The following is a 1,153,433-nucleotide window of genomic DNA, read 5'->3' as shown; positions in this document are numbered from 1 at the left end:
AGGTATGCATTCAAGAATATTCTTTGTTCTATTACTTCGATAGCATTGGAACTCTCTAGAGTATACAGTAGGGCCTTGAGTGCATAACTTACAGTATATTCATCTGTATACCCATGGAAGTTTTTACTGTAGATGATCTAACGACACAGGAGAATGTTCCAGCTGTTTTTGTTTTGTTTTATTTGTTCGTTTGTTTGTTTGGTTGTGTTTTTGATATTGGGGATGGAACCCATGGTCTTGCACATGCTAGCAAGGTACTCTACCACGGACCTAAATTCCCAGTGTCATGCTTAAACAAAATGTTACAAAACAGTGTGCACAATACAACCTAAACTGTGTTTTTTAATTCAAATCATGGAATTCGTTATTAAACGTCTCTCTTGTTCATTCTGCCAGTCTTGGAGGCCTCTCATCTGCAAGTTAGAATTCTTTGGAAACACTTTTATAAAATATTCTGGCTTAGGCCCCACCCCAAAGCAAATTAAATCAGAAACTCTGTGCATGTTTTGGGGCTTTGTTTTAATTTCTCCAAGTGATTATATCATGCCTTCTCTGTTCAAAACCTATGCTGTGAGTGCTGTGATTCTCTACCTGGTCCATTTTGCTCCCAGGGGACATTTGGCAATATCCGGAGACATTTTTGGTTGTCATACCAACTTGTGGTGGGAGAAGCTACGGGCATTCTGGTGTGTGGAGCAGGTTGAATGACCTGAATTGTGCCCCCACAAACAAAAAAAATTCATGTGTTAACATCTCAACCTCCATAAAAGTTAAAATGGGGTCTGTAGGGTGTGTCCCAAGTCCAGTATGACTAGTGTCCTTCCCTCCACCTCCCTCTGCTGCCCAGATCCTGTGAGATTTTTATTTTCCTTTTTTTTCCTGATGATCGTTTGAACCAGATATCAAAGCATGCTTGGTGCTAGAAATCAGCTTTAAATCACTAAATGGCCAAAGTCTGAATGTTGTCTGCTTCATTTGGAGACAAAGAATGCAAAGCTGGAGATGGAAAGCTGGGAGACCCTTTTTGTGGTTGGGATAGGTGGGAAACTTCATTCTGTTGACCTGATATCTCCCTAAATGCTTTCTTGCTTCTTTCCTCTTTGAGCTAGAGAGTTTTGGGGGCCATGAAGGGATTTCATGGAGACAAAGTGATTAGACCATAGCAAGGCTCAAGAAACTGTCCCAATCACGTCTCCATTTACCCTGTGCCTCCTGGCCCCCCAACCACCCTAAATCAAGTATTCCCTAAGTATACAGGTCCACTTTTAGAATCAATCAGATCAATCTAAAGGTAGAGAGTTGGGGAGGGGCAATGACTGGCATCCTTATAAGAAGAGAAACATCAGGGATGTGCTGCCACAGAAGGAAAGCCACATAGGGACAGTGAGGAGACTGCCACTCGCAAGCCGAGAAGAAAGGCCTCAAATGAAACCAGCCTTACTGGCATCTTGATCTTGGACTTCTAGAAATACTTGCAAGTCCAAGAAGTCTCAGTGACATCGGCTCCTGCAGCCTCTGCCCCTTACTTCTGCCTTGTTTTGCTCTTTCTGCTCTGCATACACAATCTAAATGAGGTTTCTGCAGCCTGACAGCTGAATTTTTCAACCCCAGAGTTAACTTTAAGGAGATTGTCCTCGGTGGTCTGGCTAGGCTTCATCCCATCAGCAGGAAGGCTTTGTGAGCTAACCTGAGGTCTCCCTGAAGAAGAAACCTGCCACGAGCTGCAACATTAGTTTCCACCTGAAAGTTGTCAGCCTGCCTGCTTGCCCGCCCTCCCGAGTTCCCGAGTGCCAGCGCCTCATCCTGTTTCTTTGAGGAACCCTGATAGATACAGAAGCCAACGATACTCTCACTCAGTAGCATGATAAGCTGACGGTTCATTCTACGCTCTTTGATATCAGATTAAAACAAAAAACAAAAGTGATTCCACACCCATGACAAGAACTCGTGAGAGGAGAAATCATGAAGAGAGAGAAGGGAGAGGGCATAAGAATGCTCTGAGAATGTGCGCTACCTGTAGAAATGAGTAGGAGCTGGATAGAGGAACGTGAATGTCACACACCAGGTACCAGCTCTGCACCCTCCACCTGCCCCAGCTGCTAAAGCACTCACCACCCTTGAGAGCTGCCTCAGGTAGGTGCCCTCATTAACCCTCACCAGTCTTCAGCACTGATTGAGGAAGGATGCTTTTCATATTTATTTCACAGAGATAGGGCCAGATCTTCCACTGGTAAGTAGAAGAGGCCAAATCCAAACTCAGCTTCTCCATCTCCATGCTGTGGCATTGTTCTTACGCAAACAGCTCGGTTAGGAGTAGAGAATGTGAGGGTTTCATGCTAACTTCTCCAAATGCTATAAGCAGGCAGGAGGGGACAGGAGTCCTCTGCTGCTGTAGATCAGCCCAGATTTGGGTGTGGGACACCTGAACCTGAAACTCAAGTTTACCATTTACTAGTCTGGTGGCTTTGGGCATATTTCTTGTCTTTCCCATCAGTCAGCCTCCCCATATCTAAAACAGGGAAAAGTGGCTCCAATCTTTAAAAGATTATATTTTTGAGTCATCACCTAAAAAAGCCCAAAGCGCAAAGTTAGTGCTCAAGAAATGAGAGTTCCAGTCCATTCCCAACCATTCTCTGGTCCTCTGTTTTCTCACCCATCCCACCCCTTGCAGGGTTGGTTATTGGACTGATCCAACAATATAATAACTGCAAACATACTTGACAAGTTCAAGTTATCATCGCTATGGAAGGATGGGTTATAAAGGCTATATCCTTCATGCAAAAATTAGCCACCAGTTGTATAACCCTGACCAAGTCATATAAACTTCCTATGCCTCCATTTTCCCTGTGAAAGGCAGGAATAGTGATAGCTGCTCCACCCTCCCCAACACATAGGCTTACAAGGATACCTGAGTGCAATTCCTAATTATTTTAAGTTTAATTCCAGACCATTCGGTTATATTGAATTTATAAACAGCCAGTTGATATTCCCAACCCCTCCCCAAATCCTGTCATGGGACATCATCCCCTCATATCAGTTCATTTGTCTCCTGAAGGATACACCAGTTCCAACTTTATAGAATTTTCTTTCGTTGTCTCAACCCCAGAGTCAACGCACATCTCTCGCCTTGCTCTCGCTGTCATTTTCTCTCCCAACTTGACATATGGCTGAACGGATATCTTTCCTCTGTTTCCTTTCTTGTTACTACATGTCCAGTAGTATTGCTCAAAAGTGTTCAAAGGGAAGGGTCAAGCTGAGTTTCAAGTCTGAGGTCTGGGATTACATCAAATCCGTAACGTTTATCTGCCCCACCATCAGCCAAATACTTCCCAATTTAGGTCTCAGTCACATCAAGAGAGAAGACTGAATTGTCTGGGCTACAGCGTGCCTGGCTCCTGCCTTCATTTTTCTTACTTAATTCCGCAGGTACAGCTCCCAAACCCACTTAGGCCCTGCGTAATGGCCACAGGCGGCGTGGCCATTGGTCACCAGGCAGCATTTCTACCTGCAGCAGCTCTGTGTCTGCAGGGGGCCCTGTCAGAGTGAACACACCACCTCTGACAGACTAGAGGGAGAAAGGCCACACAAAAGGCTTTGTCTCAATTAAATGCAAAGTCATTTTGAGCCCCTTTCCAAAGTCCCTCTTGTTCACGTGCCTTGAGCATCATTATTATTATGTGACAGAACTTTCCCATCCTACTATGCACACCCCTAACTTGGGGGCAGCTGTTGACTTGGCCCCCAGCACCAGCATCCTCCTGAGATTCCACCTCAGCGGGCGCCCCAATCAGCACACATGGAGTGCCTTGGTTCTCTTGCTCCTTGTGCAAAAATTCATCTCATGGCCACTAGATCTACGATGAATCATGGGGCACATCCCCGGTGATCAGGACAGTGCCTGAAAGCAGGAGGCACTTGATAACCATGTGTGTAGCAATTAAACATGAATGATGCACAAATAAAAAGATCAAGTAGGAGTTAGAAGGGAAAATAAGAGTTTGGGGTTTGGTTTGGTTTTGTATTTAAATGAAAGAGGAAAAGAAAGAACTGTAATTTGGATTCCAAATTAGAAGGCAACTAAGCCCAAGAAAAAGCAAGTCATTTGTTTGACCATTTCGGGGCACAGCGTCAGCCAGCAGTTTCGGGCTTCAGATCGTGCAACACACAGACTCCGGAAATACTGGCACGTCCAAGTCTCAGTGACATCGGCCCCTGCGGCCTCTGCCCCTTACTTCTGCCTTGTTTTGCTCTTCCTGCTCTGCGTACACAACCTGAACGAGGTTACTGCAGCCTGACAGCTTCTCCAGGGAGCAATTAGAGCCTTGAAGATCTTACCTATGCTTCACCAGAAGTCTTCTCATTAAATAGGTACTTCAAATGTTCCCGGGGCCTAAAACATTAAGACTTAAAGGTAACAATTGACTGCTTTTTTCCATGCCAAATCAGACCGTTGTTTAACATGGTGAGGGCTACCACTGAGGTTAGCGAAGTAGAAAAAGGGGGTTATATGTTGCTGGAGAACAGAAACTTAACAGGGAAATTTAAAACAAGATAGTTTCAAGGACTAGAGAAGTCGAAGAGATGTCTTTAAGAAATCGATCTTAGCAAGGCTCATGCAGTCTGAAAGTCAGACCCTAAATGTTCTCCAGGGCTCTCAAAGCACCTCTGTTCCGAATCCTGCCCCACAGAATGGACTAGGGCTGCCAGCAGGATGTGTGGCACAAGAAGTCTGCATGGAGGAGGACAACGGAAGCCTGCCTTGGGTGATGGCAAGCCAGATAGTAGACCTGCAAAAGATGAGCTTTGGTGGTGAGAAGAACAGTGGAGGGGCAGGGAGTCAGCAGGGGCCACCTGAGGACAGAATTTCATTCTGAAGCAGGCGTTGAGGGTCTCCTTTCTGGCCATGTCCCAAATTGCCAGAGAAACCTTGCCTTTTGTGTCAAAGTGATTTAGGAAATACCAAAGTCATCCACGTCTGTGTTGTGGGGTTCCTTAGTAATGTATCTTGCAGTTCTGACTTGTGCATAGTGGCTTAAGATAGGGGTTCCAATGTATTACACATTTATTCATAATTTTCAGAGGATGCCAGGTCAGATCAGAAAGTGGAAATGGACATTATCTCCTTAAGATCTTTGAAGTTTATTAACCCAAGAAGCTTTCTAAGAGAGTAGAAAGCAAGAAACACATCTGCTTGGTATCCACCTCAGGAACAATGGAAATCTTCCCTTGGTTCCTCTCAACACATGCAGGCTTCTGTTGAAAGCACTTCCCAGAAAGAATTCTGTACCTTTCTAAGCTATGGGTTTAGGCAAGCATCAGATTAACTCAGTAATGAAGTCCCCACCTAAACCCAGATGATTTTTTTTTTCTTGCATTCCCCATCATTTCCCACAAAGGCCTTGTTCTCTTTGCAGGTTGGGCTACTGTCTCAAAGACCAATAGACAGCAGTTTGCCATGGACTCCTCCCAGTTCCTGTGCCCAGCACGCCGCTCTGCCCCAGTTGATGTTGCCATTGCTGATGACTGAATCATGTCAGGCCACCATCCTGGGCATCTTTCTTTCCAAGGGCCCCCTAAGGTAATCTGGGTCTTTTGTTCTAAACTTTTAATTTCCATAGAGATTTCTGTAGACACTTCCATAGGGGACATGGGTGGTGTCTTTGCCTACCCTTTCTCCACTGGGGGAAATTCCAGTTGTATCAGTCCTGCTTCCCCAATGTAGTCATGACTCACACTCCCAGCCTCTTTTGAAGCTAGAACATAGGTCTTTGACCTTGCTCTGTCTTTATATACACCCGCTTAAGATTTTGTTTCAGAAATGAAGATGTGAGCAAGGTAAGGAACAGACTTTACCAAGAGAACTCATTTCACTGACACAGGTCACAGCAGGACCACAGGGCTGGGTCAGGGGCTGCTGTGCTTGGGGTAGAGATGAAAAGTTCCTGCCAGTTACTTCTCAAGAACTGCAAATGTGGTTTCATCTTCAAGTCAATTCTACAGTGTGGTTGGGGCATTTTTCCTGGAAACTTAACCTTGAATTTGCTTTCTCCTTCTCACTCTTCCCAATGATTTTGAAGATGACTGTATATTATTTAATAAATCCACTTTCTTCTTGGAAGAGACGGTTGTTTTGTTGCCTGAAACTAAGAACACTGAGGGAACTGGAACCTAGAGGCATGTATACCTCTGGCACTTGCAAATGTTCCCTCGTCTGCTGGTCTTTAGTGGCAGGGTGGAGGACAGGGGTCAACCCTCCCTGGGTTTAGGGAACTCATTCTTTCAACACAAGGCAACCTTGTGAATGATGAGGAGACTTTCTTAGAACAGCAGTGTCTGCAGAGAGATTTAAAGCTCAACACAGGGGAGCTTCCGCATTCGCCCTTTAACCTCCTTCCGGGCCCTGGCTCCATCTTTACTTCATCCCTTTCCAGGCACGCAGATCTCTCAGTGCACTCGCTCTCTCTCCTCTCTCTCCTCTCTCTCCTCTCTCTCTCTCTCTCTCTCTCTCTCTCTCTCTCTCTCTCTCTCTCCTCCTAACCTCAGTCAAACTTGTCATTCACCCCTTTAAAATATAGTAACTAAAAGTTCTTATTCTAGTATCTTTTGCCAGAAGCATGTGTATATCCAAACCAGAACCTCAGATAAAAAGATAAAAGGCAGTGCCTCCTGAAGGAATTTCAGGCACCTGACAGTCAATAAAGGAAATTTGTGTTTGATTTGCTTCAGTTTTTATTCATTCATTCATTCATTCTTAGCAATGAGGATTTCCCCTGGGGAACTAGGAAGCCTTCAAGGAGGAAGGAAGAAAGGAAGGACTCTAACGTGCATGGAAAGCCTGCGACCTTGCAGGTGGTGCGACCCCACTCCCTGTCACCTCCCCACTCCAGCCACACCAGCTGCCTCACTGCTCCTCCCACAGGCCAGGCACTCTTTTGAACTCTTCAGTCCCTCTGCCTGGGCACCTTTACCTTTCTAAAAAGGCAGGGATTTTGTCATTGTTTCACTTTCTTTCCCAGCACCTAGAAGAATTACTAGTATTAAGTGTTGAATAAAATTTGCTAATGAATTTCATAGAGAATGATGTCAATATCATTCGAACTTCCAGAAAAAAATGTGATGTTCAGAAAAATTAAATTATTCTAGATCTCCCAAAATCCCTGATGAAGCCTATGCCCACACCTGAACCTGTGCAATAACAAAGTACCCTAGGCAGATTAATCACAGAGAGCATTAGGCCACAGTTCCTCAGCCATCTTCCAACCCCTTCCTGGTGGGTCATACTTACATTGCTTAAGGTAACACTAGTTGCGTATCTAAGTAGGTTAGACCATTAAAATGGTAGGATGTGGATGATCTTGGTAAAACTATCCTCCTCCAAATGGTAAGCCAGGAATCCAGACTCCTTCTCACTTTAGGCCAGCCTTCCTCAACACCTGACTCTCAGAATTACCCTGGGAATCACTGCACTCCAGGCAGCCTGGGAGGAAAAAAGCCTGAAAATCACACTTGGGGGAGAAGCACTTCTGCTCACAGTTCATTGGCCAGCAACTCTGTCACATGACCACACCCAACTACAAGGAATTCTGGGAAATGTAATGAGGCCAGGAAGAGGAGGAAAGAGTTGTGGTGATTGATTACCAACCTTCAGAAAATTCAAGTGTCATCTTCCCCCAGTAACTCAGGTCGTATGATACTCCAACTGCTGAGTGGAAAGGCACCAGGCAAAATGCTTAGCTGCCCTGACCTGAAGGTAAAGCAGTCTTGGGTTCAAATCCCAAGTTCACCACTGACTAGTTGCTGACCTCTCTAAGTCTCAGTTTCCTCAACTACAAAATGGGGACAGTAATAATATCTATCAGGCAATGAGGGAAAGGTGAGATAATCTGGGTATGTCTGATACATAGCTGTAATTACAGGGAAGAGTATAAGAAGAGGGGTCCCCTGTTTCTTTCCCCTGTACTCTTACATCCCAGCTAGGCAGGGATCTAGAGAGCCACTCTGGGTCTCAAAGCTAAAATGAGACAAGCTTGGTCCCCGTTTGACAAGTGACCTGTGAGTCCTCTCTGTTGTACCCTATTGATGGTTTCTGACAAATCCCACAGTATCAGTTTGCATAAGTAAGTTTGAAATGCCCTTTCCATTAACAGAGGAGATCTGCTATTAACTAATTACACTTTGGCTTTTTCCGCGTGCACCACTGTACCAGGGAAAAGAGGCCGAGTGTGAGGTGCCCTTGGTGTGGAGAGAAGGTTTGTGCAGACTGGGATAGGCAGGGGCTGGGATGCACATGGGGGCCTTCCTTTAAACACAGTTATTGAGAGAAAGGCCTGCAGAAGCCCAGCTCCCAATTTGCCACAGGAGTGTTTCCAAAGGATTAGAGAAACTCCATTTTCAGGAAATTACTCCTGCCCAGAAGAAAGTTAAATGAACTGCTCAAGGTGACGTGCGAATACATGATTTGATTACGAGATGGCTCCTGATGGTCTCAGAAACTAGAGCATCCAGTGGTTGTGCCAACCGTAGGTACAACTCCAGGCCAGAATGGAACCTGTGATCTGCCACTTCTGTCATCTACCATGCCTTCCTGTGGGTTGGAAAAAAAATAATAAAGCCCAGGTTTTGGAGTGATGTCAAATGTGAGTTCAAATTCCTCACTGAGTCTCAACTTCCTGGTGTGCTAAATGAGAATATTTATCTCAGAGGGTTAACACAAGGATTAACTGGGAAATGGCTGGGTGGCTCAAAGTAGATACCAAGTAAATATTAGTAGGTAGGCATCTCCTACCCTCACTCCTACCCTGCATCCTCTCCTGTATCTGCATTGAGGCCTCCAACCTAAAAATGTTCTTAAGCCATCACCCTTCTCTAAGGTACTCTCACTGTAATAAGAGATGCAGGGTATTATTAAGGAAAAGAGAAGATGCCAGGCATTGAGCAGCGAGATTTAGGCATTTCTGAGACACTGATGGGGAAGGACCAACAGAAACATAGGGGGTTCTGAAGAGCCAACTGGAGGACACTCCTTCTGAAAGAAGGAGTCAGAAATCATGATCCTTATCCAACAGAAAGCCTTTAGCATGGGCAGGGAACTGGGATTTTGAGTTGGTCTCACTCAGGTCTGTCCCTGTCCTAGCTGCATAGACAGACATCTAGGAACTGGAGAGACAAAACAAATACAAATAAGAACAGAGCTCCACTTCTAGTCAGAATGCAGAGGATCTCAAGGGAAGATTGCTCTCACTGTTGTCATGAGAAGAAGACAGTGAAGCCATAAAATCACAATAGTTTTGCTGAGAATACAAGGAAACAAAGTGAGCTAAATTTCAGAAAGTGATGGTCCCTTCCTGGCGAGAAGAGACATGATGCTTTCATCACTGGAGAAAGAGCAGAGAAACACCAAACTGCCATTGTGGGGAGGGGTAAGGAGAAAGCAACCCTTTTTTTTTTTAATTTTTATTGTAAACAAATGGGATACATGTTGTTTCTCTGTTTGTACATGGCATAAAGGCATACCACTTGTGTAATCATAAATTTACATAGGGTAATGTTGTTTGATTCATTCTGTTATTTTTTCCCTTCCCCCTACCCCTCCCACCCCTCTTTTCCCTCTATACAGTCCTTCCTTCCTCCATTCTTGCCCCCCTCCCTAACCCTAACTCTAACCCTAACACTAACCCCTCCCTCCCCCCATTATGTGTCATCATCCACTTATTAGCGATATTATTCATCCTTTGGTTTTTTTGAGATTGGCTTATCTCACTTAGCATGATATTCTCCAATTTCATCCATTTGCCTGCAAATGCCATAATTTTATCATTCTTTATGGCTGAGTAATATTCCGTTGTATATATATACCACAGTTTCTTTATCCATTCATCAATTGAAGGACATCTAGGTTGGTTCCACAATCTGGCTATTGTGAATTGAGCAGCTATGAACATTGATGTGGCTGTATCTCTGTAGTATGCTGATTTTAAGTCCTTTGGGTATAGGCCAAGGAGTGGGATAGCTGGGTCAAATGGTGGTTCCATTCCAAGTTTTCTAAGGAATCTCCACACTGCTTTCCAGAGTGGCTGCACTAATTTGCAGCCCCACCAGCAATGTATGAGTGTGCCTTTCTCCCCACATCCTCGCCAACACCTGTTGTTGCTTGTATTCTTGATACTCGCCATTCTAATTGGGGTGAGATGGAATCTTACTGTAGTTTTGATTTGCATTTCTCTTATTACTAAAGATGGTGAACATTTTTCCATATGTTTGTTGATTGCTTGTAGATCTTCTTCTGTGGAGTGTGTTCATTTCCTTAGCCCATTTGTCGATTGGATTATTTGCATTCTTGGTGTAGAGTTTTTCGAGTTCTTTATAGATTCTGGAGATTAGTGCTCTATCTGAAGTATGATTGGCAAAGATTTTCTCCCACTCTGTAGGCTCTTTCATCGCATTGCTGATAGTTTCCTTTGCTGAGAGAAAGCTTTTTAGTTTGAATCTATCCCAGTTATTGATTCTTGCTTTTATTTCTTGTGCTATGGGAGTCCTGTTAAGGAAGTCTGGACCTAAGCTGACATGTTGAAGATCTGGACCTACTTTTTCTTCTATAAGATTCAGGGTCTCTGGTCTGATTCCGAGGTCCTTAATCCATTTTGAGTTTAGTTTTGTGCAGGGTGAGAGATAGGGGTTTAGTTTTATTCTGTTGCATATGGATTTCCAATTCTCCCAGCACCATTTGTTGAAGAGGCTATCTTTTCTCCATTGCATATTTTTGGCCCCTTTGTCTAGTATGAGAAACCAACCCTTTAACAGGATTATGCAACAAGTGTCTTTGCCTGATAGATTAGGACCCTGAGGAGTCCCAGGCAGAGCCCTGCCACCGTTTCCCATTGTTCTCATTTAGTGTTCAAGGTTACTATACTGAGGATGAGGGCAAGGGAAGGGGCTGAGACAGATCACCCTGGGGTGCCCAGGGCCTTTCCCAAGTGCAAGGCTGAAGCTAAGGGTAGAGCAGAAGGTGGAGAGAAATCCCTCCAAGACACACTCAGTCTCTGCCAGGTGCAGAGAAGCAGCCTTCCATCCTGCAGGGCCTCTGAATGGAGAGAGAACTCTAGACAGAAATCTGGAGGCAAAACTGCAGAGCAAAAAGAATACCTCCAGTGTAGAGAGAGGAGCAGACAGGCTGTCAGGCTCTAGAACACAAAGATTTTCTAGAATCTCATCACTACCCATATCCAAAACTCTGCCAGAAAGAAAAGCACAAGGAAGAAAATTAAAGATAAAAAGAGAGAAATTTACATTCCTACTTGAAAATTTTAACACCACCTCCCCACAATCGATATAACAAATAGACAAAAAATTCAGTATGTTTATAAAAGGATTGAATACCACTTTTAATCATTTGACATAACTGGCATTTATTACACCCAAACCTTCAAATCATCGTTAATATGATCATCATTAAGAAACCAGTAGCAAAATGAATCTGAGAAAGAAGATAGTCAATAGAGCAAATATATTTTCTCTTTTTCTTTTTTGTTTTTAAGGAATAATAGCCAAGTACCTTTTAAAATCTACCCATAGACCCAAGAAGCTCAGTGAACCCAAGTAGATGAATACAAGGAAAACCATACCTAACATCTCCCTGTCTCCCTCCTATACACAAACGCACGCGCGCGCACACACACACAACACACACACACACACACACACACACACACACACACATATACGCATTCTTAACTTCTGAAGAAAATGCTGTTAAAATAATATATTTGGGGATTATAGCATAAATAGAAGTAAAATGTATGAGAACTACTGCATAAAGGGCCAGTGTCAGGTAAATGGAATTACATTGAGATAAGTTTCTTACATTGTTCACAAAATAGTATTTGAGGGTAGACTGTGATCACTTAAAATGCAATTTCATTTCCAAAGAGCAAACAGTATAAAAATAACACAAAAAGTGTTGCTACAAAGTCAATAGAGAAGTCAGAATAGAATACCAAGAAATACTTGATTCATCCCAAAAGAGTACAGGAAAAAAAGAGAAAGCAGGGTAAAAAGAATAAATATAACAAATAGTAAATAGTAAATTTAAACCTAACCATAGAAATAATTACATTAAATGTAAGTAGATTACATTGTAAGGCAGAAATCGATGGACTGGAATAAAAAAAGCAAAACTCACATATGTGCTATTTAAAAATATGTAGACAGAAAGTTTGAAAAGTTTAGAAAAAGTATTCTATGCAAACTGTAAATATAAGCTGTATTACAAACAGAAAAACTAGACTTCAAGACAAAAATATCACCAAAAATAAGGTTAGCATTTCACAATTACAAAAGGGTCAATTCCTCAAGAAGACCTAACAATCTTAAAAGTCTGTATAATCCTAACAGGATTTCAGAGCTCACAAGGAAGAAACTGATAAAAACTAAAGATAAAAAAGAAATTTACATTCCTACTTGAAAATTTTAACTCCACCTCCTCACAATCGATATAACAAATAGACAAAAAAAAAAAAAAATCAGTATGTTTATGAAAGGATAGAACACCACTTTTAATCATTTTACATAATTGGCATTTATTACACCCAAACCTTCAAATCATCATTAATATCACTTGAATCTAAAACATTCACCAAGAGAGATTTCATACTGAAACATAAAACAAATTTTAAGAAATATAAAGAAAATTCAAACTAATATATTCTGATCACAACAGAATTAAATTATTTATCAAGTATAAAATAATACCTAGAAAATTTTTAAAATGTAAATAACCCCTTCTAAATAACCCATAAGTTGAGGAAGAAATCACGAGGAAAATTAGAAAATATCTCTAGCTAAAGAATTAAAAAAGTACAAAACATAATGAAATTTGTGGAACACAGATAAAGCTGAACTGAGAGGGATGTTTAGAGCTTTAAATGCCTATATTGGAAAAGAAATTACTAAATCTAAGATATAAACTTCCAATATAAGAAGCAAGAAAAAAATTACAAACTCTAATCAACATTGTGTAAAGAAAGAAAATAATAACATTTAATAACAGAAATAAGCCAAACAAGAAACAAAAAATCAAAAGTTAAAAGTTGAATATTTGAAAAAAATCAATAAAACTGATAAATCTTTAGCAACACTTTTCAAAGAGGAAAAATAAGGTTTACCAAAATTAGAAATGAAAGAGGAAACATCAGTCAATGCAAATCCTAAATATATTAAAAGAATAATGAGTATATTATAAATAAATGGATGTCAAAATATCAACAACTTGTATCAAATGGAAAAATTCCTTGAGAAGTGAAACTTACCAGAACTTAAATAAGAATAGAAAGTCTAAACTGTCCTATGTCTATCAAGAAACTAAACTTAAAATAAAGTACTTCCCAACAGAGAAATCTCCAGGCCCAGATTATTTCACCAATGAATTAGGTAAACATTTAAGGAAGAAATGATACCAATCTTACATACACACTTTCAAAAGTTAGAGGAGGGAACATTTCTCTATTTGTTGTAACAGACACTCGTATCAAAATCTGACAATGACTACAAAAAGAAAAAAAGTACAAGCAAACATCCTTATAAACACAGATGCAAAAATCCCTACCCAAATAATAGTAAAACAATTTAGCAATAAATTAGATAGATAAATAGATGATAGATAGACACCAAATAAAGTGTATATCAGGAAAGCAAGATTGGTTTAATGTTTATCTCACTCAATATTAAAAAAATATTTAACAAAATTCAACATTCATTCATGGATGAAAAAACTCAGTAAACTAGGAAGAAAGGAGAAGTTCTTCAATCTAATAAGGGAAAATCTGTAAGAAATCTACAACTGATACCATACTTTATAACAAAAGCTTAAATCATTCCTCTTGAGATAAAGTGCAAGGAAAGGATATCCACTCTCACCACTACTATTCAGTGTTATAATTAGAAGTTCTGGCCAGTACAATAATGAAAAATAAATTTAACACATCAATATTTTAAAATAAGCAAAATCATTGTTATTTATAGACATGCAATTGCATATGTAGAAAACCATATGGAATAAATTTAGCAAGGCCAATATACAAAAAGGAATTTAATATGTAATTCCAGTGAACAATCAGAAAGTAATTCCTTAAATCCCATTTGCAATATCATCAAAAAACAAGTTTAAATACTTAGAAATAAAACTACTAAAAAACATCCAGAGCCTTTAAAAAAATGTACAGAGAGGGACCAGGGGTGTATCTCAATGTTATAGTCCTTGCCTAGCATACCCAAAGCCCTGAGTTTGATCCCTAGCATTGGGAAAAAAAAAAAATGCAGAGGGAAACAAGTGGAGTGATATATATATACCATGTTCATGAATTAGAAGACAAAATATGGTTAAATGCATATTCTTTCTAAATAGATCTACAAATTCAATGCCATTCCAATCAAAATTCTAAAAAGGCCTTTTTGAAAAATTCACGTGAGGAGTCAAAAAGTATATGGACATAGAATATCAAACAATATTTCAAAAAGAAAAACAAATCCCATTTGTTTAGAAGAAAAATAAATTTGAAAAAAAATTGGAGACTCATACTACATGACTTCAAACCTTATCATGAAGTTAAAGTGTGATACTGATGAAAAAATAGACAAATAAATCAATAGAACCAGGCATAGAAGCCATAAATCAACCCATGCATATATGGTCAATTGATTTCAACTTTTGTTGAAAAAGAATGTCTTTCTAACAAATGGTGCTAGACAGGCTGGAAATCTGTATGAATAATAATTTTTTAAAAAGAACTTCAATGCTTACTTTTCTACACTCACAACAATTAATTCAAGAAAGATGGATCACAGACTAAACATAAAAACTAATCACATAACAAATAATATAGAATAAGTTTAATTCAATAAAGGTAGGTTACAAAAATCATTAACCAGTAAAGAATAAATTGATATACCACAATTAATCTGAGGCAGACTCACTATCACCACCCAGAATGCCTTCTGAGTTCCAATCCTTGAAGCCCCAACTCAATTCCTACTGATTCCAGGAAGTCTTCCCTCGTGAGTCCTTGGGTGATGGAGAGAGTGGTCATTCATTAGCAATCTCCAGACGATAACTCAAGCACATGTCCATGAGTGTTTATTGTTCTCCATTTTCTGTTGAATTAAAAAAGAAATACTTTATTGTGACATTCAATACAATCCACAACACAGTTTCACCCAGATTTTCATCCGACTCTTCCACCTGGTCACCCTCCAATCCTGACAATGCCTGGAACATGCCAGTATCTAGGTTTTCATTCACATTCTCTCCACCTGGTATTCCTGTCCTCTGATGGTCAAATTAGACCCATCCTTTGAGATTATTTCAAAATCCATCTCAATGCTGCCATCCTCTCTAAGTTGATCCTCCTTCCAAGCCCCTTAGCACCTTCTTTTTCCCTAGGACTACTAGAATCTCCTTGGCATTTCAGTCAAGGATGCACTTGGATAACTCAGGCTGTTGAGGACAGGGACTGATCTCTCAGTGCAATGTGACCCCTAGATTGACACTGTCTGTGCATGTCATGGAATCTAGGAATGATTTAGTGAGGGATGCTGGAAGGTCCATGTCTTGGTGGTAGTACAAGACATGCCAGCATTGAGTAGGAAGTTGACAAGGTGACACCTAAAGTTCCTTCCATTTCCAACTTTTCAGGAACCCTGAAAGACTAGGAAATGTTCCCTGAACCCTGCATTTCCTGAGTTCCTTTGGCTACTGGTCACTCACTTTAGCATTAAGTTGTCTGGGTTTTTAGTTGTTGCTTATATGTAATGTTTTGCAAAGATAATGCATTCATGTGGCTCAAAATAATTTTGTCATTAAAAGGTGCAAAGGACAAACTCTCACCTGCTTCGTGCCACATGACTGCTCAGTTAAAATTTTTATTAGTTTTTTGTATCCTTCCAAATTTTCTTTAAGCAAATATATGTTCTTGCATTTCAGTACACAGACAGCAGGTTTGTTTTGGTCATTGATTTGTGATTTAAATTCACCTGGCCAGCTGCAGTGAAATAGCAGCATGAGGGCGTACCTCAAAGCTCCTCTATGCCCCACTATGCTTTGCTCAGGGCTAAGCTCGTAAAAATGCTCCAAGACGTGCTTCCAGTTGGCTGTCCTTCCACAACTTTCTCTGGCCCTGCCTGGAGCAGAGAGCACGTGCCCCACCTACAGCCCCAATGTGTGAAGGGTGGCCCTGTGCTCTCACTTCCTCGCAGGACTTTAGAGAATGACCTTTGTCCCCGAGGCTTCGGGGTCTTTCCCTCTGTTGTACCAAGCCACCTGCTGCCTCAGTCTTTCGGTTTGGTGGAAGAGAAGTCAGGACACTTGGAGTTAATAGCAACTGTGTCCCCAAGTAGTCATGCAACACTGAAAAAGACTTCTGTCCCTCAGGCCTTGTTCCTCTCATCTGTAAAGTGAGGAGATGGACTGAGTGATTTTCAAGGACCTGCTGACATCAGCACAGCCAGGTTCTTCCAGCCTCAGCTGGTGAACTTCATGCACCATGGGTATCAGTGTGTGTTTGGTTCCCACCCAGAAGTCCACAAGGGGGGCCCCTGGACACTTCCTGTATCTGTGTCTGCTGGTCTGCAGATCCTGACCACAGTCGCACAGTCCTTACTGCAGTCATGCAAAAGCATGTTGGGACAAGAATCCCACAGGCCCCAGAGGCAGCTGTCTGCCCAAAGCAAGACTCAGCTTTTCCTGGTAAGTCAAGAGAGGCCTAACTCAGGGCTCCCCACTTCTCCATTACAGAGACCCCAAGAAGCCTAAGGACACCTGGAGGGGCCAGTCTACCCATCCATGCAGCCTTCAAGGCCAGTGCTGTTCTCGCCCACACCCTCTGAGCAGGTGGCATCAGAATGGGGAACTGAGTGCTTCCTGATAGCCTCTACTGGGGAATTCCTCTCGATTCCTTTCTGCCCCACTGCGTTGCAACCTGTCTTCATCTACCTTTAGGGACAGGAGAGGTCTGACCTGGAAGGGACCTCCAGCCATCTGCTCCACCCTAAGTCTGAAGATTCAGAAACTGAGTCCAGAGAGAGGAAGTGACACTCCCTGTCCGCCCCCCCCCCCCCCCCCCCCCCCCCCCTGCTGGAAGGGGAACAGTCCACAGGGGCAAGCCACTCAATCAGTCCCAGCAATGCCAGCCAGGGCTGGCTCCCTCCTTTAGGAAGCCTCATCCGCACATCCACAGCAAGGCAGATACCTAGTTGTGTTCCCCTCTGGGGAGCAGGGTGGGGAGGAGTCTCAGGGGACACAGGGGACACAGGGGACACAGCCAGGCAGACATTTCATGAAGTTTCCTGTTCTGGCAGGTGACTGAGTTCTCTGCTTCAGTGGTGAAGGCTGGCTTCCTGCATAACTCCCAACACATAATGTTGGTTATAAACTTCTGGGGACAGCTGTGAGCAGGACAGGCAGAAAGGAGAACAAGGTGACAGCTTTGTCTTCAGCTGACCAGCATTCACACTGGAGTGCTAAATCCAACCTGAATTTCCTATATTGCTAGTAGCCCCACTTCCCATAGGGATAGAGATCATCAGGGCTTGGAAGTGACTTCTGTGAGCAATCCCGCTTCTCTCTGTGGCAGAAATCCTCTCTCTCCTTTAAAAAGCAGCTCAGGGCTGTCTCTCTCAAGGAGCCTTACCTGACTACAAACATTCCTGCTAAGGTCTCCATCTTTTAAACAGTTGGTGGCATTTCCTCCAAATGACACCCAGGAACCAGGCACCAGTGGTGTCCTGGGCTACTTTTTAGAATATGCATGCACCTGTGGTCATGTGAGCAAAGGTTGAGAGTCTTCAAGAGGAGGCCAATGTTCTGCTTCTTAAGTGTCCTCCACAGCCCCTGGCCCAGCAAAAAGGGGCATAATAACTTGCCAGTCCACTGATTCCTGTTCCTCCGACTGAAGGAAAGTGAAACCACACACTGTCCTTGAAATGCTTGTTCCTCCTGTCAGACAGCCCATGTGCCCCACACCAGCACCCCAGGCAGTTCCAGAGGGAGAGGAGTGTAAGGTGGCAGAGCTGTCAATGGGACTCGAGAAACTGGGATCAGCCTTGAGCCACACTTTGGCAGCCTCATGGACCAGCTTCATGGACCAGGAAAGTGCAGTACACCAGAACCTGTAAGTCCCACCCTCCATCCTCCATCTCTCATTACAGCAATACATGCTCATTACAGTACACACATGCCCGCACAGGCACATGCAAGGGACTGTCTCAAATTTTCCCTCCTTTGCTTCCTCTGAAGCCCACTTTCGCTCAACTTCTCCTCTGTGGATCTATTAGGACATATGTAACATAACCCAGGGTCTTTTTGGACTTGAGTGAGATCCTGTCCCCATCCACATACATAACCTGCCACCACACTGCTCCCCTGCTCTTCTTCTCTTGGAAGAGCTAGGTTAGCCCCGTTCTCCATACCATCCTGGCATGGAGAGGGATCCCGAAAGGGAGCAAACTGGTTCAGAAAGAGAGAAATAGCAGCAGTGAAAACAACCACCACTGTACCACCCAACCTCACAGAGGCCCCTGTCAGCACTTAGAAAAAGACCCTACGATTTCCGGAACGTTCCGTTCAATAACAATCTGGAGGGAACCTTAATGCTTGATTTCATTTTCCCTGTGATTTGTGGCTTTGGTGCTCAAGATCTTGAAGTTCAAAACGTCTTTAATGCTCATTAGGCAAGGTTGCAGGTCCAGGCCGGTGGCTTTTTCCACCTGTTCCCACGCAGCCCCAGCCTGAGACCCAGCAAACCTCCTTGGCCATAGCTAAGGGCCTCACAGTGACATTAACTCAGCCACATTTCACATGTGTAGTATTTCTGAGTAGCAGTTAAGCTTGTAAATCCATTATTTATGATGCAGAATTGTACGGCTTGTGCAATGTGAGGCGGATGTATTAACATCACCATGAGAAACTTAACTTTTGAATATCCTTGTTTGGGGAGGCACAAATTTTATAAATGCAGCAGGGCATTACCAAACAGTTCTCACTTAGTTACTTCCATACCCGGTTCGGAATGATCAGTTATATTTAAATAAAGAATTTCCCCTCCCTGAATACACAGAACAAATTAAAAATGGTTCAGTCATTTGCATCCAACTCTGGGTTTCTTACCATAACCCTCGCTTCCCTACTGTAACATTGAAATCAGACTTTAGTTGTGCCTGTGAAACAAAAACACAGGAGGTCATTTCCATTGCAGAACAGAAAGTCACAGGCAAGCACCTGCATATCTTTCTTTGTTGGTTGGAGTAGGGTGAGGAGGGAGAGGTGGAGAGGGACTCCCATTTCAATGCCTCAGCCCCAAGCTGGACCAGAGATTCTGAACTGTGTGTAAACAGGGCACCCACTCACCTTCTCTGGACTAAATCCTTGCCCTTGAAGACAGCCATGCCAGCCCTAGCCTGCCTCAGCATTGACAAAAGACGAAAAGAAATGAAAGTGACTAGGGAGAAGAGACCCGATTAGCAAAAGCCCTGTTTTGTTTTTGTTTTGTTCTCTATTGCTCTGATCTGGCAAAATAACCCACTACCTTCCAGTGCCATCATCCATGGAGCTGGGTGAAATTCACACTTGTTGCAGGTCATCATGAAGATTTGTGCGTCAAGGCAAAGGATAGGACACATCTTAGCAACTGATTAGTTTATTTGTCACATTAAGTAATTTAGACAGAGGACAGGTGAACTTCCCTTCCTACTCTTAATCTACTCTTCTGTTGGCAACAACCTGGCTGGCCATTTCCCCAACACACACCCTTTGCTTCTGCCAGCACCATGACCCCATCAATTCACTGTCTCCTCCTTCAACTATGGCCACTCCCCCAAATCTTGTTCTTCCTGGTGCTTTCCCAGGATGGCTCCCCCATCCCATTCCTTCTACATCCTTCCATCCTTCCCTCCTCTCTGAAGCCTCCCCTGAGACCTTCCAGCCTTACAGACCTCCCTTCTCTCAGCACATCTGTAGCTCCCAGCCTGTGCCATTGGTCTTACCCGCTGGAAAGACTGTCTCCACCACCTGGCGACTTGTACCAACTTGTCGCTCCACCCTTGTAAGCCTCCAGGAGGAGCCCCATCTATGTGTCTATGCATTCCAAAAAATGCCTAACAGAGCGTAGCATTGAGAAGTGACACCCAATAATTCTTGTCCCTTATTGGAGGAAAAGTTGACTGTTGCAATCAAACTTTTAAATACACTTAGTCTCTAATCTAGCAACCCCACTTTCAGATATCTAGCATATAGAAATACTAGTTCAATTACACAAGGAAGCATGTTTAAATGAATTCATACATGAAAAGTTTTGGAATGGGACCCTGCCCTGTAATAAGCATACTGTTCAGGATTAATGACAGCTGTTACTGCTGCCATTATTGTTAGGGATGTTCACTGCAATATCGTTTATAAAAGCAAAAATCTAGACAGGGGCCAAATGGCCGGTAATTGGAGAATCCTTTTTTTAAAAAGTGATGGTATGTCATTATGAGTCTATGCAGATTTTAAAACAATAAAATGAACTTATATAGACCAGTATGGAAAAATGTCCACATTATTCATGCTTACGAAAAAGCAAACTGTGAAACAACATGTGTAATACAATTTTGTTTTTTGAAGTAAGGCCTAGATATATAATTGTGTGTGTGTGTGTGTGTGTGTGTGTGTGTGTGTGTGTGTGTGTGTTAAATTAAACACATTCATGGGGACAAGAAGTTATAACTAAGAGCAGAGAATCAGGACTTTCACAGCTTGAATTTCTACTCTGGCCCTACCTCCTCCAACCTGTGCCATCTCAAGAAAGTTACCTAACTTCTCAGTATCTCAGTTTCTTCATCTGTCAATTGGGGAAAACAATCATGCCTGCCTCACAGATGGATGATGAACTTAGAGTTCATGCTGTATATGTTAATACTTAGAATAATGTCTGGATACAGAGAACCCCCAATAAAAATGTGGTATTGATAGAGTGCAGCTCAGTGGCAAAACGCTTGCCTAGCATGTGCAAGGCCCTGAGTTTGAGCCCCAGCACTGGGGGGGGAAAAATTTTTTAGTTGTTATCAATGTTATTATCTACCAAGGATAAAAGACTGACAGAATATAGACCAAGCTATTAGAGTGCTTTCCTCTGGAGAGAGGAATTAGGAGGAAAAGGAATTTTCCTTTTCTTTCCCCCTCTAAGCAGGTAAAACATATAATATAAAAGTGCAACTTTGACTCCAAAGGACAACTGCTACCTGAGATGCAGTATAAGATGTCAGGATGCAGGACCACAAGCCACGGCTTCCCCATTTCTAAATCCTGATTCTAATTCCAGCCCACACTAGAAAATAAAAAGTAAGAGGTGTTATCACCAGCTGCCGCCCCACACATACTCTGCCACCCCTCAATATGCTGAAACATTGAGAACATCTGTTTTAAAAAAAAAAAAAAAAAAAAGCATCGATTACTATTTTGAACAGGAAGAAAGAACAGGAAGTAAATTTGGAGACTGATGTATTTTTACTCATACATCTCTACTGCCACGGTAAGATCTAGAGCTGCTTCCCTGGTCATCTTCCCTGGTGGAAAATGGTTCTAAATATGGTGGCTTTCCTACCACTTCCCCTCACCACACAAAGTCCGAGTCTTTTGCACCTCTGTCCCACTCTCCACCTCCACCTCAGAGGGATGCTTTGGCCTCATGCCTCTGGCCACTCCTGTTCTGATAACCTACATCATAACCCATACACACCCAAGGCCCGTGCACATGGAGAACAGGGTCTCCACAGCCTTGGGCCTCTGTAAGCACCACTTCTAGCACATCCCCATCCCACAAACTACAAAGCGAACACCACTCCACACTCCAGTTCTTTCCCAGCCTAGCCCCACTCCCCTCCCAATATGACGCCCTCTTTCTAGGGGTGCATTCAGACTGGCCAATTTCCTGCCCTCCAACCCCACTCTCTGCTTTCCACTTCTGACTTTTGGGGGGATGCTCTTCCACTTATATTTGCCCTCTTGTTCTTCACATACCCATCTCAAGTCAACTTACACTCCCACATCGGCTCCCTAACTAATGCACACTGACCTCTTTCCCCACTCACCCCTCCAGCCCTCATCCTGTGTTCAGCAGAAATCCCAAATCACACAGGCTACCCTCTGAATGGAAAAAGCTTGTGTCCTCCACCAGACTGCAAATTCCTGGATGGCAGGACATCTGTCAAGCTTCTCTTCCTTTCGCACAGTGGGCATGGGAAGAGCGGGGAGGAAGGCAGGGTGGGAGTCAGAGGGGAGGTGGTAATCTAACACACTGTTTCACTTAGTAGTGACAGCTCTATTGACAGCTTGCTAACTTCTCGTGGCAACCTTTTCTTATTTGTCTTTTTGTTCATTTTTGGTTTTTTTGTTTTTTGTTTTTTTTTTTTCTTGCTAGGAAAGAAAAGAAAGAAGATTGTTAAAAATTAAATCCAAAACTTCCAGCTCTGATAAGATGAGTTTTCTCAAAAGCCAATAATTCCACATGGCTCATCTAAAATTAGAGAGAAGTGACCAGGATTTTTAGTTGATTGGCTTTCATAGTAGATGCAAGATAGTCAAAATCTATTTAAATGACTTTCTTAGGGAATTGGAGCAGCAGGCAGTGCCTCAGACGCCAGAAGTCCATTTAAATATTACACGAAGGGAAGGGAATTAGTTTGGTCAAGCTGCTAAAATGAACAGGCAGGGACAGAAATGCCCTGGAGAAGTGCTGGGTGTTTCATCTTGAATCCATTTGTAAAATAAACACATTTATTTACCAAGTTTAGTACTTCAACTATTTCCTGGAATCAGTATTTGCACAAATCTAGGCTGGGATGGCCAACTGGAATTAAAAAGTGACCAGGACTACAAAATTAATTTGACACTTCTCAATTTCCTTGTTTAGAAACACAAAGCAAAGTCCTAATCAAATTGGAAGTTTATACAGTATTTCAGCCCACGACTTGGAGATTCCACAGCGCACTGGCAAACGGCAGCCTTCAGCCCCTCCGCCGTGCTTGTGACGATGGCCTGGGCTGCAGCTGTTTATGAGCTTAAAATGCAAACATACTAACTCCTTTCTCCTGCAGGAACAAACTTACACTCCCACTGACACCTACTGCTGTCTTACAGATGGGCTGAAGACTGAGATTTCAGTCTCCAGGAAATACAGTGACACACACCCTGCTCAGGCCCCATGCTACCCAGACACTTTTTAAATTGTTTTTCCAGTAGGATCCCAGGAAAACATTCCATTTAACTACCTACCACCTGCACATGGCCAGGATATGACAAGTCTGACCATCTATAGCCCCTTTGGTCCTGCAGGGATCCTCAGGGTAACTCTGTCCCCCACCCAGCTAATGGCCCCTTATGGGCTTTGGATTGGGCATTTGTTATCCAGAGTTTCCTGTGGCCTGCAGAGGCAGGAAGACCACACAGTATCAGACATGACATTCCACAAGATAAGGTGAGGCACAACCAAACTACTGTGCTGGAAACTGGAGCTGGCTGGTGAGGATGTCATTTAATGGACCAACAGGTTTCATTATGGACCACCTCCCTCCTTGCCCCTGAGAAACGGAACTCGCATAGGCAGACCTCCCTCTTCCCCACAGCTCTCAAAGGTTACGGAGCCCCTTTTTCCCCCTGCAAATTCTTCCAGCAATAGTCTGCCCCACTCCCCCTGTATTGTTAACAGATCATAGCTGAAGCCTCAGTGGAATATCCCATCCAATTTCCCATAAAATGGGACATGAAAATAAACACACATATTGTATGTTGGTTTACATTTCCTGCACAACCCCAGCAGGGGCGACAGGAAAGACATTAAGGAAACTATTTCCAAAGCAATGGCTACATTTTAGCAAGAATACTCTCACTGACCCTAAAAAGAAAGCCATTCAGATGGCTAAAATCCCATATAATTCTTTGAAAACGTTCTCGAACATTCCCATTTTAATTTCTAAAATCAATATGGCTTGCTAGGGCCCGGTGCTCAATGACAACAATTCATATTGATGGGGAGGAAGGTATGAACATTTTTCTATTGAATGGAAAATTTGGTTATTTTTAAGGACTTTATTCCAAGTAAGGAGAAGGTCCTAAGTCCACTGCACCTGACAGGGTATTGTTTGTTCCTAGAAGGCTGGTTTCTCTTGACATCTCTGCCCTCATTAAAAAACCATATCACAGTTGTCACCTTTATGTTCTCAGCTATGTGATTTCAAGACCCAAAACAGAATGTCATCATTTATTTTTCTTCTAAAGAAAAGACAGACCGCTGGTGCACATGCTCAGTGCCAAAAATCCAAGAATGTTCAGGTTGCACCTCTGTAATTCAGAGCACCTGGCAAATCTGGGTTAGTGAGATGTCTCAACCAGGAGATAGGAAAGGCTATTTTATTTCTTTCAAGTAAATTTACTGACTAGATAATGATCACTTGCTATTAACACATTAAAATTGTATGTAAGTGGCAATGCTAAAGTGCTAGAAAATAGTTTGTCCTCGGGTAGATAAACATCCCTCCTGCGGTCTTGTTCACACTGTTGATTTGCTGAGCAAACCCTTCCCTGGTGGACAGTGCAAACATCGGTTCCAGGCTCCAGGTCAGGAAAGTGCACAGGCAATCCTATGCCAACTTGAGACAAAAGTTCATCTCCTACCACATGAAACAATTTTACAACACCTAAGAAACTGAAAAAGAGCTGCAATTAAAAAAAAAGAAGATGAAGAAAGAAAACAATCCAGAGGCATTGCACGTAAAATCACTGCCTCTCAGCAATGACTTTCTTTTGGTAGGGTGCAAAATGTTAGTCCCACACTCCAGCCATCAGGAGACACCTGACATCTCTTGACATTAAGCTTCCCTCTCTACCCACATCCTGCCTTTACCTACTTCTTCCCCCTCTCCCATCCCCAGGTTTCTCCCTGTGAAGGGAGAGGAATGAGAAGTGTGGATGCCCACAGCAGGTGCTGTTCGGGGTTCCATCTATTCATACATCTCACTTAGCACCCCCAGTTACTGAGGCACAAGGAGAACCTGGGACCAGTACCCACAAAGTTGGCCAAGGGTGGGCATCTTAGACCAATTCCACTCTGTCCCCAAAGAGAAATTTCCCCTTTGTTTGCTCTGCCTTAAAGACCTGGGCTTGGGCTGGGGAGATAGCTCAGCTGGTAGAGTGCTTGCCTCACAAGTACAAGGCCCTGAGTTCGATCCCCAGTACCACGGAAAAAAAAAAAAAAAAAAGACCTGGGCTTGTTCTTATCTTGCAAGGGAAAAGGTGGCCAGATCAGAGTTTGGGGAACTAAGGGATAACTGGGCTACTTTATGGCCAGGACTTTGGGAGCCATGGTGACCCAGGTTTGTGCAGCCACTTCAAGCAGGAAGAGAAACACAAGACCAAAGCCTCGTGGAAATCAATAGAATACCTTTGCCAAGAGCGCCTGCTCTACATACCCACCCTGAGGCTGCTCTAGAATTTGGAGCTTGGGATCCTAGTTAAATAGCTTTCCAACGCACACCCAAGTGACAATCCCAAATGACTATGGATTGACTATAGTCATCCAAACACTTTCATAACCCAGAAGAATTCAGATTGACCCGAGTTTTTTTGCCCTCCCTGCATCACAAGTAACTAATATCTAGGGCCTTTAGGGATAATCAGGTTTGACATTATATGTACAATAAGATCCAAGAAGTAAAGAATCACTGTCAGACAAACCAATCTGTCTCAACTCTGATAAGAGACTTAATAGGGCAACCGGGTCAAGGGTCTTGCAGGGAAGAGCCAAAGCACACATCTGAGGACCTAAGATGGAGGCAGAAATAAAGATGCCCAAGCAGCAGTTTGAAGTTTCTTGACTACATTTTAAATTAATGCCAAGTCTGTATTCAACTTCATAATGTGATGAAAATCTTTCCGTTTGTTAACATTTCCTCAAAAATCGTGAAGGAAAATGGGAAAATTGTCACATTTGTCCTCCAGTCCCAGGGTTCTCCCAACATACCGTCACTTCACCTCACAGACCCCAGTTTGAGAAGAAAAGCAAAAAGGAAACCTAAGTAGAATTCTGAATCTTGGAAAGAGAAGTGAAAACAATAGTTACTAAAGTTGGGGAGACCAAAAGAAAAAAGAAAGTGAAAAAAGAAAAAAAAGATAACAATTGTACTTTTTCCAAAACCCTATTCCAGGACCACTGAGCCACTGCTAGAAAACAATTGCAGAGTTATGCTGGCCTGTCACCAGCTTTCACACCGAACTGTGCTCACTTGGCATGTGCAAAGTTTTCTCCCCTAGGGACCATCAGAACTTGGCTTGGGAACAGGCTCTTGGATCACCTTGAGACCTTCCTATGTATAAGCCCCACTACGTGATCCCTTAATACACCCTAAATTCTGATGAAGTCACCGAAGGTGTCAGAGCAAGACGCAAAATCCTCGAGGGACTATCATCAACTTAGCATTTCCAGTTCACATGGAGACGTTAATTCCACTCATCAAAAGAGAAGTACAGAAAGGCGCTCGTTATGAAAAGCAGAAACCCAAAATGAATAATATTATGCATTGGTCTCAGCTGGGTTTCCCTGAATTTATTACCTTAGGAAGTTCAACACAGATCTATGCCTTCCACCTGAGACAATGGGGCATGGAAAGCAGTGTCACAGAGCCCCTCCACTGGGCGACATTTGCAGGAGGCCCACCAGTGTGAAGGAAGGAAGAATAACCATTTGGGAAGCAGGTTAAGGACACCACCAGACAAATTTAAAGTTTATATGATGATGAGAAGGATGTCATTTGATATATAATGAGATGAGACCAGGAGGAAAAGAGTTAAAGATATAAGAGAAAGAGGAGAAGCAGGCCAGTGGGGAGAGGGGGCAATAGTAGGGAGGATGCGAAGCCCAGAAGAAGAGAACAGGAAGCACAGGAAGAGGCCAAAGATAGGGAGCCGGATGGAGGACAGCAGGCCACCAAAATCCTTCACTCAGAAGACACATTTATGCCAATCAGAGGAGTGGCTTTGATTTGGCTTTATTTGGTGGTAGTTGTGGCGGGTGATTGGGGGGGCGGGTCTTTCCTCACTATTTCAGAACACCTGTGGCTTGGACAGACCAACTTCTCATTGGACAGGAGGAAAAGAGACCTAGCTTTCAACTCACCTAACTTAAATCTGGCCATGACTTTAAAAGTGAGCCAAGTGTAAATAAGGAAAAAATAACCTAAGCCCAAAACGTCAGGAGATGGACCTTTCACTGAAGTTGTGGATCAGTCCACCTTTGTGAAACAGTAATTAGTCTATTTCCATGGTCACATCTTTTGTCTTGATTTGATTTGTGGGAAGAGTCTGCAAAGCCAGGATTGTACTTAGGGAAAATTGTGTTTAGCAGATCTACTAATTAGACTGAGGAGCATCATTTTCTCTATTTCCCTCCCCAGTCCGGCGTCAAAGCATCCCCCCCATGACGCTCTCTCCCTCACACACCACATCTCCCTCTCACGCCAGCCACAGCCACATGCTCATTCTGATACCAAGTCGCAACATCTCTTTCCCCTGGGCTTTCACCATCTCTTTCCTTACAGACTTCCAGCCATGACTGTGATGTATCAATTCCACCATCACTCAAGTCAAAAACACAGCCAATGCATAGGCTTAATTTAAAGAGTCTCCCGATAGACCAAATTTCAGGATTCAAGCAAAAACTACATTTGACTTACAGAGTTCTATTTTCTCCAGCTTCCCAGTGAAGGGAACAACAAAACATCCACAAAATCGGTGGACCACGGAGAACAGGTGTCAAGGGCTGGAAAAATCCTCCACCCCTGAATAATTGAAAACAGACCAGACACTATTCTGTTCCATGAACCCTTCACACAATTGGAAAGGAGGCTCTCTGAAAAGGTTCGGGTGCTGGTCAGACAATTCCAAATTGCCAGAGGAAAAATCCCTTGAATGAGGAGCTCGATGTGAGATCCCCACTTATCGAAAGTGTAAAGACACCAACAACCTGAAAATCTGCTCCCAAGTCCTGCTCTCACTCACTCAAGCCTACTACACTTATGTGCTTGGATGCAGAAAATAAAAATGGCCCCGCAGTCCCTTGAAAAACTTTCCTTAATCTTGATGTTACTTTAAAGCCATCATAAATCACACAGCCTGCCAATCTTGCCGTGTTTTATAAACTGTGGGGAGAGGTAGAGCATTTCTGGCCCAACGATCTCCCGGTAACAAATGCCAGTTCTAATGCTGCTGTATTTTCTCAATACTGCTCGACCTCTTAAATAAGGCTCTACAAATATATTAACTGTCATATTCTCAATTTCTTTTTTACAATGGGAAGCCATATTCTCTTATGACTAGCTCTATGGAGCCAAGGGCAGCATCTGTCTGGAAACTGAAAAAGAAAGAAAGAAAAAAAAAAGAAACCCACCCAATTGTGGTAGGTGAGGCTTGCCTTTCCAATAAGTACCAACCCTAACATTCCTATGGGTTCCCTTTTCCCTACAAGGTCCCTGGAGGTCACAGCCCGCTGATTCGCTGGGCTCCTGCTGAAACCCAGTCTGCTGAGCAACTCGTTGGCATCCAAGTGGGTGCCAGAACTAAGCTGTGAAGGCAGAGTCTCTGCGTGGCCTCCGGGATCAATCGAGAAGGCTGAACCCAGGCAAGCCGAGGGCCTGGCTTGCCTTCAGGAAATTCCGGGCTGTCTGCAGCAGCTGTGGTTCGAGTAGTACAACAAATTCACTTACTGAATGACAACAGCTTTATTGGCAAGCCAATTCAATTAAAGCCCCTGCATCCAACAAAGTCTCCGGCAGCCCTCTCTGCATAAAGAACATGGAATCGTGCCTACATTTCCCTGAGTGCCCTCAGCCCTAGCTGTCCCTCTACATGAGAGGGAGAGGGATGAATGAATTAGATGCGGATGATGGTAATTAATGGCTGGCTGTCAGAGAGTCATTTTGGAGGCTTAGCCGTTGAAGGCTCCATATTAAAGACCAAATCCCAGCACAAACTGACCAGGACAGACTAGAACTCTCTTTCTAAATGGTGGGAGTGTCACAGGCACCTGCAAGAAGGGAGGGGAACACAGGAGAAGGCAAAGAAAGGTTGGAGGAAAAATAGAGAAGCAGAACATCAGACTGCTTGCATTGATCAATGCTTTTTACACTATTGATATATAAATAATATGTTCATTTTTCATTTTTACAAAATATGTCCTTTAGGCTACCATTACAGCAAACTTGCTTCAGAGTTCTGACATGAGCTTATTAGGGGGCGGTGGGGGAGGGCTGACTGTAGAGCTATAAACAAAGTACATTCTCTTATAAAATATACATAGCAGATCATTTTTGCCTTCAGTGACAAAGATAAAATCAGGATTTTTTTTTCAATCCCGGCCCCTTTTCGCCAGCCAATTATTTGGCCCTTGGAGAGGATGTAGAGAAGAGGGACAAGGCAGGGGAATATCAGAGGGGGCACTGAAGGGAAAGAAAATGGTTAAGGAAAAGCTCCAACTGGCTCATTTCCATGGAGATGGGCACCCTCACTTTGTCTGTAGCCAATGCCACCAACAGAGCCAAGTGCAGGTTAACTACCTAGCAGGAGAGAACTTAGGTATATTGGGGCTTAATTGTTCCTGATAGGAACAGGTTACCATATGCACCATTTGGACCAGAAACATAAGCCAACTATTGAGGGGCCAAACTGATCCTTCTCCAACAATTCAAGGCAGGTGAAAAGCCAGGCTCCCAGCTTGTTCCATCTGTGTAAGTCCTAGTCTTTGTGGTGACAGGGCCTGAGCTGCGGCCTATGCAGGTGGGAAATTCCGTGACTGTGTTAAAATGAGCGTCTTATCTTAGTCCCAGGAAGACACTAGAGAATTCCAGGTGGGAAATTCCATTCAAGGAATTTGTTTCTCTGCTCATGCTGATTCTCTTGAATGTTTGTTTAGAGCCTAACTTCAAAATTCACAGCTAGGAGCAAAATGCCAACTCCACCAAGGAGCCTTCCCAGATTCACTCAGCAAGTGACTCCCTTTGCTACACAGCTATAGAACCCGGTATGAACCTCTACCATGGCCTTTAATTCATTCTTTTTCATGCCAGTCAACTGTTCACTTCTCTGCATTCCCCAATAGATAGGGGCTTCCTGAGAGTCAGTGTCTGGGCTTTGTATATAGCTGGCACTCAATAAATCTAAGTGGAATTGAATTGAAAGGCCCTTAGGAGATGGAAATAATTTGGCAAAGCCTCAGTCTTGAAGAGTTATTATGGGGCCTTATTATGACCCAGTAGCCATCACGGTTTCACTGCTGTTTTCTTCACTGGAGCCACCAAATGGGTTGCCCACTTTAATTAGAACAGAGGCCAGATGTCTGGCCAGCTCCACTAGAACCGGAAGAGCTAGCAAGCTGGTGGAGTTTCCCAGCTGGGGGCCCGAGGGGCTGACTTCGTGTGGTTGGGTCACCTTCCCTTGCATACTTCCTTCCCCCTTGCTTGAGTCCCCTCTCCCCCCACCCCCATCCTGAGGGCAGCTGTCCCTTTTATCAGTGAAAGCCCTTTCCTGACAACACATCTGTCCAGCACAACGTTTCACCCTGTCCAATGATTCCGTTACCACAGCCATTTGCATCTTTGATCACCACGAGGGCATGAAACATTTGTGTCCATAAAGAGATGGTAGAGGCCAAGGATTCCCTTTCAGAAGCCTACCGTCCACTAAGTAATGAAATCTAATATTTAAAGGGCATGACACCCGTTCATACTAGATTTCATTAATCAATGTTTTCATGGAAAGGATAAATCCTTTATGCATGCCTTTTTCCTGATTTTTCCCCCATTTAAAAAATGCAATGCTTATTTTTCTTCTCTGCTATTAGTTCACAGAGACCCACTGCTGGGCACCTTGGTTCCTGACCTCCCCAAACTCACCTTTTCACATTCACTCTGAGGGAATGGAGTTCAAGTGAAAAAACAGAGAAGTAGGAAAAGGCAGAAAGGTGTTCCAGTTAGTCATAAGCATGTTTCATTAAATAAAACCTCTGCAACCCTTAAATAAAAGAATGTTACCATAATTTATATAACCCTGTACTTGGCATATGAGTGCCCAGCACATCAGAGCCTCAGGAATGTAAAACAGTCTTCATTCAGACTCTCACTAAGCACCATCTGACCGACACGGAAGAAGACAAAAATGGTATTGCTATGACTGCCACAAACTCACAACCTGAGGTGAAGTTCAGGTAAGTATATTTTCACTGGTATCCTTCCTAGAGGATGCTGACCAAAGAATATGCTGATTTTCTGGTTTGACATTCTTGCACATAACCTGTTATGCACTTGCATATAGCACTGAAATTGTAATAAAGCAATGAAGACTAGCACCAAAGTACTTAATCATGTTGCTGAAGACAGAAGATTCCCAACAACTCCCATGACCTCTGAATGATTGAATACAGGGGTCTTAAGGGGTTTGAATACCTGTGAGTGAGCTGTTACCTTCATGCTACACACTCCTCTCAATTTAAAAAATAGTGAAGACCTATAAAAAAAAATAATAATTCCTACAAATTGTTCAATAATGCCCCCCTTCCCCAGTGTAATTGTTAAATAGTACCCCATTTTCTCATTACCTTCAAATGTAATGCCCACTGTTATGCTCCTGATTGACACTTTTTAAAAAATGCACCAAATAATGCAAATATGGGAAAACAATAATCACAAAGATGCCCAAAACAATATAATTTGTAACAGTGGGAAATTGGAAGCAATCAAAATGATAACAGTAGGTAAATGGTTAAGTAAATTATGACACATAGCAGTGGACCCTCATGCTGCCATTAGGAGGGCAAAGGCGACAGCAACATGGAAAAATACAAATGACACATGCCAAGTGAGAAAGACTGGAAACCGTATTGCACCATGGTTTCAACTAAATAAAAGCACACTTATTAAAAAAAAAAAAAAAAAAAAAAAGACTGAAAGAGAATAAACAAAACAATAATTGTGTTAGAAATGATGCGTGATATTTTCCCTGTGTTCACCTCTCAAACGATTAATAATGCTATGTGTCTTTTATCATTTTAAAAAACCAATGGAAAACCCAGAAACTTTTAAAAGAACTATTATTTGTGAAAGTAGCTTGATTTTGAAATAAAGAACAGTAGTATGCAAAATATTCTAACAGTAGTAAACCCAAATGTAGAGGCTCGGCAACCCACACTACTGCACACACTGGTGATCCTCTTCTGCAGACTGACATTGACTCTGAGTTAGGCCTCTTTTCAAATACTTTAATTTCACCTGACCAGTTTATTTCAGTAGCACTGGATGAGAGGAGCTGACATAGCAGAGACTAAGAGCTGAAAGATCAGACAGCTGCTTCCCCGTGGAGGCAGGTTATCCGATTGGCTGACTCTTGGGTTGTCAGCCCCAGTGGAGTTGCTCATGGGTAAGCAGTGGAATGACCGCACAGGAGAGGGAGGAGAGGGGAAAGCAAGCCTCACGATTTAAAGTAAACTCGAATCTCCTCAGTAGTGTTGAATAAGATCCCCAGGATACTAAAACAACTTGCAGCTTTGGCCTTAGATCCACTATGTGTGATCTTTAAAGAATTAAGAAGCATGAGAATAAAAAAATCAGAACACTGAGGAGAGGTATGCAATAGCTAAGATATGGAACCAGCCCAGGTGCTCGTGAACAGATGAATGGACATAGAGAATGTGGGCTCTATACACAATAGAGTATTATTCGGCCTTAAAGAGGAATGAAGTCCTGTCTTCTACAGTGAAGTGGATGGAACTGAAAGACATTATGTTAAGAGAAATAAGTCAGACATGGAAAAACAAGTTCTTTCTCATATGTAGAAGCTAAAAAAAGTCAACCTGAAAATAGAACTGTGATTTCTAGAGATTGGGAAGGGTGGGCGGGTGGAGAAAGGGTGGTTGAATTTAATCAATGCACACTGTCTTCACGTATGGAGATATCACACTGAACCCCATAAAATGCACCATTAGTACATGTTAATAAAAACATTTTAAAACAATAGTTGGGGAAAGTTTTATTTCCTTATTCCAAAGGGCACCTCCTATTATTCAGATGGATCATGCTCACTTCTTAAGCAGGACCCATTTTCAAACAATTGTCTCTGAGTGCCATCAGAAAAGAATGTAACTAAAATTCACTTTATGGCAGCTGGCAATAATTTACAGGCATTTGTTAACAAATAAATTTCTAAATCAACAAGGAGAGCTTGGGTAATCAAAAGTTTAACCAGCAAGATGTCCCACTCACTTGACTACACTGCACTCCGTCTTAAATGTGTCAGGTCACTCATTTCTGTATCACAAAACCATGTCTTCTGTAGTCTTGGGTGAGTAGAACTTATGTTCCACAGAAGCTATAAATTCTAATAATTTTTTAAGACAACAACCTCCTCTTAGGAACTGGCTTATTTCCATCACACATTTGATGACTTTATCTACCCTGGTGTATTAAAATATCCAAACTCAAGCTCATAAGCATAAACTACCTAACACTGGTCCAGAAGTCTATTCTTAAGACTCACACTTTAAGCTATTACAACTGCTTTTACATGCAACCTGAGTACAAGACAATATCATATTCCATTTGGAAGCCAGACGTTATAATGGGTGAAATCTTTTAACACACCATGGGAATACACAGAACAATTATTATTACATTTTTAAATGTGACTCTCTTGCTGGCCTCTTCCTCATCTCAGTGCTTCTGGTCTCATTTATGCGGTCTGTAGTATAAGCTTGCTCCAGCCATGTTCTTCTCAGGAAAATGGAAAGAAGACTGAACTCTTCCCCTGAGTGAAAGATCCAGACAGCACTAGAATCAGGGAGCACTAGGCTAAAAAAGAGCAAGAAAAGAAAGAGGTATCTCCCTGGTCGAGTGATTTCTTCTGCCTTTAATCAGAGGCAAGACCATCCTCCTAACTTTTGCTTGGCATGAGCAGAGTTTCAGAACGGACATCATTTCTGGAAACAAGCTCAGGAGATGCCTTCTCAAGCTGCATTTGAACCTGTATGAAGTTCAGGAAAGTTTTGACAAGTCTAACTGAAACTTTAAATTTATAGTTAAATCAAGGACCTCCATTCCTTACAGAAACTGAGTCAAGTTTGGGGGGTTATTCTGAAAGGAGACATAGAGTTGGAAGGACACTTGAGGAGTCTCCAGCCTAGTGTGGTCAACCCTGAGTATGACTCTAAATCACCAGAAGAGACAGGGACCCAGCCCAGAGATTTCAATACAGTGGCTGGAGGGAAGCTTGGAACACACACACACATGACTGTACCACAGATGGACCCATCATAGCACTTTGAGAAACATTGATGTAATCCAATAACTTTTGAGATGCCACAAAGTTTCCCAGAACACATGATCCATTGGCAGTAGAGTTAGGAGTCATATTCAGGTCTGTAGACTCTTGCCACATCCTGCTGCTGGAGCTATAGGAAAAGCAATTACAACTAAAGCCTAGGTAGGAGAGCGGGTGGGTACTATTCTCCCCAATGGATCCCAAGCTGTGCTAGACAGTTCAGAGCCTGGAGCAGGCATTAGTGGAACTGGAAAGGAGTTGTAATTCCACCCTCAACAATGCCTGTGGCTAACTTTCCACAACAGAAACCACAGCAACAAACCCTTTTCTAAGCACCTGCATTTGATCCACTATCTAGACCATACTGGCCATCTGGAGCTGGTTTAGCAGCATCAGAAAAATCTCATCCCAGGATCACAGGTGCCAGTCATGTGGGAACAAGTCTCTCGCCATCTCTTAAGTTTCAGAAAAATGAGTCTAACACCTACCCTGCCTGTTTTTCTGATTTGTTGGGAGGATGAAATGAGAGGATGGGATATTCTTTGAAAGTTAAAGCCTTCCAGAAATGTAAGGTCCTATCTAGCATTCTTATACTCCTTATGGATCTGGTGCAAAAATAGAATGAATGGATCCTCTTCTAAAATAAGAATTGGACAGGACAGAATTTCTCAAAAGTACCAGAATTGCTCATATTTTCTAGGAAAGCTTCAGACATCCTGTGCAGCATTAACACAGACCCTGTGGTAGCAGAAATGATGAAGCTTTTAGCAGACATGGAGGATACATTCAGATTTTGACCCAGTGGCCCCTTGATTTCCCATAGTTGAGGCCTACAGTCACAGGACAAAGGTTTCTCTGGTCTACTTAGTCCTGATCAGAGCCAACAGTCCTAGTGATTCCAGGTTCCTCCCTGGCCATCTTCCCCAACTCTCTGAACACATGGCACTGAAGGGCTTCCTATGCCTCCTTAACAGCACATCCAGACTTGGACCATGCAGGAGTTCAAATAATCTATTTTCTGCCTACATTTGCAAATTTAGAATGAGGGCAACTTTCCAGACCTTTGTTTTTATCTCAGATAGAATCTGTTTATAAAAAATCAAACTTTCTTCAGGGGCCATTGAGGGGTGGAGGAAGGTGAGGGGTGGGGCTTCTGGGAAGGCTTTGGGGCCCCAACTTCCTCTTCAAGGGTAGCAGCTATACCTCTGCCTAGCTGGGCTTCCACAGAAGGCTTCATTTTGCTGATTTAAGAAAGAAATAAAGGGCATGAAAACCAGCCATCTGATCTCCTGGTTTATAGGTAAGCAGATCACATTGGAGAAAGGTTAACTGATTTTCCAACTCCCTCCCTCGGCCATTTGCCCAGGCAAGAGAAAAATGGGAAATTGTGCTTCTTGTGGAAGGGCTTCCTGTCAAGGTCCTTGGTGTCAGCATAAGCTCCTACCTGTGACATCATCTGGGAGTGGCTTCCCATGTCCTATGCCACTCCTGGAAGTTCTCGGTAGTGACCAGTTCCACCTCATCAGTGCTCACCAAGGGCCTCTCTGGGGCTTCTAGACACACACCTGGGGTGGCATCTCCAGTGTTCCTCACTTCCTCAGCCAGTTCACACAGCCTTGGTTTCTTAATCAGCTCCACTCCAGGAGCTCTTTCAAAGGACAGTTCTCCAAAGAAACTTATTAATGACTCTGTAGAGACTCCAGGGAAGCAACCCTGGTTGTCATACTTAGTTGCCCCCTCAGGACACAGGCCTGCTGACTCTCCTTCACTCAGAATGTGCTATCTAGTCTCCAAGGCTATCCTCCCAGGGGTTGTAGGAGAAACTTTTTGCTCTTTCTGGACAATGTCCAAACTCATGGCTGAAGGCCTTGGCAAAGCTGCAAGTTGTTCTTCGTGGGTTCCCATTATAGGCCCAGAGAGAGACACAGATGTGAATGTCTTCTCAGCTATCTAAACACATTAACCTAATGCATTGACAGGTGATACTGGGTAGGACCCAAAACAATGGCTTGGCCATTATGCAGAAGAGGGGGTATTTGGCTGTGAAAAGCTTCCAGAATTTTCTTCCTCCTTTCCTATAGCTTATCTCTCTGGTCTACTTTCTCCTCACTCCATTCCCCCAGCTTCTGGAGGAGTAGACAAGAGAAAACTAGAGGATATGCAGAGTAAACCTTTTCCCATGGACCCACTGCATCTCTGACAAAGTCCCCAGGCTTTGCCTGCATCAGTAGCTCCCCTGAACTTAAATACCAAACCCCAGGACTTGACTCACCAAGAAAGGGACAAGGAACCAGATTCAGCAGGGTAGTGTTCTTCTATAGAGTGTGGCATCCCAACATCTACCAGATGTTAATAAGGGATTTGTCTTTGGAAGAAGGCAATCCCTAATCTAGAGAATGGCTGATTCTAGATCTGAGGCCCAAACCTCACAACATTGTGAACCAGAAAGTAATCAAACACTATTAGGGCCATGACAAAAAGACATGGGGAACCAGGAAATGAAAGAAGAGGAAAGGAAAGAAAAAGAAAGAACCAGGAAGGGAAAAGAAAAATTATGGAAAACCTTTTGATGACAGTTGGGAATTGTGAATACTGGATAATATGATTATATCTATGTTCAATTTATGGGGGGGGGGTGATAAGCAATATTGTGGTTATGTAGGAAAATGTCCCTGTTCCTAGAAAATATAGCCTAAACATGTATGTGTGTGTGTGTTTGTGTGTGTGTGTGTGTGTGTATGTGTGTGTGTGTGTGTGTATAGGGAGAAGGAGAGAATGAAATAAATGTACCAAACGTTCATTGGTGAATGTTAGGGAATGGTGCACGTGCTCATTGTACAGTCTTTTGACGTGTCCTCTGGTTTGACATTTTTCTAAATAAATACTTGGGAGATGGACAGGAAGGTCTTCTATAGGGCAAATTTACCTTGGAGGGAGTAAACCTTCAGTGTCAAGACCCCTCACTAGATGGGGCCCTTTCAAGACCTGGTTAATGAGCATCATCAATTTAAAGTGCAGGAAGATGAATTACTGCACCAGAAAATTTGAAACATCCTGAAAACTTACAGCTCACCTATAAAGGAAACTTGATTGAAGTTGTCCCAAATTTGTCAACAATCCTAAAAATTTACATGATATTACCAAAAATAAACAACCAAGCTGACATTTTCTTAATTATCCATAATGCAAGACAAATTTCCATCAACCATGTGAAACACTAAATCATCTTTTTATTCTCTCTGTAGAAAATATTACAAAATTATTGTAATATGAAGAAGTGAACACATACAGAAGGGAAAGCATTACAGAAATATATCAAGAAATTCATAAGTAAAAATATTACATTAGCTTTCTATATTTTAGCATGTTGTGGCATTTGTCAGTGTTTTTAACAATTATATAATTTATGATTTATTTTCTTCTATTTAAGAATTCACTTTTATAGTATTCCTTGCCCAAATGTGTATGCACTATTTCCCAAATAAATAGATCACATAAAAACATACACACATACATATGTATATACAGCTTTTTTTCAAAGCAACATCTCTTGTGCTTACAACTCCTAAAAACACATTTTGGAAAACAGTGCCCCAGAGCCAAGTAGCCTCTTTTTATCCCTGTCTATCCATCTTGGCACTACTGCATTATATAAGCATTTGACCTCCAGAAAGATGTTTATTTGAAAAGCTTATTAAAAGCAAATAAACCATGTATTTCCTCAACGATTCTCTTAAATTTACATACATTCTGCTTTATACAGCCATATTCATCGACCCAGTTGAGCCTCAAAACAGCCCTGAGTGAGAGGCAGGACAGGAAAGGATTTGCCCCAGATCTCAGCAAACACCCAACCCACCCCTCCAGCCTCTGAGGTGTTACTACTTCAGTGTCCCCATGAGTAAATGGAACAGGGAGCACTCTAGGGAGCAGTGAGAGGAGGGGACAGCAGGAAAGGCAAGTTGGGAGTTGAACAGTGGTGTGTTTGCAAAGACTGCAGCCCATCCTGCAGGGAGCTCTAGAGCTGGGACTCCCTTCTGAACTGTCGCAAGTGAAGACCATGGAGTATGCTTTCCTATGCCCACATCAGCTAATTGGAAGCAGGTTGTCCCTGGGGCGAGGGAGTAAGATTGAGTAAGGCTGCTTCCTTCTTCCAGGGCTGGGTCCAGAGAAAGTACAGCTGCGAGCCATCAGCAGCCAACAGTCTCTCCGCAGCTGGGCAATGAGCATCCGGATCTCAAAGGGGGGAGTGTGCAACCATCAGGGCATATACTACAGGGTCCTCAGCTGTTTCAAAACATCCTTTCAGAAAATAGCAACTCTCCTAGAAAGGATGAGGAGCAAAAGGGAGAGGAGGGCTTGCTAAGTGAACCGATGAAGTTCAATGTTCACACAGCTCCTGGATCTGAAAAGTTAAGACTCGGACCTAATGTGCCTAGTTTCCAAGAATACCATGCTACATGGTACCTGGACAACACCCACCCACCCAACCTCAACTATTGTTGCCAATAAGAAATGAGTAGGATGACATTTTCTCCTTTTTTTGGTCCAGAGCCTTAAACTGCAGTGGGCAAATTTCACCTGTGTGTTTGGAAAGAGAAAAAAATACACAAAACTGTATTTTCTTTATGAAGAATAATAAAAACAATTCCAGAAGGGAGGCTAGAGCAATGCAGAGCTTTCTTGGAAGCCTTGTTTGACAGGCACAAAGCTCCCGGGGCATGTGCCCAGGGCCCTGTTCCCCAGCCAGGAGACACATGGACCCAGAGCTCCTGGTCCCCTGCTCATCCCATCCTGTTCTCTATGCTTCTGGGCCAACTAGGATACCCAACTCCAGCACATAGTAGGGACTCCGGGCACCTGAACTGAATGCTGTGCCATTGACATTAGTGTACTTTGGGTAATGCTGTGTCCAGTGGGTTCCACTGGTTGAATTTTCTTCCAAACAACCTTAATGAACAACAACCGAACCTTCCTAAACCAGGCCAAAGTGCTTTCCCAGGAACCCTTCTGAAGTTCCTCCAAGTGGGATCTCTATCCACCAAGAAGTCTCCAAAACTGTCCCTACTCATCTCAAAAAAATGCAACCGCTGTTGGTACTTATGCTGAAGACAATCAATATATTGTACTTCTAGGTCTCAGATTCCTGTTCTAGAAAATAGGAACAGGAATAGTTCAGTGCTGCCTGCCTGCACTGAACTCTGAAGAACATGTCAGAGAAGAGACAGCATCCCCTCAGCACCTAGGAAGACAGACTTTATAACAAAAGGTGGAATGCACTGCTCAACCTACAGTTGAGCATAACCTTGTCCATCTCTGCTCAAACATGGGCAGAGACGCCAGCTATCATGGCTCAAGAACAGAATATTCTATGTGCTCACTCACCTGTTAATGGCCTTTTTCCCTGGTAAGTTCATGTAGTTACAAACCTGCCTTTTAGTCTCTAGGAAGAGATGTTACCTGGGAATTTATCTTTAAATACCTTTTCCCCCACATTTTGGTGATACTTAGCCAATTGTCCCCTTGCTAAGTGACTTAACAGAAAAATAGAATCCAAAGGGTTCCAAACACCTTTGCATCTACAGGAATCTTGCATTCAAAGGGGACATAAATGGCATGTCCAACTCTCTGAGAGCTAACACCCACTCACAGAGCTCCCACCTGGACCTAGCGCTTTGTGAATTTCTTTATATTATTGAGTTATTTAATCCTGACAGCAACCCCTGATACTATTGTTATCCCCAATTTACAGATGGGAAAACTGAGGCCTTGAGAGTTTAAGTGACCTGGTGGAGAGATTCAGAGCTGTAAGTCAGGCACAGGCACCTGACCCAGGAGTCTCTGTGCTTAATCATGATGCTCTCTTCCTTCCAGAATGGAAATGCTGTACAAGGAGTACTTCTACTTTTAATCTTTTAGTTGTCTTTATTTTCAAACTTCCCTTTGAGACAGACAGAATGAAGGCTAAGCATTTTGTGAAAGAAGCAGGCTTACAATGACCTGAGTCACAAAAAATAATCAGATGTTGCACACATAATGGAACCAAACCCAACACGTAGGCCAGATCCTTAGAGTTGAACTAAGCAGACAAAATCCATGGGCTGAACACAAGCGTCTGTTCCTGATCAGAAAGCAATCGAACCCACATGCTGGACAAGGGTGGGAGATGTTTGCTAATTTCAGCCCAGTAGTAGCCCTAAGGCACATGGCATCTTTCCTCTAATTCATCTTGGGCAAGGCAATGAACCTGTCTGGGAGTCATTCTAGGAGCGATGACATGAGTCAACTCATTTCAAGAACAAAACAATAATAAACACTCACATTATCCTTAATCACTTCCAAAACATTGCAAATGCATCATCTCATGTAGTCCTCCTAGCAACTCTATGAAGAAAGCAGTTCATTTAAGAGATAGAAAAACTGAGGCTCACGAAAGTTGTGATTAAGTCAAAGTCCCATAGCTCAGTCTTGATGTTTGATCACAGCTTTCTCCATGATGTCTTTTCAACTCTGTTCAGGTTCATGATTCAGCAGTTAAAGGTCAAGTTCAAAGAGAAGCCTGGGAAATCTCAACCTAGACCATCAAACCAGGGACTATTCATCCCCAGTACCTCAAATGTATTATTGCCAAATGCATGAGAATGTTGGTTTCCATTATTTAACCAAACAGGATCTGTGCCATGCACATTCCAACTGTAAATCAGATTTGGTGAATCACAAAAAGTTATTGTTTTCCAAGTTTTTATCTGTTCTGCCTGATTCTCAGCCCACTGGTTTAAATTCTGAGGGATCCCAACATGCCAGTGGTCAACTTATGCAATCCAAGCATTATGTGATCAAAAGACTGAAATGCCCTAATACAGAGTCTTTATTCCTTTTTTTTTTTTTTTTTTTGGTATTAAAACACCGATGACACTGAAATCTAATGGCTCTTTATGTTACTAAGTCACATGTTCCTTCCAAGAACCTAGGAGATAGGTATTATTGTTATCCCCAACTTACTGGTAAGAAATCTAAAATGTTGGTGAGGTTAAGGAAACTTCTAGTCAGTATCAGAGTCGTGATTCAGACGCACACATCTGATTCAGGGGTCTGCCCCTAGCTATGCACTCTGGAGTGCATAATGAGAGCTTCTGGCGTAGCAAGCAGTTCTCCTCTAGGATGTGAGCAGAGGGTTTGGGATGGGGCTTTTGTTGTTTCATGTCATTTAAGTTTCACTCCCTGTTTATCAGTGGGTTTGTCTTTATCCCTATCACTTTGTTCTTTTAATTCATAAGAAGATTCCTCATCATCATCAAAACAGATGGAAAGACAAGGTCCAGAACCTTATCAACCAACTTCCTAGTTCTCAAATAACACACCAGCAGAAAATAGGAAATAATGGAGAGGTTATCGCCTCTAGAGAGACTTAGCAAGAGTTGACAAAAGAAGAGAAAGAGTAGGTAGAAGAAATGAGTAGGAAGGATTCCAGAAACTAATGCCACTTCTCCTCTCTCCCCTACCTCTTCATAGCGTGGCACAGGCTCTATTCATGAGCACTCTGCTTGCCAACTAGGAATACACGAAGACACAGAGATGAATGAATGAGTCCAAGGTGGCAAGTCCTGGCTCTCTCCCTTCATCCGGGTCAGGGCAGTTATTGCTCTCATCTCTGGGCTCCCTGTTATAAAGACATGTCATCGTGTCTCAAGTGACAGCTCTCCTACTCTTAGATGGCTAGGCCCAATCTTACAGCCCTTCCCTCTGCCAGACCAGCCCTTGTAGACTCCACAGGGCACCCCTTCTCTTCTTCCGCCATTACTACCAACCACCCAATACATTTTTTTCTACTTCATGGTAGTTTATTTTATCAGCCTATCATATTTCCATCTATATAAGCCACTCAAATACTTATTTGAAGAAGACAATATTAATAAGTATGCAAGTAACTAAATAGGGAAATCACACCACCAGCAAAGCTATAAGTAATAATAATAGCTCTAATTACAATGCTCATGTATGGAGTGCTTCCTGAATTTCACCTTATGCTTTGCATACATGATTTCTTGTCATCCTCTCAACACGCCTTTGAGGTTAATACATTTAGTACATTTTGCAGATGGGGAAACAAAGACTCAGAGACTTGAATATTATCACAAAATCAACCAGAAAGTTGCAATACCTGACCCCACTTATATTTCTATACTTCTCCTAAGCCGAGGCTCTTAACCAATATATCGGATTCCTTAATCCACCCTACAACCAGGCAGGCTTTGGTCAAAGGAACAGATTTATTCCTTTGTTTGTTTTTCCCAGAATATTTGTGAAATTGACACATTGCTATTTTCAAGAGCTCAGCCAACCACAAAGTTTGGGGGAAGAACCCCACTAGACCTTCCTCATATCATAGCACTGGCTACAAATTTGGGAGGTCCTCACAAATAATTCAGTTTTGGTAATTCACCAGAATGATTCACAGTTCTCAGGGATGCATGATACTTAGGACTAGCTTTATTATAGCAAGAGGATGCAAATTTAAATCAACAAGGTGAAAAAAAAAACAAAGGGCCGAGTCCCCTGGGGGTCTGAATCAAGGCTTCTGGTTTTCCTCTCCCCACGAAATCATGGATCACCTCTTCCTGATCACAATGTATGACAATAAACACAGAGGATTGCTAACCAGGGATGCTGACCGGAGCCTTCAGTGTCTAGAGTTTTTATTGGGGTTCAACTACACAACACTCAACATGGCTGACTTCTCATCCCAAACCCTCAGTGGAGGTTCAGGTCAATACCTTTGTCCATGGTTCTTCTAGAAGTTAAAACTGATATGGTGTGGCCAACTACCTATCATAATTAGCACTATTAGACTGCCCTGTGGTCAAAGTCTCCAGAAAAACAAAGATATTTCTTCCAGACAAGACATTCCAAGGGCCTAGAGAGTACCTCCCAGGAGCTGAGGACAAAAACCAGATCTCACTTTAGGTAAAATCAATTCTTCATTACACAGTGTTACATATAATACTAAGGAACCTTGACAAAGGTAAAGGTAGGAACAAAGATGATAAGTAGGTAGGTAGGTAGATAGAATAGATAGATAGATCGATAGATAGATAGATACAGATAACAGAATCTACAATTTTAATTTTAACTTTAGGGTCAAAATAAACTTCAGAAGAGATCATGGCCTAACCTATGGGTTCAAACAGACAACACACTCCATCTATCTTATCAATGGAAAGGTTGCTCATAGTCTCAGTAAGGTGAGAATAGGGAAAGAACCTAAGAACTTATAATTTCTACTAAAAATTCAGTGTCTCTACCATGGAGACACATATACTGTCCCCCAAATACCATTTGACTACTGGAAATTTCCCATAGGCCCCCAGTGGGCTAGGGTTTGGTAATCCACATGTCTCTTAATAGACAACATGTCCAATATGCCTTCCCTTCCCCTGCTCCTTTGAAGGCTCTAGGAAGGAACCTACTATGATCCATTTCCATTTAGACTCCCAGCTGCTGAGGCCTATGGGCTCTTCCTGAGAGGTCTGAGAATCCAAGTCTACTCCACAGCATCTGTGAAAATCACCTGTTCCAGGACTCCAGGTATGGACTCCAGGACATCAGATCCCATATCTACAGAAGGGTTTTCTCTGCTAAGACACACACCATCCCTGCCAGTGGCACCAGTGTGGTACCATGGTAACACCATGGACAAGAAGAAGGTTCAGGTCTCTACTCAGCCCCAGGAAGTTCTTTCAGGTCTCTGAATCTCCCTTTCATTCTTTGTAAAATAACAGCTTAGAATCCTACTCTTCCAAGTGCAGCCCAATGACCAATGCAGGTCGTTACCAGGGAGCTTTCTAGAAACACAGATTTTCCAGAATCATCCCAGCACCACTGTATTCAAATCTTTGTTGGAGCAAGATCTCCAGGTGACTGGTGTGAACATTAAGGTTTGTGAGACACCAGCTCAGCCCATTGTCTCCAGATCCTTCCAAGACCTACATTCTATGATTCCTGAAAGACTCAACATCCAAACCTCAGGGTTGGGGTGTCTCTTGGAACTGGAGGAATCCAGGCTTCTAATCAGGAGTGGTCAGAAAGTGGAGTCACAGAAGGCGTCTGTGAAACCCAAAGCCCTTGGACAAGGCAGCCCTGGGACTAGGATTCGGGAGGAGAAGAACCCCCCAGTTTTTCCATAGGCGCCCTCTGTGTACCAGCTGAGGTCTCTAATGTAAACCCTCCTGTGCCCCAACCTAAACAATGAGTAATTATGGGCTCACTCACCCCCTCAGATCCAGGACTCAGGGTCGGCCCTCCACAGGGTCCTGCAGGAGGTCTTGTTACGGAGTCAGGGGGGCCTCTGGTTAACCAGAGCAGACCCGACTCTGAGGGGCAAAGTTGACATACCAGCATAATTACACTTAGGTTGACCATATTTACTGCAACGCTGTTGTTCTAGAATTTCAAACAAAGGCTGAACCCTAGGAAAACACACCACTAAAGAGAAGCAGATTGTCCTGAGTGATTTATTGAAGAACAAAAATGAGGGGAAGAAAGAGAAGAGAATTATCAGAGACTCACATATACTTCCCTTTCCCCCAGCCCAGGCTAAGAACAACCAGTGACCACCACTTTCCCACCCTCCCCAACGGAAAAGCCTCAAAACACTGACAGAGTACTTTTTCTGAAGCATGTTTTCATGTGGCCACATCAGATTCTATGAACCCACTAATGTTCATCAGAAGAAAGCAGGCGATACGTTGTCAGGGACAGATCTCTCCTCTTCCCTTCTGCTCTCCTCACTCTCCCCACACACCCTCCCCATGACATCTACCTATTGATAAATTTCAAATGAACAGAAAATTAGCCATGGCTGGAATGTGGCTGGAGAGAAGCCAGAAGATCAGACCAGGTTTAATAACTATCCTTTTACCTCCGGAAGTTACTGGTAGGAACTAGGTTTGAATAACTGCCAGAACTGTTTGGCCTCAGGTTGGTTCCTTATAAATATAAAGCCATGATAGAGAAGAGTGGCATTTCCAACGCACGATGACAGGAAAGGGGCAGTTGGAAATGGGCACAGTTAGAAAACAGCACCTCACCCAAGAGTTGAAACTTGGGTACAGGTGAGTTAGGTGTTCCCAACAGCTCAGTGCTAGGAGAATCTCAGAGCACTTACTTGCCATTGCCAGCCCCATACCCACCCTGAATACACACACACATACACAAGCACACACACACACAATCACAATTACAACTCCCCAACCAAAGAAGACTTATCAACACCTACCACATGTCTGGCAAAGAGAAACAGAAGATAGGCTTCCTGTCCTTAGAGTTTATGATACCTTTAGGGAGACAAATTCACCCATGAGAAAAATTGGAACAGTATAAGAGGGGATCTGGTCAAGTTCTGAATTGCTTAGCTGAATCGGTATAGCTGAGTAGCTGATGCCGTCAGCAGGTAGGAAGCAAGAGAGAAAGGCTGTCTATACAGGTGCATGATGGTTACTAAAAGTTTGTTTTCTTTTCTTTTTGTTTTTGTTATTGCTTTTTAAAAAAATATATTTTACTTAGAAAGTCTCCAAAACTTCATCTTCCCTGTCAAGAAGGTGAGGGTCTCTTTGCTAGACCTCCAGGGCAGGATCTTGTAGTCTCTAATTGGAAGTCTTGTTAAGGTGATCAATTACCTATCTCATTGCCCGGGATTCAAAAGGGGTGACACATTCTGGGCCAGGTGGTGCCATACAAATGAAGAAATAGCAAGTGATCAGGCTAATTAGCCCATTTACTCACTCTTATAAAATTGCAAAAGAATGTTTTGCAAAACTATGTATGTTGTTATTGTTCGAAACAATCCTTTGGCCAACCCATTGTAGCCCAAAGAAAGGAGTTGTGTTAGTTTTCCCTCGCTGTGACAAAATACCTAAGATGATCAACTTAAAGGAGGAAAAGTTTATTTTGGCTTACAGTTTCAAAAGTTGCAGTCCATGGTCACTTGGCCTTGTTGTCTTTGGGCTTGTGGCAACACAGTACATCATGGTGGGTGCATATGGTGGAGGAGGACTGTTCACCTCACAGGAAAAGCTGTAAAAGCAGGAAAGCAGAAAGCTAGAAAGAGAAGGGGCTTCCACTAGACCCCATCTCCTAAAGGTTCCACCACCACCCAGTAGCACCACAGGTTGGTGACCAAGCATTTAAACACATTGGGCCTTTGGAGATATTCAAGATCCAAACTATAGTAGGAGGCATAGAACAGAAGAAAAGCAATAGAAATGCCCTAGACAGGAACAGGCGCCTCCTTTTCTGTGGCTTCTTCCTCCTTCACTTTGATTCACTTCCACAGCCCATCATAGTCATCCATTCCCCTGCCAGAGAAGTGGGCTTGTTGCCTGTACCCATCAGGTTCCTTGCACTTCTCACTGGCAAAGGATTACATGGACTGAGCAGGAAAATCAGGATCCTTCCTCAGGAAGAAGAACCACTCTCTGCTGGTTACATGAACCAGTTAACACCCCACCCCTGCTTTCTTCTTAAGCTTGTCTCAGTGGTAGTTCTATTTCTTACAACCAGAGGACTGTGACCAGTAGAGACAATGTGTGGACTCTCAGCAATTGTCTTCTGGTTTGTATAGACCCCAACCCTGTGGCTTAGTCCTAGAGAATTACAATGAAGGAAAGGGAGTCTCGATTGACTCAAGGAAATGAAACAGGGAGTGTGGGAGGGGGAGGGAGAGAGTGACTTTGTTCCAGGTGATATGGGGAAACTGTCGTGGGAAACCACCCCAATGTGCTACCCACAAGGTTGGTGTTCTGGCCCAGGGGTAGTCTATGAATGGAGCTGATGAGAACGGCGTCTGCCCATGAACACCCCCCTCCCAATCTGGGAGCTGTCTATTCACCAGTCCCCAGCCACCTGCTCCCCAGCAGAGCTGGTAAAAGCAGCCACACCCACAGCCCTTCAGTACCTCCAACAAGCACTAAAACAAGAGTGTATCCATCAAAAGCATGAGAAACCTGCACTCCTATCCCACTCTTTACCAACCATGGGAAATTTGGTTAAGTTACAAAACCATTTGAATCTTTCTTTACTCATCTGTACAATGGGGATAATAATAGAATCTGGCTCCTCAGATTGCTGTGAGATTAAGTGTGATTATGCATAAAAAGCACTTAGCACTCTAGCAGGCACAGTTGGAATTGTCATCATGATTACTGTGATCATTATTATTAGAAAATGCTCCAAAAACCGTGCTTTATGAAGTAAGTCAGGAGCTGACCTTGTAAAATCAAAAAGTACATTCTCCCTGGGAAATAGCTAGCAGCTCCTAGTGGCAAATTCCAGGCCTGGGTCTATTTTTTGCCTTTATATACTTTCTCATTTATTTTTTGATTTATGAAAACGCATCCATCATTTTCCAAGGAAAGCCTCCAGACACATGAACAAAAATGATAAAAATGCACAACAAAAACAAATAAAACCATTCAGCATGGCTAACAAGTCAGGCATCTGGCCCCAGTGGGGTAGATAAATCCAGAGCCAGGCTCGGCACAGGGACCCAAAGGTCAACAGGCTGGGACTTTGCTGAAGAAATAAAAGGAAGGATTCTGAAGCTTTCACTGATACCCTACTTCAGGTCCACCAAGAGTCTCAGAACAGATCTTCTAAAGGCAGTCCCCTAAAGGATATCCAAGAGGCCAGTACCGAAACCTACAAAATAGCTGCTCTACCCCTATATGTTCACAAAGGGACATTCTCTGAGAATGAGTAGATTTTAAAGATCTTCCGAGCACCCTCTTTTACCTCCAATTTCCATTTCAATAAGGGAGGGGCCATCTTGGGGAAGGACACTCACATAGGAGAATTTGGGCTCCCACGGGTGGGTTTCAAAGTCACTCCTCTGCATTTCATTAATCTAGAGGCATTGCTCTAAGAGGACCCACCCCAGGAAAATTTGCTTTGAGACCAACATTTCTAGTTCCCAATATAGATAATTAATTTCTGCTCCAGGCTGCAAGAAGAAAAGCAAAAAGGAAGCCCAGAAGAACCAGGAAAGAACCCTTGTGTTGTTAGTGTTCCATCACTGTGATGAATACCTGGGAAAGTCAACATAGAAGAGGACAGATTTGTTTTGGCTCACAGTGTTAGAGGTTTCATGCCATGGTCACCCGGCTCCATTGCTATGAGCTTGTGGTAAGGCAAAACATTATGGCATGAAGTCATGGCGGGGCAGAGCTGCTTACCTCATGGCAGTCAGGACACGGAAAGAAGGAGGAAGTGTCTAGGGACAAGAGATAGTCCCCAATGGCAAGTCCCCAAGAACCCACTCCTCAACTGGGTCCTACCTCCTACAGTTTCCATTACCTTTTCGAGTCCACTCAGCTATGAACCTATTGGTGGGTCCTATCAGCTATGAACCACTTCGAAGCACCGCTGCACTGGAGACCAAGCCTTCAGCACATAAGCCTTTGGGGGAATCCGGAACGCTGGATCCCAACCATAAAAAGCCTTGTAGTGTAAGATAGAGAGAGAGCCCTTCATATAACCCAGGAGGGGCTCCCAAGGCACACAGAGTCCCTGAGTCTATCACACTGGAAAGTCTCCCCAAGATTCCTTCCTGCCCTCTCTTGTGGGTAGCCCTGGCCATAACTGGCCAAACAAGAGGTTCCTTCATTAGCTGCAAAGAGGCTAACAAGGTGGCCTGCGGTGAAAACTGCCCACTGAACTGCTCAGCACTGGGAGACATTCTGGAGCCAATCAAATCTTCTCTTGAGACATCAGAGACACAGGGAGCCACCGCCAGCAGGTAATAGTAGATATAGCTGAACAGAGAATAGTAACAGTCTCTCCAGCTACCCGGCATGACAGTGGGCAATAACAGACTTGTGCCTGTGGGGCAGAGCCCCTGTGAACACCCAGTACTCATAACAACATTGTTTGTGGCACCACAGGTGACAATACTCCTTGAGCATGACATTGTGCCTGGCCCTGTTAAGGCCCTGCTGCCCATGATCTCTGAATCTGCAAAGGCCCCTATGCAGTCAGGGCTACTACTATCCCGATTATACTGAGGTGGTGGAAACTGAGGCCAGAGAGGTGATACAGCAGAGCTGGAATTGAACCCAGGCAGCTTCATGATGGAACATGGGGTTGTAGTCACTAGATTATACACCTTTCCTATTAGATCCCAGGTGACCATGAACAAGAGTCCAGTCCTTCATGTAGCCCAGCTATGGCTACTGAGTCCTCTGTTCTTCCTTACCTCCCTGTATCCTTTCAGTAATCCCCTAGCACCTAAATGATGGGATTGTGTTATAGTTCCTATAAACTAGAAGCATCCAACTAACATAGGGGCTCAAAATTCCAAGGAAGTGACAGAATGACAGACCCTCCAAGTGAGACTCAGTGGCTTTCTTTTGCTCTTCTGAACCTTACAGGAGCAAACATAATTTGAGACATTCTAGACAGAGGGCCAGTGCTGGTGGAGATTGCAACAACACTGACCTACCGGTCTCCTTTTCCTGGTCGTCATAAAGGGCCTTCCTGAAGCCCCAACAAAATCCTTAGTCCAGGTCAGGGGTCAGCAAACTATGGCTCATTGGTCCATCTGATCTGCCTCCTGTTGGGTAAGAAGTTTTATTGGAGCACAGCCACAATTATTCATTTATGAATTGTCTCGGGCTGCTTTCATGCTACAAAAGCAGAGTTGAGTAGCTGTGACAGAGACCATATGGCCCATGAAGCCTAAAAGATTTATTATTCAGTTCTTTATAGAAAAAGTTTGCCAAGCCCTGGCCTAGAGTGACTAGCAGGTAAGGAAACTCCTGTTGCATTTAGGGACTCCACTCAGCAGACTGGATCTGCTCCCCAAGAAGACCATGCCAGGGACCCAAGCTGAAGATACTATCTGCCATGAACATCCACATCGATAGATCACTCAACTCAGTAGATATACAGTGAGCACCCCCATGGGTCAATCCCCAAGGCCTCCCTGAGGCTGCTTTGGACCAGAGTGCATAGGAGTCTGGACAGGGAGCCAGCAACAAGGCAGGGAAAGGATCAGCCTGGTGGCACCCCTGCCCGTCCTGCCACCTTAGCACTGCTGCTCTGTCTTCTGTATGCTTCAGGTTCCTTTTAAGGTACCTTTTGAGTAAAGAGTTCCATCAACATAGCCAGATGCAGTGGCATAATCCCAGTGACTCAGGAGGCTGAGGCAGGAGGATTGCAAGTTCAAGGCTCGTCTTGGCAACTCAGTGAGACCCTGTCTCAAAATAAAAAAATAAAAAGGGCTGAGGATGCAGCTCAGTGATAAAGAACTTTGGGTTCAATCCCAGGCCAAAAAGAACAAAAAGAAAAGATACCATAACAAGCAAGTATTTTTTTGCGCCTCACTCTAAGATGAGTATTCAAGTGAGCAGAGGGAAGAGGAGGGAAAACCATCACAACACCTGCCGTCCCAAAGTTTAACACAGAGGTAAGAACATACAGGGAATGCACATACATAGAGAACTATCTGGAAAATTAAGAGAGGCATTATAAATCAGAAACACTCTTGAAGTTCAGATTATGAAAAAAGTCAGACTTGAAATTAAGCCTTAAAGGAAGAAAAGACTTCCAAGGGCAGAAGGGAGAAAGAGGGACATTTAGGCTGGGAGAAGCAGGGGAAGATTGAGGGCAAGGAGTCTTCACAGCCATCATGGCAGCAGCCAGGACTTGACCACGTAGCTCTCTAGAAAGGGCTCAAGGTGGAGGTGCCAAGATGGGGGAAGACCTCCAACCAAGCCCAGAGGAAGAGCACAGAGAACTCTGCAACCACCGAGGGAGGCGAAGATCCTGCAAGGTGGTTTTCCAGACAATGTATGAACTGTTAATCCTGGGACTGTGACAGTGGGGCGAACGGAAGACCTGAACCAAAGGTGTAGACTCTACTGCATAAGGAAAGCCTCCTCAAACCCAGACCTCCTGTCTTCCACGTTCCTGCAAAGGAGCAGCTCCTCCCTGTTGAAAGGGAAGGAAGGAGAGGAGAGGACAGACTTCCACATGGCCAGAGTTTTCCCTGGAGTGACCACACACTCTAAGGAAGCTCTCAGCCCCCTCCCACCCACCAAGGGCCTGGGGAGCTTATCTGTCCCCAGAGAATTTGGGTTTGGTCTCCATATATTTTCTAGTTTGTGCAGATGATACTGAGGCAATAAAGAGGTAGCATGCTAATCACCAAAATCACCCCCATTTTCATGGCTAGGTGGGCTAAGAGGACCTGAGACTCACACTGCCTGTGCTGCATCTCTTCTCCTTCAACATACCTGGATAAGTAGATACCTATCTCCTCTCCTTCATGAAGCCTTCTAATAAGGATCTATGGACCCAGGCCCAGTCAACCAGATCCTCCCCGATAGATTCTGCTAATGTCATCTAAAAAGACCATGTCTCCTCATCTCAGCTGATAACTGAGAGTTTGGGACAGCCTGCCTGTTGGAAAATGAGAGATGGAGACTGAGATAGATTCTTGACAACCTGTACTGGCCCCTGCATCCATCTATACCTGTATCCCAGATTCTTCTGAACTTCCCAGTTACATGAGTCAATAATTCCCCTGTTTCATTTACTTCCACTTTGAGTTGGGTGTCTGTTGCCTGTAATTTAAGTAATTCTACCTGCAAATCCCAGCCAGGGTGTTCACCTTAGGTCAAACCCCTTTGACAAATCTGTAGATACTGCTTTTGAGCACCAAGCCCCTGCTCCATTCAATCACTGACTACCAGAGAAAGCAAACTTGTACCAACTGACCATAGCAAGTAATTGGTTTCTCAGTCCCTCCTCTGTTTGATTGCCAGCTCCCTTGAACTGGCCTGTCTTCAAACTCAGTGCCCATTCTGTCCCCACTTCCCCTGCCTTTTCCATCAGTCTTTCCCTCCCATGGCTGTCCTGCTCCAACTTTGTTTCAAATGCCTCATGAGGAAAAGAAAAGTAACTCCCACTTACAAAGAGAATAACTGCCATGAATGTTCTGAGTCACATCCAAGGAAACCACGCCCTGCTTTGATAAATACCCTGCAACTGCTGCTTCATGATGATTGTCCTGCCCCATCCGAATGCTCTAGATATCTGATGTTTACAGAGCAAAGGCAGATAGGTCCCAGCAACCAGAATATCAGGCCAAGCCCCTGGCTTCCCCAGCCTTCACTCATTCCCACACACAAAGCAGAGAACCTACGCTTGCTCTCCGAGGCTCAGTTTCCTTATGGGTAAACCGAGGAAATATTAGTATCAATGACAAACCAAACTGTGTCAGAGAGGAATCATCCCAAATATGGTCAAGTCTCAGCAAAGATAAACAGCACTATGGGAAAGAATTCTAGAAGGGTCTTTTAGTTGCATCGATAAAACAGCAACCATGCTACATGTCGTGACAGCCCTGAGTTTCAATTCTCTCCCAACACTTACTACCTGTGCACCCCCGAAGCTTCACTTTTTTATCTGGTAGCTGGGATTCATAATAACACCTATGATAGAATGGGGGGGGGGGGTTGGTGGATTTGTCTTTTACTTTCTTATCTCAAAAGATAAGATATCATTGATGCCCCTAGTATACTCCACTGGGTCTCATTCCTCGGCTTCCCTTACAAGGAAGCCATTTCTCTGCATTTGATCAGATCCGGGTTGGCAAGCCTTTTCTGCAAAGGACCAGATAGCACAAACTTTTGGCTCTGTGAGCTACATGGTTTGCTAGAAGTCTTGGGCAAGAGGTAAGAATGGGTATGGCGTTGTTTCAGTAAGTTTCATTTATGGACACTGCAATTTGAATTTCATATGATTTTCAGGTGTCATGAAAGACTGTTCTCTTGTTTTCCATCTATTTCCAAACTTTAAAAACCGCCCGTCAGCTTACGGATCATACAAAGCAGGTGGCAAGCTGGACTTGGCCTATGGGTGGAGTTTGCCAACCCCTGGAATATATCATTCCCACAGATTGTTTAATACCACAGCTCCACATGTTCATCTACATACATATCTTCAGCTCATTCATTTTAACTGCTGCATAGAATTTCACTTATGACTTTACCACAATTGACTAGGGTTATTTATAGCATTTCACTACACTACATGAATTTAAGACTGTTTATCCATTATTCTCTTGATAGGCATTTTCCTTGTTCTAGTTTCACAAACAGTGTGCAGAAAGCATCCTTAAACTCATCTCCTTGTGCCAAGGCACCAGAGTTCTCTAGGATTGCTCTTTTGAATTTGTGGTCATAGGACATTTTTTTTTTTTTTTTTTTTTAGTTTTTTTTTTTTTTTATTGTAAACAAATGGGATACATGTTGTTTCTCTGTTTGTACATGGCGTAAAGGCATACCATTTGTGTAATCATAAATTTACATAGAGCAATGTTGTTTGATTCATTCTGTTATTTTTTCCCTTCCCCCCACCCCTCCCACCCCTCTTTACCCTCTATACAGTAGTTCCTTCCTCCATACTTGCCCCCCTCCCTAACCCTAACTCTAACCCTTCCCTCCCCCCCATTATGTGTCATCCTCCACTTATCAGCGATATCATTCGTCCTTTGGCTTTTTGAGATCGGCCTATCTCACTTAGCATGATATTCTCCAATTTCATCCATTTGCCTGCAAATGTCATAATTTTATCATTCTTTATGGCTGAGTAATATTCCATTGTATATATATACCACAGTTTCTTTATCCACTCATCAATTGAAGGGCATCTAGGTTGGTTCCACAGTCTGGCTATTGTGAATTGAGCAGCTATGAACATTGATGTGGCTGTATCTCTGTAGTATGCAGATTTTAAGTCCTTTGGGTATAGGCCAAGGAGTGGGATAGCTGGGTCAAATGGTGGTTCCATTCCAAGTTTTCTAAGGAATCTCCACACTGCTTTCCAGAGTGGCTGCACTAATTTGCAGCCCCACCAGCAGTGTATGAGTGTACCTTTCTCCCCACATCCTCGCCAACACCTGTTGTTGCTCGTATTCTTGATAATCGCCATTCTAATTGGGGTGAGATGGAACCTTAGGGTGGTTTTGATTTGCATTTCTCTTATTACTAGAGATGTTGAACATTTTTCCATATGTTTGTTGATTGCTTGTAGATCTTCTTCTGTGAAGTGTCTATTCATTTCCTTAGCCCATTTGTTGACCGGACTATTTGAATTCTTGGAGTAGAGTTTTTTGAGTTCTTTATAGATTCTGGAGATTAGTGCTCTATCTGAAGTATGATTGGCAAAGACATTCATCCACTCTGTAGGCTCTTTCTTCGCATTGCTGATAGTTTCCTTTGCTAAGAGAAAGTTTTTTAGTTTGAATCTATCCCAGTGGTTGATTCTAGCTTTTATTTCTTGTGCTATGGGAGTCCTGTTAAGGAAGTCTGGTCCTAGACCAACAAGGTGAAGATTTGGACCTACTTTTTCTTCTATAAGATTCAGGGTCTCTGGTCTGATTCCGAGGTCCTTAATCCATTTTGAGTTTAGTTTCGTGCATGGTGAGAGATATGGGTTTAGTTTCATTCTGTTGCATATGGATTTCCAATTCTCCCAGCACCATTTGTTGAAGAGGCTATCTTTTCTCCATTGCATATTTTTGGCCCCTTTGTCTAGTATGAGAAAATTGTATTTATTTGGGTTTGTGTCCGTGTCCTCTATTCTGTACCATTGATCTACCTTTCTATTTTGGTACCAATACCATGCCATTTTTGTTACTATTGCTTTGTAGTAGAGTTGAAGATCTGGTATTGCAATACCCCCTGTTTCACTCTTCCTGCTAAGGATTGCTTTAGCTATTCTGGGTTTCTTATTCTTCCAGATGAATTTCATAATTGCTTGCTCTATTTCTGTAAGGTACACAATTGGGATTTTAATTGGAATTGCATTGAATTTGTATAGCACTTTAGGTAGTATGGCCATTTTGACAATATTAATTCTTCCTATCCAAGAACATGGAAGATCTTTCCATCTTCTAAGGTGTTCTTTAATTTCTTTCTTTAGTGTTGTATAGTTCTCATTGTAGAGGTCTTTCACCTCTTTTGTGAGATTGATTCCCAAGTATTTTATTTTTTTCGAGGCTATTGTGAATGGGGTAGTTTTCCTAATTTCTCTTTCTGAAGATTCATCACTTATGTATAAAAATGCATTGGATTTATGGGCATTGATCTTGTAACCTGCTACTTTACTGAAATCACTTATGAGTTCTAAGAGTTTTCTGGTGGAATTTCCAGGTTCCTCTAAATATATAATCATGTCATCAGCAAACAGGGATAGTTTGAGTTCTTCTTTTCCAATTCGTATCCCTTTAATTTCTTTGGTTTGTCTAATTGCTCTGGCCAGAGTCTCAAGAACGATGTTGAATAGAAGTGGTGAAAGAGGGCATCCCTGCCTTGTTCCAGTTTTTAGGGGGAATGCTTTCAGTTTTTCACCATTTAGAATGATATTAGCCATGGGCTTAGCATAAATGGCCTTTACAATGTTAAGGAATGTTTCCACTATCCCTATTTTTTCTAGTGTTTTGAGCATGAAGGGGTGCTGTATTTTATCAAATGCTTTTTCTGCATCTATTGAAATAATCATGTGATTCTTGACTTTAAGTCTATTAATATGGTGAATTACGTTTATTGATTTCCTGATGTTGAACCAACCTTGCATCCCTGGGATGAAACCCACTTGATCATGGTGCACTATCTTTTTAATATGTTTTTGTATGCGATTTGCTAAAATTTTGTTGAGAATTTTTGCGTCGATGTTCATTAAGGATATTGGTCTGAAATTTTCTTTCCTTGATGAGTCTCTGTCTGGTTTAGGTATCAGTGTGATATTGGCTTCATAGAATGAGTTTGGGAGGGTTCCCTCCTCTTCTATTTTATGGAATACTTTGAGAAGTATTGGAATGAGCTCTTCCTTAAAGGTTTTGTAGAACTCGGCTGAGAACCCATCTGGTCCCGGACTTTTCTTTGTTGGTAGGCTTTTGATGACTTCTTCTATTTCACTACTTGAAATTGGTCTATTTAAATTGTTTATGTCCTCCTCATTCAGTTTAGGCAATTCATATGTCTCTAGAAACCTGTTGATGTCTTCGAAATTTTCTATTTTGTTGGAGTATAGATTTTCAAAATAGCTTCTAATTATGTTTTGTATTTCCATCCTGTCTGTTGTGATATTTCCTTGTTCATTCCGAATTTTAGTGATTTGGGTTTTCTCTCGTCTTCTCTTTGTTAGTGTGGCTAAAGGTTTATCAATTTTGTTTATTTTTTCGAAGAACCAACTATTTATTTTGTCAATTTTTTGTATTGTTTCTTTTGTTTCAATTTCATTGATTTCAGCTCTGAGTTTAACTATTTCCTGTCTTCTACTACTTTTGGTGCTGTTCTGTTCTTCTTTTTCTAAGGCTTTGAGCTGTAGTGTTAGGTTGTTTATTTGTTGAGTTTTACTTCTTTTATTAAATGCGCTTCATGAAATAAATTTCCCTCTAAGTACTGCTTTCATAGTGTCCCAGAGATTTTGATATGATGTTTCTTTGTTCTCATTTACCTCTAAGAATTTTTTAATTTCCTTCCTAATATCTTCTGTTATCCATTCATCATATAATAGCATATTGTTTAATCTCCAGATGTTGGAATAGTTTCTGTGTTTTACTCTTTCATTTATTTCTAACTTCAATCCATTATGATCTGATAGAATACATGGTAGTGTCTCTATCTTCTTGTATTTGCTAACATTAGCTTTGTGGCATAATATATGGTCTATTTTAGAGAAGGATCCATGTGCTGCTGAGAAGAAAGTGTATTCACTCTTGGTTGGATGGAATATTCTATAAATGTCCGTTAAGTCTAAATTATTGATTGTGTTGTTGAGATCTATGGTTTCTTTGTTCAATTTTTGTCTGGAAGATCTGTCCAGTGGTGAGAGCGGCGTGTTAAAATCACCTAGTATTATTGTGTTGTGGTCTATTTGGTTTCTGAAATTGAGAAGGATTTGTTTGACATACATAGATGAGCCTCTGTTTGGGGCATAGATGTTTATGATTGTTATATCTTGCTGATTTATGCTTCCCTTAAGCAGTATGAAATGACCTTCTTTATCCCTTCTGACTAACTTTGGCTTGAAGTCCACATTATCGGAAATGAGGATGGATACTCCAGCTTTTTTGCTGAGTCCATGTGCATGGTATGTTTTTCCCCATCCTTTCACCTTTAATCTATGGGTATCTTTTTCTATGAGGTGAGTCTCTTGCAGGCAACATATTGTTGGATCTTTCTTTTTAATCCAGTCTGCCAGTCTATGTCTTTTGATTGATGAATTCAGGCCATGAACATTCAGGGTTATTATAGAGAAATGATTTGGTTTCCCGGTCATTTGGTTCATTTTTTAAATTTTATTTATTTATTTGTTTGACACAACTTGTTTCCTCCTTTATTTGACAATTCCTTTAGGATAATTCCTCCCTTTGCTGATTTGCTTCTTTGTTTTTCATCTCTTCCTCATGGAATATTTTGTTGAGAATGTTCTGTAATGCTGGCTTTCTTTTTGTAAATTCTTTTAGCTTTTGTTTATCATGGAAGGATTTTATTTCATCGTCAAATTTGAAGGTAAGTTTTGCTGGGTATAAGATTCTTGGTTGGCATCCATTTTCTTTCAGGGCTTGAAAAATGTTGTTCCAGGCCCTTCTAGCTTTTAGGGTCTGGATTGAAAAATCTGCTGATATGCGTATTGGTTTCCCCCTGAATGTAATTTGGTTCTTTTCTCTCACAGCCTTTAAAATTCTGTCTTTATTTTGTATGTTAGGTATTTTCATTATAATGTGCCTTGGTGTGGGTCTGTTGTAATTTTGTGTATTTGGAGTCCTGTAAGCCTCTTGAACTTGATTTTCCATTTCATTCTTCAAATTTGGGAAATTTTCTGATATTATTTCATTGAATAGGTTGTTCATTCCTTTGGCTTGTTTCTCTAGACCTTCCTCAATCCCAATAATTCTTAAATTTGGCCTTTTCATGATATCCCATAGTTCTTGTAGATTCTGTTCATGATTTCTTACCATCTTCTCTGTTTGTTCAACTTTGTTTTCAAGGTTAAATATTTTGTCTTCAATGTCTGAGGTTCTGTCTTCCAGGTGTTCTATCCTATTGGATATGCTTTCTATGGAGTTCTTAATTTGGTTTATTGTTTCCTTCATGTCAAGGATTTCTGTTTGGTTTTTTTTCAATATCTCTAACTCTTTATTGAAATGATCTTTTGCTTCCTGTATTTGCTCTTTTAACTGTCGATTGGTGCGATCATTCAATGCTTGCATTTGCTCTTTCATCTCATCGTTTGCTTCTCTGATCATTTTAATTATGTACATTCTGAACTCCTTTTCTTTCATTTCTTCTGCCATGCTGTCATTGGGTTTTATTGATGTAACATCTAGATTTGTTTGCAGCATTTTCTTTCCTTGTTTTCTCATATTGTTCAGATATCAGTGGACCGCTGAGATATTGCAGATTTCCTCTGTTGATTTACAATGTCCCTGAAGATTTCTATATATATCCCCTCTTAGCCTTCAGTAGGCTGAAGTCTTGGAGGAAGTTGATAATGCGGTGCTCCACAAGGAAGCTGCCTCTCTAGGAGTGGTGGCCTTCAGGTGGGGTATATTCCCTGCTAGTGGGCAGAGGTGCCTCCACTTGTTGACCAATGGTCATCCAAAGGGACCTAGGCTGTGGGCTGAGGCAAGGTCTGTTTGGGCCTGTGTCTCTGGTTTTACCGTCCTTGTGGGGAAACCTCACCAGGCAGGGAAGACTCACCCAGTGGGGAGGTCTCGCTGGTCAGTTTCCTCCTAGAGGTTCCCCTCAATTTACAGCTACTGCCTGGGCTTGGCTGCCTTCCTCTGCAAAGTTTCCAGGGGCCCGGCCCTACCTCCTGGGCCTGGGAGCCTCACCCTTTCAGATGAATCTCCTTAGGCTGCCCCTCCTCAGAGAATTTGCCCATAGGCCTGGAACCTTCTCTCCGCCCTAAGCCTGTCTCTGTGCGGCTCTTCCACCCAGAAGCCTCCTAGATCCTGGGACCCTGTTCTGCACCTAATCGCCTGGCTGCGTGGCCCCTCCTCTGAGCAGCCACCTGTGGCCCCGAACAATCGCTCTGAGTCCCAGAGACCCGCCACAGGCCTCTTCCTCCAGACAGCCGCCTAGTATGCCGGTGCGGTCACTAGGAGTCCAAGAAACTCACTTCGTGCCTCCTCCTCCCACCAACCACCCGTAGCCCGGGGCAATCAATCACTCCGAGTCGAAGTGACCCTCCCCGTTCCTCCTCCTTCTCCAGATAACCCCCCGGGTGTTCAGGAGCAGTCCCTCTGAGTGGCTCTGAATCCACGTGACCCGCTGCACGGGTCCTCTGGGCACCGCCCGGAGCTCTGGTGCGGCCACTCAAGACCAAGCGTCCCACCACGCTTCTCCTCCAGGCAGCCCCCCTGTGTTCAGGAGCTGTCACTTTAAGACCAAACAACTCACCACTCGCCTTCTCCTCTGAGCAGCCGCCTGGAGCGCTAATGCAGTCACTGCGAGTCCAAAGGACCCGCCGCGCTCCTTCTCCTCCTTCTCCTACTCCTCCGGGCAGGCCCCGGGGTTCAGAAGTGGTCAGAGTCCAAACAGCTCGCCACGCAGCCCCTTCTCTGGCAACCGCCTGTAGCTCCCGTGTAGTCACCCGAATCCAAGCGGCCGCTCCTCTTCCTCCTCGTCCTCAGGGCAGGCCCCGGTGTTCAGAAGCGTCGTTCTGATTCCAAACAGCTCGCCGCGCAGCTTCTCCTCTGGCAACCGCCTGCAGCTCTGGTGCAGTCTCTCCGAATCCAAGTGGCCACGCTCCTCTCCTCCTCCTCAGGGCAGGCCCCGGTGTCCTGAGTCCACACAGTTCTCCCCGCCTCTCCTCCCCCGGGCAGCTGCCGGAGCCCCAGTGGCTGCTCCGAGTCCCAGCGCTGTGCCGAGCGGCCTCATAGGACATTTTTTGATCACATAAAGTCAGAAAGGAAAGACACACCTGGCAAGTGCCCTCCTGTGGAGGTCAAGCTAGCACCAGGCAGAGGACTAAGTATTTAAAAAGTGTTTAATAAACGCTTGTTAACTTAATTTGAAAAGGCTAACATGGGTAAAATGTATGGGGCAAACAATGGGACTTGTGGGAGATCAGAGAAAAGGGAAGACAGGTAAGAGTCATTGGGATCTTCATCAAATGCTTCTGATGAAGCCGGGACATAATGAGCCTGCTACATCCAGGAGACCAGCTGCCTGGAGCATCGGCAACGTCCTTTCGGCAGGCTTTGGATGCCGGGAGACGGGGTGGGGCTTGACTTGTTGGTTGATGGAATCCAGGAAAAGCCAATCTAAGGAGGGTGTGGGGGATGCTTATTGGGGATATTAACTCAGCCAGTCTTGTATAGCAGAACTTTGGGGAGCAGACGGGGCCATGCCAGATTAGAGATCAGAGTGTCAAGGGGACCAGATCCAACAATGACAACCTCCCAAGCCAAAGCAAATCTTCAGAAATAGTCAGTGTGCAGGTCTCTGGCTGGCCATCACTTGGGGCTAGACTGGACCTTTAAAGAATCTGTTGAAGATAGGCTGAGGGCTGGTCTTTAAGAAACCATTTCACTCTCTGGTCCTGGGCAAGGTGGGGGAAAACCAAGTTGTTTCTTGAAATCAAATGCATCATGGAAATTGGTATATTGGTATTATGACTTTTTCCAAGGCTGAGCCCCATCTAATTCTTTTTGGCCTTTTTTTACACTGTACCTATAAGCCATTTCAGCATTTGTGGTTCTGATAGAGGTGGGGAAACTACTGCACATCTAGCTTGGACTATGGAGGATCACACTTCCTACTTCACGTAAGACAATTATTGGTATTAACCTACGTTCAAGACATGAAATCAGAAAATGAGAAGAAAGAGGAACACAGGAAATCAATAGCATCTCTTCTTTCATTTATTCCTCACAAACATAGTTAGGAAGCCCTTTTGTGCAGGCCACAGGGCCAGGTGCAGCAGGGCCCGGGAATGCATTTAGCATGGCATGTGCATCACCTGGTGGGTTGAAACGGTCCCTGCTATTGCTATTTTTTTTTAACAGTCACCCAAAGCAGCATATGAGAGGTGCCAGAATTAATCTTTTGGACAATTAACATGATGAGAATTCAAGAGAATAAAGACAGACTAGAGAAGGACTGAAGCAGAGAGGAAACAGGAGAGCCAAGCAGATACGTGACATTGAAGAGGAGCAAGACACATTCAGGCTGAGTAAGGCCATGCAGTGTGTTCAACACTCCCTGTGACACAGCCACATGCGCTCGGTCCTGCCTCAGGCTTGCTGGCTGCCCACCATCAATGACCTCTCTTCCCACCGTGTCCCGCCCTGTCCTCACGGGTCCCTCCCTCTTCCCAGATCCCCGTTGGAGCCGGGAGCCCTGTGTACATGGCTCTCTGATCTTCTGGTGGTGTTATCTTGAGGAGATCAATAATCCCTTAGAGCTTTCATTTTCCTTGACAGACAAAGAAGATGACTGTGCCTTATTGTCCCAGCTGTTGTAAATATGGAAGAGGGAGCCGACATCAAGTCACTCTGTGGGTAGGAAAGGGTCTGTGTCACTGTCAGTTCTGTTGTGCAGTTTCCACATGAACACCTGGAATACAGCCAGATACAAGATCTGAAAGGTCACCATCAGGCAGAGGGATACTTATTAAACATGGAACCTGACTTGTGGGACCTTGAGCCTCATCTCCTCTTCCCCCTCCGTGCTGTATAGATAGAAAACAGGGCTGAGAATTGGACAACCAGAGAGCTGGTGACAATTTGCTAAGGTGGTTACATCTAGAACTTACTGTCTTGCTGCTTTGCACTTGGGCAGGTGCCTCCTCTCTCTGGGTTAGTTGTGAATGGCTCTGAAATGCACGCTAAGGGTCTCTTTTTCCCAGGCACAAACGAGGGACCTAAATGACAGTGGTTTTCAAAATGGTGCTTTCATTTCCCAAGAGAGCACAAGATGAACCACAGGGATATGAGAAGAAAATATTAGAACTTCTACTTATAGATTTTCTTATACAATTGTATTAGTATTCTATTGCTGCCTTAACAAATCATCACACATTTAACAGCTTAAAACAATGAAAATGCATGGTCGCACAGTTTCTATAGTACTTAAATCCAGTTGAACTTGACTGGGTCCTCCTGATAGAGTCTCAACAAGGTCAAAGTCAGAATGTCTACAAGGCCTTGTTCCTCAATGAAAGTTCTGAGTGGAGCCTTCTCCCCAGCTCTGCAGGCTATTGGCTGAAGTCAGCCCCTCAGGGCCGGAGGTCTGGGGTCTCCACTGCCTTTCTGTCTTTGCTGTCCAGGGGCTGCCTGTGTTTCTTCTGCAGTCTTTCCAGGTGGACCTTTCCAGCAACAGTGGGTCAGGTTCCCCTCATGTTGCAGATCTCAGGACACCTCTTCTGTCAAATTGCTCTAGCTTTAGCCAGAGAAACTTCTGTGCTTTTAAAGTCTCCTCTACTTCGATTAGGTAAACCCGGGGAGTCCTGGAGGTAAGGCCTTACATAAGCAAAGTTCCATTTGCTGTGGAAGGTAACAGTTTCCAGGGATTAAGCCACTCTGGAGGGTATTTCATCTATCACAATACTAAGAGTAAACCGGCTTTCCTAATGCTCGGTACACAGACTTCTGTGGGACAGAGGACCAGGGTCACAAATGATACTTGGGATGTCTTGAGAGAAAGGTGGGACTCCTAGGACAAGGAAGAGATGACAGGGACACCCTCACTTCTGTTTGCTGTTAGCACCTTGTGACAAATTAAAAATTGTGGCAAAGTCAAAGTGGCTGGGATTTAGAAATGAGAGGCCTGTTTCCCTTCTTCCATTTGGACTTCTACATCTCACGCATCATCCCTGGCTATAACAGCCCAAGTGTTGAAAAATCAAACTTAGAGCATTTGACTCACTGTGCCACGAACTATTATACCAAGATGTTAAAATCTAATTATGCCTAGCCAATCTCATCACTCTCACCAGAAACTTGATTATTGGCAATACATCTTAAGGAGAACAAAAATTCTTGTGTATAGTTAATAGATAAAATCATTTTAAGTATTTATTTCATCTGTATCAATTCTTAAATTTTTATTTAAGGGTGTTTCTTTAAAATACATGGCAGACTGGCACCAAAGTATGTGTTAGTACAAAACTTCAAGTAAATATACTTATGACTTGTGAATTCCAAAAAGTGTTTTTGCTGATAACGTGGCTCAAGCAGGGTTTGGTACAGAAAACTTCAGGTCACAGGGCAGAGACTGTGCTGAGGCAAACACAGATCTTCTGGAGTTATTTCAAAGCTTCTTCGAACTTCCTAAACATGCTTCTTTTCAAACTATTTGGTTCTTGGATTGTGATTGATTTCTCAGGCAATTTGGGGGATTTATTTTGCAAGTAGCCCCTTCCCCAGACCCTCTTGTTAAGAGTACCGACTGTTCTTTCAGGTACTATTTCCTAAGGTGCAAACTGAGAGTTGGGCGGTGTGCCTCCTGGCTTCTTGTGTTCAGGGTCCGGCAGGAGTTGAGGGACTCTGGAAGGCCATGCCGGGGGGTTTCCTGTGCAAGACTTTACACATTTGCGGGCCCATCAATCCAGCACCTAGGGGACGGGAAGCCAACAGAGTTTGTGGGGCCAGATAGTCAAATAAAAAAGAGTCGCTCTTTACTTTCCTGAAGTTAATTAATGCTGAACGGAGCAAGCCAAGTACAAAAACCGAGGAGGCTTTCTCTGAGCAAAGGCTCCACATTTTACCCATAAAGCCAAATAAGCCTGACCCTGGGACCCCACAAATGCAGGTCAGGCCTAGCTGGGAGGTACAGAGGAACTAACACTTTTCCCTTCACGCTCCTCCTGGTGTTTCCCTTCTGGGTCTTATTTTTATTCATTTTTCCAGTTTATAAAACACACTCACCGATGGGCCCTTGGGGCACATGTGGAAAAGTTTAAAAGACACAAGTACAAAAACAGACTGACTTAGAGTCAAGAACCAAAAACAAGAATTCTCCTCCTGCTGCCCCCACCCCTACTCCTGCCCCGTTAATGTTCTGGGCCTTCCCCTTCCAAATTTCCTGAAAGGGCCATAAAGTTGGGCTTTCTCGGGAGGAAAAAGAGGTGGGTGTCAGAACGATTCTCTAATATCTCCATCCAAGTCTTTCTCTGGAGCCTGGTGCTGTAGCCCAGGGCGGTTTGGCAAAGGGGTTGCTTGAACAAGGAGCTCAGGCCTCAGCAATGGGCAATGGGGCCTCTTCATCTAGTTCCAGGCCCTGGACAGCCTCCAGGACATCCAGGTCACTTCCAAGATATCCAAGATCCAGACCCGGAGCATACTTATCAGGAGCTCAGATTTCCCACACCAGGAAGGGAAATAAAGACTATATTCTTTGAGAGCTGTCTGAACAAGGTGCTTTAAAAGGCTTACTCTTCTCTCCCTGGTTAGAAGTGTGCCACTGAAATTATTTTAATCTGCTCCATTAAACAGCTCACTGATAATGTGAAGGGTGGGAAAGAAAAGACAAAAAGGAGACCAGACATCACTCCCATGTAGACAGGCATTCAATCATTCTTTCTTTCCTTCAACATGTATTTACTGAGCACCTACTATAGGCCCCAAGCTAGAGAGACATCTTAAAAGAAACACACGTTGGAGGAAACCAACTCTGTCTGGAGTGAAGGAAGTCCTCTCAGAGACCCACACATAAACTGAAACTTGATGGGTACATGAGAGTTAACCAGAAAAAGGGCCTTTGAGGCAGGAATAAGGAGCAGGCTGAGGGTCTGCAACTCTGCAGAGGGCACAGGGCCTGAGAAGCAGCTGGGGAGGAGCAGTCACATGGGCCTGCCTGGCCCCACTTGGGCTGCAGCCTTGTCCTAAGCACAATGAGTGGAATAACATGATGTATTCATGTCTTAAAAAGCTCACATCAGCTGGGGAAACCACCGACTCGGGCCCTACAGCTCTTCTTGTTCCTGGGGTCCAAGAAACATGGTTTGAAAACTCATTCTGGAGAGTTGCTATTCTCATGGTCTTCATTTCCATCAGGGCTGGCTTCTGTGCTCACCAGGTGCATCTGGATGTTTTGCTGAGAACTTTGCCAGGGCAGATGGGAAAGTGTGGGAAGAACCAGACACAATTCTGGGGAGGCAGGAATGATCCCCAGTGGGAGGTAAAATTCACTCAGGAAAGCAGCAAATCCCCAAACGGGGTAACCAGAGAAGACTTCTGGGTGGGACCTGCTCTTCCTGAGGGGTCCAGCAGGCCTCCAGAGGTCACTGCCCACTCACTACTTCCCTCCAAGTTCTGCCTTCTACAGGCCATCCAGACTCCTAAGATGAAAAGACAAATAAGGCTGTCCCATTGCTCCTTAATCAAATGACAAAGCATGACAACTGTCAAGACACTTTTTAAGAGGTCTGTGAACACATTCTTCCTGAGGCAAAGAAGAATAAACAAAGACAAGCCTTCGTGCAAAGCTCTGGCCACACTGGTCTCAAAATGTCACCGGGATCCTTCCCCTGCCTAGAGGAACCTTCCAGACGAACACTGTTCTCCAGTGGCTGTTGTCCTGTGGTATTTTTTCACAGGAAAAGGAAGTAGGGTCTTGGCAGAAATCAGCTACATGCCCCAGGTCCCCCCAAAGTTAACATAATGCTTGTATTCTGCTGCCATTTTCTTAACAAATACTGAGGTGAGCAATCCTCCGTGATTTATTAATCCTGCTTCCACCCTTCATCCAATGCATGAATAAATGAAAGAGAAGGTGTACTCAGCTGAAAAGAAAAGAAAAAAAAGAAGGGAATAAGAGACACCCCCCTGGCCAAAACATGAAAAAATAGGCAATTTTCCCAAAAAGCCATTGCATAGGTTAAAATCGCCCCAGGGAATGTTTAACTTGCTCCTTGGTCATTTATTTGAGCTTTAGGCCACTCTTGGGCTGTGGTGCTTAATGGAAAGAGTGTTTACCTTAGCAACCGCAGCAAACCAGGATCCGGCTGGCGTGCTGGGAGGACACAAAATACCTTCACAAAGGAGGCCATCAGCTAAGAAAATGTCAGACTTCACATTTGGGGGATGCCATCAAGGGATCTTTTAAAAATATTTTTCTGTTAATGATGGCTGAGGGTGGAGAAGGAGAAAGGGAAAAAAAGGCACTCTCAAATTTCCCTTTATTTTTCACCCCACCCCTGCTTTCCCTCCTCTCCCTCCTCTGTTGAATAGTACGAAGCAGGTAAGGCCTTCAGGACCACCTGAGAGAAGGGGTTCAGAAAGCAACCCTTTTTCCCACCATCTTGTTGCCCACTGTCAACATGCATGTATGAAGCTCCATGTAAAATCCCAGCAAGCCAAAAGGTAAAAGATATCCACATGTGTACTCCTGCAACTCCAGTCCTCGTTTCCCCTTGCAAAAATGCGTGGCACCTCATGTGCCTGTCTAATGTCAGGCTTCCAATGTGCACATGTGTGCACACACTCCCACCAGACAGCCCTGGTTTTTGAGCAGTACAGGAAGCAGTCTGCTCTGTGTGTGAGTGTGTGTGTGTGTGTGTGTGTGTGTGTGTGTGTGTGTGTGTGCTATCCCCATCCGTCTTTGTTTTTTTCTTATTTTGAGATAGGGCCTTGCTAAGTTGCTGAGGCTGGTCTCAAATTGTAATCCTCCTGTCTCAGCCCTCGGAGTTGCTAGCATTGCAGGTGTGTGCCACCATGCCTGGCAGGAATCTGCCAATTGGACCAGGCAACACAGCTGATCTGGAGTGTTAAGGTCCAGACCATCCAAAGTGATGGACATTTGTATTTTCGAAGGACCTCCAGAAAGCTGTCAACCTGATGAGTTAGCAGAAAACCAAAATCAGAGTTCCCTCAATTTCTCATGAGGAGGCTTTTGAATTATTGGGGGACAAGAGGATGAAGGGGACAGCAGGGTAAAGGGGATGGTGGGTGGGGAGGGAGAAGTACAAAAGTGCAGAGGGCAGCTACCAGCTGGGACTCTGACTGCAAGTCATGGGAGGACCAAGCCAGCACCTCACCCCCGACACAGATAGCTGAGACATCACTACTTCCCAGGGGAGTGCCCAGCCTCATTGACCAGTCTTCAGTGCTGGCAACAGAGTGGACATCTACACCCCTGGGACTGGATATGTTAGCGTAGGCAAAGGCACAGTAACAAACAGACTGAAAGACTGCAGCTTGTCACAAGGAAGTTTGCTCCCTGCTCATGTAGCATCTTGGGCAGTCGCTCCAACAGCAATCCGCTTCTCCCAGTCTTCCGCTGTGAGACTGCCCTACTCAGAAGTTTCGTTCTCCTCAGACGGGTAAGAGGAAAAGGATATGGAAGGGTCTTGGCCTAGAAGAGTCCCACATCACTGCCACACACTTTCCACAGGTGAGGAATTGTCCCGTCTCTGTTTAAATGCAAGACAGGGATTGAAAAATAGAGTCCCTGACTGCATGGCTCCTTCTGGGTGACAGCTCCATTACTAAGACGGCTACCTCTGCAGTGGCTCTGAATTCACGCACTCCTATGCTCCCAGGAAAGTCTTGGTTTACACCTGATCAGCAGGGCAGAAACTGGGCCCGTTCACTTTACTACTGGTTCCTATCAGATGTCGGGGAGATGATCGTGGAAGAGAAGCAAGACCGGGCAAAAGTCACTTTCCTCCCTTGGATTTGATTTGAATGGCTGATTGGTGCACACATGGTGTCTTGATGGCCCAGCCCATCACAGGGTTAACTAAGTGTTCCAATGTCAGGAAAGGGTGACGTTTGCTGGTTGCTGGGTGCAGTGGCGCACAGTGCCAGCAAGGCAAGTTTGAGGCCAGCTTTAGCAACTTAGCAAAACTCTGTCTCAAAATAAAAAGTTAAAAAAAAAGTTGGAGATGTAGTAACTCGGTGGTAGAGCACCGCTAGGTTTAATCCTCAGGACTAGGAGAAAAGAAAAGAAAAAGGAGGAAGTCCCAATGCCTCATTGCCTGCAGGGTCCTGTTCACCCTGGGCCTCACTTGCTTTCTTAGTCCCTCTCCAGCCTCCTCCCACTCCCATCGTCATTCAGTCACATCCCAGCTCCTTCTGCCAGAGCCGCCACGCTGTCCAATACCTTGACGTCTTCACACGCTGCTCAATACCTTGACGTCTTCACACGCTGCTCCTCTGCACATACAGAAGGGCCCTTTCCCCTCTGCTGTGCTTGGCACACTTCCATGCACCATTCAAGATGCAACCCAGACATCTCCTTGCTCCCTCCTCTTGGTCCCATAGTCCTTGGGGCATGCATCCAGTGAACCACTGAACACCCTGCTTTGTGTCAGGTCTGTCTGTCTCCAATCAGGCCAGCAGTTCTCAAAGGCCCAGGGGACACTTGGCAATATCTGGAAATATGTTTGATATTCATGACAGAGGGGGTTCTACTGGCATCTAACCAGTAAAGGGCAGGAATGCTGCTAAATATCCTACCATGCAGAGGACAGACTCCCAAAACAAAGCATTATGCTGGTCCAAAGGTCAATTGCACAGAGGTTGAGAAACCCTGAACTAGATGGTGAGTTACTTAGGACAAGGACATCCCTTAATTTTGGAATCACCTTAGCAATGTCACAGTGCTACACCAAGTGCCCAGTAGTCTCTCTGTAGATGTTAGATGGAAGGAGGGATGGACAGACAAACTGCAGAAGCTGCCAAGGAAACACCCCAGGGGGACAAGGACCCTTCGTGGAGCTTACTGAATCGGGTATTTCACTAAACTCATTAGACACTATTTCAATACATGGTTCAATCTGTTAGTTTTATTTTTCCTTTTTTTACAACACCTATTCTGCTAATTTATTTGTATAAATTATGTTTATCAATGTAAATAATTTACCATCTGAACTTGTTTATTTTACATCTTGCATCTTCACACCCTTTAATCCCTGGGAAACTTGAGGGACAAAGTGTTACATAAACTGGTTACAAAGTATATTTTCAGGAATAACATGTTTTTTAAACTGGGCTTATTTAACAGTGGTTTGTCTGCTTCTAATCAGGCAAGAAATAAGTAGGTGATTATTTGACCCAACCCAACATCTCCCCAGGGTTTCCTCCAGCCTGGCCCCTGCAGAACTTCCAACTGGAAAAGCAGTGCCTGCCGTGCAATATCCACAGCACAGGGGTGATCCCCTCTAATCCCCTACTTGTTCCCATGACGCAAGTTGTCCCTTTTGTAGCCAAATGGGTGGACAACACAAGCGGACACAGTTATCAAGAAGCCCCCATCTACTGGTCTCTGTGTGAAAATGACCCCAGACTCTACAGAGAATGAGCTCAGAGATAGGCAAAGCCCTCTCCCAGGTGCATCCTAACTCCATCACGCACAGTGGGGTCTTTGAGGTTTTTGACAAGCAAATTCAGAGGAAGTCCATTCTGCCAATTGTAAGAGTTTTTATTAAACAAAGGCTCTGCGCTAGGCACTCAGTTAGAAGCTAGAGATGTGGAGAGAAATAAAAAAGCATAGCTACTGGAGGAAGACAGACACAAATAAAGGCTGTGTATCTGTATAGTGATAGCAGTAACAAGGGCTGTGGGAGCAGAGAGGCCCAGGAGGGACATGGGGCCTGGCTCTGACAGTGCCCAGAAGGGGGGAAAATGGCGGCTAGCTGGGACGGAGAGAGCAAGCAAACTCTGACCTACAGACTCAGCTCAGTCCCCAGGCTTATGTTCCCTACAACTCTGAAGATAGTGTTGGACCAGGTCCTTCCCCTGGGACGTCAGGGGAGCCAAGCTTCCCTCATACATTTCTCAGGAGGGGGTGGGGTCCATGGCTAAGTCAGGCCTATCAGGAGCGTAGCCCGCTGGGGCCTGGGGGTCTCTCGCAGACTAAACATTTAAAACCCTGAACTCCCACAGATGTCAGACTGGCTGGACGGCACAGTCGGACACCTCCAAAAGGCCATCCACTCCCTGTCTGAGAATAAACAGGACCATGAACTGTTGGATTTATGTGTGTGTGTGTGTGTGTGTGTGTGTGTGTGTGTGTGTGTGTGTGTGTGTTTTCTTTAAGGAAAAAAAGGAAAATGGCATTCCCTTCACTCAAAGGTCAGAGCCTCGACCTGCCCACCACAACCCCCACACGCGCCCTTAGCCCAGCTTTCCCATGACTCTGTCCACCTCACTCATACCCCTCCATGTGCAGATAACACTTCTGACCCTTTCTCTCTTGCATGAAGAGTGAGCCTCCCACCTCTGGTTGCCAGGGGCCTCCCCGCTCCAGGAATTATCTCCTCAAGCTTCAGATTTGCTCAAAACCACCATCCTGAGGTATACACTGCATTGAGCCATTGCTGTTTGTGCCAGCCTGTCTCCACATGCCACTCACTGGGAGGGACAGCCCCAGCAAAGTGGATGGCTTAGGGTTTCCACCTGAGGCTGAAGAAGTGGCCTTTTCAGCCCCTGCTGAGAAGCTGTTGTTCCACTGAAGCCATCCCTGGCTTTTACCCAACCACTCAGACCCAAGTAAATTGCAGTTACGCTGCATTAGCAAATCGTTTATTACCCAAATTTCTCTCAGGTTAAGGGAGGGAGATCTGGTAAACACAGACCTGGAGGACCCAGCATCCAGTAGCGTCAAACTGTAATATTTCATAAAGGTCTGCCCATCCAGCCCACAGGCTCCCTGCTCCCTCTCGCAGCAGGGCAGACTCTGCCACCTCAGCCCCACTCTGTCTCCCCTTCTATCAGACCTGGGATGCCAAACTGACAGCTCGAGAAGTATGGTGGGCAGTTTCCGGAAGTCCCCTTCCAGGTAGCACAGCTGGAACATCCTCAGTGGAAGGTCTTTGTTATGATGAAGGGTGAGTCTGATTTCAAACTTCCTGGAATTCCGAGGGGTCCAGTGTGCACATCTTTAATTTAATTGGTATTTATTATTTATCATCCCTTCATAAGTGGACGAGGAGTTTTAAGTCTATAAAGAATGAGACATATGAACTACTAAGATCTGCCACCCAGAGTATAACGATTAATCACTGGTCTTCTTCCTTTTTTTTTTTAATGGCTTTACCATCCCTGCTTCTCCCTAAAATGTGTTCTTCCTGAGTTAACCTAATAGAAAAAGATCCCACCCCCCAGAGCAAGAGGAGGGCAGGAATATTGAGAGTCAACTCGAAGCTGGCCTTTAGCCCTCAGATCTGTCCTCAGATGAAGGACAGATGAAGCATAAGGGGCAGGCTGAGGGCAACCCCAGTGGCCTCGGCTCCACGTCCTATGGTGGACTGGACGCTCTCCTCCCCTACTGGCTTCAGTTCAGAAGCTGACCAGTGCACACACAGATTCCCATGTCCAGGGAAGTTCAGAATCCAGGACTCTCCCACTGCCTTCGAAGAGCACAGCCATCACCAAGACCCCAGGCAGCAAAGACCAGCAAGCACAGGTCAGACCCAGAGAGGAAACTTACCTGCTGAGCAACCCATCTCCTCCAGAATGTTCTTGTCATAGTCTGGTGTGATGTCTAAATCCCTTCCGTAAGTCAGAAAGTCTTCGACTCTACCATTGGGGTTAAGGCTGTCAAATGCCCCAAGAAGTAACTGGCTGGCATTAATTCATACTTTTAAGACCTGGATGACATTCATAGCTGATCTTTGAGGTGTTTTCAGAGCCCCAGAGGGCGTGGTAGCAGCAACCCTGGTGGGAAGAACCTGGTATTTTAATTACCTGTGGATTGAAAATCCTGACTTCACCCCATATTAGCTGTGTGATCTTGGCTGAGTTACTTAACCTCTCTGAAAGTCAGTTTCTCCATATGTAAAACGTTAACTCACTGAGTCATCATAACAAGTAAAGGTAATAGCACAAGCAAAGTGCCTGGCACATAGACGGTCAATTTCTTCTTCCTCTTGCAGGGAGGAAACTCAAAAAGAGGGGTGGGGAAAGAAAATGATACTTATTTCTCCATTGAACCCAGAACCAGCTCTCTCTTCCCTGAGATATAAATAAAAATTTGTGAGTAAACTAAGCTAAAAAATTTTTTTAAATAGCCCATTCTTAGGAAGCTTGCCATGACAGCATACTTTGATCTATATTCTATACCCTGAGTTAGCAAACTTTTGCTGTGAAGGACCAGATCATAAATATTTTGGACTTTGAGGGCCTGTCTCTGTCATAACTGCTCAACTCTGCCATTGAAAGCAGCCATAGACTCAGGGAGCATCACTACGTAATAGAGCAGGCATGGCTTGCAAAAGCAGGAGTTCATGTTTGGCCCCCGGGCTGCAGTTTGCTGACCCTTGTTCTATGACAATTGGTCCCATGTTTTGTGACTTTTCTTGAGCATCACAGGTCACTTCTGAAGATCCTGCCATATTCCATTCTGGAGTCTCAAGGAGTACTGAGGTAATGGTCATGTCTACAGTTTCCCAAGCTCTCCAGACTGCGTGGGTTGAGGGCTTCGGGTGATGCTCGCTAATACCTGGGACTATGCTCTGAGTCCCAACCCTAGGCTCTCTGGCCACATGAAGCTGGGCTTAGCTTTCAGAAAGACTCAGAGGTAAGGGGCACGCAATGTGCCGAGCACTTTGTTTCCCTCATGTCCTTTATCTCCATGCACATCAAGGAAAGCCGTGAGATGGAGCAGATGCCATTACCCCACTTCACTAGCCTGAATATCAAGGGTGGGGAGACTTTCTGACCCAAGATCTTCGGCTACTTAGTGACAGAACCAAAAAGGAAATTCCGTCCTTACTCTTTCTGCCATTTCACAATATGTCCCCTGCCCAGTTTTGCCTGTTTTTTCCTCAATATCAGGTCTTTCAAAATTGGCAGTGAATGGACATCTCCCACACTGCAGGGACTTCATGTCTTTTTTCAAGTAGAAGCAACATGAACGAAGAAGCTTGTATAGATGAGAATAAATGGCTTGCTGATGGGATTCATGACATCTCAGAAATATTGCAAAGATGATGGCTTGCTTCAAAGAGTGACCTGTGTAGTCTGGAGGCAGGGCTGGGGCCAGCGGGCCAGGGATGAGTCTGCTAGTCTGAGTCACCAGCCCCAGGCTGGAGTTTTTCTGCACAAGGCCACTGTCCAGTCTCCCAACCCATTCCTGGCCTCTTGTGTCTTTATCCAAGCAGGTCATTAAGCAAGTATAATTGACCTTGACCTATTTAAGGACATCTTTCAAATCAGCAGTTGGTCTAAACAGGGCACTGAGCATTCATGCCCATCCTGGAGGTACTGCTTGGTTTCTGGAAGGATTCTTCCTACCACAATGTACTAAGGAGTGGAGAATTTTGCAGGTCCCTAGAATTCTTGATTTGGTCAGAAGTGTTAGCTGATGGAGGAATTCAAGCCTCGTTTGTGAGCACACTCCCCTTCCCTCTGCCAAATGGACATCTTAAAATTCTGCCCGTGCCCCACAGACATATGTACAAACTTCCTCTAACTCTCTGAAATGACGACTAGATAGAAATCTGACCAGGTAAATAATGAATAACGTATCTTGAGCGCCAACTCCATGCCAGGCACATTGCATGCAATAACTCATTCAGTGTTTATAACAACCTCATGGCTGAGTTATTATCATCCCTGTTTTGGAGATGAAGAAGGAGAGATCTCGAGAAGGTGCAACTTCCAGTGATGCTCAGCATTTGAACCACGGTCTGTAGGTCTCCAGAGTCCTCCCACCCTTGCTGACCTGTGCTTGTTCATGGACGTGTGTGTCTCTCTCTCATAAATCTCATAAATCTCGAATGGCCTGTAGGTCTCAAAAGCAAAGTCTGGGAAAGGTTTTTTCACTGGAGCGCAGGTCTCTGTGCCTGATCTACCAATACTCAGTGTCCCAAAGCTGAAGGAGGTAGGAGACTAACACATGCACCAGTCTGTGTCACTAAACCAACATAGCCAAGGTCTCTTCCAGAGCAACAGTGTTTATGTGTGACCAACATGACAGGGCAGATGTTTATCAGGGCCCAAGTAAAGATATTTTTTAAAACTTTTTTAAGTTGTAGAAGGACACCATGCCTTTATTTTATTTATTTATTTTTATGTGGGATTGAGGATCAAACCCAGTGCCTCACATGTGCCAGGCCAGTGCTCTACCACTGAGCCCCAGCCCCAGCCCCTAAGTAAAGATTTTTAAGCTCTGGTGACCAAAGCCAGAGGTGAAGTCTGGTCCACAGAGGTTAAAGGTTGACCATCAGCCCATGCACCCAGGCTCCTGCCCCTCAGGGCAGCAGACTGCTAGAACCCAGAAGTCCTAACTGCTACTTTTAGAGGCCGCTCTCAGAAGGCATCTGGACCCTGGGTTTGATTCAGCTCCTCTGAGGTTTCAGCTGACCCAATCCTGGGCTGCAGATCCTCAGCTCACCTTCAAGGACACAGGCCCGAAATACAACACTGTCAATCTCAAGGCCTCAGACAGTCACTGGACTCCAGGAGCAGGATGCAGACAGACCTGACCGGGGGGGAGGGGAAACATGACCCTCCAGGGCTTCTCATGCCATCGCATTAAAAAAAAAAAACACAGAGGAGGTCAAATTTCATTCATTTCTTCTGGTTTATAAAAAGCAAGTCTGAGAGTTTGGGTGAGAAGGCGATGCAGAGGAAGGTCCCTGAGGTACAGAAACCCAGACAGCCCATGTGTGTGTGGGGAGGGGGCGACACACTGTTTGACAAAGGTGTCATGTGATATTAAACATGGTCTCAGACCTGCGAACACTGACCTTTGCCCCTTCCAGCACCACCCCCTGCTCCCCCCTTCTCCCCCATTTCAAATCTGAAATGTAGATTTGGCTTGAATACAAAATACCTTCCTCCAACCAGAACTGAACGTTCGCACAGCCCGACTGCATTGAAGTGATACAATGCTGGGGTCAGAGCAACACAGAATACTAGGACCCCAGACATAACACAGACTCGATTTCTAAACACCATTAGAGCGGCTGGCAGTCCCCAGCCCCCGCCCGACCCAAGTCGCAATGCAAAGGGTTTTCACTCTATCTGCCTCACGCCTGTTTCTCCTCCAATTTCTTTATTCATTCTGTGTCCTGGTGCTTTAGTTTTGCTTTCATTAAAAAAAAAAAAAAAAAAAAAGATCAGACCTTATCTAGAACCAGCCCTTTTAAAACAGGGCTAGTGTGAGAGAAGGCACCTTAAGGAAGGGGTGTGGAAATCTGTTTGCAACTTTCTAGAATGTAATTCTAAACCACAAGGAAGAATATCCTTCCGCCCTGTGCAGCTGAAAAATTTAACAGACCACAACAGCCTTTCTCATTCAGAGACAAAAAGTGGATTCTGCAGAGGACTTGTAGGAAAATTCATTGGAAAGAGGAGCAGTCTCCTCCAAAATACTTACCTTTGAGTTGTGTGTGTGTGTGTGTGTGTGTGTGTGTGTGTGTGCATGTGTATGCACGAGTGCATAGTTGTGCAAGTAAGTCTGAGTGGAAAAGTGAATGCATGTGTGAGTACAAGTGTGTATACTGAGTGTATGAGTGTGTATGCGTGTATGGGAGTTTGTAAGTGTATGAATGTAACACCTATTTGTGCAAGTGAGTGTGCACATGTATGTCAGTGAGTATGTGTAGACATGTGTATTAGTGTGAATGTGTGTGCATATGTGTGTGTGTGTGTGTGAGAGAGAGAGAGAGAGAGAGAAGGAGAGGAGAGAGAGGGTTAAATGGAGAAAGACAGCATCTAATGAACCAGCTGAATTATAGGGTCTCCTGGCTCCCTGGAATGCGCCACCCAACCCAAGCTCTGGAAATCAAGGCCAGGTTGAGGTTGAAGTGACCTGGAGGTTTGTGATGACTCAAGGACCCGAGGAACACAAAGCAGACAGCACCGTTTGGAGTCAGCTCTGTTGGTGAAGAGGCTCTGAGCACCTGTGGATTTTGCTGCATGTTCCAGGAAAAGCCAGTCACAAGGGGAAAGTGGAGAAGAATGGGGAAGCCCCCAGAACAGGAGCAGGGCAAAGGACAGGACGCACAGTGTCTGCTTGCCCTCTGTCTAGTTTGTGCACCTGCCCCAAGGACCTGCTCTCCTGCAGAAGATCTTCCGGGCCTAGGGACTGCAGCATTGCCACCTGGAGGGGCCAAGTTCGACCAGGTGGACACTCCTAAACCCCTCCTCAGTCCACCTCCACCCAAGTATTCCCTCCATCCCTCCTAGTCCTCAACATTCAAGCCACCAGATGACAAAAGACTCCAGAATTAAAATTTCCCTTTTTCCCCATAAATGTACGCTCTTCACTACCCCCTTGTATTTCTAATCTCTTAAACTCATTTAATTATGTCCAGAGTAATTAAACTTGCTATCAGGGGGCATCTGGAAGGCAAGTTAATACATTTTAATTTTACTTATACAATGAATCTTCAATGGCGCGTGCGCGACGGGAAAGGTGCCTGTACACACATCCTCGCATCATTTGCTCACGGGGACCTCCGGCTGCAGAGGCTGTCGGGGTGGGAGCTGGCCAGACTCCCCCAACGTGCCAGGAGACCAGAACACCGTGTGGTCCAGGGCCTGTGGGGGTGGAAAGGGGTTCGTGGAGAATATTAAAAACAGGGCAGGTTGGGGCTTAAGAATTTCCAACACCCAAAGTGCCCAGGATTTAAACCAAACAAAAAATCTCCCTCCCTAAGACCTGGGGATTTGTATTTCCCTTTCAAAGCAGAAGGGGGTGGGATTTTTAAAAATAATAAGATGTGGCCTGTTGTGAGCCCCCTCCCCTTAATCAGCTGGGCAGGGAAAGGTGGGCAGAAGCAAAGGTCCCCTTGTGTTCCCTTTGCAGGAAGGGGTACCTGCCTGCCACAGGTACACACAGAGTCTCCGTCCACCAGGTCCCCATCACTTGTAAACGAAGAGAAATGAGTTCACATAACTTCATGCTCAACACTTATCAGGCTGTTGATGTTGGGTAAGTCCCTTCCCTACCAGTTCCCTGTGTCAAGCCAGTCTGTTTTGTCATCCGTGAAGAGTTGAGCAAAAAGCTTGCCAAAGTCCCCCAAGCCAGGATGCTCCATGATTCCACACTTGTCATTTCAGGCCCTGCCCCCGCCCCACCAGAGAAAAGTGCTTCCTTGGTGGGAAGGGGTTGCCAGCAGTAGAGTTCCCCAGCAAGGGATATTAATCCACATGGGGACAGTTAGCATAACTGAAGTTTAATCAAATAAATGGCTAAAATGCAATCGTTAAGTGGGAGCCTGCCCATGCCATCTGACAGATGGCACACCCCCGATCGTACAGCTTACTGCACTGCTGGACGCCATTTGAGGGGCAGGGTGGGACCCAAGCGGTTCTTGCTCACCTCCAATTGGCCCCAGACCACTCAGGCTGGTGCACCAGAGAGGCCACTTGTCACCAGCAGGCCCCATTATGCTAACAACAACCAAGATAAAATGGATAACTCTTTGAGGGGGCCAAAGATCCCCGGTGGAAAAGGCGTATGGTGAGGGAACACACCTCCTGGAAACAGATGTCCTGGTCCCATAACACAAATTGCAGTATCACATCCCCAAAACGCAAGCCCTCCCATAAATCATTCAGGGGAGCTTGTTTCGTTTTCCTGTTCTGATGAAAGTGACCCATGTGTGGGGCGCAAGGCCAAAGCCCTGCCACACTCCGGCAGCCCCACACTTCCCCACAGCTTACTGTAAAGGTGCTGACCAAAACCGCCGGCCGGGGCGCCCCGCCTGCCTGCAGAGTCTGCACTCCCAGGCTGCTGTCCGTGGCTCCTGCCCTCCCCTGCCTCCTGGGCCACCCCTGCCAGGCCTCAGTGCCCAGCTACAAAGCCTCACTTCTCCCCCCTCTCCTGGATCGTCCCAGTGGCATCAGGGGATCCAGGACACATTTTTGAAATTTCCATAGTGCTGGTTCTTCCTCTCTTGTTTGGGCATTCTCTCTGACTCTACCAGGCATTGTTTGTTTTCTGCAAATGTGTTTTCTCTTTCCCCATGATATTCCTTTAACCAACTTTATTGTGAGGTGTGATTTTTATAAACAAAACTCACCCATGCTAAGGGTACAATTTTTTTTTTTTTTTGTACCAAGTATTGAACTCAGGGGCACTCAATCACTGAGCCCTATTTTATATTTTATTTAGAGACAGGGTCTCACTGAGTTGCTTAGCCCCTGGCTTTTTGCTAAGGCTGGCTTTGAATTGGAGGTCCTCCTGCCTCAGCCTCCCAAGCTGCTGGGATTACAGGTATGCACCACCACACCCCGCTAAATGTACAATTTAACAAATATCCAGTGTACACAGTCGTGTAATCACCACCACGCTCACATAGAGAACATTAACATTATCTCTTACCCTATTCCAGTCAGTCCTCTGACTCTTGATAATCACTAATCTGTTTTCTATCACTATTGTTTTGTCTTTTCTAGAATTTTGCTTAGTCATTCAGTATGTACCCTTTCATGGTAGTCTTCTTTCACTTAGAACAATGTCTTTGAGATCCATACATATTGCTGCATGCGTGAAGCACTTCAGTACTTTCTTACTATTAAAATTAATAGAGTTTTCTTTTTATCACCGAGTAGTATTCCATCCATCAATTCATCCATTAATTCCATCCATCAATTGATGAATATTTCTGTGGATGTTTGTCTAATCTATAGTCACACAGGTTTTCTGTTTTGTTTTATAGAAACTTCAATACAGAATAAACTTTCTTTTTGCATATAAATTCTAATTATTTGGTTCATTTGACAAAAAAAAAAAAACCTTACCCCCATTGAACTGCCTTTTCATCACTGTCAAAATTCAGTTGACATCTATTTGTGGGTTTGCTTCTGGACTCTATTCTGTTCCATCAGTCCCACATCTCTCTGTATACCAACACTGTAAGTATTTGTGTAACTTTTAGACTTTTTTTTTTAATAGAATTGAACTTTTACACTGAGCTACATCCCCAGCCCTTTTTATTTTTATTTTGAGACAGGGTCTTCCTAAGTTGCTGAGGCTGGCCATGAACTTGCAATCCTCCTCCCTCAGCCTCCCTAGTTGCTGGGATTACAGGCATGCTCTACCATACATGGTAACTTTAAGTCTTAACGTCAGGTCATATAAAGTCTTCCAACTTTGTCTTTCTTTTTCAAAATTGTTTTGACTATTCTAGGCATTTGCATCTCCAAATACATTTTCGAACAGGTTTATCAATGCCAACAAAAAAGCCTGCTGGAATTTTGATTGAATTTGCATTGACTCTATTGATCAATTTTTCTCCCCATTATATTTTAAGTGCCTGGAGGACAAGAAACCTGTTTTACATCTTTCCCCGGGTTCCTAAGGGATGGTGAGACTTCTATTTGGAAAGTGGCTCTGACTGGGAGCAGGGAAGGTTGAGGTGGACAGACTGAAGGTAGATCTGGAGAAAGGTAAGGAATGGTGTGCAGTCAAATGCAGATGTGAGGACAATGAGTGGGGACTCTTGGGTGGTGCCTTGTATCCTGGGAGTGGGCCAGGGAGGTGGTGACAGGAAGAAAGTCAGTGTTTTCCCATAGTGAAGGTCAATGTGCTTCTCAAATAAAATTCCAAGAAGTCACAAACCTGCAGATTCCAGGAGAAGCTAGTGGTTCCTGGAGCCTGGGATCTGCTGATCAATCACCAAGGAAAGCAATGGAAGTTGATTTCACGTCTGAGTGATTTCAGTTTCTCCTGGAAGTGCTAGAAAAGTCTCAGAGATCATCTAGCCCACATTTTACAAATAAACAAAAACAAGAACTGGAGAGCTAGAGATCACAGCATTAAATAGTGAGTTAGCAGCACAACTAGAGTTAGAAAACAATTCAGGCCTCCTCTAACTTTTCCAGTATATCCCAGACTCTGCTTTATTTTTTTATTTATTTATTTTTTATTTTTTGGTAATACATGTCCTCTCCTGTCTGTCAATAGAGCCATTAGCTTCCAGCTCTAAGAACTTGGCCAGAAGGTTCTCCCAGAAAGTCAGAGACTGACTGGAGACACAGTTTTCCAATGCCTCCCACTTCCTGTCCATTCGCAGGCGTCATGTACGATTTTCAAAAGTGCTTGCAGACTTCTCATCAAACTCCACCGTACTCTCTTTCCCTGCACTTGCTTCAGGTCAGCTTTGGCTTCCCAGGGTAATTTAGTGAAATGGAAAGGACGGTGAGTCAGAAGTTAGGAGTCCTGCTCTCTGGACCACCTGACCCTTACTCCTTAGGTCAATCACTGAACTTCACCAAGCCATGGTTTCATCGCTCTGTCAAATAAGGATGGTACAACAGCCCATTCTGCCTGCTCCGAAGGCCTGTGAGAACACAGTGAAAAGAGCAGACGTCCCTCACATGCCTCTGAGGTGGCCTCCAGTAGGAGATGCAGGGGTGAAGGCACACTCCAAAACCACATTTTCCCAAAGTGTCATTGCCAGAAACAGGAGTTACAAAGGAGAGGTCTTGCCTGCACTCTCTCTCCCTGAGCTAAGACCCCTCGGTCCCCTGCTGGTGGGAAAGTCCCATTCAGTTCTTTCACCCCCACTGTGTGTGTTTTCAGCTGCTTAGTTGCCAAAAAGTGAGTGGACACCCCAACTCTCCACCAATCTCTCCATCTCCGTCTCTCTTTCTAGAAAAAGATTGAAGCTCATCTTTGCTGTGCTCTTGGGAGCCTCTCCACTCTCAAGCAACTGGGCTGCTGGAGTCCTGAACCTGCAACGTCCTTCTCCCCCAGCCTTGTGGGTGTCTGGTCCCTCTCCTCAGAGGCCTCCAATAGTACCGGATTTTCCTCTTCCATGGCTACCTTAAGACACGCCAGGGCCACATCTCCCCATAAGCCTGCTATGTGTAAGCCAAGGTCATTTGATGGCTTCATGAAGCTTTGAGTCCACCTAAGCATCCTTAAGTGGGAAGATCCCTAAGAGCCATCAGTGACCACTCCTGGATACCAAGCACTGACCTTTCTATAAATTCATAGGCAGCTCAAACTCCATCTCTAGCTTGCCTTTCTGCACCAGAAAGGAGATCCTCCAGCTCTGCCGAGCTAACCACTGCTCCAGTAGAGACAACCTATTCTTTTTGGTGTTGCTGAATTCCTCTCTCATTCCCGAAGGCCCCAAACTCCGCACGCCTGGAATTGACACCAGGTTCTGCTTTATCTCTCCTGCTTTGAGCAATTTAATTACTAAATTAAGGTAATACCATTGTTTTTCTAACCACAAATGGCATTAAACTGATCCATGTCGCTAATGGGTAGCTGGATCTCCCTCCAGCCACCTCCCCCACCCACATCCTAAGCCCCTGCCACCCCCTCCCCCAAGGAGAACAGGGCCGTCTTGCCTCCAGTGAGAGCGCCACATTTCCATGCAAATCGAGTGTCCAGAGTGAATGGGGTGGAGGCGGTGCCCGCGCTTTCTCCATGGCTGAGTTGCTGGAGCATTTGCATAATAAAATGCGTTAACAGCTTGGAATTAATCATCGCTGTTATCCTGAATGGCCTAAGAACTATTTTCCAGGGCCTCTCTGTGAAAACTATAGATGGCGTTTGTAGGTAATGGAGCCTCTGTATATTTTTCTAATTATCACTACATTTTTCTGTCTGCCTCCAAAATGTGCCCCATCCTAGAATATCATACATTGTTGTAGGTATCTTAGGATTTTTTTTTATCTTATAAAAAATCTTTCAAAGGCCCCATAATGTAACCATGCACCCCTTTACGCATGAGAATGATGTTGGGCCCGGATGGTAGGGTTTGCAGGAGGGAGTAGGCAGAGTAACGATCCCGTCAAGGGATGATTTCAAAGTCACATATCCTGGTTCAGCCTTGGTTTCCCCTCCTGTAAAAAGGAGATGTAGTAGGTAGTCTTCTAAAATGGCCCCACTCTGGTATCCACACCTTTGTGTAACCCCGCTCCTTGAGTGTGAGCTGGACATGGTGGTTTGCTTCTAACAAAAAGAATACAAGAGCGATTGGCTGTGAATTTCAAAGTTAGCTTGGAAAGACTGATCTTTTTCTCTCTCCGCCTCCATGCCTCTCAATGCGCTCACTTTGATGATACTGGCTACCATGTTGGAGTCGCTCTGCAGAGGCCCAGGTAGGAAGGAGCTTAGGTCAGCCTCCTACCAACAGCCCCTGAGGAACTGAGGCCCATGGTTCAGCAACCCACAAGGAATTGAGACCTGAGAACAGCCTCTAAGTAAGCTTGGAAGTGGCCCCTGCCCACTTGAACTTGGAGAAGATGGCAGCTCTGCAGCCCTGTCCAACCCCTTGACCGCAGCCTCCTGAGAGACTCTCAGCCCAGCTAAGGTACACCTGCATTCCTACCCCGTGTGAACTGTGAAATAATAAATACGTGTTGGCATAAGTGTTAAGTTTGGGGGGTAATTTCTTGTGTAGTACTAAAGAGCTAATACTATTTGTTATTTAGGAGAGAAAGTCATATACCCTACTTGGCAGGGATGTTTTCTCCCATGAGGTAATAGGATTGTAACTAGTGAAGCACCATATAGATGTGGATTCTCATTTGTTTTTAGCCCAGTAAATTTTGGCCATGTTCCTAAATGCTAAACTTGCTTGCTCCAAATGGCCAAGGCCAGCTCTGCTCTGCCCTGAGTGCCTCCACCCCTACCCTTCCTGGCAGTTGTATCCCTGACACAGTTCTTGCTTCACACCTTGGATTTGTCACCAGGCAGTGGGCAGGACCACTTCACCAAAGCCAGAGAGTGGACAACAGGAAGTGAGCTGCTGGCAGCAGAAAGGCCATCCCCATAAGGATATGCCTACCTGGCTTCTGGCACTGACACACTCCTCCCACTAATAATAGTGATAAGAATAATAATATTAGGAGCTAATACCATTTATTGAGCATCCACTATGTGCCAGGAGCCTTGCAAACATTTTTTCAGATCCTCTCCACAACCTGGAGAAAAATTCAGTGAAGTGACTGTGAATCTGTTCCATGACAGGCAATTAGAATTCACCAGAGCTGGGGTTAGAACCAAATTCTTCTTGCTTATAATTACTTACTTCTAATCTTTTACATGTGCAGTCATAAACTGTTTTGATAGTGATAGCATGCATTTGTTTTGTGCCCTTTTTTCCCACATAACACTGAATCATAAGCGTTTTTCCCATGTCACTAAATATTTTTTGAAAATTCTATTTTTAAAGGTTGTATAATATTCCATTAATAAGCAGACTTACCTTACCCTTATATTCAGCATTTAGGCTATTTCCAGGTGGTTTACCATCATAAATTACCCTGTGAAAAGCATTCTTGTACATACATCTGTGATCACATCTCTGATTTTTTTCTCAGGATAGAACGCTAGAAGGAAGACTGCCCAGTCACATTAAGTAGACGTTTTTAAGGCCCTCCGATGTGTGTTGCCAAATTGCTTACCCAAAAGGTTGTGCAAATTCATATTCCCAAGAAGATAAACACTTAACTTTGAAAGCAAAGGGAGTTTAAAAGTGTGAAATAAGCCGACACCTTGTTTAAAGGAACAACTCCAAAGTTTCCCACCAGGGCCCTCTAAGGACCCCTGTGAACCAGTGGCTCAGGAAACATTGCTCAGCCTTTCTGACTGGCTGGTGAAATTCCCAACGTCCCAGATGTCATTTTATCACAGTTGTAGGAGGGGATTGGGTGGGGTAAGAGGGGAAATGGAAGCATTTGCATGATAATAAACCCGAAACTTAATAATCATGCTTTTAGAAAATGTGTATATGGTCCTTTCTTGAGGCGGCTTTTACAGAATTGGATGACCTTCTCCAAGGGGATAAGGATATTTTTCACTGCCAGATCCGAAGTTAGGGCATTGAAATTACCTCTATACACATACACAAAGAGAAGGAGGGAGCTGAGGTGCAAATATTTAGTTACTCCGAGAGAGGAGAAAAGATGCCACTCTGGCAGTGATTCTCTAGATGGTTCTTAGAGCCAAAGGAAGATTCATAATGATTTTTTTGTAATTGTTGAAAATTTCCACCCCAATTTGTTATGCATTGACATAGCCAAAGAATAATTGGCCTATTTTAACCTTTGAACAATTCCATTTTATTTCTATGAATTGGGAGAAGGAGAGAGGAGAAAGAATATTTAAAAAGACAAGGGAAGAATGGGTAGAAGAGAGAGAGAGAAACAGAGGCAGAAGAAATGGCTATTTCAATTACCTGTAGTTACTTGTATTTTCAAACCATAGCCCAGCTCTCAAGAAATCAGTCAGCTTCACACACAGGCCAGGTAGGGCAGGGTCTTCATGGTAAGGTTCTAAGAGGCCAAAATGTTTTCTGTGTTCTACAGTATTTGAAATGCCCTACATCCGCCTGCATAGGTCAACTGCTGTAACAACCCAATCTCTGCCTAACAGAATAAAACTTTATTTCCAGTTTATGTCATAGTCTGATGCAGGTTAGCCAGGGCATGGGAGGTAAAGGAGGCTCTAGTCCAGAGAGTCATTCAGGAACCCAGGGACTGTGAATTAAACCAGGAACATGCCTTTCTAACCTATCACGATAACATTTAAAATTTTACAACAAAGACACATGTGCATATAAACTGGGTGATTCAAATAGATTTTTTAAATTGTACACGTGTTCTGTGCTCTTAGAGAATAGAGAGAACACCCTGAGCAGCAGAACTGGGGTAGGGGAGAATCAGATGAAAGGGAAGATACTTGAGAGAACCTCTTTCACATCTCTCCCCGATCAACAGAGATTTAGAAGAGAGTGGGAAATAAGTTCAAGCCCCAGAAAGAAGTTGTCATAGCCCCATAAAGAGCAGCCATACCAAAATGGGCTCTTTTAAACTCTATGGTCACCCTGAGAACCCACTCTCCAAGAATAAATCGCAGTAAGTCAGGGCCTCTTAGAATCCTATACACAAAGCTGCCCTACTCTCTCTTACAGCTCAGTCCTATTGTGGGCATACATTTCTTACTTAGCAACCCAGTAGGACTATGCATTTTGGAAGGGAAGTTTCTCATTGCCTGCTATAGGGTGAAGGCTGGGAGGGTGCGTGAGAACCGGGTGGCCCTGGCCAAGGACGGTCGGTCACCTGTGACACTTCTGCATCTTCATATCTGGCCTAAGGACAGGCGGGTGCTAGAGCAGAGACTGGGTGAGTGAGACAGTGGTTCCAGAGACAGCTGGTGCCAGACAAGTTAGACCAGGTCCAAACCAGCCTCTGGGACAGGAAGTATCTCAGTAACACAGGTCTGGGATCAAGTGGAGAAATCATTTCATCAGTTAAATTTCAATATTTGTCTAATGGAGACCTCAACAGACTTCTAGGGAAATTAAATAATTGCCAAGAGAAATTGGAGTTTTCCAGAACTCCTTTTACAACTTAGTGAGACTTCATTCATCCTGCTTGAGCAGTACCTTAATGCTGAATTGGTGAGCACTGTCCTTCTCAGAGTGACCGCCTCATCCCAGTTTGCCCAGAACTTTGCCAGTTCTAAAACTGAGGCAAGCCCCTCAGTCTCAGACAAACCAGCATAGCTGGTCTCCCTAGACCATCTACAGAATGTTGCAAACAGCATCCATCAACTTGGAGCTGTTTTATACAAACCGACAAAGGATTTGGTCTAAACCACTGACATTTAAAACCACAGGGGTCAAGAGAGGACAGGATCAGCTGCCATCTCTGACTCCAGCACAAAGCAGCATTGGGACAGAATTTACAACTTTGACCTCAACTCACAGACTTGGAAGGGAGCTTGGAGATCATCTAGCACAACCATCCATAGAGCAAATAAGGAAATTGAGATGGAGAAACCTGAAGGAACGCACTTCAGACCACACAGCAGAACTGTCCAGCTTCTTTCATAATCCAGTGCTCTTTCCACCACACCTCATGCATCCGTCACCAGAGTGCCCAAGTGACCAAGGAAATGGGCCCCAAGAGATAAACCTGCACGTCCATCCCAGATCATATGGGAAATGATCCCAGTAGTTTCCACCACTGGTACAGAAGAGGATGGCAGCCATGGCAGTCCCTGGGGAGAGCCACTGTGGTAGCTACAAGGCCTCATCACTGTACCGCAAGCTGCCTTGTTCTCCTGGGACTCTATCCTACAACTTCCGACTTCTCCTGCATAGCCCCAAAGTATCCCATAGTCTCTTCACCCTCCCACCTCCTAGGGCTGACACAGGGCTAGAAAAGAAGGCCCAAAGAGCAGGGCATGGTGGCGCACACCTGTAATCCCAGTGCTTGGGAGGCTGAGGCAGGAGAACTGCAAGTTCAACACCAGCCTCAGCAATTTAGTGAGGCTCTAAAGCAACTTAGTGAGACCCTGTCTCAAAATGAAACATTAAAAGGACTGGGGATGTGGCTTAGTGATTAAGTGCCCCCTGGGTTCAATCTCTGGTACAAAAAAAAAAAAAAAAAAAAAAGGCCAAAAAGAGGAAAGAGTGTGTATCAAATGCAAAAAATTAGAGTCACCATGACAGCCTCCTCCAAAATCACTTTAAGAAAAGGTTATTGGCAACTTCTGAGGAGCCGAGTTAAAAACCTATTCAAGTTGATTTCACAAAAAATATCATTTCTGTTCCCTGAAAGTGAAGTCAGCAGCCAAGCAACTATTTCTTCAACCAATAAGGCACCTACTTACAAGTGTATTATTTTTAAAGATCTGAATCACACACAGAAAAGAGTACTTTCCCATAGTGACCTATGGCCCTTGGGAACAAGGCTTTTAAACTCTCTACTTTGAGATTTCTCTCATTACTTTTTAAAGTTTATTAAACCTCACCTGTATAGATGTACCTGTAGGAGAGTCATTTGGATTGGACGTAGTTTTAAGAAGCACAAGGAAATTGCCATCAGTGAATAATTATTTTATATTCTCCCCCTCTCAGCTTTCTTTCCGAACCTGGAGATAATTAAGGCAGATGAACATGAGAATAAGACAATGAAAGATAGTCCCTTGCGGTGGTGCACACCCAGTTACTTAGGAGTAATCCCAGTTACTTACGAGGCTGAGGCAGGAGGATCACAAGTTCAAGTCCAGCCTCCATAAATTAGTGAGACCCTATCTCAAAATTTAAAAATAAAATAAAATGAATAAATAAACAGAGCTGGGAATGTAGTTCAGTGGTAGAGAGCCCCTAAGCTCAATTCCCAGTACTGCCAGGAAAATGAAGGCGGGTGGGGAGACAACGGAAGTTATTCCCATCTTTTTAAACTTTGAGGGTTGAAAGGCCACTCCAGATAGATTTACTTCAACTGAAAGCATGCAACACTGCACAAGCATCTAGTCTGGTTTACCTCCACACCTCACTGCCACAGACACACCATGTACAGCCACTCTCGGCTCTCTGTACCCTGCAGACCTCTGCTGTTCTGAGACCAGCCTAAGGTCCTCTCAAGACATGCGGCCAAGCCTCCTCAGCATACATCTTCTGTCTGAATTAACCCTTCATTACAAAACATGTTATATTGTGCTGTGCTTCAGGATTGCTTGCTTTGTGCCCCTTAGGGTACGAACAAGGTCCCATGTGGGGGCAGCAGCTTTGATGAGAAATTTTCAATTAATATTTGTGGAATGAATGAATGAAAGCACGCACTTTCAAGTCAGAAAGATCTGACTTCATGTCACACTAGCTAAGTGACCTTTATCAAATCACTTAACTAGTGTAAGCTTCAGTTTCTTTATCTGAAAAATGGCAATAATACCACATTGCTCAAAGGAATAAATGAAACACACTTAACAGATCGTCAAGAATAGAGCCTGGCCTTCACCCTCACCAAGTGCCCAATGAGTAGACAGATATTCATTTATGGTTGTCTAAACCGGTTTGTATTCTGGATTTGTTGTTCTTGTTGTTCTTGTTGTTGCTCATTCTGGGACATGTCTACCATATTTTGATTAGGATAAAGTTTGACCTATCAATTGCAAAAAATAGTTCCCAAGAACCAAGACCAACTCCTGCTACAAAACAAGATACATGCAGGTCATCTACAGATGTGCGTTGATGCACCTTCTTATCTGAAAAGAGAAATTCCCAAACGTATTGCAATTCAGAAAACATCGTTTGAGTCACCTGCTGTAGCCCTGGTCTCATTCATTGCTGTTTTCCTCAAAACACCTGAGTCTTGCAGGTCACAAGACACAGCAGGCACTCCATTTGTGTTTGTAAACTGAATTATGACCATGATTCAAAAGTGTTGGAAATTTAACTGGTTGGGGTGAGAGGGAAATGTTTTCAAAGGAATTCAGTTCTTTGTGTTCTAAACTATATTTCAACAAATGGAACTCCAAAACAGACTTCCAAAGGATGGCTCAGAGCTACGGGCAAAATAGCCCTGAGCCAAGAATTGTTGAATGGTGCCCTTTAAACCCTGCCTCATAAATACTCCCAGCCTAATGAACCCATGCCCCCAAACAGCCCCTGAACTGGTCTACTAACCCCAATACATGTTAAATTTATGATTTCTACACAAGATAAAAGGCCTAATTAGATTTACTTCCTTAAAAAAAAATAAGAAGAAGAAAAAGAAGAAGTCATTCTTCTCCTGACCAAGTTGAGACCCTGAACTGGTTTGTTGGCTCCTGGTAAAACCTCCTCATACACATCCCTGGCATTTTTGGTGGTCGCCTTCTTTCACTAGCTGGTCTGAGCCTACTTCTCTCACCATGGTCACTGAACTAACTCTCAGTGATTCACAGACTTCTCCTAGGGTAGTACCCAGTGGCTTCCTACCTGGTATCCCAGGTGCCCCTTGGAGATTCTTCTTACCAGGGAGAAGTATAAAGAATATTAATAAGAATTGACCTTGGAATTCATCTACTTGTTGCAGATGAGAAAACTAAGGTGCAAAAAAGAACAAATGAACTCAAACAGAAGGAACTAGACTTGAAGAGTCTTAATTCTGAAGTCTTGGTGGGGCAGACAGGTCCACCAGGCCCCTGGCCTGACGCTGTCCTCAGCAGCCACTCTCCTGGCACACATTCCCAAGAGGTCACTTATGAGGTTACTTGTGAAGTCCAAGAAGTTTGCCTCCAGGTTGACCCCCAGATGTCTCTCCTGGTAAGGTCTCTGGGGCTGCAATCCTCCTTTCCCAAACCCCTGCCAGCTCCAGTCTTATCTTTGCTGAATTCCCTGCATCTCATCACCCAAGGTCAGACCCTTTGCTTGTCCAGAACAGCCAAGGTGAAATTCTGACAAACTAATCCATCTGAGGGGAGAAGACTAAAGACTTCTCCCTGATACTTGAGAATATTAAAACAATAACCTTCTGAAGGATGCAACTTTGCTATCCCAATCAGAACAGTAACTTTAAAAGAAGGCATTTGAGCCTGCAGAGTAACGGGAGAGCTGCACCCTTAGGGCTAAGACATAAGAGCTGACCAGGCTCAGATGTAACCTAGAGGAGGCCAGTTGTCAGATGCACTTGCTTTTGCAGCCTGCATGGAATCCCTGAGGATCAAGCATCCATACCATGAACTCAACACCCATTCCTCCCTTCCAGGAAAGGATCTGTCTCCAGTCCCTCCAGTCCCTCTTGTCTCTTCCATGGAGGGGTTAGATCCAGGCCCACACTGAACATATTAGCATCTTCCAGAGACATGTTTCATCCTCAAACTTAGCCCAATCCGTTCAGTGCTCTCTCACCTAGCACCCAGGAACAGGCATGTCCAGAAAGAACAAGTTTGACAACCCCAAGGAAAGTCTGCAAGCTGAGTCACAATACCTGGGTTCTCATCCTTGCCTCCTCCTAACCAGTTCTGTGAATTCCAACAAACCACCAGAAATCTCTATGCCTCAGTTTACTTTTCTGAGAAATAAGGGTATTGACAACTCCTGGGTGGCAGGGAGACAAATGATGAAATGACTCTTCAGCAACATTAAAAATCTTTATCAAAGCTATGACTGTCTCATTGTGTTATTTGTAACATGCCATCACTTCCTTTTCCGCCTCCCACTTACTCAGAATCCTTCAGAGAACTCCCCACGTTTACGAAGCAGCTTGCAAAAATCAGCTTCTCCTCCTGTTCCAATTCCCTTGTAGTTAATCTCAGCCTCTACCAATTGATTTTTTTTAAATAAAATTATAAGGTAAGATTTGCCCAGGTCATTTCTAAGAATTCAGAAAACTAAATCATTTGGTGGAAAAGAAATTCTAATTATCTGCCTCCATCATCAGCAAATACCATGTTCAACTCTGCCTCAGAGCAAGTCACAGTGCCAAATGTTGAGTTCCTTTGTGCTGGTCTCAGAATGCAACTTTAATTTTCTGAAGATCCTTTGCTTTTGAGGCCTGTTCTTGCCCTTCTGGTTCTAAAGCCCAATGGCAAGCAGACCAAAGTCCTGCCTGAACTGTTTCATCTGTGATCACACCCTGCATTCCTACCTCTGTCTAGCTACAGACCTTCACCCTCAGGTTGAACAAACAGAGGTGTACAGGTGAAGTCTGCAATCACACCACCTAAAGGCAGAAAAGAAGAGATGATTCTAAACAAACAAGGACTGACCATGCACACTAGCACAGTCACAGTGTGGTCTCTGTCTTCTCCGATGCAGACCAAGGACATGTTTGAAAGCCAAATTCCCCCACTTTTTCTAAGGAGCAATGTGGACAGCATGAACTCTTAGAATGATAAAAGTAAAACTCTAACAGCAAAGAGGCTGACTGTGGGATGGGGAATGTTTCACCTGTCTTGGAAACACTGCCATAACTCTAAGGGGTCCCACTTCTTGCACTTTCTAAGTGCTTAAAAATTATGCAAAGGGGAGAGTGTAATTAGAGGGAACAGCAACCACGGGATCTGATGACTTTCTCCAGTCTCCTCCTCAACCGAAACCTCCTACCAAAGTAAATGGCTCAGAGGGCGCAGTTCATCGGGAAAGCACTCATATCAAACCACCGGCCTTAAAGTGGACATAAATATCAGGTCAGTTTCACAGTCATTTATCCTACTCTGGGGATAAAACACATAAATAAACTAGAAATGGACACTTCTTCCACCCCGGGGATATGATCCCGCCCCGGGCTCCAGGCACTCTGCCATGTTGTAAAAGAAGTCAGACCTTGTCTGCCTGACACTGGGACAGCTTCCCTGCAGGACCCTCAGGCCACAGACAGGGCCCTGCTCCCCAGCACCAAGGGCTGCAGGACCCCTGGCAGAGCACTTCTTGGACCCTGCCTGGGGTCACTGCTCCCTTTTTCTTCTTCCTTTCCAAGTTGGATGTCACTGTCTCTTCCACACCAGCCCCTGTCCTTGCACCCCCTTTTCTCTTTTGCTTGTGGTTTTTGCTGTCATTGTTTGTTGTTGTTTCTTATTTGTTGTTGTTGTTGTTGTTGTTTTGGTACCAGGGATTGAACCCAGGGGCACTTAACCCGGAGCCCTCTTTTTAATATTGTATTTAGAAATAGGGTCTCACCTAGTTGCATAGAGCTTTGCTAAGTTTCTGAGGCTGGCTTTCTGAATTCAAGATCCTCCTGCCTCAGCCTCCCAACCTGCTGGGATTACAGGCGTGTACCACCATGCCCAGCTCTTATGTGCTTTTTAAAAGAGTTTTATTTTTATATTGTGATAAAATATATATGATGTAATATTCTTCCCTTTGAACCATCTCCAGAGTTTTTTAAATCATCCCTACATAAATTCCGTACCCATGACACACTAACTCCCCTGGCCTCCATCCCCCTGGTAATCTCCACCCTTCTTGCTATCTCTGTGAATTTGCCTGTTCTGGGACTCTCATGTAAGTGGAATCACACAATATTGATCCTTCTGTATCTGGCTTATTTCACTTAGCATAGTATTCTCAAGGTTCACCCAGGTAGTGGCATATGTCCAGATTCCATTCCTTTGTATGGTTGAATGTTATTCTGTTGGATGTGTACCCCCAGGTACCCGTTGATGGCTTCTTCCCACCTTCATCTATTGTGAATAATGCTGCTGTGAACATGGCTGTTACAGACAACTGTTCAAGTCACAGCTTTCTATTCTTCTGGGCCCTACAGGATAGTCTATACTTAACTTTTTGAGGAATTGCCAAACTGTTATCCACAGTGACTCCACCATTTTGTATTCCTGCTAGCACAAGGATTCCCATTCCTCCACGTCCTAACCAACACGGATCATGTCTTTGTTTTAATACCCAGCCTTGTAGGTTTGCTTGCTTTAGGGCTGGGGGTTGGGGTGTGGGGACAATTTGTCCTGAGCCATAAATGAACCCTAAGTCCTCAGACCTCTGTGAGTTGCGTGAAGAAAGTCAAGGAAACAGCTCTGCAGCATTGATGAGAAGTTTCCAAAGTTTGCTTCAGGAGAGAGCACCTACTGCAGGACTTGGGAAGAAGAGCAAGGCAGAGAAATTGAACTTATCAGAGAAAACCAGTGGTCTACAGAGGCAGTTCTGAAACATCTGCCTCACTGGATTTCTAACCTGTCATGTGATCTCAGGAGCACACCAAACCACTCTGACTCAGTTTTCCAATTGGTGAAATGAAGGCCTAACCCTGCCCTTCCAGTACCAAACCACGAAGTAGCGGTGAACACTGCACGAGGGAGTGCAGTAGGAGAAGTGGTCACACAAACGAAGCAGCAGTGATAAGACAGTGACTGAAACTGAAAGAAAACTAAAGCCCTCCATGAACTTCTTCTCATGCCTCCTCCAAGAACCAGGGGCTGCTGTACCCGCGATGGAACTCCGCAGCTGGGTGTTTCTCTTTGACACTTGCAGATTGTTCCATGTGGCCAAGGTAAGCCCAAATGGAGCAAGGGCCTCCCTCAAAGGCAGGCACCCAGGGCTCTCCATTCCCAATAAAGCTCCTGCAGACATGACTTCTCAAAGGCCAAATGGGAAGCTGAATCCCAGCTATTGAAAAAGCACGAACATTTTAATCCTCACATTTGAGAGGGTTAAGTAGCAATCCCATTCCACCCATCTCCAGTCCCCTGCCCATCTGCGAGCATTTAGATCAATCTGAAGGTGCATTTCAAACTCTAAAAGGCTCAAGAAAAATGCCCACTTCACAAGTTAGTCTCTCCAGAGACCAGAATCCTGCGGCTGCTCCAGCAACAACACAATGAGGTAACATCCATCCTGGGGGACAAAATATCCCACTGGAGCTCTGTCAGCCCTTCCAAAGGCCACTTCCATCTGGGCATCTGTGAAGGGTTTATTCATCACTCAGGAATTATGTGCAGGACACTGGGCTTGCTGTCAGGGAAGCCACAAAATGTGGAGCAGGCTAGGTGGAGATAAGACATTGAAGCCCTAGGAACACACTCCTGTGTTTGCAATAACCTGGGCTTGAAAACAAAAACCTTCCCTGAACAATGCGAAGTTGAGTCATAACTTGCTTGGTCCTCCTGTCCTCCTGCCTGGCCTGAAGTAAACAGGGCCTGATTCAAGGACAACAGTGAAGGTTTCAAAATCCTTACTCTTCATCCAGTCCTCTTACTGTTCGTCCAAGTCTATTTCCCACTCTAGGATGGAGGACCCTGTTGAGTTCAACCTTTAAGACCAGGATGGGTCCACATCTACCCAGGCCTTGAGATGCGGTGACTGGTTGGCTAGTAGTTCTTTAACCTCAGTCTGCCTTTGACGTATAAGCATTTTCTCTACTAGCTGTGTTACGAAAGGATTTTCTTCTTAGCAGAGGAATTCCAGGTGATGGTGTGTTGTCTAATAGTAGTCCAAGGAGTCCCTGAAATCACTGCAGGCCCACTCAGCCTGACCTGAGGTTTGCCTGGCTTCATCATCTAGGGTGGCCTAGGGACTACTGTCCTCTTGCTCCCTCCCCTCCTCACCACTCTATGAGGTCCACTCTCAGGAAGGTGGCTGACCTGTTTCCAGAGAAAGCTAGCAGGGACACCCCCCTCTTACATCCCTAGCTTCTTGGCCTTGAATCAACACTGCCAATAGAGCAAATACAAATCCCCAGAAGACTTATGAATCCCCAAGGGCTGGACACCCTGTCCCTCCCCTGCCATCCCAAAATGTAACCCCCAATATTACATAAGTTGGTGTTTGACGACACTACCCTGATTGTCTCCAAAGCATCCATTGTTTCCCATGATACTTTTTTCCTCTAATCACAAAGTTTTAAAGAAAACTTCAAGTGTTTGGAGGACTCTCAATTATGCAAAAGCTACAAACCCAAAATGATAAATGCAGGATGAGGAGCTCATGCTGTAGGTCAGAGAATGGGGCTAGCCATACTTCTCAAAATTTAATGAATCTCCTTAAAATGCAGTGTGTGAATCAGAAGCTCTGGGGAGAGACTGCAGGTTGTGCATTTCCACCGAGCTCTCAGGAGCCTCTCTGAGGCTCTGTACTCACACTTTGAGTCTCGGGGGAAGATCTCAGAGCCCCTTGTGTGAGGAAGTCTTCTAAGAGGAGGCAAGAAGTGAGGGACAGTTTCCTCCCCACAGGGCTGACCACCTGGAAAGATGTGGGGTATATCCTCTTGAGTCACCCGGAGAGGGAAGCATAACTCACCTGCTCAGGGTGGACGTGGTGGCAGGAAGTCCAAGTACCCTCTGCAGGCTGTTTGTGCCACCCAGGAAAGAGGAACTGACCTCTTTCTCATGAGGAAGTGATCTTCTGTTCTAGAAACCACAGGCTCACAGGCCCACGAACTGAGTGAAGTTCCTGCAATGGCCACTGGGCGTGGGCCTGCCTCTTACCACCCCGCCCAGAGGGCTGCCATCCCCTGCCAGGTCACAGGACACCAGCCACCCCACCCAGAGCTCAGCTCTGCTTGCCTTCATCACACCAATGCCATGCCTCCCAGCCGAAGCCAGGAAAGCAAGCTGTGTACACTGACACTTAAATTAGCTCCTTGCAATTATCTCTCAATCCTGGCTTGCCCTGTGCTTCTTTATCACTTTTTTTTATAGCTAAAGTTACTCGCCCTCGTTTTAAGTACATTGTGCATAAGGCATAGGCCAACTTCTGATATATTCCCACAAGCAAAATTAAATACCAGTAACATGTGTTTTAGTGAATTGGGTCCCTCAATTTGCATCTTATAATAAGGATGTTATCATACTGGTTTATGGCTCAGCTCTTTAGTTTTTATCTCTCTGGGGCTAGATTCCCCCTCATGAGTTCAATATAAGTCTATGAACTAATGCAATTTTTAAAACACTTTTCTTCTGTGTTAACATTAACACCCTTATGAGTGAAAGGGTTTTACTCCCCAAAGTGTGCAGAAGGTTTGCATTCACGGAGGATGTGGGGGATATTAGCCCTCCGCAGTCTCCATGGCTGCTCATAAGTGAAAGGAGTGGAGGCAGTCATCTGGTCTGCCACTGTCAGGCAGGCTTTTTCACCTCTTTGCACGGAGACATAATCTCTCGTGTGTTCGTTCCCTTACATTTAGATTAATTATAAAACATTGTCACCAGAATATTAAAGTAATGTTTAATACACAGAAGGGAATAAGGTATTCTGGAAAATGCATAATTTCCCTATGATGATTTTGCCAGTTGCATGCAATATGATCTTTTGATTGCCAGCTATAGAAATATTGTGACTAAGCTTTCACTAGCTTTTTATTTTTGCAACCATCCTGTCATAGCACTTTGAAAACTGTAAGCTTGGCCCATCAAAAAAAAAAAAAAAAAAAAAAAAAAAAAAAAAAAAAACTAAGGGTGCCCATGCTAAAGAGTTCTTTCAGCTTGGTTCCAAAGGAGTGTGATGAGAAGAAGGAGCACTTTCCACTTCACCAGGGTGAAGCAACTGAGTGGTAATAAAGAGATGCAGCCCCCACCCTTTTACAGGCCCAACACACACATAGGCAATGCACACATGTCCTTTGACCAGGACACATTCCTAAGTGGAAATCACAGTCCTCTCTCTTGCTTCAGGTTTTCCAAACTCTACCACAGCCAAGTACCCAAGAGGGATCATCTAAATCAACACAGAGTAGCAATGAGTGGAATGTTCCTTGCTGGCAGTGGCTGAGATGGGACTGCATTCCTCAGGGAACTGCTCCTGGGGATTGGTTTCCTCAGCCACCTCTCTCTAGGTACTGGCCTCCATCCTTGGCATGTTGGTTAACAACGAACTGTTGTTACCCATGGAGGGATTCTGTCCTTCGAGGTCTCACTCTAGGTCTCTGCAGGTACAATGTTTCCATATCAAAAATCATTTTAATAATAATCATCATTGGGGCTGGGGATATAGTTCAGTGGTAGGCCGGGCATGCATGAGGTCCTGGGTTCAACTCCCAGGACCCCAAAAATAAAATAAAATAAAATAATTATAGAAGCAATTCACATTTCTTCCTGTCAGCACTCACTGGGCAGGTTGGTGACCCGATTCTTCTGTCACACCATCAAAAATGCTGGTTGAATTCTTAGAGCTTTTTAAAACTCAGATTAATTTTTAAATATGTTTTCTGTTGATCCATGTCACCTAACGACAATATACCCAACACCTGTCATCTTGTTTCTTCTCTGTTCAAGTCTTCCTATGTCTCTCTGACCTCTACCCCTGCTCTTCAAAAAATATACTGGATGTGAAAACCTAAGCGCTCTCCCCCGCAAAAGGCTCAGAGTCTGGCAGCTTAATTACCTCTCCATTTGTGACACAGAGGCCCCTTGGGTCAGAATTAAATGTGATTTCCAGTAGGAGAGGGGATAAGTTTACCCTGCTCCTGCCCATCCCACATCTGTTCTGTAGACACAGTGACTCCTGAGGCCGGGAGAGGATAAGCTAACCTCCTCCAGCCAGGCTTTCTAGCCTGGCCGTTTAACTCCTAGAGAAGGTTAGAAGCCAGCCTGAGTACAGTATCTGAGGGTAAGACTCTAGAAACAAATGGTGATGGCTATGGAAGATCGAGGCCCAGTAATGTCTTTGAGATCATGTCAGTCATTAAAGGTAAGGCATGTTTTCCTGTCCAGATATGCCTGTGGGCAGCACCACAGGACATGAATATGAACATGCTACAAGAGCATATGTAAGAATTATAGGTGTAACTGTTCATATATACACACTTCCTATACATATACCATAACTGTGACACTTGGGAAAATGGAAAGGGAGATTATATGCAAATAGGTCCTTGGAATGCACACTTGAATTTCCAAACCCAAGTGCAAGTGACTCTGAGTGATTATAATGTTCCTGAGGCATGGATTAAGCCCAGTGTGGACATGGAAGAAGGGGTGCTTAGCTACTGAAGGGGATTTGTCTTCTGCTCACAGAGGTCTCACTTCATTCCCTATCTCCCATTAAAATCTATAGGGAATACTTAGCTTACATTTTGCTATATTTACTATATTGACTTACATCTATTATATTTCAGTGGAAGGAGAAATTTGGGCCATCCTAGTAATAACAAAGTGTTTCTACAGCTCAGGGGAGTATTTCCACTTGTGTTGAACTTCTCAAGTGACTCCAAGCCATTCACTTAGGACTGATTCTTAGCGTGTATTTACAACTTGTTCCTAGGACACCGTCCCCAGAGGTGGGGCTGTTGCTGGAACTTATGGCCACGCACAGACTTCAAGCATGGTAAGGGGACTCTGGAAGAAACTCTAGGGTGAAATGGAGAGTTTGTAACCCAGCAAAAGCTAATTTATTCTTTTTTTCTTTCTTTCTTCCTAAGGTATTAGAGATTGGACCCAGAAATGTTCATCTACTTAGCTTCATCCCCAGTCCTTTTTATCTTTTATTTTGAGACAGGGTCTTGCTAAGTTGCCCAGGCTGGTCTCAAACTTTCAATCCTGCCTCAGCCTTCCAAATTGCCAGGATCATGGGCATGAGCCACTGCATCCAGTCAAAACCAAATTCTTTATGTACTTTAAATATCCTGACTTATTACAGTGGACATCAGTAGACCAGTTCTGTCTCTAAGAGAACAGGGTGGTAGGCAGGGGGAAGGAAGGTGAGGAAGGATACCAGATGATGTCACTCAGGACTGCAGTGTGAAAATACAAGGTCTCTATTTTTGAAACATAAGTTCCCAGATAGGGAAGCCCATCCTTCTCTGCCTTACTTTGTGCAGAGAATTCTTCCCTGATTCCACATGAAAGCATGCCTGCTTGCTTCCAATCCGTGCCTTCATTATGGAATTCATCTAATGCTATGGCCAAATGACAATAAACTAATATTTTTACAAACATCCCAAAAAACAAATCGCAAAGAAAAAGCAACATAACCCAACTCTTACAAATAGGAGAATCAAAAACTTCTTGAATCTTCTGGCCCAAAATCCCATGAATCTGGCTGACCTACAAAAAAACATACAGCTTTCTGTTCTTTTTCTAGCCAGGTTTATCATTCTGCTTGGAGACATGATGCTAAAGTGTTAAACATTTGATGAGACACCATGTCTTCCTTCGTAAAATAAAAATAGTCTATCTCTAGGCACTAACTGGCCTGTTTGGGCCTCAGGGTATGTATCTTCAGGATTCTCTGTTTGGAAGGTTTCTAACAACCGTTAACCAGTAAGAAAGACTTTCTGTTGGTTTCTAAGGACAGTCTGAGATGAATCTAGACCCATGCAAATAGAGAATTAAGGTATACTGTCAAACACTGGGACTACTCTCCTTTTGAATGTGGCAAGGATGACTAAATAATTTGACTCAGACACCATACTCACAGCAAAGCCCTTCCTCTATGACTGGCCAGCACCTTCCAGGATTTGTCTCATACTGGTCTCTGGCTTCCTTTGAGTTCCTCTTTAATCCATTCCATGCCCTGCTACCTTTGCCCTAAATTTTTTCTGTGAACTTAATTTTGAAAAATCATTTATTGAGTCTAAGTTTTTTTAAATGTATTAACTATAAGATAAAATAAAAAATACCTAGTCTATCATTAAAGAATCTCCAGAATATGACCCAAACCAGTTTCCAACATTATCTTTCAATATTTTCATAGAAAAATCTCTTCCTGCCACATGGCCCTCCAAGTGCCCCAGTACTTCCTTGAACTCGTTTGCCCTCAGTCTTTCTCCCTGTCATCTAAATCCTAGCATACCTTTAAGGACCAACTAAAAGCCCTGCATCTCTTTGGGCCCCAGAGAATGATCCTCTACATCTTTCCAGTTTGTGTTTCTCATTTATGAATGAATCATGTAGCACCCCCACTCCTGCCATTGTGTGTTTGTATGCATAAAATCTTATCCACCTAAGGAGGACCAACTATAATCCCTCTGAGGACAAGGGTGGGTCCTGGACCTCCTAATAGTTGCCCAGAGTGCCTAGGATGCCACCTTGCACATTGTCCAGTCGGAGAAATAACTTCATCTATGCTGATGTTCTGACACAGATCCTATTTCTGCACATGGGAGAAGTACAGATTTGAGTGTTGTGCTCCATTAGAATGAACTAGCAGCAGGTAATCAGTGACAGGTCAACCCAGAGGGTTGCCATACGTGGACTTCTCCCCTGTCTAGGTCACTTATCTTCAATCACAGGATGACAACTATGTTTCTATTACCACTCTCTTTACAAATCATCTAATATTATTATTTACAAAAAGTACTAGGCCAAATCCATGAGGAAATATCAATGTATATTCACCCTTACTATTTGAAAAGCAACTTTTAAGTGTGTATCCTACTGATAATATGTAAAGAATAACATTCTCATTTATTCCAGAGCACCAAAGCCCCTTGTCTAGGACTGCTGTCTACATTGGCAAAGTGAATTATATATTAGCATTTTAAAAGGCTCACTGTTCTCACTGCATCAGTTTAACTGAGACCAGTTATTTAGTAGGATTCTAATTAATTTAATTCTCCACTGGTGGCAAGTTCTGATGGGCAACGACTGTGTCTTTTACCTCTTCACATCCCTTCCCCAGCACTTAACTCAGTAGGCTGCATATAGCAGGGACCTAATAAATATTTGTTGATTGAACAAATGGATGAGCTTTGCTGCAGATGGAGAAGATTCACAAGTAAATTTTTCAGATATGTTTCACAAACTTGAACTGGTCCTCCTAGCAGAAGGATGGAAAGAAACACACGCATCACTGGAAATAAGGACATCAGCCTTGCTCGATTATCAATGGAACCAAACCTTCGAAGCAAAGCCACTTTGAATAGGCTTCCTAATCAGCTCAGTTGCATTGTTGTCAATTATTTTTTTTAACATGGTACTCTCAACTTTGGCATTTTTACAAATGGGGACAAAAATTTAGAATGAGATACTGGGACTCAGTCTGTAGAGATTAAGAGTGAAGGTTCTAGAGTCGTATCACCGTATCAGTTCTAGGTATATAAAGTTGGACATGTCATTTAATCTCTCTAAGCTTTGGTGAAATGGGAATAACAATAGTGGCTATCCCATAAGATGGTTTATGAAGAAGAAAAAAAAAAAAAAAAACACAGACAACACTTATCTCTGTGCCTAGAATGTGGTAAATTCTCAATTAACATTGGTTCGCGTCATTATTTCTTTTAGCCATGTTTTTCCTGTTTACCAAGTTCTGGGCAGTCTGCCAGCCAAGGATGAGAAGGTTTATGTTCTCAGTCAGAGATGGCATTTCGGACACATCCTGGCCCTCCATCGCCCAGCAGCAGCAGATGCATGGTGCCCTGCCCACCTCTGGGAGATGCCCAAGGCCCTGTGGGAGAGTTCCGTTTTCCAGGGCTACCTTGTGCTACCCTCGCAGCCATTTAAAAAAATGCCAGCACGATGACAGCATTAGCTTCCAAAGGAAAACCAGTCACTGCTTTTTTCTGTGACGTAAACTTAGAAAGAGTAAAAGTTTACTAGCCAAAAGCAAAGGGAAGTCCTCTGTGTTAGAACAGACCACAACTTCACTTCCTCACTACCATCAAAACTGGAAGGCAGCACTCCCAACCCCACCCAGCATCCAAAACTTTGAATGTTCCTGCTATTGTAACTATCATGTGCTTCTGAGAAGCAGCAGGCAGCAAGGAGGAGCAGGCCTTGAAAGGGGTCAAGTAGAGAAAGAGGGGATACCAGTCATGCCAGCATGGCAGTAAGACACCAGGCTTGCAGCCCTGAGCTGCAGACTCAGAGACCAGTACCACTCACCAGTCTGGATCATTAGAGTGCAGGAGGCCACCCCTGGCACATCAGCTTGTGTCAGAGACAGAGGAAAATGCACTTTCAGAGAAGCTGAAAAATAAAAAGAGTGCCACAAATACAGTATAATGGTTGCAGGCAAATCCACACAAAGGGGTCCATCATAAAGGAAAAATCTCTTGTGTTACTGAGTTCCAAGCTTCAGGTGAATGTCTGAAAAGGGATATTGGTAATTTTGGTTTCCCTGCTTTTTGTGGTAAACAGAGCAACAGGCAAAATCAGTCACTGAGAAATAGGGGTGTGAGCCACTCTCTGAAAATCCTACAGCCCAGAGGAAGGAAGATAGTCTAGAGAACTCTGGTTCACTGTCTCCATATCTTAAAGGAGAGGACAAGCCGGCAGAAGGGACTGGAATGGCAGCAGGAGTTGCCTGTTTGCATTACCATCTAAGGAAATTCAGGGAACCATCACCAGAAGGGAAAATTACTTCCTCTCCGACCATCCTCAGCAGGGGCATTTGATTTGCTGTTGCCCAGCAAGGCTGCCCGCTGCTTTGCACCATTCCAGGGTCAACTTTGCCTGTGCAGGCTCTAAACATCTGCCACATGCACCTGCAGCCCCATCCGGGCCCTAAGACATTCAAAGTCCACCTGTGTCCTCTCCAAGAAGTAAATGTGAATCAGAGGGTGATAGGCAAGAAGAGAAATGATGGCAGAAGCGCTGAGCACAGCAGATCGAAGAAAGGGCAAAGCAGAATATGTACATCTCCAAACAGAACGAGGAGCCCTGATGGGGTGGTGGCTGGGGAAGGGGGAGAAAAAAGACTTCATATCGCACAGAGAAAGCACATGAGGCATAAATAAGTATGACAATCCTCACAACCCAGAGTTATAGGCCATTTCCATCAGCCCTTCCTTTAGTTCATTGCTATTTCATCACCTTTGAACTCAAAATGAAATATACCCATAACAAGATTCAGGTCATGCTATTGGGTCTTTGGATTCCCTAACAGGATGTGATGTGGCCTCGAAATTTAAATTAGGTGGGTGTTTCTCTTAAATCCTGTCTAGAGAATGGAACAGATTGTGAGATCTATTTAAGTCATTTGAGATGAATCTGGTTTGATGAGTAGCTCTTTTTTATGCCCTTTTAACTTTAAAAGCCATCTCTCAGCAATTCTTGGTCCGTAAGTTTATTTCTACAGTGGAGGGGTGAATTAAAAAATCCTTCCAGATAGCAGCCTAAATGTTCTCTGTCACAAGGATACTACTTAGAAACCCTTAAGTACAGAACAGGCTAAGTATTGCTCACTAGGCCAGGCACCACCAAACAAGCTTTTGATTTATTCTTAAATCCTTCTGAGATGCACACTTTTCTGCCATTCTGGTTTCGAATTTAGTAGGTCACCAGGGAGAGATTTGCCACTTGAATTCCTTCCACAGGAGCTGGGAGATTTGGGTCCCAACTCTGGCTCGGCCACTAAGGAACCGTGTGGTTGCAAGCTCAGCTCTGTTTTGCCATACCAAGTGACCTTTTCCTTTGTCTTTGTGCCTCTGTTGCCTCATCTGTGAAATGAAGATTGCTATGGTTCCTTTCAAACTAGTTTATTCTTTTCCTACCTTATTGTTATAGAGTCACAAGGAAAATGGATTCTATCACCTATATGAAAGTGTTCTATAATCCTTACATATTCCCTGGGAGCATTTTTTTTTTAATATACAGCAAGAAGAAAGGTAATGTAATTAGCAATAAAGTTATTTTGATTTATAGGAAGGAAAATAACCTCTACTTCTGGATTTTGCTGAAAATAAGAAGTTCTTTGGCTTGATGTAACTCCAGAGGAGTACAGAGTGTTATCCCTACTAGGAAGTCAGAGGAGAAAAACGCAAAGCCAGTTTCCCTCAGACAGGATGAATTCTTGAAGAAAGAAGGTGTGCTTGCAACATGTGTTGTTTTTGAACTTCCTCCAGACTTGAAATTCCTCAAATATGTTTCCTTCAGCCTGTACCCAATAAGGAACCAAAGCTATGTTGTGCACTCTGAGAACCAAGAACCTACAAAAATACTACAATTCTAATCTTTTCTACTGCAACTTTTAGGATACTGATTTGGAAAATAAGATTTTTAAAATAGGAACAAACATTAATCCTGAGGTTTTAAAATGCTGTATTAATATTAATAATCTTCTTCAACATGAACATCACTATCTGGTCCTCAAAATAAAATTAAAAAGTCAATGCACACAAAACGTGAAAGATATTCCTGGCCGCTTGAAAGGCTTGGCTCTAATTCAAATGCTCTTGAAAACTTGAAGCAAAAGAGTCCAGCAAATATTCTGCCAAGGTTTGAGAAACTCAATTAGGCCTCAGTAGAACCTAAGTTTGCTCTCCTTGTCTAAGATTTTTCTTTAAATGATCACTAGGTTTTGATTCAATTAATTCTTAGGCACAACCAATAATCCACAGGCTGGGTGCTAAGTGCTATAGGGGCTCCAAGTTGCTCTCTGCCATCACGGACCCTAAAGTCTTACAGACCTTATTGTAAATGTGTGGCAATCTGGACAGATCACAAAATTGATGTGTTTAGACCAGGATTAAGGGAGTAAGAAAAATGGCTGTATTTGGTCCTCCCCATCTGAGTAACTGGCACTGTGTCCTCTAATCTGTGCTCAGTGCATGCCGGGCAACCAATTAATCTCTCTGCAATGTGAAGTTCCACTCTCCAGAGAGGGCACAGCGAGGACCCCAGTCAGATTTGTCAGTTCCTTCCCCTGATTCCACCATTCTCAAATAACCATGACCTTGACATATTGCACAGAGAGATGACTTCCCAACTCATCAGTTGTATGGGTTTCAAACTAACCCTAGCATAACACCATTTCATAATGTATCCCAAAAATGAATTTTTTATTTTCTTTCAACTAAAAACATTATGAAGGAAGACATGGAGTGTTTTGTCTTTGTTTTTAGTGAAGGATATTTCTTCCTCAAAGAGGAAGGAAGAAAAGATGTCTTTTATTCACTTTGGTAAATAAAATTCCCTCCCCTCCAAAAAAAAAAAAAAAAAAAAAAAAAAAACCACTTCTAGAAATAACCGTTGATTTAGAAACTGACTCTTAAAAGAAATAAGAGGTGGGAATGGAAGCAAGGATCAGATCTGAAAGTGTAGCAAACACCAAGCGCAGTTTCCAAGGTCAAAGTTATCTCAACCCCATGATTTTTCTGTTTCATTTTGGGTCTATCTTTGGAAGTGGTACCACGCTTTCCAGGTATCAGCAAGATCTGAGCACATTTAGGGAGGATGCTTTCATGTAATCGCTCTAGGTCTTAATTCTCAATGATATAGAGGCAGAACATGAAGCAGGGGGTTTCTTTGTGAAATAACTTCTTGTCTGGAAGTCCCATCCTCACCTAGGAACTTTCAAAAATACATCAAGGAGACCTGTGCAGTTGGGGGTTATTTATTTGTCAGGCAAAAGTCACAGGGAAAAAGAGATGGCAAGGAGGGGCCGTTGCTCCAAGCTCTCTTCTGCAGTGCACACAGCTCTGGATAGCAAGAGACCACTTTCTGTGCCTTTACCAGTGGGCATCCCTGGTCTCTGTAAACCACACGTGTGTGTCTGTGAACATGTGTGGCTTACATGTTAACAGAGAGAGGCATCCTAGAAAGAGACACTCCATTTTATCATTTAGAGTTCAGTGACATCAGCTCTGGGCTAGAAATCAGAAAACTGACTTCTCTGTTTTCCCTCTTACTGATAAGGCCTCCAGAAAGCCCTTTACCTTGGTAAGACTTAGTCTCCTCACCTATACAGTAGAAGCAGTGAGATCTGTCCTAAGGAGGATCAGATGAAATAATGCCCCTGAGAGCACTGTGGAAAGCATAAGGTAGAATGCTATTATTTATGATGAGTAAGCAGGAAAGAATCCAGATGCCAATTATTTTGCAATCTTTTCACTAGGCGAGGTAATCTAGCCAGGGGGTGGGTGGGTAAGATTTTCCCCACTTAGGTTCAAGTCGATGTGTAACCAACCTATAATACGCAGGTATCTGAGTTCTACTATTTATAATGTGTTCTATTATTTTTAATATGCTCTATTATTTCTAATTCCCTTCTGGATCTCGAGGTAGTAAAACAAACAAACAGACAACCCCACCATATTGAGTAAAGGTTTTGACAAATTAATTGGGCCAGAAGGAATTTTTGTCACTTGTTTGTAGATCTCACTGATTATTGTCACTAACTTCTAAGGAAAGGGTCATTACTATGATTTCAGTAGTCTATTCTGATGTAAACCTCTTTCCTTTTTTCACTATATAAAATCTGCCCTAAATTTCCTGATGTAACTGCTAAAGAAGTTTTATGTTTGTTTGTTTGTCCACATTAAAATGTATTTGCTGAAGGTTTGGGATCTTAAAATTAGAATATTTAATAAGAAACTACTGACATTTATCACCTCTTTAGGATTTATCACTCACCCAGTGACATTATCTTTCTTGAGCTAAATTAAAAGACAAATTCAAATCCTGCATGGTAGCCACCAAAAGCATATATTTGAGAAACAGGATTCAGCGTGCCATATTATGCATTATTTAATGGTATGCAAATTATAAGTCAGACAGTTAGGAAAACCATACTTCAGCATTAATAAACAGCAACACTACTACTACATTAATTATGATATTGCTATGATTTATTCCCAAGTTTTGCATTCTGATTCTCCTTGAAAATGTATGCCATCTGATAAGCAGTAACCTATTCCCCTCCTATACCTCCTGCCCACTTTTCAAATCTGTTCCTCCTACCAACCCAATGTGCAACTGCAGGAAACAGGTACAGAAATACAAAGTCATAAGCAGCTGCAGTCTTCTTAGCATTAAAAATTAAAGAACAAGCAAACACCACCTAAAGCTCCAACATTTATTGTGTCAATGTTAAGCACACTTTTTAAAAGACAACAGAGAATGTATAGAAACAAGGGGATGGGGGGGGCTCATGCTCATTTCCACAATACGGGTAATTAGGTTGGCTGGTTTCAAAAGGGCTGGACATCGCTCGGGACAGCAATGGTCCAAGAGCCCTCTGTATGGGACTGATTCACTGTTCCGATGTGGGTCTGTTTTTTTGCTTTTACTTTTTATTAAAAAATATAAATAAAATGGCACTGCAGGCCCAGGCTGGAAGGACTCCGCAGGATTCTGTCTTCGCACAACGGCTTCTTGGAGGCTACTGTCAGAAAACATCACAAACTAGCAGGATGACAGACCACGCTGACGTCGGCTGGGCGGCACACGTCCACCCCGGCCCTGGGGGCTTCAAATTTTCTCAGAACTTAAGGGCTCTCGAGCTTCCATCCGAAAACTGCCACACATCTTGAGCTCTCTGGGTACTACGCCGAATGGGGGTGTGTGAAGAACCTAGAAAGAGGTTGGAGACAGAGGAGGGGGAAAAAAAAGTACAGGTGTGACTTGGCCCAGTGATTTTCTGTTCTCTCACTAGCTGTTTCAAATTATGACTTAAATCAACCACAGGTCGAGCCACCGGCATCTTAAGCGTGGTTTCCAACGCCATCTCCCCTCCCCAGTTATCTGACCTCTGAGTGGCTTTCCCACGCCTCCCTCCCCTCATCCCCCAAAGGACCCAGACCCCCCCTACCCAGTCGTATGACAGTCCTACTAAACTCGGGACACGCCTGGAAGGAAACACTTGCTCTTATGACTGAGAAAACTTAGTAGGAAACAGTCCTTTGGTTGAGGAGAGCAGGGGAGGGAGGGGGCAAGGGGGACATTTTCTTAAAATAATAATAAAATTATAAAGAAACAAAAAATCAAAATTGATGTAAAAGCAGCACAACGAAAACATGAAATGTCATCAAGTTCAACGTCAAAGCAGCCAACGATTTACAAGAGGCGAACAAATCTCTGAAGAGAAAACCAGAACCCAAAAGAGTTGCTCTCAAATCGCACCCCAAACTGCCTGTAGTTTCTTTCAAACATGCAGTTTTTCTTTTCTTTTTTCCTTTTTTTTTTTTTTAATTTATTTATTTTTTTCCTTGTTTCTCAGGGGGGAAGGCAATGGTGAAGAAGGGAGTGGTTATTTCCTCCGGGTTCCTCCCTTGCTGTGGATATTGACTTGAAGCAGCAGAACTGGGAGTCCAGATGTGCCGAGGAGGAGGGCTACCTCTGTGGCATTCCAGGCCTCGTTGCCATGGCGACCCGAAGCAGGGGCCTGGGGCCTCCTCTCCCCTGACTCAGCGCCGCAGGAGGCCTGGGGTCTGGGGCTCAGCTGCTCTCAGGCTTCCCCCCCTGAGCAGTGGAGACCTGAGCTGAGGGGCCTGCTGTGTCCAGGTGGGCTCTGGGGAATTCCCAGTCCAGCACTAGTCACTGTTGTTGAGGCCCCCTTAGCTGACATCCCAGTCAAACCCCTTTGTCTGACCTGCCACCAGTATTTAAAGCCCTAACAGACAAAGTATAGCATGGGCATGTACCACATTCATGGTTATTTAAAAGCACAGCCCCCTAGGGATCTGGGGGCGTCGGTTTTAGAAGAAACTTTAGGGAAATTGCTTCATTGGCCTTTTCTGCTGCCTATATGAAAGACTTGAGAGATACATACTTGTGCTTCCTTGACACAGTTTTTGCCATGTTACAGAAAGGAAAAACAGTATTTGGGTAAACCGTTGAGTTTGTGTTCAGCCAAGTTTAGGTACTTAAGTACAGTGACCCACGTGAACTGTATTGCTCTCTTTTCCCATTAGGAAGGGAGGAATTAATCATATTCCATGATCACTGATGACACTGGGAAATAGAGAGAGAGAGAGAAACAGGCTTGTCCCTCTGCAGGCCGATTCCCTGGCCATGAGCTGGAGTAAATGGAACAGCGGGCTAATGGGGCACCAAGGTGCCAGTAAGCAGAAGCGCAGATCCAACCACCCAGGTCTGCAGCGTGAGCTCCAGCAGCCCTGGAGCAAACGTACTCGACCCCAACTCTGTCTATGCAGTGTCCATTTCTCTAAAAATGGGTTCGTTTATTCTCCATTGGAAAATGTGACGGCCTGCAGGAGGCACTAAGGAAAATATGCTCAGTGGCTCATGCCTTTTAAAAGTTAGCTGTCTTTTCAAAAACAATTTTCCAACAAGGTTGAAAGAACACCACCCACCCCATCCTCATATCAGCAAAATTCCCACAATCTTTTTACGGGAAGTTGTCTGAAAAAAAAAAAAAAAAAAAATGAGATGGATGCATTCTTGAACACCCCAAGCCCAGAGACAAAGGAGTGACAGATTCACAGTAGAGAATGAATGCACAGTTCCTAGAGTCACCAACAATCATGTTTGGGGGTGGGAGGATGCGGATTAAAAGCAGAAAACACTGTATTTCCTCCCTTACTCCCTCTCTTAGTAAAGTGCTAGATCAGTCCTGAGGCTTCTCAACCCCTTTTTAGAATGGCCCCAAATAATCTTTGTACCTTCCTGCAAACTTTTGGCATCTGTGAATAAACCACCTCTTTTTATTTCTCCAGTTGAAATCACATCTAATCCAATCCCTCTCTCTGCCACTTCCTTTCGAATTCTCACTTTGAGTACTATGGTTATATACAATATGGACTTATTGCATACACAAAAGTGGTATTTAAATAAACAGTTCTATCCACAGAATGCTCTGAGAAAAACTCGACCACTTCGCACTTCTGCCATGTCTGGTACACATGGAAACCCACATTCACCCCACCTCTTAGCAACCTTTAAGATATGTTGGTTTCAGTCCTTTTGCAGGTCCTGAATAATGAGAGGATAGCAAAAAGGCGCCAAAAGGAGGAAATATGTGCCCTGAAAGAATTTGGGGGTTTAAATCTGTGAGAAAGAGTATTTGCTGTATTCCTGTTTCAGTTGCTCTCAAAACGAAGATAAAAAGGAACATCTTAAGCATCAGGTTTTGAGTACGTAGGGAACATTCCATCAGCAAGCACATCAATAGTTACAAAAACTTAATTGAGAATTGGGGGAGATATTAATATTCTTAGTATTTCTTCACTTAAAATTATATCAGGAATTCATCTTACTGTGGGACACTTTTTTAATATTATTTTATACTATGATTTTAAATTTTAGGGCTCCAGATGCAAAATGTCACAAGTTTTATTTTTTGACTTAAGTTTTCATGCTCCTATTGTTCAGTCAGCTTCAGAAATAATATTTTATCAGAAGGCTCCAGTACTTCAGGAAAAAGAAGTAACCTGAAGAACCTGTCTCCCAATAAATTTATTTAACTTTGGGACCATGTAAATCAAACAGAATCTGTGATTTATCACCAGATGTTTGTACCCCTCCCCCATTCCCCATTTGATTTAAGAAATCTGAACATACAAGTATACCGTATCCACCATTAATTCTGTCTGTCAGATGCAAAACCTAATTACACTAAGAGCATCATATACTGAGAAATTAAAATGAATATTATATATAAAACCTACACAGCTGCACTCCAGAGCTCCTAATAAAAGAGCAATAGGGACACACGGAAGTTTTATGGCCATTTAATATGGTGGAGCAGAAGTCAGCATGTCTAAAACCAGTGTGGCACTGGGGAATATTTCTATCTGTCTCAAACAGCATTTTGGATTCCATTTTGGAGTAACCTAAACTAAAACACACGTATCTTTTCTCAGCTCACCGACAAACACCAAGTTCTCCAAGGTACTCTGTCCCCATCCTATCTTAGCTCCTGTGCAATGTTCTCCAAAATCCTCTTAGTGGACTCTTCCGATTCTCACCCAAACTGGCTTTAAAAAAAAAAAAAAAAAAAAAAAAAAAAAAAAAAAAACAACCTAGTTTCTCTATACTTTAAAAAGATAAAACTCTTCTTGCCTCAGATGAAAGGCATTACATGAAAAGACCACCTTAACTGGCACTAGGGCAAAAGAACTGAGCAACAAAAATGCTACCACAAGAAGACGACAGAACAGCTTTTGTTTTGGTTTTTACAAAAATAAGAACAATGTCGGATCCATTCATCTACACTGGGAACAGGAACACAGTATCACAGAGGCATGTGTTGTAATAAAGCAAATTGATGCTGCGACATGCAGTATTTGTAAAACCGACAACACAGATTTGTAAGGAGGGATTTTAAAAAATAGGCCTAACTTGTTTTTCAAAGGCATAGCATAAATCTGTTGGTCAAAAGATAACTGAAGGGTATCCCCACTCTCACTTGCTGTCAGCCAGGTAGACTCTAGGAAAACATGGAAATGATCTGTTGCACATAAGGTCTGTGGGGTCTCAGAATCACAAGGCAAGCTACCCTCATCTTGGGAAAGCAGGGTCTGATTCCAGAGTGTTGGCTCTGTCTGGCTACCCCTGGTTGCTGCTTTCTGCTCTTTTCTTTCTCCTCTCTCCTTTTCGATTTGTTTGCTTGTTTGGTTACTTGACGACTTGGTCTCTGGATTTTTAGGTCTGAGGGCTGGGGTCATTCTTGTTATGAGAAACGACTGTTAGGTAGAAACTAAAGAACTGATTTCTTTTTAAAAACCTTTTTTACATTACATTCTAAGATAGGACAATGATGGGAGAATAGAAAAGAACTTTCAGACAACAAGAACAGCAAAAAATCCAAAGGAAATAAAAGTTGAAGATGCTATTACCAGCAAGTTTTTCACTTAATAGCTGAATGGATTTCTGCTAAGAGATGGAACAAAAGTTTTTAACATCGGACTGAAAACACCTTCAGTTTCCTGAAAATTATTCTAGAATTGTAAAGCCTAGTAACTATGTCCATGGTTTGAGATGTCTATTTTAATATAGTAAGTAAGTTCCTTTAGGGTATAAGACACGCATCAAAATGCCCATAGAAATAATCCTGAAAAAGACTGACTGGCCTTCTCTTAAAACCTGTTATTTTCTTGAAAGTAATTTACAGAGTGTGTCAAATGAGGACACAAGAAGCTTACATTGTGTACTTTAATTTTTTTTTATTTTTTTCAATAAAGGGACAAAATGGGTGTATGAACAGGTTAATGCAGACAACTGCCAAAAAAACACAGACAGTGGTTTTTCCAATAGAACTTAACAAAGACCAGAAACAAATACAATAAAAAGCCAGGTTGTAATGACCTTTGGTCATCCAAATAAAAAAAATAAAAACAAAGAAAAATAAAAGATCAAATTAAGTGCCTCTGTTTTGAACAGGGCACATAAGCAATAATAAATAGTGACTCCCATAGTAAAAGATAAAATTTCAAGTTACGACAAACAGCTTTCATTACAGGAATAGAAAAGGCCAATAACAAAATATTCTGCATTGCCATTTACAAAAAAGTATTGACTAAAGCGGGCTTTCTCTTTAATATGCTTTGCATATGAAATTCTTTCCAATCTAAATATAAAGCACCATTTAGTTTTTGGCAATGAAAAAAACTGCAAAACATTGGTTTTTTTTTTTTTTTTCCTTTTTTTTGTTCTTTCTTTTACTGCATATGAAGGTAAGATGCTGGAATGTAGGGTGATAGAAGGAAAGGGACAAAAAGCACACTACATAACAAACCAACGTTATTAGCTTGCAGTACTGCATACAGTATGGCAGCAGGAAAAAGGAACAAAAAGGATATGTACAACCCCTATGACAGCCATCTGTGTGACATTCTAGCAGGCTCCCCCAAACCGCCATTATATGGCTTCTCATCTGTACAATGTCACACTTTTTGTTTCTCTTTTTTTTTTTTTTTTTTTTAAGCATACAAATAATTTGCACTATATTATCCTGCCAAATTAAAAAAATATACTGTGGCAGCCTGTCTTTTTTTTTTTTCCACTACCAAAAAAGGTACATTGATACCTTTTAAGAGAACAAGCAACAGTTAAAAATACAAGCTTCAATATAAATACTATAGTGCCTAACACTAGATGAACATTTAATTCAAATACCATTCTAGAAATACAGAAAAAAGACCATAAATGTGTTTTAGCATAGGAATCAACATGAGTGTGCATTTTCCTATATTTAAGTACTATATAATCTTAAACCTTTCCCCAATGTATGTTTTTTTACAACCTGAAGAGCGGTGTGTAATCCAAGGCATAGAATTTCCACTACCATTTTTAAATGGATAACAAGTCTTGTAACACCACCAAGACAATGGAACCCTAAAATGCAGTTCCCCCCTAAACATAATGAAGTGTTTTTTAAAAAATTTTTTCTTAACATTTATATTTAAAAAAGTTTTGTACAAAAAAATCCTTGCACTGTAGAAGCGAAAGCAATCATTCATTTCTATGTTAAGTGTATTCTGTTTCCATTCACAGCGCTCGCAATGTTGCGTCCAAGTAAGTAAGCTCATTAGTCAAGTAAATGGCTGGCAAAGTTTTTTAGTTTTTTTTTTTTTTTTAAATGCTCATCAATGAGATTGTGTTCAATTTTTTTTTCAGCATTCTTGCAACTTTTCCCTTAAGTATAGACCTGTAAACTGGGAAAATTGTACAGTGCACTTAATTGTCCTATCTGAGCAGGTTTATTTTATACTCAACCTCTGTATCTCTGATTAGAAAAAAGATACAGGTATTACAGGCAGAGTCAAGTGCTATTTGAACACCAACTGGGGCAGATGCTAGCTTAATAAAAAAGAAAAAATTAAAAAAATAAAATAAAAACAATGAATCCTCTTCCATGTTAACACAAATAGCACACAGTGTATGGAAAAGAAATGAAGTACAAATTTTAGGGAGCACAGACATATATACTGCTACTCTTAAAATTCTTTCTCTTCTTTTTTTAAGAATGTCACATTTAAACGCAAGTCTTAATTCATAGTTAATCATCATTGTATCAATATTAGCTTATATACCTGTTCTAGTTTAAAATGGCAAATAGTACCACGTTGTGCTAATAAATCACTTCGTTTTTTCCTCTGCTCCCCTCTGTCAAACCTCATTGTCAGCCTCTTCTTTTTTAATATAGTATACTAGGTTTTAAGTTTATCATTCGATTGTCCATTTGACAACCAAGTGGATCTGGATCTATTTCTTTTGGTGCCAGAATTTTTAAAAGATATTATTTAAAACAAGTATCTTTGCAAAATGAACTCCTTACAAATGTATTTAATCATGTTCCAGGGCTTTTGCACATTACACATTCAATTTAATCATTGTTTAAAAAAAATAAAACTTTGGGCAAAGCAGCCCATTTCTTTTAAGCTCTCACCAGGAGCAAAGTAGCTTTTATACTGGTATAATCAGTTTTTGTTCACAAAGTTAAACTAAAGGGAAAATGATGATTAACTAGGACATAATGGGTATATTTTTAGGTAGCCATTGTTGTGAGAAATACAATATAGAATTATACACTAGGTCCTAGGGTTTATTACCTCACCCAATGCTGAATTAAGCTACAAGTTTATAACAAGTAAAAAGAACCATCGATGTGGTTTTAATAGATCCAAGGCACTCATATTTTAAAACCAAATGATAGAATAAACTTGTTCTGTTTTTCTGTTAATTTGTCAATTCAAGGCCTTTCTTTTTCTTTCCTCTCCAATTGATACATTTAACCCTTTAGAGACAGACATTAAGCTGATAGTTTGTTTTTTTTTTTTTTTCAGTGCCATCTATTCTGTCTATAGAGGGTTAATCCAAAACTGTTTTTCCTTCTCACGTTATAAAATAAAACTGTACATGATATGTATTACAGAATGTATGCAGCATGGTCTTTTTCTCTCTCTCTCTCTTTTTCTCAGAACGGAACTGGAAACAGCAACATGTTTGCTCAGCAACGAATTAGGGACAATTTAAAATAGCCATAACATACCATACATGCTGTCTAAGTTTAAAAAAAAAAAACATACACAACATGTAAATTATTGCACAAGAGAAAGGCTCAAAGTTTGCGTAAAATGCAATAGTATTGCCCCATACAGATCATGCATTCAAACGGTGAGAACATAAAGGAAAAAAAAAAAAAAAAAAAAGAAGAAGAAGAAAAAGAAAAAAGAAAAAGGAAAAGAAATAAAAACAGGTGTGCTGGTGACAAGCACTCTCATATTCTTAGCTTCCGTTACTTCTGTTTGTTTGTTTGTTTGTTTAAATCACATGGGACTAGAAAAAAATCCTACAGGGAGTGGGGCTGGAGGGCTATGGGGAAGGGGGGATGGTGAAAAGAGGAGGTGTCGGGTGGGAGTGAGGGAGGGGTATTAATATACCTCTATTCAGTTTTTATATCATTATTCAACACTCGATCACTGTGCCATTTTTTCATGTGTTTCTCCAGGGTACTGTACACGCTAAAAGGCATCTTACAAATTTCACATTTGTAAACGTCCTTCCCCACCTGGCCATGCGTTTTCATGTGCCTGGTGAGCTTGCTACTCTGGGCACAGGCATAGTTGCACAGCTCGCATTTATAAGGCCTTTCGCCCGTGTGGCTTCTCCTGTGGACAGTGAGATTGCTACAGTTCTTGAAGACTTTCCCACAGTACTCACAAGTGTCGCTGCGTCTGCCCTCTTTTGAGCTGGGCCTGCCCGGGCCCGGACCACTAATATGGGGCGTGCTCCCTCCACTTCCCGTGCCGCTGCGCCCCGAGATCCCTCCGTCCAGCTCCCCGGGCGGCGTGGAGAAGCGCAAGCTCCCGTTCTCCGAGGAGTGCTCAGATGAGGAGGCAAAAGGCGATTGTCTGGAGTCTCCGAAGCTAAGGAAGGGATCTTTGAGCTGCCTGGAGGCCGCGTAGCCGGCGAGCCACTGCGAGTACACGTTCTCCGTGTTGGGCATCGCGGCCGGGGGCAGGTCGAACTCCTTCTCGAGCTTGATGCGCTTGGAGAAGGGGCTCAGCGAGCTGGGGCTGCCCAGCAGCAGCTTTTTGGACAGGCCCCCCGAGGCCGACTCGCCCGGGGAGCAGCCGCGGCCGTTAACAGTGCCATCGTCTATGCGGTCCGACTCGCCGGCCACCGAGTCTTCGTCGCAAGTGTCCCTGTGGCCCTCAGCCTCGGCCAGGTGGCCGCGCTTATGCTTCTCGCCCAGGACCTGGTGGAAGGCCTCGCTGAAGTGCTGCATGGAGCTGAGCACCATGCCCTGCATGACGTCGGGCAGGGCGCGGCCCTCGTCGCCCACGCCCACCACCGCGCCCCGCGAGCTGTTCTCGTGGTGGCGCGCCGCCTCCAGGCTCAGCCCGAAGCCGTAGTCCACCCTCTCGCTCTCCGTCAGCTCCTCCTCCTCCTCTTCCTCCTCTTCTTCTTCTTCCTCGTCGTCCTCCTCTTCCTCCTCGTCCCCGTTCTCTGGGATCAGGTTGGGGTCATTCTCACTCTTGAACTTGGCCACCACGGACTTGAGCGCGCTGCTGGCGCTGCCCACCAGGTCACTGGTGCCGGGTTCCGGGGAGCTGGCGGTAGAGAGGCCATCGTCGGACTTGACGGTCATTGGAGACGACTTGTGCATGTGCGTCTTCATGTGGCGCTTCAGCTTACTGGCCTGTGTGCAGGCGTGGTCGCACAGGTTGCATTTGTAGGGCTTCTCACCCGTGTGGCTGCGCCGGTGCACCACCAGGTTGCTCTGAAATTTGAACGTCTTGCCGCAGAACTCGCATGACTTGGACTTGACCGGGGGCTGGGAGGGAGGAGGGGCGGATTGCAGAGGAGGGAGGGGGGGCGTCGCCAGGAAGGGCGGCTTGCTACCTGGCTGGAATGGTTGCAGTAACCTTTGCATAGGGCTGGGCCGGCCTGGGGACAGCGGTGGGCTAGACGTGTTCCCTGCCAGCTCTCTAAGTCTCCTAGAGAAATCCATGGCGGGAGGCTCCATAGCCATTGGATTCAACCGCAGCACCCTGTCAAAGGCACTCGGGTGATGGGTGGCCAGGGCCATCTCTTCCGCCCCCAGGCGCTCTATGCGGTGGGGGTCCAAGTGATGTCTCGGTGGTGGACTAAACAGGGGGGGAGTGGGTGGAAAGCGCCCTTCTGCCAGGCCGGAAGCCTCTCTGGATACTGATCCTGGTATTCTTAGCAGGTTAAAGGGGTTATTGTCTGCAATATGAATCCCATGGAGAGGTGGCTGGGAAGGACATTCTGCACCTAGTCCTGAAGGGATACCAACCCGCGGGGTCAGGGGACTTCCGTGTTCGCTTTCTAAGTAGATTCTTAATCCATGAGTGTTCTGTGCGTGTTGCAAGAGAAACCATGCACTGGTGAATGGCTGTTTGCAAGTTGTACATGTGTAGCTGCTGGGCTCATCTTTACCTGCAAAATAATACAACAGCAACATCAATGTTTAATCACCGAGGCAGGCATCAGCAATTGCTTACTTATGTTCCACCCTCAGTTTTCCCTGCTGGCCCCACTACCCCAATGCCTAGGCCCTCACAGACCTACCCCTGTGCTTACATGGTGCCTGGCCCACCTGGTGGTTGGTGCCCAATAAATATACATCAAGTCAGTCTTTCTGCCATTAGACTCTGTTCTAAGAATTCTATATCCACACCCCAAAGAAGGAAAATTCTGACCAATTCAAGCTTGAGAATGAGGGTCCCTATATTCTAGGGACCTGGGCAAATGTCTTCTGAACCTTCCAACCTTATGGGCTTGGTTGAGAGCAAGCCATTTCATCTGTGTGCCTGTTTCCTCATCTGTTAAAAGGGACTTGGACAAGGTGACCTGAAGGAAGCTGTTTTGCTTCCCAAATCCTATCATCCTAGTCTATTCCTCTCTGAGTGACAGGTGACTTTTCTAAGTAGGCAATCATTCCATCCAAATGTCAAAAAGAGGAGAAGGGAAACTCACTATAGTTCTCTGTAGCCCCACTGAGGCTTAACCTGAAACATACTAATTGTTGACATTGTAAAAATAAGAAGGGACTCAAAAAATTCTTTCTGGTGGAACAAAGACTAGCAACATTCTCCTATCCCAGCCTTATGTGCCAGTCAGTGAGTTCTAATCTGGACTCTATCCATAACCCCCCACAGGGAACACCCATTTTTAATCTCAAGAAATGTTGTGAAAATCTCAAAAGAAAAATTTAATTCAGATTTAACTGAAAGGCTGCATGAGATGCTTAGGAGTTGTCCCCCAGTGCAGCAAATCCAAGTCTGAAGAAGTTAGTAGGAGTGGCTGGTGCCAACTTCAGCAGACACAGCATCCTGGTTGAAGGAACAGTTAAGGCCGCCAACACCATGACAGGCAGCAGGCTGAGCAATGCTACACTAGCCTCCTCCTCATTATTTTGAGAGGCTAACAACGTGAACCAAATTATACAACATCCTGCGCCCTCGGCTGAGACTCGGCTCCAGTTGAGAAAGAAACAGAAAGATACAGTTCAGCTAGTCAACTCTTTGGCCAGTAGCCAAGCCGTCTGGAGAGGGGCCCTGCTTAAGTCACATTATTTCTCTCTTGCTGAAAAGAACCCGAGAGTGGTAAATGCCACTTTGGCAAAGAGGGGGCCAGCTTGACTTCACGAAATCATTCATTTTGGGAGATAGCTAAATTAAAATGTACATGTATGTGTTTTATATATATATATACATATGCATATATATATGTATATATATATGGAGTAACTAACCAACAGTTTACCAGTCAACTGCAGCCTTAAAAAGGGCACAAGTGATGGTGGCCTAAGGATAAGGATGAGAAGAATAGATAATGTCCCAGGGATTCTGAAAAAAGACAGGACTTAAAATATAACTGAGAAATAAACTTTCTCCCTCTTTCAAAAGAGGGGCTTGCAGAGTTCCTTCAGCCCACAGCTAGCATTTGTCAGTAACTTTTTTAAAAGGACAGAATTCACCAGGGAGCTAAAGAGTAGGAATGAGGAATTCATCAATTATATGATTCCTCCATTTAGCAAGTCAGAAAGAAAAGCTGGCAGGGTCTTCTCAGGAGCCCCAAACACTCATATTCCAAAACAAGCCAGCCTCGCTCAAGCACTTGTCTAAATAATGGACTCCTGCCCTGACCTTGTAATTTACTTTACAATGCATTTATAATCTCACTCAATATATCCCACTCCTGGGTAAATCTCTTTAACAAGATTAGATGGTAAGATACCAAAATTAGGTTTCAAACATTTGTCTAATGTGGAAGGGCGAAAAAAAGCAGAAAGATTTTGAAAGAAAACGCTGACATTAGTATCACATTATCTGCCTATTTTGGTTCGCCTCTTCTCCTCAAAGGGAAATAAAAAGCTTCATTGAGAGTATTTTCATAATTTTGTTGTTGCTGTTGAACAATGACTTGGGTCCCAAATAGACAAGGAAAAAACTATCTGGTTCCAAGTACCATGACCCTCTGTGGCCTTCTCCTTTGTTGCCCTAGGATTCTGGGTTATCATCATACATTTAGCCTGACAATCGGAATTGGGGACGTAAAAAGGAAATTTGTCAGCTGAAGTCAGTCCTTCACACTTTCATCACTCCAAATGCCTTAAAATCATATTTTACCCTTATAATCCTCTCCTGAAACCCAGGACTGGACCCATAATTAGTGATGCAGCTTCGTGTGTGCCATGATGCTGCTGCTGCTGATAAATGCCGAAATCTGTGGCATACGGCACTACGTCAAGAAGCTCATTTGTATCCTTTCCAAGAGGCTTCAACAAGAAAAGTCCATTTTATTTTGCTGTCCTGAGCTTCTTAAAATTTTTTTTCAGAGCCAGTTATGTGATTATGTTACAGTATGTTAACACTATGATGCTATCCCTCCCCCTCTCATACATCAGGTCAGAGAAAAAGGCATTTTATCTTATAATGAGGATACAACATAGAGTTTTCACTATCGCATTTTAGTATTCCCATCAACTAGATATTCTAGATCATGAGGGCAGCTAGTGTAATCATAATGTCAATGAGAAGGGCTGTTACGATTGAGACTAAAGATTACACGGAAAGAGCTGCTTTGAAACTGGTAATTATTACCAGTCCACTAATAGCAAATGATGCATTACAATTTCACCATATAATCTGTATTTCACTCAGCTCGTGCCGGTGCACCATATTATATTACAGTGCTCACAGATTCTAAATTCCTAAACTGCAGTCATCAATAAATGTGTTACTTGCCATAATTTGTGAAATTACTTTGTTCATAACATCTTTGATGGTTTAGAAAGACCAGAATTGATTTCCTGCGTGGCAAAATTAGGACTATATTGATTTATTGATGTGTAAAATATAATAATATTCTTCATTTACTCTGATGAAAATCAACTTCTCGATTTGAGAGCCTCATTGGGTATTCACTGGGATTGTTTTGATTTGAAGCAATAAAGTGAGACCTGGCCCCCAAGCGTAAAAACTCAAGGCACTGAAAGGGTTAAAGGCAGCTGTTAGCCTACCTCCTGGCTTTTATTTTGTTTTATGGGAAGGAATGACCCCCATTTCTAGTGTGTCACCAATACAAAAAAAGTCATGTGACTTAAGCCTCAAAATTTGGAAGAACAAGGGGGTCTGAAGTGGGACCTCTGGTTCTGTTATTTACTAGCTTGCGACTCTGGGGCCCTCATTTAATTTCTTTGAGCCTTAGAACTCCTATCTATAAAATGAGCATACAAACAATGCCTTTAAAGAATTGTTGTGAGGTTCAAATGACAGAAGCATCTAAAAGCCCTCTGTAAACTATCAGGTCCAACATGCATGTGAGTTTTCATTACTACCGGGTGTGATTAATTACCGAGGGTAATGACTGACTACATTACATGCCCAGTACACTTTCAGAGGAAGGTCCCAATGCAGGCCTACCCCAGCTCTGATTAAACAGGCAGGAGAGGGAAATTTTAGGTCACTCTTCCACTTTCACAACCAGGGAGGCCACAAAGCTGTGGGCTCTAAAAGCCAAGGACAGCTGCTCAAAGCAATGGAGTAGGGTGGGCATCAGCTCTGCCCTAGTACCTTCTGGAATTCCACCATCCATTTCTACATACCTTGTTCTGGTCACTTCTAAACTGGTCCTTACCATCCTGGGCACCAGCAAACTATGGACCCACCCTTTGTGGGTAGCAGGGAGAGGATAGGGGTTCTATATCATGCTCCCACTTGCCCACCCATCAGATCACACCCCCAGCCCTCAGAAGGCTAAGCTGAAGACAGAATAATAAACTGTTTCCCTAGCCAGCAGCCCTTGGCCTCTCGACTCCACCCTCCTCTCCACTTCCCCACTCCCTCATCTCCTTTCCCTCTGAGGGTGGCTCTGTTCCCACAGCCAAGTGCAGGCCCCAAGCATCCCCAGGAAAAGTAGAGCTCTTCCCACCCAGTCAACATGTAGGGACTCGAAACCATGAGTCCAACCCCTTAAACTCTGCAGTGTGTGACCTAACCCAGGCTTAGGCCCAGTTTAGGGGGAGGGCAGATGAGGTGCTGTTAACCCCTGCACCACCCAACCCTCAGGACCCAAGGGCTTATGAAATTCCTACAATAACTCTTTGTTGCCTGGGATTACCTAGGAGTTAACAAAAATAAACAACTGGCTTTGAATTTGGTCTCAGGGTGCATGCCCTGCCCTGCAGACACCATTCACAAGATGGGTAAGTCTAATTTCCCTCCGGTATGAAAAACAGTCCCCTTTCTAGCCTTCACTCATGTACCTTACTCTTTGTTACTCCCTTTCTATGATCCTTTCTTTTTTCCTTCCTCTAACAGGTTTTTTTTTTTTTTTCATTTACTTGCAAAATAAAAATTAGATGTCACACTTCTTTATTTCCTTGAATCTGCTTTTTTTTGGGGGGTGGGGGGATATGAAACAAACCCCTCCCCCCAACATTCTAGCCATGCATAATTCACATCATGTTTCTACATAAGACATGCAAACTGTATTACTTTCTAAAGTAACATTCAAAAAACATTTTCATAAATAAACATTAAATTTCACCAAAGGTCCCCACTATAAAAGTTAACTTAAACAAGTAAATTGGGCAATGGTGGTAGCAGTGATGGTGGTAGTAGAATCTACATTTTTAACTACAATGCTGTGCATTTCTTCTAAAACTAGAAGAAAAATAAGCAGAATTATGTGTATGTGTGTATATTTATATGCATATTATGTGCACATATATAAAATACCATGTATATATATAAATCTACCATGTTCAAATACACATATAAATGCATAAATAGCAGGCATTAGAATAAGTCAGAAGTAACTCTAAACTGATGCCTTGTGATTCTGGCCTCAGCTAAAGGGTACACCATGGAATAAATTCAAAGTCCTCCTGGAATGAATGTCCAGCAATAAAATGAACTCTGAACTCACAGAGGTATCCAGCCACCATCCGGGCAAAACCCTAGGGAAAAGACTCTCAGGGATGAGTGGCTGTCAGCTCCCTGCCTTCAGTGAGGAAAGAATGAAAGAGAGGAGGGAGAGAAAAGACTTTCAGGGCTGAGTGGAGAGGGGGTGTGGGTGCCAAGTGAGTAATGGAATAATACATATGCAGGTGCCAATCTGTTTTGGAAGCAACTCCCTTCGGTACTTAAAAAGTAAGGGTAATTTCTAGAAACTCTCATCTCTAAACACATGGACATTTGTAGAAAAAATAATGCTTAACTTACAAATACCCTGCGGGGCATATTCTGCACTCATCCCAGGCGTGGGGATTAGAGCTCCATGTGCAGAACGAGGGGAGGACAGGCCCCTCCAGTGCAGAAGTTTATCTGTGAAAGAAACCCAAAATCAAGCACTGCAGTCATAAACAATGTGCATCGTAAACCACAGGATATCACATTTCAATTCCATTAAAATAGATTAACATCATTACAACAGCCTTGCAGATAGTTAATAGGCCCAAGGCCTGAAACTAAAGGAGAGTGGTGAGTTGTTTCCCACAATTTTTTTTTTTAAATTTTGAACTTTTTGGACAAAAGGGAAAGGGTTTGTTTTAGGTACAGGGGTAGGGGGTAGTTCTTAGGTTCAGTTGCTTGATTATTTGTTGTTACTTGTTTATTGTTGCCATATAAATAGCAAGGAGAAAATTGGTAATGTTACATATATATGCCTGGAAAAAAGGAATTTATCTGCAAGGCTGGCTTACATGCATACATTGACTCAACTTTATAGACAAACCCAAGCAAAAACCAATAAGCTAATAGGAAATAAGTGGGTTTTGAACCATTTTTTATGGGACATTTCCACTCTGCCTTCCCCATTTCACATCACTCTCCCCATGCTGTATTTACAATAAGACCTTTAATGATGGGTAAACCTCAGGCATTTCTGGACTTGGTCAGGCCATACTCTAAAATTTTATCAATGGGATACCTGTTGGCATGCCTTTTCATAGTGCAAAGCAGTGGAGAATGATGATTAAACTTCTGGGATTAAAATAATTTTGGCTGGATCTCCACGTTGAAGGTGCTGGATCGTATCATTAAATGACAAGGAAAGAGCCAGCATCCAACAATAGCAACGTCCACAAACTGGGGCCCACTTTCCCCATTCAACTGCACACCTGGTCAAAAAAAAATGATTTTTCGCACTAATAAACATAAATCTAGCAGTCGATCACGTGTTCCTAGCACTGATGTTTGCGAGAAAGGAAATTTTGGTTTGTGCAACCTGGGAATTATCTGGTGTCTGTGGTATGTGTCTAGGTTTTCCAAATCCACCTTTAGCTAACTAATGATGTAGATGTTAACCTTGAGGCAAAGTGGAAGATAGATGGAGTAGGAGACATTGTGTGTTCTAGAGGTTTGGAGTTTGTCATGACCAGGGGAGGCAGGAAAGAAGAAAAACAAACTTTGAATGTGAGCAAACAGAGTATGTTTTGTATTAGCTTAATAATAAGAGCACTTAAAAGTGTTCGTTGGTATACTCTAGGATAGCAAGTCCCACGTGTGAAATACATCCTATTCTCTTTGAGCACATTGCCAAGTGCAGCCAGGGCAGTTGGGACAAGGTTCCCTTTCATGAGGAACCTTGGTGTGTGGCTTCAGAAAGCTCTTACACAGATGGCATAAATCGGTTGTGACCAGGCTTCCAAAGGGAGGCCATCTAGGAGGCACCATCGAGCCTGAGACCATCTATGGAGACATTTCCTCCTCTCTGACCCAACACAAAATAAAAGCCACAAAATGAACCAATAAAGGTGGAAAGACTGGACTTAGGAGAAAAGTATATCTACATTTGGCTGCTTCTGTTAAATGAATCACAAGTTCATGGTAAAATTAACTCTAGATTTAGTCCTAGTAGTTTACAAGAAAAAAATCTGAGAATCTATTTTTTTGCACCTGTTAATGCCTCAGCAAGTTAGTTTGTTGTGGAGACTAGAATCCTTTTCTTAAGGAAACCTACACAACCTAGGTATCCGTAACCCCAGGACAAAAGCAACAAGATCTTTGGATCCCCACATGGGGAAAGTCTAATTTCAAATTTCCTGCCACTTATTCCAGCAAGAAATGGGAGAACTGTTAGCCCATTCCCAGCTAGGCACTAGCATGTCTCTGGTTGGTAAGCTTGTCTCTTAAACCATTACCACCAAACAAGCTGAGCCTGGAGCAGTAGCCTAGACCAAGTGGCAAAATGAAGTCGCATGGACCAGAGTATCTGGCATCGTGGTTTGTTTGGGGTTTTAGTTTTTGAATTGTAAAATCTTAGCAATTGTGAAGTATACGTCTTCATTTTACAGATGGGGAAACTAAGGCCTTGAGAAATTAAGTAACTTACTTGCCCACTGCATGGTCTTCAATGCCTAGAAGAACCAATGAAGAAGTCTCTTTCTACTGACACACTGGGCAGCATTTAACAACCTCATGGGGGCAGCACTTAACAGCCCAGAGGTGTGAAGAGAGGGGCTTTCAAAAGGTCCCAATGAGCTGACTTTGTTTCACAAATGGCAAACAATGCCTGCTCTGAGCCTCCTGGCCTCAGCCCCACAGTTTCATTTCACCCTCTACCTCTGCTTCCCCTGAAGAACTAGCCAGCTAAAGAGAAACAAAGCATTGCTACCAGCCTAACATGCTATTCACTTTAGAAAGTGACACACTGTCTGTCTTTGTGCCAGAGACTTGGCCTTGCATTTCTCTTCCTCCAGGAAGAGGGTCAAAGCAGAGCCGGCTGGGAACCCAGCTGATTTTGCTGCTTCTTCCACTAAACACGTCCATAATATTCTCTTTGGTAAGGAGAATCGACATTCCCACAAGAACTGGAAATGCTAAATTGTTAATAGCCTCCCTAGGGTTTAACTTCTTGCTATGATGCCTTCAATTATTTCATCACAGCTTAGGCAAAGCAAAGTATCACAATTAATGCTTCTGAGCGTCAAACTCAACAAGCGGCACTGCCCTCCCTGGTTGAGAGGGAGAAAAAGCAGTGCTGGTGGAAGGCTGCTTCTCTTCCCAACCTCCTTTCCATTCTCCCCAGGCAGAGCTGGGCTCCACTGCCAGCTGAGAAGGGGCGTGGCACTCTTAAGGAAATGGTTCTCAATGCACAAACCAGACCAAACATCAGCACCACCGGGAAGCATTTTGGAAACACAAATTCTTAGACCTCACCTCTGATTTACTGGATCAGAAACTGAAGAGGAAGCAGCAATCTGTATTAAACAAATCCTCCAGGTGACTCTGAGAGCCATCAAGGTTAATAAGTCCCATCTTAGATAAGGGGAGGTAAGGACCTGGGAGCTTTGATGTTCCCTGGGCAGAGATTCATGGGCCATGAGGGTGTCATCCCTTCTGCCAGGACCTACCTCCTTTGGGGCAGGAAGAATAAAAATCAGGAGAATCCCTAAGAGTCACTCCACATGAAATGAAGAGGTTCCACTCTATCCATCCGTCATCATGAGAACGGGGAATAGACTCAGACCCAATCTCTTCATCAAGTAGGGAGCTCTCTTAGCATAAGACAATACCCAATGTCAGATAGATGGCATCCTCACTTCCGCATAAAATCTTTTGAAATATTTCAGCTAGGGATGTGGGTCAGTGATAAAGCACTTTCCTAGAATGTGTGAGGCCCTGAGTTCGGTCCCCAGCACTGTTTAAAAAATAAAAGCTGAAATGTTTGAGCATGCGGCATGGACAGAGCAAGTACAGGACTCCTGTCTCCCTTTCCAGACTCTTGACATATTGCCTTCTTTAGAATCAGTCTCCTTCTGAGCTTTGTGCTCTCCTGATGGAAGGTGGTTCAGCCTGTTCTGTTTCATAAAGTTCTCTCTAAACCCATTCCACTTGGGTCTCAAAAATGCCTTTTGCATTATTAAGTTGCAAAGTTTCCTCATGGCTGAATAAAATGTAATGAATCTTATTTTTGGAGTCTCATTAAAAATCTGCAACAAATCAAGTATGGTTTTGATTTCAGGTTACACATTGGTCACTTCTCATTTCTAGACTAAACTGGGTACCAACTTTTGACACAGAGCTCTATAAGTTCCATGGGATATCCCTGGAATTTAAGGTCATTAAATCAAGTTTTTGGGTTCCACAAGAACATGTCAAAGATGCCTTGACTATTAATTTGTGATTTGTTTCTGCAACTAAGTAATATAACTACTTTACTATCAAATAATCAATAAGTAATATTCTGATCTCCAAGTATGCAAAACAGCTCAGATCAAAGCATCACTTAATGACTGCTTCAGGAGCCCAACTTCTATCAGGTATTAAAAGATCAGACCTAGGGACTAAGGATGTGGCTCAGAGATAGAGCACTTGCCTGGCATGTGTGAGACACTGGTTTAATCCCCAGCACCACAATGAGAGAGAGAGGGAAGGAAAAAGAGAAAAGAAAAATCAATCCCAAGTCTCTCCACAAGAGTACATAGACATATGCTGTTCACTGAAATGTATATGTGTATGTATATATTTATTTTCTTAAGCATACATTTTTAGATATGTGTGTCTTCAAGTGGAACAAAATATCTTGTAACCTCCCTTTTACCTTGGGTCCTCTAGAAGAGAATGGAAGATACCCCATCATGACCAGAAAGGATCTCTACACTGGGAACAAGCCAAATAAAGGACTTATACAGTCCCTTTCAGCTCCAGGATTCTCAAGCCCCTCCTCCTCCAAATAGCCACCTTCTAGGTCACACTTAAAGTGCACACTACATTTTCCCTAAAGAATCCAATTCCAGTTCTCAAAACAATTGCTGAATTCCAGCCACAAAAACAACAGTGTAGCTTGCCTCGGCTAGAAGTTTCTTTATCTAATGGGAGAGTAAATCCCTGAAATGTCCTTTCTGGTCAGCTGCTTCTACCTCTTGACCTTACAGATTACCTTGACTACCAGCTCTTCTCTGAAGTCTTCACCAAGAGCATTCTAAAGCAAACACTGGCCATGCCTGTGTCTTGAGTTGTGTCAATCTGGATGGAAAATGTGCCAGCTTTATAAGTGCTAACAATTCCTAATTAACCTTCTGATAGTGTCAAAATCACATTCCCTTTTGTTCTAGAAATGAGCATTTACATGACCATTTTTTTCCTTATAGCTTTTTTTTTTTTTTTACACTGGCTACTGTTTTCCCAAATCAAAATGTTTTTTAAAAAGTATATTCTACAAGCAAGAATTTTAAATGCCATACCACAGAATTTCTTTGCTGAAACTTGCTCATGGTCTTTATATTACTTGATAGTTTACCAGAGATTTCAATTACATCGATCACTCATTTAATTTTTTCTTCTTTTTTCTTTTCTTTTTTTTTTTTTTTTTTTTGCTAATTCTATCCTCTCAGAGTTTCAATTATTCAAACAACAGATTACTAATTTCACCTTTAAGAGTCCTCATCCCAAGTCTTCTTTCAATTAGAGGGGGAGAAAAAGATAGCATCTTTCATGCCCCTTTATCTATAATAATGAAAAAAAAAAAAATGATGCAAGGCACCAATCTGTCAGGCCTAAACAAAATTTTCTGCAATCTGTGTCTTTAACATAAGCAAAGCATATAATTCAAAAAAAGGAGGAAAAAAAAAAAAAAAAAAGCTTGCTTTTCTGAAGAATAACTAAACCGGAGACATTGTGTTCCATCTTTGTGTTGAAATGCAGATTTCCCACTAAAAGGCAAATCCTTCATTTCAAAAGGTTGAATAGGATGGTACTTAAAAAAGAATTCCAGCTGGTTAAATTTAGGGTGTTGAAAAAAGTTCATTCCAATAATATTCGTTGGCTCTGGGCCCAAAGTATTTTCACTTGATCGTGAATTAGATAAATTTTTATTACGCTTTAAGCTTTTGCCTCAGAAAGGAGGGACTTATCTAGGAGACTGGAAGGGCAGCTACATAAAAAGACAAATTGTCTTAGGACAATTTTTTTTTTGTTTGTTTAACTATGTACCTTACTATGCAAAATGTGTGTTCCCAGGATAAATCCCATTCATTCATTCTTTCATGCATTCATTCAACAAATATTTACGGAGTGCCTACAATGCCCAAAGCAACGGGCCAGCCTCTGTGGGTAGTACAAAGAAATCTCAGAAGCAGACTTCCCCACAGGAACCTACATCTAGCAGAGTAGATAAGGCCTGCACAGAAATTGCCCTACTGAAGTGTAGAAAGTGTGTCATAAGAAAGACACAGGAAAACTGCTATGAAAATTCAAAGAAAGAGAAATTACAGTAGGTCCTCAGTGTCTATAGGGGATGGGTTCTAAAACCCCTTTGGCTTCCCCAATCAGTATATTCTCAAGTCCCTCACATGAAATGACATGATACACAAGTATGCAACCCTCCCCTACACTTAAGTCATCTCTACCTGACTTATACTGTCTAAAAAAATGCAAATTCTAAGTAAAGGGTTGTATTGTCCAGGGAATAATGTCAAGAAAATATCTGTACATGTTCAGTATAGATGACATTTTATTTTTTTTCAAACATTTGCAATTGAAGGTTGACTGAAATCCCTGAACACAGAACCCACTGGATACAGAGGGCTGATTGTATGTATTTCCCTTTGGAAGGGAAGATAGAGATTTTAGAGGAGAGTAACTTAGGAGTTAGATCTAGAGAGCAAAGAGAAGAACTTTCTGGACAAAAGGAGTAGGCATCTGTGCGCAGAGAGAAGCAAAACTCAAGATGTACAGTCACAGGGCTCAACAGGCAGTTACATTCAAATCAAAATGTTGCACACCCATTTATCCAGTTGACAGAAGAGGCTAAATCATCTAAATAAATCCTCTGAGGACTTTTGTGGAGTCTTTAGCTTTTGCGAGATCATATTTTCAAATACCAAATTTTCTTAAAATAAGGGACACATGCGTGTGGATTATTGGGAAACTCTAGGAAAGCGCATCTGTCCTGTTTTGCTTCACCCCCCACCTCGAATTTGTCTTCCCTGATGGATTGTGGGTGGTCTGCAGAATCCATTCTGTTTTATTCCTCTGAGTCAGACAAACAAGTGTTGATAGCCATGTTCTTCTTTTCAATACTGCCTCCCCGGCTTAAATAATCTATTTCAGATGTGTCATTGCTAGTTTAAGATGGGCTCATACTTGCTGAAACATTTTCAACAAATGACTGCAAGAAATGTTGAGCTTTTCCTACACAGCTTTGTCTCTTCCATCATCAACTTGACCTTCCCTCCCAATTTCCCCTTTCTTCTCTTTAAAGCCATGGGGAGGATGGGGGAAACTTATTCTGAGCCCTTATGAGGATGCTGTGTGCACACACAAGCACTTTCTTCCATTAGAGGTATTTTTCAGATTGTTCAGAGAAATTTGGGGACTATTTTTAAAGATGCCTTTGCCCAATGCCTTGAGTCTCACTACAGTCCTTCCCCAGATTCTTCTCTTGCTGAAGCAAAGTCAAAATTCTTGGTGTTTCCATTCTAACTGCCATGTACTGACCATTTCTCATTTTCAGTAAATCCCATCCCCTTTCAGGCCTTCAGTCTTCTCCACTTAAACAAAAAAAGAAGGCTGGATGGTGTGGGAGACACCTGCATCTTGCTTCCCAGGCTTTGCCTGAACCTCCCTTGGGACCTTGCAGGCATTAGAAAGAACCTATAGGAGAGCAGGCCTGGGCCTGGGCCTGGACCCTCTGCTCATTCTTAGATTGGGATGTGAGCCTCATGGTAGATTTCATCCTCCTGGGACCCAGATTTAGAAAATTCACCTGACTGAGCTTCAAGGAGGAACCCAGGTAAGTGCTAACCCAATGAGAATGAAGGTCAGAGAACCAGGAAGAAACTTCCCACACACCCAGGCTAAATGTCAAGGGAAAAGGTCTCTGCAGCCCGTGCCAGAAGGCCAGTGGCAAAGCTCGGCCTTGTTCCAGAGCCTGGTACCTACTGTTCAAGACAGTTCACACAGGACTCTAAAAAATATGAGTCCTCTATCCAGCCACCTCCAAACAAGGCAGCAAGGCCCCAGTGCCTTGTAGTCCCTGCCCTGGACTAGGATCGAGGGTTCCTGGAAAGCCCTGCATAAAATGAATTTCTGTAAACTGAATCACATTTGCTAACCGACAGAACTTCAGAGAGGTTTCGTCACCCTCCCAAGCTCATCGAAAATTGGCAGGGCTTCTAACATTTTACCTTTTAAGTGCGTTCCCGCGCCCCCCACCCCCAACATCCTCTCTGTCAAGTAGTTAATGATCTGTAAACAAACACTTTAAATTCAGTGGGGGAGCTAACTATTAAAGGAACCCTGTGGTGAAACCTTTTGAAAAGTTAACAATCTTTCTGTAATGTGAAAAATCACCCTCTAATTTATCAGTTTCCATTGATGAGGTTTTGGTGTGTATTGGGCCTTCTGAAAGTGGGGCGCACTTGCAATCAATGCCTCTGAGGTGAGAAGGGATGAACGGAAAAGAAGCTGCTCCCAATACTTGGCTTTTTCTCAGATTGTCCAGCATCACACAAATGCATTCATAGACACCCCAGTCCCGAAATGAAGAAAAAAATGGAAAATCACAGTCTCCAACACCTGGAAGACCTTGAAAACCACACAGGAGTGACAACCACCCCCATTAAATATTAGATGCCTGAGGAGGGTGGAACCTCATTTTCTGAGGGGAGGATGAGGCATGTGTCTGTGACCATGGAGCCAATGAGAATGACCATTTGCTTAGGAAATGTTTAATTCTGATAACACCTTCCAGGACAAAGGGCCTGTCTATCAAAGACCGCAGAACACACAACTCCCAAATTACTCTGAAGAGCCACCCCAAGACTGTTTTATCTGTGTCAACTCACAGCAAATGTCATTTATGCCTCTAGATCACCATTTTGATCAGTCTCCCAAAACAGAATAAAATGAAGAAAAACAAACATAGTGCTTACACAGAGACCACTGAGGTTTTGTTTGTGGCCCAGTGGAGGCAGAGAGTAACAGGAAGGGACAGATACAGACAGTGGATGTGAGAAGGCCCAAGCAAGATGGCAGCCCAGCAAACTGGGGAACTTTATGGTCATAGCTTCCATGACAGATCTGTGCCCGCTTCAATGAAGGGGTCCAGAAGAATGAGCTGGCCCAGGAAGACTCTGGCAGGACTCTCCCACTACTGACAGACTCCTGCCTCCCAGCTTTCTTAGGGAAGAATGTCCTGGCCTTCCCCAGGAAGGAAATGGAAGCTCTTAGAAGTGTCCTGCTACAAGCAGTAAGGGCAAGATTGGGCCTCAGAACCTTGTCCTCTACTTGGGGATCACTACTCCTCATCACTCACATCAGGAGTCCCCAAGGTGGGCCACTGGAGAATGTGTCCTCACAGCCACTTCCGGGCAATCATTTGCATTTCTGGGACTATAAAGTGGTGTGCATACTTCAAGGAAGGTGGGGGAAGGCACACACTATGGGACTATTACTCTATGACATTCTTGGCTAAGAGAAATAGAACTGACCATTCTCCAGAATTAAAACCTATTATGTCCTGTGGCTAACACAGAACAGCTTGGAAATTATGAGAACTAATTTAAGGCTTCAAAGCTTAAAAAAAAAAAAAAATGGTCTAGCAGGTCAGGCTCTGACATTTCTTCAGGAACAAAACTAGGCTGCCCTCTTGCCTGAGGTGAGGCTGAATCAAGGAGGGTTCCGGTGCTGCGAGGACAGGCCTCCTCCCATGACAGCAAGTCCTTCTTTCAGAAACAGGCCTTTGCCCGGGGCAGGCAGCAACTGCTACCGGTCTCCTCAGTCCCTCAGCACCTTCACGCCTCCCAGGCACAGAGCAGCCCTAATCTCTCTGACAGTGTCCCACAGAACAAAAGACAGGCTTGTTTTCTTGGCTTCATGGTTATTTTCCTGGCTTTTTATCCAGTTTCTAATCCTTCATTTATACCACCGACCAATCCAGAAAGAGTCCCTTGAACAAAAAGGAGATGCCTGCAGGTCGAATCTGCAATCACTCAAGAGGCCCCAATCCATGGTGTGAGGTGCTGCTGGCTATTCTGGGGTTTATTAATTCTGCTGATGCAGTGGGAGTAATAGCCCAGGGTCCCAGACATCTCCAAGCTCCTCAAACCAGGGATGTGCCATTGTTAACTCCTTTCTGTCCTTTGAGTCACTTGGGAGCTCAGCTTGTAGACACCTGGCCTCTGGGCAAAGGGGCCATCCTCCACAGATACAAGGAGGGCTAAAGGAACCCCACGGGATCATTTTTTATTCTGAATCCATCTGAGGCTGCTTGGGGTCAAGGCCCCAGAGTCCAGCATTCCCAGCAACACTCCACTTCCCTCCCACCCCTCACCCAAGTCCCAACCATGAGGCTGACCTGAGGCCACCAATGTCAAGATCTCTCAGTTCTACTAGGAATGTGGAAGACTCAACTCTTCTGTAACAAGCCCCTCAGGCTGAAATCTTTTTGCTTCCACAGCCTCAATCTTCAACTGCCAGGTAGAAAGCCCCCTCTGTCACCAGCCCATAGATCTCCGCTGCCATGGTGCTCAAACCCTGTCAGGCGGTGGGGAGTGTGGACAGCAGGCGGACGCGGTTTCAAAGAGGCCGACCAGGCAAGAACCATCCTGTACTTCTGCCCCAGCTCTAACGCAATAAAATGTCTTTTATCAATGTAATTCAAGGCAAAGAGTCAAGGGTCTGTCACCATTTTAAAAAGGCTTATTACATGGCCACAAAAATTTGCCTCAGGCTCAAACCTGGCATGTAAGGTATCAGCGTGGGACAGGCTCTTTTGATTTGATTTTATTTTCTTACAAAATCTGAAAATGAAACGCTTCTGTCCCTCCCTTCCACCAACCGTTTTTTGATTTATGGAGAGGAGGAAAGAAATCTGAAGTTGACAGGTTGAGACAACTCCACTCAGCTTTCTCACTCAAAAGCTGCTTTTGTTAAATTGTACTTTGCACTGATGGCCTGCGGCTCTTGGCTGACTCCGGTGGCTCCTTCAGCTTGGAGTAGGCTGTGGACTTCCCCGGGAAGAGGCCCCATGGAGATTACTGCTCCCTCTGCACCAAAGGTGGGGCAGTGGAGGGGGACAAAGGTCAGGGGCTGCAGACATGAAGCCAACTGGTTAGACAACACAAGGGACTGCATAAGCCTTGCCTATCTTTTGACTTTGGCTCTCCACTACATTTCTCTTCGATCCAGAACTCCAAGTCACCATCATGAAACTACCCCTGGTTCTGCAACTGAAGTTCAAGCCTTCTGAGAACCAAGACTACATCATCTGGTATGGCCAGGTATGCAGCGCTATGCCGTGAACTTTTCTTCCTGTTGGAGAGCTATTCTAAATGACCTGCTAGAAAGAACAGAACACAGACCCAGCAGTGACCAAGGGGAAACCTTCCTTCCCTTCCCCAAGTCATCGATGTCTCCCTAGTAAATGATTCACTAACCAAGGAGCCTCTGGGTCAGCCTTGAACCAGGAGATGATTATAGCCCCTTGAAAGTGGCTGCTGGCCCACTGGTTCACTGTACTATTTTGGCAATCTCTAATTGTGTATTTACTCAATGGTTGTTATGGACAATCAGGTTAATAATTCACTTTCCAAATGCTGTGTAATTACACAGTTAGAAGAACCACAATGGATGTCAAATTTCCTTAAGTTTTCTGATAAATTCATCCCAGTAAGTAGTCTGGGTCCCTTTCCTTTCCCCTTCTCAATGTTTTCTAAGCATTCCTCCACACTTTTCTCTCTATCCTCACGCCCAACCTGTACCCCCAATCTTTCTGTCCCCAAAGAAAGAACAATGTGAAGTCCATCCATTCAAACCCATAGCTCTAAATAGTTTTGCTCTATTAAAGGGGCTTTAAAAGGCCAGGAAGCTAGCCATAGAAGCCACATTAAAAGCTGATAGGCTGCCCTCATCTGCCTCCCTGCCTCAGATGCAGGCAGAATACCTGTAGCAGCCCACACCTCAACACCCAAGAGGCATTAGACCCTGGTTCAGCCCAGGGAAGAAAGAATACAAAGCACCATGTGCTCCAGGAGGTCAGGGCTTCCCAGGCAACAACTGGCAAGGGCCCTGGAATGGGAAACCATGGCCGGCCATGGGCTTGGGAGACCCCCGGGCAGGGTTTCTCTTCCCTCCCAGAGCCCCATGCCCAAGCCCAGCCACCCACCTCTACTTGGGACATACAAGGAGGTATGAACATAGAAGCAAGCACAATCACTTTTGAAGGAGGGGGAAAAAAGGAGCAGGGATCCCAGAAAATAGAAAAGTAAAAACAACATTCAAAACCCAGGACCTCACCTCTGCTCCTAAGACCCAAACCAGACCCTTCCTGCCTGTTTTATGATTTCTACATACTGTAGCTTACCCACCCCACGAGCACACAAACTTGCTTCCAAGGGTCAAAGTAATCTCTTCCCCCAATAGGGCAGTGGGATCAGGAAGACCTGGGTCACCCAGGGTTGCAATGGAGGCCACTCAGGCCACAGGGAGCAGGGTGTGGGAGAGAAGGAGGAAGGGAGAGAGGATGACAGAGCTGTCCACGGCTGGCCCCTGGCAAAGATAACTATAGCAGAGACATCACTTCTCCATTCCCATGGTTCACGATTTTTTAAGTCATTTTTTGGGTACTCCGCCCCACGGTCTTTTCTTTTCCATATTCTCTGGCACATACAACCTAGGGCTCCAGTGTTTTCAAAGGCTTCTATCCCCCCCACCCCAGATGGGATTAATTCTCTAACAGACCCCCCAGTGTGTTTTATGCTGCAGGGGGGTGGGGAGTGGTGGCTTTGGACCACCATGGTGCCCTGGAATGATAAGAGCTCAGCATGCTGTCTGAGAAGTGAACTGGGAAAAAAGCCTCAACAGACAGACAGACAGACAGACAGAGATTTCTCAAACTCAGGACCCCCCCCCACCCCTGAGATACACAGACCTTCCATTGAACCTCTGGTCAGTTTTAACCTGGTGCCAAAAGGATGGGGATGGACTTTGGTGTCCCAGCTGAGCACATGGCTGTCACTTGCACATCAAGGCACTTGTGACTTAGAAAGAGGCAGACCTGTTAAAGGGGGATTTCTCCATGCTCAACACATGTAGGGCCACTCTATCTAGGAAGTTTTATTTGGTTGGAGTTTTGGGGGGTTGTTTGTTCAGGTTGTGGTTTCTCTTCTTCCATTAAAAAAAATTGGAGCTGCATTTCAGCTTCCTGTTCATGGAGCGGACAGAAGGAGGGTGTGCAGTGGAGGAGGTGTGTGGGGAGGAGGCTGAGAGATGGAGCAGGGCCGAGAATATCCGGAACTGGAGAAAAGTGAGAAATGGAGCTTTTTCTTGGCTTCTAAACAGTTGTAATTTCCACGCCACTGCTTAGTTCCTGGGCACCCGGCATCGAGAGTGGGAAAGGGGCATGTGACAAGTTTGCCACAAATCAGGATTTGGCATTTAAATCCACAGGAAGCAAGAAGAATAGAGGGACTGCTTATTTATAGATCTGCAGATGAATTGAACAAGATAACCAAAATGTACTTCTTGTGTCTCTGAAGGAGCAATTCCATTTTCAGACTTGGAAAGTTCCCCATAATTGAGTATCGCCCGACCCCAACAGCACACTGCATCCCAAGGTTAAGATCAGCCGCCTGAAAGCAGGGCAGAAGGCTGCTGCTTCTGTGGTAGCTCAAGAATTCTACTTTGAAGGACAGGTTGGTCCCACACTACATTTAACTGGATTCAGTTCATCTGATTATACAGTGCCTAGCTTTCTGGAATATGTAATCATCTCTTTCTGATGACATTTTAAATATCCAACTAGACAAATAATTGCAGCAATAATTGATAGCAGAGTCAAGCTGGAAGATCATTGATTGGCAGAGTCCCCACTGAAACAAATCTTTCTTTCAAACCTTACAGGAATGATGCTTAAATCTAACTTTTACTGATAAAATGCTCAAAATCTGATTTACTGATAAAGACACTGCAAGAAAACCTGTACTTCAGCCTGTGATTACTTTGTGAGATGTTTGAGAAGAATCAGGTAGCGCATAGTGTGATTTATATTATTTCCCATGAATAATTGCAAGGATACTGTGGGTAGTTTGGGGAGAATCAATGCAGGCAGGAGACACATTGCTTCTTAACCCTGCACTTCCTGAAGGATGCTGGCCAATGGAGTCCTTTACCCTCTAATAAACATGGGAGAGAAATGGTCTTGACAGGGGGAATACCCAGAAAAGAAGTCACATAAATGATCACTTCACTCAGGCCTCTGAGAGCTAGTTTAAATCAATACCTTAAACCAAGACTCAAATGCCACTGCCCTATACAGAGAGCCAGGGCCAGGAGGCCTAAGTCCAGGCAAGCCCCAAATGATCTCAGGCAAGTCCCCTGCTACAGCTGCAGTTCCCTTCAGCCCTAGTGTATTTCTCCATCCAAGGTAGAACCTGAATCAATTGTTGTCTACATCACATGTTTTGATTGTAATATTTAAGTTGGCACACCACGTTCAGCACTTCAGACCCTGTGGAATGCTGCAATGGTCAGAAATAACACAGAGGATGCTCGTCTCCAGGAAACGTCAGACGAATGAGCTGGCATATTAGCAGACATAGATTACAGTAAGGAAAATCTAAAACAGAAGATGTATCCAGAATGCTTTGGCTAGCAACAAAGAAAAAATTCAGGCAGGGGTTCTGAGCATTCACCCCAAACACTAGAGTGCAGACTTCTTTTCACTTTTCTTTCCTATTTTTTTTTTTCTTCTTGTTCTTTCTTTCTTCCTTTCTTTTTCCTTTTTCTTTCTTGGTTGCGTATCCCCCTTTGCAACTGAACCACACTGTAAGGGAGTTGGTCTCATCGCTTCTGTTGAAAATCAGAAGCTTGTTAGAAGTAATGATTATCAGCATCTCGACACTTACCGCGTGTAAGGGGCTTGTCGAGCTGCTTTACTCTCATTTAGAGCTCCTCCGTTAATTAGGAAGCCCTCAGATTTTCTGCAAATGCAGGTCACTATCGACAGCTCATGCTTTTGATGCTTTGCCTGTGACAGTTGTTGGGCGGTCCTTCCAGGAGCTGGCAGGGTTGTCCAGACTCTGACAGTGTCAGAGAATTCAGCCACCACGGCCGCTTCACAGGAAGTTACAAGAAGGTCCGCACAGTCTGTTTCTCCATAGCCAAGGAGCCTGATGGAATCTACACTCACAATCTGCTAAAAATAGTTCAAATTTCAATGCTCTCTGCCCCTCTGCCCTCTCTCCTCTCAACTTTCTTCTCCTTTCCACATCTTCTCCCATCCTTGCTTCCTACAATCTCCCTTCTCTCACCCTAGCTCCCTTCCTTCCCCAACAATCAGGGTCCTATCCTATAGAAAATGGCCACATTCACCAGAAAGGGAAGTCGATGTGGCAGATAAACCAGGAAACAGTAGTGATTGTGGAACAGAAACTGCACCCCCTTCTCCTTTTGAAAAAAATATTTTCCAGTTTTTTGTACCGGCCAGTAGCTGTACCTGGAGAGGTTGAGATCAAGTCTGTACTTCCAGCATGGCTCATGTGTTTTGTTTTGTTTTGTTTCCTTAAAGGAAAGGGGAGCTTGGAGGGACAGAAGAAAGGGGGAAGGTTAACAACTCAGGTAAAAGTCAAATGGGGCTGAGGTTGCCTGCTCTCATCACCATCCCAACATAAGACCTGGAAATTATAGGAATTTTCACTTAAGAATAGCTCATATGGGATGTAATGGGGAGGAGGGAGTGTGCCCATGACCACGTATATATGAACTCATATACTTTAAATTTCATCAAGGTCAAGCCAAAAAGAAATCCTCTGAGGCATTTGCTAAGGATGTGGCCTAAAAAGAGACCAATGTTTCAATCTAAACAGGAAATGTAAAAAGTGTATGCACACATTCCCCACCACCACCACCACCTCTAACGAGGCACAGTCCTAGAAGAGCAAGTTAGTCCTTGTAGCCAGAGTTCCAGAGTTGACTCATCTCACCAGGTCAAAGCCCAGTTCCCTAAATGGAACCCCTCTCTTTGAGGTCCCCGCAAACAAAGGGGAGTTTGGCTTATGACATGCAATGGGATGGGGTGGGATGGGATGCTACAGACCCCACTTACTATGCATTCACACAAAGCCAGAATTTTCTGTGGCACAGAGATGAGAAAGGGTGAAGAAAGGTGTTCCCAGCAAGAGTGCTAAGGATGCTGTGAGGCACAGCTGCAGGGGGCCAGTCACCCCAATGCAACCATGCCTCCAAAGACATCCTGCTATTGTCGGCTTGGCCAATGGCTTCCAGATACCAGTCCCACAAGAGTCCTCTGTGACTTTAAGCTAACTGAGAAAACAGGATTATCTGAGCCAAATCGGACCCCTCATCATTTAGATCTTGCCTGAGAGGAGAAAAACCTAAATCCAGAAAATAACGCGAAATATAGCAAACACTGATCAGTTCATTTAAACAGAAAAACCCTCCATCCAACGTCACAAAGCTGTTGAATATTGGGTTCCTAGGAAGCTGTCCCAGCAACCTAGATATGAGAAACAGCGCTTGCTATTCTCGGGTGAGAAGTGAAGTTGCCTTTCACTGGGGACTGTCACACATGATCTATAAATACCAGCAGTGCCCCTCGTGAACAATGGGCTGAGCTCAACCCAGAGAAGGCAAGTGTTTCCCTTCAGTCAAACAGCTATTACAGGTCTGCCAGGAGCACCCCTTCACCAAAGAGATGGCTTTGCTGCTCTTGGGAATATACATTATCATGTCTGATCCTGTCTTCCACATGAAGAGGAGGAATGAGATTGCTCCTTTGAGTGTTTCCCTCCTCCCCCTTCTTTCTCTTACCTTCTGATTCTCCTCTCTCTCATGGAGAAAAAGAGAGAGATCTCTTTTTTATAATTACCTAAAGATCCCTGAGCCCTTCTTCTGTCAGCAGGGAAGTGTCAAGAACTGTGACAAACTGTTCCATCCTGAGACAAACTTGACTGAATGGCTGCTGTATACAAGGTATCCTGTGGAGACTGGTACTGGGGCTTCAGGGTCCTTGTTCTGTGGATGGACCTCGGCTCATTCCCCAGGAATGACTTGTGATTTATTTTCTCCCTGACACATCAAATTAGAACACCAATCACAGTTCCACTAACCCACCTTGCCCCACCTCTAATTTGGCAACAGTGCTTTCTTCTCACACAGTAAGGCAGAATGGGTGGCCCCTTCTAGCGCTCACTTCATGCACATATGTGTAGTGAAGTACAGAAGTGGGAGACGAAGAAACTATATTTAGACATACACGCATACACTCTTTAAGAGAGTTAATTTCTAAAGACTACCAACCTAAGATAGTGAAAGAAAATGGGTACATTCCAGAAAAGTCTTGACCTTGTCCCTTTCCACAGACTACAAGCCCAGTGGTGGAAGTGACATCTTCAGGCTTTGAAATAAGGCACAGAAATGGTAGCATGACGGGTTGGCTGGTAAGATTATCATTAGCTACATGGAAATGCCACCTCACAATGGGATTGAGTAAGGTCTTCCTGAAGGAAGGTCCACATCCCTTCCAAGTTACGTCTTGGCAGCACCCTGTGATCGCGGCTCACAGGCAGCCTGAGATACGTCACTGTGCCTTTCCAATCTGGCCACTGCTCTGCCCCATTGCCTACACCCCTTTCCCTGTGGACAGAAATGGAATCTGAACAAATTAATATTTAATTTTGAGATGACTATTCTATCAGAACCAAAGACTTGGGAAGTGCCAAGCCAAGGCAAACAGCCCTCCTGGAAACCTCACTGGGCGATCAGACATTCGGAGCTCTGTGAACAACGAGCTTCCTGGCCTTCAATTTGTTATTTGCCACAAGGCAGGAGGGGAGCGACAGCATGACACCCCTAAGTGTGAAGTTCTAACCTTTCACCCACGTAATGATCTACTTAATATAATATTTTGTCTTTAATCAGAGAAAGTGTAAGATAATTTGATATCCCATAAAACGCCCTAACCTATATTTTGCAAGTCAATTAGCCAAGTTCCTCGTGCTAATGTCAGCACGGCCCAGGCTGTGCCTCCAGTCAGGCTTTCGGGTGTCCAGTTAGCCTTTTCTTCTCACCACAAGTATCAGAGGAAAACTCCACAGAGCGAGAGCCACCATGGGCAGTTACTTTTTTTTGTCATCTGTATGGAGATTGTCTTCCAATGGGATCCTTCCAGAAGACTATAAATAACAGAATACACTAATCAACATTAGATATTTTAAAAGGAGCATAGAATTGGATTAAGGAAAAACTACGATGCTCTTATGAAATCCAAAATAAAACCCCAAAAGGCATGAAAGAGGAGTCATAGCTGGTGCCCCTTGAGTTAGCCCTACTCTCTGGCAACCAAACTGGCCTTTAATGAGGGAGTTCAAAGTAACCACGCTCACTCCCTTCTTTATGAGCAGAAGATTGTAAAATGCAAGAAGCTTAATTTTAATGCAATGATACTCCCCATCAACCATTCTATCTAAGGAAGCAGCAGAAAGGTGAAGACTGGAAATTTATGAATGTTTTATGGGAAATCTAGACAAGAATTTGGTCCACTTACATGGAGAGGAACATGGTCAGGTGGTGCAAACACAAAACACAGGTGCTTTCAACTCTGATAACATCTGCCTTTTGAGATTGTCTGACTCAGTGTCCCCAGCTCTAGAATGGAGTCCCCTAACCAAGTCTGAAATAGCATTATGAAGAGCAATTAGATGCTAAACTCTCAAATCCTTCTGTTTGTTCTTCTTTTTAACCTGGGGTTTAAAAACACAATAATAACACTCATGATCCATTTCTTTATGCAGAAACAATCAGAGTTTATCTCATTGGCTGTTGTTAAAGGAGTGTTTCTTTCCTTCTAGGAACAAGAGCAATGAATCGGGCTGTTTCATCAAAGCCTGTAAAGGATACTTGAGTCATGATTCTCACTGAACGATTTCTCCAAGAATTCAACCCTGGAGAGGGGGTAAGAAGACGTCTCTGTTGGGAACGGCCACAGCTGTCTCTGATTCCTCTGTCCTTGGCAATCCAGTTACGATTTGACAGCATTTAAAGATGACAGTACTTGAGGTAATAGGACAATGCCATAACAGGATTACAGCAAATGTGAAAGAAAGGACACACGTAGGTACTGTCATTTAGGTAATGTCATCTATGATCAGTTTTTGTTTCATTTTTTGCTGACACAGAAGTCGGTATCACTTATACACTTCATTGTAAACCCTGTTATGGCTGTAAATAGTTGGCTTCCCGATGAAAGGGAACACTTACGACTCTGTAGGGGGAGTCGCGAAATTTTCGAGCTTCAGTTGATGTGAAAATAACAAAAAGATCTCCAACCAATAACCAAAAGATACAGAAATAGCCCAAAGTCACTACCTGCCCACCCCCCAAAATGAATCTATCTTCAAAGAAAGAAAAAACATTGCTGTTGGTCACAAATAATAGGTGGCCAAGAGGTGTTTGAAGGATATGTCAAACCCCAACAAAACTGCTGGTTTAGAGAGTCTGGGGAAGATAACCTGGAGACACATAACCACACTCATGAGATGGACTCAGTCTGCAGTGCCAGCAAGGTCCTTGCCAGTCACTCCCACCATTTTTCATCCCATTTCCTTTACGTTGTTTTGCCCACAACACATGTTGTATTCCATATTCTGATTAACTTCTTCCCCTGGGAGTTTTCCCCCGAAGCCAGCTAGTCTTCCAGAAGCCATTGCTTCCTACAGTGAACACAGGCTGCCTGCCTCCCACTGAAACGGTTTCCCCACTGCACAGGACAGGGCACCATGCTCTGTGCAAGTGACCAACCAAGAAAAAAAAAAAAAGCTCATTGGACCGACACCTGTGTCTCAAAAGAAAATTCTGGCTAGAGGCAGAACTACCTTAAAGGAGGCTGAAGAGAAGTTCTGATATTTTCAATGCTAACAGAGTCAAGTTCTCTTCTAGCACATTCTGGGTCACTAGGTTCTCTGTTTTCCTTGTTCGCTGGCTCATCTCCTAAGCCCTCAGGCCCCTTTACCTTTCTAACTACCTGTTCACTACTTTCTTTAGCAACCCCTCTTTAACCCATCCAAGAAAGAGCATTCAAATGCAAGCTAGTCTAATAACTCCCAAAGCAAGAGGGTGCGGTTAAAAGGAGTTCACAAGCATATGTATTTTGGTACCTGCCTTGTTCAATCATCAAACATCATCCAAAGGACAAAAAGTCATCATGAAGAATTATCCTGACCCTGAACAATTCCCCAGCATGGATAGGCTGGAGGACAGAGACAGGGAGCCAAAGGGGAGCGCAATACCCTCATACCTACCCACTCTCCATCCACAGCAGGGGCAAAGTGAGAACTTCCCCAGATTTTGACATTCTCTATATTAGTAACACTTTCCACATTACTATCACACTAGTCTCCTACAATAGGGGCTCCATCCCACTTGGGAAAGGAAACCCTGCAGTCAACCAACTCCATTGTCTAGAGAGCACACAGGGGCGTTCTTCATATCGGCATGCAGGATAGCACAGGGGATTTCAACCCCCACCCCACACCCCAACCTGAGTCCCTCAGTTTGTCTCCTGGAATGCTGCCTTTGTCCTCTGCTCAGAGCACTTCAACAGCCTCTGGTGATCACAGGATAGGAACCAACTCCTCAAGCCACCATTCCAGAGCTCCATAATCCATCTCCAAATTTCTATTCCAGTCTTAGCTCCCCCTTCCCATCAGTGAAAATATTCTGCTCAAGTGAAAATCCCTTCCATCTTGGTTTCTTTTCTGGCTTTTCTTCTTCACCTCTCACTTTCTTCCAGGTCTTGCTAAAGGTCTACCTAGTCATCTTTCCAGAAGGAATCAACCTCTCCTTCTCCCAGCTCACAGAGTGCTCAGTCTATGTACCTACCACTCCTCTTAACACAGATCCAGGCCTCCCACAGCTGGTCATTGCCTCTGCCTCTGGTTAATTCCATGTCTTCCCAATGTGCTTCTTAAATGCAAGACTCTGTCTTCTACTTGTTCTACTTGTTATTTAAAAGTACCCCACATGGCATATGACATATGATATTCAGATATCCAAAACAACAAGTTGAGTTTAAATAATTGATTTACAGTCCTAAATGGGAAGTTACTTTTCCAAACATCTTTTCTGTTCAAAATGCTCATTTGAGCGTTCTCAGCACCCACAAACAGTTCCCTTCTGATATCTGCTTGAACTTCCAGATAAAAAAGGCAAGTGGCGGTAACAAGTTATGCTACCCAATGATTAGTATTAATACCCACCCTCTTTAAACAGCCGCCCCACACCCTGAAGAAGAGCAAACGTGAAGTTCCTGGGCCTGCCAAGCTGTGTTCTAGGTTGATCAGGTCTGACTGTCAGTTACCAAAAAATAACATCTTCTTTATGCAAAACCCAACTTTCTGGTAGTGCAACTCTACAACTGTATTTCAGCCACGGTCATCTGCAAAGAAGTTACATTCAAAGGAAGCGTATCTTAAATGCAAAAAGCTAAATTTGAAAAATGCATGTTTAATATTCTTTTAAATCCAGCACCATTAAAAAAGACTTTATTTTGATGCCAGAGAGCAACAAACATGGACATTGTTGGTCCCCTTTACTGGTAGATGTGGAAAAAGAGAAGCCCTAGAAAAAACTAAGAGAGCCACTAATTTAACTATTATGTGAAATCTCATGTAACAAAAATTCTCCAGGAATAGACTGACTGTCCATATCAAAGCACCCTAAATATCCTTATTCCATTTTGAGAGCCAAGACCTGGAATCAGGAATGTGGCCAGGTAGTATGAAGTACTACATGCAGAGAGGTTGTTGAGGGCCCAAATCTACATACAGAGCACTTTGCACCCTGCCAGGGTCAGAAAAGGCACTTCACCCAAGTTGGTAGAATAAATGAATGAAGCCCAGATATCACTTCTATGCTGTCTACTGCATGGAGAGGAAGATGGATTTTTTTTTTTAATGTCACTTTTTTTTTTTTTAATGTCACAGGAATTGAATAGACAGTTACACAGTTGGGACTCCACCCAAGGAGAAGGTATATCTGAGTCATACAGTCTCTCCTCTTTTTATTTTCTGAAGCCCACTGGAGTTCTATGACATAAATCCCTCCTCGCCTCTCTCCCTCACACACTCACAAACACACATACCTTCCTCACACACCCTCGACCTCTGATCATGGTGATTGCCCCACCCAGATGGCCTCTGTTGCTCTCCCAGTGTGTTACCAACTTCTGTGAGGTCTCCTCAGAACCCAAGTGCATTCTCATCTCCCTGAAACATACTTGGGTGCCCCCCAGAGATGGCTGGAGTCTTGAGAAGACCCAAACAGGTAAAGACAGAAAGGCAGTTTTCCATGCTGGTCCAACTCAAGTGATGGTGCTGTATTTTGCTTTTTTACTTTTATTGAGGCATAATTTACATATAATAAGTCATTCTTTCCAAGTGTATAGTTTGATGGATTTTTTTGGTGTGACCTTCACCAAAATCAAGATGTGGAAAATTTCCATCACTCTGAAGTTTCCTTATGCCCCTTTGCTGGGGGATCCCCTCCCCTAAACCCTGTGCCCTTATAATCACTCGTACTCCTCCTGCCACTATAGTTGTGAGTCTTCTAGAATATCACATAAATTGAATCATACAGGATGTCGCCTTTCATATTTAACTTCTTTCACTGAGCAGAATGATTGAGACTCATTCATGTTTAGAGTATATTACTACTTCATTCTTGTATTGTTGAGATGCATTCCCTTGTACGGTTGTTTATTCATTCACCTGTTGACTGACGTTGTGTTGTTACCACTTTTTGACTACACAGTGAACAACGTTACAATGAACATGCATATGTGTTCACGGGTAACTACATCTTTGTATCTTTTAGGTGAATACCTAAGGCACTTTGAGAACACAGCAAAGATGTTGAGTTTGAGAGTCTGTGGAGCCCCCATTTTGTCACCCTCTGCCTGCCCCACATTCACACCATTCCCCAGGGAATTCAACTCCAAAGCCTGTGTTTCAGTTATCTGTCTGCCTCAACAACCAAATGTCACCTTATTCCAAGCAGAAACCTCTCCATTACACTAAGAAAATGATGAGAAGAGAGTTTAGAGTTTAAAACATCCTTAGACATCATTAAACTGAGGCCCCATCTGGGTTAGAGGTAACTATTTAATGTGATGTGGAGAGCCCTAAGAGTCCCCACCAAGCCAGACCTTACCTACTAGCTGGAGAGTTGAACAGCAGGAGATAACTTCTACCTTGCCAAAAGGCCTTGGGAGGGTAGACAACACCAAGGTCTCAGACAACAGTCCTGGGGACCAGCTCCTGCTCCACATTGTGGAGAGGAAAGAATCAATGCAGGAAACTAAGATTCACCCTCCTCCTCTTCCCTCATTCACGAGACAGTGAAGGGCCCTAAGGGAGCTAGGGCCTCAGGACCAGAGCTGTACTGGCCCAGCCAGTGGTAGAAGGGGATTAAGGGAAGGAATGGAGACGTGGCTGGGAAGTGGACGAAAGAGGACAGCTATCTTGAATAGAAAGAAACAACATGATGGGAAGCTGAAGAAAACAGAAGGGAGACTGCTACTGGCAATAAACTTAGAAAGTAATTCCCCATGAGTGAAGCACACCTACATTTATTTTCTTTTTCTTTTTTTAATATTTTTTTAGTTGTCAATGGACCTTTATTTTATTTCTTTATATGTGGTGCTGAGAATCAAACCCAGTGCCTCACACATGACAGGCTCTATCACTAAGCCACAACTCCAGCCCCCCTACATTTCTTACGACACCCAGGGCAATAGATCTTTTAGCTAAATATGACTGAGGAAGCTTGAGGAAGAGACAAGATGGTGCCAACAGAATGCTACGGGAGTGTGGCAGCTATGGGGCTGGGAACTAGGAGTCTTGGCTTCTCGTCTGGGCACTGCGTGTAAACTGGCAGGTACGTTCTAGGTCTCCTCATGGTTATAGATCTCAGACACCCCACTATCAACAGGAAGTTGGCATAAATGGCATCTAATATCCTAATGTCCTATGAATCTTTTACCACCTTTGCAGAATGGGAAGATAGGGAGACAAGAGTGGAAATGACCCAGAGCTAGCTGAGAAGAGATATGGAAGGAGAAGAAAAATGCTCATTCCATCTACCCAATCTCTGATGGGCAAACCCAGAGTTGCAGCAATGTGGACTGGTTCTATGATGACAAGTAACTGTGGACTCACTCCTAATGGATTCACCACCAACTCGATTTCTTTAGCTGGAGTAAAAAAAAAAAAAAATTGACTTATCTATAATATAAGAACAATACTCGTATCTGCTTCATAAGATTGTTATGAAAATAAAATAAGTGTGCATTCATAAAGTACTTAGAGCAGAGTAAGTACTCTGCACTGGTGAACTAAAACACATAACTTCCTGCTATTTGTTAATTACTTCTCAACAGAAATGCAATTATCAACCTTTTTTCCAAAAGCAAGTTTGGATCATTGGAAAAGGGGAGAGGAAGAGAATAAAGGAGAAAAAAATATGAGGCTGGGGAAAGAAGTCAATTGGAAATGCAGATTCCAGCAGAGTAGCTGGTGCCTGATAAGTGCCGACATACAATGGTTACATCAGTAGACAGACAGATGGAACACGGATGGGGAGCAATGAGGCAGGGAGAGAGCAGACCAGGGAAAATTTCATTCTTTACAATTTGGGGAGAGATGATCAGTCTACCCAGTAGGTCCTACAAATCATTTTTATTCCCATTGAGAAATAAAACCCAATTCTCCACCAGCAAAAGAAACTCTGCAAGAGGTCACCTGAGCAAATAGCCACAAACCCAGAGATCTACCATTTCTCTTCTACCCTACCCCAATCAGAGGCCAAACCCTTCCTTGGGGCCTATGACAAAAGCAACTTTAAGACTGCACTAGACCACCTTTAAAGTTGTGTTCACCCTAGTGCACTGTGTCTAAGAGTGGATGTTGTCTGTCTTTCCTGGCTGAGTGCTGGGACTTTGCACTTGCTCTTACTTATGCACACCTGGGCAAAGACCACACTGTGTCTCTCTTCAGGTATATCACTATAAACAGTCCCAAGTCCTGACCTTATTTCCTTCCTCATCACAGGGATGACATGTGGGCTCCATTAGTACCTCAGAGCAGAACCCTCTGGAAACCAGTCCAGCTCAGTTAGTGGGCAGTCAGGCTGTTTCCCCAGCTGGGGTGCAGACATTACATATCTGTTGTGATGCATACATATCATGTCAAACAGTATACATATATGTGTTGGGGTCCCTGTGCTGTGAGACTTTGGGGCTTCCCTGAAAGTGGAAATATGTGAAAGGGACCCTGACTCTGCATATATAGAGAGAAGGCATCTGGCAAACCCTAATTCCCCTCCTGCTCAGACAGATGCCACTCAAGATATGGCCCCCAAAGCAAAGCCCTGCTGCCATGGGAGCCTGGGGCAGGGAGGGCACGCTCCATGGCAAACCAAACTCAACAGTGCTGCCATGTCTCTGAGTCTCCAAAGTACATGGATGGTTTCATCTTTTTAGAATACACCTAAGAAATATACCACAGATCTGAGAACGATCGCCCAAAGAAAGGAGCAAATCGAAGAGAAGTCCACCTCAGAAGTGAAAATTTGATGATGAGGCTATTAGGATAACAAGCAGAAAGAGGACTGAAACTATGCATGGAAAATGCTCAAAGGAAATGGATCAGGGGAATACAGACTTGCTCATGAAATTCCAAAACACCAGGATCAGGGAAACTCCTAGAAACCAGAAAAACAAAGCATGACTCCTACAATGGAAGTCCAGTCCACGCTTACAGAATGCCTGGGCCAGGAGGACAATGCAGGCTGACATGGGGACAGGGCAAGGGTGGATCATCCCAGAGGCATTACCAAAGGGGCAGGTATCTGGGGCAGAGGCGGAAGGCCAGGCTGGTGCTGAGAGACTGCCAATGGGTCTGCCATTTTCCTTCTGGTCAGCTCTGGACTTGAGGCAAAAGCAGCTACAGGCAGAGAGCAGGAAGAGGAAGAGAAGATCACCTTCCTCGAGACCCAAAACGAAGCCAGTTCCTCCTGGAAGAACCAGTGAATGCATGGCTTCCAACCTCTACAGTCCAGGCCTGGGCCACTTCTGGAGTGCAAACACTGACCACCCACTTACATTCCAGGACATCCAACTGGTAGCCTTTCATGCTCCAAGTGCCACTGTGAGCTCCCTCCATGCTCCCAGAGTCTTAGGTCAGCTCCCTCCTCAGATCTCCCTCCCTGTATGCACCAGGGATATTCCAGAAAAGCAGTGTAACTGGATTTCTATTCAGCAAGATCCACTTCCTAGCTACAATCAGGAGACCAGAGTGAACACAACTAGGTACCCAATGTCTACATTTGGGATTCCAAAGGGACCGTAAATTCTCAGATGGAAGGGAGCATCCCCTCCTCTGCTCCAGTGAGTCCTCAGCGGTCACCTGTTAGCCAACCAATTCTAATTCTCTTTAACCAGCATCCCCTAAGCTAGAGTTGAGAACTACCTCCTCGCAGCTTTTCTCTTCTCTATCAAAGTCCTTCCGCAGAGCAGTTAATGACCTGTATACACTTAATGAGCTAGAGAAACAGTCCGTGAAAAGGCAGACTACTGTGGATCCTCTTGTGAGGTGAAGAAAATCCTTCTGTAAAATGAAACATCACCTTTTTACTGCTCTGTTTGATAAATTAATATTTTTTCAGAATATGAATAACTACTTATTCAAGTAGAGATAAGTTGTCTTCAAGTCGATCCCTAAAAACTAGCCCTCAACCTAGCAGGCCAGGGAGGTGTCAGAGAGCTTTGAAGTGTAGGCTCAAACCCCAGTTCTTGAATTGAATTCAAAGGTCCCAGGTAGGCAAATTTATGGCCTGTACCATCAGGAATGGGCTGGAAACTCAATCAGCACTCACCAGTCCCCTCCGTCACTGCCACATCCTGTAATGGTGATGATAATGACCATTATGATGATGATCATAATAATAACAGCTTCCACGATGGCACTCTGCAGCTTACAGAGCAATTTAACAACCTTTACTTCCTTTGAAGCCCTTCAAGACCAATCTTCTTCTACTCTTTCCCCTTTCTCTGGGCTACCGACTTACTGTCAGCACACATTTTCCCCCAAAGGACTCTGTGGCCTCTTTTTGTTCCATTTCTCCCTTTACTGATAATAGGGCAATGATCTAGTAGAGAGATGATCAAAAGGTAGTTGTACATTGTCCTAAGGGAAACCAATTTCCTTTACAGTACAGCAGTGGCCCAGGTGATAGAAAGGGGACCCCACCACTCTACCATCCAAAAGCCACCAGGAGAACCCACAATGATGTGGGTGTCACAATTTCTGTGCACAGAGCCCAGGAGGCCCATGGAAGCAAGGGACTGGGGGAACCACGGAGCCAACCCTAGAGAGTTGGGTCTGGTTCCTTTGGGGAAGGACATTATTCAGGGCTGGCATGAGTTCAAAGTCTGGGAAGGTGGGGAAGGGGAATTGGGTCATACTTCAAGCAAAAAGGGCCTCTGGGTAGAAGGGTGTGTGGCTCCTCAAGAGGACACACAGCCTTGGGCAGAGAGGTGGTGAGTACTGATAATGCCACAGTGATAAACAGAGAGCCCCAGCAGAAGAGGCCCTGGACAATCCGGGCTGGGCACAGTCTCAGGGACAGTTCTCAGGACCTGCAGCAGTGTGCTCTGAGAACTCCTCCCCACCAGTGACCCCTATCAGTGCCAAACAAGCACACAAGATGCACGCCCAAGCTGGGCTGGACAGAGGGGTCCCTACAAGGTTGCAGGGTGTGCCCTGAGGAGGTGGGAGGTCACAGCCTCCAAGCATTGCATCATCCTGGTACCAGGAAGGCAACAGACTGCCCCATACCCACTTCTTTTCCTAGAAGTGGCCTGGCACATTCATAATCTAGTCACCTCTGGCACTTGGCATTTCTGTTTCAAATTTCAACAGCAAATAGGTTTAGGGTGTTGAACAGAAATGAGGAGTGATCTGGTCTCTCCATCTACTCACCAACACCTAAGATCAGCAAAGACAGGGAAGCAGGGAGATGAAAGGCTAGAAGTTTGAGGGCATCTGCAGGTCCAGGATTGTAGGACTCATCCCATTGTCGGCCTGACTGTTGATTCTCTGAGCAGCCTAGAAGACTCCACAGCTTAGATAAGCCTCTCAAATTTCTGTACTAATATGTGTGTAACTCATACATGTGTTCAAATCACCCATGATCTTGACGAAACTCGGATGACCATCCAACTCACCCAGGGACCACACCTCCTCACTGGAATGGGAAGCACTGGGGTAGATGAGAGGCAGGGCCAGGGTCTCTTCCCCTGACCCTGTCCACATGTGAGCATTCAAAGGGAAAAATACTACAGCCACAGTCCAGCTATTTTTGCCTTTTCTAGGCAATGATCCTCAGATGTGTCCCATGGTGCTCAGGTTTTTAGGGCTATCATTATCTTCTCCTACTTTGGGGTTCAAGCCAGTGAGCTAGAGAATAGTGGCCACAGAGCCTGGGAAGGCCAAGTGGAGCACAGCCCAACCACATGCCAGGTGAGAAGACAGCATCGTTCAGTGGACTGCCAGGGCTCAGAGGCACCTGTTCCTCTGCCACCTGTGTGGCTCACTGTGTTAGAGGTTGAATTCAAAAGACCCTCGTGCCTCCTTCAGGAGCCATGCCCTAAAAGAAGCCACACATTTTGTGACACCTGCCAGTGAAGGTCTATAGGCGCATTTCTTCCCAGGGACAAGAAAAAAAAAATTAGCCCCACTTTATAGGTTGGAGCATGAGCCCCATGAAAGGCCACACAGGCTGGCAGGTGAAAACTCAGGGGTACCTGTCTTCAGAGCCCAAACTCCTTCAAGTCCTGCCTTCTGAAGACAGGATTTACCCCAGGCCAGGGCTGGCAAAGAGGTCCCTCCAGCAACCCTGCCCTTCTCCATCAGCCCCAAGGAACACGAGCTCCCCAGGTCCAAGGGGCAATGTTGGGGTCACAATATGGTGGGGAGGGGATGTGTTCTGAAGCTACTTGACACTCTGCCATCTCAGTTCTGACTTCTCTTCCTCCCAACCCATAAGCAGCCGACTTCCAGCCCCACATGCAGCTCCAGCTGCTGGCAGGCCTGAAGTGGGACCAAGATTCAAGAAAGCCGGCGCCAATCTGCCTCCTCCCAGGGCAGGCCAGCCCGGGCGAGCCCCTCCAGCCAGGGCACCCACCCCACCACCAGCCTGTTTACTTGAGCTGGCTTTTGTCTCTGGTCCGCCCTGCTGCAGCTCCCTACCCTCCTTCGCCGGCTTTTAGTCCTCTGCCCAGGCCTGCCTGAGGCTGCTTGCCAGAGTGATTGCATGTCAGGGCTATGCCCCAGGCACTGAGGACTCTGGCTCCCAGTGTCCTGCTGCTCTGCCCTGGACTGGAAACCTAGATGCCTGGCTCAGTCAGGGGGCAACACCCGGGGAGCACAAGGGCTATGTGCTTGTTAGAGAAGTGGCCCTCGGTATGAAAGACCCCAAGTCCAGCCTGGGCAGTGAGCAGGTAGGGGGCAGGTGAGGTTCCCTGAGACCAGTTCTCCTAGACTGTGCTGCCTCTGACTCCTCCGCCCCATGAACCACACCTCTGTGGGCTGACAGACATGCCAGCAGAGCAGGGCATGCACTGGCTGGTGGCCTGGCCAGCACAATCCCCTTGGCAGGACTGGGCATTAGAGTGGGCACTCATGCAAGAGCCGCAGAAGCGGGGTGAGGCCCTGTGACACTGGGGACAAGAGGCAGGGACAAGGAGTACCAGGGGATGAACCAGACACCCCACACTTCCCAACCCTTCAGAAGGAAGTCTAGAGTCAGGCTGGTGACTGCTACCTACAGATATAGCACCTGCCGGCACTGGAGGTGTAAGACTGATGGCCTTGAACAGCAAACCTACAGTTCAGTTCACAGCTTCGGCAGGGAAAATACCAGACTCCCATGCTGTGTAGATTAAACTGGACTCTTCATCTACCACTGCTTCCTGGTTGTGGACTCTGAGCAACTCTTGAATGTCTCTCTGAGTCTCAGTTTCTTCAGTCAAATGTGCATGACCATATTGTGTCACCAGGGCCCTGTGGTTGTCATGGGAGTGCATTTGAAGTATTCAGCCCAGAGCAGAAGTCCTGTATCCACTTGAACCCAGGAACCTAGCTGGGTGGGCTCACAGGTACTTCTGATCCCCATCCTTATTCTGCAGTATGGGGAAAATCTGAACTCCTTCATCCAGTTCATGGTTAACTTATTCCAAAGCAAGGGTCTCCAAATGCCCCACAAACCCCTCCCAAATAAGATATTTATGGACCTTGTTCCCAAACGACCTATTTCAGAAGAGCATAGCCCTGACATGCAAAATAACCAATGTCGCACTTACTTCCACCATCATTTCAGAAACGCTGCATTCATCCTGCCTGGTAGTCCATGGAAGTCAATTTCATTCATTCACTTCAAACATGTTATTAATTGCTAAGAGAACAAAATGGTATGAGCCTTGCTGCTTGCCCTTGAGGAGCTCACAGTCTGGGCTCTGTCTTCCACAATCTATAAATATGCATGTGAGTGTCTCAAGGAGCCATGAGTCCTTTAGGGAATTGAAGGATACTTTTGTAATTTGATTAATCACTTCCAGACACTTTACCTGCTTTATATGTTCTCTCTCAAGTATTCACCCTGATACAGGCCTTCCAAAAATGTGAAGATGCTTTCCTACAGCAATGCACTTGTCTCACATAAAAACTGAAGAAGGAGAACAGGAAGACACATTCTGAGAAGTTATATTGGCCTTTCTGCCATCCAGAATGACTTCTTATTCCAATTATTTTTCTAGTGAAGGATGGAACAAAGTAATATTATGCTTCTTTCTACTTGTGTTGCCCTGGGTGCAATCACAGGCTAACAGACCTTCAGGAAGGAAAGACCAGACTGAGAATAAAGCTCACACTGCAGAGAAGCTGGGCCACCAGAAGTCCTGGAAATCTGACAGCTTTGCATGTTATAACGACGCAACTCAAGACTATCAGAATTATAAATATTTGTACAGACACTTATCTAAGCAACAATCAGAGATCAGGTCCCTCTACAAGTGCTGATAGGCTCACAGTTTATTGTCCAGATTGGTAAAAGTCGGCAGGACGAAGCCATGCACAACAGATTTGCTGAGCTCTGAAGTCGGAGAGTAGGTAAATAGTGCAAATGCACGGACTCCCTCCCTGGCTCTCCTCTACAGGTTGTGAGCAAACGGAAAAATAAACCATCGGAAAAAGTCTCAGCCTAATAAAATTACACAGGCAGAGTAACTTCTTCGTGGAACTCCGGGGAGTAGCACAGCGGCTGTGCCAGCGCGTACGTGAGCTCTGCCAGCACCCGCTCTGTGCGTGATGCCTGGGTCTCAGGCCCGGCTTTGAGTTTTCCCACCAGCTTCCTCCCTTTATCCTCCTGCAACAAAAATTATTCTTCACACCCTATCCCATCATGCTCTCTTATATGAAAACAGGAGTGTTAAGAAATACTCATTTATAGAGTTTTCTAACATGGCATCCTTTTGTGTTCTAATGTTCTTTTTGATACAAATAAAACTTGGTTTTCATTGATCATCATCAGATAAACAAACGTGGCTCTGATTGTGGCAACACAGTAGAGCAGAAAGAGCACTCACCTGGTGGTCAATAGACATAAATTCCAGTCCTGTCACTCAGAAGCCAAGTGACCAGGACAAAGCCCTTAATCTCAGGGGGAGTCAAGTTTCACATAGGCGAATGAGATGGGGAAGGCATAAGAAACAGAAAGAACACAACAGTGAGGCTTTTTGCTTTCTCTTTCCAACACCTGTCTGTCTTCTAGGGCCCAGGACATCTAGGGTGAATGGCTACTGGCTTGGAGCAAAACCAATGCATCTGTCATCTTAATGCACATGGAATATGTTTAAAGTGGGGGCTCAAAGCCTGTCGAGAAGGTAACCATGGGGAGATGCAGCGCCAGCCCAGTTCACTTCACTTGCCTTGGTGGCAGAGGCAGGTCCTTCAAACCTGGACTCTCTCCAGCCCCACATCGCCCCTGATGGTGTTGGCCCCATTCTGAAGCCTCAGCAGTCTCCAAACAACTGGGGGGACACTGAGTCCAACAAGGAGACCAAAGACAGACGGGGGAGGGGGCAGCTGCAAAGGAACCTCACTTCCCCAGGGATTCTGACTTCTCCTCCTTAAAACCCTCACTCACACCGCCCACCCAAGCCTGGGCAGGCATTCCAGGAACCAGGCCCCTCCCAGAGGGACAGCTGGCTCTTCCCCATCTGAGCACTCTGACAGTTCTCTCTGTACCTTCTTCTCTAGGTCTTCCTGGGATAGGCATACAGTCCTACCTATGGGTTAGCCTGCTACGGACTGCCCAAGAATCTGCAGAGCTGGGGCCTGAGCACCAAACATGCTCCCAACACCAGTGGCTGCTTCAGGGTTTACAAAGCTTTGGTGGATTCCATGCCCAGCAGTTTCTACCCAGCCCTGACAGCCTTCGTCAAACACCCAGATGGCCCTTGTTCACCCTCCTGGAAACCTATAGCTACTGCCAGGAAAATGTGACACCTTGTGAGGACTAACATAACCTGTCTAGAAGATCTGGGAGACAAGATGCAAAACCAATACCCACTGACAGAGACAATATTTTGGATCTTTTGTCAGAGTTTAAGTACTTTTTTACTTAATTTTTGCAATTAAACTCATTTGCATTCACCTAAACCTACACATTGATTATTGCTTTATTGCCTCTAGAAAAAGAGAAAAAGAAGGAAGGAAAGGAGGAGGAAGGCAGGGAGGGATACTGAGTGTTAAATTCCAACCAGACCAAATCCCACATTTTCCCAATACCTGCTGGAGGCATTCGTGGCTCTGGGAAGTATCAGTCAGCCTACACTGTCCCTGTGCCCAGGGCTCTGGTCTCCCTTTGGTCTCAGCTTGCCTCGCAGGATTCCCCACACAAAATACAGGTGCTCCGCTGATATCAGAATGAGAGAACAGGGCCCAGAGCTCACAACACACAGCAGTTTCCCCCTGCCTGTGTGCAGAAGCTATTGCGATAAAGATGCACCATCTTCCAAATCTGTCTGGATCCGCCTTTCCCTTTCTAAATCACTGTGGGCCCTCACCCAGCCAAGCCACCCACTACAAAGGCAGAGGAGGACAGGAATCTGAACACCAGGATATTGCACACACTTGAACCTGTCAGCCTGCTCTCCCAAGAAGGAAGGAATAAAAAAAAAACAAAAAAATGGTGACCTCAGACTACCTGTGGTTTCTAGATTTATACTAATGTTTCTCTTGAAATTGGAGCTCAGCATCATGGAACCCAAGTCTCTGGCTAAAAGCAATGGAAGAGTGTATCTGCTGAAACAACCAACTCCTATCTGCCTCCCCCAAAACTCTCCTATTCAGAGTCCTTGCTCAGCATTTCAGGAAGACAGGAAAAAGTCCAAGAAACAAGTACTGCTTCTCACCTGGAAAGGTAGCTGATGTACTTACTGAGAGGCTTCTCCAAGTTAACACTGGTGCTTAGGGATTACAGCAATGAAATCTTGAAATTATACAGAGGGGCTGAATGTCAGAGTCACATTTCTATTTCTCCAAACCCTACAAAGACCAAATTAATTCTTACAACTGGTCTCCCCTCCCAGGGAGCACCCCACTCCAAACTGCTTAAACAGATCTTTTACCAAAATCCAGCCTTCTGTTGAAATCCAAGTCCACCCCTGCAGCTGTGTGAGACGAGGCATGCCACTGAGCCTCTTGGGGCTTCAGATTTCACCTTCTGCTTCTTCACAAGGCAGCTCAGGAGGTGAGGTTCAAATATGACAATGCTCATCAAAGAGCTTACTCAAGACCTATAAAACAACACTGCGATTTTATCTCTGTGTTCATTACTAATAGCACAATGGACATTCGAAAGGGATGGGCCCAGTTTTTCATAACCCCCCCCCCCCAAAAAAAAAAGAAGACTGAAGAGAAGGGAGGGAAGAGATATTAAGAATTGCTTCTTTAAGGTTGTCCTTTAAAAGCTCCATGCTTCCAGATTCTTCCAAATGCCTGCTGCAGTAATAACAGCCCCAAAAGAACACAGCACTTTGTCAGGACTTGTAGGTGAAATGTGCTTGGAGCAGCTGTCAGTGTGGGGAAAATCACTCATCAGCTAGTCACCCAGGTGGGGCTGCTTTCAGCTGGACACACACTGCATCTGCACGGGGAGTCCTAGCTTTCCTATGCCTCCAGGGAAGCCAACCCAGCTCTCCTTTACTTTCCTGTCTCACCTTGTAGGCCCCGTCCCACATCTCCCACTCTTCCTCCCAGTTCCCTTAGCTCTTGTTCAGGGGACAGACAGGTCCCCAGACCACCAAGGCAAGAGCATTAGGAAATCAGGATCCCACACCCACCTTCCCCCACTTCCCAGGGGCAGGTGACACAAACCAGGCACTCTATAATGAAAGTAGGTAACACTCCCCCTACACACGCATGTGGGTCTATAATTTCCTTTTTTTTTTTCAGTACTGGGAATTGAACCGAGAGCTTGGCACATGCTAGACAAGCACTCTGCCATTGACCTTCATCCCCACCCAACCTTTGTGGGTCTATAATTCTAGACTGTTATTCGTGGCTGACTCCTACACAGGGGGTCCTATCTGAGGGAGGAGGCAAATACCGCCCCCCCCAAAAAAAACAAAGGTGGGCTAGAAATTTGCAATCAGTAAACACCCAGGAGCAATAGCAGATGCACCTGGTATATCTACCAGACACTATGAGGGTGGCATGGTGGCATTTGGCAAATAACCCAAATAGGGTTTTGCAGGGTATGGGACACCGCACTAGGCTTTGCAGCCCCAGTGACACCAGATGGTGTGAGAAGACAATGAATTACTCCTAGGCAAAGGCTCTGTTGTTAGCACACCTAAAAATCCCTTTTTTTCCAGACATCATTTAACATCCACCACACTAAATCACAGAGAGGTAGGGAAGAACATCTGGGCCCCAAACAGCTCATCGTATTGGCCAAATGCCGAGTACTCCCACTGTCTGAGGACATCAGGGGCAGGCGCTGACCAGTGGCTGGGGCTTCTGGCCTCTTCATTTAATTCCTTCCCACTCGAGGAAGAGTCACCTTCATGGTCAGGCTGTGGCCTGGCTTGCCACATCTGAAGCCACAAGACTCTGCCAGCAGCTCCATCCTGGTCTGTAAAATCCCCTAAAACCTTGAGACAGCATTGCTCAAAGTCAGGACAGAGCTGGCTTGGAGCGCCACGGGGTAAAGCCAAGAATGCCAACACTCAGTCCCTCCAAGGTGACAAAGACCTCACTGGACTGTGTCTTGTCTTTTCAGCCTCAGTGAGCCCACCTGAGCTGGCATTTCTGCCTCCCAGGAAAGCCCAGCAACAGAACCACAGCACCCAAAGTGCCTTTCTGTATTGCTGCTCAGGGAACCAAGGACAGAGGCGGCTCACTAAGGAAATGAGTGGTCTCCTGAACCAAGAAAGCAGCATTGGCCACAGATGAGAATCCCTCCCCCAATGTTTCCTTCTAAATGCCTGATATATATCCATTTTTCTGTCAGCAACCTCAAATAATGTCTATAATGCTGAGATTTATACATGTGTACTTATAAATGTTATTTCATTATAGCCTCTGCAAAACTACCTTTCCGCCTAAACATTCAATTAATGTAATTAAATTGCTACCTGATGGCATTATCTAATTTAACTTGGGATCCAAACTATTGAAAAGCATGTGCCTTTTAACACCCTGACTGGTAAGGCATGTGAGATGAACAGAGCTATAAACATGTTGGCGTAACTGAGCTGTTTAAAAATAAATTAGCAAACTATAAAAATAAACAGTAACATACATATGTACTCAATTATGAACTAACTCTAATTTTTGTTCTGAAATACTGTCTTTGACCTTAGTCATAAACAAGCACTATTAAAAAAACATAATATCCCCACAGACAGGAGGCCAAGGATTAAATGCTCTTCCAGTTCAGCAGAATGCAAAACAAGACACTAAAAGGAAAAAGAGAGAGAGAGAAAAGAAAGGAGGAGGAAAAGAAAAACGTGCTTGTCTTTCTTGAAAAGCTGGAAAAATGTGTACAAAACCTACAAAGCCGCTGTGCTCTCCTTGACAAAGTTAAAACCTGGTGAAGTGTTTTTGCATTTTCAAATGTTTCCGAGGCTCTCAAGGAAAGCGGGCAGGCAAGGGGAAGAACTCTTTCCAAATGCAGCTGCTTCCACAGCTCACTGTCTGCATAACAGAGTGTCGTGCAGGGCCACCTCCCACCTGAACCAAGCTTGCTCTCCTAACTCTGCTACTGCCTCAAGTCCTGAGATTTTCCAAGACATATGGGAGAAATGTGGAAATGGTCTTCCAAACAGCACAAGAAAGAAAATGGGGAGAGAGCTGATAGAGAAGCAAAATCAAGCTGTTGAAACCATCCAAGGGCCACGTTTTCACACTAACCCAATGCTTCTGCAACAAAGGACAGCAGACTATGGGATAATTACTAGGGATTATTATTACAACAACAAATTCCACAAAAGACATATTACACACGCGAACTTCTAAAGCTTTAAAATCCTATGGTCTTCGGTGTTGGCTCCTATAGGGTTCCAGATAATGCCCCCAAACTAAGCAGAACAGATACAAATGCAAAAAAAAAAAAAAAAAAAAAAAAATCACAACAATAAACCTGAAATTCTCTCATCTCATGGGCTTACTGCCCTTTATTTCACAAACAAAAGTAGTTGAGCAACAACTAAGTAATTATTCATCTCAAAGAACCAGCCTAAAACAACAACAGCCGGAGGGTTGTCCACCCTTTCCCCCAAACAACAACAAATTAGACAAATAAAAACTACTCAGTTCAGAACTCAGAGAAAGCTGGGTGGGAAAGAGGAGCCAGAGAAGATTCTTGGGTACATGGACTTTGCCCCAGCCCATGCTCACCGCAGGGATAGGAGCAGGCCCTGCTGGGACACAAACAAGGAGGTTTCCAGATGCTGCAAGACAAACATCCCCCACACACGTTTCCAAAGGGCTTTGAAACAGCAAACTATGGCACTGTTCTGGCTTTTCCCTTTGTGAAGAGGAGTCAGCACCCTCCAGGATGTGGGGACAGGACTGATGGGTGAGACATGAAAACTTATTTCAGGTCCCATGTCAAACTGGTCAGAGAGAGACCTCACTACGAGGATGAAGATGGCAGAAAGACCTCAGTCATCTGGCTCAAGAAGTCGCAGGCGGTTACCTACAAGGGACCATGGGGCGGGCTGAGGCCCCTGGATTTCCCTGGGGGTCTTGTTGGCGACAGGGCTAGACCTGTGAGCTGCAGCTGGGACTCGTCTATGGGTTTTCCCTTGGGTCACCTGTGATTCAAACAATTTGTTCTATGTGTGGAAAAACCAGCACTACTGAAAGAGAAAACCCAGGCCTAACTTGAGGGACATTAAACTTACACTTGAAACACTGCTATTTAAGGTCTTTCTTGAGACAAAGGAGAAGGATCCCTCCTGAAAGGAACCTGTCCTAGGTTTACCATTAATCCCCAGAGTCCTGAGAGGCTCAGACAAAAACACCAGCTCTCATTCCTCATCAGACTCCTAAAGTCACAGGCTTCTGGTCTGAAGATTTGAGCTGAGGTCAGAGCAAGAAAACAGTTTGTTTGATTCAGGTCCTTGCAAATTACCCCCAAATAATTTATTTGATCTCAGCTTTGGCTGGCTTGAGTGCTGTGAAGATTCCAAGAATTATTTTACTTTTCCATTAGAGGGCTCTCCACTCTCCTTTCAAGGAAAAATGCTCTATCTGCCAGCCCTCCTCTTTCCAGGAATGGGGAAAGGGAGGAGGAGGATCTGGGGAAAAGAGAACAAGGGATTTCCACAAGAAATTCCAGTCCCCAGGGCCGACCAGCATATCTGCACCCAGCACAGCAGCAAAGACATCTTCAGACATACAAGACACAGTGGCAGCCAGAGTCCTGAGAAGCCAGGAAAAGATGTAGTTTACTCGCTCATTGCCAAATCCCATGGAACTCCAGCAGCCCCTGATGGTTTACCTGAGCCCTGAGGAAACAAGCTAAGTGAAGAAGTGCAAGAAACAAAGCAGGTACTTCTGAGTCAAAAGATCAAATTGTCTTTGGTGGCTACAGAATGATAGAGAAAGAAAACGAACAAAAGATTGCAGAATGGGGAACCAGCCTCCCCTCCTGAACTGCAGTTAGATTTGACCTAAGTCAGCTCAGCAGTGAGCAGTTAATTGGAGGTCTCCTAACAGCCACATCTGGGGGCCACTCATTTTCCCAACAGAACCCACCTGAGATCTAACCTGTAGGACACACACCCATTCTCTTAAGTACCTCCATGGCCTTCCAGGCCCATCCCACAAAAACAGTAATTCTACCTTTCTATTCACAGTCAACATCTCAGTCCACCTTCTTCCCTTCATACCCCATGCCCAACCAGTCAGCAAGTCCTGTTGGCTTTACCTTCAAAATATGTCCAGAATCTAATCCCTTTGCACATCCCCACTAGCTGGGTTCAAGCCTCCATGATCAGGCCTGGATTTTGCCTCCCTCTGCTTCTGCCCACCTTGCCATGCTCGAGTCTCAAAAAGCAGCCTAAGGGACCTTCTAGAAATGCAAGTTGTATGATGCTACTACTCCAGTGGCTTCCATCTCCCTTGAAGTCAAATCCAAAGTCTGCCCAACAGCCTTCAAGGAGCCAGTCACCTTCCACACTCCGAGTGCCTCTCTGACTTTAGCACCACCCTCCTCCCACAACTAGACAGACTACTCACAAGTTCTTTGCATCTGCTGAATCTTCTTCCCCAGAAGCCACATGACACATTTCCTCACTTCCTCGGAGACTGGGCTTCTCAGGGGGCCTCCCCCAACTGTCCTATGAAGAAGCACACGTACCACACATTCCCTTTCCTCTTCCCTGTCTTAGTTTTCTCCAGGGCAGTTTGATTTGACGTACTATATACAACTCACATGTTTATTTATGTATTAGCTATCTCTCCCAGCTAGAGAGGGGCACCCCAAGAGCAGGAATTTTTACTACTTTGACCACTGCTGTATGCCCAACTCCAAGAGCACTTCACCGCACACAGCAGGTGTTCAGAATATTTGTTGAAAAATGAATGAGCAAACCTTACAATTCCTAACTGCCAAGAGGCCGCTCAACACTGTATCTATAAACCTGTCAGGCAGTTCAACCTGGGGCACTTGGCTTTGGAGTTTGGTTTTGGGCCAAATTCCATTTTCCCCACAGGTCCTGAGGCCTAGAAGGAAGAATGTTTGCATTATAATATAAATGGCGGGGTTCATCTGGTTTGGGGGAAAAAAAGTGGAGACCTTTGACAGAGACCAGTAAAGACTAATTAAGGTCTTCTCCCCAAGGCTTACGAGGAGACTTCAGGAAGATAAGAAGCTAAGTACCTAGGGAAGGACCCACTCCAAGCACCACTTGGTGGTCCCCCCTCAATACCCGTGCAGCTGAGGGCTCATTCTCAGACTCAATGCCTCACAGGGGACACTAGCCAGGCACAAACCTGAGATGCCAGTCGCCTTGCATTACCTTCCCTCCATTGATGCTTTCAGACTCTCCCTCCTCCTGGGGGTGGAGCAGAGGAGAAGGCAGACAAAGTGAAGGGACAGATTTCCTTACACCCAAGAGCCCCGGATGCAGCCAGAAGTGCTAACGTGCCCTTTCTTACCCTGGCATACCTTTTGACAGGTGAATGACTGCTTCCCAGTAGGCAATAACAAGGAGAAGTCTGAATTAAAAGAACTTGCCAATGTGGAAAGTAATGCCATTCTATGTGACTGCTCTATTCTCTTACCAATAAAACACTTAAAGATGCTATTCATGTCGATAAAAAGTGCTAATGGACACTTGTTAACATGTTTCATAATGCTAATACTTCCCTCTGATTTCCGACAATTCTGGGTGTTTTTTTTTTTTTCCCTTCTTCTTTTTCTTTGGGGGCAATTTTAAATTAACAGAGCACTAATCTCATTTGAAACTGAAGATTTAAAGAGCTACACTCTACGTAATGGTGCTATTAATGACAACCATTGCTTTCTATGTTGCACCATTTCACGAAAACAATCATCACTCAGTCAACGTATTTTCCAAGCTGCAGAAAAGCTGTAATAAGTTGGAAGTGCAGTTGGCAAAGAAGCAGCTTATAAGGTAAAACATGGAGGGAGGGATGCCATTCACTCTCTAAGCTTCAAGCACTGTCTTTATGAAGGAAAGAGAAAGAGGAATGAATAGCAAAGTAAATGAGATACAAACTTTTGTCTTTCAAATAAATAGATCAATAAGATTGTGAGGTGCTTCCTCTGCTCCACTCAGAGGTCCAGGCACACTCGCCAATTTGCCCTTCTGACAATAGGGTAGAGAGATGTTCAAAGAAAAAGAAAGGCAACAGCTCAGGACTTAGAACTAACTGGGACAAACAAACCACAACCCTTCACAGTGTCAGAGTAACTCCAAAATGGAGCTATACGGTCCCCTAGACTTGCAACTTCCTTCCAACAACTCGAAAAGCCCAGAACAGTTAAAGCTGGGAAGGAATCTGTGTGCTCACCAATCCCAGAAAGCTGTCAAAAGAGGAAGTCTGCTTACCTAGGATATTTGAGAAGGGACAATTCAGAAACTCTCAGAGCCCCACCTATCAGTCCGTTGGGTTGCTGAAGGCGGCAGTCTGATGCACTAGAGAAAGCATGGGTTTAAGATTCGAAATAATTCATTTGGGTTGGTGACCGAACTCTGCCAGGTGGCTGGATGGCCCTGGCAAATCACTTGACCTGTGTACCTCTGCTTTTCTGGCTGCATGTCGTGCTCTCAGGTGGAAAGAATCTGCCCCCTTCTATCCACCTCTGTCCCCCTACTCCTGCCTCTCAAATGAGAAAGTGCGCTTCAAGGGAGGAAGCCTGCCTCGCCTCGCTCATTCCCTCTTCAGCTCCCAACGCAGGGCTCGGCATAGAGAAGTGCTTGACAGACACACGTTGAATAAAAAATATGAAGGTTGGATGAGACCGATCTCCTCTCAGTTCTAAATGCTTAAGTCTAAAGAAAACTAAAGCTCCCAGTAACTCATCTTATCTACTTTAAGATGGCTTCGAGAATGTCATTGTCGGGCCTTCCCTAGGTTACGTGAAGTTGGTTCACATTCTGGTGATGTTCATGGTTTGGTGAAGGTGGTTTATTTTCTTTCAGTTCCTCCTCTGTGAGTCACCTTTAATGAGGGGTGAGAGAACAAGCAAGTTTTACTACAACACACACCTAAAGTAAATTAATAAGCCTGACCACGTTGCCCACCCATGAGGCATTATCATCCGTTTGGATGATACAAGGAGAAAGACATTTTACCCCATAGACAGCTCCAAGATCAATCTCACCCAAAAACGAACACCCAGGGCAGCAGCAAAGTCACGCTGGACCACACCTCCATCCATGGCTACCTGTGAGACTGAGGGACTCACGTTCAGGTAAACCCGTCATGTCCCAGTCCCCATTTATCCCGATTATGCAGCTAACACTGCTCCAAGGTGGTGGAACAGGGCACAAGAAGGAGACAGGAGTGTGGTCCCAGACATGGCAGAAGGTGCAATCCCTGATCCCACCGTGCACTTCCTCACTGCCAGGTGGTGAGGGCTTGCTGCCTCCACCACTTCTGTGAGGCTATCTGCAGCAGAAGCCCCGTGCCCCAAAGCTACCACCCGGTGTGAGCACTTCACCAGGATGGACACCAAGGTGGCCTCTCTCCAAACTCCTGCTGCTTCTCTTGGGAGCAGATCTTTGAATCTTGTGAGAGGCTTCCCATTGTTTCTGGATCTTCCCAGCCTCCCAAGTCAGCTACCTACTTGGTCGCCCCACTCACACCCACAACAGAACAGATAATTGAACAGAAGAAAAAAAAAAAAAAGAGAAAAAGACTGCACCACAACTAATACTCTCATCATGCCTCCACCTGGGGAACAAGCACTGAGCCCTCGTTCTAGAGCTGAGCACCCAAAGGAGTCCCAGACTACAAACAGCCCAGAATCACCCCTGTTGCCAGTGAGCAGACAGGGAGGAGAGACCATTCCCATTTGTGTTGGGCAAAATACCATGGGCTAGGGCTTGGATTCTCATTATGCCATCTGGAATACTCCCAGTCCAAAGTCCAGCATTCCCGAAGGAGGGAAGGCAGGTGGCTGCCCGAGCTCAGGCTAAGGCCTGCACCTGGACTCCTGGTAACACAAGCCACTTCCTCCAGAACTTCCCTGACCGCACCTCCACAAGCAATAGCAGAGTTGCATCCTAGGGCACCTAGGACACTCCTAGAGCTCTCCAAGGAGAAGGCTTTCAGGCTAGGCCACCTCCAGCACACAGATGGAAGCAGATAGAAAGGTACAGCTGAACCAAAGGACTATAGGCCACCCTGGGTTGCCAGTCCTGAGACAGCCCATTTCTGCACAATCCTGGGACTTGGAGAACAAGTCATTTAAAAGCAGAGTTCAACGTAGCATTTTTTGCTTTTTTGTGTTTTTGTTTGTTTATTTTGTTTTCCAGGTTTAGTTTGTTTGTTTGTTTGCTTGCTTAAGAAAGAAATCAGAATTGTTCAAATCAATCTAGTCTGGTTGACTCTCCACTGCACACTGAAAAGGGTAACACACTGTAAGAGTCGGTGAATTCCATTGATAAGAGGGATTTCCCTACTCAAATATCAAAGGTCTTGCACACCAAAAAAAAGAGAGAGAGAAAGAAGAGAGAGGAAAGAATCAGCTTTTCAATGCAATTCAGAGTCAGTCAGCGCTGCCTGAAGGGAAGCAGTACACAGTCCCCACTGAACAAGGACCACATTCCTCCAGTGAGGAGAGTTCTGGGCTATGTACAGGATGCAGCTCCAGCTTCCCATATCCCCAGGGCATCCCCTGCTCCCCAGCATTTGCCCACCTGGGAAGAGCCTCCCCCACACCATCTTCCAGGTGGACAGGAGCAGAAGCTGCACATAGAGCTCATTTCTTTTCCACGAAGACCACAAAGACACCATCCCATACCCCAACCCTTCAGTCTTCTCCACAGGGACAAACATGGGAAGTAAACCTGTCCAGCCTCTCATTTCATCACAAGGAGCCAGGGAATTCAAGGCAAAGCCTGGCCTTTCCACTGCTTTGGACAGGCAGCCCGGGCCCACATACATTTGTTGCACGCCTGCTTCTCAATCTCCATGGACCATTTTTAACTGAGAATGACGTATATGAACCAGCATTATGTGAGGCACCATGAAAATGCAAAAACTAAAACATGATCTCTGCCTTCATTAAAGGCTACAATTTAGGGAGGAGATGATAAGAAAATCCATTAGGCCTTGTGAATGCGACTGATCCCCTTCACCAGTCCCAGAGTGATGTCCCCTCCAAAGGGAAGGCTGTTGGTGGAGTCTGCCTGGGCCATGCCCACCCAGCCACTCTGTTACCTGGGGACATGGCCCATGGAGATGAGAAGCAGGCAACCTCACAAACGTGAGGGCCCAGGCTACCCTTCCCAAGCACAGCCATCGTGCTCAGGAGAGAAGGTGGCAGTGCATCATGGGGAAGACAAAAACAGGGTCTGACCTAGGGTCCCTAACCAAGGTCCCTAAGCACTCCTGACCACCCAGCATCCCAGCATCTCCATTTCTGCTCCTGACTTGAGGCCTGAGGCAGAAGTTCCCAGGCCGCTCAGCTCACTGTGAGGTCACCCTGTGGGGATTACCCAGTCACCTCTGGACTTGGCAGGAAGGGAAGTGAGGGAGTCAATCGGAGAAAGATCAGGGGATGTTGTCTGGGCACTGCTGGGACAGCACCCACAAAGGGGTCCAGGGGTACAAAAACCTTGGAGTGGGAAGAGCAGGTGGCCCCTTTTCTCACCACTTCAGTTAAATCTTCACTGAACTGGGGTACAAAAAAGATGGGGGTGGGGGGAGACAGGGATTGAAACTATAGCCTTGTGGTTATATGCCTGTGATTACTCATGCCACGTTTGTGTACTCTGAAATGCTTTCCCATGTCTGTAATGCTTTTCATATCATCCTACACACTCCTTGTCACCTCTCCTCACCCCAGCAAGCAGAAAAGATGTGCTTATTATGTGCACTTAGGTTTTGTTGTAGTACTAAACACAATGACCCGCTCCTATTATTTTAACACAGGTTTTGCTGGAAACTCAAAAAAGACTTGACTTCACTGGCTCACAGAGAATCTGGGCTCTGCTCCTCTAAAACCTTTGTTCTTCAGATGTCAGTGGGAAGTTATGAACAGCTCCCCCCCTGAGCTAAGTTACCCAAAAAGTGAGGCAAGAAAGGCCACTCACTGTATTTCTTCTCACCCTCGGTGAAGTTGTCACTGGGAGAGGAGCCAAGAGGGAGGAGGTACATTTAGAGACAGGATCATAACTCTACCTCAGTCCGTGAAGCGGAGAGGTGGGCAGGTAACTTGTGTCAGCAGAGGAGAACCAAGTTCAGTATGGACAAGGACAGTCAGGAGATGTGGGAAAGGAGAAAAGTGGCATCAATACAGTGGGGAGTGAAAGTTCAGCTACACTCCAAGATGGCTGATGAAGATCTAGGAATCCTAGTGGACATCAAGCTGAGAATGAGTCATCAATGAAGCAAGGGTTTTTTTTTTTTAAAAAGCAAGATATAAGAATGCAGATGTAAGAAGAAGGCATGTGGAAAACAGGTATCTGGCTACCATGCTCTGAGTCATCAAAACTAGTGTCTGAGTAAAAGATCTAGGAAACTAGCAGCCTCTGAAGACGGGAACAAAAATAAAAAATGGGTAAAAAGAAAATAGATTTATGAGTTTACCTTCAAGGGAGAGAGAGGACAGACACAGTGGCGGAGAGTAGAGCAAAGAATTTTAAAATATGAGAGATGTTACAACACGCTGGTGATAACATACTTTGTCTTCTCTAGACTGAAGAGGAAATGGGTTTAAACTGAAGTGTGAGGGATTGAAGGTAGACAAAAGAAAGGATTTCCTGCTATTGAGCGATGTCTTTAAAAATAGAACCAAGAGGTGCAAAAGAGGACAGGCTGGCTGATTCTTAAGACTGTCTGCTTCTGAGAGGGTACAGTTCCCCCACGACCCTGACTCACCTACCCAGTATGGACAATGATCTGAATAAGAAAGTCAAGCTATTCTATGGGCACACTGAAAATCTCAGAACTGCCTCCCCAGGACAGCCCTGTCAGGAAAGGTGGTGGGAAGGAAGTAGGTGAGATGAAGTCACAAAGGAACAGGCACAGGTGGCCAAGTGTGGATTGAGCTTTCCCATAGGACCCCCAGGTTAAGTGTGGCCCTAAGAGCGCCAGGCTCCTCAGCAAAGCTCCAGTTCAGAGAAGTACTCTAGCGTCACGCATAAAAGTGCTGGCACAAGTGCCTCCAAGAAGTAGGGCAGAGGAGGGGGGGAGGGGGGGCGTTCCCATAGCACTTGGAGAGACCCTGTGACTTGGTCCTGCCAGGCAGGACATGAGGAAAGTGCAAAGCCCCAGGGTCCAGGCCAGTTCTATCACTGCCTAGCCAGTGGTCTCTGGAACATGCCTCCCCTCTCGGCCTCAGCCTTTCTCATCCATAAAATAAGACAAACAGTACAACTCCGTGATTCCACATCTACATAAAAGATGCTCAATAAATATTTACTCAGCTCTTTTACGAAGGAAAATGTCTGCACTCAAAGACCTATACTTTCTCTCATGATTCCTCAGGTACTCTTGTTCAATGACAGGAACAATGTTGCCTTGCCCTAACGATCAATTTTAGGAGAAAAGAGGAGGATTTTTTTCAAACACTTTAAAATAATTACTAAGATTTAGCTATATTAAGAATTAAGTCCTTTTTTTTTTTTTTTCTTTCTTTCTTTCTCTACCCAGATTCCCTCCAACAAGTCTAGGCCTGAAATCATCTTATCTCATTCCCTCCATCATCTGCTGAGCTCCCATACTACATAAAACATTGTAGACGAAGGAGGTGTCGAAATAGACCGACAGTTCCACCTGGTGTCTTACAGCCTGTCGTGAAGTAGACCCATAGGATTTTGTCACTACTCACTACTAAAGTTTAAAAACTATTTACTGTTTACAGATTTGTGTTGCAGCAGATTCTAGATCATGTCTGTGAAATCACATTCCAACTTACCTGGCCTGCGGTGAGAGGAAAGGAGAGGTAAGGACCAGGTGAAAACACAGGAGGGCAACATTTGTCAGTACCTCACACACACGGACTTGGGGGACAAGATGAGAAGAAAGGTGCTGGACCTGAGCATCCTCGCCCACCAGAGAGGGCTGAGGGAGCACACGAGTTCATCAGAGGATGCTGAGAGTCAACATACTCATCACTATGAAGTTCCCTTAAAAGTCCATCCAAAATCAGACCAATCTGTAATCTCAGCAGCTTGGGAGGCTGAGGCAGGAGGCTCCCATGTTCAAAATCAGCCTCAGCAACAGCAAGGCACTAAGCAACTCAGTGAGACCTGTCTCTAAATAAAATACAAAAAGGGCTGGGGATATGGTTCAGTGGTTGAGTGCCCCTGAGTTCCATCCCCAGTACCCCACCCCCCCAAAAAAATAGTCCTTTCAAAATCAGGACATGGGGGAGGGGGTGCCACAAGGATTTCAGCAGGGAACACTTTATGGATTCAGCAATTACTATTCGAGTTCAAGTTGAGCTGGACCAACCCACTGGCACGCTGCTATTCAATGGGCAAATATTAAGATGCAGTCATTCACAACCATGTTTCCTAGGGCTGCTTATTACTGGTATGCTGTCACTTACATGGAGACTTGAAGCACCAAGTCTGCCTCCCTATCATCGGTGGCAATGGGAAAGGTCTTTCTCTGAAAGAGTTGTGGCACTCAGATTTCAGACCTTGAGAGAAAAACGAAGAGAAGGGAGATTGTTCAATCCTGACACTCTCAGGAAGCAGGGAGTCTGGGGTAGGTGGTATCAAGCCAAGAAGTTTCTTATCTACCAGGTACACCAAGAGTTCCTCATAAATACAGGTGCTACCAAAAGAAAAAATTGTAGATGGGAAAGTGAGGCAAGAAAGAGAACCTAAAGACTGTATTGATGGGTACCAACATCTTTAAGGCATTTTGCAGTCTTTTTGATTCTATGCCCTCCATACTGAGAAACATAAAACACAGAACATTACACCTGTCAGGTGCTGCACCCTGAACTATCTCCAGGCAGCTGAAAGTCAGTACATCAGACTTTTAATGACATGAAAGTTAAAGATTAAAAACACGCTGGAACACTTATTTTATGCTGTGCCAAAAATGTGTCTATAACCTATAAAGAGAGAGGGGTGTGGGGCATCCTAGGAGAAAGACGGCTGTGCTCCTCATGCTGCAGGCAGAAATGAAGGTCCTTGCTTTCTTTCCTTCCTTCCTTCTGAGGGAAATCGCTATTGAAATCTCACATGCCGTGCTCAAGAGAGTGAGGTTGGAACCAATGGAATCCTGTGCAGATTTCTGGGTCCAGTTCTCTCCTGCCATGTAAGGTTGGAAGTCACTGGTTTAGCCTCTCATGTAGGCATGGGGACCTGTTTATTCAGACAAGGGCTCTTGGTCATATTCTGTATTCTCCTGAACTGCTCCAATGACAGTAAGAAACCAATGAAATCAGAGAAAGGTTTTTCTTAGGACACTGCCATTTGCCAATCCATAACTTGGGAATTCATGGCTATGTTGGGCTAGCTTGCTTGACATGGGGCATTAAAAGTTTGCACCTACTTATTTTCCTCTCTCTCTTCAGAAGAATCATGTCAGTGATATGCAATTATTGTACCTCCTTCAAACAGTTCAGCCCAAATTTTCATCTATGGCTGTATATGTCTCTGAACAAATGTGTACATTATGTATATTATGACTTATTTTTCCACAAAATTGAAAAATTCAGAAGCCAAAGATAATGCAATATGCCATGAACGGCACATCCTGTGGGTAGGAGCCAAAAAAAGGAAAAAACATAAACTTGAAAAATTATTTATGCAGGAGTATTAAAAATCTCCTCCAAAGTTCCCAGGCAAATGGGTGCATCTCTAATTTTCACCCTTACAATAAACTCTTCTGCAGGTTTTGTTTATTTTGAGGAAACATTTCACTTTTTTTTTTCCCAAGACTTGAGGTGTGAATGATGCAAAACAGTATTTGGATATGTAAACTGAATTATTTGCATAATGCATTACTAATCAGTGAGTATAAATTCTGGAATCTGAAGAACTGAAATCAAGTGCCACAGAATTTTTAAAAATCCAGATTATACAAGTAAAGAGCATCGCCCTTTGGTGGAATAACATACACATTTGCATTCCATTTAGAAGAAGGAGAAATTATCCCCACAGAGTTTTCTGAAGAATTTTAAATAAGTGGCCTTTGATGTACACTGCTTTGCTCTGACTCAACATTATGAGGCATAAAGGTCCTAAATTCACAGAAGACCGAAGCAAGTAAAGGTATTTTAATCAAAAAGAGTAGATGTGCCGTCAACCCCCAACACCCATGTTGGTCAGCTTGCTGGACCTATAGGAATCTGCTGCCTACACTACTGACAGACCAGACAGTCAGTGCTACACATTTCTCCTGCTCATCTCCACTGGTGTTCACATGCAAACTTAGTCCTTTCTTTGCAGAAAAACACTAACATGGGTGTGCAAATAGTAGAAGGAAGAAAAAAAAAAAAAAAATCACTCCAGTTTTTATATTCCCCTCATCAAGCAATCGTAAAATTGAGTTTGAGAAACTCTGTATCTGAACACTTTTGGGGAAGGAATGAAATGGGAAGAGAGGACAAGAAGATGTAGCCTAGAGGTCAGCCCCAGACCCAGACCATGGCACCTCCCACATCTTCACAAAGTGGGAGAGGCAGATGACTCTTAGAAGGTTAGTCAAGTCCCTGCTCTCTCCCAAGAGTTGGCCACATGCTCAGAAGTTCTAAACATGCTCATGAGAGCACACACAAGTCACTTGCACTCACATACTACACACACACAGAGGTCCTTGAGGGTGCCAAGTTACATTTCCACAACAGCTGCTCCTATTGTCTACTGCCAATGAAGCCAAACCAGCCTAAAATTTAATTTAATCTGCTATAAGCCCAAGTGTCGGGCACTTAGATGGCAGCTAAAAGCACCACTCTATGATAACTGAGTGACACTTGCTAATAATAGCCTCTGCGTGAAGCGAGAGCGGAAGCCGACATTTTGTGAAACCAGAGGGACCCAGGCCCACGAAGGACACAGGGAGGCTGGTCTCAGCCTCCAGGCAGCAGATCCAGCAGAGACCAGGTCCACCTTGGCTCCCTTGTGACCCTCCAATGGTCTGAAAAACTCCCTTTTCCATGTCTGCAATTACTGTCCTGCTCCCTCTCATCCTTCCAGGACTGCACCCAGGTCCTCCAAGAGGGACACTGCAGAGACCTTGACAGCACTCTCTGCCCGCTCCTTCCACAGAGTGAGGTCAGCCTCCTCTCAAGCAAATCATCTTTCTCTAAGGCCAGGGCTCAATTAGCCTTGTCTGCACCAACACAGCCAACTTGGTGGACACTTTTCCCTAATTTCTTCCCAACACCCATTGCAACAAAAAGAGGCATCTGAGCTAACACCCAGCCAAACTTCACCTTCATCTCTTCCTTAGGCACTGCAAAAGGCTTGGATTCTCTTTTCTTCCAGGAGAATGGGGAACAATGCACAGCACAGACCCCAAAAAGGCCCCCTTAACAACAAAGTTTCAGACAAAAGATCCAGCTCAAGGATATTTTCCTCCTCACAGGACACCTGCCCCCTCCCTACCCTGAGCCCATCCCTGAATGTAGAAACCACTGAGTAAGGTCATTCTGCTCCCTACCAGTCATACAGTACCTATATTTGAGGGAAGATGTCAAATATATACAAATGTAGAGAGAGTAGTCTAAGCCAGTTCCCTAGAACACATCATCCAGCATCAGCCACTAGCAACTCATAGCTGTTCTTGTCTTATCTATAACCCTATCACCTCCCCTGCCCACTGGATTATTTAAGTTAATCCCAGACATCATATCATTTCATCAGTAAATACTTCAATATGTATTTTTAAAAGATAAGGGCTTTTTTATTTTCTCTTAAGCACAACCACAAAATCATTATCACACCTAAAGGGGGGGGAAAAAAAAGAGTGACAATAATTCCTTATCACCAAATAGAGCAGTTACTTAAAACTCAGAAATACTTCTTCCCATCTGGGTCATGCTTCAGGGGATTCCCTCCACCAGGGTTCAAGACTGAAGCTGCCAAGGAAAGCACTGGGGGAAATCACATGCTCCGACAGAGTCACAGACCCTGTTTAAAGGCCCGTTGCATGTCACATACAAAGTCCAAACTCCTGCCCATTGCTGTCCTTTGCCCTATTGAGGGCTTAAATGCACCCTTCAGGAGTCCTCTTTGACAGTCCTCACCCCTCTTAATTGCCCCGAGGGCCACGAGTCTTCCTGGCGCCCCACCAGGTGGCCCATGACCACACCAGACAAGCATGTGCGCTCCCAGTGTTCAGAACTGGTACTTGTTTCTCTTCTGAGAATGTTGGATGGTTCTGCACAGAATTCATTCACAGAGCATGTCTTGGATCTACAGCTGACTAGATATGTCAGTTATGTTCCAAATGGGTTTTCACAGGTCAAGGTTCTGCAGGCAAGAGCAAATACTATTTTTAGACAGGATAAGGTCACAATGCTTTTAGAGACAGTGAGGTCTACAATAAAACCTATTGATCAGCCTCTGGAACTAGTGCTCCAGAGAGACACAGAGATTGAAACAAAAATTGCCTGGCTGTTTTTTTCTGTAGGCTTGGTGGGTAAAAGCTTGTTGGACTCGATATTTTTTCAGGATACAAAGTAAGTAAGAAATAACTATGTACAGATTACTGAAGTCAACTTAACCAGATGCAGAGGCAGGTCACAGGAAACACAGGATCTCTCAAAGAGGAAGGCTTCAATGCAACAAGTGTTGAGAGAAAGAAGAAGGAAGGGCCTTCTCAACTCAGTGGAGGTGAAGAGGGCAGGCTGCCATGTTGGACTACTGCATGGGACCCTGGTCCCTAAATTGCAACCGTGACCCTCCATCCAGGGCTGCATGAATAAGAGACTGTCATAGAGTACAAAAATGGACTTGACTAAGTTGGAATTTGAAGAAAAGTGAAATCTTCATGAACAATATTTAAAAACTTAATGGAATCATGGTAAATTCTACTAAATTTCCTAAAGATATACTTTCTCTCTCTGTAGACATGTATATATACACATGTAGTATCTGTGTGCATACATAAAAGTATATATATATATATATATATATATATATTTTATCTTATGATGGTTCAGGGTTTTTCCTCCATGTGTTCTTTAGGAAGAACAATCATCGCCAGGTAGAACTTGAGAAATAACTTTAGCAATTGTACAAACACATAGGAGTCCAAATAAATGAATCACCAAGGCACAAAGAGCCACTGTTAAGTTACTCATCTAGCCCAAAAGTCCATGAATTGACCACAATTTTATGAACAACTCCTAAATGATTTATTTAAGTCAAATAGGAGCTTTAAGCAAAGGCATTAATGTAATGGATTATCACATCTTAAACTTCAGCCAGAGATCTCAAACTCTGAAGTCAATTATGTCCCCATAAATACCTCTACATTATCAGGGGTGCTTTATTGTTTGGGAAACTCAGGACCACAGGAACTAGTGTGAGCACTGTAGGGTCTCTTCATTTATCATCTGCTCCCATCTCACAGCCCAGTTCGAAAACAAAATATGCCATGATAAACATAATCCGTATATCACATTGTGACACAGCTGACCCCATTAGCAAGCCAAGACTGTCCTAGCAGCCACTTCCTATCACACATTAACAATACATTTGCACAGTACAATAAGGTATGGGAAGAGAAGAGAGAATATCAGGCTATGAAATCCTACACTTCTTGTCTGAATACATATTCTGTCCCCTCTTTGGCATGAATGTTACCATGCTTTCCTTTCAGATAATAACCAAAGGGGAAAGCAGAGCCTCTAGTAGTTAACATTCATCCCTTCGGTTCATTATCTTCTTTGGGTTTGGGTCAAAGCTAAACTTTATTTTCCTTGTTTTTTTTCTTCCTTGATTTTTGGGGGTTTTGTTGTTGTTGTTGTTTGCCAGACAGAAGAGCATGCAAAATCTGAAACAGCTAATGCCCTTACAGAGCACTCCTAATAAAAATCCCCCAAACATTATAAATTAAAGAGGCAGTAATTTAAATAAATTACTTTTTTATTGAAGCTATAGATCTCAAGAGTGCCTGTGTCCAGCAAGGAACACATATTTCACAACTGGTTCATCTTCCCCTTCTCCTGAGCACAAGAGATCATAAAAGAAAGTTTCAGATAATCCCTGTCCAAAGGATAATTTCAAATGCTCCTTTTTGGCATGCTTCTGAAAACATCATCTTATACCTAATTTAATGCCATGTATAAACTGCATTTTCTGGACAGCATGGAAAACGGAAACATCCGCACTAAAAGTCAATAGTAAGCACCAAGTTTAGAAAGTAGATTACAAAGATCACATGTCCTAGAACAGGCCATATGCTTTTACCTACATGATGAATTAAAAAAAAGAACATTTTCCCTCAATTTATGTTGCCTTCCAACACTAACAGAGGGAGAGTTCTTCTAAACATGTTGCATCCGATGCCTTTAACAAGCAAGAATGTGAAACTCCAAGAACTCAGCATATGCAGGCTATGTCCATACAGAGAAACCAGCTTTCAGGAGAAGGAAGGAGGAAAGTATCATTGAATTCAGTCAGTTAATTGAATTTAAAATACCTGGTTGTTTGAATTCAACTAACTTCTTTTTCAAATGTATTTCTATTTTGACGTAGTTACAGTTGTCCCCCAAAAAAAGAAAAAAGCAAGCTTGGAGAAAGTACACATCACATTCTTTGGAGTTTATCAAAAAACAGCTTGCAACAATTAAAAGATGGAGAACTCTTATAAGGCTGGAAACTTCTGTGAATTGTCACCATTCCATGACACCAGTCTTCAATTTTGCTTCCAGCAATTTGAAAGATGTCATTAAGCTTTCTGCTAGGGGATCCTAAGCCCAAGCCTTCATCCCCATGACAGCTTCTATCTTTGAGGTAAATCAAGAAAATACTCTTGCCCTTTTTGCAAGTGAGCTCTATTCAGCAATCAGATTCCAAAAAGAGGAAGGAAGAATTGGCCAGTGGTGTCCACAGTGGCATGTGATGGGAACTCAGAGATCCACCCAGTTCAAATGACCCATTTTACAGATGAGAAAACCAAAATGACAAAACGTAATGGGAACCCAAGTTCCCACAGCATGACACAACCAGGGTTAGAACTCAGATGTCCTGGCTCTCAGACCACTGCCTTTTTACTATCACTATAAGTCAACATTTGGTTCTAGAAAAATCTGGAATGCCCAAAGACCACGACTCACACCCACCTCCACCCAGTCTTAGTAACTTTTCCACTGTTTTCCTGGGAGGGTAAATATCTAATTTATAAGGTCTTTACCAATTTTTACATGATCTCCTTCCTAATTTATTGTTTGGTAATCAAAAACAGTTTGTCATAAGGCTCTCGGCTGAAATATCTTCACATCCCAGGCGGATACTATTATTTTCTAGCAGAGGATCGCAGCAAGGTTCAGAAAAAGGATGCAGTTTCTTTAAACAGTATAGGCTTTTTTCTGTAACAATGATTTCGCATTCTAGGTACAAAACAGGCATGGTTTCTCTTACCCTTAACTCCTGCAAAATCTAGATTTGATCAAATTCAGAAAGTGTTGATCTGATCAAATGCAGAATCCCCTATTTTAGGATGATGTGTTCTAACAGAAAGCTATTGGTTGGCTATAATTTGCTCTTTCTTTCCCAAAAGATTTTTAAATAGTTTTCATTTTTAAAAGGATCTCAACTTCAGATTGTGCCAATGCCAAAGTCTCTATACATCTAATCAATCAATAAATAAGCCAAACAAAGCAGCATATGTTTATCCTTTACCATTTGGGAAGTGTACATTAATTACCGCAGATTGTCTCCTATGCCTCCTCCCCCGTCGCAGACAGCAGTGCTCAAAAGGGTCCGCAAAATAAAAATGTATGGGGTAATTAAATGGATATTTATAATTAGAACTTAATAATTTGCATCAGGGACAAATGAGCTCTGATTTTAATCTGCAGCGCATTTAGATTAGCCCGAAGATAGTGTAATTTGATGGTTTATAGGCCTCCTCTCGGATTATGAAACAATAGCAAGCCTTCGAAGGCAGCACGTCAGTGTCAGGACTGTGTTAAAGAAGAAGATGCAATGAAAATGTTTGACAACGTGAAAGCAGCCATAAATTACATGACAACTGTGTAAAAGTCATGATGAGACAAATAAAGGGCTGACCTATAATGCGTCTGATTCATAGTGACACACACAACTCCCTGCACTAATCTCTGCCCGGCCAACGCATTCTTAAGCGGGGAAGTACTTAGCGCCAGGAACATTGTAAATTATCACTAGTCAACAGCATTGATTTTTAGTCGACATTTCAATCAGGTTGAAGTAGAAATACTACCCAGTTCATCCGACAGCCTCTTAACCAGTCCGCTGCCCCTCTGAGGTCTCCTCTGTTATGGCTTTGTTAAATTTCCATTGCTCTCACCATTCGATATTTATTGTAGCTTTGCCACATCCAGGCACTTGGCCTGAAGGGTCACCAGCTTGCCTCTTGGGACATTACATTCATGCTTACCTTAACGAAGGCAGAACGGGAAAAAAAGAGAAAGAAACAAAAGGCCACCATCAGAGATCTGGCCTGATTTTTAAAGGAAATAAAAGGAAAACGGGGGTGCGGGGGTTGGGGGGCTCTAGAGCAACAGCATTCCTTTTATCATTTCGGCTTTCCAGTCCAGAAGTCTCAGCAAATACAACCAAGAGCTTCTCTTCTGGGGCCACCAGGGAGCCCCACTCCACTCTTGAACCAGGAGTATGTACAGACAAGGTGGAGCACCAAGTGAAGAGGCAGGGAGGAGGTGGAGACTTGACCGCAGCCACGCAGGATGAACCAGGCCACCTGGGCAGACTGCCACTGACAGTCTGGAGCTCTCTGCCCACATGTATTCTCAGCAGTCACCTCCATCCCCACCTCCAATTCAGAAGGCCCCTTGGGTTCATGCAGATGTCAACGTCTCAGTAACAAAATCTGAACAGCCTCCCTCAGGTGGAACAGGACTTTTCAAGTGACAGTGTTCTCTTCTGCCAACCTTCCACTCCCCATGGGGCTTCTGCACACAGTAGGTGTTTCCTGACTACTGCAGATGAATAAATGGATGGTGAATGTGAGGAAAACACAGACACTTGGGTTTGGAACACATTATATAATCCCTCTGCAAGGAACCTCAGGTCTTGCTTCAGCAAATATTAATGGTGTCAGAGCAGCCTGCGGAATAAATGGGGGAGGGCACCATGTAGCTGAAAATTCGCCTGGGGGAAAGCCACATGTGGATCATAGGGAGCTGTTGACCGCAGTTTCCATTCAAAACTGCCCTCGAGTCTGCTAGCCTGCCTGCCCGGTTAGCTTTACCACAGTGCTTCTTTGGACAGAAACATAAACCTCCCTCGATTACTGCCCCCAGTATCCATTGTCCCCAACAACCCCCTCCCCCCACCCACTACACACTCCCACAGTCTCTCCTCACAGAGTACTTCTGACTCCACACCCTTCGAAGGTGTGGCCAGAAAAGCTCATGCCAAAGAGACCAGACACAGAACTGCTGAAAGCTAGAATTTACCAGCGCTTAAAAGTCCCAGCTTGGTTTCTTGGTTGGCCCACTGGTATCTTCCAACCAAAGCACACACAAACAATAAATCCTCTCCCTCAACTTCACAAGACCCTCACCCAGTTTCTGGCTCATTCTGAACACATGGGGAAGTAACTACTTGCAAAGCAGGATTCCTTACATTGCAATTGTTCCAACTGCTCCAAGGCCCTCCAACATGCCCAGGACATCCGCCCCAGGGCTGGATGGGAACATTCTTCTCTTTCCCAGAAGACTGAAAAACTTGACCACAGAACCCATGGGAGGGCCAACCGAACTTCCTGCCCAGTGGGTGCACAACCCCAGCGCAGAAAGCTGCAAACCTACTGAGAAGGTAGCAGAGGGTAATGACTGGAAGCCAAAGGGCTGAATTCTTACTAACTGTGGCCCCTCAGGGAAATTATCCGACCCCTGATGAGTCTCAACTTCCGCACTACTAAATGGGGCTGCTGTGAGGACTTCCTTTTCAGGGTTGATGTGGGTGGAGTAATGGCACATTAGGCACAGAGTGATCACTACAGCCACCCTCATGGGCATCCAGCATGGCAGATGATTTTATGTGCTTTCTCTCATTTACCTCTCTCAGGGACCCTGTAAGGTAGGGACTTTGGTTGTTTCCATTTCACAGAGGGTTTAGATGATTTGTCCAAACTCTCTTCAAGCGAAAATCTAATCCAGAGTGATGACATCGCACACCCAGGATGGTGCTCCTTATAAGACAGCAGGTGTCTATGGGGAGAGGGGAACCTTATGCCCTGTGGGAGCTGCCAATGGTCCTGGCCCTGGCCCTCATCATCCTACCTCAAAGGATTTGCTATCTGTCCCCACCCAAGAACCCATCCCCACAGGTTCAAACAGAAGGAGCCACCCTGAGGCATAAAGAGACTCTGAGTTCTTTAGATCCCACATGCTCTCCTCTCCTCTTACCTCAACCTAGCATCCCATTCCAGCTCTTATAGGAGAAAAAGTCCCAAGTCATGAGTCATAATAAAAACTGGCCCTTTGGTAAGTGCTTACCTTAACTGGGTCCAGTACTAAGATGGATGCCCCCAGAGTTCTCATGAGGCCTATGAGGTGAGTTCTAAGGTTCCCCCCACTTTACAGATGAGGGAACTGAGGTTTGGAGAGATGAAAACCACACAAGATCACGCAACTAGAGAGGGCAGCATCTTTTCAACCTCAGCCCAAACCCTGGTACTTCATGTAACTAGAAACCAAAGAGTTTTGAAAAGAAAGGATATCGAACATATTTTTGAGAGTTTATTCCCCTCTTTCAGCCCCTCTTCCCTTTCTTACCAACCCAGCTTACAAATAAACCTAGACGGAAGAGCAGACTACATTTAAGGCTGAGTTTTGTGAGTTATCAGTCGGATAAGCCCAGAGGCTCTCAAATTTCCCAGTTTCTATTGCCCCTAAAAAAGGAGGATAAAAATCCACCTCCCTTATGAGGCTTCAGCCTAGAGACAGAAACATGATTTTGTCACATTTTGTACCAATGTTCACTATGGCACCTTTTCAAGGCAACCGTGGAGGTGGAAAAGTATTATTGTGTGAATGGCATTTCGGACAGGTCCCCAAACCACTTGGAAGCCCTGGTGTTTCCTAGCTGGAATTCTATGAACCCAGATTTAGCCCCAGTAGCCCCTCTGGTGGGAACCAGAACATGCCACCTGCCAGTAAGTAACAGGAAAATTCAATTACCTCGCCATTGGTGGCAGGAGGGTTAGGACTGCACATTGAAAGAGCTAAAAATGTCAGGAAGTTATTGGGCTGATGACTCGCGCTTGCCAACTCTCATATGTGGAATGCGTAATGTCACAATAAACTAAAAAAAGACAGAAACAGACCAAGAAAGATAAGATAATCAAGAACAAAACCAGCCCAAACACATGGGTTTGCCATCATCAGCTCTGAGACGCTTCCTTGGGCACCTTTCCCCATCCCTGGCCTTTCCTGGGCCTTTCTTGAGTATTATCTTTCTCAGCCACCAACAGATTAATTCACAGGTCCTTTCCAACAAGTTAGAATTTTATATCTTTTGTTTTGTTTTGTTTCCACCAATTTCCTACCTGCACGTACAGGCCCCACTAAGCCAGGCCCTGCCCCCCTGCAGCCTCGAGCTCACACACTGGTCTCCTGAACGTGGCCAACCCTTCCCAACCAGGGCCCTTGGGTTACTGGCGTTATCACAACTCTTTTTTTTCCCCCAGTGGCAAGCCAGGAAAGATGATAGAACCCCGTGTGTGCAGCCAAAAGACTGGCCCCAACTGGTTCAGAGGAGAACAAAATAATTGACCTGTGTGTCTTTTGATTTAATTAATGTATTTATTTATTAATTATTATTATTATTTTTCTGCCTTTAGCCAAAAGACCTAAGAGCATTTGATGTACAGTCAGTAGGTATTTAAAGAAAAATAAATAAGAAGAAGAAGAAAAAGAAAGAAAAAAGAAGAAAGAAAAGGCGGGGAGACGCTGAAAAGGCTTGGCTGCACTGGGGCCCTGACACGCTCTCATCTAAAGCCTGGCCCCTGGCCAAGTTCATCTGTTAATGGACAGCCACAACCAGGGCCCGCACCTCCCCCACAGCCCCTGCCCCTCCCGGAGTCTTCTCTGTTCTCCTACCTCTTTCGAGCTCCTAAAAACTAGACATCGATTATGTCTGCGCTTTTCCCTTTCTATTCAAGATAAACAAAGTGCTTCAAGTTCAGGGCGCACCCTGGGACCCTTGACAAAACAATCTATCATTCTGTCTGCTAAACCAGTCTGGCTACACCACGGCCAGGGAGAGCAACGCTCCCAACGTACAATTTTCCCTTTGTGCTCCTTCCCTCTTGCCACTAACCTCTTTTCTTTACCACCTTCTCCAGAGCAGATGGACTTGACCACTTTGCTTAAGCCCCTCCTGGCAACCTCAGAAATTAAAGAAAAGACCAGAGCTCCTGGATGGCCCTCCTCCTGGGCAGGTTTTCCACCCTCCCTCTGTGCCCCCACCATCCTGCACATACCTCCCCAGATCCCCTTAGACCCTCCCAGGTCCTCCAACCTTCTCACCACTGACACTCACCCAGAAAATAAATTAAATGCAGGGGCTGCCCCCTCCTTTGCTCCTTGCAAGAATATTTTAAGTGAGTTTTGTTTTAAATCATATCCATTAATTCATCCTGACTTGCAATTAAATGCAAGTACACTTTTTACAACCAGTACGGAATGTATTAATTATAACTACAAATGGTCAAATGAGAGCACAGTCCCTCCTAAAAATATTAATAAAATACATAATAAATAATATTAATGAAACAAAAATAGATTCATAAGCCTTGGCCAGGGCTTTTATTATTTCACACAAGGGGAAATGCAGCCAACGAAACTTGCTGCACACACTTTGGCAGAACTCTGGTCAACCACCACCATTAAACTCTCAAGCGCGTGTTTGGGCTATGCCCTGGTGTGGGGCTCTGCACAGATGCCACCATGAGAAATGGATGGCTCTAGAGCCCAAGGTGGGGTTCATAATGTCTTACCCATGTGGTCAGGAAAAGTTAGCCACAGGCTGTTTCTGCTTGGTAAGTCAGCCCCAGCAGTTATGTCAGTGTCCACCCGCCCCAAAGAAGGACAAATGAAATCCCGGCGCCATCAGCATCTGGCTCAAGGCACCCTATACTGCAAAAGCACTGGAAGCCGCCTTTGTTCCTGCCACAGCGCCTGGCCCTGCTAACCTGTCTCCAGTCACTCAGCCTGGGCCTCACCCCACCCGCCGCACTCCCTGCCCCCACACCTCCCCCCAAATCCAACACATCCACCGCACAATCGAATCTAATTAAGATCAGGAAGAAATTTGCATTTTCTTTTCACTGTACCCCCAGTAATCACAGAAGTTCTTCAAATTTTGAGAATTTTGTTCCTCTGCTAATTATTTCCCTCGTTTTGCATTTCAAGGCACAAAGGCAGTCTATCTCACTGGTGGTCTATTAATAGTTTGAAGTTTTGAGCGTCAGAAGGTAGTAGTTTTTTTCTTTTTTCCTTTTAAAACTATTCTGTCATTTCCAGTTTTGTAAAAAGGGATTTTGGGGGTTGTTGTTGTTAGTGGTAGTGGCATCAATACTTCTTTAAAACAACAACTTCTGCACCATTCTGCATATTAGGGTTTGGTCTCCCCCTTACAACAGTCACTCTGCCTGGTTTACTGATTTACAGAACCTTGGTATGTGAATGGTGAAAAAAAAAAAGAATGAAAGAAAGAAAATTCCTTGGCATAAGTATATGTTTGCTGATCAAATTTCACATCATGTGTTGTTCATTATTATGACTTTACTTGAAAAACAGTTTGCCACAGTGAGATGGATTTGCTTTATATGCTTTCTAGTCCTCCACTCCCTTTAAGTACTTTGAAAAACTACAATTTTTTTAAGGTACATTTAAAGCATGAACTGGTTTGGATTAAAACAATGTTTCAACGTCTGTAAATTCCCTCAAAATACGTTTCCGAAAGGCTTATGCAAAGCCACACATGATTTTGAGGGAGCTAATGAGATTGCCCCACCAACAAAATTTAATGGTGATTTAAGAAATTCTAATACTTTTCATTTACTTCCTGTAAAATTATTTGTGTATTTGACATTTATACAGTTTCTCCATTATATAACAATCTACCCTGGGTACACTAGATTATGCCAATCTATTAGAGTGAAATTTGTACTCCATATAAGCAGAAGTTCCCAGTCGGTCTTGACTTACCATTACATTTCAATGTACAGTGTTATTATAGCTGAGTATAAAGCACAGCTACTCCATGCTCGCGTTTTTAACTCTAATACTGTAATCTTTCTTGCTGCTTCGAGGGCTGTGTTGTCAGTGTTTACATTCCTGGAAGTTAAATAAACCGACATGGCAAAACTCCTGGATAGACTGAATAATAAGGCTTACGATGACTAAATTGTTTACTTTTTACCTTGTTAGGATCCCTTTCTTGTAAAGTTTGGGGGAGAGACAGAGAGAGAAGGAATGAAGGGGGTTGATATGAGATAGAGAGATTTATACACTGGCTTCCATATGTCACAAAGACCTTTCCATCCACAGCCAACGTGGCTGAGGCAGGCGCACGCTGCTTCAGTCAGTCCTGTCTGTTTTGTTTTGCTTTCTTAACTACTCGGTCACCTGAGCACCCCATTTCTCCACTCCCCACCCACCTCCAACATAAAGTATGAAGATTTTTTTGCCCATTTTCAAATAGCAAATTATCCATTAGATTTCATCATATCTTAGTAAAGCAATTACATCAAGAAAATGATAGTGCGTGTGGAATCAATTATGCATGCAGTTGGCCGGAGACCAAAGGCTGTGAAGTCGGAGAGGGCAGAATCGCTCGACACACACAAATAAAAAGCCCCTAGATCTCACAGATGGACCCCATCAGTTCATCTTACTGCCTAAAAAGTTCATGCACTTAATAATTTATTTGTGTTCTGGATACTGTTTCCCAGCTGAATATTAACAACTTTGAACTGAAGCATGCTTTTAGCATGGTATGGATGGAAGTCACGGTAGGGCAAGGCTAGGTCCCTCAGAGGTTAAAATTATAGTTATGTTTCTTACACACTGTTCATTTTCCATCACAATTTATTTTCTTTCATTAAACATTCCCTTTAATCAGAATAGCAGTTTCAGTGTTCTGATTCTGCTTGTTAACCAGTGATAAACTCATAAACCAAAGACGAACATCAATAATAGAGCAGAGGCTATTCCACAGCAAAGGCAAACACCAAAATCACAGGCTCTCAAGAAAGTCAGAAACCGTTAGTTAGCACCTTGTTTTTACAACCAGGGCACTGATGTACCTTGAGAGAGGCATGGGGAGGAGGGGGCAGCCTGGGGACCATGATTTACTTTGACCCGCCAGAGGAGAACACCCTGCAGCTCAGGACAGGAAAACTTACTGGACCTAAAAGATAAAAAAAGAGTCATCCAAACCCAGGCCCAAAACGTTGTGAAGGTGCTAGCCATTTATTTTAAGAAACCCAAAGCCTGTTAGAAAGGATTGTAGCCTTCTCTCTTCCCAAGTAGGAACCTGACGTCTTAATACTGGAACATCTAAGCCTCCCTATCATCCAACTGCTAACAACGAAGCTGCCCAACAGTGTCTGTGCAGGACAGACAGGCAATCCATATTTCTGTGCATCTCTGGATGTGCCTCCATCACATACTTAAATTTTACAGTCTTCTCCCCAAATGAGAACAATTTCCAGCCAACACGTCCACAAACTGTATTTAACATTAAAAGAAAACGGATAAAACATATGTAATTACTCAAGGTTAGACTTCTAATTCCTCAATTCACTAAAGGAAACTTGGCAAGAAGAGGCATCATTTTGCTTCTTTCTACTGGGGCATCTGAGGAGGAGAGCCACTGAGGCAGCTAATACACAAAACATGATCAAAAGTGATTAACAACAGCTTCATATGCAAATTGCATTAATGAAGGAGTGCAAAGTCATCATGTAAATTAAATATGTCAAATCTCTTGGTGAACTTTCAATCTTGAGAAGAAAAAACACTGCTTTAATTTTTTTACATCATCAATTTTGCAAGATTGAAAATCTAAGAATCTTGGTGCTATAAACAATTTTCACCTTTTTTTTCTCCTTCAGCAGGCTGACAGGCCAGCCTGATGTGCACCGAATGTACATGTTAATAGGCCAATCAAAAATGCAAAACAATTCGCAATTACTGGAAGGACCTAATGGTCATTAGAATTTACAACTAGGTAATGAACTGAAGTCTGCCCACACCATGCATATTCATAAAGCAATTTAGCCTTTGAAGATTAAAGAAGTGCTTAAAATTCAAATGAGCTTTAGCAAATTATCAGTAAGATTCATCCAAAAAGCAAAGGGTTTTTCTTCCTATGATTTCCTCATTTTTTTAATGCAAAATTGTTATATCTTCCAGACTGAGCTTAAACTAAACATAGAGCTTCTAGTCAAGCCAAAGGGGCTAAGAGACAGACAGAGGCTGCAAACATCGTTACGGACTTTGTTCATAAAACTAAGCCCTTAAGAGCCAAACCTATCTCTAAACATAGTAATTTATCAAAAACAGCCCAGAGTTGCTTATAGGCAATACTGCACGAGACTCCAACAGCACAGATTAACACGCGTCCCTCCACCCTCCCAGAATGCCTTTTTCCCCTCGAGTTGCCTCTCCTGTGTAAACATCCACTATGGTAGAAAAACAGCTTTTTCATGGGCTTGGAGTGGCATTAATTTTAGAAGTTTCTGCTTCCAAAGGGAAGAGCAAGAAAAGAGAGGAATGGAAGGGGAGGCAGAGGACCGAGGTCTGTTTTACTTCTGAGGAGTGAAAATCCTGTCCTTTGCTATTTGTCGTCCTGGTTTTTCCCCCATTCTGCTCTGGCAGCACTTGATCCAAGAGGAATGGGTCATGCAGGCATCAGCTGACATTTAGGAAGTTGTGATGTCCACCACCGCCACAAGCCCTCCCCAGTTATTAGAGTACCGTGGGAATTTGGGTTTTTGTGCTTCCCAATTACCAGACCAGAGAAGAATCCTTTCCTTGAACGCTGACATCTTACCAACCTCCTGACATTTTGAAAAGTCTAGTGGCAGAATTCCCAATGAACTCCTCCTGTTCCCCCACCCCAAATACCCCAACCCAGGTGAAAGCTCGGAAGTGTGTGGAAGTCCCATCCCAGCCAGGGTATAAGTCAGACTGAGAACAGCTCTGAAAGGGCCACGTGTCCATGCTGAGAGCTCCACTGCTAGACCCCAAAGGCTCTCTGCTTGTGGGAATTTTGTTTGAACTCCTATTGAAAAATATTCCAGAAACTTCTTTCTGCCACCCTTCCCCTCTTCACCCTCCAGGATCAGACTTCTTAATAGAGTTAATCTTACTGGAAATGTAGGTGCATCAGGAAGTGGGAAAGAAAGAAAGGGAAGAAAACCTCAGGTACTATTCCTGATTCCCTGACTCTTATCCACGGGCCCTGCTCAGAAGTGTGCCACATTTTAACATTTATTAGAAAGGATAGGATGCAGAGCTGCATGGAACCTGCATTCACCACCATCTGTATGAGCCACAGGTCCACAGTCCTGACCAATTCCGTTTGACACTAATGTTACTCTACATGAGTAGAGTTCAATGAGGGTTGATATGGGATGTGACAGGGTAAATCAGAATTAGATTAAAAACAAAAGTTTAGAAACCGATGCTACACTGCAGAGCAAATGGGACTTGAAGGCCAAATTTCCCCTAACTGCCTTCAAGTCATTTTCCCTATTAGAGCGTCTGCCTGCCACCCCCCTGCTGGCAATGCTACAGTCACATCAGAAAGTAGAGTGGAATGCCTATAGGAGGACTTGGGATATTCCTCTTTAAATACAATACCTATATATTTAATATATAGCAATTAACTTCTGGTCAGGAGTCTGCAGGCAGCAGGCTGCCCCAAGCAGATAGGAGGGGAGGAGGGCCCAGAGCTGGGACAAGCACAAAAGACAGGTCCAACAACAATGCCTGCTGTCAGCAGCTGAATTATTTTTATACAGGAATTTTTATCTCTATTGTACAAACAAGTACGTGTCTGTGCTGACTTGTTAAGCAATCCACTTGTATGTAGAATAAGATTTTTTTTTCTTTCTTGCTACCAGTCACACAGCTCCAAGATCAGAAGAAATACATAGTCTTTGAAGCTGCTCAAATGTTTTAGTTAAAAGGACAGCAGTTGTTTTCAAAGATCCAAGAGTATCTTTATCAGAATTAAATTTTTCCTTATTGATTTTTTCCCCTTAACATAACAAAAACATAACATGAGAAGGTTAGGATTTATTATTAAAAATTTTTTCAGTCTTTAAATCATTCTTCAGTAGCCAATGTTCACTTTTAAATGTAAAAGAATAATTTTTTTTTGTTTAAATCTTAAGGTGGGATGAAGTAGGAGAAAGAAACTCCTGAGATATAAATTTTAACATTGGTTAATGCATTGTTTTAACTGTGAACTCAAAGGATTTGGGGTGGAGGAGTTAAAATGGGCAGCAAATGGTTCATTATAGGCTTGCCTTTAAATGTAAATAAATCATGAAATCATGGTATACCTATAATTGGTGAAGGAAAGTGCTTCAGGTTTTCTTTTATGGTTTTGGGGGGTTTGAGTTCTTTTGCCTAAAGAGAAACTATATTTGAAACATAATAAAAGATCAGACTTGGCACATAAAACATTGTGCTCCAACTAAAGTGAGAATCCAAGATATATCTTATTTCCCTAAAAATTAGCAGATGTGATTCCCCCCCCAAAGCTTTTTTTAAAAAAAATCCATCATTACATATCAAGAAAACGAACAAGTGATGAATATAAATTTAAATGCCCTGATGCTTAGCAGGAGCCTCCCTGGTATTTTTCAGAAAGTTCAAAAAAGAAAATAGAAGAGGGGGGTGGATCCAGGCACCTGTGTTCCTTCTGAAAGCACCTTTGCAGGTTTCACAATAATTCCATTCTTTATTTTAATAGGAGTTTTTAATCAATGGATTTACCTCTATCTAAAACTGAGATCAAATTGTGGGTGTAATTGTTCAGCGCCAGTGCTAACAACAGTGAGGATACAAACAAAAACTCATTGTGACTGACCAAAGGTCCCCAGGTATCCCCTTCATCAACATACCTGCTCCAGGTTCCCACTGGGAATTGCCTGGCAGAGAGTGATTCGGTCCTGAATAACACACTGCCAAACCCTATCTGGAAAAGGGTGTGGGAGGCGCCTTCTGGCCTCTTTTACAGGAAGTTTAAACCTGATCATCTCACCTTAAGGTGGATATAATTTGTTGTTTAGCACTCTAAGAACTTGATATTTTATCTATATAAGAAGATCCAAAAGAAAAGTAAGGAGCAGAGGGAGCGAACCGAGGCCCGGCCTACCTCTGGTGCACACGTCAGTAGCACACAGCACACAGCGTTGCCTTAAGGAGCAACCTGCTCAGGTCCACCTCCCAGCAGCATTGCATCAGATCTGCTCAGATCAGTCTCTAGGGCAAACCAAGAGACGAGCCACTTCAGTTCCCTGTCTGCAAACTTCTAATTTGCCAGTTCTTGGCACCTTATTTTTCCAAGTGTTTTGTTTCAGGAAACCTGTGTATTTTTCTTTGTTCGTTTTGTGGATTTACCACAACTGGTTCTGACAGCTGTTGATTCTGTTAAATGAACACATTATCAAAATCCTCTTTAAAACCTTAAGCAACAGCGGACTCAAAAATATAATGGTAAAGCATTTTAATGGAGTTCCAGTTGAAAGTTGGTTAAAAAAAAAAAAAAGTACAAATGAAGGTGAAGTCCTTTAAGTCAGCACTAGATTTTAAACTGTGTGTATGTGTGTGTGTGTGTGTGTGTGCGCGCGTGTGTGTTTAATAGGGAAGAGGGGTGTTGCAAATAACCACAAATATTTACACTGTAATCCCTTTGTTCAAATCACATACTTTTAACAGGAAAAGCTGGAACTGTGGCTATTTAAAATTTTAAATATTCAAACGCCTGTAATTAACCATATGAAACAAATTATGTCCCATTTCTCCATACCAGCACATGCAAAAAAATTCTGGTGGTGGATGGGGAGATGGCAGAGTTGGGGAGACAACTCCAAGAGGAGGAAAGGATGATGTTTTCATTTTGCTATAGATCAAAGGAGAACAAGATGGAAACTGTGGCATAGCAAGCATTCTTCCATTGCTGTCTTTCACACTGGGCTATCTAAGTTTATACAATTCCCCAGACTAGCTGCATATTAAGCTTGCTGTGTACAGCTTTATTATGGTGCGGTGGTGGAAGAAGCATTAATATTCCGGCTCCGCATCTGACAGGGCATTTACATGCGCCCATCTGAGCGGCACCTGAGAGCTCCTCCAAGGTGCAGTAACTGTGCGCCTATTGTAAAGGCAAATGAAGCTCACCTATTCCCTGCTGGGATCAGAAGTGACCTCACCACCCCCCATGCCTCAAATCCTTCCCTTGCCAACCTAACTCAATGCCATCGCAGAATGACGAATGAGCTCAGAAATAGACCCCAAGTTACGAACCCTGCTAAGAACAGCAAAAGCCTTTGCTGAAATGTTTTAAAAATGCATAGGGAGTGCAGCTGGCCAGTAAAAAGCAGGGAGACAAATTCCAGTGAACCCAATTTGGAATACGTTACATTCTAAAACTGATTAAAAATACAGTCTGATGTTTACTGGCTTCAAATTGAGTTTGGCATCAAGAATACTGGCTTTAATAATGCTGGCATTTTTTTATTATTATTATTTTAAATCTGCCTTTGGTCTCTAGGAGCACATGTGGAGAGCTGAAGAATTCTTATTCGTCAGGTTACATTTCCTGGAAATTAAGTTTGTGACAGAAAATGACTCCAGTAGCAATAATATGGTTCGTGCTCAAATTAATTAGGTCATTGTTGTAAAAACTACATGGCAAATTACAAAGGTAAATTTACTGATATTGGCCAGTGCTCTATACCCTGGCAGTAAAGGGGAGAAACAGTTTAAGGGTGCTTATCTACTTGAGCAGGAGAAAAGACAGAGGAGAAAAGGATACAATGGTCAATTTTCTATTCATATTACAAATAAAAATACTACTCATTCTCCTTTAAATTATATAGTCTGGACATATTTTATGAACTTTATTAATGTCCTCCAAATTGACACATAAAATAAAAACCTGCTTGATTTAATATTAAAAGTGGGCCCTCAGTTAAAATCCTTTTTTTTTTTTTTTTAAATCCTTGAAATAACAACACTGCTGACATAGCCATGACCCAAATGAAATCTGAACAAGCAGAAAGGTACTAAAGATCCTTGGTGATTAAATCTCATGCTAAAAAAGTGGCAAGGTGCCAGGCTGGGTCCAGCTTGATGCTAAGTGCTTTTTATTGCACAAAGCTGGTACTACTGTATGTAAAAACAGACTTGGGCTTGGGGTAAATTTTGTCAAATGATTTCTTTGTGCAATAAAGGGTGTGAACAGACCAACCAAAGTGGATTAAATTAACAGGGAGTGATGCAATCTCGGTGCATCTCCTGAGCTGGGCTTTCTACTTCTTTCCCCCAAAAGAAAGCCAAACTTTCTCCCTTGCTCACTGACTACTGTGGAAAGCCACCATTCATCTGTTCTCCTTTATTAAACACTTTCATTAAGAAATCATGAAAATCTGAAAAATGTTGCCCCAGGATTTGCATGTTTGTTAGGTACCCCAATTTAGCCCTCCCACATTAACCAAACTACATAGAGACTGCAGTGTGAAATTAATGATTTTCCAGGACTCTAAAATGTGCCATTAATATGCATCCAACTTGCCTCTTCCCTGAGCTGAAGGTGCCTATCTTGACCCTCCTACACGTTTCTATACCCAGTTACATTTTTCAGCCCATGGGCAGCTCCACAATTAAATGCCACATTCACTGTGAGAAAGGTGTGCAAAACATATTTCATATCCTTTAAAGGAAAAGGCGCAACCTGCCACACAACAAGGGAAGGGATGATTTGAGAAATTACAGCACTGTTTTTTTTTTTTTTAAGCTTTCACAGAATAAACACAGAGAATGGGAGGGAAACTTTGTCCCCCTCTGCTCCTGTTCTTGAAGTGAATACATATTTGTGTTTCCAATAAAAGGCCATTTTTACATTAACTGTCTGTAACAGCAGGAGACAGAAAAACTAACACAATCTCCACATCACACACAGGATGATCTTCATATCACGTGGACCTATTCTCAAAACTATTATTTATAAAAGACGACTCGGAAAATGCACAATGCATCTTTTCTGTGCCACCAAAAGGGCACCATCAGAAGAACTTTGGGATCTTTGGGATCTTACACATTTTAGATATTTTTTTTTTCTTTTTGGCTTTCCAAAGTAAATTTAGCAGCCATGCGGGCCACCGTGTTTAATTAAGCTTTCAAAAGTCCTCTGACAATGCCAACAATTGTAGGACACTTCTGCGGCTCAATCATGCAATCACTGTGACAGTTCTATTTACAATTTGTCTTAGAAAGAGTTTCTCTGACATTGTACTTTGACAAAACATCCAAGCTGCCAGTTCACAACCTTTCTCTGTCTTATTTACAAATACAGCTTGTATATAGGACTCCCAGTTTCATGAACATGAGTCTTTGGGTAGGGGATTCACAAACAGAGCTCCCTATGGAAATCCTAGGTATTTATTAGGAAACAATATTCTCAACTCTCTGGATTCTGAAGGTAAATAAAATGTTTGCCAGTATATTGGTTGTTTTGTTGGGTTTTTTTTGTTTTGTTTTGTTTTTTTGTGCTGGTGTTTTTTTGTTTTAGCTGCCAGGTTTGAAAATTCACTTCAGAGGTCAGTAGTTTTTATTCAGAATCACACAAATGAAGAGAAATGAAAAATAAGTAGTTATAATAGGATACTATAATTTATACTCTCTTTTACAATTATATCATAAAGTATACAAATGCATCCTCCAGTTCAGTCCAAGTTAGGAAAGAATTAGAATGGGTACAAAAAGAAAAGGCAAGTTGATTTTCTAAATTCTGAAAAGCACAAATATGTTATACTTGATTTACCTGTAAGCAACATGCTAAAATTAGTATAACCCCCTTCATGAGAGTTTCTGTCTTACATACCATTATCTAGACATCAGCTGTATTGTCTAGGCAAGTATTTCAAATATCCTGATATAAGTGCTTATGTTCATGATTTTAAGGAGAAAACAATGTTACATATCAATAACAGCAGACTTTACTGCATTTTGTAGGATTTATCATATTTTTCCCCATTTCCTCTACATGCTAACTTCTATGACAGTCCAACCCTAATTTAAAAATTCCTATATGCAATAAGTCAAAACTCCAAATCTGACACTAATATTTTTGGCCTTTTCTCTAAGGGAACAGCAGCAGTTTCATGTCCACTAAACTTCCATGAATATTTCCCCCATCATAAAATAAGAGACTCAAAAACAAAACAAAATCCATATTGAAAGCTCTGACTGCCAGTTAAAGCTGCTTATATCTGATGGTGAGTACTTGCACACACATATGAACTGACTGGGCCAACACAATAAAAGGTGCTAATTTCCAGTTCAATTATTACTATTTCAGTGGTCTCTATAGATCACAATCACACAATACTCTGAATATAAGAATAAAATGGAAAAACAACCTGATCAATGTCTCTGTACACAGGTAACACCTGCACAGGAATGGAATGTGGGAGCACATACCATCTATTCACCAGGTAAAAAGCATCCTCCAAAACCCACTCGGCTTTGGGAGTTCTGAGAACAGTCAAAATGCACACTATTTTACTACATAGCTTAAGAACTCTACCTTATTCTCCTATTTGAAAGCTCCAAATTCTAAGCTTTATTTATCTGACGAGGATCTGTCACGGTTTTATTCCTGCTTCCTTTCTATAAAATGGCACAGAGCACACTGTGAACTCAAATCCAACTTATATCACTTTAATAAAGCCTTTCCTACGCAGCGTGCTTAAATGACTACCTTTTATGTAGTTGCCAAACATATTCTTCTAGAGATTCATCAATATATCTCCTTCCTAATACAGAGCATTGCTTCTCCTTTCTTTTTGTGACACAATTCAAATATCTACTGAATGATTACTGTTATTGTTTCCTTCCTCATGAGAAAAAGAAGAAAAAAAGGAAAAACAGAATTGTGGAGATGTGCATTAGAGAAATGGGCTGGGAGTACATAGCCGTCTTTCCAGAACTTTGCTTCAGGGGCACCTGAGGGCCAGAGCATCATAATTTATGTGCATTGGTAGAATGTTAATTTCACCATAGGAAACTCTTAATTCATTACTGTGAATTATGATAAGTCATGATTCTAGTTACTGACATCTCACTTTGAGATGTGACCATGCTATTTATGTTCAGCCAATTCCAGGTTGGGAACAGGTGATTAAACACAATGAAAGGAATCAAGATTTTGCAATTATTCCTGCTTACAAGGTTTACCTCACCTGGGTCGCAGCACTTGTGCACCCACTGACTATCTTAGACAGCTTGGATAGCTTTCCATCTCAGTGCAACTATGTCTTATTAGCCCCATAAAATATATCTTGAATTTGCCCTTTTGGTGGTGGTGGGAAGGGACTTCTTTGGATTCTGCTATTATACCACTTCAAAAAAAAAAAAAAAAAAAAAAAAAAAAAAGGAACAGAACCATATTGACAACCAGAGAATTAAAGCTAATTTCTTTTCCCATGTAGATTCACAACTGTAAGAAAAAAATTCCTTAACTATTTATAAGGTCTTCCCCAGCCTCAGAGTCCTCCTCTAAATACAGAAGCCCCAGAATTTCGAACTGGTTAATCTGAGACTGAATAACTATCTAGGACCTCAGAAAGAAGTGTGGTTTTAATTCTTGCCTGACAGACACTGTGTTTTGTCTTTTAAACGAGCAGCTCGATATGTAAATACGGTGTTACATCACGCAAGCGTTACTCCATATTTGGTGATTTAGCAAGGCTTTGGATCTCCAAAGACGACAAATCCCCTTCCGCCTGCTCTTGCTTCATTAATCATGCCTTACACTTCTGTTCATTTTCCTTCCAGTCACAAGACAGCACATGGAAATGGTCATTGCCATATCCTACTGTGGGGTGGGAGAGATGAAAACCTTAACCTATGTGTCACATAAGCTAAATGTGGTAGATTCAAGAAAAACACTTCACAAATGCAGCTTCTCTGGTAGCAGACTTCTCATTTCACTAAAGGAAAAGTATCTGAGTGTTATTACAGAAAACGTTTTTTAAAAAAGAAAGAAAATGCCACGTGGATGATTTTAATGATCAAATTCCAGAGAAGGAGAGAAGAAATAATATGACATTTAGTCCCCTCTGGCCACTAACATATTATGGTTCAACTTTATGGTCAAACTATTTCAGAGAGACAAGTTTCAGGGAAATCCATTGATTATGTGCACTACTTTTCCTAAAATCAAATTAATCTTCTGCCTTTGGTGGGTGGAGAGATGGAAGAAAGTGATCCATTGATAGGCGTGGCGTTTCTCTCACCACAGAATTTGCACTTGCTTTGTCTAATGTGCTAAATCAAAAGAGTATCTTAAGGGTCATCATATACTGTTGCTGTTTATCACTCAGAGTAGGGAATTTAAGTCCCTCTCTTAGCCTTTAATTCCTTTTCCCTTGAGCTGCTAAGAAACCCACACATCTAGCTACCTCCCTGGTAAAATTAACTGAAGGAAAGAGAGCTGTTGAATATGTATATGTATTTTCCCAAGAAAAATTTTACATTGTGTTATACAGAAACAGTGGAGTCTGGACTGGACATTTGTAAGGGTGACATGTGGTTGTGTAAACCACAAACAAAATCAAGATACATCTGTCAAAACCACATCAGAGACAAGAGAGAGCACAGAGAAGCATTTATCATTGAGCTGAGGAGGCAGGCTGCAGGGAGCAGCCGTTCCTGTCAAACCAACCTTTTGAAATTTCCAACATGCCCTTAAACTTTTCGAGTAAGCATGTCTGTGCGCTTCAGCAACTGCCCTCTCTACTCTGGCCTGGCCAGTCGAAAATGGCATCTTAAAGTCAAGGTCACGGTGTCATCCCACCACGGGGCTGTGTTTAATTACAGCCCCATACGGGCTGACAGCCAATATGGATCCAAGGCTAGCCCTGGAGCTCAGTTAACTCTTTCCACCCTCTCCAAGTCACTCTGACAGCCCACGCCACTTCGGGAACCCTTGAGAACTAACTGCACTCCTAGGGAGGCCCAACCAGGTATCCTGAGTCAGGTAGGTCATTGGCTGAACCACAAATGTCTATGTGGCTGACCACTTTGCCTCTGACAAGTCACCAAGGCCAGAAATGGATGTTGGAAACGGTGCTGGGTGTAGTTAAGGTTCAACACTTCGAAATGAGAAGAAGGCAGGCAGGGTAACAGAAAGAAATTCAAAGTCAGCAGATCCAGAGAGAGGATGTCAGGTGTGTGTACCTATTCCGCCTACATCTGACTCCATGAGGTGGAAAATATTTATTTTCTGTGTTCTGGACATATGCAATAGGAATGATTATTTTAACATTACAGGGCTGTCATGGACAGTCACATGGAGATATACAGAAAGCACTTCACCACTCCTTACTGCTTGGCTACAGCGCCTCTGAAAATGAAAAGAAAACATGCAAACAGCTTTTCTCCTTGCTTCTCATTTACCTGCTATGTGTTCCTGTTTGGGGCAAATTCCTCTAGATGACGTTGATAAACAATCGTCATCCTCTGGCGTGACCTGGATGCCAACCTCCACGGGATTGGATGCTTTTTTCATCTCGATTGGTGAAGGGGAAGGTGGCTTATCCACAGCTTTTTCTAAGCAGAGGCTGCCATTGCATTGTTTCCGTTTGTGCTCGATAAAAATAAGAATGTCCCCCAATGGGAAGTTCATCTGGCACTGCCCACAGGTGAGGAGGTCATGGTCCCCTTCAGGAGCTCCCAACGGGCCGTGGTCTGGTTCATCATCTGTAAGAATGGCTTCAAGAGGTTCGGCTGTGGTTGGAAAAACAAAAGCACAATTATTTAAGTGCCAGAGGGGAGAGAAAAGGGAAAAAAAAAAAAAAACATTCTCAACCCCATCCCACCTTACCACATTACATAAAATGTTTCTAGCTTTCTCTATGTAACAGAAAATTTGAGCATGCAAAATGTATAAGGATGTGGAGGTTATCAACAAGAAAGTGCACTTATCAATGAAGCAAATCATCATGTGTTTAAAGAAACCTGTCTGACTTGTATTAACTCTAAAGAAAACACACACACACACACACACACACACACACACACAATTCAAATATGATGTCTGGTTTATAAGTTTTGGAAGAATGTGATTTAAATAGTTAATACAAGGGGCATAAAGAAAGCTTAAATAATAACTACCAAGAAAAACTGGTAAAAACAGATTGAAACCAAATTTGTTTCTTTTTATCCTGTACACCAAGTTGTCTATTATGCCAAAGAAGAAAAGAGGCGAATAAACACATACTCTTTTGTGTGTGAATGTATATATGCCTAAGTATACAGTTTCATAAATTAGAAAGCTACTATACCACAATGTGCCACATTTACACTGCTGCAACAAGGAAACTACTGCATTCACCTGTGAAACCGATCTAAGTAATAATCATAACACAGCATAATTCACTCTGCCAAAAATCTTTCTGATCTTACTCTCAGCAGTGCCACAAAATCAAAGAAATACCAAATTCACTGGCAATTCTTCTCAGACACATTAGCTAAATGGGATACTTTGAGTACTTAAGAAAATAAGCCAATTAGTCATTTTTTCATTCTGAAGAAAGGAAAGCCTAAAATATTCTAAACATGTTTGCACTGGGTGGCATCCATGACATAAAAATCAGAATGGTCAAGCAAACGCCACATTTCAGAAAAGGGCTGAGAAGTCCTTTCTTTAGACTTGAAATACTTCGCCTAATGTTGTCAAAGTTGACTAATTTTCTGAATGAGCTCCAAAATGCTTCATTATGGGACTATTTCTGCACACATAATCACCAGCGGATGGTATAACAAGGTAGACATGTCTTTCTTTCCTGTTTTTCTTTTTTTTTTTTTTTTTTAACTTTGCACCAAAATACTCCAGCATCTATTTGAACCGCTTCTATCATTTTTTTTTTTTAACCTTCCAGAGGGGAAAGGAGATCTGAGAAGTCTCTGCTTATGAAATCTTATGCTTGCTCTATCCCCTCAAAAAAAAAAAATCATAAAATACAAAACACGACCAGAATGTTGCCAGTTAAAAAAAAAAGTGAAGCAGAAAATGTACAAGTCTTAAACAGTTAATCAGTCTGACCTTCTTTAGCAAGCTGCCAATTTCACATTTAATGAACTTAAAGCCACAGAGAATCAAAAAATAGATTTTAATTTGAGTGTAGAATATTGGAACAGATTTTGATAAAGTGCAAAAATCCAGTGAACTCAGGTTAAATTTATTTCAACCCTACCCAGGCTGAATATTGAGGGGGAAGATCTGGAGTAACTCCCAGATGTGCTAGGTGAAATAATATTGAGAGAGTCCTGCCTAGCTGCACCTGTGCTCAAGTAGGACATGTCATAATTTCTAGCCTCTGGTACACCTCCTAATTTAACATAAGGTCACTACAGGAATATGAAGGTTATATCCCTACTAATAAAGACAGCAAAGTCAGCACTTTAATGTTTCTTTGCCCAACATTCTGATCAAATGGTAAATTCAAAATGCACATGCATACTTCTCAAATAAAAGGAGAGGAATGGAAGTGCTTCTGCTTTGTGCCTTTCTGTCATTTTTCTCCAACATTTTGCTTTCATTTTGACCAAGTGAAGAATGAAATAGGGAACTCATTCTCCAAGATCCCTGCTATCTGAATGAAGTACACACTGATAAATGTTGGCTTTTTGCTGTTGTTGTTGTTGTTTAGCATTAACTATAGGTGCTAAGGTTTGCAGACCGGAGGAGACTCAAGAAAAAAATATTTTATTAAAGTTAAAACATTTTTACAAATTCCGCCATTAAAAATTGGGTTTACTTGTTTTTTTAATTCCCAAGGCCTAAATGTGGGAGTATTATTTAAAAGCAAAAGAAAATATTCTCCTAGGTATCAAATAGTTAAAGGTAATTCGGTACAAAACAGACTTGGTTAAAGTCTTCTAAATGTAGTGACTGAACTGATTTACAATCAAAACCAGGAAATGAAGTGGTAATTCACAGGTTGCTGATTACACCTCCACATTTCACCTAATTAATTTTATAGGAGGCAAAGTTCTTGAAAATAACAAGATGATCAAATGTACAGATATAAAACCTGTAACCTCAACATTTTCTATGCTCTTAACGTAAATTATTGCTAATTAACAAGAATTATATCCTAATGTATGAAATACGTTTAACATCGGCTCCTTGAAAAACATTTGGTTAGAAATGTTCAGAGAAAGACCAAAACGTGTTTTTATTATTGCTGCTATATTATTAAAAATCAGACGAAGTGGGGCACAAAGAAAATATGAAAATACAATTCTCTTGTTGCAGTCTACTGATTTGCATTGACATCTTTTCTCAGTGGCAATCAACATTTCCTTTCTGGGCATCAGATAATTTCTCTGTATTTTAATGCAAATTCCTCTTTCCCTAAAAACATTTCTAACCTCAATCATTTTACCCCCTCCATCGACTCAACTCTATCCTCTTCCCCCCAATAAAACCATCGTTTCTAAGCTCCGGCCTAACTCTGGCTACAAAGCAGGGAGTCCTCGATTGAAGTGGAAGGGAGTGGGCAAATAATCATAATAATTAGCCGCGAATTCTCTTTACAAGAGAAGGAAGAAATAGAAAATAAAATGCTTCTGCGTTCAGCAAAACCTACTGGAACATCTCAATGTCCCGAAGGCTGACTGAGATCTCTCCTCTCTCTGTAGTTGCAGAAGAATAAATTTAAAAAAAAAAAAAAAAAAAAAAAAAAAAAAATCCTTAGAAGACATGTCGGGAAGAAGCAAGGGAAATGAGGGCTGCTGGGGAGGGGGGAGGGGTAAAAGGAGATGTGTCTTCAAGTTTGCTTTCCAAGTCCTTCCTCTTGAATTTTCTTAACAGGGTAAAGCAAACGGGGGCTGAAATGCAGAGGGGGAAAAGCAAAGAAACAAAAGCGAAGCCAGAGGCTACAGGCCCGGGCCCGGGGGCCCAGCATGGGGTGGGCAGTGCAGAAAGTGAAGTTGGGCGCCCGGACTCTGAGGCACAAAGCGATCAGCCTTCAGGCTACAGGATCTGGCCGCGCTAGCTGCGAACACGTGCAGCAGCGGCCTTGGGGCCCGGGATCCAGGGCCCGGAGGCGGCGGGCAGCCAGGGGCCTCCACCGCAGCGTGCACGCCCATCCAGCCTGGCCGCGGGGTGATGGTTCCCTAGGCCCGCCAGTTGGTGAAAAGGGAAGTGAGGTTTGGAAAATTCGGCTGGTTAATCTGGTGCAGTCTTGGTTTCATTACACCGCCCCCCCAGCATCCCACAAGCGCGGGTCCTGAAATTCATTCTGTGTCCACACGCTAACACTCTTTACTTTACAGGATCCGTGCAAATGCTTTCCCCCCGTAAGTCTGGGTACCCGGTGTGCGTCAGGCGGCGGCCACGGTTATTCATTATTAATGACGCTGCTTGCCCGCATCATTATGATGATAACTATTACTATTGTTGTGACTTCGGGCTCCGAGGCGAGAGCTGCGGGAGGCGGGGAGGGGGCTTGCCGAGCCGCCCGGCAAGCTTGCCTTAGCCGCCGAGACCTGTGCTTTGCGCGGGGATGAGGGGTTGGAAGAAGTGAACCTGGAGACTAAATGCAAACTTGCTATATATTCCTCCCTTCGGCGGTGCCCTGAAGCCTGAGAGCGCGCACTCCCCTTTCCTTCGTACCAAAAATGCCTGGCCCGAAAGAAAGCGAAAACTGCACCCCGCTCCGCGCCCGACACGCACTGGTCTCGTCGGCTCGCACACAGGGGTGGCGGCCGCGCGCCGGGTCTCCTCTTCCCGGCCCTGGCCAGAAGCATTTTTAAAGTCAAAATGAAGAACAAAGACACAAGGGGTGATGGGGGTGGGGGGAAGAAAGGGAATTCTGCCCAACCGTTCGTTACCCCCACCCCCACCCTCGCAAAGCTCGTCCCTCCCTGGCCAAGGAACGCCGGGCAGGGGGTGGGGGAGGCTCTGGTACAGGTTCAAGTTCGCTGAGCTTTCTTGATCTTGTTCTGCCTCCTAGCGACCGAATGGCTCATTCGGCCCACGTAGCAAGGGGGGGGGGGGGGGTCCTAAAGACCAGGAATGACTCCCACCCACCCCCTGCGCACCCAGAAAATAAGAGAAAGGAGAGATCTCCATGCCCCCACAAAATCTGGCCCCCTAACCCAGTGCCCGCACTGGGACAGGCGGGGAGACTAACCCTCCCATCTTGGAGTGTCCCGAAATGGACCCAAGAGGGAGGAGGTACCAGGGAGCAGTTCGCACTGCGCGCCCCAGTCGGTCCTTTGAGCCCCCACTGCATCCTTCCGAACGGCCCGGCTTTCCCGAGTCCTGCGAACACTGCCCTTCCTTCCCGCCGGTACCTGGCCGGGTTGTAACTTCACACCGCCGCGCGCCGCGTCTGCTCCGCATCCGGCGCGGCCCGGGGAGTGGGGGGCGGGGGAGAGCGCGAGGGAGGGATGCGCGGGGGTGGGGAGAGGGAGGGCCCCGCAACGTGCCCGGGCGGGGGAGCTTCCGAAGTGTGTGACAACTTCCAGGACCCAGTGAAAAATTCAATTCCCTGTGCGCACCCCCACCTTTAAAAAATACAGAAACGAGTATAGGTGGTCCTTTAAACTTACATCAAAAATTAAAAGAGTCATGAATGCGGGAGCAGGGTTTGATGCGGGCCCTCTCACGTCTTTCTCTCTCTTAATCGCAAACTTTCCTAATTGCCTACCGCCCGCCTTCCCAGGCGCAGCTCAATTGGAGTTAGCCACCACCACCACCACCACAACTCCCCCCTCACACAGGCTCACGAGGACCCCCGACCAAGCCAGGCCCAAGGTAAAGAACAAGAACCTAAAGGTGGAGCGTGCAGGGTCCTAGGATCCAGTAGCCCCAAAATGCATATTCGAACACACTTCTCCCCTACCCCACCCCCTTCGTCAACCTGGTCTGGATACGGTCCGGTGCAAGAGGCTGGTGGCCGGACAGAGTGGGAGGGGGCAGGGAAAGCACGTGGTGACCTCCCCCGGGTCCGAAGCTATAGAAAACCGAGAGAGTACCCGGGGCTAAGTGGAGCAGGCGCGCAGAACGTGCTTACACAGTTGCTTTGCAAAATAAAAATGCTTTGCAAAACCGAGTTTCATCCAGCCGATTTCACAGTCTGGGAGGTCGGGAGGAGATGTGGGCATTGTGCTGGAGGTGGACGGAGACCGCGGACCCGACAGGCTCCGAGTAGCAGTTTGGCCAGCCGCGATGCCTGGCGGGTGGGCGGCGGGCGCGGGGTGGGCGATCCGGGGTTAGACTGGGGCGCGGCGAGGTCGCGCGAGGCCCGGCCGAGGCCGCCGCCTGCTCCCGGGCAGCCGCGCCGCGCACGGTCCTCTGTCTGTTTGTTGGCAGGAGGCTCCCGCACACGCGGTGCTTGTAAACATTCAGACACGAGATTTTTCCCAATCAAAATCCACTTCCACTTTTTTTGAAAATCTTCCAAAAAATAGTAAGAGGAGGGAGTTCCTCGCTCCCTCTCTGTGCCGCCGGCGCTCTAAGTTTACCACTGAAGGGGTTTGGGGGAAGGGGGTGATTGTCAATGTTTTTTTTCCCCCGATTAGAGATTGTGAGATTTTTCCGGGGGGGGGGGGGGGGAAAATGGTGAAGAAAAGGGCTGGCAGAGCGTTTGACTTCTGTTTGAGGGCAAGAAATTGTACATTCTCTTGCCTTGTTTAATTTAATTCAAATTTTATTTATTTATTTTGCACGTCTTCTCCTTGCCGCCTCTAAGGTTCCGCCGGGAGGGGCGGGCAGCCGCAACCGGGCGGCCGCGGCCCAAGCACCCTCCCTCCCTCTCCCGCGTGCCCCCCGGCTGCCTCCTCCCCCGGCCCTCGCTCCTGCCTTCGGCGGCGGCGGCGCAGAAGGGCAAGCACTAGGAGCCGGCACAAAAGGCAGCGGGACAAACACCCACCTCCGGCCGGAACAAAAGGCGGCAGCGCCGGCCGCGTCTCCTGTCCTTCTCGGTCACCAGGCTTTCCCCGCCACCGCAGCCCCTCTCCCGACTCCGCAGACTCAGGAGCGCCGGGGGCCCCTTTCCACAGTCCCACTTTCTCACTATTGTGAGGATGACTACTTTCCTCCCGCTGCACACTTGACCGTGAGCGCTTTGGTGTCCAAGGGCCGATCTTTTCTCCCCAGGAATTGTTTTTTTAGACTTGGAATGCCTCCCCCCATCCCTCAGTTTTCCTACGGTGAGTGAAAGCAACCTCTTTTCCCTCCAGCTCCCACCCCCAGGTTTGCCTGTGAGTTGTTCCCATCCTTAGCATTGTTCATTATTTTGCAAAATCGGGGGGGGGGCGGTTTCATTGCATTCCTTTTTGAAAAGAGAAATAAAGCGGCGGAAAAGGAGGAAAGAGGAGGAGTCAAATTTTTGTAAAATTAAATAAAATTGAAAGGTGTGTGCTATCTCAAAAGTGCACACACGACTGTGATTCGAGAGGTGATGAGGGTATTTTTTCCCTTTTAATCTCTTTTACTTCGACTCTGAGGTTTTTCACGTGAAAATTTTAAAAATGCATGCACACACCTCTTTCTCCCCCTCGCTCTTGCTTCTCGTCCTGCGCGCTCTCGTGATTATTAATAATTATTATTACTATTATTGGGTTACTTACGCGAGAATTCCCGTTTGCTTAAGTGCTGGGGTTTGCCTTGCTTGCGGCGAGACATGGTGGGCTGCGGGGCGGGCGGCGGCGGCGGCGGCGGCGGCGGCGGCGGGCGGACGACGGCTCGGTTCACATCGGGAGAGCCGGGTTAGAAAGAAGGAGACTCCAGAGAAAATATCTTCATCAGTGCCTTTTGACATCCAAAATAAATTAGAAATAATACAAAGATGGCGCAGGGAAGATGAATTGTGGGAGAGCCGTCATGGCTTTTTTTTTTTTTAAGCAAAAAAAAAAAAAAGAGAGAGAGAGAGAGAGAAGAGAGATAGAGGGAGAGAGAGAGAGAGAGAGAGAGAGAGAGAGAGAGAGAGAGAGATGAAAAAAATGGCAAAAGCCCCCCTGAGCTGCAAGTTCAAGTGCGGACGTGACGTCCCTGCGAACTTGAACGTCAGGAGTCTGGATGGACAGAGACACACAAAACATGGGCAGGGCGAGCAGGAGAGAAGGGGAGGAGGGAAGGGGAAGCTCACACCAATGGACACACATCAGGGGCTGGACATGAAAAAGAGACCAGGACAAGCCAATGGCCAGTGCGGGGCGGGGGAGGTGCGGGGCGGGGGGCTCTGCAGACGCCAGACGCGGCCCCTGGGGGAGGGGCGGGTGAAGGGGAGGGGGCTCTGGGGCCGCTGGCTCACCAGTGGCCGCAGCGAGCGCCGCGGCGGTGGCGTGGCCGGGAGAGAAGAAAGGGGCGGCGGGTTGGGAGGGGGGGAGCAAGACTTGTGCCTTGCTCCCCCCCGCCACACGCGGACCCTAAAATGAAAGATTATTTAAGGGGGGAGGGGAGGAAGAGTGCCCCAGGAGGCTGCAACCCAGGGCCAGGGAGGCGCGGGCGGAGGGAAGCCAGGTAGAGTTGCTCCCGGACACCCTCCTCGGTGCGCACACCCACTTCCCCTCCCCGCTGCCGCCGCTCTCGCTCCCTGCCTGCTGACGCCCGGGCCCGAAGTGAAAGCCCCGAGCCCGCGGCAGCGCTCAGGAAACTTTGCCCACGGAGAGGACAGGAAAGAAAAATCACCCGAAGTTGAGAGCTGAGCCTCCAAGTTACAGCTCCGCAGCGGGCAAGGGGAGGCGGGAGGGAGCGCGTGGTGAAGCGGAATCCAGCCCAAGTTTGGAGGGTTGCGGGTCCGGAAGGGTAGCGCCAGGGCCTCCCGGAGCCTGGGCGGCCTCGAGGGAGGGGGTTGGGGTGAGGGAAACGGCGCGGGCCTGGGCCCAAGGGACGGAGGGGGCCCCCATGCCAAACCAGGGACCCAGGATAGGAGAGCCCCAACAAGCAACTGGGTCTAAAGCAACTGGATGCACCGAGTTCCCAGCTCTCAAGGGTCGTAGGGACAGAAGCGGAGGAATAAAGACCGAGGAGCCAGAGTCAGGGCGGGTTCCAGCCCGGGGAGGGGAGTGCTGGGGGCCGGGTCGATTGAGGCACTAAGGCTTCCACCTCTCTGTGAGCGGCCGAGGGCCGGAGGACAAAGCGCGGGCAGTCTCTGGAGTCCCAGTCCCTGGGAACGTGCTCTGGGCTCCGCGGGAGGTCCCCGAGCCGGGTCTCAGGGAGGGACACACCCCCTCCCACTCCAGAGCAACTGCAAAAGCACAGAGGGATAGAAAGAAAATGATTCTTATGGGCGAAGCACAACAGTTCCTGTGCTGTTACCCAGGGAAAGAGAAAATGGGGAAAGGAGAGAGTGACTGGCTCTCAGGAGCCGCGGGGAGGCCACGGTGGCGAGATGACCGCCCCAGGTCAGCGCCTCACTCCCCAGACGCCCGCAGCCGTGGCGCACAACCCTGAGCCCGCAGCCCCTTCTCGCCTCTCCGCAAGACGTTCCCTGGAAATTAGGGAAGACCTGTTGGAAATAAACCCCTGTCTCTTTAATGCACACACGCACACACGCGCGCGCTGCCGCTGTCAAAAAGCGGGCTTCACTCTGGCGTGGGATACTTTCAGTTTTACGTAAAATGTACAGCAACAGCACCCCCTGCGATTGGAAAGTTTATTCAGAAACGTGCCTGCAAAGTCCCCCGGCGTCTCCCGCCTCCCAGCCTCCCTGCCTGCCTGCACCACCCTGCAGCAGCAGCAGCCGCCGCCGCCGCCGCCGCCGCCTGGGAGATCGCGCTTGGATTCAAAATCGGGAAGGGCCGGAGGGGGGCGGGGGATGGACTTAAGTCCAAGGGAGGCAAGGAGGGTGCAGGGTAGAGACGGGTCGCCGCGGCCCGAGAAACCCCGAGCTGCAGGTGGACATGTGTAAGTGTGTCTGCAGAGCAAGAAGCCTTCCTTCCCTCTCCTCCAAGCGGCTCCACATCCCCTCGTGTCTTCTCATCCCCCTCCTCAGCCTGAGAGGTGTCGTTTCCGTAAATTCACCCAACCGGCGGGGGGCTTTATTGTTTTAAGCAAGGGCCTCGGGCTTGCACGCGCTCACCCACCTCCCAGCTTCTCCCGCAAGCGACTGTTTATTCCTGCGTCGTCTTAGGAAAGTTTCAAACCTATTACAAAATGACTGGCTTGCCTAGCTCGGTGAAGCTTCGGGCCCCTCTAAGGAAGGAAAGAAGGTTTTGATACCGAGCCTTAGGAGAGGTGTGGGCTGGACTGGGTTTGTGTAAATGGGGTTTGTTGTTGTTATTGTTTCCCTCCATTTTAAGGGGGGAAGACCTCAAGTTCTTTTTAAGAAGCAGGAAGATTCACTCGCAGTAAAGCTCTGTAGCGTGTGCATGACACCATTTCCCCTTTTCACTGAGTTCTTCAGAGCAGGTCAGCATCTCTACTATCTGGTTTTTTTGTCTTGTTAAATCAGCCTCTGAGCTACCAAAAAAATGCCAAGGCAAGGGTAGGAGGGGACAATGAGGTGGACGTCTGGAGGGAAGGTAAGGAAAGGGAAGAAGAAAGTACAACTGAGAGGCCTTTGAAAAATAAATAAATAAAATGAAAGCCCCTTCAGGTAACAATGGTGAGTCAGGTTCTTTCAGGACGGAGCTTTTCAAATTTGAATCTTGTTCCCATCCATCCATAAAAGTCCATATAGAGAGAAGATATATAAATGGGAGAATTGTGTTGGGGAAATATATACTGTATATGTGTGATTTATATATAATGGTGTGTATAAAGCTTTTCAGGGTTGGCTGTAGTGTAAAAAGTAATGACTTTATTACCTCTGAAAGGTTCTGTGGTTCACATTTAACAGTCTTCTGAATTACAATTCATTACACAATTGTGTGCTCTCTAAAACCGGCACCCTATCAGGGCTGCTATCTGTGGTTATTTCCAATAAATAACTGGCAACATTTTATTGATTTTCTTTAAAAAAAATCATAGGAAATTAAGCACTTAGTTACAAGTAGGTCTGCTATGTTATTGCACTTGTTTCAGATTCCAGGGGGTTCCTTCCGAAACCACATCTTAAAACATACATTAAAAAGCCAGCTTTGCAGCTGCTTTCCCTGGGTGCCAATGGAGAGGTAAGGAGCGACGTTTCCACCATTAACATATATTTAATTTCACCATCATAAAATGCCCAGGTGAAATGGGAACTGCCCTCCTCTTCCGCCCCTCCCCCAGCCAGATTTCACCCAGTCTAGAAAACTAGGGCTGTGCATTGGCATTTGATCTCTCCTCGTCGCGGAACCGCCCCCCCCTCCCGATTCCCTCTTGGTCTGCGGTGCGGGTGACGCCCCCTCCCTCATCGCTGCTGGATGCTTGCTACAGAGACCAAAAGTGGGGGAGGGGGAGGGTTCCTACTTGTGTTTAAAGAAGTAAAGAAAGTGTTGTTTTAAGAGATTTTAAAATATTACATAAGTATTGATTAATGATGCAGGTGGTTTTGTAGAGGGGGTGAAAGGTCACTTTAAACGTGCACACTTGGATACACAATAAGTATATTTACCTTTCCAGAAGTGGCTTTTAGAAAGCAATAAATTATGACAACGTTAAAATTATTTTTCTGGTCGTTCAGCTAACTTCGTTTGGGGTTGTAGAACCTTTTCTGCTTGCATTGAGAGGGTAATTACGCTCTGTGGGCTCTTTCCCAAACCTTTGGTGACGACACTGCATGTAAACTCCAGGCCAACAGACGACCCCTCCCCGCCCCTCCTCCCACTTTTTATCTTGCCGGCGGAGGAGACTCCCCAGTACTTCCTGCAGTATATATTCTGCCTCTGATCTCCGTACTTAATAGCCAAGTCCTGGTTTATGCTTTATAATGTGTTGACAAGTTTTCTAACAGACTTTCTGAAATAATGCACATATATTCACGTCGGTTAGAAACCCACCGTATTTTTAGAGTCGAGTAGATCTATACCCTAATGCAGCGAGAGAGTGTAAATCATAGAGGATTTCATAGTCCTTTCAGTAGTTTTCGGTATGAAGTATGAGCCGCGTGGCCTCCAGACGTAACCTTTTAGAAAAAAAGACAGTGCTTTTATTTTATGGTGTAAAGTGCTTTTAGCTCCAGGGCTCTGAACGTGAATGTGGTCAACAAACAGCTCGAAGAGGGAGACTTAATACAGCCTCAGCCCTCTTAGGAAGGATCGCCTGGCGCGGGGGACTCGGACTGAGCTGGAGAATGAAGGGTTAAAAGGTCTGTCTCGATGGAAACTACGAGATTAAAATAAAATATTCACTGTCTGCCTTTAGGGGAAAACACTTTTATATAGACTTAAAGATAAATAAATGAATGACTGAATGAATGATTAAAAATAGTCAATCCCACCTTGTTTTTATGACTTCATCCTTTCATCCTTTTTTCTTCCTGCTTTTATTTTATTTTTTTTTTTCCTAATGTCAGATCAGAAAATAGAGAATGGGCAGTTTTCTTCATACAAATAAAATTTAGGTTTGGATCCTGCACTTGATGTAGGTTTCGAATCTGGAGCTGTTGAGGGTGGTGTGCTAAGGTGTTAGACAATGGAAAATGAATTTTAAAAGGAGGGAGATTGTGTTTGAGGAACGGGGTGGTCTTCCTTGTCTTCCTCTATCCCCAGTGTTACCCTGAAGCTGAGACCCAAGGGGGTCCCTGGAGGACAGTAGACACACCTCTATAAAAACAGACTTTCCCCAGGGGGCTCCTGGTAGAACCATTATTCAGTCTAGCAACTCTCTCCAAAGGCTCCCTGGCCCTCTGGGAGCTGGAGGGCTCCTTCATATACCTGAATGGACCCATCCAAAAGGAAAGAGAAAAGAAAGGAAGAAAGGAAGGGAAAAGCTGAATTGCTCTAAGTAAGTCTACACTTGCCTCTAGACTGGGTGGTTGTATGCTGAGTCAATAATGTATGGGGGAGGGGTAGCAGTCTCACCACTTAAGAGGCCCCTTTGAAGAGAGAAGGAGTTCTGGTTAGAACTCTGGGTGAAATAATTTAGAGCCCTAACATATGGCTGATAAGATACACAGGTGTTGGGCAATGTTGCCAGTCCCATGTATGTTCTGTGCAGAGATTTCCTTGTGCAATACTCAGCACACAGTAGATGCTCAATGAATGGTCTTTAAGAGAATAATAAATCCTATCACCACATTCATGAGAAGGTCCAAACTCTATTCATTTCCCCAGAAACCAATACGGCTTTGATCAGGCAATCCTACTGTGAGAGTGCATTTAAGCCTAAAAGTGATTCCCACCAAGGACAGTGAGCTCAAAAAAGATTATCCCGAGTATCAGAGCAGCTGCACAATTAACAATACAAGGCAAGATATTTCCATCATATTCAGCAGCCTACATTATCATGTATCTTCCAAATAAGCCAGTATCAAAAAACCAGTATCAAATGATTCATTTTTTTAACATTACTTTTTGGATATGTACAAATCTGCTTTCCCAAATGAGAGCACTTCTAACAGGGGAAAAATGCAATCAAAACAACCAAAAATAAAAGATATTTTGGACTTTATTCTCTGTGCCCCCCCCCCCATGAAACTTTTGCTTCTAGCAAGGGAGTAATTTTTTCAATATGTGTTTTTCACACCCAATCTTAAAAACAACCTCCATCTTTTTTTTTTTTTTTTTTTTTTTTTTAAATAAAAGAACACACACACACACACACACACACACACACACACACACATCTGGTCTGACATTTTGTACAGCAAGTTTCAGCCCAATGTGATTTAAAACAATGTGAGTTAAAAACCTCTTAAAATTTGGGTTTATAATGGAAACGCTGACAGACTCTTAATTATAGCAGCCTCGCCAGACACTGCTATAATGAAATAGTTGTGCTTTCATTACTATAGAGGCACTATAGTTAAGGGTCTGTCAGTGTTTCTATTATAAACCCCAAGTTTAAGAGGTTTATAACTTGGGCTATTTAAATGGCACTGGGTGGAATTCAAGTTATCAGTCCAGATGTGAAGTTGTTTTATAAAAGGCAGAATAACTCAGCTGCAGATTTTGGAGATATAACACTCTCTCTCTCTCTCTCTTTCTCTCTCTCTCTCTCTCTCTCTCTCTCTCTCTCTCTCTCTCTCTCTCTCTCTCTCCCTCTCTCCCTCCCTCCCTCTCTCTCTCTCTCAGAATTGCAGAAATGATTTTTAGTGGTTTCAGATGGTCTTATTGCCAACTTCTAGCTATGACCTCACTGTCTAAAAGGAAATTTTATAGGCAGTTAGCCCTTTATTTGGACAAGTACTTTTTGCTCTTATTGCAAGTTTTATTATTTTATTATCCTGGAGTATGTATGTGTGGGGTTTGTGTGCCTACATTTGTATATCTGTACACACACACACACACACACACACACACACACACAAAGAGAGACAACTCAAAAATCAAGACTAAATGCCAAGGAATGTTGCACCCTCTTACATATAGAGAGGTATATATTTAGTGTTACATTATGATTTTTTAAAAAGTATGAATTTACCAAAGAAAAGAAATTGACACACACTTGCATTGTGCGCATATATACTCCCAGAGACTCAGGAAGCTGAGAGAGGGTCACAAGTTTGAAGCCAGCTGGGCAACTTAGCAAGACCCTGTCTGAAAATAAATTTTTAAAAAGTCTGGGGACATAGTTCAGTGGTAAAGTGCCCCTGAGTTCAATCCCCAGTACCAAAAAAGAAAAGAAAAAAAAAAGAAGTTACTTTATATCTTCTTTATATCATATCAACTATGTGATAAAAAATAAAGTATTATTTAAAAACATTTTTATTGTTCATTGATGTATATTAATTGTACATCTTTATGGGTACAGTGTGGCATTTTAATACATATGCAATGTGTATGATCATATCAAAGTAATTGCCATATCTATCCCCTCTGACATACATCATTCTTTGTGTTGAGAACAAAACTCTCTCTAGTAGGTATTTTGAAATATTAAATTAATTATCATCAAACATAGTTAACTTATGATGCTATAAAACTTTAAAAGTTGTTCCTCCCATCCATTTGCACTCCAGTACCCATGAACCATCCTCCCTCCATCCCTCTACCCAGGCTCTGCTAACCACTAGTCTGGTCTTACTGCTTTGATGCTACATTTTTAGCTTCCACATATAAGTGAGAATCTGTGGTATTTGTCTGTCTATGCCTGACTTATTTCATTTAACATAATGTCCTCCATTCTCTCCATGTTGCTGTAAATGACAGAACTTGATTTTTTTGTGACTGAATAATACACACACACACTGCATGTTTTCATCCATTCATCCATTTGTAGATATCTAGGTTGATTCCATATCTTGGCTATTGTGCACAGTGCTGCAGTAAACATGCAAGTGCAGATGCAAAGAGTATTAACATTTTATTTCATAAGTGTTGTTACTTTCTTGGTATCACTTGGTTTATTTGGAAAGCAACAGCTTGGGTGATGTAGCCAGCACTGAACTACCCTGGGACTGCACATAAATACCATATATTTCTCTGTCTGAATAACTGAAAGATTGATGAGGAATTTATCCTGGATTGTCTAATGGCCTGGAGTTTTGAATTATATGCTTTTAACCTGGTATAACTTTACTGTAGTATGTAATTAATACTTATTAATGATGATGTGGAGGGTGCTGATTCTATGCATGAAGAAAACAAGGATGATGGTGGTTATGGTGGTGATGATGGTGAGGATAATGATAATGATAGAGGAGGTGGTGGTGGTGGTGGTGGTCATGGATAGTAGTGAGGAGGAAGGTGATGATGGTGGTGGTTTTTCTAGTTAACATGTCCGCCAGAGGGCAGCAGAAATGGAATGAAAGATGAAAGATTAGGAAGCTGAACTCATTCTCTGACTTTTGATTCTTTAGAAAAGTCATTTCATAAAGATCAGGAAGAAATGAAGTTTTCAAATGAATGCAACTCCGTGCCCACACCAAGATGTGGCCTTGTCTAGGTACTCTTGGCAGTCCATTAGGTCACTGACTTCACTCAGAAAGACCCAGCAAAAGCTGTACGGCAGCCACATCTGCATTTAGAAACCTTCTCATTCCAGAAGAGCAGTCCCTTTTCTCTGCTTTCTCTGCCTGCGATCAGACCACCAAGTCAGGCCAGCAAGCACCATAAGGCTGTGATCATTCTCACTTCGCACTAGCCTTCGTTGGTCTTCTCTGGAATTAGCTGGGTGACAAAAGAGAATCAGTCATTGAAACGTGTCACCAGGCTCGAGTACTTTCTCTGCCAGTTTCTCATAAACCCAACAAATACCTAGTCCAGATGCATGCCAATCACTCCCAGGAGCACTGAATATCTGGGGCTATTCTAGTCCCTTTTCTAGATATTAAGGCACCTTATTATTATTATTTTTTTTTTTCTGACAGTCATTAGTATTTTTTTTCCCGCCAAATTCAGCAAATGGAACTTTCCTGGTAGAAAATGCTTATCCTTTCTCATCTTTCTTTGGCAGCTTGGGTAGAAACAAAATTCTGTATTCTTTTACTCTGGGCCACATAAAAATGTGTCTGTTTTTCTGTCTCTCTTTCTCCTTTAAAAAATATTTCATACATAGGTCAGTCTTCTAAATCTCCAGATCTCTAGGTTCCTGGTCTTAAGAATTGTTATCCTTTCTTTATGGAGCACTGCACTGAGCAAAAATGAGACATGTCTCTGCTTTTGTTTTTTGTTTGTTTGGTTGGTTGATTTTTGCTTTTGTTTGGTTTTGTTTTTGTTTTCTGTTTTTTGTATTTTTCCCTAAGACACACACAGGTAATCCTGTCACATAAAGTTCACTACACATGCTGAAAACAAACGAACAATATCCTCCTTGCTTTGTGTAGCCTCAGCTTCATATTGCTGAGAACAGTTCTAAGAGGTTAACAAGGATCTATATAAAGTGATACAGCTCTGGTCACTTCTGACACCAGTTTCTACTTTCTGGAAAAAGAACTTGGTTTTCTAGAAATGAGAATGGTTATCAAATAATGAAGTTTGGTCATGAATCACTGTGATAATCTATTGTTTTCACAGTTTTTATCATGTTATGAAATAGCTTCACTCATTCCTTTTGAGAAATGAGCTTTCTATATTACCATTTGTTTTGTAGGCAGTATTACAGACTATTCCTGGCATGCATTTGTGAATGCATTATTCTTAAAATGACATTGTTTCAGTTCCCTAACACATAGTAGGTATTTAGTACATTGTCGAAATAAGGAATGAATTCCATAAATGCATTTTCAGTTGCTGCTGCTGGCAAAACACACAGGTATTTGTGTCTGCTCACTAACAAATACTCGTATAATAGGAAGTTAGATTATTTCACATCTTAAATAGCTAAAAGGTATGGGCCCTTTGCTTTGCTATCCAACCTACTTATTATAAACTATAGGTCTGTTTGCATCGGGTAGAAACAATTACATGTCTCTGTATGTATTTCATATGATAACTTATGTCATAAAAGGCACTACTTGCTGAAGTCCTGGGTTGTTAGGGTTTATGATGGCCAGTGTCACTTTTATATTTTCTCCCCTCAGCACAAAGTAGGAGCTCAAGAAAACGTCTAGTATATGAATAAAGACTTATGAAGTGGGCAATTAGATTCCCAAAAACTTTTAAAAAAAATTCCATCTATCATAAAGGAAATGTCCTTTTTATTATTCTCAATCTCAGATTTTGAAATGCAATAAGATATGCAAATAGTCAAATTTCAAGTGCATTGTAACACAGAGTAACTCTGAGAGAGTCATTCTGGAGCCTGATTCTCTAGGTATCACCTTCTTTAAATATCAAGACCTATTCTAGCTAGTTCTCAGAGGTGAAGTTCATTACCTTACATTGGCAACCCCCCCACACACATTCCCAAACAGTGATTTTTTTTTTTTTTTTTTTTTTGAGGTGGGGCTTGGCTCAGAGAGCTAAGATATATCACTGTGCTCTTCAAATATGATTGGTGAAGAATCATGGTCATTTATTCCCCAAATATTGAATCTTGAACTCATAGCTTTATTAGTAGGAGAAAGCATGAAATCAGTGGATTTTCAAAATAAACTCAGCTTCTGGTTATGAATACTTTAGGGGAATGCATATACATTCATTATTTGAATACTGAACATGTAAAAGGAGTTTGACCAAGATTATAGGTCTTTTGCATGTGTTGATTTAAAAGTTCTAGAAAATTTAAAATATGCTCACTTTAAAATATAAGTTTTACAAGACAACTCTCCTGAATGAGAACTTGCAACTCTCAATTTTTTTCTTTTATTTTAGCAAAAATAAACCAAACTGAAGAGCAACTTTAAGCCAAGCAGGAACTACTTCTTTTTTAAAAATTGATATGCTAAGGAGCTTTAGCATTTTCTTTAGAATTCCAAGAAGGATTGCCTTATTTCTAATGTCTTCACATTTAAGGGTTTTAATATCTTAAAATTAATGTAACAAAGAAAGATATTTACATGTTAAGGCCAGGTGCAAGTTTTCAGCTATTTTACCCTTGGTAAGACTGACATGATATCTGGTTTGTAGAAACATCCACAGTTAGTACATTTATAATGATGCTAAAAAACTGCAATTCATTATTTCCCATTTTAAAATATTCTCTAAGGAAGAAAATTTTCATAATGGAAGCCAAAAGGGGCAAAGATTTCAGTTGGTACCTTTACTTATTTTTTTTAGGGATGACAGATTAACCAGCAGCAAGAAAATAAATATTAATTCAGAAGCATATATATTTATTTTTTATCATAATACCAAATGCCTAAATGTTGTGGAAAAACTTGCACAAAATGATGGCAATAATTATTTTAATGAGAATTTCCCCAGTCAGAATAACAAACAGATCTATCACCTAATGTTACACTGAAAGGTAGTATACAAGTGCACACACTGAGGTGACTAATGTGTAATAAGAGAATCCTTCTACTCGCAGTCTGGGCATTTATGTCACCACATATTATTGATAGCACATATTATTTTTCCTACATGGTGTCCTTATTACATAAAGTCTAATTGCAGTAAAAATTATTTTTATCCCCCTGATTTTGATAGGCATTCTTATGGAAAGGGTGAGACACAGAGAAAGCTGTGGATTGAATCCCACGATCACTAGGGGTGTTTGCTGGTGACCCCTGATAACCAGTTTGCTGAGCACTGTTCACTGGCTTTTTAAGAAGGAAGGAAATCAGGCACAATATCCTAATTGTACCTAATAACTAGGTACACCTGTGATAAATAAGGATGAGGTTCTGATGAAGATACACAGAAGCAGGATGACTCCAGTTTAAAGCTTTGGCCTCCATCTTCCCTGCATATTCCTGTGTTCAGGCATGGCTAACTAAAGAGTCTATGAAATCTCTTGCTGAACTAAAGCCCCTGACAAAACAGCACATTTAACCACATCTGGGTCCTGAGGTGGAGATAAGTTCAATTTTTCTGGGTTTAATTTCAGTCATGATGCTTACTTTGGTGGAATGCTTTTCAAGAGAGCAAGTAGAGGAACAAAAATCTGGCATTCAGAACCCCATAAGCCTAAATGTCTAGACCACGAAGCTTCCACTAAGAAGGTCAAAAAGGGCTGAAAGAAAGGTGTATCCAAGGTATCCTTGGAACTCAGAGCCAATAAAAATGAAACTATTCTCTTCTGAGACCTAATTAACTTTTATATCCAAAGGTACACTGCACATTTGTTCATTGCTTATGACGAGGACTTAAAAAAAAATCTATGTGCCATGGAGCTAGGCTTTTAAATGATCTATTGGGTGGCTTTTCCTTGCCTGTAAGAAATTTTCTCTTCTTCAGTGGTAGTCATTCAATGAATAAGTAAGTCTATGCTAATTTTTTTCCAAAACATTAAGTATTTTCCTGTATCTATTTTCAGGGATTCAGAGACTTAGTCCTGTAACTTCCAAAATATTCCCTTCAAATCCTAAAACAAAACCAAAACAAAAATGTTCAGGAAACAAATTTCATGCTATAGGCTTTATAAGGATTAGTCTCCCATTAGAGGCACTGTTCCTATATGATCCTTTTTCATGTTTTAAAGGAGGATATATATTTTTCTGTTACCTTTCCTGACTGTAAAGCAATCACAGGAACCTGCAGGAGGCACCATAAATATGCAAATTTCTGAGAGATAACTGTTTCAGTGGTTATGCCTCCAAGTGGTAAGGGAAGCCAGAGAGCTGGAGCTGCCTACTTCCAAGTAATTCGTATGTTGGTGGTGCCCCCTGCTGCAATCACAGGTTGTCCAAGAAAGGGAGAATAAAATTCAGAAGCCTGTATATCTGGTTAATATGTCAAGTAAATGCCCACTGCCCCTGCTCCAGGTACAGCCACATCCAAGTTCAGAGTCCCTCCTGCCCACCACAAGTTCAATTTAAACACTTTCTCAGCATAACATTTGGAAAATTCACTTTTATCTCAAACCCTTTTAATATGCAAGTTACATAGTGTTGGACATATACACACATACACACACGCACTCACACACAGACTTCATCAAGATCTAAAACAGCATTTCCAAAGAATGAATTGTTCTAGGAATTTCCTAGAGGTTACCTAATGATAATATATTGTGAATTAGAAGAATATCCTGCAACCCACTAGGACATTAGAGCAGAAAGGAAAAAGTTAGTGTTAACAGTGTGTGGAGCTATTACACAGTTTTAAATGGCTTTATTTACTATAGGAAAATTTTGTGGGCCATTAGCTCATAGTGTGGACTGGACATTTTGATATTCAAAATAAAATGAAATAAATACATGAAGCAACTAAGTTAGGAATATTGGAACACTGATTACAGTAGCTCTATAACCACTCTTACAGATTTTCATATTAAGAACTTGTGGGGGGGCTGGTAGAAAAGAATAACATGATACAATTCAGACCTGTGACGCTCTATTGAATACATAATATACATTTTTAAATTGCCTGAATATATATTCACATGACAGAATCTAATGGGTTTAGGAGGAGCCCTTGCTCTTGATCAAATCATAAAAACTGTTATAAACTTGTCTATCACATTAAATCACATACACTTCTATCAAAATTGTTTTTTGTCTTCTTGTTTAAATACTACAGTTGAAACAGATAAAAGGAAATTAAACCTACCAAGAAAATATCAGTTTGGTGGATACTAGAAACTCAGGATTATAATCACCAAAGCAAGCCTTGAGGACAGACACTCAACTTTTTCTGTTGGAGTCTCCTCGATCTCCCTCAATACCCCAACTCCCACCCCAGACAAGTTTTGCTATTTTAAAAAATCAGTTTCAGAACCATAAGCTCTCTCCTAATGTAAACATTTTGCAGTGACTATGTAGTGGAGTTTGTATTTGAACTTAGCTCCACATCTTGTTTCCATAATCAGATCTTCACAGCTAGAGCAAAGTAGAGGACTGAGGAAATTACCTACATCATTTCGGCAGTGAGCCTGCCTTTATGTGCATCTCCCAGGAATCTTGTGTCTTGTCTGTTGGTTTGAGAGCCCATGACAAAAGAAGAAGAGGAGCTGGTGGCTACTACTTGACAGGCAGAACTCTTTAGAAATAGATTTTAATATTAAATAGTTCCATCTTTCCCTTACTCAAAACTTAAATAAGAACCCATTACTCTTTATGATTAGAGGAATTTTTTTAACCCCCACTCTGGGTTTTATTGCAACAGAGGGTGGACTATTAGAAAAAGAAAACCGGTGCACAAAACAGCAGTTGGGAGTAAAAGCTCCTCTTTACCAGAACCCCTGCCATATATGTTGTGTCACTCACCTTCTAGACTCTCACTACAACCATTCAATCTATTGAATCAAGAGACTGTTTGATCTTATCTGCATCTGTGAGCTGACTGTCAACCTGCTTAGGCTGCATATTAAATCATCTATAGTAGCTGTATCAAGCTGGGATGATCTGTTAATTCTAAATTTATTAACCCTTGGAGTGCAGTCATCATGTTTAATCTAGTGTAGCCCGCATTTATTTTACAAGACTAAATCCTTCTTTAAGATATGGCGGTACTGCAGGTTAAAAACAGCTAATGTGGGTTTCATTATGATAATTGGGGCGAGAGACTGTCTGAAAAATGCTAGTGTGGCTATCGGAACAGACTGGTTCCAGGCTCTCTCCTAAGGCTGAGGTTTCTGTGAAATGAAATTTTCTCCAGAAACAGTTCAGTCTCTAAAAAGAATGCAAGAAGAAAAACAGGAGGGGGAAGATGAAGAAAGGGGAAGAAAGGCCTCTGACCAATTTCCAGTGGTCCAAAGCTAGAAAGACTGATTATTATGGTGGTGTCAACCCCTAATGTAATGCCTGAGAAATAAATGTCCAAAGGCATACACCTGGCACAAAACGCCAACAAAATTCCTTGAGTGAGTCAAACTTCTGGATCAATAAGAATCACTTATTTCTGGATCAAAAGATTTTTCACACTCCCCTCCCCCAAAGAATTTTAAGCAATTCAAAGTATGGGTAGTCCTGCTAAAAAAAGGAACAAACATGTTCATTTAATATGTTAATGTGGTTTCAGGGAAAATAAAGATATCCATCTCTTCTACTTGCCCATTACTGATGTTATCAACATATTCATAGCTTTTCTTTCAGACACAAACTGCTAGGCATGCTCCCTTTTTTGGTAACCACGTGCCTGATATCTCTCTAATGTAGCCTAATAACAATTTTAGCATTCAGATGAAGCGATTTCATTCTGTGACTGCCTTTTCTATTAGATTTGATTTTGAGAAGCCCCAGTGGGTGCCTTCGAGGCAGAGATCTATCTGTGAGGCTGCTACCGACTCAATAGCAGCCTGGGCTAACCTTGACCTTTCCCGAGACCCCGCTCCATCTGGTGCCAGCCTGCTTTCCACCACCCCCCCTCCTTTCTTGCTTCATAGTCAACATTGATCAAGGCAGAACGGAGCGCTTCGTCTCCTGGAAGGGCTGGGCAGACTCAGGAGGACAGCACATCTCAGTATATGGAAATGATCAAGCCTCTTATGCAATCATAAATCTACATAGGAGTCTTGTGATTTGATATTTCATTCACCTCCAAAGATTTTTTTCTCTCCCTCCCAACAGGGATTTATAAGCTCTGTAAGAGCTCCTGGACAACGGCTTTCCCCAACACCTGGAAATTATCAAGCTTGCTGCTTGCTGAATGATGCTAACAGCTCTAATGCTGCAAATTCATTTTTAACAACTCACTGGCTTTTATCTAGGATTTGTGTGTGTGTGTGTGTGTGTGTGTGTGTTTGTGTGTGTGCGCGCGTGCACGTGTGCCTTTAAGAAAAATCTACCAAAACGACGGATAGTATCAAAGACACCAAAATCAAATCTGACTTGAATATCCTACATCTCCACACCCATCCCTATTATGCGTTTGGAAATAGATCGGTTTTTCTCCCTGTATTCTGTCCCCTTTCTAAACCATTAAGAGGGGAGAGATAAAGAGGACAAGAGGAGAGTCAGGGAGAAGGGGGAGAGAGAGACGAGAGGGGAATGGGGGAGAGAGATGGAAAGATGCCAAACAGAGAGAGGTGCCGATGTAGCACTCGAATGCAGCTTGAAACCCACCTCTCCCCTTCCTGGGCCACATCACCCCCCGCCCCGCCCGTTCGCAAAGACCCACACAAACGTCTCATTCTCCAATAATACACTACAGCACCCAGCTGCCTCCTGCACCTCACACTCTCTTTCTTTCCTCCTCTTCTCTCTGTATCGGGGGGCTGGGTGGTAAAGAGGCTGACTGAGGGGGAGTCACGTGGGCAGCCCGTGGGCAGCGGCGGCAGCAGCTCCAAAGAAATTGACTGACTGGCCGCTTGGGCGCATTTCAATATATGGAAATGACCAGAGGCTTCTGTAATAAATCAGCACTCAACACTTTGTCATTTTTCTAGTTCTGCTTCATTTTCCTATTTTCCTCTGCTCCTCATAGAAGCCTCATTTCTTGCTTTTGCCCTGGCGCGTCTCTTCCCACCTGCAACCTACACCTTCTCCAAATCTTGCCCCATCCTTTCCATCCGCCCCCGCCCCGCCCCCCTTGCTGTTCTCTAGATCCCCTGTAATTGGAAACATCCGGTCGACGACGGGGTTTTGTTCCACCCCCCCCCCGCCCCGTTTCAAAGAAATTTTTTTTTCTGTCAAAATCGGGCAGTATTTGCTGTCGTGCTCAGGTTTTCTACGACGAGAGGCGCCCGGGATGCGCTCACGTAATCCCCAGGACAGAAACCTCAAGATCCTTGTGATAGAGGAGAAAAGACCCGGGTCCTCGTTTCGCCTTTCCCCTCCCCGGTTTCCACTCCCACCCGCGAGGAGTTCCCTTAGAAAACTTATAATATCAGAAGCAACTTGTGCCATGAAATGGCCTGAATAGCGCTGGATGGGTGACCAGAAGAAAAGGGATCAGATGCTGCGCGAATCTATGTATATTTGCAGGTTCCTGCTTTGCTTTTAGCAGATCCTCCGATGCCCTCCACCTAACCCTGCCCCTGTGCCTCGGGTCTTTTTTTGAACTAAAGCTGCGCGTCCCTGCAATCTGCAATTACTCTGGATGTTTCTCAGAAGCTCAAACCAGCCTGAATTTCGTGGCGCGTGCAAAACAGCGAAATTAACAGAACCCCACCACCGCGCTGTGGGTTTCTTTGGTCTTTCTTTTTTTTTTTTCTTTCTTCCTTTATTTATTTCTTGTTTTTGCTTTGTTTTGTTTTTGTTTTTGCAAAGTTCTGTACAGAAGCAAACACAACCTAGCTTTCTCCACCACCTCTCAGCTCCTACTTGAGATTTCTAATCTTTCGACTTGGGTCCCTCTCTTGTCCACTCTTTTTTTCTTTCTCTTGGATCTGGGAACAAAAGACATGTAAAGGGTCAGTGGGCATCACCCTATAAAGCTCAGAACCTAATTAATTTTATTAAAGGAGGATCTGTTTATGCAATATGACAGCCTGGGGGATTTAACCATTTGAGAACCCAGACGCTGTTCACACACCAGAGATTCCATGCTCACATCATAAGCTATACCTCCCATTTGATCCTGGGTAGCACTGACCTGGGTCTGGTTTTTGTTTGACCTTGTTTGAGCTTGTCTAAATCCCCTGGTTCTGCACAACTGGAGGGACGTTTGAAAAATTCATACATTCCCATTTGCCTGGGAACAGTTGAAGTGCTCGCCCATTTAGTTTGTTGCAGTGACAGTTCAGAAAGTCTCACTATTGGGAATAGGAGGTGATGGACCTTTGGCACATCCTAAAGTTGATATTGGATGCTCTGAAATACTCTACTTGGAAATCACGTTGCATGAAATCCAATATGCCTTCTCAAGAGCAATGGAAAATGTAACTGCTTTTAAGTTATTATTTTTTATTTTTCTCTGCCACTCTGGTAATTTGAAATACATTTTTAATAACCTCCTGGAAAAAAAACAATTTAATAGTTCAGACATATTGTTCTTTGACTTAATATCCCTGTGTATTCCTTAATTGCCAAAACAAAGTTTATTTCATTTACAAAGGCTAACTTTATAGCTGGTAGGAATTCTAATGTCATAGTCTTTTTTTTTTTATCATCACCTTGGATTTTGTTCAACAGGGATCTAGAAATGTATAGCATATGTATAGAAATAGATATGATAAAATATTCAAGAGCTCTCTGAAGGAAAATGTGCTTGAAAATAACCCCCTCTTTTATGGAATTTGTTTTGATTTAGATCTATAGATAGTAAAAAGAATGAAAGAAACTGTGAATTACACTGAATATAAGATGTTTATCACTTTAATATTACACTTCCTAGCTTCCATATTACAGAGCTTTAGAAAACTCCCCAAACTTTCAGATTGATGCTCTGCCTTGTATGGTCTGAGGATCATCTGGAAAGACCTGCCAGCACATGCCAACTAAAAATGAGTGTCAATTAATAATAATAAAAAAGCTCCCTTATTTCTACACTCATGTAATTTAACAGGTTTGGAGAGGAACATGGGACGACAACAGTTGTGAGAACATTCCAATATATGCAGTTCTAACAGCTTTCATTCTAAGACGCCAAACCTTCCTAAAATAGAATGGCTTAACATTTCTTTTTTATATTAAAAGTCCAATCTACACTTCACATAAAATGTTTTTTTATCACAAAAATATTTGTCTCTAACAAAATGCACTTTTTGTTCTACCAAAAAAGCAAACATCTTGAAACAGATTCTCCCAGCTTTTTACAGCTCCCCATTGCAATTTTCTGTAGTATCTTCAGTTGCCCCTCCCCCACTCGAGATACTTTGAATACTGGAATAAAAATAATTACTACTGAAATACTGAACTAGAATGCCCTGTTTTCTAATATTGCTAACAAAATCTCCAATTCTCAAAATGCTCTCTGATGGAACTAGGCAAATTGGGGAACTTACACTGATATTTCTAAGTGCAGTTTGTTGTTTTAAAAACATATTGTACTGATTAATAAAAATGTGAAATAATTTGAGTTACAAATTTTGAACTACAGATCGCCATCTGCTCAAATGGGGAAAACCAAAAATTGCCGAATATATTTTCTCACCTCTTCTTTTTTTCATGATAACATAAACAACATTCCTGAATAATTAAAAAAAGAAACTGACTACCCTTAATGCATTTTTATAGTTCAACAACTGCTTGGTGAGTCCACCTCAAACGTGCAATTATTTTTTTCTTAATTACTTACATATGTTCTATCAAAAGATTCAGGTCCTAGTGCTTTTCCTGTGTATACTACAAAGCTTTTTAGTTCTGTCTGTTAGGTCTGCAAGTCCCTGGGTTGAATTGATAGTGTTGATTGCATTGTGCAGTAACCCCAACTTAGTCCTAGGTGACATCTATGTCAGAGACTTGTGAGAACCCTCAGTGAGTGGAGAGAAAAGAAAACAACTGGGCTTAGAGGAAATAAAACTACCCATCGAATAGACATATAGAGTCAAACAATTTAGCTTATCTTTTGTGGGGAAAATGGTAGGTAGGTAGGTAGGTCTGCCATCCATGTCAGCTGAAAGCAGTTGTTGGTCTGGCATGCAGGACCCAGTGGCACTCACATTTCACCACCAGAAAGGGGGACACTGGGGAGAAATTATCTAGGATGTACCAAGCTGTTGTCATTCAAGCAATGAAAATGATAAACTAGGATCCAATAGCAAGAGAAGTCTAACAGGACAGCAATGGAGTGTCAAATATACTGCTTTTCAAATGTTATCCAAGGCTTAGACATGACAGATAAAGCAAGCTGATTTTCAATCATCCTAAGAATAAAGGAATCCAATTCTATTAATCACAGAACAATAAAACACATTTTTCCTTTTTCCTTCTTTCTCCCTTCTCTCCACTCACCTCCTCCTTTCCTTTTCATATCTCTCTTTTTTGTTGTTGTTGTTGTTGTTGTTGTTCATTTTTTTAAGCCTCACTATACTCAGAGTTGGGTGGGGAGAAGCCCTATTTTAAGTGGATGGTGGGCATTGGGGGCGGGTGCTTGTAGTAAGACACTATACCAGAATCAAAAAGCCCCAGCTCCATAGGTTTATGTCTGTATTGATCAGGGTGAGCCCTGGTTAGGCAAGAGTAGTCGATCATGCCCACCACCATCAATGTCCAGTTTCAGTTCAGGTAAAACTAAGAACAGGAATCCTCAGGCCCTTGGAAGGATGTGGAAGTTGCTTCATTGTGTTAGATATGGGTAGATGAATATGACCAGAAAATGCTTCCAAATGAGCCTGAATGTCAACTGCTTTCACTTTTTTCTACTCAATGTGTAACTCCCTGAACAAGAAAGCTGCTTCTTTTGTTTTGTTTTTCATTCAAAACCTACCTCTCTTATCTACAGAATATGGGATATTACTGTGTATACCATGAAATAGACAGACTTCTTATTTAGAGTCAATATAACAAGAGGTGATTTTTGAGTGTCGGGGAACTGTGACAGGTGTGAAGGGAACAGAAGGTAAATTAGCAATAACAAAAAAAGGTCCATGCCTTGGAGTGGAACAGAATCCAGAGGAGCAACTCACATACATCTGGCTATGAAACAAGTCAGACCCCGAAACAGCTGGTACAGAAGAGATCAAGGAAGCACCCCAAAACAGGAGTTTCTTGACTTCTAGGGAAGGATGAATGGGGATTGCTAGATGGGAAGATGTGAGAAGTGAACTCTGGGTGGACGGGCTGACCAGATGACACAAATGAGCTTGGGGAGTTTTGGGGCTCCAAGTTGCCTGGTATAGGAAATCATAGCACAGAGTGACAGGAAGATGTCTGGAAAGGGAGGTTGGGGCAAGTTTGGAGCCAGCCCAGCATGTCACCCTTCACTGTCTCCACCTGAATATAGGCAGTAGAGAACCAGTTGAGATTTTGGAGGAGAAGTGGTGAGTGATATGCTCTTTGGAGAATTGGAAGCAATTTGGAGAATAGTTTGGGGCAAGCCGTTCTCTGCCATTCAACCCATTTTTCCATTGGCCAGTCTACAGAAAGTGGCAAGTGAAGTGTCTTAGACCTTCCCAGGGAAATAGAACATACCCTGATTTCTCCTTCATAACCGAAGATGATGCTTCTCCCAGTGATTTCTATTCACATGCACAATATGGCTGACTTCAGAATCCTCATGTCTGCTCTTTGAATACTTCTATATTTGGAATCTTTATGCCTACGAAACTAATGTGTTCTTCCCTCAGTCCATCCAAAAGCTTTTACCTCTGTCCCTCCTCCCTTCTTTTGACACAAATTGCCAAAAGACCCAAATTCATGAAAGAACCCCTCTTCTCTACCTCTAAGATAAACATTGAAGGTATCTAAGTCTTCTCACTGTACGATCATATTTACTCAGTGTCCACTGTATGCACAGCCCTTTGCCAAATCCTCTTCTTTAAAAATGAGCCCCAAAACAGATATTAAGAAAACAAGGATGAATAGTGCATGATGCCATTATGAATTTTTAAAAAATAACCTAAAATCAAATGATTGAAGAGCATCACTTGTGATTTGTTAAAGGGTTGAACAATAAACTGGGTTTTAGCACAACATTCCTGACATAACATAGGTAAGTTTTATTAATTAAAAACCTCAAATAGGGGCTGGGAATGTGGTTCAGTGGTAAAGCACTTGCCTGGCACATATGAGGCACTGGGTTCGATCCTCAGCACCACATAATAAACACAAAAAGTTATTAAAAAAAAATAAATAAAATAAAATAAATTTTGTCTTTTCAGGGCTGAAGAGACCCACTTGTAGAACTTTAACTATGAGGTTTCATGACTTTTGTTTTACTTTTATTGTTCTGCCCAATAGAAAATAACAGTAAGAAAAATGGGACACCATACTGCATTTCAAATAGCCGTCTGCTAATTAGAAAATTACGCCGTCTCATCATAAGGGCTGCCAGCATTGTTTTCATATGGGTCTGCTAAAATTCCATTCTGAGGGCCCTAATTTAAAAATCTTGTATCTTGGCTGCTAAAACCACTGCAGGCTGAATCTTGTCAAACAGGAGGAGACTTTGTTTTGCAGTCCTGGACATGGAACATAATGGTGTCATTTTTAAATGCCTGGAATGTGTGGTGGGGGGGACAAGAAAATTGTCCTTAAATGCTTTCCTCTCAGCACACCTTAGCTGTGATCCAGATCAGAACCTAGTTCTCTTAGGAATGAAGGCTACTTTGACATCTGGGGAAGAAAAATCTCAAGTCGCTCATAAACTCCTTGTGCAGAATGTAGCTAAAATATATATTTATGTGAGGTCTCCTCGAAGTAGTTCCTGTTGTAATGTTTATCATTGTTGTCTGTTTCTCTGTTAAATTATTTGTCTTGGTTTATATAAAATGTCTCAATGAGAAGGAACAAAACGTGGATCTAAGTTACGTAAACACATATCACATGTATTAGCAAATTTTACAGAATACATAGAAATAGACAATATGTCCACTTTAATATCAAAATTGGACACTTCTGGCCTACTTTAGAAAAATGCTAGGAAAATCAGATTTATATACTTCCGTTCTTAATTATTCCATTATGATTTGACATTATTTTTATATCATTCCCTACTTCAAATATCAGATAGTGAGATATTTAATTCAACTCTCATATGATACACATCACAGTGTTAAAGTAAAATGCAAAAGAGTAATGGCACAAAAAAAAAAACTCAGCCTGAACCCCCAAACATCAGGTTTCACTTTATCTGGTTAGAAAATTATTTTAATATAAATTGGTACACGGATGTGATGTTTATTATTCAAGGGAAGTGATACTTATATTCTTGAAGATTAGCTCAGAAAATTATTCTTGATCTTTTCCTGTTTTTCTTTTCTTTTTTCTTTCTTTTTTCCTTTCTTTCTCTTTTCTTGCTAGCTGTACTAGAAAGTTTGTCTATAAGCAACTTCTAGTTAAATGCAAACTCTGATTATTCACTTGAGTTGTTCTCATTTAAATTATAGACAAATAAGCATTGCTATTCATCCTTGGTAAAAATTAAAAAGAATCAACTTAAAATATGAAGGCATCTCTATCTAAGAAACAAGTTTAATAGTTTACAGTACATGATAATTTGAATGCAATGACTACTTCCGAGCTCTGTAAGCACTCATTAGCTTAGCTTCCTCCAGTTAGCTCGCAATAAAAATAATAATATTTGCCATTTAGTAGGAGCTTTTCACCCTCAAAATGCTTTGCAAGCATCAAGTGGTTTATTTATTAATAATCTATGTTTCTGCTTAATAAACTAGATTTCTATTTACAATCAAAGGGAAAATTAGAAAATGTTCTGCTTGCAATAAGTAAAAAGAGTTACTAACAGGCTATCAAATTACATGTTTATTTTGCCCTGGACCATTATTTTTAAATAACTTTTTGCTGGCCAATTAAAAATTTCAAGGTCCTAAGCAATGAAATATAGAAGTCTGTTTCATGTCTGTTTGTTTTTCTGATTTGGGAGGAAGTAGGTTATTTTCAAAGTTTTCACACACACACACACACACACACACACACACACACCCTGCAATTTATTCATGCAAAAGGAAACTCGGTTTGAGATACTACAGATTAAACACCTAAGAGATCTTCTTTTGTTTGTGTTTATAAGAACATATCAAGAGCTCCATGCTGGAGGGAGAGAGTCCCTGGAACCCCAGGGCATCAGCTCAGAGGCCCTTAGTTGTTTCTCATTCTGAGTAGGAGCTACAGGCAACGTTTTTGGTGCCTCAAGGCCCCCAGGACATTTCAGTTGTGGTTCCTGGGTGCTGGCTTCAGGGTAGCAGGTAGGTGTGGGCAGGGGCTCACCTAGCCTTGAGGTAGGTGACTTCCATAGGGAAAATCAAAAAAGCTGGCAGGGGCACTTAAGAGACACCCGTAGACTCATAAGCCACCTCTAAAACATCCCCACACTGTGTTTCAAATCGACCTTCTCATCTCAAGACAGGCTGTTCCCTGAAAACTAATGTTTAATGGGAACGACTTATGATTCTGTTTTGACTTTACCATCCAGAGTTCTCATGAGAAACATCTGAAGTATTTGCAGGTATCTGGAGATTCCTTTGAGGCAGCACAGAAAAAAGGAAGATAGAAACTGGTTTTCACAGAGTTTAAAATGGCCACTGTCCTGCAACTTAGACACAAAAATATATGAAGCATCAGAAAGCTTGAAGACTTTAGGAAACAGTTGTTCTCAGGCCAGGTTACCTTTTAAGGCTTAGAGATAATTATGATAATAGGAATTTTTTCTTACATGTGGTGAGACCTTACAATTTTTACAACATAGTCATGTATACCTCTTTCGGTTAAGCATATATTCATCTCTTTTCACATTGATTTTGGCTTGTTTGCGCTTCAATATTTTTTGTTGTGTTTTTTCTGATAAGAATGGAGTAATGTAAACATCGCCCTAGCATATTTGCACAATACTGTCTTGTTAGAATTAAGTATATTTTTCAAAGGTCTCTAAACTAGTCATAAAAATTTACTCAGAGCTAAGCTTGGAATGTTAGGGTCTGAGCCTGCAAGCAAATTCTTTCAAACCTCACAGTACCCTGTTTTTTTTTTTTTTTTTTTTTTTTGTCATTTAAAAACATACACACATGAAGCATTAACTCTCAGTGGGGTCTAGTCTACAGAATGACTTGTGTGCCTCCCACTCTTATTTGTGCAAAAAGTAGATGTTTTTAAAAGTTAATTTTGGTCTTTTCAATGGCTGAACAGAAGTGCTAGAGGCAGAAATAGGCTTTGTGATTCACCTTCAGTTTTAAAAGTACTAATTTCTGCTTGTATGGGTGTCTTTATAACAACTTGTCCCCATCTTTGGCATGGAATGCCACCTTCCAGGGAGAGGGAAAGAGAGAACAGAGGAACCAGCCCCCTCACCCAGCATACATGCCTTCCTTCTGACACTGTCCAGGAAGGAGACACAGAGAAACAATTTGCAAAATATACACAGGCAAGACAGCAGCAGGGTGCACCTCCACGTCAGGATTGCTCCTGACCGACACCCATGGAGATCTGTCTCTTCACTGGCACAGGACCTCCATGCACCTTTAGCAGCCTGGTAGAAACAGAAGACTAAAGAGCTGAGGGGCCCCACCTCTCTCCATTTAACAAGCCATTTGCTGTCTCATTTCTCATCTTTTTTCCAAAAGCAGCATTCAGATAAAATAGAATTGCAAAGTTGGCCAGGAGTGGGAACAAAATTGCAATTCAATTGCTTTTACATTTTGTAAAATAATGGCAATAAATTAAATAATCAAAATATTTAGCTGTATAAACTGGCTTCTGCCACTTGTGCGGTTGCTTCTTTTCATGAGGAAGGTTGCTTTACATACCAATAGGTGTTTTTAAAATTATCTCAATGTCTATTTAAACATGCTGCAGTAGGAAGGTCTTCTGATTTTTTCAGTTGAAATTAATATTTGCTAATAAAAGAACTGTCAGGACTTTGAAATAAACATTCATTTGTGTACCTAAAAGAACAGAATGTTTCCAGTTTTCATGTGCACCGTGTCCCTCTGCCCCAGCCAGTCAGTTATGGCTGCAGCCAGGGTCACCACTGGACGCCTAGTTCAAGACATCAGCTCAAGAAGACCAAGAGGTACCTTCCTGAATAGGGAACACAGAATATCGAATTAATTCATTTTACCAGTCCTGAATACTACTGGCAAAAACAAAAATAGTATGTTGGCTGGATTTTGCATTTACTTAAAAAAAGTTTAAGGTGTTGGCTATCAGAGTGACTGTCAGAAGGTGATTGTAGCATAACCCAAGAGAATAAGGGAGGGAAACTCCAGAGGAAAAACTCAATCTCACACCTACTAAATTTTCATATCTATTTCAGGCATAAATGGATTCTAAAATTTTGTGGCTTTAAAAAAAAAAAAAGGTTCAACAAGCACAGCAGAAACTGCAATGCTAAGACATTTCCATGTGGAGATTTGGAAGCACAGATCAGATTGTGGAATTGAGTTGGGCAGATCACAGTCCAAATCCAACATCACAGACTGGATTATCAACCAGGAGCTGAACCCTGAAGGTCCCCTCCATGCAGCCCCTGGCATCTTAGTCTGGACCTCAAGTTCTCTTCCCAGGCCTTCTCTTCCACCCTTGGCTTCCTACCTCAGCAAGGCCCACACAATAATTGAAAAAACTGATTTTGTAATACTTTTCAAGGATTACCAAGTCAATTACTGAGAAGGAGAAAAATAAAAAGGAAATAGTTGAACGTCGCATGCTAGGGCACATTCAATTCAAACAGCTCCCAGGGAGTTAAAATTCTCTCTATATGGTGAACAGTGTGTGCCTACATGTCGCTGACAAGCCCACAGCAGTTTAAGGTAATATTTTGGTCAGCAGGTGTAGACCCCAAATGAACAGTAGTTTAAGACCTGGATTGCAAGAGGCAGGCATGTGCCGAAATTAGAAAAGCATTCTCGGGCTATTATTTAACATTCTACATATGTGAGATACAGAATGAAAGAATGAGAATTATCTTAAAATCCCTGCTAAAGCAGGGCCTGCTTTCTCAAGGCAATCTCAAGCTTTAGTAGTTCAGACAGATTCTCTAGCTGACAATTAATATTAATGGGTAGATTTCACAATGTGGCATTATCACACGGGAGATGGGTGGGCACACCATCTGGGTTTTGGCAGGTATTAGATGTAATCAAAGGGATTACTTGGCTCAGGGAGAAATAGAAAACCTTGGGTTTGTTTAGTCTCTTTCCTCTTTTGTTTGGACGCAGCTCTAGGTGTGCTTAACTATTTTCCCCCTTGTTCTTTATTTGTGGTTGGGAACATCTCCAGGGGGAAATGACAAAAACAAAAAGGGATGGACAGTCTGAAAAGATAGCTTGGAAAAGGAATCACAGTCCATTTCTCTTTTCACTTAACATTGACCAAATATTTGTTGAATGCCTACTACAGGCAAGGAACCCTGCCAGGACACCTCAATCCATTCTAGTCCAGCTCAAATAAGATGTCAGTGGTCACAACCTCTATTTCTGAATACTGTAGAATAGATGAAGGGAGGCTGAACTTGCAAGTACAATACAAGATGGTCTGTTTATGCCCCTTTTAGACTGTTTACCTCCATCCCCCTGCCACTCCATCCCTGCCACTAAAGCTAGAAGATAGAAGGAACAATCGAATCTATCTCAAATTTTACAAAATAATCACATAATTGGATTGCTAATTGGAAACATTCTAAGCACTAGACCAAGGAACCTTGAGAAGGTGTACATGTTCATTTTCAATAAAAAGTAAATGGAAGGGCTCAGTGATAGAGCACTTGCATAGTATATATGAGGTACTGGGTTCGATTCTCAGCACCACCTACAAATAAATGAATAAAATAAAGGTCCATCAACAACTAAAAAAAGTATATTTAAAAAATAAATAAATAAATGGAAGTCATTGACTGGTTTACACCCTTGGAGGAGACAAGTGGTTAGGGAATCTTGAGGTACCAGACACAGCTGCTGCAGGTAACTTGTGAATTTTTCTCTTAACTTTGGCTCTGATAATGAGTGAGCAGTAAGTTCAACACATTGCCACCCAGGAAAAACATTCCTAAACACACAGTTTCCCTTCCCAGGATTGCCTTGCATCCCACAGATGCAAGACTTCAAACACACAATAATACTGTCTTTGTTTCATGTTTATAACATGCCCAGGGAGAACAGCAGCGACCACCACAGCCAGGCTGTCAAGCTGAGGCAGATACAGACCCTCCTCCTCGCCTCCTCATGAGCACACAGGATGGCAGAAGATCCCAAGTTCTGTCAAGGTTGCTCCTGGGTCTGATTATCTTGTCCCAAGAAACCCAGTATGTGGGATGTGTATACTTAGCCACTTAATAGATGATAGTGATTATGCCCCAAAGTTTCTCTAAAGATAGATAGATCAAAGATGGGGCAGTCCTATTCCCAAGAACAGCAAGATATTACAAGGGCCTATTTCCTTTTCACCTGCTTTTCCCTGGGACCTCACCCCTCACAGGGCAGCCCCTGCTCCTCTCCCCAAACAGTCAAAATAAACTCTGTGATTTGCAGTCACTGCATTTAGAGATTACACTCCCCTCCCCCTCTCCCAGTTACTTCCAGGCATCTTTTCAGGTGCAACAAGCAATGCTTCATGGTCTGTGTGAATCTTTATAAAATTTTACTACTGACTACAAATTCAACTGCCCAGATCAATTTGAACTCTTAAAGGTGCATGGTCCCATACATAGACACTAGCCAAATGTGGCTATTTAAATTCCAGTTCATTAAATTTAAATAAATTTAAAATTCAGTTCTTTGACCACATTTTCAAGGCTTAAGAGTCACAAGTGGCTAGCGGCTGCCCTACTGGACAAAGAAAACGCTTAACATTTCCACCATCACAGAAAGTTCTGGACTGCCAGACCAGCTGATTTGTGGGCAAGAGAGAAGAAAAGTTTTCCTGGACCCTACTAAACCGTGCTTGGGAGAGCCAGACCAGATGTCCACTAGCTTCTAGTCAACCTAAATGTAAGGGTCTCCCTTGTGCACAGGTCACCGGAGCTTTGTAGCCTTTCAACTGGGGATCCGAGCACTGGTGGAAAATCTCCAATGGGTGGAATTCTGCGGCAAATGCTTTGCTAAGGGGTGAAAAGCAAGGGAGGTTCCCTGGGCAGGCGCTGGGGGCCGTGCCCGCTCAGGCATTTCCAGCCTCTTGCCTTTAACCCAAACTCGCCTGGGGCCCGACCGGTCTCGCGTGGGTCCCCGGCTGGCGCCGCCTGTACCCGGCGCCCTCTCGCCTTGTCCTTTAGACAAGGGCGGGCAGCGCAGGACAAAGGCTCAGGCGGCAGCTGCTGGGCTCAGCGCGCAGGGGCGGCCGCGGCCACCCGGGGCGCCCACCGCCTTCACCGCCCGGCGGGGAAGGCCGGGCGCCCGCCTTTGTCTGCGCGGCCGCCGTGGGCCGGGTCCGCAGGAAGCGGGCGCCATCGTGCGGCCCGAGCTCGGCACTGCGTCCCCGGAGGCGCCGCGCGAGGAACCGAGAAGCGGGCCTTGAATCCTCTGGGGAAAGTTGGTGTCATCGCGGCAGCGACTGCATTTACTGTTATGGTGCGTTCTATTATGTTTGCTATGTGCTGTGTAAATATATAGGCACGTCTAATAAAGGCAACTGAGCCAACCCCAGCAGAAAAAGTAAAAAGAGTGGACATACTTGTCTATGTATAATGCATACAAAAATCCATGTAGTCATGATCAAGAATATTTAATACAGTTGTTTAAGACGCATGGAATATCTGTGGGACATTCCAAATGAAACTGACTACAGTACTACCCAGATGACATAAGGAAACTGTCTAGAACAGGATTAGAGAGTATGTCCTGATTCTTTTGACTTTTTTATCACGTGCCCTTATTACCTGTTCAAAACTAAAGCATTTAATAATTTAAAGATATATTTCATAAAATGTGTATGTGGTATGTATTATGTGCAAATGAGAAACCAAAGTTAAGTAAATAAATGTGCAAGATCCCTGCCCTCTGGGGACCTTAAGAACATGGGCAAATTGCAGGAATGGAATTAAACCATATTTCTTATTGTATTTAGTTAAGTATTAGGTGTCCAGCAGGCAAAGCTTTTGCAGTCTTAGTGAGGGTGGAAAATTTTTGTGTCCCCGTTTTTTTGGCCAAACGTCTCTTACCATTTTTGTTTCAGAAAATGCTCACCTGGGAAAGATGAGCAGAACAGGGACATTTGCCTTCAAACTTACCTTAGAAATCAGGAGTAGAGGTGAAGGGCTCAGAAATGTCACCCATCTCCTTCCAACCCAAACTTCCTAAACAACCAACCCTGTCTTCTAGCATTGATTCAAAACATTCCAATAAATTTAACCAAGAGGCCATTTAACAATTTAGAATTAGTTACATTTAAGCTTCTTCCAATCCCCAGAGCCTTGATTCTTGATACATTTGCAAAACTGGGCTTTGTAAGTCAAGCCTAGTCCTGCATGGCCCTTGGGGAGCATTAGATCTAGCCAAGGCACCTAGGCATACACATTGGTCAGTGGAGCTCCTTCTCCAGGTAGAGACTACACTGTCATCCTCTTGTGACTCTGCAGAGCCTGATAGGGTGCCCAGCACTATACTGGACTGAACTCTAAACTCATTATTTATTTATATGGAAGTGCTCAGTGGAGGTCACAGAAAATGATGTGGCAGGAAGATCAGCATCCCTGCACTTGGACTGGAAGGAGTGTGGACAGTCAGGTGGGGCCTTAGGGGCTAAAAGAATCTGTCCTGATCACAAAGAAGACTTAATCTGCTTGCTAACTGGGGACAGTTAGAGTCCTGAGAGCAAGGAGAGCCTCTTCCAGGAGGAGAAAATTCAGTGGGGCCAGAGGCTGTATTTTAGTCTGAGAAGGGAGTTGGAGTGTGAGCATGCATATGTGTGTGTGACTGAGTCTGGCCCTGAGCATCCAGGAACCCTGCCTCAACCAACTGCTGGGAGCACAGGGTCTGATTTGGGAAGCAGGTGAGTCAAGAGTATCTCCACTGTGTTTTTGCCACTCCTAGGACAAAAGTGTCAAAAATGCAAGACTTAACCCAATCTGGATCCTGGGTCTCTGATAAATCTCTGAAGATGGATAGGGGAGCAAGAACATGCCCACCATTTCCTTTACAGTAAAGGAAGGCAGTTCATGTTATCCAAGAACTGCACAAGGCATGAGATAGGTCCATTGCTTTTCCTATTTCCTCTTTAGAACTCAGCATAGGTAGTAGGTACGCCCTTCAGTGTTCTCTGCTCCTGCCATGAAGTCTCTCTTGGACCTGCTGTGATTGGTCAGGATCCTGCTTCTGATGGGACACAAAAAAGGAATCAGGAATAGTAAGGAGTCCACTTCCTAGAAAAATTTACCCAGTCAACTGGAATGTACAGTCATCCCCAGTATCTGCCGGAGATTGGTTCTAGCAACCCCTGCAGATACCAAAATCTGAGGGTGCTCAAGTCCCTTAGATAAAGTGATATAGTATTTGCATTTATTCTATGCACACCCTCCTGTATACTTTAAACCACATCTAGAGTACTTCTAATATTCGATACAATGTAAATAGTTTATTATACTGTACTATTTAGGAAATAATAATAAGAAAGAAGTCTGCACTGTAAGATAGTTTTTTGATTGTTTAGTATTTTGATACATGGTTGGTAGAATCCATGGAGGGCAGAACCCAAGGATATGGAGGGCTAGCCATACTTACAGTCTAAACCATCCACTTGGAACAGGGGACAAAGTCAACTTGCAGCAGATTCTGATAAAAGATTAATTTGAGTACCCACTTGTTGTCTTGCACTGTGCTGAGCACTTTCAAGTAGAATATCATCTTCTATTTTGTTTTATTGGACCCTGTGACCTAATAAGGGTAGTCATAGACCCAACTGTCTCTATCACTTCAAAGAAGACAGATCCAAAAGCACTGTGGATGGACAGTGTCCTTGGCAATTGCTCGTTGATCAGGTCTTTGGCCTTGGTAAATGATTAGTTGCCTTTAATCTCAACTGAAGCTTATAGGACATGTCAGGAACCAGAGATATCCTCCAGCTCCTTAACACCCCCTGCCCCACGACCATACTCTCTTCACTTCTCTCCATGAAAAAAAGATTGTCATCGGTTCCTTGAGGAAGACTTTGGCCTCCTTGCCTTGCCTTCCCAGTAGGGAAGTCCTTTGCACTCTCAATGGGGGATCCATGAAGTTTCCAAGCCTTGCCTTGGGCTCCCCTTGGGCTCCTGGCTCGTGGGAGGCAGAGGTTGGTGAGAATTAATTGTGAAGTGCATTGAGAGGCACAAATGAAAACCAGTCCCGTGGCGGAGAGATTATTACTGTTGGCAATTTGGGTTTTCTGAAATAGCTCTTAGGATATGACTGTGGCAGCCCAAACCCCAGAGGTGAGCTCAAGGCTGATAGATTTTCAGAATGGCCCCGTTTTGCTTCAGCCTTCAGTTTTCCCTCCTCCAGGGCCAGGGGGTGAGCACGGCAGAGAGGGTCCTGGGCTGGGGAGCATCATCATCTCCACGACTGGAGAGGGAAGGGCAGCGGAAGGCTGACCCCCACGTTCTTGAGAGAGGGTCCCCAGACTTCCTGGCATCATTTCCTTCTCACTTCACTGTTCCCTTCCCTGTCTGAAATGGCAGGTGACCTAAGAGGGAGCGGTGTGCAAATTGATTTGGAGGCGATCAATGGCTCGGGGCGCGGCCCGGCTCGCTGCCGTGTCACTGATCCTCTCCGAATCGATTCACACACCATTCTTCCTCACACACCTGCCATGTCAGATGGAGAGGGACGCGTGAAGTGAGAAGAGAATTACGTGTTCGTTAGGCGCCGCGGCCACCGCCGCAGCCCCTCTCCTCCCATTCTCCACCAAATGCCAGCCCCCGCAACCTGCCTCCAGAACTGAGAGAGCCCTTCTCCATTCACGTGGACAAAGGACCCAGGGGCATCAGAGCTGCAAGAATCTGCACTGGGAGCCTTTAACTCAGTCTAAGGCGTTTGCCTTCCAGGGGACACATGACTTCTGAGACATTTATTTGCCCAGAGCTTTTTATTTGTCTCCTTTCCTTCAAGACCTTTGTCTTTAAAACCAACTTATAAATAGCCAACTTACTCAGTAGGCAATATTTGAATCAATTAATTTCAATTAAGTCTGCCCATCTATCCACCCTGTCATTCGATAAGAATTCAACTCTGTAGAAACACCCCCAGCACTGGCCAGAGATCAAGACTGCCCCTCAACCTTCTGAATTATGGCCAGAAATCTACTTTGAAGAAGACAGAGATGTCCACAGGACTCCTCAAGAACAGACCAAACCAATGCACATAAAGAGAATGATTAAAATCATGGAAAGACTCCTGTAGCTATTGCAGACAGAACTTGGGCAGTTCTATCAATCCGCTAACAGTCTGCAGCTGGTCTGTTAGGAGCTACGAAGCTTGCAGCAGAAGGTAAGTAGACTCTGTCATGAAGCTCAGCTCTTCTGTAGTAAGACTTTCTCAATGAAGGAAGTACTGCATTGTATATTCTGGTGCAAACAGTTCCTGGACCAGCACTTAGAGTCAGGACCAGTTTATCCATTGATCACAGTAGGCACAGTGCCCAAGGCCCCATGAAACTTTCAGAGATTATGATAGGCTAAATAATGTTCTCTCCACCAAAGAGATCTAAAGTCTAATTCGCAGAATCTGTGGACATTTCAGAGCAAAAGGGACTTTGCAGATGATATTAAACTAAGGATTTGGTGATAGAGAAATTATCCTGGTTTATCTGGGTGGGCCCAGATGGAGACAAGGATCCTTTTAAGAGAGGTGGGTGCAGAAAGAGTCAGAGAGGGAGGTGTGAACTCTTCAGAGTTCAGAGTCAGAAATAGGCTTGAAGGTGGAAGGAGAGACCTTAAGCCAATGAATGTGGGCAACCTCTGCCGTCAAAAGGGTGGAAACAGATCTTGCCCTTGTGTCTCCCGAAGAAACCAGGCTGCCAGCACCTTGATTCCTGTCCAGTGAGACTGGATTTTGGAATTCTGACCTCCAGAACTGTAAAATCACAAATTTATGTTGAAGTCATTAAGTCTTATGCGGTAATTTGTTACAGCAGCAACAGGAAATTAACATAGGAACATACAAAAGATGTTTTCATTTCTTTTTAGAAGGGAAAAGAATGAATTTTAGATCAAAGAAAATGTTTAATATGTAGTCTTTTGTTGTTGTTGTAGATGGACACAATGCCTTTATTTTATTTATTTATTTTTATGTGGTACTGTGGATGGAACCCAGTGCCTCATACATGCTAGGCAAGTGCTCTATCAGTGAGCCACAACCCCACTCCTAACATGTAATCTTAATATATTCCTCTTTATATCAATATAACTAAAAAAGAATTTTTAAATTTTTTAATGGAGGAAGAAGCACATGAAGACAAATACACCAATGACCTACAAGAGTCACAATGTAACCCTGCTTCAAGTAGCAATGACCTTGAAGACTCCTCTCCTCTAGCAATTCTAGAAGGATGAAAAGGCACAAATCTGAACTAAACAATCCATTTCATCACCAGTCTTCAAAGAACTATTCTGTAAATTCTTCAAAAAATCAGTATTTTTTAAATAACATAAGAGTATGTTAATTCACTTGCCAAAATACACACCAATGATTTATTTATCGTAAGGGAGACTGAGTCTGCCTGCACCTCCTGTCTCATCCAGTCATCTGTTTTGCAGAAATGGTGTCCCTCAAGATTCCTGGTATTTCTCCCTTTATAAATGAGGACTCCTTTTGTTTGAAAAGCACCCTGGGAGATTGCTGGATGATTCCAAAACTAAATAAACTGAAAGTTGTGTTGGTTTTTTTTTTTTTTTTTAATCTTTTAATCTGGCTTATACCTGTTCTTGAGCCACTGAAATCAAGATTTTCCCACAGGCAGAGGACCAAAGTGACTCCTCTTAGCAAACTCTTTGACTTACTGTCCAGGTTCTGACACATTCCTTTGCCAACAGCAAATAAGTGAGAATGCTTCCAAGGAGCAGTGGCACTTCTCCTCATTTGTAGAAGGGAGTGTCAGCCCTAAAATAGTGGCCAACTGTTTTAACGTAAAAAGCAAGAATTTCAGACCAACTGCAGCCAAGTGGGCTATTCTTAGATGTGCATAGGAGGCTGAGAGGTCCCTGTGTGGGTGGTTGGGAAGTGGTTAGGGATTTGTGACTTTTAAGTGGCTCTTGAAAATGTTTAGAGATGAGCAGGCCCCTGCAGATCCCTGTTCATCACAGATACTCCAAGTCTGCCTGACATTCATGGCCTTTCTCAAACACCAACTGGTTTCTGAGATCTGCCCCAGTAACCAAGGGATTAATAGGAATTGATCCTTCCCACACCTGATCACCCTTGATCCCTTTGATCAATGCTGTATATATACTTGAATGACAGACTAAGTGGTACTTGGATGCAACCTTCACAGAGTCATCTTGACACTGTCTTCATCCCACTGGAATTCACAGAGGTATTGCAGGTGGTTGACCACCTCCACTTCCTTCCATCTTTATGTATATATATGACAATGACCTTGAAGACCCCGCTGCTCTATCAATTCTAAAAGTGTGTGTGTGTGTGTGTGTGTGTGTGTGTGTGTGTGTGTGTGTGTGTGTGTGTGTGTGTGTATGAGACAGAGAAATGATTCTGCTTCTCTGGTTGAACATGAAGTGAGGTCAATGTCTAAAAGGCATCTCAAACATCTTGTGGCCCAAATGGAATTGTTCCATGACTCCTCCCCACAGTAAATGGCAGAAGGAAAATCACAATTAATTTTATGAATTGGTTCTATTGGCTCCATCTCTAGACCATACTGCCATTCTGACTGCTTCTTACCATTCCTACTGCTGAAATCCTGGTTCCAACCACCACCATCTCTCACCCAGGTGGCTGTAACAGTATCCTGATGACTTCAGTTACTGCATCCACCCTCCACACAGTAGCCTGAGAATCTCCCTAGAGCTTAATCCAGAACCCTTCCTTCCTTTCTTCTTTAAAACCTTCAGTAGCTTCCCATTGCAATCAAAATAGTCCCAAAACCTGCAAGGCTTATTTCTACCATATTTCTACCTCTGGTGCTCTCTGGACCTCATCTCCCCCTACTCTTCTACTTGTTGTCTACCTTTAAGCACACACCACTCTCTGACATGCCTGTTCATACCCTAGAGTCCTGACACTAATTGGTCCTCCTGCTTGCGATGCTCTTTCTCCAGGTTCTTATATGGTTTCCTCCTTCTCACTATTTGGTCCTCAACTCAAGTGTCACCTCCCTAGAGATGTCTTCTCCACCCCTACTCACTCAGTCATCTTCCACCTTATACCCTAGTTTGTCTTATTCATATTCATTGAATACGAAGTTGCTTTATTGATATGTTACCACTCACAGACTTCTGGAATGTACCCTTCTCTGAAATGCAAGGGGTTTGAAGGCTGTTACACTGGTTCACTGCTGTAGCCCAGGAGCCAGAAGGGGGCCTTCCATGCCACAGATGCATAAGAAATACTTTGACTCTTTCTTCTGTTGTTCTCTAACTTTGTACCTCTCTGTTAATATTTTACACACCTTGGGAATCAAAACCATCCTTAGTGTCGCCCCCAGTTCCTATCTCAAGACTGGGAACATGGGTGGTAGGTGCTCCATGGAAGTAGCAATAGAAATCATTGATGGTGGCCCTCTCTGCTCCATGCTTCCATGTACTTCTTTTTTTTCACCCCTCTGGACTTTTGCTTCTTAAACAGAGAACATCGGGCCAGAGAGACAGGATTCTAAGCTGAGCTTTGCTGCTAATTCTCTGCAGAACTCTGAACCAGTGGCCTTTTGTAGACTTCGTTTCCTGAAACTCCAAAATAGGGGAGGACCTTTGGGTCACAAAAATGTGAAAAGAAGTCTGTCAAAAAACAACAAGGAGTGGAGAGGACCCGAGGATTCCAGGGACTGCCAGTGTGCCCAGCTTTCTTGCCATGACCTCTTACATTCACTCAGGTTTCCTCCTCTTCTGTCCAACTAAACAGGCTCTGTGCCATTTCTTAATTCAGTTACCTCCTCCAGCAAGATTCTGTAAGTCTTCCTCTCCATTCTCAGGTGCTTTTCAGGTACTACTAGAAACTTCAGTCGATGCCTGCTCTTCTGAATGGTGCCAGCACCTGGCATCTAGGTCACCCTTCAGGACACCTGTGTATCTCTCCCCTGTACTGCTACTTGTGTTTGCCTGAGTTTATAAGAAAGCAACAGAGAGCAGAGAGCTGAGAATTTGGGTATTTTCCAGACAATTCAGGGGAAAACACCATTACCAAGAGAAGAAACTACTCAAGTAATTGCTTATATATTCAGAAAGCAACAACAGAAGCATGTTGTCTTCTAGCCTTCAAGGCAAGGCTATGAAATCACCATCATGGCTTAAAGGCCTTCAGAAAACTATCTGCGAAATAAAAGCAGCAAGGGGAGCTGAGAGGAGTGGAGAGGACTGCGGAGGATGAGCTGCTACTCTATTTTGGGAACTCTTGTGAGTTCACAAGAACCAGATCTCTGAGACAGGACCACGGATCTGACGTCCTGATGCCTTTGACCCCTGAGCAGCTGCTGCTGGAGCTCCACACTGAAGACCTACCTCAAAAAGACCTTGTGGTTCGGGGATGTTGTACTTTCTTCTTTAATAGCCACTTTCTGTCTCTGTGGGCTCATGATGCCACAGGGGACATTCAAGACTCCAAAGGGGTTTGGTCAGCCTCTCCTGGGATCATCCCTAGCAGAATACCCAAGACACCAGATGATTAAATAAGCACCATGAGCAGCTGAACGTTGATGCCACATCCAACTTGCTCATCGTTCTATTCTAGAAATGGCATTTCTTTGGTCAGGCTGAGCAGAAGCATGGCCAAACTAAAACCAATACTCTTAGGATTATAGAATGTGGGAGTTCACCAGGGACATAAGGGATGATGTTATAGGTTGTGCAGTGTCTCCCAAAATGAATTTCAAGTCCTAACCCCCAGTACCTCAGAATGTGACCTTATTTGGAAATTGCAGAAGTGATTTTTGTAACAAGGGAGTCATTAGTTATTCCAAAATAACATAATTTCTTCACTATGCAAACTAATTCATATTATTGACTTTGTGATGTGTGTCTGTAGTATCACAAGGGCAGGAGATGAGCCTTGTAGGGGTGTTCCATCACATTTATTGAGGTCTTTTGTCAGTCTTATCCACTAGACACTATGTAGACTAGCTGTAATCAAAATTCCCATTCTCTTATTACTTGCTCTGAAAAGTATCTGAAATTAAAAGCAAGGGGTTTCTCAAAGAGAAGTGTCCAGAGACAGGTTGGTACCAGAAGAAACAGGAGAGAAAGAATCTAGAATTACATTGGGGTCCACTAAGACCAATATTCCCTGTATTTAAAATAGGAATTTATAATGTGGGTGTTCACAAGGAATATAACTGGCAATGTTATGAGTTGTATAGTGTCTCCCCCAAAATGACTCTCAAGTCCTAACCTCAGAATGTGGCCTTATTTGGGAATAGGGTCATGGCAGATGTCATTATTTAAGAGGTCATAGTGTAGTAGGGTGGGTCCTAATCCAGTACAACTGGTATAAATAGGAGGGACTTGCACATGGACACACAGGGGGAATGCCGTGTGACCACAAAGTCAGAGAGCAGTCAAAGAAGGTTAAAGGCAGACAGCAATCACCAGCAGCCAGGAGAGAGTCAGGGAACTGATTTTCCCTCAGAGTCTTCAGAAGGAACTGACCCTGCTGACACCTTGCTTTTGCATGTCCAGCCCCCAAAACTATGAGACAATAAATTACTGGTGTTTAAACCACCCAGTTTGTGGTCCTTTGTTATGGAAGCCCTAGAATGAATACAGATGGCCTAGTTAAATTCCTCCTTTTAGAGTAGTAATTCTCGACCAGGGAATTTTGCCCCACCAGGGAGTATTTGTCCAAGTCTGGAGACATTTTTGGTATCTCAGCTGGGAGGTGCTACTGGCATCCAGCAGACGGAGGCCAGGAATACTAGTTAACATCCAGCAATGTACAGAACAGTCTCTCCTAACCAAAAAAAAAAAAAATTATCTGACTCAGAGTGTAATTACAGACAGTCAGTCCCCAACTAAAGATGGTTCAACTTACAATTTTTCAAATATATGATGGTGTGATGCATTCGGTAGAAACTAAACTTCCAATTTTGAATTTTGATCTTTTCTTGGGATAGACATATGGGGTATGATACTCTCAAGATGCTGGACAAGAGTAGCAAGTCACAGCTCCCACTCAGCCACATAATCACAAGGATAAACAACTGATACTCCAGTGTACTGTGTTGCTAAGCTAGGATGTTTGGAAAGTTAGGTGTATCAAATGATTTTTGACTTAGGGTATTTTCTGTTGATGGTGGATTTGTTAGGATGTGGCCCCATAGTAAGTAGAGGAGCAGCTGTAGTGCCAAGACTGATAAAACCTCTTTTAGAGAAAAAGAAACTGAAGCTCAAAAGGTTTAAGTCATTCACAAGATCTCTAAGAAAATTGGGACAAAATTGGGACTAGGATCCAGACTATTGGTCCAGAGAGTGAGTAAGAACAGATTAGGTTTAGCAAAAACCCTGGGGTATCCACATTCTAAGATATAGGCAAGGAGGAGAAACCCATGGAGAAGACAAACAGAAAAGAAGCCGAAGAAGGATTATATCAAAGACTATGTCATCTCTGGGACCAGGGAAGAGGTGCTTCATGGAGGGTGAGATCAACAGTGTTCATGGCAACACAGGCCTTAAGTAAGAACTCAGCAAGGTGCTCATGGAACTTACAGTTCTTGATTTCAGTGAGCTTAAGTATTGGCGAGGGCTGAGTGCGCCATATGTGAAAACAGATCATTGCAGTGCTGTGTGGTAAATAACACAAGCAAGGGCTGGGGAGATAACTCAGCTGGTAGAGTGCTTGCCTTGCAAGCACAAGACCCTGGGTTCAATCCCCAGTATAAATAAATAAATAAATAAATAAATAAATAAATAAATAAATAATAAATAAATAACACAAACAAGTTAGCTCAGGGGTTTTAGGGAGTACTGGGAGGGGCCCCAACCTGCCTTCAGGAGGTCAGAGAAGGTTTCTTAGGGAATATCTTGCTTGGGCAGAGTCCTAAGTGAGATCACTCAATGGAAGAAAAGGGACCTGCTATTTTGAGGAGACAGTACACTACTAGTTTGAAAGTTGCAAACTGTCCCAAGTAGCTGGAGTACAGGGAAGAGGGGTGTTTGGAGAAGTAAGGTCAGACCACCAGGGACCTGTTTTGCAAGGAGTGCCAGCTTGATCCTGAAGACTGTGGGGTGCCACTTGAATCTGGACTGACCTACTCAGTTTGGTGCCTTAGAAAGATGGTGCCAGGTCTGTATAAAGATGGCTGGAAGGAACCCAGATGGGAGCCAGAAACAACATTGAGGATTTTGTTTCAATCCTAAATCCAGGCAATAAGTGAAAAGGACCTGATCAGCAGAAATGGAGAAAATGAGCCCCCCAGGCATAATGAACCTGAGAAATACTTAGGAAGTGGAATAGAAATTACAAGGCATGATAACGGATTAACTGGGATAGGAAGAGTGAAGGAGAACAGGGTTTGGGCCAATGGAAGGATGATGTTGCAAATGTTGCTAATGAAGAGAATAAATTCATAGAATAAGCATAGGAGGTAGATGGTCCCCAGTGATCACCTCCTGGTATTGAAGATGCCCTTGTGTAATCTCCTTCTTTTAAAGATTTATTAACTTGCTTCCAATAAATGGAATATGACAAAAGTCATGTGACTTCCAAGGTTAGGTTATAAAAGACAATTCTCATCTTGCTTTCTCTCTCTGTCTCTGTGTCTGTGTCTCTTTCTTGTCCTCTTCTCTCACTCACTGAAAACAAAAAACAAACAAAGAAAAGAAAACAAAGGAAGACTCTGATCAACAGCCTGAAAACAAGCAAATCCTTCCAATAATCACTAGAGGAATCTTACAAATGGATCCACCCAATTAATTCTTATGACATCCACAGCCCCAGCCAATATCTTGCAGAATTAGGAAAGGACAGAGCCAGAAGACTCATCTAACCCACATGCAAACTCCTCACCCTCAGAAACTGCAAGATGATAAGTGCTATTACTTTAAAACCACTACATTTTGAGGTAATTTATTACATATCAACAGCTAAGTATTGCAATAAGCAAGATAGGATTATATTCACAAAGAATAAGAAAAGACATTTTTCAAGAATATCTGGAAAACTTCTGGGATACTGATCTATAAACACTAGATTTTCTAAGCCTGAGTTCAATTTATGTATTCATTTGATAGTTTCTCTAAGAAACTCTACCAGGTTGGATTCTTTTTTGTATATATTCTCTACATCTATTATAACACTTTTCAGACCATGTGGTGAATTATCTCTTGGCATGTCTGCCTTTCCATTAAGCTGTGAGACCTCTGAAGACATAAACTCTCCTCTGTTCAACTTAGTGTCCCTAACACTTAGCATGGCCTGTGAAGTCAGTAGTGATCGAGTGTTTGTTAAACGAGATTCCAGATGTTGAAATTTTCAAAATTTCTACCAGACTTTTGTTTGATTAAAAATTACCATCATTAATCTAGTTCTACTCCCAAAAGGAATCCTGATATAAATTGAGTGCCGGTAAACTGAGACTAGCAGAGGCAGAAAGATTAATAAAGTTTTTATATTCTGCAATTCTATTATTTGAGATTTGTTAAAAGTAGGTGAGTATAACTTCTATATTTATTTGCCCAGTTATGGATTGTTTAAAACTTGAGAAGTGAAAGAATTCCTAGACATTTCAGAGGGAACTTGAAATCATGAGGTGTACAAAAATATCTTTTCTTCTAACTGCTACGGAAATTCCACAAATTCATGAATTCATTTATTTAGCAAATGACTCCCTGCTTTGCCATTTCCTATGGGACCCTGAACAAATTCCTTCTCACATCTGGACCTGGTGTCTTCAATTTGTAAAATAAGAAGCAAGGTGGTCAACTTATGTATTTTTTAATTTCTACTTCATGTCAGATTCTTGGAGTTCTATGAAATGTACTGAGATATGGTGTTCATTTAGACGCAAAGCATGCCTGGGTTTGTATCTCAGTTCCGCTTTTCAGTGTATAAGTTATTTTGCTCTATAGGCTTCAGTTCCCCCAAATGTGAAAGGAGATTGTTGATAAAAATTGGAAATGAAAAGGACACAGCACCCTCCCCCACTCCATTCTTCAAAAAAAAAAATCCCTCTAAAACCTAAAAGGTAACCATGACAAATGTGCCAAGCATTCAATGGGAAAATACAAAAGAAAAACGGAAGACATTGGATCAAATTTCTAGAAGTTTCCAGTCTGGTTGGGGACATTATTGTTCATAAGAATCTTTTAAAATATCCCCCAGCCTTTGCTCAGGTAACTATTACCTAATCTTGACTGAACACGAACACAGTGCATTTCATTAGCATGAAATTTTCCGGAAGATTTTGAGATTCAGCCAGCATACCTTGTCCTAACACTGAATTTCCCGGCCTCAATACCTGTGGAAAGCCTTGGTTTCTCTTTTCATTTAGCTTACTTTTGCTGGCCTGTAATTTGATTCTTCCCCTTCATTCCTGGATTCTCTCCTTTCTTCTCAAACAAGGGCCTACTTTGGTTTTGACCAAGCCCTTCATCTTCCTGAAAGTCTCAGCTAAATCGTTTCTAACGCTTTCCCTTTTTCCAACATAAATAGTTCTTGCGCTCATTGTCCCACCCTGCCTCACCTCTGGCTCCAATTAGAGCAATATTTATTTTTCCTTTTTAAGAATCTCTGTGGCTTCTACTCTTCAGAAATGAGGCAACCCAGCTCGTGTTAAAAGCCCTTTATTATGGTCACAGAAAATCTGCTCTGACAAGATCCAGCTCGACAAGATTGTGTTCCTGGAGATCCTTCACTCATTTCATCTGTCATCTCACTTTCTAGGTCAGATCATTTCCTAGTATCTAAAGTGTTGTCTGTTTATATATATTTTAAAGAAATGGAAGAGCGGGATGTAGAGCAAGTAAATGCCTTATGGTGCTGAAATGTAGTAAAGTCTCTTCTAATTTCAATGAAGGGCACACTGCCATTTTCAGGAGAAGGATGACGAACAAACATACCCATGACTATTTTCCCAAAGAACTGGTGGATGTGGATGGAGTTTATTTTAGTTCTTTGAGATAGCCAATAGCAGCCCAGAGATTCAGATCAGCTAACACAAGGGCACAGGTCAAAACTTCAGAGAAGTGTGAATATTCCCTTGGAATCTTCCAGAAACAGCATGGAGGGGCTTGGGGCCACGAGAACTCCAGAATGACCCGACAGGTCCTACTCTCTTAAAAAGCAGTTGGTCACTCAGCTGGCCCACATGAGTCAAGTTGTCCAGTCTCCCCGTCTCTTTTCTCAGCCCCTAACTTCCCTTATAATCACAATGATGTCTATTGAGTTCTTTCAGCTATAAGAAATGCACAAAATAGGTGACAAGTGCTATCACATACACGCTTCAAAACACACTGAAAGGGAGCTTCTATTGCTGCCATCCCCATTTACAATGAGAAAATGGAGGCCCCGGGAATAACTTCCCTACAGGAACCAAGTGAGTAAAGAGCAAAGTCTGGATATGACTCAGACTGTCCAGGTCAGAGTCCACTTGGTTAGTGTCATGGGTGGAACTGGCTCCCTCAAAAGAGAGATGTTGGAGTCCTAATCTTTAGTACCACAGAATGTGACCTGATTTGGACAGTGTCCTTACACAGGTGATCCAGTTAAAGTGAGGTCTCAGGGAGGCCCTAAAACAATGTGTCTGTTGTCCTTATGAGAAGGGGAAATTTAAGGGAGATCAATAAAGGAGAGAAAAGGAACCAGGGGGAAGGAGGAAGAGAGGGAAAGAGGAAACACTGGGGAATGATATTGACCAAATTATGTTGTATTGTATGCACATGCAAATATGTAACAATGAATCCCACAATCGTGTACAACTATAATGTACCAATATGGAAAAAACTAGAAAAAAATTAAAAGGGGGGCAAAATTAGGACATAGAGTCAGACAGACGTAGTGGGAAGATGATGTGAAGAAACACAGGGAGAAGATAGCCATCTTCATGTGAGATGGAGGCCTGAGACAGGCTGCCCTTCCACCTTGAGGGGGACCTGCAGATCCTCTCCCACCCACCAGACCTGAGCCTGGGCTGAGAGAAGGACCTCTGGATGGAGAATGAGACACCGAGAAGCAGCACAGCCCAGGTGCTTGTGGAGCAGGACTGTTTTAGTCAGCTTTTTTGCTGTTGTGACTAAAAGGACTCAACCAGAACAACTGTAGAGAAGGAAAAGTTTATTTGAGGGCTCATAGTTTCAGAGAACTTAGTCCATGAAGGCTGGCTCCATCCCTCAGGGCTAGAGGCAAGGCTGAACATCATGGCAGGAGAGTGTGGCTGACAGAAGCAGCTCACATCATAATCAGAAAGCAGAAAGAGAGAGGCCACTCACCAGATAAATATATACCCCATAGCCACACCCCCAGTGGATCACTTCCTCCAGTTCTACCCAACCTGCCTCCAGTTACCACTCAGTTAAAATCCCATCAGGGATTAATCCATTGACTATGTTAAGGATATAATCCAATCACTTCTCCTCCAAACCTTCTTGCATTGTCTCACACATGAGCTTTTGGGAGACACCTCACATCCAAATCATAACAAGGACGGTCCACCAATGAACATGCAGGGACACTCCCACCTTGCAAGGGAGGTTCACAGAGCACTAAGACACACCTGCCTTGACTGTTCCAGGGCTTCTACAGCAAAGGAGGCAGATACCACTGTCAGTCAGCTCCTGGGAAACCTCTTAGTTCAACTCATTATCCTCCTCTGTGGACCAAGCCATGGCAGCCTCTCTGAATGTAGACAGCAGGTCACCACTAACCCTGGTGGATGAGGAACATGGAAGATGCAAAAAAAAAAAAAATGTAAATTGTTGTATATGATATGTGGCATGGTGGAGACTGCATGATTTGGAGGAGCAGACTTGTAGACTGTGGAACTCAGGGCAAGCAACTTAACCTCTCTGATCTTCATTCTCATCCTCTATGAAATAAGGATAATATCTACCTTGCAGGGTGATGGGAAGTGCTGCACCAATGTATATAAATAATACAGCACTGGGTCTGGCAAATTGCAGTTCCCAAATAAATAGCAGGCACTATTATGAAGATGATTATTTATTTATAAGTAGATGACACTGTTGGTATTAATGCATTTCCTATTCCCTTATTTAGTAAAAACTCCAATGAGCTATATATAATCAAATGACTTATTGAGTAATTTTTTCATTCAATGAATATTTAGTAAGCCCCTAATGTGGGTCAGATTCTGGGGTTCTAATAGTGAGCAGAGCTCCAGGTGAACCATGTCCGTGGGGTCTTGTGAACATGAAGGAGGCCTTAGTTTCAGGGGGGAAATGAGAGGGAGACAGTTGCCATGTCCTGCAGGACAGCACTGACACACACTGCAGGATCCTGTCCAGGGGATCAGGAAGCTTCCCAGAGACCTGAGATAGAAGAGAGGAGAGGCAGATGAGGATGAGTGGGACAAGCACAGGAGGGAGCACATATCCAAAGGCCATGAGCAGAGGGCAGAACTCAGTGTAGCTGGAGCAAGAAATGAGTAACAGGCCAGTGGGGAGAGAGGAGTCAGGGCGACCCAGGTCTGCAGGGCAGAACATCATGAAGACACCAACTTCTTCAAGGTGCATCACATAGGGAAGCAGACAAGTGGCATTCTCTGTGTGTGTGTGGAAGAAATGGAAAGACAATTTCACCCAGGAAATGAGAACTCAAGTGCTATCTCTCTGAGTAGCCCAAAGAAGGAAGGAGTGGAGTGTCTTAGAGCCTGGTTTACGAGTTTATTCTCTTTTGTATATGGCATCTAGGTAGTATGTTGTTTACAAATACCTCTCCTATTGTTCAAACGTATTGCTATAGTTTGGACCTTGAATATCCCTCAAACTCCCAGGTATTGCAGGTTTGGTCAGCAGCCTGTGGTGCTATTGGGAGACGAACCTTTAGGAGGTGGGCTCTAGTGGAAGGAGGTTAGGCCTTTGGGGCTTGCCTTTGAAGGGGCTATTGGGACCCTAGCACCTTCCTCTTTTTCTCTGTGTTTCCCAGACATGAGGTGATAGCTTTCTCTGTCATGCAGTTCCACCAAGATGTGCTGCCTCACCACAGGTCCAAAAGCAATAGGCCAACCCACCATGGACTGAAACCTCAAAAACTGTGAGCTGAAATAAACCTTTCTTCTTCCTCTTCTCTCCCCCCCGCCCACTCCCCCCCCCCCTCTCTCTGTCTCTCGGGACTGGGGGTTGAGCCCAGGAGTGCTCCACCACTGAGCTATCTCCTCAGTTCCTTATTTTTTTACTTGAACTTGGAAACCTCCTACCTCAGCCTCCCAAGTAGCTGGGATTACAGGCATGCACCACTGTGCCCAGCAACCTTTTACCATTTTAAGTTGATTATCCCAGGTATTTTGTTACAGTAATAGAAAGTTATCACATATTGAGATTCCATCAGCTATGGATTCAGGGTTAGATTCTTAGATGAGCTAACTGAGTCTTAACACCTTAACAAAGCAATATCTGATATCCACTGATAAAACACTGTCAACTGGAACTTGTTATTTCTCTATCCTTCCTTTTTTCCTTTCTTCATTCCCTCCTTCTTTCCTCTCTCCCTCCCTCCTTGTTAATCTATTCAGGGTACATCCCCTGCATAAGTATATATTCATAAGAAGATACATTCGTTTCCTAGGGCTGCCACAAACTTGGTCCCTTAACAATGGAAATTTATCCTCTCACAATTCTGCAGTACTGAAACCTGAAATTGAAGCATCAGCAAGATTTGTTCCTTCTCAGGAGTTCAGGAGAAGAATCTGCTCAATGCCTCTCTCCTAGCTTCTGGGGGTTGCCAGCAATCCCTGGCACTCCTTGGCTTGTGGCAATGTAACTCCAATATCAGCCTCCATTGGCACATGGCTTCTCCCTGTGTGTCTTCAGATCTTTGTCCAAATTTCCCTCATCCTATAAGAACACTAATCATATTGGGTATAGGACTAAGCCTAATCCGGTATGAACTTATCCTGACTTGATTACATATGAAAAAAACTATTTCCAAATAAGGTCACATTTGCAGGTTCCAGGTAACATGAATCAGTTTTTAGGGATGCTCTTTAACCCAGTGCAGAAGGTGAATACCATCAGGCCTGTAGTTAGCCCCCTCTTCCCTCACCACTGGCTCCCTCCAGAGGCCTTTCAGATGCAATCCTGTGTCAAAGGACAGGGTAGATGGCAGGGCCAGCTGGCTTCCAGATTGTCTTGGTTCCATAACTTAGAACCAGCTTGTATCTAACTTTCCAGAATCAGGAGGGAACCTGAGTTGGGCATTTGAGTCCCCAAACAATAATGCAACTTTGATTCTGCTAAAGAAGTAACCCCACCATATTCCTACCCTAGAAGACCTCTGGATCTCCAGGGAACTCTTGAGTCCACCCCAAGGATTTAAGCCACAGGTGGGGGCGGGGCACTTCTGCAAACCAAATCCACCTCTGTTTGCCCACAGTCAGATTGCCAGATCAACTCACAGGACCTGGATGCTTCTTATTTTGTTCTGTTTGGTCATATTGAATCATGTGATAGGAATATAGAGAGAACACCCTGGTGATTCATGGCATTCATTTTCAAGGTTAGTTGAGTCCAACAAATAGCCAGTACAATCTGCTGTCTCCTATAATTTCTTTTTTTAAAAATACATCAATTTATAATTATTAACATGGAAAACTGAATGTTTTTATGGCAAATAAGTATGTATGATTTGACTGTGTGAAGAATGAATATGGAGATTTTTTAGAAATAAACATAATGATAATAATAATAATCAAATATCGAACAGGCTCAGTATGCAGGGCCCTGTTCCAGTTGTCTTACATATTTTAACCTGCACAGCAGCCCTTTGGAGGTCCTATTTTTATCCCTACTTCACTACTTTCAATAGAGTTGGCTGAACTGCTAAAGGTAAAGTGTGACAATAGTGACATTCACAAATCAGTTGGGAAGGAGTTTTATGTAAATTTTTTTCTTTGAGGACAAAGAACTTTTAATAGTGCAGTGGGTATTATTTTATTTTATTTATTTTATTTTATTTTATTTTTACAGACTGCATTTTGATTCATTGGACACAAATGGGGTGCAACTTTTCGTTTCTATGATTGTACACAATGTAAATTCACACCATTTGTGTAATCATACATGTACATAGGGTCAAGCAAATATTTTAAAATAGAAATTAAACCCTGTGAATCTATAGAAAATCATAAATATAAATTCTTTCTACCCTCACCAAGTGTTATAATCAATACAACCCTGCCAGGTAGTTACTAGGTGCTTGAGACAAGATCCTTCCCAGTTTTCCTTCCAAACTCAATTCCCAACCAGAAAACAGATTCTCAACACCAGAAATAGGTTGAGGAACTCTTGCCTAACATTTGTATAACAGCCTTGAATATTACAGGATTTAGCCTTCTAAAGTAAATTACAAAGTTAGATATAAATTTTAAATAAATAAAGCCATATGTGTATTTATTTTATTGTATTTTGGGTTTCAATCCTATCTGGGTCTTCCTCCCAAGTAAACTATTTTCTTCAGGAAATTTCCCTGGTCTTTAAGTTCATATTCCTATCTTCCGATTTATTTGATTTTTGACTCAGTCTTTAAAAAATAAAATCAAAAACCTCTTGTGAGGACGAGGCTCAGAGTTGCTCAGTTTCATGGGGAACAACCTTTTTCAAGGCTAGCCATGCACTTCCTGCTCCTCTCACTGGGGGCAAATAAAAAACAGGAGATTTAAGAGACAAATTATCCCAGTGAAAGTCCCCTAGAACAGAGTAAAAATAATTGAAAAATGATAACAAGTGGCTGAAATGTTTGGAGAGATAAATGTGATTTATCATTGAGCACATGAGCACAGACGTGAAATTGTAACCACAGACTTCCCCTAACATCTGTGTGACCTTCGGAGCTTTCGGGAAAACTTCCACCACACGCAAACTCCCCTGTCTTTCTGGTCAAAGATGAGTGCCAGGTTTATGTTCCACTACTCAGACATGCCTTTTAATTTTCCTTGTTTTGTATTTTAATCCATCTTGAGATCGGTATTAAGAACTTAAGCAAAAATTAAAAATAAAACCGGTTCTGAATTTGTACATTGTAACGTCGATCTGAGCCTTCATGTATGAAGATGTGGGAAACTGCTTTATGCAAGACATTTTTCTTTCTCAACATGTTTGCTAAAGAAAAAGGATAAAAAGAGCATATGCGTATTGCCTCACTGTTATCAGTGAGTGAGTTTTAAATTTCTGTCTTTGCAGCATTTTCTCCTTGTATAGCTGATTTTCTCACCACTCTGCTACAGAATATGAGACAAGCACCACCATAAGAGAGATAAAAGTTTCCAGTAAGAGCCTATTGCTCTTTGGTATGGAAATTTAGGGTTTATGCTTCTATGAGTTTTTTTTTTTTTTTTTTTTTCCACTTTTGCAGCCAAGAATTCAAGAGTTAAAGCTGATAAAACTGCATTAAGATTATCTCACCTGCCCAAGTGTGGGAGAAAACATGAGTCCAGAATAAATTGCTTTTCTCAAAATAGAAAGACTTCTCTGGTTTTATTTGGCCTGGGAACCAAGCTGAAAAGTAGGTGGAGCTTCCCCTTGCAACATCTGCTTCTTGGATCTCTGGGAGGCTCAGAAACTGGGAATCCCCCAAGCACCTTTATGAATGAAGAGGACTCTGGCTCTCCCAGAGTGAGGGCAAGAGATGGGGCACCAGTGATCACAGGGCATCCTGCATCCCTGAAACCCACAGACACATGTAACATCCAAACCTCAGATTCAACCTGGCACTTTGTCTTGCAGAGAAAACCCCAATTGATACTTGTTGAATTACAAATGAATACATAGATCTGTCGATGTTTTAAAGACATCATTTTTCCACTAATAAAATTATTGGGGGAGTAAAATCAACACAAATCCCAACAGGTGTGCTCCATGTGCATATTATATGTAGTACTTGGTGACCGAATATTGCTGCTGTCCCCAGGATACTCCATTTTGCACACAGGTATCCCAGAGGACACATCACCAACATGGTTCTAATCACACTGTCAAGTCCACTGAATCCAACTGCTGATCTCTCTCCTTGGTCTGTTCTTATCCAAATCAACATCTTTAAATTCCCTATGTTGATCCAACAACTTCTTGGTTCCTTTAATATTGGAGCTCTCTTCAAATCCACCATCTTCACAAATAGGACCTATGAACCAGAAACCAATCCTGCAACATTGTTTGTTTAAAATTTTAAATTGCAATTTAACTGCACACACCATAGGATCATGGACCAAAAGCACAAATGGAGAATAATAATTTTTTAAAACAGCACCGGGTAAGAATGACCTTCCGAAATGTATTTTACACATGTTCCATTGGTGAATTTTTGCTATTCTTCTTCTTTTTTTTTTTTAAATGGAAACCATCATTTTAGGAGGTAATATAGTAACCTCAGTTAATTCATATGCTGCTGTTCAATCGGAGTCTGAAAGCTGAAGGCCACAAGGTTGTGCTATAATGGAGAAAAGCTTTTTAACTAAAAGCCAGGAGACTGGGTTCCCATTGAGCCATGCCACTGCTTTGCTGTGAGACAGTTGCTTAACCTGCCCATATCTCAGTCCCTTCATCTCTAAAATGGGGATGGTGGCTCTGTCCTCACATTGGGGTGCATACAAAGATAAAAACCAGTGATGGAAGTATAAGCCTATCATGAATTAGGACCATGGTACCTTTGCCATGTTTTTGACACTGTAGGGTTTTTATTCATACCTTCTTCAGACACTGGGCAGCCAGACTTGGCTTCAGTCACCACTTTAGAGTGGCCAGTACAGAGCTTGTGAGCCTAACATTGAGTCTACCCAGCCTGGATTTAAATTCTCTGCTATTTATAAGCTGGGTGACCTCAAGAAAACGGCATGGCATAACTTCTCTACTCTCAGAACCACATCCTAAGGTGGACATAATGATATCTATGTCTCAGAGTCTTTTTTTTTTTTTTTTTTTTTTTTTTTTTTTTGTGGTACTAGGATTGAACCCAGGGCCTTGTGCTTGCAAGGCAAGCACTCTACTGACTGAGCTATCCCCAGCTGTCTCAGGTTCTTGTGTGGCCTAAATGAGTCACAGATATAAACATACTGTGAACTGCTTAATAATGTCATCATTATACTTCTTAGGGCTAGGAATGTAAGGAGGTTTTCTTTTATGGAAATTATACTCACTCTCTTAGTCTATTTTGCGCTGCTATAACAGAAACTACACTCTGAGTAGATTATAATGAACATCATTGGCTCATGATTCTGAAGGCTAGGAAGTCTAGGATTTAGGCACCAGCATCCAGTGAGGGCCTCCTTAAGAAGCTGCCTCATCCCATGGCAGAAGGCAGAAGGTAGAAGGGCAAGAGAGCGTGCACAAGAGGGATCAAGAGGTCAAACTGACAGCCCGAGCCCTTGGTAATCATCGTTAACCCATTCATGAGAGCAGATCCCTCACAACCTGAGCACCTCCCATTAGGCCCCACCTCCCAACAGTTATATTAGGGATTAAATTTCCAACACATGTTTTCTGGAAGACACAATCAAACCATAGCAGCCACTATTGTGTTCCAAGTCTACTCTTCTGGTCCCTGACTGTGTTCAAGTAGCTCTCCCATGAATAAGTTGAAATAATCAAAAACCAAGGCTTCAACTATTTCCTGATCATGTGGTCCAAAGAATTCAGAGAGTATTCAGCTTGGGAGTTATCATCACTCCAAAAGTCTCCTTATGACAGCTAGTCAGAACAAAAAGCAGAGGTGATTTTGCAGAGCATGTAGCACTAGAATGGAACTCCTTAAATTCCAGCAGTGAACACGTTTGTGCAGTTCAAATCAGAAATGGAATCATCTGGATGGAGGTGCCCAACTAGTTATTAAGGACTGACTCTAGACTTAAAACCCAAGTGAAAATATTGAAGAGAGACATGAAAATTCTTTGCAATTGCCTTGAAATTCTAAATATAAATAAAGGCGACCATCCAAGGCTTCACAGGTATTTCCATTTAAGACTCCAACCTGGTTTTCTCTACCAAGTTCCAGAACAGTTGTGCTGATTCACGTGAGAAAATAGATATCACAAATTCATGAAGCAAATATATATTGAGGACCAGACAAGCACACAGAGATCTTGCATCAGGTAAGAGATACAGAAAAATTAATGGGTAATTAAGAGTTGAGCAGAGCCACAGGGCACTTGGGAACAACTAGACAGGCTAACCCAGTCATGGGGTTCAGGGCCTAAACTTCTGGAGGAAGTGAGGCCTAAGCTGACACAGGAGGGAAAAGTCAGCCAGGTGTGTGGAAGGGATTTAGAATGGCATTCAAACAGCATAGTGACCCTGCAGCAAAAGAAGGCACATCAAGGGGTATGAGAGGAGCCAGTGGGAAGTGGAGATGGATTGGATGTGGTCTGCTGCCCTCGGGAGTGGAAACAGAGATGTCAGAGTCATCATAGAAACCATGGAAATAAACCAGATCACCCGGGAGACAAGAAGAGGGTTAAGAAATGAGTCCTGAAGAAAGTCAAAGCTTAATCAATAGCAGAAGAAACGAAGCAAAGGTGTGACATAGGAAGAAACCAGAAGAGGTAATTCTTTCAAATAAAACACAAAAGTACTTCAAGAAAGCATTGGTATCATCAATGTCAAAAGACCAAGAGCAGGGGATGGGATTAAGAGGCAACAGCTAACAGGTGTGGGTGTTTTTTTCTGAATAATGGAAATATTCTGAAATGATCATTATGATTAATATACAGAATAACTCAACAACAACCCCAAAAACAACCTCTATGAAAAATAGGTAAAGGAGTTGAATAATTTTCCAAAGAAGATATACAAATGGCCAATAAGTACATGAAAGATATCTACATCATTAGTCATTAGGGAAATCAAATCATAATGAGGGGCTGGGGCTGTAGCTCAGTGGTAGAGTGCTTGCCTTGCACATGTGAAGCACTGGTTCCATCCTCAGCACCACATAAATTTAAATAAATAAAGATATTGTGTCCGCATACAACTAAAATTTTTTTTTAAAAATAACAATGAGATACCACTTCAGACTCATTAGGATGGTTACAGTTTTTAAAAAGAAGATTAGAGAAGAAAGTGTTTGCAAGAATGTGGAAAATTAAACCTTTGTGCATGTCAGTAGGAAAGTAAAATGGTGTAGTCACTATAGAAAACTGTGGCGGTTTCTCAAGTATTTTAAAATACAATTATCAGATGATTTAGCAATTCCACATCTGGGTATACACAAAAAGAGAATTGTAAACTGGGCTTAAAAAGATAATTATAGACCAATGCTCTTAGCAGCATTATTTGCAGTAATCAAAAAATGAAAACAACCTAGTATCTATCAAAGGATGAATGGATAAATAAATTGTGGAATGTTCATACAAAGGAATATTATTCAGCCCTAAAAAGGAAGGAAATTCTGACACATACAGTAACATGGAGAAGCCTTGGAAACATTATGCTAAGTGAAATGAACCAGTCACAAAAGGACAAATACTCTGTGAACCATTCTTCCAACCAGAATGGCTGGGGCAGGGTGGCAAGAGAGAGCAGTATCTAGAAAGGACGTGTGGCCAATGGAGAGCTGTTTCTAAGAGAGAGAACTTGAGCTTCTAGAGTATCCAAAGGAAGGATCCAATCAGAGGCAAAGGCTGGAGTTATAGGAGAAGGAAGGATTGTTGATCGTTCCAGGTTCCAGGGGAGGTAGGTAGAGTTCAAGTCTATTTGGGATGCTATAACAAGATGCGGAAAAACAAGCAGCTTATAAACAAAAGATTTGTTTCTCACCATTCTGGAACCTAGGGAGTCCAAGATGAAGGCACAGCTCTCCAGGGCCTTTTTAAAAAAATGTTATACATGAGGGTTCCACCCTCCCAACATAATCACCTCTCTAAGACACTACCTCTTAATGCCATTACCTTGTGGTTAGGTTTCAACATATAAAGTTGGGTAGATACAAACATTCAGACCATTGTGAGGTGCATGGAGTGAGGGAGGGAAGAAGAGTTTGGAGCCAGTTTGGAGCCAGGATGCAAAAAGTTGAAGAAATTCTGCTTTGGGAAGCTGAGAGCAAGGAGGAAGATGGAGGGGACCAGAGGAAACCTGAGGGAAATGGAGAGGGCTTGAAATATCTCCTGTGGAGAATGAGAAAGGAAATTGAGCAGGGGAACTAAATATGGTTTCCAGTAACATCAAATGCCTGGATAGAATTCACAGGAATGAATTTGCAGTGTCTCTAATGTGTGATACTCCTCAGGACTGATCTGTGGGAGGAAACTCTGCAACTTCTCTCCTCAATGCTTTCTTCCCCAAACTTTCCTATTTACTTGACTCGATCCTCTGCCCAAAGAGGTTCTCCTTTGAAGAACGTCCCTCAGCTGGCTCTGGGCTGTTCTTACCTGCTGCCATGACCTGATTGGAGTTCTTTTCTGAGCTACCACAATGATCTCTCTCTACCTGCCTATCTGTTCCTTAGTGAACCCCAGACTAATTTTGTGAGCATGCAGTTCCTGGCATATCATCTCTTCACAGTTGATTCCCAAAGGATGTACAACATCCCCAACTTGCAATTTTAAGCTTTCTACAAGAGGCTGCCACCCATTCTTTATAGCCTCATCTCCTTATTTTCCCTCAATATACCCTAATCAATAGTCACACGAGCTATTTGCTATTTCTCAGATTCTCTCAGCTTTTCCTGCATTGGTATCTCTGCTCACATTGTTCAGTCTCTAGACTAGAACGGGTGTTCTAGTCTTCCTGTCCAGCTCTGCCAAATGAAGTCTTATCCACCATTCAAGACCAATCTCTTCTCAAAATTTATGAATAGAAGATAACCTCTCCTTTCTGTGATTCCTTTTAAATACTTCACTTATTTCCCTGTTCATCCAGTCCTTTAGTGAACTAATTAAGGCAGATATGGTGCCTTTTATATAGTAGATGCTCGATAAATATTTATTATACTGAGTTACAGCAAGTTAATGATGTAGAATATAGGAAAAGACGCCATGTCTAAATAAGACTTCAAGGAGACTGCTACCAATGTGGCAATAATCAATAAGCTTCTGAGTCTATTTCTCCCCAAATAGTGCCTTGCTTTTTAAGTGGATATTCTTCATTTTTTTATTGTGATAAAATATACATAATATTTATTATTTCAATCATTTGTAAGCACACAATTTAATGTAAGCACACAATTTAATGCCATTAAATACATTCACAAAGCCATGTATCCATCACCATCATTTATACCCAGAACTTTTTCATTGTCCCCAACATAAACTCTACAAACAGAGCCATAGTTCCTGTATTAGTCTGTTTTTTTTTTTTTTTTTTTTCAATGCTACAACTAAAAGACCCAGCAAGAACAATTTTAGAGGAGGAAAAGTTTATTTGGCTCATGGTTTCAGAGATCTCAGTCCATTGATGGCTGATACCATTGCTCTGGGCCAGAGATGAAGCAGAATATCTCAGGACATTCAGGACATGGCAATTAGGAAGGAGAGAGAGAGAGAGAGAGATTGCTTCACTCAGCAGAGACAAAATATATACCACAAAGGCACACCCCCAGCCACCCACATCCTCCAGCCTCCAGCCATATCCTACCTGCCTATAGTTACCACCCAACCTATCCATTCAAGTAGACTAATCAATTAGGTTAAGGCTCTCATAACCAGTCAGTTTACCTCTGAAATTTCTGCATTGTCTCACACACGAGCTTTTGGGGGATACCTCGTATCTAATCATAATACTTCCCTTCCTCCTTCTTGCCTGACGGCCTGCTAACCTCTATTTATTCTATTTTCCTGTGTCTACCAAATTTGCCTGTTCTAGGTATTTCCTATAAATGAATCATACAACATTTGTGCCTCCGCATCTGTCCTATCTTACGAAGCATAAAGTTTTCAAGGTCCTTCTATGTTGAAGCACATATCAAAGTTTCATTCCTTTCTGTGAATAAACAGTATGCTATTGTGCATATATGCCATATTTTGTTTATTCATCTGTTGATGGACACTTGGAATACAATTTAGCTATTGTGAATAACACTGCTATGAGTACTGATGTACAAATACCTATTTGAGTTCCTACTTTCAATTCTTTTGACATGTATGTACCCTGGCCCTAGATTGTTGGTCTTATGGCAGTTCTGTGTTAATTTTGATGAACTACAAACTATTTTCATCAATGACTACAATACTTTATATTTCTACCACAAGGGTCCTGGTTTCTCTACATCCTCACCTACACTTGGTGTTTTCCTATTTAAAAAATATATTTTATTAAAGTCACCCTGTAGGAGTAAAATAGTAACTCGCTGTGGTTTCAATTTGCATTTCTCTAGTGACTAATGATGCTGAAGATCTTTTCATGTGCTTATTGATCATTTGTATACCTTCTTTGAAAAATTGCCTATTCAAGTCTTTCACCCATTTTTGGGTTCAGTTGTTTGTCTTCTTGCTGTTGAGAGTGTTTTCTTCTTTTAAAAAATTGTCCAGGAAACATGAATATGGTTTAGAAATGACATCTGGTCACCTCATGCTTGGTGAGAACCATGATCTAGTAAAGAGTTTCTATATACTACTGAGTTCTCAAATACACACATCTTTTTCTCTGTTCTTTTCATTTATGCAGTTGTGGGCATTTTCTAAGACCACAGAGAATTCCCACAGTGAGATGCTGGACCAGACCTTCTAGACAGTGGCCTATGGTACCAAACTTTATAGGGCATCAAACCTCACAGAGTAATCTGGAATATGTTAGTTAACTCAGAGTACACCCAGGATGGAGCATAAATCGAAGCAATATAAATTAGTCCTCATTATTGGTTGGATTTCGTTCCCCCAAACTTAATAGAGTTTCTAACTCCCAGCACCTGAGAATGTACCTTATTTGGAAGATGGAGCTTCTGTCTTGAGGTAATCGAGTTACAATAAGATCCCTAGGGTAGGCCTTTGTACAATATGACTAGTGTCCTTATCAAAAAGGGGAAATCAGATCACAGACATGCACACAGAGAGAAGGCCCTGTGAAGAGGGAGGTGAAGCATTTGCAATCCAAGGAATGCCAAAGATGGCCAGCAACCACCAGAACCCAGGAGAGAGGGTGGAGCAGATACGCCCTTGCAGCCCTAAGAAAGAACCAACCCTGCCACTACCTTGATTGGGACTTCTAGCCTCCACTTAGAGACAGTAAATTTCTGTTGTTACGGCCATCAGTGTGTGGCACTCTGTTACCACAGCCCTCACAGACTAACACATTCCTGTTCCTCCAGAAACACAGAGGAGTCTGAGATGGGGATTTTAAGATGCCTGGTAGCAGGCAGGAGTTATCTGTGGCAATAGGACATCTGTGGCAGTTGTACATAAACCTAGGACAGACACACACACACACACACTCAGATGAGGACAGGCTTAAAAAAGGATGAGAATTGATCCTAATTAGATAAGTTATATTCTCTGTATGTATAATATATCAAAATACACTCTACTGTCATGTCTATCTAAAAAGAATAATTAAAATAATAATGCTATTACTGAAATAATGCTCTTAGAGAAATATATCGGGAAATTTGTTGTCAAATAATCTAAATAACCAAAGACTTCTTTTCAGTTTTGACAGACAAACTAATATGTTTATGGAAAAAAATTGCTAAAAATTTTCCAATTTCTTGTGCTAGTAAAATTTAAAAATGCCTCTTGAAAAAGAAAACGATGAGAACTGACTAAGGCCAATGATCTAATTCACAGAGCTAGACCAAGGTCAACTTCCAGTTTTGACATTGTACCATAGCTATAGAAGATGGCACCTTTGGGAGGAAACTGAGTAAAAAGGGTACAGAACTCTTTTATCTCTTTTCAAACTTTTAAAAAACTTTTTGACTCTTTTTTTTTTAAGTTCTCATGAGTTTATAATTATATCAATATAAAAGTTTCCAAAAAATTAATGAACAATGACTCTCCTCTTTCCTCACCACAACCATCTTCTATTCTTTCTATTTATTTATCTATTTATTTATTTATTTATTTATTTGGTACCAGGGCAGGGATTGAACCCAGGGGTGCTTAATCACTGAGCCACATTCCCTGCCCTTTTTTGTATTTTATTTAGTGACAGGGTGTTGCTGAGTTGCTTAGGGCCTTGCTAAATTTCTGAGGCTGGCTTTGAATTCGCCACCCTCCTGCCTCAAACTCCCGCCTAGCTGCTGGGATTCACAGGCACATGCCACCACACCTGGCTCACAGCTGCCCTCTTGATATGGGTATTCCCCAACACTCACACCCAAGCTGCACACCAACAGACACCCACTCGGAGAAATCAGCCAGCTATGGTGACAGTCTGGAATTCTGAAACTGCATGAGGCAATGCACAAGCCTACTATCAGGAGCAAGTGCTGAGTTTTACCTAAAATTTAATTATTCTAATACTACTCCTTTAGGCTGTGGCCAAGTTCAGAAAATCGCTACAAAAGAAACTGAAGGGGGGGGGGAACATTCTGCTGGATTTCTTTAACACTGATGCTATTTCTGCCAGGAAAAGTGGATTAATACGAAAATGAGTTTGTGACTACAATTTTTATTTCTAGAAAATCAGTGTTTTCCATATCCTATTAAATACAAGGTGAACACCTTTTAAATATAGTTTGAAAGGAAGTCAAATGATCAGAATGACTGGAAGGATTTCCTGGCTCAAAACCCAGCTCTCTGGGTCCTTAGAGACTTTTAACGCAACACGTCTTAAATAAAACAGATTGGATGTGGGTGCAAAGGTACGAGAGGGTCAAACTGTAGAGACAACTCAATTCCTCTTGGTTCCATCACCCCACCGCTGCCTTGTTTTCTCCTTTTCCACCCCTCTATTTTCCTATTCAATGTGCCATGGAGGAAAGCCGGCAAAGGGTCAATTCCACACAGCATGGTGCTAGTGGAGATACAAATCACCATCAACTGCAACTACAAGAAGTGGATAAAAATTATAGGATGCTTTTCTCAAAGGGAGTTACAGAAATAGAATATGTCACAAGCATCCTGAGCACTCAGAGACTTGCTCAACATTTGAAGAGAATAAAGCCATAACACCTGGGGCTGTGACTTTGGCCAAAGGTAACCATTACCCTGGGACCATTAACTCCAGTGTCTTCCCTGAAAACAGGTCCTTCCCTGCTTGTCAGGAGGAAAAAAAATGAAATTCTTCCATTTCCAAGAAGGAGATTGCTCAGAATACTTTTACCCAACAAGGTGATTTTCCCTCTTACCTCCTGGGTCTGGAGGCTGCACAGTCTGCCACATGGGGTGGATGTTTCAGTGGGGAGAAATCTCTCACCTGCACTCTGGTTGCTTTTTCAGTCGCGCTGTGTTGTTTCCTGGGAGCCTTTAATAAAAACAGGTTCTCTGTGATTTCAATGTAAATGGATTTATTTTTTTCCCCTTTTCTGAATAAATTTATCATGAATGGCCTACAAGAAGCATAATGCTGGTTGGCCTGCACTTTTTAACAAAGTTATACACTTTCTAACTCATGAAGAGTTGAAAATAGTACTTAGAAGTAGCCATGCCATGAAGAAGCAGTGGTAATAATACAAAGGGCTTCATCAAACATGTAGGAAAGCAAATAAATTTGATTCCAGTCTTCACCCCTTTATCTCTGTCCTATTCAGATGACATATGCTACATGTTCTCATCAATTTACTAACAGGGCCTCTACTACCTGAGACAACAATCTTCCTATTGGTTTGGCCCAGTATGTTTCCCACTGTGAGTGGGCTTCCTGATTTAGCCTGAGTTCTAGCTCTTTCCTTGCTATAAATCAGCTGTGTGACCTTAGATAAATCACTTAACATCCCTGGGCTTTAATTCAACAAAGGTTTATTATGCATCTATCTTGTACCAAGCACCACACTAACAAGCTAAGAGAAAGTACCTATCTTAAAGAAGATTCAAATTTAATAGGAAAAAAATAAAGAAGAGAAAGGAAGAGGGGAAAAGATCAAAGGGAAAGAAAAGGGGATGGGGTAAATTAAACTTGAAAGGGAGATAGGATTTAGTTTCTTCATGTGTTTATGTCAATACCATCAAAAGGAGGACACAAAGTGAACTCTGCTATCTCACATCCCAGACCAGCCTCTCCCTCCTCTTTTCTCCCTTTTCTCCTAAGAAGCAGTGAAGGCAGTTATAACTGAAGATGAAGCAGAAAGAAGAGCTGGTAATACCAAAGAACTCCAGGGTCATGCTGAGAATACACATGCTTACCAAATCCTGGAAGACTTAGTATTATTATTTTTGATTTTTAAAAGTCTTTATATCTTTTTATCACAAGAGCAACTTGTATTCATTTAAGGAGAAGAAGTCAGAAAACACCCATGATCCCTCGCATCTAGGCACCCACTAGCAACACCTGCATTCAGTTTAAAAGCACATCTACTTGTTTCAATTTACAAAAGTGGGATATTGTTCTGATACCTGTTTCTCTTCCTCTGCTTTTCTTCTTGTGTGTGGACTTTTCTAAGTTAAGTGTATTTTAATTACTCTCAATGACCAATCTTGTAGCACAAACAAGGGTCTATTTCAAACGATGGCAGGTGATGCTCTCACCTTCAGAGAAATGTATTCAGAAAAGGAGAAAGGAAATTTAAAGGGGGACAACTAGAGAGAATGCATTTGTTTTTAGTGTCAAAGATCCAAGAGTTCTGCACCTTATTGCACATATTCTCATTCAACTCTGAGGGGCAGGAGGAAAAAAAAAGGATTTATGAACTAGGGAGATGTGTAATGATTACCAAAAATGTATCTGTTAGCTTTTTAAGACTGATCTCTTCCACATGCCATGGAGAATTCCATCACACTGATAAATTGTATCCAACCTTTTGAATTAAGGTTATAAGGAAATTCATTCTCAACATGCTAGGAGCTTTTACCGAATAAAAATAAATAGTTCAGGTTTTCAGGTGGTAAAAATTCTACGAATGACAAGAAATACTTCTAATATAAAATTGTTTTCCAACTGACATGAAAATTCACTAGCTCACCTGCTTATCACATGTGACCATCAAGAAACATGGTCCAACCTTTAGAGAGAACTGACTGTGGAGCATGTCGACCATGGAGACATAAAGCCACCAGATCTGATGCCCTCTTAGAGACACCATGATTCTTTTGGCTGGTGTGCCTTTGGGCACTGCCATTCATCTTCACATCCCCTGACATTGCTGTCTCATTAGTTGGAAGTCACAAGCGACACTTTCTTGGTAGGCAGATCTTGGCTGGTGTCAAGACTGGTGTCAGCCTTTGTAATCAGTGTGAGGATGTTGGTGATACAAAATGAAAGGACACAATTCAGAATGTCATCACACACACTATCATGGAAGACAGCTCCAAGCTGGCCTTGTCTGTCTTGGGTCAACTGTATTCTCCGAGCCTCTCTAGTTTTACAGAAATGGAACCATGTAGTTTGGGTTCTCCTTCCTTCTGCTCTTTAAGGCTCAATTTAATTCTTCCTTCCATTTTCATTTTACAAGTGTTCCTTCCCTGGAGTATTCTACTTCATGCCTACTCTTCATGGCATCTTAGGCCTCTGTCTAAGGAAAACAGGAGCCAAGAGCAACAGTGCTATGCACTGTGTTCTGAATGGGCTCAGACCTGGAATAGAAATAAGACATCCCTCAAGTCCCTGAGGACTCTGCCACTCCTCCCCAGTGGAACAAGTGCAAACGCCTCTGGCCAGGGCACCTTCTGAGGTGCATCAGTGCTGGTCTGGAAGACAAAACAACTCAGGAGTCATAACAAATTAAGGACAGCAGTCCTTGCTTTTAATAGACACAAGCAGAAAGCTTGGGTTTGTGCCTCATTCCAGGCAACCAGGGATCGATTGCTGCCTTATCAAGTGTGAGGCTGGGGGAAGCACCACCCTGTCTTCCTTTATTCCACAACATTCTTGGAACATTCAGCAAGCCATTCCATCTTTAACAAGTTATATCCTTGTATTATAAGTCAAATGCTAAACATGATCCATTTTCCCATTTCCTAGAGTCTCAGTAGCCCTTGTTCAGTAGAAGAAGAAAATGCAAGGCTTAATTAGAGTACGAGTGTGAACAGTGGTCAGTATGCCCATCTAACAGTCAAGATTTCATTAAACATGCTTGGAAGGTAGCTCTTGGCAGCTCTCAAGCCTCACTGTAGACTTTGTGATCTACACAGGGATATGGGTGATAGGAAAGATGCAATTGGGTTGTCATTCACACACCTTTTGTTTCTGTGATGCTGTTTCTATCGCTTACCATAATTGAAACTGCTGCCTCCTGTCATCATTAAGTATGGGAAACAATAGATACCACTTTTCCTCCACTCCCTTTTTTACCTAAGTTTGGGATTCATTCATTCAACAAATACATCCTGAGCACCTACCATGTACTAGGCACTGTTACCCCAGGAATAAGCACTGAAAAGACAGATCCCTGCTCTCCGGGAAGGATACATGCTATTGACCTTGAACACTGGGAATCACACGAAAGGTAAAAGAGGAAAAGATTAAGTTTTGGAAAAGGAGCCCCTCTCTGTCTTTCACTTTTAAAACTAGCTGTCCAGGACCATGCCCAGCATTATGGGGTCCAGTGACCATCCATTCTATCTGAATGGCTAACCTCACTCATCTTTTTGAAACATTCTTTTCCATTGGTCAATTAAAAGTCAGGCTTGAAGAGCTTTTGGTTTTTAGTTTTCTGATTGTCTCATTCTGCCTTTTATGCCATGACAGAAAAGGATTAATAGCCAGGAAAACAGAGGACCTGACAACTCAATTCTGTCACCCAAGAGTACTTATTAAGCTGCCACCTGTACATAGCCCAGTGCTAGATGCTCTTGCTAATAACATGTATGTGTCTCTTCTCCCTGCAGGACTTTGGCATACACCAAACTTAATAGGAAACTTCAGTTCAAAAGCCCATGCTGACAGTGGGATTAGGGTTTTGTATGAGACTTTGTGTGTGACTCTTCGGGGGACACAGTGGGGAAAAGAGGCAGATATGGGTCTAAGGTTAATTACATCCTGGGGAGCTTGCACTCTGAGAGACATTGCAGGAAGGGGCTGGCTGGTGACCACATGAAGGTTAATGGCACTATTATATATTGAAAGAGTCTGCATTGTGTCAATAGAGAGATGGACTTCTTTTTAACAATGACATAATTGACCATAACCACTCCTCTGGCACACTGAGACGAGGCAGTAAAAATGTGGGTCATTATTAGAAGACACGTACGCCCACGTTCTCACGCAAACACGCACCTCAAGCACTCTGCAAGGAGACTCGCTCCACTGTCTTTGGCCTTCCCAATGACCACGACATCACTTAAAATTGGGAGAATTAATCGTTCTTTTGATTGTTGGGTGAAACCCCCATCTGAAGTTTCCCAAATGCTAAAGCTTAGCATAAAGAGTGTAGGGCTTCCCTAGGATGAGATTTTGAAGTCCATGAAATAGTTTCTGAACCAGACCCTTTGGGAAGGGCCAACAGGACACACATGAAAACTGCATCTGCTTCCCACTGTCCTGGGTATGAAGCACATGCTCTGCAAAGACTTCCTAAATGGAGTCGCTTCAAATCTGAACAGTGAGCAAGGTGGCTCTCCACCACCACTGGGGCAGGATGAGAGCACAAACAGGAAGCTGACTATAATTTTGCCGCTCAGTTTTCTTTCCTTTAAAAAGGGGCTATTGTGCCCCATTTTCAGAATCATGTGGGACAATAACTGAAAACACGTTTTAATTATTAAGAGGATCACAGGGGCTGGGGATGTAGCTCAGTGGAAGAGTGCTGGCCTAACATGCATGAGGCCCTGGGTTCAAATCCTCAGTACTTGGGGGGGAAAAAGAGGATTATAGGTGAAAAAAAATCATTTTTATTAATAGATTAGAAATATTTTTAAATGTTTCAACTTAGTAAAGGTAAAAATGGAATGCTTTAAAAGGACATGTTCTTAATCTGAAGATAAATATATTTGATCTTAAATATATAAAAGAGGCAAGTGACAGCTCTCCCAATCATTTAAATGAGGTTTAAGAAAAACAAAAGTAGGAAAATTCTCAGGGTCACCAGGATTGAGGGGTCTTCATGAGCACTATTGGTACCAAACAGGACAGAGGAAGGAAAACCAGGAGGGGTTGTCCACCTAATTGTGGCCAACCCTCTTAATTCCATGGCTTCTAATTTTGGTCTTCTTATCTTCTAATTTCTTTTTTTTTTTTTTAAATCCCCAGTCTTTTTTATTTTTCATTTATTTTTTTAAATATTTTTGGACCTTTTATTTTTATTTATTTATTTATATGTGGTGCTGAGAATCTAACCCAGTGCCTCACACATGCTAGGCAAGCACTCTACCACTGAACCACAACCCCAGCCCTCTTATTTCTAATGATATCTTTAATAACCCAGTGAAAATGAGGGTGACTTGTTTAAGTCACTGAGGTTCTTGGGGGATTTTATAGATCCTGTGGGAGCAGAAGGAAAAATATTCTCTTTCCATCTTGGAGAAGAGCTGTGAGTTAAACAATGCCCACCCAACACTGTCCACCCAAAATCGGTCACCATGGACTCCCAGGCTCTCCAGCCACAAATATGCAAGAATAATGTTTCCAGAGTGTCAATGGATAACATAAGTCCCACAGAGCACAAACTTGGAAGACAAGTTGTCCAGGTGTTTACCTGATGAATGAAGAGCAGGAGGAAGGCAGTGGCATTTCAAATATATCTAGCACTTTCCCATTAAGCCACAAAACTTGCAGTTATTAATCATCAAAATAAATGTGCCCTGCCCTTAGGTGTGTGCAGCCTTACACGAGAGAAACCACCAGTACAGCGCTTTCTTTCATCAAATTATCAAAGATGAAATGAATTTTGAAACAATGTCCCCGGTGAATTAGACATTCAGCTACTTAACGAGAGACTTTGCTGGGATCCTCATTTATTATTTTCAGAAGTCAGTTCCTGCCAATAATTCAGGACCGTCCTTTTCACATCTCCATTACTTCACAGGCAGGAGATGCCGTGGCTAATGGCCAGTCCCTATTGTACCTTGAGCTTGGCGTTGGAAATGGTTTTGAGAGCTTCCCACCGAGCCAAGAGTCAAGTTAGAGATCTCCTGGGCAGAAAAGGGTGGGCATTCCATTATTCTGCGATATACAAGAGTAAAATAAGTAGGATTTCATTTAGGTTGTGTTTCTTTTTTAGATTAGGTTAAATGGCCAAGATGCTAAAAGCTGCATATCTTGTACAAATCGAGTGCCTCTGTCTGCTGATCCTCCTGACCATTCTGGCTGTAAGTCATATTTTGAAAAGCTTTTGATAAGCGTCTTAAGTGTAGAGACATCTCATGTGTCTTGCTAAGAACAGGCACATTTTCATATCGAAAAGGTACTGTGCCTTTTTTAAGTGTCTTTCTTCCTTCAGGGCTGCTTTAAAGGCAAGATTCAGAGTTTTAAACTAGATTGTAAATTTGAGTGTTAGACATCGGCCCCCAGTTAGGGGGAAATATTTCAAAGTGTACACCCTAGAAAGATACCTGTTTAGAAAGAGGGTTCTTGGAACAGAGAAAACTCATTGCATAGCTTTTAAAAAAGAAAAGAAAAAGCACAGAAATGGGGGGGGGGGGGGCGGTGCGGGAAGCAGCCTGGGTCTACCTGTTTTCCATCCACCTATCTGTGGTCTGGCCTGGCCTGGCCCTGGTGGATGGCCCTCCTCCTTGCTCAGGGCTTCTGGGAAGGTCCCTCTGGCAACAGAAAATCCTCTTCCACCCACTGGCTGATGCTCAAAATTCTACTATTAGGACCTAATCCCTTTAGTTTCAGCTTTGATCCCTGTTAAAATGCAAATACCTCTGGGTGGGGTAATACTTATACTGTTATCAGCCCTTCGCAGTCCAGGAGGAGGAAGGAGTTGGGCAGATTTCACCAGGGCTGGGAGGGCAGATCTGCAGGTCCAAGAGTGATTGGAGGGTGAAGGGCTGCACCAGAGGAGGACCCACGGGCTAGAAAACAAACCCCTCTCCTAAGGTCCACATGAAATCAGAAGTCATACTTTGACCAAACAGGACAGCAAAAATTTATGTAGAAATCTGTCCACCAAAGAATCTGAAAAAAAGCATGCACCGAACAATGGAATAAGCTACCATTCTACTGCAAGATCCTTCAAGTTGGGGGTCCTTTCTGCGATAAAATATAATGGCTAATCCTCAGGGTTCGGGCTTCTGTTCTAACTTTAACTAAGGAAAAAAGTTTAGCCTTGTTAAAGCTATTATCTGCTCCTAAATTGCATAGTATATAAAATGTAAATGTGATCACACCACTCTTAAATTATTATAACAATACGCCATTCTGTTTTCTTCCCCTTGACATTTACAAAATTCATTTGGAAGAGTGGGATCTACCTCACAGAGATTAGTGATAAATCATGTATTTTTAATGAATATCAATAGGAGAAACCCCATGACATAGCCCACCATCTAATTTGATTAAACTGTGCTTAAGGCAACACTACCTCTCTGGCTAGGGAATAGCTCCATAATGACTTTGTGAGCATTATTGCAGGCTGTTTTAATGATTTAATGAACTGCCTCTATATTTAGTTCAATAGCCTTAAAATGATTAGTGTTTAAGAAAAATTAGCTCACTTTGATTTGATTCTATTTGATGGTAAGTTTAAATAACCTAACCCTTCAAAACACAGTGGAAAAAAAATCCTAGAATCCCAGCCAGCTAACTGCTAGAAAACATTATGACCATCATTAATAACCGTTCATTTATGTTTAGCTACAGTATCCAGCCTGACATGCTCATCTGAGGAGTCAGGCTGTAGGAACAGGGGCTAATGCTGCCGTTCATCTTCCCTTCCCATGACTGGAAAGGGGACAGAGGTGAGAAGCAAGAAAGAATCTTCAATCTTAGATATTGGGCTATAAGGAATTTTCTCTAGTTCAGGTCCAGAGTGGGCATCAGTCTACACTTGGGAGAAGTTCTAGGTTTCCAGAGGAGGAGTTGGGGAAATTGGTGTGAGATTTTGAGCTCAGCCCTCCTGCTGTGCTGTGGGCAGTCAGCATGGTTAGGGTTGAGCACGGTGGTCAGAAAGCTCCCCAGGACACCCTGATAAGAGGCAGGGAGGATTTCTGCAAGAAGGACTGAGGCAGATGGCATTTTTTAACAAGGGTAAGTGATCTGAGAGTTGGTGTGACACAGCAGGGACCAGAACCAGAGCCTTCCTCCAAAACAAAGAGAGTCACAGCACTCAAACAGAAGTCTGTTCTGACATGCCCCCATGGGTGACTGCTGCATGTGCACACACCAAAATTTTCAGTACTGGGGAACAGAGTACTCACTTCATCTGGAAACATCTAGGCCAATTGTCTTCTACCTGTGCAGCACCCAGGGTTAAGAAACCATCCTCGGAGGAAAGCAACAAGTTGGGAAGTCCATTTAACTTTGAACTTTGGAATAATAGCATCACACTGAAGCACTTACCACAAGCCAGGCACTGTTAACTCCTCACAGAAACCCTGAGAGGTGAATGTGGTGATTATCCCCCTCTTCAGCAAAGAAGCCAAAGTTCAGAAAGACTAAGCAGTTTGCCAGCAGCCACACAGCTGAGCAGAGACAGGCAGAGGGGAACACACTCAAATCAGGGTCTGTTTGGCTTCCCGTTCCTGCCACTTTCCCTTCCCTGCCTGTGCCATGTGATGTGCAGCATGTATTCTGAGTTAGTTCAAGAGAATGGATGTCAGAGGAAAGTTGGTGAGTAGCCAGCGATTCACCAAGTGAGGCCGCTTGCCCCAGCCTTCATTACTCAGAGCTGTCGCTGTGGAGTCCCGGGCCTTGGGGGCAAGAATGCAATCCACTAACCATCAGTGCTCCTTGTCTTTAGGAAGGGAGGGGACATACTTCTAAATGAACCATTGTCATCTGAAGACAAAGCCCTGTATTTCTTGGCATGTATCTTACACTCCTAAGACGCTCCTCCCCTTTTCTCTGCCTGTCTGATAATGTCCACCCTTCATCCACTCCCCCACCTGCCCCTTCCCACACTCAGATATGTGCACACTTGTGTGTGACACTGTTCGTTTCCCTGTCATGGACATTTAACGGAGGCCCATATGGAGCAGATATGCGCTGACACAGAAACACGGATGGGAATGAAACAGGATCTCTGCCCATAACTCAGTACTTGAGGGAGCACATCCTCTTGGGAAGAAGGAAAGGGTTCAAATAATCATGCATACCACACCATGGCCATAACCCCCTCAATTCCTGGGGTATCATCTCAGACAACCCAACGCTTTTTCAGAGTCCGCTTTGCAAAGGTGTCAACCTCCCTCCTGTACCATCCTCCAAGTCTCAGCATCCCTCCCCCACACTCACTCCGGACCTTTATCTCCCTTCCCCATGACCACACCAGAAAACAAAGAAACCAACCAACACACCAACCCCCCGACTCATTTGCTCCAGGCCAGTTGTTCTCACGCTCATTCTGGACTTCGGCCTAATAACTGAGAATAACATACACCCTTCCCTCCCTCCATCTCACATTGTTGAAGAATATCAGGCCATTTGTGCAGAACATTTCTTGATGGCAGAATGCATATCCTTGTGCACGACAGGAGTGAAGTAAGCTACGTGAGAACTAGCAGGTGGGCCGCACATCCCCCCTGAAGGGTCAGCCCCATTCAGTGACAGTCCATTGTTACCAACGATGTTCCCGGAGCACCCCAGTTTTCAAGAAAAACACAAAATTCTACTTTAAAAGAAAAACAACAACTTAAGCAGGAGTTTCCAGTGCCAGGGCCACAGCTCCACCTGGGAGGATGCACAGGTGGCACTCTGGTCACTAAATAGGCATACGGCATCCAATGAGGGTGGCATGTGCTCTTAGAGAGGGCCTAGAAAGACTCTAGCTGTTTCTGCTAATAACTTTTCCTATAATCCACTCAAATTTCTAACTCTTGATGAAATAAGAAAAAAGAAAAAGAAATAAAAAAAAAAAAAAAGCTCCCGGCTGTGCATATGCAATATCCAATCAGAATTAATAATGACTTGACCTACATTTCGATCTTCTGACTCTGTTTCTGAGTGCCGTGTTCTTGAACCAGCTGCTGCTGACAGAGAATTCTGACCCCACTTGTTCTTTGCTTCTGCTCTGCCTCTGAGAGCTTCCTGTAATCACAAATCCAGTTGTTTTAACAGAAAATGTGAAGTTTCATGCAGAAGACAAGCCTCGAAATTTAGAAAGCCTTATGGGAAAGTGGCAGACAGTGATTTTCTTAGGGTGGGGAATCCCATAAATTTTCCACTTTAAATTCCATCCTTTCCCGGCAAGTGGAAAACCTACCCTGAAAACTGGGGTAAAGAGATGGATCAGCAGTTTTGGACCCAAAGGGAAAATCTCAACAGGTTTCCTGTATGTGCAAAGCCACTTGAAATTGAGTATGTGTCAACACAGATTTAATTAACTCCCAGCCAAGACCTATTGGAAATGATCCCAGAAAGTTGGGACAAAGGAGAAGGTGTTAATTTCTCAGCAGGAGAGAAAGTGCCTTTTAACTGCATTGCATTACGGCTTAAGGCCTGGTGATAGAGCCGGAGCAGTTTCAGATGATCCTTTTCAGGTGGGCTGAAAACAGGTGGCAATAAAAATCAACAAGTCAGTCCCTGCCAGTAAGGTCAGAAGATGTAGGACAGGGTCCAGCAAAGTACCACAAGCATCTTCCAAGTATCCAATGCACAGATAGTCCCAGAATTCCTGGTCCATGAGGGACAGCAGTTAGGTATCCTCAAATCTTGAAATTCATGCTTCTCTATAAGAGTTAAACCAGTTAAAAAATAGAATCACACATTGATGTGATCTCCTTTCTGTGGGGAGAAAGCCAAGGCTACCTGGGAACATTAGGGGCGCCTCAAACCCCAATTCATAATGGCAACCCCTAAATCAGAAACTTCCTTTGCATCCTCAGAAAGCCACACAGATCCACAGAGAGCAAATAAAGCACACATTAGTCAAGGCATTTGGTCTAACAAAGATAAATACTGCAAATTTCAGTTTACCTCTGATAGATAAATAGATACATAGATAAAAGCAAGCTCCAATTGAGGCAATTTAAATAATCAGAGCATAATCCTGAGGAAGCAGAATTGGATGTGATTGTAATTTAGTAATAAGCCAAATCGATTACATGACACCTTATTAGGAGAAAGTCTGGAACGCAGAAAGGGAAGTCAGAGGGGTGGAAGTTGACCTCATTTATTCATTGGTGTTCAACTGGGGGAAGCACTTATTCCAGGGATTGTGAACCTTCAGTTTTCTGGTGAAGTGGGCAGAGTTGTGGGGCAGGGTGACTCATAAAGCCTATGTTGGGCAAGATTGAACACTCTTCTTAACAGTCCCCTCTCCATGCCAGGCTTCCAGACTCACAAATTAACCTTCCCAAGAAAAATCTGATTTCTTACCTATGCATGTACCAGGAAGGAGCTGGACAGGAGCTGTAGGCATTTCAGGGATCAAAACACATTTTTCCACTTGTTATGGCTTAGATATGAGACATCCCCAAAAAACTCATGTGTGAGACAATGCAAGAAGGTTCAGAAGTGAAATGATTGGGTTACAAGAACTTTAACCTAACTAGTGTATTAATCCTCTGATAGGGATTAACTAGTTGGTAACTGTAGGCAGGGAGGGTGTGGTTGAAGGAAGTGGGTCATGGGGGCATGCCTTTGAGGTTTATATTCTGTTGCATGAAGAGAGCTGTCTCTCTGCCTCCTTGGGTGATGTTCCCAGCTGCTCTCTTCTGCCACTTTCTTCCATGATGCTTTGCCTCACTTCAGGCTCCAAGAATGGAATCAGCCATCTATGGACCAAGGCCTCTGAAAACGTGAGCCCCAAAATAAACGTTTCCTCCTGTAATTGTTCTTTTTAGGTCTTTTGGTCACAGCAGAGAAAAAGCTTACTAAAACACCACTCTAAACTAAAAAGTTGACATCTGGCTGCATACATTAGTCTCCTGTGAACTTGATGGATGCAATTCTTCCTCTGTATGTCCAAGCCTCTCCATTCAATGACATGACAAAAACAAGAGTGCATTTGCCTTTTGTTTGAAAGTAACTCTGATCTTCTCTATTGCCTTCTTTGGGTCCTAAAATACTTTTCAGGTGCCCAATCCCATTCTAGGTGATGAAGTTTATAAAGCATGGTTCTTACCTTATAAGACTTGCCAATCTACTTGGAAGATAAAAATTTACACATAAAACAATTAGAGAATAATAAACAGCAGCAAGTAATTGAGTATTAGATGGGGCATCACTAAAGGAATGAAGACAACACACATGTTAAAGTCAAAAGAAAGAAGAGTCCTTGTGACTAGGGCTATGATAGTGGGAAATAAGACAGAGAGAGAGGTTGTATCAAGATCAAGTTCAGACTGTCCTCCCAGAGGTGTCCCAAGGTATCTCTGGGTGTGGCCTTGCAAATCAAGACTAGAACATCCATCCGTGGGAGAGCTGGATCTGAATCTGGGTTTTGTGGTGCCTGAAGCTTGTAGCATTGAAGAAAAAGAACAAAACAAATGCAAAGCCCCCTCAGGCCCCTGGTATAGGTCCCTATAGGTCTTTAGCATCATGTAAACCCACTCTGGTCTGTCATTCTGATACCATAAGCCCCCAGGCCCTATTCAGAACCCATTTGCTGACCTGCTTCCAAAGCCATGGAAGGCAGGAGCTTTCCCCATGACCTGATTTCTAAAAAGGACCTATATTAGTTAGAATTAGGTTCAGCTGCCAGTGGCGACAATAATAGCTACATCAAAACATGGCAAGGGGCCAGGTCTGTTGTACCATGGTGCTTACTAGAAACTTCTTGAGAGAGACTCTTGTGAGCAGTTTAAAGCACAATGCTCCAGCACTAACTGTGCCCTTGGGGAAGTTCCTAGACTTCTCTTTCCTCTAGTGCCCCCATTCACATATGGAGGACAATAATGGTACCTAACTGATGAAGATGTTGTGAGGGTTAAATTAATAGCAACAAAGTGCTTAGGACATGCTTAACTTTTAACAGATAGTATTACATTTTGAATGAATGAAAGTCAAGCCAGTTATAAAAGAAACAAAGACTGAACTGGGGAAACCAGTCTTGAATTATTATGCCCCTTCTCCACAGGTGACAAATGGACCAACAGGTCTTCTCCCCTGCCTTTGACACGTACCCGTGAGGATCCCTGGGCAGGTCCTCCTCTGAGACCAAAGTCACGCTCCCCATGTTCTTGTAATAATGCTCATAACAGGAGGAGGAAAGTCATTTTTGGTGTGTCTGGAGACAAATCCAAAAGTCCATAAAAAATTAAAATTCATCTTTCAAAAAGTGTCCATTGGCAACGGACGTGTTTACCCAGACTCCAAGTGTGATGGAGGCACAGTGTGTGTTGCACAGTCGGCTGCAAGCAGCTTTCTGGAGGCTGAGGAATGTTCAAGAACTTGGCAAATTCGTTATTTTAAACCAATGGGGGAAGAAATGCTCCCTCCCCCAGGCTCCACCTCACCAAGAATCCCACAGAGATGGCACAGTTGCGAGATCCCAGTTGGGGAAGCCAAGGATGGGAGGAAAAGGGCCCCTTGCTGTGTCTTGGTGGGTAAAGCAAAGAATGAGACAAATTACCCCTTTCTGAGATCATGGTAAGATCGTACAATTATATTTAATTCAATAAAGAACTTACTCTCTAAGCCAGGAGCGATGGCACACACCTGTAATCCCAGCATTCAGGAAGTCGAGGTAGGAGGATCGCAAGTTCAAAGCCAGCCTCAGCAATGGTGAGGTGCTAAGCAACTCAGTGAGACCCTGTCACTAAAGAAAATACAAAATAGGGCTGGGGATGTGGCCCAGTGGTAAGTGCACCTGGGTTCAATCTCTAGTTCCAAAAAGAAAAGAAGAGAGAGAAAGAAAGAGTTGGTTGACCCTCTAGTGTCCGAGCCTCTATTTTTTACTTTAAAAAATTAAGAAACAGGGACTCACTTAAAGTCAAGAATGTGCCTCTCTGTTTCCTTTATGGCCCCATCCTGTTACACATCTCATTTTCAGGGCTCCATCTATAGTACAGTGGGGGCCTCCTTAATAGCCACGTCAAACTCTAAAGGTCTCTCCCGTCCTTTCCTCTGTCCCTGGATCTGAACCCAAGAATCCCTGTCACATTCATCCACCCAATAAGCAATGGGGAGTTGAGTCTGGAAGTAGTGGATCTTAGCAGAATCTTAGATCTCACCTAGAACCATCACTTCAAACTAATGATAAGGAGGCTACATGCAGAGAGACTTGGACAAGATGATGTAGGTAATACATTTCAGATCAAGAATTTAATTTAGACCACAAGACTTCCACCTATGCATGCATTCTTCAGCTAGGATATTTGACAAATATTTCTGAGATCTATGATGTGCCAAAACTAGATCAGTGAGACGGACAGGACCTCACCTCCGCAGGACTTTCATTCTCTCAGGGGACACAGGCAGCAAATGAAACTTTCGCATAGGCCTGTAGCCCTGATCTCTTTTCTCAACTCCTCATAGCTGGTATTGGGACACAGAATTTTACTCTCTACGTCTATGATGGTGCATCTGCAGTTGAGGTGCACATCATTTATAAGAATGACAGGAAGAGTACCACTTTAATCTACCTGATCCACAATGACAAAGCAAACATGAGAACTCACACACTAAAGCATCATCTTTCCACAGAGAGGCAGTATACATTAAAGGAGCATGGACTTAGGAATCGAAAAGCCCTGGATCTGAAACACTGATCTCCTATTGATAATTAATAGTTGTGTGATGCTGTGGAAGAGACTTGACTTTCTGGGTCTTGTTCTTCTCATCTACAGAAAGGAGGTGATAACGCCATCTCATAGGGTTACTACAAGTTACATGAGCCAATGGACTGATGGATACAACGACACTCCACGCACTCAGCCACAATGCTCAAAACATATCAGCAACTTCTTCTCTGCCACCCCCTTTTCTCTAGTTGGCATGGTGGTTCCATCGTGGCATCTTAGAGGGAATCATGCATCTGAAAGATTTACGGAAAGGAAGGAGTGAGCTGATCACAAACAAAACCTCCAACCAGTTTCCCTTTCATTTCTTGTTTGCGGGGTAAACTTGGGGGGTTGTTTTGCTTTTGTTTTTCTCTTAAAAGCTGATTTCTTTGCACACTTATTAGTGAGTATTACAGTCTGACACCTCGTGGACATGGCACACAATGCCAGTTTATGCTAATGACAATCCAGCCCCTCAAACCCTTTCCTCCATCTGTGTCCTCCTTCTGCGTTTGGTTAACCTTCAGTGATGACTTTTGGCCTAGTCGCAACAGATTTTTATCTCAACAGAAAAATTAAATAGAACAACTGTGACTGAAGTTAATAAGATTGATTGTTTAACAGAGAGGTTAATCTTGGCTGTACACTAAGATCTCTCTCTCTCACACACACACACACACACACACACACACACACACTCAGAGTCAATGATGCCTGGGCCCCACCCTAAGCCAGTTGAATCTGAGCCTCCAGGGAGAAGGTCTGAGCAGGGAGAGTTTTGCCAACTCCCCAGGCGGTTCTGATGAGTAGCCAGGATTCAGAATCAGAGTTTTCAAAACTCTTTTCAAACTTGACAAATGAAAACACTGACCATCCCTTGGAGGCAGCCTCTGGGGAGACTCTGCTTTCTACAGAGAGATGTCCTTGCTCAAAATGGCTTTAGTCTCCTCTTGGGGAGTTGCTTTCAGATCATGAGGCATATACTTTGGAACACTCAATACTGGCAAATTTTTGTCTTTTGACAGTGGATTTGAGTTTGGACAAAAATCCTAAAGCGATTCCCAAATCCGGCTAGCTGAATTTGCTGGGCCATTTTGCAGGATAAGCTGGGTGAGACCATTTTTGGTCAAAAACAACATATGGCCAAAGGGCTGGATTTGTCTCATGTGCCTCATAATTGACACAAAAGGCAATTCCAAAAGAGGGCCACAAACATTTTTATTAGTAACAGCTGTATTGGAGCCTGTGTGCTGCTCCCCAAAGCACTGTCTTTAAGAGACAATGGTCGTCTGGACTTGCAAGGGCTGATGGGACTATTAAAAACCTGCCTCATTACTTGAGGGTCAAACTCACATTTAGAAGTGAAAGGGGGGAAACTGGTGAGAAGGGTCAGAACTAGGCAGCCCCCAGGGTTTTATGGAACTCTGTTCGTCAACCTGCACCATCAGAATCCAATGTGCAGCATCTAAGAGGGATCCCACACCAGGCTGGGAGAGCCACGGCCAGGAGCCCAGGAGTGTGGAGGGTCCCTCCCAAGACTTTTCCTTCTCAGGAAACTTTGTGACTAGGTGAGATGATTAAATATCACATTGTGATTTTTGTTTGCCCTCTAAACCCTCAGAATGAAATTCTCTCACATTATATCAGATAAATCCTACCTGGTGAAAACACCAGACACTGTTAAGCCCACAGAGTCAATCGTAAATCAATTGGACTTTATTTCCAACTCCAACATTTTGCAGTTATTTCTTTCCCAGATGAGATTTTGTTCCTCTCTCGTTCCTCCTCAAGCTAATGTGAACATTAACCATTGTGCTCCCCATCTAGGATCTTCTGTCTCTAGGATGACGTTTCCCAATGCGTATGCTCCAAGGAACAATGGCTTCATAGTACCTGTTTGTTCATTCTTTTTTTTTTTTTTTTTTTTTTGGCGGTGCTGGGGATCGAACCCAGGGACTTGTGCTTGCAATGCAAGCACTCTACCGACTGAGCTATCTCCCCAGCCCCCCATTTTCTCAATAATTATTTGTTGAGTACCTAGTACGTCCCAGCCAGCAGTGGATCCAGGGCCCTATGCAACTGAGGAGCCGGAAGCTTAAGCTCTGTTAGAGTTCAGCACTTTCTCTGGTTCCAGGCACTGTTCTTGGTGTGGGACCATAATTATGAATAAAACAGATGAAAACCAGCCCCTGTAAAGCTGGCATTCTGAAGAGATAGAAATGGAAGCTGGAGATCCATAGAAGTTGGGGGTGGGGGGAATTCCATGGTCATCTGTTTGGGAACTAAGGAGCTAAAAACTTAGCCGCCTTACTTCACTCCAGGGTTTCTCAGAGGCGTCACAATGCTGAAGTGCCCCTCTGGTCTCTAATAGGAGACTCGTGCTGCACCCTTCCCCAGATTCATGTGTCATAGTATTCTTCTTCTGTGAGGCATCCTCGTGAACCCAATGCTGTGAAATCCACTTTGGGAAACCCTGCTGTATGATGTTGGATTGCTCAGCATGGAGACAACATCTGTCTGTCATCAGTCATAAAACTGGGTCCCCTTCTTGTTGGGGAAAAGTGTTTGCTTCCTGCACTAAAGAAATCACTTAAATCATTTCTCATTATTGTCGTTCTCTAACTCCTCTTCGGCTGTTTTAGGCATTCTGAACACTTATCTCATCTCCTCTAACATTTCAGACTATAAATCTCAAAATATATGTTTCAAAAGCCTTCCAATCAGCCCTTGGGTTCCTCTTAAAGAAACAAGAATTCACCTTATGAAGGACTCCCAAATTTAGAAATGCAAAATACCAGCATACCTTGTAGTTTCAAAATCATCCGTTATTCTCAGGAATCACAGAGAAGTCGGCATTTGGGGTCTTAAATCTGCCTTCACACCTCCCTTTAACCCCTCCACCAGGGTGAGAAGCTCTTGCATGGAGCCTGGCTTTCCAGGGGTAAGAATTATATTTGTCTCGGGTGCTGGCTCCAGAGACATCTGTGATGGCAGCCCATCCAGCCCTGTTCTCGGGAGCTAACTTTAGCAGCAGATTCTGCATCTGCTGGCAGAGTTTGACACAGCATATGTTTTCCAAAGCAGCCCTTCCCAATAGCTGACTCCCTTCTCGTGCGAGGACATTTAATATATCCTGAGAACTAATCATCTCCCCCCCTCTTCCCAAACGTTTAAGCTATTTTTAATTTCATCCAACTTAACAAGCAATCCTGTCTGGAGCCCATCTTTTGATTTCAAAATAAATAAAAAGATTTTCTATAACTCATAAGAGATTTCACCTCTGGGCAGGCCAGCAAATTTATCCACACCTTTCTCTCATATGTTCCCCGACACTCCTATTACCCTTTAACTTCTTGAAGGGATTAAATACAAGTGAACCACCATTGTAGTGGTCTTAAAATACATCCACAATGTCTTTGACACTTCTCTCTTCAAAAAGTGGAGCTTAATTCCCTTCCCCTTACATGTGGGATGGACTTAGTGTTAAGCTTCTAACAAAGAGAATATAGCAAAGTGATGTGTTAGACTTCTGAGTCTTGGTTATAAAAGGATCACTCATTCTGGGGAAAGCCAGCTGCCATGTCATAAAGGCACTCAGGCTGCTCTATAGAGAGACCCACATGGGAAGGAATTGAGGCTTCCTGCCAACAGCCAGCAAGAAACTGAGATTTAGGCTTATAGCCATGTTGTGCGCCATCTTGAAAAAGTGGATCCTGAGTTCCAGTCAAGCCTTCGGATGACTGAAATCCTCATGACAGCTTCACTTTGACCTCATGAAAGACTGAGACAGACTCATCCATAAAAACTGCTCCTGAATTCCTGCCCTGTTATGTGATAAAGTGAATGTTTAGATTGGTTTAAGCCATTAAGGGTTGAGGTGATTTGTTATACAACAATACATAACTAATACAACCACCCTATGGGATCTCATACAATGGCCCAGCTGCACTCCCTGAAGTGTCTTGTCTCTTTTGTCTGCAATAGTTGGACTAGATTGGCCAGGAGTATAATTTGCTTGAGTTATGGGACTTCGCCTTGTGGCTCAAATTAAGTTCTATTTTTATAGAGGTGCTAGCTTCTATTAGTCCCATGACCTGCTTTCAAGATTCCCAAACCCATGGTAGAGGACGAGGTATGTCCACAGAACTCCCAGTTTAAATCTGTATACTTTCCACATACCATGCAGCTGCCACAGCTCACTCCAAGGCCCTTCTGTGTGTTTCCCCAGGGCCACTAGTCAAGCTGCTATCACTGCCTACTTCTCAGCTACTGAGTCATACTCCCTGAGACATGTCATTGTCACTGGATGCTGGGCCATCTAATAGCTGTCGTCCCTCTTTTCATATTTCCTATAGGAGTCCTAAGGCAGCATTGTGCTGCCACACAGCCTTCCCTTCTGCAGGGAGGGTGCCACCCCTGGGATGCTACATTCAGGCAGCAGCCAGCACACCAGAGAAGAACCATTGCTCCCTTTCATTTTAGTTTTTTATTGTTTTTCTTTTATGTGGGGTTGGAGTTTAAACCCAGGGCCTCACACATACCAGGCAAGGGCTCTACTTCTGAGCTACATCCTTCACCCATCACTTCTTTTTGATCCCCAATCATACCTGCCATTTTTTGAAACCAATTCTCCCCCAAACCCAGTAGTTCCCTCCTTCACTTTCAATAACTCTCAGCAGCAGCAAACATAAACAAGTTCATCAAACACTCCTGCATAAATGCAAATCTTAATCATTTATCTTGTTTATTTTCCTAAAAAGCTCCTTGACTATCATAACAATAAAATAACTCTTTCTGTGCATGCGCAATCTCTCGAATTTTTATTCTGATAGCCCAATTTTAAAAAAATTATTTCTAAGACAAGTACATATGTGCATATGTCTGGGGTAGCAGGGCGGGGGGTGTTGCTAAGCAGTGATTGGTCTCTTGATGGTTTCTTTTTGGAAGGAACAACAGCTATATTTATAAATCACCAAAACCTCAGATTTTCAAAATTCTCCTAAATACATTGTGCAGCACACAAGCTCTCCAAGATATTGGGCTCCTGTGGGGTTCTGTGGTCATCTTTGGGAAATGCCAGGGTTGAATGTTTCTCTATTGTTGGACTTCTCCGATGTTCATCATGAGGCCCCAAAATAAGGGTTTAGATTAGGCACATAATGTTTCCCAAACTCACTTGATTACACAGCATTGCATGGAACTAGTGAAATGCTGGGTGAAACCTGCCGCAAAGAAAATGGAATGTAACAAAATCAAATGCCTTTTAATTTGCTATCTACCCAGGTCATTCAGCTTTGACCTGTTCCCAACAAGTCTTGAGAGTATACAGGGGAAATTAGTCCTTAAAGACATAGATCCAGGGTCCCAAGGACCCCAGGAACAAAACAGTCATATTAGCCTATTTTCTCCCCAAAGACAGAAAGAATACAAGAGTTCTCAACGGATATATTGTAGGTAAGTCAAATCAAATTTGCTCTTAGTCATTAAGATCAAAACTTCCATCTGAAGCCCCAAATGAAGAGTCTGGAATTCCTAGGCAGAGAATCATGATACTCAAGACCCATACCCCATCCTACCTTTGTAAATAAATAAATAAAGACACAGGAATGAAGGAAGGTGGGAGATGAGGGAGGGGGAAAGAGAGAAAACTTTATTCTTTCAACATTGACCCATTTTGTTCAGGTCTAACAACTCAAAAGCAGCAGAGTCATTGAAACACGATTGTAAAACTATAACACTCCTCAATTACTTCTTGTTGGCCAGACAAGCAAACCTATTATTTGACGATGCATCATGCTCCAAGATAGTCAACTTTATCATACAGAGGTCATGAGAAAAAGACCACAGGTACAGTTTGCTAACCTCCACTAGATAATTTTTCACAGTTATCATCCAAGCACTGTAAAAGCACAAAAGATATGTTATCTTCGGGCTCAGTTTATTATAACGTGTGGGTGAAACTCCCTATAAAACCACTTACTAGGTAACTGTTGCACGTTCTCCTGCACAGAAAGTCAAATCAGTAAAACATCTTTTTGACAGTGTCTTTTTAAGTGTCAGAAATAAAAGGACGTGCTCTTAAAGGAGAGGTAGCACACTATTTATCATCCCTCCTCACTTTCCCACACGTACACACGAAGATCCCCATCGCCTCTCTGCATGCCAGAGACACTCAAAAGAATCCTTCTCAGTCATCTCGTTTCTTTTACAGCTGAGTATTTCACAGCAGAATTGTTCCTGGATAAAGCTGCAAGTAACATTAACTCAAGTACTACCAGTGGCGGTATTTTCCCCCCCTAGGGTCATAATATTGAGTAAGACCTAGGAAATACAAAATAAAAGGATGATGGATTCCCTCAGCAAATGCTCTCAAGAGTCACAGATTTAATATTAGCGCCTAGGAGAGGTCAGGGAACTACATAGCTCAAACCTTGGATTTTTCTAAAATCCTACCTCTCTCCCACAGTAATGTTTTCCTGGTCCGCAAGGGCACTTTACGGGATGGGGTGGTGGTCTCTGACGATTAAATCCCAGCATGTATAATGACATCTCAAGAAACTCAGGGTTCCCAATCCTATCCCTGAAAGAAAAGATGAGTTAGAGTGTAAGATGAGGCATCCCTCCCAGAAAGCAATTCTCTTCAGAATTCACTTCCCATAGTTCAACATCTAGAAGCTTCTTATCCATTCAAAGTAAGGAAGCAGTTTCCTAGACTGGTACAACTGAAAGCAGTGATTTTCAAAGGAAGCCCCATGAAAATCTGCTGAATAAATATTAAGGGGGTTATATGTTCCCAAAATAAAATAGGGACTATGGGAGAAAAAGAATATGCAATTGTATAAGATGGTGACTATAGTTAATAGCACATATTGTACTCCCAAAAATTTCTGGGAGAGGGGCTGGGGTTGTGGCTCAGTGGTGGAGTGCTTGCCTAGCATGTGTGAGGCCCTGGGTTCTATCCTCAGCACCACATATAAATAAATAAAATAAAGGTCCATTGACAACTAAAAAAATATTTTAAAAAAATTTCTGGGAGAATAGCTAAGTGTTTTAGTTGCAAAAAATGAGGGCTATACAAGGTAATGCATATCCTAATTAGTTCTACATAGCTATTCCACAATATATACACACAGGTGGTCCTTCATATTCTCAGGTTCTGCATTGGAGGAGTCAACCAACCACAGATTAAAAATATTTTTTTAAAAAACATCATAAGCACTTTACATGTACAGATTTTTCTTGTCATTAGTCCCTATACAATACAATATAACAACTATTTATATAGCACTTACATTGTGTTAAGTCTTATAAGTAATCTAGAGATGATTTAAAGAACACAGGAGGACATGGATAGGTTACATATAAAAACTATGTAATTTTAGATAAAGCTCTTGAGCATCCATGGATTTGAGTATTTGCAGAGATCCTGGAACCAATACTCCAAGGATATTAAGGACAATGTATTCAAAACAACCTATACACAATAAATGTTACAATATTTATCTGTCAATGCAAAAATGTCAAAAAATAAAAGTTTTCTAGTCAAAGGTTCAGAACTATCGATAAAGGGTTTGATTTGGGGTAAGATGAAGGGTGGACAAAGATCAACTGTGACAAAACACTTATTCTTAGATTGGGTCTTTTAGGGCTTTGCCAAATTGGCCAAATTGGTTTCTGTAGAGCAGTGGTTTTCAAATTTCACTATACATCAGAATTACAAGTACAAAAAAGAAAAATAAAGAAGATATGCAAACCCTATGCTTCTAAAGTTTATTTTTTGGTAGAATATATAAAGGACAGTTATACTGAGAATAAAGAAACATTAATAAAATACAAAATTGAATATCTTATGGTTAAAAAGCTTCTTTATTACCAAAATAAGGTTGGGAGCCAACTAGGCTGTGTGCACTAATCCCTTTTATCTGCAGTTTTCTTTTTCACAGATGAAGCTACCTGAGGTCAGTCTGAAAACACAGTACAGGGTAAGGCATTATAAGAGAAAGATCACATTCACAAAATTTTTATGATAGTATATCACTACAATTATTCTGTTTGATTATTAGTTGTTGTTAATCTCTTACTGTGCCTACTTTATAAATTAAACTTTATCATAGGTATAGACATATAGGGGAAAAACAGTACATACAGGTTTGGACACTAGCTACAGTTTCAGGGCTTCACCCTAGGATCTCGGAATGTATCCCCTGAAGATAAAGGGACTAATACATAAATTTCCTTTACCTGGAGCTAAGCTCAAAAATCAACTCAAAGAATCTAAAATGCAGCCATGAACCTTTAATGGTTAAGCAAAGTCTCATTTCCAAATCTTTTTTTGTTTGTTTTAGTTTTAATTCATTTCCAAAACTTTTTCCAACCATGTCAAAAAACCTTTGAGATCTTTCTAGTGTGATCCTCATGTGTTCAACTTTTAGACATTCAACAAACATTCATAGAGCTCTCTCTATGGGCTAGGTACATGAGTATAGACAACGGTAAATGACCTAGTCCATGCCCTCTCAGAGCCATAGAGATAACCACAGGATCCATTCCAGGACAAAGACTATTATACATTGGGACAGATAAATCCAACAAAGTGAATCACAGAAAATTTCTGAAAAGATGGGGGGTATGATGGTTACTGGCTGCTAACCAGTTGGAAAGGGCAAAGGAAGAAAATCCAGCAGTATGAGTTCATAGGCTTGAGAAACATGGTGTAGTCACATTGGTTTGATTGGAGAAGAAGATACAAGATTTCAGAGGAGAGGAAAAAAAAGAGGATAACTTTTGCCTAAGAAATCTGGGAAGGTTTTATGGAGCAAGTGAAGTTTGGAGCTGTGCCTTGGCAAGTGGGTAGGACTCCAGTGAGATGAAGTGAGAAGACAGAGAGGAGGCGTGTTCCCGTGTCCTTCAGTCTCCTGTACTTTGCCTGGCATGAATAGGTGCTCAGAAAGTACAACTAAAGGTTGGAAGTATAACTAAAAACTGAACAAGATACCAAGGCAGAAGATTCAGCTCAAGGTATGTTTGGAACAGTGAATAGTCTGATTGGTTGGATGCACAGAATCTTTATGGAAAAGATACAACATGTAAGGCAGGGAAAGTAAACTGAGGCTAAATAAAAATTTTGACTGTCATTTAAGGAATTTTTTTTGATTCCCTAAGAAATGGAGAGCCATTGGTGAATTTTGAGCACAATAGTGGCAAGGCCAAAGTATGCTAGAGAGACCACTTGGTAGGATGGAGGAAAGGAGGGACCAAAGTATAGTGGCCAGTTAAGATGCTAATGATCCAATCCAGAGTGAAATTCCCAGCTAGGTGGGGCAAAAAGAAGGGAGATTTGTGGACTTAACTACTCAAGAGGTAGAAAAGAGGGGACTGTGGAGAAAAGTTACAAAGTTCTGAAGGTTAGGCTCTGTTTTCTAAACCTGCATAAAATATCACCCTAAGACATAGAGAATTAAAACAACAGTCACTGCTTTGTTTGGGAATATTCAGTTTGAGTTCGCTCAGTGACGAAGTCTTCTCTGGGCTCCATGCAACACCGGGTCTTTTATAGTCCACCCACATGACTGGCCCCCCGGCTTTGCTGTAGAAAACTGAGGGAACTACAGTTTCCCCCACATGACATCTTGGCATGCTGGGCTTCCTCATGGCATAATTGCAAGGGACAGAGGGGCAGGCAGAAATTGTATGTCTTTTGTGACCTATCCCCGGAAGCCATACAGCATCACTTCTACCATATTCTGTTAGTTGAAGTGGTCACAAAAGTCCATCCAGGTCAAGGGATGGGCATAGACTATGGCTCTTAATGGGAGAGTGTCAATTTCTGGAAGGTCATGTGAGTAGGAAAGATAATTGAGACTTGTAATAAGTTAAATAGTATCCTCTCACTCTCAAATTCATGTCCACTTAGACTTCAGAACGTGACCTTATTTGGAAAAAGGGTCTTTACAGATGTAATTAAGATGAGGTCATACTAGATTAGGGTGAACCCTAAGTCCAGTGAATAGTATCCTTATAAAAAAAAGAGGGTCTGTCACACAGACACAGAGGAGGCAGGCACAATGAAAGACAGAAGCAGAGACTGGAGTGAGGATACCACAAGCCAAGGAGTGCCAGGAGCCACCAGAAGCTGAAAGAGGCACAGAAGTACCCTCCCCTTGAGTCTTCAGAAGGAGCATAACCCTGCAGGCACCTCCGTGTTCAGACTTCCAGGCTCCAGAACTTGAGAGAAGGTACTTGTGTGGTTTTAAACCACGGAGTTCATGGTAAACTTATGATAGCCCTCAGAACTAACACAGCCTCTTTTGGAGAATGCCATCTGCCACACCTGGTGAGGCATCGATTGGAGGGATAGTCTTGAAATATAGCACCAGGAGCAAAGAGCTGTCCTCCAAGGGCAGGTTCCTGGAGGAGCTGCAGAGCATGACAGGTACAGCAAATGCCAGGACAGGGCTAGGGTAAAATGGGAGGCTGTCGCTGGGAGGAAGAGGCTGGGACTAGACTGTGAAACTTCGGCCCTCAGCAAGAAGCTCAGCACAAAGCCAGACATCCTCTGCATCTGCACTGCTCTGGAGGCTGCGTCAGGTGACCACACATGTTTCTACGTTTTAATTATTTATAGTGCGCAGTCCAAAGCACTGTTCAACCAGCCTAATGACTCCAGTGATTGAATCAAAGGGGAAAGAGATTCGAGCTGTACACGGAGACTTCTAATAGACTTCTCTAGAGTTTGCAGCTGAAGGGAAGACCGCTCCGCCTGCTTTCTAATAGACTAACAAACCTCTCTAAATCTCCTTCCAAGACCCCAAAGGTACCCGCCAGTTGCTCTTTCATTCGAGAGCCAAAATGAGTACAATAAGTTTTGTGGCTGGCACAGATGAAATTAGGAATTTGTTAGTGAAATGTTCTATTCGCTGATTTTCCTGACAACCCTCTCATGGTCATAGATAGCCGTCCCTGATCAACGAGATGCCAATTAAAAGAGAGCAGCCATTTCCCTCATCCAAATATCTCTACTTGGCTCAGAATGGATTCCAAACAGTCCTGGGGTTCTGGGGGATACTTTAAATTCTTTTTTCCTAGCTAGACAGTCTTTTAGGTTTTCTGTTTTGGACTCTCACCCTTCATTGCAAAGCTCAAAAAGAAATTATATCTCAGTTTGGTTGGCTTCCCCCACTCCCCTCCACACCCCATGGCAGGGCATTCATTAATTTAGATTTCCTGGGAACTCGGGTCCCTCCTGGCCAGGACTGGTAAAGTAATCCCATTAAAGATAATGAATTTTTTTTCCCGAAACTTTTTGGGCTGATAGTTTTGCTGAAAGGTGCAGAGGGACAGAATTTTCTGTGCAAGGCACTAAGACGAGACCATGGTGGATGAGCCCCTGGAGAACCCTGGGGATGGAGAGAAGATGAAGAGAGCAACCAGAGGGTCTCCCTGGGGAGGAAAAAGGGAAAAAAGCCAAGGAGGAGGGAGAAAAATGGTGAAGGGGAAAGAAAGATACAAAGATCCCTCACTGGCACGAAACCATGGAAGTTTCTACAAATGCTCCATAGGTTTTGAGAGCAAACCAGGCAGCACACTTGCTTCAGGGGTAGGGGTCTTGGATTCCAGAAAAGCAGGGAGGAAGCAGATCATGGGCCAACCCTAGAAAGTCTTGCTGCAAAACCCAAAAAATTTCCTGTCCTCATCCTCAACCTCCCAAATAAGATCGACAGCCTGACAAAATCTTGGGCTATGAGAAGAAGGGGGTCCCCACCATTCTATACCAATCTGTAAATAAAGACTAGTTATTTTGACTGATGGCAAAAGTGACTTACCAGTTACATTTGTAATAGGAGTACGATCTCATAGTTTTTTTTCACAAGTTATAGAGAATAATAAAAATAATAGTGCAGTTAACATTTAGTATTCAGTGTAGAACAAGAATTGTGTTGTGTTATGCATGGAAGATCTCTATGAGGTTGGTACTATTATTGTCATGTCCATCTTTAGACAAGAGAACTAAGGCACAGACAGGTTATAAAATGTGCCGCAAGTTATGCAGAGCCAGGATTTGAACCAGGAAGTCCAACACCAGAGCCTATGCTTGAAAACACTGTTTTCTATCTGCCACATCATTGTCTGGGCTAAGAAATTAGGAGGCAAAACTTACCAAATGAAGTGAGCCAATTATGAGATTCTTCACTGAGGGCCTCAGGACCAGCATATTGTGGAGCAAAGGTAACAAGGGTGTGGGATTTAAAACTGAAAAGACTCTAGTAATCATTAGTTCTAGTCAGGGAAACTGAAGTAACAGGGATGACTTGCCCAAGGTCATACAATTAACTGTGGCAAAGCTAGGTTAGAACCGGAACCTCCTAAAGCCCAGCAAATCTGGCTCATGTGCCAACATCACTCATCTCCCAGAATTGACCAATAACAAACACCATCACTCCAGAAGATGAGTATGGAAACTTCCAGGTGCCCCCCACCACCCCCACCACACACACACACACACACACACACACACACACACACACACACACACCTGAGGGAGGTGGAGTGCACGAGAAAAGAGCTGGTCACGACCCACACAGCAACACTGGAGAGAGAGAGCTTGTCTGTTTTACCCTCACCTTCTGTGCATGCAGACCCTAAATCCCAGGTCTGTCATTGAGAACACAGAGGGAAAGAAGCTGTTGATGAGCTGACCCTCCAGGGGCTGGAAAGTTTATCTGAACAAATGGTAAAGGAATTGGAGCTGCAAAGAGAGCTGAGCTGCAAACGGGCTTCTTATTTGTGTTAACAAAATAATCAAACCTTTCCTTGGATCCCTTTATGGCAGATTAAGAAGGCTTTGGGGGATCCTGACATACCTGTCACTGAGCATTTGCATTTCACACTGCAGAAACCCTTTAGATTAACGACCTCCCTATCTGCAAGATATTCTTGTCTTAATCGCCGAGTTATGTGTAATGCCAATCCCACCAAGATTAAAGAGGAAAGAATTTCTGGTACGAAATTTTGCTAATGACTGACGAAGACATAAAATCTTGCTGCAATAAATTACCATGTGTCTCCTAATATGGACCTACTGATTTACTCGAAGTAAAATTGCTTTGGAACCACACACCTGGGCATCGTCGGACCCCCCTCAGAAATAGTGGGTTTTATATTTATGCTTAGCTGAGGTGAACCCTGAGGACAGCCATCTGGTACTGCAAGTACCAATTGCCCTGAAGTGGGAAGTGGCATTTCTGTAATGCCGCAATCAATAATCTTGAAGGCGGTGTGCAGTGGAGAGAAAGGGGCACTTCCTTAGGCCTGTTGTTGCCACCCAGCAACCCCAGTCTCCTTTTGTTGGCTTCTGTACACTTGACATTTTTACCTGTTTTGTGGATATTGCATGCTTGGAAAAGACTGCCAAATCCTGTGGGTTCTCTGCTCTGGTTGGATGAAGCAGCCCGGCATGACAGGAGACCAAAATAGCCTGGCCCCCAAACACAAGGACTCTGACCCTACTGTGATTCCAAGCCCATTCAAATCCCAGTTGTGCCACTTGTTATTCATGTGGCCTCAAACACCTGATCTCTCTATGCCTTAGCTTCCCCATTTAAACAAAAATAATCATACCTACATAAATCACTTAGAATAGTTTCTGGCAGATAATGGACCATTTGATGGCAGGCATGGGGCTGGACCCCTTCTTCCTTCTAATTTTTCAGCCCAGGCCTCCATGCAGAGAAAAGAGGTGACCCTCAGTGCTCATCAATAATGCAGCACTCTTCATCAGGGACTCTGAAGCCCATGACCTGCTCGAACTGTCACTCTACTGAGGCATTTATTTAAATCTTGAGCCCAACAAGGAGGACACTAGGCACTGCCTTACATCACTAATGAGTGAGCCTCATCATCTGCCCAGCAGTAGGGTGTCCACAAAATTCAGAGGCTGTCTCCCCACCAGGCATCCCCCCTCCTTCTCTGTTTTGTAAGTTCCCAGGTACTGGGTGGTTTAAGTTCCTGCAGATTCTGGAGTTTCAAAGTTTTGCTACTTTTTTTGGTTCCATCCAGATCTCTTTCTAGTGCCAACAGTTTTCAGTAGCTGCAAGTGGGTGTCTGTCCCTTAGCTTTAGACTTAACCTGGTCCATCTGTAACCCCAAGACAGAGGCCTCAGGGACAAGGGTTTCCAAGGCTAGGCCCTCAACTGTATTCTATTCAGAGCTTGAATTTTTTTTTCTGAGTTTATATCATCAGCTCCCATGATGACAAGGACTCTGCTCTCCCCCTACCCTTCTCCTCTGCAGAAGTCTGACTGATCAGGGCATCTGTTCTGGACCACAAAGGCCCCGACAGTCCCCTACTTCCCCTCTCCCCGTATTTCACCAGTGAAGGGATGTTGGCATTGGTGGTGATGGAGCATTTAGCAACTGGAGGTGTGTCAGGTAAAAACAGCTGCATGTAGGACAGTGACCACAATGAGGTGCCTCACTGTTTCACCCACAAGCACCTTTACAGGTAAGAGGGTCTAGAGCGGGTCTGCGGTAGAGTCCCCCTTTGAAAAGTTGCCTTTTTGTATACAACATCTTGAATGTCTGTCCATTAAGAGCGAGTGTGGAGGTTAAATGTGGCCACACTTATTTGGGGTGTTAATATTTAATTGAGGGCTGGGGAGATAGCTCAGTTGGTAGAGTGCTTGCCTCATAAGTACAAGGCCCTGGGTTCAATCCCCAGCACCACAAAAAAAAAAAAAAAAAAAACTTAATTGAATGCTTGCCTATCCCCCCCACACACATACACACAGCCACACACACAGCACACACCTGCAGGCCCCAGGCACCACACACCATCCTAATCATCCTTTGCTAGGCACTCATTCCCTGAAGACCTTTGCTTAGGAGCTTGGGCATTGCCAGCAGTCTTTAACCTGAGAGGTCCCTCAGAACTAAACTAGTAGACAGAAAACAGGTTCACTGGGACCCAGTAGAAAGAACTGGAATGGTGTTCCCACTCAAACTCTGCCATACTGCCCCTCCTGTACTGCTCTCTCAACTGGAATGTTAACCTAGGGGATAGTCCAGTGGCACAGTTCCTAGAGATTTTCCTTCTGCTCTTCTAAGGTTTGTAATTGTTACAAACAGAACATTTGGCCTGGCATGAACTGTTGACCACATTCCTGTTTATGAACCCAAGTGACTTCGAGACCACAATAGCGATGCTTTTTCTAGTTGTTTTGGCTTATCTCATTGTTTTGGCAAAATTCTAAGATGTCCTTCAAGATTTCTGCCCCCTGGTGTATGTGTCCTGAATAGCACCCTGCCCTGAGAGCAGGTAGGACTCTGAATACCAGCGATGATGTAATAGTATATGGCACAGGGACTTTACAGAGGTCATTAAGGTCCCTAATCAGTTGGCTTTGAGTTAATTAAAAGATAGATTGTCTCAGATGGGCATGACCTCATTATGCAAACCCTTACAAGAGACACATGCCAGCTTTGTAGAAAGCAAACAGCAATGTTATGAACTGCCTGTGGAGACCATTAGCTAGGGCCTGAAACAGCTTTAGGAGCTCAGAGCAGCCCCTACCAATAGCCAGAAGGAAAGCAAAATTCAGTCCTACAACCACAAGGAGCTGAATTCTACCAAAACTTGAATGAGTGCAGAAGGGAACCCTAAGCTCTAGATGAGAACACAGCCTTGTTGACAACTTGATTCCAGGTACATGAGAGACCCTAAGCAGAGAGAATGTGTCCAGACTTCCTATAGAAATGGTGAGATATGTGGGTGTTGTTAAGACACAATGTTCATGGGAATTTGTTACATAGCAATATAAAACTGAGGCACTCATTGCCTGGCTCCACTTTCTATTGTTATAGCAAACACCTGAGGCTGGGTAATTTATAATATTTATTTCTTATCCTTCTGGAGGCTGGGGAGATCCAAGAGTGTGGTGCCAGCCTCTGCTCAGCATCTGGGAAAGGCCTTCCTGACAAAAAAGGTGGAGAGCAGCACGTGGCAAGACAGAGCGAGCATGCTACCATGCTACCCCAGGTGTGTCTCTTCCTCTTCCTTTTTCTTTTCTTTTTTTTTTTTTTTTTTTTTTTTTTTGGTATCAGGGATTGAATTTAGGGGCACTCAACCACTGAGCCACATCCTCAGCCCTATTTTGTGTTTTATTTAGAGACAGGGTCTCACTGAGTTGCTTAGTACCTCACTGTTGCTGGTCTGGCTTTGAACTCGAGATCCTCCTTACTCATCCTCCAGAGCCAGAGCCACTGGGATTACAAGTATGCACCACCATGCCCGACTTTCCTCTTCTTATACAGCCACTAATGCCATTGCAGGAATGACCTTATCTAATCCTAATTACCACCAAAGGACCTATTCCCAAATATTATTAACATAATTTTGGGGATGAAGTTTCTAAAACATGAATCCACCTACCACCCCCCAAGCTTTAGCATTCATTTTAGGTCTTCATTGTATCCTGCCAATTTTATGCCAGGTATTGTGGTGCATGCCTATAATTCCAGCAGCTCTGGAGGCTGAGGCAGGAGGATTGCAAGTCCAAAGCCAGCCTCAGCAACTTAGTGAACACTGAGCAACCTAGTGAGACCCTAGATAAAATATAAAAATATAGCTGGGGATGTGACTCAGTGATTAAGCACCACTGGGTTCAATCCCCAGTACAAAAAAAAAAAAAAAAAAAAAAACACTACATGTCCTGCCAAATTTAAGGTAGGATCTAACTAATACAGGCCTGTTTCCATTTAGCTTGATCATCTTTATCTTTTCTTCCCCCCCAAAATTCCTCACACACCTCTCCCTTTCTCATCTTTGAGCTCTCTTTATCTTTTTACCAGTATTCTTTCAAGTCTTGGCGTATTATCCTATCCAGAAATCTCCAGCCTCTCATGCCACACCAACCTGCTGGGTTCTCTGACAGCCCAGCATCTGCATCAGCACAGCTTTGTTTTGCTCTACTTATCTTCATCTACACAACACTCTGCAAAAAGTGCTTTAATGGAGTTCCCAAATTTGGAGATGGCAAAGTTCTCCTGGCTATATCCCTTGAGGATATCAAAAAGCCGGTGTGCCTTGGAGTTGCTCACAGCATAGAATCACTGGCAGAAATAGTAGCCAGTATTCTCAATTAAAGTGAGGTGTTTGAATGAATAACACCAAGCAGGAGTACAGTAAAATTTCTTAATGAGCTAGTAGAATCTGCATAAATGAGGTTTTATTGTATTCGATTTAAATTGCTGAAAGTTTCTCTATGACTGGCATAAGCCTGCGATTAGTCATTTTTAAATGAATGAATTTATGAATGAATGAACTAAACATTTTACTCAAGTAGCAACAGAATTGAGGACCAATAAAAGTAGTACCTAATTAAATATCAGCATTCATAGTTACTTACCTCTTAAAATCATGTGTCACCTATTTAAATACAATTGTCAGTAACATTAGTTATTATTTCTGTTTAGTTATTTTTATAAAATGGCTCTATTTTTTAATAATGTTTAATGGAGGGGGAGGATATGCTAACTTTTCTTTGCATATGCCCATAGGGAAAATAGTTAGCTAGTCCACAAGATTGTAACTAAGTCCCTGGAGGCAATAGATACAGCCACTGTGGAGGGTAAAGCACCTTAGAGAAAATAATTGGCCATCTGAATATTGTCCCTGCAAAATTCCAATCCGCAAAGTGATAACAAGCAACTTGAAGATTTCTTTATAAATATTTTAGCATTCTCAAAAATTGGAACAGCCTAGATATCCATCAGTACACGATCAGTTGAATAAACTAAAGTACATCCAAATAAGTAGTATGTACTCATTAAAAATAATGATAAATATCTATATTTATTGACATGAAAGAATTTCATGATATATTGTTAAGTAAAAGGAAACCAGGTGGGAAAGTACTATTTACAGAATAAGTATAAGGAAAAAAGACTAGAAGACTGTGTAACGAAAATGTTAACTTCAGCCATCTCTAGGGAGCAGAGCTTATAGGTGTCCTGGTTTACAAGGGATGGGCTAATTTTAAGGGCACTCTCAAAAGCGCTCCTGTTTTATGATAAATTATATAGTCACCCTAGCTATTGGTAGTTTTACTTTATTCTTATATTTTTATATTTTAGCATACCTTCTTCTTATAATCAAGAAAATGACTATTTTCTCAGGAGCCCAGAAACATTTTGTAATTTTTACTTCTTGGTCATTTAAACTGACATTTTCCAGGTTAATGCAAAGTATCTGTCCTGACTCAATTCAGTGGTGCTTGCTAAACACCAGGTCCTGTGCAAGGCACAGGAGACACAAGAATGGACTCAGTAGTCCCTGTTCTCCACGGCTTTGGGCGAAGGAGCACCCATCACCATCTACCTGCTGTTAATCACTTTCCTGCATTAAACTCCTGTGGCCCTTGCAACAGCTCTATGTTGTCCCCCTTCTACCTGAGGAACTATCAAAAAAGTAAAGCTACCTGCTTAAGGTTGTAACCAGAACATAATCCAGTCTGTTCCAAAGCCCATGCTCTTAACTCCACGGTCAGTGGGTGCAGACAACAGAGGTAACAGGTAAATAGAGGATCACGTGGAAAGTTCTGCGATGAGGTTATGTACAGAGTTCTAGGAGAACATGCGGTTACACAGGTCACCTCACCCAGGATAGGGGCCATTGGGGTCCCACTCTTAAAGGATGAGCAGAAAGAGGAATGGGGTATGAATGGGGGATATTGTAGGCAGAGGCAACTAAATGAGTATTTGGTGTTGTTGGAATCCCAAGGGAGTAACAGGTAATGGGGTTGGTAAGCTGTGGAGCGCAAGGGGAAGGGGAGAGACTCGCTGGTCCATGGGAGGTCTGAGGTGTTCACAGGACACCTCACCCATGCAGGGCCTCCAATGGAGCTGTCTAGAGGTTTTGCTAAGGTGAAAGGGCACATTGGAGGGGTCAGAAGATCCCCGCAGATGCCACCATGTAGTCATGGGAATATTTCCTGTGAAGCCATCACAGTTGAACCTCAGGGCCCACCTTTCCCCAAACTGTTCAGGTTTGGGCCTCCAAAGCCTGGGTCTAGCCCCTGTGAACAGAAATCATTTCCTCATGCCAGCTTCTAACTCCCAATGTGGTGGTAAAATTCATCTTTAAATTTCTCTTTTGACTTCAGTTTCTCTTCCTCTTTTTTTTTTTTTTTTAGAAATACCTTGTTTTTCTTAACATCCTAATCTATTCTTATCTGCTTGTTTTCATTTTGCTGCCTAGTTATGCTTGTTACTGTCAAATTTCTGCTGTATCTTATACCATCTCCCTCTCTCTGCTGCACCTCATAATATTTTAAAGTGCAAATGACGACAGTCTGGTGAAATGGAAATAATACTGTTGGGACCCCATCCATCATGGAGCGGGGCTGATTGCTGCATAGCACCTCTGCCAGGCCCCTCTGCCCCTTGGTGCTAACCCTCTGACCAGCCTCTCTGGGGTTCTTCCTTCTCCAGTCTCCAAATTTTCTTTCTTTTTTTTTTTTTTGTATTGGGAATTGGACCTAGGGGCACTTAGCCCATCTCCACTTAGCACATCTCCAACATCTCCAGCCCCTTTTATTTTTTATTTTGATACAGGGCCTTGCTAAGTTGCTGAGGCTGGCTTTGAACTTTCAATCTTCCTGCCCCAGCATTCTGAGCCACTGGGATTACAGGCATGCACCACTGCACCCGGCTGAGTCTCCAAATTTTCTGCTAATTTACCATTCTTCTAACTCTTTTTTCTTATCTTCTGACAGATCTGAGTTCACTGCCCAGGTCAGATCTTCCCTTCAAGGTCAACCTCTGTTTCCTTTCTATGTGGTGCCCCTTATGCATTGTAGCAAATCAGGTGATTGCTTCAGGATCCCTAAAACATGGGACCTTTGAGAGTACCTTGAGATGGGTGCTGGAGAAAGAGGGGGGAAGGTGTAGTCAACAAGCAATATTCACATCCACATGTAAATCTCACCCTGGGAATCTGCTGCTCAAGCTTGCCCTGGGTGTTCATTTTTAGTGTGGGAGCACATGAATTTTATCATTATCTGTATCCTTCCCACACTCCCCAGACCTGTGCCTTCTAACACTTCTGGTAGCCCCATGACTAAAATATTCAGAACCAATGACCATGTGTAGAACTATAAAACCAAATAGATGTCCTCATTAGCAGATTAGTGAGTATGATCGCCATATCCATATTTCATAAAATAAACTCCTTGGGAGCAGTGGCTGCTTTGTCTCATCTGTTCTCTGGTACTGCCTAGCCTGGAACTCACTAAGTATTTGTTGTATAAATGAAAACCACCAGGGAGATAGTAAGACTCCATATATGCCTTTAATCTTCCTTGATCACAACTGTGGCCCAGTTCCTGGATGGTCCCTTCACCTCTCTTTCCATTGTAGGCCTTGGAGGATATGCCTTCCTGTGGCAGCTGGGGAAGCAGAGCAGAGAGCAGAAGGGATATGCACAAAATTGCCTGAGTAACAAGTTGTAGGCCACTGAGTCTCCCGACGGGTCAAACACTATTCCATTTCTGAAAGCATTTTTCACCCTCCCAAGTCAAAGCAGCCAAATAAATGACCACAGACCCATACTGAGAATGTCAGATCCGTCAATAGCAATTAAGGGTCTTGCTTAAAAACCAGATGGTTGGTACATGGAACTGGCAGGATTCTTGCTGTAGCTACTGAAGATCAATGTGCGCGTATGTATCATGGTGCCACATCGGTTATTAGAAAGACATGTAAGCAAAAAGGTCATGGTGCTGTCCAGGGAAAGTCAACTGCTGGGCCTTCAAGAGGCCTCACAACGAAAACTGGTCTTGATGAACACTTCACTGTCCAGCATGAGATCCTCGATCCTAGTGTTTAAAAATGGACTTGATCTACTAACCCAGAGATGATCAGATTTTCAGTGGTAAACAATAGCTAACTAAACTCACAGGAGACTGAAATATAAATTCAAATACCAGCTTATCCTTTTTTTTTTTTTTTTTATGGGTTATCCCTTTTCAGAAGCCAGTAATTTCCAGTGCTCTAATCCATCTTCCACCCTTCCACCATGTCATGCTGAATTAATGTTCTAAAGATTTCTTGGTGAGATCAAAGCAAAGCCCAGGGAGATAGATTGAGTTGAGACTTATTTGCTTACAGCAGATTAGTCTGATCAAGGAAGAGCTTCATGCCACCCTTCTCTACAGACATCCATGGCCAAGCTTTCATTGATCGCATTCCTTTTTATTTATAACTGTTTTATTGAGATATAACTTAGAGACCAAGCAATTCACCCACTTAAAGTGTACAATTCAATACTGTCAAATACAGTCACAGAGTTGTCAATATTGGCCACAACGAACTTTAGAACACATTCATTACCTCTAAAGGAAACTGTGCTTTAATCCATCACCCCCAATCCTCCCATCAATCCCTCCTACAGCACTGACCAACCACTGACCCACTTCCCATCTCTGAATATTTGTCCATTTTGGGACTTTCATGTTAATGTAGTCATATAGCATGTGATCTTTGTGAATGGCTTCTTTCACTTAACACAGTGTTTTCAATTCACCCATTATGTGGCATGAATCAGTACTCTATTCCTTTCTATGGCCAAAGGCTGTTTCATTACATAGATATATACTATATTTTGTTTATCCATTCATCAGTTGATGTATTTTTTTTCACTTTTTGATTTTAGTTATTATGAATAATACTGCTGTGAACATTTATGTAGAAGTTTTATTTATGTAGAAAACATACGTTTTCATTTCTCTTGAGTATATACCTAAAAGTCAAACTGCTGGGTCAAATGATAATTTATGTTTGCTTTCTGGGGGAAATGACAAGCTGTTTTCCAAAATAGTCTCATCATTACACATTCCCACCAACAATGTTCGAAGGTTCTGATTTCTCCACATCCTTACCAATGCTTGTTATTTATTGTCTGACTTTCTGATTATGGCCACCCTTCCAGGTATAAAGTAATATGTCACAGTTTTGAACCCAGGCAATGGGGCCTCCTACAAATAAGCAATCATAATGATAAGTAAAGTTTACTGAGGACAGGCTATATCCTGGCCACTAATTTCGTCACTTTATGTGTAATTAACTGGACTAATTTGCACGACAACCTATGAACTTTTATTGTGCCCATTTTGAAGATTAAAAAAAAAAAAAAAAAAGCATTGAGAGGTTAAATAACGTGCCCCAGATAACACAGCCAGAAAGTGATGGAGCCAGGATTCAAGGGTCTGACTCAGGAGTCCATACCCTTAACCCCTAGGCTTTGAGTTACTCTCTGTTTCAGGGTTACAAAGTGAACACCTAGACTCAGACAACTGCCTAAAAGTGCATACAAAGACAGATCAGATAAGAAAGTAAATGCATCTAATTTTTCATCTTAGATTCTTCAAGCAAAGCAGAACCTTCAAGAAGATGAAGTCCAGTGGTTCTCAAAATGCAGTCCACAGATTCCTTGGGGCCCCCAAGACTTTTCCAGGGGCATCTAGAGGATTAAAATTTATTTCACAATAATGATAATGGCTATGGTTTAGATATTAGGTGACCCCCACAAAAGCTCATGTGTGCAACAATGCAAGAACATTCAGAGGTGAGATGATTGGTGTTATGTGAGCCTTGACCCAATCAGCAAGTTAATCCCCTGGGGATTGACTGAGTAGTAACTGAAGGCAGGTAGGATGTGACTGGAGAAGGTGGGTCATTGAGGGTGTGCCTTTGGATCTGGTGAATATATATATTTTGAATCTGGAGAATGGAGTCTCTCTCTGCTTTCTTATGATCATGTGAGCTGCTTCCCTCCACCACATCCTTCCACCATGATGTACTGCTTTACCACAAGCCCCACAGAATGGAGCCAGCTGTCTATAGAGTGAGACCTCTGAAACTATGAACCTCTAAATAAGTTTGTCCTCCTCTAATTGTGCTTGTCGGGTCTTTTGGTCATAGCAGCAAATAAAGCTGATTAAAACACTAAGACATTATCTTTTTCACTGTGATAATATCTGCACTAATGATACAAAAGCAATGGTGGACAAAAATACTGGTATCTTAGCATGAATTAAGCAAATGCACCAAACTGTATTAATAGTCATTGTAATCTTTGCCACCACATAGTAGTAGTTAAAAAAGAAAAAGCCAGGCTGCTGGGACTGTAGCTCACTGTAAAGTGCCCCTGAGTTCAATCTCCAGTATGATGGAAGGAAGGAAGGAAGGAAGGAAGGAAGGAAGGAAGGAAGGAAGGAAGGAAGGAAGGAAGGAAGGAAGGAAGGAAATAAAAAGCCAGTATCCCATGAGAATGTCTTCAATAAGAAATAAAAATTTTAAATTTTATTACATCTCAGCCCTTCACTTAATATTCTAGGAGATAAAATGGGAAGTATACATAGCACATCTGTCACATTTTGGTTCAAAGATCCTGAGCAAAAGCACCATGCTAAGGTGTAGACTGAACCACCTAAGATTTTCATGCAACACCATTTTTATTTGAAAAAACAATGAACAAACAGTAGCTCTTCAGACTGGGGTAAGAGGCAGATATATTCTCCAAAATAACTAACCGAGTCCATTGCTTCAAGGAACAATTGACACTATTTCTTGGCAATGATAAAATTCAAGCTTTCAAATAAAATATGAAGTTTGGTAAAGTTTTATCTGCATGGTGAGCTTGACATTCTCCCAGTACTCTTCAAATGAAATTTGTGGTGATGTTAACAAGTGAACTTTGGATACTGTATACTCCATGTTGTATACTTGAAATTGTGTAATGTCATGTGCTGATAATTGGAGATCTGCATAACTCAGTGAACCAATATTTTCCAAATAACAAATACATAGTGTTATAAAAGCATATGTAATTTTATACATTTCAAGAATGACAGACTGAGGATTTTAATGAAACAGTTTGAAAAGTTCACTGATATCATTTGATTTCCCACATGACATAAACTTGTTGAATTTTGGTATAGTATCAAAGAATATCCACAATTCACATGAAAAATTGTTAGAACGCTCCTGCTTCTTTGAATTTCATACCTCTATAAAGCTTGATTCCTATAAACACTTCAGCAAAACAATATACCACAACAGGTTGAACACAATGACATGCAAATCTGGATGCCCTCCACAAAATCAAAGATATTTGCAGACACATAAAATAATGCCACTCTTCTCAGTAATTTTTTAGTTTGAAAAATAGTTACTTTTTGAAAAAACAAGTTTATATTAACATGCAATATTATTATTATTGCTATTTTTAATTACCTAATATATAAATATTTTAAATGCATCCTTTTGATGTCTAATATGATAAAAAATAGAATAATTCACACAAATTAAAGCTCCTGGTGTCTTCAATAATTTTTAAGAATCCTGAGAATGAAAGTTGGAGAAAACCTTGATCTAGTTCAACAATTGCCAACTACATTTCAGAAATTAACGTTTTCTTTAGAAAAAAAGGATTTTCCAGCCAAAATGACTTTGAAAACTCCTGCACTTAAAGGTGTTATCTAGGCCGGGCATGGTGGTGCACACCTGTAATTCCAGGGGCTAGGGAGGCTGAGGCAGGAGGATTATGAGTTCAAAGCCAGCCTCAACAGCAGCATGGCACTAAGCAACTCAGTGAGACCCTGTCTCTCATTAAAAATAGGGCTGGGGATATGACTAGTTGTCGAGTGCCCCTGAGTTCAACCCCCAGTACCCCCCAAAAAGTGTTATCTATACAATATGCATTTTATATACACATCCACAAATACATATAAATTCTTTTTTCCCCCTTTTTTGCAGTACTAGGGATTGAATCCTGGGTTTTGCACATGTTAGGAAGTTCTCTACCACTGAGCTATACCCCCAGCCCTTTTAACTTTATTTTGTTTTGATACAGGGTCTTGCTAAATTGCCCAGGCTGGCTTCAAACTCTCCAAACTCCTGGTTCAGCCTCCCAAGTCACTGGGATTACAGGCATGCACCACCAGGCCCAATTTATTAATTAATTTCTTCACTGCAAGACTCTTCCAAGTCTGTGATATGCTAATGAGCATCATGATGCTCTAGAAGGAGGTGATTACGTAGATTTCCCCAAATGTACTCTATCTCCAATTCTTCATTCATAGACTATTAATATTTTTATGAAATAATATTCATAAATATTAACCTCACAGAACACATTGGTAAAATGTCCATTTCAATCCCTTTACACAATTTGACTAATAGTGCTATTCATATTTTGAAGAACCAGTTTTCCTTGGACTGTATTTTGAGAAATGGTAATCTAGTACTATCTCCTCCTTTTCCATAGGAAGTTGAGTTTCACAGAAAACCCAGAAAAGTAACGTCATAATTTACACTACTGATGATATGGATGAGATTAGGACTGCTAATCTAGCATTCTTTCACTATTAGAGCCCTGAAGACTCACCCAGTCCCGTCTTCACTAGAAGGAATCGTAGCACCAATGTCATTTATTTGTACCAACCAGTGCTTCTAATCTGTTGTCTTTGAGAGATAATCCTGCAAAATGCAGCAGAATGTAGATTCCAAAACCTGCAGAGATTACTTTTTATAGGAGAAGGATTATCTCCATAATCCAATTAACACAGCAAGCCATGGGGGAAAACATAGGCTTTAGATTAGCATTGGTGGGGGAGGAATTTGGACAAGGAGTTAATTCCTATTAACAGGTTCAAAAACCTCTGAAGTGCATTTACACTTTCCTAAATTCCAATCATTAATCTACGCTGTGAACCAGTAGCTTTTAGAAAGAATGTAACAGTCATGAATCAAATGTTTTTTAATGGTTAGGATCTTCCTTAGGAATATCCCAGTTTCCTTTGAGAGGTGAGTACATTTCTCCCTCTCAAATGGTGAATTTACAATTAACTACATTTCCCTCTTCTTCTTGGCTGCCAGGAAGCTTTGAATCAGATTACACATACACCCAGATAACCAAATGAGCATTATAATCCCACAGGTGATTCCCAAACTCCTGGAGATGGGAGATGATTTGCATTGCATGGAATTAGCTAAATAATAATTCCTCTCTCGGTGGGTCAATTTTATTTATTTATTTATTTATTTATTTATTTATTTATTTATTTATTTATTTATTCACTTATTAAGTCAAAGTGAAATTACTGGCCATGACCAAATTTCCTTTACAATATTCCCAGATCTCCAGGCAACTTCCTGTCAAATCCCAAGACTGTAGCTGTTGAGAATCAAAGTGTTCATCAGGTTGTTATTGTGCCTTCCTTTTCAGTATTTTCTATGCTAATATGATCAATAATTATGCAGAGGGCAATAATATTAAACTGCTTTTATCCCCTGAAGGAAATGCTTATGAGCTCAAGATAGCCTGCATTTTCTGAGTATATTCCAAAATCTCCGAAGATTTTATTCATGCAAGGTAAGTCTGACCTTCAACTAAACTCAAATCTATAATTTAAAGTGGCCTCTTTGACTCAAAATCCTCTCCATTTCAATGCCAAATGGATCATCAGCGGCTCTCCAAGTAATATTCGCTCCAGAGGAAGGTTCCAGCTACTGATCGACGCACATTTTTGCATTTCTACTCCCAGACTTAAGTTCCGTTCTCCAATATGTGACTGTAGCTTAATTGACGGAGGAATGCAAAAAGAGATTTGCAGGCATCTGACTACTGTCGACTCATTGACTTCCCTCGGAGAATTCTTTCACTTGTCTTTTAAATTTTCCTTTCTTGTCAAAATTGCAGGTGCAGATAAATGCTGGAATCTTATTTCAATCAGAAAGTGCCAAGAACAAGAAAAGATGGAGAATTTTGATTGTCGTTGAGGACAGAGCCTCAAACAGCTGGAGGCCTTCCATTCTCTTTTAGTCTCCATCCATCTAAGAAAAAAAAATGCACTAAGGATTTCACTCAATTTGTACAGAAAAATGAGGAAATTCACGCTGAAATGAAGAACCGAACTCCCAAAATAGCATTAACCTAGAACAGCATGGCTAGGGGCATAAGAGACCTTGAATGCGGTAGGTCCAACCTTTGGTAAAAGGTCAAGGTGATGCCCTGGAAGGGATTCCTGTACCACAGGTAGCTATGAGGTATTAGCCTTTCCTTGCAGGAAGCCCTAGAGGCTTAAGGATTTGCACCTCAGCCAGATTTTCTTTTTCCAGACAAAACAAATGTTCAAACAACTTCTGAGTAAACCCGGAAATGATTATGAGGAGGAAAACAAAAACAAATACTAACAAAAAAACCTCCGTTGTCAACCAGACCCCCTCCTCTAGGCAGGGTCCAACACCCAGAGCCTGCCCATGAAGCTGCTGCAGAGGGAGCCACACAGATTTGAAAGGCTGTTTCTTGGCTTCTTCCAACTGTGCTGGTCACAGGTCTAGAATTGTGTTGATGATGTCTGTGTCTCCAGCCCCCAGCCCAGCTCCTGGCATACAGTAGATGCTCAATAATGAACTAAACTGAAATGTGGCCCCTCAGTGAATATTTTCTCATGTATGAAAACATCAGATTCTGTCCCTAGGCCAGATATTAGTCCTTCCCTTTTTCTGGTCCTAATTCCCCCTCCCCAAAGCCTTATCATTTTCCCTAAGATGTCCAAAACAGTAGGCATTAGCCACTTGTGGCCACCAAGCACTCGAAATGTGGTTAGTTCAAATTGATTTGCACTGAAAGTATAAAATATACACTAAATTTTGAAGAGTTGATAGAAAAAGAATATAAACCATTTCATCAATAGTGTCATTGATTACATATTGATCATATTTTGGACATGTTGGATTCAATAAAATATATTATTGAAATTAAATTTTTTTTTTTTTAGATGGCCTCTCTAGCTATGTTGCCCAGGCTCAAACTCACTAGCCTCCTGCCTCAAGGTCCCAACTAACTAGGACTACAGGTGCACATCACTGCATCTGGCTCACTTTTTTTAAAGTGTACCTTCTAGAAAAGTTAAAATAATTTTCATGAATAGAAAGTTTCAACTGGACATTCTGTTTCTACTGGACAGCTCTGGCTCAGATCTTACCAAAGACTACTATGACCCCCATTGACTTGGCCAACATAGAGTCAGTCCAGCCAGACCTGAGGTCCACACACAGCTCCAGAAAGTCCTGCAAGCAAGTAGAAAAAGAGCTCTTGCACTGTCTCTACCTGACCAGTCCACAGCCGGGACTGCAGCAGGTCTTCACAGCAGGGCGTGCTTTGCTGCCCTCTGCTGGCAGCATCCTGTTCCCACAGAACTTCTAGTGCCAGCCTCTCCTCCAAACCCGGCCAGCAGCCTTGCACTTCTCTGCTTCCCTCTTCCCTATCCTTAGCATCCTATTTTTAAGAATATTAGTGGCCAGAAAAAGGGAGACCACATATTTTCAAAAGGAAGATGCATTCTGGAGAAAGCAGTTTATTTTTAAGATCACTCTATATTTTTTGTTCAAAAAGATAAAGGCATCACGTAGTGTTCCTCACGCTTCCCACGTGAACTAGTAGCCCCCGGGGCAGGTACATAGGTTACCAGTCCTCTCTACCGGGAAATTCTGGGTCAGTAGGTTAGAGTTGGAAGCCCGGGAATCTGTCTTTAACAAGCACCCCGGGTGATTCTGCTGTACCCTGACTCACAGGGAAGTTTGGGAAATAGGATTATGAACTGGGTTTCTCAAACTTCAAGATGCCACAGATAACCTGGGACCTTGTTAAATGCAGATTCTGATCCAAGAGGCCGGACCTGAGGCCCAAGGGCCAGGCTTCCAGGTGATGCCCTGAGTAGCAGGGTTGTAGATAGGCAGGGTCCAGGGACCAGCGGTAGCCTTTATGACATACCTGTTCTGTTTTTAATTGCTAAGAGCTCTGCTGCCACCTACCCCTTCCACCAAAGCTGCTGTAAAGAGCAAACTCAAATTGCTGTTTCTTTTGTCTGGAAAAGCAAGGATGCCCCCTTTTGACAGCTCAAAATACTTTCTATAAAAATGCTAGGAAAGGAATAGTAGGTACATTTTCCTCCAAAACAATGTTTTAGTTGCTATATAAGACCAATTGTTTAGTCCCATGAGTTGAAGCCACATAGAGATCCTGGCCATGTGCACTGAAGATACAATGGACAGTGGATCAGTGCCACTCAGATGGTGCCCTCTGAAGACTTGCTCTGAAGATGAACCATGCAGGAAGGCCTGGGGCCCGGGAAGGAAGTGGCTGCCTTTCAGACCTGTCCACAGTCTCTGATCATTAAGCTCAGTTTCCATGTTTAATTTCTTAATCCTTTCTAACCATGGCTCTCAGAAACAATTTATAGTGCTGTCTGATCTGACATCTGTCCCTAGCTCAGACTGTCACTGCTCCCAGGTACTCCTTGTTATAGTCTACAACTCTGGAAGCGGGAGCTAGCAGATGTGGAGGGACTCTATTGTACCAGCTTTGGATAAATTCCACATTTGAAACTTTCTCTTCTTCATGGTGAACTTTGGATTTATCCAAGGTCATGCCTTAATTTCCCAAGACATCATGAGACGACATCATAAACTGCAATTTCCAGATGCCAAAGAAATTGCACTCATTAAGGAGAACCCTTATGGGGAGAAAAAAAATCTTAAATGATCAAAACATACACATTAGGAGATGAAAATTATCTGACCATTCTGTTTCTGGCTTAATTTTCAAGGGCTCAGAATAGGAGTCTAACATCTATCTACATAGCTTACATGCTGGCAGATTGGTGGTGGTGGAGTTGTTTGTTTGCTTTTGTTTTGTTTGAAGGCCATGGATATAATACATCTTCACAGTTAATACCTTCCCATCCTCACCCCTGCATTTTCAAAAGACTCCTCCGATAGTTAGCTACATAGCTCCCATTAAAGTCAAATTTCCTTAGATGAGAAAGTCACTGAATGCCTAATTACACATGCAATGCTGGAAAAAAATATTAAGGCTGCATTTACATTGCTAGCTTTCTTTTCCCATTACACAACAGAAGATTTATCCTTTCATCTAGTGCACGAGCATTGCTCTAGCAAGCTTGTGGTTCCCTGTAACATATATTAGTAGATCATTCACTATTAGCACCAACCTTGACAATCTGGAAGTTATGCCTCTCTCAATGTTATATATAGTCTTTCTTCTGAGCTAGAAACAAACCAAACCAAAAATAATCACCAAATCCCACATCCTGGCTGTCACTTACCCAGACAGAGTGACATTGCAACACCCCAGGGCCCCACAGATCTCCTGTGAGCTGTGTGGATTCCTGCCATGGGCTGCACCCACGCAACTATCAAATGCAATTCATTGGCAGAAAGCCCATTTAAACCTTTATCCAGTGGCATGTTCAGGGTTTTTTCTAGACAGGTTTCTGCTGCCTGTGGAAATAAGTGAGTGTTCGGTGATCAGTCACTGTCCAGGGATCAATCTAAGTCCTACTGAAAGTGACCCAGCAAAACATGTGACAAGAATTTATGAACATGCACTTATGCTAATTTTCAGATGCTTAGACCTTAGGACATTCCTGCAGTTTGATCAAAAACAAAGCTCTATACCCACACTCTCAAACTCCAAGGTCAGAAAGTAACTAAAGAAAAACTGCAACCTTTAATTGGGCTGCTGCCGAGGCCTCAGGTGTGTAGGTGTCACCTGGGTTTCCAAATGTCAGCAGACAGACAGGATTTGATAGATAGATAACTTAGCCCTCAACTCTTGGGAACTGCTACTTCAATGCCTGGATCACCTACCAATTCACATTGCTAGCGGGTTCCCAGTGAATGTGGCTGACAGACTGTCGAGCTTAGGCAGCTCCAGCAGCGGAACAATTTGCTGAGTGGCCCGGCAAATGCCATCATGTCACACAGAGCCTCAGTAACTCACTTGTGGAGTGATCCAACTTTCTGGGCTCCTTGCCCTCTGTCTTCCATGATTCTGCCAGGAGAAACCAAGTCAGAACAATTCAGTGCCCTGGTTGCTGGCTTGAGGGGACTGGGCTAGGTTCTGAGAACTTGGAGTCTTCTATGCCTGCTATCAGAATGGTCTCAACTGTCACTTCCCAGGCTCCTAATGTGAGTCCTGTGTTCCTAAGAGTGGGAAAGTCAGAGGCAAAACCCCCAGAAGAATCTTGCTAGGGCACAAAGAGTAGGAAGAAGTCTCATGTTGAGTGGTCCTGGCTGCCACTGCCCCTTTGCCACCAGCTCCCAGCCACATTACAAGGAAGGATGCCCCCAGCCAAATTCACCAGGGCTTTTTCTGGGGTTGTTCTTAGGCCCAGGACTTGTACCTTCCTGGAGTGGCACTTATGACTCCTGCCCAGAACACCAGCACCCACCCAGGTGTCCACAGGCACAGCCAACTGGACAGCACTGATATTTTGGGCATAGATTCCATAGTATAGAATCCTCCCACCACCCCAGTCTGTCCGTAATGGTAATTCTCAAACTTTTTGATCTCAAAACTCCTTTACACTATTAAAGCATTAAGGACTCCAAAGAGGCCGTGCTTGTGAGGGTTATATCTGTCAATACTCACTGCATGGGTACCTCACCATGGGTATGTCACTCACCAGAGCAACAGCACTATTACACACCACAGAGCCTCTGGAAAATGACACTTGCACTCACAAGAGACCAGAGTTACAAAGGCAAATCACATCTTAATATTTTTGTGAAATGGTTTCAACCCCTCTTGACCTACCAAAAAGGTCTCAGAAACTTTCAGAGTTCCCGCTTTAACAATCACTGACCTGCCAGGTAAGGTGGTGCACACCTATAATCCCAGCAGTTCAGGAGGTTGAGACAGGAGGATCACAAGTTCAAGGCCAGACTCAGCAATTTAGCGAGGTCCTAAGCAACTTAGTGAGACCCTGTCTCAAAATAAAAAGGGCTGGGATGTAGTTCAGTGGTAAAGCACCCTTGGACTAAAATTTCTAGTAACCCCCCCCCAAAAAAAAAAAAACCACAATCAAGCTGTGGATGTGTCTCAGTGGTAGAGCATTTACCTGACACGTGTGAGGCACTGGGTTCAATCCTCAGCACCACATAAAAATAAATAAAATAAAGTTTAAAAAAGTTAAAAAATAACATTAACTGACCCATTTTATCATCTTGTCTGATACATTAACTCACATATTTCTTTGTTTATTGGAGTGTTGCCTCCACCTGAATGTAAACTACATGAAAGCAATGACTCAATCTTTTTCACCCCAAGTCTCTAGAATAATACCTGGCAAAGAATATGTACATAATAAACATTTGTTATACAAATAAATAAATGGAGTAATGCAGCAAACTAGACCCTCACAGGTGAGTACCAGGATTTTTGCAATTATATAGGCAAAACCTGTTGCAGGACACCTGGCATCTGGTCTGCACACCATACCCTTCCTCTCCAACATGGCTGAGCCAGCTTAGTGGCAGACTGAATTCCCCAGGGTCCTGACAGCCTTCACAGTCAGGTTTGGCCACAGATTTGAACACCCTCCCTGAAAGCAAGATCCTAGAGAAATCCTGGCTACTCCTCAAGATCCTCAAACAAGGGTGTAGCAGAAATTCCTCCTTCCCACAACTGGGTCCAACTGAATTCAGCTAAGGTCCAAGTCTTTCAGTGCTGGCTAAAGCTGAGTAGAGCCAACCACTATTTAATCTCAACCCTATAAGATCTGTTCTTATTCCAACATTTTCAAAAGTCAGAGTTATAGTTTGGATCTAGAATGTCCCCCAAAGGCCCATGTGATAAAATCTTGGTCACTAGACTGTGGCACTATTGGGAGGTGGTAGAACCTTTAAGGTGGGGGCCTATTTGGAGGAATTAAGTCACTGGAGGTGTGCCCAAAAAGGGTATGTTGGGACTCCTGTCCCTCGCCCTCTTTCTCTTTGCTTCCCTGTTGCCATGATGTGAATGGCTTCCTCTACCACCTGCTTCCAGCCATGGTGTACTTACTACGTCACCACAGGACTAAAGTCAATGGGACTAAGTGATCACAGATTGAAACCTCTGAAACCATGATCCAAAATAAACTTTTTCCATTATTAGGTTGATTCTCTCAGGTATTTTGTCATTGTAATGGAAAACTAACTAACACAGTCAATTTTATGGGAATTTTCCTGATAGGGATATCCTCCTCCCTATACACATTCTCCCTCCAGAATGTCCCCTACACTCCCTAGGTAGTCACCCTTCCTCTGCCCTGTCCCCCTTTGACCAATTAGCCATGCACAATGGTTAAAATCAAGGGAAGATGTGTACTCTGACCACAGAGCTCTCTAGTTAGAAGGTATGTGTCTTGCTCTATAAATTCAGCATGGAAAAATGTCACTCTATATGCTATTTGGTGAGATATTCAGAATCAAGTGTTATGGTGACACCTTCCCCAAGTCCACAGTGGTCACCACTGGGAAGAGCTGTCTCAGGGACACAGGAAGCTTATGAAATGGGTAGCTTTATTCTAGATGGGATAGCCAGAGAAGGACTCTCTAGAGACAGCTGTTGAGCAGATATATGAATGATGCAGAGATCTGCAAGGGATCGTTTCATTGCAGAAGAAAAGCAAGTATAAAGGTCTGCAGAGGAGTTTGGGATGTTCAAGGAAGAGCAAGAAAATTAGCGTGACCAGCATGGAGTGACAGTGAGGTCAAGAGGAAAGTGGAGGCCAGCATACATCAAGCCTCACAGGTAAGAAGGCGGTTTCATCCACAATGTGATAGATGCCCCTAGATGGTTGTGTGCCAGGGATGCCTGGCTTGATTTCTATAAAGAGCACACTCACTGCTATGTAGAAAATAGACTGTCTGGGCGGGGTGAGAGTAATGGCGGAAGACAGGAGATAGGGATCTATTAAAGGGGTCCAAATGAGAAATGGGATGACCTAAAGGGGTCCAAATGAGAACTGGGATGAACTAAAGGGGTCCAAATGAGAAATGGGATGACCCGAAGTAGGGGAACAGCAGCAGAAGTGGTGAAAAGTTGTCCAACCAGGAAGTATTTCAAAGGCGGGATTGCTACGTCTTGTGGTTGGATTGATACTGATAAAAGAGAAACAGAATAATCAAGGGTGTGCCTTAAGCAAAATCTAGTACTATCTACCAAAATGAAGAAGGCAGTGGTAGGAGAAGTTTTGAGGGGGAAAATCAAGTTCTATTTGAAGAGCTTCAATTTGAGATACCTACTGGGCTTCCAGTTGGAAATGTCAGATGGACAGATGGATTTATGCAAAATGGATCTCTGGGGCATTATGGAGTTTGAAACCAGATGCATGTACCAGGAAGAAATTGGCACATAGATAACATTTAAATTCACAGGACTGCATGCCACTCAAGAGAATACTAGTAGAGAAGAGGGTAGAGGGCACTGAGACATTTAGAAGTGAGAAAGAGAAGCCAGAAAAGGAGACTGAGGTAGCAAGAGACAGGAGAGTGTGCTTCAAGAAGAATGTGATTCATTGCATCAAATCCTATTGAGAATTCAAGTAAGATAAAGCTTGAGGATTGACCAGTGGATTAGGCAAGGTTTTTAACCTTGGCAAGAACAGTTTCAGCAGAGTTATGGGGATAAAAGTCTGATTGGAGTGGGGTGAGAGAATGGAGACCTCTAGGCTGAACTTGGAGGACTGAAGAGCACATTTACTTCTGCTTCCTCTTGAATTCCCACTAAACAACACTAACGGGTTTTTAATGCATAGACCTATGAAACAGAGAGGACGGGGGAAGTGATAAGAGCACATGAGAGATGTCAACAAAATTTCAGGATCTGGAAAGTAGATAGATGAGTGGTAACTGAGTCAGCTGCCTGAAGAAAATTGGAAGCTAAGGACCTTTAGTCTGAAGGAAGAAAAAGTGGTCTAATTCATGCGAAAGAACCTCAAGAAGGGTCAGGAATTGAAGGTACCTGGTACTTATGAAGGTGGGGTTGCTAGAAGGAACTGAAAACAGGAATGGTGAAAATCTTTGTAAGAAGAGAAAAACTCCTAGAACTCCTCTCCACACAGCTGGGTGACTGTCCCTCCAGCACCCACCCAATCAAAAGACTAGAAGCCCAAAGAGGAAGACCCTCAGGGACCCTGAGCTAAGGGAACCACATTAAATATGAAAGTAAAAGATTATTCCCAATGTGCAGAGTCTCAATTTATCACCTATGCATTCTTTCTTAGAAAGGTACTGGAGGTGTACTCCATCAAAACAAAAGGGTTGGACTCAGAGGTAGAGTGGGCTCCTTAACACGCACAGGCCCTGGGTTCAACTTCCAGCAAAACAATAAAAAAAAAAAACCTCAAGAGAGTAACCAAGAAAGAGAAACATGGAACGCAAGAGATAGGAGCCCAACATAGGAGAGTGGTGAAGAGAATTCATAGATATAGATAGATAGATAGATAGATAGATAGATAGATAGATAGATAGATAGATGGATGGATAGATAGATAGATAGATAAGACAGAGAGCAAGAAAACCTAAAGAAATAGTTTAAAAATTGAAGGCAGTGGTTCTGGTGGGAAGAAACTGGATTAATTTTTTCCATTATAAGCCTTGGAAAACTGCTTAATTTTTTTAAAAAACATTTTACATATTTAGAACTATTTATAAGATTTTAATAATCATTCACATGTAGGGCTTTGATACAAGTAAATTTTAAAATTAAAAAATAAATGAGAAGGGGAGACAAGAATATATGCAACTGGTTTATTGGGAAGTCTGAACTCAGTGAAGTCTAAACAGCAAATAGTTTTAATTTTCTTCAGTGGTTGACTTTCAATGGCTTTCCAGTTGAATTTCATTTTCCTGTTACTTAATGAAATATTGAGCAGCTTTCATAACTTTCTGGTTATTTTTGGTTACTAAGTCTATCCAATTTAAAACACAGTCTCATCAGTGATTTAAATCTTGTTCCCACCTACCTCCACATGGAGTGTGGACCAGGTGGCTGTGTTCTTTTCCCAACTCCCACTGCCAGTTTCCTGAGGTGGGAGATCTCACCTCAGCTTGGATCTCCTCCATCCTTTCAGTTCTGCTCCTGCCTTCACCCTGCAGTCCTGGCTGGCCAGTGGACTCCAAACCTCACCCTGGGTCTCCCTGAACTGCAGAAACCCAACAGTTTCAACAGAGAGAGAAGAAGGTCCACTTCAGCCTCCTCTCTGCCTGAACTCTTTCCAGTCTCCTTCTCTCCCACTTGAATGGGCAGAGGGACACAGGCACCCAGCTGGAGAACACACCAGTTTCCTCCACTTGTAGTCACAAGTGAATCTCTGAGACCCCCCCCTCGCTTGGCAGTAGGGGAGAAGAAAAGAACACTGCCTTTCCCCTGGGCTGGTAACTTAATCAGTATGATCCCCTCCTTTAAAAAGAGAAAAGGCTAAGAATTGATAGGAAAAGTGAAATGATAGTTGAGGAACAGAGACCATTGTTAGACCATCACTTTATCCACTCTTCTTCATCCCCATCTTTGGCCCTAATCATCTGTTCGAGGACCACAGTAAAGGTCCTACCTGATATGGCATTTCTAAGTGCCCCTTTCCTGCAGTGTTGCTGTTTATCAAAGCAGAGAAGAGAAGGAGATCAGGGAAATATTCTCCTAACTGGGAAATATCACCACATGTTTGCATGCTGATGGAAAGAACCCAGTAAAGAGAAGGAGAAGGGTGATAACTGCTGGAGCAAGTCCTAGAGCAGGCAAGAAGGAATGGACCAGTGTGTGAATGATCCCTGAAATCAGAGCAAGGATGGGGCATTCATAACTATCAGGAATGGGGAGGACATAGAGCTACCAATGCAGGTGTGCTTAAGATTTTAAGGTCACTTTCTATTGCTTTTTTAAAATTTCTTCAGTGAAAAAAGGAGCCAGGCCGACAGCTAAGAGTAATAAGAAGAAATATTGATATCTCTCCTTGAAAGTTTGATGACTGTCGCTGGCTCTTTGCGGTACAAAATCCGTGGATATTTGTCACCGCTTGCAGCAACAACTTGCACAGGTCTTATGGGTGGTGGAGTGGAAACTGAGGTACTTCTATCTTTCTCTTTAGTGCACTGCTTTCTTGCTTGTTCATAGAGATAGAGGAAATGAGGTTTACTTGCTTTGAGAGGAGAGAGAGAGACTTTGCTTGAGAGACTTTGAGAGAAGGACAGGCTTTGCTTAGAGCTTAGAGGAAGAGAGACTTGTTACGCCTTAAAGTCCTGCATCCTGTGAACTAAGGGTACATCTACCTAAGGTGCCCTAGTGATGCGTCTCTGTGATCTGCCTTCCGCTGCTGCCCCTACTCGCTGCTGCTGCGCGTGTCCTGGCTGCTTCCGTGCGTGAGTCTTCTTCTACTGCTTTTCTGCTAAAGGCTGCTGTGTCTCTGTCTCACTCCGCCTATGCTTATATCACCTCCAGGAGGTGGAGAGCAGGGCCACGCCTCTTACGCAAAGATAAGGCACAATTAGGAGTGCTTGAGAACACATGCGCATACACTGTGTATGTGGACGATAAATCACCTGAGTGTGCTTATGTCAATTAACCTCCTCGCTGCCAATGTGATCAACATGGCACAGCCCCCAACAGACGACAAAGGAAAAGATGAAAATGGCCGTTGCAGACAACTTTTCTGTACATCAGATTGTGAGGGGTTGCAGATCAAGTGCACAGAGGAAGGGTGGGGCCACCATTCTCTTCACAGGAAATAACTGACAGTAGTAGAGAACTAATTCAGTCTGCAACAGTATACACAGTCATAGGGAGAACCTCATCTCTATGATACCATAATTCTCTGGCAGCCTACCTTGCTGGGAAGGATGGCTAAGACAGGGCAATAGTCATTTAAAGCCCTAAAACTCATAAGGAATTATGGATTACTAATATATCAAAAGGATGGAAATAATTTGTTTCTGCACAAACCCAAGATCTGCTCTGACTTAAAATTTTCCAAATTTGTTTTAAAGTAACTGTTGTTTTCTGCAGTAGCAACAGTTGGACTGTAACAAAACTCTTCATTGTATCTCCAAATCCATTATTTCCTTTTTAAATAATATTATCTCTAATGTATAACTGGACTCTAATGTATAATGTATTCTGTGACTATCCAGAATAAAAATGGCTTCTTCTAGACTCCCTTGCAGCTAGGTACAGCCATGTGTCTAAGGTAAGGGTTGTGCCATCCCTTCACCCTTTCCCCTGCTTCTGTCTCTCTCCTTGGGATAACAAAGAAACAGAACAGAGGAGCCATGGTCCCTGTATGTTCCTGTGGAGCAGAGCCACTATACCTTTCCTGGACTATCTTCACAGGAGAGAAGTAAACTTCTACCTTGTTCAACCTGTTGTTGTTCACGGGTTCTGTTCATCTGAAATTATATTCTAATACCCTCATTCTTCTTTCTTTATGTGTCAGACACATACAAAATGCCTAATTTGAACTTTTATCTTCCCATCTCTCTCCCCTTGAGTACATTAATCATAAGATTGTCACCTTGGTGATTTTCTCCATAATAATGGAGAATTTAAATGTATATCAAAGATAAGGATAAGTCTTCTTTCTGAATGTCTGGTGTCAACAAATCCAAAGGCTAGAGTTTATTTCCAAAATTGTGATAAGTGAATGTCTTTAGGTAAATCAAATAGCAAATAATGGCATAATTGAACAATGATCTTTAAATAGTGATCTTTGAGCAGAACCAGTTGTGTTCAGTTCGGACCATTCCAACAGGAATGGTTTCCTTAGCACGATGCCATCTTGCCCCTTCCTCTTCCTATTGTTATTGCTAAGCCACCCAATTTTAATTATCATTTAATTATCTTCATCTACAGTTGAGTGCCCCCCTTCTGTTGGAAAGCCTATTTTATATAAACCAAACCATGGATAATTACCTATCAACAGCAGATTTATCTAAATTCCCACTGAAACTAGATGAAGCAATTCTCACAAGTCATAAAATCATTCAAAGTTAGACCTAGGAAAAAAGGACAGCCCTGAACTTACATTTAAAGACATGGATGACATTATAGTTGTCATCAGAGATCACTTTTTAATCCATGATCCCTACTCTGGGAGTATGGAATCTCTGTTCTAGGTTCATTTTCTAGGTTGTATATTGTGTCAGACACTGTAGGTAAATTCACTAGGTAGATTCACTCAATACCTGTTCCTACATTTTTTCCTTTAAATAAAATTCTTTATTTAAAAACACAAATTACTGGCATTTCTTTTTCCAAAAGAATCAAAAGTAGGGAATTGTACACTAACATTTATAGCAGCATTATTCACTATGAACAAAAGATGGAAACACCACAAGTTCTAGAAGAATGGTTAAACAAACTGTGGTATAGATATAAAATAGAATATTATAGTCAGGCACAGTGGTGCATGCCTGTAATCCCAGTGACTCAGGAGGCTGATGCAGGAGGACCACAAGTTCAAAGCCAGCCTCAGCAACTTACTGAGGCCCTAAGCAACTTAGCAAGACCCTGTCTCAAAATAAAAACTAAAAAGAGAGGCTGGGGTTGTAGCTCAGTGGTAGAGCACTTGTCTAGCATGTGTGAGGTACTGGGTTCGATTCTCAGTACCACAAATAAATAAATAAAGTAAAGATCCATTGACAACTAAAAATATATTAAAAAAAAAAAAACTAAAAAGGGCTGGGGACATGGTTCAGTGGTTAAATGCCCCTGGGTTCAATTCCCAGTACCCAAAAACTAAAAAAACAAAAAGGAATATTATTCAACCAGAAACAGGAATGGAATTCTTATACTTGCTATAACAGCAATAAATTTTGGAAACATTATGCTAAGTGAAATAAGCTAGACACATAAGAGCAAATATGGCATAGTTCCACCTATATAGGGTACCTAGAATAGACAAATGCGTACTGACAGAAAGTAAGTAGAACAGAAGTTCCCGGGGCTGTCAGAAAGAATGAATGGGGAGCTGTTGTTTAATAGTACAGAGTTTCTGTTTGGGAAAATGGACAAGTTCTGGAGTTGCATAGTGGTGGTTCCACAGCATTGTGAATGTATATAATGCCACTCATTTGCACACTTAGAAATGGTTAAAATAGTAAACTTTGTTATGTTTACCACAATAAAACAACATGAATCCAAAAATCAACATAATCAATGCATGTATGGAATCACAGTGAATCCCATTTATTTGTATAATTAAAGTGTTAACAATTACAATTAAAACAAAATATTTTTTTAATTTTAAAAATAAAAAAGTATGCCTATTTTCTGCTTAACAAATTGTAAATCTGGGTCTCTCAACCTCCACTATGCTCGAAGATTCAGTATGCTACTGACCGCGTAGAATTCTAATTCATTACTGACGGTGCCTTGAAGGTATTGCATTTTACTAACAGGCTAACCACAGATGAACCAATAAAAAACAAAGACAGGTTTCTGGCTCCCTGTTTTACCTCTCTGCCTTGAAGACATGAAAAGCAGAAGGGATCTAAGAGAAAGGGTAGGGAAGATGTACAACATTTCCCTGGGTACTGATAAAGAGAGGAATACCCACAGTACGCAGGAGGCATCATGGCAGGTGAACAAAAAGAGGATACTGTTAAAATCTTAAAAAAAAAAAAAATGAAGATAGGCTGGGGTTGTGGCTCAGTGGTAGAGCACTTGCCTAGCATGTGTGAAGCACTGGGTTCAATTCTCAGCACCACATAAAAATATATAAAAATAAAGGTTCATCAACAACTAAAAACATTTTTTTAAATGAAGACATTAATGGGAAAGACTGTAGAATGAATCAGACATAACTTTTCTATGTTCATGTATGAATACATGACCAGTGTAACTCCACACCATGTACAACAAAAAATGGGAAGTTATTCTCCATGTATGCATGATATGTCAAAATACATTCTACTGCCATATATAACTAAAAAGAAAATAATTTAAAAATTAAAAAAAGAGGGATACTATTTCCAAAAGTTTGAGGTACCTTCTGCATTTTGATATATCTTGGCACCAGATTTTTATCCACCCAATTGGGAAGCAAGTTGATGAAAGACAATGTTATTCAGAAAAGTGGGGCAATCAGCATTGTCTAAGCTTTCGCACAGAGTCCTCCACACTCACATGTCCTTTGGACTGTGGGCCCCTGCTTGACACATGGCTCTTGTAAAATAAGAAGCTAGTTTACTTTGCCTGCGCTGCGCTAAGAATTGAACTCATATCCATTTAAATCTTACAAGGGTCCTATAAAATACATATTATTATTATTATTTCCCATTTTGTAGATGAGAAAATTTGGATCAAAAAAGTTTGCATAGGCTATCCAAGATTACGAATAACAAGTGTCAGGATTCCAGACCAGACAAGTTGTCCCCAGATCCCTCTTGCTTAACCACAGTTTTGTACTGCTGTTTATTATCCCACGGATAATTTCTTCCTCTGAGTAGTATCTCAGTCTTCAATTGTGTTTTGCCTTCTAAGTATGTTAGCTAGTAGTACCCACTCTGCCATCACCATAGGTTGTTTACAGAGGAATAAAAATAATGTGTGCATGTGATTAAACAAATTACTTTCTATTTTATAATTATATTATAGATAATATTTTCAGCTGTTATAGACACAACCTAAAGTTTCATTCGCCTAACATATGGAAGTCTAATGCTTGCTAAAGTAGAATGCAAAATAAACGTTCTTAATCACACAATGATGCTGTCTCCAACAAGCCGCCATCTTTGGCTACACCTTCTTGGAGAGCCATAGCTTTTAAGAAGATCATGCTCTTCTGCATCAAGCAGGAAAGAGAAAGAGCATGAGGCTCATCTGTTAGAAGTCATTTTGGACCAGGCCTGAAAAATGGCACACATCACATGAGCTCAGGCTCTATTTTCTGGAACTCAGGCACATGGTCACACCCAGCTGCAAAGGAGGCTTGTAAACATTGCCCAGCTGTGTGCATGGGGAAATGAGCACACCGAGTTTTGGGTGAACACATGGCAGTCTCTGCCATAGTAGTCTTCCCACCCAACAATGCATTTGCCTAGGTAATGTCTTCACAGCTCTCCTGAGCCAGAGATTTGAGTCATTACCAAGAGTCCTGAGTGGACAGGAAGAACCACCAACAAATGAAGACTTCCCTCAATTTCCCTCAGCTACATCTATTATTAACTACCCTTATACCTTTATTAACCTTACAGATTAAAAAGTCACAAGTAACATGAGACAGAATCAAGCCTTCACCCATCTTTTGAATACCCTTTATAAAAGGGTGTCAACTAAGGTCCACACAATATAACCAAGCATAAGTTCCCCATCCTCAACACTTTCGTAAAGTGTTTGAATACCATTGTGGGCAAACATCGTCTTATGACAGATCGAATCACAATCTTAAGCATTAATCCTAGGAAATGGGACTATGATTTTAGTCCCTTTTCTGTGTAATTTATGTGGACCTGGGGATCAAATCCAGCACTTCATGCATGCTAGGCAAGTGCTCTACCACTGAGCTACACCCCCAGTTCTATTTATTTTATACTTTAATAGTTTGAAACAGCTTTTAGTTTAACTGAATGCATGTTTACATGTCATATCAGATAAAAACCCATGATAAATGAGGTTTCTTTATCAAAACTAGGAATGATTCCAATAAACAATTGCGTACTACCAAAAGAAAATATATTGATTGTAATGACATAGGATAATTGAATTAAGATAAATTAAGGTGTGACTTTTAGAACACATTAGTAGCATATGATTTTTAAAGAAAAGTCCTATTCCTTAAAGAAATACCATGACATATATATAAATTGAGTTGATTCTTTCTATAAACATCTCTGCTAACAATACCAAAAATATGTACATATTTGAAGGTAACATTCAAAAATGAAAAAAAGTAGCTGCTTTGCTCAGGCAAAATGATTATGAGTGACTTACTTTGTCTTTGCAACATTTTCTCTAGTATGCTTACATGATATTGTCAATAATTTTTTTCTAATTTATTGAAAATACAAAGAAAAAAAAATCTTTTCCTATCTTCCATGTGGTTATCAGAACCCTCCATTCTTCCATCAGAAACAGTTGTCATTTCTATCTCAATTAGCAGAGCAAGTGTTTTTGAAGTGTAGGATTTTTAAAAGTTACAGTCCCCTAGTAAGGACTGAGGGAAATTAATTTTTTAAAGAGTAAAAAAAGAACAATTTCCTAGAGGACTCACAAGCATTGGTCAGTCATTTCCTAACACTAAGGAAGCCCAAAGCTAGACCAGTACTTTCATTATTGAGAAGGTGAGAAATGAGGAAGCTCTTTGACTTACAGAATATTTCAGTGGCAAAAGCTCCAAAGAGATCCTTTCTTTAAATATTCACTGTGTTGGGCCTGCCTTGTTACCTCAGGGACCTACACAGAACTCCAAGGAAGTCTGTTGTGCATCCTTAGGCAAAAGTTAGCCATTTCAGGGGATTGGTATATGTGATGTATTTTCCTACAAATACCATCATTCTTTCAGAAAATGCCTTTTAACTGCCTGGATGAATGGAGGTTCTTAAACTCATCACTGAGTATCAAAAAGTGCCACTTGTATCTAAGCCCACAACTTCCCAAGTTCATTAAAACTGGCTTCATCACCAAAATAGGGAGCTAGGGAGTCATTGTATCACCTACTCAGATGTTACTTAAAAATCCAAGAAGATTCAGGGCATTTGAAGCTTCTCTAGAAGTCAGGAATACCAGGCTCTCTCCCTTATTTAATTCTGATCATTCAACCTGAGATATATGAAGAGAGTTATTACCGTTCTCTATATCCTGTGTTCTTAATCCAATATCTATTTCCATTCTATCTTTTCCCTATGTGGGAATTACCCACTAGCAGAAGATGATATTTAGGATGAGGAACTGTGTCATACATATAGAAAATAATGCAGAAGAGGAAACAGGAAGTCAGACCTGATAATGGGTCAGGGAAATGCCCCTAATACTTATTGGCAGATAATTCTCCATGAGCCTCTTGTGTTTCTGCACATTTCATAACATCTTTTATTCATTCTGGGTTATCTATTCAAGAGAACAATCTTAGAAGATAGAGTCTCCATCCTGGACAGAGGGCAGGTTTGTTTGCTGACCAGAATAATGTTTCTCTCCAGGGAAATGTTTGGGCAGATTTGCAAGCAACTCCCTCATAAGATTAGTGGCTTCCAAAACTCATGGTCCTTCAGGTTTGCCACAAACTCACTATGCTACCCAACATTCACTTGGGCCTGCCTCCACATTGTCCCTGTGGAACTTGGAGGATGAGAGGAATGGATGAATATCATTCTGCTTATTGTGCCATGAGTAGTAAAGTCCTCTGTTTTAGGGCTCATGTCTTTTTTCAACATCCAGGAAAATGTGACAGACTAGCTTGTTAGCTTGAAAGTAGAATAAAATCACAGACCCTTTACTATTATTAAATTTATTATACAGATATGCTTGCACATGTGAAAAATACGTGAATAAGGCTATTTGTGGCACTGTTTGAAAGAACACAGGATTGGGACAACACAGACACAATAGAATATTATGCCACCATGAAAAAAGAATGATGGAAATTTGCATATACTGATATGGCAGGAATTCTAAGCAAGGTATGGAGGAATGCATATAGTATGATAGCATTTGTGTAAAAAGGCAAAAATGGTACATGTTGAAAATATCATAACAAAAATGGTGTCTCTAGTATGTGTTAACTTAACCAGCTGGAACTACATTTCCTGAAATTCTTTTCCACATATGTTTGTGATTAGGGTCACCCTCAAGAGACATTTTTGCCCAAGATTTAGAAGGCAAAAGTGAAATAGCATCCATTTTTATTGTTCTGCATAAAAGGTGGAAGCAGGCACTTTGGTAGTGCATGCACTTAGTTGTTTATATGTTGGCAGGCAGCAGCCGCTTGGCTAGCAACTATTTTATTTTTTCCTGAATTTTCCTTCAGTTTCTCCAACTCTGAGCTCAAATATGTATCTAGTTTTGTGAAGAGTACCAGCTTCTTCTTGAGGTTACCCACACTATTAAGTGAAAGTCTTTGACAGAGATTCCAATCCATCCCCACGATTCTAACCCATACTGATGGGTTCCAGCTTGCTCCCTTCTATTTTATATTTATATTCCCTTCCCAACTGCCTGTCCTGCAGACCTCAGGTTCTAGCATCAGACCAGAAGACAAGAGCCTGACAAGTCATTTAACCAACTTCCACATTAGCATAAGACTAAATTTCAGCGACAAATTGTGTGTGTGTGTGTGTGTGTGTGTGTATACATATGTAATATCTGGGACAAATAAGAAATCTAGAGAATTATAGTAGGGTAACTAGGCAAAAGGAAGGAAACTATACCATTTGTACCTTTCCAGTATTGTTACCATGTGAATCTATTACCTGTTTTCCAAAAATAAACATTTGAAAAGCCAAAAAATCCCTAAAGTTACCTTTCTCATTTTAAATATAGAAACACAGAAATAGTGTTTATAGTGTTTACCCTTTGTTTATATTTCTTTAAATAGAGTCAGATTTACTTTCTCTATTGACAAAGTTTTGCATGCCACCAGGAACTTAAAGTTAGGCAAAAAGGGAACTTACATGGTGCGATGGTCAACTTGTGTCCGTTGGACTGGGCTAAGGGATGCACAGATCACTCATAAAACAGTTTTTTTGGTTTTTGGTTTTTGGTTTTTTTGGTGCCAGGAATTGAACTCAGGGTCATTCCACCACTGAACCACATTCCCAACCCTATTTTGTATTTCATTTAGAGACAGGATCTCACTGAGTTGCTTAATGCCTCACTTTTTGCTGAGGCTGGCTTTGAACTCTTGATTCTCCTGCCTCCTGCTCCTGAGCCACTGGGATTACAGGCATGTGCCGCTGTGCCCAGCATTAAACACTGTTTCTGGGTGTGTTCGTAAGGGTGTTTTCATAAGGAATAAGTATTTGAGTCAGTAGACTGAGTAAGAAGATGCACCCTGACCCATGCATGTGAGGATCTTCCAATCCACTGAGAACTGAGTGAAACAAAATCGGGGAAGGAAAAGTGAATTCTCTCTTCCTCTTCTTGAACTGCAACATTCCTCCTCTCCTACTCCAGACACTAGAGTTCCTGGATCTCAAGCTTTCGGATCCAACTGAACTGAAACCATTGGCTCTCCTGGTTCTCAGGTTTGAAAGTGTTCGCACTAGAATGAGGCTACCAACTTTCCTGGGCCCCCAGCTTTAGGCTGCAAATCAGAAGACGTCTCAGGCAAGAGAGCCTCATTATAGACCTCCTTCTTTATATCTATATCTATAGCCTATTGGTTCTATTTTCTAGTGAACCCTGACTAATCTGGAGTGTTTCTCTCTCTAGAATCAGACCCAGGCAAATATTATGAACAAATTGACATGTTGGGTCTGTTGAGTTCCTTGTCCTTTGCACTTTCTGCTATTTTCGAAGGGTCTCATTTGTTGCGACACCTACGGACACATATACTATAAGGCACTTGAGATGCCCTAAGTGAATTAGTCTGTCTTCAGATCCGGTGTAATTAGCCAATATAATCAGCATCAAGTACATCCTACCAAAGGTAGCTCATCTCAAATGATTGGTTCAGCTCACCTGAGATCAACAGTACCACATATAGTCACAGATCCTGGAGGGGCTCTGAAACTCAGGACTTTTGAAACAATAAAGAGAATCAGTAGAAAAAAATCAAGACAAACTGGGCAAGGTGACACATGCCTGTAATCCCAGTGGCTCTGGAGACTGAGGCAGGAGGATCGAGAGTTCAAAGTCAACCTCAGCAAAGTGAGGCACTAAGCAAGTCAGTGAGACCCTGCTCTAAATAAAATACAAAACAGGACTGCGGATGTGGCACAGTGGTCGAGTGCCCCTGAGTTCAATCCCCAGTACCAAAAAAAAAAAAAAAAAAATCAAAATAAGACTTGTGATAAAGATCATAATCATTTACAACTATATGTCTATAATTTTCAAAGCACCACCATAAACATTGACTCATTTCTCAATTAAATAGTTACAAACATATATCAAAACTGACTCAAAAATATCAACATCCTATAGTGAGTCCTGAGGAACAGTCATGAATTCCATTTCACAAATGAAGACATTAAAGCTTAAAAACACTGAGACTGACCCACTATATCCAAGTCAGCATCACAACCAAGACTTGAACCCTAACCCATTTCTTCATTACTTCACAGTACTATTTCTTTTTTAATGAATATAAAAATGTTTATTTTGGGTATAATTCTCTCTCCCTTTCAAGTAAACCTGTATTCCCTTTTAGTAATGAAATCTCTTACTTTATTTTTAATGTTTTTATTGGTTCATTACAATTATATGTAATAGTGGGATTCACTGTGACACATTCACATGGGCATGCCCATAATCTGCTCAGTATCACTCTCCAGTACTTTCCCTATCCCTCTCTTCTCCATCCTCTGATTCTCCTTCCTTTACCCTATTGTTCTCCCTTCTATTTTCATGAAAATCATTTTTATTCCTTTTTTCTCTCTACCTTCTACACATAAGAAGAATACATTAGACCCTGAACTTTATGAGTCCGGCGTGTTTCATTTAGCATGATGTTCTTCAGTTTCATCCATTTACCAGCAAGTGGCAGGATTTTCTTTTTTTCTTTTTTTTCTTTTTTTCTTTTTTTCTTTTTTTTTGGTACTGGTAATTGAACCCAGGGACGCTTATCCACTGAACCACCTCCCAATCCCTTTTTTGTCTTTTGTATTTATTTAGAGACAGGGTCTTGCTGAGTTGTTGAGGGCCTCAATAAGTTGCTAAGGTTGCCTTTTTTTTTTTTTTTTTTTTTTTTATTGCGGTGCTGGGGATTGAATCCAGGATTTTGTGCATGCAAGGCAGGCCCTCTACCAACTGAGCTATATCCCCAGTCCCTAAGATTGCCTTTGAACTCAAGATCCTCCTGCCTCAACCACCCTAGGGGCTGGGATTACAGGTATGTGTCACCATACCTGTCTAACATAATTTTATTCTTTATCGTTAAATAAAACTCTACCAGGTATACTGCATTTTCTTTATCCATTCCTCCTCTGATGGATACCTAGGTTGGTTCCTTAGTTTGGCTATTGCAAATTGTGCTGCTATGAACACGGATATGCATGTATCATTACAGTATACTGATTTTAGTTCTTTGGGATAAATATCAAGGAGTATTTAGCTGGATCAATCTTTTGAACAATCTCCATGCTGATTTCCATAGTGGTTGTACTAATTTATAGTCACCAAAATAATCCCCCCCCATCCTCACCAGCGTTTCAGATTGAAATGGAGTATTAATAAACTGGAGAAAGAATACAAAGAAATTTATTAAGAGCCCAATATAAAAAAATATACAATTAAAGATGTGAAAAATACATCAGGCATATCTAAAAGGTCCTAGAAGAAGAGAATGGAGGAAATTATGAAGAAACATTATTTAGCAAGATAATTTTTAAAATTCTAGAACTGAATTGAATAATGAGATGTACCCTCAGATGAAACTGCATCCCAAATATCAAGCAGAATGTATGGAAATAAATCCATAAAGTAGATATATTGTGGTGACACTGAATTGGAAATAAAGAGAAAAATCTTAAAAGCAGCCAGAGGGAGGAAGAACAACAGATTGTCTGCAAAGAAATGACAAGTAAATGGATAGCTGGCCTTTCATCCACAGTGACTGATACCAGAAGACAAAGGAGTAATACTATGAAAGCATTAAGAAAAAATAACTGTCAGCCTAGAATTATATACCCAGTTCAACTGTCACTCAAAAATGAGAATAAAACTTGCCATGGACTCTCATTGAAGACGTAACTGAAGATCCTCAAGAACAGAAGTAGAGCAGAGGAAACACAGGAACAATCAACCGACCAAAACAAAGACAAACACAGGCACAAAGTATATCCTGAAATGTATTTACCTAAACAGAGGAATTCTCCATAAAACAAATTTTTGAATGTTTTTATAAACTAAAATGTTCCTCAATGATAAGATTGTGTGTGTGTGTGTGTGTGTGTTCATAGGTAGTTAAGTCCATTACAACAGTTCAACATCACCCAACTTAGCAACAATCAATGTTTTGAAAATTTTGTTTCATATATTGCTTCATATATTGTTTCATATATTTTATGATTTTTAAGGTTTTTAAAATTTGTTCTTTTTAGATACACATGACAGTAGAGTATATTTTGACATATTATATACACTTGGAGTATAACTTCCCATTCCTGTGGTTGTACATATGTGGAGTTACACTGGTTGTGTATCACATATGAACATTGGAAAGTTTTGTCTCATTCATTCTACTATCTTTCCTATTCCCATCCCCTTCTTCCCTTCATTCCCCTTTGTCTAATCCAATGAACTTCTACTCTTCCCACTCCCACCTTTATTGTGTGTTATCATCCCCATATCAGAAAGAACATTCTGCCTTTGTTTCTGGGGGATTGGTTTAGTTCACTTAGCATGATATTCTCCAGTTCTATCCATTTACCACCAAATGTCTTAATTCCTTTCTTCTTTATAACTGAGTAATATTCCATTGTGTATTGTTATGGTTTGGATATGAGATGTCCCCCAAAACTCATGTGTGAGACAATGCAAGAAGGTTGAGAGGAGAAATAATTGGGTTGTAAGAGTCTTGATCCAATCAGTTGTTCAATTCCCTGATAGGGATTAACTGAGTGGTAACTGAAGCAAGTAGGGTGTGACTGGAGGAGGTGGGAATTAGGACATGGCTTTGGGTATATATTTGTATCTGCTGAGTGGATACTCTCTCTACTTTCTGATGATGTAAGCTGCTTCCCTCTGCCACACTCTTCTGCCATGATGTTCAGACTCACCTCAAGCCCTGAGGAATGGAGCTAGCCTTCTATGAACTAAGACCTCTGAAACTGTGAACCCTCAAATAAACTTTTCCTCCCAAAATTGTTCTGGTCAGATCCTTTTAGTCACAGCAATGAAAACCTGACTAACATATGTATATATATCACATTTTCTTTGTCCATTCATCTGTTCAAGAGCACCTAGTTTGGTTCCATAGCTTAGCTGTTGTGAATTGAGTTGGTATAAACATTGATGCAGCCATGTCATGATAGTATGCTGATTTTAAGTTCTTTGAATATATGATAACCAGGTCAAATGGTGGTTCCATTCCTAGTTTTCTGAGAAACTAGAGATTCTGCTTGCCAGTGAAATTTTTTTATATGGATACTGCTTACCAGTGAAGTTTTGAATAATCAGAAGCAGACACAAATATGGAAAATTTTAAACAGTATGAAAACTTATGGTTAAAAATATATGCAAAATATTAAAGAAAACCTAAACAGATAGATATAAAATATGTAGATTCCATAACTACAAAGAATGTATGAAAATTTACTAATTCAACAGAAGACAGGGAAGGATAGGACAAAAGCTGATAAAAAGGATTTCAAATAGTGAAGAAAAAATAGGATGACAGAAATAAGTCTAGACATATTGCTGACGAAAACAAATGTAAATAAATTAAATTCACATATTGAGAAACAAGAAGCTACCAGATTTGATTATTCTTCTTACAAGACACACTACAACAGAATGACATAATGAGGGCATGTCTAGGAATAATCAGAATGTGGGATAGTGAACTGACATGGAGACCCTCCCTAAGCTTGGGCAGCACCACTCAAGAGGATGGTGGCTTGGACTGAATCAAAGTTGGAAGAACCAGATGCAACCTGGACTCTTCTTGAATGGGTTCTTGATTGCTGCTTCCATCATCTGAGGATACGGGACCCTCGCTTGTTCAGCCTTCCCCAAAACGGACTCTAACAGCAATTCTCCAGGTAGTTTCAAGAAGCCTTGGTCTCCGACTAGGGTAGCACTGTTGATCGTTCTTGTTCTGGAGCTTCCACCTCTTGGACTGGTCAGCTACTGTTTCTTTCAGCTCTCCAGCTACAGATGGCCATTGTGGACTATCCAGCTTCTGGTCATGTAAGCCAGTCTAATAAATCTCCTCTTTTTAATCATACTTCCTGTTGATTCTGTTCCTCTAAAGAACCCTGACCAATGCGGTGACTTTATACCTTTGCAGGTAGACATTATTATGTCCATTTTTTTTATATAAGGAAAATAAGACTTGACCCATGATATAAACATACCTAATACTAACCAGCTGTTGACTGAACCTGGAGGCTTTGTACCCTATCCATGACTCCTTACCAGAGACTGGGGATGTGACTATGACCCACAGACCTTCTGCGAGGCTCTTCTGCTCTTGGCCTCCTTGAGTAAGCATACGTATTCTGACAAGCAGAATCCTATCCATTGGGCCAGTCCGGCCATATTGTGTCACAGGGAAAAACATGGCCACATGCTGACAGAGCAACAGGCTATATGGTTTTTGTTGGAATGGGTGACATGCAAATTTTATTTTTAGTATTAAACATACCCTTTATGGAACACAATAAAATAATTCTATATATATAACCAAAATACTTAAATGTCATCACTTAGCACCATCTTGATTGATTAGATATGAAAGTATAAACTTGGACATTAAAATCATGTGCCAATACTCACAAAGTTGTCATATAGATGAGCTTAATACTCCAAACTGTACTTATACTTACAAACTGTACTTATGTTTTTGGAATATGACTTAATTTGCAACAAAAAATTTTGACCCTGGTAGAATTTGAAGATCCCCATTGTAGGACAATGTTCCCACTCTCTGTACATGGGTGAAACAGTAATAAGACACCCTAATGTTCATTTCTTTTTGCCTCAGTCAGTCTCTTGGATAACATAGTCATCCCCCTGATGTCCTTTCTCCCCTTTGTCTCTTTCTCCTCACCAAGTACTATTTTTACAGCTGCCCATTTTGAACCAGAGTACTGTACTACACTTTCTGACCAATAAATACCATATTCACGTGTCTTGCATCATCTGATGACATGAGCTCCACTATCATCCTGTCATACCATCTAGCTCCTGGGTGCTTATGCACAGGTAGGTGAGGCTGTGACCCCAGCACAGTCACACAGGATGCCTGCACACAGCACAGCAGGCCCACTGGCTGGATGCATGCCATCTGTCAAACATGAAGTCACACTCAACGTTCTTTCCTTTTATAAACTTAGCAGTGCTGTCTTTGTCTGGCATGTATCCTTCTCATTTCTCACAGTGCTTCTTCTAATTAAGAAATACTTAGATCAAAGGAGGCTGATTGCTCTGAGCTTTAAATTTTTAGCTCACTTCTAAAGTCCATGACATAGTAAAAACCATGCTGTTTTTTCAGTTTTGCTTTGTAGAAGAACCCCCATACTTTGAGACTTGGTTAATTCTGGTAAGTCTTCTTTTTGGATGAAATAGTTCAAATTCAGAAATCATCATTAAAAAGAAAAGCTCTCTCCAATTCCTCCTCAGGAAGAGGAAGGTGCCTTAAATGTTCACTTCAAGAGAACAACATCCTAGGTAAGTGGGAAAGGTTTTTAAACAACAGAACCTGTTGCTTTCAACTGAACATCCTGTAATTCACTACCAATTCTGGTTCAAAAGGAATATTAGTAACAAAATCTGTGGTCTGATGATCCAACAGATTTAATCAGTTAATATGAAATCACCTTTGAGTTTTTAAATATTTGATTTGTTTAGAAGCTGAGGAGAGATAATTTCAATAAATTTAATTTTTAAAATAAATACAATTTGTTAAAGTAGGATGAAAGTTGTCATTAGTGTACTTCCCACTGTGAGGTTTCCTGTGGCCAACAAGGACTGGCTTGATCTGGTCCCTTGCCATCTCCTTCAGCCACAACTCATGGCTTTTGCCACCTGTTAATTTTTTAATTGAGCTGAGGGGCACTTTACCACTGAACTACATCCCCAGTTCTTTTTTATTTTTATTTATTTATTTATTTATCTATCTATTTTTTTTTATTTATTTACTTGGTACCAGGGATTGAACTCAGTGGCACTCGAACACTAAGCCACATTCCCAGCCCTATTTTGTATTTTATTTAGAGACGGGGTCTCTCTGGGTTGCTTAGCAACTTGCTTTTGCTGAGGCTAGCTTTGAACTTGAGATCCTCCTGCCTCAGCCTCCAGAGCCACTGGATTACAGGCATGCACCACCACTTCCAGCTCCATTTTTATTTTTTGAGACAGACCTTGCTAAATTTCTGAGGCTGGTCTTGAACTTGTATCCTCCTGCCTCAGTCTCCCAAGTTGCTGGGATCATAGGCATATGTCACCTCATCCACCTCAACCTGCTAATTTGTATCTTGTTGTGCCAGTCTTCTGTCAACTCCCAGAGAAAGATGAGTTACTTCCCATCATAGGGATTTTGAAATTTTGCTTTTCCTGCCAGGAATATTCTTCTGCTCCTTTTCATTTAACTGTCATCTCTTCAAAGAGGCAGTCCCCAGCCACTTCAAGGTAGGTGACCCTCCTTAGTCCTTGTCTCTGCACTCTGCTTATTCCCTGCATAACACTAATCTGAGTCTGCCACTTATTTATTGGTTACTGATGATCCACTCCCAATACTAGAGTGTAAGCACCATGAAGACAGGAGTTCTCTCATCCTGCCAGCCTATGTGCCTGGTACAGCAGAATACAACCAAAGGTATCTTCCTTATGTAGCAACCTCAAGTATAGAAAAACCATTAATGTGATTCAACACAATGAGTCCTAACATGCCTCATTATATTTCAGGCAGAACTGGCCACATAGCAGAATTCAGGCTATTCCTTCAAAGACACAAACTCTAGTCTTTGGGTTTGAAATTACAGATGCATTTCTGCAATAGTTGTATTCTAGTTAATTCTGAATAATGGCCACTAGAGGGGGCCATAGCCAAATACTATATTCAAAAATCCAAAGATTTTCAGAGTCAAAATTTTAAGTCCTGCTGAGCAAACCTCTTCAGGGTTCCCTGAAAGATGCACATCCAGCTTCTTTTGAGACAGCATTATAAAGTATGGTGGAAAATTCACTACTTCATGGGACAGGCTATTCTACAGCAAGGCTGCACTTATTTAGAAAACTGCTTTTCTTGTTGTTCTATCTGTAACTGCCCCTGGTTGCCCAAATCCTTGCCTATAATCATTTAAAAACTGGTACCACCCTAGGCTCTAGTCTGACAATATTGTCTGGAATATTGTTTGGAACCTTTCAGTCAGCCAGTCCCAGCATGCCCCACACCCTGCCCATTCTTGGCCAGCTCTCCAGAGGGAAGGTCCCTGTGTCTTCTCTTCGGGAACCCACTATCCCACATCTCTCATAAGAAACATCCTCCCCTCTCTTCCTCGGCGCTGCCTACGGAGGTGGCTGCCATCTGTATTCGGCATCATGGCTGCCCTCAGACCTCTCGTGAAGCCCAAAATCGTCAAAAAAGAGAACCCAAGAAATTCATCCGGCACCAGTCAGAACCGATATGTCAAAATTAAGCGCAACTGGCGGAAACCCAGAGGTATTGACAACAGGGTGCGGAGAAGATTCACGGGCCAGATCTTGATGCCCAACATTGGTTATGGAGCAACAGAAGACAAAGCACATGCTGCCCAGTGGCTTCCGGAAGTCCTGGTCCACAATGTCAAGGAGCTGGAAGTGCTGCTCATGTGCAACAAATCTTACTGTGCTGAGATTGCTCACAACGTTTCCTCCAAGAATCGCAAAGCCATCGTGGAAAGAGCAGCCCAACTGGCCATCAGAGTCACCAATCCCAACGCCAGGCTGCGCAGTGAAGAAATGAATAGACAGTTCATGGCACATTTTTTTGTGTGCTAAATAAAACTCATAAAACCGTCAAAAAAAAAAAAAAAAAAAAAAAAGGAAAGAAAGAAAGAAAAAAAGAAACATCCTCCCCAAACACTGCCAGTTCCCTCCCACTCCAATAAACCCCTCCACCTTCTTCGTGACATTGGAAACTGCCTTTCCATCTGTCTCCAGGGAGGTAGCTGGTCCACCCAAATCCCCCGTATCACAGGCAGAGTTGGCATTCGCCCACGGCCAGCACCACGCTCAACAGCACTACTTCTTCTGCTTCGCATCAGGCACTGTTCTGCTGCTCCACGTCACCAGTTCATCTGCTGGTCAACAGGTGTTAGAAAACTTTGGGTTCTCTTGTCATCCAGCACCATCCTGCTATGAGTGTCTTCTACAACCATGAGGATGATCTGTCTGTCCTCCTAACCCCCTCATCCCGCCTCCCCTGGGGCCTCACAATGGAACCTCAAATTGCTCTGGTAATTGTGTCTCCAGCTCAGTCAGGATGCCCTCCCTGTTCTAGTCCTTCACTCCCAGTTAAGCTGCCACTGCCCTTTGCTCCCCATTGCTCAGGTGTGCTACTATCTTTTCTTATCACCCCTAAATTCCCATTATTATTTTTCTAATATCTTAACATCTTTTATCCACTTATTTTCTTCCCCAGCTTTCCTGGGCCAAAATCCCAACTGGACAGATCCGACGGCTGCCCTGTTCTGCTCTCCACCACTAAGCACTACTGGCAATAGCAATAACAAGTATTTATCAACAACAGCTATGGGTCAGACCTATTATTATCTACATAACACAATGAGACAAATAAGTCATGGAGGGAATGAGTAAATTGCCTAAGGCACACAGCTAGTAAGCTAGTCTAGCTTAATCAAAGTCTTTAAAATATATAAAGTAAAATTGAGAGAACTACAGACAGAAATGGACAATTTACCATCAAAGGGGGAATTTCAATTCACCTTTCCCAAATTATTAATAGATCAGACATTAAAATTACTATAGTTATAGATGATGGGAACACAGCAGCACTGATTTAATAGCCATATATAGAACCCTGTCCCCCAGAATTAGACACACACATATGGTATATTTCAAAAACTGACAATGAACTTGACCACCAGTTCTCAAAATTTTTGACAGTGGGGCCCCTTTACACTCTTAAAAATTACTAACAATTTTGAAGAGCTGTTTTTTTAAAATGTGGACTATCTTTTCTATATTAAAATTAAAACTGATTCATGTTTTGTGTATCTATTAACTTTATAAACAAATTCAATTATGAACTTTATTAATAGTAAGCCCCACTTCATGTCCCCAGAAATAAAATTTTTATGAACACATACCCTTTTAAAAACATTAGGAGAAAGGCCATGGTTTTACTTTTGGAAAATCTATTTAACATCTGGCTTAGCAGAAACAGCTGGATTCTCTAATATGTTGTTAGGCTGAAGTTTATGAAGAAAACCAGCCTCACACATGATGAAGAGAAAGGCAGCCCCTGCTGCCAGCATGGTTGTAGGGTGCTAGGAGCTGATGGCCCACAGCTGGCCTTGACGGTCTTCTGTTGAGTATGAACCAGAAACACAGAACATCTGCATCAGGGCTGGGGAGATAGCCTACAGTTGGTAGAGTGCTTGCTTTGCAAACACAAGGCCCTGGGTTGATCCCTGTTACCGAAGTCTGCATCAGACAGGGCCATGTGACAAACCAAGACAAAAATAAGGCCATAAAGTGATCCAGGCCATAAAAAACAGGCAACTATCCCCTTATTGTAATTGCTATGAGTCGACCGCTACTTCACGCTCTGCAGCTCAGGTTTGCCCTTATCTGCCCTTCTATGTTACTTTCCCAGGGCTGCGTAACAAATTACCATGAACTTCATGACTTAAAACAACAGAAATTATTCTTCACAGTTCTGAAGTCCAGAAGTCCAAAATCAGGGTGTAGGTAGGACCATGCTTCTTAGGTGAGGGTGCTCCTTGCTACTCCAGCTTCTGGTGGGCTTTGGGAGCTATCATTGCTTGACCTTCTGCCTCCAACTTTCCATGGCCTTCTCTGTTTCAAATGTCCCTCTACCTTTTTCTCACAAGGACCCTTGTCACTGAATTTAGGGTCCACTCATATAATCTAAGATTAATAAGGATCAAGATCCCTTAACTTGATTATTATCTGCAAAGATCCTTTTCCAAATAAGCTCACATTCACAGGTTCTGAGGGTTAGAATGGAGATACACCTTTTGAGGAGCTACATTTCAACTCAATATAACTTCCTATAGATAAGATTAGATGCTCAATAATAGACTATTTCCACTTCCTGACATCATCCAATCCAGAGCAAAGCCCCACTTCCTTTAACCTTCCCCTAAAAATCACCTATCATAAACACCAAATCCTACAAGTCTTTTAAAAACTGTTTTATAAGACACCCTAAAGTACCCTAGGATGTATGTTCTCCCTCACCATGATGAATAATAAATATGTAGTTACTCAAAGAAGGTATGTTTTAATTGCCTCTTCGGATAATTGTGGATATTTTTCTCTAATACTATAACAAAATTCACACATAATAATTTCTTCAAAGGTTACTTACATTGGTAGAATCTGAAGCCATATCAATGAACTTTTCATACTCTTTTATACTAAAATCCATCATTATATTTTACATCTTTGGATCTTTTTGCCCTGCATAATTTTGAACATCATTCATTAGTCATTTAGAAAACACTGGTTCACTGAATTATGCCAGTCCTTCCTGAACGCTGACACATTTCATTATACAATATATTTTTTAAAAAATCACACTTGTTAGTATCACCACCAATCTCATCAGAAATGTTGTTATGCATTAGGAAGCTGTCAAACTTACAGCAATGGATACAAGATTTCATAAACTTGAAATTTTCACATGAAAGCTCAAATTTTATCACTGACAAAAATATTGTCAGTTGTTTTCCTCAAAGTCACAGGCTCCCTTCAATCATTTTCAAAAAATGACTGCCCAAATACTGAAGTGTGAATAACCAAAGTTCGTCTTGTTAGTTGTTCTCACCAATTTAAAAAAAAAGAAAAAGGAAAAAAAGGCTTGGTTCCATCAGGGTGGGGAATTTGCTTCTGTCTCAGTTCACAGGAGTTCAACAAGTGTTCTTCCCCAAGGATAGTCATCATACTCTGATATGTAGCAAAAGCAAACTATGCATATTTTGCATGCTGTCAAATAAAATATTCAAAAGACATGTTATCAATATTTTAAATATATTAAAATATTTTTTCTACTATGTTATCAAAGAAATCTTAGGTGAACTGGCCTTTTTCCCCCCTGTAAGTTTGTGAGAGTGACCAATACAGGATTAGTCAGACCCATTGCCTAAATTCCTACTAAGGCACCAGAGGTTTAACTAACTTTAATTTTATACCATAAATGGTCAGTATGGTAAAAAGACAAAATAATGTCCCAATATTGTTATGAAATAGTTTTTTAAATTTTTTTTTAGTTGCCAATGGACCTTTATTTTACTTTATTACATGGTGGTGCTGAGAATCAAACCCAGTGCCTCACACATGCTAGGCAAGTACTGTATCACTGAGCCACAACACCAGCCCATGAAAATTGTTTGACTTCAAAAATCTCCTAAAAGGGTCTTGGGAAGTCTCAGAGGTTGGGAGACTACACTTAGAGACATATTGAACAAAACTATAATGCAAGTCTCAACAAATGAAAAGAATATGTATCAATCATGCAGATCATAATCTCTAACACAATGCAATTAAGGACTCAATTATGAAAAGACAGATGTCCCCTAACATTTGGAAACTTTAGAACTTTTTTTTTTTTTTTTTTTTTGGTATGAGGATTGAACCCAAGAGGAGTTAACCACTGAACTACATCCCCAGACCTTTTTGTTTTTTGATTTTGAGACAGGACCTTAGCTCAGTGGTGAGGCTGGCTTTGAACTTGGGATCCTCCTGCCTCAGCCTCCCAAAGCATTAGGATTACAGGTGTGCACCACCGTGCCAAGTCACATTCAGGCTTTTAACGAAGGAGATTTTAATTTTTTACAGTCATGAATAATGTTTCCGGAAATCCATATTTTGAACATCTTACACTAGTAGCATGAAATGGTATGAAATTAATAAATAATAAAATTATTCTGTCTGACAGTTTGCCTGTACTCCTTGTTAAAGCTTAACTTCTCTTAGTTTTTTTGTTTTGTTTTGTTTTGTTTTTTGTTTTTTTTGTTTATTTTTGGGGTTTTTTTGTTTTTGTTGTTGTTTGTTTGTTTTGGTACCAGGGCTTGAACCCAGGGGCATTGTAATCCTGAACCACATCTCCAGTTCTTTTTATTTATTTTAAATTTTGAGACAGGATATCAATAAATTGCTGAGGTCTTGCCAAGTTGCTGAGGCTGGCCTTGAATTACAATCCTCCTGCCTTAGCCTCCGGAGTCACTTGGATTACAGTGTGTTTTTTCAACCACACTCTGCAAAATCAAAATGGAATCCCAAAATAACATTCTACTAAGAGTCAGGTGCTGTGGCACATGCCTGTAATCCCAGCAAACTGGGAGGCCAAAGTAGGAGGATCACAAGTTCGAGGTTAGTATGGGAAACATAACAAGATTCCATCTAAGAAAGCAAGAACAAACCAGCTTGGAAAAAGATACATCAGATAAACATAAAAAGGAAAATAGGAATGACTATACAAATACCAAATAAAGTAGACTTTGGAGCAAAAAAAAACTAGCAGAGATTGAGTGGGGTATTATACAATGATAAAAGGGTTAATCCTGAGTGATTCTAAATGTGAGCAATTCTAAATGTGTATAAATCAACTAACGGAGCTATAAAATATAAGAAGCAAAAACTTATAAAACCAAAGGAGAAATAGACAAATCCACAATTATAGTTGAAATCTTCAACACTCAAAAATTGATTGAACAAGCTGGACCTGGTGGTCCAATCCTTTAATCTCAGAGGCTCTGGAGTCTGAGGCAGGAGGATCACAAGTTCAAACCCAACCTCAGCAATTTAGCAAGGCCCTATCTCTAAATAAAATCCTAAAAAGGGCTGGGAATGTGGCTCAGTGGTTGAGCGCCCCTGGGTTCAATCCCCTGTACCAAACAAACAAAAACAAACAAACAAACAAACAAACAAAAACCTGAATAAATTTTAAAGAATTGAAATAATACAGTGTGTTTTTTTCAACACACTGTATTATTTTTTCAACACACTGTATATTCAAAAATGGAACTAGACTAGATATCAACAATAAAATGATAACAAGAAAGTTTCCAAACTTGTGGACTAAACAATAAACTTCAAGCTGGGCATGGTGGCACACGCCTGCAATCCTAGTGACTCTGGAGGCTGAGGCAGGAGGACCACAAGTTCAAAGCCATCTTTAGCAACTTAGCAAGACCCTAAGCAACTCAGAGAGACCCTATCTCTAAATAAACTCTACAAAAGGGTTGGGGATGTGACTCAGTGTTTAAGGGCCCCTGGGTTTAATCTCTGGTACCAAGAAACACACACACACACACCACACACACACACCACACACACAAACTTCTAAATAATCCATGAGTCAAAGAGTGTCTTAAGTCTTTTTTAGCTATAAAAATATTATAAAATGGGTAGCTTATGAACAACAGAAATTTATTCTCACTGTCTTCAGGCTGGGAAGACAAAGAATAAGGGGTCAGCAAATTCACTGGTGAGGGCTTGCTTTCTGGTTCATACGATGCCTTACTGCTGGTCTTCACATGGTGGCGGCAAGGCAGCGCTCTGAAACAGAATAATCAAGGGTGTGCCTTAAGCAAAATCTAGTACTATCTACCAAAATGAAGAGGCAGTGGTAGGAGAAGTTTTGAGGGGGAAAATCAAGTTCTATTTGAAGAGCTTCAATTTGAGATACCTACTGGGCTTCCAGTTGGAAATGTCAGATGGACAGATGGATTTATGCAAAATGGATCTCTGGGGCATTATGGAGTTTGAAACCAGATGCATGTACCAGGAAGAAATTGGCACATAGATAACATTTAAATTCACAGGACTGCATGCCACTCAAGAGAATACTAGTAGAGAAGAGGGTAGAGGGCACTGAGACATTTAGAAGTGAGAAAGAGAAGCCAGAAAAGGAGACTGAGGTAGCAAGAGACAGGAGAGTGTGCTTCAAGAAGAAGGTGATTCATTGCATCAAATCCTATTGAGAATTCAAGTAAGATAAAGCTTGAGGATTGACCAGTGGATTAGGCAAGGTTTTTAACCTTGGCAAGAACAGTTTCAGCAGAGTTATGGGGATAAAAGTCTGATTGGAGTGGGGTGAGAGAATGGAGACCTCTAGGCTGAACTTGGAGGACTGAAGAGCACATTTACTTCTGCTTCCTCTTGAATTCCCACTAAACAACACTAACGGGTTTTTAATGCATAGACCTATGAAACAGAGAGGACGGGGGAAGTGATAAGAGCACATGAGAGATGTCAACAAAATTTCAGGATCTGGAAAGTAGATAGATGAGTGGTAACTGAGTCAGCTGCCTGAAGAAAATTGGAAGCTAAGGACCTTTAGTCTGAAGGAAGAAAAAGTGGTCTAATTCATGCGAAAGAACCTCAAGAAGGGTCAGGAATTGAAGGTACCTGGTACTTATGAAGGTGGGGTTGCTAGAAGGAACTGAAAACAGGAATGGTGAAAATCTTTGTAAGAAGAGAAAAACTCCTAGAACTCCTCTCCACACAGCTGGGTGACTGTCCCTCCAGCACCCACCCAATCAAAAGACTAGAAGCCCAAAGAGGAAGACCCTCAGGGACCCTGAGCTAAGGGAACCACATTAAATATGAAAGTAAAAGATTATTCCCAATGTGCAGAGTCTCAATTTATCACCTATGCATTCTTTCTTAGAAAGGTACTGGAGGTGTACTCCATCAAAACAAAAGGGTTGGACTCAGAGGTAGAGTGGGCTCCTTAACACGCACAGGCCCTGGGTTCAACTTCCAGCAAAACAATAAAAAAAAAAAACCTCAAGAGAGTAACCAAGAAAGAGAAACATGGAACGCAAGAGATAGGAGCCCAACATAGGAGAGTGGTGAAGAGAATTCATAGATGATAGATAGATAGATAGATAGATAGATAGATAGATAGATAGATAGATAGATGGATAGATAGATAGATAGATAAGACAGAGAGCAAGAAAACCTAAAGAAATAGTTTAAAAATTGAAGGCAGTGGTTCTGGTGGGAAGAAACTGGATTAATTTTTTCCATTATAAGCCTTGGAAAACTGCTTAATTTTTTTAAAAAACATTTTACATATTTAGAACTATTTATAAGATTTTAATAATCATTCACATGTAGGGCTTTGATACAAGTAAATTTTAAATTAAAAATAAATGAGAAGGGGAGACAAGAATATATGCAACTGGTTTATTGGGAAGTCTGAACTCAGTGAAGTCTAAACAGCAAATAGTTTTAATTTTCTTCAGTGGTTGACTTTCAATGGCTTTCCAGTTGAATTTCATTTTCCTGTTACTTAATGAAATATTGAGCAGCTTTCATAACTTTCTGGTTATTTTTGGTTACTAAGTCTATCCAATTTAAAACACAGTCTCATCAGTGATTTAAATCTTGTTCCCACCTACCTCCACATGGAGTGTGGACCAGGTGGCTGTGTTCTTTTCCCAACTCCCACTGCCAGTTTCCTGAGGTGGGAGATCTCACCTCAGCTTGGATCTCCTCCATCCTTTCAGTTCTGCTCCTGCCTTCCCTGCAGTCCTGGCTGGCCAGTGGACTCCAAACCTCACCCTGGGTCTCCCTGAACTGCAGAAACCCAACAGTTTCAACAGAGAGAGAAGAAGGTCCACTTCAGCCTCCTCTCTGCCTGAACTCTTTCCAGTCTCCTTCTCTCCCACTTGAATGGGCAGAGGGACACAGGCACCCAGCTGGAGAACACACCAGTTTCCTCCACTTGTAGTCACAAGTGAATCTCTGAGACCCCCCCCTCACTTGGCGTAGGGGAGAAGAAAAGAACACTGCCTTTCCCCTGGGCTGGTAACTTAATCAGTATGATCCCCTCCTTTAAAAAGAGAAAAGGCTAAGAATTGATAGGAAAAGTGAAATGATAGTTGAGGAACAGAGACCATTGTTAGACCATCACTTTATCCACTCTTCTTCATCCCCATCTTTGGCCCTAATCATCTGTTCGAGGACCACAGTAAAGGTCCTACCTGATATGGCATTTCTAAGTGCCCCTTTCCTGCAGTGTTGCTGTTTATCAAAGCAGAGAAGAGAAGGAGATCAGGGAAATATTCTCCTAACTGGGAAATATCACCACATGTTTGCATGCTGATGGAAAGAACCCAGTAAAGAGAAGGAGAAGGGTGATAACTGCTGGAGCAAGTCCTTGAGCAGGCAAGAAGGAATGGACCAGTGTGTGAATGATCCCTGAAATCAGAGCAAGGATGGGGCATTCATAACTATCAGGAATGGGGAGGACATAGAGCTACCAATGCAGGTGTGCTTAAGATTTTAAGGTCACTTTCTATTGCTTTTTTAAAATTTCTTCAGTGAAAAAAGGAGCCAGGCCGACAGCTAAGAGTAATAAGAAGAAATATTGATATCTCTCCTTGAAAGTTTGATGACTGTCGCTGGCTCTTTGCGGTACAAAATCCGTGGATATTTGTCACCGCTTGCAGCAACAACTTGCACAGGTCTTATGGGTGGTGGAGTGGAAACTGAGGTACTTCTATCTTTCTCTTTAGTGCACTGCTTTCTTGCTTGTTCATAGAGATAGAGGAAATGAGGTTTACTTGCTTTGAGAGGAGAGAGAGAGACTTTGCTTGAGAGACTTTGAGAGAAGGACAGGCTTTGCTTAGAGCTTAGAGGAAGAGAGACTTGTTACGCCTTAAAGTCCTGCATCCTGTGAACTAAGGGTACATCTACCTAAGGTGCCCTAGTGATGCGTCTCTGTGATCTGCCTTCCTGCTGCCCCTACTCGCTGCTGCTGCGCGTGTCCTGGCTGCTTCCGTGCGTGGAGTCTTCTTCTACTGCTTTTCTGCTAAAGGCTGCTGTGTCTCTGTCTCACTCCGCCTATGCTTATATCACTCCAGGAGGTGGAGAGCAGGGCCACGCCTCTTACGCAAAGATAAGGCACAATTAGGAGTGCTTGAGAACACATGCGCATACACTGTGTATGTGGCACGATAAATCACCTGAGTGTGCTTATGTCAATTAACCCTCCTCGCGCCAATGTGATCAACATGGCACAGCCCCCAACAGACGACAAAGGAAAAGATGAAAATGGCCGTTGCAGACAACTTTTCTGTACATCAGATTGTGAGGGGTTGCAGATCAAGTGCACAGAGGAAGGGTGGGGCCACATTCTCTTCACAGGAAATAACTGACAGTAGTAGAGAACTAATTCAGTCTGCAAACAGTATACACAGTCATAGGGAAAACCTCATCTCTATGATACCATAATTCTCTGGCAGCCTACCTTGCTGGGAAGGATGGCTAAGACAGGGCAATAGTCATTTAAAGCCCTAAAACTCATAAGGAATTATGGATTACTAATATATCAAAAGGATGGAACTAATTTGTTTCTGCACAAACCCAAGATCTGCTCTGACTTAACAATTTCCAATTTGTTTTAAAGTAACTGTTGTTTTCTGCAGTAGCAACAGTTGGGACTGTAACAAAACTCTTCATTGTATCTCCCAATCCATTATTTCCTTTTTAAATAATATTATCTCTAATGTATAGCTGGACTCTAATGTATAATGTATTCTGTGACTATCCAGAATAAAAATGGCTTCTTCTAGACTCCCTTGCAGCTAGGTACAGCCATGTGTCTAAGGTAAGGGTTGTGCCATCCCTTCGCCCTTTCCCCTGCTTCTGTCTCTCTCCTTGGGATAACAAAGAAACAGAACAGAGGAGCCATGGTCCCTGTATGTTCCTGTGGAGCAGAGCCACTATACCTTTCCTGGACTATCTTCACAGGAGAGAAGTAAACTTCTACCTTGTTCAACCTGTTGTTGTTCACGGGTTCTGCTTTCATCTGAAATTATATTCTAATACCCTCATTCTTCTTTCTTTATGTGTCAGACACATACAAAATGCCTAATTTGAACTTTATCTTCCCATCTCTCTCCCCTTGAGTACATTAATCATAAGATTGTCACCTTGGTGAATTTTTCTCCATACTAATGGAGAATTTAAATGTATATCAAAGATAAGGATAAGTCTTCTTCTGAATGTTCTGGTGTCAACAAATCCAAAGGCTAGAGTTTATTTCCAAATTGTGATAAGTGAATGTCTTTAGGTAAATCAAATAGCAAATAATGGCATAATTGAACAATGATCTTAAATAGTGATCTTTGAGCAGAACCAGTTGTGTTCAGTTCGGACCATTCCAACAGGAATGGTTTCCTTAGCACGATGCCATCTTGCCCCTTCCTCTTCCTATTGTTATTGCTAAGCCACCCAATTTTAATTATCATTTAATTATCTTCATCTACAGTTTGAGTGCCCCCCTTCTGTTGGAAAGCCTATTTATATAAACCAAACCATGGATAATTACCTATCAACAGCAGATTTATCTAAATTCCCACTGAAACTAGATGAAGCAATTCTCACAAGTCATAAATCATTCAAAGTTAGACCTAGGAAAAAGGACAGCCCTGAACTTACATTTAAAGACATGGATGACATTATAGTTGTCATCAGAGATCACTTTTTAATCCATGATCCCTACTCTGGGAGTATGGAATCTCTGTTCTAGGTTCATTTTCTAGGGTGTATATTTGTCAGGACACTGTAGGTAAATTCACTAGGTAGATTCACTCAATACCTGTTCCTACATTTTTTCCTTTAAATAAAATTCTTTATTTAAAAACACAAATTACTGGCATTTCTTTTTCCAAAAGAATCAAAAGTAGGGAATTGTACACTAACATTTATAGCAGCATTATTCACTATGAACAAAAGATGGAAACACCACAAGTTCTAGAAGAATGGTTAAACAAACTGTGGTATAGATATAAAATAGAATATTATAGTCAGGCACAGTGGTGCATGCCTGTAATCCCAGTGACTCAGGAGGCTGAGGCAGGAGGACCACAAGTTCAAAGCCAGCCTCAGCAACTTACTGAGGCCCTAAGCAACTTAGCAAGACCCTGTCTCAAATAAAAACTAAAAAGAGAGGCTGGGTTGTAGCTCAGTGGTAGAGCACTTGTCTAGCATGTGTGAGGTACTGGGTTCGATTCTCAGTACCACAAATAAATAAATAAAGTAAAGATCCATGGACAACTAAAAATATATTAAAAAAAAAAAAACTAAAAAGGGCTGGGGACATGGTTCAGTGGTTAAATGCCCCTGGGTTCAATTCCCAGTACCCAAAAACTAAAAAAACAAAAAGGAATATTATTCAACCAGAAACAGGAATGGAATTCTTATACTTGCTATAACAGCAATAAATTTTTGGAAACATTATGCTAAGTGAAATAAGCTAGACACATAAGAGCAAATATGGCATAGTTCCACCTATATAGGGTACCTAGAATAGACAAATGCGTACTGACAGAAAGTAAGTAGAACAGAAGTTCCCGGGGCTGTCAGAAAGAATGAATGGGGAGCTGTTGTTTAATAGTACAGAGTTTCTGTTGGGAAAATGGACAAGTTCTGGAGTTGCATAGTGGTGGTTCCACAGCATTGTGAATGTATATAATGCCACTCATTTGCCACACTTAGAAATGGTTAAATAGTAAACTTGGTTATGTTTACCACAATAAAACAACATGAATCCAAAAATCAACATAATCAATGCATGTATGGAATCACAGTGAATCCCATTTATTTGTATAATTAAAGTGTTAACAATTACAATTAAAACAAAATATTTTTTTAATTTTAAAAATAAAAAAGTATGCCTATTTTCTGCTTAACAAATTGTAAATCTGGGTCTCTCAACCTCCACTATGCTCGAAGATCAGTATGCTACTGACCGCGTAGACTTCTAATTCATTACTGACGGTGCCTTGAAGGTATTGCATTTTACTAACAGGCTAACCACAGATGAACCAATAAAAAAACAAAGACAGGTTTCTGGCTCCCTTTTTACCTCTCTGCCTTGAAGACATGAAAGCAGAAGGGATCTAAGAGAAAGGGTAGGGAAGATGTACAACATTCCCCTGGGTACTGATGAAGAAAGGAATACCCACAGTACGCAGGAGGCATCATGGCAGGTGAACAAAAAGAGGATACTGTTAAAATCTTAAAAAAAAAAAAAAAATGAAGATAGGCTGGGGTTGTGGCTCAGTGGTAGAGCACTTGCCTAGCATGTGTGAAGCACTGGGTTCAATTCTCAGCACCACATAAAAATATATAAAAATAAAGGTTCATCAACAACTAAAAACATTTTTTTAAATGAAGACATTAATGGGAAAGACTGTAGAATGAATCAGACATAACTTTTCTATGTTCATGTATGAATACATGACCAGTGTAACTCCACACCATGTACAACAAAAAATGGGAAGTTATTCTCCATGTATGCATGATATGTCAAAATACATTCTACTGCCATATATAACTAAAAAGAAAATAATTTAAAAATTAAAAAAAGAGGGATACTATTTCCAAAAGTTTGAGGTACCTTCTGCATTTTGATATATCTTGGCACCAGATTTTTATCCACCCAATTGGGAAGCAAGTTGATGAAAGACATGTTATTCAGAAAAGTGGGCAATCAGCATTGTCTAAGCTTTCGCACAGAGTCCTCCACACTCACATGTCCTTTGGACTGTGGGCCCCTGCTGACACATGGCTCTTGTAAAATAAGAAGCTAGTTTACTTTGCCTGCGCTGCGCTAAGAATTGAACTCATATCCATTTAAATCTTACAAGGGTCCTATAAAATACATATTATTATTATTATTTCCCATTTTGTAGATGAGAAAATTTGGATCAAAAAAGTTTGCATAGGCTATCCAAGATTACGAATAACAAGTGTCAGGATTCCAGACCAGACAAGTTGTCCCCAGATCCCTCTTGCTTAACCACAGTTTGTACTGCTGTTTATTATCCCCACGGATAATTTCTTCCTCTGAGTAGTATCTCAGTCTTCAATTGTGTTTTGCCTTCTAAGTATGTTAGCTAGTAGTACCCACTCTGCCATCACCATAGGTTGTTTACAGAGGAATAAAAATAATGTGTGCATGTGATTAAACAAATTACTTTCTATTTTATAATTATATTATAATATTTTCAGCTGTTATAGACACAACCTAAAGTTTCATTCGCCTAACATATGGAAGTCTAATGCTTGCTAAAGTAGAATGCAAAATAAACGTTCTTAATCACACAATGATGCTGTCTCCAACAAGCCGCCATCTTTGGCTACACCTTCTTGGAGAGCCATAGCTTTTAAGAAGATCATGCTCTTCTGCATCAAGCAGGAAAGAGAAAGAGCATGAGGCTCATCTGTTAGAAGTCATTTTGGACCAGGCCTGAAAAATGGCACACATCACATGAGCTCAGGCTCTATTTTCTGGAACTCAGGCACATGGTCACACCCAGCTGCAAAGGAGGCTTGTAAACATTGCCCAGCTGTGTGCATGGGGAAATGAGCACACCGAGTTTTGGGTGAACACATGGCAGTCTCTGCCATAGTAGTCTTCCCACCCAACAATGCATTTGCCTAGGTAATGTCTTCACAGCTCTCCTGAGCCAGAGATTTGAGTCATTACCAAGAGTCCTGAGTGGACAGGAAGAACCACCAACAAATGAAGACTTCCCTCAATTTCCCTCAGCTACATCTATTATTAACTACCCTTATACCTTTATTAACCTTACAGATTAAAAAGTCACAAGTAACATGAGACAGAATCAAGCCTTCACCCATCTTTTGAATACCCTTTATAAAAAGGGTGTCAACTAAGGTCCCACACAATATAACCAAGCATAAGTTCCCCATCCTCAACACTTTCGTAAAGTGTTTGAATACCATTGTGGGCAAACATCGTCTTATGACAGATCGAATCACAATCTTAAGCATTAATCCTAGGAAATGGGACTATGATTTTAGTCCCTTTTCTGTGTAATTTATGTGGACCTGGGGATCAAATCCAGCACTTCATGCATGCTAGGCAAGTGCTCTACCACTGAGCTACACCCCCAGTTCTATTTATTTTATACTTTAATAGTTTGAAACAGCTTTTAGTTTAACTGAATGCATGTTTACATGTCATATCAGATAAAAACCCATGATAAATGAGGTTTCTTTATCAAAACTAGGAATGATTCCATAAACAATTGCGTACTACCAAAAGAAAATATATTGATTGTAATGACATAGGATAATTGAATTAAGATAAATTAAGGTGTGACTTTTAGAACACATTAGTAGCATATGATTTTTAAAGAAAAGTCCTATTCCTTAAAGAAATACCATGACATATATATAAATTGAGTTGATTCTTTCTATAAACATCTCTGCTAACAATACCAAAAATATGTACATATTTGAAGGTAACATTCAAAAATGAAAAAAAAGTAGCTGCTTTGCTCAGGCAAAATGATTATGAGTGACTTACTTTGTCTTTGCAACATTTTCTCTAGTATGCTTACATGATATTGTCAATAATTTTTTTCTAATTTATTGAAAATACAAAGAAAAAAAAATCTTTTCCTATCTTCCATGTGGTTATCAGAACCCTCCATTCTTCCGTCAGAAACAGCTGTCATTTCTATCTCAATTAGCAGAGCAAGTGTTTTTGAAGTGTAGGATTTTTAAAAGTTACAGTCCCCTAGTAAGGACTGAGGGAAATTAATTTTTTAAAGAGTAAAAAAAGAACAATTTCCTAGAGGACTCACAAGCATTGGTCAGTCATTTCCTAACACTAAGGAAGCCCAAAGCTAGACCAGTACTTTCATTATTGAGAAGGTGAGAAATGAGGAAGCTCTTTGACTTACAGAATATTTCAGTGGCAAAAGCTCCAAAGAGATCCTTTCTTTAAATATTCACTGTGTTGGGCCTGCCTGTTACCTCAGGGACCTACACAGAACTCCAAGGAAGTCTGTTGTGCATCCTTAGGCAAAAGTTAGCCATTTCAGGGGATTGGTATATGTGATGTATTTTCCTACAAATACCATCATTCTTTCAGAAAATGCCTTTTAACTGCCTGGATGAATGGAGGTTCTTAAACTCATCACTGAGTATCAAAAAGTGCCACTTGTATCTAAGCCCACAACTTCCCAAGTCATTAAAACTGGCTTCATCACCAAAATAGGGAGCTAGGGAGTCATTGTATCACCTACTCAGATGTTACTTAAAAATCCAAGAAGATTCAGGGCATTTGAAGCTTCTCTAGAAGTCAGGAATACCAGGCTCTCTCCCTTATTTATTCTGATCATTCAACCTGAGATATATGAAGAGAGTTATTACCGTTCTCTATATCCTGTGTTCTTAATCCAATATCTATTTCCATTCTATCTTTTCCCTATGTGGGAATTACCCACTAGCAGAAGATGATATTTAGGATGAGGAACTGTGTCATACATATAGAAAATAATGCAGAAGAGGAAACAGGAAGTCAGACCTGATAATGGGTCAGGGAAATGCCCCTAATACTTATTGGCAGATAATTCTCCATGAGCCTCTTGTGTTTCTGCACATTTCATAACATCTTTTATTCATTCTGGGTTATCTATTCAAGAGAACAATCTTAGAAGATAGAGTCTCCATCCTGGACAGAGGGCAGGTTTGTTTGCTGACCAGAATAATGTTTCTCTCCAGGGAAATGTTTGGGCAGATTTGCAAGCAACTCCCTCATAAGATTAGTGGCTTCCAAAACTCATGGTCCTTCAGGTTTGCCACAAACTCACTATGTACCCAACATTCACTTGGGCCTGCCTCCACATTGTCCCTGTGGAACTTGGAGGATGAGAGGAATGGATGAATATCATTCTGCTTATTGTGCCATGAGTAGTAAAGTCCTCTGTTTTAGGGCTCATGTCTTTTTTCAACATCCAGGAAAATGTGACAGACTAGCTTGTTAGCTTGAAAGTAGAATAAAATCACAGACCCTTTACTATTATTAAATTTATTATACAGATATGCTTGCACATGTGAAAAATACGTGAATAAGGCTATTTGTGGCACTGTTTGAAAGAACACAGGATTGGGACAACACAGACACAATAGAATATTATGCCACCATGAAAAAAGAATGATGGAAATTTGCATATACTGATATGGCAGGAATTCTAAGCAAGGTATGGAGGAATGCATATAGTATGATAGCATTTGTGTAAAAAGGCAAAAATGGTACATGTTGAAAATATCATAACAAAAATGGTGTCTCTAGTATGTGTTAACTTAACCAGCTGGAACTACATTTCCTGAAATTCTTTTCCACATATGTTTGTGATTAGGGTCACCCTCAAGAGACATTTTTGCCCAAGATTTAGAAGGCAAAAGTGAAATAGCATCCATTTTTATTGTTCTGCATAAAAGGTGGAAGCAGGCACTTTGGTAGTGCATGCACTTAGTTGTTTATATGTTGGCAGGCAGCAGCCGCTTGGCTAGCAACTATTTTATTTTTTCCTGAATTTTCCTTCAGTTTCTCCAACTCTGAGCTCAAATATGTATCTAGTTTTGTGAAGAGTACCAGCTTCTTCTTGAGGTTACCCACACTATTAAGTGAAAGTCTTTGACAGAGATTCCAATCCATCCCCACGATTCTAACCCATACTGATGGGTTCCAGCTTGCTCCCTTCTATTTTATATTTATATTCCCTTCCCAACTGCCTGTCCTGCAGACCTCAGGTTCTAGCATCAGACCAGAAGACAAGAGCCTGACAAGTCATTTAACCAACTTCCACATTAGCATAAGACTAAATTTCAGCGACAAATTGTGTGTGTGTGTGTGTGTATACATATGTAATATCTGGGACAAATAAGAAATCTAGAGAATTATAGTAGGGTAACTAGGCAAAAGGAAGGAAACTATACCATTTGTACCTTCCCAGTATTGTTACCATGTGAATCTATTACCTGTTTTCCAAAAATAAACATTTGAAAAGCCAAAAAATCCCTAAAGTTACCTTTCTCATTTTAAATATAGAAACACAGAAATAGTGTTTATAGTGTTTACCCTTTGTTTATATTTCTTTAAATAGAGTCAGATTTACTTTCTCTATTGACAAAGTTTTGCATGCCACCAGGAACTTAAAGTTAGGCAAAAAGGGAACTTACATGGTGCGATGGTCAACTTGTGTCCGTTGGACTGGGCTAAGGGATGCACAGATCACTCATAAAACAGTTTTTTTTGGTTTTTGGTTTTTGGTTTTTTTGGTGCCAGGAATTGAACTCAGGGTCATTCCACCACTGAACCACATTCCCAACCCTATTTTGTATTTCATTTAGAGACAGGATCTCACTGAGTTGCTTAATGCCTCACTTTTTGCTGAGGCTGGCTTTGAACTCTTGATTCTCCTGCCTCCTGCTCCTGAGCCACTGGGATTACAGGCATGTGCCGCTGTGCCCAGCATTAAACACTGTTTCTGGGTGTGTTCGTAAGGGTGTTTTCATAAGGAATAAGTATTTGAGTCAGTAGACTGAGTAAGAAGATGCACCCTGACCCATGCATGTGAGGATCTTCCAATCCACTGAGAACTGAGTGAAACAAAATCGGGGAAGGAAAAGTGAATTCTCTCTTCCTCTTCTTGAACTGCAACATTCCTCCTCTCCTACTCCAGACACTAGAGTTCCTGGATCTCAAGCTTTCGGATCCAACTGAACTGAAACCATTGGCTCTCCTGGTTCTCAGGTTTGAAAGTGTTCGCACTAGAATGAGGCTACCAACTTTCCTGGGCCCCCAGCTTTAGGCTGCAAATCAGAAGACGTCTCAGGCAAGAGAGCCTCATTATAGACCTCCTTCTTTATATCTATATCTATAGCCTATTGGTTCTATTTTCTAGTGAACCCTGACTAATCTGGAGTGTTTCTCTCTCTAGAATCAGACCCAGGCAAATATTATGAACAAATTGACATGTTGGGTCTGTTGAGTTCCTTGTCCTTTGCACTTTCTGCTATTTTCGAAGGGTCTCATTTGTTGCGACACCTACGGACACATATACTATAAGGCACTTGAGATGCCCTAAGTGAATTAGTCTGTCTTCAGATCCGGTGTAATTAGCCAATATAATCAGCATCAAGTACATCCTACCAAAGGTAGCTCATCTCAAATGATTGGTTCAGCTCACCTGAGATCAACAGTAACCACATATAGTCACAGATCCTGGAGGGGCTCTGAAACTCAGGACTTTTGAAACAATAAAGAGAATCAGTAGAAAAAAATCAAGACAAACTGGCAAGGTGACACATGCCTGTAATCCCAGTGGCTCTGGAGACTGAGGCAGGAGGATCGAGAGTTCAAAGTCAACCTCAGCAAAGTGAGGCACTAAGCAAGTCAGTGAGACCCTGCTCTAAATAAAATACAAAACAGGACTGCGGATGTGGCACAGTGGTCGAGTGCCCCTGAGTTCAATCCCCAGTACCAAAAAAAAAAAAAAAAAATCAAAATAAGACTTGTGATAAAGATCATAATCATTTACAACTATATGTCTATAATTTTCAAAGCACCACCATAAACATTGACTCATTTCTCAATTAAATAGTTACAAACATATATCAAAACTGACTCAAAAATATCAACATCCTATAGTGAGTCCTGAGGAACAGTCATGAATTCCATTTCACAAATGAAGACATTAAAGCTTAAAAACACTGAGACTGACCCACTATATCCAAGTCAGCATCACAACCAAGACTTGAACCCTAACCCATTTCTTCATTACTTCACAGTACTATTTCTTTTTTTAATGAATATAAAAATGTTTATTTTGGGTATAATTCTCTCTCCCTTTCAAGTAAACCTGTATTCCCTTTTAGTAATGAAATCTCTTACTTTATTTTTAATGTTTTTATTGGTTCATTACAATTATATGTAATAGTGGGATTCACTGTGACACATTCACATGGGCATGCCCCATAATCTGCTCAGTATCACTCTCCAGTACTTTCCCTATCCCTCTCTTCTCCATCCTCTGATTCCCTTCCTTTACCCTATTGTTCTCCCTTCTATTTTCATGAAAATCATTTTTATTCCTTTTTTCTCTCTACCTTCTACACATAAGAAGAATACATTAGACCCTGAACTTTATGAGTCCGGCGTGTTTCATTTAGCATGATGTTCTTCAGTTTCATCCATTTACCAGCAAGTGGCAGGATTTTTTTTTTCTTTTTTTTCTTTTTTTCTTTTTTTCTTTTTTTTTGGTACTGGTAATTGAACCCAGGGACGCTTATCCACTGAACCACCTCCCAATCCCTTTTTTGTCTTTTGTATTTTATTTAGAGACAGGGTCTTGCTGAGTTGTTGAGGGCCTCAATAAGTTGCTAAGGTTGCCTTTTTTTTTTTTTTTTTTTTTTTATTGCGGTGCTGGGGATTGAATCCAGGATTTTGTGCATGCAAGGCAGGCCCTCTACCAACTGAGCTATATCCCCAGTCCCTAAGATTGCCTTTGAACTCAAGATCCTCCTGCCTCAACCACCCTAGGGGCTGGGATTACAGGTATGTGTCACCATACCTGTCTAACATAATTTTATTCTTTATCGTTAAATAAAACTCTACCAGGTATACTGCATTTTCTTTATCCATTCCTCCTCTGATGGATACCTAGGTTGGTTCCTTAGTTTGGCTATTGCAAATTGTGCTGCTATGAACACGGATATGCATGTATCATTACAGTATACTGATTTTAGTTCTTTGGGATAAATATCAAGGAGTATTTAGCTGGATCAATCTTTTGAACAATCTCCATGCTGATTTCCATAGTGGTTGTACTAATTTATAGTCACCAAAATAATCCCCCCCCATCCTCACCAGCGTTTCAGATTGAAATGGAGTATTAATAAACTGGAGAAAGAATACAAAGAAATTTATTAAGAGCCCAATATAAAAAAATATACAATTAAAGATGTGAAAAATACATCAGGCATATCTAAAAGGTCCTAGAAGAAGAGAATGGAGGAAATTATGAAGAAACATTATTTGGCAAGATAATTTTTAAAATTCTAGAACTGAATTGAATAATGAGATGTACCCTCAGATGAAACTGCATCCCAAATATCAAGCAGAATGTATGGAAATAAATCCATAAAGTAGATATATTGTGGTGACACTGAATTGGAAATAAAGAGAAAAATCTTAAAAGCAGCCAGAGGGAGGAAGAACAACAGATTGTCTGCAAAGAAATGACAAGTAAATGGATAGCTGGCCTTTCATCCACAGTGACTGATACCAGAAGACAAAGGAGTAATACTATGAAAGCATTAAGAAAAAAATAACTATCAGCCTAGAATTATATACCCAGTTCAACTGTCACTCAAAAATGAGAATAAAACTTGCCATGGACTCTCATTGAAGACGTAACTGAAGATCCTCAAGAACAGAAGTAGAGCAGAGGAAACACAGGAACAATCAACCGACCAAAACAAAGACAAACACAGGCACAAAGTATATCCTGAAATGTATTTACCTAAACAGAGGAATTCTCATAAAACAAATTTTTGAATGTTTTTATAAACTAAAATGTTCCTCAATGATAAGATTGTGTGTGTGTGTGTGTGTGTGTTCATAGGTAGTTAAGTCCATTACAACAGTTCAACATCACCCAACTTAGCAACAATCAATGTTTTGAAAATTTTGTTTCATATATTTCTTCATATATTGTTTCATATATTTTATGATTTTTAAGGTTTTTAAAATTTGTTCTTTTTAGATACACATGACAGTAGAGTATATTTTGACATATTATATACACTTGGAGTATAACTTCCCATTCCTGTGGTTGTACATATGTGGAGTTACACTGGTTGTGTATCACATATGAACATTGGAAAGTTTTGTCTCATTCATTCTACTATCTTTCCTATTCCCATCCCCTTCTTCCCTTCATTCCCCTTTGTCTAATCCAATGAACTTCTACTCTTCCCACTCCCACCTTTATTGTGTGTTATCATCCCCATATCAGAAAGAACATTCTGCCTTTGTTTCTGGGGGATTGGTTTAGTTCACTTAGCATGATATTCTCCAGTTCTATCCATTTACCACCAAATGTCTTAATTCCTTTCTTCTTTATAACTGAGTAATATTCCATTGTGTATTGTTATGGTTTGGATATGAGATGTCCCCCAAAACTCATGTGTGAGACAATGCAAGAAGGTTGAGAGGAGAAATAATTGGGTTGTAAGAGTCTTGATCCAATCAGTTGTTCAATTCCCTGATAGGGATTAACTGAGTGGTAACTGAAGCAAGTAGGGTGTGACTGGAGGAGGTGGGAATTAGGACATGGCTTTGGGTATATATTTGTATCTGCTGAGTGGATACTCTCTCTACTTTCTGATGATGTAAGCTGCTTCCCTCTGCCACACTCTTCTGCCATGATGTTCAGACTCACCTCAAGCCCTGAGGAATGGAGCTAGCCTTCTATGAACTAAGACCTCTGAAACTGTGAACCCTCAAATAAACTTTTCCTCCCAAAATTGTTCTGGTCAGATCCTTTTAGTCACAGCAATGAAAACCTGACTAACACATGTATATATATCACATTTTCTTTGTCCATTCATCTGTTCAAGAGCACCTAGTTTGGTTCCATAGCTTAGCTGTTGTGAATTGAGTTGGTATAAACATTGATGCAGCCATGTCATGATAGTATGCTGATTTTAAGTTCTTTGAATATATGATAACCAGGTCAAATGGTGGTTCCATTCCTAGTTTTCTGAGAAACTAGAGATTCTGCTTGCCAGTGAAATTTTTTTATATGGATACTGCTTACCAGTGAAGTTTTGAATAATCAGAAGCAGACACAAATATGGAAAATTTTAAACAGTATGAAAACTTATGGTTAAAAATATATGCAAAATATTAAAGAAAACCTAAACAGATAGATATAAAATATGTAGATTCCATAACTACAAAGAATGTATGAAAATTTACTAATTCAACAGAAGACAGGGAAGGATAGGACAAAAGCTGATAAAAAGGATTTCAAATAGTGAAGAAAAAATAGGATGACAGAAATAAGTCTAGACATATTGCTGACGAAAACAAATGTAAATAAATTAAATTCACATATTGAGAAACAAGAAGCTACCAGATTTGATTATTCTTCTTACAAGACACACTACAACAGAATGACATAATGAGGGCATGTCTAGGAATAATCAGAATGTGGGATAGTGAACTGACATGGAGACCCTCCCTAAGCTTGGGCAGCACCACTCAAGAGGATGGTGGCTTGGACTGAATCAAAGTTGGAAGAACCAGATGCAACCTGGACTCTTCTTGAATGGGTTCTTGATTGCTGCTTCCATCATCTGAGGATACGGGACCCTCGCTTGTTCAGCCTTCCCCAAAACGGACTCTAACAGCAATTCTCCAGGTAGTTTCAAGAAACCTTGGTCTCCGACTAGGGTAGCACTGTTGATCGTTCTTGTTCTGGAGCTTCCACCTCTTGGACTGGTCAGCTACTGTTTCTTTCAGCTCTCCAGCTACAGATGGCCATTGTGGACTATCCAGCTTCTGGTCATGTAAGCCAGTCTAATAAATCTCCTCTTTTTAATCATACTTCCTGTTGATTCTGTTCCTCTAAAGAACCCTGACCAATGCGGTGACTTTATACCTTTGCAGGTAGACATTATTATGTCCATTTTTTTTATATAAGGAAAATAAGACTTGACCCATGATATAAACATACCTAATACTAACCAGCTGTTGACTGAACCTGGAGGCTTTGTACCCTATCCATGACTCCTTACCAGAGACTGGGGATGTGACTATGACCCACAGACCTTCTGCGAGGCTCTTCTGCTCTTGGCCTCCTTGAGTAAGCATACGTATTCTGACAAGCAGAATCCTATCCATTGGGCCAGTCCGGCCATATTGTGTCACAGGGAAAAACATGGCCACATGCTGACAGAGCAACAGGCTATATGGTTTTTGTTGGAATGGGTGACATGCAAATTTTATTTTTAGTATTAAACATACCCTTTATGGAACACAATAAAATAATTCTATATATATAACCAAAATACTTAAATGTCATCACTTAGCACCATCTTGATTGATTAGATATGAAAGTATAAACTTGGACATTAAATCATGTGCCAATACTCACAAAGTTGTCATATAGATGAGCTTAATACTCCAAACTGTACTTATACTTACAAACTGTACTTATGTTTTTGGAATATGACTTAATTTGCAACAAAAAATTTTGACCCTGGTAGAATTTGAAGATCCCCATTGTAGGACAATGTTCCCACTCTCTGTACATGGGTGAAACAGTAATAAGACACCCTAATGTTCATTTCTTTTTGCCTCAGTCAGTCTCTTGGATAACATAGTCATCCCCCTGATGTCCTTTCTCCCCTTTGTCTCTTTCTCCTCACCAAGTACTATTTTTACAGCTGCCCATTTTGAACCAGAGTACTGTACTACACTTTCTGACCAATAAATACCATATTCACGTGTCTTGCATCATCTGATGACATGAGCTCCACTATCATCCTGTCATACCATCTAGCTCCTGGGTGCTTATGCACAGGTAGGTGAGGCTGTGACCCCAGCACAGTCACACAGGATGCCTGCACACAGCACAGCAGGCCCACTGGCTGGATGCATGCCATCTGTCAAACATGAAGTCACACTCAACGTTCTTTCCTTTTATAAACTTAGCAGTGCTGTCTTTGTCTGGCATGTATCCTTCTCATTTCTCACAGTGCTTCTTCTAATTAAGAAATACTTAGATCAAAGGAGGCTGATTGCTCTGAGCTTTAAATTTTTAGCTCACTTCTAAAAGTCCATGACATAGTAAAAACCATGCTGTTTTTCAGTTTTGCTTTGTAGAAGAACCCCCATACTTTGAGACTTGGTTAATTCTGGTAAGTCTTCTTTTTGGATGAAATAGTTCAAATTCAGAAATCATCATTAAAAAGAAAAGCTCTCTCCAATTCCTCCTCAGGAAGAGGAAGGTGCCTTAAATGTTCACTTCAAGAGAACAACATCCTAGGTAAGTGGGAAAGGTTTTTAAACAACAGAACCTGTTGCTTTCAACTGAACATCCTGTAATTCACTACCAATTCTGGTTCAAAAGGAATATTTAGTAACAAAATCTGTGGTCTGATGATCCAACAGATTTAATCAGTTAATATGAAATCACCTTTGAGTTTTTAAATATTTGATTTGTTTAGAAGCTGAGGAGAGATAATTTCAATAAATTTAATTTTTAAAATAAATACAATTTGTTAAAGTAGGATGAAAGTTGTCATTAGTGTACTTCCCACTGTGAGGTTTCCTGTGGCCAACAAGGACTGGCTTGATCTGGTCCCTTGCCATCTCCTTCAGCCACAACTCATGGCTTTTGCCACCTGTTAATTTTTTAATTGAGCTGAGGGGCACTTTACCACTGAACTACATCCCCAGTTCTTTTTTATTTTTATTTATTTATTTATTTATCTATCTATTTTTTTTTATTTATTTACTTGGTACCAGGGATTGAACTCAGTGGCACTCGAACACTAAGCCACATTCCCAGCCCTATTTTGTATTTTATTTAGAGACGGGGTCTCTCTGGGTTGCTTAGCAACTTGCTTTTGCTGAGGCTAGCTTTGAACTTGAGATCCTCCTGCCTCAGCCTCCAGAGCCACTGGATTACAGGCATGCACCACCACTTCCAGCTCCATTTTTATTTTTTGAGACAGACCTTGCTAAATTTCTGAGGCTGGTCTTGAACTTGTATCCTCCTGCCTCAGTCTCCCAAGTTGCTGGGATCATAGGCATATGTCACCTCATCCACCTCAACCTGCTAATTTGTATCTTGTTGTGCCAGTCTTCTGTCAACTCCCAGAGAAAGATGAGTTACTTCCCATCATAGGGATTTTGAAATTTTGCTTTTCCTGCCAGGAATATTCTTCTGCTCCTTTTCATTTAACTGTCATCTCTTCAAAGAGGCAGTCCCCAGCCACTTCAAGGTAGGTGACCCTCCTTAGTCCTTGTCTCTGCACTCTGCTTATTCCCTGCATAACACTAATCTGAGTCTGCCACTTATTTATTGGTTACTGATGATCCACTCCCAATACTAGAGTGTAAGCACCATGAAGACAGGAGTTCTCTCATCCTGCCAGCCTATGTGCCTGGTACAGCAGAATACAACCAAAGGTATCTTCCTTATGTAGCAACCTCAAGTATAGAAAAACCATTAATGTGATTCAAACAATGAGTCCTAACATGCCTCATTATATTTCAGGCAGAACTGGCCACATAGCAGAATTCAGGCTATTCCTTCAAAGACACAAACTCTAGTCTTTGGGTTTGAAATTACAGATGCATTTCTGCAATATTTGTATTCTAGTTAATTCTGAATAATGGCCACTAGAGGGGGCCATAGCCAAATACTATATTCAAAAATCCAAAGATTTTCAGAGTCAAAATTTTAAGTCCTGCTGAGCAAACCTCTTCAGGGTTCCCTGAAAGATGCACATCCAGCTTCTTTTGAGACAGCATTATAAAGTATGGTGGAAAATTCACTACTTCATGGGACAGGCTATTCTACAGCAAGGCTGCACTTATTTAGAAAACTGCTTTTCTTGTTGTTCTATCTGTAACTGCCCCTGGTTGCCCAAATCCTTGCCTATAATCATTTAAAAACTGGTACCACCCTAGGCTCTAGTCTGACAATATTGTCTGGAATATTGTTTGGAACCTTTCAGTCAGCCAGTCCCAGCATGCCCCACACCCTGCCCATTCTTGGCCAGCTCTCCAGAGGGAAGGTCCCTGTGTCTTCTCTTCGGGAACCCACTATCCCACATCTCTCATAAGAAACATCCTCCCCTCTCTTCCTCGGCGCTGCCTACGGAGGTGGCTGCCATCTGTATTCGGCATCATGGCTGCCCTCAGACCTCTCGTGAAGCCCAAAATCGTCAAAAAGAGAACCAAGAAGTTCATCCGGCACCAGTCAGACCGATATGTCAAAATTAAGCGCAACTGGCGGAAACCCAGAGGTATTGACAACAGGGTGCGGAGAAGATTCAAGGGCCAGATCTTGATGCCCAACATTGGTTATGGGAGCAACAAGAAGACAAAGCACATGCTGCCCAGTGGCTTCCGGAAGTTCCTGGTCCACAATGTCAAGGAGCTGGAAGTGCTGCTCATGTGCAACAAATCTTACTGTGCTGAGATTGCTCACAACGTTTCCTCCAAGAATCGCAAAGCCATCGTGGAAAGAGCAGCCCAACTGGCCATCAGAGTCACCAATCCCAACGCCAGGCTGCGCAGTGAAGAAAATGAATAGACAGTTCATGGGCACATTTTTTTGTGTGCTTAAATAAAACCATAAAAACCGTCAAAAAAAAAAAAAAAAAAAAAAAAAAAAAAAAGAAAGAAAAAAGAAACATCCTCCCCAAACACTGCCAGTTCCCTCCCACTCCAATAAACCCCTCCACCTTCTTCGTGACATTGGAAACTGCCTTTCCATCTGTCTCCAGGGAGGTAGCTGGTCCACCCAAAGCCCCCGTATCACAGGCAGAGTTGGCATTCGCCCACGGCCAGCACCACGCTCAAAGCACTACTTCTTCTGCTTCGCATCAGGCACTGTTCTGCTGCTCCACGTCACCAGTTCATCTGCTGGTCAACAGGTGTTAGAAAACTTTGGGTTCTCTTGTCCATCCAGCACCATCCTGCTATGAGTGTCTTCTACAACCATGAGGATGATCTGTCTGTCCTCCTAACCCCCTCATCCCGCCTCCCCTGGGGCCTCACAATGGACCTCAAATTTGCTCTGGTAATTGTGTCTCCAGCTCAGTCAGGATGCCCTCCCTGTTCTAGTCCTTCACTCCCAGTAAGCTGCCACTGCCTTTGCTCCCCATTGCTCAGGTGTGCTACTTCTTTTCTTATCCACCCTAAATTCCCATTATTATTTTTCTAATATTCTTAACATCTTTATCCACTTATTTTTCTTCCCCAGCTTTCCTGGGCCAAAATCCCAACTGGACAGATCCGACTGCTGCCCTGTTCTGCTCCTCCACCACTAAGCACTACTGGCAATAGCAATAACAAGTATTTATCAACAACAGCCTTATGGGTCAGACCTATTATTATCTACATAACACAAATGAGACAAATAAGTCCTGGAGGGAATGAGTAAATTGCCCTAAGGCACACAGCTAGTAAGCTAGTCTAGCTTAATCAAATGTCTTTAAAATATATAAAGTAAAAATTGAGAGAACTACAGACAGAAATGGACACATTTACCATCAAAGGGGGAATTTCAATTCACCTTTCCAAATTATTAATAGATCAGACATTCAAAATTACTATAGTTATAGATGATGGGAACACAGCAGCACTGATTTAATAGCCATATATAGAACCCTGTCCCCCAGAATTAGACACACACATATGGTATATTTTCAAAAACTGACAATGAACTTGACCACCAGTTCTCAAAATTTTTGACAGTGGGGCCCCTTTACACTCTTAAAAATTACTAACAATTTTGAAGAGCTGTTTTTTAAAATGTGGACTATCTTTTCTATATTAAAATTAAAACTGATTCATGTTTTGTGTATCTATTAACTTTATAAACAAATTCAATTATGAACTTTATTAATAGTAAGCCCACTTCATGTCCCCAGAAATAAAATTTTTATGAACAATACCCTTTTTAAAAACATTAGGAGAAAGGCCATGGTTTTACTTTTTGGAAAATCTATTTAACATCTGGCTTAGCAGAAAACAGCTGGATTCTCTAATATGTTGTTAGGTTGAAGTTTATGAAGAAAACCAGCCTCACACATGATGAAGAGAAAGGCAGCCCCTGCTGCCAGCATGGTTGTAGGGTGCTAGGAGCTGATGGCCCACAGCTGGCCTTGACGGTCTTCTGTTGAGTATGAACCAGAACACAGAACATCTGCATCAGGGCTGGGGAGATAGCTCAGTTGGTAGAGTGCTTGCTTTGCAAACACAAGGCCCTGGGTTTGATCCCTGTTACCGAAGTCTGCATCAGACAGGGCCATGTGACAAACCAAGACAAAAATAAGGCCATAAAGTGATCCAGGCCATAAAAAACAGGCAACTATCCCTTTATTGTAATTGCTATGAGTCACCGCTACTTCACCGCTTGCAGCTCAGGTTTGCCCTTATCTGCCCTTCTATGTTACTTTCCCAGGGCTGCTGTAACAAATTACCATGAACTTCATGACTTAAAACAACAGAAATTTATTCTTCACAGTTCTGAAGTCCAGAAGTCCAAAATCAAGGTGTAGGTAGGACCATGCTTCTTAGGTGAGGGTGCTCCTTGCTACTCCAGCTTCTGGTGGGCTTTGGGAGCTATCATTGCTTGACCTCTGCCTCCAACTTTCCATGGCCTTCTCTGTTTCAAATGTCCCTCTACCTTTTTCTCACAAGGACCCTTGTCACTGAATTTAGGGTCCACTCATATAATCTAAGATTAATAAGGATCAAGATCCTTAACTTGATTATATCTGCAAAGATCCTTTTCCAAATAAGCTCACATTCACAGGTTCTGAGGGTTAGAATGGAGATACACCTTTTGAGGAGCTACATTTCAACTCAATATAACTTCCTATAGATAAGATTAAGATGCTCAATAATAGACTATTTCCACTTCCTGACATCATCCAATCCAGAGCAAAGCCCCACTTCCTTTAACCTTCCCCTAAAATCACCTATCATAAACCCAAATCCTACAAGTCTTTTTAAAAACTGTTTTATAAGACACCCTAAAGTACCCTAGGATGTATGTTCTCCCTCACCATGATGAATAATAAATATGTAGTTACTCAAAGAAGGGATGTTTTAATTGCCTCTTCGGATAATTGTGGATATTTTTCTCTAATACTATAACAAAATTCAACACATAATAATTTCTTAAAGGTTACTTACATTGTAGAATCTGAAGCCATATCAATGAACTTTTCATACTCTTTTATACTAAAATCCATCATTATATTTTACACTTTGGATCTTTTGCCCATGCATAATTTTGAACATCATTCATTAGTCATTTAGAAAACACTGGTTCACTGAATTATGCCAGTCTTCTGAACGCTGACACATTTCATTATACAATATATTTTTTAAAAAATCACACTTGTTAGTATCACCACCAATCTCATCAGAAATGTTGTTATGCATTAGGAAGCTGTCAAACTTACAGCAATGGATACAAGATTTCATAAACTTGAATTTTCACATGAAAGCTCAAATTTTATCACTGACAAAAATATTGTCAGTTGTTTTCCTCAAAGTCACAGGCTCCCTTCAATCATTTTCAAAAAATGACTGCCAAATACTGAAGTGTGAATAACCAAAGTTCGTTTGTTAGTTGTTCTCACCAATTTAAAAAAAAAAAGAAAAGAAAAAAAGGCTTGGTTCCATCAGGGTGGGGAATTTGCTTCTGTCTCAGTTCACAGGATTCAACAAGTGTTCTTCCACAGGATAGTCATCATACTCTGATATGTAGCAAAAGCAAACTATGCATATTTTGCATGCTGTCAAATAAAATATTCAAAAGACATGTTATCAATATTTTAAATATATTAAAATATTTTTCTACTATGTTATCAAAGAAATTCTTAGGTGAACTGGCCTTTTTCCCCCCTGTAAGTTTGTGAGAGTGACCAATACAGGATTAGTCAGACCCATTGCCTAAATTCCTACTAAGGCACCAGAGGTTTAACTAACTTTAATTTTATACCATTAAATGGTCAGTATGGTAAAAAAGACAAAATAATGTCCCAATATTGTTATGAAAATAGTTTTTTAAATTTTTTTTTAGTTGCCAATGGACCTTTATTTTACTTATTTACATGGTGGTGCTGAGAATCAAACCCAGTGCCTCACACATGCTAGGCAAGTACTGTATCACTGAGCCACAACACCAGCCCATGAAAATTGTTTTGACTTCAAAAATCTCCTAAAAGGGTCTTGGGAATCCTCAGAGGTTGGGAGACTACACTTAGAGACATATTGAACAAAACTATAATGCAAGTCTCAACAAATTGAAAAGAATATGTATCAATCATGCAGATCATAATCTCTAACCACAATGCAATTAAGACTCAATTATGAAAAAGACAGATGTCCCCTAACATTTGGAAACTTTAGAACTTTTTTTTTTTTTTTTTTTTGGTACTGAGGATTGAACCCAAGGGAGTTTAACCACTGAACTACATCCCCAGACCTTTTTGTTTTTTGATTTTGAGACAGGACCTTAGCTCAGTTGGTGAGGCTGGCTTTGAACTTGGGATCCTCCTGCCTCAGCCTCCCAAAGCATTAGGATTACAGGTGTGCACCACCGTGCCAAGTCACATCAGGCTTTTAACGAAGGAGATTTTAATTTTTTACAGTCATGAATTAATGTTTCCGGAAATCCATATTTTGAACATCTTACACTAGTATGCATGAAATGGTATGAAATTAATAAATAATAAAATTATTCTGTCTGACAGTTGCCTGTACTCCTTGTTAAAGCTTAACTTTCTCTTATTTTTTTGTTTTGTTTTGTTTTGTTTTTTGTTTTTTTTGTTTATTTTTGGGGTTTTTTTGTTTTTGTTGTTTGTTTGTTTGTTTTGGTACCAGGGCTTGAACCCAGGGGCATTGTAATCCTGAACCACATCTCCAGTTCTTTTTATTTATTTTTAAATTTTGAGACAGGATCTCAATAAATTGCTGAGGGTCTTGCCAAGTTGCTGAGGCTGGCCTTGAACTTACAATCCTCCTGCCTTAGCCTCCGGAGTCACTTGGATTACAGTGTGTTTTTCAACCACACTCTGCAAAATCAAAATGGAATCCCAAAATAACATTCTACTAAGAGTCAGGTGCTGTGGCACATGCCTGTAATCCCAGCAAACTGGGAGGCCAAAGTAGGAGGATCACAAGTTCGAGGTTAGTATGGGAAACATAACAAGATTCCATCTAAGAAAGAAAGAACAAACCAGCTTGGAAAAAGATACATCAGATAAACATAAAAAGGAAAATAGGAATGACTATACAAATACCAAATAAAGTAGACTTTGGAGCAAAAAAAAACTAGCAGAGATTGAGTGGGGTATTATACAATGATAAAAGGGTTAATCCTGAGTGATTCTAAATGTGAGCAATTCTAAATGTGTATAAATCAACTAACGGAGCTATAAAATATAAGAAGCAAAAACTTATAAAACCAAAGGAGAAATAGACAAATCCACAATTATAGTTGAAATCTTCAACACTCAAAAATTGATTGAACAAGCTAGACCTGGTGGTCCAATCCTTTAATCTCAGAGGCTCTGGAGTCTGAGGCAGGAGGATCACAAGTTCAAACCCAACCTCAGCAATTTAGCAAGGCCCTATCTCTAAATAAAATCCTAAAAAGGGCTGGGAATGTGGCTCAGTGGTTGAGCGCCCCTGGGTTCAATCCCCTGTACCAAACAAACAAACAAACAAACAAACAAACAAACAAAAACCTGAATAAATTTTAAAGAATTGAAATAATACAGTGTGTTTTTTTCAACACACTGTATTATTTTTTCAACACACTGTATATTCAAAAATGGAACTAGACTAGATATCAACAATAAAATGATAACAAGAAAGTTTCCAAACTTGTGGACACTAAACAATAAACTTCAAGCTGGGCATGGTGGCACACGCCTGCAATCCTAGTGACTCTGGAGGCTGAGGCAGGAGGACCACAAGTTCAAAGCCATCTTTAGCAACTTAGCAAGACCCTAAGCAACTCAGAGAGACCCTATCTCTAAATAAACTCTACAAAAGGGTTGGGGATGTGACTCAGTGTTTAAGGGCCCCTGGGTTTAATCTCTGGTACCAAGAAACACACACACACACACACACACACACACACACACACACAAACTTCTAAATAATCCATGAGTCAAAGAGTGTCTTAAGTCTTTTTTAGCTATAAAAATATTATAAAATGGGTAGCTTATGAACAACAGAAATTTATTCTCACTGTCTTCAGGCTGGGAAGACAAAGAATAAGGGGTCAGCAAATTCACTGGTGAGGGCTTGCTTTCTGGTTCATAGACGATGCCTTACTGCTGGTCTTCACATGGTGGAAGGCGCAAGGCAGCGCTCTGATCCTCTTTCATAAGGCCATTAATCCTATTTATAAGGGTTGTCCTTGTGACCTAACCATCTCCCAATGGCCCTACCTCCTAAGGGGCATCATCACAATGGTAATTAAGTTTTAACATATGACTTTTGAAAGGAAACACACATGCAGACCATAACATGAATAAGTCCCAAAGGAAATCAAAATATATTGATTTGAATGAAAATGAAAATGCAACATATCAAAATTTGTGGGACCCAAGGTTAAGAGGGAAATTTATAGCACTAAAATATATTAATTAGAAGAAAGGGAAAATCTCACATTAATAATCTAAGCCCTCACCTCAAGAACTAAAAAGAAGAGCAAAATAAACTCAAAGCAAGCAGCAAGAAGATAAGAACAGGAAATCAGTAAAAAAAATTTTTAAAGAATTTTTTTAGATGTTGACAGACCTTTATTTTATTCATTTATTTATATGGGGTGCTGAGAATCGAACCCAGTGCCTCACACATGCTAGGGAAGTAAGAGCTCTACCACCGAGCCATAACCCAGCCCCAGAAATCAGTAAAATTTTAAACAGAAAAACAAAAGAAAAAAATTAATTAAACAAAGAGCTGGTTCTTTGAAAACCACTAAGAAGAATGACAAAGAAAAAGAGAGGAAGACACAAATTTCCAATATCAAAAATGAAATGAGATACTATGACATACCCTGCAGATTATCAGAAGGATGAGGGAATTCTAAAAAAAAAAAAAAAAAACTTTACCCAACTGAATGTAACTATTTAGATGAAATGAAATAATTCCTTGAAAACCACAAGCTACCACAACTCATTCAATATAAAATGCATAATTTGAATGACCCTATAACTATTAAGAAGTTAAATTAATAATTTTAAAACTCCCAAAAAAGAAATCTCCAGGCCCAAATGATTTTACTGGAGAATCAGACCACACATTACAAGAGTTAACACCAATTTCACATAATCTTTTCCCCAAAATAGAAAAGAACATTTCCTAATTAATTTTATGGAATTAGTGTTACCCTGAGACCAATAGCATACAAAGGTAGTAGAAAAAAGAAAACTACAGACAGGTGTTTCTAATGAACTTAGATGTAAAAATACTCAACAAAATGTTTACAAATCAAATCCAGCATAGTATGAAAAGAATTATGCAGCATGATCAAATAGGATTTATTTTAACTATGTAAGTCTTGTTGGACATTTCAAAAACAACCAACTCAATCCATTATATCAACGAGCTAAAGAAGAAAATCACCTGATTATACTAATGAATGCAGAAAAACTATTTAACAAAATACCTATTTATGATAAACTTGAGAACTTAGGAGAATCTCCTCAACTATGTAAAGTGTCTATAAACCTTGAACTAGCATTATTCTTCATGATGGAAAAAATGAATGCTCCCCCTGAGATCAGGAACAAGGCACAGTGTTCTTTGTCAGCACTCTGTTTCAGCACAGTAGTAGAAGTTTTCAAATAATGTTTTGTCTTATATTGATGTTTTTGAGTATGACTAAATGCAGGTAGTGAGCTGAAGTAGCCATACAAGAAGAATGTTCCACAAAGCCCACCTTTCCCCACCAATTGTCTGTTCCAATGGAATATACCTGGAATGGAAGGTGCACATGTACCCTGGAAACCCACAGGCCCCAAGAGGCCCAGGCCTCTGTCCAGACAAGGAAAGGAGGGTCTGTTATGACTTCCTGCACCAGAGGTCAAGGCAGCCATAATTTTGGCCACTCAATTCCAGCCCCTTTCAAGATAAACTTTATTGCTTTCCATATTTACTCATGATACATTTCAGAGACGAAACATTCTAGACACCTCAAATCATTTTTTAAACCAGGTTAGATCTGAATAAGTTTCAAAATTAATAAATAATCCCTTTGCCCCTTACCAGCTAGAATGTCCTGCTCAGAATGCACTGCAGGAGAGATGTAGCAGGTCACCTGGTTCATCCTTTTCTTCTCTGTGCAGCATTTCCTCACCTGTATTGTATATTAGCGATTGTAAAATAGCAATTGTAATAACACCTATCTTGTAGGGACATAGAGGGAATTTAAGGATCAAATTCTGATGGAGCACGTAGAACAGTCTTTGCACAATATACATCTCCAGAAATTCTCCCAACCTTCTGCCCGTAATTATTGAGGGAACTGGTCTTTCTGAAGGGCACAGGAGAAACTGCTTTATATTAATCCTGTCCTGCAACCAGAAGTGATTAGCCAACACTGGTTGCTCATGGCTGTTAACTAACGGCTGATGAAAGGAATGTCATTTGGAGAGCAAGTCAGAGACCTCCCACTGGCTGACTCCACCTGCATCCACCTGTCTGCTTCCCCAAGGCTCTTGAGTTTGTGATGTCTGATATTTTCCTAATTGTCTGCATTATGGATATCCCCACCACTTCAGCCAAACAACCCTGGTTTAATAACTTAGAGCAGACCTCTTGGCAGTAAAAGAATTAAAGAAAAGATCTTAGCATTTCTCATCATCTTATGTGAAACCTCATGACTAAGTGGGCTGGGGTGGATTTTCAGGGCTTCAAGGGCACTTTGGGTCATCTATTAGGCTGGATATCATCTGTACACCCTCCTGGTCCTCTCCACATTCCCTGCCATGCTCTGTGTCCAGAACTGCGTCAAGAAGCTGCTTCGTTCCGCCCTGCCGCCCCACCAACAGCAACTTCCAGCAGAGTTCAGTCAAAAACAGAGGTGACTGGCAAGAGACAGAGCCAGGAGTCTAAGGTCAGGGTATTTGTTTCCCTGTAGGAAAACAAATTTAAAGTTCTCTGCTATCTCCTTGTCCATACAGCTTTCTCTGACTCATGTGTTCCTACTATGGCCTCTGCAGGCCTAGGAGAAGGAAAAGTAGGAGAAGCACCCTGCTATTACAAGCCCTGCGTGCTCCCGAGCCCCTCATGGTTTACCTACACACAACTGACCCCTTTGTGTGTCCCCTATTAAACTGTCCTTGAACAGCTTCATTGGCAATGTCATCTATTTCCTAGAACTCCATCTGAAAAACATGATGTACTCTTTACCTCCTTCACCTTTGAACCTCCTCCCCTGGGTAACCCCAGGGGCCAAGGTCAGTAAAAGCAGCGGGCTCAAATCTCAGTCTGAAAACTCTCAAGTGTGCAGAAAATACAGTTTATTTTTTACTTTTCTATAACCCAACTTAATATCTATTTCTGCTTCAGTCCTCCAGGGTGACAGAGACATAAGCTAAATCAGTACAAGTTGCCCCTTGACGATGAAAATACAATTAATAAGTGTAAGAATAGAATCTCTACACTAGGAATTTGGGAGCCAAGAGGAAAGATAGCTAATACAGCCTCAAAGGAGAAAAAAGGAGTGCCAGGGAACTTCCTGGAGAGTGCGATGTCTGAGATGTGACAAAAGGGTGAATGGATCCAAACCAGACAAAGAAGACCACATGCTAGGCACAGGGTGCAGCCCAAGCTAAGTCACAGAGGCAAGAATCAGCATGAAGTGCAGGAGACTACAAGCAATTGGATGTTGTCAGAGTACAAGGTTCAAGACAAAGAGAGGTGAAAGATAAAACAGTGACCAGAACTTGAAGGTTCTGTTATAACAGTTTAAGGAGTTTGAACTTTATCATATAGTCAGTAGCCCCCCAGCAGGGAACACACACCCCAGGGTATGTGCAAGAAAGTTCCCTGAAATACAAGAAGAAAACATTGCATTTTCTATCTTACACTTTTAATATTTTAAATTTTTGCACGTTTTACAGTGTACATGATTAATGTATACATTAATGCAGTATAACATGTTATATAATAAACAAATAAATATTAGGCATACGCTGAAGTTTAGGTTCAGCCACCAAATTCAACCGGAATCTGCTAATTGACCTTGGCTTCAACTAAATACCTACTTCAACATTACTTTTGACATCCCTGAACCTCTGAGTATCAGTAATCCTGTGTAAGTATAGCTCATCATCCTATTTAATCAGCAAAAAATTATAAAAGGAAGGCGTATGATTTGGCTTCATTGTTACTATTAGAAATTTTGTTTACAAAAATTGGTGAGCATTCTAGATGTAATTTTGGAATAAATTTTCCTTATGCGTTTTAGAATTGGAAATTCTACCAGTTGGATGAAATATGAATGTATATTTATTACTGGAGGAGTAAACTGCTGCAATAATCAATGATGACTGTGAAGCTACCAATTTGATATATAAGATCAATTTTAGTATGCACAAAGCCCTGGATTTAATCCCCTGCACAAAAACAAAACAAAAATCAGTTTAAAGCTTTCAAATTGTTCAAAAAATAAGGAAACAGATTGGCAGTTAATATGAAAATTTAGAAAGTTTGCAGTAGTTGAGTAACTTTATGAAGATCTTTACATTCTTTTTGAGCCAATATGTTTATGAAACTAAATAATAATACAATGCAGAATAAAAAAAATGCTGATATTATATAATTCTAATGTTACAGTAATGCTAAAATTCTAATAGTTGTAGAAGTACTTGAAACTAGCCTGCACTCATAACAGAAAATAACCTATAAAAGCTCTACTAAAATTTTAAATATTAATTCCACTTTGACCATGAGACTTGAAAAAAAATACATTTACTTGTGACTATGCAATTGCCAACTTTGCCACTTAAAAATTTCACTCCATATCAAGAACCACAATATCTATGATAACTAATCTTTAATTCAGATATTAAAAAGAATGCAAACAACATTTAGGTAGAGGAAAATTTTAGAGAAAAATAAAGTACCCCAAACATATTTTGATGTTGCCAACTTATACCATTTTCTGTAGATGAAATGAAAAAATACTTCTGAGATTTCTCAAGCTACCAATCCTAGGTACAAAGTTCCTTCAAGAACACAGAGTACTGGAAAACATTTTTTTTTTTCAGAATTTCATTTGGTGTGCACAAGAAAGATAGTGCTCTTATTGAATGTGTCGCTTCAGTATGCGTATGTAGACATTTGAGCATGTCAAGAAAATCTGACATCTTTAAGTTGACAGCTCTGTGGAATAGTGACTAAATTATGTGCTTTCCTTGGTGACTGAGAGGGTTTTTGGCTCTCCTAAAATCAATAGCATAGTGAATCGCATAGAAGAAATGGTAATAGAATGGAAAATCAGTTAGGTGTCATACAATTGCCATTCCATGGAACAAACATGATAAAGGCTAAGAATGATTTAGGAATTGTAAGCCTTCAATGTTTTGTTCACATCTTTTAGCTCTATGTTCAATAAGGTAATTAAAGTACAGAATAATGCAGCAGGATTACTGGCTGTAGGTTGAACAATTAGAGGCCTCTGTCATCATTCTTCAGCTAAAAGCAAGTAATGGAATACAAAAAGGATCTGGGAGTCCTCTTATCTTTTCCATATTATGAAAGATGCTCAAATAAGATGAAACAATAATTCTTATATGTTTTTAAATCACCTACACAAAAGAAAGCCTTAATAATCTACTTCACAGAAAATACGAAAGTAGCAGGGTTCAGTAGAAGTTCAATAGATGTTTACAGAGAAAGTGCTTCATTTGCTGGAATCTGCTAAAGAAATAATTAATTTGACAAGCTTTATAAAATTCAAGTATTGCCTTTTCTGCATGATACCTGCTGCAGAAACCCTCCTATCATTCTATTTCAGGAAATATGCTGAAATTGGCATACATACAACTACAGCTGAGACACAGATAGAAATTCAGATAGTATTTAGCTATTATAAAAGTCAAATAACGTTCCTCTTTGCCTCGCTCCTGGGTCCAAGTTTCAATCATTTATTTTTCAAGTGATTGTGTAAAACAGAAAGTGAATGCTAAAATATTAGAAGCAAGAAATATAAGAAAGGACAAGAATCTTGAGTCTCTTTCTGAAAAAAAAAAAAAAAAAAAAACTATTCAGAAGGCATCGTTTTAGGATCTACACAAAACTTCAGACCGTGGGATTGTTTCACAGAAATGGCATCATTAAGAGTGCTCAAATCTTCAATTCATGAGTAGAAGAGTTGTGTTTATAATAGTCCATTGCCATTACTCAAAAATTAATGTATCAATACTGGTAGACTATGATAGTTAGGCATGTATACGAGAGAACCTAAAGCAACCAGTAGGAAAACATAAAGCAATATATCCCAAAACACTGTAAACCAACCAAGAAGGAATTCTTCAAAATGTTCAAACAAAAGAGATGAATTAGAAATAGAAAAAGCAAGTTGAAAATAATTCATAAAAGTCAAAATGTATCAATAATTACCTTAGATGTAAATGGTCTAATATCACCAATTAAAAGACAGAGATTAGAAGAGTGAATTTAAAAATATATATGTTAGGCACACAAAACACATAAGCCACAAAATACATTAAACAAATACTGATAGAGCTGAAGGAAGAAATAGGCAATTATAGTTGAGAAATTCAGTGCTCCAATCTCAACAATTAATAGAACTCCATAAATAAAAATCAGCAAAGATATAGATTTCAATAACACAATCAACCAACAGAATCTAATCTATAGAACACCTAGCAGCAGAATACACATTTTTGCTAAGCACCCATAGAATATCCACCAAGACAGACCAAATCCTGGGCAACTGAATAAATCTCAACAAATTAAAGAGTCAAAATCATGCCAAGCATGTAGAGAAGGACACAAGGAAATCAGTAACAGAAAGTAACATGTTTCTCAAACAGGAAAATCTTTGTTCACTTAGAAATTAAACATCACACTTCTAAATAATGCATCGGTAAAACAGAACCTTAAAAGAAATTGAAAATATAGAGAGAGTGAAAATTAAAGTACAACTTATTAAAATACGTGAAATTTAGCCAAAGCAGTATTTATGTAAGGAAATTTATAATACTAAATGCTATATCGGAAAAAAGAAATGTCTCAAATCAATAATCTCAGTATCCCATCTCAAAATACTAGAAAAAAAAAGAAAAAGAAGTTCAAAATATACAGAAAAAAACATAAAGATAATAACATAAATCACTGAAATTTAAAGTAGGAAAAGAATGGAGGAATCAATGAAATAAAAACCTGAAGTTTGAAAACAATCGATAAAATTGATATATCTATAGCAAGACTGACAAATGATAAAAGAGAAGGTACAACTTACTTAATTTCAAATGTGAAACAAGGGAAATCATTACAAATTCTGTAGCTACTAGAAGTATAATGTGGGATTGCCATAAATTTACACTCATAATTTGACAATTTAGGAAAAAGTGATCAATTGCTTGGAAACCACAAACTACTGAAATTCAACCAAGATGAAATGGATGACTTGAGCAGTCCTATAGCCCTTAAAGAAACTCAATTCGGCCAGCATATAGACGCCTTTTTTGAGAGCAGATTGCTCACTGTCAGGCGTCTATCATCTGCCATTTGCCTGCCTCTCGCCTGTCCATCATCTGCCTTACCCCTATCCATCACCCAACGCACCAGGTTCACCTCCCGATCATCCGACAGCTGCCAGCAGACTGACCGCAGACCGCCAGTGGAGCACCAGCTGCCTGGTGTTGCCTGGAAGTTCACTGTCACAGTACCTGCAGGTTTGATTACACGTGGCTGCCGCCATTTTGAGACAATAGCCAGGCCCCGTAGGACCCCTGGCCCGACTGACTGAGCCCCCTCTCCAGGATCCCTCAGCCCAACCAATCACTCCCTGCCTCTGGAGCCCTCACATCAACTGACTGCTCCCTGCTGCCAGGACCCCCAGACCAACTGACTACGCCCTATCACCGGGAAACCAGACCGACCGATTGCACCCGGCCTCCGGGATCCCACAACTACACCAAACACACCCGACCTCCAGGACCCCTGCTGGACCAACTGCATCCCGTCTCCAGGACCTCCAGCTGACCACGTCCACCCCTGAGCTGCAACTCCCCATTTGCCAACACATTTCGAAGCCAGAGTGGACATCTTGGATAAACCTGGAAGCCGTAGCTCCGATCTTCAGTTGGGGCAAATCCCATCCTGAGACCCCTGCTGGAGGCTTGAAGCTCATTGTCAGGTACCTCTCATGCATTAGGCTACTGAACACTGGGAGGTTTCATTAGTATATGACTGTTATACAGTAGATTTTCTTTTTTCTCCTTTTTAAAAAAAATTTAAGTTTTTATATCTTTACTTTTCTTACTTTCTTTTCCTTTTGTTTACCTGTTCCCTTAGAGTCTCTTTCTCCCTTTTTTGCATGCTAACATCCGATTTCTTTTGATTACACTCTCACCCTTTCTATTTTCTAGAACTTCTGTATAGTCTTTTCTTATCCCATTAACAGCCATATTCTACATCCCTCTGCATCCTCTTTGTCCTCCATTAGAAACTGCAGACCTTACTGCAAACCTGTTTGTTTTACAGAAGATAACATTTGAACTCATTTTGTTTATTATGACAATTTTGTTATTGTCCCCATAGGGGCTATTTGGTCTAGGATTGCATAGTGTCTGAATTGGGCACTGCTAATATTGATCTCCCCTTAAAGAAAGGGTTTTGGAAACCTATAGGGCCACTATAAGCCTATAGGGGGAAATCTGCAATACCCCAGATCTGCACTGCTAGAGGGGAAGATACATGAACAACATGAAAAAACAAGGGAAGAAAATGATCCAAACAAATCTAGATTCTATAGTAATAGAATCCAATGACAGTATGTTAGAAGAAATGTCAGAAAAGGACTTGAGATTATACATGATTAAGATGATTCGCGAAGCAAAGGATGAGATAAGAGAGCAAATGCAGGCAATGAATGATAATACCAATAAGCTGAAAGAGCACCTGCAGGAAGCAAAAGATCATTTCAAAAAAGAGATACAGATTCTCAAAAAAAAACAAATGGAAATCCTTGAAGTGAAGGAGACAATAACCAAATGAAAAACTCAATGGAAAGCATCACCAACAGACTAGACCACTTGGAAGACAGAACCTCAGACAATGAAGACAAAATATTTAATCTTGAATATAAAGTCACTCACACAGAGAAGATGGTAAGAAATCATGAACAGAATCTCCAAGAACTATGGGACATCATTAAAAGACCAAATTTAAGAATTATTGGGACTGAGGAAGGCACAGAGATACAAACCAAAGGAATGAACACCCTATTCAATGAAATAATATCAGAAAATTTCCCAAACCTGAAAAATGAAATGGAAAATCAAATACAAGAGGCTTACAGAACACCAAATGCACAGAATCACATCAGATCCACACCATGGCACATTATAATGAAAATGCCTAACATTCAAAATAAAGGTAGGAATTTGAAGGCCGTGAGAGAAAAGCATCAGATTACGTATAGGGGGAGACCAATACGGATAGCAGCCGACTTCTCAACCCAGACTCTAAAAGCTAGAAGGGCCTGGAACAACATATTTCAAGCTCTGAAAGAACATGGTTGCCAACCAAGAATCCTATAGCAAAACTAACCTTCAGATTTGAAGATGAAATAAAATCCTTCCATGATAAATAAAAGTTAAAAGAATTTACAAATAGAAAGCCTGCACTACAGAATGTTCTCAACAAAATATTCCATGAGGAGGAAATGAAAAACAACAATGTAGGTCAGCAAAGGGAGGAACTACCTTAGAGAAAAAGCACTGAAAGGAGAAACCAAGCCAACTTAAAAACCAAAAATAAGCCAAATGACTGGGAATACAAATCATTTCTCAATAATAACCCTGAACGTTAAGGGCCTAAACTCCTCAATCAAAAGACATCGACTGGCAGAATGGATTAAAAAGAAAGACCCAACAATATGCTGCCTGCAAGAGACTCATCTCATAGAAAAAGACATCCACAGACTAAAGATGAAAGGATGGGAAAAAACCTACCATGCACATGGACTCAGTAAAAAAGTGGGGGTTTCCATCCTTATATCAGATAAAGTGGACTTCAAGCCAAAGTTAGTCAGAAGGGATAAAGAAGGACATTTCATACTGCTTAAGGGAACCATAAATCAGGAAGACATAACAATAGTAAATATTTATGCCCCAAACAATGGTGCATCCCTGTACATCAAACAAATCCTTCTCAATTTCAGGAATCACATAGACCACAACACAATAATTCTGGGCAACTTTAATGCACTGCTGTCACCACTAGATAGATCTTCCAAACAAAATCCAACCAAAGAAAACATAATCAATAACCTAGACTTAATAGACATACATAGAATATTCCATCCATCAATGAGTGGATTCACTTTCTTCTCAGCAGCACATGGAACCTTCTCGAAAATAGAGCATATGTTATGCCACAAAGCAGCCCTTAGGAAATGCAAAAAAATAGAGATACTGCCTTGTGTTCTATCAGATCATAATGGACTGAGAGTAGAAATCAATGACAAAATAAAAAAAGGAAATTACTCCAACACTTGGAGGCTAAATAATATGCTATTGAATGAAACATGGATAACAAAAAAATCAGGGAGGATTTAAAAAATTCTTAGAGGTCAATGAGAATGATGATACAACATATCAAAATCTCTGAGACACTATGAAAGTGGTACTAAGAGGAAAATTCATTGCATGGAGCTCATTCCAGAAAAGAATGAAAAGTCAACAACTAAATGACCTAACATTACAGCTCAAAGCCCTACAAAAAGAAGAACAGAACAACAGCAAAAGTAGTAGAAGACAGGAAATCATTAAAATCAGAGCTGAAATCAATGAAATTGAAACAAAAGAAACTATTCAAAAAATTGACATAACAAAAAGTTGGTTCTTTGAGAAAGTAAACAAAATAGATAAACCCTTAGCCACACTAACAAAGAGGAGAGAGAAGACTCAAATTACTAAAATACATGATGCAAAAGGAAATATCACAACAGACACCACTGAGATACAGAACATAATGAGAAGCTACTTTGAAAATCTGTATTCCAACAAAATAGAAATTACTGAAGACACTGACAAATTTCTAGAGACATATGCTCCACCCAAACTGAACCAGGAGGACATACATGATTTAAACAGATCAATATCAAGCAATGAAATAGAAGAAGCCATTAAAAATCTACCATCCAAGAAAAGCCCAGGACCAGAAGGATTCTCAGCCGAGTTCTACAAGACCTTCAAAGAAGAACTCATTCCAATATTTCTCAAAGTATTCCAGGAAATAGAAAAGGAGGGTACCCTACCAGACTCATTCTATGAAGCTAATATCACCCTCATACCCAAACCAGGAAAAGACACATCAAGGAAAGAAAATTTTAGACCAATATCCTTGATGAATATAGATGCAAAGATCCTTAACAAAATATTGGCAAACCGTATCCAAAAACATATTAAGAAAATTGTGCACCACGATCAAGTGGGGTTCATTCCTGGAATGCAAGGATGGTTCAACATTTGTAAATCAATAAACGTAATCCATCATGTCAATAGACTTAAGGATAAGAATCATATGGTTATTTCAATTGACGCAGAAAAAGCATTTGACAAAATACAACACCCCTTCATGCTCAAAACACTAGAAAAAATAGGGATAGTAGGAACATACCTGAACATTGTAAAGGCTATTTATGCTAAGCCCATGGCCAACATCATTCTTAATGGAGAAAAACTGAAACCGTTCCCTTTAAAAACGGAACAAGATAGGGATGTCCTCTTTCACCACTTCTATTCAACACTGTCCTCGAAACTCTAGCCAGAGCAATTAGGCAGACTAAAGAAATTAAAGGGATACGAATAGGAAAAGAGGAACTTAAGCTGTCACTATTTGCGGATGACATGATTCTATATTTAGAGGATCCAAAAAACTCCTCCAGAAAACTTCTAGACCTCATCGATGAATTCAGCAAAATAGCAGGCTAATAAAATCAACACACATAAATCTAAAGCATTTTTATACACAAGCAACAAAACAGCTGAAAGGGAAATGAGGAAAACAACTCCATTTGCAATAGCCTCAAAAAAAATAAAATACTTGGGCATCAATCTAACCAAAGAGGTAAAAGATCTCTACGATGAAAACTACAAAACACTGAAGAAAGAAATTGAGGAAGACCTTAGAAGATGGAAAGATCTCCCATGTTCTTGGATAGGCAGAATTAATATTGTCAAAATGGCCATACTACCAAAAGTGCTATACAGATTCAATGCAATTCCAATTAAACTCCCAATAACATACCTTACAGAAATAGAGCAAGCAATCATGAAATTCATCTGGAAGAATAAGAAACCCAGAATAGCTAAAGCAATCCTTAGCAGGAAGAATGAAACAGGGGTATCGCAATACCAGAACTTCAACTATACTACAAAGCAATAGTAACAAAAACAGCATGGTATTGGCACCAAAATAGACAGGTAGATCAATGGTACAGAATAGAGGACACAGACACAAACCCAAATAAATAGAATTTTCTCATACTAGACAAAGGTGCCAAATATATGAAATGGAGAAAAGATAGCCTCTTCAACAAATGGTGCTGGGAAAACTGGAAATCCATATGCAACAGAATGAAACTAAACCCCTATCTCTCACCCTGCACAAAACTCAACTCACAATGGATCAAGGACCTTGAAATCAGACCAGAGACCCTGCATCTTATAGAAGAAAAAGTAGGTCCACATCTTCACCTTGTTGGCTTAGGATCAGACTTCCTCAACAGGACTCCCATAGCACAAGAAATAAAAGCAAGAATCAATAGCTGGGATAGATTCAAACTAAAAAGCTTTCTCTCAGCAAAGGAAACTATCAGCAATGCGAAGAGAGAGCCTACAGAGTGGGAGAAAATCTTTGCCACTCATACTTCAGATAGAGCACTAATTTCCAGAATATATAAAGAACTCAAAAAACTCTACACCAAGAATACAAATAACCCAATCAACAAATGGGCTAAGGAAATGAACAGACACTTCACAGAAGAAGATATACAAGCAATCAACAGATATATGAAAAAATGTTCAACATCTTTAGTAATAAGAGAAATGCAAATCAAAACTACACTAAGATCCCTTCTCACCCCAATTAGAATGGCGATTATCAAGAATACAAGCAACAATAGGTGTTGGAGAGGATGTGGGGAGAAAGGTACACTCATACATTGCTGGTGGGACTGCAAATTAGTGCAGTCACTCTGGAAAGCAGTGTGGAGGTTCCTTAGAAAACTTGGAATGGACCTACCATTTGACCCAGCTATCCCACTCCTCGGCCTATACCCAAAGGACTTAAAATCAGCATACTACAGAGATACAGCCACATCAATGTTCATAGCGGCTCAATTCACAATAGCCAGACTATGGAACCAACCTAGATGCCCTTCAATTGATGAATGGATAAAGAAACTGTGGTATATATATACAATGGAATATTACTCAGCTATAAAAAATAATAAAATTATGGCATTTGCAGGCAAATGGATGAAATTGGAGAATATCATGTTAAGTGAGATAAGCCAATCTCAAAAATCCAAAAGACGAATGATCTCACTGGTAAGTGGATGATGACGCTTAATGGGGGGTGGGAGGGGGACGAGAATGGAGGAAAGAGGGACTGTATAGAGGGAAAAGAGAGGTGGGAGGGGTGGGGGGAAGGAAAAAAATAACGGAATGAATCAAACATCATTACTCTATGTAAATATATGAATATGCAAATGGTATGCTGTTACTCCATGTACAAACTGAAACAACATGTATCCCATTTGTTTACAATAAAAATAAATTTTTAAAAAAAGAAGAGTAGATAGCAAAAAAAAAAAAGAAAGAAAGAAACTCAATTCGTAATCACAAAACTCCTGAAAATGGAATCATTGATTCTAGAGGACTCCAGTGGAGAAATTCCACCACAGGTTTAAAGAAAAGAATTAACGCCAATTTTGCTCAATCTAGTCCAGAAAATAGAAGATGAAACATTTCCCAGCTCATTTTATGAGACCAATATTACCCAGATACCAAAACCAAAGACAGAATGAAAAAAGAAAACTACAGATCAATTTATCACATAGATGCAAAATTCCTCAACAAAATGTTAACAAACCTAATCCAACAATGTAGAAAAAGAATATATACTGGAGCTGGGATTGTGGTTCAGTGGTAGAGCGCTTGTCATCCATGTGTCGGGCACTGGATTCAATCTTCAGCATCACATAAATAAGTAAAATAAAGGTATCATGTCCATCTACAACTAAAAATAAAAAACATTTTTTAAAAAAATTATATACCACAACCAAGTGGAATTTATTGCAGATATGCCACAAGCTAAAGAAAAAAAAATGTGATGATATACATTGATGAAGAAAACACATTTAGCAAAATCTTTTCTTGCTGGAGGGGAAAGGGGACAACTGGGAATTGAACCCAGAGGCACTTTACCACTGAGCTACATACCCAAGCCCTTTTAATTTTTTGAGACAGAGTCTCACCAAGTTGCTCAGAACCTCACTAAATTGCTAAGGCTTGTCTCGTACTTGCAATCCTCCTTCCTCAGCCTCCCAAGTCCGATCTCCAGGATTACAGATATGAGCCACCATGCCCAGCACACATTTATAACAAAATCTAACACCAATTTAAAATAAAAGCTCTCAGCAAACTAGAAATATCAGGAACTTTTCCTACTTGATAAAGAGCATATACAAAAAATCTACATCTAACACCATATCAAATGGTGAAAGACTGAATCTTTTCCAAGATAGGGTGTCCTCTTACCTCTCTATCCAATGACAGTGGAAGGAAGGAAGGAAGCAAACAAGTATACAGATCAGGAAGTAAAAAAATAAAACTATCCAATTTGCAGATGACAGGGCTGTCTATGTACAGAATCCCCATGATTCTACCAAAAAACTCCTGAAACTAATAAGTTCAGTGAGGTCACAGGATTCAAATTTGACATACAAAAATCAATTTACTTCTATATATTAACAATGAATATGTAGAAATCAAAATAAAAGCATAATACTATATATAATCACTCCAAACAAAATTAAATACTTAGGGATACAGTTACAAAACATGTGTAGGATCTTTATGCTGAAATTATAAAATGGTAATGAAAGAAATCAGAGAAGACCTAAATAAATGGAGAAACTGGTATGAACTGGAACACTTAGTGTAAGAAGGATGTCAATTCTACCCAAATTTATCTAGAGGTTTCATGCAATTTCTAAAAGAATCCTAGAAAGATTTTTGTTTTGTTTGTTTTTTTGTTTGTTTGTTTTGTTTTGTTTGTGGACATAGACAAACTTGTTCTAAAATTTACATGGAAAGGTATGGATCCCAGAATAGCTAAAAGAATTTACAAAAAGAAGAAATCAGGAGGAATCACTCTAAAGCAATTTTATTATGACTGTTTAGCTACAGCAATCAATAGAGTGTGATATTGGTAGGAGGATAGATACATTGATCAATGAACAGATTAGAGAATTCAGAAATAGACCCACACATATATGACCAATTGATTTTTGATAACATGCGAAAGCAATTGAATGGAGGAAGGGTAGCCTTTTCAACAAATGTTGCTGAAATAAATGGACAGTAGAGTAGAAAACAAAACTCAAATTAATGTCACACCTTCTAAAAACTTTAAAATGAAATGGATCATGGATTTAAATGTAATACATAAAAAACTACAAAACTTTAGAAAGAAATGGGGAAAAATCCAAAGGATTCTTAATGATTTGATATAAAAATATGATCCATTAAGGAAAAAACAGGTGAATTGAACCTCAGCAAAATTAAAAATTCTTGCTCTGTAGAAGACTCTGTTAAGAGAACGAGAGGACAAGTTACAGGTTGGAGGAGGGTCACTATTCACAAGGGTTGTATCAGACAAAGGACTCATATCTAGAATTACATAAAGAACTCTCCAAATTTAACAATCCTATTAGAACGTGGGTACAAGACATGAACAAACATTTCATCAAAGAAAACATTCAGAAGGCAAAATAAAATCCATGAAGAGAGGTTCAACATCATTGACTGTTACAGAAATGCAAATTAAAACCACAATGGAATATCACTATACACCTATCTGTACACCCAAAATAAAGTATAGTGAAATCATCACCAAACACTGGTGAGGATATGGGGAAACTAAGTCACTCATATGTTGCTGGTGGGAATGTAAAATGATACAACTAGTCTAGAAGAAGCTTGGCAGTTTCTTATAAAATAACATGTACCCACCATTCAACCCAGCAATTGCCCTCCTAGACTTTTATCCCAGAGGAATAAAAACTAATGTTCACACTAAAACCTGTACACGGAAGTTATAGCAGCTTTAGTTACAATAGGTGAAATGTCGAAGTGTAGTACATTTATACCATAGAATTCTCCTCCAGAGTAAGATTGGTTCAAGGACCAGTGCTCAAATGGTTCAAGGAAAAATCATTCTTTGCACTAATATTGGAACTTTTCTTGTAAGTTTGAAATTATTCTGAAAGAAAAGAAAAAAGTAGCTAACAGAACTTAAAATTTGATTGACTAGACATTGAGAGAGAAAGGAGTGAGGAATGACTCCTGGTTTCTAGCTTAGGTAAAGGATACCAGCTGAGACTGAGGATGTATGCTTTCGTATCTTAAAGTATACATTAAATGATTTCTTAAATTTAATGTGAAAGATAATTATATACTAATACTGTATATTAATTCATTTAGGTTACCTTGACAAATTCTTTTTTTTTTTTTAATTGAATTCTTAAAGTTGCCCATGGTCAGATGATGTGGCACAAGAACAAGAACCAAAAATCCTAAGACTCATTCCTGGCTCTAATTTTACACAGAACATTTAATTTCTTCAATGCTTGCATTTTCATTTACAAAGCATTACCAATAATCATAGTCTGCAAAGTACTTTCCTCAGGAGAGAGTCATGATTTGAGTGCAATTAACTGTTTCTAATTTTTCAAACATAAAATTCTATTTGATGTTCACCTGAGAGTACAAGCACAGTGTCCAGACTTTCCTGAAAGAGATTAGTTTTTTAGAGTCATCAATTAATGCTGAGGTAACTGTATGAAATGGAGATTAAATTGAAACTAACTTAGAAAAAAATGATGTCCCTCAAAATTAGTTATCCCAACAGCTCAACATTATCTTAATAGGAAGATTGCACATCATGAGGAGGAAGGGACAGGAAATAAAAACAACAAAAGTCAGGTCCTACATGAAACTCCATTTTCAATAATTATTGTTGGTATCCATTCTTCCTGTATGCTCTCTCAGGAAGCAGCTGACAGAATTTTATATAGCCTTAGCATGAAACTAATAAATTCATGACAAAGAATACCACTAGACATAGCAAGAGATTCCGCATTGAGGGTTTGTGTCAGACTTTAGGGTTGAAGAGTAGACTTGGGTCATGTCTTCATCTAAGTAGGACTGACAGGGAGAAGGTGTTCAGGGAGACTCTGGGTCCAAACAAGGTGTCCCTGTGTGCTCATTGGTAAGCTCCCTTCCTACTTCTTCAGAATGTCTTTCCAATTATCCTTTAGAACACTGGAAACTGAAAACAGTTCACATATACATCATTTCTCCTCATGGAGAAACAGTGACTTTTATCATAGAGTATGTTTTAAAATAGTATCCCCGCTTCCTAGTTGAAGATGTCTGTAGTTTAAATAGACAGACTTGTAAAATGATCATAATCATAAAATTGAAGAAAATATCCAGAAATGGAAGAAGTGAGTTCTCAGGAGGTGCTTGAAAAAAAATTCTACTGTGCTGAATTGAGGCACATAATTCATACATTCATTAGACTTTTCTTTTTTAAGTTTTGGATTGTAACATATGTACAAAAAAGTGCACAAATCCTAAGTGTACAGGTTGATAAATAAAAGAGTGACCATAGCTATACAACCAACAATTAGGCCAAAAATAGTAATCTAGGAAAAAAATTAATTCATAATAAAAACAAAAAGTCAGCATAATAGTTAATGTTTGGAGTTACTTTCTGAGAAAGAGACATACCTGCTGAAATGAGGAAATGTTCCATATTTTATCTGGGTAATGGTCTATGTGTGTTTCCCTAGGTAAATATTCTGTACATTTAAGATTCCTGCATTTTCCTACTAGTTACAAGTTAATAAAGAGTGAGATTTTAAAAAGGATGAGACTTGGCTGGCTTTGAACTATATGTAAATGTTCTTTTGTGTCTTGCTCAGCATTGTGTTGGGAAATTCAATCATGTGGTTGAATATAGTTGCAATTCAATCATTTTGATTGCAGATAGTTTTCAATTATGTGAATATGCTATAATTTATTTAACTACTCTATTTTTGGGTTGTATCCAGTTTGGAGCTAATATGAACACCATTCCTATATGTATCTTTTGATATGTGTGCACATTTTTGCAGGGCACATATTTAGGGGTGAAATTGCTGTGTTGTGGTGTGTAATGTTCAATTGAATATATTGTCCAAAGTGGTCGTACCAGCTTACACCCAGTTATCAATGTATGAGATTCAGTATTGTCAGTCTTTGTCTTTTTTTTTTTTTTTTTGCGATGCTGGGGATCGAACCCAGGGCCTTGTGCTTGCAAGGCAAGCACTCTACCGACTAAGCTATCTCCCCAGCTCAGTCTTTGTCATTTTAATCATGTCAGTAGGAATGTTTAGTGCATTTTAATTTTAATTTCCTTGATTACTAATAAATTTGAGGGGTATTCCCATATGCAATATTAGGAGTCATTTTGTGAAGTTCATTCAAATCTTTTTTCCATTTTTCTAATAGCTTGTCTTATTTGTCTTGATAATATGGAAGAGCTCTTTATATATTCTGGACATCACCTTTTCACTCGGTTGATGATATCTTTTGATGACCAGAAATTAATAAGTTTAGCTTAGTTCAATTTCTCAATCTTTTCCTTCATGGTAAGTATACATTTTTTTATCCTGCTTAAGAAATATTTCATCATGGCATGAAAGATTGTTTCCTATGTTACTTTTTAAAATTTCTTATATTTAGAGTCATTTTTTCAGTATTCTGATTTTTATATGACATGGTGCAGAGGTTAGATTTGTTTTGTTTTGTTTTGTTTTCCTTAAGGATATCTAGTTGTACCAGTACTATTTACTAAAAATAGTCATTTTTCCCCACTGCCCTGAAGTGTTACCTCTGTTATAAATCAAGTGTCCATGTGTGTGTATCTGTTGCTGAGTACAGAATTCCGTCCAACTGGTCTATGTCTTTAAACTTAAATGTAGGGTTTTAAGTTTTGATATTCATAGCAAGTTCTTTTAGTTCCTTTTTTTATTTTTCAAAATTCTCATAACTATTTTTGGTCATTTTGTCTTCCACAAAAAATTTCAAATAAACTTGTCAAAACCCACAAAAACAAGCAAACAGAAAGCCTGCTAAAATTTTTATTGGGGCTGCATTAAATATACAGATCAATTTAAGAAAATCATATTCCAGTTCATGAACATGGTATTTTCCTCCATTTAAACATTCGAGAGGAAATTGCAGACATAATGCTGTAACAATGGTCCACTTTATGCTTTGAATATAGCCCTTGCTGCTTTGCCACTGCAACTTTTTTTTTTTTTTTTTTTTTTTAATGGACATGTTTCTTTCTCTTCCTCTCTCCCTGCTCCTCCCTAATCTCTCCCCCTCCCTAATCTCAGGGGAAATGGGATTACCTTTCTTCCCCATTTTAAGCAGATTAATCTATCCTTGAATACACACCCTCCATAGGAACAAAGTAATCCAGACTTTGAGGATGGTACCAGAAGATCTCAGAAAAGACTCTCACAAATTAACAAGTGAATTACAATTCCAACAGAATTACAACTCTAAAATCTCTTTAAAAGCCCTCTGTTGCTGCTGATGGGCAGAATCACAGTCTCTGGGACAGGAGTCCCCTGCGTTTCTCCTTTGCTAGCAAAGCAATAAACGTTCTTTTTCCTTTTTCTCAAAACTGTCCTCATTATTGGACTAGCTTCAGGGACAAGGTCCAAGCTTTCGGCAACAATGTCACTTTCCTTCTAAATATTTATTTTTTTTGAAAAGCAATGCTATGACAACAATACTTATTAAAACCAGGAAATTAATATTGATACAGCTGATACAATACAATTATGTAATCTGTATGCCTTATTTAAATTTCATCAATTCAATCTCACTAATTCAATTTCACTAATGACCCCTGTAGCAAAAGGAAAAGAGTTCGTTTTTCTGGTCCAAGATCCAATCCAGGATCACATATTGCCTTTTGTTGTTGAAGGATATGGAAATGACAACCCCCAAAACAGTGGCCTGGGAAGAGGGAGGGAGGAAGAAAGTGAAACATTGATAACATTGATCCTTTCCCAATACATCCTTTCCCAGTGACAAGACAATCCCTGGGAAGGAGACATCCATCAGGCCTAAAATGACAGTCTCTGGGAAGAAGCAAAACATTGATCCTTCCCTAAATAAATCCTTTCACAGTGACAGTACAATAGATTCTGGAGGGAAAGAGATAAGTGCTGAATGCTGAACTCTGGACCCTCCATCCTTGCCCAATAAAAACAAATTTCAAATTCTCCCAACCTGTTTCCTAAATGCCCAAACTGATATGTTCTGTTAAAGTCTCTTCAATGGTTAAGTCATCCCCTAGTGTGTAACCTATATAAACCCAGACCTCTCCTGTATTAAGGGGACATTTTCTACCCAGAAAGTGAGCCCTCTGATGCCTGACTCCATTGCCGAATAAAAGGGATAGCTGATCCATGAAGTCGGTGCCCATCCCAGTTATTTGTACTTTCATTATAGTGCCGAAACCATTTTGGTTATTTTTGCTTATAGTTGTCATATGGAAAAGGAAAAAAATTTTTTTTACTCTCAGTCAATATAAAATACTTTTGTGATCCTTGGATTTCTCCCCATCGAACAATCCTTCAGTGATTCTCTAGCAGAGTACCCTATAAATTAACTCTGGTGCAATCTATCTGGAGATGGTGTCAGAGCTCACAGTTTGTCAACTCAGTTCCACAAAACTGCCCAACTTCAGATAACAAACACAACTCCACACCACTGGTACTTCTAACTGAATGTCTACAACCAGATTCCTGCAGCCTCCTCTTTGAGTTCCAATAACTTGCTAGGATGACACAGAACTCAGGGAAATATTTACTTACATTTGTCAGTTTATTATAAAAGGTATTATAAAAGATACAGACAACCCCATGAAGAGATGGATGCTGCAAGGCCCCAGGGGCCCAGGCATTCTCTGGGACTGCCACTCTCCCAACACCTCCACAAGTACAGCAAGCCAGAAGCTCATCAAATCTTGTTGAAGAGTTTATGAGCTTGATCACACGCCCCAGGACCTGCCCAGCAGTTGGTGGTAGGTGCTGAAAGTTTCAACCCTTTGATCTCCAATCACTTGATCTTTCCAGTAATTGGCCCTATCCTGTGGCTATGTAGGGGCCCCACCCTAAGTCTCCATTAACATAAACCCAAGGATCTGTAAGGGACCATTGTTAATAACAAAAAATTTCTATCACTCAGGAATTCCCAGGGTTTTTAGGAAACAGGACAAAAAGCAAATATATTTCATCCTAAATCATATCATGACTCTTTAGTCATCTTTAATCTAGAATAGTCCCCCAGACTTTCTTTATCTTGACGTTTTTTAAAAATATAGGCCAGTCAGGTGCAGTTGCACAAGCCTATAATCCCAAGAACTCAGGAGGTTGAGGTAGGAAGATCACAAATTCAAGGTGAGCCTCAGCAATTAAACAAGTCCCTGTCTCTAGATAAAATTACAAAGAACTGAGGGGATTGGGAATTTAGCTCAGTGGCAGAGTGCTTGCCTAGCATACACAAGGCCCTGAGTTTGGTCCTCAGTCCTGAAAAAAAAGAAAATTAGTTGAGCATGTAGCTCAGTTGTAGAGTACCCCTATTTCAGTCCAATACCACAGAATAAACAAATGAATGGATAAATAAATAAATATTAAAATTACGGAGCACATGTATCAAAGTATTCCTTGATTTGGGTTTGTCTGATATTTTCTCATCATTAGATCAAGTTTATGCAATTTGAACAGGAAAGACTATAGAACTGACATTTTCTTTTTTTTTTAAACAGAAAATTTTTTAACTTTTATTTATTTATTCTCATTAACTTCTTTTTGACAGTGATAAATTTTTTAAAAAAATTATTTTCACACATGTATATAGGGTAATAATGTCTGTCTCAATCTACCATACCTTCCATCCCCACCTGCCCCATCCCTCCCCTCACACCCTTCTGTACAATCCAAAGTCCCTTCATTCTTCCCTACCCACCCCTCACTATGGATGGGCATCTTCTTATCAGAGAAAACTTTCGGCCTTTGGTTTTTTGGGATTGGTTTATTTCACATAGCATGATACTCTCCAATTAAAACAGGAAATTTTTAAATAACATTTAAATTTTTTTTTGTAGTTGTAGATGGACAGAACGCCTTTATATTATGTTTATTTTTATGTGGTGTTAAGGGTCGAACCCAGTACTTCACACATGCTAGGCAAACCCAGTCCTCTTTTTCTTGATGTACCATATCAGGATATACAATTGTTCCATTTATTGGTAATATTTGATAATCTTTTTATTATGTACATATGGTTAATTATATTGATTAACTTTTTAATGTTAAACCAACCTTGCATTTCTGAAATAAATCCAGCCTAGTCATACATAATTGCCACGATATTTTCTAGATTCTTATTTTTAAGACTAAATTGCAGTTACTACCAAATGATTCTTTTTTAAATCCCAAATATAATTTGGTTTAATTTATGACCCAGGATACTTTTCAACTCCCTTTTCCCTTTTCCAGACACTATAACTATGTGTTACAGTTTAACATATTTAACTCCATGGAAATGTTATAGGGCAGGCTATATGAGCAATGACTAAACAGACTCCATTTTACCTTGAGACTCCATGTTATGTAGGAAATACTCCTCCCATGGGAACACCCAGCTTCTGTACCCATCAACAGTTGTTTAGCATGACTGTTTGGCAATACAAAATGATGAAATGACAATTTTTGTGTAATGAAAAATTGTTCTCTTTTTGATTCCTAGTTTCCTAAACAATGTACCATGTTAACAGTGATGTCAACAGTGATTGTTCAGATGTTAGCAACCATTCTTTAGTTTGTACCTAAGTAAGGTCATTTTGACCCACTTCCCCCTCTGCTAACGATTTCAGATCCCATGATGTTAGTTTGTGATTTTGAATCATAGCAACAGACACTTATGTTTGATATACTGACTTATGATATTAAAAACCCCTGCAACCCTGTGATCAGGGCTGTTCTCCCAATAGCCATTTTTGGGGCATTGTGTGAGACAGTCAGCTGACCAGCTTAATAAAGACTCGAATTTGGACTTCTCAATGGTGATCGGTCTGTTCTTAAATTGCACCCCATTACACTATGAAACAAATCGCTTCGATAAATTATAGTTGGGGACAACAATGATCATTTTTCTCTCATGGTTTCTATGTAATAAGAATTCCAGAATTGTTCAACTAGACAGTTCTACTCAGTCTCTGAGACTGCGGTCAGATAAGTTGGGGTTGGCTTATCTCGAAGGTTTCTTTACTTATATACTGGGTGCCTAAACTAGGGAGACTCCAACAGCTGAGTGCTCCTCAAAAATTCCCCCTCAAACTGTGTGGTGCCTAGCATGGCAACTTCAGGGTAGATGGATTATATAGCAGCTCAGGGTTCCAAAGGCAAATATCCTAAAAGAGGAAGAATGGGACAAAAACTGGATTGTCTTTAATGGCCTGACTGAGAAATCACATAGCAACATACCACCATCATTTCACTCACCATTTTGGTTGAGACAGTTATAAAAGCCAACTTGGGTTCCAGAATTGGGAACACCAACCTGGCTCTCAGTGGAGGAGTATTATGTCACATTGTAAGGAGAACACATGGGATCAGAAGGACCAGACGAATGGTCAAGTACTATATAGCAATGCTTCAGTCAAAGATGGACCATACATGATGGTGGGTCCATTAAGACCACATAGAGTACTTAATGGCTCTGTAGCCATCTTAGTTTGTGTAAGTACATTCTCTGATGTTTGCACATAGATTTGTATAATGATGTATTTCTCAGAACACATCTGAGGTTTCAGTTCATGATGATTTGACCCTGTTGCTTTGGGCTGCACAGTACATCATGGTGGGAGCACATAGCAGAGGAGGCCTGTTTACCTCAGGGCAGCCAGGATGCAGAGAGAGAAAGAGGAAGGGGCCAGGGTCCCAATATCCTCCTCAAGGGTACACTCCTAATTACCTAATTTCTTTCCATCAGTCCCGACAGTCTAAAGGTTCCACCACCTCCTGGCAGTGCTACAGACTGGGGAACCAAGCCTTTCATACATGGACCTCTGTCAACATTCAAGGTCTAAACTACAACAGATGTTAAAACAAGAAGTTTCATGATCAGTTTTGTGCTTTAGAAAGACCAGATTAAATCACAGTTTTTCTTGTCCCTTATATCCAGGAACAATGCATACTCAGTTGTAATTTTTGTATAAAATCTTGATTACAGTGTATTAGACCTGAAGGGGGTTTCTTTGATATGAAGTCTCTGAGAGAGAATCCCCCAGGCCTAGCTGGTTTATGTTCAAACCTGAAGGCAAACACTGAAGTAAACTTGCTATGGAATGGAGTTTGTTTTCCTTACTTCAGAAGCATCAGGAGTTGAAATGGCAACAGTTTCACACTTCTAAAGAATTTATTTCAAATTCTGAATTATTTTTCACCATTGTAACAGATATAGGCTAATTTGATTTCCTCACTATAAAAAACAGGCATAGCAACATCCTTTATAAGATACTTCAGAAATGTTTATTTAGAATACCAGGAGCCGGGCATGGTGGCATACTTCCTGTAATCCCAACAATTTGGGAGGCTAAAGGGTATGGCAAGTTTGAGGTTAGCCTCAGCAACTTAGCAAGACCCTGTCCCAAAATAAAAAACAAAAAGGACCGGGATATAACTCAATGGAGGCGTGTCCCTGGGTTCAATCCCTACCTAGCACTGCAAACAAGCAAAATATGCCAACAACATAGTCCTCCTATGAAAACCTGCAAAGGTGCTAAAATATTTTCACAGTCACCTTCCATGGAATCCAGAGCAGCAGCAGTCATTCCTGGTAGGCCTGTCTTTTCCTGCACCATAACCTATATTGAACAAAGAAACCATATACCTGATTGATTCAGGAAATCAAAGTAATAAAACTGCCAGCGACAATGTGGCTGGCCCAGTGATTGGAAGCCTGGTTGAAAATTTAAACACCCTTTTCACTCATTAATCTCCAACTGCTAAAGACAAACAAAAAGCAAAATTAACACGATTGTAAACTAAGCACTTGTGTCCCGTGGCAACCATTTGGGGCCTGCTGAGAGAGAATGAGGTGATCAAAGCAAGTAAGTCTGTGAACTGTAGGACCAGCACTGCTTCAGGGAGCAGCACAGCCAGGATCCATTACCTGGCCTGTTTCAGGAACAGGTGAATCTCGTAATTAATCTTGGCTTCAATTTGGAGGGAAGTAGGAAACCTACCTCCCTGTCTGCTGAGTTTATATGTTAATCCCCTGAGTTTTGGGGGAAAAGTTTTTAAATTGGTGTAAAGACTTTTTCTGCCCTTCTGAATGTGTGGAGGACTAACAGTTGGAAGGGAATGCTGAGTTCCCTAACTTCAGGCTGTCAAGATGGCTCCTAGGAAAGCTGTTGATTGCTACCTTACTTGATTTGACGCATCTGAGCACACAGGGCAAAGTCTCTTTCAAAGAAGCTAGCAGGTTTTTAATGCAAGAAAACACTATGAGACCCAGGGAGCCTCATCTCACAAGCACATACCATGAAAATCCACCCTTGAAATTAGAAATGTTCTCAAAATCAAACTCTTAATCAATGGGCTCTTGAATTGTTCAAAGCATGTCCAGGGTTTTACATATTGTTCTAAATATAGAGAAAAACGAATAGGCACTTGGATTGCCCCTCCTTTGCACCAAATTCAGTATATTTTTAAAGTAACAAATTGTGCTTATTAAATATAGTCAGTCATCCCTTGGTATCCTTGGGAGATTGTTTCCAGGACCCCCAACTCCTGCCCTACGGATGCCAAAATTCACAGATACTTAAGTCCCTTCTACAAAATGGTGTAGTATCTGCATATATCTTATGTACAGATTACTTACAATACATAATACAATGTGAATACTATGTACATAGTTTAGGAAATAATTGTTATGGGTACAACTTAAGAATAGACCAATCACCACTGAGAAGTCCAAATTCGAGAGTTTTTATTAAGCTGGCCGGCTGATTGTATCACACAATGCCCCCCAAAAAATGGCTATTGGGAGAACAGCCGGACCATAGGGTTGTAGGGGTTCTTATACCAAAATTCACATCAATCATAAGTGTCTGTTGCTATGATTCAAAATTACAAACTAGCATCATGAGATCATCAACAGAGGGGGAAGTGGGTTAAAATGACCCTTACCTAGGTACAAACTAAAGAATGATTACTAACATTTACACAATTACCATTTACATGGTACATTGGTTAAGAGCAATAGAAATCAAAAGAGAGCAATTTTTCATTACATAAGAATTGTCATTTTGTATTGCTAAACTTGTCAGGCTAAGTAACTGAGGATGGGTACAGAGGTGGGGTGTTCCCATGGGAGAAGCTAATTTCCTACATAACATGGAGTCTCAGAGCAAAATGGAGTCTGTTTAGTCATTTCCCTTAGAGTCTGGCCTATAACATTCTCATGGAGTCAGATCTGTCAACCCATCACAATAATGATGAGGGAAGTCTATACATGTATGTTCAGTATGTACATAGTTTTTTTAAAACATTTTTTTAGATGTTGATAGACCTTTATTTTATTCATTTACTTATATGCGGTGCTGAGAATTGAACCCAGTGCCTCACACATGCTAGGCAAGTGCTCTACCACTGAGCCACAACCCCAGCCCATGTACATGGTTTTATTTTGGATATTTCTTATCTAAGGTTGGGTGAATCAGTGGATGTGGAGAGCCAACTGTATCTGCCCCAGCAACAGAAATTTCAAATTAGAAACAGGAATTTCTGCTAAATTCAAGATTTGAATGAACTGGGTAGCAGAATAAAACCAAATCACAAAAGGTACTCTTTTCTCTGAGAAGAGACAACAAATGATGGTATAAATAGGAAATGCTAGAATGTGTCCTGTGACATCCATAACACCATGTGGTCCAGGCCACCCTGTTCCAGGATGTTAAAAGAAAGTGGGTTGAGAGGTCTTTTAGAAATTGCAACACTTGGGTGTTCCTCCCTCTTCTGACATCCACAATGGTAGACTGAGGTCTCAACAAGGCACAAATTAGCCATGTAAGCACAAAACCTCAAAGAGGAGGGCTGGGGTTGTGGCTGGGTGGTAGAGCACTTGCCTAGCATGTGTGAGGCACTGGGTTTGAGTCTCAGCACCACATATAAATAAATGAATAAAATAAAGGTCCATCAATGTCTAAAAAAATTTAAAAAAAAAACCTCAAAGAGTAGGGTCCTTTTCCCAGAGATTCTACCAATGTAGGGCTTCAGTTATGATTCTGCCTCTCTCATCCTACTCTGCTCCTCCCCCACAATTTTATAACAAGTTACTGCACATTTTTTTCCATTAAATTTTTATTTCACATTTTCATTAGTGCATTATAGTTGTACACATTGATGGGATTTGTTGTTACACATTTTTACATGCACATAATTTAACATCATAATTTTGCCACTATCACTCCCCAGCATTTCCTCTCTCCCGCCCTCCTCTCTGTCCTACCCCTTGGTTTCTTTCCTCTACTAACCTTCCCTTTGATTTTCATGATATCCACCCCAACTTTATTTTCTTTTTTCCTCTCTAGCTTCTGCATATGAGAGAAAACATTTCCTGCAAATGCCATAATTTCATTTTTATTTATGATTGAATAAAACCCCGTGTGTATATGTATCACATTTTCTTCATTCATTTGTTGATGGACACCTAGGCTGGTTCTGTAGTTTGGCTACTGTTAATTGTGCTGCTATAAACATGGGTATGCATATATTACTTTAGTAAGGTGACTTCAATTCTTCAGGTAAACACACTAAGAAATGGTATAGTGGGATCATATGGTGGTTCATGCCCAGTCTTTTGAGGAGCCTCCATATTGATTTCCATAGTGGTTGTACAGTCCCACCAACAATGTATGTTACTGTATTTCTGAAGTGTCTTTACTGTCAGTTTTTTTTTTCTGCCTTATTTCTTCTGATATCCTATTTTTTAAAACATAGTTGGGGGTCCAATCAATTTCTGACAACATTCAGATCTATTTATTCAAATCGACTGAGCAAAACTTAATTTGAATCCAGTGAGAACAAATTCAACAGTGTGTTTTTGTTGTTCAAAGTGAGTATCAAGTTCCTTCATGACTACCACCTGTTGCAACAGGGCTCAGGATGAATTGTACGTGGTCATTCAGTTTGGGTTAAGGAACAGGCTTGTTATAGTTTAGATGTGAGGTTATTCCCCAAAAGTTCATGAGTGAGACAATACCAGAGGTTTAGGGGAGAAATGATTGGGTTATGAGAGCCTTAACCCAATCAGTCAATTAATCCCTGGATGGGATTAACTGGGTGAAGATGGGTAGGGTGTGGCTGAAGCAAGTGGGCATTGGGGGCATGTCTTTGGGGTATATATTTTGTATCTGACAAGTGCAGTTCGCTCTCTGCTTCTGATCACCATGTGAGCGCTTCCTTCTGCCACACTCTTCCACCATGATGTTCAGCCCTGAAGAATGGAGGGGGCTGTCTATGGACTAAGACCTTTGACACTTTGAGCTCTCAAACTTTTCCTCCTCTAAAATTAATCTTGTCAGGTCTTTTAGTCACAACAGCAAAAAAACTGACTAAAACAAGGCTTTAATGGGGAAACATGAAGTCAAGGGTCATCCAGAGAAAAGAAAGATGCTAAGACTGGGTGCTAAATGTATTGCAGTGAAGGGATATTTCCTGCCTGAGATGACGCCTTCTTGGAGCAAAATTGTAAGAAAACAGCCTTATCAGAATGTGGGACACAGAAACTAGAGCCAAGGTGACTGAGTTTAGGAACCAGCTGTTCCAGGACTTGTCTGGGAAAGCCAACTTCCTAGTACCTAGGGATCTTTAGGAATTTGTTGCCCCATCTGCTCGGGACAGAAAGCCATCTTGTGAGAAGCTAAGTTTGGCCCTGCTCCTGCTGCTGATAGAAGGGGAGACCTTTGTTCCAGCTGGCACAGTATGTAGGCAACCCCAGCATTAGCTCCAAAGATCATTTTTTGGACGATCTACCTGAGGGATCACACTTTCCTATTCATTTTTTTTAAGTGCTAGTCCTTGCTAGGTATTTAGCTCAGTGGTAGAGTATCTAGCATGCATAAGACCCTCGGTTTGATCCCTGAGACTACCAAAACATATTTTTTTTCCTTAAGTGCTAGTAATAACCCAGTATAATGACCTGCTACAACAATCTGCCAGAAAAAGTTTTCTGAGTTAATGTAAGTTTTCCCAGATACATAAAGTAATATCTAGAATACATAAAGAACTCAAAAACAACACTAAAAAAACCCCAAATAACCCAATTAATAAATGGGCAAATGATTAGATGCTTCTCAAAAGAAGAAATACAAATGGCTAACAAATACATGAAAAAATATTCAATATCATTAGCAATTAGGGAAACTCAATTTAAAACTACACTGAGATTTTGTGTCACACCAGTCAGAATGAGAGTCATCAGGAATACAAATAATAAACGCTGAAGAGGATGTGGAGAAAAAGGAACACTTCTATACTGTTGGTGGGATTGTAAATTAGTATGATCAGTGGAAATCAGCGTGAAGGCTCCTCAAAAGACTAAGAATGGAACAACCACATGACCAGCTATACCGTTACTTGGTATTTACCCTACAGAATTAAAGTCATCATACTGTAGTGATACATGCATACCCGTGTTTATAGTAGCACAATTAGCAATAACCAAACTATGAAACCAGCCTAGGTGTCCAACAATGGATGAATGGATAAAGAAAATGTGGTATACATACACAATGGAGTTTTATTCAGCCACAAGGAAGAATGAAGGTATGTCATTTGCAGGAAAATAGATGAAACTTAAGACCATTATGTTAAGTGAAATAAGTCAAACTCAGAAGGTCAATAGTCATATGTTTTCTCTCATATGTGGAAACTAGAGAGGAAAAAGGAAAAGAAAGTTTGGGGTGGATCTCATGAAAATCAAAGGGAGATCAATAGAATAGAGAAAAGGGACTAGGAAGGGGGAGGGTGGCGGGGGATGTGCTACGTAATGATACTGGGCAAATTATAATGTTATATTGTATGCATGTACAAATATGTAACAACAATCCCACCATTCTGTACAACTGTAATGAACCAATAAAATAATGGGGAAAAAAACACACTTCAGAGACCCAACAACCAAATGGAGTCATTGTTCTTGGCTTCCACTATGAACAAACAGTGCAAAAGATACTTGAGGAAAAAGTAGGGAAATGTGAATGTAGTAATATTACCATGGCACACAGGAAAGTGTTTTTATTAGATAAGCATATCAAAATATTTAAGAATGAGATGCCATAACTGTACTTACTTTAAAGACTTCAACAAAACATGTGAAACATGACAAATACTAAAAAAATTAAACATAAATGATAGGTATATGGTATTTATTACACTATTCTATTTTTATGTACATACATAATTTTCATAATAAGTATAACAAGTGTTTTTAATATCTAACATTTGTGAGGGTTTCAGAAATCAGATCATCTGTACATATTGTTGGTTGGAGTAAATACTGGTGTAGCCTTCATGAAGGAATTGGAATATTGCAAGGTAAAGCATTTTTCTCACATGTGTAAAGCTCTTGATTTGATCCCCCAGTGCCAAAAAAGAAAATAAGGAGAGAAAAAAAAAAGAATATATTCGATTAGTTGGGCATGGTGGTGCATACCTGTAGTCCCAGCCACTCAGGAGCTTGAGTGGGGAGGATCATTTATGACCAGGAATTTAAGACATTACTGGACAACATAGTAAGAGATCCTCTCTCTCAAAAGAAAAAAAAAAAAAAGAAGCATCAAGGACTAGTGCACAAGTACAAAGAATATATAAATATATGTAACAGGATGTTTATTATAGCAGTATTTATAATATAAACAAATTTGAGACACTAGAGAAATGGCTAAATACAATAGTATGATGATGCATTATGTATTATCTATGACAAAGAATACTACTAATATTAAAAAGAACAAAATAAAAGAATAATGTTTTTAAATGGAACAAAGTAGTATATTGGTCAGCTTTTTGACACAGTAACCAAAATACCTGACAAAAACAACTTAAAGAAGGAAAAGTTTATTTTGGCTCATGATTTCAGTCTGAGGTTGGCCATTCTTCGCTTTGGGCCTGAGGCAAGACAGAACATCAAGGTGTGGCTGAGGAAGGGTACTCAGCTCCTGAGAGCCAGAAAGGAGAAAGAATGAGAAAGGGAAAGGGCCAGAGATAAGATACAGTTCCCAAGGGCATGCCCCTTTCAACTAGGTCCCCCCTCCTACAGTTTCCATCACCTCCCAATAGGCCATTCAGTTATAAGTGGGTTAATCCAATAACGTGTTTAAAGCCCTCATGATCCAATCACTTCCCCAAAAGTCCCACCTTGAACATTACTTCACTGGCGAACAAGCCTTTTAACATATGAAACATTAACATTCCAGATCCAAACTATACTATCTCTCTACCCATCTGTGTCCAAATTTATTCTGATTAGGACACCAATCATGTTGTAGGATACACACTGATGACTTAATTTGAACTAAATTACTTCGTTAAAGACACTATCTCCAAGTACAGTCACAATTCTGAGGTACCATGGGTTAAGACTTCAGCATATGAAATTTGGGAGACCATTTGTGTATAGGTACAAATATTTAACAACAAATCCCTCCATTATGTACAACTATAATGTACCAATTTAAAAATGTAGAGAAAAAGATATTTTGGAGAATACTATTCAACCTATAACATTTGCTAACATGAAAAGATGCCCATAATTTTGAGTTGTTTTTAAAAAGTAAGGAACAGAATATGTATGATATTCCATTGTTTCCAAAATTTAAAAAAATACAACAAAATCACCGGTACATATTTATATGTGATTTGGGGTGCTAGAAGAATAAATACACAGCTGTTAATAATTGTTCCCCTGGAATCAATCTCACAAAAGAGGTGAAAGACCTCTAAAATGAGAACTACAGAACACTAAAGAAAGAAATTAAAGAAAACCTTAGAAGATGGAAAGATCTCCCATGTTCTTGGATAGGAAGAATTAATATTGTCAAAATGGCCATACTACCAAAAGTGCTATACAGATTCAATGCAATTCCAATTAAAATCCCAATGAAGTACCTTACAGAAATAGAGCAAAGCAATTATGAAATTCATCTGGAAGAATAAGAAACCCAGAATAGCTAAAGCAATCCTTAGCAGAAAGAGCGAAGCAGGGGGTATCGCAATACCACATCTTCAACTCTACTACAAAGCAATAGTAACAAAAACGGCATGGTATTGGTACCAAAATAGAAAGGTAGATCGATGGTACAGAATAGAGGACACAGACACAAACCCAAATAAATAGAATTTTCTCATACTAGACAAAGGTGCCAAATATATGCAATGGAGAAAAGATAGCCTCTTCAACAAATGGTGCTGGGAGAATTGGAAATCCATATGCAACAGAATGAAATTAAACCCATCTCTCTCACCGAGCATGAAACTAAACTCAAACTGGATTAAGGACCTTGGAATCAGACCAGAGACCCTGCATCTTATAGAAGAAAAAGTAGGTCCAAATCTTCAACATGCCGGCTTAGGACCAGACTTCCTCAACAGGACTCCCATAGCACAAGAAATAAAAGCAAGAATCAATAACTGGGATAGATTCAAACTAAAAAGCTTTCTCTCAGCAAAGGAAACTATCAGCAATGTGAAGAGAGAGCCTACAGAGTGGGAGAAAATCTTTGCCAATCATACTTCAGATAGAGCACTAATCTCCAGAATCTATAAAGAACTCAAAAAACTCTACACCAAGAATACAAATAACCCAATCAACAAATGGGCTAAGGAAATGAACAGACACTTCACAGAAGAAGATCTACAAGCAATCAACAAACATATGGAAAAATGTTCAACATCTCTAGTAATAAGAGAAATGCAAATCAAAACCACCCTAAGATTCCATCTCACCCCAATTAGAATGGCGATTATCAAGAATACAAGCAACAACAGGTGTTGGCGAGGATGTGGGGAGAAAGGTACACTCATACATTGCTGGTGGGGCTGCAAATTAGTGCAGCCACTCTGGAAAGCAGTGTGGAGATTCCTTAGAAAACTTGGAATGGACCTACCATTTGACCCAGCTATCCCACTCCTTGGCCTATACCCAAAGGACTTAAAATCAGCATACTACAGAGATACAGCCACATCAATGTTCATAGCTGCTCAATTCACATTAGCAAGATTGTGGAACCAACCTAGATGCCCTTCAATTGATGAATGGATAAAGAAACTGTGGTATATATATATATATATACAATGGAATATTACTCAGCCATAAAGAATGATAAAATTATGGCATTTGCAGGCAAATGGATGAAATTGGAGAATATTATGCTAAGTGAGATAAGCCAATCTCAAAAAACCAAAGGACGAATGATCTCGCTAATAAGTGGATGATGACACATAATGGGGGGTGGGAGGGGTTAGTGTTAGGGTTAGAGTTAGGGTTAGGGAGGGGGGCAAGAATGGAGGAAGGAAGGACTGTATAGAGGGAAAAGAGGGGTGTGAGGGGTGGGGGGAAGGGAAAAAATAACAGAATAAATCAAACAACATTACCCTATGTAAATTTATGATTACACAAATGGTATGCCTTTACGCCATGAACAAACAGAAAAACAACATGTATCCCATTTGTTTACAATAAAAAAAAATAAAGAAAGAAAAAAAAAATAATGGTTCCCCTGGAGGGAAAAACTAGAGTTAAAGATGGAAGGAAGGGAAAAAAAAATGGAAGGGAGGGATGCATATCCACTCTCTTTTTATGAGCATGGGTTACTTTTGTAATTTGAAACAAATACAGTTATAATGTATACTGCAAAAGAAAAAATGTACTTAATAGGGATTTAATCTCAGGTAGATTAACAAGACAGAAAAATGGGAAGAAAAACAATTAAACAGTGCCAAACTATAAATTATGTAAAGGTGAATTAAAATGTATTGTTCTGATGTTGACTCTGATTATTAAACATAGTTTAAAAGCTATCTTAGAAACACCTAAGATTTCACTGAATTAATAGGATTAAAAGAGAATTCACCTTCCTTCCAAATTGCTATAATAGATGATTACAAACAAATTATTCTCTGCAGGTAAAGAAGGAATCAGAAGAAAAAAAAAAATAGAAAGAAAAATAAATATTTCAAAAACAAATAAAAAACAAAAACTGAGATAAGAATTTGGTAATCAGTGTAAATAAGAGTTAACTTTATCAGCCAGTTGTGACTCCCATCCATAATCCCAGGAATTTGGGAAGCTGAGACAGGAGGATTGCAAATTCGAGGCCAGCCTCAGCAATTTAGTGAGCATCTCACAACTTAGTGAGACCCTGTCTCAAAATTTTAAAAAGTAAAAAGGAACCAGGGGTGTAGCTCAGTGGTAAAAGCACCACTGGTTTCAATTTCAAGTACCAAAAGACAGAGAGAGAAAATTTAATTTATTGAATCCTTATGAGCCTGGCACTGTGCTAAGTGCTCTACGCTGTCCAGATAGCAGAATTCACCAGCAAGTCTTTCTGGCTTTTCTATTTGAAACAAGGCTGAGCCCTGAAGAGAACTCCACTTAGGCAGTAACAAAGATATTGGTTAGAAAACTTGAGGAAAGGAGGCTGTCTGTCTCCCACAGTAGCAAGATACACAAACCCATGGAGGAGATGAAAAGAGTTGGGCACTCTGGGCTGAGACAGAGGCCCTTATCATGAGCCCCAGATACATCAGAAACCCTCTAGGCCCAGATGCCCACAGGACAGGAAAGTGGTCCAGCACCAGATGTTCATAATTGGCCCTATATCTACAAGTTCCTTGATACTACCCCCAAGAAAGGGGATGAGGGGGAAAACACAACCAAAATTGCCTTGCCTGTTAGCTCAGAAGAATAAGGGAATCAGAGTCAAAGCTTAAGTTTTTAAAAATAAAGTGCTAATTAGTATAAGTCTGGATTTTTGGACTGAGATTCGTACTGGTCACAGTATTCTTCTCATTTGATTCTCGTTTATTTTATAGATGAAGAAAAATGTTTTCTTTTTTAAGATTAATTTATGTTTGTTTCGTTGTTGATATTGTCACAAAACCAGTCAACAGGAAACCTAGAACTCAATTTTGGGTCTACCTTGCCTTGAAGCCTATGCTAGTTCCTGCTCTATGCTGCCTGGAATAGGTTTTGCTTTCTTCCCATCATCTACATCCAATTCCTACTCTCAAATCTTGCTACTTTAGGCAGCATCCCTTTTTCTAGGAAGCCACTATTGACACATCCTAAATTTAGGTGGTCCTCTTTAGGTCTCCCTTTATCATCCGGATCCCTCTGTATCATAGACGATACTGTGTTTTAATGATCTATGTATATGTTCTCCTCCACTAGGACATGACTTCTTGAGGACAGCAATTAAATTTCTCCAGTGCCTGACACATAGTATGCGCTTTAGCTATACAATAAAAGTGTATCATTTGTATTTGATTTTTTTTTCTACCAAACTCTGAACTTGATAAGGTCAAAGAATACATCTTGTTTTTTTTTTTTTTTTTTTTTTTGGGGGGGGGCAGGGTTGTTGTTGTTGTTGTTTTTAACATCTAGTTTTATATACCAGTAAGTCCTGGAGCATAAAACAGTTCCTAAAACAGATTGGGTGTTCAATAAATATTCTTGAATGAATAAATGAATAAGTCAGTAAGTATTCTCTTCTGTTTACTGTGTCTGAGTCACGTTCCAAGAATAAGCAGCTTCTTGACATCCTTTCTTTGTAATGAGTTAGTATTTGAAATTTTTAAAAAATTTAACATTTTAAAACCAGTCATTATTTTCCCATTTTCATCCTTACAATCACATAGAGCATGATCTTCACTATTTGAAAGTGTGAGATTTTGATTCACCCTTGGATTTATCCTGGTGCAAACTGCTAGCAATTACTTTCAGCCTCTCTCAGCTAAATGCCAGAATGTCATGAATCAGGGGGTGGCACTTAGGGGTGAAGTGAACAGTTAGCCTCCAATTTACAAGCTTGCTTTTCCCTAGGATAATTGTGTTAAAGTCGCACGTTCCTGGGTGTGACCTTCTCACAACACAATCTCCTTGACAAGTGGATTGATTACGTTTGACTACACCTAATTAAATTAAAGATGTGGGATAATTGAAGAGTTAAAATTGTATTTGTTAGGCAAGCCTGTGGTATTTTTTAAATATATACATGCTTTCATCGGAGAAACAAGAAAAACATATTTCCCAAATTACATTCCAAGAGATTTGCTTGGATTGACAGCCCCACGGACAAAGGAGAGAACCAAAAGCTTTTCCCAGATCTGCGTTCCCAGCGAAAGCGCTCACCCCCTTGTGGGCGGGGCCAACGCAAGCCGAAGGCTGAGCGGGCGTGGTCGAGGGCGGGCCCGGGACCCAGGGGCGGGGCTGCAGGGGACGAGAGGCAGTCTGGGAAGAGGCGCCATATTGGCGTCGTCCGCGCTGTATTGTCATAAATAGAGCCGGTTTTGTGGTGTTTTCACTACTCGTTTGGATGCCTCGGCTATAGTAAGTGGGAAAGTGAGAGAGCAAGCGAGCTGCAAGTGACTGGAGGAAAGTGGATACAGGAAGAAAGGAGGAACGAGAACAGGACTCCACAGCGAAAGACACTCGCTGAAGAGGGAGACGCAGGAAGCGATGAAAGAGATGTCTGCGTAAGTGGTGGGGGGCGGCGGTTGAGGGCGAGGTGGGGAGAGGTGTGCTGAGGTGGTCATCCCAGGGCTTCGTTTCCCTTCATGTCCCTCGTGCCCTGACCGCACCTTGCCTCAGTGTTCTCCTTCCCGGTTCCCAACCGGTCCGCAGTGGCACCTCCCCTACACCCGGCGGCTTACCTAGCCAGCCCTGCCTGAACTCGGGGACTCTGGAGTCCCCATCTACCCCCACCTGTCCCGCCTCTGAGGACGCCCCCAGACACTGATGAGGAGGGAGAGAAGTGCTTGTGCCCATGGGGAGAAATTGTCGGTCACTCTCCTGTCCTCAGCTGTGTCTGAGCCCGTCTGCTCCTGTCTGCATTGGCGCAAATACCATCCCCCTGCCTCCCCCTCCTCCCTGCCGGAGTGGCTGTCTTCAGGTCTTCAGGTCTTCAGGAGTGAATGACCTATTCCAGCCCATGGGTTTCTCTTTGATAAAGGCTAAGGTCTTTTCGCCGCCGACGCCCCCTCCTCAGGCCTCCCCACCTGCCCATAATATCTACCGGTCTGTACCTCCTGCTCACACTTTTATAAGTCAGAAACAGTTTATTTGCTTTTTAAGATTTTGTCAGAGCTTCTTACATTTCGGTTTATTGGGAACTAATTCAAACATATATATAAAAAAAATGCAAAGAGCTGAAACACCGTTTGTGCCACCACCCATTCCTTCCAAAGACTAACACGCTGTGTGTACATATATCTGTATTTATTTATTTATTTAAAAGAAGTCAAACATTCCAGGTACATCTGAAGGACTCTCGTGCCCTCTTATCTGGTCCCATTCATGTCCCTCTTCATAGATCCCCACAGTCCTGAATTTGGTGTTTATTGTTGATGCATCTTTTTATACTTTATATACGTGTATCTATAATAGCTGTCATTGTTTTACTTGTTTTTAAACTTTATAACTAGTATCACACTTGTCATTCTGCAGCTTGTTTCTTTAGAGCAACATGGTATCTGAGCTGTTCATGTTAATAGTTTCAGTTTTAATTAATTTATATTAACTAATGTGTTGTACTCTGTCATAGGGATATGACCTAATTTAGTCCTTTTCCTGTTAGTGACTGTTTTAAGATATTTTTGGTTTTTAATGTTACAGTGTGGCAACAAACATTCTTTTACATGTCTTCTTGTCCACTTTACTAGACTTTCTCTATGGTGTTTGCCTATAAGTAAAATTGATGGGTTGAAGGGAATGTGCAATATGCTGTTTACAACCCCCAATCGCTCCTGTTTAGATGTGGGAGGTTCAGAACCCTAGATTTGAGATTTTTAGTGTCAGTAGGGACCTCAGTAGCCAACATTTTGAGAATACATATAAGAAATTGAGACCTAGGACCGTAGTGTCAGAAGTAGTTATGAAGGAGAAAACAGAATGGTGCAAAGAGGTTTTGGAGTTCAGATTTTGGCTCTTTTTCTCTCTTTGAACCTGAGGTTCTTTTTTGTAAAATAGCACTATTCACAACGTGCTTCTCTGTTATTGAGATTAATTAAATGGTAATATTTAATCAGTCTGTCCCATCTCTTTATCATATACATGTAAGCAAACACAAACAATACCAGAATACCTCTGTAGCTCACTGAAGATAAAAAGCCTAATCTTTTAAAGGAAATACAATTTGAGTGGGGCACAGTAGGGCACCCCTATAATCCCAGCTACTCAGGAGGCTGAGGCAGGAGGATTGCAAGTTCAAAGCCAACCTCAGCAACTTAGCAAGGCCCTAAGCAACTTGGTGAGACCCTGTCTCAAAATAAAAAGGCCTGGCAATGTGGCTCAGTGATTAAGCACCCCTGGGTTCAATCCCTGGTACCAAAAAAAAAAATAAAAAGTGTGTGTGTGTATGTATGACAAAATAACTAATAGACATTTACAAAATCAATGTTGGAGAAAATTAAACTGGTATTGATGTTCCCCCTTTGTTTCTTGGAGTCCTTTTGGAAGGTATAGGCTCTTTTATCTTCTATTTGTTTTTCCCCTTCCTCCCAATGAAATCTTTACCTAAAGAGCATGCCTTATTTTGTGGATTTAATAGTAGTGTTAAGCCAATTTTTGACTACTTAAAATCTAAAAACAAATAATCACTATTGTATTTTTGTGATTAAAAATTTTAACATAGTCATTGTACATATTTATGGGGTACAGTTATGATACTTCATGTATATAATATATAATCAGATTATTATAATACCAGATTAGGACAATTGCATATATCACCTTAGACATTTGTTGGAAACATTCAAATTCGTCAGTTTTGAAATATACAATAAATTGTTGTCAATTACAGTTGTCCTGCTGTGCCATGAACTGCACTTGTGTACCCATTAACCTTCCTCTATTCTTCTCTGTGTTATTTTTATACAGCTAATTTATTCAAGTTAAGAGACTGCTTTTTATTTTTAGATTACATTCTTACTATTACTTGTTATGGATGGCCCTTAGTGATAGCCTGGTGAAGATAGATGGTAAGGGTAGTTGGTTAGTGTATGTGTTATTCTTATTTTACTTTCATAGCAAAATAAAATTGTACAAATCCTTATGGATTCCAGACTTTATTTTGAAGTTCTTGGTTCATGTAAACCCTAGATCTCAGAAATTTGTAGCACCTAATTCGAAAATGTAATTTCCCTGATGGCTAGGGTCTGTGAAGGATCATTTGTATCCAATAAAAAAAAAGGTTGTCATTTAGTGTAAAGAATTGGATAATTATTCAGTGAAATGTTATCAGTGCCTCTCCAAAATGAAGAGTTAAGACTACAAAATGGTAGGATTATAACATTCTGATTCAAGCAAAGGGTGTTGAGTTTTCCAAGGAGAAATCTTTTGTGATTTCTTTTTAAAAGCCAGATTATTTCACAAGGACTTTCTGATGGTATGTTTTGTTTCTTTCTTAGGAGAAAAAAAACCATTGTTTTTACCAAGAACTTTCTTTCAAGTGTTTGCATTTCAAAGATTCTAGAATGTAGATGGTACTTGACTTAAGTCTGCAGGGTGTAGTGGAGGTAGCCCTGGTACAGATCCCATTCAGGCTCTTTGCATTTGAACTGAGTGGTGTTATGCCAACACATGCTGCTTTTGGCTTGAAAAGACATTTGAACCATGAAAACTGGAGGCAGTATAAATGGCCCTTCATAACATAAACACATACCCATTTTTCCTTTTTAAAAAAAGTGCCTGCCCCAACTGTTAGTACTAAATAAATTTCTAGGGTAGCTCAGTTAACATGAATGGATTGAGAGGATGAATGTATCAGTATGATATGATACTTTAAATTTTGTCTGCTGTTTTCTTTTTCTTGAACAGAAACACCATGCTGGACAGCCAGCGTCAACAAAAGCATTATGGAATTACTTCTCCAATTAGTTTGGCATGTCCTAAAGAAATTGATCATATTTACACGCAAAAATTAATTGATGCCATGAAACCATTTGGAGTATTTGAAGATGAAGAAGAATTGAACCACAGGTATGTCATTGAAAACTGTAAAATATTTTATTGTATCTTATTTAATCATTATTTCCACAAACATATATTAAATGCTTCTTATGTCTCTGCCTAGAGATACCGAAATGATAAAAAGAAAATTCTTGGCCTTCCTACTGCTTACGTTTTAGGTGGAGGTTAGAGGAGACTAACAGTCAAATGAATAAAATAAATATAGTATTACACACAAGTGCCACTGAGAAAAATAAAGCTGGGAGTAGAGGTTTTCAGAGAAGGCCTCATTGGGAAAGTAACATTTAAGGGAAAATGTGAAGATGAGTGAGAGTGTGGATATTTGAGGGATGAACATTCTGGATAGAAAACCTGAGGTGAGAGTGTACCCAGTATGTTTGAATAGTACATAGCAAGTTCAGATCTCCTGAGTATCTGAAGCAGAGCAAGTAAGCAGGGAAATTTGGGCTTAAAGAAAGTGAGGTGGGAAGGACCTTGGACATTGGACCTTGTAAAGCATTATCAAGGTTTCAATTTATTTTGAATGAAGCAGAAAGCTATTAGGGCTTTGAGGAGAAGATTAACATGATCTGACTCCTGTTTTAATATAGTCACTCTGGCTACTATATTGCGAATAGTCTGAAGAAGTGTGCAAGGGCAGAAACAGAGATAACTTAAAAGGCCATTATAATAACCCCAGGAGGAAATTAAGGAAAAGCAAGTTTAGACAAGTCAGGAGTTCAGTTTTGTATGCTATCTTTGATATCCCAAACCCTCCTTTTTTTTTTTTAATGTGGATTTGTTTATGGGATTGACTGCAAATTTGTTTTAATACCAAACTGCTTTTATTAAATAATATACTTCACAAATTAGATAATAATTTACCCATTTTAATTACTCAAAGAGTTATGACTGGCAGTGAGCAAATGCTAGCCTCTAGTACCACATTGAGTTTATTTAATTACACAATAAAGCAAAAAAAAAGTTGACGATTCTCTTGGCCTCTGCAACTCATTGAAAATAACTTTATGATTTTTACTAGATTTTTTGAATTTTGAAAATAGTTCAGAGACCAAAATACTATCATCACATTTGACATCTCTTTGGCTCTCTTAGAGATCTAAGAATGCCAGAAATGTGCTGTGTATCAACAGATGTGATAGTATTAGCCTGTATACAATGTGCTTTTACTCGAACACCAACACAGAGATACTGCCTGTGTTATATTTCTTCAATATTTTTTAAAGTTTTAATCTTAAGTTTTAATCTTACTTTTTATTATAGGTTGGTTGTTCTTGGTAAATTGAATAATTTAGTAAAAGAATGGATTTCTGATGTCAGTGAGAGTAAGGTAAGATTCTATACTACATGGAATTCAAATTTCATTAGGTCCTTGTCTTTTTTCCTAGCAGTAAGATGCAAGAGTTGAGAATTATCTGAAACACATTATAACTTGGCTCTGTGGTATACTGGAGGATGAATTAGTCTAGACAATTAAATTTCTAAGTAGATGAGGATTTACCCCATTTACCCCTGCAAGGCCACATAATTTTTTTTTTTTTTTTTACCCATATGTCGTAGGCCAAAATTTAAGTATCAGGAGATTTTATTTAAAAAGCTAAATTTCAGACTTCTTATGAAACATCAGATCTGGCAACACTGGGCCTGCTTTTGTACCCAGCAGAAAGGCATGAATGGGACTTGATCATTGGACATTTTCTGTGTCAACTATAATTCTTTGGTTTATGCATATTTTAGTGTGGAAAATAACTGAAGGGTTTGTGTTAGAAACTCTAAATGATCTAGAACCCCAAGTCATATTATTTCAGCCAAATGACTATGTTAAAAATATTTTACCAAAAAAAGATATATATATATGTATATGTATATATATGTGTGTGTATATATATACATATATATGTATTTTTTTTTTTTTTTTAGCCATGATTCAGTGTATTTCTTTCTCACAAATCATGCAAGGTTCATAAATTTCAGAGTAGAGAGGTGAACTGAAAGATTTTAGCGTTCTGGCTTCTTTATCTTTTTGATTCACGTTAGTCATTGATAAATTTACTGATTTCTTTCTAACTATAAAATTGTGATGTTCTCAAAACATTAATATTCATTAAACAGAAGAAGTAACAAACATTATATCCTGCTATACAGGTAGTTCTATTCAAGTTAATGAACAGATATTCTTTTTTGGTGGTACTTGGGATTGAATCCAGGGCCTTAGTGCTTGTGAGGCAAGCACTCTACCAACTGAGCTATATCCCCAGCCTGAACAGATATTCTTGTACTAGATAGTATAGGAAAATTCAAAGAAGTAATAGGCACAATTCTCACCTTTGAGGATTTAAATATGGTTAGAGAGATGAGACATTTAAGGGTTAATAAATGTAGTATAAAGAATTTAGAGATTATAATAGTAGAGGAGCACAGAGGAAAAAGAACTTATTACTGAGTGAGAATAATCAGGGAAGACTTCATGGAAGAGGTAGAACTTGAAGTGAATTTTGAAAAAAATATTGAAGATACTCAGAGAGGATGGGCAAGCATTTGAGGCAGGGGCGACGGCAGATGCAGTGATAATGGAGATTGGGTTATGAAGTAATTTGGTAGTTGGAACTTCAGAAAGGAAAGAGCCCAAGAATCTTTATTTCAAGTCCAAGAAGATTGCACTATAAAGTTCTGAGCAAAAGTAGTATGTAATGGAATAATTTAGGAATGTCAGTGAATTTTATACAACAGAATAAGAGAAAGATTAAGGGCAAGATTATAGCCTAGGATAACTATTAAATAGCCTCAAGTTCGGGGAGGAGTAGTTGATTAGAAGGGAAGCAACAAATTTAAGAGCTATAAACTAAGAATTAACCAAAATAATAAGTTTGGGCAGTAAGAATAATGAGAACAGAAATGGAGAAATCAAGAGGGATGTTGGTTTTTATAATAGAATATTTTGCTTGTTTGAGGAATGGATATTCAAGTGGACCAGGATGCCTGAAAATATCTGATAGGCAGCTCTGGAGGGTGAAAAGTAACTTTTTAATTATGGTACAATCATAGAACTATTAATTGAAGTTGTTAGATTAGCTCTCATAAAGATATGTCAAGAATGACCTCACTTTCCTGAGAAAGCTTGCAGAACTAGAGTCAAGAAATTAAACATACATTAAGGGGAAATGGGATAGACTGAGAGTATCAAGTTATAAACAATTGAAAGCTCATTAATTTGGTAGTTAAGAGTTCCCCGTTGACTGTTGAAAATGATGAATCCAAAGGTAGGGATTTGGAGGGGTCAGGTAGAGTCAAGTGATCAGAAAAAAAAAACTTATTTTTAAGATAAAGAGGTAGAGATGTGGGCATGTGTAGTGGACCTGAATGTTTTGTTCTCCCTTTGGATACACCTGTTTATTTCATGTCACAACCAAAAGATCCCTGAAGTACCTTAACAGATCTCATCTTAACCAAAGTTGACAAATGTACTGTGTAAAGGCAGTAAGCATTTAGTTACTTTTTAAAAAATTTTTGTTTTTAGTTATACATGACAGTAGAATGTATAGACACTTTTTATACATATAACTTGAAATATTGAATACCTTTTGTATAATTTTATTTTAGAATCTCCCACCTTCTGTTGTGGCTACTGTTGGAGGTAAAATTTTCACATTTGGATCCTATAGGCTTGGAGTACACACCAAAGGTAACTGATTTTGGTTATGTTCTAGTGATAAGAACTTTGAATAAATGCTTATTTGTTGTTCTCAGTTAGAAAATGTAAAAGAAAAATTCCCATTATCACTACTCAAAACTAATCTTTTTTAACATTTTTCTTATACACATCTTCCTTACTTTGTTCTGTATATATGTTTGCATGAACTTTTAATGAAAATGTAATACATAGTATGCTTTTCTTCATAAGAAATATTTTGATTTGTAGGAGCTGACATTGATGCACTTTGTGTAGCTCCCAGACACGTGGAAAGATCTGATTTTTTTCAGTCTTTTTTTGAAAAATTGAAACATCAAGATGGAATTAGAAACTTAAGAGTAAGTATCCTCTGGTATTTGATATTTTAAAATTAATGACCTAATTATCCTAGGTCTTAGGATTATTGAAATGCCTCATAAAAAGTTGCTATGTTTTGTTAAACTAACACATAAAGTTAAGAACATAAGCTTTATAATTATACAAACCTGGGTTTGCATCTAGAATATCACTTTTAGCTCTTCTTAGACCTTAGTTGTTACCTATTCTCTCTGAGCCTCAGTTTTCTCATCTATATTTTATCTTTATTTTAAAGATATGGTGATAACATTTTTATAAGGTTTTTTTTTAAGGATTGATGAGATAATTTACATAAACTATGTACTCTAGTATCTGATAAATGGTTGATACATTATCAAATTATGTGTGCTATTATGTGTAAGGTTCAGTTAATAACTGTATAATGTATATATCTAGCTATTTATTCAACAAATAAAATTTTAGTACCAATAATTTGTATTTACTGGCCTTATTCCTACAAATGCAATTTTTTTATTAGTCAAGAGTTCTGGGGCTGGGGAGATAGCTCAGCTGGTAGAGTGCTTGCCTTGCAAGCAAAAGGCCCTGAGTTCGATTCCCAGTACTGCAAAGAAAAAAAAAAAAAGAGTTCTGATTATTTTAAAACTTCTAACACTAATGCTCTTTTTAAATAATCAGTTTTCAATTTAGACCCAAGAAATAGTATGTATCCTAATGACAACAGTCTGCTTTCCATCTTCTGACAAATATTTTTAGGAGGATGTTTAATATCTACTGTCATAAGCATTTTGTTTATCTTAAGTAACACAGGTCACAAAGTAGAAGTCCTTAACCTGAATGTAAGATGAACAACATTCTTCAGTTGAGTTAAAATACAAATTAGAAGCAAAGACATTTACATTATTGGCACTTAAGAAGGATAGAGAGAGGATTAACCTGTGTGTTATAATTGTTTTCCTCTTTTGTAGGCTGTAGAAGATGCTTTTGTACCTGTTATAAAATTTGAATTTGATGGTATTGAAGTAAGTGTTCAGTATTTTTCTGACTTGATAATGGAACTGTTTTTTGGTTTGAAAACATTTTTGTTGTTTGTTTTGCTTATAATCAGACTTAACATAGGCACATATTTTTATCCCCTTGATACTGGGGAATGATACCCAGAGGTACCATATTATTGAACTACATCTCCAGCCCTTTTTATTTTTTATTTTGAGACAGAGTCTCACTGAGTTGCCCAGGCTGACCTCAAACTTATGATCCTCCTACCTCAGCTTCCCAAATAGCTGGTATTACAAGACATGTGCCTCAGATGCATCCATGTAGGCACATATCTTAAAGAATTAAGTAGTAATCTTTAAATTTCCCCTCGCCTTTCTCTCATTTCTTTTAGCATCTCACCATGGTAAATGAACAAACCTCTCTCTCTATCCCCATGATTTTTATATATACTTTTCTTTTTCTCATAATCTCATAATCTAAAATAATTGTATTATTATAATTTTAGTTGGAGCAATAATCTGTTTATTATGATCTTACAAGCAGTATTCAGAGCTGAGCACTGAGCATACTAGATTACCATTCTTTGTGTGATATTTTGTTTCCTTAGAAGTAAATTATTATTTGGGTTTTTATGTTTGTGAATAGTTTAAACCCAGTCTTCCCAAGTTGTCTGAATCTCCTTTAAATAAGTTTAGATTCACCAGATATTATGTCATTATCATCTTGAAAAAAAACTGAGTCTTTTCCCCTCTTGCAATCTAAGTTGATTGTTTTTTGTGACTTAGTGTATAGCTGTCATCCTGGCATCTTCCTTTGCCAATATCTTGTAATTTCCTTTTGCTTCTCTAGAATTTTTTTCTTTCTTTTTTACTCTGATTTTAATGGAGCACATCCACTAACTTACTGAAAAAGCACATTTTTCAATATGTTGCATGTTTTAAAGATGTCTTCATTCCATTCTTAAACTAAATTGATAATTTGGCTGATTATAGTATTCTAGGTAGGAAATGATTTTTCTCAGAAATTTGAAGGCTTTTCTTCATTATCTTCTAGCTTCCATACTGCATTGAAAAGTGCGTTACCATTTTCCATTTTGATTCCTCATTCTTTGTATATGCCAATTTTGTCTCTTTGGAAGTTTGTTGTCTTTTTTTTTTTTTTTTGGTTTTTTGGTTTTGTCTTCATAGTTGTAAAATTCATGGTGATGGTGATGTACTTAAGCTAGTGCCATTTCAGCCAGTGTGCTAGTAGGCAATCAGTCATCCTCTTTCAGTTTGGAAGTTTCATCCTTTAGTTCTTGGAACTTTTATTGAATTCTATGGCATTTTCTGTTTTTGTACCCCCAACCCCCACTACTTAAATGCTTATTTTGGTTCTCCAGAGCAGCCTGCTTTAATCACATCTTCTTAATTTTATTCTGCTTTTTTGGTGTTTTTTTGTCTTAAGCTTGCTTTTCTTTTTCATTTCTATTGTCCTGTTTTTAATTTCTAGGAATAATTTTTATTTTCTAAATGTTCCTTTTTATTTATGATGTATTTATAGTTGTCTGTCCTTAGTTCCCAAATGTGTTTTATATCTGCTTTGCTAGGTCTTCTGGGACTATTACTACTTGTTCATCTGCTTTCTAGCTTTCATAGCTCTTGCTGTCTCTATCTCTCTGTCCTATTGGATTATGCCTTCAAATTCAAATTAAACCAAACAAAATTTCTGATATTTTGGTTGGGTTTCAAGAAGGAGTGAATGTAAATGTGTGCAGGGTCTTCCATCTTTATTTAGAAATCCAATCAAAAGATTTTTTTTTTTTAAATGCTTGGCATATTTGCTAAATATCACAATATTTACCATAACTAGAAATTTTAATTACTGTAAAACTTCACTCAAGTGAGATTACCTGCATATGCCTTTTGAAGTTTTGATAGAACTTCCCAGTTAATAATTAGAACTTTTTATATTTTTGAGGTGGGGTGGGGGAGGATGGACTGGAAGGAGAAAAAGTAATATTTTTCTCTTTTTTTTTTTTTTACCTCTTTCCAAAGATTGATCTAGTCTTTGCAAGACTGGCAATACAAACCATATCAGATAATTTAGATCTAAGAGACGACTCTCGCCTGAGAAGCCTTGATATAAGGTGTATTCGCAGCTTAAATGGTAAGTTTCTAAAAATAAATCTCAGATACTGCTTGAAAACAAATAGAGCTCTTTTTGTAGAAGTATTAATGAACTCTTTTAGGGATTGGAATCACTCTGTTACAAGTCAAGTTGGCTGGGGATGTAGCTCAGTGGTAGAGCATGTGCTTAGCATGGGAAAGACCCTGGGTTCAATTCCCAGTGTACACACATATCAGATGATGTAATTTTCTTTACATAGATAATGTACAGATAATATGACCATATTTAAGCATCGCAAAAACCACAAATTTAATTTGAAACGTTGTTTATGTTTTGAGTTTATGGTTCACAAACTTGCTCTCAGGACCTCTAAACTCTTAAGAAGATTTATAGAAAACTACAAAGTGCTTTTGTTTATGTGGATTATATAGGTCAGTATTTACCATATTAGAAATAAAACCGAATTTTAAAAGTAATTATTAGTTCATAGAAATAACAGTAATAAATCTATTGCTAGTTAAGGAAATAAATTTTGTATATAAAAAAATGACTTAAATTTTTGCAAATCTAAATATTTGACTTAATAAAAGATAGCTAAGTTATTCTATCTGCTTCTGTAGTCAACCTCTTATAATATTTTGTTTTTGATAAAATATAAGAAGAAAATCTGGCCTTTCACTATAAAGTTGAAAAGGGGGGAATGTTTTAAACCTTTTCAGATAATTGTAGTTTTTCTTCTTTGATACTATACCAAAACATGACCAGCGACAATTTTTTTCTTCCTAACAGTTTTTTTGAGATATAATTACATACCATAAACTTTATCCTTTCCAAATGTACAGTTCTATAGTCTTTTAGTGTATTAACAGAGTTGTACACCATGATCCAATTTTAGAACATTTCATCATTCTCAAAAGATCCCTCATACCCATTTGCCATCATTTTCCCTTCCAACCCCTCCCATCTCAGGCAACCACTAATCCTCTGTCTCTATAATTTGCCTTTTCTGACAGTTCATATAATTGAATCATGTAATATGTGATCCTTTGTGTCTGACTTGTTTCACTTAGCATGTTCGTAAATTTCATCCATATTTGTAGTTTGTTCCTTTTTTTTATTGCTGAATAAAACTGATTGTTTCTAAAAGGTTAATTAGAGTATGGAATCTAAAACCATACCAATTGAAATTTTATACTATCATATTAAAATTTGCTGTTTTTTCCTTTGAATGGATCTTTTCCTCATGCATGGTTTTATACTATATCACGCCTTAGTCATTTGGAAAATACTGGTTCAGAGTTATTTATATCTTCCAAATGTTAATGTTAATGTTAAACATTTCAGTTTAAAATATTTTCTGAATTGCATTCATTATTATCACCATCAATTTTTTTTAGAAGTCTGCCAGGGTCACAGTAGCAGATATACATTATCCAAAATTCTAATTTATATTTTTTTATTGGCAATAAATCGTGTCATTTGGTTTCCTTGAAGTGAGGAGCTTACTTAGGTCATTTTTAAATACCTGACTGTAAATAACCATAGTTTATTCGTCAATCATACCTTCAAGTAAAATTGATGTTCCTTGGGGAAAAAAAACAAACAGGTAGTTCAACCTACAGCTCATACTATCATAGTTATTTATCCTTTTATTTAACTGTGTGTGTTAGTAAATCATGTATTGTATATACTTTGTTGCCACTGCCCCATTCCCTGCAAAAGTACTAACAGGGATGCTTTTGTACCAACAGTGCAAATGTTAACATAGTGAATAGGACAAAGAATGCCTTGGTATTATAAAAATGGGTTTGACCTCACACATTCTAAAGGGTCCATAGTCTATACTTTGAGAACCATTAGTTTTAAGTATCTTGTTTAATTGCTATACTTATAGATAGAATGTAACAATAAATCATACTATTTGTGAATAAGGTTTGTGTTGAAGCAAGAACAGTTACACAACTTGCATGTATTTAACAAAGTCAAATGTGGAAAAAAACTAAAAACATACTTAGAACCATCTCTTTTAATACTGGATTTCATTTCCCATACACTTTTAATTCTTCAAAAGCAAAGTACTTTCTTATATGTGAATGCTAAATTTCAAATACATGTAGAAAATGAACCCTGACATATACCTTTCATATTGTTAGCATTTGAGAGTCTGGAGGTTAGGAGGGCATTTTAATTGAGTTTTGTTGCACAGTGGAAAATGAATATTTTTTGTTTTTCAGGATGTAGAGTTACTGATGAAATTTTGCATTTAGTGCCAAATAAAGAAACTTTTAGACTCACCCTAAGAGCAGTCAAATTATGGGCAAAACGTAAGTATCCAAGTCTTTCATGTTTGCATTATAAAATTCCAGTTTTCTGTTGCTAGTGATAGCACACATGGAAATTCTGAGCCTGTTGATAACTATTAAGGATTGAGGGCCAGTAGATTTAGAAATAGTTATTTTTCAAGTATAATGATTAAGGTATTGTGATATGTGACTCTCCTTCCACCTTCCTACGGTGGAAGGAAAATTAGAAGCTCCCTATAACCTTCTATCTTAGATTTCACCCAGGCGCTCAGAACTTGAAAGACCCTTGGTGCTGGCATAGGACATTCTGTATTATTTGTAACTTCAGTTATATGTCTCTTAACCATGGTGATTCATTCTGAGAAATGCATTGTTAGATGATTTCATTGTTGTATGAAAATCATAGAATGTACTTACATAAACCTAGATGATAAAACCTACTATACACCTAGGTTATACAGTTATTGCTTCTCGGTTGCAAACATAAGCAGCTTATCACTGTACTGAATATTGTAGGCAGTTGTAACACAACATAAGTATTCATATATCTAAAAATATATAAACATAGAAAATAGAATATAATTCAAAAGATAAAAAAAAAAAAAATTGGTATATCTGAATAAGCCACTTACCATGAATGGAACTTTCAGAAATAGAAGTTGCTCAGAGTAGGTCAGTGAGCAGTGAGTGAATATAAAAATCTCTTTCATTACTGTATACTACTATAGACTAAACAGTGTATGCTTAAGGCTGCACTAAATTTATAAACAAGTTTTTTTCTTTCTCCAGTTATAAATTAATCTTAGCTTACTGTGACTTTTTGCTTTAACAAACTTTCCAATTTTTTTTTTTTTTTTTTAACTTTTGGTCTCTTGTAATATCTTTAGCTTAGAACACAGACCATAGTAGTTCATGCCTGTAGTCCCAGCTACTTGGAAGATAAATGCAGGAGGGTGACTTGAGCACAGAAGTTCAAGGCCAGCCTGGGCAAATATAGCAAGACCCTGTCACTTAAAAGAAAACAGAAATAAACATATTGTACAGCTTTATAAAGAAAAATAATTGTGGGGGAGGTTCCTGGAGATTGAACCCAGGGATGCTTTATCACTGAGCCACATCCCCAGACCTAGACCTTCTTAAGATAGGGTTGCTGAGGCTGGCCTCAAACTTGTGATCCACCTGCCTCAGCCTCCCAAGTCACTGAGAATGATGGGTGTGTGTCACTACACCTAGCCAAAAATATTTTTTCCTTATATCCTTATTATATAAGCTTTTTAAAATTTAAAATGTATGCTTTTTTTTTTTTTTTTTTTTTTTTTTGCTTTAATACTTTTTTAAGTAATTAAGACACAGGAGGCCTACGTAGGATCAGGATCATCAGTGTCTTCCGCCAGGTGCCATGGTGCACACCTGTAATCCCAGCGGCTTGGGAGTCTGAGGCAGGAGGATCATGAGTTCAAAGCCAGCCTCAGCATAAGTGAGGCTCTAAGCAACTCAGTGAGTCCCTGTCTCTAAATAAAATATAAAATTGGACTGGGGATGTGGCTCAGTAATTGAGTACTCCTGAGTTTAATCCCCAAAACCAAAAAAAAAATTACTGTTTTCCATCTTCACATCTTATTCCCTTGGAAGGGCCTTACAACCAGTATGCGTGAGCTGTAATCACCTGTAATAACAGTACCTTTTTCTGGAATACCTCCCTCAGGACCTACTCAGACTTTTCTTGGGAAGGTATTACTCTTTTTGGAAATATATCCATATGCTTGTTTGTTTCATGTTTTCATCATTGATTTGCTTATAAGTAGATAATGTACCATGAATATTCCTTCCCATTAATGAAAAAAATTTGAGTGTTGCGGGTCCATGTTTTCAGTTCTTTGTTTTGTTTTTTTTTTTCAGTAGTGGGGATTGAACTCAAAGCTTCCCACATGCCAAACAAGTGCTGTACCACTAAACTATATCCCCATTCCTTGTTTTTCAGACTTTTTAAGGAGCTTGTTAAGGTCTGCAAAAGCTTTTGCTAAACCCTTTAATGTGAATTTTCTTGATGGTGGTGGTTCTTTTTCCTTCTGCAGTTTTGTTTCTTTTTTCTTGCTTCTTCTTCAGCTATGTATTCACGAGGCAGTGGGAGTTTATTTCCTCCATTGTAGTCTTGTGGGAATGCCATCATATGTGGTCTGTCATTGACTGAAACATTGTTATGCAGCTCGTGACTGTACATTTAAAAAGTTCTGCACTTCTGACACCAGATTTTACATAGTTTAAAACAGCACTCTCCAATAAAACTTTGTGCAGTTATGGAAATCTTTTTTATCTGTGTTGTCACGTAACCTTTTGACTGCTGAGCACTTGAAATGTGCAACCAGAGAACTGAACTTTAAATTTGTATTTCATTTCAGTAAATTTAAAGCTAAATAGTTCCCAAGGGAAGTGAAAACATGTGCACACAAAATCTCATATGAAAATGTTTGTAGCACAATTATTGATAATAGCCCAAAAGTGAAAATCATATGTCCACAAATTGATGAATGAATAACAAAAGGTGATACATCCACACTGACATTTTTTAAGCTCTTTTTTTTTAATGTTTTTTTTTTTTTTTTTTTAGTTGTTAATGGACTGGACCTTTATTTTATTTATTTATTTGTATGTGGTGCTGAGGATCAAACTCAGGACCTCATACATGCCAGGCAGGCACTATACCACTGAGTCACAACCCCAGCCTATCCACACTGGCATATTTTTTAGCCACAGAAAGAAATACAGTACTGATACATGTTACAATATATATGAAGCTTAAAACCATTTTAAGTGAAAGAAGTTGATCATAAAAGACCAGATAGTGTATGATTCCATTTATATGAAATGACCTTAATAGGTAAATCTGTGGAGACATAAAGTGTATTAATATTAATGGCTACCTACTTCTGGGGGAATTAAGGGGAAGAGGAGAGGTGTCACTATTAAAGGTTTGTCTTTGGGGTGAAGAAAATGTTTAGAAGAGACTGCTGGTGGTTGCAAAACTCTGAATTGTTTTAAATGGATGAATCTTATGGTATGTGAATTATATCACTAAAACTGTTAACCAAAAAAACAGAAAAAAAATAGCCACATGCAGCTTGTGGCTACCATATTGAACAGTGCACTTTGTCCTCAGGTTCCAGTATGTTATGCAGTGAAGAAATAAGATGAACAGTTTGCTGTGTGTGTTACTGAATTTGAACCCATGGCCTTGCACATGCTAGACAAGTGCTTTACCACTGAGCTATATCCCCAGCTTTTTTATTTTCATGTTGAGGCAGGGTCTTATTAAGTTTCCCAAACTGGCCTTAAACTTGCTATCTTTCTCCCTCAGCCTCCCCAGTAACAACAATTTGTCTTTCCTTACAAATTAAATACCATGTTTTATCAATTCTTAGATGCATATTTTTTACATTTAACATGTCCAAAATTGGCATTTTGTAGTTGATTTCCCCTCCCCCTTTCTTAGTGGGACACAAAATAATGTTATGTAATTGAGAGCATCTTAGGTTTGGTGAAACAAGGTAATAATAATATTTTATAGGTTGCCGTAAGAAACAATTTTATGAGAAATGAGTGTATCAATGATATGTTGTACTTTATGGAGAGGTACCAGATTCTGTGAGACACTGAAGTTAACTGCCAACTTTACACTTGATTTTAAAATACTACCCATGAGTACGATTATTTATGAAATGTTCATTCTTCCCCATTTATAGACCCTCCAGATGCCTTTACTGATTCTTTTTTTCTCTAAACTCCAAATATTAAAAGATGAGAAATTTCAATGTAATAACAGTAGAGCCCAGCTATACAGTTGGAACTGAGACAGGGAACTGAGGTGTCTGTATTAGAAGGCAAAATAGAGGTAGTAAGAGGAGCAGCTTACAATTGACTGTGGGCCTAGCATGAAGCATTGCATATCAATTTTAATGTGTCAATAGGGGAAAAGTTTTAAACACGTCTTAAGAATGAAGTTATCCGATTGAATGTCAAGGATAGTAGATCTAAACAATAATTAACAAATATATTTAATTTTCTAGGACGTGGTATTTATTCCAACATGCTGGGATTTCTTGGTGGTGTCTCCTGGGCAATGCTAGTTGCAAGAACTTGCCAATTGTATCCAAATGCTGCAGCTTCTACCTTAGTTCATAAGTTTTTTTTAGTTTTTTCCAAGTGGTAAGTATTCATATATGTATTTTGATATTTACTAACTTCTGTCTATATGTCATTTTATTTAGAAATTTAAGATCTGTACATGAACTTTTTCTCTTGTTTTATATTCCTTAAATTAAAAATTTTGAAACATCAAATTCGTGGGAGTTGATAGTGGGACATCTATATAACACTTTTCTTTTTCCTTTAACTTTTAAAATCGACACCTAAAAATTGTATGTATTTATAGGGTACCATGATGTATTATTATGTTACATGTATACATTGCATACTATTCAAATATGGTAAATGTATCTACTCAAACTTTTTTTTGAGCGAAAATGTTCAAATTATTTTATCTTTCTTGAAATACATAATACAATGAGTATTATCTATAGCATGTGTAATAGAATACTAGAATGTGCTTCTCTTATGTAACTGTAACTTAGTACCCATTGACCAGCATTTCCCTAACCCTCTATCTGACCTATTCTTTCCAACCTCTGATAACCTCTAATCTACTTTTAACTTCTCTATCAACTTCTGTGAGGTCAGTGTTTCTACATATGAATGAAATGATGCAGCATTGGTCTTTCTGTGCCTGACTTATTTTACTTTACATAATGACCTCCATTTCCATTCATGTTGTCACAAGTGACTGGATTTCACCTTGTGTGTGTGTGTGTGTGAGAGAGACAGACAGACAGACAGACAGAGACAGACACTGGGGTTTCCACCCAGGGCCTCAAGCATGCTAGCCAAGCACTTTACCACTGAGCTATATCTCCAGCCCCCTTTGTTTTTTTTTTGAGACCAGGTCATAGCAAATTTCCCAGGCCGGCCTTACACTTATGATCCTCCTGCCTCAGCCTCCAGAGTTGTTGGGATTATAGGCATGCTGTACCACACCCAACTCATTTCTTTTTTTGTGAACAAATATACCATGGCACAATAATTGTAAATGTGGATTTTTAGCTTGCAAGAATAGTTACAATAGATTTGACTCTGCACATTACCAGCTATGCAGAGGTGATTTAAACTCTTCTCATCTGTAAAATGGAGATGATAATCATAACTACCACATTGATTTTGTTAGTATTTTCAGTAAATGTTAGTTGTTGCTGTTATTAAATTACCAAAATTAAATCCGTGAAAGTAAATGAGAAGAAATGGAAAGATTCAGGTATCAATTAGTTATAACTAATAAGCAACTATTTGCCCTTTTAAAAAACACTGCCTAAAAATAGTTTTCCTGTGTATATTTTTCCCTTGCCTCTTTGCTTTGCTTTGCTTTGCTTTGCTTTGCTTTCCTTTCCTTTCCTTTCCTTTCCTTTCCTTTCCTTTCCTTTCCTTTCCCTCTCTCCAGTTACCCAAAACATGTACTGTTTGAAGGTTGTAACAGTCTATTTTAGTTTTTAATATTTCATACAGTATCTGAAGTGAGATTCTATATAAGTTAATTCGCTTCATTCACATTAGGGAATGGCCAAATCCTGTGCTGTTGAAGCAACCAGAAGAAAGCAATTTGAATTTACCTGTCTGGGATCCTCGGGTATGTAATTTGTTATGGAATTTCATTAAACCTTTTAGGGAAAGAACATTTCTCTAAATTATAGTCTAAAGATAATGCACCTCGTTTCCATTTATCTCCCTTCTGTATAGCTATGCTCCTTTCCTTCCCTTTGCTGTGTTTTTTGGTGCAGATGATTTGGATCTCTAATGCTGATCCAAATGTTATGTCATTAAAAAATTGCCTATGTAAGACTAAATGAGAGGGTATATCAACCACAGTGTCATAATCCATTGTGAAAAATTGTCTCTCAGGTAGTTACTAATAATAAAGTACTGAAGTATATAAAAAGTTACCTTGCAGTACAATTTAAACCAAATTCCTATTTCCAAGATAGCATAATTCTTATGTACCTTGCATTTAAATTGGCTTTTAGCTTGAGTGCTCCTTCCTCTCTTAACCAGAGAGAAGTCATCCATTGAGTAGGCACAGAAAAAGGATTGAGAACCATTGGACCAGATAATACTTTTTATGATTATGATACTCTATTATCCTTGGTTCTGAATGACTATTATTTGTAAGGTGCACCATCAGTGTAACAGTTTTTCTGAAGAAAAATAAACTGCAAAGGTTCCTTTGACTTTGATTACTAGACAAATCTAACCTCAGAAAGAAATGTAGTTGGGGAGGGGAAATGTGCTTCTTAGAATTGGGGGAAATTTAGTATTAAATTTATATTTCATATTCTTCAGACTTTTGGGGAAATGAAGTGAGGACAACTGAAATAGGAGAATAGATCAATTATTCTGCTTCTAATTTCACAGGTAAATCCATCAGATAGGTATCATCTCATGCCCATAATCACCCCTGCCTACCCACAACAGAATTCTACGTATAATGTGTCCACATCAACTCGAACAGTAATGGTAGAAGAATTTAAACAAGGTAAACATGTTGACCCTGTTACCCTTTTCATATTCCCACAAGGTTGGTTGACAATTTTATTCTCTATTGCAGCTATGAATTGATGATTAGAATTATATAACACTCTTTCTACGACTTCTTTTAAAAATTTTCCAAAAAGTAACCAAAAATTGAGCTAGTCCAGTTCTAGTTTAACTTAATTTTTGTATTTTGAGAAACAACATAATGTATTTACATTTTGTATCAAAAGAATTTGTTGGGAGTAGAGTGATACAAGAAAACAGTCTCTTTCTCCTTCCTTCCCTCCCTCCCTCTCTGTAGGTCTTGCAGTTACAGATGAAATTCTTCAAGGAAAATCAGATTGGTCCAAATTACTTGAACCACCAAATTTCTTTCAAAAGTATAGGTATTTGAAAATTTTGCATTTTGTGTGTGTCTGTGTGTGTGTGTGTGTCTGTGTGTGTGTGTGCAATCCAAAAGAATGTTAACTTCAGAGTTAATGTGCAATGTGTCAATAAATGGTAGATGATAGCTGTTTTTTAGATTTCTTAAGCAAGGTAGAGAATAAGTCAATAAAAATTCTTGGTCTTAATAGAATTCCTTTATTCCAGTAGTAACTACTAATCCAGTATTAGTGATTTTTTTAAATGATTTTTTTTTTTAATTATAGGGTCTAGAAATAATTTTATGAAAATCAGAGCATACTGTAATTTTTATAAACTGTGTACTTGTGCTCTTTTGTTCATTGGGAAGGAGAATAGAAAGGTAATGATGGAAAAGCAGACCCTAATAATGTTTCTGTCTTGTTTTTCTGGTTGTTGCTGAAAAATTCTTCATAGACATTATATAGTATTAACTGCCAGTGCATCAACAGAAGAAAACCATCTAGAGTGGTAAGACTTATATTCAACTTCTCTATCTGCTGTGTAATGAAATTGGTATATGTATATGGTGCTTTACCAGTTATGAAATACTTTCTCTTCCTTGATTTCCAAAATTAATTTCTCCTTTTATCTCCCTCCAACTCCCAGTCCCACTCACCATCCCCCAGTACTAGGAATCAAACCCAGGGCACCATACCACTGAGCTGTATCCCTTTTTATTTTTTATTTTGAGACTGGGTCTCGCTAAGTTGCCAAGGCTGACCTTGAACTTGGCAGGATTCCTGCCTTAGCCTCCCAAGTACCTGGGATTTTTGTAGTTATTACATCTTATTGGTGGCTGATGTACATGACCATAGAGCATCAGTGATTAAGAAATGCCACGGAGTTAATGTTTGAGAATTAGTTTCCCATCCTTGCCATCAAGATTTCTTCCATCTAGACATCCAAAGATATGTTATCTTTTTAAATTTAGGAGATGATGGCATGGAAGATCTCACAATGTATGTTTCTGTCAAAAGAGAAGAGATATGGAGCATATCTTTCTGGTGCATCTAAATTCATGCCCTCAGCCTAGATCCATCAGGCAGAACTATTGGGCCACCAGAAATGGTTGAACTTTCCTCACATCTGAAAAGCAAAACATAGTACAGGTCTTATTGTTGCTTCAAGAGTTCAGTCTTATTTCATTGGTAATTAAAGGGACCCTGAAAATATTTGGAGCCTCTTTCAGTCATTTTCAAAGTATTTTTCTAGATCAGGGGATTAGAAATTATAGCCTATGCCAAAGTCAGCCTGCCACCTGTTCATTAAGTTTCATTGGAAATAGCAAGTGCTCATTCACTTATATATTGTCTATGGCTGTTTCCATACTTGATAACAAAGTTGAATAGTTGTAACAGAGACTGTATGACCCCCAAAGCCTAAATTATATACTGTGTAGCCCTTCACAGAAAAGGTTTGCCAACCTTTCAGATAACACTAGACCAACTCAGATTTTTGTGTATCTTCTGTTGAAGCATGCACAATTATAATGTGCAAGGTGTTGCAGGTGTTTGAAAAAAAGCTTAAATGTTCTTATAATTCTAATTTATAAGGTCACTAATAAATTAATATTGCTGGAACTAATCACATTATTATTTCTTTTTTTTTAAGTCGTGGAAGGACTCAATACCTTTATTTTATTATTTATTTTTATATGGTGCTGAGGATCAAACCCAGAGCCTCACCTGTGCTAGGCAAGTGCTCTATCACTGAGCTACAACTCCAGCCCCCTAAGTCATATTCCTTAAGTGAGATAGAAAATGAAGTTGGAGAAATTTGATGAAATGTTATATATTTTTCTAACATCTGATTTGAATTTAGTGACTTCTTTTTAAAATGCAAGGTCTAGTATTAATTTTGTGAAAATTGGAACATGTTTTTATGTTTATAAATTATGGGCCTGTATTTTTTTTTTTTTTTTTTTTTTTTTGGTTGGGGGGTGGCTGTACCGGGGATTGAACTCAGGGGCACTTGACCACTGAGCCGCTCCCCAGCCCAATTTTGTATTTTATTTAGAGACAGGGTCTCACCGAGTTGCTTAGCACCTCGCTCTTGCTGAGGCTGGCTTTGAACTCATGATCCTCCTGCATCAGCCTCCCAAGCCGCTGGGATTACAGGCGTGTGCTACTGTGCCTGCTATATTAGCATTTCTGTTTACATTATTTAAATATATCTTGGCCTTTTGAGTTTAGACATGAGATTGAAAGTGGAAACATATTAAGGACCAGCTTAACCAAGAGTTTTTATTCTTACTCCGATCAGGACTATTCTTATCCAAGGTAGGGAATTTTAGATTCAGGAATGCATTAAGTTGATCAATTTTTTTTTTTTTTTTTAAGGAAAATTTTTTTGAAAGATAATAAAACACCCAACTCATTAAATTTGTCATTCATCTGAATGGTAGTTTAAAGAGTCCCTACTATGTTAAACTAAAGTTTTTAAATGAACATGTAAGGCTCCATAGCTAATATACTATTTGATTTACTTAAGTATGGTTTCCAAATTTGACATAGACCTAAGAAAAAATCTTATCTATTTTAGGGTTGGATTAGTAGAATCTAAAATTCGTGTTCTTGTTGGAAACTTGGAACGGAATGAATTTATTACTCTTGCCCATGTGAATCCCCAGTCATTCCCAGGAAATAAAGAACATCATAAAGAGTAAGTTGTTTCTTAATATTACATTTCTTAATGTCATTTTGAATATGCATGCAGATCAGTTCTAAGATTGTCATATAACAGGCATTGATGGGGAGGTGAAACATGTGACTGAGTATGAGTGACCATGGATTAAAAATAAGTGTATACTACTATGATAGCCCATAGACTTCAACATCAAAGTGTATTGAGCATCTTCATTTTCAAAGTGACGTAATCATTTTCAGAACAACACAGGACAGCTTCACCAGTGTTATGGATGTCAGTTTTAAGAACTTAGTCAACCCACTGAAATCTCTCTTTATGAAATAGAGATATAGAGATTAAGTTTTAATTCCAAATAGCTTCTGTAAAATTGTTATAAAAATTAATGGAAATTCTTAAATTTTACTTTATAGCAACAATTACGTATCAATGTGGTTCCTCGGGATAATTTTTCGGAGAGTAGAAAATGCAGAAAGTGTTAACATAGACTTGACATATGATATACAGTCATTTACTGATACAGGTAAGACTTTGTCATCACAGATCTGTGATTTTCAACCTTGGCTGTGACTCAGTATCATCTGAACAGGGTCTACTGCCTGTAATTTTTTAAGTTCCACGGTTGCTTAAATTAAATGGTACATTCATATTGTGGAAATCTATGTTATTATTTAAGAAGGGTAGACATAATGAAGCAATTTTCAAGACATTAAGGAGTGAAGGGGGTTGCAGAACAGTGTGTACAGTGTGCTGCATTTGCATAAATAAATAAAAAAATAAGTGCATGTTTGCTTACAAATCCATAAAATATTTTTGGAAGGATACTTAGGAAAAAAAAGAAGAAGAAGTTGTCAAAGATTGTTGCTTCTAGGTTGGAGAACCAGTGTGTCTAGGGGACAGGGATAAATCTCAGAGTACTCTTAAATTCTTTGAGTTTTGAACCATGTACATTTATTATCATCTATTTTAAAACAAAAAGGAAAGAAACCTAAACTCCACAGATGGTTCTTTGTGTGCATAGCCAGGATTTGTAACCATAGTCATAAAGATGACTTGATTTGTATGTCTTTTAGATGAAATATCAGACTTTCTGAATGTATTTCAAGATCAGTGAAAAAAAAAAAAAATGTCTTTTGTATCTAGCCCCCAACCACACCACTTTGGAATATCTTAATATATTTGTTATAAATCTGAGTTGTTTAATCTAGAAGGGTATACATGTTATTATTCTTGACTCTCCTGGTTTTCTGAATTCTTTTGAACTAGCCCTATCATTTATCATGATAATGCAGATTCCTATACTTCACTTAGAACCACCAAGTCACACTCTCTGGGGATGGAACCAGAAAATCTGCAATTTGAATAAGTTCTCTGATAATTACTTTATAAGCAATTGGAAGTGAAATAACCACTGGACTTAAAACAGATATAAGTTATTCCATTCTAATTGGGGATCAAATTTTTCAAAAAGGAGAAAGATGGGAAGCTCCGTTTATAATAGATTTACAAAATGCTCCTTTCCTGAAGTAGAAACTTAAACACCTAAGATTAAATAATTTACTACATTTTACAGTAGTGGCTCTGCAAAACAAGCCTCCCATCCCTTTCTTTGCTGGGTTTATAATTTAATTGGCTATTCACAATTAAAATACATTAAGTGATTTGTGTGATCATTCTTATAACTGGTTCTCTTAAAAGGTGTGAATAGCAGTACAATGAAAACCTGAGCAGTATGTATTCTGGTCCTGTCAGGGTGTTCAGAGTTGTTGAACCTAATTTCCCTCCCTGTACAGTAAGGATACACTTGTAGATAGTTCCTGAAGTCTGATGTTTTGTCATTAATATGGGTTACAATAATAAAAGAAACTTTATGGAAGAGGGAGAACTTGAATTGCATCTTGGATACTGGTATAAGAATTAGTTTAGACTTGAGCAACTAATTATGCAGAGATTGCCTTTTGGGAAAATAGCAAAAAGTAATATTTGGAAAAAGTCTTTTTTCCATTTATTTTGTTAATGAGATTCGATTATGAAAAAGTCTGAGAAGATAGACTTGTGGAAACTAGTCAATTCTTGAAAAGGATTGTGGTACAATGCAAATGTTTTAGAAATATTTGTTCTGTAAGAGGTGTCTACATCTATGCATTTGTGTTGGGAAAATATTAAAGATATATATACATTTGGGGAAAAAAAAAGAACAGCTCCTGTTTAGAAAGAAGTTTCCATTTAATGTGGTTTTAACATTGTTACAGTGTACAGACAGGCAAACAATATAAATATGCTAAAGGAGGGAATGAAAATTGAAGCAACTCATGTAAAGAAAAAACAACTTCATCACTATCTTCCAGCAGAGATTCTTCAAAAGAAGAAAAAGGTGAGTCTAATCTCAGTTCTCTAGTGTGAGTTCATTCAGTCAAATTCATGATTGTGAAACCAAATGTGAATTTTTATATCTCCCATACTGATTAAGAGGAGACTGATATAGACAATTCAGTCAAGGATTAAAATCCTTACCTTCAGTAATCATAAAAGATGATTTGCTTTTAAATTAAAACCAGCCTTATATTCTCTTTTGTTTTTTGAAATCCTAATAGTTTTCCTCTGTTTCAGCAAAGCCTGTCTGATGTCAGTCGGTGTTCAGGTGGACTTCAGTCCAAAAGATCATCTCTGGATAGTAGTTGTCTGGACAGTTCCAGAGACACTGATAATGGAACACCTTTTAATTCCCCAGTGTCTACAAACAAAACTTCCAAACCTGAAAGTCCTGCAGGAGAAGCGGAAAGGTCTGTATATCAAAATTGTCCTTTCAGTCTTCTGCTTATTTGAGGATAATGTGAACTTTTCAATACCTTTGCTAAATATCTTTTTAAATCATTAAAGATTTTTATTTTTCTAGGTACTAGTCAGTTTCTTGTTTAGAAATATTTGACAGTTTGTGGTAGTGCTGTGAGATATGATGTATGAGCTTTAGGAACATGTGGGAATTATTAAGTACACAGAATTATACAAGTTTTCTGCTTAGATTTTTCTGTTAATTCTCACTGAACCCTTTGCCTTTTCCTTCATTGAAATTTTAAAGTAGAAGTACTTGAAGGAATTCTGTTAAAATTAGAGTTTGAAAAATAAGCAATATTTAAATAATTTAATGATTATAATTTAACACTTTTATTAGGAATAGTTCTGAACCTGCTGCTGTAATTATGGAAAAGCCACTGAGTGTCCCACCAGCTCAAGGATTGTCTATTCCAGTCATCGGTGCAAGTAGGTATCTAAACCTGTGTTATGAATGATTCTACTACATAGGTATTTAATTATTAAAGTTGTTTTTCTCCCTTTCAGAGGTTGACTCTACAGTGAAGGCTGTATCACCCCCAGCTGTGTGCACTATTCCTACTGTAGTAGGGCGAAATGTCATTCCTAGAATCACAACACCCCACAACCCTGCCCAGGGACAACCACATCTAAATGGATTGTCAAATATATCCAAGAATGTTACACCCAAAAGATCTCATTCCCCATCTGTAGATGGGACTTCTAAAAGGTTGAAAGACATAGAGAAGGTAAAGTTACAACTTGAGTGGTGATTTAGTATGTTTTATTAAAGTTAGGATGATGCTAAAGAAACCCACAGTTTTCCATAGCCATATTAGTTTTCAATTAGGAGTTGACAGTTTGAAAAGAATAACTCAGACCCTAACAGAACATTACTTGCTCATCCTAAGTACAAATTACTTATATATCTAAATCTATCCTTGACTTCCACAAGTCATTATTGGTAATTAGATTATATTTCTTGTGTTCTGTTGATATTCTCGGCTTCCAGTAGGTGGTGATAAAGCTATATTTATTGATTTAACTAAAAAGGTCACTAAAGCTGTAAAAATGAAGAGTGGCCATTGAATTCAGTCTTAATTTAAATTCTCTTCCCTCACCACCCTGTTTTGATGATAACCTAATCATTAATTATTTAGTTTATGTGGATTTATATGGTTTTTGCAGGTATGTAATAGCAACTCATTTTTCATGTTTATATTTTAGTTTATTCGACTTGAATCAGCATTTAAGGACTCCCATGCTGCTGAAGAGAGAAAAAGAAAATCAGTGGTAAATATAATAGTAATATGCTTCAGGATGTTTACTTTTAAAGAGCAGTGTATCAGGAAAAGTCCTATATTAGTAGGTCAGGTTAAATTTGTCAGGTTTTAGTTACATTTTGTAAGTGTTTTAGTTGTAGGTGGACCCAATAGCTTTATTTTATTTTTATGTGGTGCTAAGGATTGAACCTAGTGCTTCACACATGGTAGGCAAGTGCTCTCCCACTGAGCTATGATTACAGCCCCTTATATTTTATTTCAAGTAGGAGTAAGTGTTGCAAATGGCAAAGTTTTCACTTGTATATAATCTGTTTTTAGGATGCCATTGGAGGAGAATCTATGCCTATTCCAACTATTGATACGTCACGCAAAAAGGTAATAGATAGTCTTATTCATAGGTAAAAATTCATAGATAATCTACATATACAAAAAAAGCTTATTAAGAACCTAGCACGGAACTGGGTTCAGTAGCACAGAAGCTCAGTGATTGAATACTTGGCCTAGCACATGTGAGGCCTTGGGTTCGATCCTCAGCACCACATAAAAATAAATAAAATAAAGGTATTGTGTTTTTCTACACCTAAAAAATATATCTTAAAAAAAAAAAAAAGAACCTAGCATTGGAGAGGCCTAGCGCATGGTAGCGCACACCCAGCAGCTCAGGAGGCTGAGCAGGAAGATCACAAACTCAAGGCCAGCCTCAGCAACTAAGTGAGACCCTGTCTCAAAATAAAATCTAAAAAGGGGTTTGGGGATATAGCTCAGTGGTTAAATGGCCCTGGGTTTATTCAATCCCTGATGCAAAAAAAAAAACAAAAAACAAAAAAAAAAAACCAACACTGGAAAAAGGTAAGATTTTGTTCTCAAAGACCAGCTGTCTAGTTAGGGTTAAAGATAGAGATAGTAAACCAAGTATATAGTCCTGACTGTACATAACTCAGAAATTGAGAAAAGAGGGAGTAATTTAAAAAGACTTTATGATATTAATGTTAAGATTTTAGATTTTGTTCATCCTTTGTTTGTTATTTATCTTTAAAGATACAGGACTGGTGAGTGTAGCTCAGCGGTAGAGCACTTGCCTACCATGTGAGACCCTGAGTTTGATAACCAGCACAAACAACAAAGAAAAGGGTGCTCATCATAGGTATTACCAACATCTGAGAGTATAGTTTTCATTTGTACCGCTGCTTAGTTTTAAAATTATGTTTGATAATTAAAAACTATACGTATTAATGTTTTGGAGGAACCAAATGTAGCAATATATGTAGTAAGTACCTTTAAATAGAGCATGAGCCAAAGAGCCACTGAATTTTAACTTAAAAGTTCAATCTTTGAAGAGTTACCATTGAAACAAATAATATGTAGTTAATTATGGTAAGCTAACAAACAGGTGCTCAAAAAACAGTCTTGTGTAAATCACAGAAAACCCTTGTCTGAGAACTTACAGTGAACAAAATAGTTTATCTTTACCCCCCATTAAATAATAAAGTACTTCTCATTGCAATCAACTGTAACTTGTGATGTTTCCCAGGATGTATTAGCCATTAGAAAGCAAAATGATATCCTCACAGGCTATTAGTTGTAGGCTTTGTTAGCACAAGTCAGAGTTATAGGTGTATAATTATTAAGTGTGATTATGGAAGAAAAAAATTGAGATGGCTGTTAAAATATTAAAGAATGAAATAATGTGTTTGGAGTTTTTAAATATTTCAAATTTAAAGGATAAGTGGGTAAATCAGACAAATGTGGCAGTTTTAATAATTAATGCCTGAAGTTTGATTATGGCATCTGAGTCTTCATTGCCCTATCCTCTACTTTTATCTTTGCCTTAAGTTTTCATAATTTTTTGATAGAAGTGAAAATACAAAGAAATTTGTCTAGCCAATGTACCACAAGAGAATTTCTTAACAAGAAACTATTTCTTTTTTTAAATATATATATTTTTTATATATTTTTAATACATACTTTTTTTTAAGTTGTAGATGAACACAATACCTTTATTTTATTTATTTATTTTTATGTGGTGCTGAGGATGGAACTCAGTGCCTCACATGTGCTAGGCAAGTACTCTACCACTGAACTACAACCCCAGCCCCTATGATACTATATCCATCACACAGGTCTGTATTTTTAGAAGTCTTTCTTTGCTTCTCAGTTCCTTAGGTTGTGCCTTCATCATATAATATTCTTTAGCATCTTCAGAATTCCTCACAAAGATGTCCCTGAATTTCACTGTCATTAGTTACATACCCAGGTTAAAAACAAGTTTTCCTGAAAAATTATGTATCTCATAGTTGGGAGATTAATGAATATATTATAGAAACTGGTGGAGGGATATGACTGAGATTCAGATTTTCCACCACAACACTCATTTTTCACTTCACATCCCAAGAGTTTCCTGTTTAGTCACAGTGAGTGTACTTCCTATTTCTAGTATCGTAGTATCATTGCCTAACTTTAAGGACTAGGTCCTTTTTTTTTTTTTTTTTTTTTTTTTGCCATGCTAAGGATTGAACCCAGGACCTTGTGCATGCAAGGCAAGCACTCTACCAACTGAGCTGTATCCCTAACCCAAGGTCTAGGTTTTTTGGGGGGATCATAGATGAATGGATACCTTCATTTTATTTATTTGTATGCGGTGCTTAAGATCTCTGTGCATTTCTCAATCCGGGAAAAGCAATTGATATAACGGAGTCCTCTTCTATAACTTCTCACCCTCGTGCCACTTCTGCCCTTTCCCCTTGTCCCTCTACTTTTCAGTTCTGTGAGTTTTTTTAAAAAACTTCCAAAAGCAAGAAATGCCTAGTAACAAAAAATACTGGAAGGAAATATTCAACACATTCCTAAGTAATTAGGAGCTTAAGGAACTTGGAGAGAAACAGTTTTGTGACTGATAAATTAGTTGGACCTTTTATTTTACACTTATAATATATATATAATGCTTTATTTATTTATATATAAGTAAATATGTGCTTTTCCCTTTTTGTTTCTATATCTTTCTAATAGAGACTACCAAGTAAAGAACTACCAGATTCATCATCTCCAGTTCCAGCAAATAACATCCGTGTCATCAAAAATTCCATTCGACTGACCCTTAATCGGTAAAAGCTGTGCCTCCTCACTTAAGTGAGCATGCAATCACATAGTGGCATAGATGCAGCCACTCTTTTCAAAATAGAAGTGGCTGTCATACGTAAAATAGTTGAAAGTTACAGTCATCAGCCTAACGACCTTGAAGTGGTTTTTGAACTCTCACACTGACCTGCAGATGCTGTAGCATTCTCTCACTGATTGCTACATACACTCCTCTGAGGATCACCTGCTATCAAATTGTCATCTACAGTATTATGGCTTCGCATTTGGAGGTTTTACTGCCTTAACTTTTAATGTTTGTTTCTCTTCTTATGGGAACCAGTTCTTGGCCACTTGGACACCGATAATACAAGTGCTGAACACTTTCTTTTTCCTTTTTTTTTTTTTTTTTTTTTTTTTTTTTTTTAAGTCTTATGTTTTAATCATTGTATAGAACTGAAAAAGTTGAAAAAAATTTTTTTTGTAATTTTCCAAATGTTAATGCATTTATTTTAGTATTGAAGCCAGTTTGTGAAACCTGAGATGAATGAATGTGAGATATCTTTTCTGCTTCCTTCATTTGTGTAGATGTATTGTCTGTTCTGTTGATTTAAATTATTTTTTTCCAGATGGCACATGGAATATTTAAACTTGTATTTTTTGTGTGTGCCTTTCTGTCCTAATGTTGCATAGTTACCAGGGAGGATTAGTCCAGTGATTACATAAGAGTTGGGCACCATAAATTCTCTGTATTTTGCCTCCCATGGAGGCCTTTGAATGCATCTTTATTAAAAATCAAAATATAACCAGGATACTGAAAGTCAGTATATGAATGGTGAAATTGTTACATATCCTACTATCTCATGCCATTCTTGTTAGTTGACTGGTATTTTTTACTAAGGATCAACTCATTTCACCATCAACAAGATACCTTCACATATGGCAAACTTGTATTTTTGAAGTGTAAAATTAACTCAGCATGATAATCCCTTGACCATAATTTACCCCACAACTTCAAAGTTTCTTCATGGACTAGGCATGCAGAAATAAGCAGTGGATTTTATTGAACTCTAAAGGCATTTTTGAATGACATTGTTAACAACCATTAATTGGCTCAGGACCTTTGTAATTTTTATTTAACTATATGAGTTGTCTTTTTTTACACTGCTTTTTTCAATGCACTTCTTAATATTTTTTAAGTTTCATGAATGCATGCTCAGTTTATTAAAATCCATAACCATGTAATTCTTGTAATATGTTGATTCAGTGTTTTGTAAATGAAGTCGTATGTATTTTCAGAGTATTTTTGTATGTACTGTAAGATACCATCTTTTCAAAGAGAAACCTTTAAAACCTTTACTGTCTCTCTTTAGTCTAATTTTTTAAATATGAATTATGCTTGAATTATTATATTTAAAATGAAAATGTATAGATTGCACAGCCAGGAATGCCAGTGTATGTTACAGTTCTTCAGCTTTCACTCCACATTCAGTGGGCTAGTAGGAAAAACAGAATGGTACATTGAATAGTGAAGAAGTACCTGGTTGTATATTTTATAGGATTCATGGGATGCCATCTAGTCAGTGGAGAAATAGCAGTCCATTTTCACTTGCAAGCCCTTTATTTTGAGTTTAAGTTCTTGAATTCAGATTGTCAGAGAGCAGTATCTTCCATCTCCCACTCCTGTTCCCCAACCCCTAGGTCTCTGAAATACAAATTCTAGTGTTTAGCTTGTACAAAGAAAAATGTGGCATAGAAGGAAAAAATAATTGTTCCATTATTATCTTTTTACCTAGCAGCAAAAGATGAGAATGAAATCCCATAACCAAGGTGTAGCTTCCATGGCAGAGTCATTCTCTTAGCTGACCCTTTTCCTGTATTCAGATATTTTGGATTTGTTTTACAATACTCGTATTTGAGCAAAAGTGAATGATTATGAAAGAATTGAATAACTGTCACTTGACTTCAAACTTTGAAAATTCTTTGGTAAGGGATTTAATTAAATTTTATATACTTGAAGTGTCTGTGTGTTTCTGTATTTCCCCTCCCCTGCTTTTAAATCATCCTTTAACATTTCTTTAAGAATTTCTTATATATCCATGTTTACCCTGTTATAGAAACATTTTTTGGAGTGGCCAGTGGAGTTTTTCTTTAACAAGAAACAACAAATCTGACCCAATGTCATAATATAGTCATTTCTCTTAGATTAAAGATCCATTCAGCATGATGTTAAGCCATGGTCAATGGTTGAATGTTAGAATCCTCAAGGATAGCATTCTTGAACTTCTTGGGTAATGGAGGTTAATTAGATGCTTTTGAGATGGGGGTTTGCTCAGAAGTGAAGTGTTTCTCATCCTAACAAGTAGGAAGAACTCAGTACATTTCATGACCATGGTAGAAGCCTCCATTGTACTGGTTCCAGGGAAGTAAAAGGAGACAGTGTGATCTGAGATTGTACATTATGTTCAGGGGCACTACATGTATCGATTTTCAAGTGAAACTATACCTAGAAATACATTTCATAAAGTCACATAACCTGTTCTTCAGTATATAGACACATGTTCATTTTCATGCAGTATTAGATTTTAATCATTTTTCAGTGACTAGCTCTGGAGAGTAGTATATATCAAAGGAAAATAGATAATGCTTAAACCTTAGGAACTTAATTTGAGATAGAAAGTAACTGCCTTAAAACCTTGTAAAATTCGGGCAAGAGAATGAATTTTCAAAGTTTATTGGTGCTTAAAATAAGATGAACTTTATCTTAAGGCAGTGTTTAAAATAAGTGCTTATTTTATACTGTAGTAGAAAATTTAAAAAAAAAAAATAGGCTAAACTTATTTTCCACTATTGTCCCACAGTTGTGAAATGAGAATTCCTAACTTGGGAATCATGAATCCTTTGTATATAAGAAGTTTTTGTTTATATGCATTTTGGGGGACGGGGTCATAGCTTTCTCATCAGTTTCTCAAAGTGATTCATGACTCCCAAGAGGGGAAGGAGGTAGCAACCACTAGGATTGAATGAGCCTAGAATATTTCAAATTTCCTCTATTTGATTTTGCTACGGTGTATTTCTGAAAATGTCCTATGGCTCTTAACTAGTAAAGGGTTGGTAGAGGATCTGGAACACTGCATTTTAAGGTTCTTTATATAATTCAGATGAAACATACTAGCATTTAGAAAAATGTTTATCAGATTATCATATGCCATTTTAAATTCATTAACAGGGTCAAACTTCAGTTCAAATTTCATCTAAGATCCATCAGTAAAACAGCTTAGAATGATCATTATGAGTTATAAAAAATAGAAGTAGTCATCAAAGGTCCTAATCCTTTGAATTGAGTAGCTTTAAATTTCTCATTTGCTCTTCCATGTTTATCATTCAGGCCAGAACACACTGAACAGACCAATAAATAGAAGTGTTTTAGTTAAAAATAAGTATTTTTGTATAAAGTGTTTGTGTTTAAATAAACAACTGCCTAACAAATCATCCAAAGCTTAGAATTTAAATTGGTTGTAATGCTAATAACAAATAGTGCACATGATGGAAAAAAACCAATCTCGATAACAGTTTCCTTGAGATTTTCTAAAGAATTGTACAAGGTCATGTCCTTTCTAGATTCCCTATTTTTTCTGAAATAATTTTTCTGATATAATTTTATATTTGAAATCAGTTCAACATAAAATTCATCAAGTTTGTTATGATTTTTAAGCTATTTTGCATTTTAATGGATTCAATTATCTTATAAAGTACTTAGGCTGTCTTTGATGTAAATGGTGCTACATTACTTCACAGTATTCTATAAAATGAATGCAGCTGCTGTTCCTTTCTAGATGTTTGTGTGGTTCATATTAATTTTTCCTGCCTTTATTTGGATTGTTTTATTTCTTAGTTGTACATATGAGCCTTATTTGTCTGGAATAAGTAATCAAATAAACTTGACTTTAATAAATAGGTGGTGGTTGAATGATATTATTTGACTGAGTACCAGAAGTCTTTCCTTATTTATTTTTCAAATTGATAGCCACTTTGGTCATCTACACTCAGACTCTGGTAGATAGTGGTATCCTTTCCCACTTAATATGAAAGCGAAGCTCAATCATTTTGCCTCACATAGAATCTACCTATTAAACATTTATTAGCAAGCAGTAACAAATACAATCTGCTCTAAAAGAAGTTTATGCTTTTATGCCTTTTGGGGTGATCTGACCACTTTCATGAAGAGGTCACTTGAGGCACCTGTGTCAAATATCGGAGGCAAAATTTTGTCATCCTTGTGGTCAGCATCAGGCAACGAGAGTCCTCTGGGCTAATGACTAAACACAGGTGTGTCGTAATCAAGCCTTGGATACTATGCAGACAAGCACAGGTTACCAGGTGTCAGGTTCTTGTAAGAACACACAGTGGCTAGTTCACAGCTAATCTACATCCTGGTACTGGATTCACAAATAAGAGCTTCAAGGTTACTAGCAAGCCACATATGTCACCAATAGGAACACATTGGATATTAAAGTAAAGTCACCTGTATTGACTGAGGTACCAATAAAAAAGGCTTCTAGTAGTCACTTGTGAAGTATGGGTTTCTTGATTAAATTACTGGCCAATCATCCCTGGACTGATTTTCTTATTGGAACACCTTATTATTTCCTAGAATACAACTTACACATAGAATTGTCACACTGCTGAAATGTTTTAAAGTAAATTAACATAACAGGTTTATCTATAGATTCAAATGTGTTACAGAATGAAGAACAAAATAGAATATATTGCTTTTAAAGCTCATTCTTAAAACTATCAAACTGTATGATCCAACAAACTGTTTTACTGAATAGTCTTTAAAAAGACACACTTCCAAGTTCTTTGCCAATCTTGGATTATTGACATATTTTACTTTCCTGAGTTGCACAGAGCCTCCCATGATACACTGGTGAGAGTGACTCACTCTACCTTCACAACATGTTTACTTGTACCTTTTAACATTTAATTTTTTTAGCTTGTATAACTTTTAATTTACCTGTTTGTTCCTCCCGACAAGACTGTAGGTTTGAAAGTAGTGACCTTCATTCAAGAATTTTTATGTAGTGAGTGCCCAAAAAATGTTGAAGAGGGAAACATGAGTCCTTGATTCCTTGTGTTTTTTTTTTTTCTTTTGTTTATAATTCGAATAAGATTATCTTGAGGAGAGACCAGTAAAGGAACTAAGATGCAAGAAGGCAAACAAAACTTAGTGATGGTCCTAAAGATACCCTTTCCAAACTTTTCAACAGTAATCCTGAATGACAAGTGCATCTCATATTGTTAAGTTAGCACATATATACATACTCAAATGTGTGTATAGATAGATGTATTATATATATGCACACATAATTAAAACAAGTTCACAAAACAATGTCTCCTTACTATGTGTGATACAGGCATTTTATTTTGTTTCAATTTTTAAAATGACAGTTGTGATTTCCCATCCAGTCTCAAGTTGCTACACTTTCAATTACACTGTGTTAAAAACTCTTTTCCCCAAATTTCTTCTCAAACTTGGATTATCTTTCTTTTCTCTGTTCTGTAACACAAATTTTCTTAGCAAATAGTTCAGGAAAGGACAGTAGGACAAAAGATGAGGGGGAAGTAGATCAAGTACAGATACTCCTTTTTCCCAAGGAAAAAAGATTCTGACTCCCAAACAACACTTTTGTATCAATCATCAGTACAGAAAGAATGTAAAAGTCAAAAAGCAGCTAAAAACACCAATTGGGACATTGGGATGGAATTTATTTTAATACTGGTCAGTGGACCTCAGCTGGCCAATAGATGGCATCAATTTTCAGAAAGGGGTCTGGGATTAAACAGAAGAATGACAGGGATAGCTTATTAACCAGATATGTTCAAGTGAGAGGCATAAATCATTCAGAGAATTCTATTGTACACGGCTCTCTTATAGCCCATAGCCGAAAAATTCAAGGATACTAGATCATAGGGGTTTGACAGTAAAAGTATTATTACTGGGGAAGTTCTAAGCCATAATTATAAAAGTGTTTAACATTCACTAAGCATTTTCTAATGTGTCCTTGAAAACATCATGGAACTTAATCTTTATGACCCTATGAGGTGGCACTATTATTCGTATTTTACAAATGAGGAAATTGAGGCTTAGAGAGATTACATGACCACCTCCAAATTGCATAACTATTAAGTAGCAGATTCCAGAAGTATGATTCAAAGTCCAAGTTTTTAACCATATCTCCCTATTAGAAAAGGACTTTGAGGTGTGCATCAAGTCTCTACCACCCCATATCATTCCATGAGGTGTGGACTTTCCAGGGTAACCTGGCCAGCTGCAACAATGGCCATTTGTTCCAGGAGGTAAGGGACACTGTGGCATTCAGCAGAGAGCTCCATTCTAACCTGGTTCTGCCACTTACATCAGTGTAACCTTAACTGATGCTTAAAACCCTCTATGCTTATTTTCTCCCATTGAAAACATTTGCCCTTCAAACCTTCAGGTAACTATGACATGAAAATATCCCCAAAGCCCAGCAGGACTCCAAATAGAGGAGACAGGTAATCTTCTAGGATAACACCTATGTAGCATTCCTTAGCCATCAGACCAGAAAGAAAGGGATCCAGAAGGAATATCACCAAGAAAAAAAGAAAATAAATACTTACCTGATATGCTTGTGCACAATGAGAAGATAACACTGTTGTCAAAGAATATCACCAAGAAAAAAAGAAAAATAAATATTTACCTGATATGCTTGTGCACAGTGAAAAGATAGCACTGTTGTCAAAGAGCTTGAGAATAAGCAAGTAAATTTCTTTTTTAAAAAATATTTATGTATGTAGATGGACACAATGCCTTTATTTTTTTTTAATTTATTTTTTAACGTGGTGCTGAGAATCGAACCCAGTGCCTCACGCATTTTAGGAAAGCACTCTAGCACTGACCCACAACTCCAGCCCAAATAAATTCCTTAAATGGCACATTTTAATTTTAGAGAAATCCAAAAGTCAAATACAAAAGAAATTAACAAGAGTACATTACATGGCTCAGCTGCAAATGTTCACATGGTCTTAATAATGTAGGTAGAGAGTATTGAACTAGCCAAAATTTATATTGAAAAGGATGTGGAAATGAGGAGGACAGGGCCTAAGAGAGTGAAATCCTCATCTTCAGTAGTAATAAGTAGAAAATATTAAAACTGACAAATCTAGCATAGTATAAGCATGTTAATTAGAAATATGTGACTAGGAGAAGAAAAGTCTTGCAGTGCTGGGGACTGAACCCAGGGCCTTGTGCTTGCAAGGCAATCAATCACTCTACCAACTGAGCTATAGCCCCAACCCAAAAAGTCTTAAAATGTTAAAGATGGTTGCCTCTGGGGAGCAGAAACCAAAAAAGAGGAAGAGGAAGGAAGGAGTTGACTTTAAAAAAAAAAAAAAAAAAAAAAGATGTGTAGAACTTCTTTGCTTTGAAACTAGTGTATCCACTATCTAACCAGTATGGCAGTATGGGGTAGGAGAATGATGTTGACATTGAAGCACACAGACCTAGACAGCTACTTCAGTTACGTCACTTTCTGCCTGTGGGACTCTGGGCAGGTTGCTTAGCCTCTTTGGGTTCTAGGTTACTCATCTGTAAAGTGGGAATATAAATATCTATTTCCTAGGAGAAGCACAGTGACGTACAGTCAGATTACCCAGGCTCCATTCCAGCCTGCCACTCACTTGTTGACAATGAAGAATCATAGAAGTTACTTAATTCTGTGCCCATTTTCTCTTCTTAAAAATGGTGATTAAAATAACAGAACCTACTGCAAAGAGTTGCTAAATGGACTGAAAGAGAGGTGATCCAAAAGTTCTTGGCACATGGTACAGTTCAATAAATCCCTTTGAGGCATTATATGTCACATGAACTACCATATGCCATGCTCTATGCATGGCCATGATCCAGAGTGGTCATCCCCTCTCCTAAAAATACCACATAAGAGTCAGGGAAGAAAGTCATTGTCTGCCTTCCCAGACAGACTGAATAATAGATCCCCACCTCTCAGGCAATGGTGAGGAGGTACATGACCCTTGCCCTGCCTTCAAGTCCTTCTTGAAAAATACTTCTCAGAACAGTTGATTTATCTGGAGAAATGTGTAGAATCCATTAATTTCTTATAAAGCTTCACTGAATTGTTCTTCTGTCCACTCGAAGATTTCAACAGGTTAAGCTGAAATGAGAAAGTTTTATCAAGCCTGTCTGCCAACCCAGGACTCACAAAATGCCTGGCCTAGCAGTTGCCCCACCAGAGTGTGATAGTCGCTCTAGAGTGTAAACAGTCATTCTGATTTCAGAGCCAACTAGATCTGTAAAGTGCCACACACGGGGAGAGGACCATAGGAATGATCTAAAGCCACACCCGCACAAGATGCACCTGTACCTCACTCCTCCCACCCCTCCTGGGCAAGACTACCTAACCCATCCCAACTCACTTCCTGCTAAGCTTCATAGCAGTTCAAAGAACTCCTCAGTGCAGGTTCTTTCCAAATAGATTGGTTTCTTGAAACTCACAAGAAGTTGAACACCAAAAAAGAGGGGATTTCTGAAAGCCACCCACTTGGATGGCAACTAGTACTTTCAAATATTAAGAAAAGAAAAAAAAATCAACCTTGATTAGGCAGTATCTAATCTCCCTGAGCACAGGAAATGAAGGCGATCATGTCTGATTCGCAGGAGGCCCTGAGGTTGCATGAAGCATCACTCCCCAGCAAGGCCCACACAGCCTGCAGAGACCGCCTGTTTTGCCTGTCTTCCAACTGAGCAACCCAGAGGGAAAGCACCATCAAATTCCCTGTGAGCTCTGCAACCAATAAGCTGCAACAAAGTCACCAGGTGAGGGGGGATGGGGAAGGAGGGAAGAAGTGAAGAAAGGATAAGATGGTTTGACAAGGCTAGTTGTTGGGGCCAGTGGTATGTGGTAGCCAAAGAAGTTTATGAAGCACCTAACATCCATCAGGCATGGAGCTAGGAACCACAGCACAGACAGGAATTAAACACGTTCCTACTCTGAAAGGACTGGTAGGAAATTGGCTACCAAACATCTAGGTTATGCTGCTCAGTTGAGAGCAGAGCAGAGGGACCTCTTAATTTCATCTTGGTCAGAGATGGTGATGGGGAGAATAACCACGGAACTGAATGTGGTAGGACCATTAGGAATTTTCCATTAGAAATATAGGGGAGGTGGAAGAATGGAAAGCAGTACAGAGGAAACCACTCACACAAAGCATGGAGAAACCGGATATTGCAGGAAGTCCCTGCGAAGGTAGGGAATGCACTTTGGGAAAGGGTAAAAGAGAAAATGAGACCAAGTCTCACTTTTCATGAGCCTCACAAGGATACATAAGGGCAGGGAGATGGGAAGGAGGCTTCTGCTGCGGTCCAGCTGAGAGAGGAAACCAAGGTAGCATGAAGGAACACCCGAAGAGTTTTGGGAAGTGGAAAGATGGCATCTGCTGACGAAATATTAGGGGAAGAGCTGAGGACAGAGTACACCTTCCTTGGGTTGGAAGGTAGATTGTGTCAATCATCATTAATCATCTCTGAGAACACCAGGGGAGTTTGGGAGAAGAGGGTCCTAACTTCAGATTGAGCAGTGTTGAATTCCAGCAGCCTCATGCTCACTCGCCGGGCGAGGGACAGTAGAACATGGCCAGGGCTGGTCTGGAGCCTGGGAGAGCTCCCTGGTTGTCCAGGTTTCACAGTATGGCAGTATCTTTACTGGTAGTTGTTTGGGGTAGTTGGGGTTCCCAGCCTCACGAGATGGGTTTTCAGACAGGAGGGACACTCCCGCCTCTCGCCACTCAGTACCCCCTGCACAGAGGGCGGCTTACCTGATTGGTCGGGTGGGGGGGGGGTACTGAGCATGTGCAGATCCACCAGGGGTCTCTCGCCTTAGATCCTAACAGCTGTGGACGCGGTGGTCTTGTCATGTGAGATGGTCTACAGAGCAGGATCGCTTGGAGCAGACCCAAAGCCACAGTCTCCAATCAGTTGTATCAGTAATAAAGTAAATGTTTTAATTTCTGTCTGGCAGTTGCTACAAATTCATAAGGGACAAAAGAGAATGTAAATGGATTGAAACCCACCAATAAAAATAGTTTATGGTTTATATGCATTCCCCGCAGCTGGTCAGGCCTGTGGCATTTCCCTAGATGTTTCTGCAGGATGAAAAATAGACACGAGACCATGCTTGGTGTTCCCTGGGTGAGGGCTTCAAGAAAAGAGAGAAGAGATTTGCCAGGGCACTGGGAGAGAGGAAATAGCGGCAGGTTCCTGAGGACTAGGATCGGTGTCCTGCTCTATCTCATCTCACTGGGGAGGTGACAAATCTTCAAAGAGGGCAATCAATTGACATAGTTAGGAAGGGTCAGGAAAATTCCTTTGCTCTAAAGCACAAGAACATTGGCCATTGGACCAGAACAGGGAACATCCCAGCAGCTATTAATGAGAACCAAAGACTTTGCCTACCTGGGCCTGCAGGAGAAGCTGATCTTGGCACACACATGGATGGAACAGGGAGGGAGTTAAGTATTACTGTGATTAATATCCTGCCAGGTCAGTAGAATGGGGGCTCAATGTCTGATTGAAGTTGATTTAAAATAGGTAAAAAAAAAATGTGTTATTTCCTTCACATCAGAGTTGGAAGTATAAGATTCAGAGCTACACCAGTTACAGAACATAGAAGTGTTGAGAGTAGGGAAGGTAGAAATTCAGAGGGAGTGAAGCCAAGATGCATGGGCAAAGCTGGAGCAATCTCAGATTTAGGATTAAGTGAAGAAATATGAGGCTCAGAAGATGAAGTCAGCAACCGAGGAGAAGCTATGGAGAGGGCTGAGTGGGTAGCTTCTGTGGGTTGAGCGCTTAAGTAGCATGTGCTACTTCCAGGTTTGATCCTCAGCATGGAAGAAAAAAAAAAAAAAGGCAGCTGAAGTCACCTTAGATAAAGATTGAGAGGTAGCCACATGACCCAGCATTTAGGAGGTCACAGATGACCTTAGCAGAGCAATGCTGTAGAGGTGGAAGTAGGGAATAAAGGTCACATTTCTGAAGAAGAGTAACAGGGGAAGGGATAGGAGATAAGTGGTCACAGCTCAAGGTGGAGGGAAGGTTTATTTTTAAGTTGGGAGATTTCTGGACATGTTTTAAAGTTGAAGAGAGAACCAATGAAATGATGGTGGATATTTTATAGAGCTAGAACCAAAAGATGGCAACATTTGTACTAGTTGAGGAACTAGTCCTAAAGAGGAGGAGGAATGGGGAAAGGAGGAGAAAGGAGGAAGAAGTTGTGGTAAGTAGTTTCCAAGATGGCCCCAGTGATCTCTGCCATCATTGACCGTTCCTGCCCTTGACCAGTTGAGTGGGGGCCAGACTTATTGACTAACCTCTAACAAATAGAATACTGTACAAGTATGTCACTTTTGATATTAGGTTAGAAAAAGACTGTGGCTTCTAGACTGGACACTTAGTCTTGTTCTCTTTTGGATCACTCACCCTGGGGAAAGTCAGCTGCCAAGTTCTAAGGCAGCCCTAGGGAAAAGCCCACATGAGTGATCTTAGGAGAGATGACTGACTGCAGCTTCAGCCAATAGCTTGATTGCAACTTTGGAGGGATGCTAAAGGAAAGGCACCCTACCAAACCACACCAAGAAGGTGGCTAGACCTGTGGTAGGAAGATAATGAATGTTTGTTGTGTTAAGCCACAAGTTTGGGGGGGCTAACTTATTATGCAGCAATAGACAATAATTAGACAAGTCTGTATGCAGGAAAAGCAACATTTGAGGGAGCATGAGTCAAAAAGCCTTCTACTTTCTGTGTTGAGAAAAGTTGAGAAGAGGAACAAACATTTAATTTGGCCACAGTGGAAAATGAGAAATTAAGGCAATGAATGATGTATAGAAGAATGGACCCAACTTAGACTGAAGACAACTTTTAAGGGCCCAACTGAGACTAGTAACAAAAAAGTTGAAGCCAATGCAATATGCAGTTGAGGGATTGTTGTTCAACTACCTCAACATTCTGAAATTGAAGAAAGAGAGGCTATGGAAATGATTCAGGATTAGGAGTTTAAAGATGATAGGTTAGAAAACCAAAGATGCAAATCAATTGATGATCCTGGCAAGAGATGGACTGCAGTAATGAAACCACAGGAGGGAAACAAGAAGAGGTTAGGTCATGGGTGGATGGGCAGGTAACAGCAGGTTCAATAAAGCTGATGGGTTGATGTGATGGGCTTAGAGGAACCAGCAAAAAGGGAGCAACCCTGGGTAACCAGACGGGTTGGGGTGTGCCCATGGGTACAGGATGTTAAAATGGAGGGCTGGTGTTAGTCAGCTTCCCATCACTATAATGAAATACCTGAACTATTCCCAGCAGAGATAAAGAGAAAAGATGTATTGGGGCTCACAGTTTTGGAGATTGCAATGCATGATCAGTTGGCCCTGTTGCCTTGGTCCTCTACCAAGGCCACATCATGATAGGAGTGTGTGGCAGAGCAAAGTCACTCACCTCATGACCAGTAAGTAAGTGTGAGCAGGGGACCAGGATCCTCCAATCCCCTTGGAGGGCACACCCCAATGACCTCAGGCCCTTTCACTAGGCCCCGCCTCTCAAAGGTTCTACCACTTCCCAATAGCAACACCCTGGGGACCACGCCTTTAAAAACATGGGCCTTTAGAGGACATTCCAGCTCCCAATTCCAGCAATTCTCTTTACCAACCCCTCCAGTCTGAGCTTCCTCTTGCTAGCACCATAAACATGCTTTAGCCACATAGGATTCCTTTAGTTCTCTTCTTGTCACATCTGCCTGGTTGCCCTCCCTTCCACCTTCACTCCTGTCTGCCCTTCATCTGTCCCCAACACATTTTTCAACTCTCAAGCATGAGCTCATGTTTTGCTTCCTTGGTGAGTCCTCACAAATGTCCCCTATCTGAATGAATGTCTCCCCACTCCAAACCTGGGGTTGCACCTGTTACAGCCTTGTATTTACCATACATTATCATTAAGGAGACAGGGTCTTATGTTTTCTTCACTGGAAGGTACATGCTTGGAGGGTAGAAAGCATAGGCCAGCATCGTTAGGGAGCTGATATTCCCAGCAAGTGGCTGATTAGCAGTCAGTGCCCAGGGTTGAACCAGCTGACGTGGTGAAATAATAAGGCTAAGATCCAAAGTTAGGTGAGCAGACAAGTGCATGGAGAATTCTGAAACAAAAATTCAGTGGTAAATGCAAATCAAAACTACTTTAAGATTTCATCTCACTCCAGTAAGAAGGGCAATTATCAAAAAGACAAGCAATATAAATGTTGGCAAGGATGTGAGGGAAAAGGTTCACTTGTACATCGCTGGTGGGACTGCAAATTGGTGCAACCACTCTGGAAAACAGTATAGAGATTTCTCAGAAAATTTGGAATGTAACCACCATTTGACTCAGCTATCCCACTCCTCAGTTTATACCCAAAGAACTTAGAATCAGCTTACTAAAGTGACGCAGCCACATCAATGTTTATAGCAGCTCAGTTCACAATAGCCAAGCTATGGAACCAACCAAGATGCCCTTCAATAGATGAATGGATAAAGAAAATATGGTACATATACACAATGAAATATTACTCAACTTTAAAGAAGAATGAAATTATGGCATTTGCTGGTAAATGGATGGAGCTTGAGAATATCATATTAATCCAAATAAGTCAATCCCCAAAAAACAAAGGCCAAATATTTTCTCTGATATGCAGATTCTAATTCACAATAAGGGGATGGGGGCTAGGGAAGAATAGAGGTACTTTGAGTTAGACAGAGGGGAGTGAAGGGAGGGGAGGGAATATGAGGGTAAGAAGATAGTAGAATAAATCAGACATTATTACCTTATGTGCATATATGATTACATGACTGGTGTGATTCTACATCTTATACTTTAGAAGAGTGAGAAGTTGTACTCCTTTTATGTATGATGTGTCAAAATGCATTCTACCGTCATGTATAACTAATTAGAATAAAAAAATTCAGTGTGAGAAAGTCATCCTCTGAGCACATTGTCTATTCTGCATCTGTCAACCCTCACAATAACCATGCAAGGTAGATCTTCCATAGCTTAGAAAACTAAGCTTCTAAGGGTCAGACACTTGGCCATGACTTGTGTCTATATGCCTCCCAAGACAGCATCCAATCCCCAAACTAGATACCATGAGTATCCTGATGACTCCTATATTTCATCTCCAGCCCAGAAGATGCCTATGCTGAACTCTAGAGACAATCCCCAACTGCCTTTAAGGGGTCTCTGTATAGATCCCCCAAACTTCACATAGCAACAATAAACTCCTGATTCCAACCCAAAGCCGGTTACTCCCACAGTTGTCTCCATGCTGGTAAATGGAAACTCATTCTACCAGTTAGGACTAAACTCGATTCCTCTCTTTCACATACCCACACTCGGCACTTCCTGCCAGCTCCACCATCAAAGTGTGTCTAAATTTAATCCCTTACTCCCCTGTATCCAGCACCTGGGGACAGCCACCAATGCCTCTCACCTGGATTATTGCAATGAACTCCTTACTTGACTGATGGTTTCCTCTCATGCCCACTTCAGTCTCTTCTTGATACAGCAGCAGAGATTGTTTGCAAATATAAATCCAGTCAGTTCACTCTTCTGCTTAAAACCACCCAGTAGTGTCCCAGCTCAGAGTAAAAGCATAAATCCTCACAATGGCTTACAGGCCCTGCACAACCCAGTCCCCCATCAGCCACTGCTCTGATTTTTAAATAGTTTCAGTAAGAGATTATTCACATATCACACAGCTCACCCATTTAAAATGTACAATTGCATTGTTTTTTAATATAGTCACAGAGCTTTGTAGCCATTATCTCAGTGAAATGTAGCTCCTTTTCATCATTTCAGAAAAAAAACCCTGCATCCCAAAGTCAGCAGTCCCCAACCCCACCCACTCACCCAGCCCCAAGCCACCTACTTTATGTCTGTACAGATTTGTCTGTTGTGGATATTTCACTAAAACCTCTCTGACTGCATCTTCTCCTGAAACTCCCTTCTCTGCACCTGCCTCTGAGAGCACCAAACTTCTGCCCCACATTCTCCACTCAGGGCCCGGGCTCTCACCCAAAACCCATTTTCCGAGGTCTCTGAGTGGCAACACCTTCTCCTTTGTGTTTCTTCTCAAATGCCACCTTCTGGGGAAAGCTTTCCCGTACCTCCATACAAAACACCACCCCACCATTCCCTTCCCCCTTCCCCCGACACCTCACTTATATAGATATATCATTAGGTGGCACAAATCACCATGTGTTATGTTATTTCTTTTCTAATTGTCAGTGGGCCCTTGCCATTCATGCAGTATCAGCTCCAGGGACAGAGGTTTGATCTCTTATTCTCTGTTATGCCCTCCATGTCTCAAATAGAACCTGAAATATAGATACTCTATAAACATTGTCAAATGAATGGTAGAAATAGGATTTGAACACATGTCTGTCAGACTTCAAAACCTGTGCCCTTAATTATCATACTTTCAGATCTGAGAGGATGAGAAAGATATAAACAGGAGGTAAACATACAAAAGATCCAAAGCCTCTGTTCAGTGAGGTGGATTCTGAGGGACCTGGCCCATATCGTCCCTGCAGAGTGGGGTCACTCATGGCCCCAGCTGCTGGGCGTGGTGGCAGCTGGAACTCAAGCTGCCTCCTCTATAGGATTTGTTCTAAGCGGAGAGCTGCCTCTCCCCAGGCCAATGCCCCATTCCAGGGCAGACTGCATGCAGAGATCCATGCAGGTTAGGAAGCCATTCTTGTGCGCGCATTTCAGAGGGCCGTGATGACTCCAGAGCCCCTTGTGGTACTGGCAAATCCTTTGTTGTGACAGCATCGTTTCAAATAATAAATACATAGCTATATTATTAGGTGGCACCAATCACCATGTGTTATTTACTTCTTCTCTAATCCTCTGTGTCCCCGTGCCACTCGTGGAGAATAGCTTCAGAGGCAGGGGCTTAACCTCTCTTACTGTTGAATTCACTCCATGAATTGAACAGAAACAGAAATGCAGACGCCATGGAGCGTGCTCTGCCAGGGAAACTGCTCCCTGGAGAACTCAGCCGGCGACTCTCAGAACAACTTATTCCACGACTTCTCAGGGAGCTCAAAGGATTTGGGGAAACTGGACACAGAAGAAAGAAGCTGAGCCTGTGGAAATCCACACCGACACCTATATAATCAACCACCCACCGCTCATCATGTCTCTCTTAAGAAAATAACCTGGGAAGGAAGAGAATGTGGCATGCAGGGTTCTCAATCACCTCCATGCCTCAGGAGCCTTCTGTGAAACCAGCTCCATTTATTGTCTAAGAGACCCAAGTTGGCCTCCCTGTCTATGCTGTGACCTCACCCTGCTGAGTCAGGTGCATAGTGACTCATGAGTCATCAGGGGCTCAATCAAAATTTCCTCTCAACTACACACCCCACCCCATGCCCAGGACAGTGGTTATCTCTCCACTCCCCCTTCTGCAGCATGGGGAGGTGGGGCGGGCAGGGGGGCAGGGAGGACTGAAAGGAGGGAAATGAGCAAATCAAGAAATGACAGCCCCAAGGGGGCAGCAGTATTCCTGCTCAAAGTCTAGAGAGGAACAGGCAAGATTATTAAGATCACACTTGCATGTCATCCTTTCAGTTGAGTAAGTAAGAAATTAGAAGGTGGTACCTTCCCTAGCGTGGGAACAGTTTGACAGCAGGTGTCATTTGTCATTTGTAATAATAAAAGCCAATGCTCATGTAGGGAGACTGAGTGCCAAGCTCCATTCTGAGCATTTTACACTTCTTTACTAATTTAATTCTCATAACAACACCATAAGGTAGGTACCATTACTATCACTGCCATTCTGCAGATGAGAAGACTAAGGCACAGATGCTAAAAGAACAGGTATGAGACTTTCCCAAGCCACCCTGATGTTGAGTAGCTTGGGCAGGGTACTACCCTGTCCCTGTGTATAATCTGGGGCTGAAGGTAGTGCCTGGGCCACGTGGGGTCCTCTGCCCCTTGGCCCTTCTTACAGCTGGTTACACATCCGCCCCCCACGAGTGATGAGAGGCCCCCAGGAGCAGGCATTGCCGAGAGCATGGGTTAGGAGCACCCCCAGGGTTTCTCTCAAAGCCTCATTCTTTCTGCCTGGGGTCCAGGGCTGAGCATCTCCCCTGGCCTGATTCGTGGTCTCTGCTGTCTCTTTGTTTCATTCATTTTTTCCAGAGTTTTTACTTTCTTTCCATTTGTCACAAGGGAAGGCCTGCTGGGGTGGAAACAACGCACATGAGCTGAAGATCAATGGGCGTGAGGTGCCCAGGAAGCCCTGAGTGTGGTGGCTGTATTGTGGTTCCTGAGCTTCCTCCATTCGAGATTTGATCTTCAGTGACGCCTTGCAGGGCCAGCAGAGACATTCTTCACTTCCTCCCTCAACAAAAGTGTGAATAAAAGGCACTTCTGTCCTGGGCCAGTTGGTCCCTGTGCTGACCAGAGCCAGGGCTCTGTAGTCGCCCTATCCTGTCGGGTATTATCATGCCCCTACACCATGAGTCTCTGCCCTACCTACCACACACACTCAGGAATTTAACCATTTGGTTTTCCCTGGGCATTTCTGGGTACTGTTACTTATTCCTCCCAATTTACCCTCTGCCATGGTGTGGGCTTGGTTTGAGTCCCCCATAGGTTCACGCAATGGAACCTTGGTCCTCAGTATGGCAGTGTTAAGAGGTGTTGGGACCTATAAGAGGTGTGGCCTGTTAGGAAGTAATGAGGTCGCTGAGGGCACAGCTCTTGGAAGGGATTGATGTGATTCTCTTGGAACCCTGGCTAGAGTGAGCCTGACCTATGAAGCGCTCTCTAGCTTCCCATTTTGCCATATAATTTTTTTTCCCTCTCATGTATGCTCCTGCCATGATGCCATCTGCCACGAAGTGATGCAGCTGGTGGAGGCAGGAGTGTTGCTAGAGCCAGTGCCATGTTTTCAGCCTCCAAAACTGTGAGCTAAACAAACTTCTTTTCTTTATAAAGTATTCAACCTCGGGTATTCTGTTATAGTATTGAAAAACAGACTGAAATACCCTCCTTGACCAGAAACCAAGATCATCCCCTTAGGTTCCAGATTTTGGAGATAAGAGAAAGACCAGATTTAGCTAAACTAATCTGTCTCAAGTTGGTTTTTTTAAATTATTATTATTATCAGCCCCTAAGGAGCCTTAACCAACATCATTTTCCTAATCACTCCTCCCTCCATGGCATTGATACATATCAACATTATCTGGATATCAGCACATCTCTGATAATCTAAGTTTTACACACACACACACACACACACACACACACACAGGAAATGATTTTCACCCCTTTGATGCAATATCACCCTCTGAGAATACATGAGCTAGACTCTTCTTCCTTTGGGGTGGTGATTCCTGACATTTTGCCCCCAACACTGCAATTCTTGCTCATGGTTATATATAAATCCCACTCACTTCAAACCTTGAGCCTGCAGCAATTATCCAAGAGAAGCAAGTACACATGACTAATGAAAGAATGTTACCAGAATTTTCATAGCTGCTTAATTCACAACAGCCCCAAACCAGAAACATTCTAAATCAGCAAGAGAATAATGAGTAAATGGAGATATATTCAAACAATTAATATTACCCTCAGTAAAAAGGAAATAATTACTGCCACCCTTAACAACATAATGGCAAAAACATAATATGAGTGAAATAAAACAGATGCAAATCATATATATTAATGATTCCATGTCTATGAAGTTCAAGAATAAGTAGAACTAGTCTACGGGATCAGAATAGTACATACCCCAAGGAAGACTTAGAGGGAAATTTTTCTTCTCCATCTTGATTTGAGTGGTTGTTATGTGGTTGTATGATTAGGTTAAAACTTGTGCTTGTGTGGTGCTGGGGCTGTAACTCAGTGGTAGACTGCAGGCCTTGCACGTGTGAGGCACTGGGTTCAATCCTCTGCACCATGCAAAAAATAGATAAGTAAAGATATTATGTCCATCTACAATTTAAAAATATTTTTAAAACATGCTTATGTAAGAATTGTGTACACTGTACACTTAAAATCTAACTCTATAAATTATGCCTTTAAAATTTAAACAGCATTTATAACTAATTAGAACAAATAAAAAATATTTTTTTAAAATTTAAACAGGTTGTTCCAGGCAGCAGCAGGCAGCTGGCACTCCACTGGCTGTTTGTGGTCAGTTTACTGACTGCTGTCAGACAATCGGGAGGTGAACCTCAGGCGGTGGGTGATGGGTAGGCAGGCGATGGACAGGCAAGAGGAAGGCAAATGGTGGATGATAGGTGCCTGACAGTGAGCAATCTGCACTCAAAAAGGTGTCCATATGCTGGCTGACTGCAGGCGATCACAGTAGACAAATGGGGTAAACAACAGGGGATCGATAAGTAGCAAAAACTGCCTCACCAAGAAACAGATATCCTCTGCCTGAAATCTGAGTTATGGAGCGACAAGGAAGGCAGCCTCCCTCTAGTCCGCCATCTTGGATCCCTACACAGGTTCTTGAAATCTCCTTTTAAAAAACTCCAGTCGAATACTACAGAGATACAGCCACATCAATGTTCATAGCTGCTCAATTCACAATAGCCAGACTGTGGAACCAACCTAGATGCCCTTCAATTGATGAGTGGATAAAGAAACTGTGGTATATATATACAATGGAATATTACTCAGCTATAAAAAATAATAAAATTATGGCATTTGCAGGCAAATGGATGAAATTGGAGAATATCATGTTAAGTGAGATAAGCCAATCTCAAAAATCCAAAAGAGGAATGATCTCACTGATAAGCGGATGATGACACTTAATGGGGGGTGGGAGGGGGACAAGAATGGAGGAAGGAGGGACTGTATAGAGGGAAAAGAGAGGTGGGAGGAGTGGGGGGAAGGAAAAAAATAACAGAATCACTCAAACATCATTACTCTATGTAAATATATGAATATGCAAATGTATGCTGTTATTCCATGTACAAACAGAAACAACATGTATCCCATTTGTTTACAATAAAAATAAATTAAAAAAAAAAAAAACTCCAGCCGACCTCAAGGTGCCATCCAGAAACCATTCTGTGGTGTGGGGCCAGACCCTGAATCTTATTCAAACCCCCAGGCAATTCCAATGAAGTTATCCTGGAACTTCATTCTAGGATACATGGGCCAGAAGTTTCTGCAGAATGTGTTCACTGCCCATTGGCTTTTCGGTCCACGTTGCCATTACATAAACCTAAAGCATTTGAAGTAAACTGAACAAATGTTGCAAAATCTGTGAGGAACACAACAGAATTAGACTCCAGTGTACTATAAGCTTAAATCCAAGAAATGAGCCCCTAGGAATGATAATTGTGATGTCAGAAGCAGAAACAGTCAAAGAAAGGGGTCTTTAGACTAATCACTTTATTTTTAATTTTGTTTTTTTTTTAATTGTAGGCGAACACAATGCCTCTATTTTACTTTTATGTGGTGCTGAAGATTGAACCCAGTGCCCCACACATGCTAGGCAAGTGCTCTACCACTGAGCCACAGCCCCAGCCCCTAGACTAATTACTTTTTAATTGTTGTAATGGAGTGCTCTGACTCCAACCCCCCACTAAATCACCATGTAGTAGAAGTCAGAGAATCATATGACCCTAATATTAGCTCCTCCTATTATGAGCTATGTGACTTTGGATAAGTTATGTAACAACTCTGATCATCAGTTCTTCCTCCATATGATGGGAATAGTAGAACTTAGCTCGCAGGGTAGTTATAAAGATTAAAAGAGAAGAGGTATGTAAGGATTTGGTACAATGTGTAGGAAGGAAAGAAAATCTTTTCCCCTCTATCCTCCTAAGTTCTATACATTAGAGTCACAAAAGACAGATGAACAAGAGCAAAACAAACAGAAGTCTATTAACATGTGCATCTTGCTTTCGCAGAGAAGCAGCCACCCTGGGTAACCCAAGGGGGTGGTTACAACCTGGGTCCACATGGGGTCTTAACAAAAGATCAATAAATCTGTAAAGAAGTGACAAGAGGAATGAAAAGGACTTCGAGTTCCTAGAGCAACAAAGTGTAGACAGACAAACCTGAGGCAGGATGTGAGGGTAGAGAGTGAGGTTTGTTTTGCGATTCCCTCCCGTGTCCTCCTGGGCTGACCAGGGTCTAGTTGACTCCAGTGATTAACTTCTGTGCTTCCTGGTAGAGAGGGGAGGGGCTTCCTTCACAAACTTGTGTACTCATGTCCTGGTACTAGGCAAATAGTGGGACTCAGAGAGCTTTTCTTGCATCTGCTCCTTCTCGATTGTCTTCAGCTCAAAACAATCCGTATGCCATAAAATCCTTAGACACACTTTGGGGTCACATGTGGTGCTGCCCTTTGTATGACTCACATGCAGAAAGAGCTTGTGAAGTGTGACTTTCGCCAGTCTTTCCTTAACTTTGAGTTTCTCTTTTACACCAGCTTCAGCTTCACATTCACACGTTGGGTCTTTAGGAGGCACCTACACGGTGCCAGACACTGTACTAGGGGCCAGGGCTAGAGGACTGAAGGAGACATAGACAATAACGATGGATGGAGTGGGTAGAACAAACTGGGAGGTCAAAGACAAAGATAGAGTGTCACATTCCTCCAGTCTCAGGGGTACTAGGAAAGGCTTTCCGTGAATCCCCTGAGCTGAGTTTATCAGGATAAACAGAAGTTGCCAGAAAGACAAATTACAAAGACAAAAAGACCCAGGATAAGGAGACCTACTGCGTAGACTTCCTGGATTCTCTTTCATAGAGTGCATTCATTCAAAAGCCAGCATCTTTGGTAGTGAAAGGCTGTCTGCATGTCAGGCACGGGGCCAGATACTGTGACGACCACAAGGATGATTGACAGTCCATACTGTCATGGGACACATCATATGAATCAGGTCCTCCTCAAAGCACTAGAGTGGTAGAAAGCAAGAGATGGCAATCATACATTTATTTTGTCCCTGTCCTATGTTTGTAGTCTTCAGAGGAGGAGGGATGAAGTCTTGGGTGCCTTTATTCTTTGCCTCAGGACCTGCTAACAGTATCTGACCAAGAAGGAATCCAGCACGCAGTATTGACTAACCACATCCGACCATCATGGTCCCCCTCCATGAAGAGCACTCGAGAGGTTCTGACAGAAATCATGCCAGATCCCAGGTGGGTCAGCAATAGCTCTCTTTTTTAGGCTGTCTCAGGTAAGTCCCAAAAGCCATCATATCATTTTGTCATAAATCTAACCTTTTCAAGAAACCTTGCAATGCCCCCAAGAAATTGGATATCTTCCCTGGGATTGGAAGAGTTGGCCCATGCCCAGTGGTGTGCTCATAAATGTTGAGCCTAAGGGAGATGCAGAAGGGCTTAAGCGGCCAGGGCAAGGTGAAGAGGGAGGAGGTTGGGGGCGGAGCCAGAACAAAGGAGACCGAAGAGGGTTTTCTAATGAGGTCAGCTTCCTGCTTGATGGAAGTGCTTGCGGACACAAGCGGGGGATCCAATCAGACAAGCACTTTCATACTTGTGCTCCTAAGCAGAGAACCCAATAGAAAAACTAAAACAGACACATGGACAGGGGGCACCAATCAATAAGAGTGAGGAGAGCATGGATAGGGAGGAGATAGGAAAGGAGGAAATTCCAGAGACCATGAAGCACAAACCACAACTCCACCACCAGACTCCCTGCTCTGGGGCTCCTTCTCTTCAGACAAGTCTATCTCTGTCACTTATGCAACAAACCTGCTGCTTGCTTGCTTTCTCTATGTCCTGTCTTCAATTTTTGCTGAACAGAGACAGTGACACACCACTGAGTCATGCTGTACCTGGACCCTAAAAGATAACCAGCCAGAATGGTTTGCAAATGTTACCTCATTGATAATAACACCATTTTCTTTTTTTATTATTTGTTCATTTTAGTTATACATGCAGTAGAATATATTTTGACATATCATACATACATGGAGTATAACTTCCCATTCTTGTGGTTGTACATGATGTGCAGTTACAATGGTCGTGTATTTATATATGAACATAGGAAAGTTATGTCTGATTCTTGCTATTATCTTTCACTTTCCCATTCCCCCTCCTTTATCTCCATTCCCCCCTGTTCAACTGTCCAGTCAGGTAAACCTCCACTCCTCCCTGCCCCCATCCTATTGTGAGTCAGCATCCCCATATCAGAGAGAACATTTCAGCTTTTGGTTTTTTGGGATTGGCCTATTTCACTTAGCGTGATAGTCTCCAGTTCCATCCATTTACCAGCAAATGCTATAATTTCATACTTCTTTATGTCTGAGTAACATTCCATTGCATATATGTACCACATTTTCTTTATCCATTCAGCTATTGAAGAGCACCTACATTGATTCCATAGCTGTTGTTGTGAATTGAGTTGCTATGAACATTGATGTGGCCATGTCACTATAGTATGCTGATCTTAAGTCCTTTGGGTATATGCAAAGGAGTGGGATAACTTGGACACAGGGTGGTTCCATTCCAAGTTTTCTGAGAAATCTCCATACTGCTTTCTAGAGTAGTTGCACCAATTTGCAGTCCCATCAGCAATGTAAGAGTGAAACTTTTCCCCACATTCTCACCAACTTTTATTAAAAATACCATTTTCTTAAAGACCAACAAGCCTTGTTTAAAACACGTTTGGTGACCTGCATTTAGAACTGAGCCCAGGTCTCAGGGACCAGTTTCTATTCTTCTTCTGACCAGAACACTGGGTCTCGTCCTTTCTTTGACTGCTCCCCTCCTACCTAGCCTACCATTCTCACCTGGAACCACTTCCACCCGTCTTGGGTCAGGTACTCCCCCATGTGCTCTCAAACTCCCACCCACCACAGTGACCCTCATCAGAGTGTGATGATTTCATGCCAGTATGATTACTGGGCAGGGCAGTAATCCCTCTCTACCACATGATGAGAATCCAGAATATCCTTTTGGGATAATGAAGTGCCCAATGCAAAGAAGTGACTAAACCAAAAGAGCACCAGGACAGGTGAGAGTCCAGAACCAACTTTCAGTATCACCATGATGCTCTGTCTCCTCCACCTTCAGGCAGATGGGACAATTGGCTACTGGTTGGTTGACCTCTACCCCAAGTTTCAAGATCCATGGCTCTAGTACCAGTTTAGCCACAGGTTATCATTCAGTGGAGGAGAAAATTTCCCAGCTCTGATGAGGAGGCCCTCTAGCCATGGGCCACCACTAGCTTTATGTGGCACATACTAACTATGCAAGATCTCCCATCTAGTTAGAAGTATCCTCAAGGACCCAGGAACTTGGTACAGATGCTATCTTTAGTGAAAAAAAAAAAAAAATGAACTTCTTCCTCAGGACACAGTGCTCTCAGAGGAGAGCACTGGAGCTGAATTTCAGCCCTTACCAACATTTCAGTGAGGCTTCTGTATGGTGCACAAACTGGAAAAGTGTTCATGGCAGTTCTGAAGGCTCAGCCTCCTCAGGAGCCAGCCTTGCCAAGATCTAGGAGCAGACAATTTGAGGCAGGGGAATAGCAGTGCAAAGTCTCTGAAGCAGGACTGAGTTCAGACTTTGAGAAAGAGGTCAGGATGCTGGGAACACGTGAGGGGAGGAAGAAGTGAAAGGGAAGGGCTAAGTAAAGATCTTTTATTTTATTCTAAGTGTTTGCTGAATTGAAGCCATAAAATCAGATTAAACAAGGATTTTTTTCTTCTTATTTTCATTATATACTGATAATGAATGCATAATTGACCTCAAGGGAATATAATAGGCCATCCTTTATATATACAGGAGTTTGGGGACCAGACTAGAGCATGAAGGACCCAAACTTGATTGTATCATGGACCCTCCTTCACAACATTCCCAAACCTTCCCCTCTAGATAAAATCAGGTTACAATAGTCATCACAGATGCCCTTACAGGGGTAGACATTTATTGTTAAATCTATCTCCCTTCTCTTCTTCTGGAATTATTCCTTTCCCTGTCCCAAAAATGTGTTTTGAAATGGAAGCTGCCATATTCCTATAGACCCTGTCCTTGACCACAGTCCTGAGATAGAAACTTGACTCTAGATAGACCAGTCAGAAGACTTCCCCAGGATTTAAAAATATGAACCAGAGAAGCCTTAGTAACTTCTCTTTGCTGTGTTAAAATATTCAACATTTTTCTTTTGAAAATGAGCACTTATAACACTGGGCTTATGTATAAAGGATGCAATGGTAAGAGAAAGAAAGAACACAGTTACTGCTTTCATGAAGCTTAAATCTAGTGAGGAGAGATGTGAATCCATTTACATTGCAAATAAATGTAAAATGACAATAAGAATAGGTGCAAAACAAGAGAGACTAGGGATGCTTTGAGAAATCACAATGAGGGAATTAGCCTAGTGAAGTAGGTCAAGGATAACTTCTCCAAGACCACAATAACTGAACTGAGATCTTGGCTTTGGTAATGGCACATGAGAAAACCAAGTGGCAGAAAAAGGCATGGTAAGTATTGGGAGAGAGAGAGGGCAATGCTACTGGAAAAAGGGAGGAGGGTCGAGTGGGCTGCTACCAGACATGGATAGAGGTGTAGGAAGAGGCCATGATGTCTGTTAGGAGTTGTGTTTGGTCTCTAGTTCCATGTACAAGTGGCTTCAATAAGATAGAAGTTTATAATTTCTCACCTAAAAGTTGTCTAGAGATAAGTAAAATGGCACCTTCATCCTTCCACCATTCTCCACATTTTAGTGCTAGTTTCCATCTTCATGTTATCCTCATAGTCTCAAGATGATCATTGTAGTACTAGTTATCACGTCCACATTCCAAGCAGATGTAAGGAGGTATAATGACAAAGATGAAAAAAACGTTCAGCTGACTCTACCATTTTGTGAAGGACTTTCCCCAGAAGCTTAGCTTAATTACCACTGCTTACCTCTCATTGTCTTTCCCTGGCTTCAGGGGAAGCTGGGAAATATAATCTCTTCAGCTCTTTGCCACTTCTAACAACATGAGGATTCTGTTACCAAAAACGGGGAAGTTTCAAATACCTTTGGAATACCCAAAAATAGATACCAGGTAGGCATTTGGAGACACAGGTCTAGAACTTGAAGAAATGTCTATGTTGGAAAATAAATTTTGGAACCCTCCAAGTAGAGGTAATGATTGAAGCTGTAGATATGAGGGAGAACTCTGAGGGAAGGAGGAAAAGGGCCTAGGATGGAGTAGCAGGAGCTTGAACACTTGATGGCCAGGCAGGGGGCTGAGCCTGCCAAGGAGACAGAGAAGGAGAGGGATAGAATCTGAGAGATGTGAGGCTTGTGTACCAACACTGAGGGAGGCACCCTCTCAACAGGGAGAGAAAGGAAGGGGTTGGCTAGAGAGATTGTGGGATGGGGAGCACTGATGGGGCAGGTAGAACTCCCTGGATGCCTCATCCCCAGTGTCCTGTCCTTCCTGGGACTGGGTTGTTGAACCTTCTCTGTTATATGAGTCTTACAATAAAACCCCTCTTTTCTCTTAGTCATTTCAAGTCTGCCTCTTTCAGTTTTGCTAATATAGTCAACTCTCTGTACCCACATGGATCCTTGGATCCAACCACCATGGATCCAAAATATTGGGGGAAATATTTGGTCTGTACTGAACACATACAGACTTTTTCTTGTCATTCCCTAACAATAAAACAACTATTTACATAACATTTACATTGAATTAGGATTATGGGAGGATGTGCAAACTATCTGTAACTACTGTGCCATTTTATGTAAGGGGCTTCTGCATCCATGGATTTTGGTATCTGAGGGGGTCCTGGAACCAAACCCCAATGGATACTGAAGAGGCAAGTTCAGTTCCCAGGAATGTGGAAAGTAACTCCCTCCATTGTGCCTTGTGAGAAGAGGAAGCAACATACTGACTATAGATCAACTTCAGTTCTTTTTGGTACCTTGGATGGGCCCATTTTGAGTAAGTTCTAAATGAAAACTCTCAAGGTCAGACTTTGTGTCTTCCCATTGTGTGGCTCTTAATAGGCTCCAGTTGTGTGAATGGATAAATGTTTCTGGAATGAGAATCTCCATGTCTGCTCCTTGACTCTGCCTATGAAGCTATTGGTTGTTAGAGTTGGGTTTCTTCAGTGGTTCACCTCTCTCCCTTTTTTCACCCTTCACTCAATCATTCTCTCAATGACCCCCAAGCCAGAAGCACCACATCAACTATTTTCTAGCCTCTGTGATAAGGAGACCCAATGGCAACAGAGAAACAAACAAGAATAAAATCTCATTGCTATCTGTTTTGTTTCTAACCACAATATGTGCCTAAAGGGCAGGGACAGCCTATGTCCCAATAAGAAAAGTGTTAGTCATTATATAAATAACATTCCTGAATTTTCAAGGTGATGAATCAACTAATTATCTATACAAAAATTAAAGAAGCATAAGTTGTTACGCTTTCTGTCTACTTGCCTGAGAGGAATCAAGTCTGGCTAAGTGGAAGAAGGAGTTTTAAATACTAGGGAAAGGACTGATAAACGTATTGTCCATTTGTTGGAGGAGGGATGGGGAATGGTTGGAGTAGAGAGAGCTAACTGAAGCCATATCCAATTTCCACACAACTCTGAGTTTCCTAGGTACTGGTGCAAATAAGGATGTAAAACACAACCCCTTGGATTTGAGTAACCAAGGGGCTCCTGGAACCAATCCCCTACAGATAACTGAGGAATGAATATTTTCAATCACCTCTAGATTACCTGTAATACCTAATACAATGTAAATGCTATCTATGTAATCCTTTTACTATATTGTTTAGGGAATAATGACAAGATAAAACATGTATACAAGCTTAATACAGATGTAATTTTTTCCAAATATTTTTGATCTGTAGCCAGTTGAATCTATGGGTATAGAACCCACAGATATGGAGAACTTACTGTATCCAGTTGTATGTGTGTGTGTGTGTGTGTGTGTGTGTGTGGTGTAATCTTGAAACAAACACCTCCACTAATGTTGTACATGAACATGGAAATTAACTCTCTATGTCCTCATCCATCTCACCACAGGAAATCTTGGAGACAGGCATTTTAACTCTAGCCAGCCTCAGCAGTGAATATATTATTCTGTCCAACTGGAATGAAATAGAAAAACAAATAAGCATTGGATTTGAGAAGGGTGATATCCAATACTTCTCAAACTAAGATATTTTTATTTTAGGAAGAATTAGTTGTAAACAGATGTTCCACATGGCTCATCAGCTCCAGGTATGATGCAGCTGGTGGGTAATCATCTGTGGTAGATATTATAGTCTTGAGAAGTCATATCACCGTGTCCCATGCTTGGGTGCACTGCCTGCACACTTCACCACTTTAAAGTCTTCACTTGCAAAGTTTATGGCATTAAAGCCATAAAAGGCACTATCTCCCCACTTAAGGGATATGAAGATGCTATTTGCTCTAAGTCAATCTCTGAATGAAATGCAACTGCTCTGAATGAGCCTCTGACTCCTTGAGTCAACTAGAGTAATTTTCATTTATGTCATTAGTAATGGGAAGAGGGAAAAAAAAACTTTCCAATATATAATTTTTGAGAGCCTAAGTTACTTCTGATAGAAAATTGAGAGCTTGGTGATTCATAATAATCCTTCCAGGCAAAAAGATGCCTCTAAGTATATAACTAGGTGGTCCCTTACTGCCTACCTGTCCCCCTTGGGAGGGACCCCTAACCCAGAATGTCTCCCTCCATCCCACCCTGCCAGTTAGAGCAATCAAAACTGTTGCCCCTGCTCCTGTATTTAAATGGATGTATGGAGGGCAGGAGGTGGGGGAGGAGAGGCTTCCTTGGGTTGGCATTCCAGCTTAGACATCCCACAAAACATTAAATCAGCGCTTCAATCTATTCTTTTCCCCTGGGGACTCCCAACTTGATTGTGGGGAGAGAAATTTGAAAATTATCTCAAAGACAGGATGGGGGGCAGTATTGCGTCAGGCAAGGGCACAGACAGTGGGTAGAGATGGAATTGGTTACCTGCTAGCTGTGAGGCCTTGGGCACAAACTTCTCAGTACTCCAGTTCCCACCTCTGAAAAATGGGACTAATAAAGGCACCCACTGGGGGCTGAGGATGTAGTTCAGTGGTAGAGCACTTTGCTAGCATACTCAGGGCACGGGGTTCATTCTCCAGTACTGCAAAACAACACCAATAATAATGGCACCCACTTTACATACTTAAAATATTCTCTATGATGGAAATCCTTCTCCATTCTTCCCCTTTTCTATTCTCTGACCCAATGAGAATGAACTCATAAGTCCTTTAAAACTCTCTCCTGTCTCTAAATGTGGTTCTCTCCTGAATGACCCCTCCACCAGCATGACCCTTCCTCCTTCACCCACACACCCGGTTTTATTCTAGGTGGTGTTTTTTTCCTGGAAACTGTCCCTGACTGAGCACCCCAAGTCCAGGGTAAGGGTCTACATAAATATTTCTACCATACCCTACATTTCTTTTCTCCGACTCCTACCATGTTAAGTTTCAGGTGCCAGATTAGACCACACATCTTGAGGACAGGCACAGTGTCTATCTTGTCCAAAGATCAAGCACACAGTTTTGATAAATATTGTTGAATTAAGGAACGAACCAGTGGATATCTAGAAGGATGAAAGTTAGACATAAGCTTATTGGTTCCAACTTACGGAAATTCCTACAGCCATTTCAGCACAGAGAGTATAAGAACAAAACTACCCACAGAAGGGATTTTTTTTTTTTTTTTTGCCTTCAAACAGATTTAGGGCTCAGGTATTATTTACTTGTCTTTTAAGAACTGATGGCATTTAATGTCAATAGCTCAAAAACTACTTGTTTCATTAAGCTTTATCTGCTATCTCCACATATGTAGTAGTACTGTACCAGGAAGTTTTTTTTCAGTATTTTTTTTTTTTAGCAGAGGACAAACAGGAAGGAAAAACAGGAATTGAATCCCCTAGCATGTAGTCATGTGTTTCTGTTTCTCAGAGCTTTGGTTACAGTGAAGAGGTAAATGACATTTAGATATGAAGCCAGTGACTTCGGATCTCAGTCCCTGGTGAAATAGGGTATTTCCATTTGGTAATCACTGCTCTAAATATGTCAATAGTGTGTCGTCATTCTAGTGAAGAGAGCTCCAGCTCAAAGGAATTTCCCTGGGAGCCCTGGTTCAGCCATCTCCCTGGCCTTCTGGGACGTGTTTGTCTGGTTTTTGCCTTGTTCTGAATGTGAGGTCATCACCATTTACTCCCAGACACACTGGGAGGTAGACATGGTATCTATCCAGAGGGAGCAGGGGGTACCCAACGACACACAGACCAATCCTACCCAAAAGCACAGTTAGGGTGAACTAGATAGACCACATTCATGGAGTAGATGACTGAACAGACCAAGAGTGAAGGAGAGAGCAGAAGACACTCTTTCTTTTGGCAAGTTAGCAGTAAAGGGAAAGAAGCAGATTAGGCGGAAGTGTGTTGACAAAGCAGAGTGACAGGAATACCCTCCTAGGAAGGAGCCAGTAGGGAAGAGAGACTGAGATATATGGGGCGGGGTGGGGGGGATTGTTCATGCAGCCATTGCAGCTGGAGTCAGGAGGAAAATAAGGTCAAGATGGAGGAGTCAACTTTAGGTGGAAAGAAACTTTTCTTCCTCCAGGACAAAAGAGATTTTTAGGGGCAGGAGAGAAGTATAGGGAGCTCCTACTAGAGATGGGCAATCCTGGGACAAAATGCCTATGCTGTGACTTGGAGAAAATTAAAGCTGCCTTGTTAAGCCCAGGTTTCATCATCTGCAAAACAGTTATTGGCACTCCTCTTGCAGGTGATTTATGGTACCAACCTCGAGCTTGTGGCTGCTGCTTAAATGATAGCAGAGATGATGATGATGATGGTGACGATGACAACAACCAGGGCTCATCTCAGGAAAGCAGGAGGCAAGAGAAACAGGGAGAGAATGATTTAAAGGCTTGGGGGAAGTGAGCCACCACGGGACTATGACCAAGATAATCAGGAGATGCCTAGCAGGAAGGCCACGAGGTAGAGAAGGACCAGCTAAGGTCAGAGGGCAGGAATTTGGGGCAGCGCATTGGTAACTCTAAGACCTTACTAGGACTCAGCAGCCTGGAGGTGGAATCCTAGCAGTCTGGAAGTGGGACCCTCATTTCTACCAACATTTCATGGGTGCTCACACAGTCGAGGGAAATGCCTGATGCTTTCATTTTAGAGAAGCTGGTTTGTAGATGGGTGGGCTCCATCTACAAAACACTCCAGTGCCTGTGATTCTAAGATTACCTGTTTCTCACCCATCAGTACCAGATAGGTTTTCATTTTTGTTTTAGAGCCATGGACCCTCCAGCCTTTCCGTGTGTAGGGTGGGATGGGGGAGAGGGTGTCACTAATCAAGCAAGAGCCAGATACATGACGAACAATGGTTTATGAGGAAAACCCTGCTGCAAATGCCTTTGAGCATCACCTTATGCTGTTTACTGATATTTCATTTGACAGCCTGAGTTGTCAGTTGACATACAGCAAAAGGAGTGGGCTTTCCCAACCTCAGCACTTGGACACTTGGGGTCATATAATTCTTTCCTATAAGGACCTGTCCAGTGGAGTATGGAGTGTTTAGCACGACCCCTGACCTCTACCAACTAGATGCCAGTAGCAGTCTTACTGCTTTCATCTAGTTGTGACTATCAAAAAATGTCTCTTGGTCAGGCGCAGCAGCACACACCTGTAATCCCAGCAGCTTGGGAGGCTGAAGCAGGAGGATCACAAGTTCAAGGCTAGCCTCAGGAACTTAGCAAGGCCCAAAGCAACTTAGTGAGACCCTGTCTGTAAATAAAAAAAAAATAAAAAGGGCTAGGGATGTGGCTCAGTGGTCAAGTGCCCCTGGGTTCAAAAGAAGAGTCTCTTGATATTACCAAACGAACCTGAGAATAAAATTTCTCATAGCTGAAAATCACTACCCTAGAAGGACAATGATAAGCCTTGAACCATACTAGTATCCACATTTCATCATTACGTTGAACTTGGTTGTGACGATCACTCCTCCCAGCAGCTCACCAAAGACCTTCCTCATTCTCAAATCCCGCAGTTGTTGCATCAGTGCATCTGGCAAAGCAGAGTCAAAGGACTGCAAGAAAGGAAATCTGAAAAGCAGGAGCTATCGAGGTGGAAAACACATCATCAGGAGCAGTTCCAGTTTTATGGAAACTTAGGCAACTTGGGAAGCACTTTTATGAACAGTAATGCAAAATTATAAACACAAAATTGCCAGTGTCCCTCTTAAGGATTTGAAAGAGGCTGAGGCTGAGGGTCTAATTGTCACCCTTGGGCTTCAGTTTCCCCTTAACCCCACTTTCTGCACCTCATGTGAACCTGATTCTTTGCTCAATTTTCTTCTCTTGCCTGAACTCCCTCCCCCGAGTACCATGAATACCCAATTAACACCCAACCCCATGTGAGTTTCTCTTAAACAACTGTTTAAGACACTGTCCCTCTTTCTTTTTCTCACAAGTCTTGTAGATGAAACCATACTACTTTCTAAGACTGTGTAAAAGAAACCATTTCATCTTAATTTCCCAGGCTATGTAGAAAATGAAATTGTTCTACTTATTAAAATAGCCTTTCTTAAAATTCTTGTGACTTACTAAAAATGACCATTAGCATTTTCAGTTGGTTCCATTTTGGTTTTGGTCAGAGTTTCTTCTGAACTCAGTTTCACTGAGAACTTTGGTGACATTTATCCTTCACTTCCTTTTTTTCTGATGCCTTCTGGACTGAGGCTAAGGGATATGTCATCCTTGCTGGTACAACAGCTTCTCTTTTTGGATAGGATCAGTTGAGACCCCATGTTCCCATTAATGGCCCTAAGTCGTGTTTTCTTTCCCAAAGTGCTCCCACGTTAACTCTCATTAATGTTATGTGGAGTGTCCTGTTGTGAGTAGACAGAAACAAGGTCACTTGGCCAGCCAACAATCAATAAGTTCTTCTCCTCACCCCTAAAAGGCTTACAGGAGCAATGACAAACACCTACATGTAAACCATGATGATGATAATAGTAATAATAATAATTCGAGTGCGTGCCATGTTCCTACACTGTTCTACACACCTCACAAACATTGACTCACTAAGTCCAGGGTTAAGTGTGATATGGAATAACAAATGGCAAGCAATGTCATCTGAGATTTGAGGTCCTATGAACCACGACTATCAGGGGAGCAAGCCATCAGGAAACCTCCCGGGAGCATAGGGCATTTGAACAAAACCCTTGGGATCACTACACTTTACACATGCAGAGGTAGTCTGAGTCATAGCACAAGCTCTTACTTCTCAGGAGCCCTGATGGGTATCAGGACATTGTACACCGACACATGGCATCTTGGCATATTGAATAATTTAAGTCAAAAGAATTTGGGGAAATGGTGGAAGCAGACAGGCCATAAGACCCTCATCTGAGGGATACCCTCCCTGCCTCCAGAGGAAGGGAGCATTCTTATCTCTGGAAACACAGGGAAGAATTTGAACAAGCTTCCCCTTGTTCAAATTATAATCAGTTGATAATTACTAGATTATACCCCCTTTAGCCAATTACATTTCTCTACAACTGTCCATTCTTCATCAAACATAATATAAAATTTAACTGCTTCCTTTGATGTTCATTTCTTTATATAAAGGCTTCTGTGTCAGGTAAAACTTACATTAAATAAACCTGTGTAATCTTGTTCATCTGTCTTCTGTTATAGAGGTGTCCTCCATGAACAGAGCAATGATTGAGAAGATAACTCTCCTCTCCAGCAATCTCTATATTCTCCCACAATACTTGAGACTACTTATAATAAAAAGCAAAGCCACAATAGATTGTTAAAACAAGAATGAGAATATCATGCTAAGTGAAATAAGCCAATCCAAAAAAAAAAAACCAAAGGCCAAATGTTTTCTCTGATATTCTGATGCTACCTCACAAAAAGGGGTGGGGCTAGGAAAGAACAGAGGTACTTTGGATTAGGTAGAGGAGAGCGAAGGAAGGGGAGGGGGTCTGGAGGTAGGAAGATAGTAGAATGAATTGGACATTATTACCCTATATACATATATGACTACATGACCCATGTTATTTTACATCACATGCGACCAGAAGAATGAGGAATTATACTCTATGTATGATGTGTCAAAGTACATTCTACTGTCATGTATAACTAATTAGAACAAATTGTAAAAAACACATAGAAGTGGAAGAGAAAGCTATAGGATAGAACCTAAACCAGGAGTATTTTTTTAAACTGAGCTAAAATCTAAGTGTTCTGGCAACGTAGGTGGAATGAGTTTCAGAACTTCACCTTCCCTAAGAACAAAAACTCAGACATGTGTTTGCTTTAAACTCTAAGAAAACTGTCAGGGTGTATCTTTATCCAGGAGAATGGTAAACAGCAGTACAATTACTTTCTTCAGGCCACCACTGAGCTACATACCCAGCCCTTTTTACTTTTTATTTTGAGAAAGGGTCTTACTAAGCTACCCAGACTGGCCTCAAACATGTGATCCTCCTGTCTCAGCCCCCCAAATAGCTGGGATTACCAGTGTGGTTAAAATATTTTCCATAGACGCAGAAAGGTCTTTCACTTGTCTGTTTCTTACGCTGAAATTATGGTCTATGGTGGCATTGCTGTGGGCAGCTGAGATGCCATGACCTAAGAATGCGCTTTCAGGTGCTCCAATTGATCATGACCAAGAGCTTAGAGCAATGCTTTTCAAACTCTGATGTGCATTTAAGTGACCTGGGGACTCTAATTCAGCTGGTGTGGGGTGGGGCCTGAGTTTCTGCATTGCTCACAAGCTTGAGAGACCAAGACTGGGAGCAGTGGTTCTCAAACCAGAGCGCGCATCTGACTCATGAGGAGGCCTCGGCAACACGTGGATGGCTCGGCTTCTTCACTTCAACATTCTTCACTTCATCCTACCTCGTAGAGTTAGGGCTCAAGAGTTCACATCTAACAAGATCCCAGGTGACACTCTTGCTGCCAACCACCCTACCCTGCCCACCAACCACATTTTAAGAACCACTGGCTTAGAACATCCCTCAAGAATATGAGTAAGTGGGCTGGGGTTGTGGCTCAGTGGAAGAGCACTTGCCTAGCATGTGTGAGGCACTGGGTTTGATTCTCAGCACCACATATAAACAAACAAAATAAAGTCCATCGACAACTAAAAAAAAAAAAAGAATACGAGTAAGTGGTCTCCGTGGGCTTTGCATGAAAGTTGCAGGGTGGGGGCAGAAAATTCATGATGAAACAACTAACAGGAGTCTTCTAAGAAGGTTTTTTTTTAGTTTAAACAAAAAGAGGTCCATATGCGTTAGATAATGAAGGTAAGCATATCTAACATTTTTTCTTAAAAAAGTTTTTGGGCTGGGCGCCATGGCACATGCCTGGCGGCTCGGAAGACTGAGGCAGGAGGATCATGAGTTCAAAGCCAGCTTCAGCACCAGCGAGGCACTAAACAACTCAGTGAGACCCTGTCTCTAAATAAGAGACAAAATAGGATTGTGGGTGTGGCTAAGTGGTTGAGTGCCCCTGAATTCAATCCCCGATACCAAAAAAAAAAAAAAAAAAAAAAATGTAGTTGTAGATGGATAGCAGGCCTTTATTTGTTTATTTTTATGCAGTGCTAAGGATTGAACCCAGTGCCTCACACATGCTAGGCAAGCCCTCTGCCACTGAGTTACAGCCCCAGACCCATAGCTGACATTTTTTATCCCTTTTCTGTGCTCTGAACTGCAGATTTAACACACATTATCTTACTTGGCATCTGGCCTGGGCAGCAGAGTTGGTGTTTGAAGAGTAGCTGAGGAGCCAGCCCTGTGTGCGTGCCATGAGGGAGTGTCACATATTGGGTGCAATGCTGTGGTCTACAGAGGTACCTGCATGCAAGACCAAATTGTCTTGCAGGAAACACCTTTAGAACTGGACGAGCCATCTCCAGAGGACAGAGTTCTGCTTCATAGAGCCTGTAGGAAACATCTGAAAGAATGTGAGGGCAGGTGTTCACTTCGTCTGTCTCAACCGCAAAAAGTGCCTGAATATAGAACAGAATTTATCAGCCCTGGCATACATCAGAAGCACCTGGATGCCTGAGACCTATCCATAGAGGGTGTGATTAACATGATCTGGGGAGATGTACAGGCACAGGCATTTTTAAAAGCTCACCAGATAGAGTCGAAAATTCCTAGGGCAAGATGAATCTTGGGGGAAAATATTTTTTAACAATACAAAACACCTATTTCCAGATTGGCTCTCTCAAGGGTTATTGACCAAATTAGCTTTCTGCTATTCCTTAGAGTAGTAGTTTTCAAATGTCAGTATGAATCAGAATTACATAGAAGGTTGGTTAAAGCAGGTCTATGGACCAGCCCTTAGAGTATCTAACTCATCATCAGGGGTGGCCTGAGAATTTGCATCTAGTGAATTCCCACTCATGCTGACATCTCTGGCCCCTTGATGTTAGTTGCTTTGCCATTAAGACCTTAACTGCAAGGTAGAGAAGGAAGCTTGTGTTTCATATTTTCTACTTTTTCTTATCTTCCCCCCCACCAGTGGAGAGAAAAAAAAAGCAAACAAAACTGAAAACATAATGCAATGATAACCACAATAAACAACTTTTTTTCCCAATACTATAGATACATATGTATACACATTTTCTCTCAGAAATCATAATAGTCATATGAAGAATATTTCTGGCACCTAGAAAGATATTTATACATTGTGCTTCAAGTCCCTTATTATTAAATCTATACAATAAATTTTTTTTTTGGTACTGGGGATTGAACTCAGGGGTGCTTTACCACTTTATTTATGTTTTATACCAGGGATTGAACCCAGAGGCACTCAACCACTGAGCCACATCCCCGGTCCTTTTTATTTTTAACTTTGAGGCAGGGTCTTGCTAAGTTGCCCAGGCTCACCTCCAATTTGGGATTGATCCTTTTGCCTCAGCCTCCTGAGTTGTTGGGATTACAGGCACATGCCACCATGCCTGATTTATACAATAAATTTTGCTTTGCACTTAGAACAACTAATGTGTTCTTTTGATAACATCTTAAATATTACGTGATTAAAAATAGCTTTTAGGAAACTATAGCTATTTCAATCAACTTAAAGAAACTACAGCCCTGTTAAAATGCTATTGAATTTAAATTCTAGAGGTATTATTTGGGTCAAGCCTCTGAAGAAATGTTGAAAGTGTAGTATCTCTATCAAACTACATAAGTTGGCCCAAAAGTATTTTTTGCTTATGAAATCAGAACAGTGATCAAGAGATACCAAAGGTTCTTGGTGTTTACACCCCTTTTCTCAAATGGGTTAAGCTGAGAATAGAAAAGATTAAGAGTGGCATGTACTCAGAATTTGCTCATCTCTCACATGATGAACAAGAATTGGAAAACCAGCCCACACTACCTAGCAGATGATGGCACAGCCGTGGATGTGGTTGTGCAGTGTGTGGACTAAATAATCATATGTTAAAAGAAAGATAGTAAAGAATTAAAATAACAACTGCCAGGTGTGGTCCTGCACCCCAGTAATCCCAGCAATTCCAGCCTGAGGCAGGAGGATAGAGGCCAGCCTCAGCAATTCCACAAGTCCCTAAGCAACTCAATGAGACCCTGTCTCAAAATAAAAAACAAAAAGAGCTGGGGATGTGGTTCAGTGATTAAGCACCTCTGGGTTCAATCCTCTGTACCAAAAACAACAAGTAGGTCACTACAGTAAAACACAAAACTACAAAGAAAACATTCACATAGGGCAAATAAAAATTACTAAAAGCTGCTGCAACTGTTTTGATTAGTGAACTTGAAATTAAACTCAGGAATTGCTCTTTAAAGAGGATAGTACAGACAGTCCTTGCAGACTTGGGGCTCTAGTGATAAGTCTTTGTTGCTTTCAGGGAAGAAACCTGTCTTAATGCTAAGAAGTGTGAACACCTGAGTCATTCCAGCTATTGGGCATTGGCTACAGGATACTTGAGCCGCCTTCTCTCCAAAAAACAGCCCTACTTCCCAACACTCTGAGGCACATCCAGCAGTGCCCATCCACACAGCCCTAGCTCCTTCCTCCTGGAGGGGAAGACATCCACAGGAGGAGGGCAGGGTTCTCAGCCCCTGCTACCCTTCTGACAATGCCCAGGCCAGGAGTCCTGCCCCAGGAATTGGTCTGGACTAGAATCTAGGCAGCAGGTTTTTTGGTTTTGTTTCATGGTTCTTCGTTTTGTTTTGTTTTGTTTTGTTTTGTTTTGTTTTGTTTTGTTTTGTTTTGTAGTTGTAGATGGACAGAATGCCTTTATTTTATTTGTTTATTTTTATGTGGTGCTAAGGTTGGAACCCAGTGCCTCACACATGCTAGGCAAATGCTCTGCCACCTCACTACATAGCCCCAGTCCCTAGTAGTTTTGTTTCTAACTGAAGTTAAAAAGTGTATAAATCATGTGCATATCCCAGTGAATTATCACAAAATGCATATTTTAAAAATATTTGTATAACTATCATTGAGATAAACACATTCACACACTGCTCTGCAACCACTCTATCCCAGGCAGACTAACTCGAGTTTTGGGAAACCTGAAGAAAGTACATGGGACCCTAGGGAACTCTAACATGCCTTTATTCAACGGGTGGGCAATTCGCACAGCAGAAACCTGGGTCAGTTTACATACTAAGTTGAAACAAAGTCGGCAGCATGCCAAGCATATCATAGGTCACATAAGAACATGCATACACTGTTGTCTCTCACCTACAGAAAATATCTTAGCCATTGCTTCCCAGATATCTGGGTAAAGGAGCCTGACTGACTCCATTTTCCTTCCATTTCTTCCCTTCAGGGTTCCTCACCGTAACATCTACGTGACAGATGTCTCCTGCAAAGTTTCCCTTGGCAAGAAGGGCATAGCCCAGCACCCATAATCCACAACAAAAATAAGGCACAACAGCAAGTCATAATATACAAGCTGCTCCCCGCCCAAGATAAGCAAGGCCCATCTCCATGGGGCAGTCAGCACACTGTTCTTGCAGGGGGTCTCCTCTTAAATGCTCTATTTGCTGAATTTCAAGAGCTAGGGTTTCCAGCACCTGGATTATATTATGGTTTCATTGAAGGTGACCGATATTTTATGTTTGCAACCAAGTCCAGTTAGAAATTGTTGCTGGATAAATTCCCCATTGCAGGCCATTTGCAACACTCAGCCACATTTGAGTGCATACCCAGCATGCAGATGGACTGGCAATAGTGGCATATGTGCACACCCAGTTGACCAGCATATTGGCCCTGACACACCTGGGGGCAAAAAGACAAGGCAGTTACAGGTATAATAAAGGCAAGTCCCACCCATCTGGGAGAATGCACGCCAGCTTTGAGTCTCAGGGAAAGCATCGTTACTGCCTGTGGCCGCTTCTCTGGACAGTGGAACCACACTCACAGAGCTTGGGCCTGTATCTCAGCAGCCTCTGTGTGTACCACACCAGGGAACCCATAATTGGTTAAAGGGAAATTACAAATGTGCCCTTTAAGATCTGTGTCCCATCTGTAGGACCTGGCCAGGTAACGTGTACCCAGCGGAGCCATTTGCAGGTTGCCCATGGTGTCACAAGGAGATCACATTCCAAACTTCTCCTCCATGGGACTAATAGAACCACCCAATAGCAGGGAGGGGTTGTTGGCCAGAGCCATGTTCAAGTTACAATTTGCCCCTGATGGAATCGAGTGAGAGTGGGCAAGAGAACATTCTCTTACTGCCTGAACCCAGGTTTGAGCACAATGTCCTTTGTTGTATTTGGACCGCTATGCAGTGCCACAAAGCCTCCACAGGAGCTGGTCCCTTCGTTGGGGATGCTTATTCAGAGCTCACACAACTGCCCACAGATGCTGTGCTCACCCCTTCATAGAAGTTGGGTTGACTGCTGTCTTCAGTCCTTGCTTAAGCAGGCCATTATATCTCTCTACAGTACCTGCAGTCTGTGGGACATGCAGCTTCCATTGAACCTGTAATTGAGTTGCCCATCACCACACATCCTTGACCTGTCAAGTGTGTGCCTGATCACTCTCTGTTGTGATGGGCGGGCTGTATAAGGCCATCAACACTGTCAGGATGCAAATCATAGTATGTTGATTTGTTTGGCCACTGGGCCAGGCAAACAACAGGCCTGTGATCATATCAACTGCTGTCAAGGTGAACACAGCCCCCTCTGGCCACTGTCAAGGGCTGATGTAGTCAACCTGCCATCATGTCAAGCGGGGGCATCCACACATTACCTGGCCATCTGTGGCTCCAAGAGGGTGAAGACCCTCCTGAGTTAAAATCACACATGCGTGGCAGGCACCCACCAGGACATGCCACATCAAAAGCAGACCCCACTGTTTGACTACATTCCACATAATTTTCACATCTGCATGCATACAGGATGGTGTAACCAAGCCATCAGGATGGTGGGAGATGCCCGTTCCAGCCAAAGCATCTTCTTCATCATTCTCTAGGCTAGTCAGCAGGGCATGGCCAGTAACATACCCTATGATAACATCTTTTCCAAGGCTTATGGCCCAAAAGCTTTATCACATGGCTTGGCTCCATGGAAGCCAATGCCCTACCATCCATTATCTAACTACCATGTGGTAATCCACAAGGTTAACCCCTTAAAGACAGCCCAGCTGTCTGTGCAGATGGTCAAAGACCCTGGCTCATGTAGTGCCACCATCCACATGGCACATAACTCTTGTCCACTAATCCCTAATCCACATGGCTGCTCTGTCCCATCCCAGCATGAGATAAGGGACTAGTGAACAAAGCAAGCCTTTGTTCCAAGCACACACCCCCACTTTGCTAGGGTAAGTATCTGGGTCACACCTGTTCTTGGGATGATTGCCCAATTCCATGTCCATTCCGCCACATGGTACCTTGTGCATGCCAAGATTTCAGCAGTGCCCACAATGGCCTCTGAGGTCATTAGGCATACACAGCTGCAAGCTGCTTCTCTATTGGGTATTGAAGGTTTTTGCCCCTTCCATAACCATGACCGGAAGCCTACCAGTCTCCACAGCCCCTCATTCTGCTGTCAAAGGCCCTAGCCAAAACCCTTCCTGGGGTATGGTTTCAAGATGGCGGCCTAGAGGGTGGCTGCATTTCATGTTGCTCCAGGACTCAGGATTCAAAAGAGGAGATATTGAGACACTTGGGACCAACTCAAAGCAGCCGGGTGACTCTCACCCGTTGGGAAGGCGTCCCGGATGGGACGGTGGTCCCGGAACGCAGGAAACTTTGTGAAGTAGAGCTGCCGGCGAGACGCCCCTCCCCCCGCTGGAGCAGTGAACTCGGACAACTGGGAGCGCCGTAAGGGAGGCCGCTCGGCACAGCGCTGGGACTCGGAGGAGCCACTGCGGCTCCGGCGGCTGCCCAGGGGAGGAGTGGCGAGGACAGCTGTGTGGACTCAGGACACCGGGGCCTGCACTGAGGAGGAGGAGGAGGAACGTGGCCACTTGGATTCGGAGTGACTGCACCAGAGCTACAGGCGGTTGCCAGAGGAGGGGCTGCGTGGCGAGCTGTTCGGACTCAGACCACTTCTGAACCCCGGGGCCTGCCCGGAGGAGTAGGAGGAGGAGGAGGAGGAGCGCAGCGGGTCGTTTGGACTTGCAGTGACTGCATTAGCACTCCAGGTGGCTGCTCAGAGGAGAAGGCGAGTGGTGAGTTGTTTGGACTTAAAGTGACAGCTCCTGAACACAGGGGGGCTGCCTGGAGGAGAAGCGTGGTGGGTCGCTTGGTCTTGAGTGGCCGCACCAGAGCTCCGGGCAGTTGCCCAGAGGACCCGTGCAGCGGGTCACGTGGATTCAGAGCCACTCAGAGCGACCACTCCTGAACACTCCGGGGGTTATCTGGAGAAGGAGGAAGAACGGGGAGGGTCACTTCAACTCGGAGTGATTGATTGCCCAGGGCAATCAATGGTGGGAGGTGGAGGCACGCAGTGAGTTTCTTGGACTCCCAGTGACCGCACCGGAATACTAGGCGGCTGTCTGGAGGAAGAGGCGTGTGGCGGGTCTCTGGGACTCAGAGCAATTGTACGGGGCCCCAGGTGGCTGCTCAGAGGAGGGGCCGCATAGCCAGGCGATTAGGTGCAGAGCAGGGTCCCAGGATCTAGGAGGCTTCTTGGTGGAAGAGCCGCACAGAGACAGGCTTAGGGCGGAGCGAAGGTTCCAGGCCTGCGGGCAGATTCTCTGAGGAGGGGCAGCCTAAGGAGATTCATCTGCGAAGGGTGAGGCTCCCAGGCCCAGGAGGTAGGGCCGGGCCCCTGGGAACTTTGCAGAGGAAGGCAGCCCAGCCCAGGCGGTAGCTGTAAATTGAGGGGAACTTCTTGGAGGGTACTGACCAGCGAGACCTCCCCACCGGGTGAGTCTTCCCTGCCAGGTGAGGTTTCCCCACAAGGACGGTAAAACCAGAGACTCAGGCCCAAACAGGCCTTGCCTCAGCCCGCAGCCTAGGTCCCCTTTGGATGACCATTGGTCAACAAGTGGAGGCACCTCTGCCCACTGGCAGGGATTATACCCCACCTGAAGGCCACCACTCCTAGAGAGGCAGCTTCCTTGTGGAGCACCGCATTATCAACTTCCTCCAAGACTTCAGCCTACTGAAGGCTAAGGGGGGATATATATAGAAATCTTCAGGGACATTGTAAGTCAATAGAGGAAATCTGCAATATCTCAGTGGTCCACTGATACCTGAACAATATGAGAAAACAAGGAAAGAAAATGCTGCAAACAAATTTAGATGTTACATCAATAAAATCCAATGACAGCATGGCAGAAGAAATGACAGAAAAGGAGTTCAGAATGTACATAATTAAAATGATCAGAGAAGCAAACGATGAGATGAAAGAGCAAATGCAAGCATTGAATGATCGCACCAATCGACAGTTAAAAGAGCAAATACAGGAAGCAAAAGATCATTTCAATAAAGAGTTAGAGATATTGAAAAAAAACCAAACAGAAATCCTTGACATGAAGGAAACAATAAACCAAATTAAGAACTCCATAGAAAGCATATCCAGTAGGATAGAACACCTGGAAGACAGAACCTCAGACATTGAAGACAAAATATTTAACCTTGAAAACAAAGTTGAACAAACAGAGAAGATGGTAAGAAATCATGAACAGAATCTCCAAGAACTATGGGATATCATGAAAAGGCCAAATTTAAGAATTATTGGGATTGAGGAAGGCCTAGAGAAACAAGCCAAAGGAATGAACAATTTATTCAATGAAATAATATCAGAAAATTTCCCAAATCTGATAAATGAAATGGAAAATCAAGTTCAAGAGGCTTATAGGAGGGGTGGGAGGGGTGGGGGAAAGGGAAAAAATAACAGAATGAATCAAACAACATTACTCTATGTAAATTTATGATTGCACAAATGGTATGCCTTTACGCCATGTACAAACAGAGAAACAATATGTATCCCATTTGTTTACAATAAAAAAAAAATGAAAAAAAAAATAAAAAAAAAATAAAGTATCATTCTTATCTTTAAAAAAAAAAAAAAAAGAGGCTTATAGGACTCCAAATATACAAAATTACAACAGACCCACACCAAGGCACATTATAATGAAAATACCTAACATACAAAATAAAGACAGAATTTTAAAGGCTGTGAGAGAAAAGAACCAAATTACATTCAGGGGGAAACCAATACGGATATCAGCAGACTTTTCAATCCAGACCCTAAAAGCTAGAAGGGCCTGGAACAACATTTTTCAAGCCCTGAAAGAAAATGGATGCCAACCAAGAATCTTATACCCAGCAAAACTTACCTTCAAATTTGACGATGAAATAAAATCCTTCCATGATAAACAAAAGCTAAAAGAATTTACAAAAAGAAAGCCAGCATTACAGAACATTCTCAGCAAAATATTCCATGAGGAAGAGATGAAAAACAAAGAAGCAAATCAGCAAAGGGAGGAATTATCCTAAAGGAATTGTCAAGTAAAGGAGGAAACAAGTTGTGTCAAACAAATAAATAAATAAAATTTAAAAAATGAACCAAATGACCGGGAAACCAAACCATATCTCAATAATAACCCTGAATGTTAATGGCCTGAATTCATCAATCAAAAGACATAGACTGGCAGATTGGATTAAAAAGAAAGATCCAACAATATGTTGCCTGCAAGAGACTCACCTCATAGAAAAAGATACCCATAGACTAAAGGTGAAAGGATGGGGAAAAACATACCATGCGCATGGACTCAGCCAAAAAGCTGGAGTATCCATCCTCATTTCCGATAATGTGGACTTCAAGCCAAAGTTAGTCAGAAGGGATAAAGAAGGTCATTTCATACTGCTTAAGGGAAGCATAAATCAGCAAGATATAACAATCATAAACATCTATGCCCCAAACAGTGGCTCATCCATGTATGTCAAACAAATCCTTCTCAATTTCAGAAACCAAATAGACCATAACACAATAATACTAGGTGATTTTCACACGCCTCTCTCACCACTGCACAGATCTTCCAGACAAAAATTGAACAAAGAAACCATAGATCTCAATAACACAATCAATAATTTAGACTTAACGGACATTTATAGAATATACCATCCAACCAAGAGCGAATACACTTTCTTCTCAGCAGCACATGGATCCTTCTCTAAAATAGACCATATATTATGCCACAAAGCTAATGTTAGCAAATACAAGAAGATAGAGACACTACCTTGTATTCTATCAGATCATAATGGATTGAAGTTAGAAATAAATGAAAGAGTAAAACACAGAAACTATTCCAACATCTGGAGATTAAACAATATGCTATTATATGATGAATGGATAACAGAAGATATTAGGAAGGAAATTAAAAAACTCTTAGAGGTAAATGAGAACAAAGAAACATCATATCAAAATCTCTGGGACACTATGAAAGCAGTACTTAGAGGGAAATTTATTTCATGGAGCGCATTTAATAAAAGAAGTAAAACTCAACAAATAAACGACCTAACACTACAGCTCAAAGCCCTAGAAAAAGAAGAACAGAACAGCACCAAAAGTAGTAGAAGACAGGAAATAGTTAAACTCAGAGCTGAAATCAATGAAATTGAAACAAAAGAAACAATACAAAAAATTGACAAAATAAATAGTTGGTTCTTCAAGAAAATAAACAAAATTGATAAACCTTTAGCCACACTAACAAAGAGAAGATGAGAGAAAACCCAAATCACTAAAATTCGGAATGAACAAGGAAATATCACAACAGACAGGATTGAAATACAAAACATAATTAGAAGCTATTTTGAAAATCTATACTCCAACAAAATAGAAAATTTCGAAGACATCAACAGGTTTCTAGAGACATATGAATTGCCTAAACTGAACGAGGAGGACATAAACAATTTAAATAGACCAATTTCAAGTAATGAAATAGAAGAAGTCATCAAAAGCCTACCAACAAAGAAAAGTCTGGGACCAGATGGGTTCTCAGCCGAGTTCTACAAAACCTTTAAAGAAGAGCTCATTCCAATACTTCTCAAAGTATTCCATAAAATAGAAGAGGAGGGAACCCTCCCAAACTCATTCTATGAAGCCAATATCACACTGATACCTAAACCAGACAGAGACTCATCAAGGAAAGAAAATTTCAGACCAATATCCTTAATGAACATCGACGCAAAAATTCTCAACAAAATTTTAGCAAATCGCATACAAAAACATATTAAAAAGATAGTGCGCCATGATCAAGTGGGCGTCATCCCAGGTATGCAAGGTTGGTTCAATATCAGGAAATCAATAAACGTAATTCACCATATTAATAGACTTAAAGTCAAGAATCACATGATTATTTCAATAGATGCAGAAAAGGCATTTGATAAAATACAGCACCCCTTCATGCTCAAAACACTAGAAAAAATAGGGATAGTGGGAACATTCCTTAACATTGTAAAGGCCATTTATGCTAAGCCCATGGCTAATATCATTCTAAATGGTGAAAAACTGAAAGCATTCCCTCTAAAAACTGGAACAAGGCAGGGGTGCCCTCTTTCACCACTTCTATTCAACATCGTTCTTGAGACTCTAGCCAGAGCAATTAGACAAACCAAAGAAATTAAAGGGATACGAATTGGAAAAGAAGAACTCAAACTATCCCTGTTCGCTGATGACATGATTATATATTTAGAGGAACCTGGAAATTCCACCAGAAAACTCTTAGAACTCATAAGTGAATTCAGTAAAGTAGCAGGTTACAAGATCAATGCCCATAAATCCAACGCATTTTTATACATAAGTGATGAATCTTCAGAAAGAGAAATTAGGAAAACTACCCCATTCACTATAGCCTCGAAAAAAATAAAATACTTGGGAATCAATCTCACAAAAGAGGTGAAAGACCTCTACAATGAGAACTATACAACACTAAAGAAAGAAATTAAAGAACACCTTAGAAGATGGAAAGATCTTCCATGTTCTTGGATAGGAAGAATTAATATTGTCAAAATGGCCATACTACCTAAAGTGCTATACAAATTCAATGCAATTCCAATTAAAATCCCAATGACGTACCTTACAGAAATAGAGCAAGCAATTATGAAATTCATCTGGAAGAATAAGAAACCCAGAATAGCTAAAGCAATCCTTAGCAGGAAGAGTGAAACAGGGGGTATTGCAATACCAGATCTTCAACTCTACTACAAAGCAATAGTAACAAAAACGGCATGGTATTGGTACCAAAATAGAAAGGTAGATCAATGGTACAGAATAGAGGACACGGACACAAACCCAAATAAATACAATTTTCTCATACTAGACAAAGGTGCCAAAAATATGCAATGGAGAAAAGATAGCCTCTTCAACAAATGGTGCTGGGAGAATTGGAAATCCATATGCAACAGAATGAAACTAAACCCATATCTCTCACCATGCACGAAACTAAACTCAAACTGGATTAAGGACCTCGGAATCAGACCAGAGACCCTGCATCTTATAGAAGAAAAAGTAGGTCCAAATCTTCACCTTGTTGGTCTAGGATCAGACTTCCTTAACAGGACTCCCATAACACAAGAAATAAAAGCTAGATTCAACCACTGGGATAGATTCAAACTAAAAAGCTTTCTCTCAGCAAAGGAAACTATCAGCAATGCGAAGAAAGAGCCTACAGAGTGGGAGAATATCTTTGCCAATCATACTTCAGATAGAGCACTAATCTCCAGAATCTATAAAGAACTCAAAAAACTCTACACGAAGAATACAAATAACCCAATCGACAAATGGGCTAAGGAAATGAATAGACACTTCACAGAAGAAGATCTATAAGCAATCAACAAACATATGGAAAAATGTTCAACATCTCTAGTAATAAGAGAAATGCAAATCAAAACCACCCTAAGATTCCATCTCACCCCAATTAGAATGGCAATTATCAAGAATACGAGCAACAACAGGTGTTGGCGAGGATGTGGGGAGAAAGGTACACTCATACATTGCTGGTGGGGCTGCAAATTAGTGCAGCCACTCTGGAAAGCAGTGTGGAGATTCCTTAGAAAACTCGGAATGGACCCTCCATTTGACCCAGCTATCCCTCTCCTTGGCCTATACCCAAAGGACTTAAAATCAGCATACTACAGAGATACAGCCACATCAATGTTCATAGCTGCTCAATTCACAATAGCCAGACTGTGGAACCAACCTAGATGCCCTTCAATTGATGAGTGGATAAAGAAACTGTGGTATATATTTACAATGGAATATTACTCAGCCATAAAGAATGATAAAATTATGGCATTTGCAGGCAAATGGATGAAATTGGAGAATATCATGCTAAGTGAGATAAGCCAATCTCAAAAAGCCAAAGGACGAATGATATCGCTAATAAGTGGAGGATGACACATAATGGGGGGGAGGGAAGGGTTAGTGTTAGGGTTAGAGTTAGGGTTAGGGAGGCGGGCAAGTATGGAGGAAGGAAGGACTGTATAGAGGGTAAAGAGGGGTGGGAGGGGTGGGGGGAAGGGAAAAAATAACAGAATGAATCAAACAACATTACTCTATGTAAATTTATGATTACACAAATGGTATGCCTTTGCGCCATGTACAAACAGAGAAACAACATGTATCCCATTTGTTTACAATTAAAAAAAAAATTTAAAAAAAAAAAAAAAAAAAAAAAACCTTCCTGGGTTACATTCCAATTCACAAAGTTGCGCAGGATCAATAACATGTAGCATATGGGGTCTCTTGGCTCCCGAGAGCTCCGGGCACTCCTGGGGCCGCTTTGGCCCTTTAAGTGCCTCCATGACATTGACTGTTTTACAACCTCTGCTGTAAGAAGAGTGCTAACCTCCCCCTTTTTAGAACACTGCACGTGACGTTATCCACCCCTAAATCTTACAAGCATAACAACAAAGTGACCAGGGGTTCTCCTGGCCTCTGTCTAAATTGCTTTCCCAAGCCTACCAACTCTGCCTAAGCATAGGAATGGAAAATGGTGAACTCCATTTCCTGTTCCAGCCCTGCCAGCTGCCCTCCAGAGCCAACAACTACTGTTGTTGCATTTTCTGAATGACCATTTGTTGGGCTTGCAGGTGTTGATCCCCTTCTTCCTCCTCTTCTGACTCCATTAGCACAACGGGTGAGACTCAGAGGTGCTCAGAGGAGGTACAGAGATCCTCCTCTAGCAACCATTATTTGGCTTCCAAGGCCTCTTATCTTGCAACTCCCTCACCTTGTCAGTATCTCATAAAGCTGCATCAGTTTCTGCACTTAGAGTTGTAAGAAATCCTCACCCCACAGCCCCAATGGCCACACATACATTTTGCTTTTCTAGGCTCTTTCCCACTTGGCACAACACCTTTTCCAACCTAATGGGGGTACCACCAACCTCTGCCCATTCCTGGGGGGGAGCCCAGATGGCCAGAAGACTCACAATCTGATACCACATACTTGTGATTGGCCATCCTTCCATACCATAACAGGCTGTTGTGAATTTTGCCCACTCTGACAACTGTTCTGCAACCTCTATCCCAGGTAAGTTGACTTGAGATTCGGGCAAACTGAAGAAAATATATGGGGCCATAGGGAGATCCAACATGTCTTTATTCAATAGATGGGCAATCTGCACAGCAAAAAGTCCTAGTCAATTTATATTCTGAATTGAAACAAAGCCCACCTCATGCACATATCACAGGTTACATAAGAGTGTGCGTACACTGTTGTTCCTGACCTACAGAAAACATCTTAGTCATTGCTTCCCAGACATCTGGGTAAGGGAGACCAACTGACTCCATTTTCCTTAAAACACACACACACACACACACACACACACACACACACACAATTGCCAGCAACAGAGAAACTTTCTTTTGACTTCTGTGTATCTACCCATTCCTTCTTCTCCACAGGTAATCTGTGTCCTGGGTTCTAGTACCCTAGAGTTTTATAATTTTCCTGATTTGATATCTCATGTTTTTTTTGTTGTTGTTGTTTGTTTGTTTGTTTGTTTTGCAGTGCTGGGGATTGAGCCCAGGGCCCTGTGCTTGTAAGGCAAGCACTTTACCAACTGAGCTATCTCCCCAGCCCCTCTATCTCATGTTTTGAGGTATCTTTCACTGAATGTCGTATTAGTGAGATTCATTCATGTTGGTTGAATCTTCAGTGTTGTAACCATAGTTTGCAATTTTTCAATACTGTCCATTACATGGATGTATCATAATTTATCTATTTATTTATTTATTTATTTATTTATTATTTTATTTTATTTTATTTTATTTTATTTTGTGGTGCTGAGGATTGAGACCAGGGAAGCATGCCAAGCACACACTCTACCACTGAGCAACATCCCCAGCCCCTATTTCTCTATTCTGTTAATGGACATTTATTTCCAGTTGAGTAATTACAAATGACACATTCTCGTGATGTCTGTTGGTGTGCATGAGCATACATTCCTCTTGGGTTTGAAACCTAGGAGAAGAATTACAGAATCTCAGGATAGATGTTGGTTCAATTTTAATAGATGCCACCAACTGCTTTCTGAAGCAATGTTGGTGAACTCTCATTGCTCCACATCCTAGCAGGAAGAGGGTATATGCAAAAATCTCCCTAAGACATTTTAATGTTGAGAACCACCAGTGCCGTGGTATGTCATATGCTTTGGAAATAATGCACAGTCTCACGTGTGCCCGGTGTTCTGGATAGATGGGGCATATAGTGTGATGTTTTCACAACCACTGAAGAAGCAAACAGGGCAGATATTTTTATTCACCACTTGCTAATGAGGACACAAAGTTAATTGACTTCCCAGGAGTAACAGAGCCATATAGCAGTAGTCAGAATTAAAACTCATGATTCTTGACTCCCATTCTTTGCTTATTCAAACAAACAACTTATACAACCTTAATCATTAGATGTTCAATATATAGAGAGTTGGGGCAAGCCAGACGTCAAGGCACTTTCTCTGTTGTTTGAAATTTCATGTCCCGGGCTTAAGATAAAAAAGAAAGAAAAATAATTCATTCTTTTCCTTCCACCAGCATCTCTGGTTATGGTTATGAGAAGTGCACAGACCCTTCTTTTAGGCTAGGATGTAAGACAATAAATGTATCCCTTCATAGTTCTTGGACACTCCACAATCAAAAAAGTGATGGACACTCCCAGAAGCAGTGTGACCCAAGTTGGGATCTGATTCCCACCTTTTCCTTTTCCTTAAGCCTGCTAGATGAACTTGGACAAACAGCTCAATTTCTCCAAGTCTCAATTCCCTCACAAGTAAAATAGAAATGATAATCTATATCTTATGTTCTAAGAAACGAATATTATTTGAAAAAGAATCCCTAATATTCAGCAGATATTCAATACAGTGTAGACACTCTTAAACTCCTCATTACTCCTGCATCTCCCATTTCCCACTCCCTACTGAACCTTTTCTATTAATAGACAAAGACAATTATTTCTCCTGTCTTTAAAAAAACTCTTTCAATCCTTCTTCCTTTTCTAGTTGGACCACAATTTCTCTCTTCCATGTACCATCAATGGCCTTCAAAGAATTGTTTCAATTTCTTCCACTGGTCCTCTTCCTTCATTCTCTAACCTTCTCATTAAGACTTTCACCCTCACCACTCCACTAGCATACCTCTTTACGAGGTCACCAATGACTTTGACTTTGCTAAATACAAGTTAATCTTCAGCCCTCCTCTTCCTTGCTCTATCAGCAACACTGGGATATTCTGCTCCTTTCCTTGATTTGTCTTCCTTGCCTGGTTTCCAGGACATGACAGTCTCCCTATTCTCCCCCTATCTCACTGCCTGGCCTTTGGTCTTTTTTGCTGGTTTTCCTCTTCTCCCCAGTAAACACTAGACTTTCCAAGACTCATGTTGTGGACCTCCCTTTTCCATCTACTATCATTCCCTTGAAAATGTCTTCATCTCTTGCCTTTAAATGCTATCTGCTCATTGAAGACTCCTTAAGGTTATCTCCAGCCCTGACCTCTCCTCTGAGTTCCAAACTGAAGGCTCATGGCCTTTCCACTAGGATGTCTACCAGGGATTTAGAACATAAATTGCCATCACTGGATTCCTAATCTTCCCCCCTAAACCCAGACCCCTGGATACTTTTCAGTTCATGGCAACACCTTTTTTCTAGTTGTTCAGGTAAAAAACCTTGATGTTCTATTTGACTTCTTTCTTTTTCTCATAATCTGCAACCAATTCATTAGCACACCTTTTTCACTCTCTTTTTAACTATGTCCAGAATCTCACTGCTCCTCACCATCTTTATTACTAATACTCTGGTCTTAGATACTTTCTTCATTTCTCTGGATTATTGCAATACTCTCCCACCTGGTCTTGCCCTTGTCCTTCACAGTTGATTCTCAACACAGCAGCCAGAGTGATCCTGTTAAAATGCAAATCAGATCCTGTCATTTCTCTGCTTCAAATCATACAGTGGCTTCCCATCTTGTCCCAAATGAATTAAAATCCTAACAAAAGATCTTCGTGATCCCATATCCATCCACCTACATTCCTCTGACCTCACCTTCTTCAACTATTCCCATGTTCATCCTGTTCATAATTTAATCACACTGGCCTATTTATTGATTTCTAAGTTTGCCAGGTACGCTCCTGCCTCTGGTCTTTGCTGAGAATACTTCTCCCTAGTATCTGAGCCTCTTCTCCTCCCTATTCAGGTCTTTATTTAAATGTCATCTTCTCTGATGACAGAGTGGCCTTCCCTGACCACTCTTTACTGCACCTTTATTTTCTCTTTAGCACTTCTCACCACCTAAATTCACACACACACACACACACACACACACACTATACACAATTTGTTGTCGTTTATCTTGTTTATTGCTGTTTCCCTATGGAATGAACAGGGCATGAAAGCTGGGGTTTTTCATTTCAGTTCATTCCATTTTCCCCAGCACCTGAAGCAGTACTTGCTAATAATACAAGTTCAGGAAATGTTGGTTTAATGAATGAATTAGTCTCTACTCACAAATTAAAAACAAAACAAACATCCTCGGAGAAAAGAAATCCTGGGGGAAATTCCCAAGAGCTCTTTGGATTAAGAGAAACACAATTTATCTGAAGGGGGAAATAGTTCTGGTTTTCCCCTTCATTTCTGAAAGTTCCATTTAACAAAGACCAGTCATGCCTGGGTCCTGTAATCCCTTCCTAATCCTTAATGCATCTTCATGAGAACACAGAAGAGAATGGCAAATAGGAACCTAGGAGAAGGGCAAGGAAAGGGGAAAGAGAAGAAAAGCAAATGAAAGTCAAAGGCTCTGTAGAACATATTATCCACAGGAACTGGACTTGCCCTGGGTCTTTCCTGCCTCCATAGGTTCTGAAGCAGTTTTTCCACCTGTGTCTCTGTTCTCTGGTCCCTCACAGATTCACCATTTCTCCTGTTGAAAAAAAAAAAAAAAATCCTACCTGGTTGTATCACAAATGAAGCTTCTTTTAGTTTGTTTCCTAGCATCCCCACCAAAAATTTCCATCATCCAATAGCATGTCTTAAGAAAGAAATATGCTATTTCCAGCCAGTGTAAATACCATGTTTCCCATCAAAGGTGGGAGAGGGTGGAAGAGGTCCTGAGTTCCACAGTGTCTGATAGGGAGGGGATGGTTTGCTTTCTTCATTTATATACAGCAGTGACAATGGAATGACCAATTAGTTTTCTGGTCAGGACCAGGTGGCAAGGTAGATGAGGCAGTCACTCACCTGGTGATTTGAAGGCCACCAAAGACTCTATGGCACCACTCACCTGCCCAGTGAGTGGCCCTGTGCTCCAATCCAGACTGCTCTTCCATGAGTTAAGATGCTGTACCCACCTACCAAAGCCCCAGATGTCCTTGTGCAAGGCAGAAAGTTCCTTCCACTTGCTAAAGTGAAGGTTCAAATGGAGGACTATGAAATATGTTCTAACTTTTTAAAGTTATAATCAAGTCAACAAACTTATAAAAGACACCCCATTCTCTTCCCATGACAACAACCTGGAAGGCTAAGTTCAAATTTAGAATTCTCAAATTCCTTAGGCTGCTCTGCTAGAAGTGGTGGCACCTGAAGATCCAATCCCTGTCTAAATCCAGCCACCCTTCTCCTCCCACCTCCGCTCCCCTTGCTCCACACACATACCACAGGGAGTTCACATGTATGTGGGCACCCAATCAGCACCTCCCCAAAATGTACAGCTGCCTCTTGACCAACCTGGGCTTCAGATGCACACATCAGGAACAGAGTCTGCCCTCAAGAGGACTGGCATGTTGAACACACCTCTGAGGAGGGCTGAGGCTGTTTGAGTCTCAGTTTCCCAGAATGTGACCTTGAAAGATAGTATGAGCTCAAAATGAGGAGAGGGGGCATATTCCCTTGGCCCTAAGGATCCCTCACTACATGGAGAAAGGCATGGCAAGAACAGAGACCTCTGAAGTCCAAGACTCTGGTAAAGTTACCTATGGGCTGGGCCTAAGGGCAGTGCTTGCCAGTTCTACAGCATGAAACAGAGGACAGAAGGAAGAAATATGTGGACAGCACAGGATGCTGACTGGGAAAGGGGCTCACAGTGGGCAGTCCCTAAGGACCAACACAAGAGTGAAGGAAAGGAAAGTTAGGAAACAAGAATGGGAGAGGAGGTGAGTGGAAAGTGAAAAGGTACTGAAAACAACACTACTTGATAGTTAATCCCCCTCTCTCTTTCTCTAAATATATATATATAGATAAAGATATAGATATATCTGGACTATCTATCTAGATATTCTCTGCTGCCCCCAGTGCTAGGGATTGAACCCAGGGCCTTGCATATACCACTGAACTATATTCCCATACTTTAAAAATTTTATTTTTAGACAGAATCGCACTAAGTTGCCCAGGCTGGCCTCAGAACTTGCAATCCTCCTACCTCAGCCTCCTGAGTAGCTAGGATGACAAACATGTACCACTGTGCCCAGCTTCCTTGCATGTTTTATTTACACAGGTATGATGCATATATTTCCAATTGAACAATGAATTCCTACTTCCTGGTTTATGGTATATTTTGTTATCATTATTATATATTTGAGTGGTAAAAGCCACTTTGTTTTATTTATGTATTTACTTTCTTCCATTTCCATTCCCCAGGTCTCACCCCCAACCCCATCTCCAAGGGCAACAATAGTAACATATATACCCAGGAGCCATTTTGATTGCTCCCCCACCTTCATTTCTAGATATAGTAACCCTGTCTGAACCAAAGGACCACTCCTGGGAATAGACCTATTATTTCTCTTTGAAATGGTCTTGTGTCCATCATATCCAGTATAGGACATAGCTAGCTCTATCCTAGGTCTCCTGGGAAGACTAGAACCATTTTTAAACTTCTACAAGGCCCTAGTAACCTTAGAATGGACTTTTGCAAAGACCATGCCATCCTTTCCTTTGGCTCTCATATACATAAAGAGCCAAAATCTCATTAGAAATTATTTTATTCTATACCTAAGTTTCTGCCACATTTTGTTATGTTGTCTTGAAGCCTATTATATTCTAGCATCATATTTTACCTGCTAAAAATAGATTTTGGCATAAATGTTATGTGGTTGATGGAGTAACATGTTCATACTATGTTTTTTCTCAGACAATAGTCTAAGTTTCTGACCACTACATGCATAGTAATTTTGATTATCATACTTTCTCCTTGATATTGCAGTTCTCTTCTAAACATTTCCTGATAATAAATAATTATATTTGTAATTTCATTTCCCTTCGAACACCAGAAAATGGGGAGATTTTCACTAACTCTATATTGTTGAGTAATTAACTCCTATGTAGATTCTGGCTGGTTACTAGGGCTGTGTGTGTGTGTGTGTGTGTGTGTGTGTGTGTGTGTGTGTGTGTTTTAAAAAAATAATTTGCATAGCACAATTATCCTAGGCTCAATTTAAAATAAACTTTTAGCATCAATCGTTGATTTTTCTTCAATAACACATTTGAATTCTAATGTAAACTAAACATGCTTTGGAGGTAAATTAAGGCTTTATTTTGGGAATTTGATTAATATTACAAGAAAACTAATAACATTAAGAAGGAAAACAAACACTAAGGGATCTATGAGATACTTAGCAAATTTGCCCAATGATTTCTTCCATGTTCATTTGTTTTGGTTTTCCAGAAATGTGAGCTTACAATAAATGGTTTAGGAACTTGAAAGAAGGTGGTATCAACAGGGGTAAGCTTATCATTAAAAAATTTCTAGTGGTAATATTTCTATGATCTCATAGTTGGAAGTTATTTTAAAAGGGAGGATATTGCAAGTAAGAATTCAATCCATGGTTATAAAAACTGCCTGAAGACCAGCTCTTAGAGAAGATGGGCTCTGAGAATAGAGAAGGGAGTAAGACCACTAGTTGGTCCAGGGAGACACTTCCATCCTGAGAGTCAGAGCTGCTCTTGCCGTTGAAGTCACCTCACCACTAATCTGAAGAGCAAGTTCCTAGGGAGATAATGGATTGTCACTAAGGGAGGGTTAGGACCACTGGATTCGGGTCATTTTACCAGATTAGGATTTAAATACTTAGTCAGTTGGTGCTAAAATAATTAGGGTCTGCCAAGAATACAGGAATATGGGGAAATTTTTAAAGTGAAAAAGTGCTGTTGTTGCCTCTGCCCTTAAAGGTCTTCGGAGCTTTCTCTGAACTTAGAACCAGGAGCCCTCAGTTTTGCAGATGACTGTGATCTACTCTTCTTTTTTCCCTATTTTGTGTGCCAAATCTTTCCCATTCGGTGCTGTTGTAAGTTCACACTTCATCTTTGTGCAGATAAGGGAAAGGTATTTCAGTCAGGGCCCTTCACCCAAGGCACCTAGCCTGCAGCAGGGGGCCTGGGATACTTGCCCCACTCGGCCTTTCCTAACACATCGTGCTTTCCTTTCCCATTAGTTTCCAAACAAGCATTAATCTCCTTTAAAAACCATCTTTATGAACACCATGTGGACTTCCATTGACTACCCTAAAGCTCAGTTCCCCTTCCCACTCTTCAATGAGATCACTAGTGATTTCAGGTGGCTACGCCCTAGGAATGGTTTTGGTTCCTCATGCTACCGGACCACGGAAGAAACCCTGACCCTGCTGATCACTCTCTCCTTCAAATGGTCTTCCCCTGGCCTCTGTGACACCAGACACTCCTGGATTCTTCCTCCCACTCTCTGGGCTCTCTTCTCGGTTTCTTTGGCTAGGGTTTCCTCCTTGAAACCAAGTTTAATGTGAACTTTGCTCAAGTCTCAGTCCTGACTTTCCTCTCTCCTATTCTGGACTTTTCCATTGACCTCAAATACTCTTCCATTCTTGCATTTATTCCAGGAGGTAATGTTCCTAGAGCTCCTCCCTTGGTCATCTCTCTTCTCCTGGACCAAAGACCAAGTAAATGAACCTGACTAGGGAGGCTGGGGGAGGCTGCACAGATCTAGGGAGTCAAACTGGTCCATGCATGTGGACCAGACCAGACCAGCCCCTGCCTCTGCTGAGGGGGCCTTCAACTGGTCTTAGGAGTCAACTGGTCTTAGGAGATTCAATTCAGAGGGGGAGGCTTTTAAAAGCCAAAGGGTGGCTGCAGGCTCCCAGCTCCTTTCCAGATCTACTTTATCAGCAATGAAGTTGGTATATTGACCCCTATACTTCTGATTCTGTTCTAACTCAGTGGAAGATAGATGGTTAGCACCTCTACCACCACCCTCAAAACCCTCCCGTGGCACACAAAACAGGCACAAGGACCGGGCTTAGGGACTTCAGATATCTGCTGAGAGAAATATGATTTCATGTATAGCTGGGGCAGGAGGTGCCTGCACTTTAATAAGCACAGGGCTTCCTTTAGCCTAGAGCATTTTAATAAGACTGGGATCACAGGAGCATGGCAAACCAGGTCTTTGCAACCTCAGTGTGCTTGGGCCACACAGACTTTTGCAACTGATAAATCTAAGCAGGTGCACCCAAAATAGTGACACACTTAAAACAGGCAGAGTTTCCATGAACATATTCTTTAGATATTCGTGATAGAATCATTTTTTGCTGTTACCACATTTCTCAGGCAGGAAAACGTTAAAGGAAACTACACTCCATGTGGGTTGGAATGATGGTTTTCAAATCCTAACATATATAAGAATCACCTCGTGAATCTATTAAAATATCCTGGGCTCCTATTCCCTAATTCAGTGGGACTGGGGTGAAGTGTGAATTTGAATTTCTAACAAGTCACCAGGTGATGCTGATGCTATTAGTTTGAGGACCATTTGAGAAAACTGGGTAAGAGCATACTAGCACGTGGGTGAGGTTCTAGCCTTAGGTGCATTAAATCAACTGCCTCAATTTTTCTTCTTTATGTTATGATAAACTGAATCCAGTTTTAGGCCCAAGGAGAGACTTGTGTGTGGAATTAACTCCCTGACTCCATATGACTTACCTACAGAGTCCTAGAATTGTGCTCAATCTCTACCACATGAATCCAAGTCCTCTCTAGATTTGTTCCTCAAATCCAATCATAGTTTTGATCAGAGACTCTGATTTGGAGGATCAGTCACATAAAGTGGTAGATTTTTATCAGTGAACAGAAAGAGGAATAGGGACCCTTATTTTTATAGGTGTCAGATCATATTTTGGGGCACAATGAAAATATGAGTAAAATTAAAGACTAAGAAGGGAGAGGAAAAAGCCTGTGCCAGGAATGTATTTTCTTTAGGAATCAAGAGGAGTTGGATTGGCTTAGAAACTTCGAACTTGGAGACAGAATAAAAGCATATGAAGACAGAAAGATAAATAAAGGAGCTGGGTTGATAATGGGGGGAGGGAGTACAGCAAGGGAACCTTGGGGTTCAGCCAGGGACACATGTTGGTGTTCATAGTCAGTGTCTGTTCTGGTTGGCTAGCAGTGGGCCTTACTCCTACTCCTATATGGAGAGAAGGGTTTCCTTAAGAGGAAAGTACTGTTGTTTTTGTTGTTGTTTGTTGTGCTGTTTGCAGTGGCTTGGATCAAACCCAAGACCTCATACATGCTAGGCAAGCACTCTACCACTGAGCTATACCTCTAGCTCCAGGAGAAAGGGTTTGATCCTGGTGGTCAAGCTAGTCCCATGTGAAAAGAGAAGGGAGATGTGCCAGGACCTGACGACTCTCAAAGAAGGTATTAGAAACTCATTTGTTGTAGTTTATTACTAGATCAGAAAGGCTGGGTGAAGTCCAGAGGGCTCTAATAAAGGCAGAAGAAATTTCAGAGAATAGACTGGAATAATCTACACATCCTCTCCCCATGCAACAGGGAGTGCATTTCCAGGAAGCCCTTGAGAAGTGCTCTCTTAAAGGTCAGATGAGGAGTCAACAATAGGTTTAATTGGGGAATTACCCTTTAAAGACCATGACAGTTATGCCAGGTAGTCACACAATACTGGCCTAATTTGAGGCAGGATGTCTAGAAAGATGAGCATAGAACACTTTTGGTATTGCTAATGAGTTTCTAGGTGGCTCCATTATCACAGGTAGGAATACAGGTATGGCATATGCCTTGAGGAAACACACCTGGGGAACCTTTGGAGGGGTTTTTCAGGGAAGGCTACAGGTGACCAGGCAGGACAGTGATAGAATCTAGGCCTGGTTCAAGATTAGCCCAATAGAACAGCATCATCCAGAAAGGATAAAGGAGGACAAAATTTGTTTCAACAGTCATGTTTTGGTCAGGCTCAAAATTTTACTTCACGGTGTTCACTGTGGTGGACCCCACAGGAAAGAATCTAAGGTGTCTATCAGAAAAGCAATCATCTTAGCTAGAAAGCTAAGGGAAATAAAAAGGAAAAACACTAATCATTACAATAAACTGTGTGGACTGACATGTGATGAAGAAGGAAATGATAAGTTCAAGAAGCAAGGTAAAATGTTAGACACTTGGTTGAGTTTTCAGAAAAGAGAAGTGGAACAACAGGGGCAAATAGATGATCAGAAGCAGGTTCCGCTTCCCTGAAAAACACAGGACATAAGGAAAGCTTTAAAGCCAAGGCAGAGAAAGGCATTGACCTGTGGATGGGCACATGACAGAGGTGTTTGTCCTCACCAGGACTCAGGAAAGATCCTTAGAACCACTATCAGGACAAACAGGTGCTAAGGGTCTTCCATGTGCCAGGTAGTGTTCCAGGCCCTGGGCATACAGCCATGAACAAACCAGAGGCCTCCTCCCTCCTGGAATATTATTCAATAGCAGCTCCCATTAATGAAAGTACTGTGAGTGATTCTCCAGATTAAAGAAGTGAGATGACTATTCCAGGATACTGATGTCACAGGCCTAAGAAATTCTAGGCAAAACATGATGTTTGCAGAAACCCAAAAGAGGCAATAAATGTTCAGAGATTTTGCAAGTCATTACATTGGCAGCTTGAAATCCTCCATCACAGGAGTATTTACACAAAGGAAATTGGCAAATGCTGCAAATCACGACTGAAGAGAGCCCGTTTACCAGTATACCAACTGCAATGGTTGCTCACAAGAGGATGTGGGGCTGTACCCTTGACTTGACAAGGATATAGGGTGCTATGGTTTGAATATGTCCCCCCAATTTTCATGTGTTGGAAACTTAACCCCCAAAGTTATAAGTTACAGGTACTTGAGAGATGGGACTTTTAGGTGGTAATTGGGTCATGAGGATTCTGCCCTCATGAATGGATTAACCCAATCATAGATTAATGGATTGATGAGTTATTGCTGGAATGGATAAAGGTGAACTCACTCTGGCATGCTTGTTCTGTCTCACCATGTAATTCCCTGTGCCACCTTGGGACTCTGCAGAGTGTCCCCACCAATAAGAAGATCCTTACCAAAAGTATCCCCTCAGACTGGGGTTGTGGTTCAGTGGTAGAGAACTCACCTAGCATGCGTGAGGCACTGGGTTTGATCCTCAGCACCACATATAAATGAATAAAATAAAGGTATTATGTCCACCTACAACTAAAAAATAAAAGTAGCCCCTCAACTTTGTGATTTGCCAGTTGAAGAATCATAAGAAATAAATTTCTCTATAAGTTGTACAGTCTGTTATATTCAGTTAGAGCAACAGAAAACAGACCAACAAATGGAAATTAAGGGATTTTAAATATACAGAATAGAGGAGCAAGAAGGCTTCAGTAAGTTCTGGAACACCACTGAAAATTTCTAAAGTTTGCAAGAGGATAGGAAGTTTTCAATTTCCAGGTGTAATATGGTAAATTTAGGCCATAATTAACCTCTTAATGAAAGACTTCTCCCAACACAGTATAAAGTTCACAGGTCAAGAACTGTGGAAAATGGATACAGATGATATCTATATTTTCTTTTCTTTTATGTTTTTCTGTCTCCTTTCCTTCCTTCAGATACTGCTGGACTTCTGCTAGGGTCGTTAGCTGGTGAGGTGGGCATTCATGTGATTTTTGTCTGTTCAACTAAACCTCTTCCCACTCCTTAAGAGTCTTAGTATAAGGCAGAGACTGCTACCTTTTATGGAATCAGAAAATGTCACTCATTTTCCCAACTTCCCCTGCGGTCATGTGATGGGAAGGCAGCCATGTGATCAAGGCTCAATCAGTGAGATGCACCCACCCTAGACTTTGAGTCAGGAATCAGTGATGGGCAAACGAGGCCCAAATAGAACCTTTCATGATGGTGGGTCCACAGCTCAGGTGCCAACAGCAGTGTCTTCTCCAGATTAGTTTATAGGTCACACTACTCAAAGCCAGGGGTTCCAGTCTTCCCTGTAATTCCCCAGATACCCAATGGGATATGCATGAATTCCTTCTTTGCTTAACTCAGGTAGTGTTGGCTTGTGCAGCTTACAATCTAGAATCAGGACTGACACAACTGGTTTAACTGCTGTGGCGAACAGCAGATTTGCTCAAGCTTTTTAAGTTTCTTGGGTGTGAGGCTAGTGCTGGAATAATTATCTATGTCCTGTTAACCCTTTGAGCTCTAAAAGTGGAATACGCAGGAGAGTTTGCAACCACCGAAGGAACCTCACTCTTCTTAGGCACTGAGTGAGGCCCCTCAACTGTGTCTAATCAGAGTGGGAGTTTGTGCAGGAGATAACTGTGAACGATAATGCCTGTGGTCTTTACCTTACAAAAGTAAGAGAATTTAGTTTGGGAAGAATTCCTCATTGGGATGTAATACTATATTTTACAACATCTAACATAGTGCCAAGAAGGGGGAAAAAAGGCCTTTTTTTTTTTTTTTTTTTTTGCCACCTAAAATGTTTATTTTATTTTATTTATTTATTTATTTATTTATTTTTTGGTACCAGGCATTGAACTCAGGGGCACTCAACTACTGAACCACATCTCCAGTCATCTTTTGTAATTTTAATCAGAGACAGGATCTCACTAAACTGCTTACTGCCTCACTGGTGCTGAGGCTGGCTTTGAACTCATGATCCTCCTGCCTCAGCCTCCTGAGCTGCTGGGATTACAGGCGTGTGCCACCATGCCTGGCAACAAGATTTTTTTGGACTGGCAAGCTACAGATTTTTAATCACATGTTGTTCTTCTACATACATAAGAAGGGAAATATAAGCAAAATAACAAAGTATTCTTAGAAGTTCTTTATATTAAAAATACAAACATTTTGAATCATCTTTTTTTCAAAATTGGAAAAAAGGTTTTATTGAATATCATTTTTCCTAAGAGAGAGCTCACACAAGTCTATGACATACTCTGAAGACAGATTTTTCTACATGAAACCTCAAGTTTGAATGATATTCCAAAAAAGTATTTGTTAAGTTCTTTATTTTGAAATAGTTTTGAGGCAAATAAATTACAAAAATAGTACAGAGTTCTCTGTCAGTATTTCTTAGAAGGTAAGGTGATTTATTCACTGGTCCCTTCAAATTGCAAATAGCTTCCCTTTATATTTTTAATCCCTTTTTTTTAGAAAATTGAAATATAATTCACATACCATAAAATTCACCCTTTTAAAGTGAAAACTTCCAAGGTTTTTAGTGTGTTCATAGAGTTGTACAACCATGACCACTACATATTCAGAACGTTTCTATCACCCCTCCAAAGAAACCCAATATCCATTAGCTGACACTCCCGCTTCCACTCCTACTCCCTCAGCCCCTGCAACCATTAATCTACTTTCTATGTCTGCGACAGACCCAGTTTTTAACTCAGAGTGGCCTGTGTGAATCTCAGATGGTGCCATCTGATCCCGCTGCATATCTTCTGGTGAGCCAGTTGGATAATACAGGCGAGGCAATGTGAGATTATGAAATAGGATAGTACTGAGTTTCCATCCCAGGGTGCAGTGAACATTGATAATTTAATTAAAGAATTGTTTGGTTCCTATTTCAGAGTTGTCTTGGAGCAAAGGCTAAACTACCCAGCAGTAAGGGATGAACTCAAAGGAAGAGAGGATGGATGGTATGGGAAGCTGGGTGGAGGTGAGCTTCCTAAAGTCAGGGGCAGGGCAGCATCCTTACCTCAGAGATGCTCATTGCCAAAACAGCAGAATGACACCTCTTGCCCTCTCTCCCCTGCCCATCTTGGTTAGTTTCTGGTGGTCCATTTTCCACCCTTCTCTGTCCTGCTCTATACCCTGGGATGACTGCTACAGATGCACTCCCTGGTTGGTATAGTCCTCTGACTTCTAGTGGGTTTGGTGGGTGGGAGGGAGTTCAGAAGTAGGAAAAGTGAGTAGGTAGGGAATTTATCTCCCCTTCCCTATACCCCTCCTTCATCGGGGCTAGTGAGGGCCACAGTATGGGCACTGGCTTCTTTCCTCTGCCTCCTTACTGTCAGGCAGTGTCTCCACCTTGTCTACAGTACTGGTAACAGCTTCCTCCCCTTGTTCCTACTAGAACCTCCCAGTACCTAGTTCCTGGATACATTTACATCCCTTGTTGGTAGCTTTACCCTTGCCCACACCTTTGCAAATTATTCCTGTGCTAAACTCTCTTCAATTATAGCTTTAAGTGCACCCTGTTTCCTGCTGGACTCCACCATCCTTCTGATAGGGGTGACTCACGGATGGCTTGGGTGCCTTTCCCTCCCTCTCTGGACCAGTTCTCTCTCCTACACAATGCTCTTTGTTCCGAAATGGGCAGGAAGGTCTGCAATTTCCCGGGGCGGGGGGCGCTAATAGGTGAAATTCAGGAGAAAGATTAAAAAAGCGCAACTTTGACTACAGAACAAAGCCACATTCCACACATCCAGTTTGCCCAATAAAGAAGTTGAGCTTTTTTTGTTTTTTAGCGATGCCGGCGATTGAAACCAGGGCCTTGTGCTTATGAGGCAGGCACTCTACCAACTGAGCTACATCCCTGGAAGTTGAGTTTTTGATCCCTAAGTTCAGTATGCCTCTGAACTCAGAAAATAAGGAGATTTATTCACTGGATCCCTTCAAATCACAATAACCACCCTTAGATTTATATCTCCAGTTTCAGCCAGCCATTTTGCCATTTCACTAGTTGCTCAGATTGAACATATCCATACCAAACTCATAATCTTCCTTTCTTCCTCCAAACCTGGGGCTATTCCAATGTTCCCTATTTCATTCCGTGGTTCCACTCTCCATCCAGGTGCTCAGGGCAGAAACCTGGAGGTCATTCTTAACGCTGTCTTCTTCACCTTTATATTCAGGAATTTTCCAATAATGTAGATCCTGTCTATGCAGAAGAGATCATTAATCTACTCTCTTCTCTCCATTATCATGGCTCAAACTTGTACAAGCCACCATCAACTCTTGCCTGGATAATTGTTATCACTTCAAGACATATGGCTTCACCTCACTTTTGCCCTGTACTCTGAGCCATTTGTTACTACTCAGCATCCAAGATTTTGTATATGTTTTGAAATCAAATCATGATATTCTCCTACATAGAAGCTATTAGGGCTCCTAATATGCTTAGGACAAATTCCCAATGCTCAGCATAGTTTAAAAGGTCCTACAAGATCTGACCCCGGCCTTTCTTTCCTACCTCATCAAGAACTAAACTGTCAGCACACATGGCATCCCAAATATACCGGTCTTCTCTCTGTTCCTTGAAAATGCTTTGCTCTGCTCCATCTTAGACCATTGAACATGTAGTTCCATCTGCCCAGAGTGATCCTTCAGGCCTCACAGCCCCAGTCCAGCCTTTTCATTCCATCCTTTCTTAATACTCTGACCGTTCTGCACTTGTCCATTGTGGGGGTCCTCTCTGTCACATCCCTCGTGGAGGAGAAAAGGGTTAATGGCCAGAGGAGGATGTTGGCAGTTTTTCTATCTATCATTCAAAAAATGTATCTATTCAATGAACACACAAGAGCCAATACTCTTTATAAGAGGGGGTGTGCCAGGTCTGGCCTTACCAGCTCTAACCTCTTACAACAACATGGAGTCGCCCCACTTTCCTTTATTTATAATATATAGATAAAGGGGGTCAGGACCAGGAGGAGCATCTTCTATGATGGACAGGATAGGGTAGAGTTAGGAAAGTCATTGTCTTAGGGGAAAATTCCAGAAGGAGACAGGGAACCACTCCCACACAGTGCCACATGCTTCCCAGCAGTTCCTAGAAGCCAGGCCTCTGCAACCCTTGGCTCAACCTAGTCCGATTCTGCTAAATAAGGACGGCTTCCCATCCATATAACCATATAACCTATCACAGTCATTTGTATAAGCATTTTCTCATTTTCTGCCTCTTTCCTAAACTCAAAGCTCCATCAGAGCAGGAGCTATGTTTACCTCATTCACTTCTAGGTCTCACAGCCTTGCACACACCTTGTTATGGAGGAGGGTTCAATACACATCTGTCAAATGAATGAAAGAATGATTTGGGGTCAATCATTTTGAACCTCAGTTTCTTCATTTGTTAAATGAGAAGAGGTGAAGTGCAGCTTCTTCCAACATGAACATTTTATGTTTCTATAATGTAAAGCACTGCTTTGTGTTAAGCCACCAAACTTGAGGTACTTTGTTACAGAAGCCCCATGGAAATGAATGCATCAACCTTCAGGAATTTATTCCTCTAGAGAAGAGGTTGGCAAACTATGATCCACAGAACAAATACAGCCTGCTATTTGTTTTCGTATGACCCATGAGCTAAGAATTTTTTTTAAGAAGGACATTTACAATCAATTTGATGATAGGGAATACTAACTGTGAATTTCAATTAATCAAAATGTTATCTCCTAAAAAAAGAATTCCATTCTTCTCTTGGGAAGACCTACACAGTAAAAAAAAAAAAAATGGTACTCAATTATTATGGTATTTTTAATTTCATTAAGTAACAACATGCACAAATTTATTCTTTCTTATTATATGAACTATACCTATATATAGTATACGGTTCTGCTTCTTGACCAACAAAGCCTAAAATTTTGTCTATCTGGCCTATTATAGGAAAAGTTTGCTGAATTCTGCTTTAGAGAAATTTCAGCATCACATTCTTTTTTTACCAGGGAATTTCTAAGTATCATTGAAAACATTTTAATTATGATAAAAAGGCTTAATTTTTATGTTTTCATCTAACATACACTTTTTCCCATGTTACTTCTTTTATAACAGCTTTATTGAGCAAATTGTATGATACAGCGTTCACATTCCACACAACGTCCCCATTTTAGAGTGTAAAGCATGGTTTTTGCTTTGTTCTATTTTGTTTCGTTTTTATGGTACTGGGGATTGAACTCACAGACATTCTTCCACTCTACTACCAGTCTCTTTTATTTTTTATTTTGAGACAGGGTCTCGCTAAGTTGCTCAGGCTGTCCTGGAACTTGGATTTTCCTGCTTGTCTCCCAATAGCTCAGGTTACAAGCATGAACCACCACACCCAGCAGGCAGTGGTTCTTAATACAGGTTGAGTATCTCTTATCTGAAACTGTTGAGATCAGAAGTGTTTTGAATTTTGGATTTTTGTATTTGGGGACATATGCATAAACATAATGATATCTTGGGAATGGGACAAAAGTCTAAATATAAAATTCACTTGTTTTATGTGCATGTTCTACATATGGCCTAAAGGTAACTTTATAAAATATTTTTTCTGTCCCTCTGTTTTGACTGTGACCCATCACATGAGGCCAGATGTGAAATTTTCACTTGTAGCAACATGTCAATGCCTAGAAGTTTCATATTTTGAACTGTTTTGGATTTTGTATCTTCATATTAGGGATGCTCAACCTGTTTGTTGGGTTTTGCAACCATTATCACAATTAATTTTAGAGGATTTTCAGTATCCCATGAAATATCCTATATTCATAGTACTCATCAGTAGTCAGTCCCTATGTCCCTCTAGCACTAGGCAACCACTGATCTGCTTTCTGTCTTTATTAATTTTTCCCACTCTGAACATTTCAAGTGCATTTTCCATGTTACTTTTTTGCATTTACTTTTGTTGATCTTGAAATTTTTCTAATGTTTTTTCAACACTTTAAAACAAGAACAGGAAGAATATGAGAAATGCAAGCCTTAGGAGTCTTTGACTTCTCTGATATCCATCTTTACCATCCTACAATTTAGCCCACAGATATGGTGTAACTGGCTATGTTTCCCTTTCAGAAATGTTAAATGATCAAATATTCTAAGGCCAGCAAACTGGTCCCCTGTTCACATAAGTCTTAAACCTTTCAGTTTGGGGTTTTTTGAGTTTCCATCATATGACATGTCAGGAATCAGCCCTCATCTATTTGTTCCAGTTATCCATTGCTGTATAACAACCCCCTCCCCAAGCATGTTGGCTTAAAACAACAGTCCTTTTATGATATCTTGTGATTTCTGTGGGTCAGGAATTCAGGAAGAGTTGTAGTGTGTGGTTCTGGCTTAGGATCTCTTATGCAGTTGTAGTCAACCAGTGGTGGGAAATGGAAAAGCAAGCACTGGGAAAGCTTGGGATGACTAGGCAACTCTTTTTCTGTGTGAGAACCTCTCCACATGGTCTGTCTTACATGGGTTAGTTGTGCTTCCTCACAGCATGGTGGTCTCAGTGTAGTAATGCTTCTTACACAGTAGCTCAAGGCTCAAAGGCAAGATCCAGACAACCAGGGAAAAATCTGTACCACCTTTTATAACCTGACCTGAAAAATCACATAGCATCACTTCTGCCATTATCTACTGATCAGTTACTATAGTTTTTCCCAGATGCAAAGAGAGGAGCCACAGAATTCACCTCTTCATAGGAGGATATTCAAGGATTTTCAGAAATGTTTTAAAACTGCCACTACCTGTGCAGATCATATTCTTTGACTCATGTAATAATTACTAGAATGAGAAACATTATTTACTTCCTTTGTTTGTTTTCTCCCTCTCTCATGATCCCCTTTAAATGTTTACAAATTGGAGATTTCAGTTCTGAATATTGTTTGGTATTTATATGTTCTGTAGATAGAACACTTTTTGCACTAGGTGCAAATATTTCTGGCTGCTCTGTTCTACTCAGCCTACTTCCTGTTTGGTTGACTTTTATTTCCTGTACTCTGTGAAGGGGATTTGTCGAAGTTATAAACTTCCATCATGACCCAAGCATTATGTTCCATTTATGAATCTGCCAGTTGTCTTGAGCAACAACAGGCATGCAGTAACTGTTAAGTATAATAGAGGAAGTGACCATTAAAATTCTATGCCTTAATATTGATAAAACTAAATGGTCAGTTTACAATAATACATATTTTAGTGAACACCATTTTCCAAGAGTTCAGATCTCAATCAGAATCACCTTCTCATGGTAAACTGCTCTGGGCCATTGGTTGGACCATTGAAAATCCAGCCCCCAAGGTCTTATTTCCAAGTGGTTATAGGCCTGTCTAGGAGTTTTAGGGATAGTTCTGTTCTGTATCTCTTAAGTTGTTTTTGGATACAAATAGCAGGAATCTCACCTGGATTAAATCATATGGAAATATTTATTATCACATGTAACAAGAAGTCTCAGGTGGAATGGTCCCAACTCAGCAGCTAACTGTGCCCCTCAAAACCTTAGATTCCTTCTAGATCTTTCTGCTCTATAGTCATCAGCATGTGGGCTTTATTTTTAACTCATGATCTTAAAATTGCATCTGTAGTTTACTTGTCACATGCAGACACAACAAAGTCCAATGAATTACTGGTTGTCTTTTTTTATGAATGAAAATAAACTCTTAGTCTGTGCTATTATAACAATATTTGAGACAAGGTTTAAAATATCTGAACAGAAATTTATTTTCTTACAGTTCTAGAGGCTGGCATCTTGTGAGGGTCATTTTGCTGCATTACCATATGGCAGAAGCTAAAAGGGCAAATGTGTAAGAGATCTCCCCCTTCAACCTCAAGCCCTTTTGAAAGTGCTCTAATCACCCCCATGACTTTATCACTTCTTAAAGAATCCCACCTCTTAATATTATCTTAAATTAGATTTCCAATACATGAACTTGGTGAACACATTCAAATCATTAAAAAAACCTATTCTAGAAGCTCTGCAGCAAATTCCACTTCATGTTACATTGGTCAGAACTGTATCATTTGTCCACTCCTAAACCAACCTCTAGTTTAAGAATGGGGTTAGCATGATTGTCTTACAGAAATGCATGGTATTTGTAGCAGGACAAATTACTCAAAGAAAATCAAGCTTCTGTTTTAAAAAAAATGAAGGGAGAAAGAATAATAAGGCATCAAAAGATTTGGATTTACTCCAATGTAAAGGGAGAAATTCCTCACTTCTGGAATTTCTACATCACCAAATGGTACCACAGTCAAATACAACTGCTCAAAGAAGAAATCCAAAAGTTCTCTTTACCTTGTCTCCCAAGTACCTATTCCTCAAAACAACCCTCTTAATTCAGGTAATTTAATCTTCTCTCCCCTTCATTATTACAACTATTTTCCCTACTAGTCCCACCTGTCTCTAGTCTTCCCATTTCCCCAGTCCATGTTCCACATTGTTGAGAGGGTGACCCTTCTGTCATGAATTTTCAGGTTGTTCTCCCTAGGGTCAGATCCTGGGAAAATGGAGTTAAGTGTCACTATGATTGCCCTCCTTCCTCCAGTATGAGTTAATTATATGGGCAATAGTGATTTATGGTTACAGACGTGTGAAAGAGTCCTGGTGCAAGAAGCGTTTAAAAGACAGATGGGATTTAGACCCTGTCTCAAAATAAAAAATAAAAAGGGTTGGGGATGTGACTCAGTGGTTAAGTGGCCCTGGGTTCAATCCCTGGTTCCAAAAAAGATGTATTTAAAAATATACCTGTAATATGAAAGTATAATTTACACTATCACTTTAAATGCAGCACTAACTTAAAAATAAAGGTTATATGTTTAATGTGGAAATGAAAATGTTTCATCTGGAATATCCAAAATTAGGTTTAATATATTCTGTAGCTCAGAGTTTTTGATAGTTTTCTTTGAATATTTTTCTAAGATGAAAGTTATGCTTGTCTTCAATTTCAGTTGTTAGATATCTAAATACAGGCCTTTCTTTTATATGCAATAACAGAAAATTCAGCCTTCTGTTCATCATTTCCTATTTTTTTTTTCAATTTTCCTTGTTCTCGGTCACACAAAATCTTTAACCTGTTTAGGAATAATTCCCAGTTTCTTTGGGTATCCATTCACCAGGCAACTTCCTTCCTCATAGAGCTTAATATGAAATCCATGTGGCAACACGGCAAAAATTACAAAACATCAATTAGAGAAAAAAAACGGGCAACCAAATTTTACATATACATATACTCACGAGTGTAGCTAAGTAAAATAAGTAATAAGTTACATGAGGATATACTCTAAATCATTACTGTTTGATAGTTTTGGCACAGAGATAGAGGTGAGGTCACTTTAGTTGACCCATTTGACTCATGTTCTCTTCTTTAATATTTTACCAGGATCAAGTAAGAGCAGAAGAAATAAATCAAGGCCTGCAGACGAAAAACTTCTGGAAGGAAACACATAAACTCACACTCACGCGTGCATATAGATGATATCTGTATTAGAGAGGTAAAAACATAGATGACTTTTCTCTAGCCTTCTTCATGTTTTACATGTATATTTTTAAGGTTTAATTTTAAAATAAATGGCAATGTCAGCAAAAAATTAATTATTCTAAATATTATTGAAGAACTTGGTAACCAGTTGGCCCAATTCACTTTCATGACATTTAATCCATGATTTTAGTCCTCGTCTTAATATAGTTGCTATTACACTTTCTGCAGGAATAATCATTGCTTAGGGCAAGAGTTGAGGCTTATATCTCTTATTTTCTATTTTATTGTATTTTTTGCAGTGCTGGGGATCTAACTCAGTGCCTCCCACATGCTAGGCAAGTGCTTTAACACTGAACTACATCCCAGCCCACGCTCTTTAAAAAACTTTGTTTATCCTTAAGTAATATCTAATGTCCAATGTTGACACATTATTACTCAGATCAATAATGGTGTGATTCAATGTGTAATAATTTATATTTCATTAAACACTGTATCAGGACACTGTACTAATCACTCAAGGAATAAAGGGTGGATAAAATACACCCAATGCATTTCCTTTAAAATGTAAAAGTTTTGAAGCCAAACCTGGTACCTCACATCTATAATCCCAGCTACTCAGGAGGCTGAAGTAGAAGGATCACAAATTCAAGGCTGGCCTGGGCAACTGAGTGAGATTCTATCTCAAAATAAAAACAAAATTTTAAAAAATGACTGGGGATGTAGCTCTTTGGTAGAGCGTCCCTGGTTCGATCCCTAGTAGCAGGTGCATGGGGAGGTAAAAGCTTTAAATTTTACTGTTCCTACAAAAGTGTTGAGTTAAGAACTTTAGGGAAACGATCATAAGAGTCTTAAAAGATATAGTATTTATCAATGACACCAAGTCTCATATGTTCTCTTTTTTATAAGATTATGACTACTATCTTCTGACAAATGATTAATATCCAGAATATACAAAGAGCTCAAAAAACTTTACACCAAAAAATCAAATAATCCAATTAATAAATGGGCAAATGATCTAAACAGACCCTTCTGAAAAGAATAAACACAAATGGTCAACAAATATATGAAAAAAATGTTCAGCATCATTAGCAATTAGGGAAATGCAAATCAAAAATACACTGAGATTTCACTTCACACCAGTCAGAACAGCAATCATCAAGAATGCAAATAATAATAAATGCTGGAGACGAGGTAAAGAAATAGGAACACTTTTACACTTTTGGTGAGACTGTAAATTAGTACAACCACTATGGAAATCAGTTTGGAGGCTCCTCTAAGGACTAGGCATGGAACCACCATATGACCCAGCTATATAATTTCTCAGCAATCACCCTGAAATCCATCAACAAATGAATGGATAAAGAAAATGTGGTGTATATATACACATGGAATTTTATTCAACTATAAATATAAGTGAAATTGTAGGATTTGCAGGAAAATGGACAGAACTAGAAACCATCGTGTTAAGTGAAATAAGTCAAACTCAGAAGGTTACAGTCTTATGTTTTCTCTAATACAGAGAGGGAAAAGGAAGACAAATATGGGGGTAGATCTGCTAAAAATCAAAGGGAGATCAGTAGAAAAAAGGGACCAAGGGGTAGGAGGCAGGACAGGAAGGGGAAAATGCTGGGAGTGATATTGGTCAAATTATATTGTTATATTGTATGCGTGTGTGAATATGTAACAATAAATCCCATAAATATGTACAACTATAAGGCATAAATAAAAATGTGGAAAGAAAAGATTACTACTGCTAGTTAGCTAACAAATAATTTTATGTTGCTTTGTGTTATAGATCATATTTTGAAATGCAATTGTGAAATAATGGAAACAGATCCAAGAGTCTGGAGGTCTGGTTTCAAGTTCCACTCAGCAACTATCTGTATAGACATGGGCAAAGTACCTAAAATCTTCGGTGCTTGTGTCCTCAAGTGTGAAGTGAGAGTGGGACTAAGTGATTTACAGAGTTTTTTCCAATCTAAACCTTCAATTATCTTCTTTTGACACATATTAGAGACATCATATGACTTAAAGGTGATAATGACTTTATTACCCATTCTGAAAATGCTAATTCTAAATCTGAACAAGTAATTATTGGATATTGTGCTTGGGAAACATCAGATATTACCACTGTTACAGAAATCGAGTTAGAGTACTGTGTCATACTTCCAAGAAGTTCTGTGTATGCAAAACTAGGATATAATTCTATGGGGCCTACAGATTTTAAACATACCAAAAAGAGAGAAGCTGTTTAAGAATGAATATTCTATGACTGTGTTTTGAAGCTCTCTAAACTGAGATTTAATTTCTCTGGGAGTTCACTAACCTTATGTTTCAGTTCCTCATAAAGTGGGTGAGTGGGGCAGGTTTCTTTAGAGCTCTTCTTATTTTAGGGACTGTCCCCTCCCCCTAGTTTGCTTTAAAAATGGCAGCGCACACACTCATGTTGGATGGTAAGGTGAAATGACAAAATAGTTGACAGGATCTGCCTCTGGGGCCATACTGCAAATTATTCATGAATTTTTGAAGTTAGTCTATATAGTTTCATTTTCTTGACAGGAATTCCTGCTGTGTCAGCAGCATTTCAGATTAGAAACCTGGAATTTGTCTTTGATTCCTAGTTCTCCTTAATTCCCTAAATCCAGTTACCAAGGCCTATAATATTTCTGTGATATTTCTGGAAAGTTTTCCTTTCCATTTTATTTTTACTTCATTTTCACACTCCACATCCTGGTCTATTTGAGGCTCACATTTGCAAAGACCTCTTAGAGGAGATTTTGTCTGGTACTGGTCTCATTTTCCTCAACAGCCTCCGTTACAGCTCTCCCTAGTTTAAGAACTCGCTATTTTTTTCTCCATTGCCTATGAGATAAACCAAACTACTCCTCCTGGCATTCTGACCCCTCCACTACCAAATTATGTCCCTTTATGTCTTATGAATATTCACATTAGCTAATTAATATTAGCTACTATAACAAATACAATGACTCAAAAAAGATAATTTATTTCTTAATTATCTGTGTTCCAGGCTGATCCATGAGATCACTCAGGTTCCTTTCATCTTGTTTCTTAGCCATAAACTCTAGAATATTGTCCTCAACAGTAGAGTTGAATATGGATCATGGGACATTTTTTAGCCTGCAGCAAGGCAAAAAGTAAATAGGTCCACAGGCTCTGTCAGGATGTGGGTGGGGGTGCAGCATGTCTCTACTTGAGGGAAACTGGGAGACAGAGGGCAGTTGAGCATCCATCTGTCAGGCTACAATTAATACAGGAAAAGAAGAGAAGTGAGCTGGAGTTGTATGCCACATGCTGTCTGCTCTGATTGTCCTGGTCTCTCTGACATTCATTTTCTATTTTTCTCTTTCCTCTCCTTCTCTCCATTTAAACAAATGGCATCCACCCTGCTTAAGTATTACCTCCTTCAGCTAGCATTGCAGCTATTTTCAAAAAATACTTGTGTGCTCAAGAAAGTGGAAATGGTTCCAGGAAAGCAAAAAGGTCCTGAATTCCTGTTCTTTTTTTTTTTTTTTTTTTTTTTTTTTTGTGCGGGGGGGGGGTTGCTAGAGATCGAACCCAGGGCCTTGTGCTTATAAGGCAAGCACTCTACTGACTGAGCTGTCTCCCCAGTCCCCTGAATCCCCATTCTTTATGAAGTGCCCCCCTCCCTTCTCCTACTTTTGTCTTTTACAATCTCTTAAATTCATGGAAGTGAATTTCAGAGATCTCAAACAATATTCCGGTAGCAAGTAAGTAAATAGGAGAGTAGGAATAGGATTGGTCAATAGCACAAATCTGCTAGTGATGTCTGAGTTTGGCTCCTGCAGTTATTTGTCCTGAGTAGTAGAGGGAACACTACAGCCAGTTGGGCAATACTTTTAATACTCCATTTATTACTGGGGTGTAATCCTAATAAAGGTTTTTTTTCTTAAATAAGAAAAACTCATGGCCTAAACTGTTGTAAAATATCTGCATAAACTGAATAACAAAGTTAACCCAGATGAAGAGTGCATGAAAGAGATAATCTGGCAATGTTCATCTACAATTCTTTGAGGCAGAGACACATTGAAACTGATGAAAAGGATGAATTATTAGTGAAATGCAAGAATAACTACCTCTATATGCTGAAGTATTTAGGAGACAGTGTCCCAGTGTCTCCAATTTATTTTTAAATATATATTTAAAAATCAAAGTGGTGAATTTGGTGGACAGAGAGTTGGAAAAATGACTAAGTAGGTGACTAAGGTAAGTGTGGTAAATGTTATTAGTAGAATCTAGTTGGTAGATCCACAGATGTTCCCAGGAAAATTCTATCAATTTGGTTGGATGTTTGAAAATGCTTGTAATGAAAAAGAAAACCCTGCTAACATTTTTGAGTACTTTTCATGTGTTGGGCACTTTACAATTGTTATCTCATTCAGTCTTCACAAGCCTGTGAAGTAGGTATTATATTATTACCCCAAGTTTACAGATGTGCACACAGGCCTAGAGAGAGTAAGTGATTTTCATACAGTAATGTCTCACAGTTAATAATCTCAGCTGAGCTGGGGTTCAAAGCAAGGGGTGTTTGTAAAACCCTTAGTCATGGGCCACAGGGATAATTCAACAGACTTTTTTTCACAACCTCCATTAAATATTATTCAAGACTCTCACTGTGCCTGACTACTTATTCACAAAACAACTTGCACCTAAAAAGGGTGCCCAGGCCTAGAGGATAAACTGTATGTTCTGCTCACACATACACACAAAAGGCTTCAAACATCAAAGCTGTGCTTGATTCTCAACTGGTAATGAAAGATAGATGTCATCTGGGTGGGATGTCAGGAAGGGTGCCATTTCTCTGCTCTGCTGTCCATTTGGACTCCTTGATAGGCTATGATTAACCTGGGGCTCCCCTGTCACCTCTAAGTACTTTTCCTAACCTCACCTAATATCCACTATATTCTCTGGCCCTTGTCTTTTATTTCCCATTACCCTGATTTCCACTTGTGTTTTAAATTTTTCTTCTGTTATGTAGTTATTAGAGTGGCAAAAAAATATACTCAATAGTATTATTAAAATTCTCAACCACTAAGAGGATTTTTTGCTTTTGTTTGTTCAAAAGTAACAGTAATAAAATGTACAGCAATGCTGCTGCTACAATTTTTATGGCTTTAAAACATAAATATACTAAACGAATAGCTCTACATATAAAGCTTCTTAAGGATAAATGGGTCTCTGTTGAGATACTTTAGAGTATGATAAGTTGAGTGTCATGACTATAGTCTAAAGCAAAACTTGTCAAGGTGAATTCTGAAGGATAGAACTCCTAGAGTAGTCAAAGAAAAAAATGTAGTGTTTTAGTCAACATTTGCATCGCTGTGACCAAAATAGCTGACAGGAACAATTTAGAGGAGGGGTTCAAGTTTTCAGAGGTCTCAGTCCATAGACTGCTGACTCCATTGCTCTGGACCCCAGGGGAGGCAGCACTTCATGGGGGAAGGGCATGCCAGAGGGAATTTGCTCCCTCATGACAGAATGGAAGCACAGAGAGAAGAGGGTAGGAGAAGGGCCCCAGGGAAGATGCACCCTTCTATGGCATGCCCCAGTGACCCACCTCCTGCAGCCATGCCCACCTGCCTACAGTTACAATGCAGTCCATTCAAACTAGTATGGAATGATTTAGTTATAGCCCTCATAATCTAATAATTTTACTTCTGACTATTCCTGTATTAACAGGAGCTTTTGGACATCTCAAATCCAATCCATAAATGTAGATTCTAGGGTCAGTCCCTTAGATCTAATTCAGAATTCCTGAGAGAGGGGCCAAGAAATCTGCAATCCCAACAAGTTCCCAAAATGATCACCAAAACTTAAGAACCACTGTTTCAAAACCTGGGAATATTTTGGAAATCTGTGACAATTTGGGGGCACCACTGAAATTTACAGCTGGGGTGGTAAGGGATACAAGATGCCCTGCAAGGGATAATTCAGCAGAGTCAAGAACTGTCCCATTCTCAGGACTTTCCCATTCATCTAGGTGAAAAGCCTTTTATGATAATACAAGCCTGGAATAATACAATTCCCTTTTATAAATAAACATGACATATTTTTGCATGTGGGTTTAATATAGACTGAATTTCCTAGGAATGTAAATGCTGCACGAAGTGAAGGAAGAAATTTTTTCAAAAAACATTTTTTTAAAGAGGAAAAAATCACAACTTTGGCAGATCACCAATACAACACAATAGTATCATCTGGCAAATACATCACAGTTATTCTATATGTAGATATAAATGTCTGACAACCTCATTATGTTTTTTAATGTAGTCATACCCAAGCATTTACATATTGAAGGCAATGTTGTCTTTTATAATGCTTTCTTTTTATTTCTTCTTCTTCTTTTAGTACCAGGGATTGAACACAGGGGTGTTCAACTACTGAGCCACATCTCCAGCCACTAAGCCACATCTCTAGCCTTTTTTATTTTTTATTTTGAGACAGGGTCTCATTAAGTTGCTTAGGGCCTCACTAAGTTGCTGAGGCTGACTTTAAACTCTCAATTCTCCTGCCTACGTTTACAGACATGTGCCACCACACCCAGCTTTATTTCTTCTTGACATTGCTATTAGAGTACTATTCTTATTTATTTGAAAACATACACATAGGTCAGGCATGGTTGCTCATGCCTATAATCCCAGAGGCTTGGGAGGCTAAGGCAGGAGGATCATGAGTCCAAAGCCAGCCTCAGCAAAAAGTGAGGCACTAAGCAACTCAAGGAGACCCTGTCTCTAAATTTAAAAATATTAAATAGTACTGGGGATGTGGCTCAGTGGCCGAGTGCCCCTGAGTTCAATCCCTGATACCCTGCCCCTCAAAAAGAAAATACACATGTAAGGTAGGTTACATCTGTGAATTTCATTTCAGGTTAACTAAATGATATGTTACACACATGTTATAAAACAGTGGGCACAGAACTGATAAGGTAGAGAACCACTGCTTTTTTTTTTTTCCAAAAAAAAAAATTTTTTTTAGTTGTAAATTGACATAATACCTTTATTTATTTATTTTTATGTGGTGCTGAGGATCAAACCCAGTGTCTCACAGGTGCTAGGCAAGCACTCTACCACTGAGCTACAACCCCAGCCCCAAACCACTGCTTTTGATACTAAGGAATATGCGTTAAACAAATAAATTTTTTTTTTTTTTAGTAATGCAGCAATCAAAAAGTCACTATCTTCAAGAAACTAAAAAAAAAATGGACTAGCAAATGGTTGCTTTCTGGATCTATGATCCCAGAAAAATATGAGAAATTGAGAGTGAGAGATAAAAAATGAAATTGCCCCAAGAGAAGACATGCCTGTCATTAAACTGAATAGATGTTACATAAAGTTTCAGAAGAAAGTCAGATATTACAGTCCTCCCTAAGCTCAGAAGAGTCATCCAAATGCAAGGTGTGCAGTATACCAGACACTAAAGATCAGACATGGTAGAACATTAATAACCCAACCAGCCCTAAGGAACAAAGGTATTGATCTCTTGTCAGGTTAAATTTTTCAACCAATATTGAGCACCTGCTATGTGCCAGCAACTGGGAATAAGAGTACCCCTTCTTTCAAGGATTTTAGTAGTTAAGTTTAGTAGGTGAGCCAGGGACAGGGTCAGCTACCCACAATGCAGTGTGGTAAGCAGGATGATCCACAATATGCTGGCTATTATGTTGCACAGAGAAGGAGCAGTTGTCCTAGTCAGGGCAATCTATTCAGGCTTCCTGTGAATTGAGTCTTAAAGGATGAGTGGGAATGAACCTAGGGAAGAAGTGTGTGTTAGGGAGATGGAAAGAATGTAGGTAGGGATCTGTGCCTCAAGGTGAGTGACTCTAGTCTTAAAAATCTTTCCACACTTTAAAAAAAAAATTAAAATCTTTATATACTAGTAGAGCTCAGTTAAGTCTTAAATACATGCAACCCATGTCAAAGACAAAGCAGACACTAGTTAAAACAATGAAGACAGACTATTCAGCAACAACTATTTTAGGAAAGAGAGCATAGCTGAGTTCAACCTTGATTTGTGCAGAGGTGTCTAGGCATTTTAAATGGAGAATTAGGGAGCAGGGATGGGGACCAAGCAGTCAGGAGAGTAGAAATTTACCAGTGCGGTTAGGGGATTTAGTCAATGTCATTGGGCCAACTGGGTTTGTAGGCTCCTACCCTCCCATAGAGACATGGAAACTGGGTCCTGTTTTAGGTGTTGGCAGGAACAAACTACTTTATTCTGGTAGCCTTGGGCTTTCCTGGAAAGGAACTTCAGAGGGCCTAAATCATGATCCTAGCGGCATGGTGCTGAGCTGTGAGAAACTATTCCAGTGTTCTTTGTGTCTCTTAGAGGGATGGGTGCAGTGTTGTGTCTCTTAGAGGAATGGGTGTGAGGTAAAATCATTTGTATTCAGAGCCTGCAGTTGTTTAGGCCAAGGCTGAGGCATAGCTGAGAAGAGGGTTTAGAGGAGCCAGATCATTTTGGTCAATGATATTCTTCGTAACTCATCACCCAGATCAAGAAATAGAACATTTCCAGCAACCAAGAGGTACTCACTATTCTGATCTCCCTTACGGAATAAGTTATATCTGGTTTTGAATTGTTATAAGTGAATTCATATAGTATGTACCCTTTTGTATATAGTTTTCTCACTTCATATTTACAAAGACATGTTTGTGTGGCAATAGTACATTTTCACTATTGGTGAGAAATCAATAAAATTATGACATTTGCAGGTAAATGAATGAAGTTGGAGAATATCTTGTTAAGTGAAATAAACCAATCCCAATATTCTTGTTCCTCTTTTGGCAGATATAAACAATTATTTATATTGAATATATACCCAAAAGTAGTATGCTGGGTCATAGGTCATGTGTATTTTAGTTTTAGTATGTAGTACCAGTTTTTTGAAGATTTTTATGTTCCAAATTATACAACCACAAACAAATTGAAGAATTCCATTTATTCCACATCCTAATCAACACTCTATATTGTCCTTTTGAATTTAACCAACTCCTGAGGGAGTAGTGGCACTGTCTCATTGTGGTTTTTATATACATTTCCCTGATAACTAGTAATGCTGAATGCCTTTATAAATGCTTATTAGTTATTTGGCTATTCCCCCTTGAAAAGCACCAGTTTGTCTATTGCCTATTTTTTTTAATTATTTATTTATTTATTTTTATTGTAAACAAATGGGATACATGTTGTTTCTATTGCCTATTTTAAAAAACTAAATCGTCTACCTTTTTCTTATTGACCCATAGACATTCTTTATGTATCCTAGATATGAGTGTATCAGTTGGGTCCTCTGGGAAGCAGATAACACTAAGAAATTAATTGCATAAGAAATTTTTCTATAAAAGATAAAGGGTAAAGAAAGAAAGAATAGGCAGGGAAACTGTTGAGATGCAGGTCTGACACCTGTGGCAAGAAATTGGGAAAAACAGAGAATTGAGTAGAAAGAGCATCAGACTGGAGTACATATCGGAGAGAGTCTTAGCCAGTCCAATGGGGAGCTCTGACATAAACATTGCACATAGAGAAGTCGTATGTTGGCTGGAGATAGTGATCCCTTATGCTCTAAGGAAGTATGTAACTTTGGCTTGAAAGCTGAGGCAGGTCCTCTCTAGAAGAGATCTGAGCAGAGTACCCTCATGGATGCCACAGATATCTTATCAGACATCTGTATTATAAGTATTCTTCTCCCAGTATGTGACTGCCTTTTCATTATCTTAGGGGCATTTTTACCTAATTAAGTACAATTTATCTTTTCTGTGGTTGTGTTTTCTTTTTGCACAATGTTCAAGAACTCTTTGCCTATCCCAAGGTATGGTTTCTTCTAGAAGTTTTATTATTTTACTTTCACATTGAGGCCTGTAATCCTTTTAAAATAACTTTTGAGGTACGGTGTGAGGTTGGGGTCAAATTTCATTATTTTCCATATAGATATGAAATTTGTCCCAGAAATAGTTCTTCAAAAGATATCTTCTCCACCCCCACCCCCACCCATTATTGCAATGGAGACTGTCGTAAGCAAGTGACTGTATGTGTATGGGTCTGTTTCTGCAATCTCTAACTCAGTCCATTGTTCTATTTGTATAACTTTGTGACAATATCACACAATCTCAATTTTTATAGTTTTAGAACATATGTGGATGTCTGGTAGTATGTTTTTGGCTTTATTCTTCAATATTTCCAGGACTATTTTAGGACATTTGCATTTCTATATACACTTAATAATCACTTCCTTAGTTTTCAATAAATAATACACTGATTTCAGTTGGAATTCATTAGATCAACAGATTAGTTTGGGGAGAACAGATGATTTAATAATATTAAATCCTTTGATACACAAGCATGGCATGTTTCTGGGAAGAAGCATTCTAGGAAAAGTCAGAGAGACAAGAATAGGCCTGCTTTTTATAGATATGAGGAGCTATGAAGCAGTTCAGCAAGAGGTAAAGTGCAGAGTGTGGAGTGCAAAAGAGAAGGCTGAGGAAAGGTAGTGACCAAACTGGGGGAATAATTTGTAGCTCATGTGCAATTGAACTGGGAGCAACTGATGGTTTTACGGCATAAAAAATGGTACAGCCTGAAGCATTCCTAAAGATGACTCAAGCAGCAATAGGTTTTAATGGTTTTTAAAGGGGACAAAAGTATAGATAGGTATAATAGTTAGGAGACCATTCTAGTAGTTTATATGAAATATGATGAAGATTTGACCAAGGCCAGTGGCAGTCAAAATGAAGAGGGCTTGGGGTGCAGCTCAGTGGTAGAATGGGTACTTGGCATGATTATTATTTGATTGGCAAAATCGTAGGACATGGTGACTGGATGTTGTGGGGACGGTGAGAAAGAGTCAAAGATGGCTCCCAACTTTCTAGTCTGTATCTGGATATTCATGGTACAGAGAATTTGAGAGGAATAGTAAACATGGGAGAGAAGATGCTGGGTAGGTTAAGTCTGGGTGGCTCTCAGACAACTAGGTAAGTCTGAAGTCCTGTGAAAGATCTAAGCTAAATATGATTCTGGGATCATTGATAAAATAATGTGAATGGATAGGCTCATCCAGGAGGTATTATGTGGCTTAACAGGTATTATGAAGCTTTCCTGCATACTTAAATTTTATTAGTTTATCTTCTTTTTAAGGATAGTATTGCTCATTGATATCCCTTAGCTAAAGTCGTATCAGAAATATTGTGTTTACTGGTGCACATTATGTTCAGGCCACAAATTTCATAGGGTAATCAGTATAGCCAGATAAACCTTCTAAAGTTCCACTCTCAGACCTTGTCTTCAGTTTCTTCTTTTCCTAAACCTTCCATTCCCTCTTCATCATCTACTCTCACCTGAACTTCACTAAAAGCAAAATAAAACAGCTAACTGATCACCTCATCTTTCTACTATCAAATCTACCAGGCTTGCTCCATCCACTCTGCCTTCCTTCTTGTTATTACAGAGACATCCCCATTCCAGTCTATGGCCAACCCCACTGCCTCTGCTCTGGAGTTCCACCTTTCTCCCTTCTTCACTTGTGTGCTTACTCCCTTCTCTCTATCATTATCAATTTCTCCTTCACTATGGAGTTAGATCCTTCTTTACATAAATATGCCTTAATATCACCCCTGTAGAAATAAAAATTCTATGCAAGAAACTGCTAGTGTTCACTGACATCCATTTTTGTCTTTTTCCTTGTCACACAGCTAAATCACATTTCTCAAATTATATTTCTCAGCCCCCCTTTGGAAGACCTCTGGAAAACAGTCTGTGTTCAGAGGAATGCATTCCACCTTTAGGCCTGGTTCATACAAATCTCTCATTTGTGATCTACTCTTTCCTTTTGCAAGGCAGCTTGAAAGATGCTGGGGTCACTCCTGGAGGAAAACCATCCAACTCCCACTGGACTGTGACTTCATGTTAACCGGCTGCAATTGAGGTTCCTAGTGATAGCCCTTAGCACCATACAAATCCACATCCTCCTCCAACTTTTGCCCCATTTCTCTGTTTCCTTTACCACTGTTCAAAAAATTGTTCATACTCATCATTTCCATCAGTTTTTTTTTTTTTTTTCTTTCCCTCAACCTGCTCCAATTCAGCTTTCATCCCCACCCTTTAACTGACATGGTTCTTATCAAGGTCACTAATGACCTCCATTTTGTCAAATTCAAGGTCATTTCTTTTTTTTTTTTTAATATTTCTTTAGATGTTGATGGACCTTTATTTTATTCATGTATTTATATGCGGTGCTGAGAATTGAACCCAGAGTCCCACACATGCTTGGCAAGTGCTCTACCACTGAGCCACGACCCCAGCCCAGCTCGTCATTTCTTTAAAGTCATCTTTTTCAATTTCATCTGCAAGTTCTTCTCTCACCAAAATATCTCACTATATTCAACCTCTTTTTATCATTTCCTCACTAAAACACTAGTCCAAACCTTTACTTCTCAGACTACTCCAACAGTTTCCTAGTTGCTTCTGCCTTTACTCTTGCCTCTAGTTAGCATATACTGTTTAACACATCAGCCAGAGTAAACATCTCATCCTCATACATCAATTACCCACTTAAAAATTTCCAACAGGGTTCCATTGTGCAACTAGAATAAAATTCAATCCTCTGTACCGTGCCCTATATGGCCCTTCATGATATGGCCCCTCTCTTTTCCATCTCATTCAGACTACATAAGCCCTACTGCCTTCTTTCAATCCCTCCGAAGGATGTGGCACTTGCTGTTTTCCTCCACTGGCATGTTCTTTGCCAGCATCTTCCTGTGGAGGCCACTTTCTTACTGCTTGGAACTCAGGTGACTGCTTGTCACCTCTGCAATGCATCCCTCTTCCTGACTCTCTACCCCCACCTTCTTATTTTCTTTATAGCGATAATCAAATATTTTAATATTAGTATTTAAAATGATCTTATTTCCTAACATACTTGATGTCTTTCATGTAGGACATCGCTGCACAAAGGCAGAATTTTTTCGTGTTACTCTAGTGTATACATCACAATCTAGAAAGGCATCTGGCAAAATACATATGTGTTGAACAAATGCATCAAAGACTATATGGCCTCAAGGAAAAATAACTTGTGCCATTATTTTCTATATAAACTGCAACAACTAGCTATCAGCTATAAAGGATTAAACATTTTTTTCCCATCATAAACCCTAAAAAAATCTCTAGGAGTTTTAAGCCTTGGCTCTTGGCTCTAACATGTAACTTCCCATTTTATTTCTTTTGGATAAAGACAATCAAAAGATAGGAAATGGACTGTACATACCTGGCTTTATTAAGGGATGAGGTTCTTTCTTTTTTTTTTGGTCTTTGCAAACTCTTTAGTGGAACAACTACATGTGCACCAAGTATGACTGATGCTTACCCAATTATTAACTGTTACCTTTTTTTTTACATTGTACATTTTTGAGGAGAGGACATTTTGGCACTGTTAAGATTTTGTTTTTAATGATTTCTTCTAGGGCGTCTGCTGGTTTGGGCCACTTATAAAGCAAGTTAATATTCCCCATTCCTTTCCTTTCCAAATAGTTATTTTTAGGCACCATGGGACCAGAGAAAAAGCTTGGAGCTTGGGATTCAGATAACCTTGGGTTCAAACCATTTTCCCTTTTACCAGCATACTGAACTATACATGTGCCAGGCGCCTGTAATCTCAGCGATTTGGGAGGTAAAGGCAAAAGGATCTTGAATTCAAACCCAGCCTCAGCAATTTAGCGAGGCCCTAAGCAACTCAGGAGACCCTGTCTCTAAATAAAATACAAAAAGGGCTGGGGTGTGGCTGGGGGTTAAACGACAAGCGACCCTTGGTTCAACCCCTGGTACCAAAAAAAAAAAAAAAAAAAACTTAAGTATATATATTACTTCTCCACATCCTGATTTATTCTTTTTATTGAGAATAAAAACACGTAGATGAAGTAAACAGGTGTTTATTAGCAAATGAAGGAAATAAAGTTATACTGGATCCTTTAATGCACTAAATGTTCAATACCCCCTTCTTCATGGGTACCTGACAAATCTCATGATACAGTGTCCAATCACACAGTTCAAAGATTAAGTCTCCGTTCAGACCTTTTGAGTTTAAAAGGTTTTAGTAGATAAAATACGTAGTTAACCAAGTCCTCACAATGTAGATATAAAGAGGGAAAGTCAGACTGCGGGGGTCCCCTATGCAAATACACGAATTACAAATGAACACTGCCGACGGCCGCTTCCGCACTTCCCCTCGAGGGCACGCCGGGACGCCCGCGCTCCAACGCGCCCCGGCGCGGGGGCGGAGATTTGCATGTGCGAAATCGGGAAGAGGGGGAAGCACCTATCGAAAACCCCGGGCTGTTCTCCACCCGACCCGCCACCCAGAGTCGGGAGGCCGCCTGGCCCGCCTCCAGGTGCTCCCGGGCGACCAACCTCTCGACGTCACCTCGCCCTCCCACCCGCTCCTGAACTTTAAGACACGCTCCGAAGGACAACCCGGAGGAGGGGGATTTCTCGGGAGCCGGCGGCCTGCTCACGCTCAGAGCCGTCACCTCCGGGCTCCAGGAGCTCCCTACGATCCCCGCACTACAGCAGATCCCGCGCTCCGGCGCCTGCACCAGGACCCAAGCCCGCAGCAACCTCGGGGACGCACGCGCGGGGGCGGGGCCGGGGCGGGGCCGGGGCGGGGCGCGGGCTGCTCTGGGCAGGTGCGCGCGCGCCGGCCGCGAGAACGCTCCGCCCCCGCCCCCGGGAAAGGCGGTGGCGACCGCTACGTCAGTCGCGGGAAATTCCCCTCCCTCTGGGCTGCGGGCCTTTGGGCCGGGCGGGTGCTCGGCTCTTGTCCCTCTCCGCCCCCTGCCCCAGTCTCCCGCAGGCTGGACTAGCGACATTGGTAACCCTGAGCGCGAGAACTCAGGGGGTGGGAAGGTGTGAGCCGCAAGCGCAGGGGAGGGCGGGAAAGAGGAGGAGGCCTGGGGGTGGTCAGGAGGACTGGGGTCCCGCCGGCAAAGGTCCCGCGGCCTCCTGACTGACTGGCGGCTGTCTCGCTGACGGCCTCGGGCCCCGACGCTTGGAGCTGCGGGTGCGGAGAGCGGAGCCATGGCCTCCGGTGAGTGCGCCCGACGCGGGCCGACGGGGAGGGAGCTCTTCTGCGGGGTCGTGCTGCCCTGGGATTCGGGATCTCAGTTTAGATGGCACATTCTCGATTTGAAATCGCTTCGTCTGGCAATTTGTCAGAAAAGTTAACCTGCTTCAGGGTTTGGTGCGAAATCAAAGCCAGGCTCTGTAATCTGATGCTAATAGCCGGAACTTTAGAAATTCCCAACAACTTGATTTGGGGATTAGAGAAGTAATTAAATAAGGGAGTACGAAGAATTCTCGTATTTAAAGGTTGAATTGTATTGAAATGGTGGTTTTATATTTTGGGACGAGAATGAGGAACCGTCAGACCTCGGGCGAACTCTTTCCCTTTTTAGTTTAATTTCATCAAGTTTCAAGTTCTTGTGCTGACAGTTGTACATATTGTGGCGCCGCTGTAAGTTTCTTAGTGTTATTTTAACGGGTATTAAGTGGAAACAAAGTGGGTAACTTTTACTGTGAATTCAAGCGCAGACTTCTAATTTCATGAGTTGAGACGTCGAATTCCAACACCCCCCCCTTTGTTAGCAATAAGACGGAAAGGATTTTTAAACTATTTGTGCTTTGAAATAATGTCTAGGAATGAAAATAACTATCATTCATGTAAATATTTATTTTCGTTAATAAATGGTTTGGATTTCTTGCTTTGCGGGGAAACAAGTTTATAAGAAACAATTTGCAGGAAAGGGAGGAAGAGTTGTATAGATAGAAGCGGGTCAGTCAAGTAGACCAGTTTGGATCATTTCCAGGATTTTGACAAGGTGGCTGGTTGGGGGTCACTTCTCCCGCAAAGGGAGCAGCGCGAGCAAAAGGAGGGACTAAAGTGACACTTGAAGGCTGTATTAGGAGGCCGAAGGGTCTTGTTTGTTCTTGACTCGCATGCTCCCAACTGCCTTCTTCAGTGACCCTCAGTAGGAAGCTGATGTCTAGTAGAGAAGAGGAAGTAGAAAGCCTGAAGCACCTCTTTAAAGGGTGGAGCAGAACAATACCATAGCTGCTGCTGTAAGCTGAAAAGGAAATTGGGGTGTTTCACATGACATTTGATTTCAGTTTGTCTGTGGTTTTCATGTGAGAAGACAAGTGTAGTTTAAAATATTTCAACTTTCCCTTTACTCACTTAAATGACCCCAGACTTTGAGATAATCTTGTAAATTTATGAATTCAATAGCTGTTTAGATTAAAAGTACAAAGATGACTTCAAATGTTTAATTTATTGCGTATCGGAAAGAGATTTTGTAGGAAAGAAGTCAAGAATGGTGAGCGTTTTAAGTAAAAAAGGTCCATTGTTCAGGCTACTTGACTAGATTAATATTTCCTACATGTAATACTTAGAACTTTTCTAAAAGAGAAAAAAACAATAATTTCTACATGGAGTATTTTAAGACCCACCTGATTCTAAAACGTGATGCAACTTAAATTTGTTTAATGACACTATATTTTTGTTGTTATGAGGACTGAGTCTCTAAATTGAAAGGGGAAATGTAAAGAAACTGAAAGTTTAAAGATTTGGAAGTAGTAATGTGGTTATATTTTTGTTTTTTGGTCTTTTCTCAAAAGTTGCATTAAATGGAACTATTTAAAATATAACAAGTTATTTAAATTGTAATTCAGTTATTTGAGACTGCTAGGCCAAAGAAAGAAATGTTTAAAGGAATCAGGGTATATTTTCTTTAATCAGTTGTGAAGACCTTAAAGAGAGAAAAAGATGGATTAAATTATAAATTCCCATCCTATTTTGGAACATTAATTTAGCTGAAAGAGTGACAGGAACAAATTTGCTTAATGAGTTGTTTACTTTAGATTCTGTTTGTAGTAAGGTAGTATTAAAACCTCAAAAAAGTATTTTTTTTTTCAAAAAAGTATTTTTATTGATTACCAAGCATTTATGACCATTTTTCATTGCTCACCAGATGCCATATGTAAATAGGTATGTGGTTGAAGAGATGATGCCTATAATGTGAAAGTAGCATAGATCATAATCATTAGCAAAATTATAGAAATGCCATGAGTAGCTGGGACTTTATAAAATGATTCTAAATTTTCTTCATGTAAATTGGGAGGTTAATTATTTAGGGTTTCACAAGGCGGTTATTGTTTTTTATTCCACCCTTTGAATAATACACCTGATCCTAATTTCTTGACATAATTAATTAGAATAGGCAAAATGAAAAAAAAAATGTTCTGAAACCCATCAAAGCTATGCATAGTTAAATAGACATTATATTTGTATATTTATGATCCTCTTCTGTTTAATATAAGTACAGTTAGGTATTTTATGTCAAAGTGGAAAACTTCTCATCTTTTTCAGTAAAAAGAGCAAAGTGTTCTTGTGTGGTATGTGGTTGTGTTTACTAATAATTAGTACTCTTTGGTTAAATATGACTTAAAATTAGATAATTTTTTTATTCACATTTTTCTATCATATGACTGCTATGTCACAGAATAGAGAGTACACAAAAAATTGTTTTTGTGAACCACGTTACTCACCACCTCTTTGTAGTGTGAATTTCAAGAGAACTATTTTTCTCTTGAGTAAAGAGAAAAAAAGGATGCAAGTATGAGGCAGCTTACTCTTGAATAATAGAATTGGAAGTTAGGAATGGATAGCTAAAGCAAATGACTTTTTTTTTTTAAATAAAAGATCACACACAAACATGAATATCCTTTTAGAACTGTAACGCATGAAAAGGAAATAATAGTGTAATAAAAATTAAAGTGATATATAATAAACATAAGGAGAATCAGTGAATGAAATGACATGGGGAATCAGATAATGAATCATAATTGGAACATCTGGGAATGTGTCCTATCTTTCTTTAATACAACTTAAAGCACTCAGAAATTCCTTTTGTTCCAGCTCTCTCCCATTTGTGTTCTCTGCACATGATTGTGTTTGTAGGCACGTGACCCAGATATTATATAGGACAGACTTACACGAAAAAAAATTATTTGAAATTTGTATTTAACTTACCCTCCTGTAAGTCTGGCAATCTTAACATGATTTGGCCCTGTCATGTATTTTTAAAATTTAAATACTGGGACAGATTTTAAACATTTCTCTACTTTTTTACCCGGTAGGTAAAAAGTTTTTCAAGACTTGATTTTTTTCTCCTACCTCTACAATGGAATTTCTATTGCCAAATCTATAACATCTTTAATTACCTTTTGGTGCATACATCAGTTGAATATTCATCTGAAAATTCCGTTACCTGGATTCTTAAGGCCCAATTCAAAGTCACCCTGTTGTATTGAAGTAAATTTTCATAGATCTGGTTGGAGGAAAAAAGAATAGATCCTGTTTTTCTCCCCTATGAGTAGGGGTGATATTTGGAAAAGTATGTATTCTTAGCTCCATTTGCTCCTTTGGATCCCAGGCCAAATGTCATCCAGGACCTCTATGAGAGAGAGGCACTCTAGTTGGCTTTTTAAACTGTGGTGTTTTGACACATTTTCATTTCAATTATTTGTGTATCATAGTGCAGGAAGTATGTTACTGATAGTAGTTGAAATATTTATTTTGTAAATGATGTATTTAAAAAACAAATTAGAGCAGTTGAAGGCTATCCTTATGTCTTTTTGTCTTGCTTGCATTTGAATAACGTGTTTTGAGCAGGAGAGAAAAAGGAGTTACAACTAGCCAGAATTGCTTTGCCTTCTTTAGCCATGAAGCAGTCCATACTCAACCTGAACTTGGGATTGCTACTTCCTACATATGTGTCACTGTTTCCACTTCTTCATGTTTTAGGGCAATGGTTCTTGAATTAGGAATGTTAGACTGACTTGAAGGCTCTTTTGGAAGCAGCTTTACCCTTGAAGAGTTTTTCCTGTTCAGATCTCAGGTGGGGTCAGGGCATTTCCTATGTTTAGGAAAAGCTGCTTAGGTGGTTCTGATGTACATCTCCAGTGCAAACTTTTTTCTAAGTATTTCATTGACTCTAAATATTTGCTTGTACCAAGATGAATTTTATTAAACTAGGCTGCATTTATTTTAGATTGCAGGTTATGTGCTGTGTCAGTTATTGTGATATTAACCCTAGCTGCTTTTATGTTTGTTGTTTCTTAAATTTGGCATCCTAGAATTCGAGCTGTCACTGTAGCTGATGTCATTCATAATTTCTTTTTCTTATTACTTCATGTAATTTTGAACTTTATAGTTTTATCATCTGTAAAATGGGATAAGTTCTTTCTTTATAAAGATTGAAGTTAAAAGGATCAAATTATGGGAAATATATATAAAAAGTGCTTAAAATGATGTTAAATGACTAAATGTAATTAATATTTTTCACTGTATACTAAATACTGGTTCCTAATACTTACAATAAAATTTTAATGAATGTGGAACTGGTTATGTAGCTCAATGGTGGAATTCCTGCCTTGCATGCACAAGGCCCTGGATTCAAGTCCCAACCACACACACACACAAAACTTAGTGAATGTGTGTATTTCTGGCAATTGACGATCTACTTTTATTTCAATATAATTATTTTTGTAATCAAGAACTCACACTTTATCAGATAGGAGTGATGTTTTTAAATAGCACTCTTCTTTTCCTTAGTGCAAATAAATCACACATTGCAAAAATTTGGGCTATATTTCAAATGTTCTTGTCTGCATTAGCATTTTACAATACTGTTCAAAATATAGGGGACAATCCTATATTTACACAGTATTAAAGAAAAATACGGTAATCAAATTGTTTTGAACCAATTTTGAAGACATTTCAGTGTTTTTCAAAACTATAGTGACTTTCAGTAAGCTTAGTTAAGAGTACTCATTTTCCCTACAGTTCCCTGACTTATATTGTACCTTCTTCTACTCCATAGATGACTGACTACATTTCAGCACTTTTTATCTGCCGGAAGAGTGGCACTTGCAAAATCGTATTAAGGAAGGAAATAACTCTTGCATTGTACAGATACATAATAAAAATTATTTATAGCTAGGAAGTTTTAAAAATCATAACTACAGATAAAGAAATCAGAATATGAATGGGTATAAGAAAGTAGGAAGATGTAGTGATTCTAGTACCTACAAAGCACTACTTTTTTCCATCATAGCTGAATCTAATAAAGAAAATCTATTGTTAATATAGTCCTTTGATGTTTGAGTAACTTGCACTAACAAAAGATCTTCAGATTTTAAATCATTCACCCAGTAGATATTTACTTAATATTTGTATATAAGGCACTCATGAACAATGTAATTTCTACCTTGAAGTAGAAATAAAACAGGTAGCTTTATTTCAAGAACAAATAAAATAAATCCTCTCTGAATTAAAGTTACTTGGAATAATTGTTATAAATAAAAATACTATTATTATTTACAGAAAGAGATTATTTTCAGCTGAGGTACTATAGAATATTACAATAAATTTGGTTACTTGATTGCTAGTGAAACTTTTTACCAACTAAGAACTTCCATAATAGAAAAAGTAAATTTCAAGAACCTTTCAGTACACAATATTGTATAATTGATATATATTTAGCATTTTTTTAAATGAACCTTTATTTTATTTATGTATTTATATGTGGTGCTGAGAATTGAACCCCGTGCTCTACCACTAAGCCACGACCCCAGCCCCCATTTTTAGCATTTTAAAAAATCTTTTATGCTATGCAATCTTTTCAACAACTGCTTTTCTGTTCTTTTGTCTGTAGACTTACTTCATAAACACACTATGTAGTTTTTAAAAGTGTCAACAAAATGCTCACTTTGCTCACAATGAGCCTAGCATTTTTATTTGTACTCCTCCTCCAAAGAAATAACAGCTTACCATCAATGATGTCATTCTATGTCAGTTTCCCACCAAGACACCTTAAAGTAGTGGACAGGGATTTATTTGATTTAGTTCAACCACATAAAGTATTTAAGATGTCACTGAAAAATACTGTTGATTTTAACAACTATTGAGAGGGAAATATACATTCTCTTCATTATTCCTACAAAGATGTATAAAGGTAGGAAATACTTTATAATGTGATTTTGAAATACACAAAGACGTATAAATTGTGAAATGCTCATTTGCATGCCTGCCTTATGTTTTTCAGTAAAATTGAAATTAAAGTTATGTTCTTGATTGGATTAATGTTTTTCCTGGCTCTTTGTGTTTTGAATAAACAAATAGGTAGTAGATTCAAATACAAGGAGTCTGATTCAAGCTGAATAAAATTTAAGGTAATAGTAATTATTCAGTAACCCCAAGTAGAAATGTGGATTCATCAATACTTTAGGTTTTCTTTTGAAGCCTATTGTCTATCTAGACACCAAATACTGGCAGTTTTAACTTTTAAAAAACCTTGATTCCTATTATCACTGCCATATTTTAGACACATGCTCATCATTGCCCACATGACAGTAGTCCCCACTTATCCACGGTTTTGATTTCGACAGTTCAGTTACTTGTGGTCAACCACAGTCCAAAAATAATAAATGGAAATTTCCAGAAATAAGTAATAAGTTTTGAATAACTTTTGTTAGAATATATTGTTCTAATTGTTTTATTATTGCTGTTAAGCTCTTGTTGTGCCTAATTTACAAATTAAACTTTAGCATAGGTATGTATGTATAAGACAAAACATGGTATATATAAGGTTCAGCACTGTCGTAAGTTTTAGGCACCCACTGAGGGTTTTAGAACAGATCCCCCATGGATAAAAGAGAACTATTTTATTATAGTAGACTCTAAACTGATCACCTTGCTTTTTATTTTGAATCTATCCACTGCCACCAGAGTTCTTATTCTGGAATACTATTTTGATCATGTGATTTTTATCATGTGATAAAAATAATGATTCCTCATAACACACAAAATGAAATCTGTGTCACTTTGTGTGCTCTGAGTTTTGGTTCTCTAAGAATAGAAATGTGCTTCCTAAAATACCTACCTTTTTTCTTTCCTTCTTTTCTCACTACTTGGTTTTATTACTTCTTTTTTTTCCCTCTGATGTAGACATTCCTGGCTTTTTTGCTTTTATTTTGTTTTGTTTTCAGAATTTGATTAGTGCTTTCCTTTCTTTTATAGTGATATTTGCCTCACTGTTCTGTAAGATCTTTTAGATTAGCAGTTGTATTAGTGATGGCATTAATATTATTTTAAATAATCTGAATAATAATATATACCATTGTTATATGAATGGCAAAATTTTTAAAAATTTTTTTCTTAGTTGTTTGTTGATGGACTTTTATTCTATTTATTTATTTTTTATGTGGTGCTGAGGATCGAACCCAGTGCCTCACATAGGTTAGGTAAACGCTCTAAATACCACTGAACTACAACCCTAGCCCTGACAGTAAGAATTTAACACGTGTAATGTCTGATCCTCACAACAACATTATGAGGTAGAGCTATTATGATTATCATTTCTCTTTTACAGAGGAAACTAAGAGATTTTAATAACATTTCCAGGGTCTTACTGTTAAGAAGTGGCTGGATGGAATTCAAAGGGCCTCTTTCTATACTGCACTAAAAAGACCCATGTTTTACCCTTTCTGAAGATTGCTTGCATTCTAACAGGATAGCCTCAGTGAAATGGATATATAATTGTGGGAATTTAGAAATCACTAAATGGATTGAGGAAGACTTTTTTTTTTTTCCTTTTTGAGTGGAAGATGTCTTCACACCCCAGAAATGAAAACACGTTGTTAACTACTCCTTTTAAGCACAATCAAGTGTCTTTATTAAACTTTTGTTTCCATGATTTGGTAAATAAGAAAGGATAAAGATACATATGTTTTAAACAGTGTTATTGGTGTATAATTAATGTATAACAAATTACACATTCTTAAAGCATGCAATTTGGTAAGTTTTGACCTATGTTTACAACCTAAATCATCACCACAATCAAAATAATTAACATATCCCTCATCCCCAAACTTTCCCATCTATCCCATACTTCCGTTTTAGGCAGCTAGTGAGCTGCTTTCTTTCATTAAATTTTACATAGTCTAGAGTTAGCTATAAAGGGAATTATACCATATGTGCTCTTTTGGTCCAGCTTTGTTCATTCGGCATAATTATTTTAAGAGTCAGTCATATAATTATGTGTATTAGTAGTTCATCCTGTGAGTGCAAACTTTGAAAAATATTGCTTAAGAAAATAAATAGTTATTTTTTTTCTCCTCCAGTGTGTCTTTTATTTTAGAAAAAATTTAGATGGGATTGATTTGATTGAAAATTCTTTTGAGCTGAAGTCTCTTCTGGGGCTTGTTTTGGTATACTATGTACAAGTCCTTCAACATTCCAAACTGACATTTACTTCTGCAAGAATTTAAATAATTTTCAGTTTTAGGAAATGGACTTTACATCTACTTCCAAGAATCCAATGTTAAACCAAACAGTTAAATGCATTTTACTCTCGGGAAGTTTAATGTACTGCTGAATACTATCATCTTCATCATTCCGGGGCATCTTGGGGAAAACCCTTTCTTTCTGCTTGATCTCATGTGGAAAGTGAATATTACTGAAGTGGTTATTTTAGAACTTGAAACTGGCATTATCTGTGGATATTAAGCAATAAAGCATTAATTAATCAATTGATTTGAATGACTTGTGTTAATAGAACATATGAGCTCAGTTTGGGGAAAAAAAAAGATGTATTTCCCAATCAACCTTGGATAATTACATTTCAACCTTGTTATTTAATATCAGAAGGGAAAATCTTTGTTTTAGTATGCTGTTTAAAAAAAAAAAAAAACACACACAAGATTGTTAGAAATCTATTATGTTCCTATTGTAATCTCACTGAACCCTTCCCTTTTTAAATTTTCAGGTGGATATAACCCATATATAAAGATAATTGAACAACCCCGGCAGAGGGGAATGCGTTTTAGATACAAATGTGAAGGGCGATCAGCTGGCAGCATTCCAGGGGAGCGCAGCACTGACAATAACCGAACATACCCATCTATCCAGGTAACAGATCCTTCTGTGTCTTTCTCACTTTTAGTTGATTCATAATTTAGCTATTGCAGTTATATTAAAGGCTCGTTTTCTTAATCACCTCCATAGTCTGTCTTTATTCCCTTTTTTCTTTTTATTTAATCTGTAGTAGATAGATGCTAGGGTCATTTCTTAAATATAATACAGTCTTCCCTGATCTAAGTGGGAGAGTCACAGTGCTTAGGGTACATTGTCAGTTTTTGGATTATGATCCCTTTCATGAATCACAAAGCATTTAATGAGGAAAAAGTATTCTGTACATGTAGAGGTGAGGAAAATTACTGTGTAGATGAAACACAGATTAGAACTGAAACAGAATTCCTCCTGCAATGTCTTAGTCTAGGGGTTAGAAAAGAAGAACATTTTTTTTCTCCTTTTTCTTTACCTTTATTGCCTGCTTCTGATACTGTGTCACTGGCATAATTTGAAATAGTATAACTTTTAGAATATGGCTTTTTTCATATTAGCTTAAATTTCAAGATAGCTCAGTTGGTAGAGTGCTCACCTCGCAAGCACAAGGCCTGGGTTTGATCCCCAGCACCGCAAAATTAAAAAAAAAAAAAAAAAAAAGTAGTTTTTGATTAAAAATGACGATAAATATACCCTATTTACATTTATAAGATATGTTCATAGTTTATTTCTATAATTATAGTTCACTTGCCTTTTAATTTTTTTTATCCTTTAAATGCCAGTCTAAGAGCTTAAGAGCACACTGGGTCCAGCAGCACATGCTATAGTCTCAGCTACTTGGAATACTGAGAAGAGGATTACTTGAATCTTGAAGACCAGTCTGATCAAAACAGCAAGCTCTCATTTTTAAAAAAAAATTTAAAAAAAACCTAATAGCAAAGTGAATTTTGAAAAGTGGTATTTAATCTTTCATCAACAGATCTTAATTCACTATTTTGGGGAGAGGGTACCCAGGATTGACACAGGGTCACTCAACCAGTGAACCACATCCCCAGACATATTTTGTATATTATTTAGAGACAGGGTCTCACTGAGTTGCTCAGTGCCTCACTTTTGCTGAGGTTGGCTTTGAACTCGAGATCCTCCTGCCTCAGCCACCTGAGCTACTGAGATTACAGGTGTGCACCATTGCACCTAGATTAATTCACTATTTTATAACTACACTACGTATAGAGTTTATTCTGTTGAATTTAAAGAGAATTGTTAAATTATAGAATAAGATAATGACAGAATTTTGTATTAAATTCCAAATTCCTAGAAAAACATAAAAATCATACATACAAATGGTATACCATGTAATGTTCGATACATGTATGCATTGTATGAATTTTAAATCATGTTAAACATCTTTAGCTCCTCAAACATTTGCCATTTCTTTATTGCAAAATATTCAAACTTCTTCCTTCTAGCTTTTAAAATACACAGTATATTATTGTTACTGATAGTCACTATCCTGTGCAGTATTATACCAGAGCTCCCATCCAACTGTACCAAATTCCTAATTTTAAGTCACACTTTTAGTACAGTATGGATTTGATTATCTAAATCCTTTCATTTAAATGTTAAAGGTAAAACATAATAAGTAAATTTAAAAATTCTATTTTCCAATCCTTTGAGTCATTTTTTTCTTCTCCATAATTCTACTTATTCCTTATGTCTCTAAAATATTTCTATGATTTGTATCCTTACCATTCCAGTAGGTCCTAAACACTTTATTCCTTCAGTTCTATCTACTGTAAGCCTGTCCTACAGTTTTGCGTGGTTACCTCTCTTTAACCCAGAAAGGCAACAGATACTTCATGGTTACATGGTTCATAATTCAAGTTATGTTTAAATTCAGATTTATGGATTTTAGTGACCTCTACCTGGTAAGCACTCCCCTTAACTACCTTGCTTAATTATGATAGGCTGGTTTTTATATTCCCTGCTTATTTTTGCAAATTTGCTAACTTCAAAAGCAAACGTTAGTTCCTATACATCTCGTAATATCCTCCTGCCTCTCCCCTGCGTCCCTTTCCTTTGTACTATGAGTGTTCTAGATGTACTGTCTGTGTGAAATTTCATATTGTTAACTTGCTTTACTGCTTATTATACAGGGAACACTTGAAATATGCTTACTGATTAACAGTTATTTTTGTGAAGTGAAATGTTACATATTAAGTAAAATTATATTTGTGTGCTATCATTTTTATTGTGGTTTAAATGTATGTTTAAATGTGTGTTTTCAAATGTATGTTTATGGTACATCTAAGATAAGGCATTTAGTGGCCTAACATTTTAGGGTTCCCTCATGCCCTTTGATAAAAATTATGGCATAATTTTACTTGTTTTGAAAGGAAATAAATAGTCAGATGATATGATCAGTTGAAATTAGGGCAGAGAATAATTTGTCCAGCAGCTGAGAGGTAAGTTCTTTCCTACTTTCTCTGGAAAGTTTGATCTCTACTGCAGTTTCTGGTCAGTTGAACTTTATTTATCCAGTGCTAACTACATGATATAAATTGAACTGTCATTTACTAAATCAGTTATTAATGAGATGTATTTATGAATCATAAATTTAATCCCCCCTTTTTCAGATTATGAACTATTATGGAAAAGGAAAAGTAAGAATTACATTAGTAACAAAAAATGACCCATATAAACCTCATCCTCATGATTTAGTTGGAAAAGACTGCAGAGATGGCTACTATGAAGCAGAATTTGGTCAAGAACGCAGGCCTTTATTGTAAGTACATAGTCACAAACATCTTTAGGAATAGGATAAGCATAGGATGTTCTGCTTCCTATCCATGACCATCTGTTACTTTTTAGCAGAATAAATTTATTTCTCATACTATTTACCATGTGTGCATTTAAATTTTCTTACTCTTTGCATTAGAACTGCACTTTCATTCTTCATTAGAACACACAGAGCATGATGGTTAGTAGGAATACTTCTTTATATTACTAAAGGTGAAAATAAACTTTATGCTGTGATTTTTCTGTTTCAACAATTCCTAAAATTTTTATTCTATTTTCATGTAGTTAACTTTAAAAAAATTGCCACATGAGAAAATCAATTGGAAAACTAAAATTTATTCAGATAGTGGCAAGTTATAAAATTTCAACAAGTTCTAAAATAAAGAAGTTATGTAGCTCATATGTTGACAAGGCTACCAGAAGATGAGCCTATTCAGCAAGTTAGTATAAGTTAATAAAAAGCTTTCTGATAAGCAATTTAACAACTACATAGCAAAAGCCTAAAAAATATGAGTGCACCTTGAGCCAGCAATTCTACTTCTAGGAATTTATCCTCAAGAAACTATTAAGCATCTTCAAACATTTAGCTGTAATGATGTTTATTGTAGCTTTGTAATGGCAAAAAGTTGTAAATAAGAAAGGATACTAGTTAAATAAAATAGTACATCCATATAGTATACTCCTGAATAGCTATAAAGCTAACATTGCAGATGTCTGTTGATACATAAAGATATTCATAATAGGCTACATAAATAAAATAGATTTTAAAATAAGATATGAAGACTAGTCTTATTTTTGCTTAAAAAAGTTTATACATATACATGGTAGTATATATACTCAGGTATTAATAGTTATTATGTTTGGATGGGTAGGACTGTGGGGTTTCATTTTTTTTTTTTAACTTGTTCATTTTTGTAATGAGCATGTATTGCTCTTGGGAAAAATGAAAATAATTAACAAAAATATTAGTATTTTTCTTACATATTAGTAATAACTATTCAGAAAAAATATTTTTAAATGTCCCTCTTATTAATAATAACAACACAAAACAAAATGTCCAGTAATATACACTTGGCAAGAAATAAATCCTATCTGTATTATTTGACTTTCCAATAGCATTTTAAACTTTTGACTACTCCTGTCTTGAAATATTCTCTTTTCTTGATGTCTAAGAGAACAAACTTGTTTTACTTCCTTCTTTTCTGGGTATTCCTTCTTTCTTATTATAGGCAGTTGAATTTTTGAACTACTTCATTTATCCCAATAGTAACCTTTGTGGTTGCCCAATCTTTATCCCTATTCTGGGATCCCATTAACTATTATCTATTATGTTTAGAATTATATTTAACATGAAAAACATGCATACTATTTTCATGTTAATATGTTTCATGAAACACTGGGCAAGGAATCTACAAAACTGATCCCTTCAGGAGATTGTGATCTCAGTTTTTTCTATTGTGATGTTAATTGGCATTCTATTATAAAGAAGAATCTTCTTTCTTTCCCTTCCCCATTTAAAATGTATCACTGTCAACTTATATTCTTGAATTCTTATACTCATTGTTTTATAGACCATTAGTGGCATTATTTTTATTTTCAAATTGACATAGATTTGATTAATACAAACCCTTTCAGACTGTCTCCTGTATCCTTTCAATATATCCCCATGTTTCTTCATGCACTTCTTCACCTTCTGATACAACAGTGAGTTCAAGACTTGCACTTTTCTTGATTCTCAGCTTATATCATCAATTTTTTTCAAGGATCCCTAGTCCTTTTCACTATGGAATGCTATTTAGTCTGATTGCTTTTAATGTTCTTTTAAATATCTCAAAAGTACCCCTAATAGAAAGTTCCCCAAACCATGATCTTAACCATAATCACAGCTCTTTTTCCTCAAAATTGGTCTTTCAATGTATCTTGTCTTAGTGGTTGTTATAAAACCCCCAAACATAGGTGTTATCTCTGATATCCTTCACACACGTGTGAATCATTAAGATACCTCCTAAATAGCTCTTGAATCTATCCATGTCACCTAGTAAACTTTATTACCACCCCACCATACTACCTGAACAGTTTTAAATTGGAGTTGCTGGAATAGCCTTATGCCTAGTAGTCTTGCATCAACTCTTTTTTTGATCTCTTTCTTTCAGTTTTTTTCCACTTTGACCAGAGAGATCTTTTAAAATGCAAATTGAATAGTTGTTTCCCTGCTTAAGACATTTTAATGGTTTTCTGTGGCTCTTGAATAGGGATAACATTCCTTCTGTGCCCTACCAGCTCCCATGGTCCACGTGTATTTCTAGCCTTCTCCCTGATCTTTACACTTTAATCACAAAAGCCTTCCTTTAGTTTCCTCTGCTCACAGGATTCTTCCGTAGTGGCTATTGCATGGAAGTCTGTTTCCTCTCCTCTTCCCCTAGTTTAGTTCTATTCATATTAAGAATCACTTCCTACAGGGAGCCTGTTTGCCCACCTTGACTTGATTGACTCTCTCATCATAGGCTTCCATAAATCATGTACATCACCTTCATAAAACTGGTCGTGATTTCAGTTTAGCATTTTTTGTGTGATTATTTAATAGCTATCAGATTATTCAGATTAGAAGTTAGCAGACTTTTTCTATAAAAAGCTAAATAGTAAAGATTTTAGGCTTTGTAGGCCCTATGGTCTCTATTGCAACTTTTCAACTCTGCTGTTGCAGCATGAAAGCAGCTGCAGATGATACATGAATGAATAAGTATGCCTGTATTCTGCTACAAACCTAATTTATAAAAACAGGCAGTATGCTGGATTTGGCCCAGGAGTTACAGTTTGCCAACCTCTGTATTCCACTGTAAACTCCATGAAGGGAGAATTGTATATCCCCATTTACCTTCCAGAGTTTTTAGTGGATAGTGGGAACTTCAAAACTTGTTGAATGTGAATAAACAAATGAATACTTGATTCAGATAATCTTTATAATCCTTGGTTTCTGCATGTTAGAATTTTCCTTTCCTTTTCTTATTCTTTTGCAGTGCTGGGGATCAAACTCAGTGCCTTGCATATACTTAGAAAGTGCTCTACACCCTCCACCTTCAGAATTTCAAAAATCCTCATTACTTTTAATATTCTTAGCAATCATTCAGATGAAACAAAATAAGTAGTATATAAGTATATTAGATGAATTCTTTTAAGATCTTTTGCCAATGAAAAATTAAGAACCAAACTAAGAATATTTCCCAGTACAGGACTACTTTTGAGGAAGAGGATTGTAGTTTACAGGATTTCAAGAAAGAATTAAAAATTCATAATTTATGTTTTAGTATTGGAGGGAGAGGAAGGAAATGTCAGTGATATTTTAGGTTCTAACAATCTCAAGTCTGAATGTGCAGAGCATGAGCATAAGACAGTAGAAGCATGGAGAGAGAAACAAGGCAGCCTCTGGTTGCAAGTGCCATATGAAGTTCAAACAAATGGTAATGTTACTATAATTGAGTTTTGCTTCCTTATTCACACCTACCCAACTTTAATGATGTCATGGTTTTTCCATGTGGGAACAAGTATGACTGAGTGGTGGTGGGGGAGTTCCCCCACCATCATCTGTACTACATATATGCAAATTAGTAATATTTGTAGCTACAGAGAAGTTTTCCATAAATGACATTTTGAAACTTTTGTTAAATATTGTTGTTAGTATTAAACCTCTTTCTAATAAAACACATTTCAAAACTTTCTTTTTTCTTTTTTCAATACTTTCTTAAAATAACTTCATGTAATATGGCACAGAACATATTCCACTGCTACTGGCTATGAAATGCAAAAATCAAATTCTGGCAGGGCTGGCAGGCAGCATAAATGAGTAGAGCTGATTGTGTTTAGGAGGACTGGTAGGCATTGCAGCAAACTGGAGATCCCTGCATCAGTTGGGCCACCGATGCTCAGCCCGTACCATTTTTTTCTGTGCCAAACCTCTAAAATAGTCAAGAGAATTCAGAATTCCAGATGTTCATATGCAGTTACTTGATTTTAAATGTAGGCACCACTCCTACACTTAAAACATAAACATACCTATGGACTTGAGGCTGTGGGTATCTTTTTTTTTTTTTTTAAGTTGTAAATGGACATAATACCTTTTATTTTATTTATTTATTGAGGATCTAACCCATTGCCTCATGCATGCCACACAACACTACCACCAAGCCACAACCCCAGCCCTGTGGGCATCTTTTTATACCTTTTGCTTTATATGATCAAATGTACAGATTTTGCTGATTTGATCATGAATTTGGGAGGTCAGTTTTTGCTTTTGATCATGAATTTGGGAGGTCAATTTTTGCTTTTTGGTGTTGCTTTCCTGTTAATCTGTGTCTACTTTGGTATATTTGACATAGCCATATTGGTAAGCTATAATTATAACGTGTAAAAATGCTATAGTTCTGTATATGCATTTTTTCTTTTAGCAGTTCTTTTAGAAATATAACCCCACTTTTTTATTCTCTCATTTTTATCATAGCAATTGGAAATACAGTTCTTGCTTTAGTATCTCCATCCAACAAAATGATGTCTCCTCAGTGTGGGATATATGCTTGGTTTCTGTAGTTTCCTTTTAACTAGTATATAGTTTTGAAAGTTTAATTTTTTCCTCCTAGTTTTCAAAATTTGGGTATTCGATGTGTTAAGAAAAAAGAAGTAAAAGAAGCCATTATTTCAAGAATAAGTTCAGGAATTAATCCTTTCAATGGTAAGTATCATTTCAGTTATCAATGGAGAGTGTCATTGTTTCTGTAAGAAAACTGGTTCTCTTTAAATGTGGCCTTCCTTATGCTACTCTTCCAACAGACAGTGTGCATTCTCTTTTGTGAATGTTTAATAGGTGCTGTGGTTATAAAGTATTGGAGTGCATTTAATTCAAGGGCATAGTCAACATCTAAACTTAATCCCAAGTGTAGAAGTAGTAGTACTTAAATAATAGAAGCCCACAAAATATTTTCATAGTGTATTTGTTTATAAGCCTAGAAATTTACTGTTCAGTGGCTTTTATTTGGGATAACATTTATTAAACATTTATACTTATGGCATTATCTGGTTATGGCTCCTGGTACTTTTTAGCACTCTATATTGTTTGACTAGGTAAATGACTATTGAACTAGATGCTGGCATTCTAGTCATCTGGCATGGTAGTCATCTTTCTGGGCAAGGTAGCCTATGCCAGCCGCTCAGGAGGCTGAGGCAGGAGGATTTCAAGTTCAAAACCAGCCTCAGCAAAAAAGCAACTCAGTGAGACACCCTTTCTCCAAATAAAATACAAAATGTGGCTCAGTGATTGGGTACCTCTGAGTTCAGTCCCTGGTACCAAAAAAAACTAATAATGGTAGTCTTCTTTCTAACATGTTCTGCATCTACTTAAATAGGCACTGAATGGCTGAAATTTATGAAAAATCGATATATTTGTCATATTTAAGACATGCTTATATTGTTGGTTTGTTTTTCCTGAATGTCTAAAGTAATTTAAAGGAAATAATGATAATTTAAGGAATTGCTTACAGACAGGTACTGTTTTTATGAACTGTAGGATGTGCATCTCTTTCTTCTAGGTCTTTAATTTTCATACTTTATAGTATAAAGCTGAAAGCAAAACCCCCTACCTCTCCCTCTGTGTCACTTGGCAGAGGAGGTGACTATTAAGTTTGATGTATATTTTTCTAGAATTTCCTTTATACATGTATAGTCATGGATACAGGTGTATATTTTTAAAGATGTATATTTTTATGTAAAGTGAGTCATGCTGTGTTTCATATTGTACTGAGTTTTTTCTACTCAGGATTGTATCTTAAACATCTTGTCAGTACGTATTACAGATCTATTTTATTTTTTTAACAAATTATTTTTTTGTTTGAAAGCACTATACTTTATCTAGTAATTTTAATGAACTTCTAGATTGTTTTCATTTCATTTAGAAGCTCCATCAAATATGCACTTTCAACTCTTATGTGAATATTCCCTTAGCATAAAATTTTCAGAAGTGGTAAGTTTCTGGGTCAAGAGGTTGCTCACTTAAAGCTTCAATTCAATGTCAAATTTAAAAACCAGACTTTTAAATTAAAGAGGCCATTCAAGTTCACATGTAGTATAAAACAGGGAGATTATTAATAATTAGCTATCACTTATTAAGGACTTAGGGAATAAATCTCACAAGCTTTATGTATACTTTTATTGAATCATTGAAGAAACACTGCTTTATGGAAGAGAAAACCAAAGTTTTGGTCATATAACCATCCCAAGTCATGCAGAAATATATCTGCCACTTCTGTGGAAGGTTTTTGTTTGTTCATTGGCAGTTCAGAACCAGTCATGATATAACATTCAGATAGCACTTAAGGTAATTTCTGTTTTACAGTTAAGTGTTTTACATATTTTACTTCATCTAATTCTTGTAACAACCTATAAGATAGGTGCTAGTCATATCTCCTTTGTGTAAATAAGAAAATGGAGGCAGAGAAAAACTAAATAATTCGTTCAAGGTCATATAACTGATGAGTGGTAAAAGCAGAATTTGAATATAGATAGCCTGGCTCCAAGGTGTATGGTCTTAACAACTCTGCCATGCTGTCTGGATGAATATAGATTTGGAAAAGGAACAGTCCTGCAGTTGATCCCTCATAGTATTTATGTTTTCTGTTTAGATTTTTTAAAATTGTTGTTTATGTAGTGTTAGGAAACTAACCCAGAGCCTTGCAACATGACAGGCAAGTGCTCTACCTCCAAGCTATAACCCCAGCTAGTTTTTGTTTTAACATCCATTCCTTCCTCCAGCCCCTTTGCCACTTCCATAGTTTAGGAACTCATCATCTCATAATTTGAGTTGTAGCAGTTTTTCCCCATTCGAATACTTCTGAAACAGGTCTTTAGAATAATATTTCTGATACAAGTCTTATAATGACTTCTTATATAGTTTAAAAACTGGCCACTACATTCAAAGTCACCTAAATATAGCCCTGACATCTTTTCTGTCTTCTCTTCAACTACTTCTCTTCATGAACCCTTAACAATTCCAGAAAAACTATTTGTTTTGGTTACCTACTTTGACTATCTCAATCCAGTCTCTCCAATGACATTGTAGGAATGTAAACTTGCATCATTTTTAAACTTGACTATTGTTGACAGCCTCTAAACTTGTCTTCTCACCTTTATCCTTGATATCCCCTTTCAAAAAATCCTCCTAAAACCACTATGATCATTTCAGAACTCTTGTTTATCATCCTTCAGTGCATCTTCTGTAATGGTTCTCAACTTGAATATGCACAAGAATCCCATAATACTTGTTTAAAATGTAGATTCTAGGCCTGGTGTGGGTCCTGGGAATTTGCATTTTAAAAGCACATTTAGTTCAGTGTTTCTATTTTGTGACCTACAGTAAGAAATAGATTCTATTTCTCCACTCTCAATACATTATACATACAAACACACCACACCTTTACTGCAGTACCCTTAATACAAACATTATACCCTCCACTCTGTTCTGCTTCCTTCCTCTTTCCCTCCTTGTCTTTCTTCATTCCTATCTATGCCTGCCTGTCTTCCTTGTCTGCCTGCCTTCTCTCCTTCCTTCCAGAAATGGCTTATCCAGTTTACTAAACTAATTTCAGTAGGTCCTAAATTACAATTAGAAAATCTCTGCTCCGAGGTGATTCTGTTGTAGGTAAACCATGACCACATTTTGAAAAACGAATCTGCTTGCTGCAACTTTTCAAGCATGACATTCAAAGCCCTTCATGATTCCATGCTTGTTTTCCATTCTGCCTTTTACCTTCTACTTCCTGCCCTTTTTTTCCCTACCACTGATATGTATACTTTGGCTTTGCCATTCTGAACTGTTTGTTCTATTGGAAGAGCCATGTTCTTCCTCGCAACTGAACTTTTTTTTTTTTCCTTTTTCTTTGATTATTATTTTTTTATTGTAAACAAATGGGATACATTTTGTTTCTCTGTTTGTACATGGACTAAAGGCGTACCATTTGTGTAATCATAAATTTACATAGGGTGATGTTGTTTGATTCATTGTTATTTTTTCCCTTCCTCCCACCCCTTCCACCCCTCTTTTCCCTCTATACAGTCCTTCCTTCCTCCATTCTTGCCCCCCTCCCTAACCCTAACTCTAACCCTAACACTAACCCCTCCCACCCTGCATTATGTGTCATCATCCACTTATCAGCGAGATCATTCGTCCTTTGGTTTTTTGAGATTGGCTTATCTCACTTAGCATGATATTCTCTAATTTCATCCATTTGCCTGCAAATGCCATAATTTTATCATTCTTTATGGCTAGTAATATTCCATTGTGTGTGTGTGTGTGTGTGTGTGTGTGTGTATATATATATATATATATGTATCACAGTTTCTTTATCCATTCAATTGAAGGGCATCTAGGTTGGTTCCACAATCTGGCTATTGTGAATTGAGCAGCTATGAACATTGATGTGGCTGTATCTCTGTAGTATGCTGATTTTAAGTCCTTTGGGTATAGGCCGAGGAGTGGGATAGCTGGGTCAAATGGTAGGTCCATTCCAAGTTTTCTAAGGAATTTCCACACTGCTTTCCAGTGCAGCTGCACTAATTTGCAGACCCACCAGCAATGTATGAGTGTACCTTTTTCCCCACATCCTCGCCAACACCTATTGTTGCTTGTATTCTTGATAATCGCCATTCTAATTGGGGTGAGATGGAACCTTAGGGTGGTTTTGATTTACATTTCTCTTATTACTAGAGATGTTGAACATTTTTTCATATGTTTGTTGATTGCTTGTAGATCTTCTTCTGTGAAGTGCCTGTTCATTTCCTTAGCCCATTTGTTGATTGGGTTATTTGCATTCTTGGTGTAGAGTTTTTTGAGTTCTTTATAGATTCTGGAGATTAGTGCTCTGTCTGAAGTATGATTGGCGAAATTTTTTCCCACTCTGTAGGCTCTTTCTTCACATTGCTGATAGTTTCCTTTGCTGAGAGAAAGCTTTTTAGTTTGAATCTATCCCAGTTATTGATTCTTGCTTTTATTTCTTGTCTCGCAACTGAACTTTTACACATGTAGTTCCCTTGTATGGAATGCCTGATTTGCTTGATACCTTCCTGCTCAGCCTTCTCTTTTTTTTTTTGATACCGGGGATTAAACTCGGGGGCACTGGACCACTGAGCCACATCCCTAGCCCTGTTTTGTATTTTATTTAGAAACTGAGTCTCACTGAGTTAATGCCTCGATTTTTTGCTGAGGCTGGCTTTGAACTCAAGATCTTCCTACCTCAGCCTCATGAGCCGCTGGCATTATAAGCGTGTGCCACAGTGCCTGACTCAGCCTTCATATTTAAGTTCTTTCTTAGAACTGAACTTTTATACATGCAGTTCCCTTGCAATGAATGCCTGGTTTGCTTGATGAATTCTTCTGCTCAGCCTTCATATTTAAATTTAAGGATCACTTCCTCTTAAGCCTTTCCTGCCCTTCACTGACAGAGCTGAATATTCCCTCTGTTTTCCCAAAGTTTCTTGTATATATTTATAAATGGTTTGCTGTGACTTTGTTTATGTTTCTCCTTCACTAAATGGTGAAACTCTTCTGTATATTTCTCCTATACCTGTTCTAATGTCTGGCACATGTAGTGACTTAATTAAAATTCATTGAAAGACTAAATAAACGAATGAATGAACATGACTTGTTTGTACTTGTCTACCCAAAATCTTCAAGTTATTTTTCTTACCTGAAAACCCCTGAAAATATTTAGTTCTTTTAGGCCCAATTAATTATATTGTTTGCTCAGCAGATTCAGTGTAATTCCAAACAATCTCTTCTTTTGCCTCCCCCTCCCCTTTTTTTTTTTTTGGCAGAATGCCAGCCCCAGCACATGCTAGGCAAGTGCTCTACCGCTGAGCTGCATCCTCCCATATCTTGACCCTCTGATTCTTCATGATCTTGTTAGTCTCTGATGCTTTTAGAAGAATTTCGTTTAATATTTTGTCCATTTTTTTGGTTCTTACATAGTGGAGTTGGTCCCAATTGCATGTCATCTGCCATTACCCAAGCTAGAATCTCTTTTGTTAGCTTTTACTTAATAGTTTTCTTCAGCAGCTTATAAGATATCTAAATGATTGTTCAACAAACTTTCAGTCACTCATTGAGGAAATGTATAATACCTATTGTATGAAAATCACTATGTTCTCTGTCTAGTGAAAATATAAGGATGCACCAAACACCCTTTCTGACTTCATGGAACTTTGTCAAATAGGATAAAAGAGGCATGCACAAATGATTATTGTGTAAGAAAAAACTTTAACTGCATGAAAAAACTATAGGCCAAGTGCTCTTCTGATTTAGAAAGTTGGATACTCCTTCCATTCTAGAGAATGAGGTTATAATACTTTATAGAAAGAAGCTCTGAACTGTCAGCCTCACACCAGATCCTATGTTGGGTAAAAACAAGTATTACGCATGATTCCTGTCAGTTGTTTTAACCCATTTTGTGCAGAGATGAAAGTAATTTTGATGCAATGATAACTGTATTTCCACATATTGAGTAAAATTCAAAGCAAAATAGTATAGTGATCTTTTGAGACATAGGTATGATTTCTTCTCTTTGATAGAACTGGCATATGTTTAAAATTTTCTAAATTTTGTTTTGTTTTAATTTGTATATAGCATTTAAAATATTTTAAATAAACTTATTGATATATAAGATCTACTTAAATATATTCTCCCATGTAACCTCAAAATAAGGGACCTTTCCATCATCCCCCCATATCCTTCATCCCTCTCTCAGTTTCCTCTCCAGCCTCTGCCCCAACTACTAATCTGCTTTCTCTTACCATACATTAATTGTTTCTACAGTTTAATGCAAATGGAACCCTACAGTCTATGTTCTTTCTTGTCTAGTTCTTTTTGCTTGGCATGGTGTTTTTGAAGTACATCCAAGTTGGGGCATATGTCCACAGTTTGTTCCTTTTTATTGCTGAGCATTACTCTATTGTATGATTTATGCCAGAGTTTATTTATCCCTTCATATAGATTTGCTTTTAAACTTTTCAGGAGCACCTACCTACTCAGTGTGTGTGTGTGTGTGTGTGTGTGTGTGTGTGTCTGTGTGTGTAGTGAGTACTCATCTTTGAAGTTGAGAGACATTGAGATATTGAACTCTAAATTTACAATGCTATAAAACTTGATTTTGAAAAGGGAGACCTCTTACTGCCTCCTTAATGATGCCAGAAGAGTATGCTCCTATAATACAGGTGTCAGCATCATAGCATTTTTTAAATATACATATATATATGTGTGTGTGTGTGTGTGTGTTTGTTGTTGTTTTAGTTTTAGGTGGACACAATACCTTTATTTTATTTTTATGTTGTGCTGAGGATCAAGCCCAGGGCCTCATGCGTGCTAGGTGAGCACACTACCACTGAGCCACAATCCCAGCCCCGGCATCATAGCATTTTGACCTTTGAGTTGTACAACCGTGTTCTTGTAGACTCAAATGCTAGGCTTGAGAAGGATGATACTGAGACAAATTTAAGTGTTGTGATAATTACTGAGACTTTTGTGAGTGCCATCAAATTAAAACATTACAAAATTGTTTTCATTAGTTATTGCCTGTAGTACTAAGGAATTTGGTTAACTGCTTTTTCAAACTTAGTATTTTACATTTTAATATTTTATGTTTTTTAAAAATCTAAAATTTATAAAATTTAATATGTATATTAATGCTTTAAAAATATGGCTATATTGTTTATGATTTGCTATAGTTTATGGTATTATTTGAAAATGTAGTAATATTTTTTGTTGGAATGGAGTTTTTTCAAACATCAATATAACAAACTGTGCTTATATTTTATTCTGTCATAAGGTTTTTTTTTTTTCAGAACTGCCAAGTTTTCATTTGTTTTTTTAAAGCAAACTTAATTTGTACATGAAGTATCTTGTAGAAACTACCTATATTACATCGTATGTTACATCATCTGGTATCTTCTTGGTACTTCATTCCTAAAATGTAGATCTAAATTTTAGTAGATATTCTTATGTATGTCATTTTTATGTGGACTATAAGTAAAATTTTCTAGTAGAGTTTTAATTTTTTTTTTTTTTTTTTTTTTTTTTTTGGCGGTGCTGGGGATTTGAATCCAGGGCCTTGTGCTTGCAAGGCAAGCACTCTACCAACTGAGCTATATCCCCAGCCCTAGAGTTTGAATTTTTAAAAGCATAAGCTCTGGATTCAATGATTTGATTTCCGCCCTACCACTTCCTAACTGTGAAACTTTGGACAAGTAATTTTATCTTTTTAAAATCAACTCTTCATCTGTAAAACTAAGGAAATAATACCTGGAAGATTTAGAAGATAATTTAGGCTGAAACAAATATAGATTTGTTGAATGAATATCTCTTGTCTATTGTGTATAACTTGCATCCATTTTTTAAAATCAGTTTGTTATTAATGTCATTTTGGGGTTCTTAAGTCTCAGCTTGCTAGAATAGTTACTTCCTGAACAGGCTATAATTTATCAGATACTACTGTTAGTGACTACTCGATAATAATAAAAGGCATCCTTGAGATTGGTTGCATTCTATTTTTGTTAGTACAGATTTGGTAGCTACTCAAGGTTATTGGATAGAATGGATGGGGATTAAGACCTAATAGGATTTTAGCTCTATATGACTATTCTGCATTCTAAAAATTGTGTCTATACTTCTTCAGTCCCTGAACAACAGCTGCTTGATATTGAAGACTGTGATCTCAATGTTGTGAGACTATGTTTTCAAGTTTTCCTCCCTGATGAACTTGGTAATTTGACAACGGCTCTTCCTCCTGTTGTCTCTAACCCCATTTATGATAACCGTAAGTGCTTTATTTGTTTGTATTTGTAGTCTTTGCTTGGTTTTTAATACTAGTTTAATTAAAAAAAATTTTTTTCTGGTATTTGGGAAAACAGTATTTTCATGATAAGAAAAATTCAAACACTGTAGAACATACATATCACAAAGAGAGTAAATATCCCATAATTTTAATCCTCCAAAGATAATCACTGTCCTCAGATGCATATTTTACGTTTCTTCTTTCTACCAACAAATACATCATCATCAGTCATTCACACAATAATAGTTTAAAAAAATCATCACTGATCTTAAAAACAATTTTTTCTTAGCAATTTATCTTGAACCTCTTTTCTTCTTGGTTACATTATTCTTTTCAATAGTTATATATTTCATTATATGCCTATATTGTAATTTTATTAAATCATCCTTTTATGGGACATTTGGATTTTTTTCCTTCTCATTTTGCCCTAATAAATTTTATTGTGATAAATATCCTTGTATGTGGAATATCTTGTGCAAATATTACTCTGGCATAAATCTACAGAAGTAGAAATGTTGACAAATCCCAGAATAAAAGATATAGAAATTTATCATTTGAAGACTGACACTGCCCTCCAAAATATTTTAGCTGCACACACACACAAATATTTACCAGTGGTGTCTTACCATACCTGTTTTCCATGTAGGTTAGTGAGATATAGAGCTGTAAACGTAGATCATAGCATCCTTATCATAGAAAGCAGTGAATGCCAGGGAGAACTGTTTAGTCATATTGACCAGGTAAAAGAAAACATGGAAATTGTATTGCCCTACGGATAGGGATATGATTTAAGATTAATCTAGCTGTGCAGTGGCACACACCAATAATCTTAATAACTTAACAAGACTCTCAACAACTTGGCGAGACCCTGTTTCAAGATAAAAAATAAGAAGGACTAGGGATATAGCTCAGTGGTAAAAGCACCCATGGGTTCAGTGCCCAGTACCAGAAAATAAAAAAAAATTAATCTGGTAACAGTGTGTGGGATAGATTGGAAGAATCAGAATTTAGAAGCAGGGAGAAAATGTCATTGCCTAGAAATGAGTCATACAGCTCTAAACCAGATTATTTAAGCAGTTAAAAAAGAAAGTGACAGGTGTGGATGATTAATGTATTTAAATGTCTTTTCTCTGTACATTAAAACTTTTATCTGTTTTGTAAATGATTTCCCTAAAACGCTTCCCCTTACAACAGGACAAAGTGTATTATTAAAGTAGAAACCCATTTTTAAAAAATCATTTCTATTTAGGTGCTCCAAATACTGCAGAATTAAGGATTTGTCGTGTAAACAAGAACTGTGGAAGTGTCAGAGGAGGAGATGAAATATTTCTACTTTGTGACAAAGTTCAGAAAGGTATTTATTTTGTTTGTCTTATTCAGAGTGTATTTTAAATTAATCCATATAGTTTACTTTGCTTTTCCATTGTTTTATTCCTTTGACTTATTTACTAGATGACATAGAAGTTCGTTTTGTTTTGAACGATTGGGAAGCAAAAGGTAACTTTTCACAAGCTGATGTGCACCGTCAAGTAGCCATTGTTTTCAAGACTCCTCCATATTGCAAAGCTATAACTGAACCAGTAACAGTAAAAATGCAGCTGCGGAGACCTTCTGACCAGGAAGTTAGTGAATCTATGGATTTTAGGTATCTGCCGGATGAAAAAGGTATGGCACTTTGGTGGTTTTGGTTTATATATGTCTTAAAGTTGATCCTGCTACATGGAAGACACGTTCAGTCATTATGTTTTCATAATTTATATATTTTTTCTGAACATTTTTCATTTTTTTTCCTTATGCTGTTTGCATCTCTTTCTTAAGAAGGTTTGATTAATCTGGAATAATTTCAGATTATCTAATTTTTTTTTTAATTTATTTTTATTGTAAACAAATGGGATACATGTTGTTTCAGTTTGTACATGGAGTAACAGCATACCATTTGCATATTCATATATTTACATAGAGTAATGATGTTTGAGTGATTCTGTTATTTTTTTCCTTCCCCCCACTCCTCCCACCTCTCTTTTCCCTCTATACAGTCCCTCCTTCCTCCATTCTTGTCCCCCTCCCACCCCCCATTAAGTGTCATCATCCGCTTATCAGTGAGATCATTCCTCTTTTGGATTTTTGAGATTGGCTTATCTCACTTAACATGATATTCTCCAATTTCATCCATTTGCCTGCAAATGCCGTAATTTTATTATTTTTTATAGCTGAGTAATATTCCATTGTATATATATACCACAGTTTCTTTATCCATTCATCAATTGAAGGGCATCTGGGTTGGTTCCACAGTCTGGCTATTGTGAATTGAGCAGCTATGAACATTGATGTGGCTGTATCTCTGTAGTATGCTGATTTTAAGTCCTTTGGGTATAGGCCGAGGAGTGGGATAGCTGGGTCAAATGGAGGGTCCATTCCAAGTTTTCTAAGGAATCTCCACACTGCTTTCTAGAGTGGCTGCACTAATTTGCAGTCCCACCAGCAATGTATGAGTGTACCTTTTTCCCCACATCCTGTCCAACACCTATTGTTGCTTGTATTCTTGATAATTGCCATTCTAATTGGGGTGAGATGGAATCTTAGGGTAGTTTTGATTTGCATTTCTCTTATTACTAAAGATGTTGAACATTTTTTCATATATCTGTTGATTGTTTGTACATCATCTTCTGTGAAGTGTCTGTTCATTTCCTTAGCCCATTTGTTGATTGGGTTATTTGCATTCTTGGTGTAGAGTTTTTTGAGTTCTTTATAGATTCTGGAAATTAGTGCTCTATCTGAAGTATGAGTGGCAAAGATATTCTCCCACTCTGTAGGCTCTCTCTTCACATTGCTGATAGTTTCCTTTGCTGAGAGAAAGCTTTTTAGTTTGAATCTATCCCAGTTATTGATTTCTTGTGTTATGGGAGTCCTGTTAAGGAAGTCTGATCCCAAGCCAACAAGGTGAAGATGTGGACCTACTTTTTCTTCTATAAGATGCAGGGTCTCTGGTCTGATTTCAAGGTCCTTGATCCATTGTGAGTTGAGTTTTGTGCAGGGTGAGAGATAGGGGTTTAGTTTCATTCTGTTGCATATGGATTTCCAGTTTTCCCAGCACCATTTGTTGAAGAGGCTATCTTTTCTCCATTTTATATTTTTGGCACCTTTGTCTAGTAGGAGAAAATTGTATTTATTTGGGTTTGTGTCCATGTCCTCTATTCTGTACCATTGATCTACCTGTTTATTTTGGTGCCAATACCATGCCGTTTTTGTTACTATTGCTTTGTAGTATAGTTGTAGTTCTGGTATTGCGATACCCCTGTTTCATTTTTCCTGCTAAGGATTGCTTTAGCTATTCTGGGTTTCTTATTCTTCCAGATGAATTTCATGATTGCTTGCTCTATTTCTGTGAGGTACATCATTAGGAGTTTAATTGGAATTGCATTGAATCTGTATAGCACTTTTGGTAGTATGGCCATTTTGACAATATTAATTCTGCCTATCCAAGAACATGGGAGATCTTTCCATCTTCTAAGGTCTTCCTCAATTTCTTTCTTCAGTGTTTTGTAGTTTTCATCGTAGAGATCTTTTACCTCTTTGGTTAGATTGATGCCCAAGTATTTTATTTTTTTTGAGGCTATTGCAAATGGAGTTGTTTTCCTCATTTCCCTTTCAGCTGTTTTGTTGCTTGTGTATAAAAATGCTTTAGATTTAGGTGTGTTGATTTTATAGCCTGCTATTTTGCTGAATTCATCGATGAGGTCTAGAAGTTTTCTGGAGGAGTTTTTTGGATCCTCTAAATATAGAATCATGTCATCCGCAGATAGTGACAGCTTAAGTTCCTCTTTTCCTATTCGTATCCCTTTAATTTCTTTAGTCTGCCTAATTGCTCTGGTTAGAGTTTCGAGGACAGTGTTGAATAGAAGTGGTGAAAGAGGACATCCTTGTCTTGTTCCGTTTTTAAAAGGAACGGTTTCAGTTTTTCTCCATTAAGAATGATGTTGGCCATGGGCTTAGCATAAGTAGCCTTTACAATGTTCAGGTATGTTCCTACTATCCCTATTTTTTCTAGTGTTTTGAGCATGAAGGGGTGTTGTATTTTGTCAAATGCTTTTTCTGAGTCAATTGAAATAACCATATGATTCTTATCCTTAAGTCTATTGACATGATGGATTATGTTTATTGATTTACGAATGTTGAACCATCCTTGCATTCCAGGAATGAACCCCACTTGATCATGGTGCACAATTTTCTTAATATGTTTTTGGATACGGTTTGCCAATATTTTGTTAAGGATCTTTGCATCTATATTCATCAAGGATATTGGTCTAAAATTTTCTTTCCTTGATGTGTCTTTTCCTGGTTTGAGTATGAGGGTGATATTAGCTTCATAGAATGAGTTTGGTAGGGTACCCTCCTTTTCTATTTCCTGGAGTACTTTGAGAAGTATTGGAATGAGTTCTTCTTTGAAGGTCTTGTAGAACCCGGCTGAAAATCCTTCTGGTCCTGGGCTTTTCTTGGATGGTAGATTTTTAATGGCTTCTTCTATTTCATTGCTTGATATTGATCTGTTTAAATCATGTATGTCCTGGTTCAGTTTGGGAGGAGCATATGTCTCTAGAAATTTGTGTCTTCAGTACTTTCTGTTTTGTTGGAATACAGATTTTCATCTAAATTATTTATTAACATTTCTGTTTTAGCCAGGCATGGTGGCCCATGCCTATAATCCTAATGATTTGGGAGGCTGAGGCAAGTTTGAGGCAAGCCTCAGCAAGTTAGCGATGCTTTAACTTAGTGAGACCTCATCTCAAAATATAAGAAAAATTGCTGGGGATATGGCTCGGTGGTTAAGTGCCCCTGAGTTCAATCCTCTGTACAAAGAAAAAAAAGGACTTGGGATATAGCTCAGTGATAAAGAGCTCATGGGTTCAATCCCCAGTACCAAAACAAACAAAAGAATTGTTTTATTTTGGAGTATCTATTTTTGTCCTTAGTGTGCCCTTTTTATAGATGGAAAATTTGCCACTTAGAAAGTGTTTCCTGTTTTGGTCCTTATCAGACCTTTCATTAGTTGATATTGACTTAGAGGTATTATAATGTACTTATTAAATCATATGTATATCTTTATATATAATAGATGCAAAATGTACATTTAAAGCATATTCTGTATACTAATAAAGCACCTATTTGTTTATTAATGGAGAGGAAATATAATTCCTTGATGATTCACCTGGTTTCTTTTTAATCAGATACTTATGGCAATAAATCAAAGAAACAAAAAACCACTCTACTGTTCCAGAAACTGTGGCAGGATTGTGGTAAGAATATTTTGTATGATTCATATTTAAATAGATTGTTATTTGCTTTATTCAGTTTTTAAAGTTTTAATTGATAAATTATTTTTCAAATTACATTTAATAATGGAAAAACTTTATCATAACAGTCAGTTTTCCTGAGAGACCAAGACTTGGTCCAGTAGGGTCAATCGAAGAAGGAAGATTCATCAAAAAAGGTATTTTATCCCCTGTGGAAAATTCCTTGCACAATAAATTGGAATTCCATTTTTAAGGATAAATGTTTCTTTGATATTTTCCTCTCCCATAAATTTTTTCAAGCTTTCAACATTGAATGGATTCAGCTCTGCTTCTGTAGATTGCGTTGGAAACTGAGAAAATACATTTTGTTCATACAGTAGTAATTTTTTTAACTATAGTGTGTCATGAAGAAATGGTTTAGGTCTGGCTATCACTTTTCTTATAAGTAAAGTTTTATTGAAACACAGCCATGCTCATTTGATGACATATGATGACAGCTGCCTTCCCTCCTCCACCCTGCCAGTGCTGAGCATCAAACCCAGGGCCTCACTTATGCCAGGCAAGTGGTCTATCACTGAGATAACATTTCCAGTCACAGCTGCCTTTTCTTTTTCTTTCTTCTTTTCTTTTCTTTTTCTTTTTTTTTTTTTTTAACTACAGCAACAGAATCTGAATGATTTTAGCAGAGGCTGTATAGCTCACAAAGCATAAAATACTATCTGGCCCTTTAGAGAAAAAAATTTGACAACTCCTTGGTTTCTATAACTATAAGTCTTTTTTTCTCTTACATCTTTATGTTAACACTTTTCCTGGTTTAGTATATACAACATTTGTATAATATATAAGTAAATACAGAAATTTTTTCCTTAATTTTTTTTCTTACTGGGGATTTTCTACTACTTGAGGGGGCATATCTTAATGTATCTTCAGTTATATATAGTTTTTAGCCATCCCTAATGAGTGTTTTCTCCATCCCTCCATTTTCTCTTAAAAGTAGAGAGGTATGAAATGATTTGGCTGTTTGATTCCTGTTAAGTGAAATTCCATTATTTATCTTTCACTTTTAAGAAATACATGTATAGGACTGGATTTTCAATTTAAATGAACTAAAATTATATATGCCAAAATAACTTTAAAAATTCATCTTAAGGGGCTAGAGTTGTGGCTCAGTGATAGAGTGCTTGTCTAGTATGTGTGAGACCCTGGGTTTGATTCTCAGCACCACATATAAATAAAATAAAGGTCTATTGACAACTAAAAATATATTTTTTTAAAAAAATTCATCTTAAATGCATTTATTAACTTACATGTTACAGAATTCATTTGGACTTGTGTAATAATTGTAGTGCTTTGAAAAACATTTTATTTGAAATGTTAAATCAGTACTCTTGCAATTTCTCTGTAACAATGTATTTTTGCAATTTTAATTTTGCAATAATGACTTTTATAATTTTGTTCATTTTAATTTTGTGAAATACATTTTTCCCCCACAGAATCAAACTTGTTTTCTCATAGTACAGTTTTGGCAGAAATGCCTAGATCTTCAGGAGTTTCTAGTCAAGGAGAATCCTACTATTCTTCACCTGTGCCCATCTCCAGTGGATTGTCACATCATGCTTCAGCCATATCTGCAATGGTACCTCAGCCTCCTTCAAGCTGGTCATCGATGGCCCACCCTACCTCACGCTCAGTCAATACAAATCCATTGAGTAGTTTTTCAACAGGGACAGTTTCCACTAATTCTCAAGGCATCTCATCATTCCTGGACATGCCTGTTGGTGATGTAAATGCTTGCATTTATAACAATACTGATGACATAGGCAGAATGGAATCATCATCCATGTCACCAGCTGACTTATATGGTATTTCTGATGCCAACATGCTGCCTAATTGCCCTGTGAATATGATAACAACCAGCACTGATAACATGGGGGAAACTGATAACCCAAGACTTGTGAGCATGAATCTTGAAAACCCCTCATGTAATTCAGTGTTAGATCCAAGAGACTTGAGGCAGCTCCATCAGATGTCCTCTTCCAGTATGTCAGCAGGCACCAGCTCTGGTACTGTTTTTGTTTCACAATCAGATGCATTTGAGCGATCTGACTTCAGTTGTGCAGATAACAACCTGATAAATGAATCAGGACCATCAAATGGTACTAATCCAAACAATCATAATTTTGTTCAAAATAGTCAGTATTCAAGCATTGGCACAATGCAAAATGAACAATTGAGCGACTCCTTTGCATATGATTTTTTTTAAGTATGTATTTCTTTTATGACATTCTTAATGTATTCTTAAATGAACTAATTAATATTTGCTTTCAAGCAAATTTAAGGTAAAATCTGTAATGACTGTGTCATTGGAAAAATACATTCTTGATTATTTTGATGCCCATGGGCCAAAGTGACCCCTATGGGGTTTTCTGAGACTTCTTGGAGTTTCTTAGATTTATATGTACATCAAAACTTCTTTAAAATGTTAAATTGGAGAAGGCAGTTGAAGTAAGCTTTCGAGGTATGGGAGGTTTTCTACCTTTTATAACATTTACATCCGTATCTTCAAAGTGGCTTTCAATTTTAGTTTTACACCCATATTTTCAAGAGGAAGTTTCCTTGGACCTCTTTTTTTCTTAGGTGTCTTCATTCCCTGTGATCTCATTAAACTGCCTATTTGATAGCTTTATCTATAAATTAATTAAAGCTCAAACTCAACATATCCAAACCTGAATTCTTGATTTTTCCCTCCCAGACTTGCTTCTCCTTCAGTCTTCCCCAACTCAGTAAATGGCAATGCCATGCTTCTGGTTGCTCAGGCCAAAAACCTTGGAGTCATCCTTGATCTTTTTTTCTTTGATCTCCCATATCTGATCCATCAGCAAATCCAGTAGGCCTTGCCTTCAAGATATGTCCAACGCTGTCTTTTGACCTCTACTATCAGCACCCTGTTCCTAGCTGTCCTCGTCACTTACCTGGATTAAAGCTGTAACCTCCAAAACCTTCCTTACATCCTTGTTTCCTATAGTGTGTACCCCATAATGTAGCCAGAGTAATTACTTTTAAAACATGTCAAATCATATTTGCTCAAAAACATCCAGCTGGTCTCCATCTCAGAGTAAGGGTCATAGTGCTTAAAATTAGTAGGCCTAGGCATCCTTTCCTACCCCATGTATTATCATTTCCCCCTCCTCAGACAGCTCCAAGCACTCTGACCTTAATGCTCCTCCTCAGAGCACCAGGTACATCCCTGCCTGATACACTTTGTACTTGGTATTACTTGGTATTACTCTGCCTTAAATGTTCTCTCACTATAACTGTGATTACTGAGCATTTGTTCACTGTTTGTTTCCTTTACTGGTATATAAGCTCCAGGAGGAAAGAAATTTTTGTGTTTTGTTTACTGTTGAATCTCCAGTTTGTAGAACAGTCTGCCTCACATTAAGCATGCAGTAAATATTTATTGAACATTTAGTGTATTGTTAATAGAACTTTTGTTTTTTGAAAGAAATAGCTTTAATTACTAGATTTTTATAGTTTTTACATTTTGTTTGATGTTACATTGGTTTTTATTTAGAATCACTCAAGTCCAGTGTTAATAATGATATTCCAAATTATTTAAAAGCAAAATAATCCCAGTGGCAAAATGGTGGCAGAATTTGGCCATTAATCTCAATTGTGATGGAATTATCATTATGCTAGGTAATATATTAAAGATCTAGTTTATCTTACAGGTAGGACCTACCCTAAATATGAAACATATTCTCATCTAGAAATTGCATCATTTCACTTGTACAAAGTACAATCAAACAAGTTTACATAAATTAGTTAATTCCATCAAAATGGGGTATGTGTAAATGCCATCCATGTAAATAAAAATTCTCGATTGACTATTACTGGAAATTAGCCAGAAGAGCAAGATAAGACTGGGGTCAGAATAGTCCAGAAAGCAAAATAAAAAGATGAAAAACACATAAATATCATTACTATCTCTCAAGTTTTGATTTCAAAAGAAAATACCTGTCATATGAAATTCAAAAATCATACGCACATAATATAGTTTTAGTAGAAAAAGAAAAACCTTAAGGTACGATTTTTTTTTTCTGCTCAGAATATGAACCCAGGGTATCTCCAGATGGTGATTGGTAAGTGGTGAGTTTTTTTTTAAAATACAGAATCTTAATAATTTTGCATTAGCACTGATGATTTTAAATACTTAACTGTTAGGTCAGTGAATTTTAACTAAGCATTGAGTTGTTTTGCAGCTTTTCCCACTATAAACTGAATTAGGGACTGTCACATCTGTGTTTAGAGCATTTCAGTTTTTCATTTTTCAGGTGCTAGCTACTGACAATAGAATTTATAACTTAAAATACATTTGGCTACAAGTTTTTTCTTTATCTCTAAATGTGTCTGGACTTTGATTTTAGTTTTGACTTTTAGTTTAGTGCTCTTCCTATCTAACCTCCATTTGTTGCATTCGATCCCTCCTCCTCATTTAGCTCCCATCTCATTTCCAGTATCCTCATGTCACCATTTAGTTCTTCCTTTCTTTGTGTAAACATGGCAGATGTTTTTTCCAGCCTAAAAAAGACCAAAACAAGCAAAAACCAACAATAGCATAAACCTTTCCTACCATGCTCCTTCTTTCCCTTCCTATCTTGATTTCAAAAGTGCTTGCCTCTTCATTTCCTCACTTCTGTCCTTCCTTGTCCTTGTTTATCAGTCTGTCTTTTGCTCCTACTGTTTTCTGTGATATACTGGGAGAGGTGACCAAAGACTAAGCCCATTGTCAAAATCTAGTGTCTTTTTTATCAGTCATTATTCTGCTTGCCCTTTTTACAGCCTACCTATTAACCACCCTGCTATGGATACTCCTGTGGCATTCCTGTGGTAGACAGGATTTCTGAGGGCTGTTTTCCTTTAGAGCCCCAACCCTAGTCTTCAGTTGGTGCTGGTTTTTCCCCCTGTGCAATCTTAGTGCGCATATTTTCAGCTTTGTAACTACTTGAATGTACTTACAAAACTGGTGTCTCCTCTTGCATCCTCTGCTTTCCTTAATGGCATTACCATTTACCCTGTTACCAAAGAGTTATTCTTATCTTTGTCATATCATATTTAATTGAGTTCCTTTGAATATGCTATTGATGAAATAGTTTTCAATTGTTAAAACTACTTTTTATTGTACAGAATGTTTACCTTTGTAATATCTTTGTATACAGTGATTTTTTTCTTGATAAATAAATGAAAAAATTCTAAAACCCTTTCTAAAATTTTGTTATTTGACTTTTAAAATATCAGATTTTCTTAATACAGCATTTTACTTATAGGGAAATGTAATCTGGTTGCTTGGAAACATATTATGTTTTTAGGGAATGCTATACCTAGATATTCTTGCATGTTTAACTGTCTTTGAAATTATAATTTGGTAGACTACTGCCCTTTCCATTCTCACAAGGTGGGGGCCAGGAAAGAGGGAAAATAAGGAGGCAGGGAGGAGATGGGTCAAGATCAAAGTCTCTGGTGCATCTTATTAAAAACTTTTTTTTTTTTTTTAATACTTTTTTAGTTGTCAGTGGGCCTTTATTTGTTTATATGTGGTGCTGAGATTTGAACCCAGTGCCTCACACATGCTAGTCAAGCACTCTACCACTGAGCCACAACCCCAGCCCCTAATTTTTAAAAAAAATTGACATGAAATTTTTTATCCTTTTACCAATATCTCCCCAAACCCCACTACCCGCAAGCCCAGGTAACCACCATTCCATCCTCCTAGTTCTACCTTTTTCAGATTCCACATATAACTGAAATCATGTGTTATTTCCTTTTCTATGTAAGTGTCCTCCAGGTTCATCCATGTTGTTATGAATGATAGGATTTCCTCCTCTTCTGTGGATTAATACTATTCTATTGTGTAGAAATATATCACATTTTCTTCATTCATTGAAGTACACTTGATTCCTTATATTGACTGTTTTAAATGCTGCAATGAACATGGGAGTGCAGGTATCTCTTCAAGTGCCTGCTTAGCATGTGTGAGGCCCTCGGTTCAATCACCAGCAGTAAAAAAATAAAGGGAAGGTAGCTACAAGTTCCCGCAGTGATAGAAATAAATGAGACAAGGAATGATGGAACTCGAAAATCAGTATTTGGCAATCAGTATGGTAATTATTGATTCAGGTGAAAATCTTCAATGGATACTAAAACTAATGAGTGAAAATTTGATATCTTTTTAAGATACTTGTTTATGAAGGGAAAAGAGTAACTATAAAAGTTTAACAGTTTGGTAAACAGATCAAAGCCCAGCCATCAGTAACTAGATATATCAAAACTGTATGACACCTTAGATAAGATGTAAGAAGAACATCATATCTCTTCTGTGATATTCTTAAAAAAATACAACCTGAATCTTAAGAAGCAAATTCAGAGGAAAACAGTCTACAAAATAATTGGCCCGAAGTCTTCAAAACTGTTGAAATAATGAATGTCAAGGAAAGACAAACTTTCAGATTGGTGGAGACACTAAGAAGCACAACCAGGTTGGGGCTGTAGCTCAGTGGTAGAGTTCTTGCCTTGCATGTGTGAGGAACTGGGTTTGATTCTCAGCACTGCAAATAAATAAAATCCAGACAACTAAAAAATATTTTTTAAAAAAGGCATAACAACAGTGTGATCACTTGACTATGACAAATACTGGTGTGACAAAAACAAAACAAAAATTGCTGGTGGGACAAATAGTGACGAGTGGGGTCTGTGGATTACATGATAGCAATAATCAGTGTTAATTTCCAAATTTTGGTATTTGTATCATTCTAGGAATTACTAATGTATTTGTGATGATGAGGTATCACTGGCTTAATTGTTCAGGGAAGAAGGCTCTTTGTTCTGTTCTTGCTACTTTCATGTAAGTTTCATTATAAAATGAGTAAGCACCATTTTTTTAAAATTCAGGAATTCAGTCTCACGTGTAAAAGTCAAAGAATAAAGCAACAAAAGAAAAGATCTGCTAAAGCAAGTTTTTTTTTTTTTTTCTCTTATGAAGTGGTAATTTAACTTCTAAATTTACTTCACTTAACTTGCAAATGTAACGTTATCTTACTTGGAAAATTTTCATTTTTACCAATTCTATTTTTTCTTGACTTTTCCAGATATTAAGAGTTGATGTTTTTCCTAAAATAAACCACATACTATATTTGGGACAGAGATACCAATCAAGAAGAACAAAGGGCTCTTTAAATGTTACTTAAAAGATTTCTAATTTAAATAATATTTAAAGAAGGAAATCTCAAAACTAATTTTAAAATATTTTATATAGGCAATATTTTTATAGGCAAGATGGAAATTATAATATTCTCCTTACTTAATGTTCCCAGTTCTGCCTAAACAGACCTACATTAATTTTTTAACAACTTGTCTCAGAATTATATGAACACATGGAATAAGTATTTACAGCTAATGTTTATTCTGCATCTTAGGAAAAAAAATTTAAGAAATAGAAACCTTCTAATTTAAATTCGGTAAGAAGGTTCTCGATTCTTCCACGTTGCAGATCCACTGGATTCAAAGCTGAGCCAAAAGTAACATGCTAAAGACTTTCCATAAATTATTTAAATCTTTTGTAGCAAATTTTCTCCAGAAACTGAGAAACATCCACACAAATTCTTTTTTATCAATGTTTATTTCCATTATCCCTTTCTCATTTTTTGGTATTGAGAACAGTGAAACAATTACTATTATTCACATATGAGTAAATACATGGTTTCAAAGTGGTAGGCTGACTTTTTCATGTCAAAACCATTTTCCTGATATCTAAAGTAAATCTATGAACTATGTTTAATATAGAGATGAGAAGTAGTAATACTATCCAAGTCACATGTGTCCTTGAAAAAAGCTCAAATCGTTGAATTAGGTGGTGGAAGTTACACTTAAATCTGAAATTTTAATGAGTTTCCTTTCTGAAACTATTAATGAGCCATCCATTTTCTTTAGGTTCAATGTGTTTTAATATTTTCCCCTTCATCAACTGATGATTAACTTATTAACAAATGATAATTAGATAAGACTGTCTGAAATATACTTGGGCCATTTTTTGGACAGTTCCTTGATTTGGTATCTAAATTCCAAAAGTCATTTCTTATGGTTGGATGAGTTTATTTGGCACTCAGATACCTCTTTCATGAAAGAGGTGATCAATAATAGGGTTTAATTAGGAAAGACCCTAGGGACTAAGATACTTCAGTCCTACTGCTAGATATGAAAGTAACAATATTAGATAAATCATTTAACTTTTATTCTTTGGTTTCCATATTTATAAAATTAGAGACAATATCCTATCTACCTTATTAAAATGTTTGAAAGTGGATAATGAAAAATTGTGAAATAGTATCAGTTTACCTTTAGCAATCTCAATTTTTCAAATTCTTAACTCTGGGATTGAAGTTATTAAAGGCACTTGTTTCTCTATTTAAAAATTCTATTAAAGTCTCTTACCATAGTGTGCCTCAATTCCTAACACAGAAGACATGTACTAACAATTTTAGATTGTCAAAACAGTAATTTGAGGTCATTAGGATTTGTCACAAATCACACCCAAAAGTACTTCCATTGGTAATAGCTTGCATGAAGTCTCCCAGGAAAAAATTAATATCATATTTGCATTTGATATCTTAGTATAGGCTACTATGCTGCATAAATCCAGTATAACTTTTGTTCAGATAATTTAAAAAATTTAGAACATGATTTTAAAGGTGACATGTCTCTTGTGGAAGAAATCTTGCTTAAAGAAATTACAACTTCTTGGATTAACAGTTTTTCCTGTTTGCATCTCTCTGAATAAAATAATTAGGAAGAAGAATGGTTTCATTATTCATAGCTTCATTAGGGAGGGTGAGAGAGGGAATGAGAAAAATCATAAGACATCCTTAGAACAATTGAACACAAAATATACACATATCCTGAGATGTTATAACAAATTTAAAAATATATAGATCAACATGATCCAAATGGTTTCCAAGACACCGTTATGGTGGGTAAACAACCATTTTACAGGGTATGCTGCATGCCAAGAAAACCCTACTCTTTGTCTTCAAAGCTGAAAGCTAGTCATCCAGAGCAGGTGGCCAGTCAACATCTACAGACTAAAAAGGAGAAAAAAAGTTATTACAACAGATTTAGATACGAAATCAAGGAACTGTCCAAAAAATGGCCCAAATATATTATTTTCTGATAAGCATTTGATGGTAATAATTTTAATATAATGTAATAGAAGAAATTACATTTGAAGAAAAGAGCAACTGAATACCAAAGTCTATTTTGGGGATTCTTGGGCCCAAGGTCTGCTTCTGAATTAACTGAATAGCAGTATTTGGTTACTTGGCTGGTTAATAACTGTACCTTTTAGATGTGTAAGACAATAAATTTAAATTTAAAAATGTTTATGAGTAAAGTAGCAAACAAATTCAAAGGCAAGTGGAGATACCAGTTTTTCCTCAAAAGTCTCAGCAACTTTCATTCTTCTGATCACTTTCATTCTGCCAACATTTAACAGAATCACATGCAGCTGAACTGTGGGGCCCACATTCTAAGAAATACATCATTAGGTGATTTGTTGTCATGCAAATATCACAATGTACGTAATCAGACTAAGACAGCTATGATGTCACTAAGTGATAGAATCTTATGGGACCACCATCGTATATGCTGGCCATCACTGACTACTCAAGTAGTCTATAAACCTATAGCCTTGTTTGTAATTTAGCATCTAAATCTGAAGTAAATATGGAAGGTCACCTGGAACTAGAAAAAAATTAAGTGTCTTTTTGTTTTACTTCACCAGAACTTTTATTTCTTTTAAAATCCGATTCATCTCTATCTCAACTTGCCTTCACTTTGCTTGGCATTATGGTAAGCAGTCTATTTTGTCTCCACATAAACAATCACATACCAGAAGCACAAAGCATATCTTAATTACCCTGGAGGACCTATTTTAAGAAAAGGCTTTTTAAAAACCCACTGTATCCATGGCTTTTATTGACATAATTTAAAAATCTGAAATGATTTACTGAAAATGATTTTTTCATCAATTCATGAGTCGCTTTATATTCCAGATTCTAAAAAATTATTAGAAAAGTCCAAATAACTATTGTTTTCCAAATCTCAAAGACATTTTGATAGTGTTTCAGAATACAGCCATATACAAATCTTATTTCAATTTCTCAAACAAAATTAAATATCACTGATCATAGTTGTGTGTGTTTGGGGTGGAGAAGGGTAGACATTCTATAGTGTTTAAAAAGTTTCTCCACTCTAAACACACACAACTGTGATCAGTGATATTTGTTTGAGAAATTGAAATGATTTGTATATGGCTATATTCTCAAACACTATCAAAATTACAATAGACACTTAGGCCTAAGAAACCTGGAGCTATGGCTCTGACACTCTTCAGCTGTCCTAAGAATTAAGGTTTTAAAAAAAGTGAATGCAGTTGGGTTTTCTTAAACATTGTCTTCCTTAAAATGATAGCCTCACTAAAGAGCTCCCTGCAACCCTGAAGGGTGTCTCTGGCTGTACTGTAGAAGCTGTATAAAATCTAACCTGAGAACACTTGAAAGAATTGCCAGTAAGTTAATAATGGTTTGATTAACACGCCTGTTTTCACAATGGACAATACACTCACTTAAAAACAAAACAAAACAAAAACAGATTTTATATTATTCTCAAATGCAAAATTCTAACCACTCCTAAGATTTTGGGATGGGGTGGGATGGGGTATGGCGGGAGGTAGGGAGAGACTCTACTCCTAATCAGATTTTCATCAAGGAGCACAACTTGTGGTTCAATATGTATTGATGCGCAAATGAAAAAGAAAATATTTGTGAAGAATTTTCTGAAAAATTTGTTCTTGTAATTATTTTAGAATTTAACCTTGTTTCAATTACTATAAAAGTAGAGAATCACACTTTTGAACCACATCATAGGAATCCCTTTGAGAATTGCTTCTGTTAGTAACCACTAGCTCATCCCATTTTCTATCCCTGTCCTAAATATATTAAAAGCACTCTGCCTTAAATTCTTTACAAAATGAAACTGGTATAGGAAACAAACCCTTGAGTCCCAAAGGACATATGAAGGCTACTTATAATTTTATTCACTCATTTGAGTTCAATCTGATGCCAAATATAAAGCACAGTTAGTAAATTAGTTATATATTCACAAGGATCAAATGTAAGATCTTGTATTTATAAAAAATAATTCAGAAGACAGTCCCTTCCTACTGTGAGGTTTTGCCACTTTGAAATAACTATGAAGGGGGGAAGTATTATTTGGTTTAATGCCAAAGGGCATAACTTTGGCTGAATTCCAATTTGCAAATGTGCATTCCACAGTGAAGTGGTTTACCTCCACATCCAGCTCAAGAATGTCTGCCGTCACATTCATCAGAGAGCCAATGTTTGGCTTGGTTCTCCCAAAGTCTCCATGTACAAACTCTTTAATGTAGCTAGGGTCTGTTTAAGGAAAAAATGAGGATAGCCATGCAATATCAACTGGAAAGATTTCACAGGTGAAAAGGAAATAATAAAAGCAGAAATGTTACAAAGGAGAGGTTAGTCTTGAGCTCTAACTTTAGATGTGTCTTAGAACAACTGGTTCTACCAGTCTGACAGCCAACATCGGTTATCTGAGACCTATGTTTACAACGAACTTAACAAAAGTCATCCTTCTTTTTTCTTTATAGCTCATCTCAAAGTGCCAAGGTTTGGGTATGGATTTTAAAAAATTAGTTATAATTCAGTGCTTCTAAAAATTTTTTCTTTGCCAAAATTTCTATTTTGTCACCTTGGTCCCATTTTTCAATAATGGCAATTGGCATCTACCTAGATAGTAGATTCCACATACATAAAATGACCTCAATCATGGCTGTTCTTGTAACATGATCTAGTGCCAATATGATAGAAGAGACAATGGAAATACCTGATCTTGATAAAGGTCCTTCATAAAAATTATAAAAGGACCTAAGTTCTAGTTATTTGCTAATATAGTTATTAACAAAAGATTGTTTTGTTATGTTTTTGTTTTAGGAGTGACTTTGTATTTTTCCTTCATAAGTCTTTAAAATATGAAAGAATGACCAAATTCTGGAACTTGATCTTAGAAAGATTAATATTCCTCACACAGGACTCTATAGTAGCTTTGAAAATATTTATCTTTGAAAGATACAAGTGGATGCAGTGTTCAGTAAAAACCCAGAATAATGTTGAGTTATATAACCAGTACTTAGGGTAAAATATTTAATAGAATTTGAATAGGAAAAACACATTTATTCTTAGAAGATAAATAAATCAACACTATAACATGCTGACATTATGTCTTCATTTTCTGAAAGTTTATTCATTCTACCTTCACTGAGTGTTTTGACTCAAACATAAGACTTGTAATTATCTAGTAATGGTCTTTTTTGCTAAACTCAACAATTGCCATTCCTTTACTCACTTTCTTCAAAGAATGCTGTTTCTGAATAACAATAATGAGAGATGACCAAAAAAGTCCCAAAATAACCAGTTTAAAGGTCCAGAGAGGTTTCATTCACAGTCAGAAGAAGGTTTAAAGCAAATAAGCTAGCTCAATATACTGAGTGATATATGTATACAGAGTATAGACAAAATAAATTTAGCATGTGAATAATCGTATGGTATCTAAAGCTTTACCAGTCTTTCTTGTCAACACCTTAAATACATGTATGTGAAAATGTTTTAATAGGATTGAAAAGACATTAGTTTTTCCAAAAGACATTGCATTTCTCCTTGGCACCCAAAAACTAAAGCCAGAATTAGGTAGTAAGTTTTTGTTTGTTTGTTTTTGTTTTAAAATCTGTGGTTGGAGGCAAAACTCGGTGGTGGGATTGTATGTGCTCAGCATGTGAGAAACTCTGGGTTCAATCCCTAGCATTAAAACATAAATACAATGTAAAAACCTGTTATTTCTTTGAAATTCCATCCACACTAGGGAAATGTACTCCAAACAACAAAGATACAAAGATCTGCTCACTGCAGTCACATAAATCATCCCTACATCCAAACTACAAACTTCAGAAGATATTTGGAGTAGATAACCTATCCCTGATTTGGCCAAGTAAATCCAGATCACTCCTGGGGCAGAGGAGAAGAGGTTGATGGGAAAAGAGAAGCAGAATAGTTACAGCAGCAATATAGTGAAAGGGTTATTGGGTGACTCAATCCTCCCCCTTTTTATTATATACATGTTTGTTGTTATTTTTATGCCAGTTAGAAAGCATTTTATCACTTCATGCTATTGGATCACAAGGCTAAGGCTACAGGAGCTCCCTGATATATGTGAATCAACAACTCATTTCTGATAGAAAACCTCACAAGTCAGATTAAGTTATAAACAAATGACCAGACTTGAACTATGGAAATTTAAACTCTGAACTTATAACAAACTCTTAGGAGTCTTAGAAAATGGTGCTAACTGCCAGCACAGCATTACTGTCAACAAAGTTTATGTTGCTCAAATAATGATATGTAATCTAAAAGACCATGACTTTTTTTTTTTTTTTTTCCTTTTTTGGGTGCTGGGGATCGAACCCAGGGCCTTGTGCTTACAAGGCAAGCACTCTACTGAGTGAGCTATCTCCCCAGCCCCATGATATGTAATCTAAAGTGCTGTTTTTGCTTTTTTTCACAAGACATGCAGCAAAAGAATATTCTCTGTTGTTCTGGGCCAGCATCCAAATAAAGTTAAGATCAATATGTGAAGTGCACTGGGCATGGTGGCACATGCCTGTTGTCCCAGCACTTGGGAGGGAGGCTGAAGCAGAAGGATTGCTTGAGCCCAGGAGTTCAAGACCTACTTGGGAAACAGTAAGATTCTGTCTCAAAAAAAAAAAAAAAAAGCAAAGTACCATTCTCGTCCACCACTATGTTTAATCATCTGGGACAAATGCTTGAAATGCTAAGAAGACCCCAAAAATGGTCATGAATACATGACTTGCAAAATATGTACAGAAAGCAAATGAATCAATCGAAAGTATTTTCTAAGTAGTTACAATGTGCTAAACACTATGTAAAACACTGTAATTAACTGAAATATAAATAACTTTAAAATGGACATTGGACTGACTGCTACCTCATAGTTTAAAATGTCCTCTTGAAAAACAAATTTAATGGGAAAAAAACACCTCAAACAAAAAAATAACAGATTTCTTTCCAATGTAATACTTTCCCTAATGCCTCCCAGACCAATCTGAACCTATTTTCTAGGGCAGCATTAACTCTCGTAGAGTTCCGGCTAGATTATTGCAATGCACAGGTGAAAGGATACGTTCCAGCTTGAGTCTTCAGATAAAGACGGAAATGATGTTCATCTGCATAGTGTGTCTCCATGGAGTGGATGACACGAGTTCTCAGAGCCAAGGGTCTTCGGTGAAGGACCCGTAGAGGAGTTTTCTGGTCGATCTTTAGGTCCTAGGGGAAGACAACACAATCACAGTGAAACTTGTCCTAGCACCTCCTTTGTTACCCACAGCTCACCACAGATGTTTCCTTAGAGGATTCCATCTATTATTGTCAGGGTAAGAGGTAATCAAAACTTTGAAAAAAATTATGACCCTTTAGATTCAAACTGGGAAGCATGTCTCATATTTTGGTTCACATTTACTCATTTTCTGGGCCCTACGACCCTCACCATAAAAAAAGGACTTGGGGGCTGGTGATGTGGTTCACTGGTAGAGTACAAGCCTAGTATGCTGAGGCCCTGGGTTTGCTCTCCCCCATCACAGAAACAAACAAACAAACAAAAAGTGGGATTTGGAAGCAAATGATCCTCCAGGTCTCTTCTTGGATATTTAACAAACTGACAGGACCCTAGAGTTCTAGCCTGCCTTTTATTTCAGCAGGGCTCTTCTTCTACAGGGCAATGTTCTTACAGTTTTTGTTTTGTTTTGCTTTTTATTCTTAGGTTGTTTTCTAACCCAATGAGGATTTCAGGCTGGGGTAAGAAATAGCTAGTTGCAGAAGGTTGGACATCAACACCATCTGTGTGGTATATGGGCAATGTGCATGCTTTAGGGAGAACCACATAGCAATATTCAGGGGTTTTGGTTTGGTTTGGTTTGGTTTGTTACATAAAAGACTATAATTTATAACATAAGAATTGAGTTACTGTTTAGTGCAACATTTCAAATAGTAATGGCAAATAAATGTGCACAATAGACCAAGTCATCCCCATATTTGTTAGCCCAGCTTGACAAAAATAATACTGCATGCCTATTAACAATTCAGACTTTTTAGTGACATAGGCTTATTTTTCTCATAATTAGTTCAAATTAGAGATTTTCCTTTATGTAAAGATATAAATTAAGAAGCAGATATTAATACCAAAAAAAAAAGGTCAACTAATTCCGAGTTTTAAAAGTAGATATTATAATAAATGAAAATGTAGGTACAAAAGAACTTGAACTCTGAGATTTCTTGTTGGAACAACTGCTCTGAATTTACATGATTAGTGAGTGCCTAAAGCCCTGCTAAAAAAAGAAAGGTTTCTGTCTGGCCTCCTCTCCATCAAGTTCTCTATTAAGAAAGAGCAAGCAAGTTCTGACAAAGACCACACTTAAAGGGTGTGAGCGCTTCTATCAGAGCAGCGAGTCCATGGTCCCTCCTACCATGGTGGATTTGAAGATTCTATAATTCTTTGGTTTCAGAAGCATTTTGTTCTGATGAGATGAAATATTTCCATAAAGTTTGACTTTTCTCTGGCCAAAAGACCAAACAAGTAAAGGATAAGGCTGAAATATTAACAAATCTATAAAGATATAGCCTCTACTTCAGAATTCAGAAACAGCTGGCCTTTAAATCACCAACTATCTAATGTGTGTTCTTCTCCTCTGCTTCCTTTACCTCTCTAATCACTCCCAGTACTTTGACCATGAGCCAATCAAATAAAATAACCAAAGGAGCTTGTAGACTCACCACTGCCTCCAACATAACATTCAGATTAATACATGCTCACATGTCTCTTGGGTCTGTTAATTTTCAGCTGACAAAAGGAAAACACTTCACTTACTCTAATGTTGCATACCATTATCCCATGCTACTGAATTTCCAGAAACATACTTTTCTTTCTCACAGGTTGCCCTTCAAAATGGGAACACAGGCAGGCAATGCAGCTCGGTGGTAGGGCATTTACCCAGTAATCCCTGGGATTGATACCCGGCACCAAAAAAAAAAAAAAAAAAAAAAAAAAAATTAAATAAATCAAAATAAAAAGACAGGGAAAGTAGTAAATCTGATGTGACTCTTCTCAGAATGGGGAAGCACTTAGTGATTATTTTATTTATTTTAGTTGTTGATGGACCTTTATTTATTTTTATACATGGTGCTGAGAATCAAACCCCAGTGTCTCCTCACACATGCTAGGTAACAGAGCCACAATCCCAGTCCCAGTGCTTCTTATTTTTATGCCAATGGAAATATGTGAAAATTGTAAAAATGTTACTAGAAATCAACTAGTCAGTCACAGTCTACCTGGGTGGTAGACCATTAAAACAAAATCTTTCGAGGAGATCCAAGATGGCAGACTAGAGGGAGGCTACGTTCCTTGTCGCTCCATAACTCTGGTTTCAAGCAGAAGATATCTGTTTCTTGGTGAGGCAGTTTTTGCTGCTTATCGATCCCCTGCTGTTTACCCCATTTGTCTGCTGTGATCACCTGCAGGCTGCCAGCATATCGACACCTTTTTTGAGTGCAGATTGCTCACTGTCAGGCGTCTATCATCTGCCATTTGCCTGCCTCTCACCTGTCCATCACCTGCCTTACACCTATCCATCACCCAACGCACCAGGTTCACCTCCTGATCGTCCAACAACAGTCAGCAAACTGATTGCCGACTGCCAGTGGAGCACCAGCTGCCTGCTGTTGCCTGGAAGTTCACTGTTACAGTACCTGCAGGTTTTATTACACATGGCTGCCGCCATTTTGAGACAACAGCCAGGCCCCATAGGACCCCTGGCCAGACTGACTGAGCCCCGTCTCCAGGATCCCTCAGCCCGACCAATCACTCCCTGCCTCCGGGACCCTCACATTCACTGACTGCTTCCTGCCACCAGGACCCCCAGACCAATTGACTGTGCCCTATCACCGGGCCCCCAGACAGACTGATTGCACCCAGCCTCCAGGATCCCACAACCACACCAAACACACCCGACCTCCAGTACCCCTGCCTGACCAACTGCATCCCGCCTCCAGGACCTCCTGCTGACCACAGCCACACCTTGAGCTGCAGCTCCCCATTTGCCAACACATTTCAAAGCCAGAGCAGCCATTTGGATAATCCTAGAAGCCACTGCAACGATCTTTCGGTGGGGCAAATCCCATCCTGAGACGCCTGCTAGAGCCTTGAGGCTCATTGTCAGGTACCTCTCATGCATCAGGCTACTGAAGACTGGGAGGTTTCATTACTATATGACTGTTATACTGTAGATTTTGTTTTTTCTCCTTATTGAAAAAATTTAAGTTTTTATTTCTTTGCTTTTCTTGCTCTCTTTTCCTGTTCCCTCAGTCTCCTTCTCCCTTTTATGCATGCTAACATCCAATTTCTTTTGATTATACTCTTACCCTTTCTATTATCTAGAACTTCTGTATATTCTTTTCTTATCCCATTAACAGCCACATTCTACATCCCTCTCCATCCTCTTTGTCCTCCATTTGAAACTGCAGACCTTACTGCAAACCTGTTTGTTTTACAGAAGATAACATTTGAACTCATTCTGTTTATTATGACAATTTTGTTATTGTCCTCATAGGGGCTATTTGGTCTAGGATTGCATAGTGTCTGAATTGGGCACTGCTAATATTGATCTCCCCTTAAAGAAAGGGTTTTGGAAACCTATAGGGCCACTATAAGCCTATAGGGGGAAATCTGCAACACCCCAGATCTGCACTGCTAGAGGGGAAGATACATGAACAACATGAAAAAACAAGGGAAGAAAATGATCCAAACAAATCTAGATTCTATAGTAATAGAATCCAATGACAGTATGTTAGAAGAAATGTCAGAAAAGGACTTGAGATTATACATGATTAAGATGATTCGCGAAGCAAAGGATGAGATAAGAGAGCAAATGCAGGCAATGAATGATAATACCAATAAGCTGAAAGAGCACCTGCAGGAAGCAAAAGATCATTTCAACAAAGACATAGAGATCCTCAAAAAAAAAAAAAAAATTCTTGAAATGAAGGAAACAATAAACCAAATAAAAAACTCAATGGAAAGCATCATCAAAAGACTAGACCACTTGGAAGACAGAACCTCAGACAATGAAGACAAAATATTTAATCTTGAAAATAAAGTTGCCCAAACAGAGAAGATGGTAAGAAATCATGAACAGAATCTCCAAGAACTATGGGACATCATGAAAAGACCAAATTTAAGAATTATTGGGATTGAGGAAGGCACAGAGAAACAAACCAAAGGAATGAACAACCTATTCAATGAAATAATATCAGAAAATTTCCCAAACCTGAAGAATGAAATGGAATATCAAATACAAGAGGCTTACAGAAAACCAAATGCACAAAATCACAACAGGTCCACACCAAGGCACATTATAATGAAAATGCCTAACATTCAAAATAAAGATAGGATTTTGAAGGCCGTGAGAGAAAAGCATCAGATTACGTATAGGGGGAGACCAATACAGATAGCAGCCAACTTCTCAACCCAGACTCTAAAAGCTAGAAGGGCCTGGAACAACATATTTCAAGCTCTGAAAGAACATGGTTGCCAACCAAGAATCTTATACCCAGCAAAATTAACCTTCAGATTTGAAGATGAAATAAAATCCTTCCATGATAAATAAAAGTTAAAAGAATTTACAAATAGAAAGCCTGAGCTACAGAATGTTCTCAACAAAATATTCCATGAGGAGGAAATAAAAAACAACAATGTAGGTCAGCAAAGTGAGGAACTACCTTAGAGAAAAACCACTCAAAGGAGAAACCAAGCCAACTTAAAAACCAAAAATAAGCCAAATGACTGGGAATACAAATCATTTCTCAATAATAACCCTGAACGTTAAGGGCCTAAACTCCTCAATCAAAAGACATAGACTGGCAGAATGGATTAAAAAGAAAGACCCAACAATATGCTGCCTGCAAGAGACTCATCTCATAGAAAAAGACATCCACAGACTAAAGGTGAAAGGATGGGAAAAAACCTACCACGCACATGGACTCAGTAAAAAAGCGGGGGTTTCCATCCTTATATCAGATAAAGTGGACTTCAAGCCAAAGTTAGTCAGAAGGGATAAAGAAGGACATTTCATACTGCTTAAGGGAACCATAAATCAGGAAGACATAACGATAGTAAATATTTATGCCCCAAACAACGATGCATCCCTGTACATCAAACAAATCCTTCTCAATTTCAGGAATCAAATAGACCACAACATAATTCTGGGTGACTTTAATGGACTGCTGTCGCCACTAGATAGATCTTCCAAACAAAGAAACCATAGAACTCAATAACACAATCAATAACCTAGACTTAATAGACATATATAGAATATTCCATCCATCAACGAGCGGATTCACATTCTTCTCAGCAGCACATGGAACCTTCTCGAAAATAGAGCATATGTTATGCCACAAAGCAGCCCTTAGGAAATGCAAAAAAATAGAGATACTGCCTTGTGTTCTATCAGATCATAATGGATTGAGAGTAGAAATCAATGACAAAATAAAAAAAGGAAATTACTCCAACACCTGGAGACTAAATAATAAGCTATTGAATGAAACATGGATAACAGAAAACATCAGGGAGAAGATAAAAAAATTCTTAGAGGTCAATGAGAACGACAATACAACATAACAAAATCTCTGAGACACTATGAAAGCAGTACTAAGAGGCAAATTCATTGCATGGAGCGCATTCCAGAAAAGAATGAAAAGTCAACAACTAAATGACCTAACATTACAGCTCAAAGGCCTAGAAAAAAAGAACAGAATAACAGCAAAAGTAGTAGAAGATAAGAAATAATTAAAATCAGAGCTGAAATCAATGAAATTGAAACAAAAGACACAATTCAAAAAATTGACAAAACAAAAAGTTGGTTCTTTGAGAAAGTAAACAAAATAGACAAATCCTTAGCAAAGAGAAGGAGAGAGAAAACTCAAATTACTAAAATTCATGATGAAAAAGGAAATATCAGGACAGACACTACTGAGATACAGAACATAATGAGAAGCTACTTTGAAAATCTGTATTCCAACAAACTAGAAACTACCAAAGACATTGACAAGTTTCTAGAGACTTATGCTCCTCCCAAACTGAACCAGGAGGACATGCACAATTTAAACAGATCAATATCAAGCAATGAAATAGAAGAAGCCATTAAAAATCTACCATCCAAGCCCAGGACCAGAAGGATTCTCAGCCGAGTTCTACAAGACCTTCAAAGAAGAACTCATTCCAATACTTCTCAAAGTACTCCAGGAAATAGAAAAGGAGGGTACCCTACCAAACTCATTCTATGAAGCTAATATCACCCTCATACCCAAACCAGGAAAAGACACATCAAGGAAAGAAAATTTTAGACCAATATCCTTGATGAATATAGATGCAAAGATCCTTAACAAAATATTGGCAAACCATATCCAAAAACATATTAAGAAAATTGTGCACCACGATCAAGTGGGGTTCATTCCTGGAATGCAAGAATGGTTCAACATTCGTAAATCAATAAACATAATCCATCATGTCAATAGACTTAAGGATAAGAATCATATGGTTATTTCAATTGACTCAGAAAAAGCATTTGACAAAATACAACACCCCTTCATGCTCAAAACACTAGAAAAAATAGGGATAGTAGGAACATACCTGAACATTGTAAAGGCTATTTATGCTAAGCCCATGGCCAACATCATTCTTAATGGAGAAAAACTGAAACCATTCCCTTTAAAAACGGAACAAGACAAGGATGTCCTCTTTCACCACTTCTATTCAACACTGTCCTCGAAACTCTAGCCAGAGCAATTAGGCAGACTAAAGAAATTAAAGGGATACGAATAGGAAAAGAGGAACTTAAGCTGTCACTATTTGCGGATGACATGATTCTATATTTAGAGGATCCAAAAAACTCCTCCAGAAAACTTCTAGACCTCATCGATGAATTCAGCAAAATAGCAGGCTAATAAAATCAACACACATAAATCTAAAGCATTTTTATACACAAGCAACAAAACAGCTGAAAGGGAAATGAGGAAAACAACTCCATTTGCAATAGTCTCAAAAAAAATAAAATACTTGGGCATCAATCTAACCAAAGAGGTAAAAGATCTCTACGATGAAAACTACAAAACATTGAAGAAAGAAATTGAGGAAGACCTTAGAAGATGGAAAGATCTCCCATGTTCTTGGATAGGCAGAATTAATATTGTCAAAATGGCCATACTACCAAAAGTGCTATACAGATTCAATGCAATTCCAATTAAACTCCCAATGACATACCTTACAGAAATAGAGCAAGCAATCATGAAATTCATCTGGAAGAATAAGAAACCCAGAATAGCTAAAGCAATCCTTAGCAGGAAGAATGAAACAGGGGTATCGCAATACCAGAACTTCAACTATACTACAAAGCAATAGTAACAAAAACAGCATGGTATTGGCACCAAAATAAACAGGTAGATCAATGGTACAGAATAGAGGACATGGACACAAACCCAAATAAATACAATTTTCTCCTACTAGACAAAGGTGCCAAAAAAATGCAATGGAGAAAAGATAGCCTCTTCAACAAATGGTGCTGAGAAAACTGGAAATCCATATGCAACAGAATGAAACTAAACCCCTATCTCTCACCCTGCACAAAACTCAACTCACAATGGATCAAGGACCTTGAAATCAGACCAGAGACCCTACATCTTATAGAAGAAAAAGTAGGTCCAAATCTTCAACTTGTTGGCTTAGGATCATACTTCCTTAACAGGACTCCCATAGCACAAGAAATAAAAGCAAGAATCAACAACTGGGATAGATTCAAACTAAATAGCTTTCTCTCAGCAAAGGAAACTATCAGCAATGCGAAGAGAGAGCCTACAGAGTGGGAGAAAATCTTTGCCACTCATACTTCAGATAGAGCATTAATTCCCAGAGTCTATAAAGAACTCAAAAAACTCTACACCAAGAATACAAATAACCCAATCAACAAATGGGCTAAGGATATGAACAGACGCTTCACAGAAGAAGATCTACAAGCAATCAACAAACATGAAAAAATGTTCACAATCTTTAGTAATAAGAGAAATGCAAATCAAAACTACCCTAAGATTCCATCTCACCCCAATTAGAATGGCGATTATCAAGAATACAAGCAACAATAGGTGTTGGAGAGGATGTGGGAAAAAAGGTACACTCATACCTTTTTGCTGGTGGAGCTGCAAATTAGTGCAGCCACTCTGGAAAGCAGTGTGGAGATTACTTAGAAAACTTGGAATGGAACCACCATTTGACCCAGCTATCCCACTCCTCGGCCTATACCCAAAGGCTTAAAATCAGCATACTACAGAGATGCAGCCACATCAATGTTCATGCTCAATTCACAATAGCCAAAATGTGGAACCAACCTAGATGCCCTTCAATTGATGAATGGATAAAGAAACTATGGTATATATAGAAACTGTGGTATATATATATATATACACAATGGAATATTACTCAGCTATAAAGAATAATAAAATTGTAGCATTTGCAGGCAAATGGATGCAGTTGGAGAATATCATGCTAAGTGAGATAAGCCAATCTCAAAAAACCAAAGGACAAATGATCTCACTGTTAAGCAGATGATGACACATAATGAGGGGTGGGAGGGGGGCAAGAATGGAGTAAGGAGGGACTGTATAGAGGGAAAAGAGGGGTGGGGGGAAGGAAGAAATAACAGAATGAATCAAACATCAATACCCTCTGTAAATGTATGATTATGCAAATAGTATGCTGTTACTCCATGTACAAACAGAAACAACATGTATCCCATTTGTTTACAATTAAAAAAAAAAACTAAAAAAAAAAAAATCTTTCACCACTTAAATCTGTACTTAGAAAATCACTTTCTGCATTATTTCTGATTTAGTTAGATTGCTACCCCCACACTATGAATCCCCAGGGTCTTGTGCATGCTGGTCCCTGAATCTATCTTTTTAAATCCCACAGCATTCTGAATGACTTGTAAACATATGAAGGAATACGTAAGTTTAGAACTGGTGTGATGGTGCACACCTGTAATCCCAGCAACTTGGAGGCTGAGGCAGGAGTATCACAAGATTTTTTTTGTTGTTGATTTTGGGATGAGTACTAGAGATTAAACTCAGGGGCACTGGACCTCTGAGTCACTTCCCCAGCCCTATTTTGTATTTTATTTAGAAACAGGGTCTCACTGAGTTGCTTAGTGCCTGGCTTTTGCTGAAGCTGGCTTTGAACTCAAGATATTCCTGCCTCAGTCTCCTAAGCCACTGGGATTACAGGCATGCACCACTGTGCCCAGTTGTATTACAAGTTTAAAGCCAGTTTAAGTAACTTAGCGAGACCCTGCCTCAAAAAATAAAAAAGGCTGGGAATATGGCTCAGTGGTTAAACACACACTGGTTCAATCCCCAGTACCAAAAGAAAGAAAGAAAAAAAAAAACCTTTAGAAATTTGTTTGGCAATCTTAAAAATATCTGTCTATATTAACTACTAACCTAAAGACCCTAGGTAGCAACACCAAAAGCCAAAGGGACTTAGATACGGAACTGCATAATCTGAGAACTGAAGTGGTCAATGGAGGTGATTCCAGAAGCCCATCCCTTTGTTTTATGGATGAGCTTCCCTAAGCAAACGAATGATGCATGTTTTCAAAAAAACCACTCACACTATAAACACTATTCTGCACTTCACTTTTTCTTATATGTCATGGGTGCTTCTAAAGTCACAGATTCAGACATACCTTTATCTTTTTTCCAACATTTTTAGGCATTTATACACACAATAACATAAATTAAATGAAACCATATGGTGGTTTTGGTTTTTAATGGCTACATAATATTACAATTTATTCCACCATTTCCATTTTGTTATTGTTGATTTTGCCAGTCTGATCAAAATCAATAAACCTCCTCATGCACATATCTTTATGCACTGGAGTTTCATTTCTATAAAAGAGATTGTCAGAGGTGTGTTGAGTAGAAAACCAGTGTATTTTTAGTTTTTACAGTCATTGCCATGTTGCCTTTCAAAAAGACTGAACACATTACATTTTTACCGACAATACATGCAACTATCTTTCTCCTCAACCCACTGTTTGGTGTTATTAGTTTAATGGGAATAATGTGATATCCAATATGTAACTTCATCCTGGAGATAGAACATTTTCCCAAAAGATTCTTGGCATTTGGAGTTTCTCTTTTCTTTAGTTGCTCTTTCCTTCTGTATTTTTCAAGATTAAGTTTAAATCCTATTTATGGTATCTTTTACCACATAATTTGTTTTCTATGTAGTCATATATGTAGAAATACACACATTTGTGTGTGCCCAAATCACAATGTACCATACTGTCTTATACCTTTTTTCCCCTTAACACTTATCAGAAACATTGTCCTATGCTAATAAATATCTACCACATAATTTTTAATAGCTGGATAGTAATAGCCCATTATACAAAGAAGCCATAGTATTAAACCAATCTCCTCCAGCAGGTCATGTTACAAACTTCTGCCCATTTAAACAATGTCCTGTTATTTTTTTTTTTTTTTTTTTTTTGGGTCCTGGGAATTGAACCCATGGTTGCTTTACCTTTGGGCTACATCACCAGTCAATTTTATTTTTTATTTTGAGACAGGGTCCTGCTATTTCCCAGGCTGGCCTGGAATTTGAAATCCTCCTATGTCAGCTTCCTGAGCTGCTGGGATTTCAGGAATGTGCCACTGCACCTGGTGCTATAGTCTTCTTTGAGCCCATTTGTGCTCCTTCCTTGCATTTGAAAGCCAGTTATCTTCAGGGAAAGAGGTGGAAAACAGTGGAAAGTAATATACAAAAGAATAGGCAGACCCTTTACATGGACATGCTCCTCGAAGTTTTGTGCCAAAATATATGTGTTTCACATATTATCACATATTTTATTCATACAATTAATCTCAATTTTCAATTCTGCTAGATGTTTTATTTCATTTCATATAACTAAATATAAATAACTGCATTGTTGAGCATTTTCTACATGCTAGGTACAATTCTGAATTTTATATGATTAAATTCATTTAATTCTTTTAACTCATTTACAGATGAAGAAATTGAAACATAAGGAGCTTAAGTAACTTGTCCAAAATCACACTAAGAAATGCAGATCAGGATTTCACCCAGGAGATCTGTCTTCTGAGCAGGCCTCTTAATCCCTAGCAACACCCTCTCTCCCAAAAGGTTAGATGAAGTGCCAAGTCATTCAAATAGTAAGTGGATTCAAAGCCAGGATTTGAATCCAGCTCCCGCAGACCCCAACAAGCCCATGCTCTATGACTTTCTGGTAATAAACTAGAAGAAAATGAACTCTTATACAGACAGTAGAAAAACAAAATAAAAAGAACAGAGCACTTAAACTACCTTTATATCATTCAGGAATTCGATGTCTTTCTTCTGTATTACTTTATTTGTCCATATTAAGGCACTATAGGTCTTGGTCTTTTCTTCTTCACCTTCTTTCATATGTCCTATTGCCTCTCTAAACAAAAAAAAATAAAATTTGCCTGAATATAGTGTACACACAAGCCTTGCCCCAAATTCCTCTTTTTAAAAAATAGTTTAATATAGAATTTATGTATAAATATTCCCTTAGATTAACTTTACAAATTCAATGATTTTTAATCTCTTTACAGAGTTGTGCAGTTACCACCATATGCTAATTCTATGACACATTCATCACCCCCAAAAAAGAAATCACATACCCATTAGCAGGTACTTCTCATTCCTCTCCCACCCCAGGCCTAGATAACCATTAATTGATTTTCTGTCTCTATATATTTCCCTATTCTGAACATTTCATATAAAGTGAAATCATATAATACATCAGGTGTTTGGTGACTGCCTCTTTCACCTCATAATGCTATCAAGGCTCAGTTATGTTTCAGCATACGTCAGTCCTTCATTCCTTTTTATTACTTAGTAATATTCCATCATATGACATACAGAAGTCCCCCCCCTTATCCATGATTTCACTTTCTGCAGTTTCACTTTCTGCAGTTACCTGAGGTCAAGGTTGGGCCAAAAATATTAAATGGAAAAATCCCAGAAATAAACAATTCATGTTTTAAATACCTTATATTACAGTATAATGTTATAATTATCCATTTTTAGTTATTATTGCTAATCTCTATTGTGCCTAATTTAGAATTAAATTTTTTCAAAGGTATGTATAGTTAAAAAGTATATGTAGAGTTTAATACTATCCAGTTTCAGACATCCCCTGGGGGTCTTGGAACATACCCTCCACGGATAAGGCTAAGAGGGAACTACTGTACCACATAGTATATCCATAGACATTTGGGTAGTTTCTATTTCTTTGCTTAAAAAAAAAAAAAAAAAAAAGCTACTATGAACATTCATGTACAAGTATTTGTGAGAATGTATGTTTTCATTTTTCTTGCATATATAATATCTAGTAGTGGAACTGTTGGGTCATACGGTAACTCTGTTTAATCTTGTGAGAAATTGTCAAACTATTTTCCAAAGTGGGCACACTTACAATTCCACCAGTAATGTATGCTGTAATTTCTTTACATTCTTGTCAACACTTGTTGACATTCTTGTCAACACTGTTTTTGTTTTGTTTTGTTAATAGTCAACCTAGTGGGTGTGAAGTGGGAATCTCATTGTGGTTTTGATTTGCATTTCCTTAATGACTAATGATAGTGAGCATTTTTTCATGAGTTCATTGACTTGTCATATGTCCTCCTTGGAGAAAAGTCTACTTAACCATTTCTCCATCTTTAATTAGAGTACCTTATATATTCTGGCTGTAATTCCTTTATCAGACATATAATTCGCAACTAAAACTTCCCTTTTGAAATCATCTCCTGTAAAGCCTACCCTTACCTTGTGACAAGCTGTAAGTCACGTACTTGGATTTTGTTAGACGACTCATTAATTTTCTGTAGTAGCAGAAAGAGAGAAACAATGAGCAACTCTAGTTTCGCTACAGAGTTGCAGAAACAGGATTTCCATGTCATGAAGTGGTTTACCTGCTGAAGTTCCTTAATTTCTTGTGAAGTGAAATGTACTCTATGAGGATTCACCAGCTCAATTGCAAAAGGCCTTCCTGGCAGCACACACCCCGTCATGAAACAGAAACGTGTTGATGGAGTTAACATTTGGGCTAATGCAAGAGGGTTAGGAGGTGTGAAAAACAGGTTGAACACTAGAGGACTGAAAGTTTAGTGACATGACCATATCTGGGGGAGGGAAAGAATGTGTGAAAAGAAGCAAGGGGCTTTTGAGGGGGTGAGGGCTGCTAAACCCCATCAGAGGCAATATGTGAAAATGACTGCTTTCCCAAAGGTCCACCAACAAGGCTGTGTTAATTACAAAATAAAATTCAAACCACTAATTAAGTTGGTTACACTGGATAATGTTGTCACATGCAGGAATGCCCAAGTATACCAAATTGAAATTCACTCTCCCAACCTAATCCACTAGTGGAATGGAAAAGCTATGATTCCACAAAAGGAAGAGAGTATAGATCTAAGTTCGGGATTAATATTCATCATTTTTCTTGTAATTCAACAAGATAAAATGAGAAAAAAATGAAGTCTAAGACATCAGAATAATTTTTTAAATGAAGACAATCATTTTGAAAACTACTGGTGCTTCCAAAGCATTTTTATATGGAACAATTAATAATCAAACTTTTGGGGAGAAAAAATCAGGTACCTTCTTTTTAATGCACATAAAATCCCTTATAACCTACAGGTGTAAGGATGGCCTTTGAAGAAAAATTCCTTCTGAAGACATATATAATATAATTTACAAAGGCTGCTCCATAATCCACAGGTTTCCCCACTTGGAGAAACTTTGGGCTCTGCCCACTTTGGTTCTGACTAGGTGACTATGATAAGCCTGTTGTCTAGAAAGGCTAATCATCAGAAAGTTACTTTTAATAGGTGGTGCTGATGCAATCTTACCATTTCCTAATGTTCTCACATCTACATCTTCCCTTCCAGAGGATGAGAAATTAAAACCTTTGGAAAGAATACCAAGAAAAAAAAAAAAAAATCAGAGACATAATAACCCTGAGACATTCATTTCCAACTTCTATAGAAACCCAATTTAAATTCCTGAACAATGCACTGGATAGTTATCATCTCATCTCTAATCCCAATCTCTACTGAAAATAGTAATGATTTGTGCACCCATTGTGCACAAATCATTTATTAAATGATAGGCACTGGGGTAAAAACCATGCATTATATTTAATCCTTATAACTTTATGAAGTAAGCAGTATATAAATAAGAAGAATATCATGCTTTAAAAATTTAGGTAATTTCCCCAAGTCACACAATTCAATTGTAGAACTCTGTGTTTCTGATGTCAAAACCCATGGGAAAGTCAAACACAGAGTACTATGTATTAGAAGGAAGGCCCCATCACCTTCCTGGCCATCAGTTTATGGTAAAAATTCTATCATCTTTTTTACTTTCCTTAAAATAAATATATTTATTTAAGAATTAAACTCTAAGAAAGAGGTGGCAGGGGGAGATTTGACTCTTAAAAAAATACATTACGTTATGAAACCTAGGTTGAAGTCATGATAAAACTAGCATACATTCTAAGATTAAATGGATATTTGTAGACTAAAAGCCAAAAATTACTGGATAGGGAAATGGCTTCTTTTTAGATACAGAACTGATAAATGATTTCATCACCATTGTGGCAGCAAATACTACCAGTGAGCAGGCATTATTCTAAATGCGTTATGTATGTTAACACTGTCATTATCACCATTTTACTTATGAGGAAGGTGAGACAGACATGATGCCTCAAGTCCTAACATTCTAAGAATTGCAGGTCCATTGGCAGGGTCAAGTATGAACCAGGCAATCTGGCACCACAGTCTCTTAACCACCCAACAATACTGCATCACCAAAGACAGCCAGAGGAGCTCAGGCTTGTACTCAGGGGGACAGACAGTTATCAGCCATCTTTAACCAAGGACTGGGAAAGGCTGGGATGTTTAGGGAACCCTGATTAGTCATTAGAATGGTAAAGTTTAAAGTCTCTGAACATAGACGTTAAAGGCTAGGAGAACTTGGATTCATGCTTTGATTTATTTATTCAGTAAACAAATAGCTACAGAGTGTCTACAATGTGCAAGGCATTGTGCTTGATGTTACAGAGATAAAGGCAAATAAGAAAAAGTCCCAGTTACTGTTGGTGGAGGGATATGTACTATATTATGGAAGAGTAGGCATTGGGCAGGATATGCACAGGAACATTCCTATACTAAAAGCACAGTTCTAATACATGTTATAAAAGTTTGTATTTATTCCTCAATATTCCAGTCACTTTGGAAAGCACAAGATGAGGAAGAACAAGACTTCTGGGAAGAACAGATGGGGAAAGTAAGATGGGAAGGAGAATTGTATCCCTCCCCCTTTTTTTTTTTTTTTTTGGTTCTTTTTAGCTATACATAGCAATGAGATTCATTTTGACATAATTATAAAAGCATGAAATATAATTTGTTCTAATTCAGTCCTCAGTACTTCCTCTTTCCCACTCCTTCAAACCTGTCCCCATTCCCTTCCCTCTACTCTACTGATCTTTCTGCTATTTACTTATAGTTGTTTTTTTTTTTTTTTTTTTTTAATTAGTCTTGTGAATACTTACATGATGGTAACTTCACTGTGGTATACTCACATATGTACATAGGAAAGTCAGATCAGATTTATTCTACTGTCTTTCCCTATTCTATCCCACCTCCCTTCCCTTCATCCCACTTTGTTTACTCCAATGATCTTTCTTCTATTCTTTTTCTTTTATCCTCCCCCTTAATCTGGATTAGCTTCCACATATCAGAGAAAACATTATACCTTTGATTTTTTGGGACTGGTTTATTTCACTAAGCATGATAGTTTTCAGTTCCATCCATTTACCAACAAATGCCATAAAGTCATTCTTCTTTATGGCTGAGTTACACTCCATTATGCATATATACCAGAATTTCTTTATTATCTGTTGATGGACACCTGTTTGGCTCCATAGCGTGGCTATTGTGAATTGTGCTGCTATAAACACTGATGTGGCTGTATCACTGTAGTAAGCTGATTTTAAATCCTTGGGATATATACTGAGGAGTGGGATAGCTGGGTCATATGTGGGTTCCATTCCTACTTCTTTGAGGAATCTCCACACTGCTTTACAGCGATTGCACTAATTTGCAGTCCCACCAACAATGTATGAGTGTACCTTTTCCCCACATTCTCACCAACATTTATTGTTACTGGTATTCTTTTTTTTTTTTTTTTCAATATGTTTCCTTTTATTTTGAAATTGAAACAGCAGAATGAATTGGTTTGTGGCTAAAACAACTTTCACGGGGGAAGAAAACTGGAGTATTTATCAAAAGTCTGAAGCCAGCTGCCCGGCCTCCCCCAGACAGAGTAAAGAACAGATTAGGGTGAGAGGAAGGGTACAATCAAATCCAAGGTGGTGATGGCTGGCAGAGTTCCAGTAAAGTACAATTTTTCAAAGTTGCTGCAATTACAGAATAAGGTAGCACTTGTTAAAAAAAATTTTAAAAAGTCACAAGCAGTAGCCCTCCAGTCCCTCCCCTGATTTGCATTCATAAAAATAAAATTTTCAGTTTCCTAAGTAATGTCTCAGACTGCATACCAATCCACTGCTCCTCAGTGCAGGGGGCTCTTTTAAAGCATTCTGGTTTGAGGGACCAGGATCATGATTCTGGAGAAAGGGGAGAGCCCAAATGGTAGTAGATGTTTATTCATTATGCTAACTCATAATCTAATAAAATTCATTTCAAATATCATTAGGTAGCAGTGGCTTGCATAAAACTTGCAGGTACATGTGACAAGAAGTCTCCCAAGCCCTGACAAGGGAAAATCGTGAGTCAAGACTTGAGCACCCCAAAACACTGGCAGGAGTTTGCGGGGGGGGGGGGGGGGGGCGATTAAAGTCACCTGGCAGGGGAGGGGAGTAAGCACAGGTAGGTCTCACCGGCAGGAACGGTGAGGGATGCGGACTTGTATTCTTGGTAGTCGCCATTCTGACTAGAATGAGATGAAATCTCAGTATAGTTTTAATTTGCATTTCTTTAATGCAAATTAAAGATGTTGAACATTTATTCATATATCTGTTGAACACAATGTACTTTTCCTTTTGAGAAGTTTCTCCTTAGCTCCTTTCCCATTTATTGATTGGGCTATTTGGTTTTGGTGTTAAGTTTTTTGAGTTTTTTAATATATACTGGATATTAATGCTCTGAGGAGCAGGTGGCAAACATTTTTTCCAATTCTGTAGGCTCTCTCTTAATGCTTGTTTCCTTTGCTGTGAAGAAACTTTTTAATGTGATGCCATTCCACTTACTGATTTTTTATTTTACTTCTTGCTCTTTAAGAGTTTTGTTAAAGAGGTTAGTTCCCGAGCTGACATGTCGGACTGTTGGGCCTACATTTTCTCCTAGCAGGTGCAAGGTTTCTGGTCTAGTTCCTAAGTCTCTGATCCACTTTGAGTTAACTTCTGTGCAGGGTGAGAGATAGGGTCTAGTTTCATTCTTCTACATAATCAGTTTGCCCAGTGCCATTTGTTTAAAAGACTGTCTTTTCTCCAACATATGTTTTTGGCACCTTTGTCAAGTATCAGATAACTATATTGATGTGGGTTTGTCTCTGTGTCTTCTATTCTATTTCATTGGTCTTCATGCCTTTTTTGCTGTCAGTACTATGCTATTTTTGTTACTACAGCTCTGCAGCATAATTTGAGTATTGTGATACCTCCTGCTTCACTTTTCTCACTAAGGATTGCTTTGACTATTGTGAGTCTCTTATTTTTCCAAATGAATTTTATAATTGCCTTTTCTAGTTCTGTGAAGAATGTCACTGGAATTTTAATGAGAACTGCATGGAATCTGTATAGCACTTTTGGTAGTATGACCATTTTTGACAATATTAATTCTACCTATCCAAGAACATGGGAGGTCTTTCCATCTTCTAAGGTCTTAAATTTCTTTCTTTAGTGTTCTACAGTTTTTATTGTAGAGGTCCTTTACCTCTTGTTAGATTAATTTCCAGGTTTTTGTTTTTGTTTTTTGAGGCTACTGTGAATGGGATAGTTTTCCTAATTTCTTTTTCAGAAGATTCATCTTTGGAGTGAAGGAACATGACTGATTACTGAGTGTTGATCTTGTATCCTGCTACTTTGTTGAATTAATTTATTAGCTCTAAAAATCTGGCGGAGTTTTTCGGGTCTTCTAAATATAGAATCATGCCATCAGTAAACAGATAACTTGAGTTCTTCTTTTCTTATTTGTATCCCTTTAATTTCCTTCTCTTGCCTGATTACTCTGGCTTCAGTTTCAAGGACTATGTTGAATAGGAGTAGTGAAAGTGGGCACCCTTGACTTGTTCCTGTTTTTAGAGGAAATGCTTTCAGTTTTTTTCCAGAGTAACAGTGGCTTTGGGTTTGTCATATACAGCCTTTACAATGTTGAGGTAAGTTTCTTTTAGCCCTAGTTTTTACAGTGTTTTAAACATGAATGGGTGCTGTACTTTGTCAAATGCTTTTTTGTATCTCTTGAGATAATAATGTGATTCTTGTACTTAAGTCTATTTATGGAATGAATTAGATTTATTGATTTCTGTATGTTGAACAAACCCTGCATTTGAAACCTACTTTGTCATGGTACACTATCTCTTTAATGTGTTTTTGTAGGCATTTTGCCAATAATTTATTGAGAATCTTTACATTTATGTTTATCAAGGATATTGGTCTGAAGTTTTCTTTCTTTGACATGCCCTTGTCTAATTTTGGTAATGGAGTGTGATACTAGTTTCCTAGAATGAGTTTGGCAGTGTTCCCTCCTTTTCTATTTCACAGAATAATTTGAGGAGGATTGGTATTAGTTCTTCTTTAACAGTCTGGTAGAACTTGGCTGAGAATCCATCTGTTTCTGGGCTTTTCTTTGTTGGAAAGTTTCTGATAACTACTTCAATTTCATTACATGAAATTAATCTGTTTAAGTTTTCTGTATTCTCATGGTTCGATTTGGGTAGTTCATACATCTCTAGGAACTTGTCAAGATTGTCAAAATTTTCTAGCTTACTGGAGTATAAATTTTCAAAATACTTTCTGGTGATCCTCTGTATTTTAGTAGCATCTGTGGTAATATTTCCTTTTTCATCTTGGATTTTGATAATTTGAGTTTTTCCCTCTGTGTTTTGGTTAGTTTGGCTAAGGGTTTATTAATTTTGTTTAAAGTTTCAAAAAACCAACTGTTTCATTGATCTTTTTTATTTTTTTAATGTCAATTTCATTGATTTCAGCTCATATTTTAATTATTTCCTGTCTTCTATTGATTTGGATGCTAGTTTATACTTCTTTTTCTGAGGCTTTGAGATGTAATGTTAGATTACTTATATGGTATCTTTCTATTGTTTTAATGTATGAATTCAATGCTATAAACTTTCCTTTAGAACTGCCTTCATACTGTCCTAGAGATTTTGATATGTTGAATCATCATTCTCATTTACTTCTAAGAATTTTTTTGTGTGTGTGATTTTTTTCTGCTATCTATTCATCATTCAAAAGTATATTATTTAACCACCAAGTATTAAGAGTGGTTTCTGTTTTTTATCTTATTGTTGATTTCTAATTCCATTCCGTTATGATCTGATAGAATGCAAGGTGTTAGCTCTATATTTTTATATTTTGTATTTGCTAAGATCATATTTTAGGTTACATTTAGAAATGTTCCATGTGCTGCTAAGAAGAAAGAGAATTCAGTTGATGGGTGAAATATTCTATAGATGTCTGTTAGGTCCATATTATTAATTGCATTTTTTAGTTCTATAGAATCTTAGTTTTTGTTTGGATGATATATCTAAAAGTGAGAAGAGTATGTTAAAATCACCCAGTATTATTGTATTATGGTCTATTTGATTCTTCATATTAAGAATAGTTTGTATATATTATTCCAAGCCCTCCTTTTAGTGTATGGGTTGAGAAATCGGTTGAAATCCTCTGGATTGGTTAACCTCTTAATGTGACAGTCATTTTTATCTTGCAGCATTAAAATTCTATCCTTATTTTGTATGTTAGGCATTTTCATTATAATGTGTCTTGGAATGAATCTATTGTGATTTTGTATATTTGGAATCCTATATGCCTCTTGTATTTGAATTTCCATCTTATTCTTAAGATTTGGAAAATTTTCTGATATTGAAAAGATTATACATTTCTTTTATTTATATTTCAGAGCTTTCATCTATCCCAATGAATCTTAAATTTGACCTTGTAATGTTATCCCAGATTTCTTGAATATTTTCATGGTCTCTTAATATCTTTTCTTTATGGATCCTAAAATATGATCTTAGCAAATAAAAAAATATAAAAATATAGAGCTAACACCTTGCATTCAAATTATATGCTTTGTCTGAAAATCTATCTTCAAAGTAGTCTAATCAATTGGTGATACTTTCCATAGAATTTTTAATTTGGTTTATTGATTCTTTTATTTCCAGGATTTCCATTTGGTTCTTTTCCAGAATCTTTTCCTTTATTGAAATTATCATTCCCTTCCTGTATTTGCAGTCTTATTTCACATTCTTTTAGCTCACAGAACACTTTAACTATGAATTTTCTACCTTCCTTCTCTGACATGTCATCCACTGTGGTATCAAGGAAGTCAGTTGCTAAAGTATTATGGGCTGTTTGGGATGGTTTGTTCCCTTTTTTTTTCATATTATTTGTATGTCTACCCATCTATCAGTATAGTTCTTTTTCTTTTAAGTAGAGGACTACTTTGTGAGTTTCTTTCTCTTAAAGGCCCCATTTGCTGGCTTTCAGGGTACCTGGTGTTCTCCCTACAGATCTTCCAGTACTTGAATGGCAAGTAACCTGGGCTTCCTGAAAACAGGAGAGGAAGACAAGAGATTCAGGACTATACACCATTTTGATAAGCATTTTCTCTCAGGAAAGATTTTTTTTTTTTAATTTTTTTTTAGTTGTAGATAGAAACAATATTTATTTATTTATTTATTTATTATTGTAAACAAATGGGATACATGTTGCTTCTCTGTTTGTACATGGTGTAAAGGCATACCATTTGTGTAATCATAAATTTACATAGAGCAATGTTGTTTGATTCATTCTGTTATTTTTTCCCTTCCCCCCACCCCTTCCACCCCTCTTTTCCCTCTATACAGTGCTTCCTTCCTCCATACTTGCCCCCCTCCCTAACCCTAACTCTAACCCTAACACTAACCCTTCCCTCCCCCCCATTATGTGTCATCATCCACTTATTAGCGATATCATTCGTCCTTTGGCTTTTTGAGATTGGCTTATCTCACTTAGCATGATATTCTCCAATTTCATCCATTTGCCTGCAAATGCCATAATTTTATCATTCTTTATGGCTGAGTAATATTCCATTGTATATATATACCACAGTTTCTTTATCCACTCATCAATTGAAGGGCATCTAGGTTGGTTCCACAGTCTGGCTATTGTGAATTGAGCAGCTATGAACATTGATGTGGCTGTATCTCTGTAGTATGCTGATTTTAAGTCCTTTGGGTATAGGCCAAGGAGTGGGATAGCTGGGTCAAATGGAGGGTATTTATTTATTTTTATGTGGTGCTGAGGATGGAATCCAGGGCTTCACATGAGTGAGGCAAGCACTGAGCCACAATCCCAGCCAGTCAGTAAAGAGTTTATATATGCAAAGTTTCTATGAAAATTTTAGAAAAAGGAAAGCTAATGGTATGCTTCTTCCCAGCTATTCAGGAGGTAGAGGCAAGAAGATCCATTGAACCCAGGAGTTAAAGGCCAGCCTAGGCAACACAGGGAGACCCTGTGTTTAAAAAAGAAGAAAGAAAAAAGAAGGAAAAAGCTTCAAAAGTCCCATGAAAACAACAATGAAGATTACCCTCCTTTCTGGGATGTTTAGCTATAAAGAAATAAGACTTTGCCCTTCCCTTCCCTTTAAAAAATACTTTAGCAAGCCACAGCCAACACCTTTTGAAAATAGGCTCTGTGCTACTGTATGTGCCATGTAGCACCTGGTGAAATGGATTTCTCTTACCCACAGTGCCCACAGCTCTGCGTCCATTCTGCAGCTCTTTTGATAAGGCCTACCTATCAAAGGCAGGTCTACAATTCAAGCTGCTGGTGAGGCTCAGAAGTTTAGGTGACCTGTGCTTTTTAACATCTTAGGACAGGTCAAGTAGGCACCCTGAAGAGGCATAAGCTCAGATTTTCTTCCAGGTGAAGAATGAAAGCCAGACAGGGAATAGGATTCCATATACCACTAAGTCCCAGAGAACCCTCCATTCTCTATTTCCACACCAATGTCAAGTTATTAATTAATCCACAGCAACATCAGAAGCTTTTAGTCAACATTAAGATTTAAGCACTAGTGTTAAGGATGGATAAGCTGTCACTAAATGGAAAATTCAAAATGACATCTAGAAGCTGAAAGATGCAGATTCCCTTGGGTGATTGGTTTGTCTTCTACCTTCTTACCCACATCTCTTATCAGCCATGTCAGGGAACCAAGGGGTTCACAGTGACTGAGTCAGAATTCAAGACTATGGAAAGAATAAACAGAACTCAGAGATAAATCCAACAGTTACTGCTAACTCAGACCAGAAATCAGAGATTCATTGGTCATCTCATAAAACTTCCCACAAACCCCCATTGATCAATAAGAAAGACATGTAGAACACTAGGCTCTTGAGAAGTCCAGAGAAGCATTAAATCCAGACCAAAGAAGAAGTGTATATATTATACCTTTTAGAAAAATACTTCAAAATTGGGAACTAAGGAAATATCTTTGGACCCTAGACTGGGAGAAACTTGCAGAGACAAACCCTGAAACTTTATTAGTATATAATCAGAAATAACAGCTGACAAACAAGGAAAGGGAGCCACTGCCTTAAGTACTAAAAAATACATACTTAAAACTTAGTTGAGCTTTCAAAATTCACATTATACCTTGCTTTATCCTCCTAATTCTGTGAGTTTTTGAGTCTTCTGCTCAAAGAGAAGAATATTTTTTTTAAAAATCAATGGCAAAAATGATCAGGAACTAGAAATAGTTCAGTTAATCTGCAATGGCCTTCATACCCAGGGGCACACAGGCAACAAGACTGAAAGACAGGCAGAGACCGGCTGATGAAGGCCTTGGAACATTAAGTAGTTCGAAACTAGACTTTACCTTACAGCTCATCACTGACCAATATTCAGCAGGGAGCTGACATGACAAATATTTATTCAATAAGTGAAGTTAATAAATATAGTATTGGGGAAAACTTCTTAGACTCTGAGTCTGAGATCATGTCAAAATGTATTACTCATTACCTAGGGAATTAGCAAGTAGATAAGAAGACATGCCAGAGAAAAACAGATATCTAGCTAGTTCCTGATAAAAAGGTCTTCTAATTAGGTTAGGGGCCCCATTCCAAAAAGTGACATCACTCATTGCCTGTAGTTTTTCCTGACATGTAACATGATTTCCTGTGATTGAATCTAACTTGAAATTTTCCTCTTATCTAATCCTAGGTAAAATCACAAGACTTTGTGCTGCCTTTGACCTGACAGACCTGTTGAGACAAGGAAAACATAAGCCTAACAGGACCTGACTCATTCTACAAACTCTGGGTACATTAACACTTAAGAAATTTAAACAGCATGCTGCCATAAAGTCTTTGTAAAATGGCTTCTGTTGTTCTATTTTCTCAAGGCCTCAACTTCAACCCAATACACTTTATAGGTTCAGACATTTGCCAGTGACAACTCTTAAATTTAAGTAATGGATGTGGAAGTTGTGTTTTAATTTCCTCATATTCCCCAAAAGAGGCTAAGGCTAAAGCATGCCAAGGTCAGGGCTTAACCGTATTCATTTAAAAGTAGTTTCAACTGTTTTGAGTTTCACAGAAAGGAGTAGTCATTTTGAGAAACAGGAGCCCTGAACAATCCCTGTTCATGAGAAGCCTACAGCCAAAGGGACCAGATAATGACAATGATAAACAAAATTTAGAAATCTTTTCTGCCACCCCCAAAAAATCTATTCATGAATGACAATGTGTTTAAAATATGAATATCATAACACTTACTCTCTGCTTTGAATACTGTCAGCAGATGATCTGAAATTAATTCTTCCACCGAAGATTCCAGCTTCCTTTCTCCATCAATTATCCAAGGAGTTTGTGGTAGATTCCTGGAGTATTTATTATATCTCCCTGCCAAAGAAATATCAGGTAGCCTCAATGGAACAGTGTGATAAACACAATAAGATAAGAGAAGTAATAACTACTTAATGAGTGCCAATATTCTAGGTGCTACTATGATGCAGATCAAGGCCTATCCTTTAACTAATTCACTTGTTTTCCATGTGCTGGGGAGCCAGCACACAGACAGGAAGATAATTAAAAAGATTTAAAGTAACAATAGAATAGATGGTTAAAAACATGGTATGAATGATGTATCAAGGAAGTTTGAAAGGAATGCTCAATATAATTAATAATCTGACTGGCTGATTGAACGAGTTATATAATACTATGGAACACACCATGGATCATTAAGAAAAGAAAAACTATTGCTTTTACAAGTGATTAATAATAATTTCAATGTAATAGTCACTGGTGACAACATATTTCAAAGACCTCAAATACAGGAAATTCTGAAGTTTTTCTAAGTTAAAATAAAAAACAAAACACCCCAACTCACTATGACTCAGTTTTATGAATAAAGCTATATATACTAAGGGAGGTAATTTTTACTGCCCTAGGGCATCCAAGGCTAAAAGCAATTTCATTTCAACTATTACTATGAAGGAGCTATAACTAACTGATTTTCTCTTTTTCTCTCATTCTTTTTTTTTCATGGTACTGGACATTGAACCCAGGGGTATTCCAACGCTGAGCTACATCCATAGTTCTATTTATTTAATTATTTATCTATGGTACTGGGAATTGAACTCAGGGGCACTTGACTCAAAACATTTTTTATTTTGAGATAGGATCTTGCTAAGTTTCACACTGGCCTTGAATTTGTGATCTTCCTACCTAATCCTCCTGAGAACCTGGGATAATAGGTGTGCATCAATGTGTCTGACTAAAGCAGTTATAACTTTCAAAATAAAACTGTCTGCTATATAACCACTTGGGAAAGTCAATATCACAATTTTTTTTTTTTCAGGTGAAGGCCAAGTGTTTGGTCTTTTGGGACATAATAAAATCATTTTTTAAAGTTTGCTTTCCATGTTATAAAATATCTTCAGTGCTGTAGTCTTTGATCACTTTGGGTCTTCACACCTGTCCATATTTCTACCCATCTATGATGTAAACTACTAAAACCTGGAAAGTTGTCACTTCCATTTGGCATGACATTTTTAAATAACAGATCTAAGAATCTTTTTTTAACTATATCTCCTAATGATCTTTAGGATAGTCTACAGAACCTAAAAGAAAATTAGATATCGGTGCTACATCTCAAAAAAGTAAACTAACCAGAATGTCATAACAACAATAAAAATAAAACAGAAAAAAAATCAACTGAGTTGTTCAGAAAGGACAACAGAAGGTTGACAGTGTACATATATTCTAGACAAAATATTTTACCAGCCACAAAAACAGCACCATGAGCACATTCAATTTCAAGAACAGTGCAAACAGCCTTTGGTGAGTTTGGAGGACAAGGAAACTGCCTGCAAAACAAAATAAATTTTACAGCTACTATTTCCTAGACATGATATTGAATTACAAAACTAAGATGAATCAGCATTGTGTGAGACGCAAACAGAATCTGAGTTTCTCAAGGACTATACACCTCTCGCTTTTAGTTTTGAAACAATAAAGTTATTTTAGGCCTCTGAAGCAACACTTTTAACACATGAGAGTGGCACTAAGCATATCAGAGCTCTAATGCTACCTTTTATGCTCCCAAATTAATTTTCCCAAATTAATTTCACAGCCTTGAGATTTGAGGAGGAAATCCGTATCTATGAAGTGGAAGCCTCTCCAGCCTCTTCAATCATTTTGCTCTCCCTGGTCACTTGCTGCTGGATTACCTAGATGATAGTTATTTGGGTAAACTGATATGTAGTAAGTGGTCCCACTTGTGAAGAGCACCCCACCTATGGGAAATAAGTCCCAACTGTGGGGAGAGTGCTCGATCACTTTTCCTTTTTCTTCTCATTCCAACTATAACCCTGGGAATTAGATTACAGAGCCAGTGGTGGGGGAAAAAAAGAATATAGCTGACACTGTCCTCTTAGCAAAGAAACTTTAAACCAACTGAGGACAGACAGGAAAGAACAACATATAACTTTATTCTTTATCCATCATCTAGAAATTTGCAAGTTCAAACCTGGAATGCACCTGTAAATAACTAGATATAGATTTAACCCCAAATACATGGCTTGGAAATTTCCTGTGGTATAAAGTAAAATTTACTTTCTAAAATTTAATAAAAATATTTTCATTCTGAGAATCAGTAGGGGTATAAAATCCTACTTATATTATTGCTTAAAATTCATTCAAGTATCTTCTAGAAGGATAACCACAATATTTTATTTAGTAAAACAAATGCACTGAGAATTATATGGTTTATTGTATTTATTATATTTTAGCATATTTTAACAATTTATATTTTAGAAGAGGGCATTGATTTCCAAACGGAGTTGACTGCCTAAGATTTCAACTGGGGAACAGAGAGTAGACTTAGAATCAAGTTTCCTAACTTTCTAGCTGGTGCTGTTCCCATTACAAATAAGAAAATTCCCTAGTGTTCTCCCTTCTGTGGAGATGGGCCATGCTAAAACATATAGAATTTTTTAAGGAACGGGAATCACTGGGCCTGAGGTCCATCCTCTATTTACCCAGATGAAAATATAGGCAAGTCAATTCCTCTTTGGACCTCAGTATCCTCTTCTAAAATATAAAGAAGTTAGACTTGACTTATAATTCAAATATTAACTTAACAAATATTTATTGAACACACTACATGCCTGTTACTGCTTCAGGGACCGGGAATATAAGGATGACTGAAATGCAATCCTGATCCCTGAAATACATCCAGTCTTGTCTTAGAGATAATCTGGAGTATCCCTAACATTTCCTTTAGTCTAAAATTCCATAATACTTCTACTTACTTGCGGAAATCCTCTTCTTTTATCTTATTCAAAGCTTTCATAACTGCCATTCTAGTGAACACCGACTATGTAGGGTAAATTGAAAAAAAAAAAAAAAAAAAAGACATTTTATCACCTAGACAAGAAAACAGAGTTGAAACTCAGAACATGGTTGGAGAAATTATGTCATTTTACATACTTACAAGGGAGAAATACTTAACAGTTTCAAGAAAATAAGCAAAACTAAAGCACTCATAATGTCAGTTCTGAAATTGGTACACTTCTACTCTTTTCTTCAATCTGGTTTATGTCTACACTACGAGGTAGACTAACAAAATAGGTGCTCTTTATGGCACTGTCCCACTCCTCTCAAAATATGGCATTCTTTAAATATAAAAATGATGACATTATAGGAAATGTGCTTTGATTTTTTTCCCCCAGACCTCAATTCCATTTGTTAACCTCAGGGTGCTGAATGAACATGGTAAAGCTTCAGGTGTGCCATGAAATAAGAAAAGTAAGGAGACACTGCTTTAGACTTAGTCTGCATTTCTAATTATTTCCATACAGGATATTTGACCAAATTATCAACTTCTTCCCCCAGTTCTAAATAGCCCTATTAGTAGGCAAAGTAAGAGGAAAGACCAACAGATATCTGTGACAATAAACATATTCTTTTTAACAACCACACAACAAAATAGATATTAGTAAAATTGCAGGAATGCCTAACTATAAAAAACCAGCTAAGTAATGAGAGCATGAAAGTTGTCCCAATATCATACCATGCCATACTATCCTGCCATAATATGAACTAAAAGTATATGCAAACTAATTTGTTCATTAACATAAAAATCAGCTAACATTAGACAGCAAGGGGGGGTTTGAATAAAATGCCCTTTTTACAAATGTGGACTGCAATAGCTCCAAAGGTTCAGTATCCCTAAACAGAAAATCCAAAATCCAGATTAGGAATGTCTAACCAGTAAAGTCTACACAAATATTCCAAAATCCAAATACTTTCAAAATCTGAAATATTTATAAATCAAGCATTGTTGAATAAGGGACACCCAATCTGTATTAATTCATGACTATCCTAAATAAAATAACTTAGCTTGGATTATATTTTTTAAAAACTAATTTCTGGAAAGTATGTACTAAACAAAAGTTTGGGATACTGCTGATATTTGCCATGGATTTTCCTGATGGTGTGATCTGCTGGATTAAAAACTGAAAGCTGAATTTCCCCAAATGGTTAATAGTAACATCACTGAAATACTGGTTATAAATTTAAGGAACTGGGCTGGGGTTGTAGCTCAGTGGTAGAGTACTTGCCTAGCATGTGTGAGGCACTGGGTTCAATTCTCAGCACTGCACATAAATAAGTAAATAAAATAAAGGTCCATCAACAACTAATAAAAATATTTTAAAAAATAATAAATTTGGAACAACCCAGATGCAGGCACAAATATGGATATGAATGTGCTATGACTTCATAGATTAAGGCAAAGGTGCTAAGAGTTGAAAAAAAAATGTGGCAAATGAAAATATATAAAGATTGATTCTTGGCATAAGAGAGATGTCACATTTCTAATGCATATTCATTTTATTGTTTCCTTTAATAAAAAATGAATCCTTACCTGTTTGTTTTTGGCTGGCTTGAAACAGTCTGGAAAAATTGCACCTCTGAAATAAATTCAAGTGAATATGAAAGATTAATTAGTTTATTTGGGAGTAGATACAAGTCAAATATATTTCACACAATATGATTGCTAAACTCATGATATCAGGAGCAGGTAAAATTAATCTCTTATATGAGTTACCCTAGTTTGCCTAGAAATCTTAAGTCAGAAGGCACATTTTTAATGTACATGACAAGTTCTGATATGTTCATTATAGAGAGAAACATTACTACTTTAATGGAAACCAAAAGCATTAACAATTTTACAAAATTTGACACTGCTGTTTATGTGGCAACTTACAGGAAGTGGCAATCCTCAACTGTTTCTGGGTGAGCAAAGACCACACTCACTTCAAACAAGCTCTAAAAATTATAAAGATAGTTTTAAAATGAGCAAAAGGAAACTAACATCTTACAACTTATGAATGGAAATAAAAATTAACTCTCAAAGATTAGCTCAGAAACAGTGACAAGGAAAACTAGAAATAGTACCACTGCTCTCAAATCAGGTTTGTTCATAGGGGAGCTATAGAGGAAAATTTTGGTTGCTTTTTATTGTTGTTCTTTTTTTTTTTTTTTTTTTAACCTCTAAAACTCAGTCACTAGAGATACTACCAAAAAGGTTTTAAAGTAAAATTTAAAACAAATTTGTATGATTTTTTTAGACAAATATATAAATTAGGTATGAAGATGAATGAGAATTCAGGAAACTGGAAGACAGAATAACTAAAAGAAACAACTTATTAGAATTATTAATAAGGCAAAAAACCATTTGCATCTTTAAAATCTCTGTACAGAGCATATTTTAAGTGCTCAAATTTCTTAATGGTTTTGTTACAAAAGTGACACCTACAAATTATAAAATGATCGAATACAGGATGGTTTTTCACTCCACTCCACAAAAGTGCAACTATTAACAAATTAATGTGTTTCTAGATATATTTGTGAATATAAACATATATATGTACATTTTGAAATATCGAGCATGCTTTTGGAAAATTTCTTAAATCTTTTTTTCATAAACATTTTTGAATTCTAAGTGTCAGACATTTAAGTTGTAGAAAATTTTTCTAAAATTGAAAAAATACTGAATTCTTGTACATGCACACTCTTGTACATAAAACAGCACAATCTTATACTCTATATACTTTACCTCTGTAGAGAATATACAAAATTTCACATTAAAAAGCTATAAATGTTATATACTATATTATAATTTGTCTTTTCTACTGAGTTGTTTTTATTGAGTTCTGTATGTATTGAGTTCTATATGTACTTAGTTCACTGGATTGATAGTAAGCCTATTAGCTACTCTAGAATCACAATAATGAAGAGCTTATATGGCTCCTTATTCTAATTCACAAAATGAAATTAAAATGAATCACACATTTTCTATTAAAGAAAACTTCACTGGACTGGGGTTGTAGCTCAGTGGTAGAGTACTTACCTCAAATGTATGAGGGACTGGCTTTGAGCCTCAGCACCACAAAAATAAATAAAGGTATTGTGTACATCTACACTAAAAAAAATTTTTTTTAAACTTCACTCAGCCTGAATCTATTAAAACATTATTACATCTTTTGTTTTCTATTTTTTGTTCTCACTGATTCAACATGTAAAAGTATTTGTGCTCCAAAACTGAAATTTGAGGTAAAAATATTTTGCATTAATGACTTCTCTTACCTCATTTCATCTTCATACTATTTATGAATTGGTTTTATTTTCTGTTCTCTCAGTATTCAGTTCAAAGGACAGTGAGAATGTATTCTTACTAACAGAAGGATATGCAGTGTATAATTTAGGATGGTTTTTTTTAAAAAACTAGCTTTGGAAGATGGTTTTCTTATTTTATCTGAATAGGGTAGTATATCTGATATTCCAGGAATTTCCTTCAAGCAAAATGATGCAATGAAGCCATACTATTAAAATCTAATTTAAGATGAGTTAGGATTATGTACTGTTTTCACATACAGAAACATGATGGGCTCTTCTCTGAAATTCAGCATTCCAGAGTGAGGTAAAGTCTTCTGTGAAATTATTAGGAAGGTGGCAAACAGTTCTCAATTCAAAAGCAGCACCTGACTCAAAATAAACAAAAGAAACTGAACACCAACAAAGTGGGAGAAATTGAGCCCATGCTCACTGTAGTTGAAAAGGTACTGCCTGTGTATTTGGAGACAATATTTGACACAGATTAACCAAAATTAAATAGTCTAGAGTTGACTCTACACTTGCTCAGTTACTAATACATTGTTTTGTATCAGTAGCTCTGAATCCTCCCATAAAATGTGAATACATCAAAGGAAAAGATTCATTTCTAACCTTTTAATGTCAGTTAAGGTATACATTACTTGTTATAAGTGTCTTGGATCACAAAGAACTCTTTAGGGAATAAAAACAAAAGAGGCAAAAAAAAAAAAAAGAGGCTTTACTTCAATGTATGACTATTAGAAATTAACATTTTCATAAGTTTTTACTAAGTTTACTAAGTTTTCATAAGTTTATTTAAAGAGAAAATTCCTCTGGTTAATCCAAACCCTGCCATAGAATAAAGTAAAACTAATAAAATTATAGATTGAAATTAACAATGCTGATGACCCCAATACCTTTCCATCAATGGGAACACCCAGTTCCTCTGAAAACAGGGGGTATGTTATCCATTTATAGGCTTCTTTTAACTGAACAATATCATTTCTTCCCAGAGACAGACTCTGTTTTCTGAGAAACAAAAAATGAATTCATCAACATCAAAAACTTCACTTTTTTCTATTAAAGGCAAGTACTTAGATGATTATTTAAAATATCAATTGTGCCTACTATGTGCCAGGCACTATATTACACATTATATAGAAAGCAGAGAATAAAGTGACCCAAAATTCCTTACCTCATGCAACTATATTCTAGTGTAATCAAGGAAACAATTTCTAAAGCTTCATTGACAAAAGTACACTAATCTGTTTTTCTGAGATGGAACTGCCAGATTCTAGGATTTATACATTCTGGAAAAGTGGAAAAGATGATTCTTTACTGCTCACAGCCCTATTTAAAATACCTGCATCTAGCTGGGCATGGGAGTGAACATTTGGAATCCCAGCAACTCCAGAAGTTTAAAGCAGGATTCCAAGCTGGAAGCCAGTCTCAGCAATTAAGCGAGGCCCTAAGCGACTTAGCAAGACCCTGTCTAAAAATAAAAATGGGGCTGAGGATACGGCTTGATAGTAAAACACCCTGAGTTCAATCCCTAGTACTTAAAAAAAAAAAAAAAAAAAAAAAAAACCAAAACCTTGTATCTTTCATCTTACTGAAAATGGGACTTAATTTTGGGAAATCGATGTAAAACTCTATTTTTCTTTACCACTGAAAATATTAAATCCTGAAGTACCAATGTTCTGAAATGCTCATATATGTATTTCCAGATACTTGTCTAAAAAAACACTTCATATTCCCCCCAAATCAACTCAGAAGCCAACAGATAGCTTTTGGGAAGTCCCTATTATGAGATCTAGATTTAGTTTAAAATTGTGATAGAAAAAAACTAAGGTAAGAGGAAAGAAAATATGGTATGGTATTACTAAAACTGCTTTATTCTGTTGAGAACAGGCATATTACAAACTAACAAGTCCACATCATTCAAAAAAGTAAAACTTCAAAACAGCCTATGACTGTTTACAAGGCTGTTTTTAACAAGAGATGTTTGGACAAATTTGTGAATCATCCCTTTTAATGTTTAATTTTCAGTAATTAAAAATGAGATTTATATCCATTGCAATATCCATTGTAATTTAATTTTATAAGAACAAAAGACATTTCTAACTGCAGGCAGAAAACAAAAAGTAATTTAGCTAATAGTTAAAATGAATTGATCTGGGGGGAAAAGAATATAAAGACAACACTGTTCTCTAAAAATACAAATTAAAAAATAATTGATCTACCCATTCTGTATATAGCAGAGATTTTTAACTGGTTACAGAGAATGTTTTCATATGCTTTGGGATTATGGTTTAAATACCCAGATAAGCCCCACATCTAACAAATAATCAAATTATTTCTCTATAGTCAAGGATTTATTCAAATATGAAGCTTTACAAACAGTTTCTAATTCTTTGAATATCAGAAACATTTAGGCATTTTAAAACTATCTTAATATTAATCAACAGTTTAATGGTATTAACATAAACTAGCATCATAGCTTAAAGTAAATAATTAATGTATGTGGATACATTTTTAAGAATACAATTTAAAGAATAAAAAATTGAAACAGAAGAAGAATGGAGACTATTTTAAAAATTATTTAGATTGCAAATTTATTTAGAGTCCAAAGGGCTGCAGTAAAAGTCAATCCTAAAAATGAGTTAAAACATTATATTTAAGAAACTTGTATTTCAAATCCTTCACAATATTTTGAAATACATTTAAAACATCTTAGTCCAGTTAAAAAACTTCAACTACAGGTACTTTTCCCCTTCAGATTAAAAAGCCAGAGGAAAGGGTTAACAGGCAGCTTGAAAACCTTATCTAAATAAAGAGCGAAAACATAATACTGAAGATGCCACATTTTCAATCCTAAAATCTGAACATGACCAATATCTTTTCTAATATAATTTAGGGTAAATGTCTTCACAGAGGTCCTTAGCATATGTCTTTTAGAGAGATTAGTACTCATGAAAGTAAGTGTGGTCCCCATTTAATACGTAGTAACTGCATTTCTGTCAGGAGGATTGCAAGTTTAAGGCCAGCCTGGATAACATGGAGAGAACTGTCTCAAATTTAAAAATTTAAAAGAGACTGGGTATGCAGCTCGGTGGTACAGCCCTAGCCTAGAACGTATCAGGCTCTGGGTTCAATCCCCAGGACCGCAAAAACACAAACAAAAAAAAAATCAAATTCTGATTGGAACACGAGGCTATTTACTTTGCTAACCAAACTAAGTGTGAATGTTCTTGTTTCATTGAAGAAATATTAATGTTCGATTATGTAGTACCACCCCAAGAAAGGAGTGTATTATATATGATATTTAGCACTGAATAACCTTCCTAAAAATCCCAAAATTCTAAATCTCCAACACATTTGGCCTCCAAGAATTTCAGAAAAAAGATCGTACATTTATGTTTTCTATGTATTATCAGTGTATAAACTCACTCTGGCTTAACTAGAATTTTACATTTTATCTTTTATGGGCTACTTTTATAATTTATTTTCTAAGACCAATATAAAAGTTATTATTTTAATTTCCCAAACTAGGCTATATAGTGACTAATGCATATAAAATAAGTATTTACATTCACATTAAATATGCACTACAAAAAATAAACCTACTTTAATAGATTATGCTATGCAGGTAAAATAAGTGAACAAGGTTGACATCTTAAATTGATACAATAAAAAGTGTTCCTTTGTGCCAATTTCTCTAGTAGCTAGTGACTTCACTCTAAAAAAAGAGAGTGTCGAAGTAAAAGTACTTTAAGAATCAGCTTGTATTTAAATGGTGGTTAAAAACTCCCTACCTAAATTACTTACCCCATTTCCTGTTTTACCAGCAACCATGCAGCATGCTGTAGGCAATTTAGTCACACCCAGAAAGAAGAGAAAAGGGGAAAAGTTCAGTGAAATTAAGTTCCAATATCATTACTGAAGTACGTAACTAATTTGCTAATCAAACTTCCCTTGTTAGGAGAGGAGTTCAAGTTTAGAAATGTTGCAGTGACCTCAGTCTTGTTTAAAAATAAAAAATGGGGTAAGATTTCTTTGCAATGCTGAGCTGCTGTGGCCTATGAATTCAGGGGTATCCCCCTCCTTCTACATATTTCTATTTCTCATAAAGTGATTTTTAACATGGGTAGCTTACATTTTTTCTTAAAATACCATAATATTTCAAGGGAGAAAGCTCAAAGTGACTGAATATAGAACTACAACATAAAACTAAAGGTTCCAGTTTTTTGTTTTTGTTTGTTCAATTAAAAAAAAAATTTTAAACTCTAGTTCACAATATTCACACTTATGTGTTCAGGAGTTAAATGTACTAATGTCTGCAACTCACTAACAAATACAACAAGAAAATAAGATGGACTGATGAGTAGATAAATGGATAGTTAGATATATAATAAAGCAAATATAAAAAAATAGTAAAAATTGTAGAATTCAATTGGGCCCAGGATGTTTGTTAACAACTCTTTACACTTTTTTATACATTTAAAAATTCTCGTAATAAAACGTTAAGGGAAATGTTCTGGGAAGGATTAATAAAAACTGAAAAAAATGTTAAAATGTGACTCGATGGTTAAGCACCCCTGGGTTCAAGCCCAAACAAACAAAAAGATAGTATTTTATAAATGATAGGAAAAAAAATGGTCTCCCAAAGTTCAAATCTGGTTGTCAATGTTGTCTCACCCTTTCTCCAGCCCTCATACTTTAAGAGATAAACAAACAACTATTTCTTCATCTATACAGGGTAGATTAATACTTCTTGGCAGGAATATTGTAAGAATTTAATGAATCATGTATGAGAGTTATCAGATTCCTAGCATGTACTTACTAAGTGGTAACTATTATTATTGTTAAAATGAAAACTCATCTCTAATTTGTAAGTAAAATTCTTTTACCCTTTAAAAGGTTTATAGGATTAGGTCTCATTCCTTCATATCCCCAAATTGCTATAGATAGTTTTAGAATCTCCCTCATCAATGAAATCTACAGAGAACCATCTGTTTCTTTCTGAAGGTATCTCAGACTCTTCTGTTCTTTTTAGTGACCTTTTTGTCTCTTCTTTTGAGACAAATTTTGTTCTCTACAGTCCCTTTCCAGGTGATGACAAGTGTGCAATGTATCCTGCCATCCTCTGATTATAAAGTAGGGCAGAACTGGGGGTTGCCAAGGGAAACCAGATAACCACGTGTAATGTGAAATTAAATCAAATGTCTTTAGTACCTGAGACTAGCTGAAGGGTTTTTCCTTCCTAATACTCTGCAGGCTCCCTGCTCACACATGCCAGCAAGTTGGACTGAAATAATCACACAGCAGGGGCTAGAAGGCTGAATCCCAAAGAAGTCAGTATTGCCTAATAATTCAATTTTTACCACATGCTAAAATTGTCCTGGACGTGCTTCTGTCAAAGAAAAAGAAGTACATCTCTCCCTTTCAGGTCACAAAGGTAATCTTAATAAATATTGAATTCCTTGGTCAGTGGGGAAAAAAATCCATTCTCTAGAGTAAGCAATTAAATTCTTCCTCCCCAATAGAACCAAATGGCATTAAAGTTATCAAGTTTAATCAAATTGATACTAGTACATCACTGACGGAAAATTCAGGAACTACACAATTTAATCCTGGAATCCAACAATATTTGAAAATTCTAGGCAAGTCCTAAATGGGGCAGTTGAATAACCATCTGCTAAAGTGCTTGTGTGCTCTGATAAAACATGCACATACATGCAACAAGAAGGTCTATGCCTGGGAATGGCTCTTGAGTTTAGAGTTCTGTGCTGGAGGTTTACCTAAGCACCAAACAGAGTGGGTGACAGTGAGACCAGGGATTGAGGCTCATTCAAGCACAGGTGGAAGGAAGGAAGGACAGATGGGGGAACATTAAAAATGGCATGTTGGGGATCTATAATTCAGGATAGTTGAAGCTTAGTATATGAACGTGTGTGCAAAATTAAGGGGAAAGGTTCAATGACTAGAAGTGAAACCACAAAGGTTAGAATGTTTTGAGGATCACACTAGGACATGAACCCAAAGACAGAAACCATAACATAAGAAGTGCTATATCTGGGCTGGGGGTGCAGCTATGTGGTGAAGCACCTGCCTAATTTGTAGGAGGCCCTATGTTCAATACCCAGCACCATACACACAAAGCAGTGCCACATGTATGCATATATAAAGTCCCATGGTAGCATAGAGAAAGAATATTTGATTCTTGAATCTTCTAGAATGCATCAAAACACAACATAACCATTTTCATACCACTGTTTTTCTTACATGGTAGTTTAAGAGGAAAATAAAGTATTACATAAACCAAAGCATTTCTTTTTCATATAAAATATAGGAGAGTCATACATTCCAGAAAAATGAAGAGGATAAGAAGGGTCCACTTTTTCACATTTTTATTACCTATTTGAATCTTATAAACACATCTGAGTCTCTAGTTCCTGATAGGGGGAAACCAATAATTGATCAAAAGGTAAGCTCTGTCCTTTTAAACACTTGCAAGGTAGTTTATCTCTCTAGGCCTTGGTTTCTCAACCATAAGATGAAGGAATTCAATATTTGATTATTTGGGGGGTACTTTATATGTGGTAAGATCTGAGAATAAAGAGATAAAAGGCCAGTCTCTGCCTGTGAGTAAACCCATGAACTAAGAGAGAAAAATTATAATAAACACCAATAACATTAGCAATTAATAACATCCATGAAAATAATTAAAATACAGAGTGGTCTGAGATACAGAACATAATGAGAAGCTACTTTGAAAATCTGTATTCCAACAAAATAGAAACTACCGAAGATATTGACAAGTTTCTAGAGACATATGCTCCTCCCAAACTGAACCAGGAGGACATACACGATTTAAACAGATCAATATCAAGCAATGAAATAGAAGAAGCCATTAAAAATCTACCATCCAAGAAAAGCCCAGGACCAGACGGATTCTCAGCCAAGTTGTACAAGACCTTCAAAGAAGAAATCATTCCAATACTTCTCAAAGTATTCCAGGAAATAGAAAAGGAGGGTACCCTACCAAACTCATTCTATGAAGCTAATATCACCCTCATACCCAAACCAGGAAAAGACACATCAAGGAAAGAAAATTTTAGACCAATATCCTTGATGAATATAGATGCAAAGATCCTTAACAAAATATTGGCAAACCGTATCCAAAAACATATTAAGAAAATTGTGCACCACGATCAAGTGGGGTTCATTCCTGGAATGCAAGGATGGTTCAACATTCGTAAATCAATAAACGTAATCCATCATGTCAATAGACTTAAGGATAAGAATCATATGGTTATTTCAATTGACTCAGAAAAAGCATTTGACAAAATACAACACCCCTTCATGCTCAAAACACTAGAAAAAATAGGGATAGTAGGAACATACCTGAACATTGTAAAGGCTACTTATGCTAAGCCCATGGCCAACATCATTCTTAATGGAGAAAAACTGAAACCGTTCCCTTTAAAAACGGAACAAGACAAGGATGTCCTCTTTCACCACTTCTATTCAACACTGTCCTCGAAACTCTAGCCAGAGCAATTAGGCAGACTAAAGAAATTAAAGGGATACGAATAGGAAAAGAGGAACTTAAGCTGTCACTATTTGCGGATGACATGATTCTATATTTAGAGGATCCAAAAAACTCCTCCAGAAAACTTCTAGACCTCATCGATGAATTCAGCAAAATAGCAGGCTATAAAATCAACACACATAAATCTAAAGCATTTTTATATGCAAGCAACAAAACAGCTGAAAGGGAAATGAGGAAAACAACTCCATTTGCAATAGTCTCAAAAAAAATAAAATACTTGGGCATCAATCTAACCAAAGAGGTAAAAGATCTCTACAATGAAAACTACAAAACACTGAAGAAAGAAATTAAGGAAGACCTTAGAAGATGGAAAGATCTCCCATGTTCTTGGATAGGCAGAATTAATATTGTCAAAATGGCCATACTACCAAAAGTGCTATACAGATTCAATGCAATTCCAATTAAAATCCCAATGACCTACCTCACAGAAATAGAGCAAGCAATCATGAAATTCATCTGGAAGAATAAGAAACCCAGAATAGCTAAAGCAATCCTTAGCAGGAAAAATGAAACAGGGGTATCACAATACCAGAACTACAACTATACTTCAAAGCAATAGTAACAAAAACGGCATGGTATTGGCACCAAAATAAACAGGTAGATCAATGGTACAGAATAGAGGACATGGACACAAACCCAAATAAATACAATTTTCTCATACTAAACAAAGGTGCCAAAAATATGCAATGGAGAAAAGATAGCCTCTTCAACAAATGGTGCTGGGAAAACTGGAAAACCATATGCAACAGAATGAAACTAAACCCCTATCTCTCACCCTGCACAAAAATCAACTCAAAATGGATCAAGGACCTTGAAATCAGACCAGAGACCCTGAATCTTATAGAAGAAAAAGTAGGTCCAAATCTTTACCTTGTTGGTTTAGGATCAGACTTCCTTAACAGGACTCCCATAGCACAAGAAATAAAAGCAAGAATCAATAGCTGGGATAGATTCAAACTAAATAGCTTTCTCTCAGCAAAGGAAACTATCAGCAATGCGAAGAGAGAACCTACAGAGTGGGAGAATACCTTTGCCACTCATACTTCAGATAGAGTGCTAATTTCCAGAATATATAAAGAACTCAAAAAACTCTACACGAAGAATACAAATAATCCAATCAACAAATGGGCTAAGGATATGAACAGACGCTTCACAGAAGAAGATCTACAAGCAATCAACAAACATATGAAAAAATGTTCACCATCTTTAGTAATAAGAGAAATGCAAATCAAAACTACTCTAAGATTCTATCTCACCCCAATTAGAATGGCGATTATCAAGAATACATGCAACAATAGGTGTTGGCGAGGATTGGGGAAAAAGGTACACTCATACATTGCTGGTGGGGCTGCAAATTAGTGCAGCCACTCTGGAAAGCAGTGTGGAGATTCCTTAGAAAACTCGGAATGGACCCTCCATTTGACCCAGCTATCCCTCTCCTTGGCCTATACCCAAAGGACTTAAAATCAGCATACTACAGAGATACAGCCACATCAATGTTCATAGCTGCTCAATTCACAATAGCCAGACTGTGGAACCAACCTAGATGCCCTTCAATTGATGAATGGATAAAGAAACTGTGGTATATATGTACAATGGAATATTACTCAGCTATAAAGAATGATAAAGTTTTGGCATTTGCAGGCAAATGGATGAAACTGGAGAATATCATGTTAAGTGAGATAAGCCAATCTCAAAAATCCAAAAGAAGAATGATCTCACTTATAAGCAGATGATGACATGTAAAGGGGGATTGGAGGGGGGCAAAAATGGAGGAAGGAGGGACCGTATAGAGGGAAAAGAGAGGTGGGAGGGGTGGGGGGGAAGGAAAAAAAATAACGGAATGAATCAAACATCATTATTCTATGTAAATGCATGAATATGCAAATGGTACGCTGTTGCTCCATGTACAAACAGAAACAACATGTATCCCATTTGTTTACAATAAAAATAAATTTAAAAAAATACAGAGTGGTGGGAGTTATGACAGGGATATAGTTGACAGAACATGTAAAGGAGTCTCAGCTCAGTCTTGTAGGAAAAAGAAATAACACCTAATCTGAGCTTTGAAGGAACAGTTGCTTAGAATTAATTGAGGAAAGAATATTCCAAATTAAAAAACCCTAAAGTGCAAAGGTTGGAGAGTGCTGAGAAGGTTCTGGGGCATAACTACTGAAAGCTAAGGATGTATGGTTGGAGAATGCGAAGAAGGAAGCAGGAATGCAGATTACAGAAATATCAAACCAACATTAAGGAGTTTAGATTTTACACGTAAAGCATTACATTGCTTAGATTTTCATCAATGGAGTGGCACAATCCTATTTGTCTTCAAGAATGTTCACTTTGGTTGAGAATTAGAGAGTGAGGATGGGAACTAAGAAAAATGAGGACACTTGATAAAGTAAAGCAGTGATTCAAACAAGAAGTAATGCATTGTGGCAAAGCAGGCACAGTGGCATGCGTGGCAATTCTAGCTACCAGAGAGGCTAAGGCAGGTGAATGGCCTTGAGTCTAGGAATTCAACATCAGCCTTGTCTCAACACAGTGAAAACTCAAATTAAAAATACATATGTGTGTATATTTTTTATACACACACAAAACATACACATGCACACTGGGGAGGAAGAAGGGTAGGTGACTTTAAGAGGTAATGAGGACACAGACTGGCAAGACTTGGTGATGGGCAGTCATTAGAATTTCTAAATACCAACAATGCTCTTCAAACTCTAAAGTTTTTTGAATCTTACACATCTCTTGAATTTCTTTATAACTCTTCTTTTTCTTGCCACTCAGGGCAATTGCCTAAGATTTCCTTCTTTTCTTCTCCCCCTACTCCAGCCTGCTACACAACCTTGAACATCTGCTTCACCAGGGTCAGCTCCTCATATGTGTCTCAGGTATGGTGGCAAAAAGGGGAAGATAAGAAAGGGAAAACATCTCCTGAGAAGACTCCTCCACTATCATCTACTCACCTCTACCACTTCCCACCTCAATTCCATTCTCTTCTTTTCCCTAAAGTCTCTGACATCACACCTGTGACAAACAACTGTAACCAACTAAATCTAGGTGGCTCCTTTGATGAATAAAATTTGTCTCCATGTTTAAAACCCCATTCAAATCATTCATATTATCTTTCCCTGCAAAATTACAAAAAAGAAAGTGAAATGAGACATAAGAGACTTTTCTACCCTAGGTTTTTCCAGCATTTTGGTAATAAAAGCCATTGGGTAATTTAAAGTTGAACATTGTCTTTTAGGACAAGGTAAGTGGGGGAAAGCAAAGACAGATCAGCAAAGATGGAAACTAAATCTGCAAAGCCAAATTAGGTTGTACAGCTCTATTAACCCAGTTCTTGGAATGGTTATTTTTATGCTCTGAGTTTTAAGGATTTCCATTGCATCTTCCAATCCTATAGGTGCTGATGTTTGCTTAGCTCTAAAGGATTTGACTGGAAGTAATAACAATGAGAAATTCTATACATGGGTAGGGTGGAAATAAAGGTAAGGAAGGGGAGCAAAACGGATAGAACACCTACAGTGAATTAAAAGCTCTAGATGAAACAAAACAGATATGGCTCAGTCTTGACTTTTGGTGTCATAGAATAAGTAATAACACAGCAACTGAGTTTCAAGTAACTAGAGCTAATACAATGGTGAAGCAAAGATTTCTCAACTAACATCTGTATTTTCCCATTAAGTCTGATTTTAGAAAACCAGATAAATACCCTCACTAAGGTTTCATAGTATCCAGACCTTTGTACAGTGAAGTCTCAGCCTAGGAGTGCCCTGAATTGCTTCCTTGGGCACAATATAGGTTTCAAGAAATCCAGTGCAACCACCACAGAATGAGGCTGGCCTATGACAGCAACTTCCTTAAAGAATCCCCAATTCTTCCTGCCTAGAGCTAGAGAATTCTATGCCTTTCATTCAGTCTAATCATCAGAAATCCACTAGTTCACACATATAAAGCACTGGGCCTACTGACAAAAATCAGTCACAAGAAGGACCCCAAGGACCAAGTTTATAGGCCAATGCTTCCATCCAAGTTGCAGTTCTGCTCATAAACACACCTGAACAGACATATTTATCTTATAATAAATATGTAAAAACAAAATGCAGTCACATATATGGTGTATATGCAAATGCATATAAATCACATACAGAATATTCTATATTAAAAGGTTTGAAGAATTATAGAAGATGAATCCATGAATCTTCAAATAAATTAAATTGTTATATCTAGATCAGTAGTTCTCCACCAGTTTAGTTAAAGGAATTGTTACATTCTTTAAAAATTTTGACACAAGAATGGGAAGTTATAATCCATGTATGTATATAGCAAAATACATTCTATTCTCCTGCATATCTAAAAAGAACAAATTTAAAAATAAATTAATTGTAAAAAAAATTTGAGGGCTAGGGAGATAGCTCAGTTAGTAGAGTGCTTGCCTTGCAAGCACAAGGCCCTGGGTTCAATCCCCAACATCACAAAAAAAAGAAAAAAAAGAAAAAAATTTTGAGGATCCCAGATAGATACCTTTTATTTACAGTGGTTACAGCTACCATTATTTACCATATTGGCAAAATAAAAACAATGAAATTTGAAAATACACCAAAACTTCAAGAAACAGACCCTTGTTGTTAAATTCTTCTGAGTACATAAAGATAGTAAATCTCAAAGTTCATTCCACAAGCTTACATGATCTAATATACAATCTAATTGGATAATTCAATATTCAAACCAAACATATATATGTATATGAATATCCTAAGTAAAATATTAACAAGTCAAATTTTAAATTTCATTAAAATGAGACTGAAAAAGACTTATTTCAGGAAAGCAACAAAAGTTCAACACATGGAAAATTTTTAATTTACTTGACTACAAAATAGTTAAAAAGAGAAAAATGATTACAAATGTCTATTTCTGATTTAAAAAAAATACTTCCTTGAGGAGATATTGAGACGCTTGGGACCAACTCAAAGCAGCCGGGTGACTCTCACCCCCTGGGGAGGCATCCCGGATGGGACAGTGGTCCCGGAACGCAGAAAATTTTGTGAAGTAGAACTGCCGGCGAGACGCCCCTCCCCCCGCTGGAGCAGTGAACTCGGACAGCTGGGAGCGCCGTAAAGGAGGCCGCTCGGCACAGCGCTGGGACTCGGAGCAACCACTGGGGCTCCGGCGGCTGCCCAGGGGAGGAGAGGCGAGGAGAGCTGTGTGGACTCAGGACACCGGGGCCTGCCCTGAGGAGGAGGAGGAGGAGCGTGGCCACTTGGATTCGGAGTGACTGCACCAGAGCTACAGGCGGTTGCCAGAGGAGAAGCTGCGCGGCGAGCTGTTTGGACTCAGAACGATGCTTCTGAACCCCGGGGCCTGCCCTGAGGACGAGGAGGAGGAAGAGGAGCGCGGCCGCTTGGATTCGGGTGACTACACCAGAGCTACAGGCGGTTGCCAGAGAAGGGGCTGCGTGGCGAGCTGTTTGGACTCTGACCACTTCTGAACCCTGGGGCCTGCCCGGAGGAGTAGGAGGAGGAGGAGGAGGAGCGCGGCGGGTCGTTTGGACTCGCAGTGACTGCATAAGCGCTCCAGGCGGCTGCTCAGAGGAGAAGGCGAGTGGTGAGTTGTTTGGTCTTAAAGTGACAGCTCCTGAACACAGGGGGGCTGCCTGGAGGAGAAGCGTGGTGGGACGCTTGGTCTTGAGTGGCCGCACCAGAGCTCCGGGCGGTTGCCCAGAGGACCCGTGCAGTGGGTCACGTGGATTCAGAGCCACTCAGAGCGACCACTCCTGAACACTCGGGGGGTTATCTGGAGAAGGAGGAGGAACGGGGAGGGTCACTTCGACTCGGAGTGATTGATTGCCCCGGGCTACGGGTGGTTGGTGGGAGGAGGAGGCACGAAGTGAGTTTCTTGGACACCTAGTGACCGCACCGGAATACTGGGCGGCTGTCTGGAGGAAGAGGCCTGTGGCGGGTCTCTGGGACCCAGAGCGATTGTTCGGGGCCCCAGGTGGCTGCTCAGAGGAGGGGCCACACAGCCAGGCGATTAGGTGCAGAGCAGGGTCCCAGGATCTAGGAGGCTTCTGGGTGGAAGAGCCGCACAGAGACAGGCTTAGGGCGGAGCGAAGGTTCCAGGCCTGTGGGCAAATTCTCTGAGGAGGGGCAGCCTAAGGAGATTCATCTGCGAAGGGTGAGGCTCCCAGGCCCAGGAGGTAGGGCTGGGCCCCTGGGAACTTTGCAGAGGAAGGCAGCCCAGCCCAGGCGGTAGCTGTAAATTGAGGGGAACCTCTAGGAGGGAACTGACCAGCGAGACCTCCCCACCGGGTGAGTCTTCCCTGCTGGGTGAGGTTTCCCCACAAGGACGGTAAAACCAGAGACTCAGGCCCAAACAGGCCTTGCCTCAGCCCGCAGCCTAGGTCCCCTTTGGATGACCATTGGTTAACAAGTGGAGGCACCTCTGCCCACTAGCAGGGATTATACCCCACCTGAAGGCCACCACTCCTAGAGAGGCAGCTTCCTTGTGGAGCACCGCATTATCAACTTCCTCCATGACTTCAGCCTACTGAAGGCTAAGGGGGGATATATATAGAAATCTTCAGGGACATTGTAAGTCAATAGAGGAAATCTGCAATATCTCAGTGGTCCACTGATACTTGAACAATATGAGAAAACAAGGAAAGAAAATGCTGCAAACAAATCTAGATGTTACATCAATAAAACCCAATGACAGCATGGCAGAAGAAATGACAGAAAAGGAGTTCAGAATGTACATAATTAAAATGATCAGAGAAGCAAACGATGAGATGAAAGAGCAAATGCAAGCATTGAATGATCACACCAATCGACAGTTAAAAGAGCAAATACAGGAAGCAAAAGATCATTTCAATGAAGAGTTAGAGATATTGAAAAAAAACCAAACAGAAATCCTTGACATGAAGGAAACAATAAACCAAATTAAGAACTCCATAGAAAGCATATCCAATAGGATAGAACACCTGGAAGACAGAACCTCAGACATTGAAGACAAAATATTTAACCTTGAAAACAAAGTTGAACAAACAGAGAAGATGGTAAGAAATCATGAACAGAATCTACAAGAACTATGGGATATCATGAAAAGGCCAAATTTAAGAATTATTGGGATTGAGGAAGGCACAGAGAAACAAGCCAAAGGAATGAACAATTTATTCAATGAAATAATATCAGAAAATTTCCCAAATCTGAAGAATGAAATGGAAAATCAAGTTCAAGAGGCTTATAGGACTCCAAATACACAAAATTACAACAGACCCACACCAAGGCACATTATAATGAAAATACCTAACATTCAAAATAAAGACAGAATTTTAAAGGCTGTGAGAAAAAAGAACCAAATTACATTCAGGGGGAAACCAATACGCATATCAGTAGATTTTTCAATCCAGACCCTAAAAGCTAGAAGGGCCTGGAACAACATTTTTCAAGCCCTGAAAGAAAATGGATGCCAACCAAGAATCTTATACCCAGCAAAACTTACCTTCAAATTTGACGATGAAATAAAATCCTTCCATGATAAACAAAAGCTAAAAGAATTTACAAAAAGAAAGCCAGCATTACAGAACATTCTCAACAAAATATTCCATGAGGAAGAGATGAAAAACAAAGAAGCAAATCAGCAAAGGGAGGAATTATCCTAAAGGAATTGTCAAATAAAGGAGGAAACAAGTTGTGTCAAACAAATAAATAAACAAAATTTTAAAAATGAACCAAATGACCGGGAAACCAAATCATTTCTCTATAATAACCCTGAATGTTAATGGCCTGAATTCATCAATCAAAAGACATAGACTGGCAGATTGGATTAAAAAGAAAGATCCAACAATATGTTGCCTGCAAGAGACTCACCTCATAGAAAAAGATACCCATAGACTAAAGGTGAAAGGATGGGGAAAAACATACCATGCACATGGACTCAGCAAAAGAGCTGGAGTATCCATCCTCATTTCCAATAATGTGGACTTCAAGCCAAAGTTAGTCAGAAGGGATAAAGAAGGTCATTTCATACTGCTTAAGGGAAGCATAAATCAGCAAGATATAACAATCATAAACATCTATGCCCCAAACAGTGGCTCATCTATGTATGTCAAACAAATTCTTCTCAATTTCAGAAACCAAATAGACCACAACACAATAATACTAGGTGATTTTAACACGCCTCTCTCACCACTGGACAGATCTTCCAGACAAAAATTGAACAAAGAAACCATAGATCTCAATAACACAATCAATAATTTAGACTTAATGGACATTTATAGAATATACCATCCAACCAAGAGTGAATACACTTTCTTCTCAGCAGCACATGGATCCTTCTCTAAAATAGACCATATATTATGCCACAAAGCTAATGTTAGCAAATACAAGAAGATAGAGACACTACCTTGTATTCTATCAGATCATAATGGATTGAAGTTAGAAATAAATGAAAGAGTAAAACACAGAAACTATTCCAACATCTGGAGATTAAACAATATGCTATTATATGATGAATGGATAACAGAAGATATTAGGAAGGAAATTAAAAAATTCTTAGAGGTAAATGAGAACAAAGAAACATCATATCAAAATCTCTGGGACACTATGAAAGCAGTACTTAGAGGGAAATTTATTTCATGGAGCGCATTTAATAAAAGAAGTAAAACTCAACAAATAAACGACCTAACACTACAGCTCAAAGCCCTAGAAAAAGAAGAACAGAACAGCACCAAAAGTAGTAGAAGACAGGAAATAGTTAAACTCAGAGCTGAAATCAATGAAATTGAAACAAAAGAAACAATACAAAAAATTGACAAAATAAATAGTTGGTTCTTTGAAAAAATAAACAAAATTGATAAACCTTTAGCCACACTAACAAAGAGAAGACGAGAGAAAACCCAGATCACTAAAATTTGGAATGAACAAGGAAATATCACAACAGACAGGATTGAAATACAAAACATAATTAGAAGCTATTTTGAAAATCTATACTCCAACAAAATAGAAAATTTCGAAGACATCAACAGGTTTCCAGAGACATATGAATTGCCTAAACTGAACGAGGAGGACATAAACAATTTAAATAGACCAATTTCAAGTACTGAAATAGAAGAAGTCATCAAAAGCCTACCAACAAAGAAAAGTCCGGGACCAGATGGGTTCTCAGCCGAGTTCTACAAAACCTTTAAAGAAGAGCTCATTCCAATACTTCTCAAAGTATTCCATAAAATAGAAGAGGAGGGAACCCTCCCAAACTCATTCTATGAAGCCAATATCACCCTGATCCCTAAACCAGACAGAGACTCATCAAGGAAAGAAAATTTCAGACCAATATCCTTAATGAACATCGACGCAAAAATTCTCAACAAAATTTTAGCAAATCGCATACAAAAACATATTAAAAAGATAGTGCACCATGATCAAGTGGGTTTTATCCCAGGGATGCAAGGTTGGTTCAACATCCGGAAATCAATAAACGTAATTCACCATATTAATAGACTTAAAGTCAAGAATCACATGATTATATCAATAGATGCAGAAAAAGCATTTGATAAAATACAGCACCCCTTCATGCTCAAAACACTAGAAAAAATAGGGATAGTGGGAACATTCCTTAACATTGTAAAGGCCATTTATGCTAAGCCCATGGCTAATATCATTCTAAATGGTGAAAAACTGAAAGCATTCCCCCTAAAAACTGGAACAAGGCAGGGATGCCCTCTTTCACCACTTCTATTCAACATCGTTCTTGAGACTCTGGCCAGAGCAATTAGACAAACCAAAGAAATTAAAGGGATACGAATTGGAAAAGAAGAACTCAAACTATCCCTGTTCGCTGATGACATGATTATATATTTAGAGGAACCTGGAAATTCCACCAGAAAACTCTTAGAACTCATAAGTGATTTCAGTAAAGTAGCAGGTTACAAGATCAATGCCCATAAATCCAACGCATTTTTATACATAAGTGATGAATCTTCAGAAAGAGAAATTAGGAAAACTACCCCATTCACAATAGCCTCGAAAAAAATAAAATACTTGGGAATCAATCTCACAAAAGAGGTGAAAGACCTCTACAATGAGAACTATACAACACTAAAGAAAGAAATTAAAGAACACCTTAGAAGATGGAAAGATCTTCCATGTTCTTGGATAGGAAGAATTAATATTGTCAAAATGGCCATACTACCTAAAGTGCTGTACAAATTCAATGCAATTCCAATTAAAATCCCAATGACATACCTTACAGAAATAGAGCAGGCAATTATGAAATTCATCTGGAAGAATAAGAAACCCAGAATAGCTAAAGCAATCCTTAGCAGGAAGAGTGAAACAGGGGATATTACAATACCAGATCTTCAACTCTACTACAAAGCAATAGTAACAAAAACGGCATGGTATTGGTACCAAAATAGAAAGGTAGATCAATGGTACAGAATAGAGGACACGGACACAAACCCAAATAAATACAATTTTCTCATACTAGACAAAGGGGCCAAAAATATGCAATGGAGAAAAGACAGCCTCTTCAACAAATGGTGCTGGGAGAATTGGAAATCCATATGCAACAGAATGAAACTAAACCCATATCTCTCACCATGCACGAAACTAAACTCAAAATGGATTAAGGACCTCGGAATCAGACCAGAGACCCTGCAGATTATAGAAGAAAAAGTAGGTCCAAATCTTCACCTTGTTGGTCTAGGACCAGACTTCCTTAGCAGGACTCCCATAGCACAAGAAATAAAAGCTAGAATCAACCACTGGGATAGATTCAAACTAAAAAGCTTTCTCTCAGCAAAGGAAACTATCAGCAATGCAAAGAAAGAGCCTACAGAGTGGGAGAATATATTTGCCAATCATACTTCAGATAGAGCACTAATCTCCAGAATCTATAAAGAACTCAAAAAACTCTACTCCAAGAATTCAAGTAATCCAGTCAACAAATGGGCTAAGGAAATGAATAGACACTTCACAGAAGAAGATCTACAAGCAATCAACAAACATATGGAAAAATGTTCAACATCTATAGTAATAAGAGAAATGCAAATCAAAACCACCCTAAGATTCCATCTCACCCCAATTAGAATGGCGATTATCAAGAATACAAGCAACAACAGGTGTTGGCGAGGATGTGGGGAGAAAGGTACACTCATACACTGCTGGTGGGGCTGCAAATTAGTGCAGCCACTCTGGAAAGCAGTGTGGAGATTCCTTAGAAAACTTGGAATGGACCCTCCATTTGACCCAGCTATCCCACTCCTTGGCCTATACCCAAAGGACTTAAAATCTGCATACTACAGAGATACAGCCACATCAATGTTCATAGCTGCTCAATTCACAATAGCCAGACTGTGGAATCAACCTAGATGCCCTTCAATTGATGAGTGGATAAAGAAACTGTGGTATATATATACAATGGAATATTACTCAGCCATAAAGAATGATAAAATTATGGCATTTGCAGGCAAATGGATGAAATTGGAGAATATCATGCTAAGTGAGATAAGCCAATCTCAAAAAGCCAAAGGACGAATGATATCACTAATAAGTGGAGGATGACACATAATGGGGGGGAGGGAAGGGTTAGTGTTAGGGTTAGAGTTAGGGTTAGGGAGGGGGGCAAGTATGGAGGAAGGAACTACTGTATAGAGGGTAAAGAGGGGTGGGAGGGGTGGGGGGAAGGGAAAAAATAACAGAATGAATCAAAAAAATACTTCCTTAAACAGAAAAAAGGTATCTATTAAAAAGGAGTTAACAATATACTTAGAGTGTATGTGTAATGTATTTATATAAAGTAGTAGAAAAGATAAAATTATCACTACTTACAAATAAGGTAACTGTATATCCAGACAATCAACCGAAAAACCACTAGCATTAATAATAGAGACTAGTCAGTTACAAGATAAACAGTAAGCACACACCCAAACATATTCATATTGCTTCCTTAGAGGAAAATGAAGATTCCAATAAATTTTGAACTAAGATTAAAACTGAAAACATACACACACCTACACATAGGAATAAATGCACAACAATTGAGAGACCTAAACAAAGAACTGAAGAAATATGGAGAAATTTGTTCCTAAATGGAAAGTTCCATAAAAATTAGAAAACTATATTTGTTGAAAACCATAAACAAAGGTAAATGACAAGTGATGGACTAGAAGAAATAACAGAAAAGATTAATAACCATTTTGTCAAAAAAAGCTCTTACTGATCTATTTTAAAAAGTCAGATGAAAAGATAAAAGGAAAAAAATCTAATCATTAGTAAAAAGTTATAAAACTTCACTCAAAAATCAAATAAATGCAAATTAAAATAAGATACCTTGTAGATATGTTAGAAAATATTTAAGAGTATGATAATTCCCATTTGGCCAAGGTATGGGGTTGCAATACACTGTTATAAACTGGTACCAGCTTTTAGGAGGGCAACATGTGAATACCTATCACAAACTGAAATGTATATACTATTCAATTCAGCATTTTCAATTATAAGAACTTGTCAAACAAAAATATAGATATATTATTTCTATACACAAGAACATTCATTGCAAATTTCATTTGTAATAAAAACTGAAGGTGATCTAACTACTCATGAATAGGTTACATGAATTAAGAAAATATGATTTAACTATCATGTGAGTTAAGTTCAAACATTGAAGAATGTCCATCACAGGTTGTGGCAAGAAAAAAAGTTCTTAGAACTTGTACAATCCATTAAAACCCAAACCATGTGCAGTACAAGTATGTATTTGTTTAAATGTACATCACAAAAGGTCTAGAACATAATATACTAAAATGTTATTGTAGAAAATGAGATGTAGAAAAAAGAAACTAATTTTAACTTTATACACTTTTGAGTTGTTTGGTTTGGGTTCAATCAGTATGTGCTACTTTTATAATCTAAAAAATAAAAAAAATTTAATGGAATCTTGTTAATCTTTTCCAGAAATTTAGTAATTACTTATGAACTCATAACCAATCATCTAAGTTATCTTTTGTGTAACATTGTTTCCTAAAATGATTTACATCTCAAATCATCAATTTACTAAACAAGAAATTAAAAATAACACTAGATTATAAAATGTTTAAAGTATTATAGTATATTTGCTTGTGTGGTATTAGAATTTTTAAAACAAAATCTTATTTATCTATCGATTATCTATTTATCGATTAATTTTGGTACTAGGGATTGAAGCCAGGAGTGTTTAACCACATGAGCCATATCCCCAGTCCTTTTTATATTTTATTTTTGAGACAAGGTCTTGCTAAGTTATTTAGGATCTCGCTAAATTGCTGAGGCTGGCTTTGAATTTGTTATCCTTCTACCTCAGCCTCCCAAGCCACTGGTGTGTGCCGCCGTGCACAGCAAAACTAAATTTATTTTTAACTAATACATAAAAACATAAAAATTATATATAAAGTTGTAATTAGAAGAATCAATTTAAATATTATCTAATAGGTTGAGATTTATTTTATTTTAAAATGCCCTTTCGTTTTTGGTACTGGGAATTGAACCCTGAGACCCTTTATGACTGAGCATATCCCCAGTTCTTTTTTTATATTTTGAGATAGGGTCTCACTAAGTTGCTGAGGGTCTCATTAAGTAGCTGAGGCTGGCCTGGAACTTTGCAATCCTCCTACTTCAGCCTCCTGAATTGCTGGGATTATAGGCGTGAGTGTCTGAGTCCAGCCAAAATACACTGTATTTCTAGGAAACTTGCTTCACTATTACTTTGACTCTTAGCAATGAGAGAGAGAGAGAGAGAGAGAGAGAGATTGCTTCACTATTACTTTGACTCTTAGCAATGTGAGAGAGAGAGAGAGAGAGAGAGAGAAAGAAAGAGAGAGAGAAATAGTATAGTTTCCATCTTCTGAGAATAAACTTTTATTTTTGAAAAATTTGTGGGCTTTTTGAGATCAAATATTTCTATGGGGAGCTTGTGCTAAAAATATTTCTTGGTTCTTTCTCTTTATTTTCAGTGCCGTTTGGATCGGTCCACAGCTGAGGTGTTAACTCTAGATTGTGTCTACAATCCTTTAGAAATAATGCCATAGGATTAGGACACCTGTTGTAGGAGAAACCAGACCTTTGCAATAAAAATGTTATTTGTACTTCTGTTTGCATCAGGGAAACCAAATGAAAATTCACTAATTCAGAACATTTCAAATAACATTGTGACATTTCAAATAAGGATTAGGGGAGCATACCTGTTTTTGTTGTTGTTGAACAACATATTAATATGAACCACATACTAATGGGGTTCAATGTGATATTTCCATTAACATATATAGTGTGCACTGATCAAATCCAATCTCCCTTTTTCTATCTCCTATCCTCCAAACCCTTTCAAAGAAATTTATCTTTCTTGAGCAAATGTTTTCTTCATAGAATAGATTAATCACACAAACCAAACTTTTAGGGGCAACATTTTTTTTTTTAATCTTTTAATTTTTTATAGACTGCATTTTGATTCATTGTACACAAATGGGGTACATCATTTTGTTTCTATGGTTGTACATGATGTAGATTCATACCATTTGTGTAATCATACATGTACATAGGGTAATGATGTCTGTCTCACTCCACCATTTTTTATACCCCCCCTCATTTCCTTCTACATAAGCTAAAGTTCCTCCATTCTTCTCTCTTTCCCCCCATCCCCATTATATATCATTCTCCACCTATCAGGGAAAACATTCAGCCTTTGGTTTTTGGGGATTGGCTTATTTCACTTAGCATGATATTCTCCAATTCATCCATTTATTTGCAAATGCCTTAATATTATTTTTCTTTATGGCTGAATAATATTCCATTGTGTATATATACCACAGTTTCTTTATCCATTCATCTGTTGAAGGGCATCTAGGTTGGTTCCACAATCTAGCTATTGTGAACTGAGCTGCTATAAACACTGATGTAGCTGTGTTACTGTAGTGTGCTGATTTTAAGTCCTTTGGGTATAAACTGAGGGGTGGGATAACTGGGTCAAAAGGTGGGTCCATTCCAAGTTTTCTGAGGATTCTCTACACTGCTTTCCAGAGTGGCTGCACCAATTTGCAACTCCACCAGCAATGTAAAAGTGTGTCTTTTCCCCACATCCATGCCAACATCTATTATTGTTTGTGTTCTTGATAATAGTCATTCTAATTGGAGTTAAGATGAAATCTTAGAGTTGTTTTAACTTACATTTCTCTAATTACTAGAGATGTTGAACACTTTTTCATATATTTATTAACTGCCTATATGTCTTCTTCTGTAAAGTGTCTGTCCAGTTCCTTCACACCATTTATTGATTGGGTTCTTTGTATTTTTGGTGTGAAGTTTTGTAAGTTCTTTATAAATTTTGGAGATAAGTGCTCTATCTGCAGTGCATGTGAAGGGGGGTAATGTTTTAAATGTATAGGAAAACAGTTTTAAAGGACTCTCAAGTACATTCAAAAAGATGAAATAATTAACATGTTAATTACAAATTTGGCTTTATCTATTCATTAAAAGATATCCCCAAGGACTCTTTCAAGCTTCAATTTGAATGAAGAGTATGTTGACCTAGTTTAAGTTATTACATGTATTTGAAGGTAATAAAGCTCCATCTACTTAAAAATATTACACATTTTATTTCAATTCAAAGATAACAGTTACCAATTATTTGAATATAAACTTCATTTCCCAGAACTGCAATAGCTAACTTTATTATTTTGGGGTTTTTGTTTGTTTGTTTGTTTTGTTTTGTTTTTATGCTTTGGGATGACCCAAAGGGCACTTTACCACTAAGCCACATCCCCAGCCCTTTTCATTTTGAGACAGGGTCTCACTAAGTTGCTTATGGCCTCATTAAGTTGCTGAGGCTGGCTTTGAACTGGTGATCCTCCTGCCTCAGCCTCCCAAATTGCTGGGATTATAGGTGTGCACCACCACACCCAGCTGTAATAGCCAACTTTAGAAGTGGAGTGATGATAGAATGAATGTTTTCTAAACTCAAATGCATACCACTCACATTATATCTTGATCTTATATTTAAAGAAAGACCTCCAAATTAGTGAATTTTATTATAATGTGAAAATAGGTTATATGTCAAACTACTGATATTTGAGTTTTTCCAAATTTAATAAGGCAATATACTAAAAACTTCAAAGAAAATCTTTCCAACATAAATGATAATCTTTTCTAGTCTGTTACAGTTTAGTGTGCCTTTCCTTTCCAGGAATTTGCTTAAGTAATATCAGAGCCATGAAGTCATAAACTATCTTGGAAAAGTATACGATTCCAAAACAGAAAAAAAAAAAATGAATTAAAGTTCTGTTTTTTCTAATTAGCAGCAAATGATTTGAGGCAAAATAAGTGCCCTTTTGGTACTTGCTTCCTCATCCATAAAACTGGAAGGATGAGGATTCTTGTATGATTGAAGGTTTAAATGAAACCATCTACAAAAATGTTAATTGTTTTTATAATACAGGTCTCCTGACTAATAATTCAAAATTAAATTAAGTTGCTTCTTGAAGCACATTAAATTTTAAAAAGGGGATTTCCTTAAGGTTTGTCCCTACCAAACCTTCAGTTCTAGTTTTAGTCTAAAACTTCAAGGAAGGTGATATTTATTAAATTTTGTCATGAGTCTGAGAATGGAACAGCATCTGCAGAGGGCTAGTTTCTAGCTATGAATGCTTGTTAGCAGGTGCACAAGACAGAAAGGCAAATGATAAAAGCACATCTAACCACACACTCAACAACAAAGTACAATAAGACACTGAGAAAGGGAGAAAGGCAGGGGCCATGGACCTTAAATTTAGTCCAGTTTAAATCATGCCAATATCTTTACTGGACACCTGATGTAATATCTCGAAGGGGGGGGGGAAGAAGGGAAAGGAGGGAGGGGGGAAAAAGAGGAGAAAGAAAGTGATAGAAAGTGAGAGAAGGAAGAAGAAAAAGAAAGAAAAAAGCCCCACAGATTCCTAAGAATAATTTGGTAAAGACCTGTCTAAAGGCAAGGTCTAAAGACATAACTGGTGCGTGGAAATTTTAAGTAAATTTTTGGAGAATGGAAATACGATGAACTATTCATAAATCACCACTAATTCTGTACAATATGATATAAAAGTGGTAAAGGGCCCCTGGGGTCAAAAAACAAAAAAGGAAGGTAAAATAACTAAACAGAAATTTTAAAAGCCCTAGGTTCATAGGATGTCAAAAGTGATTAAATACTTTGGAGTCTAATTGGTAATAAAATTTTTTTGTACCCTTCTCTTCCATCCAACACTCCTCCATTACATAAACTTAACAGTTATAAACAGAATTCTAAGGGTCATGATTGGTGTAAATTCCATTAAATGACAAAAAAAATACAAACTCTAATTTTTTTAATATTTTCTCTTCATATTGCTAACATAATTAATTCCTAATATAAAAACTAGAGTCATCTCCTGTAAGTAGAGAGTATAGAGGAAGCCAGAGTTGAGGAAGATAAAGGGAAGAGGAGATGGAGTAAGGTTGGTCAATGGGTACTAATTTATAGTTAGGAAGAATAAATTTTACTATTCTATTGCACAAAAGAATGAATACAAGTAACAATAATGTACATTTCAGAATAGCTAGGAGGATTTTAAATATTTTTACCACAAAGAAACAATTAGGTGATATATATGCTAATTACACTGATTTGATTATTACACATGTTTATTATGTATCAAAACATCACATTCTGCCCAATAAATATGTACAATTATGTGTCAACTGAAAATAAACTGAAAAAAAAAAAAGAAAATATATAGCATAAAATTGGGTGGTGCACACATTCATTATATAGTGTTTATGAGTTTAAAAACTAGGTTGATAGATTTATAGCAGGGTTGATATAGTGCAAGATTTTCTAACCTCACAGAGTAAAAGAAACAAGACTTTGTAATTTATTTACTGCAGTAAATAAAAATAATGTAATTATAAATATATATTAAAATGAGACAAATGCAAAAAATTATATAGTAGAAATAAACAAATATATTTGGACTTCTTGGTGAAGAAAGATGATCAAACTCAGATGTGCACTTTTGCTAATCCTCTAAAGCAAGATTAAAAAGATTTGTTAAAAGTGCCTAAAATCCAAGAAATAAATGGGAACAGGGAAAGTGTAGGAAAAAACAACAATATGAAAACTGAATAGGAGATGAAGAATGGTAAAGGGCTTAGCAGACCTCTAAAAAACAAAATTCTACATTGATAGCAGGGAAACATACTCCACATTTAGCAAAAGTTTAAGGAATAAATAACACCAAGGAATTCTGGAAAAGGGGTGGGGGAGAGAATAAGGAAGAGTGACTGAAAATCTGTTTGCAAAAGAGGCAGATCTTCAGATTTCCTACCCTACTCCATGTAGTAGTGAAAGCCCCTCCTTTTCTTTTCTTTTTCTTTTTTTTCTTTTTTTAAATATTAGAGATTGAATCCAGGGTCTCAAGCTTGCTAGGCAAGGCAAGTGCTCTAACACTGAGTTACACCCCAATCCAAAAGCCTCTCTTTAATTAATTTTGTGTGTGTGTGTGTGTGTGTGTGTGGGTGTGTGTGTGTGGTGTTGGGGATTGAACCCAAAGCCGTGTGCATGGGAGGCAAGCACTCTACCAACTGAGCTATATTCCAAGCCCCAATCTTTACCCTAATAAAAGGCCACTGCTTTATTTTCTGGAGATGGTCAAGTGAAGGTCTTTTGATCGAGTCATTTAAGGGCAATAGTAGTTAATTGAGTAAACACCACACAAAGATGATAACACATGTTCACAATCCCTTTCTACGCCCAGTTTCTACACCCTGGTCAGATCTCTGGATGGAAGATGATTACATATTCTATGAGGAATGTCACCTGCCCAAGAGGAAAGATCTAAAAATAATGATATGGGAAAAAGACTACTCACTATTCAGTAAAATTCAAAGTCGATTATCCATTATTTGCCCAATTGCTTCTTATTCTGTATTCTTAAATATGACCAGACACCAGGGATGAGTAGGCAACTGAGGAAAGCCTCCAACACAGAAGAAACATAACAAAATAAACTGGAAAAAAGCAACTTTAAGAAACTAGAAGCATGAAAAAATTTTCAACCACAGCAACATATACAATATTCTCAGAAAGATAAACAAAATTATAAACAGAAAAAGGTTTTGGAAATTAAGAACATGTTATCTATGAAAAACTCCACAAAAAGTTTAGAAAACAAAGAAAATTTGTTAATAATGGGTCAACCTTCCTGTTTAGGACAATGAGAAGATCTGAACAATTAAAAGTCTGCTTGAAGACACTAAAAAATTAAGGCAGTAAAAAATTATACAGCCAAAATTCCTAAGGATACCAGAGATGAACCAGACATTTTGAGCAGCCTTACCCCAAAGAGCATTTGTCAATCAAGAGAAGGTGACTGAGCACTTCAAGATGATCAAAAATTAAGAGAGTCCACCAATGAAAGGGGGCAATCCTGACAGGTCCTACACTTTCACTTAAACCATGAAGGACTATAACCTAGAAGTAAGGATAAATAGGGAATATAACAGCCAATAAAGATGCTTAAGATCAGTTTCAAATCATTGTGATCTGTAATCAGATTAGATTAACATGATTTGGAATTGCTAATGCCCCTAGCCAGAACCTAGAAGAAAAAATAAAGAACCTCTCGGGAGGAGAACATTAGTCTAGGCTTTAAATAATTATTTTTCATGCTCAGTGTCCCACCATTTTTAAAAATAAGGTAAATATAAAGATAAGAGGTCATTTTCAGGGTTGGGATTGTGGCTCAGTGGTGAAGCGCTCACCTACCACGCATGGAGGCACGGGTCCAATCCTCAGCACCTCATACAAAAGTAAATAAAATTTTTTTTAAAAAGTTGAAATTCTTAAAAAAAAAAAAAAAGAAGTAATTTTTAAAATGAGCAATAGAAACAAATTCACAGGTAATCTAGAGAATGGAGTTATTTGGAACAAACTAAAATTTAAGCAATGTTAAATATATACAGGAAAATAACAGAATATTGAACACTTTGGCAGAGAACTGTTAATGGAAACTACATAAATCAAACAAATGGAAGCTCTTGAAATGAAAAACTAAACTTCTACAGCCAGGTGTGGTGGCACATACCTGCAACCCTAGTGACTCAGGAGGCTGAGACAGCAGGATCACAAGTTCAAGGTCAGCCTCATCAACTTTGTGAGGCCCTAAGCAACTTAGCAAGACCATGTCTCAAAATAAAAAATTAAAAGGGTTGGGGAATGTAGCTCAGTGGTAAAGTTCTCTGGGTTCAATCCCCAGTACCAAAAACAAACCAAAACAATTGTGATTAAAAACTCAGTAGACAGGGAATGATATTGGCCAGAGATAGTTACGCTGTGTACATCTATGATATATAAAAACAAATCGCACCATTATATATAATTATAATGCACATACACAAAAATACCACAACTCAGTACTTAGGATTACTGGCATATTAGATGTAGCTGAAAAGACAATCAATGAACTGTTAGATAGGTTAAAGATAATACACGCATGACACATAATATCCAAAGAATGACACATGGTGGGGAGGAGGGAACAAAAAAGGAAGAGTCATAGTAGATTCAATGGAAGACCTAGGATATGTAATTAAAATCTCAGGAGGTGAGAAAAGACAGAATAGATCAGAAACATATTTAAAGAAACAATAAATGAGAATCTTCTTAAACTGGGGAAATTGAGGCTGAGTTGAGAAATCTTATGAACTCAAGTAGTATAAATATAAAGAAAACACACTTTGATACCTCATGGTAAAGTTGCTCAAAAATAAAAACAAAAAGATCTTAAATATAGCAAGAGAAAAATAGGCAGCTTATCTTCCAAGGAGACAAACCACCAATTTCTCAACAACCAAAAAATAAAATTAAGTTCTGAAAAAAAGTACCAAGCTATATCATTATTATCTAATGAAAATATTCTTTAAGAATAAAGATGAAGCTGAATGTGATGATTCACACCTATAGTCTGAGCAACTGAGGTAGCTGAGGCAGGAGGATTGAAAGCTTGAGGTCAACCTGGGAAATTTAGCAAGACCCAGTTTCAAAATAAAAATGGCAAGGGCTACAGTTGCAGTTCAGTGGTAGAGTGCTTGCCTAGCATGTGTGAGGCACTGGGTTCAATCCTCAGCACCACATAAAAATAAATAATATAAAGGTATTGTGTCCATCAACAAATAAAAATATACATAAAAATAAAAAATAAAAACAATAAGTAGTAGGATGTAGCTCAGTGGTAGAGCAATCCTGGGTTCAATCCCCACTACCACACACACACATAAAAGAATAAAAATGAAATTAAGAGATTTTTCACAAATGATAACTGAGAGAATGTCAAAAGGTCTCTTCATTAAATAAGGGAAGGAAGGAAGGAAGGAAGGAAGGAAGGAAGGAAGGAAGGAAGGAAGGAAGGAAGGAAGGAAGGAAGGAAGGAAGGAGGGAAGGAGGGAGGGAGGGAGGGAGGGAGGGAGGAGGGTAGGGAGGGAGGGAGGAAGGAGGGGGGGGGGGAAGGAGGGAAGGAGGGAGGAAGGCGGGGAGGGGGGGAGGAAGGAAGGAAGGAAGGAAACATTCATTACATAGAAGAAAATCCCAGATGACAGCTAAAATGAAGAATGATATGCTAGAATATGGGTAAATCTAAATGAATACTGACTGAATGTATAGAATATTGGCAGCATAAATAATAATGTCATATAGAATTTATATGTGTATGAAATTAAAATACACACAATGACATGTAAATAAAGAAGGCATAAATGGAGTCTAAGTATGCTGGGATCCTTTCATTCTCTGGAAATGGTAAATTTAACAATTTAATCAGGAAAAATTTTAAATGCATAATTTCTAAGCTAATGATAGGTGGGGTGAGATGGAATTAAACACACAATGTAAAAGAACGCTCATTATGTACTGGAGATCCTAGTAATTACAATAAGGCAAGAGAAAAAAATGAATGTTATAAAGACTAGGGAATCAAAAGTCATCGTGCACAGACCATATGACCTTAAATTTCATGGGGATATAGTCAGACCTCTAAACAGTAATTGAAATATCAGCTGCTACATGCCATCTAAGAAACAAGATTACAGATCAAACCCAGGCAAGTTAACTGCCTAGAACCATAAAACAACAATCAGAAGAACAAAACAGATTCTAGATTTGCTAAATATACTATATAAGATCAACCAAAAATTACTAGGCATGCAAAGAAATAAGAGAATGACTCGCTTTCAAGAAACATCAAAGACTAACTTTGGGTCCAAAAATTCAATTTAGCAGACAGAGGTTGCAAAACAGCTATAAACAAACAAACAAAAACAAATCTTGAAAGCAGTCAGAGAAAAACATGTTACATAAAGGGGAACAATACAATTAATAGCTTCACATCAGAATACGATGCATATGAACTCAATTCTAAATATAAGCCATTTAACTTTATGACTCTTAATGCAAGAATAAAAGGGCTACCCTTGTTGACAGTTTTACATCTATTTCATTGTTTCATTTCCTTCATGACCACATTTCAATAAAAAGCATTTTATTTTCCCCCACCCAAACTAGTTCCTCTCACATTTTCTGGGTACAGCTACTCACAGTAATATTTTAACAATCACTTCAGAGATAAACTGAGATTTCTACCAGAAAAAAAGAATCGAGGGTTTCAACCAGCATCAATACTTCAACAGTTCCTTATGAGTAGCTTTTAAATTATGATTTAATGAAAACAACATGGTTCTTTCATTTGCCACATACAAGAAATAAAATTTTTTTATTATTGGAAACAAATGGGATACATGTTGTTCCTCTATTTGTACACAGAGTCAAGGCATACCATTTGTGTAATCATAAATTTACATAGGGCAATGTTGTTTGATTCATTGTTATTTTTCCCCTGCCCCCACCCCTCCCATCCCTCTTTTCCCTCTATACAGTCCTTCCTTCCTCCATTCTTACCACCCTCCTTATCCCTAACCCTAAACCTAACCCTAACCCTAACCCTAACCCCTCCCACCCCCTATTATATGTCCTCATCCACTTATCAGCGAGATCATTCATCCTTTAGTTTTTTGAGATTGGCTTATCTCACTTAGCATCATATTCTCCAATTTCATCCATTTGCCTGCAAATGCCATAATTGTATCATTCTTCATGGCAGAGTAATATTCCATTGTATATATGACACAGTTTCTTTATTCATTCATCAACTGAAGGGCATCTAGCTTGGTTCCACAATCCGGCTATGGTGAATTGAGCAGCTATGAACATTGATGTGGCTATATCTCTGTAGTATGCTGATTTTAAGTCCTTTGGGTATAGGCCAAGGAGAGGGATAGCTGGGTCAAATGGTGGTTCCATTCCAAGCTTTCTGAGGAATCTCCATACTGCTTTCCAGAGTGGCTGCACCAATTTGCAACCCCACCAACAATGTATGAGTGTACCTTTTTCCCCACATCCTCACCAACACCTATTGTTGCTTGTGTTCTTGATAATCGCCATTCTAATTGGGGTGAGATGGAATCTTAGGGTAGATTTTTTTTTTTTTTTTTTTTTTGGTGCTGGGGATTTGAACCCAGGGCCTTGTGCTTATGAGGCAAGCACTACTACCAACTGAGCTATATCCCCAGCTCTTAGGGTAGTTTTGATTTGCATTTCTCTTATTACTAGAGATGTTGAACATTTTTTCATATATCTGTTGATTGCTTGTACATCTTCTGTGAAGTGTCTTCATTTCCTTAGCCCATTTGTTAATTGGATTATTTGTATTCTTGGTGTAGAGTTTTTTGAGTTCTTTATAGATTCTGGAAATTAGCACTCTATCTGAAGTATGAGTGACAAAGATATTCTCCCACTCTGTAGGCTCACTCTTCACATTACTGATAGTTTCCTTTGCTGAGAGAAAGCTTTTTAGTTTGAATCTATCCCAGTTGTTGATTCTTGCTTTTACTTCTTGTGCTATGGGAATCCTGTTAAGGAAGTCTGATCCTAAGCCAACAAGTTGAAGATTTGGACCTACTTTTTCTTCTATAAGATGCAGGGTCTCTGGTCTGATTCCGAGGTCCTTGATCCATTTTGAGTTGATTTTTGTGCAGGGTGAGAGACAGGGGTTTAATTTCATTCTGTTGCATATGGTTTTCCAGTTTTCCCAGCACCATTTGTTGAAGAGGCTATCTTTTCTCCATTGCATATTTTTGGCACCTTTGTCTAGTATGAGAAAATTGTATTTATTTGGGTTTGTGTCCATGTCCTCTATTCTGTACCATTGATCCACCTGTTTATTTTGGTACCAATACCATGCCGTTTTTGTTACTATTGCTTTGTAATAGAGTTGAAGATATGGTATTGCGATACCCCCTGCTTTGCTCTTTCTACTGAGGATTGCTCTAGCTATTCTGGGTTTCTTATTCTTCCAGATGAATTTTACGATTGCTTACTCTGTTTCTGTGAGGTATGTCATTGGGATTTTAATTGGAATTGCATTGAATCTGTATAGCACTTTTGGTAGTATGGCCATTTTGACAATATTAATTCTGCCTATCCAAGAACATGGGAGATCTTTCCATCTTCTAAGGTTTTCTTTAATTTCTTTCTTTGGCGTTCTGTAGTTCTCATTGTAGAGGTCTTTCACCTCTTTTGTGAGATTGATTCCCAAGTATTTTATTTTTTTCAATGCTATTGTGAATGGGGTAGTTTTCCTAATTTCTCTTTCTGAAGATTCATCACTTATGTATAAAAATGCGTTGGATTTATGGGCATTGATCTTGTAACCTGCTACTTTACTGAAATCACTTATGAGTTCTAAGAGTTTTCTGGTGGAATTTCCAGGTTCCTCTAAATATATAATCATGTCATTAGCGAACAGGGATAGTTTGAGTTCTTCTTTTCCAATTCGTGTCCCTTTAAATTTCTTACGTTTGTCTAATTGCTCTGGCTAGAGTCTCAAGGACGATGTTGAATAGAAGTGGTGAAAGAGGGCATCCCTGACTTGTTCCAGTTTTTAGGGGGAATGCTCTCAGTTTTTCACCATTTAGAATGATATTGGCCATGGGCTTAGCGTAGATGGCCTTTACAATGTTAAGGAATGTTCCCACTACCCCGATTTTTTCTAGTGTTTTGAGCATGAAGGGATGCTGTATTTTATTGAATACTTTTTCTGCATCTATTGAAATAATCATGTGATTCTTAAATTTAAGTCTGTTGATATGGTGAATGACATTTGTTGATATCCAGATGTTGAACCAACCTTGCATCCCTGGGATAAAACCCACTTGATCATGGTGCACTATCTTTTTATTATATTTTTGTATGTGATTTGCTAAAATTTTGTTGAGAATTTTTGCGTCGATGTTCATTAAGGATATTGGTCTGAAATTTTCTTTCCTCGATGTGTCTCTGTCTGGTTTAGGTATCAGGGTGATATTGGCTTCATAGAATGAGTTTGGGAGGGTTCCCTCCTCTTCTATTTTATGGAATACTTTTAGGAGTATTGGAATGAGCTCTTCTTTAAAGGTTTTTGTAGAACTCGGCTGAGAACCCATCTGGACCTGGACTTTTCTTTGTTGGTAGGCTTTTGATAACCTCTTCTATTTCATTGCTTGAAATTGATTTATTTAAGTTGTGTATGTACTCCTCGTTCAGTTTAGGTAATTATATGTCTCTAGAAACTTGTTGATGTCTTCGAGGTTTTCTGTTTTGTTGGAGTATAGATTTTCAAAATAGTTTCTAATTATGTTTTGTATTTCACTCGTGTCTGTTGTGATATTTCCTTGTTCATTATGAATTTTAGTAATTTGAGTTTTCTCCCTCTTTCTCTTTGTTAGTGTGGCTAAGGGTTTATCAATTTTGTTTATTTTTTCAAAGAACCAACTCTTTATTTTGTTAATTTTTCCGATTGTTTCTTTTGTTTCAATTTCGTTCATTTCGGCTCTGATTTTAACTATTTCCTGTCTTCTACTACTTTTGGGGTTGGTCTGCTCTTCTTTTTCTAGGGCTTTGAGCTGTAGTGTTAAGTCGTTTATTTGTTGCTTTCTACTTCTTTTGTTGAATGCGCCCCATGAAATAAATCTTCCTCTAAGTACTGCTTTCATAGTGTCCCAGAGATTTTGATATGATGTGTCTTTGTTCTCGTTTACTTCTAAGAATTTTTTTATTTCCCTCTTGATGTCTTCTATTATCCATTCATCATATAATACTATATGATTTAATCTCCAGGTATTGGAGAAGTTTCTGCTTTTTATTCTGTCATTTATTTCTAATTTCAATCCATTATGATCTGATAGAGTACAAGGTAGTATCTCTATCTTCTTGTATTTGCTAACAGTAGCTTTGTGGCATAAAATATGGTCTATTTTAGAGAAGGATCCATATGCTGCTGAGAAGAAAGTGTATTCATTCTTTGGTGTATGGTATATTCTATATATGTCAGTTAAGTCTAAATTGTTGATTGTGTTATTGAGATCTATGGTTTCTTTATTCAATTTTTGTTTGGAAGATCTATCCAGTGGTGAGAGAGGTGTGTTAAAATCGCCTAGTATTATTGTGTTGTGGTCTATTTGATTTCTGGAATTGAGAAGGATTTGTTTGACGTACATGGAAAAGCTAATGTTCAGGGCATAGGTATTTATGATTGTTATGTCTTGCTGATTTATGCTTCCCTTAAGCAGTATGTAATGTCCTTCTTTATCCCTTCTGACTAACTTTGGCTTGAAGTCCACTTTATCTGATATAAGGATGGAAACCCCCGCTTTTTTACTGAGTCCATGTGCGTGGTAGGTTTTTTCCCATCCTTTCACCTTTAGTCTATGGGTATCTCTTTCTATGAGATGAGTCTCTTGCAGGCAGCATATTGTTGGATTTTTCTTTTTAATCCAATCTGCCAGTCTATGTCTTTTGATTGATGAGTTCAGGCCATTAACATTCAGGGTTATTACTGATATATGATTTGTATTCCCAGTCATTTGACTCATTTTTGTTTTTTGACATGATTTGGTTTCTCCTTTATTTGGCTATTCTTTTAGGCTAGTTCCTCCCGTTACTGATTTGCATCGTTGTTTTTCATCTCTTCCTCATGGAATATTTTGCTGAGAATGTTCTGTAATGCTGGCTTTCTTTTTGTAAATTCCTTTAGCTTTTGTTTATCATGGAAGGATCTTAGTTCATCGTCAAATCTGAAAGTAAGTTTTGCTGGGTATAAGATTCTTGGTTGGCATCTATTTTCTTTCAGGGCTTGGTAAATGTTGTTCCAGGCCCTTCTAGTTTTTAGGGTCTGGATTAAAAAATCTGCTGATATTCTTATTGGTTTCCCCCTGAATGTAATTTGATTCTTTTCTCTCGCGGCCTTTAAAATTCTGACTTTATTTTGTGGGTTAGGTATTTTCATAATAATGTGCCTTGATGTGGGTCTGTTGTAATTTTGTATATTTGGAGTCCTATAAGCCTCTTGTACTTGGTTTTCCATTTCATTCTTCAGATTTGGGAAATTTTCTGATATTATTTCATTGAATAGATTGTTCATTCCTTTGGTTTGTTTCTCTAAGCCTTCTTCAATCCCAATAATTCTTAAATTTGGCCTTTTCATAATATCCCATAATTCTTGTAGGTTCTGTTCATGATTTCTTACCATCTTCTTTGTTTGGTCAACTTTGTCTTCAAGATTAAATATTTTGTCTTCAATGTCTGAGGTTCTATCTTCCAGGTGTTCTATCCTATTGGTTATGCTTTCTATGGAGTTTTTAACTTGGTTTATTGTTTCCTTCATTTCAAGAATTTGTTTGTTTGTTTTTTTTTCAGTATCTCTAACTCTTTATTGAAATGATCTCTTGTTTCCCATATTTGCTCTTTTAACTGTTGATTGGTGCTATCATTTAATGCCTGCATTTGCTCTTTCATCTCCTCCTTCAATGCCTGCATTTGCTCTTTCATCTCCTCGTTTGCTTCCCTGATTGTTTTAATTATGTACATTCTGAACTCCCTTTCTGACATTTCTTCTGCTGTGCTGTCATTGGGTTTTATTGATATAGTATCTAGGTTTGTTTGGGACATTTTCTTCCCTTGTTTTCTCATATTGGTCAGATGTCAGTGGGACTCTGAGATATTACAGATTTCCTCTATTGGCTTACAGTGTCCCTGTAGATTTCCAGTGTATCACCTCCCAGCCTTCAGTAGCCTGAAGTCTTGGAAGAACTTGATAATGCAGTGCTTCTGAAGAAAGCTGCCCCTAGCCTGCTACTGGTTCCAGGGCTTGGAGCTGGCTCGGTGTGGAAAGGCTTTCACTGGGGGGCCTGCTCCGAGAAGCTGGCCATGTGGGAGGAGCCCACCGCCAAAGTGAGCAGGGCTACCTGGGGAAGACTCTAGCTGCCCTGCCCTGCTCTGATAAGCCGCCCCTATCCGTGCTTGCCGCCCAGGCCGAGCTTCACCCGGTGGGGGAGACTTACCCCGTGGCTCTATTTTAGTCCGAATCTCTCAATGCCTCCCCTTCTTGAATCCTGGGTTCTGGAGTGACTGGAGATGCAGTCACCCTCTAGTCCGCCATCTTGGATCGCCTGGTGGAAAGAGCCTGCAGCCGGAGCGGGCAGGATCGCCTGGAGAAGTCTCTGGCTGCCCTGCCCTGGTCCCAGAGGCTGCTTGCAGGTCAGAGCTCTCCACTGGCTTGGGGACTTGTGGCTGGCTCTGTGTAGAAAGGTTCTCACTGGACGGTCTGCTCCGAGAAGCTAGCCTTGAAAGGCGCCTCCCGCCGGAGGGGGCCAGGCTGCTTGGGGAAGTCCCTGGCTGTCCTGTCCTGGTCCCTAAAACTGCCTGCGGGCCGGAGCTCACCGCGCTGGCTCAGGGACTTGGAGCTGGTTCTGTGCAGAAAGGCTCTCACTGGGGGGGCCTGCTCCGAGAAGCTGGAGAAGCTGGCTGTGTGGGAGGAGCCCACCACCAGAGTACGCAGGGCTGCCTGGGGAAGACTCTAGCTGCCCTGCCCTACTCTGATAAGCCGCCCCTATCCGGGCCTGCCGCCCAGGCCGAGCTTCACCCGGTGGGGGAGACTCACCCCGTGGCTCTATTTTAGTCCGAGTCTCTCAATGCCTCCCCTTCTTGAATCCTGGGTTCTGGAGCCACTGGAGATACAGTCACCCTGTAGTCCGCCATCTTGGATCGCCCCCAAAATTTTTTAAAATAAAAAACTTGCCCTCTTCCTTTTGCCAGAACCTGCTGAGTGCTCTTGCTATAGTTGCAGAGACTGCCATATTACCAGCTGATCTCCCACTAATTGTTAAACCACAGCTAGAAGCAGAAAAGGATAGCAGCATTGTGAAATGACCACTCTTGCACATCAGTTTATAAATGACTGCCAAAATTAGTAGAAAAGTATTTGTCTTATTAAAAAAACTGGAACAAAGTAATCCAGACTTTGGGGATGGTACCAGAAAATCTCAGAAATGACTGTCCCAAATTAATAAGTGAATTACAACTCCAGACAGAGAACACATGGAATGTAGCCTTTGAGTCACCTCTTTAAAAGCTCCCTGTTCCTGCTGATGGGCAGAATCACAGCCTTCGAGACAGGAGTCTTCTGTGTTTCTCCTCTGCTTGCAAAGTAATAAACCTTATTTTTCCTTTTTCTCAAGAAAAGAAGGAAAAAACTGGATAACTTTGCATAATAAATGTAAGAACAAGGAAAAAGAGGCTTAGATTTTTCTTAGAAAAAAATGTCCCCGTTAAACATTTCCACCTGGGTCTTTGAATGGGATCTTATCTGGAAAACAGATCCCACTAGTATTGATACTATGTTAATAATAGTGAGGGAAAAACAGATTCCGTTTTGTTCAAAAGGGAAAATTTGTAAAAATATCTTCTAATACTTAAAGCAGAACAAGCTAATTTTAAAAAGGAAGAGTTGCTGAGCACTGAGATTAATCAACACTTCCTAACAGACAAACCTGACCTAAAACTATTTTGCTGACCCTTCCTTTTTTAAAAATACTTTCAGTTATAGATGGACACAATACCTTTATTTTGTTTAGGTTGTTGTTTTTGTTTTGTTTTTTAATGTGGTGCTGGGGTAAGAACCCAGTGCCTCATGCGTGCTAGGCAAGCGCTCTACCACTGAGCCACAACCCCAGCCCCTGATCCTTCCTATTTTCAAAAGGAAGAAAGTACTAGGATTATTTCTTAATGAAAGAATTTTCTGAGAAGTCAATAGTGAAGTTTAATGTGTGTAACTTTAGGCCAGCACTTGCCACCACCCTCCTTTTCTTGGACATTTCCATGACAAAAGGACATAGGTGAAAGCCTTACTGGTAACTCTCACCTTCAATTAAGGAACTTTATACCAACATTCACCAACACACACGCACACCCCAATCTTCCTAAGTTCCACACAGAAATGATGGTAATTTCTATATTTAAAATATATGAAATAATACAGTATTTGACTAGAACTCTTCTGCAATTGACAGTCATCTATTAACAAAACCTGAACACAAATGTACCAGGCAAGAGCTAAAAATATCATTTTAATTTTGTCTGAAAAGTTATAATAAAAATCACAAAATAAACTGATGGTCTATCATCACTCTTGTTAAATTATTGCTCTTGTTAAAATATTACAAGAGTCCTAGTTTGTTTTTGTTTTAAACCAAGGATCATTTTCCCAAGTTTGAGGATATTGCATCATTTGGAGAGAGAAAACCAGTGAAGATCAGAACTTGGTCTGGTCTTCCATATAAACACAGAAACACAATAACTCACTTTTGAGAGTTCAAATCCTGATTCTGCTAGTTATCAGCAAAGTAACCTTGAATTTCAATTTCATCTCTAAAGTGGGAATAAAAACACCACCTACTTCAAGGGATTGTGATGATTAAATGAGGGGCACATGCAGCACATTATGCCATGCAAATATTCAACATATGGTGGTGGCTTGTCTTCCTGAAAAAGGGATTTTTATCTTGCTGCTCCTAAAACACAATGGTTATGTGGCTGTTCTACATAAAACCTACCACTTTACATATACATACACACACATATATTTGTTATCATTATTATATATGACTGAAAACAATCATAACTTAGTAGGTTGGTATGACTAACTCTAAAAACACAGTGATCATATCGGAAAAAAGAATGGCTATGATGACTTCTCTAGGTGATAAGAAAAAAAAAAAACATAACAAGCATAAGAGCCTAAATTAAAAGCTTACTTTTTCTGAAACTCTGTCTACTAAGTCACAATACTAAAAATTACTCAGGAAAAAAGTGATTAAAGGCTCTCTATGGTTGGTAAACAACGTGCTTATATGTTGCATTTAGTGTAGAAATGCCTTTTTGTGGTCATTGTTGATTTTTTTTTTTGAGTACTGGGGTTTGAACCTAGGGGTATTTTACCACTGAGCTACATTCCCAGCCATTTTTATTTTTAAAATTGAAATTGCTAAATTGCTTAGGGCTTCACTAGATTGCTAGGGCTGGCCTTGAACTTGTGATCCTCCTACCTCAGCCTCCTGAGTCCCTGGGATCACAAGGATGCATCACCATGCCCAGTGCGAGAAGTTTTTAAGGAAAAAGATCTGTAGCCATCTGTAGATCTGTGGCACATACCTATAATCCTGGTGACTCAGTATCTGCAGCAGGAGGATCCCAAGTTCAAGGCCCTATCTCAAAATAAAAAATAAAAAGGGCAGGATGTAGCTCAATGTTAAAGGGCTCCTGGGTTCAATTCCTAGTTACTGCAAAGAAGAAAAAGGATTGCTTCAGCTTCTATTCTATTTAATTATGTTATATTACCATTTCTTTTCTTTCTCTCTCTCTTTTTTTTTTGGTATGGGGATTGAACCCAGGGGCACTTAACCACTGAGCCACATCCACAGTCCTTTTGTGTATTTTATTTAGAGAAAGGGTTTCACTGAATTAGTTAGGGCCTCACTAAGTTGCTGAGGCTGGCTTTGAACGCATGAGCCTCCTGCCTGAGCCTCCCAAGCCTCTGGAGTGGCAGGCATGCAGCACTGCACCCAGTCACATTACCATTTCTTACTATAAATTTTAAGGATGCCGAATGTCTTATCACAAGAATTAGACCATATAAATTAAAAAAGAAACTAAGTTCTTAAGTCTACCTCATATTTTTTAATGTACCCTACCAACACTGGTAGACAAATCACAGCAACCCCTTTGCTTTTCTTGCTCTCGCTTCCACCTGTACTTAACTGGGTTCAAGTCAAGAAAATGGCAAAGTTAGAAAGTAAGCATATGAATCTTTATGTATTTAAATATATGTCTGAATGCCTTAACAAGTGTATTCGTGAACCCAATATACATTATATTACTTTGGTGGTTTTTAGAATTAGTCTTGTTTTGAGCCCTACTTGACCTCAGCAACCCACTGCCAGGAACAATAGTCCTTGTTGCATGCTACAATGATCTCAGGAATTGGGTTGTTTTTGTTGGGCTCCTTGTGCCTGTACCCTGATAATGATTCATTAGTTACTAGCAAGTTATTACTTGTCTGGGTTCTATAATAGCTAGACTTCTGATTGCCCATTTTAACCAGGTTGTGCATTTTATTTAAGACTTTGACTCACTGCATGTCAAAGTCTCATCCTTTCTCACTTGGAACTTGTCTCAGATGTGTATCAAATAATAAAATCCTGAATTTACACCATGTCTAATTCCATGTTTCCTCTGACATAGCAGAGTTGCCTATATTCATCATTCTGGGATTCCTAGGCCCTCAGTTTTGTTCCTAAATGTATAGCTTAATAAGGTGAGTGGTTAAGAAAAGGTAATGCCATAGAAATAAATCAAAATGGCAAGAAATAATAAATACCTCTCTATAAAACACTGAATGGGAATGGCCTCAACTTTCCAATTAAAAGACATAGACTGGTAGATTGAATTTAAAAGTCTTAACTATATGTTTCCTGCAAGAAACTCACCTTACAGGTAAAGACATCTACAAGTTAGAAGTGAAAGGATGGAAAATGATATTACATGCAAATGAAGTGCAAAAGCAAGCAAGAGTAGATACCCTCATATCCAACAAAGTAGACTTTAAACCAAAACTAATCAGAAGAGACAAGAGGGTCACTACATATTGGTAAAGGGAATAATCCAACAAGAAAATTACATAAACCAAACATTTCTCTACTGAAAGGCTCAGATAGATCCCAACACAATAATACTAGGTGATTTCTTTAACCAATAGATAGGTCATAAAATCAGCAAAGACACTTCAGACCTAAAAAACACTATAAATCAAATGAACTTACCAGAAATATATAGGATAGTTCATCTACCAACAAATGAATACTTTCTCCTCAGTTGCTCATAGAACTTTCTCCACAACAGACTGTATTTTAGGCCGCAAAGTAAATCTTAACAAATATAAAAAAATTTTTTTTATATAATTCCTTGCATCGTATCAGATCATAATGGAATGAAACCAGAAATCAACAGCAAGGAAACACATAAACACATGGATTCTGAACAATGTACCTTTTTGTACCCATAGCTTTATTGAGTAAAACTGAAGTACAATAAAATGAACATATTTGAAGTATGCAATTTGATCAGTTTTGACATGTATGTAACCGATACAATCAATATAAAAGCATTTTTATTACTTTTTTAAAATTTGAAATCATGCAGACTGTATTTCCTGCATGATTTATTATATTAGAAATCAATCACTTTAAGATAAATAGAACCCCAACTCTACATGTCAACTATTTCAAAATTAAATGATACACTTATAAATATCTCAGAGGTCAAGGAAGAAAGCACAAGAAAAGTTAATTAAAAGTGCTTTGAGATTCAAAGCAATTACAATTAAAATCCCAATGACATTCCTCATAGAAATAGAGAAAGCAATCATGAAATTCACTTGGAAGAATAAGAGACCCACAATAGCCAAAGCAACCCTGAGCAGGAAGAGTGAAGTAGGAGGTATCACAATACCACACCTTAAACTATATCACAGAGCAATAGTACCAAGGCATAGTATTGGCATCAAAATAGACAGGTAGACCAGTGGTACAGAATAGAAGACACAGAGACAAACCCACATAAATACAGTTATCTCACACTAGACAAAAGTGCCAAAAACAGGGGCTGGGGAGATAGCTCAGTTGGTAGAGTGCTTGCATTGTAAGCACAAGGCCCTGGGTTCGATCCCCAGCACCCAAAAAAAAAAAAAAAAAAAAAAAAAAAAAAAGTGCCAAAAACATACAATGGAGAAAAAACAGCCTCTTCAACGAATGGTGCTGGCAAAACTGGAAATCCATATGTAGTAAAATGAAATTAGACCCTATGTCTCACCCTGCACAAAACTCAACTCAAAATGGATCAAGGACCTAGGAATTAGACCAGAGACCCTGCACCAAACAGAAGAAAAAGCAGTCCCAAATCTTCATTATGTTGGCTTAGGACCATACTTCCTTAACAAGACTTCCAGAGCATGAGAAATGAAAGCAAGAATCAATAAATGGGATGGATTCAAACTAAAAAGCTTTTTCTTAGCAAAGGAAACAATCAATAATGTGAAAAGAGACCCTACAGAGTGGGAGAAAATCTTTTCCACATGCACTTCAGATAGAGCACTAATCTCCAAAATTTATAAAGAACTTAAAAAACTTTACACCAAAAATACAAAGAACCCAATCAATAAATGGGCTAAGAAACTGGACAGACACTTCACAGAAAAAGATATACAGGGAATCAAATATATGAAAAAGTGTTCATCATCTCTAGTAATTAGAGAAATGCAAATCAAAACCACCCTAAGATTTCATCTCATTCTAATCAGAATGGCTATTATCAAGAACACAAGCAAGGGGTTGGGGGGCAGATAGCTCAGTTGGTAGAGTGCTTGCCTCGTAAGCACAAGGCCCTGGGTTCAATCCCCAGCACCGCAAAAAAAAAAAAAAAAAAAAAAAGAACACAAGCAATAATAACTGTTGGCATGGTTTTGGGGGAAAAGGCACACTCATATATCACTAGTGGATGCAAATTGGCGCAGTCACCTCTGGAAAGCAGTATGGAGATTCCTCAGAAAACTTGGAATGGACCCACCAATTATCAGTAACAGTAACAGTAACATAGCCACATCAACGTTTATAGCAGCTCAATTCACGATAGCTAGATAATGGAACCAACCTAGATACCCTTCAACAGATGAATGGATAAAGGAACTGTGGTATATATACACAATGGAATATTATTCAGCTGCAAAGAAGAATAAAATTATGGCATTTGCAGGTAAATGGATGGAGTTGGAGAATATCATGCTAAGTCAGAAAAGCCAATCCCAAAAAACCAAAGGCCAAATGTTTTCACTGTAAGTAGATAATGATACATAAGGTGGGGAGGAAAAAGGGGGTAAGAGAAGAATGAAGGAACTTTGGATTATGTAGAGGGAAATGGGGGGGTAGGAAGTGGGGGAAGGAAAGATAGCAGAATGGGACAGACATCATTACCCTATGTACATGTATAATTACACAAATGGTGCGCATCTACATCATGTACAACCATAGAAATGAAATGTGCCCCATTTGTGTACAATGAACCAAAATGCAGTCTGTAAAAATTAAAATTAAAAAAACTTGTGCACAGCAAAGCAAAATAAAAAATGCTTTGAACTTAGTGATAATAAAAGCTTAAAACATGAAACAGTACTCAGATGAACATATATAACTTAAAGTACTTGTATCAGAAGGAAGCTAGAATAACGATCAAATTATTTTCAAATTATGTAGTAGGAAGGAAAAAATAAGAGTAGGAGCAGAAATATATGAAATAGAGAAGAAATAATAGAGCTAAAATTTGATAAAAATCAAATAAGTCCAATCAAGAAAAAAGCAAGAACATAAAACTTAGTATCAATGGAAAGGGAGCTATCACAATAACCCAACAGATTCTAAACACATATTAAGGTAATATTACAATTGTATGCCAACATATGTGATAGCTTACATAACATGGTCTATATTAGAGAAGGATCCATGTGCTGCTGAGAAGGAAGTGCATTCAGTCATTAATGGATGAAATATTCTATATATATCTATTAAGTCTAAATTATCAATTGTATTTTATACTTCTATAGCTTCTTTAGTTTTGTTTGGAGGATCTATCCAGTGATGACAGAGGTATGTTTAAGTTACCCAGTATTACTGTGATGTGGTCTATTTGATTCTTGGAATTGAGAAGGGTTTGTTTGATGTACATAGATGCTCCACTGTTTGGGGCATAAATATTTTAAATTGTTATGTCTTCTTGATGTATAATTCCCTTAAGCAGTATGAAATGTCCTTCTTTGTCTCTTCTGATTAAATTTGGTTTGATGTCCACTTTATCTGTTATGAATATGAAACCCAGGCTTGTTTACGAGATCCATGTGAGTGGTATGTTTTTTCCCATCCTTTCATCTTCAGTCTGTGGATGTCTTTGCCTGTGAGGTGAGTCTCTTGGAGACGACATATTGTTGGGTCTTATTTTTTAATCCAATCTTCTAGTCTATGTCTTTTGATTGATGAGTTCAGGCCATTAATGTTCAAGGTTATTAATATGATTTGTGTTCCTGGTTATTTTGGTTTATTTCTAGTTTTTAATTTGAGTTAGTTTCTCCTTTGATTGACTATTCCTTTAGTGAAGTTCCTCCCTTCACTGGTTTTCACTTTTTTTTTTTTTTTTTTTTTTCATTTCATCTTCATGGAATATTTTGTTAAGAATATTCTGGGGCTGGGGATGTAGCTCAGTTGGTAGAGTGCTTGCCTCGAATGCACAAGGACCTGGGTTCAATCCCTAGCACTGCAAAAGAAAAAAAAAAAATTCTGAAGTGCAAGCTTTCTGGTGGCAAATTCTTTTAATTTTTATCATGGAGGGTTTTATTTCATCTTCAAGTCTGAAGCTCAATTTTGCTGGACATAGGATTCTTGGCAGGCATCCATTTTCTTTCAGGGCTTGGTATATGTTATATATCCTCGTAGCTTTGAGGGTCTGGGTTGAGAAATCCGCTGAGATTCAAATTGGTTTCCCCCTATATGTAATCTGATATTTTTCTCTCAGAGCCTTTAAAATTCTATTCTCATTCTGTGTGCTGGCATTTTCATTATAATGTGCTTTGATGTGGATCTGTTGTAATTTTGCATATTTGGGGTCCTATAAGCCTCTTATATTTGATTTTCCATTTCATTTTTTAGGTTTGGGAAATTTTCTAATATTATTTCATTGAAAAGTTTGTGCATTCCTTTGGTTTGTATCTCCACACCATCATATATCCTGATAAATCTTACATTTGGTCTTTTCATGTTATCCCATAATTCTTAGAAGTTCTGTTCATGGTTCTTAACATCTCTCTGTGGTGAACTCTATTTTCAAGAATATATATTTTGTCTTCATTGCCTGAGGTTCTGTTTTCCAAGTGGTCTAGTCTGCTGGTGATGCTTTCTACTGAATTTTTAATTTGGTTTACTGGTTCCTTCATTTCAAGGATTTCTGTTTGGTGTTTTCTCAGAATCTCTATCACTTTATTGAACTAATCTTTTGCTACCTGTATTTGCCCTCTTATATCATCCTTTACTTTGCAAATCAGTTTAATTATATGAATTCTAAACTTTTCCTCTGACATTTCTCCCACTGTTGTATCGATAGATTGTGTTATTGGAGTATCTTGGTTTGCTTGGGGTGATTTGTTCCCTTGCTTTTTCATGTTGTTGTGCGTCTACCCATCCAGCAGTATGGATCTGAGGCAGCAGAGTTTCTACTCTGTGGACTTATAGTGTCCCTGAAGGTTTTCAGTACCTCACTGTTTAGGGGAAAACAAACAATAACAACAACCAATGCAAATGATTTACAGCATTAAACCAAATACTTCCTACCATGATGTCTATAGTGTTAATTATTACAATAAACAGAAATAATATGATCAGGGTTGGAGCTGTGGCTCAGTGGTAGAGCACTTGCCTAGCATGTGTAAGGTATTGGGTTCAATACTCAGCATCACATAAAAATAAATAAAGGTTTTGTGTCCATCTACAAGTATTTAAAAAAAAAATTTAAAAAAAAATACGATCAGTTAGTGCCTATAATAAAAACAGCAAGTTTGTGAAAGGGTTTACATTTTCAAAGGGTAGACAGGGAGAAAACAGAAGTGATATAGGATATGATGATTACGTGGGAGAAGGAAAGAAGACAGAAGTAAAAGATTAAAGGAAGAGTGAAAGAGAGCAATATACATTGGCTGTTAGCAGAAGAAAAGAGAAAATCAAGGGAAACAGGTAGGAGAAAAAAATATATATAAAGTAAAAATTTTTTAAAATTAAAAATAGGACTGGGGATATAGCCCAGTTAGCTTGCCTCGCAAGCACAAGGCCCTGGGTTCAATCCCCAGCACCACCCACACACACACACACACACACACACACACACACACACACACACACACCTTAAAAATTAAAATATAAGAATACAAAACAAAACTAAAACACACTAGTCAAACATCCTACTTCACAAAAAATTAATCCATGTAAAATAACTGGCCTCAAAAATGATAGAGATGAGAAGAAGAAGAAGAAAAAGGAAACTGTATAAATGTCCATGTACCATTAAGGTCACAATTAAACTGTGAAAAAGAATTAGAAAAAAAAATCATGAAGAAAAGTTAAAGAATTCTTTCTTGGAGTTCAAAATATTCTGGTTCTATTCTCAGCAGTTTTAGGTGGGTTCTTCTGGAGTGTGATGATCCACCCTCTGGCCTGCTGGAGTGAGAAAGGCAATCCCATAGGCGGAATTCCTGGAGGCAGGATTTAGGAATAGGCAGGCTCCAGGCTCTTCAATGAATACTAATTGGTCTGGAGATTTTAAATCAGCAAACCTCCAGTGCCCAGTGCTTGCTGGTCCACCTTGAAGGGATCTCCTCTGTGTTCTACTCCTGTGGTGGGGGACCCAATTCTTTGTCCCCTGTCACCTGCAGACCCCATATTTCCTGGTCTCCAGTTCAGTCTCCAAACAATTTCTCTCACCCTTCCGAGTTCCTGGCCAGATGCATCTCCCCCAGTTGGTCCTGCAAGCAATTGGACTGGAAGGGGGATGGGTAAAGCTCAGCGGGTTTCCACAACCAGTTGTCTCCTGTTTAAACCTCTCTCCACGTTTGATTTTCTTCTGGTCACTTAAGCACACTCTATGTTGGGACTATATTTCAGGTCAAAGTCAGGTTTGCCAGTATTCGGTTTCCTCAGTTGCCTCCCCCATGCCAAAGCTGAAAAATGGTTACTTCCTTCGTCTTCCACAAGCTGCCTAGAGAGATGGTGGCTTCCCTCCCCACACATGGATATCATGCAGTGAGTCCTTCAGATTTGCTGGGCAATGTCCTTGGTCTCTAAACACTCCGTACTTAGACACAACTTGGGTCTCCCAAAAATCCAGGTCCCTTTAATTTCCCTTATCCCTCTATTACACTCAAGGAGGAACCTCTCTGGCTGATACTTCTGGCCTGCTGTGGCAGCTGCTATGCTGCTGGAGATTTTTTCCTTATTTTATTATATCTAACCTACCATGTCCCTAGACTACTTTGAATGTCCAGTTTTTGGTTCCAGTAAAATCCAACCCCCTTTCCTTGTTCACCCACCTTGAGGAGAGGCTCCCTGTCTGCTTTCTTGGTTTCATACCACAGAGCAGCCAGGAATGCAACCTCCTCTATTCTGCCGTTTTGGATCCCTCTCCCTGAACAATGCACTTTTGAGTGATGAATGGGTCATAGAAGAAATCAAGGGAGAAATTTTTAAAATTTTAGAAGCAAATGAGAATAGAGATACAACATATCAGACTCTCTGGGACACTATGAAAAAGAAAGTTTATAGCTATGAGTTGCTACAATAAAAATCAGAAAGATACCAAATAAGCAACCTCATGATGCAGCTCAAGGCCCTAGAAAAACATGAATGAACCAATTCTAAAACAAGTAGAAGGAAGGAAATAATTAAGAGCCAAAATGAAAGAAATAGAGAATTTAAAAATATACATAAAGGATCAATGTATCAAAGAGTTGTATTGAGAAATGCTTAGCCAAATTAACCAAAAAGAGAGGGAAGATCTAAATTAATAAAATTAGAGAGGAAAAGGGAGATATCACCATAGAGACATCACTGAAATCCAGAGATTCACTGAGAATTTTTTGAAAACTTATATTCTGATAAATTAGAAAATCTTGAAGAAATGAGTAAATTTCTAGATACATATGGACTACCAAAACTCAACCAAGAGGTCTAAAAAACCCAATAACAATAAGATTGAAAATCCTTACAACAAAGAAAAGCCCAGGACCAGATGAATTCTAAGCTGAATTCAACTAGATCTTTAAAGAAGAATTAATCCCAATGCTCCTTAAATTATTCCATGAAAGAAAAAGAGGTGAAATACTTCTAATTCATTCTATGATGCAAATATCACCCTGATACCAAAATCAATAAGGACACATCAAGGAAAGAAAATTACAGACCAATATCCTTGATGAACATAAATGTAAAGATTTCTAATAATAAAATTTTAGTAAATCATATTCAATAATACATCAAGACCATATACAATAATACATCATGATCAAGTTGCTTTCATTCCAGGCATGCAAGGATGATTCAACATACACAAATCAATAAATGCAATTTGCCACATAAATAGAATCAAGGGCAAAATTTAAATGATCATTTCAATAGAAGCAGAAAAAGTCTGACAAAATTCAGCATTCATTCATGACACAAACAATGAAGAAACTAGGGATAGAAGGAGCTTACCTCAACATCCTAAAGCCTATGTATGACAAATCCATAGCAAACATCATACTGAATGGAAGAGAAAAGGATATTCATTCTCACTACCCCATTCAATACAGTATTTTGAAATTTTATCCAGAGCAATTAGGCAAGAGAAGAAATAAAAGGGAGACAAATAGGAAAGGAAGAAGTCAAATTATTACTCTTTGCAGATATTATGATCCTATACTTAAAAGATCCAAAAAGTTCCACCATAAGACTGCTAGAACTAATAAACAAATTCAGGAAAGGAATAAGATATGAAAATCAAAATATTTTCTATACATAAATAATTAATCTGCAAAAAAGTAGGAAAACAACTCCATTTACATAGTTTCAAAAATAAATAAAATACTGAGGAATAAATCTACCCAAGAAGGTGAAAGACCCCTACAATGAAAATTATAGAACACTGAAAAAGACACTAGAGAATGCAAAGACCTACCATGTTCATGGATTTGCAGAATCAATATTGTTAAACTTCCTCAGTAGAATTCTTAAAGCTCAGGAAATAATGCCAAGAATGGGATAACATTAAATTTAAAAGCTTCTACTTAGCAATGGAAACAATTTAGAGCCTGAACAGAGAACCTACAGAACAATTAAAAATCTCTGCCAGCTATTCTTCTATCAGGATTAATACCAGAATATATAAAAAACTCAAAAAACTTAACCCCAAATGAAACAAATAACCCAATCAACAAATGGGCAAACTAAACAAACATTTCTATTGGTCAAAAGACACATAAAAAAAAGTTCTGTATCTTTAGCAATCAGGGAAATGCAAATCAAAATTACACTGAGATTTCATCTTACTCCAGTTAGAATGGCAATCATCAAGAATACAAATAGTAACAAACACTGGCAAGGAAAAAGGAACTCTTATACACTGTTGGTAGGATTGCAAATTAGTGTAACCATTATGGAAGTCAACATGGAGATCCCTCAAAAGACTAGAAAGGGAACTACCATATGACTCTACCACTCCTTGATATTTATCCAAAAGAATGAAAGTCAGCATACAATAACAATACATGCATATCCAATGTTTACAGCAGTGCAATTCACAAATTATGGAACCAGCCAAGGTGTCTGTCAACAGATAAAGAGTGTGGTGTATATACACAATGAAGTTTTATTCAGTTATAAAAAAATTATGTAATTTGCAGGAAAATGGATACAACTTGAGAGGATTATGTTAAGCAAAATAAGACAGAATCAGAAAGTCAAGGGTCATATGTTTTCTCTCATATGTGGAAGCTAGAGGGAGAGGGAAAAAAAGGGGAGATCTCATGAAAATAGAAGGGAGACCCATAGAAGAAGGGGACAGGGCGGGGGGAAGGAAGGAAGGGAGGAAAAAGGGAGGTTCTGGGGAATTCAAAGGATCAAATTATGTCATGGGCAGGTATGAATACTCACAATGAATCCCACTATTATGTATAATTTTAATGCACCAATACATTTTTAAATAAATTATTTTTTAAAAGAACCCACAGAGGGCTTAGGTTGCAGCTCAGTGGTAGAGGGCTCACCTACCACACATGAGGCACTGGGTTCAATCCTCAGCACCACATAAAAATAAAACAAAGATCGGGGGCTGGGGTTGTGGCTCAGTGGTAGAGTACTTGCCTCGCATGTGTGAGGCACTGGGTTCGAGTCTCAGCACCACATATAAATAAAAAAAATAAATAAAGGTCCATCAACATCTTTAAAAAAAAGAATTTAAACAAATAAAATAAAATAAAAGTATTATGTCCACCTACAACTAAAAAATATATTTTTTACAAAAACATGATAATAGGAAGATAACGCCCATGAAGCCAAGGTAGTTACATAAATAAAATACATGATGGAGAGATGGTATAGTTAAAAAAAAAAAAAAAAAAAAAAGACCAGGAAGGCACACCTAAATTCCAATAAATGAGACATTGGACAAATCCCATAACCTCTATGAGCTTTGGTTTCCTGCTCTTCAACTGGAGATGAATGAAATGATTAGATTAAGTGGTTCCTCTACGTAAGGATAAAAAATTTACCCACATGTATCTTTTCAATTCACAAGTACCAGGGACCCACTAAACTTTCAGATATTAAAAAGGGGTTACCTTAAACATAGAAGTTGAGAATTTCCAGACTCTCCATTATGCATTCTTGATAGGTATGAACAGGTTTACACCTGAAGTGGTGGCCTAAGTAGGGCTCCAAGAAATCATGATCATATGGATACCATCATTTAAGTAAGTGCCATAAAAAAGGTAGGAAGTTCTCTTCTAGATGATCACCAGGGTCTCTTAAAGATCTATGATTTCCTTGTTCTAATAATGCAGACTTTCATGCACTGGTATACTCACAGGGGCAAGCTCCTGGAGATACTTTTCATAAGGAAGATAGCCCTGGAATGCTGCATGGAAACACTCATGTCCTGTGAAGGGTTTCAAAAGTTGCAGTCTGTGTACTTAAAACATACCAAGATTACTATCCAACACTGGAGTCACCCATGAAGATTCTACTGAAAGATCCTTAAGGAGCAAAGATGGTAATTTCTATAATTTTGCATGTTTTACAATGCTTCATTCAGCAATCTTGGAAAAATGCTTTACATGGATAAACGGGTCACAAAGAAACTGAAGGAAGTTTAAGACAAATAATCCAACCAAAAATAGGGTTATAAATTCTGAAAACTCCTTAGTTACTAGCTCAGAAAAGGCTTACACAATGAAATGGGCCTTGGATTTGTCTTAAATGGCAAGTGAAAGCAACAAGATTTAAGAAGGGTGACTGTCAAGCAAAATAAAAATTGAGAAGCCAAGGAAATGGAGAAAAAAACACATACCCCATCAAAGAATTGGGTTAATGAAGACAGGCAGCCTAGTTAACACATAAAACATAAACTTGAATGTGATACTCTATTGTAGTCTAATTCCGATCAATGGAATAAAAACAGAAAAAAAGTGCTTTACAAAAAATAAGCTCATCAATTAATAACAGGACAAATTTTACTGAAGTATTCAATTAAGAAAGATCCTAAAATTAATGGTTGGAAATTCAAGAAACCTCTATAAGTACACGCAAAATTTTGAATATGTATATTCTTAGGACAAGCAAATTCATTACTTTCTTCATATTCTAAATGAGATCAATGATCCCAAACTGGTTAAGCACCTACAGAATTTTAAAATATATATATATATATCAAATTTTTTGAATACTCATTTGTCAGGAATTTTTAAAGATAGTTTCTTAAGTAAAAAATGTCACCCCAGAAAAGGCACTACCTTCTATTCTTAGCTATTTTTCTAGGGCTTTGTATAATTTGTAGTACTTAGGGCAAAACGTGGATATATAAAATTATAATAAATGAAAAAAGAAAAGTTTGGATTTGACAAATAAAACTCCAACCTTATCATATTGGATACTGAGAAATAGGGTGTTTCATACAACCAACATCTAAGACACAGTACATCCATTTAAAGTCAATAATCTGAGCAAAATATTTCCCACATGCTACCCATGAAAGACTAATAAACCAAACTGATGGTACAATATTGCCCTCTACTGGATTTAACTAGTAAGAATTAAGTCCCTAAATCATTTAAGGACTTAATGGAATGCTCTTTCCCCACAAATGTGAATTCAGCCTAATATCAGCATAAGTCTGGGACATTCATTCTATAGTAATTTTAGTGTTGCTCTATGGTGTAGAGGTTTAGAGAAATCAACCATGAATACATAAGGTAACAAAAATAATACATTTTTTCCTTAAAACTACATAGGATTTTGGAGTTCAAAAGAATTTCCTTCTATATATCTCTGCAGAATAGTTGCCCAGCCTTGGTTTCGTCATCTTGTTAGAAAATTTACCATCTCTGAAAACAGTCTAACCTGTTCTGGATAATTCCTTATAGACAAAAATCATTTCCCTCCTGACTCTATCCCAGTAACAACGTAATCCCTCTTTCATAAGGAAATTCCTTCAAAAACTTAAGGAAAGCAAATTCATTCCACTGAATCATTTATTCTCCAAATAAAACAATTCAGTTCTTTGAACAGTGGCTCCTGTGACCTTTCAGATCTTTCTACCATAATGAATACACTAAATCCTCTAAGTGTGTGTGTGTGTGTGTGTGTGTGTGTGTGTGTGTTTACGGTGCTGGAGATAGAATCCAGGGTCTCACCCTGTTACGCAAGTGCTCTACTACTGAACTATATCCCTAGCCCTGGTATTTTTCTTTTGTTGCTGTAACAAATTTAGGAATTAAAACAACACAGATTTATTTTCTTATAATTCTTTAGGTCACATGTCCAACATAGGTCTTATTAGGCTAAACTCAAGATGTCAGAAGGGTTAAGCTCCTTTCTGGTTACTTGAGGGGTAAACCAGTAAATCTTTATAAGGAGCAATGTTGACTGGGGTTGTAGCTCAATGGTAGAGCGCTTGCCTTGCACTGGGTTCAATCCTCAGCACCACATTAAAAAAAAAAAAAAAAAAAAAGTAAATAAAGGTATTGCATCCATCTACAACTAAAAGTGTTTTTTAAAAAAAAAGAAGCAATGTGGCATCCCTCTGACCATTCTTTTGTGGTACTGGGGTTGAACCCAGAGGCATTTCACCACTGAGCTACATCCCCAGTCCTTTTCATTTTGAGATAGGGTCTCACTAAGTTGCTGAGGCTGCCCTCGAACTTATAATCCTTTTGCCTCAGTCTCCCAACTTGGTAGGAATACAGGCAAACACCACCATACCCAGCTCTGGCCATTCTTTATAATCACATCTCCCTCTGACTCTGATCTCAGTCAGGAAAGGTACATTAAGGTCTTATCATTAGGTTGAGCCCAAGTGAGTAATTCAAAATAATTTTACCATTTTTAGAGTCCCTAACCTTAACTGCATATGCAAAATCCCTGCGTGTGTATAAGGAAATATATTCACAAGTTCTGAAGATTAGGACATGAACTATACAGAATGCCCTCCCATTTGTCTTTGCTCCATCTACAGCAGAAAGTTCCATTTGAACATGGTACTCCAAGAATGACTGACACTAAGTAAAAGATGATGTTATCTTCCTCATCACAGAAACTATGCTTCTAATAAGCATAGTTTATTGGACAAGGTCCAAAGAGGTTATCTACATCATATCCTTAATTCTTATTGTCTAATAATTTAATTGTCTTATTAACTAATTCTTAACTAAAACCTCTGAGCCATCTCTTTAAAAACAGATTCTAAGCAACTTCTGCTTCCTTCTCTATTTGACAGTTGTTTTTTAAATCCAAGTACAAGAACTTATGTCTATTTCTGTTAAATTTCATCATTAGGCTTTTCCCTGTTCAGAAGATCTCTGGGAATCTTAATTCTAACAATCTATCTATTATACTCTTGACTGTGTCATATATACCTATGGTAAGAGTTCTCATTGCATCACCGATAGAAATTATGAACAGAGTATGAAAAGAGTCCTGTAGCACATCAGAAATTTCCCTGAAGTTTAGTGATTCTTGAATTTCAATATGTACATGAATCATCAAGGAGCTTCTATGCCCTACCTTTATAGATTATGATTTAGGAGATCTGAGACAAGGCCCAGAAATCCATTTTCATCACTTTCCCCCAAGTGAGTTTCATGCGGCTTATCTGCAAGTCACATTTAGGGAGATGCTGTCAAGTTTGGTACTAGTCATTAATCAGCTCCTTTTGGCTGGGTATGGCCAGTCTGGCACAATCCAATTAATTGTTGTCAAGTCCTGCACATGTTTCCTGCTACTTTCAGGAAGCTATCATGAGAAAAAAATCCTGGTTAAATAACTTGCTGAAATTGGGTTGTACTGATGCTACCATGTTTCCCTGTTCTACCAGTTTTGCCAGCTTGAAAAAGGAAGAAATGATGCAGGCATTATTTGCTTTTAGTGAGCCTGTACTATGTTGGCAATCAATTCTTCCTTCTCTCACTGCTCACAATTCATTCCTTTAGTTCCTGATCTAGAATCCTGCCAGGGTTTCAGGGTCAAGTTCATCAATTGGCAGCCAACAGAACCAACTTTGTTCACCTTTGGAAAACTAGAACTGACCTTATCTGTCTCCAGTCATATGGAAAATGTTATCTTTAAAATGTCCTGAAAGATCACAGATAGCCACAAGTTCTTTCTGAATCTTAGAATGTAATTCACCCAGGCCCAAATACTTGAGCCCATTTAGAAAAGTTTTACCATGTGGAGCTTTCATTCTCCCTTATCAATATCCATTATACTCTTTTCAATATTAAAAAAAAAATTCCTTAACAAACAGAAAAGTAGGATTTTTCAGAGTTCTACTTTCTCCATATCATCCAGCATCAGCACATCATCAGCTTCAGATCTGTCTCCTTGTTCACCTTTTTCTTGTTCCAAACATAACTTTAAGTACCCCTCTTTCTTAGCAATTCTAGTAGTCTTTTATCATTAGTGGCCTTAGTTTTCCAGTGGCTATTCTTATAAATCTAAGCCTTCTTACATTTGCATTAATTTGACTTCAACTTTCAAGGATTTCCTTTGAAATTTATCCTCAGTTTACAAAAAACTCGACTGTTGGATTTGGGTGGTTGGGGGGTTCATTGGGCTAGTCATACTATTTTGACATTTTCCAAAATGAAAAGTCAAATTAATGTATAAATATACAGTAAGAGGGCGAGATGCTTCATTTCTTTATTGGAATATATTCTTTTCCCTAAAATTTGTTTATTGCCTGGGATAATTTGGTTTGGATTAATGTCTGAATTATATTTTCTCTGAATTTACTAATCCTTATAATTTACCTTCTAGCCCAAATTCCAATGCCAATTTTCTTTGCCTTTGCTTTGGACTATTTAAAATCCACCTATCAAAAGTCTACAAAACCTTCTAATTCTACCTGTTCCTCCCCTCCTTTCAGGAATACGTTTTTTTTGTTGTTGTTGTTTTTGTTTTTTTTTTTTTTAGTTGTTGATGGACCTTTATTTTTCTTTACTTATATGTGGTGCTGAGAATCGAACCCAGTGCCTCACACATGCTAGGTGAGTGCTCTACCACGGAGCCACAACCCCAGCCCAGAGATGCAAATTTTAAGACGTTAATTTTCCTTTAGGACAGTGGTTCTCAAAGTGTGGTTCTTATAACAGCAACACCAGTGAGTTTCTAAGAAATGCAAATTCCTGGGGCCCACCTGACCTACTGTACCAGAATCTCTCTGCAGGGTGGGGTTTGCAAAATTCCCATAATTCTTATACATGTTGAAGTTTGAGAACCATTACTCTAGGATAAGAAACTGTTCCAATCCAGAAGTTGTCAGATAATATGCCTTTAGTCAAATGTGATTTCCATCAAGTACCTAGATCCTAGAAGTTTCTTTTACTATTGTATCTATTAAATTTTGTGAGTCTTTTGTGCCTATGTGACCAATTTATCACCCCTCCTCACTTTAGCCAAATGGCAAACAGCATACATCTACTCCTCCATCTATCCTTGTTTCTTTCTCATTTTAATCTCCTTTTGACAGTGTTCAGCATTAATTCACTCTCATCTTAGGTCTTAACGTTAGGTATATAATTTCTTGCCATATCATATATTACATATTTCCTTCTAACAAATCTGGGTTAATAAAGACTTATCCTTCCACCATCACATTCAAATGGTTAGCTCAAACCCAGAAATTTACCATGACAGTCATAAGGTATTTGCTCTTCTCCCTTATAATTTCAACTTTATCATTTAAATTTTATATGCCATTATAAACTTTGGAGACTCTAAGTATTAGGTCTAGCTACTTTCCACACTGTTGTATTCTGTGACCTCTAAATACTGCCTCTGTTTATTCTGCTTACCACACCTTAATTGCTGTCTAATAGCGCTTCATCAATTAATTTGCTTATTTTTCTTCTCTTAAACTGTATTCAGTTTAAAGCTGTCCTGATCACACCAGCTTATTTCTAAGAAAACACTTTCAGGAAATGTACTCCAAACCTCCCTCCATATTCTCTGAAACTCAGTGGAAAAATAATGATAATTACAAACTGTTGTCTTTTTTCCTAAACTTTTAAATTAATGTTTAAATGATGATGAATAAATATAATCAGAAATGGGATTGTTAGAGGAGTTTTATATTTAAAAAATATTTTACTTGAGGTCACTCCTTTCCTTGGTCCTTCTGTAAGCAGAAATGTAATAAATACCACCATAATGATAAAATATTTGGTTTCAAATCAAATATTTGATATCAGTGATCATAATTTAGTTCTTAAAAATAGAAAAAATGAAATCATTCAAATTGACTCAATTGTATATTCCACACTGAATTATGAGCTAACCAGCATCAATCAATTCCACGTATACTGATGTTTATTCTACACAGACAAGCAAGTTCTAAGTAAAAATATTTAAAAGATCTAAGCTGAAAGCCACAATATAGAACAAAGCACTAAAGAAGTTAAGAATTCATATTCAAAATGCAAGAATATTCTAAGGACATGAATAATTAGTTTAAATTGGGATATGTAAAATACAGTTTAAAGAGTAATTTATTTTAAGTCTGGCTTGCATAGCATACCTGAACTTCAAGAAAGTAATAAAAGATGGCAATAAAAGAAAGTAACATAATAAAAGAAAATCACAAAATGAACCCTGAAATATAATTTTCTGTAGAAATATGGGACACAAAAGAGTACATTGCATTTAAAACCTTATACTTCTTAAAGATTTATTATTCTTAAATAGATAAAATATGTTACCTAGTAATAGAAAATAATAAAACACTTAACACCAAACTGTTGAAACACTAATTCTCCAATAAATGAAATAGTCATATTTCTGATAAATAGTTTACTAGTTAAAATCAGTTACAAAATGTAAGCCAAATAATTCTGTTTTTTAAGGACAGCATCTTCTATTTTTAATACAGAATATAAATACCTCACAAGTATTTGATAAATATTAAATTAACACTGTCCAAATGATAAATGGACAACCAAGATTTTAATGTAGTAAATTACAGTAATGTAAAATACAGAACCACTTTTGGAAAATATACTTCATATTCCTAATTTTATGCAAACACTGCAACTTTTATAAGTAACTTTGCTTTTGGAAGTCTGTTTCTCTCTACCAAAATTGGACCTGATTTCTCTTATCAGTGAGAAATACTCTAATGATTAGTGAGAAAATGATTCTGTTTATGAACCTCAGGAAATCATCATCAACCCCTTTGTTCTTCCGTTTGCTCAGTTATCTTGTCATCAAGAGATAGTACTTAAACTTATTCTCCTCTTTTTCACTTCCCAGCTCTTATCATTTTATCTATCCTAAATAAGTCTTAATTTAATCTTTAGCCTATTTGTGGCTAATAAACATGCTCAAAGAAAGTGATAGTATAAGATGTAATATTTTGGTGACACTTTGGGATTCTTAGGGAAAGACACTGCAAAAATATAAATGGTGGCTGGGGTTGTGGCTCAGTGGTAGAGCACTTTCCTACCATGTGTGAGGCTGAGTATTGTGGGTTCAATACTCAGCATCACATTTAAATAATAAAAAAAAAAGGTCCTTTGACAATTAAAACAAGAAAGAAAAAAATATATATGGATATAATTAGAAACTCATGGTTATAATTTGAGATTACAGAAATCTATATACTATACTTAATACTATTAACAGAGTTTTTTGTTAACAAAGGAAAAATCTACATATGAAGTTATTATTCTCCTTTTTATCAATTACTACAAGAGATGCATGCCACTTTTTATATTTTTATACTCCAGAAAATAAGAAAATTCATCATAATTGAAATGACCCTTACCCTAGGAATATTATAAAATGCACATATATATCTGCCTTAAAGGATCTCTGGAGTCCAAGGTCAAATGTCCTTCTCTATCATGAATCACACAAACCTAATGCTCAATAAATGTTTATTATTTAATAGAATATTTAAAAAGGAGGCTGTGGGTCTAGCTCTGTGGTAGAGTATTGCTTAGCATGCATGAGGCCCTCGGTTCCATCCTCAGTTTGAAAAAAAAAAAGCAGTCTTGGCATTAATAAACTAACTTAAAATCAATAAATCCTTTTTCATTTATCTATTCAACATGTATAAATTCTTTCAATCATTTAATAAGTACACAAAATGTGTAAAACATAATGGGGTAAGGAATGTTTCCACATTCTTATTTTCAGAAATTCCTAGTATGCATTTTACATATAGTTCTATGTACAAAAAAAGACCTTACCTCTCTTACAGAGAGCTGTGGTGGGAAGGAGACTGAAAATACCAAGTTGGTGAATTCAAACCCAGAGGCCTCAACCTTTTGACACACCTAAAAAAGTATTACAGTTATGTAAATTCCCAAGAGTGGCTAAAAATTTTAAACTTCATATCATGAATTTCTAATCAAGGAGAAGACACTGCAAAAGCTCCAAACTCACATTTTTGGGACTGAGGATGTAGGCTCAGGGGTAGAGCACCTTGCTAGCATGCACCAGGCCCTGGTTCAATGCCTCGCACCACAAAAGAAAACATACACACTATGTATCTCTTTCTCTGCCCTCCCCCCCACACACACACATACATAGTGGGGAACTCTTACAAACTTTCTGAACTTAAATATTTGCTATCACCCTAAAGATCAGTATCACAAAGTACCAAAACAGCCAGGACTGACACCTGCAAAACAATCTGACAAAATGTCAAAATAGTTTTCTGTTAGGTTATCTCATAATTTTTAACTATTTTCAAATAAAATAAAGCCAACTATAGTGTTCATTACAGCAGGAAACAAAAGGCAATCCCACATCCAGTCATTAATCATTTACAAGGCTGTATCACTTATTTTTTCTAAGTAATATTAGCTATGACTAAGAAAGAACTTTTCTCCAACTCCTGAGCTGTGTTAAGCAGTAAAAGAAAAACAAAATGCTATATTTTTCTTCAAATGAATATCACTAATGACTGAAAAATAAGCACACAAATTCGATTGATTTTCAGGTATGTTGATACAAAGGAATGTCAGAATAGCAGGCTTTTCTTTTTCTTTTTTTGGACCAGGGATTTAACCCAGGATGTTTACCCACTGAGCCACATCCTCAGCTCTTTTTATTATTTTGAGACAGGGTCTTGCTAAGTAGCTTAGGGCTTGGCTAAATTGCTGAGACTGACTTTGAACTTGTGATTCTCCTGCCTCTGCCTCCTGAGCTGCTTGGGATCATAGGCCTGCACCACCACACCCAGCAAGAATTCTAAGCTGTAAAACTGAAAATCTCTACATATTTATCCCTATAATAAAAAGACTATTTACCTTTTTAATGAACTCTTTTTCACAGAATTCTTGAAGAATTCCTAGGCAAACATTGCATACATTTGCACTTGAATTTGAGTTATGGGACGCATCTTCAATAATAGAGATCTCACTCTCCCCATTTTGACTCAGATTATCAATCCCATCTTCCAGTTCTTGAAGCCGAATTTTCTTGAGAGGTGGGTTTGGAACTTCCAAAATTAATTCATCTTTTTCAGCTTTCAGAAATTTCTGTAGATGATTGAGTAACTCCTGAAAAGTTAATAAAAAATAAAGGAATGACCATTTTATGATATTCTTAAGGAGTTCTGGATAAAATGAAGTATAAAAACATAAGTGAAAATTATAGCATATCACAGGCTTGCACAATGTTGATTTATATCAATTCTAGAGCAGTCAATCATTTTATTAGCCAGCATTGGGTTTGAGGGAATTTAAGAGAAACTTATGTAACTCCTATTATATATGTATAAATATCAAGAGTTCCATATATCAATTAACTTAAAATCCTAAATCTTAGACAATAAACAAACTTATTAATTTGATCAGTATTTCTTTTTTGTAAGAGTTATTCACTAATTAATTTCAGTAAAAACAAATGCGAATTCTAATTATTAACACATAAAAATGCAAACTGGCCTGGGGATGTAGATGAGTAGTAGAGTGCCTACTCAGCATGCATAAGGCCCTAGGTTTGAATCCCAGCACCCCGCCCCCAAATAAAAAGAAAGAAAGAAAATACAAAGTGAGTTTCCATCTTCCATAATCTCGCAAACACTAACACCTCACAAGTACAATATTTGTTTAATATGAAACCTGATCATTTAGACAGAGTAGAAGACTAAGAAGTAAAAAAAAAAAAAACAATTAAGCAAAAATTTACTAACAAAGTACAGAGATGTTCGCAGTGTTGAAATTAGGTATCATAATTTCAAACCATATATAAATATTAATTGAAAGAAACCCTCTTCTACATTCTGGTTTGCCTAATTTTGTGTGTTAGAATGTAAAAACTAGAATTCCTGTTAAAATATTCTCATACTTCAGATATTCTACTCATGTAAATAGAGGCCTTTTACTGTTTCTTCTAAATTATGTTTTATTATTCAGTCGTTGAATAAATATCTTTTTGAAATTCATTCAGATTACATTTTAATGACTGTAAAGGGAAAAAATCTTTCACTCAATTCATTTCATTGCCATATTAGCTATTCTATTTCAACATGGAAATATTCATACATACAACACACACAAGTATATTATGACCCACACGAATGTTTATTATCTACTATCTGTAATGTCAGCATAACATAGTATGCACATATATGTACACATACCTATATAGCTATGAATGGAACAGATCAAAATTAAATAATACTTTAAAACAGTTTTCAAATTTTTGTATATTTACATAAAATGATATGAACAAACGTTGGTAATACTCAGTCTCTTCATATAATATACACTGTGAATCTTACAACATAATGTCTGAAAAAAATGTATAAGGAAGGTGATGCAAAACCAGTCACATTGTATATAAATGAATATATGTATATATATTGATCATCATAACATATGTACCATTTTCAGTTTTCAAAAGTTTTTCACATACTTTATTAGATATTGTCCCTTAAAATCCTGTGAGGTAGATGTTATCATCATTCCCATTTACAGAAGAGTAAACTGAAGCTGGAAAGCAGAGGAACTGGAATTCAAATCCATGTCTTCTAGCTCCAAATCCTAGGCTTTGGACTCTGACAGACTGTTCAAATCCTAGCTTGCTCACTTAATAGCTGTGTAACTTTGGACAGGTTGCTTAACCTCTCTGTGCCTCAGTTTCTTCATCTGAAAATAGAGACAATCATAGTATGTACTTACCTAATAGGTTATTACTGGGATTATGTTAAGAGCTTGACATATAGTAATGCTAAGTGAATTATGAGCATTATTATTTCTAAAATAATAGGAAAACCCAATTATATAAGAAAAATTATGGTGACTATTAATTGCTGGACTGCTTTTTAAATTTTAAGAAACTGAATATGTATGTGTATGAATGTGTATATATATTTGCACACATATCGTTACTATCTTTGAAAAGAATGTCACTATTAGAATCAAACGTATTTCACAAATATATTTTACGTGAAAGTATCCCACTAAATGACAAAGTCCGCTTATTACCATAAATGTCAAAGATCTCTACACATTACTTTTGTTGTAATTAATGACAACAAGCATTTACTTCTAAAGTGTTCAAATGCAATCATGCACTCGGTAATGTTTCCATCAACAACGAACTGCATATACAAATGGTTGTCCCTGAAGACTATATTGCCTAGGGATGTCACAGCCATCTTAGTTTATAAGAGGGTACTCTACAATGTTTGCACAACCACAAAATCACCCAAGGTCACATTTCTCAGAATGTATCCCCTGTGTTAGGTAATACATGATTTCATCTATTTAGAAATATGACTAGTAATATAGATTACTATATTCTCACTTAAGAGCTCTGAACTACAGCCCTCTCACGTCGCATCTTACTAATACCTAGTAAGAAGCAATATTTTGTGATATTAGGTTTAGATACCTTTTAGGAAAGGCATACATAAACATTCAGTGTACGAGAGAATTCCTCCCCAAAGATCCCTCCACACTAAATATTAAATAATCACTTAAAAAGCAATTCCTAGGGAATAAAAAATTCTATAATTTTTTAAGAAAAAATCCTACACTAATTTTTTAAGGTAATAACAATTCCAAAATTATCATTATCAGTCATTATTTTATTAGTTATTTTATTTAATGAAGAATTATGGAAACTTGCCCTCAAAAGTAGGCATTCCTTTTAAAATACAGAAAACATATCTTAACATAAAGAAAATGGAAATACCTCATATGGATGTTTGTACGGTGCATGAAAATCCACACCACAGAATCTGAAGATACATCTTGGACAGGTGCCAGTACTGAACAACAACTGAGCCACATGCTTATTTTCCTTAGTCAGTGGGAACATACTGAATTGTAACTAGAAAGAAAGAAAAGAAAAAATAATGAGCAGTTTTAGTGTTTTACTGTCACAGACAAGTATACCTTCCCCCTTAGAGATAAAAACTAATTTTTACGTGAAAAACACTATTTTATGCTCTCTAGTAATGCCCTTTTCATTATATGCAAATTCTAAAACACTAACTTGAAGGAAATTTGTAAGATGGCAAGAAGCCTAGTGTGATGGCTCTTGCCTATAAGACCCAGCTACCTTAAAGGCTGAAAAAGGAGGATCCCTTGATCTCATGAGTGCAAGGCCAGCTTGGGCTATATAGCAAGACCCCATCTCAAAAAAAAAAAAAAAAAAAAAAAAAAAATCAAGTTAATGTTTCTAATTGTCAAGAAATTTAGGTTGGCATTCTGCATTATGATAAGTGTGTTATTATAAGCAAGTCAATAAAAAAAATAAGAATGTTTCTTTTTTTTTCTTTTTTTTTTTCTTTTGATGGTTCTGGGGATTGAACACAGGACCTGGCACATGCTAGGCAAGCACTCTACCACTGAGCTACATCCCCCACTCTTTTTATTTTGAGACAGGGTCTCAGTAAGTTGCCAAGGCTGGCCTCTAACTTTAGATCCTCCTGCCTCCTGAATCACTGGGATTACAGGCATGTATGACTCAGTATTGTTTGAGAACAGAGTAGCTAACTCATTAAACTTTTTCTATTAGAAATTAAAAATGAGTTTCCTAGGAAAAAATTCATATCAGTCTATGTTGTATATATTTGGCTAGCCTAAATGATAGTTTAGCAATCAAGTACTAAAACAAATGGTAGTAGGTCCCAAAACATCAACTTTATTTTGATGCTATAATAGCTAAATGTCAACTAGTGTTCAGCAAAATGAGAACAAATTTCCTTTTTTCATTCACAAGTTAAACCCCCAACAAAAATAAATCTCAAAAAATATTGGAGTGTAATTATTTACCTAAAATGTTGCAAATTTTTGCAACCTGAATAAACTCACAAACTATATAAAGAATGGGGGGAAATCCAGTATAAACCTCTTGTTGCCAGGAAGGAAGGGTACTAAAAATTCAAAATTACCTAATCACTGTATGTTTGGTAAAAATAAATCTGATTAGTGAATCAGTCTATCACTTTAAAATGGTGAACTAGTTAGCAGGGCATGGTGACACACACCTGTAATTGCAGTAATATGGGAGGTTGAGGCAGGAGGATCCCAAGTTTGAAGCCAGCCTCAGCAATTTAGCAAGATTGTCTCAAAATAATAATAACAATAAAAAGGGCCAGGATTGTAACTCAGTAGTAAAGTGCTCCTGGATTCAATCCAGATGCAGTATTGGGGATTGAATCCAGGGCTCTGCACATGCCAGGTAAGTGCTCTACCACTGAGCTATATCCCAGCCCCTGAACCAGTGATATTTTATAAAACAATGAATTCATGGCAATATGGAATGATATAACTATGGTCACACAGATAAGACAACAGTACCTTTCAATTTGTATAATTTCATATTTCAAATAAACTTGATAAAAATATGTGGGAGAATGATGTACTTACCAACAGCTTACAATGGAGATGCAAGTCATTATTAGTCTGTTTTACAACCCTTTAAAACTCACTACTTACTTACAAGTCTCTAAATATTTGTGGTTAGTAATCAAGAGAAGTTGATCCTTAACACAAAATAATAAGGAAAACAGTTATGCAATTCTAAAGACCTCTTCATCATAAAAAGCAGTTCAGTAGCCACACTACAAGAATCAGATTGCTTCTGCATGTGTTCTAACTCATGAATATGTGAGTTATCAGGGAAAAGAAGAAGAGACAGGCTTGTCTGGACACCAGATTGAAAAAGTTCAGATACTAAGACAGGTAAATGCTTATTCAGGGTTACCTAAGTAAATCTAAACTCCAGGGTATTTTCAAGAAAGTACTTCAAATGTGGGGAGAACACCCGCTAAAAACTGAAACTGTGTAGTCAAGTCATTATTCTTTACAATGATCAGAATCCCTTACCTGAGACCACTTAGTCTGTTTGATGCCTAGAAGGGACTGGGATTCTGTGAGAAGCTGAATATAAACATTTAAAGTGCATCCCTTGGACTACCCTCACAGAGACACTGTTTCTGGTCTTACCCACTATATTATTTTTTCTTCTCTTTTCCATTGAAGTCAGGGGTTGAATTCAGAATTAATCTTTAATTCAAAAAGAGAAACAAATGCACTTTCTTCCAATAAACAAATCAATAAGTGCTTTAAAAAGACATGTCCTAGTGAAGTTTTTCTTGGGGACTTACATAGTTACATTCAAGTTTATGCTGTCTCCCCTTTGGCTTAAAGACTGAATGTTATTTCTCCAATAAGTTCACTTAGAATAAAGGTGTCATGCTAAGTCAATAAATGACACATTATGATCACCTGGCTCTGAGAAGTTCCCAAACCTGTTTAGAATTACAAAATCTCCTGTCCTGAATAATTTGAAGAAATATAAAAACACTAAAAAAAAAAAAAAAAAAAAAAAAAAAAAAAAAAAAAAAACTCTAGTATGTGTTAATAATTACGCTATGGATTTACAAATCTCTTAACACCATTTTCACCTAGCAATATCTAGCGACTTCTCAAGCACATTAAAAGAGGAAATATGCCTTAAATTTGGTTGTTTCATCTTGAGGTAAAGAAATGCTAGGGCTTCATAAAAGAAACCTGTTGTTCTGTATTAGATTATCTTTGCAGTAAGCCCTGAAGAAAGCGTCTCACGCTGAAAATTTTCCAGTCTTAGTTGCCTTGTTAAGATTTTTGCTTTTTGTTTGCCTATTTGTTTTACAGGGAAAGGGGGGAGGGGAACCCTCAGGAAAAAGTTGCAACAGAATCGCCTCCTACGTGTCAGAATCCCTACTGGGACTGAATCCCTTCTCCACCAGCCAACCATAACCAGATCAGTTTCTGATTTAATATAGAAGAACGACTTTCTTGTTATCTCTTGGACGATTACAACAACCACTTACCGAACAGGAAGCAAGGAGCAAGGCATGAGAAAAACCATGAAAATGACCAAACTGAGTCTTCCACCTTACAATCTTTTAAAATTAATTTCCATACACACGGGTGTCACTCATCCTGTGGTGTGGGGATGTGGATTTCAAGGGAAGGAAGTGCTCAAGACTTCAGTGTGCTACAGAATCTAACTTGGGCTGTTGGAAATTTCATCCCCAAGGTCTAATCTCGAGTCTGTTTTGGCCAAGCAAGCCCTTACCCTCTTCGCTCAGGTTCAAGAAACTTTGCATTCACCCTTCCCAACAAAGCCACTACAACGGTAGGGAAACGACCCCGCCTCTAGCCACACATTTCTAGCACCCGGTCCGCAGCCCCTCTTCTCAGACCTCCCCGCCTTACCTTCTCCCAAGATGCAGAAACCAAATATTTAACCCCTTCCGGCCCTCAGAGGGAACCGGGAAGACTAAAGACAACGCACCTATTGCGCTTTAGCAATTCTGTCCCCCGAGGAAACCAGGGCTTTAGAACGAAAGGACCAGGCCTCTCTCGCGAGGAAAGAGTGAACTTCCCCGTTTGTTTATAGGGAACTCTGCAACATTGCTGGTTTACAGCCTCACACCCTACTTCCCTCACTAGTGCCAGAGTGCGTGGGACATCACACCCAGCTGGAGAGGTCTAGTCCCCGGGAATCCTTCGTGGGACTTCGCATCTAGAACATTGTAGCCGCTACCAGAAATGTCGATGAACACTTAGTCCTAATTTTAGAATAGAAACTATTTCTAGGGTAAATAAAAAATATATCATTTCTTCCCATAAATTAGTGGTATCCTCCTGCTCTCTTGTCGCAGCTGACAAAGTACCATGAACCTGCCCTGACTTGCAGGAGTGCGCGGGGTGGAGAGTTCGGTTTTCTGCCAATTACGCCTGACGCTCGAGGTGCTGTTGTACCGAGGCCTGCACAGTCCTGGCTGGGAGCCGGAGCCGAGCAGAGGCGGAGAGATGGCGTCTCAGCCGCCCCCTCCCCCGAAACCTTGGGAGACCCGCCGAATTCCGGGAGCTGGGCCGGGACCTGGACCCGGCCCCACTTTCCAGTGAGTGTGGGACTCTTTGGGAATCGAGTTTGGTGGGCCAGAGCGGGGACTTGGCTGGCGGCAGTTGAGGCCGTTATTGAGGAGAGATACCTCCTCCCCGTTTCTTCTGGCTTCCTATCTTGGGAGGGAGGTGGGGTCGAGTTGGGGCCGGGACGCTTGTGGAGAAGGCTTCAAAGACTGACAGCTGTTTCCAATCCAACAGCGACGTTTTCCCTAGAGCTCCGGGGCGTCTCGCTGGGTGCCGCTGCTTGTAAGAAAAGGGGTCGGCTTCCTGCCCGTTTGTTTTTGCGGGACAGGGGCAGAACTGCTTGACCCACTTCAAAGCTTAAGGCTTTGGTTCTGTAGCAGTTGAGAGCGGCGTTTGCCTAACCCTAGCATCGAAAGAGAGCAAAAGTCATTAGTAAAAGCTGTTTACGACCTCACAAGAAGTTGGTGAAAGCCCAAAAGGTCACTTTTACGCAACTGGAACCCAACTTGGTATTCTTTTCCAGCATATCTCAGCTAATGTTTCGAACTGAGATTTGGAGAGGAACTCTAAAGCAGTTCTAGACCCGTGGATGGTCTGGGGGTGTCCTTTCTGTGCACAAAGGTATTTTTCTAGGGCCTATAGTTTTTTGTTTTGTTTTTTTTAGTCAATACCAAATAGGTCTGCAACTTTTAAAAGGTGTAAACATACAGAATTAGAAGATTCACGACCGTGTTTTTTTTTGTGTTGAGTAAATGGACATCTTAATTCAGTTGGTGTGATTCCAATATATTCTTGTAGGTTGTCCCAACTCATACAAATCCCTAATACATTGAAATGTACTTATACTGTGTTCAGAAATCTTCTAATCTTGTTTACACGCTAAAATGCTTGTATACAATAACCGATGCATAGCTATAACTTTAATTATTCTGTTAAGTTAGGCCATCTTTTTAAAAAAAATTTTTTAGTTGTAGATGAACACAATACCTTTATTGTATTTATTTATTTTTATGTGGTGCTGAGGATCAAACCCAGTGCCTCACATGTGCTAGGCAAGCGCTCTACCACTGAGCCACAACCCCAACCCCTTTTGCCACCTTTTTTAATGAGTGATTCTTTTTTCCCATTTAGACTGCTTGTTAGAAGAAAGAGGTTTTATTTTTTCATGTTAAAGTTCTGCTGAAGTAAAATTAACCATTTCCCCTTTTACTTTCATTTGAAATGTTTTTTAAAAACACAGACTGGTGTAAGATAATGTTTCTGTATTCACCACCCAACCTTAAGAAATGTTAATATTTGACAGATTTGCATCAGATTTTTTTAAAAACAAAAGATAATTAAACCCTCCCATTCATTCTTCTTTCCAATAGTAACTATCATCTCTATTTGGTGTTTAGTATATCCAAAAATGTTTTATATACTTAGGTTCATTGTGATAGATAGATAGATAGATAGATGTATGTATCTCTAAAGTTTAAAAACATACTAAGCAATAATATATAACTTTACACTTTTCTGTTGACTGTCTTTATCAATTTGTGAGAATACTTCATTGTGTTTTGTTAATACCTTTCAGTTTGTGACTTCTCTTTATACTCACTTTTGTACAGATGATTTTAATTTTAATATAGCCAAAATTGTCATATTGTTTGTGTTTTTGTCTTAGATAAGAAACCACTTCTATCTAGATTAAGAAAGTTTTGTCTATATTTTCTTTCAAATGTTCTGATTTTCACATTCTGATCTTTAATCCACCTGGAACTGGCTTTGATATACAGAAATTATTGTAAAGTAGGAAATCTAATTTATTTTCTGTGTGGATAACTAGTCATCCCTGCATTATTTATTGGGTCTATTCCATCTTAGTTTATAATGTGGTCTATCTCATACCAGGTTTTCTTAATTGTGTGGTTCTTGTGGAGAGACTATCAGACTTGTTCTAGTAATCTATTTATCAGTTCTTTTGCTAGCACCACACTGTCCTGATTAGAGCTTCATACACACAAACACACACTGGCATCAAGCTCCTGGTCTTAAGTCATTCTCCTTCCTCAGGCTCCCAAGTAGCTGGGACTACAAGCATGCCCCACTGCAACTAACTAGTTTTGATATGTATTATGTCAAGAGGCTCCACACACTGCTGTTCTTCAGAGTAGCCTTTGTTATACTTAATCTTCATGAAAAGATTTTTTGGGTGTTTTCTTGAATTTATAGATCAAATAAGTCTCTCCTTTATTGTAGAAGCCACAGTTGGTGAGAATTTTGATCTTTTTTTTTTCCTTTGCCTTCATTAATGTCTTATAATGATCTCCATGACCCCCTTTCTCATATTTTTTGTTCCCAGACTGCATTTGTGTGTATACACGTATATATATACACACACACACTTTAGTTGTTGTAATATGCTCTTTTCTTTTACATTTTCCATTTGGTTATTAACTGGTGTGTCAGAATACTAATATTTTTCTTTTTCCTTTCTTTTTTTTGCCGGGGCGGCGGGGGGGGGGGGGGGGGGTCGGGGATTGGCATTGGGGATTCCAGAGACACTTTAATACTGAGGTACATCACCAGCTCTTTTTATTTTTATTTTTATTTATTTCATTTTATCAGTATAAAGACAGGGTCTTGCTAAAATTGCTGATTCTGGCCTTGAACTTGCAATCTTCCTGCCTCAACCTCCCAAATCACAGGGGACTATAGGCATATGCCACCATGCCCAGCTTCATATTTTTTCAGCATAAATATGGATAATATAATGTCAGAAATCTTAATTTGTACTGATGGTTTGTTTGAAATTCTCTCATTCCATATAAATGATTCCGTTATTTACAGATAAGCCAAAAGTTAGCTAGCATTGTTGTATTGGGAAAAGTTTTCAATTAGCAATAATCGCGCCTCGGATAAACCTCATTGGCTATGATACTGCCACTGCGCAACGCTAGCATTGTTATATTGGTTCTACTTGCATTGGAATCTTTCTGAAGTTTCAATCTAAGTATGATATTTACATTTTGTTTTTGATAGATCCATCCCTGTCTGACTTCTCATTACCTTACTCGGCTTTTTGTTATGAAGAAGTATTAAATTTCATGAATGCTTTTCTGCCTCTATTAAGATTATATATATTTTTTAAACATAAAAATATGGCTTACTGCATTAATTTTCTAATACTGAATTATCTCGCATTTTTAGATGAGCTCTGCTTAGTTGTATTGTTTATATACAACCCTGAATTCTGTTATTTTAAGATTTTTGTATGTGTGTGTCTAGGTAAAACTGAAATATTCTTTCTTTGTACTACTATGGTTTCATTTCAAAATTTTATAGCCTGAGAAATGTATTCCTAATTTGTCTTTTTTTATAGGTAGATTATCTTCTCCTTTGTAGTTTTTAAGATTTTATATGATACCTCTGAAGTTTATTATGCTGTATTGGGTAAGAATATATAGACATTTTTTCCTCATATTCATGTTTTGTAGTTTTTAAGATTTTATATGATACCTCTGAAGTTTATTATGCTGTATTGGGTAAGAATATATAGACATTTTTTCCTCCTCCTCATATTCATAGTTCAGGAAAATCCTCATAAGTTATATCTTTAATATTGTATGGGCACAGATTTTTTTCCCATTTATCCTCCCATCAGACATTTATATCAGGAATAGTTTCTGCTAAAAGTAACAATATCTTACTGTGCCTTGAACTAGAAAAGACACTTATTGTTTAGTTGACAAGAAGTCTAGAGATCTACTGTCTCAACATTTGTCATCAAGGGGACTGAACTTTTCCTGGCTTCCTTCTTTCCTGTCAGCTTTTTCTTGCTCCTGTAAAAAGAATCCACCCCACCCCCAGCAGCTTTCAAGATTTTCTTTTTGGGGTTTTCAGCAATTATACTTTATTGGGTTTCAGCATGGCTTTTCTTATATTATTCTGAGTGGTATTTATAAGGATACTTAAATCTGACTTTGATATTTTTCATTAATTTGAAAGAAGTTTCACCCATTGTCCCTTCAAATATTACCTGTTTTCTCTTTACTCCTTTAACTCAAATTACATATATACCCTCTATTTCTTTATATACCTTATAAACTATTGAGCTGGTCATTAAGTTCATAGTTTCAGAGGGCTTTTGTTTGTTTGTTTGAGTTAGGTTTGAGTTTTGGGGGTGGTTGTGTGTGTGTGTGTGTGTGTGTGTGTGTATGGTTTTGTTTTTTGTTTTAGTTTTAGAATATCCATTTGGTCTGCTTTATGGTTTCTGTTCTCGCTGAAAAATCCCAATATTGTCTCTTTATAAAAAATTAAATGGTTGTTTTAAAGTCTCTAATAACTCCATTTTCTTGATTCTCCCCATGGAGCTCTTTGTATTATATGATATTACTCTTTTAAAAAAAACATAATTTTATCATAATATAGGCCCAGTTGTTTTTTAAAGAGAGACAGACATTGCATATAGACAATTTTTGGTAATTTGAGGCTAGAAATAGTATCTTCTTTCAGAGATTTTTGGTTTTGACCAGAACTGTTGGACTAGCAATCTAGGATTACTTTAATCCAATTAGGATTGTGCTGATTTGGAACTGGTTTTCTTATTATGGCTAGTTTATTTTCTGTTAGCCTTTTCACCCTTACTCCTATAGCTCTTTGAGGTCCCAGTGTGAAGTTAGTAGTAGTTAACATGTTCCATATCAGTCACCCCTTTCTTAGGTTTGTAACATTCTAAAAATTTTAAACTGTTGCAGAAAATTTTATGACCTCTTTATAGAAATCATGGTGACATGTCTTAGCTCCCAGCCTCAGACAGGGAACTTGTGTTGTTTTTTGTTTTTTTTTTTGTTGTTGTTGTTGTTATTTCATAGTAACCTGAGTTCTGTCACTGTCTGATCCCAGACCCAGAATTGAGTAGGCCTGTGGCTTCATGCTTCTTTCCTATTTACATGTCTGTTTAGTTTCTGTTTCATAAATATGTTTATATTCTGTTAAATCTAGATATGTTTATTTTTCTATTTTCTCTATTACTACTTCTACTTTGGAGCAAAACTGTGTAATCAAAGCCTGACTATATATACTGTTTGGCAGTTCACTGATCTTTTTTAAGGTCTGCTCCATTTTTTAGATATTGGATTTAGTAAAAGAAAAAAAAAGTTTTATTAGTTTGTTTACAGTATCATTCAAGACTAACTTAATATGTTAGCCTGGATTAGAAAATTCCCATTTTGCAGTAACATATATAATATTTACTTGGGCAAAAATCATGACTGGATGCTAAATCATCAGGTGAATAGTTGTTGGGGAATAGGATATTTATGTGGAACCAAAGTGTCATCTCATAGATTTATACGCTAATTAGAAAAGGAAAAATGTATTTTCATGTGAAAAGGTGATAACTATTACCTTAAGCAAACAATCAAACTTAGTCTTACAATTAAAGAGGCAGTCTGGCATTATGTGCCTCCTAATATAGTGTAATATGAATTTAACATCGCCCGTGACTTATTCTTGCCCAAAATGTTGAACTTGGTTGTAATCAAACCCTTGGATACAATTTTTAGTCTAACAAAAATTACAGAGGATAGAGGTACATGTTAACATTTTTGAGGAAACACAAATCCAGAATGTAGACATTCTAGGAAAAAAGCTGGGTAGACTCTTCAAAAAAGTTAGGGACATTCTTTTTTTTTTTTTTTTTTTTTTTTTTTTCGGTGCTGGGGATCGAACCCAGGGCCTTGTGCATGCAAGGCAAGCACTCTACTGACTGAGCTATCTCCCCAGCCCAGGGACATTCTTAAAAAAAAATGGAATTATTCTAGTTTATAAGAGGATGAGAAGACAAAACAACCAAATACAGTGTGTAAACTCTAACTGAATTTTTGTTCAGAAAAAGAGATATTTTGATTCTTGCAGTGCAATAATAAAATAAGGCAATAATAAAAAGGCTAATTTAGGCCAAGAGCAGTGGAACTCACCTGTAATCCCAGTGGCTTTGGAGGCTGAGGGAAGAGGATCTGAAGTTTAAAACCAACCTTAGCAATTTAGCAGGCGCCTGTCTGAAAATAAAAAGGGCTGGGGGTATGCTCAGTGGTTAAGCACCCCTGAGTTCAATCCCCAGTACCAAATACAAAAATAAAAAGGCTAATTTAAAAGTGAGCAAAATGTCTGACTAGATACTTTAATCAGAAAAATAAAATAAGATTTTTAAATGGCCAATAAACAGCTGAGCACAATGATGTATACCTGTAATCCCAACTACTTGGGAGATTGAGATGGGAGGATCTTGAGTTCAAGGCTAACCTTGGCAACATAGTGAGACCCCTTCTCAATATAGTAAAAATAAAGTGTTCAATAAACACATGAAAAGTTGCTCAATACCATTAGCCCTCAGAGAAATGCAATCAAAACCACAGTGCGGGGCTGGAGTTGTAGCTCAGTGTTAGAGGCACTGGGTTCGATCCTCAGCAGCACATAAAAAAATAAATAATATAAAAAGTATTGTGTCCATCTACAACTAAAAATTTTTTTTTTAAAAAACAGATACCATTTCTCACCCACTAGAATGGCAATAATAAAAAAAATAATAAAAAGTATTGGCAAGGATATGAAAAAATTGGAATCAAACACCATAAAACAGCGCAGTTGCTTGGGAACATAATCTGGCAGTTCTTCCAAAGGTTAAACATAGTGTTTACTGTAAGACCCAGCAATTTACTCCTAGGTATATATACCCAGGTGGTATGAGAACATGTGTCCACACAAATCTTATGTATAAGTGTCCATCAACTCGTGGATTAATATAATTTGGAAGTAGAGTAACAAGGTACAGATTGAGCATCCCAAATTTGTAGTTGAAAATAATGCAAAATCCAAAACTTTTGAGTGCTGACATGATGCCACAAGTGGAAAATTCCACACTTGATCTCATATGATTGGTCACAGTCAAAACGCAGGTGCATTTGAAAGGTGTATAAAGTGCATATGAAACGTAAGTGAATTTCATGTTTATACCCAAATCCCATCCCAAGAAATCTCATTATATGTAGCAAATATTCCAAAATCTGAAACACTTACATTCTCAAGCATTTCTGGTAAGGGATACTCAATTTGAACTGATATAGACTCCAATGTGGTTGAAGCTTGGAAACATGCTAAGTGAAAAAAAGTCACAAAATGCTACGTATTATGTGAGTCCATTTACTTTAGATCCTCATTATTTGTAGATCCCCATATTTGCAACTTGTCCTAATCAATGAAATTTATTTGTAACACCCACATTAATACTCTCAGCACTCTGACAGTCATTAGTGAACATGCACAGAGCCGAAAAAGACCTGAGTTATCATTCAACTGAAGTCGAACAAACATCTTTCCAGTTCTTATTTCAACTCTCATGGTGTAAACAGGTGTCCATTTCAGTCTGTTTAGTACGGTTTTTCTTACTTTTTATGGTGATTGCACTGTATAAAGTGCCCCACAAGCATAGAATTGTCTAGTGTTCAAAGCACAAGACTGTGATATGCTTAGAAGAAAATACATGTATTAGTTAAACTTCAGTCAGGCATATGTTACAGGTGTTGGTCATGAGTTCTTAATGAGTTGACAAATAAACATTGAGGTACCTTTAAACAGCAGTGCACTTAAAACAAGTATCTGTATTAATTGGTTGATTAAAAAAATTGACCTGAAATTTTTTGGAATCCCAAACCTTTGTTTCTCCCAGGAGTAGTGATTTAGAATTGGCTAATTCAGAGAAACGTTATAGGATGTCACTACCTTAAATAACAGGAATCAACTATATATGAAATATCTAGAATGGACAAGTTTATAGAGACAGAAAGTAGATTAGTCATTACCAAAAATAGCAGGTGGGGTAGGAAATGGGGAGTGACTGCTTAAAAACAGAATTTCTTTTTAGTGTAATGAAAATGTTCCAGGAGCAAACATGATAGTTGCACACCTCTGTGAATATACTAAAAACCATTGAATTTTATACTTTAGAATTTTATAAGTGAATTTAGCTTCAAAGCTCTGTATTAAATAAAGATATTTGAAAGAAGTGGATAAATTTTGACTATCAATTGGATAATAGATATAAACCTATTGTTAATTTTCGATGATGGGATGGTAATAGTATGATTTTGTATAAAATGTCTTTATTAGGAAATACTTGTTGCGGTATTGGGTAATGTATCAAGTCAAAAATTTCAAATGATTCAAGAATTTGTATAAGATGAGAATGAGAAAGAACGAATGATCTCGCTGATAAGCAGATGATGATACATAATTGGGGGTCAGAGGGAGGCAAGAATGGAGGAAGGAGGGACTGTATAGAGGGGTGGGAGGGGTGGGGGGAAGAGAAAAATAACAGAATGAATCAAACACCATTACCCTATGTAAATGTACGATTACACAAATGGTATGCCTCTACTTCATGTACAGAGAAACAAGTCATACCCCATTTGTTTACAATAAAAAAAGAGAAAAGTAAATATGGCAAAATCTTAGTTTGTGAAGCTACATAGAAAATATGTGTATGCATTCTTTAAAGTTCTTTTTCTGGGACTGGGAGTGTGTAGCTCAGTGACAGAGCACTTGCCTAGCATGTGCAAGGCACTGGGTTTGATCCATAGCACCACGTAAAAATAAACAAATAAAGGCATAATGTCCATCTACAACTATAAAATTTTTTTAAATAAAGTTATTTTTCTGTTTGAAAATTTTCAAAATAAAAAGTTGAGTGGGGGAAACTGAACATTAAGCATTGAGAACACATCATTTGTTCTTCTAAGACATAGACTTGCTTAGTGTTATTGTGGTGGTTGTAAGAGAAAACAAGAATGTACCATGGATACTAAATGTACTTAGTATGCCTAGGATGCCATAAAAAGAACATTAAAACCAGGCAAAAACTACAGAGATGCAGCCACATCAATGTTCATAGCTGCTCAATTCACAGTAGCCGAATTGTGGAACCAACCTAGATACCCCTCAATTGATGAATGGATAAAGAAACTATGGTATGTATATACAATGGAATATCAGCCATAAAGAATAATAAAATTATGGCATTTACAGGCAAATGGATGAAATTGAAGAATATCATGCTAAGTGAGATAAGCCAATCTCAAAAAACCAAAGGACGAATGATCTCACTGATAAGTGGATGATGACACATAATGGGGGATGGGAGGGGAGCAAGAATGGAGGAAGGAGGGACTGTATAGAGGGAAAAAAGGGGTGGGAGGGGTGGGAGGGAAGGAAAAAATAACAATGAATCAAACACCATTACCCTATGTAAATGTATGATTACACAAATGGTATGCCTTTACTTCATGTACAAACAGAAACAACATGTATCCCACTTGTTTACAATAAAAATAAATTTTAAAAAACAGGAAAAAGCAAGAGAAGTATTTTTTCCTTATTGAATGTTTAAATTTAATTCCATATTTTTAAGTAAGATATTTATTGAAATTTATAAAATAGTACAAGACTGTGAGAAAAAATTTGTTAATAGTTTATGTGATTTATGCATTAAATATTACTAATGAGAAAACCCACCATAATATTTGTCAATTTCTATTATATGCTAATCACTAGAGCAGATAATAAACAGTATTTAGAATGATATTTAGAATAAAACACATTTGGAGTAAGAAAACATCATCCAGAGCCTGAAATTATTGCTATAATTCTTCACATATATCTGACAGACAAGCAAAATAGAGACTTATGAATTAGACATTAGATTACATAAATGGAAATTAAAAAAAGATTCATAGTGATTCTAAATAATGGGATTACTATATAGATTTTAAATGTTTCATATCTTAAAGACAATGAAAAGAAAGACTCTTGGAAAAGAATTAGAAGTTATTAGAAAAGGATATTCTAGAATAAAAAATACAATAAGCAATTAAAATTAAAAATTAAACTTTTACTGGGTTTCACAACAGATTAGATCCTACTACAGAGAAAATTAGTAACATAGAGCACTGCTGCTTCATGTGTGTTCTGTATCTACTGAGAGCCTGTGTATTACCTGCTATTTCCCAAAGTATGTACTAGCAATTCACAATAAGATATGAAACTTTTTTGAAATATAGCTTTAACATTAAGCCCTATATTTAGTTCAATTAGTATTTTAATAGCAAAACTTTCTCTGTAAAGAAAGGATTTGTTGATTTACATTCTGTCGTAAGCTCTTTATCTTGTTGCAGATTGACCCTGGAAGTAGCAATGACCTAGAGCATAGTTGGGAAGAGAATATCTAGAATGAAGCATAAAGAGACAAAAGAGGGAAACAATAGAAAGGAAAGAAAGAGATTTGGGGGATTAGTGAAGGTATAATTTAGAAAAAAATAAAAAGATAAATATTTTATAACTATTAAAGCAGTTCTTTTCAAAATATTTGTGTTGCCAATCATTACTTTTATGAAACACACCAAAGAATAGCACTATTAAATTATTTAAACACTCAATTTTATTTTCCATATTTTTTTTTATAGATTGGTACAATTGATTCACAGACTTAAAACTAGTCCACAGATTACAGTTTGAATGACATGGTACTAAAATTGAATTCGTGATTTAAATCTTTCCTTTTTCTAGGGCTTTGAGCTGTAATGTTAGGTCATTTAATTGTTGACTCTTCATTCTTTTCTGGAATGCGCTCCATGCAATGAATTTTCCTCTTAGTACCGCTTTCATAGTGTCCCAGAGATTTTGATATGTTGTATCATCATTCTCATTGACCTCTAAGAATTTTTTAATCTCCTCCCTGATGTTTTTTGTTATCCATGTTTCATTCAATAGCATATTATTTAGTCTCCAAGTGTTGGAGTAATTTCCTTTTTTATTTTGTCATTGATTTCTACTCTCAGTCCATTATGATCTTGTCCCGACCTGCAGGACTTCAACAGGAACCTGGAGGGGGGAGCGGGGATTGGGAGAGACAAGAGACACGAGAAATGGAGACAAGACAAAAGCCTGATCAAGTCTCATTTATTAGGGGAATAAACCCAGTTAATATAAAGTACAAAAACCAATCGGGAAAGCGCGCGAAGGCAAGACTAGTCCGCGCACCAGAACTCGAATAAGGAAGTGTAGTTGGCCAGTCGTGAAGCACCATGCAATCTAGTCTGATGCACCTGGCATTGTCTGACACTTATGTGTGCAGGGAGAGGCATGCCCCGCCAACATCTGGCAGGCGCCATCTTAGCTCAACATGAGGCGAGGCAGGGGGCATGACCTGCCAGCTCCAGACATGATCTGATAGAACACAAGGCAGTGTCTCTATTTTTTTGCATTTCCTAAGGGCTGCTTTGTGGCATAACACATGGTCTATTTTCGAGAAGGTTCCATGTGCTGCTGAGAAGAAAGTGTATCCGCTCGTTGATGGATGGAATGTTCTATATATGTCTATTAAGTCTAGGTTATTGATTGTGTTATTGAGTTCTATGGTTTCTTTGGTTGGATTTTGTTTGGAAGATCTATCTAGTGGTGACAGCGGTGCGTTAAAGTCGCCCAGAATTATTGTGTTGTGGTATATGTGATTCTTGAAATTGAGAAGGATTTGTTTGATGTACAGGGATGCACCATTGTTTGGGGCATAAATATTTACTATCGTTATGTCTTCCTGATTTATGGTTCCCTTAAGCAGTATGAAATGTCCTTCTTTATCCCTTCTGACTAACTTTGGCTTGAAGTCCACTTTATCTGATATAAGGATGGAAACCCCCGCTTTTTTACTGAGTCCATGTGCGTGGTAGGTTTTTTCCCATCCTTTCACCTTTAGTCTGTGGATATCTTTTTCTATGAGATGAGTCTCTTGCAGGCAGCATATTGTTGGGTCTTTCTTTTTAATCCATTCTGCCAGTCTATGTCTTTTGATTGAGGAGTTTAGGCCCTTAACGTTCAGGGTTATTATTGAGAAATGATTTGTATTCCCAGTCATTTGGCTTATTTTTGGTTTTTAAGTTGGCTTGGTTTCTCCTTTCAGTGCTTTTTCTCTAAGGTAGTTCCTCCCTTTGCTGACCTACATTGTTTTTTTTCATTTCCTCCTCATGGAATATTTTGTTGAGAACATTCTGTAGTTCAGGCTTTCTATTTGTAAATTCTTTTAACTTTTATTTATCATGGAAGGATTTTATTTCATCTTCAAATCTGAAGGTTAGTTTTGCTGGGTATAGGATTCTTGGTTGGCAACCATGTTCTTTCAGAGCTTGAAATATGTTGGTCCAGGCCCTTCTAGCTTTTAGAGTCTGGGTTGAGAAGTCGGCTGCTATCCATATTGGTCTCCCCCTATATGTAATCTGATGCTTTTCTCTCGTGGCCTTCAAAATCCTATCTTTATTTTGAATGTTAGGCATTTTCATTATAATGTGCCTTGGGGCTGATCTGTTGCGATTCTGTACATTTGGTGTTCTGTAAGCCTCTTGTATTTGATATTCCATTTCATTCTTCAGGTTTGGGAAATTTTCTGATATTATTTCATTGAATAGGTTGTTCATTCCTTTGGTTTGTATCTCTGTGCCTTCCTCAATCCCAATAATTCTTAAATTTGGTCTTTTCATGATGTCCCATAGTTCTTGGAGATTCTGTTCATGATTTCTTACAATCTTCTCTGTTTGGGCAACTTTATATTCAAGATTAAATATTTTGTCTTCATTGTCTGAGGTTCTGTCTTCCAAGTGGTCTAGTCTGTTGGTGATGCTTTCCATTGAGTTTTTTATTTGGTTTATTGTCTCCTTCATTTCAAGGATTTCCATTTGGGTTTTTTTGAGAATCTGTATCTCTTTTTTGAAATGATCTTTTGCTTCCTGCAGGTGCTCTTTCAGCTTATTGGTATTATCATTCATTGCCTGCATTTGCTCTCTTATCTCATCCTTGCTTCGCGAATCATCTTAATCATGTATAATGTGAAGTCCTTTTCTGACATTTCTTCTAACATACTGTCATTGGATTCTATTACTATAGAATCTAGATTTGTTTGGATCATTTTCTTCCCTTGTTTTTTCATGTTGTTCATGTATCTTCCCCTCTAGCAGTGCAGATCTGGGGTATTGCAGATTTCCCCCTATAGGCTTATAGTGGCCCTATAGGTTTCCAAAACCCTTTCTTTAAGGGGAGATCAATATTAGCAGTGCCCAAATCAGACACTATGCAATCCTAGACCAAATAGCCCCTATGGGGACAATAACAAAATTGTCATAATAAACAAAATGAGGTCAAATGTTATCTTCTGTAAAACAAACAGGTTTGCAATAAGGTCTGCAGTTTCTAATGGAGGACAAAGAGGATGCAGAGGGATGTAGAATATGGCTGTTAATGGGATAAGAAAAGAATATACAGAAGTTCTAGAAAATAGAAAGGGTGAGAGTGTAATCAAAAGAAATCGGATGTTAGTATGTAAATAAGGGAGAAAGCAACTCTGAGGGAACAGGTAAACAGAAGGAAAAGAAAGCAAGAAACATAAAGAAATAAAAATTTAAATATTTTTTTAAAAAGAAGAAAAAAGAAAATCTCTGTATAACAGTCATATACTAATGAAACCTTCCAGTGTTCAGTAGCCTGATGCATGAGATGTACCTGACAATGAGCTTCAAGCCTGGTCCAGCAGGCGTCTCAGGATGGGATTTGCCCCACCTGAAAATCGGAGCTATGGCTTCCAGGATTATCCAAGATGGCTGCTCTGGCTTCAAAATGTGTTGGCAAATGGGAAGCTGCAGCTCAGGGGTGGACGTGGTCAGCTGGAGATCCTGGAGATGGGATGCAGTTGGTCCAGCAGGGGTCCTGGAGGTCGGGTGTGTTTGGTGTAGTTGTGGGATCCTGGAGGCCAGGTGCAATCAGTCGGTCTGGGTTCCCGGTGATAGGGCTCAGTCAGCTGGCAGCAGGGAGCAGTCAGTTGATGTGAGGGCCCCAGAGGCAGGGAGTGGTCGGTCGGGCTGAGGGATCCTGGAAATGGGGCTTAGTCAGTCCGGCCAGGGGTCCTACGGGGCCTGGCTGTTGTCTCAAAATGGCGGGAGCCACGTGTAATCAAACCTGCAGGTACTCTGACAGTGAACTTCCAGGCGACAGCAGGCAGCTGGTGTTCCACTGGCGGTCTGTGGACAGTCTGCTAGCAGCTGTCAGACGATCGGGAGGTGAACCTCGAGCGTTGGGTGATGGATAGGGGTAAGGTAGGCGATAGGCAGGCGAGAGGCAGGCAAATGGCGGATGATAGACGCCTGACAGTGAGCAATCTGCTCTCAAAGAAGGCGTCAATATGCTGGCAGACTGCAGGTCATCACAGCAGACAAATGGGGCAAACACCAGGGGATCAATAAGCAGCAAAAACTGCCTCACCAAGAAACAGGTATCCTCTGCCTGAATCCAGCGCTACGGAGTGACCTCTTCATGACAATTTAAAGGAAGGGGGAAGGAAGGAAGCTCGTGATTTAAATCTTTCCCACCAAGAAAATTATAAGTCTAGATGACTTCATTGATGAAATTTATGAATTTTCTGCAGTATTAAAAAAAGAAAATATTTAACTCCCCAACTCTTTATTATCATTATTCTAATTAGTTACACATGACAGCAGAATGCATTTCAAATCATTATACACAAATGCACAACTTTTCACTTCTCTGGTTGTATGCAATGCAGAGTCACACCATTTGTGCAATCATACACATACATAGTGTAATAATGTCTGTCTCATTCTACCATCTTACCCACCCTCATGCCCCCTCTGCCCAATCCAAAGTTCCTCCATTCTCCCCTGCCCCACCCCCACCATTATGGATCAGCATCCACTTATCAGAGAGAACATTTGGCCTTTGGTTTTTTGGGATTGGCTTATTTCACTTAGCATGATATTCTCCATTTGCATTTACCTTCAGATGCCATAATTTCATCCTTCTTTAAGACTGAGTAATATTCCATTTTGTATATATACCACAGTTTCTTTGTCCTTTCATCTGTTGAAGGGCATCTAGGTTGGTTCCACAGTTTAGCTATTGTGAATTGAGCTGCTATAAACATTGGTGTGGCTATATCACTGTAGTATGCTGATTTTAAGTCCTTTGGGTATAAACTAAGGAGTGGGATAGCTGGGTCAAAATGTGGGTCCATTCCAAGCTTTCTGAGAAATCTCTATACTGCTTTCCAGAGTGGTTGGACCAATTTGCAGTTCCATCAGCAATGTATGAGTGTACCTTTTCCCCCACATCCTCGCCAACACTTATTGTTACTTGTATTCTTGATAACTCCCCAACTCTTTCTAAGAGGACAGTATAACCCTAATACCCAAATTGGACAAAGACATTACAACAAAAGAGAATTACAGGATATAATTCAAGCCAGAATTAATCAGAAGAGGCAAGAAAAGTTCACTTTATACTGATAAAGAGAAGAATACAACAAGAAGATGTAATAATACTCTTTATGCCCCAAATGTTGGTGCACCTAATTACACAAAACAAATACTACTTGAATTAAAGACTCAGACAGACCCCAGTGTGATAATCCTGGGTAATTTCAACATACCTCTCACCAATTAATAGATCATGCAGACATAAATCTCAGTAAAGAATTTAGGTCTTGAGACCTAAAAATAAAAACTATGAATCAAATCAACTTAATAGACATCTATAGAATATTTCATCTAACAACAGCTGAATACACTTTCTTCTCAGCTGCTCATGGAACTTTCACCAAATCAGACCATATTTTAGGGCACAAAGCAAGTCTTAGCAAATATTTTAAAAATTGCTATAATTCCTTGCATCTTATCTGACCATAATGCAATGAAATTAGAAATCAACACCAGAAAAAAGCCCTACAGGGGCTGGGGTTGTGGCTTAGTGGTAGAGCACTAGCCTAGCATGTGTGAGGCCCTGGGTTCAATCCTCAGCACCACATAAAAATAAAATAAAGGTATTGTGTCCACCTACAACTAAAATATATGTATATTAAAAAAAAAAACACAGCTTATCAACACAGGGATTGAACAATATACTTTTGAATGAATGACGAATGGGTAATAGAAGAAATAAAGGGGAGATTTTAAAATTCTTAGAATCAAAGAATAGTGATAAAACATACCAGAACCCCTGGGAGACTCTAAAGGCAGTTCTAAGAGGAAAGTTTATAGCTATGAGTGCATACATGAGAAAATTAGAAAGATGCAAAATAAACAGCATAAAGATACATCTCAAGGACCTTGAAAAACAAGCACAAATCAATTCCAAAACCAGTTGAAGGAAATAAGTAAGATCAGAGGCAGAGTCAATGAAATACAGGATTATGTCTCAACCAGCGCAACCAAACTCTCAGGTCCAGCAATGGGCAAAGGGGCATTGGAAAATAAAGATTCACAGACACAGATCTTGAAGATTAAGCTGGGATCAGGTGGAGTTCTGCTCTCTGATGGAGATGCAGATATAAAGAGTTATACCAGCATCTTTATTCATATATGTCTCATTATCAGGTTAAAGACTATGCAACCATTATTCTTTGTATTCAGGAAAGTTACAGAAACTAGACGTCCTATGTAGTTTTCTGTAGTTGCAATCCCCAGTTGCAAAGTGCAGTATTAGGAGCTTTGTGTAGCCGTAAAGAAAGTCCATCATTAAAAGTTATATAAGGCAGGCAGGAACTGGAGAAGCAGAACTGGTGAAACATTGTGGTTGTCTAGCATAAGAATTCCTTCCTTCCCGTGAACTGTGTGCCTGAGATCAAGGTTAGAACTCATAGGACTCTTGCACAAAGGCTGCTCATGCTGGGCACTGCCACAGCAGCTAAGCATCCTGTGCCCTTGCACAGAAACATTCCCAGGCACTGGCATGCCACAGCCGTGAGGTCATCAGAGACACCCAGTCTGTTACTGCTCTCCCATCCTCTGTCACTGCTCTCCACATCTCTCCCTTTTGTATTTTTTAAATACAAGTGATGGGTTAATACTTGGAGTCATTGGATTTCTCCCCAGAAATTTCAGCATCCTATTATCACAAAACAAAAGAGAATTAAAAAGAAGCTATTTAGATCATTAAGTGTTTGTTTAGCAAGCCATGTGAGATTCACAGAATCAGTCTGACTTTCTTGAATGTCCTGGATATGATGCTGTAACTCCATAAGATCCAGGCTATCATTATTTCTCTGCCAAATACCCATTAAATGATTTTTAACTTTCTCCCAATTCCATTGAGAAGCATTATGCTTGCTGCTGTGACACACACAAATCTGTAGTTAGCATGGCAGTGAAGCTTTTGTCTAAATTTGAGAGTAGCAAGTTCATTTCCAATACTAATAACTATAATTTCTAAAGCATTTAATTTTGCCTGTAACTTACTATCAATTCTGCAAAGCTTTAGAAGTATTCTGAGCCAATCATTAACAAATTGAACATTTTGCATGCTTTTGGATAAAACTATAGCAGCAGTCATGACAGAGACTAAAGCAGATATTAAGGCAACTACTCCACTTATAACAAGGCCAAGAGCCCAGCAATGTCTAACCGGGCATGAATCTTCTATAGAACTTGAACTCCAGTATTGGAATACGAGGGCTCTGAAATATTAGCAGATACATGATACTTTTATATTTCCAGTAATCAAAACATAAGGGTTGCAAGCCAAAGAAGCCACTTTACAATACTTATTCAGAAGGTTAGGTAAGGGAGTGCCAGTAAAGTTAATGAAATCTAAGGTAGCTGTCCAATGCCAAAGATCTCTTGTATGTCACCACCACTAAAGGTCAGAACATTACTTATAAATCCTCCAGAGGTCATAGGTTTTTTATATAATTTTGATATAAGTGCTCATCAACTTTGTGAGAGCAATCCAAAATATACTCATTACTGCCATAATTGACCAATTGGTATTGACCAATTGTTGACACACTTCATCCACTTAGGAAAGGCACCCAGTTCTGTAGTTGTATGATTAGGACAGTAAAGTATTGGTAGATGTTCCATGGGAAACACAGTTATGTCTTTGGGAAGTCCCATTTTTATAACTATCTGAATATATTTAGTTATATCCCAAGGGCCAGTGAGTTTGGCTACCTTGGTTCCCCCATATGCTCTCTTATCATCTGGGGTCACTTTTAAACAGCCAGTATTATCATTGTGGGACCAACATATAGGTAGACTCCCACTGTATCCAGTATAATTAAATCCATCTGAATGGACAGGTGTAATATGTTTGTCTGAAAGTCATTAGTAAATACTGGAATAGATTTTCCAGTCCACATAATTGGCTGTACTAAAGGTGAATCTGGAAAGTAAGTCCAATAAGTTTCCCCATTAACTCTACTTGCTGAACAGCTTAAAACCACCATGGCCACAAGCATTATGGCAGGAGATTTAATAGTTCCCTGTTGATTTATCATCTGTTTAGCCTGGTAGGTCAGATTCTTTTATAGTCCCCATGTTGGCAGATCAGCCTTCTGGGTTCATCAAGTTCTCTTCCTTTTCTTCCCCACCATCTCGTCTGTTGGGCACCAGGAACACCACTTCTGGTATGAGTGTCACTCATTTGAACTGTAGTTGGAGGATGAGCTGTGCTTTCTGGAAAGATACAAGCACAACCTCTACCCCATATAATCACTGAATCTGGCCCCTTCCATTGTCCTGTTTGTCTTTCCTCCAGACCAGACCCGTTGAGACTGTTGTATGAGCCATATGTCGCTCAGCTTCAGTGTGACCTTCAGCATCACAGTTCAAAAATTTTAATACAAAAAGAGCATGACTTAAACAATTTTGTGGGGTTCTATTTCCCCCTTTTTGCTTTTGCAATTATAACTTTAGATATAAATGAGCTCGCTCTACAATGGCCTGGACTTGAGAATTGTAAGAAATGCCAGTGCAGTGTCAGATATTGATCACAAGATTGTTGAAAAGATGAACTAGTGTAAGTTGGAGCATTATTATCAGTTTTAATTTGTAATGACGGCCCAGCACTGCAAAAGCAGCCAGACAGTGGGAAATAACTTGATGTGAATTGTATACTAGCCAGGAAGAAGAGTAAAAGTCACCTGGAAGGCGTGTAGGGATTGTCAAAGTTGATGTTAAACTGAAAAGGGCACCATAATGAAAAAGGCTCAGTTTTTGTCTTTAAAAAAAATTATGAAATGGAGTTAAAGATTTTAGAGGAGACTAAACAAGAGCCATTTAATAACTTTTGAAGACTATCATATGATGCCTATAAATTAATTTTAGCAAGTTGTGCAGTCAAGCACTTTCAACTTTCATTAAGGCAGTCCTTGCTTCTGTAGTAAGCTCTTGAGGAGAGGCCGGAGAGGAATTTCCACATAATATATCAAATAAAAAACTCCAATCTGCAGTGGAAGCAGTGGATAATTGTAAGCTAGGTCCTTTTTTTTTTTTTTTTTTTTTTTTTTTTTTTTTGTGGTGCTGGGGATCGAACCCAGGGTCTTGTGCTTGCAAGGCAAGCACTCTACCAACTGAGCTATCTCCCCAGCCCTAAGCTAGGTCTTAATCGGTTAAAATCTCCCAATAACTTAAGAAAATTATTGAAAATATGTAAAACATTTATAATTTGTAAGTTTTGCGGATGAATCAAGTGTCCTACAATTAGGCTGCCCAAATATAAAATGAAAGGCCTTTTGTACTTTTGTAAGGCACTAACAGACAACAGTTATAAAGTTTACAAGGAAAACACAAAATTAAATTTAACAAGAGTAAAAACATTTAGATTATACAATAGCTATGAGTCAAACATTTTCTTATAATCTCAAATCTTTATTTAACTATATATATTATGTTTCTTATTTTTATAACTTTAAACTTGAGTGGTTATCTTAACATGGAATAAGGTGAGTCAACTCAGATAAGATAGCTCTTGACAAATCTTAGATAAGGTGTTTCATTTTGAAGTTAATCTTTAATCTCTTTCTTAAATATTATTTTATAGTTATATATCATTTTTTGAGTTCATCTGAATCAGTTAACATAATTTAACATTACATCTGAAATATGAATTAAATAAGTCAAGAGAACTTTTAATCCTTTTGTGCAAAAATGGCAAAATGTGTTTACACCCATATTATCAACCTTCAAAAAAACCAGGCTTTCCTTATTGCCTTTTAGACATATATTTAACTCTCAGTGTAGAGAGTAACACAATTTTTTTTAACTTGTAACAGATTATTTTATCTAATTACAGAATATTAAATCACATAAATAATTTATTAACTAAATTTGTTGTTTTTATAATAGACCATTGTTACAGATAACACCAGCTTTGTAAAATGTTCTCCCAAACCTTAAAAGACTTTATAGAAGGGGCTGGGATTGTGGCTCAGCGGTAGAGTGTTTGCCTGGCATGTGTGAGGCCCTGGGTTCGATTCTCAGCACCACATATAAATAAATGAAATAAAGGTCTATTAACACTAAAAAACAAATTTAAAAAAAAAAGACTTTATAGAATACAAAGAAATCAGTTAACAGCACAATTACACTGATTTTTTTTATATTAACCAAGTTTAACTTTTGAAGAAAAATTTAGAATCTGGAATGTAGCTTAATACTTTAAAATAATAGTTATTATTTAACCAGAGTTGGATAAACAATGTATTTTTAAGACTGTTTTTTATAATACTTCACAGACATAAATTATCTTGATAAGAGCAAGTTATTTTATAAGAAATCCTTATTACTTTAACATACAGAGGATTAAACTTTGGTTCACATCAGAACATGAATATTTTACCTGTCTAGAGAAGGGATCACCTTTACAAACTGTCTACAACTGACACAAATCTTTTTGTCACTTACATAAACCTTCCTGTCACATACTCAGACCTTCTTACCACATACTCCGACCTTCTTTCTCTTTCCCTTCAAAAACCTTATATCTGTTTCCCTTCATAAACCTTATATCTATTCCCTAGCTGTTGATCCCTTTTTAAATTCACATTCTGAAAAAATCCTTATGAAATTTCTGAATTTTTTTCCAATTAATTCACTTAATAAGATGAAATACTTTATGCTGTTCACAGCACTTTAATTGAAACACAGCTGAAACTCTTTGGACCCTTTGCATGTAGAATTATACCTGTTAGGACTTTAACTCTTAGTAATTTTGCTTTATGAAGAACCAGAAACAAAGCAATCCTAAACTCCTTTTTAAAATTTATCCATTTAAGAAAACACATTTACGAAGATTAATCCCACTTATGTTAAATCTAATTTACTCGTGAACTGAAAGAATTAAAATATTAGACAAATGTAATTAACAGTATTAACCATCTCTTTCTTGTCGAAGAAAAATCCTAGAAGCAGTGGATATTACATTATATTATAGACATTTTATAGAAATCAATACTTTGACCACCTAGAAAAAATTTGTAAGTTAGAATTTTAAAGACATCTTTATTTTTATCTGATTACTTAATTTGAATTAAATAACTAGGATCCATCTCTTTATTTAAATTTTAATTGTTCACTCATTTGTCTGAATGCCAATTTTGATATCATATACATAATATATAGACCCAACAACACAATACACATGTGTGCACACATACACAAAACAGACAAGAAACAAAGATTTTGTTAACTTTTTGTAAGTGGAGCTCCACACGTAAGAGGCAATGTTATTGATGTATATTAAAGCCTCTATTAGATTTAACCTATTTGAAATTAAAATAGAGCACATCAGACTTTAATATTATGACTTAAATATAGGACAGGCCTATCCAGTTGAAAATGCCAGGTATAAAATCTAACAACCATTATGAACACTGAAATCAAAGGTTTCAGTAGCCAGCTATTTGTTCTTGATGGTTATCAGACTTATTCCCAGCATTACCATGTCTATGTCCTCCTTAGGATTTATTAAGAATGATTTTTTAATGTATTTAAGAACTAACCCTGGAGAAATTGGCTTCTGAACAAAGACAGAGTGTTAAAATCTTTTTAGTTATATAAAATAATATGGATCAGAAAAAATACATTAATTTATGTAGAATTTCAAAAAATAGTTTTCTAAAAAAATTTACATGGCCACAATACTAACATCTTCATCAGGTCAGAGTGTACTTTTAACTCAGGTACTAAACAATGTAGTAGTCTGTGAAGTCCTCAGGAAAACAAATAAGAAATTTTAGCAAAAGAAAACATGTACATTCAGAATCTTTCACTTTTCTCTTTCTGTGCTGTAGCATTACAGAGGAATTGGTTCAGAAAGTCAGCTGAAAATAGATAAGACGACCAGCCATGCAGTTTGAATTTTAAAAGGGACACTTTTTTCCTTTTGTCTTAACTGGTTTTTCATAAGCCTTGTAAATCTTGCAGGCTCTGTAATTTACATTTTTAAATATAAACCTAGGAGAGATAGAGATCCAGCAGAAACTAAGAGGTAAGGAAAACTGTAATCATTTTGTCTTTTGTAAGACTATTAAAGTATGGTGTTATCGTTTGTATTCTCTCTGGAGAGCCTCTTTTTTTCTTTTTTGTTCCTCAGACTGCAAGCATAACTTTAAGCAGGGTGCCTGTTGCCCCTGTCTTTACATTTACCACTCCTTCTGTAGGAAACTAGGGGAAAGTTTTAGTAATAAGTTTATAAATTCTAACAGCTGTGCTTGCCTAACAGAACTACCACTACCGCTCTTCCTAAGCATATCTCTAAGGACAGACACATAATGATCCCTTTCTTTGAATCCTGTATTTCCCACATTTTACACCTGACTCTGACTCACTTCCCCAACCTCCTTACCTTTGAGGAATTTTTTTTTTTTTTTTTTTTTTTTTTTTTTGGCTTACATGACATGCCTCCAGGAGTGTCCCCTCTTCTAATGGCTGAAGAAAGTTCCCAGATCCGTACAGGCCACCAACTGTCGAGACCAGTGTGAACAAACTCTCAGGTCTGGCATGGGGGATTGGAAAATAAAGAATCACAGACACAGATCTTGAAGATTAAGCTGGGATTAGGTGGAGCTCTGCTCTCTGATGGAGATGCAGATATAAAGAGTTATGCCAGCATCTTTATATATATCTCATTATCAGGTTAAAGACTATGCAACCATTATTCTTTGTATTCAGGAAAGTTACAGAAACTAGACGTCTTATGTAGTTTTCTGTAGTTGCAATCCCCAGTTGCAAAGTGCAGTGTTAGGAGCTTTGTGTAGCCATAAAGTCCGTTGTTAAAAGTTATATAAGGCAGGCAGGAACTGGAGAAGCAGAACTGGTGAAACATTGTGGTTGTCTAGCATAAGAATTCCTTCCTTCCCGTGAACTGTGTGCCTGAGATCAAGGTTAGAACTCATAGGACTCTTGCACAGAGCCTGCTCATGCTGGGCATTGCCACAGCAGCTAAGCATCCTGTGCCCTTGCACAGAAACATTCCCAGGCACTGGGCATGCCACAGCCATGAGGTCATCAGAGACCCCCTAGTCTCAGTCACTGCTCTCCCATCCTCTGTCACCACTCTCCACAGGATTAAAAGTATATCAAAGAAAAAATATATAAAGGAGCAATGAAACAAAGAGTTTGTTCTTTGGAAAGCAAATAAGATTAATAAGCCCTTAGCCAAAAGAAAAACAAGACCAGAATTAATAAAATTAGAGATGAGAAAGGAGAAATCACCACAGACATAACAGAAACCTAGTGGATCATTAGGGACTAGTTTGAAAACTTACACTCCAATCAATTTGAAAACCTAGAAGAGACAGATACATTTCTAGACATATATAACCTTGCCAAAATTGAATCAAGAGAACATTGAAAACCTAAACAGACCAATAACTAGCAGTGAACAGTAATAAAAAGCCTTCCAACAAAAGCCCAGGATGAGATGATTTCTCAGCAGAATTCTATCAGATTTTGAATAAGAATTAATTTCAATTCTCCTCAGATTATTCCATGAACTAGAACAGGATGGAATACTTCTAATATTACCCTTATACCAAGCCAGATAAGGACAGTACAGACCAATATCCCTGATGAACTTAGATGAAAAAATTCTTAATAAAATATTAATTAGCAAATTGCATTCAACAAATAATACGATTGTACATCATGATCAAGTTAGATTTTATCACAGGGATGCAAGAATGGTTTAACATACAAATCAATAAATGTAACTCATTGCATAAATAGAATTTAGGACAAAAATCACAGTCTTCTGCCTTTGACAAAATTTAGCCCCCATTCATGATAAAAACATTGAAGAAACAAGGGATGAAAATAACTTATTTCAACATCATAAAGGCTAGATAGAACAAACCGACTGTGGACATCATATTAAATGGGAAAAAACTGAAAACATTTCCTTTAATATCTGGAACAAGATAAGGTTGTCTACTCTCACCACTCCTATTCAATTTAGTATAAGAAATACCAGCCAGAGCCATTAGGCAAGAGAAGGAAATTTTAAAAATAAAAATGGGAAGGGAGAAAGTCAAATTATCACTGTTCTCAGATGATCCTCTACTGAAAATATGTAAAAAGCTCCACCAGAAGACTGCTAGAGCTAATAAACAAATCAGCAAAGTAGTAGGTTATAAAATCAGCATATAAAACTCAATACCTTCCCTATATACTAATAATGGAATCTGTTGAGAAAGAAACCAGGAAAATAATCCCATTCACAGTAGCCTCAAAAAATAAAGAAATAAAATACCTAGAAGGTAAAATACCTGCAATAAAAACTACAGAACATGGAAGAAAGAAATTGAAGATGATACAAGAAGATGGGAAGAGGGGGCTGGGGTTGTAGCTCAGTAGTAGAGCATTTGCCTAGCTCATGTGAGGCACTGAGTTCAATCTCCACCACATTAAAAAAAAATGATAATAAGCAAAATAAAGGTATTGTGTCCATCTACAACTAAAAATATTTTTTAAAAAAAGAAGATGGAAAGACCTCCCATGTTCATGGATAGGCAGAATTAATATTGCTAAGATGGACATATTACCAAAAGCAGTATACAGATTAAGTGCAGTCCCCATCAAAATATCAATGATATTCTTCACAGAACTTGAAAAAAATCCCAAAATTCATATGAAAGAATAAAAGAACCAGAATAGTCAAAGCAATTCTCAGCCTAAAAAAGCAACGCTGGAAGCATCACAATATCTGATTTCAAATTACACTATAGAGCTATAAGAACAAAAAACTACATAGCATTGGCATAAAAGCAGACACATGGACCACTGGTTCAGAATGAAAGACACAAATGCACACATCTACAGGCATCTGATCTTTAACAAAGGTGCCAAAGGCATACATTGGAGAAAAGACAGCCTTTTAAACAACACTGGGAAAACTGGTTATCCATATGTAGAAGAATGAGACTAGATCCTTATCTCTCACCCTGCACAATAGTTAACTTAAAGTGGATCAGGGACCTTAGAATTAGGCCAGAAACTATGTAGCTTCTAGGAGAAAACATAGTGTCAGTACTTCAACATATAGGGGCAGACAATGATTTTCTCAGACCTCTAAAGCCCAGGAAATAATACCAAAAGAGTTAATAAATGGGTTGGCATCAAATTTAAAAGTTTCTGCACAGCAAAGGAAATAAGAATGTGAAGAGAGAACTTACAGAATGGGAGGAAAATCTTTGCTAGCTACTATTCTGACAGAGGATTAATACCCAGACTATATGAAAAAATATTCAGCATCATTAGCAATTAAGAAATGCAAATTTACACTTGAGATTTAATTTCACTCCAGTTAGAATGGCAGCCATTAAGAATACAAACAATAGCTGGGCATGGTGGCACAAGCCTGTAATCCCAGTGACTTGAGAGGCTGAGGCAGGAGTATTGAAAGGTCAAAGCAAGACTCAGCAATTTAGTGAGGCCCTAAGTAATTTAGTGAGACCCTCTCTCAAAATAAAAACAAAGTGTTGGGGATGTGGCTCAGTATTTAAGCACCCCTGGGTTCAATCCCCAGTACCAAATAATAATAATACAAATAATAATAAATGCTGGAGAGGATGTTCAGAAAAAGTAACAATTTTACACAATTGGTGGTATTATAAATTAGTATAACCATTATGGAAATCAGTATGGAGTTTCCTTAAAAGACTAGGAATAGAATCACCATACAACCCAGCTATATTACTCCTTGGTATTTATCCTAAAGAATTAGTCAGTAAACTGTAGCAATACATGCATACTCATGTTTATAGCAGCACAATTCACAATAGTCAAACTATGGAACCAGACTACGTGTCCATCAGTGTATGAATGGACAAAGAAAATGTGGTATATATACACAATATTTTATTCAGCCATAAAGAAGAATGATATTGTGTCATTTGCAGGAAAATGGAAAGAAGTTGAGAACATTATGTTAAGTGAAATGAGCCAGACTCCGAAAGTCAAGGTTCATGTGTTTTTCTCTCATACATGGAAACTAGAGAGGAAAAGTAGGGGAAAAGGTCCAGGGCAGGGACCTCATGAAAATCAAAGGGAGATCAGTAGAGCAGAGAAAAGAGATAGGGAGAGAAAGAGGAAATACAGGGAAATGATATTAACCAAATTTTATCATTATATTGTGTGCATGTGTGAATTGAACTCCACCATTATGTACAACTGTAATATACCAATAAAATTATGGGGAAAAAAGAGAAAGTTAAAGAATATACTCACTCATGAACATAAATTTTTTTTAAAAAAATCTTCAACAAAATTTTGGCAAACGAAGTCCAGCAATGGAGTGGCCCACTTTGTTTTACTTCAGGAAAGTAGCGTGCCTTTTATATTTGCATATTAATGTAGTTTACCTTGTTAGGAGATTAGAAGGTAAACCTCACATAGTCATCTTGATAGATGCTTAGAAATCATTTAATAAAATTTAGTGTTCATTCATAGTAAAAACTCTTAGCAAACAGCAATAGAAAAGGAACTACTTTTCTTAAAAAGAAAACTACAACAGACATCATAAGTTATGGTAACATTGAAAACTCTCCCTTTGAGGTCAGGAATGAAGCAAGGATGTAAGTCAAAACTGTAAAATCGAAAGCCAGATACAGTGGTGCATGCCTAAACTCCCAGCTACTTGGGAGGCTAAAGCAGGAAAATTGCAAGTTTGAGGCCAGGCTGAGTAACTTAGGAAGCCCCTGTCTCAAAAATAAAACAGGCTGGAGGTATAAATGTAGCTCAGTAGTAGAGACTTGCCTAACGTGCACCAAGTCCTGGCTTCAACCTGGTACCAAAAAATATAGATAGATAGGCAGACACACTTGTATATATGCATATATAATCAAAAAGGAAGTTATAGGGGCTGGGAGTATGGCTCAGTGGTAGAGCACTTACCTAGTACCTGTGAGGCACTGGGTTCGATTCTCAGCATCACATAAAAAAATGAATAAATAAAATAAAGGTATTGTGTCCATCTACAACTAAAAACATTTTTTAAAGGAAGTTATAAATCTGTCATTATTGATATGTGATGTGACTTTAAAATTTTAAGATTCTAGAAAATATAAAGCAAGGACCATATATTTGAAAATTCATTTTTCTATATAAGAGCAACTGATTTTAGAAAGATACCATTTATAATAGCATCAGAAAAACAAGGGACTGGGGTTGTGGGTCAGTGGTAGAGTGTTTGTGAAGCACTGGGTTGGATTCTTAGCACCGCATAACAATAAATAAATAAAATAAAGATATTTTTTAAAAAGGAAAACCTCCTGGACTGGAGGGTCAAAAAAAAAAAAAAAAAAGAAAGGAAGAAAGAAAAAAGCAAATATATAAAAATAAATTTTAAAAAAACTTTTACGTAGTAAACCATAAACTATTGAGACTTAATAGTTATTTTAAAAACATTGAGAAACATCTTTAAAAGACTTCAATGATATCATTTTCATTGTATTTATGGTTGAAACATGAAAATGTTGAATTCATCTCAGATTAACTTACTGATTCAGTACAATCTCAAACAATCTCAATAGACTTTGGTGGGAGGGATGTACAACTTGAAGGAACTTGAAGCTCTGCTTATAAAATTTATATGGAAGTGCAAAGACTCAAACAGCTAAAACACTTATGGAGATGAACGATGTGGGAGACATTTTTTATTGGATATTAAAACCTATTATTAAACTATAATAGTTAAGATATTGTCATTTTGGGGCATGGATGGACAAATATGTACTTGTAACTAATCTTGAGAAATGGGTAAGGGTCTTAAGTATCCATAGATCAAAGATAATAATGCCAGCATAAGTGAACAAGAAAACAGTTTGGTCAGCCTCTTTAACTTTTCAGTTTGTTTTGGCAATGAGATTCTAAGCATCGGATATTAGAGACTACTCCTTATATTAGTCCCATCCTTACATTCCAGGACCATCAATGGATGCCCTATACCACAAACAGTACCAAATCCTATACATACCTATGATAAAGTTGAATATTTAAATTAAGGACAGTAAGAGATTAAGAATAACTAATAATTAAAAAGAGGAATTTTAACAATATATTGTAATGTGAATGTGGTCTCTTTCTTTCTCAAAATATTGTACTGACCACCATTAACTGCTGATAACTGAAACTATAGACAGAAAAGTCACAAATAAGGGATAACTACTCCCTAAAACATCCTCAAGTAGAATCTGTCATAACACTACTTATTAGGCAGAGATGTACAGAAGATGTTTAATAATTACTTCGAATTGAATTTATTGTGTGCTTACATAACTGTTTTCAACCATTTTTGGTTTTAGATCTGCAGACTTGGGTCCTGCTTTATTGACAAGACCTGGACAACCAACACTTACCAGAGTGCCCCCACCTATTCTTCCAAGGCCATCACAGCAGACAGGAAGCAGCAGTGTGAACACTTTCAGACCTGCATACAGTTCATTTTCTTCTGGATATGGCACCTATGGAAATTCATTTTATGGAAGCTATAGTCCTTATAGTTATGGATATAATGGGTTGGGCTATAATCGCCTCCGTGTAGATGATCTTCCACCCAGTAGGTTTGTTCAGCAAGCTGAAGAAAGCAGCAGAGGTGCATTTCAGTCCATTGAAAGTATTGTACATGCCTTTGCCTCTGTCAGTATGATGATGGATGCTACCTTTTCAGCTGTCTATAACAGTTTTAGGGCTGTATTGGATGTAGCAAATCACTTCTCCCGATTAAAAATACACTTTACAAAGGTTTTTTCAGCTTTTGCATTAGTTAGGACTATAAGATATCTTTATAGACGGTTACAGTGGATGATGGGTTTAAGAAGAGGCTCTGAGAATGAGGACCTGTGGGCAGAAAGTGAAGGAACTGTGGCTTGTCTTGGTGCAGAGGACCAAGCAGCTAACTCAGCAAAATCTTGGCCAATATTTTTGTTTTTTGCTGTTATCCTTGGAGGTCCTTATCTCATCTGGAAACTGTTATCTACCCACAATGATGAAGTTGCAGGTAAGAATAAGGGAACAGGTTCAGAAGTCATATAACTTTCATTTGTTATATTAACATTCTTTTTATTCATTTGTATTTACTTTTTGTTCCAGTTATTTTCAGTTAAGAGCTTCAAAATTAGAAAAGGAGTATGTCACAAAGACAAATTTGTTGATTTGTTATTAGTTCAGTTTAACATTATATATTACCTAACTACTATTTACAAGGTACTGAACTTGGTACTGTGGAGGATACAAAGATACATAGGACATAATCCCTATTTTTCGAAAACCTTTGGAAGGAAGGTAATTAAGATACATGTACAGGTAATTGTAACGAGACAGAGCGTAGTAAGGATTAGGACAGTTAAAGAGAGACAAAGTTTAAGCCTTTTTATTATATGCAGGACACTGTGTTAGATATTTTCTTTATTGTAATCTCATTTAATAATTTCAAAAATCCAAAAAAGTAAGAATTAGTCTCATTTTCTAAGTGGCAGAACTGAGGTTCAGAGAAATCACCTGTTGCAAGTCACATCTTTAATAAGGCAGAACCAAAAACAAAACCAGGATGCTTGACTGTTAAGTCCATATTCTGTCAGCTATTACAGTGCTAGAAAAGTGAAGCTAACATTTTTGGGCCTGGTATCCAGCAAGAAATGGCATTTAAATTAGGTTTTTGAAAGATAACATTTCATCAGTTAGTAAGGAAAAGGGAGATGGGGGAAAGAGCAGCTGATGTAACTCAGTGGTATAAAGCACATGCCTAGCTTGCATGAGGCCCTGGGTTTGATACCATTACCACAAAAAAGAAAGGGCGGGGGGAGTAAAAGACTATCAAGCAGATAGGAACATAGGCAGAAAATAAGAGATTTGTTTAGCAGCTGTCCTATTAAGGATGGTAAGAAATAAGGTTGAAAAATTATGTTGAAGTCTAATAGTGACTCATTTATTATTTATTGGGTGGTTTATTGGTAGTTTTTTTGTTTTGTTTTTTTGTTGGTTCAAGGGTAGCCTAGGCAACTTATAGCCAGGCCCTGTCTCAAAATCAAAAATAAAAGAAGGATTGGGGATATGGTTCAGTGGAAGAGTACTCGCCTGGTATTTTCAAAGCTCTGGATTCAATCCCCAGTGCCACCAAAAAATAAATTTTAAAAAATCCTGCCCTTGTGTCAATCTAATGATAGGAGACAATAAACAAGTAAGTAAAATTTATAGTAAACCTGAAGATAATAAGTGCTACAGGAAAATAAATAAATAAATAAAGCAGGCAAGAATGTTGGGGAGTGCCAGAAGGAAGAAGAGGGGTTACATTGCTGCATATAGTCTGGAAAGGGATCCTTGAAGGAGGGGAGGAAATAAGTCCTACAGCTATTTAAGAGAAAAGTGTTTGAGGCATAATGAACAGCAAAATAGAAAAAGGTATTTAAGTGATAGTGTGCCTGCCACATTATATGAACAGAAAGGAGGTCAGCATAGTGGCAACAAAATAAGAGTAGCAAGAGGTGAAGGGAGAAGAATACAATGATTGGACTTATATTGAGTTTGATGTGCCAGTGGGACATTTATGTGGAACTTGAGGAAGTTTCAGAGAGCAGTTTAAAAGGCAGGAAAGAGGTCAAAAACAAGATATATGAGTTATCTACACAGAAGTGATAGGACAATAGTAAGTGGGTGATATTACTATGGTAAAGAAATAGGAAAGAACAGAGGATGTTTTAGTGAGATTTTTTTTGCTGTTGTGACCAAGACACCTGACAAGAACAATTTTAGAGGAGGAAAAGTTTATTTGGTGCTCATGTTCACATCTCTGGGCCAGAGATGAGGGAGAACATCATGGCAGAAGAGTGTGGTGAGGAAAGCAGCTCAGGATATGGCACAGGGAAGCAGAGAGAGAGAGAGAGAGAGAGAGAGAGAGAGAGAGATGTCCTCACCAGGAAAAAATATAAACCCCAGAGGCCTGCCCCCAGTGACCTACTTCCTCTAGTCACACCCTGCCTGCCTGCAGTTACCACCCAGTTAATCCTTACAGTGGATTAATTCATAACCCAATCATTTCATCTCTAACCCTTTTGCATTGTCTCACATTTGAGTTTTGTGGAACACCTCACACCTAAACTATAACTGAGGGTAAGATGGAAATCACCAAGAAGTAGAACCATGTTATTGCTGTGATACTCTCATTGCTTCACACTTCTGGTCTGTACATTACAAATCTTCCTAATCGGTTATAACATATATTGTTATACCACAAAATTTTTTTTTTTACAAGTGCCTACTTGGCACACAAGAAAAGTCGATTTTGAATGTCATACTTTCAAGGCTTAGTATAGTATGGATTATTTTGTTATTGACCTGGATGATAAAGCACTGTTTATTATGCAGTGACACTATATGTTTTTTAAATAAATTAATATAATATACATCATTACCAGTCTGAACACTATTCACAGAAAATAACACTCAGAAACAGTAGCAACTTTAAAAATAGAAATCTCATCATAGATTTCCTTACCCTACCCCCCCAAAAAAAAAGGAAAAGGAAAATGAGGCTGCAACTAAAATAACTTTCATTTTTAGCAAGTCAGGGAAAACTATTTACTGATGGTGATTGCTACAGCCAAAGAAATATCCAGAAAAAGTTAATTTAAGACTTACTAAAAAAAAAAAACAAAAACAAAAAAAAAAAAAAAAAAAAAGACTTACTAGCCTTTCAGTGAGAACAATTTCTTGAAGAATTAACAGCATTTGGTGCATAGCCAATTTAAAGCAAATGAAGAACTGAGGATATAGCTCAGTAGTAAAGTAGGTGCTTAACATGTACAAGGTCCTGGGTCTAATCCCCAGCACTTAGAAAATAAGATAATGCAAATTAATTGAATGTTTTTCCTTAACTTATAAGGACCCAATAGATGCTGACAGTGCTCATTGTTTTTCTTTCTTTTTTTTTTTTTTTTTGAGGAATATTGATAAATTTGAAGTGACTTAACCTCAGTGACTATTCTATGTGGTATAACTATGGGCAAAAACACTAATTCAACTGAGGCAGAATCTAAGATGTATTACAACTAATGCTGATAAAAATATAGATGGAGCAGAAGGCAAATTAGTTGCAGAAAATATTTGAATTTATGAGGTATTATTGAACCAATAATGTTAAAAGTTAACATAGTGTTCATTATAAAATTTACTTGGGAATGGAAGACTTTTTTCTTGGTAAATGAATTTATGCAGTTTATAAACCATAGACAGTGAAAGATCTGCATTTTCCTTTTGCATGCTTTACTAACTTAAATTCTTAATTTGGCTTATAGACAACATCAACTGGGCAAGTGGCGAGGATGACCATGTAGTTGCTAGAGCAGAATATGATTTCGTTGCTGTATCTGAAGAAGAAATTTCTTTCCGTGCTGGTGATATGCTAAACTTAGCTCTCAAAGGTAACAAATCATGAATGAATTGGAATCACATCTGAATTTTTCCTATTTATAAATGTAGTATTAGAAACTGCTAACTGTTAACTGTTGGTTAACTTTGAGGTCATTACTGGAATTTCTCTTTTGTATCATTTTTTCACCTTCCAAATCTGAGGAAGTCAGGGAGAAATACCCCAACAGAGTTGTCGAATAATATTTCATTGACATAAAGAAAGACTGTTTATATATTTTCTTGTAAACTCAAGACACTTCAATTCCAAATTCTTTTAATCCCCACGCAACAACATGAATTAAGGACTAAATGTAGCAAATCCAGTAAACTGAAGGAATTATTTAATATCATAAGTTCAAGGCCAACCAGTACAACATATCAAGACCCTGTCTCAAAATAAAACTTTTTAAAAAGAGCAGGGTTCTGGTTCAGTGGTAGAGTGCTTGCATAGAATGTATGAGACCCTGGGATCAATCCCAAGTACCACAAAGAAAAAGGAAACTCCATCAAAGTATCCTAAGAATTATCATTTGAAGTATTATAAGAACCTCAGCAAGAAATTCATACACATCTCAGGTTTATTTTTGGATCCGGTCACTAATAGTTTTTTTTTTAAGTAGATTTTTTTTAATAATAGCTTTATTTCATTTAGTTTTGTATGTGGTGCTGAGGATTAAACCCAGTGCTTCATGCGTGCCAGGCAAGCACTCCACCACTGAGCCACAATCTCAGCCCTACTAATAGCTTTTAATGACTCCAGACAAAATGATATTTTCCTTCACCTTTCTCCAGGAAGGATGACCAGGATATTTGTGAATTTATTTCTTAAAAATAGGGGGGGGTTCAAGATTATTACAGAAAGTCACCTTTTGTTATCCTAACCCTATTTTACACATGAGGAAACTTAAGACTCAGAATGAGTAAACTGTCCAGTATCATAAAGCTAAGAGATAGTAGAGCTGGACTATGAGTCTGAGTTTGTCTGACTTCAGACCCTATGCTTTTAACCACTCTGGCTAACTTTTCCATGGGAGTATATATTAAGGGAAACTTTGTTGCCTCTTACTGGTTTAGTCACTTTTTACATAAGGAAAAAAAAAAAATACCTTCAGTGTTCAAATTTTTTCCCTTTCTTTTTTTTTTTTTTTTTTTTTTTGCGGTACTGGGGATCAAACCCAGGGCCTCGTGCTTACAAAGCAAGCACTTTACTGACTGAGCTATCTCCCCAGCCCCCCATCTTTAAAATTAATTTTCACTATCTTCAGGATCAATTATCACAATCACATGGAATACATTTACATTTTGGCCAAGAGTTATGTAAAGAAAGTTGACTACATAAAATTGTATGTATCTTTAAAAGCCAGTTTGGTGGCATGTCCCTCTAGCCCCATCTACTTAGGAGGCTGAGGCAGGAGGGTCACTTGAGACTAGAAGTTTAGGGCCAGCCTGGCCAATATAGTGAGACCCCCATCTCTTCACAAAAAAGGAAAGAAAGAAAGAAAGGAATAAAAGAAAGAAAAAGCAGACATTTATTTTCTAATCTTACCCCTAACTTACCCAATTGAGTAAAAGAATTAGATATTCCTTAAATTCCAATTTAAATTAACACACTGATGTTTTTAGATTTTGGGACAACAGAATCTGCTTATACTACAAGTAGACCAACTGAGGTTAACTTTTACTGTTTTGTTCTTCAAGGTAAAAAGAAATAGTAGAAAATAAAAAATAGAGATTGTAAGAATGGACTTGTAGTGAGGCACAGTGATATGTGCCTTTAGACCCAGTTACTCAAGGCTAAGACGAGGATTGCTTGAGCCTAAAAGTTTGAGGCCAACCTGGGCAACATAGTGAGACCCTTGGGAAAGAAAAAAAGAAAAAGAATCCTGAACTGTTAAGCCTACTCAGCATTTGATTTTGAATATACATGCATGAACTATTTGTTTAGATGTTATTTGTGAAATTGCAATACAGATTTTACTTAATATAATATTTACCATTCATATTAGTGGACATCCAAAGTATAATTACAAAACTGTCTTTTTTCCATCAGAACAACAACCCAAAGTGCGAGGTTGGCTTCTGGCTAGTCTTGATGGTCAAACAACAGGACTTATACCTGCAAATTATGTCAAAATTCTTGGTAAAAGAAGAGGTAGAAAAACGGTGGAATCAAGTAAAATTTCTAAGCAGCAACAATCTTTTACCAACCCAACATTAATTAAAGGAGCCACGGCTGCCGATTCTTTGGATGAACAAGAAGCTGCCTTTGAATCTGTTTTTGTTGAAACTAGTAAGGTTCCAAGTGCACCTGATTCCACAGGGAAAAGTGGAGATAAACAAGATCTTTGATATCCTTCATGTTTGCGTGCAGTTGAACAATACTTTGGAATTCTTTTTAAGATTATTTCTTACAAAGAAATTAATTCTAAAATTGAAAGAAAATATTTGTTATTGTCTATTCCAGGTGTTTTGCTGCTAGAAATTATTAAAGTTCTAAATGGGAATTATTAAAGTTCTATGTATTTTACACTAGTTGGTCTAGTGACCTGGTTACACTTTACAATTTATTGGACCATGAGGTTGTTTATTTCACTGGGCTGTTAAGATTATGGAGAGCTGTCATTTTCATCATATTTAAATCCCTAGATTAATTGGAAAAGTAAGATTGTTGAACTATAGAATGTATGGTTTGCAACATAAGGGATCATTAATACTTCTAAGAGTTCTAGATTGACTTGAAATCTTCAGAAATTGAGTGATAATAAATATGAGAACAGGCTAATGGATTATAGTCTTAAATAAACTGAATAATAAAAATTTTCTGATCTGTAATTCTATCCAGTGTTAGGTTTATTTTATGTAGTAGTACATTTTTACCCACAAACAATTCATACTATTATCTTTTCTTGTATTTTTAAAAATTCAACTTGAAAAGGTCACTAGAAGCTTTATAAGGAAGTGGTTCTAGAATGGTAGAGTATAATTCTTTATCCCTTTGCAATATGACTGGTTTCATTCTGAATGAATCAGAATATATGAAAGATTTACATTTTCTTCCAACAAAGACTCAAATCTTTTGAGTTTGTACTTAATGATATAATCAATTCTAATAGTAGTGATTTTTAATCTTTTCCTATAGTCTCTGCTTTGGGGCTGAGGATATAGCTCAGTTTGTAGAGTGCTTGCCTCGCATGCATAAGGCCCTGGGTTCAATCCCTAGCACCACAAAAAATAAATAAATAAATTTTAAAAATCATATAGTCTCTGCTTCTACCTAGTCCAGAAATTCCATATTCTGGATAGTCATTAAACACTGAAAATGGAAAATGTGTCATATTGACTATGCATTTCTTTTAGATTTAGTTTTTACTCCTAAAACTATAAGTAAAATATCCATTTGCCATTTAGAATATAATACTGTTTTATGCTTAATAATGATTTTAAATGTTTTAGTACACCGAATATTTCCCCACAAAATTGGAAAATTCACACACTTGCTGTGATCATACTACAGATTAATACTATCAGGAATACAGGTATATAAGAATACATTTACAAATATTGTCAAAAACAATTTTTATAAAGATTGTGATTTAGTATTTTATCTTTCTTCTTATAGATTTATGTTTTTCAAATAAGTACTCTAGAATAGTTCAGATTAAACTGTGTCTAACTACATACCCAGCATAGAACTTTGCTAACAGCTTCTCAGTAAGCCCCTTTTTGAAATTAAAGTATGGTAACCAACATATTTAAAATAAAAATCTTCACCCTATGCAGAAAAAATAAGAACATGTAGTAAAATTTATTATCTTATACCTGTTTTTCTAACACCCACATATTAAGCCCCCAAGTTGAGAAGGTAAAGTTTCTTGTATTATTGTTTTTCATTTGTGTTTTATAATTAAAGGTTCGCCTTTGAATTGTTAGAGACTAATTTATAGAAATTATGTTATTGAAGCACATTTTTAATAAAACAAATTATTAACATTTGGTCCTGAGACATCCAAACTGAATGCTAGAAATAAATAAGTGGAAATGTTTTGTCATTTAGGTTACAAAAGGTGAGCCATTAAGGTAGAATTTGTGATTGCTATTAAAGATATATAGGGAGAGGAATATAGTACAAAATGAAAGAAAACAATTTCACCTTTCTTAAGTGTTTATTTGGTTAAGTATGTTAAATTATAGCAGGTGGTATCTAACTGGTAACTTTGTGTTTAACAATTCTCTTTCTATTAAAACTCCAGAAAAGCAATTTAGAACTAAAATAAGCAGAGAAATTTTGTAGCCTTTTTTAGATGAGATTAAATGTAGTGGCCAAGAAAATACTATTATTATTAGAAACATTTAAAGAGTACTACTTTATAGAAAATACTAATTGAATCCAACATTTTCAGTTAAATAAAATAATATATAAGTCACAGAAAAGAAACAGTTTTCTAATTTATCTGATGACATTTAATCCATTCAAGAAAGAAAAAAGTAACAAAGACTATAAATTTTCATGTCATCTTATTTAAGTATTTGATTTAGTCTGTCAGTGTGTCATAATTAAACATTAACTTGAATACAGCTATCCTTATTTGGTGCTTTCTTTAATGGAAAAAAGAACAAATTGCAGTTAAATTTTTATTTTTTATAGAACATGAACTTACTAGAGAAATAAAAATATGTTTATTGACTTTTTAAAAGACAATCTCTTAACTCTGAAGTTTGGGAATTAATATAGTCTCCATTTTTCTTCATATCATTGTGTATATTACCTACTGCACACCAATGTAACTATTCTATTTCTTTGTGATTTAAAGAAAAATGCTTGATTTGCATTTATATAAAAGTTACCTACAGGTGACTTAAATAAGACCTTGAATTTAGGTTTTGGGAAACCTAAATTCTAGTTTGGGCAGCACTACTTTCTATAAGATTTAGTTCCAAAGTTTCACTATTTATTTTTCAGTTTCCTCATTGATAATGTTGAGGATAGGTGCTACACCTGCCTCACATGAGGGTTTTGTTTTCTCGGTTTGGGAGGTTTTTTGGTACCAGGGATTGAATGAACCCAGGAGGGCTTCACCACTGAACCGCATCCCCAGCCCTTTTTTATTTTGAGATGGGGTCTCGTTAAGTTGATGAGGCTGGCTTTGAACTTAGGATCCTCCTGCCTCAGTCTCTCGAGTCACTGGGATTACAGGCATTCGCCACCATTTCTGGCTATATAAGAGTATTTAAAAAAAAAATACTCATAGCACAATCAAAAGTGAGATGTAACGGTAATTACATTTTATAAGTTTTATAAGTTTTAAACTTTTTTAATCCTATGAAAGTGTCACAGAGTATTCCAGATGCATATATATTTAACTAAAATTACATTTAATTAAAAACTAAGATACTAACTTTTCTGAAAATGTAATTTTAAATTAACTTACTGAATACCAGAATAGCCTCAGAAAACACAGTGAAATATTTAACACAAGAAATTTTGTTTTCTCAGTATTGCCTTGAAATGTCCTTTCATATTATATAATTTTTTATCTTATCAGAAAAGATTAACTGTTTAAAGGTCAGGGAATCCTGTGGAATATGGACTATGTTATGCCCTATATATAGTTTTTCATGTTTCAAAAAATAATGTTTAATCTAACTTAAGTCTTAAAAGAGTTTCTGCTTGGGTGAATTAAGTGTTTTTTAAGGATCTCAGGTGCTCAGAATTGAGTCATCTTTGTTCGTACTCTTCATTAGCCTTTCTGGTCTAGACTTATTTTAATTTAACCTTAATAGATTTTATCCTTTGCCTACAATTCCATGCTTCTCATTCCATACTATATTTAGCATTTGTTCCTCCAAAACGTCTTCCATATTTTGGATGTATTTTCTTGAAAAGCTACATAATAATGCTTATGTTTTTAAACTTTATGTAAACGATACTATGGTATAAATTTTATTCTGTAACTGTCATAAAATAGATTTTCAAAACCTATTCATATTGTATTTAACATGCTTCTGTGTTCACATGCCATAGTCATCTTTTCCTCTAGTCATAAGTACTTAAGTTGTTCCTATCTGTTCACACATCTGCAAACTCACACATACGTTCCTATTAACCTGCCCAGCAGTTTCTTTGGTATATATATATATATGTCTTAGAGTAGAATGGCTACATTTTTGAGAATATGCATATTTAATTTCACTAAGTAAGAACTTCTGAATTGTTCTCAGGAATGGTTGCACCAGTTTTCCTTCTATCGACAAGACATGAGGGTTTATTTTCTCTATATCTTCCGCAGCACCCGCTACTTTTCAATTTTTGCTAATCTGATGTATGCAAATTGTACTTTTTCTTAATATGTGCTATCTGATTATGCAGGGTAAATTATGCTTTTTAGTCATTCTGAGTTTCCATTCTGTGGATTGCCTATACTTAGAATTTGTCCACTTCTATTAGGTTTTTCTCTTTCTTGCTGACTTTATATAAGAAATTATGTATATCCTAGATCTCATTACCTAGTCAGGTTGAGATGATGGAAATAATTTATTCTTTTCTTTGTTAGTTCTCATCTTCAGTATCCCTCCCCCCAATTTTTTGTGTTTTTTAGATCTTGTTTTTCTGTCAGTTTTATAGTTTTACCATGAACATTTATTTAAGTCTTTGGAATTATTTTTCCTTATAGTATAAGATGCAAATTCAATTTTTTCTACATCTACTCATTAAGGAGAAAGAAGTTAACCCTTTCCCTCTCTCTGAAAAAATTATCTTGAGTTTATATTTTCATACCACTGTTTCCTTGGAAATCTATTGAGTTAAAATAAATATGGAATATTAGCAGTTTACCAGCAAGATTTTAACTACAAAAAGAAAAAGCAAAGGTTTTAAGACTTCTGAGTCAAGTATAACTCTGCTAACTGAGCTTGTTCCTTGTTGCAAAGACTTGGAACATACCTGCAGTGATTTTTACAAGACAGTATTTCCGGTAGCACATGAGGCTTAGTTAAGGAGGATACTCTTCTCTGCATGCTGTGGTTTAGTGTGCTGTATCCTGCCAGCCTAAGTATCCTTGGTGCCAAGTTATATTGTTTTGTGAGTGTCTTTTGAGTATGCTGAATAGAACTGCAGTCAATTTTCCCACAAGCTATTCTATTGATATATGTCAGTTCCTTTCCCAGGCCAACATTGTCTCTTAACGTATCAATAGAATATGTTAACTTTGTAACAATAGAATGTTAACTTTGTAAGATTTCTTCCCATCAAATGGGTGAATGATTTTTCTTCGTCTTACTCTGTTAAAAATAGCAATTTGTATTCTTCCATATAAATTTTAATATCAGTTTATTAAGTTACCTAAGCTGCTGAGGTTTTTACTAGAATTGGGTTTAATTCATACATTAATATAGAAAGAATTGGCATATTTACAAGATAAAATCATCCCATTCATGAATGTAATCTCTCCATTTATTCAAAATATCTTCTTATTTTGTTTGGCTAATAATTGTTATTACCATCAAAGTGATATCCTGTTATTTCTGGTGCAAAGAAATAGATTGTATATAGTATACTGATCTTATATTTACGTTTTGATGAATACTGAATATTTTGATGAATATTGATCCTCTTGAGTTGTCTTTCTAAATACAAATAATGATAGTTTTTCTCATCCTCTTGGGTTCTCATTCTTTTTATTCCCTTTTATTGATATGGCTAGTCTATATTTCACAGTAGCTGTGGTAGCAGGCGTTTTTGTCATATTTCTGCTTAAGAGTCTAAAGTTGCTCTATTAAACGCAATACTTGCCATGAGTTTTATGCTAGTTAGAAACTTTATCAGAAACTTCCTTTGATTGCTACTTTAAATTTTAGTTTGTCTAGATTTTTTTCACCTTAATAATAGTAATTAATGATGAATGAAATTCATGTTCTGATATTGAATCATTTTTGCATTCTTACATGATACAATTTTTCCAGTGAAATGATTTATCAAATATATACACATAAACGAGTAGCATGCAGAAACGTGATGTATTCAGAAAAGGCAGTATAGCCACTATTTGATGAGGTATCCTTAGAGAAGATAACCTGAATAGAGGATCTGGGTCATAGTCTGGCTTCATTTTCTAAGGAAATTTATTAATGCCTTTTCTGAGTAAGTCATTGGGCAAGGCCCTCTAGTAAACCTTGGGAAACATAAGGTTATCCATGGTTAGTGTATTTTGCAAGATGCACTGGCTGCTGGAACTGGATATCTGCCTGTAACATAGTTAGGGAGAGCAGGCCACTTAGGTTTTTCCACTTTTAAGCTCTCTGCAGCTATCTTCCAGCTATGAGGAGTAAATCAAAGCCGAACACCTATGAGTTCTCAAGTGCTCTAAGGAGCAATGTTTGAAGGAAAGAAGGGCTTCGTTAGCACGAGGTTCAGAAAACCAAGTATTGATAAAACTCTAGGCCAGGCTTACCCAGGCATCATCAGATTAAAATATGGTATAACAGAAGATAGCCTGTTGAAGATGGCTTTCGGTATGTCTCTTGTATCATTTGTACATTTAGGAACTGGTTGCTCTTTGGCGCACAATTCTTATGCTGGGTTGTAGCTTCATTCTCCTGAGGAGTCCTCTGATCTCTCTTGTTTTCATACCCACATTTACCTCTTTGACACAGCTGGAGACAGAGCACATTTTCTAGAAGTTCTTGAGAAAGGCTTTCATGGAAGGTAAAGTTTGAGACTTTTTTACAGTGCTGGTGATTGAACCCAGGGTTTTGTGCATGCCAGGCAAGTGCTTTACCATTGAGTCACATCCCCAGATCAAGTTTAAGACCTCAATGCCTGAAATGTCTTTTAATTCTCTCAACTTGAATAGAAATTTGAGTATAGAATCCAAGTTGACTTGTTTTCTTTAAAAATTTCAGTGGATTTCTTTGTTGTCTTCTGGTTTGTAACTACTGAGAAATCTATCTGAAGCCATTCTAATTCTTGATTTTTTTGTGTGGGACCTAATTTTTTTGTTTCTGTTTTTCCTTCCCTCTGGAAGCTTGTAGGATCTTGTTTGACTTTAAACATTTGTAAATTTTACAATGTGCCTTGGTGTGGGTACATTACCATATATTGTGAGTAAATAATAAGCCCATTCAATATAAAAAATTGTGTCCTTCAGCTCTGGAAACTTCTTTTTTTTATTGTAAACAAATGGGATACATGTTGTTCCTCTATTTGTCCATGGAGTCAAGGCATACCATTTGCATAATCATAAATTTACATAGGGTAATGTTGTTTGATTCATTCTCTTATTATTTTTCCCTTCCCCCCACCCCTCCAACCCCTCTTTTCCCTCTATACAGTCCTTCCTTCCTCCATTCTTACCACCCTCCTTATCCCAAACCCTAAATCAAACCCTAACCCTAACGCTAACCCCTCCCACCCCCCATTATATGTCCTTATCTGCTTATCAGCGAGATCATTCATCCTTTAGTTTTTTGAGATTGGCTTATCTCACTTAGCATGATATTCTCCAATTTCATCCATTTGCCTGCAAATGCCATAATTTTATCATTCTTCATGGCGGAGTAATATTCCATTGTATATATATGCCACAGTTTCTTTATCCATTCATCAACTGAAGGGCATCTAGCTTGGTTTCACAATCTGGCTATGGTGAATTGAGCAGCAATGAACATTGATGTGGCTGTATCTCTGTAGTATGCTGATTTTAAGTACTTTGGGTATAGGCCAAGGAGTGGGATAGCTGGGTCAAATGGTGGTTCCATTCTAAGCTTTCTGAGGAATCTCCATACTGCTTTCCAGAGTGGCTGCACTAATTTGCAACCCCACCAGCAATGTATGAGTGTATCTTTTTCCCCACACCCTCACCAACACCTGTTGTTGCTTGTGTTCTTGATAATCGCCATTCTAATTGGGGTGAGATGGAATCTTAGGGTAGTTTTGATTTGCATTTCTCTTATTACTAGAGATGTTGAACATTTTTTCATATATCTGGTGATTGCTTGTACATCTTCTGTGAAGTGTCTGTTCATTTCCTTAGCCCATTTGTTGATTGGATTATTTGTATTCTTGGTGTAGAGTTTTTTGAGTTCTTTATAGATTCTGTAAATTAGCGCTCTATCTGAAGTATGAGTGGCAAAGATATTCTCCCACTCTGTAGGCTCTTTCTTCACATTGCTGATAGTTTCCTTTGCTAAGAGAAAGCTTTTTAGTTTGAATCTATCCCAGTTGTTGATTCTTTCTTTTATTTCTTGTGCTATGGGAATCCTGTTAAGGAAGTCTGATCCTAAGCCATCAAGTTGAAGATTTGGACCTACTTTTTCTTGTGTAAGATGCAGGGTCTCTGGTCTGATTCCGAGGTCCTTGATCCATTTTGAGTTGAGTTTTGTGCAGGGTGAGAGATAGGGGTTTAATTTCATTCTGTTGCATATGGTTGGAAACTTCTTGATATGATTCTTTCCCCCTCCTAAAGATTTTTTAATAGCATCTTTTGCTAGTCTAACAATCATTTCTTCTGTCAATCTGAGGATATTAATGACTGAATTATTTTTTTTTGTTTTTTTAATTCATTTTTATTGTAAACAAATGGGATACATCTTGTTTCTCTGTACATGAAGTAGAGGCATACCATTTGTATAATCATACATTTACCTAGGGTAATAGTTTTGGATTCATTCTGTTATTTTTTTTTCTTCCCCCCAATCCCTCCCAATTATTTTGTTTTGAAGTTGCCATTTTCCTAAGTTTTTTTTTTTCTCTTAGTTATTTTGTGTGTGTACATGTATAGGTATATGAGTGTTATCTCTGTTTTTCTTAATAGAGGCTTTCCTTGGTTTTCTGCTGATCATTGGTTACCTGCTTATATTTAAGAGATTGGACAGTTAGTTGAAAGCTTTGAGCAAACAGGTGGGATTTGCTGGCAATAAAATTCGTTAGTTTTAAGTCTAGTTTTTAGGGGCTGTTATAGAGTTTGCTAATATTCCCTTGAATTCATCTATGCAGCCTCAAGTAGAATGACCCACCAAACATATAGAATGACCAGGAAAACAGAACAAAAAGTTCCTTTATTGCAGGTTGGCAGATCCAGTGAGAGTAGAGAGGGATTGAAAAACCTAATGTTACAGTTTCTTCTTCCAAATTCAACTAACTCACTCTTTTAAGAAACAGAGAGGGAAAGAAGGAGAAAGAAGCAGCACAGTGATATTTTAGGGAAATACTGACATATGGAAACATGGAATAGAAAATTATGTTATACTGAAGAGTATGTTAGATTGGATTTATCACAATAGCTTTTCAATTTGTCTTTATAATTGCTTATTTTTTGTCTCCCTGTTTCAAAAAGAAATATGTTAAAAAGTTCCACGTTTTAGTTTCCCATGGTTTTATCTATTGTTACTTCATATATTTCTGCTATCTTATTACAAATTTTTGAATTAACCATGTTTTAGTCAGCTTTTTCCTTACTCTGACCAAAAAGACCTGACAAGAACAATGTTGCAGAGGGAAAGTTTATTTGGGGCTCATGGTTTCAAAGATCTCAGTCCATGGATGTCCGACTCTATTCCTCAGGGCCTGAGGTGAGGCAGAACATCATGGCAGAAGTGTGAGGCAGAGAAGAACAGCCGGGGACATGGCACCAGGAAGCAGAGAGAGTGCTCCACTAACCAAGAATAAAATATATACCCCCAAAGGCTCATCCCCCATGACCCATCTCTTCCCACCACACTTACCTGCCTACAGTTAACTACCCAGTAATCCTTATTAGGGAATTAATGTACTTATTAGGTTAAAACTCATCCCAATCAATTGACCTCTAAACTTTCTTGCATTGTCTCACGTGTGAGCTTCTGGGAGACGTCTCATCCAAACCATAACATTCTGTCCCTGGCCCCAAAAGCTCATACCCATCTTACAATGCAAAATACATTTTCAAGTGTCCCATAGTCCCAGCAGTATGAGTCCAAAGTCTCCTCTGAGACTCAAGGCAAATTCTTAGTGTTAGCCACTGTAAAAGTCAAAGGCAAGTTATGTATCTCCAATATATAAAGGCATAATAAACAGTACCACTCCAAAGGGAAAAATAGGAGGACAGAAAGAAGAAATGGGACCAAAGCAAGAGTGAAATCCAGCTGTGCGAACAAGCCCTTTAGTTCCACATTCAGCATCTGGGGCAATGGCATCATGATATGCTCTCCAAAGGGCTTGTGTAGGACTGACTGCTCCTATGATCTTGCTGGTTGCAGCCACATGGCCTCTCTGTTGGCTTGTTGCTGCTCTATTCCTACAGCTTTCCTTGATAGACATTCATGGTATTGGCATCTCTTTGGGACTCTCCTTGCAGCTTTGTCTTCCTTCTCATATATTCATGTATCACTCTCTCAGGAGCAGCCTGCAGGAACGAGGACCCTGCTGCACTTTGCCTCGCCTCCCTGGCCTTCCTTTGAAATCTTGATAGAAACCTCTATGACCCCCTAACTCCAGCATCCTGCATTCCTGCAGAATCAGCACCATGTGGTTGACTACTAGGTCTGCCACCAGCTCCAGCAGTAGCAATCCTCCAGGAACCATGACTACGACAACTTCTGAGTACCTGGGCAACTGAGGATGGTGAAACAACTTCCTAGGTCCTCCTTTGAAAGCCAGGTGCCTCCCTGATCTCTTCTCAAAGGAATTTTTGGTTTTACAGCCTTGAGCCTGAGATGGCTATGGTCCTGCCAATTGAGATATCTTCAAACCATTTTTCCTATTGTTTTTAGGTGAAGTATTTATTGTTCCTTTAGTGACTGTGACGTCTTTAACAACTACAACTTCCTTAGCCCCAGTGTTACCCTTATTACTTATAGTTTTCTGACCAAACTGTAAGTTTTTCAGGGTTTTTGTTTTATTTTGTACCACTGAGCCACATCCCCAGAACTATTTTTTATATTTTTTTTAGAAACAGGGTCTCACTGAGTTACTGAGGCTGGCTTAGAATTCACAATCCTCCTGCCTCAGCCTCCCAAGCTGTGGGATTACAGGTATGCACCACCACACCCAGCTCAAATCTTTCTGCTTTGCTTTCTGCTCTGCTTTCTTCTCCTAATTATCACAGTAAATTTGGTTAAAAGCTGCCAGCAATATCCATGCCACTATCTGAATGTTGTGCTGCCTTGAAATTTCCTCTGCCAGATTAAGAACTCCATCATCTTTCAATTTAGCTTCACAGAAAGTCTCAAGACATGGGAAAGCACGGACAACTTCTTAGCCAGAACATAACATGAATGACCTCTAGTCCAATTTCCAATAGTGCCCTTAATATCCTCCGAAACCTCATGAGCCTAGTCTTTACTATCCACAGTTCTATTAGCATTCTTGTCTTTTGAACTCCACCAGAATTTCCCATTAAGTTCCACTTAACATTCTGATGTTTTTCCAGCTTGCATCACTAAACTTTCTAAAATTCCTCCCACAAATGCCAAAAAGCCCTAAAGCTTATAAACCACATGGTCAGGTTAGTCACAGCAACAGCCCCACTCCCAGTACTAATTTCTGTTTTAGTCAGCTTTTTTGCTGTTGTGACCAAAAGCCCTGACAAGAACAATGTCACAGAGGAAAAGTTTATTTGGCACTCACAGTTTCAGAGGTCTTAGTTCATAGATAGCTGACTCCATTCCTCAGGGCCTGAGGTGAGGCAAAACATCATGGCAGAAGAGTGTGGCAGAGGAAAGCAGCTGGGGACATGGTGCCAGGAAGCAGAGCTTTCACTCACCAAGAACAAAATATATACCCTAAAGACTCATCCCCCATGCCTCACCTCTTCCACTCACATCCTACCTGCCTACAGTTACCACCCAGTTAATCCCTATTAGAGAACTAATGCACTATTTAGAATAAGGCTCTCATAACTCAATCACTTTGCTTTTAAACTTTATTATATTGTCTCACACATGCACTTTTGGGGACATCATACTTTTTTTCAGTAAAAAAAAGAAGGTAGGATTGAAGGTAGGCATGCTAAGCAAGCACTCTACCACTGACCTAGATCCCCAGCTTTTTAATATTATTTTATTTTGAGACAGGGTCTAAGTTTCCCATGCTGGCTTCTAACTTCTGAATTTTCTACCTCAGCCTCCCAAGCAGCTAGGGATTATAGGCATACTATAGGCATATACCATTGCACCAGTCTTGCTTCTTTTATTTCCCAACTTTGTTAGATAATTTTCTTCTCTATGTTTGCAAGTTGTATGCACTATTTTTATTTGTAATTGTTACTGCTAATTCTTAGTTATGTGTATTTTTCTCTGCCAGTATTTAAAGTTATCAATATTGAAGTTTTAGAACAACACAAAGATTATACTAATTGATCCCCTAGACACTTGCCTCTATGGCCCCTAGCCTTACTCCCCCACCAGTGTTAGTATCACTTAGTTTTTTGACTGTTATGGTTAATTGTTTATCTTTAATGTTTTCCTATTTGAAAACTTGTCTTAATTCTTCCTATATATGTTTTATTCAGACATTATATTTGTAAATATCAAAACAGTACAATTATATGGTTTAAAAAGTCAGTTGGTGATTAAAAAAAAAAAAAAAAGCATACAAGGAAATACAGCAGGTTCCCAGACACTCTGCAGAGTCCTGAGCTAAGAAGCAACCACATTTAAATTTTCACTCATTCTTCAGTATTTACCTTATTTTTAAATAAAACCCTTATCCTGCTATTTCTTGATTTATCCATTTTAGATATTATCTCTTAACCCACAAGGCACATTTCCAACCTAGGACCTTCAAGGTTTTTTTCTTAGATCTGGAACATTCTTTGGCCAGACACCATTACAGTCTTCTGCACTTTTCTAAGTGTCATGTTTATTAAGAGTCATGTCAGTGAGTTCTCCATGTTACCTGTTTTAAACTGCACCTTTTTCCTTCTCTCTCTGCATCATTCCCTTTTCATCCTTTTTTTTTTTTTTTTTTTGTAGCATATATTGTTTTGCCTCCTTCTGCATCCCCAGCACTTGAAAGCCATACCTGGCATAGTTTAACCTCTCATATATCAAAAGTACAGATAAATCAAAGTAGTCATCTTTTCCTAATACTGTCATTAGGGCCAAAATATTTCATTCTGAAAGAATATATGGATGTCATCATGAAATTACAACTAAGAATGATAAATGATATCAGTATGATGTAAAATAATAGCTTTACTTCACAACTACAAGCTATAGTATTCACCAGTTCTCTAGACATTCATAACTAATGCACCCGTGTCATGTTTTGTCGTTTGTACTATTAGTAGATTTAAGAAGTTAAGATTAAAATATGTAAAAAAAACAAACTGTATATTTTTGATCATTTAAACTTGATTTCAATATATTCATAATTTAGCACACTGAAGAAGTTTTAATTTAAAGTGAATAGGAAGCACAAAGCCCTGGGTTCAATCTCCAGCACCACAAAAAGAAAAAAAAAAAAAAAAAAAAAAAAAAAGTGAATAGGTAGGCTTCAGTTTGAAAATAAGCCCCATGGAAAAAAGGCAAAGTCATATAGGGAACATTCCCTTTATTTTTTTATTTCTTATTGGTACATTATAATTATACATAATAGCAGGATTCATTTTGATATGTTCATCCCTGCACATAACATAATTTGGTCAATTATATCCCAGTCCTGCACCTTTTCCTCCTTTCCGCCCTCCCACTAACCTTATTCCTCTACTTTGCTGGTTTTTCTTCTATTTTTATGAAATCCATTCTCCTCCACTTTTTTTGGTTTTTTTGGTTTCTTTCCTTTTTTCTCTCTAGCTTCCACATATAAGAGAAAACAGACTCGACTTTCTGAGACTGGCTTCTTTCACTTAACCTGATTTTTCCAGTTCCATCCATTTTCCTGCAAATGACATAATTTCACTCTTCTTTTTAGCTGAGTAAAACTTCATTTTATCTATTTACCACATTTTCTTTATCCAGTCATCTGCTGACAGGACACCTAAGCTGGTTCAGTAACCCTAACCTGGCTATTGTGAATTTGAAAGCATTCCTTTTAGACGGACTAATTAGAATTGATACTTTGCCTCCAGCGATTTCATTTTACCTATTCTGTTTCTAATGCATTTGCTTCCAAGATCTGCAAATTTTTAGATTCATCTTTCTAATAAATTCAGGAAACTTCACAACCATTATATTCATTCTGTATGTTCTTTTGAAAACTTAAAATTAGACCTATATTAGGCCGGGTGTGGTGGCACGCCTGTAATCCCAGCGGCTGAGGAGGCTGAGGCAGGAGGATCAAGAGTTCAAAGCCAACCTCAGCAATAGCTAGGTGCTAAGCAACTCAGTGAAACCCTGTCTCTATAAATAAAATACAAAACAGGGCTGGGAATGTGGCTCAGTGGTTAAGTGCTCCTGAGTTCAATCCCAGTGCCCCCCCCCCCAAAATTAGACCTATATTAGACCTCATTCTGTCTTCCCAGTCTCTTTCTTAATTTTCATCTCTTTGTGTTCCATTCTGAGTACTTATTTAATGTATATTTGCCTGTTCACTGAGCTGTGTCTATTCATTGAATTCATTCACTGAGGTTTTTTTAAATTTCCCATAATTACATTTTAATACCCATATTTTAAATTTTAATAATTATATATTTCAATGATTATGTTTTATCTAGAATTAGTCTTTTTAATCTCCTGTTCATTCCGGTTACTTTATTGCACCCTTTATTTAAGCACACCATGTTTTGTCTCCAAGAGTTCCAATATCTGCAAATCCTTGAGAGTAAAATGTTTGTTATTTTGGCTGGCTCTCAGTATCTGGCCTCTTCACATATATAGTGATATTTAGAGTTCTTTGCTTGCTAATATATGTGAATTCTGCAAGCCAATACTGGGAAATGCTTGACTCCATAGAGGATTTGCTACTGTCCTCACTGGTAAATAGTATGGGAGTATCACCATTTTGGAACCATGTTAGGCCTCCCTTGGAGAGCTTACATAAGAGTGGGAAGCCAGGATCACGTTCCCCCCACTTTATTTGCTAGCCTAAACCTGTGTGTACTGACAGCTAGGCTGCTTGTAAGGGTGTCTACCCTCAAGGAACCCACATTCCTCCATCTGCCTAGTTTTCCAGCTCATCAGTTCTGATTGGTTTTTGCCCCTCTCCTGGACTACCTCGGCGATCAACGGTGCTTGAATGCATATGTCTCAGCCCAGCTCTGTCTTGTTAACCAAGAGAGTCTCACATATAGTCCTCTACCAGAAGTAGAGGTTCCCTCCAATTTCCAGACTCTAATAGCCAATTGTTACAAATTTAACCTTTTGAGAAATCAATAATATTTAGTGGTTATATTTCTTTGGATGCTCGGGGTTTTTTAACTACTAAAGGTATTTACTTTCTAAAAACAAATCCTTAGTTTGAAATTAACTAGGAAATATATTCTCAAGGAGATATGAGGAGAAATAAGGAATGAAGGATATTAATACTAGAAAGTAGAAAAGGTATCATTCCATGAAAAAAGTATTAGCAAACTTAATAAACCCAACAGCCATGACAATTTCATTTATTTTTCTCATTTTGCCACAGATCTTCACAGGGCCTTAAATTGAAATAAGCATTTGAAAACTTCTGCTTTAAGACCTAGGAAGATAATTAAATGCTTTCTGACTCATGAGAGGAAAGGCAGATACATTTATAATGTGTAGTTTTGAGTATATTTTGTAATCTATAATAATAGTCTTGGAAACTCTTTGAAAATTAGTCAACCATGTGTGATACATAGCAACCAAACTCATAATTAATTAGAAAAATCCACTTCTCTACCACTTTATTAAATGATTAAATGTGTTTTTCCATTTTTATGTTAAAATGCAAACTTAAAAAACAATCAAAATGAAAATCTTAATATGAATGGTTAACACATTTTTCACTTGAAACAATATTCTATAAGCTGAAAATGGATCAAATTCATACATTTCTAGGACTGGAAGATGAGAAGATTAAGTAAGATGCCTACCAAACTAATAAAAATTATTGTGAATACCAATTAGAGGAATCTGTGTATTTTCAAGGGTGGAATATTTCACTTCTGATCAAAATTTTTAAATGTGGGGTCAAACCTTATGTTTAAGTTCCAGCTCTGCTGCATTCCTAGTTAGTTTTCTGAGACAACTTATCCTCTGAACCTCACTTTCTCATCTACAAAATTAACATAAAAATCATAACTACTTCACTGAGTTGTTGAGAGGACTAAAGAATTCTGTTTTTCATGCACTTGGCAGAGCACCTGACGTATAGTAAGGACTCAGTATATATTAACTTGTTACTAGCCGTTTGTTAATAACCATGTTATCAATATGTGGTTTTGAATTGGACACTAAGGACTCCTGCTAATGGGATCAAGTGAAAAAATACATTTTGGGAACAGGAACATTCTTGAGTACTACTCTAATCAAAGAATGGGAGATTCTCTCTGTTTTCCAGCACAGGTACTAAAAGACAAGGGGGTAAATACTGTTATGCAATAAGAAGTCAGGATTCTGCAATGTTGGGCATTTCTACCACACACGTGATGACACCATGGAGGACTTGTATTCTCAACACTTGGAATCTCAAGTGGTATTATAAATTGGGGCCTCCATTTTTGGGTAGTAAAAAAAACTCCCCACTCAAATATGACCATCAGAAACACATGGGAAATAAACATGGTCCCCAACATAACACCTTTTAATTTTTTAGAGACCTTGATGCAAATGAAAGAAATATATAAATACCTTTCTTTTACTTTCCCACATTCTTTTTGGTTTTGTACAACCTTTTGCTATGTATGGAGGGGAAAAAAAATAAAGTCTTGTTCTCTGACATGTTTGTTCATAGCTGGAGTCCCAAAGGCATTTGCATTTATTTTTATTGCCTTTTATTTATGAATATAAAATGGGCTTTTTTCAATACAAAATGGGAGTTTCTTTTTAGTTTCACATTTTACCATAGCTAAAAATGTTTTAAGGGGCTGGGGATACAGTTCATTTGATAGAGTGCTTGCCTCACAAGCACAAGGCCCTGGGTTCAATCCCCAGCACCAAAAAAAAAAAAAAAAAAAAAGTTTTAAAAATAATTTATTTATTGGAGTCAATAATCAAGGTCTGTGTAGCTTATCCCTGAGATGGAATTATTGGTGTAGAAACTAATTGACTACCAATAGTCACACTTCCTAATTTATAAGTAGAACTCCCAGATGCTCACAGCTTACATTTTCTAGCCACCTCCTTCACAGTTAAGTTCTAGTGGGATATAAGGGGAAGTGATGATGGATATGACTTCTGAATCATGCCCTTAAAAGTACTGAAGCATACAAGTATATGAAAAAATGCCCAACATCTAATTATCAGGGAAATGCAAATCAATGGCACAAGGTACAATTCAGCTATGCAGGAGGCTGAGGCAGAAGCATTGCAAACTCAAGGCTCATCTCAGTAATTTAGAAAGACCCTGTCTCAAAATAAAAAATAAAAGTGGTGGGAGCATAGCTCAGTAGTGAAGCACCTCTGGGTTCAATCCCTGCTACCAAAAAAAAAGTGTGTTGAGATGCTGCCTCACACCTATTAGAATGGATACCATTAAAACACAAAAAAGCAAAGGTAATAATTGTTGGCAAGGATGTAGAGAAAAAAGTTCCCTTGCATACTGTTAGTGGGAATGTAAATTAGTATATCCACTATGGAAATTTATGGAGGTTTCTCAAAATATTAAAAATAAAGCAATCATACAATCCAGCAATCCCTCTACTGTGTATATATCCCAAGCAAACGAAAACAATGTCAAAGAGATGCCTTCAATCCCATGTTCATTGCAGCATTATTCACAGTAGCCAAGATAAAGAATCAGCCCAAGTGTTCATCAATGGATGAATAAAGAAAATGTGGTATGGATACAAGATGGAAAACTATACAGTCTTTAAAAAAGAAAATTGGGGCTAGGGTTGTGGCTCAGTGGTAGAGCACTCCCCTAGCAAGTGTGAGGCAATGGGTTCCATCCTCAGTACCACATAAAAATAAATAATTGTGTCCATCCACAACTAGAAAATATTTTAAAAATAAAAAAGAAGAAAATCCTGTCATTTATGACAACATGGATGAACCTGGAGAACGTTAAGCTAAGTGAAATGAGGCAGGCACAGAAAGACAAATACTGCATGATCTTATAAGTGAAATCCAAAATCAAATGCAAAGAGTAAAATGATAGTTACCAGGGGCTGGGTGTGGTGGCAGAATTGGGGAGATGTTAGTCAAAGGATACAAAATTTCAATTAGGTATTGAACAACATGGTAACTATAGTTAATAACTATATTATGCAGTTAAATATTGCTAAGAGTATATTTTAAGTATTCTTCACAATAAATATGTAAATAATAATGCACAAATAAGTATGTGAGTCAGTATACACATTAGCTTGATTTTTGCCATTCTACAATGGTTATATATTTGAAAACAGTATGTTGTATACCATAAATATGTACAATTTTTGTCAATTAAAAAATTTTTTAGGGCTGGGGTTGTGGCTCAGTGGAAGAGTGCATGCCTAGCATGTGTGAGGCACTGAGTTCGATCCTCAGCACCACATATAAATAAATAAAATAAAGGTCCATTGACAACTAAAACATGTATATATATATATATATATATATATATATATATATATATATATATATAATTTTTTTTAAAGTATTGGGGTATGTATTTCTCTTGCCCTGTCCCTGCATTCCTTCTGCAGAGGAGGAAGTAGAAGTAATAGTTCCTTAACCATTTAGATGCTGAGATGAAAACTGTGTCAAAAATGACAAACCAGTCTCACCAATCCTGAATCACCCACCTCTACTATAATTTGAAATAAATAAACTTTTATTTTGTTTCAGACGCTGTGTTGCGGGGGTCTCCTTATTTAAACAACTTAGATTGTACTAAAATCAATAGAGGCATAAATGATCTTATGCATACAAAAGATTACAGTTGGAGAGGAAGGGGAATTGAGTGGAAGCCTTAGATGAAATTTCCCAAGAAGAAACATCTGTATAAAGCCAAAATTCTCCTTTGGCCAAAGGTAACTGAACCTAATGAGTTAGACATTTAATCTTGGATAAGCTGCTTACCTTTACCACGTTTAAGCTTTAAACTGAAAAGACTGAAGAAGTTGATCTCTCAAGGATCCCTTCTAGCTCTGTCATTCTGTAAATATGTTGTCCTAGAAAGGATGAGTGATGAGAAAATGTTTCAGATACTAAGTATCCAAACTGACCACTCAGAGATGCTAAATAGTATGTGTATGGACAACAGGGGCTCCAGCAGGAAAGCTCTATTTTCTTCAATCTGTTTGTAAACTGGTTAATTCTTAAATTAACATCTCTTTTAGTTGAATCTTGCTTTTGCAAAAAGAGGCAGCCAACACACATTCTTTCTCTGAACCACTTCCCTCAGAGCTATAAGCTTGTTAATTGGCCTTTCAAGTTAACACAGTTGACATTTTCCCCAATACATATATCTAAAATCCATTACGAATTGTTCTTGTCCTGATGGTTTAACACCATCATAATTAAGTACCAACCTATGTGAAAGAAGAAAGGAAATAAATAACAAGTAGTTTCTCTTTAAGCATTTAACCTAGTATCTCTGTGGTACAAACTTTGTCTAACTTTAATGTATTTGTGGAAGAAAAATAATAAAAGATTTTCAAAAAGTCACAGGTCAATTTTAAGAAAACTGACATTCTGTACAGTGACTCACTTAATCTCTATTTAATCATCAGATATCAGTACAGTATTTATTTAGATAAGGTTTTATTTTTTCCGTCCTTTCTGGGCTAACAACTTGGCTTCACAGAACAGACACATTTCAAATGCATTTTCCCTATAACACTGAGCCTGTACATTTTACTAGATTTCCAGTAGTGGTATTCACCATAGTAACACAACCTTGCCAAATCTATTAATGTATGAAAACCGAATTTATAATTCAGAGCTGTGCTACACACAGGATACCCTCGGTGTCCGCGTTACCTAAGCAGATATACCAAAATGACCGGCACCGTAAACCATTTCACTCATTCTTTTAATTCGAGTTCCTTTATCTCCCAAATACCCCTCTTTCTTCTAGACTAGGTTTTGGTCACCTAAGACGAAGCTCCGAGGACCTGGTTGCTAAGAGACAAGACGCTGGGAGGGTGGGGACGCTGCACTGCGACAAGCAGGGGGGCAAAATGCAGAGGGGGAAGGATAAGGCTAGAAAGCTGCCCGCCACCGACGCCGCCGCGCCTCCAGCCCCTCAGGAGCTCGTCGCTCATTGGCTCCGCCGCCGCGGCGCTGGCCCACGATTGGCCGAGCATCATTGGGCCCAGGGCTCCCCCCCACTTTTCGGTGGTGGTGCCGGGCGGTAGCCTGCGAGCGGACAGGGGCGGTGCGTGAGGGCGACGCGGTCCGGGTTGCGGGCTGGGTCGTAGGGGCCTCTTGGCGCGAGCGCGGGCGGCACCAGCCACTGCAGGTGACAGAGTCGCGGCGAGGGTTGCTGCGGGCCTGTGGAGGTGAGCGAGACCCCGAAGGGCTCAGGCGCCCGCCGGGAGCAGGAAGTAGAGCGAAGGGCGGTACCGCTCGCCGCCAGCGGGCACCGCTGCTGCTCCCACCCCGGCAGGGTGAGCTGGGCCGGAGCCTCGCTCGCCCAAACGCACCCGAACGCCCTCACGCGCTGCCCGCCGCGCACCCCGCAGCCAGCGGACCAGGCTCCCGCCACCCGCCTGCTCCCTTCCCTGCAGCGAATCCCGCCCGCGCAGCCCCATCTTCGGGAGCCCCCGTTTCTGTCCCGCATCTGTCCCCGCCTCGCCCCGCTGCCCGGCGCCTTTGTCTGCCTTTCACCCACCCCACCCCCGAGACTGCGCCCAAACCGGGTGGGGCCGAATCTCGAGGGTCCTGGGGTTGCCCCGAGGACACGCCACGCTGGGAGCCTCCAGGCCCGAGGTTTGAAGGGCTTTGACCCACTGATCCTGGGTGCGGGATGTGATTTTACTTTCTCTCTCAGGAGCAAAGCCGACTCTCGGTTCTCGTTCGTGGTCAGGGTCAGGAAATCCGGCTCTAGGCTTCTCTCAGGTCCAGGGTGACTCTGTTACCTCCCCTCTCTGTTACACCAAAGGCCTTGGACCTGCCCCACTGGCCCTCTTGCCGTCTTGCCACTGCCTAGCGGGGGAAATTCTCTGTCTACAAGAACCTTTTCTGTTTGAAAAAAGAAAAAAATTAGATGCTTGTCATGGACCTCTATGTGGTAGATTAAGTCTAATATATACATAAACCAAGATATGGGAATAAGGGAGGAGCTGTGGGGAATGCTCTTTAAATAGTGTAAACTATTGCATAGAATTTCTATTTGTGGTATGATGTCTTACTTTAAACGTATAAAAAAATTTGATATTTTATAAATGGGAGTGGATTTAGTAGTAGGGTAATTTAACTTTTATTGTCACACTCAGTTATTAATCCTTGGAAAATTTTTATGCTAATAGTGGACAAAGTAGGAAGGGGGAACATAAAGGTAGCAGTAAATCACTTCACACATTTTTTATGCGAAATGGTGTGCTACTGCTTCACAGTGTTATTTCTCAGGATAATCCTAAAGGTAGCTGTTGTTTTTCACATAACTAAGACAGTTGAAGCCCCAGGTTGCACTACTAGAAGTGGTAAAGCTGAATAAACATGTACAACTCAATTTACTTCATTTGGGATATTACTGTCTCTCCTTTTATCCCTCATATTAATCTTTATGAATCTGTTTAATCCAAGGATCTCAGAAATAGTAATCCTGCTATTACAAACATATAGTCCTCACTGTGTGCCAGGTAGTACTTTCCATCAAAAGTATATATGAGCTAGCTATTATTGTCTTCTTTGTTTTAGAGATGTGGAAATTAAGGTACAGAAATTATCTGAACCAGATAATATCTTGAATGGTAGATCCAGGATGCAAACTTGAACAATTTGACTCCAAAATCTACACTCATAATCACTACATGATACTGGCCCTTCAATAAGGTACATCTCTGGTTGGTAGGAAGATTAATATTTTTTCTTTGCATGTTTCTTTTTAATGTTCACTTAAATAGATATAGGATAGCTATGATGTCTGCCACCTGATATCTTATACCAGTTACATAGTACTAGTCATACACAGTATTAGTCATAGTTACATTGGAAGTCCAACACCTGTGAACACAATCCTAGGAAGTAGGTGCTGTTATTGTATGCTGCATCTCATTTGTTAGGTACTTTTATCTTCAGAGTTCTTTCACAAAACAAGTCCTTTGATTCTCTCCACACCGCAAGAGGTGTTTTCATCACCTATTTTTAGAGCTGCAGTTCAACAAGATTCAATGACATACTTTTACTGGCATTGTGTTACTGCTAGAACTCAATTCAGAGCTTCAGACTATTCTGTATGCTGCTTTTTCCACTGTATTGGTCTGTTAATGGAGCTTTGCTTTGTACTAAAATATAGCCTATCCTAAAATAGGCTATATTTTCCCATAGAAATTTTAGCTGATATTCGGAGATTGTATTTCCAAACCAGAATCCAGTGTCAGTTAAGTCATAGGTATGACTAGCCATAGATCTTTGTCATTTTCATCTGTAAATTTATGATCCAAGTTCAGATATGGTGCCTGACACCTAATGGGGGCTTAGTAGTATTTTTATTTTATTTATTGATTTTTTTTTTAAACTGGGCATAACCCAGGACTATTTTATCATTGAGTTACATCTCCAGCTCTTTTTTATTTTTAATTTTGAGACAAGCTTTCACTAAATTGCCCAGGCTGATCTCAAACTTATAGTTCTCCTGCCTTAGCCTCCCAAGTTACTAGGATTGCAAGCATTCACCACTGAGCCCCTCTCCTTAGTAAATGTTTGAATAAAATAAGTGACTTAAACACTTTTAACATTAAAAAGTTCTTAAAATGTTTGAATGGGTAGCTTTTTTTGTTTCCAAAACCACAGTCTTTCCCCTCATTCACCTCACAATTAAAAGCTTTCAAAGTTCTTTAATTGAAACATAATTAGCTTCAAATGAATTTGCTTCTTTACCTCCTTATCCTAAACATCATCATTTCCAACCCAGTGCCTTCCCTCTTATATAGACTGGAAAGAACATGGATTTGAGAGTCAGTTTTACCTAAGGTTGAGTCCTTACTATGCATCTTATAAGCTCTGTGACCTTGTACAAATCACTAAACTCTGAACCTGTTTCTAATCTTATAAAATTAGAAAAAACCTCTTTTATAGGCATGAGGATTTATTAAAATAACATGAAAAAGACTTAGCACAGTTCCAGGGCTCATAGTAGATAACAGCTGTAATGTGTTTCTCCTCTGCCTGTTCCATGGTTCCCCTCTGCTGGTTCTTATACAAAATAATATGTTTAAAATATGCTTTTCTGCTAGGATCTATTGCCAAAGCATAAACTCCTTGAGGACAGGGACCATATGGCATGGTCATAGAAGAGACTTTTATATCTAATTCATGTCAGAGGTGGGCTCACTAAATGTTGAATTACATCCATGTGGAAAGCCTTGTAGAGCATGAGAATACTTGGTGATATTATTGTCTGAAGGACTTGGACACCCTTGATTTAGATAGAGTGCACTAGATATGTTCTTCAAGGTCTCCTGGGTTAACTACAGGTTATGATGGAAAAGAGATGGATAGGAACCCTGGGAAGCCTCCACTCTGTAGGAGTGAGTATGTTTGAGGGGGTTATTGGCCACTTATACAAGTGGTAGTGTATGTGTATATGTGTGTGCGTAAGAATTAAACCTTATCCAGGCCAGTTGTCACTTTGCTTCGGAATACACAGAGGATGAAGAATTTTCCAAAAAAAAGTTGTTTCAAACATGTAAACATAGTACTAATTACAGTTGTTGATATAATATCTCTACCATTTTTAACTAATAACCACAGGGCACAATGACTATTATACTTAGCCTAAATTGTAAGATTAACTTTTAAGTTTCTTTTTATTACATAAGAAAAAAATTCAATTACTTAGCCTTCATCTTTTGTAGAATGAATATTTAGTCACAGAAAAAATAAAGGAATATTGCTTAGGAATAGAATGAAATTATAATTCTTAATTAAACAACTTGTTGCTGTGTTTGAGATTTTTAGTTTAGTTTTATTATCTGTGGTTTGCTAATTAGAGTATAATTCAGGCATATGTACAGAATTTTTTAGGAAGATAAATTTCATATTCCATTTTTCTCCCAGCAGTGTATTGTGAAAAAATTTGAATATACAGCAGAGTCTAAAAGAATTTTGTTGTAAACACACACAAATTCACCACCTAGATTCTACCATTAATATTTTGTTATGCTTTTTATTGCGTATTTATCCATCTGCTCATCCTATATATCCATTTATAAAGTCATAATATTCAGATGTTTTTGCATTTGAAGAAATTTGGGCTGAATATTCTGGGTTTATTTTAGGTAAATTTTATTTTTCCTTTATATAGTAGCTGTTTTTTAATTTGTTTGGTTTTGGGTTTTTTGTTTGCTTTGTGGTACTAGGAATTGAATCCAAGGGAGCTGTTCCACCAACCTACATCTCTAGTCCCTTTTTATTTTTGTATTTTGAGACAGTCTCACCAAGATGCCCAGATCGACCCCGAACTTGTGATCCTCTTGACTCAGGCTTCTGAATACCTGGGATTATAGGTGTGCACTACTACACACAGCTAGATAATTTTTAGGAATGCATTATAACTGATTTATAATTTTATGAAAACATACGAATTTCAGATATAAATAAAACTCTTTGTCCTCTCTATCCCTAGTTCCAAAAGATGAGTCGTGGATATTCAGAAAACAACAATTTCCTGAACAATAACAACCAAATGGTATTGGACATGATCCTTTATCCATTAATTGGAATCCCTCAGACCATCAACTGGGAAACTGTGGCAAGGCTTGTACCTGGATTAACACCCAAAGAGGTAAACAACATTCCCCCAGATATCTCCAAAAATAAAAAAGGAAAAAAATGAGCAAATTTAAATCATTTTATATATGCATATGCAGATATAAATACTGTATGTACATATTTATATGATTGACTAGATACAAGCTATGAAAATTATATATTAACCCACTTTTCTCTTTAACCTACTAGGAAGCCTTAGGTTACATCAAGACATTATTTGCCTTTACTTGCATCTCTCCAATGCCAAGTTCCTTCCCTACCTTTTTCTTTTTTCCCCCTTTTACCACACACAGTTAAAATATTTCTTGGTACCAATTTAATTGTCAACAGAAAAGTAAATAGGCCCTGAAATATTCTGTCATCTTGATAATCTAGATGATTTTATTGTTATCCTCAAAATCTAAACTTAAAATGTAAAAATTCTTAGAGGGAACACATATATTTTTATAACTCATTCATTAACACTAGTTTGCAAAGCACCTCAGAACTTTTGTTGCTAAAAGGAATACATAGAATTATACAAGTAGAAAAGACAATAATTTTCTCTAATAGATTTTAAGCATATTACTCACTGCCTGGCCTATCAAACACACTCAATATAGGTGTCAAATCAGTGAATGAATGAAGTTTCGTCCTATGCTCTTACAACTGAGAAAGCCAGCCCCACAGAGATTACTTGTTCTCAGCTATGTGTAGGTCTTTGTGCAATCATGAGGGAATTTATTTTTTAATGTATATCATCACTTCCTAATTTATATATTAACTTTTGGATTTTTACATTAGGTTTTGAAGCAAGAGAAACTCGAATTCATCTGTTATTCCAACTTTTTATTATAAATACCTTCACACAGGGGCTGGGGTTGTGACTCAGTGGTAAAGCACTCGCCTAGCATGTGTGAGGTACTGGGTTTGATCCTCAGCACCACATAAAAATAAATAAATAAAAATTAAGGTACTGTGTCCATCTACAAAAAAAAAATTTAAAAATTAAAATAAAAATGAATGCCTTCACACATTCAGAAAAGTTCAAATAATAGTACACTGTTCTGATTTCCTTAAGATAGGCTCAGCAATTCTAGGTATTTGCTTGATCTCTTTGTATAATTTTTTCTAGAACTTACAAAAGTATGTTTTAGACATCATGATACTTCATCCCTATGGATTGTGGCATACATCTCCTTAGAATAAGGACATTATTACATAATCACAGTATCATTAACAAACCTAAGAAAATTAATAGTTCTATCATTCCATCTAATATTTACTGTCTTTAAATTCACTCAGGAATTTTTTTTAACTAAAATTCAAATAAATGTAAATCAGTATTTTTAGTACTACTAAATTTTAAATGATTTTTTATTCCTAAATGAAACACTAAAGAATACATACCTAGCTGGATGGTACAATTTTGAGTTCAGTCACAGCACCACAATGGAAAATGAGTACATACACCAAAAGCAACATACAAAATATAAGAATTGTAGTCAGAAAAACCTGAATTTACCTTAAAGCAAGCTGTAGACACCTATATATATTCTTCCCAATTTCTTTCTGTACCTGTATGAATTCTTAAAGTGGGCATACAACTTGCTTTTTGAAAAACACTAACCAAATTGTAAATATCTTTATATGCCAGTAATAGACTTCTGCAACATTTAATGGCTATTGTTCTTTTGTTTGAGCCATATCCTAATTAGTGAGCCAACATCCACCCCTCCTTTTTTCCTCCTCCCACCTCCCCCATACTAGGGATTGAACCCAGGGCCTTGTACAAGCTAAGCAAGTGCTTTACCACTGAGCCTTCCCTCTAGCCCTTTTTAATTTTTTTGATACAGGATCTCACTAAGTTGCTAAGGTTGACCTCGAACTTTGGATCCTCTTGCTTTAGCCTCCAAGGATTATAGGCATACATCACCAAGCCCAGCAAATCAGTTCCTTTTGTTGGATATTTAGGCTATTTTTTCCAATTTTGGTCTACTGTGATACTACTGTAACAAATATCTTATTCTGTTTTCCTTAGGGATTATCACAAAAGCAAAATCTCTAGGTCAGAAGGCACATGCATTTTTAAGGCATTTATTACATATTGTCATTGCCCACTAGAAAGTCATTCATGTTATATTCTAGTCAACACATCTGACTACCTGATCCTTACACGTTCTCTATTCAGTACTATTCTTGTGTGTTTTCAAAACTCTCATTTTATACATTCTCAATGTATAATTTGAATTTTAATAAATGTTTTCTTAAGATGTTTTGTTTTGTTCTGTTTTGTTTTGTTTTGGAATGAGGTCTTGATCTGTTGCCCAAGCTGGCCACAAACTCCTGGACTTAAATGATCTTCCTGGGCATCCCAAGTAGCTAAGATTAATGTTTTATTGTTCCATGTCTTTTTTCTATTTGTGAGTTTGTTGTTGTGTTATTAACTTAATAAGTTTTCTGTATTGTAAGTGTATTAACCCACGATCTGTCTTATTTTACTGTTTGTTTTCAGCCCATAAAGTTATTGTTATTCTGATATATACTTTTAAAAAAAGTTAACATCTGAATCTTTTTATTTTAATGTCTGCTTTTGTTGTCATGTTCACCTTCCGTTCTACTGATTATTTTTCCCTTTTTTGGTGGTGCTAGAGATTGAACCCAAGGCCTTGTACATAGTAGGCAAGCACTGTACTAACTAAGCTAGATCCCTAGCCCCTTCTGATTACTTTTATGTTTCTTGTATTTAAATCTTTTTTAAAAAATATTTTTAGTTGTAGATGGACACAATACCTTTATTTTATTTATTTATTTTTATGTTGTATTGAGGATCTAATCCAGTACCTCACACGTGCTTAGGTAAGTGCTCTATTACTGAGCCACAGTCCCAGCCCACATTTAAATCTTGATTCCATTGGAGTTTAAACTGTTTTCCTAAAGACTAGTTAATTGTCCCAATGTTCATTGAATATTTCAGTCTTTATTACTGGCTTGAAATTCTGTAGATCTATTATTCTAATCATTGATCTCTTTATCTAATAACCCACTGACATGTTCATGTTGACTCACTTAATTTTGGTATTATTTTAGCATTTATTAGACAAGAAAATTGTTATTTTTAATTTTCTTGAACATTCTCTTAATTTCCTGGATCACAATTTTTTTTTCTATTTCAAAGATGACGTGTTGATATTTTGAAAGTAAAGAAAAGATAAATTTTGGAGGGGGAATGGGGCACTGGAGATGAACTCAGGGATATTCACCCACTGAGCCACAACCATAACCCTATTTTGTATTTTATTTAGAGATGGAGTCTCACTGAGTTGCTTAGCTCCTCGCAGTTCCTGAGGCTGACTTTGAACTCCCAATCCTTCTGTGTCAGCTTCCTGAGCTGCTGGGATTACAGGCATGTGCCACCACGCCTGACAAGGATAAATTATTAAAAATTTTTTAGATAAGTGTTTAGCTTAGCTGAAATAGTCTTATCTAGTTTTTCTAAAGTACCTATATCATTTTACATTCCCACCAAAAACAGATGAGACTTCTAATTTCTCTGCATCTTTTCATTTTTATTATCTGTCTTTGATTATAGCCATCCTAACGTGTGTGGTGGTTTTGATTTGTATTTTCCTGACTACTAATAATGTAGAGCATCTTTTCATGTGTTTATTAACTATTTACACATATTCTTTGGAGAAATGTCTGTTTAGATCCTTTGACCTTGTTTTAAATTTTTAATTTTTGCTAGTAAGAATTTTTTATATATTCTATATACAAATCCCTTGTCAGATATATGACTTGGAAATATTTTTCTCCTGCCTTGTGGATTTTCTTTTCATTTTCTTGAGTTAAAAGTTTTTACTTTTAGGTACTGGGGATATAGCTCAGTTGGTAGAGTGCTTGCCTCTCAAGCACAAGGCCTTGGGCTCAATCCCCAGCACCGCAAAAAAAACAAAGCTTTTTAATTTTAATGAAATCCAGTAATCCAGTTTAGGTAATATTTGTTCCTCTTGCTTTTAGTGTCATATCTAAGAAACCACTACCTTATCCAATGTTACAAATGTTTATAACTGTGTTTCCTTCTAAGCATTTTATAGTTTTGACTTTTTTATTTGTCTTTTGATCTGTCTTGAGTTAATTTTTGAATATGGTGTGAAGTAGGAGGTCCAACTTCATTCTTTTGTATGCAGATCCCCCATAGTTTTTCTTAAACACAAAAGAGTATCTAATGATATAATTATTTACAGTTCACATGCTTTTTTATGCAGTCTTATATCAATTTCAAATATTAAGACTTTGTAAATTTCTTAAGTGTTAGTAATGACTGTAAGCTTTGGTAAACAAGATAAATCTACATTCCATTTCCAATATGACTATAAACTTTACCTGAAGATTTCAAAAGAATCCCTGTTTTAAAAGCTTAGCTACCAAAATATAAAATAAAATTAAATATATGAAGACAAGCTCTTCATTATAATTGAGGGGGGAAAAGTTTACCTACCACTTTCTCTGTATTACAAAGAATAATCTCATTTTTTTAAGAAAAATGAATTTAGTTAAACCATTTCTCTTTTGATCCTATAAATGTACACTTGTACCTGTACATTTTTATAATGATGTTATAGCATGTGTTTTATTTCTTTGCCCTGACTTCATCTGTACTTTTTTTTTTTTTTTAAACCAGGGATGAACTCAGGGGTACTGTACAGCTGAGCCACATGCCTAGTCCTTTTTTTTAATTTTAAGACAGGTTGTCACTAAATTCCTAAGGCTGGCCTCAAACTTGTGATCCTCCTACCTCAACCTCCCGAGCCACTGGGATTATAGGCATGCGCCACCACACCCGGCACATCTCTACTTCTTTTGTCTGCATACATAAAATATTTTCTCTGCTTCTCACTTATCATAATAATTATTTTTATTCAATTTAAGATTTTGTTTAAAGAGACAGACATGTTGTTTTTAAGATATTTCAATCTTACAAGGCTTTTAAAAAATATTTTAATTGGTCTATTATAACCATACATAATAGTGGAATTTGTTTTTACATATTTGTATATGTACACAATATACTTTGGTCAGTTTCATTCCTCAGTATTTCACCTCTCCCTTCCCACTTCCCTTACCCTAGTCCTCTTCCTCTAGTCTACTAGTCTCCCCCTTCTCTTTTAATGAGATTCACCCACTTTAAAAGTCTTTCTTAAAACTTTACTTTTCAAAGAACTAAGCTTTGGGTAGATATTTCTTTGTAGTAAAAGTAACCATGTAAACAGTCATTACCTAGTAGTGCTTGTTATCTTGTGGGTACTTGTTAAATACTTGTATAATAAATGAATGATTTGCACTTTCCTAATTGCTAATGCACATTATTCATTTAATATATATACATATATGTAGTATATATTTTTCTCCTTTTGCACCCCCCAGATTACTTGATCTGCTATCTAACTTGCCATCCACATTGATGTTGATGGAGATTTAAAAAAATGGATGCTATAACAGTGTTTGACGAAGACCTACAGTAAGGAAGGCATTTTATATTTGTGACCTAGTAAACACATATAAACAACATTTTCATGAAGGACTACTTAGCCTTACTATGCTTAATGCACTCTTGATATTTTCTAATCTATTGTACTCTTGTATTTTTTTTCCCAAAATGCTAACGTGGACCTTCTAAACTGATTTCATGAACAACTAATGGGTTAAGTAAAATATTCTAGAGCAAACTGTGCCCAGTAGGTGGCCAAGAAGTGTTGCTACAAAATGTTTCATTCAAGATAAAACTCACTGTCATTAAAAAACTTCTCATAGTACTAAAAAAAATCTAGTGTCACAAATCAGATACTCTTTGATTTGCTTTCCATTGAAGGTTAGAATTTGGTCTTATTCCTAGTAGAAACTCAGTTAATGTAAGAATAAAAGGCAGGTATTTAAATTGTTAATATTTTCAACTGATAATAGATGCATATCAAAAGAAATATGGTGAATAAAGATAGTTTTCATTTTTTCACATGAATGTCAACATTTTTTGCCTTTGGGTTAATGCGTATTAAAAAAAAATTCTACCCTGAATTTTAAAAGAGAAAAAAGTCAGAGGCCTTTGTGTATTGAAACATGTAAACTTTGTAGATGTCACCAACAGATTAATATTCACTTACAAAAAAATGATTGTAGGAAAATATCTTCAAATAGTGGGCAATAAAATATCTTTTAAAGTTTTATTTCTTTCATTTTATATCATGACAGTGTGCAAAAAGGTTTGATGAACTGAAGAGCAGTGGAAGCTCACCTGTTGACAACCAGTATTATCCCTTAATGGCTGCTGGAGAGAGTCCTGTTGAAACTTTAGCTACATATATCAAAACCTCACTTCTTGACACACAGGGAGATTTTCAGGAGACTCCAGTTGGTCAGGATTCAGTTTCCAAAACAGGTAAGATTTTAAAACAAAATGCAGTATTCCACAGAATTTTATACATTCCAATGAAGTTTTATTTTCTTGAAATGCTATTATAAACATTCATTTAAAAATCTATTATTATTTGCATTTTCTTACAGTTTAAAAATTATAATTGTCCTTTCTATGTTTTAAAAACCTCGTGTTACTATTTAGGTCAAACACTATTTCCAAAATAAAATCTTAACTATATCAAAATTTTCTACTCCAGTGTATTGGGCTAGTTATTTCATACATTATTTATTATTTGCTATGAATATACTTTTACTTTATTTTAAATAAATTTGACATATAAGTTTTACTTCTGTTTTTTTCCTACCAAGAGATCTTACTTGTCTCTCACATAATCTTTTTTTACATCTACTTTTTACTGCAGTTAACAGGAGAGTCAAATGATACAGTGGTAAGGTAGAAGAGGTGTTTTCTGGAAATAGCTAGTATTAGAAATCCTCTGAGTGTACTGAGTTACTCTCAATAGCAGTAGTCAGAGTATTGATATAAACATTTAAAGAGAAAACTATGCTGTTGGCTTTGAGCCATTTGACCCCTATTTGTACATATCACATCAGTATTTTTTTAAATCCTCATGGTAATTTTGTGACCTTTTTTAGCAATTTTGTGACCCTTTTTTTGGTACCATTTCTTTCGTATGCCTTTAAAAATATTAATATTATCATGAAAAATGCCACCTGGAAAATACCATCTTTAACTAGCCTTGGAAACCATGCATTTACAGTATTACCATTCAGTAAGTAAAAATCCATTCTCAGCTAGAAACGCTAACCCCCCACCCTTTTCTTTTGTATGTGTCTGTTTCTGTATTTAAGGAAGACATAGTATAGCTTCCACAAGGAATTGTTCTTCAGAAAGTGAAAATTGTACTACTCGTAATGGTGGAGGAAAGACTGAAGAATCTGAAGGGTAGGAGGCTGGTTATTTGCTAGCTAAGATTTAATATTAATATCAACTTTAAATTATAAAACATGATTAGTGATAATATGCATCAGTTACCATAATTCAGAAATTTCACACTACGCAATTGCTAAAACAGTTGAAATCAGCTTAGTTCACATGTTGAGTTATAAACAATTGCTTAATACCTAAACATGGTTTGTTCCTGTTATTTATAAATTAAACTATAATTTTCCTTCTTTAAAAAGTCATTTTCTTATCTGTAAAATTACAAGTAACTTCTGTTAACATAAAACTTTGGAAATTAAATTTTAATATCCAAAGAAAAATCTCAATGCCGTTAGTTCTCCAACTTTATTTAAAGAAATTAGATGTATATTTTAGAACTATTTGACTATAATTATTCATTACATAAACATTTAATATTAGACTGTTTTTCAATGTATTGCAAGTTTTGATATTTTATATTGTTCTGTATGTTTTGTATACAATAAACTGCATGTATTGTAAATGTTTACGTTGAGTTTTGACAAATACATATACCATAAACTATTCTAAATCACGATACAGAACATTTTCATCATCCTTGAAAGTTCTTTCATGCACCTTAGTGGGTTTTTTAATATCTTTATTTACTTATTTTTATATGTTGCTGAGTATCAAACCCAGTGCCTCACACATGCGAGGCAGTCGCTCTACCACTGAGCTACAGCCCCAGCCCTGTGCACTTTTAGTTTTGATGGATTTTTAATAACAGCTTCATTAGTACATAATTCATGTATCATTAAATTCAACTTTTTTTAAGAAATTTTAAAAGTCGGTGGTGATGATAATACAAGTGTGAATGTACTAAACACCTAGAAGTGGATAAAATGGTGTATGGTATGTATATTTTACCACAATTTTTAAAAAACTTTCTAGTTCAGTGATTATTGGTTTATTCATATATATTTTTTAAAATATATATTCTTTAGTTGTAGGTGGACAGTATGATGCTGAGGATCAAGCCCAGTGCCTCATGCATGCGAGGCAAGCACTCTACCACTGAGCCACAACACCGCATAGATTTTTTTTAAGTTACTAAGTTTCTTTGTATAGTACAAAAAATTGCCAGGTACCTTTTTATACTGGAATTATCTAATATTTTATATTGTGGTACAAAAAGCCACAGAAATTTTATGTTTAATTTTAACAATTATTATCTGTTTATATTTTGACCATAATTCTTTGAAAGAGCTATTTTTTAAAATTCTTATGACTGATAGAGCATTGATTATAATCCTTTTTCTGATAGCTAGCCCACTTTCACATACAATGTGCTTTTTTTTTATATCCAAATTTGTGAAATTCAATTAAACACAGTAGGTTCATGTTGTAGTACAGTGTTTTCTTCCTATTTATTCTGTTCTCTTTGTAATGACATGAAGGCAGATTTGGATCACACTGATTTTTTTTTTTTTAAGTGGTATGATTTTCAAAGAAAGTAAATTAAAAGCATATATAATTATTGAAGTAAACATTCTGATGCTTTATCTAAGCTTACTAAATTATTTTAAATATGTAAATACACTCTAGTCTTAAGAATCCTATTAACTTCATTTATTAATTTACATTTCATGAATGCCTAGAAGCACACTTTCTTGCTGTTAAAAATAACTAGGTAAGCCATGGTAATTTTTAATTTGATTCTTCAGTGAATACTTTTAGCAATTTTTCCTTTTACAAAAGTATGAAAATTTTAATATTTAATCATTATTTACTTTGCATAACCATAATCTTGTAAAAGTACTCTTTTAAGTTCCTCACAATAATTAAAATATATTGCTTAATTTTTCTTTGGGAATTGGTATTATTTTTATAAACTTTGTTATGTGATATATAACTTGAAATAAAATTTAAAGCCACATAAATTATTAGTCCCTTAGTGACAATATTTTTATTTTATTAAATCAGTAGCTTACTAAAATTACTCATAACCTGATGCAAATGTAACAAGACATTTTTGAAAAATTCTGAATTGTCAAAACACTAAAAAACTAATTTGTGGTCATAGTCTTCAAAAAAATCCTGTTTCTCACCTCCACTCAATGTCAATATTCTTGGATCCTCTTCTAAAATTCTAATAATTTCATTTCTGTGTAACATTTTTTATGAAGGCCAAACATGGTGATCCATGTATGTGATGAAGGAAAAAACTTGAAAGAAGATTTTATTTGCCCACGAGATCTTTTGATATCAGAAATGAAGTACTTTGCTGAATATTTATCTATGGATGCCCAGCGCTGGGAAGAGGTGGACATTTCAGTTCATTGTGACGTTCATATTTTCAACTGGTTGATAAAATATGTTAAAAGGAACACTAAGGAGAATAAAGATTGTGAGATGCCTACTTTAGGTAAAAGACAATCTGTTGTTTATTTTAATAGTGAAATTTGTGTGTCACCTGGTAGTGAAATGTAGAAAATATTTTGAATATTAGTATTTATGCTTTTATTAGTAGCAGCCTTTTGGTAAACTGATACCTCACCTTTTTTAGAAATTTAGTTAAACTATAGTAAATTTATGGCAAATTAATAGGTCTCTAGGTCAGCAGTTCTTAACATGATTTGTGGACATTTGAGGTCCTGGAGATCCTTTCAGAGGGTCCACAAGGTCAACCAGTTCACATAATAACACCAAGATGTTATTTATCTTTTGTGTGTGTGTGTGTGTGTGATAGGGTTTACTCAGATGGTGCAAAAGCAATGATGAGCAAAACCATTGGAGCTTTAGGCCAAATCAAGGTAGAGGCACCAAACTGCAGTAGTCATTGTTTTTAACACCATACACTCATAGTTAAGGGAAAAAAGAAAAAGAAAAAGAAAAAAAAAAGAATGTCCTTGATGAAGCAGTAAAAATTATTGATCTTAACAAATCTCTTCATATACACCTTCTTTAATATTCTGTGTAGCTGGGCACAGTGATGCACACCTATTATATCTTAGCTGCTCAGGAGGCTGAGGCAGGAGTATTGAAAGTTTGAGGCCAACCTGGGCAATTTAACAAGACCCAGTCTCAAAAAATAAAAAGGATTAGCATGTGGCTCAGTGGTAAGAGTGCTTGCATAGAGTGCACAAGGCCCTGGGCTCAATCCCCAGTGCTACCAAAATACACTCTGTGTGATAGAAAAGGAATGTTCTGCATACCAATATGTGATGGCTGTCTTTAAGAAAAATGCTTGTGCAATTTAGGTATGAGCTAAACTAACTGCTTTTTAAAAGCAGAAAACCATTTTTACTTGAGAAAGCTACTGACAAATAATTAGACTTAGGTATTTGGCAGATATTTTCTTGAAAATTAGTTAATTAAAGGAAAACATCCAGCAGTATTTGTTGTCAGTGATAAAATCCAAGCTTTCAAGTTGAGAATTAGAATTTGGGAAGGCTTATCTGCTTCTTTGTACTTGACAGCTTCTCAATATTTAAAGACTTTTTTCAAGGGATTTGATTGGTGGTCATACTAATGAATGTGATTTTTTAAAATATATATTGTATAGGGAAATGTCTCACCAGTTAGCTAATATTTTCTAAGCGATTAATACAAGATTTTTTTAAAAAATCACTCATGGGTTTATGATCCAATCAAAGTACTAGATAAATTGTTTAAAAGAGCAGAAAAAGTTCATTGATGTGGTTTCAGATTCCATTGCAGATAACCCATAAGAAAATGCCACTGGCAAAGTTTTGGTGTGACATCAAAGAAGGCTACCCACAAACTGAATGTAGAAACACAATATGAAATCTAGTTGTCTTCTAGTAAGTTATACATTGAAGAGATTTGCAAAATGTCAAACAATGCAATTCATCTCACTAGTATTTTTTATTTTGAAAAGTATAGTTATCTTTCACAAAAATATGTTAATATGCAATAGGTTTAGTACTGCTATTTTTAAATGAATAAATTTGTTAAAATTTCCTGTTTTCATAGTTTCTGATGTGGTAAATATTGATGAATATAACCCACATAAACCAAAGTTCTTTAATATTCTGTTTTTGAGATCATAAAGGGGTACTGAGAAAATTTGAGACCCAGTGTTCTAAATGATAACAAAAATAACAAGTGATCTTTAATGGGCATAAACTTGTGTAGGAAGTCTTAAACTTGCAGTTTAATAAAGTATTTCTGTGTACTAGAATTGCTATTTACAGCAGTATCAAAATATTTTAAAACTCTTGTTAGAAAATAAATCTAGGGCTGGGGCTGGGGCTTGCCTAGCATGTGTGAGGCACTGGGTTCGATCCTTAGCACCACATAAAAATAAATTTAAAAAATAAAGATATTTTATCCATCTACAACTAAAAATAAAAATTTTTAAAAAAGAAAATAAATCTATACTGACAGTATAAAATTTTCTGAAAAAGTTTATAATTGTAGCAACTAAATTAATGGAAAACATTTCTAGTAGTCCTTAAATAAAAATTACAAGATTGCTAAATCAGGATCTTCAGCCAGAGTCCAGAGATTCTAGAGTATCCAGCTATGTATTTATGTATGTATGTGTGAAATAAAACCCAAAATATGTAAATGAAAAAAATACTGTTTGAGCCTGGCATGATGGCGAACACCTATAATCCCAGCAGCTCTGGAGGCCGAGGCAAGAAGATCGAAAATTCTGGGGCTGGGGATATAGCTTAGTTGGTAGAGTGCTTGCTTTGTAAGCACAAGGCCCTGGGTTCAATCCCCAGCACCGCAAAAAAAAGAAGATCGAAAGTTCAAAGCCAGCCTCAGCAACTTAGTAAGGCCCTGAGCAACTCAGCAAGATCCTGCCTCTAAATAAAATATTAAAAAGGACTGATGAGGGCTGGGGAGATAGCTCAGCTGGTAGAGTGCTTGCCTTGCAAGCACAAGGCCCTGAGTTCAATCCCCAGTACCGCAAAAAAAAAAAAAAAAAAAGGGACTGGTGATGTGGGTCAGTGGTTAAGCACCTCTGGGTTCAATCCCCAGTACAAAAAAATAGTTTAATCCAGCATATTTACTTATGTGAAGAAATAATGGAAAATTAGTCCTTCTATTATATTTGACCTTTAGTCAGTGGCTATAAATGTAAATTTTTATAAAAGCAATCTTTATTCTAATAATCAGGAAATAAGTAATAATTATTATTTGATAATAATTATTTAATTGAGTAATAATTATTACTTAAATCTCTAATAATCCAACCACTGGTTCTTAACTGGAGTGGTGTACATTATAATTTCCTGAGGAGCTTTTTCACCAACTTCTTCCTCTTTTCACCATTTCCATTTGAGAATTTAATCAGACTTCTTATTTAATAAAAGTTTGGGATATTTATTTTAACTCTTGCCTAATACAAGAACGTTTTCTAGCACAAAGAATTTAGAAGGATTATTATTGTATTAGAATGGTAGAAAATCAGTTTTTCTTCTTAAATATACTTCATGGGGGATGGCAGGTTTATTGAAATTGTATCAGGCAGTATCGCCATTTCCCTATCTGTATGCCTGAAGGCTCACTTAGTATGCCTTTAGGAAGTAACTTGAGCACTTCTGGAGTAGTAAATTTTTTATTAGCTTTTAGAATCTTTTTAAGTTAAATATTTGTTTATAACAAGCACTGAACTTCTTTTTAAAATAGCTTCACAAATACTAAATGCTCTCATTAGTCATTTTAAATATTTTCTCACTCTGACTTTTGCTTATGTCATATCTTTAGCTGGAGTCTTTGTACTTAATGTGAATCTAATTCCAGGGCAAAAATTACTATACATTTTCTCTATACTATAATTATTAACATTAAATTTTCTTTCTTTTATATATTTAAGCCCTTTGATTAAGATTATATTAAATTGTTCTTACTAAGGTAACATCTTCTTTTAAGGTGAGAAGGAGCCTGATCTGAGGAGACTGAGATACAAATCTAAAGGAAATTTTAATTTTTTTTCTTTTCTTTTTCTTTAGAGCCAGGAAATGTCATTTCAATTCTTATTTCCTCAGAATTTTTGAAAATGGATTCATTAGTAAGTATTAATTTTAAAAAATCCAAGCTCTTCTGTTTACTTAGGCTTTCCCCTCACCCCCACCCATTCAAATGTCTGGAAAAGTTTAGGACCTCTTACTAAAATAGCTGTTAATTCAAGAGTGTAATTTCATTAAAATAAATTGTACATGTTCAGAGGTACTTCATTCTGTTGGGAAAGGGTTAAGACTACTAGGTATTTATGTGTTATGCCTATAACACAAGCAGTTAATCCTCAAGGATAGCTCACTGTTGTATTAGATGAAAGTAAACAGAATTAACTTTACCCCAAAAAGGGTTTGTTTGCCCTACCACCAAATTAAATGGAACTTAATTGGAATATATTTGTTTTGCTATTTGAGTAATATCATGTTTTGCTTATGTGTTCTTCACTTATGAAAGTGAATGAAGAACAATATCCAGCTATTAAATGCTGTAATTTCTTGTATCACAGAAGCTCATGACTATTGCTTAAGAGTAGCTGATGAAAGGTAAAAATACTATATATGTACTTATATATTTTGCTCTAATGTTAAATATATTTGCTTTTCTTCTTTCGGTTAGTACATTTCTGTATCTTTCAAATGATTTTATGGTTTTGTGGTTCATATTTTGTGGTTAATACTTAAATAAATATTTGGTTTTAGCTCCTGTAAAACTATACAGGGAAGAATACTCCTTTGCTCTCTTGGCAGAAGGGAAGTTTATTTGATTGGAGTTTTACTGATTTTATTAGTTACAGTGTTCTTTCTACTCCTTAGTGTCTCCCCATTTAATCAAATGGTAGGACTTAATTCAGGTACGTTCTTCAGAAAAAAAGTGAAGACTAAAGAAGTTCTTACACTGAGTTTTGAAATATATACCCTAAAAGACAATTCTTATGCTATTAGTAAAATATTTCATAAAAGTTACTACTCTGTTTTTACTAAAAGTAAATAAATGCACTTCAGGTTGAAGAGAGGGTGAGGAAGTCAGAGAGCAAATCCAACAAAAGTGAGAATGCCCTTAAGTGACTGAAATTTTGTTTCTACTACTCCAAGAAATGAAGGCTTACAATTATAACTAAGTTTAACTATAGGAAGTCACTTGAATGTACACTCAAAGGTACAGAATTAAGGTTTATACCTGCCACAACCATAAAAAGTGCATTATTGTTTGAAATAGAAAAGGTTGAAAATAATTTTGCTAGATTTGTCTGTGTGTTTACAAATTAAACCTGCTGGATCATGTGGGAACAGGGTAGATTAAACCAAATAGGCAAAACCCAGTTAGTAAATAGCAATACATGGATTAGACTTTTAACGAATTTTAAGTTTGAAAAGTATGACATTATCATTTGTTCTATTATTTTCAATATTCATTTTCTATTCTGTGTTTTCCAGGTTGAACAATGTATTCAGTATTGCCACAAAAACATGAATGCCATAGTAGCTACCCCATGCAACATGAACTGTATTAATGCAAATCTTCTTACACGTATAGCTGATCTATTCACACACAATGAAGTTGATGATTTAAAAGACAAAAAAGATAAGTTCAGGAGGTGAATTTTTAACTTTAATTTTAAATCCAATGTTCCTGCTCTATGAAATATGTCTATTTAATTTTAGTGAAATTCTATTTTTAGAAAATATTTAGAAATATATTTTGTTTTAAGAGCCATTGGCTTATGATAAAAATTAGTAATTATCTTGTATAATAAACATATAAACATGGTGGTACTGAATTATGTTAAAAATTATTAAGACAGGCTCTAGGGGCTGGGGTTGTGGTTCAGTGGTAAAGTGCTTGCCTAGCATGTGTGAGGCACTAGGTTCGAGTCTCAGCACCACATATAAATAAATGAATAAAAATAAAGGTCTCTCAACATCCAAAAAGAAATTTTAAAAAAAGATGGGCTCTAGTATAAAGGGGAAAAGTAGTTTGAGATGAGCAGTTATGTTTATGTGCTGATCAGGATGATCCCTTAAAGAGGAAGAGGGTAATGCAGAGGATTATCCAAGAATTCAGTCCTTAAAGAGAATAAGACAAAGTAAAATTACTCAAGAGGTAAATACTTAAAAATGGGAGTAGAATCTTATATATATATTTGCCCTTTAAGCGCAGCAGTCATTACATGAGGGAAAATGGAGACAGGCAGGACATAGGTTTAGAGTCATGACACTTAGGAGACTGCAAATTCAGTTATATTTTGCATAATAATAAAGTAATTAACATTTATTTAATTCTTAACACTATGCCTGGCACTCTTTAAAAATGTTGTCATTTAACCTTTATAAAGTCTTATGGATTTGGGATTATTAACCACATTTTATAGATAAGAAAAAAGGTTCAGTGAAAGTAAGTTGCTAAAGATTATATGCCTAGTTATTGGTAGACTTGGATTGTTGAATTCTCAAAATCTTTAATTTTGAATATTCTAATAACAAAGGACAGGAGAGGTGCATATTTACCTTCAGTCTTATTTTCAGGTGAAAATAGATTCTTGATCAAGCAGTTCTCATTGTTAGGTTTGTTTACTTAGAATGCCAGAAATGGGGCTGGGGTTGTGGCTCAGTGGTAGAGCATGTGTGAAGCACTGGGTTCGAGCCTCAGCACCACATAAAAATAAATAAATTAAATACGGGTATTGTGTCCATATACAACTAGAAATATTTTTTAAAAAATACTAAAAATGTATTATAATGCTCTACTCCCTCAGCAAATGTACTTGAGGGTTATGCTGTTGTGAGTAGTGTAGTGGTGTCTTTTTCCCTGCTGCGTTACTGTTCACTAGATGCCTCTATCACAGCTGCTTATCGATTCTTTGTGCTAATTACAAATAAAGCTGCCGTGAACATTCTTGTACAAGTAAAAAAAAATGAATTATAAACTCTAGGAATTTATTGATCTTATATATATACAGATCAGCATTTATTTTTCTCACTATAAAGTATTTTTAATAAAGTAAATACAGATAATTAATTTTTTGATCATTTGTTATTAATAGTAAACTTTTTTGTAAGAAGATTGAGAGACTGTTTGATCCTGAGTACTTGAATCCAGATTCTCGGAGTAATGCAGCAACATTATACAGGTAATGTTTTTCCTTTAGTGTGGTATATAATATAGCTATATTAATTTACTGAGTTTTTCAATGATTTTTTAATCTCCTTTGTGTTATAGATGCTGTTTGTGTAAGAAACTTTTAACAAAAGAAACAGAAAGAAGAATTTCTTGTATTCCTGGAAAAATTAATGTGGATCAACATGGAAATATTATCTATATTCACATAAGGTGCAATGAGGATAAAATACAGCTTTCCTGTGTGAATTTTTAGTGTTTTTATGAAAGCATAACTTCTTTCAGAAGTAATAGGATAGCATCTTTTCTGCATGTGATGCAACTTTGATTTAGAAAACAAAGCAAAGTTATTGTAAAATCTACATTTTATTATTGGGTAAATTACACAGTGTCTTCAAACTTAAAAATGATAAAAATTATGGTATATTAATCTTGAAAGATATTCTGGTCAGTGACATTGAAATGATTTCACTGACAGATTTTAGTTGTCTTTATAAGTGTTATATTTTGCTTTCAAGTGAATTTTGGTGAATGAGAAAAACTGTTAAGATCAGAGTTTCCATAATCTATTTTTTCTTCATACTTAGTCAGTGTTCTTTAAATATATATTTCATTAATGCATAATACATATTGCCCTTTATAAGTTTAACACAAGTTCTCATTCTGAGTTGGGGGGAGGGTTGTAAATTGCTATACCATCTCCAGAAAAGCACAAACTTTACAGTGTGTATGTATTCTTTGACAACATCCTACTGTTAGGAATTTATCTAATACTGGCTTCGTGCAAGCATGTAATAAGGGCATTTGTTGTTATATTTAGTATTTTAGCTAGCCAAAAAAAAAAGAAACACCCAAATTATTAAACAAAATAAAATATATCCATACTATAGTGTGGCTATATAAAACACATATCAATTCTTTCTTTTCTTTCTTTTTTTTTTTTTTTCCTATGCTGGAGAAGGAACACAGGGCCTTACACAAGTTAGGAAACTGCTCTACCTCTGAGCTACATTCCCAATACCTCTAATCAATTCTTAATGTTCAGCCTTCAAGAATAATGTTGCAGAAAAATACATACTTACATAGAGAGTCATTAATGGTAAATTTTCAAAAATAGGGGAAAATAAAACTGCGAACATTCACTAAAATATTAACTATGGTGTTATGTTTGATAGCATTATGGATGACTAATTTCCTTTTTTGCTTGCTTTTTTTTTTTTTTTTTCCTGTTTTAAAAATGTAGGGCTGGGGATATAGCTCAGTTGGTGCTTGCCTCGCATGCACAAAGTCCTGGGTTCAATCCCCAGCACCACAAAAAAAAAAAAAAAAAAAGAAAGAAAGAAAGAAAAGAAAAATGTATAGCCCTTTTATTTAAAAAAAAAAACTTATATTTTATATCTTAAACATTAAAACAGAAATACAGAGCAACACTTAATTTAACCTTAGTATTAATAGCACAATCAACTTTAAAATGTTTCCTTTTCTTTCAGTATAATAATTGGGGAATTTTCATTAGTTCTTATTATAAGCATTTGGAATTTTATACTTTTTTGTCTGAGATTTGATTCACCTTTTGAAAATTACTTCCATTCTGATAGTAATAACTGTTAATAATAGTGTGTGAAAAAATAATTGATAATAACTTCAATGTCCATGTTTGTTGTATTCAAAACACTTTTCTATAAGTCTGCAGTTGATACAGACTTATACATCAATACATATTTTTCCTTTTTTTTTTGTACTAGCGATAGAACTCAGGGACATTCTACAGCTGATCTACATCCATAGCCCTTTTTAAAAAAATATTTTTATTAGTTGTTGATGAATTTTTATTTATTTATTTGTATGTGGTGCTGAGAATCAAACCCAGTGCTTCACACATGCTAGGCAAGTGCTCTACCATTGAGACACAATCCCAGCCCCTAATTTTGAGACAGGATCTCACTAAATTGCTGGAACTGTCCTTGAATTTGCAATCCTTCTCCCTCAGTCTCCTGAAGTCTCTGGGATTACAGGGATGAAACACCACACTTGGCCATGCATACATTTTAAAAATAGTCTTTAAATAACATTTTAAGACAGACATGCCTTTGCAATTTGTAATCACATGATGGCATTTTGGTACTTGTTGAACTAAGCAAAAAAAAATTTAGCAAAAATTAGAATAAAATAAAGACTTAAAAAGAACTTGAGTTACATATGACCATAGCAAACAGGGTTTTAAGCTTTTGCTGTATTTGTTTAAAATGTATATTAATAAGACCTGGTTGTATATAGCTATATTGCTTAATTATAAGAAAATGCTATTTGAAAATAATGTAAAGAACCAACACATTAATATGGCCTTTTATTTTTATTGATGCATTAAAATTATACATAACTGTGGAATTCGTTGTTATATATTCAAATAAGCACATAATAGAATGATATAATTTGGTTAATTTTATTCCCCAGTATCTTCCTTTCCCTCCCATCCTTGCTCCCCCTGGTCTCTTCCTCTGCTCTGTGGAATCTCCCTTCTATTTTCATGAGATCCCCTCCCTTTTTGTTATCCTTTTCTCTCTAACTTCCACATGTGAGAAAAAACATGTGACCCTTGTCTTTCCACATTTGACTGACTTGCCATAATGTTCTCAAGTTCTATTCATTTTCCTGCAAATGACAATTTTTTGGAATCACGAGTTATTAACAATATTTCCTACAACATATGCAGTTAGAATAAAGATTCCATTTAACAACATATGCCTAAGTCCCAAGTGTTGGCCTATTCATACAATTTAATTAATAATACTTTTTCTAGCTTAGCAAAATAATTTGACATTCAACCTTTCAATACCATCTACTGTTGTCCACAGAATAATCAAACTCCCAAATGAAATTTTATCTACTTTTACATGTAGTTCATACCATACCTAAGGAGTATTCTGGAAATATCTACAAATTTAAAAATATTTCTTTAGAACAAATTGATTATAGTGCTTACCTTATAATAATATAACAATTGTGGCTCTTTCCCCAGAGATAAGACTTGGGATGTTCATGAGTATTTGAATAGTCTTTTTGAAGAACTAAAATCTTGGAGAGATGTATATTGGCGCTTGTGGGGAACAGTCAACTGGCTGACTTGTTCAAGATGTTATCAGGTGAGTTTTTTTTTTTGTTTTTTTTTTTTAATTAGCAAGTCTTGTTAAGTTTGGATTGTTTGGACAATATCCACAATTTCTTTTTTAAAAATATTTTTAGTTGTAGATGAACACAGTACCTTTATTTAATTAATTTATTTATTTTATATGGTGCTGAGGATTGAACCCAATGCCTCACACGTGCTAGGCAAGTGCTCTACCACTAAGCTACAATCCCAGCCCCAATATCCAACATTTCTTTTAAAGAAATACTGGCAGATGGGTGTGGTGGCACATGCCTTTAATCCCAGCAATTTGGGAGGCTGAGACAGGAGTATCACAAGTTCAAGGCCAACCTCAGCAATTGAGCAGGGCCCTAAGCAACTTAGTGAGACCCTGTCTCAAAATAAAAAATAAAAAGAGCTGGGAATGTAGCTCAGTGGTAAAGTCCCAGTTTAAAAAAAAAACTAGTAGCAAAAGCAGTGGTGCTGTTAAACATTGCTTGTACCTGGCTTCATTTATCTTTCCATGTTTTTTCTTCCTCTTTTTCATTTTTATTGATGAAATAATCAGTTCCTTTCTTTTTTTTTTTTTTTAGAAAAGCATCAGGTTTTAAGTGGCCAGTATTCCTATAATCCCAATGATTTCAGAGACTGAGACAGGAAGATCAAAAATGTTTGAGGCCAGCCTTGGCAACTTAGCCAATACCCTATTTCAGTACAGATCTGGGGATGTAGGGATGTAGCTCAGTGGTAGAATGACCCTGGGCTCAATCCCCAGTATTGGAGTAATGGGGAGGGAATGACCAAATTCATTGCTTCAATGTATAAAAAAAAAAAAAAAAAAAAAAGAATCCTTACTGCCTTTAATTATTTTCAGCCAAACTATTTCCATGTTGACCAATTTCTATGGAAATTCAGAAGCACCTTTGCAGATAGGATGCTATTGGTGAGTGAGTGAGTGAGTGTGTGTGTGTGTGTGTGTGTGTGTGTGTGTGTGTGTGTGTGTCTGTGAGAAAGAGAGAGAGAGAGAGACAGAAATTGTGTGGGGTTTGTTTTTAATTTTTTAATTATTTTTGTTAAAACAATTGCATTCCCAAAAAGGTTTGAGTTTTTGTTTGTTTGTTTGTCTGTGGCACTGGAAATCCAGCTCAGTACCTCAGACATGCTAGACAAGCACTATACCACTGAGCCATATCCCTAACCCTGTTCAATGAAGACTATAATAAAAGCACAAGAAAGCTTACTATTTCAAAGATATTTTATAGAATAAATATATCTTTAGAAGAGTTTATTCCTAATTAATCTTATGTATAAATCAAGTTTTCTACATATAATCTTATAAATTCCTAAAGTCTTCCTCCCCCTAGAAATTCCTCCTCTTTCACTTGGGTAATGATTTTCAATAGAGGGAAGGAAAATCACTACCGACTATCAGAGTAGGATTTTCAACCACATAAATTCTCACTTCATGAGCTCTCTGTGTTCCCAGAATTTTATTTCATTTTATTTTTGCAGTATTAGGGTTCAAACCCAGGGCTTCACAAATACTAGGCAAGTGCTCTACTATTGAGCCACATCCCCCCTTCTATGATTTTTAAAATCAGGTTTACTGAATTATATTCTACATATAGTAAAATCCATCCATTTTTGAGTTTGTAAATACATATAGTAATGTTACTGTTACTGCCAACAAAACACAGAACACTTCCATCACTCTAAAAAGCTTCCTTTTGCCCTTTTTTAGAAGTGACTCCAGTCACTGTGAACTGCTGATCTGTTTTCTGTCTGTAGTTTTGAAGTTTCTGGGATATCATCTAAATAAATTCATACGGTATTTAGCTAGTCAAATATAACTTCTTTCATTCAGCAAAATGAAATTGAAATTTATCCCTGTTGCTGCATGTATTGGTTTGTTCCTTTTTATTGCCAGGTAGTGATCATTGTATGAATATATATAGCACAATATGTTATTCCATTCACCAGTCGAAGGACATTTGTAGTGATTATAGGTAAGTACCATTATGCAGAAAGCTGCTATGAAAATTTCCATACAGGTTTTCCTATGAACTTAGGTTTTTATTTTTCTTGATGAATTACCTGGAAAGAGGATTACAGGGTTCTACAGTAAATGTAAATTTACCATTTACCTAGCAGTTTTCTAAAGTTCTTCAGCCTTTTTGCATTCCTACCAGCTATGTATCAGAGTTGTCATTTCTCCATATCTCACTAACACTTGATATTGTCAGGTTCATTTGATTTTTTTTTTTTTTTTTTTTGGTGGTGGTAATTTGTTAATTTTTTTGTTTTTTGATTGTTGTTTTGATACTGGGGATTGAACTCAGGGGCTCTCAACCATTGAGCCACATCCCCAGCCCTTTTTGAAATTTTTTTAGTTTTGAGACAGGGTCTCACTAAGTTGCTTGGGCCTCAGTAAGTTGCTGAGGCTAGTCTTGAACTTGTGATCCTTCTGCCTCAGCCTCCCTAACTGCTGGGATTACAGGTGTGCACCACTATGGCCAGCTAATTTTGTTTTTGTCTTTAAATTTCTACCAGTTTATGTACGCATTTGAAATCTGATTATTTAATTTATAATTAAACTTTATAAGTTCCTTTTTGTAATGACTCAAAAAGTCAATTTGCATTAATACAGATGCTAAATATTTACCTCAAAAATATGTCACAGAAAAATAAAAACAATTATTAAGGAGCGAGGTACAGTGGTGCACACCTGTAATCCCAGAGACTCGGGAGGCTAAGGCAGGAGAATCACAAGTTCAAGGACAGCGTCAGCAATTAGCAAGAACCTGACTCAAAATAATAAAAATGTCTGGGAATGTGAGAAAGCACCCCTGGGTTCAATTCCCAGTACCACCAAGAAATGTATATGTGTATATGTGTCAAAGAATAAAAAAGTGAAGCAAATTTTTATTTCATGTTTCATTGGAAATTTTTTTAGTAAAAAAAATCAGTTTACTTCATTAGAATTTGAGTAAAGTGGTTTTGCTTTTTCATAACTTTACTGAGATGCTGTAAAATTCACTCATCCTAAGCACATAATTCACTGATTTTTGGTAAATTTACAGTTATACAGCAATCACCACAAACTGATTATAGTACATTTCCATCACCCCAGAAAGAGCCCATTGTGCCTATTTGCTTCCACTCCCTGTGGCAATCACTAATCTACTTTATCTATAAATCTGCCTTTCTGGTATATTTTATATAAATGAGACAATACGTTTTTCAGTAGAGTGTTTTCAAGATGTATAATTTCTTTGTGGGAATAATCATTGATTTTATATATATCTTTTATCCAGGCTTTTCTCTGTATTGAACTTTCACATTGTCAATACCACTCAGAAACGGTAGTTTATTCTACTGCAGCAAATTCACTGAGCACTATTGGCACTGGAATTTATCCCTGCTGCAACCAAAAGGTTCTTCGATTTGATCCCACTCAGCTTACAAAGGTAAATTTTGAATGTTGCCCTTTTATAGTTACAGCACTCCCTAACACTTTTTTGTAAACCCTTTCTTCTCATATTGTTTTTCAAGTATAAAAGTAATATATTCATGTAGAAAAGTTTTCTAACAGTACATAAATAAGAAGAAATAGAAGTCCCTCTCAATGCCATTCTCCTAGTCTCCATTTTCTTAGAGGTAACCATGTTTAATGGCTTCGTTTTGAACCCTTTTAAATATCTTTTAGGCACAAATGATTTGTATTATTTTTGTTTTGTTTTGGGTATGGAATAATACTACTCATGTTATTCTGAAACTTGGACTTTTCAATTCAGCATCATGCCTGGGTTATCTCTCGGTTACATTTCATTTAACTGCTGTGTGATAGTAGTTCAAACTATGCATACATCACAATTTATTTTAACCGTTATCCTATTGATGAACATTTATGTTTTTTCCACATTGAGTGCTGTAATGAACATCCTTGCACATGTATCTTGGTACAGTATGTGAGTACTAGTACAGATTATATTCCATGATCACTAACACTTTTGAAAACGTTACATAATTAAATTTCATGAGTGGGTGAAAGGAACTTAAAGCTCTTCATCACCATCATCTATACAAAAAATATTTATAAAGCACCAAAGGTGAATCACATGCTGCATGGGTGAGAAGTGAGTACCTAGGAATAAATCCAACAAAATATGTGCAAGAACTCTATGCAGAAAACAAACCATTATTGAGAGAAAATAAGGAAAATTTTGAAATGCGTAAGTTGTACCATGTTCAGAAATTGGAACATTCAACATTGTAAAGATGTAAATGCTGACCAAACTGACCTATATAGATCTGAATCCTACAAATCAATAAAAAAAAAAAAAACAGACAGTAATCCAGGTGTACACACTTGTAATCCAGCAATTTGAGAGGTTGAAGCAGAAGAATCACAGGTTCTAGGCTATCCTTGGCAACTTAGCGAGACACTCTCAAAAGCTTAAAAAAGGGCTGGGAATGTACCATACAATTGGAATAGAGGATAGAAATTATCTTTTGGGAGAAGGGAGGCAGTTAAATGATCAGGAATGGGCCCATGGGCAATTCCTGAGTGTTCTCTTACGTGTGCACATGCAGGTGCATATGTGCATGTGTGTTTTCTGTTTTATAATGTAGATGGTGGTTAAATGGATATTCTTGGGTATTTATGAAACTGTATACTTATGTTTCATTCTCTTTACTGTGTTTATTTCCTCAAGAAATGTTTTTCAATATGATGATTTGACTAAGCAAAGAAGAATAAGAACAGTGATCTTCTAAGAAATGTTTTTGTTAATTAACCAGCCACTCTAATTTAGTATCTCTTACATGACAGGGCTGTAAAGTGAGGGACCACATGGTTGCGCTTCATGATCGAGGTGAAGGTGGAGATTTGCTGTCCTGTCCAACTGCTAGAATACTGGATGATCTGCATAAGCACAAAGATGTCATTGTTGTGCCTTTTTCTAAAGATTCGGTTAGGTGAGGGGGAAAAAAAATTCCAACAACACTGGATTACAGCCTTATTCAGTGATTCCCATTTCAGAATCCCCTATTATCTAGTGCTTCCCAAAATCAATAATGTCAGTCCTTAGATAGTTTCCATTATTTCAGATAGCATAACTGCATTTATATGTTAGCTTACAATAAGAGTAAGTGAATACTTATTTGATAGGCAAAATACTTAAAAATATCTGAGATCCAAGAGGAGAAAAAAACTAATGAAGAGTTCTTGGTGATTAAAAAAGTTGGGATTCTAAATCCAATTTTTCAAAGAACCAACTTTTTCTTTTGTCAATTTTTTTGATTGTTTCCAATTTTGAGGTTTTTTTCGTTTTTTTTTCCACATTTGCTTAAGCTCTCCTACTTCACCCCTTCTCCTCCTCCTTCCTTCCTCTTCTTTCCCTCTTCCTCTTCCTTCTTTACTCCCTCTCCCATTTTTTTTTTTGTTATTACTGGGGATGGACCCCAGAACTTCATATGTGCTAGGCAAGTATTCTACCTCCAGGCTATACCCCTATACCCAAGCCCAAGCCCTTTTTAATTGCTTAATTGATACAGGTAGAAAAAGTACTGATGGTTGAGGTCATCTTTCCATAAAGAGGAATTTCTAAATGAATTAAGAAATGAAAATGTTGAAGTGGAATTCTTATATTCATAAACTGTATTCCTTTCTTTTTTGTGGTGTGAGGATCTAATCCAGGGCCTAAGGCAGAAACTGTTTTTCTTAAGATTGATTATAAGACATTTGCAATTAAAAATATTCTCATTTAAATTTTTAAGAATTTGCACACTTCTCCACAAAAATGTGTTTTCTTTCAAGTGATCCTGCAGTTGTCTCCTCTGATGAAAAGGGTCTGGAATGTGATGTTTTACTGGAGCCAAATACACCATGGGGACCCAAAACTGGAGAGCTCAATGCTGTGAGTAACTTATTTTACTTATTCTTCATATGAACAATTGATGACATTTCATCTTTGACAAGAACTTGGTCAATTTAATTGAAGTTGAACTATCTAATCATAACAAGGTATTATGCTGAGTTGATAAGAGTGATAGGATATATTCCTTGCCCTCAAAGAATTAATAACCTCCATGGTTTTGAGGATTTTTATAATAGGTCATATTTTGAGAAGTGAAAGTAGTATGAATGAATATTTTGTCCCTTCTTTGTTCTAGAACATTTTGGTATGAAATATATTTATTTTTTTCAAACATTTCAAAACTATTTTTAAGGTGACCAGAAAGCTTGATTCCTTTTGATTTCTTTGACTGTTTTTACTAAGAACCAAGAAATCTGTTTGACTGTGAACTTCCTACCTTTGTGTTGGTTGAGGTAGAATTAATTTACTTGGGATAGGGAAAAACAAGACAACTATATAAATATTTATTCATTAACATTTATTTATGAATTATATGTCAAACAATAAATTATATAATCCATGTGGTTCCACAAAATATAAATATTAAAAAGTGATTGAAGGTCAGTGTGGTGACACATACCTGTAATCCTAGCGGCTCAGTAAACAGGCAAGATCACAAAAAGTGTAAAGTCAGCCTCAGCAAATTAACGAACCCCTGTCTCAAAATAAAACATTAAAAAAGGGCTAGGGATGTGGCTTAGTGGTTAAGTGCTCCTGTGTTAAATACTCAATACCAAAAAAAAATATTGTGTTTGAAGCTGGGGTGCGATGGGGCATGCCTGTATTCCAGTGGTTCAAGAGACTCAGGCAGGAGGATCACAAGTTCAAAGCCAGCCTCAGCAACAGTGAGGTGCCAAGCAACTCAGTGAGCCCCTGTCTCTAAATAAAATACAAAATAATACAAAATAGGGCTGGGGATGTGACTCAGTGGGTCGATACACCTGAGTTCAATCCCTGGTGCCAAAAAAAAAAAAAAAAAAAAGTTATTGAAGTAGTTCAAAAAATAACAAAAATTGTGTTATCTTTACATAGTGATTTACTTGTCGTTTGGAAATGATGCTGGAAAGTGTGAAATTTTTTTCTTTTTCTTCTTTCTTTTTCCTATAGTGCTAGGAATTGAACCAAGAATCTGGTGCATGTTAAGCAAGCACCCTCCACTGAACTATACCTCCAACCCTTTTTGCTTTTTTTAAATATCCACATTCTCCTCTTAACAGAGGATTTAAAAGACAGATACATTAATAAATCAGTTTCAGCCTGAATTTTAAGTTATTTCAACCTGGAAGGGAACATTTTTTTGACTCTTCTGTAATATCCATGTGAAAATAAGGAGCTGTAATGTGAGTAGGTGCAGATTTAGTAATCTCTTATTCCTCTGTCTTACAGTTCTTGTCACTGAAAAGCTGGACTTTGCAATTGGTAAGCAAGCAATTATATTCACCTTTCATGGCTCTCTTTCTTCCTAAATTAAAGTTTAGTTTAATAGAATATTATTAGTGAATAATTTTATAAATTTTAGTTAAATATATATCTACTTTTTCATCTTCTTCAATTTTGCACTTAATGAAAATATCATTAGATTATTTTAGAGGGACACAATCTTCTCCATTATCTGATTGCATAAGCTATAGATCTTGTTAAAAGACTTTTTAAAGTCACTTTAAATCACATTTGGAACATTAAACAAATAAAAAAAAATCTATTAAAGTCTCATTATTTGATTGATTGATTGATTCTTTTTTTTAACCTGCTTGCCAACTGTATGCCATTTCCCATTAGTATTCATAAAAATAGGATAGAAATTTGGGTTAGGGATAGCAGACAACAGAACCGATAGATGCAGAAATGTTTAAGTAATACAGGCCACATTCACTGAGACAGTGTGCACATGTATTTGTTTATGAGACAACTTTAATACCAGCCTTTGTGTTGTAATTTAACCTTAACATCAAATAACATGTTCAGTTGAGTGACAGAAGTTCAATTCAACAAATACTGATTACCTATCTATTACTTTTCTAGATTCTATGAAGGAAATAAATTTTAAAATATTAGATGTAGGGACTGGGGTTGTGGCTCAGTGGTGGAGCACTTGCCTAATGTGTGAGGCACTGGGTTCGATTCTCAGCACTGTATATAAATAAATGAATAAAATAAAGGCCCATCAACATCTTAAAAATTATTTTTAAAAATATTGGATGTGTGGGGCTGGAGCTGTAGCTCATTGGTAGAGTGCTTGCCTAGCACTTGTGAGGTATTGGGTTCAATTCTCAGCACCACATATAAATGAATAAAATAAAGGTATTGTGTCTGTCTACAACTAAAATTTTTTTTAAAAATTAGATGTAACGCAATCTAGAAAGTAGAACTTCTCAGAGCTGAGGATCAAACCTAGGAACTCACATATGAGCTACAGCACCAGCCCTGAACATAGAAATTTCTATAACCATATCCTGAATGTTTTGCTAGACAGACAGGTATCATTTCATAAGCTCTTGTTTAAATTCTTCCAAAAATAAGTATAGGTAAATGTGTTTTAAGGAATTCATTAGAGATGTGATAATAATACACTTGTAATTATGTGTTTGTTTATTAATTTAGAAACAACAGTCATTATTTTCAGAAGAAGAAGAATATACCACTGGATCTGAGGTCACTGAAGATGAAGTTGGTGATGAAGAAGAAGTATCTAAGAAACAAAGTATTGACTTCTAAATTAAAATTAAATCACATTGTTTATGAAGAAGTTATATTCTGAAGCTTTATGCAAATGATGAGAAATTGGCTTTAAAATATATCTACGTGGCGGGTTATAACATTAGGAGTAAAAGAAAGGAGACTCCATTAAGATTTCCATAAAGTTGTAAAGTACAGTGTACAGAGAAATAAATCCTCCAAGTTTCCACTTCCAGTGTAATCTGTGACTTAGATTAGGTGAAATGTTATCAGAGATGTGTATCTAGATGATTTGGAGTGGAACTCGAACTATTCAATAAGTATGATTTTTTAAAAAATTAAAAGCATGCTTATTATATAGTTATAAAATGAAGTTGTGTCAAAACTTTTCAAATCACTGGTTTCAAGAAACAGCAGGGCTGGGGAGATAGCTCAGTTGGTAGAGTGCTCACCTCGTAAGCACTAAGGCCGTGAGTTCAATCCCCAGCATCGCAAAAAAAAAAAAAAAAAAAAACAGCAGGGGAAATTGGTTCAAAACATCTTTTAAAGACCCATGTATTTATAGGTATTTGAAAAAAGAATATTTAAAAAGATTGCAAGTTAGATACAAAACTGATTAATGTCCTACAAAGCAATAAACCCATAAACTATGATGTTATCTTTTCTACTAGATAGAAATCATTCCAGTTCTGTTAAGAAAACAAGTTAACGTGTAACTTTACAATGTCTGTACTTTAACTAGTAGATAGTTGGGATAAAGGATGTAGCTCAGTGGTAGAGCACATATTTAGCATGAATAAGGCCCTGAGTTTGATCTCCAGCATCAAAATTTTTAAAAAATAAAAATAAAATAATAGAGAGCAAATGGGACTTCATGAGAGAATTAAATAATTGTTGGGTGAGCCTGTTAAACAATCCTTGATGTGACATTAAAAAGACTACAGAGACTGGAGTTGTGGCTCAGTGGTAGAGCACTTGCCTGGCATGTGTGAGGCCCTGGGTTAGATCCTTAGCACTGCATATAAATAAATAAATAAAATAAAAAGATCCATTGACAACCAAAAATATATCTTTTAAAAAGTTAAAAAAAAAGACAGTGCAATCCTCTCTGTCTTATCTATGTTTTACATAATTTTCCTTAACATGTTGAATCCCCTAATTTAAAAAAGTGTTTTGTTTTGTTTTTTTCCTTTTGTAGGGGTACTGGAGTTTGAACTCCAAACTGTTATTTTATCCATTTTTTTCATTTCTTATTGATCAAGAAATTGCTAATATGTTTGTGTTTTTCAACTGTTTTGAGGTATAATTTACACTTAATAAGACACACCCATTTTCACATCAGTGAGTTTGGGCACATAGGTCTAGCACATTATTCCAAAAAGTTCCATCATGCCCTTTACATTAATTTCCCTTTCAATTCTGAGGCATCCATTTTTTGTCACTATGGTTACTTTTTGTAGTATTTCATATGAATGGAATCATGAGTAGTCTTTTGTTTTTGGCTTCTTTCACATAGTATATTTCTGAGATTCATCCATATTGTTGCATGTGTCTGTAGTTTTTTTCATTTTAATTGCAGAGTAGTATTGCATTATAAGGTCCATAATTTATTTATCTATTCACAATTCATGGACATTTAGGTTGCTTTCAGTTGTTGGTTATTATGAGTAATGCTGTGAACATTTGCATACAAGGAATGGACAATTTTTCATTTTTCTTGAGTAGATACCTAAAGTAGAATTTCTGGGTCATGTAGTCAGTGTGTTTAACTTTATAAAAAAACTGATAAATTGTTTTTGCAAAGTGACCGTACCATTTTGCATCCCCACCAGCAGTGTTGTTGATTTCTTGTTGGTACACATTTGCCTCAGTGTTTTTAATTTTAGCCATTCTGGTGGGTATGTGATGATAAGCATCGTTTCATGTGCTTATTGGCTATTTATTTTTTTTGTGAAGCATCTGTTTAAATCTTTTGTCCATTTTTTATTGGGTTGTTTGCCTTATTTATTGAATTGTAAGGTTTCTTTATATATGCTTTATATATAAGTCTTTTGTCAGTCATGTGTTTTGCCTTTTAATTTTCTTAGTAATGTTTTTTGAAGAACAAGTCTTTAATTTTGCAAACTCTAATTATTTAAGACTACAGTCTCTTCCAGATTAATTTTTGAGTATTGCTATGGGTTTAAGGGTCAAGTTTCCTTACCCCCTCCCCCACGTAAGTCCTTTTTTTTTTTGTGGTGCTGGGGATCGAACCCAGGGCCTTGTGCTTGCAAGTCAAGCACTCTACCGACTGAGCTATCTCCCCAGCCCTGTTGTAAGTCTTACCATTTGTTGTAATAACAGTCTTGTTCTTTCCCTATTGGATTACCATGGCACCTTTGTTAAAAATGAATTGGCCTTTTACATATTGGACTATAACGTATGGTACTATTTCTGAGCTTTAATCTTTTTCCATTGAGTCTTTTATTTTTACATCAGTATATCAATACCATATTATCTTAACTTTGGTAGTTTTAAAATATGATATATGAGATATGAGTCCTTCAATATTAGAATCAATATGGATATTTCTACAAATATCTTGATGAGGTTTTTTTTTTCTTTTTTTGGTTTTGGGAATTGGACCCATGAGAGGCAAGCACTCTACCACTAGGCTACCTCCCAGCCTTTTTTTAATTTACTTATTTTTATTTTGAGACAGATTCTCACTAAGTTGCTCAGGTAGGCTTCAAACTTGAAATCTTCTTTCCTCAGTTCCTTGAGTAGCTGGGATTATAGGCATGTGCCCCTGTGTCCAGTCTTACCCCACCCAATAAGTCTGTGAATTGATGAATGTGGAATATTTATCTATTTATTTAAATATTTATTTATTTATTTACTTTGTGGTACTGGGAATTGAACCCAAAGAGCACTTTACCACTGTGTCACATCCTCAAGTCCTTTTTAGTTTTTGAGACAGGGTCTCACTAAATTTCCAAACTGACCTTTAACTCTAAATTCTCCTTCCTCAGCCTCCTGAGTTGCTAGGATTATAGGCATGCACAACCATGCCCAACTATTTGTCTTTTTAAATATTGATATTTTAAATTATAAAAATATATTTTACCATTATAATATATTTCTCTATGTAGTAAAACTGCTTGTCTCGAAGTCTGTTTTGTTTAATACTGTTGTAGTCACACTGGGTTTCTTATGTTTGAATGACATGTCTTTTTCTGCCCTTTTATTTTCAACTCTTTGTGTTTTTTTAACTTAAGGAATTATCTTATAAATAGTATGTGGTTGAGAATTGCCTTTTTATCCAGTTTCACAATCTCATTCTTTAATTGAAGCATTTATTCATTTATGTTTACACTATTTATTTATTTTTTTATAATTTATATGTTTTGATTCATTGTAAACAAATGGGGTACAACTTGTTTCTCTGGTTGTATATGAAGTAGAGTCATACCATTTGTGTAATCATTCATGTACATAGGGTAATGATGTTTGTCTCATTCTGTTGTTTTTCCTTTCCCCACCCCTCCCATCCCTCTTTTTCCTCTATACAATCCATCCTTCCTCCATTCTTGCCTCTCTCCCACCCCCCATTATGTATCATCATCCACTTATCAGAGAAATCATTCATCCTTTGGTTTTTTGGAATTGGCTTATCTCACTTAGCATAATATTCTCCAATTCCATCCATTTGCCTGCAGGTGCCATAATTTTATTCTTCTTTATGACTAATACTCCAGTGTATATATACCACAGTTTCTTTATCCATTCATCTATTGAAGGGCATGTAGGTTGGTTCCACAATCTAGCTATTGTGAATTGAGCAGCTATGAACATTGATTTGGCTGCATTACTATAGTATGCTGATTTTAAGTCCTTTGGGTACATGCCAAGGAGTGGGATAGCTAGGTCAAATGGTTCCATTCCAAGTTTTCTGAGGAATCTCCACACTGCTTTCCAGAGTGGCTGCACTAATTTGCAACCCCACCAGCAATGTATGAGTGTACCATTATTTATTGATAAGGTTGTATTCTGCCATTTGACTGTTTTCTGTTTCTCTCAAATGTTTTGTTTCTCTCCTGTTTGTAGGAGCTAAGAAATTAATTTTAGGGAGGAACAGGGATCTCATGAAAATCAAAGGGAGATCCGTAGAGGAAAGGGATCAGGCAAGCGAGAGAAAGGGAGGGAAGTGGGAAGGAAGTGCCTGGGAGTGGTACTGGCCAAATTGTATTGTTATATTGTGTGCCTGTACGAATGTGTAAAGACAAATTCCATCATTATGTACAGTTATAATGCACCAATAGAAAAATGTGGAAAGAAAAAAATTTTAAAAATAACTATTAAAAGTAATAATAATTTTTGGAGCCACACGTGGTGGTGCATGCCTGTCATGCCAGTGACTTGAGATGCTGAGTGAAGAAAATCAAAAATTTGAGGCCAGCCTCAGCAATTTAGCCTGACCCTAAGCAATTTTGTGAGACCCTGTCTCAAAATTTAAAAAGTTCTGGGGATGTAGCTTATTGGTAGAGTATTCAGTACAGAAAGAAAGGAAGAAAGAAATAGAGAAAGAAAGAAAATTTTTTCAGCACAGGGGATTAAACCCGAGGTGCTTTACCACTGAGCCATATCCCCAGTCCTTTTGTATGTTTATTTAGAGACAATTTCATTAAGTTGCTGAGGGCCTTGCTGAGTTGCTGAGGCTGGCCTCAACCTTGAAATCCTTATGCCTCAAACTACTGAGTTATTGGGAATACAGGCACAGGCCATCTCATCCGGCTGTCATATATACCTCCCATCAACCCTTATTTTGGAGGATTGTTTTCAGGACCCCCAAATAATTATAAAATCTAAAGATGCTCCAGTCCTGAAGTAGCATATTATTTGCATATAGCCTACACACATCCTCCTATGTACTTTAAATTATCTCTAGATTACTTATAACATCTAGTACAATGTAAATACTATGTAAAGAATTATTATGCTGTATTGTTTAGGAATTAATGACAAGAAAAAAGTTTGTACATTTTCACTACAGTTTTTTCCCCAGTATTATTCAATTTGCAGTTGATTGAATCCACAGATGCAGAACACTGTATATACATTGTAAACTCAACACTGTTACGACTTTTGCTTTAAATGGTTGCATGTCATTTAAGAATGTAAAAGCCTGGCCAGGCACAGTGGTGCATTCCTGTAATCCCAGCAGCTCAGGAGGCTGAGGCAGGAGGATCGTGAGTTCCAAGCCAGCCTCAGCAAAAGCAAGGCTCTAAGCAACTTAGTGAGACCCTATCTCTAAATAAAATACAAAATAGGGCTGGGAGTGTGGATTAGTGGGTGAGTGCCCCTGAGTTCAATCCATGGTACCAATGTAAAAGGCTGGACATCATGGCATACATCTGTAATCTGCAGCTACTCAGGAGGTTAAGGCAGGAGGACCCCAAGTTGGAGGCCAGTCTCAGTAACTTAGACCCTATTTTCTGGCTTGCATTTTTTCTGATAACAAGTCAGCCATCAATTGTGTCATTTCCCCTGTATGTAATGTGTTTGTTTTATCTTGCTGCTTTCAAGATTTTATCATTATCTTTTAGAAGTTTAGAAGTTTGACTCTGTTGTGCCTAGGTGTGGTTTTCTTTTCCTTTATCATGTTTGAGGCATATTGAGTTTCTTGGACCTGTAAAATGATGGTTTTCACAAAATTTGGGGAGCTTATAGTCATTATTTCTTTAAGTATTTTTTCCTCATCATCTGGAATTTCAGTTACACATGTATTAAACCTTTTGATGAGCTAGGTGCAGTGGTGCAAGCCTGATACTCCTGATTAGTATCCCTGATACTCCAGGGGCTGAAGTTGGAGAATTGCAAGGTCAAGTCCAGCCTTGGCAGTTTAGCAAGACCCTTTCTGAAAAATAACAAGGACTGGGATGTAGCTCAGTGTTAAGAGTGTTCTGGGGTTTGACTCCTTATTACACACACACACACACACACACACACACACACAAATTTAAATAAATTGATTCTGTCTCACAGGTTTTAAGGCTTTCTTTTTTTTAACTTCTCTTTACTCTTTGTTCTTTAGATTAGGTAATTTCTAATGCTCTATCTTCATATTTACTGATTCATTCTTCTGCTATTTCAGATTTTCTCTTGAGCTTATATAGGAATGTTTTTCATTTTAATTATTATTCCTTTCAGCTCAGAATTTGTTTGGTTATTTTTTAAGGTTTCTACTTCTTTCTTGAGATTCTGTGTTCACTAAATAATACTGTTTTTCCTCTTAACTATAACATTTGTTTTGAAGTTAGTGTCTGCTAAGCCCATGGACGCTCTCTCAGAATCAGGTTCTGTTAACTGCTTCTTTTCTAAGAGGGTCAGAGTTTTCTTTTTTGGAACTTTTGGTTGAAAACAGGAATTGAAGGTTTTCCTTACACAACTCTGAAATCTATTTTGTTCTTCTGAGGATTGTTGGGTTTTTTGTTTGTTTGTTTGTTTTTGTTGTTCTAGTAGGCTGTTAACTTACCTGATTCAAATTGCAGACTCTCTCTCCTATGATAGTCAGTAGATGATTGTCTGCACCAGTGTTTTGACTGCTAACTGCTCAGGTGGCTGTTGCTTTAGCCTACCTCACCCCCATCTCCAGTCACAGCATCCTGTGTGGGTTAGGGGTCAGCCAAGTATATAAACAGAGATTACATTCAGATATTGGGGCTTACCTACTTAGTGGTTCCCATGCTTTACAGATGTCACCTAAATTTTTAGTAGTTTTTCCAGATCCAAGTCTACCCTCTGATACATCAAGCCAGTAAGACTTCTTGCTGTCAGAAGCTTGAGGTATGTGCAGTTTGGGGAAAGAATCCATTCAAAGGCAAAAGAAACTCCCATATCTCACCAAAACCAGTTCTGTCTTGCAGAGTGGACAGCCCATCATAGTTTCTACCTGTCTTTCAGCTGGGCTTCCTGGAATCTCTCATACAGTTGCAGAGAATTTGGACAGCTCAGAATTTGGACAGTTTGTACTCATATTTTTTATTTTAGGTCTTATGTGACTTTCTTGCTTCCAAAATTTCTTCTTTACATTAGTAGCTTCTCTATTACTTTGAACTCTGTCATCCTCTCCCTGGACTCATAAGGCTTCATTTCCCTCTCTGACCCAGGAAACTAGGAAGTACCTTCAGGCAAGAAGGCCACAGACTCTTCTTACTTCATGCATTTTTAAAGTGTAAATGCTCAATTTTCTGCCTGTTTTTGATTATTTGCCATTACCTTCAGATGGTTGTTTATAATAGTTTTGTTCTGGTTTGGTTTGGGGTTTTTTGTTTGTTTGTTTTTGGTTTTGGTTTTGGTGAGGTTTTTTGGTACTGGGATTGAACTCAGGGGCACTCAAACACTGAGCAACATCCCCAGCCCTATTTTGTATTTTATTTAGAGACAGGGTCTCACTGAGTTACTTATGCACCTCACTTTTGCTAAGGCTGACTTGGAACTCGAAATCCTCCTGCCTCAGCCTCCTGAGTCCCTAAGATTACAGGCGTGCACCACTGTACCCAGCAGTATGTTTGTTCTGTTTTTAAGGCTGTTTTATTAGTAAGGAATTTTCAGCCCCTTCATATTGTCATTACCATATGTCCTACCCTAACATATTTTTTAGCAACTTTATAATACTTGTTACTCTCCCAGTTTAACAGAGCAGATGCATTAGGGGCTCAGGGCATGTCAGCAGGCAAATAAGTCTATCTAAATTATTAAATTTTTTTGTTACAACATCTTCAAGGTTATTGTGTACATAGCATAGGTTTTCCATTTATCATATTGATATAGTTTTTCTTTTAAGTAATATAGCAAAACTTGTCGAGATGGCATACATATAATCTCACTTGGGAAACAGTTATTCAGTATATTGTCTTTAACTTCATATATTGTTTTTAGGGAATGCCTCTTCCCCCTCCTCGTATTTTCCCTGCCTTTGTCCACTTCACAGCCAGCCAGAATAGATTCAGAATATTCACTCCAAGAATGCCTTCGTTCAGAATAATTTATCTCAACCCAGCGTCTTCCCATGATCATTACTGTCCTACCTTCTTCCTGAGTAAAAGACATTTTAAAGGTTTTGTATGTGTATTAATACTTGCCCCATTCTCAAATTGTATTTTTCTATATTATAATAATTTTAAAGTAAAATATTTAGAATTAGAAAATGGTTCCATTCTCAGATTGAGAAAGTAAATACGTAATTTTCTCCAACACTTTTCCTATTTCATATAAGTGGGACTTCATTGCTCTCACTTTTTTCCCAAACATTTTCACCAAACAGAAGGAAAAAATATAATTAAAACTAACTCTTTTTTTTTTTCTTTTTTTTTTGCGGTGCTGGGGATTGAACTCAGGGCCTTGTGCTTGAGAGGCACGCACTCTACCAACTGAGCTATCTCCCCAGCCCTAAAACTAACTCTTGTAAAGCAATTTCAGTTTAATTTCTCTGTATTTTTACTTTTTGTCCAGAGGTAATTTCCTAGTTTTTTAAAATGGTTTTTTAAAATGATTTTATTGAGGGCTGAAGTTGTGGCTCAGTGGTAGAGTGCTTGCCTGGCATGTGCGAGGCTCTGGGTTTAATACTCAGCACCATACATAAAGAAATAAAATAAAAAGATCCATTGACAACTAAAAAAATATTTTTAAAAAAGTGATTTTAGGGCTGGGGAGATAGCTCAGCTGGTAAAGTGCTTGCCTTGCAAGCACAAGGCCCTGAGTTCAATCCCCAGTACCGCAAAAAAAAAAAAAAGTGATATTAGCTCTCTCCTCCTCGCTTTCATGCTCTCTCCCCCTTCCTGGCTTTCTCTCTCTCTCTCTCTCTCTCTCCCCGTCTTTCTGCAGGGAGACACTCTGCCTGTCTGCTTAATAAAATCTCTTGCGTGAAAAAAAAAATGATTTTATTTGGACTGGGGATATAGCTCAGTTGTAGAGTGCTTGCCTGTCAAGCACAAGGCCCTGGATTCAATCCCTACATTGAAAAAAAAGGTGATTTTATTGTTTAAAAGTAGCAAGTAAATTGGAGAGGTCTGAGACTTATGCTCATAACATTGACCTTCCATGATCAGGAAGAAAGGAGAAACCAAAGAAGTTCACTAAACCACCGAAAAAGCAGATGTCTTCACCCTGTGCACAAAAGAAAGAAAAGGCATTGGAAAAGGTAACTGAATCATTTATTATTCTAAAGTTCATATGAAGAAATAAGCAAGTATATTTAGGAAAAATACAAAATACAAGAGTAATGAGTGTGACATGGAATACTAGTAATGTAAAAATGAATAAACTCAGATTAAAGATCTTAAAGATATAGTGACAAGTGAAAAAATAGAAGGTATAGAACAATGCATATTGGCATGAGTACGGTACCATTTGTGTAAAACAGATGGGGAAATATATACAAATTTTCTTGAACATACATAAAATATATCTAGAAAGCTTCATAAGAAATTGGTAAGATTGGTTGCCCCTAAGGAAGGGAACTAAATATAGAGAGGACAAAGGTAAGAGACTTTCTATTATATTTGCTATTTGAATCTTTTGAATTTTGAACCAGTATTACTTATTCAAAAAATAAACAAGGAAGTAGACATCTAAAATTAAAAATGTTATATTTTATGGCCTTTCAAATGATTTTTATTTCCCTGTGCCATTAAAGGAAGGGATAAAAAGCCAGATAGGACTAAGGACAATAATAGCTGCAGTTGACTAAACGAAGAAATTATAAGTTTCAAAAATTCGTGAAAGACTGGGGCTGTCGAGATCCACATGGTTACATTGGACAGGTTGTATATTCATCTTTGTGTTAAGTAACACAAGCTTATGAATTGGATTAATTCAAACCCAATTAAATGTTAATGACTGACAAAGTGGATTCAAATTCTAAGTCTGTATCTCTTTGGAGAACTTTATTAACTTCTCTGAACCTGTTTTATCATAGAGGTCATGAAATACTGCCTGCCACAAGTGGTTGTTGCAAGGTTTAAATCAAATATGCCTGTAAATGTTCTTGATGCTATAAATGCACTTGGTATTTATTGAATGCTTTTGGCTCATTAAATGTAAACTTTTTATAATTAGCTATAATACTAATTTGTAAATATGTTCTAATTCGGGCTTAATGTTGTCTGCTTTTTTAGTCAGCTTCTAGAGATGTGTCTCCTTTCATGTGAGTATTATTCCTTAATCTAATTGAATGTTCACTCTTAAAGAAGCATCAATGCTGATTTTTTAAAAATTTTTTCAATAGTGTGAGTATGCAGAAGAATAAGTGGGATGCCACAAGGTCCTTGAGATTCAACCAGGATGCACAAAGAGAAGATGGTAAAATCTATTATTTGGATAAGAACATCTTTTATTTTATGAAATATGCTGAATAGCTTCAAAGGTTTTGTATGGTATAAGGCCCCATACTTGCACATTATCTTAGTCACTAACCAGGGTTTCATTACTAGACAATTCAGTGAATAATGTGTTATTTTATGTGTCTATGATTTTGAGATCTTTAGGCTGATTTTTGCCCCCTGCTTTTACTGTAAAAAATGACTAAATATGTTTTAGGTTATGTCTTAGTCTATTTTCTGTTGCTCCAATAAAATGTTTGGGTCTGGTAAGGGCCTTCTAGCTACCTCACAGCATGGCAGATGGCATCATGATGGGAGCACGTGCAAGAGAGAGAGATTACATGGCAAGACAGGAAGAAAGGAAAATCCAGGGGCCAGGCTTATTCTTTTTATAACAACTTGCTCTTGTAGGAACTAAGCAGAGGTCCACAAGGACTACATTAAACTCTTCCAAGGATGGTGGTGCCCCCAGCAACCTAGCTACATTCTACTAGGCCTCTTCTCTTAAAAGTTCCACCCCCTCATAAAGGTTCCACTGCCTCTCAAAATCACCACAATGAAGGCCAAGCATGGTGGCACATATCTGTCATCCAACAACTTGGGAGGCTAAGACAGGAAAATCACAAGTTTGAAGCAAGCCTTAGCAACTTAGTGAAACCAGATCTTAAAATAAAAATGGAAAATAAAGGGCTAAAGATATAACTCAGTGACAGAGTGCCCCTGATTTTCAATCCCAATTAAAAAAAAAAATCACCATGCTGGACCCCAGGCTTCCAGCAACTGAACCTTTGGGGGACATACTCAAACCATATCCAAATCATTAGGTTACAGTAACCTAAAAAAAAAAAAGCCCAATTATCCATGTACAAGTCATTTGCCACTTGCTGCCTTAAATTCTTCATAGAAGTATGCATCTGAAAAAAATAGCAAAAGATACATTTATAAACCCTTGGATTACAATCTTCTTTAAGAAATAAAAGTTATAAATTGGGGCTGGGGTTGTGACTCAGTGGTGGAGCACTCACTTTGCATGTGTGAGGCACTGAGTTCAATTCTCAGCACCGAATACAAATAAATAAAAATAAAGGTCCCTCAACAACTAAAAAGTATTTTTAAAAAATTATAAATCTTCATGAAAAATAACGCTTACCATTTTTTACATTCAGATCAGCGGCGGATGTCTGAAATTACAGGTCATCTAATAAAAATGAGATTGGGTGATCTGGACCGAGTCAAGTCAAAAGAAACAAAAGAAGTAAGAACTGTTCACTATTGTATTATATAGAACATTCCTTCCTACTTTTGTTTTCAGCATGGAGAGTGTAAAGATGTTTCAGAACTTTAAAAGAGCAATTTAGATAGTTTTCTATTCTGTATCATTTAGCCAGAATTCACACAAAGTTTTTTATTATCTCTTATTATCTGTGGTCCACGGATCCTTTGTATCACACATAATAAACTGTAGTATCACTGAAGTGTGATGTCATACCAGAAGTGGAATAACTGTTCTTATTAACCAAATGCTGACTATCTAGAGGGCAACTTTTCTGAATGTGCTAAGTTTGATCAATTCTGTGTATGTCACTTAGATGTTATCTCTAAAATAAGATGAGTTCTTGCTGAAAATGATGAATAGAAATGTCTATATTCTAGCTAGATTTACATATTAGTCATAGTATTATGTATTATCATTAGTATTTTTGTTATGTATGTACCATAACTCTTGCCCTAATCCTTTTATTTAAATTTTACTTTCTTACTGGAGGTGTAGCTCAGTGGTAGAATATGTGCTTAGCATGCATGAGGACCTGGGTTTATCCCCAGCATCAAAAATAAAATAAACATAGGAAAAAAATCTCTGTAACCATGGGATAGACAAATATTTCTTAGCTACAACATCAATAGCAAAAGATATATTTATAAACCCTTTCCGATTACAGTCTTCTTTGACTGACAAGATACATAAAAGAAAAAACTGACAAATCAAACTTCATCCCAATTTAAAGTTCTTTTTGAATAACATTACTGAGAGAATGAAAAGACAAGCTGTATTACTAATAGAAAATATATGCAAAACATATTTGATAAAGGATTTGTATTCAGAATATGTAAAGAACTCTCAAAACTCAGTAATAACCCAAAAAAATGAATAGGCAAAGGATTAATCAAACACTTTGAAAGAAGGGATTCCAGTGGCAAATAAATACATGAAAAGATGCAACATATTAGTCATTAGAGAAATATAAATTAAAACCTCAATGACATACCACTGTACAATAACTAAAAATATTTGAAATTTAAAAAAATATACCAAGTGCTAATGAGTATGGGACTAACATATATAAGAACTAGTAGGAATGAAAAAAAAATGGCCTTTTGGAAAATAGTGTGGCAATTTCCAAACACCCACCATATAAATTAGTTTATACAATTATAGTGGTTTTACTAATAATTTCCAAAAACTAGTAACACTCCCAAACGATGTCCTTTACCTGGTAAAGGTGACAAGAGTAAAATTCCAAGATATGCTAAATAAAAAAGGATTTGGAAGCCAGCAGAATGGTACATGTCCATATGTCCATAATTCTAGCCATTCCAGAGACTGAGGAAGTAGGATTGCAAGATCAAGGCCAGCTTGGGCAACTTAGCAAGACCCTGCCTCAAAATAAAATAAAAAAGACTAGGGATATAGCTCAGAGATATAGTGCTTACCTAGTGTGTGAGACTCTGGATACTGTGAAAAATAAAGAAGGCCAGAAGATGAACAGGAAAAAGAGAGGTAATTAAAAAGTAAACAAATATAGGAATATACGTTGAAAGCTTGACTTAACTATGAACCTCAGCCAACCCTGAAGTATCAAATACTTCTGTGTGATAGACTGTCCTACCCGAAAGCTTCCCCTTCTTCATCATACCCTGTCACTTTTATCAGTAATGAATGTAAATTCAATGTAAGGAACCTATGCCTTAGTCCTCTGATTTTCATTGTAAGAATATTCCCAGTTTCCAGGTTGATAGGACATAAGCCCAATTGCTATCTACTCTTGCTAGTAGATAGATAAGTTATGTCCTAGAACGTGGTCCTTTGTCTTTTCTGTTTCAATTTCTGCAGTGCCTCAATAAGCCCTTTTATTTCAGAGACTTCTCAGCATCAAAAATTTTAGGTTTGGGCTGGGTTTGTGGCTCAGTGATAAGAGTTCTTGCCTAGCATGTGTGAGGCACTGGGTTTGATCCTCAGAACCACATAAAAATAAATAAATAAAATAAAGGTCTTGTGTCCATCTACAACTAAAAAATATGTTTTAAAAAAATTTTTAGGGGCTGGGGAGATAGCTCAGTTGGTAAAGTGCTTGCCTTGCAAGCACAAGGTCGTGGGTTTGATTCCCAGCACCACAAAAAAAAAAAAAAAAAAATTTTTTTAGGTTTGCCAGGCATGGTTGGAAGCACCTGTCATACCAGCAGCTTAGGAAGCTGAGGCATGAGGCCTCAGCAAAAGCAAGGTCCTAAGCAACTCTGTCTCTAAATAAAATACAAAATAGGCCTGGGAATGAGGCTCAGTGGTTGAGTGCCCCTGAATTCAATCCCCAATACCCCTCCAAAAAATTAGGTTTAGCAAATGGATGCAATATACATACAAAAAACTACAAACTCCAAATATATATAACGTGGATAAATACCCTCTACATTATACACTAAGTGAGAGAAGCAGGTGTACTATATGATCCTATACACACATGCACACACACACACACACACACACAATGTTCTGGAAAATACTAAGCTATGGAAACAGAAAATAGATAATCAGTGGTTGCCAGGAATTTATAGTAGTAGATGGATGACTTGAAAGGAACACGGTGGTAGAGCGGGGTGGATGTTTGTGACTCAGTGGTAGAGTCCTTACCTGGCATGTGTGAGGCCCTGGGTTCCATCCTTAGCACTGCATATAAATAAATAAATAAAATAAAAGATCCATTGACAACTAAAAAATATTTTAAAAAGGGGGGAGACGGGATTTTCTTGGGGGTGACAGAACTAGCTATATTGTCATTGTAACCATGGTTACAAAACTATATGCATTTGTTAAAACCCCAAACTATAGGCTAAAGGGATGAATTTTCCTGTTTATAAATTATACCCCTCCCAAAGTCTGAATTTTAAAGATTAAAAATACCATGATTAATTAATTTTAAAATATGCCATTTTAGTAAAGCAGAGCTTCTGTTTATTCCTTGAAAATAACTTAATTTTGCTTCTTTATTTTGTAGTTTGCAGGAGGTATTTATTCCAGGCTCGAAGCACAAATCAAAGCTGCAGTACCAGTCAGTGCACGGCAAAGCAGCTCAGAGAAAAACACAAGGTAAATCAGCAGAAACTAATTCAGAAGGCCATGACTTTGAAGTGATTTTTGAAGTGATTTTTTTTTTTTAAGTCAAAACACTGGAAGCACATCATTTGTGTTTGGTTTTATGATTTGCTTCAAGGATTAACCATCAAGGCAGTAATCAACCAGATTTTAACCCCAAAATTGAGATTTTAAAAGTTCATGAGCACAAAATAAATGAAAGCATAGGGTTTGTTTTTGTTTTTGTTTTAGTTTTCCATTTATTGGACTGGTTTCATAAACCAATGCTGATAAAAATGAAAGCTACAGTGCAACTGTGAATTAGCAAAATTTTTGTACTATTTGTAAATTATATATTATTACTTTATATAAATTCATGAAGTTTTTCCCATTCCTTGTTTTATTATTTTATTTTTCTTAACAAAATATAACTTGTAGAACTTATGTCATTTTACATCACAAATTTTCTTTTAAAGTTGAGATTTGAATATTAATACATTATGCATTCTAATGCCTTATCTATAATTCTGAAATATAGAAAGCTCAGAAAGTCAAAGGCTTTTTGGTGGGGGATCAGTTTGTACATTTGTGTCAATTCAAGCTTGAACTGAGACCAGCTGCAATGGTGCACACCTGTAATTGCCCATCTGCTCGGGATCACAGGTTCAAAGACTGGCTGAACAACTTAGTGAGATCTTATCTCAAAATAAATATTGCTTAAAAAGGGACTGGGGATTATAGGTTGGTGGTAGAGTGCTTCCCTATCCCTGTGTTCAATCCCCAGTACTGGGAGAAAATAAAAAACAAACTTGAAGTGATCCAGTCTAATATTTGTAGTCTTTACTTTTCTCACTTAAGTATTCATTTGTTTCACTGAAGAAACATTAATGTGTTTGATTAGAGGGCATTGGTCTTATACATTATGAATACCATATGATCTCTTAAAAATATGAATTCCAGCTGGGGATATAGCTCAGTTGGTAGAGTGCTTGCCTCATAAGCACAAAGCCCTGGATTCAAATCCCCAGCACCACAAAAAAAAAAAAAAAAAAATATATATATATATATATATATATATATGAATTCCAAAATATGTCTTCAAGAGGTTTACAAAATGTTTTATGGAACTACTTGAAGTTTCATTAAACTTTGACATCATCAAGCAGTCTAAAGCAGCAGCAACTTCCTGTTACTCTAGAAGCAACTCTGACCTTCTTTTCTGTTTAAAACATCTAGGTCTAAAAGTCGTTTTGGTCAAGGGCGTCCTGTATAAAGCATCTTAAAATATAAAAAGACAGAAGGTACCCTCCTGGACATCTGAAATTGCTCACTTCTTGAAGATCTTCAGAATGATAACTTCTCAATGTTCTATTTAATTGTTCTTGCAATTCACATAAATCACAATGCTAAGAGACAGATATAGTTAGGTTTTATGAAAATCTAATTGTAAATATGAAACTTCTTGTATCCAATTTTCTTTTAGTATGATTCTAGGTTATGTAGAAAACAATTTACAAATTTTGCATAGTTAAGATTCCTAATATTCGTTATCCATTATTTATTTGAAGAGAAGAGGCCTAAATGATTAAGTGGCTAGGTTTTTTTATGACCTTAAACATTAGGGAAACACAATTGGTAGTATTACTGTGCATGTGCACTGATCATAGTATGTCTTTCGGACTGTAAATCTTGGGTATAGCATTGAGAACTGCAGTTTATATGATGAAATTTCCAGTGATACTGATTATAAATCTGCATGAATATTAAGGAGCAACAGATCTCAAAACTGCATTAATAAAGTTTCAAGGTGAGGTGGGTATTTTAATACTATGTTGGGCCCAAGGGTTCTTTTCTTTTTCAGCATTTTTCCATAGAAAGTACAGTGCTTATGCAACTTTGGTTTTCAGTTTTTGATGCTTATCCATTGGTCATCTGAACTGGAATCACTGATCATTACTTTTTTTCTCTGTGAAGCTAGTCTCATTCTGAATTTGTTAAAATATCTATTGACAGTTTTAGGATAATAAATCGCTTCAGTAGTGTGACACACTCATTGTACAGTTCTCAGGGCTCTAGGAGATATATATATATATATATATATATATATATAAAACAAACTGTAACCATTCAGATAGCCCCTTAAAACAGTTATGATTGATAGTTACCTTACAGATATCTAAAAACTTCCCAAGTATGTCAGATGGGCAAAAAATTGCATATATTGAAGAAAAATAAAAATAAAATTCTGTTTTATAAATCATGTTTTAATTTTTCTAACCAGGCAGAAGGAGTGCTCAGGGAAAATTTGTTTCAAACCATAAGCACACAATAAATTATGTGTTTGAAAATTATTTATATATAGGTCTCTGAAAAACTTTAAGATGTACTGTTTCTATTTTTTAGTCTTTATTTGCCTTTTAGTAGAAATATCTTTAAATTATTCAGAGGACAGACTTGTAATGTATAACAGAAAATCAATTTCTTTTTAAATGTTCAAGTGTTATACTTAGTTTACACATACGGAAATCATTTTAGTGAATATTTTAGTTGATATATATGAAACTAGATGTTATTTGTTGTTATATGTATGACTTTGCATGTATGTAAATTTTTGAACTGTTTGGAAATTTTGTTCCAGTATATATTTGTTTCAATTGTTTGATACTTGGAAATAGATTATACCATATTTATATTCAAAAGAAAATGTTTTGTAGTACATTATATGTAAGCCCTGTTAAATAAGAGTCTTGTTTTGGTTTACCACATTCTCTGATAAAAAGGATTTGGGTTTGTTGTTCTTGTAGTACAAATTATACTATACTTTGTGCAGTGCTGTGATGGTCACAATTAGAAGAGAAAAATATGTTCTTTTGATTTTTAACTGATGGTGAAAATGCAAATTACTTCTCCACTGAGGAAACTATACCACTTAATTTACTTTTACAAACCAGAATTGGTCCAAATTTGATTCTCTTCAGAATGTGCTTTATATTTTGTTAATGTCCATCTGTATACATGGCACAAGTACCACCAAAAAACATTTTCTTTTCAGGAATTGGACACAGGGCCTGGCACATGTTAGACAAGTACTTTAGCACTGAGCTACATTTCCCAGACCTTTTTTTAAAAAAAATGTAACTGAACACAATACCTTTGTTTTATTTGTTTTTATGTGGTACTGAGGATCGAACCCAGTGCCTCACACATGTCAGTGGAGCGCTCTACCACTGAACCACAACCCCAGCCCCCAAAATTATTTTGAGATTGTCTCACTAAGTTGCCCGGGCTGTCATCAGACTTGCCTCTGCCTCCTAAGTAGCTGGGATTACAGGTGTGCAACACCACATCTGGCTCCATCAAGATTTTACTCAAACCCTTACTAGCAGTTCTTTTTTACCACATACTTTGAGGTTTACCTTACACTAATTCTGAATTCACATTTCTTAAATTGAAATAAAATTAGTGACAAAAGTCGTTTGGAAAGTCTCTTCATCTGAATTATTCCATATTGTCTGAGAAAGTTCTCTTTGTTCTGGATTCCATGAGTTTTCATGGAAAATTAGCTCTGTTTCAAGGTGAATTTTTTAAGTTTTGAGAGTATTTTGAATGGAGGTATCCTGGTAAGAATTTGGAAGATATTCAGGGGTAAAACACTGCCAAGGGGCTGGGGTGAAGCTCAGCCTTGGGTGCCTTCCCCAGCTCTTCAAAAATAAATATGTAGATGAGTAAAAACACTGCAGAAAAGATTATCTGATAACAATGCTGATTGCACGCAGTGCCGTTGTTTCGCCTGTTGTTTTCTGCTTAGGTAGGTATTATGAGATTTGCTAATTGCTTTGGAAACTGAGGCTGAAACTCTGTCATGTTCATCTGCTAATGGCAAATTTTAATAAATATAAAAAGGCTTTTGTCTCCAATACCTGGGAATAATTCTTCAGACAACTTTTGGCTATCATTGAGCAATGCTGCAAAACTCCCAGGAAAAAGGCTCTGGGATACCCAACCAGTCCAGTTCTCATAAGCTAACTTTCCTGCTCATCAAAAGATGATCTGCTGGGGAAGAAGACACAGGGATAACTTTCTTCTCATCCTTATTAGATTGTTGGAGAGACTGAGTTAATAAATCTAAATAATTAGCCCAGTATTTTCTGGCTTATGGTAAGCCCTCCATAAAGGTCAACTATTATTGTTACATTATTATATTAACATTTAGAAGGTTCCTTTAAATTCTTTAAGATGAAAGTTTGATATACTTCTTCCAGGAATTTGAAATACTGTTTTGTGTGCACTGACAAAAAGTCTTCTGCTTGGTCAAACTTATGTCAAACACTTCTAGGCCCATCTGTATTCTAGGCCCAGTTTTAGCTACAAATACTGCTAAGTCATTTTGGCAAGAACCCTCTATCCCCAGTACCTGACATTTGATCAGGTTCATCATGCACTATGTGGTGTCAGATCACCTGAACTGTTTTCAGCAAAAGCCTTAAGTTGGTTTAGCAGAATCTTCCCCCTGATGTTTCCTTTTAGTAATTTTCCACCCAACCACCCCACACTGCTCTTTAGCTATATCCTACATCTACTATTCCTTCTATATTACCTGCATCCCCATTATCATCACTCCCAATCATTAACATCTTTTACATGAAGTACTACAAAAGCCTAAGATATTTCCTGGCTTCCACGCCAACCTCTGTATAATATGTTGCATACAAAACAACTATAACAATTTTAAAATGCAAATCAGATCATACCACTCCCTTTCTTTATTCCAATTGTATCCTATCAGACCTAGAATAAAATCCAATCTCCATAACTTGGGTTTGCAAACTTTTGCATGGCTGGGCCCTGGCTGCTTCTGAGATCTTTTTCCTCTGGATTTCAACATTCTAGTCACAGCCTACCTGTTCCTACTAACAAAGAAGTTTATTTCCACCTTCCGTTCCTTCACCTTACCTATCCCACTATCTACAAGTTTATTCCCAGATGTTAGCTTAGATGTCACTTCCTCACGTGAGGCCTTTCCTGTCTGCCCAATATAAAAAAGCCACCACCAAATCATTCTCACCACCATTTTATTTCTGTGTCTTGACTTTACTACTGTTTATGATTTGCAGTCAGTCTCTCATGCTAGAATCTATGAGCTCCACAAGAACAGATACCTAGTCTGCTTGACCAGCACTGTGTCCCCAGAGCCTACAGCAGTAAGTAGAACAGCTGGCACCAACAAACATTTGGAAATCCAAGCTTGGTGCTATCTCCAAAGTCTGATCTGTCCCCACCTGGCATTTTAATTTCAACAAGCAGAGGCTTTGGGACAAATACCTCATTATGGGTTCTCAAGACTAGTCTGTCTGTCACCCTGTAGAAAGATATACTAGTCTGGTTTCACATAGACATGAACCCACATGAGTTCTGCTGCTTCACCTTCTGAGTACAGTAGAAATTTAAATAAGCTGACCTCTTGACTGTCTTTTTTCTCTCAACAGTGTACTAAACATCTTAATCAAAATTAACTAATGTGGGGTTTTGGCTCAGTGGTAGTGCGCTCACCTAGCATGCATTGAGGTCCTCAGTTCGATGCTCAACACCACATAAAAATGACATAAAGGTATTGTGTCTACCTACAACTGAAAAATAAAATAAAATAGTGGTAGGGGTGGGCTACCATTTAAAGATAAATTAATGTGAAAACTGTCAGGTTTGCTTCAGATATTTTAAAAGGAATAAAGTATTTCTAATAGAGCTGGTTAGGGAGTCAACCAACAAAAACAGCAATGGGAACCTCAGATGGCTAAACTGGCAATGGCGTGAGTACAATACAAGTCAGAGAAGGGAGAAATGAGAATTCATGAAGAGGTGAGATTCTTGAGCAGGGGATAATTTCATTAATCAGCTAAACAAAAAGATAAGGATATAGGTGGGGGAATAACATGAGTCAAGGTCAAGTGTTTCATGTGGCCTAATAACTATAGCTAATATTTTTTGAGCACTTATTGTGTCAGTGTTCCGAATGCTTTACATATATGTGTTGACTTGTTTCATACATCAGAATTATCATTGAGAGTATGCTGAGGAAGGAGTCTCACACACTCAAAGCCAACCTTAGCAACTTAGCAAGTCCCTAAGCAACTTAGTGTGAGACCCTGTCTCAAAAAAATAAAATAAAAAGGGCTGAGGATGTGGCTCAGTGTCAGAATAATTTTATTATTTTTATTTATTTTTATTTTGAGACAGGGTCTCATTAAATTGTTTATGGCATCCCTAAATTGCCCAGGCCAGCCTTGAATTTGCAATCCTCCTGCCTCAACCTCACGAGTTGCTGAAATTTCAGGCATGCACCACTGCACCCAACTCAGAATTATTTTACATCAGAAACAAATACTTAAAGGGACCTCTAAAGTACATGCATTTTTAGCCATAAATACTCATTAATATCCTGGTGCAGTGGTGCACTCCTAGAATCCCAGGGGTACCCAGGAGGCTGAGGCAGGAGGATCTTAAGTTCAAGGTCAGACTAGGCAACCTAGAACCTGTCTCAAAATAAAAATAAAAGGGTGGGGGATGTAGCTCTGGTTGAGCACCCCTGGGTTCAATCCCTAGTACACCCCCAAAAAATATATGTGCAGTCACTAATCACATGAGTATATGAAGCCATAATCAGGGATGACAGCTGGTTCTTTCTTCAGTAATAGAACTGAGTATTTTTTAAATGACATCTGACTTTGTTCAACAAATGGATGTTAATGCTTATCTGATAGTGGCTCTGGAATTGGGCCTAGGGTCAGTATATTTAGGGTCAGGTTACTCTATTGGGCAGACAAATTGAAAACATACTTCTATGTGAAAGATAATCTTTAATAGACCAACACTGCAAACCAGTCAAAAATGTGTTCAGGAACATAAAAGATCAGGAAAATATAAATTTTGACAACAGAACATTACCATGAGGTGGCACTAAAAGTATAAGAAAAACATTGAATTAAGTTACTTAATTCAATGTTACTTATACATTATACTGTGTTTTTTGTTTTTTTGTTTTTTTTTGTTTTTTTTTTTTTTTGGTACTGGAGATTGAACACAGGACAGCTTAAACCACTAAGCCGCATCTCCCGCCTCTTTTTTTAATTTTTGAGACGGGATTGTGCAGAATTGCTTAGGACCTTGCTAAATGGCCAAAGCTGATTTTGAACTTGATCTTTCTGCCTCAGCCTCCTGAACTACTGGGATTATAGGCATGTGCCACCACACCCAGCCACAATACACTTTTAAATTTAGCCTTCCTCACTAAGTGTGCATATGCATATTGTTTATAGAAAGAAACAAAGTATTAGAGAAAGAGCTGGTAAGAAAAATTATAACTAAAATATATAAGGAATCCTAGAAGGCAAGTAAGACAGGAAAGAAAGCAGATCAACCACTAACAAGATGAAATTTAAATTTGATGCCCTTCAAACATCAGAATTGCTTATTTTCAGATCCAGGACTTTTGTATTTATTCCACAGGTTCCATAAGCGTTTAGAATCCCTAATAGTTCTGAAAAGTTGAAAGGGGAAAAAATGTTTAAATAGTCTGAACAAACAAAAATAAGCAATGTTAAGCAAATTAATGCAAATTCTCAAATAATAATGTGTCTCCCTTTAGAAAATACCTCTAGCAAAGCCAGGTGCCAGTATGAGTGCCTGTAATCCCAGTTACTCAGGAAGTTCAGGCACGAGGATCTCAAGTTTGAGCCTGGGCAATTTGATATGACACTGTCTTAAAAATAAAGTGAAAAGGCTAGGGATATAGCTCAGTGGTCGAGTGTCCCTGGGTTCAATCCCTAGTAGTATGAATAATAATAACAATAATAATTCTTTTAGCAAAACTACACCTCTAAACATGTAAATTAAGGTCCATGTTACCTAACCTGCTAAACTCTGCACACTGTCTTCACTGCAGTTGAACCTGCCACCCTCATCCTTCCTATCTGTGGAAAAGACAGTCATAGAAAAATGTTGGATAGGTTTACACCAGTGTGTTAATAGAGGTTATTTCAGAGTTGGAACAGAGTAGGTACAATTACAGATGCTTTTTCTTTTATTTTTTTCTTGCCTATACTTTTTAAAAAACATTTTATTAGTTGTTGATGGACCTTTATTTTATTTACTTATTTATATGTGGTGCTGAGACTCAAACCCAGTGCCTCACACATGCTAGGCAAGCACTCTATCACTGAACAACAACCCCAGCCCACCACTACTTTCATTTTAATTATTTGTAAATATTTCAAATGGACAGAAAATGTAGAAGATAATATAAAGAGACATTCAGGTAGTTATCACCCAGCATTTCAACATAGGAGCTTTAGGGTTGTGTTTTTTGTTTGTTTGTTTGTTTGTTTTATATAAGAAATGAAACATTCCAAATCCTCTCATCCTATATCCTCCTCATCTTTCCCAGAACTAAACATTTCCCTGAATTTGATATTTATTAGGCCTATGCATGTTGTTATACTTCTACATATTATATATGTCCTCAATGTAATACGCTTTGTAAATATCATACAATGACTTTTTACTACATATATGTGATTTTCTTAGACTATCGTGTTTTTAAGATTTACATGTTTTGGAACAGGTAGCTTAAATTTATTTTAGCTACTCTGTGGTAATGTGATCTATGAATCTACCAAAATATATTTATCCATTTCTTGCTAACAGATATTAAGGTTATTTTCTGTTTTTTTCTTTCAAATAACACTGCAGGAAAGATTTCTGATCATTCTTTTTATGAATATATAGGTTGAAGAGCATGCACATCATCAACTAAACATTTCCAAACTTTTCTCCAGGGTTGTGCCAGCTTGGGCTACAACCAGCCATGTAAGTGAGCATTTGTTCTAGTTCCTTGCCAACAATTGGAGTTGTATCAGTCAGGGTGCCCAAATTATGCTGCAAGAACAAACAACTGCAAAATCTCAGTGGCTTAATTCAAAGGTTTATTTCTGCTCTTGAAGCTCTGGTCATCACAGTCACTCAGGGATCCAGGTGGATGGAGGTCCCCACTTGATACTTGCTTTCATGAGATAGGGTAGGGGACTCCAGGGGCTCAACACTGGCCCTTAAGGTATCTGCACAGAAATGGCACACATCACTTCTGCTCACATTTAATTGACAAAAACAAGTCACATTGTTTACATCTAACTCCAAAGTGTTCCCTTTCCTACCTTTAGGATCTGAATGTTTGTGAATGGGCCACAGGTAGTGACAGACTAAGTTTTACCCAATCCAATAACTATGAAATAGTCTGGTTTTTTTTTTTTTTTTTTTGTGCATGTGTATGTTTATATGACCTGGTTATTAGGGAGTTGGACATATGCGTATATGTTTATCAGTCACTAATGTTCCCTCTTGAAAAGTGTTTGTTCATGTTCTCTGCCTATTCTCTTGATCCATTTGTGCAGCTATAACAGAATACCACAGACTGGGGATTTTTTTTCTTTTCATGTTTTTGTATTGGTGCATTATAGTTGTACATAATGGTGGGATTCATTGTTACATGTTTATACGTGCACACAATATATTTGGTCAGTATCATTCCCCAGTGTCATTCCCCTTTCCCTCCCCTCCTCCTACTGCAGTGCATTCCTCCACTCTACTGATCTCCCTTTGATTTTCATCCACCCCCACACCTCTCTTTTCCTTTTTCTACTCTAGCTTCCACATATGCAAGAAAACATATGACCCTTGACCTTCTGTGTTTATTTCACTTAACCTAATGGTCACCAGTGTCATCCATTTTCCTGCAAATGACATGAATTAATTTTTCTTATGGCTGAATAAAATATATATACCACATTATCTTTATCCATTCATTCACTGACAGACACCTAGGCTGGGTTCATAGTTTGGCTATTATGAATTGTGCTGCTGTAACATGGGTATGCATGCATTGCTGTAGTATTTTCATTCTTTAGGATAACTACCCAGCAGTGGTATATCTGAGTCATATGGTGGTTCGATTCCTAATCACTTGAGGAATCCATACTGATTACCATAGTGGTTGTACTAAGTTACAATTCCACCAACCAACAGTGTAAAAGTGTTCCTTTTCCTCCACATCTTCTCCAGCATTTATTAATGTGTGTATTCTTGTTGGCTGCCATTCTGAAAACTCAATGTATTTAAAAAAAAATTTTTTTAGTTGTAAATGGACACAATACCTTTATTTTATTTTTATGTGGTGTTGAGGATCAAACCCAGTGCCTCACATGTGCAAGGCAAGTACTCCACCACTGAGCTACAACCCCAGCCCTCTAAGTGTATTTTTTATTTGCATTTCCCTAATTGCTAATGATGTTGAATATTTTTCATATATTTGTTAACCATTTGCACATTTCTTCTTTTGAGAAGTATCTGTTTGGTTCATTTGTCCATTAGTGTTAACTGGGTTACTTTGGGTGTATTTATTTATTATTTTATTTATTATTTTGGGATGTGTGTGTGTGTGTGTGTGTGAAGTTTTTTGAGTTCTTTGTATATTCTGGACATTGTTCCTCTGTCAGAAGAGTAGCTGGCAAAGATTTTCTCCCGTTCTGTAAGTTCTCTTTTCACACTGTTGTTTTTTTGTTGTGTGGAAACTTTTTAATTCCATGCCATCCTACTCTTGGCATTATTTCCTGAGCTTTAGGGGTTCTATTGAGAAAGTCATTGTCTGTGCCTGAAAGCTGGAGTGTTGTCCCCATGATTTATTCTAGAAGTTGCATAGTTTCTGGTCTAATTCCAAGGTATTTGATACATTTTGAGTTGATTTTTGTGCAGTGTGAGAAATGAGTCTAGTTTCATTCTTATACCTATGAATAACCAGTTTTCCCAGCACCATTTGTTAAAAAGGCTCTTTTTTCTCCGGTATGTTTTTGCCACCTTTGTCAAGGATCAGAGAACTGTATCTCTGTGGGTTTTCCTGTCTTCTATTCTACACCACTGGTCTCTGTATCTGTTCTTAATGCCAGTGCCATGTAGTTTTCACTACTATAACTCTACAGAGATAATTTGAAGTCAGGTGGTGTGATGCCTATGGCATTGCTTTTTTGGCTTAAAATTACTTTGGTTATTCTGGTTCTTTTATTCTTCCAAGTGAATTTTAGGACTATTTTTTCTAGTTCTATGAAGAAAATTATTGGTATTTTGATGGGGATCGCACTGAATCTGTATATTGCTTTTGGTAATAATGGCCATTTTAACAATATCAATTCTGCCCATCCCTGAACATGGGAGATCTTTCCATCTTCTTGTGTCTTCTTCAATTTCTTTCTTCAATGCTCTATTGTTTTCATTGTAGAGGTCTTTTACCTCCTTGGTTAGATTTATTCCTAGGTTTTGTTTGTTTGTTTGTTTGTTTGTTTGTTTGAGGCTATTGTGAATGGAACTGTTTTCCTGATTTCTTCATCAGCAGATTATTGGCATATAAGAAAGCTATTGATTTCTGTATGTTGATTTTGTAAACTGCCCCTTTGCCAAATTTATTAGCTCTAGGAGTCTTCTGGTAGAGTTTGTTTTGTTTTGTTTAGTTTTGTTTTGTATATTCTAGGTATAAGATCATATCTGCAAACAGTGATACTTTGATATCTTCCTTTTCTATTTTTATCCCTTTTATTTCCTTCTTTTGCTTAATTGCTCTGACTAGCAATGTATTAAATAGGAGTGGTGAGAGTGGACATCCTTGTCCCAGATTTTAAACAAAATGCTTTCAGTTTTTCCCCATTTGCTTGAAGATGGCTTTGGGTCTCTTTTTGTATTTTTACCTGCTTTCTCAGGTTACCACTATCCAAAATATATTTAAGTATTTGCTGAATTGACATGAGCTGATCTCCTGACTCCACCAGGCTCACCCTTCCATTCTCTCCAGTGCTGTCCTCAGAGTAGGTCATCATTGCCTGCTGTCATTGAGTTATCTCTGAGGCCCTGTTCTGACACCATCCTTGTGTGTGCTATCATTAGTGTCTTATTTGTGAAATCAATTCCCAAAATGAATAGCCTGGGTTCTTTTCAATGAACAGATATCATATAAAAATCAAAGAATTATTCTTTGATTTAACTTTTTACGCATGTGCCATACTGGATCGAATGCAGGGTGCTCTACCTCTAAGCTAATCTGCAACCCTTTTTATTTTTTATTTCAAGTCAGGGTCTCTCTAAGTTGCTGAGGCTGCCTTCAACTTTCCATCCTCCTGCCTCAGCCTCCCAAATTGCTGGGATTACAGGTACCACCATGCTCAGTTTAACTTTGTAAAGTTGAGTGGTAAAATTTTTTAAATATCCAATTCAAAGAAGCTACTGGATTTAAAATATCTTAAACAATATGGTACTAGCATATACACAAAGACAAGTGGAACAGAAGAAAGAACCCAGAAATAAACCCTCACATATAAAGCTAAATGATTTTCTTTCTTTTTTTTTTTTTTGGTTCTGGGGATCAAACCCAGCAAGCACTCTACTAACTAAGCCATCTCCCCAGCCCATGCTGAATGATTTTTAACAAGGCACTGGGAAAACTATATATCCACATGGGAAAGAATGAAGTTGAACCCTTACCTAACATCATTGATACAAATTGACTCAAAATTATCAAAAACCTAAATATAAGAAAATATAGGGTGGTTGGGACTGTGGCTCAATGGTAAAGTGCTCGCCTAGAATGCGTGAGGCCCTGGGTTTGAGCCTCAGCATCACATAAATATAAAATAAAGGTACTGTGTCCACCTACAATCAAAAACAAAAATAAACTTTAAAAAATTAAAAAAAAAAAAAGAAAATATAGGGGGCTGGGGTCATGGCTCAGTGGTAGAGCACTTACCTGGCATGCGTGAGGCACTGGGTTTGATTCTCAGCACCACATAAAAATAAAGGTATTGTGTCCACCTACAACTAAAAAATATTTGAAAAAAATATATAGGGAAAAGTTTCATGACATTGGATTTGCCAGTGATTTCTTTGATTTGACACTAAAGGTACAAGGAAAGAGGAAAATAAAGGAGACAAATTCAACTTCTTAAAAATCAAAAGACAGTATCAACAGAGTAAAAAAAAGCAACTCACAGAATGGGAGAAAATATTTGCTAATTATATATCTCTAATAAAGGATCAAATTCAGAATATAGAGAGAACACCTAAAAATTCAACAACCATGGAGCTGGGGTTGTGGCTCAGCGGTAGGGCACTTACCTAGCACCTGTGAGCACTGGGTTTGATCCCCAGCACCACATATAAGTAAATAAAATAAAGGTATTGTGTCCATCTACAACTAAAAGAAATATTTAAAAAAAATTCAACAACCACAAATAAACACCACCATTACAAAATGGGCGAAGGAGACTGGTTCAATGGTACAGCACTAGCCTAGCATGTTTGAGGCTCTGAGTTCAATCCCCAGCACTGCAAAAATAAACAAACAAAAAATGGACAAAAGACTTGCTATGGTTCAAAAATTTATGTCCTCCATCCCCCAAATTCATGTTAAAAATCAGAAACCTGATGGTATTAGGAGGTGGGGCCATTGCTAGGTATGGAGGGAATACGCAACTATTATTTAATGTGTACAGAATTTCAGTTTTGCAAGATGAAAAGTTCTGTAGATGAATTGATGGCATCAGTTAGGCAAGTGTGAATGTATTTACCACTGCTGAACTTACACTTAAAAGAAGTTAAGATGGTAAGTTTATGTTATGTGTTATTTTACCACATTAAAAATAGAAAAAAGGTATCTTTAACATACAACAGGATCAAATCACAAAAACATTCATGCAAACAAAAAAAAGTCAGATACAGAAAAGTTCTTTACTACTGTATTTTTACATACTCTTATGCTTTGGCAGCACAATTACTAAAGTTAGAACAACAGAGATTAGCATGGCTCTTGTGCAAGAATGGTACGCAAATTTATGTGGTGTACCATATTTTTGTCATGTATATTTTACCACAATGAAAAATATATTCAAAAGAGAGACTGCATACACTATCAGTCAGTTTAACGAACTGTTAAAAACTGTTATCTATAATGACAGCAAGCAGATCAAAGGTTGCCTGGCTCCAAAGACCAGGGGCAGGAAGACTAATTGTAAAAGGGCCCGAGGGAATTTTAATGGAAAGGGAGACTCCAGTATGAGGTGATAGTAATGTTCTATTACAGTATAAATTGTTAAAACACTTGGAACCGTAACACTTAAAATTTTCATCATATGTAAATCATTTTTCAACAAACCATTGAAATTAGAGAATTCTAGAGAGCTAGAAAGGATCTTAAAGACTTTCCTATTTTGCGGGGGCTGGGGTTGTGGCTCAGTGGTAGAGGCTTGCTTAGCACTTGGGAAGCACTGGATCCTCAGCGCCACGTAAAAGTAAATACATAGGCGGGTGCGGTGGTGCACCCCTGTAATCCCAGCCAAGGCAGGAGGATCCGAGTTCAAAGCCAGCTTCAGCAAAAGCAAGGTGCTAAGCAATTCAGTGAGACCCTGTCTCTAAAAATACAAAATAGGGCTGGGGATGGGGCTCAGTGGTCGAGTGCCCCTCAGTTCAATCCATGGTACCAGAAGGAAAATTTTTAAAAATCAATTTCCTTCTCAATATAAAAACACTAATTTTTTAAAAAATCAACTCGCTTTAGCACCTTTCGCAGGGCCCGGTGATGAATACCCGCTGGTGTAATACAGTGGGATAAAGCACATTGTAGCTGGAATTCCTTCTTAACGTCAGGGGCGATACTAGCTTTTCCGACAGCAGAGGGCCTGGCTGAGGCTCCCAGACCCAGCCCTACGTGGTCGCTGCGAGTTCTTTTGTGGCCAAGGAGGTGAGGCTTCTGAGCATGCGCACAGGTGAGGCACATGCGCACATAAATTGTGCCAAGAGTCGAATCAAGTGAGCATATGCAGGCAGACGGTAGTGCTCTCTGCAGCATGCGCTGGCAGGTTGGCTCCCTGGTCTGAATCTTCAAAGTACCCCTCTAGATCTAGATCCCTCCTCGAGCGGATTCCAAACTTGGGCTAAAAAGGCTGGTAGGTTATTTTTTTTTTGTAGCAGGAGTTTCACCATCTCTTTTTCTTGAATATTTTTTCCAGACACAAATATATCAAGTGTTCATTATAAGATATTTGAACAACAATCCAAAACCCAATAGAAAAATGGGGAAAAGACTGGGGAGCAAAGAGTTCATAGTTACAGATAGGCATAAAAAGATGCTTCACTTCATTTTTAATAAGAGGAATGCACATTTGAACCATACTGAGAATTTTTTTACTCATCAAGTCGGCAGACATTGAAAGGTTTGGCAGTGTATTCTGTATCGGAGAACGTAAGGGCAACAGGTGGTATGTTACAGTGTTGGTAGAAGAGCAGAATGCCACAATTCTTAGTGGTTATTAAAACTACACAGCATTTCTGCTTTTATTTACTTATTTTTTAGTTGTAGATAAAACACAATACCTTTATTTTATTTATTTTTATGTGGTGCTGAGGATTGAACCCAGTGCCTCACACATGCAAGCTGAGCACTCTACCACTGAGCCACAACTCCGGCCCCAGCATTTCTGCTTTTATCAAACAACCCCATTTTGGGGAATTTTTCCTATATATTTACTTCTTTATATATGGAATGGTATGTGTGTGAGGTTATTGATTTTAATAGCAAAAGATTGGAAACTACCTAAGTATCCATCAGAGAACTGACTTTAAAAATGATAGTACATGGAGCATTATGCAGTTGTGAAAAAGAAAGTAAGTTCCATATATAATGTTATAGGAAGATTTCCAGGATATTTGCCAAGTGAAAAAAATCCAGGTGCAGAACAATGTATAAGGTAGGTCTTTTGTGTGAAAAAAAGAGAAATAAGAGTGTATGGTCCTTCCACATAATTTCTTAAAATATATACAAGCAGCTAAAGTTTTCACTTCATATGGGATAGAGGGAAGGACAGAGATAGGGGTCAGAGACTTTTCACTGACCTCATTATAGTGTATTGCTTTTGGTATCATATGATTACTGCCCATTAAAAATAAGTAAGACCATAGTAACTTTAAAAATGCAGAAATGTATTGTTTAAAAAAGTAAAAATAATAAAAACTCCCATAATTTCTCTTTCTAAAAGGTAACTACTGTTAACTGGTATATGCTCTTGCTTTAGCATTAAAGATATTTTAAAATTTTTAGTTATGTATATTCATCACCAAAAGTATGTTTATACAAGTTAGGATACATAATAAAATTAATCCTTTGAATCTCAACCCAATATGGGTGAAACTCCAAATTTCTTCTCTCCCATTCCCCAGTTTTTCTCCCATAGAAGTAGGTATTATCCTGAATCCTTTCAAGATCACTCTCTTCTATGTCATTTCACCACCCTAGTGATGCTGTTTATGGTTCAGTTGAACTGGATAAAATGGTACTGTACATATATATTTTCTTGCTTTTTTCTCTTAAAAGTGTTTCTAATTTTTTCCAGATGGATGCATGTAGGCATAGTTTATTAATTTTTTTTGAGTAGATATATCTCTTGTGCAATTATACTAGAATTTATTTACCTATTCTCTGTTTTGATGAAATGTGCTTTCATTGTTTGTTTTTGTTTAATGATTAAAACACTTTTTTTTAATACCAGGGATTGAACCCAGGGGTGCTTAATCACTGAGCCCCATTCCCAGCCTTTATTTTATGTTGTAATTTGAGAAAGGGTCTCACTAAGTCCTTAGGGCCTGGCTAAGTTGCTGTGGTCAGTCTCAAACTTGAGATCCTCCTGCCTCAGCCTTGGGAGTCACTGGGATCACAGGTCTGCAGTTAAAATACTTTTTTTAGTGGACTACTCAGAGCATTCTTTTACATGTTTTACTAGACTTTTCTTGAAATAGCAGGAGTTTTTCCCAAGTGCATTACCACTTGTCACTCCACCTGCACTATGTAGGGGGTTCTCCTGGGAGCATTTCCTCACCAGCACTTAGAACAGCTGGACTAAGTTTTGCCAGTCTTATAGGTGTAAAATACTATGTTACTGTGTTTTCACCTAGCATTTTTGTGATTATTACAAAGATGTTTTGTCTTCTAGCAAGTATCTTTTTTTCTGTTTTGTCTTTTCCTTATAGGAAAATTTTTTAAAATGTTTTTAAAATATGCTAATTTTTATAGGTTGCGTGGCAAATATTATCAGTTGGTAGGTTGCCTTTTCACATTCTTCCTTTTTGTTTTTAACATTGGACAAGAAAGCCCTCATAAAAAATATTTATTGTTTTAAATTTATTTCAGAAGTCTGAAGGGTTTTTTGCTTTTGTTTTTTCAAATCAGACACTCTTGGTCTGTTACATTTTAAATTTTGCCTTTTTTTTTTTTTTTTTTTTTTGTACCAGGGATTGAACCCAGCAGGGATTACTCACTGAGCCACATCTCCTGCCCTTTTTTGTATTTTATTTGGAGACAGGGTCTCACTGAGTTGCTTAGGGCCTTGCTGAATTGCTGAGGCTGGCTTTGAACTTGCCATCCGAGCCACTGGGATTACAGGTGTGCGCCTGGAGCCATTGATGTTTATTAGTCATTTGGATAAAGTGTGAAGTGCCTGTTTGAGTCGTTTGCCCATTTTCTGTTCCGTTGCCTTTTTCTTTTGATTTGTGGGAGTTCTGTGTATACACTGAATACATGTCCTTGGTGCACGAATAGTCTTTGAAGTACCTCTTCATTTTAATGAAACGTTTTGATGAGCAGATCTTAATTTTAATATTAAATTATCAATTTTTTAATGGATACTGCCTTTTTGGTGGTCCAATTAATTTTCTGTTCAAACTGTTTATTGAGTTCTTAATTTCTGTTATTGTATTTTTCTTCTTCTTCTTCTGTGTGTGTGTGTGTGTGTGTGTGTGTGTGTGTGTGTGTGTGTGGTGCTGGGGATTGAACCCAGGGTCTTGTGCTTGCAAGGCAAGCACTCTACCAACTGAGCTATCTCCCCAGCCCCTGTTATTGTATTTTTCAATTCTAGGATTTTCTTTTTTCCTATTTTTTAAATATCGTTCTAGTTGTAGATGGACACAATACTTTTATTTGTTTATTTTTATGTGGAGCTGGGGATCGAACCCAGCACCTCACCCATGCTAGGAAAGTGCTCTACCACTGAGCCACAACACCAGCCCTCATTAATTTCTTTACTGCAGTGTCCAGAGCTGTGCCAAAGCTCTCTTTTTTCCTTGAACATAGTAAGCATTGTTTTTTAAAATCTGTATTGTTTTTTAAAATCTGTGTCTCATTACTCCATTAACTGGATCTGGGTATTTTTTTTTTTTCCTTGATTTTGAGTATATAAGCTTGTTTTCTTCTGTCTGGTCTTTTTTTTTTTTTTTTTTTTAATTTGGTCATAGTATATGAAAAGTTATAGAGATCATTTGAAGCCTAAAATAAATGTTCTTTTTCTCCAGGAGAATCCATGTTTGTTTCTGACAGGTAATAAGGAACACCAGCAGTTGCAGAATAAGGTAATCCAACCAAAACTGAGATAATTCAGAATTGGACTTGAGTGTCTGTGGGGTCCTATCCATTCAGCCCTACTCCTGGAGGGTGAACATTTTTATTCCAACCCAAAGCCTGAGGATTTGTCCTGACTCATGATCCCCTAGCCTCATGAGATATCTGTTTAACTTATCAGCTGCTGCTTCTGAAATTGGAAAATTGATAGTTGACCTGTGACACCTGGATATCCATTTTTATTTTCCTGAATCTTGACATATAATTATTCATGACTTTATTTACTCCTTGTGCTTTCAAAAACAATAGGGTTTTAAGACTTCTTTAAAGAAAAAAAAACTTTACTTCTTTGTTCCTTTTTTTGTATCATCAAAGTAAAATTGAGCATTGAAGCTTTATCAATATGGTGAATTTAAAAATAATTAAATGTCTAGGGATGTAGCTCAGTAGTAGATTGCTTTTCTAGCATGTGTAAGACCCTGGTTCTACGCCCAGCACTGCTAAAAGTTTTTTGTTTGTTTTTTAATTTCACTGCTGATTTTCAGGCAGACTGTTGTTTTTTTTTTTTTTTTTTTGATACCAGGGCTTGAACCCAGGGGTGCTTAACCACTGAGCCACTTCCCCAGCCCTTTTTATGTTTTGAGACAGAGTCTTGCCAAGTTGCTTAGGACCTCACTGAGTTTCTGAGGCTGGCCGTGAACTTGCAATCCTCCTCGGGCAGACTTTTTCAAAATGCTTTTGTTATAGTTCTTTAAATCAAAAGATTTTGGGTTTTGTGGGGTGTTTGTTGAAGCTGAATGGTGGGCCTAGAGTTGGAAGTAGGGATTATTGGAAAAGGTTATATTGGAAGTAGCCTCTCTTAACAGCTGAATATGTTTTATATCATAAAACTACCATCCTAATCCAGTTCTTTTTACCTGCTTCTACTTTCTTGGCTCTTCTCTTTCCTGACTTTTCCATCACAACCACCGGATCTCTAAAAAACATTAAAAAACAAAACAAAACAAAACTTGAGCACATTGCATTCCTAACTGAAACTGCCAATTGACTTCCTTTTCTACATAGAATAAAATAAACTGCTGGACAACTTAGTCCTGTGTGTTCTCTCCCCTGCCAGACTTTGACCTGGTTTTGGTCTCCTGATTTCCTTGATAAGATGTGCTCTGGATGTACCCACCTTCCTCTGGATCCTCAGTTTCTCCTCAGGGCCTTTGTACTCAATTCTCTCTACCCCAGATCTTCTAAGAGTGGTTCCTTCTCTTCATTCTCTCCTTGGTGTAGACAGTAGGCTTCATTCTTTTTTTTTTTTTTTTTTTTTTTTTGCAGTGCTGGGGAATGGAACCCAGGGACTTGGGCTTGCAATGCAAGCACTCTACCGACTATCTACCGACTGAGCTATCTCCCCAGCCCAGGCTTCATTCTTAATCCCTATTAGTTTATTTTCTTTATAGCATTGTGTGAGATCTGAAGTGCCTGTTCACTTGCTTACTCATGTTATAGGATGTTAAAAGCAGTGCAGGGGGCTGGGGAGATAGCTTAGTCGGTAGAGTGCTTGCCCTGTAAGCACAAAGCCCTGGGTTCGATCCCCAGCACCCAAAAAAAAAAAAAAAAGAAAAGCAGTGCTATCTGACTTTGAGTTTTAGCAGAGGTTCTAAAGGTCAAACATGACATAGGGGGTAACAAGTACTCCTGGGAGCCACCCCAACACAAATGAGGGGTGGAGAAATTGGTTCTTTCTTCATCAGTGATCCACCCCCCTATAACCCATAAAGGAGCATGGGGTGAAGGTTTAGAGGGAAGATTTCCTAGAAGACAGTTTATCAGTATGCTCTGCATTTGTGCCCCCTGACCCCACCCCGGGGTGGGAGATGGAGGGAGGGTCAATTGTATTTAAAGGAGACTTCTCAGAGAGATTAATCAGAGGTGTGGTGTGAATGCCTATAATCTCAGCTATTTGGAAGGCTGAGGCAGGAGGATCACAGGTTCGAGGCCAGCCTGGGCAGTTCGGCCATATTTTGTCTCAGAATAAAATAAAAAGGTCTGGAAATATAACTTAACAGTAGAGCACATGCCTAGCATGTTTGAGGTCTTGGGTTCAATCTCTATACAAATGAAAGGAGGTGGGGAGGAAGAAAGATTGATATATGTACCTGGGAAGGGATGAATCCAGGTTTTGTGCTACACCACATTTTGGACTTTTAAAGAACAATGCAAGGTGGCGCATGCCTGTAATCACAACAACTTGGGAGGCTAAGGCAGGAGGATTACAAGTTTGAGGCCCACCTCAGCAATTTACAATTCAGTAAATTGCCCTCAGTAACTTCGCAAGACCCTGTCTCAAAATAAAAAATAAGTAAAAAGGGCTAGGGATGTAATGTAGCTGAGTGGCAAAGTGCCTCTGAGTTCAATCCCCAACTCCTCCCCCCCAAAAAAGAACAATACAAAATTATTAATAAAATGAGGTATGAAGCTGAGTGTGGTGGTACAGGCCTATAATCCTAGCAATTTGGGGGGCTGAGGCAGGAGAATCAGAAGTCACGGCCAACAACTTACTCTAAGCAACTTAGTGAGACCCTGTCTCAAAATAAAAGATAGTAAAGACTGGGGATGTGGCTTAGTGGTTAAGTACCCCTGGGTTCAATCCCTGGTACTGAAGGGGGGAAAAATGAGGTAATGAGTTGTGAATATTTAGAAAGAGAAAAGACATTTAGATAATTTTAAAAGCTGACATACCACAAATATCACAAATTCAGAAAAATAACATCTTAAAATGAACTGCTTTTTCCTATATGTTTTATCAGCATAGTCTTTAATTGCTTCTTTTTTAAAAATAGTTTTTAGTTGTCAATGGATCTTTATTTTATTTATTTATTTATTTATTTATATGTGCTGAGGATTAAATCCAGAGCCTCACACCTGCCAGGCAAGCACTCTACCACTGAGCCACCACCCCAGTTAATTGCTTCTTCATATGACGTTGATGGTGTACATTTATTACTGAGACAGGCGTTGACAAATGAGTATTGAATCATCCACTTACAGTTTTACATTGTCAAGAGAGTAGAAGATTTTTCTGCAGACCAGCTGCTAAACATGTACATTTCAAACCTGTTTCTCCTCTGTTGTTAAAATGTCTCAGCCCTGGATAGGATAAGACACTCACATTGTTATCCACCTCTGGTTCTACACCTTCATTTCATAATTCAGAGTGAATTGGCTCAGAAAGTGGTGGAGAGTATTCCTGGGAGCCATTCCTGTGTCAGGACAGCTGGAAATCACTTCACTATACATGGAGGTTACTGGAAATCACATAAATATATCCCATGGAACCCAAACTGAACATGTCCCTAATTCACTTTCCTGGATTTCAAACTTGCCAAGACCATTGTTAATACCACCCAATATTACGTGCAGAGGAGTGGAGAGAAAGTCTGGCCACACCTCTGACAGACCCCAGAGCTGGAGAAGGGAAGATGCTTCTAATTAAAAGAAAACTGAAAAAGTAATCAGTGCACTGGGGCTGGGATTTTGAAAGTCAGAACAAAGAGAGCATCTATTTATTTATCCACGAAGAGGCAGGGACTGGGAAGACACGATTCATCAAAGAGGGTGGATCTGGAGGAGATGGGAAAGAAAGAAGTTCCTTTCTCTTTGCACCTGTGGAATCTAGCTCACCCACAGAAGTAGAGCGCTAGCACCATGATACAGGCGACTTACAGCCTTCTTTACCGTATTGCCCACAATACAGTAGGTATTTGTCAGATGGATGCCAGGCTCTTGAGTAACAAAGATGCATAAGCCCCAAAACTTCCTTCAAGAAACTCAGTCCAGTGGGTGCTGCACACAGGAAAAGAAAGGATTTCAGCACAATGCAGTGAGCATCTCCCATCCTCTGAGGGAAGGCTTCTTGGAGGATGATAGATGCTCTGTGGGACAATCTGAGTATACCTGGGGCAGAAGCATTGAGAATTGTGCAGCAGGAGGACAAGGAATATAGGGAATGGTAAGCAGGATGATGGGAAATGAGGCCAGAGAGATACGGCAGGGCCAGAAGGCTTACCTGGTAGGTGGTGGGGAGCCATTGAAGGCTTTAGGCTGAGAGTGGCATTACCAGAATTGATCGGACCAAGATAACTGATGGATTAGAGGCAGAGAGACCAGTCAGGCTCTCTTGTAAAGACATCTGTCTCACTTTTGGGCCACAGACAATAGAGAAAGAAAGGAGAAGTGATTTGGGAAAAGATCAACCTGTCAAATCAGCAGTATTTGGTCATTAATTAGAGGGGAAAGAAATGGAGTGTGTGATGGCTTTCAGATTTCAGGCTCAGGAGACAGTGAAGCTCTGAGATCAGGGGCTAAGCTTGTTAGAGAAAACTGTTCATTTTTAGACCAGTTGTGTACAGTGTTTTATTTGGTGTCTTTTCTCTTTCTCACCATACCATCCACCTCCTTTTTGTTAAATTTTTATATATTTTATTAATCCTCTATTGGGACATCTGAACAATTTCTGTAAATCCTAGCATTCCTAGAAATCCCAGTTGGTCATGGTGTGTAATTGTTGGATTTGGTTTGTTAATGCTGTGTTGAGATTTTTTTGTATCATTATTCACAAATGTTCTTGGTCTTTAGTTTTTTTTTTTTTTTTTTTTTTTTTTTTTTTTTTTTTGGGTGCTGGGGATCGAACCCAGGGTCTTGTGCTTACAAGGCAAGCACTCTACCGACTGAACTATCTCCCCAGCCCCCTTTAGTTTTTTTATAGTGTCTTTCTCTAACTTTCCTATCAGGGTTATGCCAATCTCATAGACCTCTTCAATATTTGGGAAGAGTTTGAAAAAGATTAGTGTTCTTTAAATGTTTGGTAGAGTTCCTAAGGGAATTCATGTCATCTAGGGCTTTTCTTTGTAGGGAGTTTTTTTTATTTTATTTATTTATTTATTTATTTATTTATTTATTTGTGGTACTGGGGATTGAACCCAGGGCCTTGTGCTTGTGAGGCAAGCACTCTATCAACTGAGTTAGATCCCCTGTAGGGAGGTTTTTGATAATTGACTCAAATCTCATTATAGGTCTGTTCAGATTTTCTATTTTTTTCTAATTTAGTCTTGATAGGTTTTGTGTCTTTTGAAATACTTTAAATTTAATTTATGTTATTCAATTTTTTAGCATACAGTGATTCATAGTATTCTTTTATAATCCCTTTACATTTCTGCTGAATCAGTTACAATGTCCCACCACAAATATTTGTGGCAAACATCTCTGTGCCAGGAATACTTTGTTAGACCCTAGAGACTTGTTTCCGAGTAAGACCTCATGACCACACAGACCTTACAGTCCAGTGCATTTAAAATGTGATTTGGAGACTAAAGTTGAATAATACTCCATTTTCCAGAACTATGTTAACCATACATATAAATTTAGGATATCAATTCCCTAAGTCACATTCAGTGAAAGCCCTTAGGATTCAGTGTAACCAGTCCTATGCATCATTGCTACTATATATTTGCTACAGGTCTCCCATCTCCCAGGGTTTCTGGTAAATAATCTTGGAGACAGAACCAACTTGCAGATACACTCTAGTCCCATAGTACTCTGTTCACCAGACTCGAACTCAGACCTGGGGATTGGCCTTATTTTCCTGTTTATTGAGGTATAATATCACATAGTAGAGGGCATGAAGTGGTTTTTTAAAAAATATATGTATACACGTGTGTAACCACTAGTAGAGCAATGAAAAATATTGCCATCTCCTCAGAAACAGCCTAACATTCGTACATGACATATGAGCAGATTTGGCTCTTAACATCATTCTGGCACCATGGACAGTAAGGAGACAGGCTCTGAATTTTTATCTGGGAGTTTTAGCTAGAGGAGTAGTCCAGGAATTTTGCTATTGGGAGTGGCTCTGATGTTCATGCATTCTACAAATTTGACCTTGAACCCTCCAACAAATATGACTTGCATACGTGTACACACACACACATACACACAAACACACACTCATTCAGTATTTTGGAGCATTCAAGTCCTATAGTTAAAGCATCCAAAGATAAAGAAGTTGCAGACCATGCCCCTCTGGAGGAGAGTCAGTGTGACTGCAGTCCAGAGACACCCACCACCCTGCTCTGGTTTGAATGTATCACCTCCAAAACTGATGTTAGAAACAATCCCTAGTGCAACAGAGCTGTGTTTGGGAGAGCCTTCCTGAGTGGATTAGTGCTATTATAAAATGGGTTTGTGGAGGTGAGTTTGCTCTTTTCTGTCCTTCTACTATGTGAGCATTCCTTCCCTACAGAGGACCAGCGTTCAAACCACCATCTTGGAAGAAGAGAAACAGAGCCCTTAATTGCTGACACCCGATCTTCAGCTTCCCAACCTCCAGAGCAGTAGGAAATACATTTCTCTTCATTCAGAATTACCCAGTCTGCTCGGAAGGATCAGACAGAAAGATCATGAGTTCAAAGCCAGCCTCAGCAATTCAGTGAGACCCTAAATAAAATATACAAAAGGACTGGGGATGTAGCTCAGTGGTGAAGTGCCCCTAGGTTGAATCCCTGGTACAAAAAAAAAAGAAAAAAATTGGGCAGCCACCATGGCCACCATTCAGCAGCTGGAAGGAGGATGGCACCTGGTGGACAGCAAAGGCTTTGATGACTACATGGGGACTGACTATGTGGAAAATGGGTGCAATGGCCAAACCAGACTGTGTCATCAACCTTGAAGGCCAGAAGCCTTTCATAAAAACTGAAAGCACTTTGAAAACAACACAGTTCTCTTGTAGCCTGGGAGAGAAGTTTGAGCAAACTACAGCTGATGGCAGAAAAACTCAGACGGTCTGCAGCTTTGTCCAGTGGTGTGGTGGTGCAGCGTCAGACACGGGATGGGAAGGGAAGCGCAGCGCCATAACAAGAACATCGAAAGATGGGAAGTTAGTGGTGGAGCGTGTCATGGATAATGTCACCTGTACTCGGGTCTATGAGAAAGTCGGATAAAAATTCCATCATCACTTCAGACAGGAATTAGCTGTAAGAATGAGGAAGCTCAGTTCTACGAGCAAATCTCCAGACTACTGCTTATTTTTTTCATTACTGTGTTCAATTATCTCTATCACAAACATTTTACATGCAACTATTTCAAAGTGTTGGTTTAACTAAGCTCATCCCTTTGAGTAATACATATGTTTGTGCTAATACGAAAAAAAATATTTCCCAGTCTGATATTATATTAGAGCAGCACAAAATAGACCAGGACACCCCAACACCTCTGCCATATTCACCTCTTCCTTATTTAGATGTGGTTGGCAGCAGCTGCCCTATTCCTTTTCACCTTCCTTCTCAGAAAGTTCTACCTCCATCCTCCCCTTTCTTGCCGTGGTGTCACTTGCTCTTACTTGAAGTTAGGTCAGGGCCAGGGTCCATCTTCACTCTAATCATCTTGTTCTACTCTTGCTTCCTCAAGCCATGGCCTTTACAGCAGCCAGTTTTCTTGAGTATCCAGGAAGTAGATCCAGTGAGATGGGATTGGAAGAAGATGGTCTGTTCAGGTTGGAGAGAGCACAGTCAGAGGCAGGTTCGTTCCTGACTCTGGGGTTCTGGAAGGGATTTTGTAAGAAGGAACTGACCCAGTTGTTCATGTCTGTGAACAAGCAGTAAGAGAATCAGGCTCAGGTTAGGAAAGAAAAGATGGTGTTTGGAGAGTAGGAAGAAAATCCTTGTCCAAGGAACGGCCAAAGCCGTGAATGTGGCCTCCATGCTGGACCTCGCAGAGGAGAAAACAGACAAGCAACAGCTCAGAAAAGAGTTTAGTGGTTCCCCCCGATGCCAGGCAATGGTCACTTAACTCAGCGGTTCCATGATTCTGTGATGTCACTGAAGAGAGAAGAATGGGGAGCTGGGCTTGGCTCCAACTGCTCCAGTTCCTCTCCCCTCTGGATTCAGATAATTTTTGGGGTGAGGGGAGGTGAGCTGAGTGATCAACAGGTCCCAGCTCAGTCTCCCCTCTGTCCACCTCAGCCCCCACCACATTTATGGAGAGAAACTAGCCAGTGTGAGTCACCTCCACCAAAACAAGCAGAGTGTCTTTTATGAAGCTCAGCTGATCAAAAGAACGACAATGAAAGCAGCCTTTTTTCCTTCTGTTTCTAGAAAACTTAAAGAACAAAAGAACTACATTCTAACTGAGCTGGAGAAGACTGAGCAATCTATGGTCGTGAAAGTGGACGTATCCTCTGGCAACCATATGAGCTTTGAGACCACGGCACTCACTTTCTTCATCATCCTTCTAATCTGCCTCATTTGCATTCTCCTTTTATTGGTGGTCTTTTTATATAAATGGTATAAATCCATGTTGATAAATTGGGATCAGATTTCAAGTCACACTAGCAAATGTATCTAGAAATCATATAAAACAAAATAGAAGAAATAATGCTGCAGTTCTCTATTGTTTTCCATTTTAGGGTTTTAGAAATGCTAATTTCCTATTAAAGTGAAATTCCCATGCCAGAATCAGGGTCATTTCCTTCTATGAATTTTTTGCTTATTTGTTTTCAGTTTTCAAGGCAAGAAAGAAGAAGAGACAGAAAAAGTTCCTTGTGTAGATGGCAATGGTGGTGAAGATTGTTCGCCTGCTAATGTGGAGAAGGATAATCCAGGAGGCCAAGAAAAGTCTGTACCTGAGGATGTGGTAGAAAGCCATGTTTGTAGATGATAATGTTGATAAGATGCATGGATTTTTAAAACCCTGCTGATTGATTTTTCCAGGGTCATAATGGAAATCATGGGCATGAATGCACCAGTGAGGCCTGGCATTCTTGTCCAGAGACGGAGTAAGGAAGTGGTGACCACATCCTTAGAAAACAGAGAGGACACGGAGGCAGAGGAGGCAGACAAAATGAAAAAGAAGCAAGTGCCTGGGAATGCAGGAGAAACTGACCAAGAGGTGATGTACTTTTTCTACTATCTTAAGGGGCAGTTTAGCATTTGTTTGAAGAGGCAGAAAATTACTCAACTATATATAATAACAAAGGATGGCATCTCCTGTAACTTAGGTTTGTACCTGGAATGAGTCCAGTATCCAGTCATTTAAACCATTTTCCTAAACTCTGATTTCATGTTAGTCAACCAGTTGCATATGCCAAGCCTGGAAGCTCGCTCTTTCTTCAGCCTAACCCAGGAACTTAACCCAGAGGTGCCCCACCACTGAGCTACATCTTCAGTCCTTTTCATTTTGAGACATAGTCTTGCTAAGTTGTCCAGGCTGTCCTTAAGTTTGCAGTCCTTCTGCCTCAGCCTCCCGAGCAGCTGGGATTATAGGCATGGGCCTCTGTGCCTGGCTCATTCTTCATTCTTACATTTGTGTTTTTGTTCATAATTCCCCTTCATTTTCTTTTCTTTTTGGACTCCTAGGATTTTATAGCTATAAGAAATCTGGTGGGTCTTCTAGGGGTCCAAATTTCTTGTGGAACATGCCCTCCTATCACACACCCATGACTCTTGGGTGTGACTCTTTTATAGAGAGAGTAATACACGTTTTCAAATAATTTTGTGTCAGTGTAGATTTTTACAACCACAGAAATATGAAAATGTGATCATGATGGTTTATTGTTGCTTTCTTACATCATTTAGAAATACTTTTTCTGTGTCTCATTTACCTATATTTTTTTTTAAAGTAGGACTTGTCATTTTCATAAACTGATCACTTATACCACTTGTGCCATTCCTTTGTAGGGTGAAAATTTGAAGAAAACACCCATACCTCTCAATAGAGTTTCTTCAGGTGTTGAAAAAAGACCTTTAAAAGGAGTGACATTTTCTAGGGAGGTAATTGTTGTGGATCTTGGTAATGAATACCCTGCACCTCGAAGTTACACTCGAGAACATAAAGAGAGAAAATGAAGATCAAAAAAGGCTGAGAATGAAAAAACATAATCTTTGACTAACATGAAATGACTGAGGGTACCAAGTCATGTTGAAACAACAAAATAATGGGAATTAAGCAAATACAGATATTATTTTACCTTGTGTAAAAAGAAATGAACCACATGCAGAATTCTGTAAGTGAAATACTCAGAACTTGAATATAATTTTCCAAAAACTCAACTCTGAGTTCAATAAACTAATTGTATTAAGCATTCTTAAAACTGTGCCTACTCAAACACTGTCCTAACGTGTGAATAAAGTTTTTTGTGTTTGTGCAGATGTCTGTTAGGTAAATCATATTCAAAGAGAACATTTTTTTTTTTTTTTTTTGGTACCAGGATTAAACCTAGGGGCACTTAAGCTCTGAGCCACATCCCCAGCCCTTTTTAACTTTTCATATTGAGACAGGGTCTTGCTAAGTTGCTTAGGGCCTTGCTAAGTTGCTGAGGCTGGCTTTGAACGCCCTGTCCTCCTGCCTCAGCCTCCAGAGCCACTGGGATTACAGGTATGTGCCACTGTGCTGGGTTTAAGGAGCACTTTTAAGGCAGTACATGTTCTGGACACTGTGATCACAGGTATTTATGACCAAGTAACATTGCAGCTGTTATTATGGAAGCTTCCAAAAACTAGGGCTAGGGTCTTCTACTATATAATCCCCATTGAACTCAGTCCTGAAACCTTTCTTGTATTAACAACTGCTTTTTAAGATCGGTACAAAAAAAAAAAAAACAAAAACAAAAACAAATTATTATCGACGACAAAATATTCTATTACTTCAAAGAAGTCCTAATACAATACTATTCTTGATTTCAGCAGTTTAACATGTATGTTCCAGATGTGGCATGTGATAGTACAGACCAGCCTGACATCATCCAATCCACAGCAGCCAACATTTGTGTTTGAGAGATATATAAGGGGCTAGGAGAGAAATAAAAAGCAGAAAAGCTAGCCCTTGATTTAGGGGCATAGCATATTGTTATGTATATAGCATATGATCAATAAATGTTTGTAAATGATTGGGAGGAGATGTGATAAAATAATTTAGAATGTGACTAGTGCCAGATTGCTCTTAATGACACCCTTTAATGGGAGGGAGTCCCTGTGGGTGGGACCATCCCTCTGGGAGGAGGAAGAGTGACCTAACCAAGTGGAAGGATTAGATAATCAAAGCAGACGGGGAACTCCTAAACCAAGGAAGAAAGATGAGCATGTATGTGGAGTTTGGTGGTGGCCGCCAGGTAGCCAGAGCTGAAAGAAAGTGTCTAGGAGAGTGGAGAGGTCACAGTGAGGGGTAGTGAGAAGCAGGAAGGTTCCTGTTAAGATTTCAGGCGTGGTACAGGTAGGTATAGGGGTAGAATGGATTAAAGCAATCTGGATTGTGAGTGAGAGGGGTCTCCAGAAATATTCTGAGTCACTGAGTCCTCTGCAAGTGTTTTAAAATTGTGGTCTTTCACCTGATGATAATATTAAAATTATTATTATGGTTAAATGCACATATAATTTGCCATATTAAGCATTTAAGTGTGCAGTTCAGTAGCAATAAATATATTTACATTGTGCAACTGTCATCACCATCCATCCACAGATCTCTTTTCATCTTGCAGAAGTGGAACTCTGAACCCGACACCAACTCCCTGGCAGCCAGGATGCTGCTTTGTCTTTCTGAATTTGACTACTGTAGGTACCTCGTATAAGTGAAGTCATACATATGTGTCCTTTTGTGCCTGGCTTGTTTCACTTACCACAATGTCTTCAAGGTTCATCCATGTGGTCAGAATCTTCTTTCCTTTTAAGCCTGAATAATATTCCATTTGTACATCTGTTTCATATTTTGTTTATTCCTTCATGAATGAATATTTGCAATTAATCTAAGAAAGTTCAGACTTACCTAGGTAACTATTTAAAGCTGTGTGTTTCATGGTTTCATTACCCATATGTGCCTCTGTATTTATGGAACCAAGTTACTTTGTCCTAAGCTGATGATAGATGAAGAACTAATACCTAAATGGTGTGTGTGTATATGAAGGGTTAGTCAATTCTCTGGTGACTGACTGTACTAACCAAGGTATCATAAAAGTTCTAATGGAAGCAAATGGTGAGAAAAGTAGCCATCAGTGCCTGTAGTAGTATAGGCACATAGAGTTCCAGAAAACCATGGAGATTATAGTGTGGTCCACACAACAGCATCTAACATTAAATGTTCATTGAATTGTATTGGTTTTGAGCTGTTGTTTTCATTTGATTTGTAAACTGATTTTGCATCAAATGAAAACTCCAAGAGCCAATAGCCAGTTTTATGTTTCTACATGATCTTAGGTAACACGGTGATAAACAGTTGAAGGCAATAATGGCAGTGAGGGTGATTCTTAAGGACTTTCCTTCAGGATTAGGTCATTGAAAAGGAGCAACTAGGCAGGAAGTGGAGATGATTATAGTGACAATGCGAATCTGAAGGGCCTGGGTCTGGAATCTAGTGGTGACAATGCAGTGAGATGAAGAATTCTTGGTTTCATGTGGAAAGAAGGAGAGGAGAATACCAAGGCAACTCCCAAGTTTGGATACTTCTCAGAGATAGGAAAGTCCAGAAAAGTGACTAATATGGGTAAAACAAAATTAGGCAGGTTTTAGCTCTGTTGAAATGTTGGTCAGAGGTTCAGCTGAAGATGCCCAGTAAGAGCCAGACTGAGAACACCGTGAATGCTGTGTCCTCTCATCATCTTGGAGGACACCTGGTATCACTTTCTCACATTCTATTGGTTAGAAGCAAACAACCAGGTCTAGTCTGCATTCAAGGGCAATGAGACGACACTCTACCCTTTCAGAGGAAAGGTGTCAAAAAAGTTCTGGACCACAGTATCCATTTCTGTAGCTGTCCTTGTGAAATACCATGAGCTCACATCAGTATTCCCTATTCCAGTCCAGTAGGATTTATTGCAGCTTTACCTCCTCTGTTTTTGTAACCACCTTCTTTAGTATTGAGAAATCTGGCTTCTGTTATGCTCTACATATTTGCTTATTTAGTTGCCTGAATGTTGAGAAAGGCTTTTTTTTTTTTGTAAACTTAACAAAAGGATGATTTTATTTCATGAAGAAATGCTTGAAAACATTCTGAAGCATAAGGAATTACTTCCTTCAAGGAATAAAAAAAAATGTGAATTACCTACTTTTAAAATGAACAGAGGGGGCTGGGATTGTGGCTCAGTGGTAGTGTGCTCACCTAGCATGAGTGAGGCCTTGGGTTCGATCCTCAGCACCACATAAAAATAAATAAAAAATAAAATGGACAGAGGTATAGAGAGAAAAACAAATGGTCAAGACATTTGGGAGCTGGGCATGTAACTCCGTGGTAGAGCACTTGGCTAGCAGGTGCAAGGCCCTGGGTTCAATCCCCTGCACTGAATAAAAAAAAGAAAAGAACAAAGAAAGAGAAAACTTTAAATGCTCATTCTGATTTACTAATCAAATCTATATTAAAACATGATTTTTCATCTATCAAACTGTCAAATATCAGGAAGATGGATGATACTGGTAAAGGGAGAAAGAGGTGGGGAAAGGCATTCTCATAAGATATATCTCCGTGTAACTCAGTAAAAGATAATCAAGGTGTTTGTCAAAGTTAAGTGTATGCTCCTTTGGACCCAGCAGTCCCTCTGCCTGGAATTACCCTATGATATACTTGCAAAACTATACTAATGTCTAAACCTGCTTGCTTCCTCCAGAGCAAGGCTCAGGGAAGAAGAGAGAGGGCATGCAAGCGTGAGTATGCGTTAATGCTAGCAAGAGGACGGCAGTCACTGCACGTGGTGGCGCACACCTGTAATTTCAGTGGCTTTGGAGGCTGAGGCAGGAGGATTGTGAGTTCCAAGCCAACATCAGAAATTTAGGGAGGCCCTAAGCAATTTAGTGAGACCCTGTCTCAAAATAAAAAAATAAAAAGGGGTGGGGTGTGGCTCAGTGGTTGAGTACCCCTGGGTTCAATCCCCAGTACAATTAAAAAAAAAAAAAAAAAAAAAAGCAGTCTTGGTAATTGAATCCTGAAAGTGACATTCCATAAGTGTTGCTGTGTTGCTGTATTCTAGTCATTGAAAGCAAGTCAGGAGGTCCAGCCCACAGTCAAGGGACATGAACACCAGGAGGCAGGGAAAGGTGAGTGCTATCTGAGAGGCTACCTTCCACACAGGCTCAGGAGGGCGCTGCCCCATGTGACAGGGAAAGCGAACGTAAATCCTCTCTGTGTGTACTTTAGCAGAAGTTAAGAAGTTGTAAGGCCCTGCCTGTTGAAGATACCCTCTGATTTCAGAGCTGTTAGAGCGATTGTGCTATTAAAAAGGAGCTTATAACCTTTAATTTTATATATTTTTAACAAAGTGTATGTGCTATATAGTCCTGACAGAGGGAAGTGTGACTCTCTGGGACATCAAGGAAGTTTTTCAGAGGAAGAAATATTTGAGCAAAGCCTTGGTGATGGAAGCAAGAATAAATGGGACCCATCAGGCAGAGGGTCCTGGATGTGGGAAGGCACAGGGGCACTGGAGAGCCCCAGAGCTTCTCCTCAGCAGGGTGCCAGCAATGGAAGCACTCTAGGTGTGGGGCTGGGAAGGCAGGCTGCGCCAGACCTGGAGTGAACCTTCCTAAGGGATGGCATGCCTCTGAAGAAGGTAAAGCAGAGCAATTCTATTAGGAAAACTGTAGGGGAAAGAGACTAACAGGGACAGAGGACCATTAGGAAGACCTTATAAAGACAGAAGCAAGAAAAAAGATGAACACCAGAAGCAAAATAAGGTGTGGTAGAACAAAGAAGAGTGACTTGAGAAATACATAGGAGACTCAACAGGATGCCCAGTCGGCTGTGAGGGATGAGCAAGTCTGCCTGGAGCCATCCGGGTGTGCCGCACAGCCTGCCACGTGGATGGTGCTGCCTTTACTGGTGCGGAGAGGAGGGAGGGGCGGAGTCACTGCACATCCCAGCCTTGGATGACTCTGTAAATGGTGACAGCGGGAACACGGGACACAACTAGGAAGAGGAGCAGGTTTAGGAAAGTGGCTCTGAGCAGAAATTGCAAGTTGTTCTTCAAATATCCATGTTACCTTCTTTCCCGTGGGCAACTGCCCCCCTCACATTGGGACTTAGCCACCTGTGACTAAGTTCTGACCAATGAGAGTGTAGAAGTGATACTTGCCATGTCTGAGTCAGGCCCTTAAAAGGAATGAAGTGTGCTTGCCTTTTTTCTTTCTCTCTTCATGTAACGCAGAATAGGGAAGTAATTTTGAGCTGTCTTTGATAAGGCAGATGAGGGCGCTATCTCAGAAATGGAGAAACAACAAGGTGAAATCTGGGAGCCAAAAACACTGGTCCTGAGCCACTACCCCAGACTATGATGGGAGGGAGAAATAAACTTGTCACCTGTTTAAGTCACTTTTGGGGGACTGGGGTTGGGGTGGCAGAGAATCTCTGTTGTAGAAGCCTAGTCTGTATTCTTTCAGAAGATACAATATAGTAAGTGGATAAGCGGAGTGGGAAGCGATAGGAGAAAATGTGCCTCTCCTATCTCCTGGCAGGTGCACAGTTGAGGGAGGATCTCAACTGCTGTACTCTGAGTACGTTCCCAGGGTGCTCTTAACTGTGAGGGAACCTGGCAAGGGTGCTAAGGTAGACCCATTCCTGCAAGATTCGGACTCCATTGGTGGGCAACGTTGTCTTTAGGAATCACCTTTGCCTTGACCAGGATAGTCTAAACTGAAAGTGTCAAGTTAGGAGTCTGGAGTTTGGTGATTGTTGGTGAATGAGAATAAAAGAGATCATCCTGGGAGGGTGAGGATAAAATGACGTTTATTATGTGCTTCCTACGTGCCAGGAGGGGTTCTAAGAGCTTTAGTCATATAGATTCCTTGAACTTCATACTACCTGCGTGGTTAGGTGTCAGACACAGCTAGTTGTCTTGGGTATGCTTGCTTTTCTTTTCCCTCCCTCCCTCCCTCCTCTCCTTCCCTCCTTTCTTCCATCTTTTCTCTTTTCTATTTTTCTTTTTTGCAGTATTGGGGAATTGAACCCAGGGGCTCTCACCACTGAAATCTGTCCCCAACCCTTTTTATTATGAGGCAGGGTGTCCTCAAACTTGCAATTCTCCTGCCTCAGACTCTTAAGTAGCTACAATTATAGATGTGCACCACTACGCCTGGCAAGAACAGTAAGTTTTTAGAGAAGTGACAAGGAAAATAACTTTCAGTCATTTTCTGGTGGTAAAGCTTGTTAACATAAGTTCATCTGGTGCCATCTCTAGGTTAGTGAAGGTCCAAAGTTGTCTTGAGTGTTTAGCTGTTCTCCCTGATAGAAGGGGGACAGAATTCCTTTTGTCTTTGTTAATCTGTATCCTGCTTTTAGAAAAATAGAGGAGGGCAGAGAGCTTTCTGAGTGTCTGTTTCTTCTGTCTTCTGCTCAACAATCTCTCATATTTGCAGGAGGCAGGCTCTGGTCTCCCACAGTTAACTAGCAACAGAATCTATTCCTCATATATAGGTAACACTATTCCCATTTTACAGATGATGACGTACAAAGGTGAGGGAATTGCCTAAGCTTAGTAAGTGGTAGAGTCAAGACTAGGACTTGGGCATTGGGCTTGGTAGCTGCCAATGTGGTCCACCAGTGCCATGGGAGACAGTTCACCACGGTTACTGCGTGGATGGCACAGAAAGCCTTCACACTGGCTTTCCACACTCCCACACTATTCACAGTCCATCCTCAAAATGTCTTCCTTAGTGTCTTCTTGCTGGTTCTGCTTTGTGACCATCCTACTTTCCACCCAGTTCCTTTCCTAACTTGCACATCTTTGCCGATGTTGCTCTTTGGTCTGGAATGACCTCTCCCAATTTTGCCTACTGAAATTCTATCCATTCATCAAGGCCTAGTTCTCCTTTCATATCCTTTCAACAAATGTCACCTACCCTTTTGAACTGATGTATTCCACCAATTATTGAGATTTGCTCTGTGGTAGGCAGGGGGAATTCTAGCATGTGCAAAACAGATGAACTGTTGCAAACTATTGTACTTATCTTTGTGTTTGCTACCAGCAGTGGCTTTCAAACTTAAAAAGAAATAATCTTACAAACACATCACACCAGACAGACACATGCACAACAATTTAAGAAACAATATTGACCTTAGACTGTGCAATCACTAAGGAATTAAGGCACTAACATCTCCTAACAATGCCGGATTATTTTGGTGCAGATCGAAGGAAAACCAAAGAGGATGAGAAAGGACAACAAGCCCATCTGAACTCTGGATGAGAGGGAGATTGCGTTGCTGAAAACTTATGGTCAGAGGACTTACTTTAGGCAGATTAAGCAGGTTGAGGATAACATTCAACAACTTTTCAAGGAAATTAATGAGCTTTCTTAAAGAATTTGATACTGGCTTGGCCCCACCAGCGCTCTGGGACTTGGCTGCAGATAAGCAAACTCTCAAGAGCAAACAGCCTTTACAGGTTGCAAGGTGTACAAAGCTAATTAATGCTGATTTGGAGGACCCAAATTATCAATGGGAAGCAGCTGCCAAGTTCGCGGTAGACTGTCACCTATTGACACTGAAGAAGGGCTGAGAGTTGGTGTGACAGAATATCAAATCCACATTCCACTGCATCCTAAGATTGACCCAACAGTTACTATGATGCAGGTGGAGGAAAAACATGATGTCACTTACAGTGATGTTGGTGGTTGTAAGGAGCAGATTGAGAAATTTTGAGAAGTAGTTGAAAACTCCACTACTTCATCCAGAGAGGTTTGTCAACCTTGGCATTGAACTTCCCAAGGTTGTACTGCTGCTTGGTCCCCCAGGCACAGGCAAGACACTCTGTGCCAAGGCAGTTGCTAATAGGACTGATGCTTGCTTCATTCGAGTTATTGAATCTGAACTTGTACAGAAATACGTTGGTGAGGGGGCTTGAATGGTTCATGAGCTTTTTGAAATGGCCAGAACAAAAAAAAGCCTGCCTTATCTTCTTTGATGAAATTGATGCCATGGGAGGGACTTGGTTTGATGATGGTGCTGGAGGTGACAATGAAGTGCAGAGAACAAGGTTGGACCTGATCAATTAGCTAGATGGTTCTGATCCTCGAGGCAACATTGAAGTGCTGATGGCCACCAACATACCGGATACTCTGGACCCAGCGCTGATGAGGCCAGGGAGATTGGATAGAAAGACTGAATTTAGCTTACCTGATTTGGAGGATCGACTCACATCTTTAAGATACATGCTTGTTCAATGAGTGTTGAAAGAGATACCAGATTTGAATTGTTAGCACAACTGCGTCCGAATAGCACTGATGCTGAGATTAGAAGTGTCTGCATAGAAGCTGTATGTTTGCAATCCGAGCACAGATATTGAGAAGGATTTCTTGGAAGCTGTAAATAAGGTCATTAAGTCTTATGACAAATTTAGTGCTACTCCCCACTATATGATATACAACTGAGCAAACAAACTTCAGTTGGAATCCTAAGCTTATAAAAACTTAGTATCACCTCACACAAAAAAATGGTTTCAAAATCGAAAAAAGAATATTGACCTTAACCACATGAAATCACTCTGATCACTTCATTTCTGTATCATTAAGATAAAAATGATGGGGCTGGGGTTGTAGCTCAGTGGTAGAGTGCTTGCCTAGCATGTGTGAGGCCCTGGGTTTGAGTCTCAGCATTGCATATAAATAAAAGTCCATCAACAAATAAAAAAAATTTTAGAAAAGATAAAATGATTATTGATATCTCCTAAAAGATTTACAGCCTACAGGTTCAAACACATAAGTTTAAGAAATCTTCATTCCTTTATTCATCTAGTCAGCCAAACAGATTTTCTGGGTGTCCACACTGTGTTGGGCACAGCTTTGGCACAGGGATTTAGAAGAGTTCCTTCTCTGAAGGTCAGCAGGCCAGTGCAGATAGCAGCCTGAGAGCAAAGACTGTACACAGTAAACTATGTGCTATAGTGGCATTGTGCTGGGGCAGATGTGCATATTGTCAGTTCAATAAATATGAATAGAATTAAACTGAGGCAAAGGCATCAGAGTTATAAAAAGAGACTAGCATAGTGACTTCCTCAAAGGCAGAACCTTATCAGTTCATAGGTCTATTGTGACAGGAACCTGCTCCAAGTCCTGATTCTCTAGTGGAGTGCATGGCTAGAGTTCAATCCTGGTTCACACCTTTCAGTTGCCTTTGCTAAAGGTGAAAATGGTTTGGGTTTACCCAGCACAGATTGGTTATGGGAAAAAAGAAATTCCTGGAACATTTTGCCTTTCTTTTTGTGAGCCTGTCAGTGTCATCACTTTGGCTTGGCTGTAGGCAGGATGCCACCTCATTCACCTTCTGGCCACCAAATCAAATCAGTCATAACCTGTTGTTGGGTTGGGAGGATAGCTTGGTTGGTAGAGTGCTTGCCTTGCAAGCACAGGGTCCTAGGTTTGATCCCCAGCAACAGGGAGGAAAAAAAACAAAAACAAAAAAAAACCCCTGTTGTTAGGGCTACAGGCACATACCTGCCTGAAATTGCTTTATTGATTAAATTATTTTAGGACAATTTAATTCTTGATAATTATCTATATAAGATCTTTTCGTTTACATTTTAACGAAGTTATTTCCCTTGGGATTAGTTCTTTTTTGTGAATATTGTAATTTTTTGTCCACCTAACATTTTAGTGATTACAACTTTTGCCTTTGTAAGTTTTCTAGTGTCTTATCTGCCACCAGGTTCAAAGGGATATTTAAATCTTACCATGTAATGTTCTATCAGTAATATTCTCTCTGAATTGGAAAAAAAATGAGCAGCTAATCTAGGAGAAAATAGTGCTCACTAATTGATATTCCAGTTTACCCCTCATAACCTCCTGTCAGCTGTCCATGTTTTTGGTGAAGTGTGAAAGGTGAAATCACAATGTCATTTTGTTTTGGGGTGAAAGTTCTGTGAAGCAGTTGTTTATTTAACAGTTGTAGATCTTTGGAAGATGATAATACAGTAGCTCCACTAAGCAAATGGAGAAAAACCATCCTTAACCACTAATTATTTCATGGATGAGCACAGACCACAGGCACAGGGCAGGTGAGCACAGGGGAACTGAACAGCCAGGTACTTCCACGCTTACATTATCCCACCCATTTTATCTGCAAAATAAATCTCCACATATATCTCAGTAACATTTTCCAGTTGGTGCCAAGTTTTTGCCAGAAAGTGAAAACCCATGAAAGGAATCATTAATATTACCCACTTACTTATTGCAAAGTGCATCAAGTTGCAATCACAAGCACTTGCAATCACAATATTTCGTTCTTTCTACAATATTATTATTATATGAATAAAATGTGAATATTCCTGAAATAACCTAGCACTTGGCAGCTCGTGCTATTCCACCAGGTGTTGGAAAGGCCAGAGACTTGGCCTCCAAGAGAGAAGCGAGGTCCACTGTTGTGCAGGAACTTTGGGACAGAACCCCGCAAAAGGAGTGTCGGGAGCGCGCGCAGCGGGGACCGAGGCGCGCGGTGAGCGCGCTGTGTCGGCGTTCGGGTCTCGTCCTCGGGCGCGGTGTTCACCGAAAACCAGCCACCAGCCGGCCGCTGGCAGCCCGCAGCGCCAGCACTGCGCGCCGCTCCGCCTACGCCCCGCCGCGCTGCCCGGCACTGGAGACAACTGCAATAGTAACAAAAATCCCGAGCGGTGTCTCTGCCCTTCGCAGGCGGCTGAGGCTTCCCCTCTGCGGGGGTTTGCGGTGCCAGACGCGCAGCGGAGCCGGGGCCCCCCTCCCGCCGCTCCAGCCTCCCAGGCCCTCGAGCCCGAGTCCCTTCCAGCAGCGCAGCCTCCCGGAACCTGGCCGCGGCTCCCCAGCGATCCGCGGCGGAGCGGGCGGTGGGGCGGGGCGGAGCCGGGGGCGGGGATTTCTGGCACTTTCTGGGCGCTGGGAGCGCGCTGCTCCCGGACTCGGAGGCCGGAAACGCCGGCGCGGAGCCGCAGCCGCCGCGGCCGGTCCTTGTTTTCCGCCGAGGCCGCGCAGCCATGGCCAAATGGGGCCAGGGGGACCCGCGCTGGATCGTGGAGGAGCGGGAGGACGGAACCAACGTGAACAACTGGCACTGGTGCGGCGGGCGGCCTCCGCCCTCCCGGAGCGGGGCAGGGCCGCGGGGACCGGGCCTCCCTGGGCCTCGGGGCGCGGCGAGCGGCCGGGCGGGCTGGGTGGGACTGGGCCGCGCGCACTCCCCGCCGGCCGCGGAAGACCGCTGCCCTGGGGTCCTCTGAGGCAGGAGGTGGCGCTTCTCCCTACCCTACCTCTCGGGCTTCAGGCTCCTCCCTGAAAGTTAGACTGGGCCCCACGAGTGACTCCTGACGTCCCCTTTCTCCTCTGACAGCCTCAAGGAGGCCGCAGACCTTACGGCCTCGGCTTCCCCCTCCCCCGCCGGCCTTCTTGATGCCCCTGGGTATTAAATAGGAGTTGGGTAGTGTGCGTGCGTGTGCGTGGGGATGCCTTGGTGTGGATAGGACAGAGAAGGAATTTGGGTCCTTCTGTACCTAGCTTGGTGGTCCTCCCGTGAGCCCTGGTTTCTCTGAATTTGAGCTACCTGTTCTCCTGTACCTTATCAGAAAAATGGGGTGATGCCTGCCTCCCTCTCACCTTCAGAGCTTCAGGAAGGGATGCCCTCTGGTCCCCAGGGTTGGGGCACCTCAAGACCAGCAGAGCCTTTTGAGACAGGTCCTAAGCCAGAGCCAAGCCTCCAGCCTGTGGGGATGGCGGCATGACTTCACTGGTACTTTCTGGGCCTTGCAAGTTTCCTAGCCCCAGCTGCATGGATAGGGCACTGACTTAGCCCATATCTTTCCTCCAAAATGGGAATATTATTTGAGAAGATTGCACGAGGTAATGCATATATGGTAACACTGATAATTGGTTTGTCATGATTAGTGTTATTTCAGTTATTACCCCATTTACACATGGCCCAGGCTTTGCCCATCCTATTTCCAACAAGTAAGATTCCTGGACGCTCCTCTCCAAGACAGTGTTTTTAAGGCAAAATATGATTTGGGGGCTGGGGATGTAGCTCAGTTGGTAGTGTGCCTGCCTCATAAGCACAAGGCTCTGGGTTCAATCCCCAGCACCACAAAAAAAAAAAAATATATATATATATGATTTGACTGATAACAATCTTAAGGAACCAAGCAGGAGGATTAAAAGATATTTGGTACAAAGCTTGTTGGAGAAGCATGTTTGTAAGTTGGAGGGTGGCAGGCTTCTCAAGGCTGATCTGGGCTGAGCCTGGATGCCCATGGCATTCAGTCTGGTCTTGTGGATACCAGCCCGGGCTTCCATTCACCACTGTGCCCTTCTGATCCCTGGCAGGACAGAGAGGGATGCCACCAGCTGGTCCAAGGGGAAACTCCAAGAGTTGCTGGTGGGCATCATTGTGGAGAATGAGGCAGGCCGCTGTGAGATCAGTGAACTGAAGCAGGTGGAAGGTGAGGCTTCTTGCAGCAGCCGCAAAGGAAAACTGATTTTCTTCTATGAGTGGAACATCAAGCTGGGCTGGAAAGGTAAGGGTGTGTGTGTGTGTGTGTGTGTGTGTGTGTGTGTGTGTGTGTGAGAGAGAGAGAGAGAGAGAGAGAGAGAAAGAGAGAGAGAGAGAGAAGGGTGGAGCTGGGAGCCTGGGGCATTCAGTTCATTCATTTAGTGCATATCTTTTAGTAACCCTACCAAGTCATTCCCCATTTTCTTCTTCCCAGGCCTCTGGCAGCCATGGGCCTGGTGCTAACTGACCCTGAGTTGGCATTAGTAGTTCCTGACTGCCCTTGGAATTGCGAGGTCCCCAAAGCTGGAGCTCCTTACTCCCTGCACAGAGACTGCTTGGAGCTCACTGTGCTGAGCTGACTCTTTTCTATAGGCACCTGTGCTGGAGCCTCATGGAGTTGCTCCCCGAAACAACCTTCCTTGCTGTCCATCTCCTCAAGGTCATCTGTAGTGAAGCCATCTCTCTCCATTCTGTAACTAACTGCAGACCCCCTCCCTGTACTATCTCCCTTCCTGCTTCGTTTTTCCCTAAAATGTTGATATTTGGTATACTCTGTGATTGCCTGGGGATGTTGACTATTGTCCTCCTCCAGGGATTTATTTTTATAACAGAATTATTGAGATATGATTCACATATCTTATAGTTCACCCAATTTAACATGCATAATTGAGTGTTTTTTTCAGCATATTCAGAGTTGTATATTCAGATTGTCACCACAGTTGATTTTAGAACATTTCTTCACCCTAGAAAGAAGCCCTGTGCCATTAGCAATCATTCCACATTTCCTTCTTCCCAGGCCCCTGACAGCCATCAATCTATTTTTTGTCTCTATGGATTTAACTCTGAACATTTTATATAAAAGGAGCCTTACCATATATAGTATTTGGAGTTGGACTTCTTTTATTTCATGATTTTCAAGATTTGTTTGTGGTATAGCATATATGAGTATTTCATTGTTTTTCATAGCCTAGAGACATTCCATTGTATGATGGACCACATTGTCCCTCAGCTGATGAATGGATAAAGAAATTTTGGTTGTTTTTACTTTGGGGAGTTTGGGTTGAATTTTCCTACGTACTTAGCTCCTGGCTGGATGGACAGTATCTATGCAATAAAAAAACCAAGGACATGGACACACAGGGAAGGAAGAGGAGGCGAAAGGGTGAGAGCAGATTGTGGAGGATTGTTCTGAGTTCATATTTGGGCCTCAGCCCTAGAGTCAGCTCCTCTCCGGAGAATCTGTTAGAGAACAGCCTGTACCTGGCCACAGCCTGGGGCTGCCTTCCTAGCAGGAGCCAGGCCAGAACCAAGGGAGGCAAGAGCAAGCTTCAAAAGCAGTCCCACCTCTGCCTGCAATAGAACCCTCCAGGCGGGAGTTTGTCCTTAATTCTCTCCCATTGGCTCCTGCTTCTTCCCCCAGGGACAGGGGTCTAGGTCTCTGAGGAACCTCCTGGCCTGTGTCTGTTCCTCTCCCTTGGCCCAAAGCAATAGCCCTTCTGGAATGAAATAGTTCTACAAGCTCAGGAGTGACACAGCATAGATCACAATCCATAGCACCCGCCTTAGGGCACTGACCTGCACCTGAAGGGCTTCTCTGAAGATGCTGGCCTGGGGCTGACCTGCCAGGTGTGCGTTGGATAAGAACTTGAAGCCTGTCAAACCCATGTAGTTTCAGAAGGGTGAAGAGACCAGTCTGTGCATAAAGCCCTACAAGCTGTGGTCAAGAAATGAAGGCACGCAAGCAGGGCTCTGTCCCAGGGACGTCCTGCACTCCCTTGTCACTCTTCTACATCTCTTCCTGCCCTGCACACGTCACATTGACCACCTCTGTAGACCTTTAATGGTAGCTCCCATTTTCATTTAGCATTTAGTCTCCTCACCTACTCCCTCAGAGACTCTAGTGAGTAGCACCTGTGTGGCATGGGCCCTCAGTGCATGCTGACAGAGCCCTCCTCTTATCCCAGATAGTTGAGAGGTGCTAACTGGGGCTTTGGCTAGCGCTTGATTTACTAAGGACCTGCTTAAGGAGGGGTGAGGAAGCTCATGCCAAGGCGTGACCAGTGAGAAGCCAGAGAGTGGTGTGTGCTCTAGAAGTGAGTCCTGCGCTCTTCTGTAGTCACATCTTTTTTTTGGGGGGGGAGGGGTAGGTCAGGGGAAGTCAGGGGAGGTCTAGTCATTTCAGTGGAAGATGAACGTAACCTGCATTATGATCACAAAAAATAAAGAAAGAAAAAATTTCCTCCTTGACCCAAGAGGAGCTGGCTCTGCAAGGTTGGGATCAATCCTAAATTAAGTTTATGCGGTCATCAGAAAATAAGCCATTTCTGATGCTTACGCTCCTTGACTTCTGAGGGTAGGAGTGCCTTCTACTGTGTACCTGAGAACCCCTTTCCCACCTTGTCTAGTGGCACTGAAATGCCCTGTAGGTCATGCCCAAGTGTGTCTTTTGCTGTGTCTGATTTCTAAGTAATGTTCCAGTTGGTTGACCCTGCCATGGGAGCCTCGTAGTCATTTTGAATGTAACTGCACTAAATACTTTTTCCAGATCAGTATCATAAAGGAGTGATGTGCAATTAAAATATAAAAATCCAGGCTGTAGCCAGAAGGCAGCTGTGAGAGCTGCCTGGACCCCAAGCCAGTTGTGTCCTTGCGGTGGCAGCACTCAAGCCCTGGAAGAAATCCAGACACACAGAGACCGTGCGAAGCTTCCTGGAGCCACAGCCCCCCTTCCTTCATGCTTTCTGTGATCAGAGCTCCTTGTCCCTTTCTGCCCTTCCATCCCTAAGTGGCTATACTCCCCATTAAGATAGCTCATCATCCTGCTTTGACCTGACATAGAACACTGGGGTAAGAAGGGAAACATGAGCTGAGTTCAGTGGCACTCACCTGATTCTGAGTCTGGGACAGGAGGATCATAAATTCAAAGCCAACCTTAGCAACTTAGAAAGTCCCTGTCTCAAAAAAATCAAAATCAAAATCAAGACAGTGTAGCTCAGAGGACAGTGCTTGCATGGCATGCATGAGGACTTGGGTTCAAATCCCAGAACCACCAAAAAAAAAAAAAAAAAAGAAAGAAAGAAAACTGACCCAGGGTGCATTAGAAAAAAAATGGTGGGGGTTGGAATGGGCTGGGGTATAGCTCAGTGGTAAAGTGCCCCTGGGCGCAATCTCTAGTACTACAAAAGCGGGGAATAAAATGGAAACATGAGTTACAGACCCTCTTCCTCCCTCCAGGACTGCTGTCCCTGACTTCTGTGCACCACTGGTTTGGTCAGTCTAGTGCCACTTGTTTTGGCTGCTCCCCTCTGATGTGGCTGCAACCTCTGAGGGAGGTGAGAATTTCTGTTTTGCATGAAACCAGTTTTTATTTTTAATTGGAGACCCTGTTTTGCTCATTTTTAGGTACACTTAAAGAGTCTGGTGTGAAGCACAAGGGATTGATTGAAATACCAAACCTTTCTGAAGAGAATGAAGTAGATGATACCGAGGTATCCAATGGAGTTTCTTTCTTTTTCATTTTTTCAGCTTCAGCTTCTGCTATTGATGTTGATCATTTGCATAACTGTTGCTCAGACTATGACTCTTGGGTGGTTGTGGTGAATTGTGAACGACTTCTTTTCCAAGAAGGATGCTTCACTATGTGGAGCTAGAGTGGTGAAGAAAGAGGAGGAGCGCCAGGAAGCCTCGATTCCCCAGGGACCAGGTGGGCCCTGGGCAGGTGACTATACCCTCCACAGCCTCCTCATCTGGAAAATGGACATAATTATCCTTCAGGGGTGTTACCAGGTTAAAATGTGACAATATATGTACTGTCAAGTGCTCAGGCCACTTGCATGGCTTGCTGAATGTGACCCGTTTCTCTTCCCTTGTACCTGCACTGTTTCCCTAAGTGAAGATTCTCCGCCTTAGTTGTGTTCTCCCTTGGTTATGTCATGATTTTTTTGTAAGCTAACAGTAGGTGTTGCTTTTGACTGACGCTCCTGATCCTCCTGGGAGATGGAGTCTTGTGTCACTCCTGTGCCTGGCTTGAAGGTGCTGTCCTCTTGATGTCAAAAGTCTGGCTCTGAGGGAGAGATCATTTGTAGAGCAGTTGTATTTTTCGAAACAGAATAATCTTGTAAAGGATCCGTTTTGGTTTGTGTATGTACTTGACACGAAGTCTTCCCAAAACACAGGAGCTCAGTCGTGCTGAGCAGTGCCCAGTGCATGCAGAATCTCTGGATTGGCCTTCATGGAGGTTATCAAATGCCATAAAGGCTGGGCTGTCTTGGGCATGCCTTCACTCATGTTGCTGTACTCAGGCTGTGATTTCACTTTATTAGATTCAGATTATCAGCTGAAAAGCTTTTTAACAGCATGTTAACCTGGTCTTCTAGATTTTGAACCTCAGTAGCATTATAGAACAAACTCTAGATTTGAAGAGGCGTGGGCACGAGGCCCAGCTTAACTGAAACAGGACCTGAAGTGCTTTCAACGCAACATCTCATTTGTTCCGAGAATACCACTGAGTGCTCTGATGCTTCCTTCTCCTTCTCTCTCCTCCTTCCATACTCTCTGCTCTTTCTTCCATGCATTCCCTTGCCTAGTCCTCCTTCCTGTCAGAAGGGTACAAGGCCAGGTTACATGGGAACTTGATTTTCTTTTTTTTTTTCTCGCAGGTACTGGGGATTGAACCTGAGTTGCCTTACCATTGAGCTACATCCCCACATCCCCAATCCTTTCAGTCCTTTTCCTTTTCTTTTGAGACAGGGTGTCTCTAGGTTGCCCAGGCTGGCCCCAAACTTGGCATCTTCCTACCTCAGCCTCCTGGGTCACTGGGATTACAAAGGTGTGCCACCATGCCCTGCTTTCATTTTCCTGATTATAGTGCCTCAGGGGTTCTAGAACAGTGATGTTCAATATATGTATAATATAAGCCACATATGCAATTTAAATTTAAATGTTTTAGTTGCCATATTAAAAAATAGGAAATAATTTTAATGAAGTTTTATTTAACCCAACATATAAAAATGTGATTTTAACATGTAATTATATAAAAATTATTAATGAGGTGTTTACATTCTTTTTTTCATACTAAGTCTTTGGAGTCTGGTGTGTATTATAATTAAAGCTTATTGCACATCTCATTCAGATCAGCCGCATCTCAAGTGCTTAGTAGCTATGTGTGACTAGTGGCTGCCATACTGGACAGCACATTTTTAGATCCTGATTAAAGCTGCGGACTACATCAGCAATTTAATTGATGTATGTAAGTGCACACAATTTCATATGCAAATTAAGTGATTCACTTTCTATCTAAGGGTTTGGCCACCAGCCCTGTCAGTGCACTCTTGATTTAGAAGCCTTTACATTCTCTCCAACTGTATTGTGAAGAAACTTGTCATATTTCTTGCTGTCATTTCTTTCCCTCCCCAACCTTCACGGTTCTCCATATCCATAGAGCCCAATATTGTAAAAATACATTAAACTAGATTTTCTAGGTTGTTGTATTTTTCTGATTTGTAGGTGACGTGAGTAAAAGAAAGGAGATGGGGATATACTGAAGGATCTTATGAAAACTGCAGGCACCGCCAAGGTCAGGGAGGCCTTGGAGATTACCTGAAGGCACTTAAGACGGGTAAAGAAGGCATCCCTTGTGAACCAGAGGGTCCCTTTTCTATTTACCCAAGTTATGTTCTGCACTATGGTCTGGAATCCAAGTTAAGCTCTAAGCACACTTGTACTGCAGAATAAATTATAGTCTGGATGTTGAGAGCTGTCATGGGTAAGACCATAAAATTAGTGATCGTCAGTATTGTACACAGCGTGAACCATTTTTGCCTACAGAATTGTTAATAGTAGTTTTCTGGAATGAAAATCATCTAATCAGTTGTTTGTGTAATTACTTGTTTAATGTCTGTCTTCCCTGCTAGACTATAAGCTCCATGAGGGCATGGAAGGTGTCTGTCTGTTCACTGCTGTACCTCCAGCATCTAGCACAATGCCTGGCACATAGTAGGTGCTTAATAAATCTTTGTTGAATGAATGAGTGTATGAATGCAAATGATTGCAGGTATTATGGGTTGTAGTTGAGCTACACTAGATCGTCCCTGTGCTGCATGGAAGTGAGGTTATTGTCTTCTCCCTGAATTAGAGGAGTTACCTGCCAGGCAGAATGCACAGCAGGGCCTTATCCTGCATTTCAAAGTTTTGACATAGATAGGTTTGGGGTTGCCATGCTTCCCACAAGACTGCACATGTAGCACACGTGTGGGTGGCTTAGGGACTTGGAAACTGTGAGAACAAGCTTGGTGAGGTATGGTGAAGCAATCAGAAAGTGTCCAGTTTTGACAGTAGGTGAGGGCCACAAAACTAGTAATAGTTAATCATATAAAATTTAGGTATTTGGAAAAGAAGTTTTGAAAATTTTACTTTTTTTTTTTTAAATAACTCGATAAAAGGAATTTGAAAAAAAGAAATAACAACAGACTTTCGTTGCTTCAAGAAATTCATGATGTTAAGCACCAGTAGTTTATGGAGTAGTCTGAAATCCTCAAAATGCTATAGGATTTCTTTTACAAATATCAGTTCTTTTATTTTCCTCAATGCTATTTCTACCATTACGTTTGTGCTAAAAGGAAATATATCTTTATTAAAACCATTTCCCACATTTCTTTGTAGAATTTTACAACTGGAATGATTTTACCAACAAAAGCTTCATCAACCCAAGATTAACTGTTAAAAGGAAAACCGAGTGAAAATACCTTGCAGGTATGACCTTTGGTGTCAAAGTTTGGGGAGGGGGACAAAGGAAGTGCTTAATAAGAGTGAATCAAAGCTCCAGATAGCCTGTTGATGATGAACTGTGAAGGACAGTTGCATCCCCTGTGACCCTTTAAGATCTACCATTTTGTTTGTGGAAATGATAAAAAGACCCTTGTGTGTGTTTTGTGGTGCTGGGAATTGAACCCAGGGCCTTGTACATGCTAAGCAAGCACTGTACCACCGAGCAGCATCCCCAGGCCAAAACTTTTTCTTTTACTTTTTTTTAATAATTAAAAAAAAAATTTTTTTTAGTTTGTAGATGGACACAACACTTAATATATGGTACTGAGGATTGAGCCTAGTGCCTCACACATGCTAGGTGAGCGCTGTACAGTGAGGCTACAATCCCAGCCCAACTTTCATTTTTTTTAAAAATTTTTTTGTTGTTATAAATGGATAGCATGCCTTGTTTACTTTTATGTGGTGCTAAGGATCAAATCTAGTGCGTCACATGTGCTAGGCAAGCGCTCTGCCACTGAGCCGTAACCCCAGCCCAATTTCATCCTTGATAGAAGGAAATGTATAAACTGGCCTTTTGATGGTCCCATCAAGAATGAGTCTCAGGCTGGGGATATAGCTCAGTGGTAGTGTGCTTGCCTGGAATGCACAAGGGCCTGTGTTTGATTCCCAGCACTGCCCCAACCCCAATATATGTATATGTACACACACACACACATGAATGGATGGCAGGCAGTGTTCTTTGCTAGGCAAGATAATAAAATATTACCAGATGACTTTGAGGCTCACATACCACAGTGGGAGAACCTTCTCTCTTGACTTTGGGGTTGGGAAGATTTTAGGTCCTTTTTAGAATTGGGGTGTATGTGTGTGGCTTTCTATGTGAGTGTTTAGAAGGGGTAGTGTAGAATTTGGGAGGTTTTGAGAAGACTGACTTAATTCCAGTATTGTTCTCTCTTGATGTGCTCACTATTCTCTGGAACTCTTTTTTTTTTTTTTTGAGGTTCAGGCATCATCTCCAGTGGCATTGGGTGTAAGGATTCCCACTGTGGCTCTGCACATGACTGACTGTTTGACACAACAGTAGAGCAGCTATATGGCATCTTCACCGTGAAGGAAGTAAGTTAACTCCCTAAGCTAGTATCCTAAGTGCTGACATTGGGGAAAAATGTGCCACAAAAAACAGGAGGTGTTTTTTTCCCTTGTGGCTGTAGGTTTGATTGAAGTGCTCTGGGACAGTGGTGATGGAAATTGAAGGAGGATGGCTTCTGAATATTTGAGGGGACAAAGATGGATAGTTTTGGGGTATCAGCAGTTAGAGGATATAGTAGTTGACCAGATTTTCTCCCTCTATAGGTAAGAAAGCTTTTTATCATCTTTAAGCAAAAGATGTGTCCAGGATTAAAACAAACACAACTAACCAGTCACAGTTAAATTATGTACTTTACATTTAGATTAAAAAGGTAATAGCAGGGCTGAGGGTGTAGCTTGTTGGTAAAGTGCTTGCCTAGACTGCCCAATACCTTTGAGTTTGATACAAAAACATGGTAACAGCATGTGTTGGAATAACATCTATTGTGTTTTGCTTGGAAGGTTGGTGCAGAAATTTCCAAATCTCCTGCTGTATTAGAAGCTGAAAAGGGAGGGAAATTCCAAATGTTTGATGGGAACATCACTGGTGAATAACAGAATTGGTAAGTAATCACAGGGTTAAAGCAGCAATTTGGGACTTAATTCTTCCTTGTTTAATATTGCTCTTGGCCTATGCTGGTTTTAGCTTGATTTGGGCTTTTATCTGAGTGCATATCATCTTGAAAACTTACATAGTTATAAAACATTTAAAAGTTGTTACTGAAACATCATTAAGGATACTAAGTCATGATAAAGCTAAACTGTTTCAGTTATTGTGTGCAGATACTTAATGAGTTTAGAAAAAATAGGTCTTGGGCCCGGGATGTAGCCCACTGGTGGAGTGCTTGCCTAGCGTGCAGGGAGCCCTGGGTTCTATCCCTAGCATGGGAATAGGAAAAAAAGGTCTAAATCTAACTCCCAACCCCTCCTCTGGGTTTTGTCACTTCTATCATTAGAGTATGTTGCCTGCTGTCACTTCATCCTTGACATTGACTGTCATTGTGGCTGTCAGTAGTACTATTTTGTCCTTGATGTTAATTGTGGTTAGCAGTTAAGAATGGATTATTAGTCGTACCAGCATCTAAAATGAAAGGTGGTGTTCAGATTCTTCTTGTACTTACTTAGTGGTTTTTACTGAAAGGATTTACTTTTTCTATTTTGTATTGTGGGAGGTTTTAAAAGGGGTTTTCAGTGGTATTTCCCTTTGTTTTCAGTTAAAAAACAGAAAGATCGTCATGAATGGAGGTGTAGGAACTGGCCAGAAGGTAGTTATATGATCTTTGTGTGTAAAGGTTCAGCAATACTAACGTTGGTATGGATAAATTTTTTTTTCTTAATGCAGTAATAAGGCTCCTATTTTTCTCCAGAACACTATGCAACAGTTGCAACTGAATTTTGTACTACTCTAGGGCAAACGGAATTACAATTGGACTGTAAAGGAGTTCCTGTCTGTAAAGAAGAGAATATGAAATTCTGTGGCAGAAGCAGCATTTTGAAGAAATAAAAGGTTTACTCCAGCTGCCCACCCTAAATGGTTGACTAGTTAGGTTTTATAAGAGTATTTTATTTTATTTTTTTTGCATTAGAAAGTGTCATGTTTCTCTTCCCTGTCTTTCCTTAAAAAAAACAAAAATGCCCAAATCTTAATTTATTTGATATTGGATGAAATCCAAGAACTTATACGGAATTAAAAAGCACTATTGACTCTAATTTGAGTTGAAAATAGTAAGCAACCTGAAATTAGGTCTGTTCACCTCACCTTCCATAGATGTTCCTCTGGAAAGAGACTGAGGACAGTTGAAGTTTCCCAAGCTCAAGGTAGTCCTAGCAAGCTTACTCTCAGACGTAGTTGTTAAAGATAAAAAATAAATGGCATGTTATAATAGTCCTTTGTTTTACTTCAGGGTTGTTAAGGCGTGTAGCTCATAGGTAATTAAACAGTGGCATGTTGCATTCTAAAAGCCTGCTAACGTGAGGGATAGTTGACTGTATGCTATTACACTCCTCTCTGTCCTCCTTGGTTAGCCCTGCAGCAGTGATGCACGTCAGGGTAGAGAGGACTAAGAAGTTGATGGGCTGAATTGCTTTTTGGGACTGCCAGGAAGACTTGTAAGGAAACAGAATGGAGTGGATAAGTGCTTTTCCCATTCATGGTTTCCTCAGTACTTGCGTCTGAGAAGACCGAAGCAACGTATGTAAACAAATGAAAAGTCATCACAATCAGTTTAATTAAGTGCACAGAAATAGCAATCAGTCATGTCAATAAAAATAAAACAATTATTTTTACATCAAGTGTGCTTTATTTCCTCCACAGGTATTCTGTTAAATAAAGCACCATTTATATACTGCCAGGCCACAGCTAAAGAGGATTCTTTACAGAATCAAATTTCTTGTGGTTGTTCCGTATACAAGTAAACTTAATTTTGATAATAAGAACCACAGCGATCGGAGGCAATCTGCCTCTATTATAAGGTACAAAACTGGCACAGAGGACACCATATTATACACAGTAAAAATGCTGTAAGTTTAAATTACATTGTACAGGGCTGGGAACCCTGTTCCTCCCAGACAGCCATATTAAATGAAAGCCACTACAGTGAACTCTTAATTACATAAAACATATCCATTATCTGATTGCCCTTTAGAAAGTATACTGAAGATGCAAATTTTTTCATCTGGATCTGCCTGACCAAGAATTAAGCCTATAAATCTATCTTGCCATTCAAGCAGAGAGCACTGGACAAACTGAAGCACAAAACAAATAAGCAAAACTTATACAAACAGCATTGAGGGGGAGGGGGCGCTTAAAAGTAGACATGCTACATCTAGTGTCAAGAAGCAGCTTGGTTTCCTTTGCCGGATATCCTTGTGACCACATGGATTGTAGATTCAATGGTCCTACACAGGGTATCTAAAATGTCATGTTGCTGCATGTGACTAAAGAGTCCTCTGGAATGGCCACAACTGAGTGATAAAGCAGCCTCAGGGTCCTGGGAGGGCAAAGCTTGACCATCACAGCTTCTTAAGTCAGCCAAATCAGACAGAACTGCAGAGATAGAAGTAGAAGGGAACTCAGAGTCTTCCTCAGCAAGGGTGGGATCCTTGGAACAGTGGAGGTCTTTAAATTCTTTACAATCTTCAAATCTACCACTGCTGGACTGTTCTTCTACTTGCTGTGACCTGATATTTGACATGTCTTCTGAAAACGAAGATGGAACTTCCATTCGATATTCTTTAACAGAACTATTTTCAGGGGAAGGAAGATCTTGCTCAGTTCCTGGATCAATAATTGAAGAGTCTCTTGTCTCATTGTCTGAAGTGCTAGTTGGGGTTAGGGCTTCCCTGGTTTCTGTTTTCATGTCACTGATGCAGCTGTCTACAGTGTGCTCCTCATCACTGCTAACACGTCGTCTTTTAACAGGAGTGGCCCCTTCATCATCTGTGAAAACAAACATTAAGATGGAAACTTCTGGAAGTGGTCATAAGATCACATAGGGGAGTAGCTGTGGGGAGCCAATTGTGTTATCAGCATTTATATTTGGGAGGTTCAACTGAATATACAGCGTTATAAAATCCATTACACCGTACATTCGTCCCATTTCCAACCCTAAAGGTAGTTAATGTTCATAAAGCTAACCTTTAGTTTTTCTTTCTTTGGCTTCTTGCTCTTGGAGTGAATTTCTTTGTTGCAGACAAGTCCTACATTTGCTTAAAAGCTCTTGCAGAGTTGGAATTAGAGCTGGGTTTAATTGTTTGGGAGTGTGTACTGACAGAAGCAAAGCAAGTGCCCTCAGGTCCTATAAAAACCAGAGAGGAACATTTGAATTTTTAAAGCCAACATTCTGACATAACAATTTGCAGGTAAATGCAGATTATTTACTTTCCCAGAAGTCCATTTTGGTTTCGTTTCTCTGATATTTTTAGAAAAAATGCTAATGCTGGGCTTGGTGGTGCATGCCTGTGACCCCAGTGACTTGGGTTGCTGAGGCAGGAGGATCATGAATTCAAAGCCAACCCCAGCAATTTCGTGAGACCCTGTCTCAGAATATAAAAAGAGTTGGGGATGTGACTCAATAGTTAAGCACCCCTGGGTTCAATCCCTGGTACCAAAAAAAAAAAAAAAAAAAAAAAAAAAAAAAAGGGGGGGGGGAAAGGGTAAAATCAGTTCTAAGTCACTGATTTCATTATTTTAAGCCCATGTCAAGGAGTTAAGACAGACTTAAGACACTATTTTTCAAAACAGAAAAAACAACAACAAAAAAAAAACTTAGGTGGACTTATATAATAATTTTAAAATCAAACCTTGAATGATCCATGAGAAATTTGGGTCTTAAAATAGAAGTCACAGTTTCTCAAGCTAAATTCTGGTGAATGTCACAAAGGTCTTGCTCACTTAGCTTCATAATCTGTTCTGGCTTGTAAGCATCTTGTTATTTAGGAGGCTGCTGAGTGATATTCTTGCACATATTTCCAGGTTCCATTCTGTGACATGGCTGTTGTGGGGATCTACACAAGGCAACTAATTCTCTAGTTTTAACTGCCTTTTACAATCAATAGGTCTTTAGACTGTTTTTTCTGGTTACTTAGGAGCCAGAGGCAATAATGGAAACATCATAAGTAATGTTTCAAAAATTATAAACAAGCAGAGATAAAGGAAATATTTTTCAGTAGTTTTACTGTTCTTCAATACTTCATGCCCTTAGTTCATCTAAAAAAGGTGATAGTGTGCTATGTACACACAAGGCATAGCAAACAGTTTTAAAAACTTTGTTTTCATGTGACTTGAATAATAAATCAAGATAATAAAAATCACACAAAGGCCAAATACAGAGTTGATTTGAGAATTCTGAAGTACATGCCTACTTTTGCATAGTTCTTACCCCATTTAAAGAAGCACTTGCTTTGGAAATTTCAACTCGGTTGGTGAAATCAGATTGTAGGTTCTGATACTGATTTATTAAGTTTGTAATAAGGGTGCTGATCAAATTGGCACAGTTTGCTTCTGAAAATACTTGACTTTGAACCTGAAAAAGACGGTATAAAAAACATCTCCAAAAGACCAACATAATGAAAACATGCATTAACTAACTGGAAGTAACAGTCTCTACAGTACTACGCACCTTTAGAAGGAAATGTGTCATGAATGTGTAGACAATATTGTTGTTTAGAAAAGTTCTTTCATCCATTAGGATACATTTAATATATTCTGCGAAAACAGGATCTTCACACAAAAGCTTGATGCAGTTTTTTGACATAGCAGACTACAGTGGAGAGAAGAAGCACTGATGGTTGAGCAATGAAGTAACTGGGGACTTAAGTGTCATGTATGACAGGACATTAAAAGTCACTTTAAATCATTGTTGAAAAAACATTTCTACCTTAGTCTATGCAACTTTCAATTATACCCACTGTCCTCCCAATATATTAAAATATTACAAATTTGGACTATATACCTGAGTGAGGGAAAGAAACTGAACAGCAAAAGTGAATATGCTTTAAAAGAAGACTGAGGCATGAAGATTTTAAGTTCAAAGCCAGCCTCAGCAATTTAAGCCCTAAGCAACTTAGTGAGACCTTGTCTCAAAAAAAAATAAATAAAAAATAAAAAGGACTGGGCACGATGTGGCTCAGTGGTTAAGTGCCCCTGGGTTCAATCCCTAGTCCCACTCCCCCCAAACATATTTGCTTTACTATCTAGCACTGGGAACTAATAAGGAGTGTAAAGACGAAGCTAACAATAAAATGAGAATATTTAAAGGGAACCAATTAAATGATAATAGCTAATAAAAGCACATCTAGAGAAAGGACAAAATTTAACAATTAAAATATATTCTTTAAAATGGGCTAAACATCATTAGCAATTGAAATTTAGTAAATACTTCCCCACGTTGTACTGCAAAGGTAAACAATAACCTCTTTCCATAGTTATCTTAGACAATTAGTAGTTCCCAGTATCTGGAGATTTCACTAAACTTTGGTTTTCCTATTTTCAATTAGTCCTGGCTTTTAAACACAAGTAGTAGTATCTTTAAACAGATATATTCCTTAATATATTAATATTATATAATATATAATATAATAATTATATAAATATAATATAATATTAATATATTAATATTTCCTTTAATCAAATTATTTACAGGGGAAATAAAAGCACTCATTTTTTTTATTGGAGCATTATGGTTATACATAGTAGTTGGGTTCATCCTGACAAACTCACACATGCATGGAAATTGCTTTTAGTTCATGATCGCCCTTTTCTTTCCCCTCTCCCCTTATCCTTCCTCTCCTCTTTACTAGACTTTCTTTTGCTCATCTATCAATTTGTATTTTTTTTTTTTTTTTGTAATAAAAGGACTTTTTAAAAAGTTGGAGAAAGTTTAGATAGTATGCACATGTGTATGCTTAATTAGGGTAAGCAACTATCATAAGTAAACTGCTCAAGGTAACCCAAGAACATAGGTGTAGAGTAGGAACAGGACCCAGGTCTTTAGATCTTTAGTTCTAGGGAAATCCGCCTTTTTCATGAAAAGGGCAACAGCAGCAATAGAGGGGGAAGCAGAGATCTGCTCCAATTTACTGAACAGATCACTTAGCTCAAAAACCAACCAGTGAGTCATTTTTTTTGTTCCCACTTGGTGCTAGGGATTGAACCCAGGAGTACTCTACCACTGGGCTACATCCCTTTTTTTTAATTTTTAAACAATCTTATTAAAATGCTTAGACTGGCCTTGGATTTACAATCCTCCTGCCTCAGCCTCCCAAGTTGCTGGGATAATAGGCACTTGCCACCAGCCTGTCTTAGAGAGCCACTTTTTGAATGCCTACTACAGGCTAAGTCATGTGAGCTAAATGAGCCCATGCCTTTCAAGGAGTCCTATTGAAGAAAACAAAGTAACATTTCACCAGAAGAAACAGATGACACCATATAAAGTCTCACATTTTGGGAAAAGGACATAGAGTAACAATCATCACAGTACACTGTGACAAATTGTCTAGTAGGAACATCCTTGGTGGGAGGCTGGACCACACTTGTGAAAGTATAATGTGGTTAGAGGTTTGTGCCCATGAAGGTCAACAAACTCATCTCTTCCACTGGGGTAAGGCAGATGAAACCAAGAAGAAAAATGATTATTTCTTTCAGGTTTTAAAGGGAATGGGGATCCTTTAGGCCAGTCAGAACTTAAGAAGAATTAATCTGGCTTCTCCACTGTCTTCCCAGTTCTTTCTCTACAATTTAACAAGAATTATTTATGTGCCTACTTAATTCTGTGAAGGTGGCTCTAAAGATACTTGAGGTAGGGGTTGTATAGTCTTTCCTACTCTCGTAAGACTGTTGGTAAGAAAACAGTACATGAAACCCTTGAAAAACTGCACATCAGGAAGAGCTAATCAGTCAACATGGTTTCTACTAAAAGATTTTGGAATGGTGGAGAGGAGAGACAGATGGGGGAGAGGCAGGAGAGCCAGCAGGGACAGAAGTTTCTTCCCCCAGTACCTCCCTGTTTTAGACTTGCCCCACAAATGTAGATACTGACCTACAGATATGAACTGAATTATAAATCGCTTATTTGAAATATTCTCTGTGGTACAAATCTACATAAGTATATAAAAGAGAGAACTCAAAGGGAAACTAGATGCCCAAGATTTAATAGCTAATATTTCCATTAAATTCTAAAACATAACCAATTTCTAGCTAGTGAGTTTTCAACCCACTGTTCCTAAAATTCTTGATCACTTGGCTAGATGAGATAAAGACCAAATCATCTAAAACTCATTTGCTTTACCTGAGTCTGGCATAGCTCAGTCCAAAGTTTGGGGAACAGTGCAAGATGAAGTGGCAAGCCTTCATAGGCAACTAGGACACCTAATATTTAAAAAGAAATCAGAAGAGGTTATAAATTACACTATTAAGATACTAAACTGCAAGTATAATCTTATGGCTCTTTCTGGTTATAACTATACATATTTTCTATAATTACAAAAATACATAAAGTACTTATAGGGGAAGAATTCGTTCCATTGTTTGACCAGTGAAATATTTAGCAGTACTTTTGAATTTACTTATATTCCATGCCTCATTCCCAGAAGGATCTAAGGCAACATAATCCAGTTCTCCCTTTTTGAGTATTGAAATTTGAGTACTGAAAAAGTTACTGCAGGTGGCTCCAGAGCTTGCTTTCTTGGACTAAAGGTACCACTCTGCGTATTAGAAAATTTCCACACAACAACTAAATTTCAGGGGGGGACAGAAGGGGAAGATTAAATGGGAGATGTGGAGAATTAGAAGATATAATTTCCTCTTCCTTGTGTTTCTCCAAAAATAGGGAGAACTATCTTTGTGGTGTATTTAAACAAATACTGCTCTGAGTCTACCAGTTTTTGCCTTGTCCCCAAGATCTTCTGGATGGACCACATCTGACACTGTCAGAGTGTCTAATCTGGAACTTCTATTTTTTTTGGGGAGGAGGGGGGAGAACGACAGCGTGGGGTGGTACTGGGAATGGAACCCAAGGCCTTGCACATCATGCTAGGCAAACACCTGCCACTGAGCTACATACACCCCCAGCCCTGGAACTTTGTGATTTTAACCTTTCTCTCAAGCATTCCTCTTACCCTCCTACCTCTGTAACTACAAGACATTGCAATGCCACAGACCTACATAAATTTCTCATCTTCCACATCTCTCCCCCCCAAGGAAAAGTATGATTGTAGAGGAGATATAAACTATACTCCTCCAGGTGAGCAAAAAGTATGGGTTAGATCAGGAGTTGGCAAACTTTTCAGAAGAGGGTCAAACTTAGGTAAATTAGGCTTTGTGGCCACAGGATGTCTACTGCAACTACTCAACTCTGCCAAGGTGCTGTGATATCAGCACAGAAACACTTAATAAATGGTTGTGACTGACTTAAAAGAAAAAAAACTTTATGCATGTTGAAATTTGAATTTCATAATTTTCATGTGCCATACTACTCTACTTTATTTTTTTTAGCCATTTAAAAATATGAAACTTACTCATCTAGTAGGTAGCTGCTGATTATACAAAAACAGGTAGCAGGTGAGTTGTGTTTGCCAATCCCTTTACTACACTAAGGATTTTGAGAAAATCTTAAGAGGCAAATCAGAGCAGCCAGTTATACAGCTTACCAAGGATGTAGAATCCCTTTTGTGGGTAAGCCTTTTTTTTCCCCTGTCAAGATCAGTACCTTTGTAAAAACTCAAGGAAATTCTCATCTTTTTCCTTTACTCTCACCTAATCTGCTTGGAAGCATTTACCTACTGTTAACGTCATACACACATAGGCAAAGAAGGACCCGTCATCAAACCTGTGGTTATGGGGAAAGTGTTTCTATGCTTCCATGTTCCTGAATCTTAATTACCCATAAATGAGAGGATGGGTTGGCAAACTATGGTCATTGGGTTAAGTTTGACTCACAGTCTGTTCCTGTATAGTCCAATGAGCTAAAAGAAAGACTTAAAAATTAAGCTTGGGAAAACAAAAAATCCAAAGAAGCAAACAAAGAATACATGACAGAGACCACATGTGGACTTCAAAGTCTAAAATATTTAGTGTTCAGCTCTTGCAGAAAGAGTCTGCTAATCTTTGAATTAAAGGCTGTTCTACCCAATTTCATGGGAAAAACTGTTCACTATATGCTTTTCTGTTGTTTTAATCTCTAGTTATTCCCCAAAGTAAAACAATCCTTACTCCTCTTTTCAGTTCCTGGAAAGCTAAGCCAGGAAAACTTTCTCTCCAGTTTGATCAAACTGCATAAAATTCAGTTCTACTCTTCTTATATCATATGCTTTTTTCTTAGTGGTTGAGTGGCCAAATCCAGTCAGCTGGGATTCAGGCAGGGTCCTTGGCTTGGCCGCAGATAACACGACAACAAACAAAACCTTGGAGGCCTTTTATGATCGCAAAACACTCCAAGTAGTTTTCTGATGCATGTGTATGTCTTTCTTTTTTCTTTTAACAAGCAAAGAAGGAAATAAACATTTACTGTGCTACTATGACAGATAATCACATTTAATTTTCTCATCCACTTTGGGAGGTATTTTATTCTCATTTGTTTCATTTTCTTGAATAAGGAAATTAGGCTCACTGATCATATAATCTGCTTAGGTTTATCCCAAAGTCAGTAATTAATACATTTAAGAGTCTATCCCCATTTTCTGATTCTAAAAGCCCATAATCTTTCCAGTAATCAATGTTTACCCAAAAGGCAGTTATTCATGTATCATTTCATGATCATCTTCACATTTGCCCATAACCTGTACTATTAAATACTTAATACTTTTCTTCAGTCTGATACAATTAGCCTTATTTTAGGCAATGTAACATCTAGGAAATAGATTCATTTGATGTATTTGCTTGTTATACAGTAAGTACCATACTTATTCATATGAAAATTATTTTCCTGCACCACCTTACACAGTGTACTACACTGGAAAACGTGTTGCCCAGGGGAGCTAATGACACCTTTCATAGTTCTACTTATTCCTTCGCAAGCTGTGCCTCCTCCAAGAAGGGAGACTCATCCCCTCAGAGCAAGGGTTTCAGTTTTTCCTAGCATATTCACTGGGGATGAGAAGTCTCTTGGCACTATAACTCAAGTTAGAGACCAATGTCCTCTTAATTCCACATACTCCTCCAATACCTTCTGCAGTGTCTCACTCACTGGGCATAAAACAGGGAACTGCAATCACTGAAGTTCTCAGGCATGTTTCTAGGCTTTGCTTCAGTCAACTGGATAGTCACATCTAAAACACACTGGCTTTTCTACTACTTATCTTTCTTCATCCTGTGACTTCAGGTATCCTCCAGCAAGTTTCACACTCTGCCCTGTCCCCACCCAAGAAGAACTAGTTATACAAAGCCAAAAAACTTCTCCAAATATATCATTTTCTCACTAGTAATACTTCGTAATGTAGAAGCCATTTGGTTGTGTATCATTAAAAGTAACATTTTTCAAAAACTTCCTAAAATGGCATCAGATTATTTTATACTTATAGACTGGGAGGAGGAAATGTGTCTTATATAAATTTACTAATTATGGTTTCTCCTGATTGATTTGGTCCTCTGTCTAGTTTCTTCTAGGAGTGTATACCATCCATACATTATCAGGGTGAAGTGGCAGCTTTAGCCAATAGACTGAATCATCAAGACATTAGCCTAAAAATGCCACATATTTGATCTAAATTCCCTTTGTTCTGTCTTGATACCCACTAAGCAAACTACTGTTTATCTGGCTTCCCTTTTGGTTACTGGGGGGAAAAAAAAATCAGGCCAAGCATGGTGGCTCACACTTGTAATCTCAGCTACTCAGGACAGGAGGCTGAGGCAGAAGAATGACAAGTTTGAGGCCAGCTTGGGCAACTTAGTGTGACCCTGCCTCAGAATAAGAAATAAAAAGGGCTGGAGATTTTACTCAGTGGTAGAACATCCCTGGGTTAAATTCCCCGTTTAAAAAAAAAAAGAATCTGAGGGGCCTATTATGTATTGTAGATTCAGGTCCCTATGCTAGTTCTTCCCTTGCAAATTAACAAAACGGGAACTAACTTTATAATTATAAGTATTTCTTAAATGTGATTACTATATTTCAACCTAGTACAAATGGATTTGTTCTTGGTAGTCTGGTGACAAGATGACTTCTGATCTGCCACGATGCCTGGAGCATATTCTTTTTGGGAAGCTGCTAATCAGTCATTTCCCCAGTCAATACTATCCTGATATCCTGAAAAGCAGAAGCATGAATCAGAGTTGTGCTTCTATAATATGATTTTTAAATAGTTTACTTCTGCCAATTATACTCATTTTATAATTCCGTTGATTCCAAAGTTTTTGAATTTTCTAAGTATAACAGTTACTTGCAAAAATCAGTTTAACTTTCATTAATGTATTAAGAAAATTTTCAAAAAAAAAAAGTTAAATACCAAAAGTAATAAAGAGGTCTTTGTTTTGTTCCTGCAAATGAAATTTAATTAAATGATGATGAAATCTAAGTATTTCATTTTATTTGACCATTCCACTGCTACTTTTACATGTGAACTATGGAACCTTAAAAAAACAAAACAAAACAAAACAAAAAACATGATTGTGGAGTGTGCAATATCAGTTTCTATATTATTCCAAAAACTTTTTTCTAATTACAAAACAGTATATAACTATTATAAAGAATTTAAACCTTATAGTTACATTTAACATAGAAAATAAAAGCACTTCATAATTGTATCCTCACTTGGGTATTATCCTTTTCTCCCCTGCACATGCTCAAAGGGTGATTTCTATTCCCTTATTATAAGAATGTGATTATATTCTGCATAAGATTTTCTTTTATTCTTGTACTGGGGATACATCTACACTCATGATCAACCAATGTAGGTATACAGCTATACCTACCCAGTCCATTTTTCAAAAAATTTTTTCCATGTAATTAGAGGAACTTTCCTATATTGTTTGAAGTCTATACAAAACAGATGAACTATGGTTTACTTAACTAAGATCCCAATGGAGAACATTTGGGTTGTTTCCAATTTTTACCCACTACAAAGTGAAAACAACCAGTGTCCTCTGTATGTTTGTTTTACATTTTTGAGCAGAGTAGAATGGATTCCTGTATCTAGCGTTGTTGGGTCAAAGGCAAGAACACTCTAAACTTTAATTCATAATGCCAAATTGCATCCCAAAATTGTCACTGAATAACATTTCATTATAAGGTCTTTTATTATCTGATAGTATGCAAACACTTTCCCATTAGCTAGTTTGTATATTTTAATCCAACTTATGGTATTTTAAACTGGGCAGCAGTTTGCATCTTTATGTAGTTAAAATTTTCATTTTCTTGTTTTTCTGTTTCTGAATTTTATGTCCTGTTATTATGGTCTTTCAACTCTCAAGGTGTTATCAGCATGATCTCATGTTTTGAATATCTCAAAGATTTTTTTTTCCAAGCAAATCTTTAATCCTCCTGGAGTTTATTTTGGTCCAATGAGTAAAGTATTAAAGACTTGCATTCCCCACTCCCCACCCCTACCTTGGAACTAACTAATAATCTCAATACTACCTCTTTTCTACTAATTGGATATCATTTTTATGATCTACCAAATCCTTATGTTTTTTAGGAATGTTCTCCTACTGTTCTGCCTATCTATCTCTGTTCTTTTACCACATAATCTTAGTCATTATACTTTCTTTAAAAAGGGGGAGAAAATACACTTGTATTTGCATAAAGGAAATAAAAGGATAAACAAAAAATGGATAAACATGGTAGAAGACAAGTCTGTGAGTGATACATGTACCTTTAAAACATGATATTGTTTTAAATTGTGATCTGTTATAGGTATTAAGCCATAAAACATTACTGTATCTTTATTAAGTATTTTAGAAATCATCAGTGCCAGTGCTCTTTATTATTATTCTTTTTCAGAAACTATTTGGCTAAGCTATGCTGTTTTTAAGTATCAAAATTCTTTGATTTCACAAACATTGTGCTTTATGATGGTCGTTAGCAGCTTTGCTCACTTCCTGTGAATCTCTCTTGACTTCTCTAACCCCATCTTGGACTGTCCTCACTTGAAAGTGCAATATACTCTTTTGATTACTATTTAGTACCTGCAGCTCAGCCATCTCCCTGCTATTCTAATATACAATTATTAATAATTCCCTTCTATCCTCTAATAAGTCTTAAAATTTGTTAATTTACCAATATAAAAACCACCACAAAGACTTTTCCTCAAAAATGAAAATCACCTGCAATCCCATTTCAGACAATCTCATCTACAGTCGCAATATTTTAATATTCTGGCCTTTGGACTGTTTAACCTCAAGTTTGAAATGAATTGAATGTCAACTCAATTTAATCTCATCATCTTTCCATTTCTTGTTACTAAATATAATTTCTTGCATTTATATTTATGGGATATAAACAAGAATCATATAAATTAAAATTCTACCAACTCTGCTCACCATCGCAGTCATTAATGTGGACTGTTTGCTTAAGCCTCTTGAAGGTGCCTTTCCTTGGACATAGTCATTTTAGCTAGAGTAAGGAGCTAACATCAATCTTTCCATTTATGGAAGGGTACAGGATAGTGGTGCTTTCAGGTCTTTACTTAACTTCACATTCAAGACAATATCCAACTTTCTGCATTAACAGATATAAGATGTAACCAAGGAAATTTTCATCATTTATCTATCTATCTATCTATCTATCTATCTATCTATCTATCTATCTATCTATCTATCTATCTATTCATTCTTATTCTGAGTAATACTACTCAAATACTTGGACCCCCCCCTTTCCTTTTTTTAATTTATTTTTTATTTTTAGTTAAAGGTAGACACAATACTGTATATGGTGCTGAGGATCAAACCCAGGGCCTCACGCATGCTAGGCAAGCGTGCTACCACTGAGACACAATCCCAGCCCTGCTCTTTTCTTTTTTTCTTTTTTTTTTTGGTACAAGGGATTGAACTCAGAGGCACCGGACCACTGAGCCATATCCCCAGCCCTATTTTGCATTTTATTTAGAGACAGAGTCTCACTGAGTTGCTTATTAGCACCTTTTTGCTGAGGCTGGGTTTGAACTCGCGATCCTCCTGCCTCAGCCTCCTGAGATACTGGGATTACAGGCATGTGCTACCATGCCTGGCTATCCTGATCAATTTATAAAGGTTTTGGTTTATATCTAGTGCTGTGCCACCAGCCACATCCAGCAATTTTATTTAATTTGGTTATACTTTAAAAAAATTAAAATTTAGTTTCATAGTCATTTTTCAAGTTCTCAACACTAACTTGTAGCTAGTGGCTATCATATTATAGACAGGAATGCAGTTAGAGAATAAATCCTCACAGAAGATCCATAAAATAGCACTGCTATATAAAGAGAAACTAAGGCAGCTTGCTTCATGGTTTGAGTGATGTGAGATTTAAAATATCATGAACATGAAAGCTGATTCAGTGTATATATTGGTAAGCTGTACCTCCCTTCCCTCCCCTCCATTTTAAATTCCCTAAAAATGCATTTGTGTTGATATGGAAGACAGCATAGCTGGTTAAAGCTATTCAAGTAGCTAGAATAGTTTCTAACATAATTTTTGCTATAAATTACATGAACACAATCACTAGGAACTTTTCCAAAGGTGAGTTTCTTTCTATGTCCCCTCCTTATCTAGGAGCAAAGCTGTACTCCTAGAATTAGATATTTCTCATACCTGATCATTACCATTGCTGGGTTTAAGTCTTTTCCCAAGTGCTACAACCCAGGTACATAATCCTAAAACAGTTAATGGGTATCCTTGCCCCCCACATCTTGGCATTTCAGACCCATATATATAAAGCAGCTAATGATAAAATGTGGAAGAACTCACTGTTTGAATCTGAATATGCTCTAATCAATCACTTACCAACAAGACGATTTTTCTGAAGAGGAATTATCCCTGACAGTTGTTACCACTTCCTTCTTGGATAATGAAAATCTAAGATAGGATCACATTTTGCCCTACCTAGAATCAATCAAAATCTTTGCCATACGAAGTAGGGAGTTGTAGCTGACATGGAGCATAAGGGGTACCACTTCTAGGATATGGGTAATCTATCTCTTGACCTAAGTGGTGGTTCCACGAATACATGAATATTTATTTTCTACCCTCTAAAACAAAACTACAGAACACTGAAGAGGACCCTGGGTCATCCCTAATGAAGTCGGGGACAAAACACAAAGCCCTGGAACTCTGGAGGTCCTGAAATAGGTGACATACGAAGGAGGACTATGTGTCGTTTTCAGTCTAACATTCTCCCAACTGAGCTACTTTGGCGGTCTCTGGGCTACATGTCTTCTAAAGATGTAGAGGAAAGTCACCCAAAGGAAATAGATCTCTAACAGCTCTTGGGCACATCTTTGGAAAGACAATGTTACTATTAAATAATCTGAAACGTTTTTCTCTCCCTACATAATTCCCTGATGGTTTTGTTTAATATTTCTATTATTTCCCCTTTCAAATTTGTTTTCTCACTCACCTATTTATGAGACTTACCTCCTAATTACTCATATATGCACCTCTGCTTCACGCTGGCGAGCCCACACAGCTTGTTCCTGCACTGCCAGCTCCAAGCACAGCTGGCACTATAGATCTCATCTTACCCTCAAGACCAGGGCTGGGGAAAGTTGATCTCTAAGCCTGTCTCCCTAGGCAGAGCAGTTTTTTTTGTTGTTGTTGTTGTTTTTTGTTTTTAAATTCTGCTGGGCAGAAGATGGAGGACTTGGGCTTCTACATAGAAAACTGATCAGCCCTACTCCCCTCCTTATAGGCCAGCTGCAACTGTGGGCAAAACTATTCAAAAAAAAAAAAAGCAGTCTTGGTAATTGAATCCTGAAAGTGACATTCCATAAGTGTTGCTGTGTTGCTGTATTCTAGTCATTGAAAGCAAGTCAGGAGGTCCAGCCCACAGTCAAGGGACATGAACACCAGGAGGCAGGGAAAGGTGAGTGCTATCTGAGAGGCTACCTTCCACACAGGCTCAGGAGGGCGCTGCCCCATGTGACAGGGAAAGCGAACGTAAATCCTCTCTGTGTGTACTTTAGCAGAAGTTAAGAAGTTGTAAGGCCCTGCCTGTTGAAGATACCCTCTGATTTCAGAGCTGTTAGAGCGATTGTGCTATTAAAAAGGAGCTTATAACCTTTAATTTTATATATTTTTAACAAAGTGTATGTGCTATATAGTCCTGACAGAGGGAAGTGTGACTCTCTGGGACATCAAGGAAGTTTTTCAGAGGAAGAAATATTTGAGCAAAGCCTTGGTGATGGAAGCAAGAATAAATGGGACCATCAGGCAGAGGGTCCTGGATGTGGGAAGGCACAGGGGCACTGGAGAGCCCCAGAGCTTCTCCTCAGCAGGGTGCCAGCAATGGAAGCACTCTAGGTGTGGGGCTGGGAAGGCAGGCTGCGCCAGACCTGGAGTGAACCTTCCTAAGGGATGGCATGCCTCTGAAGAAGGTAAAAGCAGAGCAATTCTATTAGGAAAACTGTAGGGGAAAGAGACTAACAGGGACAGAGGACCATTAGGAAGACCTTATAAAGACAGAAGCAAGAAAAAAGATGAACACCAGAAGCAAAATAAGGTGTGGTAGAACAAAGAAGAGTGACTTGAGAAATACATAGGAGACTCAACAGGATGCCCAGTCGGCTGTGAGGGATGAGCAAGTCTGCCTGGAGCCATCCGGGTGTGCCGCACAGCCTGCCACGTGGATGGTGCTGCCTTTACTGGTGCGGAGAGGAGGGAGGGGCGGAGTCACTGCACATCCCAGCCTTGGATGACTCTGTAAATGGTGACAGCGGGAACACGGGACACAACTAGGAAGAGGAGCAGGTTTAGGAAAGTGGCTCTGAGCAGAAATTGCAAGTTGTTCTTCAAATATCCATGTTACCTTCTTTCCCGTGGGCAACTGCCCCCCTCACATTGGGACTTAGCCACCTGTGACTAAGTTCTGACCAATGAGAGTGTAGAAGTGATACTTGCCATGTCTGAGTCAGGCCCTTAAAAGGAATGAAGTGTGCTTGCCTTTTTTCTTTCTCTCTTCATGTAACGCAGAATAGGGAAGTAATTTTGAGCTGTCTTTGATAAGGCAGATGAGGGCGCTATCTCTAAGGGAGAAACAACAAGGTGAAATCTGGGAGCCAAAAACACTGGTCCTGAGCCACTACCCCAGACTATGATGGGAGGGAGAAATAAACTTGTCACCTGTTTAAGTCACTTTTGGGGGACTGGGGTTGGGGTGGCAGAGAATCTCTGTTGTAGAAGCCTAGTCTGTATTTTTCAGAAGATACAATATAGTAAGTGGATAAGCGGAGTGGGAAGCGATAGGAGAAAATGTGCCTCTCCTATCTCCTGGCAGGTGCACAGTTGAGGGAGGATCTCAACTGCTGTACTCTGAGTACGTTCCCAGGGTGCTCTTAACTGTGAGGGAACCTGGCAAGGGTGCTAAGGTAGACCCATTCCTGCAAGATTCGGACTCCATTGGTGGGCAACGTTGTCTTTAGGAATCACCTTTGCCTTGACCAGGATAGTCTAAACTGAAAGTGTCAAGTTAGGAGTCTGGAGTTTGGTTGTTGGTGAATGAGAATAAAAGAGATCATCCTGGGGGGTGAGGATAAAATGACGTTATTATGTGCTTCCTACGTGCCAGGAGGGGTTCTAAGAGCTTTAGTCATATAGATTCCTTGAACTTCATACTACCTGCGTGGTTAGGTGTCAGACACAGCTAGTTGTCTTGGGTATGCTTGCTTTTCTTTTCCCTCCCTCCCTCCCTCCTCTCCTTCCCTCCTTTCTTCCATCTTTTCTCTTTTCTATTTTTCTTTTTTGCAGTATTGGGGAATTGAACCCAGGGGCTCTCACCACTGAAATCTGTCCCCAACCCTTTTATTATGAGGCAGGGTGTCCTCAAACTTGCAATTCTCCTGCCTCAGACTCTTAAGTAGCTACAATTATAGATGTGCACCACTACGCCTGGCAAGAACAGTAAGTTTTTAGAGAAGTGACAAGGAAAAATAACTTTCAGTCATTTTCTGGTGGTAAAGCTTGTTAACATAAGTTCATCTGGTGCCATCTCTAGGTTAGTGAAGGTCCAAAGTTGTCTTGAGTGTTTAGCTGTTCTCCCTGATAGAAGGGGGACAGAATTCCTTTTGTCTTTGTTAATCTGTATCCTGCTTTTAGAAAAATAGAGGGAGGGCAGAGAGCTTTCTGAGTGTCTGTTTCTTCTGTCTTCTGCTCAACAATCTCTCATATTTGCAGGAGGCAGGCTCTGGTCTCCCACAGTTAACTAGCAACAGAATCTATTCCTCATATATAGGTAACACTATTCCCATTTTACAGATGATGACGTACAAAGGTGAGGGAATTTGCCTAAGCTTAGTAAGTGGTAGAGTCAAGACTAGGACTTGGGCATTGGGCTTGGTAGCTGCCAATGTGGTCCACCAGTGCCATGGGAGACAGTTCACCACGGTTACTGCGTGGATGGCACAGAAAGCCTTCACACTGGCTTTCCACACTCCCACACTATTCACAGTCCATCCTCAAAATGTCTTCCTTAGTGTCTTCTTGCTGGTTCTGCTTTGTGACCATCCTACTTTCCACCCAGTTCCTTTCCTAACTTGCACATCTTTGCCGATGTTGCTCTTTGGTCTGGAATGACCTCTCCCAATTTTGCCTACTGAAATTCTATCCATTCATCAAGGCCTAGTTCTCCTTTCATATCCTTTCAACAAATGTCACCTACCCTTTTGAACTGATGTATTCCACCAATTATTGAGATTTGCTCTGTGGTAGGCAGGGGGAATTCTAGCATGTGCAAAACAGATGAACTGTTGCAAACTATTGTACTTATCTTTGTGTTTGCTACCAGCAGTGGCTTTCAAACTTAAAAAAGAAATAATCTTACAAACACATCACACCAGACAGACACATGCACAACAATTTAAGAAACAATATTGACCTTAGACTGTGCAATCACTAAGGAATTAAGGCACTAACATCTCCTAACAATGCCGGATTATTTTGGTGCAGATCGAAGGAAAACCAAAGAGGATGAGAAAGACAACAAGCCCATCTGAACTCTGGATGAGAGGGAGATTGCGTTGCTGAAAACTTATGGTCAGAGGACTTACTTTAGGCAGATTAAGCAGGTTGAGGATAACATTCAACAACTTTTCAAGGAAATTAATGAGCTTTCTTAAAGAATTTGATACTGGCTTGGCCCCACCAGCGCTCTGGGACTTGGCTGCAGATAAGCAAACTCTCAAGAGCAAACAGCCTTTACAGGTTGCAAGGTGTACAAAGCTAATTAATGCTGATTTGGAGGACCCAAATTATCAATGGGAAGCAGCTGCCAAGTTCGCGGTAGACTGTCACCTATTGACACTGAAGAAGGGCTGAGAGTTGGTGTGACAGAATATCAAATCCACATTCCACTGCATCCTAAGATTGACCCAACAGTTACTATGATGCAGGTGGAGGAAAAACATGATGTCACTTACAGTGATGTTGGTGGTTGTAAGGAGCAGATTGAGAAATTTTGAGAAGTAGTTGAAACTCCACTACTTCATCCAGAGAGGTTTGTCAACCTTGGCATTGAACTTCCCAAGGTTGTACTGCTGCTTGGTCCCCCAGGCACAGGCAAGACACTCTGTGCCAAGGCAGTTGCTAATAGGACTGATGCTTGCTTCATTCGAGTTATTGAATCTGAACTTGTACAGAAATACGTTGGTGAGGGGGCTTGAATGGTTCATGAGCTTTTTGAAATGGCCAGAACAAAAAAAAGCCTGCCTTATCTTCTTTGATGAAATTGATGCCATGGGAGGGACTTGGTTTGATGATGGTGCTGGAGGTGACAATGAAGTGCAGAGAACAAGGTTGGACCTGATCAATTAGCTAGATGGTTCTGATCCTCGAGGCAACATTGAAGTGCTGATGGCCACCAACATACCGGATACTCTGGACCCAGCGCTGATGAGGCCAGGGAGATTGGATAGAAAGACTGAATTTAGCTTACCTGATTTGGAGGATCGACTCACATCTTTAAGATACATGCTTGTTCAATGAGTGTTGAAAGAGATACCAGATTTGAATTGTTAGCACAACTGCGTCCGAATAGCACTGATGCTGAGATTAGAAGTGTCTGCATAGAAGCTGTATGTTTGCAATCCGAGCACAGATATTGAGAAGGATTTCTTGGAAGCTGTAAATAAGGTCATTAAGTCTTATGACAAATTTAGTGCTACTCCCCACTATATGATATACAACTGAGCAAACAAACTTCAGTTGGAATCCTAAGCTTATAAAAACTTAGTATCACCTCACACAAAAAAAATGGTTTCAAAATCGAAAAAAGAATATTGACCTTAACCACATGAAATCACTCTGATCACTTCATTTCTGTATCATTAAGATAAAAATGATGGGGCTGGGGTTGTAGCTCAGTGGTAGAGTGCTTGCCTAGCATGTGTGAGGCCCTGGGTTTGAGTCTCAGCATTGCATATAAATAAAAAGTCCATCAACAAATAAAAAAAATTTTAGAAAAGATAAAAATGATTATTGATATCTCCTAAAAGATTTACAGCCTACAGGTTCAAACACATAAGTTTAAGAAATCTTCATTCCTTTATTCATCTAGTCAGCCAAACAGATTTTCTGGGTGTCCACACTGTGTTGGGCACAGCTTTGGCACAGGGATTTAGAAGAGTTCCTTCTCTGAAGGTCAGCAGGCCAGTGCAGATAGCAGCCTGAGAGCAAAGACTGTACACAGTAAACTATGTGCTATAGTGGCATTGTGCTGGGGCAGATGTGCATATTGTCAGTTCAATAAATATGAATAGAATTAAACTGAGGCAAAGGCATCAGAGTTATAAAAAGAGACTAGCATAGTGACTTCCTCAAAGGCAGAACCTTATCAGTTCATAGGTCTATTGTGACAGGGAACCTGCTCCAAGTCCTGATTCTCTAGTGGAGTGCATGGCTAGAGTCAATCCTGGTTCACACCTTTCAGTTGCCTTTGCTAAAGGTGAAAATGGTTTGGGTTTACCCAGCACAGATTGGTTATGGGAAAAAAGAAATTCCTGGAACATTTTGCCTTTCTTTTTGTGAGCCTGTCAGTGTCATCACTTTGGCTTGGCTGTAGGCAGGATGCCACCTCATTCACCTTCTGGCCACCAAATCAAATCAGTCATAACCTGTTGTTGGGTTGGGAGGATAGCTTGGTTGGTAGAGTGCTTGCCTTGCAAGCACAGGGTCCTAGGTTTGATCCCCAGCAACAGGGAGGAAAAAAAACAAAAACAAAAAAAAACCCCTGTTGTTAGGGCTACAGGCACATACCTGCCTGAAATTGCTTTATTGATTAAATTATTTTAGGACAATTTAATTCTTGATAATTATCTATATAAGATCTTTTCGTTTACATTTTAACGAAGTTATTTCCCTTGGGATTAGTTCTTTTTTGTGAATATTGTAATTTTTTGTCCACCTAACATTTTAGTGATTACAACTTTTGCCTTTGTAAGTTTTCTAGTGTCTTATCTGCCACCAGGTTCAAAGGGATATTTAAATCTTACCATGTAATGTTCTATCAGTAATATTCTCTCTGAATTGGAAAAAAAATGAGCAGCTAATCTAGGAGAAAATAGTGCTCACTAATTGATATTCCAGTTTACCCCTCATAACCTCCTGTCAGCTGTCCATGTTTTTGGTGAAGTGTGAAAGGTGAAATCACAATGTCATTTTGTTTTGGGGTGAAAGTTCTGTGAAGCAGTTTGTTTATTTAACAGTTGTAGATCTTTGGAAGATGATAATACAGTAGCTCCACTAAGCAAATGGAGAAAAACCATCCTTAACCACTAATTTATTTCATGGATGAGCACAGACCACAGGCACAGGGCAGGTGAGCACAGGGGAACTGAACAGCCAGGTACTTCCACGCTTACATTATCCCACCCATTTTATCTGCAAAATAAATCTCCACATATATCTCAGTAACATTTTCCAGTTGGTGCCAAGTTTTTGCCAGAAAGTGAAAACCCATGAAAGGAATCATTAATATTACCCACTTACTTATTGCAAGTGCATCAAGTTGCAATCACAAGCACTTGCAATCACAATATTTCGTTCTTTCTACAAATTATTATTATATGAATAAATGTGAATATTCCTGAAATAACCTAGCACTTGGCAGCTCGTGCTATTCCACAGGTGTTGGAAAGGCCAGAGACTTGGCCTCCAAGAGAGAAGCGAGGGTCCACTGTTGTGCAGGAAACTTTGGCCAGAACCCCGCAAAAGGAGTGTCGGGAGCGCGCGCAGCGGGGACCGAGGCGCGCGGTGAGCGCGCTGTGTCGGCGTTCGGGTCTCGTCCTCGGGCGCGGTGTTCACCGAAAACCAGCCACCAGCCGGCCGCTGGCAGCCCGCAGCGCCAGCACTGCGCGCCGCTCCGCCTACGCCCCGCCGCGCTGCCCGGCACTGGAGACAACTGCAATAGTAACAAAAATCCCGAGCGGTGTCTCTGCCCTTCGCAGGCGGCTGAGGCTTCCCCTCTGCGGGGTTTGCGGTGCCAGACGCGCAGCGGAGCCGGGGCCCCCCTCCCGCCGCTCCAGCCTCCCAGGCCCTCGAGCCCGAGTCCCTTCCAGCAGCGCAGCCTCCCGGAACCTGGCCGCGGCTCCCCAGCGATCCGCGGCGGAGCGGGCGGTGGGGCGGGGCGGAGCCGGGGGCGGGGATTTCTGGCACTTTCTGGGCGCTGGGAGCGCGCTGCTCCCGGACTCGGAGGCCGGAAACGCCGGCGCGGAGCCGCAGCCGCCGCGGCCGGGTCCTTGTTTTCCGCCGAGGCCGCGCAGCCACTGGCCAATGGGGCCAGGGGGACCCGCGCTGGATCGTGGAGGAGCGGGGAGGACGGAACCAACGTGAACAACTGGCACTGGTGCGGCGGGCGGCCTCCGCCCTCCCGGAGCGGGGCAGGGCCGCGGGGACCGGGCCTCCCTGGGCCTCGGGGCGCGGCGAGCGGCGGGCGGGGCTGGGTGGGACTGGGCCGCGCGCACTCCCCGCCGGCCGCGGAAGACCGCTGCCCTGGGGTCCTCTGAGGCAGGAGGTGGCGCTTCTCCCCTACCCTACCTCTCGGGCTTCAGCTCCTCCCTGAAAGTTAGACTGGGCCCCACGAGTGACTCCTGACGTCCCTTTCTCCTCTGACAGCCTCAAGGAGGCCGCAGACCTTACGGCCTCGGCTTCCCCCTCCCCGCCGGCCCTTCTTGATGCCCCTGGGTATTAAATAGGAGTTGGGTAGTGTGCGTGCGTGTGCGTGGGGATGCCTTGGTGTGGATAGGACAGAGAAGGAATTTGGGTCCTTCTGTACTAGCTTGGGTGGTCCTCCCGTGAGCCCTGGTTTCTCTGAATTTGAGCTACCTGTTCTCCTGTACCTTATCAGAAAAATGGGGTGATGCCTGCCTCCCTCTCACCTTCAGAGCTTCAGGAAGGGATGCCCTCTGGTCCCCAGGGTTGGGGCACCTCAAGACCAGCAGAGCCTTTTGAGACAGGTCCTAAGCCAGAGCCAAGCCTCCAGCCTGTGGGGATGGCGGCATGACTTCACTGGTACTTCTGGGCCTTGCAAGTTTCCTAGCCCCAGCTGCATGGATAGGGCACTGACTTAGCCCATATCTTTCCTCCAAAATGGGAATATTATTTGAGAAGATTGCACGAGGTAATGCATATATGGTAACACTTGATAATTGGTTTTGTCATGATTAGTGTTATTTCAGTTATTACCCCATTTACACATGGCCCAGGCTTTGCCCATCCTATTTCCAACAAGTAAGATTCCTGGACGCTCTCTCCAAGGACAGTGTTTTTAAGGCAAATATGATTTGGGGGCTGGGGATGTAGCTCAGTTGGTAGTGTGCCTGCCTCATAAGCACAAGGCTCTGGGTTCAATCCCCAGCACCACAAAGAAAAAAAAAAATATATATATATATGATTTGACTGATAACAATCTTAAGGAACCAAGCAGGAGGATTAAAAGATATTTGGTACAAAGCTTGTTGGAGAAGCATGTTTGTAAGTTGGAGGGTGGCAGGCTTCTCAAGGCTGATCTGGGCTGAGCCTGGATGCCCATGGCATTCAGTCTGGTCTTGTGGATACCAGCCCGGGCTTCCATTCACCACTGTGCCCTTCTGATCCCTGGCAGGACAGAGAGGGATGCCACCAGCTGGTCCAAGGGGAAACTCCAAGAGTTGCTGGTGGGCATCATTGTGGAGAATGAGGCAGGCCGCTGTGAGATCAGTGACTGAAGCAGGTGGAAGGTGATGCTTCTTGCAGCAGCCGCAAAGGAAAACTGATTTTCTTCTATGAGTGGAACATCAAGCTGGCTGGAAAGGTAAGGGTGTGTGTGTGTGTGTGTGTGTGTGTGTGTGTGTGTGTGTGTGAGAGAGAGAGAGAGAGAGAGAGAGAGAGAAAGAGAGAGAGAGAGAGAAGGGTGGAGCTGGGAGCCTGGGGCATTCAGTTCATTCATTTAGTGCATATCTTTTAGTAACCCTACCAAGTCATTCCCCATTTTCTTCTTCCCAGGCCTCTGGCAGCCATGGGCCTGGTGCTAACTGACCCTGAGTTGGCATTAGTAGTTCCTGACTGCCCTTGGAATTGCGAGGTCCCCAAAGCTGGAGCTCCTTACTCCCTGCACAGAGACTGCTTGGAGCTCACTGTGCTGAGCTGACTCTTTTCTATAGGCACCTGTGCTGGAGCCTCATGGAGTTGCTCCCCGAAACAACCTTCCTTGCTGTCCATCTCCTCAAGGTCATCTGTAGTGAAGCCCTCTCTCTCCATTCTGTAACTAACTGCAGACCCCTCCCTGTACTATCTCCCTTCCTGCTTCGTTTTTCCCTAAAATGTTGATATTTGGTATACTCTGTGATTGCCTGGGGATGTTGACTATTGTCCTCCTCCAGGGATTTATTTTTATAACAGAATTATTGAGATATGATTCACATATCTTATAGTTCACCCAATTAACATGCATAATTGAGTGTTTTTTTCAGCATATTCAGAGTTGTATATTCAGATTGTCACCACAGTTGATTTTAGAACATTTCTTCACCTAGAAAGAAGCCCTGTGCCATTAGCAATCATTCCACATTTCCTTCTTCCCAGGCCCCTGACAGCCATCAATCTATTTTTTGTCTCTATGGATTAACTCTGAACATTTTATATAAAAGGAGCCTTACCATATATAGTATTTGGAGTTGGACTTCTTTTATTCATGATTTTCAAGATTTGTTTGTGGTATAGCATATATGAGTATTTCATTGTTTTTCATAGCCTAGAGACATTCCATTGTATGATGGACCACATTGTCCCTCAGCTGATGAATGGATAAAGAAATTTTGGTTGTTTTTACTTTTGGGGAGTTTGGGTTGAATTTTCCTACGTACTTAGCTCCTGGCTGGATGGACAGTATATATGCAATAAAAAAACCAAGGACATGGACACACAGGGAAGGAAGAGGAGGCGAAAGGGTGAGAGCAGATTGTGGAGGATTGTTCTGAGTTCATATTTGGGCCTCAGCCCTAGAGTCAGCTCCTCTCCGGAGAATCTGTTAGAGAACAGCCTGTACCTGGCCACAGCCTGGGGCTGCCTTCCTAGCAGGAGCCAGGCCAGAACCAAGGGAGGCAAGAGCAAGCTTCAAAAGCAGTCCCACCTCTGCCTGCAATAGAACCCTCCAGGCGGGAGTTTGTCCTTAATTTCTCTCCCATTGGCTCCTGCTTCTTCCCCCAGGACAGGGGTCTAGGTCTCTGAGGAACCTCCTGGCCTGTGTCTGTTCCTCTCCCTTGGCCCAAAGCAATAGCCCTTCTGGAATGAAATAGTTCTACAGCTCAGGAGTGACACAGCATAGATCACAATCCATAGCACCCGCCTTAGGGCACTGACCTGCACCTGAAGGGCTTCTCTGAAGATGCTGGCCTGGGGCTGACCTGCCAGGTGTGCGTTGGATAAGAACTTGAAGCCTGTCAAACCCATGTAGTTTCAGAAGGGTGAAGAGACCAGTCTGTGCATAAAGCCCTACAAGCTGTGGTCAAGAAATGAAGGCACGCAAGCAGGGCTCTGTCCCAGGGACGTCCTGCACTCCCTTGTCACTCTTCTACATCTCTTCCTGCCCTGCACACGTCACATTGACCACCTCTGTAGACCTTTAATGGTAGCTCCCATTTTCATTTAGCATTTAGTCTCCTCACCTACTCCCTCAGAGACTCTAGTGAGTAGCACCTGTGTGGCATGGGCCCTCAGTGCATGCTGACAGAGCCCTCCTCTTATCCCAGATAGTTGAGAGGTGCTAACTGGGGCTTTGGCTAGCGCTTGATTTACTAAGGACCTGCTTAAGGAGGGGTGAGGAAGCTCATGCCAAGGCGTGACCAGTGAGAAGCCAGAGAGTGGTGTGTGCTCTAGAAGTGAGTCCTGCGCTCTTCTGTAGTCACATCTTTTTTTTGGGGGGGGGAGGGGTAGGTCAGGGGAAGTCAGGGGAGGTCTAGTCATTTCAGTGGAAGATGAACGTAACCTGCATTATGATCACAAAAAATAAAGAAAGAAAAAATTTCCTCCTTGACCCAAGAGGAGCTGGCTCTGCAAGGTTGGGATCAATCCTAAATTAAGTTTATGCGGTCATCAGAAAATAAGCCATTTCTGATGCTTACGCTCCTTGACTTCTGAGGGTAGGAGTGCCTTCTACTGTGTACCTGAGAACCCCTTTCCCACCTTGTCTAGTGGCACTGAAATGCCTGTAGGTCATGCCCAAGTGTGTCTTTTGCTGTGTCTGATTTCTAAGTAATGTTCCAGTTGGTTGACCCTGCCATGGGAGCCTCGTAGTCATTTTGAATGTAACTGCACTAAATACTTTTTCCAGATCAGTATCATAAAGGAGTGATGTGCAATTAAAATATAAAAATCCAGGCTGTAGCCAGAAGGCAGCTGTGAGAGCTGCCTGGACCCCAAGCCAGTTGTGTCCTTGCGGTGGCAGCACTCAAGCCCTGGAAGAAATCCAGACACACAGAGACCGTGCGAAGCTTCCTGGAGCCACAGCCCCCCTTCCTTCATGCTTTCTGTGATCAGAGCTCCTTGTCCCTTTCTGCCCTTCCATCCCTAAGTGGCTATACTCCCCATTAAGATAGCTCATCATCCTGCTTTGACCTGACATAGAACACTGGGGTAAGAAGGGAAACATGAGCTGAGTTCAGTGGCACTCACCTGATTCTGAGTCTGGGACAGGAGGATCATAAATTCAAAGCCAACCTTAGCAACTTAGAAAGTCCCTGTCTCAAAAAAATCAAAATCAAAATCAAGACAGTGTAGCTCAGAGGTACAGTGCTTGCATGGCATGCATGAGGACTTGGGTTCAAATCCCAGAACCACCAAAAAAAAAAAAAAAAAGAAAGAAAGAAAACTGACCCAGGGTGCATTAGAAAAAAAATGGTGGGGGTTGGAATGGGCTGGGGTATAGCTCAGTGGTAAAGTGCCCCTGGGCGCAATCTCTAGTACTACAAAAGCGGGGAATAAATGGAAACATGAGTTACAGACCCTCTTCCTCCCTCCAGGACTGCTGTCCCTGACTTCTGTGCACCACTGGTTTGGTCAGTCTAGTGCCACTTGTTTTGGCTGCTCCCCTCTGATGTGGCTGCAACCTCTGAGGGAGGTGAGAATTTCTGTTTTGCATGAAACCAGTTTTTATTTTTAATTGGAGACCCTGTTTTGCTCATTTTTAGGTACACTTAAAGAGTCTGGTGTGAAGCACAAGGGATTGATTGAAATACCAACCTTTCTGAAGAGAATGAAGTAGATGATACCGAGGTATCCAATGGAGTTTCTTTCTTTTTCATTTTTTCAGCTTCAGCTTCTGCTATTGATGTTGATCATTTGCATAACTGTTGCTCAGACTATGACTCTTGGGTGGTTGTGGTGAATTGTGAACGACTTCTTTTCCAAGAAGGATGCTTCACTATGTGGAGCTAGAGTGGTGAAGAAAGAGGAGGAGCGCCAGGAAGCCTCGATTCCCCAGGGACCAGGTGGGCCCTGGGCAGGTGACTATACCCTCCACAGCCTCCTCATCTGGAAAATGGACATAATTATCCTTCAGGGGTGTTACCAGGTTAAAATGTGACAATATATGTACTGTCAAGTGCTCAGGCCACTTGCATGGCTTGCTGAATGTGACCCGTTTCTCTTCCCTTGTACCTGCACTGTTTCCCTAAGTGAAGATTCTCCGCCTTTAGTTGTGTTCTCCCTTGGTTATGTCATGATTTTTTTGTAAGCTAACAGTAGGTGTTGCTTTTGACTGACGCTCCTGATCCTCCTGGGAGATGGAGTCTTGTGTCACTCCTGTGCCTGGCTTGAAGGTGCTGTCCTCTTGATGTCAAAAGTCTGGCTCTGAGGGAGAGATCATTTGTAGAGCAGTTGTATTTTTCGAAACAGAATAATCTTGTAAAGGATCCGTTTTGGTTTGTGTATGTACTTGACACGAAGTCTTCCCAAAACACAGGAGCTCAGTCGTGCTGAGCAGTGCCCAGTGCATGCAGAATCTCTGGATTGGCCTTCATGGAGGTTATCAAATGCCATAAAGGCTGGGCTGTCTTGGGCATGCCTTCACTCATGTTGCTGTACTCAGGCTGTGATTTCACTTTATTAGATTCAGATTATCAGCTGAAAAGCTTTTTAACAGCATGTTAACCTGGTCTTCTAGATTTTGAACCTCAGTAGCATTATAGAACAAACTCTAGATTTGAAGAGGCGTGGGCACGAGGCCCAGCTTAACTGAAACAGGACCTGAAGTGCTTTCAACGCAACATCTCATTTGTTCCGAGAATACCACTGAGTGCTCTGATGCTTCCTTCTCCTTCTCTCTCCTCCTTCCATACTCTCTGCTCTTTCTTCCATGCATTCCCTTGCCTAGTCCTCCTTCCTGTCAGAAGGGTACAAGGCCAGGTTACATGGGAACTTGATTTTCTTTTTTTTTTTCTCGCAGTACTGGGGATTGAACCTGAGTTGCCTTACCATTGAGCTACATCCCCACATCCCCAATCCTTTCAGTCCTTTTTCCTTTTCTTTTGAGACAGGGTGTCTCTAGGTTGCCCAGGCTGGCCCCAAACTTGGCATCTTCCTACCTCAGCCTCCTGGGTCACTGGGATTACAAAGGTGTGCCACCATGCCCTGCTTTCATTTTCCTGATTATAGTGCCTCAGGGGTTCTAGAACAGTGATGTTCAATATATGTATAATATAAGCCACATATGCAATTTAAATTTAAATGTTTAGTTGCCATATTAAAAAATAGGAAATAATTTTAATGAAGTTTTATTTAACCCAACATATAAAAATGTGATTTTAACATGTAATTATATAAAAATTATTAATGAGGTGTTTACATTCTTTTTTCATACTAAGTCTTTGGAGTCTGGTGTGTATTATAATTAAAGCTTATTGCACATCTCATTCAGATCAGCCGCATCTCAAGTGCTTAGTAGCTATGTGTGACTAGTGGCTGCCATACTGGACAGCACATTTTTAGATCCTGATTAAAGCTGCGGACTACATCAGCAATTTAATTGATGTATGTAAGTGCACACAATTTCATATGCAAATTAAGTGATTCACTTTCTATCTAAGGTTTGGCCACCAGCCCTGTCAGTGCACTCTTGATTTAGAAGCCTTTACATTCTCTCCAACTGTATTGTGAAGAAACTTGTCATATTTCTTGCTGTCATTTCTTTCCCTCCCCAACCTTCACGGTTCTCCATATCCATAGAGCCAAATATTGTAAAAATACATTAAACTAGATTTTTCTTAGGTTTGTATTTTTCTGATTTGTAGGTGAACGTGAGTAAAAAGAAAGGAGATGGGGATATACTGAAGGATCTTATGAAAACTGCAGGCACCGCCAAGGTCAGGGAGGCCCTTGGAGATTACCTGAAGGCACTTAAGACGGGTAAAGAAGGCATCCCTTGTGAACCAGAGGGTCCCTTTTCTATTTACCCAAGTTATGTTCTGCACTATGGTCTGGAATCCCAAGTTAAGCTCTAAGCACACTTGTACTGCAGAATAAATTATAGTCTGGATGTTGAGAGCTGGTCATGGGTAAGACCATAAAATTAGTGATCGTCAGTATTGTACACAGCGTGAACCATTTTTGCCTACAGAATTGTTAATAGTAGTTTTCTGGAATGAAAATCATCTAATCAGTTGTTTGTGTAATTACTTGTTTAATGTCTGTCTTCCCTGCTAGACTATAAGCTCCATGAGGGCATGGAAGGTGTCTGTCTTGTTCACTGCTGTACCTCCAGCATCTAGCACAATGCCTGGCACATAGTAGGTGCTTAATAAATCTTTGTTGAATGAATGAGTGTATGAATGCAAATGATTGCAGGTATTATGGGTGTAGTTGAGCTACACCTAGATCGTCCCTGTGCTGCATGGAAGTGAGGTTATTGTCTTCTCCCTGAATTAGAGGAGTTACCTGCCAGGCAGAATGCACAGCAGGGCCTTATCCTGCATTTCAAAGTTTTGACATAGATAGGTTTGGGGTTGCCATGCTTCCCACAAGACTGCACATGTAGCACACGTGTGGGTGGCTTAGGGACTTGGAAACTGTGAGAACAAGCTTGGTGAGGTATGGTGAAGCAATCAGAAAGTGTCCAGTTTTGACAGTAGGTGAGGGCCACAAAACTAGTAATAGTTAATCATATAAAATTTAGGTATTTGGAAAAGAAGTTTTGAAAATTTTACTTTTTTTTTTAAATAACTCGATAAAAGGAATTTGAAAAAAGAAAATAACAACAGACTTTCGTTGCTTCAAGAAATTCATGATGTTAAGCACCAGTAGTTTATGGAGTAGTCTTGAAATCCTCAAAATGCTATAGGATTTCTTTTACAAATATCAGTTCTTTTATTTTCTCACATGCTATTTCTACCTTACCGTTTGTGCTTAAAAGGAAATATATCTTTATTAAAACCATTTCCCACATTTCTTTGTAGAATTTACAACTGGAATGATTTTACCAACAAAAGCTTCATCAACCCAAGAATTAACTGTTAAAAGGAAACCGAGTGAAAATACCTTGCAGGTATGACCTTTGGTGTCAAAGTTTGGGGAGGGGACAAAGGAAGTGCTTAATAAGAGTGAATCAAAGCTCCAGATAGCCTGTTGATGATGAACTGTGAAGGACAGTTGCATCCCCTGTGACCCTTTAAGATCTACCATTTTGTTGTGGAAATGATAAAAAGACCCTTGTGTGTGTTTTGTGGTGCTGGGAATTGAACCCAGGGCCTTGTACATGCTAAGCAAGCACTGTACCACCGAGCAGCATCCCCAGGCCAAAACTTTTTCTTTTACTTTTTTTTAATAATTAAAAAAAAATTTTTTTTAGTTGTAGATGGACACAACACTTAATATATGGTACTGAGGATTGAGCCTAGTGCCTCACACATGCTAGGTGAGCGCTGTACAGTGAGCTACAATCCCAGCCCAACTTTCATTTTTTTAAAAATTTTTTTGTTGTTATAAATGGATAGCATGCCTTTGTTTACTTTTATGTGGTGCTAAGGATCAAATCTAGTGCGTCACATGTGCTAGGCAAGCGCTCTGCCACTGAGCCGTAACCCCAGCCCAATTTTCATCCTTGATAGAAGGAAATGTATAAACTGGCCTTTTGATGGTCCCATCAAGAATGAGTCTCAGGCTGGGGATATAGCTCAGTGGTAGTGTGCTTGCCTGGAATGCACAAGGGCCTGTGTTTGATTCCCAGCACTGCCCCAACCCCAATATATGTATATGTACACACACACACACATGAATGGATGGCAGGCAGTGTTCTTTGCTAGGCAAGATAATAAAATATTACCAGATGACTTTGAGGCTCACATACCACAGTGGGAGAACCTTCTCTCTTGACTTTGGGGTTGGGAGATTTTAGGTCCTTTTTAGAATTGGGGTGTATGTGTGTGGCTTTCTATGTGAGTGTTTAGAAGGGGTAGTGTAGAATTTGGGATGGTTTTGAGAAGACTGACTTAAATTCCAGTATTGTTCTCTCTTGATGTGCTTCACTATTCTCTGGAACCTCTTTTTTTTTTTTTTTTGAGGTTCAGGCATCATCTCCAGTGGCATTGGGTGTAAGGATTCCCACTGTGGCTCTGCACATGACTGAACTGTTTGACACAACAGTAGAGCAGCTATATGGCATCTTCACCGTGAAGGAAGTAAGTTAACTCCCTAAGCTAGTATCCTAAGTGCTGACATTGGGGAAAAATGTGCCACAAAAAACAGGAGGTGTTTTTTCCCTTGTGGCTGTAGGTTTGATTGAAGTGCTCTGGGACAGTGGTGATGGAAATGAAGGAGGATGGCTTCTGAATAATTTGAGGGGACAAAGATGGATAGTTTTGGGGTATCAGCAGTTAGAGGATATAGTAGTTGACCAGATTTTCTCCCTCTATAGGTAAGAAAGCTTTTTATCATCTTTAAGCAAAAGATGTGTCCAGGATTAAAACAAAACCAACTAACCAGTCACAGTTAAATTATGTACTTTACATTTAGATTAAAAAGGTAATAGCAGGGCTGAGGGTGTAGCTTGTTGGTAAAGTGCTTGCCTAGACTGCCCAATACCTTTGAGTTTGATACAAAAACATGGTAACAGCATGTGTTGGAATAACATCTATTGTGTTTTGCTTGGAAGTTGGTGCAGAAATTTTCCAAATCTCCTGCTGTATTAGAAGCTGAAAAGGGAGGGAAATTCCAAATGTTTGATGGGAACATCACTGGTGAATACACAGAATTGGTAAGTAATCACAGGGTTAAAGCAGCAATTTGGGACTTAATTCTTCCTTTGTTTAATATTGCTCTTTGCCTATGCTGGTTTTAGCTTGATTTGGGCTTTTATCTGAGTGCATATCATCTTGAAAACTTACATAGTTATAAAACATTTAAAAGTTGTTACTGAACATCATTAAGGATACTAAGTCATGATAAAGCTAAACTGTTTCAGTTATTGTGTGCAGATACTTAATGAGTTTAGAAAAAATAGGTCTTGGGCCCGGGATGTAGCCCACTGGTGGAGTGCTTGCCTAGCGTGCAGGGAGCCCTGGGTTCTATCCCTAGCATGGGACTAGGAAAAAAAGGTCTAAATCTAACTCCCAACCCCTCCTCTGGGTTTTGTCACTTCTATCATTAGAGTATGTTGCCTGCTGTCACTTCATCCTTGACATTGACTGTCAGTTGTGGCTGTCAGTATTACTATTTTGTCCTTGATGTTAATTGTGGTTAGCAGTTAAGAATGGATTATTAGTCGTACCAGCATCTAAAATGAAAGGTGGTGTTCAGATTCTTCTTGTACTTACTTAGTGGTTTTTACTGAAAGGATTTACTTTTTCTATTTTGTATTGTGGGAGGTTTTAAAAGGGGTTTTCAGTGGTATTTCCCTTTGTTTTCAGTTAAAAAACAGAAAGATCGTCATGAAATGGAGGTGTAGGAACTGGCCAGAAGGTATGTTATATGATCTTTGTGTGTAAAGGTTCAGCAATACTAACGTTGGTATGGATAAATTTTTTTTCTTAATGCAGTAATAAGGCTCCTATTTTTCTTCCAGAACACTATGCAACAGTTGCACTGAATTTTGTACCTACTCTAGGGCAAACGGAATTACAATTGGACTGTAAAGGAGTTCCTGTCTGTAAAGAAGAGAATATGAAATTCTGTTGGCAGAAGCAGCATTTTGAAGAAATAAAAGGTTTACTCCAGCTGCCCACCCTAAATGGTTGACTAGTTAGGTTTTATAAGAGTATTTTATTTTATTTTTTTGCATTAGAAAGTGTCATGTTTCTCTTCCCTGTCTTTCCTTAAAAAAAACAAAAATGCCCAAATCTTAATTTATTTGATATTGGATGAAATCCAAGAACTTATACGGAATTAAAAAGCACTATTTGACTCTAATTTGAGTTGAAAATAGTAAGCAACCTGAAATTAGGTCTGTTCACCTCACCTTCCATAGATGTTCCTCTGGAAAGAGACTGAGGACAGTTGAAGTTTCCCAAGCTCAAGGTAGTCCTAGCAAGCTTACTCTCAGACGTAGTTGTTAAAGATAAAAAATAAATGGCATGTTATAATAGTCCTTTGTTTTACTTCAGGGTTGTTAAGGCGTGTAGCTCATAGGTAATTAAACAGTGGCATGTTGCATTCTAAAAGCCTGCTAACGTGAGGGATAGTTGACTGTATGCTATTACACTCCTCTCTGTCCTCCTTGGTTAGCCCTGCAGCAGTGATGCACGTCAGGGTAGAGAGGACTAAGAAGTTGATGGGCTGAATTGCTTTTTGGGACTGCCAGGAAGACTTGTAAGGAAACAGAATGGAGTGGATAAGTGCTTTTCCCATTCATGGTTTCCTCAGTACTTGCGTCTGAGAAGACCGAAGCAACGTATGTAAACAAATGAAAAGTCATCACAATCAGTTTAATTAAGTGCACAGAATAGCAATCAGTCATGTCAATAAAAATAAAACAATTATTTTTACATCAAGTGTGCTTTATTTCCTCCACAGGTATTCTGTTAAATAAAGCACCATTTATATACTGCCAGGCCACAGCTAAAGAGGATTCTTTACAGAATCAAATTTCTTGTGGTTGTTCCGTATACAAGTAAACTTAATTTTGATAATAAGAACCACAGCGATCGGAGGCAATCTGCCTCTATTATAAGGTACAAAACTGGCACAGAGGACACCATATTATACACAGTAAAAATGCTGTAAGTTTAAATTACATTGTACAGGGCTGGGAACCCTGTTCCTCCCAGACAGCCATATTAAATGAAAGCCACTACAGTGAACTCTTAATTACATAAAACATATCCATTATCTGATTGCCCTTTAGAAAGTATACTGAAGATGCAAATTTTTTCATCTGGATCTGCCTGACCAAGAATTAAGCCTATAAATCTATCTTGCCATTCAAGCAGAGAGCACTGGACAAACTGAAGCACAAAACAAATAAGCAAAACTTATACAAACAGCATTGAGGGGGAGGGGGCGCTTAAAAGTAGACATGCTACATCTAGTGTCAAGAAGCAGCTTGGTTTCCTTTGCCGGATATCCTTGTGACCACATGGATTGTAGATTCAATGGTCCTACACAGGGTATCTAAAATGTCATGTTGCTGCATGTGACTAAAGAGTCCTCTGGAATGGCCACAACTGAGTGATAAAGCAGCCTCAGGGTCCTGGGAGGGCAAAGCTTGACCATCACAGCTTCTTAAGTCAGCCAAATCAGACAGAACTGCAGAGATAGAAGTAGAAGGGAACTCAGAGTCTTCCTCAGCAAGGGTGGGATCCTTGGAACAGTGGAGGTCTTTAAATTCTTTACAATCTTCAAATCTACCACTGCTGGACTGTTCTTCTACTTGCTGTGACCTGATATTTGACATGTCTTCTGAAAACGAAGATGGAACTTCCATTCGATATTCTTTAACAGAACTATTTTCAGGGGAAGGAAGATCTTGCTCAGTTCCTGGATCAATAATTGAAGAGTCTCTTGTCTCATTGTCTGAAGTGCTAGTTGGGGTTAGGGCTTCCCTGGTTTCTGTTTTCATGTCACTGATGCAGCTGTCTACAGTGTGCTCCTCATCACTGCTAACACGTCGTCTTTTAACAGGAGTGGCCCCTTCATCATCTGTGAAAACAAACATTAAGATGGAAACTTCTGGAAGTGGTCATAAGATCACATAGGGGAGTAGCTGTGGGGAGCCAATTGTGTTATCAGCATTTATATTTGGGAGGTTCAACTGAATATACAGCGTTATAAAATCCATTACACCGTACATTCGTCCCATTTCCAACCCTAAAGGTAGTATTAATGTTCATAAAGCTAACCTTTAGTTTTTCTTTCTTTGGCTTCTTGCTCTTGGAGTGAATTTCTTTGTTGCAGACAAGTCCTACATTTGCTTAAAAGCTCTTGCAGAGTTGGAATTAGAGCTGGGTTTAATTGTTTGGGAGTGTGTACTGACAGAAGCAAAGCAAGTGCCCTCAGGTCCTATAAAAACCAGAGAGGAACATTTGAATTTTTAAAGCCAACATTCTGACATAACAATTTGCAGGTAAATGCAGATTATTTACTTTCCCAGAAGTCCATTTTGGTTTCGTTTCTCTGATATTTTTAGAAAAAATGCTAATGCTGGGCTTGGTGGTGCATGCCTGTGACCCCAGTGACTTGGGTTGCTGAGGCAGGAGGATCATGAATTCAAAGCCAACCCCAGCAATTTCGTGAGACCCTGTCTCAGAATATAAAAAGAGTTGGGGATGTGACTCAATAGTTAAGCACCCCTGGGTTCAATCCCTGGTACCAAAAAAAAAAAAAAAAGAAAAAAAAAAAAAAAAGGGGGGGGGGGAAAGGGTAAAATCAGTTCTAAGTCACTGATTTCATTATTTTAAGCCCATGTCAAGGAGTTAAGACAGACTTAAGACACTATTTTTCAAAACAGAAAAAGAACAACAACAAAAAAAAACTTAGGTGGACTTATATAATAATTTTAAAATCAAACCTTGAATGATCCATGAGAAATTTGGGTCTTAAAATAGAAGTCACAGTTTCTCAAGCTAAATTCTGGTGAATGTCACAAAGGTCTTGCTCACTTAGCTTCATAATCTGTTCTGGCTTGTAAGCATCTTGTTATTTAGGAGGCTGCTGAGTGATATTCTTGCACATATTTCCAGGTTCCATTCTGTGACATGGCTGTTGTGGGGATCTACACAAGGCAACTAATTCTCTAGTTTTAACTGCCTTTTACAATCAATAGGTCTTTAGACTGTTTTTTCTGGTTACTTAGGAGCCAGAGGCAATAATGGAAACATCATAAGTAATGTTTCAAAAATTATAAACAAGCAGAGATAAAGGAAATATTTTTCAGTAGTTTTACTGTTCTTCAATACTTCATGCCCTTAGTTCATCTAAAAAAGGTGATAGTGTGCTATGTACACACAAGGCATAGCAAACAGTTTTAAAAACTTTGTTTTCATGTGACTTGAATAATAAATCAAGATAATAAAAATCACACAAAGGCCAAATACAGAGTTGATTTGAGAATTCTGAAGTACATGCCTACTCTTTTGCATAGTTCTTACCCCATTTAAAGAAGCACTTGCTTTGGAAATTTCAACTCGGTTGGTGAAATCAGATTGTAGGTTCTGATACTGATTTATTAAGTTTGTAATAAGGGTGCTGATCAAATTGGCACAGTTTGCTTCTGAAAATACTTGACTTTGAACCTGAAAAAGACGGTATAAAAAACATCTCCAAAAGACCAACATAATGAAAACATGCATTAACTAACTGGAAGTAACAGTCTCTACAGTACTACGCACCTTTAGAAGGAAATGTGTCATGAATGTGTAGACAATATTGTTGTTTAGAAAAGTTCTTTCATCCATTAGGATACATTTAATATATTCTGCGAAAACAGGATCTTCACACAAAAGCTTGATGCAGTTTTTTGACATAGCAGACTACAGTGGAGAGAAGAAGCACTGATGGTTGAGCAATGAAGTAACTGGGGACTTAAGTGTCATGTATGACAGGACATTAAAAGTCACTTTAAATCATTGTTGAAAAAACATTTCTACCTTAGTCTATGCAACTTTCAATTATACCCACTGTCCTCCCAATATATTAAAATATTACAAATTTGGACTATATACCTGAGTGAGGGAAAGAAACTGAACAGCAAAAGTGAATATGCTTTAAAAGAAGACTGAGGCATGAAGATTTTAAGTTCAAAGCCAGCCTCAGCAATTTAAGCCCTAAGCAACTTAGTGAGACCTTGTCTCAAAAAAAAAATAAATAAAAAATAAAAAGGACTGGGCACGATGTGGCTCAGTGGTTAAGTGCCCCTGGGTTCAATCCCTAGTCCCACTCCCCCCAAACATATTTGCTTTACTATCTAGCACTGGGAACTAATAAGGAGTGTAAAGACGAAGCTAACAATAAAATGAGAATATTTAAAGGGAACCAATTAAATGATAATAGCTAATAAAAGCACATCTAGAGAAAGGACAAAATTTAACAATTAAAATATATTCTTTAAAATGGGCTAAACATCATTAGCAATTGAAATTTAGTAAATACTTCCCCACGTTGTACTGCAAAGGTAAACAATAACCTCTTTCCATAGTTATCTTAGACAATTAGTAGTTCCCAGTATCTGGAGATTTCACTAAACTTTGGTTTTCCTATTTTCAATTAGTCCTGGCTTTTAAACACAAGTAGTAGTATCTTTAAACAGATATATTCCTTAATATATTAATATTATATTAATATAATATAATATTAATATAATATAAATATAATATAATATTAATATATTAATATATTTCCTTTAATCAAATTATTTACAGGGGAAATAAAAGCACTCATTTTTTTTATTGGAGCATTATGGTTATACATAGTAGTTGGGTTCATCCTGACAAACTCACACATGCATGGAAATTGCTTTTAGTTCATGATCGCCCTTTTCTTTCCCCTCTCCCCTTATCCTTCCTCTCCTCTTTACTAGACTTTCTTTTGCTCATCTATCAATTTGTATTTTTTTTTTTTTTTTGTAATAAAAGGACTTTTTAAAAAGTTGGAGAAAGTTTAGATAGTATGCACATGTGTATGCTTAATTAGGGTAAGCAACTATCATAAGTAAACTGCTCAAGGTAACCCAAGAACATAGGTGTAGAGTAGGAACAGGACCCAGGTCTTTAGATCTTTAGTTCTAGGGAAATCCGCCTTTTTCATGAAAAGGGCAACAGCAGCAATAGAGGGGGAAGCAGAGATCTGCTCCAATTTACTGAACAGATCACTTAGCTCAAAAACCAACCAGTGAGTCATTTTTTTTGTTCCCACTTGGTGCTAGGGATTGAACCCAGGAGTACTCTACCACTGGGCTACATCCCTGTTTTTTTTAATTTTTAAACAATCTTATTAAAATGCTTAGACTGGCCTTGGATTTACAATCCTCCTGCCTCAGCCTCCCAAGTTGCTGGGATAATAGGCACTTGCCACCAGCCTGTCTTAGAGAGCCACTTTTTGAATGCCTACTACAGGCTAAGTCATGTGAGCTAAATGAGCCCATGCCTTTCAAGGAGTCCTATTGAAGAAAACAAAGTAACATTTCACCAGAAGAAACAGATGACACCATATAAAGTCTCACATTTTGGGAAAAGGACATAGAGTAACAATCATCACAGTACACTGTGACAAATTGTCTAGTAGGAACATCCTTGGTGGGAGGCTGGACCACACTTGTGAAAGTATAATGTGGTTAGAGGTTTGTGCCCATGAAGGTCAACAAACTCATCTCTTCCACTGGGGTAAGGCAGATGAAACCAAGAAGAAAAATGATTATTTCTTTCAGGTTTTAAAGGGAATGGGGATCCTTTAGGCCAGTCAGAACTTAAGAAGAATTAATCTGGCTTCTCCACTGTCTTCCCAGTTCTTTCTCTACAATTTAACAAGAATTATTTATGTGCCTACTTAATTCTGTGAAGGTGGCTCTAAAGATACTTGAGGTAGGGGTTGTATAGTCTTTCCTACTCTCGTAAGACTGTTGGTAAGAAAACAGTACATGAAACCCTTGAAAAACTGCACATCAGGAAGAGCTAATCAGTCAACATGGTTTCTACTAAAAGATTTTGGAATGGTGGAGAGGAGAGACAGATGGGGGAGAGGCAGGAGAGCCAGCAGGGACAGAAGTTTTCTTCCCCCAGTACCTCCCTGTTTTAGACTTGCCCCACAAATGTAGATACTGACCTACAGATATGAAACTGAATTATAAATCGCTTATTTGAAATATTCTCTGTGGTACAAATCTACATAAGTATATAAAAGAGAGAACTCAAAGGGAAACTAGATGCCCAAGATTTAATAGCTAATATTTCCATTAAATTCTAAAACATAACCAATTTCTAGCTAGTGAGTTTTCAACCCACTGTTCCTAAAATTCTTGATCACTTGGCTAGATGAGATAAAGACCAAATCATCTAAAACTCATTTGCTTTACCTGAGTCTGGCATAGCTCAGTCCAAAGTTTGGGGAACAGTGCAAGATGAAGTGGCAAGCCTTCATAGGCAACTAGGACACCTAATATTTAAAAAGAAATCAGAAGAGGTTATAAATTACACTATTAAGATACTAAACTGCAAGTATAATCTTATGGCTCTTTCTGGTTATAACTATACATATTTTCTATAATTACAAAAATACATAAAGTACTTATAGGGGAAGAATTCGTTCCATTGTTTGACCAGTGAAATATTTAGCAGTACTTTTGAATTTACTTATATTCCATGCCTCATTCCCAGAAGGATCTAAGGCAACATAATCCAGTTCTCCCTTTTTGAGTATTGAAATTTGAGTACTGAAAAAGTTACTGCAGGTGGCTCCAGAGCTTGCTTTCTTGGACTAAAGGTACCACTCTGCGTATTAGAAAATTTCCACACAACAACTAAATTTCAGGGGGGGACAGAAGGGGAAGATTAAATGGGAGATGTGGAGAATTAGAAGATATAATTTCCTCTTCCTTGTGTTTCTCCAAAAATAGGGAGAACTATCTTTGTGGTGTATTTAAACAAATACTGCTCTGAGTCTACCAGTTTTTGCCTTGTCCCCAAGATCTTCTGGATGGACCACATCTGACACTGTCAGAGTGTCTAATCTGGAACTTCTATTTTTTTTGGGGAGGAGGGGGGAGAACGACAGCGTGGGGTGGTACTGGGAATGGAACCCAAGGCCTTGCACATCACATGCTAGGCAAACACCTGCCACTGAGCTACATACACCCCCAGCCCTGGAACTTTGTGATTTTAACCTTTCTCTCAAGCATTCCTCTTACCCTCCTACCTCTGTAACTACAAGACATTGCAATGCCACAGACCTACATAAATTTCTCATCTTCCACATCTCTCCACCCCCAAGGAAAAGTATGATTGTAGAGGAGATATAAACTATACTCCTCCAGGTGAGCAAAAAGTATGGGTTAGATCAGGAGTTGGCAAACTTTTCAGAAGAGGGTCAAACTTAGGTAAATTAGGCTTTGTGGCCACAGGATGTCTACTGCAACTACTCAACTCTGCCAAGGTGCTGTGATATCAGCACAGACAACACTTAATAAATGGTTGTGACTGACTTAAAAGAAAAAAAACTTTATGCATGTTGAAATTTGAATTTCATAATTTTCATGTGCCATACTTACTCTACTTTATTTTTTTTTTAGCCATTTAAAAATATGAAACTTACTCATCTAGTAGGTAGCTGCTGATTATACAAAAACAGGTAGCAGGTGAGTTGTGTTTGCCAATCCCTTTACTACACTAAGGATTTTGAGAAAATCTTAAGAGGCAAATCAGAGCAGCCAGTTATACAGCTTACCAAGGATGCTTAGAATCCCTTTTGTGGGTAAGCCTTTTTTTTCCCCTGTCAAGATCAGTACCTTTGTAAAAACTCAAGGAAATTCTCATCTTTTTCCTTTACTCTCACCTAATCTGCTTGGAAGCATTTACCTACTGTTAACGTCATACACACATAGGCAAAGAAGGACCCGTCATCAAACCTGTGGTTATGGGGAAAGTGTTTCTATGCTTCCATGTTCCTGAATCTTAATTACCCATAAAATGAGAGGATGGGTTGGCAAACTATGGTCATTGGGTTAAGTTTGACTCACAGTCTGTTCCTGTATAGTCCAATGAGCTAAAAGAAAGACTTAAAAATTAAGCTTGGGAAAACAAAAAATCCAAAGAAGCAAACAAAGAATACATGACAGAGACCACATGTGGACTTCAAAGTCTAAAATATTTAGTGTTCAGCTCTTGCAGAAAGAGTCTGCTAATCTTTGAATTAAAGGCTGTTCTACCCAATTTCATGGGAAAAACTGTTCACTATATGCTTTTCTGTTGTTTTAATCTCTAGTTATTCCCCAAAGTAAAACAATCCTTACTCCTCTTTTCAGTTCCTGGAAAGCTAAGCCAGGAAAACTTTTCTCTCCAGTTTGATCAAACTGCATAAAATTCAGTTCTACTCTTCTTATATCATATGCTTTTTTCTTAGTGGTTGAGTGGCCAAATCCAGTCAGCTGGGATTCAGGCAGGGTCCTTGGCTTGGCCGCAGATAACACGACAACAAACAAAACCTTGGAGGCCTTTTATGATCGCAAAACACTCCAAGTAGTTTTCTGATGCATGTGTATGTCTTTCTTTTTTCTTTTAACAAGCAAAGAAGGAAATAAACATTTACTGTGCTACTATGACAGATAATCACATTTAATTTTCTCATCCACTTTGGGAGGTATTTTATTCTCATTTGTTTCATTTTCTTGAATAAGGAAATTAGGCTCACTGATCATATAATCTGCTTAGGTTTATCCCAAAGTCAGTAATTAATACATTTAAGAGTCTATCCCCATTTTTCTGATTCTAAAAGCCCATAATCTTTCCAGTAATCAATGTTTACCCAAAAGGCAGTTATTCATGTATCATTTCATGATCATCTTCACATTTGCCCATAACCTGTACTATTAAATACTTAATACTTTTCTTCAGTCTGATACAATTAGCCTTATTTTAGGCAATGTAACATCTAGGAAATAGATTCATTTGATGTATTTGCTTGTTATACAGTAAGTACCATACTTATTCATATGAAAATTATTTTTCCTGCACCACCTTACACAGTGTAGTACACTGGAAAACGTGTTGCCCAGGGGAGCTAATGACACCTTTCATAGTTCTACTTATTCCTTCGCAAGCTGTGCCTCCTCCAAGAAGGGAGACTTATCCCCTCAGAGCAAGGGTTTCAGTTTTTTCCTAGCATATTCACTGGGGATGAGAAGTCTCTTGGCACTATAACTCAAGTTAGAGACCAATGTCCTCTTAATTCCACATACTCCTCCAATACCTTCTGCAGTGTCTCACTCACTGGGCATAAAACAGGGAACTGCAATCACTGAAGTTCTCAGGCATGTTTCTAGGCTTTGCTTCAGTCAACTGGATAGTCACATCTAAAACACACTGGCTTTTCTACTACTTATCTTTCTTCATCCTGTGACTTCAGGTATCCTCCAGCAAGTTTCACACTCTGCCCTGTCCCCACCCAAGAAGAACTAGTTATACAAAGCCAAAAAACTTCTCCAAATATATCATTTTCTCACTAGTAATACTTCGTAATGTAGAAGCCATTTGGTTGTGTATCATTAAAAGTAACATTTTTCAAAAACTTCCTAAAATGGCATCAGATTATTTTATACTTATAGACTGCTAGGAGGAGGAAATGTGTCTTATATAAATTTACTAATTATGGTTTCTCCTGATTGATTTGGTCCTCTGTCTAGTTTCTTCTAGGAGTGTTATACCATCCATACATTATCAGGGTGAAGTGGCAGCTTTAGCCAATAGACTGAATCATCAAGACATTAGCCTAAAAATGCCACATATTTGATCTAAATTCCCTTTGTTCTGTCTTGATACCCACTAAGCAAACTACTGTTTATCTGGCTTCCCTTTTGGTTACTGGGGGGAAAAAAAAAATCAGGCCAAGCATGGTGGCTCACACTTGTAATCTCAGCTACTCAGGACAGGAGGCTGAGGCAGAAGAATGACAAGTTTGAGGCCAGCTTGGGCAACTTAGTGTGACCCTGCCTCAGAATAAGAAATAAAAAGGGCTGGAGATTTTACTCAGTGGTAGAACATCCCTGGGTTAAATTCCCCGTTTAAAAAAAAAAAAGAATCTGAGGGGCCTATTATGTATTGTAGATTCAGGTCCCTATGCTAGTTCTTCCCTTGCAAATTAACAAAACGGGAACTAACTTTATAATTATAAGTATTTCTTAAATGTGATTACTATATTTCAACCTAGTACAAATGGATTTGTTCTTGGTAGTCTGGTGACAAGATGACTTCTGATCTGCCACGATGCCTGGAGCATATTCTTTTTGGGAAGCTGCTAATCAGTCATTTCCCCAGTCAATACTATCCTGATATCCTGAAAAGCAGAAGCATGAATCAGAGTTGTGCTTCTATAATATGATTTTTAAATAGTTTACTTCTGCCAATTATACTCATTTTATAATTCCGTTGATTCCAAAGTTTTTGAATTTTCTAAGTATAACAGTTACTTGCAAAAATCAGTTTAACTTTCATTAATGTATTAAGAAAATTTTCAAAAAAAAAAAGTTAAATACCAAAAGTAATAAAGAGGTCTTTGTTTTGTTCCTGCAAATGAAAATTTAATTAAATGATGATGAAATCTAAGTATTTCATTTTATTTGACCATTCCACTGCTACTTTTACATGTGAACTATGGAACCTTAAAAAAACAAAACAAAACAAAACAAAAAACATGATTGTGGAGTGTGCAATATCAGTTTTCTATATTATTCCAAAAACTTTTTTCTAATTACAAAACAGTATATAACTATTATAAAGAATTTAAACCTTATAGTTACATTTAACATAGAAAATAAAAGCACTTCATAATTGTATCCTCACTTGGGTATTATCCTTTTCTCCCCTGCACATGCTCAAAGGGTGATTTCTATTCCCTTATTTATAAGAATGTGATTATATTCTGCATAAGATTTTCTTTTATTCTTGTACTGGGGATACATCTACACTCATGATCAACCAATGTAGGTATACAGCTATACCTACCCAGTCCATTTTTCAAAAAATTTTTTCCATGTAATTAGAGGAACTTTCCTATATTGTTTGAAGTCTATACAAAACAGATGAACTATGGTTTACTTAACTAAGATCCCAATGGAGAACATTTGGGTTGTTTCCAATTTTTACCCACTACAAAGTGAAAACAACCAGTGTCCTCTGTATGTTTGTTTTACATTTTTGAGCAGAGTAGAATGGATTCCTGTATCTAGCGTTGTTGGGTCAAAGGCAAGAACACTCTAAACTTTAATTCATAATGCCAAATTGCATCCCAAAATTGTCACTGAATAACATTTCATTATAAGGTCTTTTATTATCTGATAGTATGCAAACACTTTCCCATTAGCTAGTTTGTATATTTTAATCCAACTTATGGTATTTTAAACTGGGCAGCAGTTTGCATCTTTATGTAGTTAAAATTTTCATTTTCTTGTTTTTCTGTTTCTGAATTTTATGTCCTGTTATTATGGTCTTTCAACTCTCAAGGTGTTATCAGCATGATCTCATGTTTTGAATATCTCAAAGATTTTTTTTTTCCAAGCAAATCTTTAATCCTCCTGGAGTTTATTTTGGTCCAATGAGTAAAGTATTAAAGACTTGCATTCCCCACTCCCCACCCCTACCTTGGAACTAACTAATAATCTCAATACTACCTCTTTTCTACTAATTGGATATCATTTTTATGATCTACCAAATCCTTATGTTTTTTAGGAATGTTCTCCTACTGTTCTGCCTATCTATCTCTGTTCTTTTACCACATAATCTTAGTCATTATACTTTTCTTTAAAAAGGGGGAGAAAATACACTTGTATTTGCATAAAGGAAATAAAAGGATAAACAAAAAATGGATAAACATGGTAGAAGACAAGTCTGTGAGTGATACATGTACCTTTAAAACATGATATTGTTTTAAATTGTGATCTGTTATAGGTATTAAGCCATAAAACATTACTGTATCTTTATTAAGTATTTTAGAAATCATCAGTGCCAGTGCTCTTTATTATTATTCTTTTTCAGAAACTATTTGGCTAAGCTATGCTGTTTTTAAGTATCAAAATTCTTTGATTTCACAAACATTGTGCTTTATGATGGTCGTTAGCAGCTTTGCTCACTTCCTGTGAATTCTCTCTTGACTTCTCTAACCCCATCTTGGACTGTCCTCACTTGAAAGTGCAATATACTCTTTTGATTACTATTTAGTACCTGCAGCTCAGCCATCTCCCTGCTATTCTAATATACAATTATTAATAATTCCCTTCTATCCTCTAATAAGTCTTAAAATTTGTTAATTTACCAATATAAAAACCACCACAAAGACTTTTCCTCAAAAATGAAAATCACCTGCAATCCCATTTCAGACAATCTCATCTACAGTCGCAATATTTTAATATTCTGGCCTTTGGACTGTTTAACCTCAAGTTTGAAATGAATTGAATGTCAACTCAATTTAATCTCATCATCTTTCCATTTCTTGTTACTAAATATAATTTCTTGCATTTATATTTATGGGATATAAACAAGAATCATATAAATTAAAATTCTACCAACTCTGCTCACCATCGCAGTCATTAATGTGGACTGTTTGCTTAAGCCTCTTTGAAGGTGCCTTTCCTTGGACATAGTCATTTTAGCTAGAGTAAGGAGCTAACATCAATCTTTCCATTTATGGAAGGGTACAGGATAGTGGTGCTTTCAGGTCTTTACTTAACTTCACATTCAAGACAATATCCAACTTTCTGCATTAACAGATATAAGATGTAACCAAGGAAATTTTCATCATTTATCTATCTATCTATCTATCTATCTATCTATCTATCTATCTATCTATCTATCTATCTATCTATTCATTCATTCTTATTCTGAGTAATACTACTCAAATACTTGGACCCCCCCCTTTCCTTTTTTTAATTTATTTTTTATTTTTTAGTTAAAGGTAGACACAATACTGTATATGGTGCTGAGGATCAAACCCAGGGCCTCACGCATGCTAGGCAAGCGTGCTACCACTGAGACACAATCCCAGCCCTGCTCTTTTCTTTTTCTTTCTTTTTTTTTTTGGTACAAGGGATTGAACTCAGAGGCACCGGACCACTGAGCCATATCCCCAGCCCTATTTTGCATTTTATTTAGAGACAGAGTCTCACTGAGTTGCTTATTAGCACCTCACTTTTGCTGAGGCTGGGTTTGAACTCGCGATCCTCCTGCCTCAGCCTCCTGAGATACTGGGATTACAGGCATGTGCTACCATGCCTGGCTATCCTGATCAATTTATAAAGGTTTTGGTTTATATCTAGTGCTGTGCCACCAGCCACATCCAGCAATTTTTATTTAATTTGGTTATACTTTAAAAAAATTAAAATTTAGTTTCATAGTCATTTTTCAAGTTCTCAACACTAACTTGTAGCTAGTGGCTATCATATTATAGACAGGAATGCAGTTAGAGAATAAATCCTCACAGAAGATCCATAAAATAGCACTGCTATATAAAGAGAACACTAAGGCAGCTTGCTTCATGGTTTGAGTGATGTGAGATTTAAAATATCATGAACATGAAAGCTGATTCAGTGTATATATTGGTAAGCTGTACCTCCCTTCCCTCCCCTCCATTTTTAAATTCCCTAAAAATGCATTTGTGTTGATATGGAAGACAGCATAGCTGGTTAAAGCTATTCAAGTAGCTAGAATAGTTTCTAACATAATTTTTGCTATAAATTACATGAACACAATCACTAGGAACTTTTCCAAAGGTGAGTTTCTTTCTATGTCCCCCTCCTTATCTAGGAGCAAAGCTGTACTCCTAGAATTAGATATTTTCTCATACCTGATCATTACCATTGCTGGGTTTAAGTCTTTTCCCAAGTGCTACAACCCAGGTACATAATCCTAAAACAGTTAATGGGTATCCTTGCCCCCCACATCTTGGCATTTCAGACCCATATATATATAAAGCAGCTAATGATAAAATGTGGAAGAACTCACTGTTTGAATCTGAATATGCTCTAATCAATCACTTACCAACAAGACGATTTTTCTGAAGAGGAATTATCCCTGACAGTTGTTACCACTTCCTTCTTGGATAATGAAAATCTAAGATAGGATCACATTTTGCCCTACCTAGAATCAATCAAAATCTTTGCCATACGAAGTAGGGAGTTGTAGCTGACATGGAGCATAAGGGGTACCACTTCTAGGATATGGGTAATCTATCTCTTGACCTAAGTGGTGGTTCCACGAATACATGAATATTTATTTTCTACCCTCTAAAACAAAACTACAGAACACTGAAGAGGACCCTGGGTCATCCCTAATGAAGTCGGGGACAAAGCACACAAAGCCCTGGAACTCTGGAGGTCCTGAAATAGGTGACATACGAAGGAGGACTATGTGTCGTTTTCAGTCTAACATTCTCCCAACTGAGCTACTTTGGCGGTCTCTGGGCTACATGTCTTCTAAAGATGTAGAGGAAAGTCACCCAAAGGAAATAGATCTCTAACAGCTCTTGGGCACATCTTTGGAAAGACAATGTTACTATTAAATAATCTGAAACGTTTTTCTCTCCCTACATAATTCCCTGATGGTTTTGTTTAATATTTCTATTATTTCCCCTTTCAAATTTGTTTTTCTCACTCACCTATTTTATGAGACTTACCTCCTAATTACTCATATATGCACCTCTGCTTCACGCTGGCGAGCCCACACAGCTTGTTCCTGCACTGCCAGCTCCAAGCACAGCTGGCACTATAGATCTCATCTTACCCTCAAGACCAGGGCTGGGGAAAGTTGATCTCTAAGCCTGTCTCCCTAGGCAGAGCAGTTTTTTTTGTTGTTGTTGTTGTTTTTTGTTTTTAAATTCTGCTGGGCAGAAGATGGAGGACTTGGGCTTCTACATAGAAAACTGATCAGCCCTACTCCACCCTCCTTATAGGCCAGCTGCAACTGTGGGCAAAACTATTCAATGGAAACCAGTAAGTTGGTGTTTTCTTAATAAAAATTAAAATGTTCCCAGAATACTAATCAATATTTTTAAACAGTCACTTTAAAAAAGAAAAAAAGAATTGTCTCATATTTTCTCTCCCCTTCCTGAAATGGCTAGGGGCTTAAAATAATTCAGTGGAATTTACTGCTCATCTTTTATACTTACTCAGCTTAACTAATGTTTCAGTAAATTTTTCACAGTTGATTGCAACTCGGCATAATAGATGGATGAATTGATGATAAGAAAAGAAGTAGTCTAGCAGCATACGATCATAAACGTCATCTTTGCCCTGAAGGTTAAAGATGATAAAATGGTTGCACTTAAATTGTATAATAAATTAAAGAGCATATTTTGTGCAAATGTAATAAGTTTAACTAAAAATCTGATTAAATCTTTAAATCCTAAAGAACCTACTTTTAAGTTCCAAATTTCTAGTAATGTTGTTAAGATCTTAGTTGTCATAAGTTTATTTTCAGTGTGCAAAAGCTATCAATTAAAATTACCCGTTATTTCAAAATACTTTAATAAAGTAAAATTACTATAAGATTTTTAACATGTGACACTTTAATTCTACAGACATATCATCAAGAAGAATGGATTAAATCTGATTTTTGAAAGAGATTTGGGTTAAGTCTGTAAGGATAACTACAGTGTTAATTGTTTTTAATATTTTATCTTCTGAGAATTTCTCAAGTATACTTAAGATCCAAAGAGGGTTGGCAAGATAGGGTGTGAATGAAGTGTGAGTGAAGAAAGATAAAGGGGGGAAATTGTTTAAAAGTACATTAAAACTAAGATAAATTATCCTGTGTCAATGTAACTTGTCTCTGTAATTTAGAATTGGCATTATTTTAGAATAAGATTTAGAAGGACAGGAGCCAGGCTAAAATTAATGATAAGTCTTTCAATCAGTGATATTAAGCACAGGTGAAGAAGAATGTGATTTAAGGGCAACAAAAGAAGTCTTGATTATATGACCAAATTTAAAAATAATAAGTACCTAACTTGACTTTTCAGATTTAGATATATGACCCAGTTAAAATTTAGCCTAATGACAAACACTAAGACTTACTATTAAGCTCTTTGGGGTGAGGGAACTTATTATTTGTGCTTATTGTTGATTTTGCAAATATTCAACCAACATTTTGAGCATTAAAAAGAAAAAAATCCAAATGAGACTAATCTTCTTAGGAGCCACAACATGACCACTTAAGTTTAATGTACTTATAACTGCCAGGGGGAAAATTTCAAATTACTTCGAACTACAGAAACATGATTTTCCTGGCATCCCAACATACCTTACTGGTTTCCACCATTGTGGGCAAGAGGCACATATTGAGTTCAGGGCGCGGAGGCCGAATATTGCTTTTCCCTCCTATTAGCTTGATATTTTCTCGACAAGGGAAATAAGGTCCAAGAGACACTAAGATATTAAAAGTGTACAATAAGAATAAATGGAAAAAATAAATCTCCAAGCTTCAGTGTGCAGAATGATTAAATGCCAACCATATTCAACTACTGAGTTAGATGAATACGTACTTGGTATATTACTGTGATGATAAGTACAATGGTTGTGTTGTAGAAATGGAACCAGAGTATGCAGAAAATCATGGGGACTCAAAAGCACAAGTTCCTTGAGGACATCTGAAAATTAAAACACAATTTAGATATTAGAACACTGGGATTTTATCTTCCTGCTAATTTCAAAATGAAGTTGCAGGATTATAAACTGTTTTACCTCCTGACACTGGGAAAAACTCTGTCTGATGCTCAGTCAAATCTGGATAAGGAGAATAAGTAACCACAATATCGGGTCATTATTTAGGAAAGAGAAACTTGTTTCTGTAGTACTGGGGACTGAACCCAGGGCCTTGTGCATGGTGGGCAAGTGCTCTACCAGTCAACATATCCCTATCCCTTTTTAAAATTTCTACTGCAAGACAGGGTCTTGCTAAATTGCTAGGCTTCCCTTGGCCTTGCAATTCTCTCACCTCAGCCTACCCAGTAGCTGGGATTATAAGCATGTGCCACGAAGCCCCGCCTTAGATACAGAAGTTTATAGCACTATATATTAGTATTTTATTTCAACAAGAGAACCTTCATAGAGAAGTACAGTGAGAGAAATAATTCACACTTGATTATGTGTCTTTATAAAATCAACTACAACAGCTTAGAAAGGACCTAAAATTCAAAGTTCTTTGGATCTGAGGGGTAACTGATAATCCAAAAGTTAAAGTTTTTTTGTGAAGGGGCTGATTTTCACCCTCTAATCACAAAAGAATAAAGTTCATGGTGATAGGCTACTGGCAGTTTTTGGTGATGAGGTTACTGCTATGTGCCTTTCCCCTCTTAATGGAGAAGTATAGAAAGAGGCGGTCAGGAATTATACAGAACATCGAGACTGCTCACACATGTTGTAAACAAACAGTAACGGTTTCTAAAGACTATGGTATTAAGAGGTTTCTAGGTTTTAAATTCACTCTAAATTTAAAACAAAGGGTATCTTTTAACAACCACTAATTGTCATTTTATAATAAATATACAATCCATAAAAAGGTGAAATACCCAGAACCTAAGAAAAGTTACAGAGAATTATCTTTGGGCAGAAGAATCACCATCTCAATCTTTTATACTGTCACTTCCACCTTATAATCTCGACATGATTCCACCTTGCTTACAGCCGATCAGAAGATTTTAGAGCTGCAAGAAACCTACAGATTAATGAAGGTGAAAGAACCCAGATGTATTGAGTGATCTGTTCATTATCACACAGAAACTTACCAGCAGGTTAAGAAACAGAACTTGATTTTTTTTAGGACCTGTAAGCCAGTGTGAGCTACACATAAAAGTATAAATGCCTTCTGAACACTATAGACCTAACATCACATCTTATCAAAAAACTCACAAAAATGTTCCTCTACTAGGTTTTTATATAAGTGTATTTTTCAAGTAACTTACCTATACAGGCATTTCTTAGTTCTGGAGGGCTATAGGAATTAAGAAGAGTTAACAGTTTATGGGCAAATTCAATTCGCTCCTGCCACTGGATTAATGCTTGTTTCACATCTGCAAATATAAAAGCATAAATAAATATGCTTTTGAGAGACCACAATTCCTCACATTTTTTTCTACAGAATGCCAACACTAAGAAATCCAAATTAATTACATAAAAACATTGTTGGTGAAAGCTAAGTGATTAATGATATGGCTACTACTATTGTTAAACCTGCTAGATTTCTAATAAATAGTACATAGTTTAGTAATGAATATGTCCCACTTTCTAGGAATATATAAAGATCCGTGTCTGCTATCCTATAGGGACATGAGTTATGTTTTAGAATAATTTTTCTTGAAACTAAAGATGATCTAATCTGAGCCATGGAAGTTTCTAGCTGGAGACTTTCAAAAATACTCAACTTGTTACTGTGATTAGAAATGTTTGCCAGTCTCCTGAATCTTGACACTTTATAATATGTCCACCTATTTTTCAGGCAGTCATAAAGAAAACGCCTGGGAGCATTCCAGGTTCACATCAGAATATTACCTAGCTTAGGCCCCATCTTCTGTGTATAATCTAGAGGTAAAGATAATTTCTCTGGGGCCTGCAATTTTAAAATCTTATCTTTCTTTAACAGTAGCACTAACAAAAGTAAGAAGTAGGAATGACCAAACCTTTTCTCTGAAGATATGGGCGTGTAGACTTCAAAACCGAAAGGAATATTGACAGAAGTTCTACTAAGTCTCCAGTCACATGGCAAGCTGTAGCTTCATGATACATCATGTGCAATGTGTTGAAAGACTACAAGTGATTTAAATAAAAGATTGAAAACTTAATTTCATTTTTATTTTATTGAGCCACAAGATGGTAGTGCTCATCCTCTCTGATAGATGTTTTCAGACTCAGACTGTATGTACGTGCACATGTGTGCAAATTTGCTTTCAATTCAAGAAAATCTCTCCCATTTAGCTCTTCCAACATATATAAATAGTCCTCACCTTCAGAACTCAGATATTTTATGTATATATTTTGGTCTGAAGAAATAGGTTAATTCTTATTTCTTTAAACAAACAAGAACACTATCTGTTCTAAGACTGCAAGCCACAGAAATTACAAAGCAGTAAGGCACAGTGGAGCACATCTATATCCCAGTGATTCTGGAGGTTGAAGCAGAGGGATTACCAAATTCAAGACCAGCCTCAGCAACCTGAGGCCCTGTCTTAAAATAAAAAATATAAAGGGCTGGGGATGTAGCTCAGTGGTAAAATGCCTGAGTTCAATCCCCAGTACTAAAAAATTACAAAGCAGCAGGCAACAAGAGGAAGATTATTAGGGAGAATAGACAACTGTTTTAACTAACTTTCCAGGGCCTCTGTTGACAGACAATGGTGAAATGGCTATTAGCCATAGTTATAGCAGAGCTGAAAGGAGGTGAAAGAGCTCCAAAACATAGGAATTCAATTCCTTAAACTGTATTGGCTTGTTAAGTCTTTTGATTCCTTTAATTACATTAGTTCAATTAAACCCTTAGTTCCCCCCCACTTCATTTTTTAACAAAGCATCTGTCTTCTAGTCCTCTTTGTCCCCAAAGTCTATATAATATTCACAATTCAAAGGTCAAAATTCTGAGTTGAGTATGGCAGTACACCTGTCAACTGTGAGGGCATGAACTCTTCGTCTTGTTCACTGCTGTATCTCTAGTACCTAGTATCTGCCACAGAATAAACATTCACACATCTGTTGAATGAACGAATGGAATTCTTACTCCTCTTCACATACCATTTCTTTTAACCAGAACAGAAATGTGTGGCATTTCTCAACAGAGTCAATACTTCTTCGACTCTGCGTTCGTCATGTCATTTATTTAACTGTTCCCCTAACCATTCCAAGTCCAAATTCTTCGAAGTGCAGTTTCAAACATGTTTGGTTCCTATTCTATGCCTTTACTGTAAAAACAATCTTAATTCTCAAATCTTATGGTGTTCCTGGCATGTACTGTTTTATCTTATTTCCATTATGAGGAAAGGTAAATGGTCTTCTGGTGACTTCAAATCCATCTCACACTATATTATGAAGAATTACGGGAAGAATGACAGCAGATTTTTTGACCTGTAACAATCTCACTGGCTTCCTCTGATGATGTTAATCTTAGTTTCTGAACTGTGTCAAATAAGTGGTTCCTGGGAAATAATATGAATTTAGTTTCTGTTCTTACAAATGAGTAAAATTAGTGTACTTCAAGTGGTTGTTCTAATACGAAAGAAGGGAAAGGTATGGAATTAATACAGAAAAGCAATAGTACTCTAAAAATTGTGACCTAATTATTTTTGGAATATAAATTAGCTTTTACTAACCCATATAATTAAAATCTTGCTACCTGTAAAACAGTCCAAGATAAACTCTACCCATAAAACAAGAAGTCTTGGTGAGAACAATTAAAAGAGATAAATCCACAGTAAAATCCAATAAAAGATTTACCTCAGTCATCAGGATCAACCCTCGATTAAATACAACAAGAAGTCTGTCTTCATCAGATTCTAATAGTATTCTGAAGGCACTAGAAGAATACATAAGGTCCAGTTGAGAATTCTGAATCAAAACAGAACACTTGGGTGATGAAAAAGATAAAGAGAAGTAAAATCGTCACTTAAGCTTTCTATTTTCCTACCTATAGAAAGAGACTATTTCATTTGCTTCTTATTAATATAAGACAGGATGAGCATCCCAAACCTGAAAATCCAAAATACTCTGAAATCTCAGACTTATAAAAACCACCCTGACACAAGCACAAGGCCCTGAGTTCAATCCCCAGTACCACAAAAAAAAAAAAAAAAAAAAGAAAAAAAAAAAAAACACCCTGAAATGTGAAATACCTTTGCTCCCAAAAACTTTGGATAAGGGATATTCAACCTGTAAAAGGAATAACTATTAAATAAGAAAGCCTCCAAGTAACTTAGAGAAACATGTATTAATATCAAAGAATTCTTAATTAGCCACAATAGCAGAAGAAATGCATAATGAGAGTACTTTTGAAGTTTCAGTATAAACAATGTTAATTTTGATAATGGGTTTATCTTCTAAACTTTTAAAGTTCTGAAACTTGTATTTTTTGTAGACACTCATCAGTTGGTTATTGGGAAGAAAGAGTAAAAAGGGGAAGAAAAAGACTAAAAAGTGTAATTTGGTCTTGAAAATAAGTTACATGAAAATAACCGGGTGCAGAGGAGTATATCTATAACCCCAGTGGTTTAGGAGGCTGAGATAGGTGGATGTCACGTTCAAAACCAGCCTCAGCAACTTATCAAGACCCTGTCTCAAAAAATAAAAAGGGTGGGCTGGGGATATAGCTCAGCTGGTAGAGTGCTTGCCTTGCAAGCACAAGGCCCTGGGTTTAATCCCCAGCACTGCAAACAAAATAAAAAGGGCCATGGAGATTGAACCCAGGGGTACTTAATCATAGAGCCACATCCTGCCCCAGCCTCCTGGATTTTGAGAGAATTTCTTTAAAGAGTCTTGGCAAAGATGTTAATTTTGCTTTAGGAGCTAATGAAGATTCAAATGGAAAAGTATTCTGATTTCTGAGGAAGATAATCTGAAAAAAATCTTATCTTGGGTTGATTAGTCACTATAGTGATACTTTCTGAAACTACTTCAAAGGGAAAAAAAAGTGCCTAAAACTGAGTGTTGTGGTAGATGCTTATAATACCACCTATTTGGGAGACTAAAGGATTGAAAGTTCAAGGCCAGCCTGGGCAACTTACCAAGTACCTGTCTTAAAATAAAATAAAATTAAATTAAATTAAATTTAAAAAGCATGGAGGATCTATCTCAACAGTACAATGCTTGCCTACCATATGCCATGCCCTGGATTCAATTTCCAGTACCATAAAACAAAAAACAAAATGTGTGCCTAATAAATCAATGACACACCTTCAAGTCTTAGATGTAATATATAGAAGTTTTGTTGTTGTTGCAAGTATTTTAGGAAATTAGCCTAGCCAGGAGTATACAGTGGAGTATGCCTGTATTCCCAGTGACTTGAGAAGCTGAGGCAGAAGAATTGCAAGTTTGAGACCAGTCTTAGCAACTGAGCAAGACCCTGTCTCAAAATAAAAAATAAAAGTGCTGGGGGATGTGACTCAGTGGTTAAGTCCCCTTAGGTTCAATACCCAATAATCCATTCCTCCCTGACCCAGAAAAAAAAAAAATTAGCCTGAACGTTACTTCTACAGGTAATGGAAATTAAGTGTCATTTGTAGCAGTTCCTTGTAGACATTCAATAACATCTATAGCTTTAAATTAATTGTATAGATTCATTATTTTAGCCAATTCCTATCCATAAGAAAGCCAGATATAAAGAGATCTGGCTAAACAGAATGAAACATATTCAGACTTATACAAAGAAGGAGAGAGCTGTTCTGGGATGCCTCTAGAACTGAACTACCCAAGAATAAGTTAGGATGAATTGTCAGGAGGATTTAAGCTTTAAGTAGAAGACTACAAGGTTCCTTCTAGATCTAAAAATCTGATTGTGATACACACACACACACACACACACACACACAAATACAAACCAATCTCAAAGAGAAACTGTTTAAAAGAAGTTCACTAACTTTCAAAATATAAATTCTTCCAAGGTGACTAAGTGTTTCACTGATAACCTAAAAGATTAAGAAACTTTTAGTTATAAACAAGGTAAATTGTTTCTCTCTCTGTGTCAAAAGTATAGTCCCCATTCCCTCTCTTGGAAAAACAACACCGATTATTATTATTTTTTTTTTACCTTATTAAAGTAGTCCAGCAGGAGCGGCCATCTAAGCAACGTAAGTAACAACTTATGGTTGTTTTCTTAAACTGTTTGATATCTTCTAATTCTTCTTCTCTCATGTCTGGCCTCTGAGCTATGAACAGTTGCATCAAGTTAAACAGTTCTTCCACTGCCTAAAAAAGGGAAATAAACGCTCTGATAATCTTTTAACCCTACAACATTTTAGAATGTCTGCTTCTCATTTCTGAATGTTATGCTTATTAACTATTAAAATGACACAAATTGATTATACTACTATGCAGGAAGTTATCAAAGTAAAATGGACAATGAATTCTATTTTAAAAACAAAATATCATGCAATAAAATCAACAAATCTTAAAGTTCATAAAGATTAAAATAGATATTTAATGTTAATACAATTTAAAGCACTAGTTTTATAACTTTGAAGATGTGTCCAGAGACATGTTGCCCCAGTCCTGTTTCCTTTGAATAAATGAGATTTTACTTTGTCATGAAGATTTTGAACAGTGAAATTATACTTGAATTAACACTGCTTCTGAACTAACCCTTTGTGGCAACATTTGGAATGATCTTTCTAGAGTGATGTTTAGTTTAAGCTCCTGATGGATGAAATTCAGTGAATATTTCAGTGAAATCACTAGCTGTGATTTTACAAACTCATTTACTTATCCCACTTTATATTTTTCATGGCAAAGGTGTACTTATGCACGATTTTCATAAAAATCTATAATAGTAAGTTCTATAATAAAAAGATGATACATTTCACTGATGGCAAGAACAAGACAACAGGGGAAGATAAGCATTCTAATTCATCTAGTGGTCAAAGGTATAGTTCACCCTGGATATATTTGGCAATTAAATGCTATTCATGTGACGTGTGATAAAGAAAAATCCAATGAAACAATCCTGTCATGACTCCTTCAGAGTCAGAAGACTCTCAATGCTTTTCCTTCTGCAATCTTACACCCTTGACTTTGAACTTCTTGGTATTAAATACAATCACATTCTTTTTTACATTATAGGCACTCTAATTACCTGAACTAGAAATTAGGTTTCCTTTGGGTGAGAGATTCTAAAATAATACAGTATGCTATCTACAAAGGACAGCTTACTGGTATGGGAGTGTAGCTCAGTGGTAAAGTGCTTGCCTAGCATGTGTGAGGCACTGAGTTTGATACTCAGCATCACATAATAAATAAATAAAATAAAAGGGTATTGTATCCATCTACAAAGAAAAAAAAAATATAAAAAAAGAACAGTTTAATATATAGAGTAAGAAGCAACAGTGAAAAGTAATATCCAGGAATAATAGTCTTATAATACAGGAGAGAATTTTTTTTTTAAATTTTTAAAATTTGTTCTAATTGGTTATATATGACAGTAGAATGCATTTTGACACATTGTTACAGGGAAGAATTTTACTATGAAACCTATAAATATTCTGTGAAGATTTAGACTATATACATTTATATCTTGATGAATCTCCCCCCTTTTTATTGTACTGGAGATTTAACCCGGGGACACTGCTATAGCCTCAACCTTTAAAATTTTTTTATTTTAAGACAGAGTCTTGCTAAGTTGCTGAGGCTTTCAGCTTGCTATCTTCCAACCTTAGCCTCCCAAGTTTCTGGATTACCAGTGTATACCAACAAACCTGGAGTTAGGGTTTGGATACGAGGTATCTTCCAAAAGCTCCTACTAGAACAGGAATGTTCAGAAGTGAAATGACCAGTCCCTACTTGTTTGAATGGACTAATCAGGAGGTAAATGTAGGAAGATGGGGCATGGCTGGAGGAGATAGGTCACTGGGGGAGTGCCCTGGTCCTTTCCTCTCTGCTTTCTGACCCCTCCATGAGCTGAGCAGTTATCTTCTGCTGGGTCTTTCCCTTATGATATGCTGCCCGACCCTGGGCCCAGAGCAATGGAGTTGGCCATCTATGGACCAAGATATCTTAAAAAAGGAGCTCCAAATAAATCTTTTTTCCTTCTTGTTCTTGTCAGGTGTTTTGGTGACAGCAATGCAAAGGTTAATAAAAAACACTCAGCTCTGAAGGCTCTCTTAATCATTCATTTGGATATAAGCTTAAGAAACAATACTAGGAAATGCTACTAGTTTAAAATGAGATTCTGTAGCTCAATTCAGTATTACATGTAGATCTTGAAAATGAGTATCATGTTTTTACTTTTCTCTTCTTTTTTTGTGGCGCTGGGGATTGAACGCAAGACCTTGTTCATGCAAGGCAAGCACTCTACCAACTGAGCTACATCACCGGTCCAAGTAGGTTTTAAACAGCACTTACTTCCCTAAAACTGTGCCACAAAGCTAGATTTTTCAGTAGGCACATATGAAAGATGTATTTTCAAAAGTCTAAATTTTAAAAAAGGTTAAGTTCTGCCACAAATAAAACTGTAACTGCAATTTAAGAAAGCATCCACATATTTATCAATTTTATAACAATAAAGAATTATATATATTCAAGAAAGAAAACATGTTATGTCATTAAGAAAGAATGTTTAAAGTTAGACTATATTTTGCATCCCTGATTACAAGGGGAAAAACAGGTACTGCTTATCAATTTGAGAAGACAGACAGAAGAGTATCAATTTTACTCACTCCAGGGTATTGGCTGGCATGTGGTGTAAGATTCTTAAAGGCCCACTGGATGTTCTGGTGAGAAGCTAGTTGTCGTGTGAATGCAGGAGACTGCTCACAGCAGAGCCGCAGAATGCCATAGTAGGCAGGCAGCATCCCACGGTTAAAAAGCACCACATCCTGATCATCATGGTCAGCAAGGATGTAATTGAAGGCAATGTTCTTGGTTACCACTGGGTTCTGAACAATAAGGCGGATATTCTCTGGACAGTCAGCACACACATTGTACCAAAATGAAAGCAAAGCCTGTTTATTGTGATTTGTAGCTATTGCTGGCTCAGAAAGTTTAGGCTGGAAAAGGTTCCACAAATCCATGAAATATGTGGAAAACATCAGCTTCTCAGTTTTGGAAATTAAACAGTAAGTCATAAAGCTAAAATAGGGCACTAGCTTTGTAGTGCCATGAACAGCAGCATCAACATAAAGTTTGGCTCTTGAGAGCAAACCAAGGAGCACGTTGTAGACCTGATGCAGGACTACTGTTGTGTCTGGACTGAGTGGAAGGTCACGGGTTGGGATGTGCAAAGACCTTGTTGACCGGAACATCTGGCGGAATGAATTGCTTGGTATAAGGGACACCAGAAGATAAGCTGCAGCTATAAAATGTAAAACAAAACTGTCAGATCCTTACAAGATATAAAATAGACTGAAGAGCAGTCATTAAACACAAAGCCACTTCTGCCCTTTTAAAATGAAAATAAAAATAGAGGGACATCTCTTGTAATATTTTTCTGCTTCACCCTTGGCCCCACAGAAAGATTCCTAAGGGGTGACAGAGATAGATACCTTCCATTCTGCCACTGTGCACTTTAACTGGCAACAAAAATCACCATCAACAGAGCAATTTTCAAACCTCTTCTGTTTAGTACATTTACCATGATGCAGAATTTTCCCACTTAGTTTTCATTTATTTCTTCTGAGAACACAGTGTGATTTAATAAAGAGAACATAGCTTTGGAAGCAAGAAGACCTACCAAAAAGTTCCTGTTCAAATCATTTCATGTTTTAAGGTCTTAGTTTTCTTGTGAATTAAAAAATAATGGTATGTTGTAATAATTTACAGATAAGGGCATAAAATGTGTTAAAAAGATAGAATGCAATTTATATATGTCTTTTGTAACATGACTGAGCCCATTAAAGAACATTAATTTTGGAAAATATTTTAAGTTTTCTAAGGCTAACTTCATATCCAAAGAATTCTCCTTCAACATACCTGAAAACTGTCATTAAGCCCATGTAATAATTCTGAGAGATTAATGACTTATTAGCTGAGTCCACCTGTAAAAGTAGTTACTATGAGCAAAGCTTTGAGCTAGATACTTTATAAATATTATAAATATTTCATATAATCCTCACAATCATCATGGATGTAGATGATTTTCCAGTGGAAAATATGAATCTTGGAGAAGCAAAGACCAAGTATGATAGAGAAAGAGATGAAGACTAGAGTAGGTTTTGAGAAACAATGATGATGAAAATAGTAAGGATAATGGTAACGCAGGAACAATAACAAAAATTGCTAACATTTCCTGGAAATGACATCATACCTTTATGTGGTAGCCACTACTTTTATTATGCCCACTTTCATTCTGGCTTAAAAAGGTTACACTACCATAGATGACACAACTAGTGGAGCAGTGGGATTCAAACCCAGGCTCAGGACTAATCCTCCTAACATTTGCCTTCTTAACTGTAATCCATGAGGGAGAGTATACTCTTTTCAATACACTAAGTTTTTTCATCTGAAGTTTGGTAATGTGCACCATATCTTCAAAGCAAATAAAATTAGCATTTCTAAAATCAATTGTAGTTTCTAGGTGAGGTGGCACACACTTGTAATCCTAGCTACTTGGGAGGCTAAGGCAGGAGGATCCCAAGTTTAAGGCCAGCCTAGGCAACACAGAGAAATCCTGTCACAAAGTAAAAAAGGGGTGTGGATGTAGTTCAGTGTTCAATCCCCAGTGTTGCATAAAGAAAGATTAACACTAGGCTATTTCACACACTTATTTCAAATTAAATTTAGGACTTTTTTTTTTTTTTTTTGGAGTGTATGGGCGTGGTGCTGGGGACTGAATGAACCCAGGGCCTTGTGCATGCAAGGCAAGCACTCTATCAGCTGAGCTACATATCCCAGCCCTAGTCTAATTTTTAAAGGCAGAGTTTGGTATGTTCTAAATGTAAATATTTGACATATAGTATCATCCTGATTAATTTTTGCATAAAACTGCAACTGAGAAAAGTAGTTCATGATTTTAAGAAGGCATTCAGTTTAAGTTTTATACTACATTCTTAATATTTTATCAAGAAAATGTTTCATGATGGCCCACATTCAATCCCCAGCACCAAGATGAGAGGGGAGAATTTGAACACACCTAAAAGGTTTGGGGGGAAAAAAAAAAAAAAAAACTCTTCTAAAGACCCATGAACCTACCACCTACATTCTAAAATTAACATTTTGCTCCACTTTTTCACATTATTTAACCATCCCTTTATTTCTATAAAAATTATTTGCTTTTAAATAAAAAACAAATTCTGCTAGGAAGAAAATTTCTACTTTTAACTTGTAGTTTATTGTTGAAAACAGTTAGGAAGGTTAATTCTGAAGAGCAGGTCACATGATTAAAAACTGCCTTGCTATAACCTAAGAGTCTCTGGTCATAATTTTACAGCACAGAACGATTATATCAAATCTTCTATACCTATATGGCCACTCTTCAACTACTACTTCTTTAAACATTCAGTCACTTCTTGAAACTAGTTTGTATTATTTAGAGGTCTTCTCTGTAGCTTTCTTTACATGTTACTTTAATGATTATTCTAAGAACTACTCGAATATTTGGACCTCCCCCCTTATCGTGTGTTTTTTTTTTTTTTTTTTTTGGTGGCAGTACTGGGGATTGAACTCAGGGGCACTGGACTACTTGAGCCACAACCCCAGCCCTATTTTGTATTTTATTTAGAGACAGGGTCTTACTGCGTTGCTTAGCGCCTTGCTTTTGCTGAGGCTGGTTTTGAACCCTTGATCATCCTGCCTCAGTCTCCTGAGCCGCTGGGATTACAGGCACGTGCCACTGTGCCCAGCTTGGACCCCCTTTTCAAGTTACATATATCAAAAAAACTTATTTATATTACCACACAGTCTTTACTATTATAATTCAGAAATGGCGCATAACAACTTGTTTCTCACTGAGCAGGTTTTTTGTTTTTGTTCTTTTATTGCTGTTTTTTTGGTACTGGGGATTGAACAGGGCCGGGGCGGGGGTGGCAGTTTACCACTGAGTCACATCTCTAGTCCTTTTTGTTTGAGAAAGGGTCTTGCTAAGCTGCTAAGGGACCTAAGGTGCTAAGGCTGTCCTTGAATGTACAATGCTCCTGCTTCATCCTCCTGAGTTGCTGGGATTTTGTTTTTGTTTTTCTAGGAAGCAGCGTTCTGCTATGTTGCCCAAGCTATTGTTGAACATCTGGGCTCAAATGATCCTGCTGCCCTAGCACCCTAAGTAGTGAAGACTACAGGCATGTACCACCACACCAGTTTTTTTCTTTTTCTTTTTGGTACCAGGAACTGAACCCGGGAGTGCTTTACCAATGAACCACATCCCCAACCCTCTTTATTTTTTGAAACCAAGTTGCTTAGGGCCTTGCTAAGTTGCTGAGACTGGCTTTGAACTTGTGATCCTCCCTGCTTCTGCTTCCCAAGTCGCTAGGATTATAGGTGTGTACCACTGCACTCAGCCACACCAGGCTCTTAACTGAGCAGTTTTAAATTTTTCAATCATGAATAAATGCTGGAAATCCATATTTTCAACATCTTATTTACACTAGAATGCCTGAAATGAAATTTAAAATTTTTTAGGGATCATGGTATAAACAGGTAAACTGCTGTCTGCAGGGGTAATAACATTACAATGTTACTGCAATATACAAAACTTCCATTTCATTAGTACAGTCATGAACATTAATTTGAAAGCCAGTTAAATTCTTTTAATTCAGCATAGTTATTTTATGTTTTATGATCAATGGTCAGGAAACAAATGCCAATCAGCAGTCATGCTAGCTATTACAAACATTCCATTATTGTGAGGTTAACTAAACCGGCAGGAAAAACATGAGCAGAGTACCAATGCCAATCCATGTATACCCCCCAGTGAAAGATGTTTCTCTCAAATAAAAATTTTATTTTAGAATAGGTAGAAGAGAATTCCCACACCTCTCACCCACTTTCCTCTATTGTTAACATGGATTATTATTACTATATTTGCTGTGACTGAGGAACCGAGATGCACCTTACCATGTACATTTTACTAGTTTTATCCTAATGGTCTTTTAAGGTAAAACTAGTTTGTTCCCAGATCTCCTTTAGGATATATTACATTTAATCATCATTTAAGGTCTTCCTGACTATGTCTATTTCTCAGACTTCCTTATTTTTAATGATGTTGATAGTTTTGAGTAGTACTTACTGGCCAGGTAGGTTATAAAAGATTCTGTAAACTCAGTTTAATGTGTACCCAAGATCTGACTCAGAATACAGACTTTGGGGGAGACCACAGAAAATGAAGTACTATGTGCACTGTATCATATCAAAGGTGTACACTATCAACTTGACTTAGTGATGATGTTAACCTTAATTGTCTTGAGAGTCAGATTTCTTCACTGTAACAGTTATTTTCCACATCTCTAAACTCATACTCAGGTAGTGAGGAGTTAAGCTCTACTTTCTGGGATGTATATCTTTAATTATTTGGAATTCTACATGGAATTGTTTCTTCTTGGCTTATTTAATTACTTATTTGATCATGTATTTATATGAGTATAGATTTAAGGATATTTATTTTGTACTTTGAGTTATAACAGTATAATTTTGTTACTCAAGTTGTTTCATTGGAGGCTCTGTGCCTCTTTGACAAACCCCTTGTCAATCTTTTTATTGGGAAATGGTATTCAGAATCTGACATCTGGGTACTGGATGTGCTTGTTGTTAACTGAGTATCACTGATTTGTGGACAGCTAGGAAATAGGTTTTTAATGAGTAAAAGTAAAAAGTTTAAATTATGACCTATTTGACTTTCATTTCTTTGAATTCAAGTGACTATATATCCATCTGTCGTCCAAGGGCTTTATTTTCTGATTTTATGCACAATAAAGGTGTTTATCATTTAACTCTCATAATTCCAGTCAGTATTTACTGTCTTTATTAATATCTTACTCTTAACTTCCTGGAAAGTTACTTTTAAGATAGGATTTTCTGATCTTTTATTTCCTTCCCTAAAGCTGATCATGCCTCATCAATCTATCAAGCAAGGAAACAAAAATGGTAGTAGGGATGATATCACCAAGAAAGAACAAGGTTTCTCATTCTTTCTTTTTGGTACTAAGTATTGAACTCAGGGGTGCTTAACCTCTGAGCCATACCCTTATTTAACCTTTTTGAGACAGGGTCTCTCTAAATTGCTGCAGCTGACCTCAAACTTGTGATCTTCCTGCCTCAGTCACCAGAGCAGCTGGGATTACAGGCATGTGCCACCACATCTAGTCAAGGTGTCCTATTCTTAAAAGCTAAAACAACAACAACAAACACAAAAACCCACCACCACCACCATCACCAACCACTGTAGATATTTTGTAGATATTTGTAAAACACTGCTACAGATTTCCCAATACTAATAACTGTAGCCTTTAAGAACAACATTTCCAAGAGCTTTTGTATTATAAAATAGGCATATGGTAGGTGCCTTAAAAACAAACCAATACCCAAACATTTGACTTACAAGTTCTGACTCTAGGATAATTATGAGCCAAAAGAAACCGCTCGACCCAGTTTTCCATATTCTGTAAGACCCAACTATGTGCCAGTTTATTTCGGGGTGTCTGCACTGCCAACCAATCCAGACATTGAGAAGGATTGTATTCAATCACCTATAAATAAAATGACAAGAACAGAAAATAAGGTCAATTGAATGTGCTGTTACTTTTTTACTATACTTTTGGTACATGCCATTAAACACTTAAAGCTAAGGTAATTTTTGATAAACTAGAGCCTAAAGAAAGTTTCACCAATGCTATTTACTTTTATTAGTGGGAAATGTTCAGAAAAAAGACATTAGTCGACAAAATTTAAAATAACCAAGAACTATAAAACACAGAACAAATATGAGAAATTGGTGACTTTTGGATCTCTTAAACTTATAAATTTATTTAAAAGTACTTTTACTTCTGTAAAGTTTCTTATTTTCACTTTCTTTATTCCATGTCCAACCTATTACTATTAACAAGGGAAATGTTAAGTAGCTCACACATTGCTGTGAAGACCACCCCCAAAAGAAAAAAGAATCTCTGGAATATAGGGCAAAGGTTGGCAAACTTGACCTGCAGGACAAATTTTGTAGCTGTCTATTTTGTCATTTCATCTGAACACAGCCTTGCCCACTCATTTACTTATTGTCTGTGGCTACTTTTAGGCTAAAACAGGAAAACTGAGACATTTCAACAGGTACTATATGGCCCACAAACACTATAATATTTGCAACTTGGCCCTATAAAGAATAGGTTTCTTGATCCCTGGGCTACAGTTTTTCCAATAATCACTAAGGACAAATTCTGTAACCACAGCAGTATCTTTGGAAGAAAACTATTTGGACTTCTGCTACCATTTCTGTCAACTGTTGCAAATACTTGGGTTTTCTAGGGTATCTAGTTGCTTTATGGAATCTTTGAGGGTATAGAAATGACATCTTCACATTGCCTGAAGCTTTCTGACTCTACAAGAAAATTTTAAAACATTTGGGAAACTAAGAACTCAGTTCTCCCCAAGTCTTCTGACCAAGATTCTTTTTCTTCTGTGGACCTGTAACTTACTGAAACTATTTTGGGGCACCCAAATAAGAAGGAACTGGTACTTAAGATGGTAGAGACTTGTATTATACAAGTAAAATCCTCAGAAAAATAAATACTGAAAACACCTGCTGTAAGACTTACCTCCCATATCCTCTGCAGAATGTAAGATGCAAAGGGAGGCATTCCTGGAGGTCCACCAGCAAACTCCATTAGCATAGTCAACAATTTAAAGAAAGGATTTGCTGCCTATAAGACCCATACACATCCATGTTTAGATCACGTTGAAATCATGTCTTTCAGAAGAAAAGAAACATATACTCTTCTATACATCACATTTAAATCTGCTGTGTTAGGGCAACAGAGCTCCGTCAATACTCCTGGGTGTATGAATTTGAACTACAATAAAACACCAAGATCAGCTAGGAGATATAAAGTTAATTGTGTGGGATATACTTGTTAACAGATTTCTCTGAATGTCAAATGTATTTTGCAAAAATGTAATTTTATATTTTTTAAATTGACAATGTCCATATTTACATGTACATCATGACGTTCTAAAATATGCATACACTGTGGAATGGTTAAATCTAGTTAATTACCACATGCATTACCTCATTTGTTTATCACTTTTTTCAGGGGTAGGGGTAAGAACACAAACTCTAATTTTCAAGTATATGTGGTACATCATTATTAACTATAGTCACTACAATTATTATTAACTATAGTCACTAATTATAGTCACTAGATTTTATTTAACTGTAATTTCTTGATTCTTTAATCACTGCCATCTCCCCAATTTACAAATTAGGTCCTGCTAATGTAATAAATATATTCTATTGCAAGTTTTAGAATAAAAGTTTCCTGTAGCAATCTTTGATCCCTGAGGAGTAATTTATATTCATGTTTGACACATATTTTTAAAGTACTTATGCTTCCAGTTTATGAAAACACTTTCATATCATACTTTATTCTATTTCCTACATATTTCTCTCTATTAGTAGAACTCTGGCCAGTCACTTTTTCTTTGGATACAACTATGATATATGCTTCAAACCAAACAACTTCAAAGCTTTGTATCTAGGCTGTGTCCCCTGATCCACTAAATTTACTTATGTATTTATAATTTGTTGGGAAACTTACATTTGAGATAATAAAACATACAGAGGTAATTTGGTTTTTCAAATTACATACTTAAAAAATAGGTTATCATGTTAAGGGAGAAACCTGAACTATCTGAAAGATTCATATGGAAACACCATCAGTATTTTTAGAAACATGAATTAACTAATGTTTACATACCTCAGGAGTCAACTTTGCTATTGATGTGAAAAGCATAGATACAATCTATAATGGAAAAAAAGGAATTTCAGAATATTCTTTATTAGATTACAACAAATGAAAGACTTCTTTTTATCACTTACATGTTCTGCAAGTCGATTATTATACCGACACAGGCTGAAAATCAGATTACAAGTTTGTCTTATATTGATGCCATCACGAATATGTTGAAACAAGAAGGGAAATCCCTGTTAAAAGCAAAAGTTGCCCATTTAAGAACTGTTCCAATTTTTGTGATGATCAAACTGTCTAATATTAGAGAAGGCATTACCTTTCCTCCTGTTAATGCTGCCATGTCAGTCTGTGATAAGGTCAAATGCCTAAAAGAAAATATTAGTGGAAATAAATTTTTTCCCTGTGTTATTACTTTAGAGTTATTTATAAATGACATGCATCAAAATTGGTGATTCTATTATAACTGTACCAACTCACAATCATAAAATGATTTTTTGATTGTTAAGACTGTCTTGCTAACACCTTTAGGGAATTTTCCAAGATTCCAGGATTGGCATGTGGAAGTCCAAATCTACTTTATTTCCATTTAATTAACTCAATATTTTAAAATGTGTATTAAAATTCAAAAATGGGCTTAATATTACCTAGAGGGCTGTTGTTTTGACATCAGACCTTTTAAAATCAAATGGACTAAATATTAGAAGTTTACCTTCCAGTTTAAAATTACTGCATATTTCTTTTTAAACCTATTACAGAAAAAATTCAGACATAAAAATAACAGAATAATGCACAAGTATCTCACCATTCACCTTCAAATTTACCAAAATCTAGCCAGTTTGTTTCATTTTGACCACCAGCCACTCAATAGGCATCATTCTGAAGCAAACTCCAGGTATTTTTATCATTTAATCTGTAAATCTCAGTACATATCTCTAACAGATAAATTTCAAAAACAACTACAGTACCATTAATCAGGTCTAAAAGAAGTCAACAATTCCTTACTATCTTATGATATCCAGTGTACAAATTTCATTTAGGTTTCTAAAAAATAATTTTATAGTTAATTTGTTTCAATTAGGATCTGAGTAAAGTCCTTTGGTGCTGAAATGTCTCTTCAATTTTTAATATATTGGTTTCTCCTCCGTCTTGGTTTTATTTGCTTGTAATTTATCTGTTGAAGAAAACCAGTTGATCTGGAGAGCATCCCACTTTTTTATTTTATTAATTACACTCTGGTGGTGGTGTTTTAACATGGCAGTCTGTCCCCAAATTTCCTGCAAATTGGCCGTTTTAATCAAGGATATTTTGAATGTGGTAGTGTGGATTTTCATCAGGAGGCACACAATGAAGGGTTACTCTTTTGGTAACATTTTTCACCAATGAAGATCATTGTCTATATCCATTATTTCATTCAGAGTTACAAAAGAGTGATACTTTAGTTCCGATGGTCTTTGCTTATTTATTAGCTCGAATATCTCTATGACGATGAATTTTCCCTTATTCACCATTTGGTGGCCAAGAGGTTTACTTCTTTCAAGTATGATTTAAAAAAATCCTTGATACCATTTCCTTTATCAGTTTTCAAAATAATTATTTGATTTCCTAGTACACTCCAAAGGTTGCCAATAAGTCTTTCAAATTTTCTAGTTATCATTTTGAACTTACAGATTTAAACATCTCTGATGTGTTTCATAGTTCACACTAATTTTTCTTATTTTTGATGCTCAAGTTGTAGTTTATGACCAGTAGAAACCTAAGCCAGCTGTTGAATCCTTTTAACATGATGTCTTAGATAACCTCCAATGGGCTTTCCAAAATAAAAATAAAAAAACTCCAAGATTCTCATTCACGTATTGCCCAAAACCAAGGCACATAGTTTCAGAATAATAATCCAACTGGGTAACTAACAATTTCTAAAACAGTTTAGGACAATTTTGCAATTCTTTTTGTCTTTTATGTATGTCCCACTAGAAATTTACAGTTAAATGTGTTCTTAAAGTACCTCAATTTCTCTCCAGTGGCTATACCACCTCAATATATAGTAAGGATCACTTACTTCATTATACTCTTGATTTTTAGGGATTACTTCTTATTTATTTATTTCTTTATAATTATACAAAACATTTACATAATTCCAAAGTTAAATCTACAAAACAATTTTGTTATGTTAAGCTTCCATTTCTGTACCCACCACACTGTTTTTCCTCCCACTTTCATTGTTAATCATTTTTCTAAAAATTGTTTGAGTTTTGTATAGTTAGTTCTTGATATTCGTGGTAGTTATGTCTATGAACTGCTACAAACACTGAATTAACAAAAACCAAATAATTATTTTTATGGAAAATACAAAATTAGGTTCCTATGAGACCTGGGTCACAATAGTTTGATCAATTAATCAATATATTCCTTTGTGAGTATTTGTTTAAACACAGCTTATTTAATATATACTGTTGATTCACTAACATTGAACTTACAGCCAACAGCATGATGACTCATATCTGAATGGAACTTATCTGACACATGTATTTTCACCCTAAGTCACATTGCAACCTTCCTTGAGCTTAGGAACATTAGACAGCACACTTCAGCACTACACTTGGGAATCATTTAAAACAGAGAAATCACCAATGGAAAGCATAAACATTTGAAAAACGTGGCATACATCATGAAAAGTACATTGTTTACAACATTAAAACTGAAACAAGACGGCAGAGCATTGCCTTGTTTGACTTTGAGAAAGTATGTGTCAAGCAACTCAAATATTTTACTGCTCTGCATGTGCACATCTGAAAATGTGAAAATTTCTCAAATGCTATTTTTGGCATTACAATAATTTTAGCAAGCAGGTGAATTTGCAAGTACGAAATACATAAATACCGATCAGCTACATATACACACACTCTCTCTCTTAGTCTCCCTTTTCTTAAGAAGCAGATACCATATACTTTTTTTGACCTTGTTTGGGTGCATAAAATATGCTGTATTTTTTTTAAGAAAGGGGAAGTTGATAGAGGGGAATAAGGGGATATGTGTGTCTATCATAGACTTTCTCCGTGAGAAATTCCATGTATTTTTAATTGTAGAGGACACTACTGAGTGGATACTTTTGATTGTTCTACTGCTAGTCCCCTTCTGATGACCATTTTACCGTTTTCAGTCTTTTGCTATAAGAAGTACTATTTCAATAAATAGCTTTGTGTATGTGTATATTTATATATATATATGTGTGTGTGTGTGTATATATATATATATACACACATATATATATATCTTTCTGTATTTTGGGATAGCTATCTAGGAGTTCTTAGGTTAAAGAATGGATATATAATTTTGCTAAACATTTTACTATTATTTCTAACATGACTCAGACAAAATAAGTTTAGTAGAAAGGACTGAAATTCTTAAGCCACAAAAGTTGATGAATAGTGGTGTTATTTAAAAGGAATCATGTAATAAAAAACAAATTAATAGTGATAAAACAATTACATAAGAAGATTAAAACCAAATATACATTAAGCATTTTGAATGTTGAAACATTTCACCTTTCTGAGCGAGACTGTTCAACCAAAAGAGCAACTAAAGCTATCATCTTTTCAAGGGCAGCTGGCCTGTATTTTTCTTCTGCCAGAGAGAGGATATCTTCCTCTTCCTCTTCCTCTTCTCCTTCTTCCTCTGATAACACTTCAACTTGAGGCTAAGGAGAACAAAATCCCATTTTAATATGGTGTTAAGATTTTAATATCATCCTAAGAAACCATTGACTTGTTTTATACAACCATTCAAAGTTGATAGTGTCAGGAGTATGTACCATGAAAAATCACCACTCAAAGGCTTAATCCTAACTTAAAACAGTTTAAACCACATTCAGAACAACTTTAGACTAAGCTTTGCAGACCTGTAATGAATATGGTTCTCAACACTGACTTAATTAAAGGGACAATTCCTTAAATAACTTTCTTATAAGCAAGTCCCTTGGAAGTTAAGTCAGGATCAAAAAATAATGAGTATGATAAAATCATATGTTCTATTTAACAAAAATGCCAGTCACAGAAAAGAAGGAATCCTTATTTATAGAGTTTCCAGATAATTTAAATAGTAGGTATTTCAAAGGGATATTCACTTGAGCTCTGAAATACAAAAGAATAAATGATATTATGATTTAAAAAAGCAAGAGAAAAGCAGTTCAAGAGATAAAAACAGCACATAACACTTTGGACCACGAAAAAGATTAAGAAAGATAGTGAAAATAGGTAATGCAATTCAAGGTAGTTCTCACAGACAATATAAAATTCATATAATACTTATAATACTATCAATAGGTCAGCCACTTAAAGTTTTAGAAGACTTTGACAAACTTAACAGCATTTAAAAATTTGATAAAAAATGTGCATCGAAACAATACACTGTTTATAAGACCTCAAAGTAGATTGTGACTACTTTGACTACATTTATGTACTTTGTTCCAGGACCTTACCAGTGAAACTTACTACTCAATTGTTTCTTCACTTACTGTATCTATTATGATTGTATTAACATCATCAATCAAACTTAGACCCTTAACACTACCCTAATTAAAAGGACAAGAAAGGAGTTTTAAAAGATTCTAATATCTCATGACTCCCTGATGCACACTATTGGAAACATAGCCTTTAAATTCCTGATATAAGACAGAACTTTTACTCACATTTTCAGGTCCTTTGGTTCCCATGTAAAAATGTACCATTGTAGATATGGCTTGCAATGAAAGCAAAAACTGGCTCTAAAAAATTGATTTAAAATTTTAAATTAAAAACGAATTCTTAATACTGAAAATAATTTCATAATCCAACAAATAAACAAGATTAAGTCTCACCTCTTCTTCACCCATTTTGGCAAATTCATAAAGGAAGGCAAAATACTCTGTAAGGTGTTTACTATGAGGTTTTACACCATGTTCCATAATTAATAACAGAGTTCTCACAAATCGAGTAACACATGAACGACCACCAATATCTTCTACTGAGGCATCCATATCATCTGACCTGAAATGCCAATTAAATTTATCTTTGAGAACATATTAAGTCTGAGGACAGATACCACCTGAGAGGAAAAAAAAAAAATTCTTAAAAACTTATCTCACTATTTTTGTGATAATGGATACCAACTGCAATAATGTAAGTAGTTATACTATAATTATTACGACTAAATAAATCTAAACAAAAGAGTAACTCAAAGTTATTTGCAGAGATTTAGCAAAGAACTTTATTTTAAAAAATAGTCTTCCCTTCTTGATTTGTATTATTGCAGATTATTTTTAAACAGAACCATCTGAGTATCTCCTTGTGGATATTTAAAAATATTTCATAGGCAGATGATCAAAAAAGCTTAAAAATTAAATGTTCAAAAGTAGTTCTTAGGGCTGGGGAGATAGCTCAGTTGGTAGAGCACTCACCTCGCAAGCACAAGGCCCTGAGTTCGACCCCCAGCACCGCAAAAAGGAAAAAAAAAAAAAAAAAGTAGTTCTTACCCATCTTCCATTCCTGGCTGTAGATAGAGATGAGCATGCACAGGCCTCAGTCTCTGAATCACATGGATACACAAACGCTGAAACATCTATAAAGGAAAAGATGTAAGAACTTAAGAGTCAATTCATATCATGTAACAAAGATTCTAAAAATTTAACATTTAATAATCACTTCCACCCATTCGTATTTTGTGTTTTTGACCTTCAAAGGCTTTCTTAGAATCTTAATCACACATATGAGGCAAAGGTAGCATTAAAAACAACAAGTCGGGGTCATTGCCACACACTTATAATTGCAGCAATTTGTGAGGCTGAGACAGGAGGATCACAAGTTCAATGCCAGGCTCAGCAACTTAGCAAGGCCTTAAGGAACTTAGAAAAATTCTGTGTCAAATAAAAAAGCACTGGGGATGTGTCTCAGTGGTTAAGCACCCCTGGGTTCAATCCCCAGTACCAGAAAAAAACAAAACAACAAAAAACCCCAAAACATTTAAATGTGAGTGGGGAGGAGTGCAGTTCAGTGGTAGAATCTGTATGTGTACTTGGCATGCTCTGGGTTCAATCCACAAGACTAAATACAGCAAGAACAATAACAACAAACAAAAAAAACAAAAACACAAAACCAAAAATCAAAAAAGTGTTTTATGACAAGGAGGAAAAATTAACTATAGATCAAAGTAATACAGATAACCAAAATAAAGGTTTCACAAAATCTTCTTAGTTGGTAATGATAAATAAAAATGAAATTTATGGTATCTGTGCACCAGGCTCTGCACCAGCTGCAGTGGGACCAAGAGCCCAGGACAGGTGGGTTGCAGGGCACAGGGGTGACCATGGAGTTCAGGGAGCTGGCGCTCCACCTGTGCAGCCCTGGTGATCTGACAGCTGAGTAGATGGACCAGGTCTGTGACTTTTTGCACAGCCGTGTGCAGGCCTGGGAGCACAAGTCCCTGGTACGTCTGCACCAAATGTTTGAGGCCTTTCACAGCTGTGGCCTCTGCCTCGAGCAGCCTGACAAAGGGTCACAGTGCCCAGCTGAAGGCCCTACTCAGTTGCTACTTCGAGGAGGAAGAAGAGGAAGAGAAAGAGGGAGAGACAGAGGAGCAAGGCCCAGAGCCTGGGCAGGTCCAGCTTCAAGGCTGGGAGGACCACATCTGCTGTGACATCTGCCAGCTCCTATCCCTGACGCGAGGAGAGGTTTTCCAGCAGGGCTGTGGCCCACATCTTCCATGGCATTGGAAGCCCCTGCTACCCAGCCCAGGTGCATGGGCAAGACCAGCGCTTCTGGAGAAAGTACCTATGCCTGAACGTCCCCGCCCTGATGTGCCTGACCACAGAGGAGCTCCTGCTGGTTGGATGATGACTGCCCTGCTCAGAAGGGTGCTGCCCCAATGGAGGACAGGCAGACATGTGGCCACACACAAGGCAACGGTGCAGCTGTCAGTACGGTGACTGGGTGAAACCAGTCACCCAGCCCCTAAAATGCAGAATAAAAGGAGTTTGAGTTGTTTAAAAAAAAGAAAAAGAAATTTAGCCTCTATCTTCTTCAGAAGAGTGGAGCAGGGCAGAATAGTTGTTTATCAGAAGAAGGGTAAATGGCTTGGAGAAGAAAGTACATTTTAAGTTCATCCAAAGGAAACTTCTATTAAGTGTATGGGTATTCTCTAAAGAAGATATAAAATAGGCAAAAAGCACATGAAAAGCTGTTCAACCTCATTAGATATAAAAGAAAGGCAAACCAAAACCACAAGGAGATACCACTTTATATCTATCTGAATAGTTAAATAATAATAGCAATAGAGTGAACTGGAACCCTCACACATCATACATCAGTGGTAGTAATATAAAATGGTACAGTCACTAAGGACTGTCTAGTAGATCTAAAACTGTTAAATGTAAGTGTGACCACATCACTTACAAATTTCACTTTTAAGTATATGCCAAAAATAAAATAATATTCAAATAAACACTTATACATAAATGTTTCTATCAGTATTTAAAATTCCCAAAAAGTAGAAACATCTCAAATGTTCATAAACTGTTGAAAGGAGAAACAAAATGTGGTTATTATTCATTCAATGAAATATTACTTGGTAAAAATTTAAAAATGAGAGATTGAGAAAGAGAGAGAGATGAAATATGGAAGCATGCTATAACAGGAATGAATCCTAAAAAGACTGGTAAGTAAAAGCAGCAAGTCATACTGTATGATTCCATTTATATGAAATGGTCACCAAGGGAAATAAACAGAGATAAAAGCTTATTAATTGTCAGGAGTTGAGAAGAAAGGGATTAATAAAATAATAATGAAATGAAATAATAATGAAAATGGGGTTTCTTTTTGGGGTGATGAATGTTCTAAAATCAGTGATTATGGTTCCACAACACTGTAAACACACACATACACACACAAAACAAAAACAAAAACAAAACCAAAACAAAACAAAACACTACATTTTACACTTTGAAAGGTCTGAATGAATTTTATGATATAAGAATTCTATTTCAATTACAATTAGAAAGTGGCAAAATATAGATTAAGTTTTCGGTTTTGCGTCACAAATGACTATAAAGTAATATTTAAATTTTCATTAAGTAGTTTTCCCTTATGACTTAGGGGTCACAAATGGATTCATTCGATAATTCAAACTGTCAGGGAAATAAACAACATTTTATTCATTCAACTCTCATTACAATACTCTATTCATGGTTAGAATATCTAAGAATCTGAAAAAGAATTAGTATAGGTCATAAAATCCAGGGTAGGATCTTCAAAAAAAAAAAAAGTTTATCTTGCTGTATCTAGGAAATGTTTATGGTTTTAATCTCTTGATTAGTGATAGCTAATGTTGAGAGATGCTGAGAAAACAAAAGCAAAATTACTTTTATGATGGAAGGCAGGTCTTTTCAAATAATTATCAATCCTAGGTTAAGACATATTCACATGGAAATTCAGAATTAAACTGAAAGCCTTTCCTTTTTAAAATTTTGTCTTACCTGTCTCACTATTTGATTAGGGCACTTTATCAGTATCTGCATTGGCCACCAGTCATCATCAGCCATGCGGTCTAGAAACCACTATAAGAGAATAGAATATTATTTCAACATTCAAGCAATACTTGTTATATGAGATTAAAAAAAAAAAGGAAAATCACTAAGGATTTACTTCTAGTTGACATATAGATCATTTTAACTTCTTACTGTAACAACTTCTCTAATTCTTTTGTTCCTGTTAATTAAGTATAAACATTTTTGTTTGGTTTAAATACAAATTATGACTAATTATGAGTCTCTGGATCTATCAAACAGCCATAAGCAGGGAGGAAACAGAGGGCTGAATAATATGAAGAAAATATTATCAAAGTCAGCATGTGGAAAATCCTACAGAAGAGATGACACAAAATGGCATGGAGGAAAAAAAGGAGAAGAGGAGTTTTAAGAGACAAATGCAAAATCCAGACATTGTTCAATAATTAAACCAAGTGAAAAAAAATTTCTAGATAAAGAAAATTGAATACAAAATGGGTATTAAAGACATTAAGGAATCAGGGAAAAAAATAACAGAATGAATCAAACAACATTACCCTATGTAAATTTATGATTACATAAATGGTATGCCTTTACTCCATGTACGAACAGAGAAACAACATGTATCCCATTTGTTTACCATTAAAAAAAAAAAAAAAAGACAATAAGGAATCAATTCTAATTTTCCCAGGATTAAATGGAATTCCAGTGATAGTTCGAAAAGTTATCATCTATTAGAGACATATACTAAGTATTTATAGACTGAAAATAGATATCTGGTTTTGCTTGAAAACACTTCAGCTGAAAAAAGGCCTGGGGGCACAGGAACAAATGAAACAGAATGAAAGATTATTATTTGTTGAAATTAGGTAACAGGTACAGGAGAGTTCATTATGACTGCCTACTTTTGTGCATGTTTCCAAACTTTCACTCCAAAAGTTTGTTTGTTTCTGTGGTACTGGAAATAGAACCCAGGGGTGCTCAACTGCTGAGCTATATATCCCCAAGCCCTTTTTAATTTTTGGAAAGGGTGTCATTAAGGTGCCCAGGCTGGCTTCATACTTTTGATCCTTCTGCCTCAGCCTCCCAAATTGCTGGGATTATAGGTATGCACCACAAAGCCTGGCTTCACAAGTTTTTAACAGTCATACATTGTTTGAAATTTCTAATAATCAGATCCTCTTATTCTCTTACTAAAAAAACTGAATGACTTTCTAAATGACCTTTAAAAATTAGTCTAAGTTTTCTTTTTAATCCTACAATATATTTTATTGTAAACAAATGGGGTACAACTTGTTTTTCTGGTTGTACATGAAGTAGGGGCATACCATTTGTGTAATCATACATTTACATAGGGTAATGGTGTTTGATTTATTATATTTTTTTCATCTCCCCCACCCCTCTTTTCCCTCTATACAGTCCCTCCTTCCTCCATTCTTGCCTCCCTCCCATCCCCCATTAAGTATCTAAGTTAGTTTTAAACCAATTTCATCAACTGCACATTATGCCACTATCTCCCACCTCTAGAAAATCCTAAAATCTGCATTCTTAAAGAGATTTACAACTCTTTGGTTACTTATCAAAAGTTATTATACTAAGACAGTGATATGGCAGTCACAGCCTGAGTAGATTACCTTGAGGAATGCATCTCTCTTAAAATTGGGGAAACTAAAATTGAACATTTTAGTTTCTACTGGGAAGATATCTACTAGGAAGGGTGGGTGGGGATTAGGTGTTTTAAAGAATTTTCTAATAACATTCTAAAGCAGTTAGGAAAGAAGTGGAAAAAACTAGGGAGATGCTGGTCAAAGAGTAAAAGGTTTCAGTTGTATGACGAATAAATTCTGGGGATCTTATATACAGCATCATTGATTATAGTTACTAATAGTGTTATTATTTACTTAAAATAGCCAAGAGGAAGCCAGGTGTGGTAGTGCATGCCTGTAATCTCGGCAGCTGGGGAGGCACAGCAGGAGGATCTTGAGTTCAAAACCAGCCTCAGCAACTTAGTGAGGCCCTAAGCAACTCAGTAAGACCCTGTCTCTAATAAAATATAAAAAGGGATGGGAATGTGGCACAGTGGTTAAGTGCCCAGGGGCTCAATTCCCAGTCCCCCTGCCAAAAAAAACCCCCCAAATTTGCTAAGTGTATATCTTGAATGTCTTCACCACTCATGCATACACACAAATGGTATCTAAATTGTAATGGATGTATGAGTTAACCTGTGATATACATTTCATGACATATGCATATATCAAAACATTACACTGAAAATCTTAAATATATACAATTTTTATTTGTCAATTATACCTCAACAAATCCAGAAAAAAAAAAAAAAAACCCACAACAGAAAATAGTTAAATATCTGGGACTCAGATTGTAGCTTAACGGTAGAGCACTTTTTATCACTTGTAAAGCCTGTGGTTCAATTTCCAGCACCACCAAAACAAGTTTAAAAATAAAATTCTGGAACATTCTTAAGTTTTCTGTATTTTTTTACCTGCTATAACAGAAGGTGGGGAAAAAAAAAAATCTCAAGAATTTTTAAATAACTGATTATTTAGTCTGTGTAATGAATTTGATATATAAATTCTAACTTTTTCAGTTATCAAATATAGGAAAAGCTTATTATACTAGGCTCCCTATGATTTATAACAGATAAGACAATTTTGTGGCAGTATTTTAGTTAAGAACAAAAGAAAAAAGAGAGAATCTTAAACTATGTATTATTTGAATTATTCACCTCACCTCACAAGCTGCTTGACTATTATTAAACTGTTTGGTCAGTAGTTCAATCCACTGAAGCATTGTGGGCTAAAAAAGAAAATAAAAGAAGTCAGTCAAGGCACAGGGACTTCTGAGTCAAAGAGAACAAAAAACCAAAAGATAAATGACAGCACAAATGGAAAAAAACAAACAAACAAACAAACAAAAACCACCAGCCAACCAGAACACATACCTTTTCTTTTGAATGAATAAATGTCTCTAGGACAAAGGAAGTGCTTAACTGTAAGGAAAGATAAAATTAAGGAAAAAAAAAAAAAGGTTTTATTTTAAATTGAAAAATCTATATATTTATATATTTATATTTATATTTATATATTACCTTTGCTGTCATTAGAGATACAGCTTTAGGATCGGGTAATGTACTTGGAATACAACTACACAACTGCCACATAAACCTAGAATTTAAAAAGAAAAACTTAAAATTCTTACAGAAGAAAACTTTTTAAAAATTAGATTTAAAAATCTACTACACCAAATTTACCTAACTTACCCAAAATATGTGTGTTCAAAAATGTTTTTATCTTGAAGAAACTGCATGTTGTCATGCCAAATCCACTGAGAAAAAAAAAAGTCAACATTAGGTGCGAGAAGGTAATTTATTTCATTATATTTTACTTTTCTTAGACCAAAATGAAAAACAAAACAAAAAAACTCCCTAAATTGTAAAAGGAAAAAAAGTATATACACTTAAAATTCATGTTTTCCCTGAGAAAAGGAATAGAAAATTAGTTACAAAACCTACTCATTTATCTAGATACCTTGAGGAATTGTGGGGTTTTAATATATTTATAAAAATTTTGAAAGAATTCTAAAATTCTATCCATCTGAAAAGCAAATATATAAATCAAGAAGATCTAAGTTGTGTTGCATTTTGGTAAGAACAGGCTTATGTTTAAACGTTGGCAAAATAAAACAAATTTAAGTAAATTTGGCTAATGTAAATGAAAGGTGATCTCTTTGCATGCTCTAAAAGATGAAACATGATTATTTTCACATTAGGGCAATATGATCAGTCTATTTTTGTGTTCATTTATCTCTCAAAATACCTAAACATGCTTTAAGTCTTTGTTAGATGGTTCTATTAAAAAAAAAAAAAAAAAAAAAAAAAAAGATTCTGGTTCAGGGGATTGAACCTAATTTCCTATGTGTGCTAAATATGTGCTCTACCCTTGAGCTACACTCCCAGATCAATGAAAATTATATCTAGAACAAATTTATGTTCTGATTACTGATATTATGGACTGTATTTCTTTATTTTCTATTTTTCCTACTGAGGATTAAACCCAGGGGGCTTTTACCATTCAACTACATCCCTAACCTGTTTTTTACTTTGAGATGGGGGTCTCACTACTTAGGGTCTAAAAAGTTGCTGAGGTTGGCCTTGAACTTGCAATCTTCCTGCCTCAGCCTTCCAAGTCACTGGGATTACAGGCATATGCCAACACTCCTGGGCTTACTGGCTATATTTCTTAGCACTGCACTTCTGCATGTATTTTGGAATTTGAGATGGCAGGTTCATCTTTTGTTGAAGGCTCCAACTCTATCTTTAATTCTCCCCTAAAGACTTTGAATTACCTCTACCTGCCTCCCCATCCTACTATCTGGTCTAGAAGCAGGTCTTACGGTCATGAATTAGGGCTCCTGATCCACAATGATATTTGAGGCACTGTAGACCTATTTTCAACAGTCTGCTTCAGAATTCTTGGACATTTCCAGGCTTCGGCTTTCTACATAGCTGCAGTCTGGAGGACAGTCTTACTGCGTTCTGTCTATCTCATCATATACCTCTTCAGAAGGGAGCCCCATTCCAAACTTGGTGCTTTTATATCAATGAAGTCTATTTTAGATTCAGTGTCATAATTTTTGTCCCCTTTAACTCGCATGAGCCTCATTTTTGGTCACCATCATCTGCTTCTGGACCTAAAACCCATATAGTCCCTTGGTTTCCACCATACTTAGTGCTTTTAGTTGTGCCCCATTTTTGTTGAACAGAAACATTCATCTTGGTTTTTTAGATATTTTTTCTATTTTATCAATAATGATTTTAGGAGCAACTGGGAAGGGTAAGTGTGAAACCACTGCATTATTAGAATTTCCTTAAGTTACTTTCTATTCTTTTTAATCTTTTTCTTTTCTTTTTTGGTGTGTGGTGCTGGGGATTGAACCCAGGGCCTTGCGCATGAGAGGCAAACACTCTACCAACTGAGCTATATCCCCAGCCCCTCCCTACCTATTTTTTACATTACTATCCAATTTCATCTTGGTTACTCATCCTTCTATTAACTAAATATCATAGCCCAATAGTTCACCTTTCAGTTCCTAAAGCATGCCAACAAATTTTGTCCTTTTTCGGGGGGGCAAGGTAGGAGTTACCAGGGTTTGAACTCGGGCATTCAAGTCACTGAACCACATTCCCAGCCCTTTTTTGTATTTTATTTAGAGACAGGATCTCACTGAGTTGCTTAGTGCCTCAATGTTGCTGAGGCTGGCTTTGAATTTGCGATCCTCCTGCCTCAGTCTCTGAGTCGCTGGGATTACAGGTGTGCAGAACCATGGTCTCCCCTCACCCCACTGAACTTATTATAAATGGAGTCTCATACGGCTGGGGATGTGGCTCAGTAGTAGAACACTTGCCTGGCATGCATGAGGTCCTGGGTTTGATGCCAAATTTAAAAAAGAAAGAAATGAAGGCAGTCTCATTATATTGTACAGGCTGGCCTTGAAATCCTGGGTTTAAGCAATCCTCTCACCTCAGCCTTCAAGTGCTAGGATTAAGGCCGAGGTCAGCTTGCACATAAAATTCTATTTGCCTAAGGCCTCCTCACATAATACCTCCCTCTGAACTTTCAAGTTTCAATTAACGGTTAACCTCCTGAAGCTGACTCTTAACTAGGAATCCCCAGCAACTACCCTTTTCGAGAACTTCATTTCTATTTTCTGTAAGCCATTATAATTTATAATAAGTTAATTTAATATTAACTTATCTCCCTCTCTCTCTCTCTCTCTCTCTCTTGTGGTGCTGGGGCCTTGTGCTTGCAAGGCAAGCACTCTACCCACTGAGCTATATCCCCAGTCCTAATATAATCTCTTATAAGGGTAACTGAAATTTCCTACGTCAACTTTTGGAAAAGGGTGCTGAACTACACAAATCTTATAATAAGACCAGATTTCAGTTAATACCCCAAAACTGCATCAATGTTAATTAATGTATACATATTTTTAACATTTTAACTTAATTTTTAATAAAATACATATTATTAAAAACTAATTTAAAATAAATAATCATAGGACAAAATGGTTCGTTTAGGTATGTGATCAGTTAGTAGAGTCTGCTTTTCTTCTTTTAGTAAAGGTCTGAAATTTCCTTTTGTCACAATGTAAATCTGTTTTTTACAGAATCATCTGGAAAGCTCCAGGGATTCCTGGGACCATTATGGGGGGTCTGTGAGTTCAAAAAAATTTTCTTAGTAATGATGTTAACTCTCACTTTCTCCTGAGCATACAATGAGATTTCCCAGATAAGTGAGATCACAAGAGATAGAACGTAGAAGCTGTTATGAGAATCTAGCTGTCTTCTCTCAAATTAGACATTAAAGAGATCTGCAAAAATGTGAATCAGGGCCACTTTTCTCACTGAGTTGTTTTATTCAGAAAAAATACATAAAATCACATTTTTAAGGTTCTCTATGGCAGGGGTGGTGGTAACCAAGGATTCAACCCAGGGATGCTTTACCTATAAACTACTACATATCCAGTCTTTTTTTTTGGTGGAGATGGGAATCCAATCCAGGGTCTCATGTTTTCCAGGCAAGCACTCTACCACTGAGCTACATCCCTAGTTCCCACCTCCAATCTCACCAAGTTGTTGAGGCTGACCTGGAACATGAAAAATCCTCCTAACTCAGCCTCCCAAGCTGCTGGGATTATAGGTGTGAGCCACCACACATGGCAAAGGCCTCAATAACTTTTAAGAATACAAAGGAGGGGCTGGGGCTGTAGATCAATGGTATTGTGTTTGCCTAGCACATATGAGGCACTGGGTTCAATCCTCAGCTTCACATAAAAATAAATAAATGAATAGGTATTATGTCCATCTACAACTAAAAAAAAAAAAAAAAACAAAGGAATCCTTAGAGCAGTAGGTTTGAGAACCACTGATGTAAATAAACAAAATATCTCAATAAGGTTTTCCTTAAAATTTCATTTTATTTCACAGGTTAACAGTCATTAAATATTACTGAGTCCTCATATAGAACATATATTGTCTGAATATTGAGGGCAAAAGCCTTGTACATAGTTTATTTAATTGTGGTTATGATGGTGGCTGAAATGAATTTTGGACAAAAAGGTGAGGTTAAAGACTTCAAATCCAGCTAGGCTTGGTGGCACACACCTGTAATTCCAGCAGCTCTGGAGGCTGAGGCAGGAGAATTTTGAGTTCAAAGCCAGCCTCAGCAACTTAGCAAGACCCTGTCTCTTAATTAAATAAATAAAACGGGGGTGGTGGTGGCAAGGGACTGAGAATGTGATGATGTGCTCACTGGTTAAGTGCCCTTGAGTTCAATCCCCAGTACCCCCCACCCAAAAAAACACCAAACACTGAGTGAGGCCGATTAAAATCAGTATCTAACTCTGTAAATCAAATTTAAGGAGTTGAAAGATGATAAGTCTAGATGGAAGAATACATTTTTATCAGGTATCCCTTTCTGGAGAAGACCTACTTTTTGTATTTATGGCTGGCTGTGTTTATAAACATGGACATGATACTCACTGCATTATGTAACCAATAATGTACTATTACCACCAACAACAACGAAAATCAAAGAAAAAGCCTCATTATTGCAAATGAGACATTTTAAATAAAAAAATGATTTTTAAATTTATTTCAAATTCACTGTAGGGTTGGTATATGGCTCTGAGGTAGAGTGTTTGCCTGGCAGGCATGAAATCATGGATTCAATGTCCAGTATCACAAAAACCAAACCCAAACCCACAAATCTTAAATGCATACTTGAATGTTTATCTGATTCATGAAGCATTACCAAGGAACAAATCACCCAATCCAAGAGATAGATTATCAACCACATGAATTACTGTTAAGCATATTCTCATTCCATTAATCCTTTCAACTTTCATATTTTTCTTCACTTTCACTGATAATTATTTTCCACTTCCTTTAATCTTGCTCATTTTTCATTCTCCTGTCTTATGTCAGTATTACCAAGACCACTATTAAACGTTTCTTAATATCTACTTGGAGCCAGGCATGGTGGCACATGCTTGCAATCCCAGCTCCTACAAGCAAAGACAGGAGGATTACAATTTCGAGGCCAGCCTCTGCAACTTGTCAAGACCCTGTCTTAAAAATAAAAAATAAAAATGGCTAGGGATCTAGCAGTAGAGCACCCCTGGGTTCAATCTGCAAAAAAGAAGGAAAAAGTTTACTTGGAACTGTAGATATCAATGTTGAGCCTGTAGCATTCCTTGCATGAACACTTAAATATTTTAAACTATTACTAAAGTCAAATTAATATATACCTCCAGTAACTCTGATGAAACATCAAATTTGTATTCTCTGCCATTTTCTTCTTCTGGTTCCATACGCTTGTAAAACAGCATATATGCACTGTGTGTCTTTCAGAGGCAAAAAAAAAAAAGTATAGTTTCATTTGGACAAGGTATAACTCTAAAATTAGACATTGTGGAAGAAAATAATATAAAATTATTACATATGAAATAAATGATTACCTTTTCAAAGGAGAAATCCATAAATTTATCCGTAACAGAATCATAGGTCTTTGTCTGTTTAAAAAAAAATTTTGCTTTACAAAATGAATTTATTCTATATTTATATAAAAATTATTTCATAAACAGCTATTTAATACTTTTAAGTAGCTTTCAAATTATGTTGCATTCATAAAAACCTCATGAATTTCTTAAATTTGGCCAGTGTATCCTGATATCATAGTTGGTACATCTTTTTAGATACAGAGTACTGTAAAATTGAGATTGAAAAGTTCAGTGTAAAAAAGAAAATGAAAGGTGTGGCAAAGGAACATTTGGTCTGGATCTAATTTTTGTAAATGTCATAACTAAGTAGAAATAAATATCAAATTTAAACTGTTTATTCTCACTGTATATTTATCACTAACTAAAAAACATTAAATACTTCATAGGCAAAAAGCTGTAATATATTTTGAGATTTCAAAATATTATCCATATTTATTCAACCAATTCTTGAAACACAAAAATTTGAGCCTTAGAGTTATAAATGTTTTGCAATTTAAATGGCTTTGTCAGTATATAACTGACAGGTGACAGAGAACAAAGTATTAGAAAAAGGCATCAGTCAACCAAATACATCACAAAAGAAATCATGGAAAAGAGAGCAAAACAGCAATAAAAAAAAACAAAGAGGGAAAGAGGAGACTGAAGGTATGAGAAATGAGGTCTAAATAAGAGAAGACAGACCATGAGAAAGAGGGAGGTTGAATCATATAGGGAAAACTACATGTGTGGAAGGTAAAGAGTTCAGTGGTGGGGCTTCTGAGAACTTGAGAGCTACTTCCTGTATCATTAGAGAGATGAAAGTTCTACTGGAAATTCTGCATAACTGTGGATTGTGACAGAAAAGCTTAAAAAAAAAAAAAAAAGGGCAAAAAGTAGCAGGATGCAACAGACAAGCAGGATTATGAGCATGACAATAATAAGAGACAAATTTGTTTCTGAAAACAGGCTCAAAACATGTTTCTCAAAGTACTTTATTCAATAACATGTAAAAGAATGTTAAAATAAAATGAACTTGTGATTTGAAAAACTACCTTTTAAGAGAACCCACAATTAACTTGTTACTTTTCTTTTCAGGGGGAAAAAAAAAAAAAAACATTAAAAAAAAATGTCCTAGAAATAACATCTAGAGATGTTTGATTTAGTGATAGGTAGAATGGTAAGTAAATACTAACTTTCCTTTTCTACCCATTTCCAAATTGTTAGCAACTGGATTATGTTCTCTGTTCAGAACAGTAGATAAGAAGGACTAAGTAGCAATGAGGAAGTCTTTCATTAAAATCTAGAATGCTTACAACCAGAAGTTATTTCACAATAGAACATTCAAATTAAAAGCAAAAAAAACAAAAAATAAAAGGGGGGGCCTTAACTGGATTTATGTATGAAACAAATTAGAAATTACTATTACTTGACTTGTGAGTAAACCTTCAACAGGTTTAATTTTCCCCCCTGGTGTTGGGGACAAACCCAAAGTCTCACATATGCTAAGCAAGTACTTGACTAATAAGCCATATCCCCAGTCCACTAAGGTTCCTACTCAAACAGTTTTCAGAAAACTGGTACTGTACTAATATAGTATGAAAAAATAAAATGTCATTTTTTAAAAATATATTTTTGTAGTTGTAGATGGACACAATACCTTTATTTAATTTATTTATTTTTATGTGGTGCTGAGGATGGAATTCAATGCCTCACACAGGCTAGGTGAGCACCCTACCACTGAGCCACAACCCCAGCACTGTAAGGTGTCTTTTTAAATGCTCTATTATAAATTATTTAACAAAGGTATTACTTTTCTACTCCATAACTAGTGTTAGTAAGACTGGTGCTACCTTTCAAAAAGCATTAAAAGAATAATTCTTTAAAGTTGATTTCCTTCTACAAGATTTTTGAGATTACATCAATAAATGATCATTTCTTTTGTTCTAATTCCACAGAATTCATTGAATAAACAGTATGTTCATCTCTCGGCACTATAATTTAATTTCTGTACTATTATTTAGCTCATTATTTTTAAGACAACTTTTTGATCAGAATGGATGAGGGCAAAAACAGTAATTTTAAAATATTTCCTTAGTGTCTCATGTATACTATGAATGTTCTAAACTTCGAATATATAACAAATTTTAGATTTAATAACAGCAATAATAAAAATGTTCGGAAACTTTGCTATTGGACTTTATGATACCTGAAAAGTCACAAACCACTTATAATTTCTAAACGAAACTTACCGTCATCTCTCCACCAAAACATTCAGAGGCAAGTTGAGCAGAATCAAAAGGCTTTACCTCAGCATCATTAAAAAGGTACCTAAAATAGAGCACACAGTATTGATCAATGTGTATGTAATAAATCTCTATTTGCTCTATTTTTACAATATTTAGATTATATTCTAATATATAACAAATATTGATCATTATTTCATGAGGTAAATCCAACAAGTTCTTGATTTTACAACTCCTAGAAATTGAAGATAAGACTTTCTAACAGTCATGACCACTTTAAAATCGCACAGATCAGTCTGGTGATGTAGATCAGTGATACAACACTTGCCTACCCTGTGCAAAAGCCCTGGGTTCGATCCCCAGCACCAGAAAAGAAAAAAGAGAAGAGAAAAGAAAAAAAACTGATAAATCCATTTACAACTTAACATGAACAAAAATAAGGAATATAAACTTTGCTTAAATATAACATGTAAAGCTATTAGATGGGAAAGACTAAGATGTGGGAACTTTCAAAGACATAGGAATCATTTCAAAATTTATGATCAAGCAGGGTGCAGTGGCGCACACCTACAATTTCAGAAGCTAAGGAGGCTGAGGCAGGAGGATGATGAGTTCAAAACCAGTCTCAGAAACTTATCAAAGTCCTATCTAAAAATTTAAAAAGGGCTGAGAAGTTGGGCACAGTGCTGCACAGCTGTAATTGCAGTGACTTTGGAGGCTGAGGCAAGAGGATGGTCAGTTAAAGTCAGCTTCAACAACTTAGCAAGACCCTGTCTTAAAACAAAAAATAAAAAGAGCTGGGGATGTGATCCACTGGTTAAACACCCCTGGGTTCAATCCTTGTAACCAAAAAAGAAAAAAGAGAGAGAGAGAGAAAAAAAAAAACAACAACCATCTGAAAAGATTCAAAATACAGAAATGGATAAGAAAAGTAAAAGACACCATTGGACACAATGACTGAAGGGGTGAGAAATACCTGCTGAATGAAACTTATTCTGCTAACTATAAATCAATTAGCAACTGGCTAATGTGTTAAAAAAAGATCCCTGAAACTTAGCACAATGCCTAGGGACATGTGTCATATCTATCTACACGTGACACCCAGAGACTATAAAACAGTTATCTGATACTCATTTAATAATTCCCAACAGTTAATTTCACAAAAGATGATAAAATGTGTGGATAGGAAAAGGCAAGGTGACTAGAGCACAGCATGAAAATAACTTGCAACTGACACACATAAGAACTTTACAGGCATTCAGCAAAGTGAATAAATATGGGTAAGATCTGAGACATGCAAATTTGACTGAATCTCCTAGGACTGTGTGTAAAAATCTGTGTTCATTCTTCTGAGGAAAGTATTCTTCAAATGCTCAAGAGTTCAGAGATCCATAAGTTTAATAACAGATTCAGGGGCTGGAGTTGTAGCTCAGTGGTGGTGCGCTTGCCTAGCATGTTTAAGGAACTGGTTTTGATTCTCAGCACTGCATATAAACTAATGGTCCATCAACCATTAATAAATAAAGGTCCATCAACAACTAAACCTATATATAAAAAAATGTTTAAAAAAGAACAGATTTCATAGTGTTTTGAAAGTCATTCTCATTTAAAAATTCTATTTTCCTTATTCACTTCAGAAAGTTAAAGACTGAAAATACATCTGAAAACTACCATGAACTTGTGCCTTAAAAACGGGGAAAAGGGGAGGAAAGTTAAAAATTCAAAGCAAAAAATATTTAAAACTCACCATTTGTTATTTTTATAAGCATGTGGATTGACTATATCTCTGATGAAGCTGTAATAGTGTCCACCATCTGCCGTTCCTGTGTGAACAGTCACTCCTATCAAGTCATACTCATAGCTCTCTGTGTCTTTTGAACGATCACTGACTTCCTTAAAACCTGAAATGATGTATATAAAATGGCAATAATTTTGATAACTGCCTAACAGTGACATTGTAGGATCACTTTTTATACTCTATGTACATAAAATAAGTGTGACTAACTTTACATATTAAATAGGTCTAAAACAACTCTTTGCTAGTAATTCACCATTCATAGCCTACTAAGAAACATATTATACAAATAACTGGGAAACAATCAGATGTAAAGTGCATAATTATAGAAAACCACAATATATTAAATATAAAAATGTTCATTTAATCTGATAGGACTTTTGAAAGACATAGTATATGTTTCATTCAATTTTATCTGTATTAGAAGTAGGCAAACAGGACCTGAAAAAAGCATTAGCATATTTTTGCCTTTTAGTCTCAAGGAAAACAGAGCACTGTACTGCTATCATGCTTCCAAATATCCATCAAGTAAAAGAAAGCACAATGTATTAGAAGGTTTGTGTACCTAGAAACAAAAGATACACTTTCCAGTACTAAACATTTAAAATCTAGTTATCAAAAGACACTAAGGAAAAAAAAAATATCACAAATTGTTTAGTAAGTTAAGAATATTTTTGATTTGTGATCTCTCTCTATATTTATATCCCACTACCACACAGGAAAAATTAAAATTAGGAGCAAGAAAGTGAAAGATTTGGCTAACTTGAGCACAATGTCTACAGTGGATAGTGAATTTACAATTAGGTAAAAAGAAGAAATTGGCTGACAATGTCAAAGCATTGGCTGAGGAGCATGGACGGGCTTATTTAGGCAGTGTAGAATCTGAATGCATCACTAGTAGCCTAGCAAAATCCTATATCTTGGCATAAATTTCTGTTCCCTGTAAGCATGGAGCCATCAGTGAACAATACAATGAAGCACAGATACCGTAAAGTCCTACTACAGTTTTCTAAATCGAAAAAAAAAAGTAAAAAGTAGGATGTATATAAAACAAGCCCACTTCTTAACTTTACCTGTTTTCAAATTTCTCTCTACTGGGCCATTTCCTGAAACTTAAACACATATCCCAACAGAATTCTCTAATTACGTATTCCTTCACAGTTTACTTGTCATCTTCTTTTCAAACAATATATTCTTCTTGATAGAAAAACCTATACTCATTGTTCACATCTCTTATTTCCCATTTAGTGAGGGTAAAAGATTTACTGAGTGCACATGAAGTGCTAAGCACTGGAGTTACAGATTAAAACTTGGTTCTCTTTCCTAAAGCTAGCATACACACATAGTAAGGTGGCTTCTTCATATCTTTAAAATCTAAATAAGACGCTGGCAGGATCCTCATTATGTACAAGGGAACTTCTTCCTAAGGAAAAACAGAGAAGATGCAAGGCACACATGGTGGCACATGCCTGTAATTCCAGTGGCTTGGGAGGCTAAGGCAGGAGGATTGCAAGTTCAAGGCCAGCATGAGTAACTAAGCAAAATACAATAAAAAGGCTGGGGATATGACCCGGTAGTTAAGCACCCCTGGGTTTAATTGGAAAGGGGACAGGGATCTGGGGGGGGGGAGAAGATAGAGAAAGAGAAAGAGAGAGAGAGAGAGAGGGGGGGGGAAGAGGGGGAAGGAGGGAGGGAGGGACAGAGGGGAGAGGAAGGGGGCTCAAGAGAGAGAGGGACACAGATGGGAAAAAGTAATTTTCTTCTCTTACTGATCTCCTTTCCTAACTCCTATAGTCCTTGAGGCACCCATCTACGAGTTTAAAAACTATTGGTCTCATGAAGAAATAATTGGTGGTTATCTAGTTATGAACTAAGTGCTAATTTCTTTTATTCCCCCCCCCCCCCCCCTTATGGTACTGGGGAATTGAAAACAGGGGTGCTTTATCACAGAGCTACTTTCCCAGTCCTTTATTTATTTATTAATTCTTTCTTTTGAGACAGGGTCTCACTAGCCTTGAACTTGTGATCCTCCTGCCTCAGCCTCAGGAGTCATTGGGATTATAGGTGTACACCAGCTACCAAGTGGTATCTTTAACTCACTACAACCTGCCTTCCTATTGCAACATTCAAACCAAATTACTCTGATAAAGATAACCAAGGACTTTCAACTTATTATTTTTAGAACTATTCTTACCAGAACAGTTGTTTCTCCTTTGCATTTAATACTTAAGACCATACTGCTTTAGTCTCGAGATCTTCCTGAAATACTGACCTCGATACTCCCTCACCCAGCAGCTCACAAATAGAAACAAAAGTCTTTCAAGAGTCCACTCTTCCACCTTCACCCATAGTAGCCAAACAACTGAAATGTAAGCTTCATGGGAAAAGATGTTTTGATTTTGTCATCACTGTATTCTCACAAGTTACATAGTAATTGGATGTTCAACAACTTTTTATTGGATTCATTTATTCAGTCATGAAGTCTTATTTAACTCCATATTCTTCTCATCTCTCTTTCTTATTTAAGCCACAACCTTCACTGTGGTTTATAAAAATGGCCTCTCAACATACCTTTCATCATTCTCTAATTCATTTCAGAATAACCTTCCCAAATGCCCACCTATTTAAGTCAGCTTCACACTTAAAATTCTTTTAATGGTTATGGTGAATAACAATCACAATATGGCCTATAAACAAAGCAAAAAAATGTTCTGGACAATGCATTTTACATGTCTCATTAACCAGCACTTACCCAACCTCCCAACCTCTTATTGAACTAATAACTCTTACTGAACTTCCTATCTCTGTTTAAATATCACCTTCTCATGAAAGTCTTGATTCTCCTATTTTGATAATACACTTACTATCCTATTTGGTAACACATCATACTTTTAAATTCATGTTCAATGTAAGACTTACCCCATTTAGATACAAGATCCACAAGGGCAGCAACCATATTTACCTTGTTCCATTTTTGTCTCCAATGCCTAAAACATGGTCCTACTAGAATACTAAATAGTTATTGGCTAATTAATGTGCTATGTTGTTTTTATAAACATTTTCCTAAGGTTCAATTTAATTTTGTTAACTATGTAATTGATAACGACTTTATGATTTCCTTCTTATGAAGACTTATAATTAAATACAGACAAGAGAAATACAGAAAATTACCTTCTTTCCTGTCACTTTTTCCCATTAGAAAATCTTCTGTATAGGGTGTCATATCCAAACGTAATGGGAAGGAAAAGTGTGTATTCACTTTTTCTTTCATCATAGTGACCATATTAAATGTATACCTCATAGTATTAAAACTCAGAATACGAGGCAATTTCTTAAAACATGCCCTGAAAAGTAAAAAACAAACAAACAAACTTGCTAAATATTGTCATTCAAAAATACTTTAGTTTGTTGGGCACAGTGGCATGCCTATAATCCTGGTGACTCGAGAGAGGTTAAGTGAGAGGACTGCAAATTTGAGGCTAGCCTCAGGAACTTTGCAAAGCCCTATGAAACTTACCAAGACTCTGTCTCAAAATAAAAAATAAAAAGGGTGGAGATGTAGCTCAGTGGTAAAGCACCCCTGGATTAAATCCCCAGCATCCTCTTCCCCAACAAAATAAAAACAAATCAAATACCTACTTCAATAATCAACTTAAAGTAACAGTACTCTAAATCAGATTCTTACTGAAAGTATATATCCCCCACTTACATGACTGTTTTTCCTGTTCTGAAAGGGATATCCTATGTCTAGGTAAGAAAAATTAAAAATTACAGTAGAATGTAGCAAATGACAATAAAGATATGAACACATGCTATGGAAGCATGAAAAAGAGTACATCATACTCCAGAGTCAAGGAGGTCTTTGGTTAAGTTTTTTTTTTTTTTTTTTAAACCTTAAATAATAGAAATCAACAGGGCATGCCTGTAATCCCAGCGGCTCATGAGGATGAGGCAGAGCGAGTTCAAAGCCAGTCACAGCAACCTATTGAGGCCCTAAGAAATTTAGCAAGCTCCTCAATTACCTATGAGTGACTCATTATATTCCTCTATAACAGGTAACTTTAGATTGATTCCCATTCTGTTTAAGTCCTTCTTACCCTAATTTCAATTCCCATTATAAGAATTTTTCTTCTTTTTATAACTTCCTGCACAGCTCTACTTCCACTTGATTAGTTCCATCTAAAGCTTTTCTCTCTTGCAACCAACCTGTTTTAAGAAGATTGAGGGAAAGAATACCATTCCATTCAAATGCACACTGATCTGAAAAAAACCTTTTCTTAATCTTATTTGATGGTCACTTTTCATTAACTGTCTTCAGACATGTACATTTTTTCATCTTAAAAAAAAAAAAATTCTTTGGTCCCATAGTTCCTTCTAGCTCCAATCTTCCCCGCTGTTCTTCCTGTCAAATTTCTAAAATGAAGAGTCTATACCTACTGCCATGTACCCTAACAATCCTGCTTCTACTCCTACAATGTGAAAAAAACGATTAATTACTTTGCTCAAAAACCCAATACTTTCATTCTGATATCATATTCTTTCATCTTTGTGAACTATGTCAATTAAATATATTATGCTTGAGATTCCTTCCCAGTTTCTGGATTACCATCCCAATTTTCTGTTTTTCCTTGCTTTTCTTGTCACTTTTTTCTCTATTTTCAAGATGTTTTAGGCCTCAGTTCCTTTCAACAGTTATGTTCTTTCTTAGGAAGATATGTTGACGACTTCAATCAATTATGCACATAATTCCAAAATGTCGGTGTTAACCATCTGATGTCATTGTATGTTGCCGATCTTACTTTCCATCACTAATTGATATGAATTTTCTACTTGACACAGGCTGGCCTAACCCTGGATTCTTTTTTTGGTACTGGGGATTGAACCCAAGTGCAATTTACCACTGAGCTACATTCCCAGTCCTTTTTATTTTTTATTTTTGACAGGGTCTCCGTAAGTTGCTGAGACCGTCTTCAACCTTGAGATTCTTTTGCTTCAGCCTCCCAAATCACTGAAATTACAGGTATGTATCACCACAACCAGCTCTAAACTGGGATTTCTTACAGATATAAGGTCTTATCTCTTTCTCTGCCTTTATTCCTAATAACACATGGCATAAGATAGTCTTTCAATCCAATTTCTATGTATCATTCAATGATTACATGTAAAATAAAATCTGTATTCAATTACTCTGCCTTAAACTTACCAATTTATGGCCCTTAAGAAACTTTCACTATAGAAGTTGTGACAAGTACATCTTTGATTTGTAAACAGACCCTTTATCATATTATACCAGATATACATTAGAGAGGTAAGCAATCAGAATGACACTGGCAAATATTTGATGAATTAAAAGGTCTAAAATAAAATTTGAGTAAATATAAGGGTGATTTAAAGTATACTAAATCTTTTGTGCAAAATCATCTAATCGTTTTGTAGCCATCTGTTTAAATTTTTAATCCATAAGAACATTCTTTGAAAAAAATAAATAGTACTTCAAAGATTAAAGAAATCAATGTAAATATGAGTCACAAAATAATAAATGAAAAAAATTTTGAAATGTATGGCATGAATTAGTAAAGTAAATCAATTTTTTATTTGAAGATAGCTGAACTATTATTTTCCAAGTAATCCTCTGAAGATTTAGAGGAAAAATATTTTTGAACTGTGTAAAAAACAATTCCAAATAACATCAATACATATAATGAAAAGAACCAGTTTGAATGTAGTATAAAAAACTTATACAAATGTCTTAACTCAAAAGTTAACTAACTCCCAAATCTAACTCCAGCCCAGATCTCTTTCAAAGGTCCTACAACGAACAGTCAACTACTTGCAGAACATGATTTAAAGAGAACTCAAATTGTTACATTATCTATCTCCTTAAAATCAGCTCATCTGCACGCCCTATTTTAGATACTAGCATTTGGAAAGTCTATTTATTTATTTATTCTTCTTTATTTATTCTTCTTGTGCCTCCATATCCTCACTATAAAAATGGAAATAACAGAAACTACTTCAAAAGAATACTGTGAGAATTAAAGGAATTAAATCAAATAGTCATGAAAGTAGGGGCTGCTAAACAAAGTACTAAGTAAAAGTTATCTAAGAAAGAAATCACTAAAGCTAATACCTGAGAGTAAATATAGATTATGATAAAAATGATTACCTTCCTTACCTTTCATGTGTCTCCTTCTAAAACCTAGACTTCTTGCACAGATCAGAGAGTATCATTTTCTTTCTATAGCTGAATTTATTTAAAAGTTACAATTCACTGAATAATGAAAAGTTGCTGCATAATATTGAGATCCAAGCAGCACATAATTTTCATAAAAGTTTAATCTTAGTTTATCCCTTGTTTGCCTTTTATTTCCATTGAATGATTTTATCAAAATGATAAAAATCAACCAGGCACAGTGGCACAAACCTGTAATCCCAGTAACTTTAGGTTGAGGCAGGACATTCACAAGTTTGAAGTCAGCCTAGGTCACTTAGACCCTGTCTCAAAAAAGTCTGTGTCAGGGGGAGGAGGTTGGGGAACGAGGGAAGGGAGACAGCTCAGGATAAAGCATCCCTGGGTTTAAACACAAGTACATAAAAAGGAAAAAATCATATTTCAAACAGCATACCTTTTTTCTGCTCGCACTTTCTTCCCACAATGAGAACAAGTATACATGTTGTCACCTTCTAAGGTGTCTTTAATGGTAACTTCATCAAGAGACTCCTGTATATAAAATCACATTTAAAATTTCCTGTTTTCATTGTTTATAGCATGTAAACATACAAAAAGCAATAATTATAATTTGGGCAGAATGAAGAGAGGAAAATCAATTTGTTTTAAACCTGCTAAGTCTTAGTAGTGTATAATTTTTTTTCCTCATGAATCTTACTAAAATTTTTAAAGGACTTTTACATTTTGATTGGACAAAAAATACTTTTGTTGTCTATCTTTAATTATATTTGATCAGCAGACCAAAAATAGTATATACAAAAACATTGAAATGTTAATTTCCTTTCAAGATGACAGACCTGCTATATCAGAATAATTAAAACTTAAAAGATCTAAAATATATATAATATTACTCACATAAATGTTCTTCATATCAGCCACCTGGCACCTCACAGTATAAAACTCTTCAGCAGTTTGACTAACATGTTCACAATCCTGATTGATCAACAGTCGAAAATCAGTAATTTTTACTATAATAAGCTAAAATATATTAAGATCTCCAAAAACAAAAACCAGGTAAAATACTTACCAAGGACACAACATTGTTGGTAATTACACCTCCAAATAAACTTTTGACAGTATTTTTCTTTAATATAAAACAAACAAAAGTCAGTAATGAAAATGTAGACAAATCTTTATAAACTTCAAAGAAATTTCTCAGTATTCTAGTACTAACCAGTTCTGGAGACATTTCTTCAATTTTAGTAATCAGATCAGTGAAAAACTCTGTCATATCTTTCTGTTCCCCAGTATTCAGAGGCTGCTTATCCATGGTGTATGTTTTACAAAAAGGTCTAGGATTATATGCTTTGCATTCACTCTCCTACAAAGCAAAAGGGGAAAAAGAATTTGTCAAACAGTACCAAGAAAATAGCCAAAACAGGTTCTTAAGTGAATGAACAAAAACAATAGGTGGTAAATCTACAAAGTTTTAAAATGTTCTCCTCACTTCATTTTTGTTTGGTTTTTCATACCAACTTAAATGTCATGGTTTTGGTGCCAAAAGATGCTTAAAAGAAACATGAAATTACTGTTTTTAGGTATAGGAATTTCTGGAAGAAATTTGTGACTCAAAGGATTCAGATTTGTATTGTGAAGCATAAAACACAAAACACTTGCAGTAAGTAACTTTTTTTTTTTTTTGAGGTGGTAGAGTACGAGAGGGTACTGGGAACAGAAACCAGAGGCTCTCCACCATATAGCTACATCCCCAGTTCTTTTAGTTTTTGAAACAGGGTCTCACTAAGTTGCCCAGGCTAGCCTCAAACTTTCAATACTCCTGCCTCGGCCTCTCAAATTACCAGGATCACTGGCATGCACCAATGTCATCATGCCAGGTTGAGTAAGTCTACAAAATGAATTTACTTTCAAAGTTTTTTTTTTTTAAATAGTTTAAAATAGTAGTTTTCTGTTTCTCAGTTCAAATGGCATATTCCTGCTCTCTTAAGAAGGGTATTAAAAACAGAATCAAGGGATGACTAATAAATCTTTAATTAAAAAAAATAATAATTCAGGTTGGACAGGGTGGCACAGGCCTGTACTTCCAGCAACTTGGAGGCTAAGGCAGGAGGTTTATAAGTTGGAGATCATAGCAACCTATTTGTCTCAAAATAAAAATAAAAATGACTGAGAATGTGGCTCCATGGTAACACTTCCCTGGTACAGGAAAAACAAAACAAAACAAAAAAACATCTATTCAGTCCTCATTTAAGTATTAGAAACTGAGAAATTGAGAGATACAGGAATAATTTTGTGCCATAGTACCTGTACTCAAAATTCTAGTAAGATGGGTAACTTCAATACAGAAGGTAAAAATAAGAGGCATGAAGACCTGAAAACACTGTGGTGAATCTGTGGAATCTCTGTTCTGTTAAAGGAGATGAAAACCAAGGCTAACAACAGGAAGAAAATGGAGGAGTGATATAGGTAGGTGGAACAGCATAAATATCTATACAAGTAAGAAAGTCAAAGGGTAATGGGCTCCAAAGAGTTTATAGTTACTGAAGATGTGTCTGGATATGGGGAGGGACAAGAGAAAAAGTTGAAAATCACAGACAATATGTACCATGGGAGAGGACCCTGAGTATCATTTTGTTCATAATGAAGAACCACTGACAAGTTTTAAGCAGGGGATTAATGATTGTGAGATTTGCTATCTTTTTTACCATTGAACATTGATGGCTTTTTTACATTTGAGGGTTAAGAATTAAGAGGGCAAAGAGAAATAAGTTAGAAAACTCTAGACATAAAAGAGGAAACCCTATGATAGGCAAACAATCCAATACATGGGATTCCTCATAGAACAAATTAACAGAATATAGACAACTGAGATAGGACTCTTAAAAGTCATGATGACAAAGAAGACAGGTAACTAAAAAATTCAAACTCTATGTGTTGTTTTTAGTTTTCATTGAAGGGAATTCTGAAACGTACCATTAAGTATGTAAACATTTTCTGAAGCTCTAGAAGTGTGGTTTTGTGTTTCATATCTTCTGAATACTGAAAATGAAAAGAAAACTATTGTCAAAACATTGATGGTTTAATAAATTGGACATTCTAGCAAAGTCTTGCAATGTGCTCAACACTATATCTGTTTTCAACCTTTTAGCTATTTGCAGGAAAAATATACTTTTTATACTTTCTTTAGCAACCTCAGCAGACAAAAAATTGGAATTCTTTTTCCACTACAATAAAGCTATCACCATTATGTCAAGAAACCTGAATAAATAGATCTTAAAAACACAGATTTCTAGATTAATACTCACATGATACAATGTTGACTTACAAGAACATAAGAAAGAAAAAATTTTAAGTATTCAATGAACTGCCTTCTACAAGGAAATCCATACATTAAAAAATATACTGACCATACTAATAAATTATATTTCATCATCATCTAATCATAGCTTTACTTTTTTGGGAATGGCATATTCTTAAAAAAAAAATATATATATATATATATATGTACACACACACACACACACACACACACACACATTGATTGATTGATTTTTAGTTGTTGACGTACCTTTATTTTATTTATTTATATGTGGTGCAGAGAACCAAACCCAGTGCCTCACACATGCTATGCAAGTGCTCTACCACTGAGCCATAACCCCAGTCCAGCAATGGCATATTCTGAACCCCGAAGAGGAAAACTGGCCAAGATCTTTGACAACCATCTAAATACTAAATTGCCAAAAACTGAATTTCAGGAATCTAGCTAGAAACCCAGTCCTAAACACTAACCATACCAGAGAGCCCCATATACATGCCAGATACTTTCTATCTAGATATAGTCTATTATTATTCAAGTAATAATTAGCAAAAATAATTATAGTATAATCCTGGCATATGAGGCTTAATATTTCATGAGATTATGAGGATAACCACACCAAATGATATTTTGTAACATGTATCTGATATGTGCAAAGTGCTAATTTGGAATAAAAAATACTAAGATTAACAATGTGAATGGCCTTAATGCCACAGAACTATATACTTACAAATGGTAAAATTCTACACTTTATGTATATTTATCACAATCAGAATGCATATAGTTTTGTTCAATCTTTCTGTGAAAAAGGAATAATAAAAACAACTGAAGTTCTGGTCTAAAGCATCAACTTTCCAAAGTCACATCAAATTCCATTAAGAATTTTCTATATAGATATATATATTGTTATATATATATATATATATATATATGTTGTTGTTATCATTGATCTCCTTTTTCTCCTTATTCGTTTTTTTTGTGTGTGTGTGTAAGATCAGGAATTGAATCCCATACATGGCAGGTTCTACCACTGAGCTACATCACCAGCCCTTTATCATTTTTATTTTGAGACAGGGTCTCGTTTGGTTGCCCTCAAACTAGAAATCCTCTTGCTTTAGTCTTCCGAGATACTGGGAAGGTATCTCAGAAGGGATAGGTATGTGCCACTGTGCTCAAATCTAAGTTCAGTTTCTAGACTAAAAAGACCCATAGGAGTCTTAATCATAATTAGCATATCTGCATTTTCTATCTGTTGCTACTAATTCCTGACGGTGCTAATACCTTAAAAGTGGTCATTAATATGACAAAATAACAAGAAATGTGGTCAGGTCACCAGCAAAATTGAAAAACGTTGAAAATACGCTTCTCTGATAACTAATAGTTTTATAAAACTACAAGATGGTCCACCACCTTTAGTCACAAAACTTTCTGTAAGCTAGACGAAACCCTTGTTGGACTACTTTTTAGTTACATTCAATCTACAGAGCTGATATACTGAAGAATATTCATATACCAAGCACAATAGTGCATGCCTGAAACCCCAGAAGTTTAGGAGACTGAGTCAGGAGGATTCCAAGTTCAGAGCCAGTCTCAGCATGCTAAATTGCATGGCCCTAAAGAAATTTAGTGAGACCCTATCTCTCTAAATAAAATATAAAAAAGGGCTGGGGATGTGATTAAGTGGTTAGGTGCCCCTGGATTCAATCCCTGGTACAAAACAAAATCAAAAAAACCTGTCTCAAAAAAAAAAAAAAAAAAAAAAAGAAAGAAAGAAAGAAAGAAAAAAAAAAAATCATATAACTAAAGCCAAAACCCAAACCTGAGTATACTGTAAGTTGAAGACCTTGAAGAGTAATTTAAACATATTGAAGGTTCACTGAAGGCATATAAAGCATCACACTATTTCGTTGGGAGAAAAAAAATGCAACCAAAAAAACATCTGCCAAGGGGCTGGGGTCACAGCTTGTGGTAGAGCACTTGCCTAGCATATGTGAGGCACTGGGTTTGATTCTCAGCACCACATATAAATAAAATAAAGATTCACAGACAACTTAAAAATTTTTTTTGCCAAGAACTTACTAGAGAAGGCAAACCAAAAAATCATCCATGGTAAACAAAAAACAAAAACAAACAAACAAACAAAAAAAGAACAAAGATAATATGAAGCAGAGCTTATCCAAACAAATGGACCCACAAACTCATTTACATTGGGGTAAATATAAAAGAAACATGCTCAGTGATTCTGGTAGCATTTCTCTACTTTGTTTTGCTTATTTTCTATATAATGAGATTTTCTATTTATTTTTATTGAAAATATTTACTATGTACACTAAATGTGTATATTCTACAACTATGTTCCTTTGAAAAATATGTGAGTCATTTACTCTAGTGTAAAAATAATGAAAATATACACATTAACTACTTATATAAACAAGATTTTGCTCATTTTTTTAAACATAAGTCCTCAAAAAATATCTTAATACATCAAATTAAAGGAGATTTATAAAATAAAATTTTAAAATTTGGTCTTTTAAAGTCAGAAAAAAATCTACCTTGGCAGTGAAGACAGCCTGTCTTGCTTCAGGTATCATGTAGAGTTGCTGAATAGTGGAAGCTAAGTAGCAAGTTGCTCCAAGGTTAGTCAGGCCAACAAATCTACATTCTGCACGGACATCCTCATGAGGCCAGTAGTCCCATTTATAAGGTGCATGGGCTGCTGAAGAAAGAGGGAAGAAAAGATGCCCCCAAAACAAACTATTAAACTCAATAGATTTTCTTTTTATTAACTGTCATGACTTCCACCACTTATCTAGCTTATATGAAATACAGAACTTTGCAAACTATGTTAGCATACATTCTAAAACTCATTCTCTTAAAAACTCAAACTTGATTGTCAAAAACTGATTTTACCAAAAAGTCAAAGTATTTAAAATATTTATAACAAAACTTTTCACTTATTTTCAAACCAATGCTTACTTTTTAACTTTATTATCCTATCAATAATGGTTTATATTGTTAAAGTGTGTGAACTGAATTCTTTAAAAGATGCCTCCCAAAATCTCATTTCTGCATTCAAAACTGATAAAGATGAAAGGTAAAGAAGAATGCTTACACTGCATGTGTTGTGCCATGACCCAATTGTGTATTAGCCTGTAGTTCTCAACAGATCCCTTTACCATCTCTACTAACAAATCATAAGCGGCAGCTCTTGAAGAATGTGACTTGCACTTTGGCTGTTGTCGATCTTTTAGACTGGGCAACAAAAACAGGAGATTGAAGATATCTCTTAAAAACTCCTAGAAAAACAGAAAAATCAGATAAGTTACCTAAACTTAGGTATTAATTACATTCTAAATTTAAGGAATAACAGAATGAACAGAATTATAGGACTATCTACAATTTACTAAAAAAATTACCCTAAAACTTAACAGCACCATATAACATTATCTGAAAGTCTTCCCAGTATGCACTTCTTTTACAGAAAATGGAACACACTGAACTCCTTTACTATTCCCTTCATCTTAATATCTAACAGCTCCTTCTTACAGATCAACTATGTACAATGTTATTCTTTTCCGCTCCATTAAGTGATCAGAAATTTTTGTTAAGACCTCATTACTTCCTACCCTGCCTTACAACCAGTCCTAGAGATACATATAATTTAACTTTCATCTTATTTCACACTACTAATAACAGCAACAATAGCAAAAGGATCAACTTAATCACACTGAGCACTTAAGTGTTCAGTCACTCTCAAAAGGCCCCAAAATAAAAAAAATCAACAAAGGTTAAGAACCTTGCCAATAGTCATACAGTGGGCAGGTGCTATAGTCATAACCTCTGTAACCGTGAAGTTCAAAATGAAATAACAATATTTGCCATATGACTTAAATTGTTTTAAGGAAATCCAATTCCATACCTTCCATTTTAGGTGTGCTTTTTCCTAAATTTAATCTGCTTCAGAAAGAGAAGCTGGGTTATCTTTCCACTTTTCCTTTCTAAACTGGTATTTTTCCTTTGCTATTTTACCTAGTTATTTCCCTCAAACTCTCCAAATATTACTAAGGCACATTAATTTCTGCTCTGGAGTACCCTCCCAAGGTACAGTGCAGATAAAGGTATTACAGTAAGACTGAAATATTCCTACCTTAGCCCTTAGAGTAAGGCTAGCCTTTGGCTATAGCCTGGTAACTTGGCTTATAAACAGGTTCCTTCAATGATATAAAACTTTCTTAAGTGATAAAGGAAGCTCATTGTGCCTAACTGTATATAATTAATGCTGTTTTCCTTTTTGGGAATCTGGAATTTCAATGATCATTCAGTTTTGCAGGTACTATGTGTCCATATGATCTATATCATAACAAAACCCTGGACACCTAAGGCTCAAAAAGCTTCCCTGGTACACATACTTTGACACACTCATTGCTTGGGGAAGTATGTCTGTGCATCTCCACTAAGAAGACTCCTGGGAGTCTGCATCTGGTTTTCTCTAGACTATGCACCATACATCTTCCTTCTGATTTTACTTTTGTCTTTGCATTAGTTTACTACAATAAATATTAGCCATTGAGTACAACTCTATTCTGAGTTCTGTGAGACAAAGAATGTATAATTCATAGTCTGACTGCAAAGAAAAGCAGGTTTGGCTAAGAAATAGAGAAAGTGTATAGGGGTTTATTTCATGTTGTTCACCCACAGGTAAGATTTCATATTTATATTAAAATTCGGAAATAAAATGACTATCACAAATGAACACATTTACTTTATTTGGAAAATAAAGTCAAAGATTCAAACACAAAGTCTCAATTGTCTAGTAAGTAACTTAACAATGAATTATTTTAAAAAATTTGTTCTAATTAGTTTTACATGACAGTAGAATGCATTTTGACCCACTGTACATAAATGGAGCACATCTTCTCATTCCTCTGGCTGTACATGGTGCAGAGTCACACTGGTAATGTAATCATACACATATATAGGAAAATAATGTCTGTCTCATTCCACAGTCCTAACAATGAACTATTTCTGTTCACGCATAGACACAGGACCTACATGAGCTAAATACCAGTAGCTCCAATTTTTTTTTTTTTTCCCCTTGAGGCAGGGGAGAAATTTAAAAAACTGTGATAAGGGCTGGGGTTGTAACTCAGTGGTAGAGGATCTGCCTAGCACATGTGAAGCACTGGATTCAATCCTCAGCACCACATAAAAATAAATATATAATATAAAGGTATTGCGTCCATCTACAACTAAAATAAAAATTTTTAAAAAGCCCATGATAAAAGCATTTCACCAGAAATATTGGGCCAGTGAACACACTAAAATGAACAGTATTTTTTATTTTGTTATTCTGAGTTCATCAGAAAAGCAGGTGTCTCTAGGTGAAAAAAATAATATTTACATAAACATACCCATTTGATAAATCATGGTAAATCTATTTTAGTATGCTTCTCAGCAAGAACCTACTCAACTATTGTCTGAGAGAATATTAAAAATAATTTTTGGTGATAAATCTTAGTGTGATTTTGACATATAAATCAGGAAAAAAAAAAAAAAAAGAAAGCATTAAAAAACACTGTCAGGGATGGGGTTATAGCTCAGTGGTAGAATGCTTGCCTAGCATAGAGGAAGCTTTGTGTTTAGTTCCCAGCACTGCACCACCCCCTGCCAAAAAAAGGGGAACAAACATTGTCAAAACAGAATTCTATTCCCACTATAAATATTATGTAAACAAGATTTCTCAGAATTCACATCTATAAAAACAAAGAAGAGAATGAACAAATACTGTCACTTTAGCCGAACAGAAGTTATTCACCCCAGTATACCAATAAGCCCTCCTTTACATTAATGCATATATTTTTGATGAAACTTCATTTAAAAATATTTCACAATGATTTGGCAAAACTTAAAAAGTATATTTATGTTGCTTTCATTACCACATCCTATAAATAAATGTAATTTCATGATAAAATACAAGAAATTTAAGACAACACCCTATGGTCACAAGAAATATTTTTATTTATGTTTCTGTTGCAGAGAAGTAATGATAGGTGAATAAAAATATGTTCAAGATATTACAACAATACTCGGTGGAGGAGTCAAATGGAAAATGCTGTGGAAGAATTAAGAAAAAAGGTAGTCAAAGAGATAGAACCTCTGGACCAACAAAAATCCCATGCTGCTACATCCCTGCATCTAGTACCTATTTCACCATTCCAAAGAGGGTGACTAATCAAGGTGCTAAAGGAGATAAAGACACAGTGAAGGACAAACCACAGAGATCTGCAAGACAAGAGCCCAAGATTTAAGAAGCCCCTGTAAAAAAGGAAGAGAAGGTACCCAAAAGGAAAAAGGGAAAAGCTGACCCTGGCAAGGATGGGAATAATACAGATTTGTTTAGCATGTGGCAGGCCCCCTTTAATCAGTAGAAGACATTTATGTTACTCAACATTCTTTGAGGAATATATGAATAATAAAATTTGATCAATATACTCAGCTGGCCTTTTCATCTCACCAAATATATATTTTTCTGAAATTTCTAATTGGTATGTTATAGTTATACATATTGATGGGATTTTGTTACATATTCATACATGCAAACAATGTAACGATATAATTTGGCCAGTATCGCTCCCCAGAACTTCCTGCCTCCCACCCCTTAGTCCCTGTCTCTTTCCTTTACTGATTTCCCTTTAATTTCCGTGAGATCTGTCCCCACCTTTATTTTCCTTTTTCCTCTCTATTGTCTGCATGTAAGCAAAAAAAAATGTGCCTCTTAACCTGAGTCTGACATACTTTGCTTAACATTATGGTTTCTAGTTCCATCCACTTTCCTGCAAATGTCATGTTTTCAGTTTTGTTTATGGCTGAATAAAACTCCATTGTGAATATATAACACATTTTCTTTATCCATTCATCCACTGATGGACACCTAAGCTGGTTCCACAGTAGTTTGGCTATTGTGAATTGTGCTGCATGGGTATGCATGTATCACTGTAGTTAAGATGACGTTAATTCTTCAGAGTAAATACTGAGAAGTGATATAGTTGGGTCATATGGTGGTATTGTGTCTAGTCTTCTGAGGAGCTTCCATACCAATTTCTGTAACCAGTGTACTAATTTACTGTCCCACTAACAGTGTAAAAGTGTTCCTTTTTCTACACATTCTCTTCCAGCATTTATTATTATTTGTATTCTTGATGACTGCCATTCTGACTAGTGTGAGGTGAAATCTCAGAGTAGTTTTGATTTGCATTTCCCTAAATGCTAATGATTTTGAACACTTGTTTATGTATTTGTTGACTATCTGTATTTCTTCTTTTGGAAAGTGTCTGTTTAGATCATTTGCCCACTTAATAATATGGTTGTTTGACTTTTTTTGTTGTAAAGTTTTTTGAACTCTATATATATTCTAGGTACAAATTCTTTGTCAGAAAAGTAGTTAGCAAAAATCATCTCTCATTCTATTGTTCTCTCTTCACATTCCTTTGCTGTGCAGAAGCTTTTTAATTCCATTCCATAACAGGACTTCTTAAGATTAATTAACAGATGTATTTTGCTAAAGCACATTCCAGACATAATTTCATCAGAAACATCAAATCTCCTTTTTTAAATTACATAAGTAGTTGGTGTCGGGTGTGGTGGGGCACACCTGTAATCCCAGTGGCTTGGGAGGCTGAGGCAGGAAGATTCCAAGTTCAAAGCCAGCCTCAATAACAGCGAGGTGCTATGCAACTCAGTGAGACTCTGTCTCTAAATAAAATACAAAATAGGGCTGGGGATGTGGCTCAGTGGTCAAGTGCCCCTGAGTTCAATCCCTGGTACCAAATTTACAAAACAAAAAAGGAAAAGAAAAAGTAACTGGTATGGTCTGAATGTTTTTTGCCCCCTAAAACTACTTATGAGAAAAATTTGTTGCCAATGTGATGATGGTGTTAGGTAGAGGGGCCTTTGGGAAATTACTAGGTCATATGGGCTCTTCCCTCATGAATAAAAAAGGTACTAGGAAGACCTTTCACTCTTCTATCACAGGAGAACACAGAGAGAAGGCACCATCTATAAAACAAGAAGTACAGATTCACCAATGAATCTGCCAGTGTCTCAGCACCTTAGTCTTGTACTTGTTACTGCTAGAACAGTGAAAAATAAATTTGTTGTTTATGCTACCCTGTTTATGAGATAACAGCCACCCAAATAGACTAAGATAGTGACACTTCTGTTTTATATTACATATAAAAATAAATTCTTATTCCCATAATAGATGGCTATCCAGTTTCACAAAGTTACCACCTATACTTCCTTAAAATCAGGCCAAACTGAACCACTCACATTCCAGCATATACCCTGTGCTTTCCTATGATTTAATTTTTACTCATATTCTTTACTGACTTAAATATTTCCCTTCCCTTCTTACTTAAGGAAATTTATCCATTACAAAAGTTATGTCTTCTTCAAAGCCTTTCCTAATCATCAGTGCAATCTGGTCTTCTAATTCCCTTATCTCTTTTTAATACCTCTTATTTTCCACCTGAAGAACCAATAACAAGAGTGGCTATTATCTGTAAAGGTACATTCTAATATTATATTAGGCATGTTTCTCAAATGTATAATTTGCCAGTTCTTAAGAATCACAACTTAAGTCAATTGTCTAACTTCAGCCATCCAGATACTCAGTATGTAACAGTCCAATGTAGCCCACACTCCCCTTGGCTGCAGCTCTGGCTTGGAAGGTAAGGCTGGTTTTGCCCAGGAGGTCTCAGGGTGGCAGTCACATAGTGAGCTATTCCCCAGCAAGGTGGGTGAGCTATGGCTATGGCTAGGAGCAACTGATCTGCCAGAGCCTTACACCTGTCATCTGAACTCTGTGGCAGGCAGCTGGCCTTCCTGCTCCAAGTATATGCACCTACATCTTCCATCATGGTCTATTGTTGTCTTCTGCTTCCATAGACTGCAATGTGTTCTGCCAGTGTTTGGAAAGCAAATACCGGGAAAAATGAGTTTTACTCATGTGCCACCCTCTGAGGATTCACCAGTAGAAAGAGGAGAATCGGTATCTCCAACCCTGCTGCTCACTTCTCTGGGGTTTGTGGCTTTAGACTTAAAACAAGGTCAAGATGTCACAAGGCACATTACTGCAAAAAGGAGCATCAGAGGCTTGACTAGATTTGGACAATGACAGGCTTACACACAATCAGATCATTTGAACCATGATTCTAGACCACAACTTTTCTCTAAAATGTGAAAATGTAACAGAAACAGACAATGAAGAGTATGCCTGAACCAGGCATGATGGTGCACACCTGTAAGCCCAGGAAGTGGCAGGTCAAGAAAGGAGGATTTCAAGTTTGAGGTCAACCTTAGCAACTTAGGCCTGAAAGTGAGACACTGTCTCAAAACAAAAAAAGGCTGAGAATGTGGCTCAGTGGTAAAGTGCCCCTGATTTCAATATTTCAATGTCCAGTACAAAAAGAAAGAAAAAAACGAAAAACAAAAGTATCCTTGAGGTTGTAAAAAAGGAAGATGACTAAGGGATTATTGGGAACAAGGTTGAGGTACTTGTGGAACAAAACTAGATTCCATGGCAAAGCATGAATCCAGGAGAAGATACAAATTTCCAGAAGTGAGTCAGACATGGTGGTACACACCTGTAATGCCAGTGACTCAAGGGCAGCTTTAGCAGCCTAGCAAGGTCCCCAGGACCTTAATGAGACCCTACCTCAATCATTTTAAAAAAAGTGCTAAGGATGTAGCTCAGTAGTAAAGTATCCTCAGTTCAATACCCAGCTTAAGGGGGGAAAAATCCAGATGTTTAAAATGGCCCTAGAACCAGAACAGATTCTCAGATATGGTAAAGGTATTGCCACCATATGAATTTCTGCCAAAAATATCCCTCAAGTAAAGAGTATTCCAGATTGCCTTTCTGATGTCAAGAGAATAACAGAATTTCAGCTCATGCCTCAACTCTTTAACTACCTAGAGGTCTACTGACCATGCAGGAGGGATATCCCAACTTTCTTCACCTGTGCTAAAAAGCTACACCACGGGCACTGTCTATAAAAAGAATTTGTATGGAAGCAGGATGTAGCTCATATAACTTAAAGACATCTTAAAACCTTAAAAAAATAAAATAAAATAAAGGTTGGGGCTGGGGTTATAGCTCAGTGATAGAGTACTTGCCTAGCACTTGTGAGGCACTGGGTTCAATCCTCAGCACCACACAAAAATAAATAAAACAAGGTATTGTGTCTATCTATAACTAAAAACAAACAAACAAACAAACAAAAAAACCAAATGCTAATCTCTTCTTCCTTGCAATTACATTTTCAGAACTTTATCCACTTGGGTGTGATGGTACATGACTGTAACTCCAGAAATTTGAAGGCTAAGGCAGGAGGATCCCAAATTTGAGGCCATCCTCAGCAACTTAGTAAGACCCTGGGTAACTCAATAAGACCACGTCTCAAAAGAATGCAGCTCAGAGAAAAAGCACCCCTGGGATCAACCCCCGAGTCCAAACAAAAAACAAAACAAAACAAAACAAAAAGAAAAGAAAAAGAATTATATCAAGTGAGAGGTACAAAGATGCTGCTTGAGGCATTATTTATAATGTCTAAATATTAGTAAAACAAAAATGCCCAAAGACAGGAAATTAAATAAATTTTGGTATATATACTTTGGAAGGCAATAATGGTCTTAAGGATGCACCCCTATATGGACACCAAACAAGATAGAGCTCTAAATCAACACTAAGCTACCACTGTAGATGATACTCTTCATATTTTTGTAAAAATATTTATTCAAGTACATGTGCATATAGTCTGGAAAAGATGCATACTAAGTGTGAACCTGTTACCTATGGCTGGTGGACTAAATGAAATTATCTTATCTTTCTTTCTACAATAAAAATGGGTGGGGGGTAAATTCCGTAAGATGAAGCACTGGGTTAGAATGTGTGGGGCCCTGGTTCAATCTCTAGCATCACCAAAATAAATAAATAAGTATAATAGGGTATGTGCTTAATTACAAAAAAGAGAAAGGAAAAAAAACAGATCTACACTTCGATTATCCATTTGTTCAATGTATGTTTTAGATGCTACATGCAATATTAGACGTTAAGAATGGAGTTTATATTTTGAAAGAAGAAAGAAAACTGAATAAGAGGGAGGTAGAAAGATAAAGGGAGGGAAAACAGGAAGAAAGGAGGAAGAGGTTGAAAGAGGAGGAAGTAGTAGTAATAATAATGATGACGGTAACAGATTGTCATGCAGCTTTTAAAGCCTAAGGTATTTATTGTACGAATCTCCAAATGAAAAGTTTATGAATTCCTGTACTAAAAAGTAATTTCTAAAAGAAATGTTTTAAAATTCTTAAATTAAAAAAAAAGTTCTTAAGATAATAAAGTAAAATCATTAAAGTAAAACAAGCATTTTAAATATCTTAAATATGTTAAGTAAGAACTACACGTCATTGTTTTGGACAAAAATCCTGCATCATGCCTCAACAGACTGGGCTAAAAATAAAAATGGCATCACCTGTATTAATGGTTTACTTCAACAAGCTGAAAGTTAACTTCTATATTTGGCTTTCCAAGAAATCAGGACCAGAGAGAGAATAGTAAAATTTCCCAAATAGGCCCAGTTTTAACTGGCATGGTAATACAGTTCTACCTGCCTTAATTCTTACATAAGTGTGACCTGATGCCAATTAATCAGTTATTTTTCTATTATTCTGTTTTCCTGTTTCCACCTTAGAAAAAAGTAAGGTTGAACTGACTCATCTTTGGTTTTGGGTTGTTTTGTATTGTTTTGTTTTTCTGTTTGTTTGCTTCTTTCTTCAGCCTTTTCCTGTATTTTAAAACCAATCTCCTCTGTTCTGCTGTGTGAGAAACAGAAATTCCAATAAGTCCATTTTCAGAATATAGTGTTTAGCCTTAATTGGGATGTAAGATCCAATCACAGCCATTTTGAGCTCCCCAACCTGTATCCAATCATAGACATTTCAACTATAGCTCTTCCCTTTGCCCACTTCAATTTTAAAATTTGCCAATTGCTTAGGTTGTAACCCTGAGCTCCTCTTATCAGAACAAGAGGCAGTGCTACATTAGGAATAAAAATGGGTGGGCTGCCTGCCCAAGCGTGCTTGCCTGCCAGACTTTGTTTGGTAACATGTATTCTGCAGAAGTAAAGTTTGCCGTGCTGAGCTACTTCCAGGCATGCGTTTGATTCCTTGCAGCACCTCGCTATTTCTAACTACTGGAACACTTCTATTATATGAAGTGTTAGTCCATTCTTTAAAAAAACAAAGTCAATAATGATGTCTAAATTGATGTAATTTTGTCCTTTGACAGATATAAGGTAGAGAGATTTTCCTTAATATTAGTTAGTGATCGGGGACAGACAGACAAGAGTGGTAGGAACACGAGGTTAATATAATTCTACAAACTGGGCCCACTGTGCTGACTCCCACCTGCTCTCTTTTCTAAAAAGAATTTACCTGCAGCCCTGCCTGGCTCAAGTTCACAGGCTATGTTACATCCTTTACCTGAAGAACAGCAGTCTTGAGATGCCAATAAGAACACAAGTTACCCTAAATGGGGAGACTTTTGGTACCCTTACACAGACCAGATCTCAGAGCTCAGGGATATAAGAATAATTCCCCCTAACCATAAAATTAGTTAAGAACAGGTTCCAATTAGAGTCAGTTAGCATAGGCCGAAGCAACCTAGAGTTGTCAAGGCAGTGGGAACCCTGCTGTCAGTCAAAAATCAGGAGATGGAACTGGGTGAGATTCTCTGGAAACTGCTATACAACTGCTATAAAACCCCAAAAACTGGAGGGCAGGAGAGGCATGCACTCCCTGTCCTCTCTGAGAGAATCCACTCTTTCCCTTAAGTGTTCCCTTTTCCCATGTAATAAATGCATGCCTGCTATTCTGAGCCACGTGTCTGAAATCTTTCTGACCTGGTCTCAAGAATGGGGGTTTGAGCCTTCATGCTGTCTCAGTTTCATGAAAGGCCCCTGCCCTATAACAATAAAACAAAACTGCCTTAAATATCTCCACTTGGATATCGAATTGACATTTAAAATTGAACACGTCCAAAATAAAACTCCTGTGACTGCTCGTTTCTTTCCATTATGGTTCTATCCTGATTTTCCTTTTCTTAGTAATTACATTATTATTCCCTTAGTTTCTGAGGCTTAAAATTTAGGACTCATTCTTGGTTAGTCTTTCTCCCACTCTGTCCTGAACCCCTACTAATAATGCACTTGCCCTCCAAATTCTCCACCAGCAGATTAATTATCCACCTAAAGCATGAGTAAATGTTTTTAATTAAGATCATATATCTCTCCTGTATAAAAGCTAATTCTAAAATCTTCCCAAACCACAAAATCAGAAGGAAATTATTTACAGATTGATGATATAAACACCAGAACCTTCTTATAAGGAATTTTAAAAGCAGCTATTATTAAATGTTGTTTGGAGGGACTACAAAAAATTAGATAAGTGAAAGAAAGCAGAATTAAGGAAAAACAGGAAATGAAAGAATTACTAACAGATGATAAACCAAAAGCAAATCCAAGAGCAAAAACAACACTTAAAACTAAAGATAAGTGAAGAAATAAACACAAACAACAAATAAATTTAAAACAGCCTATGACTTTCCCCAGGACAGCCAAAAAAGTAAAAAATAGGGCTAGGGTTGTGGTTCAGTGGCAGAGTGCTTGCCTAGCACATGTGAGGCACTGGGTTCAATTCTCAGCACCACATAAAAGAATAAATAGACAATGCATCCATCAACAACTAAAAATATTTTTTTAATAAAAAAATACACTAATACACAAGAACCCATTTTACAAATAAACATCAAGTTAGAAAACAATCAAAGAAAAGATTCCATTTATGGCATGAAATGTTACTTTTTCTTATTGGGGCTGTACTGATATAGTATTGATAGCCTTATGATACTGATTCTGATGATTCAAGAACAGTTTTACTTATTAAGAATTCACAGGAATAAACATTAAAATACTTTAAATGTGTATTCCGCATGAAGTAAAACTTTTAAAAAAGAACACGAAGATTTATTTTGTGTAAATATGACAAGTACTATTATTATACAGGCAAATCAGTAACATAAGGATATCAATACTACATCAATACAACCCCAATAAAAAAATTAACAATTTTAATATTTGTGAAAGAACCAAATGAATCAAAGTTCATTTAGAAAAATAATAACTAGGAAAATTCTGAAAAGGAGTAATAATGAAGATGGACCACCACTACAAGTTATTTACAACTCTAAATTTACATGATTAAGATATGATGGTGATGAGTGAATAAACAAAATGCATATGGCAGTTCAGAATATGAAGGAGTTATTTCTAATCAGTGGATAAAAATAAATTAACCAATTAATAGGGTACCTGGATATCGACTTGAGTTATCTCATTTCTTTCCTTTCACCTAAATAATTTTTTTATAGAAAAACAAATGTAAAAATGAAATCATGACAGCATGACAAGGTACTACGAATATTTACAGTACAGTACAAAACTTAGTATCTATAAAAAGATCAGTAACTTGAACCAAATGAAAGAATTCTACTAGAAAATAAGTAAAACAAAAAGTGCAAAATGAAAAGACAAACAAAAAGAACTTGCAAACTCATATTTCAAAGGAATCATTTCCTTTACATAAAAATTCTTTAGCAAGCTGGGATGTAGCTCAGTGGCAGAGCTCCACGCCAACCCCCATGCCCCCAAAAAACTTCAGCAATAAAGAGCAAAGCAGGAGCCCACAAGTAACATCAATACAATCAATATATAGTCAACTGATTTTCAACAACAGTGCTAAATTTAAGAACATCCATTATATAAAGGACAGTCTTCAATAGACAGTGCTGGGCAAATTAGATATCCACCCTAGAAGAACAAAACTAAACCCTTAACTTTCACAAGTTACCAAAATCAACTCAGAATGGATTAATGACTTAACTATAAGACCTGAAACTAAAACTAGAAGAAAATATAAGGGAAACTCTTCAAGATGTAAAATGGGTAAGGTAGGGGAAAGGTTGATGAATAAAAACAAAGTTATTGTTTGGTTTGAGGAATAACTTCTGGTGTTCTATGGAATAACAGGGTGAATATCATTAACAACAATGCACTTGAATTTAAATGTATTCACCATAAAGGAAAGATAAAATTGGATAAAAATGGATATGCTAATTATCCTAAATTAAGTACTCCCAATGCATACATGAATCAAAACACCATAATGTATTTCATAAATATTTACAAGCATTGTGTCAATAAAAAGTTATTGGGAAAAAACTTAGTACCAGAGGGAAAAAATGGGTAGAATTTAGTGGATTTTGGAAAGTAGCACAGATTTAAAACAGATTAAGACTGTCACCTTAAATTTAACATAAGAATCCTTAGTCTGTGCCCATGAGGATATGAAATTCTGTTGGTTACGGTTTTTAACACAATCAGAAACATCAAGATAACAACTCTCCAACTAATTCCCTCCATGCAGGAAATGAGGAAGTGCCAACAGAAAGGTGAACAACTTTAAAGACATAGCTAGGCACAGTGGTGCAGTGTATAAATCACTACTTATTAGTTCCACTGTGTAAGATAAGACACTCACAATTTAAACCATTAATTCAAAATATTTAGTATTACAGAAACCAACTCATTAGAGACTTTTTTTGTCATACTGGCATTAAACCCAAAGGCACTCTACCACTGAGCTACATTATATCCCCAGGATTTTTTAAAAATTTGACAAAGGGCAGAAGATCTCAAGTACAAGATCGTCTTTTAATATATAGTAATAGGAATTTAAATTAGCTTTTACATTCTAAAAACAAACCTAAGTTTTACATTTCCAGGGTTCAACTTATTTAAAGTTCACTTTTCCTGCTAACAATTAAATTCTTCATGCTTGGATGTTTAAAAACATTTAACATATCCACATATGGTCAACAACCAAGTGTTGACCAGATTTTAAACAGACATTTGAATATTTTAATACACACCTGTCCTTCCCTTGAAAATTTAAAGGGTGGTTTGTGTTTAATAACACTTGTTGCAAGCCTTAGGAGTCCTGTAAGCCCATCATCTTCTATATTACCATCTTGATGATCAAGGATCTCCCTACTACAAAAAACAAGAACATAAGCAAATCAAGATAGTTTGCCTAATTATACCTTTCATCTATTCTCAATAATGTAACTGTCAATGTCACAAAAAATCTTACCTTCGAATACAGTCAGCCAAATGTCTTGCCAAAGCATCTAAGTCGAGCAGTGTTGTCTTAATACAAAAAGAGAAAACAAAATTCAGATACAGATTTCTATGTTTAGTAATATATACAGTACTAAAACAAAACAAAAATCACTTCCTTATAGTAAATAGTTTGGTTCTCCCAAATTTATTAATTAAGTTATAAACATAGTATACCTCTCTTATGCATGCCAAAAAAATTAGTTTTCACTGTAGCATCAAGAGTCTTAAAAAAAAAGAATCAAATGAATGTATGGCATTAATTATGATAGTCACATAAACCCTACTGATATGATACTACAGACAGCTGTTTTATTAACAACTTTACTGACATGTTATTTGTAGGTTTTTTTTAACACAACCTTTACACTTGTCTTTAATAAACTAAATCCTATAGTTAATTTTAAAAGGCTTTAGTTTTCATTATAACTGAGGAACAAAATCAAAACAGACTTCAACAAATAGAATTTAATTCAAGAGTATATCAAAAAAGCTAGCTATTTAAGAAGGAAAATAATTTCTGCAAGAATGATATGGCAAATTTGCTTTTGAAAATTACTTGTTTGAATGGAAATGTCATTTTAATCTAGTAAAAGAAAATTAGTGAATAAGCCAAAATTGACAGTTTTTGTTACCTTAAAATAACATCAATTTTAATTACAATGTTATTTTACATATGCAAGACTCCAAACCTATGCACTGTTAAAGAAAGTTGTATGTTTACTTTAAAATCTAAAATCTACACTTTCATTTCCAAATGAGGTTTTTTTTTATTGTAAACAAATGGGATATCATAAATTTACATAGGGTAATGCTGTTTGATACATTCTGTTATTTTTTCCCTTCCCCCCACTCCTCCCACCCCTCTTTTCCCTCTATACAGTCCTTCCTTCTTCCATTCTTGCCCCCCACAAATGAGGTTTTACAACCACATTCTTACTCAGAAAGGACAGAAAACTACTGACAGGTATCAGATAAAAATTTTTCAGTAAAGATCAAAGTAAACATAAGAAGGTATCAGAGCAAAACAGAAAGGTTCAAATATAGTAAAAAAAAATTTATGACAGTATCAAGTACTTATAACAATATAAATTAATAAAATTGCCCTTGATTACAAAGACTAACAAAATCATCAACATTCTTGTACATAATCCATATCTATTGACACGTTAATATATAATTTTCTGAACATACCTGACTAGCATCCTTTATATGTATGTTGTCAACTAATTTGCATAACAACCAAAAATACTCTTTACATCCAGGTTTTAACATTGGTTCTTCCTCATAATCATCTATCTATTAAAAAAAATTATACTTGGTGAAAACATATTAAAAATAGCTTAAAATTATAATACATTTAAGAAACTACAGATTTGTGAAACAAATTAAATCCCAATGCAAATTCAACTGTTAAAAAAATCTAACAAAAAATGAGAAGTACACTCCTACTTTCTGTAAAATCAGAATAATCAGGAAAAATCTGAAAACTACAAGGCATGGTGGCACAAACCTGAAATTCTAGCATCTAGGGAGGCTAAGGGACAAGAACTACAAGTTCAAGGCTAGCCTCAGCAGCTTAATGAGATACTATTTCAAAATCAAACCTCCTCAGGGCTGGGATGTTTAACTCAGGGTTAAAAAAAAAAAAAAAAAAAAAAAATTAAAATAACTAGGTACCTGAAATGTCTAAGATCAAAACATTTCAGAAAAACAGTCTCAAATTACTTACACCTGGAAAACAGGAAATAATGTATATCCTACAACACATTCCATTTCTGAGATAACTAAAAATCTTACATTAATGGCCTCTGGGTTTATTAGGTGGTAGAAACTTTTACAAGGCTAGAATATACACTGAGGCAAAAAAGTAAATTGAAAATTCAGAATACCCTAAGGATAAAAAAAAGTGTGAATGAATAAAGAAGGAAGTTACTTTTGTGACATTTCTATCATTTAACTTATCAATAAAAGGATCAGAACTTAGTAAGAATGTGACAACCCATGAGAGAATCCAAAGAGCTAAAATTCAAATGCAGTCTCTTACAAGTTGTAGCATGGAAACAATGTGTCAGAATGCTGTCACTTTAAGTACAGTATCACTACCATCCTCCAGGTAAAAACCACATGCAGAAACCGCAGACAATACAATAGTATTGTACAACAAATAAATAGTACAATAAACTTTGGGCAAAGGAAATTACAGAAATAGAAATCTCCCCTGAACACGATAAAATCTTACCCTGATAGGTTTGAGTGCTTGTGCATCAGGAAGAAATTTTAACAATGTTGAGGCAGCCAAGAGCAGAAAAGAACGATGGATTGAATCTCCTCCATCTAAGCCTGACAGAGATAACTTATACAAACCATTGCAAGATTCATGACGAACTGCAGTCTGAACAAAAAAGCCAAGTTTCAGATACAGTCTGAGTTACTTTTGTTAAAAAACTAATGTTAACGTTAGCAGAAATAACTCTAGATCTCTTGTTTAATAATGTGTTTCAAATATAATATTTTGATCACACACGTGTGCATATAATTAACATGATAAAATATAAGTATCCCCAAGTAATCTGTAATTTAAAAAAAAATACACTTTTTTCTTAGAAATTCCTAAGTATGGCCATAAAACCAGAAAACCAAATAAGAATAATGACAACAAACAGAAAAGGGGATTAAGGCCAGGATATTCATAACCGAGTTATTTACCTTGTAAATAAGTAACAATACAACATTTTTGAAACTAGAAACAACTTGGAAAATACTTAAATCAGAACATTTCCCAGATCACAAGGGGATGGCCAAATGTCACAATAGATACCTAAGACAGAGCCAGAACAAGAATATATATGACTTTCAAACAATAGCTAACAGTAATAGTAGATGCCAACTAAAAAATATGTAACTTGGGCTGAGGTTGTGGCTTAGTGCTTGCCTAATATGTTTGAGGCACTGGGTTCAATCCTCAGCACCACATAAAAATTTAAAAATTAAATTCACTGTGTCTATCTACAACTAAAAAAATTTTTTTATAAAAACTACAGCTCTTATTTTTATAAAAATATATGTAACTCTGTGGTTAAGTTTATTAGTAAGAATATATTTCTATAATTTCAGGTCTCCATGTCAACATAATAAAAATATATTTAGTTTATTGACTTTTAGTTTCTCTTACCTCTATTAAATATAAAAGGCAATCAAGTTTTCTAAAACATGAATTACCAAAATAAATGTTCAAGTTCTTCCCACCTCTTGGAAAAGGCAATTTTAAAAAAGTCCAAGCAAAATAATCACGCAACAAACAAATATTTCAAAAAGACAAATATGGTCAGATGCAGGGGAGCACACTTATAATCACAGCAATTCAGGAGGCTGAGGCAGGAAGACTGCAAGTTGAAAGACAACCTCAGCACTGAGTGAGGAACTAAGCAACATAGCAAGACTCTGTCTTGAAATAACATATAAAGGCTGGGGATATAGCTCAGTGGTAAAGCACCCCTAGATTTAATTATCGCCATTAAAAAAAAAAAGTATAGATACTACAAATATATAATATTCACCCGTGTTAAGTGAAGTGCATTGTTCAAAACATTCTATACCATACAGGATTAAACAGATAATGTGATATAGTTATGTAATCATGCACACTGTTTCCAATAGCTCTTTTTAAATCATCAATTGTAAAAATAGGAAAACATGTGAACAGTATTCTCCAATCTTTTTATCTTACCTCAGGAATGAGGAGGGTCAATTTCTTCAGCCAATCTTGTAAATGATCACTATCAGCAAGGCTAGATTTCACTAAAGAACAGCAATGAGCCCAACTCACCAAGAGCCACATTGAATAATGTGAAACTAAAAAAAGGAAAAAATTATGACTACAAAGCTTTATGATACAACAAAGACACATACTATTTTTAAAGATAAAAGCAATTTTATACCTGTTATTAACATCTTTATTTATTAAAAGTTAACTTTGAGAAACCCTTACCTTCATGCCTAGACCTGTGATCAGACTGGGCTTTCAAAACTCTGTAAAGTAAAAACACATCGCCACCACTAATTAAACTCAACAATGAATTAAAAGTGACGTATTATATGTCCTTTAAAGTCTGTAATAATCCCCCCCAAATAGAATAAATTCTAAAAGAATTATGTATTTTTCCATGATTATTAAAAATAATGACCCGACTCCTCAGTTTATACCCAAAGGACTTAATATCAGTGTACTACAGTGATGTAGCCACATCAATATTCATAGCAGCTCAACTCACAATAGCTAGATTGTGGAACCAACCTAGATGCCCTTCAATTGACGAATGGATAAAGAAACTGTGGTATATATACACAATGGAATATTACTCAGCCATAAAGAAGAATAAAATTATGGCAGTTGCTGGTAAATGGATGAAGCTGGAAAACATCATGCTAAGTGAAATAGGCCAAGCCCAGAAAACCAAAGGCTGAATGTTTTCTCTGATAAGTGCGTGACAATATATAACAATGGGGGATGGTGGGGGGAAGACAAGAATGAAGGAACTTTGGATGGTATAGAGGAAAAAGGGGTGGGAGGGGGTGGGGATGGAAAAACAGTAGAATGAAACAGTGTTATCCTATATATACGTATGATTACATAAATGGCATGAATATACATTGTGTACAACCACAGGAATGAAAAGCTGTACCCCATTTGTGTAATGAATCAAAATGTGTCTATAAACATAAAAAATATTTTAATAAAAAATTAAAATAAATAAATGAATAAAAGGGAGAAAGCTTTTCCTCACAAAGGTGTCAATTAATAAACACAAAAGTAACAGAAAAAAAAACAACATTGCATCAATATTTAAATTAGGTAGATTTAAGAAAATTAGTAAAAGCTAAAACCAAGAAATGAAAATTTCACAAGCAAGAAATTTATAGTTTCAAATATTTTCTCACAGACTGATTTTTAACAAAAGAAAAAAATGCAATTATACTCAATTATAGTTGAGTAACCTGAAGATTAATTGATCAAAATTAGTATCATTGATAATGGGGAAAATAAACATTCTGATGTACTGGGACACAATATTACCTTAAAGGAGTTTTCTATTATGAATGTGTAATCATGAGAAACGATCAAGAAACCCAAACTGAAAATGATCTATTAAAAAAATGTCTCGGCCCAGCATGGTGCCACATGTCTGGGATACCAGTAGCTCCAGAGGATGAGGCAGGAAGAAGTTCAAAGCCAGCCTCAGCAACTTAGTGAGGCCCTAACAACTTGGATGCCCTGTGTCAACAAATTTTTTAAAAAAGGGCTGAAGATGTAGTTTGAGTGGTTAAGCACTCCTAGGTTCAAATCCCTTCTGGTACCAAAAAAAAAAGTCTGTACTGTTCATACTGTTCATCAGAGAAGGGTTAAGAAAGGATTTGATTAAATAAAAAGGAAGAAATATGACAACTAAAGGTAATACATGATCCTGGACCAAAAAAGTATTTATGTGTAAACTTAGTCATGATGTCTGCAACTTACTCTCAAAAGATTCAGAAAACTATGAAAACATGAAGGACCTATTTATGAATGCATAACTCCTCACAAAATGTTGACAACTTATGCCAATCTATGTGACAGGTAACAGACCATTATAAAACCCTTTAGTTTTAAATTTTCTGAAATGGAGTTTTTATACACTGTATTCTTATTACAAATACATATATATATATATATAATTTATGAAAAATGCATACCTAGGTGCCAGATTATCATATGTATAAGCAACAGACATAAGTCGCTGAATCAAACTGGTTCCTTGGACAAGAACAAGAAACACCTTCAAAACAAAAACATTTGAAATCAATCTTTAAATATGGTAAGACAAAAGAGCATATTCACAACCCAAGATTTCAAATTACTTTGATATTTACCTATGGCAAAACAAAGATTATCCATAGAATTATTTGAAAACTACCATAAAACTATCAAACATTAGAAAACCAAAATTTTATAACCAAACTTAAGAGCAATAACTGCAAAATGAACATACTGAAAATTTAGAAACAGGAGGCAAAAATATTCTTTACATTTAATCCATAGATTTTGCAATGTCACAGAACAGGGTAAAAAGAAAAAAAAATAGTATGTAATTAAAATGTTAGTGGGTCTTGCAGTGAGGGTAGCGCAGAGTTAAGTGAAGAATTAAACATTTTTTTTTTATCTTTAAGAATAAGAAAATACATATAAAAATTCAAGCAGTGCCAGATTCCTCAACTGTCCTGAAATAAATATTTTTAAAAAGCAACATAATACACTATGGATAGATTCAAAATCCTGAGGGTCAACATTTACTTTATTAACTTTCAAAGTACAAGATCCTGATAAATACTTAATTTCTAAATTCTTGCTATTTACCCATTTATTGGGAAAAACTAGTTCACTAATTTAACAAAGAAATACAAAATCCCTGCTGCAGGTCAGAACTCATTCTGGGAACTTTTTTAGTTCAGTTGCGTACTCCACTGCAGACAGCACTGAAACATCAGTACATGCAAAGTGCTAAACCAGCCAAAGAAGGGGAGAATAATTAAACGTGTTTCTGCCAGAATGAATAAAAGTTTCTACAGTCAGGCATGCCTATGATCTCAAGAACTTGGGAGACTGAGAAAGCAGGATCACAAATTGAAGGACAAATCAAAAAGTGCTGAGAGACAGTCTGAGGTTTTCTGTTTTTTTTTTTTCTCATTCCCCCGCCCTCCACCATTCCCCAAGTACTGGGGATTGAACCTGGGGGCACTCTACCACTGAGCTACATTCCTGGTTCTTCTTATATTTTTATTTTGAGACAGGGTTTTTGCTAAATTCCCAAGCTGGCCTTGAAAGTTCAGTCCTCCTATTTCAGCCTCCCAAGTCCCTAAGATTATAGGCGTAAGCCAGCATAGCTTAGTCTGAGATTTGAAAGCAACTTTCTAAAAGAACTGTAAGAAAACCACATGGAAGTATGAAATTTTTTTTAAGTTTTTTTTTTTTTTTTTTTTTTTTTTGTAGACGAACACAATACCTTTGTACTATTTATTTTTTTACGTGGTGCTGAGGATCAAACCCAGGGCCTCACACATGCTAGGCAAGTGCTCTACCACTGAGCCACAACCCCAGCCCGACAGCACATTCTTAAACGGATTAAATGTTCTTCCTTATGTCTACAGTACATCAAAATTAAATGATTTAGTCTCCAGAATACCAGAAAAAATTTTACCTATGAAGAGCTTTTATGTACATTCAAAGCTATAATTAATTTTAGCAAAGAAACTAATGCAAAGAATATATTATGCATCTTTTCTAAACTATAAAAACATACTGGTATATCTATAGAAAAAGCTATAAAAAAACAAAGATATTACTGGTAGTCACTTGAGACTTAAGGAAGGTTCAGTTGAATATTCTGATTTATTTGAAGCAAGCACACAGATGCATATATTGAAAAACAATGAAAAACTCCATCAATCTCTACATTTCAATCTAGAGTTACATATTCATATTATTCAAACCCCAAGGGGAAATTACAAACGCACATCAAACACTGCAATTATTAATTGAGGAACTGGGTACAGGGGAACCTGCCTGTAATCCCATGACTTGGGAGGCTAAGGCAGGAGGATTCCAAGTTTAAGGCCAGCCTCAGCAACTTAGTGAGACACTGAAAATAAAAATGGGTGTCATTAAGCACACCTGGGTTCAATCCCTAGTACCAAAAAAAGGAAGGAAAGAAATTAAGTGAGTTGATGGATGGAAAGGATCATAGCCAATTTAAATATTTATATTATAATCTGAAAAGTTTATCCTTGAAAAACCCATTACTGAAAATTATAAGAAAGGTTATTTTTGGTTTATTTTGTGTGGTGCTGAGAACTGAACCCAGGGCCTTGTGCATGTGAGGCAAGCACTCTACCAACTGAGCTATATCCCAAGTCCGAAAAGTTACTATTAAGTAATAGTTTGCAACATATAAAACTGTGGGATAAATCAGATTACACTGTACTTCCCATGCTTAATTTTGATATAAATTATCTATAATACTTGCAGAGATCATTCTCCTGCTTAATCACTAAAATTGCAAAAGGGAAACATGCTTCAGGTTTCTATTTACACCAGTAATTTACAAACCTTATGTTCATCACCATATTCATCTATCTGTAACAATTCATTACTTTTATGTTTCTTGGAAAGGTATAAAGTGAGGCACTATTATCAAAAGACACAGAATGAGAAAAGAGATATTAGTAAAAATTAATCTTCAATTCTCCTCCACTTCCTAGTTCATTGATAGAGATGATGGAAAGGTGAATATTTGATTAGATGAACAAAATCAACAGTCAAAAAGAACTGCTAGATATGCTGATTATTACACTATTTTCTCTTTGCTCAAAATTCACTTCTTGCAGCTGGGATTGTGGTTCAGTGATAAGAGTGCTTGCCTAGCACATGTGAGGCACTGGGTTCAATTCTCAGCACCACATATAAAAATAAATAAATGAAAAAGGCATTGTGTCCATCTATGACTATAAAATGTTTTTAAAAATTTACCTCCTACATACTTTCTCTACAATATTCACATATTTACATAATTTTCTCTATAACACTAGGGGTAGTATATCAGAAACCAAACTCTTCCTTTTCCAGCTGGCTTCTTATTAGGTCCTGCCAACCTGGGGAACTAGACAGAATGCTTCCTGGTTTTTTTCCTGTCAGCATTGTTTCCAAAGTATTTTATCTAGAAGAGGCAGCCAGTTTCAGGCACTCCTGTAATCAGCTTTTTATTCAGTCTCCTCTGAGAATTCAGCAGACACTTTCTTATCTTGAGTTCTGGGGTGGTGAATGGCTCCTCACCATTCTCTTTTCTGCTTTTAAGCAATCCAACATGAACATGTAAAATCAACTTCTTCCTTTAAATTTCTAAAGCTGAAATACCTAGTTTGGGTTCTGTTTTTCTGAATGGAGCCTAATACACTTAGTATATAAATTACTGACCTCAAATAATGAACAAAGGCCAGTAGTTAGGTAACACTAAAATAGCACACCATGCTTACATTTTGGAAGATGAATTGAAAAGAATTATTAATTCATCATTACTACCACTTTGAAACCATGGTATCACTTCAGTTCTAAGGTCGTAGTATCAGTTAGCAAGGATAAGATTTCTTAGGCTAATATATATTTCTTTGCTTTGTAAAAACAAAAATACACCCTCTCAAAAACATGTTAGATTTCATGATCTACAATTTACTCTTAACTTCTATACTTTACCTCTGTCAATCGTGGTATATGAAGGCCCTTGGCATGATCACCAGCAGCCTTCCTTGATTTGCCAGGCCAGGTTCTTTTCCTCTGGCTTTCTGCTATACCAGACCAGGCAAAGACATCATGATAAGCTAAATCCAAATCGGAGGGATCTACTGCAAACTGGCATATTAACTTCAGCAAACAAGCAAGACAGTCTAGTTGCCACTGTGGATGAGAAAAAAATGTTATTTCCGTATTTTCATTAATATAACATGACCAGAATACAATTTTGAAATTTTTAAAAGACCAGGAAATAAAAATTAGTATAGCTAGTACTTAATATACTATAGAAATCTTTGTGCTCAAATATTATGGAAATCATCCAATCATACAAAAATGAAAACAGGAAAATATACAAAGTTTATTTAAAAGAAATGGGAATGACATTCATTTCTTTCATGAAATTATCATAAAAATGTATACGATAGACTTTGGGGAAGATACACAGTTTAGAATGTAATATGATTTTTTAAAAAATTATTTAAAATACAAAGATATATTTTATTCATCAGTATTTTGAGATAAATATTGTGCAATTTTACCACAAAAGTCTTAATATTTTGAAACCAAAGAAATTCTCAATAATTCAGAAAAACAATTCAACTGAAAATCCAGTACTTTCTATGTATACACTTAAAATAAAAAGCCAGGCACATTGGCACGTGCCTGTAATCCCAGTGACTTGGGATGTTGAGGCAGAAGAACTGCAAGGTAGATGTCAACCTCAGTAACTTAGCAAGGAACTAAACAACTTAGACCCTGTTTGGGGAGGAGGAGTGGTGGCAGAGTTGGAAAGATCGATGTAGCTCAATGGGAAAGCATCCCTGTAGTATTGAATTCATAGTGCTAAATAAATACATAAAATCAAAGAACTATCTCTTTAGTAAAATATTAAGTATTTGGTATGAAAAATAAATTTACATCTGAGTTCATGATCTTAACTCAAAGTTTCTTTAAATACATTAATTAAAATATCACATATATAAGATGTCAAGTTTCAGTGCTTACACTACAAAAATCTTTAGCCTCCTATTCTCCTGATAACAATATTCCTATATCCATATATCAGGAAACAGTATTCTTCCTTTGATATTACTAAATTTTGAGAAGGGTATCAAGTTAATTGGGAGAAGAAGAAATGTCTTTTTAGCAAACAGTGCTAGAAAAACTGGATATCCACATGAAGGAGAAAAAACCTCTCAACCTTACTTTATATATACACAAAAAGCTCAGAATACATAAAAGATAAATTAAAATTAAAGGACCTATAAGACACATAGAAGAAAACAAGGAGAAAAATCTTTTTGACCTTGGAACAAATATTTCTTAGACTTAATGGAAATTTCATTAAAAATAAAAACTTCTCTCTTAAAAGAATATTGTCAGTATAAGGAAAAAGTCCTAGACTATAAACATTCCCTACACATACATCTGAGAAAAGACTTGTCCAAACTGGTAAACAATGGGGTTGGAGGGGGTGGTATCTTAACACTCTATATTAAGACAAAACAAATCAAAAACACAAAAAGAAGAGACAATTCCCTAAAAAAAGTCACATGGTAAATAAGCAGTGGCAAAGATGCTAAACATTAGTGATAACAATCAGAGGAGGATAAAGCAAAAGCACTAAAAATAATGGCACACATACAGAAACAGAAGAATGGCTTAAGAAAATATTTTTCTTTTTCTGGCAGTGTTGGAGATCAAAAACAGGGCCTCGTGTATGCTAGGCAGGTGCTCTACCACTGGGCTATACCCTCAGTCTGCAATTGACTCAAATTTTAAACACTTGAACACACTAACTCAGGGTAAAGAGATAGAACAAATAAAATTCTTATATTTTGCATAATATAATTGCTTTCAAAAACAGTTTTTTAGCTTCCTGTAAAATTTATTACAGTTACCACATTACATAGTAATTTCATATCTGGCATTTACCAAAAACAAAAACACATATAAACAAAGACTTATTTACAAATGTTTATAGCAATTTTATTCATAATAGCCCCAAAATGGAAACAACTCAATGCCCATTAATAGATGAGTAGATAACGAACTGTTACATTTATACGATAAATATATTACTCAAAAATAAAATAGTAAGACTACCAATATACATTCAATCTCAAAATACATGTTAAAAAAAGGAAAAAATAATAGTATATATAGTATTGTTCCAATTATATATTCTATAATACGAAAACCTAATTTAGAGTAACACAAAGCAGATCAATAGTTGCCTAGGGCTGTTTAGTTGGGAGAGGGGGTATAAAATTTACTGCAAAACATCAGGATAAAACTTCTGAGAAAATGAAAATGTTCTTTATCTTAATTATGCTGGAGTATAACCACATGTTACATACAACAATTCATTTAAAATGAACCTATGATCTAAATGTGAGAGAGAAAACTAGTAAACTCAGAAGAAAACAGTTATCAGTCAAAAAAGGATATTTGACTTCAAAATTAGAAACTTTTATATATCACAGGGCAAGAAAGGGAAAAAAGAATAATACATACACTGGTAGAATATATATGTAAATCATGTCTGCTAAGGAGTTAACATCCAAACTAAAAAACTCTTACAACTCAACAATAAAAGAACCCAATAAAACCTAGTAATGGCTGGGTATGCTGGAGCACACTTGTAATCCCTGCAGCTAGGAGGATAAAACAGGAAAACCTCAAGTTCCAGGCCAGCCTCAGCAATTTAGTAAGGTCCTAAACAACTTGGTGAGACCCTATTTCAAAATTTTAAAAAATAGGTAAAAAGGGCTGGGGATATGGCTCAGTGGATAAGTGCCTCTGGTACAAACAAAAACAACAACAAAAATGGGAATGAATTTGAAATGGAAACACCATGTTCAACAACTGATAAAACTCATCCTCCCTGGATTCAGCTATGACTGAAAAGATATTTCACCCAAAAAAATATAAACACATACACACTTGCGTGTATGCTCCTTTACTCTTATGAATGATCAATAAAAACAGTAAAACATGCTCAAGATCATTAACTTCACAAAAACGCAAATTTAAAAAAAGCACAATGAGATACAATTTATCACCGACTACGCTATCATAAAAAAAGACAGATAACAAGCATTGGCAAGGTACACCACGCCAACACATACGCTCAGAAGAACTGATACCTTTCACCTACACACATGGTCACAACAGCCAAAAAGTGGAACCATCCAAATGTCTTTTAATTGAGAAAACTGTGTTATATTTATATGAAGGAATAGATTACGTATACATGCTTTGAGGGATAAAACTGCAAAATACTACACTCAGTGAAAGAATTCAGTCACAGAAAACCACACTCTGTATAGCTTCGATTATGAAAGGTCCCAAACAGGCAAATCCATGGAGATAAAAAGTAAATTAGGTTAGTGGTTGTCTAAGGCTAAATCGTATGGGGAACATGAAAAAGAACTGCCATTGGGTATGGGGTTTCTTTCTGAGGTGAGAAAATTGTTCTGGAATTAGACTGTGGTGATGGTTGCACAATTTTATGACTATACCAATAACCATGCAACTATACATTTTAAAAAGTCAAATTTTACTGTATGCGAATTACATCTGTTATGTTACATTTCTGTTATGAGAATCAATACTTTTGTTGAATATTATAAAAAATAATGCAGCAATGTCCAAGTATTTATGAAAATTTCAAAGGCTTACTCTTAATTTCTTTATCCACCAGCAGAACAATTTTTTAAAATATTACTGCTAGAAAAGAATTATCAAAACAAAATTTAACAATGAAAAAAATGACTTAAAATTTGGAAAACAATTTGAAAAAGTAACAAAATCTTTAAGTTGATATAAAGTATGAATATATAACTTAACCTAAAGGAAAAATAATTATAAATCTGTCAAAGTTCAGAGTAATTTCACTAACAACTAACAAACACAAAGAACTTTTTATTTCATAACTAGTTTATCAAACTTTGTATTTTAAAATTTCTAGTACATGCCCATGTTCTCTTTTATTACGAAGAAGTACGTACAAAAGTTACACATTGCTAATGGAAATGGAAGTGTTTGAAATGAGATTAACTAACTAATTCAAACACTAAGTTTTTCACTTACCACAGTCCAAGATTCCTGTTCCTTAGGCTCCAAAATTCCAGAATTAAAAATTTCTAGTAACTGTTGAAGGCCTCCAGCAGCAACAAACTGTAAGCAATTGTGAGGATAACGGTAAGAGAAAAGCAGATATATAACATAATGACAACCTACTTTTTGATCCATCTTGTTAAAATGTTACAGTTTTCATTTAGAAAATTATTTTCAATACAAATACCTTCTATATAAAATAATATTCATTTTCAAGAATTTAAAAAAAACATATTCTTGTGCATGGCATGGTGGTGCATGGCTGTAATCCCAGCGACTCACGAGGCTGAGGCAGGAGAATCCCAAGTTCAAAGCCAGCCTCCACAACTTAGTGAGGCCCTACACAACTTAATCCCAGATACCAGGATGTCCTAACACAGGACTTAATGGAATAGGGGGAATTAGCGCTAAAAATAGGAGTGCCGAGGCATTACATAATTTCAATTGACATTACTGTAAATTTAAACTATGCTTTATTTTAAATAATAAACTGATTTTTAAAATAAGAATTTATAGACCCCAATTTTGTGAAAATGTAAATTTTTATCATTGTTATATCACAAAACATATGATCAAACCTTGCAACTCCAGGAATTTTTACTATTTTCCACTTGATCCTCACTTGAATCATCTGAATCTGGATAAAGGTCACTGTAACTTCCCTGTGGGGAAAGTAAAAAAATAAGAGAAGGTAGTGGTAGAAAAGTTTTTCTACAATGAAGATAATACACTCAAGAATTTTGCTCCAAAGAAAATAAAGACATTTAATGATGATATTGGAAATGCAATTACCGTTGATTCTCTCCTTATTCTTCTGTTAGGTTTTCCTAGTGCTTCAATAATTTCCAGAGCATATAAAAGCTTATGAGCACTCTTAATTTTGAGAAGTTCTTTCCAATTAAGTCCATCATTACTCTTAAATTAAAAAAAGGAAGAACATAGTCAACTTTAGTAATGGACTCCAAAAAGAAAAACTATAGAAAGACATTATATAAAAATACAAATATTACAACTACTTTGAACCATATTTACATGAAAACCAACTAAATAACTGCTACTAATAGCATACTTTAAAACACCAATTATTCAATAAGTTTTGTTCAAATAAAACCAATACAACACAAACAGCAGCATGGGAAAATTATTAATGTGAAACGATTGTTATTTTCTAGAATCAATCTGTGAAATAATGTTGTTTACACTAAAAATGTATCTTTGAAATGTTATCACTACAGTTACTGAGTCATCATTCATCATTTTCTAGAGCCCATCATTTTTACATAAAAATCATGAGACAAAAGACCTGTCATCATGCCGAAGTGCCCAAATCATAGATAACTAGTAGCATATATTAGCACATAAGCATGTTATTTTAATCATTTCACAGGAGTTCTACTGGAAATCTGGAAAAAGAAACTACTGTTACACAGTTTCTAAAACTGATCTTGAGGGGTCAGTAGTAGAGTGCCTTCCTAGCACTTTTGAGGAACTGGGTTCAATCCTCAGTACCACATAAAAATAAATAAATAATAGTAATAAACTTTAATTTAAAAATATCTTTACCAAGATATTCAACACATATCAATATGTAAATTAATGCCCCATTGGAAGATTACTACAACGGACTTATATAAGCATCCAAAATAAGCACTGATGCATTTCATTTCACCACGGTATATTTTCCCTACACATTATTCTTGTTGTCAAAAAGCAATATTAGAAACATACAGTAATTTCTTTGAAAAACAAAATCAAACCATTGATAAACTGACAAATCCATATATTCTAGAGACAATTTTAGAAAGCATCCTTATCTTGTATTTACTATGCTAAACAAATAACCTCACTAAACAAATAAAATGTTACATTTTTTTCTACTGAATGAACAAAAATTACACTCAGATTTGTTAAGGTATGAGTCAGAAAGTGATCTCATATACTGTTGGTAGAAACTAGTAACGTATCAAGTATCATCCTCAAGGGGAATAAAAAATTTTGCAGGCTTACCTGTTCATCTGAAATATTCTGGAATGCCATCAACATGTTAGGACATGTCGGAAGAAGCATCAGCAGCTCCCAGACACGCCTAGACAAATTTTCTGCATGAAGATGAAGCTCTTCACATCTTAAGCTCTATACAAATAAGAACAACTGCTTTATCAAGACAGATAATGGAAAAAAGTTTATGAACAAGTTCAACTGTTTGGCATAAAAATTAATAATAATCAAATGTGCTTATTTCAACTAATGTGAAATAATACATTTTTAACATGGTAAAGAGAATGTATTTAATGGGGCTCGGATTGTGGGCTCAGTGGTAGAGTCCTTGCCTAGACGCATGAGGCCCCGGGTTCAATCCTCAGCATCACATAAAAATAACATCGAATGTACACCTACAAGTAAAACAAAATATTAAAAAAAAAAGAAAGAAAATGTATTTAAGACACTGAAAAAATCATAAAAATCCAGGTTTTTTTTTTTAACCGATTATGAACATTTCCCCAGAATAGCCTTTCTCTAAGGTTGATCACTTTCCTTAAGAAATGTCAACCAAAAGTGAAGTCACCTCTTTCATAAGACCATTAGTAAATTTCAAAACTATCATCTATTTCATTTTTGCAGGTCAGTATCTGAAGCACAGCAAAGACTTTATGAATTAAATCTTTAAACTTCCAGTTGAGAAGAGAACATATCCTTCTGTTTCTCTTATTTTATTAATGCATATCTTATTTTACTGTCTCAGATGAGCAGACATTAAGAAGAGAAAGCAATTTTAAAGAATATTCTTTTCGCTATTATGTTTTGTTAAATCTTAGCTCAGTAAGGTGCTAAAAGTATCCTAAATGTTTCAGTAAGTTTTAAAAAATAAAAAAAAGCAAATTTTTAAAATTTCAATTAAAGTACCACCCCAGGAGACAATAAACATCAAAAGCTAAAATTCACTAGGCATTTTTATAGTATAATTTTGTTTATTATTATACTATTATTGCTCCTACTATAATAATTCTTTGGTATAATACACTCTTAGGAGATACCAAAGGAATATTCTGTAATTCAATAAAAAGCAATTTAGCTCTTTCAGTACAAGGACTTTATAAAACCAATATCTAGTTACCCCTCAGTAACTACCGGGGATTGGTTCCAGGATCCCCCCCCTGCCCCTCCATGGACACCAAAATCTGTAGATGCCCAAGTCCTTCATACAAAAAGTGTAAAACAGAATCTATGAATATCCTTCCACAATCTCTAGATTACTTAAAATACCTAAAACTGTAAATACTATATTAACAGTTGCTATACTGTATTATTTAAGGAACAATGACAAGGAAAATAATCTTCATATTCAGAACAAAATCTTTTTTATTCCCCCAAATATTTTCATTCCTCAAATATTTTCATTTCTTACAAAAGGAAAACAAATGTAAGAAAAACAAATGCAGGGCTGGGATTGTGGCTCAGTGGCACATGTGAGACACTGGGTTCACTCCTCAGCACCATATAAAAATAAAGATATTGTGTTCATCTACAGTTAAAAATAAATTTAAAAATTTTTTAAATGTAGAATTCATGGATATGGAGGGATAACTGTACTTCAAAGGCAAGGGAATTTTACAGCTGGAGTTTCAAGGTAAACTTGCCTTTCACAATTCAACTCTGACTCAGACAAACATACCTATTTTGATCATCCCTATAAATAATACTTCATTAAAACAGAATGCCTGATCATATTAAGCACGTAAATAGGGAACAAACAAATAAATGTGTTCCTATGTTTTATTGCTGTTTTGGAGATCACTGAGAAAAGCATTTTTCCTTCAATAGAAAGATAAAACAAGTTTATGGAGCTGGGTGTGGTGGTACATGCCTGTAACTATGGCTACCTAGGACGCTGAGACTGAAGGATCTCAAGTGCAAGGACAACCTAAGCGAATCAGCAAGCCTTCTGAAAATCAGCAAGTCTTCTGAAAACAAAAAACAACAAAAAAAAAACAACAACAAAAAAAAGGGAAAAAACCAGTGTGGGGAGGGGAAGGGTGATGTACATTAGTAGTAGAGCACTTCCTAGCATGTGCAAGGTCCTGGGTTCAATTATCAGTATCACAAAAATAAGATTGTGGAAATAAAGTATGATAGAATTACCTCACTATCGTCCACTGCCACCTTTCCTGAGGGTGGTTTAAATGATGCAAGCATTTCTAGTAGATCAAAAAGAGTAGTTAGATGAGGTTCTTGTAAAAGCAAAAGCATTGGAATGTTGTCCTTCTGAGGGGGTGGTAGGCAAGACGCAGGCAGCTGAACACCTTCCCCTTTCCGTTCTCTCCGTGGTGCACCCAAAGATACAAATACCATCTACAAATAAAATAGGGGGAAAAATTACACGCATTAAGTTTTTTGTTTAATAAAACAAGTCTCAAGTATAAAGTAATTTGTTACAATTTTAACAAAATGAAAGCAATAAATTTTAGACTAAACCTTTGACTATCTTATTGACTTTACCAGTCAATAGATAATTTAAACACAAACCACAATTTAAATAAGTACCTGCATATCCTTAAAACCAAGTTCGTGAAGTGCTTTTTCATCATAATCTGTTGTTAACTCATGTCCAGATGAAATCATCCTGACTGGTCCCATGAGCCCTCCTTAAAAACAGCACAAAAGTAAAGTAAAAAAATTTATAGGTGTTAATTCATTTGCTGACAAGAATACAAATTCATTTGCTGACAAGAATACAAAGGTATAATACTTAAGTTCACTGTATGTTAACCATAAATATAACTAAAAGAATTGGAGACTGTACTAAACATACTTCAGCATGTTTTTAGTTGTCTTAAGTTGCCCTTAGGCAATAGAAATTACAACAAAGTTCTTTTAGGCACCAGTCTAACTAGATCAATTCTTATTTCCTTAACAATATGAAAAATGTTATATAGATTAAAAAACACTACAGGAGCTTTCTGGGAACATATTGCGTTTCCCAAAAAAATACACAAAGAGAAATATGTAGGGATAAAAAAATATACACAGATTCTTTAATGCCTTAGTTGCACAAGAAATTGGCATGCATTGATAATGACTAAGTTCTCTCTTCCCTGGTATTATCCACAAAAACAAGAGTGCAAAACAAACCTCACAGGAATATCAACTACAATCTTTGATATCTATTCCTTTATTCAATAAATTAGTTCATTCAAAAGGTTAACTGGTTTGTTCAATAAACTCAACAGAGAAGCAATAAATTTCTAGAATGCATAAAGTTCTTTTTGCTGTCTCCACTCCTTACCTCAAAACTATACTTTCTTGATCAGATCTACTTGCCCTTTTTTGAAAGCATGTTCCCATCTTGAGAACTAAGATGTTCCTGCTCAGAAATTCACAGGGTTTTCTTCCCTAATTTCCTTCAAGTCTCTCATTAAGAAAATTCCTCCTAACCACTCACTCTAAACGACCTCATTTCACTATCTTTTCTTAAAGCACTTATTTACATCTGGCTATCTTCAAAAAGCAAACAAAAATTCCTCTCAGTTCCACCAAGTTCAGAGATTTCATTTTATATTTACATATGTATGCCAGGCACTAGAAAACAGCAGAACTTCAAATAAATATTGTATGATGCATGAATTTTTTTTAAAAGGAAATGCTTAGGATAGAAAAATTAAGCAAAATTGTCAATGCTGATGAATAATTTAAATATTAAAAATACTGAATTTTCCTAGCAATGTAATAAATACTTCAGAAATAATGATTGAGGCAGGACAACTACTTTCTATAATGACATGTAACATTTAAAATTTACCTTTTTTCTTCAAGTAAGAATTCTACAGAAAACTATTTCAAACACAAGAAAAATGGTATTCCCCTAGTAAAGTTCATTTTGACAATTCCCTTAAGTATAACTGCTTTAGAGCTAAATCTAGGATTCTTTTCTTTCTAACTGTAAGCCAAGAAATCTTGGTCCTGAGGGACTGATAAATATTCAATCATACTTTCTTTGGAATTTTCTGTTTATCAATAAAGAAGTTACATTTCAAACATACGCTACATAAGAGAAAAACAGATTTTTTATTTCTTCAAAGTAAGACATATGAATTATGATGATTTCTCAAAATTCTCTACTCTCCATTCTCTACGTATTTACCAACAAATATTTTCAAAAAAACTCATGTACTTTAAATGTTCAAAAATTATCCTTGTGCACTTTCCTCCCAGAACTTGATATTAATTTATCAATATAGACAACTTCAGAGTAATTTCAATTTCTAAAAAAAATTACACTGAGATCTTAGATAAAATACACTAAAAATAAATTTATTTGATATTTCTACAATATTCAATAGATAGATATGCTAGATATTTATTCAGTTGTTCATATATAAAAATTCAGAAATTTTTATTTTCATATAGTTCACAAATCCCTCACATTAAGACACCACAATGATACTTAAAATGGAATCCCACTATTATGTATAATTATAATGCGCACACACACACACCAAAAAACATGGAGGCCCGGCAGGGTGGAGCAGGCCTGTAATCCCAACTATTCAGGAGGCTGAGGCAAGGAAAATAGCAAACTCAAGACCAGCCACAGCAATTTAGCAAGACTCTCTCTTAAATTAAAAAAAAAAAAAAAAAAAATTAAAAAGCTGGAAATGTGGCTCAGTGGTTCAGTGCCCCTAGGTGCCCCAGTATACCCACTTCTCTAGTGGGCGCAGGCACACACAAACACGCAAACACACACACACACAATCATGAAAAAATGATTGCCATAACTTTTTAAATTGCTACAGAGTATTTCTTTAGTTTCCAATTCATCATCATGATTATTCCCTGATTAAAACTAAGTTCTCTCTTCCAAAAATTATACTTCATATATTTTACTCTAGTCATTTTGTACAATACAAAACAAGGGGGGGGGAAGAATGCAAGGAAAGCAGTGTTTATTAAGCAAAATTATAGCCACTGAATGGACAGAAACTCTACATTAAGTTTTAATGATTAAGTAAATTTTTTAAATGACTTTTCCACTTTACTAAAATAATCAAATACAGCTTATCAACATTGATCTTTACACAGTTAAAATAAAACACCTGTGGTCATGATGACTGCTAAGAGAATACAACGTGGATTTGTTTCCTACTCTCTTAGATACTCTTGTTAAATATGGAAGACTCTTTTCCAAAAGAGAACTCAGATTCTGTTTCATATAAGACATGTCTATAGTTCGTGCATATGACCATGCTATGGTCTGAGCATCTGTGCTCCCCTCACAAATTCATATACTGAATCCTAATCACCAACATCATGCTGTTTTTGGAAATGGAGCCTGTTGGAGGATATAAGTCATGAGGGTGCTGCCTTAATGAATAGGATTTGTGACCTTTTAAAAGAGGCCTGAGGAAGCATGCTTGCCCCTTCCACATACAAAAACACAGCCAGAGAGAACCATCTAAGAGAAAGGAGGCCCTCATTAAACACTGAATCTGCCAGTGCCTGAATCTGTGACTTCCCAGCCTCCAAAAACTTATGAAGTAAGTATCTACTGCTTATAAGCTATTCAGTTTGTGGTATTTTGCTGAAGAAGCCTGGATGGACTATGACAAATTGAATTTTATAATAAATTATACCACTTTCTATCTTTCACCAATTCTTTTTTGAGATGAGTCTCCCTATGTTGCCCAGACTCGCCTTGAATTCACAACCCACCTGCTTGATCTCCCAAGTATGTGGGATTACAGAGATGTGCCACCATGCCAGGCTCCTTGTTTATTTTTTAGCAGGGATAGGGTGGTGGTGAGGGTGGTGGTGGTGGTGGTGGTGGTTGCTTGTGCTCAGGATCAAACCTAGGCCCGCCCATGTGCTAGGCAAGTAAACTATATCCCTAGTTGCCTTGAGCAGATATTTTTGAACATAAAATCTGCTTGTTCCTAGTGCACAACTATACCCACCTACTCGGGAAGCTAAAGTGGGAAGATGAAAAGTTCAAGGTGGGCCTCAGCATTTTAGTGATGTAGGGCTTATCTAGTATGCTTGAGATCCTGCATTCAACAACCCCAGTACCACCACCAATAACAAAAATTGCTTAAATGGTTCTAGAAAGCATTCTTAGTTTTAAGAAAATGTTCATATAATGGATGCTTCAAAACAAAAGACAAACACATTTTGTAAACACTTTGGTTATGATGATAAATTGAACAACACACATCTAATTTTCCCTCTGAAACTATGAAAAATATGAATTAAAAAATTTTTATACAAATTGATAGGAAAATAAGGTAAGAGATCATACTCAAGTTTGCAAGAAGTAAACTAAAGAAAATTTAAAGACTAGCGAGTTCCCAAAAGACAAATCCTAAACCACAGAGATAACCTCATATTCTATAATGTTTTATAATGATTTGGCACAACAATGGATGTTCCTATCCTTCAAAAGCCAGGGTGGAAGAAAGAGGAGAGGCAGGAGAGAGAAAAAACAAAATGAATTGTGCCTTATGCACTGTTAATTCTAGGCTCAGATATTAAATGGGTTAGGTGAGAAGAAAAAGAAAATAGGTGGCCACAGTGGTGCACACCTGTAACCCCAACAACTCAGCAGGATTAGTCAGAAGGATCATAACTTTGAGGAGAGCTTGAGCAACTTAGCTCACTGGTAAGCCCCTGGGTTCAATTCCTATACCACATGGACACACAAAGAAGATAACTGCTGTGCATGTCCAAATAAGTAACAAAAAAATTCCATCATTATGTACAACTATAATCACCAATAAAAAAAAAAAGGTGGGGAAAAGAGTAATTGCTGAGTTTTTCCAAATTAGATAAAAATTACAAACTCACATATCCAAGAAGCTGAACTAAACTTAACCCACATAAAGAAAGATACACCTTTATAGAAAGATATATCTATAAACTTATTAAAAAATAAGGGCTGGGGTTGTGGCTCAGCTCACCTAGCACGCCCCAGGTCCTATCCTCAGCACCACATATAAATAAAATAAAGGTACTGTGTCCACCTACAAGTAAAAAAAATATATAAAAAAATTTTAAATGTTAAATAAAAATATTTAAAACCAATCACAATTTTAAAAGGTTATACTAGACACAATGGGGAAAACCCAGACACTTGGTCAAGAACTTTGCAAGTCAAATGGTAAAAGTCTCAAAAAAACTTATGATCTAGAATTTTGTCCAATTAAAAGTATTCTTCGACAATTAAGACAAGATGAACACTTTATATATACTTTTTTTTTAATCTGGAGTAGACAAAGCAAGCTTGAACATCTGTTGAAGACTTGTACTACAAAGTTTGAAATGAAATTTAGAAGAAAAACCCAAGCAAGGTGGCGTGTGCCTATAATCCCAACTATTCAGGAGCTGGTGGTAGGAAGACTGCAGCTCAGTAAGACACCATCACAAAATAAAAATGAATGCAAGGGTAAATCAGCAGCAGAGAACCCAAGGAGGGAAAGAAGACTGAAAGGAAGGAAGGAAGCAAGCAAATAACAAAGAAAGAGGTATGAAAAAATAACAAGATAACTTTCCCCCACTTAAGACACAGGGTTCTCACTATGTTGCCCAAGCTAGTTCTAAACACTTGGGCTTAAATGATCTGACTCAGCCTCCAGAAAGCAGGTATTACAGGCAAGTGTCACTGTATCTGTCAAGAGGTCACCACCAACTAAAGATAGGTTCTCACGATATTGCCCAAGATGGTCTGGAATTCCTGCCCTCAACTGATTCTTCTGCCTTCATATCCAAAGTAGATGGGACTACAGGTGCAGGCCACTGTGCCCAGCTAAGAGAGAGATTTTCATCATTCAAATACCCAAGAATTTTACCTCAGAAACCTTCTCTCAAGAAACACTGTATTAGCCAGATGCAGTGGTGCACAACTATAATTCCAATGACTGGGGAGGCTGAAGCAGGAGGATCCCAAGTTCAAAACCAACTGTAGCAACTTAGCAAGGCCCTAAGCAACTTGGCAAGACCCTGTCTTAAAATTAAAATCAAAAAGAGTAGGAGATGTGGTTCAGTGGTTAAGCTACCATGGCTTCAATTCCTGGTACAAAAATAACAACAACAAACATTTTCCCAGGAACTTAATTCCTTCTCTGACAATGTTAACCACTACAAGCAAAGAGAATAAAAATGAAAAGCTATCATTTATATTAAAAAAAAAAAAAAAAAAAAAAAAAAAAAACCAAACCCAGATTCTTACATTATATCTTGGCATCTCAGGAAAGAAATACATGAAGTCAATAATAATGTGACTCAAGCAAAAAGGAAACAAGAAAATATGGATATAAGAGGGAGGCTTTCCCACATTTATTATTTTCTACAAAAAACTTAACTATTGAAGAAAAGATTTACTAAGACTTGATACTTTAGAAATGACATATGATGCATCCTGTAGTCAGATCTTTTGTTCCTTATCGCAAGAATATCAAAGATGCGCATTACTGAAGGATGCACAGGCAGGTTAAGAAGGTCCCAAAAGTAGCTTTTAGACATTTTAGATCTGCTTTTCTAAATAAATGCAGGTTGAGTATTTTCTTATCCAAAAGTACTTTGGATTTCAGGATTTGTCAGATTTACTGTGCAAATGAACATCCTTAATTAAGGATGAACATCCTTGATTCAAAAATCCAAAATCTAGAGGAGATCCAAGATGGCGGACTAGAGGAAGGCTGCGTTCCTTGTCGCTCCGTAACTCAGGTTTCAAGCAGAGGATATCTGTTTCTTGGTGAGGCAATTTTTGCAGCTTATTGATTCTCTGCTGTTTACCCCATTTGTCTACTGTGATCACTTGCAGTATGCGAGCATATCGACTACTTTTTGAGTGCAGATTGCTCACTGTCTGGCACCTACCATCCGCCATTTGCCTGCTGCTTGCCTCTCCTCTACCCATCACCCATCACCCAAGGTTCACCTCCCAATTGATCATCTCACAGCAGTCAGCAGACTGACACCAGTTGTCTACAGTTGCCTGGAAATTCACTGACACAGTACCTGCAGGTTTGGTTACATGTGGCTGCCACCATTTTGAGACAACAGCCAGGACTTGTAGGACCCCTGGCCAGACTGAGCTCTGTCTCCAGGATCTGTCAGCCTGACTGATCACTCCCTGCCCTCACATTGATTGCTCCCTGCCACCAGGACCCCCAGACTGACTGACTGCGCCCTACCACCAGGACCCCCAGACCAACTGATTGCACCCTGCTTCCAGGATCCCGCAACCAGACGGACAACACCCCACCTCCAGGACCCCTGCCCAAACAACCACACCCCACCTCCAGGACCTCCAGCCAACCATGCCCACACCCCTGAGCTGCAGCTCCCCATTTGCCAACACATTTGGAAGCCAGAGCAGCCATCTTGGATAATCCTGGAAGCTGTATCTTCCATCTTTAGGTGGCGAAAATCCCATCCTGAGACGCCTGCTGGAGACTGGAAGCTCACTATAAGGTACCTCTCATACATCAGGCTACTGAAGACTGGGAGGTTTGAATACTATATGACTGTTATAGTGTAGTTTTTCATTTTTCTCCTTATGGAAACATAAGTTTTTATTTCTTTACTTCTCTTTTCCTTCTGTTTACCTGTTCCCTCTGAGTCTCTTTCTCCCTTTTTGCATGCTAACAACCAACTTCTTTTGATTACACTCTTGCCCTTTCTATGATCTAGAATTTCTATATATTCTTTTCTTATCCTATTAACAGCTACATCCTACACCCTTCCACATCCTCTTTGGCCTCCATTAGAAATTGCAGACCTTATTGCAAATCTATTTGTTATACTGAAGATAATAATTGAACTCATTCTGTTTATTATGACAATATTGTTAATGCCCTCATAGGAGCTACTTGGTTTCGGGTTGCATACTGTCTGAATTAGGCACTGCTAATATTGATCTCTCCCTTAAAGAAAATGTTTTGGAAACCTATAGGGTCACTATAAGCCTACAGGGGAGAAAATGCAATACCCCAGATCTGCACTGCTAGAGGGGAAGATATGAGAACAACATGAAAAAAAAAAAAAGGGAAGAAAATTATCCAAACAAATCTAGATTCTATATTAACAGAATCCAGTGACAGTATGATAGAAGAAATGTCAAAAAAGGACTTCAGATTATACATGATTAAAATGATTCAGGAAGCAAAGGATGAGATAAGAGAGCAAAGGCGGGCAATGAATGATCATACCAATAAGCAGTTGAAAGAGCAACTGCAGGAAGCAAAAGATCATTTCAACAAAGAGAGATTCTCAGAAAAAAACAAACAAACAACAACAACAACAACAACAAAAAAAACCCAGAAATCCTTGAAACAAAGAACACAATGAACCAAATAAAAAACTCAATGGAAAGCATCACCAACAGACTAGATCACTTGGAAGACAACCTCAGATAATGAAGACAAGATATTTAATCTTGAAAATGAAGTTGCCCAAACAGAGAAGATGGTAAGAAATCACGAACAGAATCTCCAAGAACTATGGGACATCATAAAAAGACCAAATTTAAGAATCATCGGGTTTGAGGAAGGCACAGAGATACAAACCAAAGGAATGAACAACCTATTCAATGAAATAATAGCAGAACATTTCCCAAACCTGAAGAATGGAATGGAAAATCAAATACAGAACACCAAATGCACAAAATCACAACAGATCCACGCCAAGGCATGTTATAATAAAAATGCCTAACATACAAAATAAAGATAGGAATTTGAAGGCTGCGAGAAAAAAGCATCAGATTACATATAGGGAGAAACCAATATGGATATCAGCAGATTTCTCAGCCCAGACTCTAAAAGCTAGAAAGGCCTGGAAAAACATATTTCAAGCTCTGAAAGAACATGATTGCCAACCAAGAATCCTATACCCAGCAAAACTAACCCTCAGATTTGAAGACAAAATAAAATCCTTCCAAGATAAACAAAAGTTAAAAGAATTTACAAACAGAAAGCCTGCAGCTACAGAACATTCTCCACAAAATATTCCATGAGGAGGAAATGAAAAACAACAACATAAGTCAGCAAAGGGAGGAACTACATTAAAGGAAAATACATTCAAAGGAGAAACAAAGTCAAGTTAAAAACCAATAATAAGCCCAAATGACTGGGAATACAAATCATATCTCAATAATAACCCTGAACGTTAATGGCCTAAACTCATCAATCAAAAGACAGACTGGCAGACTGGATTAAAAAAAAAAAAAGACCCAACAATATGCTGCCTTTAAGAACTCTGCATGCCTATGAGTCATCCAGAGATGGAGATTTGAGACAGAACATTCTCATCCAGCTTCCTCAAGCCAGCTTTAAATACACCTATTTCCTTGCCAACTTGTCTCTAGACTTTTTAGTGGAGCAAGGAGGAGTAAGGCTGTCCCCAACAGTAAGAGTTTTGAGGAGCCATGCCAGGAGCAAGAATCCAGCGGTTGAATAACATGGTTCAAGCTGGCAACAATCTCTAAAGAGAAAAATTTTCAGCAAAAATCCCAGCAGCTGCCCAGAGACATTTAAATCCTGAGAATTTTTTCCTTCTTTCCTGCTGCAAACTCAATTACCTAAAAATGTTTTGTTAGCAAAGGAATGGAGGAGTCCCTTGCTGGATATCACATAAGGGAATACACTGAGAATTTTATCTTTGTTTGAGGCTTTGGACCTTGAGTGGATCATTTTGTGGTACCAGTTAATATGAGGATATCAAATTGGCTTATAGATAAGAACACAACTTAAAATCTGTTAGATTAGCCAAATGCCTTCTGATTCACATCACTTTAGTAAATCTATGACAAATAAGTTAATCTGAGCTTGTCATTAATAATTATGCCTTTAAAAGAATTAATATTATCAAAATGGCCATACTTCTAAAGGCGCTATACAAATTTAACACAATTTCAATTAAAATCCCAATGCTATTCCTCATGGAAACAGAGAAAGCAATCATGAAATTCATCTGGAAGAACAAAAGACCCAGAATAGCCAAGACAATCCTGGGCAGGAAGAGTGATGCAGGAGGTATCACTACACCAGACCTTAAACACTACTACAGAGCAATAGTAACAAAAACGGCATGGTATTGGCACCAAACAGACAGGTTGACCGATGGTACAGAAGACACAGAGACAAACCCACATAAGTACAGTCACCTCATACTAGACAAAGGAGCCAAAAATGTACAATGGAGAAAAGATAGCTTCTTCAACAAATGGTGCTGGCAAAACTGGAAATTCATACGCAGTAAAATGAAATTAAACTCCTATCTCTTACCCTGTATAAAACTCAACTCAAAACAGATCAAGGATATAGGAATTAGACCTGAGACCCCTCACCATATAGAAGATAAAGTTCACCCAAATCTTGATCACGTTGGCTTAGGACCAGACTTCCTTAACAAGACTCCCAGAGAATAAGAAATCAAAGCAAGAATCAATAAATGGGATGGATTCAAACTAAAAAGCTTTTTCTCAGCAAAGGATACAATAAAGAATGTGAAAAGAGAGCCTACAGAGTGGGAGAAAATCTTTTCCACACACACTTCAGACAGAGCACTGATCTCCAAAATTTATAACTTAAAAAAAAACTTTACACCAAAAATATAAAGAACCCAAACAATCAATGGGCTAAGGAACTGGGCAGACATTTCACAGAGGATGATGTACAGGTGATCAACAAATAAATGAAAAAGTGCTCATCATCCCTATAATTAGAGAAATGCAAATTAAAACCACCCTAAGACTTCATCTAACTCCATTTAGAACGGCAATTACTAAGAACACAAATAGTAATAGATGTTGATGTGGGTGTGGGGTGTACATTGCTGGTAGAGTTGCAAATTGGTGTCGCCACTCTGGAAAGCAGTATGGAGATTCCTAAAAACACTTAAATGGACCCTCCTTGGTTTATACCCAAAGGACTTAATATCAGCATATTACAGTGATGCAGCCACATTAATGTTCATAGCTGCTCAATTTAGAATAGCTAGATTGTGGAACCAACCTAGATGCTCTTCAATTGATGAATGGATAAAGAAACTGTGATATATATACATAATGGTATATTACTCAGTCATAAAGAAGAATAAAATTATGGCGTATGGTGGTAGATGGTTGGAATTGAAGAATATCATGCTAAGCCAAACCCAAAAACCAAAGGCCAAATGTTTTCTCTGATAAATGGATGCCAATACACAACAGGGGAGGTAAGTGGCAGGGGTGGGGGGCAGGTGGCAAGATAAAAATGAAGGAACTTTGGATGGTGTAGAGGAAAATGGGGCGGAAGGGGGTGGGAGAAGGAGACATAGTAGACTGAGACAGTATTATCCTATGTACATGTATGATTACGTGACTAGTGTGAATTTACATTGTGTACAACCAGAGAAATGAAAAGTTGTACCCCATTTGTATACAATGAATCAAAGTGCAGTCTGTAAAAATTAAAATTAAAATAATACTAATTTTTTTTAAAAAAATTCAAGATCTAAAAAGCTCCAGAATCCAAAACCTTTTGAACTTCATGTGGTGCTCAAAATGGTTTACATTTCAGAGTATTTCATATTTTCATGAGATATGCTCAAACTGTATTCAACACGTTATTATTTCAGTCCCTTATATTAGAAGTAAAATGTAACATTTTTCATGGTCATTTCTCTGAGTAGTCCATATTCTAGGTGCTGGGGAAAGACAGTAAAAACCAACTAGCAGATAATGGAGGAATCAAATTCATGTTTGAGGCTCACCTAAAAAAGTTCCTAATATGATACGTTTTCGGAAGAAAGGTAAGAGGCGTGGTTCAGATTTGAACATAAAATAATTTCTTGTGCTCAGAAAATGTAAAAATAAAATACATCAAAAAGGCAGAAAATTTTCACTGGGTAAAATGGGGTAACTTGAAGAATGTTTGCAAACAATGTCTTAAACATCTGTCAGCAATTTCAAACCTAAAAGGTTATGGTACCAACGGGGAAGGAAACCTATTTAGTGAGCCTTTATAGGTTTAAAGTTGCTACTATGGTTTGAGTATTTGTCCCATATCAAAATTCTTGTTGAAATTTAATCACCTATGCGATTAGTGTTAGGAGGTGGGGTCTTCTTGCAAGTTGTTAGGTCACAAAAACTCCTCTCTCATGAATGGATAAACAGCTGTATATAAGAATCTGACAAAGGAAATGTGTTTCTTTTTTGGCTTTACACCTTCTGCAATGTGAGAGAGCACCATGTTGGAAACAGAGCAACGGTCACCAGCTGCTAGCACCCTGATTTTATACTTCCCAATATCCCAGAAATAAATTTCAGTTCTTTATAAATTATCCAGTTTGAGGGATTCTGCTACCATAGCAATAAATAGACTAAATTCAGTTGCTATACAATAGAACCTAGAAATAAAATTAAAATTTTAACTGTTAAACTTACCAGGAAACTCTCCCTTTCTGCTGCTTTGACCAAACTCCTGAAGCTGAGCTTGTTGATTTATTTGTTCTTTCTGTAAATTTTCATACCAATGAGTTACTTCAGCCCTAAGATCTGCTACCTGGTCACTAGGATACATTTCAATAGTCATCTGAAATATGAGATGCAACCAATTTAAAAATACAAAAGCAAAAAACAGCCACCACCAAATAAAACAAAACCAAACAAACAAAAAACCCGACACAGATATTTGAACTGAGAAATGATATCAATTTGGAAATTAAAAATTCTGTAACTAACCTTGTCAGGAAGTCCAGCTGGCTGGCATACAACCCTTAGGGGCAAAGACTGTTTGTCACTCAGTGCTTTCAAATGACTACTAATACCAGTGCCTTCAATTTGCCATTGTCTCAGATGATATGCAAACCTAAAGACAAGACAAAAACATACATAGGAAGGATACCATTTTAAACCATTTCAAAGTCACAGAAGTTTATAATGTTTACAAAATGGAAAAGTTTTCAGAAGATTCCAGCACATACCAATTTATAACACTAAATTTAGGCTGAGGTTCAGTTATATTGAATCAGACTTAAATGAATATAGCCAAGAGACCCTAACAAAATAATCTGTAAGAAACAACACTGGGAGGAAAAATCCCATGGCAGATACTTGGTAATATAAAAGGGAGACAAGGAAACACAAGCACCTGAAGGGATTAAAAAAAACTAAAAAAAAACTAAAGAAAAAAAAAAGTTGGGTAAATGAAACATCAAGTTATCATTCCAACATTCATAAAATACAAAAAATACTTTTCACAGATGGAAATATAGTCTAGTAATTATGTCAGTCAGCCTATCAGAACGCCTCACTGCTAAAACAGTAAAATAGACTACTATTTCAAATGAAAGAAGCTAGCAAAACACACACTAAATAACTTGTCAAATTTTTAACTTATTTTTTGTTGGTGGAGACAGAAAGCACATACCTGAATTTAAAAAAAAAAAAAAAAATCAATGTCTAAAACTAATTAGCAGATTTAGAAAAAGAAGGAATAAATGGACTGATCTTACTACTTATACATGACCCAATGTCTAGGTTCTATAAATGAGCAAAAGAGTAATCTTAAAATAATGTTTTCAGTTGTAAATTTCAAGACCAGGATTTTTCAATATTGGCACTACTGACATTTTGAGCCTAGTAATTTACTATTATCAGGAAGAAGAAAGGCTATCTCATGCACTGTAGGATATTTAGCAATATCCCTGGACTCTGCCTAACAGATGCCAATAGAATCTCCAAGCTGTAATAACGGAAAATTATCTCCAAACATTAACTACTGTCCCTTGGGAAACAAAAATCACATCTCATTAAAAACCACTATTTAATATTATAAATTTATCTCTTTCTAAGAAGAAAGCCCTTGAAGACATTATTACTATTCACTCTCTTCATATAAGGAATATACAAAAAAATACTTATTCTATAGTTTCAATCTAAATTTTAGGCAATTTTCAATTACCACTAAACATATTAAGCACTTGATATTTTACTGGACAAAAATTTGTATGAAAATATGCAGATAAACTTTTAGAAACTCTGCTTAGCTTTTTTAATCTTTGGTTTTACCTATTTCTTAGTTCATTAGTTACTCACAAAATGAGTATTTATATAAATTAACATCAACATTCATTTTTACCATAAACAAATACAAAGATGTATGTCAAGGACACTAAAATCAGTCTTTTTCATGAGACAGAACAAAATTTATACATTTGAGAAGGGACACTGAGGCTGGGGACCATTAAACAATACTTAAGTATCAAAAAATAATGTACTTCTACAAATTTTTTGTTTGTTTTGGGTACTGGGGACCAGATTGAATTCAGGGGCATGCAACCACTGAGTCACATCCCCAGCCCTATTTTGTGTTTCATTTAGAGACAAGATCTCACTGAGCTGCTTAGCACCTCGCTTTTTGCTAAAGTTGGCTCTGAACTCTAGATCCTTCTCTCAGCCTCCTAAGTCTCTGGTATTTAAAAAGTAGAAATTACAATGTTAGGTACTAGTAACACTGTGTAAAATTTCAATGGTTTGAATCTATAGGTCTTACTTGTTTTCTGCAGCACACAAACAAAAAAATTTTGGAAGAAATGGTATCATACCATTAAAGTAACTATCTCCAATAGGAAGAGAGCAATTAAGAGGAAACTTTGTCACATGGTATCTTAGTTTAATATCTGATTTTTATGATATATATATTGAGTTTTTATTAATGTGAATGAGACATTACCACATTTACCTAATTTTTTAAAGTGGTGAAAGTAAGGAGGCATGATGAAGGTTCCATTGGAGGGGCAGGGGGGATCAAAAAGTTCTCTCACATATTCACTGAAAACAAATTATTTAAGTTCTATTTTTACAAATTGCAATCATAATCAAAATAAAGATTTCTGCAATGTTCAAATGTTTCAAACCATGAAATAATGTATATAAGGAATGTGTTGGGTACCTTTCTTATTCAATATTTCCTGATATTTTAAGAAAAAAAAGTCAATAAATATCACTTGTAATATCTTTCAATATCTAACTAAGATCTGAAGTTGAAAGAAGTTATTTTAACAAATTTTCAACACAGTTCTTAGTACTTTTACATTTACTCAGTTAATGATTTTTAACAAACAATTTCTTAATTAAAACTATCTACTCACCTTTCTTTTCAGTTGATATATTCATAAATGTTAATTTGCTTTATTTCTGTATTACACAGGGTATGTCTAAATTAATTATACAGATATTCATTAACACAGAATTTTTTGGTCATGTTTCCATGGTAAATGGAAATTCAAAATTAAAATACTGTCTCCTAGTCCAGGAAGAAAAAAAAACAGCAAATGAAACAAATGACTCAACTTGAATCAACTATGAAAAAGATTATCTGATGTTCTTCGTGAGAGGTTTACATGTAACCTTCTTTAGTAGTGATGTTTCTGCCTTTTCAATCATAATTAATACCTGTTTAGAAATGGAATTTTGACCATAGATTCTTGTTCATGCATATTTGCTCAGTCTACTGATTTTTAAAGCTTTTACAACATTTTTCAAGGAAACTACATTGCCTATTTCACGGTGAAATGGGTACAGAATCTAAATAAAAATTAATTACATGTATTACTGGTAAATTATGCTTTCTCTCTGCACTCAACAAAAATTTTGGTTTAAGAACACATTTGGACTTGTCAGCATTAAAAGAACTGAAATTCATTCTAAAAGTGTAGCATTAAAATATTACCTTCTCCTAAACGCTTCCAGATGTGTCTTCAGCATAAGCAGTCCTCTTTCTATAACGGTGAGACTTGAGTGTGATTCCTGTTCGAGACTGCTAGAAGCTATCAAAAGACTTTCCATGCACTTACTAATAAATTCTTGCTCCTTCTCCAAACCTGTTTTACCTGAAAGCCAGATGTTCACACGTTTTAATCTTAGTGTTTTTTAGATATATTAAAGAAAATCAAATGAAATATAGTTTAACCAAATATCCTCACATAAATGATTACTTATTAATATTTCAAATCACTTACCATTAATATAATAGGAGTTGATATACTGAATAGCTGCTCGACTCACATCACCAGATTGGGCTCTTAAAGCAATGCCCCAAAATTGGTCCATACCACATAGCTAGGGAACAAAAATATGAGGACATCTCTGCATTTTGTTTGTGAAATGCTGAAACTTATCAGAAGACTGAAGTATCAAACTTAAAATCACACAACAAAGTTTTATTATAAAATATTAAAAAGATAATTCTAATTATTCAGTTATTAAATAAAATGATGTTATGAAAGCCTTGTAATTTTCCTGTACGAAATTTTTTAAACTAATTGCATTGGTTCTAAAAAATATTTTCAAAGCAGTTAATATATTTATCTCATAAGTTATGACTACATAGTAGGAAAAACTCACATCTCTACAATACTAAACAAAGAATAAAATCAACGCAGGGAATAATTAGAACAACATTTCAATGTTTTCATCCAAGTTACACTGATAAAGCTACCACTTTCATGTATTCACAAAACATTTAAAAGATAAACTACCCAAATTTATGTTAACTATGACATGACAAAAGTAACATTTTTTGGGCTGGGGTTATAGCTCAGTGGTAGAGTACTTGGCTAACACGTGTGAGGCACTGGGTTCGACCCTCAGCACCACATAAAAATAAATAAAGGTATTATGTCCACCTACAAATAAAAAATACTTTTTAAAAAATATCATTTTCACTAAAAACTGTAGTATGAAGTGAGAAGTAAAAGCTCTCAAAAAATGGGCAGAGTAAAGAAATGTGGATCTAATAGGTGACTGAACACCTTTATTGTTAATATCGTCTACTTAAAAGGAACTACTATCTCAAAAGCATGACTACTTTTTAGGTAAATCAAATCTACTAAGTTGTCTGAAATTACTTATCATAGTGATACAAAGTAAGAATTTTCACAAAAACTTAAAAAATAAATAAATAAAACCACACACTATTATACAAACAAGAAATACAAGATGCTAAAAAAAATTCTAGATACAATTATTATTTACCATACAGACTAACATCAGTTTTCTTTACCTTCCTCTTTGTAACATAACACCAAAATCTAAAGAAAAACATATACTACCAAAAACTAAAGTTACTATAACTAGAAAATTCTCAAAAAGAAGGCTTTCCAAGTAACAATCTGTATTAGGAAAGTGAAGGATAATGCGATCAACAATTTCGAATTTCCACGAAATTAGGAAAATATAATCTTAATTTAAAAACAAGACTAGCAATTTGGAAAAGTATTCAGTTAATGAATTCAATATCATGCCTCAGTATAAAGTGATGATTTATGAAGATGTTAATCCAGAAAAGAGGTTACACGGAGGAACTTAGCTACACATCAAGTAGCTCAAAAATCAGATTTGAGACAAATTAACCTACCATTTCACATAAAGTACATGATTATCTAGGAATTTCTAGGAGACTAAAAGAGCACTCAGATGGCTTCTTTTCTATAAATCGAAGTATAATAGGTTTTCATCAAGCACTTCTACAGTTATCTCTGATAATGAAAAAAAAATTTGGTTTAAAAAGCAAAAGATAAAGTTTTTCAAACTTAGACTAAAAGTCTATTTGAGGGGCGGGGTTTGTGGCTCAGTGGTAGAGCACTTGCCTACCATGTGTGAAGCTCTGGGGTCAATCCTCAGCACCACATAAAAATAAATAAAATAAAGGTCCATTGAATACTAAAAAAAAGTCTATTTGATAATTAGTAAATGAATTATTTGATAATCTAATTTGAAGAAAAGGAAAATTCCACACATTTGCTTAATATAATCTAACAATAACTATAAAATCATACCTCAGAGTTTGAACCACCATCATAGGCACTGGTAGCCAGTCGAGCCAAGTTACAGAGATGCTGAAACAGGTTTAAGCCAGTCATGCTGATTGTTTCAGGTTTTAGCTGGGGCATCTTGGGGAAAAATGTTAAATCTAGATTAGTGAGATAATTATTTTCAAGTATTTTATTATATATAAGTTGACAAATTTAATAATTGAAGTACTCATGTAATTACAAATAAAGGAAAAAGTTACAGCAAAATCTGAGTGGCAAAAAATTATGTAATGACTGCCAAAACAGTACATTTACCTAGTTTTTAAAAAAATGTCAAAAAAGGACAAAAAGAAAAAATATTAGAGAATTCATATTTCAAAAGATGAAAAGGAATACAGAAAAACAATAAAACTAACAGGAAAGGATATTACCTTTTCCAAGAAAAGATGTTTGTAGGTTTCCATTCCCATAGCATGTTGATCTTTACTTCGAACTTGATTTAAAAACCAATGGAGCGCATCATCATAACACTCAGAGTCTTCTACTAAACAATGCCATAAAATGTCGACTTGCTCTAAACTTAACCCTAGGTAAAAATATGTATGTAGCATTTACTATCTGAATCACAATTTTTTACAATTTCCTGTTTGGAAAATTTTGAATCTTGGCACACATACGTTTTGCTCCAAATACAATGTAATAGAAGCACCCATACAGTCAAAAATCTGAAGGACATACAGGCTTTTTAAAAAAAATTTTGTTTGTTTTGGTGGTAGTACTGGAGATTGAATCCAGGAGCACTCTACCTTTGACCTACATTCCCAACTCTTCTTTATTTAATTTTAAGACAGAATCACTAAGTTGTACAGGCTAGATTCAAACTTGTGATCCTCCTGCCTCAGTCTCCTAAGTTGCTGGGATTACGGAAACACATCACCACAGCCAGCTCTTCAAACATTTTATAAAAAGTATTTTATAAGATGCTTTCAAAATGTGAATATAACCTATATAAGTCACTTGAAAGCATACCAGTTATAAAGTATTCTAGAAGAGACAACTGGTCTAAACTATCATTCTCGCTAAAATATGAACATATCATTTTACCTCATAAAAATGTTTGTGGCATATAATACCAAAATTTGAGGAATCACTTCTATGGCTTAAGGACTACAAATAACTACAAATAGAGTGGATAAAATATTCAAAGGCCATTCTCTATACATAGGAGATGATAATAATAGTAATAAATTTTATAAACTATAAAAATTTAATTCTTATGATGAAAAAAATAAAACTATAGGGAACTTTGTAAAACAGACAACAGCAATACACCAGGACAAGAGCAGCTAGGGAGACAAACTAGAGAGATAAAATCTGCATAGTACTTTGACCGAAGTATAAGAAATACAGATGAAGAACTATTTAGAAACTAAGGGCTATAGGAAATTACAAGTCGGATATGTATAAGACAATCCAAAAGGTTAGGAAAAAAGCAACACAGGAATTTCTAATGTAAATAATAAAACATATCAAAGCCTAGAATGGTTCCCCAGAATAGAAAGGGACATGGATACATGGTAGAATCACCACAAACTCAAATTCCAGAATGTGGAAAACAACTTAGAAAATATTGAACTAACAGCACTATCTAGAGAGTTTAACATCAGAAAAAAGGTATCCTGTTTTTCAAACCACTAATATGCAGATTATTTGATCCAAGAAGAATACATGCTCCTAAGACATAGTACACTACAAACAACCCATAATGTATATTAAAACTTAAAACACACGCGAGAAAGAGAGGACGGATGTGAGAGAGCACTCTATCACTGAGATACATCCCAGTCCTTTCTAAATTTTGTTTGGAGGAAGCCATAGTGGCTGATGCATGTAATTCCAGCAATCTGGGAGGGTGAGGCAGGAAGCCCACAAGATCACGGCCCGCCTCAACAATTTAGCAAGAGTGTCTCAAAACAAAAAATAAAAAGAACATGGGTTGTAGCTCAGTGGTAGTGTTCCTAGATTCTATTCCTGATACCAAAAATAAAGAAAGAAATAAATTTTATTCTGAAGCCAGTTATAGTGGCACACCCCTATAATCACAAGGCCCTGGGAGAGTGAGGCAAGATAACTCTAAGTCAAAAGACAACCTCAGCAAACAAGCAAGAGCCTGTATCAAAATAAAAACCAGAAAGGATTGGTTATATAGCTCAGTAGAATAGCATTGGATTCAATCCTAGGTAAAACAAAAACAAAAACAGAACAAAACAAAACAAAAAAAGAAGAAATAAATCATATTCCTGAAGTTGAGACACTCCTACCTCCATCTCCCAAGTGGCTAGAATTAGAAGCAAGTAGTTGGGATAATAAAGCATGTGCCACAACACCCAGATGTTATAAAATTTTTCAAAGAACAATACTTACTGGTATGCTGATAATCTATATATAAACACATCTGATGCAATTACATATGACTGAAGTAAACACATTATAGTTAATGGGTACTGTACCAATAAGAGAACTACAACTATACTGTAGAAGAAATGCTTTTTTATTTGACTTTGTCTAGACAGTAGCTACTATAAACCCATACAGAGAACCTAAATTGTGTAAAATAAAAAAACTTAATGTTTATCTGTAATTACTTACAATGATCACATCAGTTTTGGTCTGATATCTCTGCATACAACTGGTTTTGTTATATTTTATATTATTATTTCTTGGATGTTATTCATCATAATTGGGCACCATAAATGACTTAATAACAAGGAACAGAGATTTCCTATCAAAAACAGGTGCCTTGCCAGGGGTGGTGGCACATTCCTGGAATTCTAGCAACTCGAGAGGTTAAGACAAGAGGATTTCAATTCTCAGGCCACATTCAGCAATTCCTCAAGGTCCTAATCAACTCAGACCATGTCTCAAGGTAAAATAAATAAAAGAATAAATAAATAAAGGGCTAGGGATGTTGCTCAGTAGTAAAACCCGTGGGTTCAATCCTCAGTATCTGAAAAAAAAAAGGTGGCTAAATTTTGGGAATTCTTGTATCACAATGTTAGTGCCATTTGTTACAAATAGTTTGAATGTGGAGAAAAAGATTGTAGACTTAAAAAATAAAGAGAAATATATAATGTATCTTAAGAACACATATGGACTTGAAAGAGTGATGATGAATAATCTCAAGATACCAAGACACCATCAGTCTGACTGCATTAACCAAAGCAAAAGAAAAAAATGTCCTTCTAACAAATGAGGTTTGGCACAGACACACAGGAAAAAAAAAAAAAAAAAAAAAAAAAAAATGTAGCATGAGAAAGATGAATAAAATCAGTATTGCAAAAGATGAGAAACTTCAGTCAGCAGAAATGAAGCTTCCTTATCTCTGGTGAGAACAACTAACATGCAGATTTGGTCCACATACTTCAATATATCAAATCAGTCTTACTTAAAAACAAACAAACAAAAACTTAACCTGAGACACAATTTTAATAAAAACAAAACTGAGGTCCCCAAATGTATCAACACTGATGATAACAGTGGCTATTCATAAATGTTAGTGACAAAAATATTCTACAACAAAAGGTAATGAAAGATTCAGTCAGCCTACAGTGATTTTTGTCCTATCCCAAATATTTTGTCCTTGAAATGGATTCTTAATACATGGAGGAACTATCATTCAGAGATGGAAGCCAGAAAGAGAATGTGAGGGCCATGCTCATCTTACCATACCTAATAAAAACATGGTGTTTGAGAACTTAGGAAATACAGTGTTGTGAAAAAGAGAACTATTTTCAATATTATGATCATAAATCATAAAGCCTCCAAGAAAACACTAATGGTAATGTGCTTATTCAATGATCTGAAACCAACTCTTAAAAATGATTATAAAAGATTACAAAAACAAAACCCTGGAAAAATGTATTTAAAATGTAAATAGGAATTTCAATTGTATTTATAAAGTTCTAAATGTTGATATAATTTAAATACATTTAGAATAATCACTGTCAAAATTGAAAGGCATGAGTAAATTTAACTAGACTCTTCCAAGTGTACTATAAGATTTTAAAATATACAGATTAAGAAAATCTTACTGAAATGATCAGGGGATCCCAGAGTTGAAAACACACAAGTCAAGAACTGAAGTCGAACTTGAACTTCTGCACTATGGCTGTACCTATAAAAGGACATTAAAATAATTAAATAAAAGACCCTATTTCTTATTTTTAAAGGTCTAATGGTCCAACCATAACTAAAAAAAATAAATTCATTGTAACAATTCATAATTAGCAATTATTTCAATTATGTGAAGTTGGTTAAACAAAAAATATTCATCATAAATGTTTAAAACTTGTTATTAAGTATAAAAATCTTCAAACTGTAACAAAACTAATTTTCAAATTAGATAAGTATATGACAGACCTCAATAGCAGAACAAAAGATATAAATCATTTTTTCATTATGTAATATATCAATAAACTAGAAGTTAACAAGTAAAAATCTATATATCTATAACTCATATTTCAGATCTAGAGGCCTAGGAGTAGAGGCTCAAAGAAGAATCTATCATCCATTAGTTCTATTATTTTGTGTTAAGACATTCCTCTAAGCCTGAGTCTAGAGGACATCAATCCCAGACAAATGAGGAATGCAGTGTTGTCATTTACAAAGTACCTTTGTATTCCGCATACTTCTCCTTCTCCTACACCTGCATTTCAGAATATGAGATTCATTACCCTAGAAGTCATGGGTTCAGTCTGTCCTCTCATGTACAGATCCCACTGTCCAGTCCCTAACTGTATTTTCAAAGGACTCTGCCTGCTACATCAGAGATCTACTGAAAATACTAGCCAGGAAAATTATTTGGGATGTTAAAATTGAAATGAATGCTGACAGATTTTCTCGGGTTTACGCATGGTTTTCACACATTAGAAAGAATATAGGACAATAAATAGTCTCCCCATTGGTCATGAATCTTTCATAACCAATGCTTACAAAAATTCTTTGTAGCCTCAATATTGAAACAAACAGTTTTCTCTAGGATTCAAGAAATTACATAACTTTTAAAGAGATGAAGTATTATTTTTCATGTCCCAAACTTTTTTCCTAGGTGAAAATCTCAATAATTTCCTACTATAATCCCCATGGCGTGGAAGGGGACCAAAATTCATGAAACCAATATGCTTTAACACAGATAAACAAATGTACAATCCTCTTTTTTGGCATGAAAGAACAAGGGAGGCATAATAAAAGAATTCAGATAACAGTTCTTTGTTTTTGGGTTTTCTCCTAAAACACCATGAAACAAGGCAGATCAGAACGTTCCAAGGATACAGTAATGTGCCCTACGAAATATAAAACTTGTTTCCAAGGAGCACCACTCCTCTCTTTTTTCACTTAGAAGGAATGCTTTTGTGAGGTCCTATCTCTGGTTTCATTTACAAAGGGAGCAGCTAACCTGTAGTCAATACAGTGAACAACCACTTCTCAGACCTGCATTCATTTCTGGGCACTAAATGAGTACAATTAATTTGTGTCTCCCATTCTCTGCTCTTTAGTCTCTTGTTCCTACTCTTCAAATTCAGTGACTTGTGACTATGTTGGGGATCTACTATAACTCAGTGTTTATTTCTTCATTGACAGGTAATTTAGATTCTGTCTCCTAAAAATGCTGAAGATGTGGATTATGTGTGGTTTCGTTTGTAGTCCTTATTTATCTTACGATTTTTACAGAGGATGTATGGAGATGCTTAGATTAAGGAGTCCAGTATTATTCTTATATCCTAAAAGAATAAAGAGACAGATTCTGAAAAATAGAATTTTAATAAGGTCTTAAAAGAACATATCCAATGTATAAAGAACTTTGTAAGAAAAGCTATGAAATGGAGTAAATTTAGGTAAAAAACTTCAAAAATAATTTGATAGGCTTGTAGAATAAATTGCCTTTGAAAGTCACTGAACAATGAAACAAGAAGGGTTAACTGGGTTTAGATCTCATGGTATTCAGAATGCCAGGCTGAAGACATTGGTATTTTATTTTCCATGCTGTGGAAGCTAAATGTGGGTAAAAGGCAGAATTCTTATTTATTTCATAATACAAATAGTTTTGTTTTAGCCAGATAACCACAACTTGTAATTTACTATATGCCAGGTACAGTTCATATCATTTCATTCTTACAAATACTTGTAAAATAATTGGATTAGAAAGATAACTGAAACAAGATTAAAATAATAGAGTCATAACTTAAACCCATGGCTTTCTGATATTCAAAGCCCATGTGCATTCTTCCAATACTATGGTGCCTGCCTCATTTGACTGGGATAAGAAAGGAACACAGGAGGAGACTGAGGTAAAAAGTCTGACTTATCAGGCTGGTTATCAGGACAAAAACAGTAATTTGAGGGGCAATTTGTGAAGATATGGTTATATTTTGGTACAAATATAGGTAGATACTGATGGCAATATAATGTAGCTCTTAAGAATATGAGTTCCAAGTCCAGTGTAGTGGCACACACCTATAATTCCAGCTACTCAGGAGGCTGAGGCAGAAAGATCACAAGCTGGAGGTCAGCCTTGGGAGCTTAGTGAGATCCCATCTCAAAATTTTAAAAAGGCTGAGGATAGAGCTCTATAGTAGACAGCCTCCACCCCAAACCTGGGTAAAATCCCCAGTTCTGCCCTGCCCCCAAAAATACAAGTTTTAGAACCAAATGGCTGGATACAAATCCTGACTCCATTCTGTATTAAATGTGTGGCTACTGTCTCATAACTTCAATTTTTGCATTTGCAAAATGAAACTGTCAACCCCAAATGGGTTTCTCTGTACCTTTAACATTTAAAATGGTAAGTGGTACATAGTAAATATCAATGAATGCTTAATCTTTCACTCAGACATCAGTCCATACCACTAGCTATTATTTTTAACTGCTATCACTATCATTCATGGTTGGAAATAAAAAGAATAGCAAAAAGCTCTCCTACAAATTTAAGAGTTTTATGTTACTAACAGGACAGTCAGTGGTACCCTAAAGGTAACAGCAAAATCTACAGAAGGCAATTATTTATGAGGGAAAATGAGTGAATTCATCTTGGGAAGTGAATATTCATTAAAGGTCTAAAACGTCTGGAACACTTCTACAGTTTGCCCACTTTCCGCTCATAGGGAGGTTTTCTCAAAAAGATTCACTCCTTCGTACTGGGACTGTAGCTTAGTGGCAGAGCACTTGCCTAGAACGTGTGAGGCACTGAGTTCGATCCTTAGCACCACATAAACAAAATGAAGGCATTCTGTCCACCTACAACTACAAAAAAAAAAATTAAAAAATAAAAATAAAAAAAGACTCACTCCTTCACTTATTCACTGATATGCTTGATACTGACACTAAACTGGTGATGTCTTTGACTTGGACATAATGCCAGAACATTAAGTTCACTAACAGATCTGAATTGTATATATCTCCTCCTAAGCATTTAGGCATGCGTCTCCTTACAAAAAGTTTTAAACACTACTACTTGGTTTCTACCAATTCTTATCCCACAAGAGAGAAAGTAAAATATTACTCAGTAATACCACCAGTTTTGAAACCATCTACATGTCCTAAAATATATATTGATAGTATTCAATCATAAAAAAAAATGTAAATGTTTTAACTATGTTAAGTATGTTATCTGGAAGTAAATTATTTACAAATTTTAAAACCAATGCCCTAATACATGAAGAAAATTCTAAAAATTTCTAGGGAATGTTTAGTTTTCATTCCTAAAAACAATTATTTTCAATAAATCTCAGTAATAAATGTTAACCAACCTACAAAACTTACATAGCTAACTTCACTAAGACTTGTAAGAGGAACATCGTAATTTTTCAACTTAAAAAGACATGCTAATTAGCATTTCTTTCTTCTACAAATTTTACATAAACTTTTATATTTATTTCCTATATGAAAGAGAAAAAATACAAACGGTAAAATTATCCTTCACAGGAAAGGTAATCCACATGTAAACTCATATTTAACTTAGCTGAAAAGTACTTACAGTGCATGTTTTTGTCTTCCTTCTCTTACAGCTTGAATATAATATACCAGATTATCAAAGAAGAGTTTCATCATGTTCAGTTCTTTTTCTGCCCACCTGGTCCAATTAAAGGAAAACAATAATTTTAAAGAGAGCAGGGTAACAGTATAAAACGCATGCTTGAAGAGGAAAAAAAAACGCTTATCTAAAATATCTTTGCATGTAAAAATGTCAAATAATCAAAAATTTACAAGTTTTACTTATAGCTGAAATGACGAAAAGACAAAGCAATGCTTGTTAATTTCTACAAATTTAACACAGTTAATGTTTTTCAAATCACAAAGTATTCAAAACCTATGAAGAAGATAAAATGCCTGGTAGACTTCTATTATGAGTTGACATTTAAAATAATATATCATTCCATTCTATGTGCTTTGGTTATTATGCAACAGTTTTCAACAGTATACCTGGCATACAGAAGGCATACAATATAAGTTTAATTAATGTCTTTCAAATTGCCAATTGTGCTTACTTTTTTAACAGATATTTTTTAAAAAGTATTAAAGAAATGCCCCAGTATTAAATTCCAAAACAATCTAGAAATACTAAATCTAAAAAGTGATAAAAACATTGAGATATTCCATAATTAACATACTGTTTCACACAACACTTAGTAATAATAAATCTGTTAAAACGTTTAGATAAATAAATATTTAAATTCCAAAAGTCCAGATTGGATTTGTGGCTCAGTGATAAAGCATTTGACTAGTATTTATGAGGCCCTGGATTCAAATCCCAGCAACACATATAAAATTTTATTTTTATGTTCAAAAGTTTTAATAAAAAATTATATCATTTCTTTGCCATTGCTGTTTTCTTTCTTATGGGGGAGGGGGGGATAGGTGGACACTGGAGGTTTCACTCATGGGCACTTTACCACTGAGCCACATCCCAGGCCCTTTTTAAAATTTTTTATTTGAGACAGGATCTTGCTAAGTTGCTTGGGGCCCTGCTAAATTGCCAAGGCTGATCACGATATTGCCATCTTCCTGCCTCAGCTACCTGAGTCTCTGGGATTATAGGTATATGCCACAGCAACTGGCCTGTATTTTCGATATAGGTAACTCCTGACTTGCCAATCATTCAATGAAGGCATAGTTTAGAAAGAAGAAAACATTCAGTAACACTTGGGTTTGAAATCAGCTCCAAACAAAACAAAACTAAACTAAACTAAACATGGAATCAGCTCTAAAATACTTGTTTCATGGCTTCAGTAAGTAACCTGACTTGTTCAAGTCCACTTACTGGTTACCTGAATAATTGATAAAAGATTCAGGGCAAAGTCCCTAATTTTAAAATATGGGCCATTAGAAAAGTTTATGAGATAATATTAACAAAGGGAGATGTTTTTGTTTTGTTGTGTTTGGTACCAGGAATTGAACCCAGTGGCACTTAACCACTGAACCACATCCTCAGTCCTTTTTTAAAATGTTTTATGTATGATTACACAAATGGTATGCCTTTACTCCATATATAAACAGAGAAACAACATGTATCCCATTTGTTTACAATAAAAAAAAAAAAAAAGGGAAGAAAAAGGGTCTCCCTAAGTTGCTTAGGGCCTGGATAAATTGCTAAGGCTGGTTTTGAACATGGGATCCTCCTGCCTCAGCCTCCAGGGCCTGCGCCCAGCACAAGGCAGGTTTTTGTTATACTAATGACAATATTGTAACCACAGTAGCTCAGAGTTCTTTCATATGATAATACTATCCTTGAAAGAATCCTTTTAACATTTATTAACTGTAAATTCTCTATAAATAAAAAAGAGCAATAAGGGATTGGGGCTGTACCTTGCCCAGCACATGTAGGCACTGGGTTCGATCCTTAGCACTACATAAAAAAATAAATAAATAAATAAAAGGTATCATGTCCATCTACAACTCAAAAAAATTTTTTTTTAAAGAGCAATAAGATAGGGGCTGGGGAGATAGCTCAGTCGGTAGAGCGCTTGCCTTGTAAGCACAAGACCCTGGGTTCAACCCCCAGCACCCCCCCCCCCAAAAAAAAAAAGAGCAATAAGATAACCTGTCAAGATTATCCGTAAACCAGTCACAAGGACACAGGTCTGTTATACAAGCTACTTGAAGCTGAGGCAGGGATATCACAAATTGGAGGAGAGGCTGAGCAACTAAGCAAGACCATTTCTTTTTTTTTTTTTTTTTAATTGTAAACAAATGGGGTACAACTTGTTTTTCTGGTTGTACATGGAGTAAAGGCATACTATTTGTGTAACCATAAATTTACATAGGGTAATGTTTGATTCATTCTGTTATTTTTTTTCCCTCTCCCCCACCCCCATTTTTCCCTCCCCCCCACCCCTCCCACCCCTCTTTTCCCTCTATATAGTCCTTCCTTCCTCCATTCTTGCCCCCCTCCCACCCCACAAGACCATTTCTTAAAATAAAATAAGCTGGAACGTAGGTCAGTGGAAGAGCACTTGTCTACAATGAGACCACGGATTCTACCTCTAGCATGGTCCCCCTCAAGGAAAAAAAAATTCCCCTAATATGATCTTATATCTAGAACCAATTTCTATTAAAAGGGGAAAAAAAATTCATAAACAAATTCAAGAAGATTTCATTAATAAATTCAAAGGAATTTCATAAATAAACATGCTTTATTTTATTGTGGATCATCTTCTGCTGTGAGCACATGTACTAGGTCTTCTCCCTAGAAGCAGAATATATGTTGTTACAATATTATTCTCAAAGAAAACAAAACCCATTGATTTTTTTCTACCAAGCGAGACATGGTCTTCACAGTGCTGTGACAGAGAAAGCTAAGAAAATGTTTAAATCATATTAAATTCAATTTTCCTGGTATAAAGTCAGTTAAGTTATTCCAAACCATGTCAGATAACTACAATTTGGAATAAAACAAGCTTTGAAATACTGTTCTTTTATTTACTTACATTGTAATCCAGTGTGTGTCATAACTGCTCCCAAACTGCTGAAAAGTACCAAACAATTTTGGAAGAAGACGAAGTGAAATTACTACTGATCTGAAACAGCAAAAACATATTTATAGAATGAAATAAAGTTAACTATGAGTGACTAGTTTTTTTTCTAACAGAAATTCATTTAAACTCATTCAATGAATTTTAAGTCTAATATACTCCCTACACAAAAAAAAAATTTTTCCCGAAGTATAAATTCATTTCATATAAGATAGAGCAAGAAATCCAAGTTTTAAAATTCCAAACCAAGACATTAAAAGAAAGCACGCCATAAATTAAGAACATTTAAAGGTATTTTATTTCCATGAAAATATTCTTTAACAAGTTATTGTTACCACTTTTCCCCCAATTTTCACATGATGACCAAAAAAAAGGTGTATTTATATAAATGTATCTGGGTGTTTATGTATGTATGTATGTGTACACACACATCAAAACACAGGATTGTGCTTCTGTAATGGGAGGGAATAAACATTGGGGAATAAATTCTCAGTAGGAGAAAAGAGAGAAAATAAAAACGTATTGTTTTCTGAATATAAAATCCAAAGTACTTAAGTTGAAATCCAAGCCTCTGTTTGTACTGCCTGCATTCCTCCCATCAATCTAACTTAAATTCCTTCCAATCTTCCTCTTTGCTACCCCTTCAACATAGAAAGCATATTCATGCCTTAAAGCCTTTGCTAATGTGTTTACTTAGAAAGATTTTTGTGTAAATCGTTGCATGACTCCTTCCTATCACTCTCATTAGGACAAATCCATATTAATTAAAACCTTTCCACTGTCCCATAGACCTGTTACTCATCTCAACATCATTACTTCTTTCATTTACCATTATCTAAAGAGTTTTTTTAATTCAACATGTTTACCACCAGAATGTGTTCTACAAGAGCAGACCCATAATTTTATCAGTTAAAAAATCATGCTTATAATACATGCTTAAATAATGAACCATTGAAGAACTTAAACATGAAGTTTTTGAAGGAGGAAGACCAACAGTATAAAATGCTACATAACAAAATTAAGAACGAGAGCCAGGCATGGTAGGGAACACCTGTAACCAGGAGACTAAGGCAGGAGAATTCAAAGTTCAAGGCCAACCTGAGTAACTATGCAACACCTATCACAAAATAATAAATACAAAGGACTAGAATGTAGCTCAGTAAAGTGCCCCAGGGCAATCCCCAATAATCAAAAGAAGGGGATTAAAAAAAAAAGTACAACTAGATGATGACAAAAGAAACTACAGTTAGTAGAACATAAGAGAAACAATGCCACAAGGGTAGAAACATTTATAATGTTATTATTGTGTGCATGTACAAATATGTAACAATAAATTCCATCAATATATACAACTATAATGCACCGATTAAAAAAAAGTGTGTGGGGGAAAAAATACAATCACAGCCTTCATGAGATCTTCTCTCCTATTAAAAAATGCAAAGAGCTGGGGATGTAGTTCAGTGGTAAAACATTCCTGGGTCAATCCCCAGTTTAAAAAAAAAAAAAAGGCATCTATATAGTGGGCATGATGGTACAGATTTGTAACCCCAGCTACTTATTAAGGTGGTGAAGCAGGAGGATCCCATGTATGAGGGCAGCCTGGGCAATTTATCAAGACCCTATCTTAAATAAAACAAAATAAAATGGGCTAGTAGTTTAATTCAGTGATAGGGTACAAACCTAGCATGTGCAAGGCCCAGATCAGTCCTCATTTCCAGAAAACACACACACACACACACACACACACACACACACACACACACACACACACACGTACATTTATATATTTTTTTTCTTTTTCTTTAGTCATACTGGAGATTTAACCCAGGGTCTATGCCACTGTGTCTGATTCTAAACACCACATTTTAAGACATATGTTTCTACAAAGCATACTGCCTTGGCCAGGTAGAGTGGCATAATCCTATAATTCAAGCTACTCAGGAAGCTGAGGTAAGAGGGCTGTAAATTTGAGGCAAGTTTCAGCAAGTAGCAAGATGGCATCTCGACAATTTTTTTAAAAAGGACTGGGGATATAGCTCAGTGACAGCACCATGGACTCAATCTCCAGTAACGCCAATAAATAAATAAATAAATAAATAAATAAATAGCACAAAGTTGACATGAAATGTGTCTTAAAAACAAAACAACAACAACAACAACAAAAACAGGCACTGAGTATGTGGTGCACTCCTATTAATTTCAGAGACTTGGGGGGCTGAGGCAGAAGGATCTCAAGCTATGGGCCAGCCCACAGCTCTATTTAAGCAAACAGGATCTCTCACACATGCAATGATTTTATTCAAGAAATGACTTGTACACATAGGCAAGAAATTTGAACACATGGATAAAGTACCTAAAAATAGCTCAAGAAAAGTAAAAAAGGAACTCAATGGATAAATTCCCAGAAAAATCTCATTTTGGTTTTTGGGAGAACAGAGAATTTCAAAGATGCCTCCAAATGCTTACTTGACTCTTACTCACTGGGAAGCAGTCTTATCTTACACATCCTTGGTAACAAACAGTAAACTAAAAATTAACAGAATTTTCATGATGGGAGCTGCTATCTGCCTCATCTTTCTTTCAATGTATGAATGCCTATCAACTATATATTTCTATGCCTAACACTAAACTTTCTGTACTGCTGAAGTCTTATTCTGTGCCTTACAAAACAATCTGCCTGAGGCTAAATGTGCCCCAGATATAGGTCCACATATCACAGAAGAGATTACAGAAGCCCTCACCCAAGGATGGAGATTGAACCCAAAGGCACTTCACCATGAGCTACATCCCCAACCCTTATTTTTACTTCAAGACAGGATCACACTAAGTTGACCAGGCTGGTTTCAAACTTGTAATCCTCCTGCCTCAGTTTCAGGAATCCCTGGGATTACAGGCCTGCACCACCATGCCCGCTTATAGACTGACTAGCAGATTCTTTACACTGAGCTACATCATCAGCCCTTTCTGATTTTTTTTTTTATTTGAGACAAGACCTCACAAAGTTGCCCTTTCTATTTTTTAATTTGAGACACGGTCTCACTAAGTTGCTGAGTGTGGCCTCAAACTTGAGATCTTTACAGGTATGGACAACAGTGCCTGGCATATAGGTGCATTTTTTAAAAGCATTTATAGTAGTCCTGTATTAACAGAATTATGGGTGATTTATGGGAGACTCTAATTTTCCTTTTCAGATCTCTGTATTTCACAAGATCCGAGTTTACCATACAAAAACACCTAAGTTCACTGTAAAAAATAAACTATGACCATAGTAAAGGCAAAGCAGGCTGGAGGTGTTGTCAGTGGTAGAATGCTAACTTCAGGGGTCTATGGGAAGGAAAGAAGAAAAAATGCTGGCAGGTGTACCAACCACAGCAAGTAAAGAACTGGAAAGATTATTTTACTCATATTTCAGGATTAAAGTAAATGAATTGAAGTTGCAGTGCCCGATTTGTTTTCTATTAATTAACAGTACACTATGCCACATACTCTCTTACCATGATAATAACTCAGAAGGTTAGGTTTAGAGAAATCAATCTTTTGTTTAGGTTTCTTAATTCTAACACTAGTGAGGTTTCAGGCTGGAAACTTTCTTCTGGGAAACTGTCTTCTACATTGTAGAAGGCATTGTTGACCTGAAGTAATAACCCCAACCCCCACTTACAAGTTAAGACATGCCTAAGCAGAAACAATCACCTCCACTAAGAATCACAGGTTCATATGAAAACCCAGATTAATGTTTACATTTAAAAAATCCACTAATTTTGGCTGTTATACACTGAACATGCATGTTTTACAGGCTGAAAATACCACAAAATACCATCACATATGACTAATGCTATTCCCAGTAATAGCAAGAAATAGCAACCAATTGAGTAGTTTGAAGACAAAATTAACTACAACACAACAGATATGCTTACTAGATATTCAGTAAACCATTAAATGATTATAATTATGGTACAGGGGTTACCTCAAATGAATAATGTTTTCAACTGGAGGGGGGAGAAAATAATAATTTAATTTAAAAAATTCCATATTGACATTTTTTTTCCATTTTATACACAAATTTTTCCTTTGGAATTTATTAAGTTTCCTTATTCATAAAATAAGTACATGCTCACTGTAGAAAAAAATGGAAAACATAAAGACATAAAGACAAGAAGAAAAATATATCACAATTCTCCCGCCCAAAATAATATTGGATACTATACTCTTGCTTATTTCTTGCACTGTTTTTCTTTTTAAAAGCTGGATCTGTAAGGGTATATTTGTATCATCATTGTAATCTAAGAAAACAGGACTCTAAATGGCTGCATATTTCATCTTTCGCTTCTTTTACTTAAATGTGTACAGATCTAACTGTACAGTTCAAAATTCTGATATAAATATAGCTGTGCAATATTACCCTCCAGAAGCCTCCACTGTCACCCCTTCCAAATACAAACCCAAGGCAGTACAAGTTTACCTGTTTTTAAACTAAATTGAATATGGATACTCTTTCATATCTAGCCTCTTTCACTTGACATTATGTATTCGAGATTGTTCCAAGCAGCAATAGTTCATTGATTGCTATTGCTATTTCATTCTTTGAACAATCCCCAATTATTCACTCTAGTGGATTCTTGCATTTGGGTAGCTATACAAAGAATATAAGGTATTTTAAATAGTACTGCAATGCACAATCTTGAGTATTCTGTGGACCATCTAGATATATTTGCTAGGTACATACTTAAAAGTGGAATTACTGGGTCTTGGTATAAAAACACACATGCATGTAAATTAATAATATATCACTTTTTAAAAATGGTGCTTTCAAAAAAGGCTCATTAAGGGATTGTGGTTCAGTGGTCGAGCACTTGCCTAGCAAGTGGGAGGCACTGGGTTTGATTCTCAGCACCGCATATAAGAAAATGAATAAAATAAGGGTCCATCGACAACTAAATATTTTTTAAAAAGGCTTATAAAATACTTAAAATTTTATAATTAACTGATACAAAATCTATGTAAATGATGATATAACATCCAGCCATTAAAAGTAGTTTGTTGTTGTTTTTTTTTTTTTTTTTTTTTTTGCTGTGCTGGGAATTGAACCCAGGGCTTTGTGCTTAGGAGGTAAGCACTCTACCAACTGAGCTATCTCCCCAACTCCAAAAATAGTCTTTTAAAAGAATGACATGCTGGTAACCCAGTAAATCAGGAGGCTGAGACAGGAGGAACTCAAGTTCACAGCTAGCCTTGACAACATAACTTAGCAAGACCCCTTCTCAAAAATACCACTGAGGGTGAAGCTCAGTGGTAAAGTTCCCAATTATTCTAAATGTTTTTTGGCATTTAGATAGCTCTACAAAGACTATTCAGTTATTTTAAATGGTACTGCAGAGTTCTATTAGGTGCTTCTTACACCTGAATGAAATAGCAATTTTTCTACTCTCCTTGAAACTATAGCCCTTTGAAGAATCACAAGGAGAAAACATTACATATATTTTTCCTAAATGAATTAGAGAAAAATAATACTTTAAAGCACTTAGATTTTCAATAAAACTAGACATTTACAGCAGGCATATGTAAGATAAAAACAACATATTTATAACTGAACTGTCAACATATATACACACAGGAACCATGTTTTTACTACATCAGAGAATTGAACGATTTCAAAACAGTGTAAACCAAAGGAAATGTGACACTGTACCAATGGAAAAACACTGAAGAATCAAACTTGCGATTATTTGAGCCTCCGTGAGAACATATACAAGACAGAAAAAAGTAACCCAATTTAAAAAATTAAATCTATTTTTAACTGATATGTAAGAACTAAATTTTAATAGAGTAATATGATATTTCGACACATTGTATATGTTTAAATCAGGTTAAACATTACCTCCTCAAACACGGTATCTGGCTTATCATTTCTTTATGATGAAAACCTTTAATATTCTTCCTTCTAGGTTTTGAAATGTACAATTCATTCTTGTTACCCATAGATACCCTACTGTACAATAGCACACCAGAATTTCTTGATCAGATATAACTAATTTAGTACTCATTGATGTGCCCATTCCCATCACTACTGTCCCTAAGCTTTCTACACGGTAAACACTATTGTACTATCTTATAAACACTATTCTATTCTCGACTTCTGTAAGATCAAGTTTTAGATCCAAATATGAGTGAGATCATGATCTATATACATACAATGTACTGCCTACTTTTTAATATATTTTTGGCTAATTTTTGTAGTTCCTTATATTTTCTGGATATTGACACATGGTCATATGTATAGTATGTGCATATTTTCTCCTTTGGGGGAGGGAGGATTACTTTTTTTTTTTTTTCCTCGCCTGTTTTTGTTTTTTGCAGTACTGGGGATCAAACCCAGAGCATCATGTATGGTAGACATGATAGTCTACTACTGAGCTAAACTCATAGCTCCCATTTTGTATTTAGGAGGTGGTGGTGAAGAGGATTGAACAGAGGGGTACTTAACTACTGAGCCACATCCCCAAAGCACTTTCATAATTTTTGTTGTGACACTGTTTTTCACTAAGTTCCTTAGCGCCTTGCTAAATTGCTGAAGTTGGCTTTGAACTTACAATCCTTCTGCTTCAGTCTCACAAGTCGCTTGGATTACAAGCATGTGCCCTGACGTCTGGCCCATTTTGTATTTTTTAAGCCATTTTATTGAGGTATGAGTGATATCTGTGAACTATATATATTAAATGTACTTTAGCCAGTTGAGGTACTAACCTAATGCTTTTATACACTATAGAAACTGAGACAAAAAAAGATCCACTCAAATAGACAAGCAATGCTACTTCTAAAATGTTTATATTTTAGACCAAGTCTAATTTCTTTTGTAGGTTCCTTTAATACAACATGGGACAGTTTAAAAAAAAAAAAAAATTAATTGCAATTTAAAAACAAAGCGTCTCCACTGAGTTCCCAGAATCAAGAAGAGAATATTATTTGTTTCTGTTGTAGATAATCTAACCAAGAATGCTGAAGTGTTTTTAAAAAAAGTGATGAAATATTAAGCGTGTAAGGAAAAAAAAAATCTTTAACCTAATATGAAAATCATAACTAAAAAATACAGTACATTAAAAACTATGAAAAGACCACATCTCATCAATAAGGCACAAATTTTACTGTAAAGAACTTAATTCCTCTTTACCTGTTGTTTCCTAAATTTTCAAGGCAACCTTCAATGAATCTCATTCGAATCTGTCTATCTGTAAACCAACATACTAAGGAACAGAGAAGTTTCTCTGCTTCATTTATTAATCCTTCAGAAAGATTAACCTACAAAAAAGTATAGGCATAACATTATTATTTATCCTGATTGTATTGTGCAGTAATTTTGTACTCTTTTGGTTTTATTAAATAACTTACAGCATCATCATCTTGGACTATATCCCACAACAAAGTATTTCCTTTCTTGCAAACATTATCCAAATTAATGTCTGTCACAGCATTACTATTGAATTGATGTTTATGAACTGCAGGTCCTAAAGGGACAAAACAGAACAGACTGTAGATGAATGCAATTGAAAGAAACTGGGAATTACAGCATTCATAAAGTTAACAATCCCAAAGAAAAGTGTAAAAATAAAGCTCTTTTTAGATCACAAAGTAAAAACCTACTAGCACAATTACCTATGAATGAAAACCAAACAGAATTGTTTAGACTTAAGGCTAATGTGAACTAACTATTCACTTGCCTTTCCTTCTACTATTTCTAATAAATATGACTAGTGTTTTTCATATATCAAGGTTATCTAATTATAAATACTTGAAACAAGTGTAAAGAAGATAGGTTATCAAATCTTTAAGCAACGGGCATTCCTCTAGATGACCTTCTGCATAATCTCTTATAATTTCTATAATTAGAAAGGGCAAATTATTTTTATCAAAAGATTTTCCCAAAACATTCAATTAAATTAGAAGATTCTATTATACTAATTCAAATTTCCTGAATGCTAGACTAAATAATTACTTTTTGTTACATTAACCAAAAATGCTTTTTTGCTTTGTTTCTCTGAACTTTACCTATTGGACTATACAATGTATAATGATTTCCTTAAATTGAGAACTATGTGGCCATCACCACAATCTAGTTTAGAACACTTTCCACCTCTCCAAATGTTCCCTAGTTCCTAGTTAATCCCTGATAGCACTCTCCAGTCCTAAATTGTTTCATCATCCCATAAATAGTCTTTTCTGGAAATGTCATGTAAATGGAATCATATGATGTGTAGTCTTATATGTGGCTTCTGCCCATACCACGTTCTTGAGGATCATACATGTTAATACACATCGATCAATAGTATGTCCCTTGTTATTAAGGACCAATATACTCTTTTATAAAAACATGTAAACATTCAACAGAGGACATTTACACAACTCCTAGGTTTTTACTATTATAATGAATAAATGCTAAAATATCTGTCTGACAATTTTTGGATAGACATATGCTTTCCTTATTCTCAGTTAACTACAAATGGATCTGCTGTGCCTTGGTATATGTATGTATAATATTTTAAGAAATTGCCAAAAAGTAGTCTATGATGGTTATGCCATTTTTACATGCCTACTAATGGCATAGGAGAGTGCCCAGTTCATGTTTCTCTTGATTCTCAAGACTATGGTTAAGGCCACTTTTACTTTCAACCGTTTTAATTAGGTATGTAGTGGGTTCTCACTGTGGTTTTTAATTTGTATTTCCCTAAAAACTAAGGACACTGAGTATCTTTTCATGATTATTACCCACCACCATACCTATTTTGGTAAAATAAATCCTCCAATTTTTAATTGGAGTTAATTAATTCTTTTGTCTATTACTGAGTTATAAAAAGTTCTTACATATTCTAGATATAAACACTTTATTAGATATATAACCACTAAATATTTCTTCCAGTCTGATTCTCTTTTTTTCTTGGAGGGGGGGCTGTTACTTACCATTTGAAATTAATTTTATTAAGATAGAATACGGACTAGGGGTGTAGTTCAGTGGTAGAGCATGTATTTAGCATGCCTCAGGCGCTGGGTTCAATCCTAGCATCACTTAATTAAACATCATTTAATTAATTAACAGGCATAAATAATTGAAGCAGAGAATATTTCTATCACCTGAGAAAGTTTTCTCATGAGCCTTTATAATCAGATGTTATCCTCCAAATCCTGGGTGGTCACTGAGCAATCTTCTATCATTACAAAATGCATTCGACTATTCTAGAAGTGCATATATGTGATATACAGTATCTACTCTTCTGTTTCTAGCTTCTTTTGATCAGAATATTTTATATTGATCCATAGTTTTCCATTTTTTTCTTTTTAACAACTAATGATGTTGAGTAACCACATCCAGGTAACCGCAGTTAGGCTCTTATGAAGAAAGCAGGTATGAACACTCTTTTACAAATCTTTTTATAGACATTCTTTCATCTCTCTTAGATAAAGAACCCAGGAACAGCTGGGTTATGTGTTAGGTATACATTTAATTTTTTAAGAAGCTGATCTAGGCTTAGTACTGTAAAACACGCTGGGGGCAGGGGTAAGCGGGTGATGACATGACCCTGATTAACCAGTTCTCCAAAGGGGTATATGCCTCAAGAGCAATGTAGAAGAGTTCCAGTTATTCTACTTTCTTAATGTCAGTCCTTAAATTTACCCATTCCAATAGATGAGTAATGATTTTAACTTGTATTTTCCAGATGACTAGATATTAAGAAAGTACTTATTAGCCTAGGGATGTGGCTCAGTGGTATAGCACTTGCCTAGAATATGTGAGGACCTAGGTTTGATTCCACAGCACTGCCCCCACAAAAAAGAAGTACTTATTAATCCTTCCTTTTTGTTTTTTTTGGTACCAGGGATTGAACCTAGAGTTGATTAACCACCGAGCACATTCCCAGCTCTTTTGTAATTATATTAAGAGACAAGTTCAGGCTGGGGTTGTGGTTCAGTGGCAGAGCACTCGCCTAGCATGCTTAAGGCCCTGGGTTTGGTCCTCAGCACCACATAAAAATTAAATAAAGGTATAAAAAAAGTATTAAAAAAAAAAAAGAAAAGAAACAAGTTCTCTCTACGCTACTGAGGGCCTTGCTAAGTTGCTGAGGCTGGTTTCCAATTTGCAATCCTCCTGACGAAGCCTCCTGAGCCACTGGGATTACATGCGTGCACCTACAACCCAGCTCCTATACTTTCAGTTCCTACAATTTCTAAAAATAAAACCTATAAATCCATATACTTTCTAAAATGTAAATCTATAATTTTCTTACACTTCCTTAATAAGCATACCCTTTTACAACTGAACATCACTTAATAGAAATGCAGTCTTTATTTATATTCACAATGGAGTATTTAAACTGATTTCATTACTTTGGAAAGAAAATTATCATATGAAATTGTTCTGGCAAAAATATTTAGGGGCTGGAGTTGTGCCTCAATTGTGGTAGAGCACTTGCCTGGCAAGCGCTTGCCTGAGGCCCTGGGTTCAATACTCAGTACCAAACATAAATAAATAAAAGATCCACTGACAACCAAAAAATATACATACAAAAAATTTAAGTATCATAACATAAACTGTTGATTCAGTTTAACAATATAAACTTTTTCTGCTTTGAAGAAGATAATATACTTAGCTTACTACAGATTCTTACCTTGACTAAGATGTTCATGGTAAATAGATGCTAAATTGGGAAGATGTTGTTGGAGATGAGATGTTAGTTCTGCATGTGAATTAATCTGAACTAGTTCCTCTTCACATCCAGATTCTTCACCATCAAAATCAGCCATATTTTTTTCTGATTTTGCACTGACCTGTGAGCTACTGCAACTGACATCATCTGCACTTAGCATATCATCAACCATATGCCTATAACAAAAAAAAAAATCAGTACTTAAGAAATTAAACATATATTGTGAATCATTAAAAAAAAAAATGCCCTTCTTAAAACATTTGGCACAACTTACAACATAATCAGAAGCAAAGCAATATTGGTTTTTATGGCTGTTGTTACTGTTTTGTGGTGCCAGGGACTGAAGGTTTTCTTTATTAAAAAAAAAAAAAAAAAATATATATATATATATATACACACACACACACACACACACATATATAGAATGTTGATGAGCTTCACAAAGATCCCAATGTTAGAATTATTATGTGATTTAACAATATGCACATCTTATCATACTTTACAGTATATACAAATTAATACATATACCTTGCTAGAACAACTTTAGAGAGCAAGATCAGTAATACTGACAGTTATGTATTATTTCATAAAGTCACAATGTGAAACCTTAAAATTCATTTATATTTGTTCATACATCCTCAAAATCAAAGGGAATAACTATCAGGAAAATATTTCAAATTAAGGTTGCATTCTAGATAGAGATAATATTAAATGGAGTACTGGAGATGTGGATGAATGTTAGAGTGCATCTGTAGCATTCACAAAGCCTTCAGTCCAATCCCTAGCACCACCAAAAATAAATTTATTGGGAGATTTTTAGCAGAACACAATTCATTCATTTATTTATACTGTCATGTATCTCCCAAAACCTATTCACCAGGCCAGCATGCACAACAAGAATATATAAGCACTGACTTCTAAAACATTGTACTGGATACGCAAAAGAATGTAAACACAAAAGGATGAAAACATAATAAGAAACAAAAGTTCGGGATTAACTTAAAGACTCACTAGTATCAGACAGAATATGGGGAGAGGTTAAAAAACTAAATCATTATATCTTGTGGGGTAGACTTATTAGTTCTACATTACTTTTTAACTTATTGTTAGGGTGGGTGTCAAGACAGATATGCAAGGTATTAAACAGAATATACTGCATCTCAGTCCTATAATAAACTGCTCAGTTTTCATCATGAAAAATGCTGGGGATAATTTTGAATGTGCACGCCCTTAATGTGAGACATTAAAACAAAGAATTTCAACCAGGGTGATTCTGCCTTTCTAGCAGGGCAATTTGGCAATATCTAGAGACATTTTTTTTGTTATTCTATATGAGAGGAATTATTACTATTATTATTATTATTATTATTATTACAAATACTACTGGTTTCTAGAGATAGGAGCTATATAAGCTGTTAAACGTTCTATAGTGCACAATAACGCACAATACTCCATTCACATTGCTGAAAATTCAAGACAAAAAATTATCTGACCCAAAATGTCAGTATTCTCAAGACTGAGAAACATTGCCCTAAGTTTAGATACATTAGTAATAGAATAAACTAAAAAGGAAACAAAGTAGTTAAGTGTAAACACATACTGCACTCAAAACATCTCAACTAAATTCTGGAAGGTCTAGCAAACTGTCAAGACTAAGAAAACTCATTCTGACAAGTCACATACTCATGTTTCCTCATCCACTCAAAATACTGCTGTTTGGCTAGGCATGGTGGTGCATGCCTGTAATCCCAGCAGCTCAAGAGGCTGAGGCAGGAGGATCTCAAGTTTAAGGTCAGCCTCAGTAACTCAGGGAGACCCTGTCTCAAATTAAAACATAAAAGAGGGCCAGGAATGTGGTTCAGTGGTTAAATGCCCCTGGGTTCAATCCACAATACAAAAAAACAAAAACAGAAAAAAAAAAAAAAAGTGTGTGTGTGTATAAAATACTTGTAATGAAAATAAATAGCAGCTAATACTTATTGAGCATTTATTTTGTGACATTCACATTAGTTCACAAAATTCTCACAATAAACCCGAAGAGAAGTACTACTACTACTGTTTCTATTTTATAGGTGAGAAAATTAAAGAAAAATTAAATATTTTGCTCAATATGATAGCACTAGTAAGAATCATTATCAAATACTCTGGGTATTTGATAATCAAAATAATCACAATCAAAAATATTTATACTAGAGCTTATCCCAATTAGTACTTAATTAGGAAATGTATTTAATTTCCCTTTTCATCATCACAGTTTACCAGAAGTTTCCAAAAGTAATCTTGGTTTTTTTTTTGTTTGTTTGGTTTTCCTGGTGGGTTTTTTCAGAGGCAGTACTGGGATTAAACCCCCAGCCTCATGCATGCAAGGCAAGTGCTCTGCCACTGAGCTACACCACCAGATCCACTGCAATGAGCAATCTCAGATCTGCTTTTACACAACTATTACAAAGAACTGAAGATCTCAATCTATGCTCTCTAATATGATATCCACTAGCCACTTATGGTTACCACACAGGCATAAAAACTGGCTACCCTATAGATGAATAGAAAGTACAAAATAAGTATAAAATATACACTAAGTATACAAGACTTCTTATGAAAAAATGCAAAGTATCTTAATTTTTATACTGGTTAATTTGGAAATGATATTTTAGAAAAACTCATTTAAATATATAATTAAAATTAATCCTAACTGCTTCATTTGCTTTTTTAAATGTGCCCACTAGGCACTGGGGCTGGGTTCAGTGACAGAGTGCTTCCCTGGCATATGTGAAGCCCTGCGTTTGATCCTCAGCACCACATAAAAATAAATAAATATAATGAAGGTACTGTGTTCATCTACAAAAAAATTTTTAAATGTGCACACTATAAATTTGACTAGTATTTACAGTCTGCATTACACTATTTAACAGCAACAATCAACAATAAACTTTAACTGAATAAATGTAGCTATCATTCTTCCCTAAAGGAAATGCAAGCTGAATAGTTCTTTTTAAACAGGCTTACCCATCATGGTGGTGGTGGTGGTGATGGTGATGGTGGTGATGCTGTGGACCAATAAATTGTCGGCAATTAAATAATTCATTCCCAATAGTCTCCCCAAGGAAATCTCCAGTTCGTGTGATACAAGACTCCTGAGAACCTTGTGCTATATGAGCAGCATTTATTTCCCCTGAAATATCATGTTCTGGGTCTTCAGAGTGAGAACAGGCATCCAGCATTCGGATTCGATTATCTACAGATGGCAATGATTCAGTGTTAAAAACCAGGTCCTTTCCTGTTCCATTGCTTGTTCCATTTCTTTCAGATGGGCCTTGGGAATCCCCCAAGCAAATGCCTGCTTGACTTTCTAACTTTCTACTCCGAAGATCTGTACCACAACTGGCTTTGGGAGGATTATGACCATGATCATCATCATCTTCTTCTTTCAGGGCTTCCATATCTGCAATGTCTTCTGACTGCACTTCACTTCCAGGGCTCCCAGCTGACTGGCTTGCATGGCTAGAATTGACCTCATTGCTAGATCCATCACTATGCCCACTACTGCTACCAGGACCACTGCTTCCATCTTCACCACTGTTGGCAGTCTCATCAGAACTTCCCTGCATGGATTCCTGTATGTAGAAACAAATAGATTTAAATAGTCAAACTAGTAAGAAAAAAGTAACTGATATGGAAAAACTACACTTTTTAAAAAGGCCACAGTCTTGTCATATTCTTTTGAACAATAGAAAAGAGAATTTTAAAAAAGGATATCAAAAATACTAAAAGGAGAGGACTCAACATGGACTATATTTATAGTCCCAGTTCAAATAATAAGGCAGAGATGAAAATCTCTTTGAAAACAGGAAAAAATAATTTCATACCTCTGTGTCTGAAAGTCGCTGCTGCACATGTTTAGTTCTATTAATAAGTTGTTCATCCATTTCAATGTCACTACCTCCACTTTGATGTGTATCACTGTTATCACTGCTTTGAGGACTTGCTGCAGGTGACCCTAGGCAGTAGATTTTTCATTTTTAGTTCAAATAAGTATGAGCACAGACCTAACAGAAGAGTTATTTGCCAAAGCTTTATGCTAAGTACCCAAAAATACAATCTCTAAATTTGTTCACATTTGGCAATTACTTATAAAGTAAATGCACAATGCCAGGCACATAACTGTAAACCCAGAAACTCGGGAGGTTGAAGCAGAAGGGTGGCAAATTCAAGGTCAGCCTCAGTATGTCAACAAGACACAACCTCAAAATAAAAACTGGAAAGGAATGGGATGATAGCTCAGTGGTAAAGTGTCCCTGGGTCCAAAAAATAAAAGTGGATATATATGATTTCAATTCAAAGTCAAGATACTAATGGTTTAAAGCAAAACAGGTAAAATGGAGAAAAGGGGTAGAGTTCAGTGGTAGAGCACCTACATAGCACATGACAGGCCATTTATTCAAACCCCAACATTGCCCAAAATAAAAGTGGGGGGAGGATTTAAGATGAATTACTAAGGTTCCTGTCTTCTCAAAATGATCTTTATTACTGATGTTGCTATATAAAATCAATTAACTCCAGAAGATCACCAAAACAAACTGTAAGTCATATTGTCATGCATTTCTAAGGCTCAACTTACAAGGTGATGGAGCTGCTCTCCTGAGCTCTTCTTCCTCTGAAGGAAAAAGGAGGAAAAAAAAAAAAAAAAAGAGGAGGAAAACATTCTAAGTGACTGAGCTTTTGGGGGACAGCTTATCAGTTGTTCACATTACATAATCAAAATACAAACAGGGAAACCTGTAATAGTTGTTGTGGGTACCTGTGGAGAAAAGCCTAAGAAAAGAGTAATACATAATGTCAGGAAACAAAAATTGGTGTAAGTACATGAAATTTTAGGAAATCCTTAAGAGTTTTATATATATATATATATATATATATATATATATATATATGAAAGATATATATATAAAGCACCTCACAAAGCAGACAAATATTCAAGTGGGAAACAAGAACTATTACGTTCTACTCACAAAATTATTTCTACATCAAAGTCTTTTTATTTTGTAAAGGAAAGAATATTAAAGATGAGAAATATACATAACTAATGAAACCAAAAACAGGAACCAAAGACAATTTACTAATCCTTTAATGTACAGTACACTTTCCATCCCAAACTTATCATGTAATTAAAACTGAATTGTGAATATGTCACGTAACTTTTATCTGAAAGCTTAAGACCAAAAGTGTTTCAGATTTCACATATATTCATATTTTATAATATCTGCATATACATAATGACATTTTGATGATGGGATCAAAATCTGAACACAAAATCCCTGTTTATTTCATATACAGCTTTTATACTACTTCCATCTTCAGGTTTATACACATAATTTAAAGATTTTTTTTTCCCAATAGTTTTAGTATGTTTATGTTTTGATTGTGACCTCTCACATGATTCAAGGTGTGGAAATTTCCACTTGGGCCATAACGTCAATGTTCAAAAAATTCTGGAGTTTGAAACATTTCAAACTTCAGATTAAGGATGTTCAACCTAAAATTGCAGAAAACACTTCAAATTTCATTCATGAACTTTGGACAAGTAAATTCAAAATAGATATGCTTCACTAACCTTTCTTATTTCCAATAGGAATATTAGTGTTTAATAAAGATGCAAAAGAACTCTGTTTAGACAGCTGAGCCTTAGCTGCTAGTGCATTATTCCACAAAGCTTTAATTAACATGGATGCCAAGTACAGTGTCTAAAAAAGAGAGAGAGATTAATTTGGAGGCTTTATGCAACATTGTTACAAATGTAAAACATTTCTGTCTAACTGAAAAGCCAACAATAAATAAGTGATCGGTAAAAGTACCTGAATTACAAAATAAGTTGTCATTTTTACATGAGTGACTGGGGGGGCGGAGAGTGCCAGGGCGCTATGATGTTCTGAATGTATTACCTGTTCAGTGTGAACACTTGGCTCAAGAGCTGAGACCAGATTAAGGAGGTGTCTAAGTGGTACAGGATCCAAATTCTTGATGAGTGAAGGAAATAAGTCATGTATATACCGACTACAATGTTTCAACTACAAAATAAAAGTATAGACACAGTAGTTAAAAATAATTGCCCTGTAAAAATTACTTGAGATGAAAAAGGTTACAGGTTTGAAAGATCAAGAAATTAGTTAATGAGCTAGTATTTTTATGTTGGTAAAATAATAATTACCAAATATCATAAATGGCAGTAGAAAACAATGAAAATAAAATCTGACTTAAATCTACCTTAAAACAGTAATTACCAAATATAATATGTGTGCAAAATATAGTGAAAATAAATTTTAACACAAATTTTATTTCAAAGAGAATTTTAGCCAAACAAATCATAACTTAATTTTCGAATCATAAGTCAGCGGACCATAACAGGTGTAGTTTACAGAATCCAAGCATAAAGAGGATGCCACTGAAATATAGGTATGTCATTAAAAGCAAATTAAATACAAAATAAGAATGTAGGCAATATAACTACAAAGAATCAATAAATTTTTAAATAAAATGTAGGAAATTACAAATAAATTGCAATTCAGAAACACAAGTAAAACATTTCAGATATACTATTTCCCTTATATTAACTTTAAAAAGTATTTATATAACATTTACTAGAGTACACAGCAGAAACGCTTAACAGAACACTCTACGGTTTAAATAAAAAAAAAAAAAAAGGGAAGAGAGATTCTTTCATTTTAATAAGCAGAAATAACAAGTATGAGGGAAAAAAATACTTCTATAGGTAAGACTGTATGGGCTGGGATTATAGCTCAGTGGTACAGCACTTGCCTAGCATGTGTGAGGCACTGGACTCCATTCTCAGCACTACATAACAAGTAAATAAAATAAAGGTATGTGTCCATCTACAACTAAAAAAACAAAGTTTAAAAAAAAAAAAGGTATGACTAATAGTGTCTTTTACAACCAGAAAACTACTACTAAATCAAGAATAAAATAAGGAAAAGTAAGACTGGACCAGTAATTACTAATTTGAGGGCTCTCACAGGTAAAAAGCTGAGGTTCCTATTATTTTCAATATATAGGACGTTTACATAAGGACTGGATATGTGTTTGGTGGTAGAACATTCACCTACCATGCGTCAAGTCCTGTACAAAATTTTGGATTTTGACTCTTACACATTGATTTTTGTTTCATGGATGTAAACCGTATACATTGTCTTCTGTTGCCTTTCCTATCATAGTCAATATGCATACACTAATCTGAAGGTTAAATGAGAATAAGAATATTGGAGGAATTCTGTGTAGATGAGACTTATTTTGAACCACACTATTTCAATACTATTTACTTCAACATTAATACTTATTCATTAAAAAAAAAAAAAAAATAGTGACATGGGATTGTAGCTCAGTCAGTAAGTACTTCAAGAGCCCGCACAAGACCCTGAGTTTGATTTCCAGTACCCTGAAGAGGATGAGGGGATGGGAATGATGATAGTTATTTGAAACTACAAATATTATTTGATTTTAAGAAGTAAATAAGTTCACCACTTTTATAAGCTGTATCTAAGAATGTTTATTTTAGTATCATTCTAACATTAGAATTAGACAATAGTTCATACTTGCTTTTTGCCAACAAGCAATTATGATACAATTTTCTAATTGTGATAAAATATAGATTTCTGATTTTCTGCAATTTAATTACTTTTAAAATGGGATTTCCATAACAGCCTTAATTTTGATAATCAAATCTTATTGGTTAAGTGACAAGATTCTTGAAAGAAAATTATGAAATTCTGTAACTGAGAGGAAAAAATATCAGGCCCGTCTAGACGGTCATACTATAAACTAAAATTCAAAAAGTACAGAAAAAATATCAAGATATCATGCCTCTAGTCGTAGCAAAGATAGAAGTATGAAGTTGGTTCACAAACTGTCCTCTACTAGTTCGGGACAAAAAAAGGACAACAGGGAAGATGGCAGAAGACAAAGTGTCAGGAATCCACCTTTGCACCTAGACAATAAATGTAACATCATAAACTGGGTACTTCTTCAAAGATTCTGGAGTTAATATAATTCTTGCACTACCACATGAAAGTTTGGTTACTAAATTGCTATGCGGATCAGTCAACTTCAACCTTCAGAGCCATAAAAGCTATTCATTCCGAACTCCCTCAATCCTAAGGACAGCAGCAGTTTGGACATCAACTGGTTTCTGGTGACCCTGCTGAAGCCAGGGTGCGAAATAAGGAACATGTCCTCCAAATACCTCTATTTGGTGAGGTACAGATACATAAGACGGCTGTAACTGTTAAAAAAAAAAAAAAAATATATATATATATTATATATAGTTACTATCACAAGATTTAAGGGAGCTGAAACTTATTTGGAGGACATTAAAAAACAACTGTATACAATAGAAAAATCAGAAAGCTACTGTGCATACCTAGGGAGACACACAAGTTTAGAAAAGATCTGAATATACCATAAGCTTTCATAACAGGCTAATCTGTAACAAAGAAAAGCACTATATCAATTAATAAGACCAAAGACCTAAAATAGAAAGAGGATTTGACTTCCAGAGTTAAAATACTATAATGTTCAAACGGCCAGTTTTTACAATACTCCCAACCACCCCCCCCCCAAAAAAAAAACACAAAGGAAGAAAAAAAAGCAAAGTATGACTCACTCAAAGTAACAAAATGAAACAGCAGAAAATGGATCTGAAAGCCAGGCCAGGTAGTTCATACATGTAATCCCACTCAGGAGGCTAGCGTAAAAAGATCAAGAGATCAAGGTCAACCTCCGCAATTTTCCAAGACCCAGTCTAAAAATTTTAAAAATAAAAAGAACTGTGGAGGTAGGCTCATTAGAAGAGCACTCCTGGTTTCAATCCCCAGCATCACAAAAAGAGGAAAGAAAAAGAGAAAGAGTGAAGAAAAAGACAGAGCTAGGGAGGGAGGGAGAGGCAAATATATATGTAAGAGGGCACACATGTTGGACTTAGTAGACACATACTTTAAAAATACCTATATTGGCAGTTTTCAAAGAGCAAAGAGAAGGACAAAGAAAACAATGCAAGAACAAAGTAGATCAACAATGCACAAATTTTAAATAAAAATCTAAGCCAAGCACAGAGGCACATGCCCACAATAGCAGCAACTTGCAAGAATGAGGCAGGACGATCACAAGTTTGGGGACAGTCTCAGCAAGACACTGACTCAGAATAAAAAATAAAACAGTACTGAGGGTGTAGATCAGTGGTTAGTGCACCCTTGGATTTAATTCTTAATACAAAAGAGAGAAAGAAAATGAGAGAGGAGCAATCTGGAGTGAAAAAGTAGAATAACAAATGAAAAAGTGACTACAAAGGTTCATAAACAGCTCTGAATAAGCAGAAGAAATATCAGCATACTTGAAAACAGGTCAACTAAGTAAGTCAGTGAGGTGTGCAAGATGAAGGAAAGAAAACAATCTAAGGAACCTATGGGATACAGTGATGGGAGACCTATTAACTCACTATAGGAATTCAAGGATAAAAAGAAAAACAGATAAAAAGAATACTTAAAGAAATAATGGCTGAAAATACCCCAACCTGGTGAAAAACATGAAATTATAAATAAAAGAATTAAAACAAACTTCAAGTAGGAGTTTCAAAGGGACTCACTAGGACACAATAAAACCAAACTTCCTAGAAAGTCAAAGGGGGTTGGGAGGGACATAAGAAGCAGTAAAAGAGAAGCCACTCATTGTATACAAGATTTTCAATAAGATTATCAATTTTTCATAAAAAATGTTGGAGGCCAGAAGGCACTGAGTTTATATATTCAAAGGGCTGAAATAAAAAAAACCCTTTCAACCAAGAATTCTATATTCAAGAAAACTGTCCTTCAGAATGAGAAAATTACTACAAAGAAAAGCAAATACAGAAGGCATTTGTTACCACCAGACCAGCCCTGTAAGAATTGCTAAAACAATACCATCAAGACTTAAGTGAAAGGAAGCTGAGCAGTAATGAAGAAAAATCTCTGATAAAAATATAGAGCCAATTATTATCAGGAACAGAAAGGTGAAGAAGAAAACAAAGTACTAGAGACTGAAGTAGAGCAAACTACGTTGTATGTATATATGAATATGTCAAAATGAACTACACTGTTATGTACAGATATAATGAATAAAAAGCAAACTTTATTGTAATTTTGGTTTGTAATTACTTTTATTTTCTACGTTATTTAATATGCAAAATACAAAAAAAATTAGTCTTGTTATTGGGCACATGATGTACAAAGCTATAATCTGAGGCATTGATACAAAAATGGATGGGATGGAGTCATATAGAAGCACAGTTTTTATACAGCGCTAAAGTTAAATTGGTATAGATTTAAATTAGACTTACACCTTGAGGACGTTAAGTGTAATCGCCATGTTAAACACAAAAAGAAGTGAAAAGGGAATAAAAATGTTCAACTTAAAAAAATGTAATTAGGGTTGGGATTTGGCTCAACAGTAGAGCACTTGCCTAGCACAAATGAGGCACTGGGTTCCATCCTCAGCACTACATAAAAATAAAAAAATGAATGAATGTTACAAAAAATGTTTTTTAAACATATTTTAGTTGTTGATGGATTTTCACTTTATGCATTTATTTATATGCGTTGCTGAGAATTGAACCCAGTGCCTCACACGTGGTAGGCAAGCGCTCTACCACTGAGCCACCACCCTAGCTCCTAAAAAAATATTTTAAAAAATGCAACTAAACAAAATAATGAAGGAAATGAAAGACAAAAGACGCTCTGTGACAAACTGAATATGAAAGGCAAAATGATGCAACTCTCCATCAGTAATTATTTTAAAGCATTCAATCAAAAGACAGATTGGCAAAATGGATTAAAAACTATGCTCCAACAATTGTAAAGAGGTTGACTTTATATTCAATGTACAAATAACATGAAAGCAAAAGGATGTAAAGAAATACTCCCTGCAAAAAGTGAGCAAATGCAAATTCAATTGGCTATACTAACATCAAGTAAGATGGAATTTAAATATTACATAGTCTTAAGAAAACTGAATTCCCCTTTGACCTAACAATCTCTCTTAGGTACATATCCAAAATAATTCAAAATAGGACCTCAAAGAGATACTTGCACACCCACAATCATTGCAATATTATTCACAATAATCAAGATGTGGAAGCAATCAAAATATAAAAAAAAAAAAAAAATTAGGCTGGCGCTCAGTGGTAGAGCACTTGCCTCGCACATGTGATACACTGGGTTCGATTCTCAACACCACATAAAAATAAAATAAAGGTATTGTGACCATCTATAACTAAAAATATTTCTTTAATTAATGAACAAATGAGATATATACATACAACAGAGTCTTATTCAGCTTACAAAGAAAATCTTGTCACATCTAACAATATGGACATATCTTGAAGACACTATGCTAAGTAAAGCAAGTCACAAAAGGACAAATGCAGTATGATTCTTCTTACAGTAGATATCTATACTAGTCAAAAATCACAGAAGCAGAAAAAGTAGAAAGGAGGGGTAAGTAGAGGGAGAAATAAGGAGAAACTTCTCAGTGGATATACAGTTTCAGTTTTGTAATATGAAAAAGTTCTACTAGAGATCTATTACACAACAATGTAAAATATACTTCACAAACTGAATTGTACAATTTTTTAACCACAATTTTTAAAAATTTTAAAACATTACCAAAGACAAAAAGACATCATTTATTAATAAAAGGTTCAATACAAGAAAATCTAACAATTATAACCATTATGAAGTAACAATTAACAGAAATGAAGAGAAAAATATAATAGAACAATGATATTTCTAATAGAACAGAAAATAAGTAAGCCAGACAGAAACTGAATAAGAAACAGAAGACTTAAACAACACAATAAACTAAATAAACCTAACACACACAGAACAATCCATTCAACAACAGAAGAAAACACATTATCCTCACCACATGGGACAGTCTTCAGAGAAAGACTGTGTGTTAGACCAAAAATGTTTAAAAGATGAATCTAAAAAATAAATATCAAAAGGAAAACTGTAAAACTCATAAATATATAGGCATTAAACAGTACAAATAACCGATGGTTCAAAGAAGAAATCACAAGGCAAGTTAAAAAAACAGATGAATCAAAACAAAACCACAACAAAATGAAAGTAAGTGGATGCAGAGAAAGCAATCCTCAGAGGGTTTGTTTTGTTTTGGGTGGTGCTAGGGATTGAATCCATGGCCTCATGCATGCTAGGCAAGCACTCTACCACTAAGCTATACCATCAGTCCCATAGAAGATAATTTATATTTATAAATCTAAGTTCATATTTACAAATGCAAAAATACATTAAAAATAAAGATCTCAAATGAACAACAAAACTTTTAACCACAGGGAACTAGAAAACAAAATAAATCCAAAGATAGCAGAAGGAGGGGAGTAAAAAATTAGAAGTGATAAAAAATAGAAAACAAAACCAAACAAGGGGGAAAAAAAAAGATCCAACAAAACATAAAATGGGTTCTTATAAAAGATTTAAAAGATGACAAACATTTAGGTATACTTACTTTTAAAAAAAAAAACCAGGTATCACAACTAGAAGCTAAAATGAAAATGGGGGGCTGGGGTTATAGCTCAGTGGTAGAGCACTTGCCTAGCAGGTGTGAGCACTGAGTTCAAGTCTTAGCACCACATATAAATAAATAAAATAAAATAAAGGTCCATCAAGAACCAAAAAAAAAAAATTTAAAAACAGGGATATTACTACTAAACTTACAGATGATCAACAGACTGACTCCAAAGATCAGAACAAACATCCTCATGACTACTACTCAACAGTGTTCTAAATTGAGATATTCAGCAAAAACAAAAAAAGAAGACATCCAAATTAGACAGGAATATACAAAACCATCTCTATTTGCAAATAATATACACGATCATATATACACACACAGAAAACTCAAAAAAGTTCACAAGAAATCTATTGAGGTATGAACTAAATTCCACTTCAAGGTTCAAGATCAATATTGTTTCTATAAACCTGTAATGAATAATACAAAAAGGAAACTAAGAAAGTGTAACAGCATTGCTAAGCATGGTGGCACGTGCTTGTAATCTCAGGCACTCCTTAGACTGAAGCAAGAAGATTCCAAGTTTGACGTCAGCCTCAGCAAGAAGATATCTGAAACTTAAAAAAAAAAAAAAGGGGGGGGGGGCGGTTGGGAATGTAGTTCACTGGTAAAGCAGGCCTGGGTTCAATTCCCAGTAAGATGCACCACACACACACGCACACACAAAACACATTATCACATTTCAGTAATTGCAAAAACAGCATCTCACAAAATTGAACATCACAGTGGGGCATGGTGGCACACACCTGTAATCTGAGAGACTCAGAAGGCTGAGGCAGGAAGATCAAAAGTTTGAGGCTAACCTCAGCAACATCAAGAGGACATAAACAACTCAGCAAGACCCCATCTCAAAATTAAAAAAAAAAAAAAAAAAAAAAAGGCAGGGAGGGGGAGATGTGACTCAGTGGTTAGGCACACCTGGGTTCAAATCTAGGTACAAAAAGAAAAAAAAATAAACCACCATCTATTCAGTATTACATTTTTAAGGAAAAAAAAAAAAGGAGCTGGGGATGTAGATCAGTGGTAGAGCACTTGCCTAGCATATGTAAGGCCCTGAGTTCGATCTCTAGCACCACCACCACCACAAAAAAAAAAGTAGAAAAGGAATTTATCTAACATAGGAAAATTCATATTTACAGCTACTATCATAATTAGTGGATAAAAACTAAGTTTCTCTTTCCATTAAGATCCAGGATGAGGAAAGGATGCCCAATCTCACCCCTTCTATTCAAATTAATAGTGAAAGTTCCAGCTATTAGACAAGAAATAAAAGGCATACAAATCAGAAAGAAAGAAAAATTATCTGTTTACAGATTATGTTATTTGTATATACAGGACAATACTTAGGATCCAACAAAAAATTCCTAGCAACTCAGGAGTCTGAGGCAGGAGAACTCCAAGTTCAAAGCCAGTCAAGTCTCAGCAACTTTGCAAGATCCTGTCTCAAAAAATTTTAAAAAACACAGATGTGGCTCTGTGGTTAAGCACCCCTGGGTTCAATCCCTGTACCAAAAAAAAAAAAAAAAAAGTTACAGCTGCAAACTACATTTCTGGTTAGGGGTTATTTTCCAACAAACACATATTAAGGAACTCATACAAGTCAACAAAAAAGCAAATAATTTTAAAATGGGCAAAAGACTTAATAGACATTTCTCAAAAACAGACATACAAATAGGCAAGTATGAATTAACAGTGCTCAATAGTACTTAACATCAAGAAATGCAATCAAAATCATGAGATATTACTTCAACCCAGTTAGAATGGCTATCACTTAAAAGGCAAAAGATAGTAAGGGCTAGTGAGGACATGGGGAAAAAGAATCCCTCCTACACTGCTGCTGGACATATAAATTTGCACAGACGTTATAGAAAACAATATAACAATATGGAAGTTCTTTAAAAACAAAGAATTACAATTCAGCAATCCCACTTGTGGATACAATCCCAAAGAAAACAAACCAGTTATCTCAAACTGGTATCTACACTCCCATATTCATCAAAGCATTATTCAAAATAGCCAAGATACAGAAACAACCTTATCTTTCCACAGGTGAATGAATAAACAAAATGTGGTATGGATAAATACATATGCATGTAGAACAGTATGTATTCAGACTTTAAAGAGAGGAAATCCTTCATTTTCAATAACACTGGTGACCGTTGAGGAAATTACCTGAAGAGAAGTAAGACAGCTGGCCAGACACAGTGGTACACACCTGTAATCCCAGCTATTCCAGAAACATAGGCAGGAGGATCACAAAGTTAAGTTCAGCTTAGGCAACTCAGTGAAACCCTGTCTCAAAATAGAAAGGCCTGGAGACAGCTCTGTGGTAGAGAGCTTGGCTAGCATTTGCTTAATCCCTAGTACCACATTAAAAGAAAAAAATAAAAAGACAACAGACACAGAAGACAAATACTGTATTATTTCACTTACATACACATTCGAAACATCAAAGCCCTAGTAACATACAGAACTGTGTATGCCAGGAGCTGGAAGGAAGACGAGGTAGAAAGATGTTGATTAAATGGTACAAAATTTTAATGATGTAACATAAATAAATTCTGGACATTTCTATACGGCAACATGACTATAATTAACAATACTATATTGGGTCTGGGGGCATGATTTAGTAGTATAGCACTTGTCTAGCACACCTGAGGTCCTGGGTTCAACTGCCAGCATTAGCAAAACCACAACACCACAACTTCATATGCTTAAAAATTTGCCAAGAGGGTAGATCTTAACAGTGCTCTCACCAAAAAACAAAAGAAGAAAAGAAAGAAAGGAAAGGAGAAAGATATGGGGGAAAGGTAACTAAGTGAAGCAATGGGTATGTTAGCTTGATTATGACTGTTTCACAATGTAAATCAAAATATCAACTTGTATACCTAAATATATCCAATTTTATTTTTTCAATGCTAACAAAAATTAAAGTGAAAAGACTAGAGTCTCAAAGAAAAATATATGCAAATTATATGCCTGATAAAAGACTACCATCCAGAATATATAAAGAATTTCTAAAATTCAACAACAAAAACCAAAAATGACCCAAGTGAAAATTCAGCAAAAGGTTATAATAGACGTATCTCCAAAGAAAATAAACAACTTGGCCTGTGGTTGTGGCTCAGTGGTAGAGCACTTGCCTAGCATGTTTGAGACACTGGATTCAATCCTCAGCACCACATAAAAAAATAAAGTTAAAAAAAAAAAAGTGAATTTAAAAAAGAAATAACTAGTCAATAAATACATGAAAGGGTGGCTCTCCAATATCATTAGTCATTAGAAAAATGCAAACAAAAAACACAAGCAGACACAAATTCACATCCAACAGGATGGCTAAAAAATTTTAGAAAAGCAAATAACAAGTATTATCAAGAATATTCAGAAACTGGAACCCTCTACTGTAAGAATATAAGATGGTGAAGACACTGAAGAAAACATTCAGCAGTTTCTCAAAAGGTTCACCACAGAATTAACCAATATGATCCTGAAATACCACTTCTAAATACATTATACAAAACAAATGAAAGTAAGGACTCTGACAGGTATTTGCATACCCATGTTCATATCAGCCTTATTCACAACAGCCAAAAAATGAAGCAACTCAAATGTCCATCAATGCAATAGACCAAAAAGTGGAACATACATGCAATAAAACATGATTCAGTCATAAAAACGAAATTTTGATATGCATGATGATCAGAAAAACTTTAAAAACACTGTTTACTGAAATAAGGCATACACAGAATTATCTTCTAAAGTTAAATTAATAAAGACAGAATATGGACTAGAAGAAACCAGAAGCAAGGGAAGGAAAGAATTGGAAATTACTATTTAAAATGTTCAGTTTTATTGGGGATGATGAGAAAAAAAAGGGACAGTTATGTAACAAATGTATTTCATGCCACTGAGTTGAACACTTATGAATGGTTAAAATGGTAAGTTTTATGTTGTGTATATTTTACCATAATAAGAACAATGAATGTGAAAAAATATATTTATATATGTAATCAACCAAAAATGGAACAAAACAAACCAAAAACCCTCAATATATTAACGAACACTTGGAAAACCTACAAGAGAAACTCTTTCCAATGAGAGATAACAGGCATATACCTTAACAATACATTTCCCTCACCTTATTTGCTTAGAAATAATATAATCATGTCTAATATCAAGTTATAAGGGGAAATAAAATTGGTTTTAGTATCCTATTTATTTAGTCAAGTCCTTTTTCAAGGATAAAGAAAAGACATCTCAAGCATGTAGAAAAACAATATAATATTTACAAATTTCTCTTTAGGCAAAATGGAAGGTTTTTATGTGAATTTACAAAATAAATATGAATTAACTGGAATAAAGGGAAAGGGAATGAGAAAAATAACAAGAAATAAGGATTTGTGGTTGAGTCATATACTGAAAACAGAATAAATACTGAACGACTATGGAAATTATGGTTCAACTACTGAAATTAAATGTTATATATGATAAAGTACAATAACTTTTTAAATTGGGAAATAAAAATGATAAATTAAGAGAAAATTGGTAACATATTTTCTTCATCCTACAGAAATGAGAAATAAATTATTATGATAAGAAGAAACGGGGCTGGAGATATGACTCAGTTGGTAGAGAGCTTGCCTAGCAAGCACAAAGCCCTGGGGCAATTTCCAGCACCAAGAAAAAAGAAACAAACCCCCCCAAAAAAAAACAAAAGTTGCCAATGGATGTGAGATTTTAGTCTTCTAAAAGACCAAAATGAATGGTGTTTTACTCCTCCTGTAATTGCTATAACAAAAATACCTAAGAACAACACCTTAGAGGAAGAAAAGTTTATCTTGGCTTACAGTTTCAGAGGTTCAGTCCATGGTCAGGGGACTCCATAGCTCTGGACCCAAAGTAAAACAGAGCATTATGACAGAAGGGAATGGTAGAAGACAGCTCAAGACATGGTAACCAGAAAACAGCTCTGCTCACCAGGGACAGGATATAAACCCCAAAGGCATATCCCCAGGGACCTTCTTCCTTCAGTCAGTCACCCTACAATTCCCGCTTCGTTAATCCATATCGGTAAAATTAGGTTATACTTCTCTAACCCAATCATTTCACCTCTGAACATTTTTCCATTGTCTCACACATGAGCTTTTGGGGGACACCTCATATCTAACCCATAACAAGTGGAAACACCTTTTAAAAATGTAATAGGCAGAGAAAGTTTGGGCTTAGAATAAGACATGGAGCTACTCAGGAAGTAGGTTAGACAATCTCCCCAGTATAACTAAGAAATATATTCTGGCTTCACAGTAACGTATTTCATGGAAAGCATGACCAAGACATGGAAATAAAAACAAGGATTTAAGTGACATTTTCTATAAAGAACAATTATCTGTCAGCCATCTGTTGGTCAGAAAAATACAAGCAACCAACCTGTATTACCCATTCACCAGGGCTTTTCCCTGGGATAAAAAATTATACAAAAGGCACAATTAGTGCCCCTTCAAAATCTCTAACTTGTGTTCCACAAACTGAAAACCTGATGACACTGAAGAGTACAAGAAGTTATGCCTTCATTACCATCTCCCAAAAAGGTTCCAAAAGGTGGTCCATTGAGACAGATCTCCTAGAAACATTACATAGTTCAAAATACTCAAAAATATCTGTATTACTTACCTCGTTGTCTTTCTTAAATATGAAAGACAGCGGAGGTATATGGAAAGACCCAATAAAAAAGACAAAAAAGTCCTGCAGGCATAAAAGACCTGAATATATAACAGAAAGAATAATCACTTACTTTAATAACAGTGCCTGAAAAGGCTAGAAGAAATAGGACTCACATCATAAGATGCAATAAAGAAAAAAGATATTACAGTGGCCAGACTACAACTAAGTATAGTGATCAACACATTAGCATTCTACAATGTCTCATAAGGCAGCAACCTAAATTTGTATACAGAAGCTGAAGCTAATAATTACCCCAATATTTGTCAGTGTTCCTAAAATTAGGCATCACTAACACCTTTGAGAATCTGATAAAAAGTACAAACTATATCTCTCCAAATTATGCACACTGTATATCTGATTCAGATAATACCTAAGACCCCCTTCTACGTTCTCGGGAATTTGGTTCCTATCAAGACATGAAAATTATACCAAAAGTCACAAATTATGTAAATTTATGCAGACGTCCTTAAAATTTGAAAAGCATTTAACAACAAATTCTAAGAGAACTGAATAATTCTGAAATTTATTTTTTAAAGTTCTGTGATGGGAAGACTTACGGTTTAATGGCAAGTAGAGGGATTGGAGATATAGCTCAGTAGTGGTGCTTTCATAGCAAGCAAGGGCCTGGGTTGCTGGATTCCCAGCAATCCCCACCACAGCACCTCCCCCCACAACCAAAAAAAAAAGAGTAAGGGAAAGGGAAGATGGAAAGATCTTGTGACCCAATCCTGTCAGAATAGTAACTTTAAATGGCAGAGAAGATACTTCAAATTAAAATGTTTATATACTAGATTTTGTATTTACAGAAAAAGTAACATATAAATGTAAAAATTTCAACGCATACATAAACACAATAAAAAGGAAGTCTCCCACCTAGTCTACACCTCCACGAATCTTTCAAAATTTCTTGTGTATGTTTCCAAGAGTTCCAGGTGTTTCCACGTACAAAAATCATGTACATGCATTCTATGTATTTTCATTTTTTTTAGATTTTAATTGACATAATAATTATACATATTTATGGAGTATTTTTTGATATATGCACACATTGTATAAAGATCAAATCAGGGGAATTAGCATACCTATCACCTTAAACAATCTACTTTTAAGACTGTATTTATTTTTAATATTTTTAGTTGTAGATGGAAACAATACTTTTATTTTAGTTATTTATATGTGGTGCCAAGGATCAAACCCAGTGCCTTACACATGCTAGGCAAGCACTCTACCTCTGAACAACAACCCCAGCCCAAGACTGTCTTTACGCAAGCTGAGAAAACACACTGTTTGTTGTTTCTCTTAATAAAACAACTGTTTATCCATTCATGTCTAATAAAAGTATTTCTTGGTGATTGTTCCACATGAATATAATAAAGGCACTCTAGTTCTTCTCATGCATTTTATTACATAAATTTCCCAGAACTCATTTAACTACTCAGAGCCAGATATTCTTGTACTGAAGTGAACATCTTCTTGTACATGTACTTACAAGATACATTACCAGAAACAAAATGACATATTGTTAACCAGAAGAAGTTGAACTATACCCTAGTCAGCAAACTGTATTATTAAACATAATGGGAGTTGCCTATAAATGAAAAATGCTATTTTGTTATCTACATTTATATTTTTTAATTATAAAAAGATAAGCACTTTTCAAGAATTTATAACCAGTTTCATTTCTTTTTCTGTCAATTTTGTCACATTTATTCATTTTATCCTTGGATTCCACTATAAGAACTGAAATATAAACAATGAAAAAAGCAGCAGTCAATCCCATAACTACTGAACAATGACCTGGGTTAATTGTGTATGTGTGTCTATGTTTGTGTATATCAGATAAGCTATATGACCTCAAAAATTTAGTTCAGAGGGGAGAAAACAAAAAATTCGGGCAAGACTCTTTTGAAACAAACCAACCAAATTTGGATACTCTGAAATCAGTTATGTTTGGGGCATAAATTAAAAACTCAAAATACAAAAATTCACAATCATTTTACATCTGTGTTAGGTTCAAAAACAAAACAATAAAAAACAACAGCAGTTAGGTGCAGAGGTCCATGCCTCCCAGTGACAAGGGAGACTGAGACAAGAGAATCATAAATCCTGGCAATTCAGTGAGAGTTTATCACAAAATAAAATTTCAAATAAAAAAAGGACTGAGGATGTAACCCAGTGATAAAGCACCACCAAGTTCCATCTTCAGTACTAGGGGGGATAGGGAGGGCAGGACCACAGTAAAACCCTTAAATTAAAATAAACTTTAAACTTGGTGGTGATACATGCCTGTAATCCCAGCAACTCAGGAGGCTGAGGCAGGAGGACTCCAAGTTCAAAGCCAGTCTCAACAACTCTTATTTTGAGCAATGTTGTCTTCCACCCCCACCCCCACCAAAAAAAAAAAACAATTATTTTTTTAAAGGGTAGGGGGGCTGGTTGTTGGGGATGTGGCTCAGTGGTAGATTCCTTTGAGTTCAATTCCCAATACTAAATAAATACTTACAAAACCAAAACATGGAGAACCAAGATAAGTGAGTAAAAGGGCTAAGGAAAAAGCAGTCAAAATTTTGGCCCTTGCCCTCTAAGGTCAGCCACAAACCAGGGAACAACAGGCCTGCAACTACACATGCAACTTCACATTTATGCCTCGTCTAGTCATTCACCAACCACCACCATGGACATTTAATTTCCCTGATGCTACATATCCCTAACTGTCCATGTTGCGCCTGCTAAAGTACAAGGGTTTCTGCCTTCTCTCTACAGGAAGCAGTGAGAGGTAGTCAATGCCCAAATGCCTAAAAGAATTTAGGGACCCAAGTCCTGAAGAGGGAGAATGTTAGGTAGCTAGTCATCAATGAATGGTTAAGCCAAGAAAAGACAATGAACAGTCACAGGGAGCCTTAGCTGACAGAGAAGCACCTGAAAGATGGGGGGCTTAGTATGTTAAAACCTCCTCCAGCTGTAATTACCATAATTACATCCCCTTAAGAAACACTATTGTTTCTAGATCATACCCTATTAGGTAACAAACTACCCCTGATCACTGAAACTATCATAAATCCCAATCACCCTGGCACTAAAACATCAAGACCCTCAGAGAAAAAGTTTGCTGAAGGCATTCAAAGGGTAATAAACCAATTGAGGGGGACAGGAAATTGAGGCAAAAACAGGAAGATTCAATTTCCTTAATGTACAACTCTGTGGACACCACACCATCCTCTCCGGAGGCAATCCATGCAGTTCCTATGCTATCAGTCAAAAGTCAAAAGATGGACCTGAGTGAGACTCTCTGCAAACTTCTCTGGGACCCTAATCAAAATAAGAGGGCAAGAGGGGAGGTTCCATCCTTCTCCACTCTAAAGAGAACACACTCTCCATTTAAAGTATCCCCTTTCCCCCCTTCCTATCCCTCCTATAAACTCACAACTATTTAACAAAACAAAACAAAACAAAACAAAAAAAAACGCTATTATTTGTAGCACTGTTTATAATAGAAAAGACTGGGGAAAAAATAATGTCCAGGGTTGGGATTGTGGCACAGTAGTAGAGCAATTGTCTAGCATGTGCGAGGCACTGGGTTCAATTCTCAGCACCACATATAAATAAAGGTCCATCAACAACTAAAAAAAATTAAAATAATAATAAGCAATAATAATGTCCATGAATGAGAACTGGTTAAATTAAATAAATACAAATAATGAAACACCATACAGTCTTTTAAAGGTCTGGGGAGGGCTGGGGTTATGGTTCAGTGGTAGAGTGCTTGCCTAGCACGTGTGAGGCCCTGGGTTTGATCCTAACACCACATTAAAATATGTCCAACTAACTGTGTGTGTGTGTGTGTGTGTGTGTGTGTGTGTGTGTATGTATGTTTAAAAAAAAGAAAAGAAAACAACATCTGGGGATGCGGCTCAGTGATACACTTGTTTTAGCATGTTTGAAACCTGGAGTTTGATCCCTAACAAAATATTAAGAAAGCATTTTTTATAATGATGTGAACTTTCCAGAATAAAATTTTAGTTCAAAAAAAGCCATGTATGTTTGCTATGCTACATCTGTGGGAAAAACAGAGAAGAACACATATGATCTGTTTATACAGAAAATCTTTGATGCAACTGAAATAAGAACTAAATGCTTCAGAGAGGTAGAGGAGAACATGTTTAATATGCCTTTTATATTTACTTTTAGGATTCTGAATTTTATTGATAGATACATTCCTATTCAAAAAAAAAAAGAAAGAAAAAAAACTGATATAATAGAAAATTAACATAACACAGTCAAGACACAAGGGTAAACGGTATAAAGCAGAACAGGAAAATGTCTCTTTATAAAGCCAAGACTGTTTTGTAATGTTTTAATTAACCAACTCTGGTTTCTTTCAGTTCTATCAGTAACGTAGTAACACATGGACTCTGAAACCAGACCTCAGAAATTCCATTCTCAGCTTTTCCAAATCTTGTTCTCCTTAGTTATAAAATGGTAATGATAACAGAATTTACCCTAAAAGGAAGTAAGCACTTAGAACATATAATAAAGAATTGCTCAATAAATGTGAGTTATTAAGTTTACCTGTGCTGCAGCCCAAATGCAGTCAATATGCTGAGTACTCAGTCGCCCTTCTGCTGCCAAAAAATTCAAAATCACTTGGCACTGCTTGATAATCTGGAAAAGGAAAACTTAATGTAGTTAATTTTTAAAAATGTTCTTCTGTCTATAAAATACGAAAACCACGTAATTGTCCACAAACCTCAATATGTAAATTTGGTCCAAATATATGTTCCACTACATTGTTGCTAATAAGCCAGTCTGCAAGTTCTTTTGCAATGGACCTAAAGTCAAATAGTAAAAATAGTACATTAAAAAAAATTTTTTTTAAATCATCCTTTCCCCATGTCAAAAAGGCACTCAGATGAAAACTGGAATTTGTTCAAATACAAACTACAGAACAGTGATTATATACAATTAATTGTTTGTAGCGCTCTAAAATGTAACTAAGGAGGAATGTTAATAAATGCTTCGATCCCCAGTACAGCAAAAATAAATAAATAGATGCTAATATTCCCTGGTTTTGTAAACAAGTAACTGAAAAGGTAGGATATTCCTAACAACTAAAACTGAGTACCCAAGTGAGAATACCAAATGTAACAACTAGCTGGTAATTTATTGTCTTACTTAAGGACTTTGCCTTCCCAATTTTCAATTTCCATAGTATGTTTCCCAACATGCCCTCTACAATGAGATAACATCAAGAAAGTAGGTTATCAAAAGGATGAACAAAAACCAAGTATTTCCAAGCCAGACTGTAAGTCACTGCCTGATACTAATGAAGATTCTAAGAGTAGAAGAAAACAGATTTTAAAACATCAAGTACAATAAAAGATTTCCAATGTTTTCATGTTAATTATATGCAAAAAAACCTGAAAATACTGAGTAATTTTCATTTCTTATTGTTGATTCAAAAATTATTTTATAGTAAGTTCTAAAGATTTTTTTTTAAATACTTTAGTTGTCAACGGATCTTTGTTTTATTTGTATGAGGTGCTGAGAATCGAACAGTGCCTCATGCATGCTAGGGAAGAACCCTACCCCTGAGCCACAACCCCAGCCCTAAAGATTTTCTTTTAAACAGAGAATTAGACATATGGGTCACAAAGGGTAAAATGCTAAAATACTACTAGTAGTAATTAATACATTTTACCTATTTCTGGATATTCATACTGAATTAATGATCCATAAGCTTCAAATGTATTTATACGCTATTACTTTTGTAATAGCTAAATGAATAATAAACATTCAACTATATTATCAGTAACAAACACTCAGAACTCTGGAGATAAATATATACACATGTAAATATATGTAGATAAAGATATATATGTATTATATATTAAATATTTCTTTGTATGTATTTATATGTGTGTATGCATACAAATATGTGTGTGTGTGTGTGTGTGTGTGTGTTTGTGTGTGTGTTTATTCCCAGAAAGGACAGGGAGGTATAGAAATAATATTTGAAGAAATATTGGCCCAAACTTCCCAAACTGAATTTAAAACATTTACACATTTTAAAAAAACCCAAACAGAATAACCAAAAAGAAATTGATCACAAAGAGTCCACATCACGGGCAAGCAGGCAGGGGAATCTAAAGAAAAAACTCCTGAAAGTAGTCAAATAAAAGCAAATAAACAAACAAAAAAATGATCAATAGCTGACTTCTTATGAAGAACAAACTAAAATAGCTACCTTGGAGCAAACTTCTTATATTATTATTAAATCACTACTAATTTGATGAAGTTAAACATATAATGTAACTCTTAAAGCAAATCACCAAAAACATGTTTTTGCTTTTTGGTACTGATGATTAAACCCAGAGGTGCTTTACAACTGAGCTACATCCCCATCCTTCTATTTTTTACATATGTAAACATATAAACATAAAATATAAATATCCATACGTTTACTTTTTTTTTTTTGAGACAGTCTCAGTAAATTGATGAGGCTGGCTTTGAACTTGCACTCCTCCAGCCTCACTGCCTGGCAAACAATTTTTTAAATATTAAAGAAATGGAATTAAAGTAGAATATGCCTATATACTGCAAAGTAAGGCAATAAAGGAAGACTATAAAAACATAAGACAAAATCAATAGCAAAATGGCAGATGTAAAACCAGCTGTAAAATAGCACTAATAGTGAATGGATTAAAAACTCCAAAAGACTGTAGGGCTGGATTAATTTTTTAAATGTCCAATTCCATGCTGCCTCCAAAATACATACTTTAGATTCAAAAACAAACAAAATAGAAGAATGGGAAAACAATTAGCAAACAGTAATTACAAGAAGGCTACAAGAGCCATACTAATATCAATTAATATTGACAAAATCGGGCTGGGGAGATAGCTCAGCTGGTAGAGTGCTTGCCTTACAAGCACAAGGCCCTGATTTCAATCCCCAGTACCGCAAAAAAAAAAAAAAAAAAAGACAAAATCAAAAATAATATTAAAAAGACATAGAAGGATAGCTTTTAATGACAGAAGGATCAAATTATCAGGATCACACGACAACTGCAAACATGAGTACCTAACAAAAGAGGCCAAAAATACATGAAGCAAAAACTAAAAAAAAAAAAAAAAAAAAAAAACCAGTTCGACAGTATTCAACAGTATGATCATTCTTCTTGTTTGCAACAGTCATATTCTACATAGTCCCTGCAAACCATGAATTAATGAATAATGAGCCCTTCATCCTAGGGGAAATATGAATATACCACACACAGATTGTAACCTTCAATCCTAAAAACAACTCAAACTGGCAGATTTTACTTCATCTATTTTACAAAAGAGAAAAAGATGTTTGGAACTGTTTAGATGACTTTCTGAAGCTGCCTCCCAAGTACTGGAGTTGGTATTCAAATTCCACCCAACTGGCACCAGAGCCCATCTTCTTGCACTACAAACAAGATGGCAGAATGTTGCCTTGTTCAACTTCAGCTTTGAATGTGAATGTTGAACTGCTCTACTGCTCTATGAATGTATATGAATGACTGTGCCACAAGGGTTGATTTGGGGGTTACAGAAAAACTACAGCAAACACATGAATTCACAAATACAAAATAAGGACCAACTGTAACTTAAGAATCCAATACCCTACTTTCAGTAACAGAAAAAAAATAGGCAGAAAAATCAACAAGAATATGGGAGACAACACTATAAATCTATGAGACCAGACCTAACAGACATCTATGGAACACTCCATCTAACAACAAATCCCAGTCTTCTTAAACAAACACAGAACATGATGAAGTACAAACCACATGACAGGCCATAAAACACAGCAAACAACCAATTAAAAACAGGGCAAAGGCACAAACAATTCACCAAAAAAGAAACATAATGGCAAATAACTACATAAAAAGATGTTCAGAACTAAGGATGGAGCTCAAAAGTAGTGCACCTGTTAAGGATGCACAAGGACTCAATCCCTGCAAAATCACACACACACAGATGTTCAACATCATGAGTGATTAAGGAAATGAAAAGTAAAACCATTAAAGAAATGCAACTTTATACTTATAAGAAGAGTTATAATCAAAAATACAGTAACAAGCACAGGTGAGAATGGGAAGAAAGTAAAATCCTTTTACATTGCCAGCGGGAATGTAAAATAATTTAAGAATATTGGAAAACCAAGTTTCTTAAAATGTTTAACAAATTTATCACATGAAGCAGCAATCCTACTCCTCAATATCTACCCACAAAATACAGGTCCACAGAAAGACCTGTACACAAAATGTGTACAGCAGCATTACTCATATTAACCAAATAGTGAAAACAATCCAAATATTCATCAACTGATAGATGAATAAACAATAAAAATGGTATATTTATACAATTTAATACTACTTGGCAATATAAAGAAATAGAGTACTAATATATCTTACAATATGATGAATCTCAGGAAAGACAGGAGATGAAGAAAGAGTATACTAAGTGCAAGACTCCAGAAGAGGGCTGGGGGTTGTAGCATAGTGGTAGACCACGTGCCTATCATGCAGAGGATCTAGTTTTGACCCCCAGCACCACACACACACAAAAAGAAGCCAGATGAAAAAGATCACTATAATATGACTTCATTTATATGAAATGTCAGAAATGGGAAAATCTACAGAGAAAGGAGATCAGTGAGACTGGGAAAAAGAACTGACTACAAATGGACTAAAGGGACCATGTGAAATGATGGGGAAGTTTAACTAAAATTCACTGAACTATACATTTAAAACAGATAAATTCTGCCCAACACAGTGACATATGCACTTCAACCTGGGAGGCTCAAGCATGAGGATTACAAGTTCAAGACCAGCCTAAGCAACTTAGCAAGATCCTGTTTCAAAATAAAAAGAACTGGGGAGGATGTGACACAATGATAAAGAACCCTGGCTTCAATCTCCAATACAAGGGAAGGGGTGGGGGAGGGGTGAATTTATGAACTAGTCCTCAAAATTTTTACTGTTTTCTCAGAATGTATGTTCTTCATGCTTTTTTGAATGGAGTTCCATCATATTCCCTATCCACTGTTCCTCTAACATAAAGCACTAGCCGGCATTTGCAGCATTACTGCAGTAAAAATTCCAAGAATTCTTAATTTTTGTTGGTGGTAGGGGAAGCCCATGGTAATGTCAGGAGGTAATTAGATCATAAGGGTGGAGCCTTCATGAATAGGACTGGTGCCCAAAAAACACATCTATAAGAGCTCTCTCTTTTTCAGCCATGTGAGGACACAACAAGAAAAGAGCAATCTTTAACCAAATCACCAGAATCCAACCATGGCTGGCAGGGTAATCATAGATTTTCAACCTCCAGAACACAAGAAATTTTCTTTCTTATTTATAAGCCACCAATATATGGGTACTTTGTTACATCAACCTGAATTAAAACGGTATGCTTTCTGAAAATTATCAGTACCAATTCACTACTATATTCTATTTAAACAGTATCCTTCAGGATTTTGTGACAAACAATATTACATGTTAGTGTATTTTTTTTTTTAATTATAGAAATGGGACTGGCACTCTGGAAAGCAGTATGGAGAATCCTCAGAAAGCTTGGAATGGAACCACCATTTGACCCAGCTATCCCACTCCTTGGCCTATACCCAAAGGACTTAAAATCAGCATACTACAGGGATACAGCCACATCAATGTTCATAGCTGCTCAATTCACCATAGCCAGATTGTGGAACTAACCTAGATGCCCTTCAGTTGATGAATGGATAAAGAAACTGTGGCATATATATATACAATGGAATATTACTCCGCCATGAAGAATGATAAAATTATCGCATTTGAAGGCAAGTGGGTGAAATTGGAGAATATCATGCTAAGTGAGATAAGCCAATCTCAAAAAACTAAAGGACAAATGATCTCACTGATAAGCGGATGAGGACATATAATGGGGGGTAGGAGGGGTTAGCGTTAGGGTTAGGTTTAGGGTTAGGGATAAGGAGGGTGGTAAGAATGGAGGAAGGAAGGACTGCATAGAGGGAAAAGAGGGGTGGGAGGGATGGGGGAGAAAGGGAAAAAAAATAACAGAATGAATCAAACAACATTGCCCTATGTAAATTTATGATTTTTAATTAAAAAAAAAAAAAAAAAAAGAAAGAAAGAAAGAAAGAAATGGGGCTGGGGATACGGTTCAGCAATAGAATGCTTGCCTACCATGCCTTGGGTTCAATGCCCAGCACCACCCCACACACACACACACAAAACCACCACAGAAATACTTCAATATATTATTCTGAAAACTTATTAAGGACTCTACAGATTTAAGTCATACAGCAAAAAATTTCTAGAAGATACTTCAAATCTAAAAAAGCCACAATTATTATTTACTACTTCAACGGCTACACATTCAAATGGCATATTTATGTAAAAATTAACACTCCTACTTACGTTTCTGTGTCTGATACCAATGATTCATTATTACATACATCATTGAAGGTATGAAGTTGATTCTGATTAGAGAGAAGAAAAAAATTTTTTCCAAATCCTTATGTTAGCAACAGGCAAGAAACACAAACTAACTGATATATGTAGATAACCAGATAAAATTACAGAATATGACAGATAATCAGATAAACATGCTTCTCAATTAATTTAACTATTTCCTTTATCGTAATAAAATGCTAAAATTCATTTCTTAAGTAATATTTATGCTTCATTACATTAAGCACATTAAAGAAAGTAAAGCTGAACAAGGAAGAAAGGGGGGAAAAAAAAACAACAACAATGCAAGGCAAACAACATATCAATACAGACAAGGTTTCGGAAAAGGCTCCCTAGATAAAATCATTTAAGAGTTATCTGTACATGAATAAAATTAACCTACTTTAGATTTTCATGTACCTATAGTACAGACAGAAAATGTAAATAAGTAAAGCAAAGGGGATCAGAAGTCAACCACAGAATAGGTATTACAACTCTAAAGGACTCAGTTAACTACTTATCTTCAGTAAATTGTTCTAATGCAAGACCACAAGCCCAGCCTAGGGGTGTAGTTCAGTTACCTCAGTGGTAGAGTACTTGCCTAACACGTGCAAAGCCCTAGGTTCTATTTCTATTTCCACCAAAAAAAAAAAACAAAAAAAAAACAAAAAAAAAAAAACAAAAAACAAAGCCAACCAAAGAATATCAGATCTTCTGACCATTCTCCTTCCTCCATTCTCCAAGAGAAGCCAAGAATACAGATTCTTATGCGATTTCTCCCCTATTTAAAACAGTACTTAATATGTATGCAAAACAACTCGTTACAATTGGTCAAACGTCGTCTAGGGCCCAAATTTTGTGGCTTCTGCCCAGCAAATTAAGTAACTGTTTATAATTATTTCAATTTTTCCCCTCCCAAAACAATGCTCTCTAAATGTAAAAACATGAAAATTTGTCAGGAACAGTGGTGCACACCTGTAATCCCAGAGGCTCAGGAGGCTGAAGCAGGAGGATCAAGAGTTCAAAGCCAGCCTCAGCAAAAGCAAGGTGCTAAGCAACTCAGTGAGATCCTATCTCTAAATAAAACACAAAAGGGCTAGGCCAAGTGCCCGAGTTCAAGCCCCTGTACCCCCACAAAAAAAGTCAACAGTCTTCTTAAAAATGGTGGTCAGGCACAGTGGTATATGCCTGTACTTCCAGCTACTTGGAAGGTTAAAGCAGTATGATCACTTACAGTATGATCACTTAAGCCTAGGAGTTCCAAGTCAGCCTGGACAACATAGTGAGATACTGGCTCAAAAAAAAGGTAGACCTGAAATCAAAGAGACCTAAGGTATAAATCCTTATAAATCTAAGCCTAGTCTCCTCATATTTAAGATATAATACAGAAATTATTTGAAAAGACAATACAAAGTAATTCATGCAAAACAGCAGTAATCATGAATGTTAACTGCTAATTAATGGCAGGCAAATAAAAAAATAACCAAAAATAAAGCAAATAAATCTTACTGTTATCTGACTCAATCCAGCCAACCTCATAGTCAAAGTAGGTGACATGAAGTATTTAAATGCAAGATCTAGGCTTTCTTTATCAAAGCATAATGTTGTATCCAATGGTTCTTTCACTGTGCTCCACATTAAGTCAGCCATGTTACGAGCCGCACTCTGTCGTAACTCCTGATCAGAGAGCTTGCATAAATACCTAAGTGATTCAAAAATATAAAATGCAAATGTTCACAAAACATTTCTTTAAATTCCACTAATTCAATAACATTCTTTTGCTACATATTTCCATAATGTTCACTACAGTAGAACCCAGAATCCTTAGACGTGTGCCAACTTATTTCTAAGCAACTCAGTGAGACCCTCTCTCTAAAAATAAAATACAAATAAGGGCTGGGAGTGTGGCCCAGTGGTTAAGTGTCCCTGGGTTCAATCCCAGAGAGAGAGAGAGAGAGAGAGAGAGAGAGAGAGAGAGAGAGAGAGAGAGAGAGAGAGAGAGAGAGAGAGAGAGAGAAAGAGAGAAATCTGGGAAGGGGTAGGTATTAATGTCATCTACAATGATACATTTTTCCTTATATCCCATAATTACCAGTCTTGTTGATTTTATTTTTACTTAAACCATTTGATTTTCAAAATCGTAACAATCCTATGTAAGTAATATCATTCCTTCTGAGGATTATGGCGCTGATCTTTTATCTGGTCTCCTAACTTCTTTTCCAGCCCTCCCATAACTTAATAAACTCAAATGCCAAAAGTGATCTTTTAAAAAAACATCATAACTCATGCTAAAAGCCAGTCAATATTCCCATTGTTAAAATTAAATCCAATCTCCTACAGTGGCCTGGAAGGTCCTGAATGATCTGTCCCTGCTTATCAATCCAATCTCATACATAACTATTCCCTCTAACACATTATGAGCTACAACAACTTACTTCCAGATTCTTATGTATAAAATTCTTTCCAAATTCAAAGCCTATGCCCATACGTTCGTTCGTTCATTCTTTTTTTTTTTTTGGATACAAGGGAAACTCAGTGGCACTCAACCACTGACTGAGCCATACCCCCAGCCCATTTTTGTATCTTATTTAGAGACAGGGTCTCACTGAGTTGCTGAGGCTGGCTTTGAACTCACGATCCTCCTGCCTCAGCCTCCCGAGCCACTGGGATTACAGGCATGCATCACCAAGCCCAGCCACAGGTTCCTTCTATATGGCTCATATGCCCAATTAGTCCTCTGATCATCACCTGATTGGTGGTTTCATGTCTTTCAGACATCACATACAACAAAGGAATCGTATTCCCTATCATACTGTCACTATTTGTACTATCCTGTTACTTTCCTCACCAACTCAAACAGTACTGGGAAAATAGCAGGCACCCAAAACTCTGCAAATGAATAAGTGAGAAAACAAGTATAAAATACTCTAGAGGTTTTTTTCCCCTGCCAAGGAAATTCTTAGATTCTGACAGCTCATATTCTAAGTCTAATCAATACAACTCTTCTTTCATCATCATCATCTTACGTTGAGACTTACAAAACTCAAATGACACCTACTCCTCAAGGAGACCTTCTTTGACCTCATTATTTAAAACTCTAACCCATCCTCTAGAATTCTTCATCTTTGCTGCATTTATCCTATAGTACTTAGCAATTCCTAATGAACTATATTATATACTTATTTTCAAAATATACTATACGAAAATTTTGGGGCAGGGAGGCAGGGGTGGGCATGCTGGCACATGCTATGATCCCAGCTACTCAAGAAGATGAAGCAGTAGAATCACAAGTTCAAGGCCAGACTAAGCAACTTGACAAAACCTTGTCACAAAGTAAAATGAAAAGGAATAGGAAAAGGAATCTGACACAGTGGCACATGCCTAGAATCCCTGCAACTCGGGAGGCTGAGGCAGAAGGATCACAAGTTCTAGGCCAGGCTCTGCAACTTAGCAAGAACCTGTCTCAAAATAAAAGAACTGGGGAGGTAGCTCTGTGGTTGAGTGCAGCTGGGTTCCATCCCCAGTAGACACAAAAGAGGACCAAAAAAAAAAAAAAAGACTAAAGATGTACCTCAATGATAGTGCTTGCCCAACATGCAAGAGGCCCTGGATTTCATCACTAGTACCAAAGGAAAAAATTCTATTTTTTTTCCTCTGCTCCCCAGTGCTTTCTACATAGTACTCATTATGTATTTTTTACTAAATACAGTAGAATCATTACTAATCTCTTCAGCTCTCTTTATATACTTATATAAAACACAAGTCCAAAATAAACTGCTAAGAAGTAAACATTAAATATAAACCTATATGTGTATAAAGATACTATACACCAGGGGCTGGTGTGTGGCTCAGTGGTAAAGTGCTTGCTTAGTATGTGTGAGCCACTGGGTTCGATTCTCAACACCACATAAAAATAAATAAATAAATAAATAAATAAATGAAAAAAATTAGGTTATTGTGTCCATTCGCAACTAAAAAAATTTTTTTAAAAATACTATACACCAAAGTGTTATAGTATTTTCTCTGGAGGATATGACTATAAGGGACTTTCAAACAACACAATTCTGTGTTATAAACTATTTAAATATATTAAATTAGTAATCAAGGGGAAGAAATTTTTTGGTTTTTTGTTTGTTTGTTTTTTTGTTTGTTTTTTGTTGTTTTTTGTGGTGCTGGGGATTGAACCCAGGGCCTTATGCTTGCAAAGCAAGCACTCTACCAACTGAGCTATATCCCCAGCCTGGAAGAAATTTTTTGAACCTACCTGATAACATAGGTCCTAAAAGGTATAATGTGCTGCATGACAGCAGGGATATGTAGCCATATTCTAATCTATAAAGAAATATACAGATGACATTAATGTATAACAAATATATGAAACACATGTCTTCAACTAAATTAATTAAAAATAAAAGCATTTATTATTTTGCATTATCAATTTTTCAAAATATAAGCTACAAAATGGTATTAAACATATATCAATTAAGTAATTTAACTATACACATGGGTTAAAAAAAAAAATCCATCTGAAGAATTAATACTAGCTTCATGCCAGAAAGGGAAAACCATTTATTTTATTATCTTCTTATTCGGCCCTTTTCTCTTTTTACGAGAGGAACCCCAACACAAAGTACTAAAATAGTATTTTGATAAACCATCTTAGTTGTTTTATTCCCCACCCCCAAGAGACACAAAAGGTTTATGGAGGAAAGCATCAGAAAACTTTAGAGAAAAAGTGAGAGAAGGTGGGCTATTCAAGAGCAAAAAGTTTTGGGGGTAGAGCAAGGAATACACATTTAAAGTAGAATGCAGTCCATCTTCAGAGGGAGAAACAGTTCATCTTAGATGTTAATAAACCTTCTCATCCTTCCTTTCAAATACATCAAATTACATGATATTTAGTCCCCTTATTCATAGAAAGCAAGTATATTTTTTATAGTCACATACTGATTACTGTATCAGCAACTATATTTGTTGAAATAAACATACTGAGAACATCCTTCCTGAGTTACAGAAGTTATAATAAATCTGCTTCATTACTTTTTTCCACGAGATACTTCTACCCATTTCTAAATCTAATATGGTTACACTGTAATATTCTAATAGCACTGTACATATCTGAAGAATAATTAGATCTAAACCAAACTACCAAACAACAAATTCTCATACTAAGCCTTGACAAAAGCAAATTAAAAACAAATTTAGGAATATAGAGGATATGGTTTCACTCTAGGGACTGGAAACAGCTCAGTTCGTAGAGTGCTTGTGCTTGCCTGTCAAGCACAAGACCCTGGGTTCAATCCCCAGCACCGCAAAAAGGAAAAAAAAACTCCTCGAGTAAAATTCAATACTACTGATAAAATGTTAAGACTTTTCCTTCATCAATTAGGAAAACGACAAGGGAGACTTCAATCCACATAAACTCAAGATCCTAAACGATAAGGCAAGAAAACTAACTACAATGGAAAAATTAAAACATATTATTCTGGGTTGGGGATATAGCTCAGTTGGTATAGTGCTTGCCTTGCAAGCACAAGGCCCTGGGTTCAATCCCCAGCACCGAAAAAAAAAAAAAAAAAAATACATATATATATATATATATTATTCTAAGATGATATTGTTATGTAAAGAAAAAAATCCAAAATAATCAGGGAATTTAGCAAGACTGTTGCTTGGAAAGGTAATATAAAGAAACACAAACACATATATAACATTTCTATTTTTGCTATATGCCAGGAACTAGTAGTAAATAAGTTTCCAAACAGATTTTTTTTTACCATAGAATCAGAAAATCCCATATGCCTAGGAATAAGTTAACAAAGATATACAATACTTGTGCATGAAAATATAGAAACAAGGCCAAGTAAGGTGGCACACACACGTAATCCTTGTAACCTGGGAGGCTAAGAAAGGAGGACTGCAAGTTAGAGGCCAACCTGGGCAACTTAATGAGACCCTGTCTCAAAATAAAATTTTTAAAAAGGGCTAAAAATGGCTCAGTGATAACAGTGCTTGGCAATCTTTAGCAAGGCTCTAGGTTGAGGATCCAGGGGAAAAAAAAAAAGAAAGAGAAAAATAGCCAAAATGAGTAACAGTTACCTGTCACCAAGTACTTATCAAGTGCAACAAAACAAACTTAAAAATTTACCTTTTAATTTTAAGCCTCATAACAATCCTCTAAGGTAAAGTCCATCATCATTCCCATCATATAGATAAAAAAGTTAAGGATTGAATTCAGGATTTAAATGCAACTATAAATCCAAAACCTACACACTGTACTTGCCATTATGTACATTATTTATAGTTTTTTGTTTGTTGGTTTGTTTGTTTTATTTTGTACTGGGGCTTGAACCCAGATACATTTTACCACTGAGTTACAACCTCAATCCTTTTTATATTCGGACAAAGTCTCAGTAAATTGTTGAGGCTAATCTTGAACTTGTGATCCTCTTGCTTTAGCCTCCTGAACTGGTGGGATTACAAGTATGTGCCACATGCCCAACTAATGTAATATTTGTAAATTATAAGGATTCTGGAACTAAAAATAACCTTAATAGAGATCACTTAATTTAGATTTTTTTGGGGGGTCTGGGGGGCTTTACCGGGGATTAAACTCAGTGGCACTTAACCACTGAGTAACATCCCAGTCTTTTTTTGTATTTTATTTAGAGAAAAGGTCTCAGTGAGTTCCTTAGGGCCTCACTAAACTGCTGAAGCTGGCTTTGAACTTGCAATCTTCCTGCCTCAGCCTCCTGAGCCACTGGGATTACAGGTATGCACCACCTCAACTGGCTAGAGATCATTTATTTTAAATATGGAAACCTGCGGATCCTGATAATAAGTTTGAGTTATACCAGTACTCTTTCCAGTATACTATTTCACTACAAGAACATCAGTGGAAACTATGCAACAAAATATTTGGTTGAGGAATTTTTCATTCAATGTTTTTATTTTTATTTACTTTTTATCAAATAGTTGCACAAGAGTTGTCTTTGATTAAGTTAAATTTAACTTGCTACACGCATTTTTTTAAATGATTCCTAGAATATGTTATTGAGGTTTGAATACACAGGTAGTAAAATTATTAATCGTTGGTACCATACTTACTGTGCTTCACAGGAGCGACACTCCCAAAAAACAAAAAGAATTAGCTTCTTTACAAAGGCAAAAAGAAAAGTTACATCTTTATAAAGGGACATCAGGCACACTAGTAGTATCACTGGTTAGTCAATATTTAAATAACCTAAAACCCTAAGGAAGTCAAAAAGTTTCCAAAAAAAGAAATGTTAATTTCAGCAGAAGAGTTTTAGAAATAGTCACCTATGCTCCATTTTAGATAAAAGAGTTAATTGTTGATCTTCACCAACTCTAACTTAAAAAATGGGTTAATTTAATTCAATTCTAATTTTAATTGCAAGAATCTTTTTTAAAATGGCATCTATATTCCAATTTTTTCAAAACATAATCCAAAGACAAATGCTTCTAGATATGCAAATTATTAAAAACCCAACTTTACCAGACATGAAAATTCAAGTTACTGAAACACTATCACTCCCAAGATTAAGACCACTTTGAAACAGTACTTACATTAGACACAACTGTAATAAATGCATGTGCTATAAGAAACGGCAAAGTTTCAGGAGTTCCATATTCAAAGCAATCCTTCATAAGAGAAAGGCCATTTTTCCCACAAAACAAACATACATAACGAAGCAAATGCAACGGTACTTCTACATCCTATGAAAATGAAAAGAATATGTCATTAATTTGAAACTTATCAGGAAAAATGTCCACCTTATTATCAATACTAGATACTGAAACATATAAATACACTCAAAAGAAATAAACAGAACGAATTTTCCATAAATCTTAAAAATGGAAAAAGACGAACACTTACATTCATATCACAGAATGCCCCTAATATGTTACTTTCTTGAGTTGATATATCCTAATTTAAAAAAAAAAGTAAATAAAATTAAATCACAAGCATTAAATGACAATCTAAAAAGCATAAAATCTTCTAAGCAAATGATTTTGTAGAAACTCAAACTGTTTATTCTGTAATACCTTACCATCAACAACAGTGATATTCCTAATATAAGCTAATATGACTTAGCTCTAAGGTATATTTCAACCCTCTTCAAAGAAATCTTTCAGGACTATGTACTAAACATTACTTTTCCTTTTTCAACAAAAATAATTTAACCTTTCCTTAAAAATAGGATAATTTTTATTAAAAAAAATAACTTAGTTAAGTGATTCTCAAATTGTGCTCTAGAATTCTCTAAAGATATACTTAAAGAGTTCCACAATGTGTTTTCCATCCATAAGATTTAAAGTACTTGGAAGCACAATCATTGTTGGCGAGGGTAAAATAAGTAGTCAGTATCTATCAACATTTAAAATGCACACGGCTAGACAGGTACTATGCATCTGTAATCCCAGCTACTCAGAGGCTGAGGCCAGTCTGGGCAACTCAGTGAGACCCTGTCCCAAAATTAAACAAAAAGAGCTAGGGATGCAGCTCAGTGAAAGAGCGCTTCTGGGTTTAATCCCCATGCCTGCAAAAAGCTAAATAAAATGTACACTGCCTTTGAACTAGTGATTTATCTTTTGGGTACTTATCCTAAAGAATTAATCAGAGAAGTGTTTGAAAATATAAGTATAATGATGCTCACTGAAATTTTTTAAAACACCCTCAAGTTAGAAACAACAGATACTCATCATCAGGTAGCTCAATAACTGGTCACTTAGTAATGCAATTTTATGCAACCCTTAAAAAAATGAAATATTCTAAAATTGGATATGGCAAAAATTGTACAACTCTATAGATTTCCTAAAAATAAACTGTTCAAGTGATTTTTATGGCATAGAGGTTATACCTTTAAAAACCTGTTAAGAGTTAACAACTAAAGAAAACATGCATATATATTTTTTAAAAAAAACTAAGGTAGACCCACATGCACAAGCAGAGAAAAAGAATATCTTGTGTGACATTAAAGAATAGGATTTATAACCAGGATCTGATAAACATATTTTTAAAATTATTTGGAAAGATATGAACTAAACTAAAAGGTTTTTGAGAAAATCAGGAAAAAAGGGGAGATTCAAGGCTTCTAAAGTATTCCGTAGATTGGGTATATTTTTATCACACTGAAAATGCAATAAAAATGCTTTTATAATCAGAAAGCGAGTCAGTCATCTGAAAAACAGCTGCCAAAAGAAGCCATTCATTCACTGCTGTTACCTGTTTCATATAAAGTTCTGCTAAGAGTTTGAAAACGACTGACTGAAAACAATCCCATAGAACTCACAAAATATTTCAAAATAAACAAATACTGTCAGCAATAAGTCAAAACACTTATCAACTTAAGTATAGTAAATTTAACCTGCTTTCAAGTTTCTACTAAGCAGGGCCACAAGAAAGTTAAAGTTTCAAGGTATTTTCTCAAGTTACTCTTCAAGTTAATTTTTACTGCTTCAAAAAATTCAGAATTTGGCTGGGCACAGCGATACATGCCTGTAATCCTAACAACTCAGGAAGCTGAGGCAAAAAGATTCCAAGTTCAAGGTCAGTTGGAGACTTAGCAAGACTTAGTTGGAGACCCTCAATGACTTAATAATATCCTGTCTCAAAATAAAAAATGAAAAGGACTGGGGATGTGGGATGTGGCACCCCTGGATCCAATCCTCAGTTAAAAAAAAAAAAAAAAAAAAGGAAAAGGAAAAGTCCAGAATAAGAACTGTCATACTGTTAAGTACAGAATCATGGCCTAAGTGAACTATTACGCTGCAATATTAGGTTAGAGTCAACATTTCTAGTGCCTAACATGAACACAGTTATGCTGATGTGCAACATGTTACTCATGGCCTTGGTTACATACTTTGGAACCTGCTGTTTTACCAGTTCACATTTCTACTGTGGACACATGAATTATGTTAAAGAGTTAACCCTGACCTATAGGAAAGGACATTAAGAAATCTCATTATAAAAGCTGAATCTACAATATTGTTATTTCAAAAAAGTTCTAATTTTAGGTAATCCCTGGAAAACGACTTTAAAAACTTAGTGATTTTTAAAAGTTCTGAGGTTTTTTTCCCCCCAAAAATCTCACATTTATTAAATGAAATGATACCACCCTACTGTTAGGCAAATTTGTTTCCATTTTTTTTTTTTTAAATAAAAATTTCTTTTTAGAAAACAAAGAGAATAATGAAATAAATTAAGGTAATTTCATATCTATTACAGCAAATACCAATCTATGGTCTAACCAAGAACTGAAGATCACTAGGTTAAGAATAAAATTTCTGCTCAAAAACAAGTCAAATAAAGCCACATACAGTGGTAAATGCTAGTAATCTCAGCCTCTGGGGATGCTGAAATATAAAGACCACAAATTCAAGGCCAACTCAGGCAACATAATAAAAACCTGTCACAAAATATCATCAAAAAGGGCTCAATGGTAGTGTACTCTTGCTTCAATCCCTAGTACCACAAACATTAACAATTCAGTAAAGCAAGGTGTAGTGGCACACACTTGTAGTCCCAAGCTAAATGGGAGATCTGAGGCAGGAGGATCACTGGAATACATGAATTTGAACAAGCCTAGGGAGACCCTGTCTCAAAAAAAGTGTATATGTGTGTATAAAATCAACTTTGATAGGGATGATAAGGAGAGAGGGAGGGAGGGCGGGAGGGAGGGAGGCAGAAAAAAAGGTGGCTCCATGTCTCATTCAGTATTGGCAACACATGTAATACAGAAATTAGTTAATTCTGCTTAAGAGCAGTTAGAGTAAGATATAAGACCCCAGGATTTGAAGACTGTTCTCAGCAATATGGCATAGAAACCTGACCAAATCTTTGAATCTCCAGAAGTCAAGTCCCTCTTCTATAAAATAAACAGTTGTTGGATTTCTGAAGTTACAGCTATCAAAATACTAACGACATGAATTTTGAATCTTCTTCTAAAACAGTTTACTCCAAGTTGTGCCACTTTAAAAAAAAATGCCTAGAAGTTGAAAGCTCAATCAGGAAACAATGGCACATCAATACAAAGGAAAGAATGGATAGACTATGGCCTCAAAGAAAAGTAAGAAAGAAATCTAATAAGCCCTACTGCATTGCATAGTAAGTACTAGCTTCCTTTAAAATTATACACATCATTTGTAAATATACGAAATAGTCTTTAATGTATTATGTATACTACACAAAGGCTTTGATCTAAGACCCTCTGAAACAGCTGACCCTTTACATATTTAATTACAGGGCAACCAGGATAGAAAACGAGAAAATTACAATATTTGTAACAGATCATTGCTAAAATATAAAAACCTGGGAAACAACTATCACAAACAAAACTAAAGAAGTGCATACCCAATACAGAATACTGTGTAAGAAAGGTCCTTCTTGACCTTAGAAGATGGAAAGCTCTCCCATGCTCTTGGATAGGCAAAATTAATACTGTCCAAATAGTTATACTACCGAAAGTATTATACCAATTCAATCCAATTCCTATTAAAATCCCAATGACATTCTTCATAGAAATAGAGAAAGCAATCATGAAATTTGGAAAAATAAAGAGAACCAGAAAAGCCAAGGCAATTCATAGCAAGAAGAGTGAAACAAGAAGCATTACACTACCAGACCTTAAACTATACTACAGAGCAATAGTAACAAAAAATGGCATGGTATTGGCACCAAAATAGACATATAGACCAATGGTACAAAACAGAAGACACAGTGACAAAACCCCCATAAGTAAAGTTATTTCATACTATACAAAGGTGCCAAAAATATACACTGGAGAAAAGATAGCTGGGAAAACTGGAAATCCATACGTAACAAAATGAAATTAAACCTCTCTCACCCTGCACAAAAATCAACTCAAAAAAAAAAAGAAAGAAATGAAAAATCAACTCAAAGTAGATCAAAGATTTAGGCACTAGAACAGAGACCCTGTGCATAACAGAAGAAAAAGGAGGCCCAAATCTTCTTCATGTTAGCTTAGGACTTGACTTCCTCAACAAGACTCCTAAAGCGTAAGAAGTAAAATTAAGAATCAATAAATGGGGATGATTCAAATTAAAAAGCTTCTTCTAAGTAAAGGAAGCAATCAATAACGTGAAGAGAGAGCCTACAGAATGGGGAAAAAAAAATGTTTACCACATGCACCTCAGGTAGAACACTAATCTCCATGATACAAACTCAAAAAACCTATCAAAAAAAGAAAAAAAAGCCCAAATAATCCAATCAATAAATGGGCTTAGGAACTGAACAGATACTTCACAGAGGAACAAATACAATCGATCAACAAACATGAAAAAATGTTCATCATCTCTTGCAATTAGAGAAATGCATATCAAAACCAAGATTTCATCTCATACCAGTCAGAATAGCAATTATCAAGAATACAAGCAATAATAAGTGTTGGAGAGGATGTGGGGAAAAAGGTATTCTCATACATTATTGGGGGGACTGCAGACTGGTACAACCATTTTGGAAAGTAGTATGGAGAATTCTAAGAAAACTTAGAATGGAATCATCATTTAACCCAGCTATCCCACTCCTCGGTTTATACCCAAAGGTCTTAAAATCAGCATACTACAGTGATTCACCCACATCAATGCTTATAGCAGCTCAATTCACCATAGCTAAACTATGGAACCAACCTAGATACCCTTCAACAGATGAATGGATACAGAAAATCCAGTACATATACACAATGGAGAATGAAATTATGGCACTTGCAGGTAAATGGATGGTCCCTAACCACTCTATTTCTATTATCTTTCAATAACCAAGTTCAGACTTCCAAAAACTATTTACAAGGTGTTACTATTAAATTTTTTGGGCTTGGGGTTTAGGCAGCGATAAGCACTTGCCTACCATGTGTGAAGCCCTGGGTTTGATGCCCAGCACTCAAAAAAGAAAACAAACAAAAAAATTCAGTATTGCAGGATGCATCCCTTTTGTTGAAAAGGCTCTGATGACTTTTTTAAAAAATGCTTAACGTATCCTGCGTAAAAGGTTCTTAGAAAAGTTTCTACATGGGAAGATACAGGCTAAGAATTCTAAAAGAGAGTGATCTGAATTAAAATATTCTTTATTAAAAACATTTTTATTAGGGTTGATTAATCTTTATTTATTTATTTGTATGCAGTGCTGAGAATCAAACCCAGTGCCTCGCACATGCTAGGCAAGTGCTCTACCACTGAGCCACAATCCCAGCCCTGATTTTAAAATATTCTTATGGAGAATTCTAACAGGGAAAATATCAACTCCCTGAGCTATCTCAATTCAATGGGAAAATACTCCAATAAACATTAATAATTTTCTAGATGAAGAAAGAAAAGTTTGTAGAAATCACATATGAAGATTACAGAATATTATTTATTCTTCTGGAAAAAAGAGACTTAAAAAAAAAGACACTTGGTAGATTCTCTAATAGCCACAATTCTTCTCATCCCATTCTTTACAGGAAACATATCATCAAAGATATAAAAATGAAACTTGACCTCTCCTCTCATCCAGGGCTAGGGTCTACTTCACTGCCACAATGAATGTGGGTTCCCCTTGTGAACTGTTTCAACACAGATTGCGGCAGAATTTATTTTGTGCCATTTTAGAAACTGGACCTTATATAGCTTCTACTTTTGCCTTCCTTAAGTACTGCTAAAACAACTGTATAAGGAACCTAGTCTAGCCTAGTAGAAAACCAGCAGCCATGGGGAGAAAACACAGAAAGTCCCACACAGCAGACAGCACCAAATGCTAGACAAACCAAGTATGACCTGGACTTTTCAACTCTCAAAAGTAAATACAGTTGCATAAATGGGCCCATACAGAACTGATATAGGAACTGACTAACCAACTTACCAAATTTGAGAAATAACCGTTGTGTTAAGACATTAACACATCATCACATAATTGTCTCAATTCCTTCTTTATGGAAAGGAATTCCACTATCTTAATTATCTTAATGAATTATCAAACTTAAAAATTCTGGTAATGTAACTAACAGTTAAACAGCTTGTCTTACAGAAGAGAATGTTAGTATTTAAAACAACGAAGATAATTGGTTAACCTTTATTTTTTTTATGAAGGGGAATTCTAACCTGTCATCTGTTTCTAAATATGAAATTAAAAATTCTATGTGTTTTTTCTTCAACTATTATTTTTTGAAAGAGTCAATACACAGAGTTTATGTCTACATCAGCAAAATGTATCACTAACAATTTAATTTCTATGTGTTCAATTGACAAATCTTTCCTTAACAGGACTTTGAAGACCAAAATTTTTTTCCCCCCAGTACTGGGGATTGAACCCAGGGCCTTGTGCTTGTGAAGTAAGCACTCTACCAACTGAGCTATATCCCCAGCCCTTACAGACCAAATTTTCAACACAAATTGCTACAGAAATTTTCTGGGGAAAAAAATGAAATAATTTTCATAACAGCAATTTTAGTAAATTTTTAAATCAACAATAATTGCCTTCATATTCAGTCATAAGTGAGAAATAGACTGCCAAGCTATGACTTGGTAATATGAAACATTCACAATACCTAATTTTACATACCTCTATAGTAGGATGCGTATTATGCTTGTAAGCAGTATACAAGGGAAACTGAATTTGAAAAATTTTTGCTACACAAAGTAAGAGTTTTTCCTTCTCATCTGTACTCCATAAACTAAAAGGATCAGAACTCTTTGAAGATTCCTCCTCAGTCAGATTACAAATTCTTGTAGAGTTTGATTTTTTTTCTATTGATTTTTGTCTTTCTGTACTTCCTTCATTACACTCTCTATCTATATTCAATGGTTCTTCTGATTGATTACTCTCATCTTGCCACGTAGAATCTATGTTAATTGTAGTACAATGTTTACAAAGCTGGTCCCGGAGCACTTGAACTTGGGCAATCACTAAGTTAATAAGTGCACACACTACTTGGTTAAAAATCTCCAAATGCTTATATTCCTTGAAGCAGCATAGACATTGCCTATAAGAGAAAATAAAATTCAATAAATAAATGCTTCTTAGAGAGGAAACAATGTTTTTAATAAGTAATATTTAAAAAAAAAAAAGCAAATATTAAAATGCTACTTGCTTAAACTTTAATTTTTTTTCCTGATGGAGAAGCACCTTAATAATGTACCAAGACAGTATCACACCAACTGGAATTTCAGTTAGTGAAAGTTACCAAGTTTGGGTTATAGCTATCATTCTCAGTTTTATGTACTTATGTATCTGAACTTTACAGGAACTACTTGAAAATAGAAATTATACTTATTTGCTTCTTCAAGATTGAATGCTCAATATGTATATAGTAGTACTAAGAAACTAGCTATAATAAAATACTTTTTAGTAAAGCTAGCTAATTATTTAATATATGAAGTTTTGTTATCAATAAAACATCCACTTTATTAACAATATGCTTCAAGATTACTTGGAATGAGTGTTCTGACTCTCTTTGGCTGATCAAATGTGTTTAAAAACACCAAATACAGGGCTGAGATTGTGGCTCAGTGGTGAAGTGCTTGCCTAGCACGCGTGAGGCACTGGGTTCGATCCTCAGCACCACATACAAAACTAAATAAAAATAAAAATTATTAAAAAAAAAAAAAAACACCAAATACACATGTACATTACTTTGGTCCCAATAAAAATGAAAAGTGAAAAAAAAAAAAAATAGTAACATGCACAAACAAACCCAGTTCTCTCAAACATGTCCAGTTAATAGAATAATGCCTGGCATACTGTTGAAATTGTCTGATGAATCCCTAAGTACCTATTCTAGTTAGGCAGCTATTCCTTGTAATTGTACCTATAATATTATCAAAACAAATGAAAACATCTTAGTCCAAATAGATCACCAACTCCCTATATTACCACGTAGAAATAATTTCACTTCTACAACTGTGGTAAACTTAAAATAAGGTTACAAAATTTCTAATACTCTTCCATTAAAATAAAAGGTGAAGCCCTGTTTCTTCCCTTTAAATATGGACTGGACTTGCTTTCTAGTGAATATAGTGGAAATGACAATGCATGACATCTGAGACTACATCATAAAAGACATTACCACATGTTGTAACAATAATCAAGCAGCCTGCAAAGATTCACTTAAGAAAAAAATAAGGCTTCCCATTAACAGCACTAACTTGACAACCACATCTGGTGTGCCAACTTTGAAGCAGATCCTACAGGCCCACATAAGCTTTCAGATAACTAACCTGGCTAACATCTTGATTGAAACCTTAAAACCAAATCAAAACCAACCAGCTACACACACCACTCCCAAATTCTTATCCTACTGAAACTCTGAGAATAGTAAGTGTTTATTGCTGTTAAGATACCACTTTTGGAGTAAACTGCTACCCAGAAATAGAGAAATGACACATCATACCTATTTTCTCAACTGCAAAATTAAAGGGTTTTTACTTCTTTTTTTGTTAGTACCAAGGATTGAACCCAGAAGGACTTTACCACTACACCATATTCCCAGCCCTTTTTTATTTTGAGACAGGTCTCACTAAATTGCTTAGAGCCTTGAAAAGTTGCTGAAGCTAGATTTGAACTTGAATCCTCCTGCCTCAGCCTCCCAAACTGCTAGGATTAGAAGTGTGTGCCACCAAACGCAGACAGATTGTTACTTCTAAGGTCTCCTCTGTATTTTTTTTTTTTTCCCGGTTGCATGGATTAAACCTAATTGCTTAACCACTGAGCAACATCCCAGTCCTTATTTTTTATTTTGAGACAGGGTCTCCCTAAATTGCTAAGGCTGGCCTCAAACTTGAGATCCTCCTGCCTCAACCTCCTGGGTCCCTGGGATTACTCAGTGGTAGAGCACCCGCCTAGCATGTTTGATGCGCTGGGTTTGATTCTCAGCACCATGTATAAATAAATAAAATAAAAGATCCATTGACAACTAAAAAAATATTAAAAAAAAAAAGATTTGGATTAGAAAAGCCAATTTTACTTTAAAAATTAGTCGCTATAAATGGGTATTAAACAGTTAAAAAACAACACAGAAACTAACTTTCAAAGACAAAAATATAAAGGAACTAATAAGGAAAAGTGAACACAGGTTCTTGAAGAAAGACGTAAGTTCAAGGAGAGCTGAAGTGGGGAAGTATATATACATATACATAAAATGTTATTTTTAAAAAATAATTACGTATAATATTACATAAATTACACATTTCATCTCTCTCAATACTAAGAGGCATAGGTTTCTGAATTGCTAATAGAGCATGTCCTTACTTATATGCACAACTTAAGGGGGAAAAGGTATTTTTAAATAAACTGTCAAGTTCAGCTTGATTTCACATAAAACATGTTTCTTCTCTGTTCCAAATCCCTCTACTAAATGCTAAAATGAACAAGGACTTTCAGTCTCCATAAAGACAGAAACAATTAAATCAAAAGATAACAGATATCAACATATTTTGATGATATAAAATGGGGAAATAAGTGACAGAGTGAAAAAAAAAAAAAAAAAAACAAGAAAGGGGCTACAGTGGAATATATCAACAAAAAGAGTATATACCACAAAGAAAACTGAAAAGCCCAGGACTCAAGAGCACCCAGATATCTCTAAAGGCAAAGATGAAACACAAGGCAAAATCCAGGACTCAATACCAAACACCCTTCCCTTCGTAATCACCAAACTAAAATCTCTCTCATGGCCCAAGGCTGGCAGAAACCTCTGCTGGGGGACACAGTCGAAGAGAAAAGCCTACTTATCCTCAATAAGAATGCCTGCTCATTTTACAATCATATAGTACAGAACATTTGAGATGCCCCACCCACAGAGAACTTCCAATTAATTCACTTTTTAGTATCTCTCTTAAACACAAAAGTATAGGCAAGGGTAATGGGGAAACCTGTTATCACCAAAGGTAGATAAAAACAATATGAAGATTCAGAAACAACAGATAAGAAGATGCAGAAAGAAAAACAAAAGCTTTAACTCGAATTTACATCCTCAGAAATGATAACAGATACTAGATTACTGAAATACAAATGGAATGATATAAAAATATAAGTTTGAGATTGGGGGTTTAACTCAGTGGTAGAACACTTGCCTAATATGCGTGAAGCCCTGGGTTCGATCCCCAGCAACAGGGGAACAAAAAAAGAGAGAGAGAGAGCGGGGCATCATGGCACACAACTGTAATTCCGGTGGCTTGGGAAACTGAGGCAGGAGGATCTCAAAGCCAGTCTCATCAAATGCGAGACACTAACACCTCAGTGAGACCCTTTCTCTAAATAAGTACAAAATGGGGCTAGGGATGTGGATCAGTGCCCTTAGTTTAATCCCCAGTACAAATCCCCGCCTCAAAAAAGAGGGAGAGCTATTTCATGAACACAAATATACATTCTATATATGTCTTTTTATAACTACAGCATTTATAATTTGAAATTCAACAAATTATAACAATTTATGAAATTCAAAAGAAGATCCAGAAGATAAAAATGAAATCACCAAAAAACTAGATAGAATAAGATTAATAATGAGAAGAAAAGCATAACAGCAATCAAGATTTTGAAAAGTTCTAGGAAGACAGAATGGAAAATATGCATTATGAAAAAAATTTTACAACAGAATGGCCCACAAAACATGTATAATCATGCTTTTTTTTGGCGGGGAGGAGGGGGCTGGGGATTGAACCCAGGGGTACTTTACCACTAAGCCACATCTTTAGTGCATTTCATTTTTTGAGACAGGATCTAAGTTGCTGAGGGTCTCTATAAGAGAGTATCTATGAACTTATGATCCTCCTGCCTCAGTCTCCAGTGTTCACTGGGATTATGAGCATATGCCATCCTGTCCAGTACATCAGCAATTTTTGATGCTTAAGAAGGACAGGGATCCTAAAAGTTTCCAGGGAAGGTGCTAAAATAGGGAAAAGTTCAAGAATAAAAACAGCTAACACGTCTCTAGAGCAATATTAGAAACTAGAATACTACAGAGTAATACTTCCACAATTCTGAGAGACAACAATTTTCCAATTAGAATTCTGTATTAAACCAAAGCTATCAATAGATATATCTATAAACATTTTAAGTCCGCAAATCTAAAAATCATTTGTCTTCCATATATACTGTCTCAGAAGAGATGTTCTAACCAAACAAAAAGTAAACCAATAAAAACAAAAAGAATGGAATTCAAAACACAGTAGGTTCAATATAGGAGAAAAGTTTTTTTTTTTTTTTTAAATTAAGGATATGATCTGATGTATAGATAAATATTTAGTATGTTCAGTAACCCTCAAAAATAACCATCACAGACTAAAGGAGGATAAAGGCAAAATGAGACTGGTAGGGAGAAATTATAAAGCACCTAAGGATATGTAACATAAAAAATAATACTAAAGGGGGTTGGGAAGTTTGGAAAGCATTAGTGATCCACACACAGAAAATTTAAACCAATGAAAAACCAATCAGTAATCCCTAGGAAACAGAATATAAGACACGAAATGAACAAAAGAACACTTTATGGCTCACCCCTGTACAATACTTTTATTTTTACAACTACCCTAAGAACTGATAATAACTATATTGAAAAGAGAGGAAAAATTAAAAGAGTGAAATCTTTGTCATAAAAGGAAGTTCACCGGTTAAACCTATAATTGACAGATGAAGCAACAACAGTATGATATAATTTCACAATACAGACGTTAATACCAAAACAAATACCGGAAGAACTGAAAACGGGATTGAGGAAACTAGGACAAGATACTCTTTCTGTTTTTTACCATACTGGGGATTGAATCCAGGAGCACTATAACACTAAGAGACATTCCCAGTCCTTGTCATTTTTTTATTTTGAGACAAGGTCTCACTAAATTGCCCAGGCTGGCCTTTCTTTCTGCCTTAGCATGCCAAATAGCTGGGATTACAGGTCTATACTCACACACCCGTCATCTCTTTCAACGAAATTGACTTTTTAAACTGTATGTATTACTTGCATTTATTTTCCAATACCATACACACCCTTCCACCATCTACATCATTCTACTTTTTTCTCATTCCTACTATTATTTCCAACCTGATTAGGACTTTATCATCCAAGCCGAATTATATTCTGCCTATTTGAATGTGTACATTTAAAAACATGCAATGACCACAAAAAAACAAAGTAAATACCTCACACAAAACATGTAGTACCAATTACTAAAACTGTTAATAAGTAAACATTCCTGAGTCAGGCAAGGTAGAGCACACCTGTAATCCCAGTGGCTTGGAAGGCTGAGACAGGAGGATCACAGACAGCTTGGGCAATTTAGCAAGACCCTATTTCAAAATAGAAAATAACAAGGAATGGGGATGCAATTCCAGTATTGCAAGAATTAAAAATAAAATAAAAACATTCACCAGGAACATACAAAACCAAATTACATTATTTTGAAGCTGGGCTCTAAAATTTCTTCTATCAAAATACATTCCAGCTTGGCATGGTGGCACATGCCTGTAATCCCAACAATTCCAAAGGCTGAGGCAGGGGTTTAGAATTCACAGTCAGTCTCAGCAATTCAGTGCAGTCCTAAGCAACTTAGCAAGACACTATCTCAAAATAAAAAATAAAAAGGGCTGGGGATGTGGCTCAATGGTTAAACACACCTGAGTTCTATTCCATGGACCAAAAAAAAAAAAAAAAAAAATCCAATGCATTTATCTAACATCATTTCCCCTATTCTGGTGCTAATGAAAGCATGAAAGGACCTACTCTCAACAAAATTTGTTTCATAAATTAGCTAATTTCTGAAATGCACTTTTTAAATAGTGATCAATATCAATATCCCATGATACATATACACAATGGAATATTACTCAGTCATAAAGAATTAAATTATGGCATTTGCCTGTAAATGGATGGAACTGAAAACTATCATACTAAATGAAATAAGTCAATCCCAAAATATCAAAGGTTGAATGTTCTGATATACAGATGCTGACTCGCAATGCAAGGGGACGGGGGTTTCCACCAGATTTGGGGGGAGGGGTAAGGGGCGGGTGGGAATGAGAAAGATAGTAGAATGATTTGGACATAACTTTGTTCATATATGAATACACAACCAGTTTAACTCCACATCATACACAACCCCAAGAATAGGAAGTTATACTCCATGTATGTATGATATGTCAAAATACATTCTACTGTCATATATAACCAAAATGAACAAAAAATAAACAATATCCCACTAGTCAACAAATTTCTCATTGCCAAAATAAAAGGCAAAACTTCTGAGTGGAAGACATACATTAACTTATTTTTACCTTGATACAAACATCTGACAGAACCTCACCCTGACTAACATCCGAGATTTTTTTAAGACAAAAATCTGCCAGGCACAGTGGCACACACCTGTAATCTCAGCAGCTTGGGAGGCTGAGGCAGGAGGATCACGAGTTCAAAGCCAGCCTCAGCAAAAGCAAGGTGCTAAGCAACTCAGTGAGACCCTGTCCCTAAATAAAATTCCAAAAATAGGGATGGGGATGTGGCTCAGTGGTCAAGTGCCAAGGTGCCAATGAGTTCAATCCCAGTACCCCACCTCAAAAAAAAAAAAGAGAAGAATCCTGAAATGAAGTTAGAAAGTAGATAGGCAGGAAATAGCAAAGAGCTCTGAATGCCTGCTAAGAAATGTGGAATTTACAAGACATAAACCTAAGCCTATTTTGTAATAAAACAAGTTAAAAAAAAAAAAACTAGCAACATTTCCAGTATGAGAGACACACTGTGATAGCAATGTTTTTGTCATTCACAATATTCTTTTCAAACCATTACATACTTGTGTGTGTGTGCATATGGTGTTGAGGAATCAAACCTGGGGCCTCACAAACGTTAAGCACACACTTCACCCCTTAATTGCATCTCCAGTTCCTTCCATGCTTATATGCCCTTTACCCAATTTACATTCTTCAATTTATTCTCCATTTTATTCACCATTTTCTAAATTAATTTCCCTGCTATTCCATTCCCAATACCAAGAAACTATTAATCAAATAAAAACCAACACATATAAATAAAATCAACATATATAACTAACTTCCCTAATCATACAAACAAAACAGGTGAGGCATTCACACGTCTGTTATATAACAGTTAAAAATGATGACATGGGAGGGGCTGGGGATGTGGTTCAGTGTTAGAGGGTTTGCCTAACTTGTGTGAGGTCCTGGATTCAATTCCCATCGCAAAAATAAAAAATAAAATGAAAACAGGAAAATAGCAAACTAAACAACTTGCATATAGAAAAATAACATTTTTTAAAAATTTTAAGCTGTAAGACAGGCATGTGGTCCACACCTGTAATCCCAGCTACTCTGGAGGCTGAGGCAGGAGGACTACAAATTCAAGGCCAACCTGGGCAACTGAGCAAGACCCTAACTCAAAACCCAATAAAAGAAGGGGTGGGATACAACACAGTGTTAGAGCATGTGACTAGCATGCTCAAGGCCCTAGGTTTAATCCCTTGGATGACAAAAATAAAAAAGGGAAATTGAATTTTTTTTATTTTATTAATCACAATATTATACCAAGACATTCATAAAAACTTACCAGTTGTTATTCTGGAGCAACAGCAAGTTTGTCTTTTTAACTTTGATGCTCTATATTTTCTCAAAGATTTTTTTTTTAAACAATGAACATAACATTTAAATGAAAATAGTAATACAAGCAGGTGTGGTTCTGCACACCTGTAATCCCAGCAATTCACAGGCTAAAGCAGGTGGATCACAAGTTCCAGGCTAGCCTTGGCAATGAGTGAGACACTGTCTCAAAATAAAAAAATAAAAAGGACTGACGAGAGCTCAGTGGTAAAGCACCTCTGGGTTCAATTCCCAGTACCCAAAATAAATTTTAAAAGATTTAAAATATGCATATTATTTGAAATGCTTATAAACATTTAATCCTTGTCAACACACTTTAAGTTCATAGGTAATGAAGCAGGACTTTAATCCATATCTATCTGGCTCTAAAATCATGCTGCAATCACTATATTCTTGTTGAGCAGCTTGAGATAAAGCAGAAAAAAACAAACAATATGATGAAAACCTGTGAACTACTGCCTATACTATACATATCATAATTTCCTTCACAATTTAATTTCCATCCACACACTCAGGGTTAAAAAGTCCTAAAATAGGGATTAAGAATATACATGTAGCGGGCTGTAGCTCAGTTGCATAGGGCTTGCCTAAGCACGTGTGAAGCACTGGGTTCAAGCCTTAGCACCACATAAAGATAATAAAGGTAGTCTGTTCATCTAGAACTAAAAAAAAAAAATTTTAAAGAATATACATCTAGGACAAAAGTGGAATGATAATAGCAAACTATAACATCCCCTTCAGCTCCACCAATAACTAGTGCTAAAACTCTAGGAAATCATTTCTCTGAATTTCACTATAATCAATGGACATACCCACATATTCTGAAATTGGAGTGTGGGTTTTTCTTAATATAACATATTACCACCTAGCTGTACTTGTAATTCGAAAGTATGAGTCAAGTACATTTCTCAGCAAATCACTTGATTATTAGCTAATTTTAAATCATTAACATATTAGTATCATGAAAATATCCATTATCTATTCCACTTATAATCAAAGGACTAGTGATCACTGCTAAACTTAGTCAAAAGAAATACATGGTTTGTAGTCAGAAAAAAAGATGACAGTGTACCAGTTTTAAATAATTAAAACCTACAAGCTTTACTGGAACAAATGTTATCTATCAAATTTATTGATAGACTAAATAGCATTTTTTTCTTAAAAGGGGATACTACTGTAGAGCAACTGATATTTCATTCACATTAAACTACTCTGCTGAACTCATTACCTTGACTATGCTTCACAATATTCATTATGTATCAATACATTTAATATGTTCATTGATCACTGCACACAATGCTTTAAACATTCTTACCCAAAAAAATTTCTGAAGGTTAAGTTTAAACTGTATGGACACAAAAGTGAAAAGTTAATTATTGGGGTGAGGCTGTAGCTCTGTAACACAGAGCATATGCAAGTCCCTGGGTCTGAATCCCAACACTGCAAAAAAGATTATTAGCCATGACCAGTAAGAAATCACTGAGGGCTGGGGTTGTAGCCCCAGCAGTAGTGCACTTGCCTAGCATGTATGAGGCACTGGGTTTGATCCTCAGCACCACATAAAAATAAATAAATGAAATAAAGGTACTGTGCCCATCTACAACTAAAAAGGCAAATATTAAAAAAAAGAAAGAAAGGGAAAGAAGGGAGGGAGGGTGGGAGGGAGGGAAATCACAATGAGGGATAAGAATTTGAAACCCTTTGTATAACCACTAGTTATATTAATCATCTTAGTCCCTATATTCTCAATGTATGTATTATTTAAAAACCAGCTTGGGGCCGGGTATGGTAGCAAACACCTATAATGCCAATGAATTGGGAAGCTGAGGCAAGAAGATCACAAGTTCAATGCCAGCCTTGGCAAATTAGTGATGATTAAGCAATACAGCAAGATCTGCCTCAAAATAAAAAATAAAAAGGACTGGGGATGTACTCAGAAATTGAACCCTATTTCAATTTCAGGTACAAAATAGAAAGAAAGAAAGAAACCAGCCTGGGCTAATAGGCTTACACCACTGCACCTGAATATATTTTATTTTTGAGACAGGGTCTTGCTATATTGCTGAGGCTGGTCTCAAACAGGATCCTCTTGTCTCAGCCTCCCCAAGTAGCTAAAATTTCAGGCATGTGCCAACATGGGTTGCAGATATTCTTTAAAAGAATTGTTTATTACAAGCCTTTAGCTGTGTCATAAAAATTCCCTCTCAAAATAATCATTTTTCAAAATGTCAGTCACTTCCACATTCCTAAATAATGAAGATGAGGTGAAAGAAATCAATTTTTATGTCCATGTTTTTAAAACAGAACCATGATCACCCCTATGAGTAAAAAGAAAAAAAGGAGATTTAATAAATGTTGATAAATTGTCACAATGCTACAGGTATTCAATCTAGCAGGGCATAGCAGCACATTCCTGTAATCCCAGTGACTCAGGTGTCCAAGGCAGGAAGATCCCAATTTCAAGGCCACAGAAATTTACCAAAACCCTGTCTCAAAATAATTTTGTTTTGGTGGTGCTGGGGATTGAACCCAGGGCTTTGTACATGCAAGATAAACATTCTACCAACTGGGCTATATCCCCAGCCCCCTCAAAATAAATATTTTTTAAAATTTTTAAAAATTACTGGGGATGTGGTTCAGAGGTAGAATGCTCCTGGGATCAATTCCCAGTACTGGCGGGGAGGGGAAAGAGTAATAATAAAGTTATCCAATTCAATATCTCTAAAAGAAAAACTGATGACACATTATGGCAATTTAAAATACAAATCAAAAAGTGATTCTTTGGAATAACTAAAGATACATACCTCTGTGTCCAGGAATTGATATAAGCAAATATTTTGAGAGTATGTTCCTTTCTGAGCTGCAGTCCATCACCACCTTCTATATCTGATACTAAAATTAAAAAAAAAGTTAATTATGAAGTGATAAACCAATATTAAAGTCAATACTTCAAAAATAAAACATTTACAAAAGCAAATTTTTCAGTTATTCTTTTGCTTTCAACAACAACAACAAAAAATCTATTTAATTACTGACTAATTTAAGCTTAAGAACAGATTTTTAACAGATGCAGTGAACACTTTGCCAGTGATTTTGGTATTATCTATCAACTCAAAACCCACCCTTCTGTTCTATGCTTTACAATGCTAGGACTGCAACCCTGCAAGCTATGTTTTTCATTTCCAACTGGCTTCCTATTAAGTTCAGTGACCATAAAGCACTAAAGAGTACAAGGTAGGAGCAAAGAAAATGGACTTTTGAGCTTGCTGTCACTGAAAGCATCACCTAGCAGCAGCACTGATTCCAGCCTCCAGCTTTTCTTAACATCCCAAGAAACAGTCTCACAATATCCTTCTAAGAGGTATCAGGGTAGTCAAACAGCATGCCTTCCTTTAAGTCTTTCATAGGCCCTTCCTTTATGTTATTTGATTCTGACAACCTTCTTTGACTTTTTTTTATACAACTGCTGCTTGCAGTCTCTTGGTTTCCTCATGGTTCCTTCTTCCCTTGCTCTTTAAACATCCAACATTTGTGTAATTAACTCCCTTTATTAAACTCCTTTTTCAATTTTCTAAGTGGACCTTGACTGACACATTAGCATTTCATATAGAATATGTACTACTATAAAAAAAAATCTAAAGTAAAATTGAGAAAAGAAACTGTATTTAAAAATGCATCTTGGCTAAAAATGATCCAGATTAGTCTTCTAATGTAAAATGTTTGATAATTTGAGATCCAGGGTTAGCAAACTTTTCTCTAAGGGGCCAGAAAGTATTTTAGCCTTTGTAAGTCTCAAGATATCAGTCACAACTGCTGTTGTATCATGAAAGAAGAGACAATATGTAAATAAATAAGCATGGACAAATTCCAAGAAACAAGCAGTTGGCCAGATTTGGTCCACGGGTCATAGTTTACCAACTCCTTGCTAGACCAAAAAAAAAGCCAACAAAGGGCTGGTGAAATAGCTCAGTCGGTAGAGTGCTTGCCTTGTAAGCACAAGGCCCTGGGTTCGATCCCCAGCACCCCCCCCCCCCCAAAAAAAAAAGCCAACAAGATTACAGAACACAAGATTATCTTCACTGCGTCTGGATATAATTACTTATGCATCATTTTTATTTGTTGAGCACTGTGTTAATAACTTACTAGATACATAATGGTGAATAAAACAGTAACAGTACCCATCTCATAGAACTTAATCCAGTGATGAAAAGAAAACAAGAGGTAAATAGATAAAAACATACATACACATCATTCCAAGAAAAAACCAAGTAGGATGTTGTGCAGCAATTAACACAGGATAAGCCACCTCAGAATGGCAAGTCAGAAGCACTCCGAAGAGGTGATTTTTAAGCAAATATTGAAAGCTTAAGAAGTCACACATTTAATATACAATGGAATATTACTCAGCCATAAAGAATGATAAAATTATGGCATTTGTAGGCAAATGGATAAAACTGGAGAATATCATGCTAAGTGAGATAATTGGAGAATATCATGCTAAGTGAGATAAGCCAATCTCAAAAAACCAAAGGACAAATGATCTCGCTGATAAGCAGATGATGACACATAAAGGGGGGTGGGAGGGGTCAGTGTTAGGGTTAGGTTAGGGAGCGGGGCAAGAATGGAGGAAGGAAGGACTGTATGGGTGGGAGAGATGGGGGGAAGGGAAAAATAAGAGAATGAATCAAACAACATTACCCTACGTAAATTTATGATTACACAAATGGTATGCCTTTACTCCATGTACAGAGAAACAACATGTATCCCATTTGTTTAAAATAAAAAAATAAAAATAAAAAAAAGAAGTCACACATTTAAAAAAGAGAAATTAAAGCATTCTAGGTAAAAAAGTTCACAGTTAAAAAGAAACCCCTGGATATGTGAAAAGAGATCCTATAATTATCACCGTACAGGCAGGAGAACAACAATGGGGACAACTGAACATATACGTATGATTTAAGTGAAGAGTATACGTATGATTTAAGTGAAGAGTAAAAGTTTTACTCTTTTAGAATAGTTTTAAATGTATCAAGCTTTCAGAGGAATTCTAATAAATGCAGCATGCACATGCACACGCACGCGCGCGCGCACACACACACACACACACAGACCTTATTAATTACAGGAAATGAAATAGTACAAGTACACTAACCTACCTGGTTCAGCAGTGAACAATATTTACATCATCCTAATACATAAATATAAAGTACTGATTTTGAAAAATTTAGAAGAGTTGTCAAGAACAAAAGAGCTAATCCACTTCCACAGCAAAGTCAACAGACCAACAGGGGTGGGGGGTTGACTTGTCAAAATATGTATCAAGAAATAAACTAGGCATCATGGCACTCATCTATAATCCTAGTGATGTCAGAGGCTGAGGCAGGAGCATCACAGTTCAAGATCAGCCTCAGCAATTTAGCAAGACCCTAAGCACCTTACCAAGACTGTATCAAAATATTTTTTGAAAGGGCTGACTCAGTGGTAAAGTGCCCCTGAATTAATTCTGGTACCAAAAAGAAAAAAGGAAAGGCAGTAACAGCTCAGCAGTAGAGCACATACCTTGCCTAGTATGCGTAAGGCCCTGGGTTCCATCCTCAGCACCATAAAAAGAGAGAATTGGACATGCAATATAGATATTACATATACTGAGGCAGGTAAAAGGGAGAAAAGTCATGTAAAGCAGAAAGTGACCATTTAGAGAGAAAACTGGATTATTATATAAAGAGTAATGCAAAACAAAAGAAATACAGTCTGTTATCCATGTTTGTTTGTTTGTTTGTTTTTTGGGGGGGTTGTTTTTGTAGTGCTGGAGAATGTACGTAGGGGTGCTCTACCAAGGCCCTAAAGCAGCTTAGCAAGACCCTGTCTCTAAATGCTGCAGATGTGGCTCAGTGGTAAAGCACCCTTGGGTTCCATCCCTGGTACCTAAAAAAAAAAAAAAAGTAAATGGATATTCTGGTTGATAAACTGAATCTCCATGTATCAAAATGTGTCAGACAGATAGTCCCCATCTTTCAATGGTTCAACTTAGAATTTTTCCACTTTATGATGGTGCAAAAGCAATACATGTTCAATAGAAATCATACCATTATGTTCAGTAGGGTTAAATATTATTAAATGTTTTCAACTTATATCTTCAACTAATGATGGGTTTATCAGAAAAAGATTCTACCATAAATCAAAGAACAGCATAGTATTCAATTTCAAAATGAATGAAAAAGGTAAAGTTGCCTATGTATACAGACAGTATTTGTTAACTTTTAACACACAAATGTTATGGACTCACACAACTATAGTACAAATACTGTAAGGATTCATACCAACAGCAACGAAGGTTACATCTAGAGGAAATGGACAAAGCTAAAAGAGAAGGTTGTGCTTTCAGAATTTCTATTCCTTCTAAAAGGTGGTAGAAGGTGGTAGAGCACTTGTTAAACATATGTAATACTCTGTTCAATCCCCAGTGGGGGGCAGGGTGAGCAGTTAAACAGATACCCCTTCATTTCCCCCATACACATATACACACACATAAATTTCCTCCATACACATATACACACACATACACTGTTTCCTCTCTAAAAATTTTTGAACCGCAAAGATCTAGCATTGAAAAATTGTGCAACTGAAAGCCAGAAGTCTCATACTGAAAAGATGTAAACGACTCTGTAGACATTTCTTATATAATGTCATATAAGCATTCCTGAGAAGGCTCTTGTGCAAAATCTTGCATGGAATACTGAGGCTAACAATAAAGCATGTTTAGAAGCAGCATATTTAAAACCTATGAAACTTTGTACCTTAGAGCACTGACAAAAATCAATAAACTGAGAAGTACTAACAAAGGTAAATCTCTACTGGTACTTTCAGCCTGTAAACCATAAGGTTCATGCTTCCTCTTTTGATATGAAGATGTGTGAGGATAATCATTTCTAATTAGAAGATTATTTCCCTAAATATAAAAATTGGATATAACCACTGTCATGAACCCAACATTTTAAAACCTTTCCCTACATTTACCTTCCACACAGAGCTTTGCACAATAGAAAACATGGGTCCTTGAATCCATTAAACAGATCATGATACACATAACATGATATTTCTAGCTGGGTTCAGTGGTGCACACTTGTAATCCCAGTAGCTCCAGAGGCTAAGGCAGAGGGATTGTGAGTTAAAAGTCAGCCTCAACAAAAGCAAGGTGCTAAGCCACTCAGTGAGACTCTGTCTTCAATAATATAGAAAAAAGGGCTGGCGATGTGGCTCAGTGGTCAAGTGCCCCTCAGTTCAATCCCTGGTACAAAAAAAAAAAAAAAAAAAAGATATTTCTGACAATAGTTTTTTTTTTTTTTTTTTTTTTTTTTTAACTGTTTCTTTATAAACTACTGGGGTCTTCTCTTGAATCCCAAGAAATCTTGCCTGGATCACTATAAAACATTCATGTGTTGGGGGAAATCCCATATGAACTAATGAGATGTTCCATTCTACCAATATTTGCCTTGTATTTACCAATTACATTTAAATTTTTTGTTTAAAACTAACCTTTTATTTGATCAATCTATACTTAATGGTGAGACTTAACAGTATTCTTCCTATACTCAGCTTCAGAAATGCTGGTAACACAAGCATTTCTGAATGCAAGATTCAAGATTTTCTTGGCTGGGAAGAGAAGGAAAAGGCACAAGACGACCAAGTATATGCAAACAAAGAGTAACAACACAAACCAAGATGGGGCTTTGGGGACCTGGGTCACATTAGAGACTCTGGAAGCCAAAGATACTACCACCCATCAGGGAGAAAACTCTGACAACAAAACCTAGCAACCAGTACAGAATAAAAGAGTAGGGGGATGAGATGAGGCAATCACTAAAAACAAGCTCTTAAAGTGTCAACAAGTTAAAAGAAGGGACCATAATACACAATGCCAGTTTTCCATCCCAGCCATAATGGTGCCTTAAAACAATAAACTACAACAATCATAACCTTTTCAAACACAAAATCAAAGGGCAAAAAATTATGTGTGGTCAGACACTCATCTTCACCAGAGGACACCTGGCACCCTAACCAACACAAGTTTTCTATTGTTTATTTACACTTCACCAGAAAACCAGAAAGTAAGACAATGTCTTATCAGAGCCAGACACACTAGCACCCTCCAGAATCACACCTAACATCATACTCTATGGTGAGACAAAAGCCTTTTCCTCTAAGATAAGCAACAAGAAAAGGAGGCAAAAGAAATTGGGAAGAAGTAAAATTATCTATGTCCGGGGCTGGAGTTGTGGCTCAGTGAAAGAGCGCTTGCCTGGCATGTGTGAGTCCCTGGGTTCGATACTCAGCACCACATATAAATAAATTATATAAAAGATTAATTGATAACTAAAAAAAAAAAATTATCTATGTCCACATATAACATGAACACACAGAACCCAAAAAAGAATAAACAAATTCAACAACAATGCAGGATAGGAAATCAACCCACAAAAATCAGGTGCATTTCTACATGCCAACAATGACCAATTTGAAAAAGAAACCAAGGAAACAATCCATTTGCAATACTATGGAAAATAACAAAAGGCTAGGAATAAACTTAACCAAAGAGTTAAGACTCCTACAGCTGAAAATGATAAAATGCTGCTGAAAGTAAAGAAGATGAAAATAAATAGAAAAAAATCCCACATTCCTGGATTGAAAGACTAACAGTATCAACACTAGGTCAACAGTGTTGAACATAACCCCATATTTTTCAAGGCCCAGGGTCCTCCCACTCACAGTAGGAGAGGTACTTTCATTCAGCAAAGCCCCAAAGAACACGAACTAAAACAGAAAGCTGGGTTCTATCCAGAAGCCTGGCCAGAACCAAAATTTTAGGCACTTAGGCCAACCAACGTGGGTAAGATGTCTAAAACAAGTACAAATAGCACCAGGAGACTAGAACTGGCCACCACTCCTAGTCCAGTTGTTTCTTGGGTGTAATACAGAAATTGATGAATTAGGATTTGATAATAAAACCGCCTAATGGACATTTGATCTTTGATATATGGCACTTCTGTGGGTTTTAGTCTACTGATGAGTCTGGCATTTTCTTGCATTTAAAAGAAACAAATGTGTTTGTTCTAATTTCCATTTCAATTTTTGTTTCTCACCACTTTTGGTACTGGCAATTTACTACTAAGCTATATCCTCAGAGGTTTTTTGGTGTTTCTTTTTTTTCTTTTTCTTTTTTTGCGGGGGGGGGGGGGTATCATTTGACACAAGATCTAAGTTGCTTAGGGCCTTGCTACTAAGTCACTGAGGCTGACCTTGAACTTGTAATCATCCTGCCTCAGCATTCCAAGTCGCTGGGATGACAGGAATACACTACCACATCCAGTTTCCATTTCTGCCTTCTAATAAAATTTCGACACTTTGCTATGGACACAGCAATCTAACAAATCACTCTACATTTTTTAAATTCCCCAATCTTTTTTTTATAATGAGTGTATTACAATCGCACATTACAATTGTGGGGTTCATTTTGACATTCATAAATGCATAACTTGCTCCATTTCAATCCCCAGCACTACTTCCTCCCCTCTCCCTCTTCCACTTTATTTATTCTTCTATTTATTCATTTTTTTAATTGGTACATTACTAATACATAAAGTAGAATTCATTGTGATATATTCATACATGCACATAGAATAATCTGGTCAATTTCATGACACTGTCCTCTCTTCCAATCCCCCAATTTTTCCTGTCTTGCTCAAACCTAAAAGAATTTCATCTAACTGCTCATTTTCAACTCCTTCCAGGTTTTTTTTTTTTTTTTTTTTTTGTAATATAAAAAACGCAGCCCAGCAATTAAATAATCTTGGAAAGGATAAAGAAAAGTTTTCTAAAAGAAATAAGAAGAAGCCAGGTGCAGTGGTGCATACTACTCCCAGAGAGTTGGAAAGCTGAGGCAGGAAGATTACAAATTCAAAAACAGATTCAGCAACTTGGTGAGACCCTGTCTCAAAATTAAATAAAATAACAAGGGCTGGGAATATAGCTCAGTGTTAAAAGCCCCTCTGGGTTCACTCCTCAGTATCAAAAAAAAAAAGGAAGAAAGGGAGCAGGAAAGACATAGGAAGAAAGGGCAATGACAGAAGCCACATGGGGATGGAGTCACAGCCAGAGTATTGTAATATGCAAAGGTTCAGAGAACTGAGAAAGAAAAACAGACATATATAATGGACTGTACAACTATTGCATAACCAAAGGACTAACAAATATAAGCCAATTAACAAAGGTACCATAGAGTTATGAACTTGGATGAACTATTATCAGAAAAGCTTAAGTCTTAACATCTTTTGTATTCTTTTGTCTTATCTGAAATTTGTCAAAAAAAAAAAAAAAGAATCAGAAGTAGACTTAAGATCTTAGGAATAGAATAAAACCTCAAAACGTTAAAATATGTACCCATCCAGAACTTTGTACCTCAAAGGGAAGGGTGAAATAAAATTTTGAACAAATACATATAGTTTACCACAAAAGTCATGAGTGGAGGGCTGGGGAGATAGCTCAGTTGGTAGAGTGTTTGCCTCGCAAGCACAAGGCCCTGGGTTTGATCCCAGCACCACAAAAAAAAAAAAAAAAAAAGTCATGAGTGGAAAAAGAAAAGAAAGAAAAGAGTGCGGGCAGGGGACTAAAAGGATAGCTCAGTGGTAGAGCACATGCTTACCATGCACAAGGCCTTGGAACCATAATATAAAACCATAACATAAAAAAGAAAAGAAAGGGCAAGTGGCAAGGAAAAAATAGTAAATAAATAAGGAAATAAATACGTGGATTAAGTACAAAATTTAACAAAATATTAACAAAATAAAATACTAGTTTGGGGGCTTTTAAAGCCAACTAAAATACAAAACAAGATGGCAGTAATAAAGACTGGTGTTCTTCAAGTGTTCTAAATTGATAACATTTGGTCACATAAAATTTTTAAATTACAAACAACAAAGGCAAATTCAAAGACATGACAAATTAGGAATAGTCTTTGCAACAGAGTAGTCTAAGATTATAAGAGATTAGGCAAAAAAAACAAAAACTAGAAAAATGGGCAGAAAAATGAACAAAAAGTAATATACGTGGCTCAAACATACCACCGAAATACTGTTTCTCTCTAACCTAGTTGGCAAAACATTTAAAATACCTAGAGCTGGTAAACATCAAGAGAAAAGTAAAGATGATTTGATAGTACCTATCAAAATTATAAACACATTGATCCTCTCAGTACTTAAGCATCTTTTTCCTATACGTGTTTTGTCATATGCAATAACATATTATTTATAAAAACAGGAGACTGGAATATAATCCTAAGACTTATCAACAGAAAACAAGTTAAATATATCCTAACAAAGGAAAAATATGCATCTGATAAGAAAAAAAGGATGCTTATTACAAACTGATATGAAAATAGTCCCCCAAATCTTAATAAAGGCAAACTCACTACTTTCAATTACATAAGTGCATGATTCTTTTAAAAAAATTTTAAAGACTTTTTTTTTTTTAAAGACTAAGTTGATCACCTTTTCACTTTTTAAAGAACTCACTGTTTTAAAATGGTAAAAGAAAGAACTGCCTTTCCACACAAACAGTACTTCAAAGAAAAGTCACAAAAGGAAATTTCTCCTTATACAGATAGTCCAGCTAATAAAGTGGGTAGGGGGAGCACAAGATTAGAATACCATGACCATTTTGCAACTGCTAATGATATAAAGGATGGAGGCAGTGGCTACTAGCACCACTCAAACAAAAAAGAGGCAACAGTTTCACGTTATGCCCCCCATCAGGGGGCATAAAAAAAACACAACACTATCTAACAGTTTTGTCAAGAAACCTAATCTGAATCTAATCAAGCGTCCAAATAAAGTACAAAATTAGAGAAAGAAATACATGTTAAGTAATTTAACAAGGATAAAATCAGCAATATCTAGACTTGGAGAGTCTATGGGCTAAATAATCCATGGTGCCATTAGTTTCTTCAACAAATATCCTCCCCTCCAAACAAAAAGAGGAACATAGAGATTAAAGCATTTTTAATTGGTTCTTTCTAGTTATACATGATAAGAGATTAAAACATTTTTAAGAAAAACAATTATGACTACCAAGTTATGACGACTCAGGCAAAATTCCTAGGAAGAAATTTACTAAAAAATTAAAGAATTAAAAGGATTATATATTATAACAATAAACACAGACATCAATGGCTAACTATGGGAAAGTCAGAATTCATCAAATTAGTCCAGGCAAGTAATCAAACAAACCACAAAAAGCAAAACAAAATATTGACAATAACTTTATTCAAAAAGCCCTACATCACAAACCAAAGGACCAAATACCCAAAAAATCGACTGAGTACAAAAATCAATGTATGAATACTATATCAATATATGAAATTCTACTAAGGAATAAAAAAACTACTAATACACTGGTAAGTAACATAGATCACTTATAGCCACATGGTAAGTAAAAAAAAAAAATGCAAGCTACAATGAGTACATACAGTTTATCTTCTTTTTAATAAGATCATAAGAGAGTTGCAGAGGTGCATGCCTGCAATCCCAGCTACTTGGGAGGCTTTGGCAAAAGAGTTTCAAGTTCAAGGCCAGCCTCAGCAACTTATTTAAACCACTGTCAAAATAAAAAATTAAAAAGGCTTAGGTTGTAGCTGAGTGGTACAGCACTTGACTTGGCCCAGCATGTGTAAGGTCCTGGGTTCCATCTCCAGTAACACATACACACACACACACACACACACACACACACAAAATATATATATATAATTACTGCAAAAAAAAGATTCTGGTTTAGGTGGCATAAAGCACATCAGTAGTTAACAAGGGTACAAATTTAGAGATGAGTTTGACTACAAATGGACACAAGGGATAAATGGGCTAATGGAAATGTACAACTGTAGTTTTTACATGGATAAATACATTTGTCAAAATGAATGTAAATATTCACTTAAAATAGATGCATTTTATTGTATGTAAATTATACTTCAACCAAGTTAATGATTATTAGTAACTATTATAAGACCAATTCTGAATCTTGATCCGAATTGAGAAGAAATTAAAAATTTTTTAAACCTGATATCTAGAAAATATGAATGCCAAACAATTGATATTAAGAAATCACTAGTTGGAGGGCAGTACACTCCTTTAATCCCAGTGGCTCAGGAGGCTGAGGCAGGAGGCTCAAAGTCAGCATCAGCAATTTAGCAAGGCCTTAGGCAACTTAAGCCCTGTCTCAAAAAATAAAAAGGACTGGGGATGTAGCTTAGTGGTAAAGCGCCCCTGAGTTCAATCCCCAGTAGCCAAAAAAGAAAGAAAGAAAGAAAGAAAAAAAAAAAAAAAAAAAAAAAAAAGAATACAAAAAGAAAAATCTATCAGCATTGGGCAGCTGTCATGGTCACACTGCCAGGTACAAGTTTTCCAAAAAAAAAAAAAAAAAAAAAAACCCCAATTTTTGCTTGAAAGTTCAAATTTTACCACTGGCAACTAACACTGTCAGTCTTCTTTAAAGTGATAAAAGGTCCCTGGCTCAATCCCCAGTGGGGGGGGGGAGGGGGGGATGACTAATACATTAAATATTCAAAATATTTTTATATGTTGAAAAAAAAAACAAATAGTTAAACATTAAGCGTTAAGGTGAGACATAGTCAAAATAACCAATTCAGTAAATATTAACGAATTATTTTCAGCATAGCACTGTATTTGCTATCTGTGTGCTTGCTTGCTGTCCAGAAGCAATTTCACCTCTTTCATGGTAACAACATGCCAAATTTCTTTTGGGGAAGCCCATACTTTTAGTTATGAGATCTAGATGGAATCAGCTTCAGAAATGGATCCTGTCTAGTTTAAAAATCGAAGTTCATTCTCTTTGAACTATTTCAAGAATAGGGCCAAAGAGATATGAGCCAATGATATGTGAAGATGTGCTAGCGAGATTTTAGAAAAAGCTTACTTGTTCTTGTACAGCAGGTCCCAGAAAAGTCTCTTTTCACCTGCATTGTACAAGTATGTGATATCTAAACAGTGTGGTGTAAAGATAGTTCAGCAGCAATTTTTGTTAACATGGGAAAGGTCAAACTGAGGTCAAAACCAAGAAAGGAATGCACAGTAAGTCACAGAGAAATGAAGTCCTGTTAATAATTATAAATGTATGGATTAAAAGTAAGCCATGCCTGAAGACAGCACACACTTAGAGTGCTTAGTTAATGCTTCAAATATAACAGAAATATTAAAAAGTTTAAATATAACTACTTTTCATTTCTGTTCAAAGGTGTTAACTTTTGCTGGTCTTTGCCACAGAATCCTAACTGATTAAAAACTAATTCCCAATCTTAAAAATCTTTAACCTTTATGTGTTAATATTGAGCTATTAAGGAAAAATTTTAAAGCCCCAACTCACTGACAAAATTAGTTGCTGTTGTTTTTTTTTAATCAATATATCCCATCTCATCTAGTGGTTAAGTGGGGGTGGGGGGGGGATAAATACAGTACCTTTTTATATGAAAGGGGTAGTAAGCAAGATAGCACAAAACCAAGTATTGACAGTATTCAGAATATCCAAGAGTACCGATAAAACAGGAAAAACCAGTTACAATGCATCTCTGTGGTACAGCACTTGCCTAGAATACATGGGTACAATCTCCAGTAGTACTGATTTCACAGTGCAAGCACTGTGAAACTTAATTACAACAGATAGCCACAATCATATAACCGATAACCTCATCAAATAAAAAGGCATTTAAGCTGGGCATGGGGGCAGATGCCTATAATCCCAGCGACTCTGGAGGCTGAGTCAGGAGGATGGCCAATTCAAAGCCAGCCTCAGCAACTCAGTGATGCACTAAGCAAATCAGTGAGATCCTGTCTCTATAAATAAAATACAAAAAAGGGCTGGGGATGTGGCTCAGTGGTTAAGCGCCCCTAGGTTCAATTCCCAGTACAAAAAAAAAAAAAAGGCATTTAAAAAGTTAACCAGTTATAAATACATAATTATAAACTATGAAGGAAAAGAACCAGCACAACTTCAGACCGGCCTCCATGAAAAACAAAATCAACACTTAAGACTTGAAGGCAGCTGAGCATGGTGGCACACACATGTAATCCCAGTGACTAGAAGGCTGCAGAGAGGAAGCTCACAATTTCATGGCTATCCTCAGCAACTTATCAAGTCTCTAATCAACTGTAAAATAAATATAAATAGGGCTGGGAATGTAGCTCAGAGGTAACGCACGTGGGTTCGTCCTAGTACCAAACAAAAACAAGACTTGAAGACATAAGGTGTACATAAAAGCACAGTGGCGGTGAACTGCATGACTGAAAGAAGGCAACACAAAGCAAGTGGATAAGATTTTTAGCAAGGCTGTCATGCAGAACATCTCAAGTCAGGAAAAGTAAGCCATTTTACTCCCCTCATTCTCAACAACTACTCCAATTATGTAAAGGCCCAGTTCACTCTTCCATTTGCCTTGAAACCTCCTTACCTAACTCACTTTATCCAGAATTAATCTCTCTACAGTCCTTTAACAAATTCTGGTTTCCCAACTTCCTCTTACAAAAAAAAAAAAAAAACAAAACTGGTTAATGAGAAGTACACTGAATAGAAAAAAGAACTAAATTCTAATCCTAGCCTTGCTACTTTTTAGCTGTGCCATCTTAGCTAAATTTCTCATGATTCTTGTGAGGTTCAATGAAGATATGTGAAATTACAGTATTCAAATAGTTACAGAAGTATACAGATGGTCCCTGACTTATGATTCTTTTACTTTACCATGGTGCCAAGGCAATACATATTCAATAGAAACTGTACTTGTAATTGTGAATTTTGAGCTTTTCCCTTTTTTGTTGGTTTTGTTTTGGAGGCAGGGGTGTGGTACTGGGGACTGAACTCCTGAGCTACATCCCCAGACGTTTTTTCCCCTTGCCCCCCTCTTCCACAGGGTCTCCATAAGAAGTTGAGGTTGGCCTTGAAATTGTAATACCCTTCTGTCTCAGGCTCTGAAGTTGCTGGGATTACAGGCATAGCCTGCGACACCCAATCTTCCCAGGCTTCTGGTACGCTGGTTAAAATACCCTCTTGCAGCGCTCCAAAGTGAAAGAGTCACATCTTCCAATTACAAGGATCAAAAACCAACACAATAATGTACTGCATTGCATGTTTGGTAGGTTAGGTGTATTGAATGAATTTTCAATTTAGTATATTTTCCATCTGCAATGAGTTTAATAACATAACCCCATAAGTCCAGGAGCAACTATATTACTACTATTACATGTAATTCCAACAGTATTCTAACTGCACAAGCATGGTACTACTATTTCTTGTAGTCTGGGCACAACACTTGAAGACAGTTAATGTCTTCTTCTTTTTTTTTTTCAGATGATGTGTCACTATATTGCCCAGGCTGGTCCCAAACTCAAGATCCTCCCATCTCAGCCTTCCAAGTAGTTCGGACTACAGGAGTATACTACTATGCCCAGTGTTGTAATATCTTTTTAAGTGCCCACAGATGAACAGTCTTCAAGCTTATTTATAAACCAACTAAACCCTTTTCTCCCCAAATCTTACAATATAAACCAAATTTTGCAACAATGGATGGGGCTCTAAGTTTCCCTCATTCCCCCAAAACAGGAACAATTCCATTCTAAGAAAGTTTCTAAACCATGATCACTACTAAAAATCTTGAAAAGGAATTAAGTAAGGACAAAACCCTATAGTCTGTCACCAGTCACATCCCTCCAGGTTAATAATTTTTTTCATCTTTTCCACAGGACAGTGTCAGATTCTATTGAGTGTTTGATACAATCAAATATTACACACACTCACATATATATATATAAAACAATAATTCAGCATTTTACCACATTAATGTCTAAATCAAAGATAAAAAATAAGATTGGCTTAAGTTACATATTACTGCCATGATGATTCTTTACCAACCTTTCTTTCTTTCCTGAGTGATTATTTAATGGTGGCAAATTCCTCTTGCAGTTTCCAAAATAAGGGAGGAAATACTCAAAGCCCATATTTGCAAATTTCTGCTATTCTACAGTTTTACCAAGTAAAGCTTCACAATCATATAACCATAAACTCTTATGACTTCACTGGATGTAATCTGCAAAATCTTGGGAGATTTTAAATTTGACCAACACTAGCAAATCTTTCCCCCTTATCTGAAATGCTTAGGATGAGAAGTTTCAGATTTGGGAGTTTTTCAGATTTTGGAACACTGGCATATAGACTGTACTGGTTGAGCACCCCAATCTGAAAATCAAAAATTTGAAGTTAAATGTGTATGACAGCTCAAAAAGCTTTGCGTTTTAAATCCTCTGATTAGGGATTTAGGGTCCCACTTAACACATAATTTATTTTGCTAGTTTGAGGATCCCTATAGAAAGGAAGATGGAAACAATATACTATTAGAGTAAAACAACTTTGTTGGCTACACTCATTATACCACTCTACTAAGCTGTAGGTCCACTGTTATTTTATTGATCTTCTTTCTTGGAACACAACTTCAAAAGCCCTATCTGTCAAGTTTTTTTGTTTTTTGAGGTGTTGGGGATCAAAACCCAGGGTCTCACACATGCTAGGTAAGCACTTGACAGTACTAAGCTCACCCCCAACCCTTAAGGAATTTTCTTAAGTCTTAATTTATTCTGAGCTTTAGTGTTTACCACCACTCTTACACTTCTACATCCACCATCAAATAATGAACCTTTCTCAATAATTAAAATACTGGTTCATGATTCTAAAGCAAAGGTACCAGAATAAAAAGTATTCCTCCATTTTGTATTATGATTTAGAACCAGTACACTGCATTCTTACTTGTACTGAGATTGAACCCAGGAGTGCTCTACCACTGAGCTACAGCCCAGTCCTTTAATATTTTAAAACAGGTTCTCACTAAGTTGCCTAGGCTGGCCTCCTGCCTCAGCCTACCAAGTCACTGGTATTACAGGCATGTGCCATCATGCCTGGCACAATGTTACATTTTAAAACCATCCACAGACCCAGCAGTCAAAAAACAAAAACAAAAACAAAAATCACTTTAACACTACAATGTCTGATGTTATTGTTATGGGGTGCAACTTAAGAACAGACTGATCACCACTGAGAAGTCCAAATTTGAGAGTCTTTATTAAGCCGGCCAGCTGACTGTCTCACACAATGCCCCAAAAAATGGCTACTGGGAGAACAGCCTTGACCACAGGGTTGTAGGGGTTCTTATACCAAAAATCACATTAATCATAAGTGTCTGTTGCTGTGATTCGAAATTACACATTAACATCATGAGATCATCAACAGAGGGGGAAGTGGGTCAAAATGACCCTTACCTAGGTACAAACTAAAGAATGGTTGCTAACATCCACACAATCACTGTTCACATGGTACGCTGTTTAGGAGCAATAGGAATCAAAAGAGAGCAATTCTTCACTACATAGGAGTTGCCATTGTATATTATTAAACATGTCACAGTAAGTAACTGATGATCAGCACAGAGGCGGGGTGTTCCCATGGGAGAAACTTATTTCCTACATAACATGGAGTCTCAGAGCAAAATGGAGTCTGTTTAGTCATTTCCCTTAGCATCAGGCCTATAACATTCTCATGGAACTAGATCTGTCAGCCCATCACATTATGATTATGGAAGCATATTTTTATTTCTTCTAAGTTTTCTTATTAAGATTTTCTTCCAGATATTCTGAAGGGATATGAGTTCAAAGACTTTATCCAAGATAACCACAACCCTCAAGAGAGCTGGTTAAGTTATAATATGATCCAATAATGGAAAATAACACTGAAGCTATGAAAATTGTAATTTAAGCTCATATTAAAAGATAACCTACATCTTATTAATAAAAGTATTAGGGGATTAGGGATTTAGCTATGATAGAGTGCTTACATAGTATAAGCAAGTCCCTGGGTTTGATCACCAGCACTGAACAGAGTAACAAGTAGTTATTAGTTTATATAAATAGTATGTGTGAGGAAAGAGAAAAGAATGACTGAAGAGATATTTGCCAAATATGAGAGATTTCTTTAGTAAACTGAGTTTCAGATTCTAATTTCACCTTGTTTTCTGTTGTACTTGACTTTCTTCTTGAAAATGTGACCTCCTTTCTAGAGTAAGAAACAACAAAGCTACTTTCATTTTTTTGAAAAAGACATCCTAAAAAACTCTCACATATCAATGGATGGGCTCTTCTCATCACTGAATGCTACTACTGACACCTAACACATTCCAAGAACCTAAAGAAAATTATAATAAAGCACTCATGGCTAAAAATTACACTGGCTCTCCAATAAAAGAACCCATCAAGGGGTAATATTGGAATAAAACTCTTTTGACAGAACACTCATATGGTATGTACAAAGGGGAATAGCTCAAAAGGAATTTAAGACTCAGTATTGGAAAACCACCATGTATTTTCTTCTATCTCTTTGTATAGCTTCAACGTCAATGGTTTCCACAAAACTGCTCCAATTTTCTGCAAATAGCCTCCTCTGCTTGCTCAATGTTTCTGCTCCCCTACATCAGCTTGCCAAAGTCCTCACTCTACTTTGGTTGCTCAGAGTTAACTAGCTGTTTAGCTAAACACTCTTAAAAGAAAAAATGATTGGTCAACAGAAACCCCATCAATCCATCAAGTCAGGAATCTGTCTGTAATCCAATCTGCAATGGCTGGGAAGTACAGTCTTCCAGCAGACATAAGAAAGACAGGATCTCTGCCAGGTCTGGTACACCTATAATCCCAGCAACATGGGAGGCTGAGGTAGGAGGATCACAAATTCAAAGCCAGTCTCAGCAATTTAGCAAGGACCTAAATAATTTAGAAAGATCCTATCTCAAAATAAAAAGGGCTTGCCGGGTGTGGTGGCACACACCTGTAATCACAGTGGCTCCAGAGGCTGAGGCAGTAGGATCGTGAGTTCAAAGCCAGCCTCAGCAACTTTAGCGAGTCCCTGTTTCTACATAAAATATAAAAAAGGACTGGGGATGTGGCTCAGTAGTTAAGCACCCCTAGGTTCAATCTCTGATACCAAAAAAGAAAATAAACATATAAACAAACAAACAAACAAACAGGGCTGGGGCTGGGGCTCAGCAGTTAAGGGCCCCCCGGGTTCAATCCCCGGTACCACAAAGAAGTTATGAACTAACACCCCCAGACTCCACAATTGCATTTTTCTATGATACAAACTGTTTACTTAGCTCTACTCTCTACAAAGCAATAAGTTAGGACTGGGAAAAGAAAAAGTGAAACATGGTCTTGGCTGTAAGGAGCTTACCATCCAGCAAAGGATGCTGCTGTTAATTTTAAAATAGTTTTAAAAGGAGGGGGAGCCACAAATTAAGTATAATCTAAAAGGTATAAGCCATTTTTAGAAAGGGTAAAAGATTTGAGAAGGCCTCCCAAAAAAAGTAAAAAAGGTTGGAAAAAGAAATTTAGACAAACTGCTGATACAGGGTTAAAATTTTATTTCTTCAGACAGTGAAGAGTTTACGTGGGAAATACGATGTTCATATTCTGTTTCAGACAGGCAATTCTGAAGCTGCTGCTGCACGCATTAAAAAAGAAGTTGTAAGTAGGCAGCTACAGTGGCTCACGCCTGTTATCCAGTAACTCAGGAGGCTGAGACAGGAAGATCACTAATTCCAGGCCAGTCTATGCAATTTAGCAAGAGCCTGTCTCAAAATTTAAAAAAATAAAATAAAAAGGGCTGAGATATAGCTTAATGGTAAAGCTTCCCTGGGTTCAATTCCCAGTACCACAGAAAATAATAATAATGGAAGTAGTAATAATTTTTTTAAAATAAAGTTATAACTAAAAATGATAAAAACGATTGGGGATGTAGTTGAATGGTATAATGTGTTCAGCAGCACAAAATCCTGAATTTGATACCAAGTATCACATAAAACAAAAACAAAATAAAAAGGCAAACTAAAATCTATGTGGTGAATATGACTGGAAGTTTGAAATACAGTAATTCCACAGTAAAGGGGCAAAGGGGGCTTCCAGGATCCCACTTGAATACCAAAATCTTAGGATGCTCTTGTATAAAATAGGATATAGCATTTGTATACATGCTACATACATGTTCCTATATATTCTAAATCATCTCTAGATTATTTATAATAGCAAACACAATGTAAATGTATGTAAATAATTATTCTATATTATTTAGGGAATGACAAGAAAAAAGTCTGTAAATGTTCAATACAAGACGCAATTTTTCCTCAAGTATTTCCAATTTACAGTTGGTTGAAAGAGATACAGAAGGCTGACCATACCTAAGTCTTCTTATAAGGTTTAACAGTCCCATGACAAATCTAGTAAGTTAGAACACAAAACATGAAAACCTGAAAAGTGAGAAAAGAACAGACGATTCATTAAATAAAAAATGTAAATGGCTAATAAAAACAAGAGGTTAAACTTACTAATAATTGTCTATTAGTTTTTTTTTTTGCCAAAACATCCCCCCCCCCCCATTTTTTAACTGGTACATAATAGTATATAGGGTAGGATTTATTACATGTTGGTACAAGCATACAATTTACAATATAATTTGGCTAATATCCCCAGCATTTCCTCTTTCCCCCACCTTCCCACTGGTCCCTTTACTCTACTGATCTCCCTTCAACTTTCATGAGATCCCTCCACTTTTCTCTTCCCTCTCTAGCTTCCACATGAGAGAAAACATACAACCCTTGACCTTCTGAGTTTGGGTTATTTTGCTTAATGTCTCAAGTTTCTGTAAATCACAAGTTTTTCTTTATCTACAAAAATATTTTTTAAAGATAACATTCACCACAGGTAAGGATGCTCAAGTTGCATAGACAGTGCTAAAAGAATAGAAATCAATATCCTTTCTGGGGGGAAAAAAAAAGGATAATATGAATAGACAGGAGCTAGGAGTGTAGTTCAGTGGTAGAACACTTTCCTACCAAGCATGAGGCCAAATTCAATCCCAGCACAGCCAAAAAAAAAAAAAAAAAGAAAAAAAGAAAACTAGACTGAAAAATATTTATATTTTTGACATAATAACATTTCTAGGAATCTGTCTTCAAAATCAGGGATTTAATTAAAAGATTTATGTCCCAGGATGCTCATTTACAGTATTACTCATAGTATGGAAGAACAAGAAACACAGAATGAGGAAATATTAAACTTTATGTAAGATGAAATATTACAGACAAGAACATTTTCAAAATCTAATAAAAGAAGCCAAGTGTGATGGTGCACGCCTGTAATCCCAGCAACTCAGGAGGCTAAGGAAGGAGGGTCACAATTTCTAGGCCAGCCTCAGCAATTTAACAAGATCCTAAGCAACTTAGTGAGACTGTTCTCAAAATAAAAAACAAAAAGAGCTAGGGATGTAGTTCAGTGGTAAAGTGCCCCTTGGTTAAATCTCCAGTACAAAAAAAGAAAAAAAAATTTTTGGCCCAATGGGACACATTTGTAATTCCAGTGACATATAGGCTGAGGCAGAGGATCACAAGATTGAGGTTGAGGCTGAGGCCACACTAATCAACTTAGCAAGACCCTGTCACAAAAAAAAAAAAAGAAAAAAGGCTGATGGTTGTGGCTCAGTGGTAGAGCACCCCTGGGTTCAATCTCCAGTGCTGGGGGGGGGGGGGGGTTGGGGGGGTCCTTAAAGAAAATGGTCAAACAACGTTAGATGAAATATGGTAGATATTAAGATACATACATCTCATTCTCAAATTTTAAAAAGTATATGTATATAAAAAAAAAAGAGAAAAATATTTCAAAGTAGCAACAGGAGTTAACATTAGGTAGTTATCCCAGTGGCTAAGGAGGCTAAGAAAAAAGGATCATGACTTCAAAGTCAACCTCAGCAACAGTGAGGCACTAAGTAATTCACTGAGACCCTGTTCTAAATAAAATACAAAATAGGGCTGGGGATGTGGCTTAGTGGTCCAGTAATCCTGAGTTTAATCCCTGGTACCTGCCCCCCAAAAAATAGATTATGGGTGATCTAAAGTTTTCAATTCATCTACAGTGAGCATATGCAACCTTATAATGTGCAAGGGTAGCAAGTGAAAAAGCAAAAGGTAACCCAGTCCATTTAGCTAAGATCTAACACATATTGGTCGAGTCATTATGGTAAACTTCCTTTCTTTTAACAAAAATATAAAAATGTGGGGTGGGGATGTAGCTCAATGATATACCACTTGCCTGAAAATATAAAAATTTTTATTAATACACCACTCCACATGGAATACCTATAAAGTAGACATACAGATATTATCACTATTAAACATACAAGGAATATTAAGTTAACAAGTTTCATGAAAGTACTAAAGTTAGTTATCAATGGTTATTACACAATGCTGATAGCCTACATGTAATATACTGCAAGTATTTATAGTGTGTTATGGTTTATAAGTTACTTTATAATGATACTTAGACTGAAATTGTGAATACTATTATCCATGAAGGTCAGTATTTCAAATATTGCTTCAAGAGGACAATGTATTGCTGGGCACAATGCACAGCAACTAGGGAGGCTGAAACAAAAGGATCAGAAGCTTGAGATTGGCCTCGGCAACTTAGCAAGGCCCTAAGCAACTAAGCAAGACCCTGTCTCAAAATAAAAAAGGTTGCGAATGTGGCTCCATGGTGAAGCAACGCTGGGTTAAATCCCAGGTACCCCCAAAAAAGCAATATACTTAACAAAATTAATTTAACAAGTAAAAATCCATAATTTGAGATTATGTACTGCAGTAAAATCCCTAGTACCCAAAAAACAATATATCACCACAAAATTTATATAGCTATAGCCTGATCTGGGATTAAGTTCTGATTAAACCCTGGCTTCCCTAAATGTAACCATGTGACCCTAAGCAAGTTATATGAACTGTAGGCCTCATTTTCTTACCTGAAAGCAGTTTATAGAGTTCCTGTCTTTTTTTTCTTTCTCTAGTACTGGGGATTTAACCCAGGGGTGTTCTACCACTGAGTCTCCATTGAGCTCTTTTTTAATCTTTATTTTCAGAGTCTGGCTAAATTGTGTTGCTGAGGCTGACCTTGAACTTGCGATCCTTCTCCCTCAACCTCTAGGGTTCTGGGATTACTGGCCAGCACCACTATATCTGACTAGAATCAAGTGATACCTCAAATGAAACTTAGCAACTTAGACTCAAATAAAACAGGGCTGGGGACATAGCGCATTGGTAAAGTGCCCCTGGGTTCAATCAGTGCCAAAAAATAAACAGATTTTATCCTAAATTGATTAGAATTCCACAAATTGATAGCACCAAAACCCACTCAATACATCCGAGCTCTATAATTTCCTTCCTAATTAAAAACAAAACAAAGGAAAATGGAAACTTGGATGTTAGTACCAGGCTAGGGATACAGCTCAGTAGAGAGCTTGCCCAGTACATGCAAAGTTTCAACTTCCAGAATATCTGTAAGTACCCTATTAAAAAAAAGGGGGTAGAGAGGCTAGGGATATAGCTCTGTTGGTAGAGTGCTTGCCTTGCAAGCACAAGGCCCTGGGTTCAAATTCCCAGAACCAAAAAAAAAAAAAAAAAAAAAAAGGGGTAGAGGTCAGTCCTTAATAGGGGTTTAGCCTGAATTCAGGCAGGCTTCACTGGGTATTTACCCACAGACAAATCTGTGTATGTTTTATGATTAAAGTTTACAGCATGGTTGGGGCCCTACACGTATAAATGGCTTTGAACTTGCTATCCTCCTACAGCTAGTTCTCAGAACTAGAGGTACAATTGGTAATATTAACACTCTCAAAAACTAATGACATACTTGTATGGTTGCATGAATGGTATGACTACATCATGTACAATAAGAGAAATGAAAAGTTGTGCTCCATTTGTGTACAATGAATCAAAATGCATTCTGCTGTCATTTATAATTAGAACAAATTTTTTTTAAAAAACTGACAAAAGGAAGCTGTTTACAATCTATTACCAAATTTTAACTACATTCCATTCTACCAAATCTTTAAATAAATATTATATATGAAATTCTTACCCATTATGACTATCTGACATACTGTCCACATGTATACTGGTTTTTGTTATTGTTGTTTGGTACCAGGAATTGAACCCAGAGACTCTTCATCACTGAGCCTTATTCCCAGCCCTTTATATTTTGAGACAGGGTCCGAGTTGCTCAGGGCCTTGCTAAATTGCTGAGGCTGGCTTTGAACTTGCAGTTCTCCTACCTCAGCTTCCCGAATCACTGGGATAACAGGCACAAACCACCACATCTGGCCACAAGTGTACTCTTTCAAAATTTTGGGCTGGGGATATGGGTCAGTGGTGGAGTGCTCATCTGGCATTTTTTAATTATATATTTACTGATGTTTTCAAGCGGATGTCTTTAAATTTGTTCAGTGTTTGTAAACTTGAATAGAAATAGGGCTTTGGCTTTTTAAATAATTCTAATAGCTTCTTCAACATCAACTCAAATCACTAAAAAATAAATAATTCTATTTCTTCTCTTGGTTGGTGTTTCAACCAAGCAATGGGGAGTTATATCAAGAGATAAATCCTAAGCACATTATTTCAGGGCTTTAATTCTGAATTTCTAATCAGGATGAATTGATTTTGTACTACCTATAGAGAAAAAGGACAGACTATAGATATTGAGAGTGAGATTACAACACATAAAATATACTTTGAACAAGTTTCATCAAGTTTCAATCATCATACTCATTATCATACTCCATCACTGTCATGGATAAATATTACTATGGTGAGATACAGCAATACCTTCTGTTCTCAGGGAATCCAACAATCCCTGTGTGTGTGTGTGTGTTAGTTATTGGGGATTAAATCCAGGGCCCCAATCATGTTAGGCAAGCACTCTTATCACTGAGCTACATATCTCAAGCCCTTTTTAAAGTTTTAAGACAGCCTTGCTAAATTGCCCAGGCTGACCTCAAACTTGGGATCCTCCTCCCCCAGGCTCCACAGAGAAGCCCAGATTACAGGAGTGTGTATATCACTTGTCCAATGGAATTTAACAATTTTATGTCTGGGATATAGGAATTGTACCAAAGAAAAAAATAATCTTGTAACAATCTCAGAAGAAGAAAAAAAGCAACTGGCAATCGTCTCATATAAACTACATATAAAAGTGCTGAAGTAAATTTAAAAAAAAAAAGGAAGCATCACGGTGAGATTAGTGTTTAAGTGTTTAGCAGGTAATTGTTTTTGGAGGGGTGGAGAGTTTACTGGTTATTAAAACGAGGGACACTCTACCACTGAGCCACATCCCCTCACTTTTTTATTGAGACTGTATCTCCCTAAATTGCCAAGGCTGGCCTGGAATTTGTGATCCTCCTGTTTCAGTATGAATTGATGGGATTACAGGTTTGCCTGACTGCATCCAGCTGCAGGCAAATTTTTAAACTGAGCCTTAAAGGTGATATTAAACTAAACCAGACACAGTGGTGCACATCTATAATCCTAGCAGTTCAGGAGACTAAGGCAGGAGGATTAGAAGATAAAGACCAGCCTCAGCAACTTAGCTAGGCCCTGTCTCAAAATTTAAAAAAAGAAAAAGGGAGGGAGCTGAGGATATAGCAGTGGTAAAGTGCCCCTGGGTTCAATCACCAATTCTCCCCCCACCAAAAAAAAAGAAAAAACAAAGCTTAAGTAATTTAAGAGGCCACTGACTTATACAAAAATTCCAGGTGTTTCCCAGATCATCTGTATAAGACTTTTCATTAATATCAACATACCAACTCTTTTCAAAAAATTAATAAGCTTTACTAAGATACTATGATGTTGGGCTGGGGTTATGGCACAGTGGCAGAGCACTTGCCTAACCTGTCAGTTGCTGGGTTTGATTCTCAGCACCATATACAAACAAATAAAATAAAGGTCCATTGACAACTAAAAAAACTATTAAAAAAAAAAAAAAAAAAAGATACTACAATGTCAGCTGTGGTGGCACACACCTACAATCCCAGCAGTTTGGGAGGCTGAGGCAGGAGGATCAGAGGTTCATAACCAGCTTCAAAATTTAGCAAGACCCTTAGCAACTTAGTGATACCCTGTCTCAAAATAAAAAATAAAAAGGGCTGGCTGGGGATGTGGCTCAGGGAAAGCAGGGCTAGGTTCAATCCCCAGCACCAGGAAAAATAACATAAATATAGATATATGTATATGTATATGTGTGTGTATATAAATATATGTGTGTATATATGTATAAATACACACACATATATACATGATTTAAAAGTTCCTAGTTAAAATTTAAAATAATTTTAAAATCAAAAAAAAATTTCTTTTCCAACATACAAAAGACAGTAAAGTTATTACTTTTCCAATTTAGAATTAAGTCACAATCAGCCAGGCATGGGCATATGCCACCATACTGTAACCCCAAGTACTCTGGAAACTGAGCCAGGAGGCTCACAAGATCCAGGTCAACTGGGCAGTTTATGAAGACCCTGCCTCAAAACTTTTTTCTTTTTCTTTTTTTAAAGGGCTGGGAGCTCAGTGGTCGGGTACTTGCTTAGCAATAAGGCATTGGGTTCAATCCACAGTACCACAAAATAAGGTCACAAACACCTCTTGTGATACACAAAATAGTTTTACTGAAAAAAGGTGCTAAGGACTTATGTTTACCTTCAAATCAGAAACCACCTGCACTAAGAACAAACGTATCTCAAAATACATACAAATAACCTTAAAATTCTAGAAAAATTTAGCATGACACAAATGCTGGAAGTGTAGTTTGAATATGTGCAAAAGCCTACTTCCATCTGTCAGGAAATAAATATACAGCTGAAAGCAAATAAGAACTCTTACACTTTTCTTACCACCTTTGGTCATTAATGTGAAATTCAAACAAACACGATGGTGCGTTTTGCATATCAACTGTTTATATCAGTTGTTTAAGTGGATGATATTAGAAAAAAGGCAATTTGTAAGTGTGTCGAAATATCACACACAATTCCACATAAACTGTTCATAAATAGGCATTTTCGCATGATCCAGTTCCCGAAAATTGAACTTTTCAGCGAATTTACCTCTTCCAGCCTAGGCCTTCGGGACCAGAAGTAGTTGACTTGCAATATAGCTTATATCTCTAAACTGAAATAGCATCTTTCAAAGGTCGGGAATAAAATAATCTGGCCAGAAAAGATCAACATATGCTAGTTAACAATAAAAAGTATAAGAAATCAGGTCTTTCATTCCAGGAGAAAGGCCATGACTATCCCGGGATGGTATCTATAGTACCAACTCTCCTTAACAGAATTTACCATTAAAACGACTAATGGTACAGTAAAAAGAAATAACATTAGGGGGAAAAAAAGGTATGAAGGTTCCAATCATCACTATCACAGTTCATTTTCAGCTATTTAAAGAGTAGCAGATGGGTTTAATACACCCACACACCCCCAAGGGAGGGAAAAATCCACCACCCTCCACCCAGGGAGTTTAATGAAGATTAGCAGGTGAGAGAGGCCTCAACAGTACGCTGGAAATCAAAGAGGGCGGCCGGAGCGCTCGGACTGCGGAGGAAAGCCTCCTGCTCCGACCCCACCTCCCCTCACCTTCCCGGTAGAGCGAAGGAGGCGAGGGGCTCATTAGTGCCTTCGTTAATTGACACCTGTAATGAGGAAACTTTCTCAGAGCGCCCAGGCCGGGCCCGGCCGGAGCTCCGCGGCGGCTGCCGCTTCTCGGGCGCCCAGGTAACCAGGGTGGCCGGGCCCGAGACGCCGAGGCGGCCGCGCCACCACGCACCTTCCCCGGGCGCTAGGCCCGCACGCCGCCCGACCCGGCCGTCGACTCCCGCAGGCCACGGCAACCTGGAGAGGCCACAGAGCGCCGCGAGGCCCCCAAACCTTGCACCCCGACAGGCCTCCACCCCGGCCACTTACTTTCATTTAACACCTCCACCAGGTCTGCGCAGTTCTCGCACATCGTTCGGCCGCCGCCGCCCCCCCCCTCCCCCGCTTCGGATCGTACTGACTGATCCCGACCGGCGGGGGGAGGGGAGAGAGGCGGAGGAGGGGGCCGGCCGGCCGGCGGGGCGGGGAGGCAACGAGGGCGGGCGGCGGCGGGGACGGGGCGGGGAGCAGGAGAATGGGGGAGGGGGCCGGCGGTCCCCGGAGCGGGCGGGGGAGAGGAGGGGGGCGAGGGGAGGTGCGCAGGCCGGAGGGGCGCGGAGGCGCCGGCGGCGGGGAAGGGGGGGAAGGACAGGGGAGGGGAAAAGGAGGGGGCGGGTGGGGAGAGAAGCAGCAGAGTCACTTCACCGACCAGACGCCGCGGCCACCGCCGACGCCGCCGCCATTTTAATAGGGCGCTCGGGCTGCGCTCGGCTCTTTCCGCCCGTGCGAAGGAGCCGACCAGAAGCGCCTCGCGCTCTCATTCCTCCGCCTCCCCCCCTTCTCCCGCCCTCCCACCGCACACACGCCGCACGCTCCACACCCCGCCGTGGCCGCTCGCCGCCCTCCCTTTCCTCTTCCGTCCGGCCTCCCCGCCCTCGGTCCACCCCCTCCGCGCGCTCGCCCACCCCTCCCAGCCCGGATCTCTGTCAGCGGCCGGAAGGGAAACGCGAAGCCAGCGCGGCCGAGGGGGGAGTCCGGGTGAGTAGGCGAAGATGGCGGAGGCGCCGAGCGGTTCGCGTTTGCACTGCGTCGCCTACCGCGGCCCACGCCGTGGGCTCCGAGGCCTGACGAGCGCCGGGTCACTCGTGCCACCCTGACCCCTCGCCCCTGCGCTTCGCCATTTTCCCTCCCAGCCTATGAAGGGAAGTTAATGAAGGTTTCGGCCTGCCCTAGGCGCTTTTGGTGTGAGGAAAGTTGGGGGTCAGTGGGGGTGCCATGCCGAGGTTACCCGGCAGGCCAAGTTCAGGCACAGGGCCTTCTCCCCACGGGTTTCTGTGAGAATGGAACAGCCGGGGCTGGTCTTAACCTGCATTCCCGTTTATCACTACCCTGCAATTTGAGGCACATCTGTCTCTGGCCATGATACACCTTGACCGGACTAGAAATGGCGGGTACAGGGTTTGCATGGCATTTGCTTTTCATAAAGAAGGCCGCTTGTGATATGCTTGCCCACTCTTTACCTGCAAGAGTGTATTATGCTTCTGAGCTGAGTGCAATAGCGAGGGCTATTAAGATGAATGAGGAGTGAAGAAAGGGTGAAGGTCCCTCAGCTGAAATTGGTATTGTGTTAACAACTAGCATTTGGAAAATCTTCCTCGTACCTGCCAAGGAACGCTCTAAAGTAGGCATAATATAAAACTGCTATCATTTACCGCTCCCCCACCCTTTCCTGCAGCTCTTCCCTCCCATCTTACGACCCAGATCAGCACTGTGTGAACATCCTAGCCAGCCATTGGTCTGCTCCTCAGCCTGCAAAAATTCTCAGCAGCCATTGGTCCAATTGTTAACCCGCTAACTTCCTCCTTAGCCATTGGCCTGATCCCTAACCTGCAAGCTTCCTCTCAGCAATTGGCCCAAGTCATTAGTCCGCGAAATTCCACTACCTAAAAGAAGCTCCCCCATCATTTTCTCTCTTTTTTCCAGCCCTGAACACACTCTGGTCATGTGCCTAATAAAATCTCTTGTGTGAGTTCCCCGTGTCCGGAGTGATTTTCTGGGTGCATTCATTGGGGCCGTGACTCAGACCGGGCACCCCAGAGTGCTTGCTCACCCTGGATTCAAAGGCCTGAGCTGCCTTGGGACCTGAACTGAGCCGCATTTTTCTTACATTGGTGCCATGACTGTAATGGGCTCTTCCACTGCTGCTTAAGCAAGTGAAACCCCATCTGACGCCCCAGACCACTGGACGCTGGCCTCACCTTTCATTCACTCAGCAGCTCTGTTCAGTATTCATCACTGGCCTTCAAATTGGTAAGTTCCCCTAGGCCAACTTAACCACTCCTCTGTTGACCTGAAAAGTGACCGTTGAGTGTCCGGTGCCCTAGAGGCAGCTGAGGAGTGAGGGTACTCCCAACCATGTCTTATCTGACAGATGGGCCCCAATTTTTATGGTGGACATTCCCTCTCAGGGTTGAGGCTCCTTTTTCCATTTTCCTCTCTAAATTCCTGGCCCCAGGTCCTCAACCCCCTCGGCTTTTACCTGCACACACTGACAGGGTGGACAACTCTTTTCATTGTGCTGCAGTGTCTCCAGCCAACTAGTCTGTGACCTCAGAAGGACTTGGACACTGACTTGGCTGTTTTATCAGTCTCCACCATAGAATCTGTGTCTTCCATTCCAGTAGATTCACCCCTGGGGTTTCTATTAGACAACTTTAGAACCCTTTGCCTGACCTCTGGCCTAAAGCAATCAAAACTTATTCGTTTGTGTAATGATATTTGGCGACAGTACCCTTTAGATAATCAATCCAAATGGCCAATAAATGGCTCCCTGGACCCTGATATTTTATGGAATTTATACAACTTCTGTGAGCCAGCAGGCAAATGGAAAGAGATTCCTTATATTCTTTTTCTTTCTTGTGCACTAAACCTGACCTTTGCTCTTCCTGCAAACCTGAACAACACCTTTTGGCAATGAAACCCTCACTTCCACCTGCTTCTTCTCCCTCTCTTGATCCCTCCTTCTCCTCTAAGTTTGACCTGGCAAACAAACCACCCCCATACCAGTCTCCTACGGAGGAAGCCCCACCAGCCCCTGCTACTCATGACTTATTATTTTTCCCAAAGCTACCAGGACATAAAGGCTAAATTGAGGAGGTTGAACAGGGAGACCCTTACACCACAGCCACAGGTTCTAGCAGTGGCATTCAGGGTATATAAGGGAAGGGAAGAAAAAAAAAAAAACTAAAACTAAAATACCTAATGCTAAAAAAAAAAAAAAAAAATACCTAATGCTGGCCAAAGCCTTTCAACCAGCTAGACCTGCCCCGCTGGCCACTACTAGGGGCACCCTACCTCCCTGAAGACCTCCAAGCCCATGCTTTTAAGTGTGGAAAAGTGGGCCACTGGGCACAAGCCTGCCCCAACCCCCAGCAGCCCTCAGGTCCTTGTCCAAAATGTCACCAGTCAAGACACTGGGCAGTGGATTGCCCTTGTGCTCAGAGAAGTGCCAAGTCACCCCGTCCCCTTCCCCCAGTGACTTACTGGGATTGGCAGTGGATGACTAATGGGGCCCAGGATTGCTGCACCTGACAACCATCACTGCTCAGGAGCCCAGGTGACCCTTATAGGGGCAGGCAAGTAGCTCCCTTTCCTTATAGACACTGGTGCCACCTCTTCAGTGCTGCAGGAGTTTTGGGGACCCACTTCTGCCAAATCCTCTATTGTTGAGATATAGGGAAAACCATACCACCCCCTACAAACCCCTCCAATAAATTACCATATTGGACAAATCTGCTTCACTCATTCTTTTTGATAATTCCTATGTGTCCCATTTCCCTCATGGGAAGGGACATCCTAACCAAATTAGGTGCCTCTATTTCCTTCTCACTCACCATGCACCTCCACCGAGACGCCTCTGCTATTCCTCTTCTTATGACCCTTGTATATGCAACTCAACCTGAGTCTTCATATCCCCTTCCTCTCTCCCTGGTTGACTCCAAGGTCTGGGACACCCACACACCCTCTGTAGCCAAATGCTCACCTGTACTCATTCTCCTGAAGGACACAACATCCTACCCAGTCCAGGCCAATACCCCCTTCCCCAAAGGAGCCTCTTAGGACTTCTTCCAGTCATCCAGGATTTAAAGCAGAAAGTCTTCTGTGCCCTGCTAATTCACCTTATAACACTCCTATCCTGGCTGTTAAAAAGCCTAATGGATTTTACCGTTTGGTACAAGATCTCTGCATCATTAACTCAGCAGTGGTCCCCATCTTTCCCATTGTGCTCAATCTTTACACCCTGCTTTCCTCTGTCCCCTCTTTCACCACATACTTTTTAGTGCTAGGCTTGAAGGACACATTTTTCACTGTCCCTCCTCATCCTGACTCACAGGATCTCTTTGCTTTCATCTGGACTGACCCTCTCACTCAAGTTTCTTCTCAGCTAACCTGGACAGTTCTCCCACAATGATTCTGAGTCAGCCCTTATGTCTTTGACCAAACACTGTCTCGTGATCTTGCCTCTCTCACTTTTGCTTCCTCCTTCCTCTTCCGGTATGTTGATGATCTTCTTCTATGTAGTCCCTCTCTCAAGGACTCCCAAGGAGACCCTGTCAAGGTTCTAAATTTTCTGACTGATAGAGGGTAATAGGGTCTCTTCAGCAAAGCTGCAGGACATGCCTACACATCCACCAAAGAAGAAATTCTGTCCTTTTTAGGTTTAGCAGGATAGTTACGATCCTGGATCCCAAATTTTTCTATACTGGCAGCCCCCCTATATGAGACTTCAAAGGGCACTCCCACTGAACCTCTCCTCAACCCGGTGGAAGCCCCTTTCCAGACCCTAAGGAAAGCCCTTCTTCAAGCCCCAGCCCTACACCTCCCTGACATCACCAGACCATCTACCTGTTTGTCTTTGAGAAAAGTGAGTTCTCTCTGGGGGTCATAGGACACGTTTGGACCCACATTTGGCCCAGTGGCATATCTATCAAAAAGACTAGACCCCACTGTAAGAGGCTGGGCACCATGTCTTAGAGTATTAGCTGCACCATTTGTCTTAATCCAGGAATTAAAGAAATTTTTCCTTTGGAGGTCCCACTGAAGTGCTTTCACCTTGTCCTTCTGAGCTTGTTACTTATAAGGGTCTGCAAACTACCACCCTGTTGGGTATTAGCTCTGCAAACTGCTCTCATTGAGGACTCTTCCATTTCCTTTTAGACATGCCCTCTTTTAAATCCAGCCACCCTCTTACCCCTACCTTCCAACCTACATGCTTCAGCAACCCATAGCTGCCTTGAGACTGGAGGACGTCCAATGTTCAGGAGGGGGCCTTACACAACCCTACTTTCATAGGTTCACTGATGGGAGCTCTTTTCTCCGTGAAGGGATCCGACGGGCTGGATATGCCATTGTCTCTCTGGAAAAGGTTGTAGAGTCACAACCACTACCTAACACCACCAACAACCAGCAGGTGGAATTATTACCCTCACCCATGCATTCGCCCTCACAGAGAGAATCCTTCACAATCTACACTGACCAAATATGCTTTTCACATTATCCTTTCCCATGCCACTATTTGGAAAGAGAGGGGCCTTCTTACTTCAAAAGGAAACTCTATTACCAGCTCTAGCTACATCCTAAACCTCCTTGAGGCTGTTCGCCTCTCAGCAACCATAGGCCTTGTACATTGCCGAGCCCATCAGGCAGACCAATCATTCATCTCTTCAGGGAACAACAAGGCAGATGAGGAGGCTAAAAGGGCTGCCCTGTCATCCACACCAGCCCCCATTATAGCTCTCCATAATCCCTTACCTCCACTGCCACCCAACAGGGAGATACTTTCCTACCTCCACTGTTTATTCCACCCTAAACTTTATTCACTCATAATTCGCTAAGACTCATCTGCAGTATCCTCCTCTGACATCTCATTTCTGAAAGAACTCTTCTCCACTTGTGAAGTTTGCCTACAAACCAATCCTACAGCTGTCAGACCCCCCACTTTTCTGACTTACCAGGCCCATGTCACTATTCCAGGGGTAGGCTGGCAACTTGATTTCACTCACATGCCCACAGTAAGAAAGTCTAAATATTTTTTGGTTATGGTAGATACCTTCTCAGGATGGGTGAAGCCATCCCCACCTCCAACTAAAGGGCACTAACCATCTCTACCTTCATCCTTCACGAACTCATTCCTTGCATTGAATTGCCTACCTCTTTCCAGTCAGATAATGGGCCTGAATTCATCTCTCAAATTTCCTAACAACTTGACAAGACCCTTGGGATCCCTTGGCATTTCCACATTCCTTTCACCCAAAGTCCTCAGGTAAAGTAGAACGAGCAAACTGAACTCTTAAAAATGTCTTAACCAAGCAAGCGTGCGTTCTCTCTCTCTCTCTCTCTCTCTCTCTCTCTCTCTCTCTCTCTCTCTCTCTCTCTCTCTCTCTCTCTTTCCCTCTCCCTCCCTCCCTCCCTCCAACCAAGCTCTCTTTAGAACTTTACCTTGACTGGGTTAAACTCCTCCTCCTTGCTTTTCTGCATCTTCATTCACTCCCAAAGAAACCTGCTAATGTTTCCCCTTTTGAATTGATGTACAGTCATCCCATCCTTCCCCCTGGGATAGTGCCCCTTCCTTCCCCTCTTCCTTCTCATATATCCGTTCCTCTCCTAGACCACATTCGAGCATTCCTATGGGGTTACAATGACTAATGCCTAAGCCTTTGTCTGGCCCCCTGGCTCAACCTCTTCAAATAGAAGACCAAGTTCTTATCTCTCCTCCTCAGGAGGCTACAGCCCCTCAACCTCCCAAATGGCAGTGCCCCCATATGGTGATCCTGGCTATGCCAACAGCTGTCAAGGTGCAAGATTTACCAGGATGGCTACACATTTCTTGGGTTAAGCTCCACTCTCAATCCACAAACCCTTCTCCAGCTTCTAACCCGCAGGCTTCTTACAGCCAATACTTGGCCACTACATTGTGACCTCTCCATCTCAGGCTGAAGGCCATCAAGCCCTCCACCCTTTCTCCTGTTCCTGAGACTGAGGACCAGACAACCAAGGCAACACACAGCTACATCCAGCCATGAAGATTGAATTGTCAGCTCTATTCTTGCCTCCCCTGGCATTCGCCCTGTCTGCCATTTTCCTAACCATTGGATTTTTCCCCAATAGATCTATTCAAATGCCAGTCATTTCCTCCCTCCCCAGTTGCCCACAGGACTGCTGAAAGATTGACTCCTACTGTCCCCAGGGATATTTTACCTACTTTACATTTGTTCACAGCTAGTACTACATGTCAGCCTCCATTTGCAAGAACAGCAATCAAAGATATTGGATGGGAAAAGCCAAATTCCCCAATGCTGGCTATACCTGTCCATGAGACTCACAACAAACATGGGACTAAAACTGGAATCCCCACACCTATTGCTGGTCCTGTCAAACCCACTGGGGCATATCAGATGGGGGAGGCAAACAGGACCAAGCTTACTGTAAGGAATTGTTCACAGAAATACCCCAGATCCTACACTACCTGTTTTATCCCACCCTTCATTAGCCGAGAGTCAATCCCCCAGGATCCACTCTTAACACAGAGTGTTGCCACCAAACACCACATACTCAATTTAACTAACCCTCTCATGGCACAGGGATGTTGGATGTGCATGAGAGCAAAGCTCTCTCATCTCCTAACTAACGCCATAAATTTTAACAGCTCCTTGACTTTCAACAGCACTCCCTCAGAGGAGGCACATATCACCCCAAAATTATCACAAGTGCCTCTCTTCCAGTCTGCTTCCAGGTGCATATCCTCCAATGGAAACCATTCTGGGGGTTCACTAGGAAAAGGGGAGTGTTCACACATAGAGTATTACACACCCTCCACCAATGCTTTTTGCCCCCATCAGATGAAATCTCTTCTCTGCAGGGCAACTATCTATTGATGCCTTCCCCCAGACTGGCAGGGCATCTGTGCTCTTGTTCTCCTATTTCCTGCTATAGACCTAGTCTCCGGAAATGAGGAGGTCCCTATACCCCTCATAGTCAACATAGGCCTAGATAGACCTAAGAGAGCCATGCAATTCATACCCTTGCTAACTACCCTTAGGGTGACTGCTGGCATGGTAACTGGGACAGCAAGAGTAGCCACCTCTGTAACATACTATCAACAGCTTTCCAATCAGCTCATTGGGGACATCCATAGGGTGGCAGAGTCCATTCTTACCCTCCAAAATTAGCTAGGCTCCTTGGCAGTGGTGGTTCTCCAAAATCATCATGGTCTAGACCTCCTAACAGCCAAAAAGAGGGACCTCTATCTTTTCCTACAGGAAGAGTTATTTGTCAACCAATCAGGTATGGTTAAGGACAAGATCAAACAGCTGTAGGAGGACTTGGAGAGGAGAAGGAATGAACTTACCCAAGAATCCTCATGGACAATTTCAGGCCAATTATGGCAACTTATTCTCCCATTTATGTCTCCACTCCTTATAATTGCCATCATACTGGCTTTTGCCCCCTGTGCATTGAGATTTACACAAAATCAAATTCAAAATATTTCTAATCAGACTATTAATCAGCTTGTATTACAGGAATATCAGGACCTCACAGGAAAGAATCGGGGCATGGCTACAAGTGCACTACCCAGAAGAACTATCCGATCCCCAACCCCCACCTACTGTAATGACATCTCCCTGCCCTGAATCAGCTCTATGCCCACACCCAGCAGGAAGCAGTCACTGAAGATGGATCTTTGCCCATGTGCCCAAAAGCGATCTTCTTATGAAAACAAAAATGGGAAAATATGATATAAAGCTGCAATCATTTACTGCTCCCCCTACCCTTTTGCTGCAGCTATTCCTCCCCCTCCCATCTTACAGCCCAGATCATTAGTCTGGGAACATCTTAGCCAGCCATTGGTCCAGTGTTAACCCACGAACTTCCTTGTCAGCAATTGGCCCGATTGTTGTTAGCCCACGAAATTCCACTACTTAAGAGACGCTCCCCTGCCATTTTGTCTCTCTCTCTCCCAGTCCTGAGAGCAGACACTCTGGTGACCTGCCTAATAAAATTTCTTGTGTGAGTTCCCATGTCCAGAGTGGTTTTCTGGGAGCATTCAATGGGGCTGCAACTCAGATTGGGCACCCCAGAGTGCTTGCTCCCCTATTCAAGGGTCTGAGCTGTCTTGGGACCCCAACTGAGCCACATTTTTTCTTACCGTATGTGTGTATAAAAAAAAAAAAAACAAGAGGGGGGGGGGGGGGGGGGGGGGGAAGGGAAAAAATAACAGAATGAATCAAACAACATTACTCTATGTAAATTTATGATTACACAAATGGTATGCCTTTACGCCATGTACAAACAGAGAAACAACATGTATCCCATTTGTTTACAAAAAAAAAAAAAACAAAATTAAAAAATTTAAAAAATAAAATAAATAAAAAAAAATAAAAACTAAATTAAAAGCAAAGGCTAAGGCTTGGTAGTAATTTTTTATAGGCATTGTAGAGATTATGTCACACCATCTCTCCATACACAGATCACCTTGCCCGCTATGCCATGCCTTTTTGTTGGTGCTGTAAAGTTTGTGCCCTACCGATTTTAAGTTGTTTCTTATGAGTAGATGATCCTTACTTGTAGAGCTATTTTACATAATCGTCCCCTCTTTTTAAAAAAATTTTTTTACTTAAAATCAGCACACTACAGAGATACAGCCACATCAATGTTCATAGCTGCTCAATTCACAATAGCCGGACTGTGGAACCAACCTAGATGTCCTTCAATTGATGAATGGATAAAGAAACTGTGGTATATATATACAATGGAATATTACTCAGCTATAAATAATAATAAAATTACGGCATTTGCAGGCAAATGGATGAAACTGGAGAATATCATGTTAGGTGAGATAAGCCAATCTCAAAAATCCAAAAGAAGAATGATCTCACTGATAAGCGGATGATGACACATAATGGGAGGGTGGGAGGGGGGGCAAGGAGGGACTGTGTAGAGGGAAAAGAGAGGTGGGAGGGGTGGGGGGGAAGGAAAAAATAACGGAATGAATCAAACACTCTATGTAAATGTATGAATATGCAAATGGTATGCTATTACTCCATGTACAAACAGAAACAACATGTATCCCATTTGTTTACAATAAAAATAAATTAAAAAAAATTTTTAAGTTGTCAATGGACCTTTATTTTTATTTATTTATATATGGTGCTGAGAATCCAACCCAGTGCCTCACATGTGCTAGGCAAGCGCTCTACCACTGAGCCACAACTCCAGCTCCTAATTTTCCCCTCTTATCTTTCTCTCCAAACTTGGGTTTCTACAGCCAATATTGTCCATTTAACATTCATTCCACTCATCCCTTTCCTGCCAGCAGAACCCAAATTTTTGTAGGTAGCATCAGTGAGACCTTGATCTCAGGGAGGTGCACCCCAAGGAGTATTTCTGAATTGTTTAAAGCCAAAAATCATGGTAATCTAGTTTCTCTAGGATTGGTCACACAATTGAATTCTTGTCCATGAAAGTTAAGCAGAAATTCATAGGGTGAGTCTTTTGGGAAGAATTGCTCTTTCCTAATTAAAAAGTGGGGGCGGGGGGCTGCTCCTTATGGCACACACCTGTAAATTCCACCGACTGCAGCAAGAGAATTGCAAGTTTGAGTAAAGTCACTCTCAAACATTAGAGGAATACAAACAAACAAACAAAAAGGCTGGAGTACAGTTCTGAAAAAGCTTCCATGGATTCAGTACCCAGTACCTCAAAATCAGTGGGTGACAAATTCAGCTAACATTGCCTTTTAACTCTTCTGAGATATGATCCTATTCTTCCCCCTATACTAGGAATTGAAGCCAGCGTTGCTTAAACACTGAGCCCTTTTAAAATATTTTTTATTTAGAAAGGGTCTCACTAAGTTGCTTAGGGCCACACTAAATTGCTGAGGCTGGATCTTCCTGCCTCAGCCTACCAAGTTGCTGGTGTATGCCACCACACCCTACAGTCTTTACTTTTCTGAAACATCTTGATACACAAAGTAATACAACATCCATATTATCAAGTTCTTAAGTCCCCAGTGGGAAAAAACACCTTAAAGTTGATAGAAATCAGGCATATGCCTCTAATCTCAGCTTCTCTGGAGGCTGAGGCAGGAGGATCACAAATTCAAGGCCAGCCTTTGTAAGGCTGTGATCCATATCAAAACTAGGAGAAAAAAAAAAAAAGTGGGAGCTGAGGCTGTACGTCAGTGGTAGGAACACCCCCTGGTTCAATTCCCAGTAATAGGAAGCAAGAGGAAATGATATACAGGATAATTCATCTGTGTGTACTGGGGATTGAATCCAGGGGCTACATCTCCACTGAGCTACAACTCCAGCCCTATTTTTGAGACAGTCTCACCAAATTGTTGAGGCTGGCCTAGAATTTACAATTCTACTTCATCCATTTTCTTAAAATGTAAAAATCATTCCTAGTTCACAAGCCATACAAAACATAGCGGGTCACACTTAGCTTACAGGCAATTATTTATCAATCCCATATCTACTTCAACTCCTTGTTATAATAAAGACACAAGACTGTAAAAACAAGGTTGCCTGCCTCCATACTCTAGACTCTTCACTATTGCCTTAGTAATATGTACTGAAGCCTTTTTTTAATATTTTATTTTTAAATTTTTTTAAGTTGTTAATGGACCTTTATTTTATTTATTTGTATGTAGTGCTGAGACTCAAACCCAGTGCCTCACACATGCTAGGCAAGTGCTCTACCACTGAGCCACAACCCCAGCCCTGTATTGAGACCTTTTAATATTCTTGTAAGGTGTGCATTCTCAAAGAATAGTGAAGTAGAATCCCTGGTCAAAGAAATCCTAAATTCTTTTAAATCTGGATTTTCAAATGAGTAATTGATAATCACCATACTACCTTTGATAGCTTGATGAATGACAGTTTTCAATATTTTGTTTACATGTTGCCATCTAGTGGTGGAATTATGCTTTATAAAATGATACAAATCTGAAATTTGATTTTCTACTTTATAGCATATTCATGACATCTAAATATTTGGAAAACAAATCCCACATAAATAACTTTGGAAAATTAATAGTTCTGTGGAACTTATTTACCTTTCTCAACATTCTGGGTGCTTTTATTTGTTTGTACTGAGGATTCAACCCAGGGTAATCTACCACAGAGCTACATCCCAATCCTTGTTCTTTTTACTTTTTTATTTTGACAAAAAATACAATGGCTAGGCTGATCTCAAACTTATGATCCTCTTGCCTCAGCTTCCCAAGTAGAGAAAATTACATATGCTGACCACCATACCTGACCTCTACTTCTTAGCCCATTATGTCTTATTGATCTGTGTGTAGGACACCTATAAAAACTTCAGTTGAGCAAATATATATCATTTATGGTTAACTTTGAAATAAATATTTTTGGAGTTGTGTTCTTTTGAGGAAAATAATAAACGATTAGAGCATTTGGTTTTTTGTTTTTTTAGTACTAAGAATTGAATCCAGGGGTGCTCTACCACTGAGCCACATCCCCAGAACTTTTTTATATCTTATTTTGAGATAGTCTCTTGCTAAGTTGCTTAGGGCATTGCTAAATTGCTGAGGCTGGCTTTGAACTTGCGATCCTTCTGCCTCACCTTCCCGAGCCCTGGGATTATAGGCATGTACCACTGCACCCAGCCAAAGGAAGAATCTTGATGGACTTACTCTTTCTTCCCCCTATGACACACATGCCTGCAAGTGCGCTACCACTGAGCACATCCCAAGTCCCCTGACCCCACCACCACCACTCTTAACACAATTTAATAGAAGAATAGACACCAAACCAATTAAAAAATGTCAGATTGGGAGGATTCTGATGCCATTTAAACCAGAGATAAGAACTCAAAAAGAAGATGACAAATAGTGAATGCTGCTGAGAAGTCAAATATAATGAGACCTACAAAATATCTTTGGATTTAGAACCGTGGAGGTCATGGGAGAAGGAATTAAGAATATTAAGGCCTCATTACAGTACACTGAATACTGTTCATAGTATTACACTATTAAAATAGAAAGTGTACAGTATGGTATCTTAGAATGTTGTCCAAGCTGGTGTTCAATTCCTGGGCTCAAGCAATCCTACCACTTGAGCCTCCTGAGTATCCGGAATTTTAGGTGCATGCCACCACACCCAACTTAAAGGAAATTTCAAATAATTCCCAGCTTGGGCCAATATAGAAGGAAATAACAAAACTGAACACATTATTGGTGAGAATATAAAATTTGTCCAACTTTTCTGAAGAAAAAAAAGTATTAAAAGTTTTATTTATTTTAATTTTTAATTATGATTGAATTTTGGTACTGGAGATTGAACCAAGGGGCACTTCACTACTGAGCTACATCCCCAGTCCTTTATATTTATATATATTTTTAAATTTTGAGACAGGGTCGTACTAACTTGCTTAGGGCCTCACTGAACTGCTGAGGCTGACTTGCAATCCTCCTGTGTCTACCTTGAGTTACTGGGATTATAGGCAAGTACCACCGTACCCAGAAGCTTTGATTTTTATTTATACTTTGACCTAGAAATTCCACGACTAGTAATTTGACCTAAGAACAGTTAGAAAGCTAGAAATTTAGTTACAAGAATATTCTTCAAAGCTTTACTTTTCTTTCCCCCACTGTGGTACTGGGGATTGAACCCAGGGGTAGTCTACCACTAAACTACATCCCGTCCTTTTTTTAAATTTTATTTTGAAACAGGCTCTCCCTAAGTTGCAGAGTCTGGCCTCAAACTTGCGATCCTTCTGTCTCTACCTCCCAAGTAACTAAGATCACAGGCCTGTGCTACCATCCCAACTCAAAGCATTGTGTTCTGTTTTTCTTTTACATTTTTTTTTTAGTTGTTGATGGACCTTTATTTATTTACATGTGGTGCTGAGAATCGAACCCAGAGCCACATGCTTCACCACAGCTATAACCCCTGCCTTCAAAGCATTGTTTAAATAACAAAAATCAGCAATCTTCTAAATGTCTAGTAGTTGAGTAAATTATTGTGTATCTATGCAAAGAAATATCATGTCATCACAAAGATAAATGTTGCAGAGTGTTTCATAACCTCAAAATATAAATAATGAGGGTTGGGGTTCCGGCTTAGTGGTGGAGAGGGCTTGCCTGGCATGTGTGAGGCACTGGGTTCCAGTCTCAGTATCACATATAAATAAATAAATGTCCATTGACAACTAAAAAATATTTTTAAAAATATATATGTAAATATTGATATATACTTTTTTTTTTTTTTTAAAGGCATTAAATAGTTTGTACTATGGCTGCACTTTATAGAAAAAGACTGGGAACCATGTCACGGTGGTGCATGCCTGAGGCAGGAGAATCAAAAGTTGAAGTCCAGTCTGGGCAACTTAGAGACACTGTCTCAAAATTAAGGTAAAAAACGGTTGGGGACGCAGCTCTGTCTCAAAATTAAGGTAAAAAACGGTTGGGGACGTAGCTCTCTGGTAGAAAGCATCCTGGGTTCAATCCCAAGTAACAAGAGAGAAAAAAAACAAAAAAACGCATAGAGATCTAAGAGATAAAGCAATGCCTGGTCTAGTGTAAGCAATGTAACTGGTCAGTCAAGGCTTTATGGGGGCATAGAGGAAATATTATGGATAATGGGACATTTTCTCCACAGCAACTTGTTGAACACACTACTGTGATAGTCAACTTTCTGTTACTGTGACAAAGTATCTCACTGTGAGATAATTGATTTATAAGGATTCTTTTGGCTCATGGCTTCAGAGGTTTCAGTCCATAGTCACTTGGCCGTGTTGCCTTTGAGCCTGAGGCAGCACAGTACATCATAACTGAAGTTTGTGATACAGACAGCAGCAGGGAAGCAGAGAGAGGAAGGGGCCTATACCCTGAACTTCCTTTCACTAGACCCTACCTCCTAAAGGTTCCAGCACCTCCCAGTAGCACCACAGACTGGGCATGTAGCTCAGTGGTAAACTACCTGCCTGTCATACCGTCATGCATGAGGCCTTGGGTCCATATCCCAGCACCATAGAAATAAATAAATAAATAAGTAAAAAAATAAATAAATGTCTCCTTAACATAATAGGGTAAATAGTATTTTAAAAAATGCAACACAAGCAGTTTTGGAGGACATTCAAGATCCAAATTAAGCCAGACATGTGGCACATGCCTGTAATCCCAGTGATTCAAGAGGCTGAGGCAGGAGGATTACAAATTTGAGATCAACCTCAGTAATTAAGCTAGGCCCTAAGAATTTAGGGAGATCCTGTGTCAAAATAAAACATAAAAAAGGGTGGGGGTGTAGCTAGTTGCTTTAGTGCCCCAGGATTCAATCCCTAGTATTAAAAAGAAAAAATCCAAATTAAGATAGTCTCATTGGTATATGCCCATAATGCCAGTAACTCTGAAGGCCAACCCAGAAGGATTACAAATTTGAAGTCAGACTTGGCAATTTAATGAGACCCTGCCTCAAAAAAATAAAAAGAACAGGAGATGTAGCTCAATGGTAAAGCACTACTGAGCTCAATCCCCAGGCCTTCCCTCTCAAATAAAATATCCAAGCTAAGAGGCTGAGGTTGTAGCTCAGTGTTGGGAGTGCTTGCCTACCATGTGCCAGATATTGGGTTTGATTCACAGCAACACACACAAATTCAACCTACAGCAACTACTGACCATAAAGGAGTATTATAGAGAAACTGGCTACTAAAATCACGATGATATTTACATGGATCAAATATATAGTAGTTGTTCCATCATTAACATTATAGCTTTTTGACAGTTCATTAACTAGTTACAAGCAGTAGATTTTCTTCTTACAGGGCAGTAGTTGGCTAAAAATTTGTTCTAAGAATCTTTGTATTTTATTTATTTTTGGTACCAAGGATTAAGCCCGATGGCTTTTAACTACTGAGTCACATCCCCACCCCTATTTTGTATTTTATTTAGAGACAGGGTGTCACCTCACTTTTGGAGGCTGGGTTTGAACTAGCAATCCTCTTGCCTAAGCCTCCCAAGCTCAGCTGCTGGAATTATAGGCCTGTGCCACCTCACCTGGTTGTTCTAAGAATCTTTAAAAACCAAAATAAAACACCTATCTGTAATGCTTTAGGCAACGTGAAGGATAAGTAGGTCCATTTTAAAGTTCAAGACATTAGTTCTACCTATACAAATGTTCTAGATGAAAACCTAGACTTGAGTGGACTCCGAACAAAAGGATTTCTTGTGGAATGTTACAATGTGTCTAGGACCTGGAATTATGGTTGAAGCACATTTGAGAATAGTTTACTCCTAAGTAGTTGGATGAGTTTGACCTCCTCATTTTGAATAAAACCACTTTATATATTGAGCCCACAGTATGGGAGACTGATGGGTTTTGGTGTGTTTTTACTGTTGTAGGGTTTATTTTGGGTCAGGAGCTGAAAAGTAATGTTCAAACTTTCTCTTATGTATATGCTACTGGGGTACAAAATATCATGACCCAGCTTCCATGAAACTGGTTTTGCTATAATAGTCTAATAGAGGAGATGAGAAGAAAAGGGATAGATTTTGAGAGATCAAATGCTTCCATTCCAGTGTCAAGGGAAAAAAAGGCCTAGTTTGGTGAGCACTTTGGGGAAAATGTTTTCCTCAGGTATCCTGAAAGATGAGAGAATTGGTAGATATTGGGGAGTAGCCCAATTAAGAATGGATAAAGGAGGGCACAATGGCACACACCTGTAATCTCAGTGGCTCTGAAGCTGAGGCAGGAGGATCCTAAATTCAAAGTCAGTCTCAGCAAAAGCCAGGTGCTAAGCAACTCAGACACTGTCTCTAAAGAAAATACAAAATAGGGCTGGGAATGTAGCTTAGTGGTTGAGTGCCTCTGAGTTCAATCCCTGGTTGGTACCAAAAATTAAAAAAAAAAAAAAAAAAAAAAAAGGAAGGATAAAGGAAATAATGAGAATTTTAGATACTCATTTTCCCAAATGACAGGTTCTGCATATGAACTTTCCCAACTCTTAGGCCCCTTCCTCATTATCTTAATTTTTCCTAGGCTTTAGTTTTTTTTCATTTATTAAATTTGAACATTTGAGTAGTTTACTTGCTAATCCACATAGCAATTAATAACAAAGATGACCGTTGAATGGTTTTATCTGTCACCCATGTAATTTTCCCCCCAATACTGGGGATTGAACCCAGGAAGTTTCAACCACTGAGCTACATCTCCAGCCAGCCCTTTTATTGAGACAGGGTTCCAAGTTGCCCAGGAACTGCCTCAGTCTCTTGACCTGAGTAGGTGAGATTCTAGGCATTGTAGACAATGATTGAATAATAAAGGCAGGCATCACTGCCACACAATATCATTAGCATTTTCAGCACTTGTATCTTAAGGAAAACTTATCCTCAGCTCTTTTTTGGGGGGGTGAAAAGCTGAGGCTGGCTTTGAACTTCCGATCCTCCTGCCTCAGCCTCCAGAGCTGCTGGGCTTACAGGCATGCACCACAGCATGCAGCAGTACAGTTTATTTATTTGTTTACTTATTTTGGTGGTATAGGGGATTGAACCTAGGGGACACTTTACAACTGAGTTTAGTTCCCACTTCTCTTCCTTTTATTCTGGGACTAAGTGGGTGAAACTGACCTCAAATTTTCTGCTTCAGTCTCTGGGATTGCTATAATTACAGGCATGGGCCACCAAACCTGGCTTTAGATACTACTTTTCTAAAAACATATCTGAGCCAGGCATGGTGGCACACAGCAACATGGAGAGGCTAAGGTGGAGGATCTCAAGTAAGCAATTAAGTGGAGAGGACCCTGTGCCTCAATAAGAAATAAAAAGGGCTGGGGATGACACTCAAGTGGTTACATGCCTTGGATTCAGTATCTGGCACCAGAAAAATCTGAAAACTAACCAACCAACTAGATACTGTATGAAGCGAGAAGATGGTAATTAAGACAAATGCCAAGTGCAAAGCAAGAACCTAAGGGGTTTTCCACTGGGAAAAGCAGTAACAAATGACATTGCTGTAACTGGGAAAATCTAAGTTAACTATATATATATATATATATATATACACACACACACACACACACACTCTATATGTATATATATACTTGAATATATATTCAAAATATTATATATATAAAAAATGGATTTTTTGCTAGTTTTCTATGCTTACAGAGAATGTATCCCAGAGACAAAGTAGAAATGGGGATAAGTACATAAGTACTATTTACAAATTAATAATTATATTTCTTTAAAAATACTTTTAGATGCTGATAGACCTTTATTATACTGATTTTTATTAACATGTGGTGCTAAGAATTGAACCCCGTGCCTCACACATGCTAGGCAAGTGCTCTACCAGAGCCACAGCCCCAGTTTCACTAAATACATTTTTTTTTTCCCATTCTGTAGTGCTAGGGATCAAATACCTAGGGCTTTAAACAAGCTAGTCAGGTGCTCTACCCTACGCTATATACCTCCAGCTTCATAAATTTTCTAGGACTTCTAAACACTACCAAAACTAGTCAAAACTTGCCTTGCCTGAAATTTTCCATAAACTTTTTCTCATCCTGACATATGCCTTCACAATGTTAAAAGAATGAATTCAGGCTGGCATAGTAGTGCATACCTATAATTCCAGGGACTCAGGCTCAGGAGGATAACAAGATCAAGGTCAGCCTCAGAGATTTGGTGAGGCCCTCAACAATTTAGTGAGACCCTGACTTAAAAAAATAAAAAGCGGTGAGGAAGTAGTTCAGTGGTAGGGCACACTTGGGTTCAAGCACCAATAAAATACCAAGAAACTCCAACCACTCAGTTGACAACTTTTGAGATGGATAACCCGTTATGCACACAAAATTCAATCAATTAATTCCTCACCCCCAATTTTTTTTTTGTCTTTGAGGTGAATAGCCCTGATTATTTTCCAAACTCCATCCTTGCCTCTATGGTGGCCTGAAGCTAAATGCTCACATTGTAGGGAAGCCTGGCAAAGATTAGATTCAAAGTAGGGGGAAGGGCCGCCTGTGAAAATCAAGTTGCTTGGTACCTTACTGTTTTACTGAAAATCTAGGATGGATGGGGTGGTGGAACACACCTCTAATCCCAGTGACTTGGGAGGCTGAGGTAGGACTGCAAGTTTGAGGTCAGCTTTAGAAAGGCCCAAAGCAACTTAGCAAGCTCCCATCTCAAGAAATAAAAAAGACTGAGGATGTAGCTCAATGGTCAAACACAGGGCCCTGTTTCAACCCAGGGTACTTAAAAAAATAAAGTAAAAAAAACTACTATGGTTTTGACTGCAATCACTACTTCAAACACCTGACAAGGGAACCAACTGACACATTATCTTTAGTAGTCTTCAAAATGTGTCAGTTTTGAAATAATTGCCTGCATTGGTCCTGAACTCATAGGCTCAAGTAATTCACCCAAAGTTAGTCTCACAAGAACAGGTCTTCGTGCCACCCACCACACCTCACTGTCCCTAAGACTGGGGGATTAAACAAAGGACCTCAAAAGCTTGCTAGGAAAGCACTTTACTACTGAGCTTCATTCCAAAATTTTCCTTTAAATTTTGAGTCAGGGTCTCAGGATGGCCTTGAACTTGTCATTTTTATTTTCCATATAGCTGGCATTATAGACATGCACCTCCATGCGCAGCTAAGTTATCTTAGAAATCCTAAAACATAATGATTCTCATCTTGCCTGTAACTTCAATTACCTTTGTCAAGTTAAATGCACAAACTTGGAGCTGGGTATAACTCAAGAGGTAGAGCACTTGCTTTCCATGTGTAAGGTGCTGGGTTGTATCCCTAGAACCAGAAAGAAAAAATACTAACTTGTTTTTGGCATTTATTAAGTTGCTAGCGCCAATCTGTTCCAAATCAAAGTGGACTATTGTGGTTCTCAAGCCAAAATTTCTAGTCCAGGGGCTAGGGGATAGGTCAGCTATTTTGTAGTCAATAAGAGTGATTAGTGGTGAAGGCTGCAGAGGGAATGCTGAAAACTGAGGAGAGGATCTTCTGAGTCACCAATGCAAAAGCACTCTTTGCAACGGAGTTGTAAAATAAAACAAAATTTAAAACTTATTTGCATAAACTGGATGAATACTGTTGGCTAATGTTGTAATAATCATATAATAATCTCCCACCCCATTTTTTAGGTATGGGAACTTGAACCCGGAGGTGCTTTACCACTGAGCTAAATCTCTAGTCCATTTTTAATTTTAAGATCGGCTCCACATTGCTGGGATTATAAACCTAAGCCACTGGCTCCTGGCTCTCCCACCCTTTGAAAGGCTCAAGACGAATTTTAAATGATACATTTTGATGAATAAACAAAACCATTTCCATTAGTATAGGAATAATTTTGAGTCAATAAAGGGAAAATAAATGTAAACCAAGTTTATTTTGCTTTTTTAAGTAGTGTTCTTAAAGCACTACAGCTTGGTAAACAATGTAAATTAGTATAAGTCATCTCAAAAGCCAGAGTTCTGTTTTGTTTTTTTAATGAGTTGTTAAAAAGATGCAGACTACTCTAACAGGATAAATATTTTTAACCATTTCACTTTGAGTTAATGAAGGCTCACAAATGAGCAACACTCCTCATTGAGGAAAACAAAAGCTGGTTGTCGACAAGCGACAGCACACACACACAAAAACAAAAAGAACTGTGTAAAATAACTAACTGTGTTCCCATATTTTTTGAAGTTGCTTTACAATGGGATGATATGCACATGATCTTGCTGCAAACTTGCCATACATGACTTGTAATACATGTAGTCCTAAACAGACAATTCAGTCCAAGAGGTGCTAACTTCAGACAATGCAGCACTATACATCCTTTTTAACAACGCAATTTGTTTTACTCATTACCTTTTCTTCTAGACTGAAATACAGGCTAAAAGAAAATGCTCCTAATTAAAATTGGGTATTGTTTACAAAGAAAAATTGTATAATTTTGCATTAGAATTTACAAGTATACGTTCAAATCGAATTTGCATCTTCCCCCTCAGCCCCTACCACAAAATGGCATGAAGTAAGATTTTTAAAAAATGCCTTAATTTTCAACTTCATGCAAACTAAAGATGACCAAAACAAAAGCTTAAACAATGGAAGGATATTTCACAGAAAATTTCTTATACAAAAAACACATAAGAAAAAGGGCCACTAGGTGACATTTTAATTTACAAATTGGCATCATTTTGGTCGACAAATATCCAGATGCTATTCTCGTCTGCCAACAAGAGTTGCAGAGAAAAAAAACCTAGCATGACTTCAGATTTTAATCGCACATTTCTTCTGGAATTTCATGTGGATTAAGGATGCCAGGGACAGACATTGAAGTTATGTTTTCTCTTCCTGGGCCTGTCGAAGGGCTGTTTCTCTTTCTTCCAAAAACAGATCAGATGTGTCTTCACCTGCAAACTCCTGTGAAAATAGTTGAAATGTAAACATAACAACACATTAATTAGGGTTTAAACTCTAGTATATTGATACAGTACTAGGTAGCTGAATTAAAACCCAAATATTGTTGGGGATAAGAGGAAGGATACAAGTAGATATGGCATGACCCCAAATATTAAACATTCTTCAAATGGAAAAATATCAAGAAAGGAGTTTCACCTAAGGTTAACTGTAGTGGTAAAACGAAGCTTGTTTATATTATCATTGTGTTCATAGCTGGGCTTCAGGTCGTTATCAACATTTTGTACACGCTCCTACACTCCGCGATTAAAAAAAACTATCTTTATAATAACAAAACTAACTGAGCCAGTAAGGGCTCAATTCCTTATAGCCTGAGCCCCTAGAGTGTGAGGATGGAAGACCAGTTCCTAGGAAAGAGAGCAAGAGTCCAGACTGTGGGGTAAGGGATAAGAAGGACAAACCTCCAACACAATAAATGCATTCTGAAGAATAAACAATACTGAACATTCTGTGATATTTTTTTGGGATTGAACCTGAGGGCACTTAACCACTGAGCCACATGTCCAGTCCTTTTTGTATTTTTATTAAAGACAGGGTTTTACTGAGTTGCTTAGAGCCTTGTTATGTTGAGGCTGGCTTTGAACTGGTTACTGGTAATCTTCCTGCCTCAGCCTCCCAAGCTGCTGGGAATACAGGTGTGCCAACAAGGCTGGCCCCAACAGTACGTTTTTTAAAAGCACACTGGTTTTATATTGTCAATCAAGTGATTAATTCACATACAATTAAGTGATCACACTAGGCCTTAATATTTTTTAACTGCAAATAATTACATACCTTTATCTGTACTAAGAAACCCTTAGATGTTCTTTGAAAGCAGGAATATCCTGATTTAAGCTGAAAAGCCCTGTCACAAAGAGCTTTACTTGAGCACTACGAAAGAGGGAGAAAGAGCTTGATTAACTCTTTCAAAAAAAAACAAAACAAAACAAAAAAAAAAACCCACAAGCATTTAAAGTTTATAAAATTACTCTAAAAATTATTTACTGCAATTGAACCCAAGGCCTTGCCCAGGCTAGGCAAGTACTTTAACACTGAGCTATAAGCCCAGCCCTAAATTGTAATCCCTAGTATCCCACCAAAATAATTTTTAAAACTTAAACAATGTGTTTATAAGAATAATTTACTCTTGTAGATGAGGGAATGCAGACTTAAGGAGATTAGCCACATATTCCTGAATAAACATTTGGTTGTTCACTGGATTTCCAGGATTTAGCGGTGTGCTTATTTTTCCTTCTTCAACCAAATTAAACATATATGCAAGAATTGATGCATGCATTGTTAAACCTGTTGATGAGAAGGAAATTATTAACTCAGATGAAATTTCAAAAGTAGAACACAACATTTTAACAAGTTTAAAATTCCTACCAGCAGTATGTGAGGTGTCTGTAACAACAGAAAAGATATGCTGAAGAATATCACAAAAATAAGTTTGATAGAAACTCTGAGCTGCAGCTTCTTCTTGTGCAACATTTTGTAAGAGTGTAAAAAGTATCTGTAAGCCTAAAAGAGACAGATCAATATAAAATCATTATAAACTGTTAACATTCATAATAGTATTGTAACTCTTTTGTTGAGGCCTAAAAATTATGTGCTTCAAGTTGACTGTGAACTAGTAATGCATACACTGGACTAAGAGATGAATCATATTCCAGGCAGATTAGAGCAAGATTTCACTGCACCATGCAGAATAGTTAAAACTATTCATTAAAACAAAAGAATTTATTTCTGAAAAATTTCCATTTAATATTTTAGGATCTTGGTTGACCTCAGGAAACTAAAACCAATTAGAAACAGTGGATGAAGGGGAATCTCCTATACAGCATTTGAATTGGTAATTACATGAATCCAAGTACAGTTTTTCTATGCATTTACCTGTATCTGCAACATTCCTCATTGTGTGTTTGAAAGCCCAAATAATGGAATCCAAAACAAGTTTAAACTGTGTAGGCGGAATAGCTAGGAATGCTGGGAAACAATGAGAATTGACAGCCTGAAGCAGTAAGAAAAAGTTCGTTCTGTGTTCAGGATATTCTTCAAAGTCCTAAAAATAAGTGATGGAAACAAATTAAGATTTTAATGCCTTATTTATATGAAATGGGAGGGAAAGGAAAAGCCTTACTTCAGTGTAATTGTTCAGCTATCAATGGATCCCGTTAAGATATAATACCCCTAAGTGGTAAACCCAAAGCCAATACAACCCACTTTTCAAGGGAGATGAAACTACACACATGAATCCCAAGATTTCAGGAACACTGAAGATCGCAACATTAATGTAGCAAACTCATCAAAACCAATATAATGGACTGGGCATGGTGGCACACACCTGTAATCCCAGCAACTTGGGAGGCCGAGACAGGAAGATCACAAGTTTGAGGTCAGCCTCAGCAATTTAGAGAGATCCTAAGCAACTTAGACGCTGTCTCAAATTAAAAAGAGCTGGTGATGTGGCTAAATGGCTCAACACCCCTGGGCTTAATATCAGGCGTGCACATGCACAAAGAGCGCAAAATGAGCAAAACTTGTTTTGACAGTCCTGAGATTATTATTACCACTTTCATGTTTCTTATGCTTTGAGACCACCAAAACAGATTAGGATAAAAAGACATGAGCTACTATGTAAATTTGTACACTTACATCCAACCTTTCTTTCTGGATTAAAAATAACCTTCTTAAGGATTGGGTGTGTAGCTCAATAGTACAGCGCTTGCCTAGCATGTGTGAGGCACTGGGTCTGATCCTCAGGTACCACATAAAAATAAATAAAGGTAGCGTATCCATCTATAACTAAATATGTCTCTCTGTGTGTGTGTATATTTTAGGTGTGGTATTAACTTATTTTTATGTGGTGTGTGGACACATGCCAGGAAAGCACTAAATTCACTGAGCTATAACCCCAGCCCTTTTTCACCTCTTTCTACATGCACTACTTTTTTCTTTCGGTGTTGCTGAGGAATCAAACTCAGGATCACACTCATACATGTCCGTTAAGGGCTGCACCACTGAGCTACAACATCCCTAGGCCTATCCTTCGTTGTTATCAAAATTTTGTGGACATTAGAAAAAAAACAAGCTGGGCACATGCCTATAATCCTAGTAGCCTGGGAGGCTGTGGCAGGAGGGTCGCAAGTTCAAAGCTGGCCTCAATGAAAGTGGGGCTAAACAATTCAGTAAGACCCTGTCTCTAAATGAAATACAAAATAGGATAGGGGCTGGGGTTGTAGCTCAGTTGGTAGAGTGCTTGCCTCCTACCAACAAAGCCCTGGGTTCAAATCCCAGCACTGCGAAATAAATAAATACAATACAACACAAATTAGGGCTGGAGATGTGGCTCACTGGTCAGATGTGGCTCACTGGTCAAGTGTCCCCAAGTTTAACCCAGGGTATCTTTTCCTGTCGCCAAAAACCAAACCAAACCAATATTACCCTCACCTAGAAATTAAAATATTTAATTTTAAGTCCAGAAAATGAAGCTATTGCTCCCGTGTGGCCCCATTTTTGCTCCAGTAAGATGAAAGAAACTATCAAGAACCAGGAAAACCTTGCCAAACTGCAGGAATAAGTGTGCATTGATGGAGAAAGTACTGCTTGCATAGAACAGCTACAGCAGGTAAAAAAAAAAAAAAAAAAACTTCAATTCTCCTTAAAGAAGTTAGGAGTAATCATTATTTCTGGTATTGAAGAGGTGTATATGTTTACAAACTAAGGAACAGTGATCCACTTTAATAACCCTGAAGATCAGGCATATCTCACACCTAACACTTTCACCATTGCAGGCCAGGTTGAGGCAAAGCAACTGATAGAAATGCTACCTAGCATCTTAAACCAACTTGGTGTAGACAGTATGACTGGTTTAAGTAGACTGGCTGAAGTTCCGACCAAACAATCTGTGAATGGAAAAGCTCCACTTGCTACTGGAGAGGATGATGATGAGGCTTTTAAGAACGAGGCAAACTGAACTGATCAACTTCTGAAGAAGATAAACTTGAAGAAGATACTGTCATTTTATAGTATGACTGGCCTTTATTACTTTTTTTTTTTTTTTTGGACAAAATATCTTCAGTTTTGTTTCTTTATATTTATGTGGTGCTGAGGATTGAAGCCAGGCAAATGCTCTACTACTGAGCCATAACCCAGGCCATTATGACTGGTTTTTTACATTGTTTTGTTTGTGGATCTGATAAAATCTAGATGTCTAATATTTTTAAAGCCCAAACCCCTTGGACATTGCAGCTCTTGTCAGTTTCTATTTATATGCAATTTATTCTTTGCAGCTAATTAAGCTGAAGAAGCCTGGGAATAAAAAGTCTGATACAACGGTTAATAAAGTTCTAGTTTAAAAAAAAAAAAAAAAAGTGATGTTATATTTGGAGATACCACTTACATGTTCAAGAAATGAGGAAGACTCCAGTATTTCCAATTACATAAGTAAAACATAAATCACATACCTTATTTATCATATTCAATGTGCATTCAAAAACAGCATCAAATATTTGAGGTATTTCAGCTGTTATATGTCCCCCTAACTTGTTGACAATAATGGCCATGGTACTAAGCACTTCTGGTTCTCTAGCAGCTGGGACATTTCTCTGATAATCAATGAGAACTGCATCCAACAGAGGAGGAACAAAATTTTCAGCTACCTGTTGGGGGTGAGGGGGAGGAAAAGTTTTAATCTAGTTAGTTAGTATTTTAAACAATTCTTTAAGATTTAGGTCAATTATCTGCTGAAAATGTAAATCCTGTGTTTTATTAAGTTTTCCTACATTAAAAAGTCTCTTCTTTTTGGTAAACAGTTCTGGGGGGCAGGGCTATTGAACCCTAACTCTTAGGCATGCTACATAAATGCTCTTATCACTAGGCCATACCTCTATTCCCTTTGTTTTTAAGCAGGAAAGACCAGAAAAATCAATCGAAATTGGGGAAGGCTCTTAGACACAGTATGGTTCAAATCTACTGTATAATGTAAGAAAGTGATGACAAAAATTTAGTGATCAGCTTCATGTTAAGGGTACTGAACCAGGATTTTCGGAAAAATGTATACGTAATATAAGTAAATTAAAACCATAGAAATGGCAAATTTATCCATTTCTTAAATATCTAAAATCCAAGAATCATACTGAACTAACATACTCAATTCAACGCATGCAAATTAGTAAAATATTTTAACAAACAAAAAATAACAATCATACATTCTCAGAAAAATAACTGGAGTTGGATGGTCTGATGGCTCACACCTGTATCCCAGCCCCTCAGGAGACCGAGGCAGGGGATCAAAAGTTCAGTCAGCCTCAGCAACTTACTGAGATCCTGTCTGGGGTGGGGTGGGGTAGGGGAACAGGGATAGGGATGATGTGGCTCAGTGCCCCTTGGTTTAATCCTTAATACTTTCGAAAAACAAACAAAAAACAAACCAACAATCCTGGAACCATGCCAGAATGATATAACTTTTCTTTCTTTTTTTTAAATACATCCTCTGTATGTATAGTACGTAAAATAAATTAATCATGTTTCATTTAACTAGACTATTAGTAAACTGGGTGCAGTGGTACATGCACACGCCTATAATCCCAGTGGCATGGGAGGGTGAGGCAGGAGGATCTTGAGTTCAAAGTCAGCCTCAGCAGTTTCTGACAACCCAGTGGACCCTGTCTCAAAATAAAAAACAAAAAAGGCTAGGGTTTTTAAGTTCAGTGGTAAAGCAATGGCTGCCAAAGATATGTCAGGCCCTGCATTCAACTCACAGTATTACATAACACCATTCTCATTGTGCTCCTGAAATCTGCCCAAGCTACTATAAATTAACATCGTCACGATTTATTTCTACTCATCCTACTTGCAATTTTTTGTTGATTGTGACAGTACCTAAGGTCAAGGTCTTCCCTGTGCTAGGGATGTTCTGTAAAACTGAACTAAATATCCTCAGCACTAAATACAGTTCTGATTACACATTTCATTTTTTTGTTAGCCATTAAGAATTCTAAAAGAATTGTTTCAAATAAGTTTCCTGAAAAATTAATCCTCATCAAGAATAATATGAAATTTCAAAACTATTAAAGTATATAGCAACTTATTAAACCCTCATTCCAAATAATAATGGTAATAAGGTAGAATGCTTTTATAATTTCCCATGGCTCAAATGTACAAAAACTAACAATAATAGCTAAAAATAATTCACACAATTCCAAGTTGAGGCATATCAAGCTGCTTTTAGTTTCTGAAAGCTATTTCAGCTCCTGGAAATCATAGAAGATTAAATCTTCAATGTTTATATTCAATTATAAAGCAAACAAATCACAGTTCTGTAGCTTTATAAATTGCTCCATCGTAAGGAACACAAAAACTGCACCCTAGCTTCCATCAAATCTTCCTTACCCATGGGAACCAAATAATAATCCATTCTTATATCATGCCACTCTTGCATACTTTCCATTACTGATGAACAGATTTTGGGGGAGACAGCATAGCATTTAACATAAAACCCCCCAATAAATAGAATGCTTTAAAATAATCACAAATATGAACATTTAAATTATCTTCAAAATAGGAAATTGCAGAAGTATTGACAGGGTATTCCAGAGGATGCACTATCAAAATAAAAAAGTAAAACAAGTTTTACTTACCATCTGTGGATCATTGGATCGGCTCACCCAACCAGATATTAACTTTAAGGTTTCCCTTTTTACTGTTCTCATACTTCGAATTAGTGGTTGCTTTGTAACCATCTCACCTGAAAAACATGATCCATTAGAATCCAACCTGCAATTAACAAATTAGCTGTGTTGTAATGTCACCAGTTTCTGTTTACCATAAAAATTTAAAGCCAAAAGTACAGAATTTATTTTAAGACAAGGTTGATAATTGAGGATAGGGGAAGGGAACACTAGGGATCACTTGGCCTTGTGCACACTAAATGGGCAGGCACAAACACTAATAAGCTTTACCCCAAATCCCATACAATTGTTAAAAAAAGGTCTTTGGTCATCTAGAATTTGGGAGGTTGATAGAAATCTGACAGAAATAATGAAGCTCGACTTAAAGCGCCAAGGGAACCGATTTGTTACATAGCATTCTCTCATTCTATAACAATTCAGTTACCTACCATTAGCCTGGATAGCTGCAGAAATATTTTCACTGAGGCACTTGTATACATTAAGCATATCTAAATAAATTCTTCCAAGCTGAATTACAAAAGGATGACCAACAGCTTTGCAGGCTCTCACATTTGTTTTTAATATGCTACCAAGCTGCTTGACTGTTTCAGGATCTTTCAGTATATCCACATTCTAGAGGAGGGTGAGGGGAGGGGGAGAATTGTTTTTGTAATTACTAAGATTTAAAACACACACACACACAAACCTACAACACTTCCCTCAAGTAAAAGCACAACCCTTTTTGTTTTTATTTATTTTTTGGAGGTGCTGGGGATTGAAGTCAGGGCCTTGTGCTTGCAAGGCAAGTACTCTACCAACTGAGCCATATCCCCAGCCCCCCTTTTTGTTATTTTTAATTGATGAAAACCAACTACCCAAAAACCAGAAGTCTTCATTACTGGGGATAGGGAGATAGGGGTGGCAGCTAATTGGCAGAGCACATTCTTTACATCCACAAGGCACTAAATTCAATCCCTAGTCCTCCCGCAAAGTATTTATTACTTAATCTCCTCATCTTGAGATAAAACAGAATAAAGATAACCTACAAACTTTTTAATGTACAAAACCACAAATGAAATTACTCCTGGATGAGGAATATGTCAAAATAACTGAAATCATTGCTAATTATTAGTCATCTTCAATTCCACTTGAACTTCCAGAAAAATAAACAAAAACTTACTTTGGTTGCTTGCTGGATTATACTATCCCACACTTGATTAGGGAGCAGCATATATTTTTCTATCAAATGCTCTTGGACTGTTTGGTCTGTTTGTGCACCAATCATGTATCCCACAGCTTCATAAAACGTATGAACCTATTTAAAAAAGCAAACATTTTAATTTTCACGCTCCTATTTAGCCCACTAAGGAAAACCACATGCAAACCATTTACAAAATGTACTGAAGCAGATTATATTATGTAGGCCAAAGCCTAATAATCTACTGGTTGTTTCTGCCTCACTATGAAAATTTAACCACAGAAACACTTGAATTGAATTCAACAGTGACACTTCTTCTAAACCCATTAGTAGATTGTGATGAATATATAGTGCTTACTTTCTAAGAATAACAAGCTCATTTTCCATATTACATTTACCTGTTGAGGCTGAAGATCACAAATTATAGTATTAATGTTGTTCAAAATTTCATCAATAAATGGCATTACTTCTCCAACCTGAACTTGAACGAAATGTCTGCGGCATTTTTGAGCTATTTTTATGAAAGTGTCACAAGCCATGTCCTGGACTCCATCATGGGTCTCTAACAAGACAAAAACATTCATCTATTTTATTCAACGAAAGTAAAACCAAAACCAAACATATTAAAAGCTGAAGAGACTTACCATGCATGAATTCGAAAAGTTTGTTGACAACAGTCTTCAGAAATTTCCAGTGAGCTCTCAAAAACCTTGGATATTGACCTACTATGTACATGATATTTGATGCAATAATCGCTTTATTATCTTTGCCTCTTTTCTGTTCACATAATCCTAATAGATCCTAAAAATAAAACAAATTCAGTCACCTATGAAAACAAAAGATTCTCATCAAATGGTTCTACTTCATACATATCTGCCACATACCTTTATAACAGTAACAAGGAATCGTTTTTCATCCTCTTCATGCATTGCTCCACTAATGGAGCCTATTGCCCAACACAATGTATTCAAATTTTTCCATGACCACTCTGTACCATTCACTTGATTGTGAAGTTTCTCAGTCATTATTCTTTCTGTATCTACATAATCCAGATGAGTAAGATAAACTACAAAGAAGAAAAAGTTTGAAATGTTTGAAGAGGAAAAGCCCATAAACCAAAGGTATTTTATTAGTAACAGCACATTAATAAAGACATCTACTGAAAGATTCAGAAAGTGTAGCACTATTCCTGTATTATTTTCTACCCAAAAATATATTCACACAAAGCTAATGATGAAACTGATAGTAACTTACCTAATGTTTCTCTCATATTCTTATACAAATTTATGGAATCTGTATCCTTCATAAATTCTCTCACAACTTCTCCCTGATCATTTTCTACAACCAATACTTCCTCTGGTTTAGCCATACGACTAACCATCAATAAACGGACCTATTGAACAATAAACCAATATGAAAAATTTATTATACATTTGAAATCAACTTCAAATGTAGAAATGGAAAAACTTAAGGCATGGGCTTAAATTACTGTACCAGAAAAAAATGATGCAATACTAAATTCTGAAGAAAATAATTAAAATGCATCTCTACGACAATGGTTTTCTTAATAACTTTAATGTATTATTTTATACCTTTATTTATTTTTATCTGGTGCTAAGGATTGAATCCAATGCCTCACACATGCTAGGCCAGTCAGTGCTCCACCACTGAACTATAACCACAGCCCCAACAATGGTTTAAAACCCTATTTTACCATGATTTTACAAATTTTAGTTGTTGATGGACCTTTATTTTATTCATTTATTTATATGGGGTGCTGAGCATAGAACCCAGTGCCCCGCACATGCTAGGCAAGTGCTCTACCACTGAGCCACAACCAGTCCTAACCATTTCTATCTGGCAAAAATTTAGAATAATTAACTTTTTGTTATATTTGTTTTCTGTTCTCATACTCTCCCTCTGATTCACTAGAATAGTAGTATCCAATGAATTGGCATAATAAATTCACATGTGCTGCTAATGTTACTGGGATAGGGACCACATTTTTGAGCAACACATCCTCCATCCCACCTTTACCTGGACTTGAACCTCAGGGAGAATTTCTGAGCTATATCACCACCACTTAAAATAATAATTTTTAAAAACCTCGAGACAGGGTGTCCTAAACTGCCAACCCTGGCCGCAAATTTGGTATCCTCCTGTCTTTATCTACCTATTACAAGGTTTCGCCATGAGGCCTGGCTTAGAACTGCAAGTGCTTAATTCCTTGAATACTTTAGCTTTCAACATTCATCAAAAAGTCAAGATTCTTTTTGTTGCTAGTTCGTTAATTTAAATAGACTTGCCGAAGTATTTCCATTTTGTCTTCAAAATCACAGTAAACAAAAAGCACTCGATCAACCACTTTAATGTTACCTTTGATAACACGGGCAAATACAGCTGCCTTCTGGGAGGAACATCAAAATGTTGACTTCCAGATAGCAACGGAGAAGCAGATGCAGAAAATGGACTCTCTCTATAGAGTTCAGCTGCCAAATGATTCCAGTACTCCAGACAAATCTTAAAGATTTCAGTTTCTTCCACTTCAGATACCAACAACATATAGTGAAGGGCCTACATATAATACCAACACTATTAAAACAATAAATTCTTAAATATGGCTAACCTATCTCCAAAGTTGCCTTTCAGTTACCACTCAAATGGGAATTAAAAATTCATTTTAAGCACAACTGGTATTTTATTAAGAATCAAATTGAGTAACTTCTCTGGTCTCTCTGCTGCTTCATACATGCCCTATAATGCTTTAAAATATCTTAAATAGTAGTTATCAATATATATTTTCTACAAGCCTTTAAAAAACGCCTTTGAAATCAATAACCAAAAGGTAAAAGTAAGTCCCATGTCCATCAAAAGTGTCTAGATAAAATAAAACTTAGTATACTCATACAATGGAATATTCCATTGTGAAGAATGAAGGTACAGTTTACAGCAGAGGAATCTTCAAAATACGATGCTAAGTGAAAGAAGTCACGAGCGAAGTTCACATATTACACATAACATGAAATAAACAGAATAAGGTAAAACCATCGAGACAGAGTTTAGAATTGCCACAACATGGAGTAATGACTGTTTCATAATTAAAGGGTCTCATTTGGAGCTGAGCATATTTTGGAACTAAATATTGACGGATGCACAACATTCTGAATATATACTGAACTGCCACTGAACTGTACCTTTAAAAAAAATTGGGGGGAGGGCAACGCTGGGGATTGTGACCTGGGTCTGGAACATGCTCAGTCAGTACTCTACTCTAACCACTCAGTCCAAACGGTACACTTTAAGAAAGGAAAAATTTATGTTGTATCAATCACCTCAATTATATAAAAAGGACTTTTGACTTTCGATCACATAGAATAACCTTTAAATATCTCATTTTGATTTTTAGTTCTAGTTTTATGTAGAACACCACGTTTTTAAAAAAGTTTTTATTATGTAAACTTCAGGAACCAAGGTTCCACAAAGCCTACCTCCATGAGTGTTTCCCTGAGATTTAATCTTTTTTCTATAAGTTGACCATGTTCCTTAAGAAAGGTGCAAAGAAATAAACTGAGATTTTGAATAAAGTTCTGCTCATCATCTTTTCCATTTGAGTATGCAAGCCGAATATTAGTATTTAAAGGAAGCATCTGAAAGTTGAAAAATGAACCATCAATACACAATTTATAAATCAATATGACATTAGAATTCTAAGACTCTGACACTCATTGGCTAATATGAGAACAGTGAAAGCCTAGGTTTGCTATTCCTTGTATTTCTTTGTGACCTAGATTTTGATTTTTCTCAAAGAAAAATAATCCATTCAGATCACAAACATGAATAGTAATGTGGCTAATGACTGACTTCTCAGACCACATCTCAGATAATTAATCCAACCAGGTTTCCCATTGTCTGCTCAGATGTCTACAAGAAAGATTACCATGATACTCCTAAAACCTTTATTTCAAGGATTTTTCACAGTACACAAATTTCTACTTTACTGCTGATTTTGCATACACACGTTTCACCTGTTGTTAAATAGAACCAAGGACTTAATTTCATAGGCTTTCACAATATGGTCAACATTACTAAGATTAGTAAATTAGTATTCTATTGTTGAGAAAGTATAAATGGCTTACCATTTAGGGATAAGTCACATAAGAGCTGATCTATATACACTCTGATAAGACATTTTCCAAGATATTAAAATTGTTAGAATTTTCAAATAGTGATACATTACCTGTTTTAGTTGCATCATCGTCAGTGTAAATAGCGTTACAAATTGTTCCTCATACTGGCTTACACTCACACCAGCAATCTCAGTGAGGCACTTCAGAGAGACATTTCTAAACATTGGAACATTCAGGAACTATTTCAAAAGAAGGGGGAGCATAAAATTAAATAGCACGAACACACAAAGTTAACAATGGGGAGGCGCTAACAGTAAGGAACACAATATAAGCAAAAACAGGCAAATGGATTAGAAGTTTTATTTTGCATGTATTTTAAAGAAATTTCATTATCTGCCCAATATACAATAAATTCTTAAGAATACCATGTGCAGGGTGGGGTTGTGGCTCAGTGGTACAGTGCTTGCCTGGCATGTGTGAGTCACTGGGTTTGATCCTCAGCACCACATAAAAATAAATAAAACAAAGGTATTGTGTCTATCTGTGACTTAAAAAAAAAAAAAAAAAAAAAAAAAAAAAACAATGTGCTTTCTTTTGATGTGTCCTTAGACATGTGAAAAACAAAGCTGCCTAACAAACTTTTCGGGACTTGTTATATAACACTTACAGACATGTTTCCTGTGTAAACAGGACACAGCACTTTGGAATTCTTAGCACTTTAGGTGATGGACAACATAAACCTAGGTGATTTATCAAAAGGTATAGAAGAACATTTTATAGTCTGTTGCTAAGAAGGTGTAAATGGCAGACCATTTAGCAAGCAACAGAAGCCTAATAAAAGGATAGGCCCAAAACTGCAAAGTTCAAGGTACAACAGTCTTTTCTGAGGTCAAATTAAATACAAGTATCACATCTATCAATAATACACTAATGTTAAGACTGCAACTACTGAGGAATAAATATGACAATGAATTACACCTCATTTAAAAATTTCAGATAAAATGTACTTTTGCATTTCAGTGTAATACCATTTATCTGACTTATATGATCAATTAAAAGAGTAACATAATAAAATCTGTTACAGATGGTCTAACTAAATTCACAAAATTCCATGGGTAAGTGGCAGAATCATTGGCTTTTAAGACTGATGTCAAACAACTGTTAGCAGTAAGTACACAGAAATTCTTCTTAAAGCTGTTTTGTCTTGGCAGCACTCCCAACCGAACTCAGAGACAGTATTCCCAATTGAACTCTGAGCCAAATCCCCAGCCACCTTTTATTTTTCAATTTTAAGACAGGGTCTCACTAAGTTGCTGAGCCTGGCCTCAAACTTGTGATGTTCCTGCTTCAGCCTCTTGAAGTGATGGAACTACATACGTGCACAACTACCCACAACTTCTTAAGTGGTTTCTTCACTTCAAGTTAGTTTGATGGTTAGGGTTTTAAAAGAAATAAAACAATGACATGTATAAAATTATGTAGACATACATTTAACTGAAATGTATTCATTAATTGTACCTTATAAATTAATGTGCTGATTAACTTTGTTTCAAAAATATATCCCAGTGGAATCCAGTTCAGAAATCTCAGCAAGGTTTCCAAGGTTGCGTGAACAAGTGGAGCATTTTGAGAATTTTCCTATAACAAAACAAGTTCTGTAAATAATTATTTTCCTGTAATAATTCATTTAAAAATGAAATTAAAAGCACTTACCATCACAAACTGACACAGCTGAAATATCTGTGAGAACTCATTGCACATGCTTTAAAAAAAAGATGGGGGAAATCATATTATAAAGAAAGAAGAATCACCATGAAAACATTCAAACATCTTCAGCAATGTGGTCATTGAAGACATTAGTGATTTAAAACATTTGTAAAATATCAGTTAATTTCATTGAAATATAGCCAATCACTCTTTCAATATCTGAAAGTAAAATCTGTTGCATTCTTAGTACTAAGAACAAATTTTAAGTACTAAATGGAAGGAATAAGGTATACCTATAGTTTAATACAGGTTGTTTACTCCTAAAGGCAATTTTGGTGTGTTCCTAGTGTTAAGTATAGTAGAATTACAGAAGCAGGGCAGTTAAGTATTCAGTTGACAGTGGACATAAATCATTTCCTTGGAATTTATGATTGAATAGTTATCACATAAAACAAATCTTGAAGGAGGACATCTATAACACTTCATATACTTTACCATGAAACAGTTATACGACATTCCCACTTTAGGACCAGTTCAAATTTGTATTATGAAACTACCTCATGTAATAAAACACTTTAGAGATCACAGTTATCTCCAAAACTGCTTGAAATAATTTGAAAAATTACTTATAAAATGCTAAATCAAAAGTATTACTTGCCTGTCTTTTAAATGCTTTGCTTTTACTTGTGTTATCTGTCCACTAGAGAAATCAAACACTTCTTCACTTAAGAGTTTGAGAATCACCATATTATTTTGACAAAGACTTTCACTGGTCCTACTTGCTCCAACAATGTCACTGATAAAAGTAGGCCAATGCTTGGGCCATTCTTGTTTCAGTATCTAAAATAAGAAATGTGAAATTTTACCCCACTTGTCAAATGCAACTAAAATCTTTAAAGAAATTACATGAAGTATATTAAAAAGCAGAGATTGAATATTAACCACTTTTCCTTTACTAAGGCAGGAAATGTGCCATTCCTTATACCACATGCTGGGTGAAAAATACAGATAAAGTCCTCTTTGCCTTAAACACTCTAAGACCACACTCCAGTATTCTAACTAATGGCCTCATGTGTCTCTAATGTGCATGAATATCAATACTTGAAGAAATAGATATGTTAAGTCACCTTACGATACCCCAAGACATACAGGTTAAGGCAGAGTTCTATGATGGGGTGTAGTTCAATAGATAGAGTTCCTGGATTCATTCCCCAAAATGAAAAAGATTTCTCTTGGATAGAATGTGAGCCTTGAATTTTTAAAATTCTTGTCTTCACAATACACTGGGGATACACAACATCAGGGTCTTGGGTGTTCTAAGCAAACATTCTACTTCTGACCTACAACCTAGTCTCTTAATACCTGAATTATAGGAGGGTTCAGATTTACTAATTTGAAAGAAAGGAGGCATTGCAATCAGGGATGGAAATTTAAGAAAGTCTCTTGAACTGCATTAGATTTATGTTTGTACAATGTGTGTAGTAAGTTAGGGATTATTTTTAAATTTGTAGTTGTAGACAGACAAAATACCTTCATTTTATCCATTTATCTTTTTATGTGGTGCTGCAAATCGAATCCAGTGCCTCACACCTGCTAGGCAAGTGCTCTACTACTGAGCTACAACCCCAACCGCTAAGGATTTTTTTTAAAAGTGCACTTTTATTTTTTTAGATTGCATCTTTTTAGTGATAACATTAGAATTTCTTTTTGCATAATTATAAAAGCATGGGATACAATTTTTTCTAATTCAGCTAGGGATTTTCTAAATATTCTAACATGACCTGCTAAGTGGTAAATACTTGAGACAATACTGCAGAAAACAGGTCAATATAAAAATTCTACATTTAGACAATAAAGCAAATTTGAAAAAGACTTAACGGAGAATTAAGACGTCAAAAACCAAGGCAAGGATATAAGAATAATGCCATACGTAAAGGGAAAAGAAGTTGCCAGCAACTGAGAAAATCACATCAGTCATATGGAAAATTGCAGAGACTCAAATAGAGTATAATTCACAGAGAAATATAATTGGAATACATTTGGTGACTCCTACCACAAATTAAACATTTCAACAGTTATGTAGTAAACTTCTACTTTTCTGATGAAAAATGTTCAAACCTACCTGAACAAGAATCATATTTAATTTCCCGATATAAACCTTTTCCTTCTGAGGAGGAGAAAAAGAACAGATTAAGTAAAAGCCTAATGAAAATAGAATAGCAAACGAACATGAATATAAGAAGTTCTGGGAGACAAATGATTACAGCTTTACTATAACTATATGCCTTATGTTTGTGCATCTGTAAATTCTAGTCAAGAACAAATATTTAAATAATCTGCAAAAAAGCTCTTACCTCTACACAAGTTGGATCAGATGACGTCTTGATAATGAGGCCAACAACGTATTTTTTTATTCCTATTAAAAAAATAAACATAATGTATATCTTTAAAACAAAAACAAAAAAAAAAACTTACAGCATGCTTATAGACCTCCAGGACCTCCAGGAGGCCAGAGTAAAAAAACAGAGACTGGAATCCCAACAACTGGAGAAACTGAGGCAGACAACTTGCAAGTTCACAAGGCCAGCCTCAGCAATTTACTAAACCCCTGTCTCAAAATTAAAAAAAAAAAAAAAAAGGGGGGGCGGGGGGAGGGCCTAGAGATGTAGCTCAGTGATAAATGCCCCTGGATTAAATTCCCAGGGCCCCCCTCCCCTTGCATGCCAATTAGAGCTAAGGATGTAGTACAGTGAAGTCTTTGCCAAATTATCATGGGAAAGATGCCTTGGATTCAATCTTCACCAACATAAGCTGGAGAATGAACCTATGGATGCTTACCACCCAGATAGACTCCCCACATCCCTTTTAAACTTTAAGACAGGGTTTCACCAAGTTCCTAAGGCTGGCCTAGAACTTTCCATCCTTCTTCCCTAGGAATCACAGATAAGAGCCAACTTGCTCACTAATTCTTAGAGAAGGACTTAATATATCAACCTGTGGTTTTTAAATAAAAAATGCCTCAAGGAACTAATTAATTTGCATTGATCACTTAAATAAACTATGTCAACTAATTTTTACAGGTTAAACTTTTTTTTTAATAATCTATAAGTCAATATCACATGTTATCATTCCCAAGTTTAATTACATTAGGCCAATACTAGAAATGCATTATTAACTTTTTAATTCTACAATGTAGGAAAAATTAGAAAATTTTTTTCTTTGCTCAATTTTTTTTTTTTTTTTGAGGGCCCTGTACAAGGGAATAAACCCAAAATGCTGTTAACACTCAGCAACAACCCCCAGTCCTTTTAAAAATGTTACTTTTCAGTCAGGGTCTCAAAAAATTTCCAAAGCAGTCTTCAAACTTGTGATCCTCTTGTCTCAGCCTCCCAAGAAGTTGGGATTACAGAGATAGCCCACCACAACAAGCAGGAGAAACCTTTTGTTTCTAATACTCCTTTTCTTAATAGTACAATATATTTTTTAAATAATTAAAACAACTTGCCTCTGGTCTTAATTTTTATATTAAACAATCTTCTAAACAACTCTATAGGTCCTTTTTTCACAAGACAAGTCACATGTTAAAACTTAAAAAAATAATTATATATATATATATATATATATTTTTTTTTTAAACCCAGGGGTGCTTTACCACTGAGTGACATCCCCAGCACTTTTTGTTTTTAAATAATGAGGTCTCACTAAAATTGCTTAGTGCAATAATAAGGCTGGTTCACAGGCTAGCTTTAAATTTGTGATCCTCCTGCTGGTGCCTTCTGAGTAACTGGGATTATTTGAAATGTGTACAAACTTAGTGTTATACATAATGTAATATGCCCAATGAATCTGTGGCAGGATCCCCAATTGAACAATTGAATATTTTTACACAGAGTTTCCAGAACTTTCTGAAATGTGTTATCTTCAAGTCTCACCTAACAAAGTCAGAACATGGAAATTTAAATTGCTAAGAAGGTGACTACAATTAGAAGATGTGGCCAATCTGAAGGCAACCAAATACCTGCGTGATTATATAAAGCTATTCTAATATGCTAATATTTATATGCTAATGAACTAAATTCTTTTAAACCATGGTTCCCCTTCACTGGTACTTGAAAATACAATCTCTATTAACCATGATGGAGCTAGCAATTTTACCCCATGTCCCAAATAAAAATAAAAGAAATATACTATTAAAATATCATGAAAATACTTCCCTAGTCATGGAAAAACTTTACTAATACAATCCAATCCAATAATAAGAGCTATATATCAAAAGAAAAAGTCAATGGAAACTAGTATGAATATATATATGAGAAAAGTTAATGAACTGTCAGGTACCAAATTTTCTAAACTGTTATGTTACAAGCACATAAATTAGAAAGGTAAATTTAAAAATATCCTGTTAAATGTTGCCTGGAGTGGTAGTACATGCCTATAATTACAGCAACTCAGGAGGCAGAGACAGGAGAATTACAAATTCCAGGTCAGCCCTTAGCAACTTCAGAAGGTCCTAAGGAAATGAGCCAGACCCTGTCTCAAAATAAAAAGGTTTGGGGATATGGCTCAGTGGTAAAGTGCCTCTGGGTTCAATCCCCAGTACCAAAACAAACAAACAAACCAACCTTAAAAAAAAAAAAAAAAAAAAAAAGTTTTGTTAACATTAGGGAAAGGTCACAATAACTGTTGTAAACAATATACACCAAGAAAAACTAAAGCCAATGGGTAAACCTTTGAGGAAAAAAGTAACTGGCCTGGAGTGGCACACTCCTGTAATCCTAAAGGCTCTGGAGACTGAGGCAGGAGGATGGAGAGTTCCAAGCCAGCCTCAGCAATGGCAGGGTGCTAAGCAACTCAGTGAGACCCTCTCTCTAAATAAAATACAAAATAAGGCTGGGGATGTGGCTCGGAGCTTGAGTGCCCGAGTTCCATCCCCAGTACCAAAAAAAAAGTAACTGGCATAGGCTCAAATTGACACATTCTATCCTATAACACTATGATATACACTTATTATAAAGAGAAAACAAGTCTTATAAATATGAAACAAGCAGGCAATATGGTAAGAGGGCCGGAGGGTGTAGGTCAGTGGTAGAGTACTTGTCTAGAATATATGAGACCCCAGGAAAAAAAAAATTATCAAAGATTAATGAGACTCAGATATACGCAATGTAAAACAGAAAAAAGACATCAGGGAGGAAATGCAAGATCTAGAGTTGGTAGTACTGAATTAGTGTTCACTTTTTTGGCTTTTTTGCACCAAGGCCGAATCATCAACATTACAATTAACTAAAGGATTCTAAGGAAATTCAATTCTCTTAGGAGACTTTCCTTAATTCTACAAACTTCTAAATAACAAAAAGAAATTTTGTGAGGACACAAAATAGTGTTGTTTGTTTCTTTTGATACTAGGTACTGGACCCAGTGGCACTTTACCACTGAGCTACATATCCCCAGTCCTTTTTATTTTGAGACAGGTTTGTGCCGAGTTGCACAGGCTGGCCTTGAACTTAAGATCTTTCTGCCTCAGCTTCCCAAGTAGCTGGGATTACAACTGTGCACCACTGTACCTGGCAAAGCAGGAAGTTTTAATGGAATTTTAAGACAAAAAAATTACAGAATCACGGGTTGGGGTTGTAGCTCAGTGGTAGAGTCCTTGCCCCACACGCATGAGGTACTGGGTTCAATCCCCAGAACCACATAACTATATAAAAGAAATGAAAAAGAAATGTCAAAAAAAATTAGGGCTAGGTGCGGTGGCCCAAGTCTGTAATCCCGGTTGCTTAAGAGACTGAGACAGGAGGACTGAGAGTTCAAAGCCAGCCTCAGCACTCAGTGAGGCCCTGTCTCTAAATAAAATAAAACACGAAATACAGCTGGGGATGTGGCTCAGGGGTTCAGTACCCCTGAGTTCAATCCCTGGTACCAACCCCCCCCTCCCCTTCTACAAAAAACAAATGAAACCCCTATAAAAGAAAAAGGGGGAATCTAAAGAAAATAGAGTAAATCTTCCTCTCAAATCTTTTATTCTATGATTAAATAACTAAAAATACAATATTATAGGAAATCCAGTACTTTAAATTTGCATAAGAAACAAAACAATGTCTTAAAGTACTAATACAGCCTCTACCTGGCATATATGAGTCGTGGATACTTTTCTCAGGCTCTGCGAAGAGAAGGATCATATATCCTTCAACTATTACTAATTTAGATAACTTTCCCCATTATTCAGGATTTCCTAAAATTCGCCGATACTTGGAGCCAAGAACAAAGATGAAAACTGGAAAATGTCAAAGGATGCCCTCAGACACCAAAGTTCTCTGATGCTCAACTACCTTCTTTAAAATGGTGCAGTACTTGCATATAATCAATCCACCCTTTTGAGGAGCAGAGCATGAGGGTGCATGCCTGTAATCCCAGCAACTAGAGGCTGCTGCAGAAGGATCCAATGTTAGAGAGCAGCTTCAGCAACTTAGCAATAACCTGTCTCAAGAAATAATAAGAGTTGTGGATGTGGCTCAGTGGCTAAGCACTCCTGAGAACCAAAAAGAAAGAAAATCATCTCTAGATACTTATAATACCAAATAAAATGTGAGCATGTAGGTGTTACAATGGGTTTTTTTGGGGTGTATATGGCAACGGGGGATTGAACTCAATGGCACTCTACTGCTGACCTGCATCCCCAACTTTTTTTTTTTTTTAAATACACTTTGAACCAGATTCTTGTTAAGTTGCCCAGGCTGGCCTTGAATGTGTATGTTCCTCGTACCTCAGTCTCCCGAGTCACTGGGATCACAGTCATTTGTCATTTCACCTGGCTGCTATAATATACTCTTCAGGGTACAAGGACAACATGAAGAGTTGGTCCATTTTCAATTCAGATACAATTTTTTTCTTTTTTTTCTTTTTTTTTTTTTTTGACCCATGGTTGGTTGAATACAGATACAAAACCTGAAAACAATGAGTTGACTATAGTAAAACTAAGGTTCCTACAGAGCAATGTCTCAATCATGTCATTCTACAATTCAGTACTTCCAGCCCTCAAACTTGAAGCTATACATACAGTAACAACTTTTTCTTTTCCAGTACTGGGGAGTAAACCCACACCTGGGTTTAATCTACCACGAGTTACATCCCCAGCCATTTCTTGTTCTTTATTTAAAGATAGGTTATCACTATGTTGCCCAGGCTGGCCTCAAACTTCTTTCTGCCTCTGCCTCCTGAGTTGCTTGGATTAAATTCACAACTTTTTTTTTTGGGGGGGGGAGGGGGGTTGGGGGGAGTACTGGGAATTGAAATCCTGGGGCACTCTAACACTAAAGTACATCCCCCAGTACTTTTAATTTTTTATTCGGAAACAGGATCTTGCTAAATTGCTTAGTATCTTGCTAAATTGCTGAAATTACAGGTGGACACCACTGGACCCAGTTAAATTCACAACTTTTTGATCAAATATGGCTCCAAGTTGTCTATTCAGAATCTCCTTGAGCAAAATACCATAACTAATCTCTTAAACTCCTTTATCATGATTTGCCCAAAATTAAAAAGGTAAAGGCATCTAATTTTAAAATTAACTTTATAGACTGTGAATTACACTTGAAGAAAAAAAAAAAAGATACAATACATAGGACAGAAAATACAAATGCTGGGCTGGGGAGATAGCTCAGTTGGTAGAGTGCTTGCCTTGCAAGCACAAGGCCCTGGGTTCAATCCCCAGCATCACAAAAAAAAACAAAAAAACAAAAAAAACAAAAACAAAAAAAGCTTCTAAGTAGCAGAAAGCGCTCACTCAGCATGAGACTTAAAAAAAATTATGAATTTTCACAAAGTACTGACTGTTGAGTTACAAAACGTAACTTATGCAAAACAATCTTATTTAAACAAGGTTAGACTACCTTTGTATATGTCATTCAGTAAAAACTGCACTAAATTGGTATTTCTTTTCCAACTACACAGAAAGTATACATAAAGCTACGATGCCTTCTAGTAGCTTTCTAATTCTTTGAAAAGTTTGGTATAAAATTTGGTATGAAAATCAAGAACAGGGACTCAAGGTAGAGTACTTGCCAAGCATCATGAAGCCCAAAAATGTAAAATGAAGAACGATTTCTCATTGAGGCTTAATGTCTTCACAAATACAATTATCTTCTCATGCTTGCTGTGTCATTTGTATTTTCAAAAGATTTAAACAGTGAATCCTTTGGTTATTGACATTTTAACAATCAAAGGGCCCAAGACCCTATTCTTAATATGAACAAAAAAATTGGGGGCTGAGTTAATAGTCTACTGGCAGAACACATGCTTACCATGCACAAACTTGATCTCCAGCATAGGGGGAAAAAAAAATCAATGTCAAATATTCAATATCAATATGCAACCAAATACTGTAGACTATATTTTGGCAAAAAGATGAAAAATAAATCCCATGCTGGCTCAAAATATACGCGTCATCTTGCAAATTACACAGCGAAAATAATTAGCCTTTAGAAGTGCCTTATAAAATATTGCATAGGTAACGACAGGGTAAAGGTAAAAAAAAAAAAAAAGAACATGTTTTTTTAAAGGTAGAAAATTCACTAAGAATATTTGAAATACAGAGAACAAATTAATACAGCATACTGTGGTGCCATTACTTCTATGAAAGCAAAACTTTCAAAATACAAATCATAGCTGGGGCACACCTGTAATCCCTGCGGCTTGTGAAGCTGAGGCAGGAAGATCACAGGTTTGAAGCCATCCTCAGCAATTTGGTGAGGGTCTAAGCAACTTAGCAAGACCCTGTCTGAAAATGAAAAATAAAAAAAGGGCTCGGGATGTGTCTCAGTGGTTAAGCACCCTTCAGTTCAATCCTGGTACAATCAAAATTAAAATCATTTAAATCATAAATTAGCATCTCATCTAGTCAGTGACAGACTGTCATGAAGTTTTTAAACAAATACAGGACTATTTATAATAAGGGAAAACATGTTTAAGAAACTGTTTGAAGGTGTGAATAAAAAGTTGCACCTTCCCATAAGCAAGGTGAGACACTTGCCTGTAACCCCAGCAACTGGGGAGTCTAAGAGGTTCACAAAGTTCCAGGTCAGTCTGACCAATGTACTGAAACCCTGTCTCAAAATGTTTAAAAAACAAAAACAAAAACAAAAGCCACCTGGAGTGTCTCCAGGTTGTTCAACCCTTAGTACCAAGTCAAAACAGAAGTATATTACAAAGGGGGTTTAGAAGAGGATGAGTTCAATTTAATTGCAAAGATTGCGAAATATATATATACACCTCTTTCACTTTTACTTATTTACAAGCTATGAAAATGTAAATTGGTACATTTCTCATCAATACCATATAAAACCAAAATATTCCAAACACCTGTTCACTTAAACCACCCAGACTGATGGATAGAAAAATGATCACTAAAAGAAGGCTATGTTTTCTTTCTTTACATGTTCAAAGGAATGCAGATTGTCCCACTTAATGAAATATTTGAGAACAAACAGTCAACCGTGAGAAAAATAGCCAAAGACAATTCTAAAAAGGGATTAACAAAGTAGGGTTCCACAACAGGGCTAGAATCAAACTGTAACTTGGGCCTGCATGTTTAGTCATTTTAAGAAGAATGGACCTTAACATTCATCATTATTGTTTCTTTTGGGAAACGGGGGTCTCACTGCTGCATTACCCAGGCTAGCCTGGAATACCTGGACTCAAATGATCCTTCCTCCGCCTCTCAAAAACCTGGGAATACAGATGTATAACATGGCACCTGGCACATCCCCAGCACTTTTTTGTTTCATTTAGAGACAGGGTCTCAGTAAGTTGCATAGGGCCTCACTGCTGAGGCTCGCTTTCAATGAGCAATCCTCCTGCCTCCGTTGCTGGAGCCACTGAGATTACAGGAGTACACCATTACAACCAGCAACATTCGCCATTCTTAAACAGGTCTAGAACCTCAAACAGATATGGAACAAAAATACTAAAAGGCATATTTTATTAAAGCTTACAGCAGCAATATTCGCTCCAGTTAAAAAGATGGCAACAACCCAAATTTCCATCAACACAAAAATACATAAACAAATGTGCAATAGTTTCATTTAGCCCTCAAAGAATGAAATTAAATTCTGATATATGCTGTAACATGTATTAACCCTGAAATCATTCTCTAAGTAAAAAATCAGACACAAGGACAAATATTATATGATTCCACTTACATGAGGTACATAAGCAAATTCAGAGAGAAAGGAGAGTGGGTGGTCACCCAAGGCTGGAGAAAGAGGGTTACAGGGAATTAGTAGTTTAATGAGTATACCTTCAATTGGGCTAATGAAAACAAATTGTGGAGATGAATAATGATGTTTACACAACACTGTCACTGTACTTAGTGCCACTGATTTCTATATTTAAACTGCACATAGTGACACATGCCTATAATCCCAGCAATTCCAGAAGTTGAGGCAGGAAGATCACTAAGTTTGAAGCCAGTCTGTGCAACAGCAAAATCCTTTCCCAAAAAGAAAATTTCAAAGGCTGGTGATGTAGCTCAGAGAGCATCCTTGGGTTCTATTTCCAGCACAACACATACACACAAAAAAAAAAAATTACAAAGGGATCAAGAATTTATTACCACTTAACAAAACACACTCTCCTGGCTACTTGCTACATGGATGCAAGCTGACAATTGAGCAATGAAGTATAGCCCTCTCCTAGTAAAATCGCAGTTAAAATTAACTGGAAGTATTAAGAAAACTGCTTTTGGGCTGAGGACATAGCTCAGTGTAGAGCTGTTGTAAAACATGGATGAGGCCGTGGGTTTGATTCACAGCACAGGGGTAATGGAAAGCTTTTATCAATTATACACAATACTGAATTGAATTGAAATACATCTCAAAAATATTACCTTTTTTTTTTGGTGGTACTGGAGCACAAACCTAGAAACTATGGTATGCTAGGCAAAGTACCCCAACACTCAGCTACATCCCCCAACCTTGTTTTAGACATGGAAATATATTTTATCAAAATTGATTTTATTTCCTTTTGTTATCCCTTCATGGTGCACTACTGGCAAAATATATGAAATATGAATAGGGATGGCTGTAAAACTCAGAGCAATAGTGTTTGGCCCACTTTCTAACATTATATTCTCTGGAATTTCAATGAAATTATTACACAAGGCCTAGTAGTCTAAAATATTAAATTATACAAATTATAGGGATAAATTGTGTTCATGAATCAGATAGGATATTAATTTTCTCCACACTGAGCCACATATCTAATGCAATTTCATTTAAATTTAAAGCAAAATTTTTGTCATAATTTGCCAAGATGATTCTAAACTTTTTGTGGACAGACATTTCAACAAGGAACATATTGGCATGCCATGTACTGAAGGTGTAAAGAATGCAGAACAGCATTAGTCATTAAAGAAATGATAATTAAAAATCACAACTGGATACCACCATATATGTACTATAACACCTATAATTAAAAACACAAAATATCAGGTGTCATCCAGAAAGTGAAGCACAATCATATATGGCTAGAGAGAAACATAAAAGAATACAACCATTTTGGAAAACAGTTGGGCAGTTACACATCTACCACATGATCCAGTCATACCATTCTTAGTGAATCAAGTTGAGTGATAAGAGCACATGGAGGAAAAAAATGGTGAAAGAGAATATAATCAAAGGTAGATATTAATTATAAGTAGTGAATTCAAGGGTACATAAAGAAGTCAAAATTTATGAAACTACACAATTTAACATGTACAATTTATTGTGTGTGTCAACTGTACTTCACTTTAAAAATCAGGTGCAAAAATATCTTAAGAGGAAGCAAGATGTGGTGGCATATACCTGTATTCCAAGCTACTTAAAAAGAGGATGAGGCAAGAAGACTGAGTCAGCCTGGCAAAACAGCAAGATCTCCATCTCAAAAATTTACATCTATTGGGCTGGGGCTGTAGCTCAGTGATAGAGTTCATGCCTAGCATGCATGAGGCACTGGGTTCAATCCTCTGAACCACATAAAAATAAGTAAATAAAATAAAGGTATTGAGTCCATCTACAACTAAAAAAAATTTTTAGAAAATTTACATATATTATACCACAACAAAAAATTACTTATTATTTTTCAATAAATAATGAAGGTAGTCACACATGGTAACTGTAAACTCAGTGAATGGGGAGGCTGAGGCAGGAAAATCACAAGTTCATGGTCAGCCTCAGCAATGTCATGTTTTAAAAAGGGATGGGAAAGTTGCTTAGTGATTAAGCACCTCTGGGTTCAATACCTGGTACAAAAACAAAACGGGGAAAGGGAGGGAAGGTTACCTGAATCATGACTCTCATGTACAATTAAGATCACAAGTATTATTGGCAGTCAGAGTTCCTTTTAAGACTTCAGTGAATAGCAACCACTCCTTACTTGGAAATTCTTCCACTTCACATTTTATAATTTCCCCTTCACCTTTCTTAGGTTTTTATTAAGGATTTTTAAATGTACAGTAATTCATCTAAAGAAATATTCCTTTTAGCTGGGTCTAGTGGTACCTGCCTGTTATCCCAGTAACTCAGGGGGCTGAGTCAAAGCTAGAGGCCAGCATGGCAGTAAAACCTGGTGTCGGGGTGAGCATGTTGAGGATTTTGTTCATTGCGGAGCACAATGAAAAAAAAAAAGACTATCATCTGAGCTACTCCAGCTAAGCAGAAGGATCACTAGTTCGAGGCCAGCCTGGGCAACTCAGCGAAACCCTGTGTCTCAGAATAAAAAAGGGCTAGAGATGTCAGTTGTAGAATGCTTGCCTAGAATATACAAAGCCCTGGGGATCAATTACCAATTCCCAGTATGGAAATAAAGATACTTCTTTTAAAACAATGTTAAATTATACATATGTCATAAATATGAAAGCAAAAATATTTGGAAATCCTTTAGGTTGTTAAAGTGATCACTGTATTAATGGCAACTCATTATCTGAAAAATTATATACTGAGTACCAAATTACCAAGCAATAAGAATGCAACAAAAACATCCTCTGATCCTTAAAAATTATAGTGCTTATGCTTTGGAGTGATGGGGAGAGATGTGAAAAAAACTATGGCACTCAAATGTTGTAAGTAATGGTGAGGGAAGGGGAAGCAAAAACAATATAAAAAACATAAACCAAGTTTTAGACACATTTTTTTCTGTTCTAAAGCTAAAGAAGAACCACAGCAATGCAATAAAATTTTATGAAATGCAAATTATAAGTTATTGTTTTATTAAAATGTCTTTTCCAAAAATGAAGTACTATCAGGGAAATGATGCATGCCTGTAATTCCAGCGACTCTGAAGGCTGAGGCAGAAGGATCAAAAGTTTAAGGCCGGCATCCCGAAATGAAAAGGGCTGAGGATTAAGTCAGAGGTTAAGTGCCCCTGGGTTCAAATCCCAGCACCACCAAAACTAAATAAATAAAATTTTATATCCCAGCAAATCTCATTACTGTGGGAGAAACACAGGAGGCTAGAAATGTGATTCTGATGCTTCAAAAAGTATTTGGCTGGAAGCACATCTCAGATGTACAAAATGGGCAAGTAGGTGAGGCTAGGGTTCAATTCCTACCGCCAAAAAAGAAAAAAGTGCTTACAGAGAAATTAAGTATTATCATCAATAAGTGGAACGATAACATGAATAAAACACATTTCTAAGTCAGTGAGTAGACACCACTCCCTCCCCTCTTCCTTTTACAAACAGAACAATTAAAAAGTACAGTCTTCTGTCCCCTGGAATGTTTGATACTAACACATGAATATATGGGCACTACAGTGCCTTTATGAAAAAAAACCTAAACATACTGCCACTATTAATGCAGAATGCAAAAAATGTCAAAATTTCAAGGCCTTGCGCCTAATTTTTTGGGTAACGAATACATGACACTGGTAAGTCATTTCAATCCTTAAACACTTAGAGGTAGAAAAGCTTTATAAGAATCCTGTGTAATATGAAGAAGAGATTGAAGTGTTTAAAAACAGATAAAGCAGCCTAGAGATAGCCGAGTGGTGCAGTACATCCTTAGCATGCTGGTGGCCTGGGTTCACTGCAGCACCATAAAAATTAAAATGAAGGGTTTACAGGGGGGCATGGTGGCATCTGCCTATAATTCCAGAAATTAGGGAAGCTAAACCAGCAGAGTAAAGGTTCAAAGCTACCCTCAGCAAATCAGTGAGACCCTGTCGCAAAATAAAAAGGGCTTGGGATGGATGTGGCTCAGCCCATGGGTTCAATCCCTGGAACAAAAAAGGGGGTGGGGCTTAAATTATACTTCAGTAAATGTTCAAGAAATAGAAAACACTTCATAGCCAAACTACACAATATTTTAGGTCATAAAACATGACATTTTTGAATCATAATAAAACACTTAAAAAAAAAGAAAGAAAAAGAAAAGACATCCTTTGAGGGTTCTATTTCCTCCTACACCATTCTTTTTTTTTTTTTTAATACTAGGATTGAACCCAGAGGTACTTTACCACTGAGATACAGTTCCAGTCCTTTTTCATTTTTAATTTTAAAGCAGGGTCTCACTAAGTTGGTTAGGGCCTTGCTAAATTGCTGAGGCTGGCTTCGAATTTGCAATCCTTCTGCCCCAGTCTCCTCAACCACTGGGATTATAGGTGTGCTCCCGACTATCACCATTCTTAATCTATGGCTTATGATGAATTAAGGAAATGGCCATTAAAATTTATGCCTCGTTCACCTTTAAATGTGTCAAAAAGACATCAAGGTTTAAGTGAGGTTGGCTAAGTAAATTTCAGGCTACTACTCCACTATAATGACCGCATGAAAAATCAAGTGAAGGAGAGCACCATAAACATCAACAATCTAGCCAGGTATAGTGGTATAAATGACTGAGAAGGCAGAAGGATCAAAAGTTCTGGGGCAACCTCAGCAATTTAGTGAGGCCATAAGCAACTTAATGAGACTGTAGAAAAATAACAAATAGTAAGTGCTGGGAATGTAGTTCAGTGGTAAAGTGCCTGTAGGTTCAACACCCAGCACCAAAATAAATAAATAATTAAATGAAAATGCCAGATACAAGATATTCCCATTACAAAGTCCAGACAAATGTGTGTGTATACCCTTTTTGGGGAGGATATTGGGGATTAAATCCAGGGTGCTTCAACTCTGAGCTCTATCCCTGCCTTTTTCTTTTTGAAACAAGGTCTCACTAAATTGCTTAGTCCGGCCTTGACTGTGATCCTTCTGCCTCAGCCTCCTGAATTGCTGGAACTACAATTTGTACTACCACACCCAGCTCTATGTTTTAAAAAGAAATGAACAAGTGATGTAAATATGTATTAAAGGCAGTGACAACTAGAACTACAAAGAATTCCAACTTTTCTAATATAGTAGAGAGAAAAGTTAAATGCCAATACCAGGTTATCACCACATCTTCATTTTCTATATGTAAAGCAACCAAAACATAAAAAAGGTTTAAAAAAAAAAAAAAAAAAAAGCCTTTTTGTACAATTTTTCATAATTTGTTTTTCATACCTAGTTAGACCTACATCAAGATCCATGTTAAAGTTCTTTTTACTTGTCAAATTACTGTGCACTTAAATAACACATTTTCAAATTTCTTTCACCTCTGGACATGTTCCAGATTTATGTATGTATGTATTTATGTATGTATGTATGCATATATTGTGGTGTGGGGGGCAGGGGTCAAACAGAGCACATGCTAAGCAGCACATTCAAGACAAGCACTCTTACCAGTCGATCCACACCCCCAGTCCTGCATGTATTTTCCCAATATTTACTGTAAAATATTTGACAGCATGGTCTCTCCACAAAGGTTAACCTAACCATCCTTCCCAATATAAACAAAACCTGATTTGCAACATGAGGAAAGCATGTAATCTCCATTAGCGGGGGCGGGAAACGACGACAACTCTCCTTCCCCAAAATACCACTCAACTGAAACAAAAGCACCAGAAATAATAAAACTCTGAATTTGTAATTCTTTTTAAAAAAAATATTTTTAGTTATAGATGAACACAATACCTTTATTTTATTTATTTATTTTTTTTGTGGTGCTGAGGATTGAACCCAGTGCCTCTCAAGTGCAATGCAAGCAAGCACTCTTACCACTGAGCCACAACCCCAGCCCTGAATTTATAATTTTTTAGAATATTTTCCTACCTTCACACTGGTTCCTTGGAAGAATCTTCCACCTTGTTTTTATCACATTTTCCAAAATTTGTAGTCCATAATACTGAAAATTGGAGAATAGAATCATGTGAATATATTGCCATAGGACTGGCGACTTTTAGGAATTCACAAATGGACAGACACACATTTACTTCTAAAGCTTCAAAAACATTATGCTACCAAGTTTAATTACATATATTAAACAAAGATCTATTCACCCATACACTGATATTTCATGCATTTTCCTCATTTTACTGTTTACTATGTAAAGTCCTGCTGTTTATACATGCTCACACCAGGAAGAAGAACCAAATAAAAAGAGCCCTCTTTAGCAGCCAAATGGGCTTATCTGTAGAAGGAAAAATAGCAGCCAGATATGAATTCACAGCATAACTGACTGCTCATAAGCTCACAGACTTTTAACACCACCAGGCTCCTAAGAATTTAGTAGCTTGGATGCTATCAAGCTTCCTACCATCCTCTACAAGTTGTAAGCTTTTGGCCAAATATTAAAGTACTGTCACAGATACTTTCTATACAAACTGTTTAAGCATCACTGGTGTGTTACTTAAGGAGCAGCAAGACAACCCATGGGTTTACTTTCAATTTTAACCCCACCCTTATAATTGCTATTTCTACTAATTTAAAGATAAACTTTTGTGCACAGTCAAAAAAATATACAAATGCATGTTGCAATCTGCATCTACCTTTCAGGTATTCCTTCCTAAATAAAAGTTGTAACTAAATGTCCAAGAAAGTTTAAGAAATAAAGATACCACTTTCAAGCCATTTTGTCCCTCCTGCTGATTACACACTCTAAAATAGTCAACAATATTTTTAAGAATTTATAATGCTCCAAGAGCAGCTACCTAAAATTATTACTATAACCAATTAGTGTGGACAGGCAGGAGGAAGAAAAGGGACAAAAATATTGTGGTACGTTTTAACAGGAAGAATCACCTACAATACCTGAAAGGTAAACTCATTCAGACATAGACATATAACCTCAGATTGCAAGTTTTGGCTGAGAATAAGAGTTCATCTTTAAAATGGTTAGTCATTAAACAATAAAATAGGAGCATTAGTATTTCAACCAAAGGGATCATGCAAATGCTTTTTATCCAAAGCACAATATAGACTGTCCCAAACTACATTGTGCTCAAACAGTTAATGTTTTTGCTGTTTTCTTTCATTTTAACATTTCACACTTTCCAGGAAAATTTGGCCATCTCAACTTCAATCCTACAGTTGCAGAACTTTCCTTACAGACTTCCAGAATAAAAACAAGGCCAAAGCAAAATTCTGAACTTATTTGATACCATTAAAATGTTTCATAATCAGCAGTAAATAGTGAAAGCTTTCTATATTGTTCATGTTTTAGAATACAGCTATCCCTAGGTCTCAGAAAAATGTCAACCAAAAAGAAAAAAAGAGTTCCCAACTGATAGAAATTCTAAATTAGCTTTTAAGAATGTAACTAAAATTTTCCTTCAGTTTTCCAAACACAAGATCAGATGGTCAAAAGACTTACAAAGTCAAAGCAATGTATATACTACACAAAATGCTTCTTGCTAAATCAGCAAAAGACCTTTAAAATACTAAGAAACAAAATCCACATAAAATTTATCAGAATCAAAATCTTTAAAACTTTATCTTATTTGACCAAAATTTTTATTACATTTACTTTTTATTGATCAATACATTATCAACTAAAAATACCTATTTACTAAACTTTAATCTTCTCCAAGGGTTAAAAAGTTATTATCCTGATGAACATACACTGCATATTCTCATCTTTCTGCCAAATGGGTTGAGGCAGGGACCCCAACAAAAGCTTGGCATAGCTTAGGTCAAAGCATTAATCAATCTATATATATCTATTTTCTCCCATCCATCACCATAATTTCCTTAACACCGAACTCCTCCTAGACATAACTCCACAGAGAAAACAGTTCACATGCTTAGAGGAGGAAAAAAGTATTTTGGTTCAAAAATCTGAACTGATAGTCAAATCTGAAAGCCAATGATAAACTACTACTTTAGAAATGTCCATAAGTAACCCATACATTCTAAAAAACACTTCTGTTTTACAACTCAGAACTTGAGAAATCCACTGCTGATTTATGAAGATGAGGGACAGATAACAGCAAAGACTGCATGAAAAAATAAATGCATGAAATGATCCCTATGGTAGAAATTTCTACTGAGCCCTTAGAAATACTTATTTTATGCATTGAATTCCCCTTTCCCCTCCCACCACCCATGAAACAAAAACAATTGATGAACAGAATTCAGTTAAAGGGAATCAAAAGGGTAGACCTTGTGGAGGCCTGCCGTCAAAGCCTAGCTGTGTCAGTTGCACAGGAAGACACCCCTTTTCTTCCTATTACAAGCAATCAACATAATGGAACATTATGATTAATATCAGGTAGTGTTAACATCTTTAAAGAAAAAAAAATGATTGCATAAAAGCCAAATGTCATAGTGCATAAATTTAGCACCAAATCATTTGTAATTTATGTAAATTGAAGAATTCTTTACCTGTTGCTTTCTTTCTGTTCCTCTAATCATCTCATTTTTCACAAGACAAATTTGAGTTTTTAAAAATACTGTTGATAAATCAACTTAAACATTAGTAATGTCTGTCAGTATAAAAAGCAAAATTTACCAGGCAAGCAAACAGGCAAACACTGTTATGTTACTTAAGGTTAGCACTTTGAGGAAGTTCTGGACTGTATTTTTCCCTAAAATTTACAAGATGTCAAAACTAATTAATATTTTAAAACTGCTAATTAACACAGTCTGATTTCAGAAACAGATGTGAACACGGCTATTTTCTGTTTTAACACAAGGTATATCAAGTTGAAACCTTTTGTGTATTAAACAGAATGCCATGGTATTTTATTACTTTACGGCAGTTTAAAGAGAAGCGTGAATCATCAAGCCTAAAACAGTCAAAACACATTTTGATCAACCCTTCTGTTCAAACTTAAGGAAAAAAAAAAAAAAAAAAAAAAGGACCAGAATCATAACATTTTAATTGCAAATAAAAACTGAGTGCTGTCCCATTAAAAGCATAGGTACCATGGAATAGGGTTTTAAGCTGTCCACACAACTTGGGTGGAGGTGCCTAGCCTGTATTATATTGATTACTTGCCCAAAATAATTCCTCAGATGTTGTTTCATCTCTGAATAACATTCAGAATTTATGCTACTTATCAGACCTGTATGCATGTTCTAAAAAGAAAAGAGGAAAAAAAAAAAAAAAAGAAAAAAAGAAAAGGAAAAAGAAAAAGAAAGAAAAAAAGCCACCTTGCATACTAGTCCCAATTACAAAACTCCATTCATAATTCTTAGGACTATTTGCAAGAATTAATTCTATGTTTAAGACTAAATTTTGAAATAAGTTTACAATATAAAATGATTTGAAATAACAAATGCTAATACTAAAAAAGAGATACCTTCCTCAAAGTTTATGACTGAAAGAAAAAGAAATAATTCAATTTAAAACCACCACTTGCTTACTTTCGTGTTCATATTCTGTGAAAATTCCAAAATTGTGTCGACTCTTGTCCACGCATCAGGATGCTCCTTTAAATGTGTCAGTACTTCTTGAGCCATTCTTTGCTAAAATATTAAACAAAAAGAATTTTGAGGTAACTTGTTCTTTTTGAATCACTCATTAAAATGTTAAGTATTAAAAAGTCACAAATTCTAACAGGATGGTAATTCTACTAATTTGGGAAACATTTCAGAAGGTAACAAAAATGTCCTAAATATCACTACTCCTAAACCTTAGTTAAAAACCAGAATATTTAAGACAGGCATGGTGGAGTACACCTGTAATCCCAGTGACTCAGGAAACTGAGGCAATAGGATCAAAGCTTGAGGCCATCTCAGCAACTTAGCAAGGCCCTGTCTCCAAAAAAAAAAAAAGGCAAGGGATAAGGCTCAGTGGTTAAGCACCCCTGGGTCCAATCCCAGACACCAAAAAACAAATAAAAAGGAATATTTTGTTTCTTTAAAAAACAACGGCCTTTTTTGGCAAATCTTTATTTAGTATTCTCAAAACAGAAATTCTAAGTTCAACCAATGTGGAGCTGGAGATGTAACTCAGTGGTAAAGTGCTTATTATTAGCACAGACCTAGCTGTTTAGTTCCACACCCCATAAAATAAATCCTAGCAAATGCTGATAAAGACCTATTCTGAAATAAACCAGTCCTAAGCACTTACAATCAACCAAAATATTATTCTTACTTCTAACAAAACTTATAAAAAATAGTAAAGTTTGATGGTTTTAAAATTTGTCAATGAGCATGTAATAGGCCTTGAGTTCAATCTTCAGTCCATTCCCCAATTGTCAATTTCCCTTTTGTTTGATCAATGATTTAATTCTATGGATCAAAACAAGAAAATTCAAAAAGGGTACAGGAAGCCCACACAGTGGCACACGACTTGTAATCCAGCTCAGGTGGCTGAGGCCCTATGCAACTCATTGAAACCCTGTCTCTAAATGGAATACAAAAAAGGACTGGGGATGTGGCTCAGTGGTTGAGTGATTCTGAATTCAATCCCCAGTCCCCGCCCCCCACAAGGGGGGGGTGTTAACAGGAAATATTCTTTCTTCAAATTCCTATAATTAATCACTAGCTTGGTTTTATGATTACAACTTCAAAAAAATCATGATTTTTTTTTGCTCTGATGTTAACAATAATCTTTTCCTCAAATAGCAAATATGACCCATTCATGATTACCCTAATCAGCAATACACACTTTTTATTTAAAAACTTTGAGAGCTACATAAGCAAGAACTTTACACAGTGGTTTTCTACCCTAAGTACCCACCATAATTTAAAAGATTAAAACCACAGCTGCCTGCATTCCATTGTGAGGATCTGGGGCTAGAAGTTAGGCATTAAAGTGTAAACTTTTAATATCCAATTAAATGTATTTTGCTTTTCAATTTTATTTACTTATTTGCTGTATCAGAAACTGAATCCAGGGTCATTCTACAACTAAGCTACATCCCCAGCCCTTCCTTTTTTTCTTAATTATTTTAGACTGGGCATGGTGACACACACCTGTAATTCCAGCAGCTTGGGAGGCTGAGGCAAAAGGACTGGGAATTCAAAGCCAGTCTCAGCAATTTAGCAAGGCCTTCAACAACTTAGAGAGACCCTGTCTCAAAACAAAGTTGGGCATGGTGGTCCACACCTGTAATCCCAGTTGCTAAAGCAGGAAGATCACAAGTTCAATGCCAGCTTCAGCATCTTAGTGAGGACCTAAAGCAACTTAGACCCTGTTCTCCAAATAAAAAATACAAAGGGGTTGGGAATGTGGCTCAGTAGTTAAGCACCCCGGAGTTCAATTCCTGATACAAAAGGGGGAAAAAAAATGAGAAAGGGTCTCCCTAAATCGCACAGGCTGACCTAGAACTCAAGAGACCCCTGCCTTGTCCTCCTGAGTTAGAGCACCAGGTGTTCACCACCACACTCAGCCTATTATATACAACTTAAAATATGGCTTTAATAAGGGGCTGATAGCTCCAACGAGGTATTTCGTTATTTGAGAAATGACAAAGGGCAGAAAGAATAATAAAATGAGACTGGAGATGGAGTTTAGTGGTACAAAACTAGCCTGAGCTAGTACAAGATTCTATGTCCAATTTCTAGCACCACACAAAAAGGGCAGTGAGGGCTGGAGCTGTGGTCCTGGTAGAGCACGCTTGCCTTATTTGTTTGAGGCACTGGGTTCGATTCTCAGCACCACATATAAATAAATGAATAAAATAAAGGACTATCAACATCTAAAAAAATACTTTAAAAAAGTAATGATATGAAGTTACCTAAGGTCAAAACCCACTTCAGTAGCGTTTTCACCCTCTACCTGAGAATAACTAGTTATCCATAAGTAACTAGAGATATGCACTTACATATAGCAACTATTAAGAGGATAAGATTTGACAAAGATCCATGCCAAGTAAAAATTACTTGGTCAAAATGATATTGTCAGTGATAAGTTTTCTACACATAAGCAAATAACCTCCTACACTAACATCATTTGTTTCAATCTTAGCATACATCATGTTCTTTCCTATTAGTTTAATTTTACTCTCCAAAGGCATTTTCACCAGTTCTTGTATCCTAATATCTTTATTTTATCCTAATTCCAGCATCCTCACATATCTTTTATCACCTTAAAATGCCAGTAGGGGGTTAAACATCAAAGACAAATGTAAAAGAGGGAGAAAAATCAAACATCTCCCTGTGCTACTAAACTGAATGGGTGAAAGCATTTTAGTTGCTAAGCAATAGATTAAAGAGTTCAAGATACTTAAAAGAGCAAAATATTGGAGAAAACATCCATTGCTTCCATCTTTTTTCCCCCCTTGGCTGTCTACTTGGCTAAAAACAGAAAAATGCTTTTAATGTAAGGCAGACCTAATGTTATAGTGCTAAATATCTTACTATACTACCCATCTAGGCAAAAGTTCTGTCTACAGATTAAAAGTGAAAATTCTTTTTTTTTTCCGTACTGGGGATTAAACCTAGGGGCACTTTATAAAGGAGTTACATCCCCAGTACTTTTGGTCTCACCTTTAACTTGTCACCCTCCTGAGTTGTTGAGATTACAGGTCTGCACTGTGCTCAAAGTAAAGATTAATTAAAGTTATATCATCTTTGAGGGCTGGTGATACAGCTCTGCTATTGGCAGAGCACTTGCCTAGCAATGTGTGAAACCCTGGGTTCTATCCCTAGTATCCCACCCACCCACACTATTTCATCCTTGGAAAAATACTAGGCTACTATGGTTTACTTTAATTAGCATAATAAATGTTACATGTTATTAGTACTTATTTTCCAAATATTTCTAAGCGAACCCTTTCAACAGTGTCTTCTATGTATTAGAAGAACTTACTTTTTTGTATTATGCTATACAAACCATTACCAACTTTTCAATCTCTTCCAAGACAGGTTACATTTATACAAATGAGACTCTGAGTAATGACTAGAGAACTTCCTGGAAGTCAAATAAAACATCTAATACTAAAAACACGTTCTCCACTAAAGGTCTCTTTTTGTTTTGGAATAAGATCACCAAGGAGGTGCTATATGAAAAGTAAACTGAACTGGAAGTTTAGAGATTTGACTCTTAGATTTGACTAAAAGGAATTTTTAACTGGCTTTAAGCTCTAAACCTCAGTTTCCTCATTTACTATATAAGAGTTTGCACATTACTTATGCTACTAACTTATCATATGATACATAACATAGACAAAATATTTCAGGGAAATCTATTGCCCTTATAAATAAAAAATATTTAGAAACACTTCTCTAAATCTACTGCTTGTTAAGGCAACTTTAAAATAAAACATAAGACTCAATATTATCAAACATTAAAAATAGAGCTGGGGTTGGCACTCAGTGGGGGAGTGCTTGCCTGGCATATGCACCACACTGGATTCAATCCCTGGACCCCCAAAAGAAGAGCAAAGGTTAAGTGATATTAGCAGATGAATCAATATGAAAACAGTAAATAGCTTTTCTTCTTTCTAATCGCTATAGACTTATGCTTCCATTAGTGACTATGATGTTGCACCTAACTGTACTTCATGCTTTTCAAAATTACTTTAATACTTTCTTTCAAAAGCTGCTGCTTTACATGCATCCACGCTTACAGAAATGAAGTTTTAAGCTCCATGTTGAATGTACAGCATAAGGAAAAAAATACATATGAACATACTTATCAAAAAGCACCTAGGAGTATTTACACGGACTTAACACAAAATCACTCCAGAGTATATTTTTTCAATCTTAGGATATTTGTCACCCCTTTTCCTTCTGAAGTTTCTCTTTATTATAGTGATACCAACACTGCTGGATTTTACAAAGTAATGAAAATATTTATGATTGCTTAATATTTACATATCATTCCTTTTGGACTACCTATAAGTTACTACCTTAGTCACTTCTTAGGTTTCCAAAAAATAAAATAGCACCCAGGTTCTTTTAACTATGTAAATACAAGTATCTTGACAATATAAATAACTTCCTACCAACTAGTAAAACACTTCTACCAAGAATCTGTCTTGGGAACATGGCTTGTACTGTTAAGATATATGTATGTCATGTCACATTAAAAGATTTTTGATACAACTGCAGAAATTTTTACTCACTCAAATCTGGTTCATTTCACAAGATTCAAGACTAACCAGCTTGTGTGATACACAATTTAAAAACTTACAAGGCTGTCTCACCTATCTGTATTTATGTTTGGTACAGGAACAAGAACCCAAGGCACTCTACCACCGAACTACATTACCAGCCCTTTTTTATTTTTTATTCAGAGACAAGGTCTCGCTAAATTACCAAGGATAGCCTTGAACTTGCCCTCCTAAAAACCTAAACCTTAAACTAATTAAAATATTGCTTATATTTAAGATAATTCTCTACATTAATACAAGTACACAGAATTCAAATAATGTAAAAATGTTTATTATTGGATTTTTTTAAACTAACACCTGTGAAATGGTTCTGTGATTTCATATTTAAAAATAAAAGAATCAGAGGGCTGGGGATGTACCTCAGTGATGGTGCAATTGGCTAGCACTCATGAGGCCCTGAGTTCAATCCCCAGCATGGCAAAAAATAAAAGAGGAGCCACACTCACTCCAAACACAACAAGTACACATAAAACGTACACGTGATGTAAATTTATTTATTTACTGACAGTCTAAGTTGCTGAGGCTGGCCTCGAACTTTTACTCTTCCTGCCTCAGCCTCCAAATTTTTGGGAACACAGGCCTACACCACTGCGCCCAACTAAACTTTAATATTTAACAGTGAATGTTTCTGAAGTTACAAACCTAAGTATGATATTTATTCCACAGTATCCTACTCGTAACCATATCAAACATAATGAAATCTCTCCAGTCCAAATTCTCATTACAGTTAATATACAATTCCAAATTCATATTAAAAATGGAAGATCTTTTTAAAACTGGGTAATTTATCTAACAACTTCATTACATTATAATAATAACATTATAAAATTTTGGTCAGCTACTTTACCTGGGCTCCTTCTCCATGGTATAAGCAATTCACCACATTGTCTAAAAGGTTGATATCCAGTTTTTGGCTGAAATCAAGCAGCTGACGAGCTGCATGGTCTGCTAACATTGTCATAATTGCTGGCATAGATTACTGAAAGGAAAGAAAAAAAAAATTGAAGGTGGCCATGAAATTGGTATTATCAGTTAAAAAAAAAAAAAAAAAAAAACTTTCTAAAGTCACTTTACTTCAACCATATTCTTAAAAGTATATCTTAAACAGCAAACTTTACAGACTATCACAAAACAACCTTAATGATAGCCAGGTAACTAAAGCTGAACTACTTAACGAATGCATAAGTACATTAGTTATGAGGGTCCATTTAACTTTCCTAGTGGTTTTTAGACCCCAGAAAAATTTAGCAAACTACTAACATTTATAAAGTATGCTAACCTATTTTTTAAGAGAATCCATTATTAGGCTTTTATAGCCCTAAAAATTGATACAGTTAACAAGTCTTGATGGCAAATTTTTAAGCATGGATTAGCAGACATGGCTTTTTTCTTCTAAGAAGGATCTTCAGGATAGCTCAGTATAAGCTCCCTTCAAATATCTTAATTCTTAAGATATGCTGAAAAGACAGGACGATGATAAACATTAAATACGAACATACAAGATTTCCTATTGTAAATTACCAGTAAAAAGTGTCTTGTTATAACAAATCTTTTAAACAACTCTCTTAACCTTCCAAGAATTAACTTCTACACTCAAATATTTTTCTTCCAACTCTCAATTTGAGGATTAAAATTATACTTCTGAGGGGGCTGTGGCTGTGGTTCAGTGGTAGAGCACTTGCCTAGCATGTGTGAAGCACTGGGTTCTAGTCTCAGCACCACGTACAAATAGATGAATAAAATAAAAGTCTATCAACATTGAGAAAAAAAAATTTTAAATTACACTTTTGAATATATACATTCCTTGAATACATGGTCAAAAAAAGTCCAGTGGCAATAAGCCAAAATTATTATTATTTTTTTAATTTCAGGTATGTTGTCACTGGTAGGGTAAAAGCTTGTCAGTTACCAAATAAAAACAAATTCTATCATAATAACAACAGAGCTATTTCAAAGTATGTATTGGATAAAACCTACTGGTATTTATATGCAATGTTATCCCTCTAAGAGGATTCTACTCTAAGATACTGGCACACATTCACATTTTTAGTTTTCCAGAATTATAAAATTTTTTCCTGTTTTTTTTTCCTTCAAAAATCAATTCCACTCATACACACACACACACACACACACACACACACACACACACGTATATATAGCTTCATGGTACAGTGCATGCCTACCATGTGGAAAGCCCTGGGTTCCATATTTTTTTTTGGCAGGGGGCCTCCAAGGGATACTAATGACACTCAAATCTGACTGGTTGAGTCAGTAGTTTTTAACCTTTTGGGGGAGGGGTAAATCAAGGTACCACAGACTCAGAGGAACAAAATAGATCTAGTACAAAATTTTAGTCACAATTTTGAATAGAATTAAAGAGGATACAAGACACCTTGAAATCCATCTATAAAAAAAACCCTTAAGTGTTTAGAACAAGGTCAGATAATCACCTTCGCTTCTCCCCTTCTTAGAGACCTTCTAGGATCAGGAAATGAGTGGTTAATTTGATTGCGTTGTCTAGACAAATTAGTTTGAAAGGAAAAATTATTTCTTGGCTATTTACAGCAGTTGATAACTGTCCTTAATAAGAGCAGCAATTTCAATTTTAGTACAAATGTCTTAAGAGATAATGTCTATCTGTCAATTACAATAAATTAGAGGTCCAAAAGATGAGTCACCAAGGTTAGATATATTGTAAAAATATATCTACATTACATAATGTAATGTAAAAGTCAAGAAACAGAGTACATGGGATTTCTTCCAATTCTTCAAAGTCTTTGGTCCATTACTGACAATTAAAAATAATAAAACTTCGAAATTTTCTGTAATGTTTGAGTTTTTAAATAGCAAAGTACCTATCAAACAAAACACTTTAGACCTTAGTACTAACAAAATGTATATATTCCACAAAAAAGCATGTAATTTACCTGTACCTTCAAGTGCCATAATTTTAAGATTAAAATCTCAAAAATTAAAGTTTAAACGACATCCTACAAGCACCAAGATCTACCTACACATCAGAAGTTTTCGATTTTTTGGTTAAAAATTAAACTTTTCACCTACTTGTCATAATTTATAGACTCAACAAAAAAGGAATAATAAATAAGACTGCTAAAAAGTTTCACTTTCCACTACATTGTCGAGTTTTCCTTGCTAGAGTTCAGGTGAAAAATCAGGTTTAGAACAGAAGCGTTTAAAGTAGTTTGCAATCCTCAGAACTAGCGGTTATCTTCAAAATGACCTACCTATTCTTGAACTGTACGTACTACAGAAATGGCGGCTTTGTGGTCAATGCCAAGCATTTAATATCCCCAAATCGAACCGCTTCCAAAACATTTTTCCACTATCAGCAGAGTTCACACACTTAAAGATATACAACCAGACAGCAAAAGCCATGGCGGGAGACGTGTAAGCACAAACGCTCTTTTTTCGTTGGGTTCCCTCAATCCTAAAATCCACGGACTGAACTGCATATTATAAGGATTATCCAGCAATGCGGTGACTCTACAAGCAATCACCAAAATACCTTCACTGCCACTTCAACCTGAACAGGCAACAGCTACACACTACCAGTTCCCACCCCTAAACCAGAAAAATATCACAACCGTTGCTTAATGGTAACTTCACAGTATGTGAAAAAACAAGTCGCTACAAGGCAAAAGACTGCTACTTAGGTGTGGGCAATCGCTTGCTTCATTCAAGAGAAACACACCTCACTAGGGCCCGCCCTCCCCTCGCTTCCCACTCGAACCGATTTGCAGCACTTCTAACTATAGCACACAAGAGCACGCACTCACCCCGCCCATACTCGGAGGAGGCATTTAGACCAGTTGCCTTAAGTTCACCGCCCCATTCTCCATGTAGCATGGCCTCTGCGTGATCACAGGCGGCCCGGGCTGGGCATGTAATTAATGCTTCCTCTACTACATACACCATTTCCACCCTTCTACCAAACTCGTGGTGCCAAACTCGAGAGACATGGGAATGAAGGAGAATCAGGGCATCATCTACCGTACACTGCCAGCAGTCAATGATTCGAACAACTTAAAACATTCAAATCCCCGAAAAGAACTATAGCTCGGAACCCCATTTGCAGATCCCTGAGAAATTAACTCATCTCTCCTACTTCTCATCCTACTTTGTTAAAAAAAAAAAAAAAAAAAAAAAAAAGAAAGAAATTAGAGAGCTTCAGAGTTGCCTTGCAGAAGGAACAGGGACTCGGCAGCCCCTCCCTCCCCCATCCAAAGCTCTCCACCGAGGGGGGCCACGTGATGCAGGCGGACGTTTCAATGCTGCTGCACTAAATATTTCTGGAAACTTCCACTCCTCATAATTTACAGAGATGTTTTCAAATCACCCCAACTTCTCCCCAGCCCAACGGGTCGGGGAAGCCCTTCCACCCCCGCGCGGGGCCTCGCTTCACTACCATGCTCCTTGCTTTCCTCCACCGCCACCCCCACACGCGAATGACCCAGCAAGCGCTCCCCTCCCGCGGTCGCCTCCCCGCCTCCATCCCCCAGCGGCAGAAGCGGCTCCATTCAATCGCAGGCTCTGCCGTGGGCCCGTCGCGCCTGCCGCCTCCCGGGCTCGCCTCCCGCGGCCGCCACCGCGCCCCACGCCGGCCTTCTCCCGCCCGGCCGCGCCGCCGCCCGACCCACGGCCCCGAAGACACAGTCGACTTACCCAGAAATTGAACCAACTGCTTCTTCCTTCCTTGTCGGGGTTTAGGGCGAGGGAAGGTGGGGAAGGGGAAAAGGGGAGGAAATCAAGGTGGGTTTCAGTTTTCCCACCTTAAAAAAAGGAAATTAAAAAACGGAGAGAAGGGCAAAAAAGCTAAATATTTACTATTCCAGGGACACCTCCCCCCAACACACACCCACCCGCCCCCCCCAAAAAAGAAGGGGAATTAATCTGAGGGATAAATGCTCCCGCCCGGCTGGGGAGTGAGCAAAGGGGGAGGGGAACGGGGTCAAGTCCCAAAGATTCAGCCCCAAGGGGACCCTCCAGCCACAGGCGGCAGCAGGAGCGGCAGGAGTAGGGGGTGTAGAGTCCACACGGTCGGGGGAACGCTCTGCTGCCAGTTGCAGTCCGACTCCCCCCTACCAAAACACGGCTCCTACTCTCACGCGGCTCCGGCGCTGGGCCCCCCCACCCCGGCTCGCCTAAACTTTCCCCCCTTCTCTTGCTCCTCAGCGACTGGTGGTTCCCCCCTCCCCCTCTGGGTGGTTGCACGGACTGCAGCAGCAAAGACTGGAACAAGCACCGCCGCCGGGGCTGTAGCTACTGTTGCTCTTGCTGATGCTGTAGCTCCCGCTGCTCCTGCCGCGGCCGCTGCAGCCGCTTCTCCCCCTCCTCCTAGTGCCTCAAACTCGGAACCGGTTGAAACCGGTTCAGACTGGGAGATTCCATCTCGGTTGAGTTTTCAGCCCATGGCGCCGCGGAGCGTTTGGAACCTGGGCCTCCGCCCCCAGCCCGCCTGCCCATTGGCCAATTCCAGCCACAGCCGCGCCATCAGCCTATATCTTATTGGTTGCAACGCCTATCAATCCTCTTCTCAAAGCTCCACACGAGCCTGCCGCTTCGGCCCCCGCCTCTTTCCAGCAGCGATTTGCCCGCAGAGTGGGGGAGGGGAGGCGGGGCGGGTCAAAAAGGAGTGAGGAGGGGGGTGGAGGAGGAGGTGGGACCAAGAACTGAGCAGAGCAGAGAAGGGAGCGATGAGAAGCCTCCATGGGAGGATTGGCTCGAATGAGCTGTCAATCAAATTCAGCCCGCCCCCGACTTCCCTTCCCCCTCCCGCTTTTCCCCCTCCCTGTGCTTGGCTAGCTGGCCCTGCCTTTCTCGCCCGCTCATTGGTTGGACGCCTTTGGTGACGGGGAGGGTGAGACGCCGCTCGTGAGCTGGTGGCGGCGCGAGTTTGAGCGCGGCGCGCGGCGTTCGCTGGGTTTTTACCCGGACCCGCGCCGACCCGCCCCCGTCGTCTCCCGCCAACCTGCGGAGACCTGAGCCCGCCAGGACCAGACCCCGCCCCTGGGATGGGGGCTGCGCTCGGAAAAGGGAGGGCACACCCAGTTGTTTGTAAATGCAGGGGGCGGGGTGGGGGCCCAAAAGGACACATTGGAGCCTAATTGTAGGCCCCGGAACTCTAACCTATTTCCGAACCAGAGTTTGGGGGCCACGAATTGAGAATGAGAAAAGCCGGGGAAAAAGGTTGGCGGTGTGCTGCGGGACGTGCAATCTTGGCGACTCGTGATCTCAAGAGTCCTGGGAAAGATATGCTTAAAATTTAACTGTCTCCGCGGACTGGAATTTGGCAGTTTTAACACTTAACTGTTCCTAAAAACTGAAACACTGTAACCCGAATTTTCTGTTTGAGCTTGTATGCTAAATGAGTCCCACTTGGTGCCCTTGATCTTCCACACTTTTTAAAGTTTAGCTGCTCTTCACATACTTGATCATTACCAAATAGTATTTTCTATGAAAGTCACGCACATGGCCTTTCACATGGTTGCCTCTCGTTTGTCCCCAAGTGTCCTCCAAATCAGCTTTACAGATTGTTCTTAAGAAAGAGCAAGCTGTCTACCAAAATTTACTAGGCCCATTGTGCCACCAAGAGGCAGATAAATGGCTTATTAAAGCAACACAATTTTCTTCAGCAAATCCTTAGTCAGTAGACAATATCAAAGCACCACTTAAGGATAATTCCTTCTCTCTCCAATGAAGAAACGTCTAGTAACAAGTCAATGCTTAGATGTATTTAAATTATATTGACTGGTTTTCAGATTTAAGATTTTTATATATTGACTGAGTAATATTGAACCATAATATATAATGTGTATGATATATGCTGATCATTTAAAATACTTGGATTTTGTAACCCATGGAAGCACCAAGTGGATTGTAATTCCCTTCTTTGACTTTTTTAGCCCATCTTTAAATCATACACCCCCAGACATATCTCTGACCTTAGTGAATCAGATGCAAATATTTAACCCATATATTTTGCCTAGAAATAGCTAAATTGAAGTATTCCATATAAACGTATTAGCAATTGTAAAAAGAAGTGACAGGGCAGATAATTTGCTCACTATATTTTCAGAATTAAATTTAGAAAACAAGTCGGCATACTATGTCTTAATACTTTTTCATTGCCTTCATTTGTTGGAAGCAAATGAATTCCAAACTTTGAAATAGAATATGGATAAGAAAAAGTAAGTAAATTGTGTTGAAGACCTGCCTACCATCCAGCATGGTGTTGGAGACCTTTTGTACAATGTTCTTATTGAATTCTCACAATTCTAAGAGATAGTTATTATTTTGCATTTCTCCCTCTCTTTCTGTCTCCCCATCTCATACACGTATAAACAAGCCCACTTCACCCCACAATTCTTTTCTTCTTTTTCTCTTTTTTTGTGGGGAGGAGCAGTAAAGAGAATTGAACCCAGGAATGCTCTCCCATTGAACTACATCCCCAGACGGTTTTATAATTTGAGGTAGGGTGTCACTAAATTGCCCAGGCTGACTTCAAATTTGTGATCCTCCTGCCTCAGTCTCCAGACTCACTGGGATTACAGGTGTTCACCATTGCACTGGACCCAAGTCATATTATACAAAATGGTATACTCATCAAAAATAGAAGAAATGGAAGCCAATAAATTCCTTTTCTCCACTGTCACCTTCTTCTGTTTTTAAAATATTTATTTTCAATTTAAAAATAATATGTGATCATGATTAACAATTCAGTCACAGAGAAGCAAGTATCTAAAAAAGTGAAAGTCCCATTCATATATATCCCAATCCTTTTTCCTGCCCAAAAGCAATCATCAAGGGAAACGGTATACTTTGAGAGACTTTCTACACATTCATAACCATTTGCTTTGTGTTTTGATGAACATACATGACACGTGACTCATTTTTTTCAACAACTTGCTTTTAACTTAATAGGTAAGAATGTGTAAATCCACCTCATCCTTGTTTATAGTCTTGTAGTCTTCCCCATCTTCCCAGTACCATACACAATTCAACCATTTTCCCACAGGGGACAATTAGGCTATTTTCTGTTTTCCCTCTGACCCATAAAGCTGCAGTGAATGTCTCTATACACTTATCTTTGGACACAAATGTGGCTGTATTTTTAGGTTAAAGTCCTAATTATTGTGTCAAAGGGCATGGGTATTTGTCTTGATAGGTACTGCCAAGGTGTCCCCTAAAAGATTATATCAATTTACATACCATCCACACTATATGACTAGCACCTGTTTGTTGTCTATCAAAGTTACAGATATTTGCTATTTCCATTTATAGGTGATGAAATCTTGACACACACCTATAAAAAAGTTCACACTAGCAGGGTGAGGTGGTGCACACCTGTAATCCCAGCAGCTCAGGAGGCTGAGACAGGAGGATTACGAGTCCAAAGTCAACCTCAGCAACTTAGTGAGGGCTTAAGCAATTCATTGAGACCCTGATTCTAAATAAAATATAAAATAAAATAAAATAAAATAATAATATAAAAATGCTGAGGACATGGTTTAGTGGTTGAACACCCTGAGGTTCAATCCCTGGTTTAAAAAAAAAAAAAAAAAAAAAGTTTACACTAGGGTCTGATAATTCAAGGGAGCAATAACAACATTTTAATTTGACCTTTAGTGGATATTGATCCTTTTGTGTATTCCTTGAGCTTTGAAGGTGATATACACTAACTGTGAGCTCAAGGAATAGACATAAGATTAATGTATTTTTTAAAAATTAAAGTTAAGGAATGAATCCATTTTAACAAGTCAATTGTTATTAAACATTTCACTGTTTTTTTGAGAAAATGCCACTTTGCTCTCAGGGATATAGCAATATTGCAACTTTTATTTCTTCCCATCAGCCATGAAAAACAGGTACTTGAACTGAACATACTACGAGTTTGACTAACTGTGCACATACTTATATTGAGCACAAATTCACAATTCCATGGGCATTTTTCCCCAATGAATCTCTAAGACGTGACTTTTTAAGTCTCTGAAGACACAAAGACATTTCTCTGGGAGAAATATTTCTTCATGAATATCTTATAAAGAAATTTTTCTTGTTTTTAGAAATGCTTCGTAAGAAAGCTATGCATGGTAGCAAACACCTGTAATCCCTGCAACTTGGAAGGCTAAGGCAGGAGGATATCAAGTCTGAGGCCACCCTCAGTAACTTAGTGAGACCCTTTCTCAAAAAATAAAAAGAGGCTGGGAAGTATCCCCGGGTTCAATCCCCAGTACTACAAAATAAATACATAAGTAAATGAAAGAAAGAAAAATGATATGTAATACAATATCATTAGATTTCAGAACCATTACCTGTCTAACTCAGATGAAAATATAATTGTATAGAATGCTGAAGCATGAGTATAGGAGAGAAAGGGGTGCCCTGTCCTTTTCCACAAAAAATTGACCTAGAGGGTTGACGCTGTGGCTCAGTAGTAGAGTGCTTGCCTAGCACATGTGAGGCACTGGGTTTGATCTCCAGTACCACATGAAAGAAAGAAAGAAAAAGAAAGAAAGGACGGAAGGAAGGAAGGAAGGAAGGAAGGAAGGAAGGAAGGAAGGAAGGAAGGAGAGAAAGAAAGAAAGAGGGAGGGAGGGGTATTATGTCCATCTATAACTAAACATGTATTTTTTAAAAAATTGTCCTAGAGTGGCATACTTCAGATTACAACTCCTATCAAACTCAATTTACAGTGTTGAAAATATTTTTTGGAAAATGATTATGAATATTCTGTCTGTGGAGGTAAAGTCCCATGTATCACCAGAACCTCAGTGAATAATCTGCATGGAGTCTATGAACTCTTAAATCAATCATGAACAGAATCAGCAATTGTCCAAAAGGAAGTTGTTGCTTTTTGTGTTTGGTGATACCTAGGTTCAAACCAAGGGGCTTGTATTTGCTAGACAAGCACTCAATTATCAGTCTACATTCCCAGCCATGCCTTTTTGAGAACATGAAGAAAGGCATCTAACAAGATGACTTGATAGTCTGAGAAATTTATGCAGTTCTATACAATGACATTCAACGAGGGGTCCCAGAAGATAAGAATCATGGAGAAATGAAAGATGTAGTATTATCTAACTAGGATCATTCACAGACAGGACAGGGAAAGCCACACTTGATTTTTTTTTTTTTTTTTTGGTGGTAGTGGAGATTGAACCCAGCGCCCTGTACACATGAGGCAGGCACTTAACCAACTGAGCTATATCCCCAGCCCCCATATTTGATTTTGCTGAAGCATTTCTAAGCCAGAAATAAAAATAAATAACAGGGATTGTAGGTTCGCTCTAATAATCAATTTGGACTGCTTATAGCAGGTGTCAAGTTCTGGGTGTCTTAAATAACACATTTTTGGGGGCTGAGAAAGTGGTTCAGTGGTAGAGCAGTTGACTAGCATGAGTCCCCGTGTTCCCCAGCACCCCCAAGGGAAAAAAAAAATGTTTCTCACACTTCTAGAACCTGGATCCCAGGGTGCCTGGTGTGGTTGGGTTCTCATTGGGTCTCCCTTAGGGTTGCAGACTTCTCCCTGTGTTCTTACAAGAAGGGAAAATGAAAGAGCTAGAGGTCTCTGAGTTCCCTTCTATAAGACATTGATCTCATTATGAGGGCTCCATTCTCAAGATATAATTACTACCCAAAAGCCCCACCTCTTAACACTTCCCAACGCTATCGCATTGGGGAAAGAGGTAGAATTGCAATATATAGATTTGACAGGGGACTCAAACAGTAGTTCACTACAATTTTTTTTCTGGGCGAGGGGGATACTGGGGATTGAACCCAGGAGTGCTTTACCACCTAACTACTTGTCCAACCCTTTTTAAATTTTTTAATCTCACTAATTGCCAAGGTTGCCCAATCCTCTTACCTCAGCCTCCGAGTTGCTGGGTTTACAGGTGTGTACTTCTGTGCCCAACATGTCCATTTTGATTTATAGTTAGAAAGGTGAAGTTGGTACCTGTAGATTGGAAGAAATGTCACTTCTTACATTAAAATGTTCTATTATGTATTAGGCAATGAAAAACATAAAAGGAAATAAAATAAATGAAGAGATGACACATTTATTTGCTCAAAAAATATACTGAGTCCACCATTTACTTACTTTTCTAAGTACTGATGTTTCCAGAGGAAATAAATCCTACAAAAATTCTAAATTTCATTGAATTTGACACAAATGGAGGACACCAAAGGTAAATAACATATATAAGTTAGAGAAATAGTGTGTTGCATGGTGATAAGTGCAAAGGTAAGAAGTGGATCAGGGTAATGGAATAGGAAGTGTAGGGGTGGATGTGATTCTCCATAGGATGAATGGGAAGGGCATTACCTAGAAACTAACAAAGAACTATGAGGGACTAGTGATGTGTCTCAGTGATAGAGTACTTGCCTAATACATGTGAGGCTTTGGTTTCGAGCCCTAGCATCTCTCTCTCTCTCTCTCTGTCTCTCTCTCTCTCTCTCTCTCTCTCTCTCACACACACACACACACACACACACACACACACACACACACATAAATGTACTATTAAATTCTATTTAAAACAAAGGTTGCTAGGCATCGTGGCTCACATCTGTCATCCCAGCTACTTGGGAGGCTGAGGCAGGAAGAAGTCAAGTTCCAGGCCACCCTCAACAACTTAGGGAGATCCTATCACAAAATAAATAAGAAAAAGGGCTGGAGATGTAGCTCACTAGTAGAGCGCCACTGAGTTCCATTCCCATCCCACAAAAATAAAAACACACAACTCATGACTTCCTTATTATGTTATTGCATTATACTGTTATCTGTGCTCTTCAGGTTACTTACATCAATGATGTCTGAATGATAGAAATAGAGTATGAGCCAGGCACACACCCATGATCCCAGCAGCTCAGGAGGCTAAGGCAGGATAAGTTCAAAGCTAGGCTCAGCAATTTAGTGAGGCCCTAAGCAACTTGGTGAGAACTTGTCTCAAAATAAAAATAAGGACTGAGTTTGTGGCTCAGTGGTGCAGTGCTTGTACCACCTGAAGCATCAGTACCACATGGAGATGAGTGAATAAAATGGAGGTATTGTGTCCATATACAAGTAAAAAAATAAAAAATTTTAAAAGGGCTGGGGATCTGGCTCAGTGGTTAAGTGCCAGTACCCTCCCCCACCCACACACAAAAGAAATAGGATATAATGATATGTTACTTCTTTATATCTTCACAATTCTGCAATTTGTGACATTGGTCATTTGGTGGGATTACATATACCATGGAAGTCAACTAAATGTGAGGACATTTTCCCCTGAGTGCCTCTTGATAAGCATTTGCCATTACACCACTGTGTATTTAAGAACACCAGGTAGGCCAGTTGAGATCAGAGTCCACTGAAGAGGGAGATGAAGTCAGAGCAGGTGAGGGGACCATCTGGGAGACAGAGAAAGTATACCATAGTTCATTGTAAATGCTTTGGCTTTCCTCCTTTTCTTCTTCTATTTCTCTGTCTGTCTGTCTGTCTCTCTCTCTCTTACTCTTTCCTTCTTTCTTACAGGGGCACTTTACCACTGAGCTACATCCTCAGCCTTTTTTTTTTTTTTTTTTTTTTTAATTTTAAGTCTTTTTTAGTTGTAGATGGCCACATACCTTTATTTTTTTAAATATTTTTTAGTTGTCAATTGACCTTTATTTTACTTATTTATATGTAGTGCTGAGAATCCATCCCAGTGCCTCACACATGCCAGGCAAGCACTCTACCACTGAGCCACAACCTCAGTCCCACATTCCTTTATTTATTTATTTTTTAAAGGACGATATATTTGACAAGTTTCACCTAGCACAATACAGCTAAAAGGAAATCACAATACAATGAAGATTTAAATCAAGGCCTCAGAATTTCATACAAACACCAAGACCAAAATCCTAAAGTATTGGTATTGTGTCTCAAATTTTCCCCATCAACTTAAAAAAAAAAAAGAAAAAGAAAAAAACCTTAAACTTCTGTGCCTTACAGGTTATTAAATGAAACTAGAATTAACAAACATGCCAAATGTTTCACTTTTAATTGTAGACACAGCTCCTATATTGAGTTTTACAAAAAAGCATGTCTTTCAACATGCATCCAAACAGGGTTCAATGTAATGTGGTATAAGAGCAACTTTTAACATAATTCAACTGCTTTAACCTAAATATGCTTACTGCTTAAGTACATCCTACAATATAACTAACTTGAGAAAAGCTGAAAATTGTTTTAACAGTTATAGTTTACTCAACTTTGCTGTTACATCCTGGACGACTGCTGTGTTCAAAAACACTGAATCTTAAGTCTTTCAAATAATCCTGATTCCCACTTATAGAGTAAACATAAGTCACAAGCTTGGATTGCAAAAATTGTTAAACTGAAGTTTTGTTTTTTTCTTTAAAAAAAGTTGATCAAGAGTCAGTGATCAGGATCAATTACATTGCCCATCTACCACTCATACTGGACATGCTAGACATTCCTCCCATCCATTCGCCCATAGATGCACAGCTTCCATTACTGTAATAGCTGCTATTCATTGCTCCTTGGCTACCATATCCACTTATGCTGCTCTGGCTGCCATTGGCTCCTCCATAAGCACCACTCAGCTGCTGGCTAGCTGGACCACCATAACTGGAGTGGTTTGACAAGCCCATGCCTCCCATCATTTGGCTACCATAAGCACCACGACTTGCTCCTGCTATAGAATTCAAGAAGAGTTCTCCATATCTATGTTGCATATTTGCTTTGTCTTTTGACATAGCTGCCACAGCATCTTCATGAGTAGCAAACTCGACATCTGCTTCACCAGTTACTCTGCCATCAGGACCAATCTCAATGTGTACTCTCACAGGGTTGAGTGGTGAAAAAAATTATAAATTATAATCCCCGCACGTGTAAACAGCACCCTGTTGTGCTCTGGAAACTAGAACGACCATCCCCATATCTGTGATCCGACATTCCTGAAAAACAGTAATTGAGGTCTCTTCCAAATCTATGTGACCCAAATCCATAGCCATTATAATCTTCATAGCCTTCATAGCCTCCACCATAAACACCACACCTCATCCTCTCCAAGCCAGCTCCTCTGCCAATACTGTTATACCCTCTGCCAGCCCAGGACTGTCATAGGGACCTGGCTGCTGCATAGCTATAAGCTTTCGTGGCAGATCATAATGAATTCTAACTTCGGCTCAACTGCTCTGAAATATTTTTCGATAAACCTGTGCCCTATTCTTTCCTTGTGTTTCTTTAGAGCCTTTTCAGTTATTTCCTGTGAAGCAAACTGCACGGAAAGCCTCCCCAGTATTCCTCCCCTGGCAATGTTATCCCATTTGGCACCATTTCCAACCCTGAGAAGAACTGAACAATTTCTTCCTTGCTACCTCCAAAGGGGAGTCCTCTAAGTCGTACAAAACCATCATTGGCCGTGTCAGGACTATTTGGACCAGTATTCTTCAACACCCAGTCCATTTCAACGTTGTTTGACTTGAATACTTTAACATATCTGTGTCCCATAGTTTCTGTCTTTTTTCAGGGCCAATCTTCTGATTCAAGTTCAACAAAAGCCTTGCCACTAGGTCTGCCTTCTCTGGTGTAGATGAGCCCCATTTTGAACTTTGCAGTCAGAAAAAAACGTTGCACTTCATCCCCCAAGCAAGACCAGGGCAAGCCCTGGACCTTCACCGCGAATCCTTCTCCGCCTTCGGTGCCCAACATCATCGTCTCTTCGAGGATCCTGGCGTCAAAATAGATTGCAAGGCGGGTTATGAGGATCAGACCTATACACGCGGATTCGGCATGGCTAAAAAGAAATCTATTTTACTTATTTTTATGTGGTGCTGAGGATCGAACCTAGGGCCTCACACTTACTAGGCAAGCACTCTACCACTGAGCTACAACCCCAGCACCTCCCCGATCGTTTTTAATTTTTATTTTGAGACAAGTGTCTCCAAATTGCTGAAACTGGCCTTGAACTAGTTATCCTCCTGCCTTAGCCTCCTGAGTTACTGGATTTATAGGTGTGTGCCACGGAGCCCAGATCTTTAGCTTTTCTAATCATATGAACTCCTAGAAATTAATACTGATGGGAAAATGCTTCTAGATGAAATTCTGTGATACTATGACTGAACAAAAGCTGAAAGCGACTAGATGCTATTCTAAACAAAGTCCATTACACTTTCTTTCGTCACTTAGTAGGTCTATCTGACTCTGCACTGCATTGTGCTGTCCATCTGCTGCTCTAGTTGATTAAGAGAAGAGATTCAGGTGTTCCAACAAGCTTAAAAAGCAGACAAGAGTACTGTATGGGAAGATAAGGCAGGAGGATCACAAATTCAAGGCCAGCCTGGACAATGTAGTGAGACCCTATCTCAAAATAAAAATAAAAAAGGACTGGGATGTAGTTCAGTGGTATGGCACCCCAAGATTCAATTCCTAAGACCATGAAAAAAAAGAGAGTACTAGGACTTTATTCTCAAATTTTGATATAATTTTATCAATAGTATGTTTTGAAACCTTATTCTCATGAAGAACAAAATAGATTCTAGTGATAAAAACTGTTCCATCAGGCAATCTGACTTTAAATGAAATGAAGACCTTAACAAAATTAAAGAAAAAAAAAAAATTAGTGAATCTATTTTAGTGGTTCTCAACAGTTAGTAGTTTTACCCCCATATGAAACTTTAGTAATCCAGGATTGTCTCACTAAACAGCATCAGTGCAGCACAGAGCACATTACAGGCAGGTAAAAGGTCAAGGCAATAATCAAAAGAAATTTAGTGGCTAAATTAGAGATCTTTTTGATAGTCACAACTGGTCAAGGAGAGGGTGCTACTGGCATTTAATGGGTAGAGACCAGGGATACTGCAATGCACAGGACAACACTTAGAACAAAGAATTATTCAGCCCAAAATATCAGTAATGCAGGGATTGAGAAATAAAATGCTTAAAGTTATCCTGGCCCACTTAGAGGGGGTGGGGGAAGAGAAAGAAAGCTGCCTCTCAACAAGATTAGTGCTATTCAAACCTTAATGTAAATAGGAATAACTGGAAAACTATGGAAATGCACATTCTGATTTGGTAGGTCTGGAGCAGGGCCTGAAATTCTGCTTTTTGTTTTGTTTCATTTTGCTTTGTTTCAGTACTAGGGATTGAACCCAGGGTACTCTACCACTGAGCAATATACCCAGCCCTTTTTATTTTTTATTTTGAATCGGGGTCTCACTAAGTTGCTGAGGCTGGTATTGAACTTGCAATCCTCCTGCCTCTACCTCCTGAGTTACTAAGATTACAGCATGTGCTACTGTGCCCAGCATATTCTCTATCTTTAACCAACTTCCAGGTGGTGTTGATGTTAATAGTACATGGACCACACTTTGAGTAAGGAGGCACTAAATTACGCCACTGTGGTATCTGTTAAGGTAGGATAAGGACAGAGATTCCTTAATAATTTGAACTGAAGAGACCCAAAAATTAAAGTTCAGAGGGTGCTATGTATAAGTTTGTACTGGACTCGTTAAAAATATGTTATTTTTAGAGGCTGGAGTTGTGGCTCAGTGGTAGAGTACTTGCCTAGCATGTGTGAGGCACTGGGTTCAAATCTTGGCACCACATATAAATAAATGAATAAAATAAAGGCCTATCAACATCTAAGAAAATATTTTTAAACAACATTATTTTTAAACTTTACACCAAAAATACAAAGAACTCAATCAATAAATGGGCTAAGGAAATGGGCAGACTCTTCACAGAAGATATACAGGTGATCAACAAATATATGAAAAAGGGCTCATCATCCCTAGTAATTAGAGAAATGCAAATCAAAACCACCCTAAGATTTCATCTAACTTCAATTAGAATGACTATTATCAAGAACACAAGTAATAATAAGTTTTGAAGTGGATGTGGGGAAAAAGGCACACTCATACATTGTTGGTAGAGTTGCAAATTGGTGCAGCTACTCTGGAAAGCAGTGTGGAGATTCCTCAGAAATCTTGGAATGGACCTACCATTTGACCCAGCTATCCCACTCTGTGGCCTATACCCAAAGGACTTAAAATCAGCATACTACAGTGATGCAGCCACATCAATGTTCATAGGAGCTCAATTCACAATAGCTAGATTGTGGAACCAACCTAGATGCCCTTCAATAGATGAATAGATAAAGAAACTGTGGTATATATGCACAATGGAATATTACTTGGCCATAAAGAAGAATAAAATTATGGCATTTGCTGGTAAATGGATGAAGTTGGAAAATATCATGCTAAGTGAAATAGGCCAAGCCCAAAACACCAAAGGCTGAATGTTTTCTCTGATAAGTGGATGACAGTACATAACAAGGGGGGGGTTGGGGGGAGAGAAGAATGAAGGAAATTTGGATGGTGTAGAGGAAAATGGGATGGGAGGGGATGCGGGAAGGGAAGATAGTAGAATGAAACAGGCAGTACTACCCTATGTACATGTATGATTACATGAATGGTATGAATCTACATTGTGTACAACCATAGAAACAAAAAGTTGTACCCCAATTGTGTACAATGAATCCAAATTCAGTCTGTAAAAATAAAAAATAATAAAATTTTAAAAAACATTATTTTTAGATACTCTGTATTTTGTAATTCTTTCCTTCTAGGAGAATTTTTAAAATGTATTTCTTGAACAGAAAAAAAAATTCTCTCTGAAGAAATTAAATTTACATCATAAATGCATTTGTTGAAAAATCTTAGTACATCATTCTGCCTTCAGGTGGTATTGTCTGTAAACCCTCTTGAACTGATTTCTATATGCTTGCTCAGAATGACAGATCAAATAGCAGATAGACCATAAGCCCAGACAAATCACAAGATGAAGGTAATAATCAAAACGGCAAGTGTCATAGTAGCTAAAATATATTGAGCACTTACTATGGGCCGGGAACTTTTCTATGTAATTCATGATATTTAATTATTTTTCATAACAACCCAATTAGGTAGGAACTATTATTATTGCCATATTAATAATATGGGGAAATGGACACAGAAATTTAAGGTATTTGAAAATAAAGTAAGGGGCTGGGGAGATAGCTCAGTTGTAGAGTGCTTGCCTCGTAAGCACAAGGCCCTGGGTTTGATCCCCAGCACCCAAAAAAAAAAAAAAAAAAAAAAAAAAAAATAAGAAGAATGTAAGGATACCCTTATACAAATTAATAAACAAATAAAGTAAATGGTACCCCGGGCGTGGGGTGCACTGGAATCCCAGTGACTTGGGAGCCTAGGCAGGGCCAAGAATTCAGACCTACTTAGTGAGGCCCTAAAAGACTCAGTGAGACCCTGTCTCTAAAATATATAAAGGGGCTAGGGACGTGGCTCCATGGTTAAGCATCTCTGGGTTCAATCCCTGGTACCAAAAAATTAAGAAATAAATAAAGCAAATGAATGACCGAAGTGTGAGGAAGTTTCCTAGAATGAACACTTTCATTTTTATTCTTTTCATTTGGATACAAATTCCAGAATATTGGGAGAAAGAAAAGAAAGAGAAATACCACTTCCTGAAAGGATTGGCACATGTAAGTATAATGGGGTTATTTTTTTAAAAAAGCTTTATCATAGCCTAGCCAAATTGGAAACTCTCAGGTCCTCTTAAAATATATTCCAGAGGTCTGGGTGCAGTGGCTCACACCTATAGTCCCAGAGACAGAAGAATTGGAAGTTCAAGATCAGCCTCAGCACCTTAGTGAGAACCTGTCTCAAAATAAAAAGGACTAGGGATGGGCTGGGGCAGAAGCTCAGTGGTAGAGCATTTGCCTTGCAAGTATGCGGCACTGGTTTGATCCTCAGCACCACATAAAAATAAATGACTAAAGATATTAAAAAAAAAAAAAAAAGACAAGGGATGTGGCTCAGTGGTTATGTCCCTCTGGGTTCAATCCCCTGTATCAAAATAATAATAATAAAATAAATAAATATATATTTATTTTCAAGAGAAAAAGGGTTAACATACACCCTTGAAGTTAGGTGCTTATTTATTTAATATTTATTTAACTACTCTATTATCTTTAACCAAAGAAATATTGAAAAGCAAGAGATTTACTTCAATAACATGTACCACATTTGCTCAATTTTTGAAAATTGTAATAATTCATGGAGTATTTTCTTAAGAATAGTCTAGCATCTCAAACTTCAGTTATACTCAGTAATTTTGTGAGGAAAAAAAAATCACTTTTGAAGAATGATCTAGCATGATTTGCCAATATAACTTCTATTTTTTTATATTTATTTTTTTTATTGTAAACAAATGGGATACATGTTGTTTCTACATGGATACATGTCGTTTGTACATGGAGTAAAGGCATACATTTGTGTAATCATAAATTTACATAGGGTAATGTTGTTTGATTCATTCTGTTATTTTTTTCCCTTCCCCCCACCCCTCCCACCCCTCTTGTCCCTCTATATAGTCCTTCCTTCCTCCATTCTTGACCCCCTCCCTAACCCTAACCCTAAACCTAACCCTAACACTAACCCCTTCCACCCCCATTATGTGTCATCATCTGCTTATCAGCGAGATCATTCGTCCTTTGGTTTTTTGAGATTGGCTTATCTCACTTAGCATGATATTCTCCAATTGCATCCATTTGCCTGCAAATGCCATAATTTTATCATTCTTTATGGCTGAGTAATATTCCATTGTGTATATATATATATATATATATATATATATATATATACCACAGTTTCTTTATACATTCATCAACTGAAGGACATCTAGGTTGGTTCCACAATCTGGCTATTATGTATTGAGCAGCTATGAACATTGATGTGGCTATATCTCTGTAGTATGCTGATTTTAAGTTCTTTGGGTATAGGCCAAGGAGTGAGATAGCTGGGTCAAATGGTGGTTCCATTCCAAACTTTCTGAGGAATCTCCATACTGCTTTCCAGAGTGGCTGCACTAATTTGCAACTCCACCAGCAATATACAAGTGCACCTTTTCCCCCACATCCTCGCCAACACCTATTGTTGCTTGTGTTCTTGATAGTCGCCATTCTAATTGGGGTAGGTAGATCAATGGTACAGAATAGAGGACATGGACATAAACCCAAATAAATACAATTTTCTCATACTGGACAAAGGGACCAAAAATATGCAATGGAGAAAAGATAGCCATTCAACAAATGGTGCTGGGAAAACTGGAAATCCATATGCAACAGAATGTAATTAAACCCCTATCTCTCACCCTGCACAAAACTCAACTCAAAATGGATCAAGGACCTCAGAATCAGACCAGAGACCCTTCATCTTATAGAAGAAAAAGTAGGTCCAAATCTTCAACATGTTGGCTTAGGATCAGACTTCCTTAACAGGACTCCCATAGCACAAGAAATAAAAGCAAGAATCAACAACTGGGATAGATTCAAACTAAAAAGCTTCCTCTCAGCAAAAGAAACTATCAGTAATGTGAAGAGAAAGCCTACAGAATGGGAGAATATCTTTGCCACTCATACTTCAGATAGAGCACGAATTTCCAGAATATTTAAAGAACTCAAAAAACTCTACACCAAGAATACAAATAACCCAATCAACAAATGGGCTAAGGAAATGAACAGACACTTCACAGAAGATCTACAAGCAATCAACAGATATGTGAAAAAATGTTCAACATCTCTAGTAATAAGAGAAATGCAAATCAAAACTACCCTAATATAACTCCTATTTGTAATGTAACCAGAATCTGAAGATCTTCAAATGAATAATAATTGGATCACTCTAGTTTTAGGGGTCCTGGGGATCAACTCCATGGCTTCAAGCGTGTCAGGCAGTTGCTCTGTCACTAAGCTAAGCTACATTCCCAGGTCTTATTTTTAATTTTTTTTTTTTTTTTTTTTTTTTTTTTGAGCTAGGGTCTTACTAAGTTGCCCAGACTGGTCTTCAACTTGTGATTCTCCTGCCTCAGCTTCCAGAATGGCTGGGATTACATGTGTGTACCACTGTGCCTAAGTACAGATTTTCTGTAGAACCTAAATATAATTTCTGCACTCATCACAAATGCACCATCCAGCCATTTTTTTTCCAGGTTGTTTACACCAAGACAAACAACATTTCTTTCTCTCTACTGGTAATGATGGAATTCCCCAAAAGGGTTTTTTTTTTTTTTTTTTTTTTTTTGTACAAGGGATTGAAGCCAGGGGTGTTTAACCACAGAGACACATCTCCAGTCTTTTTCCATATTTTATATTGAGAAAAGGTCTCACTGAGTTGCTTAGGGCCTTGCTGAATTGCTGAGGTTGGGTTTAAACTCACAATCCTTCTACCTCAGGCTCCAGAGCCACTAGGAATACAGGCATGTGCCACTGTGCCTGGCCTCCTGACAAGGATTTTACAATGAATTTGGAGAGACAGAGAGTACAAGGTGAGGAAATATGGTGGGCAAGGGTTTGTGAAGCTGAAGCTGAAGCTGAAGCAGCATGGCAATTTGGAAACAAATGGGCCCATGGCTGAAAGGGGTGTGCAATCCCAGGTTGGAAGGCCTGAGTTTAGTGATGGTTGAGACAAAACAAGCCTGCAGGCAAACCAGACTGAGGAACTAGAAAACAGTACTGGGGTGTCCTTCAGAGGCAATAGGTGAGAGGCCATTTGCAATCTTCATCATCTTTGCGATAGACCAGTGGACTCAATTCAAGGAAATTATGGAAAAGCAAGAAGGGGATCTTATGAACAACACCAGTGTAAATGGTTCTAAATTCCTACATAACCAGGATGCATATCTCCTTATCAAGTACGAAGTTTTCAGTTTTTGCTTTTTTTTTTTTTTTTTTTTTTTATACCAGGGATTGAACCCAGGGGTGCTTAAGCACTGAGCCTCATCCCCAGCCCTTTTTAAATTTTTTTTTTTTTAAATTTTGAAACAGTCTTGCTAAATTGCTGAGGCTGACTTCGAACTTGTGATCCTCCTGCCACAGCCTCAGAGTCGCTGGGATTACAGGTGGTCAGGAGGCCAAGACACCCAGGCCATAAAAATTACTCCAGGGGTTCAGTGAGCCACCCAAGGTCCTGCATCTATTCTAGCATTTATTAGATCCACAACAAGCTCGGTTTTCTAAGGAATTCATGTATCCACTGTCATGGCTAGGAAAGCCTTGAGGCAAGTGTTCTCATTCAGCGGTGTTACAAGAATTTAACCAGTCTTATTCATAGTAGTGTCAGCTCTGATGCTACAGAAAGATACAAAAGTACAAAACCTAATCCTTGAAGTAAATAAACCTGTAAAGGACCAGCAAGGGGCATTTGGACATTTAAATCTATTTATGTATTTGATTATTTTTGTGGAATTAGGAATTAAACCCAGGGGCATACCACCACTGAGCTACATCCCTAGCCCTTTTTATTTTTTATTTTGAATTAGTGCCTCCCTAAATTGCTGAGGCTACCCTTGAACTTGTGATCCTCCCACCTCAGCATCTTGAGTCGCTGGGATTACAGGCTTGCACACCACACTCATCTGATGTTGGGCATTTAAACAGCTGCTCATCATCTTTCCATCAGAAGAGTTCACTTATTCCTACTACTTCATAGAAAATGCAGTCTGCAGCCTATTTGGACTCTCAGCCTTCTGTTATTTCTGTTACTAGTTCACCAGGACCAGCTGGCGCCCCAGGCTAAATCCCTAGGGTAGGAGATGTGAGTGCCCTTCCATAGACTGAGTCTAAAAAGAAAACAGGGCTTCCTTGCCCTCCCCACCAAGATTTTTTCACATCTCAAACTGCAGTTCTCTCCAGAGAAGCCCCAAAGGACTGTAGTCAATCCTAAGGCCATTAGGAATAGCTCCTAAGAATCATCTTCTAGTCTCTGCCTTTGGAAGCAAAACTGAGGATGGGCAAGTGTTATTTCTCCCTTCTAGTTTTTCTTGCAGATGAATGGTGTAGAGTGGGATGAGTATTTTCAGGCATTCTCATGGTTTAGATGTGAGGTGTCCCCCAGAAGCTCACATGTGAGACAATGCAGGAAAGTTCGTAGGAGAAATGATTGGGTTATGAGAGCCTCAACCCAATCAGTGAATTAATCCCCTGATGAAATTAACTGAGTGGAAACCAAAGGAATTAGGGAGTGGCAGGAGGAGGAGGGTCATTGGGGGTGTGTCTTTGGGGTGTATATTTTGTATCTGGAGAGGGGAGTCTCTCTCTGTTTCCTCATCATCATGTGAGCCACTTCCTTCTGCCAGCCTCACCTCTAGCCCAGAGGAATGGAGCCTGCTGTCCATGGACTGAAACCTTTGAAACCATAAGCCCTCAAATAAGCTTTTCCTTCTCTAATTGTTCTTGTAAGGACTTTTAGTTGTGGCAGCTAAAAGGCTGACTAAAACAGGCATGGAAGCTTTACTTGAAGTGAAAGATTTGCAAACATATTTCTCTGAAGTGATGGTGAAAGCTGGGAGAAAAAGGGACTAAGGACAGAAAGCAGGACTACTGAAGGAACCTGAAAGGGATGGTGCTTAATGTAGAGTGCTTGCCTAGCATCTGGGAGGCCCAGGGTTCAATCCCTAGCACAGAAGATAGACAGATAAATATGAATGAAAGGAAAAGAGCCAGTAGAAGGAGGACAGAGTAAATGGGGTTTCATTGAAAAACTGCCTATCCAAGAATCTAGAGAAAGAAACAGAATCATATGCAGATCTAAGAAGGTAACTGGCAGAATAGCCTAGTGAAGTTCTTGGTAGGGAAGCATGACAGAATTTGCTTTTATTGGCCCCAGGGAACATGAAATCCCTAAGGTCTTATACATAACATAATTTCCTTGGTTATTGAAGCTGCAGTCAAACTACTTATACTGTAGAAACGACTGGTATACAGCAAACACACAAAGTTTACTCAAGGGACAAGAACATTTATTTTCCAAATTCTGCTTCTACAAGATATATATGGTTCTGTAGTAGCTCCACAGTATATAGAAATAAGTTGGAGCTGTACCAAAAAAGAGAATTACACAGGACCAAACAGTATTTTTCTAAATGTTGCCACATTTTTTTTTTTTTTTTAATTAGCATTACCAGCCAGGTGTGGTGGAGAACACCTGTAATCCCAGCAACTCAGGAAGCTGAGGCAGGAGGATGGCATGTTAGAGGACAGCCTCACCTTAGCAATTTAGCAAGACCCTGTTGCAAATTGAAAAAGGGCTGGGAGTGCAGCTCAATGGTAAAGTGCCCCTGGGTTCAATCCTCAATACCATAAATAAATAAATATTACAAAATGGGACAAGTGAAAAATGCTTGGACTCAGGAAGTCTGGATTCCCCTTCCAGCTTAGCTCTAATAAGTAATGCTCTTCACCATTTGTGAAGGGGTCAAACTACTAGAAAGTTCCTAAATGTCCTTTCTGGGTCAGTGACAATCTTCTGTGTATTCTTTTCTTCTTGAACATTCCAAGAGATGGCCAGGTGAGGTTGCACATGCCTATAATCCCAGCAACTGGGGGTAGTAGGGCTGAGGTAGGAGAATTGCAAATTCAAGGTCATCCTGGGCAATTTAGTAAGACCCTGAAACAAAATAAAAAGGTCTAGGGGTGTAGCTGAGTGGTAAAGTGCCCCTGGGATCAATCTCCCATATCACAATAAATAGGTAGATATGTAGATAGGTAGACAGATAAAGAAGTATAAAGTTTTTTGTTGTTGTTTTGTTTTGGTTTTGGTACAGGGGATTGTACCCAGGAGCGCTTTTACCACTGAGCCACATCCTCAGTCCCTTTTTATTTTTTATTTTGAGACAGGTTCTTACTAAGCTGCTGAGGCTAGCCTTGAAATACAATCCTCCTGCCTCAGCCGCCAAGTCACTGGAATAGAAAACTTTTTTTCATTAGGAATTTTGGGAATACGTAGCATAAGGAAGATTTCTCTATAATTATTCAAGTATTTATTTATTTAAATAATATTTTGAGTCCCACCATGTACCACATGCTTTGGGGTATTCTTATTGCCAAAAAAGGCAAATAAAATCAATTTATAATATTTCCTATTACTCCTTGAAGGAAAGGAAACTTACAGATTCTTATTCTAAAGCAAATGCTCAAACAGATCTCATTTTAAACAATTCATACAAAAAGTGTGGTCAACCAGGCATTTAGAATCACATTACATGGAGATCCTTTGTCCAATGCAATGTAAACATATATTGTATGGTACTGTATACTACATCCATTATGAAAAATCTGATCACTTAGATATGTCAGAGATGGCGTTCAGTGCTTACTTTACAGAAAAATCTGATCCACTTTTCAGATTCCTTCTAGAAATCTTTCAAATCATAAAATATTGAACTGTGATTTCTGAAGTTATAGAGTATGTCAACTGACAAAAAGATGTGTCAGATATGGTAGAGTAGGTCATTATAGTTAATCAATTACCCATTAGTGGAAATCAGCAATAATCTTAAGAGTTAACATAATAAACACATTTAGCCTACATAATGAATGCTTCAGATCATTTATCAACCTTTACTTAATCCAAAATCAAAGAAGTGGTGACAAAAGCTTAAAATTCCAAGTTCAATGTCTTGCCAAAAAACGCTTCAAGTTGAATATAGTGGCTCACCTGTCATCCCAGCTATTTGGGAGGCTGAGGCAGGAGGATTGCAAGTTTAAGGCCAGCCTGGGTCACTTAAGGAGACACCGTTTCAATCCATAGAGTGTTAGCAATATAACTCTATGGTAGAGCATTTGCCTAGCATACATGAACCTCTGGGTTCAATCTTCAATATCACCAAAAAGAAAAAAATTTTGACGTGATTACAATTAATCATATATGAAATAAGAAGCAAAGTCATGAAAACTAATTCATGGGGCTGGGGAGATAGCTCAGTCGGTAGAGTGCTTGCCTTGTAAGCACAAGGCCCTGGGTTTGATCCCCAGCACCCCCCCCAAAAAAAAAACTAATTCATTTTCATTTGCATAATTCTTGGTGGTAAACCAGGAAAAAAACAAATTCGTTTTTCAAAATATGAAAATAATCTACTACACAGTAGCAAATAAACTGATTGTCACAGATATAAACTTAACAATTAATTTGCCAGAGGGAAAATACAGTAATCTTATTTTGCCTGCAAAATTAAATCTAAAAATAAATCAACTCAATTGTACTTCCTGAAAATATTGAAAGGACTGAAAAGGGTCAAAGATGAAGATAGTTTGAATGATGATGTTCAAATTTTTAATTTAATTACAAGTTTCTTTACCATATGAGATCTCAAGCTATGATCATCCTCTCTGGAGATGGTCCGTGCAGTACCTTCACTGTGTATTATAAACTCCTGCTTGTTTAAAAACAAAACAACAACAATAATAAAAGGCTGGCACAGTGACATAGGAGTATGATCCCAGGGACTCAGAAAGTTGAGGTAGAAGGATTGCACTTCCAGGTCAACTTCAGCAATGCAGCGAGGCCCTAAGCAACTTAGGGACAGCCTATTTCAAAATAAAAAAAATAAAAAGAGCTGGGCATGTGGTTCAGTGGTAAAGTGCCCCTGCGTTCAATCCCTGGTACAAAAAGATAAAAAAAAGAGCGACAAGTGAGAGAGAGAGAGAAAGATCTCAAGTTATTAATTTTGTGGTGTCAAATTTTTGTTTATTTCTAATTCTAGGGTTTCATTTTTAGAAAACTTTTATATGCCCAATTTTTAAATAATAGATACAATTTAAATGATCTTTCTCAGACTTTTTATAACAACTTAATTATTTAGTAAACAGAATTTAAAAGACCAGTCAATTCAGCTGGATGCGGTAGCACATGCCTATAATTCTAATTACTCTGGAGGCTGAGGCAGGAGTAACACAAGTTTGAGTACAGCCATGGCAATTTACTTAGACCCTGTCTCAAAAACTTAAAAGGGGTGAGTTGGGCTCAGTGGTAGAAAGCCCCTGGCTTCAGTCCCCAGTACTGGATAAGAGAAAAAAAGAAACTAATTCATTCAATGTTGTTGTTTTTGGTAATTTTTTTAATCAACATTACTTGAGGTTAGTGGTTTGTAATGATTTTTTTATATCAACCCCCCCCCACCAAATTCCTTTTACACTCCATTCACATGTCCTCATCTACACATAAATAATTGAAACAGGACAGCAGTTCTATGAAACATTACTTACCTTTACTGTGACCTGCTCTGATAGTTTCTGTTCCATTCTACTCTGTTCTGTTCTATTCTTTTTAAAATACAAAATCAAGTGATAGGCTATGACCTATTGCTTGAAAAACTCAGCTTTAGTCATCCCACATTCAAGCAACAGAATAGTGATTAAAAACTCTAGAGGTAAATGTTTGACTTTGAGCTGGGTCCAGTGGCACATACCTATAATCCCAGTGACTCAGGAGGCTGAGACAGGAGGACCACAGATTCAAGACCAGACTCAGCAACTTAGTGAGACTGTGTTTCAAAACTAAAAAATATAAAGGACTGGGGATGTAGCTCAGTGGTAGAGTGCCCTGGAGGTGGTGGAGTCTGATTTTTTAAATTCTAATTCCCCTACCTCTTAGTTCTGTGACCATGTGCTGGTAAATTACACACGCTGCCTGGCCCAGTTTCTTCCTCTGCAAAATGAAGATAACAGGAGAGCTCCTTCACAGGGTCATAGTGAGAACCGGTAGTGAACATATGCCACACTGGTAAGGTCTGTATCAAAGTACCTGCCACTTGGTAACATCTGATTCTCTTCCTCCTCCTACTTCTCCTTTTTTTTTTTTTAAATATGGCCCGCTTCCTATCTTTTCCCAAACAACCATCAGAAAGCACATCCACACTGTCTGGAGACAGCCTACCCCTATCCACCCTACACAAACAGTACAACACAACACACAGCAGGACTCAGCATCAGCACTAGATATCCCAAAGCATGGTCCCTTGGCATACTGCATATTTTAAGCTGAAGAAAATTAAGAAAATTGCACAAATAAGATAGTCACTCTGACTTCCCACCTTTCTCCTCTGAAGCAGTCCATTAAAGGATTCTCTAAGTTCGGTGTGATAACATGTTTCTTGAAACATTTCCTTAATATGTTCTTGGTCAATCAACCCAAATGACTGACTATCTTTTAAACTTTCTTTGAGATCCAATTTATTGTGTAAAGTCAGTGCCACATTCATTAAAGCATGCAACAGGCCAGATATAGTGGCACACACCTGTAATTCCAGCAACTTGGGAGGCTGAGGCAGGAGGATTTCAAGTTCTAGGCTGGCATGGGCAATTTAGAGGCCCTAAGCAACTTGGCAAAATCCTTTATCAAAATTTAAAAATGTAAAGGGCTGGGACTGTAACTCAATGGTAAAGGACCCCTGAGTTCAATCCCCAGTACTAAAAAAACCAAACCAAACCAAACAAAACACCCACATGCAACGTTGTTTTAGCTGACCAGATGAGGCTGGGCTGCAGATGAAAAATACTTATCTAATATTTCCCAGAATCCATTTCCCTGTCATAAAAATCTTAAACTTGAGCTTGAGATGTGCACTTTAGCAGAAAGATACCAGAATTTTATTGTTTTAGTCAGTTTTCCCTCACTGTGACAAAATACTTGATAGTCATGTTAGAAGAAGTCAAGATTTGTTTTTGACTCACAGTTTCAGAGATTTCAGTTCATAGTTGCTCTGCCTGGTTGTCTTTGGGCCTGAGGTACAGTGGTGGGAAAGTGTAGCAGAGGAGCTGCTCACCTCATGGCAGCCAGGGAGCAAAGAGTGGCTGCTTTCTCGTATTGGTTGTTTTTGAGTCACTAGGTATTTTCTGAATGTGTATGTATTGTCCATACACAGAGTATCAGGGACTCTTAGGCATCCAAAGGCACACTGCTGTCAGGATTCATCTTTTGTTTCACTGACAAATAGTACCTACATCAAACTAGTTTTCAGATAATAGTTATGTTGATTACTTCACCAAAATGTAGTGTTTTTCTTGATTTCAAAACCAAAAAATCAAGTTCTAAATAATAACCAAATAGTTACCACTCCTCATGGTCAAAGAATTATTTTGTTACCCAAGGTGCTCATCAACTTCATCAAGCGACTCTGCATCTACAGATTCCAGCATGTGAGACTCATTTTCAGACGTTTACAGCCCTCCGGTGAGGAAATATTTTTCAAGAAGACATTTATTTATTTATTTATTTTGGTGGTGCTGGGGATTCAACCCAGGGCCTTATATATGCAAGGCAAGCACTCTACCTACTGAGCTATATCCCTAGCCCCCAAGAAACTATTTATAATCTTGACTTTAGAATTTGTATTCGTTTAGACTTAGTTTGCAGCACCATGTTTGATATCTACAGCACTAATTATATTATATGGCAATGATTCTTTCCTTTTCTTAGACTTTCGCAAGAAGGAAAACAAAAAGTCATGACTTTCTAAACAGAAATTCAGAACTTCATTACTCAGTGCTTTATGATAATGTCAAAGGAAGAAAAGAATGAAAGAAATTCCAGAGTTTTAAACCATTTATTAGTACTGTTATTTTATTTTGGTAAGAAAAACAGAATCTGTTGTCATATCATTTGAATTCTATTAACTTTGGTGCATGAGATTGATCCTTTTGATTCCCTGATGTTATTATAATTGTAAGAGCAGCACTTTCTGAAATGTTACTTGAATCAATTTCTAGATGTTTAAGGCGAACACTGTGGAAATCACACTAATTAAGATGAAAGCTGGCTGTACTCTGATGTTCCTCTGTCTCCATAGTTGCTTTGCCCTTTTGCCAGAACTACTTACTTGTTCATTGTTTTGGTAATGTTCCCTGAAGTGCCTCCTAAGCATAGTAACTGGGATGTTTGAGCAGAGAGTGGTGGTGTGGCTGGTGCCCTGGATGGAATGAAGGCTCTGTAGCCCACCCATGAAAGAGTTTCAAGGTTTGATTATCTTCTATAGTAAAATTATATTGACAGGTAATAGGATCTATCTGTAGAGGTAATCACCCTAAAAACAGTTACTAATCTGGAGCTGAAAATGCCTGCGACTTCCTAGATCTAAAGTAAAGAGGAGCTGGATATGGCAGTGCACACCAGTATCCCAGCCACTATGGAGGCTAAAGCAGAAGGATTGCAAGTTGGAGGCCAGCCTCAGCAACTGAGACTCTGCCTCAAAATAAAAAGTAAAGGGCTGGGGATGTACCTCAGTGATAAAGTGTCCCTGGATTCAATCCCCAGTACCCCATGTAAAAATAAATTAAAAAAATAAGGTCTCAGGAAAATAAAAGAATGTGCCCTTGAATTGTTAATGAATTCTTTGGAGTTCATTTACCCATTCATTTAACATTTATTCATAGCCATGACAAAAATCTACTAATGTTTCTAGGGTAGCCAGAAAGATTTTAGGAAATTAATATTCAATCAATTCTTTCTCCTGTCTTAAACCCTTTTTAGAAAGCAGTTGTTCTTACTAAGCCCACCAATGTTAACTAGTTTCATTAAGTCTGCCTTTGGGGCCACACCAGGCTTCAATTCTCATTTTAAAAGCCACACTTATAGGTGTGGTTGCACACACTTGTAAACCCAGTGACTCAGGAGGCTGAGGCAGGAAGACCTCAAGTTCGAGGCCAGTCTGAGCAATTTAGTAAGACTGTCTCAAAATAAAATAATAATAATTTTTTAAAGGGTTGAAACTGTAGTTTGTGGGTTCTATCCCAGTACATACATATTTAGATACATACATACATAAATACCACTTCCTAAGGGAGGCTCCCCAGATTCTCTTCAGGGTCTCATTGTACTTTGTTATTTATTTGTTTGTTTGTACCAGGGATTGAAGCTAGGGGCGCTTAACCACTGAACCACATCCCCAACTCTTTATTTTTTTAATTTGAGGCAGGGTCTTGTGAAGTTACTTAGGACCATGCTAAATTATGATCCTCCTGCCTCAGCCTCCTGAGCCGCTGGGATTACAGGCATGCATCACCGCACCTAGCTCACTGTACTTTACATACTATCCTTCTCACTCATCCTACTGTGATCAAGTATCTGTTTAGTTGGACACGATGTAATCCCAGGAGCTCAGGAGGACTGTGACTTCAAAGCCAGCCTCAGTAACTTAATGAGACCATAAGCAATTCAGCAAGACCCTGTCTCTATATAAAATACAAAAAAGGGCTAGGGATGTGGTTTAGTGGTTAAGTGCCCATGGGTTCAATATCCAAAACAGAACAAAATAAAACAAAACAAAAAAAGCATCTGTCTACTGTCTATCTCTTCTAAGCTGTCAACAAGGGCCACAGGTCTTTTCAGGGCTCAGCAGCAAGAGAGTACTCAAGATAGGTGCTTAATAGATCTTCATTGGGTAAATGAATACACTACACACTTATTATGTGCCCACTACAGCTTCGTATGTGTTGGGCAATGGTATTGGTTGGGGAGTAGGAGCAGAGATGAGCAAGACATGGTGTTTGCCTACACGAGAAACAGACTTGCCAGGAAACTACTACCACAGACCACGGGGGCTTGGAAGGGAAGCAGGTACCAGAGCCTTGAGAGAAGGGAGGAACAGGTGCCAATTCTCAGAAGATACAAAAGAAGTATTTCCACTTACTACATGCCAGGCCCTGATCTAAAACCTGTATAACATCATCTCCCTAATTTAATGTTTGTTAACAACCCCTTGTGGTTGGTATTGTCAGAGGGTTGGTTAAGGAACTTGCCCAATGCCACAGCCAATATTTGATTTCAGCGTATGGAGGTCTTCTGATTCCAAAACAGAAAACTACATGAATACTCACCCCAGCAGTGAGTTCCTGTGGATTTGTGTCCAGCCACTTCACTGTACCTGGTTAACAATTTCAAAGGAGCCCATAATAGCCAATTTAAACATATTTTCCCCACATTTAAAAATAGACAATGCATTCTCATGGTTCAAACACTTTAAAATATAAACAGGTTCAGTAAACATTTCTCACTCCTGAATCCCACTGGCTTAGACCCAGATTACTAAAAGAATCCCTGTTGGAGGTACCTTATGTATTGTTCTAGAATTTCTTTATGAATATACAAATGAAAGCACATATATCAGAGTTGAGCATAATCTCAGCTATTCAGGAGGCTGAGGCAGGAGGACCCAAAGTTTGAGGCCAGCCTGGGCAATTTAGCAAGACCCTGTCTCAAAATGAAAATTAAAAATAAAAGCCAGGCACAGTGGAACACACCTGTAATCTCAGCATTTGGGGAGGCTGAGGCAGAAGGATGGTAAGGCCAACCTCAGCAGTTTAGCAAAGTCCTTGGCAATTTAGTGAGACCCTGTCTCAAAATAAAAATTTCAAAAAGGGTTGGGTTGTGACTCAGTGGTAAAGTGGCCCTGAGTTAAATCCCTGGTACAAAAAATAAAAAATAAAAATGGAGACTGGGGTTATAGTTCAGTGGTAAATTGTCTCTGGGTCTCTAGGTTAAATCCCCAGTACTAATAGATAAATAAACAAGATAAAAGGGGTGGGGTGAGGTGGGGTATAATTGAGCAGTAAAGTGCTTGGCTGGCACATATGAAGCCCTGGATTTGATTCCCAGCACTGCAAAACAAATAAATAAATGAACAAATAAAAGGACTGGTGATGAAGCTCAGTGCTTGAAGATCTGTGGGCTCAATCCCTAGTACCACAAATAAAAGTAAATATTAATATTTTGCCCCATTTTTCCACCATAAAGGTAGCATACCACACATATTGTTCTGTACCTTGTTTTAGTTTGTGATATACATCGAAGGTCTTTATCAACTCATCATTCTTTCTTGGTGGCATAATATTCCATTCAATGGACATACTACAATTTATTCCCTTCCCTGTTGAGGAACATTTGGATCATTTCCAGTTTTTTGCTATTACAAACTATGTTGCCATAAATAACCTTGCACATGGATCAATTAGCATATGTACAAATATATCTTCTAGATAAATTCATAGGAGTGATATTGCTGGGTCAAAGGGTATATGCATTTGTGATTTTGACATATTTTGACAGATTTCCTTCCTCGGGGATTAAATCCATTTACATTCCTCTCAGCAGTAGATGAGAGCACCTGTTTTCCCACAGCACTAGTGTTAATAAACTTCCAATTATTCGCCAATCCGATGGGTAAAAAATGGCACCACAGCATTTTTCTCATTTTAAGTGTGGCTGAGCGATTTTCCTTCTGTTTAAGAGTTTGTATTTCCTTCTCTGAAATATTTATTCATAGCCCCTGTCCATTTTTCTCTCGGTCTTTTTCTTTGGGTTGGTAGGAACTTTCTCTAAAATAAGGGAGATTAGCTTTTGCCTATAACGTAAGGTGCAGCTACTTTCCCATATTATTTTAGAAGATCTGACCAATGCAACAAAACATATATTGAATATGACATTAAAATATTCAAAAGGAAGCAAGGCATGCTGGTGCATTCCTGTAATCCCAACAACTCAGGAGGCTGAGGCAGGAGGATTACAAGTTCCGGGCTAGCCTCAGCAAACCTAGCCTCAGGTTGTTTGAGACCCTGTCACAAACAAACAAAACACAACTGGGGCAGTAGCTCAGTGGTAAAGCACCCCTTGGTGTTCAATCCCCAGTACCCCAAAAATAATAATTAAATTTAAAAATAAGAAGGTGGCAATGTAGCATTATTTGAACATAGGTACATAACTTTAGAAATTGATCTAATTAATAAAACTAATTTAATTCCCCCAGATAAAATAAATAAAAATAGAGCTGAGTCAATTAAGAAGACATAGCATAAGCCAGGCCCTGTATTGCATGCCTATAATCCCAGTGGATAGGAAAGCTGAGGCAGGAGGATCTTGAGTTCAAGGCCAGCCTCAGCAACTTAATGAAACCCTCAGAAATTTAATTATTTATTTATTTTTCAGAGCTTTATTTTGTTTATTTAGTTTTCTTATGTGGTGCTGGGGATTGAACCAAGTGCTTCACGTGTGCTAGGCAAGCGCTCTACCACTGAGCCACAACCCCAGCCCACACTCAGCAATTTAGCAAAATCCTCAGCAACTTAGCAAGACACTGTCTCAAGATTAAAATATATATATATATATATATATATATATATATGTATGTATATATAGAACTGGGGATGTTGCTCCGTGGCTCAGTGGTTAAGCACCCCTGGGATTAATTCCTGTAACTAAAAATAAATAAATAAATAGGTCTGGGGATGTGTGGCTCAGTGGTTAAGAGCCTCTGGGTTCCATCCTGGTACTAAAAAAATAAATAAATAAATAACATATATTTTGGTCTGGGGATATGGCTCAGGGGTAGACTACTTGTCTAGCATGAGTGAGATCCTGGACTTAATCCCCAGCACTGTAAAAACTAACAAAACAGAGAGAAAGAAAAAAGAAAAAAATGGTAGTTTGAAGGAAGTATGTACATATTAAGATCATTTCTATATGTTACAATTTAAAAAAAATGAATCTGGGCATAGTGGCTCATGCCTGTAATCCCTGATACTTGGGAGGCTGAGGCATGAGGATCCCAAACTCAAGGCCAACCTGTATAATTTAACAAGACTTTATCTCAAAATAAAAAATGGATTGAGGAATGTAGATTAGTACTTCCATAGCCACTAAAGGGGGAAAAAAAAAAAAAGAAAAGAAAAGAAAGGAAAAACAGAATAAGTTATGTTCTAGTAAATTTAAAGTAAATTCATGAGCAATTTAACTTAATTTTTTATTTGTACACATTTTTTCACACACTCCTGTCACCCCTCCCTTCCCACAAAAATATATAGCATATCATTTACAAAATAAAAACTAATAATGTCTGGACATTAGTTTGAATTAGTCTGGTAGCTTTGAAATTATTCCAAACACTTATATAGGTTGCTTCATGAGGTTTTTTGTTTTA

General features: G+C 38.5%; 12 protein-coding genes and 6 pseudogenes across 50 annotated transcripts; 12 read left to right on the top strand and 6 right to left on the bottom strand.

Annotated features, from left to right (window-relative positions):
* Positions 1-106,193: 106,193 nt before the first annotated feature.
* Positions 106,194-202,936, bottom strand: BCL11A (BCL11 transcription factor A). 11 transcript variants are annotated; one of them, XM_079110456.1, is made up of 6 exons: positions 202,580-202,936; positions 201,897-202,153; positions 194,709-195,038; positions 121,794-121,895; positions 114,477-116,499; positions 106,194-106,704 (listed from the first exon to the last, which is right to left on the bottom strand). In XM_079110456.1, the coding sequence occupies exons 2-5, from the start codon at positions 201,949-201,951 to the stop codon at positions 114,479-114,481; spliced, it is 2,508 nt and encodes an 835-aa protein (XP_078966582.1). In that variant the 5' UTR covers positions 201,952-202,153; positions 202,580-202,936; the 3' UTR covers positions 106,194-106,704; positions 114,477-114,478. The 11 variants fall into 11 exon arrangements, with proteins under 11 accessions (XP_078966582.1, XP_078966583.1, XP_078966579.1 ...); XM_079110457.1 differs by having other exon boundaries at positions 201,897-202,077; XM_079110453.1 differs by lacking the exon at positions 202,580-202,936 and having other exon boundaries at positions 201,897-202,515.
* A 126,648-nt stretch (positions 202,937-329,584) lies between these two features.
* Positions 329,585-330,001, top strand: LOC306643789 (large ribosomal subunit protein eL32-like; annotated as a pseudogene). Its single transcript has one exon. The product of its transcript is annotated as a large ribosomal subunit protein eL32-like (transcript).
* A 25,967-nt stretch (positions 330,002-355,968) lies between these two features.
* LOC306643732 (large ribosomal subunit protein eL32) lies at positions 355,969-356,531 on the top strand. Its single transcript, XM_079109995.1, has one exon. It carries the CDS (start codon positions 356,024-356,026, stop codon positions 356,429-356,431), a length of 408 nt encoding a protein of 135 aa, XP_078966121.1. The 5' UTR covers positions 355,969-356,023; the 3' UTR covers positions 356,432-356,531.
* A 42,478-nt stretch (positions 356,532-399,009) lies between these two features.
* On the top strand, positions 399,010-429,387 carry PAPOLG (poly(A) polymerase gamma). Of its 2 annotated transcripts, XM_079109701.1 has the most exons (22): positions 399,010-399,259; positions 402,600-402,761; positions 404,016-404,082; positions 406,353-406,434; positions 406,672-406,781; positions 407,727-407,780; positions 409,794-409,905; positions 412,101-412,190; positions 416,234-416,372; positions 417,828-417,900; positions 418,683-418,803; positions 419,104-419,188; positions 419,622-419,675; positions 421,749-421,868; positions 422,264-422,373; positions 424,103-424,224; positions 424,461-424,633; positions 425,023-425,111; positions 425,190-425,410; positions 425,889-425,954; positions 426,263-426,319; positions 428,951-429,387. In XM_079109701.1, exons 1-22 carry the CDS (start codon positions 399,243-399,245, stop codon positions 429,047-429,049), a joined length of 2,223 nt encoding a protein of 740 aa, XP_078965827.1. In that variant the 5' UTR covers positions 399,010-399,242; the 3' UTR covers positions 429,050-429,387. The 2 variants fall into 2 exon arrangements, with proteins under 2 accessions (XP_078965827.1, XP_078965828.1); XM_079109702.1 differs by lacking the exon at positions 426,263-426,319.
* Positions 429,388-514,443: 85,056 nt separating this feature from the next.
* Positions 514,444-548,235, top strand: REL (REL proto-oncogene, NF-kB subunit). Of its 2 annotated transcripts, none has more exons than XM_079109711.1 (10): positions 514,444-514,595; positions 523,393-523,535; positions 526,109-526,257; positions 530,903-530,994; positions 538,976-539,116; positions 540,384-540,488; positions 540,587-540,799; positions 544,360-544,428; positions 544,554-544,622; positions 545,946-548,235. In XM_079109711.1, the coding sequence occupies exons 1-10, from the start codon at positions 514,586-514,588 to the stop codon at positions 546,686-546,688; spliced, it is 1,734 nt and encodes a 577-aa protein (XP_078965837.1). In that variant the 5' UTR covers positions 514,444-514,585; the 3' UTR covers positions 546,689-548,235. The 2 variants fall into 2 exon arrangements, with proteins under 2 accessions (XP_078965837.1, XP_078965836.1); XM_079109710.1 differs by having other exon boundaries at positions 514,445-514,595; positions 545,919-548,235.
* Positions 548,236-552,081: 3,846 nt separating this feature from the next.
* On the bottom strand, positions 552,082-655,603 carry PUS10 (pseudouridine synthase 10). 6 transcript variants are annotated; one of them, XM_079109716.1, is made up of 18 exons: positions 655,329-655,603; positions 651,811-651,948; positions 648,915-649,166; positions 647,850-647,936; positions 593,017-593,051; positions 590,106-590,217; positions 587,801-587,862; positions 587,459-587,504; positions 585,843-585,907; positions 584,311-584,396; positions 582,805-582,930; positions 572,640-572,696; positions 571,701-571,777; positions 571,555-571,610; positions 570,067-570,184; positions 558,763-558,905; positions 555,823-555,922; positions 552,082-553,559 (listed from the first exon to the last, which is right to left on the bottom strand). In XM_079109716.1, exons 2-18 carry the CDS (start codon positions 651,934-651,936, stop codon positions 553,521-553,523), a joined length of 1,587 nt encoding a protein of 528 aa, XP_078965842.1. In that variant the 5' UTR covers positions 651,937-651,948; positions 655,329-655,603; the 3' UTR covers positions 552,082-553,520. The 6 variants fall into 6 exon arrangements, with proteins under 6 accessions (XP_078965842.1, XP_078965841.1, XP_078965840.1 ...); XM_079109715.1 differs by having other exon boundaries at positions 655,408-655,602; XM_079109714.1 differs by lacking the exon at positions 655,329-655,603 and adding an exon at positions 654,941-655,320.
* Positions 655,604-655,776: 173 nt separating this feature from the next.
* Positions 655,777-694,041, top strand: PEX13 (peroxisomal biogenesis factor 13). Its single transcript, XM_079109725.1, has 4 exons — positions 655,777-656,020; positions 684,658-685,352; positions 688,645-688,770; positions 690,810-694,041. The coding sequence occupies exons 1-4, from the start codon at positions 655,929-655,931 to the stop codon at positions 691,106-691,108; spliced, it is 1,212 nt and encodes a 403-aa protein (XP_078965851.1). The 5' UTR covers positions 655,777-655,928; the 3' UTR covers positions 691,109-694,041.
* On the top strand, positions 688,643-761,369 carry SANBR (SANT and BTB domain regulator of CSR). 7 transcript variants are annotated; one of them, XM_079109704.1, is made up of 21 exons: positions 688,643-688,770; positions 715,572-715,730; positions 721,946-722,132; positions 722,984-723,077; positions 725,225-725,463; positions 729,026-729,084; positions 730,466-730,626; positions 732,073-732,159; positions 732,249-732,359; positions 735,166-735,289; positions 738,588-738,740; positions 740,105-740,250; positions 741,092-741,191; positions 742,578-742,610; positions 743,793-743,892; positions 752,957-753,048; positions 754,025-754,053; positions 754,135-754,208; positions 755,395-755,483; positions 758,497-758,588; positions 759,810-761,369. In XM_079109704.1, the coding sequence occupies exons 2-21, from the start codon at positions 715,581-715,583 to the stop codon at positions 759,844-759,846; spliced, it is 2,157 nt and encodes a 718-aa protein (XP_078965830.1). In that variant the 5' UTR covers positions 688,643-688,770; positions 715,572-715,580; the 3' UTR covers positions 759,847-761,369. The 7 variants fall into 7 exon arrangements, with proteins under 7 accessions (XP_078965830.1, XP_078965829.1, XP_078965833.1 ...); XM_079109703.1 differs by lacking the exon at positions 688,643-688,770 and adding an exon at positions 711,005-711,282; XM_079109707.1 differs by lacking the exon at positions 688,643-688,770 and adding an exon at positions 711,410-711,712.
* An 11,953-nt stretch (positions 761,370-773,322) lies between these two features.
* On the top strand, positions 773,323-784,053 carry LOC306643529 (fatty acid-binding protein 5-like; annotated as a pseudogene). The gene is made up of 2 exons (XR_013766883.1): positions 773,323-773,602; positions 783,335-784,053. The product of XR_013766883.1 is annotated as a fatty acid-binding protein 5-like (transcript).
* A 94-nt stretch (positions 784,054-784,147) lies between these two features.
* LOC306643519 (uncharacterized protein C2orf74) lies at positions 784,148-787,231 on the top strand. 2 transcript variants are annotated; one of them, XM_079109735.1, is made up of 5 exons: positions 784,148-784,608; positions 785,184-785,372; positions 785,589-785,702; positions 785,799-785,976; positions 786,765-787,231. In XM_079109735.1, the coding sequence occupies exons 2-5, from the start codon at positions 785,242-785,244 to the stop codon at positions 786,930-786,932; spliced, it is 591 nt and encodes a 196-aa protein (XP_078965861.1). In that variant the 5' UTR covers positions 784,148-784,608; positions 785,184-785,241; the 3' UTR covers positions 786,933-787,231. The 2 variants fall into 2 exon arrangements, with proteins under 2 accessions (XP_078965861.1, XP_078965860.1); XM_079109734.1 differs by having other exon boundaries at positions 784,148-785,372.
* Positions 787,232-794,162: 6,931 nt separating this feature from the next.
* On the top strand, positions 794,163-795,634 carry LOC306643830 (26S proteasome regulatory subunit 7-like; annotated as a pseudogene). The gene has a single exon. The product of its transcript is annotated as a 26S proteasome regulatory subunit 7-like (transcript).
* A 2,246-nt stretch (positions 795,635-797,880) lies between these two features.
* On the top strand, positions 797,881-842,448 carry LOC306643534 (activator of 90 kDa heat shock protein ATPase homolog 2-like). Its single transcript, XM_079109751.1, is given in 12 exon segments — positions 797,881-798,075; positions 832,104-832,198; positions 832,201-832,278; positions 832,281-832,292; positions 835,666-835,713; positions 835,716-835,750; positions 837,766-837,880; positions 838,927-839,015; positions 840,037-840,147; positions 840,621-840,722; positions 841,375-841,426; positions 841,530-842,448. Coding segments are annotated over 12 exon segments (990 nt in total). The 5' UTR covers positions 797,881-797,995; the 3' UTR covers positions 841,703-842,448.
* LOC306644536 (activator of 90 kDa heat shock protein ATPase homolog 2-like) lies at positions 799,258-809,023 on the top strand (annotated as a pseudogene). The gene is made up of 7 exons: positions 799,258-799,522; positions 802,900-802,985; positions 806,158-806,247; positions 807,263-807,378; positions 807,853-807,953; positions 808,605-808,655; positions 808,758-809,023. The product of its transcript is annotated as an activator of 90 kDa heat shock protein ATPase homolog 2-like (transcript).
* LOC306643515 (ubiquitin carboxyl-terminal hydrolase 34-like) lies at positions 809,684-815,315 on the bottom strand. Its single transcript, XM_079109729.1, has 5 exons — positions 815,178-815,315; positions 812,511-812,651; positions 812,271-812,414; positions 811,028-811,187; positions 809,684-810,829 (listed from the first exon to the last, which is right to left on the bottom strand). The coding sequence occupies exons 2-5, from the start codon at positions 812,643-812,645 to the stop codon at positions 810,222-810,224; spliced, it is 1,047 nt and encodes a 348-aa protein (XP_078965855.1). The 5' UTR covers positions 812,646-812,651; positions 815,178-815,315; the 3' UTR covers positions 809,684-810,221.
* Positions 826,643-828,402, top strand: LOC306643441 (26S proteasome regulatory subunit 7-like; annotated as a pseudogene). The gene has a single exon. The product of its transcript is annotated as a 26S proteasome regulatory subunit 7-like (transcript).
* USP34 (ubiquitin specific peptidase 34) lies at positions 842,368-1,059,527 on the bottom strand. 7 transcript variants are annotated; one of them, XM_079109665.1, is made up of 80 exons: positions 1,059,384-1,059,525; positions 1,033,277-1,033,364; positions 1,022,436-1,022,856; positions 1,015,758-1,015,808; positions 1,015,448-1,015,597; positions 1,012,125-1,012,192; positions 1,009,370-1,009,562; positions 1,007,828-1,007,889; positions 1,002,130-1,002,211; positions 1,001,952-1,002,044; positions 984,971-985,096; positions 984,643-984,772; positions 983,650-983,685; positions 982,898-983,028; positions 982,038-982,645; positions 978,993-979,207; positions 975,724-975,839; positions 975,506-975,633; positions 968,293-968,382; positions 965,343-965,438; positions 961,402-961,484; positions 957,742-957,896; positions 957,335-957,448; positions 955,517-955,616; positions 955,228-955,387; positions 952,236-952,362; positions 951,939-952,086; positions 940,067-940,167; positions 939,665-939,874; positions 937,532-937,657; positions 936,317-936,439; positions 936,103-936,186; positions 935,498-935,584; positions 931,364-931,564; positions 927,814-927,896; positions 926,072-926,112; positions 925,811-925,935; positions 924,323-924,475; positions 923,275-923,379; positions 922,055-922,110; positions 921,834-921,954; positions 908,901-909,084; positions 908,341-908,504; positions 905,446-905,511; positions 903,689-903,835; positions 903,542-903,598; positions 903,370-903,447; positions 902,912-903,006; positions 899,457-899,629; positions 896,238-896,391; positions 894,497-894,575; positions 892,227-892,280; positions 892,017-892,112; positions 886,969-887,033; positions 886,798-886,873; positions 886,651-886,698; positions 886,440-886,505; positions 883,662-883,742; positions 880,668-880,753; positions 880,014-880,182; positions 879,846-879,920; positions 878,704-878,855; positions 875,478-875,526; positions 875,290-875,394; positions 875,168-875,212; positions 874,010-874,114; positions 872,803-872,950; positions 866,996-867,630; positions 864,376-864,533; positions 862,071-862,149; positions 860,267-860,393; positions 859,553-859,660; positions 858,134-858,238; positions 857,893-858,017; positions 856,760-856,883; positions 847,968-848,047; positions 845,290-845,430; positions 845,050-845,193; positions 843,802-843,961; positions 842,368-843,601 (listed from the first exon to the last, which is right to left on the bottom strand). In XM_079109665.1, exons 1-80 carry the CDS (start codon positions 1,059,424-1,059,426, stop codon positions 842,994-842,996), a joined length of 10,641 nt encoding a protein of 3,546 aa, XP_078965791.1. In that variant the 5' UTR covers positions 1,059,427-1,059,525; the 3' UTR covers positions 842,368-842,993. The 7 variants fall into 7 exon arrangements, 6 of the variants coding, with proteins under 6 accessions (XP_078965791.1, XP_078965792.1, XP_078965793.1 ...); XM_079109666.1 differs by having other exon boundaries at positions 908,341-908,501; positions 1,059,384-1,059,524; XM_079109667.1 differs by lacking the exon at positions 983,650-983,685.
* A 21,536-nt stretch (positions 1,059,528-1,081,063) lies between these two features.
* XPO1 (exportin 1) lies at positions 1,081,064-1,124,076 on the bottom strand. Of its 3 annotated transcripts, XM_079109677.1 has the most exons (25): positions 1,123,307-1,124,076; positions 1,119,903-1,120,080; positions 1,119,471-1,119,602; positions 1,113,924-1,114,025; positions 1,110,390-1,110,462; positions 1,096,582-1,096,643; positions 1,096,350-1,096,394; positions 1,094,886-1,095,067; positions 1,094,234-1,094,282; positions 1,094,039-1,094,158; positions 1,092,631-1,092,759; positions 1,091,882-1,092,040; positions 1,090,770-1,090,967; positions 1,089,648-1,089,786; positions 1,089,278-1,089,459; positions 1,089,038-1,089,194; positions 1,088,792-1,088,955; positions 1,088,376-1,088,510; positions 1,087,645-1,087,828; positions 1,087,166-1,087,272; positions 1,084,991-1,085,185; positions 1,082,418-1,082,586; positions 1,081,911-1,082,045; positions 1,081,670-1,081,829; positions 1,081,064-1,081,415 (listed from the first exon to the last, which is right to left on the bottom strand). In XM_079109677.1, the coding sequence occupies exons 3-25, from the start codon at positions 1,119,594-1,119,596 to the stop codon at positions 1,081,331-1,081,333; spliced, it is 3,057 nt and encodes a 1,018-aa protein (XP_078965803.1). In that variant the 5' UTR covers positions 1,119,597-1,119,602; positions 1,119,903-1,120,080; positions 1,123,307-1,124,076; the 3' UTR covers positions 1,081,064-1,081,330. The 3 variants fall into 3 exon arrangements, with proteins under 3 accessions (XP_078965803.1, XP_078965802.1, XP_078965804.1); XM_079109676.1 differs by lacking the exon at positions 1,119,903-1,120,080; XM_079109678.1 differs by lacking the exons at positions 1,119,903-1,120,080; positions 1,123,307-1,124,076 and adding an exon at positions 1,112,718-1,112,781 and having other exon boundaries at positions 1,119,471-1,119,506.
* A 7,333-nt stretch (positions 1,124,077-1,131,409) lies between these two features.
* Positions 1,131,410-1,133,401, bottom strand: LOC306643414 (heterogeneous nuclear ribonucleoprotein H2-like; annotated as a pseudogene). The gene has a single exon. The product of its transcript is annotated as a heterogeneous nuclear ribonucleoprotein H2-like (transcript).
* Between the last annotated feature and the right edge of the window lie 20,032 nt (positions 1,133,402-1,153,433).

This window comes from Sciurus vulgaris (assembly GCF_902686455.1).
Source record: "Sciurus vulgaris genome assembly, chromosome: 14".
NCBI lineage: Eukaryota > Metazoa > Chordata > Mammalia > Rodentia > Sciuridae > Sciurus > Sciurus vulgaris.
The sequence above is the reverse complement of the archived record's forward strand: the minus strand, read 5'-3'. Positions and strand labels throughout refer to the sequence as shown.

Coding starts and splice junctions, on each gene's coding strand:
- LOC306643732 (XM_079109995.1), top strand. CDS start 356,024: ATGGCTGCCCTCAGACCTCTCGTGAAGCCCAAAATCGTCAAAAAGAGA.
- USP34 (XM_079109665.1), bottom strand. CDS start 1,059,426: ATGTGCGAGAACTGCGCAGACCTGGTGGAGGTGTTAAATGAAA. Junction 1,022,857..1,033,276: donor ATCAATTCCTGGACACAGAG/GTATGTATCTTT, acceptor TTTCTCTTATAG/GCAATGTCTATGCTGCTTCA. Junction 845,431..847,967: donor CTGAGCTATGCCAGACTCAG/GTAAAGCAAATG, acceptor TCTCCACTGTAG/TCTGCTATGTCAAAAAACTG.
- XPO1 (XM_079109677.1), bottom strand. CDS start 1,119,596: ATGCCAGCAATTATGACAATGTTAGCAGACCATGCAGCTCGTCAGCTG. Junction 1,094,159..1,094,233: donor AGCTGTGTCAGTTTGTGATG/GTAAGTGCTTTT, acceptor GTTTTGTTATAG/GAAAATTCTCAAAATGCTCC. Junction 1,082,587..1,084,990: donor CATTGAATATGATAAATAAG/GTATGTGATTTA, acceptor ACTTATTTTTAG/GACTTTGAAGAATATCCTGA.
- PAPOLG (XM_079109701.1), top strand. Junction 406,435..406,671: donor GCTTGGAGTACACACCAAAG/GTAACTGATTTT, acceptor TTTGATTTGTAG/GAGCTGACATTGATGCACTT. Junction 407,781..409,793: donor TTGAATTTGATGGTATTGAA/GTAAGTGTTCAG, acceptor CTCTTTCCAAAG/ATTGATCTAGTCTTTGCAAG.
- BCL11A (XM_079110456.1), bottom strand. CDS start 201,951: ATGTCTCGCCGCAAGCAAGGCAAACCCCAGCACTTAAGCAAACGGGAA. Junction 195,039..201,896: donor AAGCAAACGGGAATTCTCGC/GTAAGTAACCCA, acceptor TTCCAACCACAG/CCGAACCTCTTGAAGCCATT. Junction 116,500..121,793: donor ATATGCCCCGCAGGGTATTT/GTAAGTTAAGCA, acceptor ATTATTTTGCAG/GTAAAGATGAGCCCAGCAGC.
- PEX13 (XM_079109725.1), top strand. CDS start 655,929: ATGGCGTCTCAGCCGCCCCCTCCCCCGAAACCTTGGGAGACCCGCCGA. Junction 685,353..688,644: donor CCACAATGATGAAGTTGCAG/GTAAGAATAAGG, acceptor TTTGGCTTATAG/ACAACATCAACTGGGCAAGT. Junction 688,771..690,809: donor GCTAAACTTAGCTCTCAAAG/GTAACAAATCAT, acceptor TTTTTCCATCAG/AACAACAACCCAAAGTGCGA.
- REL (XM_079109710.1), top strand. Junction 539,117..540,383: donor TAACCCCATTTATGATAACC/GTAAGTGCTTTA, acceptor ATTTCTATTTAG/GTGCTCCAAATACTGCAGAA. Junction 544,623..545,918: donor AGGAAGATTCATCAAAAAAG/GTATTTTATCCC, acceptor TTTCCCCCACAG/AATCAAACTTGTTTTCTCAT.
- LOC306643519 (XM_079109734.1), top strand. CDS start 785,152: ATGAAAGCAGCCTTTTTTCCTTCTGTTTCTAGAAAACTTAAAGAACAA. Junction 785,373..785,588: donor GTGGTCTTTTTATATAAATG/GTATAAATCCAT, acceptor ATTTGTTTTCAG/TTTTCAAGGCAAGAAAGAAG. Junction 785,703..785,798: donor AATCCAGGAGGCCAAGAAAA/GTCTGTACCTGA, acceptor TGATTTTTCCAG/GGTCATAATGGAAATCATGG.
- PUS10 (XM_079109716.1), bottom strand. CDS start 651,936: ATGTTCCCACTGACTAAGGAAAATAAGCATGTGGCTCAGTTGTTGTTC. Junction 593,052..647,849: donor CACAGCTCTCTGTAAGAGAG/GTAAGGTCTTTT, acceptor AATTGCCTACAG/CATGCTGCATGGTTGCTGGT. Junction 570,185..571,554: donor GACTTACAGCTTGTCACAAG/GTAAGGGTAGGC, acceptor TTTTTTGTTTAG/AGAGGCAATAGGACATATGA.
- SANBR (XM_079109704.1), top strand. CDS start 715,581: ATGAGTCGTGGATATTCAGAAAACAACAATTTCCTGAACAATAACAAC. Junction 715,731..721,945: donor CTGGATTAACACCCAAAGAG/GTAAACAACATT, acceptor ATATCATGACAG/TGTGCAAAAAGGTTTGATGA. Junction 732,160..732,248: donor AATGCAGCAACATTATACAG/GTAATGTTTTTC, acceptor TTTGTGTTATAG/ATGCTGTTTGTGTAAGAAAC.
- LOC306643515 (XM_079109729.1), bottom strand. CDS start 812,645: ATGTCAAAAAACTGCATCAAGCTTTTGTGTGAAGATCCTGTTTTCGCA. Junction 811,188..812,270: donor CAAGTGCTTCTTTAAATGGG/GTAAGAACTATG, acceptor TGGTTTTTATAG/GACCTGAGGGCACTTGCTTT. Junction 810,830..811,027: donor CAAAGAAAGAAAAACTAAAG/GTTAGCTTTATG, acceptor TTGTTTTCACAG/ATGATGAAGGGGCCACTCCT.